The sequence below is a fragment of the Mesoplodon densirostris genome, chromosome 2 (assembly GCF_025265405.1).
Source record: "Mesoplodon densirostris isolate mMesDen1 chromosome 2, mMesDen1 primary haplotype, whole genome shotgun sequence".
Classification (NCBI taxonomy): Eukaryota; Metazoa; Chordata; class Mammalia; order Artiodactyla; family Ziphiidae; genus Mesoplodon; species Mesoplodon densirostris.
In genome coordinates, this window is record NC_082662.1 from 68,980,251 (window position 1) to 70,117,434 (window position 1,137,184).

At 38.4% G+C, this 1,137,184-nt stretch overlaps 9 protein-coding genes, 1 non-coding gene and 5 pseudogenes across 37 annotated transcripts; 8 read left to right on the forward strand and 7 right to left on the reverse strand.

Annotated features, from left to right (window-relative positions):
- Positions 1-30,699: 30,699 nt before the first annotated feature.
- PIGK (phosphatidylinositol glycan anchor biosynthesis class K) lies at positions 30,700-180,903 on the reverse strand. Of its 3 annotated transcripts, none has more exons than XM_060084670.1 (11): positions 180,789-180,903; positions 177,292-177,345; positions 167,801-167,892; positions 132,590-132,725; positions 130,776-130,887; positions 128,779-128,875; positions 126,436-126,553; positions 126,104-126,214; positions 110,545-110,717; positions 69,083-69,167; positions 30,700-32,178 (listed from the first exon to the last, which is right to left on the reverse strand). In XM_060084670.1, the coding sequence occupies exons 1-11, from the start codon at positions 180,879-180,881 to the stop codon at positions 32,062-32,064; spliced, it is 1,188 nt and encodes a 395-aa protein (XP_059940653.1). In that variant the 5' UTR covers positions 180,882-180,903; the 3' UTR covers positions 30,700-32,061. The 3 variants fall into 3 exon arrangements, with proteins under 3 accessions (XP_059940653.1, XP_059940645.1, XP_059940638.1); XM_060084662.1 differs by lacking the exon at positions 30,700-32,178 and adding an exon at positions 33,014-33,269 and having other exon boundaries at positions 180,840-180,893; XM_060084655.1 differs by lacking the exon at positions 30,700-32,178 and adding an exon at positions 33,023-33,269.
- On the forward strand, positions 153,897-154,392 carry LOC132483579 (protein tyrosine phosphatase type IVA 1-like; annotated as a pseudogene).
- Positions 180,904-237,078: 56,175 nt separating the features above from the next.
- Positions 237,079-490,911, forward strand: AK5 (adenylate kinase 5). The gene is made up of 14 exons (XM_060084682.1): positions 237,079-237,138; positions 240,143-240,329; positions 247,176-247,343; positions 251,513-251,682; positions 251,779-251,892; positions 290,057-290,248; positions 367,640-367,730; positions 375,509-375,585; positions 427,887-427,929; positions 430,129-430,173; positions 457,506-457,669; positions 459,896-460,012; positions 472,377-472,565; positions 490,843-490,911. The coding sequence occupies exons 1-14, from the start codon at positions 237,079-237,081 to the stop codon at positions 490,909-490,911; spliced, it is 1,686 nt and encodes a 561-aa protein (XP_059940665.1).
- A 5,569-nt stretch (positions 490,912-496,480) lies between these two features.
- ZZZ3 (zinc finger ZZ-type containing 3) lies at positions 496,481-609,154 on the reverse strand. 5 transcript variants are annotated; one of them, XM_060089979.1, is made up of 16 exons: positions 609,064-609,146; positions 591,166-591,334; positions 590,717-590,812; positions 566,453-566,586; positions 564,695-564,848; positions 558,070-559,625; positions 516,114-516,252; positions 512,903-513,050; positions 512,701-512,813; positions 511,058-511,129; positions 509,931-510,032; positions 509,188-509,283; positions 506,650-506,802; positions 500,735-500,869; positions 498,074-498,174; positions 496,481-497,772 (listed from the first exon to the last, which is right to left on the reverse strand). In XM_060089979.1, exons 6-16 carry the CDS (start codon positions 559,572-559,574, stop codon positions 497,628-497,630), a joined length of 2,709 nt encoding a protein of 902 aa, XP_059945962.1. In that variant the 5' UTR covers positions 559,575-559,625; positions 564,695-564,848; positions 566,453-566,586; positions 590,717-590,812; positions 591,166-591,334; positions 609,064-609,146; the 3' UTR covers positions 496,481-497,627. The 5 variants fall into 5 exon arrangements, with proteins under 5 accessions (XP_059945962.1, XP_059945958.1, XP_059945960.1 ...); XM_060089975.1 differs by having other exon boundaries at positions 512,701-512,816; XM_060089977.1 differs by lacking the exon at positions 591,166-591,334 and having other exon boundaries at positions 512,701-512,816; positions 609,064-609,152.
- Positions 609,155-630,244: 21,090 nt separating this feature from the next.
- USP33 (ubiquitin specific peptidase 33) lies at positions 630,245-702,205 on the reverse strand. Of its 2 annotated transcripts, none has more exons than XM_060089982.1 (24): positions 701,978-702,205; positions 667,004-667,135; positions 666,745-666,798; positions 666,255-666,317; positions 664,973-665,125; positions 661,935-662,037; positions 661,117-661,186; positions 659,272-659,385; positions 656,907-656,985; positions 655,360-655,771; positions 653,162-653,302; positions 651,521-651,636; positions 650,187-650,359; positions 649,992-650,062; positions 648,985-649,018; positions 647,306-647,351; positions 646,678-646,858; positions 646,150-646,276; positions 644,826-644,995; positions 643,624-643,705; positions 642,863-642,971; positions 633,079-633,181; positions 631,843-631,911; positions 630,245-631,441 (listed from the first exon to the last, which is right to left on the reverse strand). In XM_060089982.1, the coding sequence occupies exons 2-24, from the start codon at positions 667,082-667,084 to the stop codon at positions 631,284-631,286; spliced, it is 2,709 nt and encodes a 902-aa protein (XP_059945965.1). In that variant the 5' UTR covers positions 667,085-667,135; positions 701,978-702,205; the 3' UTR covers positions 630,245-631,283. The 2 variants fall into 2 exon arrangements, with proteins under 2 accessions (XP_059945965.1, XP_059945964.1); XM_060089981.1 differs by having other exon boundaries at positions 649,992-650,086.
- Positions 702,206-720,572: 18,367 nt separating this feature from the next.
- On the forward strand, positions 720,573-819,005 carry MIGA1 (mitoguardin 1). 7 transcript variants are annotated; one of them, XM_060089983.1, is made up of 16 exons: positions 720,573-720,645; positions 723,550-723,663; positions 750,085-750,262; positions 751,717-751,853; positions 753,692-753,818; positions 763,815-763,948; positions 764,692-764,815; positions 792,219-792,319; positions 804,938-805,056; positions 805,315-805,402; positions 806,662-806,748; positions 808,161-808,259; positions 811,222-811,356; positions 812,451-812,504; positions 815,428-815,544; positions 817,287-819,005. In XM_060089983.1, exons 2-16 carry the CDS (start codon positions 723,565-723,567, stop codon positions 817,503-817,505), a joined length of 1,818 nt encoding a protein of 605 aa, XP_059945966.1. In that variant the 5' UTR covers positions 720,573-720,645; positions 723,550-723,564; the 3' UTR covers positions 817,506-819,005. The 7 variants fall into 7 exon arrangements, with proteins under 7 accessions (XP_059945966.1, XP_059945968.1, XP_059945969.1 ...); XM_060089985.1 differs by having other exon boundaries at positions 805,315-805,387; XM_060089986.1 differs by having other exon boundaries at positions 723,550-723,579.
- LOC132480450 (2-iminobutanoate/2-iminopropanoate deaminase-like) lies at positions 732,090-732,625 on the forward strand (annotated as a pseudogene).
- LOC132483589 (small ribosomal subunit protein uS17-like) lies at positions 792,584-799,918 on the forward strand (annotated as a pseudogene).
- Positions 819,006-829,086: 10,081 nt separating the features above from the next.
- NEXN (nexilin F-actin binding protein) lies at positions 829,087-887,678 on the forward strand. Of its 2 annotated transcripts, none has more exons than XM_060089990.1 (12): positions 829,087-829,355; positions 853,849-853,927; positions 855,749-855,827; positions 855,913-856,061; positions 861,217-861,258; positions 862,430-862,627; positions 862,721-862,897; positions 865,486-865,674; positions 870,176-870,376; positions 879,893-880,114; positions 885,849-886,034; positions 886,295-887,678. In XM_060089990.1, the coding sequence occupies exons 1-12, from the start codon at positions 829,177-829,179 to the stop codon at positions 886,661-886,663; spliced, it is 2,070 nt and encodes a 689-aa protein (XP_059945973.1). In that variant the 5' UTR covers positions 829,087-829,176; the 3' UTR covers positions 886,664-887,678. The 2 variants fall into 2 exon arrangements, with proteins under 2 accessions (XP_059945973.1, XP_059945974.1); XM_060089991.1 differs by having other exon boundaries at positions 829,267-829,359.
- Positions 887,679-887,775: 97 nt separating this feature from the next.
- On the reverse strand, positions 887,776-922,085 carry FUBP1 (far upstream element binding protein 1). Of its 13 annotated transcripts, none has more exons than XM_060090004.1 (22): positions 921,855-922,085; positions 915,515-915,605; positions 914,628-914,690; positions 913,785-913,823; positions 912,774-912,813; positions 912,183-912,232; positions 912,019-912,090; positions 911,838-911,895; positions 910,034-910,196; positions 909,836-909,934; positions 909,610-909,711; positions 909,257-909,359; positions 909,058-909,158; positions 908,534-908,675; positions 907,755-907,915; positions 904,764-904,915; positions 904,599-904,678; positions 901,153-901,281; positions 899,071-899,145; positions 892,914-893,059; positions 890,227-890,273; positions 887,776-889,321 (listed from the first exon to the last, which is right to left on the reverse strand). In XM_060090004.1, the coding sequence occupies exons 1-22, from the start codon at positions 921,972-921,974 to the stop codon at positions 889,291-889,293; spliced, it is 2,064 nt and encodes a 687-aa protein (XP_059945987.1). In that variant the 5' UTR covers positions 921,975-922,085; the 3' UTR covers positions 887,776-889,290. The 13 variants fall into 13 exon arrangements, with proteins under 13 accessions (XP_059945987.1, XP_059945988.1, XP_059945976.1 ...); XM_060089993.1 differs by lacking the exons at positions 887,776-889,321; positions 890,227-890,273 and adding exons at positions 892,343-892,528; positions 893,140-893,199 and having other exon boundaries at positions 901,144-901,281; XM_060089994.1 differs by lacking the exons at positions 887,776-889,321; positions 890,227-890,273 and adding exons at positions 892,343-892,528; positions 893,140-893,199 and having other exon boundaries at positions 912,183-912,235.
- Positions 922,086-940,378: 18,293 nt separating this feature from the next.
- On the reverse strand, positions 940,379-940,478 carry LOC132484726 (U6 spliceosomal RNA; annotated as a pseudogene).
- A 9,146-nt stretch (positions 940,479-949,624) lies between these two features.
- On the forward strand, positions 949,625-960,865 carry DNAJB4 (DnaJ heat shock protein family (Hsp40) member B4). The gene is made up of 3 exons (XM_060090007.1): positions 949,625-950,095; positions 957,714-958,282; positions 959,662-960,865. Exons 1-3 carry the CDS (start codon positions 949,885-949,887, stop codon positions 959,893-959,895), a joined length of 1,014 nt encoding a protein of 337 aa, XP_059945990.1. The 5' UTR covers positions 949,625-949,884; the 3' UTR covers positions 959,896-960,865.
- A 34,147-nt stretch (positions 960,866-995,012) lies between these two features.
- On the forward strand, positions 995,013-1,081,368 carry GIPC2 (GIPC PDZ domain containing family member 2). Of its 2 annotated transcripts, XM_060084715.1 has the most exons (6): positions 995,013-995,483; positions 1,023,427-1,023,612; positions 1,033,072-1,033,252; positions 1,052,366-1,052,472; positions 1,058,540-1,058,621; positions 1,080,592-1,080,818. In XM_060084715.1, exons 1-6 carry the CDS (start codon positions 995,244-995,246, stop codon positions 1,080,729-1,080,731), a joined length of 936 nt encoding a protein of 311 aa, XP_059940698.1. In that variant the 5' UTR covers positions 995,013-995,243; the 3' UTR covers positions 1,080,732-1,080,818. The 2 variants fall into 2 exon arrangements, with proteins under 2 accessions (XP_059940698.1, XP_059940690.1); XM_060084707.1 differs by lacking the exon at positions 1,058,540-1,058,621 and having other exon boundaries at positions 1,080,592-1,081,368.
- On the reverse strand, positions 1,028,363-1,028,469 carry LOC132484724 (U6 spliceosomal RNA). Its single transcript, XR_009531282.1, has one exon. It is a non-coding gene; the product is annotated as a U6 spliceosomal RNA (small nuclear RNA).
- A 31,267-nt stretch (positions 1,081,369-1,112,635) lies between the features above and the next one.
- Positions 1,112,636-1,117,967, reverse strand: LOC132503173 (E3 ubiquitin-protein ligase RNFT1-like; annotated as a pseudogene).
- Between the last annotated feature and the right edge of the window lie 19,217 nt (positions 1,117,968-1,137,184).

A 1,137,184-nucleotide genomic window follows, 5' to 3' on the forward strand; every position in this document is an offset into this window, starting at 1 on the left:
ATTCATTCTTCTCTAGTGATCTACAGTCAAATTTCCATATATGTGGGGATTTACTTCTATTCTGTTTTCTGTTCCATTCTAACCAGTCTACCCCTGTACTAATACCACACAGTCTTAATTACTATAGATTTATAATAAGTCTTGATATCTTGTAGGGCAAGTTCCCCTTCACTTTATTCTTCTTCCTGAGGGATGTTTGCTTATTCTTTTTTTTAAGTCACTACTTTTTACTGGGGCATTTTTATTCAATACAGTACACAGATTTTATGTATACAGACTGATGAAATGTTATATATATGTACACCCATCTAACCACTACCCAGATCACAGGTTAGCACATTTCCAGCACCCCAGAAGGCTCACTCATGCTCTTTTCCAGTTAATCTCCTGGTCAGGGATAACCCCTTTCTGACTTCCATCAATGTAGGTTTATTTTGGGTGTTTTAAAGTTTTAGGTAAATAGAGTTACATGGTATATAATGTACTTCTTGTGTGTCTGGATTCTTTCAGTGAAAATTATGTTTGTAAGATTCATCCCCGTTGATGCATATAGGCAGTAGTTTTGTTTTCATTGCTGCATAGTATCACTTTGCACTAGAATTACAAATTCTAATGTTGGTGGTCTTTGGGGTTGTTTCCAGTTTGGGGCTACTACAAATTTAGCTATTTTGAAAATTCTTGTATATGTATTTTGACGGACATGGTGCTCATTTCTACAAGGTACACGGCAAAGAATGGATTTGCTCAGTCACAGGATTCACCTGTGCTTGGCCTTAGTAGATACTTACAGATTTCCAAGATAGTTGCACCAGTTTCCACTCTCACCAGCAGTAACTGAGAGCTCCAGTTGCTTCACATACTTACCAGTGCAAGGTATTGTCAGTCCTTAGGAATGTAACCCTTTTTCTGGCTAGATAGTGGTAAATCATTATGGGTTTAGATTCATATATCCTTTTGTTGTTTAAATTTTAATAAATTTATTATTGGATATAACAGGAAGAGTGAAACTGACAGTCTAGGCAAAACGTCAAGTGTGATTGTTAACTGGATATATATATAACTGGATATATATATATATATATTTAATTTTTTATTGATGTATAGTTGATTTACAATATTGTGTTAGTTCCTGGTTTACAGCAAAGTGATTCACTTATATATGTGTGTGTGTGTATCTATATATATGTTCTTTTTCAGATTCTTTTCCATTATAGGTTATTATAAGATGTTGAATATTGTTTCCTGTGCATATATCCTTGATGAATAATGATTTTGAGCACCTTTTTTTATGCTTATTGGCCATTTGCATATCCTTTTTTGTGACATGCCTGTTCAAAGCTTTTGCCCATTCTTCTAACTTTTTAAATTTTTATTTATTTATTTATTACACTGAAGTATGATTGACTTACAATATTATATTAGTTTCAGGTGTACAACATATTGATTCAGTATTTTTACAAATTGCACTCCATATAAAGTAATTATTAAATATTAGCTATATTCCCTGTGCCATACAATACACCCTTGTAACTTGTTCATTTTATACCTAGTAGTTTGTACCTCTTAATCACCTTCACCTATTTTACCCCTCCCCCACTACTGTCCCACTGGTAACTACTAGTTTTTTCTCTGTATCTGTAAATCTGTTTCTCTTTTGTTGTATTAGTTCATTTGTTTTATTTTTTAGATTCCACATATAAGTGAAAACATACAGTATTTGTCTTTCTCCGACTTATTTCACTAAGAATAATACCCTCTAGGTCCATCCATACTGCTGCAAATGGTAGAATTTCATTCTTTTTTATGGCTGAGTAATATTCCATTGTGTATATATATACCACATCTTCTTTATCCATTCATCTGTTGATGGATAATTAGGTTGCTTCCATATTGTGGTTATTATAAATAATGCTACTAAGAACATTGGGATGTATATATCCTTTCAAATTAGTGCTTTAATTTTCTTCAGATATATACCCAGAAGTAGAATTGCTGGGTCATATAGTAGTTCTATTTTTAATTTTTTGAGGAAACTCTATATTGTTTTGCATAGTGGCTGTACCAATTTGCATTCCCACCAACACTTTCTCTTTTCTCCATGTCGTCACCAACAATTATTTCTTGTCTTTTTGATGATAATCATTCTCATAGGTGTGAGATCATGTCTGGTTGTGGTTTTGATTTGCATTTTCCTGATGATTAGTGATGTTGAGGATCTTTCATGTGCTTGTTGGCCATCTGTATGTCTTCTTTGGAAAAATGCCTATTTAGGTCCTCTGCCCATTTTTTAATTAGGATGCTTGGTTTTTTGATATTGGGTTGTATAAATTCTTTATACATTTTGAATATTGACCCCTTATCAGACATATCATTTGCAAATATCTTCTTCCATTCAGTAGGTTGCTTTTACATTTTGTTAATAGTTTCCTTTACTGTGTAAAAGCTTTTAAGTTTGATTAGGTCCCATTTGTTTATTTTTGCTTTTGTTTCCCCTGCCTGAGGAGACAGATCCAAAAAAATATTGCTAAGCCTTATGTCAAAGAGCATACTGCATCCAAATTGGAAAGGAAGACGTAAAACTGTCACTATCTGCAGATGACATGATACTATACATAGAAAACCCAAACACTCCACCAAAAACTATTAGAACTAATAAATGAGTTCAGTAAAGTTGCAGGATACAAGATTAATATGCAGACATTTGTTGCATTTCTGTGCACTATCAGAAAGAGAAATCAAGAAAACAATACCATTTACAAACTTAGCAAAAAAAATAAAGTACCTAGGAATAAATTTAACTGAGGAAGTGAAAGACCTATACTCTGAAAACTTTAAGACATTGATGAAGGAAATTAAGATGATATAAATAAATGGAAAGTTATCCTGTGCTCATGGACTGGAAGAATTAATATAGTTAAAATGTCATTACCTAAAGCAATCTACAGATTTAATGCAATCCCTATCAAAATACTCATGACATTTTTCACATGACTAGAACAAATAATCCTAAAATTTGTCTGGAGCCACAAAAGACCCCAAATAGCCAAAGCAATCTTGAGAAAAAAAGAACAAAGCAGGAGTTACCATGCTCCCTGACTTCAGACTATGCTACAAAGTTACAATAATCACAACATTATGATACTGGCAAAGAAAAACAGAGAGCCCAGAAATAAATTCACACACATATGGTCAATTAATCTATTACAAAGGAGACAAGAATATACAATGGGGAAAAGACAGTCTCTTCATTAATTGGTGCTGGGAAAACTGAACAGCTACATGTAAAAGATTGAAATTAGAACATTTTCTCACAACATATAAAAAAATAAACTCAAAATGCATTAAAGACCTAAATGTAAGACCAGAAACCATAAAATTCCTAGAAGAAAACATAAGCTGTATGCTTTTTGTCCATTCTTTTAGTTGGGTTGTCATGGTTTTTTCTTGTTTATGAGAATTCTTTAGTCTAGATTCAAGTCCTTTGTTATATATATTGCAGTGTGTGGCTTGCCTTTTCGTGTCTTAATGGTATATTTTGATGACTAAACACTTTTAATTTTAATAATTTTAATTTCAATTTATAAGTATTTCACATAGTATCATTTGTGTCCAAGGTCATGCAGATAACTTCTTATGTTTTCTTCTAGCTTTGTTTTTTCTCTCCTTTCCATATTGTATATATGATCCATCTCAAATTGACTTGGTGATATAATATGAGGTAGGGCTCAAGGTTCTTTTTTTTTTCCTCCTTAAGAAAATACATTTGACACAGCACCATTTATTGTAAATACCACCCTTTCTTCACCGGTGCTTTGGTGGTAATTCAGGTTATCATATATATGCTGGATTGTTTCTTGACTCTGAATTCTGTACCATTTTGTATGCTTGCATCATTGTCACGTTATCTTAATTATTATAACTTCACAAGTCTTGATATCTAGAAGTGGAAGGTATCTAGCTTACTCATCTTCTTCAATATTCTTTAGCTATTCTTGGCACTTTGTATTTCCACATACAATTTTAGAATCAGAGTATCATTTTCCATATTTAATAAAACCTGCTGGGATTTCTATTGAGATTGCACTGATTCTATGGACAGTTTGGAGAGGAATGACATTTTAATGAAATCAAGTCTTCAGTTCTTGAGCACAAAGTTTTCTCTATAGAGGTCATCCACATCTTTTCTTATATCTATTCCTAGATATTTGATGGGTTTGTTTGGTGCTATTACAAATGATTTTGTTTTCAATTTAATTTTCTACTTATTTGTTATTACTATATAGAATACAACTGCTTTTTGTATGGTGATCTTATATTCAGCATTAGAGCTAAATGAACTCAGTGATTTTGAAAGTTTGTTTGTAGATTCTTTGGATTTTCTTCATGTACAATCATAATTCTGTGAATACTGACAGTTTTATTTCTTTCTTTTCCATCTTATATTTTTTATTTTTTTATTATACTGAGTAAGACTTCTGGCCTAGTGTTGGTTAGAAGTAGTAAGAGTGGTCATTTTTATTTTCTTCCCAACTTCAGGGAAAATTGTTTAATATTATTTAATATAAACCAAAAATAATGATGCTCACTATAGGCTTTTTTTTTTTTTTTTTTTTTTTTTTTTTTTTTTTGCAGTATGTGGGCCTCTCACTGTTGTGGCCTCTCCCGTTGCGGAGCACAAGCTCCGGACGCGCAGGCTCAACGGCCATGGCTCACGGGCCCAACCGCTCTACGGCATGTGGGACCTTCCCAGACCGGGGCACAAACCCGTGTCCCCTGCATCGGCAGGCGGACTCTCAACCACTGCGCCACCAGGGAAGCCCTCACTATAGGCTTTTGGTAGATATATATTCTTTATCAGATGGAAGGGGTTCCCTTTTTTTTTAACATTTTTATTGGAGTATAATTGCTTTACAATGGTGTGTTAGTTTCTGCTGTATAACAAAGTGAATCAGCTATACATAAACATATATCCCCATATCCCCTCCCTCTTGTATGTCCCTCCCCCCTCCCTATCCCACCCTTCTAGGTGGACACAAAGCACGGAGCTGATCTCGGGGTTTCCCTTCTATTCCTAGTTTGCTAAGATTTTTTATTTTAGTGTCTTGGATTGAAATAAATGTTTATTCTGCATTTACTAAGATGATCACATAGATTTTCTTCCTTATTCTGTAGTTGTGCTAAAGTACATTGATTTTCAAAAGTTCAAACCAACTTGAATTACTGGAATACACTTTGTGATGTCATATCCTTATTGTATTTGAGTGCTAATATTTTGTTGAGAATTTTTACATTGGTGTTCATGAGATAGCTTGACCTGTAATTTTTCTTGTATTAGCTTTGTCAAGTTTTGCTATAAAAGTTACACTGGTGTCATTAATGAATTCAGAAGTGTTTGTTCTTTTTCTATTTTCTAGAAAAGTTTCTGTGATATTGGCATTATTTCTTCCATAAGTGTCTGGAATAATTGAAGCCACTTGGAACTGTGATTTTCTGTGGGACGATATTCAGATTTTTCTCTTTCCTATTGTGTCAATTTTGGTAAATTGTGTTTTTTAGTATATTTGTCCATTTTATCTAAATTGAATAAAGTTTCTCATAAGATGATTATTCTCTTTTTAATTTCTTTAGGATATCTGGCATATCTCTTTTTTCTCATTCTAATTTGCCAGGGCTTTTTGTCTTTATTGTACATTTGCTTAATATATCCTTGAATATTTTATCTTTATTATCTTCTTCCTTCTCCTTTCTTCAGTTGAATTGGCTATGTTTGTTCTATTTTCTTGAAGTAGGTTAGATTGTTGTTTTTCAACCATTCTTCTTGTTTTGCCTAACATATAAATTTAGAGCTATAAAAATTTCTCTAAATTTTGCTTTAGGAGCATCTCACAAGTTTTAGTATGTTGAATTTTCATTATCATCCACTTCAAAATATTTTCTAAGTTCTATTGTGATTTTTTTAAAATTCATGAGTCATTCATATATGTGTTGTGTAATTTCCAAATACTTAGGAATTTTCTAGAAATGTTCTAATCATTATTTTCTAATTCAGTTCCACTGTGGTCAAAGATCATACACTGCATGATTTCAATTCTTATTTGAAATTTATTGAGAATTGTTTTATGGCCCAAAATATTGTCTATTTTGATCAAAGTTCCATGATCAAAAAAATGTGTATTCTGCTATGGTTGTGTACAGTATTCTTTAAGTCAATTAAGTCAAGTTCATTACTAGTATGGTCTAAATCATTTTTATGCTTATTTTTTCCTCTGCTGTTCTATCAGTTACTAAGAGGGATATATTGAAATCTGTAACTATCATTGCAAATTTGTCTACTTCTTCTTTTAGACTGTAAATTTTTGCCTTATATATTTTGAAAATGTACATATTAGCTACATGTGTATTTAGGATCTTATATCTCCCTGTTGAAGTGATCCTTTTGTCATTATGGAATATCCCTTGCTATCGTTAGTAATAATACTTCACTCCTTAAAGTCCATTTTGCCTGTTAGTAGTATAGCTATATTTGCTTTTGTTATTTTAATGTTTGTATGTTTATATTCTTTTCTATCCTTTTTACATTCTTTTAATTTCAATTTCTTATGTCTTTTTATTTAAATAATTTCTCTTAAAAACAGCTATAGTTGATTGTTTAGTCTGTGTAGTCAAACAATGATAGAGAAGTATTTTAAAGTCTTCCAATATAATATTGAATTTCCTCCTATAAGTCTACAAATATTTTGCTTTAGCTGTTTTGAGGTGTATACAACTTTATGATTGTTTAATCTTCCTGGAAAATTAATGTTTATCATTTAGTATTAACCACTTTTATTACCAAAACAGTATTGCTTTTTCCTTAAAGTCTGTATTTTTCTGCCATTAAAATAGCTACCTCGGTGTTCTTTTGGTTATTATTTCATAGGAATATATTTTTTCATTCTGTTATTTTCAGTATTTCATGTCTTTATATTTTAGGCATTTCTCATAAACAATAAAACTTTTTCTTTCTCTAATCTGACAACCTCTGTCTTTTATGAGAGAGTTGAGTTCATTTCCAATTTGAGGGGATGAATAATATATTTAGACTTGTTAAAATAATCTTACTTTGCAATTTCCATTCATTCTTCTTTTTCTCAGTTTTTCGTTCCTATACTGTCCTCTGGTCTCAACTGACTGTGATTGTTATTAATTGACTTTTCTTTTTCTATCAGTTTGGAAGTTATATATTCTTTCTGTTAATGGTCACTGTTGAAATTTTATCACATATACATATATATATATATACATATAAAACAACTTTAAAAATTCTATGATAAATCAATATCTGTAGATTTCCTCTCCTGGCCTGAATAATCAAAGACCTTAGAATTCTGATTCTCAATGATAAAATTCCTACATACAGTATATTTCCAATTGAACCATTTTCAATGCCACACATTAGAAGTTATTTTTTATTTTACATATAATATATACAGTTTAAATATATTAAAAATCTAAAAATACATACCTGCTTACATTTGTATGTTTTACTTGCTTCTTAGCTCTATATTACTTAATGCATATCAGAAATTTTCCATGGCTTTCTTTCTATTATTCTTTTTTTTTTTTTTTTTTTTTTTGCAGTACACGGGCCTCTCACTGTTGTGGCCTCTCCCATTGTGGAGCACAGGCTCCGGACACACAGGCTCAGCGGCCATGGCTCATGGGCCCAGCCACTCTGCAGCATGTGGGATCCTCCCAGACCAGGGCACGAACCCACGTCCCCTGCATCGGCAGGCAGATTCTCAACCACTGCGCCACCAGGGAAGCCCTATTCTTCTTCTTTTTTTAATGTTTATTTATTTATTTTAACATCTTCATTGGAGTATAATTGCTTTACATAGTTGTGTTAGTTTCTGCTGTACAACAAAGTGAATCAGCTATACGTATACATATATCCCCATATCCCCACCCTCTTGCGTCTCCCTCCCACCCTACCTTTCCCACCCCTCTAGGAAGTCACAAAGCACGAAGCTGATCTCCCTGTGCTATGCGACTGCTTTCCACTAGCTATCTATTTTATATTTGGTAGTGTATATATGTCAATGCCACTCTCTCACTGTCTCAGCTTACCCTTCCCCCTCCCCGTGTCCTCAAGTCCATTCTCCACGTCTGCGTCTTTATTCCTTTCCTGCCCCTAGGTTCTTCAGAACCTTTTTTTTTTTAGATTCCATATATATGTGTTAGCATATGGTATTTGTTTTACTCTTTCTGACTTACTTCACTGTATGACAGACTCTAGATCCATCCACCTCACTACAAATAACTCAGTTTCATTTCTCTCTGTGGCTGAGTAAGATTCCATTACATATATGTGCCACAACTTCTTTATCCATTCATCTGTCGATGGACACTTAGGTTGATTCCATGTCCTGGCTACTCTAAATACTGCTGCAATGAACATTGTGGTACATGACACTTTTTGAATTATGGTTTTCTCAGGGCATATACCCAGTAGTGGGAATGCTGGGTCATATGGTAGTTCTACTTTTAGTTTTTTAAGGAACCTCCATATTGTTCTCCATAGTGGTTGTATCAATTTACATTCCCACCAACAGTGCAAGAGGGTACCCTTTTCTCCACACCCTCTCCAGCATTTATTGTTTGTAGATTTTTTGATGATGGCCATTCTGACCAGTGTGAGGTGATACCTCATTGTAGTTTTGATTTGCATTTCACTAATGATTAGTGATGTTGAGCATGCTTTCATGTGTTTATTGGAAATCTGTATATCTTCTTTGGAGAAATGTATATTTAGGTCTTCTGCCCAGTTTTGGATTGGGTTTGTTTTCTTTTTTGATACTGAGCTGCATGGGCTGCTGTATATTTTAGAGATTAATCCTTTGTCAGTTGCTTCATTTGCAAATATTTTCTCCCATTCTGAGGGCCGTCTTTTGGTCTTGTTTATGGTTTCTTTGCTGTGCAAAAGCTTTTAAATTTCATTAGGTCCCATTTGTTTATTTTTGTTTTTATGTTCCTTTCTCTAAGAGGTGGGTCAAAAAAGATCTTGCTGTGATGTATGTCAGAGTGTCCTGCCTATGTTTTCCTCTAACAGTTTTATAGTGTCTGGCCTTACATTTAGGTCTTTAATCCATTTTGAGTTTATTTTTGTGTATGGTGTTAGGAAGTGTTCTAATTTCATTCTTTTACATGTAGCTGTCCCATTTTCACAGCACTACTTATTGAAGAGGCTGTCTTTTCTCCATTGTATATTCTTGCCTCCTTTATCAAAGATAAAGTGACCATATGTGCATGGGTTTATCTCTGGGCTTTCTATCCTGTTCCATTGATCTATATTTCTGTTTTTGTGCCAGTACCACACTGTCTTGATTACTGTAGCTTTGTAGGATAGTCTGAAGCCTGGGAGCCTGATTCCTCCAGCTCTGTTTTTCTTTCTCAAGATTGGTTTCACTGTTCAGGGTCTTTTGTGTTTCCATACAAATTGTGAAATGTTTTGTTCTAGTTCTGTGAAAAATGCCATTGGTAGTTTGATAGGGATTGCATTGAATCTGTAGATTGCTTTGGGTAGTACAGTCATTTTCACATGTTGATTCTTCCAATCCAAGAACATGGTATATCTCTGCATCTGTTTGTATCATCTTTAATTTCTTTCATCAATGTCATGGTTTTCTGCATACAGGTCTTTTGTCTCCTTAGTTAGGTTTATTCCCAGGTATTTTATTTTTTTTGTTGCAATGGTAAATGGGAGTTTCCTTAATTTCTCTTTCAGATTTTTCATCATTAGTGTATAGGAATACAAGAGATTTCTGTGTATTAATTTTGTTTCATGCTTTTACCAAATTCATTGATTAGCTCTAGTAGTTTTCTGGTAGCATTTTTAGGATTCTCTATGTATAGTATGCCATCTGCAAACAGTGACAGCTTTACTTCTTCTTTTCCGATTTGGATTCCTTTTATTTCTTTTTCTTCTCTGATTGCTGTGGCTAAAACTTCCAAAACTATGTTGAATTATGGTGGAGAGAGTGGGCAACATTGTCTTGTTCCTTATATTAGAGAAAATGGTTTCAGTTTTTCACCATTGAGAAGGATGTTGGCTGTGGGTTTGTCATATATGGCCATTATTATGTGAAGGTAAGTACCCTCTATGCCTACTTTCTAGAGAGTTTTTATCATAAATCAGTGTTGAATTTTGTCAAAAGTTTTTTGGCATCTATTAAGATGATCATATGGTTTTTATCCTTCAACTTATTAAATATGTTGTATCACATTGATTGATTTGCATATATCGAAGAATCCTTGCCTTCCTGGGATAAACCCCAGTTGATCATGGTGTATGAACCTTTTAATGTGCTGCTCGATTCTGTTTGCTAGTATTTTCTTGAGGATTTTTGCATCTATGTTCATCAGTGATATTGGCCTTAGTTTTCTTTTTGTGTGACATTCTTGTCCAGTTTTTGTATCAGGGTGATGGTGGCCTCATAGAATGAGTTTGGGAGTGTTCCTCCCTCTGCTATATTTTGGAAGAGTTTGAGAAGGATAGGTGTTAGCTCTTCTCTAAATGTTTGATAGAATTCATCTGTGAAGCCATCTGGTCCTGGGCTTTTGTTTGTTGGAAGATTTTTAATCACAGTCTCAATTTCAGTGCTTGTGATTGGTCTGTTTATATTTTGTAGTTTTTCCTGGTTCAGTCTCAGAAGCTTGTGCTTTTCTAAAAATTTGTCCATTTCTTCCAGGTTGTCCATTTTATTGGCATATAGTTGCTTGTAGTAATTTTTCATGATCCTTTGTATTTCTGCAGTGTCAGTTGTTACTTCTTTTTCATTTCTAATTCTGTTGATTTGAGTCTTCTCCCTTTTTTTCTTATGAGTCTAGCTAATGGTTTATCAATTTTGTTTATCTTCTCAAAGAACCAGCTTTTAGTTGTATTGATCTTTGCTATTGTTTTCTTCATTTCTTTTTCATTTATTTCCAGTCTGATCTTTATGATTTATTTCCTTCTGCTAACTTTTGTATTTTTTTGTTCTTCTTTCTCTAATTTCTTTATGTGTAACATTAAGTTGTTTATTTGAGTTGTTTCTTGTTTCCTGAGGTAGGATTGTATTGCTATAAACTTCCCTCTTAGAACTGCTATTGCTGCATACCATAGGTTTGGGGTCATCGTGTTTTCATTGTCATTTGTTTCTAGGTATTTTTTTATTTCCTCTTTGATTTCTTCAGTGATCTCTTGGTTATTTAGTAGTGTATTTTTTAGCCTCCATGTGTTTTTATTTTTTATGGTTTTCTTCCTGTAACTGATATCTAGTCTCACAGCATTGTGGTTGGAAAAGATGCTTGATATGATTTCAATTTTCTTAAATTTACCAAGGCTTGATTTGTGACCCAAGATATGATGTATCCTGGAGAATGTTCCATGAGCACTTGAGAAGAAAGTGTATTGTGTTGTTTTGGATGGAATGTCCTAAAAATATCAATTAAGTCCATCTAGTTTAATGTGCCATTTCAAGTTTGTGTTTCCTTTATTATTTTCATTTTGGATGATCTGTCCATTGGTGAAAGTGGGGTGTTAAAGTCCCCAACTATTACTGTGTTACTGTCAATTGCCTCTTTTATAGCTGTTAGCATTTGCCTTATGTATTGAGGTGCTCCTCTGTTGGGTGCATAAATTTCTACAATTGTTATATCTTCTTCTTCAATTGATCCCTTGATCATTATGTAGTGTCCTTCTTTGTCTCTTGTAATACTGTTTATTTTAAAGTCTATTCTGTCTGATATGAGAAGTTGTACCCCAGCTTTCTTTTGATTTCCATTTGCTTGGAATATCTTTTTCCATCCCCTCACTTTCAGTCTGTATGCTTCCCTAGGTCTGAAGTGGGTCTCCTGTAGATAGCATATATATGGGTCTTGTTTTTCTATTCATTCAACCAGTCTGTGTCTTTTGGTTGGAGCATTTAATCCATTTACACTTAAGGTAATTATCGATATGTATGTTCCTATTACCATTTTCTTAATTGCATTGGGTTTGTTATTGCAGGTCTTTTCCTTCTCTTGTGTTTCCTGCCTAGAGATGTTCTCTTAGCATTTGTTGTAGAGCTGGTTTGGTGATGCTGAATTTTCTTAGCTTTTGCTTGTCTGTAAAGGTTTTAATATCTCCATCATATCTGAATGAGATACTTGCTGGGTAGAGTAATCTTGGTTGTAGGGTCTTCCCTTTCATCACTTTAAATATGTTTTGCCACTCCCTTCTGGCTTGCAGAGTTTCTACTGAAAGATCAGCTGTTAACCTTATGGGGATTCCCTTGTATGTTATTTGCTGGGTTTTCCCTTGCTGCTTTTAATATTTTTTCTTTGTATTTAATTTTTGATAGTTTGATTAATATGTGTCTTGGTGTGTTTCTCCTTGGATTTATCCTGTATGGGACTCTCTGTGCTTCCTGGACTTGATGGACTATTTCCTTTCCCATATTAGGGAAGTTTTCAACTATAATCTCTTCAAGTATTTTCTCAGTCCCTTTCTTTATCTCTTCTTTTTCTGGGACCCCTATAATTCCAATATTGGTGCGTTTAATGTTGTCCCAGAGGTCTCTGAGACTGTCCTCAATTCTTTTCATTCTTCTTTCTTTATTCTGCTCTGTGGTAGTTATTTCTAGTATTTTATCTTCCAGGTTACTTATCCGTTCTTCTGCATCAGTTATTCTGCTATTGATTCCTTCTAGAGAATTTTTAATTTCATTTATTGTGTTGTTCATTATTGTTTGTTTGCTCTTTAGTTCTTCTAGTTCCTTCTTAAATGGTTCTTGTATTTTCTCCATTCTATTTCCAAGATTTTTGATCATCTTTACTATCATTATTCTAAATTCTTTTTCAGGTAGACTGCCTATTTCCTCTTCATTTGTTTGGTCTGGTGGATTTTCACCTTGCTCCTTCATCTGCTGCACATTACTCTGTCTTTTCATTTTGCTTAACTCACTGTGTTTGGGGTCTCCTTTTCACAGGCTGCAGGTTGGTAGTTCCCGTTGTTTTTAGTGTCTTCCCCCAGTGGGTAAGGTTGGTTCAGTGGGTTGTGTAGGCTTCGTGGTAGAGGGGACTGGTGCCTGTGTTCTAGTGGATGAGGCTGGATCTTGTTTTTCTGGTGGGCAGGACCACATCCAGTGGTGTGTTTTGGGGTGTCTGTGACCTTATTATAATTTAGGCAGTCTCTCTGCTAATGGATGGGGTTGTGTTCCTGTCTTGTTAGTTGCTTGGCATGGGGTGTCCAGCAGTGGAGCTTGCTGTTCATTGAGTGAAGTTGGGTGTTAGCATTGAAACGGAGATCTCTGGGAGAGCTCTCACCAATTGATATTACTTGCAGCTGGGAGTTCTCTTGTGTTCCAATGTCCTGAACTTGGCTCTCCCACCTAAGAGGCTCAGGCCCGACACCCAGCTGGAGCACCAGGCTGCACGGCTCAGAAGAAAAGGGAGAAAGAAAGAAAGAAAGAAAAGAAAGAAAGAAAGAAATAAAGAAAGAGAGAAAGAGAGAAAGAAAGAGAGAAAGAAAAAGAAAGAGAGAAAGAGAAAGAAAGGAAGAAGGAAGGAAGGAAAGAAAGAAGGAAAGAAAGAAGGAAAGAAAGAAAGAAGAGAAAATAAAGTTATTAAAATAAAATATTTTTTAAAATATTATTAAAATAAAAAAAACTAATAAAAAAAAGAGAGCAACAAAACCAATAAACAAACCCATGAGTGATAACGAGTGCTAAAAACTAAACTAAGATAAATATGTAAATCAGAAACTAGTCAGTCGCATACAGCAAACCCCAAGTCTACAGTTTCTCCCAAAGTCCACCACTTCAATTTTGGGATGATTTGTTGTCTATTCAGGTATTCTGCAGATGCAGGGTACATCAAGTTGACTGTGGAGATTGAATCTGCTGCTCCTGAGGCTGCTGGGAGAAATTTCCCTTTCTCTTGTCTGTTCACACGGCTCCCGGGGTTCAGCTTTGGATTTGGCCCCGCCTCTGCATGTACATTGTCCTTTGGCATCTGTTCTTTGCCCAGATATGAGGGGGTTAAAGAAGCAGCTGATTAGGGGGGTCTGGCTCACTCAGCACAGGGGTGGGGTATGGAATCCGGGTGAGCCTGCGGTGGCAGAGGCCAGTGTGACATTGCAACACAGCCTGAGGCACGTCATGTGTTCTCCCTGGGAAATTGTCCCTGGATCACAGGACCCTGGCAGTGGTGGGCTGCACAGCCTCCCGGGAGGGGAGGTGTAGATAGTGACCTATGCTTGCATACAGGCTTCTTGGTGGTTGCAGCAGCAGCCTTAGCGTTTCATGCCTGTCTATGGGGTCCGTGCTGATAGCCATGGCTCACGCCCACCTCTGAAGCTCATTTAGGCAGTGCTCTGAATCTCCTCTCCTCGTGCACCCCGAAACAATGGTCTCTTGCCTCTTAGGCAGTTCCAGACTTTTTCCTGGACTCCCTCCTGGCTAGCTGTGGTGCACTAGCCCCTTCAGGCTGTGTTCACACAGCCAACCCCAGTCCTCTCCCTGGGATCTGACCTCCGAAGCCCGAGCCTCAGCTCCCAGCCCCCACCCGCCCTGGCTGGTGAGCAGAGAAGCCTCTCAGGCTGGTGAGTTCTGGTTGGCACTGATCCTCTGTGCAGGAATCTCTCCACTTTGCCCTCTGCACCCCTGTTGCTGTGCTCTCCTCCATGGCTCCAAAGCTTCCCCCCTGCCCACGCCCTGTCTTCACCAGTGAAGGGGCTTCCTAGTGTGTGGAAACTTTTCCTGCTTCACAGCTTCCTCCCAGAGGTGCAGGTACCATCTCTATTCTTTTGTCTCTGTTTTTTCTTTTTTCTTTTGCCCTACCCAGGTACGTGGGGAGTTTCTTGCCTTTTGGGAAGTCTGAGGTCTTCTGCCAGTGTTCAGTAGGTGTTCTGTAGGAGTTGTTCCACATGTAGATGTATTTTTGATGTATTTGTGGGGAGGAAGGTGATCTCCACATCTTACTCTTCTGCCATCTTGAAGGTCCGATCTCTATTACTCTTAAATGACATACTTTAGAAGTTCCATTGGTGAAAATTTATTTGTAAGGAAATACTATCAGATTTACATGCTTGAAAATGTCTTTATCTCATCCTTGCTTTTCTGCATACACAATTCTAAGTTAAAAGTGATATTCTCTCACTTCTTTAAAGATACTGTTCAATTGTCTCCTGATTTATATTGCTGTTGAAAAGTCTTCTGTTTTTCACTTTATTCTGTTGTATGGTCTCTGGCTGCTTATTCAGTCTTGTTTATGTTTTTGTGGTTGTGAAGTTTAACTATAATATGTCTAGATACAGATTTTCTTTATTTTGCTAGGTATACAAGTTCCTTCCTACATGTATAGATTGACATCTTTTATCAATTCTGGAAAATGATTAGCCATTTTCTCTTCACCTATTGCCTCTCCTGCATTCCCTCTATTCTGCTTTTTTTGGACTCGGGTTAGATACATAACAAATCTTCTATTTTATTCTCTGTGCTCTTAATCATTCTTTCACATTTTTCATCTCCTTGTCTTTCTTTACCACATTCTAATTAATTTCTTCATTTCCAGTCCCCGATTTGTTAATATTCTCTTATCTTGTCTAATCTGTTATTTAATCCAGTCCAACCCAGACCATCTGACCAATTCAGAGCAAATACTTGGGCCCAAACCCATATTTCTGTTCATATCCTTTGGGGGAACATTCCCATGTAGACTCCTTATCAAGCATGTTTCTGTATAATCTATACAAAATCACAAAATACCCAAGGAAATATGCCAGCATTAGGGAGATTCAACAGAAATAACAAACAAGACCTTGAATATTTGAATTATCAGAATCAAAATATAAAATTATTATATATGGAATTTTAAAAAATTTTAATGGATTTTAAAATGGGCAAGTTGTCATAGGACAAACTACAATTTCGAAAAGCATCTTCCTATAATCCTGTATGCCAAACCATCTCAACCTCATGGGAAGAAACAATTAACCTAAATAAAGAACTTAACATTTATCTATGTTAAATTTAATCTTACCGGTGTCAGCCTATCAAGACAATTTTAATTTTGTCATCTTGTACACATTTAATCTCTTATTGTCTGTGCTACATGTAAAATTGATAAGCATATTATTCAAGAGATGGTTTTCCGGCAAGGCTTCCCTGTAGGATAAGAGAAAGCTGCTAATATGGATAGAACTGACCTGCCTGGTGTTTGTAACTTCAATCCAGCACATAGTTCACCACTGTTTTACAAGTGGAAGCCTTTAACAAACATGTTGCTAAAATAGAAACAGTGTCTGTATCATCCCCCCTGGCTAAACCTAAAAACAAATCAAGTTGGAACCTGGTGACCACTGTGTTCCCTCTCTTAAGTTCTTGCTTCAAAGAATTTTCAAAGTTTTTTTCTGTGACTCTTGGCTGATTTACAGCGTAACCCTTCCCTGCAGTGTTCTGCTCTGGTTTTCAGCTTCCTTCTTTTCCTTGTGCCACAAACACATCCGTCCACCTCTTGGACTCACATGTCTGCTTCCTTCCCTCCCTGGATTTCAAGAGAGATATGAGGATCTGGCTTGGCATCTTTAATAAGGGATCGAATGAAACAAGATGTTGGGAAGGGTTACCTTGATTTTCTTTATGCCTTTCCTTTTCACTATCACTTCTTACCCTTCTTTGAGGTAGTAACATGGTGTGCTTTTGACAGATGCCAAATTGTCTATCCAGCTAAGCCCTCCATGAGACTAGAGCTTTCTGTTCTGCATCAAATAAGAGGTCTACAAGGGGAAGCAACTCCAGCTGGGCTCATCCACAGGGTGAGAGAAGTTCGTAGACAGTTCACTGGCAAGGGATATGCTCCCACAGTGTGCCAGATTGGGACCTCAGTCCTCAGAAGTCTTCAGATTCTTAGTGAGTATTTTCAGCACAGACAGAACTGTCAATAGCAACAGGTACCACTGAGGAGGCAGGACTAAAGGTAAAATCTAAAGGTAAGTAGACAGAAGTGAGCATGGGCAAAAAGGAAGAACTCTACAAGAAGCCTGGAAATAAAACTAGAAACAGAGATTGCAGTGAAATTACTGCCAACCTTGAGTTCCAAGCTGGAAGTGTGACTTGGTGATGTTAGCAGTGTATCACTGAAGTTTAAGCATGGAAGTTATGTGAGTAAAGCAATGCTTTATGGGGTTCAAGGAATGTTAAAAATGTTTTTTTCTGCTGAGAATTATTTTTTAAAGAAAAACATCAAAATAACTTTAAGTATCAGTGTTTCAATTTCTACAAGATTACTCCTTGTTTTCAATATAATTGTAAGTGGCTATAATGTAGAGAGAAATGAATCTTGTTTGCCTTATTTTAGTAAAAATAAACCTGTATCCTTAACACCAGGTAGTCTTTCATTTTAGATGAACCATCACCATGTTATGCCAGATGTGTGTGTTGGTGTGTGTGTGTGCAGTTTATTCTGTCTGTCTATCTATAACTGGCTTCTTCAAGCAAGTGTCAAAACTGTTGGGCTGACATAAAAATGAGTGAAATAATGCCATTTTCAGCAACATAGATGGATCTAGAGATTATCATACTAAGTAAGAGAGAGAAAGACAAATATCATATGATATCACTTATATGTGGAACCAAAAAGAAAGATACAAATGAACTTATTGACAAAACAGAAATAGACCCATGGACATAGAAAACAAACTTACGGGTACCAAAGGAGAAAGGAGGGGGGTGGGATAAATTAGGAGTTTGGGATTAACATATACACACTGCTATATATAAAATAGATAAGGAACAAGGACCTACTGTATAGCACAGGGAACTATACTCAAAATCTTGTAATATCCTGTAATGGAAAAGAATCTGAAAAAGAATAGAATCACTTTGCTGTACACATGAAACTAATACAACATTGTAAATCAACTATACTTCAATTACAAAACAACAACAACAACACTGTTGGACTGATTCTGGCAAGTGAAATAAAGAAGTGATTTAGCTGAGGGCAGAAAGGGGAGCTCCAGTTCTCCAACCTGATTCAACTCCAAAAGGACAGTCATTGCAAGCAGACAGCAGGCAGTGGCTGTATGCCCTCGTGGCGCAAAAGCCACGGACTGTTCAAAAGCCCATCCTCGGGCTTCCCTGGTGGCGCAGTGGTTGAGAGTCCGCCTGCCGATGCAGGGGACACGGGTTCGTGCCCCGGTCTCAGAAGATCCCACATGCCGCGGAGCGGCTGGGCCCGTGAGCCATGGCCACTGAGCCTGTGCGTCCGGAGCCTGTGCTCCGCAATGGGAGAGGCCACAACAGTGAGAGGCCCGCGTACCGCAAAAAAAATAAAATAAAATAAAAGCCCATCCTCTACTCCCTTCCCAGCTGTGTGCCTCTCTACCACTTTGCTAAAACCTCCATTTTCTGTAAAACTGGGGCTCCTCTTATTGTGTCTATTATACAGTGTTGTAGTAAGAACTAAATAAGAATATATGAAAGGCTCCTGTCCAGGATAACTCAGTCCCAGCATGGCAGGGAGGTGCTCTGAAAGTGCTCTAAGAGAAATGGGTACATACTGCTGTAGACACCCATGAGGTCAAAGTTGTTATGGCCTCCTCCACATTAGAACACCTCCCTGCCCGACTGAGTGCTCAGCACTCAGTGCTTTTCCTCTCTCCTGCCCATCTTCTCCTGCTGCTAGTCTTTTAAGACTCATATCACATGTTGCCTCTGATGGAGCATTTCTTGATCTCACCATGTGGAGCTGACCTCTTCTCCCACTGTATTCTGCATAGATGTCTATCCCAGTATTTGTTAAATGTCTCATTTCCCACACTAGACTGGAGCCTCCTCAGGTTCAGCACTAGCTGGAAATCATCTCCGTATCTCCAGCATCTATCGTGATGCTTGGGTCCAAGCAGAGGTGCTTGGGAAAGGGAGGGAGAGAGGGTAAGAGAAATGATTTCGGTCAACATGAAGAGGCTTCTGTCCTGCTCATAATCCATGGGTAGTAAAACACGCACATACGTAATGTAGATACAAGACAGTTGGACCCAAGGTTCTATGGGGTAGGGAGGAGAGGAACTCTGTTCAGAAGGTCCCAGGGAGGTCTCTAGAGCCTGTCTGGTGAGTAAGAAATATCTTTGTTCTGTCTTGTCTATTGCAAAGTAGTTTAACCATCTGATGGGATAGACATGTGTATTGAGTTATATAAGCACTGGCTTATTTTTTCCACTGACAGGTAGTTTCTTTCCTTTTGAAAAGTAAAGTTTTCAGGAATTATTTGATCTTCATTTGAAGCCAATTAAATATTAAAGGATGTCTCCCTCCTTTGCATAAGTCAACAGAACTGAAAGTTCATTTCAGGTTAGGAGATAAAGGAGCACAGAGCTTTTGCATCAGTTCCTCTGTCTCCACGCTCAGTGCTCTGTGTTCGTGCTCATTTAACTCTTGCCTGTACCGCCCTGGCCTTCCAGGGTTGCCTTTCTCCCATTCATTCTGCCAGTGCAAGATAAGTCTCATAAAGTACTCATCTCGCTCAGAAACTTCTTCTGAATTCTGACTAGCAGCCAGATTTAATCCTCATTCTGTAGCCTGGATTTAGAACCCACTGTCTGCCTTTTGAGCTCTAGTCTCCTCCCTCACAGCTCCTCCACGTGTGTCCTGAAGCTCCAGCTACCTCAGGTGACTTACGGTGGCTCCAGGCTTCGCCCAGGCTGCTCCTTGCACCTCGAGTGCTGACCCTTTCCCTGTGCCCCCATCTGTTGACAAGCCTTCCTCACCATAACCCTTTTCCCTGTTTCCACACTGCCTTCAAAGGCTCAATGGAGTAAGCACCTGCCATTGGCAGCCCAGCTTCCATTTCCCTACCTTGCGGGAGAAGGTTCCCTGTATTTTCTTTGGAAAGTCAATCTCTCCACCATTAACCATCTGGTTAGCTCTATACACAGCTCCAGGGGTAGGCCCTGACTGGCTTAAACCTACTGGCATATCCTGTCCCTCAGACACAAGAATTGGTTCAGGGATGGGAACATGACCCTATGCAGGGATACAACTCTTCCCCCCAGCTCATAATGCTTTCGAGTCTGAGACTGATAAGGCCATGTTTGCTACCACAGGAAGAATCACCTTGGGAGTGAAGCCATCACAGGGGAAACAGATATGAGTGATAGATCTTAGAATGTCACTGAGTGCTGGATCAAGCTGAGCCTGAAGACAAATCTCTCCTGGACATTGTTATGTAAATATTGATAAATTCTATTTTCTATTTTAGCATATTTGTGTTGGATTTTTTGTCCTTTTCAAAAAATTTGTATTCAACCTATGCTCTCAATTCATGATACCTTCTAGAAGCTTTCCTGGAGCTCTTTTCACCTGGCTCCCCATCCCCAACTGTAAATAAATGAGACAGAATAAAGACATTTCTAACTTACCAGACAGGCTTCAAGACTGAGGCTATGTCATTCACAAAATGTAAAGATTAGATTAGCACCAGGGAGCAGTAAAGTGCATTGTCAGTGCAAGGATGTTTGTAATAATTCTACCACCCTGTGGGGCATTTTCCTTGGCTGGGGTTCTCCACACTCTCATTGAGTCCGCTCGGCAGGAAGCTTGGAGATGCAAATATAGCCATATATTGCTCATAAGCCATCAACAAAACTATAATACAATAGAATAGGAAATTAATAGATGCTTTATATGAAGAGTCTATCGTTTTGTAAAACTTTTCTTTCAGTTGTATAGATGCACACACATGTATGTGCATCAGATCACAGTGTGAAATCTCTTTCTTAGTGCAGAAAGAAGCAATACATTTTTGAAAACCATTGATCTGGCTCCCAGCTGACACAATTCTATAATACAGAATACAAAAAAATAAAGATAATAGTGTATGACATTAGAGAGGGTACATATTCTGTAAAACGTTTTAGTCATATAGATATAAACACATATATGCGTAGTCACAATATGAAATGTACTCTTGCTGTGGGTGGTAGCCCAAAAGTTTGAAATCCACTGATTTGCTTTCTGAGGCCAGAAATACTACAAAACAGTACAATTGTCTGAGCTGCAGCCAGCAATGTGAAGGGAAGAAAGGAGGGTCCATGATTACCTTGGCGCTGAGAGCTATGTAGGTGGGAAATTTATTTGTTGAATGATTGCTTGGCTTCGAGGCAACTGGTGACGGCACGTCCGCAGGACAGCTCAGAGAGCCAAACCGACAACAGGGCTGGCCAAGCCAGGGGTGTTTATCTTTCTAACCTGTTTCCATGCCCAACTCTTCAAGGGACTCAATTAAAAGCCATGTAGACACAGGAGCCAGGAGCCTTGGAGAAAGGCTCAACCTTCTGAACTGCTTGCTACCTTTAGCTTTCAGTCTAAAGGAACCCCAAGGGATGCTCTACAAAGAACCTGACCTTGGGAATCAAAGTTACAGACACAATCTACTGGATTTTGTGGCTGCTTGAGTATCTGCAAAATAACAATAACAAAAGCTAGGTGTCTCTTAAAAGCAGGTAATTTGCTTTAAAAAAAAAAGTTTGCTCTTCTCATGTTCTAAATTGTTCATCTCTTGTCTCCTATGTTTATTTTCAGTTTGTTTTGTTCTCTAAATACTTAGCACTTAGAGAATGTTATATTCCTTTGACTAGTTTTAGATTTATTTTAATCTTTTAAAATAAATTGTTTCAGCTACTGGCTTACTCTTTATATTCCATTTAATTCTCCCCTCCATTGTTTTCACTTTAAAACATGTTTCCTTTTTCTACTTTAACTTTATTCACAACTATATCCTTGAAATTCTAAGGTTCTGATTTTAACATCTAAAATTTTAATTCTTTTATTTCATTTTCCCTAGTTAGACTTTGTAATTTCTGAGCTTCTGGTTTTGTGTTTTAACCTGTTTAATGTATAATGTATATTCTTTTTATTTGGTTTCTCATATTTCAGCCTTAATTTTTCACCTTTGGTTTTATTGGTTTATAAGTGTATTTCCTTATTTGTAATTTTAATTATTCTGTCCCTTGTATAATGTGCATTTATCAGGCTGACAAGCAACAGAAATGCAAGGCTGACTCTTAACCACTGTGCTATTCAGCCTTATTAATCTGTGAGCACTTTAATAACCAAACAAGAATATTTCCTGCAGCAGTCTGCCTCTAACATGCTTTATTCTCTTTTGATCCATCTCCTTTCCTGGCAGGGTTACAAGAAATCCTGTCGCCTGAATCTTTTCATTTCCTGTACTCATTACAAGGGGCAAGGAGAAGCTGCCTAGAGCCGGAAGAATCCAGAGTTTTTAAAACAAAGTCAACGAGACCCTCGCTGAATGGCTTCCACGTGTCTGATAGGTCTGTGCATCTCCTGGGCCAGATTTGGCTGCCAGACTGTCAGAAGGAGTTATTCCTTCCATCTGTTAACCCTCAGTGGAAGTTCAGATTTAGGGGGAGGTGTAAGAAGGGGCTCCAATCCTTTGTCCATCTCTCTGGGAGGGAGGAGGACTTTCCCTTGAACGCAGGGGCATAATCTGAACAATTTGAATGACTGTGGCCAAGAATTTCACCATTTAGTGCCATCTGCTTTCTGTGAGGAGGTATATCAGTCAAAGTGCAATCAGAAGACAGGAATCACATAGTAATTTGATCAAGGAATTTGAGCAAGGGGGAATTTGCTAGTGAGAGAGAAAGAGAACTCTAAAGAATAGAGGAATGGCTGGTATCAGGAGCAGCCACCGCACCTCAGGTTGAGGCAGAGGACCCAAGGGAGAAGCCACCCCTCCCAGGGTTGAGATCCAGACATTGTTGGAGAGGGTGCAGCAGGGCTCATTGGATGGCGGAGACGTTCACTGAGGTGTTGTCTCAGTGGAACTTGCTGGAAAGCTGCTCTCTGGACTGCTAGGGAAAGCTATCCTCACAGAGGAGCCACACCTTCGAATTTACTGAAAACTCCCCTCAAAGGGTGTGGGGAAAGTTGTCCAGAGGAGGTGCCCCTGCCAGCAGCACCCATGATAGAGATGCACAAGGAGGTACACTGGGGGAAGGTGCCCTCCATAGGTGCCCCACTGCAAAGCAGCCAGAGGCAGCTTGCCTGGGGCAGCAACTCATGCGGAGGTGCTTTGCTGGCTACCCTCTGCTATGAAGCTGCCCACAGGAAGGTGCTCTGTGCTGCCAACCGCTGGGCACTGCAGGAAACACATGCGCGCTGGTGAATGTGAGCGCGCGCACGGGCGCGCGCGCGCACACACACACACACACAAACACGCACACTGCAGGAGACCTATGGGAGGATTACACCAGGAACAGGAAGAGAAGCTCCTTCTTCTTGCCATGCCTCCCCAGCACCCTCTACCGACAAAATTTAGCATCGTGTTCACTATAATGGGGAAATTAGTCTTAAAGGGTTCAGCTGAGACAATGAATTGGTAATTGGAACAGTACAGTCCTTTGCCTGGTCAGCTCCTGCATTCACTCTTCCACACATGTGAGCTCTGTACAACAACACAACTCTATATTTCCATCTAACAGGATGTTGCTATTCTTCTTACAAGTGAAGAAATTCTCACCCTTCACCAAAATAAGGAGATACACAGCCCCAGCTGTTGCTGTGTGCACTGCTGGCTACACTAATTACTCCTCAAATTCCATCACAGTCCCATTGAATATTTTCTTACCTAAAGATTATATTGTAAGGTTAAGCCCCTCCAACGTGCATAAAAGTGGGGGAAAAGAGAGAGAGAGAAATAGCATACACACACAAACATGTAACAGGCAAAGAGAAAATACACAAAACTACTACATTTCAGCACTTGGTCATGGGCCATAGTTGATACCTATAGCTTCCTACCTTCCCCTACCTATTGCGTACTTCCCTTGCTCTTGGCCAGAAGCTGAGATGGTCAGTTCATTACCTGGTGGAGTGACCCAAACCTTCATTCAAAAGAGTGAGTCCTCAATCATCCTGCCTTTTTATGGTTGTTTTGGGTTTCGATTAACCTTTGCTATTGGTCATGGAACTAGTAAGAGGCACCCTAGAAAATCCTCTTGCCACATAGTTGTTCTTGCCTTCAGTGGAGCAGCGACTTCAGCGTAGCAGCTACTCAACTTCCCTTTCGTAACTGGGATCAATCACTCCAGCCAGTAGAGTAACTCCTTATTTTTGGCACGTTGGTTCAGTGATATAAAGAGTCCCAAATGGCCAGGTGGCAATCCTCTCTTCAAATTCAATAGAACCACTGTTATATCCCTCGAGGAAAGTATTCTTTTCTTTGCACCTAAGACCACCATACTAGCAAAGCTCAAAGTTGCCAGGACAGGAAGCAAAGGTTCTGGAAATGTACTGTTAGGTGTAATAGTGAGAGGAGTTGCTCACATTTTCACTCTTGTTCCCAGTTCTATGCATTCTGGCTATGGGGGAAATAATGCCATGCAATGGTCTCTGATTTAAAGTCTATAGATAGAGCTCCCTCTTTTCAGAGTGTTGTGTCCTATAGGGTATGTGGTAAGTTTGATTAATTTCATGGGCATAAGCTCGCTGGCACACTTAGCTGCTGTGAAATGAGTTCCTTGATCTGACTCAATACTGAGCAGAATGCCATGAGGGTGGATAAGGATTTCTGTGAGTTCATAGATGGTTGATGCTGGCGAAAGCTTTAAGAGCAGGAAATGCAAATCCATACTCAGAAGATGCATCTATTGCAGTGCAAATGAATTTCTGCCTACTCTATGATGGTCAGTATAATCAACCCACTACCAGTCAGCCGACTGGCCCCCTCCTGGGGAATGGAGGCATCAACCTGGTTACTGGCTGAGTTTTAATGAAGGTTTCTGCTACTGGTAGATTAGGCTGTCAGCTGAGGCATTAGCCAGATCAGCCTTGGTAAGGAGAAATCCAGCCTGCTGAGCCCCTACATAGTCTCCATCCCACACAATGACTTTTCTTCATGGGCCCACTGGCAAGCACTGGGACGTCTAGCAAAAGAGGCTAACTGACACCCACAGAGCATGTCATTTCACCCACCTGATTATTAGGAGCCTCGTGTGTAGTAAATGCTGTGGTGAACATTTACATGGGCCACAGATGTCTTCACTGTCTGTGCCCAACTAGAGAAGATTCAGAATATAAAATAAGAAAAAAGAAAATAGAAAAGGAAGAGCCAGGCAATGAGGTGATGATGAAATATGGTAAGTTCAGTTTGGGGTACACTAAGTTTGAGATTCCTGTGTTTTCAGGTAGAAGGGGGTGCTTCTGGAACTCAAGAGAGATCCTGGGATATACAAATTTGGCTGCCCAGTGCTGTAGAGGCAATAGCGGAAACCACAGGTGGGGATGAAAAGATTCAGGGACAGTGTTAAGTTTGAAGAGTGCGAGGACAGAACTCTGCAGAACATCCGGGGTGCGCTGTCAAAGAGAAGCACTTGTTGGAGACTGAAAAGGAGAAGCCAAGTGAAGAAGACCTGGGGAGACGGCAGTACCACAAGGCAGAGGAGAAAATGTTTCTAAAACCGGGAGTAATCAACAATTATTACATATTAAGGAGAGATTAAAAAAAGATACAGGCAGTAAAATTCCATCTGATTTGGCAAATAGATCATTGATATCAGTAAGAAAATAGTTTCAGGCGAGTGGTGGGAGCAGAAGATAGGTTCACAAATGAATACAAGGCAAGGAAGCCAAGTTAGAGAATGTCGCTCATTCATTCAAAATAATAAGCTACAGAATGAAGTAGAAAAGAGCTCTATATAGCATTTCTATATTAGCATTTAAAGGGGGACATAGAATTTTGAGGAGTCTTTCAGATGAGAAAGCTTGAACATCTTACAAAATGTAAGGGAAAGCACTTCTATGCAAAGGGAGGTTGCAGGGCAAGAAGAAAGGTGATTTTATGAGTAAGTAATATCCCAGAAGAAGGATGGGGTCTAACTCAATCTCTAAGACCAAAGGGGTTGGGGTAGGAATGGGAGGGGGGGGAAGAGAGGTGAATTTGTAGAGGTAGAGAAGGAAGTTGAGCTAGTTCACTTCCCCCATCTTAATTTTCAGATTACAAAGCAAAATCTTCTGACGATAGCAAAGTCTGAGTTGGTGGAACAGGACTGAAGAAAAATGATAATTTTGAAAGAGCAGTAATGGGAAAAGGAGAGGGAAAACAAGAGAAGTCTAATCTGATTGCTCAAATTTCATTTCCTTCTTGAAGTCTTCTCTGTTCCCCTGAGAATAAATACAATATGAATAATGCATCTCTTTAGCAATTAAAGTTAGAAGTTTCTTTTTAAACTCCCTATTCTATAGCTCTTGTTACATGGCACTTGTCATTTTCTGCTATACAGTTATTTCATCCTTTCACATGTTTCAAGAATTGATTTGTAATTCTTGAAAAAAGAATTCTGTTTCTTTGTAATCTCTCCTAGCATCTACTAAAGTGGGTAGGTATTAACACAGTGTTTCAGTAACTATCCCTGTACAACAAACCATCCTGAACATACTGAGGTAAAAATAACAATTTTTTTCACATTATTATCTCTCACGGTTCTGGGAGTGAACTGGAACTGGGTGGCTGTCACCTGCGGGTCTCTCCCACTGTTGCCATCAGGAAACATCTGGAGGCTCTCTCCCCCATGTGTCTGGAAGTTGATGTTGGCTAGTGGCTGGGACCTTGCCAGGGTAATAGCCAAAATAAACATACCTGGCTTCTCCAAGTGGCTTGGGTTTCCTCAGGGCACAGTGGCTAGGTTCCAAGAGAAGTATCCTGAGAAAGAGAGCCAGGCAGATGCTGTATCACCTTTTATGGCCTAGCCTTGAAGTCACACAGTATTATTCTGCCACATTCTATTTATTAGAATTAAGTCACTAAGGCCAGCCTGTATTCAGGGAAGGGGAATTTAGACTCACACTCCTGATGACAGTCGTGTCAAAGAAACTGCAGACACTACATACAGTAAGTGCTAATTAGATGCCCATTTAAGCATTAAACATTTTGAAAAAGCCTCAGAAGGAAAAAAAATGAGAACGAGAGTGGTCTATAGCATTAAAAGGTCTAATAGAGTCAAGAATAATGCTAAAGAGTGGATAACCAACAAGGACCTACTGTATAGCACAGGGAAATCTGCTCAATATTGTGTAACAACCTAAATGGGAAAAGAATTTGAAAAAGAATAGATACGTGTATATGTATAACTGAATCACTTTGCTGTACACCTGAAACTAACAGAACATTGTTCATCAACTGTACTCCAATATAAAATAAAAAGTTAAGAAAAAGAATAATGCTGAAGAGTCAATTAACCCATAAAATATGCTACCCATGGCTGTTTGTTTTACAAGTGAGTATTTGCAATCTTTTACAACCTCCTTTTTAAGAGATAAAATTGAGTTAGTTAGTAGAAGGTGTAGATCAGTGCCTCTCCTACTTTCATGTGCATGTGAATTACCTGGGGATCTTGTACAATGCAGATTCTGGTTCAGTAGGTCTAGGGTGGGGCCTGACATTCTGCATTTCTAGCGAGCTCCAGGGTGATGCTGCAGCTCCACAGACCACACATTGAATAGCAAGTTAGTAGAAAGTAGTAGTAAGGGTGACTGCCTGGCTCCTGTGATCTCTCCCTTCTCTGAGAGGGACCCTACTAGACAGGAGTTTGCCACCAGAGGTCCTTATGTGCTTACAGGAGCTTGACTCTCTGGCCAGGTGAACCCTTGATGCCAACAGGTTAATCAGTTCTTCCCCAAGACTTTCAGAACTGGAAATAAAGGAAAAATGGAACTTTTCTCTCTCTTGTGATGAAGCACAGGATATCAGGCTCTGGAGTCACCAGTCATGTGAGAAAGCCAGTAAGAAAGCCAAAAGGAGACATGCAGAGAAGAATATCCAGGTGCCATGCCAGTCCCTGGTGAGGCTCACACCAGACCCCCTTCCCGCAAGTTTGTAAGATATCCTAATATTCTCCATCACATTCCTTTTTTGGCCTAAATTTTTTCTAGTTGGTTTTCTATCATTTGAAACTTTAAAAGTTCTAACTAACACGGTTGGGGGGAGAGGAGGAGGTCTTCTCCTGGAAATGCAGTACCCAATGTGACAGAGAAATAAAGAGAAATTCAGACAGGGTAATTATCCAGACATCTGGGGCCTGGGGTGAGGCTAGACTGCTCAATAATCATGCTATATTTGTTTGCAAGAGAGTGGATAAGCCACAGAGAGAAGATAATAAAAACCTAAGGCTGAGGGAAGGTGGAGAAAAGCCTCAGCCTATCTAAAATGGAAAAACCGAAAAGAGAGGCAAGAGAACCTGTGGATTGAAACTGTTGCAACAGCGTTGAAAGTGAAAAGAAATTGTTACCTCAAAATGACATCCGCTGAAAACCAAAGGGGACAGGACAGCCCAGGAGCACCAAGGCTAATAGTTCTTTAAAGAGTGACCTGAGTGGAGGTTAAAAACAAGAGCTAGGTAGAGCCCTGCCCAGCAAAGAACAAAAGGTTGAACCTCTCCCATGTGCCAGGTATTGTATGATGTGCTTTACATTTATGACTTTATTTAATGACCCCGAAGAAAGTGACCTACATTGCTACCGCCAGCTGTCCCTGAGATTCTAGCAGTCAGAGCTGGTACTTCCATCATGAGAAGAGGGTCATATCATATAAGCCCAGTAAACTCTGGGTATATACATCAGGCACATCTGAAAGTCCTCTCAAGTCTCTGAGGCTGCAAGCAGGCCAAGTGAAACGAGAATGACAGTGACCACCTTCCCAAGTGTGGAGTAAATGAATTTTTAATAATGAATTTCTTGGTCACACCTTCATCTGTATCAATCCTGTTATTCAAGGGTCTACTCAGTTAAATTATAACAGATATTTCATAGCACATTTCTGAAACAGTAAAATTTTGCACTAAAAGGAAAAAGACCGGTTATTACTAAGGTGTATTGTCCATGAACTGAAAGACTTTCATATTTACGCATCAGGTACCTGAGCAGGTAAATGTACTCAGGCAGGAAATGTGACAGTGAAGTAATGGGGCTGATTCCATAAAGTGAAATGGAGACTGATCTCATTTTACAGCCATACCTTGTGGTATGTTTATAAAATGTTTCTGTCATAAGTTAAAACAGTGTATCTGCTATAGATGAATTTAATTTTGGTAAAAATCAATGAAAAAAAGTTCTATGTTAATGCAACATTTATTGTAAACTTCCAGAAACACATAAGTCAAAATTTCAAATTATGATTCCCACATAACAGTAACTCTGCTGTACAACATACATAAGGGAAGAAATGTTATCAACATATACCACAGTAGAAAATACTCAGTAAGCAGAAACAAGCTGAGTTATGCTTGCTGTGGGAATCATCATTTTCAACTAGCTGAGGATATATAAAAATTGAAACCATAAATGTATGCATTGTTTTTTGTACTTAATTCCAATTTTTCTTGATCCAATTTAATCAGCTTTGTTTCTAAACTACATTTCCCTTTCATAAACTGTAAATGAATGTCTTTCATAATTTTAAAATCCACATCATTTGGTTTCTTTTTCTCACGCAGGCTGCCTTTGCAGAACGGCATCAGTATGCCCTGTCCCTCCCCCAAAAGGTCAGGACATGTCTGCTGGGATCCATTTATCTATATTCCTTGTCTCCCTCAAGGGACAAGGAATATAGGAGACACTGCAGGGGAGGAGAAAAAGAATACTGAAGAGAATGGGAATCACACTGAGCAGCTTAGAAAGGTAAATAAGTGGGACCCTGGCACCATTAACTTCCCCACTGGTATCTTCCTAGGCAGAAAGAAGAAAAATAACACCACCAAATATTCACAATTTCCAAAGTGTGTAGTCATATCATTAGCTCATCTGATCCTCACGATAACACTGTGAGAAAGGCAAAAGGAAAACACCTTTCAGTTGTTCAGCTCTTTGTAACTCAAGGAAAATATATTTAAGGATGTGCTTTTATGTTATCATTTAAAGTCTGGGCCATTTAATTATACTTACGATATTACCCACTTAACATATGCAGAGGATTTACTTATTACTGAAGGCAGAATATACTTTATGTAAAAAGATTATGGTTATGAGCTAAACATTTAACATATTTAAAGCTTTTTGCTTTAACTATATTATGAAAATTCAATAATGAAACAGAAAGAAATAATTGCCCTTTGAAATTTGTCTGGAATAAAATTAATACTGTATATTATACCCAGTATTACTTTTCCCAGTTTGGTTTTAACTAAGAAGGGCACCTTCTACAATCTCTGAAGAGGAATCCTTTTACTTTCCGGTAGTCTTTACCATCAGGGCATGTTTCATTATACTCAAACTAAATGACTTTGGCTCAAGAACAATCATATTTCCTTTACTACTCTAAGTAGCTCCCAGCCACCAGAGTGTCCATGACCTTATGTAAGTGTTTACATGGTCAACCTTTTTTTGTCTCTTAGCACTACTACAATCCAGCTATTCGAATTTAAGTTTTTCCCCCTTTCTATGTACAAAAAGATGTTTCTCCATATAATCAGATAAAAATTGTCCTTCTTCATTTATCTAGTGCAGCAATAAAAACATCAATTAAAATGAAGATTCAGAGCTGGCAAAAAGCCTCAATGTCATTTGTTCTAATCCGAGAGATAACACAGTTAATCCCTTGCCTGTGAAAAGCATGACCATTTTGCATATAATTAAAGGGTAATATTTTAAGTGCTAAAAGGAAAACAGAGTCTAAGGACTATTAATTTTAAGAGGTTTTATTGTAGAGGAAGGGTTGTCTTCTGAATGTTTCCTACAATTACAAAACATATCTTCACAGTGAATAAAGATTAACATGAAGTTCCTGGATAAAATAGATAAAATACAATAAAGTATCCCATGGGACATGAATACTCAACTTTCACTTTTTTTTTTTTTTACCACTTATATGTGAAAAAACAATATCTGGGGCTGACAGCAAAGCACAATCTCAATACCATTTCCAGTTACGAGATAGATACAAAGATGGCTGGCAAGATGAAAAAAATCAGTGATGGGGATATAAGCTCTTGCATCTTGTCAGAGACCAGAAAAGAGCTTACTGCCTTATGTGATACATCAGTCAGACACGAAGACAGGGCCACAAGCATGAATTTTTCCTACAGTCCATCCGTTTTATGGGATTGTCCCAGAAAAAGTGTAGATCCAGCCAGTGGGCAAGGTTTACCTTAAACAGAATGAAACAACATCTCTTTCAGCGTGGAAACAGAAGAGGAGGTGATCAATTCTAGAGGATCACAGAATGCTTAGAAATGAAAAATGATTAGGTTTGTGTCTCTTGAGCAATCAGTATGTGAAATTCCCCAAGATCTTAAATTTTCCAGATAAACTGACAGTAAATAAGGTCCTGGAGACTGTCAGTACCACAGATTAAGAAACTGATTATTCATATCTACTTATCATTTTAGCTGCAGAATTCTAAGAATAGCTGACAAAATATTAACACATTAAAGAACGAACCAAAAGAAAATTTGGGGAACAAAGTAAGTGGTTTAATTATAGAAGAATATTAAATAAATTACTGTACATTCATAAAATGGATAGTGTGCAGCCATTCATGTTTTCTTGAAGAATATCCAAGGAGAGGGAAAGGGTTGACAACATACTGCGAAATGACAAGTAAGGTTATAAAATGGTATGTTCTATATGCTCTCTATTTTAGAAAAAAGTATGAAAAAGACTGGGAGAACATATACAAAAATACTAACAAAAGTTACCCTTGCTAGTGAGAATTTAATGTCTTCACATTTTTTTCTTTTCCAAATGAAAAGGGGATAAAACAAGGGGAAATTCTTATTTTCAGAAAGAGTCAGTGAGTATTTTCTGATCTCTTTGTCCCAATATTTTAATAATACAAAATGAAAAACTGAAATATATTTAGTGTCATTTAGCATTTGCATTAACAATTATTTTTGAGTTATAAAACCAATAGTTCTTTCAAATTTAGCTTCCTTATACTTTCTGCCAAATCACACAAGAGCAATGTATTTCAAAAAATATATTGACATGAACTTTTATCCAAGGTTGTAGTCTTCCATGTAGTGTTCTTCATACATCATCGCATCTAGAAAATGAACTTCATATGCTTGATTCCATAAGTTTTGAAGAAAACCATGATAATGAGTGCCCACAATCCCAGAATAAAACCCCCAGGAGGATGCCAATCTTTCAGCTTTGGTTTCTGCAAAACAAGGATGACATTATAAATTTAACAACAGGTAAATAAGTCAACAATAGATAAAATAAATACTGATGGAAAATAGGAAATTCACAGGTTGTACTTTCAGGGGAGTAATTTAGACAAATTAAATGTACTGTCAGCCTTCCCTATCTGCAGGTTCCACACACAGATTCAACCAAATGTGGAATGAAAATATTGAGAAAAAAAATTCCAGAAAGCTCCAAAAAGCAATTTTAAATTTGACACACACCAGAAACTATTTACACAGGATTTACATTATATTTACATAGCGCTTACATTGTATTAGGTATTATAAGTAATCTAGAGATGATTTAAAGTGTCTAGGGAGGACATCTTAGGCTATATGCAAACACTACACCATTCTATATAAGGGACTTGAGCACCCACGGACTTTGGTATCTGCAGGGGTCCTGGAACCAGTCCTGGAGGACTGTATTTGGATAGCAACAATGGTAAAGACTTGAAACAGGGTAAATAACTCAAAGTGGTTCTTACAAAGATCAGTTTCAAATGACATTTTGTTCCCTCAAAGGGGCCTTCCTTGACTACCCTATCCAATATCTCTTTTCACCCAAGTTATTCAGTAGCCTAACAGTCCTTTTTCAGTTTGAATTTATAGTCATTAGTTTGTTTTACTTGTCTCTCCTATTAGAGGATGACTCTCTATGAGGGTCATCTTGTTATAGTCCTAGCACCTACCTGCCACAGTGCCTGGCATATAGGAGACACTATATTAAACCGAGTAAATTGGTGGAAAAACAATGCTACCTGATTCCATTTATTCAGATATTCAACAAATATTTGGGGGGGGCCAGTGAGTTTGGTCATATTACTCCCTTGAGGTAGAATGCTCCTTATTCTATTCTTCCTATTCAAAGCTCACTAACTCAGAGTTTCCCTGGTGGTGCAGTGGTTGAGAGTCCGCCTGCTGATGCAGGGGACGCGGATTCGTGCCCCGGTCCGGGAGGATCCCACATGCCGCGGAGCGGCTGGGCCCGTGAGCCATGGCCGCTGAGCTTGTGCGTCCGGAGCCTGTGCTCCGCAAGGGAGAGGCCGCAACGGTGAGAGACCTGCGTACCGCAAAAAAAAAAAAAAAAAGGCTCACTAACTCAAATGCCAACTCCTCCAGATTTTCCTGGATGATAAATTATTTTCTTTGAATCTGTAGCCCCTTCTACTTTTACTCCTATCTACTATTATAGTTACCTTTATCATTTATCTCCCTGCAAACTTCCAGGGACAAGGTCTGGCTGAGTCCATTTTACATGCCCTTTTCCACTCCTTACCCTTCAACATCCAGCCAAGTGTCTTGTGTGTTTCTTTGCCCAGCAAAGAAAGGCAGACCAGTCTTCCCCATTTAGTTGTCATTTCAACAGCTACATTATGATCCTGAAACTGAAGGTCCGTGACTACGATCTCTTTATGAGTTCTACTTCCTGAATTACTAGCCAAGATTGTAAGGATAGTTATAAGAATCCTATTTTAGAACAGACTAAAGTGAAAAGAAACTGTAATCTGAAATTTGCTTTAGTCACCATGTAAACTAGATCCCAGAAAGGCTCATAAATCTCTTAGAGGTTTCCACATCTTATACTTTGTTTTTTCCCCTACATAACCAGGACACCTAATGCTCTTCACTCAATCCTCAGATCATCACATGGAAAGGAAGGAAGGAGGGAGGGAGGGAGGCTGTTATCATTTCTTGTCAGGATTACTGAAATAGTTTCCTAACTAGTTTCTCTTCCTCCAAGGTTCCCTATTTTCCATCTGTCAACCATAGTGCTGCTAGACACATCTTTCCAAAATACAAATATATATCTGTATAATATATATTTGCCATATATAATGTATGCATTTAGGTATTGTTTGCCTTGAGCATATATTACTTTTGTTATTTAAGAAATTAAATAAATAATTTACAAACCAAGGCATGTTGTGGTGTGGTTCAAAGAGCATGGGATTTAGCATCAACTGCCTTGGATTCAAAGTTTAGTTTTAATGCTTAAAGCCTGCCAAGCCACTACTCCACTCTGAATTTCTGAATCTGTAAAATTAGGGCATAGTAACACATACTCCTAGGAATGAATAAATGCATAGTTACTGCAATGATGTAGTTTTGAAAACGTATCCTATAATTACACGTTCCTACCTAGAAAAGTAATAATATGAAACTCAAAGTACTTTTTAGATGACTTTCATTTGTGTTTGCCAGTTATGAGGAACAATGCTTGAAAAAAAATATGATTTTTAAAATTTTAATTTGTATAACTTTCATCAATTCAAAATTAACTTATCAAACTAACAGAAGAGAAATCCACCTTAATATTTTCATCTGGATCAATAATGCTAGAGTTTTAGGAGTTTTTAATCAAATGCTTAATATGAACTGAACTGACAATGTTGTTTACAGTGGTTACATTCCACTCTCAATGCCACGTCTACTCTCACCCTCCACCACTCATTCCAGAAAACTCCCCAAACACCCCAAGGATTAAGCCCAATGTTTCCTCATGTTACTTTCTACTCAAGTCTACAATGGCTTCTGATCATGTGTGATGATGATGATGACAAAAGTACCTTCCCTCTAGTATCTTACAAGATGATAAGCTCAGTGGTTCTCAAACCATTTCAGATGGTTTATAAGCTCTTGGAACGTTGTGCAACATTGTGAAAACTCTTAATTCCAGTGGAAAATCTATAATAATTAATATAAAACATAGTTATATTAAAGATAGGTAATGTAAGTATCACAAACATGTGACATGAAAAAACAAGTGAGTGAACTAAACATGATTAACTATTGCTCAGTTTTTGTTCTGTTTATTTTCTACTAGTCAAACATTGGTAGTTCATACCATTACGTCTTAAACTTAGCAGCCAGAAATAGTTGCCAGAGATAAGACAACTATAGCTTCTTTAGAAGATGTGTTGGGCCTCCCTGGTGGCGCAAGTGGTTGAGAGTCCGCCTGCCGATGCAGGGGATACGGGTTCGTGCCCCGGTCTGGGAGGATCCCATATGCCGCGGAGCGGCTGGGCCCGTGAGCCATGGCCGCTGAGCCTGCGCGTCCGGAGCCTGCGCGTCCGGAGCCTGTGCTCCGCAACGGGGGAGGCCACAACAGTGAGAGGCCCGCATACCGCAAAAAAAAAAAAAAAAAAAAAAAAAAAAAAAAAAAAAAAAAAAAAAAAGAAGATGTGTTATTCCAAAAACTGTTTCAGAGAATTCTGGAGGCATTGCTTCCTGATTCTTTAGCCAAACATGTCCCACATTTAGACCACCGATGCCCAGGAGAGGACAAGAGAGAAAAGCAAAGTGCTAGAGCTGTGGTTTGCCAACAGCAAACTTTGAAAGCAATAATGGAGGACTAGGAAATATATGTTATTACTCCAAAATTATTATGGAGTGATGTTTTTATTCATATTACAACACTGTACAAGCTAACAAAAGTAGCAAACCTCACCCTTTAAAAAACTATTATTTGCGGTTGCTATATTTTTTATTGGATATTCATTACATATATTTGATTAACAAAAAATGGAAAATGAATGATTAATTACAGTTTGGACTCTTAGCTTAGCATGGCATCCACGTAGAACCCTGCCAGTGCAGCTTCTGCCATCTTCTCAGGAAAGGCACAGAAAAAGGCACAGAAAGAGACAAGAGTTCACTCTACCAAAATTAATTTAACCTCTGATAAGAACCCTCAATTTCACTATCTGTAAGTCCAGAAACCAGGTCTAGAAACAAATTAATGGTGGCCCAGTTTTCTGAATAGTACACAGGGTACAAAGGATTGCTTTGCTCTGTGAAATACAGTAATTCTGTCAGCTGAGAAAGGGACTTTAGTTCTCTCCCTTTTTCTGCCTGCTGTTTAAGAGAAACAGTGTTGCCGTAGTAGAGGATGGCTTTATGAGGCAGCCAAAGTAGTGCAACTCATTCCCAACTGACCAGTGGCACACTTCTTCCTACATCCATTTAAGTACAATTCCTAGTAAAGAGCATGTCAGAAGGTAGGGTTTACTGCATCTAAGAATGGTTTACTGGGCTTCCCTGGTGGCGCAGTGGTTGAGAGTCCGCCTGCCGATGCAGAGGACACGGGTTCACGCCCCGGTCCGGGAAGATCCCATGTGCCACGGAGCAGCTAGGCCCGTGAGCCATGGCCGCTGAGCCTGCGCATCCGGAGCCTGTGCTCCGCAATGGGAGAGGCCACAACAGTGAGAGACCCGCGTACCGCAAAAAAAAAAAAAAAAAAAAAAAAAGAATGGTTTACTGCATCTAAGAAGGCTCAATATCCAAATGAAAATCTCTACAAAGAAGGGAAAATACAGGAAAAATTCTTTTAATAACATATGTTAAGAAATATGGTTTTTCCACATACGTCACCTTTTTAAACTGTCCAAAAACCAGGCATACATAGCATGGTAGCAGATGATCCTAGTTTAGTTTAGCAAAACCACATTTGATGACTGGCTGCCAGTCACTGGGGAATATCTAACAACTATTCTTCAGATGAGGATCTGAAAAGGCATTCAAATCTAAGTAGACAGTGAGAAACGTCCACATGCTCTGTTGGCAAATACTAACAGAACTCTAAGAAAAAGGGAAAAAAACATGGTGAGGTCCATGAGTAAAAATACTCCCACACATGAAGAAGAAATATCCTGAAGACACAGAGAACATATCTCTTAAAAGATTTAATAAAGAACAAAAAGATAATTTTAGAAAAATTTTATTTGACATGGACTTGAATAAAAATGCACAAGAAGCCAAAACCAAATGAATAGTATAAGAGAAAAATAATACAAGATACAAGGACAATAGGTTGAGATAAAAAGGGCACTGATACAATTTGTAACAGCAAAATTAAAATCTATATTGACGATAAAGATAGTGTCTGAAGCACATCTCTGAGTCCTTCATTCACCAAACTGTGGTAGACTGATGGCAAAAAAAATGGTCCCAATTCCCCATACTTCCCTGTGTCCATACCCTTTGGAATATGTTGCTTTATGGCAGCTCTCATCAACAGGTAGACTCTATGTCCTTCTTCTGTGAATCAGCTGGCCTTGTGACTTCTTCTGGCCAACAGAACGGAACAAAAGCAACAGTGTTCTAATTCCAACGCTACCCTCAAGAGGCTTTCTTTGCCTGCTTCTGCTCTCTCTTAGACCTCTGCTACCACCATGAGAAAAAACCTAGGCAAGGATTCTGGAGGTACAGACACCATATGGAGAAGAACTCAAGTCTTCCAGTCAGCAACTAGCCAACTTCCAGAAGCAGAATCGCCTAACCACCCCAAGGTTGACCACAGACTCATGAGGGAGCCCAGCTAAGAATAGAATTGCCCAGCTAAACTCAGCCTAAATCACCAACCTTCAGAATTATGAGCCAAATAAATGGTTGATGCTCTAAGCTACTAAGTTTTGGAGTGGTTTGTTATCCATCAAAAGCTATGGAATACATCCACTGAGGTGACAATCAATACAGAAGGAAAAACCCTGATCCTTTATTATCATAAGAAAATAAAGTTTCCATCTACATACTTGTAGCTTCAGGTTTCTGCAACAATGGTATATATAAAAACAGTATGAAGGGCAGCTAAGCAACTCCTTGTTGACCATGAACTTGGTTGAAGTGAGGGAGGTCTGTCAAGATAATCCCCTTGGGTCCTCCTAGAATAAGAAATCCAGCCCCATTCACTCATCTGGGCTAAATTTCACAAAGTAATGACTTCAACAAACACCTGTCACACCTGAACAGTATGTATAGCCAGACTCTGAAGAAGTCACGCTATAGTGTCTTCTAGAGGTAAATTTTGTGAATGTTCTTTGCTACCCATCCCTCACTTTAAGGGAGCTGCAGTTATGCTCACTTCTAGCTCTCTCTTGTAGTCTTCTTGGAAAGAGGCTGACTCCACTTGCCACCATGCTAGGAATTGCTCCTGAGGAGACAAAGTGGGGGAATCTAGAGGCTAACTCACCTCGCTTCTCTCTAGCCTTCCCCCTCCAAACTACAATCTCTTTTTTTTTTACCGTTTTATTTATTTTTTAATTTATTTTAAATTTATTTTTGGCTGCGTTGGGTCTTCATTGCTGTGTGCACGCTTTCTCTAGTTGCGGCGAGTGGGGGCTACTCTTCCTTGAGGTGCGCAGGCTTCTCATTGCGGTGGCTTCTCTTGTTGTGGAGCACGGGCTCCAGGCGTGCAGGCTTCAGTAGCTGTGGAGCGTGGGCTCAGTAGCTGTGCCTCGCGGACTCTAGAGCGCAGGCTCAGTAGTTGTGGCGCACGGGCTTAGTTGCTCCGCGGCATGTGGTATCTTCCCAGACCAGGGCTCGAACCCGTGTCCCCTGCATTGGCAGGCAGATTCCTAACCACTGCACCACCAGGTACGTCCCTGAAATCTCTATCTCATCAAGTCCAGTTCCTTTCCTTTTGAAGTTAGTTAGCAATTAGTATTAATCAGATGTTGCCCCCCAACCCAACCCTCTGCTAGAGAAATGAATACATCCCAGAGTCTTGATGTATCTTACACATGGTAAATTTGCAAAGCAACTAATCTAACCTAGAATAACTAAAGATGATTTGTTTTTAACTATAATTTTATTTTCAATAGAAAGTTGACCACTGGTTTTTTTTGTAACAAAAATACCCACTATTAATATTTTTAGTTAATATCACTCTAATTTCAGCCAATCCAGATATAACTTCGTGGAAGAAGTAAATTTTCATATTTGCAGATTTTATAATTAGATACAAACTCTACAAATCAACTCAGAATTATTGAGAATAAAGAGTTCAGATTTAAGATAAATATAAAAAAAAATACCCTTCCAATGTGCCAGTAAAAATGAATCGGGGGCTTCCCTGGTGGCGCAGTGGTTGAGAGTCCGCCTGCCGATGCAGGGGACACGGGTTTGTGCCCTGGTCTGGGAAGATACCACATGCCGCGGAGCGGCTGGGCCCGTGAGCCATGGCTGCTGAGCCTGTGCATCCGGAGCCTGTGCTCCACAACGGGAGAGGCCACAACAGTGAAAGGCCCGCGTACCGCAAAAAAAAACACCAACAAAAAAACACCAACAAAAAATGAATCGGAAAACAGAATAGAAAAAAACTTCATTCACAATAGCAGTAAAACACATGAAATATCCAGGAATACCCAGAGCACAAGATGTATGGTAAAAATCTGTATTACTCTATAGAAGGGTAAACAGTCCCGAATATCAAAAAGGATATGATAAAGCGAATCTATAATGCTGTTCTGATGCAAAATAGAAAAGATCAATGAAACAGAACAGAGAGTTGGCAATCAGCCCAGTATCCACGAATTTGGTATATTATAAAAGAACTATCACAAATCAATGGGCAAGGAAATATTCTTACTGGTGCTCTAACAATGGATTAACATTAAAAAAAAAATCAGTTTTGTTTCTAACCCAACACTATAAATCAAAATACACTTCACATGGTTAAGAATTAGATGTAAAAATACTAGATGTAAAAAAATTTTTTTAATTACTTTTGTAAACTGGCACCCAGGGATCCATCACAATGGTAGCTACTTTAATGGTACCAGTGGAGAGCAGAACACATGAGTCAAAGGGCCTGCAAGCTAAGGGACTATCAGGTGGGTGGCTACTCAGGAAGGACTTCTTGGATGAGCTGGCCCTTGAACAAGGTGTCATAGCTGAGTTGATGGAGAGGAGGAGACAACACCCAAACAGTGGCACATGGAGCAAAGTCACGGTTATGAGAAAAGCCAGGCAGTGGGAAAAGAGCGATGCTCCAGCCTAGTTAGCAGGAGGAAGGTGAAAGAAGGAGATCTGCATCTGCTTTGTTCACTGCCAAACCCCCTGGCGCTTAGGGAACCCTGATGCAAGAAATGATGCAGTTTGGGAATAGCAAGCATCAGGGCCGGGAGGTTCACTCTGTGAATGTCCAGTTGCATGCTGGGATTTGAGACAATGAGATGCCTCTGGGAGTTTACCCAGCAAACACCCACAGGTGAATATGGTAAAAGGAGATCAAATGTAGGAGAATCTACACAGTAAAGGGATTTATAAGTCTAAAAGCAATAAATGGAAATAACAAGAAAAGGTGGAGAGATTTTTAAAAGAACTTTTTGAAAGATCTGTATTTTACAAAGTGTATAAATTAAATTAAAAGGCAAATACATGGGAAAATATGACAGAAAGGGGAATAAATTCAGTACTTGAAGATCTCCCAAAAATCAGTAAGAAAAGATGCATGGATATATCAACAAATGTTACAGGGAAATGGAAATTCTCACAAAATAATAATTACAGATGGCTAATAAACACTTGAAAAAATGCAATTTTTTGATCATAAAAACAAGTTAAAAGTAATATATTAACTATTTCTTCCTCTTTTTAAAACTAAACTAGTAAATGTTAATAAGGATGGTCAACTTTTCAGGGAAAGTAATCTATTTACATGTTCAGAAGTCTTTAAAATCTGCATATTTTTTCATTCCTAGAATCTGTTACAGTCCTAGCTAGGATCTATAGTAAGGAATTCAGAAATGCTGACAAAGGTTTTGCACAAAGATTTTCTTATCACTGTTATTTACATAATAAAAACAGGAAACCATATAATGAGAAATACTGTACATCCACATAATTAGTCATCAAAAATGTTTTCAATTTTAATGATTTGTAAAGATGCTTACACTGTAATAATAAGAAAATAAAAGATGCAAATTGAGTATGAAATATGATCTTTATTTCTATAACAATATTCAAAGAAAGAAAATATGCTAAAGTCTGAATAATGTTTCTCTGGGGGAAGGAGGATTAGAGGTAGTTTCAAACTCTTCTCTATACTTATCTATACTTTTGAAGGTATTTTCTACAATGGACATGTATTTCTTTAATTATTTTTATGGGGTAAGGGGAATATAGAGGAAAAACTTTTATTAAAAGAGTACACCTAGAAGAATCTTCATATACTCATCTTTTACAAATTAGGAGATGTTCTGCAATGATACCGTTTAGTACTTGATATCCTACTTTAAGAAAAAGTAATGTGAATAGCATGACAGCAACATAATATAATAAAATGCTTTTTCAGTATGTATTTAATGATATTCCTAGAGAATAACAATACTGCCAGTTTTAAAACAACTATAGGTAATATTTTAGGCATTCTACAAAGATTTTACTTAAAATCAAATAAAATGTTGGTGTAATTACTGCATTTTGTAGTACAGCTGCATTTGAGGTAAGTTCATATTAAAGTATAGCTTATAATTTCATTTGTGTCCATATTAGAGCTTCTCATAAAATGACTAATTTTATGTAGTTAAGGTACTCTACTGACTGCTATTAAATACACTCTTCTTTTTTTCTTAAACTTTCACAATAATAGCTATAATACAGAGGTGAAAAGTATACATAAAACACTGTAATGTGTCATGAGCAAACACTTAAAAGCTTAAGGGCTACCTATTATTGAAATGCCTAATATTTCAAATTAAAAAGACAGGTAGCTTAGCAACACTACACTGCCAATTGTGAACAGTGTTCGGTCTCCCCTTTCATGTTGCTAGGAGAACACTACCATAGAACTTCAAAATAATTAACAGAGAATAGATCTAAGTATTAAAATTATGTAAAAAGAAAAAACTGAGGATTTAAAAAATTGTACATGTTTATTGGGAAGCAAATGGAAATTTTACAAGGTTTCAATGAGATTCTCTTCTTAAAATATAATGAGCGTATCAGATCAGTTAAATTATTTAAGGAAAGAACAAAAAAAACCAATCTACTGAGGTGACAATTACTTTAGAAAATAATTTATTTGTTTTCAAACTATTTGATCAGTTGTAGTTTATTAGTATTTCCAGTCTATCCACATCCTCTCTATAAAATATAACTTGTAGTCTTCAAAGTATACTAATAGTATAAATCAAACTGTGGTCAGCAGAATTCTAAGACAGCCCCCAAGATTCCCTCTCCCTGGTGTACATATCCTGTATAATTCCTTCCCTTTGAGAGTGGACAGGACTTGTGAATATGATGGGGTATCACTCCTTTGACTAGGTTACATTATATAGCAAAGACAAAGGGATTACACAGATGTTATTAAGGTCCCTAAATCAGTGACTTTCAGTTAATCAAAAAGGAGATTATCCTGGGGGAAGGAGCTGACCCAATCAGGTGAGCCCTTTAAAAGAGGGTCTAGATATCAGAGACATAAGTCAAGAGAGGCAGACAGGGACTTCTTTGGTGACGCAGTGGTTAAGAATCCACCTGCCAATGCAGGGGACACGGGTTCAGGCCTGGTCTGGGAAGATCCCACGTACCGCGGAGCAACTAAGCCCGTGCGCCACAACTGCTGAGCCTGCGCTCTGGAGCCCGCGAGCCACAACTACTAAGCACACGTGGCACAACTACTGAAGCCTGGGCACCTACAGCCCGTGGTCTGCAACAAGAGAAGCCACCGCAATGAGAAGCCTGCGCACCGCAATGAAGAGCAGCCCCCACTCGCCACAACTAGAGACAGTCCACATGCAGCAACGAAGACCCAATGCAGCCAAAAATAAATAAATTTTAAAAAGAGAGAGAGAGAGACAGATATATTAGAAGTAGCTGAGATGCTCTCCTGTTGGTCTTTAAGAATCACACAGCCATGCTGTGGAATGGACCACAGACAGGGAATGGCAGGCAATCTCTAGGAGCTGAGGACCTGCTTCACAGTCAGTTCTATGACATGAAAAGCTGAATTCTGACAATGATCAGTACACTTGGAAGAAAATTCTGAGCCTCAGATGAGACTGCAGTCCTGGTTAACACCTTGATTGAAGCCTTGTTAGACCCTGAGCACAGGATTAAGCTAAGCTGTGCCTGGACTCCTGAGCCATGGAAACTGTGAGATAATAAATGCTTTTAAATTTCTAAATTTGTTTGTTACACACCTATAGAAAACTAATTAACAAACAAATCTTGAAATGAAACTATTTATTACATCTGATAACTGTTCCCTGAGTGGAAAACCTTATTAGGATATTAACTTTATATGTTTAAAAAAAATAAAAGAGAATGAAATATTCTAGACTAATTCCTCCTACTCTTTCATACCTATTTATTCTCTAAGACCTTGCTCAAATATCACCTCCAGGTGAAGCCTGTTCTCATATTTTGGTAAGAATTACTTTCTTCTTCTCAGGGCACTGATGATATTTGGTTTATATCTTACACTATAGTTAATTTACAGGTGTGATTCTGCTGCATTTTGATCTGTTTGTGATACCTTATCGATTTCTGAACCTTATCAAGGTCTCATAAACTTTGAATACAATAATCAATTTGTCTTAGTTATATATTATTTTCTTCTTGAAAATAAGAAATGTAAAATATTCAAATATAAATATTAAGTACCAAATTACATCTTGGTTTTATGACTTAAGGAAAAAAATAAGAACTGCATTAATCAAATAACGATACAGTCTCTTTCAAGACTCCCTAGTGAGAAGTTAAAAAAATATTCATTTAAAAATGTGTAAAACAATTTGAAGTTTGAAATAAATGAATCTACTTTTTAGTTCTTAACTAAGAGAATTAACCCACTGTTCCCACAAATACATAATAAAGTTTCATTTATCAATAGTATCTATCTGTGTCTGTTAAGAGGTAATCAGGGTTTTGCTTCTGCCTATGTAGGATTAAATGCTATAGGAATTATCTGCCATTCTGAACAACTAGATAATCATTCAAAAAGTAAGAAACAATGGTTTTCAGATACTGGACAATTTGCAGCAGTTTTCTGATCCTTGGAAGAATGGAGACAAATAAGATGAGTCTTTTAATTGCCCAAGCTTATTGCCTGGAGGCCATTTCCAAGCTGCAGCACAAGGACAGAAACCCCAACGGAGTCAGGCAGTATTGAAGAGTTGAAGAGACACAGATTAGAATTCAGGGAGGTTCTGTTGGCTAGAATTTTCAGGGTAGACTATTGGAGAAGAGTGGGCTCCACAGAGAGCTCCAGAGAACTGCAGAGGGATTTCCTTCAATCTGTGGCAGAGTTCTAATCTGTGCACGTATAACAAGACTGTACAGAAAAACAAAACAACACACCAAAAACAACAGGCCAAACAATTCCCAATACTCATAATATGCAGAGCACCCTGTCCCAGCTTATAGTGGGGCTAAATCAGAATAAATCAGAGACAGTGGGGCTATCTCCAACCCCCAAAAAAAGACTACTCTGGACCTGCCTAAAACAACTTAAAAGCAATCCTTAGCAGAATCAATCTGATCCTAGAACAAAATCCAACACTCGCTACCTGAATAAAACAAAAATCCAAAATGCAACAGCCAACAACAACAAAAAATTAAAATAGCTAGCATCCAATTTTTAAAAAAGACATGGGAAGGAGGAAAATATCAGCCAAAGACAAGAGAAAAATTAATCAATTGAAATAGACACAAAAATGAAAAAGATGATGGATTTAGTAGACAGGGATCTTAGGACAGCTATTATAAATTGGATGCAAAGGAAAACATGAACATATGAGGAGAGAAATATAATATTTAAGTAAGACCCATTATAGGATTTCTAGAGATGAAAAATATATATAAAATGAAAGATACACTGGATGAAATTAACAGTAGATTAGACACTACAGAAGAATTAACAGAGAATTATTAAGATAGCAATAGAAGTACTCAAAATGAAGGACAGAAAGAGAAAAGAATAAACAGAGCCTAAGATATGTCTATTGTGGGCATAATATTAAGCAAGATCACATTCATGCAACTGGAGTCCTAAGTAGGGAGGGACAAAAGTATGTAAAACTAACAATGAGTGACATTTTTTCCAGATTTCATAAAAACTATAAACCACCGAATCCACAAAGCTCAACACCAACATAAGAAACATAGAGAAAGCCACACAAAGGAACATCATAATCAAAACGCTGAAAAACAGTGATAGAGAGAACACCTTAAAAGAGGTCAGATAAAAAGAGATTTGTCTTTACAGAGCAGAGTTCAACAAACTACAGCAGATGAGCCAGTCACATGATTTTACAAATAAAGTTTTATGAGAACACAGCCACACTCATTCATTTACATATTGTCTATTGCTGCTTTCACACTACACCAAAGTTCAGTAGTTGTAAAGAAGACCAGATGACCCACAAACCTAAACTATTTACTATCTGGTCCTTTAAGAAAAAGTGTATTGACCCCTGCTACAGAGGAACAAAGGTAAGAATGATTGAAGATGTGCTGTCAGCAACTATGGAGACAAGAAGACAATGGAAAGACATCTTTAAAGTACAGAAAGAAAACAACTGTTAACCTAGAATTCTAGGGAAAATCTGCCAAGTGAAAAAATCTTTCAAGGATGAACATGAAATAAACTTTCAGTAAAACAAAAGCTTTGAGAATTCAACAGATGTATACTGCAGCAGACCTATACTACAAGGTAGTATACCAAATACCTATACTACAAGGTATACCTATAGCAGACCTATAATACAAGAAATGTTAAGAGAAGTTCTTCAGGCAGAATGAAAATTATACCAGACGGAAATACAGACTTCCACAAATGAAAGAGAAGAGATTGAAATGATAAACTGGTAAACAAATATAAAAATATTTTCCTCATTTTAAAATTTCCTTAAAAGATAATTGACTGCTTAAAGCAAAAATGATAATAATGTATTGTGGGGTTCATAAATATGTAGGAACAAAATGTATAACAACTACAGTACAAAGGATGGAAGGGAGGAATTGAGAATATATCATTATAAAGTTCTTATGTTATACACAGAATAACATAATATTATTTAAAGTAGACTGTATTAAATTAAAGATGCATATTATAAATCCTAGAGTAACAACAACAAAGTGGATTCACTTAATAAACCAAAAGTGGAGTTAAAATGGCATCATACAAAATAATAGAAAACAGAAAAAGAAAAGGAATTGAAAACAGATGGAGCAAGTATAAAACAAACAGCAATATAGTAGATCTAAACCCAACCAGATTTAAATCCAATTTAAATACTGATAATTACATTAAGTGAAAGGATATTAACATTCCAGTTAAAAGGCAAAGATTGTTAAGTTGAATAAAAACATAAAACTCAATGATATTCTACCTATAAGAAACTACTTTAAATTCAAAATAGATAAGTTAAAAGTATCCAAATGGAAAAAGAAAGACCATGGAAAAAGAAACCTGGGCAGGCCATATTAATGTCAGAACAAAGTAGTCTTTAGACCATTGAATATTATAGGGATAAAAAGGAACTTCTCATACAAATAAAGGGAATGATTCATCAAAAAGACATATCAATTCTAAATGTGTATGCACTTAAAGCTTCAAATACACATATCAAAAACTGAAAGAACTGAAAGGAAAAATTATAATTGTATATTTCAGCACAATCTCAGAATTAATAAGTAAAAAAATCAGTAAGAATATAGAAAATTTGAACATTATCAACAAATTTGATGTAATTGATATATTTATTTCACTCCACGCAGTGACAACAGAATACACATGCTCTATAAGCACACACGGACCATTCACCATGATAGACCAATTTCTGGTCTATAACACATGTCTCAATAAATTTAAAAGGGTTGAAATCACACAGAGTACTCCACACAGTGGAAATTCAACTAGAAATCAGTAACAGAAAAGATAAATTGGGAAAATCTTCAAGTACTTGGAAATTAAAGAATACATTTCTGAATAACCCAAGAAGAAACCACAAGGGATATTAAAAAATATTTTGAACTGAATAAAAATGAAAATATACTTGTCAACTGAAAAGAATGCAAAGCCTAAAAACTGAAAATTATGTTTTATTCGGTAGACTTACTAAGGACTTAAGCCTGGGATACAGCCTCTTAGACAGCTCAGAGGGACTGCTCCAAAGAGGCAGGGTAGGAGCCAGAATGTATCAGGATATATAGCAGTTTTGGGAAAAAAAAAGAAAAAGAAACAAACCCAGGGGTCCAACATCAAAAGATTACTTACTGCTAGTTATATTTTAAAAAACAGACATCTCAAGTTAATGAATTTAGCACTTTTCTATGTATGGAAAGATTCAAGAGTCTGGGCTTACTGAAATTATTCCTTTGAAATACACCTTAACTATCTAGCGCCAGTACCCTGTTTTTCTCCGTCCTGAGTTCCCCTCAGGGTGCACTGTCAGGGGTGGCTGCAGGGGCTGAGGGCTTGATGGTGGGCAGCCTGTTTACCGAAATGGCAGGCAACATTCTTTATTCGTACACTTCAAAATGTGGGGGATGTCCATAAAACATGCTTACAGAGATATGTATAGCTTTATGTGCTTATATTAGAAAAGAAGAAATTTCTAAAATCAGTAATCTAAGATTCCACCTGAAGAAGTCTGAAAAAGAGCAAATGAAACCCAAGTAAGCAGAAAAAAGAAAATTAAAAAGTGAAATTCAATAAAAAACAAAACAAAAAAAAAGAGAAAAATATCAACAACCCAAAACTGCTTCTTTGAAAGTTCAATAAAATTGATAAACTTCTGACAAAACTGATTAAAAGAAAAAAAGAGAGAATAGTGAAAGAGGGAATATCACTATAGATTACACAGACATTCGAAAGGTAATAAGAGGATATAAAAAGAACTTTACGGCAATAAATTTGACAAGTTATACCTTGCAAGATACAAATTACCATATTATCCAATTTTAAGTCAGAGTTAAAAGGACACATATTTCTGTAGAGTCTACAAAAATTTCCACATCTCTAACTGATTTGGAAAGGAGAGAATCTAGAAAGAGGAAAGGGATTTCCAGTCAGCCTGTAAAACAAGAGATCTGTACTGATAAGAATGCCTGAGGGAAGAACCCAAGAGAGTCAAACAGAAACTGCAGATGATAATGGTTAACACTTTTTAAATGTTTATCATATGCCATGCATTATTTTAAGAATTTTAAATGTGTCAATGCATTGCCTTTAAGGTAGATAATATTATTACCCTGTTTTATGGATAAGGAAAATTAACAATTGTTACAAAACTACCACCACTACCCATAATCATGATTATCATTTATGGAGTGCTGTACAAAGTGCTTACTCCTTTGTAAGACCTCCAGATATACTAACTAATTTAATCCTTACAATAGCACTGTGACATAATTATTATTATCTTATTTCAAACATGAGAAAACTGATTGAGCAACCTGACTAGTCACAAGCTAGAAGCTTTAGTAAGTGGTTTCGCTAGGACTGAAATATGGTTTAGTCTGATTTCAAAGTCAGTGCTCTTAACCATTACAAAAATGCTACTAAACTGCAGAATTCCTCTGGGAATGGGTTCAGACTTCTCCTCCTCCAGGCAACTCCTTTAACCTCACGGATATTATGGGGCAATTAAAATAAGCACAAGACTAATGAGCTATATAGAGCACATATTGGAGACAGTTGGTATTAGGATTTAGGGGTAGAACTGGGGAAGAAAGGTTGGTATATCAACAAGAGACTAAATGGGTACAAGGCACATGCCCAGAAATGCTGGCTCTCCTGAGTACTGCCCTCCTAGCTATTCATGATCAAGTAGCAGATACAGCACACATGGAATGCATCTTTAAATGCATCAGTCTCCACTTTACACTGGCACATGCCTGCAGTTAGAGATGTCTTTGTAACCACTGCAAATCTGATCATTTAAAGCAAGAAATACTTCCACACACATATGCTCTAATTTATATTTCTCCATATAAATGGTTACATTAAAAAGTACTAGGATTTACCCTTTTTTTGTAATTCATGTAGCAAGGAATATTTAAGTGCATACTAACACTAACAGGTTTAAAGATACTATCTCATCATTCTCTGCACCTTTAATGTGTATATATCTATTCCCTACACATGAAAAATGGAAGTAAAACATATTTTCCTAATAGGTTGACAGATGCTTTCAAAATTCAGAAATGCTCTTTTATTTTAAAGCTAGAAGAATCCCTTTGTACTATATTTTTGTCTTATATTTTTCTAGATTTATTGCCAATAATAAATTCAACAAATATTTCCTCAATGCCTACTATGTAGAAGCCACTTGAGCTAAGGGGCTTGTAAATATGGTTATTCTTACTTGTAAAAGTAGTAATGTATATTAACATAGGTTCCTTTGTACTTACATTTGTAGGTCATGAAAAAGATCATTTCATTTATGTTTATACAGAAAAGTAGACAAATCCTTACTTCTTAAATAAAATTAAGGTACATGCAGTAGTTTTATAAATTAGTCATGTTTCTAAATATGAATGATTCTGAGAAAGCATTTCAAGGTTTTAGAGCAGGAATCTTTTTTCATTTCTCTATAGAGGGCCAGAGAGTAAATATCAATATTTTAGGCTTTGCAGGCCACAGAATCTTTCTTCTAAGTATTCAACTCTGCCTCAAAGTACAATATTAGCTGTAGACAATATGCAAATGAATGGGCTTGGCTATGTCCCAATAAAACTTTATTTACAAAAACAGGTGGTGGGCTGATTTGACCCATGAGCCATGGTTTGCCAACCCATGCACCATGGTTTGCCAACCCATGCTCTAAAGAATTGCTGTTGAATGGGTTCAGAACATGCTACCCCAAGCTATGCCATTCTGGCATATTATTTTGAACTGAAGGCACTTGAGAAACAGGAGGTGCAGGAAGAGCTCTCTGACCTCCACCTTTCTACTGAAAAGCAGATCATAAAATTTCCTATGAGAAAGGTACCCTCTCTGTACCAGGAAGGGAAGAACATTCTCATTACTGGAGACTGGGAGTCAACACCAAAATGAATCTATACAAACCAACCTACTAAAATAACCCTTATCTTCCATTAGTTTCCCCCATATATTTTTGTAGTCACTTTCCCACAATTTACTGCCCCTCTAGCCCAAGTCCCTCTGTCTCATCACTTTCCCACAAATTTATTGTTTTTTTATTAAAGTATATAAGCTCTCAGTTCTACCTGCTTCTTTGGGTCTTCACTTTCCTTATGAAGACTCCCATATGTACATAAAAATATTAAATAAAATTTCTATGTTTTTCTCCTGTTAATCTGTCTTATGTCAGTTTAATTCTCAAGCCCAGCCACAGAACCTAGGAGAGCAGAAGGAAGATTTTTCCTCCCCTAACTGTATAGTGATTTTCTTCAGTCTGTGCTTTTATATTATTTATATTGATAAAATAAATTATAAGAATAAAGCATGTCCTCAAAAGAGGATAAAATGGTGTTTCAAATCTCTGATATCTTCACAACACATATCAGTTTATTAAAGATGATTTCAAGTCCCAGAGTAAAGAAACATGTAATTTTTATTTAAGCATTTCACTAACTTATACCATGAAACCCTCTTTTTAACCTATTAACTACTAACATACTGTAGAACTAGTGCTTCAGGAACATATTACATGGGAAACTCAAGAGTTAAGCACACTTAAATCCCATGGCTACAAGTATGAATATGAATTTAAATTGTATATAGAAATATGATATATACAAGAAATTGGGTACTTTGTGCATAGATTCCTTTTATTGCCCTGTTTGCTTGCCATTTGTATCTTTTACAGAAAAAGAATGAAACGTGCACACTCCAAAAATTTCTGATTATTTATGTATAACATCTAGTTGTGTTCCTATTAAATGAATTTTTCTACATGTATACCCCGTTTCACCAGCTTGTTCATTCAACCAAACTTAATGGATACAGGGAAAGGTATAGTTTTGACCTATTCTCTCCTCCCCATTAGTCAGTGAGTAACTAAGTGAATCCTATTGTTTCTTTATTTTAATGCATTCTCTGCCTCAATAAAAAATTATGCTCTGGGGCTTCCCTGGTGGCGCAGTCGTTGAGAGTCCGCCTGCCGATGCAGGGGACACGGGTTCGTGCCCCAGTCCAGGAAGATCCCACATACCGTGGAGCGGATGGGCCTGTGAGCCATGGCCTCTGGGCCTGCGCGTCCGGAGCCTGTGCTCCACAATGGGAGAGGCCACAGCAGTGAGAGGCCCGCGTACCGCAAAAAAAAAAAAAAAAAAAAAATTATGCTCTTAAATACATTCTCTTAAATATGGATGAGGGAAGGTGGAAACGGGAGAGGAAGAAGAGAGTCAACATTTGTCAAGAACCAACATTTGTTCAGTGTCAAGAATGTGCCAGGTGTTCTATATACACTATCTTGTAACAATTCTTCATTGAAAGTATTAACCCCATCTTTCAGATAAGAACTAGAGTAAAAGAGGTAAGTAAATCGCCCAAGGTAACAAAACTATTAATTAGCCAACCTTGGTTTGAACCTAGTCCTGACTCATTTGAAAGACCATGGTCTTTGCACTATACCACAATGTCTTCCTTAAGACAGAATCTTGGAAAGTGAGGAGAAAAGTAATAACCTTTCAAATATTTGATGACGGTTGGCAGATGCAACCAGGACTAGACTTGTTTTATTTAGCCTTTAGTGCTAGAACTAAAACGAAGGAGTGGAAAGTATGAGACTGTTTCCAATTAGATTTAAGAAAAATTTCCAACAGGCAGTTCAAAGAAAGAACAGGTTGCTCTGAGGAACATGGGAGGACTTTTCCATGATTGAGTGGACAACATTTTGGCAAGATGCCATCTAAGAGATGCAAGGATTGGGTAGATTTTTAAAAGTCTAGAAGATTTTCTAACATTGAGATAACATGATTCTAAGAAAGTAGTGAGAAATCAGCACACTCTTACATTACTTTATGATTTCAAATCATGAGGAAAAGTTTCTCACTCTGATATGAAAAATGTCAACAACTTAATTATCACAAAAAGTACATTTAAACTACATTTTATTCTGTACCCCAAAAACAAAAAAATCAAAGACAAAACCCCCACTAATACACCAATAATGAATAATGCTTGCCTCCAGCTGTACAACTATTTCTAAATGGGTAAATAGTTGAGGAAAAAAATTGAAAATTACTATAATGGGCTTTTGTTATTTTCCTGTTTAAGGAAGAGGTAAATTCCAACTCTATATTTTTAGGCAGAATTTTTATAATGTCTATAATGTGGGTCTCCCAAAAGAATCATTACAATGCTTTTAAGTGTTCATTGGCACCTTCTCTTTTGAAATATAGAGTCTGAAGAACAAATCAGGAAGCCTATCTTTGTGTTTAAATGAAGACATTATTCAGAGAAATTAGTTAATTTCAGTCAAATTAATTTTTTGAACATCATCTGCTTATACCTAAAAAGATTTTAAACTAAATTTCTTTTACAATAAATTATCTAAGTTTGACAAAGTATTTTTAACAAAGACAGTCACTTTTAGGCATGGTAGTCATTATAAAAATGTTTGACATATTTGCAAACAAAAACAAATCTTATAATTATTTTTCCCATACTCTACTTGTAATGATCTTTCCCATGGATAAAGGCCCTCTAAATGGCTTAATAAATGACAGTGTTCTGAAACAGTCCTTTTCTACTTCTATACTAGTTGAAGACAGCAGGCTAAGGTTTATAGTTATTACAATTACTATTTTATTTTTGGCAGAAACAGCCGAGATGTACCAGGAAAGAAGTAAAGTAAGTCTGAAGCTCTTAAAAATTAGTTGTTAAAATGTCAGTTGAATCTACTCTATCACAAACTTTAACACTTTTAGGTATAACAGATATAGCTATTTAACAGAACAAAATATATAATTAGTGCCTAACATATCCATTTATAATTATTACATCTCACTCTAGCAATGTTATAGATTTAATAACACTATCTAAAAGTAAACATGTTTATTCTACAAAATTAAACGTCTATTGGCACATTTTAAACTAGAAATCTCTTAGTTAACCAATATTAGGTAAAATGGATATTATTCTGTTTTCACAAGGTATTAATAACCTTGGAGATAGAACTGGTAAATAAAAAAAGAAACACAAACAAAATCAAACAACTGAATACCTTGATCAGGCACTGGCAATTACATCTGAATGTAGACCAAAGTAAAAGTAATCTTTGAAAGAAACCTGTGCTTATGTAAATGTTATCAGAAATTATAATTGAAATATACTACACTAATTACCCACCAAACATGATTAGTACTATGAAATGAAAGTTAATCTTGAATGTTACAAATCTGTAACTAAAGATATTGATTCCTTTAATATAAAATATGACTTTTTTGCCATGAATATATCAGTTGTTTTTGTTTTTTTTTTTTTTTTTTTTGTGGTACGCAGGCCTCTCACTGTTGTGGCCTCTCCTGTTGCGGAGCACAGGCTCCGGACGCGCAGGCTCAGTGGCCATGGCTCACGGGCCCAGCCGCTCCGCGGCATGTGGGATCAGACCGGGGCACGAACCCGTGTCCCCTGCATCGGCAGGCGGACTCTCAACCACTGCACCACCAGGGAAGCCCAAATATATCAGTTTTAAAGTGAATGATAATCTCAACCCTTATCGGAAAGCACATTCAGGTGATTTCAGGTCAATTTAGATGACAGATTAAATAACTCCTAGTTACACTATTTCTATCTGTTTCTAGTCAGTATCTAACTACTGCCAAGTACATAGCATTAAGCTGAAGGGCACTGTATTTTTATATGTCTATATCCAAACAGCCAGTTTCTGAATTTATACGAGAAGAGATTCTCTTGTGTTTCATTTTCTCCTTTTGCCATGGTACTTCTAGTACCGCTTTCGGTGGACCCTTGAGTTTAACTGCTGTCAAGTTTATCAGGATAGGCACATAACTGCCTGTTAATAAAAGCAACAACGTATTTCCCTCACTTTTTTCTTTAACTAAAATGTTAATTTACCTTATTCTACTGTAAATTAAAAACCTTTCTACTAGAAGCATAGGATACATTGGGCATGAGTGATCTGGTTCTATTTTCTTCACTGTATAATGTACTTTTTCTTCCTATGTACAGATTTCTATCGGAAAAGTAGGGAACTAGCCAAGGAGCACATCACTTTTACATTTCCTGAAGGTGGAAAACGGCCCATCTCCTCACTTCCAGTACTTTTTGCCTCAACACCCAGAAAGCCAACATTTATTCAAAACACCAACAATCTACCAACAAAGCACAATAATAGTCCCTAATACTATGGTCTACACAAACTTAGAAAAACCTAAGAATACACCAGAAGCTATGTTTCTAAGACAAACTTAGAAAAACCTAAGAATACACCAGAAGCTATGTTTCTAAGACAAACTTAGAAAAACCTAAGAATACACCAGAAGCTATGTGATTCACTTTGATATAATGGAATACAGAAAATGAAGACATTCTTTATATCTGGCACATTTACAAAATTACAAATGAATTTTAAAACATAAAAACCCAATTTAGAACTGCTATTATATCATGGTCTGTTAATAAAATAAAAATTCCTTATAAAATATATGCAACAAGTCTTTACTATTTATACAAAATATTTTAAAAGAAAAAGAAAAGAATTATATTTTCTATAAAGAACCAAAAACTCTTCTGAAAGCCTTCTGTCTTAGTAACTAAGATGATAAAGCTGTAGTGCAAAGGGAGTAAGGTTAATTACTACCAAGATCTTAATATTCAAAGCAATACAAAGGGTCAAATGACTAATATTCATTAGGGATGTTCGCTTTCTAAATGTGATGAACTCTAAATTACTTTGACTTGTGAAAGAAATGTGTATTTGTCTAGTTGATTTAATTGCTGATTGTTTATTTTAGTTGTGTGTAGCTAATTCTCAAGTATTCAAGGTCCACTCATACAAATTAGAGATCATTCAGGCTCTTTGACACTCATTTTCTTACAACTCTGGACAAACCACTATCATCTATCAAGCTGCCTTCAGTGGTGAAGAGATAAAGAATTATACAGGCAAACAGGATATGAATTATATTATAACTGATTATATTTTATCATCAGTTTTATGGAAAATGTTTTTGAAAATCATGTTATAAATGGTTGTTACAATATCAGGATAGTTCACAAAAGTCTATAAAAATCCTTAATGTTGCTGAACTCTCTGAACTAAATATAGATCCTCAGATTAGGTGACCACATAGAAGAAACTTTTCTCTTGATTCAAGTGAGTCAACTACAGGTACAATTTTAAATGAGTAAAGTTAATATTAAGCACATTCTCCTACTGCTTTTAACCCACATCCCCTCAGATCTCTACCTTGTCTCAAGCCCTCACTTGGGAGCCAAGAACAACTGGGATGGGAAGGAAATCAGGAATAGAACTGTAAAGAGGGTGACTCTCTTTAGGCCAGTTTCTAAATAAATGGATACTCAGGTGCTGAATACTGAACGAACTCTGTTGACATTCAGTTCTTCCAAAATATGGTTTCAATTAAACATAGCATGCATTACATCTGTTGACACCTCATTCATCAAATTTCCTGCAAACAAAGTTCCTTTGTAAGAACTTTACAATGTTGGTAAGAGGAACTATACATTGTTAAGAGGAAGGGCTTTGAAGTCAAACAGACCTATATCCAAATTCTGGCTTTGTCACTTACAAGATGGAAGGTCTTAGGCAAGTTACTTAAACCATTTTGAACCCCAGTTTATCTATGCATAAAATGGGAACGATAACTTTTTCAATGGTAACAATTATTTTCTGATGATGATGATTATGATTAACTGTGAAATATGATGTTTTATACTTGTTTGCAGGTGCCCCCCAAATATGGAAAGGAGTAGACGGATTTGAGATACCTTTAAGGGACAGATTAAACAGAAACTAAAAACTATTATATTATAATATATATATATTATAAAAAATTATATATGAATATTGTGAGAGGAAGGAGAAGGGAAGAAGAGAGGGAAGGAGAGAAGGAGGGAGAGAAGAAGGGAGAGATGGAGGGAGGAGAGAGAAAAAAAAAAGCCCAAGATTCTGAGCTAATATTACTGAAGATACAGTGGCATTAAGATATAAAACATAATAGAAGAACCATTTAGGAAAAGGGTGAATTCTGTTTTAGACAATGTGTTGGAGATCCAGGTTGAGCCGTCTTATAGGCAATAAAATATTGTTCTGTAACTCAAAGGAGATGAAGATATTTGGGGGTTACTTACATGTAAGTAATATTTGGAAACCATCATAGTAGATTGAACAGTAGGGAGCGCCTGTCCAGTAAGAATTTGTAAAAGACACAAAATCCTAGAGATAGGTCTAGGAAGATAAAAGCAAAAGATTTTTGAAGGAAGTGATCAGAGAGATCGAAGGAAAACTAGCATACAGTGATGGTCTAAGAGCAAAGTAAAAAGGTTTCAGAGAGCTAAATATCACAAATAAGTAAAAAATTAAGATGACGTGAAAATTAGGACATTTTAGTACATTTTGCAAGAACAGATACAGAGCATTTGCTGCAGTACAAACTAGAATAAAGTAGATTGAGAAAAAAAATGGTAGTGAAGAAATGAAGAGAGTTAGTTCACTTTTTTATTGTGGTAAATATACATAAAATTTACCATTTTAACCATTTTTAGGTGTACAGTTCAGTGGCTTTAAGTAAACTCACATTGTTGTGCAACCATCACCACCATCTATCTCCAGAACATTTTCGTTTTCCCAAACTAAAACTATACCCATTAAACAATAACTCCCCAGGTCCCTCCTCCTTCAGCTCCTGGAAATCACTGTTCTACTTCCTGTATCTGTGAATTTGACTATTCCTGGTACCTCATATAAGTGGAATCATACAATATTTGTACTTTGTGTCTAGTTTATTTCACTTAGTATAAAATCTTCAAGGTTCAGCATGTTTCAGAATTTCCTTCCTTTTTAAGGCTAAATAATATCTCATTGTACGTATATGCCACATTTTATTTATGCACTTATTTGTCAATGGACATTTGGGTTGTTTCTACCTTTTGGCTATTATGAACAATGCTGCTATAGACAATGGGTTACACATATCTGTTCAAATCCCTGCTTTTAATTCTTTGGGCTGTGTACTCAGAAATGGAATTGGTAACTGTTTTAATTTTTTGAGGAACCACCACACTGTTTTCCATGGTGGCTGTACCATTTTACATTTCCACTAGCAGTTCACAAGGGTTCCAATTTCTCCACATCCTCTCCAGCACTTGTCATTTTCTGGTTTTTTGATAATAGTCATCCTAATGGGTATGAAGAAGTTATCTCATTGTGGTTCTGATTTGCATTTCCCTATTGACTGATGGCTATTCAAGTCCTTCGCTCATTTTTAAAATGGGTTGTTTGTTTCTCTATTGTTGAGCTCAGTTATAGCAGGATTGAGGAAGACTTTTATAAGGACTAAAAACATCTAAGTCAGCAGTGGAGAGCGTGAAGACAAGAGAGAAAGGCATAACTGATGGAACGACGTTCCTAATAGGGTAAGTAAGGTTATCTCCGATACAATTCACACACTTCTTCCTTTGAGATGAACAAAAAAGATAAAGACTCATGACGATACAAATAAGTTTGAAGATATGGAGAAGGTATACTGAAGGTGTTTTCACCTAATTTCCTCAAGATTTAGGAGGCTAAGTCATAAGCTGAACATGAAAGGGGATGGAAGTGAGGCAGAGGCATAAAGACTATAGCAAAAAATATTTGGAACATCTGCTATGGAAAATTGGTAAGGGACCTAATTAGATTTATTCAGCAGTATTTAACCCAGATGAATCTGTCAATGTCTTCACTGTTGCTACTGTTGTCATTGTCATCATCATCATTATCATTATCATCATATTTCCAATGTATAATTTGCAAAAGAAAGATTAAGAGACTTGCCCAAGACCAGACAGTTATTAAATGGTGAAGCCTGGATTCAATCCTAGTCCACCCTATTACATTATGCTGTGTCCTAAGAAATGCTAATAGAACATAACAGATTTAAACATAAATCTTTCTGTCCTATTCTAATTTCTTCTTCTGAATAAAATCCTAGAGGTGGAATTACTATTATTAGTTATAAACACAAACACACTAACAAACTACTTTTCCAAAAGGCTGTATTAACTTACATTCCCATCAGCAATTTATGAGCATGTTCATCTCACTGCCTCTTCACCGACATCAACTATTCTCATTTTTAAAATCTTTACAAACTTGGTGAAAACTCGTATCTGTTTGTTTTTATTCTGGAATACTTAATGACTAATGAGGCTCAAACTTTTCATTTCTAATATAGAAATTTAATATATCAGAAACTATGATGACAAATTTATAGATGGACAGAATTTTTCAAACTTACATAAAGCTGATGAAATATCAGTATTGATCAAATATTGATCACTATTTTCAAATAGCTTTACAGTTTCATTCATTCCTTGAAAAGTGACATTTTTGGAAGTGACTGTCATAAGTTATAATATGAAAGCTGAGATTAATTTATATGAATCTAAAATTATATCCCAGTTGATAGTAAAGTAGCACATGACCTTCAAATAGTTTAATTTTCATTACTTGCCTTATAATTTGAATGAAAATAAATAAGCAGTATGTTATTTTTCACTAGACTTCAGTTTTAAAGTCTACAATTACAGAAAGCTCTATAAGAATTTAAAGCAATCTTCGTCAGTCCCTAGGCAGGGAGAGTACTGTGGATTTAGCCTTTTGATGAGTTTCCAGGAATTGATAACTCAATAGGCAAATTTTTAAAAAGAAAGTGTCAGAAATTTTCTACTTGATAGACATTTCAGTCAACCTTTAGCAAAGTTTAGCTATAATGAGGTAGGCATTACTAGAATAGAAAAACATAAAAATGCCAAAATAACTAGAGTAAAATAAGATGAACTATCACAAACGAGGACAAAAGAACTGAAAAATTGTCCAAATCCATGTCACAATGACAGAAGCTAGAATTGCAGCATCCAAGACAACATCTCAGAATGTAGAAAAGTGAGAAGAGGTTCTCAATTATACATATTTTTAAATATGACATTATAAGATTAAGAGACTGGACCATACAGATAAAAGGTTCTATAGGCAAACACTGCAAGTAATTACCTGCAGTGGTACTCAACCTGAGGTAGTACTGCCCTCCATGGGAGGGGAGGAATTCAGAAAAGGTGAGTGCATTGTTTGGTATGGTATCACAATGAATGAGTGAGGAGTACTAATGGCAACCAGTGTTTGGAAGGACCAGGGATGCCAAAAATCCTGTGATGCACAGACCAGTCTTGTACGATGAAAGAATGGTCCCATTCAAATGCCAAGAGTACCCCAAAGCAAAACAATGGACATACCAGGAACTACATGGACTGGTTATACTAGAAAAAAAAAATTACCTCTAGGATTAAAAAGGAACAACAAAGCATAGATGAAGAAAAATTTTGCAAGATAACCTTCCATGTTATAAGCCAAGGCCTGATGGGACACACTCCAGTACTTCTTTCCAGTAAACTGAATCTTTAATGGATACATAGCTCTATAGTGATCTTTTGGGCAGCTTGTGTGAATGAAAGAGAATAGGTTACACTATATCATCACCATGTACACTGCAGAGACGCATTAAAAAATATAGATTTTACAATCTACTAATCTTATTAAAATATTAAAGGATTTGTAAGAAGCCTTATAACTGAAACTGGGGGATCCAGGAAAAGCGTGGAATATGGATAAGAACACAGTGGGGAAAAAGTGGATAATATATCTCTGTCAAGAAAAAATATTCACTTGAGTATGTTAAAGTTTTTTAAAGCATACACCGGTTTGTGCCTTTGTTTACACCTAGCCTTTGCCTTAGTAAAGGGTCTTGAATTAATTAAGAAGGTAAAATTGTTTCATGATGTTGATACCCAGAATGAATCTCTCACATATCTTAAATCCCAGGAGAGCATCTACTAAAAAATCTCTAATCAAGATGTTTAAATCATGCATATTTATGCTTATTTAATATAGGAACAGGTTGAGATAGTAAGATAAGTTTAATTTCACAAATGAGAACAATAATCATCAGGACCAAGAACAGACAGACACATTGGAGGTTTAAATTCAGTTCGTACTTAGAGTTCACACCATATCTTTGTTGCTTTCATCGCACAGTGTAGTCAAGTATATAAAAGCAAAGCCTCCAGTGCTAAAATGCTCAGGTTCAAATCTTGGCTTTGCCACAGACTAGATATTTGATCATATACAAGCTGTCTCTTGTTCCTGTTGCCAACACTGTTATGGTTTTGTGCCTATGTTCACAAGGGATGTTGATCTGTGGTTTTCTTCTCTCATGATGTCTTTGGTATCAGGGTATACTAATCTCATAAAATAAGTTGGGAAGTGTTTTCTCCTCCTCAATTTTCTGAGACTCTGTAACATTTTTTACTTAAATGTTTGATAGAATTCTCCAGTGATGCCATGAGAGGCCAGACTTTTCTTTGTGGTAAAATTTTAATTTACAAATTTAATTGCTTAACTTGATAAAAGTCTATTTAGCTTTTCTATTTCTTTTTGAATCAGTTTTAACATTTGAATTTTTCTAGGAATTTGTCCATTTCATCTAAGTTGTCTAAGTTGTTGAATAAAGGTCTTCATAACCTTTACTCATAATCCTTTTGATTTCTGAAAGGGTTTTAATGATGCCCCTTCTTCATTCTTGATTTTGGTAATTTTTTTCTTCTATAATCTTGGTCAGTCTAACTAAATGTGTTAGTTTAGGGGAAAAGGCGGAGGGGAACCTCACTTTTTCCATTTGCTTATTTTGAGCTTTGTCTTTCATAATGAAGACACTCCCCAAAAGTTTAAGGATCCTTGGTTGTATCTTCATAGTTAAGAGTGAGAAAATAAAACACTGATCATAAGATCTTTATGTATTAACAGCACTTATCAACCACTGGGCTTACCAGTGGGGTGAACAGACTGGGACTTGGCCATTAAATTGGGGTCCTGCAAATGTCAAAATGGCACAATATTTTTCTATTGGACTAGTATCCTCAGGGGGGAATTCTCCAGTCTTCTGCCTGATAGAATATAAGCCTGGATGCCAGTGTTTTGAGAACTAAACAGAAGAAGGACACTGGGAGTTCTCTTTGCACGCAACCTTTGAGGTGCCTGGTGCCTGCTTTCCCAAGGTTCTGCAGTACAAATGGCTTTTTCTTATAGATCTCCCCCATGATGGAAGTTAGGGTGCAGCTTGTCCACCCTGCCAAGTTGGTTACCATTTGTTCAACTACTTTTCTTCTTCCAACTTTTGGTGCCTCTCATCTGTTATTCTCTCCTCTTCCATTTTCTTTGTCTTATGGGATTTATATATTTTTATGTCTTTACTGTCACTTTAGTAGGGCTTTTCAGGAAGGAGAATAAATGTGTATTCAATCAGTCATGTCTAAATAGTTCATAAACGTATTTACAAATTTTGGTACAAATTACCACACTGTCCTCACTTTGTACTAATTTACACTCCTCTCCAGCAGTGTATGTGCTTTGTTGTTACTCAGTATTACTACTTCTCATATCTTTGCTAATCTAAGAGATTTTTTAAAATGGTACTTTACGGTTGAAATGAATAATTCTTAAATCATTAATAAATATTAACATGTTTTCATCAGTTTATTAACCATCTTTATTTCAACTTTTGAGGCATGTCTGTATACGTTCTTTGCTCCTTTTCCATTGGAGAGTTAAGTTTTTTCCTTATCTCTTTGTAAAAGCTCTTTATATGTAAAGATGTTAATTCTGTGAGGAAAATAGTTTTCTACTTTGATATTTGCCTTTTTGTTTTGATGTACATAAGTTTTACATTTTTACAAAGTAAAATATATCAATTTTCCTTGAAGTTTTTGCCATTATTTTCATGCTTAGAAATTCCTTTCCAACAAATATTTACCAATATATAGTTTTGATATTTTCTATTTTTTGCATTGATCTATAATCCAATTAGAATTTACTTTTTCCACATGTTATAAAGCAAGAATCAAGTCTTCCCTGCCCCCTGCAAATACTTAATTAATTGTCCCAGCATTATTTATTGAATAATCCTTTAATTTCTCACTGATCTGTGATGTGATCTTTATCATTTATATAATCCATATACATACTGGGGTTTCTAGGCTAGCTAGGTGATTTGTACTATCTATTCTGCACATAAGACTTACCTATATTTTTGTATCAGTGACACTTTGTATATCTAAACAGTACAAGCCTAAACATTTTAATATCTGCCAGAGCTAACTAAAATTGATTCTTGACACAAAATTTTAAAAAATAAAACATGCCTAACTAGATGACACTAAAGAAAAACTGTTAATGACAAATTATACATTCATTACTGACCTTTTCATTTTTCAGTGCATTTCTAAAATATTTTAGTTTTTAAAAAGGAAGTTTAAGTAACATCTGTATTTGAGACTAATATACTACTCTTAACTACATACTAATTTCTTTTTTTAAAAGACTTGTGTCTGGTTATTTTTTTAAATCCCTAGTTGTCACCATTTTATAATTCAATAAACTCTACATGGTGCTTATCAACTTTTTATGTTTACAAATTAAAGTAAAATGAGCATACTAATTAAAAAAAAGAAAGGGAAAAGTTTTCTGACCCATCTGCATGCAATTCTTTTCACAAAGAAGAAAAAATACCAACTTACCACAAAAGACCACAGTATAGTCACATATTTCAAATCTTAAAGAGTAAATTTAAGCTATTTTTTTAAAGTGGCTTCATTTAAAAATTAACATGTCTGAAGTAAGCGTAAAATTACTTATATGGGAAAATAATACACTTCTCTCTGTACCTGTCTCAGTAAGATAGTTCTGTACCTGCCGTCCCAGTAAACAGATTAAGAGAAAAAATAACCACCTTTAAAGAAAAATTATCAATATAAGCATGTAAGGTTAACCGAATCACTTTCTTTTGCATGTATTTTTCTATTTCTTTGTAACATTCTACGTCCTAACTTGATGAATCCTTAAAAGGAATAGTTGTATTTTCATGTGAAGTGATGCTCGCTTCATCAGTAGCTGCAAGTTACGCCTTTCCATGCAGTTTATGCTTTTGCTGTGTTGCTGCAAGACCACTAGGTTGCCTGAATTGTTAGTATAATGAACCCTACGATCTGCACACCTCCTCCAAGATGTTTAATAAACGCCACCACTGTTGGCTATGAAAGGAACCTGAGTATCATAAACAGGTCTGCCACAAGCTCTTTTTGACCTTTAGAGAACTCTTAACTCTCTTTTCTTCTTAGTCAGCATGCCAGATCCCTGAAGTCAACAAACGTCTCCATATTTATCCAATGTGTACTATGTATCAGACACTGTACTTAATTCACTTTCCAATGAAAATACTAACAACATTCATCAACATGTGGGAAGAATTCATATAACTTTAGCTTATGAGAACGAAATAGAGGAAAATGGGGGAAAGGGACAAGAAAGAAAAGTGAGAAAGTCAGAAGACAGAAGAGGATAGAGAATAGAGGAAATGGATAGAGAAGGAATGACAGCAAATGAGAAGCTGGCCTTTCTCATTAAGTACTCTGTTCTCTTCCTCTAACATTACTAGAGCTATGCAACCATGTGAAGAGATGGTGTGTAAAATATTAACAGATGTGCTGTGCACATGGCCAACTCAGCAATTATCAGACGAGGTAGATGCCAATCCAAAACTATACAATATAACAGTATATCTCAGTGGAGGAACACCATGAATCTCTCAGTGCCATGAAGCCATGTCAACTACCCACTACTATCTAAGCTGTGATTCCATCATCCCAGGAAGGAGTGGAAGAGGGAGAAAATACTAGGTGTAAGTGATGACATTTTCTACCATTAGGCAGAAAGAGGAGGAGGGATAAGAGGTTAGTTGATTAAAAAAAAAAGTGCAATTATAAGAAAATATGGAAAAACATGTATTTGCTCTACTGATTTGTGGCTTCTGAAAATCGTACGCACTATATATATATCAACTGTGCTGAGGGGCATTCACATCGTTTCCAATTTGTTGTGGCTACAAGTAACGCTGCTATAAATTATCATTGCACTGAGATTCTTATATGTTAGTACTTTTATTTATATATTAACACTATGGGCTATATTCTCACAAGTGGAACCACTGGGTTGAAGGCTATATATATTAAATGTGAGTAGATGTTGCAAGATGGCCTTTTAAAAAGGTAGGAATAATTCAGATATCTACCAACAAGGTATACAAGTATCTTTCTCCTAGCATCTCTGCCAGAAATGGGTGATTTGAATTTTTAAAATATCTTGATTGAAATATAATTCATATACTATAAAATTCATCCTTTTAAAGTGTACAGTTCAATGGTTTTAGTATATTCACAGAGCTACACAATGATCACCACCAAGTTTAGAACATTTTTATCACTCAAAAAAAAGAAACCCTATACCCATTTAGAAGTCATTCCTCATTCTCCCACCTCATCCTAGTCTTAGACAACCACTAATCTACTTTCTGTCTCTGTAGATTTGCCTATTCTGGACATTTCACACGAATTGAACCATACAATGTGTGGTCTTTTATGACAGACTTTAACTTGACACACTGGTTGTTTTCAAGGTTCACCCATGTTGTAGTATGTATCGGTACTTCATTTCCTTTTATCACTGAATAATGGTCCACTGTATGGATGTACTATATTTTATTCATCCATTAATTGATGGATACTCGTGTTGTTTCCAATTATTGGCTATTATGAATAATGTTGTGATGATCATTCATGTACAAGTTTCTATGTGGATGCATGTTTTTATATACTTAGGTTGGAATCAATGGGTCACATGGTAAATCTATGTTTAACCTTTTGAGGAACTGCCAAACTGTTTTCCAAAGTGTGATTTTAATTTCTGCCAATTTGAAGGGCATATAATAATTTTACTGAATTGGTAATGTGCACTTCCTTATTGAGTTTTAGGCTTTCTTTTCATTCATTGGCCATTTAAGTTTGCTTTTTTCTGAACTGCTTTTCATCTCTTTGTTTTTCTTTTTCTGAACTGTTTTTCATCTCTTTTTTTTTTTTGAGTTGTTTTTTATAAACTTCTAAGAATTCTGCGTATATTTTATATATTAACCAATTTACTATTGTTTCTTTGTAAAGATTTTGTCTTGATTCTAATATTAGTCTTTTAACGTTGTGGTATCTTGTGTTATATAAAATATTGAATTTTTATGGTGCTGAACATATCTTCTGCATTTGTGTGTTCTTTAAGAAGTTTTTCCCTACTTCTAGATTAAAAATGAAGTTGCCTAAACTTTCTTCTAAATATTTTATTTATTTATTTTACTTTATGTCTTCACACAAAATTTACTTTGTATTACATAGTATGAAATAGAAGTTTAACTGTTTTCCTACTGAAATACATATCATTTTAATCATATATCTAATGATCAAACGTAATAAATTTTTTTCTCTGGATTCTCTGTTCTAGTGTTTTTCAAGCCACGGATCAGGACTATTTGTTGCTTTTGAAATCAATTTAGTATGTTTTATTTGCCATTTAAAAATAGAAAAAGAAAATAGTGTGCATCATATGTAATAAGGGCAAATGTTTCATAATACTTTTATTACTGATTTTTAACATACACATACAAACACATATATCAAGGGTCATTATGTATGTAAAATGTATTTCTTATTGTCAATTATAATAAATAAAGTTTGAAATCCACCCTTTCATTGTGTTCCATTAATCCATTTGTCTATTCCTTTGTCCATACATAACTATGTATTTCTAGTGGCTGTGTTTTCTCTCTTTTTATATACCTTCTTTGGCTATTACTGGATATTTGTTCTTCCACATGAACTATGTGGTCATTTTTTTTTCTAACATTAAAAAAAAACCTTGCTTCTATTCTAATTAGAACTGCTAATTTGGGAGAAATGATACTTTTATGATATTAAGTTCCCTGCCCCATCAAATATTTGGTATAACTTTCTGCTTATGAAACACAGTATGTTTCCACAATTCTTACACTACAGGGCCTATGGTTTACTTGATAAATTTACTCCTAAGTATTTTATAGTTCCTTTCATTGTGAAAGAAAAATTTTCCCATCTTGGGACTCCCCTGGTGGCCCAGTGGTTAAGAATCTGCCTGCCAATGCAGAGGACACAGGTTCAAGCCCTGGTCCGGGAAGATCCCACATGCCGCAGAGCACCTAAGCCCCTGTGCAACAACTACTGAGCCTGCGCTCTACAGTCCGCAAGCCACAACTACTAAGTCTGCATGCCACAACTACTGAAGCCCACGCGCCTAGAGCCTGCGCTCCTCAACAAGAGAAGCCACCGCAATGAGAAGCCAGCACACCGCAATGAAGAATAGCCCCTGCTCACCGCAGCTAGAGAAAGCCCACGCACAGCAACGAAGACCCAACACAGCCATAAATAAATAAATAAATAAATAAATAAATAAATAAATTTAAAAGAAGAACATTTTTCCCATTTCCATCCTGTGTAGTTATTGCATATATAGAGAAGCTACCAGTTTTATTCATCTTATATCTGGCTATCTCACCAGATTCTCTTATTAATTCTACTGTTTGTAACTTGAGTGCCTTGGGTTTCCTAGATGTGCAATCATGTTGCTAGGACCCCCCCAAAAAAGGTAAATAATTTGGCAATATGAAATGGTAATGCTGAAATCTTGCCTACCTCCTCATTGTAAAATGTAGTTTAAGTAACATACACAAGAAATTAATTACTCAAATGACTGAGATACATTCCTCTCTCTCTGCTATTTCTCAAGTTGCTCCTCATGTTACAGCCCCTGTCCCTGTTCCTTCTCTCCTTCAGCTCCTAAACTGTGCCACCAGTGAGAGGCCCCAGCTTCTGATGGCTGGGTAGTAGGGAAAAGAGATAATCTGGCTCTCACTATACCATTAAATATATATATATATCCATCCATTCAGATATATACATACATGGCACAAGGCTAGATGCTGAAAAGAATATCAAGAAATCAAGGACATCCAGAAAGACAATCAAATATAAGATATCTATAAGACATGTGAATAAATAACATTATTTCAAATAAAAATGACACATGCTCCAAAACAGGTATAGGTAAAGTATGATTCAAGATTAGAAGAAAAAATAGTTACTTATAGTATAAAAACATACTATTATTATAGGTGGAGCTTAGATATATACTACAATAATGCTGTCATTTAAATATATTACATATTTAAAAGTTTTGTGGGATTGGCTGAACCTAATTATTACCTGTATTATTACTATTCTCTTAGGGGAAAAACCACTTTCAAATAATCCACTTATAAGTAAATTTCTAGCAACATAACTCATGTTTCTTAAACATCACTTGGACAGACAATGGTAACAGTTCCAAAGTTGTAGTACTGTCAATAAAGGGATATAACAAGAAGAACAGATTATAAGAGTCTGATTTAACAATGATCTTTCCTGATTACCTCCTGAGAACAAAATTAATTTTATTCAATAAAAAGAAAAAGAAAAGAAATTCCTATAATGTATCTTAAAATTAAAATTTTATAAATTCAGTTACTACAAAAATTTCATTATAATGTTTAATAATTCAGTGTTAAAATTAACATAGTTTCTTATAATGCCAAGAATATCATCATAAAAATTTTCACCAGGGTCAAAGATTTTCATCTTTGAATTTATACAGTATATAATTGCAAAATGCAGCTCTTACATAAACCATAGTTTATTGGTTCAGTCAAGCTGTAAAAATATGACTGACATTTCATCTGGTCAACCATCTTAAAGGTTAACTCTTGTTTCCTATTTCAGATTTTATTCTAGGTGAACTGTTCTGGGCAGATTCTATTTACCTATTCTGAACAAACCACAAACTGTTTCACTACTCACTCTGACTATTAAGAACATACTGGCTTGCTGCCTGCTCTGCTGTTTAATTCATTCATGCTGAGAGTCAGGCATGAAGACAGAATTTTAAATGTGACATTTGCAGGCTGTTAGGTCATTTAAGCTCTGACAACACCAGGGAATTCCTGACATATAACTGGACCTGATTACCAACCACAGATAGGCTACCAAAAGGGGCAAATTTCTGACCATTTTTGGTAATTTCTCATAGAATTTTAATATTCAATTTTAATGTCAATGAAAAGATCTATATAGCCAACATTTTGAAGTAAAAGCCTGTTTCTTTTAATAAACTCAACCTGGAACTTCTTCTAATCAATCCATATCTGCTAAATAAAAATTATTTTGATTGGCAAAGACATAAGGAAAAACTCATAATAATAATTAACGTTCATGAAAATTCTGACAAATTCTGACATTTAAGGGCTTTTAATATTTCCCATAATCTATAGCCTCCGAAGAATATGGTAAGTCTAAAGGCCATAACTCTCATCAACAGATCACTTTTAAATTTCTTCGATTCTAGTCCAGCAGGGCAGACTTTATATGCTGTCAAAATTACAGTACCAAATCTAAGTTTAAAAACTTAGCACACTGCCTTCTTTAAGATTACAGTTATGTAAAAGGGATGATAGAGTCATTAAAATTGGAAATGAAAAAATTACCCACATGACATTTAGAATTATACTTTACAAGAGTTGATAATGGAGTGGGGCAGAGGAAGTAGGGAGAGACTCCTTTTTCATTTTAGCTACTCAAAAAAATTATACCAAATGATATTTTTTCAACTTTTTCTTTGTCACTAACAAGTACCATATACAATGGTGCAAAGGAGCGTTCTCTGAAATTAACACTTGCTGTTAAGTAATGCGCAAAAGATAATTCTGATTCTACCCTGTATTTTATATAAGCAAGAATTCTACTGTTACACAGCAAGTAGCCTTTTAATATTGTGCTTTGAATGAGATTTCCAACTGTAATAGGTGGAGTCTAAATAGGGCTAGACGGCCTGGAATGCCTTTCAGCTATAGCACACTGATTCTGAAAAACCTAACAAAAGCAATTACTTTTCAGAAATTAAAATTATTGTTTCTTTCAAAAGAACAAAATGGAAAGCAAACCTGGTGTATTATCTGAGCTACAGGAAGTTGTTCAGCGTACTTCAGAGGTTCCATTAGTTCCTCATCCATCAGGTATTTCTTATTCCTGGAAAAATATTAACAAACACAAAGCCAAGGTAAATATTATTTTTAAATATGCCAAATGTTTAAATATGCCAAATATGAAATATATTAAAAATATATATCAATATGAGATTCTGAAATAAGCAGTATTTGTCAATAATCTATGAAAAAACACCTAATGACAATTTTTAAATGACATAACCATGAATACATTCAGATTGCATTTAATTACTATTTAATAAGAGTAGCTAACATCACCTAATAGTCTCAGATCCTGTTTTTCACTCTGAGACTTAAAAATGTTTAAGAACTCCATGTTCACTGCATATGCTTTTCATCATAGTATTTAAATAAAGGTCTTCAAAACCTGGCTCCAACCATTCAAGCCTCATCTCCAGCAACTCCTTCTCTACGTCCAAGTCAATAGTTTCAGCCATTCCAACTAGTGGTCACCTGCCCGTGGGCTTGGCATCCCCATGATTCTGAGTTTCTCCACTGTGTTTCCTGTTTGGACCAACCACAACTCCTTCTTTCTTTACTCTTCTTTCAAATATAATAATTTATTTAGATGCATCTAGGTACATTTTTTACCTACTTGAAGACAAAAATTATGTCTTACTCTTCTTTGTATATCCAATGTTTACCATATTATACTCAATAAATGTTTGCTGAATGGATGTATGAATAAAGCAAAGACAACAATAACTCTCTGAGAGGTTATTCTACATGGAAAATATTTTCCTTAATATCTATATTTACAATGAGATGCAGAGTTGATACAACACATACCCAACAGGGTATAAAACAGTAAAGTGCAGAGTAGGAATAAAAAATAAAATATCCCCAAATGAAGAGAATTAGAAAAAATAATCTGAAAAAAAGTATTGACCCTTTTCAAAATAGCAAATAAACATTAGATCCATTAGATTACAAAACAGTAAGACCAAAACACATTTAAACTTTCACTTACCTTTTATTCCTGTAAACTACACATCACCTTATCAGCTTAAAATCAAATTTAAAAATTGAAACATTGAATTATCTTGAAAAATAATAAAACAAGACTAGTATAAGTCTCCAGGGCTGTAGTTAAGAAATCTGATGATGAGAAATATGGAATCTCTCCCAGTAAAAAGGCAGATATACAAATAAGGACAAAATTTTGTACCTAAGAGCTTAAGAAACCTCTTAGCTAGGTAAAAGTTTGTGCATACTTTACAGATTAGCAAAAAAATAATTAATTTGGGGGAACTTTGAAGACTTTCACTAATGATGAAAAAAACTGTCTTAAAACACTGCTTTATAGAGAAAGAAAGTAGAACAGCAGTTTCCAGGGGCAAAGGAGGAGAGAAAGGGGAATTACTGTTTAATGGGTAGAATTTCAGTATTAAAAGGTGATAAAAATTCTGGAGATACTTGGTGGGGATGGTTACAGGATAATGTTAACATATTTAATGCCACTGAACTGTATACTTTAAAATGGTTTAAATGGTCAATTTTATGTTTTGTATATGCTGTGGGCTGAACTGTGTCCCCTTAAAATTCATACGTTGAAGCCCTAATGTTGAGTACCTCAGAATGTGACTGTAATTGGAGACAGGATCTTTAAAAAGATGATTAAGGTTAAATGAGGCCATTAGGGTAGGTCCTAACCCAATATGACAGTGTCCTTACAAGAAACTAGGATGCAGAGAAAGACAAAGTAAAGACCATGTGAAGACACCAGGAGAAGATTTGACCATCTATAAGTCAACAAGAGAGGCCTTATAAGAAAACAATCCTGCCAGCACCTTGATCTTGGACTTCTAGATTCCGTAATTGTGAGGAAATAAATTTCTGTTGCTTAAGCCACTCAGTCTGTGCTACTTTGTTACGGCAGCCCTGGCAAACTAATACAGTATATATAACCACAATTAAAAATAAAATAAATATTCATTGACCAAAAAACCCACATTATTTTTAAATATTTCACAAAGTACATTTTAAAAGTCTCTCTATATTTTTAGGTATATAAAACATATACAAAGCAACAACAGGAAAATAGATATATTGAATATTATCAAAATTTAAAATTTCTGTGCTTCAAAGGACACTACCAAGAAAGTGAAAAAAAACAAAAAATGGGAGAAAATTTTTGTAAATCATATATTTGAAAAGATTTGTATCAAAAATATATTACAGGAACCTAATGAAATTTAAAAGTTTTTGCACAGCAAAGGAAACCATAAACAAGACCAAAAGACAACCCTCAGAATGGGAGAAAATATTTGCAAATGAAGCAACTGACAAAGGATTAATCTCCAAAATTTTCAAGCAGCTCATGCAGCTCAATATTAAAAAAACAAAAAACCCAATCCAAAAATGGGCAGAAGACCTAAATACACATTTCTCCAAAGAAGATATACAGATTGCCAACAAACACATGAAAGCATGCTCAACATCACTAATCATTAGAGAAATGCAAATCAAAATTACAATGAGGTACCACCTCACACCAGTAAGAATGGCCATCCTCAAAAAATCTACAAACACTAAATGCTGGAGAAGGTTGGAGAAAAGGGAACCCTCTTGCACTGTTGGTGGGAATGTAAATTGATACAGCCATTATGGAGAACAGTATGGAGGTTCCTTAAAAAACTACAAATAGAACTACCATATGACCCAGCAATCCCACTACTGAGCATATAACCTGAGAAAACCATAATTCAAAAAGAGTCATGTACCACAGTTTCATTGCAGCTCTATTTACAATAGCCAGGACATGGAAGCTACCTAAGTGTCCTTCAACAGACGAATGGATAAAGAAGATGTGGCACATATATACAATGGAATATTACTCAGCCATAAAAAGAAATGAAATTGAGTTATTTGTAGTGAGGTGGATGGACCTAGAGTCTGTCATACAGAGTGAAGTAAGTCAGAAAGAGAAAAACAAATACTGTATGCTAACACATATATATGGAATCTAAAAAAAAAAAAACAAACACAAGGTTCTGAAGAACCTAGGGGCAGGACAGGAATAAAGACGCAGACGTAGAGAATGGACTTGAGGACACAGGGAGGGGGAACAGTAAGCTGGGACAAAGTGAGAGAGTGGCATGGACATATATAACACTACCAAATGTAAAATAGATAGCTAGTGGGAAGCAGCCACATAGCACAGGGAAATCAGCTTGGTGCTTTGTGACCACCTAGAGGGGTGGGATAGGGAGGGTGGGAGGGAGACGCAAGAGGGAGGAGATATGGGGATATATGCATATGTATAGCTGACTGACTTTGTTATAAAGCAGAAACTAACACACCATTGTAAAGCAATTATACTCCAATAAAGATGTTAAAATATATACATGTATATATTACAACTCAATAATAAAATGAAGAATAATTCAATTAAAAAATCTTTCTTCCTCATCAAGGATATTTCTAAGTGAAACTGGCATATTTGAGATTATTTATTTTTTACTGTGTGTCTGTGAGGGGAAAGAATACAATGACTACTCAGTACACTTTGGTGCTACTGCCTTAATTAAGGAAGCAGAAGTTTCCATAAATATCAGCTGAAGGTTAAATCACTGAAGTAATTCTAAGAGTAAATAGAAATATGAAAAACTCTTCTAAAAATATAAAGTAATGACATATACAATGGAATTCATTTTACTGACAAAATGTCTCTCAATCAATATAAAAGATACAAAAATATTAGAAAACTAGCAATTTGTTTTGATGTTTCTAAAATGCCAAGTAGTTGTTACAAAAAAATTCAAACATTCATTTTCCTCATTTTCTTTTGTTTTATTTTTTCTGAACCATTTAAAAGTAAGCTGCAGATATCATGACAGTTCACATCTAAACACTTCAGTATGCATCAACCAAGAATAGGTTTGAAATTTTTCTTTTCTTTTTTTGGTCACGTGCAGCTTGAGGGATCTTAGTTCCCCAAAAAGGGACCAAACCCGGCCCCAGCAGTGAAAGTGCTGAGTCCTAACCACTGGACCGCTAGGGAATTTCTTTGAAAATTTTCTAAACAACTGCAAGACTTTTTTTTTTTTTTTTTTTTTTTTTTTTTTGCGGTACGTGGGCCTCTCACTGTTGTGGCCTCTCCCATTGCAGAGCACAGGCTCCGGACGTGCAGGCTCATCAGCCATGGCTCACAGGCCCAGCCACTCCGCGGCATATGGGATCTTCCTGGACCGGGGCACGAACCCGTGTCCCCTGCATCGGCTGGCGGACTCTCAACCACTGCGCCACCAGGGAAGCCTGACTTTTTTTTTTTTTAAACATCTTTATTGGAGTATAATTGCTTTACAATGGTGTGTTAGTTTCTGCTTTATAACAAAGTGAATCAGCTATACATATACATATATCCCCATCTCTTCCCTCTTGCATCTCCCTCCCTCCCACCCTCCCTATCCACTCCTCTAGGCAGTCATAAAGCACCGAGCTGATCTCCCTGTGCTATACAGCTGCTTCCCACTAGCTATTGGTTTTACATTTGGTAGTGTATATATGTCCATGCCACTCTCTCACTTTGCCCCAGCTTACTGTTCCCCCTCCCCATGTCCTCAAGTCCATTCTCTAGGAGGTCTGCGTCTTTATTCCTGTCCTGCCCCTAGGTTCTTCATGTTTTTGTTTGGTTGGTTGGTTGGTTTTAGATTCCATATATATGTGTTAGCATACAGGATATGTTTTTCTCTTTCTGACTTACTTCACTCCATATAACAGACTCTAGGTTCATCCACCTCACCACACATAACTCAATTTCGTTTCTTTTTATGGCTGAGTAATATTCCATTGTATATATGTGCCACATCTTCTTTATCCATTCATCTGTCGATGGACACTTAGTTTGCTTCCATGTCTTGGCAATTGTAAATAGATCTGCAATGAACATTGTGGTACGTGACTCTTTTTGAATTATGGTTTCCTCAGGGTATATTCCCACTAATGGGGTTGCTGGGTCATATAGTAGTTCTATTTTTAGCTTTTTAAGGAGCCTCCATACTGTTCTCCACAGTGGCTGTATCAATTTACATTCCCACCAACATTGCAAGAGGGTTCCCTTTTCTCCACACCCTCTCCAGCATTTATTGTTTGTAGATTTTTTGATGATGGTCATTCTGACTGGTGTGAGGTGCTACCTCATTGTAGTCTTGATTTGCATTTCTCTAATGATTAGTGATGTTGAACATGCTTTCATGTGTTTGTTGGCTATCTGTATACATTCTTTGGAGAAATGTGTATTTTGGTCTTCTGCCCATTTTTGGATTGGGTTGTTTGTTTTTTTGATATTGAGCTGCATGAGCTGCTTGAAAATTTCGGAGATTAATCCTTTGTCAGTTGCTTCATTTGCAAATATTTTGTCCCATTCTGAGGGTTCTCTATTCGTCCTGTTTATGGTTTCCTTTGCTGTGCAAAAGCTTTTAAGTTTCATTAGGTCTCATTTGTTTATTTTTGTTTTTATTTCCAGTTCTCTAGGAGGTGGGTCAAAAAGGATCTTGCTGTAATTTATGTCACAGAGTGTTCTGCCTATGTTTTCATCTAAGAGTTTTATAGTGTCCGGCCTCACATTTAGGACTTTAAACCATTTTTAGTTTAATTTTGTGTATGGTGTTAGGGAGTGTTCTACCTTCATTCTTTTACATGTAGCTGTCCAGTTTTCCCAGCATCACTTACTGAAGAGGCTGTCTTTTCTCTATTGTATATTCTTGCCTCCTTTATCAAAGATAAGGTGACCATATGTGCGTGGGTTTATCTCAGGGCTTTCTATCCTGTTCTATTGATCTATATTTCTGTTTTTGTGCCAGTACCATATTTTCCTTATTACTGTAACTTTGTTTTATAGTCTGAAGTCAGGGACCCTGATTCCTCAAGCTCCATTTTTCTTTCTCTCTTTTTTGAGTCTTCTCCCTTTTTTGCTTGATGAGTCTGGCTAGTGGTTTATCAATTTTGTTTATCTTCTCAAAGAACCAGCTTTTAGTTTTATTGATCTTTGCTACTCTTTCCTTCATTTCTTTTTCATGTATTTCTGATCTGATCTTTATGATTTCTTTCCTTCTGCTAACTTTGGGGCTTTTTTTTTTCTTCTTTCCTAATTGCTTTAGGTGTAAGGTTAGGTTGTTTATTTGAGATCTTTCTTGTTTCTTGAGATAGGACTGTATTGCCATAAATTTCCCTGTTAGAACTGCTTTTGCTGCATGCCATAGGTTTTGGGTCATTGTGTTTTCATTGTCATTTGTTTTTAGGTATTTTTATTTCCTCTTTGATTTCTTCAGTGATCCCTTGGTTATTAAGTAGTGTATTGTTTAGCCTCCATGTATTTGTATTTTTTACAGATTTTTTTCCTGTAATTGATATCTAGTCTCATAGCATTGTGGTCGGAAAAGATACTTGATGCGATTTCAATTGTCTTAAATTTGCCAGGGCTTGATTTGTGACCCAAGATATGATTTACCCTGGAGAATGATCCATGAGCACTTCAGAAGAAAGTGTATTGTTGTGTTTGGATGGAATGTCCTAAAACTATCAATTAAGTCCATCTTGTTTAATGTATCATTTAAAGCTTGTGTTTCCTTATTTATTTTCATTTTGGATGATCTGTCCATTGGTGAAAGTTGGGTGTTAATGTCCCCTACTATGATTGTGTTCCTGTCGATTTCCCCTTTTATGGCTGTTAGCATTTGCCTTATGTATTAAGGTGCTCCTATGTTGGGTGCATAAATATTTACAGTTGTTATATCTTCTTGGATTGATCCCTTGATCATTATGTTGTGTCCTTCTTTGTCTCTTGTAATAGTCTTTATTTTAAAGTCTATTCTGTCTGATATGAGAATTGCTACTCCAGCTTTCTTTAGATTTCCATCTGCATGGACAATCTTTTTCCATCCCCTCACTTGCAGTCTGCATGTGTCCCTAGGTCTGAAGTGGCTCTCTTGTAGACAGCATATATACGGGTCTTGTTCTTGTATCCATTCAGCCAGTCTATGTCTTTTGGTTGGAGCATTTAATCCATTTACATTTAAGGTAATTATCGATATGTATATTCCTATTACCATTTTCTTAATTGTTTGGGGTTTGTTATTGTAGGTCTTTTCCTTCTCTTGTGTCTCCTGCCTAGAGAAGTTCCCTTAGCATTTGTTGTAAAGCTGGTTTGATGGTGAATTCTCTTAGCTTTTGCTTTTCTGTAAAAGTTTTAATTTCTCCATCAAATCTGAATGAGATCCTTGCTGGGTAGAGTAATCTTGGTTGTAGGTTCTTCCCTTTCATCACTTTAAATATGTCCTGCCACCCCCTTCTGGCTTGCAGAGTTTCTGCTTAAAGATCAGCTGATAACCTTATGGGGATTCCCTCATAAGTTATTTGTTGTTTTTCCCTTGCTGCTTTTAATATATTTTTTTGTTGTATTTAATTTTTGAGAGTTTGAGTAATATGTGTCTTTGCGTGTTTCTCTTTGGATTTATCCTGTATGGGACTCTGCGCTTCGTGGACTTGGTTAACTATTTCCTTTCCCATATTAGGGAAGTTTTCAACTATAATCTCTTCAAATATTTTCTCAGGCCCTTTCTTTTTCTCTTCTTCTGGGACCCCTATAATTCAAATGTTGGTGCGTTTATGTTGTCCCAGAGGTCTCTGAGACTGTCCTCAATTCTTTTCATTCTTTTTCCTTTATTCTGCTCTGCCGTAGTTACTTCCACTATTTTATCTTCCAGGTCACTTATCCGTTCTCTGCCTCAGTTATTCTGCTATTGATTCCTTCTAGAGAATTTTAAATTTCATTTATTGTGTTTTTCATCATTGTTTGTTGGCTCTTTAGTTCTTCTAGGTTCTTTTAAACTCTTCTTGTATTTTCTCCATTCTATTTCCAAGATTTTGGATCATGCTTACTATCATTACTCTGAATTCTTTTTCAGGTACACTGCCTATTTCCTCTTCATTTGTTTGGTCTGGTGAGTTTTTACCTTGCTCCTTCATCTGCTGCACATTTCTCTGTCTTCTCATTTTGTTTAACTTTCTGTGCTTGGGGTCTCCTTTTCACAGGCTGCAGGTTAGTAGTTCCTGTTGCTTTTGGTGTCTGCCCCCATTGGCTAAGGTTGGTTCATTGGGTTGTGTAGGCTTCCTGGTAGAGGGGACTGGTGCCTGTGCTCTGGAGGATGAGGCTGGATCTTGTCTTTCTGGTGGGCAGGTCCACGTGGTGTGTTTTGGGGTGTCTGTAAACCGATTATGATTTCAGGCAGCCTCTCTGCTAATGGGTGTGGTCGTGTTCCTGTCTTGTTAGTTGTCTGGCACAGGGTGTCCAGCACTGTAGCTTGCTGGTCATTGAGTGGAGCTCAGTCTTTGCATTGAGATGGAGATCTTTGGGAGAGCTTTAGCCGTTTAATATTACATGGAGCCGGGAGGTCTCTGGTAGACCAATGTTCTGAACCTGGCTCTCCCACCTCAGAGGCACAGGTCTGACACCCAGCCAGAGCACCAAGACCCTGTCAGCCACATGGCTCAGAAGAAAAGAGAGAAGGAAAGAAAGAAAGGAAGGAAGGAAGGAAGGAAGGAAGGAAGGAAAAGTTATTAAAATAAAAAATAATTATTAAAAATAAAAAAATTTAAAAATTAATAAAAAGAGAAAAAAAGGAAAGAAGAGAGCAACCAAACGAAAAAACAAATCCTCCAATGATAACAAGCGCTAAAAACTAAAAAAAAAAAACAAAAAACAAAGAGACAGAACCCTAGGACAAATGGTAAAAGCAAAGTTATACAGACAAAATCACACAAAGAAGCATACACATACACACTGACAAAAGAGAAAAAGGAAAAAGATATATATATCGTTGCTCCCAAAGTCCACCTCCTCAATTTAGGATGATTCAGTGTCTATTCAGGTATTCCACAGATGCAGGGTACATCAAGTTGACTGTGGAGATTTAATCCAATGCTCCTGAGGCTCCTGGGAGAAATTTCCCTTTCTCTTTTTTGTTCGCACAGCTCCCAGGGTTCAGCTTCGGATTTGGCCCCACCTCTGCATGTAGGTCGCCTGAGGGTGTCCGTTTTTCGCTCAGACAGGACGGGGTTAAAGAAGCAGCTGATTTGGGGGCTCTGGCTCACTCAGGCCAGGGTGAGGGAGGGGTACGGATGCACAGCGAGCCTGCGGCAGCAGAGGCCAGCATGATGTTGTAACAGCCTGAGGCGTGTCGTGTGTTCTCCCGGGAATGTTGTCCCTGGATCACGTGACCCTGGCAGTGGCGGCCTGTACAGGCTCCCGGGAGGGGAGGTGTGGATAGTGACCTGTGCTTGCACACAGGCTTCTTGGTGGCTGCAGCAGCAGCCTTAGCGTCCCATGCCCATCTCTGGGGTCCACGCTGATAGCCGTGGCTCACGCCCGTCTCTGGAGCTCCTTTAAGCAGCGATCTTAATCCCCTCTCCTCGCACACCAGGAAACAAAGAGGCAAGAAAAAGTCTCTTGTCTCTTCGGCAGCTCCAGACTTTTTCCCGGACTCCCTCCCAGCTAGCCGTGGTGCACTAGCCCCCTTCAGGCTGTGTTCACGCAGCCAACCTCAGTCCTCTCCCTGGGATCTGACTGAAGCCCAAGCCTCAGCTCCCAGCCCCTACCCGCCCCAGCGGGTGAGCAGACAAGCCTCTCGGGCTGGTGAGTGCTGGTCGGCACTGACCCTCTGTGGGGGAATCTCTCTGCTTTGCCCTCCGCCTCCCTGTTGCTGTGCTCTCCTCCATGGCTCTGAAGCCACCCGCGGTCTCCACCCGCAAAGGGGCTTCCTAGTGTGTGGAAACCTTTCCTCCTTCACAGGTCCCTCTCAGAGGTGCAGGTCCCGTCCCTATTCTTTTGTCCCTGTTTTTTTCTTTTTTCTTTTGCCCTACCCAGGTACGTGGGGAGTTTCTTGCCTTTTGGGAGGCCTGAGGTCTTCTGCCAGTGTTCAGTAGGTGTTCTGTAGGAGCTGTTCCACACGTAGATGTATTTCTGATGTGTTTGTGGGGAGGAAGGCGAGCCCCACATCTCACTCCTCCGCCATCTTGAAGGTCCACCTCTGCAGGACTTTTTAAAAAAATTCACTCAAAGTGTAATTAACAAATAATCTTGGTTATCACTACGGACTTCGGAGTTTTTTACTTATCCAATGTCCCACAACAAATTAAATTACTCATTTTGAATTCCTTGAAAATGTCCATCATTTTCTTGCCATAATGTTTCTAAAAGGTATGATGTCAAACTGGTTTTCTTTCCACTTTAATTATTTCATTTTTCATTTATTTTAACAATAAAACTATTTTTTGGCTTGGAGGCTCTGGTGGTCTTTTCCTTTTATTTTAAGGTCTAATACTAGGATATAGGATATAGCTAAGAGTCAATTACTCTAGATCAATCAGTTCCCCAAGCATATAGAAGCCCTTTCAATATGGAAATTCACATCTCCTTTTATTTTAGAAAAGATTGCTTTATTATGATTTTAAATATTATTTCTGTTCATTTTCCATTTGTTTTTCTAGTTCAAGTTCTTGAACTAAATATATTGGATTTTCTCTATCCCTTTTCTCTCTGATCTTTTTATCTGTCTTATTTCAATTTCACTTTCTTGACCTTTTCATTTCTATTCTTTGTGTCTCTTACTGAACTTCTGGTAATATCTATCTTTCCTTGGGTACCCTGTAATTTAGTTTTCATTTCTGAAACGATTTTTGAGTTTTTTTGTTGATTTCCTTCCCAGAGTTCAGTCAGCTCCTATTTCATACATCTTCCTGTTCATTGTCCATTTCAATTGTGAGTTTTGGAGTGTCTGATTCATGGTGTCCTTTCATAATGCAATTGCTTGTTTAATACAGGTTATTCATGTTCAAATATTGTGTCTTAGTTTTTCTTTTTTTGTGGCTTTTCTTTCTTTTTATTTTTCCTTTCATTCTATGTGTGTGTAAGTGTGCTGAGAAGATTTGGTTTTAATTTTCTGTTTTCTTATAGTAACTCTGTATGGATGCTGGCTTCTTTTTCTGTTGAAGATTATTTGCACTGTTTCTTTTCAGAATCAGCAATAGTAAGCTATCTTGTGAAGAGGGGAAGAACGGAGATAAGTTTGCTTATTAGGTTTCTCTCAGTTCAATACCACCCTCCTCTGTGGCTACAATGAAGTGTAGATTCTTTAATAAATGGTACTTTTTGTGGCAGTGGTGGGAACAGAATTTGTTTTTTTGTTTTTCCATTTTTCTTATTTCCCTTGGTCCTTTATCTTCAGCTGCTTCTTTCTTTCCCTTCACTACCAAGCATCCAAGGGACATGCCCTCCCTCCTTGCAAGGTATCTTCCATTCCCTCAGAATTAATTTCCCAAGACTGTCACCTAAGTCACCCACACTTTCTAAGCCCCATCTCTTCTATATTCAGTAGCTACGGCTCTGATCAAGTAGTCCATGTTTACAGCATAATTCAGAAACTGAGAAAACTACCAATGTTAATTTCAATTTATATATGTCTGCCATCTTAAGGGAATCTGAATTTTTCTCCTGCAAAATCGTAAAGTTCTCTTTCTTAAAGCCACCCATTATTCCTTTCATTTAACATTTTGAATTTTTCCTAAAAGGATGTACTTTTTCTATTATCTTTCCAAGATCCTTCACTAAGACACACTACTTAAATAATTTAACAAGAGAGTAGTTTCTGCATGCAAAAGGCTGTATATTCCTTTTCTTACTTTACTGTTTCTTTTTTCAAAAACTGTGCTTCTGAAGAAAACAGTAATAAATGGAATGGAATTTGCTTATACTCTGGAAGGATTCTGGATCCAATACAGTGACGCTACCATCTTAAATCAAAATGCAAATCCTCTGCATAAGTAAATAAAATACTGCTGGCAAAATTCTGAAACTTGTGAAGTTAGTCTTTACAAACGCTCATTTCTTTTGTGTTTTTACTCTTTCATATACGCTCAGTGCCCTCAAAAATCTTCCTCCTCTGTGCGGTCCAAACAATCCTAAAATAATACTGTAAAATTACTTATGGTACCCATATAGAAGGTCATCTCTGATTCAGAAACAGATGAAGTTTTTATTCCATATTGCCATATTGAGATTAGATTATTCATGATAAAATGACCTAGCTTACTGTGGGCAGAAGGCCAAAGCATCTTTTCAAACACTAGAAATATACCCAACAAAAAGAACAGGAAGACAGACACATTGTGCTATGCCAAATACAGACTAAAAATTAAGAACATCAACAAATAATTCAAGACACATGATGTAGTATAATCCAAAGTCATTAGGAAGGAATTCTCTAAACATATCAAAAATAGGAAGAGAGCCAAAGTTAGTGTTACATCTTGAACTTGATAGCTTAAAAGAATTATTTAAAACTAAAAGTATACAAAAAAAACAGTTAATTTAATATAATCTTGTTAGGGAAAAACAAGGATAGAAAAATTTCCACTCCTAAACTGCATTAAAAAAAATGCCCAAGAATTCATCTAATTGACAACACATATTGTAGTGCAAGATATAGTTGACAAAACTGCAACCCTGTGACATTCCTGAAAGTTTAAAGACACTCTAAGGGGAAAAAACAACTCAAATTTATTGGTCAATAGAGACATACGCAAAATGCCATTACAACTCCAAAAATGTCCCAAGTGTCACCAAAGATTATTTTTGTGAAGATAGGTTATATAGAAATGAGACAACAATCTAATGCATCATCTTCCTTGAAATGAGATTCCCCTCCCAAACTCATAGCATCGCCATTCTTCTAATTGTCAAACTAAAAATTTGTAAGCAAAGATATTAAAACATAACCTTGGCTATTATCTACTTTGAAGAAGCACAAGGAAGATGATGAGCTGGGGAAATTAGACATAATTTGAGATAGAGAACGGAAAGTTAATTAATGTTACATTAACTTATGGCCCAACTGTTGAAATACATCTTATTTACCATCAGCTTGCAGTGAGGTATAAAGATGCACATACCAGTTAAAGAAGAATATCTCTCAAGCAATTCAGTAAAGTGAATATAATAAAATCCCAGAAAACCAAGCTCTAATTCTCACTGAAGGATCTCTTGTCTGGTAGAAATTGTAGGCAGGCTTTCCGAAAGTTTCCCAAACCAGCAAATGTGTATGTATAAGGAATTATCTTTGTAGAGTCAGACAATTCTACGATAACAGTGGGTAGTCAAAGGAAAACCTGTCAACTTTACTGAGCACTTACCCTGTATTAGGCAATCTAGTAGGTACATATAACAAGTTATATATGTGTGTTGTTTAGTCATTTTATTTTGCTTACATATATATCTATGTATGCATGAAAAGTATGTAGAATATTCATAAATAGTTTCAGTAATAAATTATATTCTATATACAAATATAAACAATGAAAATATGTAAATACATACAAAATTGACAAAGAACTCACATAATTCAACATCAAGAAAACAAACAACCTGATTAAAAAATGGGCACCGGACCTGAATAGACATTTTTCCAGAGACATACAAAGAGCCAACAGACACATGAAAAGACGTTCAACATCACTAATCATCAGGTAAAGCCAACTCAAAACCACAATGAGATATCACCTCACACCTGTCAGAATGGCTATTATCAAAAAGACAACAAATAACAAGTGCTGGCGAGTATGTGGAGAAAAGGAAACCCTGGCGCACTGTTGGTGGGAATGTAAATTGGTACAGCCACTGTGGAAAACAGTATGGAGGCGCCTCAAAAAAGTTGAAAGTAGAACTACCACACAATCCAGCAACTCCACTTCTGGGTATTCATTGGAAGAAAACAAAAACACTAATTTGAAAAGATCTATGCATCTCTGTGTTCACTGCAGCATTATTTACAATGGTCAAGATATGGAAACAACCTAAGTGTCCATCGATAGATGAATGGACAAAGAAGATGTGGGGGGAGTGTACGTGTGTGTGTTTGTGTGTATACACACACACACAATAGAATATTACTCAGCCAAATAAAAAAGAATAAAATCTTGCCATTTTGCCACAAAATGGATGAAGCTGGAGGGTATTATGCTAAGAAAATAAGTCAGAGAAAAACAAATACTGTATGATTTCACTTACATATGGAATCTAAAAAACAAAACAAATAAACAAACATAACAAAACAGAGTCACAGATACAGAGAACAAACGGGTGGTTGCCAGAGGGGAGGAGGTGGGGAGATGAACGAAATAGGTGAGGGAGATTAAGAGGTACAAACTTCCGGTTACAAAATAAATGAGTCACGGGGATTAAATGTACAGTGTGGGAAATATAGTCAATAGCAATGTAATATCTTTGTATGGTGACAGATGGTAAACAGACTAATCGTGGTGATCATTTTGTAATGTATAGAGATATCAAATCACTATGTTGTATACCAGGAATTAACATAGTCTTATAGGTCAATTATACTTCAAACTCAGAAAAAGTGATCAGATTGGTTATTACCAGAGGCTGGGGTAGAGAGTGGGGGAATTGGATAAAGGTGCTCAAAAGGTACAAACCTCTAGTTACAAACCTCTGTTAACCTCTAGTTAACACTGCTATATGTTATATGTGAAAGTCAGGAGAGTAAATCCTAAGAGTTCTCATCACAAAGAAAAACATATTTTTTCTTTATCTATTCTTTTCTATCTATATGAGATGATGGATGTTCACTAAACATTGTGGTAAAGTCAAATCATTATGCCTTAAATGTACACAGTGCTGTATGTCAATTATATTTCAATAAAACTGTAAGGGGAAAAAAGGCCCAGCAAAAAATAAATAAATAAATAATATGTATAATTCAGCCACTTGTTTTTTTTTTTTCATTTAATATGTTTTTGAGATCCAAGCATTTCAATATGATTACCAATCTAGCTCATTACTGTTAATAGTTATATGGTATAATATGAAAATGCTCCATTTTATTTAAACATTCCATTATGGATGGATATCTGCTTTCATTTATTTATTATTAGAAATAGTGTTGCAAAAAATATCCGTCCAGGCTACTTTGTCTACATGTGCAAGATATGCTCTGTAACAGGCAAACCATAGCCCACAGGCCAAATCTGGCCTATCATCTGTTTCTGTATGTCCAGTAAGCTAAGAATGGTTTTTACATTTTTTTAATGGTTGCAAAAACAAATCAAAGGGAGAATAATATTTCATAACAAATGACACTTATAAAAAATCCAAGTTTCAGTGTCTGTAAATAAAGTTTTACTTGAGCCCATTCATTTGTTAATGTATTATCCATGACTTCTTCTGCACTACAGTAGCCAGAGTATTTGCAACTGAGGCCATTTGACCTACAAAGGCTAAAATGTTTACTAGCTGGCCTTTTACAGCAGAAGTTTGCCAACCCCTGTTCTAGAGTAATTATTTAGAAGTGGACTTGCAGGGTCATAAGTTATTATGCACATCTTAAATTTTGCTAGTAACAACCAAATTACTATCCAAAGGGGCTGCATCAATTTATACTGCCACCAGAAATGTGTAAGTTCCCATTTCCCTCATCGCCACTTAAGTTTCTACAAGAAACAGTATCTCATTGTTTTAATTTCCATTTCCCTTTTAAAAATATACTTGAATGGTCACTGGACATGAGTCTTTCTTCTTTTCCAAACTGTATTTCCTTTGGTCATTTTTCTATTGGGTTGTCTTTAAAAAAAAAAAAATCAATGTGCAGAGTTATATAATTTGGATAGAAATTCTTTGACATACATGTTGCAAATAATTTCACCCAGGGTTTCTCTTTTAACTTTGTATTTTTTTCTTTTTTACTATATATGGTATTTTAATTTTGTTGCAGTAATTTTTATTAATCTTTTCTTAGCTATGTTTTGTATGACATCTTTCCCCACTCCTATTTCCCAACTTATTAAGTTTAATAATTATTAAATGGTAGATTCTCCTAGATTTCCTATTACATGGTCTGTAAAAAAACAGGGAAAGTTTGCCTCTTCCTGGTTCTTATGCCACCTATTTTTCCCTTGTCTTCTCGCATTAGTTGGGACTTCTTGTGCAATGATGAATAGATGGAAATATAATATGCATCCTTATCTCGTCTGACTTTCATTGAGATGTTGCTAAAGATTCACCCTAAAGTATAATGTTTTCTGCTTGCTTTAGATACATGGCCTTTATTAAGTCAAGGCAGCTCTCTTTTATTTCTAGTTTGCTAAGCCATGTTGCTTTTTTTTAATCATTAATGATTGATAAATTTTAATCAGATGCTTTCTCTCATCTACTGAAACAATTACAAAATATTTCTCATGTAGTGATATGATGAAATACATTAATATATTTTCTAACCCTAAATCATTCCTGCAATTTTAAGATAGCTTCTATTTGGTCATGAAGTATTTTTATTTTTACATTACTGGATTTGATTTGGATTTTATTTAAGATTTGTACATCTGTGATCATAAAGAGGTTGGCTCTATTATTTTTTCATACTCTCCTTGTGTAGTTTTGGTTTCAAAATCAACTAGTTCCACCAAATGAGTTAGGTAGCATGCTTTCTTTGTTTATTCTGTTCGTATGTCAGCTCCACATGTTTGGTAAATGTCACAGGTAAAAACTATCTAAGCCTACTGCTGTTTGAAGTTTGTTGACAGAAGGTACATATTTTTTACAATTGATAAAAAAGCAAATTCTTTTACTTGAAGGCTTAATTTATTTCTTTTACTTACTTTTTTCCTAAATCCCTGGTAAGTATTACTTCAGCCACATTCCAAGTGGTTTTTATAGCCTTATATAGAAAAAGCATCATGTAAACAGCACATTTTGGGGTTTTGTTTTGAATTTAGTATGACGGCCTTACTCTTTCACAGAGGGTATTTGGTCTAATTATATTTAATTTAGTCACTGATACAACTGGATTTATTATTACTATCTATTTTCTATTTCCCATCTATTTGATGTTCCTTTTTCTTTTAAATTAACCAAATATTTTATTAATCCTTTTTTTCTCTATTAACATGGTAATTACACATATATTTACCATTATTATAGTGGTTACCTTGGACATTATAACATCAAACTTTGACTTGTTAATCTAATCGAATGTATCACATTTATCATTTCTCCAATAAGAACAGTATTTTGCAACACTTTGATTCCACTTATCCTAACTCTGCCTTTTGCACTGTTGTTGTCATATATTTTAATTATACAAATATTGTTTAACTCAACATATTATTTTTGTTTTCTGTCCCATTAATATTCAATTATCTTAAATGATACATATGCCTATTCTGGTTCTCTTCATTCCTTACTGAATTTCTGTGTTTCCCATTAGGATCATTTTATTTCTGGCTGAAGAACTCCATTTAGTTTTTATTTTAGTTCAGGTGCACTGGCAACAAATTGTTTTGTTTGTCTGAAAACATCTTTATTTCACTTTCATTTTTGGAAGATATTTTTGCTGTGTATAGAATTATAGGTTAGAAGTTTTCTTTCTTTCAGCACTTTAAACATGTCATTGTACTGTTTTATGGCTTCCACTGTTTATGTCAGTATTAAAGGTACTGTGCATTTTCTTCTCTAGTGGGCTCTTAAGATTTTTCTCTTTGTCTATGATTTTCCAGCATTTTGACTATGATGTGGTTTCCTTCATATTCATCCTGCTTGGGATTAGTATAATTAATTGAATCTGATGTACTTGATATGTTTCATTAGTTTTGCTCATTATCTCTTTATGTATTGTTGCTTCCTTATTTTCAATCTGTCCTCTAGTTTAAGACACTATTTACACACATTACGTCATTTTACTGAATCTAATTACATCCCTTCCTCTCCTTCCTTCCTTCCTCCCTCCCTTCCTTCCTTCTCTCCTTCCTTCTTTTCTTTCTTTCTGTGCTTCAGCTTGGATTTTTTTCTATCGAACTGCCTTAAGTACACTAATGCTGTTTTCTGATGTATCCAATTTGATGTTAAGCCAATCATTGAGTTCTTCAATTCAGATGTTATATTTTTCAATTCTAGAATGTTCACTTCAATGTTCTAGACATACTCATATTCTCTGGTAAATTCCCTAACTTTTCAACTGTTTTCAAGATTTTTTTTCCCCTATTTTCTTGAACATATTAAAAATAGGTATTTTAAAGGCTATTTTCTACTAACTCCAAGTTCTGAATCACTTCTAGGTCTGCTTCTATATTCTGTTTGTTTATGTTTTTCTCTTGGTAATAGAGTCATAATGTTCTCCCTTTTATGCACTGAGTAATTTTTTATTGATTGTGTACAGGACACAGCGCACAACTGTTTAAAGGGAAAAAAAACCTACTGACAATACTTTTCCATCTGAGAAGATCCATCTAAATGTTCTGCTACATATTTAGAGAGTGGTGATCTGATCACTTCCATTCAATCAGGGACTGAGCTGAATTAAGACTGCCTTACAATTTTGACAAAACTCAATTCAATCTTTAATTTAACCCTATTCTTATGGTGAAGCCCTTCAAGATTTTAAATTGAAGCCTGGCAGGTCTTTGTCCCCTCAACACAGACAGAATGCAGAAAATTCCACTATGCTTTTCAGAGGTTTCTGGCTTAGATCTTTGTCCTGTTGTCCTGCATAGCTTCAGAATTAGGCACTCCAGCCCCACTGAATTGCCACAAGCTGTACTGGTCACTCTGTCCTCATTAGTGACCCTCTATCAGAGGCCAAGCCCAGATTCCTCTAATACAGAGGTGAACAACGTTTTTCGGTAAAGGGCCAGATAGTAACTATTTTAGGCTTTCTGGTGGAATAGTCTTTATCACAAGTAGTCAACTCTGCCATTATAGCATGAAAGCAGCCACAGACAATATGTAAATGAATAAAGGAATGATTCTGGCTGTTTTCCAAAAAAAACTTTATTTACAAAACAGGCAGCAGGCCAGACCTGGCCCATGGGCTATAGTGTGCTGATCTTTGCTCTTGCTGCACCCAGAATCAGTAAGTGTATCCAAAGGGAAAGTAGCTGGAAAATGTCAGTGTCAGTTCACCACCATCTCCAGGACTGTCAACTCTGACCTGGCATATTCTTCAGACTCACATCCTGAAGATCTCTATCACTTCAGAAATTGCAAGACTAGTAAATTCAGCTCTTGTTTTCAGAAGTCTTCTGCTTAGCAGTTAGCTTTCCTTTAGCTTCAGAATTTGGCAAATATTTTGAAAAGGAAATTGGTCATGTGATTGAGGCAAATACCTTGAAAGGGAAACTGATTTCTGACTGAGTGACAATTGTACCACTCTAGCCTCACACAATCACCAAAATTTTTGCTGATTTCTCTATCCACAAGCAATGCATGACCCACTGCCTGCACCAAACCCAGATTCTCAACCTTTGGCTTACTCCCAGAATCAGTAAATTAACTCAGTGGAAAAGTGGCTATAGATTTTCAGTTCATCTCTGAGAAGTTCTCCCAAATCTAGATTTTTACCTTCTCAGTCCACATTGCTTCTGAAATCTTTAAAAATGTTATTTTTGTCTGGCTTTTCCAGTTGTTCTTAGTGGGATCATAAACCTATTGCAAATTATTTCACCATTCCAGAATCAGAAACTATATCCTACTACTTTTGATATTTAAAATTTTCAGGACTTCCCTGGTGGCACAGTGGTTAAGAATCTGCCTGCCAATGCAGGGGACACAGGTTCAAGCCCTGGTCCGGGAACATCCCACATGCCGCAGAGCAACTAAGCCAGTGTGCAACTACTCAGCCTGCGCTCTAGAGCCCGTGAGCCACAACTACTGAGCCTGCGTGCCACAACTACTGAAGCTCACGTGCCTAGAGCCCGTGCTCCACAACAAGAGAAGCCACTGCAATGAGAAGCCTGCGCACCACAACGAAGAGTAGCTCCCACTCACCGCAACTAGAGAAAGCCCGCATGCAGCAACAAAGACCCAATGCAGCCAAAAATAAATAAATTTTTAAAAATAAAAATAAGATATTAAAAAAAATTTTTTTCATTATCACTCAATTCTAAGTATTTCTAAAATTTCCATTGTTATTTTTATTTATTCCAAGAATAACTCAAAGTGTGTTTTTAACTTTCCACATAATATATTTTAAACGATAAAATACATAAAATAAACTGTTTTTGTTATTGATTTTAACAATTATATTGTGATCAGAAAAAAATGCTCCATAAGACCACAAACACTTCACAGTTGTTACGATGTGCTTTTTGGCCAACTATGGGTCAGTTTTTTTAAATCATTATGTTTGGGCTTGAGAAGAATGTTTATTCTCTAATTGTTGAATCCATCACTGAATCATGTTGCTCATATCTTCAGTTTCAAAACATTTGGGGGAATCTTTTATCAATTTCTGATGTGACACTGAAATCTTCTACTACAATGGTGAATTTATCAAACTCTTTTTTAAGTATATAAATTTTAAAAAAATATATTGTGGCTATGTTATTAGGTAATTAAAAGCTTAACATGCTTTTATCTTCCTGATGAGTTAAACCTTTGACCATTAGTTGCCCTCATTATGCTTAGTAATACCCTTTCCTGAAGTCTATTTTATCCAATATTAATATAACTATACAAGCTTTCTTTTTGTTAGCGGTTATCTGGTAATCCTTTGATTTTCAGTATGCAATGTCATTAGGTTTTCTGTCTTTTAGATTTCTTTTTATCCTAATTTGATGATCTCTGTTTTAAACTAAGATTAATTCACTTAAATTTACTGTTGTAAGCAACATAATTGTCTTCTTACTTTGCAATTTCTACTCTTCCTGTTTTTTCCATTTCACCTTCACTTCTTTGCTGCCTCCTCACTGATGTTTTCTAATTCAATTTTTTCTCCTGCACTGTTTTTTGTATCTTATTTCTTCTGTTTCTAGTCATTCAGTGGTCCTTCTTAAAATGTAAAATGCATACTTACCTTACTGTCCATAGCTACTAAAACTTACTCTTCTTCTTCCCCCCATCAAAAAAACCTCAGAATTCTTTAAAACCAATGACTTCTTCTCCTTTCTACATAATATTGCTATTAAAAACATTAGTACTTTGATTTATCTTACTCCCTCAAATAATTATCATCATCACTACTATCATAATTATAAAGTATACTCAGTTTTTGCTTAAATCTACTCACATTTTCACTAATTTGTAATCAGACCTCTCTCTTCTGGCTCCTTTGCCTTCTTTAAGAAGTGATCCCTTTAGATGTTAAGTAAGCATGTACTGATTCAAAATACTCTCAGCTTTTTTATATGTGAAAATGTCCTTATTTTTGTTCATTCTTTTTTTTTTTTTCTTTTTTTTTCTTTTTGCGGTATGCGGGCCTCTCACTGTTGTGGCCTCTCCCGTTGCGGAGCACAGGCTCCGGATGCGCAGGCCCAGCGGCCATGGCTCACGGGCCCAGCCGCTCCGCGGCATATGGGATCCTCCCAGACCGGGGCACGAACCCGTATCCCCTGCATCGGCAGGCGGACTCTTAACCACTGCGCCACCAGGGAGGCCCTGTTCATTCTTTAATGATAGTTTAGCTGGGTAATCAATTTTAAGCTGACAGTTATTTTCTTAAGCCCACCTATCCACAAATGGAACTGCAGCCTTTTGTCTTGACCCTCACACAAAACTATGGTAACTGAGAATTCTAGATTTCTATAGCAGTAATTATAGGGAGCCCTGCCTTCTATGTTTACTTACCACTTGGATTTTAGCTCCTTAAATCCAAATTTTTCTCCAAGAGATTTTCCTATCATTGAAGAAAGTAGACCTTTGTACTGAGAGCCACTGTTTAGCAGTGGGCTCCTGCAAATACTTTCTGCCTCACAGATAAAAAAGGCTGCAGCAGGATAAAGCACATCGTCCGCTGAAAAGGCATGTTTGGATTAAGGTGCACTGGACACATCATGGATTGGCTCTAGGAGAGCAACCCAGCCCACTGATACTCTTTAGAGTAAGGTTAAGCAGGCCTTGCAAAGGGAGACAAAGAGTCTGAACTTGTTGCCAGCTGCTTAGGGAAGGTGCATGTTTGGAACACCAGCTGTGACTATCTAAAAACATTATGGGAAGTTGAACCTGTGAGCCCCTTTTCCTTAATAAGGAGGTGCCAAGAGTTCTAGTTCAATCTGGGAAAAGCCAGAAATGCCATTCATCAAATAATGGTGTTTGTCTCCACACAACTACTTTCTTGGTAGCTCAGTTATGTATTTAAAAGTGATTTTTTTGTAATTTATAGAGCTAGGTTTTTTATAACAGAAGAGTTTTTCAGAAACATCTAGTCAGCAACAATTCCAAAAGTGAAGTCAAATGATTGTTCCTTATTGTTAACTTCAAACCACCTCTCTAACTCATTTATATTAATTTCTTGTCCTGGAAAAAGTGCAATGTTATATCTATTTCTGAATATTATAGGGTATTCTTTTATTGAGAAATGTTTCCTTCTGATGAAATTTCAAACTATGAATGCCAAAGGCCTTTGAAGTCAGTTTGTGTTTCTACATCTAAGGTAAAAATGGAATTTCTCATATTCAGAGCCAACTCACTGGCAACTTTCATGTATTCTTTATTATTAGAAGTTACCTAATTTCTGGATACCCAGGGTTTTATTGTGCCTAATTTTCTAAGAGTTAGGGGAAAAAAAACTACCCTTAACATTAAAAGCATACAAGATGTATTTTAATCATTTTCATTGATTTAGATGACATGTATTACAGTGTTTTAGCACACTAAAGAGAAATCATTATGAATATCGGTTATTTTTTAAAGCATAAGTTAGAGCTTTCCCTAACGTTGAATATAAAATTTTAAATGTATACATCATGTTTATGCAAAGCAATTAGAGCAATTACAACTCCTACTGTAAGCAACAGAAACTGGGGGTGACACCTCTAAGCCAGAGATTGCCTATACTAATAATTTATGTCTAATCATATAACTCATTGTTACCTGTGTCAGTACCTTAAAGCAAAAGTGCAAAATACTCTTCCTAAAGCATGTAATCCTTAAATTAGCTAATAGAAATCTAAAATATTATGTTCCTACTCCATCTCTCAAGACCATACTCTTAATACACATATATTTGGTATAACAAAATAAACATATTAAAAATTATATAAAGCACTAATTTTAATACAACCTAGTTTAAATTGCTCACCACTGGCAAAGTCGTTCAGACCATTTAAACTATATCTATCCACTACTCAGTGTGGTGCAAAGTAATTCTCAGCCAGCATCTTCACTTAGTTATCATGTGACAAATTCAGATATTCTGAGATCATATCCTCTGAACTCTTGTATTTCATTAATTTTCATTTGTTTTTCACTTTTGAGAAATCATACTAGAAAATATTAACATTAGAAACTGATCCCATCAGATGAAGAACAAAGAAAAGTTCTCAATATTGAAGTTAAAATGAGGTTGATCAATCTCACTGAAAAAAGATATTCCCTAACAATATCAACTGCATGCTTCTCTTAGTGAAAGTACTTTCAGAATAATATATGACAACTTCATCAAACTAAAGAGCAAAGTCTGGAATATTACTGAATAAGACAAGAACTTCATATACATAAATTTGAAACAGACAAAGATGAAGAATAATAGAGTTAGTCAACGTTGAATAGATTAATGTAATCTGTAGCTCAAATGAAAATTGTCCATAAATGTTTACGAAGAAATATAATATGTTCCCTTTCTCACATAAATATTAAACTACTATTTATATTACCAGGACACAATAAAAAACCAAGCAATTTTTTTAAAGTCTCCTGCTTTTTATTTTTATGAGAAAATCAATTTTGAAATAAGCATTCTTAATTTTCTGCCACCTTGTAGGAAATTACCTATTACATTTACAAAAAAAATACTTTAATATTTACTAAGTTATACCAATTTAATGAAAAATCACATAAATGACTTTACTTGCAGTTTTTAGGTACAGTTTGGCTTTATTTAAAAAAAAATTGTCATGAACTGTCAAATCATCCAATACCCCTGAGAAAAATCACAGTAGTCTAATAAACTTAATAGCTGTGCCCCAAAATTGTTATCAATCATGAGGATATTGCTAGTAAAGACCTCATGGCTCTGTCCCTTACCAGGTTCATTTTTCCCCCACAATAAAACCTACAGATACACTAATATTATGTTATCAGAATAAGTATACTGAAACACTAATAGACTTCAATAATGAACTAGTACTTATAAGATAATTATTGGTGAGATAAAAACACAATGAAATAAGTATACAGTACAGTCTAAAATAGAGTTTTTAAAAAATCAACTACATGAGTAAGTATAGGAAGGCCAACCTGACAATAATTCCTGTCATAATGGGCAAAATGTGGCATGGCAGGTAAAAATGCAAATCAAGCTATATAAACAGAGCTATAGTACATCAAATAAAGATGGCAACACTTCCACTGTATCTTTTGCACTGGAGAAGAGACATCAGTGTGGCTGTGATGAGTTTTACATGGCACGCTCTTAAAAAGTCATTGACAAAGTATGCTCATTTTATATACATTATCCCCAATCCTCAAAATAACTCTGAAGGTAGATCACCCTTCTACAGATAAAGTAATGTGCTTTAAGATGTAAAGCCAGGAACCAAACCAAAACTTGAATACAAGTCCATTCATCTCCATACTCTTTCTACCTATGTAAGACTGTCTTAAAGGTTCCATGTAGCACCAGAAGGGACAATTAGGCAATACCTCACCTGTAGAATATTTGGAAACCATGTAACAAGGTATACCATGATTTCAACAAAAGTGGCAATTTTTGAAATGGAATTACAGATTTATATTATTAATGTAAGTGTCTTTTGCCTCTTGCTTTACTTAACAGCTTCAATCCTAAAGTGCTGTATATAAATCAGTTGTTAAAAAACTGAATCCAGTTTTTCCCCACTGAAAAATTATAAATAAGAACTGTTTTAGCCTTATTATTAATTAATCATAATCTTCACAAACATCTTAAGATTTTTTCTGACCCTTTAATTTCTTAAGTACGTTATAACATATAAATTAATTCCTAAAAATATGCCAGAAACATAGCAATTCAGAAAGATCCTGTAGATTTACCTAGTTTATAGCCAAAATTCCATATAACTATGTTTATTAAAGCAAGACAACTTACATATAGAGAGAATTTTTTTACCATACTTTTTTAAACTGACAATTCAATATCAAGTCTTTTCCTCCTGTCAATGGTCTAAAGAAACAAATACAGTGATTTATTTGAAAGTACAACCTACCCCAATCTATAGCATTAAAAAAAAAAAAAAAGTTCCATATGTACAAATATGTAATTCTACTGCCATCTTCTGGTAAAACACAATTTCCCAATTCTTTACAGCACTTCTCCAAATGACAAACCTACAGATATGAAATACCTACCTCCTTTCTAATACTAGATTAATAAAAGCAGAATAAATAATTTTTACAAATGACAAAAAAAATTTTTACAAATGACAAAAAATTTAGAATTCTAAAAATAGAATTCTAGCAATAATGTTTATCAGTACATGTGATATATTCTCTCAATAATGTTAACATTTATTGAGCACTTTACTGTATTTGAGCACTTCTAGAAGAGATTTATGAGCAAAATGGATATTAATTATCTTAATAACCTTATAAAGTGGAATGATTATTCCCGTTTTACAGACGAAGAAACTGAGAATCAAAGAAATCAAGTGGTTTGCCTGAGGTACACAGCTAGTAAATGGCAGAGGCTCTGAATTCAGAAGCAAACTGATTCCAATGACCCTGCCTTTGATTATTATTCTGTAATACCCTCTATAACATCAGATAATAGACATTAAGTTGATTTAACTCATTTAGGACACTAAACCTTAATTTAGTGGGACAGAGCAACAATATTACAATTAGTGAGATTAAAAGAGTCACAGAACATAGAATCAAGGAGTTAAAAGAAACCTTAAAGGTCCCACAACTGGGCTTCCCTGGTGGCGCAGTGGTAGACAGTCCGCCTGCCAATGCAGGGGACACAGGTTCGTGCCCCGGTCTGGGAAGAACCCGCATGCCGTGGAGGAGCTGGGCCTGTGAGCCATAAAAAAAAAAAAAAAAAAGGTCCCACAACCTACTTTTCCATGTACTTCAGAACTTTATTCCTTAAACACAGTGGATTAAGTCCTAATGTTCTATTTTTTATAAATAACACCATGTCATTTTTAGATTTTTCAAAATTTAAAAATTTTAGGTTCTATATGTTCAGTGTTTAAATTAAAATTATCTTTGCTTTGATACAGTTTGAAATATTAATAAACACTAGTTAGAAATTACTATTCCTAGTCAACATATTTACTAATTTATATAAAGAAACGTTTTACTTACACAAAAGGATATACTATATTCTGCTATACTATTTATACACACTGATATCTTAAAAGTCATAAACCAATTCAATGGATGTTTTTGTTAACTGTACAAAGTGAAATAAATTGTGTTAAAAAAAATCTGCCCATAACACATTATTTTTAAACTATAAGAATCAGAACTTTATGTGTAAAAGCTTTTGCACAGCAAAGGAAATAAACAAAACGAAAAGATAACCCATTGAATGGGAGAAAATATTTGCAAATGATGAGACCGACAAGGAATTAATTTCTAAAGTATACAAACAGTTCATACAGCTCAATATCAAAAAAAACAAACAACCCAATCAAAAAATGGGCAAAAGACATAAATAGACATTTCTCCAAAGAAGACATACAGATGGCCAACAGACACATGAAAAGATGCTCAACATTGCTAATTATTAGAGAAATGCAAGTCAAAACTATAATGATGTATCACCTCACACTGGTCAGAATGGCCATCAACAGAAAGTCTACAAATAATAAATGCTGGAGAGGGTGTGGAGAAAAGGGAACCCTCCTACACTGTTGATTGTAATATAAATTGGTGCAGCCACTATGGAGAACAGTATGAAGGTTCCTTAAAAAACTAAAAATAAAGTTATCACATGACCCAGCAATCCCACTCCTGGGCATATACCCAGAAAAGATAAAAACTCTAATTCGAAAATATACATGCATCCCTATGTTTATAGTGGCACTATTTACAATAGCCAAGATATGGAAACAACCTAAATGTCCATCAAGAGATGAATGGTTAAAGAAGATGTGTTATATAAATATAATGGAATATTACTCTGTCTTATAAGGCCATTTGCAGCAACATGGATGGATCTAGAGATTATCATACTAATGAAGTAAGTCAGACAAAAACAAATATCATATATCACTTATATGTAGAATCTAAAAAATAATACAAATGAACTGATTTAAATACAAAACAGAAACAAACTCACAAAGATAGAAAACAAACTTATGGTTACCAAAGGGGAAGGGGGTGGGCAGGGATAGAAAAGGAGTTTGGGATTAGCAGATACACACTACTATATATAAAGTAAACAGCAAACTCCTACTGTATAGCACAGGGAACTATATTCAGTATCTTGTAATAACCTATACTGGAAAAGAATCTGAAAAAGAATATATATATGTACATATAAATAAATCACTTTGCTGTATACCTGAAACTAACACAATATTGTAAATCAACTAAACTTCAATTTAAAAAAAAAAGACTTTGTGTGTATATAAAATGACAAAATAGATAATTTAATCATCAGTTTTGGTATCGTTATAAATCAAATAACCACATATAATTTATGCTCTCAAATTCTACTTTAATGAGCTTCTGAATAACTGTAACTAACAGTTATAAATAACAATATAAAATAAATGGCCAAATAACATGCCTAAGGTAATATAGAATTATGCCAATGAGTAAATTATCACTTTGAAAAATATGTAGAATAGTAGGGAAGAAATCCTATCAACTACTGTTTGAGCCATTTTGACAAATCTTTGGTTCATAAAGTTTCATAATCATATCAACTTACTATGAACAATTTTCAGCGAATTGTTTGATCACAAAGTTTCACATTCTCACAATCTATTTTGGCCAATTTCAAAACACATGTTTCTACTGAATATGTACATTTACATTCGATTTACTTTCTTAGTAAACATTATAAATAGAGACTAAAATTCATATGTTCAATGATATAATAAATACTATAGTAGGTCTTTTACATTTCCATATAAATTTTAGAATCAGTCTGTCAATCTCTACAGAAAAAAGCCTGCTGGGATTTTGATTGTGATTGAGTTGATCAATACCAGAATCAATAAAAATCCCAGAATACAGTCAATATAAAAAGTAATTGTGGGCTTCCCTGGTGGCGCAGTGGTTGAGAATCTGCCTGCTAATGCAGGGGACAAGGGTTCGAGCCCTGGTCTGGGAAGATCCCACATGCCATGGAGCAACTAGGCCCGTGAGCCACAACTACTGAGCCTGCACGTCTGGAGCCTGTGCTCCGCAACAAGAGAGGCCGCGACAGTGAGAGGCCCGCGCACCGCGATGAAGAATGGCCCCCGCTTGCCACAACTAGAGAAAGCCCTCGCACAGAAACGAAGACCCAACACAGCCAAAAATAAATAAATAAACAAATGTGGGGTTAAAAAAAAAAAAAAAAAAAAAAAAGAAAAGCCTTACAGAATTTAAAAAAAAAAAAAAGTAATTGTACTTCTATATTTGAGCAACAAATGGAAAATAAACTTTTAAAATATCACTTAAAATAGCATGAAAAAATAAAAATACTTAGGAATAAATTTAATGAAAAATGTGGAAGACCTCTATACTGAAAACTATAAAACAATGCAGAGAGAAATTATAGGAGATCTAGATAAATGTAGAGATATGTTCATGGATAGAGGACTCAATTTTGGTAAGGTGTCTATACTCAACAGTTTGTCTATACAAATTAATACATGGAGTCAATCCAATTCCAATCAAAATTCCAGGAGGCTTTTTTCTTTTTTTTTTTTAGAAATAGACAGGAAATAGACATGGAAACAAAGGATCTAAAATAGTCAAAAGAACCTTTAAAAAAGAAAAACTGATTTGTAGGACTTATACAATCTTATTTCAAGACTTACTATAATTCTAAAATAATCAAGACAGTGCAATACTGGTATAAACGAGACACAGTTCAATGCAACAGAGTACAATCCAGAAACAGACCCACACATATATACATGGTCATGTGATTTTTGACAAAGGCACCAACATAATGCAATAAGGAATTCAATCTTTTCAATATATGGTGCTGGAATAACTAGATATCCATATGGAAAAAAATGAACCTCAACCCCTACCTAACACTATACTCAAAAATTAATTCAAAATAAACCATAGGCCTACATTTAAAAGGTGAAAGTATAAAACTTCTAGAAGAAAATAAAGGAAAGTCTTTATGACCTTGATTTAGCTTAAAGATCCTTGTACAAAGGGCATTAAGCACAAAGAAAAAAGACATAAATGAACTTCATCAATATTAAACCTCCTACTCTTCAAAAAAAGACATTAAGAACATGACAGGCAAGGGAGAGGAACCAAGACGGCGGAGTAGAAGGACGTGCTCTCACTCCCTCTTGCGAGAGCACCAGAATCACAACTAGCTGCTGGACAATCATCTACAGGAAGACACTGGAGCTCACCAAAAAAGATACCCCACATCCAAAGACAAAGGAGAAGCCACAATGAGATGGTAGGAGGGGCGCAATCACAGTAAAATCAAACCCTATAACTGCTGGGTGGGTGACTCACAGACTGGAGAACATGTATACCACAGAATTCCACCCACTGGAGTGAAGGTTCTGAGCCCCACGTCAGGCTTCCCAACCTGGGGGTCCAGCAACAGAAGGAGAAATTCCTAGAGAATCAGACTTTGAAGCCTAGTGGGAATTGACTGCAGGACTTCAACAGGACTGGGGGAAACAGAGACTCCACTCTTGGAGGGCACACACAAAGTAGTGCGCGCATCGGGACGCAAGGGGAGGAGCAGTGACCTCACCAGACCTACCTGCTGGTATTGGAGGGTCCCCTAGAGGCGGGGGAGGGGGGGTGGCTGGCTGTGGCTCACCGTGGGGACGGGGACACTGGCAGCAGAAGTTCTGGGAGGTGCTCCTTAGTGTGAGCCCTCCCAGAGTCTGTCATTAGCCCCACCAAGGAGCCCAGGTAGGCTCCAGTGTTGGGCTGCCTCAGGCCAAACAACCAACAGGGAGGGAAAGCAGCCCCACCCATCAACAGTCAAGTGGATTAAAGTTTTACTGAGCTCTGCCCACCAGAGCAACAGTCAGCTCTACCTACCACCAGTCCCTCCCATCAAGTCTCATCCACCAGAGGGCAGAGAGCAGAAGCAAGAAGAACTACAACCCTGCAGCCTGTGGAACAAAAACCACATTCACAGAAAGAGAGACAAGATGAAAAGGCAGAGGGCTATATACCAGATGAAGGAACAAGATAAAACCCCAGAAAAACAACTAAAAAGTAGAGATAGGCAACCTTCCAGAAAAAGAATTCAGAATAATGATACTGAAGATGATCCAGGACCTCAGAAAAACAATGGAGGTAAAGATCGAGAAGATGCAAGAAATGTTTAACAAAGACCTAGAAGAATTAAAGAACAAACAAACAGAGATGAACAATACAATAACTGAAATGAAAACTACACTAGAAGGAATCAACAGCAGAATAACTGAGGAAGAAGAACGGATAAGTGACCTGGAAGACAAAATGGTGGAATTCACTGTTATGGAACAGAATAAAGAAAAAAGAATGAAAAGAAATGAAGACAGCCTAAGAGACCTCTGGGACAACATTAAAAGCAACAACATTCACATTATAGGGGTCCCAGAAGAAGAAGAGAGACAGAAAGGACCAGAGAAAATATTTGAAGAGATTATAGTCGAAAACTTCCCTAACATGGGAAAGGAAATAGCCACCCAAGTCCAGGAAGTGCAGCGAGTGCCATACATGATAAACCCAAGGAGAAACATGAGGAGACACATAGTAATCAAATTAGCAAAAATTAAAGACAAAGAAAAATTATTGAAAGCAGCAAGGGAAAAATGAAAAATAATATACAAGGGAACTCCCGTAAGGTTAACTGCTGATTTCTCAGCAGAAACTCTACAAGCCAGAAGGGAGTGGCATGATATATTTAAGTAATGAAAGGGAATAACCTACAACCAAGATTACTCTACCCGGCAAGGTCTCATTCAGATTCGATGGAGAAATCAAAAGCTTTACAGACAAGCAAAGGCTAAGAGAATTCAGCACCACCAAACCAGCTCTACAACAAATGCTAAAGGAACTTCTCTAAGTGGGAAACACAAGAGAAGAAAATGAGCTTCAAAAACAAACCAAAACAATTAAGAAAATGGTCATAGGAACATACATATCGATAATTACCTTAAATGTGAATGGATTAAATGCTCCAACCAAAAGACACAGGCTTGCTGAATGGATACAAAAATAAGACCCATATATATGCTGTGTATAAGAGACCCACTTCAGACCTAGGGACACATACAGACTGAAAGTGGGAGGATGGAAAAAGATATTCCATGCAAAAGGAAATCAAAAGAAAGCTGGAGTAGCTATACTCATATCAGACAAAATAGACTCTAAAATAAAGAATGTTACAAGAGACAAGGAAGGACACTACGTAATGAGCAAGGGATCAATCCAAGAAGAAGATATAACAATTATAAATATACACGCACCCAACACAGGAGCACCTCAATACACAAAGCAACTGCTAACAGCTATAAAAGAGAAAATCGACAGTAACACAATAATAGTGAGGGACTTTAACACCTCACTTACACAATGGACAGATCATATAAAATGAAAATAAATAAGGAAACACAAGCTTTAAATGACACAATAGACCAGATAGATTTAACTGATATTTATAGGACATTCCATCCAAAAACAGCAGATTACAGTTTCTTCTCAAGTGCACATGGAACATTCTCCAGGATAGATCACATCTTGGGTCACAAATCAAGCTTCAGTAAATTTAAGAAAATTGAAATCATATCAAGCATCTTTTCTGAACACAACACTGAGATTAGAAATGAATTACAGGGAAAAAAATGTAAAAAACACACACACATGAAGGCTAAACAATACATTACTAAATAACCAAGAGATCACTGAGGAAATCAAAAAATACCTAGAGACAAATGACAATGAAAACACGATGATCCAAAACCTATGGGATGCAGCAAAAGCAGTTCTAAGAGGGAAGTTTATAGCTATACAAGCCTACCTCAAGAAACAAGAAAAATCCCAAGTAAACAATCTAACCTTACACCTAAAGGAACTAGAGAAAGAAGAACAAACAAAACCCAAAGTTAGCAGAAGGAAAGAAATCATAAAGATCAGAGCAGAAATAAATGAAACAGAAACAAAGAAACAATAGCAAAGATCAATAAAACTAAAAGCTGGTTCTTTGAGAAGATAAACAAAATTGATAAACCATTAGCCAGACTCATCAAGAAAAAGAGGGAGAGGACTCAAATCAATAAAATTAGAAGTGAAAAAGGAGAAGTTACAACAGACACCACAGAAATACAAAGCATCCTAACAGACTACTACAAGCAACTCTATGGCAATAAAATGGACAACCTGGAAGAAATGGACAAATTCTTAGAAAGGTAACCTTCCAAGACTGAACCAGGAAGAAATAGAAAATATGAACAGACCATTCACAAGTAATGAAATTGAAACTGTGATTAAAAATCTTCCAACAAACAGAAGTCCAGGACCAGACGGCTTCACAGGTGAATTCTATCAAACATTTAGAGAAGAGCTAACACCCATCCTTCTCAAACTCTTCCAAAACACTGCAGAGGAAGGAACACTCCCAAACTCATTCTATGAGGCCACCATCACCCTGATACCAAAACTAGACAAAGATACTACAAAAAAAGAAAATTACAGACCAATATCGCTGATGAATATAGATGCAAAAATCCTCAACAAAATACTAGCAAACAGAATCCAACAACACATTAAAAGGATCATACACCATGATCAACTGGGATTTATGCCAGGGATGCAAGGATTCTTTAATATCTGCAAGTCAATCAATGTGATACACCATATTAACAAATCGAAGAATAAAAACCATATGATCATCTCAATAGATGCAGAAAAAACTTTTGACAAAATTCAACACCCATTTATGATAAAAACTCTCCAGAAAGTGGGCACAGAGGGAACCTACCTCAACATAATAAAGGTCATATATGACAAACCCACGGCAAACATCATTCTCAATGGTGAAAAACTGAAACCATTTCCTCTAAGAGCAGGAACAAGACAAGGATGTCCACTCTTACCACTATCATTCAACATAGTTTTGGAAGTCGTAGCCACAGCAATCAGAGAAGAAAAAGAAACAAAAGGAATACAAATTGGAAAAGAACAAGTAAAACTGTCACTGTTTGCAGATGACATGATACTATATATAAAGAATCCTAAAAATGCCACCAGAAAGCTACTAGAGCTAATCAATGAATTTGGTAAAGTTTCAGGATACAAAATTAATGCACAGAAATCTCTTGCATTTCTATACACTAATGATGAAAAATCTGAAAGAGAAATTATGGAAACAGTCCCATTTACCATTGCAACTAAAAGGATAAAATACCTAGGAATAAACCTACCTAGGGAAGCAAAAGACCTGTATGCAGAACTCTATAAGACACTGATGAAAGAAATTAAAGACGATACCAACAGATGGAGAGATATACCATGTTCTTGGATTGGAAGAATCAATATTGTGAAAACGACTATACTATCTAAAGCAATCTACAGATTCAAAGCAATCCCTATCAAATTACCAATGGCATTTTTTACAGAACTAGAACAAATCATCTCAAAATTTGTATGGAGACACAAAAGACCCCAAATAGCCAAAGCAGTCTTGACGGAAAAAAAACAGAGCTGGAGGAATCAGACTCCCTGACTTCAGACTATACTACAAATCTACAGTAATCAAGACAATATGGTACTGGCACAAAAGCAGAAACATAGATCAATGGAACAAGATAGAAAGCCCAGAGATAAACCCATGCACCTATGGTCAACTAATCTATGACAAAGAAGGCAAAGATATACAATGAAGAAAAAACAGTCTCTTCAATAAGTGGTGCTGGGAAAACTGGACAGCTACATGTAAAAGAATGAAGGTAGAACATTCCCTAACACCATACACAAAAATAAACTCAAAATGGATTCAAGACCTAAATGTAAGACCAGACACTATAAAACTCTTAGAGGAAAACACCGGAAGAACACTGTTTGACATAAATCACAGCAAGATCTTTTTTGATCCACCTCCTAGAGTAATGGAAATAAAAACAAAAATAAACAAATGGGACGCAACGAAACTTCAAAGCTTTTGCACAGCAAAGGAAACCATAGAGAAGACGAAAAGACAACCCTCAGAATGGGAGAAAATATTCACAAACGAACCAACAGACAAAGGATTAATCTCCAAAATATATAAACAGCTCATGCAGCTCAATATTAAAAAAACAAACAACCCAATCCAAAAATGGGCAGAAGACCTAAATAGACATTTCTCCAAAGAAGACATACAGATGGCCAAGAAGCACATGAAAAGCTGCTCAACATCACTAATTATTAGAGAAATGCAAATCAAAACTACAATGAGTTATCACCTCACACCAGTTAGAATTGGCATCATCAGAAAATCTACAAACAACAAACGCTGGAGAGGGTGTGGAGAAAAGGGAACCCTCTTGCACTGTTGGTGGGAATGTAAATTGATACTGCCACTACGGAGAACAGTATGGAGGTTCCTTAAAAAACTAAAAATAGAATTACCATATGATCCAGCAATCCCACTACTGGGCATATACCCAGAGAAAACCATAATTCAAAAAGACACATGCACCCCAATGTTCATTGCAGCCCTATTTACAATAGTCAGGTCATGGAAAAAACCTAAATGCCCAATGACAGACGAATGGATAAAGAAGTTGTGGTCCATACACACAATGAAATATTACTCAGCCATAAAAGGGAATGAAATTGAGTCATTTGTTGAGACGTGGATGGATCTAGAGACTGTCATACAGAGTGAAGTAAGTCAGAAAGAGAAAAACAAATACCGCATATTAATGCATGTATGTGGAACCTAGAAAAATGGTACAGATGAACTGGTTTGCAGGGCAGAAGTTGAGACACAGATGTAGAGAACAAATGTATGGACACCAAGGGGGGAAAACCGCGGTGGGGTGGGGATGGTGCTGTGCTGAATTGGGAGATTGGGATTGACACGTATACACTCATGTGTATAAATTTGATGACTAGTAAGAAACTGCAGTATAAAAGAACAAAAAAAAAAGAAAAAAACAACTAATACTAAACTTAATTTGGGTTTTTGTATGGAAATATGTTAATATAAATGTTTCAGACATTACATGAAATTTCTAAAAATGTTATATTTTCTGGTATAATGTTGTAAGTCATAATTCTAGTTATTACTTTAAAATGTATATCTCAGAAATAACTAAATTTACTTGTCAATTGCATTATTATGAACTTTCATCAAATCTTTAACCATGGTCATTTTTAAGTCTTTTGTCATTTACAAACAGTTCTTGGTGTACTCTGATGCTTTCGCAAAAATGTTCCTATAAAAGGGTTTCATCTTCAAGGAATTCATGGAAAAGACTCTGACAAGTACAGGTTTCTGGTAACTGACTATATTGCTGAACTGAATGAATAAGCATTTTCAGAACTCTAATGGAAAATTGATGAATTCATAAAAGTGCTAACAAAAGATCAAGATGAAAAAAAAATTAATTACATGGGACTGAGTGAACTGATGAGGATGATTATAATTTTTGTGACTTTCTGTTTGAATAATAAAAAAAAAATCCCACAAGGACTCAGAGGCAAAAAATATACAAATCAATTTTCACTGCAAAGTAAAGGAGCTGTTACAGTGGAGGATTACTGGACTGAATGTCAATATTATGACATAGTAAGTAAACAAACAATCAAACTAAAAAGAATATGATAGGCAAGCCAAAGACTAAGAAAAAATATTTGCATTACAAATATCTGACAAAGGACTTATACCCAGAATATATAAAGAAATCTTACAATTCAGTAAGAAAACAACCCAATTTTTAAAAAATGAGCAAAACACTTGAATAGGCACTTCATGAAACATGTATGAATGACCAATAAGTACATGAAATGATGTTCAATGTCCTTAGCAATCAGTGGTATGCAAATTAAAATCATAATGAGATATTACTACATGCCTATTAGAATAGCTAAAATTAAAAAGACAATACCAAGTGTAATTAAGGATGTGGAACAACTATTTGTGGAAATGTAAATGGTACACTGACTATGGCAAATAGTTTGAAAGTTTCTTATAAAGTTAAACATGCACTTCCATATGACCCAGCAAACCTACTCTTAGCTATATTTACTCAAGTGAAATGAAAACTTATATTTGTATGCATTTATAGTGGCTTTATTTAATTGTCAAAAACTAGGGGGCAAAAACAAATGTCCTCCAATTGGTGAGATACAAAAGATAACCAACTACTGATAAATATGACAACAGATATGAATCTGACATGCATTATGGCAGTAAAAGAAGCCAGACTCAAAAGAGTACAGAATATACGATTCTATCTATATGACATTCTGGAAAATGCAAAATTGTGGGGACAGAAAACAGATCAGTGGGATATGAGGGAGAGACTGGAGAAAAGGAAGCATAAGGAAAATTTCTGTAGTGATGGATTGGCATGGTGATGATCCAAGTGTATGCATTTGTCAAAACTCAGAACTATATACTAAAAAGGGTAATTTTACTAAACTCAAAAAGAAAAGAAGAACAAACCACAGCTGCATACAACAATGTAAATGAATTCCAAAAATATAGTACTAGCGAGAGCAACAAAACATAACGTTTAGGGAAACACGTTTAGGTGATGTAACTAAGATGAAGAGCAAGAAAGTAAACTCCATAAGAGACAGGATCACTGTTAACTTTGAGGGGGAGTGAGGGGGTAGAGATTGAGAAGGGGTGTAAGGGTTGGGGAACCCTCCAGGGTACCAGCATTGTTCTAATTCTTTCTCTGGTGGTTACATAAGTAGTTGCTTTCTGATAATTCATTGTGCTATCATTTATATTTTATATCCTTTTAAAAGAAAACAACTCGGTAATTATAAAACAATAAAATAATATATATTTTTTCTTAGAGGTAGGAAGCATTCCTGGATTCATATCTTGATTACACCATTTGTTAGATGTGGACTTTAGGCAGGTTTCTTAACCTTTCTCAGCCTCACTTTACTCATCTATTTAATGGGAAAATTACACCTGCCTCATAAAGCAATTATGTGAATTAAATGGGATTAATGTAATTTTTCCTTGAAGGTATCTGCATAGCTCCCAATTTCCTTTTGGAGGGTTCCTCTTATCCACATGGGATGGGCCCCCCAGTAGCTATGATTTTGTGTTAAATGACCCCACTACTGCCCAGCTGGGTCAGTACTCAAGTTGGGCTAATCAAGAAGCCCTCTGGGGAGCTTAAAATGGAGAATGAGCAAGTTAATTCTGTATCTGGGCTTTATCATGAACAGAACAGATATAAATCTCCAGAACCGATATAAATTTCCAGAAGAGTAGTGTGCACACATTCTATCCCCTACATTCAGAGCAGCAGAGGAAGAAAAGACTAGAACAGGGAGACAGAGGGAGTACTGCCCACATTTCTGACTGATTTCTGGTTCCTGATTCCAGTCCCTTACTGAGGCCTGCCCTTGGGTTCCATAAAACACAGAATACCTATATATAAATATCTTTAAGGAAATAATGCTAGCTTACGTTGGATTCTACTATTTACAATCCAACCGTCCTAGATAATATGTTATATAAAGCATGAAGCACATGGAAAAGGCTCAAAATCTAATCTCTGTGACAACAACTGTCTGATCTTTGACCTCCTATATAAGGTGGGGACTTCCTTACCGAGCCCTTGAAAGAGTCCTACTGTGGTGTTCAAAACACAGACTAACCTTGTTAGCCCATTTTCACCTCCCTATCTATAAGAAATCTGTAAGAAGAGTCCAGCCTCAAATTTCCTGTTAGATTCAAAATTTTCAGTTGCTAAAGATTGCCTAGAGAAAGAAATTCTAGTATAACAGAATAAAATTACAACAAAAAAATAGATAGAATCAAGTGCCTCAATTTAGAGCCTAAAGCAAAAGTCAGACTAGGTAAGATGTCATCTAACAACCAAGATAAAAGTTGAGCATTTACAGTTCATATTGTCCCAGATTCCATTTTTTTCTTAGGTAATGCCTACAGAATTTACACTTCTACATTTTGGTGCCTGTATTTTTACATTCTCAAGCTAAAGGCTATTTTCCCTATATATCAATAGTTAGGGTACTCTGGTACTCTGAGTAACGCTGACATGGACTTATTACTATATTCCAGAAAGTCCAACTCTTTGAGGGCAGGCTGTTTGCATATTTATCAAAAGTCAACCTATACACACTCAGATAAAGCAGTTTAGAATTAAGTTATATAAGCCAAGCTTATTGCAATCAGTCCTTATTTTACCTCATTTGTTCTTGTAAATAAATTAAAAACACAGTAAGTAAAACACACGTTGAAACAACTGTTGTTACTAAGGATATGACTGTAAGGATATGACCTTACTCAATATAAGTATTTATATGACTGTACCTTATTCATATAATATGTATATGTCAGAAGACACATAAAACACCAATTATTTCATAAAGTTACTTCAGTCAATTTTATGTAATAATGCTCTCCATCATATCTGACTTTAGTTTAATACACAAAATATGAAATATGGACAATCTGGACAAATGAGTTGTTATTTTCCTAATATATGTAGAAAGCAGTATTCTTAAAAGTTTAACTGCCAATTTTAATAACAGTAACTGTATTGATGTTTTTAACCTAAGATCTGAAAAAATACATATACATTCAAGCCCATAATTTCCTTCATAAAGTAGTTTTTTGTAATAGCTGATCTCTCAAGAATATATAATACTTTTCTCTAAACAAACATCCAATTGCCATTCATATTTGCATATAAATAGCACCTATATATAATGAGATAATATTTCTATCATCCATTCCTGGAACATGTTGGGAACTTAATCCTCCTAAATTAACTGGATAACAAATATCAGTAATTATGAAACCATCTGTAAGCAATGTTCTAAATAAAATTTATTTATAAACACTAGAGGGTGCTCTAATTCAACAGTGTCTGCTCATTGCTGTACACCTGAAACTAACGCAACATTGTTAATCAACTATACTCCAATATAAAATATCTTAAAAAACAAAACCAAAAAACAGTGCCTGGTATCTGGCTTTGATGCTTAATATAATTTTCTCCTTGATTAAAGATAAATGAAGATAATTATCAGCACCAACAATTTTTGCTTTTGAACTAACACATGGAGATACTTTATGAGACAAAAATTTCATCTTTCCAGAATATGTAATAAAACTTAGTAGAATTCCACTGAAATCATTTTTATTGCACAATTATTATATATTTAATATTGTGTTAAGTGGATAGAATAGAAAATAACACAGAAGTATAAAGATAGTCCTTATCTCTAAAGGAAATTAATGCAATATTCAGACGATTAAGAGAAGGTATATCTTGTATCTTACAGGTCATGTACTTACAAGCTTAAGTTCAAGGGAAATTACAAAATGAATTTGGTAAAAAACATATAGTAGCTCAATTTCAATTTCAGTTGCTAAGTATTAAGGTATAGTTTAGCTATTTTACAAAAGTAATTTGAAATTTTAAATAATAAATAAAAGTGATATTGTTGAGGGTATCACCTGCTGTCTCAAGAAAATATTTTTTAAGCTAACAGATACAAGAAATTGAAAAAGAAAAAATCCAACACTTTGAATATCCATAATAGGAAATAATTAATAATAATATCAATTTCAAATCTTCATAAGGAATAATTTACTGCTAGTTTTTTAATTTATTTCTAAAACATTCACAAGCTCAATTATAAATCTTTGAAATTTTCAAAATTAAAAGTAATTTATATGCCGCCATTTGACAATCCAGAAAAGTTCCCTGGAGTATGAGTTTCCAATAGACAGCATTAAACAATCCCAAATAACAAAGTCTAATGGCTAGGAAAATACACATCTATATAGTTCAAGAAAGTGGCTATTAACTGAGACACTATTTAATCACAACAAAGTATTGTGCCTTTATAAATGTTTACAGAAAAGAAAACAAGCAGAACATTATAAATACTTCTAAATCAACCAGTCTCTCGCAATCTCTCTCTCTCTCTCTCTCTCTCTCACACACACACACACACACACACACGCGCGCGCAAGCACACGCACACTCACTACTCACACACATAGAGTCCATTCCCCAAGAGGGGAGTACTTGGCTTATACCTCTCTCTCTCATTCTCTTCCCTAATCAATAATTAAGAGCCCCCAAAGAAATCCTAAAGATAAACTTTTCAAGATTAATAGAATACAACACTAGGCAAAAGCCAGAGATAGGACTGAACCAGGCTCACAAACCACCCAAACTCTATGAACCAAAACACGTGACAGAGAACTAATCACATTGCTGGAGCCCACAGAAATTCTGAAAATGCAAGCATGTGTTATAGCTTGAAGTATACATTTGGCACCTATATTCTTTTGGCACTCACTTCCCCTTTATATGTTTATCTGCCTTGCATCTACCAGATTCCTAGGGCCCTATTATACTCTAAATGCCCAGCTGCCAACTTCCCTATTCAGTGTCACATCATTTAACACCTTCTACTGCAATAGGTGACAACCTACACATTGTTAGAGAGTATTAATAATGTTTGAAACATTCACATACCTTCCCCATTATGAAGGTCTTCTGAACCATCATATATACCTCTACTGACAGAAAAGTATGGCTCTGAGACAGTCAGTTGTTGTGTAAGTTTTAGTCCTTTTTAAACCAAGCCTGAACTCATACTTCTACAAACATATTTTGGAGCTACAACATAACCCTAATCAAGATCTTAGCTTCCCACTGATATTTAGAGCTTTTGCCCATTAATCTGAAAAGCATAGGGGCTACATAAAGTAAAGAATGGGTAGGGCCTCCCTGGTGGCGCAGTGGTTAAGAGTCCGCCTGCCGATGCAGGGGATACGGGTTCGTGCCCCGGTCTGGGAGGATCCCATATGCCGCGGAGCGGCTGGGCCCGTGAGCCATGGCCGCTGGGCCTGCGCATCCGGAGCCTGTGCTCCGCAATGGGAGAGGCCACAACAGTGAGAGGCCCGCATACCGCAAAAAAAAAAAAAAAAAAAGAATGGGTAGAAATGTGTGATTTTCTTTATAAATACTAATTTTCATCTCTTAATATAATGTTACATAAAAGTCTACAAATCATGAGACTAGAATACTCTATTCAAATAATAATTTAAGATGAATACCTGCTTTCCATGACTCCTGAATCTTGCTGCAAACTAATAGTCTCTGTTGTAATTTCCACTTTCCGTACACTTCCAAAGAAATCAGTTATCAGGACATTTTTAGGATCCCTTTGAAAAAGATCAGTGCGATGTCCAGGAGTAGACACACATAGACTTTTGGGGCACACCTGAAACTGAAAAAAATATGTACAACAATAATAAATACACATGCTTACATATTCATACAACTTTTATTAAATCCATTAATACAATATAGTAGACAGTAATATATCTTCAAAGTTCTCCCAACCTAAAGAAACTACTGGTTCTAAAGATTAAAGTTTCATTGCTATCGTAATGCTTGACACTTTAAGAAGCTTTACAGACATTAGAATAGGTTATCAATAAAACAGGAAGCTGGCAAGGGAACAAAAAAACATTCACTTTTTTAAATCATATGCTACAAAGTTTATTTTGAACACTTATTTATGAGAACTCATAGGCAACACTATGACAAGAGAATTGCTTTTTTTCTGTATCTACATCCATCTCAGTGGAATGCTCTACCAGAGCATTTTTTTTTTACATTTTGTAATTTTGTAACATTTTGTAATCATGACCCTTCATTCAAACTTTAAATTCAAATAAAATATTACATAGTAGCTCAATATGTAAAAAAGATGAAACCAGAGCTGCTCTGGATTGCAGGAAGTTAAGCGTAGCCTGCTCGCTAGCTATCCCCCTCATCCTCCTGCTGTGAATCTACAAAAACCATTCTATAAATCAAGTAACTTTCCTAGTTTATCCATGATAAAAATTACAAACCCAAAGCACCTCAATACACTATAGTGCTCCAGAGAATAGTCTGAAAACTACAACTTCACCACTACACAGATCTCACAATATTTTTTATGTTAATCTTATTCCTGATATTCCACATCAGTGCATTACCAAGGACCTTTGCAGGACATTTGGTCCATGCCAAAAGGTCCTTGATATTTGGTCCTGTCCAAAACCATTTGGCATGAACCAAATATGCTCATGAACATTTGGACAAGACCAAATTTCAAGGACCTTTTGGCGTGGGCCAAATGTCGCATGGACGTTTTGGACAGGACCAAGTGTCTGCTAACCCCAGACACATGTTCATTCACTCAGCAAAGCATAAAAAGTGTCTACTAGGGCTTCCCTGGTGGCACAGTGTTTGAGAGTCTGCCTGCCGATGCAGGGGACATGGGTTCGTACTCCGGTACGGGAAGATCCCACATGCCGCGGAGCGGCTAGGCCCGTGAGCCATGGCCACTGGGCCTGCACGTCCGGAGCCTGTGCTCCGCAATGGGAGAGGCCACAACAGTGAGAGGCCCGTGCAGCGCAAAAAAAAAAAAAAAAAAAAAAAAAAAAAAAGTGTCAATTATACACACTTCATATGGTTACCTTCCATAGGGGATACAAAAATTGATGAGACTTGGGTCCTCTCCTCAAGGCTTTAAGTCTAGTCAGAGATGAATAAACATAACAAGGCAGAAAAAAAAGGGACAGGCTCTAATTCAGAAAAAGATAAACTTCTTAGTGTTTGAGGATAAGAAAAAAGGAGTGGGGCTTTAGCTATTTTCTGAAGGAAAAGGAAGATTAGCTTGGAAATAACATTCCTAATAAAGGAGCAGCTGCAGAGACATGTTAAGGCAAAGAACTCAATTTGGCAGAAGCCCAGCATATATGAAGGAAACCATTACAGGCCCACTAGTAAGGACCCAGAGCCCACAGCACTTGCCCACCTGTAGGGACAAGACTATCTGCGTAGGTAATCACCAACATAACAGTATAGGGATGGGGAAGGGCACAGCAACTATAATTTATGAAACTGTGTTCCAAGCACTGTGTTAAGCAGTTTGCAGATATTCTCATTTAAGCTTACCAACAACTTTGAGGTATACAAAAATTATTCTCTCCTTCAAACTAAGGCTCAAAGAGATTAATTGGTCTAACATCATACTGCCTTCCAGGTTCAGGAAAGCAGTAACAAGAAATACAAAGAAGAGCTCAGGATATAAATTAAGAAGCAAAGAGGGCTTCCTTGGTGGCGCAGTGGTTGAGAATCCGCCTGCCGATGCAGGGGACACCAGTTAGTGCCCCGGTCCGGGAGGATCCCGCGTACCACGGAGCGGCTGGACCCGTGAGCCATGGCCACTGAGCCTGCGCGTCCAGAGCCTGTGCTCCACAACGGGAGAGACCACAACAGTGAGAGGCCTGCGTACTGGAAAAAAAAAAAAAAAGAAGCAAAGAAGGAAAAAAAGGTGGGGGAAGATCAAGAAAGTTAATTTAGTCAAATAAGGACAAAACAGACAGAAGGCTGAATAAACAAAAGATAAAACAAAATAAACAAGATAAAATTAAAGTTTGAGATATATCAAAGGTATTCCTGTATGAGCAACTTGGTCGGTTTTATTAGGTACTAGCAGAAGAAAGCAGAAAAAGAAAAGTAGTTGAATGAGCTTGTCAAACACTAAATAAGTATTATCTTCTTTGCTGCTAAAAAAAACAAAAAACAAAAACAAAAAAAACCTTCCACTTAAAAAAAAATTGAATTATAATTGAAACAATTATATTAGTTTCAGATGTACCACATAGTGATTTGATTTTTTTTTTTTTTTGTCTTTTGCAGTACGCAGGCCTCTCACTGTTGTGGCCTCTCCCGTTGCGGAGCATAGGCTCCGGACACGCAGGATCAGCGGCCATGGCTCACGGGCCCAGCCGCTCAGCAGCATGTGGGATCTTCCCGTACCAGGACACGAACCCGTGTCCCCTGCATCGGCAGGCAGACTCTCAACCACTGCACCACCAGGGAAGCCCATGATTTGATATTTTATACATCACAAGATGATCACCATGGCAAGTCTACTTACAATCTGTCACCAAAGTTATTACAATATTATTGGCTATATTCCCTATGCTGTACATTACTTTGCCATGACTTATTTACTTTTAACTGGAAGTTTGTACTTGTTAATCCTCTTTATCTATTTCACCCGTGTCCCCATTCACCCACCCCTCTGACAACCATCTGTTTGTTCTCTGTATAAGTCTACTTCTGTTTTTTTCTTTATATTCCACAAATAATTGATAGCATACAGTATTTGTCTTTCTCTGTCTGACTTATTTCACTGAGCATAATACCCTCTAGGTCCATCCATGTTGTTGCAAATGGCAGAATTTCATTCTTTTCTAAGGCTGAATAATATTCCATTGTATATATAGCACATCTTTACACACTCATTTATTGATGGAGACTTATGGTTGTTTCCTTATCTCAGCTATTGTAAATAATGTTGCTATGAACACTGGGGTGTATGAGAGTGTTTTCCCCTATTTTATATTCTTACCTCCTTTGTTGTATATTGACTGACCATATAAGCAAGCATGCCTTTATTTCCAGGCTATCTATTCTGTTCCATTGTTCTATGTGTCTGTTTTTGTGCAGTACCATACGATTATTATTTTTTTTAATTTGAAAATCTAATTGGCTTTAACAGGCCAATTCATGAATCAGGCAGCATCCCATCTAGCAACTAGAAGGGTGCTCTGAGTTGTACAAAATAGGTTTTATAGGAGGAAAGTCAGGGAGCTATTAGCAAAAGAAAAGATTTTTTTAGGCCAGGCTTCCTTTGGGGGGTGTGGGGGGAGGGAATGACAAGGGTTTTATCATGCAGATTGCCTCTAGGGGGATGGGGGATAGAGAGCACCCAAAACATTTTTTGCTTAATTCCCGTAACATCCACAGGTCATGGTTCCAGGTTCATAAATTTTAAGTTGGTCATTCTCTTCATTTCATTTCTGACCTTCCAGTCTTAGGAGATCATTTGCCTGGCAGTTAGCAGCTGCGCACATGAATTGAAAGCTTTTGAGAGAATACGATCCACCAGGGGGATTATTATGATTATTATAAGCAGGATAATTCCCAGTACTTGGAAGGCACTTCAGAGTCAGGTCCCCAAGACCCAAACCAATCAAAGAAAGACCCAGTTGAAGGAGTCACCCTTTTAAGCCAAGTGGTTTGCTCAGTGACTGAGCTTCACCTTCCCTAGAAATGTCAATCTTGTTGGTGGCATTGGCCGCAGTACAGACACCTCCTGGTTCAGCTAAAAGATAATCAAGGACTATTCTATAATCAAGAACAACTCTAGCCACAGAGTCTAAGGATCTTTTCTGGGCAGCTAATGCTTTAGCAGTGGATTCTGCAATACTTTCAAGAGTTAAGAAGAGGCTTCTGATCATATTCTCATTTGTATTTACTCCTCATCAGGGAAATTGACCCTGCCAAAGGAAGCGATTCTGAATTATGAATGCCTCCTGGTAGGTCCTTTCTAGAACAGTTAGGGGCACAGTTAGATAACCTAATAGGTACTGCCTGGTTATATACCAGCCATCTAGGCATTCATAGGCCCAAGGAGAATAACCATCACTGACTAAGACAAATCCTGTCAGGGCACAAACTACTTCCACTTAGGTGGCACTGTTAATGGATTCATTTGCAAGTGTTGCACTTGCCCATTCAAGCCAAGGGTCAGTTATATTTTCTCCTAACCTGAAATAAAAAGTTGTTCTAAATTCGAGAGGTTACCCCTCTAAGCAATGGCCTGGGAGATACGGATGATGGTGTTATCTTTCCAGGTCAATTCCAGAGTAAAGGAAAGAAAGCAAAGAGGAAAAGGTTTTAGTTAAAGTATGAAGTTTTGATCCGTCATCGTGGGCAGAAGCAGTCTATATCAATGTCAGCTACTTCTCTTCCTTGTCAGTTTGATTCAGGGGTCTCCAGCATTAGTACAGGACCAGATGCCAGGTGGAATCCTCCTTGGCTGTGAGATGTGCACCCAAGGCTCAGAACCTTTTAGTTTTGCAGCAGTGTCAGTGGTCAGGAGCACTTGGTTAGGTCCCTTCCAATGGGGCTCAAGGGCTGCCTTTGTTCTTAGTGATTCCAAATCAGAAGGGTGAGAGAAAGCTGGAAATGTTATTGGGTAAGTCATGTCAGATATCTGAGGAAACTAGAGGAATCTTTGACCACAAAAACAATTAACGGGACTAGAATCTATTATCTACAAAGGTGCAAACATAATTTTTCTCTCTATGATTATCCCATTTTTTTTAACCAGAGATAATCATAGTAAAACTAATTTGTCTGTATTAAACTTGGCCTGATTTTTATAGAAGTGCAGCAAGAATAGTGACTGACCATAAGTTCTTTTTTAAGATTGCTTTGCTGGAACTTTGTAAGCAAAGTACCAGCTTGATTTTTCCACGTGGTTTCTTGCAGCTGTCTGGTCATGTCTGAGTCTGTGTACACATTCCAGTCAAAGCCTTGGTAATATAGCCCATGTTTCTAATTGTGTCCTGTTACAAGGAACATGAAAATAAGAATATTCACTGAGAGTTTCTGAATTCTGGGGATCGGATAGGGAGAAAAAGTAAATGTTTCATCCTTGTTCACAAAGGTATATATTACCAAATTGTTGATAGCTTAAGAGAAAAGATTTCTTTAAATCTGGAAAAAAACTATAAAGAACCCGCAATATTTTAAACACACAGTCATAAAAATTATAATCATCCTTATCAGTTCATTCAGTCCCACGTTATTAATTCTTGTTCTGCTTGAATCCAGTTTTTTCCGTTAGTTCTCTCAACCTTGCCTGATGATTGAGGGTGACAGGGACAGTAGTAATTCCAAGAAATTTGCAAGGTTTTCATTAAAGACTGTATGATTTTCCCAGTGAAGTGTGTGCCTCAGTCACTGGAGATTGTGGAAGGTATACCCCAGGTGGGAAACACATTTTCTGACAATTTCTTTGCCACAGTGAGGGTACTGACCTTGCAGCAGGGGAAGGCTTCAACCCATCCGGGAAACATACATACAATAACAAGAACATACCGATAACCCATATTAAGTGACAAATGAATGAAGTCCAGTTGTAGGTGCTAAAGGAGTCCAGAGAGAGGAGGTCTGAGACCACCTCTAGGGACAAAAATTGTTATTCTTAAATTCACTGGTGGGTGGGCAAAAGAAAGCAAAAAAAGAAAAACTTTTGCCAGGAAGAACCAAACGCTGTCTAGGTTCTCCCATAGCCCTGACTGGTCATTCAGTTTACAGCCATTATTTACCCACCTTAATTTCTCTGATTCAGGAACAAACTGTTGCCATGTTACAAGGACATCAGGATGGCAAAAGTCTGGCAATGAGGGGGTTATGTTTTTCAGAAGCAGAATGGACTTCATCCACATGTGCTACCATCTTTATAAGCCTCTATTGCTGCTGCCTTTGCATGAAAGCCAGTGAGGGCAACTCCCTAATACTGAGGTTCAGTCCTTTGTTGTAAGCCTCAATTTTGATGACAGACAATATAATACACCCGGATATATCAGAACTCCAAGAATTTTATGCGATCTCTGGAACACTTATAATACATACCTATATAGACACAGCATAAAGAAGGCTTGTTCCTTCTTATTTGACAATGTTTCCCATGTAACTTAACATATGAAATAAGCCTAATCAGTTTAACATCTTCCTTTTTACAAGGAGAGGAAATACATCCTTTGAAATGTTCCAGGCACCCTCTGAAAAACTTGAAAGTTAACTGAGGTCAAAAGACTTCAGTTTTAGAATCTGATTTTGGGAAGTCTGTCAAAGACACCAAAAGGTTTGGACACTTGAAGAAACAGGATCACAGATCAATATGAAACAATATTGTCTACTTAGCAGATGAAAAAAATTAAGTTCTGGTTTGAAGTACACTATTGATAATAAAGCTTAATTTTTAAAACCTTTATAAACAATTCAATTTCAGCCAGCTTGATTAGACAAGGTAAAATTCTCTCTCTCAACCTTTTATATACGTTTAGTTTGGCCTTCATAACCGGAAGTTCTAGTTAAGACAAAATTATTCTCATTTCCCTTAACACAAATGCATCTTTATTCCTCATACTTTTTCTTAGCCAAAAACACATCCTGCTTTTCCCTGCATATGGAGATGTCTCCCATATCGTTTCTAATAGCTTTACTTGCATAATTAGAATTTTTAACCTTTAAAAACCTTAATTTCTAGTGAAAATTTAGGAAGTAAACAATTGTGGACTATCTCTTACACTAGCATTACAGCTTGGCGAACTTACACTTTTTTATAATTTCTAGAAACATGTGCTTTCTCATAGAAAATTTCTCAGCATGGCACCAAACAAGTGTGAATGAATAATGTTGCCTACCATATCAGTAAACAAAGGATGTTGCAGCCATCGAGCCACTACAGCTGCCCCCTAAGGTGCACCCTGAAGGGACTCAGGATGGGAAAGCCCAGGATACTGGCCCTAGACAGCTGTGGTGCATATCAAAGTAATGATTTTAATGAGCCCAGACTCTTGCATCTTCCCATACATAGAAAAGTGCTAAATTCATTAATTTGAGATGTCTGGTTTTATTTAATTAACAGTAATCTTTTGATGTTCTGACTACCTGGTCTTTGTTGCAAAAACTCCTATAAAATCTGGCTCCTCCCTTACCTCTGCATAACAGTCCCTCAGACCTATCTGAAAGGCTACATCCTGGGCTTAAGTCCTCAATTTGTCTGCCAAACAAAACATAATTCTCAACTTTTTGGTTGTGCATTTTTTTCAGTCGACACATGCTTACTAATAAACCCAAATTTATCTTTAGTTTCTCTATAATAAGAAACCAAAGGTAGATAAACCTATGTTCAATAATTAATGGCTCAGTATTTTTTCTTATTTGGGGAGATCTAGATATTCAATAAATTTCTAGCACTTAATCTTAGCAAAACTTTAAGGTTTCAGGTTACTGAAAAGATTTGGGAAATGAACTTGAAAAGTTCAACTAAAAACTTTTTATCCTACTTATATTTATTTAATACTTGCTCTTAACAATTGTTTAGATTACTTATGAAAACTTCATCATATCCAGTTATTTTTCTTGCAAGTCTAGGTAAAATAAAAGTATTATATTTAATGCTGATAACTCTAAAGACATCTCTGCTTTAATTAAACCAACAACCTTAAACTAGCTTTTATTTACAAAAGATATCTTAGATCACATAATTTTAAAAAGCATTTCAGTTAGTTTCTGTTGTATTTCTGACAACTTTGGAATGTCCATTTTGACTCCACATTGGATATGTTTCTTTGACTTTAGCCTTTGCTTTTCCTTGCTTTTGTTATTATGATCATACATAATGGCCTGCCGCAGGGAACCCTACCCACCTGCGAATGGCTGCAAGAAAGAAGAAATTAACACATGCCCTCCTGGAGGCTGGTCATTCCAGATGTTTTTGCAAGACTGATGGCCCTTTTTACTTTACTTCCTCCCCGCCTCTCCCTCTCTATTCTGCCTTCTTACTTTACTTCCCTCTCTGATTCTATAAAAGAAACTAGCATCCAGACCCCAATAAGATGGTTTTTTGGGGGGACCTTAGTCCACCACCTTCTCGGTCTGCTGCCTTTCTGAATAAAGTCATATTCCTTGCCTCAACACCTTGTCTCCCAATTTATGGGCCTGTTGTGCAGCAAGCAGAGCGTGCTTGCACTCGGTAACACAATCGTTACAAGCTTGTCTTCAAACCAACTAAATAGAGCTCTTCTACAAAATAATTCTGCAGTACCATCTAGAGGTTAAAAAAAACAATACATATCTACAACGTACATAAGGAGATACACAGATGCAAAGGGAGATCTCATAGTTACCAATATTTGTGGAGAAGACACTTAAGATTTTTTTTTATCTGCCAAATTTCCAAATATTCCTTCCCTTTTTTTTTTCTTTTCTGATGAGAAACAATTGCATTTCAAAGAATGGCTCTTAAGTCTCAGAGAATATGGGGATAGGAAATCTACATCACAAAGACACAGATTAAGTACAGAACAATTCTATTTCCAAAGTCCCAATATCTACAAGTATTTTGAGATGAAGAGAGGAGGTTTGGAGATTGGCAAAAAGGAATGACACCCACCTACCTATTGTTGGAATGTTTCTTTTCCTCTGGGTATATCTAGCTTCAGGTATAAGGTCTAAATTCTTACCAGACTCTGAATAATTTCAGTTCCCTAAGTGTTTAAGGGAATAATTTAGCAGTTTACCCAAAAAATCTGTATCATCAACTCTGTGAGGGGCCCATATGGAAGTTTAAGTTGATGTTGAAGAATTTGCACAGAGCCTTGAGAACAATCTCTTTTCCAGTGTCCCAGCTGATAACAGCTGAAACATTGATCTCTGGGCAAGTGTTTTGATAATGAACCCCCAAGAAGGTGAAATGGGGAGGCCTAGGCATTGCTTTAGATATCTTTTGTATCTTTACTTTTTCATTGGTTTTTTGCAACGAATCTTTTAATGAAGTTATTTTGGAATTTTGAAAGCTTTTGGAGACTTCTGCATACTAATTAAAATAGGTATTCCATTTGGTTTGTTTAACTTGGGAGCCCTTGTTTTTAAGTGATCTTACCTATTTGGGACATTCCTCCTGATGGCCAATGTAATTCTAGGCTGATTTTAGTAAAACTTTGCCATTTTGTTAAATAACTGCAGCTTCCAGGATTCATAGTTCTTAAATATAAACTAAGCAGATGTGATGGAAGGCAGTGTGCTCAACTATTTGGACATAATGGATCATGTTTCTTCTAGCTAGGCCTTTGGTTTTCTCAGTCAAACTAATACCTAAGAGGGACTTGTGGCAGGGTTGGGAATGATGCGGTGTTTTACGGTGTACATTGTTGCATGGAAGTTTTCTTGAGGTTGGTGAGTGACCTAGATGTCAGTCTAACCCATTCTGTGACCAACTTATCCTAACATGAGACTCTTTAGGTTAGGTGATGAGCGCTCTAATAACTTTTAAATGTCTGGTACCCACCAATCTTTGCAGCTTTTTGGCTTCTGAGATTCCCATTAGCAATGGGCTTTACTTCGTGTACACATTAACAGAAACCCATGGTAACTAAAAAAAAAGAGAGAGAGAGACAGACTGGGGAAAGGACTGAACGAGCAAACCTCAAAGAATGAGGACTGCGGACTGATTCCAAGCAAAAGGAGAACTGCAGCTATAACTAGTAGTTCTCAACAGAGAATCTGGGAAAGGATTCCAAACAAATGGGGAGGTGCATATTAAACCATCATAGTTCCAAATGTGGAGACAGAATCAAGGGACTGGAGTTTTCCACTCAAAACAATGAACTGTGGAAAGCTAATTAGATCAGGAGCTCGAACACAAAAAGAACAGAGCTCAACCAAAAGGAACTTATCAATGGCCCTTGGAAACAGCAAGAAAGAGAGTGAGCTGAAAAGGGTTCACAGGGTGCATGCCTGTGTTTCCTGCTCCTTGAAAGCCATCCCAAGTTCACTTCAAATCTCACTGCTGCCACCCATCCATTAAAAAATAAAAGTCAACCAAGTAAATTTGAAGATGTATTTGGCTTTATTAGATTATTCATGAATTCGGTGGGCAGCATCCCATCTAGCAACTAGAAGGGTGCTCCCAGTACCACACTTGTTTTGATTACTATAGCTTAGTAGCATAGTTTGAAATCAGGGCATATGATAGCTCCAGCTTTGTTCTTCTTTCTCAAGATTGCTTTAGCTATTTGGGGTCTTCAGTGCTTCCGTACAAAATTTAGGATTATTTGTTCTAGTTCTATTTTAAAAATGTCTTTATTATTTTGATATGGATTGCATGAAATCTGTAGATTACTTTGGAAAATATGGACATTTTAGCAATATTAATTCTCCTAAATCAGAAGCATGGATTTATTCTACTTATTTGTGTCATCTTCAGTTTCTTTCATCAATGCTTAGAGTTTTCACAATACAGGTCTTTCACCTCCTTGGTTAAATTCATCTCTAGGTATTTTATTCTTTTTGATACAATTGTAAGAGGGATTGTTTTCATCACTTCTCTTTCTGATAGTTCATTATTAGTGTACAGAAATTCAGCCAATTTTTGTATATTAATTTTGTATCCTACAACTTACCTGAATTCATTATTAGTTCTAATAGTTTTTTTTTTTTTTTTTTTTTTTCTTTTTGCGGTATGTGGGCCTCTCACTGTTGTGGCCTCTCCCGTTGCGGAGCACAGGCTCCGGATGCGCAGGCCCAGCGGCCATGGCTCACGGGCCCAGCCGCTCCGCGGCATATGGGATCCTCCCAGACCGGGGCACGAACCCGTATCCCCTGCATCGGCAGGCGGACTCTCAACCACTGCGCCACCAGGGAGGCCCTCTAATAGTTTTTTTTGGTAGAGTCTTTAGGGATTTCTGTATTATGCCATCTGCAAATAGTGACAGTTTTGCTACTTCTTCCTTTCCAGTTTGGATGCCTTTTATTTCTTTTCCTAATTTTTTTTTAACATCTTTATTGGAGTATAATTGCTTTACATTGTTGTGTTAGTTTCTGCTGTATAACAAAGTGAATCAGCTATAGGCATACGTATATCCCCATACCCCCTCCCTCTTGCATCTCCCTCCCCCACTCCTTATCCCACCCCTCCAGGTGGCCTCAAAGCACCGAGCTGATCTCCCTGTGCTATGCAGCTGCTTCCCACTAGCTAGCTATTTTACATTTGGTAGTGTGTATCTGTCAACGTTACTCTCTCAGTTCGTCCCACCTTACCCTTCCCCCTCCCCATGTCCTCAAGTCCATTCTCTACGTCTGTGTCTTTATTCCTGCCCCTAAGTTCATCTTTTTTTTTAAGATTCCATATATATGTGTTAGCATACAGTATCTGTTTTTCTCTGACTTACTTCACTCTGTATGATGGACTCTAGGTCCATCCACCTCACTACAAATAACTCAGTTTTGTTTCTTTCTTGACTAATTTCTGTGGCTAAGACTTCCAATACTATGGATAAAAGTGGCAAGAGTGGGCATCCCTGTTATTGTTCCTAATCGTAGAGGAAAAAGCTTTCTCAGTTTTTCACTGCTGAGTATAATGTTAGCTGAGTTTGTCATATATGGCCTTTATTATATTGAGGTATATTCTCTCTACACCAACTTTGTAAAGAGTTTTTATCATAAATGGATGTTGAGTTGTCAAATGCTTTTTTCTGCATCTATTGAAATGATCATATGATTTAAATCAGTCATTTTGTTAATGTGGTGTATCACATTATTGATTTGCAGGTGTTAAACCAAACTTGCATCCCTGGAATGAATCCCACTTGATCATGCTGCATGATTCTTTTAATGTATTGTTGAATTCGGTTTGCTAATATTTTGTTGAGGATTTTTGCATCTATATTCATCAGGGATATTGGCCAATAATTTTCTTTTTTTATAGCATCAATTATTTTGTTTTGGTGTCAGGGTAATGCTAGTCTCATAAAATGACTTTGGAAGTGTTCTTTCTTTCTTCTCAAACTGAAGAAGTGTGTATTATCCAAAGTGTGTATTATTTTATTTGGAATAATTTGACAAGGATGGGTATTAACTTCTTTAAATGTTCGGCAGAATCACCTATGAAGCCACCTAGACCTGAACTTTTGTTTGTTGGCATTTTTTCTTTTTTTTGGATTACTGATTTAATTTCATTACTAGTAATTGGTCTATTCAGATTTTCTAATTCCTCATGATTTAGTCTTGGAAGACTGCATGTTTCTAGGAATTTATCCAATTCTAGATTGTCTAATTTGTTGGCATATAATTGTTCATAATAGTCTCTTATGATCTTTTGTATTTCTGTGATATTGACTGTAATTTCTCCTCCTTCATTTCTGATTTTACTTATTTGGGCTCTTTTTCCTTGATGAGTCTGTCTGGCTAAAGATTTGCCAATTTTGTTTATCTTTCAAAGAACCAGCTCTTAGTTTCATTGATTGTTCTATTGTCTCTTTAGCTGTTTTCATTTATTTCTGCTCTGATCTTTATTATTTCCTTCTTTCTACTAACTTCGGGCTTTGTTTGTTCTTCTTTTTCTAGTTCCTTTAAATGAGTTAGATGGTTAAGAGTTTTCTTGTTTCTTGAGGTAGGTCAGTATTAATATGAACTTCCCTCTTAGAAACTGCTTTCGCTAGCAGCATCCCAATGATTTCGGAATGTTGTGTTTCCATTTGCATTTGTCTCAAGGTATTTTGTGATTTCTTTGATAACCCACTGATTGTTTAACAGCATGTTGTTTAGTCTCCGCATGTTTTGTGGGGTTTTTTCCCAGTTTTCTTTTTATAACTGATTTCTGGTTTCATACTGTTGTGATCAGAAAAGATGCTCAAATTTATTAATACTTCTTAAATTTACTGAGACTTGGTCCGTAGCCTAACATGTGATCTATCCTGCAGAATGTTCCATGTACACTTGAATGTGTATTTTGCTGTTTTTGTTTTGGATGGAATGTTCTGTATGTATCTATTTAGTCAATCTGATATAAGGTGTCTTTTAAGGCCAATGTTTCCTTGTTGATTTTCTGTCTGGATGATCTATCCATTGATATTAAGTGGGGTATTAAGTCCTCTACTATTATTGTATTGCTGTCTATTTCTCCCTTTATTTCCATTACTATTTGGTTTATATATTTAAGTGGTCCCATGTTGGGTGCACAAATGTTTACAAACGTTATATCCTCTTGTTGGACTGACCCCTTTATATTATGTAATGCCCTTCTTCACCTTTTGTTACAGTATTTGTTTGGAAGTCTATTACTACCCCAGTTTCCTTTTCATTTTCATTTTCATGATATATCTTTTTCCATCCGTTCACTTTCAGACTGTGAGTGTCTTAAGGTTTGAAGTGAGTATCCTGTAAGGAGCATTGAGAAGGGTCTTGTTTTTTTAATCCATTCAGCCACCCTATGTCTTTTGATTGGAGAATTTAGTCCATTTATATTTATAGTAATTATTGATAAGTATTTACTTACCGCCATTTTGTTAATTGTTTTCTCACTGTTTCTGTAGTTCATCTCTGTTCCTTTATTCTTCTCTTTCTTTCTTTCCTTGTTGTTTGACTGTTTTCTTTACAGTTATTTTAAATTCCTTTTTCATTTACTTTTGTGTATTTACTGAAGGTTTTTTATTTGTGGTTACCATAGGTCACACATAACATCCTACATATATAACCGTCTCCTTTAAGTTTATAGTAACTTAATTTTGAACACATTCCAAAGCTTTATATTTTACTTCCCCAACACATTTTTGATGACATATTTTACATCTTTTCATTTTATATATCCCTTAACTAAGTATTGTATTTTTAATTAATTTTATGACTTTTGTCTTTTACCCTTTGTACTGACTTTATAAATGATTAATCTACTACCTTTTTATTTACCTTTTTCAGTGAGATTTTTAATTTAATATGTTATCTTACTATTGATTACTACTACTATTGATTACTACTACTATCTTTTCTTTCTAGCTTAGAGAAGTCCCTTTAACATTTCTTGTAAAATGGTGATGAACTCTTTTAGTTTTGCTTATCTGGAAAACTCCTAATCTCTCCTTCAATTCTGAATGATAACCTTGCAGGTTACAGAATTCCTAGTTGGCAGTTATTCCCTTTCAAAACTTCAAAATGTAGTAAGTAGTTTGATGTTATCAAGTCTGATAGCTTAAAGCAGTGGTTTTCAGAATTTTAGAGTTGAACCTCTTCAATAAATAGAAATCTACCTGAAAGGTTTCTATATAATAAAAGAGATCAATACAAAGCTGCTTGGTTTATGAAATAGTAGAGTCCAGAACCCTATCTACTCAGCCTCCCATTCATTTCAAAGCTCCATGAAAGCAGGGACAGTATCAGCCTCTATCTCTAGAGTACAGCCAGTGCCTGTCACTTAGCAAAAACTCAAGAAATAGTTGTGAATGAATTAAGATATAAATTAATGAAAAAAGAATGAAAGTCATTAATTCACAGTAATTATCCAGTCTAGAACTGCTATTTCAAGCTTTTTATTATGCTTACTTTTGATAGCAACTTCAAAGTAGATTTATTTTAAAAGAGCCAATCAGTGCAGAAAATTCAGGAAAAAAAGTTGAACTAAATTCAACGGGCCACATCAAAACATGGTAATAGAAGTTGTAGGGTGCACAAAAATATGTAAGAGGAGGTCTCTCTCCTTCAAGAACTTCCCATTAAGTGAGAAAAACGTTTACACTCAATCAGTAAGTCCAAAAACAGACAGACTGTGACAAATGGCACAAAAAAAAAAAAAAAGAAATAAAGCTCTGAGTAGCTTTACGTATTTTACATAAATTCCAACAAGAAGACTATGGGAAGATCTCCTGGAGGAGGTAGGATGTGATTTGACTCCCAAAGAATAGGTAGAATTTCAATATGTGAATCTAAAAAGGGAGATTTCTGGTAGGGAAAAAAAACATGAGCAAATGAATGAGAATAGCAAAATATCTCAAGGAGTAGCAAGTTAACTAGGCTAAAGTTTTAGGCCTCTTGTAGTAAAGAAAGAGATACTAATGTAATGGGAGATTCAAAACACTTTAAAAGGCCACCATTCAGCATATGGAAGAGTACCCTAGAAGTCAAGGAATAACAAACTTCACTTATGACACTAAGGTTAGCATAGCTATTGTGCTATAATCAAATCAAGCAAATACTTACAAGGTCATTCATATTAGTTTGGCTAGCTGGATTAATTTCCTCCAAAAATTCTAAGACATAAAATGTGTATCTATCCATAAGATGGACTCCAATTGCAGGATCAGGTTGATGCTATAAAAAAGCAAAGGAAAAAAAGGTGTATGTCTAATAGATAGGATCATTACATTACAATAAAATATTTTACATATAATCAAAATTTCCTTCTAAGATATAAAGAAGTCTAAGAATAAGAAATAACAGATATATTTATAAAGCATATAAGTGATTCTAGAAATAGCTACACATTCCAAAGACAATGCCATTTACAAACAGGAAAGAAAAAATGCACTTACCGAGAGTGAATCTTCTCCCACTTGGCTACTAGCTAAAGCCATTATGTTAGGAGAATAAAATCTCTCATACATGGATGCTCCTTGACAAGTATCAATAATAAACAATAGCTCATTGTAGCTGAAAGAAAAGTGATAATATCTTTGACATGAATCATGCTGTTAAACATACATTAACATTTTACAATACTTCCCTAAGATGTTTAAGTCATACCTTAGTCATTTCATTAGCTAAAAATTTGAGATTTTTTGATAGAATTTCCAATACAAATTTAATATTAGAAATATTAAGGTATAACCTGTCCAGGAGAACCACCTCAATAGAGTGCAGTAGTTGTGCCATCAAGTGGCTGCCCCAACTTCTTCCCCCTCCCTTATCTATGCCACAAGATTCAGAATCCAAACACATGTTCAATTCAAAAAACATTATCTGGCACCCACATAGTCCTAGAAACTGAGCTAGATTCAGAAAAAATATATAAATGACTTAGTCATCATATTCAAAGATCTTAAAATCTAACTGCAAGACAGACACATAAACATATAACTAAATCAGAATGTGATGAATGTTACAAATTTTATTGAAGGCCTACAGTGTGCCTGACACTAAGCTGGGGATACAACAGTCCTTGCCCTCACAGAGCTTAGAGTCTAACAAAGTCAAAGTGCTCCAGAAGCACGGAGAAAGAAACAGAGGAAACTGTAAGGAAAGGCAGGTCAGGGAAAGGTGATGTCTGACAAGGGCAGTGAGGGGTGAGTGTTATATTATTTAACAAAGAAAGGAATAGCACATTCCAGCAGAGGAAAAAGCCTGTATTAAGGCATCTAAATGTGAAAAAGTATAAATGTTTAGGAAAAAGGAATTGTATCGTGTAGCTTGGATTTGAGTTAATTTGGTAAAATGGAGAGAAATTCGTTTCAAAAAAGTAATTAAGGCAGGGTCAATCTGTAAAGTATCCTGTACAAAGTCTGGATCTTAACCTGTAAGTTTGAAGAAGCCATCAAAGGCTTTTTTAAAGTGAAAGAATAACATAATCAGCTCTGTATTTTAGCTGCCTAGTTGAAAACAGGGAGCAAATAACATTTCCTCAGAGGTTTCTCTCAGACACTGGATCTATGTAAACAGCTAACACTGCACCTAAAAAGAAAGCATGGAATCTTAATATTATCCAAGCAAGGGACAGAAGGCGTGATTCATATGACACATTTGTTCTGAGACAAAAATCTGTGGACATCCGTGGGGATCATAAACATCTAAGGTTATGAGAGGCAGTACAGTAAAACAATTAAGAGAGTAAGCTCTGGGACAGGCCCACTTGGATGTGAATTCTAGTACTGGCACTTATGAGCTGTAAAAAGTTTGGCAAGTTATTTAATCTACCTGTGGCTCAATTTACACATTTGTAAAAATGGGAATAATAACAATATCTGCCTCATGGAGTTATTAAAATTAAACAGAACAACACATTATATAGTGCCCAGCACCTAGTATACCTTCAATAAATGTAAGCTATGAATAAGATAAAACCAGTACCAAGCAAAAGCTTCCTCTTCAACACTTCTATACATTCTCCTTATGCCTATAATTCGGAATTTAGAATATTTAATTTGTAGCAGAGTTGTGTACACATTTCTCTTTTCTACTAGATTTTAAAAACTTTGAACGCACAATAAGCATCATATTCCCCTCTGTGCCACATGCTCAGAAGGTAAGTAATAAGTATTTATTGAGGGTAATTAATTTAAAAGCAGTTCAATTGCTACTTTAAATTCATTTAAGTTCATATGACAACTTTCAACTAAAAGGGTGCTTACCACAGATTACTAACAATGTATCATCCTTAATGTGAGTTGCTACAAATTTTATACTAATCCTAATTTCAGCATCTTTTTTCCAAAGAAGAAATAATGTATTCCTATCACTTGGAGGGCCCAAGATTGTGCAAAAAGAATAAGTACAAGATGAAAATAAATATATGTTCACAATCCCCCTAAATAATGGGGAACTTGGTTGGTGGGACTCTTATTTCCTCCAAACAGAATGAGAAATAACAAGAGACATGATCTTAACAGGTGAATTTCTTTCCATGCTCTTTAAGAAACCCAAATTTTTCTTCTAAAAAGAATTCAGTTCATACTTCTGTAAAATATAAAACTACTGCTGCAATGTACAATTTCTAAAAAAACAAAAAATAGTTCAGTTCAATAGAAATAACAAACATAAATCTAGAGTAGAAGAAATAACTTATTAAAATAAGTTTAGATCTCATAAGATTTATAAATCTACTAACCATGGAAAAATTAGGTACTAATTTATCTTATGAAAAGTAATCATTTGTCAATTACCGTCTTTTTTGCCACATTTGTTCAAAAGCATCTGCAAGTTCTATGTTGGTAATTTCTTCAGAATCTTGAAATTTCAAGAAACCGTTTCCACCATGTCCTTATAGGAAGAGTCAGAAAGATCAAACAGACACTATTTTTAATGCAAACTGCACACATCCAGATATAAACATTCACTTCATTCATGGCAATATTTTAATATCACTTGTTATTTTACACTCTAAAATAAAAAGTACTGTAAAAACAAATAAATTTAATTTTCTGCTATACCAATTAAAGAGAATAATAATAGACTATGTACAAAATCGTAGATATAATATATATTTAAAAGATTTCTATCATTCAGTTTTAGAAAAGCACATTTATACTTTTTTCACTGGCTCCATTATTATGTAAGAAATGAGTTTCCATAGATAAAAATTTCTCTAATACCAGGCAAATATTTTTGGTGAGAAAAGAGTTGAAGACACTAGCTAGTCCCATGGTAAGCTAGCACTATTCACAGTATATACTTGAAATGCTGTATCAATAGGAAGTGTAGTTCTCACCTAAAACTTGATGTTTTCACAATCATCAACCACTGTCCCATGAGAGTTGACCAGAAGATTATGACATTTAGAATGCATGATAGAGCCAGTCTGCCTGGATACAAACACTAGCTTTACTACTTAATGACTGTGTTATTTTAGGCAAGTAACTTAACCTTTCTATGCCTCAGTTTCCTCAGATGTAAAGTAAGAAATGTATCAGTAAGGCCATCATTAGCGTGCCTATATAGGTCCTTTGTGCATATTTTAAAAAGGTACTTCCCACTGGGTAACAAAGTAGAAAAATCTGTGTATTTCAGTGCTCCCACTGAATATAAGCAGTCCTGTAAGCTCAAAAATGGTTAATGGCTATGCCATAGGGTGGGTTAAGGGAAGAGGAATATTTCTCTCTCCCATTAGACACAACTTTATAGCAGGGCACACAGCTGAGTAAGTGTAAACATATACTAGATCTCAGCTCCCACTCACCACCCGAGCCAGACACTTATGTGCAGTGCACAACCCACACAACCATATATGACAGCACTGAAAATCGGCACCTAAATCTTTAGATTGTTGTGAGGATGAAATGAACTAATATACACAATGATTAAGAATACTGCGTGATGTATAGTAAGCCTCAATAAATATTAGCTATTACCGTTTTTATTATCATATTATCATAATTATCAACCTTCCCGTTCTCTTACACGGGTTGGCAAACTTTTTCTGTAAAGGGCCAGGTGGTAAATGTTTTAGACTTGTGAGCCATATGGTCTCTGTTGCAACTCCTGGACTCTGCCACTGTAATGTAAAAGCAGCCACAGACAATACACAAAACAAATGGTTACAACTGTGTTCTAATAAAACTTTACTTCCAAAACAGTAGCCCTTCCATGGGCCATGGTTTGTCAATTCTATCTTAGATACTGGAATTTCTCCCATACCTGGAGCTATCCTGGAAGAGGATCAACAGACTCAGAAAAAAATGTTGTAAAACCTTTTTTTTAGTACATCAAATAAAGTCAAGCTACAAAACTGTACTTCATCCTATTTGCCACAAAAGCTTGAAAATTTCTTGTAAATGTCAGATAAACTAAAATGAAAATTTTCCTGAATTCATTAACTCTGCTGGGTTAATTTAGAAAGTTTATAAATTGATTGTATTTTAAAAGCTGTAAATAAATGCAACATGATAAAGAAAAGAAGACCACTAAGTAGGGGTCACTGTCTTGCTGTATGACATCTAAGAATCATTCTGCACCTGTTTTATCATCAGTTGATGAGTAATACACTGTTTTCAGATATCATTTCAAGTTGTTATACATTATGAGAAAAGAGAACTTCATAACAAACTATCAAACTACTTGATCCAAAAATAATTTAAGATGTTTAAATTTCTTTCCACGCAAATTCCTTTTTGAAAAGAGTTGCAACATATGCTATCATTAAATATCTAAATTATAAAATTACCTGTCATATAAATAAGAATATTACTCCTATCATCAGAAAGAAGACGTTTTGACCGAGGTGTACTAGACGGAATCCTCCCAGTTAATACCCGTAAAAAATTTTCCACAGTTACCTGAAAAAAAAGTGAAAAATCAGATGAAATAGAATTGAGGGAAACCTGATAATGTTTTTTACTTTCAAAAACATTCCTTCTTCTTTCTCTACGTATTACTCAGCATAAACTGAAAATAAAACCTAAAGAGAAATATAACTCAATTAAAATATATTTATTTAAATGTATACCTCAAACTAACTTTGTTTCCATTTTTAAAAAAATACTAAAAACTAACAAATAAAAACTACCTTGGGGAAAAATAGGTTAATTCGACATTTAAAAGTTCAAATGCTATACAAAATATTGCCAAAAACTTAAAGATTATCAATCTGTCTTCACAGGCAATTCTTTGGGAAGATACAAAATATAGAAACATAAATAAATTCAACAACACTATAACTATTGCAATTAATATGTGCAACTACTTAGTCAATTCTAGATTAACAATGAAAGACAGGTCCATAATAAATTATAAAAATAAAACCATAAGGATAGATCCATAAATAATTCCCAAATTATGCATCTTTGATTTTTTAATGCATTTTGTTACTTAAATTTCATTAGGGATATCTTTAACATGTAAAAAATTCATAACACTGTAAACCAGATTTCCCAACCAGGAATTTCTGGACATCTGGGATTCTTTGAAAGATATTTAAGGTCTTGGGAGTATAATGCTAATTTGAAGTTATACTATACAGATCTAAATTTGAAAAGCAGAAAATCAATCCAGTTTTCTTGTTCGACTTTTCCCTAGATCATGAGTACGTAAGTGTGTGTGTGTGTGTGTGTGTGTGTGTGTGTGTGTGTAAGCTATTTGGTTTACATTTTTCCCGGAAGACAGCAAAATGCTAAGTGTTTTTCTTTAATAGGACTTTTTGTTGGTTAACAAGGAAGGGAAGTATTTGGTCTACATTTTATAATGACTAAATAAACAAGAAAAAGTCCAACATTCATAAACATTTAACTGTTGAACAAACATTTTTGAGTGCCTTCACAAGGTTACAGGAACTCTCTAGGTGCAAGATACATAAGATACAGGCCATGTTCTCAAGCAGCTTACAGCCTGGGAAAAGATATTCTTTTTAAATTGCTTCAAAAGAGGTCTGGGAACATGGGAAATTGTGTCTTACTTTTGGTAGACTTGGTAAAAGGGGAAGGATTATTGAGGAAGACTTCATCAAGGAAGACTTCAAATTTTAAACATACAATCTGTTAAGTTTAAAATGAAGTTTCAAAGGGAGAAAATATAGTATAATGCCATTTTTTCAAATTTACATTTTTATTTTTAATCATACATGCTAAAAACAATGGAAGCATATTAAAAGTGATTACCTCTAAGTAGTGTTAGTCACTTTAATATTTTCACAATATACTTACTAAAAATATAAAACTTGAAATTTTAGATCAAATATGAAAAACAAAGAATACACTTACTATAAAAGAATGTTGATACATTAAACCTCAATAAAATACTCTAATAAAGAAGCCAAGATAAAGTTGTTCTATCCTAGATACATATATGAAATATTCATGCTGTGATAGTTTTACTCGTATATTGTTTCCTTAATATGAACTCCAGAAACAGAATTATAGCAAGGTTTCAGTGACAATCATGTACAAAGTTTAAAGAAAAAGAATAAGATTATTTTATTCTACCACTATTTTAAAGCTTAAAAGTGAAAATATTTCAAAAATGTTGCTAAACTAAACAATTTACCTCATAACTTCTATAATCCACTTCCACATCATCTCCATACACATTTAATTCCATATTCTTGTGACTAAACACTGTAGCTGGTTTAGGATTTCTAGGGTTGCATGCCATATCATCTGCAAGCATCAGAACAATGTGACTAGGAAAAAAAATGTTCAGTAAATATAGTGTACTATTTAAATAAAACCAGAAAGGTAAAAACAAACATATTCTCTTTATATAATATGGTAATTATCTTCATTCTTTCTAATTTAAAAATAACTCAAAATAATTATTGAGGACATATGAAAAGAGCTTTAATTATTTTTTTCATATCTTTATGTAGTGTAAGTTTTAAAGTCAAGAAATTAGAACAATCTGTCATGAACTTATCTGCAGAAGTTGAAATTAACTAACTTAAATTTTTTTCCCAACACAGTATACTTTATGCCATATAGCAAAAGGAAGCTAAAATGGAGCTACACTGTCCTCCCAAAACATTTTTTTTAATTTTAGTAATATTTGAAACTCTCAAGACTTACTGAGTTAAACTATGATATTCCAAAGAATCTACTTTTCAGAATCTCAAATGCTTAAGTATGAAAACATGCAATCCATCAGCAAGTGTAATCACTGTACCACAGGAACACATCTCCAATGCAGTCATTCTTCACTGGCTCCACTCCATCTCCCTGACACCAGCCACCATCATCTCTAGATGATGCTGGACTAGGTGCTGGATTAGCTCCCACCTGGCTTCCCACCTCCACTCTCACCCTCCCATGGTTCATTCCCCTTATAGCCACCAGAGTGACCTTCCTTAAACAAGTCAAATCACTAAACTTTCTCACTTAAAACCGTTCAAGAACTCCCCATTATAATTAGAGGAAAACAGAAACTCCTTACATAGTCTAAAAGGCTCAATGTGGTCTCTGTATGTCTAACTTCAGCCTCTAGCACCCATGTTCACGATGCTACTTCCATACTGTTCCAGGAATATGCCAAGCCTTTACCAATTCAGGAGCTACTGATCAAATTTAGACTTCTCTCCTCCCAAATCTTCATATCATTCAAATCTCAGCTAAGGTACTCTATTCTCACTTCAAGTTTTCTTTTCTATAGGTCATTTACAAATCTGAAATCCCCATCTTCTCCCACCACCACCCCCCATTAGAATATGAGCATCTCTCTGAGGGCAGGGGCTTTTATCTCTCCTGTTCACCACTGTATCACTCAGGCTCAGTAACAGAGCTTGGCATATAGTAGGTATTCAATAAACATTCATTGAGTGAATGAAACATTTTCATTTTTGCTTTTATTTTCTTTGAGAGAAAATTAGAAAGTCTCTCTTAAATGCTTCTCATCTTGATCTTTCCATTAAAACTGGTGAACATGAATCAGGCAATTCTTTATTCTACCATATACTTGAGCTTCCCAAACATAAGGGAAAAATTAATGTGGCATATGTAATTAGTTTGGCAAGAGACAGCAAGAAGAAAATGTTCTGCTGCATATGGTCCAAATACATTAAAGTTCAAAACTGAAACACTGTGATTTTTCTTGAAAATTGGCTAGGTTTCTATTTTGAAAGGGTTCCAACCCTGCCACATTCAAAGATCAGATCTTCAGCTGTTACTGATTCATACTCACAGAATGGTGAAAGTTATTCCTCTTAAAGTGGAAAATATATCTTCTCATTTTAATAACTTAAAATGATTTATATTAAGTTATTATAAATCATATCTTTTCTGTTATAAGCCACTATTAAACAAGAATGAACTGACCTATAAATCTCAATATAAAAATAAAAATATTCCTTTAGGTCATGTTTTTGGTTGAAGGTTAATTTCGTTCCTTGAAATGATTACTTAATATCTATACAATGTCAATTTCATAAAGAAGTAGTCACTTCAGCTTAAAATTATAAATTCAATCAACACTTTTCCTATGGATAATTTTGAGTTTCAATATAAGTACTATAACCTTTGGTTAACATAATCAATATATCATAAAAAAATTCATTTTATCTGTAGATAATAAATAAAAAACAGGACAGAAAACAGACTGAATTTTCAAAGGTTTAGAAATTCAACCACATATTCTAATGCACTGTTTCTGAAAGTTAAGAAATGTTCCGAACTCTTTTCTGGAGAAAAAAAAAAACTCTCACTCGGCCCAAGCATAAAATTATTTGTAAAATGATACTTAAATATATACATGAAAATAAACTCCTTAGGCTTATATTTCTTACAAAACTAAGAATAAATACAAAATTATAAAGTAGATTCTAATAAAACTACTAAACTAATAATATTCTAAGAACATTAATTCCATTTGAAGGATGATGTTATTTTGCTGAAATTAAATGACTGCTGTTGTATTTAACAGGAGAAAGAGGTTAACTTCAGGCCTGGTTCTATACTTCATTTTTTTCTATATTTTGACATCCACACTACAATATAATTTTATGATATAGACTACATCTGTTCACAAAAGTATGTTGCACAAAATGCCATTCATAATTTCCATGCTTTGTTTACTGTTCAGGATAATCAGATCTTACATTTAACTAAGGCTTTTGCCAACAAACACTCTTTGAATACCAGTTATCATGAGATCTAACTTGTTATCTCCTTAAAGTGCCTTTTTCACCTGAATATCAGGTTAGCATCACAGCAGTTATTTAAGTCTTCACTGAGTGAGTATCAAACAATCACTGCTAGAATCAAGACAAAAAAATCTACTTTGAAGACACACTACTACATTCCTATAAATAACGATAGCAAGTTGCTTTGTTATCTTATTAAAATTAAGACAAAAATCCCTCAAATATATCCAACTGATAGAAGAATATGATATTCTTACAGTTTGGCAATCCTATACTACCATGTGTGATGACTCAACTCTCACACTTTACTCAAGGCCCAGCAAAACCTACATCACACAACAAAGCATATGGTATGGCCTTCTCTCAGCACAAAACCAAAAGGTGAGCACTGAAATTGTATAAAGTTCAAACTGGGTTTGAAACAAATACAGTGGTTATTTACATAAGTAGTTTCCACATTGTTTAAATCATACACTCACTCCTGTTAGTTAAAAAAAATGTGAGGACACACCTGTATATATATATATCTACTAATTTGTAAGTCATATGTATTTGCTATTTCAAATATATATAATAAATATTAGTGAAGCACAACTTCGTTCTTTTATAGATTAAAAAAAAAAAGAAACATAAAGAAACTGCTAAAATTTTCTTCCCTTACCACTATTTGGTGTCTGATCTAATAGAATACCCTGATCATGCTTAAATAGATTTTAAAGATCATCAAAATGAAAAAGAAATTTTAAAACCTCTCAAAAAAGAAGGCATGAAACCCAGTTCTAGAAATATATGTGAGTGGAAAATGGTCTGAAGTAAATACTTTCCCATTATTATGTTTGTCTAACATTGAAGGAACAGGTAAGCCCTGTATCAGGGCTGCTTGGCCATTCTTTACCCTCCCCTCCCTGAAATTCTTCCTTGGCCCAGTCAGGGACCAGTAACCAATGGGTAAAAAAAAAAAAAAAAAACATTTTAAATAAATAATCTTTCACTGCTCTAGACCATTGGAGTATGACATTTCAAAAAGCATAACTTTTCATTTATAACAGGCTGGTATTACCATAAGAAAAATTTTTCACTAAATGAAATTTAAATAAATTACTGTACTGGTGAAAATGTTTTTAAACCATTCACTTAAAATTGCTATACATTCTTTAACCACGCTACTAATCAGATAATACTACCTTAGAGAATCTTTAGCAACCTACACCAAGCTTATCTTCAATAATATCATCATCCCAATCTAGAATAGTAGTTGAAATTAAAGCAACTGAGGATTTGAGGATCACAGAGATCTTTGATGCTCTCTTAAATCTCTGAGTTTCTGCTCATAAGTGTTACTTTTTTTTCCTGACATAAATTATTCAGAATGCTCTGTGGGTTACCTCTTCTGCAGCAATCTAATGACTACTGAAGCAAATTCAACAAATTTTGTTATATAATTGTTAGCTTGATGCCAGAGTAATTTACTTTTGGCTTTTCTTCTTCCTTTTCTTCCATGTCTTGAGGAATCGCCAAGTTAACAAATCTCGTCACCAATGCTCTACAAAACTAATCATAACAAATCTGCTAGCCACAGGTGTTGGACCATCAAGATTTTCTGAATTACTTTCAATTTGCCAAATTTTAAATATTTGGCATTTTAAGACTATATGATACCAGGTATTCTGCCTTTATATCATTAGAAATAAAACTCAAAAAACTGCACTGCAGAGACAGGAACTCAACAGCAACAGACATGTTACATAAGGGTTGAGCTAGGTAGCTATAGGCTCATATATGTAAGTCACATGGGGTTTAGTATAATACAATAATAAATAACATTTATTGAGCACTTGGTATATCTTCAGCACTGCACTAATAAAATAAGCACATTACAGGCATTATCTCATACATTATTTCCAAGATACATATTATTATCATACCTGTTTTACAGGTTATGAAACTGAGGCACAAAGAAGTTAAGTAACATGTCCCAGGTCACACAGCTAGTAAGTAGTGGAGTTTGAAGTCAAACCCATTTAGTGTGACATGAACCTTTGCTTTCAATAATTCTGCATTACCCTGACACTATGTGAACTGGAATTTGAAAGAATTTAATGGTGTGTTTTGTTTTACATTGATAATTTAATCAACTCAGATAATTAAGTTAAATGCATGCACTCATTATTGCTGTTCAATATTTATGGCAAGTAACTAACATAAAATAGGCCCTTGAAATTCTAAATGGAACCATCCAGACACCATAGCAAACTCTTAAATTGAAGAACAGCACTAGGGTATGTAATTTCTCCTTTAAACGTAGTAAGGTATAACTGAAAAATTTAAATGTCCACTTAAATGCAAAAATCAGAGAACAGAACAGAGGCTAATGTTCTAGACATTCTCCAATCAATTCTCTAAAGCCCCTGACTCTCTTCTTGCAGAAAGGCATTGGGATTACATCCTGCTATTGGCCCTTCTCTCACCAAGGTCTTTTCAGCCACCAAGCCTGCCATTTTCACTCTCAGCCATCTACACCTGAACCTATAGCCTACAGCTAAGTCTTGACTGCTTTTATCTCTGCTTCCAAACACTGCCCAATATTAACCACTCTTCCTATAATGGAGGAGGAGGTAAGCAGCAGAGGTGCCCCATCCACTCCTTCCTTTCTCTTGTCAGAGCTAAAATTAGTATTGTGTAGACAAGTTTTCCATCTCTTTCTTCCTGTTTTCCATTGCTCACCTTCTCACTAACTATTTAGTTTACTGACTTAGTCAAGCACACCAGCTTCAAGGCTTGAAATTCAAATCTGTGCATTATATTAGCAAAACTACAAGTTATTATATTTCTCGAACATTTTGGATGGCTCACAAAAATGGTCAAAATAACAAATGCTGCGGTGGGGAAGGCGCCTCCACTAACCCAATAGTCAAGTCACGGAATTGCCTGGGTCCACCTCTCTGCTCAAGCAGCCGTTATGACCTCCTCTCCATGACCTCCTCCAGCTGGATTTTAGCTTGGACAAACCACTCTCCCTGTCTCACTGTTGGTCCACCACTGGAAAGAATGATTATCATGTGGCTGACAGGGTATTGGTGTTCCGGCCAGGGATCAGGCCTGAGCCTCTGAGGTGGGAGAGCAGAATTCAGGACACTGGTCCACAAGAGACCTCTCGGCCCCACATAATATCAACCGGTGAGAGCTCTCCCAGACAACCCTGTCTCAAAGCTAAGACCCAGCTCCACCCAACACCAGCAAGCTCCAGTGCTGGACGCCCCAAGCCAAACAACTAGCAAGACAGGAACACAACCCCACCCATTAGGAGAGACGCTGCCTAAAATCATAATAAGGTCACAGACACCCCAAAAAAACACCACCGGACACGGCCCTGCCCACCAGGAAGACAAGATCCAGCCCAACCCACAGGAACACAGGCACCAGTCCCCTCCACCAGGAAGCCTACACAAACCACTGAACCAACCTTAGCCACTGGGAACAGATGACAAAAACAACGGGAACTACAAACCTGCAGCTTGTAAAAAGGAGACCCCAAACACGGTAAGTTAAACAAAATGAGAAGACAAAGAAATGTGAAGCAGATGTAGGAGCAAGGTAAAAACCCACCAGACCAAACAAATGAAGAGGAAATAAGCAGTCTACTGGAAAAAGAATTCAGAGTAATGATAGTAAACATGGACCAAAATCTTGGAAATAGAATGGAGAAAATACAAGAAACGTTTAAAAGGACCTAGAAGAACTAGAGTGCTGACAAACAATGATGAACAAAAAAATAAATGAAATTAAAAATTCTCTAGAAGTAATCAATAGCAGAGTAACTGAGGCAGGAGAACAGATAAGTGACCTGGAAGATAAAATAGTGGAAATACTTACCGCAGAGCAGAATAAAGAAAAAAGAATGAAAAGAAATGAGGACAGTCTCTGGCACAACATTAAATGCACCAAAATTCAAATTATAGGGGTCCCAGAAGAAGAAGAGCAAAAGAAAGGGTCTGAGGAAATAGTTGAAGAGATTATAGTTGAAAACTTCCCTAACAGGGGAAAGGAAATAGTCAATCAAGTCCAGGAAGCGCAGAAAGTCCCATACAGGATAAATCCAAGGAGAATCCCTCCAAGACACATATTAATCAAACTATCAAAAATTCAATACAAAGAAAAATATTAAAAGCAGCAAGGGAAAAGCAACAAATAACATACAAGGGAATCCCCATAAGGTTATCAGCTGATAATTCAGCAGAAACTCTGCAAGCCAGAAGGGAGTTGCAGGACATATTTAAAGTGATAAAGGGAAAAACCTACAAACAAGATTATTCTACACAGCAAGGATCTCATCCAGATTTGACAGAGAAATTAAAACCTTTACAGACAAGCAAAAGTTAAGAGAATTCAGCACCACCAAACCAACTTTATAATAAATGTTAAAGGAACTTCTCTAGGCAGGAAACACAAGAGAAGGAAAAGACCTACAAAAACAAACCCAAAACAATTAAGAAAATGGTAATAGGAACATACATATCAATAATTACCTTAAATGTAAATGGATTAAATGCTCCAACCAAAATACACAGACTGGCTGAATGGATACAAAAACAAGACCCATATATATGCTGTCTACAAAAGACCCACTTTAGACCTAGGGACACATACAGACTGAAAGTGAGGAGATGGAAAAAGATACTACATGCAAATGGAGATCAAAAGAAAGATGGAGTAGCACTTCTCATATCAGACAAAATGGACTTTAAAATAAAGACTATTATAAGAGACAAAGAAGGACACTACATAATGATCAAGGAATCAATCCAAGAAGAAGATATAACAACTGTAAATATTTATGCACCCAACAGAGGAGCACCTCAATACATAAGGCAAATGCCAAAACCCATAAAAGTAGAAATCGACAGTAACATAGAAATAATATGGGACTTTAATACCCCACTTTCACCAACGGACATATCATCCAAACTGAAAATGAATAAGGAAACACAAGCTTTAAATGACACATTAAATAAGATGGAAAACCACAGACCAATATCACTGATGAACATAGATGCAAATATCCTCAACAAAATACTAGCAAACAGAACCCAACAGCACATTAAAAGAATCATACACCATGAGCAAGTGGGGTTCACCCCAGGAACACAAGGGTTCTTCAATATATGCAAATCAATCAATGTGATACATCATATTAACAAACTGAAGCACAAAACCACGTGATAATCTCAATAGATGCAGAAAAAGCTTTTGACAAAATTCAACACCCATTTATTATAAAAACTCTCCAGAAAATGGGCATAGAGGGAACCTACCTCAACATAATACAGGCCATATATGACAAACCCACAGCCAACATCGTTCTCAATGGTGAAAAACCAAAACCATTTCCTCTAAGATCAGGAACAAGACAAGGTTACCCACTCTCACCACTATTATTCAACACACTTTTGGAAGCTTTAGGCACAGCAATCAGGAAAGAAAAAGAAATAAAAGGAATCAATCAGAAAAGAAGTAAGCTGGGCCTCCCTGGTGGCGCAAGTGGTTGAGAGTCCGCCTGCCGATGCAGGGGATACGGGTTCGTGCCCCGGTCTGGGAGGATCCCATATGCCGCTGAGCCTGCGCGTCCGGAGCCTGCGCGTCCGGAGCCTGTGCTCCGCAACGGGGGAGGCCACAACAGTGAGAGGCCCGCATACCGCAAAAAAAAAAAAAAAAGAAAAGAAGTAAGCTGTCACTGCTTGCAGATGACATGATACTATACATAGAGATTCCTAAAGATGCTACCAGAAAACTACTAGAGCTAATCAATGAATTTGGTAAAGTAGCAGGATACAAAATTAATGCACAGAAATCTCTGGCATTCCGATACACTAACAATGAAAAATCTGAAAGAGAAATTAAGGAAAACTCCCATCTACCACTGCAAAAAAAAGAATAAAATACCTAGGAATAAACCTACCTAAGGAGACAAAAGACCTGTATGCAGAAAACTATAAGACACTGATGAAAGAAATTAATGATGATACAAACAGATGGAGAGATATACCATGTTCTTGGATTGGAAGAATCAACATTGTGAAAATGATTTTACTACCCAAAGCAATCTACAGATTCAATGCAATCCCTATCAAACTACCAATCACACTACCATTTTTAACAGAACTAAAACAAAAAGTTTCACAAATTGTATGGAAACACAAAAGACTCCAAATAGCCAAAGCAATCTTGAGAAAGAAAAACGGAGCTGGAAGAATCAGGCTCCCTGACTTCAGACTATACTACAAAGCTACAGTAATCAAGACAGTATGGTGCTGGCACAAAAACAGAAATATAGATCAATGGAACAGGATAGAAAGCCCATAGATAAACCCACGCACATATGGTCACCTTATTTTTGATAAAGGAGGCAAGAATATACAATGGAGAAAAGACAGCCTCTTCAATAAGTCATGCTGGGAAAACTGGACAGCTACATGTGAAAGAATGAAATTAGAACACTCCCTAACACCGTATACAAAAATAAACTCAAAATGGATTAAAGACCTAAATGTAAGAGTTGACACTATAAAACTCTTAGAGGAAAACATAGGCAGAACACTCTATGACATAAATAAGAGCAAGATCCTTTTGGACCCACCTCCTAGAGAAATGGAAATAAAACCAAAAATAAACAAATGGGACCTAATGAAACTTAAAAACTTTTGCAGAGCAAAGGAAACCATAAACAAGACGAAAAGACAACCCTCAGAATGGGAGAAAATATTTGCAAACAAAGCAACTGACAAAGGATTAATCTCCAAAATTTACAAGCAGCTCATGCAGCTCAATATCAAAAAAAAAACAACCCAATCCAAAAATGGGCAGAAGACCTAAACAGACATTTCTCCAAAGGAGATATACAGATCACCAACAACCATATGAAAGAATGCTCAACATCACTAATCATTAGAGAAACGCAAATTGAAACTACAATGAGGGGCCTCCCTGGTGGCCAGTGGTTGAGAGTCCACCTGCCGATGCAGGGGACACAGGCTCGTGCCCCGGTCCGGGAAGATCCCATATGCCGCGGAGCGGCTAGGCCCGTGAGCCATGGCCGCTGAGCCTGTGCATCCGGAGCCTGTGCTCTGCAGCGGGAGAGGCCACAACAGCGAGAGGCCCGTGTACCACAAAAAAAAAAAAAAACTACAATGAGGTATCACCTCACACCTGTCAGAATGGCCATCATCAAAAAATCTACAAACAGTAAAAGAGGGTGTGTGGAGAAAAGCGAACCCTCTTGCAATGTTGGTGGAATGTAACTTGATACAGCCACTATGGAGAACAGTATGGAGGTTCCTTAAAAAACTAAAAATAGAACTACCATACGACCCAGCAATCCCACCACTGGGCATATACCCTAAGAAAACCATAATTCAAAAACAGTCATTACCACAATGTTAATTGAAGCTCTGTTTACAATAGCCAGGACATGGAAGCAACCTAAGTGTCCATCGACAGATGAATGGATAAAGATGTGGCACATATATAAAATGGAACATTACTCAGCCATAAAAAGAAACGAAATTGAGTTATTTGTAGTGAGGTGCGTGGACCTAGAGACTGTCATACAGAGTGAAGTAAGTCTGAAAGAGAAAAACAAATACCGTATGCTAACACATATATCTGGAATCTAAAAAAAAAAAAAAAAAAAAAAAAAACTGGTTCTGAAGAACCTAGGGGCAGGACAGGAATAAAGATGCAGACGTAGAGAATGGACTTGAGGACACGAGGAGGGGGAAGGTTAAGCTGGAACGAAGTGAGAGAGTAGCACTGACATATATACACTACCAAATGTATAATGGATGGCTAGTGGGAAGCAGCTGCATAGCACAGGGAGATCAGCTTGGTGCTTTGTGACCACCTGGGGGGGGGGGGATAGGGAGGGTGGGAGGGAGACTCAAGAGGGAGGAGATATGGGGATATATGTATACATATATCACATATTCACTCTGTTATACAGCAGAAACTAACACAACATTGTAAAGCAATTATACTCCAATAAAGATGTTAATTTAAAAAAAGAAAGAAAATAAGCTCTAGATAGGGGAAAATAACTGGCAAAATATTTTTAAAAGGCATATATGTAGGAAATTGGGGGTAGATAGTGTTCCAATTTTTAAAAGAGAAAACTAAAAGGCTTTTTTTACAAATTTTTTAAATTGGGTATTTGAAAAGGTGTACTAATATTACTATTGCTAATAACAATAACAATGAGTTAGTAATAAGGAAAAGCTAAAAATTGCTTGTACTCAAAAGTTTCCGGGAGGGGAGGAAGATGGCGGAAGAGTAAGACGTGGAGATCACCTTCCTCCCCACAGATACATCAGAAATTCATCTACACGTGGAACAACTCCTACAGAACACCTACTGAACGCTGACAGAAGACCTCAGACCCCCTAAAAGGTAAGAAACTCCCCACATACCTGGGTAGGGCAAAAGAAAAAAAGAATAAACAGAGACAATAGGATAGGGACGGGACCTGCACCAGTGGGAGGGAGCCGTGAAGGAGGGAAGGTTTCTACACACTGCAAGCCCCTTCGCGGGCGGAGACTGCAGGTGGCGGAGGGGGAAAGCTTCGGAGTAGCGGAGGAGAGCACAGCAACAGGGGTGTGGAGGGCAAAGCGGAGAGATTCCGGCACAGAGGATCGGTGCCCTCAGGCACACACCAGCCCGAGAGGCTTGTCTGCTCGGCCGCCGTGGCGGGCGGGGCTGGGAGCTGAGGCTTGGGTATCGGCTTTCAGTCGGAGCGCAGGGAGAGGACTGGGGCTGGCGGCAGGAAGAGAGCCTGAAGGGGTTAGTGCACCACGGCTAGCCCGGAGGGAGTCCGGGGAAAGGGTCTGGAGCTGCTGAAGAGGCAAGAGTCTTTTTTCACTTTCACTTTCGTTTCCTGGTGTGCAAGGAGAGGGCATTAAAAGGGCTGCTTAGGGAAGCGCCGGAGACAGGCGCGAGCCGCGGGTAAGGCGTGGACCTCGGAGACGGGCGTGGGCCGCCGCCGCCGCCGCCGCCCACCGCCCGCCGCCGCCCACCGCCCGCCGCCGCCGCGGCCCGCCGCCGCCGCCGCCGCCCGCCGCGGCCCGCCGCCGCCGCCGCCCGCCGCCGCCGCCGCCGCCGCCGCCGCCGCGGCCCGCCGCCGCCGCCGCCGCCGCCGCCGCCGCCGCCGCGGCCCGCCGCCGCCGCCGCCCCCGCGGCCCACCGCCGCCGCCGCCCACCGCCGCCCGCCGCCGCCGCCGCCCGCCGCCGCCGCGGCCCGCCGCCGCCGCCGCCTGCCACCGCCCGCCGCCGCCGCAGCCGCGGGGCCTGTGTGCGAGCGCGGGTCACTGTCCGCCCCGCCTTCCGGGGGACCTGTGCACCCCGCCACTGCCGGGGTCCCGAGACCCGGGGACGGCTTTCCCGGGAAAGCGCACGGAGCGCCACGGGCTGCTGCAACGTCACGCCGGCCTCTGCCGCCGCAGGCCCGCCCCACACTGCGCGCCCCTCCCTCCCCTCTGCATGAGTGAGCCAGAGCCCCCGAATCAGCGGCTCCTTTAAACCCGTCCTGTCTGAGCGAAGAACGGACGCCCTCCGGCGACCTACGCACAGAGGCGGGGCCAGGTCCAAGGCTGAGACCCGGGAGCTGTGAGAGCAGAGTCAGGGAAATCTCTCTGTGCAGCCTCGGAGGCAGCGGATTAAAGCTCCACGGTCCATTTGATGTGCCCTGCGTCTGTGGAGTGCATGAATGGACAGCGAATCATCCCAAATTGAGGAAGTGGACTTTGAGGACAAGATTTAAGACTTTCCCCCCTTTTCCTCTTTTTACAACGAATTATTCCAAAGTAAGGAGGTGGACTTAGAGAGCAAGATTTCAGACTTCTTGCCCTTTTCCTCTTTTTACAACGAATTATCCCAAATTGAGGAGGTGGGCTTGGAGAGCAAGATTTTTGATTTTTCCCCCTGCTCTCTTTTTGTGAATGTGTATGTGTAATCTTCTGTGTAAGATTCTCTCTGTATAGCTTTGCTTCCACCATATGTCCCAGGGTTCTATCGGTCCGTTTTTTTTTTTTTTTTTTTTCCAATAATTACTTTATAATTTTAATAACGCTACTATATTTCATACTTTATTCTATTTTACTTTACCTGCTCTTTATTTTTTCCTACCTTCCCTTCCTCCCTCCCTCCCTCCACTCTTCCTTTCCTTCTTTCTTTTTCTTTCCTCCCTCCCTCCCACCCTTCTTCTTTCCACTTTCTTTTTCTTTCCTTCCTCCCTCCCTCCCTCCTGTCTTTCTTTCTTTCTTTCCTTCCTTCCTCCCTCCCTCCCTTCTTCCATTCACTCTTCCTTTTGCTTTCATTGCTCCCTCCCTCCCTCCTTTCTTTCCTTCTTTCTTTCCATCCTTCCTCACTCCCTCCCTCCTTTCTTTCTTTCTTCCTTCCTTCCTTTCTTCCCTTCTTCCTTTCTTTCCCTCTCTCTTTCTTTCTTCTACTAACTTTTTCTTTCTGCTTTTTCTCCCTGTTATTCTGAGCTGGGTGGATGAAAGGCTCTTGGTGCTGCAGCCAGGAGCCAGTGCTGTGCCTCTGAAGTGGGAGAGCCAACTTCAGGACACGGGTCCACAAGAGACCTCCCAGCTCCACATAATATCAAGCAGCGAAAATCTCCCAGAGATCTCCATCCCAACACCAGCACCCAGCTTCAGTCAACGACCAGCAAGCTACAGTGCTGGTCACCCTATGCCAAGCAACTAGCAAGGCAGGAACACAACCCCACCCATTAGCAGAGAAGCTACCTAAAAACATAATAAGGCCATAGGCACCCCAAAACACACCACCAGACGTGGACCTGTCCACCAGAAAGACAAGATCGAGCCTCAACCACCAGAACACAGGCATTAGTCCCCCCCACCAGGAAGCCTATACAACCTACTGAAACAACCTTAGCCACTGGGGTCAGACACGAAAAACAACGGGAACTACGAATCTGCAGCCTGCAAAAAGGAGACCCCAAACACAGTAACATAAGCAAAATGAGAAGACAGAAAAACACACAGCAGGGGAAGGAGCAAGATAAAAACCTACCAGACCTAACAAATGAAGAGGTAATAGGCAGTCTACCTGAAAAAGAATTCAGAATAATGATGGTAAAGATGATCCAAAATCTTGGAAATAGAATAGACAAAATGCAAGAAACAGTTAACAAGGACCTAGAAGAACTAAAGATGAATCAAGCATCGATTAAAAACACAATACATGAAATAAAAAATACTCTAGATGGGATCAATAGCAGAATAACTGAGGCAGAAGAACGGATAAGTGAGGTTGAAGATAAAATAGTGGAAATAACTGATGCAGAGCAAAATAAAGAAAAAAGAATGAAAAGAACAGAGGACAGTCTCAGAGACCTCTGGGACAACATTAAACGCACCAACATTCGAATTATAGGGGTTCCAGAAGAAGAAGAGAAAAAGAAAGGGACTGAGAAAATATTTGAAGAGATTATAGTTGAAAACTTCCCCAATATGGGAAAGGAAATAGTTAATCAAGTCCAGGAGGCACAGAGAGTCCCATACAGAATAAATCCAAGGAGAAATACACCAAGACACATATTAATCAAACTGTCAAAAATTAAACACAAAGAAATCATATTAAAAGCAGCAAGGGAAAAACAACAAATAACACACAAGGGAATCCCCATCAGGTTAACAGCTGATCTCTCAGCAGAAACTCTACAAGCCAGAAGGGAGTGGCAGGACATAATTAAAGTGATGAAGGAGAGAAACCTGCAGCCAAGATTACTCTACCCAGCAAGGATCTCATTCAGATTTGATGGAGAAATTAAAACCTTTACAGACAAGCAAAAGCTGAGAGAGTTCAGCACCACCAAACCAGCTTTACAACAAATGCTAAAGGAACTTCTCTAGGCAAGAAACACAACAGAAGGAATATACCTACAATAACGAACCCAAAGCAATTAAAGAAATGGGAATAGGAACATACATATCAATAATTACCTTAAATGTAAATGGACTAAATGCTCCCACCAAAAGACACAGACTGGCTGAATGGATACAAAAACAAGACCCATATATATGCTGTCTACAAGAGACCCACTTCAGACCTAAAGACACATACAGATTGAAAGTAAGGGGATGGAAAAAGATATTCCATGCAAATGGAAATCAAAAGAAAGCTGGAGTAGCAATTCTTATATCAGACAAAATAGACTTTAAAATAAAGACTATTAGAAGAGACAAAGAAGGACACTACATAATGATCAAGGGATCGATCCAAGAAGAAGATATAACAATTGTAAATATTTATGCACCCAACATAGGAGCACCTCAATACATAAGGCAAATACTAACAGCCATAAAAGGGGAAATCGACAGTAACACAATCATAGTAGGGGACTTTAACACCCCACTTTCACCAATGGACAGATCGTCCAAAATGAAAATAAATAAGGAAACACAAGCTTTAAATGATACATTAAACAACATGGACTTAGTTGATATTTATAGGACATTTCATCCAAAAACAACAGAATACACATTTTTCTCCAGTGCTCATGGAACATTCTCCAGGATAGATCATATCTTGGGTCACAAATCAAGCCTTGGTAAATTTAAGAAAATTGAAATTGTATCAAGTATCTTTTCCGACCACAATGCTATGAGACTAGACATCAATTACAGGAAAAGATCTGTAAAAAATACAAACACATGGAGGCTAAACAATACACTACTCAATAACGAAGTGATCACTGAAGAAATCAGAGAGGAAATTAAAAAATACCTAGAAACAAATGACAATGGAGACACAACAACCCAAAACCTATGGGATGCAGCAAAAGCAGTTCTAAGGGGGAAGTTTATAGCAATACAATCCCACCTTAAGAAACAGGAAACATTTCGAGCAAACAACCTGACCCTGCACCTAAAGCAATTAGAGAAAGAAGAACAAAAAACCCCCAAAGCTAGCAGAAGGAAAGAAATCATAAAGATCAGATCAGAAATAAATGAAAAAGAAATGAAGGAAACGATAGCAAAGATCAACAAAACTAAAAGCTGGTTCTTTGAGAAGATAAACAAAATTGACAAACCATTAGCCAGACTCATCAAGAAAAGAAGGGAGAAGACTCAAATCAATAGAATTAGAAATGAAAAAGGAGAAGTAACAACTGACACTGCAGAAATACAAAAGATCATGAGAGATTACTACAAGCAACTCTATGCCAATAAAATGGACAACCTGGAAGAAATGGACAAATTCTTAGAAATGCACAACCTGCCAAGACTGAATCAGGAAGAAATAGAAAATATGAACAGACCAATCACAAGCACTGAAATTGAAACTGTGATTAAAAATCTTCCATCAAACAAAAGCCCAGGACCAGATGGCTTCACAGGCGAATTCTATCAAACATTTAGAGAAGAGCTAACACCCATCCTTCTCAAACTCTTCCAAACAATTTCAGAGGAAGGAACACTCCCAAACTCATTCTACGAGGCCACCATCACCTTGATACCAAAACAAGGCAAGGATGTCACAAAAAAGAAAACTACAGGCCAATATCACTGATGAACATAGATGCAAAAATCCTCAACAAAATACTAGCAAACAGAATCCAACAGCACATTAAAAGGATCATACACCATGATCAAGTGGGGTTTATTCCAGGAATGCAAGGATTCTTCAATATACGCAAATCAATCAATGTGATACACCATATTAACAAGTTGAAGGAGAAAAACCATATGATCATCTCAATAGATGCAGAGAAAGCTTTCGACAAAATTCAACACCCATTTATGATAAAAACCCTGCAGAAAGTAGGCATAGAGGGATCTTTCCTCAACATAATAAAGGCCATATATGACAAACCCACAGCCAACATTGTCCTCAATGGTGAGAAACTGAAACCATTTCCACTAAGATCAGGAACAAGACAAGGCTGCCCACTCTCACCACTCTTATTCAACCTAGTTTTGGAAGTTTTAGCCACAGCAATCAGAGAAGAAAAGGAAATAAAAGGAATCCAAATCGGAAAAGAAGAAGTAAAGCTGTCATTGTTTGCAGATGACATGATACTATACATAGAGAATCCTAAAGATGCTACCGAAAAACTACTAGAGCTAATCAATGAATTTGGTAAAGTAGCAGGTTACAAAATTAATGTACAGAAATCTCTGGCATTCCTGTACACTAATGATGAAAAATCTGAAAATGAAATCAAGAAAACACTCCCATTTACCATTGCAACAAAAAGAATAAAATATCTAGGAATAAACCTACCTAAGGAGACAAAAGACCTGTATGCAGAAAATTATAAGACACTGATGAAAGAAATTAAAGATGATACAAACAGATGGAGAGATATACCATGCTCCTGGATTGGAAGAATCAATATTGTGAAAATGACTCTACTACCCAAAGCAATCTACAGATTCAATGCAATCCCTATCAAACTACCACTGGCATTTTTCACAGAACTAGAACAAAAAATTTCAAAATTTGTTTGGAAAAACAAAAGACCCCGAATAGCCAAAGCAATCTTGAGAACGAAAAAAGGAGCTGGAGGAATCAGGCTCCCTGACTTCAGACTATACTACAAAGCTACAGTAATTAAGACAGTGTGGTACTGGCATAAAAACAGAAAGATAGATCAGTGGATCAGGATAGAAAGCCCAGAGATAAACCCACGCACATATGGCCAACTTATCTTTGATAAAGGAGGCAGGAATGTACAGTGGAGAAAGGACAGCCTCTTCAATAAGTGGTGCTGGGAAAACTGGACAGGGACATGTAAAAGTATGAGATTAGATCATTCCCTAACACCATACACAAAAATAAGCTCAAAATGGATTAAAGACTTAAATGTAAGGCCAGAAACTATCAAACTCTTAGAGGAAAACATAGGTAGAACACTCTATGACATAAATCACAGCAAGATCCTTTTGGACCCACCTCCTAGAGAAATGGAAATAAAAACAAAGATAAACACATGGGACCTAATGAAACTTCAAAGCTTTTGCACAGCAAAGGAAACCATAAACAAGACCAAAAGACAACCCTCAGAATGGGAGAAAATATTTGCAAATGAAACAACTGACAAAGGATTAATCTCCAAAATTTATAAACAGCTCATGCAGCTCAATAGCAAAAAAACAAACAACCCAATCCAAAAATGGGCAGAAGACTTAAATAGGCATTTCTCCAAAGAAGATATACAGACTGCCAACAAATACATGAAAGAATGCTCAACATCATTAATCATTAGAGAAATGCAAATCAAAACTACAATGAGATATCATCTCACACCAGTCAGAATGGCCATCATCAAGAAATCTAGAAACAATAAATGCTGGAGAGGGTGTGGAGAAAAGGGAACACTCTTGCACTGCTGGTGGGAATGTGAATTGGTACAGCCACTATGGAGAACAGTATGGAGGTTCCTTAAAAAACTAAAAATAGAACTACCATATGATCCAGCAATCCCACTACTAGGCATATACCCTGAGAAAACCATAATTCAAAAAGAGACATGTACCAAAATGTTCATTGCAGCTCTATTCACAATAGCCCGGAGCTGGAAACAACCTAAGTGTCCATCATCGGATGAATGGATAAAGAAGATGTGGCACATATATACAATGGAATATTACTCAGCCATAAAAAGAAATGAAATTGAGCTATTTGTAATGAGGTGGATGGACCTAGAGTCTGTCATACAGAGTGAAGTAAGTCAGAAAGAGAAAGACAAATACCGTATGCTAACACATATATATGGAATATAAGAAAAAAAAAATGTCATGAAGAACCTAGGGGTAAAACGGGAATAAAGACACAGACCTACTTGAGAATGGACTTGAGGATATGGGGAGGGGGAAGGGTAAGCTGTGATAAAGCGAAAGAGAGGCATGGACATATATACACTACCAAACGTAGGGTAGATAGATAGTGGGAAGCAGCCGCAGAGCACAGGGAGATCAGCTCGGTGCTTTGTGACTGCCTGGAGGGGAGGGATGGGGAGGGTGGGAGGGAGGGAGATGCATGAGGGAGGGGATGTGAGAACAGATGTATATGTATGACTGATTCACTTTGTTATAAAGCAGAAACTAATAAAAAAAATGGAAAAAAAAAAAAGTTTCCATTTTGGTTTCCTAGTGAATGGTTAAATTCAGTGTAAAATGTGCATAATAATAAGATTTTCATGACCCAAAGGTGCATTTATTGGGGTCCACTAAATTTGTTTTTTTATTCTAGCTGTAATAGCATTAGATGCTAATGGTTTCCTGGGAAAACAGGTCATCAATATTAGATAAAACTTTCTTACCTTATCATTCCCTCTAGAAATTATGTCTATTTTTAACAGAGGAATGTGTGATAAATAAATAAAGCATAATATTAAGCTTTGTGCAATAAATGACATACTAATGAAACAGAAATAACCTGAGTAGAGTGTTATGAAGTAGTTTGTAAAAGTTAAAGTACTGGATCAAATGCAGTTAATTCGAAGAACAATTAAAGGTATTGAGTTCTGTATTTAGTTGTTCAGAAAAAATAACATTTTAAATTCACTGGCAAGATTCAGTTAATAAAGTTAATAAAAGAAAAAAAAAGAATGTTACATCCACTGATCTAGTATAATCTACTTTTGTCAAAAGACATAGGATACAATTTGATATATTGTATACAATCCATCATAATGGAAATCAATATATGCAATCTTTCACATATTCTCATGTTTAACAAAAATTTTACTTTTGTTATTTTTCCAGGAATGATCTGTACTGACTTAATCAGTCTCCCCAACTCATCTACTTTTATGACAAGTATCTTGGAATCTTGCTTAACATCAGTAGATTTTAGCAGTCTATATGTAACCTCACTAGGATGCTACAAACAGTTTCCTAGAACTTGACCACAATGCCTGAACTGCACATTTTGTGTGAAAAATATATGCAAACATCATTAATAAGCCTTCTCTGGTACATTTCTATTCTCGAATGGCAAGTAAATGAAAAGGTCCTCTTATTTTCTCTGGGCACTAAGAAAGATATTCTTAAGAATTAAGTTTAGATATTCTTTTCTTTAAGAAGACTTGGATGGCTATGCTTCTGAGGTATCACTTTTATCAGTTTTTTAAAATCTATTTGGCAAAGAATAAAATACAGAGACACAACACGGATAGATAGTGAAAAGTATTTTACTACCACTTTTGTTCTTCAATTCGATCAAAAAGTCAACTAGGATGAAAATTAGAGGAAAAATATAAATGGAGACTATGACAGATAAAATAAAAGGATAATTAACTGGAAGATAATAATAAATCTCAAGTAAATATAATTCAACAATTTTTAAAGCATTATAATGGTGTTAATTGACATAAATTTGACTTAACCATTCTATATTAAATTGTGCACTTACTATTTTACCCAAATTATCAACTTTGGATTTCATATTTCAATAAGATTATAAAAAAATAAGATTAGAAGCTATGGAAAAATGGAAACAGGGTAAGATGACAAGATGATGGAAACAAATATTTGTTGAGTTTACTGTGTGACAGGTATTGTGCTGCAGTCTTTTCAGATACTTAATTCTCACTAAATCACAACAATCCCGTGAAGACTATTATTGTCTCCATTCTAAAGATAAGGACATTCAGTGAGGGCAGATCACTTGCCCAAAGCTGCATGACTAGTAAGCAGAAGAGATGAGATTTGATTTCAAAGTCCACACACTTTCCACCCACTACTACATTCTTTGGCAGAATGGAATACATTGCCTTTCACTCCACTTTCACTCCCAAATAGTAAGCAGAGCCAAAAGAAAATCTGTAATAATTTCTATACTCACATCAACAAATATTAAGGGGACATCACCTTCCTCATAAAAATCTCATTTCAGTATTTCCATTTTTCATGACTCAATGAAATTTATCCTTTAAACTTCATTACAAATATTTTTAAAACTTTAAATAAGCAAATCATTTAATTTTAGAGCTACAGATTTTAAGTCTGTTTTCACCTTTAAAAAAACTGAAAAATATTCCCAAAGTCTCCTTTTAATTATGATAAAATCAGACAAAGAATGCTTGGGGAATGGAACGTTCTGATTTCAACTATTTTTCAAAACCCAATACCTGCCTGCTGCCTCTGTCAACACCTGCACTGTCTCCACCCTGCAACCGACCACCACGGAGCCCCACCCTGCAGCTGCAGCCGCAGCTGCCTGTGTCGCTGCCACTTTGGTACCCACTGCATGATTAGGCCACAGTTTTCAATGAGTAAACATAATCCTTTCTGTCATCACACATTTACGGAGTTTCTGAAGGTCAGTGAAGATTACTGCCAAGCACAGCATGACCTTTATGAGGACATGAGAGCTGTAGAAATTCATTACCACCTCCACCAAGAAGCTACATAAGAGCAGTTACCTGGACACAGAAGTGTTGAACTGAAATCCACAGAGCATTTTCCAGTTCTGACCTAGACAGGGTGAGCCTCAAAACACTTCCTCTCTGTTGCTCAGTATTACAGGATTGAAGACTTTCTTCTTCTTAGAAGGTTCATCTCATTCCCCATTATTCCCAACTTCATACTCAAAGCACTGAGAATTTCAAGCGGAATAAGCTGAAGTTTCTTTACATCATTTCTGTATTCAATTTGTTTAATTCTTTCATAGCCCTAATAAGTATTTTTTGACTAAATTAACATGTCTTGCATGAACTGCCCAACTCCCACTGAAGGCACATACAAGAACATTTTTCTTATTATACACAATCCAACCAAAGAGACCTTGAACAAAGTTATTGAGAAACTTAAGAAATATGGATTACCACAATAGTAAGAGTATGTGAAGCAATGTACGACACTGCTCTTAAGGAAAAAGAAGGCATCCATGTTCTTGACTGGCCTTTCCATGAAGGTGCACCACCATCCAACCTTATTGTTGATGGCTAGTTACGTCTTGTGAAATCAAGTTTTATGAAGAACCTGGTTACTATACTGCTGTTCACTGTGTTGCAAGCCTTGGAACAGCTCCACTGCTTGTTACCCTAGCATTAATAGAAGACGGAATGAAACAGGAAGATGCAGTACAGATCAGAAAACAAAAGCAGCATGGAGATTTTAACATCAAGCAACTTTTGTACTTAGAGAAGTATCATTCTCAAATGTGTTTGTGCTGCAAAGACTTCAATGGTCAATAAAACTGAGGTGTTTGATGCTGTTGTCTTGGAAGTAGAACTTCAAACAGGACCTAATTTGTTGCACATATTAGCCAAGAAGTTGGCTCAGTGAACAAGTCTAATGAAGCTTTTACAAGAGTATTGAAAAGCAATTTTCCCAGTTTACCTGCTTGACAGAACTTCTATGTTTAGGTTACGATCAACGTATTTGGACACTTAGCAAAAGATTCTTGCTGTTCAGCATTTCAAATTTGTTTATCATTTGTTCCAATTCCCGAACTCATGCAGTACTGAGTTATAAGTCTTTAAATCTATTCCCAAGCCAGAATCTTTTCAATGCATAAGAAATTTAGAAAGATTAGGTACGAAAATATCCAGTGTAACACTTGTATATTTTTTAGTATCATATAGAACTATAAAACCCTAGGAACTAAGAATACTCTAGATCTTATGTGGTTTACTGCTTCAGTCATTTCTTACATTGAAAGCAGGGCTTATATAGTTATTTCCTTGCTCACTTTACTTTTACATTTGCCCACATTCATACCAATATACATCAGGTTTGCATAACCATTGATTTTTGTTAAATTTTTTACCAAGTCATATGGTGTTATTTAATATCTTTCCGTAAATCTCATTTGTGCTGTTATGGAAAATCTGCATTTTGAAAATCTACATTGTATATAGAAGTATATCTTTAACATCTCCAAGCAAAAAAGCTTTACAATTATTTTAATGTTTGCACTTTTGTGTGCCACTTAACAGGAAGAGCCTAAAAAGGAACAAGAGAGGGCTATTAAATATTTCTAGTAAGATACTGCCTTTACCTTGTATAGAATAATGTAGAATATGCTCTTTAATTTAGTAAATATTTTTTAACGATGTTTTGTTATTGTAGCTAATTCTTAGTCATAAAATTTTTGAAATTCTTGTTATTTTTCCATACCTACTGGAAGTTGTTTACCAGCTATTATTTTTGTTTGAAATGTGCTTTTATTTCTTCTCTTCCCAACCTCCCTTTTAAAAAAAAGAAGTGGGGACGTCCCTGGTGGTGCAGTGGTTAAGAGTCCGCCTGCCAATGCAGGGGACATGGGTTCAATCCCTGGTCTGGGAAGATCCCACATGCCACGGAGCAACTAAGCCCATGTGCCACAAATACTGAGCCTGCACTCTGGAGCCCATGAGCCACAACTACTGAGCCCATGCTCCGCAACAAGAGAAGCCACCGCAATGAGAAGCCCAAGCACTGCAACGAAGAGTAGTCCCTGCTTGCCCCAACTAGATAAATCCTGTGCACAGCAGTGAAGACCCAACGCAGCCATAAATAAATAAATAAATTTTTTAAGTGGGTTTCTGCTAGTGAACTGAGCAGACATCTAATTTTTATATGCCTTTTGAGCTGTGTAACTCAATACTTGGATACTTGATAGTTTATTATGAAACTGATCAAATGGTGATGTATATTAATGTTAGTTTGACCACATACTTATATTGTCTTGTAATATGTGGTTATAGTTCTGTGAGACAAATAATTTGTCAGTGTTCACCAGTTTGTAAAAATCTAGTGCGAGAGCTAAACATCTAAATAAATAATGAAATGGGGAAAAAAAAGACAATATCTAAACTACTTTCTTGAATAAGTACAATCAATCTACTAAATAAAAATCTTTATCAGTATATCAAAGCTAACATTTGAATATCTATTTTTATTAAATATAACAAAATAGATAGAAAAAGTACAGAATATTAAGTTAGCTTTTACTTGTCCAGAATAAATCTGAAAATATATTTGTAGAACAAGCTCCCTAATATGATTTTATTTGATTGTCCTTTGCTTCCAGTATGGTAGAAAAAAACTGACAGTTTAGGTAAATTAAGTTCTGATTAATACGAGTTTTACTTTCTGAAATAACATATCTGAATTTCATGAGTTGAAGCCTTGGAGATGGATATAATTAAATATAAGTTAATGGGTAGGTATAAGGATTTAATGTCAAGGTACCTTTTACTGAATTGAGTAATCTCCCACTCATGCTCAGGTCAAATTCTTAGAAACCATTAATATAAAACTCTGTGAAATATCTTTTCTCCAAAGAAATCAAGTTACGTTCACAAATGTTAATTTCACTTATCCTTTTAACATCCCTGAGTCAGATATAACATGACAGAGAATTACAACATTGTTTGTATCATCTCTCAGAAATTTCTTGGAAATACTTATTATTATTATTACCACTTTCCATGGTGAAATGTCAAGTTGAGTCTGACTTATTCTGAGGTCACTCCCACTGTCACCAGCCAAGTACTTAGGTTTTTCATGGAAGTTATAGTTCACTCCTCTGCCCTTTTCTCTTCCTTGTATCCCCACATCAGTTGAAATTACAAAAATTGGCAAGTGTATTCTAAATACGTATGCTCTCAACATATGCTCTCAATATATATTCTGTTGGTTGGAAAAGGGAAGGAGGAAGAAGGAAAGGAGAAAAGAAAGAAGAAAGGAAAAGAAGTAAATTAAATTAGTGTGTATCCCACCCCCACCAACTGTCTTTCTTCCTTCCTATTTCTCAGACCAACCTAGCACCTACCCAAAGTTATATGACATCAAACATATCAGGCTCCTTTTATTGGTCCCCCAATACAGTTGTTCCTGGGTATCTGCAGGGGGTTGGTTCCAGGAATCCCTATGATTACTAAAATCCACAGATGTTCTAGTTCTTTATATAAAATGACTTGGTATTTGCATGTTAACCTACACAGCAATATCCTCCCTGTACTTTAAATCATCTCTAGATTATTTACAATAATATCTCATTGTGGTTTTCTTTGCATTTCCCTGATGCTTAGTGATGTTGAGCAGCTTTTCATGTACTTATTGGCCATCTGTATGTCTTCTTTGGAAAATGTCTGTTCAGATCCTCTGCTCATTTTTGATTGGATTGTTTGGTTTTTTGCTATTGAGTTTACGAGTTCTTTATATATTTTGATCACTAACCCCTTATCAGACAGATGATTTGCAAATATTTTCTCCTATTCAGTAGATTGCCTTTTCATCTTGTGGATGGTTTCCTTTTGTACAGAAGCTTTTTAGTTTGATGTAGTCCCACTTGTTGATTTTTGCTTTTGTCGCCTTTGGTTTTGACGTCAAATCCAAAAAATCATCACCAAGACCAACATCAAACAGCTTACTGCCAGTGTTTTCCTCTAGGAGTTTTATGGTTTCAGGTCTTACGTTCAAGTCTTTAATCCATTTTAAGTTTATTTTTATATGTGGTGTGAGAAAATGTTCTAATTTCAATCTTTTACATATAGCTGTTTAGTTTTCCCAGCACCATTTATTGAAGAGACTGTCCTTTCCCCATTGTATATTTTTAGCTCCTCTGTCATAAATTAACTGATCATATATGTGTGGATTTATTTCTGGGCTCTCTATTCTGTTCCATTGGTCTATGCATTTGTTTTTATGCAATACTATACTGCTTTGATTATTATGGCTTTTTAATATAGTTTGAAATCAGGGAGTGTGATGCCCCCAGCTTTTTTCTCCTTTCTCAAGACCGCTTTGGCTATTTGGGGTCTTTTGTGGTTTTATACAAACTTTAGGGTTGTTTTTACTATTTCTGTGAAAAATGCCATTGGAATTTTGATATGGAATTCACTCGGTAGTACAGACACTTGGGTAGTACACACTGCTTTGGGTAGTACAGACATTTTAACAGTATTAATTCTTCCAGTCCACAAAACACAGACTATCTTTCCACTTATTTGTGTATTCTTCAATTTCTTTCATTAATGTCTTATAGTTCTCAGCATACAGGTCTTTTATCTCCTTGGTTAAATTTATTCCTAGGTATTTTATTGTTCTTGATGGAACTGTTTTCTTAATTTCTCTTTCTGATAGTTCGTTATTAGTAGAGGCATAAGAGATTTTCATATATTGATTTTGTAACCTGCAATTTTACTGATTTTGTTTATTAGTTCTAACAATTTTTTGGTGGAGTCTCTTTAGTGTTTTCTATACATAATAGTATGTCATCAGCAAATAGAGACAGTTTAAGAGCTTGAACTCTTAAACACTATGCTAAATGCCTCCAATCTAAATTGTGATTTCTTTATATTTACAACACAATCCTTGGAAGCCACTGAATCTTAAATTGGTTTATAATTGATTTTAAAATAATCACTCAGCAAGACTATTTAACTAGGCCATCACAAATACTTAGGAAATCAAGTTATTGCACATTCTGACATAAAAACTTGACATAAGACACCAACAGGTGCACTCTATTGGAGGGCCAATGTGAAAATAAAAATAATTTTCTGAGTTATTTTCAAACTAAAATAGATGGACAGCTCTAGAGAAAGCTTATTATAGGACAAAGCTCTGAAGACAAGCTACTGTAATTTGGGTAAGGTTATTAGATTACTGTTTACAATAGTAAATCTAGTATACTGAGTTATCCTGCAAACAACAACTTCCTAAGATGTATCAACAGTTATACTTATTTTTAATTAATTGCTTTCATTTATCCTTTTTCTTCAATATTTCACTTATTTCTACTGATGAATTGGGCAACACAATATAATATAATCATTATACAAGGATTCTAGCATTAGGTCTGCCACCACACAGTTGTTGACCTTAAATGTCACTTTACCGCTCAGGAACACATTTTTCTCATGTGTAAAATAAAGGATTTCCCTGAACTACTAATTTTGAGGCCTTTAAAGACAACTTTTATCCCCAAATTTTCAAATATGAAAAGCTTTTGAAGAATTAAAAAAAAATTTATGGTACAAAGATTTTAAAGGAAGAAAACTGTCATTTAGATTTTATGGCTGCCAAAAGAGAATTTACAGTCAAATTATTAAAATTAATAAGAGTTCAGTGAGTTGCTAGAACAATACACAAAAACCAACTGCATGTGCATCAGAAGTAAGAAAATGTATTTTTAAAAGGTACCACTTACAGTATCAACCAAAAAAATATGACAACTAAAAATGCTACCAAAAACTAAAAATTCAAAATTATAAAGCTTGGACTTCCCTGGTGGTGCAGTGGTTAAGATCCGCCTGCCAATGCAGGGGACACGGATTCGAGCCCTGGTCAGGGAAGATCCCACATGCCACGGAGCAACTAAGCCCATGTGCCACAACTATGGAGCCTGTGCTCTAGAGCCCGCAAGCCACAACTACTGAGCCTGCGTGCCACAACTACTGAAGCCTGCGTGCCTACAGCCCGTGCTCCATGACAAGAGAAGCCACCCCAATGAGAAGCCCACACACCGCAACAAAGAGTAGCCCCCACTCGCCGCAACTAGAGAAAGCCCGCACGCAGCAATGAAAACCCAACGGGGCCAAAAATAAGTAAATAAATAAATAAATTTATTTTTTTTAAAAAGACAATATGGGGCTTCCCTGGTGGCGCAGTGGTTGAGAGTCCGCCTGCCGATGCAGGGGATACGGGTTCGTGCCCCGGTCTGGGAAGATCCCACGTGCCGCGGAGCGGCTGGGCCCGTGAGCCATGGCCGCTGAGCCTGCGCATCCGGAGCCTGTGCTCTGCAACGGGAGTGGCCACAACAGTGAGAGGCCCGCGTACCGCAAAAAATAAATAAATAAATAAATAAATAAATAAAAATAAAAAAGACAATATGTTTTAAAAAAACAAAAACAAAATTATAAAGCTTAGTTGAAAGATGTTAAACACATAATTAAATGTACATATACCTTATTCATAAATTGAATGATAAAATACCATAAAGAAGCCCATTCTCTCTAAATTAATCTAAAACTCACTCCAATGCAAATGAAACATCCCAAAAGGATTTTAAGAACTTGACAAGCTGATTGTAAACTTAATATGGAAGAACAAGACCCCAAGACAATTCAAAAGAAGACCAAAGTCAAGGAAATCAAATTCCCAGATATGAAGATAGTGTCAGGAATGAAGACATTGTGGTATTGATGAAAAATAAGCATCTCTCACTTCTTCAACAGCCCAAAACCCTTCTATCTATTTACAAATCAATAAAGAAATTTCCCCTTTGCTCCATAAAACCCTTAATGGTCTCCTTAGTCTTGAATATGGATCTTATTATCTAAACATAAGAGCATGATAGCAGTGGCCAAAATGCTCCTTTTAGCATTGTCACTATTCTCCTCCTCAGAGCACATTTCAGCTTCTTAACTATCCTAACCGTTTACCTATTCAAGATATTATGAACTTCACCAAGAACATCACGTGGAGTGGCAGACAGATCAGCTGCCAACGTGAGAATAAAATGACAGACTGCTCAGAATATGTATCTATATTCACACACTATTATTTGTATTTTTACAAAGTATATGAGAAAAAAAAACTGTGGGGAAATGACAGAAGACAAGAAGCAGAACACTCAAAGGCATGAGTTAATATTATCTTTACTGTTCTAGTCCTTTTGTTCACAAAAAAGGAGGTGAAATCATAAAATAAAAATAGTAATAAAGTTTTAACTATATATTTAATTATTGAGAAAATTTTATAAATTAACTGTAATGGTTTAAAAAATATCACTCAGTACCCTCCCTGTACAGCATACTCTGCAAAGTTCTACATGGTGACACAAAGCAAAGAAAGCTATATGGGTAGGAAAGGACAGCACAGAGGATATTCTAAGTGTTCTAAGTGGGATGAATGGTTAAAAAAAAATAGAAATAGGAGTGAATAAATATTATGTAGTAGACATCATAACAAATCAACAAATGAACATAGTAAGTTGTAATTAACAAAGCAGTAAAGACTGAACACTGGTTGAAATTTTTGGATTTTTTTAGAGAAACAACAGTCATTGCAGGTTCTTAATCGTGGGAGTTAAAAGATAAAAGCAGTGTCTGAGAAAGGTAATTCTGACAACTGTGTGCAGGATGGGCTGGAGGGGGAAAGAGACTAGAGACAGGGAATGAACACCTACAAAGCTGCTGAAGTACAGAAGCATGAAGTACATGAAGCATGAAATCATGAAGATTTAGAAAATAGTAAAAACTATGGAAAAAATAGGGAAATGGGAAGGTGTCCCTTATATTATTCAATTAATATGATTTTCATAAGCACCACATTCAACATGTAGATATATATTTTTTAATTAAATAAGGTATTAAATGATCAGTGTGCATAATTTTACCAACCTCTATAGGACTGCCATAAAAATAACATGAGATCATGTTATTAAAAGAATTCTCTAATTGTAAATATTACATAAATATTACCTGTTGTAATTTCTTAGGGAGGAGATAGCTGTGAAATAATAGAAATGCTCCAGCCATAAAGTCCAAACACCTGAATTCAAATTCTGGTTCTATTATTTAATAGTGTCTTTAATGTACCTTAAGCAAGTCATTTAACCATTCTGAGTAACCATTTTTAATATGTAAAAAGGGGGGGAGGCGATTATCTCATAAAAGTTCAAGGAATAAATAATTCTTTATAAAATCCCTAACACAGTATCTGAATTATGGTGGACAGTGAATAATGAATGTGTGTTGCAGGGGGGATGGAGGAGGAGGCCAAAAATAGGGGTCCATTTTGGCTGACCTTATCGGAAAGTCACAAGCATCTCCAATGAACCATAATGACCATGCCCTTCTCCATACTGTTTTAATGAGAAATTATACAAGAAAATTCCAGAAGTATCTTATTAATGTTCCACCGTACACAATATCTTCTTATGTATAAGATCAAATCCACAGCAGAATAAAAAATAACTGTCAAAAGCTATATTACCAATCTGATTTTTAAAACAACAATAACAGGCAGTTAGTGATTTTTCTTCTTTTTTAATTTACAACATTACCAGAATTCACATTTCTATTTCTAATATTTATTACTTGAGAAAGAAGTTAAAAAGAATAAGAGACCAAAAACTCAAAAGTGCATTCTGAGGGAACTTAAACAGTAGGAAGATAGGGAATAACCTGTCTTCGGCAAGACTCTATAGACTTCTCATAGAAAGAAATGAATCTGAAGTTCCCTGGTGAGATCACCCCACCCATGGATCCCAAAAGTAGGAGTCAGGGAATAGTTTATAAAATCTACTATAGAGCACTTTTAGCTCAGTGCAGTTTAAGAATAAAGATCTAGGGCTTCCCTGGTGGCGCGGTGGTTGAGAGTCCGCCTGCTGATGCAGGGGACACGGGTTCGTGTCCCGGTCCGGGAAGATCACACATGCCGTGGAGCGGCTAGGCCAGTGAGCCATGGCCACTGGGCCTGTGCATCTGGAGCCTGTGCTCCACAACGGGAGAGGCCACAACAGTGAGAGGCCCGCGTACCACAAAAAAAAAAAAAAAAAAAAAAAGAATAAAGATCTAAAGAGACTATAAATAAGCAATATTCTTATATATTTCCTTTCTAACCTAGACCAATTAGGTTCCACTTAACTAGGGATCTTTAGCATACTATTCATTCATTCATTCATTCAACTCTGCACAATATATTACAGAATGTACTGGGAGGAATAGTATCAGAACCTACCTTAAAGAAATAAGATCAATACATACAAAAAAGTGCCATGATAGAAGTACAAATAAAATATTTATGCAAGAAGGACTGAGAAAGCGTTAGGGAATGTATGAAGTGAATTTGGGCATAGGAAAACTAGAAAGGAGGGTGGAAGGAAAAAACCGTAGACGGAAGGACCAATGTAAGGCAATGACAGAGGCCAAAACAGAGACTTATAAGAAGGTATTGGCTAGAGCATATGGAATTGAAATTAAATGATCAGAATATTAGATATGGACAGATTGCAAAAGCCTTGAGTTCCAGCATAAGGGATTTGAACTTTATTTTGCATACCCTAAGAGTTTATGAGTAAGGGGAGATGAATAAAGGTTTAAATTAAGAATATTAACCTCACATAATGATTAAAATACAGAGTAAGGGAAAAAATAGTGTCAGAAAAGCTACTGGACCATCAATGAGTCGCTTTACTGTACAGCAGAAATTAACACAACATTGTAAATCAACTCTACTTCAATAAAAAAAAAATTTAAAAAAAAGAAAAGCTACTGGATTTAACTATAGAAATAGTTTATCAGATAGGGATCGTTACAAAAACTCATATCCACCCAACTTGTAGCAGAGCTAAATCATATTTTAAGAAAAATTATATACACATTTAACTCCATAAACTTAATTCTTATGCATTGAGCCAAAAAAAAATAAAAGGAAAGACAGACTTCATCCACCCTATTACTCAATGCATTTATTCCCCAAAGTAAACATGAGATGAGATGGGAGCTACAATTCTACATTCCCTCAGTCTCAATTCCCATGTGCCTCTCATAGCATGAGCATCACGATTCTAGTGTTAAGGCTATGGCTATTTTTCATATAACACGTCCCTTAATCCTAAGTGAACCACTTCATCAAATGTTCCACCAAAGAAAAAGAAAACAGTACTTTGCTCTAGCACTGCTCTAAAACTGCTATGTTAGACTTGATGAAAGATTTTATGTGCTATTTAAGAAACTTCACAAGAAAAATTTTAGCTCAATTTTTGCTTCACATACTGACTTTAGAACCTAAGCCCTGCTTAATGCCTTTTCCCTTCCTCATCTTAAGCATTTAAAGCATACTGGAGGTAGCAAAACAGGGATTTAGTACAAAATAAGTATTTGAGGACATAAAATGTCCTAAAAATAGTGAAATGTTTCAGGAAGCTTAAATCAGGCAAAGAAAAACAAAATCTCTGAGGGTGGGTAAGGTTACAGAAAGCATGGGCACAAAGTGCAAGACACCTGAACTCCATGGAACCTACATATGAAAAGGATAATAGATAAGGTGGAGGGCAATTATGAACCGCTTATGAGCACGTCTTTTTATTTTCCCCCATAACCATTAAGATCCCCTCTCTGGGGGCCTCCCTGGTGGCACAGTGGTTAAGAGTCCGCCTGCCGATGCAGGGGATACGGGTTCGTGCCCCGGTCTGGGAGGATCCCATATGCCGCGGAGCGGCTGGGCCCGTGAGCCATGGCCGCTGGGCCTGCGCATCCGGAGCCTGTGCTCCGCAACGGGAGAGGCCACAACAGTGAGAGGCCCACATACCGCAAAAAGAAAAAAAAAAAAAAGATCCCCTCTCTGAATCAATATTTTGATACAGTATTATAAAATTCTGGCAACTTATGTATTATAAAGTCTTTTATAACATTAACATTTGCTAAAAACTAGACTAACACACTTTAGAAGACAGAAATGTTTTTACTTTTAAAGTACAGACTTGTGTTTGTTTTGCCTAACTGGTTAAAGTATTTCCAAGTCACAAGTTTATTTATCCAATACCTACTGAGCACTACTATGTGCCAAGTACTGTGCTAGATGCTAGAAGTACAAAGTGAAATAAAATATAATTCTTGTTCCCTTCAAGGAGTTTATAATCTAATGAGGGAGACATACTATAATTAGTATAACCATGTTATAATCAAAGTACAAAGGATACTATAAAAGCAAACAAGGAGGTCAAGAATACTTTTTTGAAGTACTAAAGTGAATTTGGAAGGTCAGGTAAAAGTTACAACTGTGCTTCCTAACTTGACTGTGCACCAGAACCACATATAGAGTTGATGTCTAGGACTCACTTCAGATTGAGTGAATTAGAATCTCCCGGGGTGAAGCCGAGAAATCAGTATTTTTAACATGTACCTTGAGTGATTCAGAATCACGGCCAGGTTTTGCTGGCAGTGAGCTAGAAGTATAGACAACCATTCCAGGCAAAGAGAATAGCTCAGTATGGTTGGAGTAGGTGAAATACAGACAGAAAATCAAAAAGAAATCAGAACAAGAGTACTGACACAATTAATGTGACATTTCAAACAGGATCTAAGGAATTGATGTGAACTTCCACAATATAAGGCAATAATCTGTGTCATGTGTTTCGGTAAATGATTTCTGACATGAACTAGTTTCTTATTGAAGTATATGGGAAAACTAAATGCAAATACTTTGCATTGCAAGACCAAGTAAAATGCTCCTTTTAAAAAGCAAATAAGGTAAAACAAAACAAAACAGAGTTCTACTCATAATTTTTATTCAATGCAGTGACCACTCATTTTTCTCAGGATACACAGCCTGAGAAGCTATGATATATGTCAGAAGCTAGGATAATACTGTTTTAACTTGAAAATGTTCCATAATGTATAAAATAAATTCAAACTGTATTTTGAAATTCAAGCTTTAAAACTGAAAACCACTCAATGATTTTAAGTTTCCAAACTGTTATTTCATAATAGTTTATTACTTTCTGATTAAAATTTACTTATAATTATATTTTTATACTTAATTCCAGGTAGGAGTAAAGTGAGATAAGTCACCAAGAAGAGGAGTATTCAAGATAATAGACTAAAAGCCAAATAGAATCTATTCTATTGATCGCTTTTTATTAAGTAGCAAATGTTTTAAATCATCAACTGTTTCAATCCCCAATTCATTCTCCAACAAAGACTTCATAACCAGAGATGTAGACAGGAAAGCATTTGAAACAGGAATAAGCTTTTAAAGAATATTCTTCAGAAACCTAAGGACAAACTTACTAATTATTATATATAAAATATATCCTACAGTTATATTCTATTTCTAAAAAGTCCTTCTAAATCTTACTTAAATCATTTAAACACATCCTAATGACTTATAGACAGGACAAAGACTCATTTACCAAAGTGAAACCTACTGCCAAACCATGCATAGTAATTCCCTGAAGGAGAGCATTGGGTATAGAAGCAATGGCAGTTAAAAATCAACAGACTAGGGCTTCCCTGGTGGCGCAGTGGTTGAGAGTCCGCCTGCCGATGCAGGGGACACGGGTTCGTGCCCCGATCCCGGAAGATCCCACATGCCGCGGAGCGGCTGGGCCCGCGAGCCATGGCCGCGGAGCCTGTGTGTCCGGAGCCTGTGCTCCGCAACGGGAGAGGCCACAGCAGTGAGAGGCCCGCGTACAGCAAAAAAAAAAAAAAAAAAAAAAAATCAACAGACTAACCACATACACCTATTTGAGAACTAATTAACAAATAACAGTAATCAGCTAATTACAAGAATAATTCTTAAACTTGATATAACAAATCATCCTTTCTCAGACTTAATTTAATGTACTTTTTTAAAATGGTATTACCAAGACGCCTTAACTTCCAGATGAAATACAGGAATTAAATTACAGCTCCAAGGCTATAGTTGTCAGCTTCTTAGGCTAAAATGATCTATTGACATAGACTGTAAGATAACTTTGTTTCCTAAGTCATGCCCTGCTTCCTTTCTTCTCCTGCAGCACTTTATACATATCTCTATTCACTTTACTGTAAGTACCTAAATCCTGCAAAGAAGGTAGTACCATTACCATGTAATAGCTAAGGAAATAGGCTTAGTATCACGAAATGATTAACCAAAATCACCACTAAACCCAGATCTCAAACTCAGATCTGTTTAACTGCAAAGCTCTTTCCACACTGCCTCACAGGTAGAGAGGAACACAGGACTAAGTAAATCAAACCTAAGTAACTGAACTGGCTGCAATTTCTTCTATAACTGCTTTGGAAGTAGCAAAAATAGATCTATCATATCTGACAAACCAAATGTAGAGGACAGGTATTTAGGGGTGGAGGTGTGGAAGTTCTGCTTAGTACCTGAGCTCCCTCATATAATTAGGGAATATACCACTTTATGAGTCTTCACAGAAGGTAGAGCCCCCCTCTCCTTATAGAGAACCTAACAATGCCACATAGTCATTCTTCTTGTCCCCCCTGCAGCATGGACATGGGCACTTAATCTACATTCTGCCAACATGACATTCCCACCAAGGACTCTAAATTAAGAGCTAGAGACAGTAAGAAGCTGGGACAGCAAAGGTCAGATTTTGGCAGGAGGCCGCAGAAGCAACATTAAGTTTCCAGAGGCAATGGTAGCAGTAATGTAGTAGCTGAGTCTAGCCATCAGCAATTCAAAGTGCATTCCTATCACTGGACTGGTTTTATGCCATGATTTTTAGATATGTCTTTTCTGTTACGTAGTCTCTCTTATTCCTGTCTCTTTAAGGCCTCAGCCTTCCCAGCAATTTGGTAAACTAATCAATATGCTTTCAATAAATACCTTTTCTACTTGAAACGGTCAGAATTGCCTTCTGTTGCCTACAATTAAACCCAGACTGAAGCATTGAATAATTAAATAAATGACACTGAACAATTATACTTTATCAAATCTTTTTACCTTAGTGTTGATTGTTGTTTTATATAATTTGCCATTATGCTCTTAAGTAAGAACTATTTTATACATGATAGTTATGCTCTAACAACAACAAAATAACCTCAAATTAGGTTTCTTTATGTTTTTCAAAAGCAACACAAAAACACAAATATAATATCATCTAAAGGTGATTTTCACTGAGGATCAGAGTTAAGCTTTATTAAGAATACTTACCTGTCAGGAATACCTAGCCTCTTGACACTTCTATAAACAGAAAGAGTATTTGCAACATGTCGATAATTAAACCAGAATCGGGATGTACATACCTAAAGTAATAAAACAAATATATTATTTTTAGGAATCAAAATAAGCTACAGAGTTACAGAATTACTTCTCTTTAAGTAGGATATAGAGATGCCTAAAAAAAGAGTATGTCATAATCAGGACTAGAAACAGCAAAGCACATAAAGAATGGTCAATAAAACCAATCTCTCTAGAAAAAGGTCTTTCATAACTAGTCTTAAAAACACATTCAGCTTAAGAGAAAACAAAGCTTTGGGGAATTTAATCAAATACTGAACCAACTTAGTTACTCTCAATTTATGATTCTATAATGTTCCTATTTCTAAAATATTAAATTCTTTAGAACCAAAGACAATGCCCATAATCTCTTCATGGAATAGAAAAGAATATTAACTACATTGGGTTATATAATATTCCTTTCACTCTGGATTGCTTCCTAATTTTAGTTGTGAAAAACATAAGAGAGAGACTAAAACAAAGCATAGAAAACAGGTTTATATGCACATAAGGGAATGCATTATAAAGAAGCTGTTGAACGGAACAGAAAACTAGAAATGATTTCAACAAGTTTTACACTTAAAGACAAACTGATCCTTAAAAAAGATAACAAAGATACTAGGAAAATCTAATGCCATGCCTCAAAAGTCAGCCCTCTCGAACGCTCATTCCAAAGGAGAAACCAGAGACGGGGATCAGTTGGTAATATATCCATCCACTAAGCATCCTCCTACCTCCTACCACACTGTTCTGCTGATAGTAAGTGTAACGACAGTTTTGAGAACACCACAAATGTTCTTGCCCCTGTAAATAGGATGGAACCACAAGACTTTTTTATTAAACTGAATTTTCAACCTGGAATCCAATAAGGAGAAGACTAAAATTCTTGACTACATAAAAAAATATGTACCATAAAATCCTAACAGAAATGAAAAACTTGAAATAATTATAACCCAATAAGAAAAAGATGAACAGCCCAATTTTGAAAAATGGGCAAAGGATGAGAGCAAGCATTTCATAACAAAAGTATTAAAAATAGACAATGAAAGTCTTAAAGATGCTCAACCTCTGTCATAATATAAGAAAACATAAATCAGGTTTGTGATGTTTCTGTTGGGCTGAAGGCTTCCTTAAGCAGATTTCTAGCCATTGTGAGGATGGCAAATGGCTTTCAGCTCATGCTGAGTGGCTGCCTAGACTCCTGTACTGAGGAGGATTGTGAAGCGAGTCCAGGGGCTGCAATGAACTCTGAGCACTGGCTTTCACTGGTAAGCAAGGGAGCCTCTGATTGGAGTCAAGATGGCAGAGTAGGAAGACGCAGAGTTAGTGTCTCCTCACAACTAGAGCACCTACCAGGCGCTGCTGGAGGACCTCAGACACCTAAGGGGACAGGAGGAATCCCTGCATTATCGGGCCAGAGGTCAGGCCTGATCTCCTGTGGTGGGAGTGCCAAGTCCAAACCACTGGACTACGAGAGAACCTCAGACCCCAGGGAATATTAATCAGTGTGAGCTCTCCCAGAGGTGCTCATCTTGGCACCAAGACCCAGCTCCATCCAACTGCCTGCAAATTCCAGTGCTGGATGCCTCACACCAAACAACCAGCAACAAAGGAACACAGCAGCACTCATCAAAAAAAAAAAAAATGAGATGACAAAAATATATGTTACAGATGAAGGAGCAAGGTAACCTACAAGACCAAATAAATGAAGAGGAAATAGGCAACCTACCTGAAAAAAAAATTCAGGGTAATGATAGTAAAGGTGATCCAAAATCTCAGAAACAGAATGATGGCACGCATTAAGAAAATACAAGAAATGTTTAACAAGGACCTAGAAGAACTAAAGAACAAATAGTGATGAACAACAAACTCACTGAAAGGAATCAACAGCAGAATAATTGAAGAAGAACAAATAAGTGAGCTGGAAGATAGAATGGTGGCGATAACTGCCAAGGAGCAGAATAAAGAAAAAAGAATGAAGAGAAATAAGGACAGTCTCAGAGACCTCTGGGACAACATTAAACGCATCAACAGGTGAACTATAGGGGTCCAAGAAGAAGAAGAGAAAGAGAAAGCTCTGAGAAAATATTTGAAGAGATTATAGTTGAAAACTTCCCTAACATGGGAAAGGAAATAGCCACAAAAGTTCAGGAAGCACAGTGAGTCCCAGACAGTAAAAACCCAAGGAGAAACATGTCAAGACACATATTAAACTAAAATTAAATTCAAAGAAAAAATGTTAAAAGCAGGAAGGGAAAAGCAACAAATAACATACAAGGGAATCCCCATAAAGTTATCAGCTGATTTTTCAGCAGAAATTCTGCAGACCAGAAGGGAGTGGCAGGACATATTTAAAGTGATGAAAGGGAAAAACCTACAAACAAGATTACTCTACCAAGCAAGGATCTCATTCAGATTCAATGGAGAAATAAAAAGCTTTACAGACAAGCAAAAGCTAAGAGAATTCAGCACCACCAAACCAGCTTTACAACAAATGCTAAAGGAACTTCTCTAGCAGGAAACACAAGAGAAGAAAAAGACCCACAAACAAACACAAAACAATTAAGAAAATGGTAATAGTAACATACATATCGATAATTGCCTTGAATGTAAATGGATTAAATGCTCCAACCAAAAGATACAGACTGGCTGAATGGATACAAAAACAAGACCCATATATATGTCTCTACAAGAGACCCACCTCACACCTAGGGACACATACAGACTGAAAGTGAGGGGATGGAAAAAGATATTCCATGCAAATGGAAATCAAAAGAAAGCTGGAGTAGCAATACTCCTATCAGATAAAATAGACTTTAAAATAAAGACTGTTACAAGAGATAAGGAAGGACACTACATAATGATCAAGGGATCAATCCAAGAAGATATAATTATAAATATTTATGCACCCAACATAGGAGCAACTCAATACATAAGGCAAATGCTAACAGCCATAAAAGGGGAAATCAATACTAACACAATAATAGTGGGGGACTTTAACACCCCACTTACACCAATGGACAGATCATCCAGACAGAAAATAAATAAGGAAACAGAAGCTTTAAATGACACAACAGACCAGACAGACTTAATTGATATTTATAGGACATTCCACCCAAAAGCAGCAGAATACAATTTCTTCTCAAGTGCACACAGAACATTCTCCACGATAGACTGCACCCTGGGTAACAATGAAGCCTCAGTAAATTTAAGAAAACTGAAGTTGTATCAAGCACCTTTTCTGACCACAACGCTATGAGATTAGAAATTAATTGCAGGAAAAAAACTGTTAAAAACACAAACACATGGAGGATAAACAATACGCTACTAAATAACCAAGAGATCACTGAGGAATCAAAGAGGAAATCAGAAAATACATAGAAACAAATAACTGCGAAAACACGAGGACCCAAAACCTATGGGATGCAGCAAAAGCAGTTCTAAGAGGGAAACTATAGCAATTCAATCTCACTTCAAGAAACAAGAAAAATCTCAAATAAACAATCTAACCTTATACCTAAAGCAACTTGGGAAAGAAGAACAAAAAAATCCCAAAGGCAGTAAAAGGAAAGAAATCATAGAGATCAGACAAGAAATAAATAAAATAGAAATGAAGAAAACAATAGCAAAGATAAATAAAACTAAAAGTTGGTGGTTTGACAAGATAAACAAAATTGATAAACCTTTAGCCAGACTCATCAAGAAAAAAAGGGAGAGGATTCAAATCAATAAAATTGGAAATGGAAAAGCAGAAATTACAACTGACACTGCAAAACTACAAAGGATTGTGAGAGATTACTACAAGCAACTGTATGCCAATAAAATGGACAACCTGGAAGAAATGGACAAATTCTTAGAAAAGCACAACCTCCAGAGACAGAACCAGAAAGAAATAGAAAATATAAATAGATTATCACAAGTAATGAAATTGAAAATGTAATTAAAAATCTTCCAACAAACAAAAGCCCAGGACCAGATGGCTTCACAGGTGAATTCTATCAAACATTTAGAGAAGAGCTGACACTTATCCTTCTCAAACTCTTCCAAAAATTGCAGAGGGAGGAACACTCCCAAACAAGTTCTATCATCACCCTGATACCAAAACCAGACAAAGATATCACAAAGAAAGAAAATTAGACACTAATATCACTGATGAACATAGATGCAAAAACCTCAAAAAAATACTAGCAAACAGAATCCAACAACATATTAAAAGGATCATACACCATGATCATGCACCTGGGATTTATCCCAGGGATGCAAGGATTCTTCAATATAGGTAAGTCAACCAATGTGATAACACCATATTAACAAATTAAAGAATAAAACCAAATGATCATCTCAATTGATGCAGAAAAATCTTTTGACAAAATTCAACACCCATTTATGATAAAAACTCTACAGAAAGTGGGCACAGAGGGAACCTACCTCAACACAATAAAGGCGATATATGACAAACCCACAGCAAAGATCATTCTCAATGGTGAAAAACTGAAAGCATCTGCTCTAAGATCAGGAAAAAGACAAGGATGTCCACTCTCACCACTATTATTCAACATAGTTTTGGAAGTCCTAGCCATGGCAGTCAGAGAAGAAAAAGAAATAAAAGGAATATAAATTGGAAAAGAAGAAGTAAAACTGTCACTGTTTACAGATGACATGATACTATACATAGAAAATCATAAAGATGCCACCAGAAAACCACTAGAGCTAATCAGTGAATTTGGTAAAGTTGCAGGATACAAAATTAATGCACAGAAACATCTTGCATTCCTATACACTAACAACGAGAGATCAGAAAATTATGGAAACTATCCCATTTACTATCACAACAAAAAGAATAAAATACCTTGGCATAAACCTACCTAAGGAGGCAAAAGCCCTGTACTCAGAAAAATAAAACACTGATGAAAGAAACCAAAGATGACAAAAACAGATGAAGAGATATACCATGTTCTTGGACTGGAATAATCAATATTGTGAAAATGACTACATTACCCAAAGCAATCTACAGATTCAATGCAATCCCTATCAAATTACCAATGGCATTTTTCACATAATTGGAAAAAAAATTTTACAATTTGTATGGAAACACAAAAGACTCCAAATAGCCAAAGCAATCTTGAGAAAGAAAAATGGAGCTGGAGGAATCAAGCTCCCTGACTTCAGACTATACTACAAATCTACAGTAATCAAGACAGTATGGTACTGACACAAATACAGAAATATAGATCAATGGTACAGGACAGAAAACTCAGAGATAAACCCATGCACATATGGTCACCTAATCTATGACAAAGGAGGCAAGAATATACAAGGGAGAAAAGACAGTCTCTTCATAAGTGGTGCTGGGAAAACTGGACAGCTACATGTAAAAGAATGAAATTAGGACACTACCTAATACCATACACAAAAATAAATTCAAAATGGATTAAAGACCTAAATGTAAGAGTTGACACTATAAAACTCTTAGAGGAAAACATAGGCAGAACACTCTATGACATAAATCACAGCAAGATCCTTTTTGACCCACCTCCTAGAGAAATGGAAATAAAAACAAGAATAAACAAATGGGACCTAATGAAACTTAAAAGTTTTTGCACAGCAAAGGAAACCACAAACAAGACAAAAAGACAACCCTCAGAATGGGAGAAAATATTTGCAATCAAAGCAACCGACAGGGCTTCCCTGGTGGCGCAGTGGTTGAGAGTCCGCCTGCCGATGCAGGGGACACGGGTTCGCGCCCCGATCCCGGAAGATCCCACATGCCGCGGAGCGGCTGGGCCCGCGAGCCATGGCCGCGGAGCCTGTGTGTCCGGAGCCTGTGCTCCGCAACGGGAGAGGCCACAGCAGTGAGAGGCCCGCGAACAGCAAAAAAAAAAAAAAAAAAAAAAAAAAAAAAAAAAAAAAAAAAAAAGCAACCGACAAAGGATTAATCTCCAAAATACACAAACAACTCATGCAGCTCAATATCAAAAAAACAAACAACCCAATCCAAAAATGGGTAGAAGACCTAAACAGACATTTCTCCAAAGAAGACATACAGGTGGCCAAGAGGCACATGAAAAGATGCTCAACATGATTAATCATTACAGAAATGCAAATCAAAACTACAATGAGGTATTACCTCACACCAGTCAGAATGGCCATCATCAAAAAATCTACAAACAATAAATGCTGGAGAGGGTGTGGAGAAAAGGGAAGCCTCTTGCACTGTTGGTGGGAATGTAAATTGATACAGCCACTATGGAGAACAGTATGGTGGTTCCTTAAAACACTAAAAATAGAACTACCATATGACCCAGCAATCCCACTACTGGGCATATACCCTGAGAAAACCATAATCCAAAAAGAGTCACGTACCACAGTGTTCATTGCAGCACTATTTACAATAGCCAGGACATGGAAGAAACCTAAGTGTCCATAGACAGATGAATGGAAAAAGAAGATGTGGCACATATATACAATGGAATCTTACTCAGCCATAAAAAGAAACGAAATTGAGTTATCTGTAGTGAGGTGGATGGACCTAGAGTCTGTCACACAGAGTGAAGTAAGTCAGAAAGAGAAAAACAAATATCATATATTAACGCATATACGCGGAATCTAGAAAAATGGTACAGGTGAACCTATTTGCAGGGCAGGAATAGAGACACAGACGTAGAGAACGGATGTGTGGACACGGGGGGAAAGGGAGGGTGGGATGAACTGGGAGATTAGGATTGACATATATACACTATCGTGTAAAATAGCTAGCTAGTGGGAACCTGCTGTATAGCACAGGGAGCTTAGCTTGGTGCTCTGTGATGACCTAGATGGGTCGGATGGGTGTTGGGGGGAGGGAGGTCCAAGAGGGAGGGCATATGTGTATACATATAGCTGATTCACTTCGTTGTACGGCAGAAACTAACACAACATTGTAAAGTAGTTATACAACAATTTAAAAAAAAACATAAATTGATAAGTATCCAAGAGTCTGACAATTCGCACTATTGGCAAGGGTATGACAATACCCTTGCCAATAGTATGCGGGCAAATACTATAGATATGAGGACAAAACACTCATATCCTATTTATGGGAATGTGAACTAATATAAACTTTCTAAGAGGGTTTATATTATATATAATATATATGCAACATATATAATATATATGCAACATATTTTGGGACAGTTCTCAGTATCTCTAAAGGATTCTGAACTTCTAAAACAATGGGGCAAGAAGGGAAGTCCTCTTCCTCCATCTGTTCAGGTAAAGGTAACTGTCCCTACCTTTGGTGTTATGGAGGGAATACTGGAGAATAGAAGGAAGAAGTATTGGATCTGAGATTTCCTACACTTCTCCCCTTCCATGCTTTAAGCCCTGATGGTTAATGTAGTCAATCAGAACTCTCATAAATCTTCTAACCCTACTATTACTCCTTGACATAATTCCCCCTCTAAACAATAAATTAGCACTTGTGTGATAATTACTTCCAAAATATTTTTCTATTAATCTTTCCCAATTATGTATGCCTGTGGTATCTTGTTTATGCTATTCTCTTTGACATTGCAATTTTTCTATTAAGTAACTCAACTGGATTTTAACCTGTAAATCCTAGCATGAAGAAATATGGGAGAGAGATTCGTTTGCCAAAGATTCTTAGGCTATGTGATAATGTTGATCTCTACATACTCCTTTGTACTAATCTTACTCATCCTAAGCTTTGTGAAAAACAATAATAGAATTAATTTTACTTTGGGCTTTCTTAGATAGTAGTAGGCTTTTATAATTACCTGGGCATACAAATGCATTCTAGAATTAATGAAGACAAAAAAAAATCTAGTCTATTTTCTAGTATATTATATATGTTGCATATATATTATATATGTTGCATATATATGCAACATAACATATATATAAATATATATATTTATATTATATATAATATATATGCAACATATATAATATATATGCAACATATATCATTTGAAAATGTACTTATTTTTTGATTTAGCTCATATAAGCATGCAAAAATATGTGTTCAAGGACTTTCACTATAATATTGCCTACATTAGCAAAAATCAAAACCAAAAAGCTAGAAACAAAATCACTACCCATCAGTATTATTTTTTTAACCATGAGTATGGATTATCTTTGTAACATTTTTTATTAAACAGAGACAAAAATGTTTTATTCAAAGCAGATCCTGAAACTAAAATAGAATCCGATTTTCCTTCTATCTCCCTCTGGTGGAAAGTTTTCTCAATCATTACAAGAGCGAAGGGGTATTTCATTTACCTCTGATCATCTAGTCAAGACTAAAATTAATTCAAACTGGGAGGAAAAACATATATATATATACATATTTTCTTTAATTTGAACTACATAACATTTAAAAAAATTTATGTTTTATACTTTCAACTTGGCCCTGGTCAAATTTCATAATTTTCCACTTAAGAAAGTACAATTTATTGAAGTCTCACTCTACTAAGTCTGAGTTAATGTGTAAAATATTGCACAAAACATGAAAACTGCAGTTGTCAAATACTCAGAAGTAATTCTTTTTCACCCTCTCTTTCTCATCTGAGACCTAGGTTGCTGAGATTAGAGAGGGGCTCAGTTAAAGGTTTCCCAGAACAAGGAAGACTTCAATGTGTGTGTAGTATAAGCTAATAGGCTCCTATTCTAAAAGATGAGCCCTTTGGCAATTAGCTGTCTGCACATAGGCAGTTATTCCCTCTTTTAAGAATTCCTATAGAGAGACTAATTGGAAGTGCCCTTAGTTTCCTATAGAGCAAGTTATCCTCTCAAATTGGTGGATCATGGCCTGCCTCCTCATAGTTTTCCCCAATTTAAGTGGTCACTGAAAACGTATCTCCTTATCATGAGCAGCTTTTGTTCAATTCCTTCATAAAATCTCTTAGGAGGCAGTAGCATATAAAAGGTTTTTGTTCCTGAAGAACAAGAAAATGAGTCATGAACCCACGTTGCTATTCTATTTAATCACAGTAACATAAAATAATTTGGCTTCTAAACTTTTCTGTATAACTTGAATTTTCTACAATGATCATTTATTTTTGTAAACAGAAAAAAACAATTAAAAAATAAAAACAAAATAGCCAAAGTAGAGAGTATCTATAAACAAATATTACAGATAAGAAATACAATTACTAGTTTCCATCATTAAAATAACTCTACACTTTATAAAATGCTCCCTTTCACAATAGGATCCCTAATTTATTTTTCCATGTATTTACACATCACCACTTGACAGATACACTGAAGACAAAGGATATTATTAGTTGATGTGATCAATTTAAAATATAGCCAAATGAAAATAATTTCTGTTATAAATTTTATTTTCAAGAACTTGATTCACACAAAATTTCTCAGATACACATCTAATGTAAAAAACGAGGTATACCATTATAGAATACACTTACCAAAACTGCCCAGTTGTTCGTATGGCCACTTCTAAAGAACTGTTCCGTTTGATCCTATTAGTCAAATAATAGCAAAAAGCTTAAAAGAAAGTCACATTTCCCAGAATAAAGACTGATAAAGGACAGTTAAGATTCACAGAGTTTTTACAGTTGTAATAACAGTAAGCCATCATTGTGCAAGTTTATAAATATTCTAGTATCTGACCTTATGAAAGACAAAATAGTTTTATTTTGGGGAAGCGGGAAGCTACTGCAAGAGGGGATTTTTGTTTTTAAACATTGTATCTCAAATGCAGTCAGCTCTTCCTCATGCTTCTCATTTTCCATTCAGTCTTCAAATTGTGAATGACATTTCATTTCTTGATTCACATATATTAATACCCTTCCTGCTGAAATTTCATTCAATATTCGCTCCTACTCTGTGCTGAGTGTTTCCTATTATTTTATTTTAACTCACCAATATATGTGATTAAACACATTCTCTAGCATACTTCCATGTACCATTTTGCTAATCTGTTAAAGTCTGAATTATATTTACCATCATGGAACATTAAAAACCTCAGCATCCAATACCATCTAGACACCTAATGAATATGACTTTTATTATATATTAAAATAATAGTGAATATAAACCATAATGATTTCAGATCTGCCCCTAAACAGTATTAATTACTAGAACAGTCAGACTGCCTGGATTCAAATCTGGACCCTACTACCTACTAGCTGTATAAACTTAGGAAAGCTGCTTAATTTCTCTGTACTTCCATTTCCCCACCTATAAAATGACAACATTACCTGACTCACAGAATGTAGGAATGGTGACTAGAACATAGTAACTGTATAACAAATATTAGCTGTTTTAATTTTCAGCTGTCAAGAAAATTTCAGAAAGAACGAAATAAAAAATTCACTCAGTGTGTGTGCGTCATATATGTGTGTGTGTGTCTGTGTGCACGCCATATATATATATATATATATATATATATATATATATATATATATATATATATATATATTTCTTTTTAAACTTTCTCAACAGCTGCATAGATGCTAAAGAAAGCAATGTGCTATAGTGGTTTAGGAATTTGAAGATCTGGCTGTGAGAATGGGGTTAAGTCATTTAGCTCTGTAGACTTGATTTTCCTCATGTAGAAATGGGAGTTGACCCGATAACCTCTAATGTCCCTTCCAGCTCCAAAATCCTCACATCATTAAGACTTCAGTGAAAAAATTGAGATGGCAAAACTCTTTTGTGATTGTTTAGACAATATAGACACTGCAAAGTTATTCATTCATTCTACACATAGTTAGTGGAGCACCTATTATGTGCCAGGTACCATGTAATGTACAGTGATGCAAGAAAGTCACTAAGAAGCATGCTGCTTCCTCTCAAGAATCCCAGAGTTCAATAAAGAAGACAAGCATGCAAACACGTTACACTAGTATGTAACATTCATTCATTCATCACATTCATTGGGTACCATGTGCCAGTCCCTGTTCAGTGTTCAGAATACAATGATGGGCAAAAACAGTGCTAGTACTTGCCTCCAAAGAGGTTACTATCCAATTTGATAGACATACATTAAGCAGATAAGGACAAACTACAAATTCTATAAAGGTAAGATATACAGTATCATAAGAGAGTATAATAGGGGGACCCAACCTGATCAGGGAATGGGAAGGGGAAGGGCCGGCAGGGATGTCAGGGAAGGTTTCTCTAGAGAAGTGACATTTGGTTAGGATCCAAAAGATAATGAGAAGAGGGAAGATAATTCCAGACAGAGGGAACATGAGCCCTAACGGCAGAAGGAAGCTTAAAAATTTCTAGAAACTGAAAGATTAGCATAACTAGAAGTTTGAAAAAGAGAGAGAGGGAGAGAGAACTGGAGGTGTAGGCAGGAGCCAAAGAATGCAAGGCCTTGTTTATGGGTCATAATCAAGATTTAGTTCTTTATCCTTAAAGCAGCATTAAGGTATATACGGGTGACATAATCAGATTTGCATATTTAAAAGTTACTCTGGCTGCAGCTTGGAGAACAGACTGGAAAGAAAAAAGAATGACTTGAGCCAGACCAATTAGGCAGCTATTGTCCTCTTAGTGAAAGATGATGTAATAATAGAGTACAAAGCATACATGGGTTATAAGACAGGAGTGCTACACTAGCTAAGCACACAAATTACAACACTAAAGGCAAAAGTAAAGGATAGGGAAAGACTCTACAGAGGTTAGCTTTTACTGCATTTAGTAAATAAGCAAACAGAAGAAACTGGAGGAATGAAACATGGTAACGTAAAAAAGCACAACTGTGTAACTACAAAAAAGAGTAATGGTATCCAAAATGAAGTATACAAAATAACCTACTACAATAAATAAGGAAAATAGAACTTCTATTTAAGTTTACATTATCTAAACAATATGCTTTATAAATAGAATATATAAATTAGCAATAATTCATGAATAGAAAGAGGGAGTGCATGCTCTCTTTTTTAACTGGTAGGGATGTGTATTCAAAAAGTTTTGAGCCGGTGGTCTAAGCTCAAGGTCTGAGATGGTGGGGAGAATGGGGTCCTATATGAAGACTGGAAAAGTCTCTGCTTAGAGACCAGATCATGATGTTTAGACTTTATTCTGTATGCAATGAAAAAAATACTGAAAAGATTCAATCAGAAGAATAACCTGATCAGGTTTACATTTGATGAAGACTAAAGTAAGGGAGTTTGGAAGCCTGGAGGAAAAAAGATAAAGTTATTGCAATAATCTAAGCAAGAAATGACCAGGGCCTGCATTAAGCCTGTCGAACTGGACAGGTGAAAGCAATCTTAAAAGTTCAGAACATAGAATTTAGTGATGATTAAAATGTGAAATAAAGAGGAGTTAATTTTTAAAAACCCTAGGTTTCTAGCTTAGGAGCAACCCCATAGGAGGTGGGGTAGACAGAATATAAAACTTTGGACACAAATTTTCAACTGTCTGCTGACTATCTGGGCCCCTAAGCCAGCTGGATATTCTGAAAAATGATGCTAGAGATGTAGGCTGCAGAACTGAACGAAAGTATTATCAGAGTACAGTGGATAGTAAAAGCTTTGTAACGCGCCAGAACGTAGTGTGAGCCAAAAATAAAACACCGTATCCCTCTGACTCCTATTAAAGGAGAGCGTTATAGTTTGGTAGCAGGGAAAAGTAAGTGCGGCACTCATGCGCTGACCTTTCACCGGCTAGGGACTGCACGCTCATCGGAGCAAAGGATCAGGCCCTCCCCCGCCGCCCAGGACTTGATTCTTTTCATTCACCGTTCTAAAAGTCTGAAACAGACGGACACTGTCCTAGCCCGTCCCCTGCGACACCCTCCCCACAGCCCAGTCAGCCTAGGAAGAGGCTGGTGGGTGACTCCAGAAGGCTTCCCTCGGCGGCTGTGTATCGGACATCTGCTGGGCGCTGACAGCCAGGCCACAGCTGTCCCCCCAGGGCCCTGTCGCTCAGAGGGCCTGCCTCCTACCTCGATCTGACTAGCCGCCAAGCTGCCGAAGGGCAAGAGCAATAACCCTACCAGGGTAGTGAAACCCTGGCCGAGAAAAGAGGTGTCGGCCATGTTTGCCGGCTTCCGCCTCGCGCACCTGGAGGGGCGGAGCGAGTGCCGTAAAGCAGCGCGGGGCAGGGTTTTCGTAGTTTTGTTTTGTGTTTTTTTTTTTTCTTTGCGACTCCTGCCCCGCCTCCTGGCCCCTCGCCCGCCTTTAGAATCCTGCGCTTCCGTAGACCTTGAGTTTCCTGGGTAACTGGGGCACGGTGGACGAAGGACGTGGATACTTTATCTTTATGCTGCTTCCTAATCTTCATAAATTTAACATTTAATGGTAACATGGAATTCTTATGCCTCAGCCAAAGTAATTGCCCTTCTTTGGGGCAATACAAAGTCTCAACGTTTAACTATTAAAATAATATTGTAAAGAGTATCTTTGGGTATTGGCTTTTTACACTTGCGAGTTACTTTCTTTGGATAATTTTCCTGGAGTGGGAATGTTGAGTCAAAGGATACAAAAGTTTTCGTGGCTATGAATGATGTTGCTCTCCAAAGTGTACAAATCTACAGTGCCATCAAAATACGCAACCTAAGACCAAATTATACCATTTTTTTCTAAATTCCTTGGGATAAAATGTTACCTCAAGGTTGTTATACTTCTAATCCTTTAATTACTATCAGGATCTGATGTCTTGTTTTATAAAATATCTGTACGTCCTCTGATGTAAATTTTATGTTCATAGCTTTGTTTTACATATGAGTTTGAATGATATCTTTATGAAGAAGAGACATTGACCCCAGCCATATTTTATGCTATTGCTTTCCCAGTCTCTTGTCTCTCTTTCCATTTTGTTTCTCTTGCTTTTGCACTTTTTGATATCTTTAATGTTAGGTAGTCAAATTTCAGGCTTTCCCTTGTGAAGATAAGAAAGTTAACACACTACCACCATGTCTTGTACCTGAATGCCTCAAGTTCATTTAGGTCTCAGATCAAAAATTTTATTTTCTTTTAATTTTATATTTAACTCTTCAACTATCTGGAATATATTTTGCTATATTCTATAAGATGTTTTAATATGTTGACTACTGCTGCATAACAAACCACCCAAAACTTTGTGGTGTGTCCACACCCAGAGACACAAGGATGTAAAAACAGGGAGACATGATTCTGTGGGAGCCATTGCTATAATGATCTACCAGTACTTTTATCAAAATTGGTATTTAATTATCCAGTATAATTTTCTACATAATGCTTACCTTTTTTATTGACTCATGATAGCTCTTGTATTAAATTCTTATAAGAAATAGAATATTTCTAGACTCTGTTCTCTTCAATTAAAATAGGTGTCTAGTTTGGGGCCAGAACCATGTTTTTTTTAAAAATATTTATTTATTTTTATTTTTGGCTGCATCAAATCTTAGGTACAGCACATGGGATCTTTCATTGAGGGGTGCGGGCTTCTCTCTAGTTGTGGTGCGCAGACTCCAGAGCACATGGGCTCTGTAGTTGCAGCACACAGGCTCTCTAGTTGTGGCGTGGGCTCAATAGCTGCAGCTCACAGCCTCAGTTGCCCCACAGCATGTGGGATCCCAGTTCCCCAACCAGGATTGAACCCACGTCCCCCGCATTGGAAGGCGGACTCTCAACCACTGGAACACCAGGGAAGTCCCCCCATGTTATTTTAATTATTGTTGCTTTTAATATGTTTTCATATTTGGCCTTAGGGCTAACCATTTCAGTACACTTCATTTTTCATGAAATTCTTTGATGACTTTGCCTGGTAATTTTCCCACTGAATTTTATAGTACTTCTTTCAATTTATTTTAAAAAATATACTATTTGGGTTTTTTCAATGGAGTTATGAAATATCTGTTAATAAATTTGAGAGAAGCTGACATTTTTATCATATTTAGTCTCTCATTCAGGAATATGGTAGTTTCATTTATTTGTGGTTCCTTTTTCAAATTTCTCAGTAAAACTCCTAAGTCAGAGGTCACTAAATTAAGCTACTTCATAAGCATTTTTAACATTTGTTGTTATTCTTAATGGATGTCCTTTTCATTATATAGGAAATATATATATAAATGATTATAAATAATATCTATAATATTATGTATTCTGTTCAGTTATTGTTGGGATGCAGGTCATATTTTGTGTCCAACTGCTTTTTCATTATTTTAATAAGAATTATTTAATTATCTTAATATTCAAAATTATTTAAAACTTTTGTTTGACAAATTGTTTTGACTTTCCTAGTTTTACAGTAATGTTATCTGCAAATTATCTTTTTGTCTCTTCCTTTCCAGTATTATTTCTGGTATTGTATCTTGTATCAATATTTCATTTTCATGGCTTATGTTATGGCTTAATATTAATTAATATATTAATTGCAGAAGATTTTCTTGTTTCATTTTAATTTTAAAAGAATGGCTTTAGCACTTTTCCATTAAGTCTGTCATTAGCTCTTGGATTTGAGTAATACTCATTGTTATGTGAAAGAAGTAGACTTCTATTTCTCTTTTTTCATTGAACCACTGATTTTCAAGTATGGGGTGGCCAGCTTCAGACCTTAATGTAGGACACATGAGCACTTTTAAACACTACTCAAAGTGGGAAATAATAATTTTTTAATCTGTTAATATGTGAAATAGCATAGTTTAAAATTTGGTTAGAATTGTTAACGATACTCAGATACAGAGAACAGATTGGTGGTGCCAGAGGCAGAGGGCAGAGGGTGGGCAAAAGGAGTGAAGGCATTCAAAATGTATAAACTTCCACTTAAATAAATCCTGGGAATGGTGACTGTAATTAACAATACTGTATTGTATATTTGAAAGTTGTTAAGAGAATAGATCTTGAAAATTGTTAAGAGAATAGATCTTAAAAGTTCTCGTCGGGCTTCCCTGGTGGCACAGTAGTTAAGAATCCTCCTGCCAATACAGGGGACACGGTTCAAGCCCTGGTCCAGGAAGATTCCACATGCCGCAGGGCAGATAAGCCCGTGCACCACAACTGCTGAGCCTGCGGTCTAGAGCCCGTGAGCCACAACTACTGAGCCCATGTGCCTAGAACCCTTGCTCCACAACAAGAGAAGCCACTGCAATGAGAAGCCCGTGCCATCGCAGGGAAGAGTAGCCCCCCACTCGCCGCAACTAGAGAAAGCCTGCACGCAGCAATGAAAACCCAACACAGCCAAAAATTAATTAAGTAATTAATTTTTTTCAAAAGTTTGCATCACAAGAAAAAAATTGTAACTATGTGATGATGGATGTTAACCAGACTTATTGTGGCAGTCATTTTGCAGTATATGCATATGTCAAATCATTATGTTGTACACCTAAAACTGATACAATATTTATGTCATTGTATCTCAATCTTTTTAACAAAAGTTGTTAACCAGAGTCTGCATTTAGACTACAATTCAATTCAGTTATTCATTAAATGAATAATTGACTTAGCAACTAAAAGAGAAAACAAGCATTTGATTATCAGATCAAAATTACACACATCTATACACGTGTATTCATGGCTTCTCTAGTAAAGTTTTTATGCCTGAGCCTCACAGTAAGTAGACCATGAGGTCTATCCATGCTGGGTTTTCAAATAGACTTTTTTTTTAATTGACGTATAGTTGATTAACAGTATTATATTAGTTTCAGGTGCACAGCATAGTGAATCAGCATTTTTACAGATTATACTCCATTAAAAGTTATTACAAAACAATGGCTATAATTCCCTATACTATACAATATATCCTTGTTGCTTATGTATTTTGTACGTAGAGGTTTGTATCTCTTAATCCCTTACCCCTGATTTGCCCCTCCTCTCTTTCCTCTCCCCTCTGGTAACCACTAACTTCTTTTCTATATCTGTGAGCCTGTTTCTCATTTTGCTATATACATTCGTTTGTATTGGCTTGGCCAAAAAGTTCATTTGGGTTTTTCCATAAGATGTTATGGAAAACCTGAATGAACTTTTTTGGCCAACCCAAATATCATTTTTTAGATTCCACATATAAGTAGTATGTAAGTAGTATACAGTATTTGTCTTTCTCTATCTGATGTACTCACTAAGCATAATATTCTCTAGGTCCATTCACATTGCTACAAATGTCAGAGTTTCATTCATTTTACGGCTGAGTAGTATTCCATTGTGTGTGTTTGTGTGTGTGTGTGTGTGTGTGTATACACATATATGTATATATATCATATCTTCTTTATCCATTTGTCTATTTCTGGGCACTTGGGTTACTTCCATAACTCAGCTATTGTAATAGTGATGCTATGAACATTAGGGTGTGTGTGTCTTTTTGAATTAGCATTTTCGTCTATCCGTGCTGTTTTCACTATTGTTCTTCAATCAAACAATAAATCAGATTGACTCTATTGATTCTCGTGTTGGATCAGTGTTTATTTTTGCACTCTCCTCTTACCTACACCCTATCATATCTTCTTTTTCATTCTCTTTTTCTCTCTTCTCTTTTGTGCACCAAGAACACCATTGTGCTATTCATTCGCTCGGTGGATATTTATAACACCAGTTATGTACCAAGCATTGTGTTAGTCACAGACAACAGAAGAGAGAGCAAAAACTGAGCAAGTCTCTGCGCTCATGGAGCTTACAGTCCAGGGGAGAAAGACATTAATAGAAGCATTTAAGCAAATGTAAAAGTCTAACAGGAGAGTTCCTAGTAGGGGACCCAAACCTTATAAGAAAAAACCAGGTTAGGTTTCCCTGAGGAAATTGAACTGAAATTAATGAGTTATTGAGGCAAAGATGGAGGGGAGGGAAAAGCTTTCAAAGCAGAGGAAATAGCTCTTGCAAAGAACCTATGGAAGCTTGCCTTATTAGAGGAGCTTTTTAATCACTCATAACATTGTGCTTGCAGTTCAAGAACAAAAGAGAGAGTGCTGTAAAATGAAACTGCATTGCTAAGCAGGTGCCCGCTCCCTTCAAATCCTTGAGGGTCAGGTTCATGGAAAGCTTCAGAATGGTAAAGATTATGCTGGCTCCAAAGAGGAGAATGGCTGCAGGTGGAGCATTGGGGAAGCTGCTGTTACAGTTCAGGCAACGGTAGCTTGGACTATAGTGGTAAGAGTAAAGATGATGAAAAATGGAGGGAACCAGTAAGAATTTTAAGATTATAACCAACAGAACATGATGATAGATTATATTTAGGAAGTAGGAGAGAGGACAATTTTAAAGATGACTTTTGGATATTTGACTCATACAACTAAATGCATAGTAGTGTCTTTTTTTTAAACATAAGACTCACAGGAGTAGACCAGGTTTAGGACTCATATACAAGTGAGGTCTGGCTTAAACATTTGCCCAGAGCAATTTGGAAGACAGACTTGCATTAATTTATTATAAGAAGTACTTCTGTGACTACTAAATAAATTTTGTTAGAAAATGAAGTGAGTGGAAAGGATAAGTTTAATCAGGGTCAGAACATGGCCCCTGAGAGAGATTTTGCAAAGTGGTTTATACTATACAGTTTAATTGCTACAGGCAAATCTGTTTGCTACAACGATCAACACCACAAGTATTTGCTGAAAACATTTCACATCCAACAGTCAAAATATTTCTTTGGGCAAGATAATACTCAACAAAATTATATACAGATATTAGATACATAATAAAATACATATGGAAAAAATCAATTAAAATGAAGCAAAAACATTTCTTTCCAGTATATTTATATCATTTTCTAGTACTGTTTTTTTAATTTTGCACCATCTTAAATTCCATTTCAGTTTGGCCTCAAATACTTTTCTTCCCCCCTTCCAGTGAGCCATTTAATAATAGTTTGTTTTTTGTTTTTATTAGATTCCATATATATGTGTTAGCATATGGTATTTGTTTTTCTCTTTCTGACTTCACTCTGTATGACAGACTCTAGGTCCATCCACCTCACTACAAATAACTCAAATTTCATTTCTTTTTATGGCTGAGTAATATTCCATTGTATTTATGTGCCACATCTTTTTTATGCATTCATTTGTCAATGGACACTTAGGTTACTTCCATGTCCTGGCTATTGTAAATAGAGCTGCAATGAACATTGTGGTACATGACTCTTTTTGAATTTTATAGCTGTTTCACTTTGTTATACAGCAGAAGCTAACACAATCTTGTAAAGCAATTATACTCCAATAAGATGTTAAAAAAAAATACATGGTGTTATGGGGATGGATGGTGGTGATGGCTGCACAACAATGTGAAAGTATTTAATACCACTGAACTGTACACTTAAAAATGGTAGATTTTATATTATGTTTAACACAATTTAAAAAAGGAAGAAAAGAACATATGGTAGACCTAGGTTTTATATTTCTTGTGAACCCAATCAGGAACTAGAATATAGCCTAGAATATAGTCCTACACATATAATATATCCTTAGAAAATACTTAGTAGTAATTTGATAATTATTAGCATCATGATTTAAATTAGTAGATATAGTACAGGAACGAATTTTATTCTGTATGTGACTTGCTTTTCATATGATGGTATACAATTACTTTTGTTTACTTCTCACCAACCTTCTTGTACCTTGCAATTTGGAGTTTTAGTCCTCAGCATTAAAATGTTTTTGGTATTTCTTCCTGTTCCAGGACAAAAGTCAGAAAAATAAAAGGTATATGTTTCAAAACATAGAAATAAAAAAATACTAGTTTGTGAGGCTATAATCAGTTTCCAACTCATGACCTTCTCATTAACTTCAGAACTAACGCAGAATAACATTGCTTCAGTGCAAGAGTAGAGCAAATGCCCTTCAAAGTCTCATTTTTGGAAATCCTGTGTTGTCATGAAAATGCCATTATGACCTGGACAGAAAGTCATGTTGAATACTTTAGTGATGTAAAACTTGATATCTTATTAGTAGTGTAACGCTCCCTTGTCAATCAAGAAGACACTGGTTCTGTTGGTACAAAGACAATTGATAGAGTTTAGTTCTCCGTGAGCTAAGAATTTCCTACAAGTGCAACTGATTTTATTCAGTTGATTTTTATTCAGTTGTTTATTGCTTTTATTCATTAAGCATCTTTTGAGACTATGGAGTCCCAAGGACATTTAATAAATACTTTAATTATACCATGTTTAGTAAAGTGTGGGACATTCTGAAAGCCTCTCTTAGGAAGATATTGGAATGGTGTGGAGGGGAGGGAGGAGTTGTGTGTTTTATAGAAAGTTGCTAGAAGAGTACTGTTGTAGGCAAAATAATGGCTCCCTAGAGCCTGTGAATGTGTTTACCTAAAGTGACAAAAGGGACTTGCAAATATGATTAAGAATCTTGAAAAAAAAGAAGAGAGAATCTTGAGTTGGGGAGATTATATTGAATTATCTGGGTTGGCCCTTTATAGTCACAGGGATCCTTATAAGAAGAAGGCAAGAGGGTCAGAGAAGAAAAGGAGATGTGATGACAGAGACATTAGTCAGAGTGATGAAGGGCCACCAGCCGAGGAATGTGAGTAGTTTCACAAGAAGCTGGCAAAGGCAAGAAAATGGATTCTCCCCCAGTACCTGCAAAAGAAACTCAGCTCTACCAACTCATTTTGGACTTCTGACCTCCAGAACTAGAAGATGATAAACTTGATTGTTTTAAGCCACTGAGTTCATGGTAATTTGTTACAGCAGCAATAGGAAACTACTATAGGTACTTAAACTGTGAACAGCCGTTATTGTCCTCTGGAGATCTGAGAATGAAGATTGGGGTCTTAGAGGGCTTTTACTCTCCATTCTTCACACTTTTTTGTTTTATTATGGATTTATATAGCATCTTTAATAAAAATAAATAATCATTAAAAGAGAAACTAGATAATATTAAGTGAAATAAATTGTATATGGAATAATCTCTCAACCACGTAAAAAATTAGATGAAAATAAGAAGAAAGCTTGCTAAAATGTTAGCAGTTTTCAGTCCTGGATATTGAGATTGTGGATGTTCAATATTCATGTACCTGTTCATTCACTCAATAGTGAATGAACTGTTGAACAGTGAATTTTTTTTTTTTTTCTTTTTGCGGTATGCGGGCCTCTCACTGTTGTGGCCTCTCCCGTTGTGGAGCGCAGGCTCCGGACGCGCAGGCTCAGCGGCCATGGCTCACGGGCCCAGCCGCTCCGCGGCATATGGGATCCTCCCAGACCGGGGCACGAACCCGTATCCCCTGCATCGGCAGGTGGACTCTTAACCACTGCGCCACCAGGGAGGCCCGTGAATATTTTTTTTAAATATTCTTTTTTTAAATTTATTTGGCTGCATTGGGTCTTCATTGCTGCACGCGGGCTTTCTCTAGTTGCGGTGATCGGGGCCTACTCTTCATTATGGTGCACGGGCTTCTCATTGCAGTGGCTTCTCTTGTTGTGGAGCACAGGCTCTAGGGGCATGGGCCTCAGTAGTGGTGGCATGTGGGCTCAGGAGTTGTGGCTCACGGGCTCTAGAGTGCAGGCTTAGTAGTTGTGGCTCAGGGGCTTATTTGCTCTGTGGCATGTGGGATCTTCCCAGACCAGGGCTCGCACCCATATCCCCTCCATTGGCAGGCGGATTCTTAACTACTGCACCACCAGGGAAGTCCCTCAACAGTTATTCATCTATCTGTGCTGGAGAATGTGCTAGGAGCTGAGATTGCAGATGGGAATAAAATAGAGATGACCCCTGCCCTCATGGAATTTAGACGTAGTAGGGAACAGACAATTACACAAATTATTAATTATATTTTGAGAAGTTCAACAAAGGAGAAGTACAGGTGATGTCATCATGTCCTAGGGCAGGCTAACCTAGTCAGGGGATGCTTTCCTGAGGAACTTCAGCTTAAAACTAAAGGATAAATGGGAATTTGCCAGACAGAGGTGGAAAACAACATTTTCTTAATTTTCTGTGAAGAGCACATATCACTTTTACTGTTATAAAAAATGAGTCCTTCTAGTGTTTTTTTTTAAAGGAATAACTAACACTCCTCCCTGTCTTTATATCTGGAAACACAGCTGCTCAGTGCTAGAAATGGTCTGCTCATACGGCTTGATTTAGCCAAATTTAGCTTAATGAACAGACATTTTCCTCTCTTTCTCTCATATACTTCAGTCAATTGAAATATTTAAGTTAATAAATTGAAGCCACTGGACAAAAAGAGTAAAATAAAATAGTGGTTAAATAACTTCTTTGTCCAGAGCTTACATTAGGAAACTATGAGATTTATTACCTTTTGATAGTCAATCTATCAAGAAGAGCTGTGAAATGCACTTAACATTGACCTTGAGGGAAATAAAACCCAGGTTCTTTGCCCATCACAGTGCTATTTTTATCAGATCAAAATTAAGGAGCACAAGGAAAGGAACAAAGAACAAAAATTATTTTGAAATCAACACAAAGGGTATCACTAAAGGAATTTTTCTTAAAGTAATTTCATAAATTAAATAACTGGATATTTAAAAAACCAAAAGTTCCAAATTTCTCAACACTAAAACCTACTAACTGTTACAATTCTCAGATGAGTAGTAATTTTCCGAACTATAATTTGTGATTACCTTCAGATGGGTAGAGGGGAAAATAACATCTCTATAATAAATATGCCCTCATTAATAACTACTGTGACATCAAAATTTCTAAATAAGTAAAATCTTACCAATTTTAAGTGATCCTTTTTATTTATTTGCTTGCTTGCTTCTCAGTACACTTAGATGTCTGTAACATTTTGAGCAATAATGTCCTTTAATTAGAATCAGCATAAATGTGCCTATGTTCAATAAAAAAGTGTCATAATGTAGAATTGACTTATAATAATTGTGACATAATAAGAAGTTATATGTCAGTTGCAACAGAGATTTATATCAGCTAAATTACAAATAGGAGAGACTAAAAGTAAAGATATCAATGTGATAATAAAATGGAAGATTTAGAATTCAGATATTCTTGCTTTAGATGAAATAAATAAAGTATTTTGGATCTGTGGTGGATTGAATAGTGTCCTCCCAAAATTCTTGAACTGCTGGAACCTCAGAATGTAACCTTATTTGAAAAGAGGGTCATTACAGATGTAATCAAAATAAGGATCAAGGGGCTTCCCTGGTGGTGCAGCAGTTAAGAATCCTCCTGCCAATGCAGGGGACACGGGTTCGAGCCCTGGTCCAGGAAGATCCCACATGTCGTGGAGCAACTAAGCCCTTGTGCCACAACTACTAAGCCTGCGCTCTGGAACCCGCAAGCCACAACTCCTGAGCCCGTGTGCCACAACTACTGAACCCGCGTGCCTAGAGCCCATGCTCCGCAACAAAAGAAGCCACCGCAATGAGAAGCCCGCGCACCACAACGAAGAGTAGCCCCTGCTCACTGCAACTAGAGGACGCCCACATGCAGAAATGAAGGCCCTACACAGCCAAAAATAAATAAATAAATAAATTAATTAATTAAAAAAAATAAGGATCGAAGTGAGAACATACTAGATTAGGGTGGACCCCTAAATCCAATTATTTATGTCTTTATAAGAAGAGGAAAGCACACAGAGAGACACACACAGAGAGAAGAAAGTCATGTAAGATGGTTGAGGAAGGCAACTAAAAGCCAAAGAAAACCAAGGATTGCTAGGAGCCACCAAAGGCTAGCAAGAAGCAAGGAAGGATTTGTGCTTCCCCAGAGCCTTCAGAAAGAACATAGCCCTGCCAACACTTTGATTTCCAACTTATAGACTCCAGAACTGTGAGAGAAATTTTCTGTTGTTTTACACCACCTAGTTGGTGGTAATTTGTTATGGCAGCTCTAGGAAACAAATATAGGATCTAATGTAGCTATTTTCATAACCAACCAATATAGTTTAGTATTATGCTGGCTGCATTCTTTATTTTGTCCTCTTCTTTAACCTCTCTTATTGTAGAAATAGAGATTAAGAACAGTTTGTTTTATGATGATTATAGCAACCAGTATTTATTCACTCAACAAACATTTGCGCACTGCATTAGTAAGGATAATTTTGCCCAAAAGCAACAGAAATTTCCACTAAAAGTGATTTAAACCAAAGATATTTAATTACTTGGCAAGACAAGCAGTGCACTGAAAGGTGGTTTCAAGGTTGGTTTGCAAACTCAATGATTTCTTCAAAGACCAAGAGTCCTGTTCTGCCATCTCAGCCTATTGACTCTGGGATCCTGATTTGTTTGTCACGGTAGCAGGATAGCTGCTGAAGCTCCAAATATCATATCCTTGCATATCAAGAAAGACAATCTTAATGGCCTCCTAGCAGACTTCCCCTTACATGCGATTATCCAAGGCTTGGTCACATGCCTATTTCCAGACGTGACAAAGGGGCACAGGATTAATAGTCACCAAGGTCAGTCACTGTTTGTCCCTGATCTCTGGTAACTGCTTCCAGTAAAAGCTAGGATTCTGTGAGCAAAGAAGGAGGAGTAGAATCACTGAGGAAAAGATACGCATATTTAATTTCACACGGCAAAGCCAGATTTCTCACCAAAATAGATGGTCCATGTAAACTACTACCAACAGTGCATGAGGATTCCTATGCCCCACTTGTCATTTCTCTCTCTCTCCTTTTTTTCCCATTCTAACAGGGGTAAACTGATAGCTCATTGTTTTCATGTGCATTTGCATTTCTCTGAATACTAATACTTTTGAACATGTCTTCATATACTTGTTAACCTTTTAGAGCTCCTCTTTTGTAAATTGCCTCTTCATATTCTTTGCCCATTTTACAGTTGTGTTTTCTATCTTTTCCTTGTTTATTTTCAGGTGTTCCTACAAAGTACAGATATTTAATCCCTTATTGGTTTTAGACATTTCAGATATGTTCTACCCCTCCTGTCACTGGTTTTTCTCCTTGGTTCATATTGTCCTTCATTGAACAGAAATCCTAATATAATGAGATTAAAGCATATATGCCTCACAGAGTTACTGTGAACTTTAAATACGACGATGTATATAAAACTCTTGGCTACAATGCCAGGTACAAAGTTAAGAGCTTCCTAAATAAATCTCAGGTATTACTGCTATCGTTGTTATTCATTTAACCTTATTTTTTCCCAGAAGAGTCACAACTGTCTCTTGTTACCATAACACCCTACATGTATTTCTATTGTAGCAATAGTTTTATTGTCTCTTATTGTGGACTGATTGCATCTTTGAGGCCAAGGACCATGCCTTTTTCATCTTGTATTCCCATGATCTAGGACATACTAAGTAAAAATGTTCAATAAATGTATTTTGAATAAACATATGAACAAATGAGGTTTCAAAAAATTTAAATAATGAAGAATACTAACTGGGGGAAAGAATAACTATAGAAATCATGGGAAAGTTTTATATTAAAAATATAAGATAGGAGAAAATATTTTAAAAAGACACATCTGATAAAGGTCTGTTATCCAAAATACAGAAAGAAAATAAGAAAATGAATACCAGATTTTAAAATGGACAAAAGACCTGAACAGACACTTCACCAGAAAAGATATACAGGTGGCAAATAAGCATATGAAAAGATGATCCACATCATAGGTTATCAGAGAAATGCAAATTAAAACAACGAGATACCACTATACGCGTATTAGAATGACCAAAATCTAAACGCTGACAACACCAAATGCTAGCAAGGATGTGGAGCAACAGGAACTCTCACACATTGCTGGTGGGAATGCAAAATGGTACAATTACTTTGGAAGGCAGTTTGGCAGTTTCTTACAAAATTAAATGTACTTTTACCACACAGTCCAGCAGTTGTGCTCCCTAGTATTTACCCAAATGAGCTGAAGGCTTATGTCCACACAAAAACCTGTGTGTGGATGTTTATGGCAGTTTTATTCTTTTTTTTTTTTTTCAGTATGCGGGCCTCTCACCGCTGTGGCCTCTCCCACCGCGGAGCACAGGCTCCGGATGCACAGGCCCAGTGGCCATGGCCCACGGGCCCAGCCACTCTGCAGCACATGGGATCCTCCCCGACCGGGGCACGAACCCGCGTCCCCTGCATCGGCAGGCAGACTCCCAACCACTGAGCCACCAGGGGAGCCCAGGTTTATTCATTTTTGCCAAAACTTGGAAACAGCCAAGATGTCCTTCAGTAGGTGAATGGATAAATAAATTGTGGTACATCCACATAGTGGAATATTATTCAGTGCTGAAAATAAATGGGCCATGAAGCCATAAAAAGACATGGAGGAATCTTAAATGTATATTACTAAATGAAAAGCCAATTTGTAAAAGCTACATACAATCAATATGTGCTTCCAACTATACAACTTTCTGAAAAAGGCAAAACCATAGAGACTTTTAAAAGATTAGTAGTTGCCAGCGATTGGGGGAAGGGAGAGATGAATAGCCAGAGCACAGAGAATTTTTAGGGCAGTGAAGCTATTCTATATGATACTACAGTGTGGACACATGTCATAATACATTTGACCAACCCATAGAATGTACCACACCAATCGTGAACCCTAATGTAAACTATGGACTTCCGGTGTTAATATAATTACAACACTTGTAACAAATATACCACTGTGGTACAGAATGTCTATAGTGAAGAAGATTGTGTGTATGGTGCAGAGGAGGGAGCAGAAAATATAAGGGAACTCTACTTGCCATTCAATTTTGCTATGAACCTGAAAATTCTCTAAGAAATAAAGGCCTACTGTATAACACAGGGAAAAAATAAAAAGAAGGTACAATCTGTTTGCAGGACATATATTAAGTTAACCTTAAAAATGCATTCTAATATACATTGGGTGCAGACAAATATTGTTTGATTCCACTTACACAAAGTACCTAGAATAGTCAAGTTCATGGAGTCAGAAAGTACATTGGTAGATGCCAGGGGCTGGGAGTTAGCGGGGGAGGGGGAACAGGGAGTTAGTGTTTAATGGGGACAGAGTTTCAGTATAGGAAGGTGAAAAATTCAGGAGATGGATGATGGTGAGAGTTGCACAACAATGTGAACGTACTTAGTGCCACTGAACTGTACAGTTAAATATGGTTAAAATAGTATGTTTTATATTATGTGACTACCACAATAAAAAAATTTTAATAAATAAATGCATCAATAAAAAGTACAGACCATGTTATTCTTACAGAACAAGAAAAGACAATTGGTGAGGACCAAATTCAGTGAATTATTCTAAAAGAAAATTACATGGTATGTTAAAGAAAGCAAAATAAGTCTATTATTAGTAAGAAAAAGTAGGGACATTTTTAAATGACAAATATTTTTATACTAACAAATATTTTTAACCACATCAGCTAACAAATAGCAAGATGAATAGATTTAAATTGCAAATAAGCAAAACAGTTGTATGGGGCAGTCAGCCAAAGGGAGCAGGACAAAAGTTAAAGGGCATGAATAATCTATAAGTCCATAATCATTACTAGACCTTTAGTATTAGCTATATATATCAACACTTGACAGATTCATCAACAACTAAGAAATTCTTTGAGACTCACAAAATATTTTACCAGCCTAAAGATTATTTTAAGTAATGACCCTGAATATTCCCAAATGTCACTGCATCTCTGCAGAGTTAAACTCAGCATTTTGTATAGCTTCCTTGAATGTATATGGATGAGCAAATGATCATCATTTATACCTAAGGAAATTAGGGTTTTAATTTCAGTTTCATAAATTTGGGTTAGACATCAGAAAGAAATTTATGACCATAATGTTTTTTAAGATGTTTGTAAACTACCTCCTCTGGAGACTTTTGTGAATTTTTAAAAAACTGCATCTTTATAATGGTTTTGGCAGTAAGGCTTCTGTAGTTATCATCAAAAATTATATGATTTGGGCTTCCCTGGTGGCGCAGTGGTTGAGAGTCCGCCTGCTGATGCAGGGGACACAGGTTCGTGCCCTGGTCCAGGAGGATCCCACATGCCACGGAGCGGCTGGGCCTGTGAGCCATGGCCGCTGAACCTGTGCGTCCAGAGCCTGTGCTCCGCAATGGGAGAGGCCACAGCAGTGAGAGGCCCACATACCGAAAAAAAAAATATATATATATATATATATATATATATATATATATATATATATATATATATATATATGTATGATTCTGTATGTACACCTTAATCTTCCTATTTCTGTATTTAATTTTCTTATTGTCTAAGAAGCATACTTAAGATATAGAGCCCCTTCCAAGGCCCCCAAGACCAACAGTGATCAGTCTTGACTAGGCATGCTTTTCTCAATATCCTATTTGTTGAATTTCCTCTGTTGAGCCTAATGATCTTAAATATAACCACCATGAATTGCTATCTATGGAGGCTAAAGCTGAACATAGAACCTCTAGAGGCCATCTTTTGGCCTCTTGAGTCTGTTATGGCCTAGTGGTTAAAAGTATAGCCCTTGGGGCTTCCCTGGTGGCGCAGTGGTTGGGAGTCTGCCTGACAGTGCAGGGGACACGGGTTCGAGCCCTGGTCTCGGAAGATCCCACATGCCACGGAGTGGCTAAGCCCTTAGTGGCTAAGTGGCTAATCTCAGAGCCACAACTACTGAGCCTGCGCGTCTGGAGCCTGTGTTCCGCAACGGGAGAGGCCACGACAGTGAGAGGTCCGCACACCGCAATGAAGAGTGGCCCCTGCTCGCCGCAACTGGAGAAAGCCCTTGCACAGAAACGAAGACCCAACACAGCCAAAAATAAATATAAATAAATAAATAAATTTATTTAAAAAAAAAAAAGTATAGCCCTTGGAGTCAGTTCTGGTCTTGGCTAGACATTACTAGCTATGTCTCTTTGGTCAAGTTATATAATTCTTCTAAACTTTGGTGTCCTCATATACTAAGTGGAACTAATAATAAGGCATACTTCATGAGATATTGCGTATATATGTATGCTAAAGCCCTTAGTTCAGTGTCTGATACATGACGAGTGTTCAGTTAATAGTTATTAACATTTCCTTCTTCCCATCCATTATGGTCAGCCCCATTCCCTGTCTCCAGCAAGTTCTCTAGTTTGTTCTCTGCCTGCCCCAATAGAACACCAAATTTTGGGTCTAAGGGGTCAAAAATTATTCTGGTAATTTGATTGGTAACTGCACTGCAAAATGTACTCCCAGTGCCTTCATGAGTTTTACTTAATTAATAAAATTAATTATTTTCAATGTTCTTGTTTTTCCCATAACTTCAAGGAAATATTTGCAAAATTCAAATTAGTATTTCTAATAGTTCTATCCATGGGAATAGTAAAATAGAGTTAAGTTATACTTCACATTGCCAGACACCTCTCTCTGTAGTGGCATATTTAGGGGAAAAAAAATGAAATTTTCACATAAGTTAGATCTTTCATAGAATTTTGAATTTTATTTGTCTGTTCTGATGAAAAAGCCTAATCTTTCCATGTGTGGTTTCAAAATCTTCTTCACCAATAAGAGATATATTGTTTTGAATACAGAAGTACATATCAGTGAAAGATATGTAGGGTTATGATGTCAATAACTTTCTATAGCTGCATCCTATTGTTTCAAAAAATACAAAATAAAAATTACTTTAGTTCTTAAGGGCATCATTAAGGTGTAGAGGTCTGAGAACAAATGTAATCAAAATAAAATGCATTTTTACTCCTTTTGTTTGTACCACAAAATGAATTTGAATGCTTTGCTTACATTTCATTTCTTTTTAAAGTTGGAACTTTTTATCATTTGAAAGCTAAGTTGATTTTTCCAGTAAGTAAAACAAATTTTAATGTCCCCATGTAGCTCTCTCTTGTTTTCTTCATCCCTTCTTTAAAGGAGATTTATAATTATTTATTTCAAAAAAAATGTTAATAAGGCCATTTTAAGCCAGGCTCAAGGATTCAAAAGAAAGTTTAGACTTAATTAGAGAAAATTGTCTAAAACTGATCTTGGAGATCTTTGTGAAGACACAATTCGGGCAAGAGAAACATTTTCTGCCTAAGTACCATGTGCCAGGCACACAGTAAGCCCCACAGATGCAAAGTTAAATAGCACAGTTCTTAGTTGCAAGGGGCTCATTCTGCAGGAAGGGAGGCAAAGAGCAGCCACTTGAATAAATAATAGAGTAACAGGGTTCTAGAGCTATGATGAAGGTATATTAAAGTCTTACTGGAGTGTAGAGAAATCGTTAATTCCAGTTAACTTCTCTAAGCCTAGTTTTTCTATTTGTATAATGGAGACTAACATTAGCCCTACCTCATAGGTCATTAAAAAGATTAAATGAGATAATAATGTGAAGCATTGTAGCTTGTATGTGGTAAGTACTCAGTAAGTTTAACAGCTGTCATTATTTTTAGTATTGCTATAATTATTATTAGGAAGAGTCAGGGAGGGTTTCACTAAGCAGGCAATATTAGAACTGGGTGTCCAGAGATGGGGGGAAAGAATAAGAATTTGCCTGATCAGAAGGGGCAAGGAGAATTCCAGGCAGAGGTAAGGACACAGTCCAAGATACAAACTGGGGAAAAGGATGCTGTTAATTTTTGAGGAAGGACTAGTAACCCAAGTAACTGGAATGTAGGAGCATGTGTCTGAGTGATGAGAAATGGGGCTAGACTCTGAAGAACCTTGGGTTCAATGCCAAGTGCTGAGCTTCATCCTGTGGGCAGTACACAGCCATTAAAAAAGGTGTTTTTCCAAGTAGCAAAGCAATACAATCAAATTTATGTTTTAGGAAGACAGCGGTAAAGATACTAGAGACAGGAGGCTACGATAATAGTTTAAATGAGAAAAGTAGTGATAGCTAACAGACAATGCTTATAATGTTCATATGCTAATTATTTGCCTATTTATGTATATTCTTATCACACCTCTATAAAGAAGATGCTATTATCTCCATTTTACAGATGTTAAACTTAGGTATACAGTTGCTAAATCATTTGTTTAAAGTTTCCATGGGTAGGAAGTGTTAAGGCTAGGATTCAAACCCAAAATGTCTTACTCCTGAGCCTGTATATTTAACCACTATCCTTCATTGCTTCTCAATTAATAAGAGTCTAGCAAGAGAAAAAGCAGTAATGGAAAGGGAAGGTGCATTCAAGGGGCATTTTGAAAGTAGAATCAACAGAATTTGATGACTGATTTTTTCACTCAATAAAATTTGAGTGAGTTCCTACCACATGGCAAGCATCTGCAGCTAAAACAATGAAAAAGTACGCATGGCACCTGTTCTCAGGAAGCTTATTTGCCAGTGGAAGAGAAATTTGTGGTTTATATTAAGAACAAAGAAAGAAAGAAATAGAATGATAGTTAATAGAAAATAATACAAGGGGAGCTACTTTACTTAGGTCAATTGTGACTCTGAGAAGGTGATCTTTAAGCTAGCATATAAAGAATCCTAGTAGGCCAGCCATGAGGTAGAAAATCCGAGTTATTAGCGTTCAGCAAAAGGAGAATAGTGGCATGAAATGAGGTTGGAGAATTAGGCAGACACCACATTTAGGGCCGTGGTAAAACTTGCACATAAGTCTGAGTGTTACAAAATGCTCTGAAGAATTTCAAGGAGAGGAGTGAATTGGTGTTGAGGGAAGAGGAGTGAGTAGCAGCTGAGGATTCTCTCAGAATGGGTGACTGAGATGATGCTGTTTCCAACACGAAAGGTATATACAGAAGAAGGAGCAAATTGGAGTCATAGAGGGTAATAGTGAGTTCAGTTTGGGTTACTTAGAGTTTGAATTATCTACAGAGCTGCCAAGCCAAAAACATAGCTCAGACTGAGCTTACTAGTAGAAGAGTCAAGGGTAGACTTCAACATTTGTGTCATAAGCTGGTCCTTGAAATCAGTGGTGATATCACTCAGGGAGCACCTGCAGACCAGGGTTTAGGCAAAGAAAGATGGAAAACCAGCCTGAAAGGGGGTGATCAATGTGGAAGAAGAAGGACCAATAGGGAGAGAATTTGGGGGTGTAGGGGCTTGAGGAGGACACATGCAACAAACATCAAGAAGGAAGAGGCCTGGGAAGAAGGGCTAGATTTGGGGATTCAGAGGTCATTATGATCTTTGCTAGAGCAATTAAAAATCATCTCTCCTTTTTTCACAGAAATCCATCCAGAGCCTGGCCAATCCAATTGCGGTAACATGGGTAAAATCACTTACATGCAACTGTTATATATAGATATCTTTACATATTATATATCTGTTAATATGATTATAATGATTCATTATTTCAGTTCCTGTTATTGTTTTGTGTTTCCAGAGGCAAAGATACAGTAAGCTGGAAGGAAAGCTTCAAGAAGCAATTTAAACTAAAATTTGAAACAAGAGTATGTTTTCCATAGATGAATTGGGGATGGGGGGTGGGGGAGGTGGGGGAGGGATTTCAAATACCCAGGCAGCAAGGCAAGTTAATATGAAGCCCTTTCCCAGTTAGGCAGAAGTCAGATGACTAGGCTCTAGCAAGTGGAGTCCTCATCAATCAAGACAGTGCACAGGGCCGGCACACAAAATTGAACAGATACCCTGAAGGACACTAAAAACAGAGCCAGACTAGAACATCCAAAATCTATTCATCCATCTAAAAAGCAATATGGAATATGAGAGCCAAGATGTAGAGTCACAACAAGGTGAGAGTAACTGAGGATCCACAGAAGGTAGACATGGCAGGAGGAAGAGAGGCTGAAGAAATTCTCAAGTCAGGTTACATAAGCTGCCACAGTCTGGTGGGGAGAGGAAGAATGTGAATGGGGTTGCAAATATAAGAGATATTTCAAAGAGAGAATCCATGAGATTTGTTGACTATTAGATGTCAAAAAGGGGGAGAGTCTTGGACACAGTGAATGCAAAAATGGGGATACCTTTAACAGACATAGGGAGAAAAGTGAAGGCTAGTTTTAAAAGGTGATGTGAAGGTGAAGAATTTAGATTTGGACGTGTTATTTTGAGGTGATGTTATGTCCAAGTAGAAGTGTCTTCAAGGTCACTGAAATGTGAGATTGGAGGTCGGGATTGGAGGTAGGCCCTGTTTGTATAGATAGAACCAGATGAAGGTGTTGGAATGCATGAAATTCCAAAGAGTTGGAGGTTTAAGAAGAGAGAAAAATCAAGAGTCAAAAGCAGAACCTCTCGTTTGAGACAAGAGTAGAAAGGGAGAAAAAAGAACTAATTGAAGAGGTAGGAAGAAAATTAAAATAGACTAATGTCGCAGAACCCAGAGAGGACTATATGGATGGAGATGGTCACAGGTGAGAGTAAATGCTGTGGGAAAGTAGCTTCAGGCTCTCGCCAGTGTGTCTGTGCCCTCTCTACATTCTCCTCTGTCCATTCCCCAGCACTTCCTCACATAAGTAACTCCCCTACTTGATCAGGGCATCCATTGCCTCCAGAGGATAGCAGGAATGTAGAAAGAAATGGTCAACACTCATATTCTGAATTCCAAATTAGGCCCTTGAAACGTTTTTGTTTTAAATAGCTGCACTTTAGAAAAATTGAGGCCTAATGTTTCTTCCAAAAAAGTGCCAAAGTAACACCCACTTACCATCTTCTAGGGAGAAGAGTTTCAAGAGTGAAAGAAGAAAGCTTAGACTCTGACAGGTCCTCACAATAGGCCTTTTTCCTGCCCATCCAAGAGCCAGTCTTGGGGAAGGTAGTAGATAACAGGCCCACCGTGTGAACCTTGAGGGGAGTCTCTAGACAAGGCTTGTGTCTGCTTCACATCGGTGCTCTGCACGTGAGTCACAAAGCGTCCCAAAGAAGTGCCTTGGGACATACAAGGGGAAGGCAGTGGAACAGAGAAGCCCAGTGACAGCTATGGGTGGCTCACGGCCCTGGGGAAGGGAGGGGACACCTTCTCCTTGATTCAGAGAATGAAATATACAAAGCAAACAGCCAGAGGACCAAAGGGTCTTAGAGTCCTTAAAAGGGGTCATATCTGCAGACCTCTGTGTGAACTGTGCAAACAGGAAACCAGATGCAGACCTAGTATATGTCAACATGAGCAATTACCAGCCACCTCAGAGAATTCCAGGGGAGAATTCTCTGCTTATTCAATGCCATAATGCTATACATGACTCCTCTAACACCTGCTCCCTCTCTCCCCCCGCTTAAATGAGATGCCGTCCTAGGGAGAGGAGGGAGAGCGTTCTGAACTGGGCTACATTTAAAGCTAAATTACTAGAAATTACCATATTTACCTGAGTTTACCTCAAGTTATAAGATACAGTTCTCTACTATGAGGTGGAAACAAGTGCTGGAAGTAGAAATTAAATTTTATTATGGAAAAATAAAGTGAGTTATCATCTTTTGCACACCCTACTTGTTTGTGTCTGTGGAATTTGCACCTGCTACACATATAGGCCTAACGACTATGTTGCTCCTTAAATAATTACAATATTCTAGTTTTGATACAGACCCCAAAAGACACAAAAATGCTAAAAATTAAGAATAAAATCATACCTAAGCAATATGTAATAGTGCCACAAGGGTTATATATGAGGTTATGGATGTCAGAGAAAAGTGAAGTTTTTTATTCCATTGTAGATAATTAAGTGATAGTGATACAGCCATTAAATTTTCACTACTGCTCTTCTAACGATAGCTATAAAGGACATCAAATATAATCGGTACAGTTAAGTATGTCAAATACCATTCGACTTCTATTCTAAGAACATAGAAATGGAATCTTCTAAAAACAAGTCTATTAAATGCTTTTGAAATTACTTGGACAAAGGATCAATTTTTACCCCAAAATGTTATTATCAGGGAAGAAAGTGCTTTTAAAAATCCATTACATTATTCCAGCTGAGGGTTGTGAGTGAAGTGTAGTGATGATTTATTTTATTACAAAAAAAAAGGTTTATAAAGAAAATCTAACTCCATTAAGAAAAAAAATCAGTATATTCCTTTAGTGCCAAACATTGTCAGATTTGATCCATTTAAGATGTATGCAATCCTGGCTTTCTCAGGCACCCTAATCAGATTGCAGAGGTCAAGGTGGTGAGCATAACAAAACCTAGGTAATGAATACAGTCTGGCTCTGAACTTTTATCCAGCAATTCTGCTGGATAAAAAAAATCTATCAGTGTTGCACCACAAAATGTTCCAGGAGCCTCAGGTCTCTTCTACCTTTGTGTTAATTCCTTAACCAAACAGGAGACTTATGGAGAGGTTCAGGAAGTCTCTGTTCCCGGATATTTGCTTAATAATCTTAGTCCTGGGGCCTAGATCATCAATCTAAATGGGTCCCTTTTCTGTTTCTGATGAGTCCCTTCAGGTGACCATTACAGGAAACCTATAGTGGGTAGATGGATTGGTTCTACATCTAGGTCCTTCCTAGAAGAGACAAAGTGTACTAATCCTAAAATGTAAAAGGCATTTCCACTTCAAAAATCCAAAAGAATACGTACTCTGCTAGTACAGATTCATGATTTACCAAAGCCTGGGAAACATGCCTGCTGAGAGGGCTCTGCTTTTCCAGTGGCAGGAGTGAGGAGGGAGCCCTGTGCTCTCCGGAGCTCATGGATCATCAGAAAATTCTCTTATTTTCTCAGTCCCTTCTCTCATCCTTTCCTTCACCTTCTTGCTTCATTGTAAACCTGGCTCACCCCTGGGATCCTCTACATACAAGCTGCTTTTCCTCCATTTACCTGGAAATATCGGGCCTTTCAGGTAAAATAAGATGCAAGATAGGTGTCCTCCTTATTTCACCTCCAGGTCATTCTCTTTCTTTCCTTTCTAAAATTCTCTGACTTTGAATCTCAAATCATCTGTCTATACTACGCCTTACCTCTTCTTGTTGCAATCATCCACCAAATTTTAATTCCTGGCTTATGTCACTCTCTTCAGCACAATTACTGTCTTCACTCTCAGTCACTTCAAAATCCAGCTAGATGATCCTTCCAGTAGTCTAGGCTCTCCTCCATGATCTTGTCCATCACTTTACATCAGCCACTCATTCCTGTGATATATCTTAGATCTTGTTATTACCAAAAATTGAAAACCTTCCACAATCTAAATTTCCAGCCTCTAACTTCCCACCACCACCTATTTTTCTAGTTCACTCTTTTAGAACCCTGTCTTCAAACATCTCTGATCATATCAAAACCAACGATTCATTGATTCTATCACCTTTTCACTTTTCCTCACCTCATCTCAAGTGCTCATGTCCCTCTTCAAAGAATTTAACTTCCACATTCAGTCATTAGAATCCAGGCTTCCCTGGTGGTGCAGTGGTTAAGAATCTGCCTGCCAATGCAGGGGACACAGGTTCGAGTCCTGGTCCAGGAAGATCCCACATGCTGCGGAGCAACGAAGCCCGTGCGCCACAACTACTGAGCCTGTGCTCTAGAGCCCGCGAGCCACAACTACTGAGCCTGCATGCCACAACTACTGAAGCCCACTCACCTAGAGCCCATGCTCCACAACAAGAGAAGCCACCGCAATGAGAAGCCTGTGCACCGCAACAAAGAGTAGCCCCCGCTCAATGCAACTAGAGAAAGTCCGCGCACAGCAACGAAGACCCGATGCAGCCAAAAATAGACAAATTAATTAATTTTTAAAAATCATTACAATCCATTCTCTTACATTCATATTCACTTTGTCATATTCCAGCATACAGCGTATATGCTTGCTTAAAGCCTAACCCCTGTTACAGCCAACTCTCCATTGACAACATGCTCAAAACTCAGTCTAATCCATCATCAAACATGTCTTCAGAATATAGCCTGAATACAACTGATTTTTACCACCTCTGCCATCAACACCCTGGTCCAAGCCACCATCACTCTCTCTCTCTCTCTCTCTCATTGTAATAACTCTCTAACTGTTTTTTCTGCCCTCTCTCTCTCTAAACTCTTCTCTCCATGCAGTAGCCATAGTAAATCTGTTAACATGTAAGTCAGATCACATCACTCCTCTACTAAAAACTCTAATCCCTTCCATCTCACCCAGAGTAAAAGCCAATGTCCTTACAATGACTTACCAGGGCTTACCAACCAAATATTTGTACTAAGTAAATATTTGTTGAAAAAATGAATATTTGTGAATAAAGAACTATTCTAAAAATGTATCCATAGTGTCTAAGGATGCCCTCTCTGTGCTTTCCTCCCTACAGCTAAGAGCTTCAGGCTCGAAGTGGGTTACACCTGGCATACCCTCCAGACCACTAGTGGAAACTTCTTAATTGTACTTGAACTCTGTGAGGTCAAGGACGAAGTGTTGATTACTTTTATAACCTTATCCTTAACATGATGGCTGGCACAGAGTAGACTCATATTTCTGTTGTGTTTACCACAAAATACCATACGTGAGGGAAGAAAGGATCTGTGTAGAATCAGTGAACCTGCCCAGGTGGCTTGAGAAATTCATTACCAATATGAAATAATTAGATCCCTGCTGCCACTCATCCTAAAGGATACTGCCAAAACCTCTCACATGATAAAGTCCTTCATCAGAAATCAACAGCTGCAGTTTGGAGTGGATTCCCATTTGGGATCCATGTCTGAAACCCAAGTGTGGCTTCTGTGTCCTTGATCTTTTAATCTATACGCACTTCTTTCCCACTTGGCAGCACACAAGCTTCCTGTACTTCAGTGTCATTTGCTTTAGAGGATAACTGCCTGCTGCTTTGGAATGGACCCAACAGACTCTCCAAAGTGACTTTCAACTCTGCTCTACCCTCTGTATTGTAAGTCAAACCATCCTCAGTGAATTCCTCTCAAACATGATGGAATCTCATCCAGGTGTTATGGTATGCTATAGTATCACAGAGGCAAGCAGAGAGAAACTTTTATTTAAAATAAACATACATATGCTTCTGTATTTATAGATACTTCCTGGAAAGAAAAATAAGACACTATTAATCATAGTAATCCTTGGCAAGAGCATAAAGTGTTAGCATAGAGGATGAAAAAGCATAAATTTACTTTTTCACTTCTATACATTTTGAAAGTTTTAAACCTTGAGTCTATAAGTTTATGAGCTCAGAAACATCCTTCCCAGCTATGTTTAGGGATTGCTTCTGCTTCCCGGCTTACATGTCCTTACAATCTGAGCTCCTCGTTCCGGAGCCGTTGCCTAGAGCTCTCTTCAATTTCAGAAGAAAGATTCTTTTTATTTTACATATTTTCAAAGTAGTTTAATCTAAGGGAGAAACGGGATAAATCTTTATAGAAGATTTGCAAATGTACTTTGTTTCTGTGTTGGCATGTCCAATGGACTCATTCGAACCAAATAAATAAATAAATATTAGGTAAAGAAAAAAGAAATGTGTGTATGGATTTGATCTAGTTCACTGTAAGTTTTTCAAAGTAAAATTTTGGCTAGCTAGTTTCTATTCGACATGTTATTTTATTATGAATTGCTTTCCTTTCCTCCTGCTTTATATTATCCTTTATATATATATTTACTTTTGGGAAGTTTGTGTACAAGTTACAGTATCTATGGGTCTGATAGAATTGGGGACTGCTGGCTAGGGCAAGACTAGTTCCCAGTCTTTTGGATTTCAAATAAAGACAGTAGTAGCTATAGTGCAATGAAGATACTATGTTTAGTAGTCCCTTGATGAGTAGATTCTCTCACTGACCTTTCAAGATTAGAATGCAATTGTTGTAACTCAGTATCAGTTGAGGCTTCCACTTTCCCTTGGGGATTTGTGGAAACTTGACTTGATGCCTTAATTTCAAGCTTTGTGTGAGTACAGGGCCCTTTCTATATCCTTCCTATGTCTCCACTCAGGTACTGCACTTGGGCATAAAGTTCAAGCCTCCCAGTAATTTCCATGAAAACAAAATAAAATAAGGAAGCAGTACTTTTACTGAAGATTTGGTGTCAGGCAAGTGGCATCTGTTACCTGTCACCAGCAGTAGAAGTCCAAGCACTTCTGCCCACTGCATGTTATTATCAAAGCCTCCAAGGAAAACACAACACTGTCAAGCACTGGAAGGAACAATGCTTTACTCACATAAAGAGACAGGGCAAGATCAGCTTCAGGAGTGCACAATGGTTTCCCATAGCCAGCAGGTCCCTCTCAGCAGCCAACACAGAACAACTGGCCTGCACCAACCCCTCTTGTGCGGCAACAGAAGGACCTCATCAGTTTCCTGCAGGGGACAGATATAGCAGTGGGGCTGGTCAGGTGTGATATGACCCCCACACACTAAACAGAACAAAAGAGTACACATTGGGTGTGAAACAGGGAAAGATATTCCCACACAGGTGACAAGTCTAACACAGGCTGCAGGTGCACTTTATCTCTTGATAAGTAAATGTTCCACGTTCCAGGGCCATTCTTATGCAGCCAAGAAGAGACTGAAAGACTGTGTGCATGAGACTGCCTTTCCAAATATTTAGAAATATCATAGGGAAATGATCTAGAAAAGTACAGTGCAACAGAGTGCTAGGAGGCTGAATGAGGAGGGATTAGAGCAGGAAGGCAATGGTTAGAGGAAAAGGATAAGAAAATGTGGTGAGAAAATGGGATATTAAAGTTAGAAATGCATTAGAACTTTTTCCTAATGTGACTTAAAATACCTTAAATGACGGATGAATATGACATCTATGAGTAATAATTTAACAGGCTTAAATACTTTTTTAAAGGTGGAAATGCTAAAAATATTCCCTAAATGAAACAAAACGTGTCATCATTCATTGCATCTGAAAACATTGAGTTAGTAGCAAAATGTGGAGGAAAAACTATCCATTCCAAGGAAATTTCTAAATCAAACTGCAAAGATATTAACAGATAACATTATTAGTTTAAAAATAATTATTGTCTATATTAAGAACAAAATTCAACCAGATTTTTAATTAAATAAATAACTTGCCAACTGTTTTAGTCAAGTATTTACATCTTTTTCTCAGCTTTTTTTTCTTTAAATCCTTACTGGAGTATAATTGTTTTACAATAGTGTGTTAGTTTCTGCTTTATAACAAGTGAATCAGCTATACATTTACATATATCCCCATATCTCCTCCTTCTTGCGTCTCCCTCCCACCCTCCAGGTGGTCACAAAGCACCAAGCTGTTCTCCCTGTGTTATGTGGCTGCTTCCCACTAGCTATCTATTGTACATTTGGCAGTATATATAAGTCCATGCCACTCTCTCACTTTGTCCCAGCTTACCCTTCCCCGTCCCTGTGTCCTCAAGTCCATTCTCTACATCTGCGTCTTTATTCTTGTCCTGCCCCTAGGTTCTTCAGAACCTTTTTTTTTTTAACATGTATATGTGTTAGCATACAGTATTTGTTTTTCTCTTTCTTACTTACTTCACTGTATATGACAGACTCTAGGTCCACCCACCTCACTACAATTAACTCAATTTCGTTCCTATTTATGGCTGAGTAAGATTCCATTGTAGATATGTGCCACATCTTCTTTATCTATTCATATGTCGATGAACACTTAGGTTGCTTCCATGTCCTAGCTATTGTAAGCAGAGCTGCAATAAACATTGCAATACATGACTCTTTTTGAATTATGGCTTTCTCAGGGTATATGCCCAGTAGTGGGATTGCTGTGTCGTATGGTAGTTCTATTTTGAGTTTTTTAAGGAAACTCCATACTATTCTCCATAGTGGCTGTATCAGTTTACATTCCCACCAACAGAACAGGAGGGTTCCCTTTTCTCCACACCCTCTCCAACACTTATTGTTTGTAGATTTTTTGATGATGGCCATTCTGACTGGTGTGAGGTGATATCTCACTGTAGTTTTGATTTGCATTACTCTAATGATTAGTGATGTTGAGCATCCTTTCATCTGTTTGTTGGCAATCTGTATATCTTCTTTGGAAAAATGTTTATTTGGGTCTTCTGCCCATTTTTGGAAGGGGTTGTTTGTTTTTTTGATACTGAGCTGCATGAGCTGCTTGTAAATTTTGGAGATTAATCCTTTGTCAGTTGCTTCATTTGCAAATATTTTCTCCCATTCTGAGTGTTGTCTTTTCATCTTGTTTATGGTTTCCTTTCCTGTGCAAAAGCTATTAAGTTTCATTCGGTCCCATTTGTTTATTTTTGTTTTTATTTCCATTTCTCTACAAGGTGGGTCAAAAAGGGCCTTGCTCTGATTTATGACATAGAGTGTTCTGCCTATGTTTTCCTCTGAGAGTTTTATAGTGTCTGGACTTACATTTAGGTCTTTAATCCATTTTGAGTTTATTTTTGTATACGGTGTTAGGGAGTGTTCTAATTTCATTCTTTTACAGTAGCTGTCCAGTTTTCCCAGCACCAATTGTTGAAGTGGCTGTCTTTTCTCCATTGTATATTCTTGCCTCCTATATCAAAAATAAGGTGACCATATGTGCATGGGTTTATCTATGGGCTTTCTATCCTGTTCCATTGATCAATGTTTCTGTTTTTTTTTTTTTTTTTTTTTTTTTTTTTTGCGGTACACGGGCCTCTCACTGTTGTGGCCTCTCCCGTTGCGGAGCACAGGCTCCGGACACGCAGGCTCAGCGGCCATGGCTCACGGGCCCAGCCGCTCTGCGGCATGTGGGATCCTCCCAGACCGGGGCACGAACCCGTGTCCCCTGCATCGGCAGGCGGACTCTCAACCACTGCGCCACCAAGAAAGCCCCTATGTTTCTGTTTTTTATGCCAGTACCATACTGTCTTGATTACTGTAGCTTTGTAATATAGTCTGAAGTCAGGGAGCCTGATTCCTCCAGCTCTGTTATTCTTTCTCAAGATTGCTTTGGCTATTTGGGGTCTTTTGTGTTTCCATAAAAATTGTGAAATTTTTTGTTCTAGTTCTGTGAAAAATGCCAGTGGTAGTTTGATAGGGATTGCATTGAATCTGTAGATTGCTTTGGGTAGTAAAATCATTTTCACAATGTTGATTCTTCCAATCCAAGAACATGGTATATCTCTCCATTTGTTTGCATCATCTTTAATTTCTTTCATCAGTGTCTTATAATTTTCTGCATACAGATCTTTTGTCTCCTTAGGTAGGTTTATTCCTAGATATTTTATTCCTTTTGTTGTGATGGTAAATGGGAGTATTTCTTTAATCTCTCTTTCAGATTTTTCATCGTTAGTGTATTGGAATGCAAGAGATTTCTGTGCATTATTTTGTATTCTGCTACTTTACCAAATTCATTACTTAGCTCTAGTAGTTTTCTGGTAGCATCTTTAGGGTTCCCTATGTATAGTATCATGTCATCTGCAAATAGTGACAGCTTTACTTCTTTTCCGATTTGGATTCCTTTTATTTAGTTTTCTTCTCTGATTGCTGTGGCTAAGACTTCCAAAACTATGTTGAGTAATAGTGGTGAAAGTGGGCAACCTTGTCTTGTTCCTGATCTTAGAGGAAATGGTTTCAGTTTTTCAACATCGAGAATGATGTTGGCTGTGGGTGGGTCATATATGGCCTTTATTATGTTGAGGTAAGTTCCCTCTATGCCTACTTTCTGGAGGGTTTTTATCATAAACAGGTGTTGAGTTTTGTCAAAAGCTTTTTCTGCATCTATTGAGATGATTATATGGTTTTTCTCCTTCAATTTGTTAATATGGTTTATCATTTTGATTGATTTGCATATATTGAAGAATGCTTGCATTCCTGGGATAAGCTCCACTTGGTCATGGTGTATGATCCTTTTAATGTGCTGTTGGATTCTGCTTGCTAGTATTTTGTTGAGGATTTTTCCATCTATGTTCATCAGTGATGTTGGCCTGTAGTTTTCTTTCTTTGTGACATCTTAGTCTGGTTTTGGTATCAGTGTGATGGTGGCCTCATAGAATGAGTTTGGGAGTGTTCCTCCCTTTGCTATAATTTGGAAGAGTTTGAAAAGGATAGGTGTTAACTCTTCTCTAAATGTTTGATAGAATTCACCTGTGAAGCCATCTGGTCCTGGGCTTTTGTTTGTTGGAAGATTTTTAATCACAGTCTCAATTTCAGTGCTTGTGACTGGTCTGTTTATATTTTCTATTTCTTCCTGGTTCAGTCTCCGCAGGTTGTGCTTTTCTAAGAATTTGTCCATTTCTTCCAGGTTGTCCATTTTATTGGCATATAGTTGCTTGTAGTAATCTTTCATAGTCCTTTGTATTTCTTCAGTGTCTGTTGTTACTTCTCCTTTTTCATTTCTAATTCTGTTGAGTTTTCTCCCTTTCTTTCTTGTAGAGTCTAGCTAATGGTTTATCAATTTTGTTTATCTTCCCAAAGAACCAGCTTTTAGTTTTACTGATCTTTGCTATTGTTTTCTTCATTTCTTTTTCATTTATTTCCAGTCTGATCTTTATGATTTCTTTCCTTCTGTTAACTTTGGGGTTCTTTTGTTCTTCTTTCTCTAATTGCTTTAGGTGTAACATTAGGTTGTTTATTTGAGATGTTTCTTGTTTCTTGAGGTAGGATTGTATTGCCATAAACTTCCCTCTTAGAACTGCTTTTGGTGCATCTCATAGGTTTTGGGTCATTGTGTTTTCATTGTCATATGTTTCTAGGTATTTTTTGATTTCTGCTCTGATTTCTTCAGTGATCTCTTGGTTATTTAGTAGTTTATTGTTTAACTTCCATGAGTTTGTATTTTTTACAGTTTTTACCCGCTAATTGATATCTAGTCTCATAGTGTTGTGATCAGAAATGACACTTGATATGATTTCAATTTTCTTAAATTACCGAGGCTTGATTTGTCACCTAAGATATGGTCTATCCTGGAGAATGTTCCATGAGCACTTAAGAAGAAATTGTATTCCTTTTTTTTTGGATGGAATGTCCTATAAATATCAATTAAGTCCATCTTGTTTAATGTATCATTTAAAGCTTGTGTTTCCTTATTTATTTCCATTTTCCTTATCTGTCCATTGGTGAAAGTGGGGTGTTAAAGTCCCCTACTATGATTGTGTTACTGTCAATTTCCCCTTTATGGCTGTTACTACTTGCCTTATGTATTGAGGTGCTCCGATGTTGGGTGCATAAATATGTACAATTGTTATATCTTCTCCTTTCATTGATCCCTTTATCATTATGTAGTGTCCTTCTTTGTGCTTTGTAATAGTCTTTATTTAAAAGTCTATTTTGTCTGATATGAGAATTGCTACTCCAGCTTTCTTTTGATTTCCATTTGCATGGAATATCTTTTTCGATCTCCTCTCTTTCAGTCTGTATGTGTCCCTAGGTCTGATGTGGGTCTCTTGTAGACAGCATATATACAGGTGTTGTTTTTGTATCCATTCAGGCAGTCTATGTCTTTTGGGTAGAGCATTTAATCCTTTTACACTTAAAGTAATTATCAATATGTATGTTCCTATTACCGTTTTCTTAATTGTTTTGGTTTTATTATTGTAGGTTTTTTCCTTCTCTTGTGTTTCCTGCCTAGAGAAGTTCCTTTAGCATTTGTTGCAAAGCTGGTTTCGTGGTGCTGAATTCTCTTAGCCTTTGCTTGTCTGTAAAGATTTTACTTTCTCCTTCGAATCTGAATGAGCTCCTTGCTGGGTAGAGTAATCTTGTTTGTAGGTTTTTCCCTTTCATCACTTTAAATATGTCCTGCCACTCCCTTCTGGCCTACAGAGTTTCTGCTGAGAAATCAGCTGTTAACCTTATGGGAATTCCCTTGTATGTTATTTGTTGCTTTTCTCTTCCTGCTTTTAATATTTTTTCTTTGTATTTAATTTTTGATAGTTTGATTTATATGTGTCTTGGAGTGTTTTTCCTTGGATTTATCCTGTATGGGACTCTCTGCACTTCCTGGACTTGATTGACTGTTTCCTTTCCCATATTAGGGAAGTTTTCAACTATAATCTCTTCAAATATTTTCTCAGTCCCTTTCCTTTTCTCTTCTTCTGAGACCCCTATAATTAGAATGTTCATGCCTTTAACGTTGTCCCAGAGGTCTCTGAGACTATCCTCAATTCTTTTCTTTCTTTTTTCTTTATTCTGCTTTGTAGTAGTTATTTCCACTATTTTATCTTCGGGGTCTCTTATCCGTTCTTCTGCCTCAGTTATTCTGTTATTGATTCCTTCTACAGAATTTTTTATTTCATTTATTTTGTTGTTCATCAGTGTTTGTTTGCTCTTTAGTTCTTCTAGGACCTTGTTAAACGTTTCTTGTGTTTCCTCCATTCTATTTCCAAGATTTTGGATCATACTTGCTATCATTATTCTGAGTTCTTTTTCAGATAGACTGCCTATTTCCTCTTCATTTGTTTGGTCTGGTGAGTTTTTACCTTGCTCCTTCATCTGCTGCACATTTCTCTGTCTTCTCATTTTGCTTAACTTACTGTGTTTGGGGTCTCCTTTTGCAGGCTGCAGGTTCGTAGTTCCTGTTGTTTTTGGTGTCTGCCCCCAGTGGGTACTGTTGGTTCAGTGGGTTGTGTCTGCTTCCTGATGGAGGGGACTGTGCCTGTGTTCTGGTGGATGAGGCTGGATCTTGTCTTTCTGGTGGCAGGAACACATCCGGTGGTGTGTTTTGGGGTGTCTGTGACCTTATTATAATTTAAGGCAGCCTCTCTGCTAATACGTGGAGTTGTGTTCCTATGTTGCTAGTTGTTTGGTGTGGGGTGTCTAGCACTGTGGCTTGCTGGTCGTTGAGTGGAGCTAAGTCTTAGCATTGAGATGGAGGTCTCTATACGAGCTTTCACCATTTGATATTACATGGGGCTGGGAGGTATCTGGTGGTCCAATGTCCTGAACTCACCTCTCCCACCTAAGAGACTCAGGCCTGACACCCCGTCTGAGCACCAGGATCCTGTCAGCCGCACAGCTCAGAAGAAAAAAGAGGAAATAAAGAAATAAAGAAAAAATAAAATAAAGTTTTTAAAATAAAAAATATAAAATATATTATTAACAAATAAAAAAGTAATAAAATATTTTTAAAAAGAAAAAGAAAAAGAAAAAGAGAGCAACCAAACCAATAAAGAAATCCACCAGTGATAACAAGTGCTAAAAACTACACTAAAGAAAAAAAAGAGAGAACAAAAAGGACAGACAGAACACTAGGACCAAATGGTAAAAGCAAAGCTATACAGAGAAAATCACACAAAGAATTATACACATACACACTCACAAAAAGAGATAAAGGAAAATATATATATATATATATATATATATATATATATATATATATATATATATATATATATATATAGGAAGAGAGCAACCAAATCAATAAACAAATCTATCAATGATAATAAGCGCTAAATACTAAACTAAGATAAACTTAAAACCAGAAACAAATTAGACACAGAAAGCAAACCCCAAGTCTACTGTTGCTCCCAATGTCCACCAGCCGAATTTTGGAATGATTCACTGTCTATTTTGGTATCCCACAGATGCAGGGTACATCAAGTTGATTGTGGAGATTTAATCCACTGCTCCTGAGGCTGCTGGGAGAAATTTCCCTTTCTCTTCTTTGTTCGCACAGCTCCCGGGGTTCAGCTTTGGATTTGGCCCCACCTCTGCATATAGGTCACCTGAGGGCATCATTTCCCACCCAGGCCGGATGGGGTTAAAGTAGCATCTGATTAGGGGGCTCTGGGTCACTCAGGCCGGGGGGAGGGAGGGGTACATAGGGGTACATAGGCTTGCGGGGCAAGCCTGCGGCAGCAGAGACCAACAGTGACCCTGGCAGTGGCGGGCTGCACAGGTTCCCGGGAGGGGCGGTGTTGATAGTGACCTGTTCTTGCACACAGGCTTCTAGGTGGCTGCAGCAATAGCCTTAACATCTCTTGTTGGTCTCTGGTGTCCGCACTGATAGCCATGGCTCGAGCCCATCTCTGGAGCTCATTTAGGCGGTGCTCTGAATCCTCTCTCCTCATGTACCTTGAAACAATGGTCTCTTGCCTCTTAGGCAGGTCCAGACTTTTTCCCGGACTCCCTCCCGGCTAGCTGTGGTGTACTAGCCCCCTTCAGGCTGTGTTCATGCAGCCAACCCCAGTCCTCTCCCTGGGATCTGACCTCTAAAGTCCAAGCCTCAGCTCCCAGCCCCCACCCACCCCGGCGGTTGAACAGCCAAGCCTCTCGGGCTGGTGAATGCTGGTCAACATTGATCCTCTGTGCGGGAACCTCTCCACTTTGCCCTCTGCACCCTTGTTGCTGCACTCTCTTCAGTCACCCTGGAGCTTCCCCCTAGCCCACCCCCCCGTCTCTTCCAGTGCAGGGGCTTCCTAGTGTGTGGAAACTTTTCCTGCTTCACAGCTCGCTCCCAGAGGTGCAGGTCCCATCCCTATTCTTTTGTCTCTGTTTTTTTCTTTTTTCTTTTGCCCTACCCAGGCACCTGGGGATTTTCTTGCCTTTTGGGAAGTCTGAGGTCTTCTGCCAGTGTTCAGTAGGTGTTCTGTAGGAGTTGTTCCACATGTAGATGTATTTTTGATGTATTTGTGGGGAGGAATGTGATCCCCATGTCTTACTCCTCTGCCATCTTGAAGGTCCTCTGTGTAGAGTGCTATTGGCCACTGTAAAATTTTGACTTTTTCTCTGAGTGTGATGGGAAGCTGCTGGAGGGTTTTGGGCAAAGAATGACATGATTGGACTTAATTTTTAACAGGATCACTTTAGCTGCTGTGTTGAGAATAGTGGTAGGCCACAGGGCATGGTAGTAAGGAGAACTGTCAGAAGGCTATTGCAATAATGCAGGTGAGAAATGATGGCATTTGGACTGAGGTGGTAGTGATGAAGGCAGAGAGAAGTGCTTGGATTCTGTATGCTGTAAAGCCACAGAAGTTTGTGGCAGATGAAAGAAAGAGAAGAGTTAAGGATGACCCAAGGCTTCTGACCTGAGCAACTGAAAGTATTGAGTGACCATTAACTGAGGTAGAGAAGACTTTGAAAGGACAGCCAGAAGAGGGATGACCACGTAGCTGGCTTTGCAATATTAAACTTGAGGTACCAGTTAGACTTTAGAGGAGGATCATCAAGTAGGAAATTATATACAAGGGTTTCTGTAGTTTGAGGAAAAGTCTAGGCTGGGATTATAAATTTGGGAAGACTAAGCCCATTGATGACATATAAAGCCAAAAGACTGGATGATGTTATAATGGGAGTGGATCCATAATGAGAAAAAAAGGTCCAAGGGCTGAGGCCTGGTACCCTCTACAATTAAGAGTTGGGAAGATGAAGAAGAACCAACAAAAGTAACAAAAAAGGAGTAGTCAATGAGGTGAGAGGAAAACTGGGATGTATTATTCTGCCAAATCTAAGTTCATCCTGATTTTAATTTGAAACTTCCGTAGGCATGTGTTGGTAGTGTGAATCAACCACTAATTGTAGACTTCACCAGACTTCTTTTCTATCTACTTGAAAAATTCATAAAATCCTCCTTCCTGAGGATGGCACAAAGACAAGGGGAGACAGAGCCTGTAAGAAGGAGGTGTTTAGTGCTCATAGATGAGTGAGGATGAGGGACCAACAACACAGAATATTTGAATTTACTAGTGTCCCAGAGCACCCAGGTATGACAGCTAAAATGGAGTAGACGGGAATTATAACCACAGGGAGCAATAACATTAAAGCAATATTAAAAGTGTGATATTGGATTATTATACGGCTTACGAGTAACAGTGCAACATTCAATTGTGATTAACTAATAATTAATTTCTTTATTATGATTAATCATACAGACAAGAGCTAAGAAATTCAGTCAAAAGCACAAATGTTTGATTTAAACAATAAAAGATACCTAGATTATAGAAATGGATGGATGCACTACAACTTCTCTATTTTCATCTCAATGGTTTTAGTCATGTTTTTATACTTTATGTCATTTTGAATTAGGAGATGAGAGTTGTTGCACTGTTGGTTTTTTCAATGTATATTATTAAACACCTTTTTAGTATGGAGAAATGCAATGGATAAATAAGAAAAAGACATTGCCAAAGACAGAAAATCTCTGTACCTTTTGTTATTTATGCATTTAGAGAACTAGTAAACTATGCTATTTTAGGAATACTTTCTTGTTATCTATCATTTTCATAAATAGTTTCTCTCTATGTCTTTTCCATCTAGACAGGTGCGTATTTAGCTCTTTAAAGAGAATTAAAGTAATTTTTGATGTTTTAGAACAAAATAATTCCTACTAGTTCTGTAAAGGAAGAATTGGCGGCTGAAAATAACCTAATTAGCTACTTTTGAGGATCAAATAAAAATTTCTCAGCTCTCCATTTTTATTGTCTAGAAAACCAGTCTCAAGAATTTCATTTATTTCTAAAGTTAATTTTCACATTTTATTCTCATTTATTTCTTTCTTTTTTTTCTTTTTTTTTTTTTTTTTTGGCCACGCCTCGCAGCATACAGGATCTTAGTTCCCTGACTAGAGATCAAACCTATGCCCTGTGCAGTGGAAGCACAGAGCCTTAACCACTGGACCACCCAGGAACTACCTCTCATTTATTTTCCTGTGATTCATTGAAGAAGTGTATTTTAACTTAAAAGACTCTACAAAGTAATGCCAACAGCAAGTAGAATTTAACCCCCAGTGTGGCTTTTGGTAAGCATAGGCTGTCTATATCATACAGTAGGAGAACTAGCTAAGAGATTTATTAAGCTTGATTCATCTAAAGCAAATAGTAAAGAGGGACCAGTAATTCTGGCTTCTCTGTTATAGAAAATGTAAGAAGATCACAATATATAATAATCATAAGAATGGTAATTGTCAATGTTTAGCATGGTTTGTGTGTCAGAGACTGTACATGAACTCTACATTCATTACTCCTAAGCCTTATAATAATCCAACACAATAGCTGTTATTTTACATTTTCTAAAGATGGAGAAATTAAGTCAGAGAGATTAAGCAATGTGCCCAAGGCCACACACCTAATAAGCAGCAAAGCCAGGAAATGAAGTTGTGCTGTTTCTTATCAAAATAGGTTTGGTCATAGATGTTTTTTCTATATTACATTACTTCCTCAATACACTACTTTTATAAAAGAACCGAATTTTTGAGACTTTTTGTAATCCAATTATTTATTTCACTCAATAATAGCGTATAGGAATCCAGAGTCAGGTCAGGAATCCAGACTTGAAAACTTAGGTGTATAAAGTAAATGTAAATTCTTTATTTTGGCTACAGCTATTCCTGATTTCCCTTGAGCCCCTCATCCAGCAGAGTAGGAACAAAATTAACTGTTAGTTCAATATGTTTTAAAGCTTAGTACTACATAATCATTTAAATACTCATTTGGGTAGTATTTCAGTCTCTCTTAGAAAAACATATGTAGTCTCTCAGACAGCCTTTCCCTGCTTCTTTCCCTAAAATGGTTTTCATGTGATGAAGGTAGGGTATGGCCTCGTTGGGGAGGTGCCAGGGAAGAGTCTGTCAGGCACCTGGTCCTCTGCTTCCCCTGGTCCCTGGGTGATGTTCTTTAGTTCAGCTGCTGCTTGATTTTGAGCTGCTGGAGCCATGATCTGAAACCTATTGCCTTGGTCGGGAGCCAGTCCTCCCTGTCTCATCTCAGGCAAGAGAAAGAGACAAACATTCCTTCCTTGACCCCCCAGGGCTACTTGACTGATTTCATCTTTCTTGGAAGTAACCATTGTTCCCTTTTATGAATACTTCCACCCTGCTGTGGCAGAGTTAATTATTCCCTTTCTGTGGTTATCACCACTGCTCTGGCTTCTGATCTACTGTCTCAGTGTGGAGTGAGTAGGGGATCCAACAGACCCCACAGATGAAGGATTCAGATCCCTAAAACTCCCCTTGGACACTGATGGTACTTTGTGAGACTGGGTCTGTTCAGCTGGAGGATTCCTATTTAGCATCATGCTACATCTCTTTTCTGTGTGTGCCTCTTTGTCTCGTGCTGCAGCAGTCCCTAGCAAGTCTCTCCTTCACCCCATCTCATGGATGCTCTTGGATGCTCTGCGGCACAGGGGAGGCCCATCTGCTCACAGGTATCCGCTGTATCTCTTGGAAGTAGTGAACTTGCAGAGAGTAGTTACTGCTCCCACCCACCTGGCTGACTACAGTCACAACACCTCTTCTCAGTGTTCTTTCCCTCCCTCCAATAGCCCTAGGACTGGTCAACAAGCCAAGAGTCAGCAAGCAACCACCAGGCTTGAGATGTCAGGCTGTTCTCCTACCGGCTACCCTGCAAATTCTCCCAAGGAGGGAAACTCTTGGGCTCCCTTCCCTCATCTTCAAGGAAGGAAACTATTTGAGTACCTCTCTTCCTTCCTCCATGAGGAGAGGGAGAGAAAACCCCTAAAACACACTAATTTCCCAGTTTCTCACCTCCTCATCTCTGTCTCATTGGTAAAAGTCATCAATCCAATTTTCCCCTCTCATGTGGGAACAAACTAGAAGTCTCTTGCTAAGAATTAGGATTTCTAAATTTTAAAAAAATTTTAAGTTTTTTTAATTGAAGTGTAGTTGCTGTACAATATTATATAAATTACAAGTGTACAATATAGTGATTCACAATTTTTAAAGTTATACTCCATTTATAGTTACTATAAAATATTGGCTTTATTCCCTATGTTGTACAATATGTCCTTGTAGCTTATTTTATAATAGTTTGTACCTCTTACGCCCCTACCCCTATATTGCCCCTCCCCACTGGTAACCACTAGTTTGTTCTCTATATCTGTGAGTCTGCTTCTTTTTTGTTGTAGTCACTAGTTTGTTGTATTTTTTAGATTCCACTTATAAGTGATATCATACAGTATTTGTCTTTCTCCATCTGACTTATTTCACTTAACATAATACCCTCCCAACCCATCCATGTTGCTGCAACTGGCAAAAGTTCACTCTTTTTTGTAGCTGAGTAGTATTCCATTGTACATGTGTGTGTGTGTGTGTGTGTGTGTGTGTGTGTGTATACATATATATATGTATATATACATGCCACATCTTTGTTATCCATTAATCTGTTGATGGACACTTAGGCTGCTTCCATGTCTGGCTATTGTAAATAATGTTGCTATGAACATTGGGGTGCATGTGTCTTTTTGAATTAGTGGGTTTTTTTAAAGATATATACCCAGGAGTGGAATTGCTGGGTCATATGGTAGTTCTATTTTTAGTTTTTTAAAAACCACCAAACTGTTTCCCACAGTAGCTACAACAACAGTGTACACGGGTTCCCATTGTTCTACATCCTCATCAATATTTGTTGTTTGTGCTCTTTTTGATGATAGCCAAACTGACAGGTGTGAGGTAATATCTCGTTGTTTTGATTTGCATTTCCCTGATAATTAGCAATGTTGAGCATCTTTTCATGTGCCTGTTGGTCATCTGCATTTCTTCTTTGGAAAAATGTCTATTTAGCTCTTCTGCCCATTTTTTAATTGGGCTGTTTGTTGAGTTGTATGATCTTTTTATATACGTTGGATATTAATCCCTTATTGGTCATATCACTTACAAATATTTTCTCCCATTCAGTAGGTTGTCTTTTCATATTGTCAATGGTTCCCTGTGCCGTGCAAGCGCTTTTAAGTTTAACTAAGTCCCATTTGTTTATTTTTGCTTTTACTTCCTTTACTTTCAGAGATAGATCCAAAAAAATATATGATTTATGCCAAAGAGTGTTCTGGAACTGGGCTTTTTTCAAACTCAGCATTACAGAATTTAGTAATTTTAGGGCTTCCCTGGTGGTGCAGTGGTTGAGAATCTGCCTGCTAATGCAGGGGACATGGGTTCGAGCCCTGGTCTGGGAGGATCCCACATGCCACGGAGCAACTGGGCCCGTGAGCCACAACTACTGAGCCTGCGTGTCTGGAGCCTGTGCTCCGCAACAAGAGAGGCCACGATAGTGAGAGGCCCGCACACCGCGATGAGGAGTGGCCCCCACTTGCCACAACTAGAGAAAGCCCTTGCACAGAAACGAAGACCCAACACAGCAAAAATAAATAAATTAATTAATAAACTCCTACCCCCAACATCTTATGAAAAAAAAGAATTTAGTAATTTTATTCTCAGAAAGATGTTATCTCTTTTGTAAGCCTTGCACTGTTTGTAACCTTCTGTAGCTAGAGAAGATTTCAGTTAATACTTCACACTGTCCTGTACTGATGCCTAATATTTAGGATTTAAGACATTTCATTCATTTTGCTTTAATTCTAATGTAATTGTGGTTTTGGTTTGTTTTGCTTTTGTCCAGAAGATTCCCTACTTTATTTCTCTCTGTGTGGTGAAGTTCCCGTTATAGTCACTGAGAGTCTGAAAATTTATTAAATGAATTCCTTCTGATAATTGTTACTGGTATAATTATTTAATGACTAATTTTAATCAGCTGCTCTTTGTACAAAACATATTTTTTCACTAAGCAAGCACAGAATCATAAAGTTCAGGCCTAAAAAGGACTTTAGATGTTAATTCATGCAAATCTCTTATTTTACAAATGAGAAAACTGAAACTCAGGGAGGTTAGGTAATTTGGCTAGTGTTATATTGTTAGTTTATTAGTAGTTTGGTCAGGACTCCCTAGCCCTTTGGAGCACTTACAAATATTGAATTTGGAATTATTTGTATAATTTTTTATGTATAATCTGACTTACTCCACCCTCACTAAAATTAAAACACTAAATTAAGCTCTGTCAGGGCAGGAACTGTCTATTTTGTTCTCTGCTGTATCACCAATGCCTAGCACAGGCTCTTGTATATAATAAGTGCATAATAAGTAACTGTTAGATAAAGGAATGAATAATGGATGGTTGGATTCAACAAACAAGCATGTAGATTCTACCATGATTTAGGTACTAGCGCGTGGTTTGGGAGTTGCAAAGGTGAATAAGACTGGGTCCAGAAAAGAGGTAGACAGAAACCAAAGGCTACAGGGACCCCAAGGAATGATTCACTGTGGGAAATTGTGCTTCTTCTTCTCCTGGAATGGGAAGGCAACCCTGGGTAATAGGGGCTGAGAGCCTCAGCCCTGGATCCCTTCATGAGCTCCTGCAGGATCCAAGACATAGATCTCCACTCAAGACCTTGTACATCATTGCTCCTTAGACAATTGCATATTGCGTTTCTGTTCTGCTTTATTCTAGAAAAGTGGCTCATAGTAAGTTAAAAATACACCAATGTGTCCACAATTTCAGCAGAACAGATGACTCACAGTTCAAATCACATGAAGGGAAATGATTATAAGTTAGCTGTGAACTTATTGGTTCCAGAATAATTTAAGGCACTAGCCTGCCTAGTTCAATGAAGACACCGGTGGAATCTTTTCCATATACAGTTCACAGTCACGTGTAGAGTTGATTTCCCAGGTCCCCTAGGATCTTTTTGATGTTGCCATCTGGTGCTGCAATAGTAGACAGGTTATGTCATTGTCGGGTTGAGTTGTTTTTTCCATCGAGCAAAGTACCAAAGGAGAGAGATGAGATTCCTTCTCCCTGTCCTCACATTCAAACTTTTAGTCACAAGAAGTCAGAGGCCATGAAGAAGAGCTCTCTGTTCATATTAATCACTTAACGAATTATTACCAGAGTCTGTTCTAACCACTAGAGAGAAAGTGGAAAGTGCCACTGGCAAAGAAGGATAAACACTCTCCCCAGTGGCATCCATTGTAGCCATGACGTCTCTCTTCCAGGAGGGTGCCCAGGTTGGGAACTACACCATATGGCTGAGGTGGAAATGAAGATGCAGCAGCTGGATGTGAGTAGAGTTGACATAGAAAGCAGATTTGTAGAATTATATCACCAGTCCCTGACACTGTCATGGATCAGGTATTTCAAAATGAAATGCCTCATATAGACATTCAACAGTGGGCAGTGGCCATCAGCAGATCGTTATCCATGGGTCAGTTGAATAATATAGGCCTTCTATACAGAATAAAATAGTTCAGAATTTTGTTTAAATAAAGAGATCAGATAAGCAAGAAAAAATAGTATATAAAATCATAGAGAATGTAGGAAATATATAGCAGAGACATTGAGTACAAAATATCTTTTACTATTAACAGAAATAAAAAATTTTAAAGAACATGGAAAGTTAAGAACAAAGTCTGTAACTGTCTCAAGGAAAAAAAAAGAGGCAGTATTTATGCTATGAAGTTTGCAGCCTGGCTGATAAAGACATAAAATGACCAAGGTTTTGAGATTTAATGTATAGAGTTGCTAAATCAACAACTAAAATTGTTCTAAAATTTCTAGCAGAAAGAGTATAAGGAAGCAAACAGGAAGAGCTCATTTGCTCCATTGTGTGGCATGTGAAAGTGTGTCTGTGAATTAGGATTAATAGTCAGAGTTGTTCACAGAGTTGATTGAAACCATTTGTACATATTCATATATACATTCATATTGTACAACTAATTCATACATATTCATATTAATGTAAAAGTGAAGATGATGGTCATTACTACAAAACAAGGTACAATTGGCACTATCAGTGGACATGTAAAACTATACAGGGCTGTTCACTGGTTTGATCCAGCATCTTCTGGTCCCTGCCTGGATGCTCATGACTGCCATGAGAGTGGTGATAGTTCACCATCAAATCATGTTTACTCATCAGAGAGCTTAAGAATTTAATAGGAACCTATGAACTTTACTAACATTTGCACAGACACAGAAGGTGAAGTTACTTTGTCACTGAATTTAATTCATTATGTATTCTCAAACTTTAGAACAATAGGTACCAAATTGCTGCTATGGAAAATATTTCTTACTTATGAAGATTCAAGGTATTTACTGGTTGAATGGTCTAATGACATATGAAGCAAATGAGATTACCAGTGAAATCCATTCTTTCTTCAACAATTAAAACAGTCTGAAGCTATAGACATTCATACCTTTCCAAGAATTCAAGACTTTTGAAAGATGGTTCAAGGAAAAATAAGCCAGCAAACCGATATTTACCAAGAACCAAGGTAGCAAATTCACTTTGAAGTGGTTCATAAAGACTTATATGAGGTAGTTTTTAGGTCTGGTTTATTACCACCATTTCTAATTTACTTTAAAACATAGAAGTGGCTTCCTGAAGACAATGAGAGGGAAGTTAAAGTGGTGAAGTGAGAAAAGTAAGGGCAAATTGAGGATTGAATATGGGGAAGGAGGAACACCCCCATTCCACACTCCATTAGTTTCTTTTTATTTCAGGGATAAGATTGTTCCACCACGTCTTCCACAAGCTCAAATGACAAACTGTTGTCACAGTTATAATAATTCAATGCATAGATATTAATTATCATTCTCATTCTAGTATTTGATGTACCACATCTCATAAAAACAACATTTAAAAAACGTTGAACAGAATTCTACAGGATTATATGGGAACCAGTCATTTCATGCTGCAGAAACCAAGGAAAGCTTTATGACGAGGATCATATTTCATCAAGAGCCCTGAAGCAGGAAGAATTTAGATGTGCAGAATTGGTGAGCTATTCCAGGCAGAAAGAAGAGCCTGAGCAAAGGAAAAAGGCATCAGGCAAATGTTTCCAAGGAACAGGAAGTGAATCAGTTTAATTTGAGCTTACAATGTGGGAGAGGGAACAGTGGATAATTAAGATCAGGGTCTTAAAAGATAGAATAAGAAATTCAGTAGGCAACAAAATGGACTCTGGAGGCAAAGAATTAGGTTGAGCTTCAACTCTGAACTTACCAATTCCATTAAGCCTCAAATAACTCAGTGAGTTAAAGAATAATATTCTCACTTTTGTAATAGAGAAAACTGAGGCTTAGACTGGTTAATAACCTGTGGGTATCAGATAGCTGGGTAAGAAAGAGACAAGAGTGGAAATTAGGACTCCACAGCCTATGCTCTTTCCACTCTGCTCCAGCGTCCTCTGCTGCATTGTCATCTTTGGTTTAGTAGCCTTTTCCTCTGTGGACATGATGAGCATTTTGCCACATGGTCTGTGTCTTTGTTTCCTAAAATCCTAGCACAGTGTCTGGCATATATATGTGATCAATAAATGTTAGCTGAATGAAAGAATAAGTATCTAGCAACCTGTTTTAATGGCAGAACTGAGCCCAGGAGAGAGGCTAGGGCTGGAGATAAACAGATGTGGAAGACATCTGCTGACAGGTCATTGGTGTAACCAGCAGATAGATAAGTTGATATGTGCTTGTAATAAATTCAAAGACCATTTAATGAATACATTGACTTCAGGGTGAGCATAAGAATACTTTCTCTTTCTACTCATATTGAATGGTAGCTATCAAGTCCAAAGATATCAGGATGACTGTCACCATGAAGCCACCAGGGTCATGTTAGGAAACACCTTCTTTTGAAGACATGTACTCAGGATAACAGAGATTGACAAAAACTTCCTCTTCTCTTTTCACAAAGGCAGTTCCAAAGTTGGGACTTTCAACATTTCGTTAGCATGAATAATCTTCACAAATAACACCTGCCAATTTCTGAAAAATTATAAGTGAGACTGTTGTGAAAGACAAGAGAAACACAATTCAAAATTTCCCTAAAAGGAATGTGCCATGGTCTTGTGCTGTGTTTTCTAGAGATGAGAGGAGTGATGACGTCTGGGAATCCATTTGGAACTTATAATTTAATAATAGATTAACCGGTGAGAGGCTTTGTTTTGCTTTAAAAATGGAAATGTAGTAATGGCCAACAGTTTTTCAGAAAGGCAGAAACAAGGTCATAACAACATTTTTTTTTGTTCTGATGATTGTGATTCTGCAAAACCAGTGACCAGTGGCAGATGAATGAAAAGACACCTAGCCCATAGCACCAATTACCAGAGATTAGTAGACCCTCTGTTTGATTGGCTTAAATTGCATCCTGTTTTCTAGCTATAGGCATGAGAGATAATAGAGAAGGCAGTTGAAATGCTCAAGCATCGAATTACAGACATGAAAAGAGAAACTTGTATTTATAACTTGATACGGTTAAAACCCTCCGCTGCCCCCGCCCCCAAATCTAGGCTAGTTAATGGAGATGAGGTTTGAAAATGATCATCCTAAAAAATAATGGAGCAAATAAATTTACAAATTCAAAACATATCAACAAATGGGGTTGAAGAAGAAGTAATATTTAAATGTATTATAAATTACTCAAATCATCATTTTAGAGTATTCTTCATGTACATGACACTGTGATGAGCTGTATAGTGATACAACCATGAAGACATACTTTGGGGGCTGGAGCAGATGATAGGAACAAAAGTGCATAAATCCTATACAGGGTACAATAGAGATACAGGTTTTCCACACCCTCTGAAAGTAGACCTTTCCTATTAAGTAATTTGTAAGCCAAAATGGTGTAAAGCAAAGAAGTAGGTATCGGGCCTCCCTGGTGGCGCAAGTGGTTGAGAGTCCGCCTGCCGATGCAGGGGATACGGGTTCGTGCCCCGGTCTGGGAGGATCCCATATGCCGCGGAGCGGCTGGGCCCGTGAGCCATGGCCGCTGAGCCTGCGCATCCGGAGCCTGCGCGTCCGGAGCCTGTGCTCCGCAACGGGGGAGGCCACAACAGTGAGAGGCCCGCATACCGCAAAAAAAAAAAAAGAAGTAGGTATCTTAGGACACATCTTGCTAACAGATGCACAAAAAAATCAAGATATGGCTCTCATCAAAAAGACAAGAAATAACAAGTGCTGGTGAGAATGTGGAGAAAAGGGAACCCTTGTGCACTGTTGGTGGGAATATAAATTGATGCAGCCATTATAAAAACAGTAGGGAGGTTCCTCAAAAAATTAAAAATAGAGCTACCATATGATCCAGGAATTCTAATTCCAGGTGTTTATTTGAGAAAATCAAAACACTAATTCAAAAAGACGTATGCACCCCTTGTTCATTGCAGCATTATATACAATAGCTAATATATGGAAGCCGCCTAAGTATCCATTGATAGATGAATAAACAAAGAAGATGTGGTATATATATATACAAAGGAATATTACTCAGCCATAAAAAAGAGTGAAATCTTACCAGTTGCAACAACATGGATGAACCTAGAGGGTATTATGCTTAGTGAAATAAGTCAGACAGAGAATGACAAATACAGTATGATTTCACTTATATGTAGAATCTAAAAAACAAAACAAAACAGGAACAGACTCACAGATACAGAGAACAAACTGGTGGTTGCCAGAAGGGAGAGTGGTGGGGGGACAGGTAAAATAGGTGAAGGGGATTAAGGAGTACAGACTTCTAGTTAAAAAATAAATCACAGGGTTGTAAAGTAGAGCATATAGTCATTATAAGAGCATTATAGTCAATAATATTGTAATAACTTTGTATGGTGGCAAATGGTAACTAGACATTGTGATCATTTCTTAATGTAAAAAATATCAAATCACTATGTTGTACACCTGAAACTAACATAATAGTGTAGGTCAATTATAATTTGATGAAAAAGAAAAAGAATGCTGAAAGATAATAAATAAATCACGATAAAGCACAGATGCTCACAGACACAATTCAAAGCTATGGCAGCTTGATGCTGGGGTGCTGAGTGCAGTTCCCAGGGAAGGCGCTTGGTGGTACCACTCTTGCTGCACAGGTCATGTGCTGCCTCTATAACACTAGCTACGAAACAAGTGCTGAATGCCATTTTTTATTTTCTCCTTTTTAGTAAAAGCAAAAATCTTTGGATTTCTTTTGGTTAGAGAAAACAAGTACTAATGCAAGTCTTTCATAAAAGCAAAGTTGCGTAAAGCGAACTATCAAAAACCAGGGGATACCTGTACAAGCACATTCTAGAGAACACCAAGGACACCAAGAAAGAAATTACTTAAATCCACCAGGGCTGAATATAGATGGCTTTTATGAAGAAGGTACATTTAAGTGGATCCTTGTAGCTATGGGAATATTTCACTAAGTGGAAAACAGATGAAATTAATAATAAGTTGAGGGAATCAAGTAAGTAAGGGCTCAGAAATACAAAAGTATAGGATTCATAGGTCACATGTGATCAGTATACTGGAAGATATACCTAGGAAGGTAAACTGGAATGAAATAATGGAGTGCTTGGAATTCCATGCTAAAAAAATTACAAGTTATTCTCTACACCAGCACTTTCCAAAAGAACTTTCTGTGATGAGAGAATATAGATATATGTATATCTATATTTATATCTAATTCCATCCAACATGGTGGCCACTAGCCACACATGACAATTTAGTACTTGCAGTGTGTCTAGTTCAACTGAGAAACTAAAGTTTTAATTTTATTGTTTTAAAATTATTATTAAATAATGTGTTAAATTTAAATAGCCATAGGTGGCTAGTGTACCAGATGGTACCATAGTGGCTAGTGTACCAGATGGTACCATAGTGGCTAGTGTACCATATTACCATTGAAGACAATGGTAACCACTAAAATGTTTGCACAAGAGAGTGACATGATTGGAGAAATGCTTTAGTATTAGTTTTCCTTTGCAAAATCTAAAATGTTGATTTATTTGGGGAAGGGACCTTTTTAAATTAGTCACTGCCCATGTTCTCTCTACTAGATATTTAGTTTTATGATTTCACCTAATTAGAAAAACACTGTGAAGGCTAATTAATTGTATTATAGAAGAACAGTTAATAGAGAAAATGTTACTAAATGAAAAAGATTCTAAAAAACAGTAGCAGATGGTAAATTCTGGTAAGTTTTAAAAATTTCTAGCACACCAACATGAATATCTTGTGACTCTTGAGAAACAGCACATTTCATTCCTTGGTTGGAAAGATTGTATCTTACTCATCCTAAGCTGATTAATATATGTATTACTAATAGACTGTTCATAAGAGATATAGTAAAAAGACAAAAATAAGCAATGTAGACACTTAAAAGGGCATACTGGTTCTGACACATATGTGTGATTTAGAAATTTTAGGCCTCTAGGCTCACAGAATTGCCATTTTTCCATAATGATAAAAAAGAATAATAAAAACTCAAATGTGTTCTTTGCATTCTGTGAAAACAAACTTAAAAACATAAATTGGGGCTTCCCTGGTGGCACAATGGTTGAGAGTCTGCCTGCCGATGCAGGGGACATGGGTTCGTGCCCCGGTCCGGGAAGACCCCACATGCTGCAGAGCGGTTGGGCCTGTGGGCCATGGCCGCTGGGCCTGCGCGTCTGGAGCCTGTGCTCCACAACGGGAGAGGCCACAGCGGTGAGAGGCCCGCGTACTGCAAAAACAAACAAACAAACAAAAATAAACATAAATTGATGTCATAGATTTATTTTTCTCTGGGGCTTCTATGAGACTCAGAAAAGCTTTTACTTCAAACTCCTGTCAGAATATTCATTTAAGTCAAAATGAAAATGCTTCTCTATGTATTTTAGCTAGAGCATTTAAATTTAGAAACTCCTTGGAGCTCAAGTTGTTTCCTTATTTGTATTTATCTTAGCCAAATTAGGTTGACTGGTGAAGACCCGATTTGATGGAATTACAGATTTCCCATTGGTAGGTAAAATAGTCATGCCGATGAGTGGACATTGAAATCCTAAAACATTAAGTTCCAAATATGTTCCTGAAATAACTGGAAATTCCTCTCTTCTACTTGCACAAGAGGTTAACTTCCTGTGACATGTACATTAACCTAACATGAGCTCAGATGGCCGCACTTAAGCCAAAGGTTGTGTATGAAAACAGAAAATTGGTCAGTGAGTAGCAGAGAGAACTCACCATGTGCCAGGCCTCCTTCAGAGCAAGTCAAAATTCCATTCCATGTATCTGCTTTTCTAAGTTAGTAAGCTACTTGTGGCCAATTAGTTAATAATCTACTACCCTCAGGCCAAAAAACATGAAGTCATCCTTGATGTTTTCTCTTTCTCTCATATACCACATGCAATCTGTCCAAAAATCCTGTTTGTTCTATCTTCAAAATATATCTAGAATCTAACCAGTTCTCATCACCTCTACTGACTTCATCTCTTATCTGAATCACATAGCCTCCCAACTGTTCTCCACGCTCCTATCTTTGCCCTCTGACTGCTTCCTAAACCAGCAGACAGATGTGCCTTTTAAAAATTTAAGTCAGATAGAAAACAAACTTATGGTTACCAAAGGGGAAAGGTGGGGGGGAGGGATAAATTAGGAGGTTGTGATTAACATATACACACTATATATAAAACAGATAAACAATAAGGACCTACTGTATAGCACAGAGAACTCTACTCAATATTCTATAATAACCTATATGGGAAAAGAATCTGAAAAAGAATAGATATATGTACACCTGAAACTAATAAAACATTGTAAATTAACTATACTCCAATATAAATTAAAAAAAAATTTAATATAAGTCAGATCATGTTAGTCTTGGCTCAAAACCCTTCATTAATTTCCCATTTCATTCAAAGGAAAAGTCTAAGAACTTACTAGGTTTACAAGGTCCTATGTGATTTGGCCGCATTCCCCTCTGCCCTTCCCCTCTTTCACTCCGCTCCAGTCAACCCACCCCCTTGCTGCTGCCAAAACATGTCAGGCATCCTTCCCCCCTAGGATATTTGAACTGGCTGCTCCCCCAGTTAACTGACAGAGTTAACTCCCTCACCTCAAATCTTTGCTGGAATGTCACGTTCTCCATGACACCTTCTTTCACCACTCTATTTAAAATTGTAATCAGCCACAGGCTCATGAAAAGATGCTCAACATTGCTAATCATCAGGGAAATGCAAATCAAAACCACAATGAGATATCACCTCACAGCTATCAGAATGGCTATCATCAAAAGTTTACAAATAACAAATGTTTATGAGGATGTGGAGAAGAGGGAACCCTTGTACACTGTTGGTGGGAATATAAATTGGTGCAGCTACTGTGGGAAACTGTTTGGCGGTTTCTCAAAAAACTAAAAATAGAACTACCATATGACCCAGCAATTCCACTCCTGGGTATATATCTGAAAAAAAATGAAAACACTAATTCGAAAAGATACATGTACCCCAATGTTCATAGCACCATTATTTACAATTGCCAAGATATGGAAGCAACTTAAGTATCCATCAACAGATGAATGGATAAAGAAGATGTGGTATATATATACAATGGAATACTACTCAGCCATAAAAAAGAAATAAATTTTGCCATTTGCAACAAATGGATGGATTTGGAGGTCATTATGCTAAATGAAATAAGTCAGACAAATATAAAAACTATATGATATTGCTTATATGTGGAATCTAAAAAATATAGCAACTAGTGAATAAAAAATAAAAGAAGCAGATTCACAGATATAGAGAACAAATTAGTGCTTACAGGGGGAAGGGGCAATATAAGGATAGGGAAATGGGATGTACAAATTATTGGGTGTAAGATAGGCTCAAGGATGTATTGTATGACATAGGGAATATAGCCAATATTTTGTAATAACTGTAAATGAAAAATAACCTTTAAAATTGTATAAATTTAAAAAAAAAAACTGAAACTGTCCTCTGGCCCTCCTTACTCTCCTCTGCTTTTTCTTTTCGCATGGTATTTATCACATTCTAACACCCTATATGTTTTATAAATATAAAATATATATATATGATTTATAACATATTATTTTATTGTTTCCACCTTCTAGATATATGTTATACACATGCATTTTATTTGTCTATGTGCTGAGTAGCACAGCAGTGCCTGGCACATACTAGGAACTCAAGAAATATTTGACTGAATGAATGATTATAAAACACTGTTTTCATTTTAATTTGTGTAGCTTAATCATGTATTTATAAACCATTATATTTCTAGACCTTACAAAGACATTGTCTGAGTTAGATTTTCTCAGCACCTGAACTCCCACATGGTAAATCAGGAATCCCTACAAATGGCATTAACTCTTTCAAGTCATCATGGTGCAATTTAAAAAGGTTTCAACCTATTTGTTTTTAAAAAATATTAGAGGGCTTCCCTGGTGGCGCAGTGGTTGAGAGTCTGCCTGCCGATGCAGGGGATGCGGGTTTGTGCCCCGGTCTGGGAAGATCCCACATGCCGTGGAGCGGCTGGGCCCGTGAGCCATGGCTGCTGAGCCTGCGCGTCCGGAGCCTGTGCTCCGCAATGGGAGAGGCCACAACAGTGAGAAGCCCGCGTACCAAAAATAAATAAATAAATAAATAAATAAATAGAATTTAAAAATATTAGAAAGCTTACTTTTTCCTGCTAGGATATCTTTCTAAATTTCTTTGGCTGAGTCCTAAGCATTCTATACATATAGACACAGATAGTTTATTCCTGCATTCATGCATATCTATTTTAAGCCAGACATTGTCCAAAGCACTGAGAAAATAGAGATTTCTAGGACATGGTCCCTACTGATGAGAAGCTCAGAATCTTACAGTGAGAAAGACTAAACTGTAAGTAAATCATTACTTACAAACAACATAGTGTTGAGAGCAGCAATTTGACTCTAAGTGCAATAATAAAGGCACAAGTAAAGGGCCACGAATTGCAAATTCACTTTTGATCTGCTTATTAAATGATAAAATAACATGGAACTGTTAGGACGGCATGGGATTTAAGAATGAGATGGTCTTGGGTTTGAATCCCATACTTCACCATCTTTTACTTTTCAACATATGTCTTTATTGAAGTTTAATATACACACAGAGAAGTGCACATTCTATTTGCACAGCTGAGTGCATTTTCACAAGATGAGCACACCAGTGTAACCTGCACCCAAATCAAGGAGCAGAACGTGATCAGTTTCCCCTAAATTCTTCTTGAGCTCTCTCTGTCACTTCATTCTCCTATGGGTAACCCCTGTCCTGATTTCTAACAGCATAGATTTTTTTGGCCTGTTTTTGCTCTTTATATAAATGAAATCATACAGCTTGTATATTTTGTGTCTGGTGATTACTCAATATTATGTCTGTGAGACTCATCCATGTTGTTACATGTAGCTGTAGACTGTTGATCCTCATTGTTTATAGGATTCCATGCTGTGAATCTAACACAACTTATGTGTTCTACTTGTTGGTGATCGTTGGAGTATATTTTAGTTTAGGACCATTTAAAATAGTGCTTCTGTGAAAATTCTAATACATATCTTTTGGTGAATATAAAAATACATCAGCTTCAATAGTTATTCCCAGTTTTCTAAAGTGGTTGTGCAAGTTTACATTCCCCCAGTAGTGTGTGTGAGTTCTGTTCTAAGTGTTTTTTTTTTTACCATATACATATTTATATGAGTCATGTACTTTTGTGTCCCCACCATAACAGCCTACCTCCTACCTCTACCTCTATCATATTATTAAAACATAGTATTACATTTACCTGTACTTAATTACTACAAGTCCATGTCTCCCTACTAGACAGTGAACCCTTTGAGTCTTGCTGTTTGTATTCGTAGCTCCAGACACAGGTCTGGATCATACAAGGTTATTTCATAATTGTTTGATCAATGAACATATTAATGAATAGATAGATAAATATATAGGATTTTCCTATTCTTAGTCTATAAATTATATACTTGGAAATTTTCCTAAAGCTTTCAGACACTGTAGGAGAGTTTTCAAGCTCTTACCTCTAACCTCCACTAACCCCAAAATTCCTAGAGGTCTTTGAGATACAGAATTCAAGTGTCTGGCTCAGCTACTCGGCCAGTGTGGAGAAAAGAAATAGAGCATAGGGAAATTCTGCTTTGGCTGAAGAGTTGTGTTACACATCATTATTTCAGCCTGCATTTACCCCAGATTTCACAGACCAGTATGTATACTCCACATTTACAAAAAAGTAAAAGCCTCAGAAAGATCTTCTAAAAAAATCCTGTAAATAAGGGGCACACTTATCAGGCCAATGTACATTATATGAAAAGTCTTATCTATTTAGATTTTTTTCTGGATAAACAAAATATTTACAAATGGCCCTGAAAATACAAATAGCCCAGTGAGTTGTCAGTTAGTGAGGGAAATAGAATAATTAGGAGGGAGATATTGGGGTTTTTTTGTGCAGAATGAGAGAAATTCAACACTCAAGATTTCAATAAATAGGAATGTTGTGTTGTCTTTTCAACCTCTGAACCATGAAAAAACTTTCAAATAGAAAAGAACCTTAAACAATTAGAAAATCTGTAGAGATAAACTTGTTGTTATACATGTTTTGTTGTTGTACTTGTGTTTTGAAATACATTTCCCCTCAAATACAAAATAACATCTGCTAAAAAAAAAAAAGAATGGAAGGAAGGGAATAGAAAAGGAAGAATGGAAGGTTGCAGGCCTTTGTAACATAGAAAGGCATGGTGATGATGAAGTTCTAAGGAATGAGGATGCACAGGGATTTGCAGTTGGACTGATAGTAACTATAGTAGAATCTTGGAATTAGGCTCTCTGAATCTCAGTTATTTCATTTACATAATGAAAGTAATACATATCTCACAGGTTGATTTGAGAATTAAATATGGCATATGCAATATACTTTATAAAGTGCTTGTCACAATGCCTGACTCATAACACTCAATGAATTTTTACCTTGTATTATGACCAAACTTGTCATGACATCATTACTATCAACTATACCAGGGCCTGTGGTAGATCCCGTTAGACTCCTCTCCTGGGGTGAGGAACTGCAACTGAGAAATATTTGACACTTTATCAGTAAAATTTTCTGCAGTTAAACTTGCCCTATTTAAATTATAAATGGCATAAATATCTGTTAGGAATGAATGAGCATTTAAGCATGGCTTCCAACCATCTCTGTGGGGTTTGGGAAGTTGCTGCCCTGGGTACAGAGCCCTTGAGCCTTCTCAAGTGGATGCAGCCAATGTCTCTACCCTGAGGCAGCTGCTTAATAGCAACAGAGCAAGGTTCAGTCCTTTGCTGAGACATAGCCTGTGTGTCAGCAATGAGCTAGAGAAACATTCCCACCAAGAGGCTCCTCCTCAAGGATGTCTGGATCTTTGGAAAGTTCTAGCTATCACCTCAAAGATTATCACCATTCCCACTTGCTCTGCTACTTCTAGCAAAGAATCTGGACTCCACCCCCTTGCATCAAATCAACAGTTAAGCATGTTTGATTTTCATCATTACATTTATCACTATCTGATATGTTCTCACTTGTGTCTTTGGTGGGAGAGGGGTTAATTATTTATCTGCTCTTCATTTATCACTATCTTATGTTGTTTCTGCATTTTTATTCACTTATTGTCCATCTGCACTTCTTACACGCACTCTCCAGGAGAATGTATATTCCTTGACAGAAGGAATTATGTATGTCTTATTCACTGCTGTATAACCCAGCACACTCTCCCAACGTGGGAGCAGAAGAGATTCTGCCTGGAGACACTAGGTAAGCAGTAAGCATCTTGATTCTTTGCAACGATGTATCCCCAAGTAAACAAAGAAACCCTTTAGAAACCCTTTATTTACCCACCCTTAGAATTCCATATCAGGGAGCAAAGAGCCAGCTTTCCCATGGCAAGAATGTATTTGTTGTTCCTTGTCCTTTCTATTCCCTCTCTTCCAAACAATCAGCCTGGCTTTTAAGCATTACACTTCCCCCATATAGCCCTTCCGTAATAGGCTACAACTCCCTTTGCAAAAGTAATTGCGAATACTTGCTTCTTTCGTACATCTGGAACACACCAAAAAGCACTGATTGTCAGTGTATGAGGCTACCTGAAAATCTGCCATATCTCCAGCTATGTTTTTTCAGGCTATTTAGAATATTTAGTGCAATGCAGTCTTCATTATTCACTCTCTTTATACAAGCAAGTTGCCATCCTTGCCTGACTACACTAAAGTGCATTTAGAATCATATATCCATTCAGGATTCATTCCTCCCTAGGAGACAAGATGTGAGCTGTACTCTGCCAGATTCTTGTCTGTAAAGGGTGACCTTGAAAGGTCCTGCAGAAAGTGGCCTCTTCAGTCCTAGGTGCTTTGCCTCAGCTGGGCCTGCTCATAAAGTAAGCTTTCAGGCCATGGATCCTGGTAGTTATCAAGCATTGTTGCACAGGGAACAGACAATGCTTCACTACTGCCAAAACCTGCTCTTACACAAGGTAAAGAACGTCAGAAGCTGGAACTATAAATGATGTGGCATATTCTGAGGGCAGAAACCAATTTCTATGGAACACCTGCCTCATTTAAGGCTGCCATATGACACATGGTTTCACTTGTTCAGAAACACTTGTTCAGAAAACTTCATTTACTTTACAAAACTCAATTAATTCTTGAGTTCCCTCCCTGGATAAAACAAACTGCAGCTATAGTGAAGGCATGAGTAGCAGTCTTTACTGTGACAAGAAATAGAACCAAGAAAAGATCTGCAAAAGATGAACTTGAAATGGACATCCAGACACTGGTTTCTGGAAGCAGTTCCAATGTTGCCTCTCTCCCTGGTCTGATCCCAGATGGCAATGCCTATCAGAGCCTCCTTTCCTCTGACATGCCCTCCCACGTGTTGGGTCTTGTACGGAATTAGAGGTCATGTTCCCAGGGTGGCATGGACCATTTTCAAGCAGGCCATGAAAAGACATCATAATGGGGGAAATGGGAAGATACTTGACCCGTAATGCTGCTTTATCACATCAACCCATACCCACCCCAGGGTGCTCCAACGGCCCATGGTCCACCAACAGCACACTCCGATCGGATTAACCGTGGCGCCCAGTCACCTACCAAGCATGTTTCCAGTTTAAGCAGTCTCCGGCTCTCAACCACCACCCACTTCTCGCCTCCACCTTCCCATTCCTCTCTATAGACATAATTAACTTACTAATTCTTCTGTTAGGGAAGATTTCAGCCTCACTGTAAGGCCTTATTCTGAAATCTGTAAGGATTTGTAACACTAACAGAGAAAAATTCGAGATCAGCTAGCAAAACGGTCCTGAAGGATAGAAATACTCAAGATTTAAAATTATCTTAAGGGGATGGAGTCAACACCCTCAGTCCCCTTTTCTCCTTACTCCCAGCTCCCTGTTTTGAAGGATCGGTAACCTTAGGAATAAACGATAAATTCTGTGACAATTAGGTTTCTTCCTGGGAGCTCCTCGGTCATGCACGAGTAACTCGTGGGGGGGATGGGGGTCGGGGGTTCGGGAGAGGTGAAAGGGTCGCACGTTGCTACAGACCCCGACTCTGTTCCTTTGGCCACCTGGTCCCAGGTTGCTGCGTCCCGGGGGCGGGGCGCGCAGGGAAGCGCGGCTCCGGGTGGTGGTGTGACACGGGGGGCGTGACTGCGAGCCCCCCGCGCGCACCCTTCCCCACCCCCGCGCCCCGCTCCGCTCGAGCAGCGTGACTGGCCACCGCCGTCGTCGTCGCCCGCAGACCGGGTTCAGGAGGCTCAGAGCGCGGCGCGCCGAGCGGGACAAGCAGGCGGGCGGGCTGCTGCCTGGCGTCCGCCGCGCTGTTCTCCTTCCTCCGCTCCCTCCGCCCCTCCGCTGGCGGCCGCACAGCCTAGAGCCCGGGAAGCCGCGGCTCCGAGCCCGCAGCTCCGGCGTGGGGACCAGCACCGAGGCTGGGGCGGCGGGAGCGCTGAGACCACAGTCGCCGCGGAGAGGCGGAGGGGGGCCCGGCCTGGGTAGGCAGAGCCGAGCGCGTATTTGCGTGTGAGAGCGAGGGCTGCGCGGTGCTCGGTGAGGACACCGCCAGCCCCAGCCCAGGTCGCCGCAACCCGGGAGCCTCCCGCCTGCGCCCCAGGGCGCGCGCGGAACAGCCATGAACACCAACGAAGCCAAGGAGTATCTGGCCCGGAGGGAAATCCCGCAGCTTTTCGAGGTAGGGGGCTAGGTCTGGCAGAGAGGAAGGGAGGATCGGGGAGGGCATCCCCGGGGTTCGGGGTGAGAGGCCGCTCGCCGTCCCACCTTGCCGACGCGGGGCACGGAAGTGAAGGCGCTTGCGGAAGCTTGCTCGCCCGCTTGCCCAGGGGTAGCTGCCTGTCTGGCGGGTTGCGGGGTCCTTATCGGAAGGCTGGACTCAGAAACCTCCATCTCGAAAATCAAGTTTCAGTCTTCGAACCGGGTTCTGGAAGCAGGCTGCCCCCAGCGCATCCCTCCCATGTGGACCCCCAGAATGGGCTGCTGGCAGCGGCCGGCCGCGCTCTCCGGGGGCGAGGATCAGGCCAGGTGGGTACGCTGGCGCCCAGCAGCCAGCAAGGACTCGGAACTGCGAATCGAGAGCCTTAGTCCCTTCGCGCGCCGAGGGTTGGGACCCCCGCGTTGACGGGGAAGTGAGGACGAAAGCAGCCCTCCACAGGGACAGCTTGGGGGAGAGGGATGAAGATGCAAAAAACAAATCCAAACCCATCAAGTGCAGCGCTACCTCCCGGCTGGCTGTCACCCAGCGCTGCTCTGCGCTTTCGGTGAATGAACTCCTGAGCACGTTTTCCCGTCACCTTGGAAGGGATGGTTCTCCTTCCTCACCTCCCCAGCCCATAGCTTTCGCCTGCCCTCACCAACCCACGTAGAGAAGGCGAATCGGAGAGGGAGTGGCGAGGCGGGCGTGACTCCTGTTGCTCTGTCTTCCGACCGCATCGCAGCATCATCTGCACCAGAGACCCGGGAAATGGGGAACACTTTGGGAATGTGGGAGAGGAGGCTTGATGGATGAACTAGAACCTTGGTTAGTTCTAAACCATAGGCTACGTCGCGGATCGTCTTGTTTCCTTTCCTTCTCTTCGTATTTGAATTTTAGAACATTCCTGAATCCTATGTGCTTTTACTTAGGTTAAGGGAAAAAAAAAAAAGGAAGCGAGCCAAGCTTCATAGAGCAAGCTCTGAAACCCGCTCCCCCATTTCTGAAAGATGATAGACTGTAGACTGATGTAGTAAACTAAAAGTTATGCGTTGCTCTTTCTCCTATTTGGGGGGTTTGTTCTGCTAAAAGGAATTTTATAACACTACTTGGGAAAATAATTTTTTCTGTTTTCCCAAATTATCTTTAAATGGGCCGCCATAATTACAGATCTCCATTTTCCTCTCACCTCCATAAGCCACCGGTTTCAGGTCCATCTGAAGACAAGATTTCCAGGTAAATCGCCCACTGAGCACAAGCCTAGTATGTGAAACCCCAATCTAGCAATTGTGTTACTAGTATTTGAAAAAAAAAATCTTCATTGAGTGCGTTCACTCATTTTAGGCAATAATAGGGATAAAAAAACTAAAAACCTAATCTTGAGTGACTTGAATTGCAGTTGGATTATGTATGGGGCACAGAAAATCTGGCACTTTTAAAATCCCATATCATATTTTTGCAAGATGCAGAAAGAGGAATATATGGAATCAAAACCATTGACTTGGAATTCCAGGCCTACGAGTTTCTAGCTGAGTAACCTAGATCAACTCACTAACATCTCTGAGCCAGGATTTCCTAGTCTATAAATGGTGATGATAATGCCACATAGGGCTGAAAGTGCACTGGGTAAGCTAAAGCATGCAAAGATACAGAATAAGCCCTGCCACAGAGTTAGCTACATTGAGGTAGGTGGAATCCGAGGAGTTAAACGCAATGTGTGTGTATCTGTGTGTGAGTGTAGCACAGACCCTGACATACAAACTGGGTGTGGATGCCCAGGTTAGTTTTTTCTGCTCCCTCTGCAGTTGAACTCCTCTGATTGAACATTCTAACCTATGTTATTTAGGATTTCAGAGAACAAATGTACCTGGTAGGAACTGCCTACCATTTAGAGCAAATTGCACAAGAATAATTTGAAAATAAAATACTGTATTTAGGAAAGATGTCAGCTTTTCAAAGGGTGTATGTTTTGTGCATTAATAATGGTGATAATAATCCTCTATGCTTTTTCCATGAAATACTCCAAAGGAAAATATTTTGCACATCAGTTCAGTTCCCAGGAATCAGCATTTCCAAATTTATAGCATTTTTAGAAATTAGTACTTATGAAATATCAGACATCAGGTTTTCCTCTGTAATTTCAATGGATATTATAGTGATTTATTATATATCAAATGTTTTTACTTAAACTCAGTCTTTATGTTTTGAGTGAAATTTTTTTTCTAAGTAGACAACAGTTCAGTACGTACCTACCATGTGCGAGGGAAAGTGTCAGAGGCTGGATATTGCTAAATAAATAGAGACCCACACTGTATTGTTGAAGAGTTTATAGGTTAGAAGAGGAGACCAACACATAAACTGGTGGTTTTAGTATGAATGACAGGTAAGATAGTTTTTTCTGGGTATCATGAACACCAAGGAAGGGTGTTGGGTCCACAAGCCAACCTGAGGGCTCAGGGGAGACTTCCTGATGATGATGATGATGATGATGATGATGATGATTACAACCACCAACATTTATTATTTACTATGTTCCAGGCACTTAATATGTACTTTACAAATATTTACATACATTATATGTATGTAAAATACATTATATTTACAAAATATTTACATTTTTTAATCCTTAAAAAACCCTCTGAAACTGAGGCTTGGAGCCTTTAAGGATGGGTAGGAATGAGATAAATCATGACTAGAGCATTTTTACACACTGCACTTTATCTCATATTGATAAGGTTCTTCCGTTTTAAACAATATAGTTGGCCTTAATTGTTTAAAAGACAGAGAATGCTGAGCTGAAAACTAATTGGTCAAGAATTTAAGGGGGTATTTTAATTACTCAATCAGAGCATAATTTCACCTCTAATTGTTTATTTTTTTTAAATGCAAAGAATCAAAACAACCCAGAATTTAAAGACGGGATATACACTATTCTGACAAAGGTGGTTTAAAAACATATTTTCTGTGGGCATATTGTGTTGTATTTCAGAGCCTTTTGAATGGACTGATGTGTTCTAAGCCTGAAGACCCAGTAGAGTACTTGGAAAGTTGTTTACAGAAAGTAAAGGAACTAGGCGGCTGTGACAAGGTGAAGTGGGATTCATTTGTAAGCCAGGAGAAGAAGACCTTACCTCCGCTCAATGGAGGGCAGTCACGGAGATCCTTTCTAAGAAATGGTAATGTATTCGTAGAATAATAGACAGTTTATACTTAGAGCAATTTTCTTTAAAACCTATCATACAAACTGTAGGCAATGATATAATTTAGTAGATTTCCCAGCACCTAAAAGGATATTTGGTCCTGGAATGTGACTATTCTGTCTCTGCTACTAATTCTAATCACCTCCATGATAAGACAAACAAAATTACATACCGTTGTCCAGCACTTCACTAAAAGCTCAATGAAATTTTTTACTGACTCCATTAATTTTGTTTTTTCTTCTTAATTAATTAATTAATTAATCAATTTTTGGCTACGTTGGGTCTTCGTTGCGGTGTGCGGGCTTCTCATTGCTGTGACTTCTCATGTTGTGGAACATGGGCTCTAGGTGCGGGGGCTTCAGTAGTTGTGGCATGCGGACTCAGTAGTTGTGGCACACGGGCTTAGTTGCTCTGTGGCATGTAGGATCTTCCTGGACTAGGGCTCAAATCCTTGTCCCCTGCATTGGCAGGCGGATTCTTAACCCCTGCGCCACCAGGGAAGTCCTGACTTCATTATTTTGTAAAATGAATTACATTAGCAAACTGAATTTTTCTTAAAATTGCAAATTAGACTTTTCCAAATAAATGAGTAGATGACAGACAAAATTGATAGTTATTGTATAACTACAACATTTTTTATTAGGTCAGAAGAGATTTAACTTATTAATGTGTTTCCAAATTCAGAGTTCATATTAATGCATCTGCGTAAATGCATGTAAAGTTTATACTAGTTAACTCAAGAAGGATTTATTTATTGAATGCAATGTATGAGATTAGGCATTTGGGTGCTACAAAGGAAATGGGATGCATAAATTTGTTTAACAATTTTAGGGATTGTTTGGAACTAAGAACTGGAATTCACTAGAGGAGATTCATGGTATTCCAGCTTTCTGAAATATGTGCTTATCAAAATTAGTTCAATATCAGCCAAGCGGCCTTTTGGGCTCCAGACAAAATTGAGAAGTACAATAGTATGTGCAAAATGGAATCAGTTCCAATCAGAGGAAACCAATTAATTCTTTCCCAGTGGCCCAAATCATTCTATTTTCAAAATTTAAGCCATTCTCAAAAATTGTACCACAAAAAGTTTCAGTTATACAGACAGAATTTGAAGCGGAGACAATTCTATTTGCAATAAATACAAGGGGGAAATAAATCTTAGTTTGTTTTATCTTACTTAGTCATGACCCACTTAGATTTTATTTGAACATGATGTGGGGAAAAGTCAGAGTGTGTTAATTTCTAAGAAACACAAACAGGGAGAAAAAGCAGAAATGACGTCGTCTCAGAAACATCTCCAGAGAGAAGACTCCTTCCCTGTCAATGCAGGGTCACCACTAGATGATTTAGGCTTGGGTGCTCAAGAGAGAACCTTTAAGCAGTTACCACTACAGCACACCACTTGGTAAATTACTGCTTAAGTGAACAAAATGATATTTTTGTGAGCTTGAAGGGTTCATACACCTTCCCAAAAGGGCTAACTTCCTTCCCAGGGTGTCATCATATGTTAGAATATGGCTCAATGTTAAATACATGCCCTTGGCCCTTGTTAAGTCAAGTGACATAAATATGGGAATTTCTTTTTAAACCTTAAAGCACTAACAAACCTTAGGTATTACTGGATTTAGTCTAAGGTATTTTTATGTTCTTAAATTTAAGTCTAAGAGGATGTGACATTCACTTAGTTGAAAAGCTGGTTATATAAAGTGACTGTTTTGTAACAAAATGAAATTTGAATGCTTCTATTTTATACTGTTACTTGACTTGATTATATGTAGAAGCCAGGCAGGCCAAGTATGTAATAGAGAATGGTGGAAACTGTGGTCAAACTAGAGAACAGAACTAGAGTGAACAATCATTGTCTAAAGGCAGTCAAGCACAAATTTTGGAAAAATGTCGAGCTGAACAAAGTACATCTATGAGGCTACATTGGGCCCACAGATGACCAGTTTGGAACTCTTGATCTAGCAGGATAAGCTAAAATAGGAATGGAAAATGTAGACTTAACTTTCATTAGAACTGAAATCACTAGTTAATTTTAGAATCTCCATATCTGCTAGTACTTTACCAGAATTCCAACTCAGAGATCTTTTAATTAATCATCAAATAAAACCTTTCACATACTATGGTGACAAGAATGTTGTATCACACTGTTTAATATCTGGAACGTAGGCTAAAAGACAGAAAATGGTTTCTAAACTGATTAATCCTATAATAATAAAATATTATTTTATGAAATGCTTTGCACGTGTGTGCTTTGTAGGTTTTTAACTATGATTTACAGAATAGCTTATTAAAATTGACAAAATTGCTAACTTCCCTGTAACTTTAAGCACTATTATTATGTCTAGAAACAAAAAGTGATTCATGCATTTTTTGCTGAAATGTTGACATAGCCATGCTAATATATAATTATCATGAAAAATTATTCCGTGAAATAGAACATTTTAATAATTTTTAAGCAAATTACTTTCCTAGGTAAAAATATGTTAAAAGCAAGGATAAATTATTAGCTGACAGTTCTTTAAAGCATTGTACTGTAAATATGAGGTGAGCATCCATTTTTTTCTGCCGTTTGTATACAATTGAACAAATAATTACTCACAAATAGGAGTTTTAGTCCCATAGCTCCAACTGTCCATAGAGCTTTTCTTCTGGAATATCTCATTGTCATCTTTACTCAACATGTCCAAAACCAAACATATCATATTTGCTTCAAAACCAGCCCTCCTTTTCTTATTTACATGAAGTCAGCCTATGAGTCAGTTGAGCAATAAAATAACCACTTATTGAGTACTACTATGTTTCAGACACTCTTTTAAGACTGAGAATGTAGCCACCAAAAAATAACAAACATGGCACCTGCCCTCATGAACAAACATGGCACCTGCCCTTATAGTCTAGTGATGAAGTCAGGTGTTAAAAATATAATTAGAAGCACAATGGATGCTATAGAAAATACCATATGCTATAGAACTAACCATATTAGCAGGCAGATGGATCCCACCTAAGCCGGGGTTCAAGGTAGGCTTCCTGGAAGAAGTGATATGCTAATACTAAGAGACAGAGAGGTGAGTAGGTATCAACTAGAGAAGGATGGAGGAGATTGAGAGTATACTAGGGAACAGAGAACAGAGATTTCTGACATAGAGGAAGAAGCCAGGATAAAGACAGGAAGGAGAGAAGCCCAGTATTTCTGGAGCATAAAAGAGAGGGCAGAAAGATACTGGATGAAGTGCAATATGTTCCTTATTGTTTTAGACTTGACACTTGGCAATTGTTTTTGAACTGTCATCTTCTGTCATCTCTCATATCTGAATCCGAATCGTGTCCTTCATATCCAACCACTCATTTCCATTTCCCCTACTTCCCCTCTAGTCTAAGCCCTCATCTCTTACCTGTGAACTACTTTAACAGCCTCCTAGCTGCTACCCTTTCTGCTCCTAGTTTCTCCCTACTCAAATCCATTCTAACCACCACCAGGTTAATTTTCCTAAAAAATATATTTCATATTTCATCATGTCATTTCTCTACCCCCCAGAAACCTCCACTGGCTTTCTACCAGATTAAAGCTAAACCCTTTACCCTGCTGATCAAGGCCCTCCACATTGTGGCCACACTCTACCTACCCATCTTCTGGCTTTTCTCCATGGGCACCATCTACTTCAGCAAGATTGTTCTCTTTGTTATTGGTTCAGCAAGTATTTATTGGACAGTAACTTTGTGCTAAGCATAGTTCTAGCTCCCAGGGATACAAAGTTCCAGATAGGAAAGGTCCCTGCTGTTACAGAACTTATTCTAATGGGAGAGGACAAACATTGGTGAAGTGGTAGGTGCTGTGCAGAGCATTATTATAAGGGGTGATGTCCTTGAAATTAACTGGCTGGCTACCCTAGATTAAAAGGTCAGTAAAGGGCTTCCCTGGTGGCGCAGTGGTTGAGAATCTGCCTGCCAATGCAGGGGACACAGGTTCGAGCCCTGGTCTAGGAAGATCCCACATGCCGCGGAGCAACTAGGCCCGTGAGCCACAACTACTGAGCCTGCGCGTCTGGAGCCTGCGCTCCGCAACAAGAGAGGCCGTGATAGTGAGGGGCCCATGCACTGCGATGAAGAGTGGCCCCCGCTTGCCGCAACTGGAGAAAGCCCTTACACAGAAATGAAGACCCAACTCAGCCATAAATAAATGAATAAATAAATAAATAAATAAATAAAAAAGGTCAGTAAAGTGTTCTTATAGGAGGTGACATTTAAGCTGAGGTGTGAATGACAAGAAGCAGTCAGCCACGGGATCAACTAGGAAAGAACATTTCAAGCAGTGGACTGTGGTGTAGAAGCAAGCAACTCATAGAGTCTACAGTAGTCCAGATAAATGATGGCGGCTTGGGGAAGAGTTGTGGTAGTGGAGATGGAGAAAAACGTGTGCATTTGGGATATGCTTTGGAGAGAAGTCTATGGGAATAGATATAAAGAGTGAGGGAAGAAGTTAATCAAGGATAATGCTTAGAGTTTTGCCCTGCATTGGGTGAAGCAGTTCAATTTCAAGGCAGAACTGGATAATGTTGTTAGTGCCTTTCCTGACATAGCTCTTCCCAGAATTTTCTAAAGAATACCCACTGTCGGGAATTCCCTGGTGACGCAGTGGATAAGAATCCTCCTGCCAATGCAGGGAACACTGGTTCAATCCCTGGTCCAGGAAGATCCCACATGCTGCAGAGCAGCTAAGCCCGTGTGCCACAACTACCGAACCTACGCTCTAGAGCCCATGTGCCACAACTACTGAGCCCACGTGCCACAACTACTAAGCCCGGGTGCCTAGAGCCCATGCCCTGCAACAAGAGAAGCCACTGCAGTGAGAAGCCTGCACACTGCAGTGAAGAGTAACCCCCACTCACCACAACTAGAGAAAGCCTGCACACAGCAACGAAGACCCAACACAGCCAAAAATAAATAAAATTTAAAAAAAAAAGAATACCCACTGTCATCTGTAGACTACTTCACTCTTTTCGTGGAATTAAAGTGAGTTCCATGAGTCAGTAGTCAATGACCTCATTTATTGTATCAACAGAGAATGGAAAGTTCTACCTCATCTCCAGAGGAAATGTGAGTATTATGCCATGCTAAAATCCAGTAATCCACTTAGCCAGATTACTCATGGCAGGCCAGGTGACCTCTGTCTCCTTGTGCAGGTGCTTTTTGGGTAGTTAGGGCTTCTCTTTGCCTCCTTGAATACCAGCGCATGGATGAGGAAGGAAAGATCCATGAATCAAACAGCAATAGCTGGTAGAGAGCATCTGCCTCACTTGGGCTTGCCAGCTCTGTCCTCTGATCTATTTGAACATGTCATTTGTATTTCCGATTCTGAGTCTTCGTGTTTCATTTCTACCAACTAAGAAATACTTTCCACTTTTCATCACAAGTTCTAGTCTTTCGAAGTTCAAGTCCTGCCTCTTTTGCAGTCTTTTTCTACCACTCCTGCCCAAATGGATCTACCCATCAATTGAACTCCTATGGTGTTTACCATAAGAGATATTCATTTTATCACTTATCCTGCCTGGTGTGCATACTGCTGTCAGATATAAGCATGTGAGCTCTAGTTTGTAAGCTCTGTGGGGACAGGACTACCTCTTATTTTATTCTTCTATTGAATCATCCTCAACACACTAACATGTCTGACAATAAACAGCAAAGATTTATTGCTGTTGTAGATGTAAATTTAAATCTTCATAGTTACCTTTTTAAATCAAGGAGATAAAGATAATAAATATTGATAATGTAAGGTTAAATGATGTTGAAAGATGTTCCAAATATAGAAATCGTTTGCTACTCTTTACCTGTCTTGTGACAGAACCTTAAGTTTTTGTGCATTATGCCACCAAGCCATTCCACTGGACTACAGTAGAGTACCTGAATCATAGTGACTGTATATCTATATTTGTGGATAAATGAAACACGTTGTGCATAAGCATTGCCTCCATCGGCAGCTGCATATGGTTATGAAAGTTGTGAAGTTGTGCACTACAAAACTCTAGGAGCACCATTTTCGGTGACCAGGATGTATACCAACTACCAAGCAAGACTAGGCAGTACTTAAGAAAGTTCCTTGAGGGCAGAGGTTGGCAAACTATGACCCATGGCCAAGTCTGGCTCACTGCCTGTTTTTTATAAACAAAGTTTAATTGGAACACAAGCACATCCATTTGTTTATTTGTTTATTGATTGATTTTGATTGATTGATTTAATTCTTGGCCATGTTGGGTCTTCGTTGCTGCATGCAGGCTTTCTCTAGTTGGGTGAGCGGGGGCTACTCTTCGTTGTGGTGCTCAGGCTTCTCACTGTGGCGGCTTCTCTTGCGGTGGAGCAGGGGCTCTAAGCACACGGGCTTCAGTAGCTGTGGCACGCGGGCTCAGTAGTTGTCGCTCGTGGGCTCTAGAGTGCAGGCTCAGTAGTTGTGGCACATGGGCCTAGTTGCTCTGTGTCATGTGGGATCCTCCCAGACCAGGGCTCGACCCCGTGTCCCCCGCAGTGGCAGGCGGATCCTTAACCACTGAGCCACCAGGGAAGTCCCCATTTCTTTATTTATTGTCTACAACTGTTTTCCTGACTAAGTGGAGTATGAGACTCTCTGTTCCTCAAAGCCCAAAATGTTGATTATCTGGCCCTTTAAGGAAAAGTTTGCTGACGACTTAAGGGGACAGGAGTCTTGTTCCAGTTGAAAAAAATGACTCATTTAATTTTTAAATTTCTTCAACTAATTGGTTAAGTGCAAAAAAATGTTTTATTGTGCTTTTTTTTCCGTTTCAAAGTTATCTTACTCTTTTGCAGTAATGCCTGAAAATTCAAACTTTCCTTATCGACGGTATGATCGGCTCCCTCCAATCCATCAATTCTCCATAGAAAGTGATACAGACCTCTCAGAGACTGCGGAGTTAATTGAGGAGTATGAGGTCTTTGATCCTACTAGACCTCGACCAAAAATCATTCTTGTCTTAGGTACGAGGACAGAAAGCAAAATTCTCATACTGTTGCTCACTTTGTTTATATATTTACATTTCAAAAATTATGTCAACTATACATCATATTTGCAAATAGTTGGATAATGACAAACAATGGAAACAAAAGCTTGAGAGAGAGTAGATGGAAATATTTTTAGCATAATTTTCAATAAAACATATATTGTTATAATTATATAATCTAATGCTTATTGCACTTTTATAGAATCTCATTACAGTGTCATAGAAATTCTCTGTAATAAATGAAGATTTACCATCTTGTGGTTTTTATTTGCTTAATTTTTAACATAGATAGCTGAATCCATTAGAAGTTTTCTAAACATGATGTGTTTTTTCCCTTTAATTCAACAAATTGAATTTTTATTCACTATTAACTTCAGAGCAAAAAATAAATAACAATAATAATATGTTGGTAAAGATTCATGTAAATGAATCTTCCTTATAACAGACTGGCACCAATGATAAAATCTAAGTTTGATGTTATCAGACAAGCAAATCTAATAGAATAGTGTTTTACACAGCATGTAACATCTGAGTATTAACGAAAATAACAAAGATAAAAGTTAATTTTTTAAATTGCCACTATGAATCTTATGTTGAGTATGAAAATATCAGTCTGATGCCATTTCACAAGGATTAGATATTGAAAATGTCTTAAGTAATTTTGCAGAATGCATTTTTGACCACTTTTGCAAATTCTAACTTCCTCAAAAGCTATAAAATTTTGAAGAGTCCTGTCAACCTGAAACATTTGTAGTCATTGTCTCACTTTCCAATTTGACTCAGCTTTCACAAAGATGACCAAAAGCAAAAATCTAGCGTAAGATGTTAAAACTATTCTAGCCAGTAGCTGTTAACCAAGGGCCAAATGTATACAGCCCCCAAGCAAAGAAGTACTGCTCCCAGAAGATGTAACGATGATGGCAACTGGGGAAAAAACATGCAAATAAACACACCAAACTAGAACAAGAATTTAACTTCACCAGTCTAGAAGGAGAGATGTTTGTACATCTATAAGTGTAATGAAAATGAAATTGCAAATATGTTTATCCCTGAATTGTTATATTATAGAAAAATAATTGTAAGACGAGAGTACAGAAATCAGCTTTCTAAAAGTCAAAATATTCTCACGGTTTATGGCAGCCACTATTATGCCATAAATCTCTATCTATTCTTGAAGGTGGAATTTTTGTGTGTGTGCTTAAAAATTTGGGGTTCTTACCTAGAAGACAAGGAAATGCTTCATTAAAAATTAGAGCTACAGGTGGAGAATAATTGGAAATTATTTCACCATTTTTTTTTTTTTTTTTTTTTTTTTTTTTGCTGTACGTGGGCCTCTCACTGTTGTGGCCTCTCCCATTGCGGAGCACAGGCTCCGGACGCACAGGCTCAGCGGCCATGGCTCACGAGCCCAGCCGCTCCGCGGCATGTGGGATTCTCCTGGACCGGGGCACGAACCCGTGTCCCCTGCATCGGCAGGCGGACTCTCAACCACTGCGCCACCAGGGAAGCCCTATTTCACCATTTTATAATGAGATTCTTTCAGTTTTGTTTTTCTTGCTGTTAGTACAATATTGGTGATTATTATCAAGATAAACAAATGAAGGCTTGATTGTCCATGAAAAAGGTGTAAAACAAGTTGTTCTTGTATAAAACAGCAATATATGTGAATTTTTTGTGCATTGTGAATTTTATATGAAAATGATTAAACTATTTCAGTAAACTAAGATCTGTGGAGAAGATATAAATGCTTAAATCTCCTACACTTCACAGTTCTTTTTTACTCAATAAAATCAACTTCCTTCCCAAGGGTGTGATTTTGGTTTTAGACTTACACTGTGTGTTGTAACATTTTATGTATTACAAGAATGATACAGAACCAATGAGTGTAAATAACTTTTAGAGGACTGAGGTAAGAGAAGAACAGAAAAAGTGAATCTGAGGTTATCTGAGAAAACTGGGACAATTTTATGACTTTTGAGGAATTATAAAATAATTGTACCTGAACCTTACAAATTTTTATTAGTTCCAACCTGAAAAAGAGTGGGAGAGGTACAGATATCCACATCCAAATAAGCAAAATTTCCCTTCTGGCAATACAGATTTTTTTTTTAAGGTAACCTTCTTGGTACAGATATTAATGAATCTCTCTTATGTTAGCATAATCATAAAATCTAAATGTTAGATGGATCCTAATATTTATAAGTAGTAGAATTAAATAAATATAGCAAAATTAAACTTACTCTGGTTTCAGGGAGAAGAAAGTAAGATTAATTTGTTAGGAAGCTCCGGTAATCAAACTCATCCAATAAATTAATGCTCTTCTCTGTCAATTGTGCTAATCGTATTTTTTTGTTGTCTGCTAATGCCTCCATTAATTGACAAAAAATTGTTTTTCCTTGAAGGTGTCATAACTTTCTTAGCATGTCTGAATTTTTAAAAATTCAATATGTTCTCTTATTTTGATGATTTGTCAGATCAGGTGTGAAAATATGAAAGATAACTTTCATTCTTCAGGGATCAAATTAGTTTGAATTTGTTGACGGCATTGATCATGTAATTATTTGTCTTCAAGCCAGTCCATGGCTTGTCTTCAAGCCAGCCCATGGCTTAATAGGCCAAGAGCAGCTATTTGGAACCAAAACTTTTCATTTGTGAAGTAATGAATTTAATACAGTAGTAGTTTATAATGGTAAGTCTAATAGGGTTGGATTTAGAGTTTCTTAGAAAGACAATGTCAAAAATGTAAACAAATTTCTATCATAAGTTTAATAAGGCAATGAAAAGGTGAAAACCAGTTTTATTAGGATCATTATTTGGGATTGAGGTTAAGGAAGGGGTCTCAGTATACTAGCTGATCTTAGAATTCTGCACATTAAAATTTTTTAAGAGGAAATAAGCCCTAGCCAGCCAAGTTCACTCACTCAGAACTCTTCTTACAAAATCCAGAACAAAGCGAAGCAAACACCATTCTTTTTTGCTTATGTTATTTGCAACAAGAATTTTTTTAAATGTACTAAATAATGGTATGTAAAATGATTGCTACCCCCCAAAAAACTTGATAAATTGAATTAGTAGAGAGAACATCAACTCACTTTTCTATTGAATTTTTATTTTTAATATTGCTTAACCAATTATAATTATGTTTCAGTGAATATCACCAAAAACAATTCATTACTTATTATCATTGACTTTTTAAAATATTTTTTCTACAGTCAATAATTTATGATTAAGTATTTTACAATATTTTATTTTTATAATTGCCAACAAATAACAAATTAGACTGGGATGATTGTTATGTGCTTTATTTTGAAATTTGCTCAGACTTTAGATTCCAGTTAGTCTAGGTTGTCTAGAAATATAAATTTACTAAAATAATGTAATATGATTTGGAAATAAAATATGAGACATACATTTTATAATTTTTTACTGCTTATGCTTTTAAAAAATAAATGGCAGTTACCGATTATTGGTATCAATTTATGTTGCAAAATATTGATTATTTCATGCTAATGTATCACAAAATCAAAACTATCATGAGTTCTATGAAATTGTTCTACCTTAAAGATCTCTTCCATTCACTCTGCGTATTTATTGCATAAAACTTCTTTTGAATTTTAAAGGATATAAGGCAAGGAGATGGATGAACAGACAATTCAAAGAAAGATTTAAATAAGCCATGTCAATATCGGTGTGCCTTTGGTTAAAACTAATTTTTACATTTCACGAAACTGCACATTAACTCTTTGTTCGGATGTAACACATTTCTGCCATGGCAGTCATTGTTTTTTGTATCTCATAGATTTTTCTTTGATTACAGAGGATAAAAGTATTAGAGTTTACACAGAAAAAGGGAAGTGGTTTCTTTCAACTGCATTATTCAGTTTTTAAAACTAGTAGTTTACTAAAATTGGTAAGGGAAAAAATGTCTCTTTCATCTAATACAATCAATCACAACAATTCTACCCTTTCCTCGGCTAAATCTACACCTCCTCTGCATTCAGAGGTCACACTGAGATGCCACAAGTAGAATGGTTTCTGCCCTGGTACTGGTCTAGACTCTGCATCTCAAGATGAAGATAATAGTTGTATGAAAGGGTGTTTCTTATTGTATCAGAAGGTCCCAATTTTGCCTGTTTTAAATGATAGGTGGTCCAGGAAGTGGAAAGGGTACTCAGAGTTTGAAAATCGCTGAATGTTATGGATTTCAATACATTTCTGTGGGAGAATTATTAAGGAAGAAGATCCACAGTACCAGCAGCAGTAGGAAATGGAGTCTTATTGCCAAAATAATTACCACTGGAGAACTGGCCCCTCAGGTACTGTTGTATAATTTGCTTCTATTCTGCAAAGATTTTTATACCACTTGTGAGTGTAAGTTTAACTGTGGTTTTTCATCTTTTTTCTTAAAAAAGGAAACAACAATTACAGAGATAAAACAAAAATTGATGCAAATGCCTGAGGAAGTGGGCATTGTTATTGATGGATTTCCAAGAGACGTTGCCCAGGCTCTATCTTTTGAGGACCAAGTAAGAATGTCTCCTTATCTTTTAAATGACCTTTTTTTTTTTTTGCTTAAATATTTGAGATTAAAAATATATATCTATTTCTTGGAAGACTTGCTCTTATTTGGAATGAATTCTAATCTGAAAGTGAACAACTACATTCATTTGGGTTGGCAGAAGGTCATTTCGTTGGCACACATGCTTAAAAACTGAAGACAGTCTCTGCCAAAAAGAAAAGATAAAAACCAATAATAGAATTCATTATTTTTTATCAAAAATGCAAATCTCTCTAACCTTTACTTCAGAATACTTTCCCTAAGATTGTATTTTTAATCTTTAATCACTTAAAACAAGCCTTATTCAGTACTGCCCGGGGATGTAAAATATCACCCCATACTCACAGTTAAGGAAGCCCTCTTCACCGGTGTATGAAACACTAAACCACCTATCTATAACAAGGTAGGGTTCAGTTTGCCAGAGTTTACTGAAATTCGAGTAGACTATGCCTGCTCAATACCCAACAATCTATTTGAAAGAGAAATAAATCAATTAAAATATTTTGTATGTCTATTTAATCTTTGTAAAGCTAGTGTGTCTAATTTTTCAATGAAAAATGTTAATTACAAAAATAACAAATTTTAAGTCCTGGTGTAAAAAGTGAACGTCCATTAATGCCCTTCTTCCATTCCACTGCCCATCCTCTCCTGAGAAATAGAAATAGTGTTCAGCTGATTATATATCCTTCCAGGCCTTTTTCTATATACTACACTTTTACACACCCAGGCATGGACATGTGTGCATGCTCATATACAAATGCAGTTTTAATTTTCATAGCTATTTCCAAACTGTCCTCCAAAAAGAATGTTCCAAGTTATAGTCCCATCGATGTTGAATAACAGTATATTTCTCCAGACCCTTTCCAACCAGATATAATTCATATTTAAAATTTTTGCCAACCTGTTAAGTAAGAAACTATTTCACTTTTTATATTTATATTTCTTGAGTTATTACTGAGGTTAAGTATATTTGCAGATACTTATTCACCATTTGTATTTCTTTCCTGTGTGAATGCCTGCTTTCCTTTGCCTATTTTTCTACAAACTTGTTTTTCTGTTTCTTATTTAGAGAAACCTTTAATATATGACCGATATTAAATCAAGGAGGACTAAGTCAAATAAGTTGTCAGTTTATGTCTCATATAAAAGAAGTGTGGAGTTAGGCAGTTCAAGGCCAAAGATAGCTTCATGAAAGCTGTCTTTGAATATTCATATTAACTGTTTTGGGGATGCTTATTGTGCTGGAATATCTTTCTCCCCTCCTCAGATCTCTCCCTCCCACAACAAGTCCAGAACCTCTTCTTACTCAGCTTACTGGCTTGGTTCTAATTGCTCTGGCCTTGAAGAGAGAAAAACTAGAAAAATCAATTTTTTGTTTTTGCTATTGCTGCCAAATGATATTGCTGTTGAAAATGGGTACTATGTCAGCCATTCCATGTGATTCGTGGCTACAGTGGAAGCATGAGAGCCAAGCAGGCAGGAATTCACACCCAAACCTGGTCCACACTTCATTTCAAATGAAATGCACTTGGCGAGTACAAGCAGAAAAGCTGAGTGATTCTTTCTGTCTATTGCTTTTCAAACATGCTATGTCTCTTGCTTCTCCCCTGGATAATAACTCAGGCAGATCCTAGAGTTTTCCTGGTCACAGATAGTTTCATTTTTAGGTATTAAAAAGCCCAGTCCACAATTATATCTCAGTAAAGCTGGAAAAAAATTTAATAAAACAAAGCCCAGTCCAATATAAATCAAAACTTCAGTTTCTCATTCAGTTTAACATGTCTGCTATCCTCAGCTTGGGCCTGGTTCAGGCTCAGAAACCTAAAGTGATGTCTCAGAATCCTGAAATTCTTCCTCATGTTGCTTGCAATGGGGCAAGTAGTGAAGAAGGGGCAGAAAATGCATGACTCTCCATCAGCTCTCTCTGCACACCTGATCAATCTCCACCTTCTCTTCTATAGCCTGGTCATGAGTGATGGGCCTTCACCACAATGGGTGAAGGGTCATGGTATCAGTTTGGGGACATCTGCTAGCAGGTTCCATGAGATGGTCTGGTATCTCTCTGTAGAATGTACAGTCACTTGCATTTACTGTTCTGAGCCACACTTCTGAGGCTAGAAAAGTCCAATGTAACATTTTCTTAGGTTGCCACTGTAGCAGCCTAGAGGTTCTTGCCCCCTCAGGCAGTCCAGTGGTGTCTGAAGTTGGTGCTGCCTTTGATGACCTGCAGGAGTTCGGAGAGTGCAGAGGCAAAGCTGCAGTGTTTAGGTAAAGCAAAGTGTTAGGGTCAGCCCCTATTACTCCACACCCTAGGTAGGCTTAAGCTCCTGTGATGTCATTTTTTTGGGTACCATTTCTGACACCAAATGTGTGGGGAGTCTCCACACCAATTCTCCAATCCTCTGTCACCAACTAGATGTCCAAGAATTGAATTCAACTCTGACACTAAATATCTGGAGTTAGCACAAATCCTGCAGGTTAAGACTCAGTCCTACATGACTGCCCCCAGCTTCAGACATCATTCAAAAGTCCGAAGGGCACCTGTATTCTCTCCAAACAGCTGTAAATTTGGAGCTTTCCATGACATCCCCCTCAGATTTGATAATTCACTAGACCAACTCACAGAAATCAGGAAAATTCTTTATTTACATTTACCAGTTTATTATAAAGAATACAACTCAGGAACAGCCAAACAGAAGAGGTGTGTAGGGCAAGGTATGGGGTTGACAATGGGGACCTTGAATGCCATCTCTGGGTGCACCTCCCTCCCAGCATGTCAGTGTGTTCACAAACACAAAAGCTCCCCAAACTTAATTGCTGAAGAGTTTTTATAACCCAGTCTTCAAATCCCCTTCCCCTCTGTGGAGGCGGGGGAGTGGGGCTGAAAGTTCTCACCTTCTAGTCTCATGCTTGGTCTTTCCAGCAAACCAACTCCATCCTGAGGCTATCCAGTGGCCCTGCCCTGAGTCACCTCATTAGATTAGACTCAAGTATAGTCAGAAGGTGCTAATTACGAACAGCAAAAGACATTCCTATCACTCAGGAAATTCCAAGTGTTTTAGAAGCTCTGTGTCAGGAATCAGGGACAAACACTAAATATATATATTTTATTATACCACACTCCTCAAAGTTTTTCTTTAACCAGCTTTTTTTTTTTACTGATCATGTGGGCATGTATAAACACACAGGCAGAAAATTTTCCCCAAGACTTCCTCACAGGTCCAGAACATAAGAAGAGATGGATTTCTGACATCAGCCATATACACTAGTGATGGTAAGACCATTGTAAGAAAAAGACCTAACACTTAAGTGGACAAAGAAGTGTATTTTTTTTTTCTCATAGGGAAAAATGTCAACGTGAACAGTCCAGATTGACTGGGCAGCTTTTCTCCTTGAGATCATTTAGGTTTTTTCCAAGTTGTTGTTTTGCCACCTCCTAGGCCATGTCATCATCTGTCTGATCGAAGCCGGGTTGCCATCACATATGGGTTCCAAGTGGCACATAAGGGGAAGAGAACATGAAGGTCTGAAGTCCCAGATCTGGAAGTGGCATCCATCACTTCTGCTAACATGACATTGTTGAGAATTTAGGTGTGCTGTAATTGCAAGGCAGGCTGGGAAACTGAGTCCAGTTCTATTACTGTGGAAGGATGGGAGAACTGACTAGCAGCTTCTACACAAGTTTGCCCCTCTGACCATCCAAATGTCTCCATGCTCCCTTCTTCCCACACAGAATGTACTCACTCACTCCCTAAAGAACACAGACCAGAACCCCATCATCTAGTTCAAAAGTCGAGAATCTTTATTGATATTCAGTTCTCTCCATTCGGTCCAGATTTGATTCCTCATCACAGACACCTATAAACATCAAGTTATCTAACCTCCCTGCCAACAATAAGCAATGGAGGAGTAATACCAGAAGAAGAGAAATAGAGGCTCCTATTCAGAAAAGGGAATTTGGGCAATATAAATGGTAGTCCCTGAACCACAGCAAATAAATCCTGTGAGGCAGGGATTGCCAAGGGTCTCTGCCCTGAAAGTGGAGTGATTTCCTGGCTTAGCCCATTGGCAACTCCATTTTCTCTCTCAAGGAGTAACTCTTTGCCTGTTCTCTTCTGAGTCCCCTGGCCCTCTGAGAAGTTCTCCTTATTGTCTATTATTCTGCATGGTCACAGGTCACATCAAAGTGATGTGTTGGAGACTATGCCTTCCTTAGGGGAGGTATTTTAAGTGTGAAAAATAAACAAGCTTTTTCTGGCTAGGCTTATAGTTGCTTTGCATTTTCTCAAAAATTTGGTCGGCTTCTGCTCTTTTTGCTTGCAGGTAGTTCCATGTTCTTGTAACTACATTCAAAGTTCTTTTCTGGACATATCAATAGATATTAAGCTGCTTTGTTTGTTTTCTCATCTTGATGGCAGTTACTTTGAGGCCATATAAAACAACAGGCTTGGGTAGGAAGGCAACATTCTTAGTCTGGGTTTTGCCTTAGGGCTGGGTCCCTACTTTTGGAAGGAGTTGGGTAATTATTGGGAGTCCTTTGAGCAACACTAGCCATATATTCTGCTGTCTAGAGGTATAGAAGCAGTTGGCTTTTTCAATCTTATGAGGTCTTAAATTACCACATACTGTTGTTTTTCTTTATCTGCTTGCAAATTGGTCAGTTCTTTCTTGGGCTAATCTTTTTCTTGTTATATGTTGCCAAACACAACAGAGAACATCAACACATACTAACATTCTAGCTCTTTCTAGCCATTTCATCTCTAACTATGGGCTCCATAAGAACATGGTCTGCCTTCCAAGTTATCACAATAGTTATACCAATCATTTTGCAGTGGTATAACAAGGGTCACCAACTTCCAATCTAAAATATCTGTACCTTTATTGCCCAAGAAAACCAATACCATACAATTTAGTTTTTGATGAAGTAGTGTCCTACTCATATGACTATTGTCTGTATTTTTTAGAGTGAAGCCAAGTTGCTATAATAAAAAGACAGTGGTACAGTGGAGTAACACAGTAACTTATTTCTCTTGTATGTGACAGCCTCTCCATGAATGAGGGCCCTCATTCATTCATAGATTCAGTCCTCACATTCATTCACAGATGCAGGTTCTTTCCAAGTTATTGTTCTTCCAGCCCCTAGGGCAATGGTTCTCAGTTTTTTTAGGTCATAAGACCCTTTAACACTTTTAAAAATTATTAAAGAATTCAAAAAGCTTTCATGTACATGGACTATATCTGTTGATATTTAGCATATGAGAAATTAAAACTGAAATCTTTAAATATTGTCATTAAAAATTACAATAAATCCATACAGGTTAACAAAGATAACACATTTTTATGAAAAGCAATCATGTTTTCCAAAACTAAAAAAAAAAAAAAAGTGATATGAGAGGGCTTCCCTGGTGGCGCAGTGGTTGAGAGTCCGCCTGCTGATGCAGGGGACGCAGGTTTGTGCCCCGGTCCGGGAGGATCCCACATGCCATGGAGCAGCTGGGCCCGTGAGCCATGGCCGCTGGGCCTGCGCGTCCGTAGCCTGTGCTCTGCAGCGGGAGAGGCCATAACAGTGAGAGGGCCACGTACCGCAAAAAAAAAAAAAAAAAGATATGAGAAACATTGCTTTACATTTTTACAAATCCCTTTAAGTTCTAGCTTAATATGAGAGAGCTGGATTCTTATGTCTGCTTTTGCAGTCCAGCTGCTATGATATCACATTTCACGTAGCCCATGGTAAACTCCTGTACATCTGTGAGAGAATGAGAGTGAAAAGGCACACAGTTTCTCAGTGTTAGTATGAAAATAGTTTTGATCTGTTTCCTCCCTGAAAGGGTCTCAGCAATCCTCAGGGGTCTCGAGAGCACACTTTGATAACCACTGCCCTGGGACATGGTTGACATCTGCGTGGTGAAAGCTAGGTCGCTGCCATGGTTACTTCCAGGTGGTTGGAAGAGGGAGAAGAGTGGAGAAGGTACGTGCTCAACTGTTTAAGTCCCAGACCCCAAGGCAGCACACATCACTTCTCACAGTCCATTGATGAGGACTTGAGAAACATGGCTACATCCTAACTAACAGGAAGGTTGGGACACAGAGTCACGTGGTCACGCATGGGCCTGGCTACAGAGTTGTTATTATGGAAGAGGGGAAAACGGATTCTGAGAAACAGCCAGCACTTCGCACCACAAGTGGCATCTGTGCCCTGTCTTTCCTTCCTGCCCTTACTTCTCGGCCTGAGCTGAGCTCTCCCAGCTCTCAGGCCTGCCGTTTGAGGGGAGACGTGGTGACTCTCCTTATCACCATAGTCTAGCCCAGTTTCTCCTCCTTGCATTTTCCTTCCTATCTGAAACATTTCTTCTCATCTTTGGTCTGATTGTTGGCAAGAGATGACAGATTAGTGAGGGGAAGGGAATCCAGCTAGGCAGGAATGGGAAGTCTCAGATCTTTTCACCACCAACCAAACACACTGCACAGCCAAGATTTCAATAGACAGTTTAGAGTCCACAGTCAGAACCTAAGCAAATTGGTTTTTTTTTTTTTTTTTTTTTTTGGTACGCAGGCCTCTCACGGTTGTGGCCTCTCCCGTTGCGGAGCACAGGCTCCGGACGCGCAGGCCCAGCAGCCATGGCTCACGGGCCCAGCTGCTCCGCGGCATGTGGGATCTTCCCGGGCCGGGGCACGAACCCGTGTCCCCTGCATCGGCAGGTAGACTCCCAACCACTGCGCCACCAGGGAAGCCCGGCAAGTTGGTTTTTAAAGGTTGGAGAATTTCATATTTCACGAGCTAGGAGTGGGGAGAAAAGCTTGATTTCTGTAATGAGGATTTATTAACAACACAGTCAAGCTGAAACCAAGAACTCTACGGTGCTATTTTTGAAAATGAAGGTGGAAAGCTTACACTAAGTCTATTTAAAAAAAAAAAAAACTGACAGTAATTAACAATACATTCAACTCTCTGGCCCCAGCTAATTTTCCAATTTTATGTATCTCCCTACTCATTTTACACCACACTGGACTACTTCCTGTTTTTTGCAGTGACCTGCTCCTGCTATTTCCTCAGTGCTATTTATATCATCCCATAACTTGCCTTTCTTCCCTGTGCATTCTGTTTTTGAGCTCCATCTGTTTTGATACGTATAGACCAAGTTCATTCTTATAACTGTTTCATAATGTTGCATCCTATAAATATATCCTGTTCTATTAGTGGAATTTCAGGTTGCTTTAAAATTACTGCTATTACCAACAGCACTGTGATCAACATCCTTGCACACATCTCCCTTTGCATATCTCAAAAAGATCTCTCAGAGAGGCATGGACATATGTACACTACCAAACGTAAGGTAGATAGATAGTGGGAAGCAGCCGCATAGCACAGGGAGATCAGCTCGGTGCTTTGTGACCGCCTGGAGGGGTGGGATAGGGAGGGTGGGAGGGAGGGAGACGCAAGAAGGAAGGGATATGGGGACAGATGTATATGTATAACTGATTCACTTTGTTATAAAGCAGAAACTAATAAAAAAAAGATCTCTCAGGAATATTTCTAGAAGTGGGTTTTCTAGGGTAGAAGGAAGCTCTGTGTGTGTGTGTGTGTGTGTGTGTTAAACCTATATTTTAAATTTGTTAACATGTCATTAAAAAGTGATCTTATATATTTATGATTACTTCTTTCCTATTTCCCTGATCTCACCAATACTTAGTTTCAAATTTTATTTTTGGTTACCTGATAGATTAGAAATGTTTTTGTATTGCTATTTTAATTTATATTCTCCTAATGACTAGTGAACTGAAATATTTCAGAAACTGTGTTTACTGGCCATCTGCATCTCCTCTTTTTAGAACTGCCAAAACATAAGCTTGGTCCCTTGGATTACTTGAGTTTTTATTAGTGATTTGAACATTCATGATAATAATTCTTTGTTATATATCTTGATTATATTTTCTTCCATTTATATTTTTCTAAATCATGTTTGAAAAACATACAGAATCATGTCCTATCTTTTGTCCTACAGGAGTTTTAAATTTTAATATGGTAACTTTATTAGAATTTTCCTTTTGGCTTTTGCATTTAGATCTTAAGAAAGCGTTCCCTATAGTCTCAAAAATATTCTATATTTTTCAAGCTATTTTTAGTTTTGTTTTGTTTTTGTTTTAGTTTAGTTTTGTTCAGATATTTATTCTATCTGCATTAATTGTTGTATATAGTGTGAGGAAGAGATAGAATTTTATTGTATGTTTTAAATGGAAATTAAAAATGTATCCAATGGTCCGAAGATCATGTGCATCTTTTTTCCACTGAAATGACTTCTTCCTGTATAGACATGGGTCTGGTACGTGGCTTCTCGCCTCACTTGCTTTGTCTGTTTATGTATTTCTGCATCAATCTCATGATTTCAATCAAGGAAATCTAAATTATACCTTGATGCCTGAAGGACAGACCCCTTCCCTTCTTCTTTTCTAAATTGGCTATGCCTATGCATTTACTCTTCTTTATGGATTTTCGAATCAATTTGTCAGACTTATTAAAAACTGTAGAGATTTTTATTCAAATTTCAATATAGATTATATTTTATACAGATTAATTTTCAGAGAACTGACATTTTCCCATCCATGAACATTACCATATCACTCCATTCATTCAAGTCTTGTTTTATGTTCTTCAGTAAGTAAAGTTTTATAGTTTTCCATAGAAAGTCTTGTACATTTTTTGTTAGCTTTGTTCCTAATTTTGCTACTATTATGAATGAGATACCTTTTTTCTAACCAATTCTTCTTAGTGTTCAGTTGATGTTTGTGGAATTAGAGTTTGTGTTTGTGTTTGTGAGTGTGTCTGTCTGTTTCTCCCCTCAGACAGTATCCTATTCTTTTCTCTGTGTCATTTATGCTGTAAACTTCCTTCCATTCTTCTTCCTTTCTCACCATTATCACCCCCATGACCCCCAAACCTGCCCTGCTAACTTAGCATGTTCCTTTATTGTATTGAGTTCCATTAAATGTTTGTTGGTTGGAAGTGGAAAATAAATATTAGTGTCATGGAAGGTAAGGAAACTGAAGCTCACACAAGTTAAGTAACTTGTCTAAAGCCACCTGCAAGTGAAGTCAGAGCTAGGATTACAAGGACGGGGATACAGATATTCAAGACCACTAGCTTTCTGTCAACTTGAGATCCCAAACTGGCAGCCCTCAGGCTGAATGTAGGCTTCAGACATTTTTTTTGAGTGTATCAAATTCTAAAATTGAAAGACTGCATATTAAAAGGTAGATTTCAGGCTTGTCTGGAAACTTTTGGAGATTTGGTAGCTCCCAGTCCACATTCCTACATCTGAGTAGTGCTGCTGGCATGGGACAATGTACATGCTCTCCAGTTAATGGCAATCCCTCATTCCCACCCCAGTCAGTAGCTCGCCTTTGCATCACCAGCCTGGTCCTTAGAAGGCACTGGAGTCCATACCCCACAGTGCCATGGCCCTCCCCATGGTCCTCGCCTTGTCTCACCTGTGGCTGATTTTAACTGTTGTCACCAAAAAGGAAAAAAAAACTCACAAATATACCCAGACCCTCCATAAGTGACATATGGCTGTCTGACATAGTTGGGGCCACACTGTCAGCCTATATATTAAATATTTGTGAAGCTTAATTTCTCCCACTTGTCAAATTTAAAAAATTGATTTAAAATGAAGATCTAATATTCCTTCCTTCACTCCAGTTCATCATCTTGAGCCATCTTCTGGGGTGCTTACATCGCACTTAAGGAATTATAGATGAGGGGATTAAATATGTCTGATTCATCAGAGATCATTAGCAGTATAACTGAAGTAATGGCTTCTTTAACACAATTTCAAACTCTCATTTAAAGCAGCAGTTCACCGTGGTTTGTTTCCTGAGATGTGTTCTGAGGTGTGGTGTTCATAGTTAAAGCACCAATGCTTAGTGAAAACAGACACTAAGCATTTTCGCTTGGGTTGTAGTGGAATAAGTGGTCAAGTGAAGGAGGTAATGGGGAGGGGACTTTTAAGCCCCCTCAAGACAGCCTAGCTTTGGCCATTGCTTGGGAATATTTATTTTAAATAAAGTAATGACCCAAGATTATCCTTATAATAATGTCAGTCTTACTCATTTGCATTCCTTCAGGCTTCTTGAGTAAGGGAAAAAGGACTCCAGGAATTGTGCCCCAAAGGGTTGTGGCCCGGGACAGACACAGCTCTTGTGAATTCCCTTTCTCATACATTGTGGGATAAAAGAGGGTGAGACATGCTGGAGCAGGTACATACGACAATTAAAAATTTATTCTTCTTCTAGTTGTGATTTCCTCTAGGATCTGTAATTTAGCCTCACCTTTGCCATTTAAAAGGAGTTTAAGAATAGAGTTAAGTTCTGAGTTTGAGTGAGTGAGATTGGACATATGAGAAATTCTCAACTAGATAAATATAGTTTTTAAAAATGCTTAGAGATAAAATAAAAAATGTTCAGAGGGCTGTCATCCTACTTTCATAGTGAATTGATTTGACAGACTCATAATTTGATTTGCTATTCCTAAGGGAGACAAATTTGATTTGCTTCTAAAGGGGAGTGATTTAATTTTAATTAACGAATTTTTTTCTAAGCATTAGCATGCTCATGCAAAATAGTAAAGAAAATGTGGATGTTTTCCCCCTGGAATTAATGACTTGAAGCTTGCTTTTTTTTTTTAACATCTTTATTGGAATATAATTGCTTTACAATGGTGTGTTACTTTCTACCATATAACAAAGTGAATCAGCTATACATATATATATATATATATATCACGATCTCTCAGGACATCGATTTAAATGGTGGTTGGAGTTAGGCTTCTTTACTAACATGTCTGATGCTTGATTTGAGAGGAAGACTCAAATAGCTGGGGTCTGGAACAGCTGGAGTTCCTCAAGCATCTTTTCCTATCCCATCACATGGAGGTCTCAGGGTGACTGGACTTCACAGTAGCTCAGGGCTCCAAAGGCATGTCACCCAAGAGAGCCAGAGGAAGCCCTATCCCTTTTTTTAACCTAGCTTCATAGATCATGCATCACATCTATCACTTTCTGTTTGTGAGAAATTAGTCACTAATTCTCCCATATTCAAGGAGCAGGGACTTAGAATCCACTGTTTTTTTAAATTAGGAGAGTGTCAAAAACAAAAAACAAAAAAACTTGTCAGCATGTTTTAAACCACCACACCATGACACTCAGTAAATAGATACCTACTCATTCTTCACTTTGCTCACATCTGTCCCTTCCCTTCATTTCCTTTCTTCCTAGTCTTTTCATGCTACGTGCTCACTTCCATCTATTGTCTTCACTTTTCCACCTTTCTGGTCCTTATTCTTTCCACATCCAGTCTGTCTTGTGATCTGATTAATGTCCTGTGACCAGATTAATCTTTCTAAAAGGCCATTGTCATTAATTCATTCTTCTGGTCGAAAGCCTTTAATGCCAATTACTATCCACAAACATGTTTCTCCCTGTATGGTTTGTTTCAGAATCAGGTACGTGCCTTGCCAAAAAATGTGCATTGTTCAAGTCCCTTCACAGAATTACTGAATTAGAATTTCTCATGAGTGGAACCCAAGAATCTGCAAGTTAACAAGTTAAAAATCTTTAGCAAAGCTGATTCTTAAGCACACTAAAGTGCAAATTGATGTAGTGTTTAACAGCACACAGCAAAGGTTCTCAGCCATAGCATGTTGCCATAGTTATGGAGCAAGCCTGCTGTTGCTAATAATACTGAAGTTCTGAAATTAGAGCATAAGCCCACAGTTATCCCAATAATGTCACCTTCACTAGTCTTCACACTTGCTTTCTTGAGTGGGAGAGAAATTCCTTAGAATGGGAGGAATTTCACATAAGCTGTGTTCTCAGTATTAGTGTTATAGGGTTCTTGGGTCTCTGTGAAATCACTGCCCCGTGCAATCTGATCTGAGATGGACTTGGCTCGTCTTACCATCTCTTGAACACTTTTTGCCCTTGCTGTCTCATTATTTGTCCCTCCTTGATAGTCATTTTTTGCTGTTTGTCAAATCTCACCCTCCCCCGGACACTTTCCCTTAGGATCCCAAGTCTTGGAGATTCCTCTCTACTCTCAGCTCGTTGAGCAAAATATTTTACTGTCTGTAATATTTGTATAGCACTTATCACATAGTACCTTAAATTGATAACTATTAGTTCTTTAGATTTCTGTGTCAGTCAGGTTCCAACAGGAAAGATATAGAACATGCAAACAGGATAAACAGAAAAGTTTTATTAAAAATTATTGAAAGGGTATGTACACCCTTTCAATAAGGAATAAGGAAACTACAAAGGATAGTTCAATATCACAAGGCTGTTAAAAGTGGGATCAGTTACCATCCCCAGGCTCACAGTTCAGTAAGGGGAAGAAGTTTCTTGAACTCAGAGAAAAGACAGATATATGAAGAAGGCTTCCTTACCGAAGCCTTGACCTTTAGTAGAGAGAGGTAGCCAGCTTATGATAAACCCAGAGGACCAGAACCAAGGGAATAGGTATCCAGACTTTCATCTCCTCCCTTCCTCTGACCTCCTCCTGATGTTGACCACAGCCCAAAACCAACTGAAAACCACAGAGCGACAGAACCCATTGATTCATTCCAGAAAGTCAGCCAGCCAGGGCCCAGAGTTGGGGAGAGAATGGTGGAGAGTGGAGCAAGAGAGGCAAAGGGAAAAGATACTGCACAATTACAAATTCATTAAGGCAGAGAGTCTTGCATCTACTTTTTGTCATCCTCACAACCCTGTAATGAACTATTGCATATAGTCGTTGTTCTGTAACTATATCTTCATTTTTTTATGCCAGCACCCATTGGTTTTATTTCCCCAGAATGCTTGATAAGGATGAGTGATAAAAGGCTCTCCCAATGTTAACATTTTGTATTTTTTGCACAGTGATTCATTCAAACAGAAACTCCTGTATTTCCTTAATTTCCAGACCCAATTTCCTTAATGTCTTAAATAGAAAAGGCCAGTTCCTTGAGAAAATGCAGATGCATTTATAATTTGAGTCTCCTCAGGAATTACCAAAAATATAAATTCAAATTAAACTGGCTGTCATATATTTTGGAAGCCCACAGTACTCTTCTCAGATCCTACCAATTTAGCCTCACTGACTCTAAGCACATCGCATTCTGTGTAGAGTAAATATGTGCACAAGTGTGCCCCGTGTTATGAGAAAATAAGGTCAGAGATGCTGAAGTTCTATGAAGAATAAACAGGGTCATTGTTTACATTACAAAAGGACTCCTACCTTTACAGAAAGATTCAACTAGGATTTTCATTATTTGGGTAGAAACAAACATACTTTAGTTTTATAATAGTTGCTTTTTAAAAATAAAGGCACAGCCAGGTTGAAAATAAAGGACAGAAAAAGATATACCCTGCAAATACTAAAAATAAGAAAGCTGGGGCTTCCTGGTGGCGCAGTGGTTAAGAATCTGCCTGCCAATGCAAGGGACACAGGTTTGAGCCCTGGCCTGGGAAGATCCCACATGCTGTGGAGCAACTAAGCCTGTGTGCCAAAACTACTGAGCCTGAGCTCTAGAGCCCGCGAGCCACAACTACTGAGCCCACGTGCCACAACTACTGAAGCTTGCACGCCTAGAGCCTGTTCTCCTCAGCAAGAGAAGCCACAACAATGAGAAGCTCACACACCGCAATGAATAGTAGCCCCCGCTCACCACAACTAGAGAAAGCCCGCGCACAGCAACGAAGACCCAACTCAGTCAAAAATAAAAATAAATTAATTAATTAAATTAAAAAAAAAGAAAGCTGGAATGACTTTATTGGTATTAGGTAAAGTAGACTCTAAGACAAAAACTTTTAACAGAAATAAAGAGAACACTTCATAGTGATAGAAAGGTCAATTCATCAGAAAGATAGGAAATTTATAATTTGTATATACCTAATAAAAATGTTTCAAAGTATGTGAATCAAACAGTCGACAGAAATAAGGTGTGAAACAGACAAATCCACACTCATACTTGGTAATTTTAACAATCCTTTCTCATTATTTCACATAAAAACGAGACAAAACATCAGTAAAGACCTGGAAGATCTGAGGAACAATAAACATAACTGGAATACAATATCCAACAACTGCACAGTAGACATTATTTCAAATTCACAAGGGACCTTCATGAAGATAACCTATATACTCGGCCATAACACAAGTCTTAATACATTTTGAAAGCTTGAAATCTTATAGAGTATGTTTTTTGGCCAAAATGGCAGATTTTTCTGCATTTGACAACATTCAGCATTGGTTTATGTAAAAAACTCAGCAAATTGGGAATAGAAGGGAGGAACTTATTTATTTATTTATTTATTTATTTATTTATTTATTTATGTGGCCACACCGGGCCTTAGTTTCAGCATGCAGAATCTTTAGTTGCGGCATGCGGGATCTTTATTTTCACCATGCAAACTCTTAGTTGTGGCATATGGGATCTAGTTCCCTGACCAGGGATCAAACCCTGGCTCCCTGCATTGGGAGCATGAAGTCTTAGCCACTGGACCACTGGGGAAGTCCCAGGAGGAACTCTTTTTTTTTTTTTTTTTTTTTTGCCGTACGCGGGCCTCTCACTGTTGTGGCCTCTCCCATCGTGGAACACAGGCTCCGGATGTGCAGGCTCAGCGGCCATGGCTCACGGGCCCAGCCGCTGCGTGGCATGTGGGATCTTCCCAGACCGGGGCACGAACCCGTGTCCCCTGCATCGGCAGGCGGATTCTCAACCACTGCACCACCAGGGAAGCCTAGGAGGAACTCTTTTAATCTGATGAGGGGCATCTATAAAAAAGCCAATAGCTAATATCATACCTAATTATGAAATATTGAGTGCTTTCTCCCTAAGACTGGGAACTGCAGAGATGTCTACTCTTACCACTTCTATTAAACTTTGTACTAGAGGTTCTAATAATAGCTAAGACAAGAAAAATTAATTAAAGGCATAAATATAGGAAAGGAAGAAGCAAAACTGTCTGTAGGTGTGTATGACGTGATTGTTTACAAAGAAAATCCTAAGGAATCTACGAAATGACTACCAAAACTAATAAATTTAGCAAGGTCACAGAATACAAGGTCAAGGTACAAATCATTTGTAGTTACTATATATTAGCAGCATATTTCTATGTATTATAAAAATAGGGTGAGCCATCTCTGGTTTATTATTTAATTCCCATGATGATTCCTTATTAAAATATTGACTTAGAAGGATATCTCTATTCAAATACATAGTCATTGGTACCACTCTATAAATGTGGCTGGGACAGAGGATAATACACTTGTGTTTGTCTGCATCAAAAAAGTAGTAGTGACTAATTTCCTAATGTGGTGAGTAGCACTTGATTATTGCATTTAATCTGGTGTAGTCTTCAGTTCTCTCTTTTGTATGTGTGTGAATCATGGCCAAAAAGAAAAATCTCCCCATTTGTGCTTTAAATAATATCCTCCATGAGTACATAGATTCACAGAAGTACAAATTTTAGAGGCTACTTTACCCTGCATATCATAACTGGTGGTCTCTGCCTCTGGGATTCTGAGTCATTCCAGAGGCAAACAAAAGTAGGCAAAATAAGCACTTTCTCAATCAGCTGACAGCAAAAGTACAGCTTTTACTACATGGAAACTCAGCATTTTTAAAAAACCTTTAAAAAGAATCTTTGAATTAAAAAAGTTTGGTAGTACCAATCTCATTTTGTAAATGAGAAAATTGATTCCCAGAGAGGTTAAGTGACTGGCTGGATTTCATAAATCTAGTTAACGTGAAAGCCAGAGAAACTCTTGAGCTAGAGGAAGCAACCCACACTTCTATGCCCAGTGCTCTTTCCACCCAACTGTATTGTCTCCCTGAGCAATTGAAAAGGTCAAGTCTAGTCTCAAAGGACTGGGTTGTACCCCGCAAAAGAACCTCTTTAGACTTAGATCCAAAAGGCAGTCCCTAAAACATTTTGAACAGTGGACAACATATTAAAATGACTTTTCAATTCCCCAAAGGATCTATTTTGAAGGAGAAAGCACATTTAGCTTTATTAGTTCTGTGATGTTTACTTCAAAATCATTGTTTGTCTTCATAGTCATTTCCGCATAACTGTTTTTCAAGCATGTCTAAGAGTTTTATCAATAGTATATTGTCTGATTCTTCTCTGCCGAGTAAATGTATTTGTATTTAAGAGAATAATTTTGAATTACATATAATGAAAACCTCTTTAAAAGTACCAGTTGTTGGGGCTTCCCTGGTGGCGCAGTGGTTGAGAGTCTGCCTGCTGATGCAGGGGAAACGGGTTCGTGCCCCATTCTGGGAAGATCCCACATGCCACGGAGCGGCTGGGCCCGTGAGCCATGGCCGCTGAGCCTGCGTGTCCAGAACCTGTGCTCCGCAACGCGAGAGGCCACAGCAGTGAGAGGCCTGCGTACCACAAAAAAAAAAAAAAAAAAAAAAGTACCAATTGTTAAGCATTAAAGCAAGTTATTAGAACCAACCATTGATTCTTCTTGTCTAGAAATTTTTAGAAATTCTTTAATATTATTTTTGCACACACTGAACACTCAATATTTACTGAATGAGTGAGGAAATGAGTAAGTGATAATAAAAGGATAATAGTTTAAAATCTCTGGTGGGCCTTTTCATATCCATGGTTCTTTGCTTTCTATTAAAATTTAATAATGAGCCTTCTGAAAACTCACCCAAGTATGTTGTATTTGAACTACCAAGTATTCTAATATATATTATTCTTTCAGCTGTGTGTATGTACACATGTGCATGTATGTGTATACAAACACAGGGATAGGTAGATAAATAGACATGGATAGGAGGGAGAGAAATATTTGGAAAGTGTTTCCAGCTCAGATTTGTTTCTTCCCAAATCAGTCATACATTTCAAAGCACTAAATGAATAAAAATATCCTGTTAGAGTTATTATATTTCAGCACTCTGGCTCCCTGTTAGAGCAAAAAGGCCAAGATGAAGGCAGTTGCTGTGGCCAAAAAAGATTCAAAAGTCTGGTTTCAGCTCAGTGGCACCAGGACAGTTTGAAAAGACCCATTTTTACAATAGCTGTTGTCTTCTAGAGCCTTGGAAAATTACTCATTTACTAATGGGAAAGTAAGCTAAAGATCAGCCTGCTGAAACCGCTGAGTAGAATATTGAAAGTGGAAATCAACCATTTGGGGAAAAACTTCCTTGGTTTTAATTTTTTAAAAAACAGTCTTCTCGGGCTTCCCTGGTGGCGCAGTGGTTGAGAGTCCGCCTGCCGATGCAGAGGACACGGGTTCATGCCCCAGTCCGGGAAGATTCCACATGCCGCGGAGTGGCTGGGCCCATGAGCCATGGCCGCTGAGCCTGCGCGTCCAGAGCCTATGCTCCGCAACGGGAGAGACCACAACAGTGAGAGGCCCGTGTACCGCAAAAAACAAAAAATCAAAAAACAAACAAAAAAAACCGTCTTCTCTCCACAGCTACTTAGCATTGAAAATCTACTTAATTGTATTGCTTGTGTGTGTGTGTGTGTGTGTGTGTGTGTGTGTGTGTTACTCATTATGATTATAGAATGAGATTGAAACTAATTTTTATGTATGGCTTATGGAGCCACCTCACTAATGTGTATAAACCAGCAGTGACAAAAATATTTCATCTGGTTTACTATATTCAAATGGTAATGGCTCCCTGGCCTGCTATGTTGAGAAAGATGTTGAAGCTGAATCCGGAGTGCTATGATCATTAGCAATGATGAAACTCTGCCCATTCCAGATTGAAAGCTTCCGGATGGGCTGTATCTGAGGTGTATAGACTCGAGATTATAACATCTTGAATTCCCATCCCAGATGTTCTAAAACACTGAATCTACTAAGCCCATTTATTAGATCTTTAAAGGAAAAAACATATCCTTTACCCACCTTCTAGAAGTGGGGTTGCATTTAAGGAGCAGGGGATAGGATGGGGATACCCACAGAGACTACTCCTGGTTGTCAGAAAGACTCCTGATTTCACATATAGTGCTGGTCACGTCATTGGGTAATCTCTCAGTTTAGCTCAGTACTCTGGATGTAACCATGGCTACCAGGCCATCAACTTCTAAAATAAACCTTGAGTTCATCACATTCTGTTACATCAGAGCAATTTAGAGCTGGAGGCCAGATTATGAGATACATTATTAATACAAAATGCAACTATTATACTTCTGGTGCTTGGTAGTATTCAACAAGATCTCACTAAGTGAATGAATAAGTGATAGAAGAGGAATTTGATTATATCAGCAGGATTTCTCATAGATCCAGTTTTGCTTACCAAACATAGACTTGGATATAATTTCTTCATTTCTTCCTCTCTCTACACACTTACCCCAGGAAAAGTGGAGCCCTGGAAAGTTTCTGGAGAAAGAAGATATCTCTTTTAGTCATGCGGTATTCACATGGGCCAAAAGCTTCACAACTCCAGGCCCTGTTCTGTGTCTCTGTTGTGCCCTGCCCCTGGATTTCATTTTGGAACTGCATTCCAACATAGTGGAATTTCCATTGTATTGAAATAATATCTTATGTCTCTGCTTCCACATTGGGATTGGGAGATCCTTGTGGGCAAGCACCATGTGTTGCCCCTTCTGCATCTCTTTCATCCAGTATGGTAGTTGGTGCATAGTAAATGCTCAATATATGTTGAACTGAACGCCTATAAATGCATTTCCAAGTACTGCCAGAACTCTGCTTATCAGCATAAAAAAAAAAGAAATGAATGAAAAAAGAGGGATCTAGTTAACCACTGTGGGAACATATTTAAATAGTTAATAAACACAGATTGAATGAGTGGAAGAATGAAGGAATCTTCCTTAGTGGTTCTCATACTTATGATGCCCGAGAAAATCTTAAAAACAAGATGTTCTAAAGATATGTTCTCAAATTCTGACTGGAATTTGGGTCTTACTTAATGCCTCAAAGGTTGTCTGAGGATATGAGTTTAAAGTATTTTCCATCATTATCTATATGAATGAGAAGAGTTACTCTAAGATAAGCTAAGCAGAGAGAGAATGTAATGTCTAAGGAAGAGAGGGAAATACCATCCCCCCTCCTCCAGCTACTAATAACTTAATAGTCTTTTCTGAATTTCCTTGGAGACAGCCTTTGTGTTTAAGTAAATGCTAAGCAATCAACATATATAAGTGTGAAAGAGAAGTGTATTCAGCATGCTCTTCTTTTTTTTTTAACATCTTTATTGGAGTATAATTGCTTTACAATGGTGTGTTAGTTTCTGCTTTATAACAAAGTGAATCAGTTATACATATACATACATCCCCATATCTCCTCCCTCTTGCGTCTCCCTACCACCCTCCCTATCCCACCCCTCTAGGTGGTCACAAAGTACCGAGCTGATCTCCCTGTGCTATGTGGCTGCTTCCCACTAGCTATCTATTTTACATTTGGTAGTGTATATATGTCAATGTTACTCTCTCACCTCGTCCCAGCTTACCCTTCCCCCTCCCCGTGTCCTCAAGTCCATTCTCTACATCTGCATCATTATTCCTGACCTGCCCCTAGGTTCTTCATAACCATATATATTTTTTTCTTTTTTTCTTTTTAGATTCCATATATATGTGTTAGCATATGGCATTTTTCTCTTTCTGACATACTTCACTCTGTATGACAGACTCTGGGTCCATCCACCTCACTACAAATAACTCAGTTTCGTTTCTTTTTATGGCTGAGTAATGTTCCATTGTATATATATATGTGCCACATCTTCTTTATCCATTCATCTATTGAGGGACACTTAGGTTGCTTCTATGTCCTGGCTATTGTAAATAGAGCTGCAATGAACATTGTGGTACATGACTCTTTTTGAATTATGGTTTTCTCAGGGCATATGCCCAGTAGTGGGATTGCTGGGTCATATGGTAGTTCTATTTGTAGTTTTTTAAGGAACCTCCATACTGTTTTCCATAGTGGCTGTATCAATTTACATTCCCACCAACAGTGCAAGAGGGTTCCCTTTTCTCCACACCCTCTCCAGCATTTATTGCTTGTAGATTTTTTGATGATGGCCATTCTGACTGGTGTGAGGTGATAACTCATTGTAGTTTTGATTTGCATTTCTCTAATGATTACTGATGCTGAGCATTCTTTCATGTGTTTGTTGGCAATCTGTATATCCTCTTTGGAGAAATGTCTATTTAAGTCTTCTGTCCATTTTTGGATTGGGTTGGGGTTTTTTTGAATATTTAGCTGCATGAGCTGTTTATAAATTTTGGAGATTAGTCCTTTGTCAGTTGCTTCATTTGCAAATATTTTCTCCCATTCTGAAGGTTGTCTCTCATCTTCTTTATGGTTTCCCTTTGCTGTGCAAAAGCTTTGAAGTTTCATTAGGTCCCATTTGTTTATTTTTGTTTTTATTTCCATTTCTCTACAAGGTGGGTCAAAAAGGATCTTGCTCTTATTTATGTCATAGAGTGTTCTGCCTATGTTTTCCTCTAAGAGTTTTATAGTGTCTAGCCTTACATTTTGGCCTTTAATCCATTTTCAGTTTATTTTTGTGTATGGTGTTAGGGAATGTTCTAATTTCATTCTTTTACATGTAGGTGTTTAGTTTTCCCAGCACCACTTATTGAAGAGGCTGTCTTTTCTCCATTGTATATTCTTGCCTCCTTTATCAAAAATAAGGTGACCATATATGCATGGGTTTATCTCTGGGCTTTTGATATTGTTCCATTGATCTATATTTCTGTTTTTGTGCCAGTACCATACTGTCTTGATTACTGTAGCTTTGTAGTATAGTCTGAAGTCAGGGAGCCTGATTCCTCCAGCTCCGTTTTTCTTTCTCAAGATTGCTTTGGCTATTCGGGATCTTTTGTGTTTCCATACAAATTGTGAAATTTTTTGTTCTAGCTCTGTGAAAAATGCCATTGGTAGTTTGATAGGGACTGCATTGAATCTGTAGATTGCTTTGGGTAGTAGAGTCATTTTCACAATGTTGATTCTTCCAATCCAAGAACATGGTATATCTCTCCATTTGTTGGTATTATCTTTAATTTCTTTCATCAGTGTTTTATAGTTTTCTGCATACAGGTCTTTTGTCTCCTTAGGTAGGTTTATTCCTAGGTATTTTATTCCTTTTGTTGCAATGGTAAATGGGAGTGTTTCCTTAATTTCTCTTTCAGATGTTTCATCATTAGTGTATAGGAATGCAAGAGATTTCTGTGCATGAATTTTGTATCCTGCTACTTTACCAAATTCATTGATTAGCACTAGTAGTTTTCTGGTAGTGTCTTTAGGATTTTCTATGTATAGTATCATGTCATCTGCAAACAGTGACAGATTTACTTCTTTTCTGATTTGGATTTCTTTTATTTCTTTTTCTTCTCTGATGTCTGTGACTAAAGCTTCCAAAAGTATGTTGAATAATAGTGGTGAGGGTGCAAGTTGTCTTGCTCTTGATCTTAGTGGAAATTGTTCAGTTTTTCACCATTGAGAACGATGTTGGCTGTTGGTTTGTCATATACAGCCTTTATTATGTTGAGGTAAGTTCCCTCTATCAGCATGCATCTTCTTTTGAAGCATTAGCTTCTTTCAAGCCACATATATCTAGATAACTTACACTTGAGAAAAAGATACCAGATTTTTCTTTGGACTGATACCAAAGCTGAAGGGCAAAAAAGTATTTCCATCTAAACCTCAAATAGAAATCTTCAATAACGGCTTTTAGTGGTGAATTTTCAGCCTGTATTCCACTCAATAAGTCTGCGCATGGAGTATTAATGGAACTATCACATAATTTCTTATCTGCTTTACATTCCCATATCAGTTAGCACTTAATATACTCTTGAATTTCATTTTCCTCCAAGAAATGCTTTTAAAAGATTCGAAAATGCGCTTTTTGCTTTAATTTCTGAGTCACTTTTCTAATACTTCCTTTGAATGGATGCAGTATGTCTCAAAGCATAAAATCCAGTTGTCTAAAATCAGTAGGTCAGGGAGAAACTGCACTGTTCTTGCTTTATAAAATGAATATATTTTATCTTATTTGCTGCAACCAAAAATATACCCTGTATTTAGCTCCAACAGTTGTTGTTTGTTTTTTTTTTTTTTTTGGAAAACTGAATGCTATGCAGTAAACCAGACAGGAATTTGGACCACATGATCATTAAGAATCCTTACCTCTCTTCTTTGCTTCCATGAATTTAGAATGTAGTGGACAATATAAATGGGGTTTGTGCCCACATACCAATGATAGGATCTCTTGGATAGTTATTCCTATTGTCAGTATTATGGATTTATATATTAAATGCTTGTAAAGAGGCAAGGTATAGAGAGGCACTGGTTTAGAAGTTGGCTAAGGATGAGCAATAGCCACATGCTGAGATCTTCCACTTCAAGGTCTGTCTCTATGGTGATTTTCTTGGCTGGGTCTGGCAACATCAGCCAACATCATCATACAATTGTTTGACTGCTTTCTTAATAGAAACTGTTTTCTGTGGTCTTATCAGTCCTGTGTCACATGCAGTAGTAATGAAGAGTGCAGAAACTGACCACTATGAACCAGGCAGGCATGGCTCATCCCACAGGTGTAAGAACAGCTGTTGTATTTTTGGACTCTACCCATTTGTCTTCATTCCACTCTCCCCTCCAATGTCAGAAGGTCTTTTTGTTTTATTTCAGGGCCGTTTGCCTAATGCTTGCACTACTGGTTTCTCCTATTTCCTAAATGTTCATTAAAATCAAGCACATCTATAAAGACAGTATTAAGAATAATGATCGTGTTTTACATTGTACTTTATTTGACCTCTATTCATAAGGGGCACATCATTGTAGACAGTTCAGGTTCATTAGCTCTTCCATTAGTTGATCTGCTTGCCTTCAGTCTCTCCCTAACCAATCTGCCCCCTGCACTACCATTGGCATTCATTCTAAGGCACAAAATAAAACATATTACTTCCATGTTTATAAGATAAAACCCCAACTGCTTAGCGTGGAAAGCAATGCCAGCCCATCTAGTCTTGGTTTACCTTTCCAGAACTTCAATTTCTGGCTCCTGATAGGATCCTAGTAAATATTAAGTGAATGAATAAATAAATGAATGAAGTAGATGCCTGCATAATCAAATTAGTGCTGGGGAAAAAATGTCTTGGAAAAAATAGCATTATAAATTTACATTCATTTCCATATTGTCATCCTGGTATATATTAAATAAAACCTTAATCTTTTCCTCTTCATTAAATTCCTCCATCTTGGCAGCTTAATGTACTCCAATTGCTTTTATTGAAATGAAGATTTGCACCATAAAAATCAAACCACAGAAATGTACTTTTCATAAACTAATGATATCTTTTTGAAACCATTAATGATATACTTTGTTCAGCAGATATCATTAATTTGACGTGTGACAAATTATGAAAAGACAGATTAATGTAGATAACTATTTAACTAAAGTAGTGGAAGCAATATGCATTGGACTGTAAGAGATCACCACTGGGCCATGGAAATGGATAGAATAGAGTTTTTCAATGAGAAACGCCCAAACTATAAAAAATGAAGTTTCACATACTAGCTTTCTCTCTAAGTGAAACGATTAGTTTCTTTCATTTTTGTACTTAATCATATTGATCCACTTAGGATTTTTATTGTTGTTATTTTACTTTTAAAGAGCCTACAACTTCATTAAGTTACTGTTTCAAGCACTCATATCTATATACAGTGTTTCTTATAATATAAAGCAAAGGTTAAAACATAGTTTCCTGGGTCCCATCTCCAGAGCTTTTGATTCAGTAGAATGGAGTGGAGCTCATGAATTTGCATTTCTAACAAGTTTCCAAGGATGCCCATGCAAGGGTAGCTGGTGTAACGACTACTCTCTCAGTAACAGCTGTAGGGGCTTCTTCACATTGTTATCAGAGTTTGCCTCAGTGAAACAAATTTCATTTAATTCCTGTAATTTCACGCAATTGTAACAGTAATGGAAATCTGGAATGGCAGTTTTCTTGTAAGAAAGAACGCTTAGGGAGAATATGTTAACTGACATCCAGTATTATAAGAATAGCCATATGGAAGAGGCCCTCCTCTTTATTCCCATATTTTTTTAAACATTGTGCTAGTCATATTGTATTATAAGTATTGTTCCATCTCAACTACTAAACTATAGCTCCTTAAGGTCAGAGAAAATGTCTTATTCCTCTTCCTAGTCAAAGCCTAATACTCTGTACTGATCATTGGAAATATGAGAGATTAAAATGATATTTGGGGAACAAGCAAGCCTATCCTTAGTCTACTAGTCCTCCACCATGATCCCTAAATCAAATACATGCAGGGACAGCAACTAACAGCAAAAGAAATGTATATTCTTTTACTGTGAAACTTTGTCTTTAAACCCAGTGGAGCCCAAGAGTACCATCTGAACCACATTGAGAATTCCTTTCCTCTAGGCTCTCAGCAGCTTAGAACCTAAGACCAAATCAGGCCAGGAGACCTCCTCCAACCCTAATTCCACCCACTAAGTCTCAGATTGTCACAGTGTCATCACAGAAATGTTCATCCAGAGAATGCCATTGAGAAGACAGGAAGTAGAGCCAGGAAGCCATAAATTGTGCCAGTGCTTAGAGGTGCCCAATGCAAGCTTTCTGAAAATTAAGTCCAGCCAATCTCACTAGCTGCACTTGAAAGAAGCAAGTTCAAAAAAAAAAAAAAGAGATGAGCAACAGAGAGGAAGAGAAATGGGTATTACTTCTCAACCTCTTGGAAGTAAAAGAGAGGATCTTAAGTGAGAGAAACCATGCCTCTACCTAAGACTGTAGCTCAGTGAAAAGTCTTGCTCTGACCAACTTTGGCCACACCTTTCTCCTCAAAAGTGAAGGGAAGAGGATGAGGAAGAATGGAAGAGTCTTGAACTTGCTTTCCTTAGAGATTCACATTATCCTACTTCTTGTCCTTTTCTGTAAACCCAAGGGTCTTAATATAATAGCTCAAGTCATGGAGTTTATAACCAAGTTGTGTGGTGCAGAGCCCATGCATGTTAATTGGGAGAAGAGAGCAGAGCAAGAAAACAGATGACAGAACTTCATATTTGCCAGGGTCCCAGTTCATCTGTTCCTGTGTCTAGAATTTTCTACTTGTACATGTCAAACAATTTGGAGAGATTCCCAATCAAGACATTAATTGCTTCCCCTATCCTGGAAAAAAAAAATTGCCTACCTCTTTAGATGGTCTCCTCTCTAGGAGGATGATGTCTAAAAGATTCTCATCTTGTGAGCTGCAAACTTCATGCAAAATTTGGGTGTTGCATTCCTCTTAGGCCCACATGCTGGCTCTTCTCTATGAATTTCTGGTCTTTTGGAAAGACCACTCTTTCCTTCCCTTCTTTCTCTAGTTAATCCTTTCTTATCTTCAGATTTCAGCTCAATTGTCAGTTCCTCATAGGAGCCTTCCATGATCTCCATGATAAGTTTGGATCTCCCTATTCTCATAGTAAGAGCTACTTACCACAGTTATAAATTTATATTTATCTGTGTGATTCTTTGATTAAAATTTGTCTCCTCTAACTGGCCATAAGCTCAACCAGGGAAAGGACATACTGATTTTTGGTCATTGTTAGTCTTTGGTGTATAGAATAGAACCTAGCACATAGTAGGTGCACAGGTTTTGAGTGTGCTTTTTGATGAATTATCACAAACTTGCTCCAACCATTATATATTCTTGCTAACATTTGATATTGTTGGTCTTCTTTCTTAATTTTAGCCATTCTGGTGGGTACGTATTTCAATTTGCATTCCCTGGATTATTAATGATGTTGGCACCTTTTCAATTCATTAGTCATTTGGATAGCCTCTTTTATAAGAATACCTGATCAAGTTTCTTGCCCGTTTTTCTATTGTTTTCCCCTTCATTTATTGATTTGTAAGATTTCTTTTCATGTTTTCAAAACAAGCCTTTTGTTGATTATATGTGTTGCAAATATCTTCTTCCACTATGCAACTGACATTTTCATTCTCTTACTAGTCTATTTTAATAAATATATTAGTGTTTTTTAATTTTAAAGCGATCCAATTTATCAAACTTTTCTGTTATGCTTAGAGTATTTTAGGCCCTATTTAAGAAATCCTTGTCTTCCCTAAGGTCTAGAAGCTATTTTCTTATATGTCACTTTCTCAAATCTTTATCATTTTACTTTTCACATTTAGATCTGAAAATCCATTTGGAATGAATCTTTGCATATCCTGTAATGTAGGGAGTCAAGAGTCATTGTTTTCCATATGAACATCCAATTGACCCAGTATCATGTATTGAAAAGACTGTGCTTTCCTCACTGCACTGCAAAACCACCTTTGTTGTAAATCATATATTTGGGCAGTGGATCTGATTCTGAGCTCTCTCTCTGTTCCAGTGGTTTACTGGTCTTCCTTAAAACCAATACCACACTGTCTTAATTACTGTAGATTTGTAATAAGTCACACTATCTGGCAGTAAGTTCTATCACTTTATTCTTTTTTTTCAAGATTGTCTTGAAGATTGCCTTGGCCCTTCTTGGCCGTCTGAATTTCCAAATAAATTTCAGAGTCAATTTTTCAATTCCCATACACACATACACAAAAAAAAACCTGCTGGAATTTAAAGATTACATTAAATCTATAGATCAATTTGGGAAGAATGACATTATGATATTGTGTTCCATTCATGAATATGGCATATACCTCATTTTATTTAAATCTTTAATTTCTGCCAAGGTCTGTGTAGTATTCTTGTACCATTTTTCACTAGATTTTCCCCTAGGTAATTAAATGATTTTTTAATTATTTAACTAGCATTTTTATTTCATTTTAAATTGTTTGTTCTTAGTATATAGAAATAAAATTGATTTTTGTATACTGTCCTTCTAGGCAGAGACCATACTGAATTTGCATATTTATTCTTATGGCTTTTAAATTCTTTTGGATTTTTTACACATACAATCATATTATCTCAAATGACTATTATATTTCTTTCCTTTCAATCCTGTGGGGTTTTTTTTTTTCATGTCTTAATTTACTGTCTAAAATGTCCATTACAGTGTTGACTAGAAATAATGATAATGGGCATCTTTATTTCATCTCAGAGGGAAGGTTTCAGCATTTCCCAGTTCAGTATGATGCCTGCTGTAACCTTTATGTATTTATTATTTATCAGATTAAGGATATTCTCTTGCATTCCTAGTTTGATAAGAGTATTTATCGTGAAGGGATGTTAAGTTTTACCAAGTGCTTTTTTCATATTTAAGATGATCATATGATTTTTTCTTCTTTTTTCTTCTGTTGGTTTGGTAAATAACAGTGCTTGATTTTTGAAAGGTAAACACATTTTTCATTCATGGAATAAACCTGAATTGGTCATGGTGTATATAATCCTTTTTATACATTGATGGATTCATTTGCTAATATTTTACTTAGAATATTTGCTTGCGTTCATGAGTGAGATTGACCTATAATTTTTCTTTCTTTCAATGTCCTTGTCAGGCTTTGGATTCAAAGATTATGCAGGCCTAATAAAATGAATTGGGAAGTATTTACTTCTTTATATTTAGTAGAAGGGTTTCTGTTATATTGGTGTCTGATACAATCCACTAGTGAAACCATCTGGATTCAGAGTTTTCTTTGTGTAAGAGTTTTGAATTGTGGATTTAATATCTTCCATAAATAAAGAGCCATTCTTGTTTTCTGTTTATTCTTTTTTTGGGGGGGGAGTTGTGTTTTTCTAGAAATCTGTCCATTTCATATATATTTTCCAATTTGTTTTCATGAAGTGTTTCCTAATATCCTATTTTATCATCTTAATCTCTGTACGATATTTAGGGGTACCTTCCTGTTTATTCTCAATATTTTGCCTTTTCTTTTCCTCGATTAGTTTCACCAGGGATTATCGATTTTATCAGTGTTTTCAAAGAATGAACCCTTAGCTATAATGTGTTTATTATGCATTTTAACTATGTATGTAATTTAATTTATGCTCTTATATTTTTCCTTTTTTAGTAGACCTAAAAGGTCTGATTTTTTTTTCTTCTTTTTTTTTAACCATTTTGAGATGGATGTTTAGATCACTAATTCCAAGCTTTCTTTTTTCCCCTAATATATTCATTTAAGGCATTAAATGTCCCTGTAACTATGGATATAGCTACATCCCACAAGTTTTGGAATGTTATATATAATTTGATCATAATTTAGTTAAAAATATTTTTATTTCCATTGTGATTTCTTTGACCCAGGAATTATATTGAAATGTATCACTTAATTTCCAAACAGGGATTTTCTATTTATATTTTTATTATTTATGCAAAGTTTATTTCCACTGTAGTCATTAAAGATAATCTGTGTGATCATTTGAAATTTGTTTAGATTTCCTTTATGGCTCAGAATATGGTCAACTTTCTTAAATTTTCTGTCTGTATTTTAAAATTTTTGTGTTCAACTTGATGGTTATAGTTTATAAATATGTATCAATTTGTTAATTATATTAAACTCTTCTATATCCTTACTGATTTTTTTCCATATTGATTTTCTTGCCACTTGTTCTATCAGTTATTTGGAAAGATTTATGAAAATCTCCCACTCTGACTATGGATTTGTAACTTTCTACTTTTAGTCCTGTCCAAGTTCAGTGTACTTTGCGCATATATTATTGGGTAATGCAAATTAAGAGTTATTATGTCTTCCTGGATAATTAAATCTTTTATCATAATGAAATGACGCTCTTTACCTCTAGTAATATTTCTCTCCCTAAAGTCGACTACATTGTCTGATTTTTTTTCACCTTTATTGAGGTATAATTGGCAAATAAAAATTGCATATGTTTAAGGCATACAATTTGACGTTTTGGTATATATATACATTGTGCAGTAGTCACCACAATCCAGCTCACTAACATAGCCACACTTCACACAGTTACAGCTTTCTTCTTTTTTAAAAAAAAAATGTTTGTGATGAGAACACTTGAGCTCTACCGTCTAAGCAAAGTTCAAGTACACAATACAGTACTATTAACTATCTGTGGTCATATTGCTGTACATTAGATCTCCAGAACTTATTCATCTTGCATAACTGATACCTTGCACCCTTTGACCAACATCTCCCCATCTCCCCCTCCACCCAGCGCCTGACAACAACCATTCTACTCTCTGCTTTTGTGGATCTGACTACGTTAGACTCCACATAAAAGTGTGATCATGCAATATTTGTTTTTCTGTGTCTGGCTTATTACACTTAACATAATGTCTTCCAGGTTCATCCATGTTGTCACAAATGGCAGGTTTTCCTGCTTGTTTAAGGCTGAATATTTAGCTGTGTGTGTATATGTATATATATATATGTATGTGTGTATATATATATATATATATATATACACATATATAATACTAATTTTCTTTACCTATTCATTCATCAAGGGACTTTCAGGTTGTTTCCATATCTTGGCTATTGTAAATAATGCTGCAATGATCAAGGGAGTGCAGATATCTGTTTGAGATACTGATTTTATTTCCTTTGGATATATACCCAGAAGTGGGATTACTGAATTGAGGTAGTTCTATTTTTAATTTTTTTTGAGGAATCTCCATGCTGTTTTCCATCGTCGCTGAACCAATTTACATTCCCACCAACAGTGCACAAGGGTTCCCTTTTCCTCACATCCTCACCAACACTTATCTTTTGTCTTTTGATAATGGCCCTTCTAACAGCTGTGAGGTGATATCTCATTGTGTTATTTTGTTGTTGTTGTTGTTTGTTTTGGGGGGTATTTTTTGCTGCACTGCACAGCTTGAGGGATCTTAGTTCCCCAACCAGGGATCGAACCTGGGCCCCAGCAGTGAAAACGCCAAGCCCTAACCGCTGGACTGCCAAGGAATTCCCCCCTTGTGGTTTTGATTTGCACTTCCCTGATGATTAGTGATTCTGAGCACAATTTTTTTGTACCTGTTGGCCATTTGTATGTCCTCTAATGAGAAATGTCTGTTCAAGTCGTTTGCCCTTTATTTTGTAGAAAATGGATTGTTAGGCATTTTATTAATTTAAAATATTTATTGAGGAATAATTGTATTAATTACAATTATATTAGTTTCAGGTCTACAACCTAATGATTCCATATTTGTATATACTGCAAAATGATCACCACAGTAAGTCTAGTTAATGTCCATCACTGTACATAGTTATAAAAATTTTTCCTCATGATGAGAACTTTCAAGACCCACTTTCCTAGTGGATACTTTCAATTGATATTTTCCATTTTTTTTCTTTGCCCATTTTTAATTGGATTTGATATTTGTATGGTTTTACCACCTTTCTATTGGTTAATGTTTCCATGGTATGTTTTTTCCATCCCTTTACTTTTAGCATTTCAAGTGTACTGCTGTATCGAACACCTCTGATGCCCTACCTTATATTCTCTCAACCCACCTTTTATTTGGCCTTTGCTGCTGTGACCAGTTTTGTACCCATGTAATGCTGCCCAGGACAGCAACTCACTGACTTCCTGCCCTGAGATATACACATTGTGAAAGTGTGAAGGAAGCAATGTGCCAAGGGGGTACTTTTGACCAGCAGGGGACAGACTCTGCTAAATAGAGGCTCCTCACACATGTCCCCTTAGAAGGGCCAGCAGCATGGCATCCCAGTCTCCATCACAGTGACTAACCTGACACTGCACCTTTGCACTGGCTTGCCCCCTCCTCTGCATTCTCCCCAGTCCCCACTCCTGCTTTCCTGCCTATGGCTGCTTTGATGCTATGCCACATGGCCTGAAAAGCCTAAAATGTTTGCTGTCTGACCCCTTACAAAAAAAGTTCGCTGATTCCTGTTCTACAGATTATGACACGCATCATTAACTTATTCATGTCTCATAGAAATCAGTACTTTACCACTTCCTAAACAAGATCTTAGAACAGTTGAACTTCATTTACCTGCCTCATGACTCATCTCTGTTTTAAGTACCATAAGATACTTTTAATATTTTTTATATGGTCAATCTTCATTTAGGTTCACCCACAGATTTATCATTTCATTGCTCTTCATTCATTCCTCTGGGCCAGATTTCTATCTTGGATCATTTTTCTTCTACCAGAAGAATATTCTTTAATATTTCCATTAGAGTAGAATTCTCTCAGTATTTGTTTGTTTGAAAATATCTGTATTTACTTTTAGTTTTTGAAAGATATTTTGACTGAATATTGAAACCTAGATGGGCAGTTATTTTTTATTGGCACTTTAAAGATGTCATTTAATTGTTTTCTGGCTTTCATTGTTCCTTTGGCAAATTTAGCTGTCTTGTTATTGCTCCTCTGAAGGTAATCTATCATTTCTTTTTTCTGGCTGCTTTAAAGATTTTTTTTTTTTTTTTTTTGTCTGTCTAGCCTTTCAGCAGTTTTATTATGATGTGCTTAGATCTGAGTTTTTTCTTCTTGGTTTTTATATTGCTTCTTTTTTTTTTTTTTTCTTTTTGCGGTACGTGGGCCTCTCACTGTTGTGGCCTCTCCCGTTGCGGAGCACAGGCTCCGGATGCGCAGGCCCAGCGGCCATGGCTCACGGGCCCAGCCGCTCCGCGGCATATGGGATCCTCCCAGACCGGGGCACGAACCCGTATCCCCTGCATCGGCAGGCGGACTCTTAACCACTGCGCCACCAGGGAGGCCCTATATTGCTTCTTGAATCTGGGATTTGATATTATTTATGAGTTTGGAAAATTCTTAGCTATTACATTTTCAAACACTGCTTCTTCATTTTCTCTCTTCTCCTTCTAGAATTTTCTAAGCATTGTCTCATATGTCTCTGTTGCTCTTTTCTGTACTTTTTCTATCCCTCTCTCCCCCTTGCTTCACTCTGGTTATTTTCTCCCGAACTTTTAGTTCACTAATTCTGTTTTCAATGCCTAATTGGCTATTAACACATTTAATATAATGAGGATATGGGATGATTCTAAATGGAATTTAGTCCTGTGAAGGCTGATTCACACAAACTCTGATGGTATAGCTCTTTAGGATTCCAACCAGGAACCTAAGTTGGGAACAGCAGTAGTAGTTTCTAGAGTTCCTCCTCTGTGGTGGGCCCCATATTCCAGTTTTTGTCCCCTCAGCCCCATAGTCCATTAAGAGCTTTGCCCAGAAATTATCTCCATGTTAAATGATAGTGAAGTCCAGGTGTCTATCCTTTTCCCCTTTTTGATCTAGTCTAGCCTCTGCAATAATGGTGTATGTTCAATAAATGCTTAATGGGTGAAAGAAATGATTTCTTTTACATTTTCCATATAGGCAGAATTAAGAAAGCCAATTTCAGCCCAGTATTAGAAAAAACTTCCCAGTTATTAGAGTTATCCAGTAATGAAAGGGGCTGCCTCAAAAGTAGTGAGGCATCACAAGAAATGCTCACAAACAACATTCAAGTTTAAAGTTCAAGTTTAAAAATCACTTGTCAAGGGCTTCCCTGGTGGTGCAGTGGTTGGGGGTCTGCCTGCCGATGCAGGGGACACAGGTTCGTGCCCCAGTCTGGGAGGATCCCACATGCCGCAGAGCGGCTGGGCCCGTGAGCCATGGCCGCTGAGCCTGAGTGTCCGGAGCCTGTGCTCCACAATGGGAGAGGCCCGCGTACTGCAGGAAAAAAAAAAAAAAATCACTTGTCAGGAGACTGTAGAGATGATTACAGGTTTGGCATTAATTTGGGCTAGATAACCTCCAAGATTTTCTCATCTCTTATTTCTGTGATTCCAGTTTTTGTTCCAACTGTGATCTTCTCTCTTTGTGGGTTTTTTTTTTTTTTTTCATACTTTGCTTCTTGCTTTCTGACAGTGATCTGAACTATGGAGTGTAGGCCTTTTAACATGTCTTCATAAAGAATATGGCAGTCAAAAGCACTGACAGTTAAGAAGAGAGCTCACTAAAATAAGCTCACTTAGTAGTCTGATACTGCGAATAATACATCTTTGCTAATCAAAGATGGTCATAGGTTCTTTTTAACAGAGTAATCATTCAGATAAGGGACTTTGAGAAAATGGATAGAGGAAGATTGACTTGTCCATATAATGACAGGGGAAAAAAAAGATTGATTTAGTTGATCCAATGGGAGAAAAAATATCAGCAATTGGGAAGTTTACTTCCATGCAGACAAAAGTGATATCTTGGTCTTTGTTCTCATTTATTTATTTACTCATTCATTCAATCAACAAATACATTTTGAGAACATAGGCTAAGAAAAGGTATGCCAAGGATCCACTTTGTTTGGTGATACTTTTCAATGTTTCATGAGTGAATTTCATGAAAACTTTCTAGGTGCTTCACATCTTCTGGGAAAGAATGGTGTCTGCTTCTATTTTACATTTTGGGGGAAAAAACATAAACAATTAAATTTTTTCTTTTAAAATTGAGCACTGTTGGAGAACGAGGGTCCTAATGAGTGGGTATATGCGGGGGTGACTAGGAATCAGGTGAGCATGCTTGTGGCTGAGATCACTGTTGAGCAGTCAGCTGGTTATCCCAGCTTCCATGGAGGTCTCGTCTGTTCCACGTTTTAATTTTTTGTATCACTGGTAATATGCTGTTTAGTTTATACCAAGAAAAGACAGCAAGTTAATTACAATTATAAAATTAAATAGCTTTGCAGATTCACCTCAAAGTTATCTATATCAAACCTGAATTTGCATTCCTTGATCAAAAATCTTAGATATAAAAAATATATTAAAAAATAAAAATAAATATCAAATACGTAGGAATAATTTTTAAATGGGCAAGAACATTACATAGAAAACTACAGAGCTCTGCAATAAAAAGTATTGGGAGAAATTAAAGAAACAACAAATATCTTAGATATTCTACTCGTTTCCTGTAAACTTATAACTGCTTTTTTTAAGTCTATTAATTAAAATAAACAAAATGCAATTTTATTCGAAGTGTAAAAAAGTCTTTTATAAATTTCAAGCTAATTTCAAAACCAGTTCTAAAAGACAAAATATAGTGATGATTACATATTTAAGTCTCCCCATAACCTCATTGTGTTAAGTAGGGAGAAGCATATACATTGCAGTCTGAAACAAAACACATAATGTATTAAAGCATTTAATTTTTTTAAATGCAAAATGCAAGAATTTCTAAATGCAGGTTTTACCTGCATTCAACACTGAGCTAGTAGTTGAAGTTTTTTCCGTATTTTAATATACAATATGACCAAACCAAGAACAATATAATGTCATTTTAATTTTTTAAAAATAAATTTATTTTTATTTATTTATTTTTGGCTGTGTTGGGTCTTTGCTGCTGCGCACGGGCTTTCTCTAGTTGCGGCAAGCAGCGGCTACTCTTTCTTGTGATACGAGGGCTTCTATTGTGGTGCCTTCTCTTGTTGAGGAGCATAGGCTCTAGGTGCGCCACCTTCAGTAGTTGTGGTGTGTGGACTCGGTAGTTGTGGCGCACGGGCTTAGTTGCTCCACGGCATGTGGGATCTTCCCGGACCAGGGCTCAAACCCGTGTCTCCTGCATCGGCCAGCAGATTCTTAACCACTGCACCACCAGGGAAGCCCTGTCATTTTAATTTATTTGTCAAAAATTGTCTTCTCCCTTATATGCTATTCAAACTAAATTTAAAAGGATGTCATTTGTTATGTTGGGTAAGACTGAATATTACCAAAGATTTTATTTAATTTGAATTTTGCATTATATTATTTGATAGTATAAAAGTTTTAACTTCAGATAATCTCTTTACCATATATCACACAAAAATTACAAAGTGATTTTATAAATTGTTAAGGGTTCTCAAATCTACTTAAAAGTGTTTTATGGGACATATTAAACTACTGAGAAGGGAAGGGAAAAATAGTTGAGAAAACTGAAGTTCAGAGATATTGAAACTTTTACCCAAAGACAAATGACTAGTAGAAGATTCTAGATATAAAATAAGGATGATCTGATTCTGAAATTCATGCTCTTAATCACTTATGCAAGTATGTGCCTGTGCTTACACAGTGGCAGTGGGAACTGGGAGAAGGGGAATCTGAACAGTGTTTCAAGACAAAACTCCACAGTCCATGGTGATAGCTCCGAGAGACTGAAGTTTTAATAAGGGTTATAAATGATATTAAGATTTCTAGCTGAGAATTCAAAAAGATACAGTGTTCATAGCAGCGTTATTTATAATTGCCAAAGTACAGAAGTAACCTAAATGTCCATCAGCGGATGAATGGATGAAGATGTGGTGTATATGCCACTTGCAGCAACATGGATAGACTTGGAGGGAATTATGCTAAGTGAAATAAGTCAGACAGAGAAAGGCAAATTCTATATGATATCACTTATATGTGGAATCTTAAAAATACACCAAACTAGGGAATAAAACAAAAAAGAAGCAGACTCACAGTTATAGAGAACAAACTAGTGGTTACCAGGGGGAAGGGGGGAGGGGCAATATAAGAATTTTAAAAGGAGTTATTATGGGATTATATGAAATCACATTTGTGAAACTTTTGGAAATTGTAAAACACTATAGAGTTTAAAGAATCTTTCATTCAGGGCTTCCTTGGTGGCGTAGTGGTTAAGAATCCACCTGCCAATGCAGGGGACACGGGTTCGAGCCCTGGTCCGGGAAGATCCCACATACCACAGACCAACTAAGCCCGAGCACCACAAATACTAAGCCTGCTCTCTAGAGCCCACAAGCCACAACTACTGAAGCCCGTGTGCCTAGAGCCCATGCTCCGCAACCACAATGAGAAGCCCACACATCACAGCAAAGAGTAGCTCCCATACCTACTCACCGCAACTGGAGAAAGCCTGTGCACAGCAACAAAGACCCAATGCAGCCAAAAATAAATAAATAAATTTATTTTTTTTTTAAAAGAATCTTTCATTCAATTAAAAAAAAAGTTTAAAAAAAGACTTCTAGGGCTTCCCTGGTGGTGCAGTGGTTGGGAGTCCGCCTGCCGATGCAGGGGATGCGGGTTCGTGCCCCGGTCTGGGAAGATCCCACATGCCGCGGAAAGGCTGGGCCTGTGAGCCATGGCCACTGGGCCTGCAGGTCCGGAGCCTGTTCTCCGCCACGGGAGAGGCCAAAACAGTGAGAGGCCCGCGTACCGCGAAAAAAAAAAAAAAAAAAAAAAAAGGCTTCTAGTTGAGAGACTCAGGAAAGTAGTGTTGCTACCATAAAAATAAATAAATAAACAAATACATATATAAGCAAGATGGGAATTTCATTCAGGTAAAAAGGTGCTGGAACTGATTTGGCCTTGCTGAGTCACAGGTAATATTAAGACTTTCAGGGCTTCCCTGGCAGTCCAGTGGTTAAGGCTTCGCCTTCCAGTGCAGGGGTTGTGGGTTCAATCCCTGGTTGGGGAGCTAAGATCCCACATGCCTCACGGCCAAAAAACCACAACATAAAAACAGAAGCAATGTTGTAACAAATTCAATAAAGACTTTTAAAATGATCCACATCAAAAAAACTTTAAAAAAAAAGACTTTCAGGTAGAGCCGTCATATAAGCATTTGATAATATAGGACATAAGTGCTGTTGAAAGTCAGTGCTGAAAATGTACATTTGGAATCCATCAACAAAAGATAGGTGGTTGAAACCAGAACAGTGGAAGGGAGCTGAGAGAACAAGAACCTGGAGAGGGAAAACCAAAACAAAACATTATCTAAGGCTCATAAACATCACTATTTGTGAGTGTTACATTTTTAAGGAAAAAAATTTGAGCAAAGAGAAAAAAAAATACAGAACAAAAAGTTAAATGAGAACCAGGACAATATAGAATCATGAAAACCAAGAGATAGTAAACATGGCTAAAACTCGTTGAGCACCTACCATTGATCAAGTTTGTGTTGATCTTATTTAATCTTTATAATAACTCAGGGAGGAGGTTCATGTATCTCTTTTGACAGATGAAGATATGGAGGCTTAGTAAAGTTAAGCCATATGCCCATAGCTCAACTGATAAATCCTAGGCAAGAACTGTAATCCATGTTTCCCAGACTCCAGGGTCCATTTTCTAACCAGTGGTCTCAAGAGTGCACAATGCAAACCACTGTAGTGTGGGAAGAAAATGTTAAAATTACTATTATCATGTGTCATCCTTTTAAAATTGCATTTTTGTGTGTATTTTACAACATACATACTATTATACAATATATTACATACATATGTATGTATGTACATATGTAATACATACAATATATTAGTATGGTAGTACATGGCTATCATACATTCATGCATAATTTATAAGTTAATAAGTATATATTTATTGAGGTATATGTTCAAATAATATACTAAAGTGAGGATACAATAAAAAATTTTTGGAGATCATTTCTTTAAAGCGTTATGCAAAACTGCCTCTTTTTCTTGTCTCATTTTCAACAAGAAAGTACTTTCACTTTAAATGATCATGTTATCTTTTACATACATTACTAGTTCTAATTGAGTTAAATAAAAACTGTTTAGTTCAGAGGTTCTTTTTATTTTATTCCTTGGTATTTTCAGAAATTTATGAAGGCCTTTGAGCTATTTGATTCTTTGTAATAGTGGAGGGAACACAGACCAAAGACCAGACAGGCCTGGGTTCAAATATCACCTTTGACCTTACTGACCATGTGACCTCAGACAAGTACTTAATTTCTCGGAGCCTCAGTTTGCTCATCTTTAAAATGGAGATAATATTTACCTTGCAGATTGTTGTAAAATTTAGCAACAGCGTAAGGAAATAACTTAGCACTGGGCCTGGCATACAGTACATACTTTTAAAAAGGCAGCACGTAGTAATAATAGCAGCAGTACTTGTTTACTGTAGAGAATATCTGTAGCTCAATAGTCATTTCCCCTCTAAACAGGTCACATCTACCTTTGGCAGAGTTTGGCCTGTATTGATCTTAACTTGAAACTTGAAAAGTTGTTTGAGCATAGACAAAAAGTATTTTCCAGAAATTTGGAGGACCACTGTACATGACTCTGTGAGTTGAAGTATACCATTTACATGGACTGTAATAGCAATAGCTCCTCCTGGCCTTGTGTGGAGCCATAGCCCTAGAAATATGCTGGCAAAAACATAGAGGGTCAAAAATATGGCAGCCTCCACAGACCCAGAAGAGAGAAATGCCACTGCCCACACTCACATTGGTTGGTATGTTGAATGCCTGTCTACTTGTTTGATGCTCTCCACAGATCTGTACTCCCGACTTGGTGGTGTTCCTGGCCTGTACCAATCAGAGGCTCAAAGAAAGATTACTGAAGCGTGCAGAGCAACAGGGGCGGCCTGATGACAATTTGAAAGCTACCCAAAGGAGACTAATGAACTTCAAGCAGAACGCTGCTCCATTGGTTAAATACTTCCAGGAAAAGGGGCTCATCATGACAGTAAGTTAGATATACTTTACATGTCTAGTACAAGAACGATCTTTCAGATTTCTAATTATCCTATGTTCTTCTCATTTAGAAATACTTTTACCTTAAAAAAGTGACTTTTCTTGGGTGGACATCCAATGAAAAATAATTGGTAATTTTGACCTGATTTGCCTTTATTAAGCCATGATGGTAAAAACACTTTCACTTTAGTTTAATTGATTTTACAAAAAATGATAAATTTTAACCTTGGCTAGAATTCTGTGGCCCCCAAATTTTAAAGTATTTTTAAATAATTTTTTGATCATTTTAAGCAATATTGGCCCAGTTTCTCAGCTCTTCTGTCTTTGAAAACCTAATAAAATTGATAGGCTTATAAACAGAATTGATACAGTGTTATATTAGACTTAAATTGTAAGTTAGACTTTATCATAGGTTACCACATAAAGAAATGAGATTCTGATGGCCCAAAAAGTTATTAAGGATTTGACTTGTCATAAAGAAGTGATATTGTCTCAAAATGGAAGGCATCAATCTTTCTGCTCCATCAATACAATGCAAATATTAACTTTGTTCATAAATAGTTTGTTTGTGGTTAATGATACTGAATGTGCCAAAGAAGGATATGAAGCTGAATCACTAGTTAGTACAGTTATTAGAATACAGGAAGCTGGAGGTAAAAACTCAGCTAAATTTATGATCCCCACACATCAGAGATTCAATTATGGAATAGAGGAGACAGAGGATCATTGGCTAGCTGAGGCATTTTGCAGAAGAAGACACTAAAACCAAAGCAGCTCGGGGTGCTCTGTGGTGGTAGCAGACCTCGGCACAACCCTCCCTTCAGCCCTTAGCTCTTCTCACGAGACCAGAGATTCTTGTCTAGTGGGGCTACAAGCTGTGGAGAATCTGATGAAAGTGATACATGCCCATCCCAATAAAATGCACATAAGATGCTTTCCATAAATTTTAGGTAAATCTATGAAGCCCATCCACAGAGCTCCTATGACCTAACAATTACTGTGTTAAAAATCTCTTCATTAGGCTAAAATGCCCTTAGATTGAAAGAGACAGTCAATGACATTTGAATAATAATCTCTTTGCAGTCTTTTAGCACTATAAAGAAATATTTATTAGAATTTGCCCTTTGAGTCAAAGTTGTCACGTCAGAGAATTATAAATCTGACCTGAAAGCTGTTCACAATGCCAGAGTCCATTTATGGTCTAAAAGAGACATTGAGTGATATGAAAGATTCAAGAAAATCAGGGTGGATGTTTCTCTGGCTCTTTTTTGTTGGGGTTGTTGCTTGTTTCTCCTGGAAATTAGCAATGCTGACTTCTGTGTCGTGTCATAAAAATAGAAATTTACCCTACAGACCAAAGCCCAACTGCAAGCTGCAGAACCAGAGTTTTAACTGATGTTTGCAAGGCTTAAAGGTATTACCAGAGTGTCTCTGATTACTCCCTGCTTGTCACGTTCATCATCACAAGAAGATATTTCCCAAATGAATGCAGAGTAGGGACTGTTAATCTACTAATATTTTGCATGGAGGTGAAATGCCATTGCCTCTAATTCAGGGAGTCAATAACAATGCGTATGACAGCCTGTAACCTCCCTGCTAAACCCCGATGAGCTTTAAGATAAATGCCTCTAATTACTGGGAGAAGACTTGCAAAGGTGACTTGAAAGGTGACTTTCAAATGTCACCTTTTGAAATTCGGTGAACACAAACACAGGCTAAGCTCTGGGAAATGTCACTGGAAATTTTAGTCTGACAAAAGAGTGAGTGCAGTATTCTGAAGCACATGACCTTCTTCAGAACCTGGATCATAGGTCGCTCTGGGAATTAAAATATACTTGGTAGCATTTCTGCTTTTCAAGATGCGTTAAATTATTAAAATGGTTAACCTGATTAATCAAAAACATATTAAGATTTTAATAAAACTCTTGGAGTTAATAGATTAAACCACAATATTTCCTTTTCTCTGTAATTTTTTTTTCTTTTTCTTCTACCTGCCCCTCCTAATTGATTCATTTATTCATTCAGTAAATATGTATTGAGAACCAGTGGGTGCCAGACCCTCTGCTAGGTGCTAGGGGTGCAATGCTAAATAAGCAAAAGGTAAGGATCTTTATTTTATTTCCTGACACACTTCAAACTCTTAGAACAGTGCCGCTCTGGTATGCAGTACGTTGTCAGTAAATGAACAGAGCTTGCAGTCTATGGGGAAACAGATATTAAACAATGAGTTATTAAGTGTGATGACTGTTGTAAAGGAGAATGTACAGGGGAGCCTCACATATATGTCGTGCACTACAGGAATGCCCCGTAGTGAGTAGAACAGACTCTCTCCACCCGCGAGTAGGATTCATCATTGATTTTGGTGTGAGGTTCTTAAAGACCACAGAGACCACATACCTCTCAGTCCAGGTGAGAAACTTTATCTTGGTGCTCCTCTTCCCTAGGGATTTAGAGTCTGAAACCCTTCACCTGGAATCTCAGCTCTACTGCTGTTTAATAAATTCATGGTGCTCTAGGACTCAGTCTCTATCTATAACTTGGAGATGATGTTACCGACCGCATAATGTTGTATGGGTGAAATGAGAGAATGCATGTAGCCTGGCAGACAATGGCAGTGCAGAGGTCATGGTTCGGATGCACCATGTAGCCACATTGCCTGGTCCAGATTCCTGCTGCATCACCTACCACCCGTGTGACCTCCTGAAGGTTACTTATCTTGTCTGTGACTCAGATGCCCGACCCATGCAGTGGGTGTAATTATCGGTCCTACCTCAGTGTAATTGTGTGGAGTAAGTGGATATCAAGTACTTAGAACGGTGCCAGGAATGTTAAGTGAAATATAAGTGATTGAAATTATTTTGTAATTTTCGTATTTCCTCCTTTTTCTTCCTTCCACCTCTAATGACCATTTTTGGAACCTACAATTACCACTCACAAATCCGTGCTTTTGGAGGGTACTCTGTTGCCTTTTCTCCCATAGATAAGTGCAAAATGAAGAATTTCGATTTTAAAAACTTTTCCCCAAATTCTCTTTTTTTCTTTAAAAGTGTCTGTTAATCAGTTAGAAAATTGTCCCAGTGTTTTCTTTGACTTCTTTATCACCCGTGTAATCAAGCTGTATAATGGGTATGTGTCAATATGGTAGCTGAATTGTAACAGATGTCAACCCATTCTTTTTTCTTTTTCACTTCAGCATTAACTGTATTGGTTGGCAGATTTGACTGAAGAACAAATCCAGTTTGAAGAGAAAACCTAATCAAAATAGCCAGGGAAACAGGCTGTTGCCTGAACACTGTATCTTATTGACATGGTTCCCATCACATGGACTACTTCACTTTTATTCTTTTCTAATACTTGTCTGTATACAGTCATCCATGCAAGTATGAATTAAATGATAGGAAATCACAAGGCTAGTATGTTAGGGACTTCATAGAATCTTTTCAGACAAGCTTGTATGTTGTTTTTTAACGTACCATAGGTTTCATGTAATAGCTCATCATGTCTTTTACAGCTTTTTGCTCCTAATTAAAGATTAGGATGCTGTGACTTCCCAAAGTTTATCAGTTTTTCTTTGAAGTTTGTTTTAGTATTCCTGGGACTAGGAAAGCTATGTATTTGGTCTTCCTGAGTGAGCTATGTCTCATGACATTTTGGAGCTCTTGGACTTCGTGAAACTGTATAAAAACCCCAATAATGTGTCTGCTTAGAGATAATTTTTTATCTTTATTTTATTTTATTTAGTCTTTGTTTTAGTCATCTTCACAAGGTGGAACCCTTTTTAAAGAAATAGTGCTAATTCCCTTGTGGTCCAGTGGTTAAGACTCTTGTGCTCTCACTGTGGAGGGCCCTTGTTCGATCCCTGGTCAGGGAACTTAAAATTCCACAAGCCGTGCAGCATGGCCAAGAAAAAAAAAAGAAATATTATTAGTTGAAACAGGTCAAGTCTTTACAAGCTTGATGAACTCTTTAAAAAATATATGCTGTTTTGTTTATATTTTTAAGAAAAGCGTCATTTAAATGCTTGAAAAATAATAGGGTAAGATGTAGTGTTTATGTTATTATTTTCCAGAATGCATGTGCCATTGGATATTCCACTCAGCTGGAACAACATTCAACTTACCAGGGAAATGGTTGCACACTCATGTGCACTGAACAAACACTACCTAATGTGGATGACAATCAGTGAAGGTCCACATTTAGTTTTAGACTGTGAAGTAAGCTGATGGTCATTTTTCTTCTGGACTTTTTATAGGAGGAAACAAGGGAAGCATAACTTAAAAATGAGAAGTAAGCTAGAGTCATAGGATGTATGAAGAGGCCTACTAACTAATACTCTGATTAACTGACTGGATCTCTTCAGCCAGGAAATGTGAAAGATGTTAAAACAGGATTATTTCTTGTTCACCAACACCAATTTTCCTAGGGAAGCAGGTGAGGGACTAATTATAAACCATCTTAGCATATAAGAAGGCCACATAGGCCAGTGATTCCCTAATTTCAGTAATTAATAGATCAGGAAAAAAATTTTAATGGGGCTAAGATGAAGTTGGTTTTTTTTTTAAGACTTTATTTTTTTGGAGCAGTTTTAGGCCCACAGCAAAACTGAATGGAGGATACAGAGATTTCTTGTATTCTTCCTGCCCCTACACATGAATGGCCTCTCCCATTATCAATATCCTCCACCAGGGTGTTATATTTGTTACAGTCAATGAACCTATATTGACACATCATAATCTCTCAAAGCTCATAGTTTACCTTAGGGTTCACACTTGGTGTGGTACATGCTATGCTTTTGGACAAATGTACAGTGACATGTATCCATCATTACAATATCATATAGAGTATTTTCACTGCCCTTAAATACCTCTGTGCTCTGCTTGTTCATCCCTCACCCATCCACATCCCCCAGCCTGGCTCCTGGCAACCACTGATCTTTTTACTGTCTTCATAGTTTTACCTTTTCCAAAATGTCATATAGTTGGAATCTATATAGCCTTTTCAGATTGGCTTCTTTCATTTTAATTTCCCCCAATGGCTTGATAGCTCATTTTTTGGAGCACTAAATAACATTCCATTGTCTGGATATACCACAGTTTATCTATTCACCTACTGAAGGGCATCTTGGTGGCTTCCAAGTTTTTGCAATTATGAATAAAGCTGCTGTAAATATCCGCGTACAGATTTTTGTGTGGACATAAGTTTTCAGTTCATTTCAATAAATACCAAGGAGCATGTTTGCGGGTAAGAGTGTGCGTAGTTTTGAAAGAAACTGCCGAACTGTCTTCCAAAGTGGCTGTGTCATTTTGCATTCTCACCAGTAACACATTTGGTGTTGTCAGTGTTCCAGATTTTGGCCATTCTAGTAGGTCTGTAGTAGTAGCTTGTTTTAATTTGCATTTCCCAAGTTAACTTTAAAAAAAATTTTACTAAATGAGGGCATTAGAAAGGGAAAAAAATCTATTATTGCCATTGTTTGAAAGGGATATTTTTAGCACAAAAAAATTAGGAATAGCATAGCTCCAAATAAAGTCTCTAAACAAATCTGTTTGACTATAAGAAAAATTCCTAACATTTGCCTTATTTTTGTCATTTTGTTATGGATTAGGGAACACTTCTTCATAAACTGGCATCAGTACTGGGGAACCCCTGGCATAGAAAACACATCCTTGTCAAAACCACACTATTAGTGATTCACCAGGCATTGCTCCTGAGCCCCCCAGATAACCCCATTAGCACTACATTTACTTAATTTGTCCCTATGACTTCCTTCAAATTTGAGAATGCGCGCATGATGTATTTCAAATTTACCACTGAAACTATGTAATTCCCATCCCACCAGGCACTCCTAGCCAGAGGGAAAATAAACAGGAATAGTAAAAGTTAATTTAGACAGAACTGCTGAATAATTATTTCTTAATTAACTTCAGTTTTCATAGGCATCAACACTAGGATTTTAAATACAAGTACACTTATCCCTAAACTCCTAGTGCACAGCCATTGGTTAATTATCGCCATCTCCACTAGCATCACTGCATGGGGTGGTAGGAAAGAAATCTAAACAGCACAAGCCCTCTGTAAATTCAGCAGCCCACATAAACAGAAGAAAGGCAATGAAAATACCCGATAACAGTTTACTCAGACAAACCCATACTCCTAAAATTACCAGGAGGAAAATTCTGTTATTGCATCCCAATGCTTGAGGTTGATAAATCTGTAATATGTAACATAATGAAGCTATATTTACTTTATATACCATCACTGATTATATGCTGTTTAAGCATTCATTGTTATGTAACCAAAAGCCCCCACTAATTCCTATTTGGTGGATTTAGTTACTAAGATAGAAAATAGTCAGGGAGAAGTTTTCAAAGGTTAATAAATGGGAAAGTCTATGGGGGTATTCTGTAAGATATTTGCTTGGGTGATGATGGTATATACGTGCACCTGGATATATGGTCCTCTGAATTGTTTTAGATTCAAAGTACTTTTTCATACAGATGAAATTATTTCCAAAACAGAACAGACTCACAGACTTAGAGAATGAACTTATGGTTACCGGGGGGAGTTGGAGGGAGGGATAGATTGAAAGTTTGGGATTGACATGCACACACTGCTATATTTTAAATAGATAACCATGCAACTTCCCTGGTGGTCCAGAGCATAAGACTCTGTGCTCCTAATGCAGGGGGCTCAGGTTCGATCCCTGGTCAGGGAACTAGATCCCACATGCATGCCACAACCAAAGGTCCCACGTGCTGCAACTAAGACCTGGTGCAGCCTAAATAAATAAATAAGTATTTTTTAAAAGACAAAGGAAAAATATATTTAAAAAATAAAATAGATAACCAACAAGGACCTACTGTAAAAATAAATAGAGAAATAAATAAATTTTTTAATTCAAAGTATTTTAAATCTAGTTGACAGTACTTTCTGGCATCAAACCTAATACTGATAGAGCCTCAATGTGAAGCACCCCAAAGAAACATGAGAAATATCCATTTTTGGCTTGACTTAAAAGCAGCTTATAAGGAATCACACTGTCTGGGCAACAGACATTTATCAAATCCTACTGTGTGCAAAGCTGGCAAGACAGTGCTGCCCTAGAAAAAGTACCATGGCCTACTTTAGGAGGGTACCATCTCTGTGTATTAGTCAGTGGGACCCATTTAATTTACCTAGTGACACAGACCTTTGTATCCTGGCTTTAAAATATCCAGAACTAAATTGAAAAGTGAATCTGATTACTTTCATAACTGTCATTATTGTGGGCTCTAAAAACTAAAATACAATTATGATACCAGTTTCATTCTCGGATCTTTTATATATAGAAAGGAAAATAAAAGCACTGAGAGACCACTATTTGCTCATAAAGTGGCAACCTACTTGTAGCAAAATAACATCCACATTCTGGGGCAAATTATGCTGTTTCCTAAACAGCATCAAAACAAAAGGGAGAACAAGCAGATACTGTATTTACAGCTAATTCTGTCGTTCTGTCTTAGTAACAAGCAAGCACCCTGACTCACAACTTTTCCATACCCAAAGCTCACTCAGTATCAGACCTATCCATACTCTACTGTCAGAGAGCAAACTAAATGGCTCAGAGAATGTAGCTCCTTTCAAAGTGGAAAATTGATGCCAACCACATGGCAAACCTATCGTCGGTGCCTGATGAGAAGAGCTCTCACACCAAGAAATGCAATACACTCATTGTGATGTTTCATACAGATGTTTACAGGAAAAATGAGGACGAACTTAAAGAATGAACATGGTTCCATCCCCAAAAGGATATAAGATATTTTTCTGCTGATTTTATTATTACAAATACCCATGAAATAGAGTCCAAAAAGCTCTATGCACTACTCTTTAATCAGCTAAAGTATAAACTAGGGTCCTTACATGATGGGTCCTACCATGAAATAAGTAGTATGGATAAAATCAAGATAATATTCAAGTGAACACATGTGGAAAATTCACATTAAGAAAATCCCAATTCCAAGAACTATTATTGACAAGTCTACCTAAGAATACTTTAGTTTAAGACCTGGGGCTGCCTTCTACAATAGCTTGTCTTTATTTATAATTTTTTTTAAGTAAAATAAAGCAGATTAGTAGATAGTTGGTAGCTGAATGTCATGTCACACTAACAGCTTCTTGTAAACTCTTGTTTCAACTCTTCAGTTCTTGACAGGAAAATGTACACACACACACACACACACACACACACACACACATTTTCAGCTGGTCACTTCTCCAAGAGAAGCTCTCTGATCAGAACAATAATTATGATAATAGTGTCAGCAAGGGCTTCCCTGGCGGCTCAGTGGTTAAGAATCCACCTGCCAATGCAGGGGACACAGGTTCGAGCCCTGGTCCAGGAAGATCCCACATGCCGTGGAGCAACTAAGCCTGCGAGCCACAATTACTGAGCCCACGCGCCACATCTACTGAAGCCCATGCACCTAGAGCCCGTGCTCTGCAACGAGAGAGACCACCGCAATAAGCCCACGCATCGCAATGAAGAGTAGGCCCTGCTCGCCACAACTAGAGAAAGCCCGTGCACAGCAACAAAGACCCAACACAGCCAAAAATAAATAGATTGGTTAAATTAAAAAAAAATAGTGTCAGTGAACATTCCACATTTCCAGAATTAGATCTTAATTTATTTTAATATTTTATACTGAGACTTATCAGAAACATGAGTAAGAAAATAATATTTTTTGTAAAGTTCTTGGACTAAATTCTTTCTGTTTCAGATGAAACTAATTGGAATTGATCAATATTTTTAAATAGAGACACTATAGCTAAATTAAGTGACCAAAAATAAAAAAGAAGACAAAAGAAAAGAAAAAGAACAGGCATTTAAGACTTACCAGTGAGGAAAATACAAGAATATATTATGAATAGATGGTGTCAAAAGACAATAGCTAACAATTTATAAGTGCTTAATATGTGCTTGGTACTATTCAAAATGCTTCACATGTGGTAGGTCCTTAATCCTCACCAGATCTCTATGAGTCATATTATTATCATCTCCATTTTGTAAATGAGAAAGCTGAAGCACACCAAAGTGTAGCTGGCCCAGTATCCCATAAGAGCAGTAGAGCCTTGGCCCAGACACAGAGCACTGACCCCAGAGGCAGCACCTGTGATTGCTATGTTGTCCCTTCATTGAAACATGACACTTATGCACTCTGGATCTTGAAGAGAAAGCCCATTACTGCTTTCTTCAAGCATTTATCATTTGATAAGCACCTCTATTCAGCTGTAATCGCTTATGTTTCTTTGAAAAGAATAAATAAGAAAATTAATTCTGTTGGTGCATTACACTGAGAGGTTTTTCAAAAAGTAATTTTACTAGATAACAGATGTAAAATATTTAAGATAATTCATAAAATTGATTAATCTGAGCACACATTACAAAAAGAAAATTTTACTGGGAATGGCCAGTTATTGAGCCTTGTATTTTTGTTTATCTACACTACCCATCATTTCTGATCTTGTTCAGTTCTACAAATCAAATGTAAAACCATGGCTGCAGTTCTGCTTCAGGCAAAACCCTATCCTTATCTACTTGAAGGTTTATAATTCATCTTCCCCATTATGACAGTCCTTTTATAGTCATCCATTCAAACAGTTTTATCGAGGGCCTATTGCATGTCAAACAAAGGGACCACATCAGGCACTGTAGAGAATAGAAAGATGATATGGAGGTAGATCTGCCTTCATGGAGTTTGTGTGCAGGCAATAACATAAACATAAATAACTTGAATATAGTACAGGAGGGGGTAAGTGTCACACACAGCAGTGTAATAGGCCAGGAAGAGTCAGGAGCAGGGAAGTGACTTACTCCTGGAAAGATTAAGAATGTTTCCTAGAAACATTGGCACTTGTGGGTTGGGAAAGAGAACCCAAAAATGGAAAGGAAGGGCATTATAAGCAGACATGAATAGACACAAGGTGGGGAGGGTATATTACGAAGTAGTGAGAATTAGAAAGGAAGGGGGACAGATGTGCTGAGATCAAAATGAGGAAGGCCCTGAAGTACTCAGCTAAGGAGGAAGGGTTATTCTATGGGCAGGAGTGAGCTTTAAAGGCTCTGAGCAAGGGGATGAGACAACTGGAAATATAAGCGCATAGCTGTGTGTAAAACATTGAACGGAGAAAGCATCTGGAAGGGATTTGATAACGACCTAAGCTGGGATAGTGACTGTGGGTGCCACAGGGTTTTACTTCCCCATGGGGCAGAACCTACAACCATCTGGAACCAACCACAAACGTGGGAGTAAGCAAAAAAGTGCTTGAGGAAGAATAGCACTCATAAATCACCTGCATATGAAATATAACATACATTTTACCAATTTAATTATTTTCATTTCTTATTTGGACAGCATTCATGGCAAAGTTGAAAGAAAAGAGGATGGGAAAAGAAAACTAATGTACTAAGGATTGTGATGAGCTAAAGCATTGTAAAGTGACATTAAAATCCAAGCAAAGAGACAGCAGAGTCCATTGAATTTCCAATTATTCTTTCCACAAATAGTTGTTTCAAAATAACTCATTGAGTAAATAAATTAATAAATTTAGTAAAAACTTATAGATATATTTGGAACCATTTATTTTCATGGCAGAGAGCCCTATACATTTTACAGATATGAGGATATAGTTCCATTAAACCACTGCACAGTAGTCAGTTATAATAAAAAATATAAGGTTTGTACCTGTTAACGATATGTTTGATTACAAGCAACAGAATAGCTGAATAACTATGGCTTAAACAAACAGGTTTATTTGACTTGTGTAAAAATAAGTAGAGAGATGGATGCTCTAAGGCTAGTACAGTGACTTAATGGTGTCATCAAGGAACCATGCTCCTTCTATCTTTCTGTTCCACCCTATTTGACGTGTTTCTTCATTGTAGCAAAATGGCTGCTGCTGCTCTAGTCATCAAATCCAGAATTCCAAATAGGACAAAGAGGTTAGGGCAAAAGGCTGGGTAACCATATCTATTACCCTTTGCAAAGAAAGCAAGAGCTTTCCCATAAATCCCCTCTGTCTCCCTCATTGACTCACACTTAGGTCTCATCAGTCATAACTAGGTCACAGGTTTCCCCCTGCCTTCAAGGGAGTCTGTGAAATGAATTGTTTAGCTTCCCAGCCTCTGATGTAGAGGAAAACAAAGGAAAAGAGTTAGGACAAATGTTAAATAAACCAACCTGCAATAACCACTACAAGGTTTAAAAAAAAATCCATTTTCTTGGTTTAAAAAGATATTGGGAAATACATTTGCTACGAATTCTGTCCAAAATAGTTTGAGTAGAAAGTGTCTGTGCTTCGTAATAGCTACATTTCAGTAAGTACTTTTAATATTCCAGGACCTTTATCTACTTTATATCCAAGTCTCACAATCATCCTTAAAGTTTAATGAAAGGAACAGGTTCAGAGATGTTCAGGAACATACCATAAATGCCAGAGCCAGTAAATGAGGGTGCTGAGGTTTGAAATAGGTCCTGTCTCAGAGTCCACTCAGTTAATAACAAGGGATTGAGCCAGACTTGCAGCCAAGAAAAGAGTTAGCCTCCCTCTCAAGATAGTCAGGAAAGATATTGATAAAGCCATAGTAATGGGAATGACAAGATGTTATTGACTGAGAAATCTAATTCTAGGAGAAATGGAGAAGGACTAACATACTAGATCAAATGCTATGCCAGCTCTTTACCTCTTTTAACCTTTACCACTTTTAATCACTCAACCCTGTTAGGTAGGTATTAAAATTATTTAGTGCCTTGGATGTGCCAGGTGTTATAGCTAACTTAGCTGATTTCAGGTAAAGACAAGAGCTTTGCTATCCTTTCTCAGATAAATCCTAAACGGTACAACCTGACTCTTGCCTCACCCACTTTGTGTCTCACTCTGACATTACTCTTCCGTCTCCGGTCTGCCCTGCATCACCCTTCAGACTCAGCACGTGCTGTTGTCTCATCTGCTGTGACTGGCTCACCTCATCCTTCCTCTCACCTAGCCAGCCTCTGGAAGCCTCAGTCCCAAGGGTGGTGCCTCCTCTCGTTTACCCTGACCTAGCAGGTGAGGCATAGACAGATATGCAGACATGCCCCTGCTGTGAAGGAGCTCAGGTGGAAAGGGGGAGAGAGGGGATAAACGAGTGGCCTCAAAGCATCTGACCATTATGATGATAGAAGGATGCACAAAGGGCTGCAAGGTGGGGCAAATTGCCTCTGCCTTCTCCATGGTAACGCCTGTGGGACTGAATGAAGTCCAAACACTCTGGACAATCTATGGAGCTTACTCCACGCATTCAAGGAAGTAATCAGACATTTGAAATTACTGAGTGAGGGGTCCTAGTCATTACCAAGTTCAGGATTGGAAACAGAAAGAGGTGGACAGAAAAGACTGAATCAAAGGCTGAACAGCCAGGGAAGGAGTGAGGAAATAAAAGAAATTTTGTATTAACCATTCTAATTTCTTGTTGATTGCCCCCTCCTTAATTTAGGAATTTAATTGCGCACAGTATCAAATAAACTTAAAAATCTACTCACTCATCAATTTCTTTTTAAGCAATTGTTTTGAGATTTCTAGTTAATAGGGGGTACTCAAATATTAATGAAGACATTGATTTCTGGCCTTCAGATCTTCTATATGAAGTAGCAAAACAACCCTGAATTTAAAAGGATGTCTGTAGAAAAGAAACCTGGGTGTGCATAAGTTGTAGCTGTTCTCTTCAGTAACCAGCTTAGCAGGGACTGTGCAGCCAGAACAGTACCAGATACACAGAGTGCTTTAAAGTATCAATATTTGTTGAATTAATGCATTAAGTTATGAGTTGCATTGAATGAGTTAGTTCTAATAAGTTTAGTGGTAACAAGACCTTGTTTAGACTTCATTCATTCGGATTGGATAAGTAGCTTTTCAGTAGTGTTTTAAACTCAGGCTTTCAAAAATTCATGCTTCCCCCTATGGTCTGGCCTCTAACCGTTGCCAATTCACAGGTTACTTGAAGGTGTCAGCAACCTTGAGAGATTTCTCAGAAAATACTAAGTATTGCTTCAAACAATTTCTACAATTGCTGTCAAATTCAGGATCAAGGAAGAAAAAGAAACAATGGATTTTTTTTAAGAATCTTGTTTCTTTTTTTAAATATTTATTTACTTATTTTATTATCCATTTATTTATTTTAGCTGAGCTGGGTCTTAGTTGCAGCATGCTGGATTTTTAGTTGTGGCATGGGGACTTCTTAGTTGCTTCTTTTTTAAAAAAAATTAATTTATTTATTTAAAAAAATGTCATTGGAGTATAGTTGCTTCACAATATTGTTAGTTTCTACTGTACAGCAGAGTGAATCAGCAATATGTTTACATATATCTCCTCTTTTCTGGATTTCCTTCCCATTTAGGTCACCCAGAGCATTGAGTAGAGTTCCCAGTGCTATACAGTAGGTTCTCATTAGTTAATTATTTTATACATTGTATCAATAGTGTACGTATGTCAATCCCAATGTCCCAATTTAATTGCTTCTTAGTTGCAGCATGACGGCTCTTAATTGCAGCATGCATGCGGGATCTAGTTCCCCGACCAGGGATCAAACCTGGGCCCCCTGCATTGGGAGCACAGAGTCTTATGAACTGGACCACCAGGGAAGTCCCAAGAATCTTGTTTCTTACCAGAAAATCTAGTTTGAAGATATTGAGTTTGTTATGCAATGGGAAATGTGATTTTTCTTCTATCCTGAAACTTCTGCTTAAAAATGTGAATACAGACATGGCCATCATTTGGTACATACTTGATAATGTTTATTTTTAGTTTTTCTACCACGGCTTTAGAGTTCATATGTTCATGATAAATTCATTCTGACAGAAGTCCCAAAAGATTATATGATCCCTTACAACTGAATTCAGTAGTAATTTCCAACTAAACCCTCTCTCTCTCAGAAGATCTTAAAGCCACGGGTGCAATCCCCTTAGCTCTGTTAGCAATGTTGGATGACTGCAGCTTCTGATTGCGTTTTCATTTCATCAATTCCATCTGAATTTCTAAAACACTGAAATTTGTTATTAACAATATCAATTAATTAATTTCCTAAAATTGTATGGGTAGACAATTCCATAATGGCACTGCTCTACTCCATGTTCTGTGAAATGATACCTCTGCTTTAAAACTGGAAGAGAAGAGAAGAAACATAGGAAACTTCAGTTGGCTCAAATTATTTTCTCCTACTTGTAGTTGCTCACAGACTGCATTCTCTTGAGCTGGGGGCTGTTGCCCGAGCTTTTTCCTCTCTCTGCAGTCCTGATCATCTTTGCCACTGCGTTGACCTCTCTGGGCTGTCACACTCGAGATGGCTTCCTCTGGGAATCCACTCTGTCTGGGACAGATGCCTCCACCTATGAGATCTCCAACACCCTTTTTGATTCCTATCATGACAGTTATTACCCTATTTTATAATTCTACTTCTTTATGATTCTAGTATCCTTCAACTATAATTCTACTGTCTTTATAATTTCACTGTCTACTTTCTTTTGTATCACTTTACTGTTGTCTTCAATATTTTATCTCTAGCACCTAACTTGGAGCCCATAAGTCCATATATGGGGGGGAGGGAGCAAAAACAAAGCCAAAAAACACCTTTCACCTTGAAAACCTTTTTTCTCATCTTTGCAGTTAATCCTAGGTTACATCTTTTAAGTATTCTACAAGAATTCCCTGGCAGTCCAGTGTTTAGGAATCTGTGTTCTCACTGCCAGGGACCCAGGTTCAATCCCTGTTTGGGGAACTAAAATCCCACAAGCCATGCAGCCAAAAAAAAAAAAAAAAAGAAAAGAAAAGAATTCTAGTCTTTACATTGCCCTAAACATGCTTTGTTTTCCTTTGAAGTGTTAGGTCTCTTGATTCAAAATTTAACTCTTAAATTGCACATCAGATTTTAATTTTTTTGTCTTTGTTGTTCCACACTCTCATAAGGTAAATTAGAATTCTTCAAATAATGCAAATTTCAAAAAGAATATGCAATGTTTGAAGCAAAAGTTCCATGAGGGAAAGTATTTTGAGTGATTTCTTTTTTTTTTTTTTTTTTGGTGGTACGCGGGCCTCTCACTGTTGTGGCCTCTCCCGTTGCGGAGCACAGGCTCCGGACGCACAGGCTCAGCGGCCATGGCTCACGGGCCTAGCTGCTCCGCGGCATGTGGGATCTTCCCGGACCGGGGCACGAACCCGTGTCCCCTGCATTGGAAGGCGGACTCTCAACCACTGCGCCACCAGGGAAGCCCCTGAGTGATTTCTTTACCACTAATATCCCAAACTCCTAGAACACTGTCTGTCATGTAGTAGATGCTCAATAAATATTTACTGAATGAAACATAGATTTAAACCAACACCCTAATCACATACTGGATTGGAGACATAAAGAGAAAAAGATGAATATGGCCAGACAAGTGAAAACAGCACCATTTATCAACAGAGAAAAACAAGGCCAGTGATTAAAAACTTAGAGGCAAACCGATCATGGTTGTAGGCCTTTAACCAGCTCTTGGCCTTGCACAAGTTACAGAAACTCTCAGGTCCTCAGTTATGACATTGGAAAACTGAATCTCATATTACGTACCTCCTAGGTAGGTTGTGAAGATTAAGGGAGAAAAGGTAATTAAAGCATTCAATACAGTGCCTAGCAGAGAGAAAGCACTAATCAGGCATGGCTGTTATTATTATTATTTGGATGGTATTGCCCCCTGCACTGGCCAGAAGTATTATTAATGCTATAGCAACCACATGTGCTGTGCTACTTTCTTATCTTGATTCTTTTATTATATCAGATTTATGACAAGATAAAAATTCCTGTGATCCAGAGACATTTTTTAAGGTAACTGTTGCAGCTCCTGTGAAATGATGAACTAAAAAAATTGAACCCAGCTGGAAGAAGCGTTGCCAAACCTCTCACCAGCTGTAAAAGCCCTTCAGAAGCTATTTTATAGACTCTTGATGTTGATTTCTTTCTTCTCTCTTTTCTTCTTCCAAGCTTGCTTTCACTTGGAAGCAAATCTCTTCCTTGATTTCTTTCCCCTTTCTCCCTCCCTGAGGATGGTCTCAGACACCAAGAATGATTGGTAGGGCTGCTGGTTCCATACATTTGTTCATGCCTGGATCATTCAGAAACCCTGCTCAATTTCTAACATATTCAAAGGAACCCCATGCTAGGAAAATACTACAAGGAACTCAATGATAAATATGACATTCAGCAAAACATAGTGTAGTATCATGGGCCAAAGGCTGGCTTTTTTTTTTTTTTTTTTTTTTTTTGGCCACACCGCACAGCATGTGGGATCTTAGTTCCTGACCAGGGATCAAACCCATGCCCCCTGCGGTGGAAGCACAGATTCTTAACCACTGGACCACCAGGGAAGTCCCCAAAGCCTGGCTTTGAAGTCACAAAGACCAGGGTTTGAATCCTGGCAAGTTTCTTAACTTCTCTGAACTGGAGTATCCTCATATGTAAAATGGGGCTGGAGTTAACTGACTTGCAAGATTAATTAAGGTTAGAAATAATATGAATAAAGAACTCATATCACATGGGTGGTTAAATAAATGACATCTGCAGTTATTAATGTAATCCATAGTCCGAGCTCTAAAACACTTAGAAAAAGTCTAATAAAAATATGTCCAAAACAGGGGCTTCCCTGGTGGTGCGGTGGTTGAGAGTCCGCCTGCCGATGCAGGGGACACGGTTTCGTGCCCCGGTCTGGGAAGATCCCACATGCCGTGGAGCGTCTGGGCCCGTGAGCCATGGCCGCTGAGCCTGCGCATCCGGAGCCTGTGCTCCGCAACAGGAGAGGCCACAAGAGTGAGAGGCCCGCGTACCGCAAAAAAAAAAAAAAAAAAGTCCAAAATATTCATAATGAATAATAGCTTACATTTGTTGAGCACTTCACTGTATGAACAACATCATGCAAGTATATTTTAAGAAGATGACTATACCCAGTGATAAATTCATCATGTGCTCATAATGTCTAAGGTATATCCATTCAAAGTGATGGATTCCATGGGAAAGCAGAAATCCACTTCCGAAAACCACTCATTACTTTTCAAAATGACTAAATCAGGAGACAACACCAACAGCTACTTATTTTAATGGAGACATTTTTCAGAAGAAATGTCAACCACAAATCTGTCTTGGCAGATGCATGCTATGTTATTTTCTATCCTTTTCCTTCGCAACATTGGCAAGCAGAGCTGCCTGAAGGATGAGCAGCTTTCAAGTTTCAATCCAGAGGATTAAAAATGGAGTCTGTTTACTTCTGTTTTTAATTCTTTTTATGTAAAAATGTTATTCTTCCTTTTGAAAACAAGTGATATTTGTGGAGAGGATGTGTGTGTGTGTGTGTGTGTGTGTGTGTGTGTGTATGCCTACATGTGAGTGGGTGCTGGGGGTAAAGAATGCAGACAAGTATAAGGAGAAAATAAAAAGCATCCATTATTCTGCAACCCAGAAAAAAAACGCTGTTAACATTTCGGGTCTTTTCCATGCAGTGTTTTTCTATGATATTTTGATAGTATGGCGGCTGAAATCATATTGTGCTATACATTAAACATTATTTAACTTAAAATTATATCATGAACATGTTTGCAAGATATTTACTTTCCCTTTTAAAGCCGTAATATTAATGAATAACCTAGTGTATCTACTTCAGAGAATTGACATGAAGTCCAGATTAGAAAAGATGTGAGGGTCCTTTGTAAGTCACTTGTAGAGCACACAAATGAGATTATTATTTACTCTGATGCATATGATTTGAGGCGTCAAAAAGCCCATATTTATTATGCATTTACAGAGCACTCTGAAAACCGCTGTGGGGATCCAGAAAAGACTTAACACAGCTCCTGACCCCAGAGAGTTCATAGTCTGGTCCAAGAAATGAAGCTAAAATATGAAAACATTAGAGAAAAGCAGAGGGTTAAGCTCTTCTTTTGACTATGAGTAGAACTTAGCCTAATTATTTAAAAAGAGTGCTCAGATCTTGAATTCCTTCTATCCTTGGTTCTTTCAATTTTAAAATGAGTCATGCTTCAGAGAATTATTTTTTTCTTACCTCAGACATAATTATAATTTTACCCCCAATAATGTGATTTGCCAGTTGAATAGTAAATTTCCAGCCCACCTGGAAAAAAAAAAAAGAAAGAGAAAGAGGAAAGAAAAGGTCTATTTTTGTAAACTCAGATCATTTATAATGACTTGTTTAAATTAAAACTAGTATTTTATAGAGAAAGACCCCTGGACTAAAAAAAAAAAAAAAAAAAAAAAAAAAAAAAAAAAAAAAAAAGAATTATAAAATGAGAAAGCTTCTTAAGATTCTATTAGTTTATGTTACAGAAAAAAATCTAAGCTATTTTTTTTTTGCCAGAAGCATATAAGGGGTATTTTTACATAATTATGTTACTATGGAAAATTCCCATGTTTGGTTATGTCTGAAAGGTGGAATTAAGAATAATTTTAATCTTTTTTCTTCTCTTTTTCTACAAATTTTTTCTACTATAATATGTATCCTGTTGATAATCTAGAAAAAAGAAAATTACTAAGAACTCATACGCTCAAAGATCAAAAATAACATTGTCAACCAGTTTAAATAAATAAGAAGTGGGAGAATTCAGCTCAAATAAACAAAGCACAGCAATACGATATCTACAGGAAACCAGTGCAATATTTTCCATGAGGGAAAAGTACATACTAAGCTTCCTTGAACTCTACAGAACCTCTCCCCAGATGATTCACTAGCTTTCCTTCAAATTATTTATTTGGTTTCACGGTATGTCAAACAACTGTCAAATTCAGCGGCAGTGTTTTTTCTCTCTCCATGAAGTCTACTGGAAATTCATACTATCAAAATTGTCCAAAGTTAAATAACTTCGTCAGAGCCAGGAATTGAATTAACAGACCAAGGGATAGATCTTGGATTAGCTGAGGCTCAGGGATAAATTGGGAAAGGGACCAAGTAGAGAGTTTAGCAAGATGTAGAAAATGCAGGAATAGCATAGGAAAAAAGTTAAATGAAACAGTCAGCAGAAGGATAAAGAAATGGATTTTCTTAGGGCTCAGCCCAAGGAAGGCATTAGGTTGTTTGTCCAGTCATTAATTCAGTAAGTATGTATTGTTGGTGCTAATTAGGTTATATAAAGAGCAATAGAGTCTTAATTAAAAACAACATCTTAAGGCTGGTAGAGGAAGATGAGGCAAGGAGGGGAAGAGAAAGTAGTCAAAGATGGGGGAGAAAAGGAGAACCAGGTACCATACCTATACCATACCTAAATTAAAAGTGCTCCAGGAAGAGAGGCATCAACTGTCCAAAGTTGCTTCTGAGGGAAGTCAAGTAAGATGAGGACTGAAAAAAACCCGTTCCTGTTATAAACTGGAGGGTAGTTAGAGAATTTTATTGTCCATTGTTCATTTGGAGTAGACACCAGATAGGAGTAGGCAGTGGAATAAGTGGGAGGTGAGAAGAGAGCTGGATAGGCAGGTGTCAAAAACTCAAGGCATTTGACTGTGGGGGAAAAGAGAAAAATAAAGCAGTACTTAGATGGAAGAGTGTAGCTGAGGAAACAGTTGTTGCTTTTGTTTTACATCCATTGCTTTTGTTTCAGAGAGGGGAGACTTGAGTGAGTTTCGATGCTGGCGGAAGGGACATGGTTGAAAGGAAGAGGCTGACATGACCCCATGAATGTAAGAAGCCTTATCTAAAAGTCTAGAACAGGTCCAAACCAGCAATTCAACCAATATCAACAAATATATGTTAAGTCCTTATAGGCTAGGAATCAAAACTGAACAAGATAAGTCCCCTGCTTTTTAGAAACTACAGCTTGATATCAACTCACAGGAAGAGAATCTATTCAGGGGAAGAGACAGGAAGCCACATAATTAATATGTGTCAAAATAAAATCCAGAAGACAATTACCAGAAGAACAGGACAGACAATAAAAGCCCACGAACCAGTACGAAATCTCCTGAACATTCCCCACAGAGGCCGTCCCAATTCATCCTCCAGCCTTCGCCCCTCTTGCTTAAGTTGCCCTTTCTCTTCCGTTCTTCCTTTCAGATCCTGTCTTTTGTCCCTGGTTATTTCACCTCTTTTCCCTGACTATTCCAGCCTCTGTCAGTCTCCTCTGTTTCTGAATTCCTTTACCACTTAACATGTGTACTGCACAGTTCAGCTCTTAGCTATTTTCCGGGAGACAGTGTTGTATTAAGGTAAGGAACCCCAACTGCATGGTCTCAGAGTGACCTGGGTCAAATCCAGCCTGTATCACTCCCTACACGCAGGACCTGAGCAAGTCCTGCATCTAGTTTCTCCATCTCTAGAATGAGCAGGTGAATCTACCTCTGAAGGTCACTATCAAGAGTACATGAAATATATATATGTGTAACTGATTCACTTTGCTGCACACCTGAAACTAACACAACACTGTAAGTCAACTATACTCCAATAAAACTTTTTTTAAAAAAGCATACATGAAATAATATTTATCGGGCAACTGAAACAGTCTGGGCTCTTGACCCAGACTGTGTGTGTTAGAATCTGGGTTCTACTGGGGCATCTTGGGCAGGTTACTTAACCTATCTGGGGTTAAAATTCCTCCTTTATAAAAGGAGTTTCTAACTGCTGCCTACCTCATAGAGTTCTTGAAAGAATGAGGCAGTATCAATAAAGTTCTTAAAACATCGCTAGGCATGTAATAAGTACTATGTAAATGTTCGTGGTTATTATTATCTTCTTCCCTGCCGTGTATTATTAGACTAAAAAATAGTTTACTTAAAATGTTTGCTACTCACCCTTTAGCAGTATTAGCAATAATTCTAGTTTTCAGGTAATTTCATTTCAGTGAGCACAGTGTTTTAATTTTTAAGAAACTTCTGTGTTGTTTTGACTTTTCTGTTTATTATGTGTATTTAATAATGGCTGTATTATATATGCTTCCCCAATTGTGGTTCAATACTCTAATACTTTAAAACTGCTAAAAGTTCAAGGGGCCTCCCTGGTGGCGCAAGTGGTTGAGAGTCCGCCTGCCGATGCAGGGGATACGGGTTCGTGCCCCGGTCTGGGAGGATCCCATATGCCGCGGAGCGGCTGGGCCCGTGAGCCATGGCCGCTGAGCCTGCGCGTCCGGAGCCTGTGCTCCGCAACGGGGGAGGCCACAACAGTGAGAGGCCCGCATACCGCAAAAAAAAAAAAAAAAAAAAAAAAAAACTGCTAAAAGTTCAAGATACAGTTCCAATCTGTATATGTGGTGGGTGGGTGAGGGCATCCCCACAGCAATAAGCAATTCTCTGATGCTAGCTTGGTGTCCTACAATTCAACTCAATTCTGGTACTCTCTGTTCGGAAATTGCATCAGATTCCACTGGTTAAGGGCTCAGTCCCACAAGACTGTCCCCCACCATCCCCACTTCAGAAGCCAGGTGTGTGCTTCTGACCTACTAAACTATAGCTTGGAGGTTCCAATGACCCCTACCTTGGGTTCAATTAATTTACTATCGCGACTCACAAAACTCAGAGAAACAATTAACTTACTAGATTACTGGCTTATTATAAAAGGATATAACTCAGGAACAGCCAGTTAGAAGAAATACTTACGGAGAAAGGGCATGAGGCATGGCTACGAGCACACCATTCTCCCCAGATCTCCATGTGTTCACCAACCCAGAAGCTTTTCAATCCCTCTCTCTTCTTTTGTGTATTTATGGAGACTTCACTACAGAGGCATGATTGATTAAATCACTGGCCATTGGTGACTGAACTCAGTATCCAGCTCTACTCCTCTGCCCTCCCTGGTGGGAGGTAGGGGGTGGGACTGGAAGTTCCAACCCTCTAATCACGGGGTAGGTTCTTTGGGCCACCAGCCCCCATCCTGAGTGGGGAGATGCAAAAGTCACCTCATTAACAGAACAAAAGACATCTTTATCATTCTCATTAGTCAGGATATTCTAAGGGTTTTAGGAACTCTGTTCTGGAAATAGGAACTAAGATCACATAAGTATTTCTTATTATAAATCATAATATCACAGCCACCATTATCTGCCCAAGCAAATAAAATGTCACAACTCATGAGTCCCTGGAAAGGCCACTTTGGCATCAATCTGATCCCTCTTCTTTTTTTTTTTTTTTTTTTTTCTTTTTGCGGTATGTGGGCCTCTCACTGCTGTGGCCTCTCCCGTTGCGGAGCACAGGCCCCGGACGCGCAGGCCCAGCGGCCATGGCTCACGGGCCCAGCCGCTCCGCGGCATATGGGATCCTCCCAGACCGGGGCACGAACCCGTATCCCCTGCATCGGCAGGCGGACTCTTAACCACTGCGCCACCAGGGAGGCCCTGATCCCTCTTCTTAGCTTGTACTTATCCTATACATAAAAACAAAGGATTAGAAATAATTAACTAAAATAATAAAGCTATAAATTATGCAAATTACAAAATTTTTAAAAAGTACTCCAACAGAAGTCTTACTCTGAGCAGGCCATTAGTCAATGCACAGAAGAAATAAAAATGATCAACAAACACATTGTAAAAACGTTTTACTTCACTAGTCATCAGAAAACTCAAATCAACAGTAAGACTTTTTTTTTTTAATTGAAGCATAGTTGATTTACAATGTTGGTTACTTTCTGGTGTACAGCAAAGTGATTCAGTCATATTTGTTTTTCCAGATTCTTTTCCATTACAGTTTATTACAAGATATTGAGTATAGTTCCCTATACTGTACAATAGGACTTGTTTATCTATTTTATATATAGCAATTTGGATCTGCCAGTCCCAAACTCCTAACTTATCCCTCCAACCCCACCTTTCCCTTTCGGTATCCATAACTTTGTTTTCTATAAAACTCTATTTTTATGTGTCAAATTAAAAGAGATTATTTAAAGTATAGTACTCAGTGTTGACTGAGTACTATATAAACTATATAAACTGTTGCCACTTTGAAAAGTAATTTGGCAACATATATCAAGAGCCTTGGCAATGACATGCCTTTTGACTCAATAATTTCACTCCTAGAAATGTGTTCTGGTGAAATGACCATAGATAAGGATAAGTGTTTATGAAGAAGAATATTCATCAAAGATATATTTGCTTCCTTGGTGATTTCATCCACCCCCATATCTATAAATTCTCTATACACTGCTGACTTCCAAATTTATACCTCCAAGTTCAACCTCTTCCTTTAACTCTGGACTCCCCTATCCAACTGCCCACTTGACATCTCCATCTGGGTGTCTAATAGGCATCTCAGACTTAACTGTACAAACTGACCTCCGGCTTCCTGATCTCCCACCACACCCGCCCCAACCCTGCTCTATTCTAGTCTTCAGCTGATGCCACCTCTATCCTTCTGTGGTAGCTTAAGCCAAAAACTTCATAATCTTTGACTCCTCTCCTGTCTGCCAACAAATCCTACTGGCTCTTCATTTAAAGTATATCAAAATTCTTCTGCTTCTCAGGACCTCCATCACTACCACCCTAGCCCAGGATACACCATCTCTCTCCTGGATTATCATGATAGCCTCCTAACTGGTCTTCTTGCTTCTGTGTCCCCTGAAGGCTAGTCACGTAGCAGCCCAAGGAAACATTTTGAAAAGCTAATTAGCTTATGTCATTCCCCTATTCAAATCCTTTAACAGCATCTCATCTCAGAGTAAAAACTAAAGTCTTTACCCGTGTGGCCTTATATCTGCTGTGGTGTCCTGTTATCGCTCTGACCTCATGCCTCCTTCTTTCCTCTTTGTTTATTCATTTCACTCACTGTACTCGCTACTGTTCTCAGAATGCTGCAGGCACAGTTCTGCCACAGGGCCTTACTTTTGCTGTTCCCTACCCTTGGGGTGCTCCTCCCTGATATCCACATGCCTTGCTTCTTACAGCCTTCAAGTCTTTGTTCAGATGTTACCTTCTCTTTGAGATCTTACTTGACCCATTATTCAAAATTGCAACATCCTTTCACCCGCACTCTCTATCCCCTTTATCTGCTTTATTTTTCTCCAAGACTTTTATTACCTTCTAATATGCCATTTAATTTATTTTATTCATTGTCTACCTCTCCCTATTAGATTGTAAGCTCCATGAAGGCAGCAATTTTTTGGTATACTTTATTCATTGTTATTTCATAATGCCTATAATAGTACATGGTACATAGTACATGTTCAATAAGCATTTGTTGAATGGATTAACAAGTTTACAAGAGCAAAAAAAGGAAATAAAGTCCAACAATAGGAGAACTACTCAATAGCGGCACATTAAAACAATGAAATGTTTATAAACATGGAGTCATGTTTTCAAAGACTTTTAGTACCATAGAAATGTGCAAAATTTAAAACTATCTAGTAACATTATACTTTTTTTAATCTTGAAGGAAATACAGCAAAATCTTAATTTTGGATACCTCTAGGTGATAATTTTACAAGACGTTTCTTGTTATCTTTTTTGTAGTACCTTTTTATTGCCAAACATTATACATAAATGTTGCTTTTATAAACAGTTTTTTTCCAAAAACCATATAATGGAAATAGGATAATTATCATCCCAGCTACTATTTTTCAAGGATGTCACAGATTTTATGTACTGGTGCTAAGTCTTTTCTGTACCTTTGGAAGCAGACAAAATAGCTAAGGTTTGGAGTCCGATAGGTTAAGTTCCTACTTAGCCTCCTTAAGCCTCCATTTGTTCATCTGTGAACTAGGCTAACACTATCTCCAGAGAACTTCTATACAGATTAAAAGTATATAAAACATTTGGTCCAGTACCTAGCACATTGTAAGCCTCTGTAATTTGAATATACTATTGCTATTTTTGGTTTTGGTTGTCATTATTATCTCTCATCTGTTTAACGATCTTTAACTGTAATGTGGATAAGATTGTAATATTTACATATTAAGGAATTTGCCCAAGTTCATATAGCAAGTGAGTGGCAGAGCCAGAATTCCTTCTGTGTCTGCCTAGCTGCAAAGCCAATGCTCTTTCTATCACCCGCTTCTACCTCTACCCCAGGAATAATGATTGCAAAGTTTTATTTTCACTGTGAGTCCCAAAAAGTTTGGTATCAAGTTATCTGTCCTCAGTTGCTTTATTTTTGACACTCTGCTTTGGATGCATGTGTGAACATAAACCATATGTCTTAGAGTTAAATTATCAGGAAAGAACATGTGGTTTTAACTTGTGGACTATTTTCAGTCTAAAATCTCTCTCTTCACTAAGGTCAAGTCATAATGACAAGGGATTGTTACTGGGCTAAGATGCTGGTAAATCACTCAGTGATTTAAAATCAACTTTTGGCTTACATACTTTCCAAGTGGAGAGCTTAGTGCTTTTTTTAATTTCTTGAATAATTACAATTAATGCATATTAGACCACACCCATCATTGACAAAAGTCAGTGATCTGTCTGTGAGTAGTAGCATCAACTTCAGAAAGGCCGAGACTCTGCAGTTACTATCTGTTGGCCTTTGGTTCCAAAATTAAATATTCTCAGGAGAACTTGCAAGATATATTATAGAGGGTTCTTTTTTCTCCTGATTGAATAATGTGATAATAGTTTAATAGTTATATATACATTTTTAAAGATATATATATATATATATAAAATATTAATTTAATAATCCAGCTCCATTTAACAATCAAATATGGCCATATATCACTCCTTAAGCAACCTACACTATTTGCAGTTTGTACCAGATTACCATATGCCTGGTTCTTTGAAATGGTGCTCATTTTCATCCTTATTCAAAGCCTTATTCAAAGGAGGTTTTGTTATCTATTCTACATCAAGAAAGCTGAGGCTCAGAGAGGTTGAATAACCTTTCTTAATCAGGATATGATACAGATACAGATTTTAAACGAAGATCTATCTAATTCCAAAGCTTGTTCTCTCTCTAACACACAACCTCAAATGTATTCAAAAATAATATATGTTTACCAAGATCTACTTTTAAAACACAAATAACAATCTAAATTTCTAAGGAAGTGTTATATTAGCAAATTGTTTTTTTCAATAAAAACAGACTACTTTTATTTTCTCTAATTTTCTTCTTCAAATAAGTAATCTAAACAACTCTTTTGTAGTATTGTAGGCATTCCCAAATTATTCAAGTTAGTATAGTCTTCTGTTATCATCGTAGTCTGTTATCACACATAAAATCTTTGTATCTCCTGTATCAATTAAACATTAGAGCTATATTAATTTTGGCCTCCTCCATCTATTTGTTTGAGGGCAAAATGAGACTATACTGCCTTTTGTATAATATACAGTATATGAAAATGGTAAATGCAAATAAAAATAAGAATCTGTAGTATTAGAATTACTTGTATTACAAGGAAAGAGTATTGATGTTTTACTTCACGTGTCATTATTACTTTTAAAGTTAGTAAACATTTAAGTAGTTTCAAGAAGCATTTTGAAAAAGCATTCAGGATAAATTCATGATAAATTATTAAAGGAAAGTGGACAAGTTTTGGAGTTGAGAGTACAGCCATGCTCTTCCAAAATACAACTTTAAAATCACTGCCAGTACCTGCCGTTTCCAATATGGCACTTTCTATTGCTGTGACGTAGCAATTACATCAGCTTTGAGAAAGCCATGTAATTTCCCAGCATTACTTTTCTTCCCAAAACAGCATCCAGTGCTGTTGAGAGACACTTCTCTCAGAGGCATGTTTCTGCCCTTGTAGACAGGCTGAAGTGACACGAGTCTGGGACCAGAGATGAGGTAGATGACGTCTTCACAGCTCTGGTCCCTCCCAGCTGCTTCTCACCTGCTCACACCTGTCCCAGGCAACATGTACACAGCTTTTGTTTTCACACTTCACCTCCAGCCCTGAAGAGAAGTCTAGGAGTGGGCTTGGCTGCCTGACACTTTTTTCCAAAGGTCACTGAAAAGTGATTAAGCCCCAAATCTCAAAGCTGAAAGGAAGCAAATTCTCCCTTTCAGCCTCTAACAAATCATCCCCTACATGATCTCTCTCACAAATTTTCAGGCACCGTCATGCCTTACAGGCTGTCTCAAAAGTAAACCTTCACACCAAGCAAAAGAAATTGCAAACAGACTGGGGGGAATTTGGATTACAATTTATTTTTCAGCTCCATGTATGATAACTGAATAATTTTCTCTGTCTTAGTGAATGGGGTTTAAAAACTTCAGATGGATCAAGATTGTCAAAAGGGACATGTCAACCTAAATAAAAGGCAAGCACAAAATTGTTAAAAAGATGAGTTCATTCAGGAATAGCAGAGGAATACAGGCGAGTCCGTTGATGGTTTGGGGTAGGCTGTATTTATGGGCAGAGAATGTTAAGAGGGGAGAATTCAATTAGAGACTTAAAATCAAAACCAAACCAAGACCAGCTTTGAAAATTTCCCAAGCAGACAAAACCAGTGCAGTCATACAAAGCTCATTCAGCTTATTTTGTGAGACCGCCTGACCTAGATCAGTTCTTGTTCATGCCTCTGGAAACCATGAGTAAAGCTTCCCAAGGGTAAATATGAGGCAACCCCTGAGCAATTCCCTGTCATTAAAGAAAATTCCAAAATTATCAGTTTTCTATAAATTGGGCATTTACAGGGAAATGGGTCTTTCAGTCCTTAAGTTTTGTCTTCCTGAGGGCACATGCAGGAGATTTTCCATTTTATAGCCGATTTAGATTGAAATTCTTTCACAGACCATAGATTGGTATAGAAACACTGAAGGCATTCCTTCTCTTGGTTATCCTCCCATTTAGTATTTTTGGAAAGCCACACTGAGTAGAAGAAAGGGAATATTTTACCTCATCTCATGTAGGAGTGAGCTGCCAGCCTCCAGCCCTGGCCAGTCCAGCTCAGCAAGCCTGCCTCACAGTGCAGGGCCAGTGGCCAGGGAACCAGGCTCGGGACCCTCCCTCCCAACCGGGCATTGCTTCAAAAAAGCCCAGTGCCTTCTCAGCCAGGCAAGTACCTCCAGGATCCTTCTGGCTGTCTGTTGCTTTCCTGAAGTTAACAATGACTGCCATACTTTGTTCCACAACTACTTTCTAATGTCTTCCTTTCTACCAATCATCTGCCTTTTTTTTTTTTTTTTTTGGCTGCATTGGGTCTTTGTTGCGGTGTGCGGGCTTCTCATTGCAGTGGCTTCTCTTATTGCAGAGCACGGCACGCGGGCTTCAGTAGTTGTGGCACACGGGCTTAGTTGCTCCGCAGCTTGTGGGATCTACCCGGGCCAGGGTTCGAACCCGTGTCCCCTGAATTGGCAGGTGGATTCTTAACCACTGTGCCACCAGGGAAGCCCCAATCTAACTTTTTATTCTTTTTTTTTTGTTTGTTTTTTTAAATCATTTGTGCGTGGCTGGATGTCACTTTTCATTACCTGCTAACTCCATCTCATGCAGAACAAGAGAGGATGTGGGCATGGGGAGACTATAAATATCTGCACTCTTTTTCCATTCACATGTCTTCACACAGTTCAGGGCTTCTCTCTTGCAGTCAGAATTCTGCTTAGGCTCTGATTCATGATAATGTGCTTTTATTCCTAACTATAGTTCTCACATAACCAGGAGCCCTTCTTGGCATTATTGACAGCCTTCCAAGAACATATGTATGTGGCTTACTTAAAAGAACAGTCCTAGTTTGTCCAGGAGCTGGCTAGTCTGTCTAGGTAGGCAAGAGGCGACAGGGGCCCAACCTTAAAGTTTTCATTGAAGACTAGAGATGTCCAGATGGAACATCTTACATTTTGTCCAGATGGAACATCTTATATTTTATAGACTTGGAGGTGCTATTTGGAAAGGAGGTTTCTAAGGAGGCAGCAAAAGCAACAAGTTTGGAAGTCAATTCAACGACACTTTTAGGTCTGCTAGTAAGCCTTTTCTGTCTGGAGTGCCCTGGCCTGGTTCATTTTATTCTCACTGTTGCCCACCCCTCAGGCATTTGAGAATCGACTTGAAAGTTTGGTTGCAGAGAATATGGGCTCTCAAGTCAGGCAGTCCTGTGTTCTGACAGTAGCTCTGTCATTTACCACCCTCATGACATTGGAGCAGCTCACCTTTCACTGGGGTCAGCTTGCTTCTCTATAAAATAGAAATAATAACTCCTACTCCACAGGATTATTAGGAGGACTTAACATTTAGGAGACTCTTAATGTTAGGAGCCTAACACAGAATAAACGTTTGATACATTAAAGTCTCCATTATTTCACGACTCCATATTTAGTGTGCAAACTAGAGAATAATAGAGGGAAAGGGAAGACAATTTTTAGTTGTTAAATTTTGGTGCTTACGGTCAGAATGGCCATCATCAAAAAATCTACAAACAATAAATGCTGGAGAGGGTGTGGAGAAAAGGGAAGCCTCTTGCACTGTTTGTAGGAATGTAAATTGATACAGCCACTATGGAGAACAGTATGGAGGGTCTTTAAAAACTAAACATAGAACTACCATACGACGCAGCAATCCCACACCTGGGCATATACCCTGAGAAAACCATAATTCAAAAAGAGTCATATGGGGCTTCCCTGGTGGTTGAGAGTCCGCCTGCCGATGCAGGGGACACGGTTTCGTGCTCTGGTCCGGGAAGATCCCACATGCCGCAGAGCGGCTGGGCCCGTGAGCCATGGCCGCTGAGCCTGCGTGTCTGGAGCCTGTGCTCCACAATGGGAGAGGCCACAACAGTGAGAGGCCCGCGTACCACAAAAAAAAAAAAAAAGAAGTCATGTACCACAATTTTCATTGCAGCTCTATTTACAATAGCCAGGACCTGGAAGCAACCTAGGAGTCCATCAACACATGAATGGATAAAGAAGATGTGGCACATATATACAATGGAATATTACTCAGCCATAAAAAGAAATGAAGTTGAGTTATTTGTAGTGAGGTGGATGGACCTAGAGTCTGTCATGCAGAGTGAAGTAAGTCAGAAAGAGAAAGACAAATACTGTATGCTGACACATATATATGGAATCTAAAAAAAAAAAAAAATGGTCATGAAGAATCTAGGGGCAAGACGGGAATAAAGACACAGAGCTACTAGAGAATGGACTTGAGGACATGGGGATGGGGAAGGGTGAGCTGGGACAAAGTGAGAGAGTGGCATGGACATATATACATTACCAAACATAAAATAGATAGCTAGTGGGAAACAGCCGCATAGCACAGGGAGATCAGCTCTGTGCTTTGTGACCACCTAGAGGGGTGGGATAGGGAGGGTGGGAGGGAGGGAGATGCAAGAGGGAAGAGATATGGGAACATATATACATGTATAACTGACTCACTTTGTTATAAAGCAGAAACTAACACACCATTGTAAAGCAATTATACTCCAATAAAGATGTTAAAAAAAAATTGGTGCTTATCAACACTCCTTGGAAAGATCCATCCTGGGAGAAGGAGGAGGGATTGAAGTGACAGAATTCCTTGATTTAACTAGTTCTGCCCAGGCTGCTTGACCCTCTCAGAAATGACCTGCCATCCTCCATGAAAGCATGCGCTCATCTGAACCTTTGGATCTCTCAATCCGCTTGTGATTTTGTTTGTTGTTATTATACCTAATCCTTACTAATGCAGCATGCTCTGTTAGCATGTGCTTATCTCTGATAAATCACAAATAATAACCCACTCTCTTCATACATTTTTTTAATTAATTAATTTATTTATTTATTTATTTATTGTTTTATTGTTTTATTTTTTTATTTTACAAATTTAATCAGTTATACATACACATATGTTCCCATAGCCCCTCCCTTTTGCGTCTCCCTCCCACCCTCCCTATCCCACCCCTCCAGGCAGTCACAAAGAACCGAGCTGATCTCCCTGTGCTATGCGGCTGCTTCCCACTAGCTATCTACCTTACGTTTGGTAGTGTATATATGTCCATGCCTCTCTTTCACTTTGTCACAGCTTACCCTTCCCCCTCCCCATATCCTCAAGTCCATGCTCTAGTAGGTCTGTGTCTTTATTCCTGTCTTACCCCTATGTTCTTGATGACATTTTTTTCTTAAATTCCATATATATGTGTCAGCATACAGTATTTGTCTTTCTCTTTCTGACTTACTTCACTCTGTATGACAGACTCTAGGTCCATCCACCTCATTACAAATAGCTCAATTTCATTTCTTTTTATGGCTGAGTAATATTCCATTGTATATATGTGCCACATCTTCTTTATCCATTCATCCGATGATGGACACTTAGGTTGTTCCCATCTCCGGGCTATTGTAAATAGGGCTGCTATGAACATTTTGGTACATGTCTCTTTTTGAATTATGGTTTTCTCAGGGTATATGCCCAGTAGTGGGATTGCTGGGTCATATGGTAGTTCTATTTGTAGTTTTTTAAGGAACCTCCATACCGTTCTCCATAGTGGCTGTACCAATTCACATTCCCACCAGCAGTGCAAGAGTGTTCCCTTTTTTCCACACCCTCTCCAGCATTTATTGTTTCTAGATTTTTTGATGATGGCCATTCTGACTGGTGTGAGAAGATATCTCATTGTAGTTTTGATTTGCATTTCTCTAATGAGTAAAGATGTTGAGCATCCTTTCATGTGTTTGTTGGCTGTCTGTATATCTTCTGTGGAGAAATGTCTATTTAGGTCTTCTGCCCATTTTTGGATTGGGTTGTTTGTTTTTTTGCTATTGAGCTGCATGAGCTGCTTATAAATTTTGGAGATTAATCCTTTGTCAGTTGCTTCATTTGCAAATATTTTCTCCCATTCTGAGGGTTGTCTTTTCGTCTTGTTTATGGTTTCCTTTGCTGTGCAAAAGCTTTGAAGTTTCATTAGGTCCCATGTGTTTATTTTTGTCTTTATTTCCATTTCTCTAGGAGGTGGGTCAAAAAGGATCTTGCTGTGATTTATGTCATAGAGTGTTCTGCCTATGTTTTCCTCTAGGAGTTTGATAGTGTCTGGCCTTACATTTAGGTCTTTAATCCATTTTGAGCTTATTTTTGTGTATGGTGTTAGGGAGTGATCTAATCTCATACTTTTACATGTCCCTGTCCAGTTTTCCCAGCACCACTTATTGAAGAGACTGTCCTTTTTCCACTGTACATTCCTGCCTCCTTTATCAAAGATAAGGTGACCATATGTCCGTGGGTTCATCTCTGGGCTTTCTATCCTGTTCCATTGATCTATCTTTCTGTTTTTGTGCCAGTACCATACTGTCTTGATTACTGTAGCTTTGTAGTATAGTCTGAAGTCAGGGAGCCTGATTCCTCCAGCTCCGTTTTTCGTTCTCAAGATTGCTTTGGCTATTCGGGGTCTTTTGTGTTTCCATACAAATTGTGAAATTTTTTGTTCTAGTTCTGTGAAAAATGCCATTGGTAGTTTGATAGGTATTGCATTGAATCTGTAGATTGCTTTGGGTAGTAGAGTCATTTTCACAATGTTGATTCTTCCAATCCAAGAACATGGTACATCTCTCCATCTATTTGTATCATCTTTAATTTCTTTCATCAGTGTCTTATAATTTTCTGCATACAGGTCTTTTGTCTCCTTAGGTAGGTTTATTCCTAGATATTTTATTCTTTTTGTTGGTAATGGTAAATGGGAGTGTTTCCTTGATTTCACTTTCAGATTTTTCATCATTAGTATATAGGAATGCCAGAGATTTCTGTGCATTAATTTTGTATCCTGCAACTTTACCAAATTCATTGATTAGCTCTAGTAGTTTTCTGGTAGCATCTTTAGGATTCTCTATGTATAGTATCATGTCATCTGCAAACAGTGACAGCTTTACTTCTTCTTTTCCCATTTGGATTCCTTTTATTTCCTTTTCTTCTCTGATTGCTGTGGCTAAAACTTCCAAAACTATGTTGAATAAGAGTGGTGAGAGTGGGCAACCTTGTCTTGTTCCTGATCTTAGTGGAAATGGTTTCAGTTTTTCACCATTGAGGACGATGCTGGCTGTGGGTTTGTCATATATGGCCTTTATTATGTTGAGGAAAGTTCCCTCTATGCCTACTTTCTGCAGGGTTTTTATCATAAATGGGTGTTGAATTTTGTCAAAAGCTTTCTCTGCATCTATTGAGATGATCATATGGTTTTTCTTCTTCAGTTTGTTAATATGGTGTATCACATTGATTGATTTGCGTATATTGAAGAATCCTTGCATTCCTGGAATAAACCCCACTTGATCATGGTGTATGATCCTTTTAATGTGCTGTTGGATTCTGTTTGCTAGTATTTTGTTGAGGATTTTAGCATCTATGTTCATCAGTGATATTGGCCTGTAGTTTTCTTTCTTTGTGACATCCTTGTCTGGTTTTGGTATCAAGGTGATGGTGGCCTCGTAGAATGAGTTTGGGAGTGTTCCTCCCTCTGCTATATTTTGGAAGAGTTTGAGAAGGATAGGTGTTAGCTCTTCTCTAAATGCTTGATAGAATTCGCCTGTGAAGCCATCTGGTCCTGGGCTTTTGTTTGTTGGAAGATTTTTTATCACAGTTTCAATTTCAGTGCTTGTGATTGGTCTGTTCATATTTTCTATTTCTTCCTGATTCAGTCTTGGCAGGTTGTGCATTTCTAAGAATTTGTCCATTTCTTCCAGGTTGTCCATTTTATTGGCATAGAGTTGCTTATAGTAATCTCTCATGATCTTTTGTATTTCTGCAGTGTCAGTTGTTACTTCTCCTTTTTCATTTCTAATTCTATTGATTTGAGTCTTCTCCCTTTTTTTCTTGATGAGTCTGGCTAATGGTTTATCAATTTTGTTTATCTTCTCAAAGAACCAGCTTTTAGTTTTATTGATCTTTGCTATCGTTTTCTTCATTTCTTTTTCATTTATTTCTGATCTGATTTTTATGATTTCTTTCCTTCTGCTAACTTTGGGATGTTTTTGTTCTTCTTTCTCTAATTGCTTTAGGTGCAAGGTTAGGTTGTTTATTCGAGATATTTCATGTTTCTTAAGGTGGGATTGTATTGCCATAAACTTCCCTCTTAGAACTGCTTTTGCTGCATCCCATAGGTTTTGGGTCGTCGTGTCTCCATTGTCATTTGTTTCTAGGTATTTTTTAATTTCCTCTTTGATTTCTTCAGTGATCACTTCGTTATTAAGTAGTGTATTGTTTAGCCTCCATGTGTTTGTATGTTTTACAGATCTTTTCCTGTAATTGATATCTAGTCTCATAGCATTGTGGTCAGAAAAGATACTTGATACAATTTCAATTTTCTTAAATTTACCAAGGCTTGATTTGTGACCCAAGATATGATCTATCCTGGAGAATGTTCCATGAGCACTTGAGAAAAATGTGTATTCTGTTGTTTTTGGATGGAATGTCCTATAAATATCAATTAAGTCCATCTTGTTTAATGTATCATTTAAAGCTTGTGTTTCCTTATTTATTTTCATTTTGGATGATCTGTCCATTGGTGAAAGTGGGGTGTTAAAGTCCCCTACTATGATTGTGTTACTGTCGATTTCTCCTTTTATGGCTGTTAATATTTCCCTTATGTATTGAGGTGCTCCTATGTTTGGTGCATAAATATTTACAATTGTTATATCTTCTTCTTGGATTGATCCCTTGATCATTATGTAGTGTCCTTCTTTGTCTCTTCTAGTAGTCTTTATTTTAAAGTCTATTTTGTCTGATATGAGAATTGCTACTCCAGCTTTCTTTTGGTTTCCATTTGCATGGAATATCTTTTTCCATCCCCTTACTTTCAGTCTGTATGTGTCTCTAGGTCTGAAGTGGGTCTCTTGTAGACAGCATATATATGGGTCTTGTTTTTGTATCCATTCAGCCAGTCTGTGTCTTTTGGTGGGAGCATTTAGTCCATTTACATTTAAGGTAATTATTGATATGTATGTTCCTATTCCCATTTCCTTAATTGCTTTGGGTTCGTTATTGTAGGTATATTCCTTCTGTTGTGTTTCTTGCCTAGAGAAGTTCCTTTAGCATTTGTTGTAAAGCTGGTTTGGTGGTGCTGAACTCTCTCGGCTTTTGCTTGTCTGTAAACGTTTTAATTTCTCCATCAAATCTGAATGAGATCCTTGCTGGGTAGAGTAATCTTGGTTGCAGGTTTTTCTCCTTCATCACTTTAAGTATGTCCTGCCACTCCCTTCTGGCTTGTAGAGTTTCTGCTGAGAGATCAGCTGTTATCCTGATGGCGATTCCCTTGTGTGTTATTTGTTGTTTTTGCCTTGCTGCTTTTAATATGATTTCTTTGTGTTTAATTTTTGACAGTTTGATTAATATGTGTCTTGGTGTATTTCTCCTTGGATTTATTCTGTATGGGACTCTCTGTGCCTCCTGGACTTGATTAACTATTTCCTTTCCCATATTAGGGAAGTTTTCAACTATAATCTCTTCAAATATTTTCTCAGTCCCTTTCTTTTTCTCTTCTTCTTCTGGAACCCCTATAATTCGAATGTTGGTGCGTTTAATGTTGTCCCAGAGGTCTCTGAGACTGTCCTCTGTTCTTTTCATTCTTTTTTCTTTATTTTGCTCTGCAGCAGTTATTTCCACTATTTTATCTTCCACCTCACTTATCCGTTCTTCTGCCTCCGTCATTCTGCTATTGATCCCATCTAGAGTATTTTTTATTTCATTTATTGTGTTTTTAATCGATGCTTGATTCGTCTTTAGTTCTTCTAGGTCCTTGTTAACTGTTTCTTGCATTTTGTCTATTCTATTTCCAAGATTTTGGATCATCTTTACCATCATTATTCTGAATTCTTTTTCAGATAGACTGCCTATTACCTCTTCATTTGTTAGGTCTGGTGGGTTTTTATCTTGCTCCTTCTCCTGCTGTGTGTTTTTCTGTCTTCTCATTTTGCTTATGTTACTGTGTTTGGGGTCTCCTTTTTGCAGGCTGCAGGTTCGTAGTTCCCGTTGTTTTTGGTGTCTGTCCCCAGTGGCTAAGGTTGGTTTAGTGGGTTGTGTAGGCTTCTTGGTGGAGGGGACTACTGCCTGTGTTCTGGTGGATGAGGCTGGATCTTGTCTTTCTGGTGGGCAGGTCCACGTCTGGTGGTGTGTTTTGGGGTGTTTGCGGACTTTTTATGATTTGAGGCAGCCTCTCTGCTAATGGGTGGCGTTGTGTTCCTGTCTTGCTAGTTGTTTGGCATAGGGTGTCCAGCACTGTAGCTTGCTGGTCGTTGAGTGAAGCTGGGTGCTGGTGTTGTGATGGAGATCTCTGGAAGATTTTCGCCGTTTGATGTTATGTGGAGCTGGGAGGTCTCTTGTGGACCAGTGTCCTGAAGTTGGCTCTCCCACCTCAGAGGCACAGGACTGACTCCGTGCTCCTCAATTTGGGATGATGTGTTGTCTATTCATGTATTCCACAGATGCAGGGTACATCAAGTTGATTGTGGAGCTTTAATCCGCTGCTTCTGAGGCTGCTGGGAGAGGTTTCCCTTTCTCTTCTTTGTTCTCACAGCTCCTGGGTCTCAGCTTTGGATTTGGCCCCGCCTCTGCGTGTAGGTCGCCGGAGGGCGTCTGTTCTTCGCTCAGACAGGACAGGGTTAAAGGAGCAGCCTCTTCGGGGACTCTGGCTCACTCAGGCCGGGCGGGAGGGAGGGGCACGGAGTGCGGGGTGAGCCTGCAGCGGCAGAGGTCGGCGTGACGTTGCACCAGCCCGAGGTGCGCCGTGCGTTCTCCCAGGGAAGCCGCCCCTGGATCCCGGGACCCCGGCAGTGGCTGGCTGCACAGGCTCCCGGAAGGGCGGTGTGGACAGTGACCTGCGCTCGCACACAGGCTTCTTGGCGGCGGCAGCAGCAGCCCCAGCGTCCCACGCCCGTCTCTGGGCTCCGCGCTTTCAGCCGCGACTCGCGCCCGTCTCTGGAGCTCCTTTACGCGGCGCTCCCAATCCCCTCTCCTCGCGCACCAGGAAACCAAGAGGGAAGAAAAAGTCTCCTGCCTCTTCTCTTCATACATTTTAAATCACTGTCACTTACTTGACCTTGAATAATACTACTGGATTTTTTTAATGTTTCCTATGAAATTTTAGAAAAGTGTTTTAAAAAAAATTCTAAGAACACAAATTGCACAACACAGTAAGAAATGCGTGCCATTTCCCTTTCACAGTAACAGGGATGAAAATACGGGGACTTAACCCAATCATGATAATACTTCTTTTTTTTTTTTTGCGGTACATGGGCCTCTCACTGTTGTGGCCTCTCCCGTTGCGGAACACAGGCTCGCGACACGCAGGCTCTGCGGCCATGGCTCACGGGCCCAGCCACTCCGCAGCATGTGGGATCTTCCGGGGCACGAACCCATGTCCCCTACATCGGCAGGCGGACTCTCAACCACTGCACCATCAGGGAAGCCCGATAATACTTCTTTTATGAGCACAAACACCAAAATTTAGACATCCAAAGACCTACATACCTTTTCCCCCATCTTTACATGGAAAAAAAATATTATTAAATTTCAGCACTCCAGGAAATTAGAAAAAGGAGAAGCCTTAACAAAACCAGGCTTGTGATTAAATTTCTCCGTTTAATATTCTAAAATAGAAGTATGACTCTTAATCATTTTTAATACATTTAACTTACTAATGTCAAAATGCCAATGTTTCAGAAAGAGTTTCTGAACCCCGCTCTCTCTTTGATCAAAAATGTATCAAATCCCTTTAGATTTATAAGGACTCAGATTTACTCATGCAAAAAGCAGCATTGGGTAAAAGGGACTTTGGGAGGTCTTCTCGCCACCTGAATGCCCCTAGACAAAAATCTTTAGCCATAGTTTCTAAACATTTTGACTTTCTTCTAAGTAAAATATTAATAACTGAATATAGTGTGTGTGTACAAGATGAAAGCATCTTGTATGTAATTAAATGCCCAACTTTTGCTCTTAGAATTTTAGCATGAACACTTACCAGTTAAAAATTCTACATAAACACCATTTTATTGTAGGGATTTATCTAATTTGCTTAGCTTTTTTTTTGTTCTTTGATGTTTAGGTTTCCAAATTTTTACTTTTGTTTATCCGTGTCCATGCTTTTAATTACTTTTCTCAGGATTGTTTCCAAGAAGTAAAATTTCCATGTTATTTTTTTAATTCTTTTTGTTTGTTTGTTTTGTTTTTGTTTTGTTTTGTTTTTTGGCTGCATTGGGTCTTCGTTGCCGCACACGTGCTTTCTCTAGTTGCGGAGAGTGGGAGCTACTCTTCGTTGAGGTGCGCAAGCTTCTCACCGCAGTGGCTTCTCTTGTTGAGGCACCCGGGCCCTAGAGCATGAGGGCTTCAGTAGTTGTGGTGCGTGGGCTCAGTAGTTGTGGCTCGCTGGCTCTAGAGTGCAAGCTCAGTAGTTGTGGCTCACAGGCTTAGTTGCTCCATGGCATGTGGGATCTTCCTGGACCAGAGATCAAACACGTGTCCCCTGCATTGGCAGGCGGATTCTTAACCACTGTGCCACCAGGAAAGTCCCGAGCTCTTTTTATTTAATTCTTGATATCTATTGCAAAATTACCTTCCAGAATAAGCTGATAATAGTTTATACTCCCATGAGTTGTGCACAGAGAGTTCCCACCTCACTGAGTTCTTGTTAACAATGGGCACTATCTCTTTTTAAAAATATTTTATAGTTGAGACATAGGCTTAAAAATGAAAGAGTTCTTAGATATCATTTGGTGTAACCTTTCATTCAACAGAGAATTTGTCTTCTCAATCCTTTTACTGTAAGTTCCTTGAGGAGAAGGACTCTCTTATCCATCGTTATAATCCCAGTACCTACCATACAGTGATACATTATGTTTGTTGAGTTAAAGAGTGAATAAAATAAATAAACATATGATTGAATAAGGATATGTCTATCCTTAATAATCACCTAATTGCCAGATGATTTTTCAGAATTTGCATACTCCCTAAAGTAAATTGTAAATGCTTTTGATGAAGGAAGTATGTTCTTTATTTTAGAAGTAACTTCTAACTCTTAAACATTACACTGTAATCAGTATATCAGAAGAGTCTATTTTAAAATATTATTCTAACATCAAAAATTACCCAATACACATATCCAGAGGAAACTCTAATTCAAAGAAATACATGCACCCATTATTCATAGCAGCACTATTTACAGTAGTCAAGACATGGAAGCAACCTAAGTGTCCATTGACAGATGACTGGATAAAGAAGATGTGGTACATATATACAGTGAAATATTACTCAGGCATAAAAAAGAACAAAACAATGCCATTTGCAGTGACATGGATGGACCTAGAGATTATTGTACTAAGCGAAGTAAGTCAGGCAGAGAAAGACAAATACCTTATGACATCACTTACGTGTGGAATCTAAAATATGATACAAATGAACTTACTTCCAAAACAGAAAGAGACTCACAGACATAGAAAACAAACTTATGGTTACCAAAGAGGAAAGGCGGTGGAGGAGGGATAAATTAGGAGTTTGGGATTAGCAGATAAAAACTACTATATATAAAATAGATAAACAACAAGGTCCTACTGTTTAGCACAGGGAACTATATTCAATATCCTATAATAAATCATAATGGAAAAGAATATGAAAAAGAATATATATATGTGCATGTATAACTGAATCACTTTGCTGTACAACAGAAACTAACACAACATTTTAAATCAACTATACTTCAATTTTTAAAAATTGCCCAATAAACTGTATGTATGTCTTCAGCCGATAAAATACGTATATTGGAGAAACATGTCCTTTCTGACGATTTAGAACGTCATTTTTCAACTGAGTTAATTCTAGCTCAGAGTCAGTAAACACTCACCAGAAATTAGATTGGTGTCTCATTTTACCAAAGCATGTGCCAAAAATATAGAATTTAGTTTTAGCCTCTTGTTTGCCTACCATTCTTAGTACTATCTCATAATAATTCAAAATGGGTATGCTCATCTCGTTTACAATCCAGACCATTCTAGAAAAGCTGTGGGAAACTTGTCCTTGAACAGTTTCCAGTTTTGTTTTCTTAGCCAAGCAAAATGCCCTTGGGCTTGCTTTTATTCTTTCTGTTTTGCCTCACTTGATAGTAAAGTGACCAATTAATTCTCCAAGTAGTTATCATGAAATCCTCCAAATAAGAATTTCCTTTTGAGGGCTTCCCTGGTGGTGCAGTGGTTGAGAGTCCGCCTGCTGATGCAGGGGACACGGGTTCGTGCCCCGGTCCGCGAAGGCCCCACATGCCGCAGAGCGGCTGGGCCCGTGAGCCATGGCCGCTGAGCCTGCGTGTCCGGAGCCTGTGCTCCGCAACGGGAGAGGCCACAGCAGTGAGAGGTCCGCGTACCGCAAAAAAAAAAAAAAAAAAAAAAGAATTTCCTTTTGAGTTAAAATTCCCTATTACATTTCAATTCAGTTCTTTGATGCCAATTGAGTTAATGCTTTTTCTCAGAACCAAGAGAAGGAAACCAAAAGGTGTCAGGTTTAACAATATTCCTTCCAAATATGCTTTATTTTCTGTAAGTACAAGTTTGTTTTACATATAATAGAGAGACCTAAAAGTTACATTGAAAAAGCTGTTAATACATTAGTTTAATGTTCACTAAGTTTCTCTGATTCCTCAATTTTAACAGTATAATAAGTGCATTCTTATTAATTCATAAAATGAATAAATGAATTCCTTTGACATGAGTTATGTAACATCAATAACAGGATCACTATTTACTCTGTGCTTATTACGTGCCAAGCAGTGAGCTAACTGACTCATATTTATTATTTCATTTAGTCCTCTCAATAACGATATACTTTAAGGTATTATTAGCCTCATCTTAGAGATGAGGAAACTGAGGCGAGAGAGAGAGACTTGAAAGTCCTTGGCCAAGACCACGTAGCTCTAGCGACTCAAGCCGGGTCAAAACCTTGTGCTCACACTGCTGCAGTGTAACACAAGGCAGTTCAGATCATTGATGTAAAGCAGGAATGCTGAAACATTTTGTCTGGCATGCAAAACTTGATCAGTAGCTCCCCTTGATACTGCGCTGAGGCAGGTGAGCAATTCAAGCTCTATCAGAGTGTTTTGGATGCCTAGTAGTGCCAGCCATAAAGGCAGGAAACGAGATGACAGTTTGCCTGCTGAGATCTGCCATCCATGCCTAGAAAGAAATACTGGAGCAAGTGGAAATGAGAACTAACTGTCTTAGAACTGGACTTCCCTAGAGTGTTGATGCTCTGTGTCCCATCTATATTCTCCTCATGTTTTGCTCAATGTGAGAAAAGTTGTTGTTGTTGTTTTACAGTCTCTGTAAGTCACAAATATTTTGATGCACTGAATTTGCAGCTGTTCTTCAGGGTCCCTGCTGTGCTTCCTAAGTCCCTGTCTGGGGATATTGTACAGCAGATAACCTGTAGGGCTGGGAAACTGTATCCCACTGGATCATCTTAATGTTGCACTGGCTACTTTTCCCCTACGCCCACACAATAGAATGCAGCTATTCAGAGAGACTGCAGTAATCAAACAGATTCAAAGTACTGGTTCCATACAAGAGACAATGTCGTATAAGGAAAGGATCATGGTTTGGAATTTGGAAGCCGGGTTTGATTCTCAACCCTGCCACTTGGTATATGTGTGACCTAATGACTTAATTTCTGAACCTCTGTTTGCTCATCTTTGGAAATGGACAAATCATGTTAATATCTATTTCACTAGGCTGCTGTTATGCTCAAGTGAAAGAATGTGGATGCAAATATATTGTAAAATACCAAAGAGCTAGGTGCTTTAGTTATTAGAGATTTGTGTAACAGCTAATGTGTAATTTTTTTTAATGTTTTTCAATTTCTTATGAAAAAAAATAGCAGTAAAATTCATGCTTCAGTGCTTTAACACATTCGCCACAGCCTCAGACTTCTGGCGCCGCCTGAAAACTCAAAGAAGGCACCACAGGTTTATGTCACTTGAAACTCCAGACACTGAACAATAATTAGGGAACATGACTATAATTTGACTTACAGTCTACAGACACATGGTTCAGGCTCCCTGCCTCTCTCCTCCTACTTACTTAGTACAAATCAAGAGGGAGGGCAAGCAGTTTGAGGCAGGCTCTGAGGATGCTCACTTCCAAGCGACTGGGGAAAGGGAGCCTGCCATGTCTACAGCTGATGTAATACCAAGCTAAAAAGTGAAAACTTCAGTGCACCCAATGCCAGGAAAAAACCCTGTCTTACTCTTTTAAAATTATTACTGGTTTAGTCAGTGGTGTGTGTAGGTATTCCTGTGGGTCTTCTCTTTGATTTTTTTTTCCTCTTTGATTTTCCAAAAGATCCATTAGCTTTTTGGTGTTGTGTTTACTAGAAAGGTTGCACAATGTCAACCAATGTACAAAGGGATTTGGATAAAATGAGAAATAAACAGAAGTCCCTCCTTCATTAAGTGATACCATTAAATAACATGGCTCTGTAGTAAAGCTGAAGTAAGCAATTATAACACTCTACCTGAGTGTTCAAAGTAATGTGACAGTCACTTGCCCCAGAAGTATGAAGAACATCCTCTCCTCCTCTTTTGTAGGCTGATTGTCCTCTCAGACTTTGTGTTGTCATTCTTGGTTTCTCTCTTGACCACCCCTCACCCCTTCTCCTCATACTCTGTGGCAGCTCCAAGCCCATACATCAGGGTCCTCGATACTGGGGTCTTCTCAACTTGGATGTCCCATGGACAGTTTAACACAGTCCGTCCAAGACTGAATTTACAATTTCTGCCCTTCCCCAACCCTGCTTCTACCCTACATCCTTACCTCAAAAAAATGTTAATACCATCTCCTAAGGAGCCTCAATCACTCTCGGCCACCCTCTAATCAATGACCAAGTTCTCATCATCCTAATCCCTAGGTATCTCTTTGGGTTGGCCCCTCCTCTTTATTCCTACTGCTACAGCTATCATTTAGGTCCTCCACCCACTCCCTTTCCTCTTGCTGGCATTTCTAAAATAACCTACCAATTTCCCTTTTCCAACCCAATCCCTTCCAGACAATAAGCACATGCTTCATGAGTGACATGTATGATCATGTCACTCAACTGCTTAAAATCCTTCATTGCTTGCCTGTTACCTCTTGAATAAAATGAGGATTCCTTAGCATGAACTTAGGACTATACTACCATGTTCCTTTCTTACTCTGCTGAAATACTAGTGGTTCCTTAAGTGGGGAATACAGTTTTATACCTCTGTGCTTTTGTAAAAGATGCTACTTTGCACAACTTTTACCCTTGGAGAATTCCTACTCATTCTTTAAGATTTAATTTGAATGTTACAATCTCTATGAAACTTTCCTCCTCTGTGTTTCTCTAGCAACTTGTGAATACCTCCTTCTTGATAACACTTATGTTGTTTTATTACATTTTTTAATAAAAATTATGAAACAGCTTTATTCAACACAGCCAAGGAAAGTATCAGAAATCTGCAAGGTAGTTCAATGGAAGTTACCCAAATACAGAGGGGAAAAACAAACAAAAGCCCACAGAACTGAGCATACCAAATAATCTAACATACATGTTACTTGAATCCCAGAAGAGAAAGAAAAGAGAATAGAGCAAAATAATTTAAATTTAATTTAAATTGAAGAAAAAATTTTCCAAGAATTAATTATGGACACTAAACCACAGATACAAGAAGCTCAGAGAACACCAAGCGTGTAAATACAAAAACAAACACGACGTCTAAGCATATAATAATCAAACTGCTGCAAACAAGAGACGAAGAGAAAATCTTGAAGGCAGCCAGAGAATAAAAGACGTGTTTTATACAGAGGAACAAAGATAAGAATCACAACACACTTCTTGTCAGAAAACTTAAAAGCCAGAAGATAATGAAGTTACATCTTCAAAGTGCTGAAACGAAAATAAAAAGATCAACAAAGAATTTTGTACCAGTCAAAAATGAAGAAATGAAGACTTCCTCAGACAAATAAAACTGAGAGAATTCAGTGCCAGCAGACCTACAATTCAAGAAAAGTTAAAGGAAAACTTATTTTTTCTTATTTTTTAATTACTTGAAAAGAAAACTGTCTAAAGTAAAATCAGGGAATTCCCCGGCTGTCCAGTGGTTAGGACTCTGTGCCTTCACTGCCAAGGGCCTGGGTTCAGTCCCTGGTTGGGGAACTAAGATCCCACAAGCCATGTGGCATGGCCAAAAATAAATAAATAAGTAAATAAATAAAGTAAAATCAATAGGCGTGTAATTTGTGTTTATAGCATATTTAAAAGTAAGATGTACAGCAATGTAAATTGTAAAATGCAGGAGCATAAAAGATGAAAGGAATATATGATCATAAGAGCCTTATACTACACGTGAAATAGCATAATAATGTTTGAAGGTGTCTGATTAATTAAAGGTGTATACTAAAACAAGGTTGCATTGATGAAGAAACCGGGGAGACGTCATCATATGAACTGAAGTGAGTGTATGTGAAAGAGTATGCAAAACTGAGGAAGCTCTCCAGGGAGGATAATGGAGCTGCAAAGGCTACAAGGACTAGGGTTGATGCAACTAAAGTGACAGAAGTACTTAGACTCTCTAGACTGAGGGGAGGCTTAGATATCTTATGACAGCAAACTGCCATAGGTTTGAACAGAGAAGAGGTACAATAAACAGTGTTTGAGGAGGGTTATTATTCCAGCTGCTCATCTGGATGGGGGACATGCTTTCACAGGCTTGGGAAGTCTGGGCAAAAACACACCACAGCAGGCACAAGAGAGAACACACTGCATTCATTCTGTAAAATCATGTTTCTTAATTTTGCTCCCCAGTCCTAACCACTAATGCAGCATTGTCCCACGGTCCTGTGGTGCCAACATGTCATGTGCCTTTTGACCTTGGTGGGTCTAGGGTGATCCAGCATGAGAAGGACCAGTGACTAAGTAGGAGGGGTCAGTGTATGGCAGAGATCCTTAGCTCTGGGTGAGCCCTGGCAGAAAGCTTCAGACCGTCTCCCTGTGCGTAAGTGCCCCCCTTGCAATGGGTGCTGTTGGCATCTTTGGCACCTCCTCTGGAGACCTGCTGACTGTGGTTTGCAGAGTGCATTAATCACCATCATTATCACAGACCCCTGAAAGGGAGAAGCTTCAGGTTTCTTGCTTCCTTTCTCTGCTGACGGCAGGTAAGAGGACGATTATTTGTCCTTTGCATTTATGAGTCCGACGATTAGCATCAGAGATTCCTGAGGGCTGTACTCTGCACACTCTTAAAGGGCCATTTAGAGTCCTTTGTTTCTAGTGATTCAAATAATCTTCATGGTGAGTAACAGACCTGCAAGTGTGGTAAATTTGAGGATGGAGGAGCATGTTCTATGTCCTGAATTTATGATTTAATTAGTGGTTTCCTTAACTCTGTGACTAGTACACGTGGGCTGAGGCAGGTATATCTGTCTTTAAAGAATAGGCAAGATGTCCAAGTTGAAATTTGAAAAGAAAATAAATGTTGGGGCAGAAACAAGGGAGATAGTAGGCTTTGTGGATAGTGCTGTTTGCTCCCCATGTTTTTGTTGCATGGCATTTTTCAGATTATAACTTGTACATGACAAGAACCTAAAACTCATAAATAACTGATCTGGGTCAGTGCTTAAAGTATGCATTTCACACAGGCCTTGAAAGCCAAAGGAGTCTAAAACATATTTGACTATCCCCTGTGGGTTTTCTGTTTCTGTAGCATGTCAACAGCTTGCAGGGTTCCAAGGAACCAATAATTATTAATGACAGCATCCTGAAGTTCGCACTGAGCCCACAGAGTAGAGTGCTGGAAACTGTCCAGAAGGCATATTCACTGGATAGGCCAGCTGACATGTGATGGCTGCCAGGTGCAGCTCCTATTGGCATCTTCCCTAGCAGGGCTAGGGTGGTGAAAAGAACTGCTGAGAACAGTATACAGTGCTATATGCCAATTATATCTCAATAAAACCAGAGGGAGAAAAAAAAAAAGAACTGCTGAGGACACCACACCTCAACCCTGGAGGCTAGAAGGAAAGTGCAGTAACATGCAAAACCCGAGCCTAGAGCTCTCAGGGCTTCACTTCATCATAACAGCTCACTTAAAAAAAATTTTTTTTTCCTTTTTTTTATGCGATACGCGGACCTCTCACTGCTGTGGCCTCTCCCGCTGCGGAGCACAGGCTCCGGACGTGCAGGCTCAGCAGCCATGGCTCACGGGCCCAGCCGCTCTGCGGCATGTGGGATCTTCCCGGACCGGGGCACGAACCCATGTCCCCTGCATCAGCAGGCGGACTCTCAACCACTGCGCCACCAGGGAAGCCCTAAAAAAAAATTTTTTTTTAATTGTAGTTGATTTACAATGTTTCAGGTGTAATGAATCAGCAAAGTGATTCAGTTTTACATATACATATATTCTTTTTCAGATTCTTGTCTGTTATAGGTTATTACAAGATATTGAATATAGTCCCCTGTGCTATACAGTGGGTCCTTGTTTATCTTTTTTATATACAGTGGTGTGTATCTGTTAAACCCAAATTCCCAGTTTATCTGTTCCCCACCCCCTTTCCCCTTTGGTAATCATATACTTAAGAGCTCACTTTTAAGAGCACTTGCCAAGCATCTGATACTGTACTAAGCACTTCACAGCCAGTCCTCCCAAATCCCCATGCCGTTGTGAGCAGTATTGTTATCCCTGGTTTTACACACTAGAAACTAAGGTTTAGAGAAGGTACATGACTGCCTAAGGTCATAGAACTAGTAAGTGCAAGAGCAGGTCTAACACCAGTGACGAGTCCAGAGCCTGCGTTTCCAGCCATTTGGGCTCTACCCTCTCCCTCCTGTATGTATCTGGAGGATGTTCATTCAGCTTCTCAAATAGTTGCTATGTATAAACACACTGTGTTAAATCCCAATGGAAAATTGTGAGCACACGTCTTCACTTAATCAACATGCATGTACTGATCACCTCTGCTATACCAGGCACTGTGCTAAGCACGGGGCACAAACATGGTTAAGATACAGCCCTTCCCACAAGGAATGCACTAACTGGTGGTGGGGATAGACAGGTACCAAGTACTGTCAAGTACTGAGTACCAAGTACTGTCAAGATAGAAATGTGCCACGGAGACTGGGCCCTCTAAGAAGGTCAGGGAAAATCTCCGAGAGGAGGTGTCTCTGAGCCGAGCCATGAAGGAAAATAGGAGTTAGCTGGACGAAGAGTGGAGATCAAGGCAGTCTAGGCAGAGGGAGCATGGAGGCAAAAGCATGGCATGGTCAGGAAACAGCAGGTTTATTGTGACTGGAATTTAGACCAAGCAGGGGACGTGGAAGAGATGAAACTAAAATCTTAACTTCACTTTTCAGTTTAATGTTATTAATGCTTTAAGGTTCAAGTCCTCTCGGAACATTAATAAAGAAAATTCTCTCTTTCTTAAACAAGAGATTCAGTTTAGCCCAGATTCCAGTTGTCCATTTATTTCTTCAACCAATATTTAACTCCAGGCGAGTTTGTGCAAGGCACTGTGCTCAGCACCAGAGGCTGCAAAGAACAACCCAGAGTCCCTGCTTTCAAAGACATCGTGTACAGGAGGGTGAGACAGATACACAAACAGGCGGTTATAAAATATGTCTTTACTGAGTACTCAACAGGATTACTTCAAAGATTTGCTTAACAGAATTCTGAAATAGGAATTCTGAACCATCCTTCTTCAGCTCATAAACAAAAGTCCATAAACTTTTGGGGTTCCCAGGTAACTTTATCTCTTCATTACCAATATTCTCCTATCGCTATTACCTAGAGCACTCAGCATTCCCTATGGTATTCAACTAAACTCTAGAAAATACTATTATCCAAAAGTAGCTACCATCTTATTATGGAAAATAAATTCCATGTTGATGTGGACACAATCCTACTGAGAACACTAGAAAGTGTGTTAAAATAAGCAAGTAATAGTTTAATGAGAAAAAACTTAAACCCAATGAATAACTTTCAGGGACTGTTCGCCAGGCCTCCCTCACCATGTACACATGGCACCTTCGCCCACCCCTCAGTGCAGTGAGATGCTGTTCAGGTTGAAGGCCATTGTCACACTGCCTGGGTATCTCAGGCAGCAGTTTTCACCCAGCAGGTCCTCTGTGAAATTTTGTGAAACAGATTTTCAAGCATTCCTTTCATTAAGAATTCTTTTTTTGGGCCTCCCTGGTGGCGCAAGTGGTTAAGAGTCCGCCTGCCGATGCAGGGGATACGGGTTCGTGCCCCGGTCTGGGAGGATCCCATATGCCGCGGAGCGGCTGGGCCCGTGAGCCATGGCCGCTGGGCCTGCGCATCCGGAGCCTGTGCTCCGCAACGGGAGAGGCCACAACAGTGAGAGGCCCACATACCGCAAAAAGGAAAAAAAAAAAAAAAAAAAAGAATTCTTTTTTTGCATGAAGATGATATTAAGACCTTTCAATGTTTTCTCCCATAAATTAGATTAACCAATTCCTCTTAAATTTTATTGTAAGACCGATTTCCTAATCCTTTAGTTATTCTTCTGTCTGTGCTTAGAAAGTGTGCACAAAATGTAAGACTTGGGAGAATGATGGCAATGACTATTTGATTTCATTATTGCTATCCCTTCTAAGAGCTTACAACACAGTTTTTATATGTTTTGATTCTAGCTTATGCCACCAACCATCTGTGGGCTCTTGAGCAAGTCATTCACATTTTGGGGCCTCAGTTTCTTCAACTGTTAACCAAGAGTTAACATTGGATACTAGATGTTCTCTAAGGGATCTTCCAGCCCTCAAACCCTACATGGTATGATGTTATTGTTAACAGTAACAGTAACACTTCTGCAGCCAGTATCACAGGATTCTTGAGATACCTGTCATCTGGAACCTAAATTTGGTTAAGTTTATTGCTAAAAGTAACCTCTTGTGTAGACAACTCACTGATAAGGCTAATAAAAGAAATGCAAAGAGAATGAATGAATATGTTCATCAGTTTGACTGCCATAACTAAATTAAGCTTACCCCTAGAACACAATTTAGTACCATATGAGAAAAACAATTATTATTATAAATATCAACAGCATGATTTTAAAAACTCATGATGAGTTTATGAATAGATTCCTTAAAAAGACATTTAATAAAAATGTACATCTGCCTGGATTTTTTGAAAAGTAAAAATTTAAGCATGAAATGATTCTTTTATAATAAGATTTACTTAAAATTAAGAGTCACTATACTTAAAAAAGACATATTTCAGACATTTCCAAACAAAACAAGAGTTCACTTTCTTGTACTTGAGCTTTCTGCTTTATTCGATTCCTGCCATTGTAATAAGTTCAAAAAAGGGGGATCAATAGAGAAATAAAGATAGGACAAATATCACCATTGCAAACTATTCATAGCTAGAAAATCCAGGGTACTAAACTAAAAGCTATGTATTAGTCTGCTTGGGTTGCTGTAACAAAATACCACAGACCATGTGGCTTTAACAACAGAAATTTATTTTCTCACAGTTTTGGAGGCTAGAAGTTCAACATCAGGGTGACATCAGGCTTGGTTTCTTTTGAGACTTCTGTTTCTGGCTTTTAGAGGGCTTCCTTCTCTTTGTGTCTTCACACGGCAGAGAGAGAGAAGCTCTGATGTCTCTTCCTCTTCTCATAAGAACACTAGTTCTATCAGATTAGGTCCCCACCCTTATGACCTCATTTAAACTTAGTTACTTCCCTAAAGGCCCTGTCTCCAAATACAGTCACACTGGGGGTTAGAGCTTCAACATATGTCTTCAGGGGGAGGACACAATGTAGTCTACAACAAGCTGTTAGAAAATTTAGTAGAAGGATTGGGTCAAGATGGCAGAGTAGAAGGATGTGTGCTCACTCCTTCTTGTGAGAACACTGGAACCACAACTAACTGCTGAACAACCATCGACAAGAAGACACTGGAACTCACCAAAAAAGACACCCCATATCTAAAGACAAAGGAGAAGCTGCAATGAGATGGTAGGAGGGGCGCAATCACCATAAGATCAAATCCTATAACTGCTGCTTGGGTGACTCACAAACTGGAGAACAATTATACCACAGAAGGCCACCCACTGGCGTGAAGGTTCTGAGCCCCACATCAGGCTTCCTACCCTGGGGGTCCAGCATGGAAGGAGGAATCCCAGAGAATCAGACTTTGAAGGCCAGTGGGATTTGATTGCAGGACTTCAACAGGACTGGTGGAAACAGAGACTCCACTCTTGGAGGGCACACACAAAGTAGTGTCGCATCAGGACCCAGGGGAAGGAGCAGTGACCCCATAGGAGACTGAATCAGACCTACCTGCTAGTGTTGGAGGGTCTCCTGCAGAGGCAGGGGTTGGCCACAAGGACACTGGCAGCAGCAGTTCTGGGAAGTACTCATTGGCATGAGCCCTCCTGGAGTCCACCATTAGCCCCACCAAAGAGCCTGTAGGCTCCAGTGTTGGGTCGCCTCAGGCCAAGCAACCAACAGGGAGGGAACCAAGCCCCACCTATCAGCAGACAAGCAGATTAAAGTTTTACTGAGCTCTATGCACCAGGGCAACACCCAGCTCTACCCACCACAAGTCCCTCCCATCAGGAAGCTTGCACAAGCCTCTTAGATGGCCTTATCCACCAGAGGGCACACAGCAGAAGCAAGAAGAACTACAATCCTGCAGCCTGAAGAATGAAAACCACAATCACAGAAAGATAGACAAAATAAAAAGGCAGAGGATTATATCCCAGATGAAGGAAAAAGATAAAATCCCAGAAAAACAACTAAATGAAGTGGAGATAGGCAACTTTCCAGAAAAAGAATTCAGAATAATGATAGTGAAGATGATCCAGGACCTCGTAAAAAGAATGGAGACAAAGATCGAGAAGATGCAAGAAATGTTTAACGAAGACCTAGAAGAATTAAAGAACAAACAAACAGAGATGAACAATACAATAACTGAAATGAAAACTACACTAGAAGGAATCAATAGCAGAATAACTGAGGCAGAAGAACAGATAAGTGACCCGGAAGACAGAATGGTGGAAATCACAGCCACAGAACAGAATAAAGAAAAAAGAATGAAAAGAAGTGAAGACAGCCTAAGAGACCTCTGGGACAACATTAAATGTGCCAACATTCGCACTATAGGGATCCCAGAAGGAGAAAAGGGAGAGAAAATACCCGAGAAAATATTTGAAAGATTATAGTCGAAAACTTCCCTAACATGGGAAAGGAAATAGCCACCACCCAACTCCAGGAAGCACAGAGAGTCCCAGGCAGGATAAACCCAAGGAGAAACAGGCCGAGACACATAGTAATCAAATTGACAAAAATTAAAGGCATAGAAAATTTAGTAAAGGGACTGGTCAAAAACTGAGAAATAATAAAGAAAAAAGGGTTCCCACTTACTGTATCAATGAAAATAATAAATATCTGCTACTTAAGCTAATATGGCATTCTCCAACACTGAGCAGATAAAATTGCCAAGTCTTAATGGGAGAAATAAAGAACAATTTGAGTGAAAGCCAACATATACCTTGCTCCTGACTGTAATATTTAAGAAGACTCAAAGTTCAAATCCAATCAAAATATCAAAATGTAATGGCAAATTATAAAGAACTTAATAAAATGATTGAAAAGTGCAAAATATAGATGTATGTTAAATCAACTATTTTTAAATGGTGATAATGCTCTGTGGAATGAACAGTTCTCAATATAAAGAAAAATCAATGCAACTCAAACTTTATACCATAGGCTACAGTAAGCTCCAGTGGAACAAAACAGCAAAATTTATGGGCTTTTCAGAAAAAAATGCAGTGGTATGATTGCTCCAAGTCTGAAAGTAAATATATTTGCTTTTACTTTTGGACCAACATAAGAAATAATAAGTAAATGAATTTTATTATTAAAATATTTAAAATATGTTATACTAGAGATATAATGAAACCAACATGAATGTGATAGTTATATTCACATCTAAACTTCACATTTAAAGAAAGCTAAAAGCACAATAACAAGTCCATATTTACAGATGGATATGAATAAATATCATTTAGGAAAAAAATGTTCACACTTGGCTGGTAATCAAGGAAATATTGATTAACCAAAATATGCAGTGCCACCTCACAACTACTTAAATTATCAAAAATAATGAAGTTCTACATGGACAGAGCTGTAGTGTATATTAATACATTTCAGGCAGCCATGTAAGTTTTATACAATCATTATGAAAACTAGTTGAAACTATGTAACAAGATCTTTCAAAATGACCCTATCATTTTATGTAGCAATATTACTAGGACTATGTAATGATAATTATAGCTACTACACTTACTGAGAACTTGCTTGAGTAAGCACTGCACCAGACACTTTATAGATATGATTTCCCATCCTTACTAAAATACTCCAGGTAGATATTGCTGACTGTGTTTTAAAGATGAGGAAACTGAGATCCAGAAAGGTTAAATAAATCAGAGAGGTCAGAGAGGTTCGGATTTTGGTTAACCCAAGTTCTTTCTACCACACCATGCTGCCTCTGAAGGAATGCAAAGGAAAAGTAGGAAAAGAAAAAGAGAAAACAAAGGAAAAGGGAAGGGAAAGAGAAGAACAAGGAAGAAAAGAAATAGGAAACTTTTTCGACTAGTCTGTTTGACTCTTAAGGAAAACTAGAAATAGCCAATGCCCAACGATAGCTATGGAAGCCAATTCAAAGTGTAGAAAAACATCAATCAAAATGAGCACACCCCTTTTATTCAGTAATTCTTCTAAAAGTATGTAATGATGGCACTAATAATAATAAAAAATTGATGAACAGCAGGACTATGGATTATTCAGTAGTCATGGAGTGAGAGGAAGCATAGATTAGTGGAAATGAATTGCATGGATGCAGGTCTGTCCCTTACTAGGTGTTGAACAGTAAGGTTAAACTCTTAAACTCGGTGTTACTTAGCTTCCTCATGCGTAAAATGAGGAGAAAATAGTGCCTACTTCATAGCTATTTTAGTGGGCTGAATGAGTGGATAAATGTTGAGCAGCAAGAACGGTACCTGATCCGTGTGTGACAGTAGAAATGATTGCAAAATGTGATAACACATTGAATATATGTTTTAAAAAATGCCAAGAAAACACTATGTGAACACATTCAGAAGGGTCATAAAGGCAAAGAAATATTTGCAGTTTTAGGTCGAAAATCTCCATACTTATCTTTCTATAACATTTGAAAAATGCAATTTTTTAAATTAACTTTAACTTGAAAAGACAGTGTTTTGCCAAGGACTTGTGCAGAATGTAAATATGAAATCAAACAGTAATTCTCTGAGAGGGTTAGAGATAATACACACGTTCAGGAATCCATAATGACTATCACCATTTTACCCCCCTGCCTTAACAACTGTTTATGCAAAAAATGTTGGCACTTCACATATTCCTGTAAAAGGCAAGCAGTCAAGAAATGGAACTCGGAATCCTTTAATGACCTATTTAATGCCACATAATTCAGAAGAGAAAATAAATTCTAGTGGCTGCTTAATAAACAGAAGTAATTTGAAGCCTAACTAGGTGAAGTTTGGTCCAAATATCCATTATTAGGAGCCAGATAGAGGGGAACAAAAACAGAAGCACATACTTACACATTGTAAAATCTCAGTTTAATTTTATGAAAATTAAAGAATTTCCAAAGTATCATGATAGAAGAGCTAAACTGCCCTGTCCTGAGCATCTCCCCCACCTCATAGTAATCTATTAACATTTTGGTGAATATACTCTTTATTCCTGGTACTAATAATGCACATTATTAAAATGCTATAATACACAAGTCAATTCATATTACAATAAAACTACTCTAAATATTTGTTGTTTTGTAATTTATGCTGTATTAATTTTATTATTTATAAATGAGATCAAATTTGGTTCAGCATTATGTCCTATTTTTTACATGGTATAACTATTATTTATTCCATTTTAAATCCTTAGGTAAACTATATAGCCATAAAATGAAATCATAAAATTTAAGATCCAACTGTAAATAATATTTTTAATCAGAAGTAAGACTTAACCATTACTACATTTAATCCTGCTTTTAAGTAACTAATTGAAAATGGCTTTTATTTCCAATTTTTAACTTTAAGTAAAGATTTGAGTCAGATTAAGAATGGTTAGTTGACCTACTCATGTTAATTCCTCTCCGTCTCAAGAGTCCAGTAAAGTGATGAGGAAGGATTTTTTTAATGTACAAAGTATGAGGGCAATGATAACAGGAGAGGCCATCCATGACTAAGAAAGTCCAATAAATTTTTGTAAGACAGAAGGCAGGAGGGATACAAGTGACTGATTTAACAGGAAAGAAGAAAGTCACAGTTTAAATTGTATAAAAAGAAGTTATGGGGCTTCCCTGGGGGCGCAGTGGTTGAGAGTCCCCCTGCCGATGCAGGGGACGCGGGTTCGTGCCCCGGTCCGGGAGGATCCCACATGCCGCGGAGCGGCTGGGCCCGAGAGCCATGGCCGCTGAGCTTGCGTGTCCGGAGCCTGTGCTCCGCAACGGGAGGGGCCACGGCGGTGAGAGGCCCGCGTACCGCAAAAAAAAAAAAAAAAAAAAAAAGGAGGTTATGAAGAAGAAAAAGCAAGGCCTTGGAGAGGTTCAGGATTTGGATGTACCAGGTATAGCAGAACATAAAGATAAGCTCAGCGCCAAATACAGACATTTATTGAAAAAGAGCTGGCTCCTCCCACCTGATTCCCATGAACAGAACATGGTTACCCATGCTCCTCCCCATAGGAGAAATTCTGAGAACTCGTCTCCACAGAAATAAGCCAGGAAAAACTCAAGATGAAACACACCAAGCATATTAGTTTGCTAGGGCTGCCATAACAAAGTACCACAGACTGGGCAGCTTAAACAACAGAAATTTATTTTCTCATAGGTCTGGAGGCTTAGACGTCTGAGATCAAAGTGTCCACTGGCTTGGTTTCTTCTGAGACCTCTCTCTCTGTGGCTTGCAGATGGCCGTCTTCTCCCTGGGTTTTCACATGGTCTTCCCTCTGTGTCATCTGTGTCCTCATCTCCTCTTATAAGGACCAGCCATAGTGGATTAGGGCCCACCTGTATGACCTCATTTTAACGTGATTACCTCTTGAAAGACCCTATCTCTAAATGCAGTCGCATTCTGAGGTACTGAGGATGAGGACTTCAGTATATGAATTTGGGGGGACACAAGTCAGCCCATAACACCTAGTACAGCAGCCAAGGTGAGATATAGGCTGAAAGTGGATTGAGAGCCTGGCCACAAGGTCCTTAGACCATGGCCCCTTGCCCTGCCCTGTGCACTGCGTCAGTGGTCAAGACCCTCTCCTCTGGCTAGAGATCAGTCACACCTCTCGAGAGAAACTAATGAGCCCCAATGAAGGATATTCTAACGTTTGAGAGATCTCTTGGCAAAATGGCCCACTCATGAATATGCCAACCATACCAGGGGAGAAGTGGGGGAGGGATATACTGGGAGATTTGGACTGACATATACACACTACTATTTATAAAATAGATAACTAATAAGGACCTACTGTATAGCACAGGAACTATACTCAATACTCTGTAATGACCTATGTGGGAAAAGAATCTAAAAGAGTGGATATATGTATATGTATAACTGATTCATTTTGCTGTACAGCAGAAAGTAACACAACATTGTAAATCAACTATACTCCAATAAAAATTAAAGAAAAAAATACTCCGACCAAAAAGAATTTTGAGGAGAGTTTCCAGCATGAAAGCAGGTGCAATATAAACAACAGAAAATAATGAATCTGGAAGAAATGGAGACATGCAGGAAATGAAAGAAAACATTAATAATATTCTAGTTACATCTTCAGAGCAATAGGAGAAAATAGTGTCACCACAGGACAGGAGCAAGATGCATAAGAAAGCATTAATTATTAAATGGAAAAGTGATCTAATATTATTGAGAGATCACAACAATAAAGAGGTGCAAAGAGGTGTAAGAGATAAATCCTAAAACTGATAAATCAAGAAATAGCAGTATAACTATATTATTCATAATTGCAATAACTTCCAGAGGAAACATCTAAAATAAAAATGTGTTTTACCTGCAAGAAAAAGTAGAGTGCTCTTTTTCACTAAGCCTTACAGTAACATATTCTTTTTCTTTTTAAGTCTGTGGATGTACTGTTTTGATTTAATTATTTTTAAGTTTAAAAAATGATTTGGGGACTTCCCTGGTGGCGCAGTGGTTAAGAACCTGCCTGCCAATTGGGAGATTGGGATTGACATATATATATTAATATGTATAAAATGGATAACTGATAAGAACCTGCTGTATAAAAAAATAAATAGAATTAAAAAAAATTTTTTTAATTGAAAAAAATTAAAAAAGAACCTGCCTGCCAATGCAAGGGACACGGGTTTGAGCCCTGGTCTGGGAAGATCCCACCTGCCATGGAGCAACTAAGCCAGTGCGCCTCAACTACTGAGCCTGTGCTCTAGAGCCCGCGAGCCACAACTACTGAAGCCCGTGCGCCACAACTACTGAAGCCCACAAGCCTAGAGCCAGTGCTTCATGACAAGAGAAGCCACCCACACACCACAATGAAGAGTAGCCCCAGCTCACTGCAACTAGAAACAAAGCCCACGCACAGCAATGAAGACCCAACGCAGACAAAAATAAATTTAAAAAAAAAGATTTGGAATAGTCATAACCTTGCTTAATAGAATAGCTGTGTTCCTGGCAATACATGTAGATTAATTTTTATAAATCAATCAATATTCGTTATCACCGAGCCCTTTTAGTAAAGCCCAATCAATTATTTTAGGCTCTGTGAAGTAATATAGGACCTGTAAGACAGTCCATTCCTTCCATGAGTCTGTGGTTTATTCAGAATGACAACACTGTAAGGCAGCATATTCCCAGTACTAAATAAAAGTAATGGACTGGAAAACCTCAGGACATCAGAGAAGAGACGGTCTGATGTGGCCTTCAGCTCACGGAGAAGGGAGGCAGAGTCGAGCAGTGGGAAGAAGCAGGCAGTGAGCGGAGGGGTGCTGAGGCCTTTCCCACGGGCATGACAGGAGGCAAGTGGGAGCAAAGGCAAGCAGCTCAGATGTGATGGTGAGACGGATAGTGTATTAGTTTGCTAGGTCCGCCATAAAAAAATACCACAGAACAGGTGGCTTCCACAACAGAAATTTATTTTCCCACAGTTCTGGAGGCCAGAAATCCAAGATCAGGGTGTCAGTGGGTTTGGTTTCTTCTGAGACTTCTCTCTAGGTGGAAGATAGCCACCTTCTTGCTTTTTTCTCACATGGTCTTCCCTCTGTCTGTGTTGTCTGTGTCCAAACCTCCTTTGCTTATAAGGACATCAGTGATATTGGATTAGAGCCCATCCTAACGGCCCCATTTTTATTGCTTACCTCTTTAAAGGCCCTATCTCCCCAAACAGTCACAATCTAAGGTATTGAAGTTCAGGGCTCCAATATTTGCATTTGGGGGACACAATTAGCCCATACCAGTAGTAAACCAGCTTGGCAGCAGTGTAAGATTTGTATATTTTTAAAATATTTATTTATTTTTATTTATTTATTTGGCTGCATTGGGTCTTAGTTGCAGCATGCAGGATCTTCGTTGAGGCATGCGGGGTCTTTCTTTGCAACACGTGGGCTCTCTAGCTGTTGCACACGGGCACCAGACTGCGCAGGCTCAATATTTGTGGCTCACAGGCTTAGTTGTCCCGCAGCATGTGAGATCTTAGTTCCCTGACCAGCGGTCGAACCTGTGTCCCCTGCATTGGAAGGCGAATTCTTAATCACTGGACCACCAGGGAAGTCCCAAAATTTGTATTTTAAAGGGGGGGGGGTGTGATGGGAATAATTCTGAAGGAGCAATCTGGAGAGGCAATGCCAAGTGTGGACTTTATTTCATAGGAAATAACATGTCCCTGAACATTTTTGAGCAAGACGTAGGCAAGATCAGCCTGGTGGTGGTATGTGGGATGCTACGATCAGGAGATCAGACCAGAGGTCGGCGAAGAATTAAGCAGTTATTGAAATATTCCAGTTAGGGGGTGAGAGTGATTTTAACTGTAACAATGGCTGTGGCAATGGAAAGGAAAGAAATTAGAATATTACAGATGGAAAAGCTTAGAGATTCACAATATTTACAGCTCCAAGGAACTTTGAAAATTATTTTTATAGCATAGGGAACTATATTCAACATCCTGTGATAAACTAATGGAACAAATATGAAAAAGAATGTGTGTATAAAAATTACACAACATTGTAAATCAACTATACTTCAATAAAATAAATTTTAAAGAAATAAAATTAATTTATCCTGTCACTGGAAATTTCTAGAATGTCATTACAACCAATCAGAGCCTTTGACTAGCATGAGCTAACTACTGTTACTTTACCAAGTTAACAAGGGCAAGCAAATAAACTCAAGGTGTTAGTTGGCTCTTTGAGAATTTTTGTGAATAAAAGTACAACCTCCATTAGGTATTCTGAAATACAAAATACCTAGAAAAGTAACTTTTGGATGCTTATCACTGCTTTCTGAGACCCCAGGGAGACTCGCAAGTTGGAAACTACTGACTGGACCCAGAATGTCTCCATTTATAGGTAAAGAAATGTAACCAGACACATCCCAAATCACACGTCAAGTTTATTAGCAAAATGGAGCCAGAATGAGCCTCTTGTATCTTGTTCAAAATCAGTTACATTCTGCTGAGAATTAGCAGGACCTGGTGTGTCTGCCTAGTTGCACTTTTAGGGAACAATCAAGTCGCTTGAAAAGTAAATAATAATCCCCTCATTTATCTTTTGCTTAAGACTAGATTTTCCATCATTAAATGTTTGCTTAAAGCAAGATAAACCATTATTTCTGGGTTAAAATTGGCTGCTAAAACCACCACCTGGATACTTTTTCTAACACTGATTTCCAAGCTACTTATTTTCTGATTATCCTGCCATTTTAAACAAGAACAAGCATTACTGATTCTTCATCCATTCTGACCTAATGGCACATTAACTTTGTTTAAAAGTTCCATTGTCTTATGCATACATAAATGGGGCTTTAACAAGGCCAAGGTTTGAATCCTTTATTCCACTCCATGATGTTTTTCATCTTCCATAACTCTGCCCACAGACTATCACAAGGTTTGGGCATTCATTGCTTCTTCAGACCAGCCTCAAAGATCTCCGTGGTGATGTCTGTATTTTATGGCATAAGTCAAGCTGCTAGATTAGCAGGTGGTTGTCATTAAAGGGGAGGAAAAGTGGATCAGAGGTGCCCTGTCCCTGTTATATGCTACATTTAGGGAGAAAATTAAACTGTGTATTCTCTTCTGGATGATCACCACCCCTATCATTTGCTCTCTTGTTCGTTCCCTCTCTCTCCCTCGCTCTCTCTCTCTCTCTCTCTCTGTAAGCTGTTCTCAGCATTCAAGTACAGCCTTTGCTGCCAAATCTTTAGTGTCTCACAGTAACCCAAAATCCATGTAGAATATTCTGCATCTTACCTTTCTTTTTTCACAGTAAGCATTCCTCATGTATGGGAAATGGTGATAATTTAGAATGAAACGTGGGAGAAATACTTTTAAATCTTGTCAGCTATATAACACCTGACATATAAGAGAACTCATTCACTACTGAAAACAAAGTGTGGGAAGGATGAGATCTATTTAATAAAAAGAAGAAGAAGATTGATCAAGCCTTGAGCTTTCTCCTCTTGGCCTAAAGGAGAATGGCCAAGTAGCAAGACGTTTTTGGTGGGGTGACCAGAAGAGTTGCTGTTTCAATAGACAGGCTGAGTCCCAGACCACAGATTAAGGAAGCAAATTCAGAATATCAGAGAATGTGGCAGAAAGTAGAGATGAACTGGAGGACTGGAAGGAAAAGGATCTAGCTCGGGGAATGAGAACTATCCTGTCTGGAAAATAGAAGTCTCAGTGATAACCGAATAGCATAATTAAGGATGTGTAAAGCTTATGGCATTGATTACAGTAACTGACTTCTTTGACTAAACCAAAACCTGAGTTGCAATGGACTGTATTTAGAGGCCTGCCATATATTAAAGCTAGATAGCCTAAGGATGATTCTCTGATGTTCAGAGGGACACTGTAGAATTATTTTGATGTGATGCAGTATTGGTGAAAGTCAAGACCACATCCTCCTGAGAGAAGAAAATGGTGGAGATGGGGAAGGAATGGTGATGTTCAATTTTGAAACATGTGGGAAAGATATTTGCAAATTCTTGTTCCAAATGCGAAAGAAATTGGATGAATCTATGGCTACCACAAGAAGAATTTCTGGGCCTCACTGATGAAAGAAGAAAGGAGAACAAGTGGCATTATCTGGGGCACAGAGATTGCCTGGTGCAGCAGAAATGCTGAATTATGTAAGTAAAGTACAGAAAAGTGACTGGAGGATGCAGTGAGAAGGGAGAAGACTACAGAAAAGAGGAAGATAGAGGAAATGAATACAATTTTACTTTTTAAAAGAAATTGATAAAGTGATTAATGTGAAATTGGGGAGGTAAAATCATTGCAAATTATTACTATTTTAACAATTGTCATTATTTTGAAAGCACAGTTCCTCTAAACTTCTTTTTTAAAACAGGATGATTTATATGGCAGGCAGACCTCAAACATGGGTCTTTGTGAATTCGAGTGAGAATTGGGCCCTAGCTGGACACTCGAGGTCTGATATAACCCTGTGATTCTGTGGTTTGGGGAAGGATCACCAGTTATAAAGGATAGTTAGCTATTTGAAAGGACACTTGCAGAATATTAAGAAGAGCATTCTGCTCTTGTCTGAATATCATACCCGGTTACAATCAGTTATGCTTAATTTCACAAAAAAACTTCTTTGATATAACGTAATCTCCAATAGGATGAAATGCCTAGACCACGCACTCATCTATAATTATTCATAACCTCATTATCTGTCGTAGTTTATAAAACAGAGATGTGAGGGCTTCCCTGGTGGCGCGGTGGTTGAGAGTCCGCCTGCCGATGCAGGGGGCGCGGGTTCGTGCCCCGGTCCGGGAGGATCCCACATGCCGTGGAGCGGCTGGGCCCGTGAGCCATGGCCGCTGGGCCTGCGCGTCTGGAGCCTGTGCTCCGCAACGGGAGAGGCCACAGCAGTGAGAGGCCCGCGTATCGCAACAAAACAAAACAAAACAAAATAAAACAAAACAGAGATGTGAAAGTTTTGACCAGAGTACGTTTCACTGTGTGAAACTTGTATTTTGCCAGACTGCTGTATGTGTCTTGGGTGGCTCATTACCACTGTCATTAAACAGTTGATAAAACTGTAACACTGGACACTTAGGTGAGCATGTAGAGCCCAGAATTTGTGAAGCTAACAATCAACTTCTACACAGAATGACAAGCCCAGATCACTCATAAAGAGTAAAAGAAAAAATATCAATGGGAATAAACACTGAACCAGAGAGATGATCAAAATCACCAACCCATCCAAAAAAGAAGCCCTTTATTCCAGTTTTGAAAGAATGTAAGAAATAAAAACAAACCCCAAAATGTTTTTTAAAAATTCATAAATAAGATTTTTGTTCTATTTACTTTATATCCATTTTACAGCATGATTTCTTAGTTTAAAAGTGAGGAAATCTAAGAAAGCTAAGATTAAAAAAAGGCAGAGTGAAGCCTTAATAAGAATACTTTAAAGTACATGTTCAATCCCTTTAGAAGAACAATAGATTATTTTTATCTATGTATTTTAAAGAAGTTCTAGAAAATTGTGGTTAATCATTATTGGTATATTTACTTGAAAGCTGCATTATCAAAAGTTGTATATGAATAGCACATGGGCATTTTTTGTCTTGGGTTGGATTCTGCAGCAGCAGAGCTTCTGAGAGAGTCTGTTGAGGGATTGCTCTCAGAAGACACCTGTCATTGAGTGAGGGGAACAGGAAAAGGCAGGGAAAGAAGGCAGATACAAATTAAAAATTTCAGGAGCAGTCCAGACTCAGCCTGATCTCACCAGAAGCTCCATGCAGAGAATTGCACAGAGATGGTCCAGGTGATAGGGGGCTGCTTCCAGGCAGCACTTGTCAGCCAAGAGCAGTCCTCCAGAAAAGGGTCTGGGGGTGAGCTGTTAGCAGCCAATACTCTCAGCAGCTGGGGAGGGGTTTACCAACCTGGTATATATATTTGTCTCTCTCAGGACCTTCTTCAAATAAAAACATCCTCAGGCTATTGATGTGGCCTACTGTCTGTCCATAGCAGGTGCTCAATTAATAGCTAATGGATGGGTAAATAAATGGATAGATGCCACAGGAAAGACACCATAAACCAGATAATAAAAAATAGATAATAATAATAACTAGCATTTATAAAACATTTGCCATGTGCAGACACTATGCATGGATTATTTTTGTGAGGTAGGAACTGTTATTACCCCCCGTTTACACCTGCAGAAACAGAGATGATGTGTTTTCCGGAGTCACATAGCTGGTGTGATATCAGAGCTCACACTCTTAACCTCTTCATTGTACCAAATGCTCAGAAATGAGGAAGGTGGAATAGAGTAAAACAAATATTGAAAACCACTGACCCTGGATCATTTATAGCTTCACAGAGTGGCTTCGTTTTCCTTGTAAAAGATGGAACTACCAGCTGCACCTCCCTCCTTCTAAAAGGCCAGGCATATCAACTCCAAGATGGTGCTTGAATAAAATAAGAAATTCTAGAATCCTTGGAACATGCAGAGTGGTTGAAATATCTAGAAGATTCCCAGTCTTTTTGTCTCTGCTATGTGACAGATGAACCACTGAATAAGCACATATATAATTATACTTTCTAAATTGGTTGTTTAGGTTTAGGCCTGGCTGCAATTAAAACTATACCATAAATACTATTAGACGTCATGAGATTAAAATGGATGTTAATTATTTTTCAGTGTTCCTCCAAGGAGCAAGTTTCCAGACTTAAACTCTCATGAATCTTATGGGGGAAATCCTCAAACACATTTGGGGCCATTCTAATGAGTGGCTTTGCTCTTCTTCAGGGTAATTACTAGTTTGCTCTGTGCCGTTTATAAGCTAAGCGACTTAAAGTTTAAGCCACATCCCTCTGCAATTCACTTGACATGTTAAAGAAAAACTTAAAATAACACATTTTAAATGAATACTAATATTATCTTAAAGTGAGATAAGTATCTGGCTACTTACAAATCTTTAAAAATTATGTATCTGAATTTTAAATAGAGAACTCATTGCCTTCTCTTCAGTGTGTGCTCAGGGGATTATGTTTAACCCCCTTGGCTGTCGTCCAGCTGTGTTCATTGCGACCAGAGAAATGCAGGACCTGAATCTGCACATTCATAATCATGATTCTCACTCTCCTGACAAGACTGCTAAGTAGGTCATGATTTTATGCCAAAAGGAAATGGCCTTTTAGTGGTCAAAGGACTGTTTTTTATACTCCGTGGAAACCTGTTTTGGTGCTAGTATTAACGTCATTGCTGTAGTTTATCATTCCAAATTTATCACTTATCCCTCAATCTTCCATTTTTGCCTTTCCTACCAGGAAATAGTGATGGGACTTCTTTTTAAATATTTTTAAATTCAGGAAATCATTTTATATTAGTTATTCCCAGCTTTTGGGGTAAACACAGAAATGTAGCCTAGTTCTTAAGGCATGATTTTTATGATACCTTACACTTCTTTTTGAGACAGAACTGTTGAGATCACAATTCATTTATTTATTCGCTTATAGGACGTTTGGTCCAAAAAAAGATTGTGGAAAAGTGAAAGTGAGGCACAGATTGGGGTGATTTGTTGCTATTGTGGCTTTTATTTCCTTTATCAATGTTATAATGATATTTATAAAATAAATGTAAGCCAGGGAGATTTTTTATTGATTTTTAAAAAATTTTATAGGCATATAGTTGATTTACAACCAGGGAGATTTTTAAAAAGCAGAAGCAATGATGAGACCTTAGAAGTTGTCAGAAAGAGATTTAAATCATTTCGAACTTAAAAGAATTTATCCCATTTTAAATGCTTCCAGGAAATGTGATTCTACATAGACAACCATTTGCTACTCCTTAGTATAGTAATAGGTAACGCTTTTTGAGATTTACTATGTGCCAAGCTCTACAATAATAATAGATTCTCTTACTTAACCCTTTTAGCAGTCCACAACCATGTGATGTAGGCACTACAGGCTATCACCTTTCTATGGATGAGGAAAGAGGCTTAGAGAATCACAAAGTCACACAGCTAGTAATGGTAGGGCTAGGATGTGAATCCAGGTCATCTAGCTTAAGAGTCTTTCTCTACACCTTATAATTTCCCTTGAGGGTTACCTGTGGTCAAAGCAAAACAATGAATTATTATTGACATTATTGAGAAACCTAATTCTCCAACCAGATAAAGAATTGTGTAGATCTGGCTGCGTGTTTTCTGATTCCTAAATTGTTGTCAGATAAAGAAGAATATCCTTATTAGATCTGGGGCAGCCACAAACCCAGACAAGAATGTTTATGGGTCCTAAATATTTGGGACTCAAATGGCTTCATCTCCTCTGACACTTTTTCTAATCCTCAAAGCCCATCTATCCACACATCCTTCTTAATCCCCCTTTCCGCTCTGAGACCAATTAATCCTCCTTTCTCCTCTGATCTCCCATGTACATTTCTCTATAGCTCTGTGACTGCCTTTATTCTATACTAATGTTAGGGTTCAAGTGAATGTCCCCTCACTGGACTATGAATGCTTCAAGGGCAAGAGTATTATTTTACCGAGCACTGAACCTCCAATGCATGGCATATAGTAGGTGCACAAGATGTGTTTTTAATGAATAAATTAATAAAAGTTTCCACACACTCAATAGTGTCATTTTCTCACTTATCTTTAATGGAGAGGACATTCATAACAGGCGAAAACGCAGTCTTCTTTATTCTACTATGTGATACTGGAGTGAAACATCTTTGCATACCATACCCACAGCACATGTTAGGTACTCAAATATTTGTTGAGTAAATGAAAACCATCTATGAGAACCTTCCAATAGCTTGCAAGAGGTCTTGCAGGATGTGATACATTTCCTAAATATCCTACAAATTCACTTCATCATTTTGTAAAAGCTGATATATTTACCTTTGCTTTTGTGTAACCAAAGCTGCCTTATTCCATGAGCCTGAAGGTTGCATTTGAAATTGACATTAGTTTTGGTTTTCTCAGGCTCAGCTTTTTGTCCTGAGGCTCTTAACAGATTCTTATTGGCTTTGGTCTCCACTGGCACGTCCCATGTGTACCATGTGGAATGCTGTCTATAAAATTTTGGAGAAGTCTGTTGCTTTGCAAATACTATGCACTTTTTATACCTTAGGTAAGCTTACCAGTTCCCAGCCCCTTTAGGAGGAAGCTCACCATGTCCACGATGGCAGAGATAAATCATAAAGAGAAGCAGACTTGGCTGGAGACAGCACAGAGGTTAATCACTTTTCAGAAGCTATGCTCATTTCATCTTTGAGGGAAGTCACACCTTCATAGAACAGAATCTCTCATTGCTGATATCTACGGGAAGCTAGACAGGATTTCTTCTAGGGTCTCAAGTGTATCTGAAAATGAAAAAGAGGAATACTTAAACAAAAATTAGCCTCAAACAAACAAACAAAAGTGATGGAGAAGGTGAAGCAGGACACACATGGACAAGTTTCCATGGGATGAGATAGAGGCATATTCTGCATCTGTATCCCCTTTTTCACTCAGCTTCATCCTCTCTAGCCACCCACCTCAGCTACTGCCTGAAAGATCTATCAATACCATACTTACCCAACAGAATCAACCCAGGGCTACACATGATTTGAATTTGCTGAGTGCAAGATTGGTTGAGTGATATGTGGCCAATGGAATTTCTAGATGACCCACTTCAAAATTCAACAAATAAAATATAGATATTGCTTATGGATGACAAGTAATCTCTTTTTCTACATGTTGCTTCTAGTCAAAGGTCTAATGACTTTAGCAGAGGAATGTGAAGAGTAACCATCCTTTTAGTTGAGTCAGCTAAAACCACATAAAGTCAGAATCAGAAGAATTTATAAGGATTTTTTATCCATTTGCACATTAATTCCTCTCCTCTGTCCATGGACCTAAATATAAATCCTATTATTATAAATCTGATTTCCATTCTCATAATTTTATTTTTCTTGCTTGCTTCATTTATATTTTTCCTAAAACTTGGAACAAAATAGCTGAATTATCCAAAGGCCCAATGGTATTAAATTGTTAAATAATCCTCCATTCTTTTTTTTAAATTACTTTTTACCATCAAACCATAGCCATCTTGTTAATAAGTTAATTACTCTGAAACAAAGACCAGATTGGTTTTTTGGGAACTTGGTACTAACCACATTATCACAAAGTACTAAACCTGGGGTTAGTGCATAAAGAAAAAAATGAGGATGGTTTTTTAAATGGCTCTGAAATTGGAAATGACCTTAAAACTAAAAATAAAGGGAAAAAGACGTATACACACTACCATGTATAAAATTGATAGCTAGTGGGAACCTGCTGTATAGCACAGGGAGCTCAGCTCAGTGCTCTGTGGTGACCTAGATGAGTGGGATGGGAGGTGGGTAGGAGGGAGGTCCCAGAGGGAGGGGATATATGTATACATACAGCTGATTCATTTTGTTGCACAGCAGAAACTGGCACAACATTGTAAAGCAACTACACTCCAATTAAAAAAAAAAAAGAAATGAATGTGGGATAACTAACTGCATAGGATTTATTCTTCACAGAGCTAAGCAGCTTAGTTCTTAAGATCACATGTGTAGTATAGTAAGACAAAAGTAAGACACACCTGAGTTCATACCCAAGCCCTGTTCTTCACCAGTTTTGACCTTAAATAAGTATTACCTGTCTGAGCTATTTCCTTGGGAGAGTGACACCTTGGGTTGCTTTGGGTGTTATTGAGATGTTTACAAAGTGCTTCACCTATTGCCTGGCAGATAGTAAGTGCTTAATAAATGGTAACTACTGTTATGCCCATGAACTCATCTGTCACCTTCCTGTGGACACAGCCCAGCACACAGTTAGTACATGCACATGCCCAGGGATTTCTGGTAGAGGAAGCAGCTACCAGATCAAAAACCCCAAGAAAGCCGTCAGATAACTTCAGGAAGCAAGAAGGTGTATCACCACCCAATCCCTTCTCAGAAGGTGAATCCCAAAATCTTAAGACAAAGTCACCTTCATTTTCTTCAAAGAAACTGTGGCTTTCATACCTTTATTCCTTGTCACTGAAAGAAATGCCCTTCCTTTCCTTTCTTCACTTCACTTAGTCTCACTTGTTCAGACTTTGACTCATGGATCAGCTTCTCCAGGAAGCCATCTCTGACCCTCCCCTAACCCCACACTGCCCACCTGCACAGTCCCAACCCCCAGAACACCCCATGTACACCCCATCAAAGCCCTTCTTGCACGGAACTGTTATTAACGATTTACTTATCAGTTTCTCAACATAGACCTTAAACTCCATGAGGGCAAAAGCACTGCCATATTTGACTGAATTAAATTAAATTATTTCCCCAAAGTCATACTTATAATACTTCTTGTCCATGTCTCCAAAAAGGGGAAACATTAGCATGATTCTCCTAAGAGCTTTTTTATTATCCAGAACAATTGCTGGCTACTCCAATAAAATCTGTTTTCATCAGTGTTAAATGCCATCCTAAAGAAATTTGTATAGAGAGACAATCTCTCAGTACTGGTAACATAGAAAGTGTGTACTAACTAAAAAGGAATTTGATTTAAAATCCTAACTCTTTTTCTGCTTGTAAGCAACATGTTTCATCCTAAGGTCCCGTGTTGACATTGCAAGATCCATTTCCCTTTGCTTTTCGTTTTCTGAGCTGATCTCTTTGATTCCACTTGATCTCCACTAAATCTCCCATGTAATTATGAACTGGCCACATTTGTCTAGGGTTGTTAAAGTCAACACCGCTGGTGAGATATTTTTAAAAATAAAAGAATGGGGCTTCCCTAGTGGCGCAGTGGTTGAGAGTCCGCCTGCCGATGCAGGGGACACGGGTTCGTGCCCCAGTCCGGGAGGATCCCACGTGCCACGGAGCGGCTGGGCCCGTGAGCCATGGCTGCTGAGCCTGCGTGTCCAGAGCCTGTGCTCCACAACGGGAGAGGCCACAACAGTGAAAGGCCCGTGTACCGCAAAAAATAAAATAAAAGAAAAGAATGAAGCATCTCAACTGGGAAAAAAAGGAAAGGAAAAAATTAGTAAAAGAAAGAATGAGCCTGATCTTCCCGAGGCCTAAATTAGTCCCTAGTCACACATCTGGCGCTTTGGCAGCAGGTAGTTTTTTCAGGCTTCCAGGGTATCACTTAGGGCTCTACAGAGGAGACACTTGAGCACTAGAGAGAATGGAGCCTGTAATTATGAAAGGTACCAAATGTCACAGGAGGCTGAAATTTGACTTCTGAGGCTCTTAACTAGTTTTAGTTTGGACGATTTCTCGGCAGAGGTTTAAATCTTTATGCCACCCCTTGTAGTTTTATAAAGTCTCAAATTGCTGGAATGCTGGGAGGAGAGGGAAAAAAGAGAAAATAGGAAGGGAAAGGGTACTCTAATTAATTGAATTTTCTCGTTAACTGAGTCTGACAAGTATTTGTTGTCTAACCGATGGGCTCAGCACCCTGCTAGGTGCAGTAGAGAAAATGTAGGAACCACATGATGTGATTCTTGTCTACAGTGAGTATATCTTGCCTATTTTCCTCCATTTTCTTCCTGTAACCTTTCTTTATCAAATCTTTTCAAAGTATTTTAATCCTTGTTTGTGCCTTAATAATTACAGAGAACCTAACATGGTTTAATCCTCTTTTCATGTATTTTCAGTACCCAGCGCATACCTGGGACAAAGTAGGTGCTCGATAAATATTTACTGAGTTGAATTACATCTTGTAGATCCATCCTGATCCTAAGACATATTCGAAAACTTTTCTTATCTGACAAAATCCACTGTATCAACCTATTTGCTGGGTTGCAGATCTATTCCTTTAATTAACTTCCGAGTGAGAAACAACGCATCATTTAGTAGTATCATCTTAAAAATATATTAAATCTGTTCACATGTACTAAAATAAGGGTTTTTTTTCAGCTACACCTCCATTAGACTAATTACAGGTTCGATCTCTGGTCAGGGAACTAAGATCCTGCAAGCCACACGGTACGGCCAAAAACAAAATGAGTTCCCTGGCCTAGTGGTTAGTATTCCATGGTTTCACTGACAAGAGCCTGGGTTCAATCCCCGGTCAGGGAACTGATGCCACAAGCCTCAAGGCAAGGCCAAAAAGAATAAAAAGGATATCTATGCCTTTTATATATATGCTTTCTGTGGTAACTTAATTTTACTTCACTTTTTTTCCAGCTTGAGATATAATTGACATATTGCATTGTATAAGTTTCAGATATACAATGAGATGATTTGATACACATATATGTTGTGAAATGATTCCCATGATAAGGTTGTTAACACACCCATCACCTCACATGATTACAGTGTGTGTGTATGTGTGTGTGTGGTGAGAACATTTAAGATCTACTCTCTTAGCAACTTTCTAGTATATGATACAGTATTGTTAACTCTAGTCACCATGTTGAATATTGGATCCACAGAATTTATTCATCTTATAATGGAAATGTGTACCCTTTGACTGACATCTCCCCATTTCCTCCACTCCTTAGGCCCTGGCAACCACCATTCTACTCTCTTGTTTCTGGAGTTTGGCTTTTTTTTAAGATGCCACATGGAGCAACTTAACCTGAAAATTGTCCTCTCATAGTGCCAACAGATCCATGAGCAAAATATTGAGCACTTGGGCCTCCCTGGTGGCACAGTGGTTGAGAGTCCGCCTGCCAATGCAGGGGATACGGGTTCGTGCCCCGGTCTGGGAGGACCCCATATGCCGCAGAGCGGCTGGGCCCGTGAGCCATGGCCGCTGGGCCTGTGCATCCGGAGCCTGTGCTCCGCAACGGGAGAGGCCACAACAGTGAGAGGCCCACATAACGCAAAAAGGAAAAAAAAAAAAAAATATTGAGCACTTGATATCAGTTCATTATCTGGACATTGCTCAGTCTGAGGATGTCTGCTCTAGGGCTCCACTTTAGCCTGCAAAGTATTAAAAGTATTAAAAATCAGCTACTGTAGCCACATACCATTCAGCTCAAAAATTGTTCCAGAACCAGTTTCCACCACCAACTTGGATTCTTTATGCTTTGACTCTTCCCAGCAACCTTCTGCAAGTCCTGAGACCTAGTCTCTCCCCTCTTATTGCAGGCAGTCTGGCTCTGGATCCACCATCCCCTAATGAGACAACCCAGAGTAAGGAGCTCTGGGAAAGGAATGCTGCCCCCCAGTCAGGGGCAGGACTGAAGCCCTGGCTGGGATGTGAGGAGGAGCAGCTGAGCCAAGGCTGTGCCTCAGGTGCTGGGGGATAAGGAACCCCTGGGGCAAAACCAGAGCAGCTTCTACAGGAAGTGTTAGACTGAAAATGGACCCAGACCAGAAATCTACTCTCTAACCCCAGAGAGGCTCTTAGAAGAAGGGCAGGCCTACTCTTTCTTTGATTACTGAGGAAGGATTGAGTGGTAATGAGAGGAGAAAAACAGAATCCACACTAGATGACTTCAGTCCTCTTAACAAACTAAAGGGCAGGGTTGTTTAAGTTGTAGAAGGCTATTGGGGAAGGTACAGCTAGAGTTAACAGTAGACAAAGAGGATGGAGGAGCAGTAGCCAGCTTCCCTGTGAAATTGATAACTTTAAGCTAAAGACCGCGAGAGAGAGCTCTATTTGGAGTTGGGACATCTTCTGCCTCTTGCGGTCAGCTTTGCCTGTCCTTGCTTCTTCTGATGCTCCTGGCCAGCCTGCAGAGAGGTTCTTCTGCCAACAGACACATCCATCTGGCAGGGTACACATATTACAGAGAGAAATAAAATCACCTACTATGGCCTCAAAATGGAAAACAAGATCAAGAATTTTTTTTTCTTTTTTTTGCGGTTCGCAGGCCTCTCACTGTTTTGGCCTCTCCCGTTGCGGAGCACAGGCTCCGGATGCTCAGGCTCAGCTGCCATGGCTGACGGGCCCAGCCGCTCCGTGGCATGTGGGATCTTCCCGGACCGGGGCACGAACCCGTGTCCCCTGCATCGGCAGGCGGACTCTCAACAACTGCGCCACCAGGGAAGCCTGAGATCAAGAATATTTGAGTATATTGCAGCTGGACCTGGCTTGGCTTGGCTTCAGCCTGTCCTGAGAGTACTCCTTTAGGGCTTTAACTCTGGTTTGTTCTGCAAGAGCCCAGCTAAGATCTGTGGCTGCCCCATAGAGCTGAGACCTGATCCTCACAGCCTTGGCCATTCGATGTAGACAGATGTGGATTAGGATCCTGGTTCCACCACCCACGTGATATGGCTTTCCCAGACAGAATGTTGTCCCTACCCACCCCACCCCCAACCAAATCTACTTCAATGCTTCTCTTCAAATTTTGTGTTTAATTATGAAGCTTTAGAAACACAGTTCTGCGGAATAATATAAACTGTGATTACTCCATCGCTCATAACTACAGATTTCACTCTCGGGACCACAAGTTTTTTAATGATCACTATTTTAGTACAAATTCCAATTTTTGTTGGAGGAAAGCAAAATACTGTAAAGAGGACACGAACCAATCAATTCTTTAGAAGGAAGTCTCAAGACATATAAAAGAAAAGATTTGAAGGACCAGTGTTTTGCATGTTGAAGGATCTCTAGTAGCAAATGATGAAAACCATTTCATAGAGAGCATACTTAATTGAAATCCCTTGCAGGAAACCAGGGAGAAGTAAAATGTTGAAGAAGCTGGTATGATGCTCAGAGAATGAGACTTATGGGATATATAAAACTGAGACAATACTAATAACAGAGCCAATTTATTTCCTTTTCAAATATTGATGCAGAGAATATACAGGAGACAGAGCTAAGTTTAATGAAAGTGGAATCTAGAAAGACTGAACTGTTATCCTCCCTTTTGAGTCCTTTTAGGATATTTTATACACCTAACATTCCCAGCTAGCAGAGCTAAGAATACAGGATGCCTTGTCTCTGTGGAGAAGATCTGGGCAGCCTCTTGCAGTCTGAAAATCAGAGCCAAAAGAAAACAAGAACTCATTTCTGCCATTAAAATTGCAAACCGTCATTGTTGCTTTCTCCTCAGATGGTGCCTAATTCTGCTCAATCTACTATAATTTCCTTTCCTAATCTAGATATATTTTGTATGATTTTGAAAGCTGTTACAACATTTGTTATTCAACTTAAAACATGTTGTGAGTGAACTGGGGAATTTGGTAAGCATCTCATTTTGAAATTTCCAATTGACCTCCCCAGCCTTCTTACATTAAATGACATAAAACAAATCATGCAGACTGTGTCCTCTGCAAGTTCTTTCCCTCAGAATAAGAAAAGAGGTTTGTTAAGATTGCTAGATATTAAATAACTATCACCAAAAAGATAAAGGGCCCACCTAATCACAGAATTTCAGAGCTGGGAACAACCTCGGACATCATCTGGCCTAGTGGCATAGAGTTACATCTGCCCCCAAAGCTTGTTTCTGCCCCACGAGATCTATAGAAACTGTTATTTCTAGAACCTTCATCACCCTATACCTATGCTACCCCTGCAGTATTATCACTTCTACTATTCTCTGTATTTTGAAGTTTACAGCACAGGTTCTTGCAGGTCAAAATCAGAGAGATAGAGACAGAGAAAGAGAGAGAAGGAAGAAAGGAAGGAAGGGAGGGAGGAAGGGAGGAAGGAAAGGAAGGAGATCATTGTTACTTGAGTTTCAAAACACTATTTAGAAACCCAAAAACTGATAATGCTTTGGTGTAGATGAGGGTTTCCCAACTTCAGCACTATTGACATTTTAGACTGGATAATTCTCCGTTGTGAGAGGGCTGTCCTGTGTACTGTAAGGTAGTTAGCAGCGTCCCTAGACAATAGCCTCCCCCCTTCCAGTTGTGACAACCAAAAATATCTACCAGCATTGCCAAATATTGGGGCAGGGGTGGGAGGGGTGGCCAAAATTATTCCTGGTTGAGAACCACGGATGTGTATGGTTTGTGCAAAAACAGATAGTAAGGAAAAAGTCCGATGATTGAAAAGCCACTTCTCCACTCACCATACACACAACCTCTCCAACACTGAATGTTACCAATTTGTAAAGATCTTTGTCCATTCAGTGGCAGTTGTCCTGATAGTACTCAATCAGAATGCTCTTCAAGGTCCGTATGCCACATAACTTGCCAAATGACTAGAGACAAGAATCCCATGCTAGTCCTGGAGCTGTCAAAGTGAGATGTTACAGAAAATAAAGAAGACTAGGTTAAATTCTGTGGTCCTGATGCAAGAGTCAGTGGGCTTCAACAACATCTGTATAATCCCAGAGTTGAGTTGGCTGTGTGGGTGTCACCTTACTTCCTTGGGGCTCCTTGTTCGTGGTCCAATCACTTAAGAGTGGTCCGTTGAGGAATCTACTTAAGACATAGTAGATACTCAGCAAATATTTGTTGAATGCTTTCATGAATGATGTTTTACTTTTTGCATTTTGCCTTTTGGATTGGACAGTTAAGTACTTTAGTCTGCCAAAGCTAAACATATCCTTGTTCAAATCAACTGGAGGATAGAATATCTCCTAGAAAATCTCAGAGTCAGTTGTATTTCTTATTACACAATCCCCACGTTTAAAAAAAAAAGTGTATGCATGTGTGTGTGTGTGTGTAGCATACACACGCCTTGTTCAAAGTACAGAAGCGACCAAAGGTCTATAGAACATACTCCCTCAGCCTTAAGGAGGAAAAAGAAGGACTGCAGTTATGCCAGGCTCTGTATTGGGGTATTAAATACACCATCTCTTTAGTCCTCACAATAATTGTATATATGCTAAGAACAGGGAAATAAGTTGTTCAAGATCAGATTGCTGCTACAGGGAAAGCAGAAATTCAGATCAAGCTCTGGTTGAGTTTTAAGCTGCCTAAGCCAGTTTACAAGCTTCCCCTGACTCACTTGGCCCATGTGCCCTGGGCCTCGGTCACTTGTTGAATGGAGAGCTGTCCACTGATGCCCTGCCTTCCAGCATGGCTGATGGACCCAGCCAGCCTCTTAAGGATGAAGGCTGGGCTTCATTGTCCCCAGCCTGGTGGGAGCCTGTGCAGAGATGGCTCCCAGGCCCAACCAGACCAGACCTGCAGGGGGCTGGGCACCTTCCAGCACTTCTAGATCCAGATGCTTTGCCACTCCCTGGGGCATGGGATCTGGCTTCCCAGGGGCTGCCCCGGGGTCTAGGAAACACAACCAAGAGGTGGGGGTACTTAACTCTTCATAAGGAAAACTTGGACCAGTGGAAGCAGGAAACTGAAAAGACAGCATATAAATGCCTCCCTCCTCAGACTGTTCTGAGATGTACTGGTTCCATTTAGCCTTTCTGGAGACCAGCTGTGACTTTGTGAAGCTGGGGCCCAGATCAGTAACATGCCACCTTACATTTGCTTTGCTTCCTTCTTTGTCTCACTTCCCTTTTTCTTTCAAACGTACTGCCCTGGGGTTACATGCATACACGTGCCCCCAATAAAGTGTTAACCTATAAGTTTTGCCTTAGGTTCTGTTTTCTGGGGAACTACGGCTAAAACATAAGCTTATGCTTTTTTATTTATAAAATTATATGCTGCCACCCATCTTTCAAAAGCCCAAGAAAAAAATAAAAACAAACCCCCTCTTAGTAGAACTTACCCCTTACTGATGATAGCTGACAGACATTTTGAAAGAAAAAAAACAGCCATGGTCTATGGGTGTGGGAAGCAGTGCATTAAGGTGGCACTAATCTTGCCTTGGTGGTCCCCTCGTATCTGTCCTAACCACCATCTGCTTTTCTCGCCCTTGCGTTTATACAGAAGGGCTGTTAACACTCATTTGAGCAGCAGGGCTATATCTGTCTGACTATGATGATCACATGTAGCCTGATAGGATAGAAAGTGTCAGTCATCCTAAGTGCAAGTCCTACTTCTCCTGCTTGTTAGCTGTTTGACTTGAGAAAGTCATAGTATCTGAGTAGGTATTTCCTCACCTGTAAAATAGAAACAAGACGATCTGCCTCACCTTTCCCGTGGGCTGATGTGACATAGTGAAAGTACTTTACAGCACCATACGATGAGCTTTAACTGTGTAAGGGGAGATTAGGCAATAACTTTCTAGTCTGGGCTTCTAAATTCCTCTCACTAAAAATAATGAAGCACTTCAGTAGGAAAATATAAAGGAATAAATCACTTAAATCTTTTCAAATATCTTCAAGATAATAATTAAGATTAAAAACCAAGATGGAATAAAAAAGACTATTTTCCCTCCCATGAACAAATAAAAATAAATAAACAGAAAATATATATTAAAAAAAAAAACAATTTTAAGACACTGGACATCAGACAATGAGGTGATTCCCTGAGAGAAAGGAAACAAATGTGGTGGGCCCTGTGATTGTCCCCAGCTTATTACTGGAGACTTTCCAGCTACAGTGCAGGGAGAAGGAAGCCTTGTGGAGATGGGTAGACTCCAAGAGTTGAGGAAATGGAGCTGAGAGTGCAAGAGACCCAAGGTGGATGGATTGCAGAGGACAGAGTACCAGAGATGCACAGAGAGAGAACTCTGGAGATCTGCAGAGGGTTCCCCTCCAGCATCCAGCAGAGTACTAATCAGGGCATGCATATGAGCAAACTGCTCAAAACTGAGGGAAAAAACACCCAAAAGGATCAGCAGGAACAGTAGCTGGGGCTCACACCAGCCTGAGAAGAGTACTTGTTTCTACAGCCAGACTGGAAAATCCCTTAATTCACAAGCAAATGGGTAGAGTACTTCAAAGTGTCTTGCCTCAACAGGGCGGAATAATTAACCCTAAACTAAACACTGCTCTGGTCCAGTCCAACAAATCTTAAACACAAGACCTGAAATGATCAAGTTGTTTCCAAGTAACTAAACTACATTCCAGAATGAAACTCAAGAATATAGAAATACAAAAACACCTACCATCCAACATGGTCAAATTGTCAATGCCTGGAATCCAGTAAAAAATTACCAGGCATGCAAAGAAACAGGAAAATATGCCCCATAATAATGGGGGAAATCAATCAAAACCAACTCAGTTGTAGGAATTAGTAGAGAAGGATATTAGAAGTTATTATAATTGTATTTCATGTGTTTAAAACCTTAAATAGAGACATAGATATTTCTAAAGACTCAAATCAAACATCTATGGTTAAAAACTACAATGTCCAAGATGAAACATATCCAGGATGGAATTAATAGTATATCCATACAATGGAATACTACTCAGCAAGGAAAAGGAATAAACTTGATAAATCTCAAAATAATTGTGCAGAGTGAAAGAATCCAGACAAAAATATTTCATGTTGTACAATTCCTTTTACATGAAATTCTAGAAGATGCAAATAATCTCTAGTCACAGAAAACATATCAATGATTACTTGATGGGGTGGGGGGCAGGAGAAAGGGATTCCCAAGGGGCACAAGGAAACTTTGGGGGGAGGCAATGGAGATGTTCACTATTTTGATTTTTATGATGGTTTCACAGGTGTATACAGATGTCAAAGCTTACCATTTTGTACACTTTAAATACATGCAGTTTATTGTATATCAGTTATAACTCAGTAAGCTTATTTTAAAAAAAAACAAAGAGACAAAAGTGTATTTCTAAAAACCACTGAGGGACTTCCCTGGTGGTCCAGTGGCTAAGACTCCACATTCCCAGTGCAGTGGGCCCTGGTTCGATCCCTGATCAGGGAACTAGATCTCACATGCTGCAACTAAAGACCCCGCACGCAGCAGTGAAGATCCCATGTGCTGCAACTAAGACCCAGCACAGCCAAATAAATAAATATTTAAAAACCACTGAACAACTTGGGAAATAGAGGATTTATAAATGTAACCACATTTTTAATATTTAAAATTTTGTAAATTTTAGAGAATGGTAAAATATTTGAATGCATACTTTTTGTTACATCTAAACCTATAGTGTCTGTAGACTATACCTAAAGAAAAGCATCTATAGTATTTGTATAGTAGCTAAAATTTGGTTTGAGGGTCTCTTTTTTCTTTTTTTAACAATAAATTAGAAAATCTATCCCCATGTTGTTTAGAAATATTTTTTTATGAAGGAGGCGGCGGCGGGGAGGATGTCAAAACAAAACTAAGGGCCAGAAAAGCACAAGTTATGGGTTTTTCCAAAGATTGTTTTAGAAATTAAGAAAATTCTACACAATTTTCTTAACCGTTAGTGACTGTACACTTACTCCCTAACACCCCTCTCTGTTTGATATGAGGTCCGGGCTTGAAAAACCCTCTAAATATCTGATTAAAGACTCAGTTCCTGTTGTCCTGCTTCATTAGAGATACAGTTGTGTGATGTATGTTCATTATATTTTGGAATGAATTAATTTATGTATCCTCACGTTCCCAACTTGTCTGTCCTGATTTCTCCCAGTTTGATGCTGACCGAGACGAGGATGAGGTGTTCTATGACATCAGCATGGCAGTTGACAGCAAGTTATTTCCAAACAAAGAGGCTGCAGCAGGTAAGTCACTGTGTCCTTTGGGCTGCAGTATACCCTGATCCCCTGCCAAGCATCTAGGACTTTGTAGTAAGGTTGGAGCTCAACAAACTGCCGTAAGGTCATAAGGATGATGTTGTCCTCAGGTCTTTATACCTCCTGGTTTAAAAATAAAGGCACAAAACGACATAGAAAAGAGCCATACATCCGGCTCTTAACAGCTACTGCCTTTCTTCCAGTCATTGAAAGTGCAAATTAGCAGGCAGTCACAATGTAACAAAGGACCTCTGTTACTATAATTTTAAAAAACTGATCTAACCCACAATTTGTGCAACAACAAAAGTTACAGTTTCTCCAGAACTCCCTAACTCATACATGTCTCTCCTGTGCCACCTGGGAAAAGCCTCCTCTTTGGTGTGTGATAGCTGCTCCCATCCCGACCCACAGCCCCTGTTGTGGCCCCGCCCCTTCTCTTCCTATGTCTAGAAGTTTGACGTTGGACAATCATGCAGGGTAATCATACCCCTTTAAGTAGGCGGTACTCACATTTCTGTCCTTGACCCTTCTCTCACTCTCTTTTACTCTTTCTCTGGGTCAGCTCCTTGTCCGTCCTGGTTTCAACCATCAATTCTACGTGGATGACTCTCAAATCTTTCTCAGACCTCACCTTTCTTCTCAGTTATGGCCTCAGTGAATAAAGACCAAAAGTTCCGGGCCGTAAAGAAAAAGGGTAAACACCTAAAAGTTTGAAGCCGTATTTGAAGCTCACTGCGAGTAGGTTCGAAGAAAGACAGAGTCTTTTAAAAGGCAGTAGTCTTTCTGGACAGACCCGCCGAGCACAGACAGCTGACGTAAACTCGCCTGCCTCTTTTTCCAGTGATATTTACAGAAAGATGGCCTATTGCAGGGCAAGAGGGAGTGTTGTTGAGAAGCATGTAAGATCCTGTCAACAGAAGTACCACTGCTCCAAAAACTGCTGTGGCACCTGTGCTTTTATTTTAATGTTTCATGTAGAACATTCATTTAGACCTCTAACAACAAATACCTATCGACTAGATACCCTCAGTTTCCAAACCGTGGAACAGAGGAGAAGATGTAAGCGGCCCCTTCTTTAGAACTCCCGGCACTTTATGGCTCTCAAGTAGCATTTCTCCAAAGTAGCCTCGTCCTATAGTGATGTAGCTGGGCTGGCTTGTGTGCAGTTCAGTAACTGTGTCTTTGTCCTCTTCATGTGCACGGTGCCTGGCCCATAGCAGAGGTTTCCAGAACACCACTCCTTCCTCTCTACAACTCTGAGCTTATGAAGAGAGGGGTCTGTGCTCACAGCCTCAACTCCCCCTAGCTCCCTTCCACTTCCAAGACCCCTGAAAACTGGGTTCTGCTCCAACCTTGGAGTAAACCTGTTCTATCTGTAACAGCCCTGGTGAGCGAAGGGAACCCAGGAGGGCTTGTGGTAAGCCAGAAATAAGCCATACCTCCCCTTCCAGAGGCAGCCACTTCACAGCCCCATGTTACTGTGCCATTAAGGAATGGGCCAGTGTTGCTGGATCCTTCTCTCTTTCCAGAGAAAACAGAAACCTGCACCAGCAGGTGCAATCTCCCATCTTGTGAATGTTGGTGACTCAGTCAATTAAACAAGCCATGTCCGTGGCCTCTGCTCTGTGACTCGGCAGCCCCCAGGTTTTCTCCCTTGGCTCTTCCCTTCTCCTGAATCCTCTCTCTGCAGTATCTCAGCTGCCCCACTGCTCCTATATCACCTCCACGTGAATAGCTTTCAATTCCTTTAATTTTTTTACATAAAAATCGTATATGTTTAAGATGTACTACACTATGATTTGATTTGTGAAATGATTACTACAGTCCAGCTAATTAACATACTTCATCTTCATATAGTTACCATTCTTCTGTGTTTGGTGAATGAGCATCTGAAACATATTCTCTTAGCAATTTTCCAGTATTCAATACATATTATGAACTGTCGTCACCTTGCTGTGCATTGGATCTCTAGGCGTATTCTTCCTACGTAACTGCAACTTTGTACCCTTTGGTCACAATCTCCCCATTTCCCCCACCTGCGTGTCTGTGGCAACCACCATTCTACTCTGTGCCTCTATGTATTTGACTTTTTTAGGTTCCACATGCAAGGGAGATCACGCAGTTTTTCTCTTTTAAGAGAGCCAGGCAAAAGTGTCCCTGCCCTCACACCTCACACCGATCATGGATCGTCGTTCCTCAGACACCTTGGGAGTCCAGGCCTCCTTCACTATCCCTAGCGAACTCATCGAAGCCTTTGTCATTCCTGGCCCTCCCGTCCGTCTGTTAGGAATCCTGTTGCTGCTATGGGGATCCTCCCTGAATGCAGCTCTGATCACATGACAAAAACCAAAACAAAGCAAAACCTTCCATGACTTTCCTGCAGGCTGAGCACCAGGGTTCTTACCGTGACAAAAATATCCTTAGCTTTCCTGCAGTGGTCCTGTCCCCGTCAGAGCGTCACCTCTCCCCTCCCTCACACCAGCTTCCTCCAGCTCCTGAATGCCTCAGGTGCCTTCCTACCTCTGGCCATTTGCACAAAGTACTGGGAACCACCTATCTCCATTTGCATCCCTCTACTCTCTCACCTCGTCATCCCGTCCTTCACCTGGCTGGGTCCTGCTTTGTATCTCAGTTTAAAAGTGATTTTCTCAAGGAAACGTTCTCAGACCCCATCCCAGACTACATCCCTGTGTAGTGTTCTGCCCTTTACCTTCAAGGCATTCATCGCAACTATGATTATATAATTAGGTATAGGATTGTTTGTTAAAAATCTATTTCCTTTACAAGAGTGCAAGACTTCATGAGGACAGAGAGTATACCTGAGCATTGGTTTGAAACCCGATATGAATCTCATGTGAGATGCCACATTAGCCCTTTCTCTTCTAGCTGGCCACCTCAGCTGGGCTACTCACCTGGGCGCGTCAACTCACAGCCACACCAAATTTCCTTTGGCTCCAGAGCAGAGTGAGCATTTGCTTGCCTCCAGGCCAGAGAATGCCAGCCCCTGAACCTCTGCACCCTGTCTGTGGCGTTTCCTCTTCCATGGAGCCCTCCAGTAATACTTCTATAGCAGAGTCATCTGCCTACATCACTCAGTGCCTCTGGGCCTCAGTGTCCCCATCTATAAGGAAAGAATATTAGCGCTACCTCATAGGACGGCTGTGAAGAGTAAATGGCTTATGTGTATGAAGCATGCAGCTGTCCCGTTAAAAAGGTTAAGTATAGGTTAGTATCTTTGCTGAGGATTTGAGGGGTCGCAGGGAGAGACCACATCTTATGCAGCACAGCCTTTCCCCATTTTCCTAGGTTGACTTCTACCCTCTTCTCCCTCTCTTCCTCCCTTCCGCCACTGCTGTCATGGAGTAACTAAAAAAAAAAAAAATTCCCCCTTCTCTTCTCACCCAGAACAGTCCCCCAAGTTCCCTTAAGGAGCTTCCTTCTAGTCCCAGATACTGCCAGGATATTTTTTTCCAAAGAAATACAATGCCCTCCTTCAAAGGAATTCTAACACAAACTGCTACTAACACTTCCAAGTCTGTTGGAATTAGAGCTGGATTCTCCGTGCCTAATGCCTAAGGCGCTTAGAAGGGATTTAATGTTTGAAGTGCCAGTGGAGTGAATGATTAAGATTGAGATCCACACCACTGTAAAGCAATTATACTCCAATAAAGATGCTAAAAAAAAAAAAAAAAAAATTGAGGGCTTCCCTGGTGGCGCGGTGGTTGAGAGTCTGCCTGCCGATGCAGGGGACACGGGTTCGTGCCCCGGTCTGGGAAGATCCCACATGCCGCGGAGCAGCTAGGCCCGTGAGCCGTGGCTGCTGGGCCTGCGCATCCAGAGCCTGTGCTCCACAACGGGAGAGGCCACAGCAGTGAGAAGCCCACGTAATGCAAAAAAAAAAAAAAAAAAAAAAAAAAAAAAAAAAAAAAATATTGAGATCCACAAAAGTGAAACGTAACTGTCCTTTTATCCATTTTTCAGTCATTCAGCATATATGTATCAAATGCATAGAATTTCTAAGTTTTGTTCTTAGATTCAGAGAAGAAATACAACCCCACCTAAAGCTGCTGATGGTTTAGCAGTAGAGACAGGAGAAGGGAGAGACCGCTTTCCTCAGACGGGGCAGGAGAAATGTGAGAGAAGTTTTATCTGCAGACGCCTTTCACCGTGCAGGAAACCCTGCCTTGCAGGAGTCTCCTTCTATCTGGTACTCCAAGTGGGAAGAGGGCCTTCCTAAAACTTCAGATCAAAGATCCACTAGGAGGAAAAAAGTCTTTACCAGTGTCCCAGAAGGCAGTATGGTTAGCCTTCCTGTACCTCTGAAGCCAATTTGTCATCTTCCCACTTAAATTTAAGGAGACGACCTGAAAATATTTCCGAAGACCATCCAATGTCTAAAACTAGTGACACTGAGTGCCCCCTGTGGGGTTCTATTTCATACCTTTCTCTGTTATCTATGGGAAGGATACTTTTAAATCTGAAAAGAAATCAAGAAATTCAAAATAGGGGGAAATGAAAGCCATACTATCACTTTTGCAAAAGGTCCTAATTTGCTGTCTTCTTTGAGTAACAAGATCATTGCAGTTGTTTTGGTTAAATTATCCAATGAAAGATGGCAAAAATATGTACATATGGTTACATTTACCTCCCTATTTTGTATGTCAAGCCTTAGACTACTATTAAAGGTCCCATTTTCAGCAAACCAAGCAACCAATACTAAAAGAAAATGAAAGCTATTCAATCATTATCTGAGCTGATAATGACATCCTTTTTCTATGCCTTCTATGATCTATTAGTACTGTTGCCAAGAGCAACAGCATGTCAAGAAATTCCACCCCTTGATGATACAATAAAATTTCTGTTAAAAACATTTTATTAGGAAAGCCAAACTCTTATTCCTTATAAGGAGAAGTTGCTTTTTAAACAAAGGCTTCTTCATTCTACCATCGCTGAAGATAGTTTTCTAATAATCTTGTTCCATTTTCAAATATTAATGTGTAATATCTCTGTTAACTGGATTGTCTAAGAGTCCTTCATGTTGTACTTTATTAAAACGACCAAAAGAACAGTTTCTAATTAAATAAGTAGGACACAGGAACTGAAACAGCTATATGTTTAATGAGCTTTTGTGTTCAGATCACGTTGCTCACTGCACATGAATCACTCTAAATTCCAAGGGGAGGGTATCATTTGACTATCTATCACCACTAGTCAGAGGTGAATAATATCCATATTGTGGAAGTAACGAAAACTAGTTAAAATTGGCATTGCCTTTAATGGTGCTGTCACTAGCAGCCACCTTGACTGTCACAGGCTAGAGTGACACCTCTTTATTGCACTTTCTATTCTTCCCTTTCCTCAGCCACCCAGTGACCCACTTCATCATCGGCCATTCACTGTTCCTATTTTCTCAGAATGTAGAAGAGATAGCACACTCCTCCAAGGTCCTCCCCTGTAGAGCACTGTAATGAAAGGTCATGTTTATAAAGCCATTTGGATTTTGCCTGCTTACAGCTTGGAGTCAGCAGGCTATGTTAAAAATGGGAGCAGTGACTTCTGTCTTTGATCTCAGTCACTTTCTGCATGACCTTGGCCAAGCTATATAACTTCTCCACAGCTCATTTTCCTCTTTTCTAAAGTGACAGGGTAGGATTCTATGAAATATTAAATTCTAAAATGTCCATGATCTTAAAATGGAATAATGCACGTTTTACTTCTGACATCTTTACTGTCTCCCAACACATAAGTGCAAAATGGTCTTCCAACTGGGTTCTGAGACATCAGGTAGTTTGGCCCTAAGGTACACCTTTTATTTATAAGATGCACCTTATAAATAAAAGTATTTATCTGAAAAATACTTAAAACACAGAGACAGAAAAATTACAAGTATATAATCCTTCTACTTAAAAAATTATATATAAAATTAATGTTTCCATATCACCCCTCTAGTCTCACTTTATTAATAGTCCTCCCAACTCCATTCTACAAGCACCTTATTAACACTGGTGTTGCCAAGAGCATCACCAAGAATTGTGCAGTACACATTTATGCAACTATACATGGTAGCTCTACAGTTAGTTACTTGTCCAAAATTGTTTGATGGGTCAGGTATCTCCATTTTGAAAGCCTTTACTGTACTTAAAAAAAAATTTTTTTTAATTACAAACACAACAAACAATGGTGTTACTGCTTAGTACTTAGTCGATTTGATAATGGGTTAGTACTTAGTCAATTTGGTGAACAGCAGGGGTAATGATGAGAAGAGTAGAAATGATGAAAGACTGTGTGGGGACACACCTTGATTCTTTTTCTTGAAGAAAGTATGGAAACAGTATCTCTGGGAGAGGTCCATATCTGAGAAGTGTGTGAGATGCTTGACATTTTTTTGAAAATTCATCTTCATTAAACATTACTCATTGCATATTCTGAACAAGAGTTATTTGGCAAGGGCAAGTTTACAATGAAGCATGGAGTGGTTGGTTTCTTCACAGGGTGCCTGCCTTTTTATGGACAGCACTGAATTCTGTCTTTCTGGCTAGTTAGGTAATATATATTTCCCAGCAAGAAAGAGTCATTAGATGAGGACGATGAATCAATTGTGCTTCAGGAGTCCCATTAAGAAAATTACTGGTTTAAGTGTGAGCCTTGGGGATTAATGGGAACGTAATTCAGTGTAACTTGTAGTACCTAAGGGGGAAAAACTCTATATTAATATGTTAAGTTAACCTGATTTTTCTCACCTTCGGGGACTAAAGTGACCCAAAGGCTAGAGGAAAAACTTCTCAGGTTCTCATGGAATGAGCAAACTCAGCCCTTCTTTTCCTGGAAACCCCTTGCTCTACTCTCACTCTGTACTTTGCTCCCGGTGTTCCTTCTTCCTCAGCCACCATTGCACACCCTTAAACCACTTCTCCTCCTGGACCACCCGTATTCACCCTCACAGTTTAGACTCACAAACTATTTCCTTGTGAAGAATCCCACCCCCATCACCTCCTCTAGTAATAATCAGAATTAGTCTTTCTTTTTGGTTTCTGAAACTTGCTGCTGATAAATTCATCTCCTCCACAAGATCATTGTCTTCTTAAGGGTGCAGACAGTGTCTAGGTATCTGTGTTACCAAACCGTACTTGGGTCTACTCCCCCACGTGCAGTAAAACCAGTCTACTGACACCACGTTGTGGTGAAGGAAAGTGCAGCATTTATTGCAGGGTGACCAACAAGGAGTTCAGAACAGCTAGTGCTCAAAAAGCCCAAATTCTCTGTGGATTTCAACAAAGTATTTTTAAAAGCCAGGTGAGGGAGAGGTGTCCCAGGGTATGTGATCAGCTTGTGCACAATTCTCTGATTGGTTGATGGTGAGGTAACTGGGCAGTGTCACAGGGGTTAACATTATCAATCCTTAGGCACTAGTAGATCTGGGAGCTAGGTGTTCATGATCGTCATGTAGTTAATTTCTTCCATTTGGTGGTGGTTTTAGCATCTGTAAAACAACTCAGGAAATGTGCATCAGATACTATTATCTAGGTATTTCAGAGAGGAGCTAAAGCAGAGGATATCGGGGAGGGGGTCTGTCCTGGGAAGGCCCCATAGGGTCCTGCTCTGTTACATCTGCATTTTCCATCTGCAGGCCAAACAGTGCCTGACAGATGGGAAGAGTCTGGAAATATTTGTAAACAGGACAATATGGAAACTTGGTGGGCGTTTGTTTGCCTCAGAAATGTACACGGATGGCCTCCATCAGGTAATCTTTGTTTTTCTAACCTTAGGTTCAAGAGACCTTGATCCTTTGATGATGTTGGACACTGGAGAGATCACTGATACAGGATCTGATTATGAAGATCAGGTACTTAGAATCTAAAAATATTTCTCTATTTAAATGTTTCTAATTTTAGTCTTTATAAATGTTTCATGAAAATTAGAATTACAAATCATTCTGTGAAATGTTTACAGAGAACTAAAATAATCTATCCCATGGTAAATCATACAGCTTTTATACATTAACTTTGGCCCTTTAACCCTCCCTTATCCACAGATTCAAAGTGGCAATTAATTAAGGAAAGATTTGTGGTCAAAAGTTACATGAGATAGAAGTGAGGTTACATGAGGTTCTTTTGGCCAAGAATTTGCCTGTGTCTCTATCCCTTCCCTGTAATAAGTCCACGGTATTTACTAAGCATTGGTTACAGGTTCAGGGCTCTGCTTTTCTCTTTCTAACCTTTGAAAGGACTGATGACCAAGGACAACAGAGCCAAGATATTAATATATTTTCTTTTTTTTTTTTTTTCTTTTTTTTTTTTTTGCGGTATGCGGGCCTCTCACTGTTGTGGCCTCCCCCGTTGCGGAGCACAGGCTCCGGACGCGCAGGCTCCGGACGCGCAGGCTCAGCGGCCATGGCTCACGGGCCCAGCCGCTCCGCGGCATATGGGATCCTCCCAGACCGGGGCACGAACCCATATCCCCTGCATCGGCAGGCGGACTCTCAACCACTTGCGCCACCAGGGAGGCCCTAATATATTTTCTATTTGAATAAAACCAAAGAAATTTATCTGGGTCATTTTTTTCTCAGCAGAAGAACTCTTCCTCCTGCTCTATTTTAATGATCCAAAATAGTTGGCAAATGATCCCAGTCTCTAATTAGGCCTTATTTTTTAAAAAGCATCATGTCTGAAACTTCCTTCCATTCTCATCAGTGCTCCTCTGTGGTGGCTGAAAGCCAAGTGAGCATGTTCTTCTGGAATTGTTTTTCCCCCATTTTCAGCTAATATGTGTAACAAATAAAGGGGATAGATCTGACCAGTGTCCAAATGTAATGGCTGTCTCTCTGTTTCACATACATATTCAAAAGCTATTTTCACAAGCATTATGCTTCTTCCCTGATATCACAAAGCAAGGAGAAGATATTGACAAGTCTTTAAAATATTTTTTGGCATATATTAAGCACTTCATACATACTAAACATTGTGATAAGTTCCTTAACTTTACTATCATACTAATTCTTCACAACATCTCTAGTATATAGGAATTATTATCTTTATTTCATAATTAAGAGAATTAAGACTCCAAGAGTAATTTGCGCACAGTTACGCAAATAGTTTCACAGTGGGGAAGTGAACTCAGGGCACCTTCCTTAACACCTGCACTCTGCCACCCTCATCCTCACCTCCAAAGACAGGCCATTCAGTGGTGCTTTTTTGGAGCCTTTTCAGTTGCTAACTCTTAAGACCCCAGCAAGGGCAAATGCCAGACAACCACTGTGAAGGGTGAGCTCACCATCCAAAATTACAGACCGCAACAAGGAATGAACCGTAGCAAGAAATCCAGCTGTTTAAACAAATGGAAGGGTTCACACTCCAAGGACTGGGGATAACAGAAAAGCCTGAAAGAAATCTTAATCTGGGAATATTTAAAATATCCAAGGAGATAAAGGGAAGATTAGAAACCATGAAACAAGTACAGGAAAGAATGGAAAGGAAGAAGCAGGAAGGAATAGGAAGGAAGAAATAGAAATTCTAGGCACAAAAAAATATTGTCATTGCAATAAAAATTCAATTAACAGGTTGAAGAGTAGACTAGACACAGCTAAAAAGAGACAATGATAGGGGTGGGGGTGGGATGAACTGGGAGATTGAGATTGACTTATATACACTAATATATATAAAAGAGATAACAAATAAGAACCTGCTGCACAGTACAGGGAACTCCACTTCACTGTACAGTAGAAACTAACACAACATTGTAAAACAACTATACCCCGATTAAAAGAAGAGAGAGAGAGACGATGATAGAGCTGAGGAAATTTCCTTCAAATGAAACAGAGCGCTAAATCATTGTCAAAGAAAGAACTTAGGAGACACTGAGGATGGAATGATTGGGTCAACATATCCTAACAGGAGCTGCAGGAGGATAAAATGGAGTGGATGGGGCACAGCTGCATTTTAACAGATAATGGTTGAGAACTTTAAAGAGGTGAGAAAAGACAAGTCCCCAGATTGAAGGAGCACATCCAGTCCTGAGCAGGAAAAAAAAATCCTCGCCTATTCTTTTTCCATTTAGCTCCTCAACAAATATTAGCAGAGCACCTACTATGTGCCAGGTACCATTTAGGCACTTGGAATATCTAACTGTATAAAACAAGCAAGAATCTTACATACAGGTGGGGAAGACATATAGTAAACAATAAACATAATATATTAGTAAATTCTCTAGATAGTTAAGTGCTAGGAGAAGAAAAAAAAAGTAGAAAACGGTAGGAGGGTTAGGAATGCTGGGTTGGGGAGGGCAGATTACAGTATTAAACAGGAGAGTCAATATTAACTAGGATGGCCTCATTAAAGAGGTGAGATTTGAGCAAAGACTTGTAAAACATAGAGAGCACAGAGGACAAAAATAAAATATTAATAGTGAAAAGGCATTACCTATAAAGGAAAAGCAATTTGGGGGACAGAAGATTAAATGAAGCAAGGGTTTGCATTTATTGAGTACTTACTGTAAGCCAGACACTGTGTTTTATGGTTTACATGCATTATTGCTAATCTTTACAATAACTCAAGAAGGTAGCTCAGGGCTTCCCTGGTGGCGCAGTGGTTGGGAGTCCGCTTGCCGATGCAGGGGACACAGGTTCGTGCCCCGGTCTGGGAGGATCCCACATGCCACGGAGCGGCTGGGCCCGTGAGCCATGGCTGCTGAGCCTGCGCATCCGGAGCCTGTGCTCCGCAACGGGAGAGGCCACAACAGTGAGAGGCCCGCGTACTGAAAAAAAAAAAAAAAGAAGGTAGCTCTGTTTATCCCCAATTTACAGCTCAGGAAACTGGAGCTCATAGAGGTTAAATGACTTCCCAAGACCAAACAGCTAACAAGCAGTTGAGTCAGGAATCAAACTATGATCACCCCAACACCAAAATCTAGTTTATGCTTTCACACTCCAAATAAAGCCATTATGAAGGTCACTGGTAATCTATCACCAATTCCAGTTAACACTTTTTAAAAAATAAATTAATTTATTTATTTTTGGCTGTATTGGGTCTTCCTTGCTACGCGCGGGCTTTCTCTAGTTGTGGCGAGTGGGGGCTACTCTTCGCTGCAGTGCATGGGCTTCTCACTGTGGTGGTTTCTCTTGTTGCGGACCACGGGCTCTAGGCACATGGGCTTCAGTAGTTGTGGCTCGCAGACTCTAGAACGCAGGCTCAGTAGTTGTGGTGCAAGGGCTTAGTTGCTCCACAGCACGTGGGATCTTCCCAGACCAGGGCTCGAACCCGTGTCCCCTGCATTGGCAGGTGGACTCTGTTTTTTTTTTTAGTATTAGTTGTTTTTTGTTTGTTTGTTTGTTTGTTTATACTGTAGGTTCTTATTAGTCATCAATTTTATACACATCAGTGTAGACATGTCAATCCCAATAGCCCAATTCAGCACACCACCATCCCCACCCCACCACGGTTTTCCCCCCTTGGTGTCCATACGTTTGTTCTCTACATCTGTGTCTCAACTTCTACCCTGCAAACCAGTTCATCTGTACCATATTTCTAGTTTCCACATACATGCATTAATATACGATATTTGTTTTTCTCTTTCTGACTTACTTCACTCTGTATGACAGTCTCTAGATCCATCCACATCTCAACAAATGACTCAATTTCATTCCGTTTTATGGCTGAGTAATATTCCATTGTATATATGTACCACAACTTCTTTATCCATTCGTCTGTTGATGGGCATTTACGTTGCTTCCATGATCTGGCTATTGTAAATAGTGCTGCAGTGAACATTGGGGTGCATGTGTCTTTTTGAATTATGGTTTTCTCTCTGGGTATATGCCCAGTAGTGGGGTTGCTGGATCATATGGTAATTCTATTTTTAGTTTTTTAAGGAACCTCCATACTGTTCTCCATAGTGGCTGTATCAATTTACATTCCCACCAACAGTGCAAGAGGGTTCCCTTTTCTCCACACCCTCTCCAGCATTTATTGTTTGTAGATTTTTTGATAATGCCCATTCTAACTGGTGTGAGGTGATACCTCATTGTAGTTTTGATTTGCATTTCTCTAATAATTAGCGATGTTGAGCAACTTTTCATGTGCTTCTTGACCATCTGTATGTCTTCTTTGGAGAAATGTCTATTTAGGTCTTCTGCCCATTTTTGCATTGGGTTGTTTGTTTCTTTAATATTGAGCTGTATGAGCTGTTTATATATTTTGGAGATTAATCCTTTGTCCATTGATTCATTTGCAAATATTTTCTCCCATTCTGAGGGTTGTCTTTTCGTTTTGTTTATGGTTTCCTTTGCTGTGCAAAAGCTTTGAAGTTTCATTAGGTCCCACTTGTTTATTTTTGTTTTTATTTCCATTACTCTAGGAGGTGGATTAAAAAAGATCTTGCTGTGATTTATTTCAAAGAGTGTTCTTCCTATGTTTTCCTCTAAGAGTTTTATAGTGTCTGGTCTTACATTTAGGTCTCGAATCCATTTTGAGTTTATTTTTGTGTATGGTGTTAGGGAGTGTTCTAATTTCATTCTTTTACATGTAGCTGTCCAGTTTTCCCAGCACCACTTATTGGAGAAAAGACTTACTGTCTTTTCTCCATTGTATATCTTTGCCTTCTTTGTCATAGACTAGTTGACCATAGGTGCATAGGTTTATCTCTGGACTTTCTATCTTGTTCCATTGATCTATGTTTTTGTTTTTGTGCCAGTACCATATTGTCTTGATTACTGTAGCTTTGTAGTATAGGCAGGAAGACTCTTAACCACTGTGCCACCAGAGAAGTCCCCCAGTTAACACTTTTTAGTTGTCTTTCTTGACCTTTGCTGCCTTTGATACACCACACTTTTACTGTAAAAGACCAGGTAGTAAATATTTTAGGCTTTGTGAACCATAAGGGATTTGCTGCAGCTACTCAAACCCTGCCATTGTAGTGCAAAAGCAGCCACAACTATATTTAAACAAGAGTATGGCTGTGCTCCAGTAAAACTTTACTTATGGGCACTGAAATTTGAATTCCACATATATTCCTGTGATTTATTTCAACTGTTTGAAAACGTAAAGCCCATTCTTAACTGAGAGGCTGTGCATAAAACAGGCAGTAGAGTGGATTTGACCTGGAGGCCATAGTTTGCTGACCGCAGCTATAAACCATCCCCATTTCTCTCTTTTATTTATTTTTATTTTTTTGCGGTACGCGGGCCTCTCACCGTTGTGGCCTCTGCTGCTGCGGAGCACAGGCTCCGGACGTGCAGGCTCAGCAGCCATGGCTCACGGGCCCAGCCGCTTCGCGGCATGTGGAATCTTCCCGGACCGGGGCACGAACCCACGTCCCCTGCATCGGCAGGCAGACTCTCAACCACTGCGCCACCAGGGAAGCCAACCGTCCCCATTTCTTGACAGTGTCCTCTCCATTAGCTTCTAACACTTGTATAGTATTTAATACTGTTCTAAGTGTTTCACATTTATTACCTCATTTTATCCTGAGACAATTATGTGAAATTGATATTATTATCCCCATTTTACTGATAAGGAAAGTGAGGTACAGTGAAATTAAGCAGTTTATGTAAGGTCACACAGCTGGCAAGAGGTAAAGACAGAATTCAAACACAGCCGTCTGACTGCAGAGCCAGGATCAAGAAAGATAGGTGAGGCTCTGCTATGGTAACAAATAAAACTCAAAATCTGAGTGTTTTCCTTCCAGTGAGACCTCCAGAGGGATTGTGGATGGGAAAGGAAAAAGCATGGGAAGGGGGACCTGCTCTTCATTGCACATTTCTTCCTCCCACGATCATTTGACATCCCTAGTCACTGGCTCTCCCTCTGTGTGAAGAGGCAAAAGGATGGAAAACAGAGCTTACTCAGGTGCCCAGGAAGAGAGAGACGGGTTTAGTGAGTGTGAAGCCAGCCTGGGCCACAAAGCTCTGGCCCTCACCATGTGTCCTCTCTCTGGCATTCCTCCTACTTCTTGGCTCACTCTTTCTTGCTTTCCTTGCTGAGCTCCACTCTGTTGGTCTATTATTTCAGTGCGGGTGCCCACTAGCATCCTGGCCAGGGACCCTTCAATCCTCACTGCACATATTCTCCTTTGAGAAGCTTGACCACAGCCAGTTTCTCTTTTCCTAAGACATGGAAACCTCAACAAGGTTGGGGCTCTGTTCACAAGGAATAGTGAGGAAATGTGAGCATTTCAGCTTCACTCAGAATTCCCTGGTGGGCTCCCAGAGCCTACGTCTGCCTGCTAAACAGCACTGGCTGGATTTCCCATGTGCATCTCAAACTCAACATGTCCAAAACTGAACTCACCATCTTCCCCCACAAAATCTGTTCTTCCTTCTGCTTCCCCTATTTCTGTGAATGATACCACCATCCTCCCAGCTGCCCAAGCCAAAGACCAAGGCATCTTCCTAGTCTCCTTCCTTTCTCTCCCTCCCTACACCAGTTTGATCAAGAAGCTGATCAGCTGGTCAGTTCTCCTTTGCAAGCATCTCTCCTTCCCTCCCCAGTTCCAATGTCACTGTCCTGGTTCACACCCTGACCCTTCTTCCCCAGGACCACTGAGACAGTCTCCTAACCAGTCTCCCTTCCCCAGGCTCCACACCCATCAAAATCATCTTTCTGAAAAGCCAAGCCAATCATCACATGCCACTGCTTAAAACTCTTCATGGCTCCTCATTGATGTCAGAATTAAATCAGAACCTCTTATCATAATACATGGGAACTTTCAAATTAGAGTCTGACCCTCTCCCCTCCTTCCCCAAACTCTTCCCTTGCCAATCACTAAAACACACTGCATGCTCCAGCCACACCAAGCCATTTACAGTTCCCCGCAAGTGGGTTGTGCTTTGCACAGTCTCTTTCCTCTATATGGAAGCTTCCGCAACCCTATCACCCCTATGCCGGATAACCCCTACTCATGCTCCATCAGAACCACGCTTCTCCCTGAGGAAGCCCTTCTCATTACATGTCACCTTCTTGGGGGATCCATGAGACCCTGTGTTGTAATATCCTCTTGCATTGCAGGGACTGTGTTCTGCTCTCCTGCCCGGCACACAGTATGTGCTCAATAAATGTCCATTTTTTAAAAAAGTCAATAAAATGATTTCCAGTTCTTCTACTTAATATGTAACTTTTTGATAACTTGCTAACTCCTTCAAACCTGGGTTTCGTCTTCTCAAAGTGATGACAGTAACCCCACTTAGACATGCTGTTTGGAGAAGTAGGGAGTATAAGGTACCTTGTATGGAACAAATGCTTCATAAATGTGAACCCCTTTCTATCCTCCCCCAGACCCAACTTTTCAGCAATCAGTGTCTTTCTGTAGCTGACAGAGGCCACCATTGCTTCAGTTAAGTGAATCCTAATGGAGCACTTACGGTTTTCAGTCTGGCATGTAGGAGCTTAAAAATTACCACTGTCCTGGGCCTCCCTGGTGGCGCAAGTGGTTGAGAGTCCGCCTGCCGATGCAGGGGATACGGGTTCGTGCCCCGGTCTGGGAGGATCCCATATGCCGTGGAGCGGCTGGGCCCGTGAGCCATGGCCGCTGAGCCTGCGCGTCCGGAGCCTGCGCGTCCGGAGCCTGTGCTCCGCAACGGGGGAGGCCACAACAGTGAGAGGCCCGCATACCGCAAAAAAAAAAAAAAAAAAAAAAAAAAATTACCACTGTCCTAACAAATAAAAAGCTGAACAAACTGAAAAGTCTCTTCTTAGAAGTGAGGTCACAAGGCAAACTGCTGCACCTAAAATTGGAGAAACAGGCAGATTCAGCGAATCACAACTTACCAGAGCACAAAACCTCCACAAGAACCAGGGCCAGGGTAAGAAAACCTAAACTGTAATTGATGAATTGCTGGAGGCTCAATGTAGGCAAGTCTGAGGATAAAAACTCCATGGGCATCCAGTCATGGGGTCCCCAAACTTTTGTGGGTTTTACCACTAGGAGCTCTACCAGATTCTCACAGTGAATATCAGTCTCCTCATGCTTCCAGCAGGCAGAGGTGAAAAATAAATCATTTTGAAAGCCACCTGAGCACTCTGTTCTTAACAAGGCCTGCTCTCAAGAGAAACTAACCTACTGGGGTTTTAGTAGAGCCTAACCTACCTAGGAGACTGGAAATACCCAACTCCATCCCCCTCTAGCCATCCTGTCTCATCTAAGGGGGGGAAACCTGAGAAGCAGTGGTGAAGTTCACAGTCCAGGGGCACAGGCTCACCAAAAGACTGAGACCTCATCATAGGACTATGTACACTTCATAGAACGTGTCTCCTCCCCCCACACTTTACCACTACAGTAATAAAAGCTTATTTACTGCAGTTCCTTTTACTTAGTACATCACATACATCTTTCAACAAAAAATTATAAAACATACTAAAGATAAAAACAGTTTGGAGAGACTGAACAAGCATTAGAACAAGAGTCTTCAGATAAGTCAGGAATACTGAACTTATCAGAATAGGAGTTCTTTAAAACTATGATTAATATGCTAAGGGCTTAAATTGAAAAAGTAGACAACATGAAAAAACATATGGCTAATGTAATCGAGAGATGAAATTCCTAAGACTCAAAAAGAAATGTTAGAGATCAGAATCACTGTAACAGAAATGGAGAATGTCTCTGTTGGGCTCAATAATACACAGGAGAGGTTCCGGGTAAGATGGCGGAAGAGTAAGACGCGGAGATCACCTTCCTCCCCACAGATACACCAGAAATACAGCTACACGTGGAACAACTCCTACAGAACACCTACTGAACGCTGGCAGAAGACCCCAGACCTCCCAAAAGGCAAGAAACTCCCCACATACCTGGGTAGGGCAAAGCGGAGAGATTCCCGCACAGAGGAGCGGTGCCGAGCGGCACTCACCAGCCCGAGAGGCTTGTCTGCTCCTCCGCCGTGGAGGGCGGCGCTGGAGCTGAGGCTCGGGCTTCGGTCAGAGCGCAGCGAGAGGACTGGGGCTGGCGATGAGAACTCAGCCTGAAGGGGGCTAAAGTGCCACAGCTAGCCGGGAGGGAGTCCGGGAAAACTCTGGAGCTGCCGAAGAGGCAGGAGACTTTTTCTTCCCTCTTGGTTTCCTGGTGCGCGAGAAGAGGGGATTAAGAGCGCCGCGTAAAGGAGCTCCAGAGACGGGCGCGAGTCGCGGCTGAAAGCGCCGAGCCCAGAGACGGGCGTGGGACGCTGGGGCTGCTGCTGCCGCCGCCAAGAAGCCTGTGTGCGAGCGCAGGTCACTGTCCACACCGCCCTTCCGGGAGCCTGTGCAGCCTGCCGCTGCCGGGGTCCCGGGATCCAGGGGCAGCTTCCCTGAGAGAACGCACGGCGCGCCTCGGGCTGGTACAACGTCACGCCGACGTCTGCCGCTGCAGGCTCGCCCCGCACTCCGTGCCCCTCCCTCCCGCCCGGCCTGAGTGAGCCAGAGCCCCCGAAGAGGCTGCTCCTTTAACCCTGTCCTGTCTGAGCGAAGAACAGACGCCCTCCGGCGACCTACACGCAGAGGCGGGGCCAAATCCAAAGCTGAGACCCAGGAGCTGTGAGAACAAAGAAGAGAAAGGGAAACCTCTCCCAGCAGCCTCAGAAGCAGCGGATTAAAGCTCCACAATCAACTTGATGTACCCTGCATCTGTGGAATACATGAATAGACAACAAATCATCCCAAATTGAGGAGCCAGGAGTCAGTGCTGTGCCTCTGAGGTGGGAGAGCCAACTTCAGGACACTGGTCCACAAGAGACCTCCCAGCTCCACATAATATCAAACGGCGAAAATCTTCCAGAGATCTCCATCTCAACACCAGCACCCAGCTTCACTCAACGACCAGCAAGCTACAGTGCTGGACACCCTATGCCAAACAACTAGCAAGACAGGAACACAACGCCACCCATTAGCAGAGAGGTGGCCTAAAATCATAAAAAGTCCGCAGACACCCCAAAACACACCACCAGACGTGGACCTGCCCACCAGAAAGACAAGATCCAGCCTCATCCACCAGAACACAGGCAGTAGTCCCCTCCACCAAGAAGCCTACACAACCCACTAAACCAACCTTAGCCACTGGGGACAGACACCAAAAACAATGGGAACTACGAACCTGCAGCCTGCAAAAAGGAGACCCCAAACACAGTAACATAAGCAAAATGAGAAGACAGAAAAACACACAGCAGGAGAAGGAGCAAGATAAAAACCCACCAGACCTAACAAATGAAGAGGTAATAGGCAGTCTACCTGAAAAAGAATTCAGAATAATGATGGTAAAGATGATCCAAAATCTTGGAAATAGAATAGACAAAATGCAAGAAACAGTTAACAAGGACCTAGAAGAACTAAAGATGAATCAAGCATCGATTAAAAACACAATAAATGAAATGAAAAATACTCTAGATGGGATCAATAGCAGAATAACTGAGGCAGAAGAACGGATAAGTGAGGTGGAAGATAAAATAGTGGAAATAACTGCTGCACAGCAAAATAAAGAAAAAAGAATGAAAAGAACAGAGGACAGTCTCAGAGACCTCTGGGACAACATTAAACGCACCAACATTCGAATTATAGGGGTTCCAGAAGAAGAAGAGAAAAAGAAAGGGACTGAGAAAATATTTGAAGAGATTATAGTTGAAAACTTCCCTAATATGGGAAAGGAAATAGTTAATCAAGTCCAGGAGGCACAGAGAGTCCCATACAGAATAAATCCAAGGAGAAATACACCAAGACACATATTAATCAAACTGTCAAAAATTAAACACAAAGAAATCATATTAAAAGCAGCAAGGCAAAAACAACAAAAAACACACAAGGGAATCCCCATCAGGATAACAGCTGATCTCTCAGCAGAAACTCTACAAGCCAGAAGGGAGTGGCAGGACATACTTAAAGTGATGAAGGAGAAAAACCTGCAACCAAGATTACTCTACCCAGCAAGGATCTCATTCAGATTTGATGGAGAAATTAAAACCTTTACAGACAAGCAAAAGCTGAGAGAGTTCAGCACCACCAAACGAGCTTTACAACAAATGCTAAAGGAACTTCTCTAGGCAAGAAACACAACAGAAGGAAAAGAGCTACAATAACGAACCCAAAACAATTAAGAAAATGGGAATAGGAACATACATATCAATAATTACCTTAAATGTAAATGGACTAAATGCTCCCACCAAAAGACACAGACTGGCTGAATGGATACAAAAACAAGACCCATATATATGCTGTCTACAAGAGACCCACTTCAGACCTAGAGACACATACAGACTGAAAGTAAGGGGATGGAAAAAGATATTCCATGCAAATGGAAACCAAAAGAAAGCTGGAGTAGCAATTCTCATATCAGACAAAATAGATTTTAAAATAAAGACTACTAGAAGAGACAAAGAAGGACACTACATAATGATCAAGGGATCAATCCAAGAAGAAGATATAACAATTGTAAATATTTATGCACCAAACATAGGAGCACCCCAATACATAAGGGAAATACTAACAGCCATAAAAGGAGAAATCGACAGTAACACAATCATAGTAGGGGACTTTAACACCCCACTTTCACCAATGGACAGGTCATCCAAAATGAAAATAAATAAGGAAACACAAGCTTTAAATGATACATTAAACAAGATGGACTTAATTGATATTTATAGGACATTCCATCCAAAAACAACAGAATACACATTTTTCTCAAGTGCTCATGGAACATTCTCCAGGATAGATCATATCTTGGGTCACAAATCAAGCCTTGGTAAATTTAAGAAAATTGAAATTGTATCAAGTATCTTTTCCGACCACAATGCTATGAGACTAGATATCAATTACAGGAAAAGAGCTGTAAAACATACAAACACATGGAGGCTAAACAATACACTACTTAAAAACGAAGTGATCACTGAAGAAATCAAAGAGGAAATTAAAAAATACCTAGAAACAAATGACAATGGAGACACGATGACCCAAAACCTATGGGATGCAGCAAAAGCAGTTCTAAGGGGAAGTTTATGGCAATACAATCCCACCTTAAGAAACAGGAAACATCTCGAATAAACAACCTAACCTTGCACCTAAAGCAATTAGAGAAAGAAGAACAAAAACATCCCAAAGTTAGCAGAAGTAAAGAAATCATAAAAATCAGATCAGAAATAAATGAAAAAGAAATGAAGGAAACGATAGCAAAGATCAATAAAACTAAAAGCTGGTTCTTTGAGAAGATAAACAAAATTGATAAACCATTAGCCAGACTCATCAAGAAAAAAAGGGAGAAGACTCAAATCAATAGAATTAGAAATGAAAAAGGAGAAGTAACAACTGACACTGCAGAAATACAAAAGATCATGAGAGATTACTATAAGCAACTCTATGCCAATAAAATGGACAACCTGGAAGAAATGGACAAATTCTTAGAAATGCACAACCTGCCAAGACTGATTCAGGAAGAAATAGAAAATATGAACAGACCAATCACAAGCACTGAAATTGAAACTGTGATAAAAAATCTTCCGACAAACAAAAGCCCAGGACCAGATGGCTTCACAGGCGAATTCTATCAAGCATTTAGAGAAGAGCTAACACCTATCCTTCTGAAACTCTTCCAAAATATAGCAGAGGGAGGAACACTCCCAAACTCATTCTATGAGGCCACCATCACCTTGATACCAAAACCAGACAAGGATGTCACAAAGAAAGAAAACTACAGGCCAATATCACTGATGAACATAGATGCAAAAATCCTCAACAAAATACTAGCAAACAGAATCCAACAGCACATTAAAAGGATCATACACCATGATCAAGTGGGGTTTATTCCAGGAATGCAAGGATTCTTCAATATACGCAAATCAATCAACGTGATACACCATATTAACAAACTAAAGGAGAAAAACCATATGATCATCTCAATAGATGCAGAGAAAGCTTTTGACAAAATTCAACACCCATTTATGATAAAAACCCTGCAGAAAGTAGGCATAGAGGGAACTTTCCTCAACATAATAAAGGCCATATATGACAAACCCACAGCCAGCATTGTCCTCAATGGTGAAAAACTGAAACCATTTCCACTAAGATCAGGAACAAGACAAGGTTGCCCACTCTCACCACTCTTATTCAACATAGTTCTGGAAGTTTTAGCCACAGCAATCAGAGAAGAAAAGGAAATAAAAGGAATCCAAATGGGAAAAGAAGAAGTAAAGCTGTCACTGTTTGCAGATGACATGATACTATACATAGAGAATCCTAAAGATGCTACCAGAAAACTACTAGAGCTAATCAATGAATTTGGTAAAGTTGCAGGATACAAAATTAATGCACAGAAATCTCTGTCATTCCTATATACTAATGATGAAAAATCTGAAAGTGAAATCAAATAAACACTCCCATTTACCATTGCAACAAAAAGAATAAAATATCTAGGAATAAACCTACCTAAGGAGACAAAAGACCTGTATGCAGAAAATTATAAGACACTGATGAAAGAAATTAAAGATGATACAAATAGATGGAGAGATGTACCATGTTCTTGGATTGGAAGAATCAACATTGTGAAAATGACTCTACTACCCAAAGCAATCTACAGATTCAATGCAATCCCTATCAAACTACCACTGGCATTTTTCACAGAACTAGAACAAAAAATTTCACAATTTGTATGGAAACACAAAAGACCCCGAATAGCCAAAGCAATCTTGAGAACGAAAAATGGAGCTGGAGGAATCAGGCTCCCTGACTTCAGACTATACTACAAAGCTACAGTAATCAAGACAGTATGGTACTGGCACAAAAACAGAAAGATAGATCAATGGAACAGGATAGAAAGCCCAGAGATAAACCCACGGACATATGGTCACCTTATCTTTGATAAGGGAGGCAGGAATGTACAGTGGAGAAAGGACAGTCTCTTCAATAAGTGGTGCTGGGAAAACTGGACAGGGACATGTAAAAGTATGAGATTAGATCACTCCCTAACACCATACACAAAAATAAGCTCAAAATGGATTAAAGACCTAAATGTAAGGCCAGACACTATCAAACTCCTAGAGGAAAACATAGGCAGAACACTCTATGACATAAATCACAGCAAGATCTTTTTTGACCCACCTCCTAGAGAAATGGAAATAAAGACAAAAATAAACACATGGGACCTAATGAAACTTCAAAGCTTTTGCACAGCAAAGGAAACCATAAACAAGACGAAAAGACAACCCTCAGAATGGGAGAAAATATTTGCAAATGAAGCAACTGACAAAGGATTAATCTCCAAAATTTATAAGCAGCTCATGCAGCTCAATAGCAAAAAAACAAACAACCCAATCCAAAAATGGGCAGAAGACCTAAATAGACATTTCTCCACAGAGGATATACAGACTGCCAACAAACACATGAAAGGATGCTCAACATCTTTACTCATTAGAGAAATGCAAATCAAAACTACAATGAGATATCATCTCACACCAGTCAGAATGGCCATCATCAAAAAATCTAGAAACAATAAATGCTGGAGAGGGTGCGGAAAAAAGGGAACACTCTTGCACTGCTGGTGGGAATGTGAATTGGTACAGCCACTATGGAGAATGGTATGGAGGTTCCTTAAAAAACTACAAATAGAACTACCATATGACCCAGCAATCCCACTACTGGGCATATACCCTGAGAAAACCATAGTTCAAAAAGAGACATGTACCAAAATGTTCATAGCAGCCCTATTTACAATAGCCCGGAGATGGAAACAACCTAAGTGTCCATCATCGGATGAATGGGTAAAGAAGATGTGGCACATATATACAATGGAATATTACTCAGCCATAAAAAGAAATGAAATTGAGCTATTTGTAATGAGGTGGATGGACCTAGAGTCTGTCATACAGAGTGAAGTAAGTCAGAAAGAGAAAGACAAATACTGTATGCTGACACATATATATGGAATTTAAGAAAAAAAATGTCATGAAGAACATAAGGGTAAGACAGTAATAAAGACACAGACCTACTAGAGCATGGACTTGAGGATATGGGGAGGGGGAAGGGTAAGCTGTGACAAAGTGAAAGAGCGGCATGGACATATATACACTACCAAACGTAAGGTAGATAGCTAGTGGGAAGCAGCCGCATAGCACAGGGAGATCAGCTCGGTTCTTTGTGACCGCCTGGAGGGGTGGGATAGGGAAGGTGGGAGGGATACGCAAAAGGGAGGGGATATGGGAACATATGTATATGTATAACTGATTAAATTTGTAAAAAAAAAATAATAATAATAATAATAATAATAATACACAGGACATGGGTGAGGAAAAATATCTCTGATCTTGAAGATATGACAAGAGAAAGTTCCAAAACTGAAAGTCAAGAGAAAAAAGACTGAAAAAAAAACCCAGAATATTCAAAAGCTGTGAGACAATTACAAAAGGTGTAATATATTGACATATATAATGGGAATATTGGAAAGAAAAGAAAGAGAGAAAGAAACAGAAGAAATATTTGAGGCAATAATGATGGGAATTTCCCCAAATTAATGTCAGGCACCAAACCACAGATTCAGGAAGCTCAGAGAACACCAAGCAGGTTAAATATAAAAACAATCAAAAACTACATCTACCCATAATCATATTCAAACTGCAGAAAATCAAAGACAAAGAAAAAAATCTTGAAAGAAGCAAGAGGAAAAATATATCTTAACTACAGAGAAGCAAAGATAAGAAAAACATCTGGCTTCTCCTCAGAAACCATACAAGCAAGAAGAGAGTGGAGTGAAATATTTAAAGTGTTGAAGGAAAAAAAACCTAGACTTTAGTATCCTGTGAAATTATCCTTCAGAAGTGAAAGAGAAATAGTCTATCTCAGACAAACAAAAATTGAGGCAATTTGTTACCAGTAGACCTGCCTTGCAAGAAATGCTAAAAGAAGTTCTTTAGAGAGAAGGAAAATGATATAGGTCAGAAATTTGGATCTACATAAAGAAAGGAAGAGTATCAGAGAATGAATAAGTGAAGGTAAAATAAAAACTTATTTTTCTTATTCTTAATTGATCTAACCAATAATAGTGTGTTCAAAATAATAGCAACAATATATTTTATTATGTGTGTTTATGCATAAGTGAAATGAATGACAGCAAGGGATGGAAGGGAGGAATTAGGAATATTTTGTTATTACAAGGTACTTATACTGTCCACTTATTTGAAAGTGGATTTGGATTAGTTTAAATATATATTGCAAATTCTAGGGCAACCACCCTTTTTAAAAAAAGGTTTAAAAAGAAATATAATCGATATGCTAAGAAAGGAGAGAAAATGGAATCATATGAAATGTTCAGTTAAAGCCACCAATGCAGAAAAAGTTTGGAAGACAAAAATAAAAACAAAGAACATGGGCAATAAATAGAAAATAGTAACAAATATGTTAGATGATAATCCAACTATATCAACAAGCAATTTAAATATCAGTGATCTAAATACTTCAAAGACAGAGTTTTTCAAAGTAGATCAAAATACAAGATCCAACCACATGCTGTCTACAAGATACCTATCTTAAATATAAAGACACATATAGATAAATGTAAAGGAATGGAGAAAGATATTTCATGTTAACACTAATTAAAAGAAAGCAGGGGGCTTCCCTGGTGGCACAGTGGTTGAGAGTCTGCCTGCCGATGCAGGGGACACAGGTTCGTGCCCCGGTCCGGGAAGATCCCACATGCCATGGAGCGGCTGGGCCTGTGAGCCATGGCCACTGAGTCTGTGCGTCCGAAGCCTGTGCTCCGCAATGGGAGAGGCCACAACAGTGAGAAGCCCGCTTACGGCAAAAAAAAAAAGAAAAGAAAAGAAAAAAGAAAGCAGGAATAGCTATATTAATTTCAGACAGGGCAAAACTTCAGAGCAAGGAAAGTTATCAGGGATAAAGAAGGGCAGTACATAATGATAAAGGGGGGTGGGGTCAATACTCCAGGAAGACATAACAATTCATAATGTATATGCTCCTAACAACAGAGTTTCTAGATGCAGCATCTGCCCAAGTCCTTGATCCCATTCCTTCCATTTGCCCCAGGACCTTGAGCCATTAACTGATACTGCTTTATCTTTCTAAAGTTCTCATCTTCAGAGTATCTTTTTTCTCTATCTAACAAGCCACCATCCCCACTTTGAAGAAAGAGGTAGCCATCAACAGTGCCAAGTGTCATAGAAAGACCAAGTAGGATACTGTCTTTCCTCACCCCTTTCCTTCAACACCGTATTTGGTGAAAGAGATGTCAGCTGCCCTGCTCCTATGTCCTCACCTTCCATTCTGTCCTATAAAACAACTTCTGCCTACCTATTCCCCTAAGAGACAATTAAGAGCCATCTAACTGATGTCAAGTCAGGAGAACATTTCCTGTTTCTTACAATGTCTGGGGCTCCAGATGCTTGATGGCACTTCTGCTTTCTCAGAAGTCTTGGTTCCCTTGGCTTATGCCACCTCTATGGCCATTATTTCTTTGTCTCCTCCCCACCCCCCAGCATGGTTTTTCTTACTCTGCCCTGCCTTTAAAATATTGTGTTGACCAAGTTCCTTTTTATTGTCTGTTTGTTTAATGCCAGTTTTCAAGGAAGGAAGAATATGTTTGACACTGTTATATACTCATTCTGTTTAAAACCCGTCTAGATGCCTTAATGGGCTCTGTCAGGAGTGGGAGGGTCCCTCTTCTTTTACAACTCCTTCAGCCATGCCCATGACTTCTACTTTATTAATTTATGTATTCATTCAACTAATGTAGAGACTATCTGATGTGCCAGATTTTTAAATGAGCTACTGAAAATATATGGGGAGCAAAAGAAGACACAGTTCCGACTATCATGGCTTTTATGGTAGAAATAGATAATAGTAGAATAATCACATAAATATAATATTAAAACTGAATTAAGTATTTGGGAGAAGAAGTACATAGTGCAGTGTGTATGATCAAGTGGGATTTATCCCAGGGATGCAAGGATTTTTCAGTATCCATAAATCAATCAGTATGATACACCACATCAACAAATTGAAGCATAAAAACTATATGATCATCTCAATAGATGCAGGAAAAGCTTTTGACAAAATTCAACACCCATTTATGATAAAAACTCTCTAGAAAGTGAGCATAGAGGGAACATACCTCAACATAATAAAAGCCATACATGACAAATCTACAGCTAACATCATTCTCAACAGTGAAAAGCTGAAAGCATTTCCCCTAAGATCAGGAACAGGACAAGGATGTCCACTTTTGCCACCTTTATTCAGCATAGTTTTGGAAATCCTAGCCATGGCAATCAGAGAAGAAAAAGAAATAAAGGGAATCCAAATTGGAAAAGAAGAAGTAAAACTGTCACTGTTTGCAGATGACATGATACATAGAAAATCTTAAAGATGCTACCAGGAAACTACTAGGGCTCATCAGTGAATTTGGTCAAGTTTCAGGATACAAAATTAATACACAGAAATCTTTTGCATTTCTATATACTAACAATGAAAGATCAGACAGAAAAATTAAAGAAACAATCCCATTTATCATCACATCAAAAAGAATAAAATATGTAGGAATAAACCTATCTAAGGAGGCAAAAGACTTGTACTCCAAAAACTATAACATGCTGATGAAAGAAATCAAAGATGAAACAAACAGATGGAAAGATATACCATGTTCTTAGATTGGAAGAATCGATATTGTCAAAATGACTACACAACCCAAGGCAATCTACAGATTCAACGCAATCCCTATCAAATTACCAACAGCATTTTTCACAGAACTAGAACAAAAAATCTTAAAATATGTATGGAGACAAAAAAGACCCTGAATAACCACCTAGAGGGGTGGGATAGAGATGCAAGAGGGAGGGGATATAAGGATACATGTATACATATAGCTGATTCACTTTGTGATACAGCAGAAACTAACACACAATTGTAAAGCAATTATACTCCAATAAAGATGTTAGAAAAAAAAAAAGACAAAGCCAAAGCAATCTTGAGAAAGAAAAACGGAGCTGGAGGAATCAGGTTCCCTGACTTCAGACTATACTACAAAGCTACTGTTATCAAAACAGTATGATATGGCACAAAAACAGAAATATAGATCAATGAAACAGGATAGAAAGCCCAGAAAAAAACACACGCCTATGGTCAATTAATCTACAGCAAAGGAAACAAGACTATACAATGGTGAAAAACCATTCTGTTCAATAAATAGTGCTGGGAAAACTGGACAGCTACATGTTAAAAAATAAAATTAAAACATTTTTTAACACCATACACAAAAATAAACTCAAAATGGATTAAAGACCTAAATGCAAGACCAGTTACTATAAAAATCTTAGAGGAAAACATAGAACACACTTTGACATAAATTGCAGCAATATCTTTTTTGACCCATCTCCTAGAGTAATGGAAATAGAAACAAAAATAAACAAATGGGACCTCATGAAGCTCAAAAGCTTTTGCACAGCAAAGGAAACCATAAACAAAACAAAAAGACAACCCACAGAATTGGAGAAAATATTTGCAAACAATGCAACTGACAAGGGATTAAGCTCCAAAGTTTACAAACAGCTCATGTGGCTCAATATCAAAAAAACAAACAACCTGGGGCTTCCCTGGTGGCACAGCGGTTGAGAATCCACCTGCCGATGCAGGGGACACGGGTTCATGCCCCAGTCTGGGAAGATCCCACATGCCGCAGAGCAGCTAGGCCCGTGAGCCATGGCCGCTGAGCCTGAGCATCCAGAGCCTGTGCTCTGCAGCAGGAGAGGCCACAACGGTGAGAGGCCCGCGTACCGCAAAAAAAAAAAAAAAAAAAACAACCTAATTAAAAAATAGGCAGAAGACCTAAATAGACATTTCTCCAAAGAAGACATACAGATGGCCAAGAGGCATATTAAATATGCTCAACATTGCTAATTATTAGAGAAATGCAAATCAAAACTGCAATGAGATATCACCTCACACCAGTCAGAATGGCCATCATCAAAAAATCTACAAACAATAAATGCTCGAGAGGGTGTGGAGAAAAGGGAACCCTCCTATGCTGTTGGTAGGAATATAAACTGGTACAGTCACTCTGGAGAACAGTATGGAGGTTCCTTCAAAACTAAAAATAGAACTACCCATATGACCCAGCAATCCCACTCCTGGGCATATATCCAGACAAAACCATGGTTCAAAAGGAGACATGCACCCCAATGTTCATTGCAGTGCTGTTTACAATAGCCAAGACATGGAAACAACCTAAATGTCTCTCGACAGATGAATGGATAAAGAAGATGTGGTACATTTATACAATGGACTATTACTCAGACATTAAAAAGAATAAAATAATGCCATTTGCAGCAACATGGATGGACCTGGAGATTATCATACTAAGTGAAGTAAGTCAGAAAGAGAAAGACAAATATCATATGATATCACTTATATGTAAAACCTAAAAAAGTGATTCAAATGAATGTATTTACAAAACAGAAAGAGACTCACAGACTTAGAGAACAAACTTATGGTTACCAGGAGGAGGAGAGGGATAGATTGGGAGTTTGGGATTGATATGTACACACTGCTGTATTTAAAATAGATAACCAATAAGGACCTACTATATAGCACAGGGAACTCTGCTCAATATTTTGTAAAAACCTAAATGGGAAAAGAATTTGTAAAAGAATAGATACATGTATATGTATAACTGAATCACTTTGAGGTACACCTGAAATTAACACAACATTGTTAATCAACTAAACTCTAATATAAAATAAAAATTAAAAAAATAAAAGAAGTACATAGTGCAGTGCATAGATGTGGTCAGGTGATCAGTGAGGTGAGGAGAGGCTTTTCTAAGACAAGAGATGCTTCAGTTGAGATCTGAAAGATGAGTAAGAGGTAACCAGGTATGTGTGAGAAAGTGAAAGAACAGGAAAGGATGGGGAGCACAAGGTATGTTCAGAAAGAGGAAATAGCCTGTATAAGCAGGAAGAGGCACAGCATGTGGAGTGAGGCCAGTGTGACTGATTGCAGAGTAAAGGGGAAGGGGGTGTGAGATGAGCCTGGAGAGTGGGGCAATGGGAAGTACTGAAGAGTTGTTTTCTCTTGTTTCAGGTAGAGGAGGGTGTGTTAACATTATATTTGTGTTTAAATTTTAAAAAAAGATTGTTCTGGCTGCAATATGAAGAACATCTGGAGGAAGGTGAGAATGGATCTGGGAAGTCTAGGGAGAGGCTGCAGCAGTCCAGGCAAGAGATCATGAATGGTACCTTGGAGTGGAGTAGTGGAGGAGATGGACAGGAAGGGATGAATTTGAGAGGTACTTGTGAGGTAAAATCAACAGGACTTTGTGTTGGAATGGAAATAAGAGCCAAGAGGGAGTAAGCTGTTGAAGATGATGCCTGGGTTTTTAACTTGTACAGTTGGGTGGATGGTAGTGACATTCACTGAGCAAGAATAGTAAGAGGACACCAGCTCCATAAGGAAAGAGCATGAATATCATTTTAGACATGCTGAGTACAAAGTGCTTTAATGCACCCAAGTAGAGAATTCAAGTGAAGAGTTAAATATACAGGTCTGGTGCTTAGAGGAAAGATCTGGGCTGGACATATAAATTTGTGAGCTTCTGAATATAGGTAGAGCTTGAAACTGAGTGGAGATGAGATACTTAAAGAAAGACAGCAGAATTGAGAAGAGAGAAAAGAGGGTCTAAAGCTGAGTACTGAGGAAATTTAAAGGCTGGGTAGAGGAAGACAAGGCAGCAAAAAAGATGTGAAAGAAGCTGTTAGAAAGATAGGAGGAAAGTCAGCAGAATGTGGTATTCTAAAAGGCAAAGAAAACAGTATTTCAAGAAGCAGAGAGTGTCAAGTGTTGATTCAAAGATTAGAAAAAGGGAGAATGAAAAATGGCCATTGTATATAGAAACGAGGAAATTGTTGACCTTCCAAAGAGCTGCTGGGAGAGGCTGTCTTGTTTGTTTGTAATAGAAGACACTTGAACATGTTTCAAAACTCATAGGAAGGATCCACTCATTCATGAGAAGGATAATAGACAACAGAGAGGCAGTTTCCTCTGAATACAGGAGGAACTAAAGCACAGGGTTTTCAAGCACAGGTGGAGAGACAAGCCTAAGAACAGAAGAGGGACCACATGCACGTTGTAACAGAAGGAACATCGATTGGATGGGAGTGTGGGTTTATATGTTTAATAGTGGGATGCTCATGAGGCAAAACCATCTGTTAAGAGTGCAAGATTTGAAGCGAGTGGAGGATTGAAACATTGTGGAATCCAGCAAAGAATGAACTAAGGAAACCTAACAGGATTGGAGTCTCATATAGAGTATGAGAGCCCATTTGACATTAGTCCTGAAAATTGGTTTTTGACCAATCGATCCTTTTCATTTTTTTCCATTTTTTTAGCAAATGTTAGTTGGGTGTCCCAGAGGTGCCAGACACTCTTCTAGGACTAAAGATACTAAAGAAAGCGGAGGAACTCCCAAGGGGCACAGAGATTGTCCATAGTATGCTTCACTCAGTAATGGAATTTTACCGAATATGCTAACAGGGCAGAGCATTAGCAGTGTAAGGGATGGTGCACCAAGGACAGGAAGGGAAGTGGACAGACCACAGTGGACAGACCACAGTTAGGGAGCAAAGCCCAGAAGACCTAGAAGTACATTTGACTTCTTTAAAAATATAACTCTGGGGGCTTCCCTGGTGGCGCAGTGGTTGAGAGTCCGCCTGCTGATGAAGGGGATACAGGTTCGTGCCCCGGTCTGGGAAGATCCCACATGCCGCGGAGAGGCCAGGCCGGTGAGCCATGGCCGCTGAGCCTGCACTTCCGGAGCCTGTGCTCCACAACGGGAGAGGCTACAACAGTGAGAGGTCCGTGTACGGCAAAAATAAATAAATAAATAAATATATATATATGTATATATTTATAAATATATACATACATATATATATATGTATATATTTATAAATATATACATACATATATATATATATATAACTCTATGCCACAAATATGAACCAGCTCTTTATTAAAAAGAATATTTGATCCTAGCAATCCTACAAGGATCATTTCAAACCCTGCTTCTTCTTCCTTGAGACCTTCTCTAATAATTAAAGAAGACATTCATTTCTTGCCTGTCCCACTGAACACCCAAAGCACTTGAGGTTCATACCCTGTCTTTTTTTTTTTTTTTCCTGCGGTGTGTGGGCCTCTCACCGTTGTGGCCTCTCCCGTTGCGGAGCACAGGCTCTGGACGCTCAGGCTCAACGGCCATGGCTCATGGGCCCAGCCGCTCACGGCATGTGGGATCTTCCTGGACTGGGGCACGAACCCGTGTCCCCTGCATCGGCAGGTGGTCTCTCAACCACTGTGCCACCAGGGAAGCCCCATACCCTAAGTCTTAACACTTGATTATATGTAATTTTGTATTTCATTGCACACTGACTCTTATTACTCCCTGATTGTCTCCTTCATGCATCCATTATGAGAAAGAGCATTACTGTGGAGCCAGACAGACCTAGTTCAAATTCATTGCCACACTTATGGGTTGTAAGTTACTTAACCTCTTCAAGCCTGAGTTTCTTCATCTGTAAATACAAACATAATACCCCCAGGCTATTTGCATTAAAAGACATGATCCACGTAAAAGCACCTGACACAGTCGACCATGCAGTAAATATTTCCTCTTCTTTCTTTCCTTCTTGAGAGGGAGGACGCTATCATGTACTTCTTTTGTGTCTACTACACTGTGACAGGGACAATGTCAGGATCAAAATAGACTTACTGAATAAAATCATAATGCCACATTCCCCGGTCAGAACAGATAACAGACTTTAACGTGTGTGTGCACACATGTGTATTTCAAAAGAATTTCCGTAGAGATATTCAGCTTCTAAATCAAGAAATATTGCACTAAGCCAAAACCTGTGTTAGGTTGTATGTGTAAAGCTGATTTAAAATAGTGCCATTCCCAAAGCAGTATATTTCAGCAATACAGCACTGATCATAATTTGGAAATTTATCAGGTTGTAGCTGACACCCTGAGTCCTATTCTAATGGGTAAATCAGGTTTTTCCGGCAAGTTCTACAAGGACTGACTGAAGCTGGGAAGCTGGAATGGCCTGGTTTGCCTCTCACCTCTGTAGGAAGTACCTGTACTTGGTAGTGAAAACTATTGGTGGCCTCTTGGAAGCATGAAAGCAGGGACTTAGGAGAGGGAGAACGACCCAGGTCAGAAAGATGTAAGTCTAGCTTTCCCGAAACACTAAAACAAAAATATCTGCTGCACGTTCAGGCAGCCAGCCCTTCCTGTCTCTCTCCATGGGCCACGGGCCGTTTGCAGCTAATTGATTCTGTAAGAAGAAAGACAAGTCCCATTTTCAAACCTCATAAATTATATAAGGATGTATTTTCACCATTCTTCACTGAAAAGTCAGGGGTATCCTTCACATTTTCAGTATAGATATTAAACACTAAACAGCAACATTGTCACTTAGGTTACCAATTTTGAGCCAGAAGTTCAGTATATTTCCACACTCTGAGACATAAAAGTGAATGCCTCATCACAATGCAGGTCTGGTGTGACCCATCACAGGACTAGAGGAGAAATCTTTGAAGAAGGAAATAAGAACTGATAGAATTCCTTATTTCAAAGCAATAGGATATACTCCAGGGGTAAAAACATATGAAGAACTGATCAGTAGAGACCGTTTGCTTTTCTCTTTTCAAAAACCCTATTATTCTTGTCAGACAGGTTTTAAAATTAATTTCATGAGCTCCTGTGACATCTTATTAACTGGAATAACCTTGAATGCCCTGTCATTTTGAAGGCAAAATGAAAATATTTGTGATAACATAATAGCATCCCTGCATAATAAAGGAAAGGAAATAGAACTCATGTGTGACCCGTGATGTGATGTGCCTTGGAGCCTTAAAAGACAGGAAACTGTTGTTAATGGGAAACTAGATAACCTTCTGGGCTTATTATGTATTTACAGAAGTAAGGGTGGGGAGAGTGCACAAAAGCCTGAAAACCCAATCTAAAAGCAAACACAGGCTCATACAGACTTAAATGCGAGTGGCAAGAAAGGGATGTGGGGAGGCTGCCCTTTGCTCCTCGGAGTCGGTTGCCAAGGAGCGAGGTTACCATTGTCCACCAACTGATGAATTATCTGTCTTTTTCTATGGGGTTTCGGGAATTTTTGTGTCAAATCCATGGTTTTATCAGGAATGGTGATTGCAGCTAGGCAAATAAAGGCCCCCAGGCTTAGAGTCCTGGACGGGTTTGAATTCTGGTTCTACCACTTAGTGACTTCGTGCTGTTGACACATCCGCTTACTTCCCTGAGCCTCAGTTTCCAAATCTATAGAATGAAGAAAATAATGTGAAGATTAAAGAGCTGATTTCTCTATCAAGGCATTCTAACAGATGTAAAGCACTATACGTGTAGTTACAGAAACATAAAGTCTTAACATGATGATTGTTTACTGTAAGTTTCTCATATCCTCTTTTGAATGTAGATAGAAAATACTACAGAACACCAGTTTTCCATTCAGGATTTTGGAAGGACCCCTCCCTTCAAAATACATTAAATAATAGCACAGAGAGGAAGAAAATAATAAAACAGTGAAAATTTACTTGGGATTCCAGTCCCATCCTGAAAGGTTTCAGCAGACTTGCCTTACTTTTACCAGCACTTATTCCTATTTCTGTCATAGCACTCATCACATGTGTTATGGTCATTTGTATACATGTCTTTCTCCCCCAGGAGATTATACCTAGGGACCCGGACAATGTCTACTTCACTATAATTCCTCAATTTTTTGCATAATGCTTGAGAAAGTATAGGAAGGCAATTCAGAAATATTTTCTTCACAAACAGAATAAAGAAGAATCTCAAAGGGATGTACAAGGAAGAAGCCTGATATTCTATAAACTATAAACAGAGAACAGGAATTAAAACAAATCTACATGCAATGGTGACATTTTTTTAATTTACATGTTTTCAAAAGAGGGTAGCAGGATGTTAAGGGATCTAAAAACTATCAGACGAGACGTGGATGAAGGATCTGGAAATATCTAAGCGGAGAAGTACGTTTTCCCGAGAGTATGGCCTGCCCGCTCCATGGTGGGTGGGGCTTGTGGTCTGGTTCACAACTCTATTTCCAGTGCCTTGCACAGCACCTGACTCATGCTCAACAATTAACTGTTCAGTGAAGAAGTTCGGTTATCTGTAAGGGACTATATTATTTTAGAAGAGAGAACTAGACTTCTATATTACTATGTAAGAAAGAATCAAGTCCTAGAGATGGTAATTACAAAGGTGGAATTCAGATCAATAGGAAGGAGTTTTCTAACTAGTGTTATCCAGCTGAATACCTCACTGAAGATATTCAAACAAATTCTAGGTAGCCATTCTTCAGGGATGCTTACAAAAAATGATTTTTGTACTGGGTGGCAAAATTATATGCCTCCTAAGGTCCTTCCCATCTCTGAGTCTGTTTGTTTAAGAAAGGGCTAAAGTGTGTGTGTGTGTGTGTGTGTGTGTGTGTGTGTGTGTAACATCAAATCCCACCATCATTATCCCAGAAATATCTAAATATCACCCCCACTAGCCTGCCTCAGTACCTAAAATCCTATCTCTATGGAATCTAAAGGGGGTGATATTGTGTCACTAGAAGGTCTCTCTCAATTTTTCATCATTAGCTTATATCATTTAACCAAATGTAACTAACTGCAGCTGAATAAAATTTCTATCATCTTAGAACATTGTTAATTGTACAATCCTTCTCAGGTTTAAATTCAGACCAGTAAAAGTTATTGTATTATGAAATATCAAAAATCATAGGAGTTTTCTTTTAAAAGATAACCCTATTAGGAGGAGTAGAAACATATTAAGTAACTGTTGGCCATTGACCCTGAAGCACAAATGAGTTCCTTATCATTAAGCAGAGCTGATGTTGTGCAGGGGTGTACTGTGGTTAAAACCATGGGTTGGGGTGTTAGACTATCTGGATTTAAGTTCTGGTTCTGCCAATTACTATCCGTGTGATCTTGAACTTCTCAATGCCAAAGGTTCCTCACTTGCAAAATGGGGGTTTTGTGAAGACTAAATGAGATAATATATACCATACACTTAGAACAATAATAATTGCTAAAATGTATCAAGTACCTACGGAGAATCAGGCACAATGGTAAGCAGTGTTCAGTTATCTTAACAACCCTACCTGCAGCCCCAAGTTTCACTTGAGACTTAGAGATACTAAGCAACTTTTCCCAGGTCACACAGCGGGAGAGAGGCAGAGCTGTACCACGCTGCACCCTCTCCATCCTCTCCAGTGCCAGAACCTGTGCTCCTAGCCTCCACCACCTCCTCACTGAGGACGGTGCTCTCTACCCTTGCATTTTTGAGGGATTTTTAGAGTAAGAACCTGCAAGAAAAGTAATCATAATAATAGCTAAAATTTCTTGAGTGCTTTCTATGTTTCAGGCACGATTCAGAGCACATCACATGCATTAAACCTGGCCACAATCTTGTGAGGCTTTTTTTTTTTTTAATTCCCATTTTACAGACATAGAACTAAGACCCAGAAAGGTTAAGTAACATGTCAAGGATTCAAAACCAGGCAGTCTGACATCACTGAGACTAAGTTTTAACTACCACACTATGGTTCCTCTTCAGGATAGCCCTTGAAGGGGACTTTGGAAAACCAAGAAACCATGTTCAGTTCCAAGATCTAAAGGAAGACGGGGTGTTGGGGTGAGGAGGAATCAAAGACAGTTGGAGCTCTTTTACCCTTGGATGATTTTGCTAGAACTCCCCACGAGGTCAGGCGTGGGAATGGGCCCAGAGAAGAACAAACGAGATGGACTTTGGAGGCACACCATGTAGCGCTAGGGATGGGGCTTCTGTTTGCTTGTCTTGTTTTTTTTTTTTTTTTTTTTTTTTTTGGCTGCATTGGGTCTTCGTTGCTGCACACGGTCTTTCTCTAGTTGTGGTGAGTGGTGGCTACTCTTCGTTGTGGTGCTCAGGCTCCAGGTGCGCGGACTTCAATCTTTGTGGCTCGCGGGCTCCAGAACGCAGGCTCAGTAGTTGTGGTGCACAGGCCTCATTGCTCTGAGACATGTGGGACCTCCCCAGACCAGGGCTCGAACCTGTGTCCCCTGCATTGGCAGGTGGACTCTTAACCACTGTGCCACCAGGGAAGCCCTGTTTGTCTTGTCTTTGATTTAGAGGTTTGCTGACTCATGAAGAACACACTTAGTTCTAAACAGTAAATGCAACAACACTCCTTTTAAAACCACTTTGCTTTTTGATTAATCTTGTCTAGAGGAAACTGGCAGAGAACACAACCTAAAACTTGCAGTTTTTTACTGTATGTTCATAACCTTGAAGAAAATTCAGAGTCAGCAGCTTTTATTAAGTGCCAATCCTGTGCCCAGAGCTCTCATGATCTGGCTTCATCTTAACCACAACCCTGGGAGGAAAGTATCATTATCCCCAAGGTCACACAACTAGTAATGTCTTCACTCCAAGTTCATCTCTTTCCAGTAAGTCATGCTGCTGCCCCAGAATCTATAATAATGATCCTCAGAAAAACTCTCCTCACACACACACACAAAAACTAGCTTATATTTTATCCTAGTATTTGCAATCATAGGAGTTAATCTCTTCACAGGCTTATATAAAATGAGCAAGCCCTGTAAACAAGTGTCTAAGATTGTAAAAAATGTGAAGTCTGTCAAAATGTCAAGATTGCTTCTCTTTCAGTACATAATATGCTTCCATTTCCTTTTTTTTTTTTTTTTTTTTTAGTTTAACAACTTTTTTCTTATTTATAAAATCAAAACTACATGCCAGGGAAAGTTTGAAAAATTACAATGAGTATAAAAAAGAAAATTAACATTAATATTTTGGAGCATTTCATTGATTACTAGATAGATATTTAATCAAGTTATAATCAAATTTTTTCATTTAATAATATAGACTTTCCCATGTCATTGAATCATTTTTGTAAACACAGTTTTAATGACAGTATAAAATATAATTCTACTATTCTACTACAAATATGGTACTAGGTGTACTATATTTATTTTCATCATTCCCCCACTGCAGGGCACTTATTTTTCATCTTTTCACTGCTATAAACATTGCTGCCCTGGCATATCATTACACATCATCTTTGCCCAAATCTCTGATCATTATTCTAGGAGAGATTACTAATAATGGGATTATTGGGCCAAAGTGTATTAAGGGCAGTATTGCAATATTTTCACTTCTTTTAATTAGATACACTTCAATAATAAAGCAAGGATTATTGATGGGACAAAAGAATTCTAAGGAGGAAGATTTTCAGATAAGGCTGTTTATCTAAATTGTTTGAAATAAGAGCTGTCAAACTGGGTTAGATTTAGTCCCACATGACTCAGGATGCAGAGTGTACATTAAATACTAAAATATCTGCAGTCCATTGATCAAGAGGCCAGTCCTCCAAAATGTCAGTCACCCTCGTGGCCAGGCTAGGTTAAGTCTCTAGGACATGTAGCAGAACCCGTCCCAGGCTTTTCCTTGCAAGCAAGTTAAGTCCACAATCAGTCCTTAACTTCACAAGAAGTTGCTTAGTTTCTTTGGGCCCGGCTCTGTGCTGGTGTTTCCATGACCTTCTTCCTTTCTCTAGAAACAATATTATTCAAAATGTCCAAGAGTTTGTGTCATTTCCAAACACATAGGCTTTCTTAAATATTTAAAGCTAGTTCCCAGAACATCTCCATTAATCTTCTTATGTTTCATTTGACCTTCCTATTACCTATGGAAGAAAATGTGTTTTTAAAGGAATGAAAGAAATTTGTAGAAGCAGAAGTAGGAAACAGAACTAAATTGATTTTTATAAGATATATAAGACAGACTAAAAGATATAGAGAATGATATAGCAAACACCATTTACCCACTTTCCAGCTTAAGAAATAAAATATTGCAAATAATTGAAGGCTTCTGTGCCCTGCCACAATCACTTCCCCTGACCCTTTCCAGAGGTTTCTACTATTCAGAATTCAGTCTTTATATCAATCCCACATCTGTCTTTATATTTCTACTCGGTGTGCAGCTATGTCACTAGAATATATGTTCCAGGAAAGCAGGCACTTTGCTTTATTCACTGCCATATCACCAGCACTTAAAACTGCATCTGGCACAGGGTCGGTATTCAATAAAGATTTATTTTATGTAAAATAGATTGTGTATTTCCAAAAAATGTAGGGTTTTTTTTTCATGTTTCTGACCCTTATAAATTGTTCCATGTTGCACACATCCTCCTCAATGTATGCTGATAACGTAACTCTGCTTCATTCATTTTTACTGCAACATAGCATTCCAATGTAAGACTATAACACAATTTAGTTATCCATTCTTCTGACAATGGGCATTTAGGTTGTTTCCAATGTTTAATTCTGTAAATTTGGTGCAGTGAACATCCTGGCACTTTCTTATTCAATTATGTAGGAGTTTCTCTATAACAAATAACAGGGGAGAAAGTGGAAAGAGACTGGCCCTTGTTTTTCCTAAATCTCTTCCTCTTCCAAATCTCTGCTGGGGTGAATGGAAAGATGGGAAATCAGCACAGCCCTCTGGGCATCACAAGTAAAATGGAGCTGGTTGGCCAGCTAATCTTTCAATGGGTTTGTGCATCTTCAACTTTACTACGCATTTCCAAACTGCTCTCACCAAACTGATTCTTTTAAATATTTAAATGTAATAATTATATTCATTATAATGTAATAATTGCATAAATCCAATTACTTGGATTGGATTTATGCAATTCTGTTAGTAATTGGACAAAATAATTGGATTTATGCAATTCTGTCACTTTGTGCAATTCTATCAGTAAAAAACTGTGTAAGCACAGTTATGCTGTACTTGAGGTATACATATCAACTCTAAATTAGAAACATTTTTAGCAACAGTGGTACAGTAGTTAGGTAAGGACTGTAGACTGCTTCCATGTAACATTTCTGTATCTTTCTAAATCAGGCCCTGTCCTTGTAGGTAATGGAAGTTTCATTCTCAGTCATGGTATGAGAAGCCCCTTCTTCCTCTCCTTCAGGGTCTTACTAGAGTCTGAGTAGACTTACCTGGTCCAAAAAGTTTAGGAAGAGTCTTTGGTTTTCAGCCCTTTATGGTCCACATGAGATGGCTTATTGTTCAAGCCTGTGTTTATCCACTCAAAAGTGGACTGCTGCACTCACAGCAGGCACGCTACTGTGACCAGCTGGACCACAGGGGCAGTTGAGATCCCAGCCATCCACCTTCCAAACCCACTATTGGTTTTGGTGTTTCCTGGGACTGTTGGTGTAGGAGTGGGGTCAGGTCCCCTCAATTCACAAACTACCAACCTTTTTGTTGGAACATTTGCACTTTCCTGTCTGGGAAAGGCAGTACTGGCCCATTCCCCTCTCCTCAATTCCTACTTTAATCGTACCCTTTCTTGGACGATGCTACTCCTAGTGCTTAGCATTCTCTTGTTTATTTATATTTGATTTTGTAATGAACGAACAGCAGAAAATAAGACATGATTACTTCTTCATCACATATCTGACTAGCTTTATTTCTAGAGATTTTTAATCATTTTGATTTTCATCAGCTTTTATTTACTCTGAGAATGATTGCAGTCAACTGATGTATATTTAAATTCTATAAACCAGACCATAGCTATCTGGTTGGCTTTATGTTTTCCAAACAGATTTCAAATAGATTTACCAAAGCAGGAAATTAATATTTATTAATTTATTAATAAAGAAAAAAACAGGGCCTCCCTGGTGGCGCAAGTGGTTGAGAGTCCGCCTGCCGATGCAGGGGATACGGGTTCGTGCCCCGGTCTGGGAGGATCCCATATGCCGCGGAGCGGCTGGGCCCGTGAGCCATGGCCGCTGAGCCTGCGCGTCCGGAGCCTGCACGTCCAGAGCCTGTGCTCCGCAACGGGGGAGGCCACAACAGTGAGAGGCCCGCATACCGCAAAAAAAAAAAAAAAGAAAAAAAAGAAAAAAAAAGAAAAAAACATTGTCAGTTGAATGGATAGCACTTCTTTCTACTTGCAGCTCTTCACTACGGAAAGTGAAGTCTGGGCAAAATTATGTTTTAAAAGCTCTCTAGGAGATTTTAATGTGCAGTTGGCATGAGACCCACGGCCACTAGCTTAGAAGGCTGATAGCTGAAAGGGATCAAGTGCCCAAAAATAGTAGAGCAGATCAAAAGCACCAGGAGCAGTGCTTTCCAAAATGTAAGAAAATATGATCTTTTCAAATTTGTTTAAATGTGAAAAATGTGTGCCAGTTCATGAAGGTGACCCCAGTCAGAGTAAGTGTAAGTGGGGTGCCAGGGATTTTGCAAGTTCCGTACTTGCAAAAGTTTTTCAGCAAAGTGTCTGATGGAGAAAACAACCAGAGAAGCTCCTAAAACAGCAAATAATTTCTCAAGATTTACAGTTTTTAAATACCTACAAAGATTAGACTGTAGTCTCTGAACTTGCAGGAAAATGGGGCTAAACCCCACTCCAAAAGCTGTTTCCCCTCTGAGCAGGGAGAGGTCTCATTTGACATCAGCCTGAATAAAGACTTCTCAGGGGACTTCCCTGGTGGCACAGTGCTTAAGAATCCACCTGCCAATGCAGGGGACACAGGTTAGATGTCTGGGAAGATCCCACATGCTGCAGAGCAACTAAGCCCGTGTACCACAACTACTGATCCTGCACTCTAGAGCCTGTGAGCCACAACTATGGAAACCCCTGTGCCTAGAGCCCATGCTCCATAACAAGAGAAGCCACTGCAATGAGAAGCCCACGCACTGCAACAAAGGGTAGCCCCAGCTCATCGCAACTAGAGAAAGCCCGCACACAGCAATGAAGACCTAATGCAGCCAAAAATTAATTAATTAATTGATTGATTAAAAAAGACTTCTCAGGAGGTTAACAGACTGTGTTCTGGTATTACACCTGCTGGAGCAGAGCCACCTGGAAATGGGTACATTTCCCCATCTCCAAACTTGAGCTGGGGCCTAGAAGGTGAGTAGGATTTGACCAGGCAGAGAGCGTGTGTGCAGGGAAGAGAGAAAACATATGAAAGCACAGACTTGAAAGAATGAGCAAGGCCCACAGTTCCAAGTAAGATTACCAAGCATCACAACTTGCCTGGCTCTGTCTTGATTTAAAGGCTGAAAGTTCCACATGCTGGGAACCCCTTGCTCTTGGCAAACAGTGATGGTTGGTCACTCTAGTCTCAAAGAACGATGAGGAGTGGTGTGCAGGGCATCACTGAAGTCTAAAGCTTGCTCTTCTCACCTGTCTTGTGCAGCTTGTTCTGAAGGCCTATAAAATTCCTCTACATGGGCCTGTTTGACCCTCTTTCCAGTGTCTGGGGTCTGATGTCTTCCTCTCTAAAGTTTCTTTTATTTTTCTAGAGCACATCCTATAATAGCTTCCGTAAAAACAGCTAATGGAAGGTAAAAATGTTTGTCTTCCAGTACTAAATGGTTTTACTCTTTCCTCATAATTTTCTGATGGGTTACTGGGTATTTAATCCAAGAGTGGCAGTCAACTTTCCTCAAAATGTTGAAGGCTGGGCTTCCCTTGTGGCGCAGTGGTTGAGAGTCTGCCTGCCGATGCAGGGGACACGGGTTCGTGGCTTGGTCCGGGAAGATCCCACATGCTGCAGAGTGGCTGGGCCTGTGAGCCATGGCCGCTGAGGCTGCTCGTCTGGAGCCTGTGTTCTGCAACAGGAGAGGCCATAACAGTGAGAGGCCCATGTACCGCAAAAAAAAAAAAAAAAAAATGTTGAAGGCATCATGCCATTGTCTTCTACCTCACCGGACTGCAGTCTGGGGTTATTCTGATTTTCCATCCTCTGCCATTGTGACCTATGTCTTCCCACCCTCCCTCTATCCCTGGAAGTTTTTAAAGATCTGAAGTTTCACAGTGATGTGGCTGGGTGTGGATCTTTTTTCATTCATTACACTGGGCATTTGATGTGACCTTTCAAGGTGTAGACTCAGGTCCTTCAACCTTGGAACATTTTATAATCTTTTTTTTTTTTTTGGCTCATTTTCTACCTTCTGATATTGCTGTTCTTGCTTTTTAGTTAATCCTTTTTTTTGGCTGTGCCCTCGGCATGTGGGATCTTAGTTCCCCAACCAGAGATTGAACGTGCACCCCTTGCATTGGCTGGGCTGAGTCTAAACCACTGGACCACCAAGGACGTCCCCTGTTCCTGCCTTATGGGATGTTAGGCTTCCTGAATTGACCCTCTCATTCTCTTCTCCCATTTTCTCCCTCTTAACTTTTCTATTACGTTTTGCTTTCTGGGAAATTCCTTAACCTCACATTCCAATTGTTCTACTGAATTTATTTCAGCTATTATATTTTTAATTTTCAAGAGCTCTTTCTTCTTTTCTAACTGTTCCTTTCACATGTCATAAGTTTTCATTTTGGGCTGTAATATTTCATATATTTTCTGAGAATAATAATGTTTAGATTACTTTCTAAATTTTCCTCATTTCTTACATTATTTTTATTTCTTTTGGATGTATTTTGTTTATTTGGACCCCTTTCTTCCATATTCGAAGGTTTCTTCCTAAATTTTGGGATCCACAGCTGTCCATTTATATTAAAGGCGAGGCAGGTTAACAGCTCTGTGTGCATGGGGGCTCTGAAGTAGGAAGCTTTAGTCCAGCATGGTCAGGCAGTGTATTAGTTTCTTAATACAGCTATAACAAATTACCACAGACTTAGTGACTTAAGACTGCACAAACTTATCACTTATAGTTCTGGGGGTCAGAAGTTCTTAAAGTCGAGATATCAGCAGAGCTGTCTGCCTTCTGGAGGCTCTAGGCGAGAATCTGTTTCCTTGCCTTTTCCAGCTTCCAGAGGGTCCCTGCATTCCTTAGCTTGTGGCCCCTTCCTCTGCCTTCAAGGTCAGCAGTGTAGCATCTTCAAATCTATCTATCCCTCTCCCTCCCTCCTTTCTTCCCTGACAACTACCACTTTCTTACATCTCCTATTCTGACTCTGACCATCCTACCCCTCTCTTTAAGTGTTCATGTAAGGGCTTCCCTGGTGGCGCAGTAGTTAAGAATCCACCTGCCAATGCAGAGGACACTGGTTCAAACCCTGGTCCGGGAAGATCCCACATGCCACGGAGCAACTAAACCCATATGCCACAACTACTGAGCCTGAGCTCTAGAGCCCACGAGCCACAACTTCTGAGCCCACATACCACAACTACTGAAGCCCACGTGCCTAGAGCCCATGTTCCACAACAAGAGAAGCCACCCCAATGAGAAACCCACGTACCACAGCGAAGAGTAGCCCCCGCTCGCTGCAACTAGAGGAAGCCTGCGTGCGGCAACAAAGACCCAACACGGCCAAAAATAAAAATTTAAAAAGGAAAAAAAAAGAATTCATGTCATTATATCTACCCCTACAGCTTCTGAGTCAGTAAGTCTGAGATACAGTCTGAGAATGTGCATTTCTTACAAGTTCCCATGTGATGCTGATGCTTCTACTCCAGGAACCACACTTCGAGAACTACATACAGATCTAATGCATACCTATGAGCATTGTCTTGTTCACCTCTACACCCCCAGCACCTAGCACACAGTATTTGGCACATAGTAAGGCCTCAATCGATAGGAGCTATTATTATCATCATTACTAATATAAGGAGCTGGGACAGGAAGAAGAGATACTATTTAAATTTGTCTTAAGTTTCTTGAGCTAGGAAATAGTTGCTTAAATATCTGTGACTTTTGAATCATTAAAATTTTAATTTTATTTTAAATTAAATTTTTTAAAAAAAATTTATCCTATTTTAAAGAAATAAAGCTTAAAATCTTTTATCTGGTACTGTGCACATACCAAGTGGAAACACTGACATTCAGAGAAATCTGTGAAGGCTGTAAATCTCAGTCTTCCAATAAGCAGAGTGATCATTTCAGGCTTCAGGTACATCTAGAGTCTCAAAAATATGACACAGTTCTAGATCTTGTCCAAGAATATAAATAAAAATTTCTTTAATAAAAGAGTCATCAAGGGCTTCCCTGGTGGCGTAGTGGTTGGGGGGCCACCTGCCAATGTGGGGGATGCGGGTTCGTGCCCCAGTCTGGGAGGATCCCACATGCCGCGGAGCAGCTGGGCCCATGAGCCGTGGCCGCTGAGCCTGCACGTCCGGAGCCTGTGCTCCACAACGGGAGAGGCCGCAGTAGTGAGAGGCCCGTGTACAGCAAAAAAAAAAAAAAGTCATCAAGACAGAAAAAAGAACACATTCAAATGCAGGGACTGTGTCCAATGGATGCTGATAAAGTGACTCGGACCTTAACAGAATGGGTCACCATATGCACAAAATAAGCAAAGGGGTAGATAGAGATTATGTCATTCCTAGCTTCATTGCAAAAGATGAATCAAATGAAGAGCTTTTAAAATGATAATAAATGTCACAGGAAATATACAAAGCATGACAAAGAAAGAATGGATATTTTTATGTAGACACACTCCTCCATCCTTTAAACAGGGGTTTGTTACCAAACCCAGATTAGAACATTCATTTATTTGCTCATGTACATTAGCACCAGTATAAATGAAAAAACATAATACCCATTGTCTTTTGGAAGTTAATTTGCCAATCCTGCCGATCTACATTTCAAGTTGGCTTAAAATGATTCAGGGGGTCAACCAAAATATACTAGGAATATCATTTGAAGAACAGAAAATTTTCTTTGTAGAAGGACAAACAGTAAGTAGTCTTTGTAGAAGGACAAACAGTAATTTTCTTTATAGAAGGACGAACAAAGTAGAAAGCATTTCTGACTTTCTACTTTCTAAGACTATTTCCTGTCTTTCCAAGGTCCATAAGCTCTTATCCTACTAAAAAGTTGTAGACAAGAGACAAGATGGTCTATATTATCCACATCATAAACTTTGCCATTACAGCTTCCACACAAGAAGATGAACAGGCCAAGGAACACTTTCACTGTCTTGATCTGGGTTAACTTGGCCTGGCACGTTGTAGGTGCTTAACAAATATTTGTTGAATAACTGGATGGACGGATGGATGAATGGATGGGTGGATGGGTGGATGGGTGGAAGGATGAATGGATGAGTTATATGTAAGTCCTGAATTTTCTGTTTAATATTTTTTTTACTTGAGTAGTACATGTTTATTTTATAGAAATTATAAGATGTATTTAAAAGGAAAAGGAAGGGTAAGCTGGGATGAAGTGAGAGAGTGGCATGGACATATATACACTACCAAATGTAAAACAGAGAGCTAGTGGGAAGCAGTTGCATGGCACAGGGAGATCAGCTCTGTGCTTTGTGAACACCTAGAGGGGTGGGATAGGGAAGGTGGGAGGGAGATGCAAGAGTGAGGAGAAACGGGGATATATGTATACGTATAGCTGATTCACTTTGTTATACAGCAGAAACTAACACACCACTGTAAAGCAATTATACTCCAATAAAGATGTTAAAAAATAAAAAGACAAATACTGTATGATATCATTTACAGGTGGAATTAAAAATTTTTTTAAAAACCCAAGTTCATAGATACAGAGAACAAATTTGGTGGTTGTCAGAAGCAGAGGCTGGGGGGAAGTAGGTGAAATGGGTGAAGGGGGTCAAAAGGTACAGACTTCCCAGTTATAAAATAAATAACTCCTGGGGATGTAATATATAACATGGCAACTATAGTTAATAATGTATTGTATTGCATTTTTGAAAGTTGCTAAGAGAGTAGATCTTAAAAGTTCTCATCACAAGAAAAAAATTATAACTATGTATGGTGACAGGTGTTAACTAGACTTATGTGGTGATCATTTTGCAATATATATAAATATCAAATCATTATGCTGTATACCTGAAACTAATATATGTCAGTTATACCACAATAAAAAATAATAAAAATATTTAAAATGAAACAAATAAAAGGAAAAGGATCTATAACCATGGACCCACGTTTAAACCATTTAATATGCTAACATTTAAATTTTTACAAAGAACTTTTGTGTATACATACATTTTTATAAAAATGGGATCACAGTATTTCTTCTCTTTAGTTGCCTATTTATTCACATAATACTATGTTGTGAACCTCTTTCAATACTAGTCAATATGCTTCCTCACCATTTTTGAGTAGTTGCATAAAAGTAGAAAAAACCACAATAATCTTGGAATTTTGTAAGTCTCTATACCTTAAAATAATAAAACTGGATTTGCTGAAAATATTCTTGAGATAAGCTAGGAATATTATTATTAATAACTTGAACCCTGCTTTAATGAAGAAAACTAATTTATGTCAATTCTGTGGTAAACTGCATTGCCTCAGGTTATCTGAAAATTTTTTCTCTTGACTAATTTAATTGTATCCCTGCTGCCTTATCTGAAGCTTAACATCAAATCCTTTCTTATGGCATGCAAAGAATTCTGATCTTAATGGATAATCCTGTGGGATTATCATAAATATGGATTAGTTGGGTGTGAATTAATGAACCATTTCAAAAAATTACAGGAGAATGTGGGAGGGAGGACCTTCTTCCCTCCTAATGTTTGAGGGAGGCCTGATAACTAGCACCCCTTCTCCCTGCCTGACTTCTGAACAGTTGAGAATTCTCCCAAACACTCCCCCTCTCCTCTGGAGAGGAGTAAGTGGCCAGAGCTCAGCAGAGTTAGTCTGTTAATAATAAGTTAGGCCCACATTGATTTAGTGCTTTTTATAAAGCATCTCATCTGAGTCAAGAAATTGTCAATATGTCAATTCAACAACTACGTATTTAACACCTACTAAATTCCGGACACAGTGCCAGATTCTGGGGTTACCAAATTTAATTAAGATTCTCTTAGTCCTTACCTTCAAAGATCTCAGGCTTGTGGGAAAGATAAGCATGTTACAAAAACATACCCTCATTATGTGTGTACCTTAGTTAAGATTCTTTTGGTTGCAAGTTACAAAAACCTGTTTAGCTTCAGCAAAAAGGTAAACTTATCATAAAGCTTTGGGGACCTCTCGCACATCCAAAGAAGAATGTACCCAAGCCCTTGGAACAATGCTGAATTAGGTGCTGAAAGGCCATTAAGAATTTCCCTCCACTGTATGTCTGCACCCCTCTATGCATTACCTTCTTTTCTCTCTCTGCAGACCTGTTTCTTTGCTAGCCGTATTTACATGGTGGTCTACTAACTGGTCCAGCCAACACAGAAGCCAATCTCTCTCCATCTGAATTCATAGGGAAGGATGTTAATTGTCCAGACTTGGTGTGGGTGCACTGCTGATCCAGTCACCGGTGGCTAGAGTCACATTTTAGGGGCAGGATGAGGGCTGAGCAGAGAGTCCAATAAATGTTCATTGCATTGAGAAATTATAGAAGTGCTATGAGTTAGTGAGGAGGGAGCCACTTACTATGTTCTATGTTCAAGGCACTGTGGAAGATGAAAAGATAAATAAAATTCACAACTAACTGAGAGTATGATGCGGTGTGCACTCTCACAGAGATATAACATGCTCTGTGAGCACATCGGAGAAGGAGATTAATCCCAATGAGAGGAAGGAGAGAGATTCCTGAGTTCAGTCTTAAAATGGGCCTTCTAACAAGAGGAGTTGTAGGAAGCTAGGCAGGTCATTCTAGGTAAAAATAAAAGGCTGAGTATCGAGGTTGGAAATGGCTGTGCACACAGGGGAACAGCCAGGAGGGTATGTGGGAGCAGACAATGACACAGATGAGCCGGGAGGGGTATTGTTGACTGGCTGGCAGGTCCAAATCCTGATGAAATTTCTAAGCCCTCTCTCCCCAGGACATATTTTTCTCATTCATGAAAGCAAAGTGCTGCCACTTCAGGTCCCTATGGAGAGAGAATACTGATATCAGGCCAGGAAAAAAAGCAACAGCTCAAGACTACCTTTTTTTAAAAGCTCACTGCCACTTTCAGTAGATGAAAAATGTGTATCTGCAATTCACTGAAGGCAGTGAGTAGTCTGTTCTTGAGTTGCTGTGGCAACTGCTCAATTAAGTGAAAAAAAGGAAGAAAAATGTACTCTAGTTGTTCTTGAGCTTAACATTCTTTTTTTAAAAAGAAAGAAAGAAGGTAACGTGTGGTGAGATATTTTCCCCAAGTCTTTCCTAAGATTCTGCACCTCACTTTGCATTTCAAGTAGCGTGTCCTGCTTCCCTTTCCCTGCCAAGCCAGATGCTAGGCCTGCTGTCTTCGTGGTTGGGAACGTGAGCCCCAGATTTCATCTCAGAATTTTCTGAGGTAACATTTGCTTACTTCCAACTTCCACGGAAGGCCGCTTTTATAGATTTCTATTGTTAAGGTAGTGGAGTGGATCCTGTAAGGGAAAAGTAGGTGGGAATAGTGGGTGGGTTCTAGCACCCGAGACTTAGAACATTAAACAAGAGATGTGACTTTTCTGAAGACACAAAAAATAACTCCTGCCTGATATACTAAGAAACAAAGGATATAATAAGAGCACCTTAGATGTGTACAATAATTTGCTATTTATAAAACTTTTAATTGCCTCATTTCCTCTTAGCCACCACCCTCTGGTGTGGGCATTTCTCTCATCACTTTAGACAGAAGGACACCTCTAAGCCATGCTTCAGGGAATGATCTTTTGTGTGTGTGTGTGTGGTACGCGGGCCTCTCACTGTTGTGGCCTCTCCCATTGCGGAGCAAGGGTCCGGACGTGCAGGCTCAGCGGCCATGGCTCACGGGCCCAGCCGCTCCGCAGCATGTGGGATCTTCCCGGACCGGGGCACGAACCCGCGTTCCCTGCATCGGCAGGCAGACTCTCAACCACTGGGCCACCAGGGAAGCCCTCAGGGAATGATCTTAATACAACACGGAACCAGTCATGTCACGTCTCTGCTTACAGTCCTCAATACCTCTCTGCCCTTTGTTCCTGGGGTAAGACCTGAGTCCTCACCGTGGCCCTGAGGCCCCACAGGATGCCTCAGCGCACCGTCCTCCCAGCCTCCCGACTCTGTGTCCAGCCCTGCTGGCCTCCCGCGGCTCCTCTAGGGTGTGGTCTGCTCCTCCTTTGCAGCAGCTGAGGGCTCTTCCTGCTGAGAGAGGCTTGTCTTTCCCCACCCACCGTCCCCTCTTGCCCACTTGGCCAACTTAGCGCCCAAGAAGCTATAGTTTTAAATGTTGGTTCCCAGGTTTTGGAATCAGACGGACCTGAGTTCGAATCTCAGCCCTCACATTAGCTCCATGACTCAGGCACCTCCCTTAACCCCTAAGACACAGCTTCAAATATGTAGACTGGGAACGATAGCACCTTTTTCAGTAGGCTGAAAATGAGAAAATGCCCAATAAATGTATTTATTGTTATTATAACCAATATGATAAAATGATGGAAACATTAGTTCAGGGTTTAGAATGCACTGAAATGCTTTTGTTTTTTTTTTTAAATAAATTTATTTACTTACTGATTTTTGGCTGCTTTGGATCTTCATTGCTGCACGCAGGCTTTCGCTAGTTGTGGCGAGCGGGAGCTACCCCCTTCGCTGCAGTGTGCCGGCTTCCCATTGCAGTGGCTTCTTGTTGCTGAGCATGGGCTCTAGGTACACGGGCTCAGTAGTTGTGGCTCGCGGGCTTAGCTGCTCCACGGCATGTGGGATCTTCCTGGACCAGGGCTCAAACCTGTGTCCCCTGCATTGACAAGCAGATTCTTAACCATTGCACCACCAGGGAAGCCCCTGAAATGCTTTTTTAAAGTTGTCTCCACTGCCTACTTCACCTGTTAGCACTTTCCCCCAAAAAAATAACTCTGCACATTGGGGTGTTATTGCACCAGCAGGTTGGGGTGTTTAGAGACGCAAATTCTGTACCTGGAATAGTCTGGAAGTTTATCCGTGAACCATCGAACTTGCTGATCTTAGTCTGTCCCCAAAGACTATCAATGCAAAGAGGTATTACCACACAGGGTAGCATTAAGTAAACAACTCACAACTTAAGTGGATGATAAGGAATATAAAGGAATCATAATTTGTAATGGAAAAGCACGAAGAGCAGCAACAAAGCATCCTTCCTGGAAACTGTAAGACTGCCAGTTTCAGCTCGTGTACATGCCGGACCTGTATAGCGGCCAAATGCTTAGAGTACTGAACTAGAGTCCTCCAAAAGCTCTAAAACATGCTGATTTTAAGTCTGGATTCTGAACATTATTAACCTTTAATAACTTCTGTATCAAATTAGTGGTAAATGCCTTCAGGTAGAGGCAAAAACTGAAATTCTATATATTTGCACCATTGTTCACCCAAGAAAGGATTTTGCAACTGTGGGTAAATTCAGTAGGATTCAGTGAGGTTGCCTGCACGTAACCTAACTACAGTTGGCTTAAACAATTTAAAAGGTGGTTTTCTCTCTTAACCACAGTCCAGGGATAAATGGTTGTGGGGTTGGTGCAGCAGTGGCCACATACGGTCAGACCGGCTCTCTCTTTCCTGTCTGCCCTCCTCGGCGTGTGGGCAGACCTCCCTTCAAGGTCGCAAGATGGCAGCAGTGCCTCCAAACAGCAAAACTGGAATGAGTGAGTGAGGCTGATTCTCCCCGTGTGTGTCCCTCTCTCTTTTGAATAGGGAGGAAATCTCTCCTCTGGAGCACCCCCCAGCAAAGATTGCTTTTTACATCCTCTTGGCCCAGATTTGGCCACAAGCCCGTACCCATCATGCAGAGGATGGGAAAGCAAGGATTTGGCATTTTCAGCATCCGAAGAGGGAGGTGGCTGCAGCCTGCAAGAAGAAGGTGGGCTGTTGAGTAGGGGTCTAGGGGTGTCTGCCAAAGGGCTTAGGGAGGAGGGCAGAGAAGGTGGCCCTGGCAGAGTTCTGGTGCCTTCCATGCCACCTCCACCCAGAGTGGCTTCATTCTTCTTCCACATAGAATCCTGCTCAAATAAAAGCTTCCGTGGATAAACATCATCTGTAACCCTTCGCTGCAAACTCAAATACCTAATATACTAATACCTGATATATGTCAGTGCGTCAAAATTATTTGTTCACTAGTACATTCCCAGCATCCAGAATAGTTCCTAGCATATAAGAGGAGCTTGTATTTATTTCCTATTGCTGCTATAACAAATTGCCACAAACTTGGTGGATTAAAATAACACAAATTTGTTATCTTACAGTTCTGGAGGTCAGAAATTCAAAATGGGTTTACAGGGCTAAAATCAGGGTACCGGCAAGATAGCACTCCTTCTGGAGTAGTTGGGGGAAATCCATTTCCTTGCCTCTTTCTGCTTCTAGAGGTTGACCACATTTCTTGGCTTATAGTCACCTTCCAGCAATGGCATCACTCCGACATCTTCTGCTATCACATCTTCTATGATTGCGTCCATCCTGCCTCTCATAATGATTCCTGTGGTTACACTGGGCCCACCCAGATAATCCAGGATGATTTTCCCATGTCAAGAACCTTAACTTAATCATATCTGCAAGTCACTTTGGCCATGTAAGATAACATATCCACAGGTTTCAAGAATTAGGAGGTGGACATCTTTGAGGATGTGCATATCATTCTGTCTACAACAGAGCTCAAAAAATATTTGTAGAATTGTTGAATGAGCAGTAGAATCTCAGCATTGGAAGCTGCTTTAGATAGCATGTAGTCTAACCTCTTACAAGGTCTAGGAATCTCCTCACTGGCAGATAGTGATTCCATGTCTGCTTGAATACTTCTGGTGCTGGGGGCTCTCCACCTTCCAAATTAACCTTTCCACTGTCGGACAGCTATAGACCTTAGACATTTAGACCTTTCTTCCTTAGGTTACTTCTGCCCTTCTGTACAGAGAAATCTACACATTGTATCTTCTATATGACACTTCTTCCCCAATTCTGGAGAAAAAAAATGACTTACTGTCTTCATCATTTACAAATCTTCACTTAGCACATCTCCATCTCAGTAACTGGGGTTACAAAAAGATGAAAGACAGCCTCCAATCTTCAAGGGGGTTATTGTGAAAGTGAATCCTACACATAAGAAGTTAAATAACAATACAGTTAAATGAGTTCATCCATGTTAAGTGCTCAGTACTGTGCCTGGCATGTAACAAGTGATCCAAAAACGTTACCTGCTCCTGTTGCTGTTATTACCATTCACAGATGCTCTGGGTCAAATTACTGATGCACCTGGAGTTCTCTGATGCAGCAGTGACTGGAGCAGGCTCAGGGAGGAGGAGGGATGGGAGGAGAGGCAGAATGTAAACAAACTCAGGGTAAAGGGGAAGGCATTCCAAACACAGAAGGCAGGTGTTCAGAGGCCAGATTAAACAGGTCAAGTTCTAGGAAAATGAATAGATTTATTTATCTCATGTAGGGTTTATCTTAACTAGCTTGGGCAAAACAGCATGAACTTGGGCTTCCCTGGTGGTGCAGTGGTTGGGAGTCTGCCTGCCAATGCAGGGGACACGAGTTCGAGCCCTGGTCTGGGAGGATCCCACATGCCGTGGAGCAACTAGGCCCATAAGCCGCAACTACTGAGCCTGCGCGTCTGGAGCCTGTGCTCCGCAACAAGAGAGGCCACGAGAAGTGAGAGGCCCGTGCACTGCGAAGAAGAGTGGTCCCCGCTTGCCACAACTAGAGAAAGCCCTCGCACAGAAACGAAGACCCAACACAGCAAAAATAAATACATAAATTAATAAACTCCTACCTCCAACATCTTCTTTTAAAAAAAAAAAAAACAGCATGAACTTTATCCAAGTTGTAGATAGCAGCTGTAGATAGCAACTGCCCCGCTGCCTCTCCAAGCTCTCTCCTCCTGAACCCTTCCTGGGACTTGTAGAGACTTAAGCCCCATGGTCTCAAGTCTAGTGATTGCTTCTAGTGGAAAGAACACTTCTTTCGACCTGCCTCTTTGATTCCCAGCTCCAGCCTGGAGATCATCTTTAACTCCTCTTTGCTCTATGCTCCACGGCCACTAACTAACCCTGTCCCACTCCTCACTCAGCCTTACCCCCTAAAACCTGAAGGAACTGAACACAGACGTTGAAGCTGGAGAATAACAAAAGTGAGAGAAGTAGAGGCAAGGTCAGAGCTAGACTGTAGATGTATGGGTGGTCCATGGAAAGCTGTTTGTTGCATCTGTAATAGTGATAAGCATGAAGTACTTCAGGCCACTGAAAAAGCAGGGGGCACACCCGTGACGAGCAGAGGACTCAGAAGGAAGAGGAATCAGCAGGAGTTTGCAAGGAGTTCTTCCAACCCTCCACTTGCTCACCCCATCCAGATATGCCTTCTCCCAACCTTACTTCCTTTTTAAAGAAAGATGGTGGGACAAAGGATGATGAATGATTCTGTGCAATATTTTTCTCTCTGAAAAACACATGAACACACATACAGTATGCTTTAATCTAATAATCTGATTTGCCATTTTGCTGAGGCTGTCTCATAAAGAGCCTATATCCTCATAGCATCTACAAAAGTACCCAAGACAGGCCAATATGCTCTGTAATTCCCAAAGATTGACACTAAGCTTTGCCATTTTATTTCTGTTTCATAAGGAATCAGAAAACAAAAGTGGTAAAGGCCAAATAACTCTCCTTGGTAACACTCTAGTCAGGAGTGACTTTATGGCCAACATTCACTTTAAATGAGATGAAATCAGAATGAGAACTTTGGTCCCTTCTTTAAACCACAAGACTTGCAAAGCCCTAAGGCTAAATCTGGCACATGAAGCCAAGACCAAGTGTTTCCTCTGTACTCTTCCAGCAATGAGTTGAGTTGGATGTATTTTTGAGATGATGAAAACAGGAACTTACAGGAAAACATCAGGGAAAAACTTCTTTCTTTAAAATTTCTTACTAGAGACACAAACATTTCAATTTATATGTAAAAGAAGAAAAATACCATTCCTCCTTAAGAACTAGATCTGTAAACCACTATTTAAAGTAGTTCATGTAGAGAACCTGCAATTTAATAAGATGAGGAAAAGGTTAGCCTAGCATCCCCTATATTTTTTCCTCCCTATTTACTCAATTATACAAATACTTCCACAGCAAGACCTCTAATTGTGTAGACTTCAGTGAAAGAGAAATGGAACTTGCAGTAAAATAAATTATTGGGTTTAATTAAATTACATACCATTTCCCATACTTTTTTTTTTCAAATTGCCCATTACTTTAAATGAAAACATTTTTAGAAAAGAACTGTAAACACTCAAAGCATTTCTCAAGGACCATTCTCCCTTCTTCCTGCTGATACAATGTAGGTTTTGTTCCATTTTCCAATATTCTCCTGCTGAAGATCTGAGGAATTTCAAAAGTTCATTCACCAGTAAAACTTGAGAGTTCCACTTTCAAATCACCTGATGAACAGGATCCAGCTTCAGTCCCTCTTTTAGCAGATGAATCCATCTTCATCTCTATTCATGTTACACCATGAGCGTTCCCTACCCTTGTGTAGTGCAGTCGCTTGATACACTCTGTCCTCCTGCACTTGACACACAGACAAGTCATCACGCTCCTTCTGGGGCAGCAGGAGAGGTGTTTAGAACACGAGCTTGGGAATCAGAAAACCCCACTGGCTGGAGCATCCTGAACAAGTCACATAAGCTTTCTGAGCCTGAGTTTCCCCATCTGAAATATGGGAAATAGCAAACCTGCTTACCCGCTAGTGTTTTCTGGAGGATCTGATGAAATCACACATATTACAAACACTCCAAATATTACCAAAATAGCAGTTCTGATAACCATTTTTAAAATTGTTTATGTGAGGTGTTTTGCTGTTTTTGTTCCTTAACAGGCATAAAGAAAGAGAATCCAAAAGTCTCATTTTCAGGTTCCAAAATGGGGAAATGGTACTATTTTATTTATTCTTTTTTAATTATTCTTCTTTCCTGTTAAGATTCTGGTTCTCAGTAAAGATGAACCCTTCTGAGAACTGCAGGACCTTTTGAGCCTCAACCCCAGCCCTACTTCCCTGCTATTGCTTCTTATAATCAGATATAGTGTCTTTAGACAAATTTAAATAGAAAATCCTCATATGCTAGCATTTCATGGTTCATGCTTCTCCCAGAATTTGGATGATCTGCTTAGTACTAGTTGAAGTAAGAAAAAGTTAGAAAACACTGCTCCTCACATTGTCTCAGAAACTACAGAATCTCTTTGAAATCAATTTTTTTTGGATTTTGAAAAGAAGTTAAAAATGGATTGTTATCTGTGCTCAGTGCCAGAGAAAGAAAATAGTTTTTTCTTTGCAGTATTTGTGAATTTTAGGGCCAAAAATTAATCTTTGCTGTGACATTTTATTGTTATATAAAGCCTCTTTCTCATAATCCCACTTGAAGCTATACACATTTTTTATGCCAAGAAACACACACACTGGTTGTTGTTTTTTTTAATTTATTTTTTGGCTGCATTGGGTCTTCATTGCTGCGCACGGGCTTTCTCTAGTTGTGGCAACCGGGGGCTACTCTTCATTGTGGTGCGGAGGCTTCTCTTGTTGTGGAGTATGGGCTCTAGGTGCATGGGCTTCAGTAGTTGTGGCTCGCGGGCTCTAGAGTGCAGGCTCAGTAGCTGTGGCGCAGGGGCTTAGTTGCTCTGTGGCATGTGGGATCTTCCCGAACCAGGGATTGAACCCGTGTCCCCTGCATTGGCCGGCAGATTCTTAATCACTGTGCCACCAGGGACATCCACACACACACTGTTTAATACAAACAAGAACTAGGAAAACACTCCCAAAATGACCTACTACTTCCCTCTCCTTCCCAGGGGAGGTTTGTTTTGTGGTCCCCAAAAGGATTTTAAAAATCAACACCATCTACTCAAGGAGGGGCAGTAGAGGATCTGATGACTGCCCCCCCCCCACACACACACACATAACAGTAAGAGGATGCTGATGAGGAAATGTAGCTTGGTATCAGGGCACTGAGGTCGGTCCTCAGCCCAGCTCTGCGCAGCAGTGGAAACTCAGATACATCCCAATCCAGTGGTACAACAGAACTTGAGTTACATCATTCCTATCAGGGTTGCAGCAAGGATCCAGTAAGATTATATCTGTAGAAATGCTGCCAGAGCTGTAAAGCACTGTTTAAGTGTCAGCTTCATATTATGACATGATCTGCTTGTGACAGGGGCGCTGGTCCCATAACCAGGAGCAGATGCTGTGCTGACATCAAAGCAGGATGAAGAACTTCACCATAGATGTAGAACCATCTATGAAGTTATGTTGTTTTGATCTTGCTCACCAAAAATTCAATAATTCAAGGCACTGGGAGCGACAAAACATCCATATCTCAAGGTGAAGACAATAGGACCTCTGATCCAAAAGGAAAACACAAACGCACACCAATTAGCTGCTCTTCCTACAAAGAATACCAGAATCCAGCCTTGCAGAAGTAGTTGCTTGCCTACAGATCCACGCAGGGAAGTAAAGTTGAATTCAGGTTGCTTTTACTCTCCTCACGGCTCTGGCTTGACTGGGAATGAGGGATAGAGACCAAAACCAATCTGTAGTCCAAATCCAGCTTCCCCATAAAGCCACCAATCCTATCCTGAGGTTCTAAATGTGTTCAACAGGATTCTAGGTTTCTCACCATCAACTACCAATATATTATCAAATACCTAGCACAAAAAAAAATGTGGCAATGGGCTTCCCTGGTGGCGCAGTGGTTGAGAGTCTGCCTGCTGATGCAGGGGACACGGGTTCGTGCCCCAGTCTGGGAGGATCCCACATGCCGCGGAGCGGCTGGGCCTGTGAGCCATGGCCACTGAGCCTGCGTGTCCGGAGCCTGTGCTCCGCAACGGGAGAGGCCACAACAGTGAGGGGCCTGTGTACCACGAAAAAAAAAAAAAAAAAAAAAAGTGGCAACCTGAGTTGGGTTTTGGGGGCTAGTGGTTTTACTGCAGGCTTTCCTACCTTCACCAGTATTAACAGCATCATTGCAGGCTGTGTCTGGGTTCCAGACTAGTGAGTCACAAATGGCACTTACATAAATCTGTGCCTGTTTTTGTACTACCTCTCTTTGTAAGTTTCTTCATATTTGGTATGCAGCTTCATGCCCCCAAAGCCTAGTTTTACACTGCAGAAAGTCTTCTATGTCTCACTGTACCAACAAAGCCTAACCCCGCATTCAGACTTACAGGCAACAAAGGGCTTAGTGGATGGAGCAGCAACAAAGTAAAAGGCTGCAACCCCCAGAGGCACCCACAGGTACCCAGGGTGGAACTCGGTTGTTAGTGGGTTGTGTTTTCTCCAAGAATGCCTCACAAAAGATGCAGCTACAGTGGAACTGGATATAAACACCTTATCAGCCATTTCTCCAAGAAGATTATCTAACATTTTGCACCTTATATAACTGACACTCTGAAATTAATGCCTCTTATTCAGAACACACCTAGCATTTGAAAAGAAAAGAAAAAAGAATTAGGGCCCCCGGAGGCTGTATGACATCTTTTCACCAAAACCAGAAGTGTTTGCCTTTCACTGGTTGTTTCATGTATGTGTGTGTGTTTAAGATGTCAGATAAATTTTATCTACAAAAGATCACTTGTGAAGTTTATTGAGCATCACGGGAAAATAACACCCTGCAATCAAACATCCCATTCACCTGGGTTTTCATGTCAGTGAGTGCAGTGCAGCACTTTCCTGATGGAGAGTTTTTGACGGCTGCATCTATGCTCCAGAAACTTGTTCACTATCAATGCATTCATGGAAATGAATCTGGGGCTCATCTGAAGCACTTGGGCAAAGCAGAACAGAAGACTGTGAATAAGAGCTGTGGATAAAAGCAGGTCAGACTCAAGAAGCCAAATAAAGGTCAGAAAGGCCCTTTTACAACCTGGCGCATTGTTTTATGAATTCAGAATAACCCTGATCAAACTCCCAAGACATAATAGCCAGGTACAAGAAAGATCTGTTACAGTTTGGTCTATAAGATGGGTGTAAGTCTGATAATTCAACAATAGTATTAAAAATTGAGAGAAAAGACCTCATGGTTTCCTCTTAACATTACCTGAATATATTCAATAGCTGTTTGACAAGCAATAAGCAGAGTCTGATTAAACGATTCTTTTCCAGCAAAGGCTATTGAGCCTCTTTCTATGTAGCTGCATCTTAGGCAGACATATTAATTTCTTCAAATAGGTCCCTGTCTCAGGTGGGCTTCCCTAGAAGCAGAGGCTAAGATGGGGATTCTTTGCAAGTGTGTTATTAGGTGTGCTCTTGTGAGACAGGGAGAGATGCAGGATAGGGCAGGGGGAGAAGCCAGCTGGATATTAGTTTCAACTTGATCTCAAGGGGACCCCTGGGGAACAACTTACACCAGAGTCATCCCAGCTTGAGGGAGGGACCAGACTCCTGTGTGCTCTTAGCAGCAGCTGGGGGATGGGTGTACCAGCCAGCTGAGCAGCAGGACACTAACAGATCCAGTATGGTAGCTAAGATGATGGGACTAAATCTCTAGGAGCCAGACTGTGTGATAGGAGATGTGGTTCTCATCCCAACCCTTGCCTCACTAAGGACATGATGATATGGCCACGGGGCCCTCACATGGCCTCTGCAACTACCAATTTCCTCATCTGTAAAATGGGAGAGCAGGGTGGTAGAGTAGGATTAGACGGTCCTTGCATAATGTGAAATGCAATGATTTCAGTAAGGGAAGTGGGGGGAGGCTCACTGAGGAATAGTGGATGTTTTTTTCTATTCATGGAAAGCGGAGTTAATTAATGTAAATGTGTCCCTGAATAACTAGTCCATTGACTACTCTTCCCTCACCTGGAATAGCTCTGGATACACAGGCAAATCTAGGAAGACAGGCAACAAAGTTGCCCTGAAGGCGTATGTTCTAAAAAAGGATGGCAAGTCTCTGTTTTCAAATAAAATGCTTTTGTGGTAGTTTACCTAAAGGGAGCATTAATACAACAAGGCAACCTCATTTAACTGACTCCTGTATCAAAGCAAATTAGAGGCAAGAGGCTGGAGTAAAGCATGAGCCAGAGGCTGTCCCTGAAAAACTACACAGCCTCTAGGGAGAGCAGTTTGGAAACATCTATCAAAATTATAAATACGTTTATTCTTTGCCTGCACAGCACGCTCTCTGGGAATTTATCCTACAGGTATATATGTGTGAAATGACATATATATGAGTTTATTCATTGTGCTACTTTTTCAAAAATAGTCCAAGATTGTGAACAACTCAATGGTCCATCAATAAAGAACTAGTTAAAAACAATAACAACTATGGTACCTTCCATACAGTGGAATACTGTATAACCCAAGAACATCTGTATGGATACAGAAGGTTCTCCTGGATATATTGATAAGTGAAAAAACAAAGGGAAGAACAGTATTATCATATTAGTATGTATATTATAAACACATATGCATATATAATATGTCTGCTTCTTTCTGTGTAATGGAGGTAATAAGATCATATAGTTATACTCAAGTGTATCCTTAGATATCTAGAAGTCAGTTTTTGTGTATCTGGAAAGATAACCAAAAAAAAAACTTTTATGAGTGGTTATCTCTAAGGGATGAGGGAGTGAGAAGGTGGGATGGATAGAGACAGAGGTGGGAGTGAGAAATCTCACCAATGCCTTTTTACAGATTTCCTTTCTGGATTTTTTTTCCCAACCATCATGGGTTTTTCTGTAAGGAAAAGGGAGGACCTGTTTGATTAAAAAATAAAATGGAAATTTAAAAGGCAAGCATCAATCAAAGCTGGCCATCCCAACCTCCCTTATTTCATGCTTTCATTCAGGGATTGGCAAACTGAGGCTGTTGGTTAAGTAGTGAGACCATATGCTCACAATGCTGAAAAGGTTTACTATCTGGCCCTTTCCAGAAAGTTTGCCAAGTCCAGCTGTAAATCATGGAGTTGTCTGTAAAATAGCTGTACTCCTCCTATCAGTGAGCTTCAAGTACTTCTATCAGTTTTGTCTTCTTTACATCAGCTTTTCTGACCACAGAGAGTTATACACCAAGGAAAAAGGCAGGATATTGCACCTATTACAAAGAGCATGAACTCTGGGGACAGACAGCCCAGGTTTAAATCTGGGCTTTGTCCCTCACTACTATGTGGCCTTGGGCAACTAACTTCTTGAACTCAGTATGGTTTTCATCTGTAAAAGCTGGATAATAATGGTACCTCCTTCACAGAATCGTTTTGGAAGGTTAAGTATGTTAATGCTGGCAAGAAGTTTAGTACAATGTCTGTTAGTATTATCTAATATTTTGATTTTTTATAAACAGGGTGATGACCAGTTAAATGTGTTTGAAGAAGACGCCATAGGAGGTGAGCTTTCTTTACTGATCAGACCAAAGTTGTCATTTTAGTAGCTCTGAGCATGTCTTTTTTATTAAACACCACTAAGAGATAATAATCTACCAACAGCTTGTACTCTTCCCTTAGCCAGGGAACATGATTAAGATTGGGACTCTTTGGCTCTCTCTCCTCTTGATCCATGTAAAGAATCAAAGGGACACCTTACTAAGAGGTGCATTTCCTTACTGCCCAGAGAACATGAGTCCCAAGACGCTCAATGAACAGAGGATGCTCGGTTAAAATACCCAATCCCCTTTGGAAGATTCAAATGTATAAGAGCACAGCAAGACTTCCACATGTCCTGTAGGAAAGAGAGCTGGCTATCTTTAATTCACCATTCTTCAAATTTTATTGGAACACAAAAGTCTTTTTCCTGCATCGTGGTTACTACTCTGCAGTGTACCATTGGGATGCAACCTAAGAAACACCCAAATTATACTGCTTCATAATTTTGTCATGTTAAAAGTCTTGCCAAAACTAAAAAATCCAACCATAATTAGCTACACATGGAACTGAAAATAGATAAAATTATGTGAATTTGAGTTTGTTCAAAAAAAGATAAGTTTCATGATTGCCCTAGAAAAAAATACCTTCTATCATTTCCACTCTGAAATAACTGTTGTTATAATTATGGTCTGTGGAAATATATTTACATTGACTGGGAGCATATACAAGTAAGTGAATTGGCTTTCTAAATAACCCCAGCTCTAATCCTGCTGCTCCAGGAGCATGAGGTAGTAGATAAAGTGTCATTTGATGATGATGGCAAGAGCAGTGCGTAAAAATTGCAGTCACCAAATGACATAATGGTGATTCATGAGGAAAAGGCACATAAACATGAGCCAAGTGCAAATAATCAACTCAGCCCCAACTGGATGGGGATTGATTGATTGCTGAATAAAGTTTCCTTTCTTCCTGGTTATAAAATTAACACACATTCGTGTGGAAATTTTTTTAAGGTAGAAAATAAGAGCCATCTAAGACCTTATGACCTCTAAATAATCATGGGTAACATTCTGCTTTATTTTATTGCAGTGTATTGTCTATATACCTATTTCTACCTAGTTGAGAATACATGTGTATATACAAACATTATCTCCAATATTTTGTACCTATCAAAACATAAGCATGTTCCCATGTCATTAAAAACTCTCTATAAACTTAATTTGTAATGACCACATTGTATGAATTTACTATCATTTTATGAATGTACCATCATTAATTTTTAAAAATAACTAGTAATTTTTAAAAAATAACTATTTTTTTTAACTGGAATAAGATAACCATACTAATACTAACAATAATAACCACTTTCCTAGATCGCAAATACATTAAATGTTGCTCAGCTTCATAAAACTAAACTAGAAGAAAGAAGTAAACTAGAAGTATGGAGAACATGAGATGACCATTTGGCTCCACATGTTAAAAGCATCAATCTATCTGCCTTTAACAGAAAGCTCCAGATAATACTCGACTTTTCCAGTCACCATGGGCTACTCTGTAAAGAGACTGAAGCACCTGTTTGATTTCAGAGAACAATAACAAAAAATCCTTTCATGTGAAAACCAAATGGTTCCAAAGACCCCCAAATTCACCTCTTTCCTCTGTTTCCAGCTCTTTTCCCCTTGTCTTCTTCTTCTTCTACCCCAACTCAATTCTTCATGCCCTATTCCCTCTCTCTCTCTCTCTTCTCTCTCTCTCTCTCTCTCTCTCTGTCACTCTCTGTCTCTATCTCTCTCTGGTAGGGTTGGGCCTTTCACTCAACTAATAATGGATTCCTGCAAAAATGTAGCATTGTGTATATAACTGAACCACTTCGTGATTACCTACTACATCACGTGACAACTGGAAATCTTTTAGGGCTCCACAAACTCTGCAGAGTTTTGCACTTTGCCAAAAATCCCTAATCATTCCTTTGCCTTCAAGCAGTGGTTCCCAAGATTCAGTTCTCACTGACCACCTTCATGACTTTTATCTCTATGCTATCTATTTTATATATATTATATAGAATACTGTATACTATAATATATAATGTGATAGCATATATTATACTATACTATATACTATATAATACTATATACTATATAATACTATATACTATATAGTATAAAACCAGGGTTTCAATACAGTTTTTCTTTCTGTATAACTTAAATTATTCTTATTTTAAAGGTTTCACGGAAGATTTGAGAAAGTGTAAAATTATCTTCCTGATTGGTGAGTAACAGCCCTCAAATTTTCAAATGTAATTGCTAATAATAACAGTGTGGTAAGGAAAAAAGACTACTCATTTCTCAACCTGTTTTGAAGTCTTGGCCCTTTTTTAGTCAAGATTACACCCCTGAGGCTTCCGGATCATTCCTTTCATTTATACAGTTTTATATTACTTTGGCTTTGTATCTTTTCAGCATAGACAAAGCAGGACTCTAAGGAATATCAAACTCCTGAGTTTAGCTCTATGATAATAAAATGCATTATAATCCCACAGGTAAAAGGATGCCTATGTCTGTTAAAATCTAACACCTTTTCTGTTTGAACAATGACCTGCTCTTCCCTAAACTAAGTACATCAGTAACCACATATTCAAGTATCCCTTAATAACCATACCCTGCATTTCATACAGCTAACAACAAAAACAATCTCGTTTATTTTATGCCCTAGTACAAAGAAACTCATTGGGAAACAAATTGTGGGATAAAATTCATTTCGGATTAACCAGCATTTTCTGAGCACCTATTATGTTCCAAGTTATCTCCTTTAATCCTTACACAATCTTATAGGTTGGCGGTCCATCCCTATTACATATCTAGTACACAGACAAGAAAAGTGAGCCTCAGAAGGTTAAGCAACTTGTCCAAGGTCACAGAGTTTATTAGTATGAGAACCAGATTTCCAGTTTTTCTCTTGGGAATAAATGGGAGTAGTTGCACAGCAGTAAAATTACATAGAATAGGACAAAATATCGTTACATCACCTCCCAAAACTTAGTGCTTTTCCCTCTAGCTAGTCAAGTCTATAGAAAAGTTAATTCACTCACTTAACACTGTACATTTTTCAGAAAATACCTTTTTATATTCAGAAATAATGAAAAGGTCCACGCCTCCTCAATGAGTGGGAAAAAGAATGGTTATCGGCACCCTAGAAATATACTCAGATATACTTAGAATCTTGCACCCTAAAGTCAGTATTCTTCCTTGGAAATCTCTCAGTAAACCTCCCTCATTTTCAGATGAAGAAACTGAGTCACAGAGAATTTAAGGGGTTTGAGGCAGGTCATTCAAACAACTGGTGGCAGAGAGGAGACCAGGGCCTATGGCTGTGGTTCCCCATTTTCGGGCCCTCCTCACCCCACCACTGAATTATGTGGGTTGTCACCCTAGACGGTCCACCACATTTAATCATCCACCAACTACTTACTGAATATTGGACCCATGCTGGGCAGTACAGTGAGCAGGGATCAGAGAGTTTCCATCTTAGAGGAAAAGGAGAACTAATCAAATTATTATCACAAACCTTGAAAAGCAGTAGGAAGGAAACAAAGAACTGAAACAGCGAACAAGCAGGGTGAAGTGTTCAGGGTAAAAATGGGTGATCAGGGAAGGCCCTGTGAAAGTGACATTTAAGCAGGGAACTAAAGGAAAAGATGGATGACTGAAGAGATTAGTGGGAGGTGAGAGGAAGACGAAGTCTAGCTAAAGTGAACAGCGTGTCTAAGCAGTGAGAATTCTTGAGCTCAACTGAGTTCTGTTTCTGACCTGCTTGTCTCTAGTTGACCTTAGCCTTGGGAACTGGATGGACTATTGCCGCACTTAGTTTACATTCTTTTCAGAAAGTAAAAGTACATTATGCCTACTCCTTACTGAAAAGAAACTCACCATCATAATTTCAAAGAAAATTCCCCTTTCCACACAAACTTTAATCAATTATCTTGGCATCTAGAGTATACACAATAAATTATACTTTCTGTCCAGCTTTTATCTTATAGGCCAAATTAGGAAAAGGGGAGACTCTTTAAACTTGAAGTTCAGGAATCCAAAGAATGAGGCTTTATTATCACATAGCAATCTGTGTTTTTAATAATGTGGTCCAAAAAAAAGCTTTTTAAAATAGTACAGCATGTTTTGTGGTGGTTGTTATTGTCTCTAAGAATAATATTATTTCAGATTTACCCATTGTTTGGCACCATACTTGAATTTTGAGTGTATTTTCAAATATTGCTTCTATCTAACCAAGCCTAAAGATCTCAGCTCACCTGTTACTAAGCCCTGTGCCCTTCAGAAGGTGAAATAGCACAATATAAAATCTGGCATCAGGACTTCCCTGGTGATCCAGTGGTTGAGATACCGTGCTTCTGATGCAGGGGATGCGGGTTTGATCCTTGGTTGGGGAACTAAGATCCCACATGCCATGCAGTGCGGCCAAGAAAAAAAAAAGTCTGGCACCAGACAAACCTTAAGACCCTCCAGGGTCCACAGACCACACTAAAAACTGCTGCTCTGAATAAAGTTTTTCTTTTTTATATATCAACCAGACTCTCCTGTACTTCAACTTGTTAGTCAGTCACTATTCTAGAAAAGAAAGATTTCAGCTTACTGTTTGGGCCATGTACAAAGCAATAAGAAGAAAAATGATGGATTCTGCTTGAAAATTAAGGCTTTCGTTCTAAATATACTTACGCCTTGAACAACATGGGTTTGAATTGCACGGGTCCACTTACAGGCTGATTTTTTTCAATAGTAAATACTACAGTACTACCCGGTCCAGGTTGGTTAAATCCATGGATTCAGAACCATGTATCAGCAGGAACCAAGTATTCAGAGAGCTGGCTATAAGTCATACATGGATTTTCAATTGCAGGGAGGGTTCGCACCCCTAAGCCCCGCATTGTTCAAGGATCAACTGTACTTTCTCAACAGATGGCAGGATGGTATTCTGAGGCTGTATTATTGCAGGTCAATTTGAAGCTCATAAAAATACTCGGGATGTCGTCGACACACCCATAGCAGTTTTGATGAGCTTTAATCAACAACAGTCAGCTGATTTCAGTAAAGTAAGTGTGGTTTTGTCTATATGAGAAGATGGCTGAATTTTTCATTTTTCAAATTATTGTTCTGACAGCTACCAAGACAGGTAGGGTTGTAGTATTAGCCAGAACCTAGGTTGACATTGTCACTGTTAGTCTTAAGATAATAATATTAATATTCCTAAAGTATCCTGTTTTAAAGTCTCCTGGTTCCCTTTTGCCCACAGAAGGGTCCAACTCCTTAGTTTGGCCTCCAAAGCTCTCTCCCTACTGGCCTCAATGTGTCTTCCCCTTTTCCCACACAGGAGTCTTCAGCCCCAACCTCACCTGCACCATTATTATCTCTTGAACTTTCCTCTGCTTTTGCCAGTCCTCTCACCTGAAATGTCTTCTCCCTTGACTAATCATGCCCCAAGGTCAGGTTTAATTCTTAGGTCTCTGTGCGGTCTTCTCTGATCTCCAGCCTTCCTCCTCTGTGCTTCTCCATCCCTGTGTCTGCATCACTCATTTAGATGCCCCAGAATGACTAGAACAACAAATATTTGTTGAAATAATGAATTCTTTAGGAAGCAGTGTGGTCAGTTTCCGTAACAACTGAAATAGCAATTGGAATTCCTGGACCAGAACTGACAGGCTGCTTCTGGCAGGATGGTTTTCAGGTTAATTATGAACCTAACCAGACGCTTCTTATGCCATGTGGCTGCTGCCTTCTCACAGAGGACAAGCCACACAAATCCTCCCCATCCCAAGCTGCTGCTATTTCCTGCTCATTTGCAAAATAGTTTTAAGTGGGGACAAATAATTGCACTGACTGCCCTCTGAGTTGAAAAATGTTCAGAGAAAGTGTACCGTGTGGATCAAAGGGAAAAGTGACAAGGATGGACCTAGTTGGCCCTTTGAATGTTGTTGTGAAAATTATTGCCTCTATGTTCATGAAGAAGGCAGCTCAGTAGCTATTTATAGAGAAATGCCTTCCAAAGAACAGATAAGAGATCTCACAGGATAGGGTCTGGTGATCAAAGGATTGAAAAGCGTTCTATGGTTGTTCAAAAACAAGATATAAGAACTGTGCTGGGGACTTCCCTGCTGGCGCAGTGGTTAAGAATCCGCTTGCCAAGGTAGGGGACACAGGTTTGAGCCCTGGTCCGGGAAGATCTCACATGCCGCGGAGCAACTAAGCTCATGCGTCACAACTACCGAGCCTGTGCTCTAGAGCCCACGAGCCACAACTACTGAGCCTGTGTGCCTAGAGCCCATGCTCCACAACAAGAGAAGCCACCGCAGTGAGAAGCCCGCACACCACAACGAAGAGTAGCCCCCGCTCGCCGCAACTAGGGAAAGCCCGCACACAGCAATGAAGACCCAACGCAGCCAAGAATTAATTAATTGATAAATTTAAAAAAAAAAACAAAGAACTGTGCTGATGTACAAGACTGGGACGCAATCGTTGCCAAAAACAGAAAATTATTTGGAAAATGCAAAAATATCTTAAAGGGCCTCGTGACATCCCATTAACAGGCTCCTAAAGTTTTTCACAACCTTTTCTGGGACATTTCTTTCCTTTTTTCTTTTTTTAAATCTCTTGATCATTATCTTGCTATTATCCAATCTATTTTGGCTTCTTTTTCCCTTCTCTGCTTTTCATGGCCTGCCTATCCCCCAAATGTAACATAACCTGAATTCCCATTAATTCCTATCCAAAGCCTTAGTAGAAGTTCTTCAGTTTGGAAAATCATCTGACTTTACAGGAGAAGTGTGAGACTAATGACATAATGATCAAGACATCATTCAATGGCTGTAGCTTTCAGTGTAGCAGGAACACAGAGGGCCTTGTGTACCTTGGCATTGGTGCTGATCCACCGCTTTTAAGTAGTAAGCTTTGGGAGGTACTTGTATAATATTTTGTGTTATTCTGTGCATTTTTTCACCACCGCACAACTAGTCCTATTTATTTCCTGGAGGAAAACTAAAGAAATGAGAAGTTTTGCTTAAAACCCAATATCTCAATGCCTGTCATTATTTTATTAAGGTCTATTGCCATTTCATAGTTGCCCTGTTATTAAAGAACTATGAATAAATCTAATTTTTAGAGAGTATTTCCTTGGAGATCAGGTTAAACAGTTTTGGTGGAATTGACCCATGTATTTGGTCAAATTACAAATGAAAATGAAATTTGATTGTTTTAACTTGATGTAGCTATGATAGAAGCCAATGTTTATTGAACACTTACACAGCAGGCACTGTACAAAATGCTTTATAATGTTATCTTACTTAATGTATCTGCTCTATGGAGTATTATCGCCATCCTATTTTTCAAGTAAGACATCAGAGAGTTAAGTAATTTACTAGTAAATGATGGATCCAGGGCTTGAAAGCTTGGATTTTATCATTAGCAAAGATGCTGCCAGTTGTTTTCCTTGAAGTGACAGGCTCACTTTATTACTTTTCAAGAAAATGTTTGCCAGACACTCAAGTCTGAAAACACATAGTTTTATCTGTTATTCAGTCTTTCAGAAGGTAAAAATGGTGTTCAACTAAAAAACAGCTAGTTCAACAACTCAAGCGATCACACAGTGCTTTTCTTGAGAAAGCTATTAAATGTACCTGGCTGTGCTGAAGTGCCTTACACATCTTCCCATTTTGTCTCACAAAATATTACAATAATATGTACTTAAGGTCAAAATTAAACTTTTTCATTGCTTCATCAAGAGCATTCTTAAGTAACAATGGCATTGTTTTCTTTTTCTTTCTTTCTTTCTTTCTCTCTTTCTTTCTTTCTTTCTTTCTTTGTTTTCTGTGAGTTCATGGTGGTGAAGAATACTAGAATAATTGGCTTTGATTGGCACCGCAGGTTTACAGCCATTGCTTTTCCACCATCAGTGAAAAGCAAATAACCTCTTAGTATTGTAATGAAAATAGGGGACCAGAGTCTGTGGACAACACTATGAGAACCCTAGGGTTAATTGGATTTGGGGGTGTGTTGTTGGGCAGCTATATGAAACCCCAGACTTAGCGTTTGGGAGATCTTGTAGGGAAAAAGTCCCTTGTGCTTTGTTTTCACCTGTCCTTTCAAAAGCAAATAACCGGGACTTCCCTGTTGGCACAGTGGTTAAGAATCTGCTTGCCAATGCAGGGGACACAGGATCAATCTCTGGTCTAGGAAGATCCCACATGCTGCAGAGCAACTAAACCTGTGTGCCACAGCTACTGAGCCCGTGTGCCACAACTACTGAGCACATGCGCCTAGAGCCTGTGCTCCACAACAAGAGAACCCACCACAATGAGAAGCCCGTGCACCGCAATGAAGAGTAGCCCCTGCTCGCCGCAACTAGAGAAAGCCCGAGCGCAGCAACGAGGACCCAAAGCAGCCAAAAATAAATAAATTAATTAATTAATTAATTTTTTTAAAAAAGCAAATAATCTCACAAATGTGAGGAAGCAGCTGGGGAAAGGGGTGCATCTACCAAAAGTCCCTGTTTCTCTGGGCTTCTGTGGGCCTGGAAAAGTTCTGAACGTTTCTCTGTACCTCATGGTGCAAGGGATGCCTGAAAGGAAAGTCTGGGTGCTAGTCAGAACTGGCAAAGAGAAATGCATCTGGAGAACCAGGAGGAGACTCCAGAAAAGGGGCTGAATGGAAGGTGGAGGGGACACACCCCGGGGAACCAACAGCACCGGGAAGACCAGGACTGAAGGAAGGGTGAAGAAAACCCTCCAGATGGGAGACAGCCCTGACTTGGAAACTGAACTTCGAGCTTGTCTAAGTCCATTTGGGCTAACAAAATACCATAGACTAAAAAACAGAAATTTATTTCTCACTGTTCTAGAGACAGGAAGTCTAAGATCAAAGCACCGACAGATTCAGTGACTGGTGAGAACGCATTCCTGGTTCCTATACAGCCATCTTCTCACTGTGCCCTCACGTGGTGGAAGGGGCTAGAGAGCTCTCTGGGGCCTCTTTTATAAGGACACTAATCTTATTCATGGGGTCTCCACCCTCGTGACCCACGCACCTCCCAAAGGCTCCACCTCGTAATACCATCACATTAGACTTTAGGATTTAACATAAGAATAGGGGGAGGGGGACACAAAGAACTGGACTATCAGGGTTATCAAAAATGATTGGATTAGGCTAAGAAAACCCAGCCTAGACTTGGTTGAGTTTCCACCATGAAGAAAAAACAGGCAGCTCATGAGCTAGGCTGAGTTCACATAGAGAAATGTTTCCATCTGACTCCAAAGCCTGTGGCTTGCCCTAACTGTGAAACATCATCCTTGCTCTAGACACAGCCACGTGATTGCCACAGCTCTTTCTCCCCTGAAGGGGTGTAGTTACTAAGGGCCCCTTTGGCACTCACCCTGGCCAATACCTGTTTTTCAAAGTCCAGGCCATTCAGAATGGAAGTAACAGGAGACACACTGGGCCTCTTTCCAAGACAATCTCAAATATATTTACAAAACAATGGGATATCTTCTAACGTTGGAGAAATGCAGGCATTGTGTGCTGACTATGAACCTACTTAATTACATAAACCTTTTCACTGCAAAAAGCTCTAAGTATGTTTGACTAGAACAAAACCCTTTCTTCATTTATACAGACCAAATTAATAAACCTTTATCAAGGGCTCACTATGCTTAAAGAACTGTGAGGTTCAAAAAGACATTAAATAATACTTGGAACACTGCATGACATGGCAGAAGGGATTTTTTTCTCCGTGTTTTTAAAATTATTTCCTCAAAGAAAAGAATGTTGCTGAGTTAAGTCATCCAGAAGGGCAAATTATTGCTAAAAAGAAAAGAGCATAAGTGAGTAAGTTTTACCAGGTAAAGTGAAGGCGACCTCACAGCCTCACATTCATTGTCTCCCTACCCATTTGTTGAGCTCTTTTTGGAAATGCCATTAATTCACCAACAGAGTCACCTGGTGAAGTTTTAGGTACTGAGCCTGTTCACTCAGTCAAGGCCACATCTCCAAGCTTGACTCACTGAAAGCCCCTTTTGCTTGTTCCAAGAGCCATGAAGAATGATCACTGGACACTGGCAGATGCTACAGACCCAAGACCCAGCACTGGAGATGAGAGAACACCCAAAATCTTATGTTTGTATCCCAGCTCTGTGTGCCCTTGGACCAATCCCTTAGCCTCTCTATAACATAATTATTCTCCAGTTTGTGGGTCACACACCCGAGAATGGGATTTGATTATATCTCTAGTCTGTCCCTCCTACCTATCTTGTTGTGATTCCATCTTTATGTCTTTAGCTGTAGAGGATCTTTTCTAGTAGGTTTCAGTCTTTTTCAACAATGGTCATTCTGCAGATTGTGATTTTGGTGTGCTCATGACAGGAGGTGACCTTACGGTCCTTCTACTCTGCCATCTTGGTCACTCACCTCCTAGCCTCTCTGAATTTCTTTTAAATGGAAAAATAATGTTTGTCCTCTATTCACCCCAAGTTTGAATAGCCAATCAGTTGACATGTTGCGAACTGTTTTCTTAATTGGAAGCATGTACAACAGAGACATGGCCGCAAGGAAATGAAGTGTGAAGACAACTGACTAAGCCAAAGTTCCCATCCTCTACCTCAAAAATGTTTATTTTATTTACCTCATAAAAAGATTAAAACTGGCATATACTGGGGACTTATTTTGTTCCATATACTGTGCCATCTTTATACATATTATCTTATTTTATCATCAGACCAGTCGTCTGTACTCATATACTTCCCCATTTTACAGATGAAGAAATGGAGGTCCATAAAGGTTAAGTAAATTTCCTAAGGTTGCACAGTTAGTAAGTGACAGAGTTAAGACTCAGACCAAATTTCTCAGACTTCAAAGCTCATGCTATCGAAGGGTATGTAAATATATAGTGAGGAGGCCAAAATCTAGGTGTGGTTGTGAGAATATGGTAGATGAGGGAAGGGTTTGCCATAATTCTTTGAATAAGTACCTCAATTTTCTATTTTACTTTGTTCCTGTATATCTAGCTATTGATGTCTGAAAACAATGACAAAATAATAAGACATCAAATGGGTATCAATGAAAAAGACCTCTGAGTGCCCCAGCTATGTCTCTCCCAGTTATGTGCAATTCCACATTAACTTCAAAAAAGGAAACAATTTGACCTCATATCTGAAGCATTACTGAACCCCTCCCAAAGCACACTGATTTCAGAATATATTGATACATTGCATCTTTTACTAAGACATATTGTGGGCACCTTTTTGTGAGCTTTACCAAAACTATTTCAGAAGGCTAAGGGCTGCAACTAGCAAATGTCTGAGGATGTGGTGCTGGTTGGATCTGAGGAAGCTCGGTGCTTCTGGGGTGTTCTTATGGGTTGGATGGAGTACCCTGACTCCATATTGATCTCAAATGATGGCTGAGTATGGAGGTGGAGGAAAAAATGGCCTAAGCTAAAGGATACATAGACTTTAAGGGAGCTGCTTAACTCCCCGAATGATAAATCTGTTCTCTTGCTGCTATATTAAATTCTTCCATTGGGTATATATTCTTTTGGGTTACTTTCATTAATTCATTTGGTACATTTTTGAGTTTCTCCTATATGTCAGCAAAGAGATAGACTTCAGTGTACAAAGATAAAAGACAAGGCTCCCTAATCTCAAGGAGCTCACGTTGTAGGGAGGGGACAAAGAAATGGTACAGCTGGTATATGCAATGGCAGAAGCATAGGTGTTGGAGAGAAAGATGAAGTGGGGACGTGAGGGTGGAGAGGGGAGAGTCAGAGCTGAGTCCTGAGGAAGAAAAGGAATTGGCCAAGTGCAAGTGGGAAGATGACTGGGGTGTGCCCACACACAGAGAGGGAACAAGTGTGTAAGAGGAAGCCCCAGAAGTGAGGGGGTGGGAAGTAGTGTGAGGCAGAGCTGGAGACAAGACAAGGTCTGGATCATGACCAGGCTAAGAAATATGAACTTAATCCTGTAGCAATGAGGAGCCATCAGGGCTTTTCTTCAGTCACGTGTCATCCGATGCAGGTTTCAGAAAGAGCACCGTGACAGCAGGGAATGGGAGCCAAGGCTACGGTGGGGAGGTCAGTCCACAGGCCATCTGGATGGTCATACAGGTGAGGAACAAAGAGGCAGTTGAAAGGGAAAAGAGGAAACAGATCCAAGAGATTGTAGGACATAGAATCAACAGGATTTAAAGATCCATTGTGTGTACAGGTGAATTAGAAGAATTAGCATGACTCAAGTGGCTGGTTTAGACCACTGGGTAGACAGAGGTGCCATTCAAGGTGATAAGGAATGTGGGGTAGAAGTGGGTTTTGGGGAGCCATAAAGAGTTCAGTTCTAAACATTTCAAGACTGAGATGCTTATGGGACATCCAGAGGTAATGTCCATTAAACAAGAGGCTTTTGAGATCTGGTACCCAGAATACAAGTTCTGGCTATAGGAAGAGATGTAGAATTCACCAGGATATCAATCATAGGTGAGGACATGTATGTGGGAGGGATCACCCAGTGAGCTTCGGTAGAGGGAGGCTAGAGGAAAGCTGAGATCTGAAGGCTTGGAAACACCCATGCCAGAGCCAAAGGAGGAAAGAGAGGAAAGCAGAAAACAAGAGCAAATAGTGTCATAGAAGGCAAGGGAGGAGAGAGTTTTCATCCAGGAAAGTTTAAATAAAATGTAATGAAAATTGTCTGTTGGATTTAACAACCAAAGAGCTATTGGTAACTTTGGTAAGAGCAATTCCAGTGGAAAACAAGAAAGTAAAGCCAGTGGGTTTGGGGTGATTAAGAGGTAAGGGAATGAAGATGTACTCAATTCTAAGAGAAAGAAAAGACCTAGGACAGTATCTAAAGGAAAAGGAAGCTCCAAAGTGAAATATATCTTAAATATAAGAGAGTCAAGCACATTTGTATAAATAGACAGTACAGAGTCTAGTTAAGAGTATGAACTACTTGAGTTCAAATCCCAGCTTTCCCATGTCCTAGCTGTGTGACCTTGGGCAACATCCTTACACTCACTCTTCCTCAGTTTCCTCATCTGTGATGTGGAAGCAACGATAGTACCAAGGTCATAGGGTTGACGTGAGAATGAAATGAGTTAACATGTGTCACAGTGCTCTTAGTAAATACTCAACAAGCATTAGCCATCAGTATAACTACTGTATATTGAGTTAGGGGAGACAACCAATAAGAAAGAGAATATCTTGATAAAAGGGGGATGAAGATGGAATCAGAAGTTAATTGGAACCTACAATTGGAACCCATCAGCAGCCATGACAGATATTTAGAGATTGGTTAAATTCCTGTATCTGCTTCTGATGTCGTTCATTCAAATTAAACACTCCCTAAGGGATTGATTGTTAAATGGGGTTGTACCTAGAATAGATGTGGTTGGCTAGGATCAGGGTGAGTTGAGGTGAGAAAGTATCTCTTAGACCTTTGGCTTAAGCCTGCCTATTGGCTGCCATTTCCTCTTGTGGACACATTCCTGAAGTTGTTTACAACAACACAACAAGTTTTTACTGTGGGAGACCATATTTAGCCTTGAGGAACGAAGCAGAATAACAAGCCAGTGATTAAGGGAGCAGTGACTGTTTTGGACTTTGGCCTTCCTATATGTAACATTCCCAAAGTATTTCCCTCTCATTTTGCTCCAAGCTCTAGGACCGAGAGTCTCAGAGCACCTTTTTAGCTGTAAAAACATGTTCATTTGTTTATTTATTATTTTTGGCTGCATTGGGTCCTCGTTGCTGCACGCAGGCTTTCTCTAGTTGTAGCGAGCAGGGGCTACTCTTCATTGTAGTGCGTGGGCTTCTCACTGCGGTGGCTTCTCTTGTTGCAGAGCACAGGATCTAGGCGTGCGGGTTTCAGTAGTTGTGGCTCATGGGCTCAGTAGTTGTGGCGCACGGGCTTAGTTGCTCCACCACACGTGGGATCTTCCCGGACCAGGGATCGAACCCATGTTTCCTACATTGGTAGATGGATTCTTATCCACTGCATCTCCAGGGAAGTCCCTTTTTAGCTGTATATGAAATATATTTAAACCATCAGATGGTCAAGGCAATGAAGGACTCTTTCCTCGTAAGCGAATGCGGCTATTTTGCTTTAATGTGACAGGTTCCTGTGACCCAGCTGATATTTTCTTCCCATATTTTCTGGGGCACTCCTGATGGTCCTACCACACCTCGAGGAACGTCTTCTACCAGAAAGCTGATCACCATGTTCACACCACACACTTGCCCAATGACCTTACTTTAAAGGGGAAGGAACATATTTGGTCCAATTATATATTTCCCTGCTTGGACTAACTCCTGGAGTAAACACGTGGGAAGCTGACATGGGCAGAGCAGCATGCAGAGCACAGTTGTGTTTTTCTTGGAAGTCCTCAGCTTGGTCTTGGGGGAGGCAAGCCCCCAGACTGTCCCTCATTCCAACATCTATTGTTGAGAATGGAAGAGAATGTTAAGCAGTGAGAAACCTGGCACTTAGTAGGTGTTCAATATAAGTCTTTAGAATGAATGAATGAATGAATGAATGGGAAAGCAAGATGATGAGAGCTAAGATTAAGTTATTGTCCCCACATTCCCCAAGCTCAGCTGTGGTAAATAAAGACACGGTGTCAGAAATAACAGTATTAACCTGTCTTCTACTAATAACCATTTTGGAGTCATAATGATAAGAGCAGAGGTTTTAAGTAAAACTATAAGGCTTGGCCATTTTTAAGAACCAGCTATAACTAAGAGATTCTTCCTCTGGATGGGTCCTGAAAGAGCAATATGGACTCTTCACGAAGTCTTCCTGGCCCCTTCCCACCAAACAAAGACAAAAACAAATATGGCTTTTGCTGGGTAAGGTAGCATGTGGCTTCTGTATCAGAATCAAGTTCCAGTCACCACTATGTAGCTAGCATAGATGCCAGGAAGCAAAATACAAAACAAAGAGCTAGCAAATCATTCCATTGGTTGTACTGATTCCGACTGTCACCATCCTTCAGAGAAGGGAGTATGGACTGGAGTTCATATGTTGCTAAATTGTCATTAAAGATAGGAGAGCAAAGGGCTTCCCTGGTGGCGCAGTGGTTAAGAATCTGCCTGCCAATGAAGGGAACACGGGTTCATGCCCCGGTCCGGGAGGATCCCACATGCCGCAGAGCGGCTGGGCCCGTGAGCCATGGCCGCTGAGCCTGCGCGTCCAGAGCCTGTGCTCCGCAACGGGAGAGGCCACAACAGTGAGAGGCCCGCATACTGCAAAAAAAAAAAAAAAAAAAAAAAAAAAAAAAGATAGGAGAACAAGAAAAAGCTGAATTATGCATCATCACTACAGTAAATACAAGGGAGATTTTTTTTAATTTTTAATGTCATCACCCCTCAAGGAGCGTATAATCTATTTGATGAAGCAAGAATTAATGCTTATGAAAACTTTAGAACCAATACAGGACAGGTACACAAAGGAGCTATTCAGTGAGTGTTAGCAGGGATGAGGGGATGAAGAAAGCACAGTGGCTGAATGGTCGGGAGCCCCTTTTTGGAGAAGCTGAGAACCAAGGGGAGCCTCAGTGAATGGATGGGGTCCCGTAAGTTTGGGAGAGGGTTGGGGAGATGGGGGGCTCCAAGAAGGGAAATTTTAAGTAAGGAACCAATCACAGTGGTAGGAGTATGCCCCTCCTGGCCCAAGAACAGAAAGGAAATGGCCAAATCACAGAAGCCCTGGATACTGAGGAATGATGTGATCAAAGAGGTGTTGACCAAGGACCAGTCCAGGGCTTGTAAACAGGCAAGGAAACACCAGGAGGGAAAAACTTCCCTTGATGAATCTGCCCATACACCTCTCATATTTACCTTCTAGTTTTACAGGACTTTTTTTTTTTTTATGTTCTCAGGGAAAATAGGGGTAGGAGGATGCAAACTTGGAAAAGGTTTGTGGGACTTCCCTGGTGGTCCAGTGGTTAAGAGTCTGCCTTCCAATGCAGGGGACGTGGGTTCAATCCCTGGTCGGGGAAAAGACTCCACATGCTGCGAGGCAACTAAGCCTGCATGCCACAACTGCAGAGCCCACTCCCTCAAGCCCCCGCACAACTAGAGAGCCCGCACGCCACAACTACTGAGCCTGCATGCCGCAGGTACTGAGCCTGTGCACTCTGGAGCCCATGTACCACAACTAAGGGCCCAGACACCGCAACTAAGACCCGACGCAGCCAAAAATAAAATAAAATAAATATTTTTTTTGAAAAAGGAAGAAAGAAAGAAAAGGTTTACATCTCCAATATCTCAGATTGAACAAAAACAACTGGTTAGAGCCCTTGTTTTCAAGTCCTCTCCAAAGAAGGAAGAACCCTAAATTAAAATGTTAACTCTGGGCTTCCCTGGTGGCGCAGTGGTTGGGAGTCCGCCTGCCGATGCAGGGGACGCGGGTTCATGCCCCGGTCTGGGAAGATCCCACATGCCGCGGAGCGGCTGGGCTTGTGAGCCATAGGCCGCTGAGCCTGCATGTCCGGAGCCTGTGCTCCGCAACGGGAGAGGCCACAACAGTGAGAGGTCCGCATACGGCAAAAAATAAAAATAAATTAAAAATGTTAACTCCAACGCTGCACAACATCACTGGAAGGGGCTATCCTAGGCTTGAGCCCCAGTGGAGAGAACTGGCTGCATGTGCTTGGTCTCCCTGCAGGTGAGAGGGTCTCTTTCTGTTGCACAGCTACTGTCTTTAAGAAGGTCTTCCTAAGACCTAGTCAAAACCTGCTCTGTCAAAACTTCCACTGTTTTGTTTAATCCTGCCCTGCAGAGCAGCACAGAACAAATCAGCTTCCTCTCCATCATTGTAGCCATTCAAATATTTGAAGACATGTATAACTTCCCTATGAGTCATGTTTTCATCTGATTAAGAACATCCAGCTTCTTCTGTTATTCTATAGGCTGTATGTTCCTTGAGAGCTGGGCACTGTCTTATCGTTGTGTCCTCAATACTGAAATACTGTATTGCTCGTGTGGATTCTCCATATTAACTTATGGAATGAATGCACAAATTCTAATTTCATCATTTTTCACCCCATCAGGTCTCTTGAACACATGTAGCCAAAATTTCTCCAGAATTTTTGTTTAATTTAAGGATTTTTCTTTTTACAAAATATTACATCTTCGTTCCAGAAAATATGTATCAACAACAACAAATCACCCAAAATCCCAAAGCCTGGGAGTGAATAGTATTAAGATTTTGACTTACATTCCTCTTAGATTTTTTTCTACGTATATATATTTTAAGTATATGTTTTTCATCAAAATGAGAGCATGCAATTTTGAAACCTACTTCTTATACTTAACAAGATATCATGGGCATCTTTCCAAGACTGTAAAACTGAATAAATGATTTAATTTTTAAAGGTTTTTTTGTAACTGAACTGAAACCAAACAGAAAAGCAGTTGGATCATAAGTGTTTAGCTTGATGAATTTTCACTAAGTGGACGCACGCATCTTACCAACACGCAGATCAAGAGATTAAACATAACCAGAATCCATGGTTCTGAAGAACCTCGGGGCAGGACAAGAATAAAGACGCAGATGTAGAGAATGGACTTGAGGACACAGGGAGGGGGGAGGGTGAGCTGGGACGAAGTGAGAGAGTGGCATGGACTTATATATACTAAGAAATATAAAATAGATAGCTAGTGGGAAGCAGCCGCATAGCACAGGGAGATCAGCTCGGTGCTTTGTGACCACCTAGAGGGGTGGGATAGGGAGGGTGGGAGGGAGACACAAGAGGGAGGAGATATGGGGATATATGTATATGTATAGCTGATTCACTTTGTTATAAAGCAGAAACTAACACACCATTGTAAAGCAATTATACTGTAATAAAGATGTTAAAAAAAAAAAACATAACCACAATCCCAGAAGCGTCCCTGTGCCCTCTTCTATTCACTGCCCCCTGCAAAAAATGCCATAGATATTTTTGAACTTTATGTAAATGGAATCACACTGTATGTATTTGGTTTTATCTGTCTTCTTTCAATGCATCATTTTAATGACCGCATACTATTCCTTTGTATTGCTATATTATAATTTATTGAGTTTATTCCTATTGTCATGCATTTTTACTAAATTTTTTGCTTTCATTAAAAATGTTGTGAATATCTATGTAACTAAAACATGATTTTCTCCCCTTAGGATAAATCCACTGACCTGAAAACTTTTAAAACTTTTGACTTATATTACCAACTTGCCCTTTAGAAAGTTTACACCAATTTTATATTCTCATCACAGTGCATAAGACTTCCAATTTCCATGGTATGGCCCAACATTGAACACAAAACCCCAGATGGAATCCAACTAACATTCACTGCAAATGTCCCTAACCATCTTAAATATCCTCACTTCCTTTTACAGTACAAAAATAGACTGCAAGCACAAATATTCTCCAAGTTCTCTAACAAAGACAAAAACATAGAATGGTAGTGTTGGAAATGACCTTGGAATTTATCTAATCCAACAAGCTCATTTTCACATGAGAATACAAAAACCCAAAGAGGAGAAATATCAAAGCAGACAGATTCCCAACAAAAACCAAACCAGAAAATCATATGTAGAAAAAAAAAGCTGCAAAGAAACAAAACAAAATGTATTTTTGGCAGTTATATTTGGGGAGTGAGACCATGGGAGATTTTTCTTCTTTTCACTTTTTCAAGTTGTCTAAATATTCAATGAGGAGCATATATTTCTTATACAGTCAAGAAAAATTATTTTATATAAAAGAAGGGAAAAAATAGAGAGGAGAAACTGGATTATAAATTGTCTATTATAGTCATTTAATGTGTGCCTAAGATCATAGTGTGAAGGGTCTACAAAATAGGGGAAAAGGTGGCTTGATAAGTTTAAGAATTTGGAAGAGGAGGAGTACTCTAGAAGAATGAAGTCCAAGAATTCAGAGACCCAAACAAGCAGAGCCTGATGAAGCAACTATTAGAAGGCTCCAGTCTGTAAGTTTGTTGTGTCTGGAATAGACCTTGGAGATCTCCGGGTGAAGAAACAGAGGACAGGGTTTTTAGTGGTATTTACTTGTGAGCAGTTTGGAAATCTTGTCTCTGTCCCTGTTGGGATGAGATGGGGTTGGGGTACTATGAGCTGTAGGAGCATCATGGGGTGTAAATGTTTAGGAATCACCATCACGGTGCCTGTGATTTCCTCTCCCCCAAGACCTGAACCTTCCTTGTCATCTGTCTACGTAAGAGCTAGAGTTGTGGAATCCAGTTTCAGCGTCTTGTCTTAATTAGACATTTCACATGTCTTGCTATGGCTGTGATGGTATTAGCTGAATGAATCGCAGAATCACAAACCATTAGAGTTGTCAGAACAGAGATAAAATTATGTCTCCCAAAAGTCTCTAAGCTAATAACTGGTGGGGCCTGATATATTTGACAGGTTTAACAAATAAAACTATGAGACAAAATTAAATTTGGATTTTAGATAAGCAGTGACAGTGTTTATTATAAGTATGTTTCATGCAATATCTACTGGACAGCCCATATTTCAGCTGGCAACCCTAGGGGTCCATGATGAAAACCCATCTCCCAGTGACCATTCTGATTGACTGAAGACTGTACAGTGCTTTTCTGCACAGCAGGTTGGTCTGATTTCCAGGATGACCTTACATATGAGAGGCTGTAGAGCTTAGTGGTTACCAAGGTACAGTTGGCCCTTGGGCATAGTTTTTTCATCTGTATAATAGAGTTACAAAGAGCACCTACTTCATATAGTTGTAAGCATTAAATGAATTATTACAAATAAAACATATAGATAGATACTTATTAGGGTCAAATATCAAGCCAAAAGCACTGTGAACCAGATACCTTTATCTGAACGGTCTGCAGTGACCTCTCGAACTTGTCTCTGACCCACTCTGTTGGTATAAAATAGTCCATAGTCCCCCTCCCGTTACCTCCAGCTCGATGCTGAGAAAACAAAAAGTTCCCTCATCTGCAACAGAAAGGATAGCCTTGCTTTTGATAAGGCAATGCGGATTCTCATTAACTATTATTGCAAGTATTCACTCATGATAGAATCATCTCAGAATTACATTGTAAATATTAAAAGAAAGATCAACACTACAGACTCTCTGCGGTGACCACTGGGGCATTCACAGCAAATGGCCTTCCTTAGATTATCTAGTCTAGAAGTTCAAATCAAGCTAACCATCAGAATCACCTGAGGAAATTTTTTTAAGATCTTTTTTTATTTTGAAAATATTTCAAATATTCATCAAAGCTGAAAGAATTTTATAGTGAACACTAGTAAACCCACTGCCTAGATTCCGCCATTAACATTTACAATAACTGTTTTATCACGTATCTTTCCCTCTATCCACCCCTTTATCCATCCATCAATACATCTTTTTTTCCTTACATATTTCAAAGTCAATTGCCAATATCTGTATACTTTCCCTGGGGAACTTTCTAAAACTATAAATTCCAAGGCCTCAACCCCAGAGGTTCAGAGATCTACTGATTCAGCAATTTTTCAACCTCCCCAGGTGATTCTGATGCACAGTCAAGTTTGGGAATGTATCAGTCAGAAGAAGCTAAGTTATGCTGTAGTTAGAAGCATAACTAAAAATCTCTGTGATGTAGAACAACAAAGATGTTTCTTCTTTTTCTTCTTCCTCCTCCACCTCCGCCTCTTCTTCTTCTTTTTCTGGACTAATGCTACATGTTTGTCAACAGTTGACTGGGCTTCACTCTGGTAACCATGCTGATGGAGCCCCTACTATCCAAAATATTGCTAGTTTCATGGCAAAGAGAAAAGAGACACAGAAAACCATGCATTGGCTATAAAAACCTCTGCCTAAATATGACACACATCCACCTCTGCCCCCAGTTCACTGGCAAAAGCAAATCACTTGGGGACTTTTAAGTTCAAAAGGTAGGGATGAGTAATATTTCCTCAGAGAGAAGCACTATTGAAGAGAAGCTGGAATATTTAGGAAATGTAATATAAAATAGCACAGGAAACCACTAATTTAATCCAGACTCTGATTTACAGACTAGGAAGCTATAGCATCTGAGGAGGCAGAGTGACTCTCCCAAGATCTCTCGGCTAGTTCAAACCAGGAATGGTCTAGAACCAAGGTCTCCTAACTCCCAATATTAGGAGGCTACCTCCCTGAAGCTCCCAGATCATTCACCATCCATTCATTCAGTCATTTATTCATTGATTGATCTGATAATTATTGCGTGCCTACTATACACCATGTACCGATAAATAAGGCACAGTCCCTGCTATCAAGAAGTTCCCAGTCCCGTGTGAAATTCTTCCACATAACCTTCAGCTGACCCTATCACTGGCATTCTTCATCCTATTCAGCAAATAACCTGAAGCAGCAGTGCATTTCAGAACGAATAGAGATACTGTCTTTGAGGATAAAGATCTATTTTTCTTAACTGTTTCTGGTCAGAGAGAGCCAATTCCCAGCAACCCTGCTGAAACTCTGCATGGTGACACAGCTCATCCAAGATACAGGATATTTAAAGTGACTCATGGGCCCACAGTGGTTGAGGATCATTCCTAGGGCACAGTCATTTCATGATCTGATGGCAGAATAGCTTTTCCCTTAAAGGAATCATTCAGTTACAAAAACCTGAACCCTATCTTGAAGCCCATTTTCATTCAGACAGAAAGAAATATTTCAAGAGGTAGAAATCTGATAGATTTTTAAAGAACACTGAGGACTATCTAAAAATAGGATAGTTTGATTTACAGAAGATTTGATACCTTCACAGACTGTGACTGTGAAGACTATCTGTCTTTAAAGATGTTAAAATAGTACCACAATATAAAATGATGTATCTGATCTTTGTAAAAGCACAGAATGTTAGAGCTGGGAGGACTTCTAAGCAGCAGTAACACGAGCTGCCTCATTTTACAGACAATAATCATGATGCTTATTGAGTATTTCACTGTGCCAGCTACTGTTCCAAGCAATTTATATGCATTATCACATTTTGTCCTCACAACCAATAGGCATTTTGATCATCTCTATTTTGTAATTGAAGAGGTTGAAGCTCAGAGAGGATAAGTGACTCCATTAAAGTCATCTCACCAGATAAAGATCTGGGGTGTGAACCTAGAATTCGACTCCTTTGGTCCAGGGTTCCTTTAATGGGAAAAGGAATATAGTTGTCACTCTTGTGGGGGCATAAGGCTCCTAGACATTGACTCTATTCAACAATTGCCTGTGATACTTCGCAAGGTTCTGTGGAGAGACCAACATAAATAAAGCAGTTTCTACTCTCTGTGAGTTTCTGCCTGGCAAAGGAAGGGAGAGAAAATGGGCATATTATGTGTCTGGAAATCAAGGGCAAAGAGAATTTTAAGATGTTTATCAGTGGTGTTAAATGCTACTAAAGAGTCAAAGACAGTAAAGACTAGAAGAAGGTCACTGAATAAGATGACAATTATGCAATTGCTGTTGAACTTTAAAGATCAATTTCAGAGAGTGATGAGGGTAGGAGGTAGCTTGCAAGAGGCTAAGGAGTCAATAAAAGAGGAGGAAATGGAAATGGGCAGTTTCAGGCTACTGGAAAAAAGCAAAAGAATGTAAAGATAACTAGAGGATACAGACAATGGTGGAAATATTTTTATTTGGATGGGGAAGAGCTAAGCATGTTGTTTACAGAAGAGATGGTGCCAACAGAGAGGAATGAATTTAATGTGGACTAGAAAGAGAGGATCAAGTTTTTGGAGCAGGCAGGAAGAAAGGATCCATTCACCATTAAAGTATTTACTATTTCAGTCACTATTATAATGTAGACAACCTATAAACACAGTAGACAACTGTATTTGAGGCACTATGTTTGGGCACTGTGGTAAACAAAGCATACCCATATCCTGTAGAGTCTAATATGGAAGACAGACTTTAAGTAAATTATAGATGATAGATAGGTAGATAAATAGATAGATAGGATAGGTGATAGAGACAGTAGATGGATAGATGATAGGTAGATATAGATGATGGATAGATATAGATGATAGATAATTGATAGATATGATAGATGATAAGAGATAGGTGAAAGATATAGACAATGGATATATAGATAATAGATGATAGATAGATAGATAGATAGATAGACAGATAGATAGTAATTATATTCTGTGAAAAATGCTATGAAGGAAAACACTGAGGTGCTACAAGAGCCAAAGCAGAGAAGTTAGCCTTAGGCTGACTAGTTGTATAGCATCTTCCAAATGAGAGAAAGGAGAGATGGAGGATAAAGGATAAAGATACATATATTTTGCAAATGTTGAGGAAAGAAGATAATCTTCACCTTCTTAGTGAATAATAGGAAGATGTAAATGCCTGTTAAAAGTGAGAGGAGGGGCTTCCCTGGTGGCGCAGTGGTTGAGAGTCTGCCTGCCGATGCAGGGGACACGGGTTCGTGCCCCGGTCCGGGATCATCCCGCATGCCGTGGAGCGGCTAGGCCCGTGAGCCATGGCCACTGAGCCTGCGCGTCCGGAGCCTGTGCTCCGCAACGGGAGAGGCCGCAACAGTGAGAGGCCCCCGTACCGCAATAAAAAAAAAAAAAAAGTGAGAGGAATAAGAGTAGGTTTGAGGATTTACGGACAATGGGGAAATATATTAGAATCCATCCTTGGACATCAAATTTGGTATCAGCAAAAGAAGACTATCTGCCAAGAAGCATTAAAAGCTATTATGAAGTTAGATAGAAACCCAGTTGGCTCGGTTTTCTGACCTTCTTATGGAATTCTTAGCAACCCAGAGTAGATACAAATCAAGTAAATGGTGGGTTGGGCAGAAAGCAGGCTGGTGGTTCTCATCACAGTCACAATAGAATTCAAAGGGTGCAAAGGATTCAGAGTTACTAGAAAGGGGCTGGTGTCCAGCTGGTCAGGGAGGTAAGTGGAGCCCAAAGGGAATGGACCTACTCGATGAGGTCACAGTGAGAACAGAGAACAAGTTGAGAAGAAGTGAGGTCAAGAGAAAAGAGACAGGGAGAAGAAGAAGACATGAGCAGGGTGGGAGGACAGACCCAAGTAATGATGAACTTTCAAGTTCATCCAGATCAAAGGTGAGCTAAAATTGGGTTAGTGATGAAGGTCATTGGTGCTAAAGAGGTTTAGAGAACACTGAGGCTGGGGTGGGATGGGAATTAAGGCCTGAAAAGCTTTGTTGATGACATTGGAACCTGTAGAATGCTGTCCCCTCTGCTTTGCCTTAGAGAAAATAAACTTTATGAGTTTTCCAAACCAGATACATATATTTGTAAATGTACAGTCAAATATGTGTGTGTGTGTGTCAACACACACACTAATACATATCTTAATTACCTGCAAGTGGTCTGGACGTCTCAGAGTGATGGCTAGTCCCCATACTTGTTGCTGGATTATGTTTGATTCCAACCTTGATATGCTGGATGACACCCTGCAGATGTAACTCAGGAAGAACTAACGGGATGAGTAACCTCCTCTCGTTATAAGTAGCATTTATCAAGCACCAATTTTTCTTGGCAGAGAGATGTGACAAGGGAGATTTGGAACAAAGGGACAGATTTCAGAAACTTTTCGAATGTAGACTCAACTTTTCAAAGTTGCTTAGTGACTGGTCAGGAATGGAAGATGAGGAGGAAGGAGAGCAAAGGTAGAATGAGGCAGCGAGTTGGTTCTTATTTCCCCCCATTTTACAGATGAGGAAACTAAGACTCAGAGAAGTTAAAAGACTCACCCAGAACCACTCGACTAGTAAGTGGTAGAGCCAGGGGTTATTACTCGACCCATCTGTCCTGTGCCCTTCCCAGTACACCATGCTCCCTGTCCCACCGTTCTCTGCAGACCTTTTCATGTTCCAAGTCACTTTGCTGAAGATACCAAGCTCAGCCTTCTGCTCTTCTTTTCCACACTTCCCAGGCATTAGCAAACGTAATCATACGTGTTTTCCCCTGCCTGAGCGAGGAGTCTCTCCCAGCGGCCCTGCAGTGGTGTTGACAGGCCTGGCTTGTAGCCCCCTCACACTGCTGTGATGCTGGGCTCACCTGTCGGCTTCCCCTTAGAGGGTGAGTTCTCTGATGGAAGACAGGGCCTCTGAATCTTTCGATTCCCACCTCTTAGCACAGTGTCTGACCCACAGTAGCTGGCCAACAGATGTTTGTCAAATGAAGAGCAGTATTAATAGGCCTCATGCTTAGTTCCAGGTTGCATCCTACAGTTAACAAGATGCAATAAAATGTCAACCAAGGACACTAGAGCCTGCTCTACACCATTACTATTCAAAACACTGTTAAGTGTAATAGAAACATGTCCATGCATTTGTCTGTATTTGGGATCCAGCTAATTATCAACCTGACATCAGTATTTACTTGGGCTTTCTTTCTGAGTGCAGAATGTGCTCTAACACACCAGTTTTGCTGTTTTGTTCTTTTCGCCCTGAGGCCAAGCACCCTGCAAAGTCACATAGGAGGCAGGTCTTCTCCTGCAGAGCCCAGCTAATGAATCCAGGAGCTGTCCCCTGAGAGGATTGCCCCAGAAGATAAAAAGCACGCTGGAAAAGGTGGCTCAGGCGGGCATGCTCAGGTGATGCAGCTTGTTTCATTTCCACCTCAGAGAACACCAGGTACCAAGGAGGATGCACGAGGGAGAATCCAGCCATGGACCCTGGGCTCCCAAATCCCCTGCAGGCTCTTCCCCTTCCTTCGGTGCAGCGTTAAGGGAAGGGATGCACTGAGCTGGAGGTTCACAGTATCTACACTTCTCACAATATAGCACCTTTGGCCTCACATGGAAAAAAATTTTGATCACATTGGTTGAGAATAAAGATTTTTCACTTTTTTTTTTTTTTTTTTGAAGTGTTGACAGACCCTTTCGAACTGGAACCTCCTACCCCAGGCTGTCTTTGTGAATCACACCAAGCAGTATTGTGTATAGGTTTGTTCAGGGGTTGAGCCTTGAGTAGTGATACAGGAAAAATCAGTGAGATGACAGTAAATGTGACAGCTCCTCATCTCTGTCAGCCGTCTCGTCACCAGAGAACACAGCCCACTTGTTCAGATAGGTGGCACCTCGAAAGAGTTTTTCCCATGTAACAAATTATCCCAGAAGGATATCAAGGCTCCATTGCTTTTAATTTAAAAGTCATAAGTGAAGGCCTCAAAGAAATGTCAGAGACAGTGTATGAAAATTCATACGTCTCCTAGCAGTTTTTGTGCCTTCATGGCAGTGACAATCATCACTTTGTTCTCGGGTTTGGAGCCGTGGGAAGAATCAAACCATTGTGTAGATTACTTAAAATTCCACTGTGCCTGCACCGTTTGCCCAAGAATGTTAAGAATTTGCAGCTGTCGCTCCCATGAAAGGTTTCTAACTGGGGCAGTAGCTGCTGTTTCACACACAGCTGTGGTGAATTTGAGCTGAAGATTTTTAATTGCCTTTGTGTCGAGATTTATTAAATAACATTTTAGAGAAGCAAAAACTGTAATAGTCATATTAGTAGGTTGCTGAAGGAAGAAAATAATTGGAACGCAGCATTTTTGCCCTGTAAGCCAAGTCTGAAAATATCTTTCCCGTGTGACTGGCTTCCAGCCATCCCAGCAAAAGAGTTTCTAGGTAAATCCGGCCACAGAAGCCCTCGTGGCCGCTGCAGGAGCCTAGCCCTTTGTTCCCCTTACTGCTTTATCTGGAAGCACTTCTCCCCTGAGTGGCCTTCCCTTGTTTCCACTCTCCATTTCCATTATCTCAGGAGACAGGAGTCATAGTGCTTGGAGCAAACATAGCACTAGCTGGCAATCGGCCGCTCCTGCTAAATGGTCTGCATTATTTTTGCAAGCCTTTGTAATTGCTGTTTTCCTACTATATCTAGGCCATCCATGACAATACTGTGAGGGGTCTGAACCCTCCCCATTTGGCTGAGAGCAGCTGTAAGGATGAGCAGAAGTCAGAAAACGTGGACCTTTCCTGGATTTCCTGCCAAGGCAAGGGAGAGGGAGTGAGAGGCCCTTCTACTGATGAGGGACCACAGCTAATGCCCCTCAAGAGGGATCTTGCCAATTGTTCTGAGAAAGGAGTTTTGAACATGAAGAGAGGCCAGCCAGGAAAATTGCAGAACAAGTCATAAATCCTCATTGCTATGCTAAAAACCTCAATTGTGTTTTACATTTCAGTTCAATATTTCCTTTTAACAGGGAATCCTCCAGGCATTAAGAAGCACCTACAGTGTACAGGTGCTGTGCTATAGGCACTGTGGGGGCAGAAAGTCGAGTGGGAGACCTAGACTAAGCATAAGACAGGCCAAGGGCACCCCAGCTCTGGTTACATCACTCACCCCAAGGGAGGTGAGGGGGACAAGCTGATGCCAGAAGGGGACAGCACTGGGTCCAGGCCTAAGGGATAAAGAGGATCTTGATAGTTAGAGGGGGAAACAAAAGCCTTCCAGGGTGAGGACCCAAGAATAGCAAAAGCACGTTGGAAAAGCATATCTTGATGTCTATGGTGCCATTTATATAATTTTCTCAGAATGACATAGTTATAGACAGATTTAGTGGTGGCCAGAGGTTAAGGATGGAGGGGTTGTGTGTAGGAGAGAAGTGGGTGTGGCTGTAAAAGGAAAACATGAGGGATTCTTGTGGTGATGGAAATGTTCTATATCTTCATTGCATCAATGCTAATATTCTGGTTGTGATATTGTGCTGTAGTTTTGCAAGACGTCACCACAAGGGAAAATTGGTAAAGGATACATGGGATCTCTCTATATTATTCTTACGATTGTGAATCTGCAATTATCTCAAAGTAAAGTTTTTTCTAAAAGTTTGTCTTGAGGAAGGGACAGTCTACAGTTGGACATGACAATGTTGGGTGAGGATAAGAAATGAAGAAAAATGTTGGAGAGGTTGGATGGAACTAGATTCTAGAAGCTAGAAATGCCACTCTAAGTAGTTGGGATTTCATTCTGTGAGGAATGGCAAGCCACTGAATGCTCTGAGCTGGGCAGTGACATGCTTTTCAGGCAAATCATCCTGCTAGCAGGTCTGCTGGACCTCAAAGCCTCACCCATTGCCCAACGCAGAGGCAGGATGGCTGCTGCACACCGAGAGCATGAGGACCTGAACCATGGAGGTGAATCTGGGCACAGCAGCCAAGAGAGGTGGGAACACCTCTGAGAGCCAGAGTCCAGGCTTCGGATCCTAGACTGCTACTTACTTGCTCTTGCCACCTAAGGCAGCTAACTTCTCAGTGCCTCCGCTTCCCCATCTGTAAAATGGGAATAATACCAGGGTCTGCCTCTCTTAAGATCATTTAAAATTAATATACACAAAATGCTTAGAGCAGTGACCAGTACAGTAAGCACCTGGCAAAGGTTAGCTATTATTATTTTCAAGATGTAAAAGCTTACAACTTAGCAACTAGTTGAACTTAGGGAGGGGCAAGGAAAGAGTCAAGATGTAATGTTCATCAAAGGACTATGGGAGATCATCAGTAATAATAGCTAGAAAACAACAGGAAAATTCATATTGAGGGACATTCTATAAAATAAATATTTATAATCTTCAAAAGTGTCAGGGAAACACGGAGGAACTGTTCCTTCCGGAAGAAGACCAAAAGGACATGACAACCAAAGGCAGCACATGATTCTGAACTGGATCCATCGGCTTCAGAGGACATTATTGAGATGATTGGAACAATTCCACTGAAATGTGAATGGGGTCTGAAGATGTAGTTATTTAGGAGGATGTGTTTGGTTCCTTGTCCAGAGGAAATGACATTAAAGTGTTCTGTAGCCATGAGGCATCAGGTTGGCCGCTGATTCTTAAATGTTTCAGAAAGTTCTTTGTACTCATAACTCTTCTGTAGGTTTGTGTTTGAAAATGAAAATAATTTTTTTATTGAAATATAGTTGATTTACAATGTTGTGCTAGCTTCAGGTGCACAGCACAGTGATTCAGTTATATATTTATCTTCTCTTTCTCAGATTCTTTTCTCTTATAGGTTATTATAAAATATTGAGTATAGTTCCTTGTGCTATACAGTAGGTCCTTGTTGGTTATCTATTTTATATATAGTAGTGTGTATATGTTAATCCCAAACTCCTAATTTATCCCACTCCTCTTGCCACTTTGGTAACCATAAATTTGAAAACAATTTATTTTTAAAGTAATGGCTAGCATTTGTTGAACATTCACAGCATAGCAGGCACTGTGGTCTGTGCTTTGCACATGAGCGGATTCAGTGCCCCAGGAAACGTCTCTGACATGCATGTCTACCAAATTGGGATTGTGGAGCCCTACTCTGCGCCCTGTAACAGCTGGAACTCCTCCCCACTAGACCACCTATAGTGACTGCTAGTTTTTGTCTACAACACCATCTGCCGTCCATGGACAGTAAGCTTGTTGAGGGCAAGGTCTGTGTCCCATTCTCCACTGTATCCATAGCTCTGGACATGCTCCCGGTAACTCATCACTGTTCAGTCCATGCTGGTGGATGAAGCACTGAGCCCTGCTCACCACAGTGACTATAGCCCAAAATGAGGCACCAGATTTGGGATGGATGTCTGATACATGACTTCTTTTCTAGGTGGCCCAGGCTCTGGCAAAGGCACACAGTGTGAAAAGCTGGTGGAAAAATACGGGTTTACACATCTCTCAACTGGCAAGCTCCTGCGGAATGAGCTGTCATCAGAATCTGAAAGAAGTAAATTGATCAGAAACATCATGGAACGTGGAGAGCTGGTGCCCTCAGTAAGCAAAAGCTGCCTTCTCTGGCTGGGGAGAGATTTGGGAGTGTTGCAATTAATCTAAGCTTCTGGAACAAAGAAACCCAAAAAGTACGATAGCTGTATTTCATTTCTTTCTTATGTAACAGTCCAGAGGCAGGCGGGAGGTCCTCAGCAGAGACCCATCTGCCAGACCAAGTTGTCCAGGCCCAGGTTCCTTCTGTCTTGTTGCCCTGCCAGCCCCTTGAATGTTACCTTGTTTCATATTTTCTTCTCAAATTGGTCCCCGCTTTAGAGTTAAAATCTTCAAAGCAGAAGTGAGCTTGGTGCAGCAGAACCTAGAATTAGAACCCACTGGAAAATATAAAACAACATTTTGGTCTAGTTCTGAGAGATATAATGACATTAACTTGAAATTTGGTATCTTTCCTGTGTGGCTGAAGTAAAGAATATCCCTTTTATTTACCTTTTCTTGTTTGTTTTCAAGTCACTGTCCATCTCTGAGAAGCTAAATGCCACTGGTATCAAAAAACATTCATCCCTTCCAGACTAGGTCCCACACTAGGCTCTGTAGTCAGGGCTCTTACAATGCAGCCCCTATTAGCTAACAGAGCTTTATGCTTCCTCTTCAACCAGCTACAGTCTGCTTCCCACCTGGAAGCCAGAATGGTCCTCATGAAAGGAAACAGACCATTGCAGTTGACTCTCAGTGGGCCTCCTTCTTGCCCATTCTTTCCCCATACAGTTTACTCTTTTCACAGCAGCCAGAGTGATTTCTTGAAAACGTTTATCCCCTTCCCCAGAAGCTTCCAACAGCCCCTCACCACACTTAGAATGAAATCCAGAGTCCTTCCCGTGGCTCTGGACTCCAGCTTGCTCTCTGACGCTGTTTCCCACCACTCTCACGTTTATTCTCAGCCAACCAGTCACTTCCTCATTGTTCCTCCCACAGGCCAGGCTGTTCCTGCCTCAGGGCCTTTGCACTTGCTCTTTCCTTGGCCAGAGCCCTCTTCCTTCATATATGCATATAGTTTGCTCCTTACTTCATCCAGATCTCTACTTAAATATCACAATTTATCAGAGACCCTTGCTGAGCACCCCATCTAAAATAGCACCTGTAACATTCTGCTTCTTCTGTCCTGCTTTAATTTTGTTCCTAGTAGTTCTCTCTAGATGATTATTTCTATATATTTACTTGTTCGTCTATTATCTGTCTTTTTCACTAGAATGTAAGCTTCATGCAGATTTAATTCATTATTATCTAGGGATAGTTTCTGACCGTGCTTACGATGGCTGCATTCCCCAAGTCCCTGCCAAAAGTCAGAGGATGCCTGGGACCCAGAGAACACAAGGAATTCCCCCCAGTTTGGGCAGCTGGTGGCATTTTCCTACATCCGTTCCCAAGCTTCCATGTATCCCTCCTTCCTTATTTTCCATAAGTGCAAGTTAAATCAAATTTTTTAACAAAGTGATATTGCTAGAAAATGCTACTTCATATCTACTGAAAGTCTCCTCAAGTCAGTGAATGTCAAATTTTATAAAATATTTACTGGAACAGATCAACAGTGAAGCACATTTTATACCATGTTTTGTCTAGGTTTAAACTGGCATTAGGCCTAATTCAAGGAGTGCTACTGTATGAAATATAGCACTATATTTCACCTAATCTGTCATTATTTTTAGACACCTCAGTAAAATATAACCAATAAAAATATACTGGTAAGAAAAAAACACTATTAAACTATGACCCAGCACTGACTGTAAGGTACCTACCAATTCTATAAACATTAAAATGGGGGGCGTGAGATTTGGAGTTGATGAAATACAGTATATTGCTGCCTGCTGTTAATCTTTTTTTAACTAATTTTTATTGGAGTATAGTTGCTTTACACTGTTGTGATGGTTTCTGCTGTACAGCAAAGTGAATCAGTTATACGTATACATATACCTCCTCTTTTTTAGATTTCCTTCCCACTTAGGTCACCACAGAGCGTTGAGTATAGTTCCCTGTGCTATACAGTGGGTTCTCATTAGTTATGTATTTTATACATATTAGTGTATATATGTCAATCCCAGTCTCCCAATTCATCCCACTCCCGCCCCCTTCCCTCCTTGGTATCCGTAAGTTTGTTCTCAACATCTTACTGTTATCTCTCTCCCTCCCATGATGGGATGGCTCGGGAGAACTGTGCTGACTCCAAAGTTGCTCTGTGGAAAAGCTCGGGTCCTGACTGCTCTCCCTCTGCTCCAGGGCATCATTCTGGAGCTCCTGAAGGAGGCCATGGTGGCCAACCTCAGAAACACCAAGGGTTTCCTGATTGATGGCTATCCTCAGGAAGTGAAGCAAGGGGAAGAGTTCGGACGTAGGGTGAGTGTTGTTATGGGGATCATACCAGAAGAAAAGTAGGGGACATCATCGAGGCTGGGGGATAAATTTGAAGTCTATGCCTTTCTCAGTTACATTAAATAAAACTTTCTATTACAAATGGCAGAAACTCAGCATGCAGGCCAAAAAAAGGGTGGAGGGTGGGAACGCTGGTGGTGGATTTATGGGTTCAAGTAACTAAAACTTCCAAGAGCAGTTCACACTTGGTTGGATCCATGTATTCAAATTTTTTCATCAGTGATCTGAAGTTCTCCATCTCTTGGATAGTCTTTCTTTGCGTTGGCCTCACTTTCTTCCTGTTACAGGCTTATATTCTACCAACTAAGTGATCTCACAGAAAAGTGTTTCTATTCTCCAGCAAAAAACCCAGGATTTTGTTTCATTATCCTGGATTATCAGGTCCTGGGCTCATCACTGAACCAATCACTGTGGATATCCAGGAATATCCTGGTCCAGCCTGGAGGACCAGGGCAAGGATGGGAAGAAAGGAGGGAGAATGGGCACCACACCTGAACCATGAAAAGAAAGGGAAGGGAATTACCCAAAGAAAAATAGGATGCCCTTAGAAGAAGGCAAGGAGAAAGGTTGCTGGACAGGCAGAATCAGATCTATGTACCCCTATGACCATCCCAGGATCAGATATATGTCCCACCCTCTTCACTAGGAGGCCACTCACAGGGGAACAGCAGGAAGTAAAAAATATTTTTCCTATCATTTATTGAGCCTACTCTGGGCTAAGTCCTGGTCTACACATTTTACACACATTATCTCTAATTTTACAAAGTCCAAGCAAGAGGGAAGCAATTATCCCCATTTATTAAACAAAGATTCTAGAGCCTACAAGAATTAATATTTATATAGAGATCTCTTTAGACTAGTTTTAAAAACATTTTTATATATGTTATTTCATTTGATATATTTTTAATAACCTTTTAGATAGAGAGAGGAGGTATTTTCTTCATGGTAAAGGTGATGAGTTAAGCCCAGAGAGGTTACATGGCTTCCCCACAGCCCCACAGCTAGTAAGTGCCAACTCACTGGTAAGTGACAACTACTGGTAGGACTAAGATTTGGGGGGCCCATCTCCATCCATCTCTAACACTGTAACGTTGATTAGGGGTAATGGTACTTGTGTGTCCCCTGGGAGTTAGTCTGACCTCCTTCTGAGTCTCTGTTTTAATTAATTTCCTTAGATGGTATCTAAATACTTAAAGGACAATTGCTCACCTTCCCTTGCATTTCCTATTTACAACCAGAGCCAGAGAAGAAATTCCCTGGCTCAGTTGCCAAGGGTGGGCCTTAACCCCCGGGTCTGACTTTCTGAATCTCAACTCAGGAGGCCTTATCAACAAGATGGGGGTGGGCAGAGAGAAATGGATTTATGTGGCAGCACCTGGGACTGTGGCAGTTCCAGGTGGTTCCTGATGAGCACTCGTACCAGAAATCTAAACAGCCTTCTCCCAAACAAACAAACCACTTTAAGAGATCAGACTTCTATATAATCAACCACTTTTTTACAAAATGGAATTGGGAGGATTGTTCTAGTTTTTTAAAAAATCATGGTAATATTTTATCATGTTCTGTATATTTACAGAACATAAAATTTACCATCTTAACCGATTTTAAGTGTACACTTCAGTCATGTTAATTGTATTCGTATTTTTGTGCAACCAATCTCCAGAACTCTTTTCAACTTGCAAAACTGAAACTCTACTTATTAAACTCCCCATTTCCCTGTCCCCTGCCCCCTGACAACCACTGTTCCACTTTCTGTCTTTATGAATTGACTACTCTACATACCTCACATAAGTGCAATCAGACAGATATGTCCTTTTGTCACTGGCTTATTTCATTTAGCATAATGTCCTCAAGGTTCATTCATGTTGTAGCATGTGTTAAAATTTCCTTCCTTGTTAAAGATGAATAATATTTTGTTTATCCATTCATTCATTGATGGCTACTTGGGTTACTTCAACTTTTTGCCTATTGTAAATAATGCTGCTATGAATGTACGTGTACAGATTGTTCTTCAAGACTCTGCTTTCAACTCTTTTGGGTATATACACAGAAGTGAAATTGCTAGATCATATGGTAATTCTATTTTTAATTTTTTGAGGAACAAATACATATGCATACATACTGCCAGCCATAGTAGCTGCACCATTTTACATTCCCACCAGCAGTGCATAATGGTTTCAGTTTCTCTACATCCTCGCCAACACATATTGTCTGTTTTTTTGATAGTAACCATCCTAATGGGTATGAAGTGGTATCTCATTGTGATTTGGGTTTGCATTTCCCTAATGATTAATGATGTTGAGCATATTTTCATGTGCTTTTTGGCCATTTGTATGTCTTCTTTGGAGAAACGTCTGTTCAAGTCTTTTGCCCATTTTTAAACCAGGTTATTTGGTTTTGTTGTTGAATTGTAGGAGTCTGGGGTATGTTCTGGATTTTAACCCCCTATCAGATATATGATTTGCTAATAATTTCTCCCATTACATAGGTTGCCTTTTTACTCTGTTGATTGTGTCCTTTGATGCACAGAAGTTTTTAATTTTTATATAATCCAATTTATCTATTTTTGCTTTTGTTTCCTGTGCTTTTGGTATCATGTCCAAGAAATTATTATCAAATCCAGTGTCATGAAGCTTTTACCCTGTTTTCTCTTAAGAATTTTGCAGTTTTCACTCTTACATTTAGGTCTTTAATCCATTTTGACTTAATTTTTGTATGTAGTGTAATGTAAGGGTCCAACTCTATTCTTTGCATGGAGATCACCAGTTGTCCCAACACCACTGATTGAAAAGACTGTTTTTTCCCCATTGAGTGGTCTTGGACCCTTGTCAAAAATCATTTGACCGTGTATCTGAGAGTTCATTTTTGGGTTCTATATTATATTCCATTGGTCTAAGTTACTGACTTTATGCCAGTACCACACTGTTTTGATTACTGTAGCTTTGTAATAGTTTTTAAATCAGGAAGTAAGAGCTCTCCAACTTTGTTCTTTTTCAAGGTTGCTTTGGCTATTCAGGGTCCCTTGAGATTCCACATGAACTTTAGGGTGGATATTTCTATTTATGCAACAACAACAACAAAATGTCATTGGAACTTTGATAGGGATTGCATTAAATCTGTAGATCACTTTTGTAGTATTGACATCTTAACAATATTAAGTATTCCACGGATTCTCGTACATTTTTGTTTATTCTGATCTTCTAGCCAGTGTCCATGCTGTAAATAAGTCTCCTGGGGATACTCTTGAACTGAGGAACAAGGGCATCTTTCCTGCACCACCTCTGAATTAGGGCCTCTGCAAGGCCAAGGGTGAGGGGAGATCCAGAGAAGGGGAAGGGGTGGTCGGGGGCCCTTGAGGGGCTCCCTGCTTATTGGAAATTGGCAGTTGTGTAAACATGCCATTAAAACACAAGAGGGCAAAACCTTAAAAAAAAGAAAAAACACATATACACAAGGGAGATGAGCGCTAACTGCTGCCAGTGAGCAATGTTGATTGAGGTTCAGGCTTCAAGGTGGCAGCACCCCACCAGATTATCTCACACTTGAACTTGCCCATGAACTTAAGGTCTGAGAGTCCTGGCAGGGTCTCTGGAAGTCAGAAAAGGTCACGAACTTGCTTGGAAGTGCTGGGGAAAATATCCTTTTCAATATCCTTTTTTTAAATTGCTCTCGGTGGTAGTAGAATATTCTTTGAAACCCCCAAGTGGCCAAGTGTAATAAATAAGGTGTAGGGAAAAGATAAGCATCTTTTTTGTCAACTACTGTGTGCAAACAACAACAAAATTATGATCTTTATTCTCCTTTGGGAACTTTTTAAACTGGGTCTGAAGGCAAATATCTGAACTTAGGCCTATGGGGTCCAAACTGTTTGGAGCAGTGACAGCACTGTTGCACTCATGTAGAGCCTCCCAAGGTGACATCTTTAAAGCGCATCACTTATGCTGTCTGGAGTCAAAAAAGCTGGATGTTCACCTTGGTCATAGATTACTGTGATCCTGGTCATGTCACTCAACTTCAGATTCCTCCTTTGTAAAACAGAGAGAATAATGTAGCTGCCAAATCCTATTTAGAGGGTTTTGTGAGGATCAAATGATGTAACACACATAAATGTGTTTCCTAAGCTATAAAATGTTATAAAATATTATCTACTTTAGGGTCACCCATTTTTCAATCACATTTCATTCAAGCCCATAAATTCCTGCTCTGTCATGCCTTTCTCCTTTGCTTATAACACAGGATGGGTGAGTTCAGGACTTTAGATGGCCAACCAGTCTATCCCTGGCCTTTGGGTAAATATGAATTCAAATCATCCATACGATCTTCCTAAAGTAAAGCAAAACTTCCTTCCCCACTGTGGGTCCCATTCAGACAGGTTTTAGAAAGTGTCAGATAAGAGGCTTAACTAGAACTTAGGAGTGAGAAGAGTCATTAACGTGATGACTGGATAGTTTCAACCAATGCTAAAATTCATGACGCACTTCCAAAAATATACAAGTGCCCCTTTCATTTATGAACCGGCGACCTTCAAGTGAGAAGTCTACGAAGACAGTCTTTTGCATTCTGCTGGAAGGAGTTTGCAAAGATCAAGCGTGATCCTGATTTGTCCCTGGGTACAGCAATTTAGAAGATTCTAATATCAATTTGGCTTGTATGCAGGAGAACACATCCAGCCCTCCAAAACAAGCACTGCTTTAAACCTGACCAGAACAACAAAGATGCTACAAACACGGAATGAGCCACTGTTGATTCATTTATGCCCTGAAGGGACCCAATCATTTGTACAGCCCCGTCCAAATTACAGGCAAGCATTTCATTTGAAATTTGGCAAAGACAAATAGAGATGTATGATTTTCCCCAGAGATTCAGAGTAATAAGCCTGGCTGAGAGCACAGTGAGTGTTTTTTGTGTATCTGTCAGGCCTGCGACTCTATTTGAAGCCCATTCAGGCCTATGGATGGTTTTCCAGCCCATAGACGCCTCACCAGCCCTTCTGTATCACAGAGACTGATGTGTCTGATGCTTGGGACCATCTGTGGCTGAAAAAAATCCAGTTCAGTTAGTTAGGCTGATGTTTTTGCATACTATAGCTGATTGCTCTGAAAGGCAGGTCCTTTGAGGATCTGCTTGGCTACCATACACGACACCATTAAGACCAAGTACAAACTCATGTCCATAGCTTAGGGGTAAGTCTGTATGTGCTTTCTCTATTACCACCCTATCTTCTGTTCCCAAGCCTGCTTTTCCCCCCATAGAATTAATGATCTGTGCCTTCAGTATCCAACATAGTATGCTAAGGAAGGGAAGGTTGTCACTGTGTGTGTGCGTGTGTGTGTGTGTGTGTGTGTGTGAGAGAGAGAGAGAGAGAGAGAGAGAGAGAGAGAGAGAGAGAAGGAATATGAAGGAGGAGCTGGGGTTTCTAACCACCATCCCCAGCTCCCACCCCATTTGCGAACCCCTGGTTATAGTCACTTCATGGCACAGGCCTGTATTTAGAGCCTGGGTTTATAAGTCCAAGACAAGTCATTTGACTCTACATAGTTCAATTTCCTCTTCTATAAAATATAGGTGGAAAATAGCTACCTCCAGCCATTAAAAAAAAAAAAAAGAAAGAAAAGAAATCTTGTCATTTGCAACACCATAGATGGATTTAGAGGATATTTTGCTAAGTGAAATGAGTCAGACAGAGAAAGACAAATATCTCATGATCTACTTATATGTGGAATCTAAAAAACCAAACAAACAAACAAAAACAAAAACAGACTCATAGATACAGAGAACAAACAGGTGGTTGCCAGAAGGGAGGGGGTGAAGAGTGGGCAAAATAAGTGGAGAGGATTGAGATGTACAAACCTCCAGTTGTATAATAAATAAGTCACGGATATAACATACAGCATAGGGAATATGGTCAGTAATATTGTAATAACTTTGTATGAGGACAGATGGTAACTAGACTCATCATGGTGATCATTTCATAATGTATGCGAGTGTTAAAGCATTATGTAGTACAGCTGAAAGGAACATAATATTGTGTGTCAACTATATTTCAGTTAAAAAAAGGAAAAATTGCTACCTCAGTGCTTGTTGGGAGGATTGGCTGAAATCCTTGAAATGTGCCTTATATATGTATAAGCCTGCATATGATGTTCAATACATTGTTACAGTTTTTTTTTCAAAATTATGTATATTTTTTCTGATTATAGAAGTAGGAATTATATAGATATGAAACAGTACAGGAAAATGTAAAGCAAAGACTAACTAACCACCCAGAGAACACTCTGATGTCTTGTCTTCCGGTCTTGGTTCTACCTATCTTCATTCAGTTAAAATCATACAGGATACATAACTATCTGAATAATAGCTGTTATTTTTTGAGCACTTAAAATGTGCCCGGCACTGAACTAGATGCTTTACCCATGTCATTGTATTAATCTTTACAGTCCTATTCAGGATTGTATTAATTGTATTAATCTTTACAATCCTATTCAGTAGGTATTATTATTCCCACCTTATAGATTATTCTTATCTCAAGGAGGTTGTGTGCTTAGCCTGACTCCCTGGTGTGAAATGGAAACGCTTTCCTGTGTTAACCCAACATTTCAGCAGCCAAGCTAAACACATGTTAACAGAAGTGAAATGCACGGGTTTGCTCTTGCCTTTTCCTCCCAGAAGCCTCTTAGCTGAAATTCGGCCCTTAGCCTGACTATGCAGATGAGTTTCCTGGATGTGTGGATAATGACAGTGTATCCCTCTGCCTGATTGCTCTGAACTGTCTCATAACACTGTTCATCTATAGAATCAGTAATTCTGTTTATAAGTGCATTCTAATCTTTGGAATGAACTCTTAGCAAAAAACAAACAAAAAAAAAGGTTATGAGTCTGGCCAAAGAACTTTCTAGTTGGTGTGTCCTAGTGGCTTGGAATTGTGGCAAGCCTTGGGACCACCTTGGGATTTTCCACTTGAGATTTTCCACTCTCTTTTTCCAACTTGCGGTTCATAGCAGAACTTTTTTTTTTTTTTTTTTTTTTTTTTTTTTTTTTTGCGGTATGCAGGACTCTCACTGTTGTGGCCTCTCCCGTTGCGGAGCACAGGCTCCGGACGCGCAGGCTCAGCGGCCATGGCTCACGGGCCCAGCCACTCTGCGGCATGTGGGATCTTCCCGGACCAGGGCACGAACCCAAGTCCCCTGCATCGGCAGGCGGACTCTCAACCACTGCGCCACCAGGGAAGCCCCAGTGCAGAACTTTTGAGCTATGTAATGGCAGCACCAGGGCAGATGTTAAGGCGGCGATGGGGTGGTATTATTATCAGGGTTGTGTGTTCAGCAATGCTGGAATGACCCCATCACCCCTCCTCTACTGAGGTTCCCCAAGGGGATAAAGCTCAGGAGTGAGAACAAATGGGAAATAGGCCTGTGGCTCTGTTGTTAGCCGGGCCTTACCTCCCAGTGCAGTGAGGCTGGTAGATGCGCTGGAGCGTACGACTTAGGCTAAAAGCACGGGTGGGGCCTCTGACTCTTTCTAAATTCAAATCTGACCAACAGGGGCTTTTACGAAGTGCAAAGGGATGAAAATGAATCTTGCCAGGCCCACATTAAATAACAGTAGCTCACATTTATGCAGTGCTTGAAATGGGCCATGTATTAACTCATTTAATCCTCGGCAGCCGTCCTATGAGGCAGAGACTCTTGTCATCCTCATTTAAAATGAGGCAACTGAGGCACCCAGAGAGAACAAGAAAGCTGGTACTCTGAACCTTCGAAAGTTCCTGAATGGCAGGACCCTGCACGCTGGTAATATGGCCTAACCCGTGTCCTGACTTAATCAGAAGAAAACTAAAGTGGGGTGCAGAGGAGAGCAGGGAAAACGCCTCCTCCTGCTCTACCTGCTGGAATTCTCGAGGCAAAGCCATCATCACAAGTCAGCTGACACCCTCATCCTGGTGGGCTGCTCTCATCTGGAGTGAGTGCGGATCCCAACTAGATCCCCAGAGGCAGCGAAAGCAAGTTTCCGCAAAAGAAAACTAAATGGCCTCTGACACCGTCCACTTCTTTTCCTACTACCCCACCCTCCTCTCCTGGCTCCACTTGGCCCACCAGGCATCTGGCCAGAGTCCCATTCTGAAGGCTCTGGCACCTTCCACTAAGGTGAAGTCACCAGGCTTTGAAGTTACATGCAGCTGGCTCAGGACTGTCCCTAACTAGTCCTCAGTGATTGGGGGCAAGTTAACCTCTGTGGGCCTCCATTTCCTCCCCACAGGGGTTAGGGCGATGGCACAGTGCGCCCGCTGCTGAAATGTTCTTACATATCTCAATGCCCTCCCAAGGGCACTTGTGCTCTAATAAGGGTCCCCTGAATACCCAAAGGCCATGAAGAGCCCAGCACTGCAGTGGCAGAATTCCAGGGAGCCAGCAGGGGAGTGCTGGGGACATGGAGTTGTCACCAAGTCTCTGTGACTCATCCAGACAAGGACAGGGTTCTCTGTTCTCCCCTCCACAGGATGTTAGAGCAGGGGTCCCCAGCCCCCAGGACGCAGACTGGTACGGGTCCTCAACCTCTTAGAAACCGGGCCACGGCAGGAGGTGAGTGGCGGGTGAGCGAGCGAAGCTTCATCTGCCGCTCCCCATTGCCCCCCATGGCTCCCCATCACCCCCCGTGGCTCTCCATCGCTGGTATTACCACCTGAACCACCCACCCCCTCCACCCCATGTGTCTGTGGAAAAATTGTCTTCCACGAAAGCATCCCTGGTGCCAAAAAAGTTGGGGAACGCTGTGTTAGAGGCTAACCATGGTCCAGGGAAAAAAGGCAGAGCTACTACAAGGGACTTTCTAAAGAAATATATCAAAGCGTTTTGAAAAATGATTGAATGGTATTTCACTCAAACATTTCAAAAACTTTTAGGTGTTAAAAGCATCAGTGGAAGAAATGAGCTCTGAAGCCATGAAAGGACATGGAAGAAACTTAAATGCATATTGCTAAGTGAAAGAAGCCAGCCTGAAAAGGCTACACACTGGATGAGTTCAACACTATGATATTCTGGGAAAGGCAATTCTACAGAAACAGTAAAAAAAAAAAAGATCAGTAGTTGCCAAGGTTAGAGAGGAGAGAGAGGGAGGAATGGATAGGAAGAGCACAGGAGATTTTCAGAGGGGTGAAAGTATTACATATTATGCTATAATGGTGGACCATGACATGATCCAACTGTCAACCCATAGAATGTACAACACAAAGGATGAACTTTAATGTCAACTATGGACTTCAGTTAATGCTTCAGTATTGTTTCATTAATTGTAACAAATGTACCACCCTAAAGACATCATAGGGGAAACCAGGGGAGGGGAATTATATGGTAATTTTCTGTACTATCTGCTCAATTTTCCCGTAAACCTAAAACTTAAAATCTATTAATTAAAAAAAAAAAGAATCAGTGGTACAGGCCACTTCCAAATGGAATGGCTGCTCGACAGTTTTTTATGTAGGAAGGGAGTGCTGACTCCAGGAGAAATAGGTTAGGTCAAACCCCAATCTTGGCACGAGAGCAGCTTCTCAAGGTATTATTTTGTGAAGAATCACCTGGGGATCTTCTTAAAATCCAGAGTCAGCAGGTCGAGGATGGTGCCTGAGCATCTGCATTTCTAACAAGCTCCCAAATGAAGCCTGTGCTCCTGGTTCACAGCCCACACTTTGAGAATCAAGGTGGAAGCTCCCTCTCTGTCCTGCACTTATTTCAGTTCATTTATTGCCATCTCCTGCTCAGACACACATTATCTCTGTTTGTACCTGAATGAGTCCCTGAAGTGTCGTCTGTGTCCTCACAACTGGCCTGAAAACCGCCACAGTAAGAAAAATCACCTAGTCTCCAAACACAACCCCGGCCGGAAACTGCTCCAGGAGCCAAACTCTGTAACTGAGCCCTAGGCTGCCTCCCAAGCTCGCCCTCTGCTGGTGGATAAGGGTCATTGTCTTCTAAACTTTCACCCAGCTTTCTTACTGCTCAAATGCTCTTTTTTTTTCTTCCAATGAATAAAGACAGAGAGTTAGATGACATGTTCCAGAGGTTTATTTCACTCTTCTAGATTTTGGAGAATTTTTCCACTCTGTTTCTTAAAGTACATCCTTCAGAGGGGGTAGATAAATCATTGAACAGCACTTACTGACAACTTAACGGCTCTGCGTGTTGTCTTAAAGTCCTCCCCTACCCTGACTTTGTTCCCATCCCTCCCAGGCGCTTTCCATAGTGGGGCGGTAAACTTTCGTTTACATTGCAAGATCAGAAGAGAGCAACAATTTCTTTTGATCCAGGGTTGAGATTGGTAGTGAAGGCAAGGTTGGTATCCTCCAGAGACAGACATCAGAAGCAAAAGAACACTTTAAGGGAAGGATGGGGAGATAGGGAGAGACACACTACCGATCATACACTATCACTCATTCATGAAAACATTTCTTTGTTACCTACTATATACAAGACTTGGGATCAGGAGCTGAGCATTCCTAACGCCTACACACAAAGAGATCATAGCCTAGTACGGGACATAACATAGTGACTGATACTTACCAAGTGTTTCCATATGCCAAGCAATCTACTTACATTACCTTATTTAATTGTATTTAACCCTCACAGCAATTCTGTGATCATCCTCATTGAACAAATGAGAAAGATGGGGGTGCAGAGAAGTTGAGTGACACCTTTAGTTAATGATGAAATCAGGTAACTTAAAGAAACAATTTGTTATTTTCTCTCATAGGGTTTTGGGTGTTGATGGGCTCAGCTGGCTGGTTCTCACTTGAGGTCCTTTATTCAGCTGCAGTCAGATAGTTGATAAGGCTGAGTAGACATGTCTGGAGCAGGGGCTGGGATGTCTACAACAGCCAAGGTCTGGTCAGGCATCTCTGTCCACATGGCCTCTCTGTATGGCTAGCTTGGGCTCTTCCCAGCCTAGCAGTCAGAGTCATTGGACATCTTAGATGGCAGTTGACCAGGCAGGAACTGCAAAACTTCTTATGATCTTGCTTCTAAAAGCATGTGGCTTTACAATAGCCAGGACATGGAAGCAACCTAAGTATCCATAGACAGATGAATGGATAAAGAAGATGTGGCACATATATACAATGGAATATTACTCAGCCATAAAAAGAAACGAAATTGAGTTATTTGTAGTGAGGTGGATGGACCTAGAGACTGTCATACAGAGTGAAGTAAGTCAGAAAGAGAAAAACAAATACCATATGCTAACACATATATTTGGAATCTAAAAAAAAAAAAAAAAAAATGGTCGTGAAGAACCTAGGGGCAAGATGGGAATAAAGATGCAGACCTACTAGAGAATGGACTCGAGGACACGGGGAGGGGGAAGTGTAAGCTGGGACAAAGTGAGAGAGTGGCATGGACTTATATATACTACCAAATATAAAATAGATAGCTAGTGGGAAGCAGCCACATAGCACAGGGAGATCAGCTTGGTGCTTTGTGACCACCTAGCGGGTGGGATAGGGAGGGTGGGAGGGAGACACAAGAGGGAGGGGATATGGGGATATATGTATATGTATAGCTGATTCACTCGTTATACAGCAGAAACTAACACACCATTGTAAAGCAATTATACTCCAATAAAGGTGTTAAAAATAAATAAATAAATAAATAAAAGTTTAAAAATAAAAGCATGTGGCATCATTTCCACCATGTTCTGTTGGTCAGTTACAGTTCAGCTCAGATTCAAGGAGGTAGAGGAATGGGCTCTATGTCTCAATGGGGGGAAGAGCTTAAAGTACATGGAGGTAATGAATCAATGAAGACCATCTTGGAGACAAGTCACCACACCAGGATTTGACCCTCAGCAGCCTGACTCGAACCTTTGTGTGCTCAACCATTATGCTCTACTGAGCACCACGTAGTACAGCCACAGCCACATTGTGCTCCTGGTGGCTCATGTAAGATACAGTGGTGGACAAAGAAGGTGATTAGCTTGTCTCAGTAGGTCAGGCAGGGCTCCCAGCAGGAAACACCACACACACACACACACACACACACACACACACACCTCCCCTCCCCTTAGTGTGGAGGACAGATTGTGACTGCATTGGGTAGCATTCTATACAATCCCTGCATTACAGGAGGTGACCTAAAAGCTGAGGCCAAGAGACAGCTCTGAGGCAGCCTGTGGAGAGCTGCTGACGTGGAAATAAGGAGCCGTGATATCCTGTCCCAACTCTGCCACAATGTAGGTCTGGGACCCTGAGAGGAAGCAGAAGTAAAAACTAGGGATCCCAGGTCTTTCCAGAACCTCGCTGAGTGGAATTTCTGAGCATGTTGTGCCCCCTCCCCATGCCCAGATTGGAGACCCTCGCTTGGTGATCTGTATGGACTGCTCGGCAGACACCATGACCAACCGCCTTCTCCAGAGGAGTGGGGGCAGCCCGCGCGAGGACGACAGAACCGCTATCACCAAGCGCCTTGAGACCTACTACCGGGCCTCCATCCCCATGGTCGCCTACTATGAGACGAAAACACAGCTACGTAAGGTGAGTCACCTCACAGCCCCCCAAAATGAACCAGCCACCCATTTTTTTTTCAAAAAAGAGAAAAAATAGGAAATTTCGGTTAAGGGATCTTGGAATTAGAACTGCATATAGCTGCACAATTTGGGCCAAAATATGAGTCCCTTACTCTCTTCACTTTTTTTTTTTTTTTTTTTTTTTTTGTGGTACGCGGCCCTCTCACTGTTGTGGCCTCTCCCGTTGTGGAGCACAGGCTCCGGACGTGCAGGCTCAGTGGCCATGGCTCACGGGCCTAGCCGCTCCGCGGCATGTGGGATCTTCCCAGACCGGGGCACGAACCTGTGTCCCCTGCATTGTCAGGCGGACTCTCAACCACTGCGCCACCAGGGAAGCCCTCTCTTCACTTTTGTATGTCATATGGACCATGAAAAGCTGACCATACAATGTTTATAGATGCCATTATGGTTGCTGGAAACCGGTCCTATTTCCAAGAAAGAGGGAGAGAAGGAAGGAGGAAGGGAGGGGGGAGGGAGGGAGGGGGAGGGAGGGGGAGGGGAGGGGGAGGGGAGGGGGAGGGGAGAGGGAGGGGAGAGGGAGGGAGGGAGGAGGGAGGAAGGGAGGGAGGATGGGGGGAGGAAGGGAGGGAGGAAGGGAGGAAGGGAGGGAGGCATGGGTGAGGCATAAGTTCTGCCTCCCAGACCTCAGCTGCATAGGAGGATCCAGAAGGTCTCGTCTAGATCTAAAATTCAACAACTTTGCATTTCTAGATTTTTGCCTAGTTCATAATTGGCCCTTGGCTGCCTCAGTTTCTTTTTTTTTTTTTTTTTTTTTTTTTTGCGGTATGTGGGCCTCTCACTGTTGTGGCCTCTCCCGTTGTGGAGCACAGGCTCCGGACGCGCAGGCTCAATGGCCATGGCTCATGGGCCAAGCCGCTCCGTGGCATGTGGGATCCTCCCAGACCGGGGCACGAACCCGTGTCCCCTGCATCGGCAGGCAGACTCTCAACCACTGTGCCACCAGGGAAGCCCCTGCCTCAGTTTCTTGCAATGACTAGTGTTATTGGGCAAAGCAGCATATGGGGCCAGGAGAGCAGATGAGATGAAACAGTGAGGAAATGGGTGGTGTCAACTCAGTCATCACGAGAGCTAATCCATGCTGAGTCCCTGTCAAGTTCACGAATTTGGGAAAACTACCCAATCCCCATTCATTCACTCATTTAATAACTATGTATCAAGCACCTCCTATGGACCATCCACTGCCCTGGTGGTTTGGATGCAGGTGATAAGATGCGGTTCTTGCCTGCTAGAGCCTTGGGTTTAGTAGGGGAGAGAGACACATCTGGGATCACCATATAGGGTCAAAGCGAGCACAGAGTGAGTTCCAAGGGCCCTTTAACCTGGTCTGAGGGGAGACAGAAGGCACTGAAGAAGGTCACCAGAGGAGAACTAAGCTGAGCCCGAGGTGCGGGTGCCGTACGGGGAGCAGAGCTCCTCACACAGAAGGAGCTTGGCTGTGACCTATAGTGGCCAGGAAATGAGGGACAAGGGGTGGAGGTGGAGAGGCAAGCAAGGACCAGATCAAGATGAACCTATCATAGGAGCCCATAATTATCCTGAGGATGATGACGGGAACTACCAAAGGGGACAGACATAGTCAGGGTTTCCATTTAGAAAGCTCCCTCCATCAGCCTTTTGGAGAATGGGTCCCAAGCAGGTCAGGCCAAGAGACCACTGGGAGGCTGGGGCGTATCCAGGAACCAAAACCCTGAGGACCCAACGCAGAGGAGAGAGAGTGAACGGCTACTATCTGCTTTTCCCAGGAGGTTACAAGGAGACATCAGTCAATCAATAACAAACTTGTCTCGGAGACAGCTACATGATCCATTCCTTGGGGGAAACCACTGATAATGAATTCTTATCTTCTGAGCCTGTAAATGGTCCATTTTCCAGACTCCTATGAACTTAGCCCTGTGTCGAATCTGAAAGGTGCTCCATGATTTAACTCAGAGATGTCATGTATGTGACATGAGAGCTATCATCCCCGCCTTCTGCACCCACAGCAGACACTGCTACGGCATCGTGGCGCTTTCCTCAAGACCCAGACGTGGCCTCGTGAGGTTGATAGCACAGCGGGCCAGGCATCTCCTTCCGATTGCTAGGACTTGATGAGCAAGACGAATCCTATTTGCTGTACATCATGTAACCTCCAGTGGCTACATAAAAACAAAGACCTAGATCATTAGAAACAAGCAAACAAAAAGTGCACTATGTAAGAGCAGGGTTGTAAGAATTCAGGTGGCAGAGGCCTTTCCAGGATTGGTGATTTCCACCCTTCGTGCCGCCTAGAACACACATGGAAATGACCTTCCACTTTCAAGATTTGCAGAGGTGAGAAAAGTCCCTAAGAAATTCAGAGTCAGAAAAGCCCTTTTACCTCTCTCCTGTATTATTCCAACCTAAATTCTACACACTCACAAGTGATTGGCACGTGCATGCGGGGCTAAGCGAGTTCTCAGATAAAGCTGATTTCTGGAATCCTCCTTAGAAATTTAATATCTAAGTTAACGGGAAAGGGAGTTTCCAGTCCCACGCGGCTCATCTCTGCAGGTCCCCGCCCCGGATTTTGGAGATGCTGGCTGTTGGGTCTGTGGTGAGGTAACATGTATGATCCACTTGGCAAATATTTAAAACCACTCCAGCCCTGACTCCAGAACAGCGTGGGCTCCAGCCCTCAGGACTCCCAGAGGGCCTCTCTGAAGAAGCTGCTTTGTCCCTGCCTCTGCCCCGGGACTGTCCTCACCCATGCAGCTGCAGAGGTGAACAGCCTTCCTCCCCCACCTGGAGTAGAGACAGCACAGGGCGGCCTAGTGCTAGCCCAGGGGCCCAGGGAGGTGACAATGTTTTGCAGGTGCCCCATGGGGCTGGCCAGCAGCTCGGGCCACAGAGGGGGACTGGAGGAGAAGCGAGAGAGCAACCCGGCTTGGTTTCCATTGGAGGTGAAAGTCTCTGTCCCTTTGCGTTCTCTGGCCTTCTGGGCTCTTTCCTGGTCTCCGAGCATCAGCTTAATTGCCTCCTGATTTGAAGTGACGGCCTGTGTCTTGTTCCCGCAATGCTCTTTGGATTCTTAGTACCCATTCCCTGTCTCGTTGGTTATTGAGCCCAAGGCGGGGCTGCTCACTCTCCAGGTGGGCTCCTGGATCATTTAAGGAGTTTTCTTAAACTAGATGGGGGTGGTGAATGCACTTCAAGATGCAAGTGAGATGAATCAGTAGCTCAGTGAGATTTCTTTAGGAATTAGAGCTGCCCAGTGGTCCAGCCCAGAAACAGAGGACCCTCCAAAAGCACTTCCCTCAGACCTCAGTGTTGCCCAGTTATGTTTACGGTCGATCCATCCCCTGACACCTTTACTGCCTAATGATAATCAGCCCTTTTGGCCACCAACTAGCTGGAAAAGTGCAATGAAATTTCAAACAAAAGTAATAAAAAAGCAAAGCAGAACTTTTTTTTTTCTTGGTCTATCAGTTTTTTTGTTTTGTTTTGTTTTTGCAACTTTATTGGAGTATAATTGCTTCACAATGGTGTATTAGTTTCTGCTTTATAACAGTGAATCAGTTATACATATACATCTGTTCCCATATCCCTTCCGTCTTGTGTCTCCCTCCCTCCCACCCTCCCTTTCCCACCCCTCCAGTCGGTCACAAAGCACTGAGCTGATCTCCCTGTGCTATGCGGCTGCTTCCCATTAGCTATCTACCTTACGTTTGGTAGTGTATATATGTCCATGCCACTCTCTTGCTTTGTCACAACTTACCCTTCCCCCTCCCCATATCCTCAAGTCCATTCTCTAGTAGGTCTGTGTCTTTATTCCCAAAGCAGAGCTTATATAGCCACTGCCTTATTCTTTGTCTTTGTTATGCCATCATCATACAATAAAGTTAGAGCTTCTTGTAACATAAACCAAGGGATAGAAGCATATGTGATCCAAATGGATCCCCTGACCTTCCGTTTTCCTCTCTCACAACACCAGCTTTGCGCTGCATCTAAGAAAGAATTAGAACTTTCTTCCATGTCACTCCATTCCTCCTTGCACTCAGGGCAGACATCATTAGTCAGCTGTGGTACTACCTTCCTACCCAGTCTGGACGCTGCCTCAGAAACTTTCTCAACACAGCAATACAGGTAGTCACACACAACTCACTAGAGTTGACCTGTAAGAGAAAGCTTTTTTCACCTTGAGGGAGAGAATTTATTATTGAAGAAATAATTGAAATGTAGCATTTTGAAGTGAACAGCACAGTAATTGTCCAGAGGTTGCCTGGTAGAGAGAATACTGGCCTGGGTATAAGAAAACCCAAGCCACAGTGGTGTGAATGAGCTTCGGGAACTTGGTGAGTCATTTCACAGCTAAACCTCTCAGCAGAATAAAATGGATGGACAGGATGGGATCTCCTGGAATACCCTAGGTCTCTCACTCCATGCTTCTCAGGGAAAAAAAACAAAAAACAAAAAACATATATTTGTAATCATAAAAGTAACACATACTTGTTTTAGAAAATATAGAAAACTAGGTAGTCCCATCACTCAGAGGCAAACATTCTGGATTATTTCCTTCAAATATTTTGGCTATGAATTTTAAAAGCATGATGGTGACCACAGGTATATTTATGAGGTTGTAGGTAAGAGGCACCAACCCTAGCTGGCCTGACCTGAAACACAGAGCTTACTTGTAAGGTTATGTGAACTGAGGCTGAAACGCAGCAGGTCCAGGAAGCCCGTGGGACCAGGCTTCCTTAGGCTCTTCACACCTGTCTTTCCCTCCTTCTCTCTCTCATCTTGATTTTTCTCTTTCTCTGACCCAGAAGCTAGAATATGGCAAACGTGCAGCTTCCATGTTCATGTTACCACAACAGCTCCAAATTCCAGAGAGAAATATTCTGATTGGCCTTGTTTTGCTCCAGTCCCTGGTCCTATCAGCTATGGCCAGGCAGGTGGGGTCACGTGGGGCTTTTTTCACTTGTTGTGGCTGTTTTATTGAGTGCATAGCACGTGTGGAGACACAGCAATAAACAAGACAAAGTCCCTCACTGAAAAGAGAAGAGCAGTAGACAAGAAAATAAAATAATTGCTAATAGGATTAGATCTATGAATAAGACAAAACAGAGTGACTTGTTAGGGGTGGGGACTTTAGACAGGTGTTTGGAAAGTCTCTAAGGAGGTAGCATTTGAATGAAGACCTGACTAATAAAAACATGGTTGCATGGTTGCCTGGGACTCTTCCCTAAAAACTGAGGGGAGAACAAGGAATTTCCAGAAAAGAAGATCTTGTGAACTGGGAGAAATTCCAGAAATAGCTTCCTCAAGTGGCATGTACAGAAGTGTATAAATTGATATTTAAAACCTCTCCTTTTGCTAAGGATAAAAGTAACAACTACTTTTAAAAAAGAAACTAGAAAATTTAAGAGCATAGAGATAAAAATTATCCAGAATTCTTCGACCAAAATATAATCATTAATGAACATTTTGGTATATTTTCTTACATTTGTGCTTCTTCATTTTTTAAAATAAATTTATTTATTTTATTTATTTATTTTTGGCTGCTTTGTTTCTTCGTTGCTGTGCAAGCTGTGCGTGGCTTTCCTTAGTTGCGGTGAGCAGGGGCTACTCTTCGTTGCAGTGCGCAGGCTGCTCATGGCAGTGGCTTCTCTTGTTGCAGAGCATGGGCTCTAGGTGTGTGGGCTTCAGTAGTTGTGGCACACGGACTCATAGTTGTGGTTCATGGGCTCTAGAGCATAGGCTCAGTAGTTGTGGTGCACAGGCTTAGTTGCTCCACGGCATGTGGGATCTTCCTGAACCAGGGCTCGAATCCGTGTCCCTTGCATTGGCAGGTGGATTCTTAACCACTGCGCCACCAGGGAGGCCCTCTTGATTTTTTAATGTACTTTTTGCTCATGGCATCATAAGCCCAGAAATACCCCCAGGCCATAGAGGAAGTGGTCCTGGTAACAGATGATATCCATCCCTGGGTTATTTATTAGTCTTAATCAATTTAACACATAAAAAGAGAGGCCGGGCCTCCCTGGTGGCGCAAGTGGTTGAGAGTCCGCCTGCCGATGCAGGGGATACGGGTTCGTGCCCCGGTCTGGGAGGATCCCATATGCCGCGGAGCGGCTGGGCCCGTGAGCCATGGCCGCTGAGCCTGTGCGTCCGGAGCCTGCGCGTCCGGAGCCTGTGCTCCGCAACGGGGGAGGCCACAACAGTGAGAGGCCCGCATACCGCAAAAAAAAAAAAAAAAAAAAAGAGAGGCCAATGACTCATTAAACATGCATTCAACAGATGCAGAAAATCCAGTTCCTTGGCAACTTGGCTATTGTAAAGGAGAAAATAACTTATTCGTTCAACAGTTCTTCTGCTGCAGTGTCCCAACTTCATAAATAGCTTAGCCATTTTTAGTAAGTCCCAAAATACAGCTGTACCCATTTATTGTTCTGGGTAGTCATCCAACCTGGCAGGAGACTTCCTGTGAACTGAGGGATAAAGAATGAGAAATGTAGTTGCTGCAACTTCCATGAAAGGAGTGGAAGCAGAAGGCAGCATCGAATCAAATTTTACCCCTTGGATGCAAAATCCACTTGATAGCCCTTAGCCAAGTGCATTCCTAAGATAGGAGTCTAGCACAAGGCAAGGAAAAACTCAGATTACTTTTATACCTTGAATTCTCTGTACTCAAATTCTTCTTTCAATTGGCTAAAATAACTCTTGACCTAATTTTTAGTTCAATCTCTCTACGAATACCTGAGAATGTCACTATGGTGGTTTGTTACACAAATAACCGTTTCACTGTATATAAAATTTAGGTCACAATATTTCTCTATGGCAAGTCAGTAAACATTGCCCCATTGTTTTGAAGCATTTAGTGTGCTGGAAGAAAGGCAAAAACAAATCTGGAAGTAAACTTTTTTCAACTAGTATCTTTAAAGAAAAAATTTTAATGTTTTTCCGTGTAATTTAAAACTGGAGTACAGATATAGATCTGCTTTTCAGTGATTTTCAATGGCATGACAGTTTTTTTTTAACTCAAGAACGTTTGCTGTATTTTTTATGTACCACTGTTCCTTGTTTTTCTCAAGAACACATAACTCTCTTCCTTCTACCCCAGTGCCATCCAATGGAAATTAAATGTGAGCCATATGTGTAATTTTAAATTTTCTAGTAGCCACAATATAACATTAGTTTCAGGTGTACAAGATAGTAATTTGAAATTCAAATACATTACAAAATGGTCACCATAATGAATCTAGTAACCATCTGTTCCCTTACCAAGTTACTACAGTATTGTTGACCATATTCCTTAGGCTGTATATCACATCTCCATGACTTATCTATTTTATAACTGGAAGTGTGTACCTCTTAATCTCCTTCACCAATTTGGGCCAACCTCCCGAACCTCCCTTCCCCTCCCTTCTGACAACCACCCATTTTCTCTCTGTGTCTATGAGTCTGTTTTTGTTTTTTTTTTTTTTTTTTTTTAAAGAAGATGTTGGGGGTAGGAGTTTATTAATTAATTAATTTATTTTTGTTGTGTTGGGTCTTCGTTTCTGTGCGAGGGCTTTCTCTAGGTGTGGCAAGCGGGGGCCACTCTTCATCGTGGTGCGCGGGCCTCTCACTCGCGGCCTCTCCTGTTGCGGAGCACAGGCTCCAGACACGCAGGCTCAGTAGTTGTGGCTCACGGGCTTAGTTGCTCCGCGGCATGTGGGATCCTCCCAGACCAGGGCTCGAACCCGCATCCCCTGCATTAGCAGGCAGACTCCCAACAACTGCGCCACCAGGGAAGCCCCTATGAGTCTGTTTTTATTTTGTTTTGTTTGTTTGTTTTGTTTCTTAGATTCCACATATAAATGAGATCATGCGGTATTTGTCTTTCTCTGTCTTGACTTATTTCACTTAGCATAATATCCTCTAGATCCATATATGTTGTCACAGATGGCAAGAGTTCATTCTTTTTATGGCTGAGTAGTATTCCATTGTTTATGCACCACATCTTCTTTATCCATTCATCTACTGGTGGACATTAAGGTTGCTTCCATATCTTGGCTATCGTGAATAATGATGCATATATGTTTTCAAATTAGTGTTTTTGTTTTCTTCGGGTAAATACCCAGAAGTGGAATTATTGGATCACGAGGTAGTTCTGTTTTTAATTTTTTGAGGAACATCCATATTGTTTTCCACAGTGTGTGCAGTGATTTACATTCCCACCAACAGTGCACAAGGGTTCCCTTTTCTCCACACCGTCGTCAACACTTGTTATTTGTGGTCTTTTTGATGATAGCCATTCTGACAGGTGTGAGGCGATATCTCACTGTGATTTTGATTTACATTTCCCTGATGATCAGTGACATTGAGCATCTTTTCATGTGTCTGTTGGCCAACTGTATGTCTTTTTTGGAAAAATGTCTATTCAGAGCCTAAGTAGAGGGTTTTTTTAACCCATTAATTTTCACTTCCCTTTCTCTCCTTGTTGCCCTGAGAAGAGTTCTTCAACATGTAGAAAAACTTTGGGATTCCCTGGATGCCTGGCCTCTTTGATCAATGCCCCACCTCAGCTGAGTTTACTTCTCAGTTCTGAGTCTGAAGCTTTCCTTAATTCAATCTGGACCTGCCCTGGTTGAGTGCTACTAGCAACCTGGATTTGGAGAAAACTCTCCCTCCTGCCCGCTGGCCCAGGAGAAAGGAAGGTACATGAAGGAGAGAGTGATCTAGAGGAGTCCTGAGGTTCTATCCTCCCGCTTGATAAATGAGGCATAAATCTTCCATCTGTCTCTGAGAGACTTAAGAAACCCATTCCTTATGAGTCTGTTTGAAATACTCTTCTCTCCACCCCGCTCCATTCCTGATTGTCAGGGCTTCACTAGATTCCCGCAAAGAGCTTTTGGGTTGATACAGTATTCTTTGCACCCCTGTGGTCCTGTTGAACTGAGCTGTGCTCACTGCAGCCTTGTCTCCTCCCAGGACAGCAGGCAGAAGAGAACGCCAGACTTTTGTTCTCTTCTGTACACATTCCTGATTGTCTTCCTCTGTGGTTGCTCTCATCATACGGCGGGTTTAGGTTTTGCTTTTATCCAGCTCAGGGCAGTCCTTTCACTGGGGTCCACCCTAACTCAGAACCTCTGCGGTAGTCACTGCCACGGATTCCACCAGCAGAGAACTGGTGCTGTTCCATCTAAGGTCCTTCATATAGTACGAAGACATTTATGGGGCATCTCCAACGTCCAAATGCTGGGTGGTTAGTGCTGGGTATTCAGAGAGGAAAAGAGACAGATGAAACTCTGCACCCACAGCAAGGTTGTAAATATATCAATAGTAATAGGATTTACAGAATGCTCCAGGTCCTTGGGAGCAAAAAAGCTTGGGTCTGGAAAGGTAGGTAACAGCTTCAGAAAGAAGCAGACATTTGAGCTGGGTCCTAAAGGATGAGCAGAAGTTCGAGCCAGATGGAAGGGAGCAGACCAAGGCTCTGACATGAGAAGGAGACCAGTAGTGCTAGCACAGGACGTAGTGTGCACAGATGGATTAAAGTCGGGGGAAGACTTGACTAAAAAGCAAAGTAGAGGCTTCATTCCTCCTTCATACAATAAATATTCTAGATTAGCATTGTCCAACAGGGATATAATCTGGGCCAAATAGGTAATTTACAATTTCCTAGCAGTCGCATTAACCAAAAAAATGTAAAAAGAAACAAGTGAGATTAATTTTTAACCTAATATAGCCTAAATGTTATCATTTTAACATGTAATCAATATAAAAAATCATTAATGTGATGGTTTTATATTCTTTTTTCAATCTATGTCTTCAAAATCTGGTATTTAAGCATATCTCAATTCAGACTCTAAATTTTCATCAGAAATACTACAATGGTATTTGTATGTCATAAAATTTCCAGTTGAAAAGGTAGATTTCACATACCCAACTTGTTCAAATATATTTTTTAATGTTCCAATAATTGAGTCAAATATTAGCTTTAAAAGTTAGATTCACTTTAATTATAGAATATCAAAAACTTAATTCCTCATTTATACTAGCCACATTTCAAGTGTTCAGTAGCCACCTGTGGCTAGTGTTTACTGTATCCTGGATAGTTCTAGCCTCTTCTAGAAAGTTTGAACTAAGTACTGCAAGTAATGAAGGGAACCACTAATTTCAAGCAGGGACATGGCTGATCAGATCTGTTTTAGAAAAGTCACTTTAAGAAAGGACAGTTTTTTGTTTTTTTTGTTTTTTCATGTCTGTGAGAAGATCTGTTAGTCAAATTTAAACTACAGACAGAATTGAGAGGAAGAGAAAGAAGGAAAGGGAGCAGCAGGTAACACTTTAAATGGACAAACTGCTGGTACTTTGGGAAGTCCTGTGTATAGAACCATCATTAATGTGCAGATTATGAATCATCCTTGTATTTTTGCTAAAGCTTGTCCTTAAAGCTCTCTAAAGTAAAGGTGTACGTAGTCCTCCTTCTTTCTAAGGCCTTGAGAGTGAGGAGGAATGTGTGGCCTGACCAGATCTCTGAAATGGACAACTCCCCAGGGGCAGCCTTTTCCATGACCCCGACTTTGGAAAAGCACATCTAATGATTGTCCAGAGACGTGCACAAGTGCTGCATGTGAAGGGCTTGGCCGTGGCTGGGCACCACGCTCTCCTCTGGCTGTGAGGGATCCCTGTGATGTAAGGCTCTGTCTGGTTGAACAGAGGACAGGGTTAGAAGAGGAAAAAGGTGGCCAACACCCACACAATCATCATAAAACACTCAATAGCAGCTTGGTTTTTTCCCAGGAGCCCCACGGCGCCAGTGAAACTCAAGCAATGTTTTGACAGTGTGGGAAAATTCAGGAAAAACACCCCATCTGGGCAGTGTTTGAACCAGCCAACTGTTTTTTCTTTTTTAACATCCTTATTAGAGTATAATCGCTTCACAATGGTGTGTTAGTTTCTGCTTTATAACAAAGTGAATCAGCTATACATATACATATGTTCCCATAGCTCTTCCCTCTTGCGTCTCCCTCCCACCCTCCCTGTCCCACCCTTCTAGGTGGTCACAAAGTACCGAGCTGATCTCCCTGTGCTATGCAGCTGCTTCCCACTAGCTATTTTATATTTGGTAAAGTATATATGTCCATGCCACTCTCTCACTTCGTCCCAGCTTACACTTCCCCCTCCCCGTGTCCTCAAGTCCATTCTCTATGTCTGCGTCTTTATTCCTGTCCTGCCCCTAGGTTCTTCGGAACCTTTTTTTCTTTTTTTAGATTCCATATATATGTGTTAGCATACAGTATTTGTTTTTCTCTTTCTGACTTACTTCACTTTGTATGACAGTCTCTATGTCCATCCATCTCACTACAAATAACTCAATTTCATTTCTTTTTATGGCTAAGAAATATTCCATTGTATATATGTGCCACATCTTCTTTATCCATTCATCTGAATATGGATACTTAGGTTGCTTCCATGTCCTGGCTATTGTAAATAGAGCTGCAATGAACATTGTGGTACATGACTTTTTTTTTTTTTTTTTTTGTGGTACGCGGGCCTCTCAATGTTGTGGCCTCTCCCGTTGCGGAGCACAGGCTCCGGACGCGCAGGCTCAGCGGCCATGGCTCACGGGCCCAGCCGCTCCGCGGCATGTGGGATCCTCCCGGACCAGGGCACGAACCCGTGTCCCCTGCATTGGCAGGCGAACTCTCAACCACTGTGCCACCAGGGAAGCCCTACATGACTCTTTTTGAATTATGGTTTTCTCAGGGTATATGCCCCAGCCAACTGTTTTACGGTTCATAAATTCATAGAACTAAGGAGTAGACAAAACGTGCAATTCCCAAGGTGGTGTAACTACTTTCCTAATTTGCAATCTGTTCTGCTGATGGCTGGGCAGAAATACTATCTCTGACTGCTCTACTTTTCCTTCCAGAAATCAGGTGAAACCTCAGAAATTTAATCATATTTCCTGTTCACTTGCCTTTAGTTTTTTTATTTAAAAAAATCTTTTGTATATTGATCAGGGTATCACTTACTGCAGGATTTTATAAGTCTCAGACCAAAAGTGATAAATTCTTCAAGTCAGAAGCAAATCCACTCACCTGGTTTTCAATTAAATTAAATATATTAAAACCTCATATATTCTGACTCTGCTGATTCAGAATTGGAGATCCTTTGGGAAAAGATCACGAAGCTTACTTTTACTCTCCATGGGAAAAGAGGGTTGCTGTAAATTAATATTATCACATTGATTACGGGGTGAAAACTTACCGTATGTGGGAGGACATCTTATTTTCGAGTTTGCACAATTGCTGAGGAAGTTCTCTTCACACTGTACAATTAGTATGCTAATTACACAGGATTCTTATCTGTTCATCAAGGACTAAACACTAGCACCTTGTGAGCTCATTTAAATTTGCTAAAGTTGTAAGCACCGAGAATAGTTCCTATAGCTTAGAAAGCACTTAGGAAGTTGGTTCTTTTCCATTTCCTATGAGTTCCACAGTTATATATGAAAATATAAAAGCCACTTGTTGTTCTCTTAAAATACTCCCCATGTGGGAATTAGATGAGATTCAGGAAATGATCAGGTCATCTCTGAAGAACTGAAGGAGAAATCTGGAGAGTAGACAGAGGGCTTTGATCCCACTCAGTTCAGTTGGGCTCTCTTTTGCTCCATAAAAATCCAGTCTATACCTCCCCCACCACACACACACAGCTTCTATAAGAAAAAAGATGTTATCTCATTGCCTCTCAATTTTTGTTCTCAGAATTCTGCTTCTTGGGCCTAATGAGGGTATCAGATTAACTTCATATATTTCCCACTCACCCAAGTCAAAGGCTGCTTTTTCCATCTAGAGAAGTTTGATTATTTGATTCTGTCTTGAAACCTCCTCACGTCTGTGGGCTCCACAGAGGCACACACCACAGCACGTGACTCTGGATGACAATGAGCAGCTTTCTTTTATTTAATTAAATAAATAAAGGCCTGGATTTAAGCCACAAAGCAAAATGAAGAGGGAGGTTTTGGATGGAAATAGAAGCGGGAGATGGCCCAGCTAAAGCTCCGGGCATGACTCACTCCTTCAGCCCAGCTTGCAGCTTCCCCCAAACATCAGCCTTGGCCTGATTGACAAGATTGACAAGATCCCGCTGCAAAGCCTTCTGCCTCCCAGTCTCAGACGTCAGAAAGTATCAGATGCTTGTGCTCATTAGCCCTTGTTCCTGAAACCAAGTTGCCCAGCTTTTACAAGAGAGAATCCATATCTTTCTATAAAGTCCAGATAGTGGGTCAGAAAATGGGCTCCAAGAGTGTGTTTCTACTCCTACAATAGCCTGTTTCTGTGAGGAAAGGGAGGAAGGAATGGGAAAATGAGGGTACTTTTTAAAATTGAAATATAGTTGATTTACGATGTTGTGTTAGTTTCAGGTGTACAGCAAAGTGATTGTTATACATATATATTTATATTCATTTTTTAGATTCTTTTCCATTATAGGTTATTACAAGATATTGAGTATAGTTCCCTGTGCTATACAGTAGGTCCTTGTTGGTTATCTATTTTATATTTTTAATTTTTAAAAATATTTATTTATTTATTTATTGGCTGCTTTGGGTCTTAGTTGCGGCACACAGGATCTTTTGTTGCAGCACACGGGCTCTTCATTGCGGTGCGTGGACTTCTCTCTAGTTGTGGCACACAGGCTCTCTAGTTGTGACACCCGGGCTCAGTAGTTGCAGCATGAGGACTTAGTTGCCCCACGGCATGTGGGATCTTAGTTCCCCGACCAGGGATTGAACCGGGGTTCCCTGCATTGCAAGATGGATTCTTAACCACTGGACCACCAGTGAAGTCCCTGGTTATCTACTTTACATAAGGTAGTGTGTATATTTTAATCCCAAACTCCTAATTTATCCCTCGCCCATGCCTTTCCCCTTTGGTAGCCATAAATTTATTTTCTATGTCTATGAGTCTATTTCTGTTTTGTAAATAAGTTCATTTGCATCATTTTTTTTAGATTCCACGTATAAGCGATATCATATGATATTTGTCTTTCTCTTTCTGACTTACTTCACTTAGTATGATAATCTCTAGGTCTATCCATGTTGCTGCAAATGGAATTATTTCACTCTTCTTAATGGTTGAGTAATATTCCACTGTATATATGTACCACATCTTCTTTATCTATTCATCTGTCAATGGACACTTAGGTTGCTTCCATGTCTTGACTATTGTAAATAATGCTGATGTGAACATTGGGGGGCATGTATCTCTTCGAATTATAGTTTTCTCCAAATATATGCCCAGGAGTGGGATCACTGGATATCTAGAGGATACTTTCTAGATACCTATCTAGAGCCAATCTCTGAGGAAACAAATGTTTCTGTTTGATTATGTCAACCTATTCCTTAAAAACCATTACCCGACTCCCCCTTATTCTTATATAATAGTCTATTAGCCTCTTTATAGTCAACCTCTTTTTATTATTCCAGCTTCACTCCTTGCTACTCCCACTAAGTTCAACCATCCAGCTATTTTGAACTGGTGGATGTAATATACAAGGATGTAGTCAACAAGTACAAGGACTTTGGAGTCAGAGACCTGGGTTTGAACCAGGTGTCTGACACTTGCTTAGCTGTATGACCTTGGGAAATTTAATTCATCTTTCAGGACCTGAGTTTCATCGTCTGTGAAATGGGGATAACAATACCTGTTGCCTAAGATCATTGTTAGAATTACCTGTTTGTTTAAAAGCACTTGTGCTAGGGGGGAGGGGAGGATGGAGCAGGGGTTGGAAGAAGGGAGCAAGTGAGAGGAGAGGGAATGAGAGAGGAGCAGAAAAGGGAGGGTGTGATAGATGGAGGGAGCCCAGTAGGGAGTGAGGGAGTGAGCAAAGCAGGGATGGAGGGATGGACGGGATTAAGAGAGGGCAGGAGGGAGGGGAGAAAAGGAAGGGAGAAAGTAAAGCAAGGGTGAAAGTGAAAAAAAAATAGCACTTATGCTTCATTAGTAGTAAAGTGTATTATTTTTCACCATAGTTTTTTTTTTTTTTCTGTGGTACGCGGGCCTCTCACTGTTGTGGCCTCTCCCGTTGTGGAGCACAGGCTCCGGACGTGCAGGCTCAGCGGCCATGGCTCACGGGCCCAGCCGCTCCGCGGCATGTGGGATCTTTCCGGACCGGGGCACGAACCCGTGTCCCCTGCATCGGCAGGCAGACTCTCAACCAGTGCGCCACCAGGGAAGCCCTAAAGTGTATTATTTTTAATGATGATGACGATGACAACTTGCCTCAGGAAGCTTCCTGCCCTCCCAAGATTGTATAAAGTATCCCTTTATCCAGAGCTCCTGTGCTTACCTGACAACAGTGTGAAATCCTGTTGTCTCGACCCTTGAGCTGTGAGCTCCTTGAGAGCAGGACCATTATGTCCATTTCACCGTGGTTTCTCCAGCATGTAATATATTGTTGGCAGCCAGAAGATGTTTGTTGGTTGAAAGGGAAAGGAAGAAGAGGTAAAGCAACAAGCAAGGTGCTATGAGGGACAGAAAACCACAAAGTCCCTGCCCCCGCGATGGAGAGCCGCCAGCCAGGGAGACAAACCAACTGCGGGTTGCTCTTTAACCCTCCTGTAAGGATCAAGTATGATACGTTTATGGGGAAGAGGGGGAGAAGCTGAAAAAATGTTTTTAGGTTTTATTTTTTTTCCTTGTTGTGAGATACAGCATACATACAGGAATGCATAAAAGTTATATGAAAAATTTGAAGAATTATAAAATGAACACCGTGTAATCATCATGCAGGTCAAGAAACAGCAGTCACAGAAGTTCTGCCACATGTCTCTCCCTCCCAATCAAATCTCCCTTCTTCTCCTCAGGAAGTAACCATCCTGACTTTTATGATAATTATTTCCCTGGTTCACTGTGGTTTTATCATCTGTGTATGGAGCCCTAATCGATATAATTTAGCTTTGCTCATTTTTGAACTTCATATAAATTGAATCGTACTGAATGCATATTTTTTCAACTTGTTTCTTTCCCTCAACCTTGTGAGATTAATCCATGTTGCTGGATGTAGCTGTAGTTTGTTTTTTCCATTACTATAGTATTCCATTATATGACTATGCCACAATTTATCCATCTACTGCTGATGGACATTTGCAATTTTTCCGGTTTGGGAAGACTACAAACAATGCTTCTACAAACATCGTTATTATCTATTTTCTAGGATATTTAAATGTGTACTTTTTTTTTTTTATCTGGCTGTGCTGGGTCTTAGTTGTGGCACACGGGATCTTTGTTGTGGCGTGCGAACTCTTAGTTGCGGCATGTGGGATCTAGTTCCCTGACCAGGGATTGAACCCGGGCCCCCTTGCATTGGGAGCGTGGAGTCTTACCCACTGGACCACCAGGGAAGTCCCTAAATGTGTACTTTTTTTTTTTTTTCCTTTTGAGCATTCACTCTACCTCTGGAATCCCAGGGGTTGTAAAATCAAAACTCATTTGCACAAAGAAGGTAGACAGGAACTGAAGCAATCATCTAGAGTTTCTCAAAGTGCGGTCTGAGATGACCCACGTCAAAATCATCTGTAGAACTTGTTTAAATTCGCGGATTAGAAGACCCAGCCGAAACTCACCAAATGAGAACCTCTGGAGATGAAGTATGAAAAAGCTGCATTTTAGCAAGCTCACAACCCCGCCCCTTCCACGAGTCTCATTTGGATCACCAGGCCTCTACTTTCTATGGATGCTACATGTGCGGTGGGACAAATCTCAGTGGTTGGCACAATGTTAGGAAATGTTGCGAGGAGGGGGTGGTGGTGCTTTCATGCCCGGGAAATCAGCTCCCTCCTACTTCCTTTGTTGTTGGCTCCTTGCCCTGGCGTATCAACAATCTCCAAGAGGGCTCTGCCCTTAGCGCTTAGCACACCTGCAAGTTGAGGTCTCAACTTTTGCTTTCTTTTCCACACCCGTCCTTCTCATCCCCCAGCCTCTGCCCTGTTCCTACCCTGCTCCAAACACTCCAGAACACTCAGAAGTCTCATTTTAACTAACTCAAAGCCTTTCCGTGACTTTTAACAATACTTTATCTACCTCAATAAGCACCTAGCTCTTGCTGTTGTTGTTAGACAGGCTGTAGGTTCACAACAAACTTGAGCACAAAGTAGAGTTCTCATATTCCCCGTGTCCCAAAACACACACAACCTCTCCCACTATCAACACCCCACACGGAGTTCCCCGGTGGCCTAGCGGTTAGGATTCCGAGCTTTCACTGCAGGGGGCCTGGATTCAATCCCTGGTCGGGGAACAGAGATCCTGTAAGCCGCGCGGTGTGGCCCCCCCCCAAAAAAACCCCCCAGAACAAAAATATCCCACACAGGAGTAGCACATTCGTTATAACTGATGAACCTACATCAACACATCATTACCATTCAAAGTCCATAGTTTACATTAGGGTTCACTCTTGGCGTTGCACGTTCTATGGGTTTTGACAAATGTATAGCGACATGTATCCACCATTATAGTATCACACAGAATAGTTTCACTACCATAAAAATCCTGCATTCCACCTACTCATTTCTCTCTCCCCCCAGCTCTCGATCTTTTTTACTGTCTCCACAGTTTTGCCATTTTTCCATTATGTCATATTGTATGCAGCCTTTTGAGATTGGCTTCTTTCATTTAGTAATATGCATTTAAGTTTCCTCCAAGTCTTTTCATGGCTTGAGAGCTCATTTCTTTTGAGCACTAAATAATATCGCATTGTTTGGATGTACCACAGTTTATTTATCCACTCACCTAAGGACATCTCGGTTGCTTCCAAGTTTTGGCAATCATGAATAAAGCTCCTATAAACATGTGTGCAGCATTTTGTGTGGACATACGTTTTCTACTCCTTTGGGTAAGTACCAGAGCACAGGCTGCTGGATCATATGCTAAGAATGTTTAATTTGTAAGAAACTGCCGAACTCTTTTCCCAAGTGACTGTACCCTTTTGCATTCCCATCAGCAAAGAATGAGAGTTCCTGTTGCTCCACATCCTCACCAGTATTTGATGACGTGTTTTAGATTTTGCCCATTTTAATAGGTGTGTAGTCGTGTCTTGTTTTTTTAATTAGGCACCTAGTTTTTAAACAACTACTCTTTTCTCTGTGATTTTGGAGTCCTGTGTTTTAAAATTTTGCACAGCAACTTATAAGCGGGTAATCTTTTTATTACTAAAAGTGGCCTTATTTACAAACATTTCTTAAGACTAACTTTCTCTTTCTTTCCTTTTTAACATAGATAAATGCAGAGGGGACGCCAGAGGAAGTTTTTCTTCAACTCTGCACAGCTATTGACTCTATTTTCTGAAGGCAAAAATGCATGTATGTTAAGGAGAGTGGAGACAGAGAAAAATATTGAAAGTTCATCCCATAACACTGTATGTTTCCATTTAAACCTTTTGTATGCCCCCCACCCCCAAATCCTGACATTGCTGTTTGCTTCCCAGCTTGACCCAAGAGGTGTCTGGAAATCATGCATGGTGTATTTGGTATTATCCAACCTTTTCTTCCTAAGTCAGACAGCTGTCTGCACTCACAGCAGCACACTTTTTTATCACCTCTGAGCTAAATTAGTACATGAACAGCAGTGCAGTGCCCATCTGTGTCAGTTGTGCCTTCAGGACTTACTAGAGTCTGATCATTCGGTTCTACTCTCGCAGATAGGGAGGAGTTAGCATCCCTAACGCCCCATCACATCTTCCTTCCTCTTCTGAAGATTTATCTCTTGTTACCTGATTAAGGCCCTTAAGATGGGGGGCAGGCCTGGGCCTCTTCCTCTGGACGCTGTTTCCTCAAGTCTCATCCAGCTCAGAGCTGAAGAGATTGGGTTGACGAGACCACCCACTGTTCATAACAAATTTGATTAAATTTGAAAAAATGTGATGAGCTTTTTTATATGTGAAATTGTATAGCTTTTCCAAGATAGCAAAATCTAGACTAGTCACCGGTAACATTTCTCTATTCATTTCTATGATACTGGCTACTTGGAATAGTGTCGTATTGGCTAAGTGAACAAATTGAATAAATTATCTAATAACCTAGTCTCTTCTATACCTGGTGGTGCATTGGGGGAATTATACGTTAAAACCAATGACCACACAGAATTTAAAAGCATGCGGTGGTTTGTTATCACATTCACTGGACTAATGTCAACTTATGGCTTTGGTTTTAAATGATTATCTATTTAGTTACCAAGCAAGTAAGAAATATAGTAACAAAACTGACCTGGGTGGAAAGGGCATGTCAGTACACCATGTTTAACAGATCCCAATGCTGTATCTGTTCCATACAGGCCTTTTCCAGGGGTTTGCAAACCCTTTATCCGTATGTAAAATTGTGTTTCCTCAAATCAAACCGGTGAAGTTTGGTTTCTCTTCTGTGCTATCAGTTGCCAAATAAGAGTTTCTTATATATTCTACTGGAATAACTGCATCTTCCACTCAGTCACTAGAAAAGACCATAGTTTCCGTTTGCATGATTTTTTTTCTTCAATGGTTGTGCAGATAAGGATCCATTTCTGGGACAGAATTGTATTTTTTAAATCTTTTTTTTTTTCTTGAAATGGATATGTATAAATAAAGTAAATGGAACACAGGATAACTCTTTTTCTATTTATTTGTAACTCACATCATTCTGGAAAGCATTTGAAGCCTTATTCCAAACAGAATTAGAAGCAAACACAGTAAGAGTTGAGATTTATGATATGCTCATATGGTTTTAATTTTGGCCATAGGCCAGTTTTGAGCTATTACAGAAAGAACTTCCAGTGTAATTCATGATACATGGTATTTCCTTTTACTCTAGCAGTCATTCTTAAACAGAAATGTCAGTGTTTGCTAAAGAAGAAATTAAATTTCTTTGGTTACAATTACGCCTCTATTAACAAAAGGGGGCATGTTCCTACAACTCACACAGTTGTCAAATACTTCATTACTACCCCGAGTTGTAACACTCTCTACAGGGGAGGACAAGGAGTATTTGAGCAAATCAGAAAAAGAGAGTTACAGGATGAAAATTATCAGTTGTGCCAGAAAACACAAAGTGACTCTTTGTAGGAATTAACATTCTTTAAACACATACCACATATTGGTCAACAGCCCATGCCCACCACAGCTTTGATAGACAGCAGGGCAGCAGACAAGCCCAGCCATGGCTTTTATGGCTGCAGTTGGCCACCCTCTTGAAAAAGATCAGCAGGGGTAAATGGCTTTGCCCGGAAGAAGAGTATCTAGAGGTGCAAAGCAAGTCTTCTACAGAACTGTTAAAACAGGTTGACTGACTTGAATGGCTTGATATGACATCACTGAAGTCACTAAAGCAGGAAAGGACCTTAGAGGCCTCTGCCCCTCGAAGAAGACCTTGTCTGTATGTAGAAGACATCAGAACACAGTCCAAACTCCTTCACAATGATCTACATTCAAGGCCTCACCTGATCTGGCCCTCTGCCCTCTCTCACCTCAACAACTACCACTCGCCTCTTACTCATTTGGTTCAAGCTACACTGGCCCTCTTAACGTTGCCTGAACAAGCTAAGCTCTCTACTGGATCAGGGCCCTTGCCCTTGCTCTCCTCCTGCCTCTTCCTCCAGATTATCCACAAGCCTAATTCCCTCACTCCATTTAGGTCTCTGTTCAATTTTACCCTTGTTGTTGAGGTGTTCTTTGATTATTCCCTCTAAATGGCAGGCTGGTCCCGATCCGTCCATCTTTTTTTTTTTTCAAGCATTATTTTTCTTCACAGCATTTATGTCTGCGTAAAATTACATAGTATTTTTTATTTACTTGTTTACTGCAGGTCTTCGGCATTAGAATATAAGCTTCAGAAGGGCAAGGCTCTGTATCCTCAGTCCCACACATAGCAGTCATTATGGAGAGCTAACATTTAAATCCTCTGAACCTTAGTTTTCTCATCTGTACCATGGAGGTCACAATAGTAAGCAACCTCATAGAGGTGCTGTGCTGATTAAACAGGTTAATAATACATGTAGATCATTTACTAGTTCCCAGTGCTCAATAAGAGGCAGTTCTTTGTCAACATTTGTTGAGGGTCTCACTTCCACAACTGAGACTAGGACCCAGAATTTCCATGCTAGTTAACATTACATCACTCTAAAAACATGGCAGAAAATGGGGTCCCAGAGAGAACCAAAATCTCAGCCACCCAGGTTTGAACCACATCCTCCAGATAAAATAGGATGTAATGATCCTTTATTCCTCCCAGAGCCCTGTAAAGGAGATCTCCTGAGGCAAACCCTCTAAGGGTCCCACAGAGGCACTCACAGACACACTCAGACATAGGTGGTTTCTCTAACTTCCTAGAGAAAAATGTAACCAAAACATTGGTCCTACTACCAATAAATATTTATTGAGAGTCTACTAAGAGCCAGGCCCTAGGGATAAAGATAGACACGGATGGTCTCTGTCCTCATGGAGCTAAATGTGACACCATGTTCAAAAATCCATTTAATCAGCTACTTGAACTGTAGGGGAAAAGGTTGTTTTTTTTTTTTTTTTTTTTCCTGGGATCATATAAACAGAAGCCCATTTTTCTTCAAGATGTGAAATAAAAACAAACCTTTAGAACCTAAATAGGACATAATCTTGTGTAAAAATCTACTTATTATCTGGAGGCTTTCAATCTACCCAGTGTACCTAGAATAATGCCCTTCAAACTTTGTTATCCACAGTAAGAAGTACAGTTTATATAGCATGCCACTCTTATGTTTATCACTAACATAGAAATTTGCAAAGTATTTATCCTTAATACATGTCATATATTATTTTTTTAATTTCATAAAAAAATGTTCCTCATACCTCAGTAAATTGTTGTGTTCTGCAATTTAATTTAAACGAAAGAGAAAAGGAGAGAAAAATGGACACAGCATACTATTAGGTTAAGTGAGAGGCACCAAATATGCATGGAAACAAATCGTAACTGAGGCAGAAGACCCAAGTCTTCAGTCCCAGCTTCACCTAAAGCCTCATGACCACATGTCTGCTGTCAAATTAGAATATGTAAATTATGTGTTTTCCTAATTCGTCATGGGGCAGATGATTTCACAGATCGATGGGTTTCCCCATCCACAGATATGCTGCTCTATTCTGAGCTATAAACCTGGACGTGTGCTCACGTTTGTACTCTAGGGTGCATACCACACCAGAAGAAAAGACAGAAAAGCAACTCCTGCACACATCCACCTCCACCATCTCTGAGACCCCTGACACAAAGGGAATATTCTTGCTCAGACGCTGACTCTGAAGCAATCTGTCTGGGTTAAAATCTAAGCATCACCACTTTACTAACTATATGACCTTGGGCAAGTTACTTAACCTCTCTGGCTAGATTTCCTCATATGAAAACAGGATAAAAATGAACCTGCCTCATAGGTTGTACGAATTAAATTCGTTACCGTATGCTTGCTTGGCACATAACAAGCACCCTATCCGTGTTTGCTATTATTCTTAGCACACATCACACACCAACCAAAATTCCCTCTGCCTAAAAACATTAAAGCAGTGGTTTTAGGTGTCATTAAAAGTTCCTTCAGTTCTTAGCAAATAATTTGAGCAGAATATTTCAGGAAATACAACTGACCTACTGAATACTACTAAATAAGTGATGCTTTAACAAGTAGGTCTATGTTGTCTTTTACAACCAATGCTTCTGTGTAGGAGATGGAAGACCTACTTGCAAATGAGAGCCCTGTGCATTCCTGCAGTCCTCACATTAAAACAACAACAAAACACATTACCACTACTACTACCCTTTTAAAGCCATGAGGACTATTTGCTTGGAGCTGAAAAATGCAAAATAAACACATCTTTGCTCAAGCAGAAAATAATCCTCTTTGTTACTCAAAATTCTCAAAATCTTTGTCCTTAAAAAAATACATTTAAGTGGATTTATTTTGTCTATTCTTCTTATATAAATATCAATTGTATCACTCTTTCAAAGCATACTTCATACTTTATGGGATTTTTGAATGGCTCTGAATGGCTCTCCAAAACTGACTGGTATTACTTCTATGCAAACATAGAAGTTACAGAAGTTACCATCAAGTGCTACTTCAACTTTACTACAAGCTGAAGGTAGATCTTTGGCATATTCACTTGTAGTTTAATAGCCAAATGCCCAGAATGTTAATGATTCCCCTCTTCTTGCCCCAACTAATAATTCCAGAGCAAAAACTCTAACTCAAGTCCATTTCCTTTTCTTCTGATGTGATATATTTTATCAAAATCATCAGTATTCTTTAATCAATATATTACTTTAAAATTCTCATATTTCTATAGTTAAAATTATATTACTTTTCTCAATTAAAAAAATTCAGGGTATGATTTCAGTACCCTGCAATGTATTGAAGAGGACTGGTAAATAATGTCCCCTTGATTTCAAATTGGAAAAAACAGGAGACTCTAAAAATTGCATCAGTATACTTAATCAATCTTAGAATATTTATATTTTCTTTTCCAGTAGTCAATAATAATTTCCACGGAATACAGTGATTTTCAAAAACCCCTTATTTAACACATGGGGGGCTTATTTCATCAGAAAGAATGATGGTTAGGTTAAAAGTTTTCAACCTAAGTTTAGTTTTCACATCTGGACATTAATAATTGTCTTTTTCTTTAACCATGGTACATATTCTTTTTTGTTAACCTAGTTTAGTGTTTCAGCACACACACTGAGTGAAAACATTACCATCTTTTACAGAGCTTCTCAAGTTTACCTTCTTTTCCATCATATAGCCCTTACTCTTTTTTAAGGGACAGATAGGTAAAGGAAAAAAAAAAAAAAAACCTTAAAAAATTGTTTTGGTTTTAATACTAGTAAAAATAAAATCCAAAATCTAACCGAAGGAAGTCACAACAAGCATTCTATAATATAAACAGACAGTATCCACATAGTTTATTTCTCACAGTTCTTCTGACAAATGAACATTATTCAAGAACATACTGTATACACAGATAAGAAGAAACATACAAAATGTTTTAAATGATGCACAACAAAATCCAGCAGTATAAAAGAATGCATGTGAACTCTTGCTCACTGCACAGACTAAATTTAATCACTTGTTTAAATAGTAATAAAAATACAATCTTTTATGGATCTTGTGCAGACTACAAAAGAGGGAAATTATTACCATATATATGATTTTTCTATTAGGCAGTTTTCTTCAATGAGTTGCACTGACAACTCCAAATACAGAGGCAGAAGGCTGTGTATTTTAAAGGAATTAATGTTGTGAATTAGAGACTTTACACAGTTACTACCACTGGCACTTTTCACCATAGTTTGTACACATCACATGATCATCTTATATAACATTACATGTAAAAAATATATCTGAGTGACAATTTCATAACATTCACACACCATGAGTTGGTTAAGGAAGCAATGCCACAGTTGCCTCCTGTAGTGCTTCACTGTTGGTAATAAGGACAGTTCATTGTGGTTAAAAGAAATTAGACATCAATATGGTTAAGCAGCTCCAATTTACTAAAGGCCATCAGCGGCCACCACTGGGACAGTGAGTTCTTTTAAAGTGTATATATCCTAGAAGCAAACACCATCATTGGTTAAAACTTTGTCTAAGGAAGTCAGTTTCTGTGCTGGAAACTATTTTCACAAAACTGAAAGCTACTAAACTGTTTTAATATAAATACTTTGTCTTCTCATTAGCATAGTTATGACCAAGTTCTTTGAAACCTTTGGAATTTACTCTCTCTTTAATATGTGCTCTCATTTCCATCTCACCCATTTAAGATCACCACCTAAAAGGCTTTAAGGTGGTGGTGAGAATTTCACCAGGGAAACCCTTTTGCTCACCAGGAATGTTCAGCTGTTGAACAGTGATCTAGAGCAACAACGGTGCAGAGCTGTTGACGAGAACACTCAGGAAGCTGTCATGCTGTGAGTGTCATTTCAGGGAAAGTAGAGAATCTTTCCAAACTGTGCACATAATTCACAATGATACCATTGCTATGTGTTGAAGAGGACTAGTATACGATGTTCTCTTCCATGTCATCTGTTTGCTGGAAAGTAGTTTGGGTCAAGGTAATTATAACTGGTGCCCTGGGACACACAGTAGTCTCTGTCTAAGAATGTCTCTGACCTATAAACAGGTTCTAGTTGGTGATCTTCCTTGTGAATATCTGTTTCATGAAGGCTGAAAAGAAAACACACACACACACACAAACACATCATTACATGGCATTGGATGCATTTTGGTCTAGATATTATCAAACTTCCTCACAGCTCTACCTGTTTAAATCCATTAATCTATCAAAATCTCTAATGGAAAGTTACTTGAGATATGGTGTCATTAAGGAGTATTTCTTAATTGTCTAGAATAGCAAAGTTCAACCCATTAAATGTGGTGATTTTCTAAGCAGTTTAGAAATCAAACTCACTAGTGTCTGAGAAGCTCTTGTCAAAATTTAAGACTTACAATGAAAGGTAACACTTACCAGTCTGAACAAGAATCACAGAAATCCAAAGACATTTCTGGAGGACAATCCTGGCAGTGCCACCGAACACCCTGGATAGGTTCTATGCCACAGTTATCACACTATTAAAGATTCAGAGAGAAAAAGTATTAAACTATATCGTTCTCAAGCTTTCTTTATTCCTGCTGGGCAACACATAATGTGCACATAGACATTCTCTCCTCTCTCCCCATGCACCATATAGTGGGATAACACAAAAAATGGTTATAAGTTAGGCACAATTTCTAGCAAACTAGCTGAAACTCTATCCATTCAAGATTGAGCTACAATACAGATGGGTGAGAGGAACATCATAATATGCTTTAATTTATTTTTAAAAATCTTAAGTAAATCATCGGCAAACTTGGGCATTTGGTTATTAGTAGCTATTGACTTGAAAGCTACCTCAGACCAGTGTACAATGACTGGGATTGAGAACCACTGACTTAATACCATAGTTAAAACTATCCAAATATGTTACAGAACTATTTAAAACAGGCTACCACAGCTAACATAAACCCAAGTGAACACAAAATCCTCTCTGAACTTTCATCGTACTGAGTTACTTTCCAAAGCCTTGAAGGCTCCTAATAACCAATGCCCACCCATGAAGAAAAGGCAAATTTAGCTCTTTCTCAGTGTTGTGGCAGTGTGGTAGCCCTCGATGTGTTCTGCGCAATCTTGGAAATCAAAGTAAATCTCATTTCTAGTTTCTTTGATCATCAGGCCAACTAGAGTGGCTGACAGACTGGCAAACAAGCCACAGCTGGGTCTTACAACAAAATTATGAGAAGTGGAGAGAGTTTCTTCCTGGAAAGACATAGCTGTCAATTAGGAAAATCTCTAAATGGAGAAGCAGGACCACTGAAAGATCAAGAAAATAAAATCATTTAATATAGTCTGGCTAATAGCCACTCCAGAGGATCAGAGGTGTAAGAATTTTGTTTTAAATTTATTAAGTCACAGCACACATCAGTATTTTTATGTGTACCACTACCAGCAAATCTGTAGTTCATGGTCTCAATTTTACTTCCTCCAATCCCACCAAGTATAGCCAGTTCTGATGTCTAAGGTGTTCTCAAACCTGTCAATCTCTCTATTTCTGTAGCCACCAGTCAAGTTCAGGACATTCTCATCTTTTGTCTAAATTAATGAAGAGAATCTCGAACTAGTCTCCCTGCCCTCAGCCTTGCTTTCTTCCTATCCATTCTCCATACTAATGCCAGAATGATCTTTTTCCCCCTTCACTTAATTTTTTTTAATTACATAAAAAATATACATGAACAAATTATTATTTAAAGAATTTAACAATACTGTAGTCAGAGATTAAGAGTTATCCACCTAAACCCACTGCCTTCCTAAGGGTTGTACTGTTTAAGGAAATAGAATGATCTGTCCAAAATGCAAATTTCATGTTACTCTGCTTAAAATCCTTCAAAGTTTCTCCAACATTTTAGAAGAATTTAAACTCCTTAGCAAAATTTCCAAGGCAACTAAATAGCCTCTCACTACTCTCCAGTATGCACGCTAGTCACACTCAACTAATTCATTCATTTAACTTCTCTAAATCACTTATGAGATGAAAACAGAATAAGGAAGGATGTGAGTCCATCTTGTTTACTGCTGAATCCCTAGCACTTAGCAAAGTGCCTGGAACATAAATGGATATTTCAAAATTTTGTGGCATGAATAAATGTATTTCTACTAGCCCCTCAAAAAACAGCAGAGATAACTGACTCTGAATGGGGAAAAGAAATTTCTGATCCATAAACAACAGCAACAACAAAAGAAATAGCTCTATGGATGAATGGATAAAGAAAATGTGTTCTCTCTCTTTCTCTATACACACACACACGCACACACACACACACACACACACACTGGAATATTATTCAGTCATAAAACAGAAGGAAATCCTGCCATTTGTGACAACATGGATGAAACCTAAGGACATTATGCTAAGTGAAGTATATCAGACACAGAAAGACAAATACTATATGATCTCACTTAAATGTAGAATCCAAAAAAGTTAAATTCACAGAAGCAAAGAATTAGAATGGAGGTTGCTGAGGGTTGCCAGGGGCTGGGGGGCGGGAGGGAGGTAGTGGTGGGCGTGTTGTCATTGGTCAAAGGGTACAAACTTTCAGTTATAAGATGAATAAGTTCTGGAGGTCTAATGTACAACACGGTAATTATAGTTAATAATACTGCATTGCATACTTGAAATTTGCTGAGAGAGCAGATGTTAAGTGTTCTTATCTCAAAAAAAAATAAAAGATAACTACGCGAGGTGAATTTTCTTTGTATCTTAAATTTTTTGTACACCTTAAATATGTACAGTTTTTATTTGTCAGTTATATCTCAGTAAATTTGGGGTGGGGGAATAGCTAGAAAAACTTCTCATCTCATATATTACCTCAAAGTATACCTGTATATTTTTCTTCTCTATCTTTACTGAATCATAAATCTCTTGACACCAGTAACTGTGGCACACTACTTTGTATAAATGAACAGGACAAGAGCTAAACTTACTTTTATCTGTGTGCTTGAAAGTCGTGGAGCTTAAAGCTCCGAAAACCACCTTAAATATATCTTATCATCCTTTTAAAAATTAAATGAATAGAAAAATTAAGTAGAATTTACCTTGAAGCCCACATGTTGCACAAATCCACTTTCAGCTTGCATTTGCTGAAGTTTCTGTTTTTTTAACTTTTTAAACTGTAATAGTTCCTTATATTCAGGTAAATTCCTATACATAATAGGAATACTTTCTTCATCCTATTGAAAAAAACAAAACACAAAACAAAAATGTTAGTTTCATAATTAAAATGAACTAGTATAAGAAATACTGATAAAGAATATTTTTCTATGGACAAGATATTTTTCACATTTAAGAGACCCTCAACCTTTTAGGGCTCACAGAAAATCAGCGCTACTATCAGCAGTATTTTAGACTAATACTTCTGGAGGTCTTCTTTTTTTTTTTTGCAGTACACGGGCCTCTCATCCTCTCACTAAGAAGTCCTAGAGGGCTTCTTAATGCAACAGTAATACTGAACTGTAGTAGGCATCTTCATAATGCAAGTACCAGGGGAACAAGGCGTGACTCCCACCTCTGTCATACACTAACGCAGTTCAACCCCATCCCAACGAGTTCATGGCGACTTGGAAGACTCCTTGTAATCTGCTTCTTCCTGATCTGCAGGAAGCTCCTCTTCTCCAATCTAACAGATTTTTAAGCTTCCTCAGGTAAATATGACATTTTCTTAACAACAAGCAAACTAATCTCTGCTCTGTTTTCTGCTCAGTACTCCCAATGATCAAGACAGTACATTCCTCTTACTCAAAAGGATAAACTTAAGTTACAAAGATTATTATTTACAATAAAGAAATGAACAGTAAAAGCTATATGAATTTGAAGTTGACAGATGAATCACTAACTGCTTCCTATTTTCCCAATTTATTTGTGCTCTGCTACCCAGGATCCATTTCTTCCCTTTGCTACCTCATGACTGATCCCATGGTCACTGATTTCCACAACCCTCCAAAAAGCATCCCCAATTCATTAATCCCATGGTTCCATCAATTCCCAATCCTGGACCAGACAACCCCTGCACCCCCCGTTCCTCCTGCTCTCCATGTTAGGTATTATTAACTACTATATTTATATTATATCAAGGAAACTGATGTTTATAGAAATTATAACATATGCCCAAGCTTACATAGTTAATTAGTTGCAGATTCAAGTGATTTGAACCCAGATTTGTCTATATAACTAACCCCTTACACACCTAGCAGCCCAAGGCCTAAATCTAAGTGTTATCCTTAATTTTATACTGTCATATCTAATATAACATAATTCTGTCACTATTTAACACTACCTAAAATCTCTCTCATATCAGTCCTCTATAGTATCCACTCCCTCCTCTGTCTCACTGTTGCTAAAAATGGCTTCCTCGCTATCTACAGTGTCAAGTCCAAAGTCCTCAGCTGGATAATGATTCTTTATAATCTCACACTTCACCTACCTTATCTCCCACTATCTTTCATCCATTTCAAATTCTTGTCAACTAAAGATGTTAAATTATAGCTACTGCCTTCCTATGTTACCCCTGAGAAAGACAACATAAATAATGTAATAAATATGTAATACCAATAAATATGATGTAACCCATATAATTAAATAATGTAGTAAGAAATTTTATAATAAAATGTATTAAATTTAGATATTTTAGGCAAATACAAAGAATACAAATTCTGCTAAATTTTTTAATTTGCATTTTAAGTCTAAGGGTATTATTAAATTTGGTCAACAAGATTAAGTTAGATATATGTATACATATAGCTGATTCACTCTGTTATACAGCAGAAATTAACACAACATTGTTAAGCAATTATACTCCAATAAAGATGGTAAAAAAAAAGTTAAATCACCTCACACCCACTAAGATGGCTACTATCAAAATTAAAAAATAGTAATAATAAGTGTTGGCAAGGATGTAGAGAAACTGAAACTTTTGTACACTGTTGGTGAGAATATAAAATGTTGTAGCCATTATGGAAAACAGTACTGTGGTTCCTCAAAAAATGAAACAGAATTACCATATGATCCAGCAATTCCACTTCTGGGTATATACCCAAAAGAATTTGAGAGCAGAGACTCCAACAGATATTTGTACACCCGTGTTCACAGCAGCATTAGTCACAACAGCAAGGTGGAAGCAACCCAAGTGTCCATTGACAGAAGAATGGATAAATAAAATGTGGTATGCACACTCAATGGAATATTATTTGGCCGTAAAAAGGAAGGAAATTGTGACACATGTTACGTGATGGATGAACCTTGATGACATTATGCTAAGTGATATAAGCCAGTCACAAAAGGACAAAAACTGTATGATTCTACCTATATGAGGTACCCAGAGTAGTCAAATTCAAAGAGACAGAAAGTAGAATGGTAGTTGCCAGGAGCTAGAAGGAGGAGGGAATTGGGAGATGATGTTTACTGGATGCAGAGTTTCAGTTTTGCAAGACATAAAGAGTTCTGGAGATTCGTTGCACAATAATGTAAACGTACTTTAACACCACTGAACTGTACACTCAAAATTGGCTGGTAAATTTTCTGTTATGGGTATTCAGCACAATTAAAAATTAAAATTCCATACTATTCAGCCATCAAAAAAAAAAGATAAAATCTTGCCAGCTGTGGCAACAAGGATGGACTTTGAGGGAATTGATGCAAAGTGAAATAAGTCAGAGGAGAAAGACAAATACCAAGATTTCACTCTTATGTTGAATATTAAAAAACATAAAATAAATAAACAAACAAACAAATTAAAACAAAAACACATACAGGTACGGAGAAAAGATTGGTGTTCTTTCCACAGAGGGGAAGAGTGGTAGGGGGAGGGAGAAATGGGTAGAGGGAGTCAAATGTATGGTGATGGATAGAAACTAGATTTTTTGGTGGTGTGCACACTGTAGTGCATATATATTAGTTGAATTACAATACTGCACACATGAAACATATAATGTTATAAACCAATGTTACCTTAAAATGAACAAAAAAACAAACAAATAAATATTTTTAAAATGCTCACCCATAAACAGATTTCCTAGTTATAATCATTTTAAATTTACTTAAAGGAGAAATACTATGACCAATTTCAAGGGGGTCTAAATGGTATACAGATTGTCTCTCTAGCTACTGGTTTTCTGAAGAGAAACTGAAATCTATACATTTTACACTAGAGGATTCATAAATATACATTTAAATAGCTATTTTAAAGTAATCAGAATGATGTAAACTGGTGCTCATTTTAAAATAAATAAATAAAATCAACCAAACAAAAGCTAAATCAAATTCAACCACCTATACTATACTATATTTTGCCAATTTTCTCAAAATGTGCTTCTTTTAAGCAACCCATCATCACTCCTCACCTAGCTAAGTTTTATTCATCCTTCAATGGCCAACTTGACTATCACTTCCTTGGGTCTTCTACTTAAACTCTCAATCTGAATTAAGTACCTCTAAAATAATTACAATGACACCTACTTTTGAAGCATTTTTAAAATTTTGTAATTTATTGATGTGATTACACATTTATCTCCTCCCACAAAACTAAGGTTTATGGGAACCCCAAGATCATAGATATTTTATTCATAACTATGGAGCTGACCTCTAGCAGAGCCTGTTACATATTAAGTGTAAATAAACATTTCTCAAATGAGTAATTCTAATAGTCACAAAATACAAAATTACACACAAATGCCATATCTTAAGACACAGCAGAATCTAGCTGTTTTTCAAAAAGACAAGTTTAAAAAGAAAAAAAAAATTTAAGAATACAGTCATTTTACAGTAGTTTCATACCAAAGTATACAATCAGTGTTTGATTAATCTAGAAACAGAACAAAGGAGACTTATTTTTATCTGCTGACTTTTCATTAAAATCTCCTTTTCCAGTTACCATATATAATCAAAGTATTAAGGAAGATATAAGGCAATCTTCATGTCCTTTAAGCAAGGAATAAGAATCATGTTACTTATTGAGGAAGAATTTTAGCATAGTAAAATAAAAAATATTAACAGCAATAAAAAGGAATCTCTGAATGTAAAGTAAAATGAAATGAATTAACCTAAATTAGCATCCAGTTGATGACAACACAGAGAGGAATTAGTCCAAGAGGATTTAAAAAGTATAATTTATATGGGAACATATGTATATGTATAACTGATTAAATTTGTTATAAAGCAAAAAAAAAAAAATGTATAATTTGACTTTATTTCTGTAGTTGGGTATATCCTAAGGCAAAAACAGTGCTACCCGGGGCTTCCCTGGTGGCGCAATGGTTGAGAGTCCGCCTGCGGATGCAGGGGACACGGGTTCGTGCCCCATTCTGGGAAGATCCCACATGGCGCGGAGCGGCTAGGCCCGTGAGCCATGGCCGCTGAGCCTGCGCGTCCGGAGCCTGTGCTCCGCAAAAACAGTGCTACCCAAAAAACCTGTTTTCAGGATCATATTGTTGATGGCAGTGTTAGTATTATTAAATTCTGAGACTACTGTGGGCAGTGTGAGACAAAGAAAGTAAGCATTATGTTGATGTCACTGATAACTGGAATTTTCAGCATGGGAGAAAAATGATACATATTAAAGATCAATACGGGTTAAGTAAAATTCCCACAGTCCTTAAGTTGAATTTGAAATAAATGATGAATTTATGATGTCTTTTAATTTTAACAAATATATAACATATTTCTCAGCTCTGTCCACTATATAGGATTAGATACAATGATCAATCCAGTAGCAAGTAACATCCTATATCAGGATAGAGCCTACAAATACCATTTCTCAATAAAAGAAAGCAGAACTGACTCCAGGTCTGAAGCAGGAAATATACAAGATGAGCCTGGAATTTCCTTGTGCTACCGGACAGTAAGGAAGCTATAAAAGATTACTAGAGTCTTGTCAAAAGAACTCAAAATCCAGCTTGAATAGGTTACAACCAACCAATGGGCCAATTTGTACACTAATAAAGACAATAATATCAATGCACTGAAACACATTAAATATATTTTAAGTCCAACAATTCATAAGACTACAAAAATTTTAAAACCTCATGAATCAATCTGGAGGATATCAGAGAACAAACTCATTATTTTAAAAACAAGAAAATAAAGGGAAGAATCAAGCAGTTATGCTGCGTTTTCTGTATGTAACTTAGGATAATCAAATAGTTGATGGGGGGGTTACTTTGTGAATATTCTATCAAATAAATGAAGAAAGGATTTTACTATTTTGTAACATCTAATGAGTTAATGGATCTAAGCAACAATGCATGCTATGTCAAACTGATAAAAGTATACATGAAGTAGTCCTGCCCACCCTAACAAACAAAAAAACAAATAAACCTGAATCTGATCAGTTATCTAGACCTATCAACTTATAGGAAATTCAGGGAACAGAGGAACAGATTAAATGACACCAAGGAGATGCAAACAACAAAATCCACACTGAGGTAAATTCTACAAGACTTTTTTTCAACAAAACAAATGTGAGAGGGGAAAAAAGAGGAGAGAGAAAAGGGCGGGGGGTGGGGAGGAACTACTGCAATTTTTGATTGGGGAAATGTGAACTGACTGTATATCTGGATTATATAAAGAAGTACCTTTTAATAAACATGACAATGATATTTTATAATGTCTGGAACTTGCTCCAAAATAATCCCAGACAGAAAGTTGGGTGGGTAGGAAGTATAGATGAAGATAAGATTGCCACAAACTGATAATTGTTAAAGTTGAATAATGGGTGCACATGGGTTTATTTTTGTATATGCTTGAAAGTTTCTTCATAAAAACATTTTAAAAGCCCATTGTAAAATAAGTTTGACTAGTTAATTAAAAGAAAAGAAAGCAACATTCTCTGAAGAATAGGAATAAATAATTAGGAAATCCTGGTGCTCCCATTCTGTATCCTGGTCTGTATAATACATAGATAAAGATAGACAGATAGATAGATAGACAGATATAAATATAGTATAAATAGATAACTTACTGATGCCTCCTCCATAGCAGTGTTCATGTGGCTACGAAAACAGGATCGGTCATCATCTTCATCCATATACACTGGTGGTTCATGGGAAGTCATGAAAGTGGAAGGTTTAAAGAGATGCTTATTAAGGGGGTGCTGTCGTCTGCTTGTTGAAGACTAAGTGAGAAAACAAATTTTTAATTGGGATAGTGGACAATCATTAAAAGAATCAAAAATATAAATGCTACTTCCTGCAAGTCTGCCTAATCAGAAGGACTGCACCTCTACCCTTCAGCATACTCTTACGTGGTTGCTTTTTCTATTTAATCTGGATTTTTAAAAAGACAACAAGCCTTAAATAAAAACAAACCAAACCAACAAACAGAAATGTAGGCAGAATACCTACGTGGAGTATAATGGACCATATGCTCATTATGTAGCTTATATTTGTATCCCAAACATTTATTACACTCTTGGCATTCACATGCTGAGCTCGGCTTAAGGTCATCTTACAGATGATCAAGGAGGATGAAGTTAGCCAAAGCCAGATATAAAACTATCAAGTAAAAAGAAAATTCCCCCAACACGATGAATGTCTGAAAATAGTATCTAACACTGATTGACTGCTTACTCTTTGTCAATGTCACTTAACCCTCAAAACACTCCTGTAAAGTAGTTATTATCACTTCTAATTTAAAGGTGAAAAAACGGAGGCATGAGGAGGTTAACTTTCTTGTTCAAGGTACTGCAGCTAGGCAGTAGTAGAATCAAGATTATAAACGAGGCCTCTGTGGAGCCAAAGGCCTCCCTTTGAACAACTATGCAGACTTCCTCTCTTCACTAACAGCACCGCCACAAAGAATAACCTCAGCCACATAGAGAACCATCATTTCATTTCAAAATTCAAACTTTAACCATGTCAGGACTTCCCTGATGGCACAGTGGTTAAGAATCCGCCTGCCAATGCAGGTGACACGGGTTAGAGCCCTGGTCCAGGAAGTTCCCACATGCCGTGGAGCAACTAAGCCTGTGCGCCACAACTACTGAGCCTGCTCTCTAGAGCCCATGAGCCACAACTACTGAACCCGCATGCTACAACTGAAGCCCACACTCCTAGAGCCTGTGCTCCGCAAGAAGAGAAGACACCGCAATGAGAAGCCCACGCACCACAACAAAAACTAGCCCCCGCTCACCACAACGAGAGAAAGCCTGTGCGCAGCAGCAAAGACCCAACACAGCCAAAAATAAATAAATAAATTAATTAATTAATTAAATTTATTTAAAACAAAACAAAACAAGAAACCTCTAACCATGTCTATGACTGGGCTAGATCTCTGCAGTCAAAATGTCTGTTAACTTAAAATTCAGTGCACCCAAAGAAGGGAACACATTTAGGTTTCTTTAGTATTCCTTTTGTTATCATCATCTAGTCTTAGTGGTGAAAACATAAGGTGCACAACACATCTAAAGATAACCTAGAAATCACCAAAACTAAAGCTGTTAAGTTAAATGGTGGTTATCAAAGTTCCAACATTCTGAAGTTATAGGATGAACTCTACATATCTAAATTGATAATACTATATTTGGGGAGAAAAAAATCCAAAATATTTAAAACATCTGACAAATTAAAACAAGCTTCCATAGCTTGGTAAAAAGAATAAAAACAAAATTTTTAAAACATGGAGCTATATAGACAATATTCTTAATGTAAAATAGTTAGCTTCACTAAGGAAGGGTAACAGCATTAGATTGGCTCCTAGCTTCTCTTTAGGTGAACGGGGGCAGTTGCGGGGGAGTGGAAGTACCCAGATGATTTACCAAGGAAATGAAAGAAAGCCAATTACGTGCTTTACTTTTTCGCAATTAAAGCAAAAAATTGGCTATAATTCTATGCAGTGTTCTATGTAGGAGAGGGACAGTAGCTTTTTCACTGTACAGAGCAGCAGAGAACAGTGGAAAAGGCTTAGGTGCAGAATCAGAAGATCAATGATTCCCAGACTTACCAGCTATGTGACTAGACAATTTACTCAATGTACTTAGTTTTCTCATCTATAAAAAGGTTGTAGAACAGTACCTAGCCCAGAGCTTTCAACAGTAATAACAAAAGCTATCTATTAATATTATCATGAGTAAAGTGAAGGTGATACTACCTATACTTCTAGAATTATAGTGAGGATTAAATATCTTAATAAACATTTCTAACCTTGGATTTATATAGTATATGTATAAAACAGAAATTGATTACATTTATTAAAGAAACAAACATCCTAAAAACTTTAACATCACAAAGGCCTTTTTGACATATGTACAATCTAATATCTTTCAAATAGCACTCATTCACATAAACTAACCTATTCCTAAGAAAATAATGAATAATCGTCATTGAAGCTCAGAGTAGCAATAATGGAATCCTACCATATATAAGAAAATGTTTAGAGTGAGTCAAATTTTAAAAATAAAATAACCCTGTTCTGATAAATATATAAACTTTTACACAGGAACTCTGACTTTGATGAATTTAATCTGAGATCTAAGGTTTACTTTTACCTATTTTCTTTTTACCTTTTTGGAGTATATATATAAGTTTGGTGTTCTGCCTGGGACTGGAATGCCAGCTTTAGTTAGTTTTATGAAATACTTCTGCACTCGGCTGGCAACCTAAGGAAACATGACAAGCCTTTTAACGTAATAAATGACAAGACATGCAGTACCAGAATAGTTTTTTAAAATAGTTTTTAAAACATCCATGTGTATCTTAATGAATAGTAACCACTTAAAATCTACCATAAATCTAGAAATAATTTTAAATTGCCACCAAAGACACTTTTTTAAAATAGAGACAAAAAAATTGTTAAAATAAATTAAATCTGTTTGATTCCAAAGCTAAACACATTTTCAACTTGTGAACACTAGTGCTTGTAGCATAAAAACACATCTATTAATACCAATGGGAATGTGACAGATATTTTTTTAGAAAGACAATCAGGGAATACTGACTAAGGCACTATCACAAATCTATTAGCACAGTCTAACCAAAAAGCACAAACTGGTGCACTCTTTAAACATTCAAGAGACACCAAGTCCATTACTTTTTTATTTTTAAGTAATGATCCAAAGCGGAATTATCTCAGAGTTGTTCCTAAAATCAACAGAAAAATACACAATGTTGTTTTTTAAAACTCCACATACTATAGCACTGTGTAGCTAAATATGAAGGGGCAGGTCTACTGATTTTAGCTTCACTATCCTTCATTTAAAAAACCATCAAAAACATGCCAACAATATGGGGCTATCTCCTCAATTACCTGCTTTGCTGTCCTATTGCCCAGTTCATCTGCTATCTTCTGCCAGCGTCGAGATTCTACTTCTTCAGGAGGGTATTTCAAGAGTAGTTGTTCAAGCTTTTTCTAAGCCAAACCAAAGACCAAATTTAAGAAAGTTTAATACTGAGTTTCTAAGTAAATACATTCACCTTTCATCTTAAACTATAATACTCCCTCCCCAACTTTGGGGGTTAGATCAACTAGAAATCCTCATGCTAGGAAAAATTTCTAGTAAGGAATTTAAGACTTCACAAGAAAAATAAGATTAGAAAATAAACCTATGAAAGACCTTATAAAGATTTTCTATGCACTTCAGTAAAAAAGGAAAGCACCCCCAACAAAGAAAATAATTAATTAATGTTACATATCTTAGTGATTTCCACTGACCACTTTATCTTGCTAGACTATGTTTAGGCTTGCCACTATGGATCTGACAAAACTATGTAAATTCATTTGGATTTAGACAGAATACTAAAAGAGATCTTTTCCTCCTTTGTGTGGTCCTTCATTCAAATATTTAATTTTAATATTCTGACCTATCTCCTAAGTTCTCCCATAGTCCTAAGGATGCAAAATAGTCCAAATGTTGGAAATAAGTTTCCTGAAGCTTTTTATAAACTGATAAACTCATTATAGCTGTGGGGCTAATCCTCACATGAGATAGAGATGTGTCTCAAACCTTACCCACAAACAATCCTAGCTATATGCCAAGATGTAAGAGAACACTCTGACCTTGGCTTTGCCAGCTCCCCTCCAAACAAAAACAAGAATTCACTTGGAAGCACAGCTTTACTTGGCTCCAGGTTTTTGTCTCACAAAGCTGCATTACAAAAACTTTACTCCATCTGTTTCAATATCTTTTTCAATCCCCCTCCCAAAACCCAGGTTCCTTATTTAAAAATTATCCCCAAAATGGAATTCATATATTCTCAGAATGCAAAATTCTTGAAGTATGCAAAAAGGTATACAGAAACAAGTTTAAATATTTTAAATTCATGGTTAATGGGGATTACATACAACAATATACACTTTACTCATAATACTGGCTCTAATTCTAACTGCTTTTTTTTTTTTTTTTTTAACCTACACAATTTAGAAATATCTATTACCTGTTCTTCAACAGTCCACAACTGGTTAAATGTTTCAGGTTTGGTATCATCACACAGGCGTCCTCTTATCATCTACATATAAAACAAGGTTTTTGTCAGAGAGAAAAAACAAAGACTACTCTTTGATACAGCCAAATAACACACAAATTGTGAAATTTTTAATTAATTTCAAAATATGTGAGTAAATTTATTTAATGTGTACATAATTTATTGCTTACAAAATATTTCGTGTTCTTTTATTTCATTTGGTTTTATACTCCTAGCAATCCTGAGATATAGGTGACAGCAACTTCATTTTAAAGAAAAAGAAATGTTACTTTTTCTTTTTTTTTTTAATAATCATTGTTATATTGCTTATATTTTATTTGAATTACCTTTCTTTGGTAGATTGCAAATCATCTGAAAACCAAAGAATTCAAATATTTTTAACAAATCCATTTTCCAATTAGTGTCTTGTACCTCAGAAGAGTATTTCCATCCCAATCTTTTAAATAAAGCATCACATCCACCCTCACAAAGAAAAATGAAGGAAACAAAGCATAAATACACACCAGGTGCATCTTTCTCCTTTGTTATCTATTTATTCTTTACTTTTGAAATATGAACAGTTTTATTTCTAGCCTAAGGATGTGGGGAAACATCTTGAAGAGATCATATGTACTGACTGTTTAGGGCAGATTTAGAAATAATAATGTACCATATATATTCTTTGCTAACAATGAGGAAATTATACATGGAATTTTTTCCATTATAATATTTTTAATGTGCTAGTCTTTTTATTTAAGTAATAATAAAGTAATATCCTAAACATATGTCTTGCTCATAAAATGGAGCCTAATATCAATTTTACTAAAATGTACACAATATTTTTAACTGGTTACACAGCTCAACATACCCCTATCTTTACGGCTATTGTTTATTTTAAAGAAATGTTACTTTTTCATTCTGAACCCACATGTTTATTGAAGTTCATCTAACTAACAGCAGCAAGGCCAGGTTACAACCAGCAAATCCTAGTTACATTCCACTACACACACAGAGTTCTTATTTTTATTATTATTTTTAATTATTTATTTATTATTATTTTTTTGCGGTACGCGGGCCTCTCACTGCTGTGGCCTCTCCCATTGAGGAGCACAGGCTCCGGACGCACAGGCTCAGCCTCCATGGCTCACGGGCCCAGCCGCTCCGCGGCATGTGGGACCCTCCCGGACCAGGGCACGAATCCATATCCCCTGCATTGGCAGGCGGACTCTCAACCACTGTGCCACCAGGGAAGCCCAAGAGCTCTTATTTTTAGAATAAATACTGTATTATGTGTCAGGCACTGAACTGGGCATGTTACATGTACTACTCATTATATTCCTCACAACAACTCTACAACATAGGGTGATATTAATCACATTTTATATAAGAGGAAACTGCAGCTTGGAGACTCTAATATAGATGACATCTGAAGTTCCACAGCTAGTAAGTGGTGGAGTTATGATTTCAACCCAGCTTTTTCTTAACTTCAAAGTTCATGCTCTCACTATACCTTCAAGTGAAAGACTGCTTGAATTTTAAGAATACAAACCAGCAAAATGTTAAAATGTTTTGTCTACAATTCAAATTTTCCTGCTCCAGCACTTTATCCTGCTTACCTGAGGACGACTGTTTGAGCCTTCTGGACCATCACTCAAAGGCAACATAGAGTATGAAAGGGACTCTCCATCCTTCCTAGGATCTAAAGGACTTTTTGGTCTAGCAGGTAAACCTACTAAAAAGAAAACCACGTATAGGATTATTAAAGCAAGACTTTGTCACGTAGTTCTCTAATTAAATTCGTATCATGTAATTTCTTACCTTTATCAAAAACTAGTTTAACTCTCCTAGTATGTCTTTTGCGATTTTTAAATTCTCTTTCAAAGTTACCAAGGCTATTGGTATATTGGTCCCATACAATCTCGGGCAATTGAACAACTCTCTGTGGATATGGAAGCCCTATATCAGCCTGGTGGGGGAAAAAAATGAAAGTGACAAACTAAGTTTAATTCAAGAAATTATCAACTACAACCAAATTTTCAGATGACTCCAAATCTAAATAATCATCAACTGAGCATTTCTATTCACTTTTTGAATCCAACAGCCAATGAAGTTAATACGGTCTAAACATTAAATGGTAGAGATGATAGCCAAGTAAAGGAAAATGAACTTAACAAAACATAAGCACTATTTTTAGAGGTCTAAAGCTGAACTATATAAACATACTGTACTTTATCACTAACACACTTCAAACAGAAATAGCAAAGAAAGATTTTTATCTCTAAGAACAGCACATGAAATGTGTTTGACTGAAATATAATAGATATGAGTTGACACACAGAATTTATTTTTATTGGACCTATGTGTTCCTGACTTATCCATAAAACTATTAATTATTTTCACACTATATAGCTCAGCACGTGTACAAAAAAACATCACATTTTGAGAATCAAAACTACATCTTCAGTTTACTTGGAACTCAATTGCTTTGCCAACCACCTTTAGAGAAGTTATTAGTTGTCATAATTACTAAAACCAGGTCATTATGATCAATCTTTTTTTTTTTTTTTTTTTTTTTTTGCGGTACGCGGGCCTCTCACTGTTGTGGCCTCTCCCGTTGCGGAGCACAGGCTCCGGACGCACAGGCCCAGCGGCCGTGGCTCACGGGCCCAGCTGCTCCGTGGCATGTGGGATCTTCCCAGACCAGGGCACAAACCCACGTCCCCTGCATTGGCAGGCGGACTCTCAACCACTGCGCCACCAGGGAAGCCCATGATCAATCTTTTGATAGGGATTTGGGTTTCATAGGTGGGTGTATTTGTCAGAACTCATATAATGGTAAAATTGGGATTTCTGAATTTCATTTTATGTAAATTTCACCTGAAAATGTTAAAAAAAAATTTAGTTAACGATATGCATTCTGAAGTGTTTTGGTGTTAAGTGTGCATGTCTGCAACTCTGGAATGCATCAAATGCATTCCATCTTGAAATAAGATAAAATGGTGGATGGAAGAATTGCATAAACATACAATCAAGCAAATATAATAAAATGTTAATGGTAGAATCTGGGGGTGGATGTGTGTGCTAACTATACAGTACTTTCCACTTTTTTGTCTACTTAACATTTTTCAAAATAAAACGTAGAGAAAAAAATCAGGTCATAAATTATGAAATTGGCAAGCAAAATCCACTTTGTGACACAGAATTCTTAATTTTTATTTTGCTTGTGACATATTATATTAGTACAGTCATCATAATAGCACATATTAGTCTAAGGTTCAACTTTAGAAAAATTAGAACAGAGTGTCTTTTAAAATAATGATGGTAGTAATATCAAAGAAAGCTAACAAGCCGTAAAGGTTCCCTGCATTCTATATACCAATATATAATCCAAGTTTCCTTAATTTCAATTAGGAGTTTTTAGATGTCCACTAAAACAAAGAGATCACATGTCAACAACTTAACTACTCTGGTAAACCTAAAGAAAATAGACAATTTAAGCATACTTGAGTTAACACAGAAAAACTGAAAACTCAAACTTCTAAATTAAATCCAGCAGAAAATTTTCTTTCCAAGGAACATAAGTCTTTCATGATTACCAAAGTATCTGGGATTTAATACACATTTGTACATTTTTGAAAAAATTCTTAAGATAGTCAATATCACATCTCTGTTTCTGAGATAAAGTGAAAAGAAATTCAGTTCTAAACTAAACACAGAAAGGGAAAACCAGCAAATAACCAACCACATACGTATCTAGTAAATTGTGCATAATTGCAACTTTTTGCCCACCCAAGAACATGAATAAAATGCGATTAAGGTTAAAACACCATCTGTTTTAGTTGAATCAATGATAAGTAAACACTGTAAGTGCTGTATCTTTTTGCACCAGCAAATTGTTTCATGACAGCAGTGCAGAATCAATAAACACCTAAGTGGGCCCACTATAAGACAGAGGTTAAAATAGGGTTCTAAAAACTCTAGAAGGTTTAACAAATCAATATATAGATCCTACATCTATTATGATATTCAGTGTTCTGAAAGCAGAGAAAGGAATGCTTGCCAAGTAAATAACATAACTAGAAAAATCCAAATCCAAACAATAATCATCTAAATAAAATGAAGTCCCCAGGGACATTCCCTCAACACCTGGTAGACCACTTTTGTGACTCATTAAAAACTAGTAACTAATAACTAAATTTGTCATACTGAACAGGCTAAATTTTTGTGTTAAGGCGAAAAAGAGTATTCTTTTTCATAGTTTTTCAGTTTTAATCTTTTCAGACAATGCTGATTAATATTTGCCTCTCAAATTTACTGAATAATTAGGGGGCCCCTAATTCAAGACACATACTATGGCATAAATGCACATCTAGATTATCTCCATGTTTACACACTAAGAAAGTTATAAAAACTTGAATCACTTTCAAATGGTTAACTGCTTAAATATGAAAGTTATGTTTTAAGGAAAAAATAAAATTATAAGGAATTTTACACTAAAATAAAAGAACATTTCAAAACTAAGTAAAATTTATATACGTCATTCTCATAGACTTGGCAACCATAACCTTAAAGACATTTAAAATATAGTTTTTGTTTGTATCACCATTGTTTTCTATCTCACTATGTTCAGAGTTAGAAAAGTAACTCTAAACTAAGCAGTAAATAAATACTAAAGTATTTTTTCTTTTAGCTTCAACAATCTTGAAGTCCTGAAAGCAAAACAGGGAAAATATTTTTAAGATGGGGAAGGAAGAAAGTAACAGAAAAAGACTGTAAAAATGGCTAGGAACAGGACATCAAGTTTCTATACACACATCCAATTAAAGCTCCTAGCTATCTTCATTGAGGTATATTTTATTGTGTGTTTGGTGGGGGTCAAGGAAGGCAGTATTCTGCCTTCAGTAATATGGTTAATTACAGAATGGGAAAAAAATTAAACATTTAAAAAAGTATATATTCATATAAAAAGAATAAACCGAGTTATTACCAAATACATCTCAATAAATCTTAAAAATTGCTCAATATATACCTTCTTCTGGAGTTTTTCCACAAATCCAATGGGATTTTTCAGTGCTTCTCTCTGATGTCTGCCTAAGTTTTCAAGGTCCTGGACTGCTTGAGAACGTTGAGCCTCGAGTACAGCAATCGTCTGTAACAGTCTCTGATAACTACAGAGACAAAAAAAAAAAAAAGCCCTCACTAAAATTTTCTAGTTACAACAATAAAAACTGAGTTCAAGCCATGATCTACTATTAAGTCACACAGTCTTTGTAAAGTTACCTGAAAGAGTTTTAGTAAAACATATTACTGGGAATAAATGAGGTCTTCCTGAGTTACGAAGTACCTAGTCAGAAAATATCAGTTAGAGAAAGCAAAGCCTTATTCTCCCATCTAAAGTTCTTAATTCTTGAACCAGAACAAGTACAGAAAGTAAGAAAGCAAGCATCTTGACTTTCCAGCAATCCAAGTCATTAAGAAACAGCTAAATTAAAAAAAAAATTTTTTTTTTAAATCGTAAGATTTTTAGCACCAGGAGGGATTACCAAATTCAGTCCCTCTGTTGTACTCTGTTGGAATAAGAAATCTGAGGCAAATTTTCTTGACCAGAGTTACAAGAAACTGTCATATAATTCAGACATGATCTTAGTTGTCATGGTTCTCATTTGCTCTTTCTGTTATACCTCCATTCTAGAGGAAGTTTACTTCCCTGTCAATTCCTAAGTATTAAACATTTTTATAGAAGAAAGAACTCAAAGATATTTTTTACTTCCCTGCCTATAGCAGTCTATTTAGCACAGCTAACATAGAATTTTACCCACACAAACCTACTATCTGTTCATATTCTCCTCCCCCCAACAGCAGTTCAAATTGTCCCGCCTCTCTAATGTCTAATTTCACATAACAATACACATAAGGAAACACGTTAGCACAAAACCCCTGAATACTCGAATACATTTTGCAAAAAGAACCAAGAACAAATCACTCCAAGTTCACTTCAAAATAAGTCACTAGGTCTTTAAAATATTAGTGAAGCACAATTTTTCTTTATGTCTTTGAATAAATTTCACTCTGTTTCCCAAAGACTATAAACTCCATAATGGCAAACACATCTGAAAAGTCCAGTTTTGTTTATTCAGTGTGCAGCACACTTCCCAACATATAGATGCTCAGTAAATATTCTTTGAATGAACAAATGGACAGATGTTCTGTGCAATCAAAAGTATACTGAAACTTTTAGGTCCGGAAGTTAGCAAACAAGCAGAAATTTCAAGGGTAAAACAATGCAATTTTTTTTTTTTTTGGCAGTACGCGGGCCTCTCACTGCTGTGGCCTCTCCCGTTGCGGAGCACAACCTCCGCAACAATGCACAGGCTTAGCGGCCATGGCTCACGGGCCCAGCCACTCTGCGGCATGTGGGATCTTCCCGGACCGGGGCACGAACCCGTGTCCCCTGCATCGGCAGGCGGACTCCCAACCACTGCGCCACCAGGGAAGCCCAAAACAATGCAATTTTGATGTTCACAGACATGGCGTAACTGCAACATGACATTCTCTATTAGAACACCGTTTCAGCCCCCTGCCTAAAACATATTCTTATTCTCAAGTCCCTTGTTAACTAATCCTTGATGAGATGTTTAATAATCAAGGTAAAACTCTGAAGGGTATGGCTTCTCTCAAGCTAGAGATACTTCATTCAAAAGTTAGAACTGAATTGGAAAGCAAGGGCTGTACTAAGTTACTCCTGGATCAGTTACAGAGGTTAAACCTAAACTCACTTTCACTCTGCCTCTGTTTCCTTTGAGGTGTATGGCGTGTACAAACCTTGACCGTGCTGGTGTTTTCTTATCAGGAAGGCTCACCCACGCTCAATCTTAGGGTGATTGTACTGAGTCAGGTAGAACCTAACCTAACCTCTCTATAATACTCTTAATTGCCATATTTCACCTTCAGAACGCCTACCCCATGTAGCTGAATAACCAAAGACTTATCATGGTGTCTCTGTGATGACTGACCCTTGCTTTAAATAGGAGGACACACTTCTGTATCATCAATATGAAAATGATTATGAGTCTATTAAACTTGAAGCAAACTAGTGTAAGCAAGTAACAATTAATGAGGCACAAGTAAGAACAAAGTTATAGAAAAAAACAAGCAGAGGCTTGAAAAAGTGCTAGTCAGTCACTGCCACTGGGAAGAAAGGCCTCTATTTGAAGTCAGTAAATTATAACAATTTTTACTGTATGTAAATTATTCCACAATGATTCTGACTTTAAAAAATAATTCCAACAGAGATTACAAAGAAAGTATAACTCTTCACTCCCTATTTTGCTTCTCTTCAATCAAGATTAAATGATTAGCAAATTGAAAGACCTAATATATACATTGGTAAAGACTTAAAAGTCCAGAATAAGTGAAAAGACTGTAAGAAGATAGTGAGTTTAAGTCTTCTAGCCCAGCTAATTTGAATAATTTCCTAGAGTATTCAGAGATTTTACCAATAAGATTATCATACATATCCCTAAGCAGAGATGGAGGAAATAAAAAACTGGCATGACATCTAAAAAACAGTATAATACAGATAAATCTAATTTCAATCCTACCCATCCACTCACTTCACCTCTAAAAGCTGGAATGTGACCCAGGCATCAATCGAGGCAAGATTCATCTGTTCATTAATTTAGGCACTATCCTTAAAAGCTTCAGTAATTATCAAAGTAAATCAGGAACAGAGCTTAGGTATAATAGAGGATCTACCACTACACCAGAGAGGGAGTAAAGGAACTGGATGGAAATGAATGGGACAGGACTGCCATGTTGTGGGGGATGGAGGATGGGCATGTGAGGGTCCATCATACCAGTCTGTCCACTTTTTTGTATGCTTGAAGTTCTCCACAATGAATTAAAAAGAAAACTACAACTTGAGTTCAAATTAACCGGTGATGTGGCCACTGTTCTCTTCCTGGGCTAATCGGATCATACTCGCTACTGTATTCAGCTCTGCTTTGAGAGACAAACAGGTTCATGACCACACAAGATGGATGGGAGACTATGTAATATGAAATAACAATAGTGTCAAACATTTACTGAATGTGTACTATATATATTGTACAATGTGCAATTAGGCAATTCTCATAATCAACTTACAAGATAGGTACCATTACCCTTATTTCATAGATAAGTAAACCAAGGCACAGATCATGCCAGCCATTTGTTCCACAATGTGATGTGAGGAATAATTAGCCAAGAAATGGGAACCTCCAATAAAATATTATTTCAATCTTTATGTAACATGCAGCTATGTGGAAAAGAAAATAGACTTGTCTTATAATGTACAAAGGGGCAAACTAAAATCAAATTGTGATAAGGCACAATATGAAGCAAAACCTTTTCTCAGTCAAAACCAATAAAAGATGATGGTAGGATAGCACCCAATCACCATAGATGTTCAGAGATATTTAAAGGAAATTCAAGCATTAAAAAATCCTGAAACTCTTTTACTCCAGTAAAACATGCTGCTTTCAATTCTACTATTCACTGAACCAAGTAAGAGGATGGAAAGACTGGGGGAAAAAAAAAAGTATAAACTTTTACAAGAATGCAAGTAGAGTACAGCTTCCCCACACAGACAACTTTGTATTAAATCTATCAAAATTATTTTTTATCTATTTCTAAAGCTGAATCCAATGCAAAGAACAGCAAGCTTAGCTGTGGCAGATAATTGTTAATTTTATTTGTTTCATGTCTTCAACATAAAAAGAATTTTAGCTTGTATACTGAGGAATCACATTTGACTAAAATAGAAATACTCTTCAAATCTACATCTAAGTTACTTTCACTACCTTCACTCTCCAAATCTTCCTGAATTCTTTACTCACTTCTGTGAATTTTAAAACATTTAAATGAAAGAGTATATTTGTAAAAATACTGATGTCTGAAAGAGGATACCAAGAATTAACAATCTAGAAGTTTAATTGTATTGTCCAATTTCTAGACAGTGATATTACACACACTATGAGAGAGTGAGAGTGAGAGTGAGAGAGAGAGAGAAAGAGAGAGAGAGAGAGAGGAGAAAGATTTTATTTCCAAGCAAGCCAGAATCTTTTTCAAGGAGTCAGATTTCAATTCTATTGTGGAAGGTTACATGGCATTTGTAATTTTAAAAACTAATGGGGAAACTATCTATCTATCTATCTATCTATCTATTTATTTATTTATTTATGGCTGCATTGGGTCTTCATTGCTGCACACGGGCTTTCTCTAGTTGCAGCAAGCAGGGGCTACTCTTCGTTGTGGTGTGTGGGCTTCTCTTGTTGTGGAGCATGGGCTCTAGGCACATGGGCTTCAGTAGTTGTGGCACACAGGCTCCGTAGTTGTGGCTCACGGGCTCTAGAGCGCAGGCTCAGTAGTTGTGGCGCACGGGCTTAGTCGCTCTGCGGCATGTGGGATCTTCCCAGACCAGGGCTCAAACCCGTATCCCCTGCACTGGCAGGTGGATTCTTAACCACTGTGCCACCATTGAAGTCCCCGGGAAAACATTAAAAAAAATCTAAACTGAGGGTTATTCTGCCCCTAAAATTGGCTTGATCATTCAGTCATTAAATAGTGTCACTAAAGACCTCACCATCACCAAAAAAAAAAAAAAAAAAAAAAAGGAAAGGAATAAAAAAAGAAAGCTATTCTAGATCAGGAGTCTACAACCTATGGTCTGCCTGGTTTTTTTGTTTTTGCGGTACGCGGGCCTCTCACCGTTATGGCCTCTCCCGTTGCGGAGCACAGGCTCCGGACGCGCAGGCTCAGCAGCCATGGCTCACGGGCCCAGCCGCTCCGCGGCATGTGGGATCTTCCTGGACCAGGGCACGAACCCGTGTCCTCTGCATCGGCAGGCGGACTCCCAACCACTGCGCCACCAGGGAAGCCCATGCCTGTTTTTTTAAATAAAGTTTTATTGGAACATAGCTACACTCATTTGTTTACACAATGTCTATGGCTGTTTTCTAGCTACAATGACACAGTGGAGTAGCTGTAAAGTGGAGTTGATTCCCAAAGCCTAAAATATTACTATCTGCGCCTTTAGGGAAAAGTCTGCAAGGCCCTGCTCTAGATCTAAAGATACAGAGACATGACAACCAAATGTAATGCATAATCTGAGATTAGCTCCCACAGAGGGAAAACGGACATTTGGGTGTATAGATGAAAAATTTTTAATATATTGCTGTTTATATCAGTGCCAAACTGGTGTAATAAAGTAGTTAAGGTTATGTAGGAGAACGTCCTTGTTTTTAGGAGACATATACTAACATATACGGGTGATAAGTCTACAACACACTTTAAAAGAGCTTAGCAGGCACTCCCCTGGTGGTCCAGTGTCTGTGCTCCCAATGCAGGGGGCCTGGGTTCGATCCCTTGTCAGGGAACTAGATCCCACATGCCACAACTGAGATTTCGCATGTCACAACTAAAAGATTCCACATGCCGCAATGAAGATCCCACGGGCCTCAACTAAGACCCGGTGCAGCCAAATTAACTAACTAATTAATTAATTAAAAACCGGCTTAGCAAAAAGAAAAGTTTTATAGTATATGAGGTGGGAACGAAGATGAGGGGGAAAGAGTAGCATGATTATTATTAGCTGGAACACTAAGATTGATTAAACACACTGAAAAAAACTAGAGGGAGTAACATGACATAATAATAAATCTATTAGTTTATACTGTAAGAAGAAAAGGAAAAGGGGTATAGGAAAATCTTCCAATCAGATGACTTAACAAATGTTTTCACATGTGTGCACAAATGCACACTTGTATGCATTGTGAGAAGGAAATAAGAAAAAGAAGAGCAAGATTTATTATAGATTTTATTTTCAACAGGACAAAGTTATGTAAAGCAAATTGGTTCTCAAAAATAACAGTAACATTTTAACAAAATTTTAAACAATAACAAATTTCATCATAGCAATCTACCAGGATAAAACAATTGAGGGAGGAGCCTCAATTTACTCTAACTATACCATTATCTTAACTAAGTGTGGCATTTTCTACTGTCTGCAAGATGTTGAGCTCACCACATAAATACATGATTGAACAGAAATTACTTTTATGAAAGTAGAACACACGGTTTTTAAAATTATTGTCTTCCTTCATGAAGGATTTGAAACACTAAAACTACAGGATTTGAAAATTCACAAATGGTCTCTCTCACTTTTCATTAGAGAATGATCAAAAAGACTTTTATGAAATTCTGTGTTAAGACAGAAACTAATACGTCTTTCCAGATATAAAGATCAACCCTGTATTGAAAACAACTAAAAATGCTGAATTAAAAACAAATAAAGAGGGACTTCCCTGGTGGTACAGTGGTTAAGAATCCGCCCACCAATGCAGGGGACACGGGGTTCGAGCCCTGGTCCAGGAAGATCCCACATGTCGTGGAGCAACTAAGCCCGTGCGCCATAACTACTGAGCCTGTGCTCTAGAGCTTGGGAGCCACAACTACTGGGCCCACACACCACAACTATTGAAGCCCGTGTGCCGAGAGCCCATGCTCCACAACAAGAGAAGCCACCATGATGAGAAGCCAACTCACAGCAACGAAGAGTAGCCCCTGCTCACCGCAACTAGAGAAAGCCCATGCACAGCAACAAAGACTCAACACAATATGTATATGTATAACTGATTAAATTTGTAAAATAAAAAAAAATTAAAAAAAAAAAGACTCAACACAGCCAAAAGCTTTAAAAATAAATAAATAAATAAATAAATAAAAATAAAGAAAAAACCATGTACTTTTTTATTTTAAAAGCATAGAAGAACCAGTAAGATACTAAGAATTTTTTTAAATTAATTATTATTATTATTTTTTTTGCGGTACGCGGGCCTCTCCCGTTGCGGAGCACAGGCTCTGGACGCACAGGCTCAGCGGCCATGGCGCACGGGCCTAGCCACTCCGCGGCACATGGGATCTTCCCGGACCGGGTCACGAACCCGTGTCCCCTGCATCGGCAGGCAGACTCTAAACCACTGCGCCACCAGGGAAGCCCATAAGACTTTTTATTAATAGGCCAAAATCTAAGTGAAGGCATAAACTGAGAGAATCAAATGCAGCACACCACCACTTTGGCCTTGAGGGCAGGTACTTCACTTGGTCAGGGAACAGAAAACAAAGCCAACAAGGTAGGAAGTCCAATAAGAGACCCTCTCCCATCAAGCTGTGACCCTACCCCCTCACTCCCACCACCCCACAGGAGACTTGCTTTGGGACTCAGGAACCAAGCACATAAAAATTTCAACAATAAAAAGCTGTTACCACAGATAGTCCTTGTATATATTTGCTGCCCCAAATCATATTAACTGGGTGGCCTAAAAGAACTGAAGCCATGACTATCATTTAAAGCAGTCATTCTGGACTGGTATACACACACCCATCCCCACCAACATACCCACAGAAGTGAACGCAATTTTCTTGGGAGGAATACAACTTTATTGCAGCCCTCAAAGATAACTAATAAATAATTTTCCAAAGAAAGTGAACAGCTCACATCTTAAAATTATCAAGCATACAGGAAAACTAGACACAAAGAATAAGAATAAAACACAAGCTTGAAAATAGCTATATGGAATAGGAAACTACAAAAACTGAGTATATAGCTTTGAAAAGGAAGCAAATTGAAATTCTAAAAATATAATAGTTAAAACTAAAAGCTCAACAGGCACAAACTTCGGCTTCCAGGAAAATGTAGATTAGGCAAATTCAGAATAAACCCTTCATTGAAGACAAGCTGAAAAAAAATATGTAAAAACTCTGAAAAGCATCAATGAGCTAACAGAATCATAAGTATTATCAGGTCAAGATCCATGAGAAGACAGAAACCAGAAAGTGAAACTATGTTGTGGGGCGCTTTTGCCCAGAAACAATTTACTGATCCAGAAGAGGAGATTGAGAGGTTTCTGATAGCTTAAAATGGAAGAAGATCAAGCTGGAGTCTAGGGCCTACCAAGGGTGAGACTCTGAGAAATCAGCTTATGCTCTGGCCTGGGATCCTGAAGGGCTACACCCTAGGAATAAGGCTGAACAAGAAGTAAAAGACCCGCTCAGAGAAGACCAGAATATCTTAGTTAGTAATTAACTAGTAAGGCTGAAGATGCACATACCCCAAGACCCAGACATCCCATATACCGGAATGTAACTTCAAGAAACTCTCAAATATACACAGCAGCATATATTTTGGGCAGCCTTATTCATGACAACTCCAAACCAGAAACATCCCAAAGGTCCATCTAAGCAGAATGGATAAACTGTGATATGGGTATACAATGGAATACTACACAGTAATGAAAATGGACAAACTACATCTATTTATACAACACAAATGAATATCACAAACATAATGTATCACAAAGAATACTAAACTAAACTTCATTGTTTCTGAATACATACATAGGTGGTAAAACCTTTTAAAATAGCAAAGAATGATTTGCACAAAAGTAAAACAGTGGTTATCTCTGAGAAGAAGGGGGTATAACTGAGGAACTATTCACAGGGGACTTCTGGAGTGCTGTCAATATTGTATTTCTTAACCTAGATTGTGGTTAAACAATTATAGGCTTTTTGATTCCATAACTACTCTATATCTGTATGTAAATACTTCATTACTGTTATATGCATGAGATATTGTACCTTTTTTTTTTTTAAGGGAAAGTTTTCTAGGGAGACAATGTTGCAGAGAGATCACTTCTACTCTTTTCAAACTATTCAGGATTCACATAGGAGTCCTAGTTCAAGTCCAGGCTCCATCAACAACTAACTATGGGACCTTATTCAACTCATTAAAAGTTGGGCCTTAGCTTCCTCAGCTATAAAATGAGAAGAATGGACCTGATAAGTGATTGCAAAAACTTTTTTCAAAGTGAAACATTCTAGGATTATAAGACACTTGTCCAATTCTGGTCAATCATTATTTTATGTTCTTCCTGAGTTAAAAATGGACTCAGTTTATACTGTACATATAAATACAGCATTAAGTCACTGTTGACTTCATACAGAACATATCTAAGACTTGGGTTCATCAGCTCTGCCCATAGTGAGGAGTAAGTGCTCTCCAAGGAGAAGGTATTTTAAAAGATCTAAGGAGTAAGTTTACCCTACATCACAATGTCTACTCATGATACATTAATGGCTTTTCTCTCAAAGAAGCTACTTCCAAAAAGAAATTACCTGGAATATGATGGCTGTGGTTTATGAAGAGACTGGCTATTCCCTAAATCACTGAATAGTATACTTCCTGAAGGTGGGAATTGTTAGGTACACCTATCCCTCTAGTTTTTAAAATATATGTCTTACCTCATTTATTACATTATACAATCCTTGAGAGAAAAGCCATTTTTCTACTTCTTTAATAATGTCCCATAGGATATTAAGGTTCACAGGACATAGAAAGTGCTCATAAAGATGAAAACAAATAAACAAAAACCACAAGAGAAAATATGATCTGAATAGTTATTTGGATGGATGGCTTTTCAGTGGTTAAACAACTGTTTACAGAACACTGTTTCAATGGTGTATATATGTTCTTGTGATTTCTTTATATATGCTAAAGGTACATATAGCCTCAATCCTTTTCAACAGTTAAGACTCAGATGAACACACAAAAGGTATATTTAAGCAAATTCATGGATGACATGAAGCTGAGAAGGACAGCAAATACTTTAGGTGAAAAAAAGTCAGGATTAAAAAATAACAAGCAACCTCTAGAAAACTAGACAAGAAGAAATTTAACTACATAGACAAAAAATCTGGAATTGGACTACAAAATAACCAGACAAGTACAGGATGGCATGAAGTTGCCTTAACAGGCATAAAAAACTGCGAGCCTCCCAGTTGATCCTAAGTACAATTATGAGGCTGAAGTGTGAAGTGGCTGCTCAAAAACATATATTAGCTTGTACTTGTATGAACCCATTCAAACACTTAACCAAGCATGCTCATTGTACAAAGAGCACTACATCAGCTGTTCCTGAAGGATACAAGTATAATCGACATGCAGACCTACCCTTCAGACCATTACAATTTAAGTAAGAGGGTGTTCATATGTATATTGGTAGTTGCTTATTTAAATACTGAAAAAACAAGAAAGCTTATAAAATTCCTAGTCAATTCCTAAAATTTGCAAGAATTATAGTGATTAATGTACTGTAAGAGAAAAACACATAGGTAAAAGTTGACTAACCATGATGAGCTTTTAAGCATGAAATGAACAAATTTATCACTCCTGGGAAACCCAAGCAATATTTCATACAAGAAGCAAAAATCAAGTTGAATCCTGAAAAATATGTGGTATTTTTAAAGGAAAAGGGAAAAGGAGGTTAAGATATTATAGACAGAATAAATAGCCCAAGAGAAAGCACAGCGGCAGGTTAAGTCTGTGTTAAGTTGAGAGAATAGTGATAGTATGAAGAATATAAAACATGAGGACAAGTTGAAAACACAAAATAAAAACTCTTTAAATGACTACTAGAAAGAGCTGTAGATCTGATGGGACAAAGAGATATGGTTTCTAGTCCCATTCTGACAAGCTGTGGTCAAGATCAAATCTACTACCCTGTATCATATCAGGCCTTCTGTTTCTTCTTGTACTGATACAAAATAAGACTTTCTAAAATCACTTTCCACTTCTGTAATTCCCAGGAAGTACCACTTGAGCATCTATATTCAAAAATGCAACAGAGAGCAACTGGAAGTTTCAAACAATGATATAAGAAAGCATTTGCCTTTGGAAGGCTAACATGGCTGCAATGTGTAAGATAAACTTGAGAGAAATGAAAATGGCAATGGAAATCACATAGAAAGCTATGTGGCTAGTGTATAACATTACATGCTAAACACCGTATTTTACACTGACGTATACCCAAAAGTTTTTAACCAGCTAGGCTCTGAAAAGTTAAAAGAAAGTAGTTGGCAGAAGACAGCACATTAAAACTGTCATCAAAATATGAGAGCTTGTTATGTAGAAAAGGGAAGAGACATATTCTAAGTCACCCCAAAGTCAAAATCACATCATTCAAGAGAAGTTCTAGGGAAGAACTTCAAAAAAAGGAAAGATTTCATAAAGCAGTGAGTTCCCTGTCACAAGATAAGTTTAAATAGATACTGAATGATCACCATCAAAGGACACTGTACAGGTGTTATAAATTTGGCAGAAGTTTGGACTAGGCTTTCTTTCATCAAGGACACTCCAAAGTAAGTTTCTAAAGATATTAGAAAGAGTGTTAAAAATAAATTTCTTCAGTCTCAAAAGGCTATATGTTATGATTCCAATAGTATTACATTTTGTGAAAGACAGAACTACAGACATAGTAAAGAGATCAGTAGTTCCCAGAAACTCAGGGGAAAGGAGGAGGGTTAAGTACAGGAAACAAAGGTTATTATTATTTTTTAATACCAGTGAAATTATTCTGTATGGTACTGTAATGTTGGATCCATGACATTATACATTTGTCAAAAGCATATAAAACTCTAAAGCATAAATAATGTACCTTAATGTATGCAAATTTTAAAAAAATCATTTAGTAGGTCAGGGGACCCTAGGAAGGAATATAAACTGTGACACAAGGATCTAAGTGTACAATAAATGCATGAAACAACCTCACTAAAGCGGGTAGAAGGAAAAGGTCCTGACCTAGGTAACTCTGGAAATGAGTAGCATCTCAAGGATAAAACGTAAAAGGAACTTCACATAAGCACTATATTCTACTTGACATAGTTATTTCCCATAGAAGTAAGAGTTAACAATTCTAATACTGCTATACACATATAATGGAATTAAACAAATAAATGGGTGATGGATGGCCAGGTTTGCTAGTGCTGGAGAATTTACAGATAAATAAGGAGAGGAGCTAAAAGGATCCATATGGTAATATAATGAATTCGAGATAGAGTCAAAGTATGAACTCATGTTTAGCTTTGTATATATACAGATGATTACATATAGAAATATTTATAGATATGTGTATATACACAGGTTAGTAAACACACATATATTTTCTTGTCAGCTGAGACAGATAAATAAAAGCAACAACAACCCTCAGCAGCCAGCACACAGAACCCAAATACTGACTTCTAACACTGTTCTGCAATGAAGGGAAATGGGGTTCCTTACAGAGAAGGCTGATTCTAGGACTGGGGCAGGAAATACACAAGTTGAATCTGGAGTATTTTAAAGTGCCAGAAAGTAAGAAAGTGCTTGAAAAACAAACAAATACATACAACAAAAATACACCACCTTAATAGGACACAGGAGCCAACAGAAAGTTTCCCAATGGCCAAAGCTGAAACAATTTGAGCAATAAAATAGAGTGGTACTAAATTATACCCAAAGTATGAAAGTAAATATTTATGAGTCTATACTTTATATAAATAAATGACTGAAGGAAGAATGAGTGAGAAGGAGGAAGCAAGGGAAGAAGGATGGAAGGGAGGGAGGGAGGGGGAAAGGAGGGAGGGAGGGAGGGAGGGAGGAAAAAAAAGAGAAAAAAAATCTCCCATGTAGAAGATTTCCAAATAATTTATGGAGACACTCTGCCCTCAAGGAGAGAGAACATAACCCCCACTCCTTAAGTGTAGGCTGTGCATAGTGACTTCTTTCCAAAGAATAGAGTACGGAAAGTGGAGAGTAACCTTACAGTGGAGAAACCTGACAAATATTACCAGGTGATCAAGGTCAACAACTGTAATAAATCATATTAATAGTATATCCCTTGGGAAGAGCTAAAATTGCCATTATATGCAGATGACATGACACTACATATGGAAAACCCTAGACTCCACACAAAAACTACTAGAACTGATAAACGAATTCAGCAAGGTAGCAGGATATAAGACTAACATACAGAAATCGGCTGTATTTCTTTACACTAACAATGAAATATTAGAAAGGGAAAGTAAACAAACAATCCCTTTTAAAATAGGATCAAAAGAAAAAAAAGTACTTAGGAATAAACCTGACCAAGGAGGTGAAAGACTTAAATGCTGAGAATTTTTAAACGTTAATAAACATTAACAAAGGAAACTGAAGATGATCAAAGAAATGGAAAGATCCCATGCTCTTGGATTGGAAGAATTAATATTCTTAAAGTGGCCATCCTACCCAAAGCAATCTACAGATTTAATGTGATCCCTAACAAATTACCCATGACATTTTTCACAGACCTAGAACAAATAATCCTAAAATTTCTATGGAACCATAAAACACCCAGAATTGCCAAAGCAATCCTGAGGAAAGAGACCAAAGCAGGAGGCATAACCATCCTAGACTTCAGACAATATACAAAGCTTCAGTAATCAAAACTGTGTGGTATTGGCACGAAAACAGACACGTGGAGCACTTCCCTGGTGGTCCCGTGGTAAAGAATCCACCTTACAATGCAGGGAATGGGGGTTCGATCCCTGGTCGGGGAACTAAGAACCCACATGCCATGGGGCAATTGAGCACGCATGCCACAACTACTGAGCTCACGGGCCTCAACCAGAGAGCCTATGTGCCGCAAACTACAGAGCCCATGCACTCTGGAACCCAGATGCCACAACTACAGAGCCCACACTCCCTGGACCCTGCACGCCACAACTACAGAAAACCTGTACGCCACAACTAGACAGAAGTCCACACACCACAACAAAGAGGCTGCACGCCACAACGAAAAGATCCTGCATGCCTCAACAAACATCCCACATGCCGCGATTAAGACCCAACGCAGCCAAAAATAATAAAATAAATAACAAATCTTAAAAAAAAAATAGACACATGGATCAATGGAACAGAATAGAGAGCCCAGAAATAAACTATCTTTGACAAAGGAGGCAACAATATACAACGGAGAAAGTCTCTTCAGCAAGTGGTGTTGGGAAAGCTGGATAGCTGCATGTAAATCAATGAAGTTAGGGGCTTCCCTGGGGTGCAGTGGTTGAGAGTCCGCCTGCTGATACAGGGGACACGGGTTCGTGCCCCAGTCTGGGAAGATCCCACATGCCGCAGAGCGGCTAGGCCCGTGAGCCATGGCCGCTGAGCCTGCACATCCGGAGCCTGTGCTCCGCAGCGGGAGAGGCCACAACAGTGAGAGGCCCGCATACCACAAAAAAAAAAAAAAAAAAATCAATGAAGTTAGAACACACCCTCACACCATACACAAAATAAACTCAAAATGGCTTAAAGACTTAAATATAAGACATGACACCATAAAACTCCTAAAAGAGAACATAGGCAAAACATTCTCTGACATAAATCGTACCAATGTTTTCTTAGGTCAGTATCCCAGGGCAACAGAAATAAAAACAAAATTAAACAAATGGGACCTAATCAAACTTACAAGTTTTTGTATAGCAAAGGAAACCATAAACAAAATGAAAGGACAATCCAAGAAAATATTTGCAAATGATGCAAATGACAAGGGCTTAATTTCCAAAATATACAAACAGTTCATACAACTCAATAACAAAAAACAACCCAAGTGAAAAATGAGCAGAAGACCTAAATAGAAGACATACAGATGGCCAACAGGCACATGAAAAGATGCTAAACATCACAAATTATTAGAGAAATGCAAATCAAAAATACAATGAGGTACCACCTCACATCTGTCAAAATGACCATCATTAAAAAGTCTACAAATAAATGCTGGAGAGGGTGTGGAGAAAAAGGAACCCTCTCACACTGTTGGTTGGAATGGAAATTGGTACAGCCACTATGGAAAACAGGATGGAGGGTCCTCAAAAAACTTAAAATAGAGTTGCCATATGATCCTGCAATCCCACGCCTGTGCATATATCTGGAGAAAAACATGGTTCAAAAGGATACATGCACCCCAATGCTCCTTACAGTGCTGTTCACAATGGCCAAGACATGGAAACCACCTAAATGTCCATCGACAGATGAGAAAGGATACATGCACCTCAATGTTCCTTGCAGTGCTGTTCACAATAGCCAAGACATGGAAACAACCCAAATGTTCATCGACAGATGAATGGATAAAGAAGATGTGGTACATATATACAGTGGAATACTACTCAGCCATAAAAAAGAATGAAATAATACCATTTGCAGCAACATGGACAGACATAGAGATTATCGTACTAAGTGAAGTCAGAAAGAGAAAGACAAATACCATACGATATCACTTATATGTGGAATCTAAAATATCACATAAATGAACTTATGTATGAAACAGAAACAGACTCACAGACATAGAGAACAGACTTGTGGTTGCCAAAGGGGAACGGGGGTGGAGGAGGGATTGGGAATTTGGGAATAGCAGATGCAAACTATTATACAGAGAATAAACTATTATATAGAGAATAAACAACAAACTCCTACTATATAAGGAACTATATTCAATATCCTGTGATAAACCATAATGGAAAAGAATATGAACAAGAATATGTATATGTATAACTGAATCACTTTGCCATAGAGTAGAAATTAACACAACACTGTAAATCAACTATACTTCAATAAAATAATTTTTTTTAAAAACTAGTATTTCCCTTGGTATGAAATGACAAAAATGGCACTTTACCTCTGTGGCCTTCCTCCCAAAAACCCACAACCCCAGTTTAATCAAGAGGAAAACATCAAACAAATTCCAATAGAGAGGAATCTATAATATTCCACTGGTATCCCTCAAAACTGCCCAGGTCATCAACAAGGAAAGTTTGAGAAACTGTCACAACCAACAGAAGACTAAGGAGACATAAAAACTAAATGTAATATGGTATCCTAAGTGGGATTCTAGAACAGAAAAAGGACATTAGTTAAAAATTAAGGAACTCTGAATAAGGTATGGACTTTGGTTAATAGTAACATTAACATTGATTCATTAATTGTAATAAATGTAACATACTAATGTAAAATATTACTAATGGGGGAAATTGGGTAGGGAGTGATGGGAACTCTCTGTAATATGCTCTCGATTCTTCTATAAATCTATAAATCTTTTTAATAAAATAAATTTCTCAACCTTCCCTATAGCCATTATTCCTTTACTATCTTGGAATAGCAAAAGGGAAAGTATTTGGTTGAAGTATGTATTTAAGATTCCACCAGTTGAAATATCAGAATTTAAGACATCCCATCTAATTATTTTAAAATTAAAATTTTTTGTTAGCAAATTATCATTTATTTTGGGTTAAACTTTACCACATAGAGGAATCATTTTAATGGTTCTAGAACTTGCCAATTTATAAATAATTCTCAGCTGCTATCTCTGTTCCATATATTTGTTGAAAACACCTTTATAGTATTAATTTATTCTGCTTAAGACTGATCACTGCTAGAGTATTTCAAATGTAAAATCTTTGTCCAATAAATCTAATCTCTAGACCTACTACAGTTATTCAACTTAGGCTACTGAGTAAGCAAAACTCTAGTCTTTTAATTTTAGTGCTTCAGCATAGTAGTGACATTAAAATAAACACCATTATGCCTGACCTAGCTACTACATACTCTTAAAAAACACATTCTGGGGACTTCCCTTGTGGCACAGTGGTTAAGAATCTGTCTGCCAATGCAGGGGACACGGGTTCGAGCCGTGGTCCAGGAAGATCCCACATGCCACAGAGCAACTAAGTCCGTGCGCCACAACTACTGAGCCTGCGCTCTGGAGCCCGCATGCCACAACTACTGAGCCCACGTGCTGCAACTACTGAAGCCCATATGCTGAGAGCCTGTGCTCCACAACAAGAGAAGCCACCGCAATGAGAAGCCTGTGCACCACAACAAAGAATAGTCCCCGCCTGCCGCAACTAGAGAAAGCCCGTGCACAGGAATGAAGACCCAACACAGCCCAAACTAAATGATTTTAAAAAATAAAAAATACATTCTGATGGGGAGGCTGCAGGGAGGAAAAGTTTAAAAATAATAGTTCTTCCAGTTTAACAATGGTAGGTGTTTCATAAAACAGTATTAGGGACTTCCCTGGTGGTCCAGTGGTTAAGACTCTGCAGTCCCAATGCATGGGGCACAGGTTCAATCCCTGGTCAGGGAACTAGATCCCACATGCCGCAACTAAAAAAATAAGATCCCACATGCCACAACTAAAGAGCGTACACACCACAACAAATATCCCGCGTGCTGCAACTAAGACCCAGCATAGCCAAATAAACAAATAAATATTTTTTAAAAAACAGTATTAGACCAACGTTAGTATTTACAACACAGTGGATCATAAAGTATATTTATGAGTGGTAAAAAATGTATTTAAGTGTACATGCATCTGCTAAGAAAGCAATTTACATAAAATTTTAAAATCACAAGATGGAATAAAAATTTTTTTACTTCTGTATTGATATTGCTACCTTATAATCTCATTATACTACTATTAACTTTACTCTTTGCACAGCTATTGTTACCTTCTTTGTAACTCGCATTTCATGAATATTTATTGAGTATATATTAGTTATGTTAATATATGTGATATTTATCCTTGATCAAAAAACTTTACTCTTTGCACAGCTACTGTTACCTTCCTTGTAACTCTCATTTCATGAATATTTATTGAGTATATATTAGTTATGTTAACATATGTGATCATATTTATCCTTGAACAAAAAACCTTTGAAATAGGTATTATTACATTGCAGATGACATAACCAAAACTTGGAAATACAGGTAGACTCCTGCTACAAAATTCTTTCCATAATATCATTTACACAACATAATTTATGTGTAATATTGAGTTTAGATTTCATACACTAGGAAAATTAGCCTAAACCAAAAACTCAGAAATTATCTAAAACCTAACATGAGGCCTTAATTTCCTGCCCCATTTTAGATATAACAGAATAGTAATAAAATTAGCCTATTTAACAACTCTTCCTTTTCCTACTCATCTACTAATACAAATATTAATTCAATAACAACACAACAGAGGAGAAAGAAGAATATCAGGGTTTTTTTAATTTAAATGTATCATAAATAGAGTAAACAATGTCTTAACTCAAACATGTCATTCATTAATAAAAAAAAGAGGTTTGACAGCCTCAAACTGTTGTACAAAAATACCTGCCCCTTCCCCAAAAGCCTTCATTATGTATGTTCTCAATGTGTAGGTAGTCCCCTGAAAGAAGTGTAATTTCTAATATGTTTCAAAAGGTATTTCCATTAAGGTTTCATCAAATATCCTGAAGATACAGTCATTCTTTCAATGGTCTCTACAATAAAAGTAATCAGATTTCTCTTTTCCGAGTCTATCTTAGTACCTGGAAACTGGCCTAGGATAGATCTAGATTGGAGTCTACAATCTCTGTCTATGATACTTTAACAACAACAACAACAAAAAGCATGATAGTTAAGCTATATTTTCCTTGTCTCATCACTTTTTGTTTTATTTGGGTCTAACTTAAATAGAAGGCTTAAACAAGCTTCATATATATTTCTATACTCTGATGCCAAAGTACGGTTTATAACATAGTTTTTCTTAGTTCCAAATACCTGAAGAAGCAGCATGATTTCATTCTGTTTTCATTAACTCATTCACCTCCTACGCTAAAGTACTTCATTAAACACTCATGATACAAAGGGCCTTTTCCTATCAGAGGTATCAGTCAAGGGGGCAACACAAATAAGTAAACAGCCAATTACAATATGGGGTATGAGTGTTTTAAAGAGGAATGCACACAATATAGGTGGGCTTTGAACGGAGGTCTCTGAGGGTCAGGAAAAGCTTCCCAAAAGAAGTTCAGCTGAGACCAGAAAGAAGAAAGGGAATTAGCTGGGGAAGAGGTGTAGAAGGGAAGAAGAGTTCAAGAATTTTTCCAACCAAACAGAAGGAACATTATGCAGAAATGCTTCTAGGCAAAGCACAGAACCTAAGACCAGAAAAGAGCTTTGGTACGACTGGGAGTGAAGACAGAGTTGAGGCTCGAGAGGCAGAATGGGATCAATTACACACAGCTCTGTAAAGTCAAGAGTGAACTTGATTTTAAGGGCCATGGGAAGCTCTGGAGGAGTTTTAAGCTGAAGGAAAAAAATGTTGTTTTTTTACAAAAACCATTCACACCAGAACAAGGAGAATGGATTAGAGTGGAGCAAGACTCCAGAAGGAGACCAACTAATGAGCTCTTGTTGTAATAACCCAGAGGAAAGACAAACTGTATTAAGGTAGTGGGCATGGAGAAAGAATGAGGTAAGTAGGTAATTTGAGAGATTTATATGGAAGGTTCTATAGCACTTGGTGACTACTTGGACAAAAGAAATATTCCAAAAAAAAAAAAAAATTTCAAGAAGGAGGACCAGTGAAGCCAACTTCTAATTTAAAAAAAAAATCTAAGGTAAAATGCTATGTCCACTAGATTTCATACAAGGAAATCATTAGTAAGTCACTTCAGAGGTGCGCTGGGAGGTTGAAGCTAGACTTCAATACTTTAGGATTGAGTGAAAAGTTAACAAAGGAGAAATGAGAAATAGAATCAATTTAGTCAAGAAATTTAGCTGTGAAGGGGAGAAAGTAAGTAGTTGAAAGGTATTTGGGAAATGAAAAGATAATCTTTAAATCAGGAAAGACTTAAGCATGTTTAAATGCAGATGGGAAAGGGACCATTAGAAAGGTTGATTCTGAAAACTCAGTTGAGAGTAATAACAAACAGAGCAAGGTCTCTAAAAGAAAGTAAGAGGGGATGGGACCTGACTCACTGGTAGAAGGCTTAGCCTCAGGTAGGAAAAAGAAATCCCTTCACTTTACAGTCTGTTTTTCCTCCTCATCATCACCATCATCATTTTGTATTGAAAACTTAGTATTTCTAAGATATTATGTTAAGCCCTTTACAACCACTGGCAGCCCTATATGTATTACTACTCTCTTTTTGCAGATGAGGAAACAAAACTTCAAGGAGGTTAAGTAATTTGCCCAAGGCTTCAAGTAGTGGATTTGAACTCAGCTAGGCCTCTCTGACTCCCAAGAGCATAATCAGTACATTATACTCTCACTCATGAAGGATGGGTACAGATGCACATAAATATGGAGCAAGATGTTGACTGAGGTAGTACTTCTGCTCCAGTGCCTTTTGTTCCCCCATGAAGTAGGAAGCCAGGGCATCTGCAGAGTGAGGTGCTGGTGGCTTAGTGAGAGTAAAGAAGATTTTAAAAAGTCATGAAAAAAAAGCTGATTAGGAAAAAATGGAAGGTACATACCACCTGAGAGGCCCCCAACTGTAATTGGAAACCATAAATTTACAGTGGTACCAGTATGCAGAAGTATGTGATTTTCCTTCAGTAGGAACAAAGGAAAGGCAATGGGAGAGGGGAGGAAAAAATGTTGGCAAGAAAACTATGCAGTTAAAGATCAGGGAATCCAAGGCAGATAAAAGGAAGCAAGGACGGATAAGGGCAAATACAGAAAACGTATAGAGTTGTTAAGTAAGAAACTGTATATTCTATGTATTTATTTGCCAATTATCAGCTGTCCATCTATTCTGGGACAATTACTAGGGGAGGAAAACAAAAGGTAAGCCATATACATATACACTGCAATCACATCTCAAATGTTATGGAAAAGTAAGAGCTTCATAAACATTCCTGAGATATTAAATAATTAATTGAGACATTGCAGACATAAGAATGGTGAAAGGGAACAAAATACCTGGAAGAACTGAAAGCAAGACTGTCACTAAAATACAATTGGGATGGAAATGGGTAGTGGCTTAAAATGTGTCTCCCTACACTACTATATATAAAATAGATAACTAATAAGGACCTACTGTATAGCACAGGGATCTCTACTCAGTATGTTATAATGACCTACATGGGAAAAGAATCTTTTAGATATATGCATAACAGATTCACTTTGCTATACACTTGAAACTAATACAACATTGTAAATCAACTATACTCCAATAAAAAAAATTTAAAGGAATACATTAAATACATAAATAAATAGATAAAATGTGTCTCACTAAACTCCTCCAGGAAAGAGACCAACTCTTATTCATCTTTACATATATGGTTTCTCTAAGACTATTCCAAGCTTACAGCAGCACTCAACAGATGTTTGCTGAACTGAATTATGTCAGGGCAAAGCAACAGCAGCCCAGACTGCATGTTTGTTGATTAATAAAATTAATTTTAAAAGATTTATATCTGTGAATCAGTGTGATACACCACATCAACAAATTGAAGAATAAAAACCACATAATCATCTCAACAGATGCAGAAAAAGCTTTTGACAAAATTCAATACCCATTTATAAAGACTCTTCAGAGGGTGGGCATAGAGGGAACATACCTCAACATAATAAAGGCCATATATGACAAACCTAGAGCTAACATCATACTCAATGGTGAAAAGCTGAAAGCATTTCCTCTAAGATCAGGAACAAGACAAGGGTGCCCACTCTGACCACTTTTATTCAACATAGTTTTGGAAGTCCCAGCCACGGCAACCAGAGAAGAAAAAGAAATAAGAGAAATCCAAATTGGAAAGAAGAAGTAAAACTGTCACTGTTTGCAGATGACATGACAGTATATACAAAGAAAACCCTACAGATGCTACCAGAAAACTACTAGAGCTCATCAATGAATTCGGTCAAGCTGCAGGATACAAAATTAATACACAGAAATCTGTTGCATTTCTGTACACTAACAACAAAAGACCGAAAGAGAAATTAAAGAAACAATCCCATTTACTGTCACATCAAAAAGAATAAAATACCTAGGAATAAACCTAAGGAGACAAAAGACTTGTACAGTACTCTGAAAACTATAAGACACTGATGAAAGAAACTGAAGATGACACAAACAGATGGAACGATATACCATGTTCTTGGATTGGAAGAATCGACATTGTTAAAATGACTATACTACCCGAGGCAATCTACAGATTCAATGCAATCCCTATCAAATTACCAATGGCATTTTTCACAGAACTAGAAAAAAAAATCTTAAAATTTGTATGGAGACACAAAAGACCCCGAATAGCCAAGGCAATCTTGAGAAAGAAAAACGGAGCTGGAGGAATCAGGCTCCCTGACTTCAGTCTATACTACAAAACTACAGTCATCAAAACAGTATGGTACTGGCACCAAAACAGTAATATAGATCAATGGCACAGGATAGAAAGCCCAGAAATAAACCCACGCACCTATGGTCAATCTACGACAAAGAGGCAAGACTATACAATGGAGGAAAGATAGTCTCTTCAATAAATGGTGCTGGGAAAACTGGACAGCTACATGTTAAAAAATAAAATTAGAACATTTTTTCACAGCATACAAAAATAAACTCAAAAGGATTAAAGACCTAAATGTAAGACCAGATACTATAAAACCCTTAGAGGAAAACAAAAGCAGAACACCCTTTGACATGAATCACAGCAAGATCTTTTTCGATCTGTCTCCTAGAGTAATGGAAATAAAAACAAAAATAAACAAATGGGACCTAATTAAACCTAAGAGCTTTCGCACAGCAAAGAAAACCATAAACAAGACGAAAGACAACCCACAGAATGGGAGAAAATATATGCAAACAATGCGACCAACAAGAGATTAGTCTCCAAAATTTACAAACAACTCATGTGGATCAACGTCAAAAAGACAAACAACCCAATCAAAAAATGGGCAGGAGACCTAAACAGACATTTCTCAAAAAAAAACCCACACGGATGGCTAAGAGGCACGTGAAAAGATGCTCGACATAACTAATTATTAGAGAAATGCAAATCAAAACTACAGTGAGGGGACTTCCCTGGTGGAGCAATGGATAAGACTCTGCGCTTCCAATGCAGGGGGCCCAGGTTCGACCCCTGGTCAGGGAACTAGATCCCTCATGTGTGCCACAACTAAGACTTTGCATGCCACAACTAAGGAGCTGGCGAGCCACAACTAAGGAGCCCTGGAGCTGCAACTAAGGAGGAGCCCACCTGCCGCAACCAAGGAGCCCACATGCTGCAACTAAGGAGCCAACAAGCCACAACTAAGGAGCCCACCTGCTGTAACTAAGACCTGGTGCAACCAAACAAATAAATAAATCTTAAAATTAAAAAAAAATTACAATGAGCTATCACCTCACACCAGTCAGAATGGCCATGATCAAAAAAAATATACAAACAAGGGCTTCCCTGGTGGCGCAGTGGTTAAGAATCCACCTGCCAATGCAGGGGACACGGGTTCGATCCCTGTCCAGGAAGATCCCACATGCCGTGGAGCAACTAAGCCTGTGCGCCACAAATACTGAGCCTGTGCTCTAGAGCCCGCAAGCCACAACTACTGAAGCCCGCACACCTAGAGCCCGTGCTCCGCAACGAGAAGACACTGCAATGCGAAGCCCGTGCACCACAAGAAAAAGTAGGCCCCGCTCGCTGCAACTAGAGGAAGCCCGCATGCAACAATGAAGACCCAATGCAGCCAAAAAAAAAAAAAAAAATCTATAAACCATATGCTGGAGAGGGTGTGGAGAAAAGGGAATCCCCCTACACTGTTGGTAAGAATGTAAATTGGTATAACCACTATGGAGAACAATATGGAGGCCCCTTCAAAAACTAAAAATAGAGCTACCATATGATTAAGCAATCCCACACCTGGGCATATATCTGGAAAAAAATATGGTTCAAAAGAATATATGCACCTCAATGTTCACTGCACTGCTGTTCACAATAGCCAAGACATGGAAGCAACCTAAATGTCTACCAACACATGAATGGATAAAGAAGAAGTGGTACATGTATACAATGGAATATTACTCAACCATTAAAAAGGATGAAATAATGCCATTTGCAGCAACATGGATGGACCTGGAGATTATCATAATAAATAAAGTAAGTCAGACAGAAAAAGACAAATATATGATATTGCTTATATATGGAATCTAAAAAGAAAAAAAAATGATACAAATGAACTTATATACAAAACACAAAGAGACTCACAAACTTAGAGAACAAACTTATGGTTACCAGGGGGAAGGGTAGTGGGGAGAGACAGACTGGGAGTTTGGACATGACATGTACACACTGCTGTATTTAAAACAAATAACTGGGCTTCCCTGGTGGTGCAGTGATTAAGAATCTGCCTGCCAATGCAGTGGACACAGGTTCGATCCCTGGTCAGGGAAGATCCCAAATGCTGCGGAGCAACTAAGCCCGTGCGCCACAACTACTGAGCCTGCACTCTAGAGCCCGCTAGCCACAACAACTGAGCCCGCATGCCACAACTACTGAAGTCCACGTGCCTAGAGCCCGTGCTCCACAACGAGAAGCCAACACAGTGAGAAGCCTGTGCACCACAACAAAGAGTAGCCCCACTCGCCACAACTAGAGGAAGCCCACACGCAGGAATGAAGACCCAACACAGGCAAAAATAAATAAATTTATAAAAATGAATAAATAAAATAAAATAGATAACCAACAAGGACCTACTGTAATAACCTAACTGGGAAAAGAATTTGAAAAAGAACAGATACATGTATATGTATAACTGAATCACTTTGCTGTACACCCGAAACTAACACAGCATTGTTAATCAAATATAATCAAAAAAAAAAAAGGATCTATAGTACTGAAGCACCAGCTTTAACCAAAGGTAATTACCCTAGCACTGAAAGACTTGTGAGCTCTAAATCACAATGCCAGTGACGGACTTGGATTTCACCTACACTTAATTAAGAACACCTAATAAGTCAAAATAGATGCTGGTCACACACAATCATTTATTTTTACATGATTTATGAGCATGCTTAACAAGCTACTGTAATTTTTTTCACCCCATCTTTAAGATAGTTCTAAACTAATTAGTTAAACCTAGGACTTTGAACATGGCAGACAAAAATTACTATGTCTAGAAAAAAAAATAATTTCTTAAAACTAGAACCATCTATTTATTCAAGAGCCTGCCAATTCAAGTTTCAGCTAGGCTAGTAAGACATTAGAAAATCATATTTGTAAGAATAATACCTATTTTTAAATTAATCATAAGAAATCCATGTAATTTGAGTTCGCATTTTTGTTGTGGTCTTCAAATGTTACTGCATATTAGCTGAAGTGTTCCAGAAAACTGAAAGATTTCAACCGTTTCTAAGAATCAAAGAAATGATGGAAGATTTTCTCAAGGACATATCTCTTTTTTCAGTAAATGAATATTAACACAAATGAAGACTGAGGGAAACTATATCTGATAATTTACAGATATTTACTTATTACTTGCTCTTCAAAGTATAAGACCAAATAAATAAAATATGATCAGAGTGCAACATATTACCATAAAACCACTTCTCACATAATGCTATTTGGACTGGCCTTTTAAAATTCTATGCTGCCTGTCATCTAATGGCTTATAAACAATATAAGAATTTTTTAATATTATTGTAGATTATAATAGTTATGCTTAATAAATGTCAGAAGACATCTTATTATAAATGCCAAATTAAAGATTAGCACTCACTTTTAAGGGTCATAAAAAGAAAAAAGGAAAATACATGTTCTAAGTTTAAAAGTTTTTCCCCTAAAAATAAATTTAACTTTTTAAATTAAATTAAATAATTTATTTATTTTTTATTTTCTGGCTGCAGTGGGTCTTCTTGCTGTGCGCGGGCTTTCTCTAGTTGCGGCAAGCGGGGGCTACTCTTTGTTGCGGTGCGCAAGCTTCTCATTGCAGTGGCTTCTCTTTGTTGCGAAGCACGGGCTCTAGATGTGTGGGCTTCAGTAGTTGTGGCACTCGGGCTTCAGTAGTTGTGACTTGCAGGCTCTAGAGCACAGGCTCAGTAGTTGTGGTGTATGGGCTTAGTTGTTCCATGGCATGTGGGATCTTCCTGGACCAGGGCTCAAACCCGTGTCCCCTGCATTCGCAGGCAGATTCTTAACCACTGCGCCACCAGGGAAATCCAAATTTAAAAACTTTAATGAGGGGCTTTCCCTGGTGGCGCAGTGGTTGAGAGTCCGCCTGCCGATGCAGGGGACACGGGTTCGTGCCCCGGCCCGGGAAGATCCCACATGCCGTGGAGCGGCTGGGCCCGTGAGCCATGGCCACTGAGCCTGCATGTCTGGAGCCTGTACTCCACAACGGGAGAGGCCACAACAGTGAGAGGCCCGTGTACCGCAAAAAAAATAAAATAAAAAAATAAAAAATAAAAAAATAAAATTAGTAGGGGGGCTTCCCTGGTGGCGCAGTGGTTGGGAGTCCGCCTGCTGATGCAGAGGACATGGGTTTGTGCCCTGGTCCAGGAAGATCCCACATGCCGCGGAGCAGCTGGGCCCGTGAGCCATGGCCGCTGAGCCTGCGCGTCCAGAGCCTGTGCTCTGCAGCGGTGAGGCCCGTGTACCAAAAAAATAAAATAAAAAAATAAAAAATTTTGGAGAAGTTTATAGTTTCTTCACTGAAGTGGTAAAATTTTACTAGCACGCCCTCAGGACTGTTATACAGACCAAAATAATAATAATAGTAACAATTTTAAACTTTTATAAGAAATTAAGAGTAGAAACTGCCTGGTCTGAGAGTCAGGAAACATGGAACAAGTGGCAACTCTGCCACTAATCTTGCGATCTTGAACATGACTCATCTTTTCTGGTCTAGGTTTTTACACCTATAAATTTAGAGGGATAAAACAGCCTCTGAAACCATTATCATCACAGCAACTGTAAAGTGGTAGGATAAATCTCTTTATCCAGTAGGTCATAATAGTAAACAAGCAATTTTGCTGTTCCTCTAAAGAGAAAAATAAAAGCCAGGTTTAATTACATGGATGATTAGCATAATAGCTGCCACTTCTACAACTAGGAGCTGACTTTCACCATGCTGAACCCTAGATCTAGTCCAGTCATTTATTAAACGATTTATTAACTACTGTTTCTTCATCCTAAAGTAGCAAAGAATTAAAAATAACATGGATGACTGGATATAAAAATCAGATGTGAGTACAGTCTTGAAAGCAAAGAGAAATAAAACGAGGAGAAAAACAAAAAAAAACAGAAGAGCCCAGGGTGTGCCTAGCTAGCTTCAAGTTCCAAATCCCTCACAATATTTATGTTTATCTACTTTCATATCAAAACATAGCTTCAGAGTCTAACCATGGGCAACGGACCAGAAGTTATAATCCACTTCTAATATCAGAGAAGGAAGCAAATGTAAAAAGAACATTCATTCTTCAAAGAAGCCTTAATGAATGGGGTGGCAGGAATGACTCCACAGCATGGCACCAGCAGTAGAGGCATCTACACCATCAATCTCCACAATGGTGTAGCCCCAGTTGCTCCCTCTTCTCTTTCTCTCTTTGCTTTCACAAGTGATGATCAGCAGACCAAATAATTCAAGGAAGCCTTCTTTCTACTTAATAAAAAAATGGCAACACCACCATCACAGTACATGAACTTAGGGTAGTCAGAAAGGTTGTTCAAAATTAAACAGATGCAGAACTATAGAATATAATCAAGGAGTAGGATGGTCTTTCCACAGTATTATGTCCCAGAATTTTTTACTATGATGACTAGAAAAATGAGACAGAGGCGGTGGGGAGAGATCCATAAAATATGCTAAATCTTTAACAAAGACGGTAATGATTAAATCAATGTGAAGAAACTACATCATGTACAACAAACCTGGTCCCACCTTCAAAGAAACTCACAATCTAGGAAAGAAGATAGTGATAGATGATGCATATGCAAAATGGCTATAAAGTTTTTCTGAAATTCTTCAGAGCCAAGTTCATTAGTCACATTAGGTTCAGGTTAGTGAGGAATGAAAGAACATCAGTTTCATTACTTACAACTTCATTTCTGACACAAAGTATATTTATTTCTCCATGTTGTATTTCTGTACCAAACCTGATTAAGAAACCAAGTAAAAATTGAATATCCTTCAAAAATAACTGCCACTGAGGATATTCTGTAAGCTGTTAGAAACTGAGTTCCAAAAACATTTTGAGCATGATGGTTGAGTCCAGTGAAGTGAGGCACTGATATCTGTAAAGTGAAAGATGTTCTACTTATTTTTGCTTTTTAAATAAAACTTAGCAAATCAGTAGTACTACCTATAGTCACATGCTACCTAATATCAATATAACCACTATGTGATTCCTGTATGTCAAAGACCCCTTCAAATTAACTAATATTTTTAATCACATATTTAAAAGGAAGTAACTATAACACAGAACCTTCAAGAAGGCTCCTAAGTCTACATACATTATACATTCCTGAGTTCTCTTTATCTTATTAACAATTTTCTCTTAAAAGAATTCTCATTAATTGGCTAGGCATGTTTCCCATCCTTGCCCTTGCAGAAACCATGATTCCTCTCCCCCAAATCACTGGTTTTTCTCTAAATAACCAGTATTCATATTTATTATCATTAGTATTACTGGCTTCAATTTCCCAGTATGAAGAAAATTCACAAGTCTCTGATTCCTAAGATTCCTTTGGTGTTCTTCTTAAGAATGATAGTAATACTTAAAATGTCAGTCTAATTATAATAGATCACCATGATTTGGCTAAAATAACCCAAAGTTGTTTTCACTGTAAAGTGAATGCCAGCTGAGGCCAACAGTTTCTCTAAATGTATTATTAGGATTCTATAACCCTGACTTCAAGAGAGAATCTACTAATATTTTTTTTAAATTCCCCACTTAAGCAAAAAATTAATAATAACTGACTTTTCCTTGTTAAAAACAATGATTTTCATATTTTTGTACCAAGCAGCTCTACTGGTAAAAATAAAATAAAAATTGTGGCACATGCTTCCAATATATGTATACTTACTTATAAATTATGTTTTACTGTACTTATTATATACATTATAAACATATACAAAGAACCCCCCAAATTCTTAAGAATAAGGAAAAATACATATAAATAGCATTTTCTTCCTATCTCCCAATGGATTTTCTTGAGCATCCTCTGGTATGCACATACCTCACCCATACTTTGTCATTCTTTTTACTGTGTTAAAATTCACATAATAAAAAATTCACCATTTTAACCATTTTAAAGCATACAATTAAGTGGCATTTAGTACATTCACAATGTTGTGCAACCGTCAGCCCCTAGCAACCATTAACCTGCTTTTTATCTCTATGAATATGCTTCTTCTAGATATTTCACATAAATGAAATCACACAATATGTGACCTGTTGTGTCTGGCTTCTTTCACTTAGCATAATATTTTCAAAATTCATCCATGTTGTAACATGTAAAAGTACTTCATTCCTTTGTATTGATAAAACTTCATCTTTTAATCAATTCATCAGTTTACGGACATTTGAGTTGTATCCACCCTCTTACTATTGTGAACAGTGCTGCCACAAACATCTGTGTGCAAGGGTTTTTTATCTGAATACCTGTTTTTAAAAATTCTTTTCAGTATGTATCTAAAAGTGGAATTGCTGTATCATATGGTAATTTTATGTTTAATATATCAAGGAACTGCCAAACAGATTGCTACAGTGGGTGTACCATTTTATTTTACATTCCCACTAGCAATGTATGAGGATTCCCACAACCCATTTTACAGATATCTAACTGATCAAGAATACAATTTGACCCAAAACACCAACTGGTCTATAATGGGCATGTTTTGACCACCTACATTGCCCACCAACCTCTTTCCTAGAAGATATCCTTGCAGAAAGGATATGCCACAACAGACTGCCTCCAGCTCCACCCCACCTCCCTCCCACAGTAATTCCACCCCTGACCATTGATAATTTTGCCAGGGATAGAAACCTGACCAAGGAGAGTCCATCTACTGAAAAGTCAATAACCAGGTTCTCTTTAGAGAATGTGAGAAGCAGCACTGCAGAATAAAGATGACGCAGTGTGGGGATCAGGGCAAGCACAGTGGAAAGTCACTGCCATTTGCAAACTGAAATTATGGGGGAAAGAAGGCAAAAAGTGTGCAAAGAAACACTGGTAAAGAGAAAAACCACAGTCCGTGCTGCACAAAGAGAAACAGAGGTAAGAGAGTATAATCTTGGATACTGACAGGTTATAATTTCATGAGGCTTGGTTAGACTTTATTTCCTGACACTGGATATTCATAAGACTGTCTACTATTTATTCAAGATAAACTTTTTTTTTAATTTGACATACTTTGAATGGGTTTCTGATTCCTGAAACCAGCAAGTTCTTACTAAAACAAGCTCTGACCACCTTGACTTTATTTCTCTCACTAGTTTTAAATAACCTGAAGAGGTTCCTTACTAATTAATGGATTTTAATATTTTGTATTCAAATTGAATACCTTTTGAAGAACCATACAAAGGCTTTCACAGGAAGTTTTTAAAAGAATGTGAGTATCATTCTTTTTAATCTACACTTTTATAGCCTTCCAAATAATGTGTTTTTTTCCCTCCCTAAAGACTCCAGGTTTCTTGTAGTAATAAATCTTAAAAGATGATCTTTCAACTTGTTCCTAGTACCTGTTTTTCTCAATCTATTCAACAGAATTCTTGAGTTTTCCTTCTTAAATAGGAAGCTGAGTGCAACTGTATTGTGGTCAATACTATAAAAGTTGCACAGTCATCTAGAAAAAATCCTGACCAGTCAGACCAAGATTCACATATTTTCCCTACTCAAGAGTTTTAGATTACCCACTCTAAGAAACAATCCTCTGTAACATCTAAAAAGTTCACCTTCTATCCTGGAATTGCAAATAAAGTTTCAAATAATTGCAACAAGCTAGTAATTTCTAGTTATAAGCTACTACTCTAACAGGCAACACACCTCAAATATAAGCAAACTACGAATCTGTTAGGGTATCTGATCATTTCACAATAACTTCAAAGGCACAGGATATGTCTTGTCATATTTAATTATTTCTAGTATCTACTCAAAATTATGAGTTTGTACAGAGAAAGGTGGATAATAACCTCTGATGAAAATCTTTAAATAACAGGACAGACACACATACATAGACAGGGACACACATTTTCTTTAAAGTCCTTCAATTCAATAAAGACAACCTCAACCAAATTCTTATCATTCCATATGCTTTCTAAAGGCTGCTGGCAAAACTCTAGATTGTAAATATATATCTGAAGCCTTATAAAACATTCTGTTCATACCAAACTTGTAAATTTGTTTTATAATACAATGACTTCCTCTCTTTGGGTCTGGTATTAACAACTGAGCTTACTTTTTTTTTTTTTTTTTTGCGGTACACGGGCCTCTCCCTGTTGTGGCCTCTCCCGTTGCGGAGCACAGGCTCCGGACGCACAGGCTCAGCAGCCATGGCTCACGGGCCCAGCCGCTCCGCGTCATGTGGGATCTTCCCAGACCGGGGCACGAACCCATGTCCCCTGCATCGGCAGGCGGACTCTCAACCACTGCGCCACCAGGCAAGCCCCTGAGCTTACTTTTTTTATGTGACCACGTAAAAACATTATTTTAACCAGGTATTGTGTTCAGACAACCATCCCTGATCATGAGACACACCCTTTTATCTCCCCACTCCCTGCCATTATCTCTTCCCAGTTCCTGAGTTTAGTGAACTATGTGAATTATTATGCAGGTTATTCATTTTTTTCTTTTGAAAATTTAAAGTCTAGATGTTTTTAAGTAAAAAAAAGGGAAATCATCACTAATACTAACTCCATAAATTCAGAATCTTAAAAGTCAAACTAATGGTATAAAAAAATTTCTAGTATGAAAAGCATGCCAAATTTTTCTGACATTTTTCAAAGCAGGATAAGGCTTGACATATCAATGATGATACATCAACCAACTAGTAAGGCATGGACACCTCAAAGAGCTTGAGGTTCACTGTATGGTACATGTTTACAGGAAATTATAATTTGCTATGACAAAGAACACAAGGAGTAATTAATCAGTCATGGGAAGATATGAAAGATCTCACAGAGAATATGATATCTAAACTGTGACAGCCTTCTCCCTTTGCAGACAGGGAAAGGAAGGTAACCAGGGAAAGGGGGTTAAGAGTGGACTAGAGCAGGCAGTTAGGCATATGAGAAATTCTAGAGTGAAAGAATACAATCATGAAGGAACTAAAGACTTAATCTGTTTCAAATATAGAGAGGCAGAAAGTAAAGGAGAATATTTTAAAATCATACAATAATTCATTTTAAAGAATAGGTTTTGGGGCTTCCCTGGTGGCGCAGTGTTTGAGAATCTGCCTGCTAATGCAGGGGACACGGGTTCGAGCCCTGGTCTGGGAGGATCCCACATGCCGCAGAGCAACTAGGCCCGTAAGCCACAACTACTGAGCCTGAGCGTCTGGAGCCTGTGCTCCGCAACAAGAGAGGCCGCAATAGTGAGAGGCCCGCGCACCACGATGAAGAGTGGCCCCCGCTTGCCACAACTAGAGAAAGCCCTCGCACAGAAAGGAAGACCCAACACAGCAAAAATAAATAAATTAATTAATAAACTCCTACCCCCAACATCTTCTTTAAAAAAAAAAAAGAAAAGAATAGGTTTTATTTTAAAGACATTTATGCCAGCTACAATACAGGAATCCATGGGGGAAACAATACACTCATCACAGAAAGCAACTGAGGAACCATTTCCAATAATCTAGAAAAGAGAAGATAGTGGCATTAATTTAAGATTAATTTGAGAAAGTGACATTAATAATAAAGAAATAAAGTTGAATCAACATTGGTGGGAGAGGAGGGTATGGTGAAGAAGTAACTGAAGAAAAATAGGAGTACGTTTTTCTAGACTGGGCAAATGAAAGACCCTACCAACTAAGTAAAAAGATGGTGTTGTTGGGCTTCCCTAGTGGCGCAGTGGTTGAGAGTCCGCCTGCCAATGCGGGGGACACGGGTTCGTTCCCCGATCTGGGAAGATCCCACATTCCGTGAAGTGGCTAGGCCCGTGAGCCATGTAAATGGAGATATCTTATAAACGGTCCAACGTTCAAGAATAATCTGATTGGACATATAAATTTGGAAATCCATCAGTATATAAGATGGCAATTTCACAGCAGTGAGAATGCCCAGAGAGCATGCAAAATATGAAGAAAGTAAACAACTGAAGCCTGAGCAGGGCCAAAAGTAAAGGGAAGAGCAGACAAAGAGAATTCAAAATCATATAAATGGATAGACAGATAGACAGACATATATGAAACAATAATTAGAATTACAGAAATCAAATCATGTCAACTTTATAGATGAGAAAACTGACAACCATAGAAGTTAAAGACATTTACCCAGCTCCATAGTACCAGTTTAAAACAGTAATGGAAGGGGACTGGAACACTCCTCAAATCTAGTCCAACCTCTGAAAATAATTTACAAATAAAAAATTTTTAAATATTGAGATTCTACAATTAAATGAGTTAGCATTTTAAAAACATAAACGCTGGGAATTCCCAGGCAGTTCAGTGGTTAAGACTCCGTGCTTCCACTGTAGGGGGCCCAGGTTCCAGCCCTGGTTGGGGAGCTAAGACCCTGCATGCTGTGTAGTGCAGCCAAAAATAAAAAAATAAGTAAATAAAAAGAAAAACACAAACATTATCTACTCATGATTGGTGCCTTAAAAAAAACTCGAATTTTGACAGAAAATATTACATTTGTTGCCTTTAACCTGACTCTTCACACCCATATATATGTTTTGAAGTGTTTATTAAGAAGATACTTTAGGTTTTGATTGTAATCTTTTTCACTCGCACTTCCTACCCTCATTGCCAATAAACTTTTAGCATGACCCTTGCTCTCTAACTAAAGTTTAAGCAGAGCAAAATAATCTTATGCTCTTATATTCTGAGACCTATTATTTAAAACATGATAAAAATACATTTAAGGGCTTCCCTGGTGGCACAGTGGTTAAGAATCCACCTGCCAATGCAGGGGACACGGGTTCGAGCCCTGGTCCAGGAAGATCCCACATGCCGCGGAGCAACTAAGCCCGTGTGCCACAACTACTGAGCCTGAGCTCTAGAGCCTGCAAGCCACAACTACTGAGCCTGTGTGCCACAAGTACTGAAGCCCACACGCCTAGAGCCTGTGCTCCGCAACAAAAGAAGCCACCGCAATGAGAAGCCCGCGCACTGCAACGAAGAGCAGCCCCTGCTCGCCGCAACTAGAGAAAGCCCACGCGCAGCAACGAAGACCCAACACACCCATAAATAAATAAATAAATAAATAAATAAATATTTTTAAAAATACATTTAAAAATTATGGGGAAAGATAATGTGAGATAAGTGAAAAGTAGCAAAGAAAGAAAGAGTTCAGCCAAAATTTTTCAACCTAATACAAATGATAAAAATTCCAGTCCCAGGCAAAATAGATTTCTGTATAATACTCTACATTTAATTTTACTTAAGAAAAAAATATATACAAGAAACTGGATTAAACTGATATTTGTAAAAAGGAAGCATTCACCATGGCTTTCTGAAAGTATAATACAGAAAGTTTGGTCCAGCAAAAAGATCTGAAGGGTCTAAGAAAAAGAGCTAACTAAAATCCAGATACATTACATTACTCCTTAATCATTTATGGCTATCATTCTAAACCTAGTAAACAATGTTTCATATCTTCTTGTATGTCACTTTCTCTTTTACCCTCCTCCTGAAGTATAAATCAACCAGTAACCCAACTTTTTACTTCTGCTTCAACCGTAACAATACCTAATCAACACAACTAAAACAATGTCAAGTTTCTTTTACCTTCATTCTTCAATTCAAATTGTTATTATTCCAATTTCTCTGACTTAAGCTTCTTAGCAAAAGAAGTCACTTAAACTGATTTTTAAGGTATAACTAAAAACTAGGGACTTCCCTGGTGGTCCCCAGTGGCTAAGACTCCACACTCCCGATGCAGGGGGCCCGGGTTCGATCCCTGGTCGGAACTAGATCCTACATGCATGCCGCAACTAAGAGTTTGCATGCCACAACTAAGACCCGGTGCAGCCAAATAAATAAATAAATATTTTTTAAAGAAACAAAAACAAAAAAACTAGCCCTCAGTGTCACAGGAACATCAACAAAAAATCATTTCCAAATGGCCAAACCGTAGGCTGGGCATGAGTGTCAGGAGAAGAAAACACACCTAATGTATATTAAAATTAAATCAGGGCTTCCCTGGTGGTGCTGTGGTTGAGAGTCCGCCTGCTGATGCAGGGGACACGGGTTTGTGCCCCGGTTTGGGAAGATCCCACATGCCGTGGAGCGGCTGGGCCCGTGAGCCATGGCCGCTGAGCCTGCGTGTCCGGAGCCTGTGCTCTGCAACGGGAGAGGCCACAACAGTGAGAGGCCCGCGTACTGCGAAAAAAAAAAAAAAAAAAAACAGAGATTTTCGCTTCCAGTTATGACAGAGTAGCTAACACTGAATACCCTCCTGCTATACATAACTAGAAAACTGGAGAAAATATAGAAACAATTACTGTTAGACAATGGACAACAGGCAGAGCAGAACTATGACCTGTGAGAGAGGGCAAACAAATGAGCCAAGCCCTAGGATCACACTCACTTTCTACATAGAAGTACCATCAGTATCATGAAATAAGAAGGGGTCTGGATGAGCAGAGAGACAGAAAACAGGGTTTGGGCAAGCTGAAGCAGCTGGAATTTGTGGAACAGAGCACCAAAGAAGAAGCGAAACAGAAAAGGATGGAACACAGAAACCTAGAGTCTTTGACTTGAACATAAAGCTGCACATATAAAACATGAGATTCCACAGGACCAAGCAAAGAGTAACTACCAGTATTCTCACGAGGCTAGCTAGAGTCATTAGGGTTTCAACTAGCCAGAGTAAAGACCTTTTTAAAAGAGACACCAGAAAGGCCATGGCATAGAAGTGAGGCTAAACTAGATCTAGAGCACAAGCTACTCTGGAGTTCCTCCTAACAGAGCTAAAAGTATAAGCCTTATTAAGACCAAGCTTATTATCAAGTAAATTAACTGCCTGTCAGATCAAATTTCAACACTTTTTAAAGAAAGAACAAAATCCAGACAGTCAACAACATATTTACAATGTCCACCACACAAATATTACTAGATATGTGAAAATAAAATCATAACACACTACAGAGAATTGTCTACTGAGAGAACCCTGAACAAATTACTCAGTCTCCTCTCATCACTTTACAAATTTCCCTCTGTTAAAATCAGAAATTAAAGAGACAAGTAGAAGCAGCTTTCCATAATAATGCAAAGGAAATGTGGTAGAGAGATTCCACTAAAGAAAGAGGGAGGAAGGGAGAAGGGTGGGGAGGAGGAGTAGAACGGTCACAGACAGATCTTCCCACTAATTACTCTACATTATAATACCTGATGACATGCATCATCACAGAAACAGTATATATGGTATAGGCTACTAATACGTAAAAATACAACATTTTTAGCCTACTATAAAAATTTACAGAAATAAAGCTCCTGCAACTAAAGGCTAAGCTTCAATCAGTCTCAAATAAATGATAAGTATTTTAGATGGGTTTTATTTCTAATGAGTATTTATTGCCATGTATAAAGAAACAACTATTGTTTATTCAAAATTTAGATACCTGGTAACTTACATAAGACACAGCCTCCAAATCAGAAAGGAAGCAAACAAGAAAACCCACAATTAAAAAAAAAAACCAACACTTCATGAACTAATGCTCATTTACTAATTCAAAAAGAAATTTCTCAGTGCATCTCTCAAAAATCATAAGACAATTCTTACAAGCTTGGTTATTCTTGGTTTCCAAGTTGAAAGAAAACTGAAAGCAATTAGAAGGGAAGGCTGAGTTATTAGAAGGTAAGTACCATCACAGCACAAGTGACTAATGAAAGTCAACAAAATTTAAGAAGAAAATCATAAGAAGCCAGAGAACTTAGAAAAGAACATCGAAAAGAAGCCACAGTCTAAGAGCATAAAAAGTGGAGAAGCCCAAATCATTTAACACAGGTGAAAACAGACCTTCTGGCAGTGATGCCAGAAGAAGTATCACCACATAACCTCTGCCAGGAAAGATGACCCTAAATCAAAAAGAACAGATTAAATTACACTCGAGTATAAATATAGTTCAATCACAGGCAGATAGTTACTTTTGGAAACCACTGACATTAGTTGAAATAAAAGATGTTGGTATTCAAAGGAAAAAACAAAGAATTCACTGAATATTTTGACTAGTCAATGGCTTACTCCACTTCAACCCAAAATTTTATACTTAGGACACTTATCTCCCTCCTCCCATTAATCTTTGTGTCAAACTACTGGGGCCAATCTGGCTCTTGTATTCCACAGTGTTTTCCCATGAGTTTTCCCTAGTAACTTTTGACTTTAATATACCTAATTGCATTCTAAACTACCCTCCATAAAGTATTTTTTGCATATTATCCAAATCCTTTATGTAAAGTCAAGTTGTAGCTGTAATTTTATTTCCCCAGTTTACTGTACATGGGAGTTATCCTTCACAGACACACTAACAAAATGTTCTTCAAAACAATGAACACGGGCTTCCCTGGTGGCACAGTGGTTAAGAAGTGGTTAAGCCTGTGCGCCACAACTACTGAGCCTGCGCTCTAGGGCCCATAAGCCATGACTACTGAAGCCCCACGTGCCTAGAGCCCACGCTCTGCAACAAGAGAAGCCACCACAATGAGAAGCCTGCGGACCGCAATGAAGAGAAGCCCCCACTCGCTGCAACTAGAGAAAACCCGTGCACAGCAATGAAGACCCAATGCAGCCAAAAATAAAAAATAAATAAATAAAATTTATTAAAAAAAAAAAAAACACAGGGCTTCCCTGGTGGCGCAGTGGTTGAGAGTCCGCCTGCCGATGCAGGTGACGCGGGTTCGTGCTCCGATCCGGGAGGATCCCACATGCCGCGGAGCGGCTGGGCCCATGAGCCATGGCCGCTGAGCCTGTGCGTCCGGAGCCTGTGCTCCACAACGGGAGAGGCCACAGCAGTGAGAGGCCCGCGTATAGCAAAAAAAAAAAAAAAAAAAAAGAACATGAAAGTATTTCATTCAATAAACAGGTTACTTACCTATAAGGCTGATTCTCTGACAGATAAAAACAAATAATTATGATTACAATTAACAGAGCTTAAGCTTGGGCTAACAAATTTTGAAAACTGGGTATCCAATATCTGCTCCATTAGAGTCCTCAACCTAGAAATCCCAAAAGTCCATGGAATAAATCTTTATCGGATCAGGGAACCTAGTTCAGACTATCAATTAAAAGACAGAAGTTCTAACCTCATTTCTACCCAGAATTCATCATACTGTAAGTAAATAACCTAAAAACCTTGATTACGAGTTAGGAAACAGGGACTGTATACTGCCACCTATGCTGTCTATTTCCAAGTAGTTGTGGGTGTCAAATGAGAAACTAGATGAAATTACTTTGTAAATTATGAAACACAGTACAAATGTAAAATTATTTTATCCAGGGCAGGATGACAACTCTAGTGCTTTCTAAGCCTAGCCTTGGAGTTTTCTGGCCCTTTGAAAGAAATTACCTTGACAAACAATAAAAGTAGTCTCATAGGAAGTAGTGAATCTAGAAGAATTGATGAGGATTTTCCTATGTAGCTTCTGAAACTGATGAAGTATCAAATGATTCCTCATAAGTATTGTGCAACAGAAGGACATATAATTATTTAGTACATTAATGTTTTCAGAGAATCAAGTTTGAAACTACAATTCTTGTAATATTCCTTAATATTATTTGAAAACAAGGTTTTTACCTGAACACTACATGAGCAACACTCTTAGTTGAGCAATAACTATCTTACTCTTACGCTTTCATTATCTAGAAACTTACAAATCAGTATCAACATTAGCAATATTATCAATGAGTTAAATCATTTGTAAGACCTCAAAAATCTAGAAACCCTAAATCTGACTTTCCACCCTCTATCTGTTCATAAAAGCTTTCATGAAGCTATCCAAGGCCCTTCAAGTACAAATTTAAGTATTCTTGTACAATGAGAATTCAGAGGCAACTGACCAAATCACATTTTTATTTGAAAATTTATTTTCCAGTGACTGCCTTGTGAATTAGAAGGAAAGCTCTGAACATTAAATCCCAGGACCTGAAATCTTCCATACTTCTCTCCCTAGAACCAGAACTTCAAAATTTAGAGGTCAGTTTCAGTGTCTCTGATTCAAAATCAGCAAAAGGTCCATTCTCAAACAGAAAGAGCAATCCACAGTTAAGCACATGATCTCAGTTAGTCCAGCTATTTAGGCCAAAAAGCGAGTCATTAGGTGTTATCTACCACTTTAACAGACTCTATCAACCTTGAAGATGAGAGTGTCTTGAGCTGAAGTATATTTCTTTTCGATTCCCCACCCCCTAATCTTTAAGAAGGCATATTCTAGTAAAATACTGCACAGCTGGAATCACACCAGAGAAGAAGATACGCTTTAGTCCCTTGATCACAGTGGAGTTCTCCATTTGGATAAATAAATACATAAAAGCACCTATGGGTTTATATGCTGGAGAAGAGGGATGGCATCTAGAGAGGAAACAGGGCAAGCACCCAAAACATCTGCAGGCTCTTTTCTCTGGTCTATGGCCTAATTACCATGAATCGGGTCTAAGTCTAGGACTTGACATACAATATCTTTTCAAACATTTACAAGTGATTAGATCACCTTGTATATGATATCCCTGCAAACAAGATGGATAAATTATAGGATGAATGCTAGGATAGAAGGTTGCTGATTAATTAATGTTAATTCAAAGAACTGTAACTGGAACAAAGAGCTATGGCCTCCTGGCTCCAGACAAAGAGCTACGTCACACTCAGTGCCTTCTATTCATAATATGTTTTCTAAACTGGCCATCAGGAAGTACTCATTCCCTAGTGGTGGAGATCTGTGTGTGCAGGGGGACAATAATTCATCTATCCCAAGTGTCTTTTTTTTTTCTTTCTTTCCCCAAAGTACCATTTTCCAACTGCCAGAAATTTATTTGAGAATTAAAAGCACTAGACAGGTATCATGATGCTATTTTCAACAATGACAATTTGGGTAAAAAGAGTCAAAACATTTTCTCTAACCATCTCCTGGTTCTAGATAGGAACAGGGATTTTACTGGAAGAGATTACATGTGGTATGATCAAACACCTCATCCCAATTTTTCTTAAATTATCTTTAACCAAGATGCTAATCAAGATGCTCCCTCTCCATCCCACTTCTCCTGATCTGCTTCCTTTGGGGGGAAAAAAAGTTAAAAGAGAAGGGTCAAAGGTGCTATTTTCAAAAGATTTGGAAAAAGCAAAAAAGCAAGAAGGAATGAATTCTGTTGCCCAAAGTCACCCAACAAGGCACTAATTTAAGTTGAGAACACTGTCCTAATAAAGCAACTATCATCAAATTCCAAAGTACTCTGTATATCCTAAAGAACCCATGAAACTATTGTTCTCATTCTCAAAGGTTTAGGAATATGCACCTCACTCTTCAAATGTTATGGCCACTATCTTTAAAGAATCATTTTATAGGAACATCACTCTTCAGAATCACCAGAAGAGCTCTTACCAAAACAGTAACATAATGTACTAATGGGAAAATATTTTCCATGATTAATAACCAGTTAACCCTTAATAAGAGAGTACCTCTTTTGCCAAAGACACTATAAAAAGCAAAGAATAGAACAGAATATCATTTTGTAAATATGCATACTTCCAGACTTTTCGGTATTTCCCCCAAGACACATGCTCTGCTTCCTAGTGCCTGCAGGAAAAAAATCTACTTTTGAAAACTTATACATGATACTAATGGTAAGAACTCAAATTTATCTCAAATTGAAAAAACTTCATTTATGAATTGTTTTTCATCTCAAACTGGACTTCAAACATTTCAAATACATGAAAATGTTAACAGTTCCACAAAATAAGTAAAATGCTCAGATAGAATGATCTATGAAACACAATATTAAAATGCTGTTCATAAAGAAAACAGAAGAAAATTTTCAGAAAAGAGACCTATGCTAAAAGGCCACCATGTTATCATGTACAAATCTAAACTATCTATAATGCGTGGCAAAAGATTATATTCTACAAGCAGGATTTGATACTTTCATCCAATATATAGCAGGATCTGACAGCTACCACAACAAAAACATTAAAAAGTTCCTCAAATAAGTATTTTTACAGTTTATATAATCTGATATTGTGATATTTATTCAAAAGCCTACCCTGTAAAAGTAAACGTGATTAAGTCTATCTTTTACTATTGCTGATCATGATATTTATGATAAGCACTTTTGTTAACAGCTCCTCTCACGATTTAGACATAGTCCAATTCGTTTGTTATTGCCCAGAGTACTGTAAAGAAAATCTAAGCAAAATCGTGATAAATCTGGACACGGAATTCTTTATTTTAAAAAGTACCTTTATCACAAAGGTTGAGAACAGATAGTATTTTAAGATACAGTCTCCCCTTATAATTTAGAATCAGGAAGAAAAAAAAATCTGTCTCAAATGCTTTATGTAAACTATAGAGCAGACTTAACTCTTGCTAATAAGCTAATTACAACATACAACTAGCTGTCACAGTATTAACAGTAATATCTACTTCTCTACATCACAAAAGTCAAAGATGATGCATAAAGTATATTGTTTAAATCAAAAGTTTTAACTGGAAATTAGATGTAAGTAACTAAGATAAATGTAGATTTGTAGCCTGCCAGATTTCCCTTATATGGATGATGTTTATTCACTCATTAATTGTTCTACATTATGTGGACACCATATACACTTCATAAAGCTCTACAACTACAAATCAAAGTGTACTGTGATAACTAAAGATGTTTCTATTTTATAAATTAACTCAAATGATATAAAACTTATTAAAAAATAAAAACACCATCAACCATGTTTCCACGTCTTTTCTAATTTGAGATGTGTGAAATCTCAAAACTAGAAAACCATATCGCCATTGAGAAGGCTAATAAAGCTGGATGTTAGTCTTTTCTTTGGAAAACTTTTTTTTTTAAGAGTTGATAATATCATTGTGTTAAACCCAAAATTTCAGCTAAAGCATTAATTTTAGCTGTAATAAAAATGCTATAGACATTTATGAATAAATGAAAACTTGGGGAATAATAAACAAAGCAGAATTCATGGTTACCATATTTACACATACTCTTTGTTGTGTTTCAGTGCCACATGATCTGATTCAAAGTAATAAACATCAGGATCATCATCTTCCTCTTCTGTAATGTGCGGATTGGCACTCTCTTTGGCAGATGGCAAATGTCCAATATTGAGTCTTGCCTCTGAGGATGGCTTACTTAGTCCTTCATTCCCATAATTTTCAGAGTCACAACATATGCCTTTTTCATTGTGAGAAATTTCATCGGGATTTGTGAGAGACTGACTTATATTATCACTAACAGGTGCACTTGTCTCACTGGGATTAAGATTATTCTCCTCAAGTTGTCCATTTTCTCTGCAAGGAGAACTGTTTTTAGTGGGACTACCTCTGGTAGGGGCCGCCCTCCGGGGTGAAGTTCTCAGAGTATACCGATGTTCTTGAGGTTCTGATAAAGACATCATTTGAGCCGAAATACAGTCTAGAACAGAAGATGGTTCTGGTTCTCCGGAGACTGGCATACTCTCAAGACTTGTGTCCAGGGCGTTATTGGTGTTTTCATTACACTGCTCTTTTGAGGCACTGCTATCTCCCACCACATCTACTTCCTCCTCAGAATCCCTTAAAGATGAATGAATTTCAGAAAAGGGGCCTGTAGCTGGCTCAGTAGTCAGCTGATTAACATGTTCCACAGGCAGGCAGGCAGTTACTATTTTGTGGTCCTCCAACTTGACCTGCACTTCTGAATTTGTGCAAGGCACGTTATGGTCTATATAACTGTCCTCCTTCCTACTACCAAGGAACATTGAAGTGTGGGTATCCGAATCCCCATTTTCAGCTACTGATTTCTCCTGCAACACATAGGAACCAGTGCTATTTTGTTTAGTGTTCCCATCGGACTGACAGTCATCACAGTTTACAACAGCTGAATCACTGTCATCAACACCATTGACAGCCAAATAGCCCGTGATTTCTTCAACTACTGTAGAATTAAGTGGCCCTTCCTCACTGACATTCACCTTTTTAATTTCCCTTTTCTCACAATCATCCAGTATAAGACATCGACAAGCTCGTTTAGTCCCTTGAAAATCTGCATCATTGTCCACTACTGTACTCCTCTGTTCTACTGACTCCTTGTCTGATTTTATAGGTGAATCTTCTTCTGAACTGTTTGGTGCTTCAGATCTAAGACAACGCTTAATTCTTTTTAAAACTGGTGAAACAGGTTCTGTTTGCCTTCTTTCACAATTTTCTACAGACTGCCTTTCTACATTATCTTTTTCTGAAGAAGGAAGTCCTCTTTTCCTAGGGCTTACCCATGATTCTCGAGTACTCTGCTGTTTTATATCAGTAGTTCTTCCATTATTATTTCCTTTCTGAATTTGCACAGGCTCTGGTCTCTTCTTTGGTGATCTTGATCGTACTTGAGAATGAGAAGAGATTTCTTCAGGATGAGCAATGCTACGATTCCTTAAAGTTCTACCACAAAAAGATTCATCCAAGCCGTTTAACCCCACTGTTGATCTTGTAACACGAGTAGATCGGGAAGCAGCCATACTATGGCAAGTCCCTACAATACGGTCATCATGATCCACTCATTGGGAAACCTTCAAAAACGTAAACAAAATAATGAGAAAAAGGTAATAGTTAATACACCTAAAACAAAAGTATAAAGCTATAACTTTTTAATCCATGTATAGCCATATTAAATTTTGTGATATAATTATTAACATTTCCAAAAGTGATAATATTAACTAACAATTATATGGCACTTAATACATTCCAGGAATCGTTCCATATGCTTTACGTATGTTAACTCACTTAAGTCTAACAACAATTAGAATAAGTGCTTATTATCATTCCTACTTCATAAATGAGGAGATTGAGGCACATACAGTTTAAGTAATCTGTCCAAATTCACACAGCTAGTAAACTGCTGGGCAGGGCTCTAGATTCCATGCTCTTAACCTTCCTCGCTATGCATCTACCTCTCAGATATACAGGGGTAAAGGGCCCAGAAAGATCTCTCTCAAAGACAGGACTTCATCTTGGTTATTAAAATAATAATCTTGAATTTATATAGCAGCTATCACATAAACTATCCCAATCATTTCTCATGTTTTCTCAAAACACTTTTGGGAGGTAAAAAGACAGGCTCTGCTTTTTTTAATTCACTCTTACTAAAATGAGTTTCAGGTCAAATTCTTTGATAACAAATTACGTGGCATCCAAAAAATTCTGGTTGCAGTAGAATTTTTTATAAGTAAGCAGATGAACAGAAATTGCAGTAGAATTTTTTATAAGTAAGCAGATGAACAGAAATTGCAGTAGAATTTTTTATAACTAAGCAGATGAACAGAAATCACAACCGTAGCTTATACTTGCTAAGAGCAATACAGAGCAAAGCCAAGCCACCCTAGTCTCTAAAGTAGAGCCACAAATTAGCAAGTGAAAGGAAGTATTCTAAAGAGGATAGAAGAAAAAGGGAAAGAAGCACACTACCAAACAAATATTACATTTAAGAAATCAGGAATACACATATAACCCCATCCTTCCCTTCTTTGAACTCCTGAGTATATGTGTATGCCACAGTATTAATGCATGTTGAGGAGATGAGCAGGCTTTCTGGTGTGGATGCTTTGGTGCTTCTATAACACAAATGAGAGAGAAACTGAAAACTGCACTGATTGATCCATTTGGATAAAGTGAGTGATTCAGTAATTATTTTCCAAGGTTCTCCCAACAAGCAGAATTAAAGGAGCTGTTAAAATTTCAAGTCTCCATTCTTCTGCTCCTCCTCTATTTAGCTTTCAAAAGGTGCTTTGCCCCTTCACTGCCTGACTTCGAATGGGGTGCAGGATGGACAGAGAAAAGAGGCCAGTAATGGTTGTAGTACAAAGCTGCACAGGAACCTCTTCCCTCATCCCTTTTGCCAGCTTTCCCACAAGCTCACTCTCCTATAACCCTCCAAATGCCATTCTACCCCTCTCCCCACAAATCAAATACAATCTCTCCTTTGCCTCAACTTAGAAGTATCTAACAGTTGGAAAGGTTATTTAGAGCTACAGAAGATACAGCAACACGGTGTCACATACAAAAAAAAGAAACTGCCTTCTTGTTCCTGCCTGCTGACAAAATGAATAAAGTGAAGAAGTATCCTGTAAAATATGTAAGTCAGTTGAATTTAGTTTTGTTTCAGAGTATGGCATACTTCTAAATTTTTAATTAACAATTTTTTAAAACCTTACAAGACTCACAAAATCAGCCCTGGGATTAAAGTGTGAAAATTCTTTCTAGAGAATTCCATAGCAATCACATGAACAGTAAGTATGGAACACTGATCAGAATTTAAAAATAAGTAAACTTTTACTCTTTTGGGACTCATTAGTCAGACCTGATGTATAATTCTCTTCTGTTAAAATCTTCTTATCAAGATTAGTCTATTTTTATTCACAGGTAATAAACAGTGAATGACCCATAAAAATCCACTTTTAATTACAAAACTTTAAGTTAAACTTCAAATGATGTTTCAAAAGAGCACAAACTAAAAAATATTAAAATCAATGTATTTGTTTCATGTACCCAAATCTGGAGCTTTCAAATTTGAAGATAACAGATTTTTAAATATTAAATACCTATGTAAATATAACAAAGAAAACATAAGTTAATTTTATAAACTTTATTTACAAAATCTAATGCAAATATCTTTAATGCCAATTTGATTATATTTGTGATTTATGGTTCAAAAATAATATTGGCAATAGTAATATAAACACACACACAAAAAACTGTTTATCTTTATTTTTAAAAATATGATGCCAATCAAGGGCATATAAACTTCAAATGATTCTGGTAACAGGCATTCCTAGCCCTTTTCTCTCCACACCAATCCAAATGAGAGCAAAATTTCTGCCTTATCATTATTAATGAAATAATCCTATTATTAGTAGTACCCAAAACTACTAACAAAGAATATATATATATCATTATAAAACACCACCTATAATGAGGGTCTGTTTTATTTCTGCACCATTCCAGTGATCAAAACACTGATCAACATGAAATATTAAAACTTTTTTCATTTCTTTTGCTCCCTAAAAATCTTTTTATTCCGTTCACAACTACAATGAAGTCCAAGTTTTAGAGTTCTCAAACCCTATACTATTGGGCCATATTTTAAATGAAACTGTTTTGTGATAAGAACCCTTGTGGTACCTCAAACTCTTGCAACTCAAAGTGTGGCCTGAACACCTGAAACTAACACAACATTGTAAATAGGCTATACTCCAATAAAAAGTTAAAAAAAAAAGAAACCAATAGGATATTTTGTACAGAAATTTGGTGACTCATATTTACTGTCCTTAAAGTAAAGTATAAAAGTCTTAAAAAAAAAAAGTGTGGCCTGAGAACTAGCACCATGGACATCTACTGGAAGCTTGTTACAAATGCAGAATATCAGGCCCTGCCTTAGACCTTCCAATTAATCTGATTCCCAGGTCATTAAATGTCTCTTAGGGTTTGAGAAGCAGTGCCTTAGACCACTGCATCCAGACAGTAGTCTATTAAAATATATCAAGTTTCAAACTAAATTAGACCATTTATAACATATCCTTTAATTCTTTATTCGATCCTAATAATAAAAAATTTATAAATAAAACCATTATCCCTTTGGCTGAGGAAGCACCAAATAGAGTACTATAAAAATCTCTTGCCTGAAATTAACATATTACATATACTTAAGGTATTAAATTGGTTAAAATTCTGAAGATTAGAGTTAAGTGAAATTTCAACACTCTTCCTTCTAATGATTTTTTTCTTCTGTTCTAAACTATTTCTTCATTATCTTTTCTATTTTTGAATAAGCATTTATAAAGACACATATTTTCTGTAGTTATCTGATAAACTGAGTGCAAAATTCAATTACCGAAAAGAGACTAACAATGTTCCATTTATCTCAACCAAGTCTCAGCATTGTTTTGCCATGCTTTGTAAAGTATTATAGACTAAAGCAGTTGTCTTCCTCATTTTAGCTGCATAACACAATAGTTACTAAAGAAATTCAGTGAAGAGGTTTGGAGTACAAAATTATATTCCTGCCAAAAATTAAGTTGCTAAAGGAAGAGAAAGAAACTCATTTACAAACAAAGTATCTCAGAAAATATCCCTGCTAGTTAAGTAAACAGTTAACATGGTTTAAACATTAGCCAGCACCCAACTAGAACTGGTAATTCAATCAATCACTCTAGTTTTAGAATTAAGGGAAACTGTTAGTTAACAGATTCATATGGGCAAAACCCAATCTGGCAACTAGAATGAAGTTTTTCCTATGTTATCCACAAACTAATGAATATGGCATTTTCTACAACAGAGGGAAGAGAATATAATCAATCACTAGAATTCCTCTCTTCCCCACCTTCGTAAGTTTTCATTCTATTGCAGGACATATCTCAGAAGGAGAGTCAATCAAATTTTACCCTGTCCATTCACATTAAGGCCCAAATCCTACCTATAATTCCATATGTCTCACCCATTTATTTACTGTTGAACTACCCTCTCCCAAATTTGAATTTACTTGTAGGATCTAATTATAAGATTCTCAAATATAATTATAGGATTCTGAAACACTCTCTGAAACAGTATCAGCTATGTTTCAGATCATAAATTTCCAGCCCCTGTGATCACATCTTTATCATTGTTTCAGTGACTGAAAGTAAAATGGTCCACCTAATGAAACACTACTCCAGCTATCTATCACCTTTGCTTTAGAAATCTCAAAAGATATTTCAAAGACATTGCCTGTAAGCTTTTGTTCCACTATAATTACTGAAGTAGTATGGTTTATTTTGGGAATTGAAGGACTGGCAATCCTTCATTAACATCAATGTTCTAGCTGATATTTATTTAGTTTTATTAAGTGAACAATTTTTAGGAACTGGTCATGTTACCATGTAGACAAACCAAAGTGAAAGGCAAAAAGAACAAGAGCAGTTGGGAAGTATTACCAATGACTCTTTTTCTATTTGTCTAGAACATAAACAGGAACTGTTTAATAACGGTTTAGGGACTATCCTTGTCATACAATTCTTTTAAGACAAATTTCTTCGCTGAGCAATTACCACTATTATCTATAATGTCAAAAGTATCTATAAGGTTAAAAGAAGAAGAGTGAGACCTGGGCACCTACCTATGCAATTCAACTTAAGGTTCTTAATATCAGCCTCTTTGAACCCTGGGAACTCTATTACATACTATCTTGATCCCTTGTTTAAAGGGATCTCTTCTTCCTTCCCCATTCAGAGAGGGGCAAGGGGGTAGGCAGAGAGACATAGATATAGAGAGAGCTGAATGAATATACACTTAAAAAGATAAGTGGGGAGAAAGAGAAGTCAAGGAATTTCATACTACCCTTGAATCAAAAATACCTAGAGTGTCAAAGAAAGGTATAATGCTCTAGAGATTCCAATGTACTTTAAGTCACTTCATTTATCCCCTGTTGGAAAAATATTTCATCCCTATGTCATTCCCTATAGCTCTGCACTCCTGTGAACAGCTACCCAGACTGCACAATTTCCATGCACCGAAGGAAGTATAGAAAAATAACAAGCCTCCTCTCCTTAATTACAGGCAAACAAACAGACTTTAGTTGTCTTCACTACTACAAAACTAAATAACTTACCTGTACAACCAAAGATCTATCATTGTGGAAATATTATCTCTTTTCCTTATATCCTGAAGGAGTTGGAGCTATGATCTAGAATAGAGCTTAAGCATCATGGTTTCAGACTCTCAGCTTCAGCCATGGAGAATACTAGAACTTCCTAAATTCCTTTCTTTAAAAATAAAATAATAAAAAAAGAATTAAAGAATCAAATTAACTTTGCTAAAATATTTTAGTAACATCTTTGGTAATTCTTGTTAACTTTGTAGCCTCAGAGATATCAAGAAACTGGAAAAGGATTTTTAGAAACCAACAAAAACAAACCAAAAAGAGCTTGAAATATACTAAATCTTTACAACTCAGTATTATTTTGAGTCAAAATGTAACTCAGTTCTTTTCTAGAGTCTAAGGCAATATTGTTTTGAGGTGACCCAAAGACTGCCCTTGATAAGATGATTTCTCATACGGAATTTATAATCTCTTACTCTTATTCTAGAGGCCTTCCCAAAGTTTGGCTTTCAGGTACTTAAAACTAGGGACTGAACAACAAAAATAATTTAGATTATGTACAACAAAGAATCAACCAAGTCTTCTGCAATATATATACATTATAACTTTGGTTATATCCAGTGCTGTAAGACTTTACAAAGGGAAATTTTTTATAAAGGGAAATTTCTATTATTTTTGGCATATGGATTTTCAACAAAAACAATAAGGATTTTCTGGCTTTAGTACCCAGTTGGTCAGATATTTTAATTAATCTAATTATAATCCATTTCTTGGAGAGTCTGGTTAATTACAGTTTCACTTTATAATAATGTATTATGATATCCTTTTTAGAGAATCTGGATAAATGGGTTACTATGAGTGCCCATCCAAAAACAAAGAGGAACACCAGAAAAAAGACTAGCAATGTTCATGATGGAAATTTTCACTTTATTATAAACATAAAACTAGATATTCTAAAAGTGACACTATTTTTGGTAAAGGATTGCAACTTAAAAACTAATGCAAAAAAATTTTTTAGATAAAAACTGATGCAATTATCAAGTTTTGTAAACTAGATTTACTGCCTAGAAAAAATAAATAGATTACAGTTTAAGTCAGCAAGAGGGCAACAAGGTTAATATCTAATATCTATAGATGCAACCTCTCCCAGATATGTCTTCTAAATTCTTGAAAAGCACAAGGTAGGAAAATTGTCTAAATAAAATTATTTAATACTACATTAAAAAATGTTCTAAATTAATATGAGGAGGGTGCACAGTGAAAAATGGTCCTACAAAAAAGTAACCCTTGACTTGAAACTTCACTCTTCTTATAACAGATTCAAATTGCCAACACCTTTGTATTCAACTCTGAAATCCTTTCACAAACATGGTAAAGCATTACACTGTATGGTGTATGGAGATGGTAGCAATCAACAGAGCCAAAGAGGATCCACGGTTTAGGATGTGTCTCCGAGTATTCACCGGCACGCCCATTCCAGCACTCTATCAAGTTCCAATCAGTCACGTTACTATCCTATTTGGGTAGGGTTTGCTGTTGAAACATCATCCGTTATGATATTTGCCAGGCAAGGAGATCTGCAACAGTTATTTTCACAGAAGAACTGATACTTACAGCTGAGTCCTACCAGTATTAAGATAAACAGGATCATGCAGATGATTAGGCAGATTAGGCTTCTTAAAAGCCTAATACATTGAAAAGGAAACTTCAATTACTTCTACTAACTAAAGCCCGCTTGGCCTTAATTAAGATTACATTTTTTCTTACCTTTTTAAAAAGTGTTTCGCCTAGTATTTGATTCCCAAGCGTCTGCATTTATCTGTCATCACTGTTAATGTCCATGTTACACTGAGACTTCAGGTATTACTTATTTATATGGTTGTACTAGCACAACTTGATATCTGTGAAGGGAAACCACAATATAGTCACTATGGATGTGTTACTGTTTACAGATCTGTGGATAAAACTGATAATATTTCTTAACACACCACACACTGTATTTTCTAATAAATTTCACAAATAATTCCTTATATTTAGCTACAAAATATGTGTTATTTTTTAGCAGACTAAGATGATCTGTTAACACTCTTACAAATGCTTCTCACAGTACCCACATAAAATATTTCAAATTTAATTCTAAATTAAAATTCTTAAAAGTTTTAGAGCTCCTTAGATTCCTTTTCTGACTACCAATGTAGACATACAGATATATCTGTAATTTCTCAAACATTAAAAGTACTTTTTTGTGTTTTATAACAACATTAGGGAATAAATCTAGAAAGCTTAAGAATGCAGTAAAAAAGATCAAGACTTTCCCCTAAATGTGACTTTAAAACATTCTATGTCTTTTAAAGTAACATTTTTGTCTTGGTTAGATTATCCCTCTGTGACTAACTTGACCATGTTATTTTGAATATAAATAGAAAATAAATGTGACAAAATAAGTGAAGAAACAAATCAAGATGTAGCTGTACAAACGTTCCTTAAAAAAAAGTAAGCTTCTTAAAAACATACACATGGTTGTAGGTTACAAGTCTGAGAAACACATCAATGTGCTTACAATGATAATGAAAAGCATTATATAAAACTTTAAGTAATTTCTACCCATTTATTATTGGAAAAATAAGCTAAAAAAAGTCATATATATGTCAAAGAAATCTATCAATGGCATTCTAAAATGATTCAGCATGGTGTACCATTCCAAATTCCTGTATAATAAAAAGAAAGAGTAAAAATCTACACAGAAAATGCAGATAGCCTTACATCTCTTTTGTGGATAAAATTTGTTACTGAAGTTGTCAACCTGACAAATGTTCTCAGTGAAAAGTTTCACTAAAATACAGTAGAAAACTAACATAATGTCAATTATATTTAAATTTTTTTTAATTGGAGGGAAAAAAAACAATAGACAGCGATTAAGAAATACTAATATCTATCCTCAAACACTTCATTCCTATTATTTGTTTTCTTTTTTTTTTCCCCCTCCACTCCACACGTCTTGTGGGATCCTAGTTCCCCGACCAGGGATTGAACCTGGGTCCCCTGCAGTGGAAGCGCAGAGTCCTAACCACTGGACTGCCAGTGCATTACCTCATTTGTTTTCAAATGTTAAAAAAGACTTTAGGAAATGCCATAAAAAATTAATACAGATCTAGGTATTCCTAAATTTAAAAGTTGATATAAATTCTCTTGTAACAAGCAAGGAGTTAAAGTAGTCAAAACTCTTCTTATATTCCCTACATAGCAGTCTTCATTTCATTCACTATACATTTCATATTTAAAATTCTGCACAAATACTATATGCTTTCTGGAGCAGAAAAGCTACTTAGAATTGTGACAAGCTACAATAATTTTTAAATTTGAACGATTTAAGTATATAACTTATTTCCAGAAGTTTAAAAAACATAGCTACTTTGTCTTTTGAAACGCATACAAAATAGAAAACAAACCATTTAAATCCCATTCCTAAGGCCTTATTTATTCTTTGCCACAGAGCTTTGCTTGTTTTCACGTACTAGCAAAATTCATTGACTATTCAAGAATTCCAAAAGCAAATCCAGAAACCAATCTTGACTGAAAAGAATTACTTTTCCTACCATTTGCAGTCTAACACTAGTACTACTGTGTTAAACAGATTACGGATCTCAGATTCATGGCACATATGAAATCACTTCAAAAGACTACAGAAAATCTCACTAGAAAATATATCAGTTCTACTAATATAACAAAGTTATAAGCCACACAACATACTATAAAAGTAAAACAGTGACATCCAAGCTAAATGCAATCTAAATGATAAGACACTGAATTTTTTTTTTTTTTTAGTTTTATGAGACCTTGGGGGAAAAAACTCAGAACAAAGGTTATAATATAGATTCATATTTCACACCCAATTCTTCAGTTGTTATAAGCAAAAATACTGAACACATGCACTGCACTACACTCTGGCTTTAAGTGATTTTTAAAAGAAAACAGAGAGAGGGACATTCAAAGCTCGTTGTAAAAAGCATTAAGATAATGGTCAAAGACAGAAATACTTTTCCTAGACAATTAAGTTTATCACAGTTACTTGCTATAGAGAGCTGAACCGAATTTTCACTTGGTTCAAAGTATGACCAAGAAGATCACACTTTCCTGGCTCCCTAAATTGTTTGTAACCACAGGTGCAATGTCTTGGATGCCTCTTACAGATTTCAGAGATAAGCCTATTACACAGTCAACAGAAAGGAAATAGAAAGAGCATCAGATTTGGTGGAAGGAGAAGGAAATATGATTCTCTACCCACCATCAATAATAACTGTTTGACCAAGAGAAAACCACTTTGCACTTCTGCGTTTCATTTCTTCACCTATAAAACAGGAAACATAATACCTGCCGACTACATCTCAGGGTTACTATAAAGTTCAGTGAGATTATACCTGCAAAGTAGTCAAACTTTAGTGTGCCTAAGAAGTTCCTGAAACTAACTGCCCCAGATATTCAGATTCAGCAGGTCTGGACATGCACACATAAATCTTTATTTTTAATTAACCACTTCAGGTCATTCCAATGTAGGGATCCCCCAAAGATGAGGCTCACCCTTTGAAAAAAAAATTCCATCACTTTCTTCTGAAACTTTAGTGTTTGTAAGCATTATCCTAGGGGCTTATTTAAAATACAAATTTTTAAACCTCATCCTTAGAAATTCAGATTCAATAAAGTTGGGGCAGGACACAGAATCCTCATTTTTATCAAACACTACAGGTGACTGAGATGTAAATGGCTCATGACCCATCCTTTTACACACCCTGAACTAGATTCTTCCCCATACACGTTTCTCAAATCGTTCCCCACCTCTCTAGTGTCATCCATGACTAACATTAGGCCTTCATCACTTCTCACTTGAACTAACCCACATGACTTGTAATTGGTCCCTCTACTTTAAGTCTTGTCCCTTACAAATGCATGGTCTACAGGGGGGTCTAAAGCACACATTTCTATCATTCTCTTATCTAAAACACTTCCAAGGGACTTCCGCTTCTGGCCAAGACAGGGTAACAGAGATGAGATTTACGTTCCGATCCGAAACAACTAAAAATCTGGGCAAAATATATGAAAATGTTTTTCAGACACTGGAAACCAGACAATTTAGGAGAGTGATCGATGAAAGAGAAGAAACAAAGCAAAAAGCCCCAGCTTCCTGCTTGGAGAGTTTCCAAGCTTCAGAGTGAGGAAGGTGATCCCAGGCAAAGCAGTCTCCCTGATTTAAGAAAATGAAGCACAGAGTCTGGGGAGACCCAGTAGCTAAGGTTCCCAGAACACTTGTACCAGAGAGGAGGCAGCTTCAGAGAGAACAAGTAAGATCTCAGGAGATACGCAGAGATCCTCCTCAAGTCTTGAGCTGAGCACTGATCAGTATATGCAGTGTATCCAAGGCCTGGAAAACCACATAGCCAGGGGTATGCTAGAAAATGTGTAACAACTAAGGGCAGTTGGTGGTTTATAGTTCCTGGTTTGCAGGGTTACCAATGACTCTGGCGTGAATACTCCTACCCATGGCCAATTTCAAGCTATCAAGGAATATCACTGAATGCAAAGATGGGAAGAGATACATGGTAACACATTAAACATTACAGAATATTTCTAAAATAGTGATACAATAAATTACCACTAAAGCATCAAAATAGTAATAAGTAATAATATAATTTGGAAGTAATGAGTTTTGAGTACTTATCACCTTTATTCTTAATATAACTGATTTAACTGTAAGTGTATATAATTTAATTCTATTTAGAATTAAGCCAGCTCACAAACTTCCCGATATTTTGAAAACTGGCCCTCACAAGCTCTAGTATACCACTGCCTGTGGCTCACACAGGGCCAGGAATAGTTTGTATACCTACCAGCCAGAGTAGAAAACCTCATAATTCATAAGACATCAAATACAGTGCTCAGGAGGGCATTGCCTCAGTAGAGGGACAAAATGAGCTCTAGACTAAAGATTGCTCTAGTCCCACCTAACAAAGATTAAAAGCAAGCCCCAAAAGAATAAATCCATTTGCAAGGAACTTAACTGTATCCCAGAACAAAGCTCAAAAATATTTATAGGAATACAAAAACGTCTAGCACCAAACAACGTAAAATGACAATGTCTGGCATCCAATAAAAAATTACCAGACATGCTAAGAAACAGGAAGATACTACATATAATGAGAAAATCAATCAATAAAAAAGGACACATACATAAAAGATTTACTAGGCAGGAACATTAAATCAGTTATAACTGTAGTTAATACATTCAGAAAGATAAATGGAAAGATTAAGCATGTTAGGTACAGATATGAAAGATATTTTTAAAAATTGATTCTTCTAATAATGAAAAATGCTGGTTGGGCTAAACAGCAGATTAGATACTGCAAAGAAAATGTCAATGAACATGAAAGCATAGCAACAGAAACTACAAAATAAAACACAGAGACAAACAAGACTGAATAAAAAAAGCATAAACGAGCTGTGAGACAACATCAAGTGGCCTAGTAGATGGGTAACTGGAATGCACAAAAGCAGAAAAAAATGTCTGAAAAAGTAATGGCCCCAAATTTTTCAAATTTGACGGAAATTATAAACACACAGATCACAGAGACTAAACCCCAAGCACAAGAAACATGAAGAAAACCACAGCACATCATAAGCAAATTGCTTTAAACAAGTTAAAAAAAAAAAAAGAATATCTTAAAAGCAGACAGAGAAAAATGACACATTATATACACGGGAAGAATAAGATTGAAAGCAGACTATTCACTAGAAACAACACAAGACACAAGACAGTGAAGTTTATCTTCATACTGAAAGAAACTATCAACTGATAATTCGATAGATTTTGAAGGATATGTTCTCTAAGGTGAAATAAAGATGATTTCACATGGTAAATGTTGGAAGATGCCATCACCAACAGAAATAAACTATAGGAAATGTTAGGGGACTTCCCTGGCGGTCCAGTGGTTAAGACTCTGTGCTTCCACTGCAGGGGACGTGGGTTCGATCCCTGGTTAGGGAACTAAGATCCTGCATGCTGCGTGGCGCAGCACCCCCCCCCCCTAAAAAATGTTAAAAGAAGTTCTTCAGGCAGAAGAAAAAAGATACTGGTTGGAACTCTGGATCTAACCAAATGTATGAAAAGCACCAGAAATGGAAAATGAAGGTAAATCTAAAAGAGTTTTCCCCTTAGTTGTTATATCTCTTTAAAAGATAACTGGGACTTCCCAGGTGGTACAGTGGTTAAGAATCCCCTGCCAATGCAGGGGACATGGGTTCGAGCCCTGGGCCCAGAAGATCCCACATGCCTCGGAGCAACTAAGCCCATGTACAACTACTGAAGCCTGCGCGCCTAGAACCTGTGCTCTGCAACAAGAGAAGCCACTGCAACTAGAGAAAGCCTGCATGCAGCAACAAAGACTCAATGCAGCCAAAAATGAATAAATAAATAAATAAATAAATTTATTTTAAAAAAAAGATAATTGACTATTTAAAACAAAGTAATACCAATATACTGTGAAGTTTATAACATGCACAGAAGTAAAAGGTAATAACAGCACAACAACCAGACAGGCAATAATAGCACAACAACCAGGAAGGTAATAATAGCACAACAACCAGGTAATAATAGCACAACAACAACCTTACAACAATACAATGTTGTAAGGTTCTTATACTACATGTGAAGTGGTATAATATAATTTCAAGATACTCTGTGATAAGTTAAAGATGTAGACTATGAACCCTAAAAGCAATCACTTGCAAAAAAAAAAGATAGTTAATAAGCCAACAAAAGAAATAAAACAAAACATAAAAAAATACTAAATCCAAAAGAAGGCAGAATAGAGGGAAAAGAGAACAAAGACAATATAGGAAAAAAATTTAAACAATAGCAAGGTAGTAGGTTTAAACTTAACTACAGCTAATGTAAATGGCCTAAAATCAGTTTTAAAATAGTTATTTGGAAAAAGTTGCTTGGAAAGAATAACAATCAATAAATATTTAAAGATTCAAGTAACATAAATTAACCATGATGGAATTAAATTAGAAATCAATACTAAAAGTATATCTCAAAATCCTGAAATATCTCAAAATAAATAGCATGTTTCTAAATACCCCATGAGTCAAAGAAGAAAGAGAAATGAAGGGAGAAATTAGAAAATAGTGTAACTAAATGAAAATAAAAACACAACATATTAGCATCTGTGGGATGCAACAAAAGCAGCACTTAAAGGAAAATTTATAGCAGAAAACATTAGAAAAGAAGTAAGAACTCAACATAATGACATCAACTTCCACCTTAAGAAACTAGGGAAAAAAAGAATAATATAACCCATATAAAAAAGAAAGGGAATAATAAAGAACAGAAATCAATGAAAACTGAAAACAGAAAAACAAACATCAATAAAACTGATAAATCTCTTGCCAGACTGCTCAGGAAAAAAATATATAAATTATTAATTTTAAGAAACAAAGAGGGACTTCCCTGGTGGTCCAGTGGTTAAGAATCCGCCTTCCAATGCAGGGGACGTGGGTTCAACCCTTGGTCGGGGACCTAAGATCCCACGTGCCGTGGGGCAACTGAGCTCACGAGCCTCAACTAGAGAGCCTGTGTGCCGCAACTACAGAACCCACGTGTTCTGGAGCCTGTGTGCCACAACTAGAGAGAAGCCCACACACCACAACAAAAGATCCCACATGCCACAACTAAGACCCGACACAACCAAATAAATAGATAAATTTAAAAAAAATGTGGTATAACTGTAGATTCTGTATTTAAAAGATAATTATTCCAACAAGGGACCCAAGACAAATCAATGGGGGGAAAAATAATCTTCCCAAAAAATGATGCTAACAAAAATGGAATATCCACATGCAAGAGAAAGCTGGACACCTATTTTTGCATTACGTTCAAAAATTAACTCAAAATGAATCAAAGACCAATGTGTAGGAGCTAAAATTATAATATTCTTAGAAGAAAAATAAATATAAATACTTGTTACCTTGGATTAGACAATGGTTTCTTACAAATGACCCTAAAAGCACAAGCAACCAAGGACAAATACTACACGATTCCACTTATATGAGGTAACTAAAGTAGTCAAATTCATAGAGATAGAAAATACACTGGTGGTTTCCAGAGACTAGGGAAAGAGGGTAATGGTAAGTTATTGTTTAATGGATAGAGTTACAGTTCTACAAAATCAAATTAGTTCTAGAGGTGGATGATAGTGATGACTGCCCAACAATGTGAATGTACTTAATGCCATTAAAACTGTACACTTTAGGGACTTCCCTGGCAGCACAGTGGTTAAGAATCTGCCTGCCAATGCAGGGGACACGGGTTTGAGCCCTAGTCCAGGAAAATCCCACATGCTGCGGAGCAACCAAGGCCGAGAGCCACAACTACTGAGCCCGCGTGCCACAACTACTGAGGCCCGTGCACCTGGAGCCCGAGCACTGCAATGAAAAGTAGCTCCCACTCACTGCAACCAGAGAAAGTCTGTGCACAGCAACGAAGACCCAATGCGGTCAAAAAACAAAAACAAAACTGTACACTTTAAAAATGGTCAATTTTAGGGACTTAAACACACACACACACACACGAATATTAGCCACAAAAAGAATGAAATGTTGCCATTTGCAGCAACATGGATAGACTTAGAGATTAGGCTTAGTGAAATAAGTCAGACAGAAAGACATATCCTATATGATATCACTTACGTGTGAAATCTAAAAAATAATACAAATGAATATATATGCAAAACGGACTCACAGATATAGAAAACAAACTTGTGGTTACCAAAAGGGAGAGGGAAGGGGGGATGGACAAATTAGCAGTATGGGATTGATAGATACAAACTACTATAAAACAGATAAGCAACAAGGATATACCATATAGCACAGGGAATTATATACTTTAATCTTGTAATAACCTATAATAGAATATAACCTGCAAAAATACTGAATCACTATGCTTTACACCTGAAACTAACATAATAGTGCATATCAACTACACTTCAATTTTTAAAATGGTCAATTTTATGTTATGTGTATTCTACCACAATTTAAAAATTAAAACTAAAAAGAAAGAAGCAACCAAAGGAAAATACAGATAAACTGGAATCATCAAAATTTAAACCTTTTGTGCTTCTAAGAACTCTATCAAGATAACGAGACAAACCACAGAATGACAGAAAATATCTGTAAATCACTCATCTACAAAGAACCTTTACAACTAAACAAAAAGACAAGCAATCTAAAAAATGAGCGATGGACTTGAATACATATTTCTGCAAAAAAGATGTACAAAAAGCCAATAAGCTCATGAAAAGATGCTGAATATCATTGGTCATCAGGGAAATACAAGTCAAAACCAAAATGAAATATCACTTCATACCCACCATGATTAATATGACAAAAAAATGGATAACAATATTGACAGGATATGGAGAAATTGGTACCCTCATAACTTGCTGGTATAAATACAAAATGTTGCAGCTGCTTTGGAAAAGTCTGGCAGGTCCTTAATAAGTTAAACATAGAAGTACCATATGACCCAGAAATTTCACTCCTAGATATATACCCAGCAAAAAGAAAACACTTTCACACAAAAACTTGTCCATGAATGTTCATAGCAACATTATTCATAATAGGCAAAAAGTGAAAACAACCCAAATGTCCATAAACTGCTGAATGGATATATAAAATGTGGTACACAATGGAATATTCATTCAGCCATAAAAAGGAGTGAGGTGTTGACACATGCTACAACATGGATGAACCTTAAAAACATAAGTGAAAGAAGTCAGTCACAAAAGGTCACATATTGTATAATTCTATTTATATGAAATGTCCAGAACAGGCAAATTCATAGCCAAAAGCTACAAAAAGGAGATTAGTGGTTGCAGAGACTGGAGGAAGGGAGGAGATGGTAGAAAGTGATTGCTAATGGGTATGGGGTTTCTTTTTAGAGTGATGAAAGTATTCTGCAGGTGATGGTTATGTAACTTGGTGAATATATTAAAAATTACTGAATTATACACTTTAAAGGGGTGAATTTTATTATATCTAAATTTTATATTATCTCTCTCTCTTTTTTTTTTTTTTGTGGCTGTACCTCACGGCATGCAGGATCTTAGTTCCTTGACCAGGGACTGAACCCATGCCCCCTGCAGTAGAAGCACAGTCTTAGCCACTGGACCGCCAGGGAAGTCCCCTATGTTATCTCATTTTTTATGTTATTTTTAACTTACCTATTAAAAGTACGGTATACATACAGAGAAGTACGCAAATTTTAAACGTGCAGCTTGATGAATTATCACAAAGTGTAGAGGTATATATATATTTTTTAAGAGTTCCAAGGATAATTTTGATAAACAAACAACCAAGGATTAAAACTACTACCTCTGCCTCAAGTGTCTTTACCTTCTTTCCTTTGCTCAGCTAACATTTATCTTGCCCTTCAAGTCACAGATCAGATGCAACCAACTCCTATAAGAAGCTATGTGGGGCTTCCCTGGTGGCACAGAGGTTAAGAATCCACCTGCCAATGCAGGGGACACGGGTTCGAGCCCTGGTCCGGGAAGATCCCACTATGCCGTGGAGCAACTAAGCCCAAGCGCCACAACTACTGAAGTCTGCACGCCTAGAGCCTGTGCTCCACAACAAGAAGCCACTGCAATGAGAAGCCCGCGCACCACAAGGAAGAGTAGCCCCGGCTCACCGCAACTACAGAAAGCCCGCGCACAGCAACGAAGACCCAATGCACCCCCAAAAATTAAATAAATAAATAAATAAAAGACTTTAGCCACAAGGAAGCTATGTGTTCTCAGGGAATCCTGTGCATAGCTCTTATCATACCACTGAGCACATGTGGTATTTTCCGAGCTCTTTTTTAAAGCAAGAACTCTTAAATTATATGCTAAAGAAACAGAAGAAAGTAAAGCTGCTCTAGTTAAAAACAAGGGTAAAGTCATTGCGTGACAGTAAGCTTGCCCACCCTCCCTCAAACTATTCCCCTAGGAGTCTGAAAATTACTACTTACTATACTCTTCTATTCACTTGTATTTCATTCACCAAAACTAGTTTATCGCAAGGCCTCTCATATCATTTCCCTGATGCTTAGAAAACATTAATTAAACATTATGACTGAGACATTATTCAAACTAAAAGTAAATATGGAGGATAAATCAGTAAGGGGAAAAATGTTTAAGAAAAGGGAAACAGTATCAATGGAGGTACTGAAACAGAAAAAGCCTTGGCATATCAGAGGAACTGAAATGAGGTCAGTGAGGCTGGACCTTAAGTGGGCAAGGGAGGAAGCATCATGAAATAAGCTTTAAAGCAGACAGGTGTCAGACCATGAAGGGCTTTGTAGGCCATAATAGGAATTTGATCTTTGGGGTTTTTTAAATTTACTTTTTAATTTTGTTATGTACTTTTAATCTGAAGTATTTATTCCATAGAAGAATTTTAAAGAAGAGAATGACGCAATCTAATATACAGTTTTAAAAGATCATTCTGACTGCTGTGTGAATGTGAACTCAAGAGCATAATGGGAAGGGAACAAGAGTACCCTAATAAATTTGAACAAAGGTAATAAAAGAATAAACATGTAATCAGGAAAGTGACTACATCCAATATTGTCACTTGTTTTCATTCATTCAACAAATACTAACTGGGACCAACTGTGGTCCTGGCACTGTTCTGGACACTGGGAAAAGTAAAGTTCCTGCTTTCACAGAGCTTACATTTTGTTTTGTTTTGCTTTGTTTTGTTTTTTTGCGGTACACGGGCCTCTCACTGTTGTAGCCTCTCCCATTGCGGAGCACAGGCTCTGGACGCGCAGGCTCAGAGGCCATGGCTCACGGGCCCAGCCGCTCCGTGGCATGTGGGATCTTCCCGGACCGGGGCACGAACCCGTATCCCCTGCATCGGCAGGCAGACTCTCAACCACTACGCCACCAGGGAAGCCCAGAGCTTACATTTTGTATAAACAATTCAACAGATAAATTATGTCAGATAAGTACTACAAAACATAAAGCAAGATAAGACAATGAAAATGATGGGAGTGGTCAGGGGGGAATTCTCTAATGACTTAACATTTTTTAAATTAATTTTTTTATTGGAGTATAGTTGATTTACAATGTTGTGTTAGTTTCTGCTGTACAGCAAAGTAAATCAGTTATAATATACATATATACACCCTTTTTTAGATTCTATTCCCATATTGGTCATTACAGAGTATTGAGTAGAGTTCCCTGTCCTATACAGTAGGTTCTTATTAGTTACCTATTTTATATATAGTAGTGTGTATATGTCAATCCCAATCTCCCAATTTATCCCTCCCCCACCTTTCCCCCTTGGTAACCATAAGTTTGTTTTCTACATCTGTGACTCTATTTCTGTTTTGTAAACAGGTTCATTTGTACCATTTTTTTAGATTCCACATATAAGCGTTATCATATGATATTTGTCATTCTCTGTCTGACTTACTTCACTCAGTATGACAATCTCTAAGAATGACCTAACATTTGAAGAGCAATCATGTAGAACCTGGTAGGCAATGGTAAGGACTTTGGATTTTATTCAGAGTGAGATGAAAGCCACTGGAGAATTTTAATCAAGGGAGTACCATGATCTGACATTTATTTAAAAGGATCATTCCAACAGCTCTGTGCAGAACAGACTGTAGACAGCAAGAGCAGAAACATGAAGGACAGTTCCAGAGGATATTACTGCTATGGGAGAAATACCAGTGCATTATCAGAGGAAGTGGCAAGAAAGTAGCCACTTCAACCTAGATTTTGAAAGCAGGCCAAATCGAATTCACTATCATTAATACTCTGGATGTGGAGCTTTAAAAGAAAGGAGCTTTAAAAGAAAGTCAAAGATTCTAAGAACTACTCTTCCTCTGCTCAGGAGTACTCTGCAAGATTCTGTCCTACTCCCTCCTTTGTTACTGTCTTCTTTTATCCTTGCACAATAACTTCAGTGCTGTGGGCTCTCAAACTATACAGCAGCTTCTACATTTCCCTTCAGAGCTTCAGTTCTATATCCAACTGCCCGCTGGACTCTATAAAAACCTCAAATTCTACTTGTTCAGAAGTGAATTCACCTCTTCCCTTCAGCCCCAATACCAATACCTGGTTCCTCCATCAGAATTACTTACCTAAATGAATGATACTACAAAATACCCTACTGCCAAAACTAAAATCCCAGGAGTAACCTTTTTAATTCCCTTTTCCTCTTCATCCAACCCACCCACCCATACCCCTATCCAATCATTCATCATATTTTCTTTTGTACATTATGTGCACTTTAATGATGTCACAGCACAAGGGTAAGGAAGATCATTTAATCTGCTTCCTCTGACTTATGGTATATATATGGTATATGGTATATACTTATGGTATATATATATATATATATATATATATATATATGGTGAATGTTCTAATGTTAGTTCAAAGAAAAATTAAGGGAGTCAAATCTTCAGCAAACAAAACAATAAAGTTATAGGAGAAGGATTAATGTTTGGGAAATGGTGTTATTATGACCTACAAATACACAAGTTATCTTTTATAAACACCTATATCTAACTCCACAAAGAACATATATTCCAAGTTGTTGATAAAAATTCGCATTTTCCCAATGATTTACAACCTCAACTGCACAGATGAATTATCAGTAGAAAATCTTTTGATCCCAAATACATAAACCTTTTCATAAAAACTCTTTTAAAAATGCTTTTTAAACAAATATATAGCACCAAGTGAGACAGTTCATTTGAATGCTGCCCATTTTACAGTGATGGAATGAAATGTGAAAGGCCATCACAATGCCTAAGGATAATTTAAAGGTCTCTATTAGTATTCCAAGTTCAAAAACTGGACTGCATCAGAAAAAAAATGAAAAGAACAAGGAAGAAAACTTCAATAGAGTTCTCCAAATTTCCCCTGAATACAACATCTATTTCTATTTTCCCAGACGCAGCATCAAAAGATTTCAACCAGAAATATTTAAAGCTAGGTACTTTTTCATTTTGGGGTCTTTTGACCTTCTTTCCTTGGCTAGAAAGTCAATTACAGTTTTGCACTTCAACTTGAAGTAAGCTCCTTACAAACAGAGGATAAAATCAGAGTATTTTTCCCTTACCAGTGGCAAAGTCTAAAGTCGCTTCGTAATAGCTAAGTCAGCCAGACTCAAGGAGTCTAGTGGCTTATAAACAAACTATTAACTGTTCTTAACTACATATCAACAAAGCATGTTTACTTCTGTAGCAGAAGTTCTAGCCTATCGAGCAAATTAAAGAAACCTAGGAAGACTGGAATAAAAGATATTTGAAAACACTGGAAAACTCAAAATCAGTCTTTGAAAAAATCTGTAAACATGAATCAAAGGTGATTCGTCTATACGGTGTAAAGGTACCTACAGCATATATTTGAAAGGAATCTTAATATACTGGGTGTTGGGGTGGGGGGAGAGTTTTAGGTTCCAATCCAAACTAAACTACTTACTAGTTTATATGACCTTGAGCAATTAACTGACACTCATTCCTCACCTGTGAAATGGGGAAAAAGCATTCCTACCACACAGAATTATCCTGAGAATTAAATGAAATAATTTATATAAAGTACTCCCAGTACATATTACATAATCAATAGATACACATAATAATGATTGTTAACATTTATTATGTCCAATGCTAGGCACTATACTTTATATTCATCATCTCATTTAAAACTCTCAAAAACCTAGGGGAGGGCTTCCCTGGTGGCACAGTGGTTGACAGTATGCCTGCCGATGCAGGGGACACGGGTTCGTGCCCCGGTCCGGGAAGGTCCCACATGCCGCGGAGCGGCTGGGCCCGTGAGCCACGGCCGCTGAGCCTGCGCTCCGCAACAGGAGAGGCCACAACAGCGAGAGGCCCGTGTACTACAAAAAAAAAAAAAAACCTAGGGGAGGGGTCCTATTATTATTCCCATTTTACACATGAGAAGACTAAGGCTTGAAAAGTTAAATATTTTCTTCAACATTACACAGATAATTAAGTGGCAGAAAAGAGTCTTACCCACTTTGATATTGTGCTTTACAATAACAACTTTCTCATTATACCTTCACAATAATCTCAAAAGTATACAGGATAGGCATGATCTTCATTTCCTGTAGCATATGGCAACAAACTGAAGAAACGCCTACGATCACACAACTAATAAAGCCAGAATTTGAGCCTAGGTCTTATTGCTCAAACCAGAGTTCAATCTATGAGACTATGTGGCTCTCTATATTATGGTAATAACTCTGTAAACACTGTGAATGAAGAACTCCTTCCAGAAAAAAACAAGAGAGGTTACATCTAATAAACAGATGATACATGACCTATGTTAATACTTCCTCCCAATGGCTGTCAACAGTCAAATTTAGCAGAAGTTAAAATACAGATTCACTTAAGAATATCAGTAACACCATTACCCTACTTACATGAAGTCTGTGAGAATATCCCAGTGCTAATCAAAAGCAGAAGATAAAAAAAAAAAAAAAAAAAAAAAATACAAAGAAAAAAAGAAAAAAAAGAAAAAAAAAAAAGAAACAAAAGCAGAAGATATTTTGACAGGTCCATTACTGTTTTTTGCGTGTGCTTCTTGTTTAAACAATGACATCATTTAACAGAGAACTAGAAGAGAGTTTTATACTTCTTTGTAAGTCATTCAGTCTCTCCTCTAAACTCATTCCCTCTCTCTGTTCATAAGAGGGAAAAGATTTCCATCTTTGGAAAGGTGTGAAGACTGAACACAAGACAGCACCTAAGGCTTGATACGAAAAGTGCCCTTCATTGTATTTATCTCCTATTTGTCTCCTAGAATAGAAAACTTAAGAGAAGCAAGCCAATTAAATAGTTAATATTGACACAACATGATCAAACAAATGATCTGTAAGATCAAAATTAAAATTGCTTCTTCTATAATTACCTTTACTTTGACTGGCTTTTAGTCATGACAATATTTTTAAATATTTAAAAGAAACAGCTACTTTTTTGGTTGTTGTTGTTGGGGGTAGGAGTATATTAATTAATTTATTTATTTTTGCTGTGTTGGATCTTCGTTTTTGTGCAAGGGCTTTCTCTAGTTGTGGCAAGCGGCCCCCACTCTTCATCGCGGTGCGCGGGCCTCTCACTATCACGGCCTCTCGTTGCTGAGCACAGGCTCCAGACGCGCAGGCTCAGTAGTTGTGGCTCATGGGCCTAGTTGCTCCGCGGCGTGTGGGATCTTCCCAGACCAGGGCTCGAACCCGTGTCCCCTGCATTAGCAGGCAGATTCTCAACCACTGTGCCACCAGGGAAGCCCCAGCTACTTACTTTTTAACCAAAAGGGGTATGAGCAAATATGGTCATCTGATTCATGACAAAGGTAAAACTATAGTACAGTGGGGAAAGAAAGGTTTTCTTCAATAGATTACAGAGGGTCAACTAGATATCCATATGGAATAAAATGTGATTTGACTACTACCTCATGCCGTACACAAAAATCAATTCAGATAGACTACGGATCTAAATGGGAAAGGTAAAAAAAATTTTTTAACTTTTTAGAAAAATTTAAAAACTTTTTAGCAGGAGAACAGCTTCATCATCTTGGAACAGGCAAAGATTTTCTTGAACAGGTCACAGAAAGCAGCATTTGAAAAAATGGAATTTCCTGACAGTCCAGTGGTTAGGACTGCTTCCATTGCAGGGGGCACTGGGTCGATCCCTGGTTGGGGAACGAAGATCCCCATCGTGTTGCGGCCAAAAACAAAAAACAAAAAAAGAAAAGAAAGAAAAGAAAAAAAAATGGATCAACTGGATTATGTTACAATTTTAGAACTTCTGTTCAGCAAAAGATACCATTAAGAGAATGAAAAGGCAATCCAGAGTGGGAAGAGATATTTGCAATGTATATTTCAATCAAAAAAGGACTCATGTTCCAATATATTTTAAAAATTCCTATAAACCAATAAGAACAAGATACACACCTAATGTTTTTTAAACAGGCAAAGATTTGACCACACAAAAAATGAAAGCCAATTAGCCAATAAACATGAAATGATGCTCTACTTCATTATTCATCAAGGAAACAAAAATCAAAACCATATGACTATGATTTTTTTTTTTTTTTTTTTTTTTTTTTTTTTTTGCGGTATGCGGGCCTCTCACTGTTGTGGCCTCTCCCGTTGCGGAGCACAGGCTCCGGATGCGCAGGCCCAGCGGCCATGGCTCACGGGCCCAGCCGCTCCGCGGCATATGGGATCCTCCCAGACCGGGGCACGAACCCGTATCCCCTGCATCGGCAGGCGGACTCTCAACCACTGCGCCACCAGGGAGGCCCCTGACTATGATTTTTTAAAAAGGCAAAACAAAAATTGACAAGAAGGAATTCCCTGGCGATTCAGTGGTTCAGACTCTGGTGCTTTCATTGCCAAGGGCCCAGGTTCAATACCTGGTCGGGGAACTAAGATCCCACAAGCCTACACCACGGCAACAACAACAACAAAAAAATTGACCAAGAATGTGGAGCAACCAGAACTCTGATACACTACTGGCAAGAGTGTAAACTGATATAACCACTCTGAAAAACTGTCAATATCTACAGTTCAATAAATACACACTGTCTGACCCAATCATTTCAATCCTAGGTATATAGCCAATAGAAATGTATACATATGGGGGAAAAAAGAGAAATGCATGCATATGTTCATCTAAAGATATGTATAAGAATGTTCATAGCAGCACTATTTGTAACTACCTAAATGCCCATCAACAATAGATATATAACTTGTTGATTATTCACACAATGAAATAGTATACAACAATGAAAATAAGTTAAGAGTTCATGCAACAATAAAAAGCTCATAAGCATAATGTTTAGCCAAAGAAGCAGACACAAAGGAGTACATACTGTATGTTTCCATTTATATAAAGTTCAAGAACAGGTAAGACTAATGTGTGTTGATACAGTTGATTTAAACATGGCTGACCCCATCTACATGTATATATGTATATGTACACATACACACACACACACAGAGCATATGACGCAAGCAGTACCAATCACAGTTCCTCCATGAGATCTGTTTGTATGGCTAATGAAATAGCCTAACAGATAGGATTTTTCTCTAAAGTAGCAAAAAATAAGGTTGAAATTCCCCGTGGCCAAGCAAAAGAAGGAAAAAGAGCCCTAAAGGGCCATCATTTAAACAGTTTGATTTAGCGCCTGAAGCGAGATAAACAATCTGAACTTTTCAACTTCATAAGTCAAAAATATTCCCTTAGTTGACTGATGACTTTCAAAAAATGAAATGAGAATGCATCTATACATCATTCTGAGGTCCAAACTAGCTTGGTTGTTCATGGAACAGACCAGTTTGGAAATGATTCTTGGACTAGCAAGACTGATTTATTTCAAGATACATTAACTGAGCACGTTATGTCACTATGCACTTACCATCATTAAGATAGAATCTCAGCTCTGTACAATGGTTCACCTTCAGTAAACATTTCCAATGTAAGTATCAATAATTCAGCAAGGTCTATGTGAAACGTCTGATGTAAAGATCCCTCTATTAACTTCAATTTGTATAAATGTCTTCCTTTCAGTAATATTCCTCACTAAAACTATCTTTCAGAGCTGCCTAGCTGTAAATAACATTTTGAAAATGGTTACAAATAATTATGATTGTGCTTGTTTTAAAATATTAAAAACAAGTCTTACACATATTGTAAATCCACTATACTTCAGTTGTTAAAAGTCTTATATTTATAATGATTTTAAATTCAAATTCTGCAATGCTCTAGAGTGGTTATGAATTTCTCAATTAGTTAAATTTAGAGAAAAGGATAGATTTCCATTAATTTTATTCAGTGATTTTTATCTTTAAGGATGTTATGTAATGTCAGTTATTTAAAAGCCAGTCACAGTTAACAAATGATTACTTAATCCTTTCTAAAAGACATGTTCCATCTGTCCTAAGAATTCTCAATGGTTTTGGTCAACACAGATATCAAGAACCAACAATGAAGACTAGGAAAAGTCTTCTAACACAACATTTTTAATCAACTATATGCCAATATAAAATTAAAAAAAGTTTTTAAAGACTAGGAAAAATCTTAAAAGCAAATTAAAAAATCAACAGGAGACAAACTAAGGTAAAGAGTCATATTGAATTAGGACATTTTCCCATTCTTCTCTCAGGACAGAGTCCTCCAAGAAATATTTTTTGATATCATCATCAAGGGCTGAATATCAAAATGCAAAACCCTTGAAATCTTATCAGATTTCTAGCAATTCCTCTAAGTTCTTGAATTTTTACTGTCAATTATCTCAGAGAGGACAAAAAAATTTCACCAGTATACTAATCCACCTCTAAGTGGATGCTCCACCACCTCTAAGAATCTATAGAGGTTAGGGAGTTCCCAAGCTAGTTTTGATATTTCAGAAATCTAAAACTGCCATAACACAAGTCTCATATAGTTGATTCTCGTTATTCACAGTAGTTATGTTCCATAAAGTTGCCACAAACACTGAATTAGCCAATACTGAACCATTTCTCCTAAGGGAAATGCAGAGTTAAGTTCCTGCAAGGCTCTGGTCACATTTTCATCATCTGATCAATACATAACCTTGTTTTATGCATGTTTCTGTTTAAATACACCTTATTTAATATATATTATTGATTCATTAACATTGAACTTACAGCCAACAGCACTGTAACTAGTACTAAAATGAAACTTGTCTAACACATATTTTCTATTTTCTCTGTAAGATACATCACAACCTCTGTAAGATACATCACAACCATCACAACCTAGACAGCACTTCAGCAAGACACTTGGAGGTCACTTTAAACAGCAAAATCTCACCCCCAGAAACACAAAAATGTGAAAGACATGGCACTAAACAGACCATGAAAAGAATACTGTTTACAGCATGCGAGCTGAAAGAAGGCAGGTCATGACCTTGTTCAACCTCAGGTAGGAACATGTGCCTTGGGCAACTCAAATTTTTCACCACTCTGCACGTCTGTGAATGACCATGAAAGCTCCAGGAGTATTGATTTTGGTGTTACAAATAAATTTTAGCAAGTAGGTGAATTCATAAGTACAAAACCTGCAAATAATGAAAATCAACCATATTTACATTCTTATCAGTCTACCTGTTTCTTGACTAGAAAGTTATATGGCCACATTAGTTATCTCAGTGCTGACCATAAGTATTAATAATGCAATTTTTTTAGTAAAAACCTTTGAAAATATAGATTTGAGGGGAAATAATAAATGAGAAGTTTTACAGGGAAAGAGTTGGGAACTGTTATCCAGAAAATACACATACCTAAAAAACAAATAGAAGATAATCTTATCTTAATTCTATTTTTCTGCTTAAGAAATTTTAATGTGCTAATATAATTGACCTAACCTAGGATCATGTGTTTAGAACACATGATACTGCAAAAACAAGGTAAAGCATTCTCACAAGCATAAAGCACAATATACAACTGCAGGCTTCTGGACTTCAATCTACTGTTAAATCAGTGTGGAATACTCTTCTGGTTAATTCCCTCACTTCTTTCAGTCCTCTGCTCAGATATCACTGTATCAGGCTTCCCTGACCACCTACATATGATATTCCCTGATGGCCACTCCTTGCCTCCACACAACCACAATCTCCATCCCCTTTACCCTACTCCAGTTTTTTCGACAGCACTTATCACCATCTGACATATGTTTAAATCATATGAAACCTCCAGTTTAGTTGGTCAAAAATGATCAAATAACAGCCTTTTAATAAGGTTCAATGGAATATTTGCTTGCTACCTCCCACAACTTAAATATAATCTCCACTAGAAGGACGTTGTCTGTTTTCTTCTCTTTTATAATCCAGAGCCTAGTCAGAGCTTGATGTCTAATACTATTTGTTAAATGAATAACTACTATACAATCATTATTAGACACATCCTTAATATAAAGTACAAATATAGCTTAACCCATTTCAACAACCACTTAATATACTAGTGTATTCCCTTCCATTCCTATTATATGTGCATTTTTTAAGTCAAAATTCACATTCATATTCTTAATTTTACATTCTGCCTCACACCCACTTAACATTTCACACGGTTAAGTCTTAAAATTGTTAATGGATATAGAAAAACCTTGTAAGCAGTCCCTAATTCAACCATATCCATTCTGTTAGGACATTTAGACTACTTCTGATACTTTATAACCCTTTGATGAATGTCCTTGTACATTCTGTACATTTCTGCATCCCTACTTGTTTAAAACAGACTTATTGGGTCCTAGGACATGAAACTTTTAGGGTTGTGATGAACACCGTCAAGTTGCTTTTAAGATAAAGCTTTTATATTTTTATATTTTATACTTGTTAATATAAAGCTGCATATGTTAAAACTTCTAAATTTAAGGTGACTACAAAACAATGCATTAAAATATCCTTATTAAGCATATTTTATATAGAAAGGTGGCTTATACTACAATAATTTGCTATCACTTGATGTACCTTTAAGTGTTTTAATGTTACTAATGAAAGACGATTTTAGATTTAGGCTAACCAATATATTATTCCATTTAATGTTTTCTAATAAACCTAATCAACTTTTTTAAATTTTAAAAAAGTTTAATCTGATATTCTTATTTAAAAAAAGAAAAAAGAGCATTTTGAAGAAAGTGTGTGGCGGTGAGGAAGGGCTCAGATTTTTATTTTTTTTCCAATTCCTACACATCTCAGAGAAAAAACAAAAACAAAAAACTGAAGATGGCATGTCATAAATATGGCAGAAATCAATAAAGGTTAAAAGGGACACTTCCTAGAAGTTCTGTGAAGGTGTTCTGATATTCTGCTCAAGGCTACAGAATGGTTATATATACTGATTCTAAGGTATTTCAATTTACCTAAGGAATATTTTCTTATCTGAAAAACCACAGAGTAACTTGACATTGAGGCAGCAATGTTTATCAGAGAAACACATAGGTGCCGAATGCCAAATGGCTGATTATCAGAACTTCAGACTAAACATATCTCTCAGGAACCATTGCCAAATGCCAGTTCACTCCATTATTTTAAGGTCATGGCCCAACTGCCCACTGTAAGAAACCCCAGTGTAAAAGATTATTTACCAAGAAACACAGGACATGGCGGGGCGGGGGGGGGGAGGAGTAAAAAAAGATGTCAAGTGTCATCAAGCTTCCCTACTAAAAGATAGTTTTACGCTGTTCTCCTTTATCACATCTAATTTCTGGTTTTAATATCAAACGCTTATCACTAAAGTCTTTTTATCTTTTTTTTTACCCTGTCCTATTTCCCTATTACCTGTTGGTTTCAAGTGAGAGAAATCCAAACTCAAACTGGTATAAGCAAACAAAGAAAATTACTGACTTAGTAACTGAATGACCTAGGGGTAGATTTAGCTGAGGTACAGGAATTCGATGTCATTAAAATCCAGTTTTTATTCCACTTTTAGCTCCGTTTTTGGATATTTAACATTCAAACATATTTATTAAGTATCTACTTTGTTTTAGATGTTGTGGAAGCAGTGGAAATAAGACAGGTAAGGAAGGTCTCTACTTTTATTGAGTTTACACTCCAGTAACAGTAAGGTCTTGAGATTCACTCTGATTGGACTAACTTCCGTCATGTGCTCATCTCTCATGAACCAATCACTTGGCCAGTGGTGAGCTGATCCGGCTTTAGCCTGGATAATATATTCCACCCCTAGGACTAGGTATGGGCCTGCACTGGATCACGTTAACATCCTTTATCTTTTTATACCTCTCTTTCTACAATAATAACCCTTCTCCCAATCAGTATGTTCATCAAAATCTTATAGAAAACACCTAAATTGGATATTCCAAATTAAACCCTGCTTTATAACTAAACCATTTCTGATGATTTTATTTTTCACTAAAAAAGTTTTATCTTTATCCAGAAGAAATAAATTAATGTAATTTTTGTTCATTTCTCCAGAAATGTCAGCATAAATTTCACCATACAGAGCTATGAAACTTTCTATAAATCGATGGAAAAGTTAGCGCAGATTCACATTTTAAACTAATCATACAAATATAAAAGATAATCTTTTCCCTAGAAGTGAAAGGATAAAACTTTTATGATTCTATGATTTCATAACAAAAGTAGTAAAAACATTTAGGTTTAAAATCTTTTGAAAATTAACATTATATGATATCATTTACATAAAGTTCAAATCAGAGAAACTAATCTATATTATCAGAAGTCAAGATAAAGGTTACCCTTGGCATGGGGAAGTAGAAAGTGACTGAAAGGAGGTTCTGCTGGGACTTCCCTGGTGGTCCAGTGGGTAAGACTCTGTGCTCCCAGTGCAGGGGCCTGGGTTCAATCCCTGGTCAGGGAACTAGATCCCACATGCTGCAACTAAGACCTGGTGCAACCATGTGTATATATATAATTTTTTTTTTTTTTTTTGGAAGGGAGAGAGGGAGGAAGAAAAGAAAGAAAGGAGGCACTGTTAATGTTCTCTTTCTTGATCTAGTTGCTGGTTCAGTTTCTGGAAATTCACTGACCTTTATACTTAATGATGATGTGTTTTTCGTATTTATGTTATACCTCAACAAAAAGGTTTTGAAAAAGTTTATTACATTTGCAATTAACACTCCTATAAACAAGAAGCTAGAAGAATAAACTTACAGTAGAGATATATCAATAGGGACCAATAATAATGAAGAGGCACATTTCATTTTCTAGCAGGTAAAGGTATGCCTCTTAAGTAACAGGCCACAATTACTTCTATCCCATTATTTTAGAGCCCAACTATCGTTCTTCTTCCCTTCCCTTTATACTATCATTGTGACCAAATCCAAGTTTCCAATCATTCTGGGCTAATCTCCATTTCTTCCAATTTATATCTAGCAATAGCTGTTCCAACAGGAACCACACATTTATGAACACACAACATAAACAAAACATATATTTTTCATTTATAAAAACTTTTCTGGGGGGCTTCCCTGATGGCGCAGTGGTTGAGAGTCCACTTGCCAATGCGGGGTCACTGGTTCGTGCACCGGTCCGGAAAGATCCTGCATGCCGTGGAGCGGCTGGGCCCATGAGCCATGGCCGCTGAGCCTGCGCGTCCGGAGCCTGCGTGTCTGGAGCTAGCTCCGCAACGGGAGAGGCCACAACAGTGAGAGGCCCGCGTATTGCAAAAAACAAAAAACAAAAAACTTTTCTGGGAAAATTCAGGAACTCAAATTCCATATATACTCTAAGTGCATTTGCCACCTTAATTTGTCATCAATAAATTGAGCATTAATTGTTTTAACTCTAAAAAAAAAAAAATCACTAGATCCCCTCATAAAAATCACCCAGAAAAGCATGCAGTTAACAATGGCACACATACAAAAAGTAAAATTCCAATGCAATGACTGAAAACACCCTCAGATGTTATTCAGCCCTGAAGACACAATCTAACAGCTTTTTTGACACTTAGAGGAAAATGAATATGAACTTTATATTTAGATATTTGGTAATAAACTACAATTCTCTGAGGAGAGATTTTCTCTTGTATAAAAGAGGAAAGCATACCAATCTTAATATTGATAATTATCATATTAATAAAATGAGATCATTGTAGAATGTTGTCAGTTTCCTTTATCCAATTCAGGGGAGTTTCTTTTTTTTTTTTTTTTTTTGCGGTATGCGGGCCTCTCACTGTTGTGGCCTCCCCCGTTGCGGAGCACAGGCTCCGGACGCGCAGGCTCAGCGGCCATGGCTCACGGGCCCAGCCGCTCCGCGGCATATGGGATCCTCCCAGACCGGGGCACGAACCCGTATCCCCTGCATCGGCAGGCGGACTCTCAACCACTTGCGCCACCAGGGAGGCCCCAGGGGAGTTTCTAAACTCACAAGATATCCCCTTCTCCATTTTTGAGCAGTTCAAAGTGGTAACAGGGTACTTTTAAACATGATGCAAAAAAAAAAAACTTTTAATTACCTTTATTGGAGGAGAGTTACAAATATGTCAGGGTGGAAAATTGGAATACACACTGCAGTTACTGGAATTGAAGGTATCAGTGCATATAGCCTGAATCTAAACAAAAGGAAACACAAATTGAGGTACATTCAACAAAATAAGGGGCCTAAACTCTTCAAAAATGTCAAGGTCAAGAAACTTGAGGAACTGTTCCAGATTAAAGGAGACTAGAAAGACAGGATAATTAAATACAACGCATGATCCTTGATCTTAAAGTGATTTAAGTATTAGAATAACTGACAAAATTTGATTATGGACTATAAATTAGATATTATATTAATGTTAAATTTCCTGATTTTGATCATTGTAACTGTGATTTTTTAAAAGAATATCCCAGTTAAGGAAAAAAGTCTGGCAGTATACCTGGATCTAATTCCACTCTATGAAACTTCATTACAGCCCTTCATTACCTGAAAATAGCTGCCGCCTCCTGTTCTCCACCCATTCAAACCAAGTCATCCCTTCTCCACAGTTAAGCATTCCAAACTCCTTCAAAGGTTCTCAGACACTTCATCATCACCTGGTTACCCTCCTCTTGACACATTCAATTTTTCATTTACTGTTCTTAAAATGCAGCTTCTAGAAGCAAGGCCAACATTGTAAACACGTTCTAATCAACATGGAATACATATTATGGTATATCCCTTATTATAGACAGAATCCCATTAATACAACCTGGTACCTCATTTGTTTTGTTTTGTTCTTTTTTAAACAACTCACACTGCTGGATCTCTAAGATTATGCAAAACCAAACTCCTAAAATTCTCTTATCAAATCCAGCTAGTTCTTCCCCCAGTTGCAAAGGTTTCTCTTCTCAGTGGCCACCCCATTTAAATCCCCCTGAAGCTTTTAATCAAGTCATCACTTCTCTCCTTCCTTTGAAACTCCCAACTTTGACCTGCATTTCCTTCTAGATTTCCTCCTACCTCTGAGATAAATTTTCTAAGGCCTTTCCCCTCCACTTTCTCATGCAGTGTGACTCCTCTCTGCTCCCGACAAAATGTACATGTCCCTCCCTTTCTAACCCTCTCTCCATAGGTGAAGTCAAACTCTTTCAGATAAATTTAATCTATAAACAGTTTTATATTTCTAGCCCCAACCAATACCCAAAACTTCAGACTGGCATATTTTGAGCTCTCAATCTAGATATCTCAAAAGTAGTTGTATTCAACAAGTACAAATCCCTAGTCATTTTCTTTCTACCTCCAAAAAACTATCTCTTCCCTATGTCAACAATCTAAAGGACATATATCTAATCACCCAAACTAAAAAACTTTGAGACATCTTAACTCTTTCCTTTTCCCATCAGTATACAATCAATAAACCCTACTACTTCTACTTCTGAAATGTCCTGAAAAAAACCTTCTACTCTTTCTGTCCTATTGTTATTGCTCCAGGTCAGGCCACCATCACCCCATTTAAACAACTGTAATAGCCTAATTAATCTCCCATTCCAATGTATTATTTATCTATTCACAAATATATGTCTTAATAAACAGAGCCCTGGCTGATTTTTCAGTCCCCTAATTAGAAAAAAAAAAAAAAAAGAGAACAAACAAAACACCACAATGACTTTCTCCCATCTTCAATTCCTAGAAAACTTTTCTTCCTCAAAACCCAATTCAATGATTCATCAGAATTAAATGCTCTCTTTTGTTCCCATAACACTTAAATCTTCTATCACAGAATTTACAATGTATAGTTTGATGTGTGTATATTCCTTACTTGATTACAGGCTCCTTGAGGGAACAGTGCAATTCATGTTTTATTCTCTAGTTAGTACAGTTCTTTAAAATCAGTAAACAGAATTCTACTCAGAGAACTTTTTCAATCGAATTCCATACTTTTTCAGAAGTTTTTCACTTTTAAGTAACTCAAACTATAGGTTCCTGCCTGTGATTTCAGACAAAATTTTGAAAGCTGTTTTCAGTCATCTATCCTTGTCAGTTGAGTTGTATATATGCACAACTGTATACTTATGCAAAGTATTAATAAAAATATTAAAATAGACAAGGACAAAAAAAGCCTTTTTAGATACATCTCTTAAGTTTGACATAAATCCCTCTGTACCAGTACTTAAGAAAGGTTATTTTACACGTATTAATGTAATGTTCTTAATGCTGATGAACTAGCCTATTTCTCTACCTTACCTCCAAGGACTGGAAAATGATTTCAAAAACTACTGTTTTTTTTTTTTTTAAATAAGACTTTGTCTGTTTCTAATCTTCTGGCATATTCTGATTCACCACAAATTAACAAAAGCTATCAACATCTCTCTCAGTTCCTTTGTGATATTTAAATGATCTAAAACCTGTGGCATTAGCCAAACAGGTAGAAAATGAATTCTTGGAATCCAATCAAGTGGTGAAACAACCTGGGTGGGGTTTACAGAACTTTATCAGGCAATGGAATTAAAAGGCAGTTACAAAAAGCCTTAAACTTGAATGGAGAAGAAACCAAAAGACATTGTCTTGGAGTTCCACTGTTACCATATCACAATTTTTGTTAAAGGTTCAATGTGTCCATGTTTGGAATGAGAAAAACCACCTGGACAAAGGCAGCTTCCGAAGCCAATCAATGTCAGGTTGATAATCAGCCAGTCAAGAGATGGTAACTGGTCTGTGTTCATAAACTGTGTCACAGAAATTTCAACCTGCTTGAGACAACAGAACTATTCCCTTAAGTAAGTGACTCTCTGCCAAGGTGAATTAGAATTAAATACTACTAAAATTTAAGTATTATATATCAAACCCACAATATTAATATTACCATGTTAAGTTTACAACTATGTATTTTTTCTTTAAGTTTTTATAGTGTTTAAGAGAACTTTAACGTTATAGAATCTGACAGCCTTATAATTCTAAATTTAAAATAGTAACTGACTTCAGCCTTAGGACATTAAGTTTAAAGGTATAAAATATTTGGTTTGGTTAATAAGCAATATTGTAATGCTTAAGAGAAATTATGACTGACTATAAGTTCCACTTATTAATTTTAAAGGAGTTTTAAGTATCCGGGAAAGTCCTGCTTGTTGAAATTTTACATTTACTCTGTAAGGTATATAAAGTGCTAAAAAAAAAAGTAAAATCCAGTATAATTAATGTGTAAATATAAGGAATATAATTAAGTTAAGCAGCAATAGTAGTGCTACTAACAGCTAACATTCAAAGAGCATTTTCCTAGTGCTCAACATTGTTCCAAGTACTTTACAATATAAAGTCATTCATTCAACAAATAATCACTGAGCATACACCATGAACTAGGTATTGTTCCAAGCTCTGAGAATTAAATCAGTGAACATAAATCAGTGAATTATGAAAACATAATTTCAATCTTCGTGGATCTCATATTTTAACGAGAAGAGGCAAACAATAAGTATCAAATATGATAATTACTGTGAAGAAAAATAAACCAGGGAAACTGAAAGGAGGAAGTGCTCTTTTAGATGGTATGAAGAGGGTCGCACCAGTAAGCATCATTCACAGGGAAGTCTATGTAAATGATGCCCCTTGGAAAGTCCGTCAGGGAAAACCTCTCTAGACCAAGTGACATTTGAACCTAAGAAATGAGGGAGCAAGGCATGCAAATATATGTGTATTACAGAAAAAGAAAACAAGTACAAAAGCCATTTTACCTGGAAAGGGTGTTTTAAGGGAGATTTAATCTCTTCAGCAAGAATTACTAAGATACAGTAATCAAAGTGTCATCCCCCCACCCAGGAAAACAAAAATATTCTTAGTTTATATGAAACTTGCTAAATTTATTAATAGAGTAATAAAATGTATAAGTTGAACTTAAAAGACAAGTTTTTTAATTTGTTAACTACTCAATATTATTTTACCAAAACTTGTAAATGGTCTTCTTTACACCCAAAAGCAGCCACAGACATCAAGAAACAATGATACTTCATTGCTCTAAGTAATTCATTAGAACTAGAGATCTAAATTTATTTAATGAAACTAGATGCTCTTTACCACATAACAATCATGGAATAGTCTCCTCTTTAAACAAGGTTGTGTCCCTTCCAGTATGAAAGTCATTTTCCTAGATGTAAGAGAAGTAAAACAGGATTTGAGTAGTTGTCATTATTTAATATCTACCCAATGAATGGGCCTCTTTCTTCCTTACTTATCTTGCTGAGTTTAGCTAAAGCCCTCCCTTGTTGGCTTATGCATTTTTTGCAAACTTTAACTCATTCAGAGCTCCAGCCTCCCCATATTCCTAGTGACACATTTTAGTATTAACCATCAGTTATAAACCATTAGTAATGCAGGTATTCTTGATACGTTTTCTTTTGAAGTTTATTAGAAATTACCTATGTGAAAGTCACAATATTTTCTCTGAATAACTCATGCATTTTTCTCCCCTTAGTGGAAACTTTTTGTAATTTTAATACATGTTCCATTTTTTAAAATAACATGTTTCATTTTTAAGTGCCTTCTATCAGTATTGTCTACATCATCTGTGGTCATTACCAATCTTTTTTCTGACCTTTCTGAAACTTGCTTTTCTGTGAATTTCTACCTAATAATTTAAAATCCAAAGTGACACAGTCTCTAACTTTTGATTCCCATGATTTCCATTTCTATCTAGGAGACAAAGAACAGTATTTTGGAAGAGCATGGACTTTGAAATCAGACAGATATTTGTCACTTACTAGCCGTGTAACAAACTTGTCTGAGTCTCCATTTCGACATCAATAAAGAACAGATTTAATGAGCACCTATTTTATATCAAGCGCCTTATATACTCTATATGTAAGTAGAAAGTATGTATCATTTATATTGAGGAAAACAAGAGCTTAGATATAAGCAATTTTCTTAAAGTCACAGAGTTTCTAAGTGCTAGAGCCAGGATTTAAATCCAGGTCTATCTGATTCCAAGCCCATGTTCTTTTTGCTACAACACAAAGAAGAGACTATAAAATGGGTCCACTTGCCCAAAACAAATGTTCAATAATAGTTAATTCCCTCACTGTTCTTCCTTGAACACGTCCCTCACTGTTCTTCCTTGAGGGTCGGAATCAATTTCATACCAGCAGTTCTCGTCCACATTCAGGAGACTAAACTGCCAGCGAATAATGTATCAAAAGCTCTGATAATCTTTATTGTTAATATATTGTTTAATTAATCCACTTAATTAAAAGTAAAGGGTTTCCCTGGTGGCGCAGTGGTTGAGAGTCCACCTGCCGATGCAGGGGACACGGGTTCGTGCCCCAGTCCGCGAAGATCCCACGTGCCGCGGAGCGGCTGGGCCCGTGAGCCATGGCCGCTGAGCCTGCGCATCCGGAGCCTGTGCTCCGCAACGGGACAGGCCACAACAGTGAGAGGCCCGCGTACCGAAACAAAAACAAAAAAAAAGTAAAAATTCTATTACATTATGCCACACGTAATTTTCAGACATTTTTGTGTTAAAAGAGCCTTATATTCAATCATAAAAACCCAGGGTTAGAGAGACATAAAAAGTTAGGTGACTGAACTACCTTATTCAGCATAATGTGCTACTCAACCTCAAAATTCTTAAAACAAACAATGCAGCGAAAAAGGGTTTAAAAAAAAAAAAAGCTGTCATTCTTGTGAGGTATTCAGATCAAGACAACAGAAATGCTTACCACAGTTTTCCAGAAACCAAGCAACCACCAAACAGAACTCTGTATTTGTCAATATCATCATGGAACTATAGTTTCCCTTAATTATCTTCTCTTTCTCCTCATTCTCTCTTCATAGGATTGAATAACCAATTAAGTGAATGAAAGAATGTTTCCTAGGCCTAAGCACTACCATTCACATCACTTTGAATCCTGCCAATCAGTTAACTGATCTGAGTGAACAGAAACTAAGGGCTAGAACACTAATTTTTTTTTCCATTTCTTAAAAGTAAGTTTAAAAAAGGTTTATGGATTAAGGTTTATACACAGGTTTTTACTACTAATAATGTAGTATGGTACTATATTGAAGGACTTCTAAAATGCACCAGCTGACTTTTTAAAAATCTATAATAAGCTGAAAGTGAGACTGACAAAAAAAGAAAAAGAAATCAGATTGATGGAAATGTTCTAAAACTGGACTGTGGAAATGGTTGCACAACAATGTAAATTTACTAAAAATCAATGAATTGTACACTTAAAAATTATGACTCAAATCCTCCCCAAATAACCTATTATTAATGTGACCAGAATGCTTTCTTATACTATTACCTTGAAATAAACACCATCATTTAGATTTATTATTCTGCAAATATGCATGCTTACTTGAAATGAACCCCAAGTATAGTTTCAGCACATAGGGGCCTCTAAGTACTGAACTACAACTGTGGTCCTCTTTTATTTTTTTCTTTTCGGTACGCGGGCCTCTCACTGTTGTGGCCTCTCCCGTTGCGGAGCACAGGCTCCGGATGTGCAGGCTCAGGGGCCATGGCTCACGGGCCCAGCCGCTCCACGGCATGTGGGATCTTCCCGGACCGGGGCATGAACCCGTGTCCCCTGCATCGGCAGGCGGACTCTCAACCACTGCGCCACCAGCGAAACCCGGTCCTCTTTAATAAACAAATACAATTCTTGAATATATGAACTTATCATTGTACAAAATTTTAAATGAAACACTAACCAGTAAGAGCTGCCTTACTACAACTGCACACAAAACAAAAGTATAAGGGAACAAAGAGTTTGGATAAATAACACCTTGATGAATAAACTTAAGTGATTTCTATTCTTAAAAACCAAAGTATTCAAATCACAGCTACTTCCAGTTCTGTTTTTGTATATAAAACACAATATTTTAGCAAAAACAGTCCTTGAAGATCTGGAAGAAAATTCAAATGCCACTGTAAAATTTGACACACAAAAAATTCATTAGAATATATGTCAATACAATGGAACTCGAACAACAAGGAAGACACATATACATGCACATAAATGGTCCTGATGATAGCATCTCAAACCCCAAAAGTAGAGTTTGAATGCTTAAGTTCATATCCCAAACCCTGCATTCAATGCCTGTGTGACACTGAGCAAGATACTTAACCCCTCTGCCTCAACTTGCTCATTTGCAGAGTGAGGATAAAAGTAAACATCCCTGGACTTCCCTGGTGGCGCAGTGGTTGGGAGTCCACCTGCCAGTGCAGGGGACGTGGGTTGGAGCCCTGATCCGGGAGGATCCTACATGCCTCAGAGCAGCTGAACCCGTGTGCCACAGTTACTGAGCCTGCACTCTGGAGCCTGAGAGCCACAACTGCTGAGGCCCGCGCACCTGGAGCCCGTGCTCTGAAACAGGGGAGGTCACCACAATGAGAGGCCCGTGCACAGCAACAAAGACCCAACACATACATACATACATACATACATACATAAATAACATCCCTACAAGGTTGTGAGGACCAAATAATAATGAATACAGTATTTACATGTATCTAGCATACAGCAAATGTTCAATAATTTTACATTAGTATTATTTTTATAATGATAATAAAAATCATCTAGAGCAGCCCTTCACAATGTTCAATATACATTCAAACTGCCTGGGAATCTAGTTAAAATGAGATTGTTATCGAGAAGGTCTGAAATTTCCATTTCTAACAAGCTCTCAGACAGGTGTCAAGGAAGGACGCTTCTGAGTTATGAGGATGGTTCTCAAGCTTTGGCACACACCAGAATCACTTGGAGGGCTAGTTTAAAATAGATTTCTAGGTTTCACCCCAGAGTTTGAGAGAATCTGCACCTTTAACAGATTGCCAACTGAAATTCCCAGAACCATATTTTAAGAAATAATGCTCAAAGGTTCTCAGCTAGGATGTACATCAGAAACACCTGTGGGGGTTTTGTTTGTTTTTAGATGTAGGTGCCTTTACTATACCCTAGTATTGTGTGATCTCCTAATCTATTAAACCTGACACTCATGCACTGTTTTTTTTTTCTTTTTTTTTGCGGTACGCGGGGTTTCTCACTGCTGTGGCCTCTCCCGTTGCGGAGCACAGGCTCCGGACGCGCAGGCTCAGCAGCCATGGCTCACGGGCCCAGCTGCTCCGCAGCATGTGGGATCTCCCCGGACCGGGGCACGAACCCATGTCCCCTGCATCGGCAGGCGGACTCTCAACCACTGTGCCACCAGGGAAGCCCTCATGCACTGTTTTTAAAGAATAAAAACAAACAAAACTTCCAGGAGATTATGATGTATGCTAAAGTTTGAGAACAACTGTCTTATAGTTACAAACAAATCAAAATTTCCTTCATGAAATTTTGCTAAGTTTTTGCTAAATTTTGCTAGAAAGAAAAGTACCTATCCATAAATGTGCCTTAGGTCAAACTGGAAATTGTCCTGACTCATTCACCAAGAACAGCATTTATTCAAATTTAGTGGTAACTCTATAACCTTTACAAAAGTCAATTACTTTTTCCTTCACTCTTCATGAGATGTTCTCCTATAACATGATGCCCAAAGTCAAACATTTAAAATATCTAGGCAAAAAAAAAAAATTTTTTTTTAGGAATTAGTCTAAATTTTTGCATAACGTTTAATTTCCACAAAAGCTCAGCAAATGAAAGAGTACTAGGGTACAAAATGTAGGTATGTGTTACTCTTAAATTATACTTGAACAAAACATCTAATTTTGACAGTTACAGGCCATTTATAATATTCTGGTCCTAATAATTACTGAGTGACAGCAAGCAAAATTCGTTTATAAAGGAAATTAAGTGTATCTTCCAGGCTAACTGTGGGACTTAAATGAAAGAAAAACTATCTGCAGGAACGCAGTAATAAATCTTTCCTACGTCTTCCTTTAAAATTAAGAAAGTGAAATGGAGGGGTAGAAAAGAAAGTACAAAGGGAGAATTTCTCATAAGAAAGTTACACTTAACACTTGAAGCCAGCCTGAAAGGAGTTGCTAACTAGGTATAGCTGACTCTCAATTTTTTTTTTTTTTGGCTTAAACATTTATTTAATTTTTTTTTTATTTTACAAATTTAATCAGTTATACATATACATATGTTCCCATATCCCCTCCCTTTTGCGTCTCCCTCCCACCCTCCCTATCCCACCCCTCCAGGCGGTCACAAAGAACCGAGCTGATCTCCCTGTGCTATGCGGCTGCTTCCCACTAGCTCTCTACCTTACATTTGGTAGTGTATATATGTCCATGCCGCTCTTTCACTTTGTCACAGCTTACCCTTCCCCCTCCCCATATCCTCAAGTCCATGCTCTAGTAGGTCTGTGTCTTTATTCCTGTCTTACCCCTATTCAATTTTTTAGTAGCCTACAATTTGATCTATAATCTGTATACCACAATGTTATACTGTGCATAAATACAAAGTAAATATTTTAAAAGTAAAATGACTTAACCTGAGACTTTTTATGAGAGGGGAGGGAAGGGGAGGGGTGGGTACTCAGGACATTCTTTGAAATAACAGCGGATACTACAGGGTGGCTGTCATAAAAATTTGAATGGGAATCACTGCTTGAAAGGAATTCAAAGAATGAAAAAAAAAGCTGCCAACTCATAGGATAAAAGTCCAAAAAGCCATTAGCTGGTCAGGAATGCTATACCAAAGTTTTCAAAACAAAATTTTTAAGTAGGAGGAAAAAAAAAAAAAAAAAAAAGGTGAGGTACTCTTGAAGGCCATCAATGACAGAAGTTAAAAGCATCCTGTTTGCCCAAACAACATTAAAACACAAACAGGGTCTACCACACAATCTGAAAGCAAAGAAGGTAGTTCTTTGATGTCCCCTTCTAGAGTTCCTGAAAACTATGAATACCGTAAGAAAAATGTCTAAGTGCTGAGATGTCCAGGTATAAACTAGATCAAGTTCTAGGATTTCTCAAGTTACTTATATCAAAACAGGATAACAATGCATTAATGTTTATAAAGGAAGTTAAAGTTCAAAACCAGACAAAATTATTCTATGGTACTAGAAATCGAAATAGTGATTTCTCATGGGCGTGGGGAGTTAATGACCACAATACAGCACAAGACAGTTTCCAGGGTTTTGATAATGTTCTATTTCTCAGTAATAATTACACAGGTGTGTTCACATTGTGAAAATTCACTGAACTGTACACTTAGGAGAACTTTCTGTGTGTATTAATATGCTAATCATATTTATATATTTTTTAAAGTTGGGGGGGAGGGAGGAAATTTCTCCCTCAGGAAATGAAACGTATTACTGCAAAAGCAACATTAAAAATTTTTAGGGACTTCCCTGGTGGCGCAGTGGTTAAGAATCCGCCTGCCAATGCAGGGGACAAGGGTTCGAGCCCTGGTCCGGGAAGATCCCACATGCTGCGGAGCAACTATGCCCGTGAGCCACAACTACTGAGCCTGCACTCTAGAGCCGGCAAGCCACACTACTGAGCCCATGTGCCACAACTACTGAAGCCCACGCACCTAGAGCCCGTGCTCCACAACGAGAAGCCACCGCCATGAGAAGCCTGCACACCACAATGAAGAGCAGCCCCCGCTCGCCGCAACTAGAGAAAGCCCATGAGTAGCAACAAAGACCCAACACAGCCAAAAATAAATAAATAAATAAATTTATATATATAAAAAAAATTTAGTGGCGACCATTCAGATTAAGAATTACAGGTTTGGGGTGGGGAGTAGAGAGTTAATATAGAGAAGTATTAGAAAGCTCCTCAAGGGTTTTCAGTAGATAAATCTCACAAACATACATACACACACCTTTTTCAGGAGGAAAAAATCTTGGTACCTCCCTCTATAATACAGCCAAGCTAAATTTCACTCTATTTATGAAACACATAAATCTGCTTCTAATGGGGAAGTGTATATAAGCTGCAGTATCTACTTTCCTTAAACTTCTGTCCAATTTTTTTAAAAAGTTATTAGTAAGGAGGTAAGTAAATGCCAGAACACAATTAGCAACTGCTATTCCTGGACCACTTCAGTGCCCTTCCGAAAAATAAACTCACCCCTTAGGGGGTAGCAGAATTCTAGTAGAAATAAAAGATATAAATTATGTTCCAATCCTTATAAATTCTCATCCCAATCCAAGGTAAAAGGAAATTTCATCACACCTGGTTCCTCATCTGCAATTCTCTTTATGTAATACCCAAGCACAGGACATGTGTGTTTTCAAATATTTACTACGTTTTCATACAAAGTTAATCTGTTTTTTTCTTCCTAGCAATTATGTAACCACAACATTCTGTAGCCAACAGAAAGTGCTAGTCAATATTTAATAAAATAATAGCTTGGAACATTACAGTTTTAAAATGTAAGTAAGTATAAATATCTCACTTTTTAAAAAATTATTTATCTTGAATAATTATTTCATAAAGGAAAAAACAAACCACACGTTTGTAAACAATAAGAACTTTAAACATTTAAAAAGCTCTCCTTGGCACGGATGCCCTCACTAATGCTCACATATAATTTCTCAGATTCTTTATTTAATTTCAGTAAATGCACAACATTGCCGTCATTCTTAACAGTTGAAGAACAAAGGAATTGTGATTCTGGAACTTGAGTCTTAGAACTGCTAATGAACACTTTTTTTTTCTAAATATTTTAGAGGGATGTGATGTCAAGTTGTATATTACTATTTAATGTGGGAAACACCTTAAGCACACATCCTAAATTGTTGATCTTAGAAGTTTATTTCTTTAATTCCACAAAATCTACCAAAGTAGTTTTTCTCTTTACAGCCTCTTGTACTGTACCTTTACATAGTTTCATATTTTATCTTCTCAAGAAAGGAGAAATTGCTTCACTTAATCCTACTTAATTCTGGTATATGGGAAAAGAATATTTCAAATTTTGGTTGACAAAAGGAATTATAAAACATTGTTTTGTACAAAATGAGCTTTTATTATCCTCAAATTATAAAGTGCTTTCAAAAATCGATAAGAAAACAAACACAATAAAGAGACCAGGGCAAAAGATATTAAACATGTAGTAAGAATCATCTAAAAAACAATACTATTTTTTTTAAGTTTGGGATTAAAAACAAGCAATATAAGATATAAACATTTAAAATGTAAAAATGAAACACGCAAAACAAAGAAAAATTATTTAATAAATAGACTTGAGACAATTACCGAGTTGCAGGAAAACATTTACATTCTCATACCAATGCCAGATGAGATAAAAAGTTAAATTTATTTAAATCTAACTTAGAAAAACTAAAATAAATAGTATTAAGATCAGTATTATTTATTTATTACATTTCTAGAGAAGGAAGAATTTTGTAACATCAGAAATAAAACAAAATTAGGCCAATGATTTGATTATATTAATTTTAAAATTCTGTTTATCTGAAAAACTCACAAAAGAAATACACTATTAAGCATAATGTTTCACCCCAGTAGTAATCTAAGAAAAAAAATGTTATAATACAACTTATCCCCTATTATGTTTTTATAAACAATACTTAACGTTGATGTATAGAGCCAACAGCCACTCCAATGTGAATATAAATTGATCCTTTTGACAAATATCGTGACACAGTTTTAAGAGCCTTTAAAATGTACCTAAAAATTATACCTGTAATATACTAGAAGATAATACTATATATAAGAAACACCTTATATATAAATGTTCTTCACACTCTTATGCAAAAAACTAGAACAGGAGAATGATATACATCTACACATGGAACATCATACAACCACTTATAATGATGGTTAAAAATACTCATTGTGAGAATGGGAAAATGTTACCTAACATTAGGTTAAAAGCAGGACATGAAATTAAATATGTTTTATCTGTAAACATGTAAAAGATATATTTTTAAATAATAGAAGAAATACATCAAAATTTTAATATGGTTATATTAATTCCCAAGATTCAAAATCCTCAAACCAGTCATCAAAATCATTAAAACACACACAAATATACACACTTAATACCTAAATCAAGTGCTATACACTATCACTCTAACACTGAAGGGAGCGTAAGGTTTAAATTAACATATTAAAAGAGACTGAAGGGCTTCCCTGGTGGCGCAGTGGTTGAGAGTCCGCCTGCCAATGCAGGGGACGCGGGTTCGTGCCCCAGTCCGCGGCTGGGCCCGTGAGCCATGGCCGCTGAGCCTGCGCGTCCGGAGCCTGTGCTCCGCAACAGGAGAGGCCACAACAGTGAGAGGCCCGCGTACCGCAAAAAATAAATAAATAAATAAGACTGAAAAGGCAAGCAAAGCAACAAACAAAATCTACTACAAAAAGAAACATTTCTCACCTCTGGACATTCAGCTCTGCTAAGGATGGAGACTCACTATCAGGATTCAGAACTATACAACTGATTCACAGATATGTCATTTACTAATTCATAATAATTATCTGCTCTGAAAATTCCTTCATCAACAAATGTGCCTGTCTTTAGCCAATTGGTTAATTATTACTGATATCAAATATTAAATGTAATAGAGTCTTACATGGGAGGCAACTCCTTGAAATAGTAAATAAGGAAATAAGTAGATAAAAGCAATAAAATAAAACAAAGAAAATTCCACACACAGCAGCCCCATTTTTTGGGGGGGTATCAGATGAGTTCTGTTAAGTGAATTTTCTAGAAAACTGAAACGAATTTATTAAAAAGCTTTGAAAACGTTTACCCTTATAAGAATCTTCTAAAAAGACACCAATTTCTTAATTCCTTAAACACAGTACAGAGTAAAAGTTTATTTATGATTTATTTATGATTAAGATCATCATTGTGACAGACCATGTACTATACTACAACATTGTGATTCCCTCAGAAGTTAATGATTATAGGACTGTATGTCTACATGAAATGGCCTTAAAACACTATCCTTTTATAGTTCCATATACTTTTTAATAGCTCTTCTTCAGTAGCCTTGAAATAAGATGACATTTCGGTTGTCAGCATGCCTAACTCCAATGGCCAACCTTGCAAATTGTAATCTGTGGGCTGAAAAATCAGATAACCAACCCTGTTGGGGTTGCAAAATGTTAAGTTATTTACTCCAGTTAGTAGTTTCTGAATAAAGCTCATAGGCTTATTATACTTGGTTACAGTTATTTTGAAGCCTCAGGATCTCTGCTGTTTGAAATGACTAAAATCACAATCACTCAAAAAATGTTTAATTACTAACTGCAACTTACACATATTCTGGAGTTCCAAAATAATCATAATAACTGAATAGTTTGGTAGTCCCCTCAAAGTTACTCAACTCACTTGTCTGTGACCAGAGAAAAATTACCTACATAAGTTGAGAAATAACAGATGAAAAGAAAAAGAAGGAAAGTGAGAAGGACAAGTTCAAATGAAATAGCAAAGTCCATACTGCATGGTTCTAGAAGGCAAGACTTATGACTTTGGGAAATATTTACACATAGTGCTTTTTAAAGTATAATTACAGTGGTTATCAGGATATTAACTATAGAAAACTGCACTACAGTGTATACCACATATATATTAAATAGTACTTTAAAAATCAAGACTGGGAATTCCCTCGTGGTCCAGTGGTTAGGACTCTGCGCTTTCACTGTCAAGGCCAAAAAAACAAAAAACAAAACAAAACAAAAAACATGCAAAGACTTTCAGCAAATATTCCTCATGCTTAAACTGACAATGAATTTTCATATGAAATGGTAGATTGTTTAAAAAAGCGCCTGCACGTACTTTCACTGATATTTCTGGTCAAGTAATTTCCTGTAATCTGTCTTGGACACTGGTTCAGGAAGAGGCAGGAAATAAAATGTACATTCTTCATATAATTAATATGTAACATAGGTATTACACTATATAGTTACAAAGTTACAGGTCTATGGAAACTAGCATTGTGTCATATCTAAAGAAAAAAAACCCGGGGCTTCCCTGGTGGCGCAGTGGTTGAGGGTCCGCCTGTCGATGCAGGGGACGCGGGTTCGTGCCCTGATCCGGGAAGATCCCACATGCCGCGGAGCGGCTGGGCCCGTGAGCCATGGCCGCTAAGTCTGCGCGTCGTCACGGAGCCTGTGCTCCGCAACGGGAGAGGCCACAACAGTGAGAGGCCCACGTACCGCAAAATAAATAAATACATAAATAAATAAATAAATACATACATAAATAAATAGATAAATAAATAAATAAATAAATCCAAGTGAGGACATCATATTATCACTTTTGTTAATATCCTCTGATTACTGAAGCTCATTAGCTCTCATAGATCACTTCTGTGACAGTAATAACTGAGAAAGAGGAAAATAAAATTTCCTGGTTAAGTTTTACTCAAGCAAAGCTCAACTCACATAAGATATATTTCTCTTCTTCTTGTATTTTCTCAGTATATTTCTACCCAGTATATGGGTATTTTAGTGTCTGTAAAAGTCTGCTAATTCCTAAGATCCGCTACCAAAAACAGTTTATAAAACAAAGTTGTACGAATAAGTAACATATATTATTACAAGGATCAGATGCACATGAGAACTCTGAAGGCCCAATTCCCAAGCGAAACTTTGTAAAGTTTGCAAAGGCCATTATAGAACTGTGATCTTTTGAATCCACTGTCATTTTCACAAGCTCCTACTTCTAAAAACATAAAATAAGTAAAGAATTCACAAAGTTCCGATTAAACATCAACTTCAGTTGATTTTTTTTGGGGGGGGGACAGGTGATATCAAGCACATCTGGGGGTGGGCTGAAACCTGTTTAAAAAAAATTATTTAAGAGGAAAAAAATTGCCTCACATACTGATTCCAAATTCTGGTCAACTCAAGTCACCCTCCCGCCATCAAGAACAGACTTTTTGGACCATGGCTCTGTCAACCTTCTACTATCCGTTCTTTTCTCTGCAACTTGTCCAATTCCATTTCAATATCAACCTATACACACTCCCATGTCTCCTTTTCCTCTTTCCCACATCTCACCTCTCAACACTAACTTTTATTCCCCAACATTCCTATTTTAACTAGTACAAGAGAAAACTACAGTGACCAAAACGAGTGGTCACTTTTTTTATGTGACAAGTGTGATAAATAATATTGCTGGTAGTTTGGAGGGAAAAATACAAAAAACAATCACAAAATGCTGCTTAGCAACTTCTGAGTATATGTATGTTTGTCTGTATTAACTACTGATGTTTGTCTGTATTAACTACTGATGTATCTTCCACTCTTCAGTTGAGAACTATTTAATTAAGCTGATAACTTTTTAAACTTCTGGAAAACTCCGATATACACACTTGGGTAACAGTTTAGAATATATAAGTTATCAAGAAATATAAACATATAAATGTAAATAGATAGCACAACTATTAAACATAAAAATATAAAACTCAAGTGACAAAACATTTAAATCTTTAAATCTTATTTCACATGTACTTTATTTTTGTACAAAGCGACCAGCATACCACCCTACAGTAAAAATAATGCTCTCACTCAAGCTATTTTCACAAAACTATACCACCAAAAAATCTGTACAAAAAATTTACTTTTTTAAAGCACGTATTCATGAGTCAAAAAACCACTAAATAAAAATATGTGAGCAGAAAAAATTTTTACAGATTGCTAACGTTGTGACAGAGTATCTTAAAACAACACCCCTCCGTTTCCTCCTCTTTGTTAAAAAAAATAAAACACATGGAAAATATCTGGAATAATACATAGCTACCGCTAAGAGTGTTTACAGAGATATAGGACTGAGGGAGGCAACTTGGTAGAATGTAACAGGAAGCATTTTACCCTTTATTTTTCTCCGTACTAAGTGTAGAGGAAAATAACACGTTTGTAGTTTAAAAAAAATTATGACTGGATTACCTAATTATCTGATTAGTTTGCGATTAATTTACCACTACGAATACTAAATAAATCCAGACTGCTCAAAAATACGAAAAAAAAGTATACTATAAATTCATCTTTGATAAAACATTGAAGAGCTGGAGAAAAACTAATCTTGCGTCAAATTCATTTAAGGAAAAATTGAACTCAAGCTTTGATATCAGAGTTTACGAAGAGAGGTTTGCTTTTAAATTTGACTTAAAACATTCCACTATTGCCTTAAATACGTAAACTAAAGCAATCATCCCTGAACAACAAAGATGGCAAACTCATAACAATAGTAATGAAAATCCTATCGGAAAAAAAAACTTATCGATAATTACGAGTTAATAGGCACGTATCAAAAAAATTAAAAGTGGTTTTATTCTGACATCAGGTATTGTCAGAGATATAAAGGATCCCTCCAAATACTGCCAAAAGTTACCGTAAACACAAAGCTAGAGTGATGAGGAAGTTAGCAATGACCAAATAAATGGGAGTAAATGATGCCCAGAGAGAAAAAATGGAATGCGCTCTATTTTAAGCGTCTGAGAAGGGGCCGTGGAGAAAGGTTCTGCAGCAGAAACAAGCAACAGAATGGTTAACAGGTCTGGAATTCTTCAGAAAATGGCAACAAGGGGAAAAACTGACAAGAACGTCTGAAAGAGGAACGGTATCCAATGGAATCCTCACGTCTGTGCGAACACGGCTCCGTACTTCCAGTGAGACGGGGGAGGAACTATCACTGAGCGGGGGAGAAGGAGCCCGGGCTGAGGGGTGGCTTCTGCAGGTGGCGAAGCGCCCGCAGGGGGGTGGGGAGGAGGATCGTGTCGCCTCAATTGGGTCAATGTATTCCCTTCAAGACTACAGGAAGATGACGCAGCACGGCTCCCGGCACCAAGGGCACTTGCCCCCGGCCCCTCCCTCGCAACTTGCCTTGTAGAAAGAGTTGCGGGTCCCAGGCCCTCGGAACCCAGGGCTCCGCCATCCAGGACAACTGCTCTGCCAACAAGGTCCCGCGAGAATCGAGAGATCTCGCGATACAAACCCACTAGCATCTCGCGAGTTTCCTCTAGAACCAACATGGCGGTACAGAGAAATCAGTACTTCGGAATTTAGAAAGGGTTTCATTTACGAAAAGAATGTGTATAACAGAGAAAGAACAGGAAGTCTTTTCCGCCTTATATTTCTCTTCATACTCCCCTAGTAGAGATGAAAAGCGGCAAACAACCCTAAAGTCTCCGACGACCACGGTTGCACTACACAGACACAGCAATCTTCTGCCTCAGCCAGCCTCCGAGCCTGTCACGTGGAAACATTCTCGGCGTGCCGGTCACGTGGACCACTACTGAGCGAGCGCGCGCCCGCCACCCTCCCCAGAGCCCTCCCCGCCCCCCTTTTGCCCGCGCACACGTGCGCGCGCCCCCCCGCCCCACGTGGGGGCTTCGCCGTCGCCGCCGTCGCCGCCGCCGCCTCCAGCCCACCCCTCCTAGCACTCGGTTCCAAATCCGGGTCCCAGAGCCGATCATCCCCGAGATCCCTCGTCCTCCATTCCCCCTCCCCCATCTGGCCCCCACCACGTGCCCCGAGCGCCTGCTCACCTTTCGGGCGGGGCCGAGCACCGCAGGCCACTCCGGGAGGCGCCGCCGCCGTGGCCGCTCTCCGCCCCCGCCACGGCACTGGCTCGGCTGGCCGCCGCCGCAGGAAGCTCGACAGCGGCGCTGGGGCGCTTCCAGGTGGGTCCCCGCCTCCCGTTCCTGCCACTTCCCGCAGCACCAGTGGCTCCTTCCGGTCCCCTCCTTTCTCGTCCTTGCTGGGACTGGCGGGCTGCGGCGGCAGCGGCTGCAGCTGCAGGCGCGCTCACTACACCGCCTGCTGGTAACCGCGGCCGGTGCAGCGCCGGCGGCCCAGGAGAGCCGGGGACTGCCGAGGTCCACCCCCGCGATCCGCCCCCGCTCCTGGGCGAGGGTTGGTCTTCTGAGGGCGGGACCCAGTCCATCCCCTACGGCTGTCTAACTTGGCTCTAGCCTTGGAGGAAAGGCGTGCCTGGAGCGCCGCGGTTGGAAGTCCGCTTCATCCTGGCTTTTGTTGCCTCTTGAGAGATTTGTACACCCTCTTTCCTTAGTAATGTGGTCTCAGGTAGAAAAATATCTGTGTGTGTATATTGTATGTGCTCCTGCCTACCTCATCTCCCACCGCATAGCTCCCTCGCCCACCTCTCTGGCTTTCCCTCTGTTCCTACAACACGCAGGTTCGATCCACTTCACGACTTTGCGCTTGCTGTTCCCTCTGGCTGGAACACTTCCTCCAGATTTCTTTTAACTCGTTCGGCACGTATTTCAGGTCCTTTGTCAAAGGTCGATATCTGAGTCTTCGCAGACCGCTCTATCCAAAGGAGCACACTTGCACCGCCGCTTTTGCTGTCTTTACACGCTTACATTTCTTCATGACAGTTACCACTTGCAGACCTTATTTATCTGTCCTCTGCCACCAAGAATGTGAGATCGGGGGGGGGGGTTGAATTTTATTTATTTGTTTCTATAACAGGTTCTTACTAGTTATCCATTTTATACATATTAGTGTATATATATGTCAATCCCAATCTCCCAGTTCATCACATCACCACCACAACCACCCGCTGCTTTCCCCCCTTGGTGACCGGACATTTGTTCTCTACGTCTGTCTCTATTTCTGCCCTGCAAACCGGTTGATCTGTACCATTTTCTTAGGTTCCACATATATGCGTTAATATACTATACATGTTTTTTTCTTTCTGACTTACTTCACTCTGTATGACAGTCTCTAGATCCATCCACGTCTCTACAAATGACCCAGTTTCGTTCCTTTTTATGGCTGAGTAATATTCCATGGTATATATGTGTGACATCTTTATCCATTCATCTGTTGATGGGCATTTAGGTTGCTTCCATGACCTAGCTATTGTAAATAGTGCTGCAGTGAACATTGGGGTGCATGTGTCTTTTTGAATTATGGTTTTCTCTGGGAATATGCCCAGTAGTGGGATTGCTGGGTCATGTGGTAATTCTATTTTTAGTTTTCTAAGGAAACTCCATACTGTTCTCCATAGTGGCTGTGTCAATTTACATTCCCACCAACAGGGCAAGAGGGTTTCCTTTACTCCACACCCTCTCCGACATTTGTTGTTTGTAGATTTTCTGATGATGCCCATGCTAACTGGTGTGAGGTGATACCTCATTGTACTTTTTTTTTTTTTTTTTTTTTTTTTTTTTTGTGGTACGCGGGCCTCTCACTGTTGTGGCCTCTCCCGTTGTGGAGCACAGGCTCTGGACGCGGAGACCCAGCGGCCATGGCTCACGGGCCCAGCCGCTCCGCGGCATGTGGGATCTTCCCGGGCCGGGGCACGAACCCGTGTCCCCTGCATCGACAGGCGGACTCTCAACCACTGCGCCACCAGGGAAGCCCCCTCATTGTACTTTTGATTTGCATTTCTCTAATAATTAGTGATGTTGAGCAGCTTTTCATGTGCTTCTTGGCCATCTGTATGTCTTCTTTGGAGATGTGTCTATTTAGGTCTTCTGCCCATTTTTTGATTGGGTTGTTTCTTTTTTTAATATTGAGCTCCATGAGCTGTTTATATATTTTGGAGATTAATCCTTTGTTTGTTGATTCACTTGCAAACACTTTCTCCCATTCTGAGGGTTGTCTTTTCGTCTTGTTTGTAGTTTCCTTTGCTTTGCAAAAGCTTTTAAGTGTCATTAGGTCCCCTTTGTTTATTATTGTTTTAATTTCCATTACTCTAGGAGGTGGATCAAAAAAGATCTTGCTGTGATTTACATCAAAGAGTGTTCTTCCTATGTCTTCCTCTAAGTTTTATAGCGTCCAGTCTTACATTTAGGTCTTTAGTCCATTTTGAGTTTATTTTTGTGTATGGTGTTAGGGAGTGTTCTAATTTCATTCTTTTACATGTAGCTATCCAGTTTTCCCAGCACCACTTATTGAAGAGACTGTCTTTTCTCCAGTGTATATCCTTGCCTCCTTTGTCATAGATTAGTTGACCATAGGTGCATGGGTTTATCTCTGGGCTTTCTATCCTGTTCTATTGATCTATATTTGTTTTTGTGCCAGTACCATACTGTCTTGAATACTGTACCTTTGTAGTATAGTCTAAAGTCAGGGAGTACGATTCCTCCAGATCCCTTTTTTTCCCTCAAGACTGCTTTGGCTATTTGGGGTCTTTTGTGTCTCCATACAAATTTTAAGATTTTTTGTTCTAGTTCTGTAAAAAATGCAAAAAATGCCATTGGTAATTTGACAGGGATTGCACTGAATCTGTAGATTGCTTTGGGTAGTATAGTCATTTTCACAATATTGATTCTTCCAATCCAAGAACATGGTATATCTCTCCATCTGTTTCTATCATCTTTAATTTCTTTCAGTAATGTCTTATAGTTTTCTGCATACAGGTCTTTTTTCTCCCTAAGTAGGTTTATTCCTAGGTATTTTGTTCTTTTTCTTGCAGTGGTAAATGGGAGTGTTTCCTTAATTTCTCTTTCAGATTTTTCATCATTAGTGTATAGGAATGCCGGAGATTTCTATGCATTAATTTTGTATCCTGCAACTTTACCAAATTCATTGATTAGCTGTAGTAGTTTTCTCATGGCATCTTTAGGATTATCCATGTATAGTATCATTTCATCTCCACAAACAGTGATAGTTTTACTTCTTCTTTTCCAATTTGTATTCCTCTTATTTCTTTTTCTTCTCTGATTGCCATGGCTAGGACTTCCAAAACTATGTTGAATAATAGTGGCAAGAGTGGACATCCTTGGCTTGTTCCTGATCTTAGAGGAAATGCTTTCAGTTTTTCACCATTGACAACCATGTTTGCCATGGGTTTGTCGTATATGGCCTTCATTATGCTGAGGTAGGTTCCCTCTATGCCCACCTTCTGAAGAGTATTTATCATAAATGGATGTTGAATTTTGTCAGAAGCTTTTTCTGCATCTATTGAGATGATCATATGGTTTTTATCCTTCAGTTTGTTAATATGGTATATCACATTGATTGATTTGTGTATATTAAAGAATCCTTGCAACCCTGGGATAAATCCCACTTGATCATGGTGTATGATCCTTTTAATGTGTTGTTGGGTTCTGTTTGCTAGTGTTTTGTTGAGGATTTTTGCATCTATATTCATCAGTGATATTGGTCTGTAATTTTCTTTTTTTGTAATATCTTTGTCTGGTTTTGGTATCAGGGTGATGGTGGCCTCATAGAATGAGTTTGGGAGTGTTCCTTCCTCTGCAGTGTTTTGGAAGAGTTTGAGAAGGATGGGTGTTAGCTCGTCTCTAAATGTTAGATAGAATTCACCTGTGAAGCCATCTGGTCCTGGACTTTTGTTTGTTGGAAAATTTTTAATCACAGTTTTAATTTCATTACTTGTGAATGGTGTGTTCATATTTTCTATTTCTTCCTGGTTCAGTCTTGGAAGGTTACCTTTCTAAGAATTTGTCCATTTCTTCCAGGTTGTCCATTTTATTGGCATAGAGTTGCTTGTAGTAGTCTGTTAGGATGCTTTGTATTTCTGCGGTGTCTGTTGTAACTTCTCCTTTTTCATTTCTGATTTTATTGATTTGAGTTGTCTCCCTCTTTTTCTTGATGAGTCTGGCTAATGGTTTATCAATTTTGTTTATTATCTCAAAGAACCAGCTTTTAGGGTTTTTTTGTTTTTTGAATTTTTGAATTTTATTTTTTTTATACAGCATGTTCTTATTAGTTATCCATTTTATGCATATTAGTGTATATATGTCAATCCCAATCTCCCAATTCATCACACCACCACCACCACCCCGCCACTTTCCCCCCTTGGTGTCCATACTTTTGTTCTCTACATCTGTGTCTCTATTTCTGCCCTGCAAACTGAGAACCAGCTTTTAGTTTTATTGATCTTTGCTATTGTTTTCTTTGTTTCTATTTTATTTATTTCTGCTCTGATGTTTGATTCCTTTCCTTCTGTAACTTTCAGTTTTGTTTGTTCTTCTTTCTCTAGTTTCTTTAGGTGAAAAGTTTGATTGTTTATTTGAGATTTTTCTTGTTTCTTGAGGTAGGCTTGTGTTGCTATAAACTTCCCTCTTAGAACTGCTTTTGCTGCAACCCATAGGTTTTGGATCATTGTGTTTTCATTGTCATTTGTCTCTAGGTATGTTTTGGTTTCCTTTTTGATTTCTTCAGTGATCTCTTGGTTATTTAGTAACGTATTGTTTAGCCTCATGTGTTTGTGTTTTTTACGTTTTTTTCCCTGTAATTGATTTCTAATCTCACAGCGTTGTGGTCAGAAAAGATGCTTGATATGACTTCAATTTTCTTAAATTTACTGAGGCTTTATTTGTGACCCAAGATGTACTCTATCCTGGAGAATGTTCCATGTGCACTGAGAAGAAAGTGTAATCTGCTGCTTTTGGATGGAATATCCTATAAATATCAATTAAATCTGTCTGGTCTATTGTGTCATTTAAAGCTTGTGACTCCTTATTAATTTTCATTTTGAATGATCTGTCCATTGGTGTAAGTGAGGTGTTAAAGTCCCCTACTATTATTGTGTTACTTTCGATTTCCTCTTCTATAGCTGTTAGCATTTGCTCCTATGTTGAGCACGTATATATTTATACTTGTTATATCTTCTTCTTGGACTGATCCCTTGATCATTGTGTAGTGTCCTTCCTTGTCTCTCGTAACATTCTTTATTTTAAAGTCTATTTTATCTGATATGAGTATTGCTACTCCAGATTTCTTTTGATTTCCATTTGCATGGAATATCTTTTTCATCCCCTCACTTTTAGTCTGTATGTGTTCCTAGGTCTGAAGTGGGTCTCTTGTAGACAGCATATATATGAGTCTTGTTTTTGTATCCATTCAGCGAGCCCACGTCTTTTGCCTAGGGCATTTAATCCATTCACGTTTAAGGTAATTATCGATATGTATGTTCCTATTACCATTTTCTTAATTGTTATTGGTTTGTTTTTGTAGGTCCTTTTCTTCTCTTGTGTTTCCCACTTAGAGAAGTTCCTTTAGCATTTGTTGTAGAGCTGGTTTGGTGGTGCTGAATTCTCTTAGCTTTTGCTTGTCTGTAAAGTTTTTGATTTCTCCGTCTGAATGAGATCCTTGCCGGGTAGAGTAATCTTGGTTGTAGGTTCTTCCCTTTTATCAGTTTAAATATATCATGCCACTCCCTTCTGGCTTGTAGAGTTTCTGCTGAGAAATCAGCTATTAACCTTATGGGAGTTCCCTTGCATGTTATTTTTCGTATTTCCCTTGTTGCTTTCAATAGTTTTTCTTTGTCTTTAGTTTTTGTCAATTTGATTACTGTGCATCTTGGTGCGTTTCTTCTTGGGTTTATCCTGCCTGGGACTCTGTGCACTTCCTGGACTTGGGTGACTATTTCCTTTCCCATGTTATGGAAGTTTTTGACTATAATCTCTTCAAATATTTTCTCAGGTCATTTCTCTCTCTCTTCTCCTTCTGGGACCCCTATAATGTGAATGTTGTTGGGTTTAATGTTGTCCCAGCAGTCTCTTAGGTTGTCTTCATTTCTTTATATTCTTTTTTCTTTATTCTGCTCCACAGCAGTGAATTCCACCATTCTGTCTTCCAGATCACTTATCTGTTCTTCTGCCTCAGTTATTTTGCTATATATTCCTTCTAGTGTATTTTTCATTTCGGTTATTGTATTGTTCATCTCTGTTTGTCCTTTAATTCTTCTAGGTATTTGTTCTTTAATTCTTCTAGGTCTTTTTTAAACATTTCTTGTATCTTCTATATCTTTGCCTCCATTCTTTTTCTGAGGTCCTGGATCATCTTCACTATCATTACTCTGAATTCTTTTTCTGGAAGATTGCCTATCTCCACTTCATTTAGTTGTTTTTCTGGGGTTTTATCTTGTTCCTTCATCTGGTACAAAGTCCTCTGCCTTTTCATTTTCTCTTTCTGTGAATGTGGTTTTCCTTCCACAGGCTGCAGAACTGTAGTTCTTGCTTCTGCTGTCTGCCCTCTGGTGGATGAGGCTATCTAAGAGGCTTGTGCAAGCTTCCTCATGGGAGGGACTAGTGATGAGTAGAGCTGGGTGTTGCTCTGGTGGGCAGAGATCAGTCAAACTTTAATCTGCTTGTCTGCTGATGGTTAGGGCTGGGTTCCCTCCCTGTTGGGTGTTTGGCCTGAGGCGACCCAGCACTGGAGCCTATGTGGCTCTTTGGTGGGGCTAATGGCAGACTCTGGGAGGGCTCACGCCAAGGAGTACTTCCCAGAACTTCTGCTGCCAGTGTCCTTGTCCCCACGGTGAGACACAGCCACCCCCCGCCTCTGCTGGGGAGCCTCCGACACTAGCAGGTAGGTCTGGTTCAGTCTCCTGTGGGGTCACTGCTCCTTCCCTTGAGTCCCGATGCGCACACTACTTTGTGTGTGCCCTCCAAGAGTGCAGTCTCTTTCCCCCAGTCCTGTCAAAGTCCTGCAATCAAATCCCTCTAGCCTTTAAAGTCTGATTCTCTAGGAATTCCTCCTCCCATTGACACACCCCCAGGTTGGGAAGCCTGACCTGGGGCTCATAACCTTCACTCCAGTGGGTAGACTTCTGTGGTATAAGTGTTCTCCAGTTTGTGAGTCACCCACCCAGCAGTTATGGGATTTGATTTTACTGTGATTGTGCCCCTCCTGCCGTCTCATTGTGGCTTCTCCTTTGTCTTTGGATGTGGGGTATCTTTTTTGGTGAGTTCCAGTGTCTTCCTCTGGATAATTGTTCAGCAGTTAGTTGTGATTCTGGTACTCTCGCAAGAGGGAGTCCTGAGATCCTTTTAGGCAGGAACTTTGTAACCTTTGATCTTGCTGTATCCACAGAACCTGTGTCTGGAACAAAGCAGTGTATGATACTGTATTAAATTATATCAAGGAACTATAGTGAGCATGGAGGAAAATAAAGGCCCAATATCCATTGATGGAGATAAGTACTTACTTTGGGTTGGTAGTTTCATTGACAACCTCACCTTTTATGAGCTGTGAAAAAGCTGAAATAAATCTCCTTCCCTCTATATAGTTTGAAGATTATATTCCAAAAATATCAAATGCAGTGGTAGAAGCTGTTTTAACTGGAGCTCTTCAGCAATTGTCCAGTACTGCTTCATTGCTTTTGTTTACCTTGTGTTTGAAACTTTTTTTTTCAGGCAAGTGGCTATGTGCCTCCTTTTATTTTGCTAATAAAAGTTATTAAATTCTTGAAATGCCTTTTTGTATTTGTTTTAGTTGAGAGTTCAACTCAAAATAACATCTGCTTGGAGACCAGGGATGGCAGGTATATTTTTATACTGACACATCAACAAGCCTTTATTGAATCTAATTGAATCTAATAGTTCCAGGCCCTATACTAGGACTAGAGACACAAAAATTAACAAAACAAGGTTTCCCCACCTTGCTCTATATGCTTTTAAGAGCCACGTACTAATTTATAGTAACCTTACCAATTAGCTCTTCTCAAGTCCTATGTGCCAGGCAGTATGCTATGTACTTTTTATACCGTATCCTATTTTAGGCTTCCAGTAATCCTGAGATAGATGCTATTAGTGGGGGACACTGAAATGTACTTCTCAGATCCCCTTCAGGAACGAGGGACATACTACCCCAGCAGCCAGGAGTGTTGCCCACAGACAGCCATAGCTATCAGATGTCAGACCCCTTCTGGCATTGCCTAATGTCACACCCCTTCCCCAGGAGGCAGATATCTGTCTACAAATTGTTGGAAGGCCCAGCCCTCTCACCTCAAGTTGGGACAGTTCTGATGGATCATCACATCCCCAGAACAACCTGCATTCCATTAAGACTGCATTGCAGCTCGACTTCTCCCTCTGCCCCATCTTCCCTTCTCTCTCACAAGTGATGATCCAAAGAGCATTCCCTAATAAATATGCACACTAATCATGTAAGAGTCTTCTTTCTGGAGAACCCAACATGTGACACTATTCACATTTTTTTTTTTTGATGAGAAAATAGGCTTAGAGAGGTTAAGTAGCTTACCCAAGTTTGAGCTGCAGAAGTTCTATATAGAGATATAAATAAAGTATTGTGGCAACAGAGGAGGACTTGGGAAAGGTTTTCTACAAGGGTTGGCATTTGAGTTACAGCATGACTTTGCAGAGAATAAAGACCATTTTCAGCCGAGGGAACTGCATGAATGTGAATGTGTGGGAATGTGAGAGGGGAACTACAAGTAGCCCCAACTGGCTGCACTCAAGGGTCTTTAAACCAAGCATTAAAGGAGCGATCTCAACTGACCCCAAGGGCTCCAGGTTAGTACTGGTTTCGACATTTATCACATCACAGATCCAGAACCACTTTCTTTTTCCACAGTCCATTTACAGTGTAAAGAAGATTTTGAAAAAGTCCCTCAAAAAGAATGGTAGAATTAGAAAAATCACCATTTTGCAACCTGTAATAAACTAACTGAATCAGGCAATAATATCAGTAGATAATATTCGTTGATAAGTTGATCAGTAACTTTATGATGAAAGGATTGAGCTCTTACCATCTGAACCCACTGATCAATCCTTGTATCATTAAAAGTGGGATAACCAAATATTGTGTGACCCCCTCACTTCACCAGGCTCATCAGACATGTTGGACAGTTATATTGGTGTCTCCCAGTGAACTATGCCTCCTGGTATTCAAGCCCTTATATAGTTCCCTCCCAAAAGAAGATGGCCAAGAATGGTAGTGTCAGTTCCAGTCCCAACCCTTTAGAAGCTTGCAGCATTTTCTTTCACCTTCCTGGAATGTAGCTGCGGGGGAGTAAGGAAGATTGGGCTATCCTTCTACAGAGGGAAGCCATACAGAAAGGCCCTGGGGGACGAGATCCTGGAGAGAGAGGCCTTGATGGAAATAAATGTAGTGCCTCAGCCAACAGCTCCAAGGCCCTGGTTATATGAGAAGCCTTCTTGGACCTTCCAGCACAGCAAATCTGCCAGCTCAGTTAACCTCATGAGTGACTCCAGACAACAACACAGGGAGAAGAACCACCCAGACCCAGAAAATTATGAAAAATAGTAAATCTTCATTTTAAGTCAGTAAGTTTTGGGGCCCTTTGTCACACTACAAAGGATCATCTTCAATTTGAGTAGCATCGTGACTTTACTGTTAGAGAACTACGCCAGCTGCTATGTTCATGAACAGTCTCATACTTCAGTGTCCTCAGGTCCTGTAGCAGAACGTCACATGGGTGAGAGACAGAGAATTGAAGGAAATTAAACCCAAAAGGCTTGTCTGATAAATCTGCACCTGAATAGTTGCTATCATAAATAACTATGCCTCCATAATTTTGCCACACAATACACAATTCAGACATGAATTATCAAAGTCACTATCTACTTAGTATTTGGAGCGCTATAGAGGGATGGGCTGGTGTCCTGGACTTTCTGCCATCGGTGACATGTGAAAAGCACTGTGGGATTATGCATTTGACAGGGCATGTTATATGCACCCAAAACTGGGGAGAGAGATGCTGTGCATTTACTAGGTACTTTGTATCTTTTAAACATTTAGTTTTGTAACAACTCAAGGTAGATACTCATTTTGCAGATGAGGAAACTGAGGTGAGAGAACTTGCCAAGGTCACACAGCTAATAGGTGGAAGAGCCTGTATTCAATGTAAGCAATTTGACTATTGTAGACTGATTGTATTAGTGACCTTAATTGTTCACATCTCTCTGTATCCACGTCTTTTGCCAAGTGCCTATCATTAAAAGTAGAATGTATTCCCCCCTCCTTGATTCTGAGTTACACCACGCAACTTGCTTTTTGGTCAAGCAAATATTAGCAGATAGGACATATGCAGAGACTTGAAAACAACTTGTCCCTCTGCCATGACCAAGAGAACATGTTGAAGGACATAAGAAACAGAACCAGTTTGCTCCAGTCATCTCCATGGAAGTCATCCTCGATCATCCCAACCCTAGACAAATGAGTGAGCCTAGCAAAGGTTAGAGGCCAGCCTAGCCGTCCCTCAGCTGACTGCAGATACACAAGTGAGGAGTGAGCCCAGGGGAGATCAGCCAAGGCCTGATTAGCTCAATTCCGCAGACTTGTAAAATAAATCAATGTTCTTGTATACTACTGAGTTTTTGTGGTTGTCACATAGCATGATTGTAGCAAAAGTAATTGATACAATGGCTCTGAAGCCCATTCTGCTAATGACTACTTATACTGCTTTTCAGATTGTTCAAGTTTTAGGTGACTGTCGCGTAAGTAGATACATTCGGCAAAGAGTTAGAAATTTGAGAATAGAGTTTGTAAGAGGCATTGAGGGTAGTAAAATATACTTGAGAATCATTTTCAAATAAGTGATATTGGGACTTCCCTGGTTGTCCAGTGGGTAAGACTCCACACTCCCAATGCAGGGGGCCTGGGTTCGATCCCTGATCAGGGCACTACAGGCGTCCCCAACCCCTGGGCCATGGACCAGTACCGGTCCGCGGCCTGTTAGGAACTGGGCCCCACAGCAGGAGGTGAGCAGCGGGCGAGCGAGTGAAGCTTCATCTGCCGCCCCCCATAGTTCACGTTACCGCCTGAACCCCCCGTTTCTCACATTACCGCCTGAAGCTTACCCCTCAATTTTGTGGAAAAATTGTTTTCCACAGAACCGGTCCCTGGTGCCAAAAAGTTTGTGGACCACTGGGGAACTAGATCCCACATGCATGCTGCAACTAACAGTCTGCATGCCACAACTAAGACCCGGCACAGACTAAATAAATAAAATTTTTTAAAAAATATTTTAAAAATAATAAAAAAGTAAAAGAAAGCAGCCGCATAGCACAGGGAGATCAGCCCAGTGCTTTGTGACCACCTAGAAGGGTGGGATAGGGAGGGTGGGAGGGAGGGAGATGCAAGAGGGAGGGGATATGGGAACATATGTATATGTATTGCTGATTCACTTTGTTATAAAGCAGAAACTAACACACAATTGTAAAACAATTATACTCCAATAAAGATGTTAAAAAAAATAAATAAAAGAAGTGATATTCAGGGAATTCCCTGGTGGTCCAGTGGTTAAGATTCCTGCTCTCAGTGCCAAGGACCTGGGTTCAATCCCTGGTCAGGGAACTAAGATGCCACAAGCCGTGCAGCACAGCCAAAAAAAAAAGACATGATGTTGAAAGCAAGGGAGTAAACGAGCTCTCTAAATAAGAGGATATGTATTTACAAAGGTAGAACAACAGAGATTTATCATTTAACATCCAGAAAGAGAAGCCACAGTAGGCAGATATGCAGAGAGGAAAACAATGGGTGGAAAGCAGCACCATGCAACTTGAAGGAGGGAAGTTTCAGGATATAGTTGTCACTGAGAAAGTCATTGGACTTTCTAACTGGAAATTTACTTGTGACTTCTGACAGAAGCATAGGTTTTGGAATCAGACACATGTGGGCTTGAATTCTGACACTTAATAGTTGTATGTACTCAGGAACATTAATTTGTAAACACATTTAGCCTAGTGTCTGACACTTGCTAAGAACTCAAACTTAGTAGGGATTAGTAGTGGTTGTGTTAATAGTTTTGAATGATAGCCCATCTTTTTCCCCTAGAGAAACAGGAGGTAAGGGGGCAGGGCACAACCTTTAGAAGAAGGACACAGCCCAAGGACATGACATAAACTGATTAGAAGCAAATAGGTCCAAGAGGGCAGACAAGTCAACTTCCACTAGATCTTGAGCCTCAGTATACGCTCATTGTAACACATCAGCAAGCTAAATGACACACCCACAGGCGCCATGACAGTCCCAAGGCTGACCATAAAGGTCAAGAAGTGGGCCGTGGGCCCAATTTCTGGAAATCCCCACCCCTTCCCCAAAATAGCTGGAATACTCCTCCCACTCATTAGCCTATGAAATTACCCACCCCTATAAAAACTGACAACCCCCATACCCTGGTGCCTTTCTCACCTTCTGAGACAACCCACACTCTCTGTGGAGTGTGTTTCTCCATAAACAAATCTTCTTACCTATCACTTTGTCTCACTCGGAATTCTTTCTGTGACATCAAGAACCTGAGCTTCATTAAGTCCTGAGACCAGGTGCGTGATCTCAGTTAAAATACTGTGGGTTCAAGTCCCAATCTGGGTTTTGGCTGGGTTTGAGTCCCGGCACATGGGTTCAAGTCCCAATCTGAGTTACACAGCAGTTTCTTCCTAATCTCCTTACAATCCTTCAAAATGGTAACTAGTATATTCAAACTGATCATCTTCCTTTGAGACTTAAGGGAGTAGCTTCAAAACACAAGGAAATTGCATCTTTCTGATAAAATTAACTGCATATAATATTCCAAAGTTAGTTATGAAAATAGTAATGATTGCTAATAAGCCATATAAGAGAAAAAAAATTTTTTTGAGCCAGGTGGTAACAGTAAAAGCCAGAGATTTGAAAAGTAAAGAGGGTAAATACTGAAGTGGAAGCAAGGAGTGAAACAGAGCAGGACCCTGTGCAGCCCTCCCGGTATAAACCCTTTCTATGTCCCCTGTTTCTTGTTTGTAGGAAATAGGCTTCATTCAGCCTCCTAGACCTTCTCTGTATTCCAAAGGGCAGACTCAAACAGTTGCTAACCAGGGAAATGAGGGAACGCAAAAACAAAGGAGCAGTCAAGAAACAATATAGTGCAGGGGCTTCCCTGGTGGTGCAGTGGTTAAGAATCCGCCTGCCAATGCAGGGGACACAGGTTCCAGACTTGGTCCGGGAAGATCCCACATGCCACAGAGCAACTAAGCCTGTGCGCCACAACTACTGAAGCCCACACGCCTAGAGCCTGTGCTCCACAAGAGAAGCCACCACAGTGAGAAGCCCGCGCACCGCAATGAAGAGTAGCGCCCCCTGCCGCTCACCGCAACAGGTGAAAGCCCGTGCGCAGCAACGAAGACCCAACACAGCCAAAAATAAATAAATTAATAATTTTTTTTAAAAAACAACAGTGCAGAATGGGGTGAGATCCTGGTTCCTCCTGGGGGATGTGCATAACAATTTGATACATGTCTGAGTTCTTCTACAGGAACTAAGATCCCCACCCAGGTGGAAGATGGTAACTTGAGGCTGAGCATAAGCACTGGACCCCAGACCAATTGGAACCAGAAGGCTGATGACTGAGATTCCTGGAATACCACCCTGTTACCTCACCACCAACCAATTAAAGGAGGGTTACACATCCGGCAGCCCTGCCCCCAAATTTTGCCTATAAAGATGTCTCCCTGAAACCTACTGGGGGAGTTGGGATGTTTTGAACACTAGCTTCCCTGGACTCATTGTCTGGCGCCTTACAGTAAATGCTGCACTTTCCTTCACCACGACCTGGTGTCAGTAGCTTGGCTTTACTGTGCACAGGCAAGGGGACCCAAGTTTGTTTCAGTAACAAGAGTGTAGACCAATCAAGAACTTTGTCAGTAAGTATGATACTGGCACAAAAATAAATATAGATCACAAATATAGAAATATTGATCAATGGAACAGGATAGAAAGCCCAGAAATAAACCCATGCACCTACGTGTAATCTATGCTAAAGGAGGCAAGACTATACAATGGAGGAAAGACAGTCTCTTCAATAAATGGTGCTGGGAAAACTGGACAGCTACATGTAAAAAAATGAAATTAGAACATTCTTTAACACCATACACAAAAATAAACTCAAAATGGATTACAGATCTAAATGTAAGATGGTATACTATAAAACTCTCAGAGGAAAACACAGGCAGAACACTTTTATTAAAAAAACAAATTTATTTATTTTTGGCTGCATTGGGTCTTCGTTGCTGTGACGGTTTTCTCTAGTTGTGGCAAGCAGGGGCTACTCTTCGTTGCGGTGCACAGGCTACTCATTGCGGTGGCTTCTCTTGTTGTGGAGCATGGGCTCTAGGCACGCAGGCCTCAGTAGTTGTGGCTCATGGGCTCTAGAGCGCAGGCTCAGTAGTTGTGGCACACAGGCTTAGTTGCTCCGTGGCATGTGGGATCTTCCCGGACCAGGGCTCAAACCCATGTCCCCTGCACTGGCAGGCAGATTCTTAACCACTGAGCCACCAGGGAAGTCCCAGGCAGAACACTCTTTGACATAAATCTCACGAATATCTTTTCAATCCGTCTCCTAGAGTAATGGAAATAAAAACAAAAAAAAAAACAAATAGGACCTACTTAAACTCAAAAGCTTTTGCACAGCAAAGGAAACCATAAACAAAAAGAAAAGACAACCCACAGAATGGGAGAAAATATTTGCAAACAACCTGACCGACAAGGGATTAATCTCCAAAATTTACAAACAGCTCATGCAGCTCAATATCAAAAAAGCAAACAACCCCCCAAAAAATGGGCAGGCAGAAGACCTAAAAAGACATGTCTCTGAAGAAGACATACAGATGACCAAGAGGCACATGAAAAGATGCTCAACATAGCTAATTATTTAGAGCAATGCAAATCAAAACTATGAGATATCACCTCACACCAGTCAGAATGGCTATCATCAAAAAGTCTACAACAGGGCTTCCCTGGTGGTGCAGTGGTTAAGAATCCGTCTGCCAATGCAGGGGACACAGGTTTGAGCCCTGGTCTGGGAAGGTCCCACATGCCTCGGAGCAACTAAGCCCGTGCACCACAACTACTGAGCCTGCACTCTAGAGCCCGCGAGCCACAACTACTGAGCCCGCGTGCCACAACTACTGAAGCCTGCATGCCTAGAGCCCGTGCTCCGCAACAGGAGGAGCCACCGCAATGAGAAGCCTGCGCACCACAACAAAGAGTGGCCCCCGCTTGCTGCAACTAGAGAAAAGCCCACGCACAGCAACAAAGACCCAATGCAGCCGAAAATAAAATAAAAATAAAAGTCTACAACAATAAATGCTGGAGAGGGTGTGAAGAAAAGGCAGCTCTCCTACAGTGTTGGTGGGAATGTACATTGGTACAGCCACTATGGAGAACAGTATGGAGGTTCCTTCAAAAACTAAAAACAGCCACTGTATGATCTAGAAATCCCACTCCTGGGCATATATCTGGAGAAAAACATTGTTCAAAAGGATACATGCACCCCATTGTTCATTGCAGTGCTGTTTACAATAGCCAAGATGTAGAAGCAGCCTAAATGTCCATCAATATGTGAATGGATAAAGAAAATGTGGATAAATTCCAATATACAATGGAATATTACTCAGCCATTAAAAAGAAAGAAATAGGGCTTCCCTGGTGGCGCGGTGGTTGAGAGTCCGCCTGCCGATGCAGGGGACACGGGTTCGTGCCCCGGTCTGGGAAAATCCCACATGCCGCGGAGCGGCTGGGCCCGTGAGCCATGGCCGTTGGGCCTGTGCGTCCGGAGCCTGTGCTCCGCAACGGGAGAGGCCACAACAGTGAGAGGCCCATATACCGCAAAAAAAAAAAAAAAAAAGAAAGAAATAATGCCATTTGCAGCAACATGGATGGACCTGGAGATTATCATACTAAGTGAAGGAAGTCAGACAAAGACATATATCATATATGATATCACTTATATGCAGAATCTTTAAAAAATGATACAAATGAACTTATTTACAAAACAGAAAGAAACCCAGACTTAGAGAATGAACTTATGGTTACCAGGGGGGAAGGGTGGAGGGAGGGATAAATTAGGAGTTTAACATATGCACACTACTATATATAAAATAGGTAACCAACAGGGAACTACTGTATAACACAGGGAACTATACTCAATTATTTTGTAATAACCTACAAGGGAAAAGAATCTGAAAAAAATAGATATATCGATATATGTATGTATAACTGAATCACTTTGCTGTACACCTGAAACTAACACAAGATTATAAATCAACTATACCTCAATAAAAAAAATATGGTGTGGCAAATTGGTCTAGGAAATACTAACTTCCCTCATCTTCTCCCTCCCAATAAGGGAAAATTTAGCAAGAGTGAAGGCAGGGTAAGGTGCAAGTGAAAAGGGGAAGTTTGAGAAAGTCTATGGTGTGGATACTTAAATTTGTTTGTTTTGTTATTGGCCATGATGTGGTGCATGTGGCATCTTGGTCCTCGACCAGGGATCAAACCCGTGCCCCGTGCAGTGAAAGCGTCGAGTCCTAACCACTGGACCGTCAGGGAAGTCCCAATACTTAATTTTAAAATGTACTGAGGTGTATTACAATGGATTACCATTTCAGCCATAAAAAAGAATGAAATGTTGCCATTTGCAGCAACATGGATGGACTTGGAGGGTATTAGGCTAAGTGAAATAAGTCAGACAGAAAAATACAAATACTGTACGATATCACTTATGTGTGGAATCTAAAAAATACAACAAACTAATGAATATAACAAAAGAGAAGCAGACTCACAGATACAGAGAACTAGTGGTTACCAGTGGGTAGAGGGAGTGGGGGGCAATATAAGGGTCAGGGATTAAGAGGTGCAAATTATTAGGTATAAAATAAGCTACAAGGATATACTGTACAACATGGGGAATATAGCCAATATTTTGTAATAACTATAAATGGAGTATAACCTTTAAGAATTGTGAATCACTATATTGTACACCTGTAACTTACATAATGTTGTACCTCAACTACACTTCAATTAAAAATTTTTTTAATTAAAAAACAATATACTGAGGGAAGTGAAAGGGCATGAAAAGTACCCTGAATGAATAAATAAATTCATGGGTGAAGAGAAGAAGTCAGAGAGGGAAACAGAAGGGCTTCTCCTTTCTCTAATGCAGAAAGATGCCAAATATTAAGAGGTGGCAACAGAAGGAAGACAAAGAAGCTTATGCCTTCTCAATCTTAACAAAAGAGGGGTAAGATTATTTACTGCAACCAAGGGAAAGGCAAGGTTTGGAAGAGCTGGTGTGGTAGTATGTTATCCTGACGAATTGACAAAGGATCACTGAAGATTTCACTAAACTCTGGGAGCTAAATTGATGCAAAAATAAGTATCTTATGATTACCATGTAAAGGTATATAGATATTGTTAGTCTTCCCATCTTCACTTTTTAAGTTCAGTGATTCTAAATGGTTCTGAAATTCTATGCCTTCTTAAACTACATTTTAAAACTGCAAGCAGTTTAGTAATAGTTCAGGATATATGAGTATCGGAGTATATACTTCTTAATTAACCTGAATCCATAATTTTGCAATGCAAAATCATAACCTTTCTGAGCAATGGAGTCATTCACAGGATCAAGGGAGATCAAATTTTTTAAACTTGGGGGGTAGGGTTGGTAACAACTGCTTTTTGACCCCAATTTTTTTTTTTTTTTTTGGCCTCACGGTACGTAGGATCTTAGTTCCCTGACCAGGGATTGAACCTATGCCCCCTGCAGTGGAAGTGCAGAGTCCTAACCACTGGACTACCAGGAAATGCCTTTTTTATTTTGAAAAATTTCAAACCTATTGGAAGTTCCAAGAATAGGGTGAACCCCTATATTCGCCAATTATTTTTTTACTTAACCTTTTTAAAAATCAAAGTACAGTTGATGTATAACATTATATGTTACAGGTGTACAATATAGTGATTCACAATTTTTAAAGGTTGTACTCCATTTATAGTTATTTTAACATATTGACTATATTCCCTGTGCTGTACAATATACCCTTGTAGCTTATTTTATACCTAATAGTCTGCATCTCTTAATCCCCTCCCCCTGTATTGCCCCTCACCCCTTCCCTCTACCCACTTGTAACCACTAGTTTGTTCTCTGCATCTGTGAGTCGGCTTCTCTTTTGTTTTATTCCCTAGTTTGTTGTATTTTTTAGATTCCACATATAAATGATATCATACAGTATTTGTCTTTCTCTTTCTTATTTCATTTAGCCTAATACCATCCAAGTCCATCCATGTTGCTGCAAATGACAACATTTCATTCTTTTTATGGCTGAGTATGTATATATATATATATATATATACACACATTTCACATCTTGTTTATCCATTCATCTGCAGATGGGCACTTAGGTTGATTCCATGTCTTGGCAATTATAAATAATGCTGTTATGAACATTGGGGTGCATGTATCTTTTCGAATTCGTGTTTATATATTTTTTGGATATACACCCAGGAATGGAACGGCTGGGTCATACAGTAGTTCTATTTTCAGTTTTTTGAGAAACCTCCATACTGTTTTCCACAGTGGCTGCACCAATTTACATTCCCGCCAAGAGTGTACAAGGGTTCCCTTTTCTCCACATCCTGGCCAACATTTGTTATTTGTTTCCTTTTTAATGATAGCCATTGTGACAGATGTGAGGTGACATGTCATTGTGGTTTTGATTTGCTTCACCAATTATTAACACTTGCCACCTCTTTGCACTCTCTCTCCCTGCTTTATCTCTCACATGTTTATTTCATATAGCATGACTTTAACCCTAAAAACTTTACCATGTATTTCCTACCAAGGTCATTCCCTCACATTACTACAGTAGTTATCACACTCAAGAAATTTAACATTGATACATTACTATTATCTAATATATACTCCCTATCCAAATTTCCCCAACTGTCTCAGTATCACTCCTTATAAATTATTTCCTCCAATCCAGGATCACACATTACATTTTGTTGTCATGTTCTCTTAAACTTCATCAGTCTTTTTTTGTCTTTCATAACACTAACTTTTTGAAGAGTCCAGGAAAGCTGTTCTGTATAATGTGCCTTTTTTAAACAATTATCACAATTCCCCCCCAACTCGCCTCATGATTAGATTCAGATTAAATATTTTTGGCAGCCCTCTTACAAAGATGTGTCGTTAAAAGTTACACATTTTGAAAAGGAGAAAGAGAATAAAGGACTACATCATCAAGTGCCAAATTATGTCAAGTATAATATATATAACAATACACATAACTATCATAATCTTATGATCAAGTATGGCAGACACAGATTTTCAGACCACTCTTCAAGAAAGCACTCATTACCCAGATGAGAGGAGAGTGCTTGGCTGATAGCATCTTGCTATTAGTCCCTCCAGTGTCAATATGAGGTCACTCTCTTTTCCAGGTAGCCACTAGTCAGTGACAGTACAAGAGCCTAGCCATTTCTGCCCAATGCAAGACTTCTCTAATGGACAATCTTAGCTCCAGATCTTTCCACGGAGCTGGCAGAAACTGTCAGGTCAGCATTATGTTCTGATAACTCCTGCTCAGTCCTGCTTCCTCCCATTTTCTTTCACTGATGTTACTTCCCAAGAAATCATTTGTACTTCTAACTCCATCTCAGTGTCTGTGTCCTGGAAAACCCAACCTGAAACATTCTCGTTTAAGAGATGAAAAACCTGGAGACAGAGAACTCTTAAGTGCTGTTCCAACTCATAGCTGGAAGATGACTTATCTACTAGGATTTGAACAGAAGCAAACTGACTCCAGAGTCCAAAAACTAATCACCTTCATGTTATAAATCAATGTAGTATTCTTAAAATATTGTAGGCTCTCACTATCCCTTAACTGCAATTTTCCTATTTCTCAGCTTAAGTATTTCGAAGAAAATCATCCTCAGAGAAACCATATCTTTTATTTGACACCTGTTAACACATATGCCAACTTTCAGCTGAGAGTCTGTGGGACTGCTAATAATCCTTTATGTACTATTTTGTTATGTATTTTGATGATTATAATGTAAAAAAAATTATATAAACCTTTAGAGACCAGTATTTTTTTTTTTTTTTTAGGCTGCCCTGCACGGCATGCAGAACTTCCCCAACCAGGGATTGAACCCATGCCCCAGTAGGAGCAAGGAGTCTTAAGCACTGGACCACCAGTGAAGTCCAAGACCAGTATTCTTTACCATATTATATATCCCAATGACAGATGCTATTAATGAATCTGATAGTAATACTATAATCTGTTTTAAAGTAATTCAGTGGGAGAAAATATGGTGAATAAGAACAGTGGTATAAAGTTGCAATGACTTTAGTTGGAGTCCCATATCTGCTACTTCTTTGCTGTACGACTTTGGGCAAAACACCTGACCTAAGTCATAGGGTTGTAATTTGGATTAAATATAAGTAATGCGGGATTTCCCTGGTGGTGCAGTGGTTAAGAATCTGCCCGCCAATGCAGGGGACATGGGTTCGAGCCCTGGTCCAGGAAGATCCCACATGCCGCAGAGCAACTAAGCCCGTGCGCCACAACTACAGAACCTGTGCACTAGAGCCCACGAGGCACAACTATTGAGCCCGTGTGCCACAACTACTGAAGCCCGCATGCCTAGAGCCTGTGCTCCACAACAAAGAGAAGCCACTGCAACGAGAAACCTGCACACTGCAACAAAGAGTAGCCCCCACTCGCTGCAACTAGAGAAAACCTGCGCACAGCAATGAAGACCCAGCATAGCCAAAACTAACTAACTAAATAAATTTATTTAAAATATATATATATATATATATAAGTAATGCCCTTAGTTGAGTGGCTGAAACATCATAAATATGTAATAAATGGCAAGCACTATTAAAAATGAATCTTTTTTGATTATCTCCTAAATGCCAGGCATTACACTGATCTCTGGTAATACAAGAGAGATCAGTAATATCATTCAATCCTTGAAGAGGATTATAGATAATCATGAGAAAGAAGAAAACTAAAAACTATTTTTTTAAAAAATTCAAATAGATTCTAATAGCTGACTATTTCATTTCACTAAATACCAAAACTTTAAATACTATACCAAATGACTTCTTATTTTGCATACTTCTGATTAAGGAATAACAAGACATTAACATTAACAAACTTTATACCCTTCACCCTTAATATCTATCAAATAAATACATCCCAGTTATACATTTTTAAATCATTTTTATTGAACTAATTTTAATAACACTGTTTTAGCTGGTGGCAGTTGCCCCAAACCAAAACAAAGCCATTGTGAATGCTATTCAACATTCTCAAAGTAATCCAGTTTGTTTTTGTACTTGGAATATAGTTAAACTTTTGACATCACATAAGCAAGCAAATAGCAGTGCATATTATATTATTCAAAAAGACTTTATGCATTTCATTTAAAAAATCATTTTGCGAGAGGCTTCAGCTTTATCAACAATCTCATTGACACATTCTATACTCCATGCTCTCAAAATAAAAAGTGCCCTAAAACTAACCCTAAGTTTTTTACTGATATTAATGAATACTATTCAGGGTTATAGGAACTGAAATTTAACATTTTACAGTGTAAGAGGCAATAAATTACTAATATCTGTTGACACAAATTCCACTCAGACTAAATACACCATTGATACACTCAAAAAGACATTTTGTAAATATTAATATGCTAGTTTATATGCTGCAGTGCAAAAGAAGTGACACCCTAAAAGTTTCCTGAGCTTTAGGAGATTAACAACATTTTTCTGACTACTACTCTCCATTTAAAATAGGCTCTTTATTATATGAAGCCATGTCAAAACTATACAATTAAATTAGGTTTTTGGAGAACTGAAAAGATTGGTCAGAATTATGGTGGCTTAGGGTAATGAAAAAGTTTTCAAAGCAAAAGTATTTACAAAGCTACAAAGGACACTATGGATTTACATGTAGTATAAAGATCAAAGATAACCTACTGATTACCAAATGATCACAATTATTCCTTCTTTTTTCAAAAATATTACACCGAAAGACTTTATGATAAGTTATCTAGCATTAAATATACCAACCTGTAGAATATTATACATTTTGACACATTCTTCCATAATGCCCAGTAAGAAGCAATAAAAGATATTAAAAATCAAGAAAATAAACATGCTTTTAGGAATGTTTTCGCATGGGAATATGTCAGCAGAAGTGAAAATGATTTCTCATCAGAACTCTCTATATCCTCAAAATTACAAAGACCGAGTTTCTACTTCAATTTTTTCTTCTGCTTGTACTACATCAGGATCAACATGAACAACCGGAGGTCGTAGGATAACTTCAGGCCCTCCACCATATATAGACTGTAGAAAATTCCATGTTTCTTCAGAAATCTGACCAGAATCTGCTCCTAAAATTAAGTATATAGAGAAAGAATAATATTTATAAACCTACATATTCATACTGCAAAAGCTTTCATAATGTACCCCCAGCATGAATACTCTAGGAATAATTGAGAACTTTTGGAACATGAATCTTCAGACTACTGGCCCATACTGTTATAAGTTGCAACTTTATGGTCTGCCTTAAAAAGTTAGAGATCCTTTTTCCTGCCTCCTATTAACAGCCTTAAAATCTTTCTTCAGATAAAAATTAAACATTGGCAATGTTTCCACTATTTGTCCTAATTCATGTATGAATTACATCATTGAGCTGGATATAAAGGTGGTATAGATGGCTAATGATGATATATTCTTAACAGTGTGACAAATTACTAACAAGTAAAGGCTTAGTAGTATTAGTCAAACTTACCTTGCCTGAGTATCACATTGCCATATTTGGTGACTGCAATTTTAGTGTTATCAATAGGACCTGGAGGATCTAAGTCAAAAGGAAAAACAAATAATCAAAATGTATAAATGCACCAAAGAACTGCATATTTCTATGCCTGAATTAATGAAGGATATAACTGTATAATCAGATTATTTTTTAGTCAGATTATTATAGTCAGTTCTTAACTGTCTTCTTCTGAGCTTCTTCCTTTTTGGGTCTTAATTCCCCCAAAATGGAACCAGGAAAGAAGCTGAGAGAAGTTCTCTCACTACCATGCAAAATTTAATAAAAATGATTTCTTAAGTATCCATTTGGGGATTACAGGTTAAAATGCACCTTTAATGCTACAAAAGAACAATTCTTTGTAATTTAAAAAGAAATGCAATTCTTGGTTTTAGACCTTCATTAAACTAAAAATAAAAGCATTATAAAATGAAATGTTAAAATGCATCTTTTTTTTTTTTTTTTTTTTTTTTTTTTTTAAGCTGCGCCCTGCGGCTTACAGGATCTTAGTTCCCCGACCAGGGACTGAACCGAGGCCCTCAGCAGTGAAAGTGCAGAATCCTAACCACTGGACTGCCAGCGAATTCCCAAAGTGCATCCTTTTTTTAATTTAAGGAAAGAAACCTTGTTTTCCCCCTGGATACAAAAGTACAGTGCATGTTCATTATCAAAAACTGTTTAAAAAAACAAAAAGGCACAAGAAGCAAAAAGATACTGTTATCCTACTACAGAAAGACAGGCAAACTGTTCTAGTACCTTTGAGGTCTTTCTGCCTTTGCATATGTTTGCCTTTTTCTTTTTTTAAACAAAAGTTTCCAACTATGCATACTGCATTATAACCTTTTTCATATATCAAGAACATCTTATTTTTAAATTTTAAACAGTTACACAAATAATTTTTAAAGTCCACATAGTATCCCATTGTAATGGATAAACTATAGCTTAACCAATCTTATTGTTGGATTTTTTTTTTAATTTTCAATGTTAAGATCACAGACTAACTTTTATTCAGTTATTTTATATCTGCTATGAATATGCTATAATCCATGACAATTTTTAAAAAATTAAAAATAACCAACATATAAACTAGAATGTACGTTTTTTTCTCTCTTGTTCAGTAGTGTAATCCCAAGTGCATGTAGATATTCAAAAAACATTTGTTAAATAAACAAAATATCTGCAAAGAATTTCGTCTTTCAGTTAAACACTTACCTCCATCCTTACCCTTCACAAAACTTTCCCATTCTCTAAACCATTGCATACTGATGCAATAAAAAGTAGCTGGAGAATCCTCCTCTTGGAATGCTCTGTTGAGCTATAGAGGGAAAAAAATTAGTCATCTAAAATCTAGAACTTGCTTTGTAGCAGAACAATACAACCATTCTACTTCAGCATCTGATAAGGCCAATTCTTCACACACAAAGAATGTGACTTGTTGATGCTAAGTTAACAATACTAGGATACATGGTAACACCTAATAAACATTCTAGGTTATATCTCAAAGTTTATCAAGTATACACAAAAGGGGCATAATGATTGGATAAGTGAAAATGGTCAAGATAAAGTCTTCAAAGCAATAAATACTCCACATATTTATTAAAAATCTGATGTGTAAATCTTATTTAAACATACCATACCCACTGTCTACATCTTACTTCCATTCACTTAAGATACTGGTAGACATGTTGCTATTACAAACAGAATGTTGAAACGAAAAGTTCTGTACATGTTATTTCATAGACAATAAACATATATATAGGACTTCCCTGGTGGCGCAGTGGTTAAGAATCTGCCTGCCAATGCAGAGGACACGGGTTCGATCGCTGGTCAGGGAAGATTCCACATGCCGCGGAGCAGCTGAGCCCGTGTGCCCCAACTACTGATCCTGCGCTCTAGAGCCCGTGAGACACAACTACTGAAGCCCGCAAGCCACAACTACTGAAGCCTGCGTGCCTAGAGCCTGTACTCCGCAACAAGAGAAGCCACTACAACGAAGAGTGGCCCCCACGTGCCGCAAATAGAGAAAGCCCAGGCACAGCAACAAAGACCCAATGCAGCTAAAGATAAATAAATAAATATTTTAAAAAACAACAACAACATATATATAGGATAAATTCTCAAAAGTGGTGGGACAGTCCTTGAAGACGTTCCACTTTCTCCTCTAGTCCCAAGGCCCAAGAAATGGGTATGTGACTCAAACTAGGCGAAACTCCTAGAAATGGAAATCTTCAGAGTAACTTAATGATTGGAATGGAATCATTCCAATGTCAATTTTGTTAGCTACACAGGAATATCTTGGTTCCTAAATTTCTGGAGGTCTGGTTATTCAATTTTTCTTTTCAATAAATTTCTTTTTTTGCTTAAGCTAGCCAATCTGACTTCTATGACTTTCAATTAAAAAACCGAACTGGGGAGTTCCCCAGTGGCCTAGTGGTTAGGATTCCGGGCTTTCACTGCCCTGGCCCGGCTTCAATCCCTGGTCACGGAACTGAGATCCCGCAAGCCATGCAGCTCAGCCAAAACAAAACAAACAAAAAACCAAACAAACAAAAAAACACCAAAAAAACAAGACGAAACCAAAAACCAAACTGACAGAAAAACTGGCATAAAAAGAGGGGAACAGAGGCTTCCCTGGTGGCGCAGTGGTTAAGAATCCGCCTGCCAATGCAGGGGACACAGGTTCGAGCCCTGGTCCGGGAAGATCCCACATGCCACGGAGCAAATAAGCCCATGCACCACAACTACTTCGTGCGCCACAACTACTTAAGCCCGCATGCCTAGAGCCCGTGCTCTGCAACAAGAGAAGCCACTGCAATGAGAAGACTGTGCACCACAACAAAGAGTAGCCCCCACTTCCGCAACTAGAGAAAAGCCCTTGCAGCAACGAAGACCCAACGTAGCCAAAAATAAAATAAATTAAATAAATAAATTTAAAAAAAAAGAGGAACAGCAACAGAGCCTGAGGAAAATGAAGGGTATTTGAAAATTATGTAATTGTAATAGTGTGAAAAGACAGTGAGACTCCTGAAGATATCTCATGCTGGGTAACTAAATGCCCACGGTACATACTACCTATGGACAAAAACAGTTAAGTTCAGCTCATTTCTCCCCTACGATCAAATCTAATCCAAACCCTGCCACTGTCCCCAGAGATCCTTATAATAATAGCTCAGAAGTACCTCTGTGATCTGGCCCCATGATTTGACTTCATCTTCTAGTACTTTCCTCCTCATTTATTCACTTGTGGTCACACAAACCTCTTTGTTATTCCCAAAATCAAGCAGATACATTCCTGTCTCTCAAAGCCTCTGCATGGGTATCCCTTCTTTTTACAGATATTTGAGTATCTCCCTCACCTCCTTCAAGTCTTTGCTTAAATGTCACCTTTTCAATGAGGCCGATCTTGATCACACTGTTTATAAATGCACCTGACTCCTCCCCTCATCACTATACTCCTGATCCTCTTATCCTGTTAGCTATCTTCCTTCACCATAGAACTCATTACCTTTTGATATATAATATATTTGTTATTTATTAAATGTAAGCTCTTTGAGGGCAAGGATCTTTCTGGGACACAAGGTAGCTGCTTCCACAGAACAATGAAAGACAATGAATAATGTTGTGATTGCCTCTGATGAAATCAAGGCACGTTTGTCTCCAGGTAAAGAATTAAAGTTTGGACTTCCTGTGATGTACAACTTATCCTTAGAGAACTGAGATTTCTGAAATGTAACGTTAGACTGATTCTGTCAGATGAATCCGTTTCATTCACAGCATTACCAGGTTTGGACACTTTCAGGACTTTCTTTCTCTCTGGCATTAGGACATTTCTTCCTTATGTGTCTAGGTGGGGGCGTTTGAAAACTGAGTTAAGTATAATCACCCCAGTTATTTAAAGACATCTGTTTCTCTCTAGTTCTCAGAAATTAAACTGTTGCTCTCAAAGGAGTTCCACCTCTCTACTCTCTTCTAAAATACCTATTAGAAAAACATTGGATTCTGTATCTATCCAACGTGTCAAAACTTTTGTTTTCCACCTGTTTATCCTTGTGCTTCATTTTAGGAGAAACCCTTCACTAGATCTTTCAGTACACTAATATGCTCTCCAGCAGTATTTATTCTGCCATTCAGTCAACCCATCTATTGAGTTTTGTTTTGTTTTTAGGATACAATATGCTTATGCATCTCTCTGAGAATCAATCATTTGTTTTAAGGCATAACTTAGGAAGACACAATTCTAGGTATTACAAGCTATCTAAGGTTAACGCCTTCTTTAACCAACCCAAGGGTCCACATTCACTGCTCAATCCAAGCAGACACCTTCGTGCTTGCCGCTTAGTACAATGCAGGAGGCAGAGTGCTGAGATCACTATTAGTATCTGCCGCTTCCAAGCTTAAAGCCTGTGTGGTCATTTCCCATGACGTTGGTTCGCTTCTTCAAACTGATCCTATCTGCTTTCTCAATTTTTCAGAAACTCCACTTAATTTCCAGTCTAGCAAGGGCACCTATTTTTGTACTCTAGTGTTCTGTTTTTTAAATTTTTTTTGTGGCATGCGGGATCCCAGTTCCCTGACTAGAGATGGAACCCAGGCCGCCTGCCTGCAATGGGATCTCAGAGTCTTAACCACTGGACCGCCACGTAAGTCCTGTTATTTTTTTATACTAAGACATTGCTTTTTTTCTTTTTTTCAAAGGGGTGGTGGTAGAATAAGGCAAAAAAAAAAAAAACCCTAGTGCTATGGAATAATTATAGACTTGCATTTTATAAAACAGCTTCATTAAAGTATAATCCACACAGTGTTAGTGTAAAGTTCAATGGTTTTCAGTAAGTTTATAATTGTGCAGCCACCAACACAATCCAGTTTAAAACACTTCTGACACTCCAAAAACTCCCCTGTGCCAGTTTACAATCAGTCACTTCCTCTCAGCCCCAGGAAACCACTGACCTACTTTGTGTTTGTTTTTTTAAATTAATTAATTAATTTGGTTGCACTGGGTCTTCATTGTGGCTCAAGGGCTCCTTAGTTGCAGCTCACAGGCTCCTTAGTTGTGGCAGGTGAACTCTTAGCTCCGGCATACATGTGGGATCTAGTTCCTTGACCAGGGATCAAACCCAGGCCCCCTGCATCAGGAGCACAGAGTCATCCAGTGTGCCACCAGGGAAGTCCCTATCCTTTTTTTTAGATATTTCATATAAGTGGAATTAGACATTACATATTCGTTTTTGTCTTGTTCCTTTCACTTGGCATAATGTTCCTAAGATTCATCATATTGCTGCATGCATCAGTAGTTCTATCTTTTTTACGCTTAGTAGTATACCACAGCTTTTTTATCTATTTGCCACCTGATAGACATCAATTTCCAGTTTGGGGCAATTATGAGCAATTCTGCTCATGAACATTTGTGTACAGGGTTTTGCAGACATAAGTGTTCATTCTCTGGAGTAAATACCTAGGAGTGAGATTGCTGAGTCATGTGCTAAGTGTTTGTTTAACCTATAAGAAATTGTCAAACTGGTTGTCATCTGGCATGTGACACCACATGCCCACCAACAGTGTTTATATGAGAATTCTAGTTGCTCTACATTTTTGTCAGAACTTGATATTGTCCACTTCTTTATTTTAGCCATTCTAAGAAGTGTGTAATGGTATCTCACTGTGGCTTTAATTTGCATTTTACTGATGACTACTGAGAGTGTGTACCTTTTCATGTGCTTATCACTCATATCTTAAGGATAATGTATATTAAAATATTTTCTTATTTTTAAATTGGAATATCTATCTTCTTGAGTTGTACGAATTCTTTATATAATCTTACATAATCTGGATATATACAAGCCCCTTGATGATAAATGATTTACAAATGCTTAGAACTGGATTTGGGCCTACCTTCCTAACCTACAGTGTTTCTTCCAGTATCACCGTTTGTTGGTCTTACTGAATGTCTCATTTCCTGAGATGATATCCCATATCACCTCTGATTATGTAACTAATTTTACACAAAATAAATGAAGCAATGGGCTCACATCCATAGAATTCACTGACTTTACCATATGGCATCACCTAAAAGTTGCTGGCCTACTGAATACTGTTTTTGTGCCTGGGTGGCAAAACACTGTGGGGTTGGTACTATCCTATAGGATGTAGTATATGCCCCAAACTAGAAACAACTCTATGGTGCTGTAAAGGAAGTAGAAGAGTTTATCTATAACTACCTACTGACACAAAAGCTTTTTTGCTTCTAATTATCACAACTTTGGTCTCTACTAGTTTAGAGGTATTAGGTTCCAAAGGGACACAACAATGATTTTACTGGACTGGAAGATGAGACACTCCTCTGGCCATTTTGGGTTCCTCATGTCACTGAACCAAGAGGCAAAGTGGGTAGGGCTATATAAAAAGTAGAATAAAATGACTACTACACAACAGAAACAAGGAGAACTATGTCTGAAAATCAGGTTATACCCACTGTATTAGTTTCAGAGGGGGGCTATAGCAAATCACCACAAACTTGGTGGCTGAAACCAGATTATTTTTTCTCTCAAAGTTCTGGAGGTCAGAAGTTCAAACCAAGGTGTAGGCATGACCGTGCTTCTTGTGGAGAAGAAGGGGAGATTTAGGGGAGATTCGGTTCCTTGCCTCTTCAACCTTCTGCTTTGTGAGTGTATATTCCAATCTCTGTCTTCTGTCTCCATATGGCTTTCACCTCTTCTCTCTGTGTATCTCTCCTCTGTGCATCTCTTTATACGGGCACTTATCATTAGACTTAGGGTCCATGCAGATAATCCAGGTTGATCTTGTCTCAAGGTCCTTAATTATATATAAAAAGACCCTTTTCATAAATAAAGTCAATTCACAGGGATTAGGACACGGAAACACCTTTTTGGGGGACCAGCATTCAATCCACTATAAGCACCATTCAGTATTTCCATATCCACAGATTAAAAGTTCATAGACAACTAGAGAAATCTAACACAGGCAAGACTACAAAGAGCTCAGACTCTTCAGGAACGAAGGTCTGGGTTACTTTATCAGGTAAATAACCAGCTGAAGTGCTGGCTGAGAAAACAGAGAATATGGAATGGGTAGTTATAAGCTGTAGACACATATTTCTTCCTTCCCCCATGCACTGGGTTGGCCAAAAAGTTCATTCGGTTTTAAGTAGAACTAAAAGACACCTTTTTCATTTTCCCCAAGAATTTTATTGAACAATGTATTCACTAACCCAACGAACTTTTTGGCCAACCCAATACATATTTGTAAATATTCCTAAATTTGTGAAAAATTACTAATTTATTTTTCCTTTCTTTCATTCCTCTATTTCATATAAGGTATGTTGTTGGTGGTTAATCTTATGGTTTATTCTTTAGATTGCAGAATATAAAAGGGAGATTATGACTAAACTGACTGAACTAAATATGAATGATCATCATCCAGAAATGGATAACTAACTGATGGGACTTTGGGTTTCCCAAGTTTAGGGAAAGGATAAATGCTGCATCTATTAGTACATGAGCTAGCTGCATCATGTTAGGCAGAAACATGATACTATTGCTACTGTTGTTGCTGACGTATGAATGCATGACAAGGGGGGCAAACTATACTGTATTTATTGTCTGTTAATGCATCATTTCCATTCATTCTTACACTCTCTTCTATGAAAAGAGAAGACTTCATTTTCCAGGATCGCTTGCCAGTAGTGCTCCAGATCAGTCACTGCCAATGATATATGCAATATATGGAAGGCACGAGAGAAAGAGAAATTTCCACCACATCCTCTGGTGGTAGTTGCGGCAGGACTGAGGCCTCCACAGATGGCACAAGTAGGGTTTTGCCACCACTTCCAAGCATCTTCCCAAGAATCCCTCACTCGGTGCCACAGGCAGCTAACATCTTTAACAGCAGCATCCTCAGGATAACCCACCAGGGTCCTGAGATTAGCGGCTTATCAAGTCTATCAAGTTTCTGAGCATTCTCCTGAGACCTGCCAGTGGTAAGCAACATAGGTAATTTCCAGAAGCTTTGTGCAATTAAAAAATTCTTTTTAGCTTTGGAACAATCTCAAACTTACAGGAAAACTCCAGTAAAATACGAAGAAATTTTCTTTTCCTAGACCATTTCAGAGTAAGTTGCTAAACACACAAGGACTTTTTCCTACACATTTAACACAAATGATGAAAATGTGGAAATTAACATCGATATAATACTAGCACCTAATCCTCAGACTCCATCAAGTTTTTCTAATTGATCCAATAATGTTGTTTATAGCCAAAAGATCCAGTTCAGAATCACTTGTTGGGACTTCCCTAGCGATCCAGCGGTTAAGACTCCACGCTTCCATTGCAGGGGGTGCGGATTCGATCCCTGGTCGGGGAACTAGGATGTCACATGCCGCTCGGCCGAAAAAACAAACACAAGCAAGAATCACTTGTTGCATGTAACTTCATATTTCCTTTAAGGTGGCACAGTTCCTTAGTCCTAACTTTCACGATCTTGACAATTTTGAAGATTACAAGCCAGTTGTTTTATAAAATGTCCCCCAATTTGGGTCTGCCAGGCTTTCTTTCCTCATTTGAAACTCAGGTTATGCACTGTCTACCAAACAAGAGATGCTGTGTTCTTCTCATTGTATCCTATCCTAGCACATGATTTTGATATATTCCACTGCTACTGATGTTCACTTTAATGACTTCATTGAGTTGGTTGTCAGACTCTTCTTGCTTAGTCTTTTCTCTTCGAAATTAATACGTATTTTGTGGGGAATAAGCTGGAACTATGTTAATATTCCATTCCGCATCAGTCTTTCAATTTATTCACTTATTATAACAGTATGAACACAATATCTCCTATTTTGTTTAATGCATTATAATACCATTATAATTTATTTTGAAGCATAAATTGTCCCAAATTTGGCAAGTAAAAGTCCCTTCAAGCTGGCTTCTGTGTACTTTTGACATTTCCCCATCATTCTTCAAAAACTTCTTTAATTTCTGGAACAGTGAGAAATTCCAAGCTCATCTTGTTAATTCCCCTGCCCCGGCCCTGAAAGCAGCCATTTCTCCAAGGAGGGCTGGTTCCTTTTACTAGAGAAAGATGTTTAGAAGCCAAGATCCAAAGAGAGCCAGGTATGCTCAATCCTACTGGAGTTAATACTGCTTCCAGGCCTTTTCAGTGCCAGAGTTAGGAAATTAACTTAGGTACATCATTTATTTCTATATATGTGTACACATACACACATTTATACCTCTATATGTATATATGTATCTATCACAGTGAGTTCACAAAGATGCCTACAATTTTAATCCAATAACAAAGAGTCCATTTTAGTTTCCTCTCTTTCGATATCTGTAACTCCCTTATCTGACAAATAAGAAATCTGGCTCTCATTACACTCATATTATCTGATCAATCCTACACATGGAATCAATCCCTCAGTTTTACCACCACCACTAAGCTGTGCCGCCTCACACAGCAATCTCCAGCCAACACAGGCATCCACTGCTACGTTGCCTGGGCTCCAACATCCTTGACCAGGCCCACACCACTACACAGAAGCTTTCTTTACCTTGTCTGGGCTCTGAGACCCCACTTGACCCGCTGTGCCCACTCCTACCTCCAGTATGGCAGCCTTCCAGATTTCCTGAAAGTCAGCTATGGTCTTCTGGATCTTCACTACCCAGTCTTTTTAGTAGTTATTTAACTCTTTCATTGCCTGTATTCCTATTCTACTCAAAATACTTAGAATGGCTTCTGTTGATCAAATCCTAACATATGGGACTTCCCTGGTGGTCCAGTGGTTAAGACGCCATGCTCCCAATGCAGCGGGGCCGGGTTCAATCCCTGGTCAGGGAACTAGATCCCACATGCATGCCACAACTAAGAGCTCGTATGCCGCAGCTAAAGATCCTGCACGCAGCAATGAAGGTCCTGTGTGCCGCAACTAAGAGCCGGTACAGCCAAATTAATAAATAAATATTTTTTAAAAAAACCCTAACGGATATAGTCATTAGCCATTTATTTAAGCATTCGTGGAATGAACTACTTTTAATATTCAACTAAAATTTGCCTCCTTATATTTAGAAAGCAAAGGAGGCTCAAGCACAATAAATCAATCCACACCTGTAATATCTCCCTGTGTATGTGAAAATTTCTTTACTTTACGCAAAGGCACACACACACACACACAAAACACCCCTATATCTATGAAAAGAAGCCTGTGGCCACAACATGGAATGTACTGTTCATCTATAATATCTGCTCAATTAACTTCTCCCCTTCTTTTACTAAAAGAATCTCAATCTTCCCTTATAGAATTATCCCTCCACCAATATAATTTCAATAGAAATATCAATGAACATGCCTCTCAGGTGACTCAAACTCTAGTAGTATTCTCTACTAGGAATCGAATAATAAATAAATGGTTGGAGCTGTATTACTGACAGCAGCACTTTGAAGAAACTTATTTCTTGCTACCTGGACAAATGGAACTATACTAGTCTTTGTCCATAAAACCTGGTTATTCAGCTCTTCCTATTGATTCTGTGATCAGACTTTCTGTTGCTTGCAATCAAGAAATGCCTCATAACATACTCACTTTGCGGGAACTAGGTATAAGTATAGAGAGTCCCCCAAAACAATATTATATTTCACAAAGGGGTGGAAGTAAAGAATGCAATCTGAGTAGATGTTTTCAGAAAAACCACTAACTTAAGGAAACTTATAATTTACCATTTCAATAAGGAGATTTCTTGCCAGTGCCAATACATAAAACAAAATTTATTACCAATCCATGAAAACAAAAACCCCCAAAAGAAGAACTTAACTCACTAGAACTATAGTCACCTGACTGGGGTCTCTCACTGTTATGAGCCCATGAGACTTAAAATGTATTACAACTATTTCATCCAATCATTTCACTAACACGGTTCCTCTAATCGTCAGTTCTTTATCTTTATTCTAGATCATTTTTATAATTTGAAAAGCATCACTTTTTTACCCGAATAAAAATTTCCAATTCAATTTTTCTTCTTTTTTCAATTTTCTCCACCTCAATCTGGCAAGTGTGACAAATGTACAGATGGTTGACGGCTGGTCCTCCTCCATACCTAATGCATGAAGAATTTAATAAGTATGATAATCTGGAAGTAAGCTGATGTTCTAGGAAATGTGTCCAAGTTTTAGTAAAATGGAAAAACTAAATTATCGTAAGGACCTGATTTTATGTTTTTCAGGGTCGCTGATTTTATCAGTTTATTTATCAGAAGATATTACTGATTCATCTGTATTTCAACTTCCCCTTACAGCTACTTTTGTTACAAAATATGTTTGTTGCAACAACATAAAGTAAAAGAAGTGGCTGTCAAAAGTTAGCATACAACATATAAATCTTAAGTTATACACAGCCACAGTTTTAATCAAGTTTTAATTAGACGAAGGCTTCCCCTGGCCACTAAGTAAGAATTCATAGAATGAATTATTGTCAATATTTAAGAAAAAATATTTAAGAAAAATATCACGGCATACTTTTAGAGATACAGATTATCAGAACATAAAACTTAGAATTAGTTATCTAGACTAGGGCCACACTAGCCACAAAAGTCTCTCTACTCACACTTCAGAGTGAATAAATGAAGAAGGGAATATTCCACATAAGCAACATACAGCACAGGGAGCATATACAAAATAATCCAATCTCCTTTTAACGAATTTCACAACCTGATTTCCATAATACCATATTGTCTGATTTAAAAAACAAACCTGCTATATAGGTTATCCCAAATGTTCTGAGGCAGCATCAATACCAGGTCTTCAATATAACTAGCTTTTCGTGGAGGAACACCTAAAAAAGTTTAAATGGGTCTGTCTCATTCTTAAATTCCTTTATATTACTTTTAACTGATTAATCACTGGCATTTTTTCCAATCATTATTCTTAAAAACTCTTCCCAAAAGGTTAAAAATTAAGTATATGTTCCTAAAGATGAACATATTTCTTGAAATAGAGAAAAATAAGTTAACCAAGATGTTCAAGTCCTTAACTTACATAAATCTTTACTAAGCCTTGACTGTGTATTGGGGCAAGCCAGAGATAAATCAGAGACAATCTTTCCTTCATGGAGCTTATGAGCTAGCAGTAGAAATGAAGAATTTATATGAATAACCATAATAAAAGGCAGGCACAGACAAATGCCATAAAAGGATTATACAGAGATTTGGAACCAGAAGAGACTTAAGTTAGTAGCTCAAGTAGGGAAATAATAAAGAGAAAAATTCACATACAGAAATATTTTCAAGGTTTAGATTTCTAAATCCAATACGGGACATTTCTACTATCTCTTGTGGTTTCACCGCAAAAATAATTAATTTATGAGAATATCAAGTCTTCAACCATGAAATTTAATTAAGGTGTCACACTAAGGTTGTCATGGGAACACGCACTAACAGTCAGTCACAAAGGCATAAATTACATTTAGCAAAAAACTGCATGAGGTTTTTTTTGTTAAGCTCCGAGTACATTTTCATAGTTAGGAAAAGAGTCAGCTATTCATTTAGACAAAAGGTAAGAGCCACGGATACAGTTGGAGCTGCATGTCTCTCAGCTGAGAAAAATGATGGGCAATAGAAGTGTTCACTGCACCATAATTACCTGTTTATGCATCTGTCTTTACTATGAAATTAAAGCTATGCAAATAGAAATAGTGTTTCTGGTATTTTCAGGCTCTAGCACAGGGTTTGGAACAGGTACTCAGTAAATATCTGTTCTATGAAAAGGCTACAGATTGCCTATAATTAGAAGAAAAAGCTGATTTCTGAAACCATAGCAAAATAAACACATTTAAGTTGGAATGTAGATGGGGAAATGGAAAATAAATGGAAGAGGAAAATTCTGGGCTCTTTCCTTATTTGTAAATTATTTAACAGCAAATCCCTACCACTACTTTCCATTACAGAGTTTCTTACCTCCATGAATACAGAGAAAATCATTATTTGAAATAGGGCCAGGTTCAGCAAAGGTCTTAAATTTATTTAGCCACTGTCGAGAAATATAAAACTGAAGGAGACTTGGTTCCATTATGTTCAACAAATTTGATATCCTCCGCCTCTCTTTTTGTGCTTCTTCACTGCTCTTCCTATTAAGGGACAGTGATTCATTAAATTCAATATGCATTTTACTCCATTAGATTAGTAAGTGGATTTTTCCGCTCACTTATTAGACTTAGCACACACATTAACACAGTCATCCCTCTATATCCGTGGGGGATTGGTTCCAGGACCCTTGCAAATACCAAAATCTGTGGATGCTTAAGTCCCTATATAAAATGGTGTAGCATTTGCATATAACCTATGCACAGCCTCTCATATACTTTAAATCATCTCTAGATTACTTATAATACCTAAAAAATGTAAATGCTATGCAAACACCGGTAAATACAGCATAAGTGGTATGTAGATAGTACTGGTGTGCAATTTTAAGTTTTGCTTTTTGGAACTTTCTGGAATCGTTTTCCCCCCAATATTTTCAATATGCCGTTGGTTGAATCCTCGGATGTGGAACCAATGGATATGGAGGGTGGACTGAACTGTGAATCTTGTTAGGTCTTGAAAATTATTCATGAGAAATATACTTTGTTCCACCCTGCCCCCACTACATTACACACTCTAGGGGTGATACTATATCTTAACTACTAGTATCCACATTATTGCTAGAGAACAGACATTCAAATGATTGTTAATAAGATCTAAACAGTTAATTTGCTTTCCCGTTTTAGTAGTTATTACAATCTTTTAGAAGATACTAAAAGGTACCAAGGATTTATTTTTATATTAATACCTCCTTTTTTTAAAATTTTTTATTTGGGCCATGCTGCGTGGCATGCAGAACTTCCCCAACCAGGGATTGAACCCATGCCCCCTGCATTGGAAGCGCGGAGTCTTAACCACTGGACCATCAGGGAAGTCCAATACCTCTTTTATTAGCTATGTTAGGAGAAAATATGGTTCTTAATTCCTACTGTCAGTGCCTAATTTTTAAAATTAAAACCAGTCTTTCTAAAACAAAATATATTCCTTTGCCCTTCAACTAAATGACTTAACATTCTCTTAACAAAAGATCATTCTGCATGCAACCTTTCACTTTTACTCACATAATGAAATGAGAGTAAAACAATTTCTAATCTTTACTCAGAAATCCACTTTGAAAGTCTTAGAAGTCACTGTTAACCTCAACATGAGATGTTCCGTCATATTTGTCAAAACAGCCTAGCCAGGAGAGTTATTTCCTCACCTGTAGAAGAGAACATAAGCTTCTGCATTTTGTACAGTAGATTCTGAAACTTCAGTGACACTTTGGTCATCAAATTCATACCAGAGATTATTTAAATTGTTTCGGCAGTAGGCAATATAGTGTCCACCTGAATTTAAGCAGAAAAAATTTAAATAATTTCAGTAATAAAAAGATATAGCAAGAACTATCTTCGTATTCTTTTCCAGTAGGTACCCTTACCACCACCACTTGAGGAAATGAAAATCAGGACAGAGAATGTAATCTTAAAAACCCAGTGTAAAAACAATCATGTTAAAGTCCTTATTATTTAGCTTGACATAAAACATAATTTCCAGTATTTTAAACTTCAGAGTAAAATTATTCAATTTCCTAAAATTTCTGACATGTTTTTAATAACCAAAATAAAATAATTATAAAAATCTACTTTTATACTTTTTTCTTTTGTTCAATCAGGTCTTGTTTAAGAGATCAATTCAGATGTTTCTTTTTTTTTAAATCTAAAAACATATGTTAAACTTGGATACTTACTACTTGCAGTTCCATGGTGACAAATGACTGACAGAAGATCATAGGTAACAATTTGAGCTGGACTATCTTTAGCAAGAAATGGCTGAAGATCCAGGCCTTCCAGTGGAAATGAAACATGGGTACTGATTTTGGTGGAAAACATCAGTTCATGTCTGAATCTTTTAAGATGGATGCACAAAATCTTTTTAAAAGAGAAACATAGGATTATTTAAAATTCTACTGTTTCATATGCTACATAAAAGAGTCTATTAAATATACATATTGTCAAGATTAAACATTATCCTGCAATTCTGATAACCTGATTCCAGAGATGTTAAAATGTGGAAATGATGAAACATGGTACTTCCTAAGTTCATAGCTACTGGCTTCTCCAATTTTACACTTTATACCTGCAAGACCCTACAGTATCTGATTAAACTGTTCAACACAGTTTTACTGCTAAGGGCACTTACTTGGTATGCAACTCAGTATTTTAAAAATGGATAATCTTAATAGGGTATACACAGCCACTGGTCAATAGAACCATTCCATTCTTCAACCAAAGCTAAAGAATTTACTACACCATGTTATGTTATATTAATGCCTTACCTATCACATAAAATAAATTAAATTGTGATAAAGCCCATACCTCAGGAAACTTTTGTACTTTACAAAACTTTACTCCATTCCTCAATCTAAGGGGTGAAAAGAGAAAACCAATTTTAATAAACCTGTTTCCCATACAAATCTACAAAACCTTTAGTATTTTCAAATATACAGCAAAATCTTTTAGAAAATGCAGAAATAAAGGTATCAGACTAAAAACGCTTACTACCGAATTATACGCTACCAATTAAAAAAATACTAATAAAACACTGGAACCGCTTATTGTAAAAAAATTATTAATTAAGACATCAGTAATAAAAAATTTAGAGTTGTATAATTCTTTGATGAAAATCTTCTACTATCTATGGCCTGGCTATGCCTTTATAACATTCAGATATCATGTAAAACTGGGTAAAATAAAATTCCAATTTCATAGAATTGGTTGGTCAGGTCAATATATTACAACCTTTATTCCTAAATGTGAAAACAAATAACTTAAAATAGAGTGGTTGTTATTAATAATCAAAAAAAAATTTTTTTTTCAGCCAAACCACGCGGCTTGTAAGATCTTAGTTCCCCAACCAGCGATCGAACCCGGGCCCTTGGCAGTGAGAGCGCAGAGTCCTAACCACTGGACTGCCAGGGAATTACCAATAATCAATATTAATTTATACTTGACAGATCTCTACTTTGGATTCTGGGGTAGATGCAAGTTCTTTTCCATCTTCACTATTATCTTTTCCCTAGTTGGCACGGTTTTTCCAAGAAAGATTCCCCCTCTGGGCCAACTCCGTCTTCAGCTATCAGCTGTGGCTTCAAGGACAAACTGATAATAAATACTTTCCAATTCATTAGAGGTGTGTTTTTTTCTAGAAAGTACAAGGCAGCTTTTCTTCCTTATTGACCTAACAATACACTATTCCTTTTTGTGATGAAGAAGACCAACAGCTGCAGATCAACATTTCCCTGCGTTTTTGACAAAAGCCAGAAGTTTGTATTATGAAGACTCTATTAATAGATCTTATTCGGAGGCCATTATTTTTCTATCAGAGAGATTCAGAAAAATTTTCCAGTTCCCTCTACCTCAGACATATTTGCTTTCAATTCTCCATTTACTTTTCTTTTCTAACTCATCAACAAGAAGCCTTAAAAGCCTAAACTTATTACAAGATAGAAAAAGGCAGCTAGTAGTAGATATAAAGAAATAAAATCATAAAAAATCATGTCTTTTTTATTCGGCCCTCATACAGCAGGTAACATTAGACATGGTATAACCTTTCTGAATTTTACATAAACTTGAAACTATGTACCTTTCTAGTCACTTTCACTTCCTAAATCTAGCCTGTTAAGGTGGTAAATCAGAAAAGAATATTGCGTTATTTATGATGACAGAATGAACCTATGTAATAAAAATGTATGTTATATATCCTAGTATATATTTACAACATATTTGGAAAATGTTTTATGCAAAATTACATACTTACTTTATATCTTAAAATACACTGTCACATCTTAGCTAAGCCTATTAAATTTGTTAAATTTGTAACCTCAGATTTGTTTTACAGAACAACCAGTCATTTTTTACTAGGACAAAGCTTACTGGCCTTTATATTTTTCTAAATAAAACAGAAAATTAACCCTACATGCCCAATTCAAATTACCAAGAAAAATACCATTTAAAATACAAAACATGCAATTGAAAGCATTGCCAATGACACTTACTTTTTGCATTTTTCACAACTGTACATATTGTCACCTGAAAACAAAACAGATCTGGTCATTCCTCTCAAACTAAAAGCAAGTTATTTTCTTTTCTGCAATTCTTTGAGCTTGCAATGCTGAACCCATAGAACAGTAACACAAGGCTCACATTTTTTAGTCTCTGCTCGAGTCAGCACATTTACCACGCCTACAACACCCTTTACCTGCTCTTTTTTCAACCTTGAAGGCATATCTCAAATAACATCCTGTACACTTATTCACTCAACAAAATTTACTGACTGCTTATTATATGTCCAAGCAAGGGGCTGGACACACAAAAATAGTGAAGTCTTGGATCTTAAATACTACGGAGAAATTCAGACTAATCCAGATATACAAGTAAGTTTTTTACATTTTGGTTGAATTTTCTCTTTTTTCAATCCCAGAGAAGATTTTAGACACTTCAAATATCATACTGTCTAGTACTATAGGAATCTGTATCAATTATTTCAGGATATTATTTATAGTGTTTATGTTGTCATGGTAGATACTGGCACTGTGGCAATATAGGCAAGTACTGTTTGAGCTGCCTCAAAACTCAGCTTTGGGCTTCCCTGGTGGCGCTGTGGTTAAGAATCCGCCCGTCAATGCAGCAGACACTGGTTCGAGCCCTGGTCTGGGAAGATCCCACATGCCACAGAGCAGCTAAACCCGTGCGCCACAACTACTGAGCCTGCATGCACTCTAGAGCCTGCAAGCCACAACTACTGAAGCTCGCGTGCATAGAGCCCGTGCTCCGCAACAAGAGAAGACACCGCAGTGAGAAGCCCGCACACTGCAAGGAAGAGCAGTCCCCGCCCGACGCAACTAGAGAAAGCCCGCGCACAACAAGGAAGACTCAACACAGCCAAAAATAAATTTAAAAAAAACCTCAGCTTTTATGAATACATTCTATATTTAGTCCCACTAGTATTTTAGATCACTCACAACAGTTTAGCCATAGATGAAAACTATTTCGTATTTCTTACCTTTTAGTTCATCTCTGGCGAAGAAGGCAGCAAGACAATCTTGCAAGGTTACTATTGGACCCCAAAACCAGCTAGGGACACATGAGACAACAAACCTGAAACATTATTGATAGAAAAAAGAAAGGAAATGTTCTGCCAGTACAGCAGAAACAGCAGTTTTAACAATCAACTAATACAAAGAAAACACATACATACCTCTTCACATATTCCATGAAAAAAGCTATCCACCCTTGTGGAGCATATGCTTCGCCACATGATCCTGCTTTGACTATAGATGTTGGATGACTTGATGAATGCAGCTTAGCAAGGTCTTCCTTGCCAGGAATCGGCAAGGACAGATCTTGAAAGGTCTCGAGGGTTACAGACACCTAAAATTGTTTTGTGTTTTAAGAATGGGATGAAAATAATCCAGCACAAACATTTGAGGATTGATTTTAGATGGCAAAGATCAAAGCAAATTATAATAAGAAAAAACAAAAAAACAAACTGCTTTTTATATAGTAATAACAAAGCTAAAATAGTAATAACGAAAGCAAAATTGCTTTGTACCAGGTGCTGTTCTAAATTTAATCTTCACATAAACCTTATGAGGTAACTACTAACATCCCCATTAGTAAAGGACATTGCAGTAAAGAGGAGTATCTCACACACAGCCACTGTAGCCTGAGTTCCAAACTGTTAAGCACTACTGCATTTATTTTTGAAAATGACCTCTAGTGATAGTTTTTAAATGTAGCTTAAAAAACAAGATGCGAAACCTAAATAGCTGAAAACATTTCAGGATAATTCCATTTAAATATCTGGTACCAAAATAGCCTACATTAAGATAACCCTATTGAAAACCTTTAGATTTGACTTAATTCTAACACAATAACTGAAAACTTACTTTGGGGTTGTTTTTTTTTTTTTTTGAGATAGTTCATTTTACATTCATCTTAATTATATTCACCACTGCACTGAAGTAAAACTGTTCTTAAGAAAACCTCTAGGAAACTCAGGAATTTAGAGGTATTATTAAAAATCTCATGATGATTTTAATTCATGCTCTTGTTTATGAACCTGATACTACTTTTATTATCTGAATCCAAACTTAACATGGGAAAATATTTACAAGCCATACAACCAAGTGGAGAAGATACATACATAGCCTTGTGCCTGTGAATAACAACAGTTTCCTACTAATTTCATCAGCCTTGGGAGAATATGCATGTGTTACAAATTCTCGTTGCTGAGCAGCATCTCTCCTTTGTATGTGACCAGAGACGAAGAACTGAGTTAATTCTTCCTGCTAAATGCATGCCTGTCCAGTGACAGGTCAAGACCCATCCTTAAATCAGTATGTTACTATTGCTTCCAACAAACAAGTTCTACTCCTAGAATCAATTTATACTTCTGGAAACACAAGAAATACATGTATAATCATCAACAACAAGGAAAAGAAATTAAACTTTCACAGCATTTTGTCAGGTTTTTTTTAAAAAGAGCATTTGACAGAAATTTCCTGTGTATTATAATTCTTTCATACTCACCCTATCACAAGTCAGACACTGCACTGAACTAATGATTGTTCCATCAAATATGTCTGAAATAACACTTCGGTATTTCTTGTGCTGTTTTTTTCTCTTTGGAGATGATGCAGACTGAGCTAGGATTGAAAAACAAGTATAGAAATTTTTTTTTAGAAATCAGGGCCTCCCTGGTGGCGCAAGTGGTTGAGAGTCCGCCTGCCGATGCAGGGGATACGGGTTCGTGCCCCGGTCTGGGAGGATCCCATATGCCGCGGGGCGGCTGGGCCCGTGGGCCATGGCCGCTGAGCCTGCGCGTCCGGAGCCTGCGCGTCCGGAGCCTGTGCTCCGCAACGGGGGAGGCCACAGCAGTGAGAGGTCCGCATACCGCAAAAAAAAAAAAAAAAAAAAAGAAATCAAAGTAGTTCCTTTAGCATTTTTTTCTGAAATCTTTTAACAGCAAAATTACTATGCTGAAGAAAGTTGTCAAAATACCATTCAAAAGCATTACCTAAAGAAAACACACACACACACACACACACACACACACACACACACACACACACAAAACCCTCAAAGAGAATCTACGATGAAATAGAAAGTATTCAGCTTCCCATCTTGACTTCAACCAGAATAGTTTTGCTTTTACTTATTTGCTTTTGCTCCCAAGTAAGGCTTTATTTGAAGAAAGGATTCTATTAAGCTCTGAGAGTTCTTTATATATTTTAGATACAAGTCCTTTGTCAGCTATGCGATTTGCAAATATTTTCTTCCAATCTTATCTTTTCATTCTCTTAATAGTGTCTTTTGCCAAGAAAGATTTTAATATTTTTCTTTTACGGACCATGCTTTTGATGTCTTTGATGTCTTTAAAGAATTCTAACACAAGGTCATGAAAACTCTTATAAGAGTTTTACAGTTTTACATTTTCTAATACTGGAACTCTCATACATAGCTGGTCGGAAAGCAAAATGATACGGCCACTCCAAAAAACAATTTCATACAACATTAAGCATAAAACTAACATAAAACCCAATAACCCCACATCCAGGTGTTTAACCTAAACAAATGAAAATTTATGTTCATACAGAAACCAGTACATAAATGTTTATAGCAACATTATTCATAATTGCCAAAAACTGGAAACAAATTCAAGTATTTGTCAGTGAGTGAATAAACAGTACAGTCACACAATGAAATACTACTCAGTAATAAAAAAGAACTATTCAGACCTGCGACGTGACTGTATCTCAAATTCATTATGCTAAGTGAAAGCAGCCTGTTTCAAAAGACTATGTCTGTATGATTCTATTTATATGACATTCTTCAAAAGGAAAAACAATAGGAATAGAGAACAGATTCACAGGGCTGGGGCTTTGGGAGGAGTAGTGGGATGGTCTGGTAGTATAAGGGAATTCTTTGGGGGTACTGGAGCTGTTCTAAATTCTGTTTGTGGTGATGGTAACAATCTATGCACGTGTTGAAACTCAGACCCCTACACCAAAAGAGTGAATTCTGTTGTATGTAAATTTGTGCCACACACAGAAAAATTTTAAATCATGGTTGTGTAAAACTATGCTGTCAATTTAAAAAGCTTGAATAATATTTCATAATTAACACTTTAAACTATCAAAGCAAAGGAACCTGAATAATTGAAGCTTCTACCTTTTTTGTGTGTGGGTGCCAATCCTGGCCACAAACTGCCTGATTTCGGAGGGCTTGCTGATAAACGTGGGTTAACACCTTCACTTGACGGGAGGGTCTGTGATGTAGACAGTTCATTCGAATGGACATCAGTAATATATTCTGTAATATTTAAAATTTGTATTATTACCTTAAACAGTAAAATTATTCCACCTGTCAAATAAAGCTTTCTTCATCTGAGATTTTGAACACAATTCACATTAATAAATGTCAGGTGAAATACCTGATAGACATTAGGCTTGCTAAGCAAACTAACAGTGATTTTCCCCCTAGGAATCTAATTAACGTTTATAACACATTACTGCTGTAGGCAATCCAGAAAGTGTGCAAATATAAGTGTGGAAATATAAAGCCAAAGAGGATCATATTTGTCCTAACTTAGTATTTAAAAACCAAAAGCAATTTAGGGCAGTTTTTTAGAAAGCTTTAAAACTATATGGGAGAAAAAGAGATCATCCTCCCAAACTGGCATAGGAAGCAAAATCTAACAAGAAATTTAGGCATAAAGTAATTATAAATTATTTTACTCTGTTATAAAAGGAAATAAAACGCTCTGTCAGAAAAAAACACCTTTTTTGGAATTAAATTATGAATCAAGAAAATATAAGCTCTATGAGAGCTATCTTGATTTGCTGTTGGATTCCTAGTACATAACATATATTCCAGGGCAAGAGACTGCTCAAAAAGTATTTGAGTGAAGAAAAGAGAATTGTACATAACAGACCCTGAAACAGAATGATTTCAGGGATTTTTCCAGATAATGCAAAATAAATGACTTTTATTACTTTCACAGAGGCATTTCTCATTATCCCAACCATGACTAAAAGCAGACTGCATAATATTGGGGGAAGAAAGAGGAGGAGACTTGCTCTAGCCTTTCAGAAGGGAATAAAGTTAATATCATCTAGGTCAGGGATTGGCAAATGTTTCCTGTAAAAGACCAGATAGTAAATATTTTAGGTTTTGCGTGTCATATATGGTCTTTGTCACATTTTTCAATCAGAAAATGTAAAAGCTCAGATCCCTGATCCAGGTCATCAATTAGTTACTAATTGTAAGAATAAACTTGCTATGGAACAATAAAGAACCAGTATGTCAAGTAATCAGGCTTAATCAGGCTTTTGATGAGGAAAGGCTAGATAGCAGATGGCTAAGTCTTTCAATACTGAAATTTCACATATCTATTGACTGAACAACTTCTAACCACATTTAAACTTCTAAACATGACATCAGTATAATCAAGGAGCCTAACACGTTTTCCTGACTAGAAGGCATTTATGCACTGCACATGGGTGAACCACAAGTATTCCTGTGGTTAAGGAAATATCCTTCTCCTCCAGAAAAAATGTGGGGTTCAAAAACGTAAGTAAATTGTTTAGTAGTTCCTACTCTTCAGTAATTACAAAAGATAAATTTTTTATGTTCCTTGTCTGCCACTTACTTTAAGATCAGAGAATCTGAACCTCTGATGGTTTAATTTTATGTGCTTTGGAGAATTAAATACCACATTAAGCTAACACAAGTTAACCCTAGAAGAAATAAATGTAAAATGCAAAGCAACCTAGCTCAACTATCTTTCATTTGGCCACTTGCTCTTTCCCAAAGGAACAATGACATGTACTACGGTATAATCTATCGTAACAGGGTTCATTATAGTTAATTAAATTCCTATGCCAAACATACACCAAGTATTTCGTAGCTGATATGACTCCAATGACAGCAATCTAAATCTAACAGTCTACAATTTGGATTATTTTGCTATTTTGCAGATCTCAACCGAATCTGCTTTAAATGACATTAACTTAACACTCACATGCAAATAGTACTAAACTCTACTAGTTAGAAAGCCCCAAAGTAACATCTGTTTAATACCCTCTTTCTTTCAATTAGTATGGTTGAACTATAATGTCATATACTACACACAAAATATCAAGCTAAAGCTATTAATTATTCTATTTCATTTTTATTATGCTAAATATAAACTGTGAACATTACCATGTAAATTAGAAATGTGTTCTCAAGTCACATGTCAGACTAATTCCGCTCTCCCCCAAATCAGAAGATGGTAAAATTACAAATATCATCTTAAATATAAACACATCTTGCACCCTTTGTCTAAAAATGAAACACTATCATTTGCAAATTATAAAAATTGTCACCTGAAGCTCTGCTGTGTATTTGCACTTTGACAGTCTCCTGATTGTTCAAGTCAACTGTTTCAGACACAGAGTCTCCATCTAATTCTCCTTCAGAATTCGCTTTATTAATCTTATTGCACATCTTCTCTTTTTGCCAATCTTTTGACATTTCTGAATTATTTTCATCATCCTGAATTAACATTGTTGTTTCATTAGTATCTTCAGAAAAGCTTCTAGACGCATTTTCATTTTCGGCTTTATCACTGCTGCTACAAGATTCACAAGACTGAAAATCTGCATCTGATTGGCTCTTGTCTTCCTCTATGGTCTCCTCAGTCATTAGAGTTTGAGGATCCTCTTCTACTTCCATGACCTGTTCTTTCAGTTCTTCATGAAGCAGATCCATTAAACATCGAAGGAATTCTTGAGCATCCTAATATATAAGCAACATAGATATTACCATTTCATTAAAAATACATGTATGTAGAAATGAGAAAATATACAAAATGTGGTTAGCAACTGATTTCTAAATGTGTAGCATTATACTAAGGAAATACAACTTTGTAGACATAAGGCATTGGAGGGATAGGAAGCACCAAGTTCTAAAAAGTTATGTAAATAAAACAAAAGGAATTAAAAAACTGAACATGTATTTCAATTAAAACTAAAAAAAACAATAAACAACAGCAACAAAAAACTGAAGATGATCTGGAGGTCAGCTTTAGTACTGCTGCTATTTTAGAGAACTTGAGTAAGGATTTGCCTCATCTGACAGTAAGAATTCAGAGAGATATCCTGAATTCAAGTATAAGTTTGGCTTAAAACTAAAGCTTTATCTAATTTTGCACTGTATCTCAAAAATCCTTGATCAACCTAGAATGTTTATTGAAAATACAAATTCGTAGGCCCCAACTTATGTCTACCAAGTCTCTGTGATCCAGGAATTTGCAACAGAAAAAGTTAACAGAGAACAGGTATTGTTTTGAAAAAGAAACACATGTGAGGACCAGGTATTAACATGAAAAACATTATATAAAGTACAATAATTGAAACTGCCATTGGTATCAATCCAAAAAATTACAGGTCAATGAAACAGATTAGAAAGCCCAGAAACAGACCTTATTATATATTAACAAATTAATAAAGAAGAAACCTTTAAAACCAGATAAGAAAATTCTTAAATCTGTAGTTTCGTAAAATTTGTTAGCTGTTTGCGAAAAATTAAATTTGGATTATGTTGTAATGTGAAATAAATGACACATGTCTAAAGAATTTTTTTAATTAAATCATAAAATACAGAAAATACAGGTAAAATCTATCTCTGGATGTGGAACTTTTCAAAGCTAAAAGCGCTAGAATATACTGACATATTTAAACACCCCAAAATTTAAAATTTCTAGAAAAATATGAAATTAAGAGAAATGTGGAAAAATGTAAGCCAAAAATATGATATGGGGTTATTATTCTTAGAATTGCAAATGAGTATATAATAGCATAATGCATACATAATAGCATTTTGCAAATGTATTAAAGATTAATATTATGAATAAAAAGCAATAAAGACGTACCTGCTGAGAATACCCCCGAAATGTTGGATTTACAGTTTTAATTCCTTGAAACAGATTAGTAGGCACAACAAATCCTGGCCTGAGGAAGAAAACATTTTTAGGAAGAAATCTGTGATTTTTAGTTTTTATTTTAGAAATGAGCAATCAGGGACTTCCCTGATGGTCCAGTGGTTGAGAATCCACTTTACAACACAGGGGACACGGGTTTGATCCCTGGTCAGGGAACTAAGATCCCACATGCCCCGGGGCAACTAAGTCCGCGCTCCAAAACTAAGGAGCCCGCGTGCCACAACTAAAGAGCCTGCATGCCGCAACTACAGAGTCCAAGTGCTCTGGAGCCCATGCAACACAACTAAAGAGCCTGTGTGGTACAACTACTGAGCCCACACACTCTGGAGCCTGCGTGCCACAACTAGAGAGAACCTGTGTGGGCAATAAAGACCTGACATAGCGAAAAATAAATAAATAAATATTTTTTAAAAAAAGAAACAAACAATCAAAAATTCAAAGAGTTAAACTGAAAAGTATTTGTGTTTCAAAAAATCATTCAAACTTGCCCAGTACTGGGACTTCCCTGGTGGTCCAGTGGCTGAGACTCCACACTCCCAATGCAAGGGGCCCAGGTTTGATCCCTGGTCAGAGAACTAGATCCCACATGCTGCAACTAAGACCTGGCAGAGCCAAATAAACAAATAAAATAAATAAATATTTTTTTAAAAAAGAGGGCGTTTGTGGTGGTGGTGGGATGAATTGGGAGATTGGGGTTGACATATATACACTAATATGTATAAAATAGATAAGTAATAAGAACCTGCTGTATAAAAAAATAAATAAAATAAAATTTCAAAATTAAAAAAATATATATATATACAGGGACTTCCCTGGTGGCGCAGTGGTTAAGAATCTGCCTGTCAATGCAGGGGACATGGGTTTGAGCCCTGGTCCAGGAAGATCCCACATGCCATGGAGCAACTAAGCCCGTGTGCCACAACTACTGAGCCTGTGCTCTAGAGCCCACGAGCCACAACTACTGAGGCCCGCGCGCCTAGAGCCTGTGCTCCGCAACAAGAGGAGCCACCACAATGAGAAGCCCGCGCACCGCAACGAAGAGTAGCCCCTGCTCACCACAACTAGAGAAAGCTCATGCACAGCAATGAAGACCCAACATAGCCAAAATAAAATTGATGAATTAATTTTAAAAAAAAGATAAAAAGACTGCCCCTTCGTTTAAAAAAGAAAACACAGTGAGAAAAAAAAGAGAAAAAAAACAAAAACAAACAAAAAGTGCCCAGTATTATGCTTCACAGGTTCATCAAAATAGCTTATTTTTGATATTTAAGCTATGTAATTTATTGTTCTCCTCCCTAATGAAATGATTATGCTCTACTATATGATTTTTCAAAAAATACTTCTAATTACTTAAAATAATATTTTAATTACTTAAAATTCTTGGGATAAGTATATCTAGTACACTATCTAAATAAAAATTTTAAACCAGCCATCAAATACTCATGCAAACAAAAATGAAAAGTAAACCAGATGCAAGATTTAATCACTTAAAATTCTGTACTATAACACTTCTGAAGTTTAGTAAACTTCCAAGAATATTAAGTTTATAGTTTTAGGGCAAAGAAGCTTAAACATAGCAGTTAAGGATTAGTTCTAGCTATGCAGTAAGGAACTTAGAAACATTAGAACCCTTGGCAGCAACGGGTAATACTCAATAGGGATAAATGACAAGAGAGAATTCTGTCTCTTGAATATTAGAAATGTGAATGACATATACCTTCACATTCCAAAATAATTCATTGAAACAATCTTTTCCTAGCATACTGAAATGACAGTAATAACAAATTTTTAACTCAAGAGATACTCTTTAGTAGGGAGTCAAATATCTCAAAGAAAACTGAAGCACTTAGGAATATAAGAACATGAAAGCTTTGGTGATTGTTTTCTTAGGAGAAAGGCTGGGCAGTTCTTAGGAACCATTAAATGCAACTTTCTGAATAGTTCTAATACAAAATATTACAGCAAACAATTATTTTTCTAATGCTACACTTAGAGCAAATAAACATAAGCAGAAAAATAAACATTCATATATGCCTCTATGGTCTGATTTTAGCATTGTGAGAATGCCTACTCCTGAATTAAAAATCAAGTGTCAGTAACAGCAGCTTTAACAGTTCAACATTTTATCTCCAGTCCAGATATTTCATTTGGATGTTCATTTTCAAATATAACATGCCCAAAACTGAATGTCTCAAATTTGTCTACTTTTTATAGCTCTATAAATGCACCTGCAAATGTTTAATATTTATGATGTTCATTTAAAAATATAATGAAAATAAACATATTAAGTACATACCTGCTTTTATGCCACAGCTCTGTCATCAGTTTGAGATAACTTTTACAAATAGCTGGTTTCTTATCTGTTCGGGCTAGTCCTCCACAATGAAGAAAAAATTGTGTCAAAGGTGGGCTAGTTTAAAAAAAAGATGTTAAAAAAAAAAAGTTAGAGTGCAGTCACAGCTTAATACTCATTGACTTCTAGTCATTCAATGAATTGACAGTACATAGAGCCCTGTATCTGTTACTTCTTTGCTCCCTTTTACAGCTTCACATTCTTTCCTTCATTATCTTGCTCGACCCATCAAATCAGATTTGACCCACCACATCAGAGTCCTCAATGCTGCCAAATCCAGTAAACACCTTTCATTTCCCCCGTAGCAGCATTTGTCACAGGTGGTTTACCCCCTTCTCTTAACCAATGTAATGCACTTTTTTACTTTTCTTCTTGACCTCTCTGGTAACTCTTTTCCCTCTTTATTGTTTTTTCTGCTCTTACCAGGTATCTAACTATCAGGGTTCCTCAGGACTTGATCCTATGACTTTTCATCTCTTCCCTGGGTGATCATCTGCAGAACATTCCATACTGTACCTACCTACTTTACAGGACTATAATTAAGAAAAAAAACCTAATTGCTTTATTAGAGACTTTCCACCTACAGAAAAATATAAAATATTTTCCTAGGACCTCTGAACTAAAAGTGATTTGAGGAATTAATTAGTTCAAGCTCCTCATTTTCTAAATGTAAAAACAAGTAACTTCCTCAAAGACATACAACCACCTAGGGTCTGAGCCAGGACCAGCAGTCTTAGGAAACTATAGGCACGGTCAAAGCAACCCCATTGGGACAACAATGGATTATGTCCCAACTCAGTTTCTTGCCTACTCTACCTTAAGAGTTACTCAGCAAGAAAGAGGAAATAACTTTTTCAGGAATATTTACACATTTAGGCTTTAGCTAATCCAGATAATTTTTTAAGTGGGGGCATTTCAGAAAAGGGGGGGAGGCAGCACTATGTGTTGAGAGGGGTGAGGGAAGAGGTACAGCAAGGATTTAATGGGATCCTGTTGGCTAGGGGAATTGAATATAATTGTCACCTTTTTCCCATATTACTATTAATGTATATTTTTCTTTTCTCTTCTCACTCCTTTTTTCTGAGTGTACTACAGCAGCACGGTTTTCTGCTCCAAGAGTAACTCTATTATTTTTTTTTTATAATTTTATTTTATTTATTTATTTTTGGCTGCACTGGGTCTTTGTTGCTGTGCACGGGCTTTCTCTCGTTGCAGTGAGTGGGGCTACTCTTCGTTGCAGTGTGCGGGCTTCTCACTGAGGTGGCTTCCCTTGTTGCGGAGCACAGGCTCTAGCCTCGCAGGCTTCAGTAGCTGCGGCACATGCGCAGGCTCAGTAGTTGTGGCTCATGGGCTCTGGAGCACAGGCTCAGTAGTTGTGGTACACAGGCTCAGTAGTTGTGGCGCACGGGCTTAGTTGCTCCATGGCATGTGGGATCTTCCCAGACCAGGGATCAAACCCGTGTCCCCTGCCTTGGCAGGTGGATTCCTAACCACTGCACCAACAGGGAAGTCCTCCAAGAGTAACTTTAAAAAACTATACTGGGCTTCCCTGGTGGCGCAGTGGTTGAGAGTCCGCCTGCCGATGCAGGGGACACGGGTTCATGCCCCAGTCTGGGAAGATCCCACATGCCGTGGAGCGGCTGGGCCCGTGAGCCATGGCCGCTGAGCCTGTGCATCTGGAGCCTGTGCTCCGCAACGGGAGAGGCCACAACAGTGAGAGGCCCGCGTACCGCAAAAAAAACAAAAACAAAAAAAAACTATACTAACAAAATTAATTTCTCTACTTACCAATTGGAAAGAGCCTGCAAAGCAGCATTCATATAACAAGTATTTCCAATATTTTTCAAACCTGTAAGACCTATTAGGAAAAATTATAAGTTATGTCATCATTCAATAATGCAATGACTCAATTTTGTGAGTGTTCGCTGAATATGTAACTAGGTAATTATTACGGTTCCCAAGCTATGTTAAGGAAATACAAAATACATTATAGGAATACAAACAGCAACTTGAATAACTCAAAGAGGTCAGACTTACACCAAAGTGTTAATATTCAGAAAATTATTTAAATATATCCTTAAAGGGTTAAGATTCCCTTACATCAACTATAAAACAGAAAAGTCTGTACTAAACTATACAGATAGTTTATACTAACAACTGTGGGCTTTAGTAAAGTGATGCCAGAGAAACGAAGCATCAAAGTTGTCAGTTTGATTTTTCACAGATACAATTTTACTAGGTCAAATTTCAGAATTTTTTTTTAAATACAATTACTTTATTGATTTCTTACAATCAAATACTGCCAACTAACATTACTTCCACTCATGCATCATTAAAAACAAAAGGATATTTCCTTGGTATTTTCAAGTTATGCATAATACAATAAATAAACAAAAAAAAGTTAGAACTTAAAAATGTACCCTGATTATGTAAACTGATAATTTTTTTTAAAAAAGCATAAGCATAACCAATAATCTGATTCCTAGAATTTTTTTTTGTAATTATCTTCTGATCATCTCTAGATTTTGAAATTTTCACATGATACAATTTCCTAAAGAAATGGACAGTAGCATACAAAGGAGTGTTATACAGGAGAATTATTTTACCTCTTGCCTTAAGTTCATCTTCTTCTTCCACTTCTATGTCCAGATCATCAAATACAGCAACCAGAGGAGTTTTTAATGTTGTGTTACTGGGTATTTTAAAATCCTTGATAACAGAAAAGATAGCAGGCTTGAACAAATCCTTAGGTCAAAATTTTTTTTTAATTTGTTCGCAGCTTATCTCTAGACTTCTACAATCTCTCCTGATACTTGTTACTAAAGTTATTTTGCATCCTTTTATGCGTATGAAATAGTTTTAAATATTTTTTAAAATTCCAATATTAATTCCTGAGAATTGGATTAACTCAAGAGGTTGCAACTGGTGACTTGGTCAAATGTTAGTCCACAGTGTTTTAAAAAAAAGGACAAAAACTGAAACAAAAGCAAAACTTTGAGCTAATATTTTAAAAATTGGGTGAGCTCACATAAAAATCAAATTCTGCAAGTTCTCTTCTAATAGCAGAAGATCAAAGTACACCGAACCCATTTAGCAACCATCAGTGGGAGGAGGAAACTCAACAGCAGAATGTACTTGGCACGTGCTCTGGTTCTCCAACTTATTACAGCTTATTTCTCTTCTTCAAGGCATGCATATATGTACTTATACCCACCCACTTTATACATTTACTTTACCTTCCTGGAATCTGTAGATACTAGATATTTGGGTAGGCCCCACATTCTCACTTTGGTGTATTGAAATACAGAGAAGTAGAGCAGCTTTAAAAAAAAATCATTCAGGGCTTCCCTGGTGGCACAGTGGTTGAGAGTCCGCCTACCAATGCAGGGGACACGGGTTCGTGCCCCAGTCCGGGAGGATCCCACATGCTGCCGCGGAGCGGCTGGGCCTGTGAGCCATGGCCGCTGAGCCTGCGCGTCCGGAGCCTGTGCTCCGCAACGGGAGAGGCCACAATAGTGAGAGGCCCGCGTACCGCAAAAAAAAAAAATCATTCAAAATCTTACCTCCTACAAAATTGTTTGAAAAATCTTAATGACATTTGAATGGTTTCCAATACTGTTATTCTATAATTAATGTTCTGATGAACTGGGTTCAAACAGCCTGTAAATTTTATACTGCTAAAAAAATCTGTACAAATAACTTTTTTTTTCTTCTGAGTAATTTCTTCAACAATGGGATCATCAGGAAGTTGTATGAAATTAAATTCATGCCTTTTATGTGTTATAAATATAACTCACCAGAAAATTATTTACAAGCTATCAGAAAAGTATCAGTATACTTATTCAACCAGATTCAGCATTCACTAAGAGTTTGCAATCATAATCTATTTGGGCAGAAATGGCAGATAGCTGTTTTAACTTACTTTTCTTTAGTCACTGATGATTATTTTCTCGATGTGTTTTAATTTGTATTTCTTTCTTTTTCTTTTTTCTTTTTTTTTTTTTGCGGTACGCGGGCCTCTCACTGTTGTGGCCTCTCTCGTTGTGGAGCACAGGCTCCGGGCGCGCAGGCTCAGTGGCCATGGCTCATGGGCCCAGCCGCTCCGCGGCATGTGGGATCTTCCTGGAACGGGGCATGAACCTGCGTCCCCTGCATCGGCAGGTGGACTCTCAACCTCTGCGCCACCAGGGAAGCCCTAATTTGTATTTCTTCTTTGTGAACTATCTGTACTTATTCTTTAGATTATTATAAATTGTTATCAGTTCCTCATGTGATTAAACTTTTAATTACCACATTTTTGTTAATAGTGTTAGAGGGTTCAGGCAAACTTATTTTCAAACTACCATGGCATTCAAAAAAACCCCAAAAAAACATTTTTGAATGACAAATAGGTATCAGGAGAAACAGTAATGATGGTAACTTATGAACTAGAGTTATTCAACTATGAAACTAGAAATGCAACAAGTATACCTTGTCTAAAATCTAGTCACTTTAAGTTATATAATGTGTGAGGCAAGCAAATTTACTCTCACAAATATCTACCATCAGAATGTGATACAAAGATACAACACAAAAAATCTTAAGAACTGGTATCAAAGAACACAATTATAGAAATACAATGTGATTTCTATAACACAGAAGGAAAAAACTCACTGATGTGTTAATTAAAACATACAGACCAAATGATGATAGGACGTCAACTATTCTTATTTTTTTCATTCCTTTTCCTATTTTTTCTTTCTTTTTTTTTTTTGGCCACACCGTGTGGCAGGTGGGATCTTAGTTCCCCAACTAGGGATCGAACCCGTGCGCCCTGCAGTGGAAGCGTGGAGTCTTACCCACTGGAGGGCAGGGAAATCCCTCCCTTTCCTATTTTTTTATATGACTAGAAAAGTCTCAATATTAAGTGACCAATCTTTGCAAGCTTACCCATCTTTTGTAACCAAACACTGATGTTAAGCTTTAATGTATTCTATCTGGTTTTCAATAAATTAGTAAAATGTTTACAGTAATATACATGGGAGTGAAGCAGGGAGGGAAATGAGGAAAAGAGAGCTGAATTAGGGCCTATCAAAGAAGGCCCATCACCTCTCCTAGAATCAGACTGACTAGAAAAAGAAACACTATTTAAACCAGCTGTTTGTTTTTTTTTTTTTTTTTTTTTTTTTTTTTGCGGTATGCGGGCCTCTCACTCTTGTGGCCTCCCCCGTTGCGGAGCACAGGCTCCGGACGCGCAGGCTCCGGACGCACAGGCTCAGCAGCCATGGCTCACGGGCCCAGCCGCTCCGCGGCATATGGGATCCTCCCAGACCGGGGCACGAACCCGTATCCCCTGCATCGGCAGGCGGACTCTCAACCACTTGCGCCACCAGGGAGGCCCAACCAGCTGTTTTTTTAAGTTTTTAAAACACATCAGGTGCTTTTCCATCTTCAGACAGGTGTGGGCTTCAATTTCACTCTAATCCATCACTCTACAAAAGAACAAAGGCCAGCTTCGGTGTTTCATTTGAGGAAAAAAGGCACATTATGGAAATTTTTTAAAGTACAAGTGAAGTAAGGCTCTTAGATTTCAGCTACATGACAAATTCTGAAATTATTACCTGAAAATATTTGATATGTTAATTACACAGATTTAGATTATTACCTGGACACTATTTTCTTGTGTTTGGTGAAGTGGTTTTACATGAGGTAATGAAGGCTGAGTTCCTAATTTTCTATCCAAAAATACTTCTTTGCTGCAAGCATAACACCATACTCGAAGAGTGGTAAGGTTCACAGTTAAATAATGCTTTGTCTCCTGTATAATTTCATGTGAGAGAGAGAGAAGAGGAGCCAAAATTATAGCTGAAAACCTTTCAGAGATCATAGAAGATAAACTGTTGGCCTTTGATGAATAACAGTATACTCAAAAGAGAAAATTTAAACTGGAGCACCAAAAAACCATTTTTTAGATAAATTGCTAATGCACAGTGAATAGTAACAATATCTAAGCCTACTCCAAAAGTTATTCTATTGTCATTTTTCACCACTATTCATTATAAAGATAAACACAAGAGTTATTATAAGACTATGCTTTTCAGTTAGCACTAATACAAGAAAATTGACAATAGCACAGTTAACTGTTCCAGGAGATCAGAATGGCAAAAGAATATAAATGACATGAATCAAAGCACAAAACAGCTCAAGCGAAAGTGAATATGATCTTGGATATATGAAACTCCAGCCCTTCTCAACTAGAGTTTTGCAAGAGGATAATGCCCTATAGACAATGATCTGAGTAACTATTTTCTCAATTCTCCCAAGAATGGTACATAGTACCACCATTCTAGGTGCACCAAAGAGAAGTAAATTAACTATGTACCATGATGCCTGAGAGCCTTAATTAATTCTCTTGAGGAACTGGTTGAGAACAGTTAATGCTGTAGAGATAAATATGAACAAGACACTTCATTCTCAAGAAAATGTATAGTTTAGAATGGGAGCTCTATCTAATCTGTAAAAGAAGCATGCCAGAATTACACACAAGCACCAAACAACCAGGGTGACGTAGAAACGGGACTCCAGTAAGGAGGATGTAAAGAAAAAGGTATATGAGTTGAGACTTGAAGTCAGTCAGGCCCTGGCATAGCCTAGGCTTCTATTCTTGACTTCAACTTACATATCCTACTAATATCTTCAGCTACCACCTCCATACATCTGGAGGTACGTTTCTTAAATCACTACTCTCTTAATTACAACCTCTTTCTAATATTGATCTTAGCAATTCCCCTCCCCACCTTTTTATAAGCTAAGATTTAACTCGCTTATTAAAAAAAAAAAGAAAAATGGACAAAATTTTGAATTACAACTTAATGCTGTATTTGCTTTCCCTTTCCTTCAGGCTCTCTTTAAAAAACATCTTGCACGAAATTTTTCTACATACATACCTGAGAATGTATGGTGCTATGATCTACTTGTGATTCACCACAGCCAACATATGAACATCTATTCTATAAATAATTATATAAAAAGGAAAATTAGGTATTTTATAACATGTAAGTTTAAAATAATAGCATTACAATTACATTTACAATGAAGTTCTGATCACATGGTTTAACGGAAAGATTAAATGACTTCCCAAGTCAGTTATTTTAACCAAAAGGTACTAGGCACAAAAGAATATAACCAGAATATTTCTAAGCTAAAAGATATGTCTCCACTAATAAAAGGTGAGGGTAAAATATTTTAGTGATTTACCAAACTCTGCAAAAAGCACTGTAAGTTAAAGCCCAAAGTTTAAAGTTTAATTTTATAATCGATAATGATCTTCTTAATGTTCATTTATAAAGTCCTCTAAGTGCCAAAAAAAATCTTCTAGTTAACCTTATTCAGATATAAATTTTTATAACAAACTTTTGAGAAGAAACATACACATACCTCCAGACACGCCCAAAGGTTTGGTCCTCTGACTTTACAATCCTGACAAGAACCCTATGGAAGGAAAATCACACAGACAACATTACCATTACATAAATACAGCCAAATATATACATTCACTAATATCATATATAAAAAAATTGGACTCATGAACATAGAATATTGTAGTAATCTACAGAAAACACATATTTGGGAGAAAAACGAATATGATTTTTTAAAGGATTTTTTTTTAAGGAAGAAAAAAAGCCCTCTTTCTTACATGAGATTTTTGTATTAAATCTTCTTTAGTTATTTCACCAACTGAATCCAAATGCGGACAATGACCTCGAAAAGCTGACATTTTGTTAGAAATGTTTTCCTGTTTCTCAAAGCTTTCCAAATGAGGTAATACCTACAGAAAAATTGACCAGAAAAGTCAATTTTAAAAGTGCTAATATATTAAAAATTATTAAAAGATAAAACAAGACACGTACATGTTTATAAGTTTGCCCTACAGAAGTATATATTTTCAAATACATCTAGGGTACTTTCACAATTGAAGTTAATTTCAACATTGGAAGTTTCTCTACTAATAAATAATCATTTTATTAAAATTGATACCTATGAGTCAGTGTAAGTTTGTTTCTCCATTACTTTTGCTGCTTTTTCCCCCTTCTCCCATTTCACTTTTTAGAGGTAAATAAAAGGGAAAAAAATTCAGGTTATTTAATTTAAGTATTTTTATCCCCTCTTATTTCTCGTTTAAAAAGATTAACCCTTAGGCTAGAATTGGAATTGAAAAGAAAAAGAATTCAAATGGAAACCTTCATTTTCACACTAGCAACAGCCCACTGATGATATACATGTAATAGTTTGGTATCCTAGCAATAAACCAGCATAGTCACTCTATATCAGAGTTTCTCAACCCTGGCACCACAGACACTTCAGGCCAGATAATTCTCTCTTGTGGAGGGCTGTCCTGTACGTTGTAAGATATTTAGCAACATTTCTTCTTCTACCCACTAGATGCCAGAACACCCTCACTACTACCACTCCGAGCTCTGACAACCAATGTCATTAGACAGTGCAAAATTATGTCCTCTGGGGACAAAGTCATCCCAGGTTGAGAATCACATTATCATATGATTCTTCCAACAACACTGAGATAGGTACCATTATTATCTTCATCTGCATGTAAGGCTAATAAGAGAAGAAAACCTGAGTTCACATTGTTAACATAGGATTCAAACTAGGATTTGAATCCACCTGTATATCTCATGGGTAAGAGCCAAGGACTCTAAAGTCAAATAGACCTGAGGATACCAGTAAGTGCTGAATGTCGTACTCCTACCGTAAGGATTAAATGAGGTAGTACATGTCACGTGTGTCGCGTGTGTATACTACACATACACATAAAACTTTATTAGGCACTCTGCATCATCCCTTGAGGTTTTTTTATCTGACCAGTAAAGGTCTCAGACCTCCCTCCCCTATGAGACAACCAGTTTAAGACTGAGGTAGTTTCCCAAATCAATAAGTTTCCTAATATTCTTCAGGAGTTTCCTCAATTCCATTAAAGTAAACAGAAGGCAAAGTATTTTGCAATCCCAGTGAACTTAATTTCCTCCAAGACATCACAATGTACCGTAAGGTCACTAAATTTTATCTACCTGTACTTTAAATCTTATGAATCATAGAGCAAACTTATACACTGCATTCAATGCCCAGATTATCTTACGAATGGTTTAAGTGAGTGATTTCCAAGTAAACGTCTCAAGTCTAACTCAGTTAAGGATTTCTAGGTCTTCTTTGGACTGTACATTCTACCCATCTATCTATCTATCTATCAGCTGTGTTGGGTCTTCGTTGCTGCACACGGGCTTTCTCTAGTTGCAGAGAGTGGGGGCTCTCTTCGTTGCGGTGCGCAAACTTCTCAATGCAGTGGCTTCTCTTATTGTGGAGCACGGGCTGTAGGCACGTGGGTTTCAATAGTTGCAGCACAGGAGCTCAGTAGTTGTGGCTTGTGGGCTCTAGAGCGCAAGCTCAGTAGCTATGGCGCACGGGCTTAGTTGCTCCGCAGCATGTGGGATCTTCCCAGACCAGGGATCGAACCCGTGTCCCCTGCACTAGCAGGCGGATTGTTAACCACTGCGCCACCAGGGGAAGTCCCAGGTTGTACATTCTTAATAACAGGGCATTTCATGAACTTTCATTCATCTTTGGGGTTTGAGAACATTATTTGGGAAAAAGTTAAGAAACTTTCTAGGAAAGAATAAACAATTATAAATGTGCTGAAATATTAACACATTAGAAGACATATTAAATAAAAAGGTTCTATCAGATCAAATCAAATGATAAGTCCAATATTATACTGCAACCTACAAAATACAACAGGAATAACGCTGGGGTTGATATTGAATAAGTCATTATTTATAAATACCACATTAATATGTAATATTACATAAGCCATGCTCCTGACTTTCAGAGCATGAAGTTAAACTTAAAATAATTGTTAATATTTTCCATTTTTTATTTATGCAGGGAGGAGGGTTTCCCACCCACCTCTCACTTCCTTTTGTAATTAGATATCTTTTCCCTCTTATCCAATTACTCCCACTTGCAACAATAATGGAGTGACACAGACCAGATTTCCCCTCTCAAATAAGTAAGAAACCAGACCAAAAAATATAAAATAATGGTTTTCAGACACAGACACTGGACAACAGGCACTGCAGAATACTGATCCATAAGAAGATAAAAACAAGGTGACTGCCCCAACTTACTGCCTGGAGAGAATTTCCTTCTAGGCCACAGTACAGGTAGAAGAAAACCCAAACAGATTTTGGTGATCTCTCTAAGTTGAAGAGACAGAGTTGAAAATTCAGGGAGGCCAAGGTGAGTAATAGACAGTAAAGAACTGAATAGAGAGCAAGTGAACTCTGGAGATTCGTAAAGGGCTACCATTATGTTTTCAACCAGTACTGATGAGCATGTGCCTGTGATTAAACTACCCTAAGAAGGGGAAAGAACTACTGGAAAGGAGCAGGTAGAACAATTCTCAAAGCCAACCCAGGTCTGTCTGTGTTTCCACCAGCCAGAGTTGAAAGATTTCACAATACAGAGGGAACAAAATAGCATACTCAGAAGGGTATTGCCTTAGTATTGGGAAAAAATTATCCCTAGAAGAAAGACTACTTTGGTTCTGCCTTCAAAAAGTTCAAAAGAGAGCATTACAGGGTCAAACTGTTCCCAAGGAATTTAACTGTGTCCCAGAAAAAAAAATGAAGAACATTTAAAGGAATGAAAACAACCAGCACCCAACAAGGTAAAAATCAAATGCCTGGCATCCAATCAAAAACTATAAGATATACAGGGGCTTCCCTGGCAGCACCGTGGTTAAGAATCTGCCTGCCAGTGCAGGGGACACAGGTTCGAGTCCTGGTCCGGGAAGATCCCACATGCCGTGGAGCAACTAAGACCGTGCGCCACAACTACAGAGCCTGTGCTCTAGAGCCTGCAAGCCACAACTAATGAGCCCACGTGCCACAACTTCTGAAGCCCACACACCTAGAGCCCATGCTCCACAACAAGAGAAGCCACAACAATGAGAAGCCCGTGCACCACTACAAAGAGTAGTCCCCACTCGCCACAACTAGAGAAAGCCCGCACACAGCAACAAAGACCCAATGCAGCCAAAAATAAACAAATAAATTAATTAATTTTAAAAAATTATAAGATATACAATGAAGGAAAATCTGACCCTCAGTGGGGAAGAAAAACTAAGGGACCCAGACATAAGATAGATGATAGAATAAAGGATACAAATGATAAGGAGAGACATGAAAGATAGGAAAAAAAGAAAAAAGAAAGACCCAAATCAAGTATCTAGATGTTAAAAAAAAAAAAAAATCTGAGGTGAAAAATACAATGGATGAGATTAAGAGTAGATAAGACAAGAGGCAAAAGAATAATGAACTTGAAGACACAGCAAAAGAAACTATGGGGCTTCCCTGGTGGCGCAGTGGTTGGGAGTCCACCTGCCAATGCCGGGGACACGGGTTCGTGCCCTGGTCCGGGAAGATCCCACATGCCGCAGAGCGGCTGGGCCCGGAGCCATGGCCGCTGAGCCTGCGCGTCCGGAGCCTCTGCTCCGCAACGGGAGAAGCCACAGCAGTGAGAGGCCCGCGTACCGCAAAGGAAAACAAAAAACAAAAACAACAACAACAACAAAAAAGAAACTATGAGACACAAAGATGGAGAAAATTAAACAAGAGCCTCACTCAGCTAGATGGAAAAGTCTGAACAGGATGAAAACTAAAAAACCTACAAATTGAAGCAACACAAGGTATAAGAACAAATAAAACCACAGCATATCAAAAACAAGTTGCTTAAAACCAGTAACAGGACAGACGTCTTAAAAGCAGCCCCAAAAGACCCATAATGTATACTAGAAACAACATAAGCTGGAAGGCAGAGGAGCAACATCTTTACAGTTTACTGAAGGAACACTGTCAACCAAGAACTCCATAACTAGGAAAATATCTTTCAAAAACAAAGGCAAAATAAAGACTGCATTAGACATAATAAAGCTGAAAGAATTTATCACCAGCATACCTGCACTATAAAACCTGTAGGTATGCTTTAATAATTTTCCATATAAATCATACACAAATACAGATACAGAGATATACATGGCCATCTTTTTTGTCAATAATATTTTATTTTTTCAATAATATTTTAAAAGATAGCCATTTATGTCAAAATTTTCATGGATACATATGAAATGCATTCACACATGGATGCATGCATTCAATCAATTCTAATAATAGACTTCCACTTTGCTTCCATATTCTGCCACTAAAAAATCCATGTAAACATAACGGGTGGGCCATTATATTTGTATACATGGGCCAATTTATAAAAATAGATTTTACAATATTACTTTCCAAAAATGCTATAACAATTCACATTTCCATTCATAAGGGAATACCATTTTCTGCACATCAACACCATTTTCTATACTAGTAAAGGTATTACTGGCTTTTTTTTTTTTAACTGTTGTCATTTGATGGGTATGCTGTTATATTTCACTAGTATTTAATTTGCATTGCCTTGACGTGCCTGGCTAGCTCAGTCAGTGGAGCATGAGACTCTAATTTGCATTACCTTGACAACCTGTGAGACTGTCTTTTCATGAATTTTATAGCCTCCTAGATTTGTTATTTTATTTAATGGCTCTTTAAATCTTTGCCCTTTTTACAATTGGGTTGATAGCCTCTTCTTGTAAACAGAATCCTGTCTTCTATACTGCAACCATTTTTCAAACTTACTATTATCTATTAAGTTTTTAATTTTTAATTTTGATGAAATACACATAAGTTTATCATCCTAACCAATTTTTTTTTTTTGCGGTACACAGGTCTCTCACTGTTGTGGCCTCCCCCGTTGCGGAGCACAGGCTCCAGACGCGCAGGCTCAGCGGCCATGGCTCACGGGCCTAGCCGCTCCGCGGCATGTGGGATCTTCCCGGACCAGGGCACGAACCCGTGTCCCCTGCATCGGCAGGCGGACTCTCAACCACTGCACCACCAGGGAAGCCCATCCTAACCATTTTTAAATGTACAGTTCAGTAGCATTAAGTATACTCACATTGTTGGGCAATCAATCTCCAGAACTCATCTCATCTTGAAAAAGTGAAACTCCACAGCATTACACAGCAAGTCTCCATTCCCCCTCCCAACAACCACTGGCAACCACCATTTCACTTTTTGTCTCTACAAATTTGACTAGTCAGGGTACTTCGCAAGTGAAATAGAGTATTTTGTTTATGACTTATTGTACTTAGCATAATGTCCTCAAAGTTCATTGATTTTATAGCTTGGGCCAGAATTTCCTTCCTTTTCCTGACTGAATAACATTCAATTGCGGTGATATCTCACTGTGGTTTTGATTTGCATTTTTGCAATTAGTAATGTTGAGCATCTTTTCATGTGCTTGTTAGGCATTTATTTATATACCTTCTTTGGAGAAAAGTCTATTCAAGTCTATTCAATTGCCCAACTTCAGCCATTTTTTTAATTGAGTTGTTTGCTTTTTTGTTGTTGAGTTGTAGAAGTCCTTTATATACTCTGCATATTTAACTCCTTATCAGATACACGATTTGCAAATATTTTCGCCCATTCCATAGGTGGCCTTTTCACTCTGTTGACTGTGCCCTTTGATGGACAGAAGTTTCTAACTGATATAATCCAAGTTATTTATTTACTTTTGTGACCTGTGCTTTTAGTGTCATATCCAGGAAGTCGCTGCCAAATCCAATGTCAAAGTTCCCCCCTCTATGTTTTCTTCTAAGAGTTTTAGTTCTTATGTTTAGGCCTTTGACCCACTAAAGTCAATTTTTGTATGTTTGTGTAAGGTAGGGATCCAATGTCATATTTTTGCATATGGATATACAGTTTGCTCAATACCCTTTCTTGAAAAGACTGTTTTTTCTCCCACTGAATGGTCTTGGCACTCTTGGCAAAAAACATTTGACCAGGGGATACTTTACTAAGATGGTGAAGTAGGCAGACACTGAGCTCACCTCCTTCCACACACACACAAAAGTTACAACTATTTACAGAGTAACTATCTATGAGAATGACCTGAAGACTAGCAGAAAAGATTTTCCAGAACTAAAGATATGAAGAAGGAACCATGAAATAGATAGAAGGAGCAGAGATGCAATATAGTCAAGACCCACACGCCTGAGTAGGCAACCCACAAACAGGAGAATAATCACAAGTGCAGGGAATTCCCTGGTGGTCCAGTGGTTAAGAATCCACCTTCCAGTGCAGGGGATGGAGGTTGGATCCCTCGTTGGGCAACTAAGACCACACGTGCTGCAAGGCAACTAAGCCTGTGCACCGCAACTACTGAGCCCACAAGCCACAACTAAACTAGACAGCCTGCACACCACAACTAGAGAGAAGCCCACGCACCACAATGAAGAGTCCACGTGCTGCAATGAAAGATCCCGTGTACCATAACTAAGACCAGACACAGCCAAAAATAAGGAAAATTTAAAAAGAAATCACTACTACAGAGTTTCTCCACAAGGAGTAAAGGTTCTGAGCCCCACACTGGGCTCTCCAGCCTGAGGGATATGCAAAGTGAAAATGAGCCCCCAGAATATCTAGCTCTGAAGGACAGCAGGGCTTGAGTATGGGAAAGCTGGAGGTCTGCAGAAAACAAAACTCCACTCTTGACTGGCAACCGCTACAAGTGGCAGCACCTGGCAGCCAACCAGGCCAAGGGCCAGCCCCAGCCACTAGCACACCCACAGCAGTCAGTGCTGCCACAGCAGAAGACCCCACAGTTGCCCCTTATTTGATAAGGGATCAATATCCAAAATACAGAAAAAACTCACACAACCCAACATCAAAGATGCAAGCAACCTGATTTAAAAATGGGCATTTTAGGGCTTCCCTGGTGGCGCAGTGGTTGAGAGTCCGCCTGCCGATGCAGGGGACACGGGTTCGTGCCCCGGTCTGGGAAGATCCCACATGCCGCGGAGCGGCTGGGCCCGTGAGCCATGGCCGCTGAGCCAGCGCGTCCAGAGCCTGTGCTCCGCAACGGGAGAGGCCACAACAGTGAGAGGCCCGCGTACCGCAAAAAAAAAAAAAAAAAAAAGGGCAGTTTAAATAGACATTTTCCATAAAAGACATACAGGTAGCTAACAGACACATGAAAAGATGCTCAGCATCACTAATCATCAGGCAAATGCAAATCAAAACTGCAATGAGATATCATCTCATACCTGTCAAAATGCCTATTATCAAAAAGACAACAAACAAGTGTTGGTGAGGATGTGGAGAAAAGGGAACCCTCATGCCCTGTTGGTGGGAATGAAAATTGGTACAGCCACTACGGGAAACACTATGGAAGTTTCTCAAAAAATTAAAAATAGAACTATCATATGACCCAGCTATTCCACTTCTGCATACTTTTCTGAAGAAAACAAAAACACTAATTAAAAAACATACATGTGCATGCCTATGTTACTGCAATATTATTTACAACAGCCAAAATATGGAAACAACCTAAGTATCCATCAACAGATGAATGGATAAAAAAACATGTGGGGTGTATACGCACACACACACACAAACACACACATATACACAAAATGGAATACTACTCAGCCATAAAAAAGAATGAAACCTTGCCATTTGTGACTACATGGATGGACCTAGAGGGTATTATACTAAGAGAAATAAGTCAAAATAAGAAAGACAAATACGTATACATGGAATCTAAAAAACAAAACAGAAACAGACACATAAACACAGAGAACAGGTGGCTGCCAAAGGGGAAGGGGTGGGGGCATGACAAGAAAAAAAAACTAAAGTAACTGAGTGAGGTAATGAATGCTAACTAGCTTGACTGTGGTAAGTACTTTACAATGTATGTTTATATGAAACTGGCACATTGTACACCTTATATACAAAAATTTTTGCCAGGGGCTTCCCTGGTGGCACAGTGGTTGAGAGTCCGCCTGCCGATGCAGGCAACACAGGTTCATGCCCCGGTCTGGGAAGATCCCACATGCCACGGAGCGGCTAGGTCCATGAGCCATGGCCGCTGAGCCTGCGCATCCGGAGTCTGTGCTCCGCAACGGGAGAGGCCACAACAGTGAGAGGCCCGTGTACCGCAAAAAAAAAAAAAAAAAAAAAGCCTAAAAATATTTTTGTCAATTATACCTCAATAAAGCTGAAAATAGATTTTCTTAAAATTTGGGCTCTATGCTATTCCATTAGTCTATATGCCTACTTTAGTGCCAAAACTATTATTAACTTTCTTATGGTATGCTTTATTATTAAAAGTTTGCATTTTTATAAAATCAGACAGATCTCATTCTATAATAGCATCTGAGTTTCCAATCTTAAGGTTTCCTTCACCCTAATTAATAGAGCTAAAGCTGTAGAATACCCTTAAATTTTTTTTAACAAGGCTTTTAATCTATCTGGAGTTTATCTTAAGACAGGAATCCAATTTTATTTTCTTCCAGATGGGCAGACATTTGTACCAGTGCCTTTATTATACAATCTACACATTTACCACTGAATTATAATCCTATCTTTATTCTTTATTAAATTGGCACATAAAATATTTCTGGATTTTCTTTGTTTGTTTGTTTGTTTGTTTGTTTCAGCACACGGGCCTCTCACTGTTGTGGCCTCTCCCGCTGCGGAGCACAGGCTCTGGACGCGCAGGCTCAGTGGCCATGGCTCACGGGTCCAGCCGCTCCGCGGCATGTGGGATCCTCCCAAACCGAGGCACGAACACGTGTCCCCTGCATCGGCAGGCGGACTCTCAACCACTGCACCACAAGGGAAGCCCTGGATTTTCTATTTTTTTAAACTCATCTGTCTATGCCCAAATTATATTAATCTAATTCAGAGACTAATATTCTACACAGAATAGTTTGATAACTGTAAAACATACTTCCTTCACTGTTCCATTTCCATTTCCTTGGCTACTCTCTAAGTACACTAGACAACCTGATAATTTTACCTCTTCTGTTCCAATATTAATACCAGCTATTTAATTTTACTGTTTTAACGCATTTATTAGAACCTCTAAAGGTAATCTAGAATATAAAGGTGATTGTAAGCATCCATGTAAGGGTCCTTATATTAATGTTTTGCGATTTAGGATATCTGCTATAACTTTTTTCCATTCTTAATGTACTTACATTTTTAAAATCAGAAATGGTCTTCCAAATTGAAGTACAGGGACTTCCTTGGTGGCACACTGGTTAAGAATCTGCTTGCCAATGCAGGGGACACAGGTTCAAGCCCCTGCTCCGGGAAGATCCCACATGCCACAGAGCAACTAAGCCCATGTGCCATAACTACAGACCCTGTGCTCTAGAACCTGAGAGCCACAACTACTGAACCCCTGCACTGCAACTACTGAAGCCCGCGTGCCTAGAGCCTGTGCTCCGCAACAAGAGAAGCCACTGAAATGAAAAGCCCGCACACCACAATGAAGAGTTGCCACCGCTGGCCACTAGAAAAGCAAAGACCCAACGCAGTCAAAACTAAAATAAATTAATTTAAAAAACTGAAGTAGGGCTTCCCTGGTGGCGCAGTGGTTGAGAGTCCACCTGCCGATGCAGGGGACATGGGTTCGTGCCCCAGTCCGGGAAGATCCCACATGCTGGGAAGCAGCTGAGCCAGTGAGCCATGGCTGTTGGGCCTGCGCGTCCAGAGCCTGTGCTCCGCAATGGGAGAGGTCACAACAGTGAGAGGCCCACATACCGCAAAAAAAAAAAACAAAAAAAAAAACTGAAGTATAGTTGATTTATACTATCATATTAGTTAGAAATGGTCTTAATGAACTCTATCGAATGCCTTTTCATGGTGGAGTCAAGATGGTGTACTAGGAGGACGAGGAATTCAAAACTCCTCACAATTAGGGCACCTACCAGGCACTGGTGGGGGACCACAGAGACCTAAGGGGATGGGGGAACCCCCAGCGACCATCTTGTGGGATCTCAGTTTGCAGGCTGGAGGTCAGGCCCAACCTCCTGTGATGGGAGTTCCAAGTCGAACTCACTGGACTAACAGAGAACCTCAGACCCCAGGAAATACTAATCAGAGTGAGGCCCCTCAGAGGTCCTGATCTCAGCACCAAGACCCAGCTTTAACCAACTGCCTCCAAACTCTATTGCTGGATGTCGCAGGCCAAACAACCAGTAAGACAAGAATACAGCACCATCCATCAAAAAAAAAAAAAAAAAAGAAATAACAAAAAAATATGTTACAGCGCTTCCCTGGTGGTGCAGTGGTTGAGAATGTGCCTGCCAATGCAGGGGACATAGGTTCAAGCCCTGGTCTGGGAAGATCCCACATGCCACGGAGCAACTAGGCCCGTGAGCCACAACTACCGAGCTTGCGCGTCTGGAGCTTGCGTTCCGCAACAAGAGAGGCCGCGACAGTAAGAGGCCCGCGCACCACGATGAAGAGTGGCCCCCACTCGCCACAACTAGAGAAAGCCCTCGCACAGAAACGAAGACCAAACACAGCCAAAAATATAAGTTAATTTAATTTAATTAAAAAAAAAAATATATATATATATATATATATATGTTACAGATGAAGGAGCAAGGTAAAAACCTACAAGACCAGGGGCCTCCCTGGTGGCGCAGTGGTTGAGAGTCCGCCTGCCGATGCAGGGGATACGGGTTCGTGCCCCGGTCTGGGAGGATCCCATATGCCGCGGAGCGGCTGGGCCCGTGAGCCATGGCCGCTGGGCCTGCGCATCCGGAGCCTGTGCTCCGCAACGGGAGAGGCCACAACAGTGAGAGGCCCGCATACAGCAAAAAGAAAAAAAAAACCTACAAGACCAAATAAATGAAGACGAAATAGGCAACCTACCTGAAAAAGAATTCACAGTAATGATAGTAAAGATGATCCAAAATCTTGGAAACACAATGGAAAAAACACAAGAAACGTTAAACAAGGTTCTAGAAGAACTAAAGAGCAAACAAACAGTGATGAACGACACAATTACTGAAATTAAAAATACTAAAGAAGGAATCAATAGCAGAATAACTGGGCAGAAGAACAGATAAATCACCTGGAAGATAAAATGGTGGGAAAACTACTGGGGAGCAAAATAAAGAAAAAAGAATGAAAAGAATTGAGGACAGTCTCAGAGACCTCTGGGACAACATTAAATGCACCAACATTCGAATTATAGGGGTCCCAGAAGAAGAAGAGAAAAAGAAAGGGACTGAGAAAATATCTGAAGAGATTATAGTCGAACACTTCCCTAACATGGGAAAGGAAATGTCAATCAAGTTCAGGAATCACAGAGAGTTTCATACAGGATAAATCCAAGGAGAAACATGCCAAGACACATATTAATCAAACTATCAAAAATAAAATACAAAATAAAAATATTAAAAGCAGCAAGGGAAAAGCAGCAAATAACATACAAGGGAATCCCCGTAAGGTTAACAGCTGATCTTTCAGCAGAAACTCTGCAAGCCAGAAGGGAGTGGCAGGACATATTCAAAGTGATGAAAGGGAAAAACCTACAACAAGAATACTCTAGTAAGCAAGGATCTCATTCAGATTCAACGGAGAAATTAAAACGCTTACAGATAAGCAAAAGTTAAAAGAATTCAGCACCACCAAACCAACTTTACAACAAATGCTAAAGGAACTTCCCTAGGAAGGAAACACAAGAGAAGGAAAAGACCTACAAAAACAAACCCCAAACAATAAAGAAAATGGTAATAGGAACATACAAATTGATAATTACCTTAAATGTAAATGGATAAATGCTCCAACCAAAACACATATACTGGCTGAACAGATACAAAAACAAGACACATATATCTGCTGTCTATACAGGAGACCCACTTCAGACCTAGGGACACATACAGACTGAAAGTGAGGGGATGGAAAAAGATATTCCATGCAAATGGAAATCAAAAGAAAGCTGGAGTAGCAATTCTCGTATCAGACAACATAGACTTTAAATAAAGACTATTACAAGAGACAATGAAGGACACTATAAAGTGATCAAGGGATCAATCCAAGAAGAAAATATAACAATTGTAAATATTTATGCACCCAATATAGGAGCACCTCAATACATAAGGCGAATGCTAACAGCCATAAAAGAGAAAATAGACAGTAACACAATCATAGTAGGGGACTTTAACATCCCACTTTCACCAATGCACAGATCATCCAAAATGAAAATAAATAAGGAAACAAAAACTTTAAATGACACATTAAACAAGATGGACTTCATTGATATTTATAGGACATTCCATCCAAAAACAACATAGTACACTTTCTTCTATAGTGTGCATAGAACATTCTCCAGGATAGACCATATCTTGGGTCACAAATCAAGCCTCGGTAAATTTAAGAAACCTGAAATTGGGCTTCCCTGGTGGCGCAGTGGTTGAGAGCCCGCCTGCCGATGCAGGGGACATGGGTTCGTGCCCCGGTCCGGGAAGATCCCACATGCCGCGGAGCGGCTGGGCCCGTGAGCCATGGCCGCTGAGCCTGTGCGGCTGGAGCCTGTACTCCCCGACGGGAGAGGCCACAGCGGTAAGAGGCCCGTGTACCGAAAAAAAAAAAAAAAAAAAAAAACAGAAACCTGAAATCATATCAAGTATCTTTTCTGATCACAACACTACGAGAATAGATATCAATTACAGGAAAAAAACTGTAAAAAATACAAACACATGGAGCCTAAACAATACGTTACTAAATAATCAAGAGATCACTGAAGAAATCAAAGAGGAAATCAAATAATACCTAGAAACAAATGACAATGAAAACACGATGACCCAAAACCTATGGGATGCAGCAAAAGCAGTTCTAAGAGGGAAGTTAAAAGCAATACAATCCTACCTCAAGAAACAAAAAAAAAAATCTCAAATAAACAACCTAAACTTAAACCTAAAGCAATTAAAGAAAAAAGAACCAAAAAACCCCCAAAGTTAGCAGAAGGAAAGAAATCATAAAGATCAGATCAGAAATAAATGAAAAAGAAATGAAGGAAAAAATAACAAAGATCAATAAAACTAAAATCTGGCTCTTTGAGAAGATAAACAAAATTGATAAACCATTAGCCAGGCTCATCAAGAAAAAAAGGGAGAAGTCTCAAATCAACAGAATTAGAAATGAAAAAAGAGAAGTAACAATTGACACTGCAGAAATACAAAGGATCATGAGAGATTACTACAAGCAACTATATGCCAATAAAATGGACAACCTGGAAAAAATGGACAAATTCTTAGAAAAGCACAACCTTCCGAGACTGAACCAGGAAGGAACAGAAAATATAAACAGACCAATCACAAGCACTGAAATTGAAACTGTGATTGAAAATCTTCCAACAAACAAAAGACCAGGGCCAGATGGCTTCAGAGGCAAATTCTATCAAACATTTAGAAAAGAGCTAACACCTATGCTTCTCAAACTCTTCCAAAATATAGCAGAGAGAGGAACACTCCCAAACTCATTCTATGAGGCCACCATCACCCTGATATCTAAACCAGACAAAGATGTCACAAAAAAAGAAAACTGCAAGCCAATATCTCTGATGAACATAAATGCAAAAATCCTCACCAAAATACTAGCAAACAGAATCCAACAGCATATTAAAAGGATCATACACTATTATCAAGTGGGGTTTATCCCAGTAATGCAAGGACTCTTCAATATATGCAAATCAAACAATGTGATACACCATACTAACAAACTGAAAAATAAAAACCATATGATCATCTCAATAAAGGCGGAAAAAGCTTTCCACAAAATTCAACACCCATTTATGATAAAAACACTCCAGAAAGTAGGCATAGAGGGAACTTACCTCAACATAATAAAAGCCATACATGACAAACCCACAGCCGACATCGTTCTCAATGGTGAAAAACTGAAACCATTTCCTCTAGGATCAGGAACAAGACAAATGTGCCCACTCTCACCACTATTATTCATCATAGTTTTGGAAGTTTTACCCACAGAAATCAGAGAAGAAAAACAAATAAAAGGAATCCAAATCAGAAAAGAAGAAGTAAAGCTTTCACTGTTTGCAGATGACATGATACTATACATAGAAAATCCTAAAGATGCTACCAGAAAACTACTAGAGCTAATCAATTAATTTGGTAAAGTACCAGAATACAAAATTAATGCACAGAAATCTCTTGCATTCCTCTACACTAATAATGAAAAATCTGAAAGAGAAATTAAGGAAACACTCCCATTTACCACTGCAACAAAAAGACTAAAACACCTAGGAATAAACCTACCTAAGGAGACAAAAGACACGTATGCAGAAAACTATGATGCTGATGAAAGAAATTAAAGATGATACAAACAAATGGAGAGATATACCATGTTCTTGGATTGGAAGAATCAACATACTGAAAGTGACTAGACTACCCAAAGCAATCTACAGATAAAATGCAATCCCTATCAAACTACCACTGGCATTTTTCACAGAACTAGAACAAAAAATTTCACAATTTGTATGGAAACACAAAAGACCCCGAATAGCCAAAGCAATCTTGAGAAAGAATAACAGAGCTGGAGGAATCAGGCTCCCTGACTTCAGACTATACTACAAAGCTACAGTAATCAAGACAGTATGGTACTGGCACAAAAAAACCCAGAAAGATAGATCAATGGAACAGAATAAAAAGCCCAGAGATAAACCCACACACATATGGTCACCTTATCTTTGATAAAGGAGGTAAGAGTATAAAATGGAGAAAAGTCCCTTCAATAAGTGGTGCTGGGCAAACTGGACAGCTACATGTAAAAGAATGAAACTAGAACACTTCCTAACACCATACACAAAAATAAACTCAAAATGGACTAAAGACCTAAATGTAAGACCAGACACTATACAATTCTTGGAGGAAAACACAGGCAGAACACTCTATGACATTAATCACAACAAGATCCTTTTTGACCCACCTCCTAGAGAAATGGAAATAGAAACAAAAATAAACAAATGGGACCTAATGAATCTTAAAAGCTTTTGCACAGCAAAGGAAACCATAAACAAGACTAAAAGACAACCCTCAGAATGGGAGAAAATATTTGCAAATGAAGCAACTGACAAACGATTAATCTCCAAAATATACAAGCAGCTCAGTCAGCTCACTATCAAAAAAACAAAAAACCCAATTCAAAAATGGGCAGAAGACCTAAATGGACATTTCTCCAAAAAAGGTATACAGATTGCCAACAAACACATGAAAAGATGCTCAACATCACTAATCATTAGAGAAAGGCAAATCACAACTACAGTGAGGTATCACCTCACACTGGTCAGAATGGCCATCGTCACAAGGTCTACAAAAGACAAATGCTGGAGAGGGTGTGGAGAAAAGAGAACCCTCTTGCACTGTTGGTGGGAATGTAAATTGACACAGCCTCTATGAAGAACAGTATGAAGGTTCCTTAGAAAACTAAAAACAGAACTACTATATAACCCAACAATCCCACTACTGGGCATATACCCTGAGAAAACCATAATTCAGAAAGAGTCATGTACCACAATGTTTACTGTAGCACTATTTACAACAGCCAGGACATGGAAGCAACCTAAGTGTCCATAGACAGATGAACGGATAAAGAAGATGTGGCACATATATACAATGGAATATTACTCAGCCATAAAAAGAAATGAAATTGAGTTATTTGTAGTGAAGTGGATGGACCTAGAGTCTGTCATACAGACTGAAGTAAGCCAGAAAGAGAAAAACAAATACCACATGCTAACACATATATATGGAATCTAAAAAAAAAAAAAAAAAAAATGGTTCTCATGAACCTAGGGGCAGGACAGGAATAAAGACACAGATGTGGAGAATGGACCTGAGGACATGGGGAAGGGGAAGCTGGGATGAAGTGAAAGAGTAACACTGACATATATACACTACCAAATGTAAAATAGATAGCTAGTGGGAAGCAGTTGCATAGCACAGGGAGATCAGCTAGGTGCGCTGTGACCACCTAGAGGGGTGGGATAAGGAGGGTGGGAGGGAGACTCAAGATGGAGGAGATATGGGGATACACGTATGCATATAGCTGATTCACTTTGTTATACAGCAGAAACTAACACAACATTGTAAAGCAATTATACTCCAATAAAGTTGTTTTTTTTTTTTAAAAAAAGGCCTTTTCAGCAGCTACGGACAGCTTTCTAGACTCCTTGCTTCATTTGTTGATATTATCTATTATATTAACAGACTTGATAATAAGGGTCCTTGCACTGATGTAATACACCCTACTGGGTCAAAATGTACTATTAGTCCATTGTTTCATATCTAGATTCTATTGGCTAATATTGTATTTAGAAATTTTGCATTTCTAGATGTAAGTGAGATTGACTTTTTTTTTTTTTGCTTTATAACAAATTTAATCAGTTATACATATACATATGTTCCCATATCCCCTCCCTTTTGCGTCTCCCTCCCACCCTCCCTATCCCACGCCTCCAGGCAGTCACAAAGCACCGAGCTGATCTCCCTGTGCTATGCGGCTGCTTCCCACTAGCTATCTACCTTACATTTGGTAGTGTATATATGTCCATGCCGCTCTTTCGCTTTGTCACAGCTTACCCTTCCCCCTCCTCGTATCCTCAAGTCCATTCTCTAGTAGGTCTGTGTCTTTATTCCTGTCTTACCCATATGTTCTTCATGACATTTTTTTTTCTTAAATTCCATATATATGTGTCAGCATACAGTATTTGTCTTTCCCTTTTTGACTTAATTCACTCTATATGACAGACTCTAGGTCCATCCACCTCATTACAAATAGGTTAATTTCACTTCTTTTTATGGCTGAGTAATATTGCATTGTATATATGTGCCACATCTTCTTTATCCATTCATCCGATGATGGACACTTAGGTTGTTTCCATCTCCAGGCTATTGTAAATAGGGGTGCTATGAACATTTTGGTACATGACTCTTTTTGAATTATGGTTTTCTCAGGGTATATGCCCAGTAGTGGGATTGCTGGGTCATATGGTAGTTCTATTTGTAGTTTTTTAAGGAACCTCCATACCGTTCTCCATAGAGGCTGTACCAACTCACATTCCCACCAGCAGTGCAAGAGTGTTCCCTTTTTTCCACACCCTCTCCAGCATTTATTGTTTCTAGATTTTTTGATGATGGCCATTATGGCTGGTGTGAGATGATATCTCATTGTAGTTTTCATTTGCATTTCTCTAATGAGTAAAGATGTTGAGCATCCTTTCATGTGTTTGTTGGCAGTCTGTATATCTTCTGTGGAGAAATGTCTATTTAGGTCTTCTGCCCATTTTTGGATTGGGTTGTTTGTTTTTTTGTTATTGAGCTGCATGAGCTGCTTATAAACTTTGTGGAGATTAATCCTTTGTCAGCTGCTTCATTTGCAAATATTTTCTCCCATTCTGAGGGTTGTCTTTTCGTCTTGTTTATGGTTTCCTTTGCTGTGCAAAAGCTTTGAAGTTTCATTAGGTCCCATGTGTTTATTTTTGTCTTTATTTCCATTTCTCTAGGAGGTGGGTCAAAAAGGATCTTGCTGTGATTTATGTCATAGAGTGTTCTGCCTATGTTTTCCTCTAAGAGTTTGATAGTGTCTGGCCTTACATTTAGGTCTTTAATCCATTTTGAGCTTATTTTTGTGTATGGTGTTAGGGAGTGTTCTAATCTCATACTTTTACATGTAGCTGTCCAGTTTTCCCAGCACCACTTATTGAAGAGACTGTCCTTTCTCCACTGTACATTCCTGCCTCCTTTATCAAGGATAAGGTGACCATATGTGCGTGGGTTTATCTCTGGGCTTTCTATCCTGTTCCACTGATTTATTTTTCTGTTTTTGTGCCAGTACCATACTGTCTTGATTACTGTAGCTTTGTAGTATAGTCTGAAGTCAGGGAGCCTGATTCCTCCAGCTCCATTTTTCGTTCTCAAGATTGCTTTGGCTATTCGGGGTCTTCTGTGTTTCCATACAAATTGTGAAATTTTTTGTTCTAGTTCTGTGAAAAATGCCAGTGGTAGTTTGATAGGGATTGCATTGAATCTGTAGATTCCTTTGGGTAGTAGAGTCATTTTCACAATGTTGATTCTTCCAATCCAAGAACATGGTACATCTCTCCATCTATTTGTATCATCTTTAATTTCTTTCATCAGTGTCTTATAATTTTCTGCATACAGGTCTTTTGTCTCCCTAGGTAGGTTTATTCCTAGATACTTTATTCTTTTTGTTGCAATGTTAAATGGGAGTGTTTCCTTGATTTCACTTTCAGATATTTTATCATTAGTATATAGGAATGCCAGAGATTTCTGTGCATTAATTTTGTATCCTGCTACTTTACCAAATTCATTGATTAGCTCTAGTAGTTTTCTGGTAGCATCTTTAGGATTCTCTATGTATAGTATCATGTCATCTGCAAACAGTGACAGCTTTACTTCTTCTTTTCCGATTTGGATTCCTATTTCCTTTTCTTCTCTGATTGCTGTGGCTAAAACTTCCAAAACTATGTTGAATAAGAGTGGTGAGAGTGGGCAACCTTGTCTTGTTCCTGATCTTAGTGGAAATGGTTTCAGTTTTTCACCATTGAGGACGATGTTGGCTGTGGGTTTGTCATATATGGCCTTTATTATGTTGAGCAAAGTTCCCTCTATGCCTACTTTCTGCAGGGTTTTTATCATAAATGGGTGTTGAATTTTGTCAAAAGCTTTCTCTGCATCTATTGAGATGATCATATGGTTTTTCTCCTTCAATTTGTTAATATGGTGTATCACATTGATTGATTTATGTATACTGAAGAATCCTTGCATTCCTGGAATAAACCCCACTTGATCATGGTGTATGATCCTTTTAATGTGCTGTTGGATTCTGTTTGCTAGTATTTTGTTGAGGATTTTTGCATCAATGTTCATCAGTGATATTGGCCTGTAGTTTTCTTTCTTTGTGACATCCTTGTCTGGTATTGGTATCAAGGTGAGGGCGGCCTCATAGAATGAGTTTGGGAGTGTTCCTCCCTCAGCTGTATTTTAGAAGAGTTTGAGAAGGATAGGTGTTAGCTCTTCTCTAAATGCTTGATAGAATTCGTCTGTGAGGGCATCTGGTCCTGGGCTTTTGTTTGTTGGAAGATATTTTATCACAGTTTCAATTTCACTGCTTGTGATTGGTCTGCTCATATTTTCTATTTCTACCTGATTCAGTCTTGGCAGGCTGTGCATTTCTAAGAATTTGTCCATTTCTTCCAGGTTGTCCATTTCATTGGCATAGAGTTGCTTGTAGTAATCTCTCATGATCTTTTGTATTTCTGCAGTGTCAGTTGTTACTTCTCCTTTTTCATTTCTTATTCTATTGATTTGAGTCTTCTCCTTTTTTTTTCTTGATGAGTCTGTCTAATGGTTTATCAATTTTGTTTATCTTCTCAAAGAACCAGCTTTTAGTTTTATTGATCTTTGCTATCGTTTCCTTCATTTCTTTTTCATTTATTTCTGATCTGATTTTTATGATTTCTTTCCTTCTGCTAACTTGGAGATGTTTTTGTTCTTCTTTCTCTAATTGCTTTAGGTGCAGGGTTAGGTTGTTTATTCGAGATGTTTCCTGTTTCTTAAGGTGGGATTGTATTGCTATAAACTTCCCTCTTAGAACTGCTTTTGCTGCATCCCATAGGTTTTGGGTCGTCGTGTCTCCATTGTCATTTGTTTCTAGGTATTTTTTAATTTCCTCTTTGATTTCTTCAGTGATCACTTCGTTATTGAGTAGTGTATTGTTTAGCCTCCATGTGTTTGTATTTTTTACAGCTCTTTTCCTGTAATTGATATCTAGTCTCATAGCATTGTGGTCGGAAAAGATACTTGATAAAATTTCAATTTTCTTAAATTTACCAAGGCTTGATTTGTGACCCAAGATATGATCTATCCTGGAGAATGTTCCATGGGCACTTGAGAAAAATGTGTATTCTGTTGTTTTGGGATGGAATGTCCTATAAATATCAATTAAGTCCATCTTGTTTAATGTATCATTTAAAGCTTGTGTTTCCTTATTTATTTTCATTTTGGATGATCTGTCCATTGGTGAAAGTGGGGTGTTAAAGTCCCCTACTATGATTGTGTTACTGTCGATTTCCCCTTTAATGGCTGTTAGTGTTTGCCTTATGTATTGAGGTGCTCCTATGTTGGGTGCCTAAATATTTACAATTGTTGTATCTTCTTCTTGGATCGATCCCTTGATCATTATGTAGTGTCCTTCTTTGTCTCTTCTAGTAGTCTTTATTTTAAAGTCTATTTTGTCTGATACGAGAATTGCTACTCCAGCTTTCTTTTGCTGTCCATTTGCATGGAATATCTTTTTCCATCCCCTTACTTTCAGTCTGTATTGTCTCTAGGTCTGAAGTGGGTCTCTTGTAGACAGCATATATATGGGTCTTGTTTTTGTATCCATTCAGCCAATCTGTGTCTTTTGGTGGGAGCATTTAGTCCATTTACATTTAAGGTAATTATTGATATGTATGTTCTTATTCCCATTTTCTTAATTGCTTTGGGTTCGTTATTGTAGGTCTTTTCCTTCTGTTGTGTTTCTTGCCTAGAGAAGTTCCTTTAGCATTTGTTGTAAAGCTGGTTTGGTGGTGCTGAACTCTCTCAGCTTTTGCTTGTCTGTAAACGTTTTAATTTCTCCATCAAATCTGAATGAGATCCTTGCTGGGTAGAGTAATCTTGGTTGCAGGTTTCTCTCCTTCATCACTTTAATTATATCCTGCCACTCCCTTCTGGCTTGTAGAGTTTCTGCTGAGAGATCAGCTGTTATCCTGATGGGGATTCCCTTGTGTGTTATTTGTTGTTTTTCCCTTGCTGCTTTTAATATGATTTCTTTGTGTTTAATTTTTGACAGTTTGATTAATATGTGTCTTGGCGTATTTCACCTTGGATTTATTCTGTATGGGACTCTCTCTGTGCCTCCTGGACTTGATTAACTATTTCCTTTGCCATATTAGGGAAGTTTTCAACTATAATCTCTTCAAATATTTTCTCAGTCCCTTTCTTTTTCTCTTCTTCTTCTGGAACCCCTATAATTCGAATGTTGGTGCATTTAATGTTGTCCCAGATGTCTCTGAGACTGTCCTTTGTTCTTTTAATTCTTTTTTCTTTATTTTGCTCTGCATCAGTTATTTCCACTATTTTATTTTCCACCTCACTTATCTGTTCTTCTGCCTCAGTTATTCTGCTATTGATCCCATCTAGAGTTATTTTTCATTTCATTTATTGTGTTTTTAATCAATGCTTGATTCATCTTTAGTTCTTCTAGGTCCTTGTTAACTGTTTCTTGCATTTCGTCTATTCTATCTCCAAGATTTTGGATCTTGGAAATAGTATCTTGAATCATCTTTACTATCATTATTCTGAATTCTTTTTCAGGTAGACTGCCTATTACCTCTTCATTTGTTAGGTCTGGTGGGTTTTTATCTTGCTCCTTCTCCTGCTGTGTGTTTTTCTGTCTTCTCATTTTGCTTATGTTACTGTGTTTGGGGTCTCCTTTTTGCAGGCTGCAGGTTCGTAGTTCCCGTTGCTTTTGGTGTCTGTCCCCATTGGCTAAGGTTGGTTTAGTGGGTTGTGTAGGCTTCCTGGTGGAGGGGACTAGTGCCTGTGTTCTGGTGGATGAGGCTGGATCTTGTCTTTCTGGCGGGCAGGTCCACGTCTGGTGGTGTGTTTTGGGGTGTCTGCGGACTTTTTATGATTTTAGGCCACCTCTCTGCTAATGGGTGGCGTTGTGTTCCTGTCTTGCTAGTTGTTTGGCATAGGGTGTCCAGCACTGTAGCTTGCTGGTCGTTGAGTGAAGCTGGGTGCTGGTGTTGAGATGGAGATCTCTGGAAGATTTTCGCCGTTTGATATTATGTGGAGCTGGGAGGTCTCTTGTGGACCAGTGTCCTGAAGTTGGCTCTCCCACCTCAGAGGCACAGCACTGACTCCTGGCTCCTCAATTTGGGATGATGTGTTGTCTATTCATGTATTCCACAGATGCAGGGTACATCAAGTTGATTGTGGAGCTTTAATCCGCTGCTTCTGAGGCTGCTGGGAGAGGTTTCCCTTTCTCTTCTTTGTTCTCACAGCTCCTGGGTCTCAGCTTTGGATTTGTCCCCGCCTCTGCGTGTAGGTCGCCGGAGGGCGTCTGTTCTTCGCTCAGACAGGACAGGGTTAAAGGAGCAGCCTCTTTGGGGACTCTGGCTCACTCAGGCCGGGGGGGAGGGAGGGGCACGGAGTGCGGGGCGAGCCTGCAGCGGCAGAGGCCGGCGTGACGTTGCACCAGCCTGAGGCGCGCCGTTCGTTCTCCCAGAGAAGCCGTCCCTGGAACCCAGGACCCCGGCAGTGACGGGCTGCACAGGCTCCCCGGAAAGGGGGCGTGGACAGTGACCTGCGCTCGCACACAGGCCTCTTGGCGGTGGCAGCAGTAGCCCCAGTGTCCCACGCCCGTCTCTGGGCTCCGCGCTTTCAGCCGCGGCTCGCGCCCTTCTGTGGGTCTCTTTTAAGCAGCGCTCTTAATCCCCTCTCCTCGCGCACCAGGAAACCAAGAGGGAAGAAAAAGTCTGTTGCCTCTTCGGCAGCTCCAGAGTTTTCCCGGACTCCCTCCCGGCTAGCTGTGACGCATTAGCCCCCTTCAGACTGAGTTCTCGCCGCCAGCCCCAGTCCCCTCCCTGCGCTCTGACCAAAGCCCGAGCCTCAGCTTCCACCGCCGCCCGCCCCGGCGGGCGAGCAGACAAGTCTCTCGGGCTGGTGAGTGCCGGTCGGCACCGATCCTCTGTGCGTGAATCTCTCCGCTTTGCCCTACCCAGGTATGTGGGGAGTTTCTTGCCTTTTGGGAGGTCTGAGGTCTTCTATCAGCATTCAGTAGGTGTTCTGTAAGAGTTGTTCCACGTGTAGCTGTATTTCTGGTGTATCTGTGGGGAGGAAGGTGATCTCCGCGTCTTACTCTTCCGCCATCTTCCCCGGAAGTTCTTGACCTTTTTTGATAGCATCTTTAGTCAGGGATAAAAGTATCGGGTTGGCCAAAAAGTTTGTAACATCTTATGGAAAAACCCTTATGAACTTTTTGGCCAACCCAATATGTGTGCTTCACAGAACGCACTGGGTAGCTTTGCATCTTTAATAACATAGAATACGGTTTTTAAAAAAAACTATATGTTGTTTATAAACTAAATAAAAGTCAGCTGTGAAACCATCTGCTATGCTGCCTCTTTCAAGGACAGATCTTCAATGACCTTTTCAATCCTTAGCAAGAACTGGTCAATTCAACTTTTCTGCTTCTTGGGTCAATTTTATTAATTTATATTTTGCTATAAAATTATCCATTAGGGCTTCCCTGGTGGTGCAGTGGTTGAGAGTCCACCTGCCAATGCAGGGGACATGGGTTCGTGCCCTGGTCCGGGAAGATCCCACATGCCGCGGAGCGGCTAAGCCTGTGAGCCATCGCCGCTGAGCCTGCGCATCCGGAGCCTGTGCTCCGCAACGGGAGAGGCCACCACAGTGAGAGGCACGCATATCACAAAAAACAAAAAAAACAAAAACAAAAAATTATCCATTAATCTCGACTTTCAACTTTGGCATCATGGCATAACATGTAGTATTCCCAAGAAGGTTTGCATAAAACTCCGTTAACCTCTCCTATACCTGGGTATCTATGATGTCTCCTTCCTCATTCCTAATATTGCATATTTTTACTCCACTTTCTTCTCTTCTATATGAGTTTTATCTAATTCATCAGTCCTCGCAAAGAACCAGCTTTGGGATTTATCCTTCCCACTATTTTTGTTTTGTTGTTTCCAATTCCATTAATTACAGTTTTATCTTTAATCCCCATGTCCTATTTGGTTTCTGTTTTATTTTCTTAATCCCTAAATATGGGAACTGAATATTCTTAGTTTTATTTACTTAATAATAAAAGTATTTAAACTATACATTTTCGTCTTAATACCAATGTTTGCCAATGAGATGGAAATGTTCTTCTCACCACTTTCTAGACAATATGTTATCTCACTTTTGACTGTAAAATGTTTTAAGTGCATCAATACAAGAATGGATATATATATACACATATACATATATATACGTATATATATATATATTCATGACTGAACACTACACATCAGTTTAACTTCATGAACTTGATGGATAATTTATCAACATGAATAGATCTAAAGGACATAATGTTGAATGGAAAAAAAGGAAGACACAGAATAATACATTCTCTATGATACCACTGAAGTAAAAATTTAAAACCTGAGGGAAGAATACATTAGGAGTTTGGGATTATCAGATACAAACTACTATATATAAAACAGGTAAACAAGGTCCTACTGTATAGCACAGGGAACATATATTTAATTATCTTGTAATAAACTATGATGGAAAAACATGTGAAAAAAAAATATGTACAACAGAATCACTTTGCCATACACCAGAAACTAATACAACATTGTAAATTAACTATACTTCAGTTAAAATAAAAATAAAAAAATTAAAAAAACAATGTTCAAAAAAAAAAGCCCCAAAACAAAACATGCATAATAGTGCATTGTATCTGTATGTACATATCCACTGTAAAAGCATAAAAATACAGTTTTGAAGGCTATGTACTCAGAATGTTGCCTCACAGCAAAGAAGAAAGGGTGACTAGAGAAAGATTAGTCCTCTCCATTCTGCTATTAATGTTCTGGTATTTAAACAACTTAATGAGAATTAATTTGCAGATAACATGATACTATACACAGAAAATCCTAAAGATGCTACTAGAAAACTACTAGAGCTAATCAATGAATTTGGTGAAGTTGCAGGATACAAAATTAATACACAGAAATCTCTTGCATTCCTATACACTAACAACAAAAGATCAGAAAGAGAAATTAAGGAAACAGTCCCATTTACCATCACAACAAAAAGAATAAAATACCTAAGAATAAACCTACCTAAGGAGGCCAAAGACCTGTACTCAGAATGCTATAAGATACTTGGACTTCCCTGGTGGTCCAGTGGTTCAGAATCAGCCTTCCAATGCAGGGGACATGGGTTTGATACCTGGTCACGGAAGTAAGATCACACATACCATGGGGCAACTAAGCCTGCATGCTCTGGAGCCTGTGCACCACAACTAGAGAGCCCGCGTGCCACAACTACTGAGCCCCCACGCCACAACTAGAGAGAAGCCTGCTCACCGAAACGACAGATCTCACATCTCGGACGAAGATTCCGCACACGGGAACTAAGACCCGACACAGCCAAATACATAAAAATAAATAAATTTATTTTTAAAAAAAGAAAACTATAAGATACTGATGAAAACAATCAAAGATGAACAGATGGAAAGATATACCATGTTCTTGGATCAGAAGAATCAATACTGTGAAAATGACGATACTACCCAAAGCAATCTATAGATTCAATGCAATCCCCATCAAATTACCAATGGCATTTTTTCACAGAATTAGAACAAAACATTTTACAATTTGTATGGAAACACAAAAGACCCCAAATAACCAAAGCAATCTTGAGAAAGAAAAACAGAACTGGAGGAATCAGGCTCCCTGACTTCAGACTATACTACAAAGCTACAGTAATCAACAGAGTATGGTACTGGCACAAAAACAGAAACATAGATCAATGGAACAGGATAAAAAGCCCAGAGATAAACCCACACACCTACTGTCACCTAATCTATGACAAAGGAGGCAAGAATATACAATGGGGAAAAGACAGTCTCTTCAATAAGTGGTGCTGGGAAAACTGGACAGCTACATGTAAAAGAATGAAATTAGAACACTCCCTAACATCATACACAAAAATAAACTCAAAGTGGATCAGAGACCTAAATGTAAGGCCAGACACTATAAAACTCTTACAAGAAAACATAAGCAGAACACTCTTTGACATAAATTGCAACAAGATCTGTTTTGATCCACTTCCTAGAGTAATGAAAATTAAAACAAAAATAAACAAAGGGATCTAATTAAACTTAAAAGCTTTTGCACAGCAAAGGAAACCATAAACAAAATGAAAAGCCGACCCTCACAATGGAAGAAAATATATGCAAGTGAAGAAACCAACAAGGGATTAATCTCCAAAATATACAAATCTACAAAACTATTAATCTACAAAACTCTAAGACTCCTCTGGAAGCTTGGGGATCACAGGTTGGGAATTACTAGAGGGCAAAAAAAATTCAAACTGTGCATGGAAATTAAGGCTTTCCATAATTTGACCTCAATTTGTCCTGACCTTTGCAATCTTTTATCAGACAACTTTTCCCTCTATCTACCCTATCTGGACAATTTGAAATCTCCTCAGCAATAATGATGGTAATAACAACTGAAAAATCTTCCAGATTGAAATGACAGCATCATGCTGTATGATGTACAGCTTTGGCAGGGGCTCAAGTGCCCATCTGTAGATTCAAAACTGCTTCTGAAGATATTACTTTTAAGGGGGTGGGGAAGATATTACTTTTTAGCAGTACAATCCCCAAATCTTCAGGCCCCAAATTCTGACCCGGTCATCCTAATAACAGAATAGCAGACATTCAAGTTTTAATACAGGAAAAGCATAGGGACCAGTATTATTAATATTTGTTACACATCAAGACAGTTGGTAACCTAAGGAGAACCTTTTAATATTGAAAAACTGCCTATATTCCATTATCTAGTCTATTCCAAAAAGTAAAGCTATTTATAAAGAATCAGAATCAAGCGACTGTGACAAAAAAATTTGTCAGGAGAACTGGTTGCTAATTTATTAGTTACACAGAAGGTTAATATGAATCCAGAAGAAACTCTGTATTAGCAGATGGCAGAACTGTTCAAAATTTTTAATAAAAATCTGGATAAAGACATAGAAGGCAGGCTAGTGAAATCTAATTATAAAATTATAAAAATAATTAAAGAAATGACATTTTATTTAGAAAAATGAGCTAAGATTAACAAGCATGGATATAGTATTCCAAATTGGCATTTAAAGAGTCTACTGTTGGGGGCTTCCCTGGTGGCAGAGGGGTTGAGAATCTGCCTGCCAATGCAAGGGACACGTGTTCGAGCCCTGGTCTGGGAGGATCCCACATGCCGTGGAGCGACTGGGCCCATGAGCCACAACTACTGAGCCTGCGTGTCTGGAGCCTGTGCTCCGCAATGAGAGGCCACGATAGTGAGAGGCCTGCGCACCGCAATGAAGAGTGGCCCCTGCTCGCCGCAACTAGAGAAAGCCCTCGCACAGAAACGAAGACCCCACACACCCAAAAATAAATTAATTAATTACTTAAAAAAAAAAAAGAGTCTACTGTCTAAAGTAAGGCCAAAAAAAGGGTTTCAGGTATTTAGATTCTAGATGCTAGAAGACGAAGGAAACAACAGTGCAGTTCTCACTCAATTTATCAACAGAATAGGTTTCAGAATAAAAAGAGAAGCCAGTCTTATTGTACTCATAAACTAAGTAGATTACATAGTGAATGTTTTATTTATGAAGAACATTAAAAGCTACAGAATACAAATGCCTTCCATAGACAGTCTTAAATAATTTGAAAACTGTATCGTCATAAAGACAACACTATGGCTAAAAGTAAAGTTTCTGGAGCAAAGCTACCTGGGTTCAAATCCAAGCTCCACTATGTCCTAGGTTTGTGACCAGGGTTAAGTCACTTCTCTGTGCCTCAGTTCCCTCATCTATAAAATTGAGATAATTACAAAAATCTACCTCGTGGAGTTGGGGGGGTGTTATATAACACATTTGTTAACATATATAAATTACTTCGAACAGAGTGAGCGTAAGCACTCAATACATGTTAACTATTATGAGCAAAAATTGAAAGTATGGATGTTATGTTTAGACAGCAGAAGGCAAAAGTTGGAGGACTTGAGGGGAGTTCCCTGGCGGTCCAGCGGTTAGGACTCGGCGCTTTCACTGCCCAGGCCCTGGTTGGGGAACTACGATCCCGCAAGTCACTCCAAGCAGCCAAAAAAAAAAAGTTGGAGGACTTGATACATGCATTCTAATTATTTGGACATTAAGACCAAAGTAAGAGAGATCTTTTCTTTTTTACGTAACTTGAGAAATTTAGAAATGGCAACTCCAGTCAATGGTGAAGATTTTCAACAATTAGAGCTATATAAAAATGGAAGGGGGAACCTTGGGAAGTAGGATGTTCCCCATCATTGTTACTCACAGAGGCTGGAAGACCAACTGTCAGGTGTTTCAAAGGACAGCATTTTGCCCTAAAGTCAATTCTAAGATTCTCTGACTGCAAAAAAACTGATTTGTCTGTCAGTAGTTTCAACCTATACAACTGTTCCATTACTACAACTAATCTTACTAGTCCAACTGTACTATTTTATCTTTTACCTTTTTTTTTTTTTTTTTTTCTTTTTGCGGTATGTGGGCCTCTCACTGTTGTGGCCTCTCCCGTTGCGGAGCACAGGCTCCGGATGCGCAGGCCCAGCGGCCATGGCTCACGGGCCCAGCCGTTCCACGGCATATGGGATCCTCCCAGACCGGGGCACGAACCCGTATCCCCTGCATCGGCAGGCGGACTCTCAACCACTGCGCCACCAGGGAGGCCCTATCTTTTACCTTTTTAAACTGTTCTTTTAAAATTATTTATTTTTGGCTGCATTGGGTCTTCGTTGTTCTGCCTGGGATTTCTCTAGTTGCGGTGAGTGGGGGCTACTCTTCACTGCAGTGCATGGGCTTCTCATTGTGGTGGTTTCTCTTGTTGTGGAGCACAGGCTCTAGGTGCGTGAGCTTCAGGAGTTTTGGCTCACAGGCACTAGAGCGCAAGGCTCAGTAGTTGTGGTGCACGGGCTTGGTTGTTCCGGGGCACGTGGGATCTTCCCGGACCACGTGGGATCTTCCCGGACCAAGGATCAAACCCGTGTCCCCTGCATTGGTAGGCGGATTCTTAACCACTGCACCACCCTGGAAGCCCCCATCTGTACTATTTTATTTTATTTTTAGTTTTATTTATTATTTTTAGCTGTGTTGGGTCTTTGTTGCTGTGCGCGGCTTTCTTCTAGTTGAGGCGAGTGGGGGCTGCTCTTCGTTGCAGCGTGTGTGCTTCTCACTGCGGTGCCTTCTCTTGTTGCAGGGCACGGGCTCTACGTGGGCGGGCTTCAGTAGTTGTAGCATGTGGACTCAGTAGTTGTGGTTCGCAGGCTCTAGAACACAGGCTCAGTAGCTGTGGCGCACAGGCTTAGCTGCTCTGCAGCATGTGGGATCTTCCTGGACCAGAGCTCGAACCCCTGTCCCCTGCATTGGCAGGTGGATTCTTAACCACTGAGCCACCAGGGAAGCCCAACTGTACTATTTTAAATACTAGGTTTCAAAATTATTTTAATGGTAAAAATACAACATTATAATAACCTTACAGCTTATTTTTCCATATTTACCATAGAAGAAAATTACTATACAACAAAATCAAGCCAAAAAAATTGACAATAAAAGTATCAATATCAGCAAAGAGTACAATAGGCAGAAAAGTTTATTTTATTCTAAATCAATCCATAATAAGAGTCCATGGAGACTTTTAATCTATAAAATATGCTGATGAGCACTTTTGTGTGTGTGTGGTATGCAGGCCTCTCACCGCTGTGATGAGCACTTTTTAAAAAATATATTTATTTATTTGGTTGTGCTGGGTCTTAAATTGCGGCTCATGGGCTCCTTAGTTGTGGCATGCGAACTCTTAGTTGCAGCACTCTTAGTTGCAGCACGCGTGTGGGATCTAGTTCCATTACCAGGGATCAAACCCGGGCCCCCAGTGGATAAGACATGGAGTCTTATCCACTGCGCCACCAGGGAAGTTCCCTGGTGAGCACTGTTTTCTTTTTAAATTTATTTATTTATTTATGGCTGCGTTGGGTCTTTGTTGCTGTGCGCGGGCTTTCTCTACTTTCGGCGAGCAGGGGATACTCTTCGTTGTGGTGCACGGCCTTCTCATTGCGGTGGCTTCTTTTGTTGCGGATCATGGGCTCTAGGCGTGCAGGCTTCAGTAGTTCTGGCACACGGGCTCAGCAGTTGTGGTGCACAGGCTTAGTTGCTCCGTGGCATGTGAGCTTCCCCGACCAGGGCTTAAACCCGTGTCCCCTGCATTGGCAAGCAGATTCTTAAACAATGTGCCACCAGGGAAGTCCCCTGATGAGCACTTTTAAGAACTGTGTTTCTTGTCCTTTAAACAAATATTCTAGCAAACACAAACTCCTTAAAATCTTCGCACAGATCTCACAGTCCTATAACTCTTCCCCTAATCGTTCTTAATTTTCGCTCAAACCATAACAAAGAGAAAGAAATTTAGTACTAATCTTCTAATTTCCCTTTTCTTAAAAACATCTGTCCCTTTGACCCTTAACAGTCTAATTAATGAGAAGCTTACTGAGTCTATTAAGAGAACTATATAATCTCCTAACTGATTGCTCTACCTGCAATCTAGCTGTTCTAGAACCTATTCTTAACACTGCCACAATAAACCACCCAAAAGCATAGCTCCAATCCGGCAACTTTGCTTTAAATAAAACTCCTTAAATCAAGATTTGTAAACATTAATCAGCATTTCCTACAAAGAAAAAAGATCTGTCCAATAACAGCAAAGTATAGTCAACTGCAGCCTTATCTAGTTGAAATAATTGTGACAAACACTAGGCAGAGGGGGAAGAGAGAAGAGAGAGGAAGCAAGAGGAAGAGAAATGGAGAACAAGAATCAATGAATATAACAGAGTTCTAATAGAAGCGCAAATCAGCTGATGGTGATTTTCACCCTAAGTCACTTCTGAGCAAGATGGAGGGGTAATTAAATTAACAGAATATCAACATTATGGGACAGTCATTAAAACTACTTAAGTAGAACATGTAGAATCATGGAAAAACAAATGCAACCACCATATTCAAATGAGAACCACTCTAAGAAATTTTGTCAATTTTTTTCTTTACCAGAATATTGTTGATTATAAAAAAGAATCAGAATTTATTCATCTAAATAATGCCTCTACTAAAAATATTAGCAATTCCTCCTTCAGGATTTTATAAATAGTTAAAAAATATAAGAAATCTTCTTATTCTATGTCACATTCAGTCTCATATTTTCACCATACTGCCGTATTTCAGGACGCACTAGCCCCAGGCATTTAGAGGTTAATTTAACAAAGGCCCAATCAAGTATGGGTCAGACACTGTGTACCTAGTAGGGGTGGCAGCACTGTTCAGATCTCCACCCTACTTTCCCTTTTGAATGACTGGTCACCTACACTCTACTTTATCAACACTCTTCAACACCCTGTAATTAATTCCTTTATTCTCCTGAAATAACTAATTTGAATGTCAGTGACCTTCTGTCAACCCTCCTCAATCACAAGTTACATAACTCTCAAACCTCAGTGCCATTTTAGAGTCCCTCCTCATTTTCTATATTCTACTAGTTGCCAAATTCTACTGCTTGCTTCTTTATCCATCACTTCTCAACTCACATTTCTTCTAGATCTCCACCTAAACTGAGGCTTTTATTTCACATCTTGATTATTTAATAAGAATGCCTATTAACAGACACAGTTGACATCTGGCCCCCATCCCGTCAGCTCACCTTGCAGCTGGTACAGATAGTATCCTGACAGCTTCCCACCTCCACCAACAGGAGCCTGCCCAACCCTAGCTAAGACAATGGGAAGTGCTCGAAACATTTCAACAACAACCTCAATCAGTGAGGACTGGAGTAGGTGGAAAAACTCCCCAGCTACCCTCCAGTTAGTAGGACAATTCTAAGGCAGCTCTACAAAAATGTCCACAGGATTAACCCCCAGTTGCCCATCACTGGCTTTTTTTCCCTTTCCTGACTCTTTACCCACTCCCTCACTTGTGCTTCCTGGCATCTCACCTGCTGCACCCGTGTTATCTCAAGGTCTGCTTACAAGATAGCACTTTGGAGAAACTATAAGGGCCACAAAAGTGACACTATTGGGGCTTCCCTGGTGGCGCAGTGGCTGAGAGTCCGCCTGCCAATGCAGGGGACACGGGTTCGTGCCCCGGTCCGGGAAGATTCCACATGCCGCGGAGCGGCTGGGCCCGTGAGCCATGGCCGCTGAGCCTGCGCGTCCGGAGCCTGCGCTCCACAACGGGAGAGACCACAACAGTGAGAGGCCCACATAACGCAAAAAAAAAAAAAAAAAAGTGACACTATCAAGATCTTGCTTAACCTAAAGCTGCCCAAGTGTTCTCTTGGTCTCAATCATCTCCCAATTACAGCTCATTCTGCATTCATATGGATCACATACCTCTTCTAACCAAACATCTTCAATGAAGGCCTTCGTAATTTGTCTTTTTCATCTCCTATTTCTAACTTAGATAAATCATAACTTATTATCAGCCAAATTGTTGTACTGATCCTTTCTCAAATATAAGTTGTACCTTTCCAGGAACGCAATAATCTATTGTTTTTAGAAATGTCCTCCAATATTCGCCTGTTGAAAACCTTGCAAAGCTCACTCATCTCAAATATCATCTCTATCAAGATTCAATCACAAGTAATGTCTCCCTCACCTAAATTCCTGATTGTAATAGTCATAAGACATTTTACCACAGTTTTGTAAAAAACTACCCTACTTGACTACAAGCCTGACTCTAAATTCTTTAAGGGTAGAAACCACATTCCATTCTTTTTATTTTCCAAAGGGCTTTCTTTCCCTGATAGACCCGTAGATATTGACCTACATGGACTTCTAAAGTAACTTTTGAAAAGAACATTTATTTTTATATATGCATTCTTAAGTATTAGTACAAAATTCATGCTCCTTTTTATAGACAAACAAACTGAGCTTATCTCAGACTCTTTGGGACTAACCTATTTATCAAAATGCTCCTGAAATCGCATGCAGACTTAAAAAAAAGTTTAAAAATGACACTAAAGAAAGCTGTTACTTATTCCTTTATTTTTGGGAAATGATTACATTTCATGTTTCTCACCAAAAATCTTTCACCATTTATGTACTTCATTTCCTTGCAAAGAGTCCAGAGTCTGTCCCATGTTATACTTCACAGTGCTCCAATACTTAGCTGAATTCCAATTTATATCAAAGGCTAATTCAAGATTATTTCAGGCTTTAGGGAAATTCTGATCCTTACACAATCTCGAAATGCTCCTGTCATGGGAAAAGACTTTACTTCTTGGCATTTCTAACTCAGAGGACTGGCATGAGGATCAAATAAGATTGTATATGTGAAAGGTCATTGAAAATTCTAACAATAAATAAATGTACAAATTATCTCCTTAACTCTGAATTTCAAACGATTAAAATAATCTATTTACTACAATCTGACGTCATTAAATTCACTGTTATTTGTTACAAATAGGCTATAAAGTCGTAAGTTATAAAGAGCTCAAGACAAAAAAGTGAAAGCTGGCTATAAACCAGATCAAAAATAAGAAGCAATCTTAAGTAGACTATCCCTCTTGCATATGGCAAGAGGTCAAATATTTTATTCCTGCAATACTTTTGTACTGTCCTTTTTTTTTTAATCCTGCCAAAGTAAATTAAATAACATCAAGCCCCCGGTGTAGTATAACTTATTACTATTACTTTTCCTTAAAATTAGCACTGTCTTTCAGTAAGATTCCTACTTTTCCCCATGTTTATATTAATAGCATGAATTCACTAACAATATTCGTATTAGGTTCAAATCAAATACCTTATTATCTGCTTTGGTCAGAACTTTCCAAATGATACAATTGTCTCAACCAGAACTGGAACTAGAACAGCCTCATTATTTTTTGAAACAAGCTTTCCTTAAAAGAAAAATAATCTCATTAAACTAAAAAAAATCTACTCTTCTATACATCTATTAAGCAAGAAGTCTAGAGATCCTTATCGTAAGTTTAGAGCCTATGCTCCTGCCAGCGTTTTCCCCTCTGGCCCAATCTTCCCGGCCTTATACAGATTATATGAGAGCATAAATCCTAAAAATACTTGAGTGCAAAACACCCATAATCATCCAACAGCTCAATTTGCACCCTGTAAATATTCCAATGAAGAGTATTTTGTAGTAGGTAAAATATGTAAGATTAACGGTCTGGGAAACCACACACCATGGAAGCTGACTCAAACAAAAGCTGCGGATGGACAGACCGCAAGGGGTAACCTCTGAAACAGTAAGGATTAAATATTCGTCTAAGAAAAATTTCAGTGACGATGACGCCTAGGTTTTCCTGCTGACAACAATGAATACGGGACCCCTGGGGCTGCACGAATGGGTCCGATCACCCCAAATACGCCACAAAGCGAAACCAGAACCCAGGAGCCAGCGCACTGCGGGGCTTTCAGTCGCCTGCGCCCACCGTGCTGGGCTGATAAGCCGGCATGCGGAGACCGAGGAAAAGAGAGGAGGCCCGCTTCGGGACTCGTCTCACCCCTCCTTCCTCCCGCTTCCCAGGGGAGCGCCCCCTGGGGACCCTTCCTCAAATCTACGACTGACTCGCATCCTCCGCCGCCCCTACTGGGGAGGCCACCAATCATCCCTGCAGCGCACAGTACCGGAGGGGCCTAGGCCTTCTATCCACCCGCTCGCCCACCACCACCCCGAACCAAGAAAAAGAGGCCGCTGCAGCAGCCACAGTCCCGGCGCGCGGGAGCGAAAACACAAACCGACCCCTGGCTGCAGGCGAGGCGCACTTCGGCCCCGCGCCCCTCCCAACAGCTACGCGCTCACCTCCACGGCCTTCCCCACGGGCCCCGCCAGCGCGGCCGACGGTGGCCTGCGGCCGCACCTCCCACCAGCTCCTCTTTTCCTCCCCTGGCTTAGGAGGGGGCGGCTTCGCTTCTAGATGGCCGGAAAACGGACCCGCAGCTCAGCCTGCGGGATACCAGCCTCCCGGCCACTTCCCGCAGCAGCTCCAGCTCCTTCCGGTGTTTCCGCAACCGCCGCCGGCGTCTAGGGCGTCACAGGAGGGCGAGGAGGGCGGGCAGGGGCGGGGCCGCGAGGAAAGCTCGTCCCGCCTCTGGGGCGTGGCCTCGGAGGCCGGGTCCAGGTGTGGAGACCCAAGCTGCTCTCACAGCTGGGACTTCCAAAGTAGCTAGCGGCACAGGGGCCGTACGTGCAGAGCAGTTTTAGATTTGGGGCACTTTTCGTTTCTACACATGTTCTCCCCCTCTTCTGCAGTTACACTACGACCATTAGCAGGTCTGTCTCTATGCATTACAGAATTTGCGTTAAGGCTGTCCACTGAAGGGCCTCAGGTTTCCGACCTTGTGCAAAGAAAAATTAGACTACTTAATTCAATTCAACCCTTTTTCCTTCCTCTCTTTCTTCTCCCAACGTCTTCGGACATAGACTCTCTGAAAGTCATTGTGTTTATTTTTCCACATCTACAAAGTAGAAATTCATCTCTCCCATTTTCCCTTAGGCCAAGATCAAGATCAAATCAAATATTTATTGAAACTTTAGTATCTGCTTAGTGACTAGAGCATTTGAAGAGATCTGCCTTGTAATTTATGGATCTGTTAAAATCCGTTCAATTGATTGATATGCAAATAATAAAAACAGTTAAATTAATATTAATTAATTGTTCAAATTGCCAGTTTCAACATGTCTGTTTACCTCTATCTTTTTGGTCTCCCAAATGGGAGCTTGTACTCAAGCATTATGTAAGATGCTCAATCTCCATCAGCAACAAATAGAGAATATGAGAGCTTTCAATTCCATTCATATGGTAAAAATAGAAGAAGTTTTGCCAGCATCCTATATAGGGATTGACACCAAGGCCTCAGTTTGCACCACAACCTATCCTGGGTTCACTGATGGTCAGCGTATTTCAAAATATTGCAGTTTACATGCTTCAGGATGTCAGCAATGTGGTTAATTTTTATTTTTAAAAAATCAAATATCTAAATGTTTTTAAATGTTTATACTCCTCTGTAAAGACATAAGAGAACGATCATGAAAATCATTTGTTCCCTGATGTCTTGTAGCGAAGTACTGTCTGACTTAAAGGAGAATTTTATAGGTTTATTTGAAAAAAGACAAGTGTTTTAAATTTTCTGACCTTTGCTGTGATGACAAGTAGCTGTCAATGATATGCTAATAACAAAAAAAAATTTTAATATATACATTTATCCTATGGCCCCAAAGTAAAAGTTGTGTTTCAAAAACGAGTGAGAACTGCTTTTGGAAAGAAACTTGTACAATGAAGAGAGCATTTTGAAAAAGGAGGTTTGAAACTGTTTCCATTATTTAGTAATATTGCTGCCAAAAATTGTGTCACCTATAAAAAAACTCATCTCTGCATCAAAAGACACAATTAAGAGATGAAAAATCAAGCCAGCAAATAGAAGATATTTTAAATATGTATTGGGTTGGCCAAAAACTTCCTTCAGTTTTTAAGTAAAAATAAAAAACACATTTTTCATTTTCACCATGAACTTTATTGAACAACATATTCACCGTTTTATTCCACTACCTTCTGCCATTTTTCAGGCAACTTCATGATTCCAACTTCCCAAAAATTTTTATCTTTTTGAGCAAAGAACTGTTCCAGGTGTCTTTTACAGTCTTCCAGGGAACTGAAATTTTTTCCATTAAGAGAATTTTTTAAAGAACAAAATAAATGGAAATCCGAAGGTGCAATGTCTGGTGAATACGGTGGATGAATCAGAACTTCCCAGCCAAGCTGTAACAGCTTTTGCCTGGTCATGAAAGAAACACGTGGTCTTGCGTTATCCTGATGGAAGATTATACGTTTTCTGTTGACTAATTCCGGATGCTTTTCGTTGAGTGCTGCTTTCAGTTGGTCTAACTGGGAGCAGTACTTGTCAGAATTAATCGTCTGGTTTTCAGGAAGGAGCTCATAATAAACTCCCTTCCAATCCCACCATATACACAGCATCACCTTCTTTGGATGAAGACCGGCCTTTGGTGTGGTTGGTGGTGTTTTACTTCTCTTGCCCCACGATCTCTTCCATTCCACGTTATTGTACAGTGTCCACTTTTCATTGCCTGTCACAATTTCTTTCAAAAATGGAACGTTTTCATTACGTTTAAGTAGAGAATCTCGTGCAGAAATATGGTCAAGAAGGGTTTTTTTGCTTAACTTATGTGAAACCCAAACATCAAAGCAATTCACATAACCAAGCTGGTGCAAATGATTTTCAATGCTTGATTTGGATATTTTGAGTATGTCGGCTCTCTCCCGTGTGGTATAACGTTGATTGTTCTTGGTTAATGTCGCAATGTGATCGCTATCAACTTCAACTTGTCTACCCGACCGTGGAGCATCATCCAGCGAGAAATCTCCATCACAAAACTTCGCAAACCACTTCTGACATGTTCGATCAGTCACAGCACCTTCTCCATACACTGCACAAATCTTTTCTTGCGTTTCGGTTGCGTTTTTACCTTTCTTGAAATAATAAAGCATAATATGCCAAAAATGTTGCTTTTTTTCTTCCATCTTCAATATTAAAATGGCTACACAAAAATTCACCAGTTTTGATAAGTTTTTTGTTTGGGGGGGCGGTTTTGTGTGGTTTTTTTTGTTTTTGTTTTTGCGGTACGCAGGCCTCTCACTGTTGTGGCCTCTCCCGTTGCGGAGCACAGGCTCCGGACGCGCAGACTCAACGGCCATGGCTCACGGGCCCAGCCGCTCCGCGGCATGTGGGATCTTCCCAGATCGGAGCACGAACCCATGTTCCCGGCATCGGCAGGCGGACTCTCAACCACTGCGCCACCAGGGAAGTCCAAGTTTTTTTTTTTTTTTTTTTTTTAAATGCATGCTGATATGGCAGCTGTCACAATACAATCTAACAAAATTGTTTCGAATGAAGTTAAAGACAACTAAGCACTACTAGAGCCGTCTTAGGAGAAAAACCAAACGAACTTTTTGGCCAACCCAATATAACTAATAAAGAGCTCATATATAAATGTGTGTATATATGTGTGCATGTGTGTGTGTGTATGTATGTATATATATATGTGTGTGTGTGTGTGTGTTTCCATGAATCAATAAGACAATTAAATAGACAAAAGGCAAAAGTCATTGCTCCAGAAATTCCTGCATGGAAGATGTATCAGGCATGTTATGTTACCGCAGAGTGTGAGCAAATTTAGCCCAACCCCAAAGTCTCCCCACCAACCTGCTTGATAACCAACATCCTCTTTGGCTTACCTGTCCTTCAGGGGTCTTAAGGCAAAGGGAAGACAAATGATGTGACTGTTCAAGGCAGGTGTGGCTCATTGCCTAGATGACAGCAGGCAAGTGCCTCTCATGTGGCCAACAGGTCAAATCTTTGCTGTGGATCTGTCCTTATAAACGAAGCAAATGCACTCTGACAATGCAATCTCTCTCCCACTTTTAGCGTTCATGGATTCCCACCCTCCCTGTGAACTCATGGTTTACATTTATCCTTTTATCCCTTTATATAGAATCCTTAATCCCTTACTTTTCTTCAAATAATACCTCAACAGTAGGCTGTAAAGAAGGATGCTATCACTGGGAAATCTATCAGCTCCCCTCTCAGAGAGGAGAGATTATAGATTCCATAGTGTGAACACCCAGCTGAATCACACTAATTCTGGTATAGAACTCTGGAGGTGCCATCCATGTCCAATATGATGTGAACTGTATGCCCTGGAGCTGTGCATCAGGCCAGGTAGTGAAGGCTCTCCAAATGGGGCTGATGGCGGGGATGGGGCAGGGCAGGAAATGAATATCAAAGCAAATACTTTCTCCTTTTTTGCAACTAAGGGCAAGTAAAATAGCAAAGCACAAAACATACATTTCAATGCTCACGTAATTGAGACTGAATAAGCTTTCGCAAATGCTATTCCCTCAGACACACTTCTGTCAGATATACTTTGACCAGATACCAAACTCCTATCCCTCATTTACCTAATTCCTACCTAGATATTCCCTGCTTAAAGTAGCACTCTTGGACTTCCCTGGTGGCGGAGTGGTTAAGAATCTGACTGCCAATGCAGGGGACACAGGTTTGAGCCCTGGTCCGGGAAGACCCCACATGCCACAAAGCAACTAAGCCCATGTGCCACAACTACTGAGCCCGTGTGCCACAACTACTGAGCCCACGTGCCACAACTACTGAAGCCCATGTGCCTAGAGCCATGCTCCACAACAAGAAAAGCCACTGCAATGAGAAGCCACTCACCGCAACAAAAAGTAGCCCCTGCTTGCCACAACTAGAGAAACCCCACGCACAGCAACGAAGACACAATGCAGCCAAAAATAAATAAATTTATTTTAAAAATAATAAATTAGCACTCTTAAACAAAACAAATAAATTAATTAAAGTAGCACTCTTCACCCCATTACTTCTCATTTCATTATCCTGTTTGTTTCTTTCAGAGAATTTATTATGAATTTGAATTATTTTAAGATTTTTGTGTGCACCTAATTTTTTGCCTATCTTCTCTGAACTGTAAGTATTTCTGTCTTGTTCACAATATTCTCAGAGATCAGCATTGCAGGACTCAAATATTTGCTGTCTCTCAAGTGGGGACAGTGGATATTAGCCCCCTGGTAGATATTTGGCAATATCCTTGAAGAGGACTGGAGGGAAAAAGAGTCACATTCCTTTGCATTAACATGACAGGAGAGTCCAAAACCTTGTTAGTGCCACTGCTGAGAAACCCTGATTTAAACTGAGGCTTTATGTTTTTGGTTATAAGTGACAGAAACCTAATTAAACTGTGGTTCCTAATTTGATGAACAAACTGAATTTGGTAGGGGGTAAGCAGAAACCAATTTTCTTCTCTCTCATTACTGTCCCTGAATATTTCTGAGGATCCCTCTCTATTCCTCAGACAAAATCTTAGGCAAAGCCTTTAGCTTTTTTCCCTGGTATTATGATCTCTTTTTCATTCATTCCTTAAATTTTCCATCTTACAGTTCTAAGAGCAGAGTTCCTAGTTTAAAAAAATCCCAGATAATGGGCAAATTGTCTTCACCTGGGTTAAGTGCATGCCTAGGGGCATTCAACCATAGGGTCAGGGGGCATAAAAGAACAGAGCAGCTCCAAAGACAACTATGTGGATGAATGGAATGAAAGTTTTCAAGAGAGAAAAATAAGGGGTCAAGTCAACCCAATATCACACACACACACACACACACACACAAATGATATTGGTTTAAAGGCTGAGAAAGAAGATTTCTGATGGGTCAGAGGAGGAAGGATTTTTTTAGGCAGAGAGAACAGCATAGGTGAAAGCACATGAGCAAGAGGCCATGTGTTAATTTGGGAATTTGTAAGGAGTCGATATTACTAGAGCAGAGACTGAGGGCAGGGAGTAATGGAACAGACTAGACGCAGAAGGCAGATCATGAGTGATCATGTCTGCTAAGTAGACTTTTCCCTCTAAAGATCCATGAAGAACTTTGAGAAAGGTAGTGACATAATGAGATGTATATATTAGATTACTTGGATAGTAATGATGAGCATAGTTTGGAGACTATTGCAGAATCCAGACAAAGGAAGGTAAGGGCCTAGCAGTAGAGATGGCTGTGAGAACTACTTAGGAGATAAAAATCAATAGACTTTGAACAGACTACATGGGAGATAGAACTTAGGAAGTTTCCTCTATGGATCCTCTTTATTTCTATTTTGAGAGTTCACTAACAATTTTTTCTGACTCTAGTCTCAGTCTACTCTAGTACAGTGCCATACTTCTGAACACAACTCTTCCTAAAACACAAATCCAATCATGTAGCTCTTTAATGACTCCTTGTTGCCCCAGAGAATTTTTTCTCCCCAAGTGTCTAGGGTGAAAGGAGAAAATTTCCTAGGATTTAATATCTAAGGATCTTGTGCTGGTCTGAACCAGAGAATACCTTTCCAAATTGCGTGTCCTAGGCACCTGCTCCCCTAACCCTAGTCCCCTTTGGCTTTAGTATTAGCCAAATTTACTCCTCTTATCTCATTTTTTTTTATACCCAACGAAACACACTGCCCTCAAACTATTCTAATCTACATCCCATTCTCCTAAAAGGCAAAACACTTGCTTGTGCCTCTCCTATTTAGTGCTGCTTTCCCTAACCCTATCCCTTAGAAGGACCTTTTGTCCTTTGCCCTTTATCTTAAGAGCGAACTCTACTCATCTCTCAAGAGTCACCTGCTAGGAGAAGCTTTCATCAATGTTCCCAGGTCATGTGGGTCCTTCCTTGTATTCTATGTCATGCTCTCTAGTGATATTATACTGCTGATTATAAATTATACAGTGTAATGCCATTATTATATATTGCAATAATTTTTTCACTTTTCAGTCTCCTGAACCAAACTATGCGCAGGGATTTTCTTACTCACCCTAGTATTTCCAGCATTGAGCACACTACAGGGCACAATGTAGGAAATGGATAAATTAATAAATTTTCTGCTTAAAAAGATGAATAAATGTGAAAATATTAAAGAAATATGATATACTGTCTAACTTGAAGAGATAGTAATTTTCTTTTTCTTTTTCTTTTTTTTTTTTTTTTTTTTGCTCTGTTGGGTCTTCATTGCTGCACTCGGGCTTTCTCTAGTTGCAGCGAGCGAGGGCTACTCTTTGTTGTGGCGTGCAGGCTTCTCACTATGGTGGCTTCTCTTGTGGAGCATGGGCTCTAGGCACACGGGCTTCAGTAATTGTGGCTCACAGGCTCTAGAGTGCAGGCTCAGTAGTTGTGGTGCACAGGCTTAGTTGCTCCGGGGCATGTGGGATCTTCCTGGACCAGGGCTTGAACCCGTGTCCCCTGCATTGGCAGGAGGATTCTTAACCACTGCGCCACCAGGGAAGTCCCAGTAATTTTCTTATACATTTAAAAATGTTTACCATTTAAATGTATAGACAGCAGATACAGTTCTTTTCATTTTATTACTTTTAGAAATAGCACATGGTTTTCTAGACCTTTGTAACATTATGAATTCTAAATGTACAAAATAAGAATTCTTGTTTCCTTGAGGTTTAATTTTACTATGATTGCTCTTTATTTTTTTTTTAATATTTATTTATTTATTTGGCTGTGCCGGGTCTTAGTTGAGGCATGCGGGATATTCCCTGCCACGTGTGGGGTCTTTGCTGTGGCATGCAGTATCTAGCTCCTGCCTTGGGAGACCACAGTCTTAGCCACTGGACCACCAGGGAAGTCCCTATGGCTCTTTTTTTTTTTTTTTACATTTTTAAATTGTATTTTATTTATTTGTTTATACAGTGGGTTCTTATTAGTTATCTATTTTATACGTATTAGTGTATACATGTCAATCCCAATCTCCCAATTCATCACACCACCACCACCCCAGCCAATTTCCCGCCTTGGTGGCCAGAGATTTATTCTCTACATCTGTGTCTCTATTTCTGCCTTGCAGACCAGTTCATCTGTACCATTTTTCTAGATTCCACGTATATGCGTTAATATACAATATTTGTTTTTCTCTTTCTGACTTACTTCACTCTGTATGACAGTCTCTAGATCCACTCACATCTCTACAAATGACCAAATTTCATTCCTTTTTATGGCTGAGTAATATTCCATTGTATATATGTACCACATCTTCTTTATCCATTCGTCTGTCGATGGGCATTTAGGTTGCTTCCATGACCTGGCTATTGTAAATAGTGCTGCAATGAACATTGAGGTGTATGTGTCTTTTTGAATTATGGCTTTCTCTGGGTATATGCTCAGTAGTGGGATTGCTGGGTCATAAGGTAATTCTATTTTTAGTTTTTTAAGGAACCTCCATATTGTTCTCCATAGTGGCTGTATCAATTTACATTTCCACCAACAGGGCAGGAGGGCTCCCTTTCTCCACACCCTCTCCAGCATTTGTTGTTTGTAGATTTTCTGATGATGTCCATTCTGACTGGTGTGAGGTGATACCTCATTGTAGTTTTGATTTGCATTGCTCTAATAATTAGTGATATTGAGCAGATTTTCATGTGCTTCTTGGCCATCTGTATGTCTTCTTTGGAGAAATGTCTATTGAGGGCTTCTGACCATTTCTGGATTGGGTTGTTTGTTTTTTTACTATTGAGCTGCATGAGCTGTTTATATATTTTGCAGATTAATCCTTTGTCCTTTGATTCATTTGCAAGTATTTTCTCCCATTCTGAGGGTTGTCTTTTCATCCTGCTTGTAGTTTCCTTTGCTTTTCAAAATGTTTTAAGTTTCATTAGGTCCCATTTGTTCATTTTTGTTTATATTTCCATTACTCTAGGAGGTGGATCAAAACAGATCTTGCTGTGATTTATGTCATAGAGTGTTCTTCCTATGTTTTCCTCTAAGAGATTTATAGTGTCCAGTCTTACATTTAGGTCTCTAATCCATTTTGAGTTTATTTTTGTGTATGGTGTTAGGGAGTGTTCTAATTTCATTCTTTTACATGTAGCTGTCCAGTTTTCCCAGCACCACTTATTGAAGAGACTGTCTTTTCTCCATTGTATATCCTTGCCTCCTTTGTCATAGATTAATTAAACATAGGTGTGTGGCTTTACCTCTGGGTTTTCTATCCTATTCCATTGATCTATGTTTCTGATTTTGTTCCAGTACCATATTGTCCTGATTACTGTAGCTTTGCAGTATAGTCTGAAGTCAGGGAGTCTGATTCCTCCAGCTCGATTTTTTTTTCCCTCAAGACTGCTTATCTACTCGGGGTCTTTTGTGTCTCCATACAAATTTTAAGATCTTTTGTTTTAGTTCTGTAAAAAAATGCTACTGGTAATTTGAAAGGGATTGCATTGAATCTGCAGATTGCTTTGGTAGTATAGCCATTTTCATAATATTGATTCTTCCAATCCAAGAACATGGTATATCTCTCTATCTGTTTGTGTCATCTTTGATTTCTTTCATCAGTGTCTTATAGTTTTCTGAGTGCAGCTTTTTTATCTCCTTAGGTAGGTTTAGTCCTAGGTATTTTATACTTCTTCTTGCAATGGTGAATGGGATTGTGTCCTTAATTTCCCTTTCTGATCTTTCATTGTTAGTGTAGAGGAATGCAAGAGATTTCTGTGAAATAATTTTCTATTCTGCAACTTTACCAAATTAATTGATTAGCTCTAGTAGCTTTCTGGTGGTATCTTTAGGATTCTCTATGTATGGTGTCATGTCATCTGCAAACAGTGATAGTTTTACTTCTTCTTTTCCAATTTGTTTTCCTCTTATTTCTTTTTCTTCTCTGATTGCCATGGCTAGGACTTCCAAAACAATGTTGAATAACAGTAGTGAGACAGGACACCCTTGTCTTGTTCTTGATCTTAGAGGAAATGCTTTCAATTTTTCACCATTGAGAATGATATTTGCTGTGGGTTTGTTATATATGGACTTTATTATGTTGAGGTAGGTTCCCTCTATGCCCACTTTCTGGAGAGTTTTTTTTTAAATCATAAATGGGTGTTAAATTTTGTTAAAAGCTTTTTCTGCATATATTGAGATGATCATATGGCTTTTATTCTTTAATTTGTTACTATGGTGTGTCACATTGATTAATTTGCATATATTGAAGAATCCTTGCATCCCTGAGATAAATCCCACTTGATCATGTTGTATGATCCTTTTAATGTGTTGTTGGATTCTGTTTGCTAGTGTTTTGTTGAGGATTTTTGCATCTATATTCATCAGTGGTAATGGTCTGTAATTTTCTTTTTTGTAGTATCTCCGTCTGGTTTTGGTATCAGGGTGATGGTGGCCTCAGAAAACGCGTTTGGGTGTGTTCCTTCCACTGCAATTTTTTGGAAGAATTTGAGAAGGATGGGTGTTAGCTCTTCTCTAAATGTTTGATAGAATTCACCTGTGAAGCCATCTGGTCCTGGACTTTTGTCTGTTGGAAGATTTTTAATCACAGTTTCATTTTCATTACTTGTGATTGGTTTGTTCATATTTTCTATTTCTTCCTGGTTGAATCTTGGAAGGTTATACCTTTCTAAGAATTTGTCCATTTCTTCTACCTTGCCCATTTCATTGACATATAGTTGCTTGTAGTAATCTCTCATGATCCTTTGTATTTCTGCGGTGTCTGTTGTAACTTCTCCTTTTTCATTTCTTATTTTATTGATTTGAGTCCTCTCCCTCTTTTTCTTGATGAGCCTGGCTAAAGGTTTGTCAATTTCATTTATCTTCTCAAAGAACCAGCTTTTAGTTTTATTGATCTTTGCTACTCTTTTCTTTGTTTGTATTTCATTTATTTCTGATCTGATCTTTATGATTTTTTTCCTTCTACTAACTTTGGGTTTTGTTTGTTCTTCTTTCTATAGTTCCTTTAGGTATAAGGTTAGATTGTTTATTTGAGATATTTCTTGTTCCTTGAGGTAGGCTTGTATTGCTATAAACTTCCCTCTTAGAACTGCTTTTGCTGCATCCCATAGGTTTTGGATCATCCTGTTTTCATTGTCATTTGTCTCTAGGTATTTTTTGATTTCCTCTTTGATTTCTTTAGTGATCTCTTGATTATTTAGTTACGTATTGTTTAGCCTCCATGTGTTTGTGTTTTTTACATTTTTTCCCTGTAATTGATTTCTAATCTCATAGCGTTGTGGTTGGAAAAGATGCTTGGTATTATTTTTATTTTCTTAAATTTACTGAGGCTTGATCTGTGACCCAAGATGTGATCTATCCTGGAGAATGTTCCCTGTGAAATTACAAAGAAAGTGTAATCTGCTGTTTTTGGATAGAATGTCCTATAAATATCAATTAAATCTATCTGGTCTGTTGTGTCATTTAAAGCTTGTGTTTCCTTTTTAATTTTCTGTCTTGATGATTTATCCATTGGTGTAAGTGAGGTGCTAAAGTTCCCTACTATTACTGTGTTACTGTCAATTTCCTCCTTTATAGCTGTTAACAGTTCCATTATGCATCGAGGTGCTCCTATGTTGGGTGCATATATATTTATAATTGCTATATCTTCTCCTTAGATTGGTCCCTTAATCATTATGTAGTGTTCTTCCTTGTAAAATTCTTTATTTTAAAGTCTATTTTATCTGAGTATTTCTACTCCAGCTTTCTTTTGATTTCCATTTGCATGGAATATCTTTTTCCATCCCCTCACTTTCAGACTGTATGTGTCCCTAGGTCTGAAGTAGGTCTCTTATAGACAGCATATATATAGGTCTTGTTTTTGTATCCATTTATCGAGCCTGTGTCTTTTGGTTGGAGCATTTAATCCATTCACGTTTAAGGTAATTATCAATATGTATGTTCCTATGACCATTTTCTTAATGTAATGGGTTTGTCTTTGTAGGTCTTTTTCTGCTCTTGTGTTTCCCACTTAGAGAAGTTCCTTTAGCCTTTGTTGTAGAGCTGATTTGGTGGTGCTGAATTCTCTTAGCTTTTCCTGTTGTAAAACTTTTGATTTCAACATCGAATCTGAATGAGATCCTTGTCGGGTAGAGTAATCTTGGTTGTACGTTCTTAACTTTCATCACTTTAAATATATCATGCCACTCCCTTCTGGTTTGTAGAGTTTCTGCTGAGAAATCAGCTGTTAACCTTATGGGAGTTCCCTTGTATGTTATTTGTCATTTTTCCCTTGTTGCTTTCAATAATTTGTCTTTAATTTATGTCAATTTGATTACTATGTGTCTCGGCCTGTTTCTCCTTGGGTTTATCCTTCCTGGGGCTCTCTGCACTTCCTGGACTTTGGTGGCTATTTCCTTTCTCATGTTAGGGAAGTTTTCGAGTATAATCTCTTCAAATATTTTCTTTGATAGGTTCCTTTCCTTCTCTTCACTCCTTCTGGGACCCCTATAATTCAAATATTGGTGTGTTTAATGTTGTCCCAGAGGTCTCTTAGGCTGTCTTCATCTCTTTTCATTCTTCTTTTCTTTATTCTGTTCTGTGGCAGTGAATTCCACCATTCTGTCTTCCAGGTCACTTATCCATTCTTCTGCCTCAGTTATTCTGCTATTGATTATTTCTAGTGTATTTTTCATGTCAGTTATTGTATTGTTTATCTCTGTTTATTCATTCTTTAATTCTTCTAGGTGTTTGTTCTTTAATTCTTCTTGGTCTTTGTTAAACATTTCTTGCATCTTCTCGATCTTTGCCTCCATTCTTTTTCTGAGGTCCTGGATCATCTTCACTATCATTATTCTGATTTCTTTTTCTGGAAGTTTGCCTATCTCTACTTCATTTAGTTGTTTTTCAGGAGTTTTATCTTGTTTCTTCATCTGGTACATAGTCCTCTGCCTTTTCATTTTGTCTGTTTTTCTGTGAATGTGGTTTTCCTTCCACAGGCTGCAGAATTATAGTTCTTCTGCTTCTGCTGTCTGTCCTCTGGTGGATGAGGCTACCTAACAGGCTTGTGCATGCTACCTGATGGGAGGGATTGGTGGTGGGTTGAGTTGACTGTTGCTCTGGTGGGCAGAGCTCAGTAAAACTTTAATCTGCTTGTCTGCTGATGGGTGGGGCTGGGTTCCCTCCCTGTTGGGTGTTTGGCCTGAGGCGACCCAGCACTGGAGCCTACAGGCCCTTTGGTAGGGCTAATGGCAGACTCTGGGAGGGCTCACAGCAAGGAGTACTTCCTAGAACTTCTGCTGCCAGTGTCCTTGTCCCCACGGTGAGCCACCACCACCGTGTCTCTGCAGGAGACCCTCCAACACAAGCAGGTAGCTCTGGTTCAGTCTGTTATGGGGTCACTGCTCCTTCCCCTGGTTCCTGATGCACACACTACTTTGTATGTGCCCTCCAAGACCGGAGTCTCTGTTTCCCCCAGACCTGTCAATGTCCTGCATCAAATCCCACTAGCCTTCAAAGTCTGATCCTCGGGGCCTCCCTGGTGGCGCAAGTGGTTGAGAGTCCGCCTGCCGATGCAGGGGATACGGGTTCGTGCCCCGGTCTGGGAGGATCCCATATGCCGCGGAGCGGCTGGGCCCGTGAGCCATGGCCGCTGAGCCTGCGCATCCGGAGCCTGCGCGTCCGGAGCCTGTGCTCCGCGACGGGGGAGGCCACAACAGTGAGAGGCCCGCATACCGAAAAAAAAAAAAAAAAAAAAAAAAAGTCTGATCCTCTAGGAATTCCTCCTCCTGTTGCCGGACCCCCAGGTTGGAAAGGCTGACGTGGGGCTCAGAACCTTCATTCCACTGGGTGGACTTCTGTATTATAAATGTTCTCCAGTTTGTGATTGCCCACCCAGAAGCTGTGGGATTTGATTTTATTTTGATTGCACCTCTTCTACCATCTCATTGTGGCTTCTCCTTTGTCTTTGGATGTGGCGTATCTTTTTTGGTGAGTTCCAGTGTCTTTCTTTTGATGACTATTCAGCAGTTAGTTGTGATTCTGGTGCTCTCGCAAGAGGGAGTGAGTGCACATCCTTCTACTCCACCATCTTCATTTCTTTTCCCCCTTGCTCTTTACTTTAAAGTAACTTAAGAATAAACTGGCTTACCTAAACTTTTAATAGAAAAACATCTGTGTTGTTTACACTTTATTTTACATTTTGATGTAAATACCTCCCAGTGGAATGCATGCTTCTTATTGGAGCAGCTTAGCATTTTGATAACTACTGAGGCAATGCAGGGAGAGCATGCGCTACATCAGTCTGTGGCCTCAGATCTCTATGTTTTATCATTTTCATAATCTCTTTAAGCCTCGATTTTTTGACCTAAGAAATGGCAGTAATAATTTTGGGAGGTAACAGCTTTATTGAGATACAATTCACAAGCTATATAATTCATGTATTTAAAGTACACAATTGAATAAGTTTTAGTATATTCACAGATTTGCACAACTAGTACCACAATCTAAGTTTAGAACATCTCACTACCCCATACCCTTTAGAAGTCCCATACCCTTTAAGGAGTCCCCTCCCTTTCCTCCCAGCCCTTTGTGCCCTGGGCCGTCACTAACCTACTTTCTCAATAGGTTTTCCTATTCTGGAGGTTCATGTAAACAGAATCATACAAGAACATAATCTTTTATGACTGGCTTCTTAACACGTTTTCAAGGTTTACCCGTGTTGTAGCATGTATCAGTACTTCATTCCTTTTTATGGCCAAATAGTATTCCATTATATGAATATACTACATTTTATTCATCCATTCATCAGTTGATAGACATTTGGGTTGCTTTCGTTTTTTAGCTATTATGCATAATGCTACTATGCACATTCATGTACAAATTTTTACTTCAATGTATGTTCTCATTTCTCTTGGTTATTGTCTAAGCGTAGAATTGCTGGGCCATGTGGTACTCTATGTTTAACATTCTGAGGAACTGAATCTGCAATGTTTGGATGTGCATGGAATAGATGTTCTAAATTAGCATCTAGAACAATACTCTGAGTTCTAGATGCCTTGGTTGGCTTAGTTCTGACTTGCAGAAGAGTCCTGTCAAACACTCTTGGGTGGGTGATAAGAACAAAGATACAAGGGCAAGTATATGCCCTATTGCATTGTGTAGATTTAAAAGGAGGCCTTGAGTTATTGCTGGGGACTCTGCAGGTTTTAGCAGTTAATGGAAACGGTAATTGGGTATATGAATTACCTAAAAGAATTCATTTACTTAGGTAATGTCATTGGTTTTAATTGTCAAAGTGCTAGACTTTGGTCAGGTTTAATGTTGTCACTTGATAAGCACTGTTTCCATCAATAATTAATGAAGTACACTGGTCATATATTGTCTCAGATGGACTGAGCAGTAATCCTAAATGTCTGAAATAAAATATCAGATATACCCAATCACTGTAGTTAAATATGACTTCGGTGCTTTCTGCCTGTGTCCCACTCCTAAGAGCTGGCTCTTTTCTTATAGGTCCCTTTTATGTGTTCCTCAATGACTTCCCCTCCCCCTGCCTTGCTGGGCACTTTTCACTGTTTCATTTCCTAATACTTTGAAAAAATCTGTAGCTAACCATTTATCAATAGATGGTCCACTTAGCTCCTGATTTCAACATACAACCTTTTAAGATAACTGAAGCCTGCTACATTCTATGGTGTTCACATGCTCCATAGGAAAAGTTTTCTTGCCAGATTGCTAGTATAGGGCATTTCTGCTGCAGCCCTCTCTCTCTGCTCAGTCATCAAAGGCCTCTTTGGGTAGTCTGTTGCCTTTAGATTTTTCAGGTGACATAAACTACAGGGCACAGAGGTCAAACTGTCTGAATTTCTTAAAATTCTTTCACTTGGCTCAAGGTGGTGATAGGACAGAATAAGCAAGTACACTTCTCTCTCCACTCTTGGGGAAGGAGAAGGAAAAATGCACAGAACTCCAGAAAATTGTCTCCTGGGTATTTCCATTCTCCAATCTTTTTTGATTAATTCTGCCACATCATTCCGTGGAGGCACATGAGGGCTAAGAGTTGCTAAATGGGCTGCCCTTTCTCCTAGCATGCCCTGTGTGGATGATTTAGCATTCGTTTTTAGAATGCTCAGGGCACTTGGCATCTATTTTGCTCAGCTTTGGAGCTTCTGCCAAAAGACATGGAAAAGTTCCACTTAATATGCCATATATCTTAGAAATATGTGCCAGGGTATGTTCTAAGTTCTTAACCATTTTTTTTTTGTGTGTGTGGTACACGGGCCTCTCACTGTTGTGACCTCTCCCGTTGCAGAGCACAGGCTCCAGACGCGCAGGCTCAGTGGCCATGGCTCACGGGCCCAGCCGCTCCACAGCATGTGGGATCCTCCCGGACTGGGGCATGAACCCGTGTCCCCTGCATCGGCAGGTGGACTCTCAACCACTGCGCCACCAGGGAAGCCCTCTTAACCATTTTTTGATGTCATGGTTGGATTCCATTGACATTCTGGTAAATCCTATGGACCCCTTTCTCAAAGTAATGTTTCTATGCATATAAAACAAAATATGTAGGATTACCAAGGAAACCAATTATATGGAAATAAGAGTTTTATCCTTGGATTCCACAGAGGTACAAGTAACCCAAGTTAAAAACTTATATAAGAATCTTAGGTGAGGAGGGATAAATGGGAGATTGGGATCAACATACACACCACTATATAAAATAGATAACTATGGGACTTTCCTGGTGACACAGTTGTTAAGAATCTGCCTGCCAATGCAGGGGACATGGGTTCGAGCCCTGGTCCAGGAAGATCCCACATGCCATGGAGCAACTAAACCTGTGCGCCACAACTACTGAGCCTGCGTTCTAGAGTCCGTGAGCCATGAACCACAACTACTGAGCCTGTGCACCACAACTACTTAAGCCTGTGTGCCTAGAGCCCATGCTCCACAACAAGAGAAGCCACTACAATGAGAAGCCCGTGCACCGCAACAAAGAGTAGCCCCCGCTCGCCGCAACTAGAGAAAGCCCACGCACAGCAAGGAAGACCCAACACAGCCATAAATAAATAAATAAATTTATTTTAAAAAAGAGGATATATGTATATGTATAACTGACTCACTTTGCTGTACAGCAGAAAGTAACACAACATTGTAAATCAACTATAATCCAATAAAAATTTTTTAATCCTAAAAAAATACCTATATAGGATTCTTAGTGCTTTACAAGTATTATTACATTTCTCTTCTCAACATCCCAATGAGGAAACTGAGGCATAATGAGGGTTAGTACCTTGCCTAAGATCATGCACCTAGTAAGTGGCAGAGAAAGAATTCAAACTGTGGCAATCTGACTCCACAGTATTGTTCAATACTATGCAGACAGGATACCCAAATTCACTAATGGTTGATGTAGCAAGTACCTCAGTATTTGAACAATAGCAACAACTAATATTATTTCATGAATTCCGCTTCCTGGTTTGGTGAGCACTACATGATGACTTTGGTTATCTGGGGGAGGATCAGACCTTTGGAATTAATCCAAGTGCCATTTTTTTTTCCTGGGCCAGGATAGCAGAAGCTATCAAAGATATCAATGTTCAAATATAAGACTGTGTCCATCTGTTGCTAACATCCACATGGACCACCCTGTCCTATGGTTTAAGCTACTATTTGTTCAGTTTTCTTTTGCTTCTAGCTAACAGCATCCTACCTGATATATTCAATAATGACTAAGACTGAATATTCTGGTAACCCAGGAGAAGGGAGACTTGGAGCAAATTACACTGATTTAGCAAAATAAATAAAATCTGATAGTTCTTATTCTCCTGTTAAAGAGTAAAATCCATACCCAGTGTGTAATAATATCATTCTCCTAATGGTTATTGTGGAATTAAAGGAGATAGTGTTCATAGGAAAGTTGCTTTAAGTGGTAGTCATCATTATTACTGTTCTTCCCATGAGGCTGAATGTTTGGAAGTTGTGGGAAATAGGGAGGAGGCACAGACAGGAGATGGAGGAATAAACAAACATAGCCTTACAAATTCCAGGTTCTTCAAGTGTCAAGAGCACTGTTCACAAGTGCACAATACTCTCACACACAACTCAGTCTGTGCATTTTTAGTTATTATTCATCCGGTAACGTCAGACACTGGCATTACCATTCTCCCTATTTTCCATTTCACTAAATGGGAATTTTGAACACTACCAGAAAAGACTGTTCATTCTTGATTCTTAGATAGGAATAGTAGCATGTGCTCTCATGTTTTAGCAATCCTTACAAAATTATTTTGGCTTTTCACCACAAATATGCTCAGAAATTGGAATTTGAAAATCTGCAGTTCTGACGGAATGTTTTGGCTCAGGACTGCACATAGAAACAGCATGTTGTTTTCTGTTGTTCTCCCTCCCACCCCATTAGTTTACTGCGTATTAAGACAGAAACTTGGAGCTGTGAATACATTGCCTAACCCCTCAGAGTTGACCATATTCACATATTATTTGGTAGCCTAATTCAGTAGGAAACGTGGAGAAAAGCTAAAGAGGAATTGAAATCAATAATAACTTCATCATTAATACAGGATTGGAATACCTCAACATTAATTTGTTTGGGGGCTGAGCGTCTATAGTAGTTCTTAATCTGGGACCTGTGGATTGGTTTTGGGCATCTAAACTCATACATACGTACATATATATATATATATATATATATATATATATACACACACACACACACACACACACACACACACACACACACACACGCACTATTTTTTCTTTTAATAGTATGTGAGTGTATTTTTTTAACACTGTATTTAAATGACATATGGAGAAAAGGCCCCATAGTTTTCACCAGATTCATAGTATGGTCCTAGAGCCCTCAAATGGTTACGAACTAGGATGCTAGCTCTTGATAGCACTGTAAGAGGATGCAATTATTCCATTCTATATTTTACATCTATCTGGCAGGGTGAGAGCCTCTACCCTAAACAAAAATGGCGGGAACTGCTTCACACGTATCCCCTCACGCTGAAAGGCTAGGAGGGCCCCGCGACTTTCTCTCCACCTTCCCACTCCTGACCCCGGAAGGACTCCGCCCCTGGGGTCAGCCTGCGGCTTGCTGCGGCGGGGAGGTAGGCGTGGGCAGGCTACACTTACCCTGGAGCGCCAGGTACGCGGGTGGGGCAGGCGGGCGGAGGGTCGGGTGGGGTAGCAGTGGCCACGGGGTAGAGGCTGCTGGGCGGGCAAGAGTGACAGCCTGCGACCTCTGGACTCCGAGTGCGGGTGGAAGAACAGAAAGCCGGAGGGAGGCCCGCCCGTGACCGCTGAATCAGGGTGGGCTGGCGGCCGCTTGGAGCCGGAGCGACGGTCGGTCGGGGCGGCTGAGCCGAGAGGGAGCCCCTTTCCTGGTCCTCTTGGTAAAGAAAAAGGAAGCCCGCAGAGGAGAGCGCGGAGGGGGTGAGGGAGGCCTGAGGGAGGGGCAACTAGTGTGGTACAAATTCCTGCAAGAATGTTAGTGGTTTGAGCGGGGAGTGGTTTTTGGATGAGGAAGATTACGCTTTCCTTGAAGATGCTTTCCGAGAATAATTTAGCATCGGGAGGTTTGTGGCGTTAGAGGCCTTCTGTAAATAAAGTTGTTCAACTTTTATTTTCTGGAGGGAGGACTCCAAAAAGGTCTTGCTCGTGCACAGACCTTTATTATTATTTTATCATTATTGCAAGTAAGCATTTTTGCTGTGTTTCAAGTATCTTCTCAGAGCTCGGTTGTATAGATTATCAAAATTTTGTGGATATTTCAGACTTCCATTCTTGCTTGGATTATAAAATCCAATTTTAGGGTGTTTAAGAAACAAATTCTATTTATGACACTTATTTTTAACTCTCTCGTGGTTAGAATGGAGAGAAGCGAGTAATATTACAGAGTATAACATTTTTGGTGATGTTTTAGACCCCCCTCTCGAAATTCGAATAATCATGAAACTGCCTTCATGTTTTTTTAAATTAATATTTATGAAAGCAACTGAAATGACCAGTTTTTAAAAGCTATTCAATTATTAATGATTAAGTTTGGAATCACTTCCTCAGTGATTTTAAATGAAAGGGAATGAGGTGGTTAGAATGCAAAAACAGACATTTGTCAGAATTCTTTTAAGAAAACCTCTGCAGCAAATTGAAGTGATTGCTTTATTTTCTTTCTCCTCTGCTTAAAAATCTGAAACTTTGTTATGGAGAAAATCACTTTGGGTGAATTACTCTCAGTACCTTTTTTTAATAAAAATTTTTAATTCAATAGCACAGATAACTTTAATGATCCAGAATCTATTTCGTTACCAAAAATGTTTCTCTAAAAGAAGTTGTCACGTTTTTTTGGGGTGGGGGGATAAATGTGCTTCCCCTCCTTTTTTTTGTGTAACATTTCAAAAAAGTAGTACATGTAGGCACTTAAACAATCAAATATTACAGAAGCACTTATAATGAAAAACAGTGGTTCCCTGCCCAGCCTCCCTACATCCCTAGTCTCATTCCTCAGAAGACTATTTTTCACTTAACTGTTTCTTCATGATTTCTTTTGTATTTCTGAATAATATGTCTCTATCACAGTTTGTTGGTTAGAATAAATGTACTTCAATTAGAACTAATTACACTGAGCTGAAATATTCTAATTAGAATATGAGTGAGGGGGAATTAAGTTTATACTCCTTGAGTGTCCCTAATAGGGAAAAGGTAAACGGTCAGTAGCAGTAACCCACCTTAAGAAGTATTACTGTGCTTGATGTGAAAGGAAACTACTACTTAATCAGTAGTTTTGATAGTTGTCCGAAAGAAAAAAAAATGGGGCTTATTAACGGAAGGGATTAGTCTACTAGAGTTTAGAAAAAGAGAGCAGAGATATATGCAGAAATAAAGGACTTAAAGTATAGCAAATAAGTTTTTATAGAGGGATTGTTGTTAGTTTCTGTTTTCTCTTTGGTAGTTTGTACAGCACTCTGCAAGGAAAGAAGTATTGAATTCGGTAGGCCTAAACATTCTGGCTAGTGGGGAAGCCTACTCTTGTACAACAGAAACAATTCTCAGGCTCTTTCCCAGCCTGCATGAAATATTCCTCAGGGTCCGTTAATTTTGTGCTCACCACACAGCCTTTTATACTTAATTCAACTCCCTGCAATGTCTTATTTCAGAAAGGGTATGTTTCGATAGCATATAAAGGTATTCTTTCACTAGATAGTGTATTTCCTTATTATAAATGAGCAAATTTGTAAACTAATTTATATCAGTACTCTGTGAATTTGTTTAGTGTGTATCCAGCTGGGTACACTGATAAAACTGAGTTTCTGGCTCTACAAAGCATAGACCCAGACCCTGAACCATCATGTTTCTGTCAGTGTTCTGCTACCTTTAAGGGCCTTGCTCAGTGATGACTGCCTTCTCTGCGGACAACTGATGTTTCTTTCTTTGGTTTCAATAGAAATAGGCATTCAAACAATATTAAAATTTCATAGCATGTATGTCATTTCTTTCAAGAGCTTTAAAATGGGATAGTAGGATCAACTATATTACAATATAAAATAAAAAATTTTCTAAAACGGGACAGTAGGAGAATAAATGCATGAGTTCTGAAGTTCAGTGAGCCCTGAGGTTCATTTCTAGCCCCTAGAGTCAAGATTCCAATCAGATTTCTTTCAGTACCTGCCCCCACCCAATGCTGTTATTGGAAGGAAATAAGTGGGAAGAAAAATATTTTAAATTACTACTTAACAGCTGAAACATTTATTTAACCAGAAAAGAGAGAATCTAGAACCTGCAGTTTTCTAAGGAAAATTTACTACTTGAACTCAAAATTGAAATCTAACTCATTTTCTTTTTGGTTACTTTGGTGATTAATAAACTTTTAGCTCAAGTAAATTTGGCTCAGAATGTTATTTTCTTCAGGTTAGTGTGCAAAAAGGAAAGCTGTTTAATTAAGTGCAAAAAAGAAAACTGTTTAAAAAGAGTTAAATTTTCAATTTGTATCTTTCATTTGTAGAATAACCAGAAATCTTTGTGGCTAATATATTTTTTGTTTCATTTACTGAAGATTAGAAGAGGAGTCATGTCAGAAGAAACAGTAAGTGAATCACAGTTTTCCCTGAGGACAGCAGCACTAAGAGTGTTTGATCTTCCTCTGTCTTGGTACTATTCTCTCTGCCAGGTAAAAAAAAAAAAAAAGAAATACGAAGTTGAATAATAAGTCTATTGCTCAGAGCGTATTGTGTTTACAGTATTTAAATTTCATTTGGGGTTTTAAATGCTTCAAAGTGTTTATTAAAGTAGTTTAAAACTTACTTGGTTTTTATTTATGTCACTTTTTTTGTTGTTATCATATTCATAACTCTTAAAAGGAGATTGCATTACTTTAAAGAAATCTTCCTACCTTAAGTGAATTTACAGTCTATTACAGTTATTTTCAGAGCTATGTTATTCAAATAGGCTTGTTCTCACTATTACAGTCCTTTAATTTTAACTTTATTTTATTGTGGTAAAATATATGTAACATAAAATTTACCATTTTAGGGCTTCCCTGGTGGCGCAGTGGTTGAGAGTCTGCCTGCCGATGCAGGGGACACGGGTTCGTGCCCCGGTCTGGGAAGATCACACATGCCACGGAGCGGCTAGGCCTGTGAGCCATGGCTGCTGAGCCTGCACGTCTGGAGCCTGTGCTCTGCAACGGGAGAGGCCACAACAGTGAGAGGCCCGCGTACCGCAAAAAAAAGAAAAAATAATAATTTACCATTTTAACCATTTTTAAATGTGCAGTTCAGTAGCATTAGGTACATTGACACTATTGTGCAACCAATCTTTTTTTTTTTTTTTTTTTTTTTTTGCGGTATGCGGGCCTCTCACTGTTGTGGCCTCCCCCGTTGCGGAGCACAGGCTCCGGACGCGCAGGCTCCGGACGCGCAGGCTCAGCGGCCATGGCTCACGGGCCCAGCCGCTCCGCGGCATATGGGATCCTCCCAGACCGGGGCACGAACCCGTATCCCCTGCATCGGCAGGCGGACTCTCAACCACTTGCGCCACCAGGGAGGCCCTGTGCAACCAATCTTGAGAACTCTTTTCATCTTGCAAAACTGGAACTCTGGAGCCACTAAACAGCAATTCTTTATTCCCGCTCCCACAAGCTACTGGCAACCACCATTCTCTATTCTGTCTCTATGGATTTGATTTGACTACTCTAGGTACCTCATAAGTGGAGTTACATAGTATTTGCCTTTTTGTGACTGGCTTACTTCACTTAGCAAAATGTTTTCAAGGTTCATCCATGTTGTAGCATGTGTCAGAATTCCCTCTTTTTCCCCAAGTTGGATAACATTTGATTTTATGAATATACCACATTTTGTTTATTCATTCATTCATTGCTGGAACTTGGGTTGCTTCTACCTTTTGGCTTTTGTGAATAATGCTGCTGTGAACATGACTGTACAAGTATCTATTGAGGTTCCTGCTTTCAGTTATTTTGGGTATATACCCAGAAGTGAAATTTCTGCATCATATGGTAATTCTGTTTTTAATTTTTTGAGGAATTGCCATACTGTTTATGATAGTGCTTGCACCATTTTTTATTTCTACCAGCACTGCACAAGGGTTCCAATTTCTTTACATCCTTGCCAACACTTGTTTTCTGTTTTTTTAATAGTAGCCACTCTCATGGTAGTGAGTTGGTATCTCATCGTGGTTTTGATTTGCATTTGCTTAATTAGTCATGATGAGCATCTTTTCACGTGCTTACTATCCATTCTTGTATCTTATATAGAAATGTAGAAGCTGCACGGCCTGCAGGATCCTAGTTCCCCGACCAGGGATTGAACTCAGGCCCCAGCAGTGAAAGCACTGAGTCTTAAGCACTGGACCGCCAGGGAATTCCCAATCCTTTTATATTTATATTTATATATATATTTATATATATATATATATATATATATATATATTTTTTTTTTTTTTTTTTTTTTTTTTTTTTTTGCCGTACGTAGGCCTCTCACTGCTGTGGCCTCTCCCGCCGCGGAGCACAGGCTCCAGATGCGCAGGCTCAGTGACCATGGCTCACGGGCCCAGCCACTCCGTGGCATATGGGATCCTCCCGGACCAGGGCACGAACCCATGTCCCCTGCATCGGCAGGCGGACTCTCAACCACTGCGCCACCCAGGAAGCCCATTTTTTAATATATTTTTAAAATAAATTTTATTTATTTATTTTTTTGGCTGTGTTGGGTCTTTGTTGCTGCACACGGGCATTCTCTAGTTGCTGCGAGCAGGGGCTACTCTTCGATGCAGTGCGTGGGCTTCTCATTGTAGTGGCTTCTCTTGTTGCGGAGCATGGGCTCTAGGCGCATGGGCTTTAGTAGTTGTGGCACGCGGGCTCAGTAGTTGTGCCTTGCGGGCTCCAGAGTGCAGGCTCAGTAGTTGTGGCGCATGGGCTTAGTTGTTCTGCGGCATGTGGGATCTTCCCGGATCAGGGCTCAAACTCGTGTCCCCTGCATTGGCAGGTGGATTCTTAACCACTGTGCCACCAGGGAAGTCCCTCCTGTTATTTTTAATATCTGCTTCTAATGCAGTTTACACTCCATTGTAGTAAATAAAAAGATACGTATGGAAAGTAGCATTTATTTCACTAAACTTAAACACTGAATTTCATCAAATCTAGGATGATCATTTTTCACATTTCAACATTTCTAAAACTTGCTTGCATCTTAAAAGGAATAGTACCTTAGATTGATAAAATATAGTATAATTTTATTTTATTTTTCTCTCTCTTTTTCTTTTTTTCACCATGCCGCACAGCATGTGGGATCTTAGTTTCCCAACCAGTTCCCCCACCTTAGTTACCCCATCTTAGATCCCTGCGGATTGGATCCACGCCCCGGTCTGTGGAAGTGTGGAGTCTTAACCACTGGACTGCTGGGGAAGTCCCCTAGTGTAATTTTATATAGGCGAGGATGTTACACAGATGAGATGTATGAGAATAATACTAGTTAGTATTCACTATGTTTAAGACATTAGTTAGGTCATTTTTACATATAATGTCTCTAATCCTTAAAATAACCCTGGAATTTCTGTATCATCTCCATTTTACAAATCTGGCAGCTTTTTAACAGCTTAATTAACTTGTCTAAAATTGGGTATATAATATGGGATTTGAACTTGCATTTCTTTGATCCCGAAATCCATTTTCTCTCTCTTTCTTTCTTTTCCTTTTTAGGATTACATGATTAAAAGAAAATTTGAAAAATACAGAAAAGAATTAAAGAGAAAATAAAAATTGCCAACAACCCCTCTGTAAAAGTTTATTGGCTGTACTTCAGGTCTTTTATGTCTGCATATATCTCTCTGCTTCCCAGTCCCTCACTCCCCACCCTCACCACTCTGTCCCCCTCATTTGAGATTATAAAGTTGTATATTTTGAGCATTTTCTCTGTCATTAAAAGTGCTTTATAAGTATAGGTGTACTATAGTTTATTGAATATTTCTCTATTTTTGAGTTTTTGGGTTGTTTCAGCAGTTCATTATTTATATTTAAAACTTTGTCCAATTTTTAGATTTTTATTAAGGTAGATTCCTAGAGATGAAAATATTGAGTCTAAGTGTTTGATATTTATTCTTTTATTCGTTTATGTTATCACACCATTTGGATGACATTTAAAAAGACCAGCAACAGTACCCACTGTGTGTAAAACAGTGTGTTAGAGATTTTATATTGGTTACATTTACAAACTCTTTAATCCTTACAATGATTCTAAAGTAATATTATTCTTTAAAATTTATTATTTGAATAGCTAATACATTTACATGGTTCAAAAACCAAAACTACACACACACACACACACACACACACACACACACACACACACGTACATACATGGAGATGTTTTCTCTCAATGCCTACCCACTTCTTTTTTTTTTTTTTTTTTTTTTTTAATTTTATTTTAGAAATTTAATCAGTTATACATATACATATGTTCCCATATCCCCTCCCTTTTGCGTCTCCCTCCCACCCTCCCTATCCCACCCCTCCAGGCGGTCACAAAGAACCGAGCTGATCTCCCTGTGCTATGCGGCTGCTTCCCACTAGCTATCTACCTTACGTTTGGTAGTGTATATATGTCCATGCCGCTCTTTCACTTTGTCACAGCTTACCCTTCCCCCTCCCCATATCCTCAAGTCCATGCTCTAGTAGGTCTGTGTCTTTATTCCTGTCTTACCCCTATGTTCTTGATGACATTTTTTTCTTAAATTCCATATATATGTGTCAGCATACAGTATTTGTCTTTCTCTTTCTGACTTACTTCACTCTGTATGACAGACTCTAGGTCCATCCACCTCATTACAAATAGCTCAATTTCATTTCTTTTTATGGCTGAGTAATATTCCATTGTATATATGTGCCACATCTTCTTTATCCATTCATCCGATGATGGACACTTAGGTAGTTTCCATCTCCAGGCTATTGTAAATAGGGCTGCTATGAACATTTTGGTACATGTCTCTTTTTGAATTATGGTTTTCTCAGGGTATATGCCCAGTAGTGGGATTGCTGGGTCATATGGTAGTTCTATTTGTAGTTTTTTTTTTTTTTTTTTTTTTTTTTTTTTTTTTTTTTTTTTTTAATTTTATTTATTTATTTTTGCTGCGTTGGCTCTTAGTTTCTGTGCGAGGGCTTTCTCCAGTTGTGGCAAGTGGGGGCCACTCTTCATCGCGGTGCGCGGGCCTCTCACTATCGCGACCTCTCCCGTTGCGGAGCACAGGGTCCAGACGCGCAGGCTCAGTAGCTGTGGCTCACGGGCCTAGCCGCTCCACGGCATGTGGGATCCTCCCAGACCAGGGCTCGAACCCGTGTCCCCTGCATTAGCAGGCAGATTCTCTGCCACTGCGCCACCAGGGAAGTCCCTGTAGTTTTTTAAGGAACCTCCATACCATTCTCCATAGTGGCTGTACCAATTCACATTCCCACCAGCAGTGCAAGAGTGTTCCCTTTTTTCCACACCCTCTCCAGCATTTATTATTTCTAGATTTTTTGATGATGGCCATTCTGACTGGTGTGAGATGATATCTCATTGTAGTTTTGATTTGCATTTCTCTAATGAGTAAAGATGTTGAGCATCCTTTCATGTGTTTGTTGGCTGTCTGTATATCTTCTGTGGAGAAATGTCTATTTAGGTCTTCTGCCCATTTTTGGATTGGGTTGTTTGTTTTTTTGCTATTGAGCTGCATGAGCTGCTTATAAATTTTGGAGATTAATCCTTTGTCAGTTGCTTCATTTGCAAATATTTTCTCCCATTCTGAGGGTTGTCTTTTGGTCTTGTTTATGGTTTCCTTTGCTGTGCAAAAGCTTTGAAGTTTCATTAGGTCCCATGTGTTTATTTTTGTCTTTATTTCCATTTCTCTAGGAGGTGGGTCAAAAAGGATCTTGCTGTGATTTATGTCATAGAGTGTTCTGCCTATGTTTTCCTCTAGGAGTTTGATAGTGTCTGGCCTTACATTTAGGTCTTTAATCCATTTTGAGCTAATTTTTGTGTATGGTGTTAGGGAGTGATCTAATCTCATACTTTTACATGTCCTTGTCCAGTTTTCCCAGCACCACTTATTGAAGAGACTGTCCTTTCTCCACTGTACATTCCTGCCTCCTTTATCAAAGATAAGGTGACCATATGTCCGTGGGTTTATCTCTGGGCTTTCTATCCTGTTCCATTGATCTATCTTTCTGTTTTTGTGCCAGTACCATACTGTCTTGATTACTGTAGCTTTGTAGTATAGTCTGAAGTCAGGGAGCCTGATTCCTCCAGCTCCGTTTTTGGTTCTCAAGATTGCTTTGGCTATTCGGGGTCTTTTGTGTTTCCATACAAATTGTGAAATTTTTTGTTCTAGTTCTGTGAAAAATGCCATTGGTAGTTTGATAGGTATTGCATTGAATCTGTAGATTGCTTTGGGTAGTAGAGTCATTTTCACAATGTTGATTCTTCCAATCCAAGAACATGGTACATCTCTCCATCTATTTGTATCATCTTTAATTTCTTTCATCAGTGTCTTATAATTTTCTGCATACAGGTCTTTTGTCTCCTTAGGTAGGTTTATTCCTAGATATTTTATTCTTTTTGTTGCAATGGTAAATGGGAGTGTTTCCTTGATTTCACTTTCAGATTTTTCATCATTAGTATATAGGAATGCCAGAGATTTCTGTGCATTAATTTTGTATCCTGCAACTTTACCAAATTCATTGATTAGCTCTAGTAGTTTTCTGGTAGCATCTTTAGGATTCTCTATGTATAGTATCATGTCATCTGCAAACAGTGACAGCTTTACTTCTTCTTTTCCCATTTGGATTCCTTTTATTTCCTTTTCTTCTCTGATTGCTGTGGCTAAAACTTCCAAAACTATGTTGAATAAGAGTGGTGAGAGTGGGCTATGCCTACCCACTTCTATAGGTAACCGTCTAGATTACTTGGATATCTTTCAAGGTTTCTTTATTCAGATATCAGCAAAAGCAATTATATTTTCCTTCCTTCCTTCCTCCCTCCCTCCCTCCCTCCCTTCCTCCCTTCCTTCTTTTCTTCGGCTGTGTTGGGTCTTAGTTGTCATGTGTGGGCTTCTCTCTAGTTGTGGCATGTGGGCTCCAGAGCATGCGGGCTCAGCAGTTCTGACACACAGGCTTAGTTGCCCCACGGCATGTGGGATCAAACCCGGGTCCCCTGCATTGGAAGGCGGATTCTTAACCACTGGACCACCAGGGAAGTCCTATATTCTGTTGGTTTTTTTAAAAAATATTTATTTATTTATGGCTGCGTTGGGTCTTCATTGCTATGTGCAGACATTCTCCAGTTGCAGCAAGCAGGGGCTACTCTTCGTTGTGCATGGGCTTCTCATTGTGGTGGCTTCTCTTGTTGCAGAGCACAGGCCCTAGGAGCGCGGGCTCAGTAGTTGTGGCTCATGGGCTCTAGAGTGCAGGCTCTGTAGTTGTGGCACATGGGCTTAGTTGCTCCGCAGCATGTGGAATCTTCCTGCACCAGGGCTCGAACCCACGTCCCCTGTGTTGGCAGGCGGATTCTTAACCACTGCGCCACCAGGGAAGTCGCAATTATATATTCTTATGTTCTCTTTCTTATAGAAGGTAGGATACTACTTATGTTCTTGCTTTTTTTATTTTTTTTATTTTTTTAAATTTTTTTATTTTTTATTTTTTTTGCGGTATGCGGGCCTCTCACTGTTGTGGCCTCCCCCGTTGCGGAGCACAGGCTCCGGACGCGCAGGCTCCGGATGCGCAGGCTCAGCGGCCATGGCTCACGGGCCCAGCCGCTCCGCGGCATATGGGATCCTCCCAGACCGGGGCACGAACCCGTATCCCCTGCATCGGCAGGCGGACTCTCAACCACTTGCGCCACCAGGGAGGCCCCTTGCTTTTTTTATACTTAAAACATTTCCTGGAGTTTTTTCCATATTAATATATGTAGTTTTTTGTTTTTGTTTTTGTTTTTATTCCTGCAGCTACATGATGTTTCTGTATATGGACATTTGGCTTGTTTCTGATCTTGTTCATTACAAACAATGCTATAACGAATAAGCTTGATATACTTCAATTCACATAGGTACAGGTATAGGATAAATTTTTAGACTTTGGATTTCTGAGTCAAAGAGTAAATGTATTTAAATTTTGATAGATGTTGCTAAATTTCCTTCCATAAGGATAGTATTGTTTTGCACTCCCCAAAGCTTTGGGATTTTTGCCAGTTATTTTTGTGTGTTTTGCCCACACTGATTCTACTATACAACCTGCTTTTCAATCCTAAGAATAATTTCTGAGGCCAGGACTATTGTCCACATTGTTCCATGGAATATTTTTTTTTAAATAATATAAAGAATCATTGCAAGTAAACTTAAGGATACATCCTCTACTCTCAGTCATGGTATTGAGTATCCAAAACTCATTCCATGTTATGAAATGCACTAAGGTGGGTCAGCAACCTACAGGCTATGGGCCAAATCCAGGCCGCTGCCTGTTTTTACAAGTGAAGTTTTATTGGAACACAGCCATGCTCATTTGTTAATGTATTATCTGTGACTGTTTTTGTGCTACAACAGCAGTGTTCATTGGTTACAATAGAGACCGTATGTTCCACAAGCCTAAAATAATTTACCTGTCCTTTACCAAAAAAGTTTGTTGGCCCTGTACTAAGAGAGTAGGCTGTAGTTTGGATAGCATCAAAGGGCCAAGAAAAGACCAAGGAAAAGCTCAGAGTTCTTGTTCAGACAGTTCTATAGCTTTAAATCGTTTTGTTGATTCTCCCAATTCAGAGTGTTATGTGGAAAAGACTAAGAATTAACTAAGCACTTAAAAAATAAAAATCTGTCTAAATGTAATGTGGTATCTTGAGTTGGCCTTAGAATAGAAAAAGAACATTAGTGGAAAAACTGGTAAAATCGGAATAAAGATTATAGTTTAGTTAATATTGTAATGTTAATTTCTCAGTTTTGACAAGAGTACTATGGTTATGTAAGATGTTACTATCAGAGAAAAACTGAGTGATATGGGAACTTTCTCTACTATCTTTGCAACTTTTCTGTAAATTTAAAATTATTTCAGAGACCCTTGAGATGCGAGTAGGAGCAGTGTACAGGGTAGTTGTCTCAGAGGGGTGGCAAGGGTAAAGGATTAACCATGTTGTCTTTGATCAGAAAGGTGATAAGCACCGCGAAAGCCCCAGCGGCCATTGGTCCCTACAGTCAGGCTGTGTTAGTCGACAGGACCATTTACATTTCAGGACAGCTAGGCATGGATCCTGCAAGTGGACAGCTTGTGCCAGGAGGGGTGGCAGAAGAGGCTAAACAAGCTCTTCCAAATGTGGGTGAAATTCTGAAAGCAGCAGGCTGTGACTTCACGAATGTGGTAAAAACACCTGTTTTGCTGTCTGACATAAATGACTCAGTACTGTCAATGACATCTACAAGCAATATTTCCAGAGTCGTTTTCCTGCAAGAGCTGCTTACCAGGTTGCTGCTTTGCCCAAAGGAGGCCGTGTTGAGATTGAAGCAGTAGCTGTCCAAGGACCTTGTGACAGCATCACTCTAAGTGGGCCCAGTGTTACTTAGTCTGGAATTTTAATAATGTTTTTAAATTAATGTCTTAATTTTTACAGTCTCTGTTGGAAAGTGTAAGGTTGACTGAAATATCTGAAGTTATTATGGAAATACCATATAATAAGGGGAATTGAACATGAGTTAAAGATTAATGATGAATCTAGTTACTGAAGTTATAAATTACACTTCTATAACACTCATATTACTGGATGTGGGAAAAGAGACACATTACATAGTTACATATGTTACTCATTACATGTTACACATTACATAGTTACTCAGAAAAATAAAAGTAAAGGGAAATAACATGTAGGAAAGATGAGTTACTATTCCTGAGAAATAAGAGCACACCTAATTCAGTTAAACTATTAATTTAATGATGTGAAATATTTAGTTTTCATGTCAGATACATGATTCTGCTTTTACTTGAGTAAAATTATTTAAGTTTGAATGTTAGAGGTAAAGGAGAAGAAACTGGACCAAATTTTATATAGATAATATTTTTCTAATGGAAATAGAACATGCAGATTTAAAAAATAAAATAATTTCAAAATAAGGTGTTTAAAATTTTTTTAAATTAAAATAATAAGTGCATACATTTTTGGAATGTGTATCATGTGTCAGATATAACTTTACGTATGTTATCTCCTTTCACAACAACACTGTGAGGAAGATGGTATTATTCTCATTTGTCCAGAGGTCACAGTTAGCATATGACATGTGGTGTGTTCAAGTTATCAGAGAGATTCATTCAAACTATGTTTATTGAGTATCTACTCTGTTTCAGTTGATATAAAGTGGTGAACAAGATCTAGATATAATCCCTGGCATTATTGAGCTTAGAACTTCAGTAACGCTCTTAAGAGTCCCCCTGCCAGAAAAAAAAAAAAAAGGTGTGTTAAGTACTGTGTTAGAGGAATAGATCAACTTAGTTCTAGTTAGAACTTCATGCTGAATAAAGGGAAATAGGTTATTGGAGCAGGAGACTTGTGTGTGACTAAATAGCTATTCTCTGTCTCCAGAGAACATTAGATGATGGGGGAAACTTGACAGGAATGTTAAACAATGGCATCGGGTTATGGAGTGGGGAGGACTGTGAAATCTGAGCACCAGGAACAGTGTCTTATTCCTTTCTTTGTATTCTCAGTGTTTGGCCCATAAGTTGGTACTCAGTTCATGTTGAATGAATAGGACACGTGTCTGGTTTCCATTTTGTCTGGAGGTAAGGAACTGTATCACCTCAAAAAGCCCCTCAGAGTTTGGGATCCAGAGATGCTGTATTTTCAGTGTTCCAGGCAATGATAATAGGAAGTAATTGACTTTCCTCTGGGGAAGAAAGAAGTAACAAAATGAGAAGTGATAGGCAGGAGTAATAGAGACTTTCAAACCTTGTGTCATCTAGATTACTTGTGATAAAAATCTTTTCCTGGGAAATTTACCTTATTTTTGTCATGGAAACGTTTCTTTTTTCATGAGATTATGACTGTAAGTTGTAATGGGTCTTTTATGCAAAAATAATATTTAACATACACACAGAACTTGGATCTTAATAAAAGTGAATTGATTTATATTGTATTTGAATTCATATTAATAAAAGCATGTTATATTTCTGACAGTAGTTTTAATTTTGTATTTATGTCTCCTAATAGTTCTCTAACTTCAGTGCCCTAAGATATAGCAGAACTGACAATTTAAGAACACGTGATCACTTAGTTATGGCTGGGCCTGTGTTAATAGATTATTTTCTTTCTTTCCTTTTCTTTCTCTTTTTTTTTGGCTGCACCACATGGCTTATGGGATCTCAGTTCCCTGAGGAGGGATTGAAACTAGGCCACAGCAGTGAAAGTGCCGCATCCTAACCACTAGTCCACCAGGGAACTCCCAATAGATTATTTTCTTTAGTTGAGGTCTTAATTTTGTTATCTTACATTTGCTTGTTCAGTAAGTACTAATTTTTTTTTTTTTTTTTTTGCGGTATGCGGACCTCTCACTGTTGTGGCCTCTCCCGTTGCGGAGCACAGGCTCCGGACACGCAGGCTCAGCGGCCATGGCTCACGGGCCCAGCCGCTCTGCGGCATGTGGGATCTTCCCGGGCCGGGGCATGAACCTCTGTCCCCTGCATCGGCAGGTGGACTCTCAGCCACTGCGCCACCAGGGAAACCCAGTAAATACTAATTTTTATATTTGATCTAAGAAACATTTTTGGGGGGGTAATGAGGTCAAGGCAGTTCATAAAATATAATGAAAAGTAAGGTGTTCTTAATAATAGTGCTATTTTTTAGAATTTATTATTGGTTGTTTAACATCCAAATTCCAGGAACTGTTTTGTTTTCCCTGAATCTCATTTGGTTGCAGTGAACACTGGAGCTATGGTTCCAGAGGGAAAAACATAGAAATGGAAAGAAATAAATATTTGGCAATTCCTGTATGGAGGCATTACTGAAGAGAATAATTCTTAGTTTGTGAAGGGAAAAAATCTGAGGCAACACTGGAATGTTCCAATTTTCCATGATAGTTTTGGAAGAATTTAAATGGATTTGGAAGAAAAGTAGAGTAAGAATAGTTTTAAGTTTTTGTTAGATCACAGTCGCTGAGGCCAAATACTAATGACAAGTGGAAGTAAATCATTTCTGGTATACCAGAAAATGAGCAATTATTTTGGATTTATGTGTAGAACCAAGATGTTATTTTTTTTAATTCATTTAGCTTTAAAAATTTATCTATTTTTTATTTATTTTTGGCTGTATTGGGTCTTTGTTGCTGTGCGCGGGCTTTCTCTAGTTGTGGCGAGCAAGGGCTACTCTTCGTTGTGGCATGCGAGCTTCTCATTGCAGTGGCTCCTCTTGTTGTGGAGCACGGGCTCTAGATGCATGGTCTTCAGTAGTTGTGGCACGCGGGCTTCAATAGTTGTGGCTTGTGGGTTTTAGAGCGCAGGCTCAGTAGTTGTGGTGAACGGGCTTAGTCGCTCCATGGCATGTGGGATCTTCCCAGACCAGGGCTTGAACCCGTGTCGCCTGCGTTGGCAGGCGGGTTCTTAAGCACTGCACCACCAGGGAAGTCCCGAAGATGTTATTTTTAAAAAACAGCTTTATTGAGGTAAAATTGACACACATTAAACTCTACGTGTTTAAAGAATGCAATTTAAGTTTTAACATATATGTGTATATGCCTGTGAAATCCTTGCCACAGTCAGGGTAATAAACATAGCTATGATCTCTAAAAGTCTATCATTCCCTTTTGTAATCTCTGCCTTTGCATCTTCCTGTCCAGCTCCCCTCCGCCCCTTTTACCCAGGCAAGCACTGATCTGCTTTTTGTCACTATAGATTAGTTTGCATTTTCTAGAATTTTGTATAAATGGAATCATACAGTATGTACTTCCTTTTGTCTGGCTTTTTTTCACTCAACCTAATTATTTTGAAATATATGCATGTTGTTGCATGTATCAGTAGTCAGTTCTTTTTTTATTACTGAACAGTATTCCATTGTATGGATATACCACAGTTTGTTCAGCTATTCACCTGCGGTGGACTTTTGGGTGCCCTGTTTTGTCTTTTTTTTTTTTAAATTATAAATAAAGCTGCTAAGAAATTTCTGTACTAGTCTTTGTATGAACATATGGTTTCACTTCCTTGGGTAAATACTTAGGAGAGGAATGACAGAATCAAAAGTAGGTATATGTTTAATTTTTTAAGGAAATTCGAGACTTCTTCCAAAGTGGTTATACCATTGGTATGGCCAGTTTTTTTAATTTTTGCCATTCTAAAATAGGTGTGTGGTGGAATCTCATTGTGGTTTTAATTTGCATTTCCCTAATGACGAGTAGTGTTGAATGTACTTTCATGTGCTTATTTGCTATCTGTTTATTTTCTTTGTTGATGTGTCTGTTCAAAGCTTTTGCCCATGTTTTTACATTTATTTATTTATTTTTAACATCTTTATTGGAGTATAATTGCTTTACAATGGTGTGTTAGTTTCTGCTTTTTAACAAACTGAGTCAGTTATACATATACATATATCTCCATATTTTGCCCATTTTTAAATTGGGTTTTTTGTTTTCTTATTATGTTTGGAGAATTCTTTATATACCCTAGATGCAGTTCCTTTGTTAGATACATGATTGGCAGCTATTTTCTCCTAATTTGTGGATTGTCTTTTCATTCTTTTAACGGTGCCTTTTATTTTTTATTTTTATTATTATTTTTTTCTGTTTCTTTTTTTTAACATCTATTGGAGTATAATTGCTTTACAATGGTGTGTTAGTTTCTGCTTTTTAACAAACTGAGTCAGTTATACATATACATATGTTCCCATATCTCTTCCCTCTTGCGTCTCCCTGCCTCCCACCCTCCCTATGCCACCTCTCTAGGTGGTCACAAAGCACCGAGCTGATCTCCCTGTGCATTGCGGCTGCTTCCTGCTAGCTGTCTATTTTACATTTGGTAGTGTATATATGTCCATGCCACTCTCACTTTGTCACAGCTTACCTTCCCCCTCCCCATATCCTCAAGTCCATTCTCTAGTAGGTCTGTGTCTTTATTCCCGTCTTACCCCTAGGTTCTTCATGACCTTATTTTTTTTTCCTTAGATTCCATATATATGTGTTAGCATATGGTATTTGTTTTTCTCTTTCTGACTTACTTCACTCTGTATGACATCCACTTAGACTCTAGGTCCATCCACCTCACTACAAATAACTCAATTTCGTTTCTTTTTATGGCTGAGTAATATTCCATTGTATATATGTGCCACATCTTCTTTATCCATTCATCTGATAATGGACACTTAGGTTGCTTCCATGTCCTGGCTATTGTAAATAGAGCTGCAATGAACAATTTGGTACATGACTCTTTTTGAATTATGGTTTTCTCAGGGTATATGACCAGTAGTGGGATTGCTGGGTCATATGGTAGTTCTATTTGTAGTTTTTTAAGGAACCTCCATACTGTTTTCCATAGTGGCTGTATCAACTTACATTCCCACCAACAGTGTAAAAGGGTTCCCTTTTCTCCACACCCTCTCCAGCATTTATTGTTTTTACATTTTTTGATGATGGCCATTCTGACTGGTGTGAGATGATATCTCACTGTAGTTTTGATTTGCATTTCTGTAATGATTAATCATGTTGAGCATTCTTTCATGTGTTTGTCGGCAATCTGTATATCTTCTTTGGAGAAATGTCTATTTAGGTCTTCTGCCCATTTTTGGATTGGGTTGTTTGTTTTTTTAATATTGAGCTGCATGAGCTGCTTGTAAATTTTGGAGATTAATCCTTTGTCAGTTGCTTCATTTGCAAATATTTTCTCCCATTCTGAGCGTTGTCTTTTGGTCTTGTTTATGGTTTCCTTTGCTGTGCAAAAGCTTTGAACTTTCATTAGGTCCCATTTGTTTATTTTTGTTTTTATTTCCATTTCTCTAGAAGGTGGGTCAAAAAGGATCTTGCTGTGATTTATGTCATAGAGTGTTCTGCCTGTGTTTTCCTCTAAGAGTTTGATAGTGTCTGGCCTTATATTTAGATCTTTAATCCATTTTGAGCTTATTTTTGTGTATGGTGTTAGAGAGTGTTCTAATCTCATACTTTTACATGTAGCTGTCCAGTTTACCCAGCACCACTTATTGAAGAGGCTGTCTTTTCTCCACAGTATATTCTTGCCTCCTTTATCAAAGATAAGGTGACCATATGTGCGTGGGTTTATCGCTGGTCTTTCTATCCTGTTCCATTGATCTATCTTTCTGTTTTTGTGCCAGTACCATACTGTCTTGATTACTGTAGCTTTGTAGTATAGTCTGAAGTCAGGGAGCCTGATTCCTCCAGCTCTGTTATTCTTTCTCAAGATTGCTTTGGCTATTCGGAGTCTTTTGTGTTTCCATACAAATTGTGAAATTTTTTGTTCTAGTTCTGTGAAAAATGCCAGTGGTAGTTTGATAGGGATTGCATTGAATCTGTAGATTGCTTTGGGTAGTAGAGTCATTTTCACAATGTTGATTCTTCCAATCCAAGAACATGGTATATCTCTCCATCTATTTGTATCATCTTTAATTTCTTTCATCAGTGTCTTATAATTTTCTGCATACAGGTCTTTTGTCTCCTTAGGTAGGTTTATTCCTAGATATTTTATTCTTTTTGTTGCAGTGGTAAATGGGAGTGTTTTCTTAATTTCATTTTCAGATTTTTCATCATTAGTGTATAGGAATGCCAGAGATTTCTGTGCATTAATTTAGTATCCTGCTACTTCACCAAATTCATTGATTATCTCTAGTAGTTTTCTGGTAGCATCTTTGGGATTCTCTATGTATATAGTATCATGTCATCTGCAAACAGTGACAGCTTTACTCTTCTTTTCCAATTTAGATTCCTTTTATTTCCTTTTCTTCTCTGATTGCTGTGGCTAAAACTTCCAAAACTATGTTGAATAAGAGTGGTGAGAGTGGGCAACCTTGACTTGTTCCTGATCTTAGTGGAAATGGTTTCAGTTTTTCACCATTGAGGACGATGTTGGCTGTGGGTTTGTCATATATAACCTTTATTATGTTGAGGAATGTTCCCTCTATGCCTACTTTCTGCAGGGTTTCTATCATAAATGGGTGTTGAATTTTGTCCAAAGCTTTCGCTGCATCCATTGAGATGATCATATGGTTTTTCTCCTTCAGTTTGTTAATATGGTGCATCACGTTGATTGATTTGCGTATATCGAAGAATCCTTGCATTCCTGGAATAAACCCACTTGATCATGGTGTATGATCCTTTTAATGTGCTGTTGGATTCTGTTTACTGCTATTTTGTTGAGGATTTTTGTATCTATGTTCATCAGTGATATTGGCCTGTAGTTTTCTTTCTTTGTGACATCTTTGTCTGGTTTTGGTGGCCTCGTAGAATGAGTTTGAGAATGTTCCTCCCTCTGCTATATTTTGGAAGAGTTTGAGAAGGATAGGTGTTAGCTCTTCTCTAAATGTTTGATAGAATTCGCCTGTGAAGCCAAGCCTTGGTAAATTTAAGAAAATTGAAATTGTATCAAGTATCTTTTCCAACCACAATGCTATGAGACTAGATATCAATTACAGGAAAAGATCTGTAAAAAATACAAACACCTGGAGGCTAAACAATACACTACTTAATAACGAAGTAATCACTGAAGAAATCAAAGAGGAAATCAAAAAGTACCTAGAAACAAATGACAATGGAGACACGACGACCCAAAACTTACGGGATGCAGGAAAAGCAGTTCTAAGAGGGAAGTTTATAGCAATAAAATCCTACCTTAAGAAACAGGAAACATCTCAAATAAACAACCTAACCTTGCACCTAAAGCAATTAGAGAAGGAAGAACAAAAAACCCCAAAGTTAGCAGAAGGAAAGAAATCATAAAAATCAGATCAGAAATAAATAAAAAAGAAATGAAGGAAACGATAGCAAAGATCAATAAAACTAAAAGCTGGTTCTTTGAGAAGATAAGCAAAATTGATAAACTATTAACCAGACTCATCAAGAAAAAAAGGGAGAAGACTCTAATCAATAGAATTAGAAATGAAAAAGAAGTAACAACTGACACTGCAGAAATACAAAAAATTATGAGAGATTACTACAAGCAACTCTATGCCAATAAAATGGACCACCTGGGAGAAATGGACAAATTCTTAGAAATGCACAACCTGCCAAGACTGAACCAGGAAGAAATAGAAAATATGAATAGACCAATCACAAGCACTGAAATTGAGACTGTGATTTAAAATCTTCCAACAAATAACAGTGCCTTTTAAAGAGTAGAAGTTTTAAATTCTGAAGTCCAGTTTTTCAACTTTTTAAAAAAACTGGGTCAGGATTTTGGTGTCATCTCAAAGAAATATTTGTCTAATCAAAGATCACAAAGATTTTCTCCTATACTTTTTCTGGAACCTTTACAGTTTTAGGTTTTGTGTTTAAGTCTGTGATCCATTAGTTATTTGTTGTGTATGGTGTGAAACATAGATTGGAATTCCATTTTATTGCATATGGATGCTCAGTTTTTTCCAGCACTAGTTTTTTTTTATATATCTTTATTTGAGTATAATTGCTTTACATTGTTGTGTTAGTTTCTGCTGTATAACAAAGTGAATCAGCTATACGTATACGTAATCCCCACATCCCCTCCCTCTTGAGCCTCCCTCCCACCCTGGCACTAGTTGTTGAAAAGACTACTCTTTTTTCACTGGACTGCCTTTTTGTACCTTTGCCAAAAATCAGTCATCTGTATATGTATGGGTCTATTTCTGTACTCTCTCTCTTGTTGCATTGATCTGTTTGTCTCTTTGTGTCAACACAACAGTGTTTTGTTTACTGTAGCTTTATAGTAAGTCTCAAAATCAAGTAAGGTTAGTCTTCCAACTTTGTTTTTCTTTTTCAAAATTGTTTGGACTATTCTTGATCCTTTTCATTTCCATATGAATTTTATTTTTTTGGCTGCACTTGTGTCTTGTAGGATCTTAGTTCCCTGACCAGGGATTATACCCGCGCCCTCAGCAGTGAAAGCATGGAGTCCTAACCATTGGACAACCAGGGAATTCCCTGTATATGAAATTTAGAAATCAAGTATCAGTTTTTATCAAAAAAAAAAAATCTTGCTAGGATTGTCATTGGGATTTTATTGAATCTATAGATCAATTTGGGGACAGTTGACATCTTTGAGTCTTTCAACCTATAAATGTGTTACGTCTTTCCAAATATTTAGGTTTTCTTTCTTGAACCTCAGCAGTGTTTGCTAGTTTTCAGGATACATGTCTTTCACATCTTTTGTCGGATTTATCCTTAAGTATTTCATATTGTATGATGCTACTGTAAATGGTATTTTTGAAATTTCAATTTCCAGTTATTTATTACTAGTATATGAAAATAGACTTTTGTATATTGATATTATATTTTATAGCTTTATTAAACTCAGTTATTAGTTCTGGTAGCTTTTTGTATGTTTCATAGGGTTTTTCTACACAGATGATCATGTGGTTTTAAATGGTAATGAATAATTGTTTTTATTCTATTATTACATTATAGTTTAAAGTTTATGTTAATTCAATTTTTATTTTTACACAGTTTTATTATAGAAAATTTTAAGCATATACAAAATCGAATAGTTTAATGAACCCCCATATACCTGACACTCAGCCTCAACAGATAGCAATGCATGGGCAATCTTATTTTTCTTTTTTTCTTTTTTAAAATTTTTATTGGAGTATAGTTGATTTACAATATTGCATTAGTTTCAGGTATACAGCAAAGTGAATCAGTTATACCTATACATATATCCACTCTTCTTTAGATTCTTTTCCATACAAGTCATTACAGAGTATTGAGTAGAGTTTGCATAGCCTATCTTGTTTCCTCTGTTTTCATATCCATTTCCTCCTCCATCCTTACTGGATTCTTTTTTTTTTTTTTTTTTTTGCGTTTACACGGGCCTCTCACTGTTGTGGCCTCTCCCGTTGCGGAGCACAGGCTCTGGACGCGCAGGCTCAGTGGCCATGGCTTACGGGCCCAGCCGCTCCGTGGCATATGGGATCTTCCTGGACCAGGGCACGAACCCGTGTCCCCTGCATTGGCAGGCAGACTCTCAGCCACTGTGCCACCAGGGAAGCCCCCTCACTGGATTCTTTTGAGGCAAATCAATACATCATATTATTTCATCTGTAACTGTTTCATTTTATATCTCACCTCTTAAAGTAGAATCACCCCAATAACATTACATCCTTCCATACAATAGTAATTCCTTAATACTATCAGTATCCAGTCAGTGTTTAATTTCTCCTGTTGTCTTATGAGTATTTTTTGTTTGTTTTTGTTTTGTTTGATGGAATTGAGGTATCTTTTAAATCTCTTAGGTATCTGTCAACTCTTAGATCTCTTTTAATCTGTAGTTTGCCCATACCGTTTTTTGTTTGTTTGTTTGTTTTTGCTTTGCTTTTATTTTCTCTGTGGAAGAAACCGTGTTCTTTAGTGTGACAGGATAATCCTGATTATATTCTCTCCACTGTATTTTTCTATGAATTGAGTTAGATTGGAGTATCAATTAAATTCAGTTTGTTTGTTGCTAAAGCTAAGTTATAGGAAATACATAATATCTGGTTGACTCTGTGACGTTGGCGGTCTTTGATAATTATTATTGGATCTGCTAATTCAAGAGGTCGTAAAATGGTGACATCATTCTATATTTCCTTCTTAATTTATTAGATAAAATATATCAATGAAGAGAAACTTTCTGTCACTACTTGGGTACCTTGGTGCAGTTTGCATAGAAATGGCAGAATAATTGCTTCTTTCCTTTTTATTGACCAGATTGTAAAATAATGAGATGGTTCTTTAGTATTCGTCAGAGCTGATCAAGGAGGGTTTAAAAAAAGATCATTTTGATCTCACAGATTTAATTATATATGATATATTAAACCGTGACTTTATTTATCCTTATTTATGCTCAAATGAACTCATTTTGGCCAGTGAGAGCCTATTCAAGTTGGCCTGTTTGTGCTTTAGATACAACTCTGTTGACAGCCTCCTTGCTATCTGGTATGAGAAGATGTTACAGGCTCCTCTCATACTTTTCATGCCCCATACCTGGAATCAGCCACTTCTCCAAGAAACCCTTTAGTGTAAAATGATATTTAAAGACAAGAGACTGTGTACCATGGGTCAATTCAGTTCTTTAAAGATTTTTATTTATTTATTAATTTTTGGCTGCACCGCATGGCTTGTGGGATCTTAGTTCCCCAACCAGGGATCAAACCAAGGCCCTCGGCAGCGAAATCACGGAGTCTTAACCACTGGACTGCCAGGGGATTCCCAGTTCAGTTTAATTGAATAGTTGTGCGAAGGAAAACAACCCAATCATAAAATTCTTCCAAATTTTCATTGGTTTGAATTAACTGGGATTAGCAGCTGTGTTGATACAGCTTTATTTTCTAAAAACTTTAAGTACTTATAGATTCACAGGAGGTTGAAAAAATAGTACAGAGAGGTTCAATTATTTGTTCCTTTTTATTGTGGTATTCCGTAGTCTGTATATGGATTTACCAGTTTGTTAACATTCATTTATTGAGGGACATTTTGGCTGTTTCCAGTTTTGATTATTATAAATAAAGCTGCTATGAACATTTGTGTACAGGTTTGGTGTGGGCACAAGTTTTTATTTTTCTGGGATATATGCTCAGGAATGTGATTACTGGGTCATATGGTAAGTGGATGTTTAGTTTTTAAAGAAATTGCCAAATTATTTTCCAGAATGGTTGTCCCATTTTAAATTTCCAACAACTATATATGAGAAGTAGTATTCATATCCTCACCAGCATTTGATATTGTCACTAAAAAATTTTTTTTTAGCTGTTCTAATAGGTGTGTCATATGTCACAGTAGATTTAATTAACATTTCTCTATTGATTGATGACGTTGAATATCTTTTTGTGTGTGTGTGTGTGTGTGTGTGTGTGTGTCTATGCCATCCATGTATCATCTTCTGTGAAATGAAATGTCTCTTCATGTCCTTCGCCTGTTTTCTAATTGGATTGTTTTCTTACTGTTGAATTTCAAGAGTTCTTCATGAATTCTGTAAACAAGTCCTTTGTCAGATAGGTGGCTTACAAATAACAGTATTTTCTCCCAGTCTGTAGCCTGTTTTTTCATCCTCTTAACAAGGTCTGTCAGAGCTTTATCTCTCTTTTTTTGGAAAGAATTTTACTTATCAAAGTTGTAAAGATTGTACAGAGAATTTCCATATACTCTTCACCCAATTTTCCTTAATGTATACATCTATCATAACTCTAGTATAATCACTAAAACTAAGAAATTAACATTGGCATAATATTCTTAACTAAAAACTGTAGACTTTATTTATTGTGTTGGCCAAAAAGTTCCTTTGGTTTTTGAGTAAAAATAAAAGACACATTTTTCATTTTCACCACGAACTTTATTGAACAACATATTCACCGTTTTGTTCCACTACCTTCTGCCATTTTTCAGGCAACTTCATGATTCCATCTTGCCAAAACTTTTTATCTTATTGAGCAAAGAACCGTTCTAGGTGCCTTTTACAGTCTTCCAGGGAAGTGAAATTTTTTCATTAGAGAATTTTGTAAAGACCAAAATAAATGGAAATCCGAAGGTGTAATGTCTGGAGAATACGGTAGATGAATCAGAACTTCCCGCCAAGCTGTAACGGCTTTTGCTTCGTCATGAAAGAAACATGCGGTCTTGCGTTATCCTGATGGAAGATTTTGTGTTTTCTGTTGACTAATTCTGGATGCTTTTCGTTGAGTGCTGCTTTCAGTTGGTCTAACTGGGAGCAGTACTTGTTGGAATTAATCGTTTGGTTTTCTGGAAGGAGCTCATAATAGAGAACCCCCTTCCAATCCCACCATATACGCAGCATCACCTTCTTTGGATCAAGAAGAGCCTTTGGTGTGTTTGGTGGTGTTTCATTTCACTTGTCCCATGATCTCTTCTGTTCCACATTATTGTACAGTATCCACTTTTCATCACCCATCACAATTTGTTTTAAAAACGGAACGTTTTTGTTATGTTTAAGTAGCGATTCGCCTGCGGAAATACAGTCGAGAAGGTTTTTTTCTGCTTAACTTACGTGGAACCCAAACATCAAAGTGATTAACATAACCAAGCTGGTGCAAATGATTTTCAGCACTTGATTTGGATATTTTGAGTATGTCGGCTATTTCCTGTGTGGTATAACGTTGATTGGCAGCTGTCACAATTCAGTCTAACAAAATTGTTTCTCATGAAGTTAAAGAGATAGGTGCTACTAGAGCAATCGTATGGGGAAACCGAACGAACTTTTTGGCCAACCCAATTTTTTTTTAAATGTAATTACTTAAATTTCATTTCTTTTTCCACATTGCTTTTAGTTGTTAAGTCTCCTTAGTCTTCTTTAATCTGTGACAGTTCCTTCAATCTTTCCTTGCCTTTAATGCTTGACACTTTTGAAGAGTACAAATTAGGTATTTTATAGACTGTTCTTCAATTGAATTTGTCTGATGTTTTCTCAGGATTGCATTGAGATTATTCATTTTTGACACGAAACCACAGTGCATTATATCGGGATACTTGATGATGTGTATATGTCTTTTACAGGTGATGTTAACCTTGATCACTTGATTTAAGTTTTTCCGCTGTTTTTTCTCTTTGTAAATAAATTTGGAGGTAGGTGCTTTGAGACTATGCAAATATATTGTTTCTCCTTAAACCTTTGTCCCCTAATTTTATTTTATTTTATTTTTTAATAAATTTTATTTATTTATTTATTTATTTATTTATTTCTGGCTGCGTTGGGTCTTTGTTGGCTGTGTGCAGGTTTTCTCTAGTTGCGGCGAGCAGGGGCTACTCTTCTTTGTGGTGCACAGGCTTCTCATTGCAGTGACTTCTCGTTTCAGAGCTCGGGCTCTAGGCCCGTGGGCTTCAGTAGTTGTGGCACGCACACCTCAGTACTTGTTGCATGCAGGCTCAGTGGTTTTGGTGCATGGGCTTAGTTGCTCTGTGGCATGTCCAGGGATCTTCCTGGACCGGGGATTGAACCCATGTCCCCTGCATTGGCAGGCAGATTCTTAGATACTGTGCCACCAGGGAAGTCCCTGTCCCCTAATTTTAGCACTTAGTAGTGAATCTTGCCTTAAGCAGTTATTACCATAGCGTTTATTGGTGATTTTCTATTTCCTTCATTCCTTCTACACTCATTATTTAAAATTATTCTGTAAGGGAGAGTTGTCCCTTCTTCCCCTTTTTTTAATTTATTCAATTATTGATTTATATCATTTTGGGTATTTATTTTGTTCTTTGGTTTATAATCTAATACTATTATTTATTTTATTGTTCAAACTGTTCCATATTTGGCTTTGGAAGCTCTTTCAGGTTGGCTCCTGTGTCTTTTGACATGCCTGACATGCCCTCTTTTTTTTTTCTCCTCTCCATGTTCATTTTGTATTTTCTCTGCCTCAGTCCTGGAATTACCCACTTTTCCGGGGAGCTTTGGCTCTCTTTAGTCTCCATATTTAGTTCTCTTTAGTCTCTGGTAATTAGAAACTAAGATCTGGATGCAAGGTGTGTGCATTGCTACTGGGATGTTGCTATTTCTAGGCCCTCTTAGGAGACAGAACTAGGATATGTGTGAATGCATACTGATCAGTGTATTTATACACAACTGTATTTCTGATTTTGTCTATCTGTATATATTAAAAAGAAAAAGCAAAACATGAGTTCATATTAATACTTCTTTTTTAATATATTGAGATTATATTATGGCTTTTCTTCCTTAGTTTGTTATTATGTTGAAGTATATTGATTAGTTTTTGAATGTTGAACCAGATTTGAATTCCTAGGATATACACCATTTGGTCATATATATTATTCCTTTTGTATATTGCTGGATTTGATTTGTTAATATTTTATGAAGGATTTCTGCATCTATCAATGTTGGTCTGTAGGTTTGTTTTTGTTTTTGTAATGTCTTTGGTTTTGATGTTAATAGTAATGCTGGGTTTGTAAAAAATTGGGAAGTGTTCCCTCTTTGTAGGATTTGATATTTCTTCCTTGAATATCTGGTAGAATTTGGCTTATAATTTGCTTTGTTAGAAGATTTTAACTACATATTCAGTTTCTTTAGTAGGTATTTAAATATTTGTGCTATCTATTTCTTCTTGAGTAAATTTTTTTTTCCAAATTTATTTATTTTTGGCTGCATTGGGTCTTCGTTGCTGCGCGCGGGCTTTCTCTAGTTGTGGTGATTGGGGGCTACTCTTTGTTGCGGTGCACGGGCTTCTCATTGCGGTGGCTTCCCTTGTTGCAGAGCACAGGCTCTAGGCGCATGGGCTTCAGTAGTTGTGGCACACTGGCTCAGTAGTTGTGGCTTACGGGCTCTAGAGCACAGGCTCAGTAGTTGTGGCATGGGCTTAGTTGCTCCGCGGCATGTGGGATCTTCCCGGACCAGGGATTGAACCCTTGTCGCCTGCATTGGCAGGCGGATTCCTACCACTGTGCCACCAGGGAAGCGCCTTCCTGAGTAAATTTGATGGGTTCTCTCTTTTAAGGAATTAGCCCGTTTTATCTAAGTTGTTGAATTTATGGGCATAGAGTTGTTCATAGTAATCATTATTTTTTTATCCTTTTCATATCTGTGAGGTTTGTAGTGATGGCCCTTCTTTCATTTCTGATTTTGGTAATATGTATCTTTTCTTTCTCCCTTTCTTTTTGATCAGACTGACTAGAGGTTTATCAGTTTTATTTATTTAAAAAAAAACCTAAGGGCTTCCCTGTTGGCACAGTGGTTAAGAATCCGCCTGCCAATGCAGGGGACATGGGTTCAAGCCCTGGTCTGGGAAGATCCCACATGCCGCGGAGCAACTAAGCCCTTGCGCCACAACTACTGAGCCTGCGCTCTAGAGCCCGTGAGCCACAACTATTGAGTCCACATGCCACAACTGCTGAAGCCCGTGTGCCTAGAGCCCATGCTCCACAACAAGAGAAGCCATTGCAATGAGAAGTTCGCGCACCGCGAGGCAGAGTAGCCCCTGCTCACCGCAACTAGAGAGCCCATGCACAGCAACGAAGACCCAACACAGCCAAGAATAAATAAATAAAATAAATTAAACAAAACAAAACAAAACAAAACCAGGAATTCCCTGGTGGTCCCGTGGTTGGGACTCTGAACTTCCACTGTCCAGGGCCTGGGTTTGACCCCTGGTCAGGGAACTAAGATCCTGCAAGCTGCGCAGCGCAGCCAAAACAATAAAAAATTAAAAATTAAAAAACCCAAACAACTCTTGATTTTATTGAGTTTGTTTTCCATTTCATTGATTTCTGTGTAGTCTGTATTACTTCCTAATTTTCTGCTTGCTTTAGATTGGATTTGGTCTTTTTTTCCTAAGGTCAAAGCTCAGATTTTTCTCTTTTTTTTTCTTTTTTTTTTTTGCGGTACACGGGCCTCTCACTGTTGTGGCCTCTCCCGTTGCGGAGCACAGGCTCCGGACGCACAGGCTCAGCGGCCATGGCTCACAGGCCCAGCCGCTCTGTGACGTGGGATCTTCCCGGACCGGGGCACAAACCGGTGTCCGCTGCATCAGCAGGCGGACTCTCAACCACTGCGCCACCAGGGAAGCCCCCTTTTTTTCTTAATATAAACATTTAATGGTATAAATTTCCCTCTAAAGTTAAAACTGGATCCCACAGTTTAAGGCTTTTGTTCCTTTTGGGGGACAAAAGAGAAGGGTACTGATGCAGTTCATGTCCCTCAACAAAAGTTCCTGTTTCCCTTTCACAGTTCACCATTAGGAAGACTTTCTTAGGACTCTTGCAGTCTTTTCTATGCGTACTTGGTGGAATTCATGAAGATAAAATCGTCCAAAAAGTGTGAATTACCCTTATATTTGAACCACACATGCTCCCCTGGGAAGGGTGATTCACCGTCCTTTACCAGTACTCTCTCAGTCTCCACCAATTTACCAACCATGCTAGCTGAACTCTTCTTACTGATATCCTGATATGCCTTCTTCCTGCATGTCAGTGTTCATGTCTTATCTCTCCAGGTGAGAACCTGTGTCTTCTTAGTTTTGGGGCCAGTTGATTACCCTCCAACTTCTGCATTCTGATGGGTTCAAAAAAATTGAGAATTTGTCATTTGGCTTTTTTGTTTTTGGAAGGTTGGAAGTGACAGTCTTTCTAGCTTTCTGCATCCCCAAGCCTATAGCTTTATTTTAAAGTTCTTTTGCATTTTAGGTGATTAATAGTGTTTGTCCCTCAAGACAAAGTTAATTACCTCTTGCTCTTATGTTAGTACTTAGTACATACTTACATTACTGCATTTATCACACTATACTGTAATTATTTGTAATACATTATTTGTATATTTGTCTCTACTATTAGTACAGTCTTGAGGGAAGCAAGATCTGTATCTTCTGTATACCTGGTGCTTCTTGATAAATGAAAGACATTTGATATATGCTTATTGAATAGAATTATACTAAGATTTTAATTTTCATTTTCATAGCACAGTCCTGGAATATTGTAAGATGCTAAGTAAATATTTGTTGATTAATTCATGAATAAAAGGGCTTATTTAAATGATATTTATAAATTGAGTTAATTTATGTTTACCCACATTTCCAGATAGTTTTAAAAAATTGGTTCATTTAAAAAGTCTGATTTAATCATTACTGCAATTAAAAATCTTGCTGTGATTCAGATAGAAGATTGAGTTGCATGAATTAATCATTAGTTGTTCAACAGATATTAATGGGATTGAATTATTTTGTGCTCCTGGTAACTTCTGGGGCATTATTATTTATCTGAGAAATGCAGAGCAGTGGATAATAAATTACTACATTTTTGGGGTTTGTCTTTAAAATTCAAATTGGGCTAGTTGTCATTGAAAGAGTAAAATAATATCTTGGTAGTATTTAGAACTAGATTAGCTTAAGAATAATTTTAGTCCTTATGTCGATTTTAAACAAACAAATAAGACTTTTTTTCAATCTAATTGCATCTTTTCCAGATCAAGTTTTCGCCAGTAGCTAAAAAGTTATTTGTGGTAACTGCAGTGAGTGTTGTATCTGTAATTTTTCTGGCCCGTCACTTTAAAAGAAGACGTGGAAAGAAGAAAGGAAAAATATTACCATGGGAACCAGAGCATCTCATACTTGAATACACTAAAAGAGCAGCATCAGACAAAGGTATGTAGAAATAGCTGAATTAAGTCTGCAAAGGAAATTTTTTATGTAAATCATTACTGGAGTACAGTGATTTCAGTGTTTTGGTTTCTAAAATTTCCTTGCTTAATATTTAACTCACAAGTAATGCAGATTAATTTTAGAAAGATTAGAAAATACAGACAAGCAAACAGAAAAAATTAAAATCACTTGAAATTCTGCTACCCAGAAATAAATACTGCTAATACTTTGGTATATATCTATCCATTTATATTTGCACTTAAATATCATATTGAGACATAAAATTTTATATTATGTACAAGTAAATGATTTATGCATTTTAAGTAAAATTCATACCTTTTGTAACCTGCCTTTAAAATATTTAACATTATATAAGAATTTCTTTAAATGTCAATAAATATATCTCTGTGCTATCATTTTTAATATGTATTTAGTGTACAAATGTACTCTAATTATTTAACTAGTTCCCTGTTCTCTTTAGGTTGTTTTTCTTGCTTTGCATATACTTGTCTGGTTTATTTCCTAAGTTTATAAAGTTCTAGAAGTAGAATTGCTGGCCTTTAAAGGATCTATAGTTTTTGTTAGAGATCTGATACATATTATCAAATTGTATCAATAGAAATAATTTCTTGAGCATGCTGATTTATTTTTGAATTTTAAATTATTTTAAATTCATTATTTGATTTATCATATGATTTTGTGATTTGTTGGCCCAACAAATAATGAATGAATGACTATTTTGTGCCACGTGTAGTGAACATTACAACAATAATGATGCCTCTCACTTACTGATGTTTTATTAGACCTTGGGTGCAGTGCTACATGCTATATATTCACTGTGTTAATTTAACCTTTATAACAATCCTATGAATTAGGACTATAATCCTATGTTATTGTTCCCATTTTATACCTAAGAAAATTGAGATATGGAAAAGTTGAGTGACTTGCTCAAGTTCATATAACTAATAAGTGCAAGGATTTGAATTGAGGAGTGTCTTAACTGCTGCATTAAGATAAACTAAGGCACAGTGTCTGCCCTAGATGAATGCGTAGATGGTTAGGGGAGACAGACGTATAAAAGACTGATTACAATATAATGTGATAAGGATAAAGTTTAGAGGTAATTCAGGAAAGAAGTTCTTATATTTTGTTAAATTTATAATTTGAAGGTTCATAGTTGCCAGTATTTTTATGCTGATTACAGTAGACCATTCAAATACCACCTTGAGTAATTGATACATGTTTTAATCTTCATTTCAGAAGCAGATTTTAGCAGTGTTAAAAACATTATATAGAGTTGTAGATTTTAATAATGGTATACATTTAATAATTTACACAATTGAGGGAAATGTGTTTTAAAATGAGTCCTCTGAATGAATATATAAACTTTGAAATTTTACCTGAAATTTATCATTGGAGTTATTGATACTTTTAATATTAATATGTTTGTTTGGTAGGTTCAAGTTGTTCCAGTAGCAGACAGAATTTGACATTATCTTTAAGTTCTGCCAAAGACAAAGGATCTCAGTCTTATAATTATGCTAATGGAGGACTCTTCAGTAAATACTCAGGTTCTGCACAAAGTTTGGCCTCTGTAAGTAAAGAAAAAATTTTTATTAGTTTTTTCTTTTAACTTTATTTATATATCTATTGTTATCTATTGGTTTAAATGTCATACAGTTATAGATAGCTCTTAGTATGGAAAGAAGCTTAAGAGATCTGGTTGATCCTATTTTCTTCAGGCAAGTAAAATTATCCTTTTGCTAAATATTCAGCCAGCTTGGTTCCAGGTTTTTTTGAGTTAAGTGATGTGGTCCCATGGAGTCCTCTGAGGATGATGTTGGTATGGAAGTGTTGCTTCAAAGCTAGATGTTCTGCAGAAAGCTAGAAGATGCAGCAAACATGGTACTAGGTCACAAAAATCACTTGATGAACCTGCCAAGTGTGGAGTTCTTCACCTCTTTCTTGACAGCATTAATATAGTATTGATTGACAGGTGAAAAATGAAGTTAATATTTGTTTAAATCTAATGTAGTTTAAAAATTATTTTAAAAATTAGGTAGAATGTGCACTTCCTACTAAATAAAGAAGAGGCAAAAAGCAAACAGTGAAAAATGTGCTCCTGATCTTCTCAATTCCCCTCCTCAGAGACGAACACTGACAATTTCTTATGTGTATACTTCCAGGGAGAATATGCCTCTACCATCATGTATATTCATTTAAAAAATAGTCTAAAAAATAAAAAATACTTTATAGAATACCATAATCTGTTCCATACCTTGCTTCTGTATTTCGTTGGAATATACAGCTGCCCCATTCTTAAATGCCTAAAAATATACCAAATTTTTAAAGGCTATTCTGTGGTAGGAACATCTAGATCAAAGGCGTGCAGACTCTCAATTCATCTGTGAAACTGAGCTGGATAATGAAGTATATGCCCATTCTATAATCTGGGGTACCTCTGTGTTGAATTTTCTCAACTGAAAGTTGAAGCTGTTCTTGACTAGAGAAAAGGAGTTTTATGGTAAGAGTATAAGTACAAGTCTTTAGAATCACTTTACTATATGTGCCTTAGCTGACCTAGTCATTCCACTGCCGGGGCTGTGAACCCAGATTTCTGCCTCTTACTGAGCGCCTCAGTGAGGGTCATGACAGCAGGAGTGGAAAAGGAGGGAACAGGGTCCACAAAACTTGGTAACTGGATATGAGAGGTGTGGGAAGAGAAGTTAGAGAAGACTTCTTGTTATCTAGTTTGAGGAATTATGGAGATAAAAGTACTGTTAGTGAACTTGGGAGGAGGAAGAGTTTTTGTTGTGGGAAGAAGCAGAGCTCTTTTTTGATATAGTCATTTTGAGATGCCAACAGAAGAGCCAAGTGGAGTCACCAAATAGGCAGGTGGAAGTGTGGGCTTAGATTTCTCAAAAGAGGACAGAACTGAAGTTCAAGATTTGAGAGTCATTTGCATAGAGGTGACTGAAATGATTGGCTCAGTGGACCTTGCTAGAGAAGGGAAGATGACAGAGGCTTTTCGATTTTCGTTATTACATAGTAGAGAATCAGCATTGTAATAAGTTCTAAAAGGAAAATAAGCTAGCTCCCTTAAATCAAAGTAGGTGTGGGTAACATTTATAAGTAAATACTTAATGACAGTAAAGTATAAAAATAACTCCTTGATTTTTGATGGAAATATCTGATTTATATTCAAAATATTGTTCTAGTTGTATATTTTTGAGCAAACAAGGGTTCAGAATACTTAGGGCCCTATGACTCTTAAGTTTGACTGAATATAATCAGATTTAATTCTTCAGGTAGAAATTCCATGGGTTGTTATACCAGGATTTGGATTTACATAAATAATTTATAAATATAAAAGATAGCTAAATACTATTACAAAAGAGATTTTGAAGTAACTTCTGTCCATTTTAATTTTAGGTCCAGAGTGTCAATTCTTGTCATAGCTGTGCTTGTGGCAATTCTAATTCCTGGGACAAAGCAGATGAAGATGATATTAAACTTGTTAATATTCCTGTGACCACTCCTGAGAACCTATACTTGATGGGTAGGAATAACATAATGAAGTTTTAAGATACAGTATTCACATTTAATGTGAAACAGAAGAATGATGAATTGTTCTAAGGGAAGCAACTATAATTCTAAAATGTTCTCATCTGTTGACTCTAGTCTACATAACATAACATGTTGTGTTAGCCTCCTGAGGCTACTGTTAAAATTACCACAAACTTGGTGGTTTAAAACAATAGAAATATATTCTTTCAGAGTTCTGGAGGCCTGAAGTCTGAAATCATTATCACTGGGCTGAAATCAAGGTGGCATTTGGGCCATGCTCCCTCTGGAGGCTTGGAGGAGAATTCATTCCGTGCCTCTTCCAGCTTCTGGTGGCTTCAGGCTTGTGGCCACATGACTCTAATCTCTGCCTTCCTCTTCACTGTGTGTATCAAATCTCCCTCTGCCTCTCTTTTATAAGGATGGTTGTGATTGGATCTAGAGCCCACCAGATAATTTAGGATAATCTCCCCATGTTAAGATTCTTAGTTCAATCACATCTGCAAAGATACTTTTTTCTTATATGGTAACGTTTACAAGTTCCAGAGACTAGGGCCTGATATCTTTGGGTGGTTATTATTCAATCTATTACACTTACCTAACCTAATCTGTTGACTTCTATCTAATGAATCTATCAAAATCCACTTTATATAGTCTTTTATCTAGATATCATTTGTATTCTTCCTATATCTAGAAAGGATTTTAGATAGAAAGAGGCCTGTGTTTACAGCTCAAACATGAGCATGTCTAGAAAGTCTCACTGGAGCCCAGGAAGAGAACCAGAGACCTTAACACCAAATCAGATTCAAGTGCATTTTCAAATCCTTTCCCCTATTCTTCTGTACTCTATTTCAGGCTATATTCCTTTTAAGGGAAATGCATACTAACTACAAACAAAACCAAAAAAATCTTGATGTGGCCTTGGCCAGTGAGTAGTAAGGGGATAGTGAGTTGGCAGAAGGACTGTGTGTGCCTGCGTGCATTCCCACACTCTAGAATAGTTAAAGACTATATCATCTGTAAAGCAATTATACTCCAATAAAGATGTTAAAAAAAAAAAAAGGACTATATCATCCGCCATGATGTCACAGTAGGTAATCCTGCACCGGGGGAAAGATATAGGAGTAATTCTTCTGCCACCTTTTCCAGGTCTTCTGAGAATTAAGCTCACTATGTTTCTAGATTAACTATGCCTAGTAAACCTACACTCAACACTTCTGTAGGAATATTGAGAGTTAGAATTGAAGAGAAATAGAGTAAAACTAGGGAAGCTACAGGGAGTCTCAGTGTCATAGAATTAGGATCGGTAGGAGATATTGTTTCAATTCCCACCTATAGTTTCAGTTCCCTTCACAGTGTTGACGACATAAAAAATATATTGGTAACATGTTTGAATTCCTGTTACAAAACTTCTGATATGTGACAGTTTGGGCCACGTTCTGCAGTCAAGTGAGACACAGTACTTCCTGAGAGGTAACTTTTATCTTTGGACAACTTTGCTGTTAGATAATTCTTCCTTATATTTAGCCAAAATAATCAGAAGGATAGAGAGTGGATGGAGTGAGAGGAGGATGAAGGAATTAGAATTGTATAGCTTGGAAAAAGGAAGTCTTTTAAGTGAATAAATTTTTTAGAAGGAAGATCCAGACAATGATTCTTTGCTACAGAAAATTAAACAATTTAAGGCTTACATTTCATTTAAAGAACATCTTATTTGTTTAGAGTTGTAGGTTCTCCATATAACTGAAGAAATGATTTTAGAGGACAGGTATTCTCTAGCTACCATATTTTAAAAACATCTTCAGAATGACTTGGTCAGATTCTTAAGCAGCTTTTAAAGATCTTTTACTTTTATATGTCTAGAAAAATTGAGGTTTTGAAATATTTTGGGTTTGTTTGAAGTGCATAATTATTTTGGTAAGCCTTTTTTTTTTAATTTGGAGAAAAAGAGGTACATATTCACCTATTTTCCCACAAAAGCTTTCTATAAGGAGGGATATGAAATTCCTACTCAGATTGTAACCCTTTATTGGTTCTTCTTGTATATTTTAACTCTGGCCCAGCACTTTATCCATCCAAATCAGCAAGTTGGTGTCAGGGTGGTCTAAGACACCTTTTGGTGGAAAAAAAGATAGAAAAGACTTTATTCTGGACCTCTGTGCTGTTATCTTTCTTCTTAGCTTTACTCTCTCCTTCTGAGAACCTTTTGTAAACCTGATAGTTTCTTTTTTTTTTTTTTTTTTTTTTGCTGTACGCGGGCCTCTCACTGTTGTGGCCTCTGCCGTTGCAGAGCACAGGCTCCAGACGCGCAGGCTCAGTGGCCATGGCTCACGGGCCTAGCCGCTCTGCGGCATGGGGGATCTTCCCGGACCAGGGCACGAACCCGTGTCCCCTGCATCGGCAGGTGGACTCTCAACCACTGCGCCACCAGGGAAGCCCCTGATAGTTTCTTATCAACTAGTTTCTTCTGTTTGCCCATCAGTTTTCTTTTTCATTTATTGGGATATTTTGAAAGATAGTTATGTGACTATAGAAATTAGCCATTATTGTTAGGACTTGTGATGAATTCATGATATATTTTTTAGAAAAATTCCAAGCACCGTATACCTTTGAGTTACATATTTTAAAAAGGGAAAACATATCAGTCATTTCTCTCTTATTGTTGGTTGACTACATCTGTAGACCTGGAATGTATTGGGATGTTAAAATTCTGCTAAGAAATGATGTGAGCATAAATTTTATTCTTTAGTGCCAAAATCACAGTCACACTGTGCCATTGGTGCTAACTGTATAAAAAACACTTTAGACTGAAAATGATTTTGGTATTGATTTCACTTATTTAAAATTGTTCTGTTCTTGGGACTTCCCTGGTGGCGCAGTGGTTAAGAATCTGCCTGCCAATACAGGGGATGTGGGTTCGATCCCTGGTCTGGGAAGATCCCACATGCTGCGGAGCAACTAAGCCCATGCACCACAACTACTGAGCCTGCGCTCTAGGGCCCACAAGCCACAACTACTGAAGCCAGCGCGCCTAAAGCCCGAGCTCTGCAGCAAGAGAAACCACTGCAATGAGAAGCCTGCGCACCGCAACAAAGAGTAGTCCCCACTTGATGCAACTAGAGAAAGCCCGTGTGCAGCAGCGAAGACCCAATGCAACCAAATAAATTTAAAAACTTTTAAAAATTAATAAAATTGCTCTGGGACTTCCGGGAAAGATGGCGGAAGAGTAAGACGCGGAGATCACCTTCCTCCCCACAGATACACCAGAAATACAGCTACACGTGGAACAACTCCTACAGAACACCTACTGAACGCTGGCAGAAGACCCCAGACCTCCCAAAAGGCAAGAAACTCCCCACATACCTGGGTAGGGCAAAGCAGAGAGATTCCCGCACAGAGGAGCGGTGCCGAGCGGCACTCACCAGCCCGAGAGGCTTGTCTGCTACCCCGCCGGGGCGGGCGGCGCTGGAGCTGAGACTCGGGCTTCGGTCAGAGCGCAGGGAGAGGACTGGGGCTGGCGGCGAGAACTCAGCCTGAAGGGGGCTAATGTGCCACAGCTGGCTGGGAGGGAGTCCGGGAAAACTCTGGAGCTGCCGAAGAGGCAGGAGACTTTTTCTTCCCTCTTCGTTTCCTGGTGCGCGAGGAGAGGGGATTAAGAGCGCTGCGTAAAGGAGCTACAGAGACGGGCGCGAGTCGCGGCTGAAAGCGCGGAGCCCATAGACGGGCGTGGGACGCTGGGGCTGCTGCTGCCGCCGCCAAGAAGCCTGTGAGCGAGCGCAGGTCACTGTCCACACCGGCCTTCCGGGAGCCTGTGCAGCCTGCCACTGCCGGGGTCCCAGGATCCAGGAGCGGCTTCCCTGGGAGAACGCACGGCGCGCCTCGGGCTGGTGCAACGTCACGCCGACCTCTGCCGCTGCAGGCTCGCCCCGCACTCCGTGCCCCTCCCTCCCGCCCAGCCTGAGTGAGCCAGAGTCCCCGAAGAGGCTGCTCCTTTAACCCTGTCCTGTCTGAGCGAAGAACAGACGCCCTCCGGCGACCTACACGCAGAGGCGGGGACAAATCCAAAGCTGAGACCCAGGAGCTGTGAGAACAAAGAAGAGAAAGGGAAACCTCTCCCAGCAGCCTCAGAAGCAGCGGATTAAAGCTCCACAATCAACTTCATGTACCCTACATCTGTGGAATACATGAATAGACAACAAATCATCCCAAATTGAGGAGCCAGGAGTCAGTGCTGTGCCTCTGAGGTGGGAGAGCGAACTTCAGGACACTGGTCCACAAGAGACCTCCCAGCTCCACATAATATCAAACGGCGAAAATCTTCCAGAGATCTCCATCTCAACACCAGCACCCAGCTTCACTCAACGACCAGCAAGCTACAGTGCTGGACACCCTATACCAAACAACTAGCAAGACAGGAACACAACGCCACCCATTAGCAGAGAGGTGGCCTAAAATCATAAAAAGTCCGCAAACACCCCAAAACACACCATCAGACATGGACCTGCCCACCAGAAAGACAAGATCCAGCCTCATCCACCAGAACACAGGCAGTAGTCCCCTCCACCAAGAAGCCTACACAACCCACTAAACCAAGCTTAGCCACTGGGGACAGACACCAAAAACAACGGGAACTACGAACCTGCAGCCTGCAAAAAGGAGACCCCAAACACAGTAACATAAGCAAAATGAGAAGACAGAAAAACACACAGCAGGAGAAGGAGCAAGATAAAAACCCATCAGACCTAACAAATGAAGAGGTAATAGGCAGTCTATCTGAAAAAGAATTCAGAATAATGATGGTAAAGATGATCCAAAATCTTGGAAATAGAATAGACAAAATGCAAGAAACAGTTAACAAGGACCTTGAAGAACTAAAGACGAATCAAGCATCGATTAAAAACACAATAAATGAAATAAAAACTACTCTAGATGGGATCAATAGCAGAATAACTGAGGCAGAAGAACGGATAAGTGAGGTGGAAGATAAAATAGTGGAAATAACTGCTGCAGAGCAAAATAAAGAAAAAAGAATGAAAAGAACAGAGGACAGTCTCAGAGACCTCTGGGACAACATTAAACGCACCAACATTCGAATTATAGGGTTTCCAGAAGAAGAAGAGAAAAAGAAAGGGACTGAGAAAATATTTGAAGAGATTATAGTTGAAAACTTCCCTAATATGGGAAAGGAAATAGTTAATCAAGTCCAGGAGGCACAGAGAGTCCCATACAGAATAAATCCAAGGAGAAATACACCAAGACACATATTAATCAAACTGTCAAAAATTAAACACAAAGAAATCATATTAAAAACAGCAAGGGAAAAACAACAAATAACACACAAGGGAATCCCCATCAGGATAACAGCTGATCTCTCAGCAGAAACTCTACAAGCCAGAAGGGAGTGGCAGGACATACTTAAAGTGATGAAGGAGAAAAACCTGCAACCAAGATTACTCTACCCAGCAAGGATCTCATTCAGATTTGATGGAGAAATTAAAACCTTTACAGACAAGCAAAAGCTGAGAGAGTTCAGCACCACCAAACCAGCTTTACAACAAATGCTAAAGGAACTTCTCTAGGCAAGAAACACAACAGAAGGAAAAGAACTACAATAACGAACCCAAAACAATTAAGAAAATGGGAATAGGAACATACATATCAATAATTACCTTAAATGTAAATGGACTAAATGCTCCCACCAAAAGACACAGACTGGCTGAATGGATACAAAAACAAGACCCATATATATGCTGTCTACAAGAGACCCACTTCAGACCTAGAGACACATACAGACTGAAAGTAAGGGGATGGAAAAAGATATTCCATGCAAATGGAAACCAAAAGAAAGCTGGAGTAGCAATTCTCATATCAGACAAAATAGACTTTAAAATAAAGACTACTAGAAGAGACAAAGAAGGACACTACATAATGATCAAGGGATCAATCCAAGAAGAAGATATAACAATTGAAAATATTTATGCACCAAACATAGGAGCACCTCAATACATAAGGGAAATATTAACAGCCATAAAAGGAGAAATCGACAGTAACACAATCATAGTAGGGGACTTTAACACCCCACTTTCACCAATGGACAGGTCATCCAAAATGAAAATAAATAAGGAAACACAAGCTTTAAATGATACATTAAACAAGATGGACTTAATTGATATTTATAGGACATTCCATCCAAAAACAACAGAATACACATTTTTCTCAAGTGCTCATGGAACATTCTCCAGGATAGATCATATCTTGGGTCACAAATCAAGCCTTGGTATATTTAAGAAAATTGAAATTGTATCAAGTATCTTTTCCGACCACAATGCTATGAGACTAGATATCAATCACAGGAAAAGAGCTGTAAAACATACAAACACATGGAGGCTAAACAATACACTACTTAATAACGAAGTGATCACTGAAGAAATCAAAGAGGAAATTAAAAAATACCTAGAAACAAATGACAATGGAGACACGACGACCCAAAACCTATGGGGTGCAGCAAAAGCAGTTCTAAGAGGGAAGTTTATGGCAATACAATCCCACCTTAAGAAACAGGAAATATCTCGAATAAACAACCTAACCTTGCACCTAAAGCAATTAGAGAAAGAAGAACAAAAACATCCCAAAGTTAGCAGAAGGAAAGAAATCATAAAAATCAGATCAAAAATAAATGAAAAAGAAATGAAGGAAACTATAGCAAAGATCAATAAAACTAAAAGCTGGTTCTTTGAGAAGATAAACAAAATTGATAAACCATTAGCCAGACTCATCAAGAAAAAAAGGGAGAAGACTCTAATCAATAGAATTAGAAATGAAAAAGGAGAAGTAACAACTGACACTGCAGAAATACAAAAGATCATGAGAGATTACTATAAGCAACTCTATGCCAATAAAATGGACAACCTGGAAGAAATGGACAAATTCTTAGAAATGCACAACCTGCCAAGACTGAATCAGGAAGAAATAGAAAATATGAACAGACCAATCACAAGCACTGAAATTGAAACTGTGATTAAAAATCTTCCAACAAACAAAAGCCCAGGACCAGATGGCTTCACAGGCGAATTCTATCAAGCATTTAGAGAAGAGCTAACACCTATCCTTCTCAAACTCTTCCAAAATATAGCAGAGGGAGGAACACTCCCAAACTCATTCTACGAGGCCACCATCACCTTGATACCAAAACCAGACAAGGATGTCACAAAGAAAGAAAACTACAGGCCAATATCACTGATGAACATAGATGCAAAAATCCTCAACAAAATACTAGCAAACAGAATCCAACAGCACATTAAAAGGATCATACACCATGATCAAGTGGGGTTTATTCCAGGAATGCAAGGATTCTTCAATATACGCAAATCAATCAATGTGATACACCATATTAACAAACTAAAGGAGAAAAACCATATGATCATCTCAATAGATGCAGAGAAAGATTTTGACAAAATTCAACACCCATTTATGATAAAAACCCTGCAGAAAGTAGGCATAGAGGGAACTTTCCTCAACATAATAAAGGCCATATATGACAAACCCACAGCCAGCATCGTCCTCAATGGTGAAAAACTGAAACCATTTCCACTAAGATCAGGAACAAGACAAGGTTGCCCACTCTCACCACTCTTATTCAACATAGTTTTGGAAGTTTTAGCCACAGCAATCAGAGAAGAAAAGGAAATAAAAGGAATCCAAATGGGAAAAGAAGAAGTAAAGCTGTCACTGTTTGCAGATGACATGATACTATACATAGAGAATCCTAAAGATGCTACCAGAAAACTACTAGAGCTAATCAATGAATTTGGAAAAGTTGCAGGATACAAAATTAATGCACAGAAATCTCTGGCATTCCTATATACTAATGATGAAAAATCTGAAAGTGAAATCAAGGAAACACTCCCATTTACCATTGCAACAAAAAGAATAAAATATCTAGGAATAAACCTACCTAAGGAGACAAAAGACCTGTATGCAGAAAATTATAAGACACTGATGAAAGAAATTAAAGATGATACAAATAGATGGAGAGATGTACCATGTTCTTGGATTGGAAGAATCAACATTGTGAAAATGACTCTACTACCCAAAGCAATCTACAGATTCAATGCAATCCCTATCAAACTACCAATGGCATTTTTCACAGAACTAGAACAAAAAATTTCACAATTTGTATGGAAACACAAAAGACCCCGAATAGCCAAAGCAATCTTGAGAACGAAAAACGGAGCTGGTGGAATCAGGCTCCCTGACTTCAGACTATACTACAAAGCTACAGTAATCAAGACAGTATGGTACTGGCACAAAAACAGAAAGATAGATCAATGGAACAGGATAGAAAGCCCAGAGATAAACCCACGGACATATGGTCACCTTATCTTTGATAAAGGAGGCAGGAATGTACAGTGGAGAAAGGACAGTCTCTTCAATAAGTGGTGCTGGGAAAACTGGACAGGGACATGTAAAAGTATGAGATTAGATCACTCCCTAACACCATACACAAAAATTAGCTCAAAATGGATTAAAGACCTAAATGTAAGGCCAGGCACTATCAAACTCCTAGAGGAAAACATAGGCAGAACACTCTATGACATAAATCACAGCAAGATCCTTTTTGACCCACCTCCTAGAGAAATGGAAATAAAGACAAAAATAAACACATGGGACCTAATGAAACTTCAAAGCTTTTGCACAGCAAAGGAAACCATAAACAAGACGAAAAGACAACCCTCAGAATGGGAGAAAATATTTGCAAATGAAGCAACTGACAAAGGATTAATCTCCAAAATTTATAAGCAGCTCATGCAGCTCAATAGCAAAAAAACAAACAACCCAATCCAAAAATGGGCAGAAGACCTAAATAGACATTTCTCCACAGAAGATATACAGACAGCCAACAAACACATGAAAGGATGCTCAACATCTTTACTCATTAGAGAAATGCAAATCAAAACTACAATGAGATATCATCTCACACCAGTCAGAATGGCCATCATCAAAAAATCTAGAAACAATAAATGCTGGAGAGGGTGTGGAAAAAAGGGAACACTCTTGCACTGCTGGTGGGAATGTGAATTGGTACAGCCACTATGGAGAACGGTATGGAGGTTCCTTAAAAAACTACAAATAGAACTACCATATGACCCAGCAATCCCACTACTGGGCATATACCCTGAGAAAACCATAATTCAAAAAGAGACATGTACCAAAATGTTCATAGCAGCCCTATTTACAATAGCCTGGAGATGGAAACTACCTAAGTGTCCATCATCGGATGAATGGATAAAGAAGATGTGGCACATATATACAATGGAATATTACTCAGCCATAAAAAGAAATGAAATTGAGCTATTTGTAATGAGGTGGATGGACCTAGAGTCTGTCATACAGAGTGAAGTAAGTCAGAAAGAGAAAGACAAATACTGTATGCTGACACATATATATGGAATTTAAGAAAAAAATGTCATCAAGAACATAGGGGTAAGACAGGAATAAAGACACAGACCTACTAGAGCATGGACTTGAGGATATGGGGAGGGGGAAGGGTAAGCTGTGACAAAGTGAAAGAGCGGCATGGACATATATACACTACCAAACGTAAGGTAGATAGCTAGTGGGAAGCAGCCGCATAGCACAGGGAGATCAGCTCGGTTCTTTGTGACCGCCTGGAGGGGTGGGATAGGGAGGGTGGGAGGGAGACGCAAAAGGGAGGGGATATGGGAACATATGTATATGTATAACTGATTAAATTTGTAAAAAAAAAAAAAAAAAAAAAGATCAGGTGGTTTCACCAGAAAAAAAAAATAATAAAATAAATAAATAAAATTGCTCTGTTCTTGGGAAATCGCAGGCAGTCCAGTGGTTAGGACTCAGCACTTTCACTGCAGGGGCCTGGGTTCAGTCCCTGGTTGGGGAACTAAGATCCTGGAAGCCATGTGGCACGGCCAGAAAAAAAATAAAATAAAATTGTTCTGTTCTCAATTTTTAGGTATGGAATTGTTTGAAGAGGCATTGCGTCGATGGGAACAAGCTCTAACCTTTCGAAATAGACAGGCTGAAGACGAAGCCTGTAGTTCCATTAAACTGGGTGCGGGAGATGCCATTGCAGAAGAAAGTGTAGATGTAAGGATGATTTATTTGGGAGTGGTCTTCATAATATTGGAAGAGTTGAACTATTTTTAATGTTGATTCAGTGTACTTGATTTCTGTGGCATTTAATAGAACTTTTTTTTTTCTTCCTTGGGATTGTGTGGGGATATTTCTTACTGGGCGTTTCCTGTTCGGTCAGTTGTTAAACCCCAAATTGGCAATTCATCATTGTTTCCTGAGTGTTCAAGAAAATAAAAAATTAAGCAGATATGATGTCTAAAGGAATTTTTAAAAGTCTGTTTTGTGCTTTGGGTTTAATTAAGTGCCATTATATACATAAAAATCACACAGAGTTAGAGCTAGACTCATCTAGGTTAGTGATTCTCAAATTTGAGCATGCATCAGAAGCCTCTGAAAGGCTTGCTGAAAAATAGATTCGGGGGTCCCACCTTTAGGGTTTCTAATTCATTTCTAATTTGCAATTCTAACAAGTTCCCAGGTAATACTGATGATGTTGGTTCAGGGACCTTATTTTGAGAACTTTACTTTGAGATCTAGTCCAACTCCTTAATTTTACAGATTACGAAATGGAAATGATTTTATCTGAGGCACAGCTAGAACTCAGGCCTCCTGACTTCTATCACAGTATTCTCACCACCCCAACAGTATTTTTTTATATCCCTCACTTTTCTGCCTTTCATTTAAAAATGGAAAGTTCTTAGAATTTTAACATTAGAATCTAATATTTGCTGTGTGTACTTTTTCTCTCCTTACAGGATATTATTAGTACTGAATTTATCCATAAACTTGAAGCTCTGTTGCAAAGAGCATATCGTCTCCAGGAGGAGTTTGAAGCTACTCTAGGGGCATCTGATCCTAATTCCCTTGCTAATGATATGGGTAAGGTGGTTATTTTATATGGTTTTTATGAAATGTGTGATTTTTTTCTTTTCTATTCTTGGAATCATTGGCTTAAATATATTCATATGGTTACATACTTTTTAGAAAATAGCCAAGAGAAAAAGAGTACTATCATATTTATTGTTTTTTTCTTTCAGTTTAACTTTTCAAGTGAACTTATTGACATAAATTCAAGTACTTACCATAGATAGGATTGTAACATTATTTTAAAATTACATTCTAAGTGAAAGAATCCCAGTTAAAGTGTTAGAGGGAGGAAAAAAATAATAATATAAAAATGGGAGAGAGACACACTACCTCAGAAACAGGCATGTAGCTCATGACTTACATTTAAAGTATTTTAAGTGATTCCATTTCTTGACCCAATTTCAGTTGCAGGCTACATTTTGATGTAAGTAGTCAATACATATGTTAATATATACCATTATCTTTGTTTCCTACTTTAAAGAAAATAGAACTTTGAAGAGACTTCTTAAGTGAAGTCTTCCAAGGAAAGAATGATTAAAATTGCTTCCAGGAGTTCCCTGGTGGCTTAGTGGTTAGGATTCTGGGCTTTCGCTGTGATGGCCTGGGCTGGTTGGTGAACTGAGATCCTGGAAGCTGCCCAGCGCGGTCAAAAAAAAGCTTCCTTGACTTCAGTAAGTCATCCAAAGAATGAAATAAAATAAAATTACATTATATTTTTTTTTTGTTAAAAGTAATTTAAATTTTTTATTTGAGGAGGATTTTTGTTTTCTAATAAAGAAAAAATTGTTAAGGCTTGTTAAGTTTTTCCACATTTATTTCTGAACATGAAGTACTGAAAGTGGCTGCATTTTGAGATGTTTACATATTTATATATTTTGAATTTAGGTAAAAGATTTCACTTGTATTAGAATTATGAATTTCTGTCTATATGTTACAGTGAGGGTTATGTGAAACCTCTGCATTAATTTCGGTCTTTGCTTTTTCAAACTGTTACTGTCACCAAAAATTATTCATTAGACTTGAATGAATAGTTTTTTAAAAGTTTCTCTGCTTTTGGCATAGGTATAATATTTTGACATGGAGATTCAGGCCAGAAGAAAAGTAGACAGTATTCATGTCAACAAATAGAATTTGTCAAAGGTTTCTATTTATATATTTTTTTACACAATTTCTTTTGTAACTTATTAGAATGGCATTTATGATAGTAGGTAGGAAAAAGAACAGAGAGAAGCATTTTTGTAAATGAATTTTTACTGGAGTATAGTTGCTTTACAATGTTGTGTTAGTTTCTACTGTACAGCAAAAATGAATCAGCTATACATATATCCCCTCTGTTTTGGATTTCCTTCCTCTTTAGGTCATCCCAGTGCATTAAGTAGAGTTCCCTGTGCTGTACAGTATGTTCTCATTAGTTATCTATTTTATACTTAGTATCAATAGTGTATATGTGTCAATCCCAATCTCCTAATTCCTCCCCCTGCAGAAGCATTTTTAAAAGAAGTCAAATGTAAAAATGGGAATGGAACAACTAGAAGAGATAGCAAAGTGGTTAAGTAGCAAGGAAAGCCACAGAGAAAAAGAAGTAGGAAAAAATTATAAATATAAGGAAGGAAGAGGAAGAGGACCTGAGACTTTTATCCTTTTATTCTAGGAATGGAGGCTTTGCCCTCACTGTTGTAATCTTCTGCTTGCAGTTTTTGTTTAGCCTCATGATAAAGATCATGTAGATGTGTAGTTCTTGTACTTGTTAGTCTTCTAATATGCATCTCAGATTTTGTTCTGTTTGGCATACTCAAAGTTTCTTTTTTCTACACTGTCCGTAGAGGTTGGTGGAATCCATCTCTGATTTCTTCAGTTTATTAGGTAATAAAGGTTTTTTGGGTATTGCCCAGAGGGTCTGCTTTGGGTTTACATTGCATCTGGACAAGAAGACCCCTGGGCAAATGGCTTAATTTCTGGGGCCTTCAAGTTGTTTCTGAGGAAATTGTTGTTAATTTGGAACTCTAAATGGGTAGGATTTCTAGAGTAGGACTCATAATCAGTCTATCCATTTGGTTAGCTTAGGTTTGTAATAAGTTCCTGTCTTAACCTGAGCTGTCAGTGGCTACTAGGCTGGCTGGCTTTTCCCCGCAGCCTAGCAGTGCCTTGGCCTGTTATTGCCCTGGAGATTCCAGTTGACATGAAGCTGTTATATTTTGTTCCTTCTTGGGAATTATTTGGATGTTCTTCTATATCGCAAGTTTCCATTTTGGAACTTCTGGATTCAAAGAGCTGAATCTATGGCCAGGAGTCTAGTAGGGAAGTAGTTCTGTTATATCTGTTATTTGATATTAATCAAAATTGCTTAGAAGTCAGTTAACTCTCCTCATTCTCTAAATCCAAATTCATTTTACACATTTAATGTATATTAATGAGAGGCAACTTATAATTAGTTGTCATAAGTAAAGAGAGGTTAACAAATACCTTCAGAGGCTCAGGGGTGAATTTAAACCAAGTATTGAACTGACTTCAGTGAATACTTTATTGTGTTTGGAATTTGCTTTGTCTTATTTGATAAAATCAATTTTTTTTTCTCCTAAGAATTTGATAGGTTTTCAAGGTTGGAAGATTTTTTAGCAGTCATCTAATTTATCTCCTTTCCCCCTGGACTTAATATTTGACAGGTACCATTGTTTGCATGTCACCATGTTCCAGGACCTTTGCTAAGGCCCATAGTTTCTTCTCTGAGTCAGGCACAATTCTAAGTAAAAATTATGTCACTTAATCCTTACAAATTTTATGAGGTAAGTATAGTTATCCTTATTTTTCAGACGGGGAGAGAGGTACAGAGGTATTAAATCACTTCCCCAGAGTTACATAGCTATTAAGTGACAGAACTTAGATTTGGGCCCAGGCGGCTGGCTTTGGAGTCCATAAACCACCATGCTGTATTGCCTCACCACTTAGAAGACAGACATGTTCTTTGAATGGTAGGATTGACTGTGAACTCTTTGTAGCAAAGTTCCCTGCAAGAAATGTCTTGGAGCAGGTAGTCTGGAATCCCCACAGCTGTGGAAGTAAGGAACCTTATTTCTGGTGATGGTATCATTTATTTAGTGTGGATCTTCCTTTCCTTTAAATTTTTTCTTCCTCCATATCTATCTGGGGATCTGCAATGAACTCATGCATCTTTCCTCCTCTCTCAGGCCCTCTAGGCAGTCTAGACAGACTTCGCGCATTTTATTTTTTTAAAATATTTATTTATTTATTTGGCTGCGTCGGGTCTTAGTTGCAGCACGCGGGATCTTCGTTGCAGCATGTGGGATCTTTTGTTGCGGCGCGTGGCCTTCAGAGCGCGGGATCAGTATCTGTGGCACATGGGCTCTCTAGTTGTGGCGTGCAGGCTCTAGAGTGCACAGGCTTAGTTACCCCATAGCATGTGTGATCTTAGTTCCCCAACCAGGGATTGAACCTGCATTCCCTGCACTGGAAGGCAGATTCTTAACCACTGGACCACCAGGGAAGTCCCTCACGCGTTTTATAGAAGGGAGTTATCAAGATTTAATCCAGGAACTGAAGATGTGAACTGCTGTATTTACCTGAGGGAATGGGGGGAGAGGGCCCAACTGTGCCAGCTGAATTTAGTGTAGCACTTTAATGAGTTACTCTGGTGGATTACCTTTTGGCCTATATTTGCATAATAGCTAAAAATACAAACTCAAGATTCAAACCAACTGGGTTCAAATTCTGTCTTCACCATTTATTAGCTGTGTGATTATGTAACTTGTCTAAGCCTCAGCTTCTTCATCTGAAAAATGGGCATGTAGTACCTATTTAACAAAGTAATTATGAGAATTATATTAACAAATAAAAAGTCTAGGGAACAGGGTAACAATATTTATTAGGTTGGAGTTTGGAACTTCTCTGGAACTCTCTGAGGAAGACCATCATTTTTACCTCTAGGATATTAGGCTGTGGTTTGATAGGACCTACCTTATCCTACATTGACCAATTTCAAGGTATTCTTTAAAATTTCTGGTCCGGTGATACCTTTTCCGTGTTTTCCAGTGAGGCAGTTATTTTCTTCCTGTCTTTTTTTTTTTTTTTTTTTTTTTGGCCACTACACGTGGCTTGATTGAACCCATGCCCTCGGCAGTGAAAGTGCGGAGTCCTAACCACTGAACCGCCAGGGAATTCCCTCTTCCTGTCATTTTTAATGGGGCTTTAGGAAGGAGAAGTAGATGCTTTTTTTTTAAATTTTATTTATTTATTTTGGCTGTGTTGGGTCTTCATTGCGGCACACAGGCTTCTCTAATTGCAGTGCGAGGATTTCTCTAGTTGCAGCGTGCGGGCTCATTAGTTGTGGCGCATGGGCTTAGTTGTGGTATGTGGGATCTTAGTTCCCCAACTAGGGGCCGAACCTGGGCCCCCTGCATTGAGTTAAGAACGTGGAGTCTTAACCACTGGACCACCAGGGAAGTCTGGAGAAGTAGATGCTTGTGCTCTGTCATCTTGAACTAGAAATTCTGGACATTATAATTACAGAGCCTAAGGACTACATTAACTTGTAACATTGCTAATGTAGAGCTAATGGTTAACTAAAACTTTTAAGTTCTTTGTTGTTACTGTTAGATGTTATTATTAAGCCACATCTTCCTAGATTTGTTCCTGTACAGTTGTGTTTTTGGACCCAAGGTTTAGATGTTATGTTTATTATTCCTACTAAATTGTCATTTCTCAGTCATCATTCTGAATTAAAATAGTTTTAGATTTTGATTTGACATCCCTTTTAGCTTTCTGTCACTTTCTAATTTGTTCAGTTTGGTCTATTTCGTCATCAATGCTCTCATTGAAACCATTAACAAAAAATGCTTAAAGGAAAACTTATTTCCCTCTACTTAACAATTTCTGACACCAAATGAGTGGATTTTCCACACCAAGCAATTCTCCGGTTCTCTTTGGACACCAACTGGGTATCCTGCAATTTAATTCACTTCAAATACTAATTACCCAGCGTTAACTGACTCCACAGGTAAAGGGCTCATCTCACAAGGCTGCCCCCCCTCATATGCCAATCGTAAATCCAGGCCTCCCATGCTTCTGACCAACTGTCTGTAAATCAGAGGTTCCCACCACTCCCTCCTTGGGCTTCATAATTTACTAGAATGGCTCACAGAATTCCAGGAAACACTTTTCTTACTATTACTGGTTAATTATGAAAGATATAACTTAGCAACAGTCAAATGGAAGAGGTGCATAGGGCATGGTATGGGGAATGGGTGTAGAACTTTCATACCCCCTCCAGACACAACATTCTCCCGGCACCGGGTTGTGTTCACCAACGTGGAGCTCTCTAAACCCTACAGTTTAGTGTTCTTATGGAGATTCCATTATGTAGACATGATTGATTAAATCATTGGCTATTGGTGATTAACTTAATCCCCAGCCTCTCTCCCTTCAGGGGTCAGGGTTGGAGTTGAAAGTTCCAACTTTCTAATCAGAGGTTTTGTTCCTTTGGCAACCATCCCCCATCCTCCAAGAGTCACCTTATCAACATAAACTCAGGTATAGTTGAAAGGGGCTTATTATGAATAGCAAAAGATACTCCTCTCACCCCTATCACTCAGGAAATTTCAAGAATTTTAGAAGCTCTGTGCCAGGAACCATGATAAATATATATTACTTATTATATCACAATACCATATTTTAAAGTGGACAGGGCCAGAGTCAAAGATCTGAGGCATGACTTCCAAGTAGCCTTAGCAACTTGTGCAATAAGCTATAAATTCAACTGTTTCTACTTTCATATTTTTTTCATCTTGATCATAAAGAGATCATGGGATACTTTATTATATATCATGCCAAAGTATGTTTGTATTTATGTACTTAACTAGTTAATTTAAGAAAATATTCTATGAAATTTTTTTGAAAAAGATTTAATATCAATTCACATTATTTGGAAATATTGTCATTGCTGAGCTGTTTTGCAGATAGGTATTTGCCATCAAGTATTCATGGCTGGTTTTACACTCGCAAATAAATAAATCATTTTAGTTTTGAAAGGCACATGTGTCAGGTTTTATTGAGTATAAGAGCCTCAGCAAAACTTATTTCTCTAATTTTGGAATTCAAAATATAAACGGGGGCTCTACTTAATTTTACATTCATTTGTACTGTTTATAGTAAGTAGTAAGTAGTTTGCCAAGTTAACATTGTGGATTATAGGAGGACAGTTTAAATCCTCCTCAGCATGATTCTTTTAGTATGTTTAAAATTGTCTTAGAGTTTTTCTTTTTTGAAAGCAGTGTATTTGTTGAAAGTAAATTATATCGATCCTCTTTAGCAGATCCAAAAATACTTTTGACTTGTCAGTGTTGTGAGTTATTTGGTTAGTTTAGGTAGGTGAAGTTGATAACAGTTTTAAAAATGTATGATTCTAACACTGGATTGTGGTGATAGTTGCACAACTCTATACATTTACTAAAATTCATTGAATTGTACACTTAAAATGGGGAAGTTTTATGGTTTGTAAATTATACTTCAATAAAGCTGTTAAAAATACAGTGTGATTCTGTTAAGCTAATTTTAAGTAAGTAATTTTTTGTGATTTGAAAAAGTGCAAAATAACACTTCATACTAAAAATTATAAATAATGCAAATGTCAAAAAAATTTTTTTAATTCATTAAGAATCTCTTAGTTTCAAAGCTCATGGACATGGTGAATTACAAATTGTGTTTACCCAAGGTGGTGCCACTTTAGCTGGTAACCAGAAATACTGAGTATCCTATGTCAATATCCAGTGAACCATACTATTGGTTACATGCATGGGAACTTCTACAAATGGTTTTGATGATTATTGTGCTGTTAATTTTACTTTTATTGTTAACTTTAGAGTGTTTTTTATATTCTATAATATAATCACCCAAGTGGTCATTAAATTAAATGTGATAAAGAAGCTCAAATAACTGCTGACACTCCTGCTGTTAATTTAGTACAGAGCATCCTGGAAATATTGGAACTAATGCTAAGAAAATAAAAGAGCGGAATTGAAGCAGGAGCCCTTTTATTTAAAAAATGAAAAAAACCTCTGGCAACCTGGCTCTAAAATCACAACTCTAATGCACCCCTAAGCCAAGTTATCATCTGTGTTGAAATAGGAAATATTTTTGATATCTGGGAAGGAAGTGATAGTGATACAAAAAACTTTACTACAAATACTTAGTGTTTTTAAAACATTCTTAAAAACAGACTGTATTATAGTCTTTATTGTGCTTTGAAACTCTGCTTGAGAAAAGAAATATAGTACAGTAGTTGTATGTCAGCATTTCTTTACATTTATTCCTATAGCAAAGTAGCTTTGAATTAGGCAGGGTTTGAATTACGTTTTAAGGCATGAATTCCTTGTATAAAATGTAACCACCCTGTGTTCTCTAATTCACCTTTGTCATGTTCTGTACTGATATTTCCTTAATCATTATGAATTAATGAATCATTATTGGGTATAGTTCTGTATTTGCTCTTACACACCACAAAGTTTACTTCTAGCTTAAACAAAAGTTATTTGTTCTATATTCTTCTGATTATTAAATAAAATAAAGATTTTAGTTCTCTAATTAAAAAAAAAATCATTTCCCTTCACTTACAAGAGACCACTTACTGTTAAATTCAAGGTGTTGAAGTCACTAGAGGGCAGCACATTTTATCTGCATGTGGGACGCCTGTGACTCATAACTACCCTTCTGTGCTGTTCGTAGCACTGGGAGTTAAGTTTAGGTCACCACTTTTTTTCTGGCGTGTTTCGTATACACCTGCTACTGTAACTCAGAGTGAGACAGAATTAGGAGGGTATGCACAGAGACTTGAAATAATATTACTGTACATTTCCATTTGTGTGCAATTTCTTCTAGCTAACAGCATGTAGAAGTGTTACATTTATTTGTAGTTTGTTTTTCAGATAGTTGTTAAATTATAATTGTTAAATGATAATTTTGTTATCGTACTGATAATTTTTGAAGACTCAACCAAAAGACTGCAATACGTTTTCAGTTGTAAACAGTATAGCTTAGTGGTTAAGAACATGGGCTTTGGAGTTAAACAAACATGGGTTCAAATACTGGCTCTACCACTTTTACTAGCTATGAAACCTAAGCAAGCCTTGACCTTTCTTAGACTCATATTCTTCATCTGTAAGCTGGAGGACTGTATTAGGATCAGCTTCATAGAATTGTGAAGATGAAATGAGATAACATGTATATCGTATTTTAGCATAGGTATATGGTAACACTTGTTATCCATTCATATATATTCTGGCATTTTTATGAGGCCTGTTCTAAGATTGTTTTAAAAATACATGGTTTATCACCATAGAATCCACCTAACCGATCTCCCACTCATATCACTCTGTCCACTCAAGTGGCAGACACTCTCCTGAATTGTGTACTTATCATTTTCTTTGAAGTTCTTCTTTTAGTTTGACTCCTATGTAATTTCCAGTATTTGATCATATTTGCCCTATGAAACAGGCAATAAGATGATATGCCATTGACTTATCATCCCTGTATGTATTCCTGCCCAATTTATACATTTGACTCTTTCTTTTTTTAAATTAATTTATTTATGATTCGTTGTCTAAAGGAGGGAAGGAAGGAAAGAAAGAAAGAAAGAAAGAAGATAAAGTAAAATAAAGTAAGATAGAATAAAATAAAGTTATTAAAATAAAAAATAATTATTAAGAAAAAAAATTTTTTTAAAAAAAGGACAGACAGAATCCTAGGACAAATGGTGGAAGCAAAGCTGTACAGACAAAACCTCACACAGAAGCATACACATACACACAAAAAGAGGAAAAGGGGAAAAAATCATAAATCTTGCTCTCAAAGCCCACCTCCTCAATTTGGGATGATTCGTTGTCTATTCATGTATTCCACAGATGCAGGGTACATCAGGTTGATTGTGGAGCTTTAATCCGCTGCTTCTGAGGCTGCTGGGAAAGATTTCCCTTTCTCTTCTTTGTTCTCACAGCTCCCGGGTCTCAGCTTTGGATTTGGCCCCGCCTCTGCGTGTAGGTCGCCAGAGGGCGTCTGTTTATAATTTATTTATTTATTTTTGGCTCTAGGCGTGCAGGCTTCAGTAGCTGTGGCACACGGCCTCAGTAGTTGTGGCTCGCGGGCTCTAGAGTGCAGGGTCAGTAGTTGTGGCACAGGGGTTTGTTGCTCCGTGGCATGTGGGATCTTCCCAGACCAGGGCTCGAACCCGTGTCCCCCGCATTGGCAGGTGGACTCCCAACCACTGCGCCACCAGGGAAGCCCACATTTGACTCTTTCTTAACCTGTTAGAAGATTAATCTTAAAATACGAATTTTGTGTCCTGGTTGTTCTTTTAATTATTGCACTTTCGGTTCAATCATATTGTTGGTTGTGGCAGAAATGAACTCATTTCCAATACTCTGGACTTTTATGTTACATGTGGTATCTTTTCAAAGTGTGTGTTCTTTCTGATACTGTTGGAAATTTTATTTCATTGTAATTAGTTCTCTGAATAAATTTTTTTGAATAGGCTCTTATTTAAAAAAAAAACACGTGGTTACAGGTAGATGCTACCACATGTTCATAACTTGTTTTACAGTGATATTGTTCAGTTATGCTCCAGACAGCATTTATTTGTTTCTGGAAATTTATTTTTCTCATATTTTAGTAGTAACAGGTTTCATTTCCTGAAATAAGGTATTTAAGCCATGTTCAAAGTTATTTGGGAAAGTAAAAAAAGATGCTCTTTATAAATCTACTTTTTCTCTGCATTAGAAAAGAAAACTGCCATCTGAAGGACAAATACTTTGTGGAAGTATTTACTTCAGATATAGCTAAGATTTTTTACTTTACTTGATCCTTGGTCTTACCATATGCATAGGAGGAAAACAAAAAATGATAGTGGATATACTCCTTGCCAGCACATCCAGTAATCTAGTAAGTTCTGTCAATTCTGCCTCCATAATATAGCTGTCGTTCGTTCCCCTTCCTCTGCACCCTCATTGTATTTTGCTGGGATTTAATAATCCCCTAATAAGGTTCCTACCTCCAGTCTCTCTCCCCACTGGTAAATCTGTACCTTGTTTCTGTAGTTATCTTCGTGATGCAGAGCTCTCATCTTGTCACTCCCAGCTTCTCAGACCACTTTTCTGACCTATTTGTTTTACTGTTTCGCGTATATTCCAGCCAGACTAGCTCTCTTCCAAAACTGAAATTTTTCTCTAAGATTTTAGTTTTATAATCAACTCCAGGTTTTTAGTAAATTTTCAGTGTTTTTCTTTTGCCATTTTTTTGCTGATGCTCTTCCTTTGTATAATTCAACATGCTTTGAATCATTTGCTTCTGCCTGTTGTGGAAGCAGTCAGGAGCTGATTTTTTAAATGTATATTATTACTCTTTTTTTTAACCAAAAAAAACACATTTGGATAACTAGTTGCCTCAGTACCATTCACTGAATGATGTATCCTGTTCTTACTAATTTGAAATGCCCCCTGTCATATGTCAAGTTGTTTTATATGTGTGTCTTTTCTGGACTCTCTGTTTTGTTTTGTTTGTCTGTTTCTGCGTTGGTTTCTAGTGTCTTAATTACTGTAGCTTTATAAAATTTTATAATGAGTCTTGACACCTGACGGGGTGAGTCCATTCACTGTGTTCTTTTTTTTTTAAGTTCTCTAATTTTAATTAATTTATTTTTGGCTGCATTGGGTCTGTTGCATTATGTAGGCTTCTCATTGAGGTGGCTTCTCTTATTGCGGAGCATGGGTTCTAGGCGCACGGGCTTCAGTAGTTGCAGCATACAGGCTCAGTAGTTGTGGCCCGTGGGCTCTAGAGTGCAGGCTCTATAGTTGTGGTGCATGGGCTTAGTTGCTCCGCCACATGTGGGATCTTCCCGGACCAGGGATTGAACCCGAGTTTCCTGCATTGGCAGGCGGATTCTTAACCACTGCACCACGGGGGAAGTCCCCACTGTGATTGCTTTGGCTATTTTTAGCCCTTTGCTTTTCCATGTGATGTTTAGGACAACTTGTCAAGTTTCATGAAAGCCCCTCTTGGGATTTTGATTATTGCTTTGCATATTTAGGTCAGCTTTTGGGAGAATTTATGTCTTCATAATATTAATGTTTCCATCTACAAAGATGATGTGGTTCTTCATTTACTTAAGTCTTTTATGTCTTTCATAGTTTTTTATAGTTTTCTCCTTAGAGGTCTTATATATCTTCATTCCTAGGTCCCGTATAGTTTTGTTGTCATTGTACACGGTATCTTTTCTAAATTTATTTTCTCATTTTTTATTGCTGGTGTCTAAAATGTTGTTGATATTTACATTTGAATATTATCAACAACCTTATTAACTTTTAGTTCTACCACCAGTAATTTGTCATAGGTTCTTTTTTTTAAATAATATTGATTGATTGATTGACTGATTTGGTTGCTCTGGGTCTTAGTTGCGGCACGTGGGATCTTCGTTGCTGCACATGGGATCTTTAGTTGTGGCCTGCGGACTTCTTAGTTGCGGCATGCAGACTGTTAGTTGCGGCATGCAGACTTCTTAGTTGCAGCATGTGGACTTCTTAGTTGCAGCATGCGGACTCTCAGTTGCGGCATGCATACAGGATCTAGTCCCCAACCAGGGATTGAACCCGGGGTCCCTGCATTGGGAGCATGGAGTCTTACCCACTGGACCACCAGGGAAGTCCCTGTCATAGGTTCTTTTGGAATTTTTATCTAGACCATGTATCTATGAATGATAACCTGTTTATTTTTCTTTCTTTCTTTCCAACCCTTATGCTTTTTTCCGACCTTTATGCGTTCTTTTCTTTCCTTCGTTTTTTCCCCCATCTTACTGCTCTGGATAAATTCTTAGAGTCTTTTTGCCTCTGAAGAGAGCTGTGTAGAAAGGAGGACCATGAGTTAGCTGGCCAACTACACAGAATCAAAGACTGTGCCCCTATTGCTGTAGGCTCCCAGGTAGGTACAAGAGTGTTGATGTAGGGACTCGTGAATACTGCTAAAGCGAATTAAAGCTTAAAAGTCACCTTGCAAATATTTATTTAACTGTTTATTGTATGCCTTATGTGTGATGACGTGCAGATGAAATAAGAACTAAAATGCCTGTTTTCAGGTTACTTATAGTCTGATTGGCCGATTAAGACTTTTAGGAAGCAGTTAGAATACCATGTAGATTAGTATAAACCTCAATACTGAGTTATTTTGTAAAACTCAGAGCTTAAGCTCCCTCTACAAAGCAGAAGATCCTTCTTCTAACTTTTCGTTCCCACCTCCATTCTTTCCCATACTTCCCAACTGAAGTGCCCTCAGTCTGTTTAAGAGCCTAAGATAAGGGTTTGGGACATGTGGTTATCTTTGGTTATCTGCTGCTGTTTTTGCTGAATATCTATGAAATTCATTTGTAGATTCATGAGTATCAGGTAAGGAGATGATATTTACAGTAGTGTCTTCTGCATGATTATATTATTTTTTCCTTAATAAGTAAATAATTTTGTAAATGTTGAAAAGTGGCTGTAGGGAATTCCCTGGCGGTCCAGTGATTAGGACTCTGTGCTTCCACTGCTGGGGCCCTGGGTTTGATACCTGATCGGGAAGCAAGGCACATGGTGCAGCCAAAAAAAGAAAAAGAAAAAGAAAAGAAAAGTGGCTGTAAATGAGTAGTAGATTCACAAATGTTTGTTTTAGTATTTTGATTCAAAATATGCACCTATGTTATATATAGTTTTTTGGGTTTTTTTTTGTGGTACGCGGGCCTCTCACTGTTGTGGCCTCTCCCGTTGTGGAGCACAGGCTCCGGACATGCAGGCTCAGCGGCCATGGCTCATGGGTCCAGCCGCTCCGTGGCATGTGGGATCTTCCCGGACCGCAGCACAAACGCGTGTCCCCTGCATCGGCAGGCGGACTCTCAACCACTGCGCCACCAGGGAAGCCCCTATATATAGTTTTTGTACATATCAAATATTACACAATAGAAGTATATATATTTTTCATATTAAACAAATTTATGTTATTTGAATTATTTTGAAAAAAATTAGACTTTAGTTGGTCACAACAACTAACACCAAGGAATGGTGTTATATTTTAGGAGACTTTTCTTATCATCATATCATGCAGAGTATACATCATTACATAGTTTGGTAGTTTATTTCTGTAACAGTGCATTCAGGAATTAAGATTATTTTTTACTCACTTTGGTTAGATTATTAGGGCAGGACCAGATTGCTGAATTTAATACCAGTGTAAAAATAAACCTCATTAATGACAAATGAAGCTTGCTTACAATTTCTTGGGCATATTATTTAGTTGATATGGTTTACAACAGATAAAGTTTAATCTATACTTCAGATTTCTTTTAAAATTAACTGGGCTTTGTAGTTTGTATGCTTATATTTTCTCTCTTTTTTAAAATAGAAGTATAGTTGATTTACAGTGTTGTGTTAATTACTTCTGTACAGCAAAGTGACTCAGTTATACATATATATATATATAGATAGATTCTTTTTCATATTCTTTTCCATTATGGTTTATCATAGGATATTGAATATAGTTCCCTGTGCTATACAGTAGTTTATCCATTCTATATATACCAGTTTGCATCTGCTAATCCCAAACTCCCAATCCATCCCTCTCCCACCCTCTGCCCCCTTGGCAACCACCAGTCTCTTCTCTGTATCTGTGATTCTCTTTCTGTTTCATAGATAGGTTCATTTGTGTCATATTTTAGATTCCACATATAAGTGATATCGTATGATATTTGTCTTTCTCTTTCTGACTTGCTTCACTTAGTGTGATAACCTCTAGTTGTATCCATGTTGTTGTATGCTTACATATTCTGTAAAGAATAGTATGTGTTTGCAATAACCATGTTAGCAGGCAACTCTGAAGCCATAAGTTTGATAAATGTTGTTTTTTTGGCTGAAGCAAAGGACTTTGAAATTCTTTTATAATGATGTGTAGGAACAAATTTAGCCCTTAAAAACAAACCAGGAATTTTTGTAGCTTACCAGCATCGCTTTGCATATTTCAGATATGTGTTTAGGCCTCTTTATAATCTATTTTTTGAACAGAATGAACTCAGAATCTTAGGTCTGGAATATTTATTTAGCAAACATTTGCTTTCCTGGTATATGTCAAACACGGTATAAGGCACTGGAGAGACAAGAATGAATAAGATTTCACTCTTGCTTTTAGGCAACCCAGAATCTAGTTTTGGAGATAGGCATTAAAAAATTTTATAGTACAGTGAAGTAAGTGCTGTAATAATGTATTTAGAATGTGCTGTGGAGGTGTCACACAAAGAAAAGTGTGACACTTGAAGAAAGACAGTCCACCAGGAGCGTGAGAAAAGAGCATTCCCAGTGGAGGGAATAACACGGATCAAGGTGTAGAGTGGAGCCTGTTCAGGGAACTATAAGTTGTTTGATATGTCTTGGGAACACAATGTATATAGGAGAGTGGTGGGAAATGAATCTAAAAAGGTGGGCAGGAGATAAATCTTGAAGTTCTTTGTTTTATACCTTTAGGCAACAGGGAGCCACTGAGAATTATAAGAGGTTATAATCAAATTTACTTGTTTGCAGGAGATTGTGGAAACTGACTGGTACAGTTTAAATATTTTATCCATCTTTCTTTCTGCTTACTTATGCCTAGGATTTCAGGGGAAATTAGAGATTTTTCCAGCCTAGTACTGACTGCACAAATTCTCTGGCAGAGAACAGGAAAAGCTGTAAAGTGGGACCTCCCGACCACTAGAGAGACGATTTTCTTCTCTTTTGGTAAGGAGCCAGATAGAACATTTAGCGATATTGAAAGAGCTCAGCAGCAAGAGGAAATAACCTCACCCTATCATCTTATGTCAAATGTCAGACAGCCCAGAGTTGACACTCTACGACCTTGTCCTTTTTCTTTCCTGCAGAATCACTGTGGTCAGAGGATAAACTCCCTGAGGGTTTATTTTTAGGGAATGACGTGAATTACAGGCCTAACTTGTATACTCAGACCTCTAAATATACAGACTGCAAATTGCAGAACATGTGAGAAATTTGCCCTGTAATTTTCTCTTACGCATTAAGGCTCATAATCTTAATTTCAAAGTGTTAAACAAAACTACAAAATGAAGTGTAAGTGGTGTTATATATGCAAGTCAAAATCAGTTCAGAGATGAAAGCAGTATAATGAAAATTGCTGGGGTGGCACACACAAGGGAAATTCCTGCTTCTTGCCTTTGCCTTTTTTGTATTCAAGTTATATCTTATCCACTTGGATTTCTAAGTACAGGACCTGCACTAGCCCATCCAAGGCCTTTGTTTTATTTAGATAAAGGCCATGTAGCCTCTTGGGAAGGGCACATTTGTGATAAGAAAAAGGTTCAACTTCTTCCAGGAAGATGTAGGCCTAAGATGTGGGCTGGAGTTCTGCCCCCACTTGTCCCATCAGCCAGGGGCCTTTGTGTAATGTACAGAGTGACCAGTGGTTCTAGTGTCCCCATTAAAGTCTCCATAACTGCAGACCTACCCTTAATTACTTATTGCCCTTTGGGTTATCCAGTTACTTCTTTCTTCTCCTAAAAAAGGTATAAAGTGCTGTTACTCCTTTCTCTTTCCTTCTATTACTTGTTTTGCATTGGCAGCTGTATTTCCCAGTTAGGAATCACAGTTGTTATGTTGGCCAATCATGGCATATAAGAACTTTTTATAAACAGGGAAAGCCACCGACAACTGTTGTGGAACTATTATTTTGAGTAGGGACATAGTATCAGGCTGTTTTGTGCATGTACTGTTTCACATAGGCAAAACTGTGTAAGTTATAACACATCAAGAATTGATCAGATAGCCTTTCTTTTGCTCCAGTGGATTTCATTGCTGCCCTTTTCAATATTAAGGTACATTGAGGGAAAAATCAAGAAAATATCATCTGTTAGCTCACTCAGTTCTTTCACTTTCTGAAATTATGGGTTTCTTGATTCCAGTTTTATTTTAATTGACATGTAGCACTGTGTAAGTTTACGGTGTACAGCATAATGATTTGACTTACATACGTCATGAAATGATTACCGCAATAAGTTTAGTGAACATCCATCGTCTCATATAGATACAAAATTAAAGAAATAGGAAAAGGAGATTGGTTTAAGATGGCAAGTAGAAGGACGTGCACTCACTCCCTCTTGCAAGAGGGCTGGAATCACAGCTAACTGCTGAACAGTCATCAACAGGAGCACACTGGAACTTAGCAAAAAAGACACCCCACATCCACAGACAAAGGAGAAACCACAATGAGATGGAAGGAGGGGCACAATCACAATAAAATCAAATCCCATAACTGCTGGTTGGGTGACTCACAAACTGGAGAACACTTATACCACAGAAGTCCACCCACTGGAATGAAGGTTCTGAGCCCCATGTCGGGCTTCTGAACCTGGGGATCTAGCAACAGGAGGAGGAATTCCCAGAGAATCAGACTTTGAAGGCTAACGGGATTAGGTTGCAGGGCTTCGACAGGTCTGGGGGAAACAGAGACTCCACTCTTGGAGGGCACACACAAAGTAGTGTGCACATCGGGACCCAGGAGAAGGAGGAGTGACCCCATAGGAGACTGAGCCAGACCTACCTGCTAGTGTTGGAGGGTCTCCTGCAGAGATAGGGTGGCGGTGGCTCACTGTGGGGACAAGGACACTGGCAGCAGAAGTTCTGGGAAGTACTCCTTGCTGTGAGCCCTCCCAGAGTCTGCCATAAGCCCCACCAAAGGGCCTGTAGGCTCCAGTGCTGGGTCGCCTCAGGCCAAACACCCAACAGGGAGGGAACCCAGCCCCACCCATCAGCAGACAAGCAGATTAAAGTTTTACTGAGCTCTGCCCACCAGAGCAACAGTCAGCTCAACCCACCACCAGTCCCTCCCATCAGGAAGCTTGCACAAGCCTCTTAGATAACCTCAATACATAAGGCAAATTCTAACAGCCATAAAAGGGGAAATCGACAGTAACACAGTCATAGTAGGGGACTTTAACACCCCACTTTCACCAATGGACAGATCATCCAAAATGAAAATAAATAAGGAAACACAAGCTTTAAATGATACATTAAACCAGATGGACTTAATTGATATTTATAGGGCATTCCATCCAAAAACAACAGAATACACTTTCTTCTCAAGTGCACACGGAACATTTTCCAGGATAGATCACATCTTGGGTCACAATACAAGCCTCGGTAAAGAAAAGAAAATTGAAATCATATCAAGCATTTTTTCTAACCACAACGCTATGAGATTAGAAATAATTACAGGAAAATAAACAAAAAACACAAACACATGGAGGCTAAACAATATATTACTAGATAACCAAGAGATCACTGAAGAAATCAAGGAGGAAATCAAAAAACACCTAGAGACAAATGACAAAACACGATGATCCAAAACCTATGGGATCCTGCAAAAGCAGTTTTAAGAGGGAAGTTTATAGCAATACAGTCCTACCTCAAGAAACAAGAAAAATCTCAAATAAACAATCTAAACTTACACCTAAAGGAACTAAGAAAGAAGAACAAACAAAACCTAAAGTTAGTAGAAGGAAAGAAATGATAAAAATTAGAGCAGAAATAAATGAAATAGAAACAAAGAAAACAGGAAAGATCAATGAAACTAAAAGCTGGTTCTCTGAGAAGGTGAACAAAATTGATAATCCTTTAGCCAGCCTCATGAAGAAAAAGAGGGAGAGGGCTCAAATCAATAAAATTAGAAATGAAAAAGGAGAAGTTAAAATTGGACACCACAGAAATACAGTGCATCATGAGAGACTACTAAAAGCAACTCTATGCCAATAAAATGGACAACCTGGAAGAAATGGACAAATTTTTAGAAAGGCATAACCTTCCAAGACTGAACTAGGAAGAAACAGAAAATATGAACAGAGCAGTCAAAAGTAATGAGATTGAAACTGTGATTAAAAATCTTCTAACGGGGCTTCCCTGGTGGCGCAGTGGTTGAGAGTCCACCTGCTGATGCAGCGGACACGGGTTCGTGCCCCTGTCCGGGAAGATCCCGCATGCCGCGGAGCGGCTGGGCCCGTGAGCCATGGCTGCTGAGCCTGCGCGTCCGGAGCCTGTGCTCCGCAACGGGAGAGGCCACAACAGTGAGTGGCCCACGTACTGGGAAAAAAAAATCTTCTAACAAACAAAAGTCGAGAACCACATGGCTTCACAGGTGAACTCTATCCTAGAGAAGAGCTAACACCCATCCTTCTCAAACTCTTCCAAAAAATTGCAGAGGAAGAAACACTCCCAAACTCATTCTATGAGGCTACCATCACCCTGATACCAAAACCAGACAAAAATACTACAAAAAAAGAAAATTACAGACCAATGCCACTGATGAATATAGATGCAAAAATCCTCAACAAAATACTAGCAAACGGAATCCAACAAATTAAAAAGATCATATACCATGATCAAGTGGGATTTATCCCAGGGATGCAAGGATTCTTCAATATACACAAATCAATCAATGTGATACACCATACTGACAAAGAATCAAAACCATATGATCATCTCAATAGATGCAGAAAAAGCTTTTGACAAAATTCAACACCCATTTATGATAAAAACTCTCCAGAAAGTGGGCATAGAGGGAACCTACCTCCACATAATAAAGGCCATATATGACAAACCCACAACAAACATCATTCTCAATGGTGAAAAACTGGAAGCATTTCCTCTAAGATCAAGAACAAGAGAAGAATGTCCACTCTGTCCACTGTTATTCAACGTAGTTTTGGAGGTCCTAGCCATGGCAATCAGAGAAGAAAAAGAAATAAAAGGAATACAAATTGGAAAAGAAGAAGTAAAACTATCACTGTTTGGAGATGACATGATACTATACATGGATAATCCTAAAGATGCCACGAGAAAACTACTACAGCTAATCAATGAATTTGGTAAAGTTGCAGGATACAAAATTAATGCACAGAAATCTCTTGCATTCCTATACAGTAACAACAAAAGATCCAAAGAGAAATTAAGGAAACAATCCCATTCACCGTTACAAAGAAAAGAATAAAATACCTAGGAATAAACCTACCTAAGGAGGTAAAAGACCTGTACTCAGAAAACTATAAGACACTGTTGAAAGAAATCAAAGATGACACAAACAGATGGAGAGATATACCATGTTCTTGGATTGGAAGAATCGATATTGTGAAAATGACTGTTCTACCCAAAGAAATCTACAGATTCAATGTAATCCCTATCAAATTACCAGTGGCATTTTTTTACAAAACTAGAACAAAGAAATCTTAAAATTTGTATGGAGACACAAAAGACCCTGAATAGCCAAAGCAATCTTGAGGGAAAAAAACGGAGCTGGAGGAATCAGACTCCCTGACTTAATACTGTACTACAAAACTACAGTAATCAAGACAATATGGTACTGGCACAAAAACAGAAATATAGATCAGTGAAACAGGATAGAAAGCCCAGAGATAAACCCACGCACCTATGGTCAACTAATCTATGACAAAGGAGGCAAGGATATACAATGGAGAAAAGACAATCTCTTCAATAAGTGGTGTTGGGAAAACTGGACAGCTACATGTAGAAGAATGAAACTAGAACACTTCCTAACACCATACACTAAACTCAAAATGGATTAAAGACCCAAATGTAAGAGCAGACAAACTCTTAGAGGAAAACATAGGAAGAACACTCTTTGACATAAACCACAGCAAGATCTTTTTTGACCCACCTCCTCGAGTAATGGAAATAAAAACAAATGGGACCTAATGAAACTTAAAAGCGTTTGCACAGCAAAGGAAACCATAAACAAGACAAGAAGACAACCCTCAGAATGGGAGAAAATATTTGCAAACGAATCAACAGACAAAGGATTAATCTTCAAAATATATAAACAGCTCATGCAGCTCAATATTAAAAAAACAAGCCAGTCAGAAAATGGGCTGAAGACCTAAATAGACATTTCTTCAAAGAAGACATACAGATGGCCGAGAGGCATGTGAAAAGCTCCTGAACATCACTAATTATTAGAGAATGCAAATCAAAACTACAATGAGGTATCACCTCACACCTGTTAGAATGGGCATCATCAGAAAATCTACAAACAACAAATGCTGGAGAGGGTGTGGAGAAAAGGGAACCCTCTTGCAGGGTTGGTGGGAATGTAAATTGATACTCTGGAGAACAGTATGGAGGTTCATTAAAAAACTAAAAATAGAACTACCATGTGACCCAGCAACCCCACTACGGGGCATATACCCAGAGAAAACCATAATTCAAAAGGACACATGCACCCCAATGTTCATTGCAGCACTATTTACAATAACTAGATCATGGGAGCAACCTAAATGCCATTGGATAGACAAATGTTTAAAGAAGATGTGGTACATATATATAATGGAATATTACTCAGCCATAAAAAGGAACAAAATTGGGTTGTTTGTAGAGACGTGAATGGACCTACAGTCTGTCATACGGAGTGTAGTAAGTCAGAAAGAGAAAAACAAATATCGTATATTAACATATATATGTTGAATCTAAAAAAATGGTACAGATGAACCAGTTTGCAAGGCAGAAATAGAGACACAGATGTAGAGAACAAACATATGGACACCAAGAGGGGAAGTGGGGATCGGGGTGGTTGTTGTGGGATGAATTGGGAGATTGGGATTGACATATATACACTAATATGTATAAAATAGATAACTAATAAGAACCTGATATATAAAAAATACGTAAAAAAATAAAATGGTGAAATAGGCAATACAAAAAAAGAAATAGGGAAAAAAATTTTTTTATTGTGATGTGAACTCTTAGGATTTACTCTCTCTTTTTTAGACTTATTATTTATTTATTTTTTGTCTGCATCGCGTCTCAGTTGCAGCACGCAGGATCTTCGTTGAGGCATGCAGGATCTTTCGTTGCAGTGCACGGGCTTCTCTCTTGTTGTGGTGTGCGGGTTTTTCTGTCTCTAGTTGTGGTGTGCGGGGTCCAGAGCACATGGGGTCTGTAGCTGTGGCATGTGGAGTTGAGAACGCCTTAGCTCTGTGGTGTGCAGCACGCAGGCTGTCTAGTTGAGGCGTGCAAACTCAGTAGTTGTGGCACAGGCTTAGTTGCCCTGCGGTATGTGGGATCTTAGTTCCCTGACCAGGGATCGAAACCATGTGCCCGGCATTGTAAAGCGGATTCTTCACCACTGGACCACCAGGGAGGTCCCAGGATTCACTCTCCTAACAACTTTCATATGTAACTTCCAGTAGTGCAAATTACATTTATCATGTTTTACATTACATACCTGGAAGTTTGTACCTTTGACTACCTTCACCCAATTCCCCCTCCCCTATGTTGTTTTTGGTTTTTGTATTCCAGTTTGGTTTTTTCTCTCAAACTTTTCTGTAGTATTAAAATAAATGAGAGTAAAAAATTATCCACAGTGTGGAAGGAGCACATAGTCATACAGGATAAACAAAGAACAGCAGTAATTTTCTAGATTTCTTAATTATTTTAACAGATTATAGCAGATTCTGGAAAATAACTTGTCAGCAGCAGGACCTTTTCCATTTTTAATAAAACCATAAAAAAGATAAGGTTCCATGTCATATTTAAACTGCTAAAAATCATCTGGAGAATAGCTGGTGACATAGAAGTCAGATGACATTGAGACATTTGGCAGGCTTCCTCTTCTTGTTGGTGTTATAAAATCCACAGTGGACAGCCTGGATTTGCAAAGAAGAGTGGCATCTTTGGAATCTCCACTAGAATCTGCTGAAGTTAAAATAGACCTGATGCCTTCTAAGTGACAGAAAATAGAATATGCCTGGGCATGGCAAAATGAGACATGCAGAAAACCCACTTGGTTTGGTTTAAAGAAATGATCCAGGCTTGAGGTTCCAAGTTCCAGAGCTGAAGTGTCCTCTAGTTTTTTCTTTTTCTTTGTATAACTTTCAAGCAAATTCTGCTTTGGAAAAAACTTAAGTAATATGTGAATTATGAGACTGTTAAAGAAGGAGGAAGACTTGAACCCAGTCAGATTTTCGGCCTAAAATATATGACTGTTTAGTTAAAAGTAAGCAGTATACTTTCAGTGTTCTTCCAAAGAACATAGTTTATGTCTATGCATGAATGTTTTAAAAGCTCTGGATGATTGAGACATGTAAAAAAATGTTCTTAAAAATGTTAGATTTACTATTTAAGAAGGTTAGGAAAAAAAAAAAAGCTGCCCCACTGAGAGCCAATGAGGCAACGCATGGAGCATTTTTTTTATATTTAATCGTCCAATTATGTGGAAAGCTTTCTTTTAGGCACTTCTAAGGTTAATGATGAGTCCTTAAGGGGCTTAAGCTGCATATTTCACGTTTATAGTATCATAAGTTTAATTAATTTAGGGTTGGGTTTTAGAAACATAAGAATTTTAACAGTGCTCTTAAAACAAGTTAAAGTCATAGAACAGGCAAAATAACCCAGGGGAAATACATGAGAGGTTTTAAAATAGGGATTTTTCATGTGTTGAGAATGGTCAGTCTATAATAACAAGTTTTATTTAATTTATGTGAACAAATAATTAAGTTTACATTGTGTTCAATGCTGTACTGAGAACTTTAGGAACCATCAGAAAAAAGAAAAAAATGAAAGAAAAAGGAAAGAGAAAAAAAAGAGAAAGTTCATCCACTCAAGTTGTTTCAGTCCAGCTGGACAGACAGGTTGCATATTCAGGCAGTAATTAAATAAAGATTCAGAGAGTGTATTAAATGGTATGTCCTTATCTTTTGCATAATAATATGAATAGCTAACATTTATCCAGTGCTTACTTTACATATACAGTCATCCCTACTCCCCATGGATACCAAAATCCGTGGATGCTCAAGTCCCTTATATAAAATGTTGTAGTATTTGCATATAACCTATGCACATCCTCCCATATACTTTAAATCATCTCTAGATTACTTATAATACCTAGCACAATGTAAATATTACGTAAATAGTTGCAAATACAATGTTAGTGCTATGTAATAGTTCCTGGCACACAACACATTCAAGCTTTGCTTTTTGGAATATTCTGGATTTTTCCCCCCCATCTGTGGTTGGTTGGCTCCTCTGATGTGGAACCTGTAGTTACAGAGGGCCGACTGTATTAACTTGTTTAATTCTCACACAACCCTGTGTGGTAGATTTTATTCTGATTTTACAGTTGAGAACACTGAGGAATGGAGAAGATAAGAGACTTACCCAAGGTTACACAGCTAAAAAGTAGCAGAGTCAGACTTTGAATCTAAGCTGTCTGGCTCCAAAACCCATGGTTTTAACATCTTTTTTGTACTGCGTTACATAGAAGCAACAAATTAGGTAGTTTTTGGAGGAGAATGAATGCAGGGGTTAGATAGTACTTGAGCAGCATATTATAAAACAGTATGTGTTCCTGGGTAGCATGGGGCAAGGGAACAGAAGGAGAGAAATTTATATGTTGGAGAAGATTCAAGAGAAACCGAAAACTTGAGTAAAGAATACATTTGGCAGGGCTTCCCTGGTGGCACAATAGTTAGGAATCCACCTGCCAATGCAGGGGACACGGGTTTGAGCCCTGGTCCTGGAAGATCCCACATGCCTCAGAGCAACTAAGCCCATGCGCCACAACTACTGAGCCTGCGCTCTAGAGCCCGCAAGGCACACCTACTGAGCCCACGTGCCACAGCTACTAAAGCCCGCGTGCCTAGAGCCTGTGCTCCGCAACAGAAGCCACCGCAATGAGAAGCCCACACACCGCAACAATGAGTAGCCCCCGCTCACTGCAACTAGGGAAAACCCGTGTGCAGAAACGAAGACCCAACGCAGGCAAAACTTAAAAAAAAAAAAAGAAAAATTAAAAGTTTAAGTATGTAAATTTTAAAACTGCACAAAAGCAGTTAAATATTGCCCAATATTCTTTCTTTATACTTTTTATTGGCTTATCTAAAAAATAGATGTATTATTTCTCTTCAAAATTATTAAGTTGTCATTCCAGGAATCATAACAATTACTGAAATGAGAGATATGGTCTGTGGTTTATGAAGTTGGGTTTAATGAGTAAGACTTTCCAGTTCCTCTGAGCCACTTTTCTTTGTTAGATTAAAAAAAAATAAAATACAACCATGGTAGCTGATCTGGATGACATTGAATGGCTGGTTACTGTTGAGTGAAGTAAAACAGACTTTTAACAGCTCCTGGGTAATGCCTGAAAGGTAAAGTGACATAAGATAAACGTCTGTGTTCTACTCCGAAAATAGCAAAAGGCATATGGAACCAAGATTTAACTTAGTTGACTTGTAACTTAATCCCACTTTAAACGTGCTTTGGCATAATGAAGGTTGTACTGTGATTTTTTTTTTTTTGCAGAATTAATACCAATGATGGAAAATAATTAAGAAGATAAAGGTTTGAAAGTTATGAATGCTGATTTAATTTTGTAAATAATTGATTCCTCAGAGTTTGTGTATGTATTTTCAAAGGTCATATGTGCACTGAAAAGAGAATACTGGGAATTTTTCTGGATACATGAGTGCCCCAAAATACCAGTTTTATAGCTGTTTATAAGTATAAAACGATTATGTTGTTTTGTTCTCAAGTTTGATGAAAAAATTTTAAATTCCTAAAAGAACTTTTATTTTTGAAAATAGGATAATTTAACCTCAGATTTTGTTCAGTTAATAGTCATTTAGTAGTAGGATTTTGAACTGACAAGTTAGGTATTTTAAAAGGATTGATGTAAGCTTCATTTGAAAACAATTATAACTTAAATTTGGAAGATAAGTGGTTAAAATGTCAACTATGGTCCCACCAAATATAAAGTAGAAAAAAATATGCTATGCGTATGGTTATTTTTGATACTTAATAGGAATAAACCTTGTCCCAATTTGCTCTTCTGCTTGGCTTAGAGATTGGAATACAAATGGCAAAACTTTTGAGTTTCAACTAAATTAATGGTTTGGATTTTTTAAAACTTTACACTTCCTGTAGAGCATCACAAAAGGTCTCTTTTCTGGTACTTGGGGGTTGTAAACAGGATTTGGAACATTTATGGTAAAGGTAATGACCTTTATTTTGGAAAAAAATGATGGAATAGAAACTTGGATTAATGAAAGCCAAAGAGATTTACGATTTCTTTTCAAACAAGATTAAGTATCTGACAAATTAAGCAGATTGAAAATCAAAATAAAAATCCGTATATATTTTGTTCTTTGCTTTTTTCGTACTTGTGATAGAATTTGAAGAGTATCAGTTGCTTGCTACAATGTAGTCACATCTATAAGCGAGTACTGAATTTGTTTGAAAATGTAATTTGTTTAAACTTTTTATTTTATATTGGAGTATAGTTGATTAACAATATTGTGATAGTTAAAAAACTATAAACAGTAAAGTGATTCAGTTATTTATATATATATATGTATGTATCTATTCTTTTTCAAATTCTTTTCCCATTTAGGTTGTTACATAATATTGAGCAGAGTTCCCTGTGCCAATCAGTAGGTCCTTGTTGGTTATCCATTTTAACTACAGCAGTGTGTACATGTCAATCCCAAACTCCCTAACTATCCCTTCCCTCCACCCTTCCTCCCTGGTACCCATAAGTTCCTTCTCTAAGTCTGTGAGTCTGTTTCTGTTTTGTAAACAAGTTCATTTGTATCATTTCTTTTTAGATTCCACATATAAGCCATATCATTAAGATATTTATCTTTCTCTGAGTTACTTCACTTAGTATGACAGCCTCTAGGTCCATCCATGTTGCTGCAAATGGCATTATTTCGTTCTTTTTTATGGCTGAATAAGATTCCGTTGTATATATGTACCACATCTTCTTTATCCGTTCCTCTGTTGATGGATATTTACGTTGCTTCCATGTCTTGGCTATTGTAAACAGTGTTACAATGAACATTGGGGTGCATGTATCCTTTCGGACCATGTTTTTCTCCATATATATGCCCAGGAATGGATTGCAAGATCATATGGTAGCTCTATTTTTAGTTTTTTAAGGAACCTCCGTACTGTTCTCCATAGTAGCTGTACCAATGAAAATGTAATGTTAACAGTTAGATTCCTGGGCCTCCCTGGTGGCGCAGTGGTTAAGAGTCCGCCTGCCGATGCAGGGGATACGGGTTCGTGCCCCGGTCTGGGAGGATCCCATATGCCGCGGAGCGGCTGGGCCCGTGAGCCATGGCCGCTGGGCCTGCGCATCCGGAGCCTGTGCTCCGCAACGGGAGAGGCCACAACAGTGAGAGGCCCACATACCGCAAAAAGAAAAAAAAAAAAAAAACAGTTAGATTCCTGATGATAGCGTGTGAAGATACTGACATGGACGTTCAGAATGCTTTGTATTGGTAATAGGTAGCCTGTCTTGGTATGGTCATATTAGCCGTTTACAAATGCCTTTAAAATTTTTCAACACTTTAAATCATTGGGGAGGAATTCCCTGGCTGTCCAGTGGTTAGACGCTGTGCCCTCACTGCCAGGGGTCCAGTTTCAATCCCTGGTTGGGGAACTAAGACCCACAAGCCGCCACAGTGTGGCCAAAAAATAAATAAATAAAAATAAAATAATTGGGGCAGTTATATTTGATCATCAAGTAAGCAGAATAAACATCAGGGACCTAAACCAGATCATTTTGGGCCTTTCAGTGTTTTAAAGTAGACCTTAGAGACTGAAGATATCTTCCTGAATTATTTTACTTTTTTTTTTTTTTTTTTTTTGGCGGTACGCGGGCCTCTCACTGTTGTGGCCTCTCCCGCCGCGGAGCACAGGCTCCGGACGCGCAGGCCCAGCGGCCATGGCTCACGGGCCCAGCCACTCCGCAGCACGCGGGATCCTCCCAGACCGGGGCACGAACCCACGCCCCCTGCATCGGCAGGCGGACTCCCAACCACCGCGCCACCAGGGAAGCCCCCTGAATCATTTTAATTGGTCAGTTTATCACAAGTGACTGGCCAGACAACATTTTATGCGCATAATTCATTTAATTTGAATGAACCTACCAGTTATCCCGATTTGGGCAACTTAAATTGCTCTGTTTCAAACTATCTGTGGTATATGCTGATAGCTGGTAGATAATCCAACTCCAGTTATTATATACCAGTTTAAGTTATTATTTACTCAAAAGCTTTTAAAATCTGAAATAGTTTAATATCTTTGAAAAATAAACATGTCTCCTTTATAGTACTTTCTCCTCTTCTTGACAGTGTTCAGAATCAGTTTGAAGCACTTGGAGAGTCTTGTCAGATTATATCCCATTGATCTGTATTGTTTTCCTTTTAGATTCCAGAATTCTACATAAAGACTGATGTTTAAACAAAAAAAGAAAAAGAACAACCATAGAATATGAAATATGGCAATGACAAGGAATGTCAATTTCTGAACTTTTCACCTTTTCTTTTAAGATAAAGATACAGATATCACCATGAAGGGGAATATGGATGACTTTGGCCTGAGAGACACCTTGAGTGTCACATCAACCGATTCTTTTGCTTCAGCAGCAGAGGTAGGACATGTATGTTCCTAATGAGGATTTCTTATTCTTTTTAGGTGGAGAATACAGTTTTGCCATTGTGCTGTAATTCAGTTCAGTAGCCATTTATTTAGTATCAACTCAGTAGATAGATACAGAGATACAAAGATGATAAGATACTGGGATACACAGATGAATATACCATGAATATAAGTTCCCACAGGAGCTTAGAGTCTCTTTAGAGAGGTAGACATGTAAACACAAACTTTAGATAAGCACTTTCATACACTGCGGATTATGGGTGAGGCATATAAGTGTCTCAATGGAAAGCAATTAACCTTATATCAAGTGTCTTAAACATATTCAGATTCTTTAGCTGAGAGATCATACCTCTAGATATTTTTTCCAAGGAAATGATCGGATTCAAAGATTTATATATAAAAATATTCACTGTAGCATTTTTAATAATAATGAAAACCTGAAAACAGTCTAATGCCAAATTATGGAACATCCATAATTTAAAGTATTATATTGCCATAAACATGTTTCCAATAATTTTTAATGACATGGGAACATATGTTAAGCGAAAACAGTAGTATGTAGGTTTTATAGAGAGAGTATGCTTATAATTTTGTAACAAAGAAAAGCATGTATGTGGTATATTATGTAAGTATTTAGGCTGAGGAAAAGAAGACTAGATATAAATACACTAATGTGTAAGGAGTGGTGATCACTGAATTACAGATTTATGGGTAATTTGTTTTCCACTGAGATTTAAATTTTTTATCCAAAGAGAAGATTGCAAAGTGGTCATCTTTTTCTACTTGAAACAGCTTTAAAAAATCACATATGGCCAATTTTGTCTTAGAATTATTTCATTTTTATGGTAGATTTTGGATACTAATGCTGTCCTTTTTCATATCGATAGTATCACACAGCTGTAATTGATGTGTGAATTCAAGCTCTAGTGTGGAAAACTTTAGGTGTTCCAACACCCTGTACTCTAAACCTTGATTCTGCCTTTTTTAAAGCTGTACTGACCATAATCTTTCATCGTCTCAAGATTTTTCTGTATATGTATATTTTAGCTATTGCTTACAGTATCATCTCCTGAATTGTTCATCTTTTTCCTTACATTTTTATACTTGTAAGTTTGCAACACACAGAACATATCTACTTGTTTTGTGAAGAAGCTATTTCCTCTTCTTTTTACTATTCTATATAGACAGGGTTATCTTTCTGTTTTTTCTAGCTTTATTGAGATATAGTTGACATATAACTTTGTGTAAGTTTAAGCTGTACAAAGTGATGATTTGATACACATATATTGTGGAATAATGAACACAGTGAGGTTAGTTAACACCTCCAGCACCTCACATGATTACCTTTTTTTCTTTGTGGTGGGAACGTTTAAGATCTACTCTCTTAGTAACTTTCAAGCATATAATGTAGTATTGTTAACTGGGGTCACCGTGCTGTACATTAGATCCCCAGAACTTATTCATCTTCTGACTGGATGTTTGTACCCTTCGACCAGCATCTCCCCATTTTTCCCACCCCCAGTTCCTGGCACTCACCATTCTAAATCTCTGTTTCTATGAGTTTGGCTTTTTTAGATCCCACATGTACGTGATACCATACAGTACAGTTGATCCTGGAACTGCATAGGTTTGAACTGTGTAGGTGCATTTATACGTGGGTTTTTTTCAATAAATACATACTGCGTTATCTGCAGTTGGTTGAATCCGAGGATGTGAAACTGCGAATACTAAGGGCCAACAATAGGACTTGAGCATCTGAGGATTTTGGTGTCTGAGGCAGGTCCTGGAACCAGTCCTTTGAGGAAACCAAGGGATGACTATTTTCAACCACATGGGGGGTCAGCGCCCCTAACCACCACATTGTTGAAGGGTGAACTGTATTTGTCTTTCTCTGTCTGACTTCACGTAACATAATGCCTTCAAGGCCCTGCCCCATACATATTGTTGCAAATGGCAGGATTTCTTTCTTTCTCATGGATGAATAATATTCCATTGAATATATATAAATATATGTATACCACATCTTCTCTATCCATTCATCCATTGATGGACGCTTGACTTGTTTCCATTTCTTAGCTATTGTGAATAGTGCTGCAGTGAACATGGGAATGTAGATATCTCAAGATAGTGATTTCATTTTTTTTTGATATATACCCAAAAAGCAGTAGGATTGCTGAATTATATACATATATATTTTTTAAATTATTTTATTTTATTTTATTTATTTAATTTTATTTTTGGCTGCATTGGGTCTTCATTGCTGCATGCGGGCTTTTCTGTGGTTGCGGCGAGTGGGGGCTACTCTTTGTTGAGGTGCTTGGGCTTCTCATTGCAGTGGCTTCTCTTGTTGCGGAGCACAGGCTCTAGGCGCACGGGCTTTAGTAGTTGTGGCATGCAGGCTCAGTAGTTGTGGCTCGTGGGCTCTAGAGCACAGGCTCAGTAGTTGTGGTGCACAGGCTTAGTTGCTCTGCAGCATGTGGGATCTTCCCGGACCAGGGCTCAAACCCATGTCACCTGCATTGGCAGGCGGATTCTTAACCACTACACCACCAGGGAAGCCCTGAATTATATTTTTTGGTATATACCCAGAAAAGAAGTAGGATTGCTGAATTATATTTTTAATTTTTTCAGGAACATCCATATTGTTTTCCATAGTAGCTGTACCAGTTTACATTTCTACCAACCATGCACCAGGGTTTCCTTTTCTCCACATCCTCGCCAGCATTTGTTATCTCTTGTCTTTTTGCTGATAGCTATTCTGTTTGAGGTGATGTTTCATTATAGTTTTGATTTGCATTTCCCTAATGATTAGTGATGTTTAACACCTTTTAATGTACCTGTTGGCCATTTGTGTCTTCTTTGGAAAAATGTCTATTCAGGCCCTCTGAATATTAACCCCTTATCAGATAGATGGTTTGCAAATATTTTTTCCCATTCTGTAGGTTGCCTTTTCATTTTGTTGATTGTTTCTTTTTCTGTACAGAAGCGTTTTAGTTTAATTCAATCCCACTTGTTTATTTTTGCCTTGTTGCTTGTGCTTTGGGTGTCATATCCAAAAAATTGTTGTCAAGACAAATGTCAAGGAGCTTTTTCTCCCTATTTTTTTTTTTAGGAGTTTTATGGTTTCAGGTCTTATGTTTATGTCTTTAATTCATTTTGAGTTAATTTTTGTGAGTGGTGTAAAATAGGATTCCAGTGTCTTTCTGCATGTGGTTATTCAGTTTTCCCGCTACCATTTATTGAAGAGTCCTTTCCCCACTGAATATTCTTGGCCCCTTTGTCAAATATTGGTTGACTTTATATGCAAGGGTTATTTCTGGGCTCTTGGTTCTGTTCCATTGGTCTATGTCTATTTTTGTACTAGTATGATACTGTGTGATTACTTCAGCTTTGTATTATTGTATGAAATCAGGAAGTAAAATACCTCCAGTTTTGTTCTTTCTTAGGATTGCTCTGGCTAGTTGGGGTCTTTTGTGGTTCCACACAAATTTTAGGATTTTTTTTTTCTGTTTCTGTGGAAAATTCGATTGGAATTTTGGTAGGGATTGCAATGAATCTCTAATGGCTCTAGGTAGTATGGACATTTTAACAATATTCTTCTGATCCATGAACATGAGTATCTTTTCATTTATTCGTGTCTTCTTCAGTTTCTTCATCAAAATATTATAGTTTTCACTCTACAGATTTTTCATTTCCTCGGTTAAATTTATTCCTAAGTGTTTTACTTTTTTAATGCTATTGTAAATGGGCTTTTCTTATTTTCTCTTTTTGATAGTTTGTTTTAGGGCATAGAAATGGAACTGATTTTTGTATATTGATTTTTGTATCCTGCAACTTTACTGAATTTGTTTATTCTAATAGTTTTTTGGTGAAGTCTTTAGGATCTTTCTGTGTATAAGATCATATCATGTAAAAACAGAGGCAATTTTACTTCTTTCTGATTTGAATGTCTTTTCTTTGTGTCTCTTGCCTAATTGCTCTGGCTAGAACTTAACAGTGCTATGTTAAATAGGATTGGTGAGAGTGGGCACCCTTGTCTTGTTCCTGATCTTAGAGAAAGAGTTTTCGACCTTTCACTGTTGAATATGACGTTAGCTGTGGGCTTGTCATATGTGGCCTTTATTATGTTGAGGTGCATTCCTTCTATGCCAATTTGTTGAGAATTTTTATCATAAAAGGATGTTTTATTTTGTCAAATGCTTTTTATCTTTCTTGCTGTAGACACTTATGTCCTAAATGGTTTGTAAAGAGAATTGCAAGTGACTTTGCATTTTTCCCACTGTGAAGAACAATATACCTTTAGAGCAAATTGCTCTAAAGTTTCTTTATAATATGCAACCTTAAAAAATATTTTGCCAAGTATTCATTGTAGTCACTTTAAATTTGTGGTTTAAGTTAACAAAACTTTGATAAACTAAAAAAAATCTTATGGAAAACAAAATGCATGAATACCACAAGAAGGGCTCACTATCTGAGAAACCCTAGGAATGCTTCTAGGGTATAAATGTATGATCTCAGAATGTGAATGTTCCAAGATAAATTGCGTACTAAGAAATGTTTGTTAAATTGTTTTTAATAGCATTTACTGTATGCCAAGCACTTAAGAAAAACTGCTTAATGCAGAAAGTTATTAAGAAAATAAGACCAGAACTCCTTATGAAGTTAAACAGTGTGATCATTTGAAAGCTTTATTCAGAATTATCAGAAAGAGTTTTCACCTATTTAGATTAGAACAAGTCCTGGCATAGGCTTTTCTCTAAGGTTGGTCATCATTTGTGAAAGTGATTAACAAAATTTTCCTGTATAAGCTTTGCCAAACGTTGGTTTGGAACCAGAGCCCTTTTTCTCTGAAAAGTCTTTTTTTTTAAATAATAGCTTTATTGAGATATAATTCACATACTATACAATTCACTGTTTTAAAGTATACAATTCAGTGTTTTTTAGTATATTCAGAGGTGTGCAAACTTTGTAATTCTAGAACATTTTTATCACCCCCAAAAGAAACTCCTCCCTATTGGTCATCGCTCCCTTTTCTCTGCCTAATCGCCATTGGCACTTACTCCTATACCTTCTGTTTCTATGAATTTGCCTATCCTGGACATTTCATACAAATAGAATCACACAATATATGATCTTTTGTGTTTGATGTTCTTTCACTTAGCTTAATTTTCAAGTTCTGAAAAGTCTTTTTAATGTTAGGGTACAACTGCATTGAGTACTCTCCTAACTCTCCCATCTGTTAAAGAGATTGTCATTTGATAGGTAGAAACTAATATTGCAGAGAGAGCGTTTTTAGCTGTAAATTTAGTTTTTCTTAGAATTACCACTCTGCACTGTGTGCATGTTTAATATATAAATTTTAGGGTGCTCTTTAAAGAGAAAAAATTTTATTTCTTATAATTCAGATACCTATACTCATAGTCTAAAAGGAAGCTTGGAAAGCTTTTGCTGTACCTCTCTGATTTGATAGCACTTGTTTTTAGCAATCCAGAATTATCTTACTTCCTCTGGGGTCAATTTGTCTCTTTTATCTTGGGCTTTCATTCTTGTGCCAGTGGTTTTCCTTTTAAATTTGAAAGCTTAGCTGGTGACTGAACTGATTTCCTTAGGTAGATTGTGGAGGTTTAGAGCATTGTTTTCTGTTTGTTTCTTCCTTGAATAGGTGAACAGGAAGGATAACTGGGCTCAGTTGACTTCTTTGAGGTTGCTGATTGGCAGGCTTTTCTTTAGGATGAATGGTCTGTAAAGAGCCTAATAGTCAGGGCACACCTGGGTGCAGAATGAAGAGGGCCTTACTCTGGGGGACCCATCACTCACCCTAGCAGACTTACTTCCCCCAGGTAGTTCAAGTAATTTTTGTTTGTTTGTTTTTTGGCTGCACCACGCAGCTTGTGAGATCTTAGTTCCCTGACCAGGGATTGAACCCAGGCCCTTGGCAGTGAAAGCATGGAGTCCTAACCACTGGACTGCCAGGGAGTTTCCGTTCAAGTAATTTTTTTTTTAATAAGTTTATTTTATTTATTTATTTTTGGCTGCATTGGGTCTTCGTTGCTACGCGAGGGCTTTCTCTAGTTGCAGTGAGCGGGAGCTAATCTTCGTTGCGGTGCGCGGGCTTCTCATTGCGGTAGCTTCTCTTGTTGCGGAGCACGGGCTCTAGGCATGTGGGCTTCAGTAGTTGTGGCACTTGGGCTCAATACTTGTAGCTCGCGGGCACTAGAGCACAGGCTCAGAAATTGTTGCGCATGGGCTTAGTTGCTCTGCGGCATCTTCCCAGACCAGAGCTCGAACCTGTGTCCCCTGCGTTGGCAGGCAGGTTCTTAACCACTGCGCCACCAGGGAGGCCCCCGTTCAAGTAATTTTTAAAGAGAAATGTTCTCTGGTTGCAAATTATTTTTTTCTGGGGCAGAGAGTAGAATAAGATATAGGACAACTACAGTTGTTTGGACAGACTGTCATTTAAACTACTATTTTCAATCCCTCTTCTTCAGTCCTGCCCTCAGGACTGCTCACTGTGAGCCTGGTTCTCTTTGAGGCTCTGCTTAGCAAATGTCTCCTCTTTGACTGTATCCCCTCTTGAACTTACTCTGGACTATGGCTTCCTCATCTCTTTCATCTGTCCACACACTTCCATTTGCTTTCCAGTGTTTGGAAATCTGTGTGTCTTCCTTTTGCTCTTAGTATTATTTCCACTGTTAAATTAGTTATCTGTTGCTATGTAATAAATTACCCACAATTTACTGTCCTAAAACCAGTAGAATTCAGGTGTGGGCTGGGGGCTGGTGCCAAGGCTGTAGGTCCTGTCCTGGGTCTCAGAAGTGTGTGCTAAAAAGTGGACCACATGCCCCAGTTTGGGAGTTAATTGCCAGAGTCCTCAATTTCCTAGGGATTAAATCAAGTAGAGGGCATGTGTCTTTGTGTTAATCTAGATTAGAGCCTTCTAAGTCCTGGGGGTTCCACACTTGGAGTTTAATAGAGGCACAAGCATTTTAGGAGTCACCTTCTTAAAATCCAAGTCTTATGGGGTGGTTTTCTGGAGCTCTTGGGCCTTAGGGTTAGTCCTGTGAGAACTAAATCCTAGGGCTAATCTAAGGAGCCCATCGTTTTGGTATTTAATTGTGAAGCTGCATATATTAGATAAGGAGTGACTCCTGGACTGAGCCTCCCTACCAAAGGCAGCAGATACCATCTTTCAAAATAAAAAGAGGGTCCTGCTTGGAGAAAGTGTAGAGGAGAAGCTCCCACAATACAAGAACATTGGCCTGGGCTTCAAGGCAGCCGGAAGGCCATCGAGGGCACCTACATTGACAAGAAATGTCCCTTTATTGGTAATGTCTCCATCTGAGGGCAGATCCTATCTGGTGTGGTGACCAAGATGAAGATGCAGAGGACTATTGTTGTCCGCTGAGACTACCTCCACTACATCCAGAAATACATAAGAATATGTCCATGGACCTGTCCCCCTGCTTCAGGGGCATCCAGATTGGTGACATTCTCACAGTGGGGGAGACTGACCCCTGATCAAGACTGCGAGTTCAGCATGCTCAAGGTCACCGAGGTTGCCAGCACAAAGAAGTGATTCCAGAAATTCTGAGACTGCACGCCTGCCCACTCCCCCAGTTATTTCCCATACAATAATAACAATAGCAAATATTTGTTATCTCATTGTTCTGAGGGTCAAGAATTTGGAAATGGTTCTGGCTTGAGGTCTTTTGTGAAGTTGTAGTCAAGTATGTTGGCTGGGGCTACAGTCATCTGAAGGTTAACTGGAGCTGGAGAATCTGCCCCAAGATCACTGACATGAATGGCATGTTGGTGCTCCCTGTTGGTAGAAAACCTAAGTTTTTATGGTTTTATGGACTTTTCAATAAGACTGCTGGAGCCTGTTCACAACGTGGCACCTGGCTTCCCCAAGAGAGAGTGAGACAGAAGCAGTGACTGTTATGTTCTAGCCTCAGAAATCACACTCCATTATTTCTATATGTTATTGGTTACACAGGTCAGCCCTCTTCAACATGGGATGAGGTATGAAGTACCAGGAAGAGAGAATCATTATGAGGGCCATTTTAGAAGGTGGTTACTGTGGGTTTATTTCCTTTTTTATTTCTTTTCTATTAGTGACATGGGAGATACAATCAGCCTGCTTTCTTTAACTGTAAGTCCTATTTGTAATTTTACGTGATTATTTTGAAAGGAAAATGTAAATGTAAAAAATAGTCCATATTAAAATTGAACTTAGCCTATTTATGCCCCAGCTTATAATAGTTTGGGAACTTTGGACATTTCTTTCATGGTTGTTCAGAGGCTTTAAAAAATATTAAGGCTTTTAAAAATACTACTTCACATTCAGCAAAGTCATTGCTTGTCAAAGAGGATAAGACATAGTCCCTCTTGCATCTCATAGAGGGCAAGGGGGAAGTAATTTGGGATGTTAAATAATTTAGAAATAAAGGACGTTTCAAGTTTCAGCCAGCAAAGAAAAAGAATCCTTTTTCATGGTAAATTGCATGGTAAATTGCATGTTTTGCAGGGATTAAACTGTGTTTCTGACTGCTTCTGAAGTAACAGCTCTAGTAAAATGTTAATCTTTTTCTGAAACCTTTTAAAAAGTTTTTGGGAATTTTGTCAAAAAAATTCTTCCTCTAAGATACATGCTAAAATTAGAATTAAAGCCATCATCTTAGTGATTTGCTTTTTGCTTTAAAAAACTTAAGACTTTTTTTTTTTTAAGATTTAATTTTATTTTTACTTTTTTGGCTGCGTTGGGTCTTGCTGCTGTGCGCAGGCTTTCTTTAGTTGTGGCGAGCGGGGCAACTCTTCGTTGTGGTGCGCAGACTTCTCGTTGCGGTGGCTTCTCTTGTTGTGGAGCACAGGCTCTAGGTGTGCGGGCTTCAGTAGTTGCAGCACGTGGGCTCAGTGGTTGTGGCTCATGGGCTCCAGAGTGCAGGCTCAGTAGTTGTGACGCACAGACTTAGTTGCTCCGCAGCATGTGGGATCTTCCTGGAACAGGGATCGAACCCGTGCCCCCTGCATTGGCAGGCGGATTCTTATCCGCTGTGCCACCAGGGAAGCCCTTAAGACATTATTTAAATTATTGTTTCTGAGTTGTCATTGTCTCTTATGAAGAATTGATGATAATGTTAGCCAGTGTCAAATCTTCAAAATGATGTATTTTCACAGCTGCAGGCTTGTTTTAAGAGACTTAAACAATCACCTCAGCCAAACCAACAAATAAACAAGATAGACTAAAAAATCAAGACTTGATCTTAGAATCCCTCATTGTTGGATTAGTTCACTTCTTACTAGTATAAATTATTTTATGTAGAGAGTTTAATTGGAGCCCCAGTTTCCTCCTTAGAATTTTTCTCTGCTGGTAGGTGTACATAGATCCTATTTGTTTTGACAGTGGTACAAAACTTTAAATTATTTAATATCTAAAGAATTTCCACTCTAATTTTTTAAACTGTTAGCTTTTTTTTAACCTCAAATACACTTTGCCTTTAGCATAATATATCTTCCTTAAAACATGCAGGAAATATTACTTAAAGCAGACAGTATATAATGGCAGGTATTGTCATTTTGTTTACTTTTTTTTTTTTTTGCCTCTGGACTAATAGACATATATATATATATATATACTGTCCTAAATAATGCTGATGTGTAAACTTATTCTCCTTTGGATTTTTGGATAAGGCTGATAGAGTACGTATAGTTTGATATTTAAAAGTACATATAAGCTCTGGAATGAATGCCTGGTTTTAAGTTCTACCATTTAGTAGTGGGCCTTGGGGCAAGTTCCTGCTAATCTAAATCTCTGTTTCTTTACCTATAAAAGGTGGATAGTAATAGTACCTACTTTATGAGTGGTTGTAAAGAAATGAGATCATCAAGTTAAAGCATTTAGCCCAGCATGGGTGCATATGAAGTGCCAGAACTACAGCATGGAGAAACACTTCTGGGATAGTAGAGCAAAAACTTCCAAAGATCTCCTCCACAGAAACAATGGAAACACTGGCAAAAATTGTCAAAAATCAAAATTTTCAGAACTCTGAAAATTAAACATTTGTAAAAATTCAAGGAGGATTTATTCAAGGAAAATAGCTGAACCTCCATGAGAACAGTAAACTTTGTAAAATTTTAACTTGTTCTATTTCTAGCCCTCTCTCCACAGGAGTCTTGAAAACCAACAGCTTCATAACTAACTATGGTAACTGAAAATCAGGGGCTCAGCAGCCACTGGAAGAAACTTAATGGCTTTGGAGCTTCCCAAAAGTCCCATCACTAGAGAATCGTCACTATTTGGCTTGTATGGCAGCTCCTTGCAGAGCTCCATTCTTAGGACTTGTCTTTATTTGACCTGACTTAGAGCTTGCTCTGTGCAAAATTTCTATCCCTAGAGCCTTTGTTGAAAAATATCAGTGGTAATTGTTTAACACTGGAGCTGCCTCATTGCCCAATTTTTAAAAGGAAAAATTGGGCAATGAGATGTTTATAGGGAGCTTTGAAAAGCTCCAGTGTATTTCTGAGAATCTAGATGGCCATAAGCATGTGCAGGGCTATGCATGTGTCCAGGAAAGACCTTAGAAGTCCCTAACCTCTCACCTCTGGCCAACCTTGATGCTCTGCACAAAAGAAAAAGTTAAGGCGGACAAAAGAAAACAAACAATTAATTTGCATTTATCAAAAGTAGAAACTTTTGTGCTTTAAAGGACACCAAGAAAGTGAAAAGACAGTAGAATGGGAGAAAATATTTGAAAATCATGTATCTGACAAAGGTCTTATATCCAGAATATATAAAGAACTGTTACAACCCAACAATAAATAGACAAATAACCCAATTTAAAAATGGGCCAAGGGCCTCCCTGGTGGCGCAAGTGGTTGAGAGTCCGCCTGCCGATGCAGGGGATACGGGTTCGTGCCCCGGTCTGGGAGGATCCCATATGCCGCGGAGCGGCTGGGCCCGTGGGCCATGGCCGCTGAGCCTGCGCGTCCGGAGCCTGCGCGTCCGGAGCCTGTGCTCCGCAACGGGGGAGGCCACAGCAGTGAGAGGCCCGCATACCGCGAAAAAAAAAAAAAAAAAAAAAAAATGGGCCAAGTATTTGAACAGACATTTTTCCAAAGAAGATATACAAGGGCCAATAAGGAGATAAAAGATGTTCCACATCATTAGTCATTAGAGAAATTTAAACCACTTCATGCCCACTAGGGTGGCTATAATAAAAAAAGATGGACAATAACAATTGTTGGCAGAGGTGTGAAAAGATTTAAATCATCATACATTGCTAGTGGGAATGGAAAGTGGTGCAGCCACTTTGCAAAACAGTTTCCTCAAAAAGTTAAACATAGAGTTACCATCTGACACTTCCATTTTTAGGTATATACTCAAGGGAATTGAAAACATAAAAGACTTGTACATAAATGTTCAAAGCAGTCTTTCTTATTCATGTTTATCAAAAGTGGGAACAACCCACAAGTCTATCAGTTGAGGAAAGGATAAACAAAATGTGGTATATCCCTACAATTCAGCCATAAAAAAGAATGAAGTACTGATATATGCTGCGTTATCGATGAACCTTGGAAACATTATGCTATGTGAAAAAAGCCAAACACAGAATGCTGCATATTACTTGATTCAATTTATGTGAAGTTTCCAGAGTGGGAAATTCCATAGACACTGAAAGATTATTGGTTTCCAGGGCCTAGAGAGAAAGGGGCATGGGGAGCGACTGCTGATGGACAGAGGGTTTCTTGTTGGCATAGTAAAAATATTCTGAAATTAGAACGTGGTGCTGATTGTACAACCCAGTGAATATACTAAAAAGCCACTGAATTGTACACTTAAATAGGTGAATTTTATGGTATGTGAATTATCTCTCAGTAAAGCTGTTATTAAAAACAAACAAAAAACCTCTACAGCGTCCCATTTAAATGGATCACCTGGTATTGAAAAATAAAATCACTCCAGAGTTTTCCTGCTTAGCTGGCAACTCTATAGTGTTTGCAGTGTTTTTTCTTTTTTGTCATCATTTTCTTTTTTTTCGCATCTTTATTGGAGTATAATTGCTTTACAATGTTGTGTTAGTTTCTGCTGTACAACAAATTTGTTGTTTTTTAATGAACTATCAGAAGGCTGGAATTTCATTTGTAGAGTTTTTATGCTAGCCATATGTACATGACTATTCTTCAGTTATACAAAGGTTAGTCGAAGCTACATATAAAAAAAAATTCCCTAGAATTAGCCAAATTGAGATTATTACAGTGTTTTTATAGAAAACTTTACTTCATTTACAATCATGAGTTATAATACTTTTAAGCATTCTTTGGATGATAAAATTCTCTTTTTTTTCAAGGCTTCATCATCAGTTTTTCTTGTTGGTGAACTGTAGTTGGATTCAGAATTAACTAAGCTTGTTATAAAGTTTTACTCTTTTTTTACAACTGAATTTTGAAATAAAATGAATTCAGATCTTTACTAGCTGTAAAATCTTACTGAATTATTTTCACATTTTAATAAAATTGAGTATATTTTAATATTAGCAAGATCCTATTTTCTATTTTTTATAGTTTTTCTTCTCGTATCAGTGTAGTCTGTTTTAACCCACTGTATTCTTAGCTTGCAGAACACAAAGAAGTACAGCATATCTACAGTCTGGAATCTCTTTGCCACTGCCCTTTTTACGAAGAGGCCATGCATTTAGTTGAAGAAGGAAAAATTTACTCAAGAGTGCTTAGGTATCTTGCTTATGTTTATAAAAAATATTAAGATGCTATTGCTATGTTTGTCTGATATTTGTTAAAAATATTTATTAGAATAGGGGAAAATATGTTTTTAGGCTCAAAAAGAATTATTTTTACATGTTTTGTCAGTACTGAAAAGACATGTGTTTTTTTTAATTAAGGTCCCGAGGTTAAGCCTTGTTCGAGTCCAAATCTGTAGTAGGCTTGATCCTAAATGCACTTTAACAGTTGTCTCCCCTGTTTATTACTTAGAACTGAAATGTTGGAGTGCCTAGGAGACAGTGATTTTCTTGCCAAACTTCACTGTATTCGACAGGCTTTTCAGGTATTTTTTTTAACAGTAAGTGACTTCACCCAGCCACTCATCCCCACCCTCATGCCATAGAGTCCAGCTGCATATAAACAGGACAGCCCTTTGCTCTTTATTATCCTTATTCCTATTGGCAAATAAAAAGTCTGCTAAGTTTATTTTCCCTGCCTGCTGTTTCCCTTCATTTGTCTCCATTTGTCATCCTCTGCTATAACTTCCTGGGTCTACCACATTTTGTCAGAATAGAATATTTTGATGCTAAAGATGTATGTGTAGGGCCTCCCTGGTGGCGCAGTGGTTAAGAGTCCGCCTGCCGATGCAGGGGATACGGGTTCGTGCCCCGGTCTGGGAGGATCCCATATGCCGTGGAGCGGCTGGGCCAGTGAGCCATGGCCGCTGGGCCTGCGCGTCCGGAGCCTGTGCTCCGCAGCGGGAGAGGCCACAACAGTGAGAGGCCCACATACCGCAAAAAAGAAAAAAAAAAAGATGTATGTGTATAAATTGCTGCTTAAAATATAGATCCTTTTTCTTACTATCAATTAGTATGTGTTCTAGAATGTTTTTATTTGAATCAGATGTGAAATCATCGATTTCCTAAAATGAAATAAGGTCATTTAACAACAAAATTATCTTTATTTTTCTATGTTTTGGAGTTGTATAGTATTTATTTTGGATTTTCTAATATGAAATTGAACAGAATTTAAATTCATATTTATCTCCCTTTAATCTTTTTTATTATATGTTCAAGAGCTATTTTTTTAAAGTATTTAAAAAAATTTTTTATTTGTTTTATTTATTTATTTTTGGCTGCGTTGGGTCTTCGTTGCTGTGCGCGGGCTTTCTCTAGTTGCGGCGAGTAGGGGCTACTCTTCTTTGCGGTGCGCAGGCTTCCCACTGCAGTGGCTTCTCTTGTTGTGAAGTATGGGCTCTAGGTGCATGGGCTTCTGTAGTTGTGGCTCGCGGGCTCTAGAGCGCAGGCTTAGTAAGCTGTGGCGCTTGGGCCTAGTTGCTCTGCGGCATGTGGGATCTTCCCAGACCAGGGCTCAAACCCGTGTCCCCTGCATTGGCAGGCAGATTCTTAACCACTGCGCCACCACGGAAGCCCTCAAGAGCTATTTATATTTTAGTAACTTAGGACCTTTTCTGTGGTCTGCCTGCTGAAATAGAGTCACATACCATGTATTGACTGTATTTGAGTTATTTATGCATAGATACTCTATAAAGTCAAATGTCCATTCAAATTAATTATAGGTCTCTTTTTTCTTTGTTTGGGGATGGATATTTTTCAGGTAATTCTTTCAGAAACAGCCAACAGGATATTCCTTGCTGAAAGTGGGAGGAAAATTTTATCAGCGTTAATTGTAAAAGCACGAAAGGTAAACTTGTTTTGTTGGCAGGTTTTTTATTGTTGTTATTTCAGTTGAGCTAAAGATTAAGATGCATTAAACTTTTAATAGAAGAAAATGTTTTTGTAGATAGTTACAAAGGTTTACATATTGAAAATAAATAACCCAGGGACTTCCCTGGCAGTCCAGTGGTGAAGAATCCACACTACCACTGCAGGGGCCATGGGTTTGATCCCTGGTTGGGGAACTAAGATCCCTCATGCCACGTGGCATGGCCAAAAAATAAATAAATAAGTAACCCAAAGAGCATTGATTTCTACTTGGGTTCATTTATTTTCTTTGTATAAGGTTCACACTGTTTTGATCAAGTTGATAAATTATTCTCAATTAGCCATAAAACTTGTGACTATCATGGTAAGAATTATCATTAGATCTGCTACTACAGCCACCACTATTTTTATTTCTAATACCTCTTCTCTTACGTCCCTCAATCCTGTTCAGTAAGAAGGTTCCAGGAAGTAGTATAGATCTCAGAAATCTGGAAATACAAATTGAGCTGCCTCTTACTCATCTTCATGGGACTGGCAGAGGCAGAAGCAATGGCAAGAACTTTATGAAGACTATGAGGAACCACTTTCCTTTATGGAGGTTGTGTCCAGATGATGAGGGAAAAAACAAAAACCAGACTTCCTCTGAGCCCTTTGAACACCTGGTTTTCAGACCCCGTCCCTTTGAACCTCAGTTTCCTCATTTGTAGAATAGAATTTTATTTATGGTACCCTATTTCAGAGAGTTCTTACGATGATTAAATAAATGATAAATGGGAAAGCAAATTTTTAAAAAATACAACATAAATTTAGGGTGATATTAACTACTTGCAATTCCAATGTAAATCTTTTTTTTTAACAAGAAACAGAATGTTTAATGATTTTATGAAAAAGTTCCATAGCATTATAGTCAAAGAAATTAAAATTAAAACAACACAATAGCTTGTTCTGCCTATCAAGTTGCTACCACTAAAAAGACAATAAACCCAGTGTAAATCTTATGTTGCTTTTCTTGGCCTTCCCAAGGCAGATAAACCCACTGATTTGAACTAGAGTTCCTCCAAAAGGAATAGAACTGCATCAAAAGCATCACATAGTATCTGCTGTAACTGAGTTTTCATCTTAAGGACTGACCTAAATAAGCACACATATTTGAGTAGTAAGCAGTTTGCTTATAACATTTTACTTACATTCTTACTCTTGGCTTCTGCAAAATGTTGGACTAACAAAATATTAAATCAAATGAATATGGCATCCTTTGAAAGTGCGTTTTAATTCAGTTACCTAATAGAATGAAGATCTAACAAACTTATTTGAAGAGTAACTTATTTACTTTGTAGGCTTGAGCCTTGTTATAAAGTCGGGCTTAGGATTAAAGTGTGTTTTCTTCTACAGAATCCGAAGAAGTTTGAAGAAGTTTTTGATGAAATGATCTATTTTTTAGAGCAGACTGATCACTGGGATAGTACTGAAATGGAACTTGCTGCTAGAGGAGTAAGTTCAAATTTTTTATAATAGTTGTCCCCCTTAGTTATTTACTCATAATATTTACGTAATTTGAGGCCACTGTTTCCTTGTCCTTGTTAAATGACAGTAAAACCAATTGTGTGACGGTGGCTACGACAGAGTCAGAAACAAGAGCAACCACAGTCTTTATACATCGAGGCAGCAGGTGAAAATACTATTTTTTAGGAAGCCCTTCATTCCTTCTCTCCCTCTCTTCCATCCAGAAGTCAATGAGCAGGCCCCAGCAGGGTGGTAATGGTAGCCTGTGCAAGGATGGTTTCAGGTAGGACAGTCGCAGCTCAGTGGGGCCAGGGAATTGGCTGCATACACAGGATCAAACAAACAAATATATTAAGAATGATCAGAGCCAGATAGCTCACTGTCAGAGAAGGGAGGTATAAAAAAGCTAGGATTGGAATTGGAGCTGTCAGTGTGAATTCATAGTTTACAATATAGATAGATAGATATAGATAGATAGATAGATAGGGAAATAAATAGAAAGGTTTGCATATACATAAACACACATAAACTTCCTAGCTCTATTCACTGAGAGGGTCTGGGAGCAGAAACACCTCAAAAGAAATTATTTGTAGCACACAGATTTTAACTTCTAAGTACCACTCTCCGCTAAGAGGAACTAGGACTTCTTGGAAAAATGGCTGATTTCTGCACTGGGTTAGAGAAAGCACATGATGAGCCTGGAATATTTTGTTGTTATGGAAGCTAAAAGAATGAGTTTGCAAGGGGCTGAAAGGCTTTCTAGGCAGAGAAAAGAGTAGGTACAGAAACACGGAGGCACAATCTTTCCTTCTCTGGTGTTCCCTCACTCAGTGAAGGAATTCCATCCATTCAGTTGCGCAGGCCCAAAACCTGGGACTCATCCTTTACACGTCACTGGTCCTCGCCTACTTTATCATATTCATCTCTAAGTTTTGTCAGTTTAACACCTATATATCTTTCAGTTTCTGCAACTTTTCTCTGTTGCTGCTGGCCCTGTGGTAGTCTGAGTAACTGTTGTTTTTCCCTGGACTACCCCAGGGTTTTGCATTCCCAAATTTCTTGCCTGCTCCTCCCCTCCTTGCATTCACTCTTCCTCCTCTCTGTTCTGCTCTCCACATTTCTGCCAAAACGGTCTTGAACAATACAAATCTGAATATTACTCAGCCATAAAAAAAAAAATGAAATCTTCTCATTTGTGACAACATGGGTGGACCTAGAGGGTATTATGCTAAGTGAAATAAGTCAGGCAGAGAAAGACAAATACTGTATGATTTCACTCACATGTGGAATCTAAAAAACAAAACAAATGAACAAACTTAACAGAAATAGAGTCATAGATACAGACAGGTAATTGCCAGATGGGAGGGGGATGGAGGGAGGTGAAGAAATAGGTGAGGGAGATTTAAGAGGTACAAACTTTCAGGTATAAAATAAGTGAGTCACAGGTATGAAATGTACTGTGTGGGGAATATAGTCAGTAACTATGTAATACCTAGACTAGACTTATCATGTTGATGATTTTGAAATGCATGGAAACATTGAATCACTGTGTTGTATACCAGGAACTAACATAGTGTAGGTCAATTATACTTCAAAAACAAACAAACAAACATAATCATAGAAAAGGAGATCAGATTTGTGGCTACCATAGGCAGGGGGTCAGGGGAAGGGGAATTGGATGAAGGTGGTCAAAAAGTACAAACTTCCACTTATAAGATAAATAAGTACTACGGATGTAATGTACAACACATTAAAGATAATGAACACTGCTGTATAAATATGAAAGTCATTAAGAGAGTAAATCCTGAGTTCTCATCACAAGGAAGACAATTTTTTTTTCTAATTCTTTCATGTTGTATCTCTGTGAGATGATGGTGTTCACTAAACTTACTGTGGTCATCATTTCATGATGTATGCGAGTCAAATGATTATACTGTACACCTTAAACTTCTACAGTGCTGTATGTCAATTATGTCTCACTGAAACTGGAAAAAAAGTGAAATAGATTCATGAGGTACCAAAGATTAAAAAGGAACATCTGATCATCCATCTCCCCTCCACCACTACCCCCAAAATACTGTGAGGATAAAATCCAAAGTCATTAACATGGGCCATAAACTCTGCAGGAGCTGGCCCCTCCTCCTGTCTTTAGGCACTCGCCTCCGTGCTGTAGAGAGCTGCGACACACTTTCAGTGATACTCTTTGGCTCAACATCACTGTGTTCTTTCTTACCTTCAAGTCTTTGACAAGGTATTTCATGTACTTGGCTTGCCTCACTCCTTGAAAAAAGCCCTCACTGACATCCAGTCTAGATTAGAAGCTCCATCATAAGCTTTCATAGTACCGTGTACTTTTTCCTTTACTGTGCTTATCACAGTTTTAATTGTGTATTTGTGGAATTATTTATTGCTGTCTTTTCCCCACTAACCTCTAAGCATATAGTTTGCTTACTGTAGAAGTCTCAGCACCTGGTACAGCATGTAGTACAATACAATTTGCATGAATGAATGAAAGAGTGAGAGGTTCATGATGTGGTGGCAGACAGGCAGATATACCAGTAACTAAATGACAACAGAATGAGCATTGTGGATACCATAATATTCGGTGGGCCAAAAAGTTCATTCGGGTTTTTCCTTAACATCTTATGGAAAAACCCAAACAAACTTTCTGGCCAACCCAATGAAAGCATGAACAAAGGACTCCTAGAATAGAGTGGAGGAAGAGATTAATTTCACCTGATAGGATCTAGGAGGGAACAGCTATCATGTGAATTATAATTTCTGGTGGTGAGTTCTCATAGTTGTCTCTCCCTCTGTTTTTGTCAGAGATATAATCTGATTCAACTAAAAATGTACTGCTGTTGTAATGTATCAATATGAAGCCCTGGCTCAGACTTCATTTCAGCTCTATGTAGTAATAATTTCTGTTTTAACTTATAATTTAATGCAGGTGAAAAATCTAAATTTTTATGATGTTGTTTTGGATTTTATATTAATGGATTCCTTTGAAGATTTAGAAAACCCACCCACATCCATACAGAATGTAGTAAATAATCGCTGGCTAAACTCCTCCTTCAAAGAAACCGTAAGTGGTGGTTTACTTTTCTCAATCATTTAAATTTGATGAAAATTAGTCAGAATTGGGAAGATGGGGACTTCCCTGGTGGTTCAGCAGTTAAGACAACGCACTCCCAATGCAGGGGGCCCAGGTTCGATCCCTGGTCAGGGAACTAGATCCTGCATGCTGCAACTAAGAGTTCTCATGCCGCAACTAAAAGATCCCACGTGCTGCAACTAAGACCCAGTGCAGCCAAATAAATAAATATTTTTTAAAAAATAGGAAGATGAATAAGATTTATATATATGTGTCTGCCTGTAGAACGACTGTTATGGAAACTGAGCTCATCCTTTGATATTGGGATCAGATGTGCATGATATATAACATCTGAAGATGAAATTTTCCTTTTGGCTCTTCTGTCAGTCCCTGCCTTGACCTGGAGGACCCAGTATTTCTTCAGATCTCAAAAAACACTTGGGTTTCAAACTAGCTCAGACCTAACGAAAAATTATCTGTAACTGAAATGGCTCTATGACTAAACAAATATAGCAATTTCAGTGAAAAGACAACATATGTATTTTTGGAGGAAAAAGATATATATATATTGTAATACTTTTCCTTCAAAGTATGTTTTAACCATAAAAGATACATGTCTCCATTTCTGTAACTGATTTGGGACAGTGACGTTGATCGAAGTGGGGTCATGCCAGAGTAGGGTCAGATTCCTTCAGGATCCACTTGGGTGTTTTTGTCCCTGTCATTATGGTTTTGTTTCTTAGTTCTTTATTTGAATAAGACTGTTGGCTCAACTCACAGCTATTTCCAGCACTACTATTCTTGAAGAAAAAAATATTACTTGAACTGTAATTACCAAGTTCCTTGTCACCAGAGTCCACCCTTTTTCTTTTAGTGGCTTTGTATTTAATTTTAAAATTTATAAACATCTTTTCACTGATATTTACAAACAATAGAAGGAACATGGACTATTTCTTTTTAGTTAATGTTTTAAATATTTTAGATCTTTAAACTTTGAATTTCTAATAAAAGTCACTCTTTTCTAAATGGAAAGTTTATATAGTTATAAATTTAAATCTTGCTTTTTCTCCTCTGTATATGTTTAGGCTGTGGCTTCAAGTTGTTGGTCAGTGTTGAAACAGAAAAGGCAACAGATGAAGGTAAAATTCATTATGTCTTGGGGTTCTTTGTAAAGTAATTTGAAGCTCCTGTCAAAGAAACTTGTGAGTCAGTTCTCAGTGGGGGATGGCAGCTCATAATCACTGTCCCTCAAGCTAGATGAGTGATCTGTTGGCACTGGGTTGCCTTCTCTGTTTTTAAAGTTGCAAACAGCGCTAATAGACTTTTTTTTTGTTTTTTCACTTAATGATATTTTAAGATTAAAAAAATTGTTTAGCATAGTGGATTCCACTTCATGTAATCCAGTTGAGAAATGATGATTGATTAGCTGCTTTATTCAACTGAGAGCGCCTACCATAAAACATCTTAAAGTCCTATCCTGCTCGCACGCTCCACACCCTCCAGGCTATCTCACCCACCACACACTGCTGTCACATACACTCCTGTGGTAAAGGAGGATGGACTCTGGGGTGAGGCTGCCTGAGTTCAGATGCCACCTACTAGCTATGACCTCAGGCAAGTCTTGACCTCTCTATGCCTTAGTTTTCTCATCTCTAAAGAAGAGCATAGTTTCTACCTCATGGTTTTTTTTGAGGATTAAATGTAGTGTCTTAGAACAGTGCTTGACACAGCGCATTATGCACCTGTAGGTTATTATTATTTTATTATCATTTGCCCACTGACCTACAATATTTTGTCATGTCCATATTTCTAAGTCTGAGCCTTATACCTTTGAGATCGTATTGCCAAGTGCAGTGTTTCTGGAGCATAGTTCTCACAGCATCTGCAGAAGGTGCTTGTTAAAAATAATTCTGGAAACCATATATTTGTGTAATTCTTGTTTCAAAGATGTTGTACAGGGTTGTATTGTACAACATGGGGAATATAGCCAGTATTTTGTAATAACTGTAAATGGAATGTAACGTTTAAAAATTGTATAAAAAATGACTCTAAAGATCCTGTGTTTTAAGCAAGCTCCCCAAATGATTAGAAACTCTAACATCTGAGAAGCACTGGTTTAGGGCTGGGGAACAGACTTGTAGACTTAGGTTTGATTTTCGCACTAGCTGTTATGATCATAGGCAAGTTACTTTCAGCTGACCTTCAGTTTTCCTGTTTGCAAAATGAAGTTAATACCTACCTCATAGAGCCGCTGTAAAGATGAAATGAGATAAAACATAAAATTAAGAGTAGGGCTTCCCTGGTGGTGCAGTGGTTGAGAGTCTGCCTGCCGATGCAGGGGACACGGGTTTGTGCCCCGGTCCGGGAGGATCCCACATGCCGCGGAGCTGCTGGGCCCGTGAGCCATGGCCTCTGGGCCTGCGCGTCCGGAGCCTGTGCTCCGCAACGGGAGAAGCTACAACAGTGAGAGGCCCGCGTATCGCAAAAAAAAAAAAAAAAAAAAAAAAAAAAATTAAGAGTAAATATAAAAAAGAGTTTAATAAGTAGTAGTTTCCATAATAATAATGATAGTAATATTATTATCAATATACCTAACCGTATTTCTTTCTTAGTATAAATCTCATGCCTTGGACTAATATTTTTCCTGTATCCGCAGATAGCTATATATCTTACGTCTTGGGGAACTATTTCCTCTCCTGGAATGTCATACTCTATCCTGTCTACTTAAATAAATCTTACCTACTGTTTCAGTTCACGTTATTCCTTGGTGAAGCATGACTCTTCTACTTCAGCCTATGCTAACTTCTTACCTGTCTGAATTCCTATTATAGTTAATATGTATAGTTAATATAAGTATGGGATTTAGAATTTTAATATATGCAGAACATCTCTTAGACTACAGTCCATGTATCCATGATAACTTTTTGGCCTTTACTAACTAGCTGTATGTGAGTTAGGATAGGTTTTTTTTTTTTTTTTTTTTTTTTTTTTCCTGGTACGCGGGACTCTCACTGTTGTGGCCTCTCCCGTTGCGGAGCACAGGCTCCGGACGCGCAGGCCCAGTGGCCATGGCTCACGGGCCCAGCCGCTCCGCGGCATGTGGGATCCTCCCGGACCGGGGCACGAACCCGCGACCCCTGCATCGGCAGGCGGACTCTCAACCACTGCGCCACGAGGGAAGCCCAGGATAGGTTTTTTAACCCCTCTGAAGTCTCACTTTTTACATATTAAAATGATATTAACATGACCTAATTTTTCAGGAACGTTTTATTAAATTAAATAGAACCTAGCATATTATCTGGTATATAGTGGGTACTCATTAAATGGTAACTGCTGTTATAATATATTTTTAATTTGAGGTTTAAAAGATGTCTTGGAGCCTGTAAAATAGAAGATAACTCCTCCAAGAGACAGGATCTTAAGGCATACTTATCCCCAGTAGATACTATGACAAAATCTCACAGGATGTTATTTAACAAAGGAAATTTAGAAAGTTATTAATAAACTTAGAGAGTTTCCTAAATCACAACTGTATGTATTACTATTTCACAAGAAGGTGCATTGCATAATTAAATGCTTCAATAATATCTGGTTCCTTAACTAAAAGTTAGGATTCTAGTAAGCATATTTTTGTGCTTAATCAATTAAAAATTCATTTTAGTCTTTTTCAGATAATCTAATTAAGTGATTGAGTAGAATTTCTTAAATTCTAATGAACTAGCTAAAACCATGGTAGTCTCATTCATCCTAAAAATTATACTGCTATGGAACATTGTAACATTCTTGTTATTGCTTGGCTACAGCACTGTGATTGATTTTTTATGAGGTAAAAATGCCTTTAAGAAATAATGTTTTCAGCAAATAGAGACTGTTGGCTAGGATATGAAATCTACTTAAAGCATTCTGTGACTCTAACAGTTACTTGTTAAGTGTATTAACTGTCTTATTAGGCTAGCTTATCATTTACCCTTCGTCTGTCCTCAAAAAGAGCTGGTCATATGATGGATAGCAAGCAAATGCAAGAAGGTTAAAATAACTTGATTCTCCTTTACTTCGTAACAGATCCCAGATGGATTTTTTGCCCATTTTTATGCCATTTGTGAGCACATCAGCCCTGTCCTAGCCTGGGGTTTTTTGGGTCCTAGAAATTCTCTCTATGATTTATGTTGCTTCTTTAAGGTATGTTCAGTCATTGAATCATTTCTTTTCTCTAAACTGAAAAACGGATAAAGTTTTATTCTGTTTGGTTTTGGTTTTGTAGAAGAATGTTATTTAAATGTAAGATTATAAAAGTCACCCATGCCAGTTAAACAGTATTACATAGATTTGATATTTTATCCTGGAGAAGATTCAACAAGTCCATTCACCTTATCAGTTCCTTCTGTAATGTGTACATGTTCTCATATGTGTTACAATGTTAAACAAATTGCTATAGACAGTTCTGCATGCCTGGACACTTCTGAAATCTGTAAAACAAATAATATCTGTCTTTATTGCACATGTGGCAATTTAGAAATAAGTTCTAGTTAAAGATAATGTGAATGATAAAATCCCAGCTATGAGACATAAGGTGGGAGTTTAAAATTGTATTCCAAAGTCAGCAGTTTAAATTTACCAAAACACAAGTTGCAGAAATTTCTGCCTGGCACAGTGCCAAGAAAAGTCTCACTATTTAATAGTCCTGAATTTAGGTTGAGTTTCAAGGAGCAAATAAAAGTAAACGTAATCAAGTATGAATTTTAAAGTTTTTGATGTTTGAAACTTCAGATGTTTCTCTATACCCTTCACTTAAAAAATTAAATTATTTTGTTTATGTGCCATTAATGTAGCATTTATGTAAATGGTTTAGGACATTTTTTATTTTACTGTCATTGAAAAATCAATTTTTGATTAACTTACTTGACCTCTCAAGTGTAAGGTATGTGTTTAGAGGGAAAAGTTTGGACTGGGAATTAAGTATGCCATTAATGAGCACTCATTAATTGTGGGCAAATCATGCTTTGTCCTCCTTCTCTTCATAAAATGAGGGGACCATACAGGTTGATTGCCAGTGACCCTTCAGATATAAAATCCAATGAAATCTATGAACTGTGCCTTCTTAGGACTTCTTAACAGTTGATTTCTGTAGGATAGAAATTAAATATTCCTGTTTTTTTGTTCTTTGGAATTACTTTGTTTTCCATCATGGCATAACAACCTGAGACTTACTTAGTAGTATACAAGTTGCTTAAAATGGGTTTCAGCATAAGTATTAAGTTACTGAAGTGATATATCCTTCACGATCTTCCACTGATTTGAGACCTGAAATTATTTTTATTTTTCACATGTCTTTAGTCTTTTTTGGTACAGAAAAATAAACATTTGAAACTTACAAGTTATAATTATTGGAAATAGTTTACTTTTCTGTCTTAAAGTAGTACCAGTGCTCATAGGTAACAATGAAAACTTCAATTATTGGGAAAGGACTAATAGTAGCCCCTTAGGTTTATACAGTGCTTTAGTATTTAACAGCATTTCCCAGAGATTTTTTTTTAACATCTTTATTGGAGTATAATTGCTTTACAATGGTATGTTAGTTTCTGCTGTATAACAAAGTGCATCAGCTATACATAAACATATGTCCCCATATCTCCTCCCTCTTGCATCTCCCTCCCACCCTCCCGAGATTTTTTTTTTAAATCATTACATCAGCTCTGAGTAGTAAAAATGACAAGTAGTAATTATCCCTTATTTTACAGAAAAAGAAAATGAGACTCCCCAAAAAGGTTTAATCACTTGTTCAAGGTTCCTTTTCTATTGAGATTTGAAATTAGTAGTGGAACTGACCCCTAATTCAATGTTTGTTACAATATTAGTAACTATTTAGTTTTAATATAATTTTGGTCTAATAAGTGCCCATTTGTTTTGTGTTCATTTTCCAGAATCAAGTTCTTTTCTTTCTCAAAGACATTTTTGATTTTGAGAAGGTGCGCTATTCCAGTATAGAGACTTTGGCTGAAGACCTCATGCAGTTGCTTATTCGCCGCACTGAACTTTTAATGGCCTATCTTGGAGCCGATGCACTGAGGCATACAAGTAGCTGTATAAGTAGTCACAGTCATGTTATGCCCAGTGGCCTATTAGAAGCCAAAGTACAATAAGTACCATAAAAATCAGACAATTTCAGTGTGCTATGAAATATTTTAAGGTAACTATTGATTTTGTAACATATATTACACAGAATTGGTGGATATGGACTCAGGGAGGAAAAAAAAACCTAGTAAAGAATGAGTGATTGTACTGTACTTACACAGAAGTTCTGTCATTGAATCCCCATGTAGTGTATCCAAAGTGCTTTTTTTTAATCTTTAGGTAATAATCTTTGTGAAATGTATATTTTACAGAAATACTGCTTGAATTGAAACCAGTACTTGGGAGTTAATTGATTTATTGTCTTGAAGCTGTCTGAAATGTCCAGTTTCATTCTCAAAAGCTTTGTTTTTATGCTTTGCACCTGGAATATATATACTTCAGCCAAGACTTTTATGGCTCACACATGCAAGAATATATTACTCCTAGTGTCAACAAAGTTAACTTTGCCTGAAAATGTATTTTTAATTGTAAAGTTATTTGTTGTTTAATCAAGTTTAGGCGGTAGTGGTGTTTAATACATACTGCTTATGTTATTGCTTGTGCATTTGCTTAAGTATTTGAATCAAAGAAATTGTAATAGCCAAGTATCATTACAGAACATTTAAATGAATTGCTGCTGAGAAGCTTACAAGTTACAAGTTTATATTAGATTTACTGAAGTTTCCAAAATACATTACAGTTGGTCCTATGTTACAATAGAGAGACTGAAAAAATTTCTTTTATCTTGGTATAGATTAGAACATTTCCCTTTAATGAATATTGATTTAAAATGTAACATTTATTAACTATGACAGGCAATTGAAATTTTTCCATGTAGTTTTGAGACTATCTCCCAACATCCTAGGGTATTAATCTTGAAACAGTAATATCATTTCTTCTTTCTCCTTATGCAAAACTGGCTTTTAGTTGTTTCTACAGAGAACTTAGCACACAGAATTTGTCATATTATAACCATATTTTCAAGTTTTTCATTGATACTTTGAATCTTAGGGAGGTCTTGAAGGTTTTTCCCCCGAATATAGAGCAAAATATTTTTTAATGGTATGGAAGTATGTTTCCTGTCCTTTATGATAGATATATGAACAAGTGGGTTGTTCACATGAATAAGGTTCTTCAGAGTATATTAGATACTTTCAGAGTTGTATTAATTTTGTGTGTAAATCATATGCCATTTATTTAGAGTGGCTGTCTGAGTAAAACAATGGATTGGATTTGTTGACTTTGCTCCTAAAGTGGGCTTTATTCATTTTAGGAGTGAGTTATCCAGAAGGATCTAAAATATATTTTTTTAAATGCATTTTTAAAGTGCCTAGTTTCTGATGAATGAATAGAAAATGAAAAGTGGGGAAAGGAGCATAATCTTTTAATGTTTTAAGTTTATATATGTGCCACATTTATGTAATATTAGTTACAAAATAGGACATTCAGAACCTTTATGCTGTTTGCATGTACTGTGTTCCATAATGTGTAGGTTACAACATTAAACAATATGAAATATTGCTCTAATATTTTTTGAGTATATAGTTCCTTGACTTTTCTTACACATATTACATATATTCTTAATTTAACACTTGGCTGTTCATAATTCTTATTGTTGATGGAGGAGTATCTTTAGAGGTATCAAAGCTAAAAATTCCATTATGTAATATTTTACTTTTTAATTTGTATCCTGTATTTTGGTTTCTTGTTGAGGTACCACTGGCCTTGAATGATTCACACACACACACACGTGTGCACACACCTATTCCCATCATTGTATAAGCAAGATAGTTATTGCTTATGTTAATTTTCCTGTTTGGGGGGCTGAATGTTTTAAGCTGTGGTTTTATAAACAAAGCTATAAGTAAACTTAATTATTTTTTTATTTGAGGAGGATATTGTTTAAAATCTGTTTTGAAGAATTGCACTATTTAATAATGCTGCTAGTACATGAAACAACTCTGGGAAATTTATTTCATCAGGTAAGATGAATGGCTTTCCAGAAGGTGTTTTTTCTTTTACACTTCACCTTAAAAAAAAAAAAAAAAAAAAGAAATTGCCCATATTTAAGAGGTTGTTTTGTCAAATTCAGTGCTTGAGGTTGATTAGTTTCTGGTCAGTTCAGAAGCTACTACCTTAGTAAGAGGGTTTCTATGTGGCCTTTGACTCAAGAGACAAGAATGACCAAATAGACTTTCAAGGTAATAGGTATAGAAAAAACCCTCTCTATTATAAGGGAAGAAACTTGACCTTTCTAAAGAAACAGCTCTTAAAAATGTTTCTGACCACTGAAGAGTACTTGAGGCGTATGTTCCAATTTCAGTTTGCCTTGAAATTGGGTTAAATAGATAAAAGAAGTTTTAAAAAATAAAAAGTAAATTAGTCCAGAGCCTTTTAGGATAAAACCCTATTTAACACTTCTTCATGGTAGTATTATCAGAATATTGCCTTTGCCACCGTGAGTTCTACCATCTGCTTCCCTATGTGAATTATAAGAGGTCCTTGAATTAATCATAACAAAATGGATTTTTTTCCCTCCTGTTTTCTGGAAGAAAAAAGATAAGTGTTCAGGTAATTTATATTTGATGATTTTTTTTTTCTATTTTGGTTTCTCTACGTCTTTGTTCAACTAAAAGGCTAGTTATTTATTCTTGGAGGATTGTGATATGTTTATTAAATGTCAAAATGAGATTCTTTTTAAAAAGAAGGCAAGTTTTTCATAGTGTTATAGTCAGCTCCAAAGAACTTTTTCCTTCTCATGAAGAATTTTTTATTTGTATATATTTATTGTGATTCTATTAATTTGTTGAATTAACTGACTTTATAAAAAATATTTACAAACTTTTTCTTGCCTTAAGATGTAATATTTTCCACTTAAATGATTATCTAGGGAGTGATTATTTGCATTACAAAAGAATTCTTTAGTTTATCATTCCTTTAAACCTGTGAGATAGGAATGCCAAAGTAACATTTAACATACTTCTCTGTGACCTTACATAATTAGAAATTTTAAATTATGTTCATAACATAATTTGCTTTTATTTTAATATGAACACATATTAGGAAATTATTTGGAATATATATTTCAAAGTGGTTATAAGAATTAGGCTGAATTTAAAAAAATATTATTTTTGCTTGGATTAATCAAATTAGAAATACCTCTGTATGTGAGACTTAAGAATTTGTATAGTCTGTGATTAATGGAAATAAGAGCATCCTTTCTTTGTTCCTAATGATTATATTATGTTATTGTTTTGCTTAGCTGGAGAACAACCGTGTATTAGCTTTACTTGGCTGATATCAGTAAATGTGTCTATTTCCTATATGTAAGGACTGCACTTATTAATTTATGTAAAAGTGAAACACTACAGTAGCAGAAAAAAATAGCACTGGCTCTTTAACCAAAATAAGCACTGTAACATGGATGTATTTCTACTTCTGCCAAATAAAAAAGTGATGGTACATCTTGCTGATGTATTGAATATTTTATACAATGCTTATATGTACTTGCAAGGTCACACTTGTCTCAGCAAACCCTTACCTACCTTATGGGAGCTTTCAGTCTCCATAAGACCACATATACAGGCATGGAGAATACAGAACGCTGCAGAAATATTGAAATCAAGTGTAAAAGTATGTTTTCTTTATGTACTAACTGGAAGAGAAAACAGTTTTGTGATCAATAAAGGCAAAGTACTTGTGGTTTTTTATTAATAATTTAAAGTGTTTTGGTTAAAATTGCCATCAAACACAATATAAATTGATCTTATTGATGTACGTGCATCCTTCCCTATTCAGACATGCCCCTTGCCCACCACTTCTTGGTTCAGATACATTTATTCAAGGAGAGGGATGCTGCCTGGATACCACTGAAGACACCGGATGGTGAGAAGGGTTTATCTCATTATAAAAACAGTATTCTCGATTTGGGACTTTTTAATGAAGAGGTTTATTTTAGAATAAACCTGTACAGTATAGATAAATGTGTATAGTTATATTTTTAGACTGTTAAACATAAACTTAAGTATATTACTTAATAAACGAACCATACAAATATGAGTTAAAGTTTTTCCTAGCAAGGATATAGGGTTGGAGATGGAATGGGAAACCTGATCCATGTCTCAGTCTCATCTTCTGTTTTCTTTGTCATCTGCCATCCTCCTGTTGTCTCATGCCGTCCTCTTTGACCCTGCTACATGAACTTAATATTTTGCCCTTTAAACATGTCTCTCCGAATTGTTATGTTTGTCTAAAATACTCCTCTACAAGAGTCTCAGTGTCCTATTGTTACACTCTTTGTAGAGCTTTGCTGGAAATTGTTATAAACTCACTTGGTTTATCCAGCTGTCTTTTCTACTGTTCTTGCTTTTGACTTCTATTTTTTATGTAGTGTTTCTTCCTACACTCTGTATTCTGTAATACTTTACCCTGCCACTTCTCCTTTAATCTCTGTCTCTCCTCATGCTACTGACATCTTTGATCAGGCTGCTCAGCTCTTTTGTCTGATGAGGTTCTTTTTTTGTTTTTTTCTACCTTTGAACAGTGAAAACCCCCTAAGTAACCTTTATCGTTTGGGCAGGAAAGGACTGAATTCCAGTACAGGAAAAAAAAAAAAAAAAGCAAACCTTCCTTCTATGATGCTTTTTATTCTGTACTTAAAAGCCACAGCAAAGCAACTGGTATATCAAATACCACCTCAACGTTTTGCTTTTAACTGTCTCTATGTGTGTCACAAAAGGCTTTCACAAAGTATACTTATATATAGGAAATTACAGAACTTTTGTAATTTGCTATTTGAAATAATACCATAATACTTAAATATAGAGAAGAACTTCGACATTTGAAAGCACCTGAAATATGTGACTTCTAGAATTTTGCTAATTCTTGTATTTAATAGCACTGTGAGAGAATAGGCCCAGGGACTTTAAAAAGGACTGAGTGCTTAATGTGGTAGCAGATGGATAATTTTTTTAAAAGTAGGTTAAAGCGGGTGCATTTGTTATCTATTGCTGCATAAAAAATTATCCCCAAATTTAGCCGCTTTAAACAACGAACATTATCTCCCATAGTTTCTGAGGGTTGGGAATTTAGGAACGGCTGGTTCTAGTGGTCCAGGGTTTTAGGGTCTGTCCTGAGACTGCAGTCATCTGAAGGTTTGACTAGGGCTGGAAGATTTGCTTCCAAGATTTGCTCACTCACATGGCTGTTGTCAGGGGGACTTAGGTCCTGGCCACGTGGGCCTCTTAACAGAGCTGCCTGAGTATTTTTAAAATACAACAGCTGTCTTTCCCCAGAGTGAGTAATCCAAGAGATATCAAGGCAAAAGACACAGTATCTTTTATAACCTAGACTTGAACAGGACATACCATCACTTGTACCATATTCTATTAGTCACACAGACCAGCGCTGACACAATGTGGGAGGAGATTACACAAGGGTGGAAAGACTAGGAGGCGGGATCATTTGGGGTTATCTTGGTGGCTGGATATCACACCAGGGAATCATAATAAATTGTATATAGATAATGTAGACATTTTAATTTTAAATGAATATGTGCACATTCTTGGACCAATATTTTGAGGTAGGGTGAAGGCCTTTACTAGGAGTATGGATCTACTGGGTATTCTGAGACGTCTTTATTGTAGAAACTATACCTCAAAATCATCATCTGGGTTTTCCAGTTTCCCTTATTTAAAGGAGAAAAAGTTACATGAAAAGCAATGAGTCCCAAATCCCCCTAGGTTTTCATAATTTTCTACCCAATCTTTTACATTTGTCTTCCCCACACCTAGCTTGATGGTAATGTTTATAAGCTATTTGCTTTTATTACATCTTCAAAGCATTCAACTTAGCTTTTATAAAAACTATTAACTGTTCATTTTTGCTTTTGTATTTCTTCCTTTTTGTAATGTTTGTGTAATTTCAGTAACATGCAACTGATGTAATCAAGAGTGAGAACAAATCTAATCGATTCATGATAAATATACAAGGAATGTTTACACAGATAGACAAATCTTGGATTTCTAATAATCTTCTCAAACTTAGCATGTCCAAAACGGAGCTCCTGACCACACCAGCCTAAACCTCCTCCCCATCTTTCTCATCCCGGTAAATGAAAACATTCTTCCAGTTCCTCAGGCCCAAAACTTCTTTTCCTCACATCTCACACTCAATCTGTTGCCAAAATCCTACCAGTTCCACTTTTTTTTTTAACATCTTTATTGGAGTATAATTGCTTTACAATGGTGTGTTAGTTTCTGCTTTATAACAAAGTGAATCAGTTATACATATACATATGTTCCCATATCTCTTCCCTCTTCGTCTCCCTCTCCCCCACCCTCCCTATCCCACCCCTCTAGGTGGTCACAAAGCACCGAGCTGATCTCCCTGTGCTATGCGGCTGCTTCCCACTAGCTATCTATTTTACGTTTGGTAGTGTGTATATGTCCATGCCTCTCTCTCACTTTGTCACAGCTTCCCCTTCCCCCTCCCCATATCCTCAACTCCATTCTCTAGTAGGCCTGTGTCTTTATTCCCATCTTACCCCTAGGTTCTTCATGACCTTTTTTTTTTTCTTCTTAGATTCCATATATATGTGTTAGCATGTGGTATTTGTTTTTCTCTTTCTGACTTCACTCTGTATGACAGACTCTAGGTCCATCCACCTCACTACAAATAACTCAATTTCGTTTCTTTTTATGGCTGAATAATATTCCATTGTATATATGTACCACATCTTCTTTATCCATTCATCTGTTGATGGACACTTAGGTTGCTTCCATGTCCTGGCTATTGTAAATAGAGCTGCAATGAACATTTTGGTACATGACTCTTTTTGAATTATGGTTTTCTCAGGGTATATGCCCAGTAGTGGGATTGCTGGGTCATATGGTAGTTCAATTTTTAGTTTTTTAAGGAACCTCCATACTGTTCTCCATAGTGGCTGTATCAATTTACATCCCGACCAACAGTACAAGAGGGTTCCCTTTTCTCCACACCCTCTCCAGCATTTTTTGTTTCTAGATTTTTTGATGATGGCCATTCTGACTGGTGTGAGATGATATCTCATTGTAGTTTTGATTTGCATTTCTCTAATGATTAATGATGTTGAGCATTCTTTAATATGTTTGTTGGCAATCTGTATATCTTCTTTGGAGAAATGTCTATTTAGGTCTTCTGCCCATTTTTGGATTGGGTTGTTTGTTTTTTTGTTATTGAGCTGTTTGTAAATTTTGGAGATTAATCCTTTGTCAGTTGCTTCATTTGCAAATATTTTCTCCCATTTTGAGGGTTGCCTTTTGGTCTTGTTTATGGTTTCCTTTGCTGCGCAAAAGCTTTGAAGTTTCATTAGGTCCCATTTGTTTATTTTTGTTTTTATTTCCATTTCTCTACGAGGTGGGTCAAAAAGTATCTTGCTGTGATTTATGTCATAGAGTGTTCTGCCTATGTTTTCCTCTAAGAGTTTGATAGTGTCTGGCCTTACATTTAGGTCTTTAATCCATTTTGAGTTTATTTTTGTGTATGGTGTTAGTGTTCTAATTTCACACTTTTACATGTACCTGTCCAGTTTACCCAGCACCACTTATTGAAGAGGCTGTCTTTTCTCCACTGTATATTCTTGCCTCCTTTATCAAAGATAAGGTGACCATATGTGCGTGGGTTTATCTTCTATCCTGTTCCATTGACCTATCTTTCTGTTTTTGTGCCAGTACCACACTGTCTTGATTACTGTAGCTTTGTAGTATAGTCTGAAGTCAGGGAGCCTGATTCCTCCAGCTCCATTTTTCGTTCTCAAATTGCTTTGGTTATTCGGGGTCTTTTGTGTTTCCATACAAATTGTGAAATTTTTTGTTCTAGTTCTGTGAAAAATGCCAGTGGTAGTTTGATAGGGATTGCATTGAATCTGTAGATTGCTTTGGGTAATAGAGTCATTTTCACAATGTTGATTCTTCTAATCCAAGAACATGGTATATCTCTCCATCTATTTGTATCATCTTTAATTTCTTTCATTAGTGTCTTATAATTTTCTGCATACAGGTCTTTTGTCTCCTTAGGTAGGTTTATTCCTAGATATTTTATTCTTTTTGTTGCATTGGTAAATGGGAGTGTTTTCTTCATTTCACTTTCAGATTTTTCATCACTAGTGTATAAGAATGCCATGAGAGATTACTACAAGCAACTCTATGCCAATAAAATGGACAACCTGGGGCCTCCCTGGTGGCGCAGTGGTTTGAGAGTCCGCCTGCCGATGCAGGGGATACGGGTTCGTGCCCCGGTCTGGGAGGATCCCATATGCCGCGGAGTGGCTGGGCCCGTGAGCCATGGCCGCTGGGCCTGCGCGTCCGGAGCCTGTGCTCCACAACGGGGGGGGCCACAACAGTGAGAGGCCCGCATACCGCAAAAAGAAGAAAAAAAAAAAAAATGGACAACCTGGAAGAAATCGACAAATTCTTAGAAATGCACAACCTGCCGAGACTGAACCAGGAAGAAATAGAAAATATGAACAGACCAATCACAAGCACTAAATTGAAACTGTGATTAAAAGTCTTCCAACAAACAAAAGCCCAGGACCAGATGGCTTCACAGGCAAATTCTATCAAACATCTAGAGAAGAGCTAACACCTGTCCTTCTCAAACTCTTCCAAAATATAGCAGAGGGAGGAACACTCCCAAACTCATTCTACAAGGCCACCATCACCCTGATACCAAAACCAGACAAAGATGTCCCAAAGAAAGAAAACTACAGGCCAATATCACTGATGAACATAGATGCAAAAATCCTCAACAAAATACTAGCAAACAAATCCGCCTGCCAATGCAGGGGATACGGGTTCGTGCCCCGGTCTGGGAAGATCCCACATGCCGCGGAGCGGCTGGGCCCGTGAGCCATGGCCGCTGAGCCTGCGCATACGGAGCCTGTGCTCTGCAACGGGAGTGGCCACAACAGTGAGAGGCCCGCATACCGCAAAAAAAAAAAAAAAAAAAAAATACTAGCAAACAGAATCCAACAGCACATTAAAAAGATCATACATCATGATCAAGTGGGGTTTATTCCAGGAATGCAAGGATTCTTCAATATACGCAAATCAATCAACGTGATGCACCATATTAACAAATTGAAGGATAAAAACCCTGCAGAAAGTAGGCATAGAGGGAACTTTCCTCAACATAATAAAGGCCATATATGACAAACCCACAGCCAACATCGTCCTCAATGGTGAAAAACTGAAACCATTTCCACTAAGATCAGGAACAAGGCAAGGTTGCCCACTCTCACCACTCTTATTCAACATAGTTTTGGAAGTTTTAGCCACAGCAATCAGAGAAGACAAAGAAATAAAAGGAATCCAAATCGGAAAAGAAGAAGTAAAGCTTTCACTGTTTGCAGATGACTTGATACTATACATAGAGAATCCTAAAGATGCTACCAGAAAACTACTAGAGCTGATCAATGAATTTGGTAAAGTAGCAGGATACAAAATTAATGAACAGAAATCTGTGGCATTCTTATACACCAGTTCCACTTTTTAAAAAGTACCAAGAAAAAAAATACGCCAAGCATTTCTCACTACCTTCAGAGCTATCATCTTGGTCCAAACTCCCGTTACCTGTCATCCTGATTATTTTGGAAGCCTCCTAATTGGTCTCCCTGCTTCATTTAGTGTGTTTGCAGCACATTGGCCAGAGTGAACATTTTAAAAATATGTCAGATTATGTCACTGCTTTGTTCACAATCCACCAGTGGCCACCCATCTCTCTCAGAGTAAAAGCTAAAGTCCTTACAATGTAAAAAAGGTTTCTCACAGTCTATCTCCTGCCCCACTCCACTCAGTATTATTTCCCCCTTTGCCTACTCAGCTTCACCCACAGAAGCCTTCTTGCTCTTCCTAGAACATGTCAGATAGGATCCTTCCTGGGGCTTTTGCACCTCCTTCTGGACCACTTTTCTCCCACTCCGTTCCCAGCATTCCCTACTTTTCTGCTCTGGTTTATCTCTAATGCATATCACTTAGTTGTTTATTTGCTTACTGGCTGCCCTCTTCCACTAAAATGTATGTCCCATGATGGCAGGGCTTTTTATTTGTTTTGTGACTGCTGTATCCTAAGTATCTAGAACTGAATATTTGTTGAATGAATGAATGATGAATTGAGGGGAGAAGAGGTAGGCCTTGCATGCTGTGGGTAGCTAGCAGAGTTTATAGGAAGAATGAAGAGCTTTATTGTATCTGGTGAATCTGTGTGGATCATTTAAGACTTTAAGTCATAAATATAAATGTGTTAATTATAACTTGGTAAGTGTAAGGAAGAAAAGGGTGGAGTGAGAATTTATAATGGGGGGACTGATAAAGATTGGGGTAAAAGGAAGGCTTCTCTGAGAGAGCAACATATAAGCAGACAGCAAAAGCATACGTTGAAGCTAGGTAGGTGAAGAGTCCAGGGAAAGAATTTCATGCAGAGGGAATAGCTTATGCAAAGGCCCTGCAGCCAGAATGACCACGGAAAATTCCATGAACTGAAGAAGGTTAGGGTGATGGTATTGACGGGTGCAAGGGAACAAGGTCGATCATCCAGGCCACGCTAATCTGTATTAGAGTAAGTTTAAATAGCTGTTTTAATTACCAATCTAGAACTTTTCTCTAATTGAAGAATGAATGGTTTATACCTCTTAAAAGAATTTCCATCCCGAGTAAATAGTGTATGGGGATGGGATGGAGAAGGAAAGTTTTAGTTAAGACGAGAAGGCCTTTTCAAAATCCCTTAAAATATAACCTGAGCACCACTGTGCCCAGGGCTGGAAATTGGAGGTGGTTGTCCCTGGCTTATCTGTGTGGATGGTAGCTCGATTTTGTTAATTCATTCACTCATTCATTAAATTTATATTCATTTTATGCATGCAGTGAAGAACTGAAGATCTCCCCACCAGGAAAATGTCGCCGCTGGATTAGTATTTCAGGTTTTAATGTAGGTTGTCTGATGGATTTAATTGGCAGTCTGGTGGTCCAGATTGAGAAGTTCTGTGGTGCTAATATTCGCAAGATGCCTTAATGTAGGTTTAGAAAGACCAGAGATGATTTGCCTTCAATTAAGGAAAATTGGAAGATTATATAAATATTATTTATTTGTATGCCTCCTCCTCCCCGCCCCCTCCCCCCTCTTTCTTCCACTTTTCTCTATCAGCCATTCTCTTTGGAGTTGAAGACCAGAACCAAGAAAAGGAGAGCAACAGACAAATGAAGTGGTCCCCAGTCTGCTGCCCTGTGCTCTCAACAGTAAAAGGAAGGTTGGCCAAGGGTCGACGCTCTGGATGAAGATAAGGCAGTGCTTCGGCTTCTTAGACACCAGGACCGGTAGGGCAGCTGAGAAGCGGGCCCAGCGCAAAGCGGCTGCGGGTCGCGGCGAGTCAGCAGCCGCCTGTTTCTGAATCCCATTCCGGTAGCAACCATTTCCCACAAGGGAGGCAGCCTGCCTTCCCCGGACCCCGCCGCGAAGTGGTGGGGGACCCGCGGGGAGGGGGTCAGCGCAGGGACCCAGAGCCGGGCGACCCGCAGGTCCCGGCGGAAAGTTGGCAGCCACCGCCCCCCTCGCCCGCCTTCCTCCTGGACTCTCCACCCCTCTCCGGGCCACACGGCGGAGGCGGGGGGTTGGGGGAACTGGCCTCGTGTTTTGGAACAGCTGCAGCCGGCGTAGGGCCCGCCTGGAATGCGGGAACAGGCTGCACACCAGGACTTTTATGGAAACTTGCTGCTGGAGCCGGCGGCGGCCAGAGGGCTCGTAGCGGCTGGAGCGGCGGCGGCCGGAGCGCCAGGACCCCTGACCACACCCCGGCGCCCAGAGCCTGCCAGCGCGCACCCCGGACCTTCGCGTGTCGCCGGCTCGAGGCGGGTGAGAGGAGTCGGGGGGACGTGGGGAGGGGGCGGCCGAGACGGAGCCGTTGGCTCCCCCGGGGCGGCGGGGATGCGCGCCCCGGCTCCTGGCCCGGCTCCATCCAGCTGTGGCGACGCGCTGGTCCCCCGGCGCGAGCGAAACGGCCCTCGGAGCCGCTTCCGCGGGCTCGGCGGAGGGCGGACCGAGGTCGGCCTGGCTGTCCCTCCGTGGTCACCGGCCTCGGGCTCCTGGCCACGATTTCCTTGCCCGGCTCCGCAGCTTCAGCTCGGCTTGCGCCCTGTCTGTGCAGTTTCGGGAGCTTTCTCGGTCCTGCAGGGAGTGAGCCCTACGGCGGTGGAGCGGGTGCCGGTCCCCTTGCTCTGTCCCAGGGGTCCCGGCAGGTAAAGTGCCGTGTCGTCCCCCACCACGTGCCCCCGGCGCGGTCTCCGTCTCCGCCGGCAGTGCCTGTTGTTTTTAAGAGAAGTCATTCCTGATCGGTCCCTGTGGAGGCTGGGGACTGAAATGTGATTTAACAGCCCATCATCTGCCCCCTCCCTCCAGACTAGTTTTTCGTGATTCTAACCGATGTCGGATGTTGGGAGTTGTGCAACTAGAGCTGGAAGTTGGAGTGAATGATGTAGTCACCTCTCGAGACCTCCCTTCTCTGTATGCTTTTTGAAAACGCCGAGCCATTCCAACTGTTTGTAAACTCTGCAAAGCTCTACAAATGCTAAAAAAATTATTATTAATGGCGTTTATAAAGAAAATAACCTAGTTGAGAGGTTAGTAGATTATCGCAGTGGCTTCAAGATCTTCATTTCATATTTATTTAATTTAAGGTCCATAATGCGAACGAAGAGAGTTGGAAAGGGGGGTGGGATGAAGAGAGAGTGGGAGAGAGAGACAGAGAGGGAGGATAGAACGAGAACAAGATAAAAATAGCATAAGGATATGCCCTAACAAAATGTCTGTCCTTGGGCTGGAGGCAGGTAAAGAAAAGAAGTTAAGCCATAATAAGAAAGAAATTAGTTCCGTGAGCAAAGCAACGGGAGCATCATTCACCAGCTTAATTTTGTTAATGAATTCATGCATGGGCCCATTGGCCTTCGAGTCACAGCATAACTATGTGTTGGGTAGCATGATTATATAAACTTAGGTATTTATACCATCTTAGTCACCCGTCATTGAGTGAACCACATTATTCTCCGCCAATCCTTTTACAGGTTAAATTGTTGCCATAAGAAAACTCAGAATACACATAAGTCTCTGAAATTCTTTTGAGTTTTGAAGCCCGGTAGGGTGGAAAAGTGCATTATCAACCAAATTGAGGGACAGGGTTTTTTTGGAGGAGGTATATTTAGTATAAGTGAACTTTGATTACTTAATGTAGTTAAGTCAGATTCTTTCTCACAGCTATTAGCCCCCTATTTTTGAAGATATTTTATATTCTGGATGGGAATACTTGAAAGAAAAATGTGGGCAATTCTGTATTTTGTCTCCCTTAAAGAGCCCTAAGCAAAAACCACAACAAAATTCTTTTAAATCCAGTTTACGTTGATACAGTATTGATGTAATTTCCATTTTCATGAAAGAGTCACACTTTTAAATCCATTTTAAGCTGAAATGTAGTGAATAGCAATTTTTCCTACTCATTGAAAATGGAATCTGTGCTATTTTTGAAAATTTGATATGTAAGACTGATCATTGTCAAAATGTATGTCATCTTGAGATGACTATATTTAGCATCAGCGAAGGAATGCATTATCTAGATTTTTGAACAGTATTTTTCCCCTGAAATTACATTTGAGGTATTTGGGTTAGGGTTTCATTTGTGAACAGAATGAAAACTGGATATGTATATTTGGAAGAGATTAATTGGGAATTTAGATTGCTTAGAACCCAAGTGGCCTGAAATGAGATACTACTTCATTTAGGAAAAAAAAAGAAAACCTACTGTTACCTTTGAAACACCCTAAAGGCAAATAAAAGTATTGTTCAAATAAAAATGCATGCCTAAAAGAAAGAATACAATGTAGTAAATGTAGAAAAGTATGTAACAGATGGGCAGGTGTCTGAAAGATTTTATAGAAGAGAGGACTTAGTACATTGTATGTTTGTAGGCCACACACACAAAACATCTTAGTAGTCAACTTTATAATTAAGAAGGAGAATGACCTACAGCATTCTTAACAATTTCACATATCTCTATTCTTATTTAATCTGCCTGTGGTCTACATCACCTGTATAGTTTCTTTCATGTCCTCTTTCTTCTGGTTTTATAATTGCAAGATTACATATCTATATACACTTAGAGTTGTTGTATTTTCTTTTTCTATTTAAATGCTCAGCACATAGTTTGGCTTGACTTAATGGTAGTATACTTTCTACACTCTAGGATGGGTGGATTTTTACCCAGAAATCCAACTTATTTATTTAACTTTCAGTCAAATTTGTTTTTTATTATAAAGTTAATACAACCATATTATATTTACGGTTAAAAATTGTGGGGAACTGAAAAGGGGGCTCTCATCATCTGACACATAAACAGTTAGTATTTTGATATAGTTCCCTCTTTTCCCCATGCATAGGATGTTTTTTCTCTCATTGCCATATCTCAATGAAAGTGCATATGTGAAAGCATCTGATACAGCATCTGCCATCGAGTAAGTGTTCAAGAGTTGGTTCTTTTTCTCCCTTCTCCTCTTTTTTTTTTTTTTTTTCTTTCTTCATCTCTTCCTTTTTGTTCTCAGATTAGAAGACAAATAGTTTGGGGTCCCTAGGCCAGGTTTTGAGGTTGGTGAAATTTGACTTCCACCTTCCTTTCTGTGCCTCTTTCCTGCCCTTTTCTCCCTTTGACTCTGCCTCCCTCTTTCTAGCCAAAATAGGCCTCCCCTTTGTCTCTTTGCATTTTCTCAATGATGCTTGTTCATTTAGATCAAGGGCCACAAATTGGGAGCCAAAAAGCCACTTTCAGCCATAGACATGCTTAAAAATTGTACATTTTACATTAAAATATGGATTTTCAGCCTCTCTTGAAAAATTGGAAGATCTTGGCAAAACTGGGTCCACATTTCTGCATAGCAAGAGTACCCTGGAACTAAGTAGTGGCTCCCTCCTCAGATAGGGTACACACTCTTCTTTTGACATAGTCTCCACCATCCCTTACTGTCTGACAATTAGTCATCACTCATTTATATTACCTGTCAATTATACTACATAACATGGACTTATATTACCTGACCATAGACACTTGAATATGCAGGCCTCTGATCTAAGTATCAATACTAGGGCAGGTCTGAAGCCATGATATGATGGAAAGTCTGCTGGACTTGGCATTAGGAACCTGGACGTTAAATGTTGAATATATATTTTGGTTAGCAGTCCTTCTCTTAAATAATCTGATCATGGGAATGGGAAGGAAAGGTTAACTTTCATTGACACTAATTGCTAGTGTCCATTGAGCGGAAAGGAACCATGTATTGAGAACTAAAAATATTTTAACTGGTGGGACTTTAGAAAGCATAGGGGAGATATCTCGGGGAAAGAAATCTTTCCTAGGAACTCTTAAATAATCCTACTCCTTCCCCATCTTAAGTGTTTAGGAGAGTTTTTGCGACCCTTAGACATTGTTCATAAAGTGGAGTTAACTACTATTCTTCCACCTCACGGCCCCACCCACTTGTTTGGAGCCAGTGGCCTGGGTCTTCCCATTCCCAGCTGTGTCCTTCAATGAACGGCCATCTTCCACTTGAAGAGGGGGTGAGGAGGCCCAGTATCCTCCAGAAATTACTTGGGAAGACAACATCCTTAAAGCCCAATTTCTGGTTTTTCATGATATCTAGTTTAACATAAACTCACTCCATTTTATTTTACTTTCTATAATTTTATTTATTTGTTTGTGCATTTGTTCATTCATTCATTCATTCATGCATCCTCATCATCAGCCCTCCTTTTAGAGGTATCATTCATAAGTTTCATTTAGGCTGGTTTTGGATCAGACAGTTTTCCTCCTCTTTGTTATTTGTTCACTAGCTCAAATATGAATCGAGTTTGTACTGTGTCCTAGTTGTTATGTGAGACGCAAAAGATAAAGAACCAACTAGAGCACAGTTCTTACCTTTCAGGGACTCATAGTATGGTGAATGCTCTTTTGAAAATGTTACACACAGTCATCTGAGGGCAAAGTATTATATATTAATACAGAAGCATGTCAAGACAGGTTGAAAATAAGATTCTTGGTTATAAGTGAGGAATTACATATTGGTAGGAGAAAAAAACTCACTATTTTAAATAGGTAAAATAGGATCTAGTTTCATATTTTTGAGCTGTGATGAGGTTCATGATGTTTTGTAATATAATTTTTAGAGTATAAGGTTACAACCTTCATTACATGTAATAAGGTTACATAATATTTAAGTTTATATTTCTTGTACAAGTGCAAAATTATAAAAATTTAGGGGCTTCCCTGCTGGTGCAGTGGTTAAGAATCCGCCTGCCAATGCAGGGGACATGGGTTCGAGCCCTGGTCTGGTAAGATCCCACATGCTGCAGAGCAACTAAGCCTACGCGCCACAACTACTGAGCCTGCACTCTAGAGCCCACGAGCCACAACTACTGAGCCCAAGTGCCGCATCTACTGAAGCCCACCCACGTGCTCTAGAGCCCGTGCTCCACAACAAGAGAAGCCACTGCAATGAGAAGCCCGCACACTGCAACCAAGAGTAGCCCCCACTTGGCGCAACTAGAGAAAGCGCATACGTGCAATGAAGCAATGAAGACCCAACACAGCCAAAAATAATAAATCAATTAAAATAAATTTAAAAAAAATTTAGGCTCACATTTTATGAAGCTCAAAATAATGTTGTTTGTTCCAAAGACTGTAAAGAGGTAGGTTTTAACATTTACTTCTAGTGTATAGGTAAGGGTTCTGTCTAAAACCTTCTTAAAAGTTGAGACAAAGAATTTACTTGAGTTTAATGAAATGCAGATTTAAAGCTGTCACTTTCTTTTTTTTTTTTTTTTTTTTTTTTGCGGTATGCGGGTCTCTCACTGCTGTGGCCTCCCCCGTTGCGGAGCACAGGCTCCGGACGCGCAGGCTCCGGACGCGCAGGCTCAGCGGCCATGGCTCACGGGCCCAGCCGCTCCGCGGCATATGGGATCCTCCCAGACCAGGGCACGAACCCGTATCCCCTGCATCGGCAGGCGGACTCTCAACCACTTGCGCCACCAGGGAGGACCAAAGCTGTCACTTTCTTGACAGTTCTGTTCTCCTTGAGAAAAGAGATAATACATTAACACAATGAAATAGTTATTGTAAATGATAGCTAGCTATGATTTAAAATTCTTTTCTTGATTCCTGCATTACTTGCTATCTTGAAATATTTTAATTGCGTATCAAAAAAAGTCAAGTAAAGTAATTAAATTTAGAAAATTTAGAGGTCAAACATAGGTCCAATGAAATTCTAGAACAGGAACATTAACATGCATATTTTAAGACCATCTGTTATACTTACTATTATATTCCTCTATGAGACTTACATATTATTTCACAGCTTGAGCTTTATACCTTAATATTCAACCTGGAAATTATAACAGCTCAAAAGTATATACTATTTTTGAAACATATTTTATCAGGCCATTAAGTCATTTTCAAAGACTTTCTGAAGGTTATCTCATTTATTGCTATGCCAGCTGATACCAATATTAGTATATTGTGTATGTATACATATATACAATTCATATACATATACTTCATGTACTCTTAGGTAAAAATGGAGAATGACGGAGTGAAAGAGTAGTTGACTAGAAGTCAAGAAACTTGGAGTCTAGTTCCTTCTTCTTCTGCTGAATAGTTTGCAGCCTTGGATTGGTCACTGAATCTTTTTGAGCCTCCCATTTTTTCATATGGTAAATGAACAGGTTGGACTAAGTGATCTTTAAGGTCTTTAGCGAATGAGCTCTAAAAGTCCCTAATTCTTAGCACAAATATAACCAGACCCCATATGTAATTCTGACGGGTAGTAAAACCAGTTCAAAACTGAACTCAATTTTTTACCCCTTAAACATGCTTTTAATGGTAACCCTGTCCACCCATTAACTAAACTAAGAAACTTGACCTAATTCTTTTTTTTTTTTAAGATTTATTTATTTATTTATTTATTTATTTTTGCTGCATCGGGTCCCAGCTGTGGCACGTGGATCTTCCTTGCGGCGCACGGGCTTCTCTCTAGTTGTGGTGTGTGAGTTTTCTCTCTCTGGTTGCGATGTGGGCTCCAGAGTGCGTGGGCTCTGTAGTTTGTGGCACACAGGCTCTAGTGGAGGCACACGAGCTCAGGAGTTGTGGTGCGCAGGCTTAGTTGCTCCGCAGCATGTGGGATCTCGGTTCCCTGACCAGGGATCGAACCCGTGTCCCCTGCACTGTAAGGCGGACTCCTTAACACCAGACCACGAGGGAAGTCCCTGAACTAATTCTTGACAGTATTCCTCTCCTCACCTCTACCCTCCAAATCTAATTGGTTAAAATTCTTGCAGTAATGCCCCCAGTACAACCCCCTTCCCTGGAGGAAGGGACTTTGTCTTTTTGTTCACTTTCATCTCTCCACAGCCTAGGATAGTCCCTGGCATGTAGTAGGAGCTTAATAAACACTTGTTAAATAAATGAATGAATGGGTCACCATGTCATGTCAATTATACTTCTGAAATGTCTTTTCCAACGTTTCATTCCTAATGCTGCTATCTTAATTCAGGCCCTTATCTTCTCTTGCCAAGATCATTCTACTTGTCCTCCCTGTAGTCTTTCCCCATTTTATTCCAGTTTTCTACACTGCTCTCAGTCTCTTTTTTTTTCTTTCTAGAATACATATCTTATTAAGTCACATTTCTACTTTAAAAAAATCCTTTGCTGGCTCCCCGTTGACTATAGGATCAAGTCTAAACTGTTTCTAAATATGGCATTTAGGAATCTTCCTATTCTGTGCCCAGTCTGTCTCTCCAGTTTTACCATAGATTCTCTGGACAACTTATAGCTCCCCCAATTTGTACTGGGCTATCAGGCCTTGGTGTTTTTGTTCGTGTTGCTACTTTGCCTGGATGCCCTTACTCTCTTTTCTACATTGCGAAATCCTACTTATCCTTCAAGGTCTAAATCAAATGTCACCATCTCTCTCTGTGTCATCTGCCCTCACCCCAGCCCCCTCCTTAACCAACCATAGTCTTTCCATGAATTTTCCATAATTCTGTAGCCCAGTATATCCTGCTGTTATAGCACTTATTACTTTGTTTTATAATTAGTTGTGGTACCATCTGTTTTTCCTAACAAAGCTAATTGATTTCAAAAGCTGTCACCTACATTTTGTATACCATCACCAGGCATAATGTCTGGTACACAGTAGGTTCTCCTCACAAAAATACTGTGTTTGTAAATACAGACCTAATCTGTCAAGTTTGAAAAAAAATGCATTCTTGATAAATCATGGACAGGCTATAGTAATATTGCAGTATTCCCTCTGAAACCTATGATGGATACTTGTCTTCATTTAAGAAGACATTGAATGCTTAATATGCTGGAATGGCATTATTAAATCCCTTCATCATACCTTTATTATGACCAAGCTTTTGTTGATGAACCACATGTTCAACCTTATCCTTTGGTCAGTGTTTTGTCTTATTCTTGATAACAATTTGACTGGCTTGCTTGAGATCTTAGACACTTAGAAAAGTACAGCGAGGCCTAATTGTTGTGTTGCTGCTGCCCCTTTAAGGTGGCTAAAGACATTACATCTGCCTGCCCAAACAGAAGAAAAGTTACTTAATACTAGATTAAGAAAAGTGTGTGAGATTCCAGATATAAATCTTTTGGCATTTATGTTACTGAGTATAGGAATTAAGTTGTTAAACTAAGCCTCATTTAGTGTTCTAAAGTACAGTAAGGGAGTGCTCAGTCTACTACTTTATTTTTAGAATTAGAACTGACATGATTTGATAGAATATTCTTTCCTATAATTCAGCAAATCTCAGACTGTGGTTTTAGAATCCTTGGGAGTCCCCAAGACCCTTCAAGGACCCATGAGGTCCTTCCTTTCCTAAAAACATATCTGTATGAGGCCATGTTTTCTTTATATACTTCAGTCAAAACAACATATCACGATAGTTTGAATGCAGAAGCAGATATGAGAATATACCTGTCTTTTATTAAACCAGATATTAAAGAGATATTCAAAAATGTAAAACAGGGCTTCCCTGGTGGCACAGTGGTTGGGAGTCCGCCTGCCGATGCAGGGGACACGGGTTCGTGCCCCGGTCCGGGAGGATCCCGCATGCCGCGGAGCAGCTGGGCCCGTGAGCCATGGCCGCTGGGCCTGCGCGTCCGGAGCCTGTGCTCCGCAGTGGGAGAGGCCGCAGCAGTGAGAGGCCCATGTACCGCAAAAAAATAATAATAATAATAATAAAAAATGTAAAACAATGTCACTTTTCTAATTACTTTTATTTTGGAAAGTAGTTTTTTTCATAAAATGTGTTTATGTTGATGTATAATGGGCTTCTTATTTCAAATGACTTAATAAGTATATATTTGGAAATTCTGTTTTAATGTTCAATACATTATATATCTATAGATATAATCTATATAATCAAAAGCTTTCTGGGTTCCTCAGTAATAGGCTCAGACATTAGGCCTTTTTATACTTTCTTGGTAATTATCTTTCATCCCATGTGGTCTATGAGCTCCATGAAAAGACATATTTTATTCTATATTCATCTTTGTATATGTAGTGCCTTATACTGTCCAGCACATTGTAGAAAGATGTTTAATAAATGTTTCTTGAATTAATAATAAATACATATTTATTCATTTTAGCAAATTTCTTCATTTCCCATTTATTCTTAGTTCTATCATACTCATCACCTCTGAATTTAAGAAATAACATGCAAACCACCTAGTATATGGTACATAATAGGGATTCAGTTGTTATTTTCCACTCTTCTCCTTAATTAGTGTAGAGACACCAGGTCTTTCCTCTAATTACTGTAACTTAAAAAAAATTCTTACTTTTTTTTTAACATCTTTATTGGAGTATAATTGCTTTACAATGGTGTGTTAGTTTCTGCTGTACAACAAAGTGAATCAGCTGTACGTATACATATATCCCCACATCCCCTCCCTCTGTGTATCCCTCCCTCCCACCCTCCCTATCCCACCCCTCTAGGTGGTCACAGAGCACCGAGCTGATCTCCCTGTGCTATGCGGCTGCTTCCCACTAGCTATCTGTTTTACATTTGGTAGTGTATATATGTCCATGCCACTCTCTCACTTCGTCCCAGCTTACCCTTCCCCCTCCCCATGTCCTCAAATCCATTCTCTACATCTGCGTCTTTATTCCTGTCCTGCTCCTATAAAAAATTCTTACATTTTACTGATATATGTAACTTCATTTCATTAATGACTTCACCAAATGAGAACTTGCCAATTTTCTTTGAGTGGTTACTTTAAAGTCTTCCCACGAGAGAATAAAAGGCGAGAGTTGCGGGGTTTGATCCTGGGCATAATTCTGAGGGCTAGGAGGAGGTCCTGTGCAGTGCCTAGAATGTGGTGGGTGCCACTGCAGCAGGGCTTAAAGCGTCTGTAAAGTGCTGTGCGCTGTGCTGAAATAGGCATTGGGCAGGCTGTAAGAAACAGACTTTGCGTTGTTGAAGACAATGGAAAAAGCTGATAATTGTTGAAACTTTGTGGTGGGTGTATGGGGGTCTATGATATGAGTTGCTCTAATTTTATATATGCATGAAATAATAAAAAATTAAAGAAGATAGATTAGACTGATACATCTAAGATGTTTAATATAAAATATTTAAATTTATGCCAGGTACATCTAGCAACTAAAAAATCTAGTATATCTAGAAAATCTAAGCACATTTTGAGATGTCAGAGACTGAAGGAAAAAAAATCCACGCTTAGGTTGGAGTGCAGAAAATCACCATTTCTATTTATTGTTAGTTTGGGAAAATACTTCATTGGGAAAGAAGTGGCTTAAGAATTGTCTTGGAGATGGAAACAGGCATTGAATGTATTTGTTGAGGTGGGAGGTTGAAGGAATGGAGGGAGACAAGGTAAATCAGAGAGGCTAAGGGAACCTGCAAAAGGGCCTGAAAAGCCCAGGTGAGAATTTCGGTTCTGGTGCATGATACACTGTGCAGTTTATATCCTCAGAGCTGAGTGACAGACCAGAGTTAAGGAGCACAGAGCAGTAGAGAAGGCAGTAGCCGAGTTGATGAAGGTAGAAAGAATGGCAAGCTGTTACCTTATTAGAAATCAAAAGAATCATGGCTAGAAGTTACTCTGGAACTTTTAAAACCTCATTTTAGGGACTTCCCTGGCAGTCCAGTGGTTAAGACTCTGCACTTCCACTGCAGGGGTGTGGCTTCGATCCCTGGTGTTGGGGAGCTAAGATCCCCAATGCCACGTGGTGAGGCAAAAAAAAGAAAAAGAAAAAGAAAGAAAAAGAAAACTTCATTTTACTAATATGTAATGTGTACTTAAAATCATTATTCTGATTTGCAAATGAAGCAACTGACAAAGGATTAATCTCCAAAATATACATGCAGCTCAATATAAAAAAAAAACCCAATCCAAAAATGGGCAGAAGACCTAATAGACATTTCTCCAAAGAAGATATACAGATTGCCAACAAACACATGAAAAGATGCTCAGCATCACTAATCATTAGAGAAATGCAAATCAAAACTACAATGAGGTATCACCTCACACCAGTCAGAATGGCCATCATCAAAAAATCTACAAACAGTAAATGCTGGAGAGGGTGTGGAGAAAATGGAACCCTCTTGCACTGTTGGTGGGAATGTAAATTGATATTGTCACTATGGAGAACGGTATGGAGATTCCTTAAAAAACTAAAAAAAGAATTACCATATGACCCAGAAATTCTACTACTGGGCATATACCCTGAGAAAACCATAATTCAAAAAGATACAAGTACCACAGTGTTCATTGCAGCGCTATTTACAATAGCCAGGATGTGGAAGCAACCTAAATGTCCATCAACAGATGAATGGATAAAGAAGATGTGGCACATATATACAATGGAATATTAGCCATAAAAAGGAAGGAAATTGAGTTATTTGTAGTGGGTTGGATGGACCTAGAGTCTGTCATACAGAGTGAAGTAAGTCAGAAAAACAAATACCGTATGCTAACACATATACATGGTATCTAGAAAAATGGTACTGATGGACCTAGTGGCAGGGCAGGAATAGAGACACAGACATAGAGAACGGACTTGAGGACACAGTGGGGAAAGGGGAGGCTGGGACGAAGTGAGAGAGTAGAACTGACATATATACACTACCAAATGTAAAATAGATAGCTAGTGGGAAGCAGCCGCATAGCACAGGGACATCAGCTGGTGCTTTGTGATGACCTAGAGGGGTGGGGTAGGGAGGGTGGGAGGGAAGTCCAAGAGGGAGGGGATATATGTATACATATAGCTGATTCACTCTTGTACAGCAGAAGCTAACACAACATTGTAAAGTAATTATGCTCCAATGAAGAAGTATAAAAAAATCATTATTCTGATAATATGTACCAGTTAAGAACTTTGAAGAGACTGCATTAAAAAAGCTTTCCTATAGCAACTGAGGTAACTTTATGTACTCACCACATTGGATTCTGGTACCTATTGAAAAGTTTTAATAATTCAGAAATGTTTATCAGCATTCTGAAGGAGAGAAAACTATTAAAGTGAATACTTTGAATTTTATAGCTTCTCATTTTGTAAGTTATTAATCAAAATAATGATCCATATGAATAATAAATATATATGAGTATTTCTAGTAAGGATTATTATGTGAAATTGAAGGAGGGCCTGGGACCTCTGTGCTAAATAAAGCAGCAAATTCCACATGAGTTTATAGACTAGTAGGTGAAATGTTGACTAATAATATATGTAAAAAAGCATGAAAGTGGGAGGAGTTGATAAAATGATCAAAGATTGAACGGGTATTTGGAATTTGAGAATCTGTTTCCAAAACATTAATTTGAAAATCTTTTGTTAAGTGTTCGATAGCATATTTTAAAATGTAGTATTGACAGTTTATTAAGGGAATAAAAGTTGAGTCAGAGGAATGGAATCTTTTAGAGTTCCTGGTTTTGATGATTACTACATGGATATTGAAAACCTTTCCATGATGGCTTTTGGGATTTATTTTAAATTATAATTTATTATTTAACAAACATGGAGCTAGGCACTAGAAAGGAACAAATCCTCTGTATTGTGGGAAAGGAGCATAAAGTCTACCAGATGTACAGATGAAAGTCTGGGGGGAATTAAGAGTATTGCAGAATGTAGACCGAGAATGGAAGTCATTGACCTTAGGCATCTAACGGGAAGTTTGGGGTATGGTGTGTGCTGGTTTTCAATTCTGTATCAAGTACGGTGTTAGAACCATACTGGTGTCTACAGATAGCAAGGCAGGCTGAACCATTAAAAATCCTGTTCCAAGGCTTTTGTTCAGAGTTTTGGCCAAGAGACTGTTAATAACATGAGAATAGGGAGAGCATCTGTCTATTCAGTGTTGCATTGCTCAATGCCTGGCAGAATGCCTGGCACATAATAGATGCTTAATAAATATTTTTGTAATGAACGGTGTGTTCTATTTATATTGTAGTCTGGCATAATGATAATCATAGTGAGAGTCATACATTATATCCCAACAATCCTTAACTGTTTATAAAGTCCTTCCTCTTGAAGTTGGCAGGATTTACTTATTCAGTAAAAAATTATTATATATGTCTTCGATGTACCAGGTACATGCTAAATACTGTGGATACAGTGGTGTATAAAATACAGTCTCTACTCTCAGAAAGCTCACTTTCTGGTAGAGGAGGTGGTCAAGAAAGTTCTTTATTACCATAAATTGTGGTAAATGCCACAGTTAGGGTAAGCATGGGGGTGCTACAGAAACACACACAGGAAAAGCACCTAACCCAGTCTCGTGGAGGCAAGGAAGGCTTCCTGGAGAAAAGTGACAGTTTATCTAAGAACTAAAGGATGAGTAGGAGTTAGCTAAGAGAATAAGAGAATGAGTAGAACATCAGGCTGGGGAGCTAGCTGTGTGAAGGCTCAGGTGTGCCAGTATTTCAGTATGGGTGATGGAGGGAGGTATGGAGAGAGATGAGATCAGAGAGGTAATTTAAACGACCAAAGTGTATTAACTCACTGAAGAAAAAGTGTAGAGTCAGAAGAAAAGGGCAAAGACTGAAACGTGGGGGCAGACAACACTGAAGAAGTGTAGAGAGGCAAAGAAGCCCTCAGAGGAGCAGAGAAGGAATGGTCAGAGACATGAACAGGGAGAGAACTGGTGTCATGAGCCAAGTGAAGGCTCATGAGAAGGATTTCAAAAATGAAAGAGTGGGACTTCCCTGGTGGTCCAGTGGTAAAGAATCCGCCTTCCAATGCAGGGGACGTGGGTTTGATCCCAGACCCCTGGTTGGGGAACTAAGATCCCACATGCCACGGGGCAACTAAGCCCGCATGCCACAACTACTGAGCTTGCGCACCTCAGTGAGAGAGCCCATGTGCCACAAACTACAGAGCCCCCGTACCACAACTAGAGAGAGAAAAACCTGTGCACCACAACAAAGAGCCTGCATCACAACGAAAGATCCTGCATGCTGCAACGAAGACCCTGCATACTGCAACTAAGACCTAACGCAGCCAAAAGAAGATAAATATTTAAAAAATAGAATGGGACTTCCCTGGTGGTGCAATGGTTAAGAATCCGCCTGCCAATGCAGGGAACATGGGTTCGAGCGCTAGTCCGGGAAGATCCCACATGCTGCAGAGCAACTAAACATGTGAGCCACAACTACTGAGCCTGCGGTGTAGAGCCTGCCAGCCACAACTGCTGAGCCTGCCAGCCACAACTACTGAAGCCTGCTCACCTAGAACCCGTGCTCCACAACAAGAGAAGCCACCACAGTGAGAAGCCCGCGCACCACAACGAAGAGTAGCCCCCGCTCGCCACAACTAGGGAAAGCCTGCATGCAACAATGAAGACCCAACACAGAAAAAAAAAAAATAATAAATAAATAATAAATAAATTTGGTTAAAAAAAAAGAATGAAGGAGTGACTGAGAGTGTCAGATGTAGCAATGAGGTTCAGAAGGCAGGAACTGTCCATTTTATTTAATATGAGAAAAGTATCATTATGCCTAATTTACATGTAAAACTGAAGTTCATAGAAGTTAACTGGCTTGCCCAGGACCATACATCTAATAAATGACCTCATCCAAGTTTTCTGGCTCTAACTCCAGTACTTCTTCCATAATCATTGTCTTTTGTTTTTGTTTTTGTTTTGGCCACACTGCACGGCTTACAGGATCTTAGTTCCCCAACCAGGGATCGAACCCGGGCTCAGGTCAGTGAAAGTGCTGAGTTCTAACCACTGGACAGCCAGGGAATTCCCACCATCATTGTCTTATTGTGTTAGAAACGTCAACAATTAACTGAGAAAGTATCATTTGGATATATTTATAATTCTAAATTCTACGAAGGTCCTTAAGCAGCAAAAGTTCTAGGAGAATATTTTGGAAGATTTCAAATTATATTTGTACGAATCTTTTATCAAATTTAAAAATACACAGGTTTGTACATTTTTGTATGAGAGAAGTTATGAAAAGTTATGACAAGTTCAAACCTGTATATGTCATTTGTTCTGAAATTTTAATTTCATAATACACATTCCACCACATGTAATTATGATCATTTATTGATACATATTGAGCAGCTTAGTCCACGGCATGGTCCCTAATTGGCTGATAGAAAAGAAGGAGGTAGTTTGGGCAGAGTTGAAGGTGACGGTGCCCTCCTGGCAGGAAGGGCATGAGTATTTAGGACATTGTGGAGTTAGGATGGAGAGAGGGTACTAGGAGGCAGAAAGGAGAGGATTTAAGGAAACTGAAGCATGTTCAGCTGCAGTTTAGAGTGCATTATGGCTCCATTCCTTGACTAAAGTTCACTGTCTATGACTCCCTTTCACAGGAATTTCTTTTATGGGTTTATGGTTTAGTGTTGAGATTCACTAAAATGTGTGACATTCAACTAGTTTTTAAACGTTTCACAGAGTCTTTGTCATGACTTTGTTGAAGTCAATTAATACTTTAAAAAGCCTTCATAAAACCAAAATTCTCACAGTCACTAAACAAATAAAAGTGAATTTGGTTACCCTAGGAGTACACTGTTAAATAATGTTCTGTTAGATTAGAGATTCAGAAGCCTTTTGTACTCTCAGCAATTTAGCAGAATGATGAGATATATCATTGTGTTCCTTAATCAAGAGAATAAGATACATGTGAATATTGTTACTGGCTTCTTCACTGTCATTAGTTACAGCAATAGGAGTGCTGCTTGCATGTTGCTGACTTAGGCACTTTCAAAATCAGAGACCGAACAGTCCCTAACTTTATCATACATGAATGAGTTTACTAAATGAATTCTAAACCACAACCAGCTGAGATAGCAGCATTTCATTCAGTACCTGGGAATCCTTTAATAACCTCACTGTGTGTTTTGCTTAATTAACTCCAAGTAATTCTAAGAGAATAACTGCTAGCATGTATCACTTTAAAAGGAAATAAACTACTTAAATAAAAACTCTGTGCTGCTCACATAGGGCAAAATACCTGCTTCTCACTTATCCAGCACCATGTTCTGCTGCCAGTTGCCAGCTAAATATTACAAATTCACTAAATGTAGAGAATACTGTTAGTAATGTCTTTTTAGCTTCCAACATATTTCTACTGCTCAGAATTGTGGTTCTCAAATAATTGGATTAAAGGCTATGTTGATTACATAAGTAGGTAAAAGCTTATAAGCTGGTTGGTATTCCCATACAAAACAATTGTGCTGCTTTCTTGGCATCAGCATAATACAGTGGGTAAGAATGCAGACTCAGTAGTCACACTGCCTGTTTCAATCCTATGTCCACCACTCATTAGTTGTGTGGTCTTTGACAAGTTACTTGACTTTTCAGAGACTCAGGTTTTTTTTTCAAATTCTATTACATAAACTCTGAGACATTGTTCTCATATTAATATTTTAAGAAATTTTAAATTACTGAGCTTGGAAAGTTTTTTGAGAGAAGGTTTTATGGTAGTATTTACTTTAAAGGGTTATTGTGGGAAATAAATGAAATAATGCTTGTTAACCAGTTGACACATTACCTAGCACATAGTAAAGGCTCAATAAATATTAGCTAGGATTATTATCATCATAAATTATTCATATTGTGATCAAAGGATTTATTAGTGAGATAGTAGGTTTCGATAAGGCAATACATCAATGACTGTGGCACAGAGTTCTTTCCTGTGAAGTTAATAAACCAAATGTAGTCAAATTTATACCTTTAACCTGGTTTAACACAGAAGGACAACTGAGTTAGCAATGGAAACACGCTGTTGTTCTACCAGGCAGAGTCATGCCTTTTAAAAATTATCTATAAATCCTACAAATATTTATCTGTTGATTTTGAATTTTCTTCTTCAACATAAAACTATGTAAGAGATATGGGTCCTATGGGTCTTCAATCTACACCTTAAAAGACAGTCCTATGATGCAAAAAGCTAATAAACTTATTTTGCTACAATTTTTTTATCCTCAAAATGCAGAACAGAGCAAACTGTCGGCAAAGGATAACTTGCTTATATTTTAACCAAAAATGTTAAAGTTAGTACTATTCAAATTTCCCCAGATTTTCAAAAAGAGAGCTCAGAATACTGAAATGACATTAAAAAAATTTTTTTCAAAAATATTTATTTACTTGACTGTGCCAGGTCTTAGTTGTGGCACGTGGGATATTCGTTGCCACGTGCTGGATCTTCCTTGCGGTATGCGGGATCTTTTTTAGTTGTGGGTTGTGGGATCTTTAGTTGTGGCATGCAAACTCTTAGTTGCGGCATGTGGGATCTAGTTCCCTGACCGGGGATCAAACCCAGGCCCCCTGCATTGGGAGTGCAGAGTCTTAGCCTCTGGGCCACCAGGGAAGTCCCTGAAATGACATTTAAAAAACTATTTTAAGTGGTTTTGCTCATACTAAATTTTAAAAAATCAATCTCATTTTATTCTGAATCTATAAATAAGTCAAGGTATAATCTGAAGATTTTTTAAAAATTAGATGACGAGGGCTAGCTGATCCGTGTATTCTCCAGGATTACTCTTGACAGGCTAATTCTTCACTATCACCAAGCCACACAATCTTCTTTTATTTCACCAGGAAAAAAAGGCTTCCTGAAATTCCCTCTGGCCAATTAATTCAGCTAAAATGATCAGTCCCTATAATCCCATGTGAGATGCTCAAATTTTCATCATACCCTGTGGTATTACTCTTTTAAATTGCATAAATAATATGTTAATGTGCTCACTAGCAGGGAAATGTTGGTTTTTATGGAAAAGGGTAAATTGTGGTGAAGGAGACTGAATAATGAAATTAATCAAACTTATTGATACCCACTAATGGTAGGTATTATTCTTGAGATATCTAATCCTAACTAGGAAGCAGCAGAGTTGGAATTTAGATTTAGGTCTGATTATCAAATTGTAGTAATCAAAGTGTGAGGTGATGAAGGCTTGTATTAGTATGAGGGCAGTGAAAATAGTCAAGTAATATATAAGAGCAAATTTGAAAATAACATTCACAAATCATGACAATCTATTAAAATTTAGGAGATATAGAAGAAGGATGTACCATAAATAACTCTAAAGCTTGAGAAGCTATGAGAATGAAGACTAGGTTTTGTTAGTTATACAAGAAGAAATATCTAATAGGTAACTCTAGATATGATACAGTGGCTCAGGTAAGAGAACAGAACTAGAGCTGCTTGTTATTTTTATCTCAGGCACATAGATTACTCAAACCTTGGTTAATGATACTCTCATTCATGCATGGCCTCCTTTTATTAGGTAATTATTGTTAATAATGTAATAAGCACCCACAGACCCACTAAACAACCGAAGTTAGGATCTTGTTAATAATTACATGGAATCTTGTCCAACCCACTCTTATCATATTGTCTCCTCCTACAAAGAAAAGTTTAGCCATAGATGGCTTCACTGGGAAGTTCTTGCAAACACTTAAGGAAAAAATAATACCAAGTCTGCATGAACTCTTACAGAAAACTAAAGAAGAAGAAATACTTCCTAACTCATTCTATGAGAGCAGTATTACTCTGTTAACAAAAGCAGACATTACAAGAAAATAAAACTTCAGACTAATATGCCTTATAAACATGGATGCACAACTTCTTAACAAAATTTTATCCAACTGAGTTATCAGTATGTTGAAAGAATAATGCATCATGACGAAATGAAATTTATCCTAAGAATATAAAGTCTATTTAAGGGACTTCCCTGGTGGTGCAGTGGTTAAGACTCTGCGCTCCCAATGCAAGGGACCCAGGTTCAATCCCTGGTTGGGTAACTAGATCCCACATGCCTGCTGCAACTAAGAGTTCACATGCCACAGTTAAGGAGCTGGCGAGCTGCAACTGAGGAGCTGGCGAGCTGCAACTGTGGAGCTTGCAAGCTGCAACTAAGGAGCCCACCAGCCGCAAGTAAGGAACCTGAGAGCCTCAACTAAGGAGCATGCCTGCTGCAACTAAGACCGGGCGCAACCAAATAAATAAATTAATAAATAAAATAACAATAATAATAATAAACAAACTTACATTAAAAAAATGAAGTCTATTTAACATTTGAAAATTAATGTAATTCACCATAATGAAAATTAAAATCATATGATTACTTCATAGACATAGAAAAGGCATTAAATTAAATACAACTTCCGTTCCTGAAATTACTCCACCACAATAGGAATAGAAAAGAACTTAATCTGATATAGAGCATCTAAGAAAAATCTATAGTTAAAAATCATACTTAATGGTAAAAGACCGAACATTTTCCCCCTAAGATCAGGAACAAGGCAAAAATGTCTGTCCTCACTACTTCTTCTTCTTTTTTTTAAAATACTGGACTATAGTTGATTTACAATTTTGTGTTGGTTTCAGGTGTACAGCAAAGTGATTCAGTTGTACATATACATACCTCTATTTTTCAAATTCTTTTCCCATTTAGCTTATTACAGAATATTGAGCAGAGTTCCCTGTGCTATACAGCAGGTCCTTGTTGGTTCCTTTCACTGCTTCTATTTCACATTGTACTGAACAGTCTAGCTAGTACAATCAAGCCAGAAAAAGAAATAAAAGACATCCAGATTGGAAAGTAAAAGTTAGAACTGTGTTCACAGATGATATAATCATCTATGTGGAAAATCTGATGGAATCTACAATAAAGTAATAAATTACTTCAGCAGGGTAACAGGATATAGGATCAGAATACAAAAATAAATTCTGGACTTTCCTGGTGGCGTAGTTGTTAAGAATCTGCCTGCCAATGCAGGGGACACAGGTTCGATCCCTGGTCTGGGAAGATCCCACATACCGCGAAGCAACTAAGCCCGTACACCACAACTACTGAAGCCCGCGCACCTACAGCCCATGCTCCGCAACAAGAGAAGCCACTGCAATGAGAAGCCTGCGCACCACAACAAAGAGTAGCCCCCGCTCGCCGCGAATAGAGAAATTCTTCCGTGCGCAGCAATGAAGACCCAACACAGCCAAAAAAAAAAAAAAAAAAAAAAAAAAAGTTGTATTTCTATATACTAGCAACAAACAATCATCAATTGAAATATAAAAAGCAGCATTTACAATAGCATCAATAAACATGAAATTATTTAGAGATAAATCTCACAGAAGATGTGGAAGACCTGCACAGTGAAAACTATAAAACATGTCTGAGAAAAAATTGTAGAAGATGTAACTGAATCAAGAGATATACTGTGTTCATAGATCAAAAGACTCAACATTATTAAGATGTGAATTCTCCTCAAATCCATCTACAGTTTTCAACACAATCCCAATGAATATCACAGCAGGCGTTTTTACAGAAATTGACAATCTGATTCTAGAATTTGTATGTGAATACAAAGGACTTAAAATAGCCAAAATAAGTTTGAAAAAGAAGGGTCAGAGTTACACTACCCTTTTCTTTTTCTTTTAATTTTTTTTTTTTTTTTTTTTTTGGCCATGCTGCACGGCTTGCAGTATCTTAGTTCCCTGACCAGGGATCGAACCCAAGCCCCAGCAGCAGAAGCGTGGAGTCCTAACCACTGGACCACCAGGGAATTCCCTACACCACCCTTTTCAGGTCTTATTATATAGTACACTAATCAGGGACTTCCCTGGTGGTCCAGTGGTTAGGACTCCACGCTCCCAATGCAGGGGCCACGGGTTTGATCCCTGGTTGGGAACTAAGATCCTACATGCCCCATGGCATGACCAAGAAAAAAAAAATTGTGGCATGGTGACTATAGTTAAAAACAAACAAACAAACGTAATATTGGCATCAAGAGAGACAGATAAATTGATGGAACAGAATGGAGGGTCCAAAAATAGACCCACATATGTATATGGTCAATTGATTTTTGACAAAGGTACAAAGGCATTTCAGTGGAGAAAGGGTATGCTTTTTCTTTTTTTTTATTTTATAAATTTATTTTATTTATTTATTTTTGGCTGCGTTGGGTCTGTTGCTGCGAGAGGGCTTTCTCTAGTTGTGGCGAGCGGGGGCTACTCTTCGTTGCAGTGTGCAGGCTGGTCATTGCAGTGGCTTCTCTTCTTGTGGCACGCCGGCTCTAGGCGTGTGGGCTTCAGTAGTTGTGGCTCACGGGCTCAGTGGTTGTGGCTCATGGGCTCTAGAATGCGGGCTCAGTAGTTGTGGTGCACGGGCTTAGTTGCTCCGTGGCATGTGGGATCTTCCTGGTCCAGGGCTCGAACCCATGTCCCCAAGAATCCCCTGCAGGCAGATTCTTAACCACTAAGCCACCAGCAAAGCCCAGATAAGTTTTTCAATAAATAGCCCTGAAAAAATACAAAAAAAAAAGAGAAAAATCTTGCACCATATACAAAACTTAACTGAAAATGGATCAAAGACCTAAATGCAAAACCTAAAACTATAAAACTTGTAGAAGAAAATGTAGGATAAATTCTCTTTGGGTTCTTTGTGCCAGTACAACCCCAAAAGCACATTCCATAAAAGAAAAAAATTGATAAAATGGACTTTATAAAAATGAAGAACTTCTGCTCTTCAAAAGACACCGTTAAGAAAATGAAAAGACACGGAATTCCTTGGCAGTCCAGTGGTTAGGACTCTGTGCTTTCACTGCCGTGGTCTGGCTTCAATCCCTGCTCAGAGAACTAAGGTCCCGCAAGCTGTGCCGCACGACCAAAAAAAATAAAATTAAATTAAATTAAAAAAAAATAAAAGAGAAGCCAAAGAGTGGGAGAAAAATCTTTCCTATTCATACATCTGATATACATCTTGTACCTAGAATATACAAAGTACTCTCAAAACTTAATAATGGGAAAATAAACAACCAAGTAATAAAATGGGCAAAAGATTTAAACAAATACCTTCACCAAAGAATATTTACAGATAGAAAAGAAACGTATGAAAAGATGTTAAATATCATTAGGTATTAGGGAAATGTTAAGACCATAATATGATGTCACTACACACATTTAGAATGTCTAAAATTAAGAAGACGATACCAAGTGTTGATCAAGATGTAGAGAAAGTATATCTCTTGTACACTATTGGTGGGAAGATAAGATGGTACAACCACTTGGAAAACAGCTTGGCAGTTTCTTAAAAAGTTAAACATACATTTACCATAAGGCCTAGCCATTATACTTTATTTATTTACTCAGGAGAAATAAAAAAGCATATGTCCACAGAAAGACTTGTACGTGAATATTCATACCAGCTTATTTGTTTTTTTTTTTAATAAGGAGACTATTTTTTTATTATTTTTTAAATTAATTTATTTATTTAATTTTGGCTGCACTGGGTCTTCGTTGCTGTGCGTGGGCTTTCTTTAGTTGCCGCGAGCGGGAGCTATTCTTCACTGCAGTGTGCAGGCTTCTCACTGTGGTGGTTTCTCTTGTTGCGGCTCATGGGCTCTAGAGTGCAGGCTCAGTAGTTGCGGCACATGGGCTTAGTTGCTCCATGGCATGTGGGATCTTCCCAGACCAGGGCTTGAACCCATGTCCCCTGAATTGGCAGGCAGATTCTCAACCACTGCACCACCAGGGAAGCCCAATGCCAGCTATATTTGTAATAGTAAGTGGAAACAACCTAAATGTCCATCCACAGATGAATGATTAACAGTGGTTAACTCTGGTATATTCATACAACAGAATAAAATTCAGTAATAAAAAGAAATGAACTATTGTTATATGCAACAACATGGATGAATCTCAAAATAATTATGCATGGTGAAAGAAGCCAAACAATAGAGTATATACTTGTATGATTCCATTTATAGCAAATTTAAACTAATCTACAGTGACAGAAAGCATATCTGCCTAGGGATGGAGGTGGGAAAGGCTAGAAGAAAAGGGAGGTTAAAGGGGGTCTGAGAACACTTTTGGGTGTAATGTGTATATTCATATCTTTTTTTATTTGGCCGTGCTGCATGGCTTGAGGGATCTTAGTTCCCCAACCAGGGATTGAAGCCAGGTTACAGCAGTGAAAGCACCAAGTCCTAACCACTGGACCGCCAGGGAATCCCTACATATACATATATTTTTTTTAATATTTCATTTATTTATTTGTTTATTTATTTATTTATTTATTTAATTTTTATGGCTGCATCTAGTCTTAGTTGTGGCACATGGGATCTTCTTGCAGTGCACGGGCTTCTCTCTAGTTGTGGCGTGAGAGTTTTCTCTTCTCTAGTTGTGGCGCTTGGGCTCCAGAGCACGTGGGCTCTGTAGTTTGCAGCACGTGGGCTCTAGTTGAGGCGGGTGAGCTCAGTAACTGTGGCACACAGGATTAGTTGCCCCACGGCATGTGAGATCTTAGTTCCCAACCAGGGATCAAACCCGCATCCCCTGCATTGGAAGGAAGATTCTTTACCACTGGACCACCAGAGAAGTCCCCGTTTATTTATTTATTTGTTTGTTTGTTTGTTTGTTTGTTTATATCATGATTGTGGTGATGGTGTCATGGGTATATACATATGTCAGAACTTATCAAATTGTGCACTTTCAAAAAGTATAACTTATTGTATGTCTATTATACCTTAAAATTTTTTTAATTAAAAGTTTAAAGCCAATAGATAAAATTCTAAAAATTATTCAATTAATACAGAAGTAGGCAGAAAAAGAATAATAGAGGAGCAAAAAAAGAGGGGCAAACAATAAACAAATAGTAAAATGGTAGGCTTAAGTCCATTCATATACATAGTTACCTTAAATGTTAATGGGCTAAACACTACAATTAAAAGGTATTATCAGAATTGAATTTTTAAAAATGTAACATCCAATTATATGCTGTGTCCAAGAGATGTGCTTTACATATAAAGGGATAAATAGGTTGAAAGTAAATGGCTAGAAAATTATACACCATGCAATAAAGAAAGTTGGTGTGGCCATTTTAATAACAGATAAATTCAATACAATGAGATAAGAAGAGGGAAATTTCATACTGATGAAAGAGCCAATTCAAGAAGAAGATATAATAGTCATAACATATGCATTTTAAAAAGTTTGAAATTGCATAAAACAAGAATGACAGAATTAAAGGAATAGACAGGGACTTCCCTGGTGGTCCAGTGGTAAAGAATCCGCCTTACAATGCAGGGGACGTGGGTTTGATCCCTGGTCAGGGAACTAAGATCCCACATGCCGCAGGGCAACTAAGTCTGTGCACCACAACTACTGAGCTCGCGTGCCTCAACTAGAGCCTACGTGCTGCAAACTACAGAGCCCACGTGCTCTGGAACCCACGCGCCACAACTACGGAGCCCATGTCCCCTGGAGCCTGCGTGCCACAACTAGAGAAGAGAAAACCCACACACCACAATGAAGAGCCCGCGCTGCCACGAAAAGATCCCTCATGCCTCAACGAAGATCCCATGTGCCTCAACTAAGACCGGACACAGCCAAAAATAAATAAAATAATAAAGGAGTAGAAAATTCCATATAGTTTAAGACTGATAGAACTAGGCCAAAAAAATTTTTTTTTAGTAAAGACATAGAAGACCTAAATAACACAATCAACCACCTTGGCCCCATTGATAATTATAGAATAATACATCCAATAACTGCAGAATACAATTTTTTTGCAAGGGTACTTGATACATTCACTAAGTTATTCTGGGCTGTAAACTTACAAGAATCTTTTAACACCTTGCTCCTTGTACCTTCTATACCCTGAATCTTGGGAAAAGAAGCTGAGGGTTATTATAATTTATTACTTGCTTGGATGATGTCATTATTTTTTGAGGGGCAATTAACGTGCTATTTCTCTTTAAAAAAATACACAGCATATTAAAAAATTAAGGCATCAAAATTCTTATTCAATACTAATATATTTTTTTCAGGTGCAAAAAATTACAAAGCTTCATAATCACCCCAAGACCGCAGAGAGCAAACATGAATGATATTTCCCAAAAGGCTGAGGTAAGTCTTAAAAGTTAAAAAATAGGGGAATCATAGGGTTGACTGTAGAATTGCTGAAAAGGGCAACTGGTGGAAAGGTCATTCACAGAAGTTCATAGTGACATAGTGTCAAGATGTAAAACATAAGAAGAGGTAAAATTCACAGGCTGGTCTTGGGCCCAGTATTTTCGTTTGGATTCTTATCTAGGAAGCATGATTATTAAGTTTTGTGAGTGATAGTGAAGTGGATGTGATGGCTAGCATCTTGAGTAGATTTTAATATCTTGATAAATTTTAGAAGTTATGTTTTCAGTATTAAAAAAACAATTGATGTATATACTTTAAGGAGAAAGAGATAATTCACTCTCAGGTGAGGATCCTTCTTAGCTACTTCTAGCAGCTGCAATTAAACTTATCTTAGGCCTTTTTCTGGTTCTTGGCTGTTGTTACTGAGAGTTGTAATAAGAAGAAATCAGTTGCTGACACCCCAAAATTATAAACTTTAAAAAACCTTAAAATGGCCAATGGCACCATAAGTAGAAAATAAAATAGGGGCTGGGTATGGCACAGATTAATTAAGAAATTTGCCATTATCACTAGAAGAAAGGGTTTGGTGTTCTGAGGCAATGAAGTTTTATTTTCTGAAACTTCTTTTAGAGATCAGTTTAATTTTCAAAAAGATGAAAATAATTTGCTTTCCTGGTTTCAGATGGAGGAAAATCATTTCTCTAGTCTTTTAACAGATTCCTCCTTCTTTGGAAAGCTCTTTTGTCATTTGGGAATTTTCCTCTTAGGGCACATCCTACTTGGAATGATACAGCATTCTTACACATTTTCAACTTGGGTTTAAAGAAGTTCTAGATGGGCAGTATAGCAGTAGTAACAACAAAAATCACTGCTTGTGCACAAAGACCTTGGCTCACCTCAGCCACAAATGAGAAGTAAAGGCCTTCAGTTTTGCTGATATTAGATATGGAAACAAGCAAGAATTAGGCTTATGTGAATTAGTCTTAAACTTTTTGCTTTGTTTTCAACTTCATGTAATTTATTAAAATTAGTCTTGGTATCTTTTAAGCAAGAGATGTAAAATCTGAATCTTTAATGTAATGAAATAGGACAATAAAATACATGTTGTTTTAAATTGGAATCCAGTCTTCAATTTTTATATTTTGCTAGTCTTCAGCTTCAGTGGAACATACCTACAAAATGGGACTTCTTTGCTATATATTAATAACATTTTTACTCTCATATTTTCTGTAATTTCATTTTTCATACTTAGACTTTAGAAAGTATCTAATCAGATTCCGATTATACAAATAAAGGTTGCAAACTCATTTCTATCTATAGTCTGTTTCAATAAATATTTCTTATACTGCTTATTCTGATCTATCTTTACCTAATTTCTTCCTTTCTTATTTTTTTAACTTTCATCTCTTTATTTTCTTCTAATGAAGCTTCTGCTTTCTTCATCTAAACCTGTACCAAAAACCTATGTGCCAAAACTTGGCAAGGGTGATGTAAAGGATAAGTTTGAAGCCATGCAAAGAGCCAGGGAAGAAAGAAATCAAAGGAGATCTAGAAACGAAAAGCAAAGAAGAAAAGAACAATATATTAGAGAGAGAGAATGGAACAGGAAAAAGCAGGAGGTTATTTTATTTTATTTTATTCTCATGTAAATATTCATTTTCATCTTTTACATTTTATTTGTTATTCACATTAACTACATTTCATATTAACTATATTTAATATTTTCTGTGTTTATAAACTAACTGCAAACTCTGCATATAATATGATCTAGTCTAAAGTTTGGATATGTTCATATTAATTTATTTAACCATCTAGATTAAAGAAATGCTTGCTTCTGATGATGACGAAGAGGTATCTTCTAAAGTAGAAAAGGCTTATGTCCCAAAGCTAACAGGTAAGACACTTGAGGGGCAAATTGTAAATAAAATTGCAAAAAAGGAAGCATAGCAAAATATCAAACATGTTTCATATATTCTTAGGAACTGTTAAAGGTAAATTTGCTGAAATGGAGAAACAAAGACAAGAGGAACAAAGGAAGAGAACAGAAGAGGAACGAAAACGCAGAATTGAGCAAGATATGTTAGAAAAGAGGAAGATACAACGTGAATTAGCAAAAAGGGCTGAGCAGGTATACACTAGATATTAAGTTGGTATTTGCTTCAGAAACTAATTGTATAGAGTAAAACTAATCAGTATGCTGCCTAATCAAAATATTTTAATATAACAGAAACCTATTAAATAGTAGCTAACATGGAAATAAGATCTTAAGCACAAATATTTAATATCAAATGCCTAGAAGGATAAGGGCAGAATGTGCCTATTTCAAGGTTGAATACTGAGATGACTTTTGTTATATACCATCTTATCATTCTCTCTGCATTCCTTACAATGTCCACATTCCTTATTTGTCTTGACACATTAGAGAATTTTACAAAGATATAAGCCAAGTTCACACATAAACTATCCACAAGCATATAACAAAATGCTGGTCTTTTAATAGCAATCAAAAAATACTTGCTGGTTATTATCAAACACAGGCTTAATTAGGATATCTTCCTACTCAATTATTTGAAACAAATTCAAGTCACATTTTATTCAATAATGGTATTATTAGCTAGCTTAGCTTTGTTTTTTAAGTTGGGGATGGTAGTAGAAGGGAGAAATGTGTGACAGTCATTTCCGTCGTATAGCCATTACTGTTGCCCATAGCCACAGAGGACAAATTAGAGGGAGAAAAACATTATTACTATGATTTTATATAGTCTCTTAATGAACTTAGAATTCCCATATATTTTCTTCTCAGAGCATGAGAACTAAGAACCTGGTAAGTATTTTAAAATACTCAAGAATCTGATCTAATTTCCAGAAAAAGCTAATGTCTCCAAATGATTCATGAGTGTAATGACATAGAAACTTGAAATTCTAATAGTCATAATTACATTTTATTAAGTAAAGAACTGGTCAGTTCACAAAAAGTTCTTTAATATATTGATATTTGTTTTATATTATAAACGATCTGTAGTCATAGAGACATAGAAAAAAGACACAGAAGACAGTTATATTGCTTATGTACTTTAACCTTGTCTACACTGTAGGATCAAAAGAGATGATCAATTTATTGAGCTTAACGAGACAATAATGGTATCTATCTCCTAGCATTTTTAATAAGATTATATGAGTTAATAAATGCAAAGCACTTAGTACAGTGCCTGGTACAAAGTAAGTGGGCTATAAATAAATGTTTCACCTAAATAATGATACATATAGATAAAATGTCATGAAATCATTTTAGTTTCTCCTCCTTCTGTCATCAGTATTTTAACAACTATCCTAACATCGTCTTCACGGTATATTGTCTTTCATAACCGTTTTTATTGTGAGATTGTACTTGGCTCTTTTTTGCCTACTCTTTAAGTGCCTTAAATCTATTTGCTATGCTTCTTTCAGTTTCTACTACTTTTCTTTAAAAAACGTGACAGGGAATTCCCTGGCGGTCCAGTGGTTAGGACTTGGCGCTTTCACTGCCGGGGCCAGGGTTGGATCCTTGGTCAGAGAAGTAAGATCCTGCAAGCCACGCAGTGCAGCCGAAAAAAACCCCAAACAAACAAAGAAAAAATTTTTAAGTGACAAAGAAGGCAAAGCATATGCTATATTTGCATATCAAAGAAATTCATTTACCCTGACTTTGCAAATAACCACTTTTATGGCACAAACAGCCATTTATATGGTGACAAATAATGTCATATGCCGGATGAATTACAGAAAAGAATTGGAATTTCCTATATTTTATTACTTTGTATCTCTTTGTCTGAAGAAAGGTTGGTGTACTTTACCTCTGCCACCTCCAGTCATCAAAGATTAGTATTCATTTTAAAATGAAATTTCAAACTTCCCTGGTGGTGCAGTGGTTAAGGATCTGCCTGCTAGTGCAGGGGACACAGGTTCGAGTCCTGGTCCAGGAAGATCCCACATGCCACAGAGCAACTAAGCCCATGCCCACAGCTACTGAGCCTGCGCTCTAGAGCCCACGAGCCACAACTACTGAAGCCCACATGCCTAGAGCCCGTGCTCTGCAACAAAGAGAAGCCACCGCAGTGAGAAGCCCCTCATACCATGATGAACAGTAGCCCCCACTCGCCACAACTAGAGAAAGCCTGCACACAGCAATGAAGACCCAATGCAGCTAAAAATAAATAATTAATTTTTTAAAAAAAGAAATGAAATTTCACAAGGGAATACAATTATAAGGAGGGAGTTCCCTTATTATAATAAGGGAATACAATATATAATAAATCAATATTTTAGGTTATATATAAAATATATCACTATATGTAATTATATTTATAATGCAAACTGTAAAATAAGGTAATAAAATATATAATTAAAGTATATCGTGTTTGTTTGGCAGGAAATGGTGAGTATGCACATGGGGTTCGTCTACCTCTTTTAAGTCTTGTGCCCTTTTCCAAAAAGCACTGATTACACTACCACCCCGAGAACTGAATATGGCAGTGGTTTCAAAAAGAAGAAATGTGTGTGTTGAGGTGAATTTGAATATGATGAAGACATAGGATACTCAGAGAAAGATGGAAGAAAACTAATCATGAAAAAGAACCACTTTCTTTAGTAACCCTAGATACTACATGGCAGGGTGCGAGAGAATCTTGGTTAATAAAATTTTTAGCCTATTAAATTATTTGAGAATATGTAGGTAGAACAATATAAACTATTAATAGTAATTTCATCTTGCAAATATGGGAAGTCTAATTTTAAAACCTAATTAGATACATTTTCCACTCAAATCTAATAAAATTTAATATAACTTTGAATATAAGAAGTAAGGCATGACATAGTCAAGAAGAGTCTTAATGTTTGTTTGAAAAATCCTCTTGTATAAGTCCATATTCAAGAACGCTATAGAAAGGATTCCTGAGTCAGACAGGTAGCTGAGTGACATTTAAGATAATTACCAGTTCTGAGATTCTAGGATATTATGATGAATTAAAAATAGGCATACTTCGGGCTTCCCTGGTGGCGCAGTGGTTGAGAGTCCGCATGCCGATGCAGGGGACGCGGGTTCGTGCCCCGGTCCGGGAGAATCCCACATGCCGCGGGGCGGCTGGGCCTGTGAGCCATGGCCGCTGAGCCTGCGCGTCCGGAGCCTGTGCTCCGCAACGGGAGAGGCCACAGCAGTGAGAGGCCCGTGTACCGCAAGAAAAAAAAATTGGGGGGAGAATCTTAATTTGGTATAATCTGGTTATCTTTGAGGATATTTTGATAGACAAGGTTAATGTCTAACAACTTAGAAAAAGAGAAGTTATTGGTGGGAGATTGAGATGTTGAAAAGAAAGGGGAGAAAGGAAGTTGATTTGGGAAGGAGCAAAAGGAGTTTTCTTTCCATAAATCAAAAGAAATAATTGGGAAACAGATCTTCAATAGTAGCTTCTGAAAGCTAGCACTATAAATGAACTGAATATCTTAGTTCTCTATGAATATACTGAGACCATGGCCACTTAGGCAAATTCATCTTTTTCTTTGTTTGTTGAAACCCAATGGAAAAAAAATTCTATCTTTTGTTGTTTTGATAATGGTTTAAAATGAGCAAAGAATAAAGCAAAAATAAAAACAAAAAAACACCCAACCAAACAAAGAAAAACTATTCTAAATATAGTTTATTTTCTACTGTAAGCTAATAAAAATCTAAGAAGGTTGTAGCAGCAAGAAAAAGAAATTTGGAGTTAAAAAATTTAGAATTTTTCTTCCCTATGCTCTCAATGTCTCGCTTCTCACCATATCTCCTAGAACTTTTTATTGAGATTAACATGATTTGTAGAGGAATTGTTAGCACTCTTTTGAAGGGAAATAATTTTGTAATTATTTTATTACAGATTCATGAAAATTTTTCATAGTATCATTTCTCATTCAATAAAACCTTCATCATTTACACAACAAATCAGTGTAGTAAATAATTCTGTAACAAAGCAAATTATTCTGAACAAAGCTATTTAAAATAAACTATTAAGGGCCTCCCTGGTGGCGCAGTGGTTGAGAGTCTGCCTGCCGATGCAGGGGATGAGGGTTTGTGCCCCGGTTCAGGAAGATCCCACATGCCACGGAGCGGCTGGGCCCATGAGCCATGGCCACTGAGCCTGCGCGTCTGGAGCCTGTGCTCCGCAATGGGAGAGGCCACAACAGTGAGAGGCCCGTGTGCCATAAAAAAAAAATAATAATAATAAAATAAAATAAACTATTAAGATACAAAATAGTTTTATTTTTAATAAATGATTTGTTCAGAATAATTTCTTTTTCAAGAAATTTGGTATCTTAATAATATGTATTATTTCTTCTTGACAGAGAATATAGAAAAGTGGGATGATGAGAGAACAGGGAGTTAGCCAGCCCAGTTCCTAGTATGAGACAAGGTACAGCAGAATTCCCTTAGACTGAGTGAGGAACAAACTACTTCCAGCTCTTTCACTGGTGTTAAAAATCAAATTAAAATAATAAACAATCTGAATTTTTACTTTCTAACTTTTTCCATTTTCCTGTTGCTTATGTTTCCTTTTCCTGAGATCTCAAACATTGTGTTATTTAAATCACCTTTCTGTCATTTCTCACTCTGTTATGTATTGTACATTAGCCTGCCCCTCAAGCTAATCTTAATGGCTAAATTGAGCTCCCTCTTTTTGAATGAGTGCCTTTCCTACCTAGATCTGTCAAAATATAGAGTAAACAATTATGATTTCCAGAATTATTTTCCCTTCTAAACTAGCCATGTGAAAGCCTACACCTTTTACTGCACTTTATTATTGTGTCAGTTATATTTTTGCCATCTATTTATATTATAAAATATAGTCATGATGATTATTTGATTGCTAATGATAGGTTTTCCTTTCACTGTGGCAGAGAGAGAATGGAGAAATGTTTCTGTAGCTCCGTTTAAATTGCTACAGAAACGTTAATAACTGCTGGTTGTAAGCTCACAGCCAGATTGTAAGAGTTTGGTCCATTATTCAAATTCCAGAATTACAAAGGTAGGCTTTATTTTAATTTTTTCTTAATATGTTGTTCCCTAGATATTGATATCAAAATGCAAAAATTAATATAAAGTTTAATCTCTATTTAAAAGGACATAATTGGCTAATTTGGAGCAACATAAAATACTTCAGAATTCTAAATTTTGAAATTTACCATAAATCACAACGCATACTTTTCAGTTGTATGTTTAAAGCAAAAAGCAGAAATCTGATGTAATGTAATGATATAAAATTCTTATTCAATAGATTGAGGACATAAACAATACGGGAACTGAATCAGCATCAGAGGTAAATGGACATTTCCTTTAATGAAACATTCACCTAAAATTATCTGATTCACAAATAATCTTTCAATTAAAAAAATTAAGAGTTTTTTTTATTATAAATATAGCAACAACAACAAAAAGGACAAAAATATTTTGCAAAGCAAGATCATACTTTTGCACTTTCAAACGCTATAGCTTAGCGTTTTTGCTTTCATGGTTAGAGACACAAGTCTCGGTTTGAGATACTCTGCCAAGGCTGTATATTTCTTGAACTGTTACTAATAGTTGAGATTGTTGAAAGCTAACATTTGAAAAAGGCAGTTTTCTTTTCATCATTTGTCTTCTTTCCTCAGAGTTCCTGATAGTTTGTTTTGCTTATCACATACTAGCAGAGAGTACAGTACCTATTACCATGAAGGAATGTTCAAACAACAAAAATTTTAGTTATCTCTTTTTATCTAACAGAGAATGTTAAAGATCAATCAATTTGATGGTGTGCCTAAAACTACAGCCGCATAAATTGGAAGCAGTTTTATTTTAGGAGGCATGTGTTACATATTACAGTTCTTCACTTTGTTTTTGAAAAAAGTTCAAAGGCAATAACAGATGATGTAATAGAACTAATTAAAATGGATTTTAAAAACAAGTTTAAGAATATTTGAATAGGACCAAAGGCCAAAGAGTTTTGTCCATAATATAAATGTTTTCTAAATCACTTGGAAATACTGGGGTTTTTTTCCTTGCTAAAATGTTAGTTTTATTAAATATTTAAAAACTTGCATGGAGAGAAAAATCAAACACAGAAACCTTTCTTGTGTGTTTAAACTGAAGCCATCCACCATCAAATTGATTTAGAGTATGCTCACATGCACATTACCTTTTGTGGGATGAGTGCACGGATAGTGAAATTCAGATAATTTCACGCAATTTTATCCAAACAGCTGTATTAACACCATCTTCTAGGAAAAAAGATGCTTCTTGAACCCTGTCAGCAGTGGATTTCAATAAGATTAACTCATCATGTACAATGAATTCAGAGAAAGAGCTATTTAATAGAAATCTGTAAAAAAATATTAATTTTTGTTCTTCATAACACTGATGGCAATGTAATGAAATTCACCAATGATGGAAGTCCCATGAAACCTAAATTTTGATTAGGAAGAAATATGCTAATTATCTATTTTATAAATTAGGAAGGAGATGATTCACTGCTTGTAACAGTGGTACCTGTCAAATCACACAAAACATCTGGAAAAATAAAAAAGAATTTTGAAGATCTAGAAAAAGAACAAGAAGAAAAGGAAAGGATCAAGTATGAAGAAGATAAAAGAATAAGATATGAAGAACAACGTCGGTCTCTCAAGGAAGCAAAGTGTCTTTCATTGGTCATGGTAATTTTTTTAAATAAAGAACAAATAAAAGCAGTTAAGTTGGTTAGCAGCATATCCCTTTATGATTAACAGGTTTTCGTTATGTTTTCTTAGGACGATGAACTGGAAAGTGAGGCAAAAAAAGAGTCACTTTCTCCTGGAAAATTGAAACTGACTTTTGAAGAATTGGAAAGACAAAGACAAGAAAACCGAAGGAAGCAAGCTGAGGAGGAAGCAAGAAAACGTTTAGAAGAAGAGAGGCGTGCTTTTGAAGAAGCAAGGCGGCAAATGGTAAAACAAACTGATATATGTGTAACATTTATATATGATATTACAATACATAATTATATTATGATACATAACATTTATATATTATACAAATTATATATTATATGTATAATATGTTATATAAATGTTATATATAAAACATTTAATATTAAGGGAGGTAGCTGGCTTTAGATAAGGTTCATTGCTATATATTTAAGGAGATTTTCTATATACAAGGGTCTGATTTTGAAACTGTATACATATTCCATATATAACATGAATTTATATTTTCTAGTTTTCATTTTGGGATATTTTACCTAATATGCCTTAAATTTTGATTTTTATAAATTGTTGTAAACATACAAAATAATTATTCAACAAATCTGATTTCTCTTCATCTGTTAGCTCAGCCTGCAATGTGTTTAATAGCATGGTGCAGCGCACTTTCAAATCTAATCATAATTGTACACTTAGTGTCAGTATATATATATACTGAATATATAGAGATATATATATATGTGTGTAATGTATATAATCTAAGTGCTTAAGAGCATGGATTTTGGAGCCAGACTGTCTGGATTCAGATATCTAACCTTTATTGTGTACCCATGGACAAGTTATTGAACCTCTCTACATCTTAGTTTCCTCATTTGTAAAATGGTGAAAATAACTGTGCCTACTTCTTAAATCATTGAATGAGTTAATATAGAAAGCAGTTAGAGTAGTGTTTGGCATATAATAAGTGCTTTATTTATTTATTATGTATTTTTATCTTTTTATTATTATTTTTTTTGACCTCGCAGCACAGCTTTTGGGATCTTAGTTCCCTGACCAGGGATTGAACCCATGCCCCCTGCAATGGAAGCACAGAGTCCCAACCACTAAATCGCCAGGGAATTCCCAATAAGTGCTTTAAAAATGTTAACTGCTATTATTATAGTAACAGATTTAACAACAAGAAATAAAATTGAAATAAGAAAACATTGATTCCAAATCTCATTGCAAGAATTTAAGAACGGAATATATGTAATTTTTTAAACTTTCAGACTTTCTTGATCAGCTTTCATTAATGATGTTCTGAGGTCTATATCTCCAAAATTTTAATTTTCTAGATGTTTGTTTGAAAATGTTGTTATTGGGTTGGCCAAATTTCATTCAGGTTTTTCCGTAAAACGTTATGGAAAAACCCAAACAAACTTTTTGGCCAACCCAATATTTTGGGTAGTTACAGTTGGATAATACCTACACATTTTAGATATCACTGGCGGTCAATTTAGTGAAAAGACATAGAAATATCATTAATTAATCAAATCATAAATTTCAATGAGTATTTAATTAATTTAATTAGCATTACATTAGAATTTTAATTATAAAATCATAAAATTTGAATTGTATATAAAATATTTCCAGATAATGTTTTATCCATTTAATAACCATAGTTCATAGTAAAAAAAAATCCATGAAAATTACAGAATGAGAACTTTCTTTTATTATGTAAGAGACTCAGTGTGTGTATACTTGAACCTCAATTTAAGTACACACACACAGACACACACACTTTTTTTTTTTGGAAGATAAATTGTAGAATTTTTAATCAATGAAATACTATACAGCAATAGAAAATAATTAACTACAGGTAGCCCCATCAACACAGATAAATCTAAAAAAAACTACAAGATTCAGCAAAACTGCAAGTCAATAGGACCACATACAGTATAATTTCTTATATGTAAAATTCAAAAGCTGCAACACTGAACAAATTTTTACATATTCAAACAAAGCAAAAGAATAACAAACACAAAATTAAGCATATTAGTTTCCTCTGAAAAGCCAGCAAAAGGTGGATGGGCTCTTGAAGGATACACGAGGACCTTCAAGAGTACTGGAAACGTTCCATATCTTAAACTGAGTAAGACCCACATCTGTGTGTTGGTGTTACTTTTATTTATTTATTTATTTATTTATTTTAACATCTTTATTGGAGTATAATTGCTTTACAATGGTGTGTTAGTTTCTGCTTTATAACAAAGTGAATCAGTTATACATAAATATATGTTCCCATATCTCTTCCCTCTTGCGTCTCCCTCCCTCCCACCCCCCCATCCCACCCCTCCAGGTGGTCACAAAGCACCGAGCTGATCACCCTGTGCTATGCGCCTGCTTCCCACTAGCTATCTGTTTAATGTTTGATAGTGTATATATGTCCATGCCACTCTCTCACTTCGTCCCAGCTTACCCTTCCCCCTCCCTGTGTCCTCAAGTCCTTTCTCTAGTAGGTCCACACACATGTTTTATGTTTGTTCTGGGAGAGTTAATGTTTAATAAAGCTTTTAAATGATTCCTTAAGAATTTTAAACAATTAATCTTATCCATTTAAAAATTTGACTTGCTTGAGAAGTTTTATTTAACTTGGGTACATCTTTATTTGGAATTTTTCCAAATTTGATTTTTTAAATCATATGAGACATTATAAAGGAAGGGGATTTTGGTCAAGAATACTAGAACAAAGAAACATTTCTGTGTAAGGTGGCTGAGTCTGTGCCTTTTGATTTATAATTCATTCCTGTCTTTGATGAATCCCAGTTCTTAGTAGTGAGTTGTTTCTTGGTTAGGTAAATGAAGAGGAGGAAAACCAAGACACAGAAAACATTTTTAAAGGGTACCGCCCTGGTAAACTCAAACTCAGTTTTGAAGAAATAGAAAGACAAAGGAGAGAAGATGAAAAAAGGAAAGCAGAAGAAGAAGCCAGAAGAAGAATAGAGGAAGAAAAGAAGGCATTTGCTGAAGCAAGGAGAAGCATGGTAAGACAGAATATGACTGGAGAAGGTCATTGGGATTCAGTATGTTATGAGAATCATTCAACTTTGGGGAATACCCTATTATTTCTGAACTTATATGCCAAAAGTAGGGATGACATATAAGTTATTAAAGTCTCCTATGGCATAACACTGTCAGTTAAAGGTGTTTGCTTCATTATAGTGTTGAGAAGGTTCTGATTAAATTGCTATGCCTAGCATAGAGGAGTGTATGTTATCGTCCTTCTCTGGGAAGGCATGTTTTCCAGAACTAAGTATCTAAGCGAGGAGGGAGGGGGGTTCCTACCCCCACCTTTCCTTCCCTCCTCTCCATTCTCTTCTCCTTTCCACATTTCCTCCTTCCCTCCCTCACTCCTTCCTTCCTTTCCTCCTTTCTTTCCAGTATCCATCCCATCTGGGATATATTAAATGATCAAAGCCATTTAATCACAATTAGTTAACTCTCCAAAATGCTTACCATCACTCTGGATATTGCTACTAAACTTAACTCTGTTACAAAGTTATACTTCTTATACCATTTTTTAAATTTTTATTTATTTATTTTGGCTGCGTTGGGTCTTCGTTGCTGTGCACGAGCTTTCTCTAGTTGTGGAGATCAGGGGCTACTCTACACGGGCTTCTCACTGCGGTGGCTTCTCTTGTTGTGGAGCACGGGCTCTAGGTGCGTGGGCTTCAGTTGTCACTCGCGGGCTCTAGAGCGCAGGCTCAGTAGTTGTGGCACATGGGATTAGTTGCTCCACGGCATGTGGGATCTTCCCAGAACAGGGATCAAACCCGTGTCCCCTGCATTGGCAGGCGGATTCTTAACCACAGAATCCAGGGAAGCCTCTATACCATTTTAATGTTTGTTAAATGAGAAACTTTATTTTTAAGTAAGTTGACACGTGAACGCTGCATCCCCTTCCTGAAACATTTTAATTGGCTTCAATGATATCATGACTTGGTTTTCTTCCTGTGTCTGGGTGAGCTTCAGACAGATATATCCAAGTGTTTATTTGGCTTCATCACCCACCCAGATGCTCAAATCAGAAACCTGAGAGCCTTAAGCACTTCCACCTCTCATTCATGCCTCACATCCAGTCATTCACTGTCTCATTTCCTATATCACTCTAAAAATTGATCAGTTTTCCCCCATTTCCCACTACCACTACTATAATGCAGGTCACTGTTATCCCTTGCCTCAGGCCAACTCCTAATTAATTTGCTTTCTTGCCTATAATCCATTCTTTTCCTATAAAGCCAGAAGTGCCTTTCTTAAAAAAAAAAAAGTAAATTTGATTATGTTACTATTTTGCTTAAAAATTTTCCACGTCCCTTAAAACAAAAATCCAAACACTAAAATTTTAAAATAAATTTCTTTATAACCTTGCCGTAGTATTTTCTCCAGTTTCATTTCTTGATTCTTCCTTTTTTAAAAAAAAATAAATATTTATTTATTTATTTTTGGCTGCATTGGGTCTTTGTTGCTACATGTGGGCTTTTTCTAGTTGCGGCGAGTGGGGGCTACTCTTTGTTGCAGTGTGTGGGCTTCTCATTGCGGTGGCTTCTCTTGTTGCGGAGCACGGGCTCTAGGCACACGGGCTTCAGTAGTTGTGGCTCTCAGGCTCTAGAGCGCAGGCTCTAGAGCAACTAAGCAGCTCACGGGCTTAGTTGCTCCATGGCATGTGGGATCTTCCCGGACCAGGGCTCGAACCCCTGTCCCCTGCATCAGCAGGCAGATTCTTAACCACTGCGCCACCAGGAAAGTCCCTCTTGATTCTTCCTTAATCTGCCATGTTTGTTCCAGACATACTAAATTTCTTTCCATTTCTTCAAAATGCTATGCTCTCATCTCTGGAACTTCATAAATGCTATATGAAACGTGTCTCTCTCTTTTCCCTGTGCTGAGCTATCTCCTATTCATATATTCCATTTCCTCTGGAAGCCTTTCCTGATAATACAAGTTCCAGAAAGGTGTTCCTTTCATGTATTCTTAGAGCATTTAGTGCTCCCCTAGCACAGCACTAGTGCTGTATTGTTGTGGCTTATGGCCATCTTCCTCACTCAGTGAGGCTGAGACCACATCAAGCACATGGCACGGGACTTCACTGAAGTCCGCGCACTCTAGGGCCCGCGTGCGTCAACTACTGAGCCCACGTGCTGCAACTAAGGAAGCCCACGTGCCTAGAGTCCATGCTCCACAACAGGAGGAGCCACTGCAATGAGTAGCCCACTCACCGCAACAAAGAGTAGCCCCTGCTCACCACAACTAGAGAATGCCCGCGCACAGCAATGAAGACCCAATGCAGCCCAAAAAAAGGAAAAAGACGGTGCTTGGACTTAGGAAAAGAAAAGCACACGGCACAATGCATTCTAGTGTAACAAACTTCCTGTAAATGCTTGTGGAATAAGTGATTTATTTTATTTTATTATTTTTTGTTGAAGTAGAGTTGATTTACAATGCTGTGCCAATCTCTGCTGTACAGCATAGTGACTCAGTTATACACATTTATACATTCTTCTTTTTAATATTCCTTTCCATTATGGCTTATCACAGGATATTGAATATAGTTCCCTGTGCTATACAGTAGGACCTTGTTGTTTATCCGTCCTATATATAATAGTTCACATCTGCTAATCCCACACTCCCAGTCCTTCCCTTCCCCCACCCCCTCCCCCTTGGCAACCACAAGTCTGTTCTCTATGTCTGTGAGTCTGTTTTGTAGATAGGTTCATTTGAGCCATATTTTAGATTCCACATATAAGAGATATCATATGGTATTTGTCTTTCTCTTTCTGACTTCACTTAGTATGATAATCTGTAGTTACATCCATGTTGCTGCAAATGGCATTATTTTGTTCTTTTTTATGGCTAAATTGGAATAAGTGATATTAATACTGTCTTATTAGGTAATCCTCGATTCACAAATGGTTTCTACACAGAAACCCTACAAACATTCTGAAAGCACTTAATTTCTGGAGAATCAGCTGGTTCAGAAGTGGTAGATAAGAAGTAGCTGTGAAGATCAGGAAATCTAGTCCTGGGAGCAGATTTTTAGGCCAAATCTGCTGTTTTGTAATGACTCACTAGTGGAAAAAGTGCAGGGAAGGAAAATGGCATTAAACCAAAACTCTGGTTTCCTAAAGACATTTCTATATCAGGAAAGGAAAGAGAAACTTTTTCCTTCATTTATGTTGTTTTCTTATCTAGGGCCAAGTATTGTCATTTCATATTATTGCTCAGTTAACATATATTAATAAAATTTTTTTTGGCAATCTGTGGATTTTAAGACCATATAAACATTATTTCTAAGTTGAACTGGTTCTGTGGTAAAGCCTGTCATATATAAAACTTGGAACAAATAATAATTACCCTGTACCTCTCTTATTCCTGTGTCTAGTTCAGCCACAGGGACACAATTCAAGTGAGAGGTTTACGTATATACTTTCAGGGGTTAGAATTAGGTCATTGCTTTTCATGGCAAAATGTACTCCAAGTCAGTGATTTAAAAGCAGAGTTTCTATTTGCAATTTAGAGATTGCCTATATACAGGGAATGATATTGTAATAATAAAACTGCTATTTGGGAGCTTACCATAGTGTCAGACACACTGAAAAGTGTTTCCAAACTTTATGTAATTCTCATGACAACTCTATGAAAGTTGTCACAGATAAGGAAACTCAGATTTAGAGAGGCTATTTAACTTGCCCAGGGTCATAACTAAATGGCAGTTAGACATGTAATTCATGAAATTACAAAAAGGTAGTCTAAATAGTTATTTATAATTTTATTAGAAAGACTTTTAAAGTTTGGAATTTCACCTTTTCCACATAGTATTTGTGTTGACTTTGGACAAGTTACTTTTTAGTGCCTCAGTGTCCTCATCTATAAAATGGGGATATTAATAACACCTACTTCACAGGGTTACAGAAAAATAAGTCAATACACATAAAGTGCTTAGAATTGTACCTGACAGCTATAAGTATTAACTATTATTATTTATTTTTAATTACCCTGACAGTAAATAAATCAGCACAATAAATCACAGCATTAACTGATTTTTGCCTGATTATGAAGGGGTCATGATATCTAATTCATTCAGGTAAAAACCATGATTTAACTGAAATGTTCTATTTTAATTACCAGAATGGAGGTTCATTTTAATCCAATTAAAACGTTTTCCCAATATTAGAACATCTTTTTAATTTTTTTAATTAAAAAAAGTTTTGTTAGAACATCTTAATGTCTAATTCAAATTACTCATAGTATAAAGTCAAAGTATTTATTTGTGTTCACTGGAATGGAGACTTTATGGTCACCATTTTCTCTGTTACTACAAAATACTTTAGTCTTACAGTTTCTAATAATTCCTTCTTGTTTATTGTTTTATACTTTTAAAGAGAATTTTTGGTTTTTAGTTCAATGTGAAACCTTTCTATTCAAGAAATATTCCCTTTGTAGTATGTATAATTCTGTCAAGAGTGATAAAAGAATTATTTTAAATAGGTAGTATATGATGACTCCCCAGAGATGTATAAAACAATCTCGCAAGAATCTCCTCTTACACCGGGAAAACTAGAAATTAATTTTGAAGAATTATTAAAACAAAAAATGGAAGAAGAAAGACGACGAACAGAGGAGGAACGGAAGCATAAGCTAGAGATGGAAAAACAGGAATTTGAACAACTGAGACAAGAAATGGGAGAGGTAAGACTTTAAGAAATGTCCATTTTTATTCCACAAATATTTATTAATCTCAGTATTTCACATGCATTACCTTACAATAACTTTCTAAGTATTATTATTCACATAAAGGACACTCCTATGAGGCATTTGGTACAAGTTTCAGCATAGTTGAGTGTACCTTTCCAGCCTGCTATAACTCTACTCCTTCTTGCTAGTTTGAAAAATATATAAGATTCCAAGTGACTGAGATATTACTGTAGTACGTAAGTAAATATTTCTTCCTATATACCTCACAATTGTGTGAGATTACACCATGATTGAGAACTGTCACTCTAGAGTACTTAATATACCCATTTATACTTATTTTCCTTGAAACAGAATTAAACTGGTAATCAAAATAAGAAAACACTATAAGAGTACCATGGATGTTAATAGGAATATCAGTTTGGCAAGTCTTTGAATAATTTTACAGGCATACTGCACTTCATTGTGCTTCACTTTATTGCACTTCGCAGGTACTGCACTTTTTACAAATTGAAGGTCTGTGGCAACCCTGCATGGAGCAAGTCTGTTGCCACCATTTTTCCAACAGCATTTGCTCACTTTGTGTCTCTGTGTCACCTTTTGGTAATTCTCTCAATATTTCAAACTTTTTCATTATTATTATATTTGTTATGGGGATCTGTGATCAGTGATCTTCATTGTTACTATTGTAGTTGTTTGGGGGTACCACAGACTGCTCCCATATAAGATGGTAAACATAATCGATAAGTGTCTATGTTCTGACTGCTTCACTGACCGGCTGTTTGCCCATCTCTTTCCCTCTCTTCAGGCCTACCTGTTCCCTTACACAACAGTATTGAAATTAGGCCAATTAATGGTCTCTGAGTGTTTAAGTGAAAGTAAGAGTCGCACATCTCTCACTTTACACTTGGCCAAGAAGCGATTTGTCTCACTTTAAATTAAGCTAGCAAGATTAAGCTTAGTGAGGAAGGAACGTCAAAAGCTGAGACAGATAGGCCAAAATCTAGGCCTCTTGTGCCAAACCATTAGCCAAGATGTGAATGCAAAGGAAAAGTTCTTGAAGGAAATTAAAAGTGCTCCTCCAGTGAACACACAAATGATAAGAAAGTGGAAGAGCCTTACTGTCGATGTGGAAAAAGTTTTAGTGGTCTGGATAGGTCACATAAGCCACAACATTCCCTTAAGCCAAAGCCTACTCCAGAGCAAGGCCCTAACTCTCTTCAATTCTATGACGACTGAGAGATGAGGAGGCTGCAGAAGAAAAGTCTGAAGCTACCAGAGGTTGCTTCTTGAAGTTTAAGGAAAGAAGCTGTCTCCGTAACGTAAAAGTGCAAGGTGAAACAGCAAGTGCTGTTGTAGAGGCTGCATAAGTTATGCAAAAGATCTAAGATAGTCAAAATGAAGGTGGCTACACTAAACAATAGATTTTCAATGTAGACAAACAGGCTTGTATTGGAAGAAGATGCCATCTAGGACATTTTAGGTAGAGAGGAGAAGTCAATGCCTGGCTTCAAAGCTTCAAAAGACAGGTTGACTCTCTTGTTAGGGGGTAAAACATAGCAGGTGACTTTAAGTTGAAGCCAATGCTTACTTACCATTCTGAAAAGCCTAGGGTCCTTAAGAATTCTGCTAAATCTACTTTGCCAGTGCTCTATAAATGGAACAGAGAACCTAGATAAAGCAATCTATTCACAACCTGGTTTACTGAATATTTAAAGCCCACTGTTAAGACCTACAGCTCAGGAAAAAAGATTCCTTTAAAATATTACTGCTCATTAATAGCGCACCTGAAAGAAACTTCTCTAGGCAGGAGACACAAGAGAAGGAAAAGACATACAATAACAAACTCAAAATAATTAAGAAAATGGTAATAGGAACATATATATCGATAATTACCTTAACTGTAAATGGATTAAATGCTCCAACCAAAAGACACAGACTGGCTAAATGGATAAAAAAACAAGACCCATATATATGCTGTCTACAAGAGACCTACTTCAGACCTAAGGATGCATACAGACTGAAAGTGAGGGGATGGAAAAAGGTATTCCATGCAAATGGAAATCAAAAGGAAGCTGGAGTAGCAATTCTCATATCAGACAAAATAAACTTTAAAATAAAGACTATTACAAGAGACAATGAAGGACACTACATAATGATCAAGGGATCAATCCAAGAAGGAGATATAACAATTGTAAATATTTAGGCACCAAACATAGGAGCACCTCAATACATAAGGCAAACGCTAACAGCGATAAAAGGGGAAATCGACAGTAACGCAATCATAGTAGGGGACTTTAACACCCCACTTTCACCAATGGACAGATCATCCAAAATGAAAATAAATAAGGAAACACAAGCTTTAAACGATACATTAAACAAGATGGACTTAATTGATATTTATAGGACATTCCATCCAAAAACAACAGAATACACTTTCTTCTCAAGTGCTCATGGAACAGTCTCCAGGATAGATCATATCTTGGGTCACAAATCAAGCCTTGGTAAATTTAAGAAAATTGAAATCATATCAAGTATCTATTCCGACCACAACACTATGAGACTAGATATCAATTAGAGGAAAAAATCTGTAAAAAATACAAACACATGAAGGCTAAACAATACACTACTTAATAACCAAGAGATCACTGAAGAAATCAAAGAGGATATCAAAGAATACCTAGAAACAAATGACAATGAAAGCCGACGACCCAAATCCTATGGGATGCAGCAAAAGCAGTTTAAAGAGGGAGTTTATAGCAATAGAATCCTACCTTAAGAAACAAGAAACATCTCAAATAAACAAGCTAACCTTACACCTAATGCAATTAGAGAAAGAAGAAAAAACCCCAAAGTTAGCAGAAGGAAAGAAATCATAAAGATCAGACCAGAAATAAATGAAGGAAACAATAGCAAAGATCAATAAAACTAAAAGCTGGTTCTTTGAGAAAATAAACAAAATTAATAAGCCATTAGCCAGATTCATCAAGAAAAAAAGGGAAAACACTCAAATCAATAGAATTAGAAATGAAAAATGAGATGTAACAAATGACACTGCAGAAATACAAAGGATCATGAGAGATTACTACAAGCAACTCTATGCCAATACAATGGACCACCTGGAAGAAATGGACAAATTCTTAGAAAAGCACAACCTTCCGAGACTGAACCAGGAAGAAATAGAAAATATAAACAGACCAATCACAAGAACTGAGATTGAGACTGTGATTAAAAATCTTCAAACAAACAAAAGCCCAGGACCAAATGGCTTCACAGGCAAATTCTATCAAACATTTAGAGAAGAGCTAACACCTATCCTTCTCAAACTCTTCCAAAATATAGCAGAAGGAGGAACACTCCCAAACTCATTCTACAAGACCACTATCACCCTGATACCAAAACCAGACAAAGATGTCACAAAGAAAGAAAACTACAAGCCAATATCACTGATGAACATAGATGCAAAACTCCTCACCAAAATACTAGCAAACAGAATCCAACAGCACATTAAAAGGATCATACACCATGATCAAGTGGGGTTTATCCCAGGAATGCAAGGATTCTTCAATATATGCAAATCAATCAATGTGATACACCATACTAACAAATTGAAGAATAAAAACCATATGATCATCTCTATAGATGCAGAAAAAGCTTTCAACAAAATTCAACACCTGTTTATGATAAAAACCCTCCAGAAAGTAGGCATAGAGGGAACTTATCTCAACATAATAAAGGCCACATATGACAAACCCACAGCCAACATCGTTCTCAATGGTGAAAAACTGAAACCATTTCCACTAAGATCAGGAACAAGATAAGGTTTCCCACTCTCACCACTGTTATTCAACATAATTTTGGAAGTTTTAGCCACAGCAATCAGAGAAGAAAAAGAAATAAAAGGAATCCAAATCAGAAAAGAAGAAGTAAACCTGTCACTGCAGATGACATGATGCTAAACATAGAGAATCTTAAAGATGCTACCAGAAAACTACTAGAGCTAATTAATGAATTTGGTAAAGTAGCAGGATACAAAATTAATGCACAGAAATCGCTTGCATTCCTATACACTAATGATGAAAAATCTGAAACAGAAATTAAGGAAACACTCCCATTTACCATTTCAGCAAAAAGAATAAAATACCTAGGAATAAACCTACCCAAGGAGACAAAAGATCTGTATGCAGAAAACTATAAGACACTGATGAAAGAAATTAAAGATGATACAAATAGATGGAGAGATATACCATGTTCTTGGATTGGAAGAATCAACATTGTGAAAAGGACTATACTACCCAAAGGAATCTACAGATTCAATGCAGTCCCTATCAAACTACCAATGGCATTTGTCACAGAACTAGAACAAATAATTTCACAATTTGTATGGTAACACAAAAGACCCCGAATAGACAAAGCAATCTTGAGAAAGAAAAACAGAACTGGAGGAATCAGGCTCCCTGACTTCAGACTATACTACAAAGCTACAGTAATCAAGACAGTACGGTACTAGCACAAAAACAGAAATATAGATCAATGGAACAGGATAGAAAGCCTAGAGATAAACCCACGCACATATGGTCACCTTATTTTTGATAAAGGAGTCAAGACTACACAATGGAGAAAAAAGACAGCCTCTTCAATAAGCGGTCTGGGAAAACTGGATAGCTACATGTAAAAGAATGAAATTAGAACACTCCTTAACACGATACACAAAAATAAGCTCAAAATGGATTAAAGACCTAAATGTAAGGCCAGACACTATCAAACTCTTAGAGGAAAACATAGGCAGAACACTCTATGACATAAATCACAGCAAGATCCTTTTTGCCCCACTTCCTAGAGAAATGGAAATAAAAACAAAAATAAACAAATGGGACCTAATGAAACTTATAATCTTTTGCACAGCAAAGGAAACTATAAACAAGACAAAAAGACAACCCTCAGAATGGGAGAAAATATTTGCAAATGAAGCAACAGACAAAGGATTAATCTCCAAAATTTACAAGCAGCTCATCCAGCTCAATATCAAAAAAACAATCAACCCAATCCAAAAATGGCCAGAAGACATAAATAGACATGTCTCCAAAGAAGATATACAGATTGCCAACAAACACATGAAAGAATGCTCAACATCACTAATCATTAGAGAAATGCAAATCAAAACTACAATGAGGTATCACCTCACACTGGTCAGAAAGGCCATCATCAAAAAATCTACAAACAGGGCTTCCCTGGTGGCTCAGTGGTTAAGAGTCCGCCTGCCGATGCAGGGGACATGGGTTCGTGCCCCGGTCCAGGAGGATCCCACATGCCGCGGAGCAGCTAGGCCCGTGAGCCATGGCCGCTGAGCCTGTGCGTCCGGAGCCTGTGCTCCGCAGCGGGAGAGGCCACAACAGTGAGAGGGCCGCGTACCGCAAAAAAAAAAAAAAAAAACCTACAAACAATAAATGCTGGAGAGGGTGTGGAGAAAAGGGAACCCTCTTGCACTGTTGGTGGGAATGTGAATTGGTACAGCCACTATGGAGAACAGTATGGAGGTTCCTTAAAAAACTAAAAATAGAACTAACATACGACCCAGCAATCCCACTACTGTGCATATACCCCAAGAAAACCATAATTCAAAAAGAGTCATGTACCATAATGTTCATTGCAGCTCTATTTACATTAGCCAGGACATAGAAGCAACCTAAGTGTCCATCGACAGGTGAATGGATAAAGAAGATGTGGCACATATATACAATGGAATATTACTCAGCCATAAAAAGAAACGAAATTGAGTTATTTGTAATGAAGTGGATGGACCTAGAGTCTGTCATACAGAGTGAAGTAAGTCAGAAGGAGAAAAACAAATACCATATGTTAACACATATATATGGAATCTAAAAAAAATGGTTATGAAGAACTTACAGGCAGGACAGGAATAAAGACGCAGACGTAGAGAATGGACTTGAGGACTTGGGGAGGGGGAAGGGTAAGGTGGGACGAAGTGCGAGAGTGGCATGGACTTATATATACTGCCAAATGTAAAGTAGATAGCTAGTGGGAAGGAACTGCATAGCACAGGGAGATCAGCTCGGTGCTTTGTGACCACCTAGAGGGGCCAGATAGGGCTGGTGGGAGGGAGACGCAGGAGGGAGGAGATATGGGGATGTACATATATGTATAGCTAATTCACTTTGTTATAAAGCAGAAACTAACACACCATTGTAAAGCAGTTATACTCCAATAAATATGTTAAAAAATAAATAGTGCACTTGATCACCCAAGAGCTCTGATGGAGAGTTGTGATGATATTAATGTTGTTTTCATGCCTGCTAGCACAGAATCCATTCTGCAGCCCATGGATCAAGAAGTAATTTCTACTTTCATGTCTTATTATTGAAGAAATACGTTTTGTAAGGCTATAGCTGCCATAGATCGTGATTCCTCCAATGGATATGGACAAAATCAATTAAAAACCTTCTGGAAAGGAGTCAACATTCCAGGTACCATTAAGCAGAGTTTTAGAAGACTGACTCCAATTTTGAAAGAAATTCTACAGCGGGTACAATGCTATCAAAGAGCATTGCAAGCTACAGAGACATTGTTCACAAAAGAAAGAGTCAATTGATGCAGCAAACTTCATTGTTGTCTTATTTTAAGAAACTGTCACAGCCGCCGCAGCCTCAGCAATTAACACCCTGATCAGTCAGCAGCCATCAACACTGAGGCAAGACTGTCCAACAGCAGAAAGATTACAACTCACTGAAGGCTCAGGTGATGGTTAGCAATTTCTAGCAATATTTTAAAGTTAAGGTATGTACATTATTTTTTAGACATAATGCTATTGCACACTTAATAGACTACAGTATAGTGTAAACATAACTTTTATATGCACTGGGAAACCAAAAAATTCATGTGACTCACTTTATTAAGATATTCACTTTATTACAGTGGTCTGGAATTGAATTCCCAATATCTCTAAGTTATGCCTGTATTTTATTAAATTATTCTAAGATAGAATTTTGATACTATTAAATACCTTAGCATGGTTTCACCAGCATTGAAATGAATTTTAAAAATACGTATATAGGGACTTCCCTGGTGGTGTAGTGGTTAAGAATCAGCCTGCCAATGCAGGGGACACGGGTTCGAGCCCTTGTCTGGGAAGATCCCACATGCTGTGGAGCAACTAAGCCTGTGTGCCACAACTACTGAGCCTGCGCTCTAGAGCCTGCAAGCCACAACTACTGAAGCCCGCGTGCCTAGATCCTGTGCTCCACAACAAGAGAAGCCACCGCAATGAGAAGCCCACACACCGCAACGAAGAGCAGCCCCTGCTCGCCACAACTAGAGAAGGCCCTCACACAGCAACAAAGACCCAACACAGCCAAAATAAATAATTTAAAAAATACATATATACACATACATACCTATAGACTGTACAGGGCCAGCTTCATGAACATGCAACTTGTGCCCTCACAGGACGCCATGCTCAGAAGGGACACAAGATTTAGTGCTCTGAGGTTGCCTTTGAAATTTTAAATAAGTTTATCTTTGAACTTGTGTGTGTTGTAATTGAAAGTTGGTTGGACAGTGGAGCCTGCACCAGAGTCTCGGAGCCTTGGCTCACCCACTCCACGTGACATCTCTGTGCTTCCTCATGGTGGGCTCTCAGCAACCCTCTTCCTACCTCCTGATGTCCTAGGACCCTGTCTAACCTTCACCTTCCTAACCCTGAACACTGCTTCCCTCCATCTGGATGGCCAACCAGTTACATAGGCACAAGTGGGGAGGGTGAGGGAAGAGGCCAGCATTCCACTGTCACCCTTGGCCTCCGGCTGGGCAGGGGGCCCTAGCAGCAACACGAACAGCAGTGTCTGGGATGAGTGCACAACCCCATTACTTGGGGTGAGGTGAGCAGTGGCTTTCCCAGCCTAAGTAGGATTGGCAGTGATATGGCATGTTTGGTAGGTGACTTGGTGGGGGCCCCTTGCCAACTCCTGATCTAGGAACCGAGTGGGGTTCCTTCACAGAGGTTGCAATCTCTTAGAAGTTGCCTCCTTGTCATGGGTTGGAGCAATGGGACTGTGGGGATATTTACTTCCTTGCTCAGGTCAACCAAGAGACTATAAATGCTGCATAAATATATAGTTAATAAGAAAATATAATGAATATGCTGTAGAAAAATACTGCAAGGTGTACCCTCAGAATTTTTAAAAAATGTAATAGCATTTATTTTATAAAGGAAGCTGAAAATGAATTGTCTGTCTAGAAAAACAAAGTAAATTAGAATATATTTTAGTAATACTATTGAGAAGTAATCTAATTCATATATGGCAGGGTGTAATTGTCTGACATTCTGGTGCTACTAAGTGACTCACTCCACTATGTCTGGGAGTTTTCAAACAAGTAGAATGCCAATTCCAAGATTACATAGATCATAACTGATTAGTTCAACCATTAATTTTGATCAGAGTGATGTGGGAACCATTGTGATATGATGTGATAATTTGTTAATTTTGCTAATTTGATAATTTGATAATTTTGTTAATTTCTGGTATTTTAGGAGTTGCCCATTTTCACCCACATAGACCAAAAAGTGGAGGTAGTATAAAGGAATAAACTTTCTTTTTTCCCTTTGTTGAACCAAGAAATTAAGCCTCATGTCAACATCATCCACTGTGACTCTTCCCGCACCCCACCCTGCCCAGTCCCACCTTTTTTTTTCTCTGCCTAGAACTCTAGGTCTTCCCCAGGAGAAGTGTACCAGGAATAACTGCAATATTCTACCACTCCATTAGGGTTTAGTGTAAGAAGTATACAAAGAAAAGGGAAAGACAAGGGAAAGGAACCTGAATAAAAGGTATTCAAGATAAAATTGTATAAAGAATTGGAACCCAATTTTTGTCGACTCATCTTTCTTGGCAGAATATAAAATTGAGAATACAAGTGATATGTAGCAAAATGTAGGGATTTTACCAGACTATATCTGTAGAAATGCTTAATTCAGTTGAGTTATTAAGAGTAATATTTAACTTTGACTATCATCAAATCAAAGGCAGGAGCAATTTTAGAGATACTGTGGCTCTATATAGAGATGAAAAAATCATGTCCAGTGGACTAAGTGACCAGGCAAAAGGCCACACAGTATCAGAGTCAGAACTATTGACTCCTAGCCCAGTATTTTTTGAATTTTCTTTACCTTCCCCTAAACAAAGGTCTTCCTACAATTCCTAGTAAAAGCTAATCTTAACATATATATTTTACTTTTAGCAGGTTATAATGGAATGTTAATGAGGTTTTGAGCCATAGTCCCTAATTAAATAGCATTTTAAATGAAATAAGATGTTATCTACAGTCTTAAATTTGTAGCACTACTTTTAATTAGTAAATTTAGGCACTGTGTTTAGGGAGGAAGTTATTTAACATTTAGTTTTGGCTGCACATAAGAAATAGTGAACTTTCTGGATGGTTTGTTGTACAAACTAATTTTCTGGTATTTAATATATATAAATCTTAATTTTTTTGAAGGAAGAAGAAGAAAATGAAACCTTTGAACTGAGTAGGGAATATGAAGAATTAATCAAATTGAAAAGGAGTGGTTCTATTCAAGCTAAAAATCTAAAAAGCAAGTTTGAAAAAATTGGACAATTGTCTGAAAAACAAATACAGAAAAAGATAGAAGAAGAACGAGCAAGAAGAAGAGCAATTGATCTTGAAATTAAAGAGCGAGAAGCAGAAAACTTTCATGAGGTATACTGTTTTATATTTAACAGTTATAGTTCAGTAATGATGATGAACTTAACAGAAATAACACTGACTTTGAAATAAGTGTTGGAATTTATAGTTAACCATCAGTGTATATAATAATTTGGGAACTTAAATAGCAAAAGCACATTAAGATCTTAAGAGACTTTGAAAGATTTCCCTACTCTAGCATTGTTCCAAAATGACTTTTATAAGAATTAAAGCCTACAGTGAACATCAAATGGTTCACTTTAGCAAAAATAGCTTAGAAATATTTATTGGCACAAGTTTTACTTTGAATCAGTAGAACCAGTGTATATTAAACTCCAGAGATTATTCATACATACTTTCTTAAAAATGAGGCCAACAAAGCCTATATGATATGTTCAAAGTCATGCCAATCATTCAGTGGCAGAGCCTAAATCAGAATTCAGGTGACATGAATTTGAAGTACCTCCATATGTAAAATAAGGAGGCACTCACTAGATGACCTATAATGTCCCTTCCAGCTTAAGGACTAGTTCCATGATTATGAATATTGGTTTAAATAAGATCTGGAAAACTTGTTCTGTCAAAATTGCCATTTTATGTTATATTTAACATATATTCTTCTAAAAATTGATTTTCATCATATATTTAACTATAAAACAGGTATGGGAATTTAGGAGGGCCTTCAGAGGAGATTGGTGAATAAAAAGAATGATGAAACTATGGGCAAATTCCAGGACTATAAGCAATTCATTATTACTGAGACAAGTAGAGTGCAAGCACAGCAAAAGATGATGAAGACGCAAGCACAGGCAAGATGACCCATCTTAGATGCCATGTTAAGGAACTTTGTTCTATTGGGGTGCAATGAAGGTATTTTTAAAACATGGAATGATATTATCAAATAGGCATCTTTATCGCAAGATCATGCTGAAGCTAAAGATGGCTTTAGATTTATGCATTAAAAAATTATTTGAAAGCCTACTATGTTCTGGGGACTGTTCTGGACACTGGGACTACATTGGTGAATAAACCTGCAGTCCTTGCTCATATGGTGTTTAGAATCTAACAGGTGTGGGGCAGGAGACAGGGGATGGAAAACAATGATTGGGTAGTAAATAAAAGCTATGGAGATTAACAAAGCAGGGTAAAAGACTATAGAGTATGTGGTATAATTTTGTACAGGGTGGTCAGAGAAAACATGAAGATTTGAACCAGAACTGGAATGGAGAGGACTGATAAGTATGTAGGATACAAAATTGGCAACACTTAGCTTGGGAATGGTGGTGGAGAGGAATCAAAGTGACTGGGTATACTAGGTAATAGGGGAACATAGGAGTTTGGTAGGAAGAGAGGTCACAAGCTACACAAATGGAGATGCTGTAGAACATCCAGATATCAATTAAATTGATATGCATCTGAACTTAGTGCAACATACACAATAACATAAGGACTTAGGGACTGGGTTATAAACCATTTTGTCACAGCTAAAAACTAATGCCATTGCTATTTTTAATATCTTCTATGTTGGGCCCTATGTAAAAACATAAAAAGTTTTTTGTTTTTTTCTGTACGTGGGCCTCTCACTGTTATGGCCTCTCCCGTTGCGGAGCACAGGCTCCGGACGTGCAGGCTCAGCGGCCATGGTTCACGGGCCTAGCCACTCCGCGGCATGTGGGATCTTCCCAGACCGGGGCACGAACCCGTGTCCCCTCCATCGGCAGGCGGACCCTCAACCACAGCGCCACCAGGGAAGCCCTATGTTAAGTTTTGGGTACATAAAAGTGAATATAATATGCCTTCAAGAAATCCAGCCTAATGAAATGTATGAAAACAATTAAAATTGTCATCAAGTGCTAAGATAGTTATGTATTTAGTGTTATGGGATCAAGTAGTATGGAATCAGTATTCCTAGGAGATGTTTAACAGGGCTGAGAAAACGACATTTTAGCTGAATGTGAAGGTTGAATAGAAGTTTCAGTTAAAAAGGGAAAGCATTCCAGATTGGAAGGACAATGTGAGTTAACACGAAGGCTGTAAAACTTTATCTGGCTAAGTGGAAAATAGGTTCAAAGGAAAGGTTCATATAATAATAGGTGATAGGATAAAAAGTTGTAAAACTAGGTTGCAGCTAGCTGAAGGGCCTTTTTAACCTTGTGGACACTATAATCCGGGAACAATGTTAATAATCAGGGATTTTGGGGGCTGCATTGGGTCTTTGTTGCTGCGCGCGGGCTTTCTCTAGTTGCGGCGAATGAGAGCTACTCTTCGTTGCAGTGCGTGGGTTTCTCATTGCGGTGGCTTCTCTTGTTGCAGAGCATGGTCTTCGTGGCACGCATGCTCAGTAGTTGTGGCTCGCGGGCTCTAGAGCGCAGGCTCACTGGCTGTGGCACACGGGCTTAGTTGCTCCGCGGCATGTGGGATCTTCCCAGACCAGGGCTCAAACCCGGACCAGGGCTCAAACCCGTGTCCCCTGCATTGGCAGGCTGATTCTTAACCACTGCGCCACCAGGGAAGCCCAAAATAATCAGTTTTAAGACAGAGTAATAAAAGGCTTATGTTTACAGAATCCTGGGATCATGGAGGATAAACTGGAAGATGGTCATGAAGTTGGGGGCAAGGGAGAAAAATTGACCCAAATTTAACAAAACTGAGTTACAGGCAGGTGGTTGCTGAGAAGCCTAACATTGCTTCAAGATTACCAGGGAAACTAGATGATGCTACAGAGAATTCAGGAGGTCAGGAGATGAGGGACGGGTGAATAAAGTGTTTTGGACCTGTGAAGTTTGAGCTATATTTGGAAAGGTAATGGCAGTCTGAAACACAGGTACTGGGCTCAGGGAAGAGGCAGGAGCTACAGATTGTTTCAAAGAATAGATGTAGATAAAGCCATCTTGAGAGTTAATAGTTGGAAGGCGAATGATAAAACCCTGGAGAACACCAACATTAAATGGACGGATGGGCCACAAGATCAGTTGATCCTTCAGAGACAAATCACAGAAGGTAAAGAATTTAAATAAGCATGCATGTGCTTTTTTTTTTTTTAAGATAGTGATACCTAGTCCTATAAAATTTGTAGGTAAAATAAATGAGGTAGGTGGCTTCTTGTTTTAATGCTATTACTGACTCTTGTATAAAAGGATATGAGATTAGGACCTGGCTGATCTTCTGTAATCCATGAGGATGTCCTAAATTGAGTTTCCTCAATTTAGAATTTGTAGAATCTGACATTCCTCCTATCATAACCATCTAGATTAAGGGTCACTGAGATCCTGTTAGCATAGTTTTGGCAGAGTATAATCAGCTTCCAGAGTAGGATCTTCCCCTCCCATCTAATCATATATTTGTTTTCCTCCTTTAGAAAATACCTTCTCTTTATGTTCCAGACACCTTTCAAGGCCTAACTCATTCATGTAACCTTACCTAAGAATTCCATCCCAGCTCCTGTAGCCCTTAACCTGTACCAACATTTGGTACGTAAACCACTTAATTGCCTTAGTGTGTTTGACATTCTATCTAGATTTTACAATAAGGTGCACTCCAAAACCATTCCTTGCATTTTTATCCCAAATTCATTGCCTATTTGGGTTGCCTGTAATATCCACATGCTGGGAGTATCAGTGCCCTGCTAAGAATGCACCTAGACTCTAGAACAAAGATCATACATGACTCTCTTAACCTGGCTTTTCAGGGATTCAAGGCAACTGTACTCAATAACTGACTGTTCATGAACTTTCTCCCAGTTAACTTATAATGAATCTTTTTTTTTTTTTTTTTTTGGCGGTATGCAGGCCTCTCACTGTTGTGGCCTCTCCCGTTGTGGAGCAGAGGCTCCGGACGCGCAGGCCCAGTGGCCATGGCTCACGGGCCCAGCCGCTCCGTGGCATGTGGGATCTTCCCGGACCGGGGCACGAACCCGTGTCCCCCGCATCGGCAGGCAGACTCTCAACCACTGCGCCACCAGGGAAGCCCATGATGAATCCCTTTTTTTTTTTTTTTCCCTTAGTACGCGGGCCTCTCACTGTTGTGGCCTCTCCTGTTGCGTCCGGACGCGCAGGCTCAGCGGCCATGGCTCAAGGGGCCAGCCGCTCCGCGGCATGTGGGATCTTCCCGGACCGGGGCACGAACCCGTGTCCCCCGCATCGGCAGGCGGACTCTCAACCACTGCGCCACCAGGGAAGCCCATGATGGATCCTTTTAATGATTATTTTCTAAAGGCAGGTGTGAGGTAACTGAGTAACAGTTATGAATTTACACAAACTTTTATCCAAAAATCCAGAAGGCAAGTTATTAACCAGGAGGGATTCAGTCAGAATAGCAGTTATTGTACCTGCCGAAATATCCTATCTTGAGGATTTATTCTGTAAGCAAAGAATAACACTAACTGTTTAAAGTCTGAACAAAGAGGTCCATTTTTCTTTCCATGTAAGTCTCAGAAAAGCCTGCTGAGATTAAAACTGCAGTTTAATACTTTGCTTGTTAAGCAAGCAAACCATTGTTTAACATGTACTTTTTACCCTATCTTTTAAATATAATAATAAACAATCATATCAACACCGTTCATTAACAATAATGGTAGTCAGGCTTTATGTTTATCCACTGAAGGTTAAATAATGGCGTTAACAATAGAATTTACCCATTAGGTCTCTGGTTGTGCCTGATGTTCTAGCACTTTCCAGTATCAAATAAAAACTTGATTCAGGAGAACCAGAAAAACTATCCAACTTACTTTTAACTCCTCCTTCTACATTCATTGGAGCTGTGGTGCAACACCTCAAACTAATGTAAAACATTGATGAACCAAGATTTTTCTTATACAGGCAGTTATTTTACAGCTTGTTTCAAAATTTCCTTTATTGGTTGCACGTGGTACCTGGAAGCAAGTTCCTCATAGTACAGTGAAATATAAGTGGTGGGATTTCCAGATAGACCCACAAGAGTCTAAGTAGTTTAGAAACCAAGAGTCGACTACAACTTTTGAAACCATGGATTAACTGTACCCATAAGACCCCACTCTACTAAAACTGCTCTCAAAAGGCGAGTGATCTCATCATCACCAAACTGGTTTTACAGACTCACACTATTTGACAGTTTAAATTCTGCTGCTCTTAAATTACCCCCTTATTTTCATGGCTTCCAGCTCTCACCCCTAAACAGACTGACTCAGAACCATACTTCACCTCAACGATTTCCCCAAGTTCCAGCCATTGCCTCTTTCAATAGCTGTCTTCCTGTTTGTTCTACCTGCAAACATTCTTTGCCATTGCCCATCAATACATTATTTGTTGAATGGAATTCATCTTATTAACAAAGAAGAGTGAGGAAGGAAATCATGAAGTGGGAAATAACAGAAATTACATTTCGGTATTATGTAGTAGGGTGAAGAGTGATATGGAGGCTCTAACGAGAAGGAAGTATTTTAATAATTGTTAACAATGTATCATATCCTCACCCTTTTCTGTTACTATCAACAAGCACTGAGATTTGGTTGGGCAAATAAATACACCAGGACTCCAGAGATAATGTATGATCTTTACACGGGGAGAAAAGGATTCCAGCAGTTAAGAAAATAGTTCACAAATGAAACTTTCATCTTTCCCAAATTCGGGAAATCTCCATGTCTGCAGTGTGGCAAATAGGCATAACCAAACATGTTAATTATTTTGTGCCTAGACATCTTCAGAACTATTAACATCTCAGTTCTTGTTGGTTTTTAGAAAACAATTCTTATTCTTGGCCCATTTTTGTAAAGGAAGAAGATGTTGATATCAAGCCTGCAAAAAAAAGTGAGGCTCCATTTACTCATAAAGTGAATATGAAAGCTAGATTTGAACGAATGGCTAAGGCAAGAGAAGAAGAAGAACAAAGAAGAATTGAAGAGCAAAAGTTATTACGCATGCAGTTTGAACAAAAGGAAATTGATGCAGCACTACAAAAGGTACCAGGCTTACATTTCCTTTATTTTCCAAAGATGACCTTTTAAAAACAATGAAGTTTTATGAGGAGGTAATAAAAAAACATTTTAATAGTTTTCAAGTAACTGAAATGTTTTATAAAATACTTTGTAGTAAGCATACTTACATGTTTTTTACTTTGGGGGGAAAAATATATTTACCTCCAAATTCTATTACGAAACCACTGTCCTGAAAACAGTACTATAGTATAAATGCCAACTTGAATGCCCTTATTTTATTATAGAAAAGAGAAGAGGAGGAAGAAGAAGAGGGTAGCAACATGAATGGCTCCACCATTGAAGATGAAGAACAAACCAGATCAGGAGCTCCGTGGTTTAAGAAGCCTCTAAAAAACACATCGGTTGTAGACAGTGAGCCAGTTAGATTTACTGTTAAAGTAACAGGAGAACCCAAACCAGAAATTACATGGTGGTTTGAAGGAGAAATATTGCAGGATGGAGAAGACTATCAATATATTGAAAGAGGAGAAACTTACTGTCTTTATTTACCAGAAACTTTCCCAGAAGATGAAGGAGAATATATGTGTAAAGCAGTGAACAATAAAGGCTCTGCAGCTAGTACCTGCATTCTTACCATTGAAAGTAAGAATTAATCACTCTTTGAATCTAGAACTTTTATTCTATTTAAAAATGTTTTCCTTTAAAAAAGAAAATCACTTTTCTTCTCTCTTTTTTAGCTGACGACTACTAGGTCCCCTTCCCTCTCCCTGGAACACACCCTCTCTCTCTGACTTTCTTACTGCATCCATCCTTTCTGTGGCGGGGCCAGAAAAGGAAACTGGAAGTGCCACTATGCTGACTTCTCATTCCTTTCCCCAACAGTCTTCACAACACAAGCTCGTCTGAAAAGTACCTCCTTCCTTTTCAAATGAGCACCAGATTCACATTACGCAGTATACGTTAGTGTGTAATTTAATAAGGCCAAGTGGGAAATTTACTCAATTATTTCTATCAGAACCTATACAAAGGCTGCGTATTTCCCATATTTACAGCAATTATGTTTAAAAAATCATAAATCAGACATATTTTGCATGAAAGAATACCACTTATGAGCTATTCACACCTAAAATTAGTCTGAAATAGCTGAGTTAAGGAATTTGGAACCTATCAATTTGAGTGGGCTTTTTCCCTCAGTAGTTTATCATTTTGGTTGTTGTAGTTTCAGAGTCTTTCTGAAGCAGAGATATGAGGGGGTAGGGGTGTCATTTCTCCCTCTGTGTGGAGAAAACAAAAAAATTAAAGACTTTTAAGAAACAACTGCTAGAGCAAATCTGATGGAAACCACTGCCTAATACAGAGTTCTGAGTGCTGAGAATATCAAATGTACTTTTCAAATGTGTGTGATATATATTCAAGCTTATAAAGCAAATTTATGTTGTGACCTTGCCTGAACAAATTATATTTTAATGAGAAAACTTTGTATTAATAGTTCATGCAGGAGAAAACAATTTCAACATAATGAAAGATTTCAAGATCTAGAATTAGATTTAGGGGAAAATGGCACAATCTTCAATTTTGAGTTTTTAAAGTGAGTTTGTAAATAATTAGCAACCATGTACTAATCAAGTTGTTTTATATTTTAATTGTCTGGAAGACAATTTTATTTTACAATGTAAACCCATAATAAAGTCACTTCTGTATTTAAAAAAAAGTCTTTCAGTATTTTAGAAAAGAGACGAACATTCCCTTATAATATTCACCAATGTACATTTATTTTTTTATTGAGGAAACCATAATCAATACAAAATTACAGCAATCATGTACCCTTTTACATACAATGGTATTAAAGCAAACTCTAAACCACGGTTTGTAAAGTATTCAATTTACCTCAAGTCCAAGCTGCATCTCCCTAAGACACTGTTCCCATCACAGTAGCCATTTTAAGCCAATCTTCTTTTTACACGGGTAGTTTCTGTAGAGAACACTTTTCTCAGGACGAAAATGCATTGAGCATGCATAAGAAAAAATATATATATATGTGCAAATACATTTAAGAGTTTCTATAGGGGTATCACTGAAGAAAATAAAATCCTGGGACTTATTTGCTTTCCTAAAAGCACCAATTTAAAAAAATCCCTCAAAAGTTTACTGTGGCAAGAAAAGTCAAGTGACTAAACAAAAAATAAGGTTATTTTCAGAGTCAAAATTACCTTTAACTAGGTATTGTTAAAATACATTTTAAAGTGAGGCAGAATTTTCAGAAAATAAAGACATCTTCATTAATTAGTAATTTCTACAACCTTATTCTAGACAACATAACTTTGCAGGTAGAAGTGGTTCTCCTGGCAGAGTATTCAAACAAATGTTATCACTTTGAATACATTTCTATTTCCCTCTTAAGGTACTATTTACTCCTCTCCAAACCCACTCCTGTACATTAACTACTAAGGTATCTGTCTAAGGATGTATTTTACAATGCTCATAAACAACTAGTATTAAACCACTCGTTTTAGTATTAAAACCATTTTCATTAATAAAAAATAAAAGTATACTTCCCATTTCTAAAAGAAACATCAAACCATAAAAATTCTAAGTACTACCACACTAAGAAATCTTAAAAACAAAAACACATTGTCAAGTTTAAGTGCTAAATAAAATAAATCAATTTCAAGCTAAACATTCTTTCTACCACTCCTAACATCCATTGCATTCAAATCAACTGGCTCACCTGTTCTGCTTTCCATTTATTTCAAGGTTAAGATTAGCGCCATTTAAAAAATGCTTGCAGTATCAGTGAAGGCTTATGATAATGAATAAAAAAAATTCTCATGAGACAGAAACAATGCCCCAATATCTATCAGCATTCATATGTATTTTCTTTTATAAAAATGCAAACTACAACTAACCAAAACTTGACAGGCTCTTAAGGTTCAAAGAGCTCCTTAATATCAATCTTAACATACCTATCATTGACTATTAAAACACACATACACACACATAAATGTGGTGCAATAACTACATAACTTTCAAAATTTAACAGTTCATGGAACATTTAAGATCAAGTGAATAGCACTTTAAAATGAAAAGTGATCAAAGCAGGTACATTACACCCTATACCATATATTATGTATGGGAAAACATTTCATTTTTCTCAATTATGATTTGCCAATTTTACCTTCTACATTGAGCCCTTCTATGGTCCATGCTCATCGGCTCACCAATGGCATACACTCAAAGGATTCCTCTTATGGGTAACTATCTCAGGACCTGATTTTATGAGCTATGATTTGGTGCTTGCAGCATCTTCAGCACTGTGTGTGAAAATGAAGGCAGTATTTTTGAATATTTTTCTTTGTTGCAAAGATAAGCAGGAGTTTTAAAAGGATCAGCACATTTTAGAAATCGAATAAACAAAACTGATATGATGCTGCTTTAATACATTCATCTTAACTCAAAATATGTACCAGTTAAAATCATCTATAAGAACACACAAACATTTTAAACTGGCAAAAAATAAAATAAATGCAGCGTCAGTTATTAAAGTATTATAAACCAGAAAAATATTGGTTGCTATACAGATTATGAAAGGTTATTTGCTATACAGTTAACATTTCACTGATGCACATGCCTTTACCAAAACATACTGCCAGTATTTCTTATAATTTTTTCCTTTTTCAGTGTATATAAAAAAGTTATGAAAACTGAATTGTCTACAAAAAAAGTCATAATGAAATTCTTGACCCATAACGTCCTTACTGAATTACTACAGTTCAAGAATAAGAAAAAAAATAAAGACTCCATAGCTTTGGAGGGCAAAGAAAATGTCTTGTCAATCATAAACAGATTGTGAAGGCTGTTGAAGTTTCTGACCAAATGATTTCCTAAATCTTGAAAACTATGTAATTGTCCTTTTTAAAATTTTAACAATTCTTCTATATTTGGGAAAAGTTCGGATGTCGTTTAATTACAGCAGCAATCTACTCATCATTTTTTCCCATTTTAATTTAAAAAATTAAAATAAAAAACATTACCCAGAAATGTAAACAGTTGTTTGAACAACTTAAAGACTTTCCACTGAAATGGTAGCATAAATAACAAAATACACTTTGGGGAAGCAGTAGCAGATTGCTTTTGAATACACAACCACAAAACCCTCACAGGGACAACATTAATGTACTGAAATATTTATTTATATATGTCCTTAGGTTGTGCTTACCTGTTGCTTTTTGCAGCAGAACCTAAGGTGGAAGGTCTGGGAAGGCACTGTGAAGTATAAATAATTGCACTGTTTGCAATTAATAAAGATTTTAAACCTTAAATGAATCAAAATCAACAGCCTCCAATTTGTGAGTTATGATATTGAATCCAACTGAACTATCTCTTCAGTTTAATAAATGTACCACTTTCCTAAAAGTTCATCTATAAAACAGTATCATGCAAAATACTGAAACTGTTCACATCAATACCCTACTCTTAAAGATAACAGATAACTCCTTAACTATTAAACTTGAAGCTAGAACTACATATCCATATCTAAATAAGGGTACGGGAAGTCACTCTAGGTTCTATAAAACAGTCAAAAAACATTTCAAAACATCTACAATGAACTAACTATACTGCTATTTTCTACCCTATAAGTAATCTCAACATTTATGTCCTTGCACATCTTTTCTTTATAGTATATTCAGAACAGCAAATGGTGCTCCCCCACCAATGAAAGAACTAGTATATATATTTAGGAAATGGTGTTAAAACCACTACATTGCTTAATATTTGCAAACTGAAAACCACTCTGTCTGATACATTTCAAGTCTTTCATATTAATATATAAGATATGCATGTTTTACACTGAAAAACAATATATTTTAGGAGCACCGATGAGTAATACTATTCAACTTTGTTAATGATCAGTTTTCTTTAGCTATAGCTAAAGCATATCAAAAATACTTACCCATTAAGCTCACTTTAAAAAAAAATACAGACCTATGAATTATTCTATGTTAAATTAAGAAGCAGTTATGGTTTTCCAAGATATAAGCACTGTATTCCAACATAATATTCACACAAAGTATGGCATTTGCATTATGTGGAACATTGACAAAAAGATACTGTTGCAGTTCATCAATTTGTCATTCTGATGTACTTACAGTGCAATGCTCCTTGAAGGAACACAATCAAGGATGATACACAGCACAGTCCTCCTCACCCCTACAGAGCTAGTTCTATACTGGCTGGATCAAACCTGCACTTCAACAGACAATGGCAAGACAGACTGTATTTGCATGTAGTCTAATATATTAATATGCAAAGAGCCAACAAATATGCAAAGAGTAAAACAATGGATTTCAACAAAATATCAGAACTTCAGCATGAGTGTTATAGAGTAATAAAATGATTTCAAGTACATAAAAAAATTAAGTTGATTCAATGATTGGACTTGTGCATTTACAAAACAAAGCTTATCTATACTGCAAAAAGAAAAAAAAGAAAAAAAGAAAAAAAAAGCTTGAACATTTTCATACCCCAATAATGTTTCAATGGCAGATGCACTGTAGCTATACTTTTTGCACACTACTACTTTTTCTACCCTAAATTTAGAAAGAAACACTCTAATATTGTATACATTTGCAAGAGCTGCTTTACATGAAAAAACTGTTCTTATTATAGACTACTCATATTCACTATCTGAAAACTGTTTAAAATTAGTTATGCTGAAACAGTCTTGGAAATCAAGTAATTATCAAATTAAAAACAGAAAGGTTAACTGTTATAGCAGCAGTACAGGTCTGAAACAGTGGTCATGTATAAAAGGAAATTTCACTGTTAATGCAATGGAAGTATGCCAAAAGATCACTGTACACACATGCAGTTTTTAATCAAACAGAAGGGGAAAAAAATGAAGATATCAGGATTACTTGTGCTGAAACAGCCAAATACAATAAATGGAAAAGATCCTCCAACCTACTACTATACTGCAAGGGGGAAAGAAACATGCCAGTGTTTAAAAACTCAAATTAATATTTCATGGGGAAAGCTTATATATTTGTGTATATGTATCTTAATTTATCATTGCTAAGAAATTATGAATCCTTTAAATACCCACATATCCAACTTACCGACACAGGAGGTTTCATATCATTTATTGTAAAGCACAAAACAGGCATTTTAAAAGTGAAAGTATACATTGAAAAAAGTACATTTATATCACAAAGCATTGACCACATAATAGTTGCAAATACATTTGCTGGAATGTGTACATCTACACTAAATACTAAAAACAAACCAATTTTCATTTCTACACAGAAATATTAACCTCCTATCAGTAGTGATAGATATTTTGTACATTTTCAAAAAAAAAAAAGAAAAAAAGAAAGAAAGAAAGAAAGAAAAAACACTATTTTAAACCAAAAACAAAATTAAGATCTTCATCAAGCCGTCTGCATCCATATATTTAACAAAGGTTTTTTTCCCCCACACAATGAAGCAAATACTGTATTGTCCACTTCTTATTATTGGCCCTGTGCAGAAGAGATACATAAGAAATACACAAAAAGTTAAAGAAAATCCTTTAAATGGAGCTAACTCAGGAGTGAATCCTTTAAGAAAGAAAAACTGGTTAATATAAATGGTGGTGGCTTCTTGCATGATTTGCAAATCCCTGGGGGAAAAAAATTTATTTTTAAAATCAAAGGCATTATAGAGATATCTAGCACTCAGATGCCAGAAAGCATTGTAAAAAACAAACAAACAAACAAAAAACCCAAACAATATAGCACAGTATATACTTTATACTTTATACTTTGCCTGATAAAAATTTAAAAGGCAAACATAATCCCAGACAACAGTAAACATGCAGAGAACAGGACTGGAGTTGAAATCAACACATTAGCAAATTTATTATACCTGAGGTGCTGGAGGATGCTGTGGCATTCCCTGGGGACTTGTCTGGGCGTAGTAGGCTGCTTGTTGTCTATAGTACTCAGCCCAGGCTGCACTATAATCTGGCTGACCACCTGGTGGAGCACCAGTAGGGGCAGGAACTGCTTGACCTTTGAGAAAACAAAACAACTTTGTTGCTGTAACCACAACTAAAAGCCCCAAAGAATCTCAGTTCTAATAAAAACAATACCTTGCTTCTTGTAATATTCCTCCCAAGCCTTTGAATAATCTTGTGTCTGCCCTTGTTGACCTAAAAAAAACCCCCTAAATTTTAATACAAAATTATATCCACTGTAAGTACAGGTTATAAAGACAAAAGCACAGAGGGTCAGAATTGCTCCTGTTTTATTTTAAATATTCACTAGTGTCAGAAAACTACTCTGTAATTAAAAAAAAAATCTAAATGCTCTTTTCTTTTTGCCTTATACTAATCAGAACTTTTAGTTCTAGACCATCACTATTAATAAAAAACAAAGCCATCCACATAGTTTTAACTAAGATAGGTAAACATTTAGGCATAATCTCAATTCAATTACAGAATTAATGTTCTAAATTCAGTATGGAACAGCAGTCCACGGTTCACCAGTGGTGATGTTGGGAGGAATGGATGGGCCACTATTTTTTTTGTTTGTTTTCTTATCCATTTGGATTTGTTACACTACAAATTTTAAATAAAACGTAAATCTTCAATGGAGAAAAAGAAAAAACATGTTTTGAGAAAAAAAACCCCACCTAAAAGCTATTATTTAAAGACTTCACTATTTTAAGATCTGGCCAACATTTTTGTTTCCTGATAAGTAACCTATAAACTACATGTATAAACACTAATCTTCAAGATATCTTTTAATATGACATTTAAAGTTTTTATATGCTGTGTCCAAATTACAACACAATTTTATTAAAAATAACTTGATGAAGGACATAAAGAATAATCACTACTGAAGAGGTTGTAAAAAGCAAAATCAATGAAACACAAAGCTCAACAGTTTGCACAAGCACGTTCTTCTAGGTGACTTTCTGGAATTAAGAGACTAAAGAGACATACTCAAATGCGATGCATGAACCTTGAATGGTCTCTGGATTTAAAAAACAAAATAAAAACAAGTCCTCCCCAACACACAAATAGCTACAAAAGACATTTTTTCTGACAACCAGGGAAACTTAAATATGTTGATATTATTGAAAATTTATTTAGAGCAACAGTTGGCAACTTACTTTGAATTGGCTCAGGCACCAAAAAAAGTATACATACAAAGTACATGTCGCAAACTTTTTGAAAATGGTCAATCTGGATAGGAAATATAAACATGGGTGCTTGCTGTACTATTTTTCCAATTTTCTGAAGGTATAAAAAAATTTGAAACCAAAAGTTGGAGAGAAAGAGAACTTGAGTTTCCCTATTTAACTCCTTTATTTGAAAAAAATTTTATTTAGTTTGTAACTTATCTGACTTTATGAAATTATTACAGCTAGACAAAAAATACTGGCAGAAAGCTGTTTTTATGCTTGTTAGATGTTGCCAACAAGGCAACTTTATAGTTTTAGAAAGTGGTCTATTCACCATCACAAAATTGGCCAAAGAATAAAAGCAACTGAGTAAATAAAAATTTCAGATTTATGACTAACTTAAAAAAATGCAAGAAACTCCCCCCTACTTATATGGGCAACAGCACAGAGAAATCCCATATACTGTAAACAAAATTCTCACACTTTTGTTTTCCATACTCTTTTCAAAGAGAAAGTGAGTCTAACATTTTGATCTTATGAGGAGACGCAATTCAAGTAAATCTAAAACCAGTTTCAGTATTTAGACAACTGCCAAATATCTTGGTACCAATAGTAATAAAACCATACAACATTTTCTTACAAACTGCACACTTGAAAACTTGCTGACTTGAGGCCAAACTTATTTAAGACAGCAACAATTTCCACTTCAGGTTTACAAGTGGAACTAAACCTCATTGTTAAGAGATACTCATATTTTAGAGGCAAAAAATAACAATATCAGGGAGACATATCAAGCAAATTCATCAAACTCAAATGTTTCCTGAAAAACACCCCCCATCCCAAACTCAAATATCCCTGTGGAAAGCTAAAAGTAAACATGTTAGACTCTAAGAAAAATAAACAGTTGGCTAAGTAAGTCATCAACATTTGACATTCCAATCTTGAAAGCGTCCATAGAAAATCTCATTCCACTCCTATGTGAAGAGCAAATGTCATTCTTTTTGCCCAGGTGAAAGCAGGGAAAGAACTGTTCCTATCTAATCTATTTATGTTTTGGCTCTTCCCCTAGCCTCTCGCCCTTTGGAAAGCCATGTCCTTAACTTGTTCCCTTTATTCTTCTCCTCAGTTCAAAAACTGTTTTGATATGAGATAATTTAGTAGAACAATACTTAACATTTACATGTAACTTTACAATGTATATAAAGTCTTAATTTCATTCAAGAGATAAGACTTGTCCTAGAGTTCATATGTAACATTCTATTACAGCCCAAGAGACAGCCTTACTTGATTTTACCCTCAGTTATTTCTCCATACACCTGCATCTTTCCCACAACCACTCTCGCCTGGCTCTTTTAGGCCATATGCTAAGGGTTCAGAGTCCACCATATCAGTGCTTAACATTAAAAGGGACTCCGCCTCAAGTCAAACTTATCCCAAAATGCCTTCATTTACTTTCCTCCAAATAGAAACTGCCTGTCTCTATTTTGAAACCTATTTCTCTTTAGGGTGTTTACTTTTTTACAAAAGTTCCCTTCATTCTAGCTTCAAAAGCACCCACATCCAGACTGCCGTCATTCCATATAGGACAGCGATATGAATTCCTTAAAGTTTCTGTCTTTAACCCTCCAGAATCTCATCTTTAAGAATTTCTCTCTTAAGTTCTCTTCATGCTAATCTACGCAATTTACAATTGTTTCAGAAAACAAAACTAATTAAAAAACTCATGTTTCAACAGACTTTTTTTTTTTTTTTTTTTTTGCGGTACACGGGCCTCTCACTGTTGTGGCCTCTCCCGTTGCGGAGCACAGGCTCCGGAGGCACAGGCTCAGCGGCCACGGCTCACGGGCCCAGCCACTCCGCGGCATGTGGGATCTTCCTGGACCGGGGCACGAACCTGTGTCCCCTGCATCGGCAGGAGGACTCTCAACCACTGCACCACCAGGGAAGCCCTCAACAGACTTTTATTAATAAGCAAACTGACAAATCTACAGTGTTAGTGGGAATTTTCTGTTTTTAACAGAAAAAGCTGAAATGGCTTCAAAAGCTGAGACAGTCTCCCTAGTTTGGTGATGAGGACATTGGATTAGAAATCAGGACATCCTTACTGGACTGAATGTCAATATTATGACATAGTATGAGTGTGTTTCATAATTGTAATCATTGTTGCTTTTGTTGTGGTTATCCATTTACAATGCTTGGTGTCAAGTTATCTCTTGTAAAAATAAAATACAGTGTGCGTGTGTGTGGGGGGTGGGGAACAAACCTCATGGGAATAGCAAACCCAAAAACTGCAATAGATACACAAAAAGGAAAAAAAAAAAAGAAACCAAGACATCCAGAGTCCTAGGAAATCCTACCTATGCCACTTAGAAGAGTAAAACTCAATATTTCCAAATAAGGGAGTTTGACTTAGAGATAAAGATCTTTCTCTCTCCCTGATATTTTATTACCCCTTTCTTTCCCTTCCATTTAAAAACATCAAAAGATTGAAATGATTACTTTGATGCTTTAAGGTTTCTTATTTGTAGTTATCCTAAAAAGATCTTAAGGACAAGCAACGCATCTAGAAGAAATCAAACTAGTTAAGCAATCAATCCTTTACAAAACAAAAAACAAAAAAAGACATACAGGAAAAATATATGGACCTTGTAGCTATCATTTAAAGACCTGACAACCTAACATTATTTAAGATTTACAAGTAAGGGGGAAATCACTCAACCAGTTCACTTTGCTCATAAAATTAATAGCTTATCATTGTGCTGCTACAGAAAAACATTCAAGTGAAAAGAAGGTGGGGGTTAGGAGGATCTTCTAACATGGTGTTATGGCATAGAACACTGAAATTTACGTTGAGAATCACAAGTAGACTGTATCTTATGACAAAACTATCACCTATAGATACTTTCTGTATCAGTGAAGGATGAGCAAGTTTATCTTATTAGCTTCTGTTTGTGACAACTGGCTATGGTGTAAGTGTGTTAATTTTGAATGAATGAGAATAAGCATCTGAAAAAAACCTGGTCTGTCCGGAAGTACAACATCAAGTTTGAAATGGTTCCTGAAAAATGCAAATTCAGGAGACAGGCTTGGGACTTAGACCCTCTTAAGAGTTCAAAGCCTGGTTCCACCACTTTGTAGTTGTGTGACCTGTTCTGCAGTGTGCACATCTAAGTGTCAAGTGAACAGAAAGAACTCCACCCACGGTTTTGCTTTCTGCAGTGAAGTGACCTGTGGTCAACCGTGGCCTGAAAATATTAAATGAACAATTCGTAAGTTTTAGATTGTGCACCATCCTGAGGAGCATGATGAAATCTCATACTGTCCCTTTGTCTAGCATATCCCACATTAGTCACTCAGCAGCCATCTTGCTTATAAGATTGACTGTCCTGGTACTGCAGTGCTTATGTGTCTGAGTAACCCTTATTTTACTTAATAATGGCCCTGAAGTGCAAGAATAGTGATGCTGGCAATTTGGATATGACAAAGAGAAGCCTTTTCCTGTAAGTGAAAAGGTTAAAAGTTCTCCATTTAATAAGGAAAGAAAAAAATCGTATGCTGACTGAGGTTGCTAAGATTTATAGTAAGAACAAATCTTCCATGAAATTGTGGAAGAGGAAAAAGAAATTCATCCAAGTTTTGCTGTCCCACCTCAAAATGCAGGTTACAGCTACGGTATGTGATTATCTGCTTAGTTAAGATGGAAAAGGCATTACATTTGTACGAGGTATTTTGAGAGAGAGATCACATTCATGTAGCTTTCATTCAATATACTGTTATAACTGTTCTATTTATTAATGTTGTTACTCTCTTACTGTACCTAACTCATAAACTTTATCATAGTTATGTACTTATAGGTAAAAAGTACAGTACATATAGGGTTCAGTACTATCCGCACTTTCAGGCATCCATGGTGGGGAGGGGACTTGGAACATATCCCCCATGTAAAAGTGGGGGACCACTGTACAGTTTTCATTCACAGCAGTTTGCAATAATATATTTGCAAAGTACTTGAATGACAACTGTACTCTCCATTAAAATATAATAACCAGAAGGGCAGGGCTCCTAGGTGTTATGCCCACAGTCACATTCTCAGTATCTATTCCTATGCTTGGCATATAGTATATGCTCTACATTTACTGAATGAAAACAGCCCTTCTAGGTGACTGTTTTTCCTTTTTCATAATGCAAATGTTATTTAAGTAATTAACTTCCTCTGTTACTTTTTTTTTTTTTTTTTGTGGTATGCGGGCCTCTCACCGTTGTGGCCTCTCCCGTTGCGGAGCACAGGCTCCAGACGTGCAGGCTCAGCGGCCATGGCTCATGGGCCCAGCCACTCCGCGGCATGTGGGATCTTCCCGGACCGGGGCACGAACCCATGTCCCCTGCATCGGCAGGCGGTCTCTCAACCACTGCGCCACCAGGGAAGCCCTGTAGGTTACTTCTTATCTGTTACTTTGCAGCACAAATATTACACGCAACCAATTTTTGCTTGGTGCTCTATAATTTAACCGGTGCCATTTAGGTTACTGACATGTAACTTATCTTTGACAAAAGTATAGGTAATATTCAATGTCCTATGTGCCAGTGGGGAAACTTTTAGTTTCAATTAGTAAATGGCTGACAAATGCACTTAGAAATAAAAAGATTTCTTAACCACAAATTTAACAATTATTATTTGTAATGACCATGATACCTCTGAAAGTTCAGTGATTTTGGAATGCAGTCTTGTTCAACAGTTCTATACCTCAAGATTTTAAAAGTTATCGGATGAAAGAAGTCCAAGGTAATAAAAACACAGAACAGGCTTTTTATCAAAATCTTCAGCCTTTTAGTGTGATATTTACTAAATGTTTCAGTTTAATAAAATGTATAAAAAAAGAAATGTAGAACATACCCATTTTCTTGTAGTACTCTTCCCAAGCCTTGGTATAATCAACCTGTCCAGCTGGAGCTGGATTCTGCTGATCTCCTTATTTAAGAAAAACATAAAAAAGTATGATTAAGGTTTTTAAAAAGCAATTTTGGCCCTTTCCTTCTGTTTTTTGTGTAGAGGAGTTGGGAGTAGCCTGTCATGGAGAATGAGGGTAGGAGAGAAGTGCTGTGTGATAGTGGCATCCTTGCTGGTGCCAAAGACACAGGACTCTGGGAGTACAGAGATAGTGTACAGAGAAGATGGTCTATTTATTTAGAAGAGTAGTTACATTGAGCATATAAGTAAATTCATTGGTCAAATAAAACACACTGACGATACCAGGTCTTTCACCATTTATAAGCATGGAAAGTGGGAAAAGCTGGAAAGAAGAACTTTGAAACCCTGGAATGGAATTGCAGGTGATATGAATGTACAGTTTTAAAAATACATACACATATGGATATTTATGTATTTTTTATATGTAGGTAGGTATACATGTACGTAAATTCATTTCCTAGCTCTGTACACTGAAAGGAGCTAGTAGCAGTTAACACCTCAGCAGCAATGAACACAACTGTTAAGTTTCTAAATATCATCATCTACTAAAAGAAATCAGGGATCATTGGAAAAATGGCTGATTCAAGGGCTGGAGCTCAAAAAGCACAATATAAGCATCTTATTGTGCAAGAAGGTAGGGAAGTGCTTAAAGAATGACAGGCATGTCAAAAGGATACAGGAGCCATCTTGAAGCTACTCCTGACTGGCCAAATCTAGGACAATCTGGTTAAGTTAAAAATATAACTTACTGAATAAAACAGGAATCCATACTGACATAGAGAAATACACAGAAAGAAAAAGGAAACCTCTTCCATAGTAAAATACCACCTAATAAATGCAGAATGAATGACGAAAGGAGAAATTAATCATATTTGAATCAGGCAGCTATTATCAATGAAGGCTAAGGCCTTCACTAAGGAATAGAATCCTAAGAAAGTTTAGCTTAGAAATCCTAGCAAGTTTTCTAAGGAAGTTTAGCTGTGGTACATGTTTTGATCAGAAAGGTAGTTTTCTTTCTCTTTGCTCTAGTAGTTTTATAATTTGTACTAGTTCTTTGTTTCTGCTATCATTTGTTTTTAAAAAAATGTTAAGATTATAAATCACGTCTAATCAAACTGAATTGTAAAACTTCTACTGTATCTTTATTTTAAGGAAAAATGAGAATAAATTTATCCTGTTTGTCCTGCCCCCCTCCAAAAAAAGAAAAGAATAGTGGTATAATCTCAGTATAACTCTCCAGACAGTATTAATTTCGAAAAGAAAAATGGTGATTTTATGGTATAGAATCTTGGCAGACATCAACATGACTAAGTGACCATGGTTACCACCTCTGGGGATAAAACAGGTCCACATTATACGACCCCTACTGTAATGCACTAAGAGAAAAGCATTCATTTCTGACGTATTCTTGCCATAATGTAAGCAGGAACCCTGACTGTGACCTCATCTTCATAAGAAAAGGTTGAAGGGACCTAAACATCTCACAAAAGGTCTGTACTCTTTTGAAAGAAAAAGACAGGAATTATTCTTGATTGATGAGAAGCTGTTGGAACAATTGGTGAAATCTCAGTAACGGCTATGCCTTGGGATAGTAAGATGTATCAACGTTGATTAAGGAGTGCTCTGTGATGGTTATTTTTGGAGAAATACAGGAAGGAGTATTTAAGGGTAATGGGGCATTATGTCTACAGCCTGGTCTTAATGGTTCTGAAAAAGACTAATGATAATGGATATGAACACATGTGATAGGGTAATGGATCAAATGGGGAAGATAAACATCAACAGCTAGATTATCTGGATGTTCTTGGTAATGTATCTTACAACTTTTATGAAAGTTTGCAGTTATTTCAAAGTAACTTGTTTTTAAAAAGCAAAGGCTGCTTACTGAAGCTGTAACTAAATAATATTATAAATTTGGGGGTAATACACCAATGCACTTTATATATAATTCCAAACACAGGTTTTCACTTCCACATAGAAAATAAATTCTTTAATTACCATAGTTACCTTGTCCATTGGTCTGGGTTGTAGTTGGTGCACCGGCAGGAGCTGCAGGCGGTGGCTGTGCTTGTTGTTGATAATAGTGAGCATAATAAGCAGCCCAAGCTGCTGAATTTGGATCTGTTCCTGTTTTAGCTAGAATAAACACAAGTTCTGTATTTGTATCCAAAGTCCGTATCAATCAATCACACACACACCTCTCTAGCAAATATACAGACCCCCAAATTAACTGGACATTAAAAAACAGTAAGTGGACACTTTCAAATTCTTCTATTATTTTTACTGTCATCATTAGCTTTTATTATAGAAAACTTAGGCTCAGAGATTAAGTAACTTTCTTAGTTCCTAGAAAACTAGTGACTGGCAGAGTTGGGATACGAATAAAGATCTTTTGGTTCCAAATCCAATGCTTTGTCTCAAACCATCCTGTGCCCTTCTTTTTCTAAACCAGTTTTGCCTCAAGCACAACAGTTTTATGTGGCAGATGACTACAGGAAAGGAATTCCAGGGACTAACCTGTACAAGAAAGAATTATTTTACAACTATGAACTCTGTCCTATCTTGTTTTCAATAAAGAGACAACTTAAAAACCTTGGAAAAAGAAACAGATTCGCCATATTTCATCTCATCATATTTCAGTGATTATCCTAAAAGATAAACTTGATGTCACTGCCCTATTTGAAATTCTTCATTTATTTCCTGGAGTCTTTAGGGACTATTAAAGCTTTTAAGTACAGAATATCATTCAACATATTTAACAAGATATTTGGATACCCTCACTTATACTTTCCCTTCCAGCCTCCTCTCCCTGCTGTCAACATTTTTCCAACACTCAAGTTCCGCCACAGTAAATTGGTTGTACTTTTCAAAAGTCATCATGCTCATATTTGGGCGTTTCACCATGTTATGTTTCCTTTGCACTTGACTGTCCCTCACTCATCCTTCATAAAAATCAACTGATGCATTAAAAGTTTGAGACTTCTCAGTCAGAAACAGAAATCCTCTTACTGATTCTGTCTTTTATACTGGGTGTATCATATGATACTACAGGTATATCTTTGTTAGTTTATATCCTGAAGAAAGATGTAATTTCCTTAACCAGATTCTATATCTATATGTAATCTATTTAGCCTTCATCCCAAATGGGCAGCAATTCTCAGCTGCCTAATAAAACAAAGGTTAGTGATGTTTGAGGAAAAAAAGGGTAAAGATTCCCAGAGTGATCCAATGTCTAAGGTGATACAATTATAAGGCATTATGCCACTCTCCGTAAGTTTCTAAATTAATACCTGTGTCCCAATATATAGTATCATTACCTGTATAGTAATTAATACAAATATGTCATAGCCTGTCTAGAGAGAGAAACTGAGATAAAACAGACTTTTAGGAATTGATACTTACACTCTTAAAATGTGTAGACCACATATGAAAACCAGTCTCATAATTACATATAACTAATACGTACTGAGAACTTACTAAATTCATTCATTATTATACTCATTCATTTACTTATCATTTTATAGATAAGAAAACAGATTTAGAGAGGTTCAAAACTTGCTTACTATCCCGTAATTCGTAAGTTATGACTAGGACTCATTCAAGTCTGTTTCACTCTAAGTATGTGACTACTACATAAATCTTTAACAACCCAGTAATTTTTTTATAGAAACAGATTTTAATTCAGAGAATACAGACTTTACTGCCAATATAGGGCCACATTTAAATACCAGGATGTTTAATACAAAGTAATGAAACAATTTCATTTTGGTTTTTACATATAAGCAATATCTAACCCTAGCTGTTATTTTTTGGCAAAACGGGTTCTTTCTTTCCCAAAGGCGTTGCTGAAAGCCACATTCATTAACCAATTCTTTCATTGATGACTTCACCACTACCCCAAGTGGGAAAATGAGACTGTGAAACAGAGACCAGTTCTTATTACCATCATTTCTCTCAATCATACTACCTACCCAAACAGAGCATCCAAATAGGTGCAATCCTGCAGATCCAAGTTACCCAATATAAATCTGCCCCTTAATTTTCTCAGTCTCTTCAGTGGTGGGATTCTTCTGCTTAATAACACCATACCAATTAGCTTACAAGAGGGAAAGAAAAATCCTTCCATTCTTTAAACACTATTATACAATAAATTATATTTGACCCTTCTTAAGTCCTTCTAGCACAGTATTGCTAACATTTTAAGTACGCATTTCTACAGAATGTAAATTCACTGCTGCATACTCAGGCCTTAGCGCACACAGTTTAGTTTCTTGAATGTGTGGGAGTTGTGGTTATTTGGTAACTGTCATGTTGTATCATCATGTTCCAAAGAGCATACCTCCTATGAAATTAAGGTATGTTATAATACAGGGCCACCCTTAACTCCAGAAATGTTTAATAAAATTCACTAAAACAATTTCATTTAAATTATTTTAGTTTTAAAAAAAATAAGTATAGGGCTTCCCTGGTGGTACAGTGGTTGAGAGTCCGCCTGCCAATGCAGGGGACGCGGGTTTGTGCCCCGGTCTGGGAAGATCCCGCATGCCGAGGAGCAGCTAGGCCCGTGAGCCATGGCCGCGGAGCCTGCGCGTCCGGAGCCTGCGCTCCGCAACGTGAGAGGCCACAACAGTGAGAGGCCCGCGTACCACACACACAAAAAAACCAAAAACTAAAAAATAAGTATACTAGTGTGAAAAGGAATCCTTAGTTCAGTACCTTCCTTGAAACTACTCCAGTGAAAGAGGCCTAAGAGGTATGTAGTAGGTGAGGGAAAAAAAAGGATCATTTATAAAAGTTACTGGTTTCAATGAATGCTCTTTGACCGTGATGGAAAGAAAACGACAGGGTGGGAAAAGATTCAAGGATAGAATAAAATGTAACAGATACAAATCACATCTGAACAGAGAGAATATTTAACTAAATTAATTTGAGAGTTCCAACATGCAGATATTTAATACAGGCCTGCTTTTTACTAATGTGAAGTTATATCAGGAATACTAAAATAGGCAACTTACATATCTTATTTGAGAATTTGGAAGTTTAATGCCCAAGGATTAAACACTCCAACTGACTCTCACACAATTTTATAAATAAATGTACACTATTCTTTCATGGATAATGTCACAATTAACATACATCTGATGACACTAGCATCTAAAACCTAAGACACTGTACTTCTTCCTATACTTTTGGCTTTTAGCATTCTGTTATACTTTCTACTTTCTCTTCTAAAGTAGAGAAAACCAAATGCAGGTAGAGAAAGACCTACGAAAACAGACCATACTCACAAGTCTTATACACTGTAGTAGAACCAGAACCTAACACTTCTGCTGAAGGAGTGAAACAAGTGCAGAAAATGCACACAATGTAGAATCAACACTAGAAAATGTATAACTATAACAGGAGTGGCAAACAAAAACACAGATTACACCCAAATGATAAGCATCTTTTACCTGGATCTGGAGGGGCCTGTTGCTGCCAATGTGGATATGCATTTCCCCACCCCTGGGGAGCATAAGGGGCTGGAGGACCACTGAAAACACAGAAATCAATTTTAAAATAGTTTCCCAAAATCCAGAATCTTTGAGGAAAAACCTAGAACCAAACTTAAAACTTACTGAGGAGCAGGGCCAGGTGGTCCCGGATTATAAGGTGCAGGGTTATATGGTCCCATTGGAGTTCCAGGCCCAGGGGGCCCAGGAGGCCCATGGGGGCCTGGGACACCATGGGGCCCATGGGGTACAGGTGGCCCTAAAGGATTTACTGGGCCCTGCAAAAAAGCAAAAGACAAACAAAAATTAGAAAGACAGTAATGGTTAAACATTTCAAAGGCCAAATAACCTTCTATTTCTACCCTTTTACCTAACCACAAGCAATCTAAAATTTATGATTTTCCTTCATTTCTTCACTCATGTTGCAAAACTTCTGAACTCTTACCATATTAATGAGGCATGTAAAATTAATTAAAATCAACAGCATTAGCAAAGAACTGAAACATTAACTTTACCTTCTATTCTTTTCAGGCTATTCCCTTTTCCATTATTTCCCTTTCCTTGCACAATTTTTACTTTTACTAGCCCTTTATCATCTTAATCATGGAAGCTTATCAAATATCAAGTTCTTACCTCTAGCTCTTCTTTCTCTGCATCTACTCTACATCTATTCACTTAACATTGTAATCAGAGAACCATGCTGACAATACAGTCCTCAAATTGCTTAGGTCTCATATCGTGAACTGGCTATTGAATACTTCCCCAATAATGTAACAAGTTCTCACTCAACAAACCAGTCCTTCTCACAGCCTTCCTGTCACTGAGCCCCATTTCAATAAATAATTTATTTCCTCCCTTACCCTTTATCATAATTTTCTGAATACCATGAAGATTCCCTTTTTAATTGATTTAGCAAATCAGGATATTTCGTATCCATTTCATGCCACATCGTAATTAATAATGCTTAGTTGATTCTTCTTTGATAATCCAACTTGTAAGGACCACTAGATTTAACTGTTCTCAAATAAAATATTCCTTTCATGCAGTTAATACTCACCATGTGATAACTTGGACAAAAATGCTTAATCTATATATGGTTATCAATTTTCTCACTACAATAAAGCCAAACTTCAAGACTTTCATAATAACCTGTCTCTTTAAGTCTCAAACTGCTGTCATTATCCCTCATTTCAATTATACATAACCTTTCCTTTCCAAATAGTAAAAAAAAAGAAAAAGGATTACTGAAAAAAGGTAGCAACATTTTTACAGGGCTTTGTGCCAGACACTCTTTTAAGTGATAAACACACATACTTCAAACATTTAATCCCTATAACCCTAAAAGATAGGTATGATTATCATCACTTTCAGATGAAAAAGAGGCAAAGAGTGTAAATATCTTCCCCCAAGGTCACACAGTCAGTAAATGATCCAGAGTATTCTGAATCCAAATAGCCTGACTCAAGAGTCCAAGTTCTTCTTAAGAGCTTCTCTTGAACAACGTATCTAGTCTGTCCATCAATCCAGAAGCAATGCTGATCCATGCATAATAATGATAGCAAAATCCAAAACCAAGATGCACTATTCATTTTTCTGGCATCAATTCCTGCCATTACTGAGTCCAACAATTATTTTCTTCATTTTTTTGAACAATTATACTTATTCTCCATACCACAGACCTTATGTTTGTATATATTTTTATAAAGTATTCTTTTTAAAAAAATAAATCTATCTATCTATCCTACCTACCTACATACCTATCTATCTATCTTGGTTGCGTTGGGTCTTCGTTGCTACACGAGGGCTTTCTCTAGCTGCGGTGAGCAGGGGCTACTCTTCATTGGGGTATGCAGGCTCCTCACTGCGGCGGTTTCTCTTGTTGTGGAGCATGGGCTCTAGGCATACGGGCTTCAGTAGTTGTGGCACGTGGGCTCAGTAGTTATGGCTCACAGGCTCTAGAGAGCAGACTCAGTAGTTGTGGCACACGGGCTTAGTTGCTCTGCGGCACGTGGGATCCTCCCGGACCAGGGATCAAACCCGTGTCCCCTGCATTGGCAGGTGGATTCTTAACCACTGAGCCACCAGGGAAGTCCCTATAAGGTATTCTGAAGTGTCTTTTGTATATCTATTTTTGTTTTTCCAAGCAGAGAGAAACACCCCATTCACAGCATGGCAAACATCAAGAAGAACTTTCCTAAGATACTCTAATTATTATTAATAATTTAAGATGCTCCTTCACATTAATTCTTCATAGTAAAATAAAAGAAACACAGTAAAGCACTATTTCCTCACTATTTCCAAATTTGATCATGCATCAGAATCACCTGGAACATCCTTCCAAAATTAGATGCTGGCTCCTACTGCAGACAATCTGAATCAGAACTGTGTATGTTATATGTGTCAAGGTGTAAAGCACCCAAGTGGTCGACATTTTAAAACTCCCCAGACGACTGTCAGCCAGTCTAAGAATTAGGATTTATAGATTTCTACTTTACTGAGGGGGGAGGCATCGGATTCACCTTTGCTTCACCAAAGTTGGATAAGCAAGTCCTTAATAAATAGTGACTTACTGTTAACTGTCTCCTTCAGGTATATTCCACAATCTTCCACCAGCCCTAATACCATAACTCAAGTAATGCTATCCTCTTATTTACCCACCCTGAAGTACAAGGTTCTGAACACCTGTAACTGTGTATTAACTGGGTTATTTTCATTGCTGGAAAATCTCTTCTATATTTTATGTTTCTATTATGTAACCAGACCTATAATTTTAGAGTAGAAATTAACATTTTTCTGTACAGCACTTACAGGAACATATGAATTAATGTCTTATTTAACTAACAGGATCTGTGGTATCAATTGGAAGTTTATCTTTTTTTTTCTTTTTTTTTTTTTTTTTGCGGTACGCGGGTCTCTCACTGCTGCGGCCCCTCCCGTTGTGGAGCACAGGCTCCGGATGCGCAGGCCCAGCAGCCATGGCTCACAGGCCCAGTCACTCCGCGGCACGCGGGATCCTCCTGGACCGGGGCACGAACCCATGTCCCCCACACCGGGAGGCAGACTCTCAACCACTGCGCCACCAGGGAAGCCCCAGTTGGAAGTTTAAAGCATACTCACACCAATCTTTTCTTCTATGAGTTGCCGAGCATAGTCTATTTGCTGTGGAGTGCCACGAATTGTAAATAACTTCATATTAGGATCTGCATTAGGTGGAGGATTTCTCTGAAGTTCTATTCTTGCACCAGACTGTTGGCTTATGCTTTTTATGGTTTCGCCTCCTAAAATCAAAGCACAGTAATTTCTCTAAAGATTCAAAGGATACAAGAGGAGCTATTCAAAATAAACTGGTCACAATTAAGAAGGAAGATATGAACAGTATCCCATTTACCAATATTCTCCTAGGAGTTTCCATTTATTCTACACTTTAAATCAAATTATATGAAGCATTTCAAACATTTAAGTTTTAAGACATAACTTAGTATGTCTGCACCCAACCTTAAAATGAATTATAACATCAAAATATTTGCTTCAAAGAAATTGCTTTTCTAAGCAATGTATATATAAACTAACACAATGATTTAAAAATTCAAAAATTTAAAAACATGCCAGGAAACAGCAAAATAAACAAAAACACTAACCACTTCCTAGGTCAGAAGAAAAATTTCTTACACTGATAATTATACTGTTGGTTCCCTTCTCTAGAAGCCAACGTGATTCAAATCCCACTCTTGATTTAAGTACATATAAAGCCCTTCATTTAGGCTTTAGGTGTTACTATCAGCATAAGAACACTTTTCTACTAAAACACAGTCAGAAAAAAATTATTGCTACTCATTTACAACAGCAACAGAACCGTTAAATTATTAACCACACATTAATAGTTTTAAATACATTGCCTTTTCCTATTATTAATCCAGTTTTCCCAGTCGGTACAATGAAATTAAATTCCTGTAGTCCACCAGGTGGTCCCATGTTCCAGTTGCCTTGACCTCTACCTCTTCCTCGACCACCAGGTCCAGGTCCACCAGGATTACCAGCCTAAAAGAGGGGAAAGACAAAGTCAGAAATATGCTCTTCTTTCCACAGTAAAATTATTACACATCTATTTCCCTTAACTTTCATTTTCCTAAATGAGAAGTTTAGAGAAGTTGGGACACAACTTGGCCCAAATAATCAAGAAATGTCCACCACCATTTATTCCTTTTATGCCGTGGTGAATAAAGCAGTGCACTTATGTAGCTGCCATCCTGCTCCAAAATGTTTACCTTAAAGCAATTTAAACTTTCTAGCTATTAATAAAGTATCAGCAAACAGATTCGGACAAAAAAAATATGGAGGGGGACTTTCACATTTAATGAAGGAAAAGTATTTTTTAAATGAAAACAAAACAAAACAATGAAAATTTAACATTCTATCAAACCTGAACACTTCGAAGAAGGTCTGTAATAATTTCTGCAGCATGTTGACATCGGTCTGGAGGTCCTGTTATTTGTGCTATTCTATCTGGTGTCGTTCCGTCATCTTTAAACAAAGGAACAAACTGGATTAATTTAGCATTAAATTAATCAGTGTCAAAAGTAACTGCCACCAACGTTTAGAAAATAAATATATGTACTCACCTGGCTTAAACTGAATTCGAACACCAGCATCATTTTGTATTTTTTTAATCATCTCTCCATTTCTTCCTATTACGATGCCAACAGCAAATCTTGGAATGGGGACCTTACGCAGAGAGGACTAAGAATTAGGAAAGCCATTTCCTGAAAAATTAATCTGCCCCAAACCATAGAAGTACTATATTTATATCAAAGAGGATGGCAAGATACAAAGTACACATTCTGTATTCTAAGATAGAAAGTGGGGGGGAAAGACAGTACAATGTTAGAGAAGGCTATGTAAAACAAAACAGGAAAAACCTTATTTTATTTATGGGCTAGCATTCAACCACTTCTAAACTGGTATTTTTACTTACATCTATTCCTTCATTTCCTCCTATTCTTGACCCATACTCATTTCGAACTTCTCTGAAGCCACCTTGATCACGAATTAATTCTAACACCATTTCCTTGGCTTGCTGAAGTAGAAAAAATTACCCAATTTAGGAATCGTGTCTCAAAACACTGTAATTATTCATGCATGTGTTCCCCCTCTGCCATCCACCCCAAATCCCTCTTTGTAAAATATAAACTTAAGTTTACTTGAACTTTGTATGGGTCCCCTGTAATCCTAAGAGGTTTGTCAGCACCAGTGTTCTGAGGTCCATCTTGGATCATAACCATTTTAACTCCAGCCCGTTCCTGTTAATCACAGAAATCAGATGTATTAACAAAAGGGGAGAGGAAGAAAACAGGCTTCAAAACAGACAAAAAGTAATCATTTTACAAACATAGTAATACCTGAAGTTGTTTAATAGTCTCTCCCCCCTTTCCAATGACTAATCCTGCTTTGCTAGCTGGAATCATGATTTCTTGAACCGCATTTCCTGGCCCATCACCATGGTGGAAGCCAGGGGCTGGTCTTCCTTTTTCAACAATCTGGTCCAGTAACCGTTTTGCTGATCTGTTAACAAATTAATAGCCAATACAAAATAATATAATCAGGTACTCCTCCCATCCCAACTCAGGATAAGGTGGCCTAAAACTAAATTTTAACAATTAAAAGAAAATGCCATGAGTGTCAAAGACTGAAACCACACAATAAATTTTCTAGGTATCAATATATAATCAATATTTTTGAGAGTAGTCCAAAATTTCCGAGAAGACACACCCTACTTCTAAAGTTATCTCAGAATAAAGCTCATTCTTCCAAAAATTAAACAATGTGTTTACTTTTTAAACCTTTACTTTGGTTACTCACATGTTAAAATTTATTTGTTCACTTAACAAATACTTAAGAAATGTCAACTATATGCCAGGTACTATTCTAGGTAATGGGGTTACAGCAGTGAAATAAAAAGACAAGGTCCTTGCTGGCATGGCTTAACTTCATTAAATAAGTAAAAATAGCAGGTTAAAGAAACAACATATTTGTTAAGTGCTATAAAGAAAACCAAAACAAGATAAGGAGGACAGGTTGTGTGTATGTATGTGAAGGGATGCTATTTTATGCAAAATAGATGAATGAACAATTCCCTGGCAGTCCAGTGGTTAAGACTCTGCGCTTCCACTGAAGCAGACTCAAGTTCGATCCCTGGTCGGGGAACTAAGATCCCAGAAGCCGCACAGCAGGGCAAAAAAAAAAAAAAAAAGAAAGATGAATGACCTTACTGATAAGGAGACATTTGAACCAAGACCTGAAGAAAGTAGAGGAGTGACTGTGAAAATATCTGGGGAAAAATGTTCCAGGGAGAAGAAACAGAAAGTGCAAAGGATTCTAATGAGAAACACGCTTGGTGTGCTGAAAAAATAGAAAAGAGGCTAAATGGGGCTAGAACAGAGTGAGTTGGAAGAATGGTAAAATATGAAGTGAGAAAGGTGGCAGGTAAGCCAAGCCATAATAACGACACCGACTTCTACTCTAAATGGGAAAGCATTAGAGGATCTTTGAGCAAAGTAGTGATATGAATTGATTCATATTTTAAAAGGATCGGTATGGCTATACTATAATTAGACAAGGCTAAAAAGAATGGAGACACATTGTGGTAATATAGGCAAATGGAGTCATAGATAAGGTGACAGTATAGAAGGTGGCAAGAAGAGGCTGAATTCCAAATAACTGGGAAGGAAAAAATGCTTATGGATAAATGAGACTTTAGAGAAAGATAAAGTATTAAAACAGAGTTTTCATACACTAAAATGAGATGAACTAGATTGAGTAAAAGAAAAAGCATGGGCTGGAAAACAATGATTCTGTTTTTAACAATTTGAAGTTTAACATTTAAAGCTGTCTAGTAGACATTCAATTGGACAGTATACTAAGGAAGCAGCTGGATATGAATCTGGAATTTAGGGAAAGAAATCAAGGCTGAAGATTCAAGCAGAGCTACCAACTTTTACGGAGTTTTTTTGGTAAAAGAGAGCAGAGAATTAGAAATGTGGGGTTTAGGGATGGTTTTCTGTTTAGAGGGATTTTCAAGCACGTTTATATGCTGTTAGAAATTTTCTAAGGGGAAAAGGAATAGCGCAGGAGAAAGTCAGTTCAATTGCAGGGACAATATCCTTCAGTAGGAAGGAAGGGCTGGAACATGATTTTTGTACTTACTGGACAGACTCAGGGGTTCCAGTTAACATACAAGACCTTTCTGGAAGGCCACCGCTGTCTACAATTAAAACAAACAAAAATCTTAGGCCAAGAAAACGTTAACAGCATCATTTTCACTAGCAACTTTAAAAATGCTAGTTTTCTTGTCTCTTTGAAAATAATAGCAAGAGAATAACATTACCAGGAGCTATCTGTATTTTGCATCCAGATTCCTGTTGTATGCGTGAGATCTGTTCACCTCCTCTGCCAATTACTAGTAAGAAAAAAGAAAATTATTTGCTGAAAGATTTTAAAGTATGTTTTGATTATGTTTTTTCATAGCTTTCAAAAAATTAGATTACTTACTAAATCCAACCATCCCATCTGGAACTTTGTATTCTTCTGTCATTACAGACCTGCTAAGAAATAACAGAAACCAACATTTTCCTTCAAAGAAAGATAATTTGTTTACAAATAAAAGGTAAACATAAAAATGGAAATCTAATGGCTCCTAATAGCTTAAACTAGATTTCCAGGCACATACTTAAAATACTCGAAAGTCAAAATATGGGGCCTGAGTAGTTAAACCCAGTATCTTAATCAAGGTCATACACATCAAGTGAGGAAGGTATCGTAGATGGAACAGTCTGAAGGCACGAACAAAAAGGAGTTGGGGTGCAGTTCAGGAGATATCATTTTAACAGTTATTTTAATTCAGCTTAGTTCTTCTAAAGTGTGGCTAGTTCCACCCATCCTTTCAAATTACAAACGTATCTCACTCAAGAAAACAGATCATTTGCTATCACCTATTTGCGTCAAGGGAAATGAACTATATATACCAAAAAAAAAAAAAAAAAAGCAGACACATATTCACTATATACTAACTTGGCTGTGTTTCACATACAGTTCAACTAAAACTTGCAAAATGCGCTTTGAAAAGCTTTTATTTGACTATACCTTTGCTGCTGATGCATCGGTGGTAACTGTGTTCCGAAAGCTACCAAAAAATTAAATAAAGTGAGAATTTAATTTAATTGACATATATTTAACAATATAATCATTTTAAGCAATTCTAAAATCTTTCCCTGACACACAGACAACACCCTGAAGAGCACAAAATTTTATGCAGAATACTTAACACTGAGAGTGGGCAAGAAACTCAGTGAAATGGCAGACATTATTGGCAATAGCACAGAAAAAAAACTGTCCTTTTTCAAGCAGCATAAGCAAAGATTAAGAAATGGAGCTATAACCCCTATGTTCATAGCAGCACTATTGACAATAGCCAAGACATGGAAATGACCTAAACGTCCACTGACAGATGAATGGATAAAGATGTGGTACGTATATACAATGGAATACTACTCAGCCATAAAAAGGAATGAAATAATGCCATTTGCAACAACATGGATGCAACTAGATATCCATACTAAGTCAGAAAGAGAAAGACAAATATATGATATCACTTATATGTGGAATCTAAAATTTGACACAAATGATTCTACCTATGAAACAGAAACAGACTAGTGGACAGAGAACAGACTTATGGTAATGGGGGGTGGTGCTGGGCTGGGGGAGGGATGGAGTGGGAGGCTGGGGTTAGCAGATGTAAGCTAATATGTACAGAATGGATAAACAATGAGTTCTTACTACATAGTACAAAAAACTACATTCAATATCCAATGATAAACCATAATGAAATATATAACAACTGTACTTCAAAAACAGAGCTATAAAATAAATTGAACATGTAAAATGACTTAGCAACTAAATCTTAAATTATATTGATACATGGCCATAATTGAAGTGGGAGATAGGAGGTATATTTTTACAAATAAATTCATACAAAAAGATAATTTATGGCCTTCAACTAACTTCAAAGATACCCAACAAAACATTGGAACAAAGCCCTAATATTAAAATCCACAGTTACTTTAACTTTTAACCCAATTTAAAATAAATACTTACAGTCATTTTGAGGAGCAACTTTCTTAGCATCTGGCTGATCTGCAAAATTAAGAGTCTTTTAATTTTTTGCCAGTAAGTACAAACATAAGACTTAGCTCCCCCATGCCCAATCAAGAATACCAATATAAACATTTACTGAAATAGCTGAGGGTATGGTTTATCATTTGAACCAAAACTGCCAAAACTCAACCCAAACACTTAGTGATCAAAAGAAAATGGCATTTCTTTCATTCTCTTCATGTTTAAAAGATGCACAGACATTAAAAAAAATTCTTTTTTACTGAATCAAATCACTGACCTTAATGTATGTTAAGCACTTTAGAATGATACAAGACAAAGTATTTAGTCCGTTACTTAGCAAAACATCACATGCTAAAGTCTAATGATGCTTCCCACTGTAGGAACTGAAGATTGGAAGGAAAAAAACCTATCAAAATGTGAAAATTTGACATATCAAAAGTTGAGTGTATCTGACAGTGAACACAAAGCTATGCAAAATAAGTAAAAAATCACATTACAAGGCAATCTCAATCTAAACTGTTCTACTGTTCCTAACCAAACATTTCACAGCATAAACTTCAAAAGAAACTCAAACAACTACATGACTTCATCTTTATCTACATCCTTTACACACATGAATACAATGCGTACCTTAGAATAGGCAACCTACAGCTCAAAGTACTACGTTCTCCTCCCCCCTTCAAACTTAAATGATTAAACATCAGAATGTTGTGCAACAAAAATTCAGACACATAATCCAAGAAATATTTGTGTCCATTTAAGAATCCACTGGTTTATTTCACGTTTACATACTGAACACAGGTAATAAATAAAAATTCCTGCCTTTAAAAGGAGAGGGCATTCCCTCCCAGTGTGTTGTACTGCTCGGACTTGTCCAAGAGCCATCTACACATAAAATAAAAAGAATACATTACATACAACATCTGAAGCATCATTAGCTCATTTTTTTTGTATATTAAAACCTCACTATAAATGTGAAAGACACTTAAATAAAAGGAAACCAAGTACTCCTGGTCAAAAGCTACAAATACATTCTATACACTCATTCAGAATCCTCCTTTAAAAAAAAAAGGGCAAAAAGAAAATGTATCGAAATTCATACATCAAATCTAAAGCAAAAAATATGTGCAGACTTCTAAGTTCAGAAGGTTCAACAATTATGTTTTTAAAAAATACAAGGCACTGTTTATCTACTGTTTTAAGCCACATTTTGAGTTAAACCTGAAACACAAAACAAGGTACTAAAACAAACAAAAAATGGTATAACCTGCAACACACTAAAGTAGCAAACTATAGCAACTTCAACCTTTAAAGTGAAATCTGAAATAATAAAGTAATGAGAATACAGCATCTCAGATTAATTCATGTATGATGAGAAAAACCCATGAAAAGTTTCCTAAACATTTTGTATTTTTGTTTTCTTCAGTACATTAACAAGTCGTCTGTGCAAACTATCAATCTGGCACAATCCTAAAAGAGGGAAAATGATGTTCTCTAGTAAGACAAAACTGGCTGGTTAACTCAAATTTTACCTACCTTGTCTAGGTCTCTTTTCCCCCCTCTCCTTTTGAGTCCAATATAACCCTTACAATTTTAGGAACCTTATGATAAAAGCAATGTTTCAAAAAAAGAACATTTGAAAAATACTGAAAATCACTTCAACTAAACTCTGTGTAAAACAATTTAAAATATTTATGGCTATAACTTACCTCCATCTTCCAAAGGTCTTTTCTGTCCCCCATAACCATAGTCATTTGAATTCAGTGATGTACCAGCATCACCTCCAATTTTTGCTGCAATCTTAAAAAACAAAAAACACACCGTTATTAAAGATAGCATCATAACTACATTATTTCCTAATATATGCTAATATCTATCACATAAGAAAATTAATTTGATAGACAAATTAAAATTACAGTTCAATTTATTACTATCATTAATAACTTCGGAGAGTTAACAAATAATCATCATCTGGAATTGTTTCTGATATATCTCTATAAGAACAAAGAAGTAATCAATTAAGAATCTTTAGAAGACTGACCAAATAACTTTGAGGAAAATATGGATCCTAATTCTATCTTCTCCATGTCTCTCTCCCATGACTCTCTATGTGTTGGTATAGGGAGAATGTGAACATGCTAAGGCTGTGCTATCTAATAAGGTAAAATGCTAGCCATATTTGGTTACTGAGTATTTCATGTCTAGTCCAAATTGAGATGTACTTCAAGTGTAAAATGCATACCAGATAGCAAAACCTTGGAACAAATATAAAGAATGTAAAGCGTCTCAAAAATTTTTATATTGAACACGTTTAAATGGTAATATTTTAGATATGTTGGGTTAAACAAAACATGTAACTTGCATTATACTTCTATTGGACAATCTTTTTTTTTTTTTTTTTTTTTTTTTTTTTTTGCTATACGTGGGCCTCTCACTGCTGTGGCCTCTCCCGTTGCGGAGCCCAGGCTCCGCACGCACAGGCTCAGCGGCCATGGCTCACAGGCGCAGCCGCTCCGCGGCATGTGGGATCTTCCCGGACCGGGGCACAAACCCGTGTCCCCTGCATTGGCAGGCGGACTCTCAACCACTGCGCCACCAGGGGGGCCCTGGACAATCTTTTTCTAAGGGAACGAGGTGTGGAGGAAGCCTGGGAAGTTGTACGTCTAAGGAAGCCTCTGTTATAGAACCACAACTCATTTCATTGTTAGAGACTTTTAACTTTTAGAGTGGGGCAAACATCATATAAGAAACACCAGCCTCAAGTCATAAGTGGGGCACAACCAGGGGTTATTTACTGCATTTTTCTATGAAAAGGGAAATGGAACTAAAATTGCTGAGTGCCAGCAAAAGGCCAAACTCTGTATTAAAATAAATGTTTTATACTCATTTTGTCACTGAATCATCACAAAAATTCTATGAGGTAGAGTACTTAGTGAAATAGATATCCATTTTACAATTGAAAAAAATCTCAAGAGGTAACTTAACAATGTTACACAGTAAGTCAACGGTGAAGAAGTCCCAATTTCTACACACCTCCTTGGCAGTTACTACAAGTGGTAATCACCAAAGATGGGTGATGGGCTCATTAGAGTTCATCACGTTATTCTTTCAATTCTGAGTATGCTTGAAATTATCCATGATAAAAATTAAACAGAAAATGAAACTTTTGGTGACTGGAATTCTTCTAAAAGGGTGTTGATGTGGAACTAAACCAAGTGCCTCAAGCTTCATTATAATTAGAAAACTGGAAAGGATAAGCATATCCAACGACTTGAATCCAATATGTATCACTTAAGTCCTAAACATATAACAGTTCCCATATACCAAATGTATTTCCTAGGATTCCTAGGTTTCCCTTTTCTCATCTGTAAATGCAAACACCCACCACAAAGCATATTAGGATTAAATATAAAAATGCTCAACAAAAAAGGTATACAATTATATATTTCCTGACTTTATAGCTTTGGTCACTCTAACCTATCTTAATCATCTTTCACTTTCTCAAAAGCTTATTCGAATCTTTGATCTAATTAAAATCTTATTTCTTTCCTGAAAGTTTTCCTCATCACACCTGAGAACTGCTTTTCCACCCTTCAGCTTTAAAGCAATCAGCATTTGAACTGTTCCTTTGGAAATTTAACATACTCCTAGGCATTGATGTTATGAGGAAAATATTTCTGGTCCAAAGAAAGAGTTAATACTAATGAAAGAAAATGGTTTAGGCTGGTAATACCTTCTGCAGTTAGCTTTTATAAACACTGAGTTTGCAAAGCAGCACTCCTTGAACTCCAAGGAACTTCTGCACAGAAAAAGGATATTTATTTATACCTCCCTATCCACTGAATAGTTCTAAAAATATCCAACTGAAAATAAAATTGATCCTTAGTTCACTCAGAAGAACCAGTTAACACCATCTCAAAAATTCAGAACCAATACGAAAACATTAGAGAAGAACTTTTAGAAAAAATACTAACACAGATTTAATCAATTCTCCAAGACCAATAGAAAACATAAACTTCCTAGGTCACTTCACAGAATTTAAGAGAAACAGTAATTCCTAAAATCCAATCTCTAACTATATAAAATTCTTATGAGACTAGTAGAATTAAGTGTAGGTAACTTCTTTCATTTTCAATTTACAATAAAAATTCAAGCTTTCCATTTGGACCCTCCCTGCTTCTCAAATGAGTAAATTTTTTTTGTGCTTTCAATGTTTTAGCATTTTCCACCTTTCTTCATCAATTATTCCTAGAATCCAAGAATTTTGGAGTTGAAAGGAAATTTGAGATTATTCAGTCATACCACCTGATTTTAGAGGTTAAAACGACAAGAACAAAACCACAAACAACAACACACAAAAAGCTGATTTTCAGAAGTAATTACCTAAATGCCCAAAATGACTATCTCCTAATTTTCAGTCTACATGCTTCCTTAGGCTTTGGGGTCCAACCGTGATTTGGGGTCAGTGGTAATTCTGGTTTTACTGCTTTGTGTCCTTGCCAAATTTTCTTAAGCATTTTGTGCCTCATTCATCTTCTGTGTACAAAAGAGATAAATAGTTTCTACACTTACCCTGTAGAATAGTTGTGAGAATTAAATGAATTAATATAAATATGCTTAGCACAGAGCCTAATATGTAGCATATAAATTGCCAGTTACTATGAACAAATCAGCACACTTTAATTCAACTATAAAGCAGGTTCACAAGACTTCAAATATTCAATTTAAAAAATGTAACAGGTTTTTAGTTGTACTGGCCAAAGATATACACTTTGAAAGAACATAATTATTTTCAGAACAAAATTTCATTACTGCTTTAATTCATTAAAGATATCTGTTGATTCAATTCAATAAATAATGGGTACCTACTATGGGCAAGGTCCTAACGGATTCAATTCCTATGCACCAGAAACGTGAAGAGGCTAGAAATACTACTAGCCCACCACTTTATTAAGCACTGTCCCCTCTTTACAGCCCAGAAATCTTTGCTTATTATCATAATCAAGCTTTGCTATCCCATCTCAAAATGTGTTAGAAAAACAAAAACAACCAAACAACCCCCTCCCACCCCGCACACACTCAAATGCTAGTTTTCACTGAAGAGATTAATGGTAAGTAAAAAGTCAACAGTTCTATTTTATAAATTTTTCATTGCATTCAAACATAATACAGTCTGAATTACTTTCACAATTATCAAGAAAGAGATTTCAAGAATTGAGTACTTAACGACTAATTTAATAGTTTTTTAGAGGGGAAGTGATGAGGATTGATATTCTTGCATAACCTGTTATCTACCACTATACTTAGTCTCAGTCTCTGATTCACTTCTATCTTCATATAACCTTAAGGGGAAAAAAGTGGATAGATATATCTCAACTTTCCAGTGTTTCAAAGACAGAACTTGTTATCAGTGTGATCACTAAAGATCTAATCAAAGAGTTTCAACATCACCCTCTGCAGTTACAGTTTGAAATACCCAAATATAAATTTCTAAAGTACACAGGTTGGAAACCCTAAACTAGAGAAGCAGTCTGGTGCCCCTGTGCTAGATTTAGCTCACAGAATATTATAAAAATCTGGAAATTTCACAGTAAAAAAATAAGCTACTAGAATTCTCTGGAAAAAAGACTGAGCAACTCGGCCTCAATTGCCTGATGGCAACAATCAGCTAGAGTAAATGCTACTAGCATTTACTAGATAGGGACCAGGGATCCTAATCATTTGTTCTGCTTTCCTGCATAACAAAGAACTATCCAGCTGAAATGCCAATAGCTTCCCAAGCAGTATGCAGCTCTTTGAAGGCAAGAAGCTGTTCTTATACCTCTTCCTTCCAAAGAACACAGCACAATACTCTAGACAAAGAAAAGAAACTTAAGGTTAGATGGAGATTTCGGAAATATAATTCAGTATCCATTTAATATAGATAAGGAAAAAAGTATTTCAGGGATTAACCTAATTTGTCCCTTCAGCCCAAGCACTTTTCCCTATACTCCACTTACATAATCAGACAAGCAGCTCTACAACCAATATACGGAGGCATTCTCAAATGTAACCAGAAGGGGCAATTCAACACAAATGCTAAATATGAGAATCTCAGATTTAAGATCAATTCTGTAGAAACAATCTAATTACAGCAAAGACACTTGTAAATTATATTACAGAAAGGGCACTGGGGCAGCTATTGGCATATAAATAGAGGACAAGAAATTCATAGTTTGAGGACAATTTCTATACTTAAAAAAGCAGTCTAAATAAGAAAATTGTCTTCAGAAGTTGTATCCACCTGTACCTTTTCTCACCTCATTTTCCACCCTCCTTCCCCCACCCAACCCTATCCTTCAGTGACTTCACTCTTAGGTTCCTGTCATCCCCCAAACCCCCATACCTTTGCACATGCTGCTTCTTTCTCCACTGGTCAAACTCTCACTCATTCTTTAATGCCTTGCTTAAAATATCAGTCCTTTACTTTGGCAGTTAAGTACCCCAATCCCTGGTGTTATGTACAGTACCTGAGTCATAGAACTCTAAAATGTTTACAGAACAAATGGATGAATGAACAGTGCCCATATTTTGTCTACTGTTTGAAAGCGTTAATCAGATACTTCTATTCTTTTGTCTTTGGTTCCTTGACCATCATAGCTTCCTAGAAGGCAGAAACCCAATTAACACATTTAAAAGGCTCCAGTATTTATGTACAGTGTGTGTCACAAATTAATTCAATATGCTGATTGAATAAAATAATTCAGGTGAGTCTTCCAATCCAATCTAATAAAACCCTTCTAACAGAGTTCCTGTCATTATATAAATGTTTCAGTCACTATTCTAAACATGTTCAGAAGCAGTAAATAAGAATTAGGTGAATAAATCGCAGAATTAGGGTTAATGATGACCTCCTGTTGACTCCTTGGAAAATTTCTGATTAAAAACAAGTACAGGTACATTTTTTAAAATAATGTTTTCACATTATAAAAATATGAGCGCTTTGCTACATCACTACAGATTTTATGGATTTTGACTCAAATGATCCTTTAATCCAACCGGGGAGTGAAAAATAAGTTAACTCCTAATGTAATCAAAACATACCACAAAATTGGATTCTGATTACCATGAGCTTAACACTGTACTCTAAAAATGTCTAGCATCTAGCTCGCATCGTGTCATAACGAGAATATGATTCTTACTTTTACTTAGACACAAGTCCATACCAACATCACACGTTTTAAAATTACATTAAGGGACTATCTAATAAAGATAAAGTTCAAATAAAATCCTGAAATATAACTTTTTTTTTTTTTTACAGCTTTTGTTTGGGAAAGTGGTGCCTTGAGGGCAAATGTACGCACCTACGTAATACAAAGAGGTCTGGTCAGTTTACGACTCTGAACTGAGAGGCAGATTCAAATTGAAACTTAGGGTATAATGGCCCTGAAGCCATTTTGAGAAGAGGGAAGGAACCGTAGAACACGCGTAAATCCCGCCCTGAAAAGGGATTCCAACCCGGAATACGAGTGCTCTCCTCTAATTCTCTTCCTTGAAGGTGTGAAAGTGTATGGTAGCGAAAGATTAATTGCGGGAGAGCTCAAACGGGTTGGAAGCTCTAAAGACTGCTTTAATGACAGATCCCTTCCCTTACCATGGCTCCTGCGGACAGACCCTAGTCCTTTCCCAAACTCATTACTAGAAGCTTCCATACTATTGTGTAAAACTACGCGCGCTTTACCCCATGGAAGAGGATGTTCACTCCGAGGAAAAGGAAATGCTAACACCTTGGGGAAAAAAGCGCGAGTACCGCAGAAACGGGAGAAAAATCTAAAGCCATCTTCGCGTAGCACACGTTGGGGTTCAAAGTGGCTTAGACACCAAGAACACAAAACCGAGTTCCAGCCTCCATTCGGTATTACTAACGCGGGGAAACGTGAGTCTCGTCACATTTCAGGGGGCGGAAGGGCACTTCTTCCCTCTTCCTCATGCGCGAAGAAGTAGCGGCCTACTCAGCCAGCGGCCAATTACCGTGAGCTGTCGCGGTCTCGCCGCGCGGTCCTGACTTACCTGTCGGGCTCTCTGCAGCGCATCTTTGAAAGCATCGTTAACTCCTCCACCACCACCGCCGCCGCCTCCACCACCAGCTGAGCCAGAGGAGGGTGGAGGCACTGTTGAATAATCTGCCATGCCTACTCTACAGTGGCCGCTACCGCTTCTTCGCAGGGACCTCTCAGCCAACTGCTAAGAAAGAAAGAAAATGGCGGCCGTCGAGGCTGTATCACATTCTTGTGCGACCATCGTGCCGTAGAGGGGCGGAGACTGAAAGAAGAAAATCTCGCGATGTTTTGAAGCAACGCGCTGGTGTGGAGGTGGGGCTGAAAAAAGACAGGCAGCGAGATATCGCGAGAATTGTCTTTAGAGTTCGCGAGAATGGGGTTTCTATTGACGCCTCCTCTATGTGCGTTCGTGGGTTGAGGTGGTGCGGTTATCCCTCTGGGTTAGTGGATGAGACTGGTGAGCTGGCCGCCGTCTGCTTGAATTTTTGAAAGGCTGGAGGAAAGGAGTAGTTTCTTATCGGTCGCCGCCTCAGGGAGGTAGAATGGGTGAATTTTCCGCCGAGAGTCATTCTGTGTACCAGTGGGGGAGTGGGGGACGTCGATAGGCGTAACGGCGGCGCAACAGTCTAGAGCGTGCCACCGGGAGGGCATCTGGGAGACGCGCGCTTTGGCCGCCGCGCGGTGATGCTCCCGAAAACGTTCGCCCGGCCTAGCGGGAACGCGGCATGATTTTAAGGGTAGTAAAGTGTCCCTGCATTTTACTTCTAGATTGTCAGTTTTGAGTTTTGTCACAAGTGGGGATGAATTTAGGCCGGAGGCCTTAGTTCTCGGGCTGATTTCGAAGTTTTTGTGTAAATTGTTTGGATGAAGCTGTGACAATATGACTGCCTTTTTCTTTACCTTTTAAAAAATGTAATTGTTCCTAAAATTCAGTTTTAGCCACACTCAGTAACCTAGTATCGTATGTATCCATGGCCAGTTTTATTGAGATCCTTATAGATAAGAAACAGCGTCCATTTCTTGACCAAAATTGGCTTTGTGGCTTCTTCGAAATAGTTTCCCTCAGCCGCAACCTGTGAGAACTCTGATGTTTTGTATTGTCATCCCAGGACTAGATGATGATGATATTGATTATTTTGTTTTTTGTTATCTACTTCAGTTACCAGGTAATTTCTTTCTGGAGCATATCGTGGCATTAGTGGTAGTAGTTTCAGACCCATTAGAATGCTTTAGGAGTCGATCACAGTGATTTTATTTTTCCCCCAAATTCTTTCCCTTTAGATAACAAAAAATGAAGTAAAATGAACTTTACCAACTTTGGTATTTTGTGTTTAGTGAGTTAGGTCTCAAAGAGTACTTTTCCCATTGCTAGTCTTAGAGTAATTAAGAGAAACGTGTGCTGCAGTCTTACTTATACCTGAAATTAATGTATCCACTTGCTCAAGGCCCAAAGTAAGTCTGATAACAGTTACATGCACACAGGTACAAGTGGGCCATCATTTTCCCATAATTAGCTTTTCCTACCATTTTATCCATTTACAGCTCTGATTATGTCCTTCAGTGTGCATAGCCATCTATTTCGATTTGGTGGGGGGGGGGATTTGTATTTGGAAAAGCAGTGAATATGTTGGACTACAGATTTAAGCATAACTGGTAAAAAGAAAAACTGTATAAGCAGTGTTGGGTGGTATTGCTAAATAGGATTTCTTCAGCTGTGCTTTGAGAAAGTCTGTCCAATAAATGGCATTTATTAGTCAGTAGTTGAATTTTTCATATTTTATTAATTAGACATATACCAGTTAGTCCTGATCAACATAGTGTTAGTCACAGAGTGATATAATTTACCTCCAAAGAAATAAACTTTGTTTCATGTATACCACAATTTTAGTTATCTCTAAACATTGAAAATAAGTAAAGACCTCCATTTCTAGTTTTTTTGGTAGAGTCCCCTGGAAGTACGGGTATTCTAGGATGGGAACCATTTGGAATCAGTCAAGATTAGGATTTCTCAACCTTAGCACTATTGACACTTTATGGCCAGGTAATTTTTTATTTTATAGCACTACTGTGCATTGTAGTATGTTTAGCAGCATCCTTGGCCTCTACCCATAGATGCCAGTAGCACCTGTACCAATACTAGAACCCCCACACCAATTATGACAACCAAAAATGTCTCCAGAGATTGCAGATGTTCCCCGGGAGGCAAAATCACGCCACAGTGAGAATCACTGGTCAGCCTTGATTGCTAACCCCTGATTTTTCCATCAAGAAGACCTATTTACATTACTTCAGAGGTATATTCCACATTCCACTACTTTTCATCTCCACTACTCCTGAGTTACCGTCACCTCAGTCTTGGGCTGTTACAGTAGCATTCTAGTTGTTTTTTCTGCTTCCACCCTTACATGTTTACAATTTACTTTTAAAAATTATAAAACTTTGTACAGCGAAGTATATAATGTATGTATGTAATGTTTCAAATGTAACAAGCACCCATGTATCCTTTCCAGGAATGTTCTCCAAAAAAGTAGACCATTACCAGTACTCTTGAAGCTCAAGGGTGCCTCTACTTGAATGTATTACAATTGTTTCTTCATATAGCAGCTTAAAAGCTTTCTTTAAAACATAAATGAGATCATCTCACCTAGTCTTCTCTCCTGTTGCACTTTAAATCCCATCTCCTGGAATGGCCTAAGGGCGCCATGTAATCAGGCTACTATCTAAACACTTCTGCTCCTCATTCCATTTGAGCCACCTTACTGTCCAAGGACATTCCTGCCTCTAGGGCTTTATGCTTGCATTTTCCTCTGCCTGATTCAGATGTTCTTATAGACCTTCACATGGATGATTTGTCCTCATCATTTGGGTCTCAGTTCAGATGTCATCTCCCTAGATCATCTCTGACCTCTGTTGTGCCATTCTGCAATCACTCTCCAATTACCATGCTCTCTTTATAGAATTTATCGGAAATTATGTCGTATGTGTTTACTTGTTTATTGTCTGTCTTCCATTAGATTGTAAACTGCTGGAGAGAAAGGACCTTGTCTGTCTCTACCACTGACTAGTCCCTAACACATAGTCTTAGCATTCTAGATATTTGTTGAATGAATGTCAAAAAAAATCCATCTCTACATTTTAGTTGATTTTGTGACCTTGGTCAAGTGAACTTAGACTCTGTGTCTCAGATTTCTCATCTACATAATGATCATAACCTGCGTTGGTATCCTCAAATGAGGTATCTCTGTGAGCTCTTCAGAAACTGGAAAGTGCTATCAAATGGAAATTGGCTTTATTAAACATAGAATTTGGCTTCTGGTATTTCATAATTAGGAAAGGATAATCCATGGTACTCCACTTCTATAAATTTTTTGGATTAAACACTATGTTCAAATGGTAGTTTTGGTAAACCCAGGATCCTGTAACAGCAACTGAATTGTAGGAAAACTATAATCAGTGACTTTTGATTTGGTTATATATGAATTAGTTCTGAGTCCACTCAGTCTTCTCAAAGCCATTTGTAGTTTGCTGGTTACTCTAGATAATTTCATTATAACTGATGAAATCAGACTTTTCTTGACTAAATGCATTTCCCTTTGCAATGTAAATCCTCTTAAAAGTGGATGTATCATAGCTAATCTAAAACTGGTTTATTGTGCTTTGAGAGATTGGCTAAATTTTCAGCTGAATTCTATTTTATAGTCACTGTCTTATCATAGAAATTAGTATTCCATATTTCATTCTCAGGATGAAGCAAAAGTCAATGTTTTTAAGCTTATAAGAGTCTAGCTGGGGCATTTAGATTTATCAAATAACAGAATGAAAAGATTAGTAAAGATAGTACAAGTTGGGCTATTAAATATACTGGCAACATTCTTCATTTTACCTTCCGATTTATTGGTTACCAAATGACTGATTCTTTCTCAGCATAACTTTCCACTGTTGGATTAGTTAAATCTGTGTGGAATATTAACAGATTCTTGTTTTATAGCTATTGGAGAAAAACAGTCCATTATAGCTTTTTGGATAGGCATTTTAGAGTGGCAAAATTGTACAGACTTCCTGCCTCATCTTTATATCTATCACCTACCTGCTAACAACCCTTAGCCAAAAGGAGCTGATAAATTTATGCTGTATTCTGTGTGTCATTTGAACCAGGCCTGTATTTTCTCAGTGCACAGTCACAACAGATTCAGGTTAAATGTGAGGAGGAAAGTGGCCAGTTAGTTCAAAGTAAGTGGTCCAGGATGTTGTTTTAGGGTATTTGATCATTAATGTTGGTCATTGGTCTTAATGACTTTTGTATCCTTTCTGATTGAGTTTGTAGGATTCTGTTTCAGACTGTGTGAATGGAAGCAAGAACTATCAGTACTTGCATTATAAAGGACAAAGTTGTTAGCACAAATGTAACTAGGGAACTTTGTGGAGAACAACAGTTTGACTAGTGTCTGAAACTGGAGGCAGCCCCATGTAGTGAAAAGAACTCTGGACTTGGTCCCAGAGGATCTAGATTCAAGTCTGACCCATGTGCCCTTTGGTAAGTCACATAACTTCCTTTTACCAGCATACCAGAGACAGCAGTTTAATCTGTTTTTGAAAAGTAAAGGATAGTAAAAAAGTCTTATGTTTTTACACCATGATTTCTGTCTTTTCTCTTTCAGAAGTCACCATAGTATCATCTCACCCTCAGTTATTAGAAATTCCTTCTCTGATTTGGATGTCAGATTTAATAGTATGTCCTGATTGAAAGGCTGTTAGAGCACTGACAAATCCTCTAGGATATTGCTCATGACCATTGATTTGCCATAAATCCAGCTGTTTGCCATCCTTGTCATTCCCACCTATTCATAACTGTAGAGCCCTTGGGCCTTTGCACATATCTTTCTCTTTGTCAGGAACACTCCTCACCTCTTCCATTTCACTGTTGCCTGTTGAAAATTTTCCATTTTTCCAGAAAACCTGTCCAGAACTATCAAATTTAGGGATTCCTATATGTATTCATGTACCATATCATGGTAATAATACCATAATATCATTTATTGTTTAGAATTCCCAATAGATTATAAGGTTCATGACAGTAAGGGCTATGTCTTTTTCTGTGTCTTTACTGCATAGCACACTCTAAAGTGCTATATACTGGGCACTGTAAGTGCTTTACATGTATTTAATTCATTTATCCTCACATTGGCTTTATGAGATAGGCGCTATTAAAATCTCCATTTTGCTGGGGTACAGATGAGTTAGCGAACTTGCCCAAGGTCACATGTTAGTAAATGTTAGAGCTGAGGTTTGAACCTAGGCAGCCTGACTTGAAAGAATGGAAGAATCTATTAAAAATCTATGAAATGGGGCTTCCCTGGTGGCGCAGTGGTTGACAGTCCGCCTGCCGATGCAGGGGACATGGGTTCGTGCCCCGGTCCGGGAAGATCCCACATGCCGCGGAGCGGCTAGGCCCGTGAGCCATGGCCGCTGAGCCTGCGCGTCCGGAGCCTGTGTTCCGCAACGGGAGAGGCCACAACAGTGAGAGGCCCACGTACCACAAAAAAAAAAAAAAAAAAAAAAAAAAAAAAATCTATGAAATGTATCTCTTTGTAATTTCTAGGGTATGAGTCACAATTTGGTATTTCTTACTTGGATGTTTAAAATATTTGCATTAGTTTTTATCAAGACTTAGGCTAAAATTCGTCATGGGAAGGCAGCTTTTAATGTAAGGTAATAAAAGTAGATTACTTACAAAATTTAAAGAACCCGTGTGTTGTATAACATTATAGAAGCTTGTTTTTCTGTATTGCTAATTGCACTGGGTGGATTAGTAATATGCCTTACTAAAGTATATAGTGCTTTATGGTGTGTGTGTATATATACATATATACCTGTATATTTGATGATGATTAGTGTTATTTTTCAAATACATTGTTCAGGGGGTTTACGTGTTTGTAGTACACATCACTAACTAGATTGTAAGACTTCTCAAGACAAGGATAGGATTGATTAATTTTAATTTTTCTCCTATATTACCACACAGCCCCTGTGATAATGTTTGTACTGTTTGTCTGCATATTGTATTCCTCTACAAAATAACCCATCTGCTAAAAGAAGCATATCAGGAGTTTTTAGATTAGACTCTTCTGAGAATTCTGAGGAAAATCTTTATAGTTTAATCTTTTAGAACAATTAATGCTTGAGACAAAGGTTCTTTGTGAAAATATAATAAATTTTCTCTGCCCTTGAGGACCTCTTCATTGAAGGTGGAAGACATGAGGGAGAAGGGTGGGGTTTGCTGAAGTACCATTTCCAACTTTACAGGGTCCTTCAAATCTAGTGAGAGTGAATATCCTTTCTGTATCATACAAAGGACCTCTTTGAATATATATAGAGCGTTTGGCTAATTGCACACATCTGTTGGCATCCTGTCTATAAGCAGGATCTGTCCTTTGGGATCATAGGAGACAGAATGTAGCATCATAGAATATACAGAAAATTGAATATCAGTATTCAGTGAGAAAAGTTTAGAGCTGCCTGCTGGGAAGCCATAACACTCCCAGCTTCCCATTACTTTAGGGATGTTGCTAGGTCAAATATCTGGGACTCAAAGCATCTGTCTCAAAGTGGCCTTTACCACTCAGTTCTTGAGTGATTTTTAGCTAGTTCTATAGCATGTATTTCAATAATTTGTAATAAAGCTGGAATATAATGCTGTAGAATATCATATTTGATGAAACTGCAGAATATATATATATATGTATGGTTTCATAATTTACATTAAATTGGTCCTATACTTACTCCCTAAATGCGTTTCCAAACTCGTGTCTGCAGTTACCTCTAAGACTTATTTGTATGTTGCCTCAAAACCAAAATGTCTAAAAAAAATTCATATATTTACTGTTCTTAGTCTCCCTTTATTTTGTGGTCAAAAGCATCTTTATTTGTTCCTCCCCTACTTAGATCATTTATTTATACATCAGTTCCTTTCACTTCTTCCGTTACATTTATCTTTTTCATTAAATTTTTAGCCAAGTAAAGAGTCTGATAAAAAATCATCTTTTTTCATGAAACTTAACCTGACTAACCAATTCCAGTGATTTTGCCCTTAATTTAATGGTTGTCTGCATTTGTTACAGGGAGATTTTTTTTAAAATGTGAAAGCTGAGCCACAACTACCACTCCCAGCAACTCTGATTTAACTGGTCTATATCTGTATCTGTAAAAACTTCCTATGTTGATTTTATTTGTTTATTTAATTTAGCTGTGCTGGATCTTAGTTGCGGCATGTGGGATCTTCATTGCGGCATGCATGCGGGATCTAGTTCTCTGACCAGGGATTGAACCTGGGCCCCCTGCATTGGGAGTGCAGAGTCTTAACCGCTGGACCTCCAGGGAAGTCCCCCTCAGTTGATTTTTTTAAAGTGCAGCCCACGCTTGAGAACCACTGAAATACAAAGTCTATATGCTCCATCAGATTTTTGCTTATTTTTAATGCCTCGCAGTTTGTTCTCTAGTTGTTATGGGCATATAGTCTTGAGAACTCAAGCTCTAGAAACATTTTCTGTTTTTGAACCTATCAACTTTTTGTTGATCTAGGCTAATGGCAATGTTAATTGAACAGGGCCACCAGCATCATCTGGGGGTGCTTTTAAAAATGTGGATACCTGGGCCCCACCTGGATGTAGTGAATCATTTTTATTGGAAATTACGTTTTTTTAAATGTGTCTTAGGGGAATTCCCTGGTGGTCCAGTGGTTAGGACTAGGCACGCTCACTGCCAGGGGCCTAGGTTCCATCCCTGGTTGGGGAACTAAGATCCCGCAAGCCATGGGGCATGGCCAAAAGGAAAAGCATCTTAGATAATTATGCTCATCAAAGTTTGAAAACTGACTCTTTATGCAAAAAGTATTTAATAAGTATTTGCATAATTAAGCTGAATTAAAATTTGTCTCCCCAGCTAGACTGTAGCAAATGTTCTGAATACAAAGATCTTGTCCTTTCCCATTTCCCCTCTGTGTAAGAGAGGGCTGTGGTCAAGGACTGGCTTTCACTCTTCGGCTTGCCCAGTATGGCTTAGTGCTTTTCTTTTGGTAGAAGCCTGATAAATATTGAATTGAGTTTTCTATGTAATCATACTTATTTTGTTGCAAAGCTAGAGCTAAAAACAAATTGTTGAATATGTGGTTACGAATGTTGGGGGCCTTCGAGGCTAGGTGGCACAGAAGAGTAGCTTCACTCGAACTTTTCCTAAGATCTTGGAAAGACTTTTAGGATCATCTAGTCCATTTCTTTCATTTTATGGAGGAAACTGTGACCCAGATTGCTTGAGTGGTATGTACAAAGTGACAAGATGAATTGCAAGACTAGAGCCAAGACTAGATTCCTAGTCCAGTGCTCTTTATTTCATGAAATAAGTTCTCTTTGAAGCAGCAGTGATTGGGTTAAGTTTCAGATGGAGGTTTTCTGCTTCTTAGGTTCAAGGGGAAGAAAACTGTGCACAACCAGAAACAGCTTGATTTTTTAAATCAGGACCTCTGCCTTTACTCACATTTAGTTTTTGAGATAGATTACTAGAAGATGGAGGATCTTTGCCGATGAAATCCTTAACTGAAGATGGGTGGGTGTGAGATATAAAACTCACTTGGCATACAATTTTGTTGTTGTTTTTAGTGGAACTTTGCTTCTCTGTCCTGACATTTCCATGTCTCTATTTATAGCAATGATCTCTTTGGAATTTGCCTTCTGATTGTTTGTTCTTTTATGTTGCTTCATATTAACTGATACTCTCACTTCATTTTTAAAAGAGTGTATTTGAAAGGACTTGAGAAGGAAAAGAAGGAATAAAAACTTTTAAAGTATCTGAAATTACTATTTTCCTGTGACTTAACCATAATATTCTTCATAACAGATTATCTAATTATAGTACCTAATAATACAAATACTATAAATTTTCAAGATAACATGGTAGTTTATTTTCTAAATTTAAAAGCATATCGGGACTTCCCTAGTGGCACAATGGTTAAGAATCCGCCTGCCAATGCAGGGGACACGGGTTCGATCCCAGGTCCGGAAGATTCCACATGCTGCGGAGCAACTAAGCCCGTGAGCCACAACTACTGAGCCTGCATTATAGAGCCCGAGAGCCACAACTACTGAGCCCACGCACCTAGAGCCTGTGCTCCGCAACAAGAGAAGCCACCGCAATGAGAAGCCCGCACACCACAATGAAGAGTAGCCCCCCGCTTGTCTCAACTAGAGAAAGCCCGTGTGCAGCCACTAAGACCCAATGCTGCCAAAAAATAATAAATTAAAAAAAAAACTGTATAAAAGCATATGAAATCTACAATAAATTCCTTTTATCCAGAAGAGGTATTACTTTTAGATTCTTAACAACCTTGCTTTTTTAACTGTACTTTGATATAAATGAAGATCAAGAGATTTTATTTTAGTTAGAGTCTTTAAATGGTACACTCTTTTTTAAGTGCAGGAACTGCCTTATTTACTTTTTTTTTAACTTTCGAATTTTATTTGTTTATACAGCAGGCTCTTATTAGTTGTCCGTTTTATACATATTAGTGTATATATGTCAATCCCAATCTCCCAATTCATCTCACTGCCACCATCCCCTCTGCCACTCGCCCCCCTTGGTGTCCATACGTTTGTTCTCTACATCTGTGTCTCCATTTCTGCCCTGCAGACCAGTTAGGAACTGCCTTATTTACTTTTGAGATGAATATACTACCTGGCATCTAGTGGATGCTTATATTAATCTATTCATTTATTCAGTTCAGTGAAAATGCTGGGCATTGTTCTAGGTGTTAGATATACAGTAGTGAACAAAATAGACAAACACCCTTATCCTCATGGACCTTATTCTAGTGAGTGAATGTTGAATGAAACCATGAATCACTTTGGAAAGACTCTATATTTGTTTTCAGATCGTAATTTGCATCACTCTAAAAAAGGTTAGCGAATTCCCTGGCGGTCCATTGGTTAGGACTCAGCGCTTTCACTGCCAAGGGCTTGGGTTCGATCCCTGGTCAGGGAACTAGGATCCCACAAGCTGCCTGGTGTGGCCAAAAAAAAAATTCTTTGAAGAAATAAAAAAGGATAGTCTGTAATTTATTAAGCAATGGGTTGAAGAGTTGGAATGGCAGAAGCTTAATCAGACCACTCACTCATTTAAACATTTATTTCCTAGTGTGAGTATGTAAAATTATTTGAAATAATTACATAACTGCCAGTCATTGTCATCCTAATTGTCATTCAGGTCTTGTGTTCTGTTTGTAACCCTGAGTAAAATGTTCTATGTGTAACTTTATGAGTAAAGGCCTCAGTTGCTAGCCCGGCTACAACCAGGGAACTTCATAAAAAATCAGATACCACTGAGTGCCTCTGATTATGCTGGCCCCAAACTCCGTACACACCAAAGTTCTAGTTGTTTACTTGTTTGTTGTCAGTTTTTCACACCGTAGTGTGAGCTCCACAGGGTCTATTTTAGTCACCACTGTATCTTAAGTGCATAAAATAATGTGTCACATAATAGATGCTAGTAAATATTAATAAGTCAATCCTTGACCACTGAAAATGCAATTTCCTCCCTACTCATAGCTACAGCCTACATCTAGTCTTCATCCAGACTACTCAAACAATAAAAATCTTCAATTCCAGTATTCTCTCAAGAAAACCTCTTATTATTTTAATCGCCTGTTTACTAATGTATTCCTTCTGTTCTTCTAGTCTTTTGACACTTCTCTTTTTTTTCAATCTCTGTTACTTCCTGGCCTTATTTGCCAGTCACTTCAAGAATTCTCAACTCCCATTCCCCTTTGTCTTTCAGTTATGTCCACTCTTTAAATCTACTCTAAACCACTTAAGATAGACTTTGGAGTCAGTTAAGCTTCAATTTACCATTTGCTACCTATGTGCCAAGTTATTTAAGCTGGCCATGTTTAATCTGTTTTGAGTCTCATTTTGTTCTTTGTGCTCTAAGCATTGTTATGAAAATTAAATGAGATTATGGTAACCAGATACAATTGCCTATAAGTAATGAAAACCCTTATTAAATAATAACTAAAAAGTCCAGGTGCAGAGTCACTCTAGGGCTGGTTGATTTAGCAGCTCAACAATACATGAGGTATCCATATTTTTTTCACCTTTGCCCTCTGCCATCCTCAGCATGTGGCTTAGTGCCCCTAATGATTGCATAATGGTTGCCACAGTTCCCAGTGTTATGCAGGCATGATTGTAAAGTGGAAAAAGAAAGTTTCTTCCCTTTAAAAACAAGGAAGCACTACTACCTCCTTCCTCTGGTTGCTCATTGGATTAACCTTGTGCTGCTCAGAGCTGAATCACACTGGCTTACTCGAGCAAGTATCATACTTGGTTTTGAATAATTAAGATTCATCTCCTGAGGCTGAGAGGCCTTACCTTATTAGTAATAGTTATCGTTACTACTATATTTGTAAATCTTAGGACTCTCTCCTTGGACCCTTTTTTTTTTCTATCTACATTCACTCTAGTATACTCTCCTTTAGTCTTGTGGTTTTAAAGTTCACCTCTACTGATATTTTGTCTTCCCTCTGTACTGCCTCTATGAATTCCAAACTCATCCAAATGCCTATTAGACATTACCATTTATAAGCTTAACTGGCGTCTTAATATGTCCAATATTGAACTCTCCAATTTCCTCCTGTAGCTCTTCTGTCTTCCTATTTTAGTAAATAGCAATTCTGTTCTTTTAGCTTGCTGAAGCTGAAAAACCTTGAAGTCATTACTGATTTCTCTCACATTCCACATCTGATTCATCAGAAAATCCTATTGACTCTACCTTTAAAATAAAGTAGGACCTTCACTACTACATCATGGTCCAAATCACCTGAACTATTATTGCAATACATTCTTAATTAGTCTTCCATCCTTGCCTACCATGCTTCTCTACTCCAGATGCCAAAGTAATCCCATCATTTTTCTGCATAAAACTCTCCAGTGGCTTCTCACCTTCCCACCTTATGAAGAAATGAATAAAATGAATATTGATTCATCTTATCATGGTTTCTGGTTTTGGCTGGGTCCTCAGTGAGATTTAGTAATCCTTTACTTGTTTCTGATTAGTTTCCTTCCTAGTTCACTTAACTACTATGTCAAACCATTACCATTCTGTGTCAAATGCCCTACTTTCATTCTCAACTCCTTAGTTGCAGATGTCCTTTTTAAAAAATTTTAAGAGGATTGATAGCATCTATAAACTTTTTAGTCTTCCTAGTCCTCTTGCCTTCAAATTTATAATTTTTTCCTTATTTATTTTGTCTTAATCTCAGAGCCCTACTTCTAATTTTGTTCAAATTTCATCTATTTCCAGTCTTGGCACCAAACCCTCCTATTTCCTCTGAGACCTTAATTAAGCACTTATTTCCTTTCTTATGTATTTTTATATATCTCATTTTCCTCTCTATTTTTTCCTCTCGACCATCTTTTTTTTAAATTTTTTATTTATTTATTTTTGGCTGCATTGGGTCTTTGTTGCTGCACATGGGCTTTCTCTAGCTGCAGCGAGCGGGGGGCTACTCTTCATTGTGGTGTGCAGGCTTCTCATTGTGGTGGCTTCTCTTGTTACAGAGCACGGGCTTCAGTAGTTGCGGTGCGTGTGCTCAGTAGTTGTGGCATGCAGGTTCCAGGGCCTGTGGGCTTCAGTAGTTGTGGCATGTGGGCTCAGCAGTTGTGGCTCACAGGCTCTAGAGCGCAGGCTCACTAGTTGTGGCACACGGGCTTAGTTGCTCTGTGGCATGTGGGATCTTCCCAGACCAGGGATCGAACCCATGTCCCCTGCATCGGCAAGCGGATTTTTAACCACTGCGCCACCAGGGATGTCCCTCACTTGACCATCTTAAAACCTTCTTTATCCCTACTTTATTACAACTCTCTCTTCTCCCTCAGATGACTTTCTTTAAAAGCTTAAATTTACTATTCCATTTTCATATCTCTCTTATTGTTCAATTCACTGGATTCTGGCTTTTGCTTTCATTGCCCACAATTCCATCTACATCATAGGATTGTTGTGAAAGATTAAATGAGGTTATATGTATTAAGTTTTAGAATAATGCTGGCACATAGTTAATGTTTGAGTGCTTACTATGATTAGCTATAACTACTGAAACAAAAATCATTCTCACTCTAGTGGGTACTTTCCTATCACCCTTCTTGACTTTCCTATATCCTTCATGAAACACTGTCCTCCTTTTCGTTTTGGGACACCAGTGATATCAAGATGTTTTCAGCTCCAAGTAACAGAATTTCTTTAACAATAAGACCAACGATAGATGGTTCTAATATTGATTAAGGGATGCAACAACACTATCAAGGACCCAGGCTCTTGCTTTCTTTGTACTCTGGCATTCTCACTGTGTCACAGATGTTTACCTTCAGGATTGTAAGATAGCAAGCACCATAGTTTAATCATCCCAAAGCAGAAAGGCAGTGCTGGGGTTTCTCTGGGGTAGGTATCTCTTTATGGAGAAGACAGTCTCCCCCAGAGTTCCCCAGAGCTTTTCCCTTACATCTCATTGGCCACCCCTACACCAGTCACTGGCAAAAGGAAATGTGATTACTATGATTGACTTAAACTAACCATGAGTCATTCCCCAGGGGCTGGCGGAGGCACTGACCTTCCTTGAGTTTATTACTCTATTCTGGAAGAAACTAGGTATCTGTTATCCAGAAAGAAGATAGGAATGGCTTTGTGGTTCATAATCAATAGTGTCTGCCATACCATTCTCACCTGCTTGATCTCTGATTGTTCCTTCTTAGTGTTTTTCATTTTTTCCTCTTGATTGACGTGCCCCCTAAATGCTGGTATCCCAAAGTTCTGTCTTTGATTCTTTTAAAAATTATTCTTCTACCCTTTAAAATAACACCTGTGTTATGATCTTTTCTAAATCTTTATCTCCAGCTAAGACTTCTTTCCTAAGCCCCAGTTTAGAATATCCAACTGTCTCCTGGACATCTTCATCCACATTCAATTCAATTGATATTGTTGTGCTAGGTTTTTAGGAGTCAAAAAGTAAATAAACCTTGCCCTGTATGATCTTACATTATAGTTGGAACAAGTTATTCCAACACAGGTAGTAATTAGGAATGCAGTTTTATCAAGCAATAAAATTTTCCAAGTATAGAAGTAGCATAGGGTCTTCCTTGGTGGCACAGTGGTTAAGACTCCGCACTCCCAGTGCAAGGGGCCCGGGTTTGATCCCTGGTCAAGGAACTAGATCCCACATGCATGTCACAGTTAAGAGTTCGCATGCCACAACTAAGACCCGGCACAACCAAATAAATATTTTTTTAAAAAAATAAAGAAGTAGCATAGGTGAAGAGGTTATAGGAAACTAAATGGAACTTATCTTTTCTTCAAATGTACTCTTCCTATATTCTGTACTTTAATTAGTAGCACAACTCTGCATACCTTTGGCCTAATGGTTAGGATTCCAGGCTTTCACTGATGTGGCCTGGGTTCAGTCCCTGGTCAGGGAAGATCTCGCAAGCCACATGGCCAAAAAAAAAAAAAAAAAAAAGGAAGGGCTTCCCTGGTGGCGCAGTGGTTGAGAGTCTGCCTGCCAATTCAGGGGACGTGGGGACGTGCCCCGATCCGGGAAGATCTCACGTGCCGCGGGGCAGCTGGGTCCGTGGGCCATGGCTGCTGAGCCTGCGGGTCCGGAGCCTGTACTTCGCACCGGGAGAGGCCACAGCGGTGAGAGGCCCACGTACCGCAAAAAAAAAAAAAAAAAAAAAACGAAGAAGAAGAAACCAGGGCAATCTAAAATTCTTCCAAATCCCCCACATAAAGTTGGTTGGCAAATTGTATGTATTCTACCTCTATTAAATTTGCCCATTTGTCTTTTTATATCATAGTCATCATACTTTAGGTCCTTGTAATTTCTCATTTCATTGAATTATTCGCTCAGTAAAAGTTAATTGAACAGCAATGTATAACAAGGCCTTATACTAGGAAAATGTTCTAAAAAAAGAAAAAAATCCCAAAAAACAAAAAACTGGGTTGTAGGGAGGCTACAACCCAGTGAGTAGGGCATAAGAAAACAGATGGTTATGTAGTTGTGATAAGTGGTAGAGATACCGAGAAAAATGTGGGAACTTGTGGTCAGCGGAACCTAACCCAAGTTGGGATCAGATTTGCCCGGTTAGAGACTGAGTCTCCAAGTAGTACTAAGCTGAGTATGGAGTGGGGAAGAGGGAAATACACACATACAAACACACCCCACTCAATTTATACATACCAAAGAAATATTACTTTAAAGACATTATTTTGGGTGACTGTGTAGTTTTCATTTTTCTGTTGCTTAAAAATAATATTTTAAATGATCATAATTAATTTAGATTATCAGTAGTAGTACATCATCATACAGCTGATCCTTCATATTCACCAGTTCTTTACTTTCAGATTTGCCCACTCACTAAAATTTATTTGTAACCCTGGAATCAGGGTGCTTTATTGGCCATTTGCATGTGCATGAGCAGAGCAGCAAAAAAAATTTGTCTTATGTTCCCAGCTGATATCCAACAAGGCAGTGCTTAGCCTTCTTATATCAGCTCTCATTAACAAGTCTTTGTAGTCTATTTAGTGCATTTTTGCATTTTTTGCATTTTCCTGCCTTTTTTTGTGTGGTGATTTTACTGTTTAAAGGGATGTTTGAATGTGGTGCTGAAGTGCTGTCTGACGTTCCTAAGCACAAGAAGTCTGTGATGTGCCTTATGGAGGGAATACATGTGTTAGATAAGCTTCATTCAGGTAGGAGTTACACTACTATTTGACCATGAGTTCAGTGTTATAATAAGTAAAGTGTCTTCATTACAGAAATACACGGGAAACAAGGTTATGTGTTCATGAGTTGACTTAACCCAGCATTTCCCTCAGGGGCAATGATTCAATATTTGCTAATTCAGCATTCACGTAACTTTATAGAATATAAATATGTTAAATAATGAGACAGGATAAATTTGACTTTGGGAACCAGCCAAACTCATTTATGGCCAGGAGTGATGAGTTAGATGGTCAAGCTGAACAATATAGAGGTATGATTAGTTCTATTAGATTCAAATGAGAAATTGGGGATAGGCAAATATAATTTAAAAACTGCATGACTCAGCTCAATGGCATTAATATTAATCACTATATTGATATGGAGACTTTTATTCTATTAACATATATGGGGTGCCAATGTTCCAGCTACACTCTCAGCACTGTGTTTTTCTATCTTTGCAATGGCAATAAAAAAGCAAGACTAATTTTAATTGGAATGACCGTCTAGATTCCTACAAGGTACTAAGATCTGTTCTTTACATTGTTTACATTTGCAGTATGTGGTTTTCTAAAACTGTAGTTAAAATAAAAATTGAAACCCTTTTACCCCCCATTTACAAAATTTATCCTTTTGATTTAAGAGGAAAGCAAATTGTTTTCTCTCAAGCTAATAAAAACTCTGAGTTGTGTCTAAATCAGTAGTTTCCAAACTTGAGTGTCCATTAGTGTCACACTAAGGGGTGTGGGGGGGTTTAGGTCTCATCAAAAATGGAGATGCTGGGCTTCCCTGGTGGCGCAGTGGTTGAGAGTCCGCCTGCCGATGCAGGGGACACGGGTTCGTGCCCCGGTCCGGGAAGATCCCACATGCCGCGGAGCAGCTGGGCCCATGAGCCATGGCCGCTGAGCCTGCGCGTCCGGAGCCTGTGCTCCGCAACGGGAGAGGCCACAACAGTGAGAGGCCCGGCGTACAGCAAAAAAAAAAAAAAATGGAGATACTGAGACAGCATGCCCCTATTTTGATAAACATCTCACTTCACTACCCTGAGTTTTCTAATATATTCCCCTTATTGAACATGCCCAGGTTGAGAATTTTAGTTTACAAGTTTTATTTTACCATCAGCCAGGCTGATGTTTTATAAGCTTAAGTGTTTACAGTGAAAACTTTTTTTTTTTAATTTGCTAGATATAACAAAATTTTATTGTGTTCACTGCTGCTTTAGCCTGCCCTCTCCCTCCAGTTAAAGGATAATTTGTATAAAGCAGGGGTTGGCAAACATTTTCTCTTAAGGGCCAAACAATAAAATTTTTAGGCTTTGTGGGCCACACAGTCTCTGCTACAACTACTCAACTCTGCCACTGTATGGGGAAAGCAGCAATAGACAATAGGTACTATTTTATGTTTATATTGTATGGGAAGGGATCATGACTTAGACTGTTTTGATCTCAGTAACTGTTGCCTTTACTTGCTGATTTAGCCTAATAATAAAAAGGCTATATTTTAAAATATTAAAAACTCAAACATTAAAACCCATCCAGTTAAAATTAAGTTATTCTTGAAATCCTACTTTTTCTTTTACCTATAAATGTCCTCCTTTAAGCAATTACAGTACTTTGGGCTCATTGTATTTGGAGTTAGGCAGTCGATGGCCTAATTTTATAGCAGTTGGTGGATACTAACTATACAACAGGTTGGCTTATTTTATACATGTCCTAATACTTAATATTTGGTAGGTAGCAATAAAGTCTTTGTATCATATTTTAGTCTCCACTGTAACAGAGGTTTAATTATTTATGCCTTCACAGGTGCAACATATTATAAAGATATTTCATACTTAAGGTTAGGTACTGATTTAAATTTAAAATAAATCATTTTAGGGACTTCCCTGGTGGTCCAGTGGTTAAGACTTCCAGGGGGCATGGTTCGATCCCTGGTTGGGGAAGTTCTGCATGCCGTGCAGCACGACCAAAATAAATAAATAAATAAATCATATTATTGAGTTGTAAACAGTTGGAGAGCTAAACAGACTTGCGAGATAATCAGTTTATTGCAGTCTTGCCTAAGAGCCGAACAGTTTGGCGAAACAGCAGCTTATCCTCTCCTTTCCTGCTTTACCTCTGGGCTACAATCAATCATTTTTTTCCCCTCTACTACTTGTCTTACCCTGAGAAGCTGTTGGTTTCACTTTGGCCACAGAGTGCTCTCCTCTCTGGTCAGCCAGTTAAGTTTTCCAGGTGATTCTGATGCCTTCCCTAGTTACTTGTGAGAGGAGAAACTTTAGAAAAGAATAAAGTGAAAATCGCATAAATTCCTCATTTCCCAGTGTTGCTTTTACTTTCAACACTGTGAAAGCATATACTGAGTGAGCATGTGTAAATAGAACCATCCCCACTACTTTACCCTAAAAGTAAAGTATTACTTTGAAAAAGTCCTCACAAAAAGTCCTTTTTTTGCAGATGAAAAATGGGATGTTTTATTTTCAACTTTACTGAGATATAATTGACAATATTGTAAGATATTTAAAGTATACATTGTGAAATTTTGATATATGTATACATTGTGAAAGGACTTCTCCCCTCTAATTGACACATCCATCACCTCACATATTTATCTTTTTTTTTTTAGCCACGCCCCGCAACTTGTGGGATCCTACTTCCCCAACCAGAGATTGAACCTGGGCCCTCAGCAGTGAGAGCTTGGAGCCCTAACCACTGGACTGCCAGGGAATTCCCTCTGTCTTTTTTAAAAATATAAAATGCTTCACGAATTTGCATGTTATCCTTGGGCAGGGGCCATACTAATCTTCTCGGTACTATGCCAATTATATGTACAGCTGAAGTCAGCACTGGAATACTATTTTATGAGTAAAAATGAACTTTTTTAAAATTTGATTTTATTTTTGGCCATGCAGCGTGGCTTGTGGGATCTTAGTTACCTAAGCGTGGAGTCTGAACTACTGGACCACCAGGGAATTCCCAGAAATGAACTTTTCTTTAATATTCATCTGTTAAGATTCTGTTTTCCCTAAATGTTCATGTCAGAGATGTGTATGTGTGATATACTTAAGTTTATAGGTTAAGGTTCCTGAAAAGTTGGATCATAGCACTGGGAATTGGAAGGAACCTCTAGATCTACACTGTCTAATACAGTAGTCACTAGCCACATGAAGGTAAGTGCCTGAAATGTGGCTGTCTGAACTTAGATGTTGTGTAAGTGTAAAATTCACACTGGATTCTGAAGACTTAGTACAAAAAAAGAATTGTAAAATATATCTTATTGATAATTTTTTATTGACTACATGTTGCAGTGTATGATATCTTAGATTTATTGAGTTAAATATATACATTATTAAAATCTCATGTTTCTTTTATTAAAATGTGGATTTTAAAAATGTTTCAGTAACATATGTGGCTTGCATTTGTAGCTCACTTTATTTGTAGCTCGCTGCTGGACAGCACTGCTCTAAGTTATGTGATCTTTCAACATAATCAAATATCAATTTACAACACCCATTTAAGGTGACCTAGAAACTCTATAGTTTCTTTTGGCTTTCTGATTCAATATTGAAAAATATTGTACAGAACACTTTAATTCTTTTTTTTTTTAATTAAAAAAAATTTGGTGGGGGGCACCCTGCACGGCATGCAGGATCCCAGTTCCCCCAACAGGGATTGAACCCACACCCCCTGCAGTAGAAGTGCGGAGTCCCAACCACTGGACTACCAGGGAAGTCCCAGAACACTTTAATTCTAAAACGTTAGGAAAGTATGACATTAGCTCACTGTATATTCATTAGTCCTGTGGTAAGCTTTTCAGTGACTTGTTATAAAAGAGAGTTAGAAAGAGGGGCAAGTTATTATTGGGCTATTTTATTAGGAAACTTTTTAATATCACCACGGAATAAAATCAGTTCTACACTCCCCAAAAAGGAAATGCTTTTTTAAAAAGGAGAAAATATTTCTTATGCATGAGTATCTCCAGATAACTCTAGTATTTTTTATAAAATGATTAAAGCAGTTTTATTTTACTTACTTTTTTTAAAGGCGTGTACTTTAAAAATTTGTTTTAAGATTATTTTAAATCTTTTTCTTGGTAAATACTGTTAAGTTGGTCAAATTGAATGTGTAAATTCTATTATAGTGCTTTGTGCCAGGAAAAGTATTGTAAAATCAAGCAGTGAAGGACTTCCCTGGTGGTTCAGCGGTTAAGAATCCACCTACCAATGCAGGGGACACAGGTTCAAGCCCTGGTCTGGGAAGATCCCACATGCCGTGGAGCAACTAAGCCTGTGTGCCACAACTACTGAGCCTGCGTGCCACAACTACTGAAGCCTGCACACCTAGAGCCTGTGCTCCGCAACAAGAGAAGCCACTGCAGTGAAAAGCCTGTGCACCGCAACAAAGAGTAGCCCCCGCTCACCACAACTAGAGAAAGCCCGTGTGCAGCAACGAAGACCCAACGCAGCCTTAAATAAATAAATAAATAAATTTGAAGTACACCAAAAATTTTAAATAATTAAATAAATAAAAATAAAAATAAAATACACAGAGTTAGAAGACTGGCACAAGAAAAAAAAAGCAATGACACAGAATCAAAACTCGAAAACTTGGGAATTACTAATATAACTATAGTGATTAAAGTACTGGGAAATTTAGGCAGTATAGACAGTATTCCAAGGCGAATTATGATTGATAACGCTCTTCCTATCAACTTTTTAGGTTAGTTTGACATCTTTTACTGGTGCTCTTGGAAGCTTACAAATATTAGTGAAATTTTTTACCTTAATAAGAGAATTAATTTCACTAGCTTACTAAGACAACTAAAAAAGTAATTTCACTAGCTTCAAAGTAAATTGGCACTTAAGAAATGAAGCAAGCTTTTGAATAAAGTTTATTTCAAAGACCTAACAAATTAGCACTTTTTGAAGAACATGAACGAGCAGTCATTAAGTAAAAAAATGACATTCAAAACTTTCAGCAATCTGACCATAACTTTTATCTGTCAGCTTCCTACAGTGAGCCTTCCTAAATCATACGATTTAATCTGACCATTCTTTTTGCTGTTTTTGCTTCTGGGCTTTGAGTTCTTGGTCCAAATCACAAACCCTCCCCCTTCCTCTCTTTCTAAATTGTATCAATCTTTCAAGATCCTCACATTTTTTTTTTCTGAAACCTTTCCCATCCCCACCACTCTGCCCAAAATGAGCATATAATTAACATTTGTATAGTATTTTACTTTTCGTAAAGCCCTTTCCATATTGTCTCATTCTATATGTCAATCTAATGAGGTGGATGATGTTATTCATTTTGGAGAATAAGGGAATAATGCCTGATTTTTCCAGAATTTTGTATAAATGCTGAGTAGCAAAACTAAGAATACTGGAACCAAATCCTCTCATTCCAAGTTTGATGCTCTTTCCTCTCTGCCTCAATGGTCCCTTTACTCCTATAATAGTTACACAACACCTATTTGGCCTTTAATTGTTTACTGTCTTTGTATCAAACTAATTTGATTGTCAGCTGTAGATTTGAAGGGATATGTACAGATTTGTACATGGGGAATGGGAATAAATGGAAAAAATGATGAGAGCTGAATACATCTCTTCTTGATAATAGAATCAAAGAGGTCATTAAGAACTCCTTACTGGCCCATTTGCTTTTCTGAAAGCATTATATTTTTTAAAGTATGATACCCAGACTTTCTTCTTTTCCTCTAGCCAAAATAACTACCTACCCTAGTGCCAAATTTTTAGTATAATTTTTAAAAGGGAGCTAAAAAGAGAGGACTTCCCTGACCACCCTGGCTAAAGTAGCCACTTTCCATCTCTGTCTTAGCAACATTTAAAATTTTTCTTTAAGGTACTTCAAATTATCTGAAATTTTATTATTTCTTATTTAACTTGTTTTAACTTATTTAACTTATTTAACTTAACAAATAACTTGTTATTTAACTTATTTAACTTTATTGGTTGTCTTCTCCCACCAGAATATGAGTTGAATGAGAGCAAGGATGTTTTCTGTCTAGTTTATAGCACATAGTATGCACTCAGTAAACATTTGCTGAATGATTGAGATACTTTATTAATGGAGAATGTTCCCTATGGTCATAGCCATCTTTTAAAACAAGTTTTGTAGAACCCATCAGATACTATAAAATGGGCACTCACGTGCTATTATTGACTGCCTAATTCCAAATTCAAGTCCAAATTACTGTAATTACCCAAAGAAAGACATTTATAGTTAAGAAAAAAGACAGGGTTTCCAGAACAGTTTAATTTTAAGTAGATGGCATTTAATGACTTAAAGACTCTTGCCTTTTAAGTTTGCTTTTTCTGTTTTGTAACGTGGATGGAGTAAGAAATGAATCTTTTCAAAAATTTTTAATTTTTTTCCCTAAAGTTAAAGTTGCATTTGTAACCATGACAAAATTTTTAGGTTTTATAACTTATGCTCAAAATTTGAAGCCTTTCCACAGGAAAGAGAATATAGAATCTAAGTTCCAAACTAGCAGTCAAGCAATTTGCTATAAGAAATCTATGATAATGATTCCTCAGTGCTGGAAGGAGTTTTAGGAAAGTATAAAATGTAGAGGTAAAATATATTCTATTATTAGATGGCCATAGTTTGATTATATGTAATTATTTAGGTATTATCTAAAACGCAGGCCAAATATTAGGGCACCAGCCTGGTAGTACTCCTTATGTTAATATTGGAACAATGTCTATTTAAGTATTGTTTAAAATATCTTAACTCGGGCTTCCCTGGTGGTGCAGTGGTTAAGAATCTGCCTGCCAGTGCAGGGGACACAGGTTCAACCCCTGGTCCAGGAAGATTCCACATGCCGCGGAGCAGCTAAGCCCGTGCGCCGCAGCTACTGAGCCTGAGCTCTAGAGCCCATGAGCCATAACTACTGCACTCGCGTGCCACAACTACTCAAGTACGTGTGCCTAGAGCCTGTGCTCCACAACAAGAGAAGCCACCACAATGAGAAGCCCACACACCGCAACGAAGAGTAGCCCCCGCTTGCCGCAACTAGAGAAAGCCTGCACTCTGCAACAAAGACCCAACACAGCCAAAAAATAAATAAGTAAATTAAAGAAAAAAATTTAACAAAAAATATCTTAACTCACTATTAAATTGCTAGCCATTGAAAAGCTCTTTGAAATCTTATCACTACTTTCAATATCAGATGTGTGTGCATATATATAGATTACATATGAGAAAGCATACGGAAGTGTTTGATAAACTGTAAACTAATATATAACTTATTATTACAGAGAAGACATAGCACAGTTATTTACTTATTTATTTATTTTTGCGGTACGCGGGCCTCTCACTGTTGTGGCCTCTCCCGTTGCAGAGCACAGGCTCCGGACGCGCAGGCTCAGTGGCCATGGCTCACAGGGCCAGCTGCTCCGCGTCATGTGGGATCTTCCCAGACTGGGGCACGAACCCGTGTCCCCTGCATCGGCAGGCGGACTCTCAACCACTGCGCCACCAGGGAAGCCCCACAGTTATTTTTTTAATATTAAGAGACTAAAATTCAGTGATAAAGGTCTGAAAAGGGAACATGGCAAGGGGCATGATCTTAGAGGATGCCTGAGTCCTTTGGGGGTGATTCTGGTAGTTACTCTAATGCTTTATACCAAGTAAAATTTCCTCAGTAAAGAGAGATGATTGGTCAATAGACCTCCAAGTGGTGGCAGAATAGTTTGTATAGCTTAAAATAATGAAAACAACTTATATGTATATGTCATTATATAAATTTTAGTGCTTTCATGCACTAAATTTCATGCATGTATTATTTGATTCTCACTATAACATTTGTGAGATAGGAATTCAAAGAAATTAAATGATTTGCCTAAATTACCTACTAAATGGCAGAGCTGAGATTAGGAACCAAGCATGGAAATTCTCAGGTCTTTATTTATTATTTAACTTATACTTTAGACATTTGTAGCCCCTTTATGCTAGTCCACTAGTAGGAATTGAAGATTCAGTGATAAATAATAGTTTTCCCTAGGCATCTTTCAAGTAATGTAGTATGATTGAGGTATATGAGGCAGCAACAGAAATCAAGGCTGGAGGGATTTTCTGACTCTCAAATCAAAGATATATATTTTTAAAATATAAGCACAACTTTTTATCCATTTATTTTTAAATTGACAAATAGGCTTTATTTTTTCGATCAGTTTTATGTTCACAGCACAACTGAGTGGAAGGTACAAAGATTTCCCATAAACCTCCTGCTTCTACACATGCATAGCCCCCCCCCATTATCAACATCTCCCACTAGATGGAAAGATGAACTTATACTGATACATTATTATCACCCAGAGTCCGTAATTTACATTAGGTTTCACTCTTGTTGTTGTACATTCTATGGGTTTGGACAAATATATAATGACATTTGCCTACCATTCAGTATTAAACTGAGTAGTTTCACTACCTTAAAATCCTCTGTACTCCACCTATTTATCCTTCCCTTCCCACTAACCCCTGGCAACCACTGATCTTTTTATTGTCTCCATAGTTTTGCCTTTTCCAAAATGTTACATAATATGTAGCCTTTTCAGACTGGCTTCTTTCACTTAGTAATATGCGTTTAAGTTTCCTCCATGTTTTTATATGGCTTGATAGCTCATTTCTTTTTATTGTTTTTAAATTTATTATTTTTTAAACTCATTTCTGTTTAGTGCTGGATAGTGTTCCATTGCCTGAATGGGATTTTACCACAGTTTATCTATTCACCTACTGAAGGACATCTTGGTTGCTTCCAAGTTTTGGCAATTATGAATAAAGCTGCTATAAACATTCATGTGCAGGTTTTTGTGTGGATATTGGTTTTCAACTCCTTTGTGTAAATACCAAGAAGCACGATTACCAGACCACATGATGGATGTATTTTTTGTAAGAAATCACCAAACTGTCTTCCAAAGTGGAAGACATTCCTGTCATCAATGAAAGAGAGTTCCTGTTGTTCTACGCCAGCATTTGGTATTGCCAGTGTTCTGGATTTTGGCCATTCTAGTAAGTGTGTTATGGTATCTTATTGTTTTAATATGGATTTCCCTGATGATATACATTATGGAGCATCTTTTCATATGCTTATTTGCCATCTGTATATCTTTTTTGGTGAGGTGTCTGTTAAGGTCTAAAAAATGTTAACCCATTTTTTAACTGAGTTGTTTGTTTTCTTATTGTTGAGTTTTAGGAGTTCTTTATGTATTTTGGATAACAGTCCTTTACCAGATATGTCTTTTGAAATATTTTCTTCCAGTCCGTGGCTTGCCTTTTCATTCTTTTGACAGTGTCTTTGTCAACAGAAAATTGTTATTTTAATGATCCAGCTTATGAATTCTTTCTTTCATGAATTGTTCCTTTGATATCATATTTTAAAAACATTGCCAAACCCAAGGTCATCTAGATTTTTTCCTATGTGCTAGGAGTTTTATCATTTGCATTTTACGTTTATGTCTGTGATCCATTTTGAGTTAATTTTTGTGAAGGGTATAAAGTCTGTATCTAGATTCATTTCTTTGCAAGTGGATGTCCAGTTGTTCAAACACTATTTGGAACATTTTTTTCTCTATTATATTGCCTTCATTCCTTTGTCAAAGATCAGTTAACTATACTTATATGAATCTATTTCTGGGCTCCCTATTCTGTTTTATTGACCTTTTTGCCTTTCCTGATCTATTGTTCTTTCACCAATACCACACTGTCTTGGTTACGGTATTTGAAATACACTGCATTTGAGTACAATGGATGCTACCTATAGGATGTCTTAATGATTCTAAATTTAACAGAGAGTCAATATGAGTAAGTAGAAAATAACCGGAATATTTGGAAAAAGCCAATTCTTCTTAGTTGGATAGCTTTTCTGTGAGTGGATGTGTGTGCTTGTAAATAAGGGCATTTTGTTATACATACGGTATAGTAATCATTTTTCCAGGAAAAAATTCTTCTGGTTCATATGATGAAATCATTGTTATCATTACAGTAGCTAACACTTGCATGGACTGCACTATCCACATTTAAGTGCATCACACATTTATCTCATTTAATCCTCATAACAGCCCTGCAAAGTAGGTATTAATGTTAATCCCATTGGACAGATAAGGAAACTGAGGCACAGAACAGTTAAGTCCAAGGCCACACAACTAGTAAGTGGTGTTGCCAGGATTCTAATACAGGCAGTCTGTCTCCAACGTCTATGCTTTTACCTACTACACTGTCAATATTCCCTGATGCACCTTAGCAGATTTTATAACCACTATTCAAATATCTCAAGCACTGTTAACAAGGTATAAAAGAGCCTCAGTTGGCTTATTCTTGGATAAGAAGTATCAGGGAATGGAAGTCATAATTTACTAATATTAATACTAAATGAGAAATTTCAGTTCTGAATGTACCGAGTTAAGAACTAAATATTGACAGAAAAAGTTTTCAGCAGGAACATCGGTAAACTATTAGAAATCATTTGTATTCAAGTATTGCAGTGATGATCTAAATTTTTTTTTTTTTTTTTTTTTTTTTTTGCTATACGTGGGCCTCTCACTGTTGTGGACTCTCCCGTTGCGGAGCACAGGCTCCAGACGCGCAGGCTCAACGTCCATGGCTCATGGGGCCAGCCGCTCCGCGGCATGTGGGATCCTCCCGGACCGGGGCACGAACCCGTGTCCCCTGCATCGGCAGGCGAACTCTCAACCACTGCGCCACCAGGGAAGCCCCGATGATCTAAATTTTAATAGTAATTTCTTCTGAGACTCTAGAAGGCTTACTGTCTTTCTCTGTACTAATTTTATTGTAAAGTGAGAAATGATTTGTGAATTGAAGAAATAAAACTTACTTTTTTATTGTCTGTGAATAAAGCCAAAGTAGAAGGTGAAGATGGTATCAGTTGAATGACTAGTTATATACTTTCAGGGTTTTTTTTTTTTTTTTTTTTTTTTTGCGGTACGCGGGCCTCTCACTGTTGTAGCCTCTCCCGTTGCGGAGCACAGGCTCCGGACGCGCAGGCTCAGCGGCCATGGCTCACGGGCCCAGCTGCTCCGCAGCATGTGGGATCCTCCCGGGCCGGGGCACGAACCCGTGTTCCCTGCATCGGCAGGTGGACTCTCAACCACAGGGCCACCAGGGAAGCCCGGGAAAATGTGTTTTTAAAAGAAAAAATATCTCTCATATTATGCCTCATAAATAGCATATCCAGATTTTAAGCTGATCCAGTTGAAGTCTTAAAAGAAACATGAGTTTTTACCGTCTGTAACCTGATACTTTCTCCTATCTTTCCTGAAGCAGAACAAAAATTCTTAAAATAGTGACCCTAGGAGTGGGGAGGGCAGATCTCATTCTGTTTTAGTTGAAGTAACTAAAATCAGATATGAAGCTTTCAGAAGTTATTAGTTTGCCTGAACTATTAACTCTTGTATACTACAAAAAAAAAGTTAAAATCATCAGCTAAAGTCATATTTAAGTCCTTTACTGACTTTAAAACCTTGCTTTTGCTATTTATGATATGTAGAATTTTACAATGCCAAATTCCTGGCATTTCTGATTGATAGACCCTAGGAATTTTGAAAATGACACAAATTATTTGACAATTTTAATTTAAACAAACCATATTTTAGTATTGTATATCTTACATTTGAATAACTTAAAGTTGAAATTAATATACCTAAAATAAGTATTTTTATTTGTATAATAACTTTAACTTATTTTAATGGTAAGATACTTAATGGCTATAATGATTTTATTGTTGCTTTTTTACCTAGAATGGAGTAAATAAATGTGTAGTTAGGACATTCTGTGCTGAAATATAGGTTTCTTAATCCACTTGGCCTCTTAAAAAGGACATAAAAATGGTAGAGCCAGAAGGAAAATGAATAGTTAATCGTGGAGGAGGAGAAAACCTAGCTCAATACTTTGACTAGAGGCAGCTGGGGAAGTGACGTCCTGTAGCATTTGCTGTTCTAGAAAGTACAGAGACACGTAGTGAAAATGGGAGGATCTAGAAGGAGGCCGTCTCCTGTGTAGTGTATATTTATCTGTAAGTGAGCTGTTGGGGAAGGAATTAAATACAGAGACACTGTCTGCTTGCTGCCTTAAGACAGCGAAGCTGAATTGCTGATTTGCTTTAACTTTTAAAATACCCAGCTTGGTTTATTTTTCTTAGAATCATTGTATTGCTAAGACTGGGGACGCTGTTTTCTTTCACAAAGGGAATCTAAGTTCATTTCAAGGCATTCGAAATGGGGAAAGACTATTATTGCATTTTGGGAATTGAAAAAGGAGCTTCAGATGAAGATATTAAAAAAGCTTACCGAAAACAAGCCCTCAGATTTCATCCGGACAAGAACAAATCTCCTCAGGCAGAGGAAAAATTTAAAGAGGTCGCAGAAGCTTATGAAGTATTGAGTGATCCTAAAAAGAGAGAAATATATGATCAGTTTGGGGAGGAAGGTAAGTATTCAGTGTACATCTTTCTGTTTCTCCAGCTCTGTCTCTCTTTTTTCTCTCTCAGCCTTCTGGTTATTAAATTAAATTCTCTGACATTTCAAAAGTAGAAAGGCAAATAATGGATGAAAACAAGATTTCATCTCTGATCATATGAATGAATGTTACATAGCTATGAATGAAATGTATTTGTTTGCTTTTTTTGGATCTTGACATTTTGTAATATGTATATTCTACCATGAGATTTATAATGTTAACATTATATTTGAAAAGAAACCTTAAATTCCCATACTCATTAAGAAATTGTGTCAAAAGTCTTATGCAACCTGTTTTATTTTCTAATGAATTTTCTGTCAGAACCAATAAAGATTCTTTAGTCATTTAAAATCTTAAGATTGGCAGTTCAAATTCTGGGTAGTTTATATTTTATTCACGAAAACAAAAGAAGTTTTTTGCCTTTCTTATGGCAAAGCTAGTTTAAATTAAACAGGACAGAATTGTCTCTCTGAGAAGCCGAAGGCCCAGGCATTTAGCTGTAGTTGTTTTTGGCATTCTGCCTGGAGAGGAAAGAATTTTCCTGATGTCATAAAATACCAGAACAAGTTTTTAGCTTAATTGTAAACAGTAATTGTGTGCCAAGAAAATGAGATCTCAGAAATACAATTTTTTGACCTAAAATGGCCACCTAGTTAGAACAATTATTGATTTACTTTAAGGTAACATTATTTCTTTTAAAATTTTACTATCTAGGTATAGAGGAAGGCATGATAACTTCCCTTTCCTCTCCCTGCCACACTTTTGTTTCTTGGATTGTGAGATCAGAAACTAGTTGAATACAGTAAATGGGAATAATTGAAGATTATCCTTTTATTATTCTGGATTTTAAAGTGTTTGTCCATCATCTCCATATAAATGTAGCTATAAAGTAAGACTATTTTAAATTGCTAATTTAACAAAACACTTTAATTTCTACAGGTTCTGGGATTTTCAGCGTTTTATATCAGGACTAAGTGGTTTTATTACTAATTTTTCTCCCCAGATGTTCTTTTTAAAATCATTGTAGTTATGAAAACTTTTTTCGGGTTTTTTTGCTTCCTTAATTGCATTTAATGTTAAATTTTCCTAATTAGAAATATATCCTAAAGTATAGTGAAGTAGTGACTGCTTATTTTGAGTTAAATTTAGATAAGCAGGGTGATTGTGCAGAGGGTTTTTTGTTGTTGTTGTTTGTTTTTGATCTGAGTTGCCCCCAATTGCAGTTTCTGCTGCCAGTTTTGGTGTGATGAGGACCTGCAGTGTCAGGTTCTTACAAAGTAATTACTGAAAAAAGCAAATAGTGGGCAGTTATCCTATTGGTTCCTTATGGCCATACTACTCAAAATACTATGATTTGGTTCTTCTCAAAACCTAAGCAGGATTCTGAGATACTACTAACCATATACTACTCTTTCTGAAGAAGTTATTTTGTAATTTTGTAAAGAAATCTACAAACATGGAGTAACACAATAAATTCCCATGAAAAAGCAAATATCCACTGATTTAATCACCATCTCACAAATAGCTCAAATCTGTCTATAACTAAACCATAAGATTCAGTGTTTACTAAGGATATTTGCAGAATTTTCAAGTCACCAAATGATACATTTTTCTTGGCTTAATATTACCTCTTAATAGTGTTTTTCTTGGGTGATATTTCTCCAGTTTGATTTTTACTGAGCATCATCAGTGAGTGAATTAAAAAAAAAACTAAAACAGGATCATCTGTGTACCCCAAATCTTTTTCTTGTTCTTGACTCAGGTAATTGATATAAGCAATAGAGGTAATAGTAAGGGAAGAATAAGTTTTTTAAAGCATTGAAATATATTATTCAGAAATATCATTCTCTAGTTATGTTACTTTATAATACAGTTAAATGAAAGTTATTCGATTATGTTTTAGAAATTATCTTCCTTTACAGAAAAGTATTATATTTAGTTATCCTTTATTTAAAATACCTCATTACGTATACTGTTAAAATGTGGGAAAATATTTTTGTGTCTTTTCCTGTCATTGATCTGTTTGTGCCTGCAGGCCTGGTTCCACAGCCCTTTGTGTTTCTCTAGAAGTAACATAACAGTAATTTTAGGACTGTGGGGCCATTACTAATTTACCTGATATACTTTTTTCCCCCAATTATTGCTTTCTTTTGCAAGGCCTGAGACTGTGGAAATAAGGAACCGTGAACTGAGAATTGTATGAGTTGAACATGCTAATTTATATATTTAGGACCTAACAGAACCAGTGATCCCACAGTATATTTGTGTTTTGAAAATCTCTAATATCCACAATTTTATTTTTTTTAATTTTTTTATATCTACTTGGTTGTGGTTTTTTTTTATTTTATTGATTGATTGATTGATTGATTTGGTTGTGTTGGGTCTTTGTTGCTGCTCACGGGCTTTCTCTAGTTACGGCGAGGAGGGGCTACTCTTTGTTGCAGTGCTCAGGCTTCTCACTGCGGTGGCTTCTCTTGTTGCGGAGCACGAGCTCTAGGCGTGCGGGCTTCAGTAGTTGTGGCGCATGGGCTCAGTGGTTGTGGCTCGTGGGCTCCAGAGCACAGGCTCAGTATTTGTGGCGCACGGGCTTAGTTGCTCCACGGCATGTGGGATATTCCCGGACCAGGGATTGAACCCGTGTCCCCTGCGTTGGCAGGCGGACTCCTAACCAGTGAGCCACCAGGGAAGCCCCTCTAATATCTACAATTTTAAATTCTGGGTTTTTTAAAGGTTGGATAAAAATAGAGATGTTTTGAAATTATTGTATGACCCAGCATTTCCACTCCTAGGAATCTGTAAAAGAGAAATGAAAATGTAGGTCCATAGAAAGACATGTACGTGAGTGTTCACAGCAGCACCATTTGTGATGGCTCCAAAGGAAAAAATCCGAAAGTATCATCTTTTAGTGAATGGATAAAGTGTGTTGTATATGTATATATACACACACACACAAATACTACTTAGCAATTAAAAGGACTGATTTAATGAAACATGTTACTAAATGGAATAACCTCATGAACTATGCTTAAAAAGTCAGATGTAAATGACTACATATTCTGTTACTCCATTTGTATGAAATGCATGGATAAGGAAGATTTATAGAGAAAGATAGCAGATCAGTGGTTGCCTAGGGCTAGAGGTGGGAGCAGGGGTTAACTACGAATAGAAATGAAAGAACTCTTTGGGTTGATGGAAATGTTTTATAACTGGATTGTAGTGATGGTTGCACAATTCTACAACTTCACTAAAACTACTGTATATCTACAATGGGTTAATTTCATTGTATGTAATAAATAAAACTATTTTTCCATATGGAGACGTTTCTCCATAGTTGAATCATTTGAAACAAAAAACATAGAACTACAGAAATTGAAAATTGGATTTTGATCCAGTCTCTCCCCTAAAGTTTTAGGTTTAGTTCTGAATTGTTCCATGATGTCAACAGAAGTTTATATTAAAAGACTTAAAAAAAAAAAAAAAGATTTTCAATAACAGATTTTCATAGTAGTCTCGTTTTCTAACATTTCTTTTTCCTTATGCCTTCTTTTTTTATTGTTTATGTTTTACTCAATAACTTAAATACTGAAAGGTAGTATTTATATGATCAAATTTGTGTTTAGTATATTAATCTTTATACTAGCTTGCAGCTTCTATTCTTTATATAGTTAATCAACTGAATCTTTTTATTTACTATATATTTTTAAAAATGAGTAAATTATATTTTTATGAATCAAAGCTGTCTAAAGAATTTCATTATGCTAGTTAACTCTGTAAGTATTTTTATAAATCTGGGTTTTTACATATTAGATCTCCTTAAAGAAAGTTTTTAAAGTCCTATAATTTTTTTTTTGAAATCCTAATTATTCTCCAATGCTGCTTCTTTTGATAAACTTTTAATCAACTAACTAATGGATATCATTGTTATGGATAGTATCCCAGACACATAATTGTTTCTGGATTGCAAATTGGTTGATTGGCTGTTTTTTTAAATAATAGCTGTCGGTACAGCATAGGTAAATGTTGACTCTGGGGTGCATTTCTTGCTCACACGAGTGATGATGGTGTCTAGAAAAAAATTTGGATAGCAGAGGGAATCTAGCTGAATATTAAAATTTTCCATGAGCAGTCAGAATGTATGTAGTAAAGAGTTGACTGTGTAGTTGATGACAGGCTTGTTACAATTCAAGTGCCGGACAATGCAAGTGATACTTGCATAATAATTCATGTTGTATTGGTGCGAATTTTGGTAGGATTTTTCTCAGTCATAGAGGATACGTAGTCGACTGTTTAGTGTCAAAGCTGCATTGTTGGCTGTTAGCTTTGATAAACGTCACTTCAGACTGTGTGTGAATCTTCTCAGGGACTCTGTAATCCTGATTGAGTTACCATTTTTGGCAGAGGAAGGAAGGGCTTTTAGAGAAAAGCCAAACCCATGGTGTAATAACTTAAAATGTTATTCTTTCTTTTCATGAATCCATTACAGGTCCAAAACATTTAGGTTTTGTCTTGTAGAGGGTTAGATTGAGCAGGCTAATTCACTCAATTTACTTTACTAACTCTTAAATTATTATACTCTATTTGTGGGATGAAAGATGAAGTGATTGAAATAATTTAGCATTGGTTTAATCACATTGGTAATGACCTTGAGTTATATGATATATATATATATCATTTAAAAAAATCTGCCACTAGCTTTTTTTAACATTTGGAGTTATAAATATACCACTAAAATTTATAAAAAGAAGTTTTGGATGAGCTGTGTGTTAAAAGTTCTTGTCCTGCTTGTACTTGTCATTCTGATTCTACAAGGCATATCCCTGAGTGCTATTTGGATATATCATTCAATACATATACTGACAATTTTCAAATCGTTAGATTTCTTTTTGTGTCTCCAGATTTCTATTCACGGATGAAGGTAAAAATTTAAAAATCAGCTGACACTGTTGGATGAAGTAGAGTACATGTATACCTTTTAGTGGAAGTTGCCAAATAGAATAAGACACGTAAAACTCTGTGAAATCATGCTGAGTGACTTCAGTAGAATTTTTTATTATTAAATTTCTCATATATGTGTATGTGTGATTATACTTTATATTGTTTTTGCTTCTGCCTTTTCTGAAATATCTTGGCACTCAAAAGACATTTTAAAGTTTCTTTTCAGAGACTTTAAGAATTAGTTCATTCCCTTTATTCAATAAACATGAGCGGGGCTTCCCTGGTGGCGCGGTGGTTGAGAGTCTGCCTACCAATGCGGGGGGCACGGTTTTGAGCCCTGGTCTGGGAGGATCCCACATGCCATGGAGCAACTGGGCCGGCCCGTGAGCCACAACTACTGAGCCTGCGCATCTGGAGCCTGTGCTCCACAACAAGAGAGGCCGCGATAGTGAGAGGCCCGCGCACCCGATGAAGAGTGGCCCCCGTTCGCCGCAACTAGAGAAAGCCCTCGCACAGAAACGAAGACCCAACACAGCCAAAAATAAATAAATAAATAAATTTAAATAAATAAATAAACATGAGCGCCTGTCATTTTCAGACCTGTATGCATGAGCAATGCAAAAATGAATAAAATATATTTCTTGCCCTCAAGTTGGTCACTGCTTGAATATATTGGAATCTCTTAGTTTAATTCTCTTGAATTTTTTTTTACAGTTTCATAATTTTTGTATTCTTTTCCTGCTTGTTTCCTTGGTCAGGAATGCCCATAAGGCTCATTCAGAAACTTTGCTGATACTGTAATGATATAAATCCTTGTCAGTATTGATCCCTTAAAAGATCACTATACTGTTGTTCTGTGGGTTTTAGTAGAATCTTCCTTCATTATGTAGTAGAAAATGCTACTTCAAATATGTAATCTCTTGTGAGCTACTTATTACTTAGTTGAGCTTAAAAAAGAGGATCAAAGGGTCACTATCTTGGGGTCTGAAGCAGGTTGTCCATAATAGACAGAAATAACCAGCCCAAAGGCCTTACATGTCAAAAGAGTTCACAGCTTATGATTTCAGTCTTTTCACATGCTGTTGAAATTAATGCTATCACATGGTATGCCTAGATAAAGAATTTCGTTATCTAGGATAGGATAACAATTTTAGTGTCTAAAATTTTTTTTCATAGGGTTTTCTGTTATTAGAACTTTTTCCCTTTCTGCCACAAATGAGTTCTATTTAATTCTTAAACAGTGAAAGGTGATCTGAAATACAGATAGTTAGTATAAATACGGTATTTTATATTATTGATTTGTGCTCACTGATTATAATGGTACTCAAAGATTTAGGTTACGTATTTTGCATTGATTACTGAAGACCTTTCAATTGACATCTTTTATTTTTTATCATTATTTTTCTATTTTATTGAAGTATAGTTGATTTACAATGTTGTGTTAATTTCTGCTATACAGCAAAGTAATTCAGCTATATATATATATATTCTTTTTTATATTCTTTTCCATTATGGCTTATCACAGGATATTGAATACAGTTCCCTGTGCTATACAGTAGGACCTTGTTGTTTATCCATCCTATATATACTAGTTTGCATCTGCTAATCCCGAATTCCCAATTCTTCCCTCCCCCACCCCTTGAATGACATCTTTTAAAAACTTAAATTTATATACTTTAGGTTATCAAACCAGTAGCTTATGAGATAAGAGGTTCCCGATTTTTATTTATTTTCTTTTTACCTGTGGAACGAAGACTCAGGAATAAATTATCATTAAAGATGGGGTTTGGGGCTTCCCTGGTGGCGCAGTGGTTGAGAGTCCGCCTGCCGATTCAGGGGACACGGGTTCGTGCTCCGGTCCGGGAAGATCCCACATGCCGCGGAGCGGCTGGGCCCGTGAGCCATGGCCGCTGGGCCTGTGCGTCCGGAGCCTGTGCTCCACAACGGGAGAGGCCACAACAGTGAGAGGCCTGCGTACCGCAAAAAAAAAAAAAAAATCTTTTAAAAACTTAAAATTCATATACTTTAGGTTATCAAACCAGTAGCTTATGAGATAAGAGGTTCCCGATTTTTATTTTCTTTTTACCTGTGGAACAAAGACTCAGGAATAAATTATCATTAAAGATGGGGTTTGGGGCTTCCCTGGTGGCTTAGCAGTTAACAATCCGCCAGCCAGTGCAGGGGACACGGGTTCGAGCCCTGGTCCGGGAGGGTCCCACATGCCACAGAGCAACTAAGCCCGTGCACCACAACTACTGAGCCTGCGCTCTGGAGCCTGTGCTCCGCAACAAGAGAAGCCATGGCAATGAAAAGTAGCCCACACTCACTGCAACTAGAGAGGGCCCGCCTGCAGCAGCAAAGACCCAACGCAGCCAAAAATAAATAGAAATAAAATAAATAAATAAATAAATAAACCAATGAAGTTTAAAAAAAAAGATGGGGTTTGGAAGAAGAATTTGAAAGAAAAAGTTAACTTAGGTTGGAATGATTGGAAGTTATGTAGCAGTTCTGTATTCAGTTATAATGGCATTTCTGGCCAATATTAATAAATAGCAACCTAAGTTAGCCAAAGTTTATTAGTAATACAGTTGTTGAAAGTTTAACGTTCAAGAGTTGTAAGCATTTTTCTAATCATGCTTATCGCTTCATTTAGGGTTGAAAGGAGGAGCAGGAGGTACTGATGGACAAGGAGGTACCTTCCGGTACACCTTTCATGGCGATCCTCATGCCACATTTGCAGCATTTTTCGGAGGTTCCAACCCCTTTGAAATTTTCTTTGGAAGACGGATGGGTGGTGGTAGAGATTCTGATGAAATGGAAGTAGATGGAGATCCTTTTAGCGCCTTTGGATTCAGCATGAATGGATATCCAAGAGACAGGAATTCTGTGGGGCCATCCCGCCTCAAACAAGATCCTCCAGTTATTCACGAACTTAGAGTATCACTTGAAGAAATATATAGTGGTTGTACCAAACGGATGAAGATTTCTCGAAAAAGGTTAAACCCTGATGGAAGGAGTTATAGAACTGAGGACAAAATTCTTACTATCGAGATAAAAAAAGGGTGGAAAGAAGGTACCAAAATTACTTTTCCAAGGGAAGGAGATGAAACACCAACTAGTATTCCAGCAGACATTGTTTTTGTCATTAAAGATAAAGATCACCCAAAATTCAAAAGGGATGGATCAAATATAATTTATACTGCTAGAATTAGTTTACGAGAGGTAAGTTGGTAGGACATAGGATTCTGAAACCAAACAGAATTATGCATGTGATCTTAGGGCATTTATCTAAATAATAGCTAACAGTAATTTTATGTTTACTACACATTATTTTTAAAATTATCATAAGAACCTTCTGAGGTAGTACCACTATTATACCTCATTTATGGATAAGATTATACTTTCTAAGTTTAGTTATTTATACTAACAACTTAAATCACAATTTTAAGTGAATTATATACTATGAGGCCTAGTCTGGATTAACTCTACTCTGTTTTTTACGGGTATGGTTTATGAGATCTGCACTGTAATCTCATCACCTTAGTCCATGTATAGGATTTTTCCAAAATTGTTAACTTGGGTTAATAATTATAAAACAAAAAAAGTATTAAAAGACGAAATAATTTATGAGGGTACTGCTTTAATACATTAGTTCGTATTTGTTCTATTTTTAGGCACTATTTCTCAAATTGGACTGTAATCCTGCAAATAAGGCCATATCAGTTCCCTGCTTAAAATTCTTAAATGACTCCACATAGCATCTACCATAATGTCTAAACTCTTTATCTTAAAAGGTTTTTTTTAATCTGATTTCTAACCCTCAATGTATATGCATTTCCCTAAGCTTGATGTATTATTATCTTGTATACCTCTGTGTCATTGTCTGAGCTGTACTCTGTGGAACACTGCTGTTCCTCACTCTACCTCAACACCTGCTACTGGTCCAATGCTTACCCCAAACTTACCCCCTGAAGCTAAGGGGGTAGGTTGGGTGCCCTTTCTCTCACAAAAGACTTCTGCACATACTTCTGTGCCAACTTTATACTGTATTATAATTACTAGTTTGCTTCTGAATTCTTTGTGCGTTCCTTGAGGTAGGGTCTGTGTGCATGGTCCCTACATGCTCAGCCTCTAACAGGAATATATGGCATATAGTAGGTACTCAGTAAATATTTATTGACTAAAACAATTAGTATATTTCTTGTCCTAACATTTTCCCTCCAGAGAAGTTTGTAGTTGCTCCTATCTTATTCTTTCTAGTCCTGAATTTCTCCCTCTTCTCTTCTCCCATTCCATCCCTGCATCTTGAATGTTGTAATAGCAGCCTCAAATAATCCATTTCATTCCAGGGCAATGTGAAAGACATTCTTTCCTCCATTTTTCCTTTTCTTTTCCTTCCCCTTCTCCTTTCCTTCTTTTGTAAAATGTCTGATTATATGTGTCCTGAAGGGACTTTCTAATGTGGAAAAAGTCTTATAATTATTGATATTCTTTTTGGAGGTTAAAAATTTGCCTTAGAGGTATCGTCCTTTACAGCTGGTAATATTTTTGATTAGACTTTTACGTGTTGAAGTTTGTTAATTTTATTTGGTCCATTTTAGGCATTGTGTGGCTGCTCATTTAATGTGCCAACGATGGATGGAAGAACCATACCTATGACAATAAATGATATTGTGAAACCTGGAATGAGGCGAAGAATTATCGGATATGGGCTACCGTTTCCAAAAAATCCTGAGCAACGTGGTGACCTTCTAATAGAATTTGAGGTGTCCTTCCCAGATACTATATCCTCATCATCCAAAGAAGTTCTTAGGAAACATCTTCCTGCCTCATAGAATGAAAAACTTTGTTACCCATATTTTGATAAGGCACTGAAAATATAAAAGGACTGGCCATTTACTGATGTAGATGTGAATTCTGTATAAAGACATGTAAATTATTTCGAGGGTTCATTAAATTGCATGAAAAGAGACGGGTCAAATAAAAAGGCAAAAGGGATTTTTACAGTTAGAGAAGGAGAGAAAACCATTCACTGTATTTTATTTCATTTCTCCCAAATCATAAAATTTTAGTATTTTGCTTACATGTAAAACTTGTTTCTGTGGAGTTAGTAGATATATTTCTAATAAAGTACTAGGTTATCCAAGTACTTTATTTCTTATATCTTTACATTATCGGTATGATAGGTTCTCATTTATAATGGAAATTTAAATCCTTAACGAAACTATACATGTGATAGGTATTTCTAGAAAATAAAAACCCAAGTCACTTGGAAATCTGGTTAACTAGATTAAAGTCACCATATGAAATGCTGCTATAGGGCTGGTACCCATAAAAGGATATCCTAATACATATATTTCACCATTTTGATTTTTAAAGTATGCTGTAGCATTTCTTAATAACATAGTTGTAATGTTCTTAAGGCAGACCTTTTCTTCATAAAAAGGATATTAATGGCAATTTATCTCCTGTGGAAATCCCAATTGGCCTGAATTACTGATATTTTAGAAATAGGTTGTTTTTAAAATGCCATACATAATTTTATGCAAGTTGACTATATATCTTGGACTTAATAAATTATAGGTACATTTTATTGTCCACTAGTTAAAAATAATTTGTTTGATAATAAATGTGTTTTTAGAGGAAATATTGTTACTTGGAATTAATTTTCCAATTACACAGCCTTCTATAACTTACTCATAATATGCTATATGTACCATATGCAATTTCCCTAAAAAGAATAAACTACCACTATGGTGTTAAACCAAAATATGGGGAAAATAAACACTAACTGCTGCTTATGAATGATGTTGCTACTACTTGTTATGCATATAAGTGTTTTACTTTTTCATATGTATAGATTGCATTCTTAGGTGTTTTAATTTTTTAAATATATTTACGTTTAAAAAGTTATTCTGGGGCCTCCCTGGTGGCGCAAGTGGTTGAGAGTCCGCCTGCCGATGCAGGGGATACGGGTTCGTGCCCCGGTCTGGGAGGATCCCATATGCCGCGGAGCGGCTGGGCCCGTGAGCCATGGCCGCTGAGCCTGCGCGTCCGGAGCCTGCGCGTCCGGAGCCTGTGCTCCGCAACGGGGGAGGCCACGACAGTGAGAGGCCCGCATACCGCAAAAAAAAAAAAAAAAAAAAAAAAAAAAGTTATTCTGGGGCTTCCCTGGTGGCGCAGTGGTTGAAAGTCCGCCTGCCGATGTAGGGGACACGGCTTCGTGCCCCGGTCCGGGAGGATCCCACGCGCCGTGGAGCGGCTGGGCCCGTGAGCCATGGCCGCTGGGCCTGCACGTCCGGAGCCTGTGCTCCACGGCGGGAGAGGCCACAGCAGTGAGAGGCCCGTGTACCACAACAACTACAAAAAAGTTATTCTGTTTTCTGTTTTATAGCTATAGTGAGAATGATATTTTGAACCAATGTTTTTGGTTCAAAAATGATTTTCAGGATGATTGGTATACAAGGTATATTGGACCCTATCACCTTTCAGCAGAATATTGTCTTCTTTTAGAAATTCAATACTTAGGTTTTAATCACCACATACTTTACCACTTTATTGAGATATAATTCACCTGCTAAAAAGTTTACCCTTTTAAAGTGTACAATCCAGTGGTTTTAGTATATTCACAGAGTTGTGCAACCACTTTCTAATTCCAGAACATTTTTATCACCCCAGAAAGAAACTGAATAACCATTAGCACTCACTTCGCATTCCTCCGGCCCCTGGCAAACACTAATCTACTTTCTCTCCCTATGGATTTATCTATTCTGGACATTTCCTATAAATGGGATCAAACAATGTTTGGCTCTTTTTTTTTTTTTTTTGGCTTCTTTCACTTAGCATAATGTTTTCAGGGTACATCCATGTTGCATCATGTATCAGTACTTTGTTCCTTTCTTTATGGCAGAATAATATTCCATTGTATGGATATACCACCTTCTGTTTATCCATTCATTAGTTGATGGGCATTTAGGTTATTTCCACTTTTTGGCTATTATGAATAATGCCACTATGAACATTTTTGTACAAGTTTTTGTGTACATAATTTTTCAATTCTCTTGGGTATATACCTAAGAGTAAAATTGTTGGGAGTAACCATATATTTTAGTTGCAAGTGGAAAATGCTTGAAAATACCAGAGAATTCAGCTAATCATGCATATTATTTCATCTAATTCATAAATGATTCCTTTATAACTTTTCTCTGAGTGACATTTAAAACTCCTTAGGGAAGTACGAACATCATGGAAATTTTCTCACAGGTCTAAAGAGATAAGAGCTGAAAAGCATCAGTCAGAGTGGTAGGTGTGGTTTCTATTTTAAACCCACTGTCATTTATTGTAATTTCCTTGATTAAGCATTTTCTCCCAAGTTAAATAAATGATTTGTAGATTAGATAGATGGATAACCTTTGGATTAAGAAGTATTTTTTTAAGTACAGAGTTATTCTTCTAGTAGTAAAATTAATTTGCATTACTATAGAAAAACAGTATATCAGTATTTTTCATGTCTTTCAGTATATCAATATCGAATAATGCCTTAGTTTGTAGTAAGTGCCCAATTTTTATTTACTGAATTTGACTTAATGTAAGAGTTTTAAAGTTTTCTTATTTACTTAAGTTATGAAGATACTTTTGATTTTAAAATGTTCTCTTTAAATTCAACCAGGTTCTTGGATACCTGGATAGTTTTGAAGTACTGTGGATCTCAGTAAGCTAATTGATAAACATGTTTACCTACCTTTCCCACAACTAAAATTTGATTGGTACATCATCTCTGTAGCTGTTAGAATTTTGGTTTATGTGAATGTAGTTCTTAAGCCATTCTTATAAAGAGGAAACTGGAGATTTGGGAAAAGAAAAGGAGAGTAAAGTGAATGACAGAGGAAAATGAGAAATTTTGGATGCAACCTTAAGCATGAGAAAACCAGAGGCAAAGAAATCCACTCCTGTTTCTGTTAGAGGGGTGGCACTGAGATGAAGACAAAAAATCTGGACCAGAAGTACTGCTGTGACACTAAATTATAACAGGAGATCTGTATCAGAGAAGAGCTTGGGAAATATTTAGTTACGTTTAATAGGTTAAAGGTTGCCCAATATTTTTAATCAGAAGTATATATTTTGCATCTCTGGGACTGGGAATGAAGGGGTTCAAGAGATGGGATTAACTGAGAATTCTAAAACCTGAAAAATATGAAACATTTGGAATGAGGCTAGGCTTCTTTTTTTCTTAATTGCCTTTCTTCATATACCTGTTGTGTCTAACAAAGGAAAAATAAATTTTCAAGCATCTTACTGAAGCTGTGAGAATGAGCGACCCTGAAAAGTTTCTAGGAAGCAGGGACTGGCAAGCCATATTTATTCCTTGTTAAAGACTATTACTCTTTTTTACTTCGTGCAGCCTTCATTTTAGTGAGCATAAACGCTGACTTCCGGGCGAAGCCCACCCGAGGGCTGTGCGGCCCCCAGCCCCGACAGGGGGGCCCCGCTCTCCCCAGCTCTGCGCTCCCCCCTCCTCAGCCTCCTGTAGGACTGGGTGCCAGCTCCGGGCCCACCCACCTCCCGCGCCCCCCAGCCCCGTCCCTCCTGTTGAGTTCCCCACCCCACGCCCAGGAACACACGCGCCGACCACCTCCCCCCACCGCAACCTCAGGCGACCCCATCGCCCGGGCCTCTCCTCTCGCATCCCCGGGCTCTTCGTGCCCTTCGGTGCGTGGGGTCCCCACTTCCTCACCCACCCCATCCCGCGCACTCACGGGCTCTCCCGGGGCAGCGCCCAGGCCCGCGCTCCCCAGCGCCTCAGCCTGGCTCAGGCCGGCCGGGCTGACCCACCGGCCGGAAGGGAGGGCGGGGCGCTGGGCCTTCTCAGAGGGCCTGGCCACTGCGGCTGGGCTACCAACCCCGGCGTCCCCAGGTCAGAGTCCCGAAAAAGCGGTAATCTAAAAACCGCTTGACTAAGATGACAATTGGGTTGGAAACGCGTATGCCCCAGGCAGGAGTTTCCGAGAGTCTATTCTTCCGTGGGCTAGCTTCAGTTGGCGGGGGGGGGGGGGGGGGGGGGGGGCTTTGATTATTTTTGTCCGTTTCTTCAAAACTTTCTTTGAGTTGGATTGCTTCTGAACAAGCTTCTAACTTCCAGCAAGTTGTTCCCGTTCTGTGGTGTTTATAGCGGGGCGGGGCGGGGGAGTGGAGTTTGAAACCATCCAGAGATTTCCTGTTTGCGGGTTGTTAAGGACAGAAGGTCAGTTACAAACCGCAGGGTGGCCAGCAGGTGCCCAGGTGTGACCCACACAGCCCGGATCAGCCTCTGCCCCTGCATCTGTATTGGGAGAGAGTGTGTGTGTGTGTGTGTGTGTGTGTGTGTGTGTGTGTGTGTGTGTGTGTGTGTGATTCCTGTTTGCCTTACTTGGATTTTCTGACTTTTCTGTATTGCCTTTGGCGAGGGTGGGACAGAGCTGGGGGAGGAAGCATAAACTAGAAAAGAAAGTAACCCCGATATTTTCAAGTTTGGATTTTAAAGTCTCAAATCCGAAAAAGAAAAAGAAAAATCTGACTTCTTAGGGTTGTTCTGCCTAAAACATTTTTTTTTTCCTATAACAACCGAAATTCCTCAGCTAATTGTGTTCCTACCGAATGCTTTCAGAAACATACCTCTCTCAACTGGGGAAATTATATTTTACTCTGGCTTTTATAAATTACACTCCCTTACTTATTAAAACAACCTAGAAAATTGGCACAGCCCACTTCAGAGTAGTAATTATACAATAGGGCTAGTTAAACATTTTATGCCTTTTTTTCCAAAACATTTGACTCATAAATCTTTAAGGAAATTTTTCAGAAGTTAAAACTGGAACACTTAACTGATAATGGGTCCTTAGTATTATTTAAAAATTAGTTGCCGGCTTGTATACGTTTATTCTCATTAAGTTTGTAGAAGGTATACATGATGACCAAGTGGGATTTTTTCTAGGAGTGCAAGACTGGTTTAGTATTTGTAATTTCTCCAATACAGCATTGTTCTCACTCATCTCCTTTGTGTTGTCATTGGCAAATATACTACATTTCTATATATTATGGTCAATACGTTATATGTATGTTGTTTTATACAATTGCTTTCTAAATCAGTTAAGAGAAAGAAAGGAGAGGAAATAGGATTTGCATTGTGTTTTATAATTACATAATTACCTCTGCCAGGGCTCTTTGTTCATGTGGATTTGAGTTACTGTCTTCGGCCACTTGCTTTCAGCCTGAAGATCTTCTGTTAGTATTTCTTGTAATGTGGGTCTGCTATCAACAAATTCTCTCAGTTTTTGTTTATCTGAGAATGTCTTTATTTTGCCTTCATTTTTTGAAAGGTAGCTTTGCTGGATACAGGATTCTTGGTTGACAGATTCTTTTCTTGGAGCACTTTTAACATCTTATCCCACTGTCTCTGGTCTCCCTTATTTCCAGTTATAAGTAAGCTGATTTTATTGGGGTTCTTTTGTAAGTGATGAGTAGTTTATCTCTTGCTGCATTCAAGAGTTTCTCTTGTCATTGGCCATCAGTATTTTTACTATGATGTCTATGGATCTCCATACTTATCCTGTGTGGAGTTTGTTGACCTTTGTGGATATACAGACTAATGTTTTTCAATAAATTTGGGAAGTTTCCAGCCTTCCTTCCTTCCTTCCTTTCATTCTTTCTTTTTTTTAAGATTTTTTTTTGATGTGGACCATTTTTAAAGTCTTTATTGAATTTGTTACAATATTGTTTCTGTTTTATGTTTTGTTTTTTTGGCCACGAGGCATGTAGGATCTTAGCTCCCCAACCAGGGATCAAACCCGCACTCCCTGCATTGGAAGGCAAAGTCTTAACCACTGGACCGCCAGGGAAGTCCCCAGCCATTATTTCTTTAAATATTTTTTCTTCTCCTTTCTTTCTCTCCTCTCCTTTTGGTACTCCAGTTTTGCATATATTGAGGCATTTAATGGTGTTCCACATTTCTCCAAGGCTCTGTTCATTTTCCTTCACTCTTTTTTCTCTCTATTCATTCTTCATTCTCTCTATTCTATTGAATTGCATAAACTTCATCAGTCTGTCTTCAAGTTTGCTAATTTTCTTCTCCTGCCAGTTGACATCTACTGTTGAGCTCCTCTAGTGAGTTGATTATTTCAGTTATTGTTGTTTCAGCTCTAGAGTTTCCACTTGGTTCTTTTTCATAATTTCTCTGTATTGACATTCTCTATTTGATGAGACATGGTCATCATATCTTCTGTAATTAATCATGGATTCCTTTTGTTCTTTGAACATATTTATATTGTCTACTTTGAAGTTTTTAAATCCAACATCTGGTTGCTTCACATGCAGTTCTTGTGCCTTCTTACTTTCTGGTGTAGGGGTCATATTTTGTTTCGTTGTATGTCTTATTATTTATTTATTTTTTATATTAAGCATTTTCAATAATATATTAGAGCAACTCTAGGTACTGGTCCCCACCTTCTTTAGGACTTGTTATTTACATTTTTAGTGACTGGCTGAATAATTTAGTAAAGTCTATTTTCCCCCTGTGATGGGAAGCCTCTGGCGTTGCTCTTCAGAGGATGCAGCCTTGAGTATGCTCAGTCACCCTGGGATGACAGTGATTTTAATAAGGCTTTCTTTGTCTTCTTCCCTGACCACACCCTGCTGTTAAGCTACACTAATTGCTGATTGATACTCTATTGTTTTCAACAACAGCCCTTGGGCCATAAATTGCTCCACAAACTGATCAAATTAGATTCCTTTGAAAGGATAGTTCTGAAATTTTGTTTGAGATTTGTTCTCACCCCAGGAGGGCTCCGCCCACTTATCTCTTTCCTCTCTCAGTCAAACTAGTGCTGGCAGGTAGCAACAATGTTGCCGACCTTTCTGAGTGACACCCCTGCTTTAGGAGCTTAGTGCTGCTGGGTGGGGGGCAATTTGAGAGTGACACCAGGTTTCCTCAGCTTGTCTCTCCAAGCATGGAAACTCTGCCCCATGAACCAGTATAAGGGCCCTGAGGGCTCCAGTGTCCTCAGCTGTGCTGCTCCCAAGGTAGATCCTCTATCCTAATGTGGGAGTAGAAGGAGGGATCCCCCAACTCTCCCTCACACTCACCCAGAACTTAGCCTCAGCCACAGGTAATGGGACAGGATGAGAAATACTGATGTCCTGCCTTCCCAGGAAGATAACCCTCTGACTGGGTTATAATTCCTCCCACTGGAGGAACAGGATACTCCTGGCTGTGCCCATCTGGATTGGAGTTTCCATCTCACTGAGTTGGAAGGGGGAGGGATAGTGTGGGTCTTTGTTCAAATACCGCAGGTTCTCACTATTCTTACAAAATTTTAGTAGCTTTTCTTTCTTTCTTTCTTTTTTAAAAATTATTTATTTATTTATTTGGCTGAGCCAGGTCTTAGCTGCAGCACACAGGATCTTTAGTTGCAGCATGCGGGATCTGGTTCCCTGACCAGGGATTGAACCTGGGCCCTTGGCAGTGAAAGTGCAGAGTCCTAACCACTGGACTGCAGGGGAATTCCCTCTAGAGATTTTATTTATTTTTAAAATATTTTATTTATTTATTTTTGCTGCGCCGGGACTTAGTTGTGGCATTTGGACTCTTAGTTGCATGCATGCAGGATCTAGTTCCCCAACCAGGGATTGAACACAGGTCCCCTGCATTGCGAGCTTGGAGTCTTACCCACTGGACCACCAGGGAAGTCCCTCCCTCTAGAGACTTGAGATAGTTGTTTTAAAAAGTAATTTTCACCAGTTTCACTGGGGAGTAGGACTGTGGAGCAGCACATTACTGTCTCATACCGGAGCCTCATAAGGTTTAAATCCTAACAGATTAAAAAAACCTTCTTGAAAGGGTGATAGGTAAGTTGCTTGTAATATGTTTATTATTATTAATTAATTTATTAATTTATTTATTTATTTTTGGCTGTGTTGGGTCTTGGATGCTGTGCACAGGCTTTCTCTAGTTGCGGCAAGCAGGGGCTACTCTTCGTTTCGGTGTGCAGGCTTCTCATTGCAGTGGCTTCTCTTGTTGTGAGCATGGGCCCTAGGCACATGGGTTAGTAGTTGTGGCTCACAGGCTTAGTTGCTCTGTGGCATGTGGAATCTTCCTGGAACAGGGCTCGAACCTGTGTCCGCTGTACTGGCAGGCAGATTCTTAACCACTGCGCCACCAGGGAAGGCCTGTAATATGCATTATTTGTTCATATTAGTGGAATTATTAAAATGCCTAAGCTAGTAATGATGTGTTTTAAAAATGTCTTTGGAGAAGGAAAATGGATATGCCTTTATTTTTTTATGAGTAATTTTTTTGCTTACTTCTGAAAGCTGAAATAAAGTACATAATAATATAACACTAGAGGGTAGTCTGTTTAAAATATGATCCACTAATGAAGGAAAGCAAAATGTTGGTGGGAAGAATACTATTAGGCATCCGGTTTTATCAATAACTAACATTTGTAACCTTGGGCAGATAATTTTTTTTTTTTGCGGTACGCTGGCCTCTCACTGCTGTGGCCTCTCCCGTTGCGGAGCACAGGCTCTGGACGCACAGGCTCAGCGGCCATGGCTCACGGGCCCAGCCGCTCCGCGGCATGTGGGATCTTCCCGGACCGGGGCACGAACCCGTGTCCCCTGCATCAGCAGGTGGACTCTCAACCACTGCGCCATCAGGGAAGCCCCTGTTGCTTTCATTTTAATTTTTTTTTTTTTTTTTTTTTTTGCTGTACGCGGGCCTCTCACTGCTGTGGCCTCTCCCGTTGCGGAGCACAGGCTCCGGACACACAGGGTCCGCTGCCATGGCTCGCGGGCCCAGCCGCTCCGCGGCATGTGGGATCCTCCGGGATCGGGGCACGAACCCGCGTCCCCTGCATCGGCAGGCGGACTCTCAACCACTGCGCCACCAGGGAGGCCCCTCATTTTAATTTTTAAATTAAAAAATTTTTTTTCTTCAAGGAGCACATGCTACATTTATAGACATAAAGTTGTTTTCTAATGACCCCTGTTTAAAGTCACATTGTATTAAACAAGAGAGGGGACAAATGTCTTCAGAGGTTGATTTGCTTGTCCAAAGTCTCACAGCCAGTATTCATTCAACACATTTTGACTGGTAACTACTCAGATGCCAGGTGCTCTTCTGGGCCTGGGAATGGCAGCAGTGGACACAGACAGATGGACTACACTTCCCAGCCTCCCTTGCAATTAGGTGTGGCCATGTGGGTAAGTCTCCCCCAGGGAGTGTGAGCAGTGTGCTACCTTCTAGGGCAAGTAGAACCTGACTTGTTTTTCCTACCAAGTCTAGAATTCTAACATTGCTAGGACCCCAAAACACTGTGTGTGCCCTTTCCAACTTTAACCTCTTCCTTCCCTCCCTTACAGGTAACCAGTGACCTGATTTTACAATAATCTTTTTCTGGCTTTCTGTATACTTTCCTCTTCATTCTAACAATATAGTTGGTTTGTCAGTTTTTCAGCGTTACATGGTGGGATTCATACTTTCTTTTGTGTTTTGCCTGTTGCTTAATATGTCTATGAGATTTATCCATATTGTTTCCTGGAACTGGAGTTCGTTTTTGTTGCAGGATACTATTCCATTGTATGAGCACACACCACCTACCAAGGATGGATATTTGGGTTGTCTTCGGGTCTGGCTTACCATGAGTAATGATGCTGAGAAAATTGTTGTCCATTGCCCTTGGCACACATGTGCACAGATTTCTCTAGGGTAAAGAGCCACATGTCTTAGGACGTGTCCAAGCTCACATAATTTCTGTTCTCCAAAGTAGTTAAAATTGTATTGTCAGATCTCTTATATACTGAATATAAAACCAGCATCTCATTGTGCTCTTGTTTTGCATTTCCTTGATTACCAGCAAGTGAGCAGCTTTTCACATGCTTATTGTTCATTTGTATTCTCTCTTTAGTGAAATCATTATCCCTGTCTTTTACATTTTCTATTAGGTTACTTCTTATTGTAGTTCTTTATATTCTGGATATTAATTACGTGTTGGCTAAATGTGTTTCAAATATATCCTTCAAGTTTGTGGCTTGTCCTCTGTTTTCTTCATGGCATTTTTTGGTGAATAGAAACTCTTAATTTTTAATTTAATCTGGTTTCTCAATCTTTTCTTTTATGATTTGGACTTTCGTGTCTTCAGAAATCTTTACCTACCCTGAAGTCCAAAAGATATTCTTTTATATTTTCTAAGAGTTTTCAGGGTTTTAAAAAATCTCATTTAAAAAAAATTTTTTTTTTTTTTTTTGTGGTACGCGGGCCTCTCACTGTTGTGGCCTCTCCCACTGCGGAGCACAGGCTCCGGACGCGCAGGCCCAGCAGCCATGGCTCACAGGCCCAGCCGCTCCGCGACATGTGGGATCTTCCCGGACCGGGGCCTGAACCCACGTCCCCTGCATCGGCAGGCGGACTCTCAACCACTGCACCACCAGGGAAGCCCTCATTTAAAAAATTTTAATCCACCTAGTTATACTTTTTCTGTATGGTATGAGGCAGGCCTCCAGTTTCACTATTTCCATCCAGATAACCAATTGTCTCAGTATCATGTTATTCAACAGACCTTCCTTGCCTCAGTTGATCAGCAATGCCACTTGGGTATTTCATCTTCTGGAAAACCAGGAGTCTAGGCGTGAACATTGTGGTGGTTCCATCAGCTTTCAGCTCTGGGTTCAGGCAACAGGGAACTTGAAGAGCTGGAGGGAGGGAGGGAAGGAGGGGTGGGGCAGAGGGAGCAGCAGGAAAGAGGGTGTAGGGTGGGGGCATCCAGTGAGCATTCGTGTCTGGAGCCCCCGCCCAGCCTGAGCTGGAGCCTATGATTACCTTTTTTTAAAAAAAAAAATTGACCTCATGGGTTCTAACAAAAGATTTAATTTTCACACATTGCTTTTATTTAAAAAATGTCAAGGTATCAAAATAAAATTTATAATTTTATTTTTAAAACCTTCATTTAGTCATTAAACAAGTATTTACTGAGCATACTGAGTGTATATCACTGTTGTAGGTGTTGGGATACAGTCCTACCACTAAAAACCTTATGTTCTAATCACAGAACATTTTTAAAAAGTTAAAGAATAATGTATTTTTTTGGATGATGATAAGCATTAAGAAAAAAAGTGATAATGGGTAGGGAAAGAAGAGTGCTACTTTTTAGGTAGAGCATTCAAAGAACGTCTCTTTTGGAAGAGTGACATCTGCACTTTGACCTCAATGATGCAAAGGGGGCAGCTGTCCATGACCTGGTAGGAGAGCATTTAAGGAAAAAGAATAGCAATTACAAAAGTCCTGAGATGGGAACCTTTACTGAAAACAAGAAAAATACATTTAATTAAGATTTACTTCCTAATTTTCAAATAGTGTCAATATTATGTTTCCTATTTCACACCAAAAATGCAGAAGATAATGTCAAAGAAAGAAAATGGAACTAGAAGGTGTCAAATGTTGACCTCTGATCCTGGCTTTTGGAGCTATAGAGCCTCAATCAAATTTCTTTTCAGGCTTGTTTTACCTATTTGTAAATGGAGAATACTTATTGCTTCCTAATAGAATATGACACTGTATAAAGAATACGAGGTATTGACAAGATGATATTAAAAGAAAAGTTTACTTAGACATTTTAAGTTATGTTAAACTAAAAATTTATCTTTGACTGAAGTTTTTCAAATGAAGAGTTTAAAGGACATATGGTTCTATAGCTCTCAGGCTGCTGATTTATATATAGTAGAAAACATTCCTGCATATTCTTGTAAATTGAAATTCTTACCTCTTAAAAATAAAAAAAATAGTAAAGAAAAGATTTACAATCAAAAGTTTTAAAGAGGAGAGATCTTCAAGTTGGCGGAGGAGTAACACATGGAGATCACTTCCTCCCCATAAATACATCAGAAATACATCTACATGTGGAACAACTCCTACAGAACACCTACTGAATGCTCGCAGAAGACCTCAGACTTCCCAAAAGGCAAGAAACTCCCCACTTACCTGGGTAGGGCAAAAGAAAAAAGAAAAACCAGAGACAAAAGAAGAGGGACGGGACCTGCACCAGTGGGAGGGAACTGTGAAGAGGAAAGGTCTCCACACACTAGGAAGCCCCTTCACTGGAGGAGACGGGGTGGCAGCGGGGAAGCTTCAGAGCCACGGAGGAGAACGCAGCAACAGGGGTACAGAGGGCAAAGCAGAGAGATTCCTGCACAGAGGATCGGTGCTGACCAGCACTGACGAGCCCGAGAGGCTTGTCTGCTCACCCTCTGGGACGGGTGGGGGCTGGGAGCTGAGGCTCGGGGTTTGGAGGTCAGATCCCAGGGAGAGGACTGGGGTTGGCTGCGTGAACACAGCCGGAAGGGTGCTAGTGCACCAGGGCTAGCCGGGAGGGAGTCCGGGAAAAACTCTGGAGCTGCCTAAGAGGCAAGAGACCATTGTTTCCGAGTGCGCGAGGAGAAGGGATTCAGAACGCTGCCTAAACGAGCTCCAGAGACGGGCGCGAGCTGCGGCTATCAGTGCAGACCCCCGAGACGGGCATGAAACACTAAGGCTGCTGCTGCAACCACCAAGAAGCCTGTGTGCAAGCACAGATCACTATCAACACCTCCCCTCCCGGGAGCCTGTGCAGCCTGCCACTGCCAGGGTCCTGTGATCCAGGGACAACTTCCCCAGGAGAACACACAGCGCCTCAGGCTGTTGCATCATCATGCTGGCCTCTGCCGCCACAGCCTACCCCACATTCCATAGCCCTCCCTCCCCCCAGCTTGAGTGAGCCAGAGCCCCCAATCAGCTGCTACTTTAACCCCGTCCTTTCTGGACAGGAACAGATGCCCTCAGGGGACCTACGTGCAGAGGCGGGGCCAAATCCAAAGTTGAACCCCAGGAGCTGTGCGAACAAAGAAAAGAAAGGGAGATCTCTCCCAGCAGCCTCAGGAGCAGTGGATTAAATCTTCACAATAAACTTGAAGTACTCTGCATCTCTGGAATACCTGAATAGACAACGAATCATCACAAAATTGAAGGTGTGGACTTTGGGAGCAACTATAGACATGGCATTTGCTTTCTGCATCTAATTTGTTTCTGCTTTTATGTTTATCTTAGTTTAGTATTTAGAGTTTATTGTCATTGGTAGATTTGTTTATTGATTGGGTTGCTCTCTTCCTTTTCTATATATATATAGATATAGGTATATTTTTTGTTCTTCTCTTTTTGTGAGTGTGTATGTGTATGATTCTTTTTGTGATTTGGTCTCCGTAGCTTTACTTTTACCATTAGTGCTAGGGTTCTGGCTCTCTGTTTTTGTTTTTGTATAGTTTTTAGTGCTTGTTATCGTAGGTGGATTTGTTTTTTGGTTTGGTTGCTCTCTTCTTTCTTTTTAATAATTTTATTTATTTATTTATTTATTTATTTATTTTGCGGTACGCGGGCCTCTCACTGTTGTGGTCTCTCCCGTTGTGGAGCACAGGCTCCGGACTCACAGACTCAGCTGCCATGGCTCATGGGCCTAGTTGCTACACGGCATATGGGATCTTCCCGGACCGAGGCACGAACCCATGCCCCCTGCATCGGCAGACGGACTCTCAACCACTGCGCCATCAGGGAAGCCCTATTTTTTATTTTAATGACATTATTTTATTTAATTTTTTCGTTCTATCTTCCTTTTTTTCCTCCCTTTTCTTCTGAGCCGTGTGGCTGCCAGGGTCTTAGTGCTCCGGCTGGGTGTCAGGCCTGTGCCTCTGAGGTGGGAGAACCAAGTTCAAGACATTGGTCCACCAGAGACCTCCTGGCTCCATGTAATATCAAACGGCAAAAGCTCTGCCAGAGATCTCCATCTCAACGCTAAGTCCCAGCTCCATTCAATGACCAGCAAGCTACAGTGCTGGACACCCTATGCCAAACAGCTAGCAAGACAGGAGCACAACCCTACCCATTAGCAGAGAGGCTGCCTAAAATCATAATAAATCATAATAAAATCATAATAAAACATAAAAAATGCACGACCAGACGTGGACCTGCCCACCAGAAAGACAAGATCCAGCCTCATCCACTAGAACACAGGCACCAGTCCCCTCCACCAGGAAGCCTACACAACACACTGAACCAATCTTACCCACTGGGGGCAGACACCAAAAACAACGGGAACTACAAAACTGCAGCCTGCAAAAAGGAGACCCCAATAACAGTAAGTTAAGCAAAATGAGGAGACAGAGAAACACAGCAGATGAAGGAGCAAGGAAAAACCCCGCCAGAACAAAAAAATGAAGAGGAAATAGGCAGTCTACCTGAAAAAGAATTCAGAGTAATGATAGTAAAGATGATTCAAAATCTTGGAAATAGAATGGAGAAAATACAAGAAATGTTTAACAAGCACCTAGAAGAATTAAAGCTCAAGCAAACAATGATGAACAACACAATAAATGAAATTAAAAATTCTCCAGAAGGAATCAAGAGCAGAATAACTGAGGCAGAAGAACAGATAAGTGACCTGGAAGATAAAATAGTGGAAATAACTACTGCAGAGCAGAATAAAGAAAAAAGAATGAAAAGAAGTGAGGACAGTCTCAGAGACCTCTGGGACAACATTAAAGGCACCAACATTCGAATTATAGGGGTCCCAGAAGAAGAAGAGAAAAAGAAAGGGACTGAGAAAATATTTGAAGAGATTATAGTTGAAAACTTCCCTAATATGGGAAAGGAAATAGTCAATCAAATCCAGGAAGCACAGAGAGTCCCATACAAGATAAATCCAAGGAGAAACATGCCAAGACATATTAATCAAAGTACCAAAGTACCAAAAATTAAATACAAAGAAAAAATATTAAAAGCAGCAAGGGTAAAACAACAAATAATATACAAGGGAATCCCCATCAGGTTAACAGCTGATCTTTCAGCAGAAACTCTGCAAGCTAGAAGGGAGAGGCAGGACATATTTAAAATGATGAAAGGAAAAAACCTACAACCACGATTACTCTACCCAGCAAGGATCTCATTCAGATTTGACAGAGAAATTAAAACCTTTACAGACAAGCAAAAGCTAACAGAATTCAGCACCACCATACCAGCTTTACAACAAATGCTAAAGGAACTTCTCTAAAGCAGGAAACACAAGAGAAGGAAAAGACCTACAATAACAAACAATTAAGAAAATGGTAATAGGAACATACATATCAATAACTACCTTAAATGCAGATGGATTAAGTGCTCCAACCAAAAGACATAGACTGGCTGAATGGATACAAAAACAAGACCCGTATATATGCTATCTATAAGAGACCCACTTCAGACCTAGGGACACATACAGACTGAAAGTGAGGGGATGGAAAAAGATATTCCATGCAAATGGAAATCAAAAGGAAGCTGGAGTAGCAATTCTCATATCAGACAAAATAGGCTTTAAAATAAAGACTATTACAAGAGACAAAGAAGGACACTACATAATGATCAAGGGACCAATCCAAGAAGATATAACAATTGGAAATATTTATGCACCAAACATAGGAGCACCTCAATACATAAGGCAAATGCCAACAGCCATTAAAAGGGAAATCGACAGTAACACAATCGTAGTAGGGGACTTTAACACCCCACTTTCACCAATGGACAGATCATCCAAAATGAAAATAAATAAGGAAACACAAGCTTTAAATGATACATTAAACAAGATGGACTTAATTGATAATTATAGGACATTCCATCCAAAAACAACAGAAAACATTTTCTTCTCAAGTGCTCGTGGAACATTCTCCAGGATAGGTGATATCTTGGGTCAAAAATCAAGCCTTGATAAATTTAAGAAAATTGAAATCATATCAAGTATCTATTCCGACTACAACACTATGAGACTAGATATCAGTTACAGGAAAAAAATCTATAAAAAATACAAACACATGGAGGCTAAACAATGCACTACTGAATAACCAAGAGATCACTGAAGAAATCAAAGAGGAAATCAAAAAATACCTAGAGGGCTTCCCTGGTGGCACACTGGTTGAGAGTCCGCCTGCCGATGCAGGGGAAATGGGTTCATGCCCCAGTCCGGGAAGATCCCACATGCCACGGAGCGGCTAGGCCCGTGAGCCATGGCCACTGAGCCTGCGCGTCCGGAGCCTGTGCTCTGCAATGGGAGAGGCCACAACAGTGAGAGGCCCGTGTACCACAAAAAAAAAAAAAAAAAAAAAAAAAAATTGGAAATCATTAGAAAATTAATGTGCATTAGGTGCTGTGTGTATATGCATAATTTACAAGTTTAGGGACTTCCATTGTTGTCCATGGGTAAGACTCCACTCGCCTAATGCAGGCGGCCTGGGTTTGATCCCTGATCAGGGAACTAGATCCCGTATCCATGCCACAACTATGAGACCACATGCCTCAACTAGGAAGTCTGCAGGCTGCAACTAAGAAGTCTGCATGCCGCAACGAAGAGTCTGAGTGCCACAACTAAGGCCAGGTGCAGCCAAAATAAATAAATAATAAAACAAACAATCAAACAAAAAGACAAAAAAACCACACACCAAATTCATGAAAATACATTTTCAGAAAAACTAGTTTCTTCTTTTTCTTAGGAAAAAACGTCAAGGTACTAGTTGACTAAATTTATGTGGAAGATATTAGCTCTATTAGGTTAATCATAATGCCTAGTGTATGAATTAGGATTCTCCAGAGGAACAGAACCAATAGGATATATATCTGTATTGGTATAGATATATATATATATATATAAGAGGAGATTTATTGTAGGAATGGCTCATGCAGTTATGGAAACTGAGAAGTCCCACAGTCTGCCATAGGCCAGCTGGAGAATTAGGAAATTCAGTGGTATAATTCAGTCCAAGTCCAAAAGCCTGAGAATCAGAGGCCCCTGGAGTAGTCCAGAGTATGAAGGCCCTCAAATGAGGAGCTCCAACGTCCCAGGGTAGGAAAAGATGGATGTGTCAGCCCAAGAAGAGAGAGTGTGATTTTCCCTTTCTCTCCCTTTTAGTTCCCTTGATTGCCCTCAATGATTGGTTAAGATTGGATATGGATAATTCTTGCCCACATTGATGAGGGCAGATCTCTTTACTCAGTCTACTGAATCAAATGCTAATCTCTTCCAGAAATTCCCTTACAGACACACACAGGAATAATGTTTTATCAGCTATCTTGGCATCCCTTAGCCCAGTCAAGTGGACACAAAGTTAACCATCACACATAGTGAACATTTAAGTTTTACGTTATTATTGTAAAAAAGTATAGCCCATGGGGGATTGGTTCCAGGATCCCCATGGATACCAAAATCTGGAGATGCTCAAGTCCCTTATATAAAATGGTGTAGTGTTTGCATATAACCTAAGCATATCCTCCGCTATGCTTTAGATCATCTCTAGATTATTTTTAATACCTAATACAATGTAAATGCTATGCAAATAGTTGTAAATACAATGTAAATGCTATGTAAATAGTTGCCAGAGCTTAGCAAATTCAAGTTTTGATCTTTGGAACTTTCTGGAATTTTTTTTTGAATATTTTCCATTCGTGGGTGTGGAACCTGTGGGTGCAGAAGGCTTACGTTATGCTTCTTTTTCTTAGTTCCCTCTCAGAACACAAAAGGAAATCATAGTTGTTTCATCTATTGCATGCATTACTTCATTAAAGAAATAAGCACCTATAATCATGTTTGGCTCAATAATAAATATTAGTTATTATTAATCATAGCATATTTTCAACTGGAAATGAACTTAGAATTCTAGTTTCAGGCCTTAGTGCCAGGATTTATTCATTCAGTAGTAATTAAACATTTAAGAGCAAACTATATGCCAGGTATTGCATTCATGAGAATTTGAGAGTTTCTAGTCCCTGGCTAAGATAGGATAACAGCAGGAGCTGCAAGCTCCCTCTCTGATAATCAACCCTAGAGAAACTACAGAACGAGGTGGAAATAAGAGGAACCCTATGGAGTTTGAACTGTCTTGAACTAGGTTGTCAGGATTGATGGGTGGCAGGCTGGTGAGGCAGCAGTGAAAGGACTAGTTGGAGAAAAGCTTAAGTCTGCACTTATCTTTCTCCTGCATTATCTTGTAATAGATATTACTTGCAGCTTCACTTTTTTTTTAAATACATTTATTTATTTATTTATTTATTTTGGGGCTGCGTTGGGTCTTTGTTGCTGTGCGTGGGCTTTCTCTAGTTGCGGCTAGCTGGGGCTACTCTTCATTGCGTTGTGTGGGCTTCTTATTGCAGTGGCTTCTCTTGTTGCGAGCACAGGCTCTAGGCACGTGGGCTTCAGTAGTTGTGGCACTGGAGCTCAGTAGTTGTGGCTCATTGGCTTAGTTGCTCCGCAGCATGTGGGATCTTCCCAGACCCGGCTCAAACCCATGTCCCCTGCATTAGCAGGTGGATTCTTCTTTTTTTTTTTTTTTATAAATTTGTTTATTATTTTTTTTTATTTTTGGCCATTTTGGGTCTTCGTTGCTGCACACTGGCTTTCTCTAGTTGCGGCGAGCAGGGGTTACTCTTCATTGTGGTGCGCAGGCTTCTCATTGCGGTGGCTTCTCTTGTTGCGGAGCATGGGCTCTAGGTGCTCAGGCTTCAGTAGTTGCAGCATGCTGGCTCAGTAGATGTGGCTCACAGGCTCTAGAACGCAGGCTCAGTAGTTGTGGCACACAGGCTTAGTTGCTCCACGGCATGTGGGATCTTCCTGGACCAGGGCTCGAAGCTGTGTCCCCTGCTTTGGCAGGTGGATTCTTAATCACCGCGCCACCAGGGAAGCCCCGGCAGGCGGATTCTTAACCACTGCGCCACCATGGAAGTCCCAGCTTCACTTCTGAAAATGGATGCAACAGTCCAGGTTTCAGATGCTGATGACTGTAGAGTATTATCAGGGCAATGCAAAGCCTCATTGTTGAGGTGGTGATGAAAATGAATGGAGACTGACTGGTAGGCCTTGGATATTTATTCCTCCTCCACCTTTCCTTTAAAATCCTTGTACTATTGAATTACTTCTCCCATTGTGCTTCTCGCTAAGGACTTAAAGGTAATACTCTGACAAAGAAGTTGCTTAATGGATAAGCAGCAAACCAGAATGATCAATAGTGCTTAGGCAGTGCCTGGAGTTCTGTGCCCTTGGGCTCTTCACATGGCTTTAAACTCACCCATTCCCTTTGTTAATTTACATATCAGCTAGAGTACCTGGGGGAATGTGGCCAAAGTAAATAGATACCAGGGCATTTTTCTTTCCATGCAAAGTGGACCATCAAGTGAACAGCCCAAAGTTCTGCATTTTGGGGGGATTTCCCTTCACCATGTGTTTCAGGCCCACCCCAAGTGGGATGTCATGCAATAGCTTTCCATTTCTGGCTGGTGCCAGCAATACTGTGCAGATCCAGGCCTGTGTTTTTTCCCCCTTTCTAAGTGGTCTTTACTTGGCCCCAGTGTTGCCATATCATTTCTATTTAATGGAATGCATTATTCTATTATTTCCATTAATAATGGAGTGCATGAAAAAAAAAGAAAAAAAAAACCAAACAAAAACAAAAAACAAACAAACAAAAATAATGGAGTGTATGTTTCAACTGTATGATTTGGTTGACCAAGTAACATTCACTTCATGAGGAGCAGCTCAGCTTGTGTAATCACTTGGTGTCCCTCCATCAGGTGATGAGTCTCTACCAGCACCCATCAGCAAGTCAGGAGCTGCTTTTCAAAGGGAGAATGGTTGTTGGCATTAGAAAGTATGCCCTTACTGCACAATCCTAGGGCTTTGCATTCTAATTCTCTTATTGGGGCTTATCAGAAGTTCCATATAATATCTATATCTGCTACAATACTTCAGATACACTTCAGCAGAATTGTGGAAAGTGAGAAGGGGGCTATCAGGCTACCATGTTGGGAAAATGCTTTCCAGGAGTACAGTGAGCAAAAGGAAGTATAATAGTATTTAAGGAATGGCCAGATAAAATAATGGCAAGGCTAAAATATAGGGTGTGATTTGGGAGAGAGGCCGGGGAATACATGAGGAACTGGTGCTGGATGTATCCTAGCCTAAGGTACATTTTTATCCTACAAGCCAGTTATCCCCAAATTTAGGGTACATCAGAGTCACCTGGAGAGCTTGTTAAAACATGGACCATAGGTTTGGGGTGGGACCTGAGAACCTGCACTTATAAAAAGTTTGTGAGTGATGCTTATGGTGCTGGTCTGGGGACCACACTTTGAGAACTACTGCTGTAAGCAATTTTATACAGGGAAGCAACACAATTAGATTTAAGTTTACTAAGATCACTCACAGAAGTATGGCAAATGTAGGAAAGATACAGCACAAGACAAATGAGACCAATTGCAAGATGATCCAATGATTGTGTTAAGAAATTTTGAGGTCTTGAGTTAAAGTTAATAATAGAAATAGGAAGGAAAGAGAAAATAATTTCACAGATATTTATTAAATGACAGATACTGTGCCTAAATATTTTGCTTTGAACTTTTATGGCAGTCTATATTTTTTCAAAGCATTTGAGATCCTGGCAGAGAAGAAAGTGCTATAATGGCAGAAGATGAGATAAACTTTCCTTGGGGGAATTTATTTTATTTATGTATTTATGTCTTCATTTATTTAATTGAAGTATAGTTGATTTACAATGTTGTGTTAGTTTCAAGTGTACAGCAAAGTGATTCAGTTATACATATATATATATATATATATATATATATGTATATATATTTTAAGCTTCTCTTCCCTTGTAGGTTATTACAAAATATTGAGTATAGTTCCCTGTGCTAGAATATATTTTATTTAATTTCCAGAAACAAAATGTTTATTTGTTATAGATTTAGAGCCAGATTTCAGCAAAATTGAATCATCATTTAACAACCATGAGGATGACATGATTAAAATTTTTCTATTTTCTATTTAAATAGGAATAATCCATCTTCAGCTTGTAAATTATACAGAATGATAAAAAGTTAAAGTAGTCCCATAGTTTTATATTGAATCATAGAATTATATTACTTTTTTTTGGCCGCGCCTCACTGCTAATGGGATTTCAGTTCCCCAACCAGTGGCCCAGTTTCAGGCCCCATCAGTGAAAGTGCCAAATCCTAACCACTAGACCACCAGGGAACTCACCAGAATTACATTACTTTTGTATTTAAAGGAATCTTAGATGATTCAGTTCAACTCTCAGTTTTGTTTTTTAAAATGCAAGTGAGGAAAGTGATGCCCAGAGTTGATGAATGACGTGCACATGAGCTAAGTGGCAGTAGAACTTGGACCAGGTATCCTTATTGCTGGTCTGGTGTTCTGCATTAATCACATCATTGGTTATCATCAATTGCTTACAAAATAAAATTCAAACTTCTTCCTAGTATTCAAGATCATTTATCATCTAGTATTCACCTGCTTTTTCAGTTTTATACATTTATTCCAAACTTAGGCACATATATAACATAAGCCATTCACATCTAATATTTGGCCTGTGCGGAAAGAAATCCCCTCAGGTTTTCTCCTCATGTAGTTCTTATACCATTCTAATCCCATCTTCTGTCAAAATCGAGATCTACCTAAAATATGAGATATTCCTAATCTCTTTGATCAGAATCAATCTTTCCCTCATTCTGCTTATTTCCTTGTAGAGCTCATTATAATCTGCCTTGTATAATTCACAATTACATAACTCTTCCTCATTAGACTGGGTCTTCCTGAAAATAGACTTTTCTTTCCCAACATTTAGGTCAGGCCTTTTACAAAACAATTTCTCAGTACATGTTGGACTGAATTTATGCTGAATAATTTAAATAGATATCTTGTGGAATTTATTTGTTAATATTTTTATTTAAGAAAAATGTCCAAGGAGGCAGATAATGCAACATGTCTTTGAAACACAATAAATTGAAATAATTTAGAAATAGACTATTCTGAATTAAAGAAATATTAAATACAATGAATCATGAAGACAGGTTGTTTGATAATTTTCCAGTTTATTTTATAACTCGCAATACTCATTTGCCAAATAAATGTACTTCAGGATTTGATTTAATGAGCAGATAAACATGTAATAATAAGCATAATTAAACTGTTGAAATTTCCTATTATATTTTAAAATGATTGGATTGAAAGTGTTTTTTCTTAAGATTTCTCTTATAATTTATATTCACTATTTAAACCAACTTTTATTCATCCAAAATATTTGGAATAAAATAGTCTGATTCATTATTTTGAATAATTAAATATATACCATGTTCAGATAGCCTATTTTCAAAGTTTGAGTACAATGAAATATTCCATATGAAAGCTTATCAAACATAGAACACATACTTGATTCAGAAAATACTATAGGACATTACAGCATGTCATTCATTTTCGTTATGATTATCTATTATGCAGTAATAACGAATATTCCTTAATCCCTTATTATGTGCTAGGTGTTATGCCACCTGATCTACATGTTATTTCATGTAACCTTCACAGTATCCATAAGAAGTAAATATCTTCAGGGACTTCCCTGGCAGTCCATTGGTTAAGACTCCGTGCTTCCAATGCAGAGGGAGCGGGTGTGGCGGAACTAAGATCCTGTACGCTTTGAGGCCAAAAAAAAAAAAAAGTAAATACCTTCAAGTATGAAAAATTAGCCAAGAGATTAAAAGATTTGTTCCAAATCATAGTCAATTACTATTATATAATGTCTTGATGACTTGAATCAGGTCACTTAATCCAATACTCATGCACTTAATCGGTATCCTGAACAGTTTCCCTGATTTATAACAGTTGTGGCAAGTATGGAAAATAGTACCATCGCTGTGTAACATTCCCTTATGGCTGATTTTTTCCTTTTTTAAAATATATAAACTCATCATTTCTATTTGTTTACTTGACTCTTGAAAATGGAAAGCAGTATGCCCACTTAAAAATTCCATTTGGGGGCTTCCCTGGTGGCGCAGTGGTTGAGAGTCCGCCTGCCGATGCAGGGGACGCGGGTTCGTGCCCCGATCTGGGAAGATCCCACGTGCCGTGGAGCGGCTGGACCCGTGAACCATGGCCGCTGAGCCTGCGCGTCTGGAGCCTGTGCTCCACAACGGGAGAGGCCACAACAGTGAAAGGCCCTCGTACCACAAAAAAAAAAAAAAAAAAAAAAATTCCATTTGGGTTTTGAATTTATATGTATGTCATGTAAATCAACATTCTCTGCATTCTGCTTGGCAGATAAAAACTTCAGCCCTGTCTCTGCTAAAATTACAGCAAAACCTGTATTATATTACGTTAAATGACAGAGGTTATATTATACTGATTAGTTTTCAGATAAAATTCTTAGTTTTAAAACTTTCTGGGTAAGTTCAGTATTCTAATTTTAATTATCAAATGTGGCAAAATATTTTTGGATAACTATTACTGTATAATTTTTCCAATAAAACCGAGGAACAAACTGAAAAATATTTGGCCCTGTTTCAGAACCTATTATTTGCATGTATTTGAAATTAAAAATGGAACAGTTGGAGACAATTATCTCATCACCACTAATGACTATCAGGTGCTGACAATCTGTCACCTTTTCTCCCAGCAAATGGAAGCAACCCCAGATTTCATATTTTTGATATGTAATATAATTGCTCCACTATTTCTACTCTTATGTGAGATATTTTTCCTTAGAGAAATTACATTTTTTTAGCCTTTGCTACATCCTGACCTTCAAATCACTATAATGGTTATCTTCAAAGGTTACTTAGTTATTGATTTTATCGAGAATATTTGTTTTACTCTAAATACTATTTTGGATTCTATGTAAAGGAAATTATTTGCCCAACTCTGAAGAGTCATCAAGGGCTTATATGCCAACTAATTACTATTTTCAGTTCTGAATACAGTTCTCGAATGATTAAAATATGTGACTTTTGAATGAGACTTTCTAAATCCCATGCAGCTTTTTCATACTTATATTATTATAGAAGGACTTATGTTAAATTAGTTTACTGTTCACATCTATTATTGTTTCTTTACTGTTTTATTTACCATAACCTTAGAGATGCAGAGTAAGTTGGATTCCAAGCCAGAGGGTTTCCTCCAAGTATCGATGGATGAGACAATGCATGTAACATAGTGAACACTATGCCAGACACACAGTAGGTGCTCAGCAAACAACTACATATTATTATCTTATTCTTCCTACTATATCACTTCACCTCCTTTTCCTCTTCGCATTTTCCAGTTCTTTATTTCCAATTATTCCTAAAAGTATTTATCTGAATTTCAGCTAAATAAGGGTTGTTTCCTTGCCTACTTGTCATCTTCAGTTGTTCATTGTTGCCATGCAACTATGAAACATGCTATCTTTAGTTCCAGGGAAAACTGCCTATGGTTTAACAAATCCTGTGTTTATTTTCTCCCAAGTATTTGCTTACTGGATACATACATAACTGGTGTGGGGGAGGGAAATGGTGTTGAGTGGGGTGGGCAGTGTGTGTTTCTTCAGAACTACTAATGTTACATGTTATTAGAGGCTATATTTGTTGGGAAAAACAAGTTAGTAAATTTGTCTTATTCTGTATTTGTTGACTACATGTTTTCTTACAAACAAGGTAATATTATTGCTTTTGGCAGGCATATAAAGTTATATTAATTTAATCCTAGAATTTTTTTTTTATGACTCAACTCATACTTGATTTTATAGTTGATACTTTTAGGCTGTAGCAACACAAAATGCTACTGAGTGGAAGTACTGTAGATTGATAACTGGGTTGAACTCTACGCCTAGATGTAAAGCAAAGACAATATATATATATATATTTTAAATTATTTATTTATTTATTTATTTATTTATTTATTTATTTATTTATTTATTTATGGCTGCCTTGGGTCCTCTTTGCTGTGTGCAGGCTTTCTCTAGTTGTGGCGAGCGGGGGCTACTCTTCATTGTGGTGTGAGGGGCTTCTCATTGTGGTGGCTTCTCTTGTGGAGCACAGGCTCTAGGCGCGCAGGCTTCATTAGTGGCTTGCAGGCTCTAGAGCGCAGGTTCAGTAGTTGTGGCACACGAGCTTAGTTGCTCCATGACAGTGGGATCTTCCCAGACCAGGGCTCGAACCCATGTCCCTGCATTGGCAGGTGGATTCTGAACCACTGCGCCACCAGGGAAGCCCCAGGCAATATTTTTGATTAATTGTAGTTAATTCATTTGTCTTAGGTAGGAACAAAGATCAGTTTATTTTATCCAATGATATTTACTGATATATATTACATATATAACACTACTTGAGAATCTGGAGAGGGTACCAAAGAGGAATATGAAACATGTTCTCTAACTTCAAAGAACTGTGTGGTTGGGTAGACAATTTACCATATGTGAAAAAAGTCAGCATATATGCAAATTCAGAACTCTGCTGCAGAGAAATATTTCTGGTACAATAGATGGGATTAGGTGGGCTGGTATGCCAACCTCTCTAGACACAAACTTCATCTTTTCCAATTTTTCCTGGAGACATCTGCAGCCTGGACAATATCAACAGACACTCTCTTCCCTCTGACATCTGGTTTGGTTCAAGGTTGCATTTAGGCAGGTGTCCTGGGGAGGAGAATGAAGTCAGGGTAGGCACATGTGTGAGATGTGGGGCAAGAGTACACATGGAGGCCCAGTTACCATATCTTAACTACTGAAAACTAATCGCTTAAAAACAAGCTGTCAAATAATATATGTTCTAGCCTCCTATTTTGACGAATATATTTTAATAATGATCTGAAAGGCCAGGTTCAAAATTTGAGGTCTCCAGATTATCAGAGTTACACAGAGGAATGTAGGGACATGGGGAGAAACAGGTCTCTGCCTGAAGCCAACCTTATTCTTCTCCTACCCAGCTCTGCTCTGTGCTCCCCCCACCCCTTCCCTCACCTCTTATTGTGGCAAAGAGCTGCTCCTGGGCCACCCCCCAGGCATACAGTTGTGCACATCAGGTGCTGACCTGCCTTGACCCTGGGAAAGCCTAAGCAGTTTTTGGAACCAGACTTGGGGCCACTTGAGCAGGGAAACCCAGGATCCTGTGTATCCAGAGCATGGTCTAGAATGGAGGGCATGAGTTCTGGGTTACCATGCCCCTTGACCCTGTGGACTCCATATCTTGTAGGATTTTGTGCAGCTGAAGGAGGGCTGGAGTAGGTGCTCCCTTTGCTCAGGTCTAAGGGTAATATTAGGTCAGGCTATTCATTTCCCTAGCTGCTTTCCTTCTAGATTGCCTTTGGTTACCTGTTTCTTCAAGCAAATGTCACAGCTCCTCTTAAGGTGGTTCTCTCTACAGAATTTCCTAATTCCTCATTTCTTTGGACTTGGGAATAGAAAGGGCCCTGGGGTATTATACTATATGTTATGAGTATACCCTGACTGCTACCTGTCCATTCCTTTTATTAAACCATCACCATATATTCTTAATTTGAGATTACCATCTATTTCCTTCTGTTACTATGGCTGATACAACTGGTCCCTCAAGTGATATTTTCTTTTCTTCCAGTTTTATTGAGATATAATTGACATATAGCACCCTTAAGTGAGATTTTACGGTAAAGGTAAACTTGATGTAGGCCTTAAGGGAAACTTCCACTCTCTAGGCAAAGAAAAATAGGATTTAGAAATTAAACGGAATTGAAAGGCTATAGAGGGCTTCCCTGGTGGCACAGTGGTTAAGAATCTGCCTGCCAGTGCAGGGGACACAGGTTCAAGCCCTGGTCCGGGAAGATCCCACATGCTGTGGAGCAACTAAGCCTGTGTACCACAACTACTGAAGCTGTGTACCTAGTGCCCGTGCTCCACAATAAGAGAAGCTACCGCAATGAGAAGCCTGTGCACCACAACAAAGAGTAGCCCCCACTTGCCACAACTAGAGAAAGCCCGCATGCAGCAACAAAGACCCAATGCAGCCAAAACTAAATGATAATAAAAAAAATAAATATGAAAAGAAAGAAAGAAGGGCTATAGAATTCAAACTTCCCATACTATGCCAATATTTTGCCCTGTTTATTTGATATTTTATTTGATACAGCTTAAAGGGATTCTTATCTTTGAAGTTTTTCTTAACTTCACACCCTATTGTGTTCCCTTGTACTAATCCCTCATACATCACATGTAGATATTGATAATGTATCTGCCGTATACCCTACGATGACTCACTTCTCTTCTTACTTTTCTTTAATCAAATTTCAGTAAGCTTTTTACTCAGGCAATATATTGTGACATTATTTCACTTGATGGGAATGCATTATTTATACTGTTTACTAGGTTTTCTCTAATCTTTTCATTAGCTCAAGACAAAGTAATGCTATTTGGTGCTATAACAACCATAAGTACAAAGGTAAATTCAAGCCTTGAGATCCTGTAACAATATTCCATTTTGAGGGAGTATGAACCAGACTATGAATCATAATATGTTTATATTAATTTCTTAAGTTATAGAAATATAAACACAAAAAATGTTAAGTTATCCTAAGGAATTAATAGACTCTCTTCGTCTCCCCCTGTAATTCTGCTAAACTTAATTAGGAAAACATGGATTTTCAGGACCCAATTGATATGAGAGGTGAGGGAAAATAAAAAAGCTTGGTATGATGACTCAAATATGTCTGGTCTGGGCCGCTGAGTATGTGACCCTGTTTACTGAAATCAGGAGGAAAAAAAAGGTATTTTTCAGGAGAAAGGATGAACTTGTACAATCTCAATTTTAGTTTCCTACAGTACATTCCCCTTCTGGTAGATGGAGTTGTAGATACAAATTTGGAGGTCAAAAACATCTGCTGAAACCAGAAGAATAGATATGGTCACTCAGGGAGAGCATGTAGGGTAAGAAGACAAGATGGCCAAGGAAAAATGCCTTCCTTGCAGAACAAAGTTCCTACAGAGTAGCAGTTAGCAAAGATGTGGAGAGGTAAGGAAGTGCTAACTAATGAAGGTTGATTGCCATTTGGCTCTACAAGGATTGAGTTATTAGCTGCTGCAGCTGCTGAACTTTAGCATCCTGAAAGGAGGCCAGGGGAGAGATCAGGAGTGAGGTACTCTGTGCTCTGGGAAAACAGGCAGAATAGGCTTTCAGATAGTTAGATATTTTCAGGAGAATTTTCTATGAACCTGGATTCTTGCATCTTCCCATAGTTGGAAAAGCACCAAAACCATTAATGAAGATATCTGTTCCTCATGACTAGCAGCAACCTTCTACTGAGATGCGTGTTTAGTTGCAGGTACCCCCTTTGCCAAAATCACATAGATACTGACCTTCCCCCTTACCTTTTCTGAGCTGTTACTCAGAGCTTTCCAAGAGGCTGTCTCCTGGGCTGTAGTCCTCAGTAAGTCCCCCAGTAAAACTGAAACTCAGAGCTCTCATTTTGTGTATTTTTATTTCAGTTGACAGTTTTGGTGACCACTAAGGGACTCAGGGCAGACTTCTCTCCTTTGCCTGAACTTTATGTGGATCTGGATCCTTGGTACCAGAAGGGCCTCTTGTGCTTGTCTGCCTCCTTGGTGAGCCCAGAAGAATTTGAGTAAGCCTCTTCTGGTTCTTGGCTCTCCTAATTGTTGGTTGATGAGCCTAAGTTTTGTTTAGAGGTATATAACAGGTACCTGGCTCTCCAGTTGAAAGATACAGGGATTTGCTCAGTTGAAAGACACTGAGTGGTCTGGACTGGGTGATTAGGTGGGAGGCTGGCCTAACACCATTCCTAAAAGAAGGGCATTAGAAAGCCAGCCTCCAGCCAAAGCAATCTTGAGGGAAAAAAACAGAGCTGGAGGAATCAGACTCCCTGACTTCAGACTATACTACAAAGCTACAGTAATCAAGACAATATGGTACTGGCACAAAAAACAGAAATATAGATCAATGGAACAGGATAGAAAGCCCAGAGGTAAACCCACGCACCTATGGTCAACTAATCTATGACAAAGGAGGCAAGGATATGGAGAAAAGACAGTCTCTTCAATAAGTGGTGCTGGGAAAACTGGACAGCTGCATGTAAAAGAATGAAATTAGAACACTCCCTAACACCATACACAAAAATAAACTCAAAATGGATTACAGACCTAAATGTAAGACCAGACAGTATAAAACCCTTAGAGGAAAACATAGGAAGAACACTCTTTGACATAAATCACAGCAAGATATTTTTGACCCACCTCCTAGAGAAATGGAAATAAAAACAAAAATAAACAAATGGGACCTAATGAAACTTAAAAGCTTTTGCACAACAAAGAAAACAATAAACAAAACAAAAAAACAGCCCTCAGAATGGGGGAAAATATTTGCTAACTAATCAATGGACAAAGGATTAATCTCCAAAATATATAAACAGCTCATGCAGCTCAATATTAAAAAAAAAACAACCCAATCCAAAAATGGGCAGAAGACCTAAATAGACATTTCTCCAAAGAAGATGTACAGATGGCCAAGAGGCACATGAAAAGCTGCTCAATAACACTAATTATTAGAGAAATGCAAATCAAAACTACAATGAGGTATCACCTCACACTGGTTGGAACGGGCATCATCAGAAAATCTACAAACAACAAATGCTAGATAGGGTGTGGAGAAAAGGGAACCCTCTTGCACTGTTGGTGGGAATGTAAATTGATACAGCCACTATGGAGAACAGTATGGAGGTTCCTTAAAAAAACTAAAAATAGAATTACCATACGACCCAGCAATCCCACTACTGGGCATATACCCTGAGAAAACCATAATTCAAGAAGACACATGCACTGCAATATTCATTGCAGCACTATTTACAATAGCCAGGTCATGGAAGCAACCTAAATGCCCATCAACAGACGAATGGATAAAGAAGTTGTGGTACATATATACAATGGAATATTACTCAGCCTTAAAAAGGAACAAAATTGGGTCATTTGTAGAGATGTGGATGGACCTAGAGACTGTCATACAGAGTGAAGTAAGTCAGAAAGAGAAAAACAAATATCATATATTAATGCATATATGTGGAATCTAGAAAAATGGTACAGATGAACTGGTTTGCAAGGCAGAAATAGAGACACAGATGTAGAGAACAAACATATGGACACCAAGAGGGGAAAGCAGGGGCAAGGGTGGTGGTGGTGGGATGAACTGGGAAATTGGGATTGACATATATATACTAATATGTATAAAATAGATAACTAAGAAGAACCTGCTGTATAAAAAAAATAATAAAATTAAATTAAAAAAAAAAAGAAATCCAGCCTCCAACTAACACCCAATCCAGGTTATGTATATACAAAACTTATACTTACAAGCACCAACTTAATTGGGAATTAAAGGAAATCTTGCCTCCAAAATGGCCAAGCTGGGGCTCTTTCATTGCATATGCAGTTAAGTTCAAGAAAGCCAACTTGATAAAATATCCTTTCAGAATTCTGATCCTAAGGGAAAGTCCTTCTAGGAGAAGCTTGCATTTCTCTCTCTGTGTCTTGAGATGTAAATGTTCTACTAGGGCTCTTAGAAATTCATGTCTTATCTAGACCATCTTCAGTTCCTGAGACTGAGAATAAAAGGAGGGGTGGGGAAGGCCTTTTTAAACTCAAACGAGTAAACTTAACTTATTCCAGTTGTTACTTATGAACTAGTGAGTTTTATATTATAACAAATGATTCATGACTAAGTTTTAAAATCTAACTGTGAGATCTCTCTGTGTCTATACGGATATATGTATGTCTGTGTGTATGTTAGAGATATGATATGTCTCTACCTCCAGATGGTATTACCAAAATTAATTTGCAAATGAGTTCTATTTAATTGACTTAAAGGAAATTAAGTGCTTATATAAATTCTCAGAAATATAAAAGAAGCTGACCCAAATGAATTTCAGGTTCATGTGAACTGGGAAATATTCAGTATTAAATTAATATTTGGTATTAAATTTAGTTTAGTTAATACAGACATGTCTTTAGAGTCATCAACATTAAGTATAATAGTATGATTGTACCAAGCTTTACTAGAAGTCAAATAAGATCTTACTATATCTGGTGCAAAGTTTGTCAGCTTTACCAAAGTTTGTCAGCTTTTTTATTTACCAAGAAAAATAACTTTGTATGATGAAGTTTTTAATAAATAAGTTAAATATAAATGAGTTAAGAACCTACAGGTAAACTCTTTAGGAATAATTATGTTTTAGGAATGTCTACCTAAAAATAGTCTCTCCAGATTTTGCTAACTTGAAACTTCACAGCTTTGCTAAATTAAGTTAAATGATGGAAGTTTATTGACTATCTAGGTCATTTCCAAATAAAATGATGCTGAAACATTAATTACTGAACACTGGCTTTCTTTTACAGAGAAACTAAAGATATTTAAGGACTATTAATAAATATGTTTGGGGGCTTCCCTGGTGGCGCAGTGGTTGAGAGTCCGCCTGCCGATGCAGGGGACACGGGTTCGTGCCCCGATCCCGGAAGATCCCACATGCCGCGGAGCGGCTGGGCCCGCGAGCCATGGCCGCGGAGCCTGTGTGTCCGGAGCCTGTGCTCCGCAACGGGAGAGGCCACAGCAGTGAGAGGCCCGCGTACAGCAAAAAAAATAAAAAAATAAAAAATAAATATGTTTGGTGCCACACTGAGACATTTTCTATAAGAAAGCATGTTTTTAGACATTATAAATAGTGTTTGCCAATCTACAGAATCGTAATGTAAAATTTCCTAAGTGCTTACTTCTTTGTTTTCACTAGAAATTAAGATTTTTAAGAGTTGAGAATTCTAATTAAAATATGTACTTAAAGCTAATAGAAATAATAAGGGAAACATCTCACTATGCAAGGAAAGTAAGAGTTGTGTTTTCAGTAAAAGAAGATATGAGGAATGGAAATGCATTTTGTTAAGGGAAAATAAAGTAATTTTTTCTTAAAGCTGGTTATTTCTGAATAAGAAAGAAAATAAGGGACAAATTAATATGGATATAGCAAGTTGTGGAAGGTTCCTGGGGAAGAAATTAAAAAAGAATCCTTAGAAAGGAATCCTTTGTGTGGTCAGGACTGACTTAGATTAGAATGAATTTAATTGAGTAGATACATTTTAAGATTAAAGGTAAAGTGGTGCAAAACTTGAATTTGGTTTTCTCTCTCTGTGAAGAAAACAAAGTTCTCTTAGAATGTCGATCTGCTTTCAGTAACATTGTAGTTTCTTTCCCTTTTTATTTATTTATTTTTGGCTGCATTGGGCCTTCGTTGCTGCGCATGGGCTTTCTCTAGTTGCAGCGAGTGGAGGCTACTCTTCGTTGCGGTGCACGGGCTTCTCATTGTGGTGGCTTCTCTTGTGGAGCACAGGCTCTAGGCTCACAGGCTTCAGTAGTTGCAGCACATGGACTCAGTAGGTGCAGCACATGGGCTCAGAAGTTGTGGCTCATGGGCTCTAGAGTGCAGGCTCAGTAGTTGTGGCGCATGGGCTTAGTTGCTCTGCAGCATGTGAGATCTTCCTGGACCAGGGCTCGAACCCCTGTCCCCTGCATTGGCAGGCAGATTCTTAACCACTGTGCCACCAGGGAAGTACCTCTTTACCTTTTTAGTAATGTATCATAACTTTCTGAATTTGTCTTTGAAATCTTTCTTTCTTTATTTAATTTCAATTAATTAATTAATTTTTTTTTTTGGCTGTGCTGCATGGCATGCGGGATCTTAGGGATTGAACCCATGCCCCTGCAGTGGAAGTGCAGAGGCTTACTGGACTGCCAGGGAAAGCTTGTTTTTTTTAAAGAAATAATTTTATTTAATTAATTAATTTATTTATCTTTTGGCCTCACCACGCAGTATGTGGTTTCTTAGTTCCCCAACCAGGGATTGAACCCGTGCCCCCTGCATTGACACTGCAGAGTCTTAACCACTGGACTGACACGGAAGTCCAAAAAAAGGTATTAAATTAATTTGGTTTATTTGGTATGTTAAATTACATGGGAAGCATTGTTAAATGAGTGATAAATCTTCCTATGTTATAGGGGTAAATATTATTAATACAGGTATTCTAGAAATTATATGGAATTCCTAAAAATCTGGTATGTCCTGGCAAATTGTTATCAGTCATAATTCTAGTTATCTTAAAATGTTGTATGTCACAGCAGTAACCAAGCTTCTTTGTCAATTGCGTTGAAATAAGATCTTTAACTATGCCTTTAAAAATCTTTTGTCATTTATAGACAGTTATTGTTGTATTGATGTTTTTGCAAAAAAATAAAACTTCGTCTTCAAGATTCATAGAAAGGACTGTTTGACAAGTACAGGTTTCTGATAAATTTCAGATCATACAGATGAACTGGGTAAGGAATTAAAGAATTTTAATGGAAACCCTGATGGCTTCATAAAACTGTTAACAAGAGATCAAGGATTAGTTACATAGGACGGAGTGAACTGCTGAATATGGTTATCATTTTTATGTTTTAAAAAATTTTTTGTCTGAAATGTTACTAGCTTTTACTCTGTGTTTTCCAGATATAAGGAAACATTTCCCCTTAAGCTAATTATGGCTTACAGCAATTTGGTAAATTATATCCTTGTAAGCAGAATTGAAACTTTTATCTTTTCTCTCTACCTCATCCCTCCAGAAATTGGAAACTCTTAGGTTCCCAGCAGATTTATCAGGTGAATAATGAAGGCCACCTCCTGACAAGTGCAGGAATCTCAAGATACCTTGGAAGCTTCAAGAAGAGAGGAATTCATTCAAATTTGTTGATATCACAAGTGGAATTGAGTTATTAGCCACTGCAGCGGCTGACCTTTAACACACCCTGAAAGGAGTTCAGGACAGAGATTAGGAATAAGACTCTGGGAAAACTGGTAGAACAAAGCTTCAAATAGTTAAATATTTTCAGAAGAAATTTCTTATAAACCTGGATTCTTGTGCCTTCCCATACTTAGAAAAGCACTAAAACCATTTATGAAGATTATCTGTTCCTCATGACGGGCAGCAACCTTCTACTGAGATGTGTGCTTGGGTGCATGTACCCCCTTTGCCAAAAGCACATAGATACTGACCTCCCTCTTACCTCTTCTGAGCAGTTCCTCAGAGCTATCTGAGATGCTGTCTCTTGGGCTATAGTCCTCAGTAAATCTCCAAATAAAACTGAAACTCAGAACTCTCACGTTGTACGTTTTTATTTCAGTAGAAGCCAAAACAGAGGTGTGATTTAAGAATAAGATGGTCAATGCAGTCAGATATTCCAAAAGGCGAAGTAAGACTGAAAAGTGTTAATCATATCTGATGATTAAGTGCTGACCATAGTAAGAGCAATTTCAGTGAAGAGTGAGCATGGCTCCAGGTGTGCGGGCTTCAGTAGTCGTGGCACGTGGGCTCAGTAGTTGTGGCCTGCGAGCTCTAGAGCGCAGGCTCAGCAGTTGTGGCGCATGGGCTTTGTTGCTACAGGGCATGTGGGATCCTCCCGGACCAGGGCTAGAACCTGAGTCCCCCGCATTGGCAGGCGGATTCCTAACCACCGCGCCACCAGGGAAATCCCTAGAAATTGAGCCATTTTTAAAGGAGGGGAAAGAAGCTAGGAGATGAGAGGAGGGAATGGGCTATCGACTGAAGAACCTGCACAACCTAAACGTTTTGAGTTAAGTTTCATTCGGGGACCTTACTGAGCACTGTAGCGGAGGAGAGCCTCTCAGATAGCTCTGAGGAACTACTCAGAAGAGGTAAGGGAGGAGCCAGGATATATGGGTGTTTTTGTTGGATAAAAACGTGTTATGGAACATGAAAAGATTACTGCTAATCACAAAGGACAGACGTCTCAAGTTAATGATTGTAGTGCTTTCCTATGTAGGGGAAGATGCAAGAGTCTGAGTTCACTGAAATGATTCCTTAGACGTGCATCTTAACTACCTAGGGCCAGTATCCAAATCACAGAATGCTTCCTTGTTTTCTCCATCCTGAATTCCCCTCAGGGCACACCATCCGGGGCAGCTGCGATGGTTGATGGCTTGATCCTTGTAGAACTGGAATGGTAGGCAACATTCCCCTTCCTCAGGGTCCAACTTTACTTCTCCCTGATCCATCCGGAGGGCAGGTAGCTGCTCGGCTGGTTGCAGGTGCAGCTCCTCTCAGTGGAGGAGGGCCCTGAGCAGGCGGGGCCTGGCGGGAGCGCCTCTGCCATTGGCCCAGCCCAGGCTGCACCTGCCCGGTGCCGGCAGGCCCTTAGCACAAAGTCCAGGGTCCCAGGCTAAGGAGGCAGCAGTCCGTGGCAGCGCAGGCGGGTCCCCGCCCTCGGCCAGGCAAGATGCCCCTGGGGCTACGGAGAAAAAAGAAATGCAATACCAAGGAGACCTCCCGGCTGGTGGAGGGCGAGCAGACGAATGCGGCTGGCGGCAGCCTACCCAGCCTCCCGGCGCCCACCTGCAGGCTGGTTTTCCACACGCAGCTGGCCCACGGCAGCGCCACGGGCAGAGTGGAGAATTTCTGCAGCATCCAGGAGCTCTACGCCAAGATCGCGGGCGTGTTTGAGATTTCGCCGTCGGAGGTAAGCGCCGGGGGCTGGGGCTCAGCCTCTCGCTGCCTCTCGCCGCTTCTCCCACCGCCCCGCGCAGGCTTAAATTGGCTCCGGCTGGTTGAGCTGCGCTTCCCGGATCCCGACGTCGGAAGCGGGGTGGGGTCCGCGGCTGCGAGCGCCCCAGGGGGAGAGAGAGGGCCTTACTGGGAAGGGAAGAGGTAAGTCCCAGGACTGGAGAAAGTCACGTTCTCCAGGCTCGATCTGGCCTCTGGGAAACACGGGACGACCTTTCTTCCTCCTGCAAATGAGCATGCTCTAGTAACCCGAGATTCAGCAGCTTCGGCGCCTTCCCAGCGTCGAGATCTGGCTCGGCAAATTAACACCCTTCACTTTGTCTGGACTTTGCTCTCCTGCTTCCTCTGCAGGGCTGAGCGGGCCACGCTGAGCATCTCCGGGATTGACGGGCTAGGGGGTGCCTTCCGGGTGATACCAAACCAAGCCCCATTTTGACCCGCATATGTCATGTCACATGTCATCAACACTTTGGTACTTCCGGGAAGCTTATTATTCCAAGGGCGGATAACTAAGAGAGTTATACTAAACTATGCGGGACTAGTTGACAAAAATTTCAGAGGGGAAAGCCCCTCTAAATTTTACCCCATATCCTTGAAAAGGGACTGAAATTTGCTTTTATTAGATCGATAGCACGTGTGCCAGGAACTGGAGTTTGTTATAGGGTGATTTCCAAAGCCCTAGTTTAGGCGGATATTTATGTGAGCACTTTTTTTATACTTACCCAAGCTAACTGCAAATGCAGGTGTGAGAAGTCAGTCCAAGAAAGTATTTTGTCCATATTTCAAGGAAAAGCACAAGACCTTGTTGCCCTGGACTCCTGGGAGTTCAGAGAGCTGCCTTTGGGTGGCACAGAGCAACATTTGGCTATCTATTCTTTAATGTTGTTTATCAGGTCAGTTCAAGCGAAATTGAGGTCAAGACAAAATTCCAAGAGGAGATGAAAGAGATCTTGAAGCTAACCTTTTGTTCTTTCAGGGTTCCCAGGCACTGAGGGGGCAAATCACAGACCCATTCTATGAATTATTTAGATTAATATAGAGTATTAACGATAATACTTCACGTTTGTATAGGACGTTTCAATTCAAAAAGCCCTCTTGCAGGAAAAATGTTATTTGATCTTCTCTAAGAGAGGTAGGTGGCAGAGAGTTCATTGGGTAGTTAAGGACAGGATTTGGAGACTGACAAACCTCCCTGTGGATCCAGGCTCTACCACTTACTAGCTGGGTGGCCTTGAACAAGTGTAACTTGTCTCAGTTTCAGCCATTTGTAAAATAGAGATAAGGATATCTACCTTGAAGGGTTATTGTAAAGACTGGAGTGCATGTGTAAACCTATCAGATTGCATTGGTGTATGGTCAGTGCTTTACAAATTGTAACTAATATCATTAATACCTAATATCATTAATACCTAACAGTTAAATGAGTGGGCTGAGGTACAGTGTGTCTGGCCTTTGGCCAAGGTCACCTAGCTAGCAACAAAAAAGCTGGGCCGTTATTTTAAACTTGGATCTTCTTGTTTCTAAGCTAAGTGAGCTTGTTAGCATTCTTAACTGACAACTTTAAATATCTGTCCTGTAACCAGGGACTCCAGATTTATTTACTTTGCATTAAGTCTTCCTCATCATAATGGGATACTATTTTGAGTTCTAGATGCATGACTTTACTCAATCCACTTAATCCCTGAGAAGTATTATTATTATCCCTACTTCACAGATAGGAAACTAATGCTTTGAGGTTCAGAAAATTTTCAAAATTACATATAGTAAGTGGCAGAGCCTGTGTTTAATTAATTAATTAATTTATTTGGCCACTCTGTGCAGCATGTGATATCTTAGTTCCCCGACCAGGGATCAAACCCATGCCCCCTGCATTGGAAGTGCAGAGTCTTAACCACTGGACTACTAGGGAAGTCCCAGAGCCTGGGTGTAAACCCAGGGTTTTTTTTCTGGCTCCAAATTCCATGAAGTTATATTGCTTCCCAACTTTTCCAGGGTGTCTCAGCAATAACTTGACAACCATGTTCAGCATTTTAAGTTTGCAATGTGCTGACTTGCATTAAAATTTCAAGATAAACATTAGGTATTTTGATGTGCTTTATCAAAGTTCATAAATTTTTATAACCCTAGATATATATATTAGTATGTTTATGCATATAATCAACATTAGTGCAGGTTTTCCATCTAGACTAAAAAGAGTTAAGTATATTCAGGGTAAAGTATTGATCATCATAGTATATGTCAAAGTATCTCAATAGTTACTTTTTTAATGAATGAATGAATTTACTTTTTGGCTGCGTTTGGTCTTCATTGCTGCACACGGGCTTTCTCTAGTTGTGGCAAGCGGGGGCTACTCTTCGTTGCAGGGTGCGGGCTTCTCATTGCAGTGGCTTCTCTTGTTGCAGAGCATGAGCTCTAGGCGCGTGGGCTTCAGTAGTTGTGGCATGCGGGCTCAGCAGTTGTGGCTTGCGGGCTCTAGAGTGCAGGCTCAGTATTTGTGGCGCACGGGCTTAGTTGCTCCGCTGCATGTGGGATCTTCCCGGACCAGGGATTGAATCTGTTTCCCCTGCATTGGCAGGTGGATTCTTAACCACTGTGCCACCAGGGAAGTCCCAATAGTTACTTTCGAAATGAGTAATTTATTAAAATAAAATGTACACTAGTGAGATCCCATTTCTCATCCCATTCCCCCAGTAAGAGGAATAGTGGTATACACTTTTGAGATGTCAGTGGGGAAAAAACAAAAAATTTCCCCCCTTTATATGACTATATCAGAAGTCCTGCCTTTTCTCTAGAGAGGTGGCTATAAGGATACAAATAACACTGTATGAAGAGCTGTACTCTCTCTGCTAAGGAAAAGAGGGAAGGAGTTGGCCTGACCTGATGGCAGGGAGTCTATAATGTGCCTCTGGCTGTGCGAGGCGTTTAAGACTACAGGGTGGTCATTCCATCCTCACCATAGCACTGAGGCAAGGAGTCTTCTCATTTTGCAGTTGAGCTACATGAGGCTCTGAGAAGTCAAGTAGCTTGCCCAGAGTCACTGGACTCGTGTGGGGCGGAGTCGGGATTCGAATCAAGGATTCCTGGTTCCAAGTTCATTACATAGCAGCTGTGGGATTCTTGGTAACTGTATTCAGATTCCAAATACAAACCCGGCAAAACTTCTTTTTTAAACAAACGATCTTTTCAAGTAAAGCCTCAGACTCAACCACCGAAATACTTACTACCTCAAAAAGATGCTGTAGTGAAACTGATAATTATGGATTTCACCTATTTCCTGGTTCCTGAAGGAGGAAGTTAACAAAACCTATGAATCACTTGCAGGGTGCAGTCTGTAATCATTACCTTGAAACAGATGGCCAATTATGCAAAAATCCCTTACAGCTGATATCATTTTTCTAAACAGCTAAATGAGCAATTCAGCAAAAAGAAAAAAAGTAAATCTTATCTAAAAGAACAGTTAAAAGAACAGTTAACTCATAAATGCTGGGTCGGTTTTACAAAACATTTGATACCATCTTTTAAAATATTCAGGATTCAGGGACTTCCCTGGCGTCCAGTGGTTAGCACGTCGCGCTTCCACTGCAGGGGGCATGGGTTGGATCCCTGGTCAGGGAACTAAACTCCTGCATGCCGTGCACAGCCAAAAAAAAAGAAAAATTTCAGGATTCATGTGTGAGCTGATTACTAAACTCTTGAGCTGTAGTCATAAAATTTGTTGAAGGGGCCTTTTGAATATTTTACTACTGTAATTGTTTGACAAGTAGTTTGTGTCATGACATATTTTCTTAATTCTCTATTATGTGGAAAGATTGTGGGGAAAGAGTGAATTTGAAAGAGTTTATTAAGAAATCACTTTTGTAGCTAGATACTTGTCCAGAAGCTGAAAACTCTATAGATTTCAGATATTAACTTTGATTTGGTTACATTAGTTTGTATATGTTGTAATACTAAGTAATTCATTGAATGAATGGATCAAGCAAATACAGCCCCTTCTCTCTCAATACATAGAGCGGTCAAATAAAGCAGTGTTCTGGGGAAGCACAAGAGTCAAGAATTGTGATTTTAATTTCAAGCCATATGTTCAACATGCAATTATGCTATTTCTCTTAAAAACAACAACAACAAACCTTCTCTTGTCACCTGCCCCCATCTCTTTTGCTATTACCCCATTTCTCCTTTATAGCAAAACTCAAAAGTTTCTGTCTCCAATGAGATATATTCTGCATCTCATCTCTCTGCTCAAGACTGATAGCTCCTCATCTCACTTAGAGTAAAAGCCAAAATCCAATGATGCTTACAGGTCCTGTGGCCTCTCTAACATGCTCCAGCTAGTCTGGCCTCCAGGCTGTTCCTTGAACTCTGAAGCCTTAGGGCTTTTGCACTGGCTGTCTTCTCTACCAGAACCTCTCCTTGGCAAAATGCTCTTTTTTTTTTTTTTTTTTTTTGGTTACGCCTTGTGGCTTTCAGGATCCTAGTTCCACGACCTGGTATTGAGCCTGAGCCCTCAGCAGTGAAAGTGAGAGTCCTAACCACTGGACTGCCAGGGAATTCCCAGAATGCTCTTCCTGAAGTTTGGTCTAATGTCACCTTCTCAGTGAGGCTGGTACTGATCATCCCATTTAAAATTACAGCACCCCCTAGGAACAAAACAAACAAACAAACAACAAAAAGAAAAAACAAAACCCCTCAAATTATAGCACTCCCTATTCCCTTTTTATAAAAAACAAATTTATTTATTTATTTATTTTTGGCTCTGTTGGGTCTTCGTTGCTGCGCGCGGGCTTTCTCTAGTTGCAGTGAGCCGGGGCTACTCTTTGTTGCGGTGCATGGCCTTTTCATTGCAGTGGCTTCTTTTGTTGTAGAGCATGGGCTCTAGGCACGCATGCTTCAGTAATTGTGGCACGCAGGCTCAGTAGTTGTGGCTCACGGGCTTAGTTGTTCCGTGGCATGTGGGATCTTCCCAGACTAGGGCTCGAACCTGTGTTCCCTGCATGGGCAGGTGGATTCTTAACCACTGCGCTGCCAGGGAAGTCCCGCATCCTCTATTTTAATATTGATTCTCAGATCATACCAATCTCAAAAACCTGCAAGGCTCCCTGTTACTTACTGTCATATTCCTTTTGGGCTGCTATTAAAAAAATACCACCAACTTGGTAGTTTATAAACAAGAAAAACTTATTACTCACAGTCTGGAGACTGGGAAGTCCAAGATCAATGTGCCAGCATGGTTACCTCTGGTGAAGGCTCATTTCCTAGTCCACAGCTGGCACTTCTTTCTCTGTCCTCATTTGGTGGAAGGGACTAATGGTCTTTCTGGAGCCTCTATGATAAGGCACTAATCCCATTTATGAGGTGTCCACCCTCATAATTTGAGCAATTCCCAAAGGCCCCACCCATTAACACTAGGATTTCAACATTTGAATTTGGGGGGAGGGGACATAAACATTCAGACCATAGCACTTACAAATAACCCCCACCAGCCAGACAACGTCTCCTAAGTCCTGCCTGCCTCTTTAGTCCTGCCCTGTGCCTACTGCTCCAGTCTCATTTCCTAACAATCCCCTTTTTATTCCAGAATGTTTAACTGTTTCATTCCTCTATGCATTTTCTCATGATGTTCTCCCTTCCTTGTTCTGATAGCTCCTACCCACCTCTCCAGTCTCAACTGTCACCACCTCCAGGAAGCCTTCCTTGTGAATCTGCCAATCTAGATATGTTTAATACCCAGTACTGCATGATTTTAACATAGCACTAGCACACTGAATTGAATTTAGTTACTTATCTCTTACTGAGGGCTGGGAGGGTTTTTTTCCCTTAAAAATCTCATTTCCAGAGTTGCTAGATGGCTTAATTGCACCATAAAAGTTTAAAAAATAAAAGTAGATGGTGGATCCAGTAGGAGATGAAGCTGAAGATGTAAACAGTAGTGAGACTACAAATGTCCTTGAAGCTATATGGGTTCTATTCTGTAGGCAGTAAAAGTAACCCAAGTATTTTTCAGCAGGGGAATGACCCGTGACTGGTGTTTTATAAAGTTGAAACACAATCAACCATCCCTTTGCTATGCTTCCTTTATAAAGTTTAGTTTAAGTTAAATAGGATGGTATTTTCTGGAATTGCACAGTACCATCTGAGAAGTTCTAAATATACTACGATCATTATGTGTGCTTACTACCCCTCATGAGCATCAGCCTCTGTTTTCTATGAAAAGCTCAAGTAAAAAACAAAACACCAAAAAATCCCCCCTAGAACCGTGACTCATTTTGAGAAGTGGGAGGGTAGTCTCACCAGCTGCCTTATAGACCTCATTGCTCTCAGGAAGATAAGAAATGGGTAAGACTGTTGATTTGTGTGCTGGAGATCCCCCAAAGTAGGTGTGTGAACAACTCTAGAATCAAGTCTGAACCCCTCCCCAAGCCTCTGCTACCTCATAGACAGATGGTGGCCCTTTTGCCATCCCTCACCTCCTCCCACTCCTCCAGCCATCCTGAGTGGACATGGGAGGCTCTTGCAGGTTGTAAGAGATGGAGACACTCAGGTTACCTTGGACAACGTGTATGTATGTATTTGTTAGGATGTACGGGGTGGTGAGGAAGCCCAGGATCGCCTCTGTAGCTGGGTGGTCAGTTTCCGTGGACAGCTGGAACATCACTCATGCTGTCTGGGTGAAAGCAGTAACTTCAGACTCTGGAGAACCAAGAGCAAGTCCAGTTGCTCTTCACCTTCCCTCTCTACCTGTCTCCCTACTTCTTACTGTGTTCTTGACTGATTCCCTCTTTTTATCCTTTGACTTTTCTCCTTTAAGGCCCCTATTGCCTCCTCTCTGTCTTTTAGTTCTTTGCTTCTGTACTTTCTGTGCGCCCACTCTGTCTCAAACTTGAACTCCCTGAGAGTGAGTCTCTGTTGTTGAGTCAGTGTACAGGACAGGTGGGGCAGGCCCCTTTGGCTTGTGGGTCAGGGCTCGTCTCTGGTCCAGTGTGTAGGTGGTACTAAGGCAGATGAACAGTGGATAAGGAGTCCTGTTGGAGAGGACAGTGGGTAGGACAGATAGTCTGAGACTTCTTGAATTAGGGATGTGGCACACATCTTCCACGGCCTGTACAGAGCATGAAACTATTCTTGGTTCTCTGACATTTATCTGTTGTTCTTCTCTTTATCTGGAAATCTTTCCCCTGTTCTTTCCCTGTTAATTCTTTTAAAGGATAAACTGAGGCATATTTAAATTGAGTATATTTGAGCAAAAATCGATCTGGGCGGTGGCAAACCAGAAGGGGTTAGAAGTGCTCAGCAGACAGGAGTTAGAAGCAAGGTTTTTATAGAGGAGATGTGGAGGCAAGGCAAGGAAGTTATTTGATTGGCTCCAGCTTAAGTGGTTGCCTTATTTGGGAAAACCTACTTGGCTGTTTGTGATTGGTTGTCCTTTAGGTTTCTTAACGTTGAGGCATTTGCTGGCCTAGGTTTTGGTTTGCTTACCTAGGCTGCCAAGTTCATTAGAACCCTCTCAGTCTAATGGCCTCCTTTTAAAATTAACAACTCCTACTTATGCTCAGGACTTGTGAGTCAGTACTCCAGGAATGCAGGTTTCTGGGCCCCGCTTTTATGGATTTGAGCTAGGGCCTGAAAAATGTGGTAATTTAACTTTTCCCTGGTGTCCCTAGGCAGTTGGTCTGTCATCTGTTGGCAGATATGTTTTTGGGAACCACTGGATTAAATGAGAAGATCCAAGGTCTTTTCCAGTATGAACGGTCTTCCAGAGCTTGTGCACTCAATTAAAAATATTAGAGTGTCATTTTTATGTAAAAAGTATTGAAATACATACAAATGTTACTAACTGCCTGTCTAATGGAGCTTACAATGTATAGGAGTGGTGGTAAGAGTAAACTAAGACATGTGAGTAAACAAGTATGTATATGCTGATAATACAAGGTGGAATACAAAGGATGCTGCCAGATGTACCAGATATGCAGGTAGGGATATGGTAGGCAGAGATCAAAGAAGAGTGAGATGGAATTTGATTGAGAAAATTGTGGCAGAGCCCCAAAAGTATTGAGCCGTGTGTACCTTTACTGCTCAATGTACATACCTAGCATGTAATTTTGATTCCACAAATGCAAAACTGTAATTATACAGGAAAATGTGGTAACAAAACAGAATAAAGAAAATGACTTCAAATCAAAGACTGTTTTTTAAAAAAATTTATTTATTTATTTATTTGGTTGCGCTGGGTCTCTGTTGAGGCAGGTGGGCTCCTTAGTTGTGGCTCGAGGGCTCCTTAGTTGTGGCATGCATGTGAGATCTAGTTCCCTGACCAGGAATCGAACCCCGGCCCCCTGCATTGGGAGTGTGAAGTCCTAACCACTGTGCCACCAGGGAAGTCCCATATATACATATTTTTTAATATTAATATTAATTTATTTATTTGGCTGAACTGGGTCTTAGTTGCGGCACACGGGATCTTCATTGCCGTGTGTGGGATCTTTAGTTGCAGCATGTGGGATCTTTAGTTGAAGCACATGGGATCTAGTTCCCTGAAAGGGATCAAACCTGGGCCCCTGCATAGGGAGTGTGGAGTCTTAGTCAGTGGACCACCAGAGAAGTCCCCTCCTCAGTGTTATTAATTGTAACCTTCCTCTCAGGTCCTCCTCTTTCTTTCCACCTGTTGGCTCTCAGTTAGTGAGCATATCCATGATGTTTGACCAAAGACCACCAAGGGAAAATGGTTTCTGTGGTTTTGTTTTATTCATTCACTAAATTTCCTAGCAGAAATTACTCTCTGTGAAGCAGAAGTCCACAGAGGAGCTACATAGTAAATGTTATTTAAAACCAATTTTTATTTTATTTTTTTATTTTAATTTTTTTAGAAATTGGTGTCTTTATTTTTTTGGCCATGTGGTGCAGCATGTGGGATCTTAGTTCCCTGACCAGGGATTGAACCTGGACCCCCTGCACTGGGAGCACGGAGTCTTAACCACTGGACCGCCAGGGAAATCCACCAATTTTTATTTTAATTGAAAAAATAATATATGTACATAGTAAAAAATTTTTAAAAGTGGGTAACCACTTTTTTTTTGTGGGGAAAAAAGTGTGAACCACAGTTCCCTAGTCCTCTTTCCCCAGAAGCATCTGCTTAGGCCACTTTCTTGACCATGATTACAGAAAAATTAAATTTGTGAATTTGTGAGTGTGTGTTTGTGTGAAAGTAAATGCATATCTGTGTAAGTGTAAACCTCCCTTCTACTTTTAACAAATTAGGAGCATACCATGTATCTGTTCTATACAGTTGGTAGTAGCAGAAGCAAAGAAGCGGACCTAAGAAAAAAACACTGAAGCCTGGGGATGACAGAGTCACTGGGGTCCTTTCAGGGTCACAGAGGGCCATCAGAATGTCCTTCATGCTAGGAGAACTGATACTGTGTCTTTAATGGCAATGAGCCAATTTTTAGTAATTTCTAAGAAGTCTGTCTTCTGAGAAGGTTTCCTGTGCTTCTTTTGTTTCCCTGTGTTTCCTTATAATAAATCCCCATCACCTAAGGTAACCAAAGGTGTTCATTTTTTATTGAAGTATAGTTGATGTACACTATTATGTTTCAGGTGTATAACATAGTGATTCACAATTTTTAAGTTATATTCCACTTATAGTTATTGTAAAATATTGGCTGTATTCCTGATGTTGTACAATGTATCCTTGTAGATTATTTATTTTATATATAGTAGTTTGTACCTCTTAGTTCCCTATCCCACTCTTCCCCTCCCTCTTTCCCTCTCTCTACTGGTAACCACTAGTTTTTTCTCTATACCTGTGAGTCTGTTCATTTTTGTTGTATTAACTAGTTTGTTGTACTTTTTTTAGAGTCCACATATAAGTGATATAATACAGTATTTGTCTTTTTCTGTCTGACTTATTTCACTTAGCTTAATACCCTCCAGGTCCATCTAGGTTGCTATAAGTGGCAAAATTTCATTTTTTATGGCTGATTAGTATTCCATTGTGTGAATATACCACATCTTCCTTATCCATTCACCAGTTAATGGACACTTAGGTTGTTCCCATTTCTTGGCAGTTATAAATAATGCTGCTGTGAACATTGGGGTACATCTAAAGCTGTTTCTTGAAACTATGTATTCAGATAAAGTAACTAACAAATACCTTTGGGCTAGATACTTGCTGAGATAAAGAAAAGAGGAAGACAACAAAGAGTGGATGACTGTCACTGTTTCTCTGGATTGGGATTCTAAAAACTGCTTTTTTCTCACTGTCTTAGAAACTCTAGCCTTTCTGTTTGGGGTATGCTGAGTATTTTGAAGTTTTGGTGATTAAAATGTGGAGTAGGAAGTTGAAGCTTGGACATGACTAATACCAGGGAGGTCCTATGGCTTCTACAGATAAGCGAAAGGGAAGAAGGGACCTTAGACCTTGTCAGTGATAGAATATTTGCCTTTTAGGAACATATCTGACCCCCAGTTAGTAGTGGCTAAACAGGCCCAAGACCCAGCATTCAGAAAGTGTATTTGCTATTGTATAAAAATCTCCCTAGAGATAATCAAACCACGTGTAGAGGAAGAGTTCCAACTTAAAAAAAAAAAAAAAAAAAAGAAAGGCTAAAATCCAGGATCTACATCTCAACCTCTACAGGTTCTTAAGTTACAGTGTTAACTTTAAGTGGTCTTAAAGGGATACACAGTAACAAGGTTGAGGAAATGATAATTCTGTACCCATTCCTGGAACAATTCACATGTCCATATATTGCATTAAGTAGTAGTGTTTGTAGTAGTGTTTGTGTGATTGATTGGCATTAACAACATGTTCTTCATGATCTAGGGCCAGAATGTAACGTGAACCTCCTGAACCTTTTTACATTTGATACTAACAGTGTGTTCTGGGTGTAGTTAGGTATTAGGTACTGATCATGATTTGTTTCACCCTTTCTCCTTCTGTATTCTTTTTTTAAAATTCATTTACTTTTGGCTGTGCCAGGTCTTCATTGTGGCATATGGGATCTTTAGTTGCGGCATGACAACTCTTAGTTGTGGCATGCATGTGGGATCTCGTTCCCTGACAAGGGATCAAACCCGGGCCCCATGCACTAGGAGAGTAGAGCCTTACCCACTGGACCACCAGGGAAGTCCCTCCTGTATTCTTTATACTTCCCCCTTCCTATCTTAATTTTCCTGCCTTCTGTAAAGGTAAGTGGGGGAGGGAAGCATAGCTTGAGCATTGAGAAGGGAATTATTGTTGAATACCTATCATTACCACTTAACCTGTGCTACCTTGTTTGAAATAGCAATTCTTAACAGAACCCCAGAAATGGCTGTGATCAATAGATGAGGCAATTGGAGCTCAGAACAAAAATAAACTACTCTGGCTTTCCTGGTGGTGCAGTGGTTAAGAATCCGCCTGCCAATGCAGGGGACACGGGTTCAAGCCCTGGCCCAGGAAGATCCCACATGCTGCAGAGCAACTAAGCCAGTGTGCCACAACTACTGAGCCCGTGAGCTACAACTGCTGAGCCCAGGCACCACAACTACTGAAGCCCGCATGCCTAGAGCCCGTGCTCTGCAACAAGAGAAGCCACTGCAATGAGAAGCCTGCGCACCACAATGAAGAGTAACCCCCGCTCGCCACAACTAGAGAAAGCCCATGCGTAGCAACAAAGACCCAATGCAGTCAAAAGTAAATAAAATAAAATAAATTAATTTTAAAAAAAGTAAACTACTCAAGGGACTTCCCTGGCGGTCCAGTGGTTAAGGCTTCGCCTTCCAACATGCAGGGGGTGTGGGTTCGATCCCTCCTTGGGGAACTAAGACCCCACATGCCTTGGGGCCAAAAAACCAAAACATAAAATAGAAGCAATATTGTAACAAGTTCCATAAAGACTTTTAAAAAAAAGTAAATACACAAATCATGCAGTCCAAAGAGAAGTCTTCTATCTTAGGTTTGTCTGACTCCAAAGCCCATGTTCTTTCCTTTACACAAGTGGTTCTTAACCTTACTGGACCCAAAGTTCCCCTGTAATAACAAATACTTTGTGGCACCACTTTTGTTTATCCTGAAATAAAAATTTAAACAATAATACCTACCTATACACATAATTTTAAAAACTATTAGAAACAAACATGGATTTCAATGCAAATACTTGGGAAAACTATCTCAGAAGACACAATGAAGCAGTCAGTTTCTTGTATTTACCTACTTACAGTGAATAAGTTTGGATTTAAAAAGAATAAGAAAAAAAATGAAGAAAAAAAAAGAATAAGACAATAGTCACTTGATTGTTGTTGACTCCTTTCTGTTACCTTTTGTTATCTAAATATTTGTAGGTATTCATAGAACTATATAATGTAACAATAATAGGAGCAAATGATATAAATGTTTCATGTTAAATTCAAATAACATGGACAACAGTGCTGTCAGTGACTTGATTTTCTGAAATGATGAACAACTCGATAAGATTCTACAGAAACGAGAATATATATATTCTCTTCCCAACATGAATCTCTAGTAAGACATTTGAAAATCATCAGAATTAGGCTCACCAAGCTGAGCCTCTCTGAGCACTAGAGTTCATACCGTATCCCTACCTCATCCCCTATCTCTCCCAGCGCCAGTGGTGTACATAATCATTGTAACAACCAAAAAAGCTCCCACAAGATTTCAAACAGTTTTCCAGTATCACCCTACCTGCTGGCAACATTGCTTTATGCCAGTTTGCTTGAGGTTAAGCACTTGCTCTAAGCTGTGAAGTTAAGATGAAAAGGGGGGCAAAATGGGAAAGCAACAAGAAGGGAAAAGCAGTAGAAAGACCTCCTGTTTTATACTTACAGTTTTAGGATCAGTATTGTAGGATTGTAATTATACAAAGTGAAACATGGCTGGTTAAATTTGTGAGATTCCAAGCTTTTGCAATACCTCAAAACTACACATGTTGCTGTGGCTATTTCACAGACTTATAGGGTCCTATGATAGATGGAGAGTCAGGGTGGCATGACAGCAATGCTTTAGGTCAATCTGATGGGGAGGTGGGTTTCAGAGTAGCGTGGTGTGCCCTGAGTTTGCTTGGAGGTGCCACCGAGTGGCTTCAATTTTCTCACCTGGAAAATTGAACAATGGAATTGAACCTGGAAAACGTACAAATAATACCTGCCTTATAGGAGTGTCGCGAGAACTGAATGAAATAGCATATTAGGTATCTAGAACAACGGTTCAATAAATGTTAGTTCTCGTTCCCTCTTTTCCTCAAAAAAGATGCTTTTTAGGCAATTTTTGAGGAATATTTTGGTAATTTTTTCCTTTTAGTTTTTCTATTCTAGACCTGTACAATTTCAGTCTCCTACTTTTTGCCTAATCCCAGAAAATAAGGAAAGCAAATTTAAAAGTTTATCTCTATACATGATCCTCAAACTAAGCTATCTCAGTGTGGAATTCTGTGTTACAGTAACTAATGTGGACTCTTCTGACAAGGGCTTCTTCAATAAAGTTTAGTATAAACCTAATAAACTATTTCAGTCAACACAGTCAAAGATCTCAAACTTGAAATATTAAATATACCAATTTATTCAGAATTATTTTGCATTGCATTTGTCAATGCTTATTTCTCTTGAACTCTTATTCAAAAGAGTTATTTCAAAAATAACTCTTTAGGAATACCCATGTTTCTTTGTGTCATATCTCTAGACATACCTGTGACAGAATTTTTTTCAGCATGGAATTCTATTATTCTACTCCATTCTTCCACTGAACATTTAGAGCTCATTTTCAACTCTCCCCACACTCGTTAAATCTTTTTTTTAAAGTTAGTTGGAGATTTTTTTTTAATTTTTATTTTAAAATTTTTTATTTTTTAAATGTCTTTATTATTATTATTATTTTTACAGTAAGTCCTTGTTGGTTATTTATTTTAAATGTAACAGTGTGTACAGGAGTCTCCTAGATTCTTTTTTTCTTTTATAATGAAGTATTTTCTTTTTTTTTTTAAATTTAAATGTATTTATTTATTTATTTATTTTTGGCTGCGTTGGGTCTTCATTGCTGCTCCCTGGCTTTCTCTAGTTGCAGTGAGTGGGGCCTACTCCGCATTGCGGTGCACAGGCTTCTCATTGCGGTGGCCTGTCTCGTGGTGGAGCACAGGCTCCAGGCACGCGGGCTTCAGTAGTTGTGGCTTATGGGCTCCAGAGCACAGGCTCAGTAGTTGTGGCACACGGGCTTAGTTGCTCCGCGGCATGTGGAATCCTCCCGGAACAGGGCTCGAACCCATGTCTCCTGGACTGGCAGGCAGATTCCCAACCACTGCACCACGAGGGAAGTCCCTCCTAGATTCTTAATTGTGCTCAAGTCACGGACACTGACTTCCAAGAAGCTTCTGGGGAAGATTACTTACATGCTAAGGGATAGAGGAAGAACTCTACCACTGCCTTTCCTCAACATGCAAATCATGTTTTCCCTTTTATCCCATGTTGTCTAGTCTTATCATCCTGAAAAGGGAACATGCTTATTTGATCTGCTTAATAGAAGAAGCATTAAAAATAGATGGCTATGTAACTTATATTTCCTACCCAGACACTTCACAGAGTGAAAAGGAAAGTTGTAATAATCACTCTGGGACAGCAGCGGTAAACTAGGATCCAGAGTCCCTCTAATTATAGAAAAGGAGAAAAAAAAATGCGATGTGAGAAAGTTTATCATTCATTTGCTAATTAAGCACCTACCACACACAAGCCAGTTTCCTAGGCAGTAAGGAAGGTTTTGAATGGTAGGCATTTGGGGAGGGGGTGGGGAGAGGAGGGTGTGGGCATAAAAATAGAAGCAGGTAGTGAAGGCAGTGTCAGCTCTAAGCTTGGAGCCAGGAGATGCTGGTACTCCTCGTCCTGGCTCTGGCTTGGTGACACATTCTTGGGAGTGAGGATGGAGCCCTGCCAGCTTCTTTGGGAAGCTTCCTGACACTGCTGGGTCCTCCTCCCCTCTTCTCTAACTGCTCTGTCTGCTCCAGCCGCAGGAGTCCTACATGCAGGAAGGGCAGGAATGTTGGCAAGCAGAGGGTGGGAAGAAGCTGCTTGGGAGAGTGGGGAGCCTGAGCTGGTCATAAACCCCTGGGAGCAAAGGTGAGAGGCTCTCAGCCAGGGCTGTGACTAAGTGTCTCCGATTCTGTGACAGGATTCTATTCCTGGCAGCTCCTCTCCGTGTCTTCCTGGTCTCTGTTCTTGGAGCTGTCTATCCCTGGGGTGGGAGGTGGCTTGAAATTGAGCAACCTGAACCTAGAAGAATCTTCACAGTGTCCAGACTTACGGCTAACCTCCCTTGTGTCACACCAGCCTCACCCATGGGTGAACTTTTCTATGCTTCTCAGACTTTCTAATCAGTAAGGGTCTAAGGCGGTCACTGAGTTTGCCTCCACTCCCTCACCCCAACCCTTTGTCACCTCTCATCTAGGGAACCCTGTAGTACATTTTCCTTTGTCCCCTCTTGCCCTGTCACTCTGCACTATGTTTTTCTAATGTCTTTCAGGTGTCCTAGTTTAGAATAAAAATCAATTGCAATCTTTCACTCCCTCAAGTTGTTGACAGTTTCTTGCATGACCCATTTTCTTCATAAAGTGCTCATATCTTTCTGTCAGAATTTCTGTTCTGGGGAATAGGAAGGAAGAGACCACCTTCCTGCATCACTCCCATCTTGACCCTTGCGTGGCTCCCCATGCTTGCTTTCCAATTTTTCATGATTTATTTGGGTAGCTTTTATTTAGTTAGTTATTGAAATATAATTCATTTACAATGTTGTGCCATTTGGGTAGATTTTAAATATCACATACCTTGTAGACATTTCATTGTAAGGGTTAGAATAAGTCTGCTTCCTGGTTAATATGAACAGGATGCTTGCTACATGAGCATTCTGCCAAACAAATTTTAAATTTTTGTTTAAGGACCCTTTGGGGATCTAATGACTTTTAAAAAAAATATAATTTATATTTGTATATTTGGTAAACTGGAAAGTTTAATCACAGGTCTCTTTACTAATAATTATAATTTATAATGTTATGTCTCACAAACCACTCTACTGCATTCTTGGATGTAAAATGTCTCCTGTTATATCGAGTTTCTCCTTCCCTTTTGAGGTTCTCTTCCATCTTAAGTGTCAAATAAGAGGAGGCTTTTAAGAAGATAAGTGGTTTAAAAAAAAAAAGAAGAAGATAAGTAGTTTAGAAACCTGGAAAATTTGGGACAGCACCTGACAAGGGGAATGGCAGTGATTTATGATGTCTTTCAAATTGGCATGTAACCTTGCAGCATTATTAGACCAGGCTAAAGCTCAGATATCTCCTCTGACCTGAAGCATAGTTTGGAAGAGGATGGATATATATAGCTACACACATTTGATTTATCTTACTCCTTGGGTTAGTGTCGGTGTAATGTCCACAAAAGCAAGACTAAAACCTATCTCTATTCTTCTAACCTTTTCCTGTTTTAAGAATTGCTTTGAGATTGCCTTTCTTTGTTACATAGTTGCTTTGATTAGATTTCATTAACAAAGGAAAACGTTCTTTCTGTTACTCTGGGAAGTCATTTGGTAGATGAAAAAATGTGATTTGATTTTGGAGGAGGGGATAAAATTATTTTTGTCACATTATTTTGCCCATTAAAAACACTGGGAAAAAATGTGATTGTACCAGGGAAGGAACAGTACAAAGGATGATTCACCTTTTATTTAAGACTTGCCACTGCTGACCCAGGACAGCTAATTTAGAAGTGAATCATTTATAGAAAGTTCTACATAGTTCCAAGGCAGGGCTTTGTACAATATCCTCATGAAGGTCTAAATAGAGCATACAGTATCAGGTTTCTAAATATCTGTCTTGTTGCCAATTTTATATCTTTTCCAAACTGAAACTTTTTTTCTAGATGACTGTAGCCATTGACAAGGTGAAGGCAAAGGCACTGGATTTATAAAATAATGTATATTTAAAAAAACAAATCTTAGAAATTTGTTACATGTGTTATACTGGGAAAATAATAGGCATGAGATCTTAAATGTCTGTGTTTTGTTACATTCATTTCTTTGGGTTATGGTCAGTTTTAAAATTAAGTGGAAGAAATCATTTAAAATTACTTATTTACAGTAAATCAAATTAAACAATGTAATAATATTTTGATATTTACTAATCACCTAATACATTTGACTTAAAAATTTTTTTAATTTTAAATTTATTTATTTATTTAATTTTTGGCTGCGTTGGGTCTTTGTTGCTGTGTGCAGGCTTTCTCTAGTTGCGGCGAGCGGGAGCTACTCTTTGTTGTGCAGGCTTCTCATTGCGGTGGCTTCTCTAGGCGTGTGGGCTTCAGTAGTTGTGGTGCATGGGCTCAGTAGTTGTGGCTTGCGGGCTCTAGAGCTCAGGCTCAGTACTTGTGGCACACGGGCTTAGTTGCTCTGCGGCATGTGGGATCTTCCCGGACCAGGGATCAAACCTGTGTCCCCTGCGTTGGCAGGCGAATTCTTAACCACTGCACCCACTGCACCACCAGAGAAGTCTTACATTTGACTTTTCAAGTCCAATTACAAATAGCTCCTTTTTGTAAGCTGTCTTCACTCCATTTAAGAAGTGGGTGGTTTAATAAATAAACAGTGTATTTGGCTCCATATAGAGCAAAAACTTTGTAGTCTCTGCCTTCTAGGAGTTTTAAGTTTAAAGCCAAATTTATATTTACATCACAGCTATGGTATCATGGGGTTAGAGAAAGCCCAAAAGTCTGAATTCCAGTTTTGTCTGTCATTCACTAGCTATGTGACCTTAGACAAATCATGTAAGGGGGTTTGAGCTGGTTTTCTCTTCTACACAGCATGTAGTGATGCTTGTCCTCATGACCTGATGCACATGGATTAGCTGAGCTAATGCTTTAGGAAGTGATCAGTAACTTGGATGTCTCTATGTAGATATTACGTCAGAGAGGCAACTGTAGGGGAAAGAGCTTGGAACTGGACAACCAGGGTTGGAGTTATATTAGCACCAAAAACTACTTAATCACAAACTATTTTATCTCTTTAAATCTTTATGTTCTAATCTGTATAGTATATGGGTATAGTAATAAATGTCACATAGAATTGTTGTAGGATTAAATGAGGTAGTATGTGAAAATACCTTGTACACATAAGTGATCAATTAACGTTCATGAGACCTTAATTTTTATTTATTTTTGTTCTTCCAGACCTTTATCTCCCCAGTTCCTTCACTTTTACAGTGCTCTAATAGAAGTGGGACCCAGTCTCCAAACTGTGTAGAGCTGAGAGGGATGAACAGGTGTCTCATTTCATGAATGTCATTGAAGAATTGTTTGAGTTCTAGAACTTCCTTTATACAACACATCTACCATATATTTGGGGGAATCATGTAGGATAAGACTCTCAGCTTTTGGGAAGAGTTTTGAGTAACATAATTCTGTCACTCTGGCTTGCCTAGAATTAATTCCTTCTGTTCAAGCACTCAGGGTAAGTGGGTGATCTTTTCTCCTCAGTAATTATTCTTAGTTTCAGGTTGTTCTTAATTCCTGCTATTTTAAGGACAATTAACTATAAGGAAGTAAAATCTTTTTTCCCTTTTTGAGAAACAGTCTGTGAGGCTTAGATAATAAGAATAACCCAGATAGGGCCTTGGTCATTAACAAAGAAAACATAATCCACGTGGTATTCTTGTGTATAAAGATGGTGGTATTAACTCCTGATGAAAGTATGGTTTAGTTAATTACTATGTTTATTATTATCCAGTTTCTTGTCTTTATTTTCTATATGACATTAATATTTCTATAATGCTTATTTTAGAAAAATATAAAGAGTTAGCAAGGTTCTTGGTAGATTGAGATATAGGAAAGTAGTTGTATTAAAATATTTAGTAACACTGTTATTTTAGATAACCACAGGAGATAACTGTTCTAGTTGCTTATATTTATTTTTTAAAATTAATTAATTTTTGGCTGCGTTGGGTCTTTGTTGCTGCGTGTGGGCTTTCTCTAGTTGCGGTGAGCTGGGGCTACTCTTTGATGTGGTGCGCAGGCTTCTCGTTGTGGTGGTTTCTCTTGTTGCGGAGCACGGGCTCTCAGCACGCGGGCTTCAGTAGTTGTGGCACGCGAGCTCAGTGGTTGTGGCTCATGGGTTCTAGAGTGCAGGCTCAGTAGTTGTGGCGCATGGGCTTAGTTGCTCCGAAGCATGTGGGATCTTCCTGGACCAGGTCTCGAATTCGTGTCACCTGCATTGGTAGGTGGATTCTTAACCACTGCACCACCAGGGAAGTCCTTAGTTGCTTATATTTAAAATCACATTCCAAATACTGTAATGCGAGCCACACAAGCCCATAATTTCTTCCAGAGATCTTTGGAACATGTGGAATCTTGGGTCAACTCAGTTCCTGTTTAAGGAAAGCATTAAACAAAAGGTTGGAAGTGGACTTCCTGGAGTTTTAAAAATGAATTTGATGTATTTTTGGAGAGATTTGCAACCTGTTTGTGGGCTAGAATATCTTTTGAAACACTAATGACAAATGATTTATTTAACCCTATTCACCTAGCACACTCGTGGAATATATAATGGTGCCATCAGAGAAAAAGTAATATTAATTTATATTAATGGCTCTATACAGTAGTTCAGACTCTTATCATCCTAGCCATATTGAGTTTCTGGGGTGAATAATCATAACCGTGTGATGAGAACTGAAAAATAGCTATTGAAATATAAATGCATGGTAAGAATATGGTCATGAGTTATACTCAAAAAAAAAAGTTGAAGGATAATGTAATTTATGGGGGAACATGAAATCCATCTTGGTTATGACATTAAAAAGGAGCAAAATCTAATTTTCAGGAAAAGTAATGCAATTTAAGCTGTCAAGCATAGGTGTAAATATTATTCAAGAAGCACCTGTATTCCAGGAATAATACTAATAATAACCTTTAGAGCTTTTTAGTTTAAAAAACACTTTTATGTATAGTCTCTTATTGAGTTTTAGTAACAGCTGTGTGATGTAGACCAAGCTTTACTAATGCCAGGATGTATATGAAGACCAAGGAGGTCAAATGACTGAGCTCACTGAGAGTACAGAGTTGGGACTAGATCCAGGTCTCTTACCTCTTAACCCATTGTTTCCTTCTTTCCTTTACTTCTATTTTTCTTTCTTTTTCACAACCATTACAAGTATAACATAGCTCCTCTCTAGATATCCATTTTGCTGATACTGAAGGGAGCTTTCCTTTATGCTTGAAATTTTTGATAGGATATGAAATTAGGATAAGAATGCATATCATTTCAGTGCATTAAAGGAAACATGGTTCACCATAGACCTCAGAGTTGTCTTTTTTTTTAAGGATAAAATGAGACAGTAGGTAGAAAGAACTTTTAAACTGTGAATTATGGGGAGTCCCCTGGTGGTCTAGTGGTTAGGATTTGGCGCTTTCACTGCCGTGGCCTGGGTTTAGTCCCTGGTCTGGGAACTGAGGTCCCACAAGCTGTGGGGTGTGGCCAAAAACAAAACAAAACCCCCCTGTGAATTATGAAGATACAAAGGATAATTATTCTATCAGTTAGAAATCTGTTAGTTAAAAGCAACAGAAAATCCAACCCACAATGGGTTGGTAAAATTATTGGCTTGTGTAACTAAACATTCTGGGATGGGGCTGTGTATCAGATAGGATGTTTTCAGCTTCAAGTAACACAGAGCTAGTTCAACTGCCTAAGACAGATAACTTTCTATTTTACATAAAAGAGGCATAGTGGGTTCCAGAGCTGGTTAACAGAGCAACTCACCAACGTCAGGGACCTAGGTTCACTTGAAATCTCTGCGTTCTTGGCATTGATCTCTTCCTGCATTGGTAGTAAGGTGGTGGTGGAAGTTTCTAGATCGCATACAGGTAAGGGAACATCCATGGGAAGAGGGGATTGTCTTTTACTGTGTTTGTTTCTTAGGAATGAAAAAATACTTCCCTGAGGCTTCCTGGACATCTTCCTCCCATGTCTTGTTGGCCAGGACCGGGCCACATGCTTACTCCTAAAATCACCACTTCTACCAGTCTAAGCCTTATGCCTGTAACACAGGAGGTGAATCATTTTCCTCCAAAGCACACACGAAGGATAGCTACCTGATATCGGAAGATTACCTTAGGAGGTGAAAGGGGTGGACAACTTCCAGTGTCCATTACTGACTGTCTTTAGGTGAGGCTGGATCTAGAGGCTCTGCCCTTCTCCATGTGCCAGCTTTGTCCCCAGGGTCAGTCTTCTAATGTTGAAGTGACAGCTGCAGTAGTTAGACTTCACATCAGAAGAATAGAGACACCTTTCTAGGAGCTTCTGTGGAAAAGAAGATTCCTTCCCCAGAAACCCCAACAAATTCTTTCTTGTATGTTATTGGCCTAGGTTGGATTATGAATTAGTCATTAACTGATTTAAACCTAACTACGATTCATTTCTGATGGAACTGAGGATGGGTCACTCCTACCCAAGCTACCATATGGCTTAAAATGAGGAATGAAACTTGAGGGGGAAGGGGAATGGGTACTGTAGATATTGATGTCCAGCACAATAACAAATTTGGCTCCAAAGGGCAATAGCTTTCTCCTTTCATTAAACCACATCTCCTATAAATCATGGTGACAGGCACGCAATAAGACAAATATGACACTAAGATGAATCCTTACCTGCTAAAAGTTTACAAAGCAGCACATGGTAAGTTCCACAACAAATGTATGAAATTTAATAGGTATATAGAAGGTGAAGGAATAACATTAGCTTAGGGTGTTATTAGAAAATGTAGTTTAGCTAGACTTTATTGGATGCGGAAGATTTTGACATATATGACTGGGTTTAGAAGTTGAGTTTAAGCTATGGCATTTTTGGCCGAGGGAATGACATGTATAGTTATATGGAGATGGGAAAAATACAAAGTATAAAATTGTTAAAGACATGGGATTCTAGAACAGAGCTGCCTAATATGGTAGCTGCTAGCCAAATATAGATATTGAGCACTTTAAGTGTCGCTAGTCCAAATTGAGATAAAATGCAAGGGTAAATATACACCAGATCTTAAAAACAACAACAAATGCTGGAGAGGGTGTGGAGAAAAGGGAACACTCTTGCACTGTTGGTGGGAATGTAAACTGATACAACCACTACGGAGAACAGTATGGAGGTTCCTTAAAAAACTAAAAATAGAATTACCATATGACCCAGCAATCCCACTACTGGGCATATACCCTGAGAAAACCATAATTCAAAAAGACACATGCACCCCAATGTTCATTGCAGCACTATTTACAATAGCCAGGTCATGGAAGCAACCTAAATGCCCATCGACAGATGAATGAATAAAGAAGATGTGGTACATGTATATAATGGAATATTGCTCAGCCATAAAAAGGCACGAAATTGGGTCATTTGTAGAGATGTGGATGGATCTAGAGACTGTCATACAGAGTGAAGTAAGTCAGAAAGAGAAAAACAAATATCGTATATTAATGTATATATGTAGAACCTAGAAAAACCGTACAGATGAACCGGTTTGCAGGACGGAAATTGAGACACAGATGTAGAGAACAAACGTATGGACACCAAGTGGGGAAAGCGGCGGGGGTGGTGGTGGTGGTGGGGGTGGTGGTGTGCTGAATCGGGCGATTGGGAAAAAAACAACTTAATAAAAATGTAAACTCTCAATTTCATTTTAAAAATAATTGATTATATGTTGAAATGATATTTTGGATATATGGGATTATATGAGGAAATTAGATTAGTTTCACCTATATCTTTTGTTAATGTGATTTTTAGAAAATTTAAAATTATGTAGCTTGTGTTACATTTATATTGAGTAGTACTGCTCTAGAAAGTGGAATAGTCATAAGAACTCCATCAATCTTATGAACATTGACAATGATGGTGGTAAAGCATCAAATATAGATACCCCAGAAGATGTTAAGGATTTCATTTTACAATGAAAAAACATCAGAAAGGTATATCTAATGGATGGATAATTTTCCTTATATGCTACCTTACCCTGAGTTTACTTTCTTTTGATTTAGTTTGTGCACCAGAGAGTATAAAAAATGACGTTAAGTACTATGTCGTACTACTTTTATCTCATATATCTTTTCTCTAGTATATCTCTGTAACCAAGTATTTGTTAGAGGAACATTGATTATATAACCACTTCAGTGTTTCTTTTCTTGTATTGTTTTTTCTTTCTTTTAACATTAAACATTTATTAGCTGTGATAATTGGATGAAGTCATAATTTTCTCATCCACAAAATGAGGTTAATAAAACCTAGTACACAGGTAGGTTTTATTAAACGAGGTAAGTGAATGTGCAGTGACATTCAGATATAAACCAAGCAGTGCACTGTGTTAGACATTGTAGGAGAAAGATGACTGAGATCTCGCCTCTCTGAGTGAGGATGACAAATACATGTTACACCAATTGGAGTTGAAGGCAAGGTGACTCAGACACTCGAATGAGGTGCTAGATTTAAACGTTGTGAGTGAAGTGGAAAGAGTGATTCCACCCGGGCAGCCACATTCCTGCAGAGTCTCAAAAGACAAGAGCATGGGGGTAGAGTTGGGGGTGGGCGGGCAGGCCTTTTAGATTTTGGATTGAAGAAAATGTATGAATGGAGGTCGGAAGCTTCATGATATGTATTTGTGGTTCCTTTTTGGTTTAAGTATCCAGGACTGTTATATTACAATTGCGTTATGTTGCCCCACTGTACCTCAGTGGAGCATCTACCAGCCTGGGAGTTCCTTGTGTATGAGGACTGGTCCTAGTCATCTTTGTACATCCAGAGTGCAGCACAGAACCTGACAAAAAGCACGTGTCCAATAGATGATTGTGAGTAGATGAATGAACACGAACTTTGCAGCATTTAGAAAGCATTTCTTATTTTTCAGTTCAAAATGCAGTATCTACGAGGAGTATTTGAATCTCTAGATTTTATGACATACAGATGTATTTGCTAACGGCTGGGCATTGAGATCGTGTGAGTGATAGTTTTTTTTTTTTTTTTTTTAAATGTTGAGCCTTCTTTTTAAATTAATTAATTAATTTATTTATTTTTGGCTGTGTTGGGTCTTCGTTTCTGTGCAAGGGCTTTCTCTAGTTGTGGCAAATGGGGGCCAGTCTTCATTGCGGTGCACGGGCCTCTCACTGTCGTGGCCTCTCTTGTTGTGGAGCACAGGCTCCAGACGCGCAGGCTCAGTAGTTGTGGCTCATGGGCCCAGTCGCTCCGCAGCATGTGGGATCTTCCCAGACCAGGGCTCGAACCCGTGTCCCCTGCATTAGCAGGCAGACTCCCAACCACTGCGCCACCAGGGAAGCCCCAAGTGATAAGTTTTTATCCTCCCTTGAGGAGCTGATCTGAAGTCGCGGAACTTTAGTTACCTGCTGCTACAGAGGGCTCTTACTCCACCTCCCAGGGACTGTTACATTTCTGCCGGTTTTCAACACAGCTTTCTGTGGAGCTCTATTCCATGGCTCTACTCCTTCCAGGAAAGAAATCCCGATGCCTTGGCTGCCAACTTCTGGCTGCCCGGAGTGGAACGTTATTCCAGAGGAGGAAGCACAGTGGGAAAGGGTTATATCTACAGGAAATCTTATATTTGCTCTGTAATGAAGCATGTAAAAAGGTTGAAATAAAGGAAGTAGCTTAGTAGTAGCTAGAAGTTCAGTTTGTGTGGGGTTTCCTGTTTGGGGCTTTTCCCCCTACCCTGTTTTCTCATCATTATGTTTTAATGTTTTATTTCCTGTCTACTTGGTAAGTTGCTTTTTTATAAATTAATTTTTATTGGAGTATAATTGCTTTACAATATTGTGTTAGTTTCTACTGTACAGCAACGTGAATTGGCTATACGTATACATATATATCCCCTCTTTTTTGGATTTCCTTCCCATTTAGGTCACCACAGAGCATTGAGTAGAGTTCCCTGTGCCATACAGTAGGTTCTCATTAGTTATCTATTTTATACATAGTATCAATCGTGTATATATGTCAATCCCAGTCTCCCAATTCATCCCCTCACCTTCTCCGTTGGTATCCAAACGTTTGATCCCTACGTCTGTGTCTCCATTTCTGCTTTGCAAATAAGATAATCGGTCTACTTGGTAAGTTGCTTATTAGTGGTGGTTGGGATCCACTATGAGCATCATTAACAGATTTTCATGGGAAAAAATGACAAGGAGAAAACTGTTCTACTCACTTTCCATCTTTTTGAGAAAGGAAGCCAGAAAAGCTGTTTTCTATGCATACTACCTCCCCCTGACTAACCATGATTAATGATTTTTGTTAGTGGACTAATTATACCACTGACTTCACAACTGGAATAAGAAATAGGAGCCATTATTGGCTTAAATGACTTGCCGCCCCCCGTGAATAATAAAAATTTAACACCAGTGAGTATTTGCAAAGAGTAACTATAAAGCCGAATATATTATGTCTTCTCCGGGATACAAAGGTTAACAACCCTTTGTGTTAAAGGCCCACCAGCTAGAACAGCTCACTACAGACCTGGGTGAAAAGAGGAAAGGGCAGCGGCAGTAGTTCTTCCCTGTAGGCGTTAATTCTTCTGTACCCTTTGGCATCTTCCTTGTCTTTATCACTAGTACCTTTCGTATACCTCTGGGGTTTGATAGGGGCTTTGCCAACCATGCTGGACGTCTAACTGTAGAGCAGGGAGAGCTGTTCCAATTCAGACTTCTTTTTTTTTTTTTTTTTTTTTTTTGTGGTACGTGGGCCTCTCACTGTTGTGGCCTCTCCCGTTGCGGAGCACAGGCTCCGGATGCACAGGCTCAGCGGCCATGGCTCACGGGCCCAGCCGCTCTGCGGCACGTGGGATCTTCCCGGACCGGGGCACGAACCCGTGTCCCCTGCATCGGCAGGTGGACTCTCAACCACTGCGCCACCAGGGAAGCCCCAGACATATTTTGATAGGGCTTAAAAAGCCATTTAACAAATAGTAATTGCACAGTTTCTGGGCTTCCAGAGGCTTATGGATGCATTAAAGCTCAAGGTTCCAGGGGAATCAGGAATGGTGTGAAACTCAGGGAGGTTGGGAGAGGGTTGGAAGTGAGGGCTGAAGCAAGTCTCAGAGATGGAGGAAAGGCTGACTATATCTCTGGCAAACGTTACTTGATAACAAAAGGTAAAATTTTTCATTTAGCCATTTTGGTATGAAAAACCTGTATTAGGGATTTCCCTGGCGGTCCAGTGGTTAGGACTCTGTGCTTTCACTGCCGAGGACCTCTACCACCAAAAAAAAGAAAGTTTTGTTTGGTATGTAGAAGGTACTCAATAAATATTTATTTATTGAACTTAATCTTTTTTAAAAAAATTTAAGACTTAATTTTATTTATTTTTGGCTGCATTGGTTCTTCGTTTCTGCATGCGGGCTTTCTCTAGTTGCGGTGAGCGGGGTCTACTCTTCGTTGCAGTGCGCAGGCTTCTCCTTGCGGTGGCTTCTCTTGTTGAGGAGCGCGGGCTCTAGGCACATGGGCTTCAGTAGTTGTGGCACTCGGGCTCAGTAGTTGTGGCACATGGACTTAATTGCTTCGCTTGGTATGTGGGGTCTTCCTGGACCAGGAATTAGACCCATGTCCCCTGCATTGGCAGACGGATTCCTATCCACTGTGCCACCCAGGAAGTCCCGGACTTAATCTTGAAATCAGTGGCATGTTCTTAACCCTCCTTCTCCTCTTCCATTTTTTATCTGAGCCTCACAAATTACCCAAATTATGGTTGGCAAACTTAAGAGTAGCATTGCAGATTTTAGTAAAATGAATTGTATTTTTCAAGGAAAATGAGGTCAAATAAAGACTGGGTAAACGTAAGAAGTCCCTTTAAAACCTCCGCACAACTTCTCACCATTTCCGTCTTTCTGTTTCTACCATTACGTGAATTTGATCAAGTTGCCTTAGCCTCTCCAGACCTCAGTTCCCCCTTTCTTAAAGCCAAGGGATTGGGACTTCCCTGGTGGTGCAGAGGTTAAGAATCTGCCTGCCAACGCAGGGAACATGGGTTCGAGCCCTGGTCCGGGAAGATCCCACATGCCGGGGAGCAACTAAGCCCGTGCGCCACAGCTACTGAGCCTGTGCTCTAGAACCCGCGAGCCACAGTTACTGAGCCCACGTGCCACAACTACTGAAGCCCGTGCGCCTAGAGCCCCTGCTCCGCAACGAGAAGCCACTGCAGTGAGAAGCCCGCGCACCACAACAAAGAGTAGCCCCCGCTCGCTGCAACTAGAGAAAGACCGTGTGCAGCAGCGAAGACCCAATGCAGCCAAAAATGAATAAATAAATAAATAGATTTATTTTAAAAAAAGCCAAGGGATTGGACTAGTCAGGGTCCGTTTTAGACATTTTGTTTTACTACCTCATTCATTAATTACTTTCTTAAGCACAAAAATGCAAAATAAATAAAAATTTCCTCATTTAAAAAAGCAAATTTTCCAAAATAGTCTTGCCTATGTTTTCATTGTGGTATACATATCATGACCCCACCTTTGGGAACACAACCTTCGATGTCAGCATTGTAAATGGCAAGTAACATAGGAGTGTAAACCACTATGAAGTTGGTGAGACCTGAGCTTGAATCCTGGCTCTGACAAGTACTGTCTTTGTGACCTTAGACAAATTGCTTACTCTCATTAAGTCTCGATTTTCTTATTGGTAATATGGAGATGATAATGTATTTATAAAGCTATTGTGAGTATTAAATATAATGGATATAAATTGCTTAACACAGAGCTTGGCCTATAGGAAACAGTTCATATCACCTAATGTTAATGATATAACTGCTTACATCATAAATTGAGGACTATTTCACTCAAGTGTTAAATAAACTAATGATCAGAATGTTTTCCTGGTGGAAACTGACCTAAAATATTTCTTTCTCTTTGCAGATCTTATATTGCACTTTAAATACACCTAAAGTTGACATGGGAAAACTCTTAGGAGCACAGATAGGTCTTGAAGATTTCATATTTGCCCATGTGAAAGGGATCAAAAAAGAAGTGAATGTGTATAAATCTGAGGATTCACTTGGTCTCACCATTACAGATAATGGTGCTGGCTATGCTTTTATAAAGGTAAGTCTTAAAAAATAACTGTGTGACTTAACTGAGGGTAACATATAATCTATATTATATGAAAATCTACCAGGTCAAAGAAAGTTTGAAATGATCTTTGGAGTGAGAGCTGACTTGACAGCGATGGATGGATTGGTAATGTTTCCTTTAAAAAATGTTTCAAAGACACTATTCTTTTTTTTTTAATTAATTAATTTTATTTTATTTATTTTTGCTAGGTTGGGTCTTCGTTGCTGTGCGTGGGCTTTCTCTAGTTGTGGCGAGTGGGGGCTACTCTTTGCTGCATTGCACGGACCTCTCATTGCGGTGGCTTCTCTGTTGTGGCGAGCAGGGGCTTCAGGAGTTGCCGTGTGCGGGCTTAGTTGCTCTGCGGCATGTGGGATCTTCCTGGACCAGGGCTCGAGCCGCGTCACCTGCATTGGCAGGCGGATTCCTAACCACTGCGCCACCAGGGAAGTCTCAACACCATTCTTTTGTTTACTCTTTCCTTGAATTTTTTTTTTTTTGATTTTTTTCCCTTCAGATTAAACTTCTGCTAGGATTTAGCATTTACTGAAAAGGAAAGCCTGGCCCTGGTGCCTACTTATCCTCATGGGCTCTTGTAGGTCTGTTGCTTGTCAGCATGTGGTGACTTCCATGCTGATTTCCATTGATTTTGTGTTATTTCCAAGTGCACATATTTTTGGCCACCTTATTTACTTTAAAAAAATGGCCGTCAATGGGCTTCCCTGGTGGCGCAGTGGTTGAGAGTCCGCCTGCCGATGCAGGGAACACGGGTTCGTGCCCCAGTCCGGGAAGATCCCTCATGCTGCGGAGTGGCTGGGCCCGTGAGCCATGGTCGCTGAGCCTGCGCGTCCGGAGCCTGTGCTCCGCAACGGGAGAGGCCACAACAGTGAGAGGCCCGTGTACCACACACAAAAAAAATGCTCTTCAAAAATATCTGAACATATACAGTTGACTCTTTAACCACACAGGTTTGAACTGTGTGAGTCCACTCAGATTTTTTTCGATAGTAAATATTACAGTGTAATGCAGTCCAGGGTTGGTTGAATCTCTGGATGCGGAACTGTGAATATGGGGAACTGTTCACACGGTGGGATTTTTTACCAGGACTTTCCATTGCATGGAGGGTTAGCACCCTTAACCCATGCATTGTTCAAGGGTCAACTGTAATTACTTTATCTAAATACAAAGAGCAATATAGAGCTGCAAAGGCAAAACAAGGAAGTTTGGTGTGAAAAACTGTTAAGAACTGAGGAATGGTGAAAAGATTCATCTCTTAAATAACAATTCTATTATTGTAATAAGTAGTTGTGTTTCTTTGTTTTTTTTTTTTTTGGCCATGCATTACAGCTTGTGGGATCTTAGTTCCTTGAAATGCCCGGCCCTCGGCAGTGAAAGAGCCGAGTCCTAACCATTGGACCACCAGGGAATTCCCTGTAATAAGTAGTTATAATAACACTCTCTTATATGGAATGCTTGTCAGGTACTAGACACTTTGCATACGTTTTCTCATTTAATGCTAAAAACAATTCCATTTGGTATCATGTTTTCTTTTTAATTACTCTTTTGTTGAGACGTAACAGATGTACACCTTTAATGAATGTTTACAGATCTGTGTAAACACCACCCAGAGTAAGGGAAATTTCATTTCCATCACCCAGAAGGCTCCCTTGTGCTCCTTCTCGGTCAATACCCTTCCCCCACAAAGGTAGCCACTATTTTGACCTCTATCACCATAGTTTTGCTTGTTCTTGAACTTCATGCAAGTGGAATCATGTATTATGTACTCTGTTGTTTCTGGCTTTTGCTCGTCATGTCTGTGAGGTTCATCTCTGGGTAGGCACTATTATCAACTGTTATAGATGTAGAAACAGGTTTGGGAAGGTTAAGCAGCTTGCCCAGAATTATGCAGCTGGACAAATTCAGGATTTGAATGCAAGCGATCTGACTCCAGAGCTGGCAATCCTACCCACTGAGCTTAGAATTAGTGATAAAGTTTCATGCCTTTTTTGGGTCCAGATCCTTGATTTGCTGATGCATTGTCATCATTGAAAAAAATAGCCTTAGGGAAGTTATCTTCTTAACTGTAAATAGTACTTTATTTAACTTCCCACTTGATAGAACGGCTATTTTTAGCTCTGCAAAAGATATGACTCTGCTGAAGTTTGAGTGGGTGACCAAATGGAAAATCTGTGAGTTGGGAAAGTCATGTGGAATTATCTGGGGGAAGCTCAGGACATGAGGTACATGGAGCAATGCCATTCTAATGTCAGCAGGGAAGGGCTTGGAAGTTTTGCAAACATGCATGGATTTTTTAGATCTTAGCCTCTGATGTCCAGAGCTTGTGTTTCTATTTTTTTATGCCCCTTCAGACATGTGCCTGCCTCAGATTACTAGTCACTAGCCCTGTGGGGACAGAGAACATGGTGTCAAAGAGAAAGTGGAGCCTAAGCCAAACCTCCAACTTACAGTTCAACTTAGAAGAGAAATGAATATCATACTGTGTACAAGGTTGATATGATTTTTTAAAAACTGTGGAGAGCATGATTTCAGACTTATTGAAAGAGTGTAATAACAAAGAACTCACATGATACCCTTTACTCAAAAAAGTTTTACCATTTGCCACATTTGCTTTATTCTCTTAAACACACACATGTATGTGTGTGTATATGTACACACACATATACATGTATGTAATTTTTCCTGAGCCATTGGAAAAAGTGGAGTGCATATATTATGTCCCTTTATCCAGTAATACTTCAGAATGTAGTTTCTAAGAACAAAGATATTCTCTTTAATATACCTACAGTACAGTTATGAAATTCAGAAAACCTAAGAGCAATACAATAGTGTCAAACTAATCTAATGTCCATATTGCAATTTTATCAGTTGTCCTAGTAATGCATTTTTTTCCTGGAATAAGTCCAATACAGGATCATGTATTTCATTTAGTTATCATGTCTTTTTAGTCATCTTTACTCTAGAATAGTTCCTCAGCCTTTTATAGAATATCCCTCAATTTGGACTTTTCTGATGTCTCTTTATGTTATGAAACCGGTTATTATGCATTTTTGGCATGAAAATTAGATAAGTGATGTTGTGTCCTCAGTGTACCTCAGAAGGTGCATTTTATTGGTTTGTCTCACTATTCATGATGTTAATTTTTTCCCTTGTGTAAGGTAGTGACTGCCAGTCTTATTCACTGCAGTTATATTTTCCTCTGTAATTAATAAATTGTGGGGAGATACTTTGAGATTATGTATATATCTTGTTCTCTTAGTTGCACCCCACAAATTTAGCATCTATTGATGAGTCTTGCCTGACTCGGTCTTTAATGGTTGCAAAATGGCGGTCTTTCTAATTCCATCATTTCCTATATATTTTTAAAAAACATTCTATTATAATAAAGCACTCCACTTATTTATTATCTATTAGCAATGGACACGTGATTTTTAAATTAATCTTTATTGGAGTATAGTTGATTATACAATGTTGTGTTAGTTTCTGCTGTACAGCAAAGTGAATCAGTTATTCATATACATAAATCTACTCTTTTTTAGATTCTTTTCCCATGTAGGTCATTACAGAGTACTGAGTAGAGTTCCCTGTGCTATACAGTAGGTCCTTATTAGTTGTCAATTTCTTATTCAGTGGGTCCATTACCATCATTTATTTTGATGCTCCAGTTTCCTGAGATTTGTCCTGCAGGAGTCCTTTTCAGCTGGCTCCTGTATCCTTTTGACCTGCCTCCCATTATTTTATTGAGCAATTCCTTCCTTTCTGGTACAACAAGATGTTCTATGATCATCTTTTATCTTCTTTTTCCCAGGCTTGGAATCAACCATTCTTCAGGGAGCTCTCTTTTTTACCGAGGACGGGTATTTCAAAATCAAGATCTGAAGCTGGTTGCATGCATTCATTGCTACCTGAGTGTCAGTGTTTCTAAGTCCTTTCAGTTACCACAGAAAGGGTTAGAAAATGTGTATTTTAGGAATTATTATTTCATAATTATGCCTCCAATTCTAATCCTGCCCCACAAGGTTCTACCTTGGCTTCCCCACTAAAATATTTGCTCTCAAAATTATTGAAATATTTCCTTAGTTCTACAATATACATAAAATAGTTTCAGAATTGCTGTATTCATACTCTGAAAAATCTATTAAGAGTTCAAGATTTCTATGCTTTTTTTTTTTTTTTTTTTTTTTTGCGGTACACGGGCCTCTCACTGTTGTGGCCTCTCCCGTTGCGGAGCACAGACTCCGGACATGCAGGCTCAGCAGCCATGGCTCACAGGCCCAGCTGCTCCACGGCATGTGGGATCTTCCCGGACCAGGGCACGAACCCGTGTCCCCTGCATCGGCAGGCAGACTCTCAACCACTGCGCCACCAGGGAAGCCCCCTATGCATTTTTTGTCTTTAAATGTATGTACACAAAGTATTCTCTTCAGGAGTTAACTTGGAATAGGTTCTCACTTGCCCCTCCTTCTCCCACCCCGTGATTTTTATTCATTTGAAATACTGTTGAATCCATTTGCTTCTCTTCAAATTGAGTTTGAGTTTTCCCTCTCATGTTGATTTTATTTTCTGAGTATGTAAAATGGTTTCAAAAGTTAAAACTATAATAAAAGATGTATTCAGAGATGTCGCTCCTTCTGTGATCCCCATTACTCGTTTTCCCCACTCCTTAAAGTAATCAATTTTGTTAATTTCTGGCTCACTCTTCCAGTGTTTTTTGCCAAGATAAGCAGAAAAAGTGTAATGTTCCAAGAGTTCGCATGTCATCCTTGTTTGGGGACTATGCTAATCTTCTCTGTATGCTTACAATTTTAGTGTATGTGCTGCTGAAATGAGTACTTGATATGCTTTTAGCAGTGGCTGCAAGTCAGTGAAGGTTGATGTAAGAGGACAGTGTAGTGGGGATTCAGACAAGGGTGAGGAGGAAGGAGTCCGTGATTAGGAAGGCAGTGCAGTGTGGTGTATAGGACCATGGGCTTTAGAATCAGGCCTGCTTTTGGTCTTGCTTCAACCATTTATTTACTTGCTGTGTGACCTTGGACAAGTCATTTCTGTGCCTTCTCTCAAATGGAATATTAGCCCCTACTTTATAGGATTATTTGGGTATAAACTGATGACACCTCTGAAATGTTTGATAGTACTTATAATTGATAGCTAATACCTTAATAATAGCAAGAACAACAAATCATCACATAATTAGGAGATGAGATCGATGGCAGAGAAATGTATTTACTAGTACCGCATGGTTCTCACCGATAAGCCTCTTCAGGTGGAAAGACAGCAGACTTAAGCATTTATAAATTCTGTACCCAAGTCTTAACATTTCCCAGGAAAATGTATATAAATAACTTAATCAGAAGAATCAGAGTATACTTACAACAAACTACAAATTCCTAAAATAGTTCAAGACCAGAGTTGGCATACATTTTCTATAAAGGGCCAGGTAGTGAATATTTTAGGCTTCATTAAATTTTAGGGTCATACAGTCTTTGTTGCAACTACTCAACTCAACGTTGTAGCACAGAAGTTATGTACAATACTTAAACTATGAGCATAGATGTCTTTTAGTAAAATCTTATTTATGGACACTGTAATTTGAATTTTGTATAATTTTCACATGTCACAGATATTCTTTTATTTTTTCCCAACCATTAAAAAAGGTAAAACCATTCATAACTCATGGGGCGTATAAAAACAAGTGGTAGGCCAGATTTGACCTATGAACTGTTGTTTGCTGTTCCCTAGTTTAACAGAAGAGAATACTTTTAGATTCAAAATAAAAATAAGGGCTTATACTATGCAATGAAGAAATGAAAACCTAAGTTGATTTAGAATTGAAGTAACTTATAAGTAACAACAGAACTGTCATTTTCAGAATATCTTCTTATAGAAATCTGTATGATTTGGGATACTTTTACTTTACTAGAACTAAATCACATTTTAGCATGATCCTTTGAGAAATATGGTACTAGTATATTTCTAATATTTTGATTATTTATCCAGAACTAATAATTGTACAAGGTCAAGGGACTCGGGGGGCGGGTGCAGGGGCAGTTCAGGGACGGAAGCTAGGATCTCTGAGAAGAGGCATGTAAAGCAAGAATAGAAGTGGTGATCTGAGAAAAGAGGTAATATTTGAGATCTGGAGGCCATGATATAGATGAAGAACTGCTTTAGTAGAGGTAAGAAAAAATAAAGTAGGAGGGTGGGGTTTGTAAAAAAAAAAAAGTTCAAAGGTGATAGGTCACCTTTTTCCAGCTTTATTGAGGTATAGTTGACATATAACATGGTGTAAATTTAAGGTGTACCATGTATTGATTTGATACACTTACGTATCGTAAAATGATTATCAAGGTGATAGATCGTCTTGGATAACTACAACCCCAAACTCTGGTCTTGAGTCAGAAGATCTTGAATTCTTCATGAGACTTTCTTTCTTTCTTAACCAGATGTTTGGGTTAGTTAGATCTGTTTGATTGGGAGTGTTTTGACGAAAGAGCATGATGTCTCATAATTATACCACCTCTCTTTGAAAACCAGTTCTATTATTTATTAGCTGTGTTATTTTGGTTAAGCCATGTCATCACTGTGCTTTGATTTCCTCATTCACTAAAGGAATATTAAATATTTCCCCTCCCAGGCTGTTAGGACTAAATGAAAGAGCTATTTACAATTGCTATCTGCATGTATATTATTATGAACAAGGTTTGGGGACAGTGTTTGGAGGGTCAGCAGCAGAGACTCAGAGTTGCTGACCATGTGGGCAGGGTCGGCTCAAACAACCTTGAGTCAATGCTTAAGACTTTGAGGATGGTGGGATGCCACCCTAGAGTTCTGCTGATTTGTGATGAGAAGATAGAATTTTCTAACTATATGGGATGAATTAATAGAAGTTAATATAATAACAGTCTGAAATGTTTGGGAACCTCTAAGTTTAGTAATATTGTAAATCCTACCTTCCAAAAAATATTTAATGTTGTCTTCACATTTTGCAGCATCAAGCTCCAAAGCCAGATGAGAGAAAGTTCTAAGTATTGAAGAGAATGATATTAAGTAACTCAGTAAATATAAATATAGAATTAATGCCTCTTTTTTCTTCCTGGTCCTTTGTGCCTGAGTAACACTTTTAGCAATATTACTAATCTATATCAAGTTATGGTATGATTATTAAAGTATATTAAATTGCAGAAACTTGTTTCAGTTGCTACCTCATTCTTTATTCTATCTATTTAGGAAGCTAAGACTCAGGTCACCCACAAAATATATCATCAGTGTCTCCCACTTTGCTTCTATATCTGGTTCACCTTATGGTACCCTTCTCCAAGTTTCTTATGTTGATTTTCCTCTCTCTTCATCCCAGATTCTTATCCACTGGCCCTGATGATTACATATGCTTTGACTTTTCTCTTGCCCACCTGGATTCTCACCTTGCTACCTGCTGACTTCTGGTAACCGCCTTTCCTCCCTCTCTCTGGGCACCTTTCTTGTGACCTGTGGCTACTCATAGGCCCTGGTGACCCTAGATTTCTGTTACTCTGCCCTTTAATTTACTGGTAAGATTCATACATGTCTTTAAAGTCTTTCATTTAGTTTTATATAGTGCTTATTTTTAATAAAATTACAACAGTAAGTCTTAAACTAAAAACATGTGGAACTGAAATTTGTATGGTATAGTTGATCAAAGGAAAAAATAGGTTCAGAATGTATCAAGAAACAACTTAGAATAAAAATTAAGAAAGTCAGAGTTATAGATTTTCATATTCTCTAGTGACTTAAGAAAGGTTAGATGACAGAATATTAAATTTTTTTGCTTTGTTTCTTTAAACTCTAGTCTTTTGTTTAATCTCACTTATGTTTCTTTGACAGTTTAGAAACTCCAGTTGTACTGAGTGGTTTGTTGTGGTTACCTTTGTTTGTTTCTCTAGTTTATGTGTCAAACATGGACTTACTAAAAAATCATTTTCACTTAGATTATGAAATTTCTGGGTTTTTTCCTTTAAAATTAACTACCTCTAATGACTGTAATCTCCGTGTGAATAAGCATTATAGTGTCATTTGCATAAAGACTGTTAACAGTTATTACAATGAACATATCAGTGTTCTTAAAATTGGGGGGTAAAAAAGAAACCCACTGTAAATTTTGGTATATTGTAATACAATTTAAAAATTAAAAATGCCCAACCTTTCTAGGTTAGTCTTCTACAACTTGTTTTTTCTTATGACAGTATTATGGAGATGTTGGGGTACTTGAGATCGTTTTGTCTCTCAACTCGTGGACGCAATAATCAATCCCCTGGTGACTCAGAAGATGTTGTTACTCCACCTGGCAAAATTGGGAATACACACACTTCAGTTACACAATAGCAGCAGCCCCTAATATTTCCAGCCTGTCATTCTCACAAAGGATTTGTGATGCCCGAGGCAGACTGTAGCCTGCATTTTGCCGTGTTCCTCACCACTGTTGAAGAATTTGTACATCCTCTGTGGGACTGTTACTTGTGCAGAGTTTTCTGGAGCTTCTGTCCCTAAAATCCTTTCAGGAATTCTTAGGATTACGTTAGGGAGTCTTATACCTCATCTTGAAACTCTGCACTACTGCTGTATTGTATTTACCTATGATAGAGTTAGGAAAGACCAATTTGATGTTTCTCCTTGGGTCCTAAGTTCTCTTCACCTAAAATACATGAATGAACAGCGATGGTATACCATCCTTCTCATTGGCTCCACAATTGGTAACCACACCTGTCTCTTAAGTATCAATATTCTTAACTAAGGTTGTACCAATTCTTGACTTGCATTTGTAACTAAGGTTTAAAAAGCTGTAGCTGGTAGAAAAAGCTCAAGCTTTATTCTGATGTAATGGGCCTCATGTTGAAATGATTCAACAATCATTTAGGGAGGGACTTTTCTGTACAGATGTTGTGCTAGGCACAGGGCAGTGGTGAAGAAGAACATCTCTGTCCCCAAGGATATTACAGTTCATTAGTGGAGACTGAGAGATAAATGAACAATTGCAGTATGGTTTGTTGAACTTGGCAAATTCCTTGATCTTCTGATCAAGACATGAGACTCTCATAAAGTTTGTTAAAATTAATTGAGATGGCAAATGTAAAGTACCTACCTTAGACCTCAACTTATGTAGCAGAAAGTACTACAGAGACATGAGAGTGGCACATTACCTAGTCTTGGAGTGGGCTGGGAGGTGTCAGGAAAAGCTACTCAGAGGAGGTGGTAACTGTGATGGAAGCTGAATTCTGAATGATAAAGAAGAATGGTTGGGAGTAGGATGGTTGTCTTTGTTGTTTGGGCTTCTGTCTTTAACTGAACATTAAACTGCCTTGTTGATATGTCAGTATATTGTATGTAATGTCTCAAGAGCATGATAAGTAATGTTAACACAGTGCTATTTTATATTAAGTATTACACTTCATTTTCTTTCAGAGAATTAAAGATGGCAGCGTAGTTGACTCAGTTAAAACAATCTGTGTGGGGGATCACATTGAAGCCATCAATGGAGAAACTATCATTGGGTGGCGTCACTTTGAAGTTGCTAAGAAGTTAAAGGAATTAAAAAAAGAGGAACTCTTTACCTTGAAGTTAATAGAACCTATGAAGGCCTTTGGTAAGTCGGTTTGGCTTATCTTTCTCAGGGAAATGAGTACTGCAATATGGTGCCATGTGCTTTTGTATATCAGTTAAGAACATAGGAAGTGATAGATAAGCTCTACTTATAAGGAAAACAACCATTGAAGGAGAAAAAGTTTACCTAGGACATTTTCTTAAAAAGACATTTAGGAGTTATAAAGTGTCATGTATAGTGACTCAATTTGTTCCAAGCTCGAAGAACAGCACCTTGTATTGCGTTCATCTTGCCGAGCAGGGAGATTTTGGACTGAGCTCTCTAAACAGTGGTATCTGTCACTCATGGCCCTCAACAGCAAAAATTTTAGTTATACACAGAATTGATATTTAAAGTAGTTATTTGGTCTATTTTAAAGACTTCCTTCAATACTTTTCCTCCATTGGCATTTTGAACTTGGAAGTGTGAAATGGTATGAAATTGCTTCTACTTTGGTGTGACATCTGTACTTGCTTGGTTTTAGCCATGGCAGCTGTGTTCCAACTGCTGTTCAAACCCCCAGGGCTATCTCATCTACAGGAAAATGTGCCAGCTTCTCTCTCACTACCCAGAACTATTTTAGTAAGCCAAATGATGGCCTAGTGTTCATCAGTGTTAAAATATCTTCAGCAGAATCATTCTCAGCCTGCCCTTGCTCATCTGTGACTCCACCCACCTTATGTTCTTTCCTTTGCTCACAAAACATAAATATTCCTTATAGTTTGTCTCTAATGGCTTTTCTCAGGGCAGTTAATGACAATGATGGGTGAATGCAGTGGGTCTGGGCAATTACATTTCCCCACCCTAAGCAAGTAAGGGGCAGATCCTAGCCATACGAAATTGAAACACTTTCTTTCTCTGCTTCCAAGCGATTCTGTGCCATTTAATAGAAATGCAGTGTAGGTGGTATTGCTTGTGGGTGACAGAGTTCTGAGAAGATGTAAGAAAAGGATGCCTTATGCCAGTAGTGCTCCTGGAGGGACCATTCTAGGAACAACTGCCGCAGATACCGTGGTTCTACATGGTACATTACAGCATCTGAGCTCACTTCCCACAGAGGAAGGTGGGCCAGCACACAGAGTTCTATCCAGCAGCCCCTTTTGAAATGGGTTTATTTGGTAACCAACTTCCCAGGTATCACAGCATATAAACTGATAGGATGTAGGCAGTTTGAGATAAACAGTGTCTGATTTAGGCTCTTTGTAAATCAAAGTTATTCTCTTAGTACAGCTCAATCTGTACTAAGATTCAACAGAATCTGTTTTCCAGAGTCGATCTCTTCCTCTTTTTCCTTGTCTGCATATAAATTATGTGGTCCCTCTGTTTTTTGTAGAAAGTTGCTGGTACACCTTAACTTGGATGTTAGGTTGGTAATAGTCTTAGATGTTATAGAGGTCATTGTATTTAGCTGCTATTGCTCCATGATTAGATTTTTTCCTTCAATATTTGAGATACATGTATGGACGGTTGGTGTACTTCACTGCCTTATGTGTCTGCAATGGCTGAACTTGCTCTTTTGCTTCATATGAATTCCATGGGCAAATTTGAAAAGGATTTTCCTAATGGGGGTATATTATTTCAGGAAGCTCACATTCTGGTGGTATGAGTTAGGATACCTGGAGATTGATTTTGGGGCTGTGACGAGCTCACATTCTGGTTGTATAGGTTAGGATACCTGGAGATTGATTTTGGGGCTGTGACCAGCTCACATTCTGATGGTATGGGTTAGGATACCTGGAGATGGATTTTGGGGCAGTGATAGGTTTTTATTTTCCATGGTTTCAATGGCAGCTTAACTCAATGTAACCCCTGCTGGTCTATATGCATTTTTCACTCTGTAGATCAATGTTTGCCTCTGGGCCCTAGCCTGGGGATTTCTCTTAGAAGTAGGACTTGCTTCTCTGCCCACCCTTCAGCCCTTAATTTTGGTGCCTATCTTTTTGACTCTAGGATAAAGGCAATGCTAGCTTGTTCCTTACCCTGTGGCCTTATTCCAGCACTTAGCTCTTTGCCAGGGAGGGAATATATATCAGGAGGTACTTGGGGGACCAGTCTTGGCCCCATTCTCTCCATCCCAATCTTATCTTTTGCTATGTTTCCTTCCTTCCTGTGTTTTTCTAGCATTTTCATTGATTCATTGATTCAAATTTAAAGTCCTTCATGATCTGACTCTGTCATCATGGATTCCTACCAGGAGAAAGGGCCAGTCTACACGAGGCAGAATTCTCTTCTTTGCATTCAGATAGCTTCAGCCAAGATGGCCTAAGTCATTTCTTGGACTTAACCAAAAACTGTCAGAAATAGCCACACACTCCAGTAGCTTGAGATTTTCCTATCAACTTCCCAAAGATTTAGCCTGGGGAGGCATGTGGACTGTGTTCCAAAATATAGGAGGGAATAATGTAGTTGGCTGCTTTGTGCTGGCATAGCAGGTATGATGAACACAACTTCTTAACCACTGATGAGGGAATCCTTACTGCCTGTTTTATTTCCATATTTTACATCCACCACTACCCACACCCCACTTCTAGGGGCCACTATATGTGTCAAGATTCTTTGAGAGCTACAGAATAAGCACTAGCTAATTTAAGAAAAAGACATTTTTGGGAAAGACTATCAAGTAGGTCTCAGAAACAAAGACAGTTCAATCAAGTCTTGGAAAGGTAGGAAATGAGGCTGTTTCAGGGATGTGTGAACCAGGAACCCTTCACGGTACTGGCTTAATTGACTCCCTCCAGTTATTTCCTGTCTTCATGTTACCCCACTTAGGATTCAAATTCCTGGGAGGGGGTACTTATTAGGTCGTGTGTCTGTCTTGATAGTGGGGAAGGCAGACTACATAATTGACAGGCCCACCAAAATCACACAGAACAGTGAAGGGGAAGAAATTTCCTTTTGTGTAGGAAAGGGCAGATGTCCATTTAACCATTTCTCTCAGCTTTTACATCTTGTTCTTTAAGCAGAGAAGTGTTTGTTTTCTCTTGACTTTGAATCTGACTCTATCCATGCATGATGTTGTCAGTCTGGTGTATCAGAATGAGTCTGGAGGGAGGAGGGTATTGTCAACTGGCTTTGGGTGTCTAGTCTTAAGGATTTTATTATTCTACTAAGTTTTGGGTGCTATATAGATGGCTGTTTGGCAGTGGGCTATCTGGAGACCATGACAGTATCTAACTTTCTTTCAGGGAAAGGCTAAAGCCATATTCTTCTTGGTGCTGGCCACCAAATTTGGAAGGGACCTCACTCCATAGATTTGGACTACACTCCTGGAAGGTCCTTCATTTATGTATCCCACAAATAATTTGAGAATCTGCTGTGTTCCAGGTACTCTGCTATGCCTAGCAGATACTAAGAAAAAAAGACTAAGTTATAGCTCCTGCCTCTTGAGAAGCTCACAGTCTAGTAGGAAGCTGTTATGGACTGAATTGTGTCCCCCTGAAATTTGTATGTTGAAGTCCTAATCTCCAGTACTTCAGAATGTGACAATATTTGGAGATAGGATCTTTAAGTTAAAATGAGGTCATTAGGGTGGCCCCCGGTCCAATATGCCTGGTGTATTTACAAGAAGAGAAAAATTAGACATGGAGACATGTAGGGGGCGAATGCCTTGTGAACATGAAGACAGCCAACTGCAAGCCAAGGAGAGAGACCTCAGAAGAAAGTAACCCTGGTAACAGACTTCTAGCCCCCATAACTGTAGGAAAATAAGTTTTTGTTGTTGAAACCACGTGGTCCTTTGTTATGGCAGCCCCAGGAAACTAATACAGAGGCCAAGAAGCAAAAAGAAAATATAGTGCAAGTTCTTTGACTATGGCAGTAGATCTTGGACTTCCTGACAATATAGAAGGTATAGGTTGGGTGTCTTAGCAGTCCTTTGGCCTTGGGCAGATGGCAAGAACTTACCAATATGTTTTCATTCAATGAATATTTGAGTAATTAGTATATACTGGTCTTAGGGTGCTAGTTGCTGGGATAATTGTCACTGTTTATTGAGAAACTACTGTGTTCCATCACCATACTACATACTTGGTATTCCATAAATAAGATCCAGTTCTTGCCTTCAAGAAATGCATGCCTAGGGACTTCCCTGGTAGCGCAGTGGTTAAGAGTCTGCCTGCCAGTGCAGGGGACATGGGTTCAATCCCTGGTCCGGGAAGATCCCACATGCCGCAGAGCAACTAAGCCCGTGTGCCACAACTACTGAGCTTGCCCTCTAGAGCCTGCAAGCCACAACTACTGAAGCCCACGTGCCACAACTACTGAGGCCCATGCTCTGCAACAAGAGAAGCCACCACAATGAGAAGCCCGCACACTGCAACAAAGAGTAGCCCCCGCTAGCTGCAACTAGAGAAAGCCTGTGCAGCAGCAAAGACCCAACACAGCCAAAAAAAAAAAAAAAAAAAAAAGAAGAAAAGAAAAAAAATAATAAACTCATGTTTAGTGAGAAGAGATGGATATGAAAAAATTTCAATAAAGGGTGTTAGAGGTGATAGAATGTACTGGAGGTCTAAAAGTGAGATAGGAGAAGGAATTTGAGCTGAATCTTAAGAGGCTTACTCAATGAACAAATCAGGGAAGGTTGTCCTAGGGAGTAGGAATAGAATAAACAAAGGTGCAGAGACATGAAGCAGTATCATATATCTTAGAATATGATGTATGTGGGTGTGATTGGAATAGAGGTTATAGGTGGTGGTGTGGCAAGAGACAAAATCCAAGAGTCAGTGGGCACCAAATTATCCAGGGCCTTATGTATATAGATAAAGAGTGGACAGTGGAGAACCACTGAAGGGGTTTAGACAGGGGAGAAGCATTATGAGACCTGTATTTTAGAGAGGTATTTTGGAGACTATGTCAGAGAGGTAGGGTATGAGTAAAAGGTCAGGAATTCAGTAAAGACTCTATTGTGTTGAGGAGAAGCAAGATGAAATCTGGAGACAGTGCCAGTAGGCATGGAGATAAGAAATGGTTCTGAGGATTAGATGGTGGTGCGCTGGAGCCATTAGTACCCATCTCTTTTCAATTCCATGTTCAGTGGCATCAAGTCGGTTGCTTGAAATTGGCTCTGGTGCGGTATTTGCGTCACAGAAATAGAGAAGTGCTACAGGGCTTTTTTTTTTTTTTTTTTTTTTTTTAATAACTGGAAAGGTGACTGTTAAACATTTACCTGCATACCACTGAATATTAAGAAGGTAAAATTGGTAATGCATTGGATGTTGAAGTATAGGAAAAGAAGTTGCAAATGATGATCCACAGATTTGTGGATTGTGTGTGGTGCTATTCCTTGAGAGGAGGAAAACTGGAAAAGAAAGATTTGGGTGAGGAGACAGGGAAGAGAGATTGTACTTACAGTATGATTTTGGGCCTTAAGAGTTTGAAATCTGTGACAGTTCAGTTGGAAATGCGTTAGATGTAGATGGGCATTTAGAATTGGGGCCTAGGGAATGGGATTTCTGAATAACTTGAAGCCATGGAAGTAGATCCAGTTACTCAGAGTAATAAGAGAAAAAGGCCAAAAACAGAGCCCTGGGGGAACCCCAGCATTCAAGGGATAGAAAGAGAAGGAGTCAGCACAGTGAGAAATGGCTGGGCTTGGAAGAGCCAGCTTCTGGGTGGCCTTTACCCAAGCACTCAAGGAACAAGTCACTTGTCCCAAGAGCAGATGCGCCATTGCAGCTTTCCTAAGTTGGCTATGGGACCCTGAGGGAGGAATAAAGGCTATTATAAAACATACCCTCAGAATCTTCTCTGCTGGTTTAAATAGCTGTTTTTCAGCCAGTAGGTCTCAACTAGTGTTGAGTAGAATAGAAAGTAGAATAGAACTGAAAATTTCATAGTGCTTTGTGCCTAGTAAGGGTAAGCATTGTTTCAGTTTCAATGTTTCCGTGTATGCATATGGGTGTTTCAGATATATAATATATGTCATGATATAATGTATTATATATATTTCTCACTGTGTGTCACAGCAAAGAAACCGCAGAAAACAAAAAACAAAAACATTTGAAAGCAACTGATTTAAATGACCCCCTTGTTGAAAACTTGTAATTTAATGGGAAGTCTTATTCATACCTAACATGGTTTCTCCTGGTCAGTTGCATTCCAATCCAAATTTTCCATCTTCTAGCCATGAGTTGATGGCAGCCTTCCCAGTCCTTATCAAGTATCGGCTGGAACGTCTCTAGTGGTAATTTTTTTAGGGCATGGCTCACTTCCTTTTCTCTTTTGCCAGTGAAAAGGAACATGTCTCCACAATGAGCTCAACCCTTTAGAGTTTGCCCTGTAAACCTAGATTTTCCCAAGGCTGTGAAAATTCATTCTTCCATTTAACTGGCTGAATTATCAGACTAGTTCAACTGGTTTGTTTTCTTATGAGGCCTTTTAATTATTAAATGTTATGAGGCCTTGATTCAGTTTTATTTAGATGAGTCTCCACTTAACTTATCCTGGAGAATTTCTTTAATTTGTAATTGTTCCACTTTATGGAAAGAGGTTTGTGGAAGGAGGTATGAAATGTATCTGTAAAGTGTTTTGAAACAGAAAGGGAGTTGAAAGAATGTTGGCCTCCTAAAGCATCGATAGTCTTTGTTTTGGGGTTAGATTTTGTTACAGATCTCTGGGCTATGTCTTCTTTTAGAGACCTCATTTCTGTGCTATGTGCCCATCAGAATAGGATGTTCAGTATGTGAAGTACGTCCGATTCCCTTGAGTCATTCACAGCTGGAAAACTTGTACCTCATCTTCGTGATTCAGCTTAACTGATGTGCTCATTTTCAAAGACTAAGTCTATTTGCTATTAAGAGAAACGTTGGCTTTTAAGTTTTATGACTTTTTAGATAGACACTTCAAACATTTAAAAAATTCTCTCTACTATTCATGCTATTTCAAGTGAACATTTTTCAAGCAACAGTGCTTTTGGTCCTTTTTTTTCTTTTTAAATTAATTAATTCTTTATTTTTGGCTGCGTTGGGTCTTCGTTGCTGCACGCGGGCTTTCTCTAGTTGCGGCGAGCGGGGGCTACTCTTTGTTGCGGTGCGCGGGCTTCTCATTGCGGTGGCTTCTCTTGTTGTGGAGCACGGGCTCTAGGCGCTCGGGCTTCAGTAGTTGTGTCACACGGGCTCTAGAGCACAGGCTCAGTAGCTGTGGCTAATATACGTAAAGCACTTAGAATAGTGCTTGGCACACAGTGCTGCATAAATGTAAGTCATTGCTACTAGGACTTCTATTCTGGCCTGATTCAATCCTTGTGTCATTCCTATGAAGGTTTTCTAGATAAGTAAACTGAGGCTTTGGGCAGTTAAATACCTCCCTGAGGTCATTCAGTGCGAGTATAGTACTCCATTCCTGTTTATTTCTGAGGCTTCTGCGCTTAACAGTATGTATTACTGCCTCTTAGACTACAATGCAAACCATATGATATGAGCTGTAGTGCAGATTTAAACGAAGGGCAGTTCAGCTGAGAGCTGATTTGTCCATGATGGGGAAGGGTCCTGAAGCTGAGAGTGAGGGAGGCTGGGAGCAGTGGTAAGATTGCGAAGGAATTTTCCCAAAGCGATAAACCATGGGACAGATGGCTTATAGAGCATGTCCCACCAGTATCAAGGACCAGTGTCCCATTCCCATGTAACTCCCCATGAGAAGTGATAGGACTCCTGATAGAGTTGCAAAGGGATATCAGGGCTGTGAGAGCTGTGACCTTGCCATCTGAGGTGAAAGAGCCCCTGTGCCCTGGGCTTGGACACACTGACTTGGAGGTCAAGCTTCAGGGTAGGATCTGTGTTGGACTGAGCACCACATCACCCCTCTGGATCCCGAGAAGGGGAGACTCCCAAAGCAAAAACCAAGACTAAGTTTCTCACCAAGCCTGTGGAGTGAGGGGCTCCCAGTCAGATTCAACCTGACATTTCTTTTCTCCAGAACCATGGAGCAAAAATTTAAATGTTTAAAGAGGGGAAAGATATGAGTAGGTGAGAAAGATTCCTGAAGAAGATTGCACTTGAACTTGGCCTTGCAGGATGGCAGGGCAAGTACAGACAAGGAAGGAAGGTTTTCTGTGGAAAAGTCTTGGAGGGACTGCAGCAAATCAGGCTGCAGAAACAGCTCCAGGCCATGTTAAGAAGATCTCCGAAAACTAGGTGGGGAACCTGAGCTTGTCAAGAGGATAACAGGGAATCATGGAGATATTAGAACTGAAGAATGAAATGATGAAATAGACTTTGGGGAGTTAAGCCCGGAGGAGGAATGTTGGCTGTATTTGATTAGAGGAGAAACCATGTCAGAAGCTTGCTGCAGTAGTCCAGGAGGAAATAATAAGGGCTGGGATCGGAGGCAGCAGCAGGAATTCGCATGAAAGAAGAAAGCCCGAGTAATACTGCAGAGGCACGAATAGAGCTTAGAGACGGGTTGATGCACTTTAGCTAAAAGACAGAGAGAGAAGGTTTGGAAGAAGCAAATGTAACCCCAGGTTTCTATCGTTGGAGCCTGTGATAAAAGTGATCACTGGAAATGGGGCCATTGGATGTAGTAATGGTTTGGTAGAAAGTCAGGGAGAGAAGTTTAATTTTAGATGTATTGCATTTTATGTGACAGTGGCACTCTCTTTCATGTTTTTTTTTTTTGGCAAAGGTTTTAAGCACTCACAGTGACAAATTTGGGGGCTAGAACATGCCACTTAATCATCTTTTCATGTCATAGAGTTTGTTCTGCCTTTCTTATATCTAGCTAGACATTGGTTTGGCATTTACCACAAAAATACTATGGAAGAAGATAAATGAAGAGCCAAGTTCTCTTTTGTGGGGTGTGGCAGATGTGTTAGATGAATGCTGGGTGTAACCGATAAATGTATTTTCAGTGTAAAGACTCAGCTGGATAAAGACCCAGGCTAAATATTCACTCTTTTCTACTCTAGCTATAAACTCTCACCAAGGGAAAACTTATTAAATGCTCATGTTTTTAATCTAAGAAAGGTGAAATTATTATAATCTATAATACTGAAGGCTCTGTAATCTGTATTTCCCATGTCACTTACCCTAAACAGTGATTGATTTCTTAGAACTACAATGTTTAAGGAGCCTTATGTTGGAATTAATAACAACCATGAGTGGAAGGTAGAGAATAGTTCTCAGCTGTTTGTAAGCTTAGTAATTAAAATAGCCATGTAGGATGAAGGGGTCAAAACTGATGCTAACATGGAAGTGGCTTCCTTAATATGGTAGAACAGTGTGAAGATAATATAACTTATTGGTATAATTGCTCTTTTTCTAATAATACACATTTCTAATAATACACATTCTTCCCATTGTATAATGGGAAGTGTCATGTAATTGTAAGAAAATGGATCTGACAAATTATACTCAAAATTGTCAGAGTATGCCTTCAGAAAAAGGTAAGCAGATAAACAGTTCCCTTTGTATATGGGAAAATGTCTGATATATTAAGTGAAAAGACAGATTACAAAACAATGTACAGTAATATCCCGTTTTTTGTAAAAAACTATCTTTACATGTAGAAGAAGTGACTTGCAGTATATGTATATTGAAATGTTAACGGTTATCTCTGGTGGTGTGTTTATGAATGACTTGTTTCTTCAGGTTTCTTGTGTTTCTCACTCTTTAAAAACAAAATATTAACTTTTATAACCAGAAAACAATTATTAAAAAAAAATGTCTAGCATTCCTAGTCTAGGAAGTAGAGAAACGGAATCATTCCACTTTTAGTAGCTTTATAATTTTTAACTGTATGATCATACTCATTTTAAACAGCTTTCTTTAACATTATCTTAAATGGTTCCATGTTAGAAATGTGGTAGATTACATTGTATCAACTTTTTATTTTATTTTATTTTATTTTTTTATTTGTATTTTTTTGCGGTATGCGGGCCTCTCACTGCTGTGGCCTCTGCCGTTGCGGAGCACAGGCTCCGGACGCACAGCCTCAGCGGCCATGGCTCACGGGCCCAGCTGCTCCGCGGCATGTGGGATCTTCCCGGACCGGGGCACGAACCCATGTCCCCTGCATCGACAGGCGGACTCTCAACAACTGCGCCACCAGGGAAGCCCTGTATCAACTTTTAAAATTGACAGGATTGTGTTTTTTTTTTTTTTTTATGAACTAGATATTTTATTTTATTTTATTTTATTTATTTATGTTTATTTTTGGCTGCCTTGGGTCTTTGTTGCTGGGTGCGGACTTTCCCTAGTTGTGGAGAGCGGGGGCTACTCTTTGTTGCAGTGCTCGGGCTTCTCATTGGGTGGCTTCTCTTGTTGTGGAGCACAGGCTCTAGGTGCGCGGGCTTCAGTAGTTGTGGCACTCGGGCTCACTAGTTGTGGCTCGCGGGCTCTAGAGCGCAGGCTGTGTAGTTGTGGCGCACGGGCTTAGTTGCTCTGTGGCACGTGGGATGTTCCCTGAGCAGGGCTCGTACCCTTGTCTCCTGCATTGGCAGGCGGATTCTTAACCACTGCGCCACCAGGGAAGGCCGGCAGGATTGTTTTTGTAACTAATAAACTTTTTAAAAGGTGGAGGAAAAATATGTGTAATAAACCATGAATAAAAGTGAACAATTTTTGATTTTTGAATTCCCATAAAATCATACTATGGGATAAAATAAGTATAAAAGGATAAAAATACTTTAGCCATCCTTTTAACTTCCTCGTGTTAGAGTCCCGAAGTTTGTAGTATTTTTGGTGACACAATCCCCTCTGGATTAAAATTATCCCAGAGATGCACATTAACTTTTGCCTGTAATTTCAGGGAGTTATGAAAATAGGGTTGAGTTTTTCTCAAATGACACCTTACCTAAAGAACAAGATGATTTAGGGCATAGTTATTTCCCTTCTGACACTTGTCTTACACTGTTCAGTCTCATCAAAGGAACAGTTAAGAGCAACTTTGTGTAGCCTTTTTTTTTTTTTTTTTTGGGTGGATTGGGTCATGTGTTGCCAGCCCTTTTGATCCGATAGCCACCTTGTGTATGTGGCATCCACTTATCTCCTTTTCCTTCTTATCCGCCCCAGCACCCTACCAGCTCGATCAAAACAAAAACAACAGCATAGCTATTCTAAAGAAGTCTGAAGAATGTTGGAGAGAGGAAGGAGACATAGAAAAAGGGAATGAATAGTTAAAGTTTTAAATGCTGGAGCAAAGCTAGATTTTATGTCAGCTACTCTGAGAGGGGTGGGGAGAGAGAGAGAGAGGGAGAGAGGGAGAGGGAGGGAGTGTCGGGGGTCAAGGTAGGGAAGTGAGCATACCAGCTGTTTATGGACAGTGCCATTTATGTATGTCCAAGCATTGGAAGGTCTCTTTAGAAGGGTTGCTTCATTGCACAGATACAATTCTGTATCTGTGAGGTATCTTTCACTTGGAAACAGTGGAAAACCTTATGACCCTGGCTAATGCAGAAAAGGGAAGCTTATAAATCAACCGTCCGTGAGTGATGCCGGCATTAGCAAAGCTCTATGTAGGGCCTATACAATGTGATCTGGACCCCGTTTCTTGCCCTTCCTTTCTGCTCTGCTGCCTGAGGCATCAGCTTCATCATCCATATATCCTTCACGTATCCCAGGATGGTGATCAGCAATGGCTTGGACCATGTGCTTCCTTATTTACATAGAACAGAAAAAGAGAGTGTACTTGCCTCAGAATTTCTAGCAAAAGTCCTTAGATTTTTTTCTGACTTACCTTTGTTCACATGTCCACCTCTGAAAGAATCACTGTGATGAAGGGTATCAGTTAGCTTGGCCCATTCGTGTGTCCCATCCCTGAAGGTGGGAGCAGTCAGCTTCCCCTGAACCACAGTGATCCTCATGACCACTGGGTACTGAGAAGACAGCCAACTAATGTCTGTTACCAATGGCAACTCATAATCTTTAATAGAATATGAAATCAGGCAGTGGCTCTGGGGTAGCCCAGCTCTACCACTTACCAGTTGTCTATGACCTTGGTGAAATCATCTTACTTCTCCAAGCCTCAACTGTAAGTTTAGTTGTAAAATTAGAGTAATACCTACCTTGTAATAGTGTTGTGAAGATTAAATAAAAGAACTTATCAAGAATTTCTAGTACCTGGGACATATTAAATGATCAGTTAAAAAAGTTACCTTTAATTTTCCGAGATCTATGTTTTTGCCCCTAGATGAATTATAGTGTAGATGTCTGTGTGTATATTTATTCCTTTGAAATAAGACTGCAGTCTAAGAATAACACTAGTATATGAAACAGCATATAAAGCTTTATAGCTATATGTAGTGAGAAATTCTATACCTTGAGAGATTGTCTGAAAATGAGGGCAGAGAGCTGCAAATCCCAAAGTAAAGTTGTCGACCCTAATTATTATTATTTTGTAGGCATGCGTCAGTCTCCAAGAGAAGCTTAAAATTTGAATTTTTTTTTTTGTTGCGGTACGCAGGCCTCTCACCGTTGTGGCCTCTCCCGTTGCAGAGCACAGGCTCCGGGCACGCAGGCTCAGCGGCCATGGTTCACGGGCCCAGCCGCTCCGCGGCATGTGAGATCTTCCCGGACTGGGGCACGAACCCATGTCCCCTGCATCGGCAGGCGGACTCTCAACCACTGCGCCACCAGGGAAGCCCCTTAAAATTTGAATTTTGATGAGAAATCACCCAACTTTTAAAAGTTGGCAACTAATTAAAAAAATCTGAAAACGTTGCACACTTCACAAACATGTCTGTGGACCACATGTCACTGAACTACCTGTTTGCAGCCTTGGACTGTGAGAATTATCCTTTGTGCCCAAGTCCTTTTCTCTGGTATCATCCATGCACACTAAGCTTCTCAGGTACCCAATGGGAAGAAAGTTTCAAGTGAATTATTCCCAAGAGGGGTAGAGGCCTGGTAAACTGAGAGTCACCCAGTTGGGAGGGACTCTAAAACATCAACTCTCCACTCCTTGCTTTTGGAGTCTTGGAACTCATGGCCTGGAGCATGATCCCTTCCCTTTTCCCACTTAGCCTTGCTGTCTTAGACCTTCATGGCTGGGTCTCTGCTTGGACATTTTCCCCAGGAAGTTTTGGGTTCATGAGAATGAAACACTGGAGCCCACTTGGACCTTTGATACCATCCCTACCTATGGTTAATACATTGATGTATGACGTTTGTTCTTGTGAATTTTGTTAGTGTGAATCAATCCCTAAGACTCAGGTCAGTTCTGGGAACACTGGAAAAAAGCATTTCTGGGCCTGTAGTGCTGAAGGTCATTGGCATAACATCCTGCAAAGTCCTGCCTGAGTTGCCATGTGGCCACTATTTTTTTTTGCGGTATGCGGGGCCTCTCACTGTTGTGGCCTCTCCCGTTGCAGAGCACAGGCTCCGGACGTGCAGGCTCAGTGGCCATGGCTCACGGGCCCAGCCACTCCGCAGCATGTGGGATCTTCCCGGACCGGGGCACGAACCCGTGTCCCCTGCATCGGCAGGCAGACTCTCAACCACTGTGCCACTAGGGAAGCCCTGGCCACCATTTTTGATGCTGTCGAACTCCAGAGGTGAAAATTATAGAAATGCATTAGTGAATTTGGTGAAGTAGCTTAGTTCACCAATATGGGTGGTTAGGGGAGGGGACTCTAAGTTCACAGGCTGGAGTGTTGCTGTGTCTGCCCTCTTGCCCACATGATGTCATGTAACTCTAACAGGACGTTTTGAATGGGGGTCAGAGGTCCAATGAGATGGACACTGCTGAGTGCCCCCCGAGGAGCTGGGCTTAAACTCAGCCACTTTGGCGAATCTGAGTAGAGTAATGGGTCATCTGTTTTTTCTACTCCCCTGTAAGTGGAAGGGGGAAAAAAATCATAGTTCTATAGAAGATAGAATAAAAAGGAGACCTTTGTATTTGAAGTGACAGTTTTCTGAACATTTGAAGAGAGACTTCTGCATGGTTCTCATCCTGGGAAAACCAGTGCAAATGGTTTTGTTGGGGAGGGCATGGGAAGAGCAGATGGCTGTCTCTCCAGTGTGGACCGTGTCAGCAGAAGCAAGTCCAACAGCAGTAGCAGCTCTCTGCGTATGAGCCAGACCACTGGGCAAAGCACCTTTCATACAGCAGCCATTTGAATGCTTAAGACAACATCTTATGTAGGTAGTGTTACCGAGAGATCGGCCTCTCTGTACATGGGCGCCAAATCAAATCTTGGAGACAGAGTTCTGGGTGAAGTAGAAAAGGATAGCTTTATTACTTTGCCAGGCAAAGGGAGACACACCTGGCTTCTGCCTTGAAAAACTGTGTGTCCCAACCCGGGAGGATTTGATGAGGATTTTATAACAGTGGTTCAAAGGTGGGGTCTCTGACAAGATTAGGGTTGAGCAGGGCCTGCACGCCCTTAGTCTCAGCTCAGGTGGTCACCTAATCTTGATGAGCTTCCCTCTAATCTGGCCTCAGGTGGTTTCAGGGCTGCTTCTCCCTTGATTAACAACTGTTGGAATCTGCCCTTTGGAACTCAGGGAAGGTCATAGAGGCTGGAGCCTTGCCCACAAGAAACAGGGGACAAAAGAGCCTCTGTGCTTGGGAGTCCCACAGGGCCTCACTTGGTTTCAGTAGTGTTCTTGTACAGATAAGGACTTATTCCTTAAGTTCTCACAATTTGTAAATGGTGGAGCTGGGTTTTAACTCGAGTTCTCTGATTCTGAAGTCTGTCTCTTGCTGGACACAGAGGTGTCCATATGTGCCCCCCTCTCATGGAAATCATGGCTCTGCCCCTGCTATGAATTGTACTCCAGGCCAACTCAGGCCCTTGTGGGAGCAGAACAAGATCTTGTTCTGTGCAGAAGCAGGAGAATGCCCACCCTTCTCACTGTCACCCTGTGTCCCTTGGGGATCTAAACCACTTGCATGTGTTCCACCTGAAGATAGGGCCTTGGCTGCTGTCAGCGCTCTTCTTCCCCTGGGGCTCAGGGTGGGACTAGAGACAGATATCTTGCTGTCTTCTCCATTTCCCCATCTCTCCCCTGACCTCCACGATGCAGCAGGGACTGGGGGTTGGTCTGTTTATTGAAAATGCCAGTTAAAATGGTATCATAAAGAATGACACAAGTGGATATAAACATTTTATTTTAAAACATATAAATATGTGTTCTTTTACAACTCTTTAGATGTAAAAAGCTCTTTGAGTAGAGGACACAAATTGGAGTTCTATGAAGTCTTGCTTTAGTAATCAGAACCTGAATGCACATCTATGGTTTCTGTTTGATATCTAAAAGCCAGATATGTGAAATGCTGGATATTTAAAGATATTTTTCCTAATCTCCTAGCATCATTTTGCCCACACCTTTTTTTTTTTTTTTTTTGCAACTCGCCCTTATGGAGTCTTTCCAAAGCAGTTAACCTAGTTTTCCTACCAGTAATAACTCCGTGTTTCACACTTATTTCATCAGCTCACGTAGTTTTAAATTCAATTATGTAATTAGAGTAACAGATACAGTTGCCACACAAGGGTTTGGAACTAAGGCGACTGCTTCTTGGTGACATCCCACTCAGTTGTGGGAACAGCTGTGTACCCCTGAGCTGTGAGTGTCCTGTGCCCTAAGTGACACAGGAGGGGAGCCCTGAGTCTAGTGAATCCTTCGAGCTGCAGGCCGATTACCAGCGTCTCCTGTGTGAACTGCATCCCTCTCATCATTCAGCCCCAAGAGAGGCCTCATGCAAACCCGTTCATGAGAAGTGAAGTGACTGATCTAGGGCTTGGCCTGGTTGGTTCGACAAGCTTAGACCGGCCAGCACAATAAAAGTAGGCCAGACGAGCAACCTTTGCAAACATTAAAAAAGCAAAACATTTTTTTCCCCCTGAGGCTGAACAGGGCCATCCTGCCTGTTTTCATGTGTAAACCGGTTGATTTACTTCCCTGAGTCAGGATTGTGGGGAAACATGGCTTCTATTTCTTTAGCTACAAGAACTGCCTTTCTGGAGGCTGGTCTAAGCCAGAAGTGAAATTTTAACTTTTGTTTTGGTGCCACCAAGTGGTTAGTTTTGAGATAACACTTTTGAGGAGAAGAGGACAAACATATAATGATTTAAAAAAAAATCTGGGGTGCACAAGCAGAGCACAGAGGATTTTTAGGACAATGAAACTACTCTGAATGATACTCTGATAGTGGATACATGTCACTATTCATTCTTCCAAACCCACAGAATGTACAATACCAGGAATGAACCCTAACATAACTATGAACTTTAGGTGATATGATGTGTCCATGTAGGTTCATTGATTATAACGAATGTAGCCCTGTGGTGAGGGGTATTGATCATGGGGGAGGTGATGCATATGTGGAGGCAAGAGGTGTATGGGAGAGCTCTGTCTTCTCAGTTTGTTATGAACTTAAAACTGCTTAAAAAAATAAAGCCTAGGGGCTTCCCTGGTGGCACAGTGGTTAAGAATCCGCCTGCTAATGCAGGGGACACGGGTTCGAGCCCTGGTCTGGGGAAATCCCATGTGCCATGGAGCAACTAAGCCCGTGCACCACAACTACTGAGCCTGTGCTCTAGAGCCCATGCGCCACAACTACTGAAGCCTGCGTGCCTAGAGCCCGTGCTCCACAACAAGAAAAGCCACCATGATGAGAAGCATGCACACCGCAACTAGAGAAAGCCCGTGTGCAGCAACGAAGACCCAAGGCAGCCAAAAATAAATTAATTAACGAATTAAAAATATAAATGAATTAAAAAATTTTAAAAAAGCCAAGTAAAAAACCTTCTGTTCTACATTTCATTTTCCCTTTTAGCTACTGGTGTTGCAGCTAAGAGCCAGGTAAGCAGAGACATCATCTAGGGCGGCTGGCTCACTTCTCAAGCCTGGATGACGATTCCTCCGTGAATTTCCCACGTTCCAGAGTCTGGGTCCTTAGCTTTGTACATCCCAGGAACCTTTAATTTCTTCAGTGTATCCAGAACTTGTGCAGTTTTCCAGGGTTATATCTTGCTTACCAAACTTACAAAAGACTTGTTGTTAAGTCAGAATGCCAGTGTATTACTTTACAGTTAGAAATGTATATGTAGTTGTAAACCAAACACATGTGTTAGCTGAGTGCTTCATTTGCCACCCTGTAGGAAATTTATAAGGGAAGACAAATTATACAGAGCAGGTTGCTTGGTGAAATCGCGGTGGGTAGAGGTTGTGATAGGGGGAGTGCGGGTGTAAGGTTGTTTATCTTGGAGGTTAGCATCATTAAGGTGAGGCTGTCTTGACCACTGTAGGTCTGTACATGACTCCAGACTGGCTAGTATAGAATCCTGGACAGTGATGGTGACAGACTGACCTCATCTTTTTCGTTGGGCATTCTTTTGGAGCCCCTGTGCTGAGTGAGCATCTCCTGTTAATCTGTTCTTCCCTTGGACGGGACAGTGTGACTGGCAAGGAAAATGCTGCAGACTTGCTGACACAGCTCTGGTCTCCTGAGCATCTCTCTGGTCAATGTGGTCAGCATGAGCACTGTCAGCCACCATTTAGAGGTTTTGGCTTAGGGGAACTAAGCATGATTAGTTTAGATTGCGTGATTATTTTGAATAATTTCACTCTCAGAGGAAGACTTATGTGTTTTATGTTTTGATGGCTCTGTCCTCAAATGCAGGTTAAAATTTACATGTAAAATCCTTAGTCACCTTGGAATAGATCTCCAACAGTGAAACAGGACTTGCTGAAGATGGGAATTATCCTAGATTCTAAGGAAGGATGTGTTTGTGCAGGCCACTTGACGTCCATGTTTTGAGAGCTTTGTATGGACCTCACCACCTGCTTGTACACTGCGGCCTGCCCTGTGACTCTGCATTGGAGCTCAGTTATCTCCCAGGCTTGGTGCTGCATCTCCTCACCCCCGCCTCCATCCTTGCCCCAAACTGCTGCCAGAGTCCTCAGTCAAGAGGACTCGGGCTACCTGCAGAAGTTATAAATTGGTGGCCTATGATTAGAATCTGATCCATAAATTTTTTATTTTTGCCATGATGTTGTTTTTATTTTTAATTTATTATTAATTTATTTTTGGCTGTGTTTGGTCACCCTCGCTGTGCCCAGGCTTTCTCTAGTTGCGGCGAGCAGGGGCTACTCTTCGTTGCGGCACGCAGTCTTCTCATTGTGGTGGCTTCTCTTGTTGCGGAGCACATTATGTCGTTTTTAAAAGTTTGATTTAGTTGCCAAAAGTTAAAAATCAGGAGGTTGGCACAAAACTGAATGTTCATCTTCTTTGCAAACCAATAGAAGATCTGGCTGTGCAGGGCCTACCTTCTCACAGAGCAGTCAGTTACTGGAGTGGCCTGGATAGGGTACGTCCTGGGAGTTATCCTCGGTTCCCACCCTACCCTTCCACTCATTTATATTACTGTCTGGGACTGGGGGTGACTCTTGGTATGCTGGAAAATCAAAACCAAACCAAAACACACACGTAGAAAACCAACATAGGGAATGGGAGCGGCTTCTCGTGGACTCTTGCTCTCTGTTCTTGTCTGCCTTGCGAGGGGAACTCCTTCCTTGGAACCTGTTCCAAGCCTCTTGAGGTCCATTACCTCTGAATTTATCCCTTGTGCTTCCAAGAGGTGTGGTGGTGAAGTGTTGTTGAGACTTTGGGGTCACAAGGCCTGGATTTGAATACCAGCTCTGATCCTTACTGAGTTCAGTTTCCTTTTCTGTAAAAGACGGCTCTAACTTGCCTCATAGGTTGGCCCAAGAATTAAATGGGATTTTGTATTGAAAGCATCAGGCAGAAGGTAGGTCCTCCAATAATAGTGTCTCCATCTCTGTCTTCTATCAAGACATGACTCCTTCCCTTCTTTACGACCTTAATGAAGTCCAGCTACACACCTACCTCTGCTTTCCTGCCACATATACCTCTTTACTCTTACAATGAAACCAACTGTTTTATTTTTTATTCCTTATAACTTCCAGCCTTGCCAATCAGCACATTTCACGTATTCCCTTTTCTTGTTGTAGGCAGACCTCATAGAGACTCTCATATGAGAATAATGGATGACAGGTGAATTTATTTTGTTCTGGGAAATTTTATCAGAAGGCATAGCTTTTATTAAATCTCTTCAATAACTGTCCAAAAATTTGTGATGGAAACTCATTAGCTTTTATAGCAACTGGTTGGAATTCTTAATATATGTATGTTTCCCCATCCGTTGTATGTTTATAGACATGGAGCCCAGGTCAAAAGCTGGAAAGTCATCAACAGGAAAGATTGGTACTGGAAGGGAGACACTTCGCCTGAGATCAAAAGGTCCTGCCACTGTGGAAGAAGTGGTATGTTATGTTCATTTAATCCCTGTATGTCTTGGAAATGGATGGACATTCGTGTTTGTCAGAGCTCGAAATAAAGGCCCTCTTTCCCTCTGCTCACTCAGCAGCCAGAGGTATCCTTTAGAAACTCAAATGAGATGGAACAATCTGTTCAACACCCTCCAGTGGCTTCCCACATCACTCGGAGTAAAAGCTAGAGTCCTCAGAGTGTCCAACGCGATCTGACTCTGTGTCTCTCCTCTGCTCTCATTTCCACCCCTCTCCTCCTGGCTCTCTCTCCTTCAGCTCCTTGAGTCTCCTCTCTGTCCGCAAGCACTCCAGATACATCCCCTCCTCAGGACCTTTGTATGAGCTGTTACCTCTAGCTGGATGCGCTGCCCATTTACGGGCACTGCTCACTCCCTTGCCGCCTTAAGTTTCTGCCCACATCTCCCACCCTGTTTAACCTATGAGCAGCTGGTATGATAGCAGTTCCCACCACCCTGCCCCCTGCCCAATCTTCCTTGCCCTTCATTTTTTTTTTTTTTTTTTTTTTTTTTTTTTTTTTGCGGTACGCGGGCCTCTCACTGCCGTGGCCTCTCCCGTTGCGGAGCACAGGCTCCGGACGTGCAGGCTCAGCGGCCATGGCTCACCGGCCCAGCCGCTCCGCGGCATGTGGGATCTTCCCTGACCAGGGCACGAACCCGTGTCCCCTGCATCGGCAGGTGGACTCCCAACCACTGCGCCACCAGGGAAGCCCCGCCCTTCATTTTTTTTTAAGGCGCTGAACACAGTGGGACTCATATCCTTGTCTCCTTTCAGTCCCTTGTCTTGTTCTCACATGTCCTGTTCACAGCTGTATCCCCAGCACCTAGAACAGTACCTGACACTTCAGAGGAGCTCAGATCTTTGAATTTAATGAATTAGTGAGTGATTCACTTATGCTTGACTGGAGGAAGGGTTTTGCTGATTGACTGTGTCTATGTAAAGGTCAGTATTTGAGTGAAAAACAAGAGGAGAAGAGACACATGGAGGGAAGGAGGGTGGAAGAAGAGGGTGGCAGTGGTAAGGATTCAAAGTGACAAGTGGCAGGTCCGCTCACAGCAGGAAGACAGCGATGATGAAGCCCTCCTTTGGGGAGGTCAGGCAGACCTCTGAGGCTCCGGAGCTCCTTGGGGCGGGGGACTGGGTGCGGGGGAAGGCATGTCTGTGTACGCATACTGTCCTAGGGCTCCCAGCTGTTTGAAGAGCAAAAGAGTGAGACAGATGAATGGTTAGGAGACTGTTTTCATAGGATCCAGAGCTTTTGGGGGACTATGCCACGGTCAGTCATGGGTGTGGTTTGTCGGAGCAGACCCTCAAGAAACCACGAGGCCAAGGTTGTCCTCTTGAATGTTTGAGTCACCCAGGATGTTGTCTGTTTTGGGGAATCCAGAGGAAGACTCCGAGTCGAGTGCCTTGGTCCTGGGTGAATGAAAAGATTGATCTGGAGGCAAGTGACAATGGAGAGGCCTGGGAGAGCTGAAAGCATTTTGAAAGTGAGATATGACAAGATTTGTGAAAAAATCCAGGGCAGTGACATCTGGTTGTTCTGAGTCTTTACTTTTCCAATGCCCAGCACACTGCCATGCATATTGCTGAAGTCCAGTAAATGTTTATTGAACAAATGAACAAACCTCAGTGGAAGAAAGGAATCTGTAGGAGGATGGGAGGACAGTGGGAAGGAGCTAGGGGATGCCAACTGTGCTTTAAAGTGGAGGAGGAAAGGACTGACCTTCAAACTGCTTGCAAAGGAATTGGGGTCGGCAGGAAAAACTCCATGTCACTTCAGGAGGAGCGCCCTCTCCTAACAGTTAAAATGGGTAATACATATCTGTTTATTTATGAGCAGCTGCTATATAGAAGGTGCTGGAATGAAAAAGAATAACTGCATATCTGCCTGAGGAGGTGGGAAAGATTCCTTCCAAGACAAACATCTAAAACTCCCTTCCTATTTGCATAGCCTGCTTCATTAAATAGGGCAATTAAAATAGCTCATAATAAAAGGGAAAAAAAACTAGTTTGGTGCTAATATTAAATTTGATACAAATGACCTACCATTTAATTTCAAACACCAAAGGACTTACAGATTTGAAACAAATCAGCCCCTCATAATCTAGCACAATTTCTGAAAACTGAACTATACTCCACCTGCATACCTCACAATTTATTCACTATGTGTTTGTTGAGACAGGTACAGTCCAGGTGCTGGTGATACAAAGGTGGATAAAGACGTTGTTTTTCCTTTAAAGGGAGAGAGGCAGGAAAAGAAGCTATTACAAATCAGAAGGGCACGGTTAATGTCATAAAGGAGGGTCTGGCTAATCAGCTGCAGTCAGGAATTGGGAAAGGGAAATCAGGGAGAGTTCCCTCCAGAAATGGTTGAGTTGGTCAAAGATGGGGAGAAGAGTGTTCTAGGCATGAAATGGAAATGTCCACGGGACTGGAGTGTGCTGCAAGTACCTGGTGGGGGGTGATGAGGCTGGAGGTAGAGGCCTGGGTCAGGGCATGAGGGGCCTGTGGATAATGGAGGGTGGACTATTTAAAAATTGCAAGGGGAACGGCAAATCAGTTTTGTGTTTTAGAAAAACCCCTTGGTTCTGGGGGATGGGATATTGAGCAGGGTGGATTTGAGAGTGTGAAGATTTTTCTTTTTTTTAAAAAAATTTTTATTTTATTTTTGGCTTCATTGGGTCTTCATTGCTGTGCACGGGCTTTCTCTGGTTGCGGCGAGCAGGGGCTACTTTTCATTGTGGTGCACAGGCTTCTCACTGCGGTGGCTTCTCTTGCTGTGGAGCACAGGCTGTAGGTGCACGGGCTTCAGTAGTTGTGGCATGTGGGCTCAGTAGTTGTGTCTCGCGGGTTCTAGGGCTCAGGCTCAGTACTTGTGGCACAAGGGCTTAGTTGCTCTGCAACATGTGAGATCTTCCCGGACCAGGGCTTGAACCCGTGTCCCCTGCATTGGCAGGCGGATTCTTAACCACTGTGCCACCAGGGAAGCCCCGAGCATGAAGATTTCAGGCAGGGAGACCAATTAGGAGACTTCTGCAAATAAGGAAAGATGAGGGGAGTATTATTCAGCCATAAAAAAGAAGAAAATCCTGCCATTTGTAACAACATAGATGGACCTTGAGGGTATTAAGCTAAGTGAAATAAGTCAGACAGAGAAAGACAAATATTGGATGACCTCAGCTATATACTCCTCTCATCCCCCCACCAAAAAAAAAACCCACAAAAAACCCACCTCATACAGAAATGGAGCAGATTGGTTGTTGCCAAAGGCAGCAGGTTGGGGGTGGGTGGGTGAAATGGGTGAAGAGGGTCAAGGTACAAACTTCCACTTATAAACAAGTCCTGAGGACAGACTGCACAGCATGGTGACTATAGTTTATAATACTGTATTATATATTTGAAAATTGCTAAGAGACTAGATCTTAGGAAAAAAAATAACTATGTGTGGTTATGGATGTTAACTAGACTTATTGTGGTGATGATTTTACAGTATATACACGTATCAAATCTTTATGTTGTATACCTGAAACTAAGATAATGTTATTTGTCAATTATATCTCAATTAAAAAAAGTCAGGACTGAACACAGGCAATCAGAATGTGAATGGAAGAGGGAGTGATGAGATCAAGAGCTATTTAGAATAGTAAGATCTTGGTGGCCATTTTTTTAATGAGAAGTACTGATACTTGTTACAGTTACTTACAGTATGACTGGTTAGATGCAAAGGTAAACACTTAAGTTACTTTGCATAGCCTGTCACTTCACACAGACCATTCAAAATACATTGTAAAGAAGGCAAGAGTGATATATCATGTCTCTTGTCTCATTGTTTTAAAGGCTTGGTTAATATAAATAAAAGTACAAGAAAGTTATAATAATATCCTCAAGGAAAAAAAATTTTATTTGCAATAAAATGCATATTTTTTTAAAGATTTTTTAAAAAATCGTTATTAGAGTATAATTGCTTTACAATGGTGGGTTACTTTCTGCTTTATAACAAAGTAAAGCAGCTATACATATACATATTTCCCCATATCTCCTCCCTCTTGCGTCTCCCTCCCACCCTCCCTATCCCACCCCTGAAGATTTTTTTCTTGATGTGGACCATTTTTAAAGTCTTTATTGAATTTGTTACAATATTGCTTCTGTTTTACGTTTTGGTTTTTTGGCTGCGAGGCATGTGGGATCTTAGCTCATCGACCAGGGATTGAACCCTCACCCTCTGCACTGGAAGGCAAAGTCTTAACTGCTGGACCACCAGGGAATTCCCTAAAATGCGTATTTTCAATAAGTTTTGACAATACAAAGCAACCTATATTTATGACAGTATTTAAAGTGTTATGAAATTTTTGCAGTGTAATCTTGAATTCAACATTTGTACCCGTAGTTGAGTATTTAACATATTTGGGCAATTTTATTTCAGCTATGAAGCCATTTAAAACCAAGTATTGAAATAAGCTAAACAGAACCAGACTTCACCAAATATTAAACCAAGATTTTAAAAGAATAATAAAATATATCCAATCATGTTTTTCATAGAAACTTTTAGGAAGAACAAAAATATTTTGGTACCATTAATACATAAAACAGCAATTATTTAAAAATATTATTTTATCATCTCCTTATAAAATTTCTATTTTTATAACACACTCAATACATTAATGTGGTAACACATGTGTGTAATTGATAAAAATTGCATACAGTAGTCCCCTCTTATCCACAGTGGACACGTTCCAAAACCCCCAGTGGATGTCTGAAACTGTGGATAGTACTGAACCTTATATATACTATGTTTTTTCCTATACATACATACATATGATAAAGTTTAACTTATAAATTGGGCACAGTAAAAGATGATAATAACTAATAGTAAAATAGAACTATTATAAAATACACTATAATAAAAGTTGTGTGAACGTGATCTCTCCAAATGTCTTATTTTACTGTACTCGTCCTTCTTGTGATGATGTGAGATGATAAAATGCCAGTGTGATGGGATGGAGTGAGGTAAATGATGTAGGCATTGTGACATAGTGTTAGGCTACCACTGACCTTCTGACTCTAAGTCAGAAGGAGGATCATCTGCTTGGGAGATCCTGGATCATCTAGCCGTGATGATGATGAAGGTTGGATCTCAGGAGCAGGTGATGTCTGTGGTTGGGGATTCTGGGATGGAGCAGGTGGTGTGAGATTTTATCATACTACTCAGAATGGCACACAATGTAAAACTTGTGAACTGTTTATTTCTGGAATTTTCCATATAATATTTTTGGACCTCAATTGACTGAGGTAACTGAAACTGAGGAAAGCAAGACCACAGATAAGGGGGGACTTCTGTCCAATAAAATTAATAAAAAATAGATATTAGGGATATGTGTTCAGAGTGTTTTACTCTTGGGGTGAGCTGTTAATGCATGTGGCCTGCATGAAGACCAAAGCCCTATTCAAGGCATACAGGACTCCTTAAGATCTAGTCGTGTCTGGCGCTATGATTCCCATCACATGGGACTTCTTGCAGTCCTTTAACCCACTGTACGCTTTTATAAGACTCTGCAACCTCACATAGACTTTGTGTATATATTGCCTTCTACTTTCAGTGTCTGCTTCTGCTTATCTGACGCCAGTTCATTTTGAAAACACACTTCTTAAGTCACCTTTCTGAAGTCTTCCTGGACACTTAGAGATTTAAATTTACTTCTCCTGTGATGCCTCTTTGCCTTTGACATCCTTTAGAAATTGTCCTTATTATTGTTAAATAGCTATTAATTTTCACATCTGTCTCCCTTCTAGACTGCTAGCTGCTTGGAGACTGTTCTGGCTTTTCTTCTTTGAATCTATAATACTTAACACAAACACCAAAAATATTTACTATATTGATTTGTATTGAGTTGCAGTGCACATTCTAGATATATTTCCATTCAAGTTAGCTGAAGTACACAACCAAGAACTGGCTCCACATCAGGTTTCCCCCTATGTATGCCTCGACATTCAAGAGATTATACATAAAAATATGATTTTATTTCTCTTTTCTTTGATAAAGCCCTCTGAAACCAAAGCAGAGGCGATTGGAAAGGTTGATGATCTTCTTGAATTGTACATGGGAATTCGAGATATCGATTTAGGTAAGATTACACTATTCAAAAAAGTCTTATGTCTTAATTTGATGGAACTTAATGCTTATTTGTGTCTTGCTTGCATTTATTGTCACTTATATTTTTCAAGATAAACAGTATCTGTGTAGTGATGAAAAGCATAATGAAAATAAAGATAAATAAAAATGAAAAGAACACCTGGCCTTTACCCCTTATTAGTTGTGAGGCCTCAAAGCCAAGTCAACTTTCCTAAACTTCAGGGTTTTTTTTTTTTACAGGAAAATGTTCATTTTATCTATTTAAAAAAATTGAAGTATAGTTGATTTACAATACTGTGTTAGTTTCAGGTGTACAGCAAAGTGATTCAGTTATATATATATATATATTTTCAGATTCTTTTCCATTATAGGTTATTAAAAGATATTGAATATAGTTCCCTGTGCTATATAGTAGATCCTTGTTGTTTATCTATTTTATGTATAGTAGTGTGTATCTATTAATCCCAAACTCCTAATTTATCCCTCCCTCCCTTTTTCCCTTTGGTAACTGTAAGTTTGTTTTCTATGTCTGTGAGTCTGTTTCTGTTTTGTAAATTAGTTCATTTGTATTATGTTTTAGATTCTACATATAAGTGATATCATATTTTTCTTTATCTTACTTCCACCCATGTTGTTGCAAATGGCAATATTTCATTCTTTTTTTATGGCTGAGTAGTAATATATCTATATCTATCACATCTTCTTTATCCATTCATCTGCCAATGGACACTTACATTGCTTCCATGTCTTGGCTATTGTAAATAGTGCTGCTATAAACATTGGTGTGCATGTATCTTTTTGAATTAGAGTTTTCATCTTTTCCAGTATATGCCCAGTAATGGGATTGCAGGATCATATGATAGCTCTATATTTAGTTTTTTAAGGAACCTCCATACTGTTTTCCAAGTGGCTGCACCAATTTACATTCCCACCAACAATGTAGGAGGGTTCCTTTTTCTCCACACCCTCTCCAGCACTTATTATTTGTAGACTTGTTTTTTGGCTGTGCTGTGCAGCATGCGGAATCTTAGTTCCCTGACCAGGGATTGAAACCATGCCCCCTGCATTGGGGGCACAGAGTCTTAACCACTGGACTGCCAGGGAAGTCCCCTATTATTTGTAGACTTTTAAATCATGGCCATTATGACCGATGTGAGGTGATAACTCATTGTAATTTTGATTTGCATTTCTCTAATAATTAGTCATGTTGAGCATCTCTTCATGTGCCTGTTGACCATCTGTATGTCTTCTTTGGAGAAATGCCTATTTAGGTTTTCTGCTCATTTTTTGATTGGGTTGTTTGTTTTTTTGGTATTGAGTTGTATAGGCTGTTTTAAACTTCAGTTTTTAACCTATAAATAATATTTCCTACATAAGCAGTTTTATGGATTTAAAAATATATTGATGATAGATGTTGACTTACTGTGGTGATGATTTCATAATATATACATATATTAAGATATATATGAAAAAATTTTGTAAATGATACATATAAAAGTATTTAATACATCAGATTTAATGGACAAATTGTGTATTTATTACAATATTAAAGTTGTACCCCATTTAATAAGATTACTGAAACCCTGTGAACAATGAATCAAATATGAAGAAAGCAGACACACTTGGCATGTGACGAACAAGGGCATTTGAGCAGTTGAATTTCTGTGTATTTCTTTATTTTATTTTTAAAAAATTTTATTTATTTTATTTTTGGCTGCGATGGGTCTTCGTTGCTGCATGTGGGCTTTCTCTAGTTGCAGTGAGCAGGGCTACTCTTCGTTGCTTTGTGCAAGTGTCTCATTGCGGTGGCTTCTCTTGTGCGGAGCATGGGCTCTAGGCGTGTGGGCTTCAGTAGTTGTGGCTCACGGGCTCTAGAGCACAGGCTCAGTAGTTGTGGTGCATGGGCTTAGTTGCTCCACAGCATGTGGGATCTTCCCAGACCAGTGCTCGAACACATGTCCCCTGCATTAGCAGGCAGATTCTTAACCGCTGCACCACCAGGGAAGCCCTCTGTGTATTTCTTATGTCATCATTAGGATGTCAGTATCTTGATTTCTCAGTTAAGACTCTATCAATTGCAAATAACAAATGAAACAAAACAAAACTCAACAAATCTAATTCCAACTGGCTTAAGGGAATGTTAAGCCAGGGAAATGTTCTGGTTCTTCTAGCTGAAAATTCCAGAGGTAGATCTTGGCTTCAGAAATGGTTAGAACTGGAGTTCTCATGCTGCCATCAGGATGTGGTTTCTCTTCTCTCAATTCTGGCTTCATTTCAGATCCCCATGTTATCCCCTGGTAGCTTCAGGCCCTCCCTCATAGAGCCCAAATGACAGCCATGGCTCCACCCTCTACATCTTCTTGGTGGCAAGCACAGTGGGAGAGAGGGAGGGCCTTTTCCAAATCATTCAAACAAAATGCTCAGGATCGTCTCTGATTGTCTCAAGTGAACTAGTCACAGAGGCCAGGGAGGTGGTTAGGTCTGGGTCAAATGCTCTACCTATGCAACAGAGAGTGACTCTGAAATACAAGGGCTGAGATTGTGAAGGGCCTGGTCCCTCCAGTGTAGAAGCAAGATGATAAATGTTCCCTTAAGAAGGGCAGGTGGATGCTGGGTGGGGAAAGAGTGAATGAGCATGCTAGTGGTGGGGTGTGTGCCTGTGTGCATCTGTGTGTGTGGGCATGGGTGAATTTGTATCAGGTACTTAGTAAATTTTTTTTATTTTTTTATTTTTTTTTATTTTACAAATTTAATCAGTTATACATATACATATGTTCCCATATCCCCTCCCTTTTGCGTCTCCCTCCCACCCTCCCTATCCCACCCCTCCAGGCAGTCACAAAGAACCGAGCTGATCTCCCTGTGCTATGCGGCTGCTTCCCACTAGCTATCTACCTTACGTTTGGTAGTGTATATATGTCCATGCCGCTCTTTCACTTTGTCACAGCTTACCCTTCCCCCTCCCCATATCCTCAAGTCCATGCTCTAGTAGGTCTGTGTCTTTATTCCTGTCTTACTCCTAGGTTCTTGATGACATTTTTTTTCTTAAATTCCATATATATGTGTCAGCATACAGTATTTGTCTTTCTCTTTCTGACTTACTTCACTCTGTATGACAGACTCTAGGTCCATCCACCTCATTACAAATAGCTCAATTTCATTTCTTTTTATGGCTGAGTAATATTCCATTGTATATATGTGCCACATCTTCTTTACCCATTCATCCGATGATGGACACTTAGGTTGTTTCCATCTCCGGGCTATTGTAAATAGGGCTGCTATGAACATTTTGGTACATGTCTCTTTTTGAATTATGGTTTTCTCAGGGTATATGCCCAGTAGTGGGATTGCTGGGTCATATGGTAGTTCTATTTGTAGTTTTTTAAGGAACCTCCATACCGTTCTCCATAGTGGCTGTACCAATTCACATTCCCACCAGCAGTGCAAGAGTGTTCCCTTTTTTCCACACCCTCTCCAGCATTTATTGTTTCTAGATTTTTTGATGATGGCCATTCTAACTGGTGTGAGATGATATCTCATTGTAGTTTTGATTTGCATTTCTCTAATGAGTAAAGATGTTGAGCATCCTTTCATGTGTTTGTTGGCTGTCTGTATATCTTCTGTGGAGAAATGTCTATTTAGGTCTTCTGCCCATTTTTGGATTGGGTTGTTTGTTTTTTTGCTATTGAGCTGCATGAGCTGCTTATAAATTTTGGAGATTAATCCTTTGTCAGTTGCTTCATTTGCAAATATTTTCTCCCATTCTGAGGGTTGTCTTTTGGTCTTGTTTATGGTTTCCTTTGCTGTGCAAAAGCTTTGAAGTTTCATTAGGTCCCATGTGTTTATTTTTGTCTTTATTTCCATTTCTCTAGGAGGTGGGTCAAAAAGGATCTTGCTGTGATTTATGTCATAGAGTGTTCTGTCATAGAGTGAATTTGTATCAGGTACTTAGTAAATTTTTTAAAGTCAAAGACTGGGACTATTTTGTTTACTTGCTACCAGGGAAAGTATTTTACTTTACATTAGCTAGAAGTATTTAAAACTCATTCTTCCGTTTCTACTTCTACTCATTTTCCTTTTTCCTTACAGAGTTTATTCTTATTTTTTTCTAGCCTATCTGAACTTTAAAAATAAAATTTTTATGTTGGCTGTGCAGATGATGTCTGTAATTGAAAAAAGTGATACTCTTTTCTAGCTCCTTTAAGAGAAATATAAAATTTGCATATAATAGATCCTTGCTACACACGACACGAAGTTAAAGCTGAGATGATCCTATAGAAAGCAAGTGTTTTAAAATGTTTCTCCCAATCTGTTTGTATTTGGAAAAATAGAGATTTGCATAAATGATGTGGGCCTGTGACAGTTATGCAAATGAACTTGCAAATGAGAGTAAAAGGGATTTAGGGATGGTGGTGCTCTTAAACTCAGGTAGTATTTGTTAGGAAAGTAATATGAAATATCTCTATTCAATTGAGAAGTTTTAAAATTGTATACTGTATAAATATTATAAGATTCAGGAACTAGGGTATCAGTTGCTGGATCTTGAGCTTTAGGAGAATCATACTTTTCAAAGGTGAGAACTTAAAGCAGTGCTCAACTTTAGAACTTAATTTTGGGCATAGGTCTTATAGCTACTTAAGTATAAATTGGGCATAATTAAATAAATCATATTTAATAATAAATCTTTTGTTATTAAAATATACAAATATACAGGGAAGAGTGTTGGGCAATGGTACAAGTAATTATAAATGACTTAAGAAAGTTCTTTTTTTATAGATTTATTTATTTAATTAATTTTTTGGCTGCATTGGGTCTTCGTGCTGCTTGTGGGCTTTTTCTAGCTGTGGCGAGCAGGGGGCTACTCTTCGTTGCAGTGCACAGGCTTGTCATTGTGGTGGCTTCTCTCATTGCAGGGCACAGGCTCTAGGTGTGCAGGCTTCAGTAGTTGTGACACGTGGGCTTCAGTAGTTGTGGCTCGTGGGCTCTAGAGCGCAGGCTCAGTAGTTGTGGCACATGGGCTTAGTTGCTTCGCAGCATGTGGGGTCTTCCTGGACCAGGTCTCGAACCTATATGCCCTTCATTGGCAGGCAGATTCTTAACCACTGCGACACCAGGGAAGCCCAAGAAAGTTCTTTAAAGATCAATTTTCTTTCACTCTGACAAATTCAGAGCACTAAACATTCCTCACAAATTCCTTGTAAATTAACTAGTAATCCCTTTATAAAGTTAATTAATCAAATTCCTCCAATGGCATAAAAATCATTATTATTATACATGATTAGCAATGTGATTAGTCACCTAGGGAGGTAAAGTTTAAGGAAAGTAATTATTTTGAGAATGTGAACCATTGTTGAGTTAGGAATTTCTCTCATTATTCAGATCTGATTAGCATGAAATATGACTCACAAATATGACACTGATTCAACAGACAAATGAATATATTTACTTGTTTGTATTCCAAGCATTTCTTAGCTTTCAGAAATGTTGTCTTAATGCAAATTACATTGATATCATGTTATTTTCAAGTTAATATGTTTTTTCAGAAAACTTAAAAAGTAATATGGCAGTAAAATGACTAAAACCCAAAACACTATCCTCAAAAAAGGATTGGGATGTATTTACCATTTGAAAATGGAAAACAATTCAAATGGGTTTATGTAGAAGTAACCCTGAATGGGATAGTCTTTCATTTGGTTGTAAAGTTGTGAGCTATTTCACAACCAACTGAATGCCAGCCAACGTGGCTTGCCTTGGAATGTTACCCATGGGGGAAACTGGTTTCTGGAAGATTTTAAGTCCTGTAAGACTCTAGATGGGGTTGACCTAACTTAAAGGAAAGTTGTGTCATATAAGTTTCTTCATGAATATTTAAGGCCATTGTGTAAATTGTATATGGAACTACACTATTTTCTGATGATACCAACTTAGGAGTTTGGAGATCATCCCAGCAACTTCAGAATTTTAGGATTTCTAATTTCTAAAGAGATCCAAGTGGGGGGGGACCTTCAAGATGGCAGAGGAGTAACACTTGGAGATCACCTTCCTCCACCAAAATACATCAAAAATACATCTACGTGTGGAACAACTCCTACAGAACACTTACTGAATGCTGGCAGAAGACTTCAGACTTTCCAAAAGGCAAGAAACTCCCCACGTACCTGGGTAGGGCAAAAGAAAAGGAAGAAGAGAGGCAAAAGAATAAGGATGGGACCTGCAACTCTGGGAGGGAGCTGTGAAGGAGGAGAAGTTTCCACACACTAGGAAGACCCTTCACTGGTGGAGACCGGGGTGGGGGGCGTGGTGGGTGGGTTGGGGGGGAAGATTTGGAGCCACAGAGGAGAGCACAGCAACAGGGGTGAGGAGGGCAAAGCGGAGAGATTCCTGCACAGAGGATCAGTGCTGACCAACACTCACCAGCCTGAGAGGCTTGTCTGCTTACACACTGGGGCGGGTGGAGTCTGGAAGCTGAGGCTCGGGCTCTGGAGGTCAGATCCCAGGGAGAGGACTGGGGTTGGCTGTGTGAACACAGCCTTAAGGGGGCTAGTGTGCCATAGCTAGCGGGAAGGGACTCTGGGAAAAAGTCTGGACCTGCCTAAGAGGCAAGAGACCATTGTTTCAGGGTGTGTGAGGAGAAGGGGATTCTTTCCCTGTCTGCCCACAGAAGGCAGAGCACTGCCTAAACGAGCTCCAGAGACGGACGCGAGCTACGGCTATCAGCGTGGACCCCAGAGACGGGCATGAAACGCTAAGGCTGCTGCTGCAGCCACCAAGGAGCCTGTGTGCAAACACAGGTCACTATACACACCGCCTCGGGAGCCTGTGCAGCCTGCCACTGCCAGTGTCCCGTGATCCAGGGACAACTTCCCTGGGAGATCACACAGTGCGCCTCAGGCTGTTGCAACATCATGGTGGCCTCTGCCGCCACAGGCTCACCCTGCATTCCGTACCCCTCCCTCCCCCGAGCCTGAGTGAACCAGAGACCCCTAATCAGCCGCTTCTTCAACCCCTTCCTGTCTGGGTGGAAACAGAAGCCTGAGGGTGACCTACACGCAGAGGTGGGGCCAAAACCAAAGCATTAAATGCACCAACATTTGAATTATAGGGGTCCCAGAAGAAGAAGAGGAAAAGAAAGGGTCTGAGAAAATATTTGTAGAGATTATAGTTGAAAACTTCCCTAACATGGGAAAGGAAATAGTCAATCAAGTCCAGGAAGTGCAGAGAGTCCCATACAGGATAAATCCAAGGAGAAACATGCCAAGACACATATTAATCAGACTATCAAAAATTAAATACCAAGGAAAATATTAAAAGCAGCAAGGGAAAAGCAGCAAATAACACACAAGGGAGTCCCCATAAGGTTAACAGTTGATCTTTCAGCAGAAACTCTGCAAGCCAGAAGGAAGTAGCAAGACATATTTAAAGTGATGAGAGGGAAAAACCTACACCCAAGATTACTCTACCCAGCAAGGATCTCATTCAGATTCAACGGAGAAATTAAAACCTTTACAGACAAGCAAAAGCTAAGAGAATTCGGCACCAAGAAACCAGCTGTACAACAAAGGCTAAAGGGACTTATCTAGGCAGGAAACACAAGAAAAGGAAAAGACCTACAAAACAAACCCCAAAAATGAACAAAAGGATAATAGGAACATACATATTGATAATTACCTTAAATGTGAATTGATTAAATGCTCTAGCCAAAAGACATAGACTGGCTGAATGGATACAAAAACAAGACCCGGATATATGCTGTCTGTAAGAGATCCACTTCAGACCCAGGGACACATACAGACTGAAAGTGAAAAAGATATTCCATGCAAATGGAAATCCAAAGAAAGCTGGAGTAGCAATGATCATATCAGACAAAATAGACTTTAAAACAAAGACTTACAAGAGACAAAGAAGGACACTACATAATGATCAATGGATCAATCCAAGAAGAAGCTATAACAGTTGTAAATATTTACACACCCAACATAGGAGCACCTGAATACATAAGACGAATGCTGACAACCATAAAAGGGGAAATTGACAGTAACACAATCATAGTAGGGTACTTTAACACCCCACTTTCACCAATGGACAGATCATACAAAAGGAAAATAAATAAGGAAACACAAGCTTTAAATGACACATTAAAGAAGATGGACTTAATTGATATTTGTAGGACATTCCATCCAAAAACAACAGAATACACTTTCTTCTCAAGGACTCATGGAACATTCTGCAGGATAGATCATATCTTGGGTCACAAATCAAGCCTTGATAAATTTAAGAAAATTGAAATCGTATCAAGTATCTTTTCCAAACACAATGCTATGAGACTAGATATCAATTACAGGAAAAAACTGTAAAAACAAACACATGGAGGCTAACAGTACACTACTAAATAACCAAAAAGTCACTGAAGATATCAAAGAGGAAATAAAAAAATACTTGAAAAATTTACAATGAAAACACAATGACCCAAAACCTATGGGATGTAACAAAAGCAGTTCTAAAAGGGAAGTTTATAGCAATACAATCCTACCTCAAGAAATATCTCAAATAAACAACCTAACCTTACACCTAAAGCAATTAGAGAAAGAAGAACAAAAATACCCCAAAGTTAGCAGAAGGAAAGAACTCATAAAGATCAGATCAGAAATAAATGAAAAAGAAATGAAGGAAACAATAGCAAAGATCAATAAAACTAAAAGCTGGTTCTTTGAGAAGATAAACAAAATTGATAAAACATTAACCAGACTCATCAAGAAAAAAAGGCAGAAGACTCAAATCAACAGAATTAGAAATGAAAAAGGAGAAGTAACAACTGACACTGCTGAAATACAGAGAATCATGAGGGATTACTACAAGCAACTATGTGCCAATAAAATGGGCAACCTGGAAGAAATGAACAAATTCTTAGAAAAGCACAACCTTCTGAGACTGAACCAAGAAGAAATAGAAAACATAAACAGACCAGTCACAAGCACTGAAATTGAAGCTGTGATTAAAAATCTTCCAACATAGAAAAGGCCAGGACCAGATGGCTTCACAGCCGAATTCTTTCAAATATTTAGAGAAGAGCTAACACCTATCTTTCTCAAAGTCTTCCAAAATATAGCAGAGGGAGGAACGCTCCCAAAATCATTCTACGAGGCCACCATCACCCTGATACCAAAACCAGACAAAAATGTCACAAAGAAAGAAAACTAAAGGCCAATATCACTGATGAACATAGATGCAGAAATCCTCAACAAAATAGCAAACAGAATCCAACAGCACATTAAAAGGATCATACACCATGTTCAAGTGGGGTTTATCCCAGGAATGCAAGGATTCTTCAATATACCCAAATCAATCAATGTGATATACCATATTAAAAAACTGAAGGATAAAAATCCTATGATCATCTCAATAGATGCAGAAAAAGCTTTCAACAAAATTCAACACCTGTTTATGATAAAAACCCTCCAGAAAGTAGGCATAGAGGGAACTTAACTCAACATAATAAAGACCATATGTGAGAAACCCACAGCCAACATTGTTCTCAGTGGTGAAAACCTGAAACCATTTCCTCTAAAATCAGGATCAAGACAAGGTTGCCCACTCTCACCACTCTTATTCAACATAGTTTTGGAAGTTTTAGCCACAGCAGTCAGAAAAGAAAACGAAATAAAAGGAATCCAAATTGGAAAAGAATTAAAGCTGTCACTGTTTGAAGATGACATGATACTATACATAGAGAATCCCAAAGATGCTACCAGAAAACTACTAGAGGTAATCAGTGAATTTGGTAAAGTAGCAGGATACACAATTAATGCACAGAAATGTCATGCATCCCTATACATTAATGATGAAAAATCTGAAAGAGAAATTAAGAAAACACTCCCATTTACCATTGCAACAAAAAGAATAAAATACCTAGCAATAAACCTACCTAAGGAGACAAAAGACCTGTATGCAGAAAACTACAAGACACTGATGAAAGAAATTAAAGATGATACAAATAGATGGAGAGATATACCATGTTCTTGGATTGGAAGAATCAACATTGTGAAAATGACTGTACTACCCAAAGCAGTCTATGGACTCAATGCAATCCCTTTCAAACTACCAGTGGCATTTTTCATAGAACTAGAACAAAAAATTTCACAATTTGTATGGAAGCACAAAAGACCCCAAGTAGCCAAAGCAGTCTTGAGAAAGAAAAATGGAGCTGGAGGAATCAGGCTCCCTGACTTCAGACTATACTACAAAGCTACAGTAATCAAGACAGTATGGTACTTGCACAGAAACAGAAATATAGATCAATGGAAGAGGATAGAAAGCCCAGAGATAAACGCACGCACATATGGTCACCTTATTTTTGATAAAGGAGGCAAGAATATACAATTCGGAAAAGACAGGCTCTTAAGTGGTGCTGGGAAAACTGGACAGGTACATGTAAAAGAATGAGATTAGGACCCTCCATAACATCATACACAAAAATAAACTCAAAATGGGTTAAAGACCTAAATGTAAGGCCAAACACTATAAAACTCTTAGAGGAAAACGTAGGCAGAATGCTCTGTGATACAAGTCACAGCAAGATCCTTTTTGACCCACCTCCTAGAGAAATGGAAATAAAAACAAATAAACAAATGGGACCTAATGAAACTTAAAGGCTTTTGCACAGCAAAGGAAACCATAAGCAAGATGAAAAAACAACCCTCAGAATGGGAGAAAATACTTGCCAATGAAGCAACTGACAAAGGATTAATCTCCAAAATATACAAGCAGCTCATGTGGCTCAATATCAAAAACAAACAAACCAATCTGAAAATGGGCAGAAGACGTAAACAGACATTTCTCCAAAGAAGATATACAGATTGCCAACAAACACATGAAAGGATGATCAACATCACTAATCATTAGAGAAATGCAAATCAAAGGTACAATGAGGGGCTTCCCTGGTGGCGCAGTGGTTGAGAGTCCGCCTGCCGATACAGGGGACACAGGTTTGTGCCCCGGTCTGGGAAGATCCCACATGCCCTGGAGTGGCTGGGCCCGTGAGCCATGGCCGCTGGGCCTGCACGTCCGGAGCCTGTGCTCCACAACGGGCGAGGCTAGAACAATGAGAGGCCCGCGTACTGCAAAAAAAAAAGTACAATGAGGTATCACTTCACACCAGTCAGAATGGCCATCATGAAAAAATCTACAAACAATAACTGCTGGAGAGGGTGTGGAGAAAAGGGAACCCTTTTGCACTGTTGTTGAGAATGTAAATTGATACAGTCACTGTGGAGAACAGTATGGAGATTCCTTAAAAAACTAAAAATAGAGCTACCATATGACCCAGCAATCCCACTACTGGGCATATCCCCTGAGAAAATCATAATTCAAAAAGAGTCATGTACCACAGTGTTCATTGCAGCACTATTTAGAATAGGTGGTACTGGAAGCAACCTAAGTGTTCATCAACAGATGAATGGTTAAAGAAGATGTGGCACATATATACAATGGAATATTACTCGGCCATAAAAAGAAATGAAATTGAGTTATTTGTGGTGAGGTGCATGGACCTAGAGTCTGTCATACAGAGTGAAGTTAAGCCAGAAAGAGAAAATACCATATGCTAACGCATATATATGGACTCTAAAAAAAAAAGAAAAAGTTTCTGAAGAACCTAGGGGCAGGACAGTAATAAAGACGCAGACGTAGAGAATGGACCTGAGGGCATGGGGCGGGGGAAGCATAAGCTGGGACAAAGAGAGATAGTAGCATTTACATATACACTACCAAATGTAAAATTGATAGGTAGTGGGAAGCAGCTACATAGCACAGGGAGATCAGCTCGGTGCTCTGTGACCACCTAGAGGGGTGGGATAGGGAGAGTGGGAGGGAGACACAAGAGATACGGGGAGGGAGACACAAGGGATACGGGGATATATGTATACATATAGCTGATTCACTTTGTTATACAGCAGAAACTAACATAACATTGTAAACAATTATACTCCAATAAAGATGTTAAAAAAATTAATGTTATTGCTAATGAAGTTTGTCATTATAAAAGTAAAAATGAAAATCTTTAAAAAAAAAAAGAGATCCAGAAATATGTGGAAAGGAAATTTGAATGATAGTTTCTCAGTAATGTTTTCCTGTGAAATCATTTATAGGTCTTTTAAACGTATATGATAATGTTATTTAGAGGTTATTACATTTTTTCCTAGGGTGATTTCTTTTTTTCACTGAATTCAAAACAATGAACACTATGGAAAGTCATCCTTCTCAGATAAAGCCAATGAAATTTTGGAAATAGATTTTTCTTAAACATTCTGTATTGCCTGTATTTTTTTTTTTTTTTTTTGGTTCACGGGCGTCTCACCCTTGTGGCCTCTTCCATTGCGGAGCACAGGCTCCAGACACACAGGCTCAGCGGCCATGGCTCACGGGCCCAGCCGATCCGCAGCATGTGGGATCTTCCCGGACTGGGGCACGAACCCGTGTCCCCTGTATCGGCAGGCGGACTCTCAACCACTGCGCCACCAGGGAATCCCTGCCTGTGTTTTTTGATGTTTGACTAATGTGTGAGTTGCTTGAAATGGGTCGACATTTATGAAAAGTCTTAGGGAAAGTAGGTGTTAAAGAATTTACATAGAAAGAGTTACAGTTACAGATTTAATAGTTAAATTAACAGTGGTCGTCATTAAACTTTATCTAAACCCTGCTATGTGCCATTTTATAGATTTGAGAACAAACGGATTCAGAGATGTTTGGTAACTTGTCCAGTCAGCTAACAAGGACAGAGATTTAATTCTGGGACTTTGATACCAAGATTTTTCACCTTCAGTAGTACCTTATAGCTAAAAGTTATGTTTAAGTATTTAAAAACTTAGTGGAAAATACAGATTGACCTGTATCACCAATATAAGTTTGTCATTAATAATGATGTGAAAGTTGTTTAGTAGTGGTAATAATATAAAGATATTCTCAGTATGGCCACTAGATGTCAGCACTTAGCTGTTATATGTGGTGTAACAATTCTACATTTTAGTGGAATATTTTTTTTGCCAGGTTGTATTCAGGTGCTAAATATTATTGCGGCATATTGCAGATCTATTATAGTTAACATATTAAAAGCATTTTAGTAGTTGTCACTATGTTAATGTAATAAAACTTTAAAAAAAGTATTTCATTTTGCTAAAGTTTCTTTTGCTTTTCTCTTTTTTTCCATAAATTTATTTATTTACTTATTTTTGGCTGCGTTGGGTCTTAGCTGCTGCGCACGGGTTTTCTCTAGTTGCGGTGAACAGGGGCTACTCTTCCTTGCGGGGCTACTCTTCCTTGCGGTCCGCGGGCTTCTCATTGCCGTGGCTTCTCTTGTTGTGGAGCATGGGCTCTGAGCTCACCAGTTTCAGTAGCTGTGGCACGTGGGCTCAGTAGTTGTGGCTCATGGGCTCTAGAGTGCAGGCTCAGAAGTTGTGGCACACGGGCTTAGTTAGTTGCTCTGTGGCATGTGGGATCTTCCTGGACCAGGGCTTGAACCCATGTCCCCTTCATCCGTAGGTGAATTCTTAACCACTGTGCCACCAGGGAAGCCCTCTTTTGCTTTTCTGTTAAATCAGAGATTCAGTCTTTTACCAAAACGGGTAAAATAATACCATTTATTTCTCCTGTAAAAAATATTTAAAATTTATGTTTATACTTTATGAGTTAGCAATTCATAACATGTTCAGAGCATGCTCCATTCTTAATTTCTTTTAACATACATAAGCAAATTATGGGTTTTGTAAAGATCTCTGGAGCACTGTATTACATACAGTATTTCCAGCATAACTATGAAGCTGCCTAATTGGTACTTTTGTTGCTTCTACAAGACCAGTGTTTCCTTGAAGGGAGATAACTTACTCAGTTTTTAATCCCAGCTCCTACCACAGTGCCTCTCCCAGAGGAAATCCTTGGTAAATGTTTATTGACCTAATGTCTGTTAAGAGGCACAAAAAATAGTGAATTCACAGGGAGTATGGAGTCCTAATATCATTTTTGAAGCTTTAGCCCTTGGACAAATTATTTAACTTTGAATTATAATTTCTGTATCTTTGTAAAAGGGTATGTTAAAAAACAACCTTACTGGGTTGGCAAGGCATTAAATTAAATATGTATAAAGTTTCTATCACATCATAAATAATAGGTTTAGCTATTATCATTCTTAGCAATGATTATTAACAATTATTGCCAGTAATAATGGTAGTGGTGTAGTAGAGATAGAAACATATAGGAGGTCTGAGCAGTTCTGGGGCTGTGTTTAGTGTATGGGAGGTTTTCTTCTCTGCTGTGCAGCATGAGTGAGATTATATAGTTTGGACTGTAAGGTTATTGTCTGGGCATCTTAAGCCATCATTTTTCTCATTTTGTGACTAAGGAACCCAAACCAGAGATTGCGAGTCAGAGTCGGCAGGTCCAGGATATGTTGTTCCTGGGCTCAGGGCACTAGCCAGTACCGCTGAGCTTCCTGAGGTACCAAAAAACATGCACCAAGTTGTTTCTTTCAGCCAATGGTTGTGTGTGTGTGTGTGTGTGTGTTAGGGGGAGAGAGAGAGAGAGAGAGAGAGAGAGAGAGAGAGAGGAGGAGAGAGAAGGAGGGAGGGAGGGAGGGAGGGAGGTTGTTTGATTCAGTGTCCATTAGTGAACATCTGATCCTGGTCATCATTTCCTGCAGCATTTAAGAGCATCAGCCATCTGCACTGTTAATTTCTGCTTCTGAATGGTCTGTAGATTTTCTTATATCTTTTATTTGTGTGCATAATATTTCTTCCTCAAGGAGATTGTGTATCACCCTCATGTCAGTATGATCTTTAGGTAACTGTCTCAGTAAATGCTGTCTGTAGGCCCTATGAGAAATATTTAGAATTGTAGTCTAAGCAAAATTCTGAACTTGAGTCCTACTTCTGCAAAAGTTTTGGCTGCTCTTCTTTCACATCCTGGCTACAGGATCAGAGTTCTGGGCTTCACTTTCTTGAGTGCATGCTAACTGTGTGGGTACAAAAATTATTTAAGTGCAATTACAAGGGCTTTTTCTGGACCTACCCAGCTACGAGCATTTACTGTACATAAGACACTGAACTAGTTTTCCCTGGGCATAAAAGACTGAGTAAGCTATTCAAGATCTGTTGGGAGTTTATTCTCTGATAGAGGCAATATGTAGGTGAAAATAATGACAACACAGAACAATGTTAAATGTGCACCGTAAGTAAGGCCTTATGCCTCAAAGTGTGGTCTGGGGACTGGCATTACCTGGGGGTTGTTGGAAATGCAGAATCTCAGGCTTTGCTGCAGAGCTACTGAACCAGAATCTGCACTTTGCCGATATCTCAGCCAATATGTTTGCATACTCAAGTATGAAGAACACTGGTAGAAGGCTTTAGGGAATGCAGATGTCACTTCCAGTTGGGGACACAGGATTTCATGGAGGAAAGAGCCTTGAAGGAGAGAAAGGATTTTGATGGTGGAGCTGGTGATTAGGAGCAGGCTATCCTGGGCAAAGGTAGGAAGGAGGAAAGACGGCTTTCTGAGTTGTCAGATTTCTAAGGGTACAGCGTTAGTGCAGGAGTAAGCCATGTGGGAACCAGGGGTACTTCGGATCAGAATGTCAGACAGGGTTTAGAGTTTTTAAGATATGCGTTGGAGATCAAAGGAATATTTTCATATATGTGAGTGACACAGACAGTCTCAGAGGTGGAAAGGAGCTTCCTGGTCCTTTTGTCTTATTACCTAATAGGATCAGAGCTGTGCTTTAGGAAGAGTAATCTAATGTACCTATGGGAGATAGTTCGTTGACTAGACTTGGAGATTAAGGAAATAGCATGGTGGCAGTGCGAGTGAAATGAAGGCTGGAGAGGTTGCAGGGGTAGAATCAAGGGGAGGCAGTGTTTGGTACACAAGCAAGAAGAGAAAAAGTAACAGGGACAATGATTGCACTACTGATGACAGTGGTGGCAACGGGAAGAGGAGTAGCGGTTTTTTCGGAAGGGGACATGACGTTTGGTTTCTGGACATGCTGGTTGAGATGCTAACAGAATACAAGGTAGGAGACTTGTGCACTCCTTATTCAGAAAGGGGTATTTGGAACTCGTGAGAGAAGTCAGGGATGGAAGTGAAGATTTGGGACTTCTCTGCAGCAAGCCATGGTTAAGCTGGGGTTGTGGCTAAGACCTCCAAGGCAAGACCACCTAGGGAGAGGAGGGACACAGAACATCAGTAGAGTCCCATTTCCTGAACACTTGGTTTCTTGTCTCACTGTGTGGAAATGCGCTTTGAGGGCCACTTTCCTCCTTTCTTGACTATGATACTATGGCTGTTGAAAGAGAAGCATTACTTATAGACATTAGAGTGTTTTTCAGTGGCTTAGGAAATAATTTCCAAAATATAGCTGGTACCCACGAGGGCACAGAGTTTGTAAGTCAGCCATAGTTTTACTGCATTGAACAGGCCCTAGCTAAAAAAACCAAAACAAAAACTTTCTCTCCAATTTGAATGTATCTACTGTATTTAAAATTTTCGTTTGGGCTTCCCTGGTGGTGCAGTGGTTGAGAATCTGCCTGCTAATGCAGGGGACACGGGTTCGAGCCCTGGTCTGGGAGGATCCCACATGCCACGGAGCAACTAAGCCCGTGAGCCACAACTACTGAGCTTGCGCGTCTGGAGCCTGCGCTCTGCAACAAGAGAGGCCGCAAGAGTGAGAGGTCCGCGCGCTGCGATGAAGAGTGGCCCCCGCTTGCCACAACTAGAGAAAGCCCTCGCACAGAAATGAAGACCCAACACAGCAAAAGTAAATAAATAAATTAATAAACTCCTACCCCCAACATCTTAAAAAATTTTTTTTTTTCTTTCATTGTCTGTGTAGAAGTTTCTCTCCCTTATATTTTATTATGGTGATTTTCAAATATACAGTACGGTTGAAAGACTTTTTAGTACTTCATACCTGTCACCTAGATTCTACCATTAATATTTGATTATAATTGCTTTAACATACACTTCTCCCTTTACCCATCCTATGTAGAGATTTTTTAAAAAACATTGTGATTGTAATATAAAATTTATGTACTGCTTTTTCAGTAAATATTAAAAAGATTTTCTCAAGTTATTACAAAGTTATAAATATTGTTTAAAATTACTTCAAAATATTTCATCAAATATTTCATCTAATATATTTCATCATACTAGAGGTGACTTAATGATCCTGTATCTTATTAAATAAAAAAAAAATGATCCTGCATCTTAAGTTTTTTTTTTTTTTTTTTTTTTTTTTTTTTTGCGGTACGCGGGCCCCTCACTGTTGTGGCCTCTTTCGTTGCGGAGCACAGGCTCCGGACGCGCAGGCTCAGCGGCCATGGCTCACGGGCCTAGCCACTCTGTGGCATGTGGGATCTTCCTGGACCGGGGCATGAACCCGTGTCCCCTGCATCGGCAGGCGGTCTCTCAACCACTGCGCCACCAGGGAAGCCCTAGGTTTTTTTTAAATTAAGAGTGTTCTCCTAAATTCTTTTCTGTTTTTAAGATTTAAAAAAAAAGTGTAGATTATCTTGTGTGAAGGAAAGAATACACTATGTTGAAGAGATATCTGCACCCCTGTATTCATAGCAGCATATTCACAATAGCCTAAGAAAATAGACTTAGGAAATAACCTAAGTATCTACTGGCAGATGAATGAATACAGAAGTTGAGATATATATACAATGGAATATTATTCAGCCATAAAAAGGAAATCCTGCCATTTGTGACAACATGGATGAGACTTGAGGGCATTATGCTAAGTGAAATAAGTCTGAGAAAGACAAATATGGTATGATCTCACTTATATGTGGAATCTAAGAACAGAACACCAAAAACCCAAAGTCATAGAAAAAGATCAGATTTGTGGTTACCAGAAGTAGGGGGTGAGAGGGAGGGGAATTGGATTAGGGTGGTCAAAAGATACAAACTTTCAGTTATAAGATAAATAAGTACTAGGGATGTAATGTACACATGATGACTCTAGCTAACACTGCTGTATGGTGTATACCAAAGTTAAGAGAGTAAATTCTAAGAGCTCATTACAAGGAAAAAAAATATTTTTTGGTGTCTATGTGAGATGCTGGTTGTTCACTAAACTTACTGTGGTAATCATTTCATGATGTATATAAGTCAAATCATTATGCTGTGTACCTTAAACCTATGCAGTGATGTATATCAATTTTATCTTAATAAAGCTGGGAGAAAAAAAATGTATAGATTCACAGAAATGGAAATATTAGTAGATCAAAGGATGTGAACATTTTTAAAGATTGGTACTTGTTGGCAAATTGTTTTTCAAAAACCAAATTTACAAAGTCCACACCAGTATATTTGAGTGTTTGCTTCACTATATCCTGGCCAGCCTTGGCATATCATTAAAAAAAAAAAAAAATATATATATATATATATATATAAAAGTTTTAGTAAACTTGGCAGGCCCTTGGGCTGGAGAAGAAGGTCCAGCTGCAGCTGGACCTTCCTCCCTTTTGAAGTGTTTGCTTCTATGTTAATGGTAAATCGAGAAGCTTTGGGGTCATGGCTGAAGCCTGGGGCAACGTGAGAAACAGGGAGATGATAATGAAGAGATTCAATTTTCCTCACTTTTTACTGCTTAAAATATATTTTTTAGGCAATCTCTAACTTAGAGAAAAGTTATACAGTACAAAATTTTTTTCTCTTGAACCATTTGAGAATAAATTAATGATATACAATTGCCCCCAAATACTTTAGTGCGTATTTCCTATAAACAAATGTATTCTCTTGTGTAACCCTAATATAACCGTCCAAATCATGAAATCAACATTGATACATTACTAACATCTAATCATATCCTGTTTTTGTTTCACCAAGTGCCTTAATATCCATTACAGCAAAAGAGCATGTTCAAAATCATGTGTTACTTTTATTTGTGTCAATTTGGAGCATTTTCCACTCCTGATTTTCATGACCTTGACACTTTTGGAGGGTACAAACCAGTTATTTTGCAGAGTGTTCCTCATTTTTGGATTATTTTTCCATAATAACATTCAGGTTACACCTCTGGCAGAGATATCACAAATGTGGTGCTGTGTTCTTTTCATTACATCTTATCTGGAGGCATGGGATTTTGATTTGTTCTGTTTATGATATTGTTTATGTTGATGACTTGTTTAGGTGGTATTTACTAAGCTTCTCCACTGTAAAGTTATTCTCTTCATAATAAGTATTTGGTGAGGAGATATTTTGAAGCTATGTAAATATCCTGTTCCTCATGAATCAACCAACCAACCTTTCATCCATCTATTTGTCAATTAACCAATCATTTCATTATGGATTCATGGTTTGCTGTTTTGTTCAATAGGATTATAATCTATGACCATCACTACTTATTCTGATGCTCAAATTGTCCCTCATTGGGTCAGTGGGCATTATTCCACTCTGACTTCTATGTCTTTTCACATGTTCCCACCTTTTGTTTTTTTGAGACTTTCTTACTTTCTGGCAGAAGTTATTCTTAGTTCATATTGTACTTTTCCTGCTCCAGCCCTGGAATCAGCCATTTCTCTGAGGAACTCTGATTCTTTTTAGTGGAAAATGATATTTGGGAACCAAGATCTGAGTGTTTTGTGTGCTCATTGCTATTGGGGTGTCACTGCTCCCAGGTGCCCACAGTGGATTGAGGAATGTGTGTATTCATGTCTTTTTATTTTATTTTATTTTATTATTTATTTTTGGCTGCATTGGGTCTTCGTTGCTGCATGCGGGCTTTCTCTAGTTGTGACGAGCGGGGGCTACTCCTCATTGTGGTGTGCAGGCTTCTCATTGCGGTGGCTTCTTTTGTTGTGGAGCACGGGCTCTAGGCGCGTGGGCTTCAGTAGTTGCAGCTCAGTAGTTGCAGCTCAGTATGCAGGCTTAGTAGTTGTGGTGCATGGGCTCAGTTGCTCCGCAGCATGTGGGATCTTCCTGGACCAGGGCTTGAACCTGTGTCCCCTGCATTGGCAGGTGGATTCTTAACCACTGTGCCACCACGGAAGCCCTGTGTTCATGTCTTTACCTCTATAGTTTTTAATCTCTCTTTTGAAAAAAAAAATTTCACTGATCTCTACAATTCTAATTTAGCAGCAATCATTCTAGTTTTCTCCCTTTTCCTATTTATCTTTCTCTGACAGTGACAAAACGTGGTTCCCATTATTCAGTGTATATACATGTATGTGATGCATGCCCTTGTATGTAACCAATCTCTCATCAGTGTGGCTGCTGTCCCCTTCTCCCCCACCCCCATGCCCTCCTTACCACACCTGGACTCTCCACCCTACACCAACCTGTCCAGCTATGTGGAAGCCCTCCTCATCTTAACTAGGGATTTGACCCCTGCCCCAGGTCACCCCATCCACATCCCACTTCTGCTCTGATTGTGGTGCCCTTCTACTGGCCACATCTCCTGCCTTCCCCCTAGCCTACCTGTGTTAGTACTGAGCTGTTCGAGGTGAGGAACAGTTCTTAAATGCTCTCCAGAGCCCTAGTGGATTTTAGCTGGAAAGATCAGACCTCTTGGCTCATTCAGAGAAGCCATACAAACTTTGATTTGTTTAACCTTAACTTGGGAGGGAAAAAGAGGCTGGGCTTTGGTGTTTCCCTTTTACCTGGGGGTTTTTCACCCAAGTCCCAAATCACATCCACACTGCCCCTTCCTGGTAGCTAGTGCTTATAGGGGGCTGAGAAAAAAAAAAAACAGCTGAGCCTTAAGGGCTCCCAGTCAGGAGGGACGAGTCCCAGGGGAATGTGTACTCCTGAAGACGCTGGTTCCCCAGACATAAAATATGGGGTCCAGGCAACTTATTAGAAAAACAGAACAAGGGCACCATCTTTGCTTTCTATCCCAAACTGGAAAAGGGCTCAAAAAATGTTTCCTTGATTCCACGAGGAGACAGATTTCCTCCCCTTCTCTCTAGCTTGATTGCCCCGTGGCAAACTGTTATCCTTTGTCTTTTTTATAGTTGGGGGTGGGGAGTGGCAAAGGGGACGGAGAAAGCTAGTGACTGTGGGGGGTGGGGAGCAGATGTACTCTGGGTCTCCCGTCAGGCTTAGCCACAGGAGCCCTTGCCCCACCCATAGGGACACCAGAGGCTCCCACCTGATGGGCTCCAAGATGGAGGAGAAGGCAGGGGTAGAAGATGCAAACCAGGGTGCTGAAGACAGATTGTTTAAAACATCTTTGCTACCTTGATGTGTAATGATAGAGAGTATCTTAATTTGTACTAGAAGTATGTATCTATGCATGTTCCTTTTATTAAAAAATTTTTTGAATGAATGACTTTTATTATTTAAACTCTTTAATGCTAAATACACATGCATACAGAAAAATGAACAAGTTATAAGTATACAACACAAAATTCTCACAATGTGAACACTTATTTAACCACCACTCATGTCAAGAAATAAAACTCTGCCAGTACTCAAAAACCCTCTTGATGCTTTTTCCCAATTATTGCCTGTTCCCTCCTCTCCAAAAGTAACCACTTTCCCAACTTAGCCATAAATTTGTTTTGCCAGTTATTTTTATTTTTATGTAAATGAAATAATATAGTATCATTCCTTTGTGTCTGGCTTCTTTTGCTTAATGTCACATTTGGGAGATTTGAGAATGTTCTGGTATATTAGCTGTGGTTTGTTCATTTTCATTGCTGTGTATAAGTTCATTGTATGATTATATTATGTTTATTTAGTTTCCTACTGATAGATAACTGGGGTCTTCCTGGGTTTGGGCTGTTGTGAATAATACTGCTTATGAACCTTATTGCCCATGGATTTTGGTGCACATAGACATGCATTTCCTTCTAGAATATCTATGGGAATAGACTTATGCTTGTTACTTTTAGCAAGTAATTTGCCTTGGTGTCATTTTTCTCAGTCTTCTGATGCTGTTTCATGTATCACTAATCTTTAAAAATTATTTTTGATAGCTACTACAATGTTTGAAGCTGGAAAGGACAAAGGTAATCCAGATGAATTTGCTGTGGCACTTGATGAAACCCTTGGAGACTTTGCGTTCCCAGATGAATTTGTCTTTGATGTTTGGGGAGTCATTGGTGATGCCAAATGAGGATGATTATGACGTGAATGATCGTCTCTGGAGGAATGAACCATTGTTCCTGAAAAAAAAAAAGTTAAAATCTGCTTTTAGACACTGTTATGGACTCTGGCTTGTTTTATGTGTATGAATACATTCTTTTGAAATATAATTTTGATTTCTGGGCACTTTTTAATTCAGTTGCATATGTAGTATGCTTAAGATAAATTACCTAAAACATGATCAATTTTAATACTCATTTAAAAGCTTTTTAAAGTTAGTTTTAGAGGGTATTTCTAGATAGGTTATTTTGTTCCCCAATGACACCCATGTTTTGTTTTCCACGTAATAAGTAGTTGATTGCAATCACTTTGTAGTTCTTTTACAAAATCTAATGCAGTGAAAATGAGGGTTGGAATATAATTTGCCTCATAGCATCTTCATTTTGTTATACTAGCTTGAACAGGATATGTTCAGGACATGAAATATGAATTATGCCTACTAGATGTCTAGAAACATTTTTAAAAAAAATCCACTGAATAAGGGGAGGAAGATTCCTATAGCCTGTTAATGTCTATGGCTTATTCTCTTTGTAAAACAAGGATTGATTGACTTTTATTTTTTGCTTCTTTGTAATTGCTTCCTTGCTTCTTAAACTTGTTGAAATCTATTGCGTTGTGTATGTATTTGCACGTGTAGAAGAAGGTGAAAAAGAGGCAGATATGGTAGAAACCACTTACATTTGATTTTTCTTTTTTTTAGCAGTTCTTACAACACTATTTCTTTTCCATCCATACCTACTGTTGTTACCCTTTATAAGCATTCCAGGGAAAGTTTTTATAGTCTTTGTAGAACTTTTCTTTTGAAAGATGTTTACTCAGAAAATAACTATGTTTGAGAACATTTTTTGGGGTTAAAGAGCAACCCCCTTTTTTTTTTTTTTTTGGAAAAGCAACACTTCTAAGCCTCCTGAACTTAAAAGGAGATACCATCAGCAGTAGATTTCCCCCTAGTGAAAGTGCAGGAGGAAGGGAAAATTGAGAAAATATATTAGCTTATTATTTTAGAGTTCTAATGCACTCTCTCTGAAACCTTACATTATTGAGAAAATTGAGGGTAAATGACCATTTTATCACTCTTACTTGACATTTTACAGATGTAAGAGAAATGGAAATGAATGGTTTCAACATACATCATTTAATAAGGCGGAGCATGGTGTGACCAAGCATTCTTCTAAAATGTTAGACGGAAAATGCTGCATGCTGCCGTGGTAATCAGAAATAATAACCTGTGAGGGGTGTATTCTAGGAAATCAGAAGTAGTTCCCTTTTCATGCTGGGTTGATGCTTAGATAACTCTTGTTTTCTGGTGCAACTTCACTTTTACTGCTTTCCGCTCTCTTTTTCACATAAATTTAATTCTATGAATCTTGGTATTCTTTGTCTCATTAATCTGAAACCTGCACAGAAACTGTTGCAGTCATTAACATGTAACAATAGCAGTTTATAGAATGTGGATTGTCTTATTGCCCTTGCCCATCATTTGGAGATAGCATTCAGCCCAGGCTGTAGTAATTTGTTGCTACTTGTTTAGTGAATTTCTTTCAGAGGTCCCCAAATACATACTGATTCTTAATATCACTTCTCATAGGATAGGAAAGTTATTTGATGACTTAAGAGGCCCACAGAAATATTTCGGTTTAAGCAAAAAATAAATTTTTTGGCACTAGATGTTAGATTTGAAATGATGAGTCATTGTTTATTGTTGATGGCTGTCTGATTCTCCTTTCCTTTTGGATATGGATGAACACTGACACTTGGTGCAAATTCTCTGTGATTTGTGGAATCTCATATTCACAAAGTGGTTACCATGATCTTTCTAGAATTTTGATGTGTAAGGTACTGACGGCCATGTACAGCTGCAACTGTAACTTGCTTGTTAGCATCAAATGAGCATAAAGGGTGTCAGCTGGGCACAGGTGTTTTACTACTAACAGTTTTTTTTTTTTTCTTGAAATGTCTTTCTCTGTTACCTCTACTGAAAAACCGATAACAAAGTAAGTTTCTTCATTTTGTTCTCTTACCTGAAAATATATCTCTTTGTGAACTTTGTGCCTTTTGGTAAAACTCTCAGTGCACAAAAGGAATAGGGTTTCTTTTTAGATGTCACAGTCCACAAGTGGGAGCTACCCTTCTACTGCTACAATGAGAAAAAGTCTTTTTTTTTTTTAACTGTGCCATTTTATTGGCAACACTAAACATTTTCAGAAGGCCTCTGTTGTTTTCTCTTGTTCTCTAAGAACTTTTTTTTCCCCAAATGGAGGATGATGGTTTCATTCTTTTTAAGATTTTGATTATTTTATTCTTGATTTCCTTTCATGCAAAACAGCATCTTTCAGTGGCCACTAAGAGCACACTCTGTTTTCTTTGTGGAAAGAATGCAAAGGATGAGTGAACGTTGGGTTCAATGGGGTCTTGAATACAGCTTGACTCCCAGCAGGTCTACACATTCTGATGACTACAAATGGGTACATTTTGGGTTTCTGTGATGTTTCAAAAATACAATTATATAATTATATGATGTGAAACTCTTTAAGAATTCAACTAATAGGGCTTCCTTGGAGGTGCAGTGGTTAAGAATCCACCTGCCAATGCAGGGGACACGGGTTTGAGGCCTGGTCCAGGAAGATCCCACATGCTGCGGAGCAACTAAGCCTGTGCACCACAACTACTGAGCCTGCAGGCCTAGATCCCGTGCTCCACAAGAGAAGCCACTGCAATGGGAAGCCCACATACTGCAACAAAGAGTAGCCCCCACTCACCACAACTAGAGAAAGCCCACACGGAACAACGAAGACCCAACACAGCCAAAAATAAATAAATAATTTTAAAAAAGAATTCAACTATAAAAGCTGTAATCAGTTAACCTCTGCTTGAGGCTGCTATAGCCAATAGTATAATGTGACAGATAATTAGCTAAATAGAGATGATTTTTCCAAATGATGTTTAATTTGAGTATTTTCTCCCATAACTTTAACAAATAAACATTTTCCAAGTAAAGCGCACTTTATTTGGGTCCATGTTCCTATACCTCCATCAAGTCTAGAGAGCGCCTTCCTGGTTCCTTCAGTTATCATTGCCTTCCTAGCATAGTAGCAAAATGAATTTCACCTGCAAATGGTGTTTTCAAAGTAATGATTTTTCTAAATAGAGTACAGTTATCTGCCAGAGATGTAAAAGAGTGACCATATAATTACCATTTCACTCTGTGATACATCTAAAACATATGGATACCAATAGCATGCCGTTACTCTGGAGGAAGTAATAGGTTAAAAAGACAGTTGAGTGTTTTACTCAAGCTGTGACTGAATAGAGAGAGATAGGAGATGGTATTCAACTCACAGTCCCACGTATTAGTGCTCTGCGTAAAATGCACATTTATTATCTTCTTGACACAGACTGAAAGAGATATAAGAGTAATGTATCATGGTTATAAAGTGTTTCTAAGATTGAGAAGTGTACCACTGGCACAACCTGTCCCTACCTGTTACCTGAAAACCCAGTTCTAAGACATGATTCATGGTTATTATATGCTAGAAGGGTGAGCAAAAGTTGAGTATGACATCTTTTTTTTTTTTACATCTTTATTGGAGTATAATTACTTAAAAATAGTGTGTTAGCTTCTGCTTTATAACAAAATGAATCAGTTATACATATGTTCCCATATCCCCTCCCTCTTGCATCTCCCTCCCACCCTCCCTATGAGTATGACATCTTTATTTCATTGGAGACATTACATCTCTATGAGACTTATGTATAGCCATAGATATTTTCAAACTATAGGAAGAAAAAGAAATTAAAAAAAAATTTCTGAAAGATAGTTTTAAGTAAACGTTTTATATTTTGAACTGTTTGTGCCATGCATATAGCATTGACTATATACAGGTAAAATATTCTACTTTTTCATAAAGAAAAGTTTTTTTCTCTTTTATAAATATCATAGCTTATACTTTAAAATGTATTTTTGAGATTGAATTTGGAAATTTATTAATATGTGAAATTACAAATTATATTTTGATACATTGTTTAAAAATGTAATATTTACTGTATTTCTACTTATAATGTATACATCTTCATGTATTGATCAAAAAGTAAATTATTTGTAAAGCTATCATAACTTTATATTTCTTATATTTAAAATAGAAGTCCTCAAATAAAAAATCGTTTTCATGGAAAAAAAGTGATGAATGTTTTTATCATGAAAACAATAAAAATTTGGGGTTTTGAATGTCAGACTTTTAAGTTTTGTCTAAATAAATAATGGGGATAACACATGTGATTGTCCAGGCCTTTGTGTTTTTAACGTACCTTGGTATATCTTTTTCTCAACATATTTTGTAACAAGGTATAACCTCAAGGTCTCTTAGTTTTAAAATCCCCAAATTATTTGCTTTGATTCAGTAAAAATACATGAGATAGGCACTGCTACAATACTCTAAGACAAAACAGTCAGAAGCTGTTCCTGTTATAAGACGGAGGTTTACCCAGGGTGACACTTTCTTCTTTATTCAACCAATTTTTATGGCAGTAATTTCCAAACAATAGTGTAAGTAAAAGACATATCAGCCCCTAGCTCTTCGGTAGTTATGCCTTTTGGGTTCATTATCTCCTTGATAGTTTGAAGGCCCTATCAGAGCTGTTAGAAATCCTTACAAATGTGCTAATTCCATGTACTGGTGGTGGGGCCCAGGAATCTGCATTTTGACACCTCCTCCAAATGGTTCTAAATGTAAGTGAATCAGGGACCTTTACTGTGAGCTCTCTGAAGGTGCTGGCCTAGTCTAGGGTGGAACAGTAGATACACTCGGGCACTCAGGATCTATCAAGGTAAACAGAGGCATAAAAGAGATCTCTAATGCAATCAGATAAGTGCTCAAATGCATGTGATGCAGTATGCGAAAAAGCTGTAAATGACAGTAGGCATTTTGTTAAGTGGACAGTTTTCTAAACGTTACTTGATATGCTAGAAGAATTTGTTATCTTAGAGAAATAGACTCCCCAAGTGGCACACTATGGGTTAACCCATGTGATGGTTTTGCCTCAGTTTACATGCAGTGTTTGATTCTTACTGTTGATACAAGTAAATATTGGCTATTTATCTTACCCTTATTAGGTTTTTTATCCTCTTCTAGTTTTGTAGATAAAGATCCTCTGAAACGATGGTTTCTAAACATTTTCGCTTTTAACAGAGTGGAATTGACATGTGTGATAAGAAGACTGACCTCTCTCAATTAGAGTAAGTTCAGTGGATGCTGTGGTTTTGATTATGGAAAAGCTAAGCTTGTAAAAATGCTGCTTGAATTCTCCTTGTATAGATTTTTCTCTTATTGAGGTCCCTTTATGCAGAGGGTAGAATGCAGAACGTAATTCATGCTTCCTTATCTTATGTGTCATCTAAAAATAAGTGGGAAATAATATTTATGATTTAAAAAGTTATACATCCAATGAATTAATTTAACTTTGAAAAAGTGTTTTCTCTAGAAGTTAGAATTTCTACCCCCTTGTTCAGATAAGTTCTTGTAAAAATAATTTGATGTTTTATTTATTAAAAATTTTTTATTTATATTTTTATTGCATATATATAATATACAATACTTATATATTTATAGTATATATATATATATATATATATATATATATAACAAAATTTACTATTTTAACCTTTTTTTTTTTTTTTTTTTTGTGGTATGCGGGCCTCTCACTGTTGTGGCCTCCCCCGTTGCGGAGCACAGGCTCCGGATGCGCAGGCTCCGGATGCGCAGGCCCAGTGGCCACGGCTCACGGGCCCAGCCGCTCCGCGGCATATGGGATCCTCCCAGACCGGGGCACGAACCCGTATCCCCTGCATCGGCAGGCGGACTCTCAACCACTGCGCCACCAGGGAGGCCCCTATTTTAACCATTTTTAAGTGTACAGTTTTGTGGCATTAGGTACATTCACAATGTTGTGCAATCATTACCTCTATCTATTTCCAGAACTTTTTTTTTTTTTTTTTTTTTGCGGTACGCGGCGTTTCACTGTTGTGGCCTCTCCCATTGCATAGCACAGGCTCTGGACGCGCAGGCTCAGTGGCCATGGCTCATGGGCCCAGCTGCTCTGCGGCATGTGGGATCTTCCTGGACCGGGGCACGAACCCACGTCCCCTGCATCGACAGGTGGACTCTCAACTACTGCGCCACCAGGGAAGCCCTATTTCCAGAACTTTTTCATCATCCAAACAGAGGCTCTATATCCATTAAACAACAACTCCCCATTCCTCTCTCTGCCCAGCCCCTGGAAACTGCTATTCTACTTTCTGTCTCTATGAATTTGCCTGTTCTAGGTATCTCATATAAATGGAGTTACACAATATTTATCCTTTTATGTCTGGGTTATCTCAGGAAAATGCTTTCAAGATTCAACCATGTTGCAACACATATCAGAATTTCATCTTATTTTAACAGAAAAGTAAGCAGAAATATAAAAATGAGATAAACCAAAGATTTTCTTCCCCATAAAACAAGAGGAAAACTTCGTCTTTTGCAATGGCGCTGGAGAAAAATGAAGAAATAAAATCTTAAAAACTTAAGGAATGGAGTCAAAACCATGGGAAACTTTAGGATAACAGGATAATGGGAACATTGTAGTCATCTTCCTGCAATGTCCTTCCCTCTTCACACCTTCCATTCCTTGCTCTTTCTTCTCTACCTAACCTCCATTCATGGTGTTCCTCAGGCCTTGGGCCTGGGTTCCTATCCCCTATTCTACCCTCTTAGGAAACTCATCTGATCCTGTATCTCTAAACATTTTTATATTTTCAACCCCAAAATCTATATCACCAGTTTGGGCCTCTCTTCTGAGCTCTGTACTCAGATATTCAACTGCTTCCTTGACATCTCCACTTGGTGTGTCAAAACCTTAACATGTCTAGCATGAAACATTAGGTTTTTCTTAGAAGTCTTATTTTCCTCCATTTTTGTGACAGGGAGTGGCTCATAATTCACCTCACTGCTCTTTTACCTACTGTGTCTAATTCAGCAGCAAGTCCTTTTTGTTGTATTTCCTAAAATGCCTCCTGAATACATCCACTTCTTTCCAGTTTCACTGTCACCTATTTCATCCACATATCATCTCTCCTGGGGCTGCTCCAACAGGCTCTGCGCTGCCCGGTAACAAGAGTACTCTGAAAACATTTACTGCAGGACATGAGTGTTCAGCATCCTTTAAAATGAGTGTCAGCGCCTCATTTTTTCTTCTCTGGAAGGGTTTGACATTAAGCTTTTTTCTGTCTTTGAGGGAAGGGACACTACTTTTTGGATGATTCAGCTTCTACTAAAGGGCCCACAGAGTCTACTGTGAAAGAAATAGGAGGAAGGAGGCAAGATGAAGAAATCTCTTAGGTGTAGACTAAAGGCTGTGAAGGCTAAACTGTGTGTGTGTGTAGGAAGGGCAGAGAGAGAGAGAGAAATGTCTTTAAAGGCCCAAACAGAGGGGATTGGTACCTTGTTTTCCTGCAGACACATCATGGTTAGATGGAGTGTTTAGACCAACAGGAACAAAAGTCTTCAAAAGATTCCTGATCTTTCATCATGGCACAGAGGGAGTAAGGCCCATAGTGAGGGGTGGTGTTTGAACACTCAAGACCTGTGAGGAAGCTTGAGTCGTTGACCAGAGAATACCAGCCTTCATAGAACACCTCTTCCCATCCCCTATTTGTTTCTGTCATCAGTGTTTGGTGAGGATATGGTTTGTCAGCAGTCTTGCCTGCTGTTGTCTAGCAGGAATGTCACCCCATCGGCTAGAACCTCTGGCTTATTCCTGTGGCTGCCCTATTCCCAGGCATTGTATTTTATTTTATTTTATTTTTTCATTTCATTTCATGCCGTACCACGTGGCATGCTGGATATTAGTTCTCCAACCAGGGATCGAACCCATGCCCCCTTCAGTGGAAGCGCAGAGTCTTAACCACTGGACTGCCAGAGAAGTCCCCCTAGGCTCTTTTTTGGAAAGGACACATAAGCTTTAGAAAAGAGATATGGTCTCTGGAACACCTGGTGATGCGTGGGGGAATCCTTGCTTCTGTACTTGGGAGGCTGACCTGAACTAACATGTGACCCCTGGCTGGGACACTGGCAAATGGCATGTTAATGGGATCACATCACTCCCTTTCAAGCTCCATACAGTGGCCCCCTAAGCCCTGCCCACCCCATTGCCATACTCCCCCATTTCTGTGCTCTGGTTACATTAAACTTTCTTTTGACTTCCGAGCTCTTACCTTTCTCAGATCTTTTTCACTTGCTATTTTCTCTGCCTTGAACACCCTTCCTCTTATTTGCACAACTATGTCCTTGTCATCTTTCTGTTTGTTTAAATGCCACTTCTTTGGAAAAGGCTTTTTTGACCTTCTCCCTCCCCTTATTCTCTGTATTCTTGATCTCAGCCCTTGTTTGTTTCCATCACAACACATCATTATTTGTGATTATTTTATTAGGTTGTTTTTATTCTATGTTCCCCACTTTAATGTCAGCTTCTCGGGGGTGGGATTGTTAATGTCTCTCTCATAGTTGTATCCCCAGCACTTATTATGGAGCCTTGTATATATCAAGCACTAAAAGAGTAATTATTGATGAGGAATTTCAACAAATGTGTGTTGAGTGCTTACTGTGTGTCCAGCCGCAGGAAACGGATCACCTCACCTAATCCTCAGCAACCCTGCAAGGTAGGTAAAGATTATCCCCATTTTAAAGATGAAGAAAAAGGTCTAAAGCAATTAAATAACTTGCTCTAGGACATATATTTGGTTAGTGGCAGGATTTGAACCTAGTTTTGAGTTTAAGTCCTGAGCTCTCTGTAAAATTGATCCTGTTAATACTTTACCAGAGCAATGTTCTGAGTCACTCAACTGAAGAAAGATGTAGAGGGGATCAAAACTTGGGGAACAAGGTTATAGATCCAGTTAACTGCTCTCGTCAGCCTGAGTAAGGGTGCAACTATGCAGAGGTCAGGCTAAGTAGACTTAAATGGCTACTTTTTAGGTTAGAAAAATCTAACCTAGATTTTTAGGTTAGAAACGATATGCTGAAGGATTTTAATGGTTCTTTAGGTTAAAAATTATAATAAGTAATAAGTCTGGATTTTTTTATAGGTTAAAAATTATAATTAGTTATAGGTCTGGATTTTTTTTATAGTTACTGGCATAATAATTTCTTGCTAGTTTGACTGAAAAAAAAAAAAAGATTAAGGAAAGAAAGGTCCTGACCATTTTTTGGAGAATAAGGTCTGGCCTTAGAAATCCTTCAAAGCTTCTTCTAGTTAAAGTGATTTCATGGTTTAGTTGTTTTGACTTGAGCTGTGGGTATTTTGCTTCTGGAGTCATTATTGTTTGTGTTTCAGTAAACTATTAAGGGGTGATTGCTGTGTTCTTCAAGCTTGTTTTTAATAGGATGAAACAAATTTTAAAAAAAGTAGCAGCTTGTTATCAAATGCTCTGCATGCCACTTACTGTTTGAAAATGTCATTAGCATTTGAGGTTTCATGGAGCATGGAATCTTATCATTAACCATTTTTAAGACTCTAAGATACTTCAGTTCTGAGAAATGAATTAGTAAGTTATATTGCTTCAGAAGGCTTATTTCTGGACTAAAACTCAATTTATATGCCAAAAGGGTGAGTTTATACAGATGATTATAAATTCCTTGAACATATTCCCTACTCAATCCTTTTCTATATATGAGTGGTCAATTTCAACATATTAACTTATGAGTTGATGAGTAGGGAATATCTGTGAGGCTTCCCTCAATATTAAACTGAAAGTAAGACTATTTGTAACTGTGGTGATTTAAAAAATTAAATCAATCATGTTCCTTCCAGGGGATTACATATTCATGTGTAATTTAGATATGTTTATTGAATTTTTATTGAAATGAAATCCAAAGAAATTCTGAAGTGGGAAAGTATACTGACTGAAATAGAGACAGGTGGCGTTTTCAAGAGTGATTATTCTAAAATTCCAAAGAATATGTCTGTGGCTATCTTTTTTGATTTTCTTGATAAACATTGTTAATAACTTTGGCTTAATCTTGAAATATAAATTCATTATCTTCCAGAAAGACTCCTCCAGGTAATCTAATGCTTATTTCACTGATAAAAACTCTCCACTATCTCCTTGTCCTATATGGCAGAATTCACTAGGCAACTTAAAAAATTTATCTTGGCTGTCCAGTATGTGGCATTGCCTGCCTTGGTTGCTACCTTGAGTCTGTCTTCCTCTTATGTGAACCTGAATAGCAAATCAGGTATTTGTTGTATTTTTGTTGTATCCATTCTGACTTGTCCACGGTCTGATTTTTGAGCTCGTCTGTGATCGAATAAGCATAACCCCTTGACAGCTAAAGTGTCTTTGATAGCCAGATAGCTTCTCCTCTGACTCTTGGGGATTATATCATGCAGTTTCAGAGAGTATTCAGAGTGAATGACTAATTCTACAAAACCAACCAATGGTCCTCTAGACCCGAGAGGCAAAGAAATGACTGAGCACTGAAATGCTGCAGAGGTAATTATGGTTAATATCCTGTGAAAGTTATAGATGGCTTCATACCAAGCATAAAATTAAATAGGTACATTAAAAACTTTAAAAACCTCATTCATGCTTCAAAACTTTTAAATAAGTTTCAAGCAAACAGTTAATTGTGAATTTATTTGTTCTTTGCATGAATAAATAAAACAAGTTGAGCTTTTTTGGACTTAGTACTTAATATCATGTGGATGATTCACATCACTGAAAACCTTGTTTCCATTGAGATAGAATTCTGGCTAGACATTGATTCATATGTTTCTGTTTCAACAGCTATCACTTGAACTAACTTTTCTTCTCTCTGATTTTTTCATATTTAAATAATTTACCAATACTTTTGAGGTAAATCAAGTCCTTTGGTCTTATCATAGGATATTTCCTTCTTACTTATTATATATTAGCTCTATTATCACGTGATATTCTTGAAAGACTCATTAACTATAATTAAATGACATTTGTTAGAAACAAGAGTTTTTAAAGTTGGAATTGAAATAGTTTCCTATCATTATAATAATATAGAATTGCTTTCTTATCAATCATACCTGTCAATTCAGGTCCAGGGTATATATGAATGATTTTCTGCTGCTGTATGAGGTAGAGTTGCCCATGAGAGAAGCAGCTGAATCACAAATCAACACCCTCAATTCAAATTGTTTTCTCGGGGCTTTATAACTGGTCATGGTATAACAGAGGCTCACAGGGAACAGCAGAGATATAAAAGCAAATGGGAAGTTGAAAGAAATCAGGGGCTTCTAGAAAATTTCCCTTTACTAGACCCACTGAAAAGCCCTGCTGTAAGCATTGATCTTATTTTAAATGTCCAAATTCTTTTTTGAAAATTTACTTTATTTTTGGCTGCATTGGGTTTTCGTTGCGGTGTGTGGGCTTCTCATTGCGGTGGCTTCTCTTGTTGCAGAGCACGGGCTCTAGGTGCACGGGCTTCAGTAGTTGTGGCTCGCGGGCTTAGTTGCTCCACGGCATGTGGGATCTTCCTGGACCAGGGATGGAATCCATGTCCCCTGCATTGACAGGCGGATTCTTAACCACTGAACCACCAGGGAAGTCCCTAAATGTCCAAATTCTTCATGCTGTTTTGATAATAAGGATTTCATAATCTCTAGAGATTAGTAATTGGTTCCAGGAATAGCATGGATGCTTAATTAGGTGGTAAATGATGGACAATAAACTATTGTTAGATTCCTTAACATAGCTGATTTGTTGCTTATTTTTGCATCACTGTTTGTTTTCTGTGTTCACAGTGTTTTATTAGGTGTGGCATGTTCCTCCTTGTTGGAACCAAATATCCCAACAAAATGCTGGACTTGAATTTCAGTAGCCTGTGAGAGACCCTCTCTCCTGTTTGACAGTCACAGGAGTCAGCATCCTGTGCCTTATTTTCTGGGATCAGGAGGATTATGGCTCATCTCTTTGAGGGCATAAACAATCTCCATTTTGAGCATCAATCTCAATTGTTCCAGAGGGAATATGCCTCTCCTGATTGATGATCTGGGACCTCATTGTCCCTGGGCCCCTCTAAGCTGAATTTTCTGTAAATCATCCTATTAGGATTCAGTTATAGAGAACACACTCTGATGTATCTGCTTTAAGCAGAAAGGGATTATTATAGATTATTAAACAGGCCCCAGAATTGTTAGAAGGAATGGAGAGAAGACTGAGCTGAGTAGGCAGACACTAGGATAAATTCCCAAAGCCTTGCTGCCCAATTGGTTTGCTAAAGGAGCTGCTGCCATGGCCAGAAAGCTGCTTCTGATAAAATTGTATCAACTCTGGGGCCATACCACTTCTGCTGTATCTGCATTGGCACAAATGAGGCCACATGCCTTGCCTCTCTCACAATTAACTTGGTTCTGAATTCAATTCTTAAGTGCATACGATTGGCAGAACTTAAATCATATCCAGAACCTGTAGCCTCTAGGGAACTTGGGGAAAATAAAAGCTTTTTGGCTAATGCAGTATCAGAAGGATAACACAGGGTTATTGGAATAGATGTTGAGCATGCCAATCCAAAATATTTGCCACCACCAATAAACTATTTAAGTCAGGTCAACCCAACCTACTTCCCTAATTGGTAAAAATCTGTCCAGACAGGGCTTCCCTGGTGGCGCAGTGGTTGGGAATCTGCCTGCTAATGCAGGGGACACGGGTTCGAGCCCTGGTATGGGAAGATCCCACATGCCGCGGAGCGACTGGGCCCGCGAGCCACGACTACTGAGCCTGCGCATCTGGAGCCTGTGCTCCGCAACAAGAGAGGCTGCAATAGTGAGAGGCCCGCGCACCGCGATGAAGAGTGGCCCCCACTTGCCACAACTAGAGAAAGCCCTCACACAGAAATGAAGACCCAACACAGACAAGAATAAAAAAAAAAAAAAAAAATCTGTCCAGACATTTTTGGCATGATGCATAGTAAGCAGATAGCCAGAATGTATTTACATAACTTGGTAAACTGTTTTTCCTTTATCTATGCTGCCATGTTTCTGCTTTTAAATAAAATCAGTAGTTTAGTGAATAAAAAATAGTTAACATCTTTTGTAGAGGTTTACGTGAAAGTTGGTGAAATATTGGACACGGGATAAAAAAGTACCATCCAAGCACATTCCATTGCCTTAAGACAAAATCATCTACATTAGAGGGTTTATTTTTGAAGATATGAAGCAAAAGTGAGCTTCATAGATTAATTGTTGAGGTGTGTGGTAGAAGGCAGCTTACTGGTATACTCCTTTTTCTGCATTTCTCTTTGGTGATATGGGACATATCAGGGCTGCTTTTAGTTTGGGACTCAGTGAGTGGGCAGCCATCTACTGTGTTTTTGTTTCAATTGTATTTTACTTGTTGGGTGACTGAAATGTTCCAATTTTTTTTTTTTTTTTTTTTGCAGTACGTGGGCTTCTCACTGCTGTGGCCTCTCCCGCTGTGGAGCACAGGCTCCGGACGCACAGCCTCAGCAGCCATGGCTCACAGGCCCAGCCACTCCGTGGCATGTGGGATCTTTCCGGACCGGGGCATGAACCCGTGTCCCCTGCATCGGCAGGCGGACTCTCAACCACTGCGCCACCAGGGAAGCCCATGTCTACATCTTTTAAAATCCATTTATATTACTTGAATTTCAAAATTGTTTGGTACTATAAGGATTTTTTAAAGATTCCACTAGAAATTTGTGGATAATATTGGTCACATGTATAAATTAAATATAGGCAATAAATATATTAATTCTAGATATTGCTTTGTTGAGAGGAAAGAATAAAACACTTATTATTATAAATATTGAACATTTAATAAATATAATAATAATGTATTAATAAAATATTCAGATTCTGTAAGTATTGTGAAGGGGGGAAAAACACTTGGGATTTTAATACCCAAAGATAAATACTGTTAATATTTTGGTGTGCATACTTGCAGTAGTATTCCTGTTTGTTTACTTGTATATTTTAACAAATAGTGATCATACTCTATATATTGTTTTAGATCTTGATTTTTAAAAAATTTAACAATATAGGTGTTTCTGAAGTTCTAAATGTTCTTCTACCACATGATTTTAATGATTAAATATTATTCCCTCTGATGACTGTATCATAGTTTATATACAGTGAAAATTTAGATTTTTAAAATAGCTTGCTGGTATTATAAATAATGTGGTGATAGAGTTTTTCTATTTCCCATTAAAGGAATACAAAATCCCTTAAAGACATACACATACCAAAAAATCCATCAATTTATCATCAGAAAAATATGATTTTAAAATTATTTATTTTATCTAAAAACTTAAAGGGTAAAACAGAAAACTTGACTTTTGTTATTTATTTTTATAAACTTATAGACTGTGAAGGAAGAGAGTTGAGGGATAGAAAAGAGAACTAATTCAAAGGTATAGCAGAGAAATCACAGAAAGACTAATTGGAAAGGATGATGTGATAGGCAGACTTCTTGGATGGTTCCCAGTGTCCCCACCTGTTGGTATTCGTGCCCTGGTGCAATCTTCTCCCCTTGAGTTTGGGCTGGACTTAATGACTAAATTCTAGACAGTAGACGATGGCTGGGACTTCTGTGATTGAGTTAAAAAATACTGTGACTTCCGTGTTGCTAGCAGATCCTGTCTGTTGTCTTCTTGGCTTGCATGCTTTGGTGAAGCAAGCTGCTGAGTGGGAGAGGCACACATGGCAAGGAGATGAGAGAAACCTCTGGCCCACAGCCAGCAAGGAATTGAGGTCTTTAGCCCAACAGCCTGTGAGAAACTGAATGCTGCCAACAATCACGGAGTGAGCTTGGGAAGTCGATCCTTACCGAGTTGAACCTGTAGATCCTGGACTAACTCCTTGACTGAGAAACCATGAAGCAGAGGGTCCGGATAAGCTGTGCCCAGACTCATGACCTATGGAGACTGTGAGATAAAATTGTGTGTTGTTTTCAGTTGCTAAGTTTTGGGGTAAATTGTCTTACAGAAATAGGAAGTAATACATTTGACTAGAAAGAAGGGGCAAGAATGAGTTCAAAGACCATGGAAAGGAGGCTCATACTGAAGATATTAGGAAACATAGCAATTTTTACTTTTTTAGGTATCTTTTGCTAAATGGATGATAGTGATTGTGTTTTCCTTTTACAATTATTTTAAATCTTTTTAAACACTTCTATAGAAAAGTTAGCAAATGGAAAAGTTCAAAGAAAAAGAAAGTCATGTATAAACTTACCACCCAAATATAGCTACAATTATTATTTTGATACACATTTTTCAGTCCTTTCTCTTTCTCTACAAAATCGGGATTATTCTCTAATAGTATTTTATAACTTGGCTTCTAACCTAAACACATACTACATCTTACATTTCATATTCTTCTACCCATCTTTTAAATGGCTGTATAGTTGCCCATTGTGTAATATATTACAATTTATTTAATCAAACATCTATTGTTTGACACTTAATACTATATTTTAATGCATGAAATTTAGACTATCCCAGACAATCAAGGTTACCTGGATGGCATTTGCGTTTTGTTTCATGCTTTGCTTTATCTCACAGACATAAGTGATAAATTTTCAGAGCTAAAGGAGGACATAATTAAAAAATTATTTATTTATTTTTGGCTGCATTGGGTCTTAGTTGCAGCAAGCAGGATCTTTCCTTGTGGCGCGTGGGCTCTTTGTTGCGGTGCACGGGCTTCTCTCTAGTTGTGGTGTGTGGGCTCTGTAGTTGTGGCAAGCGGGCTTAGTTGCCCGACCATGGATCAAACCCGCTCCCCCTGCATTAGAAGGTGGATTCTTAACCACTGGACTGCCAGGGAAGTCCCCAAGGATGACATAATTTTTAAAGCCAGTTTTCCCAGGCAAAGAGCACATTATTCTCCAGAAAATGTCATCAGGGCCATTTCTGTCCAGTGTTAAATGAAAGGACTTAGATGGTAACCAAGTAAATGACTTGTGGAAATAAGCTTGGGAAGTATTAAAGTGCGAAGCATCTATGACCTCCTTCTTTAAACAAAGTCTCGGACTCCAGGGAAAAAGTAAGTCATCTTTTGAAATGTAGCTGATACAAAGAAATAGAGAACTGTTATAATAAAATACCTGCCTCTGTTGGCCTTAGTAGAGCTTGAGGGATCAGGCAGCTGCCCTATGTCAGTGGGACAGAGACCCCATTGTGGGCACCAGAACCAGCAGAGACATGTGTTGTGACATGGTGTTCACATTTGATAGAGAAGTAGTATCCATGTGTCCATAGGATCTTTTTCAGCCTTCTTTCTCCTGATTTTTTTTTTTTTTTTTTTTTTTAGCTGCGAGTGCGCCCTGCAGCTTGCAGGATCTTAGTCCCCCAATCAGGGATTGAACCCGCACTCTAGGTGGTGAAAGTGCAGAGTCCTAACCACTGGACTGCCAGGGAATTTTCCCTTCCTCCTGATTGTTAATCCTGTCTTTTTCTCTATTGTCTAAAAGCAGTCTCAAAATACGTGCCTAAACATTAAAAAACACTTAACAGAAGTTTCCAAATAACTATCTTCCTAAATGTTTCATACTGTACTTCGTTGGTTTTTGTTATCTTTTTTTTTTCTGTCAAACTGGAAGTAAAATTGTCAGTAACAAAAAATGCTAACTTCAGGCTCTTTCCCCCTGCTTTCTCCCAAATACATTTTATTAAACATGAGAAATGAATTAACAAAATATGGATAGCCCTGTGTCTGGTTCAGTGTTTTGCTCTAGAATCTTGATATGTTAACACTTCCTTCAAGCCTAAAATTCTATGATTTTGTGATTTCACTAGTGAGAGTGGTTAGAAAATTACTAGGTGAGTTCTAACCCTGGGGTTAATGATTTCCATTCTTCCCTGATCACATCTCAATCCTAATGAAATCTCTCCTTCTATATCTGCTTTCTAGTGAGTTGACTGTGTGTCCACACAATTGTCTGTGTTTATTCTTGCAGACGGGATATTGGAATTTGAAGGATCTCAAGGCACTTTTCTCAGATGTAAGGGTCTGAACCCCAAGTCCTAGGCCAAAAGTTCTGCTCTTGCTCTGAAAGCTTTGAAATGATAGCTTTATTTAATTGATGCTTTACGTATATTGATTATAAACCTTTGGGTTTCTTCCTAGAAAAAGTGTACCCTATGAAGTGAAAAGGTATCTGGTTTGCTGTCTATATATTTGTATATATGCTATATATATATCTGTCGGAGAATTCTTGTGGCTTTGAAGGAGTGTCAGACTTCTCATTGCATCAGAATTCCCATAATGCTACACATGAAGTGGAGCTGACCTTGCATTTCTAATCGGCACTGAGATTAGATATGTGTGTTTCAAAAAAGACTTTTCAAGCTGTAAAACAGAGTGCAAATATTTGAAGATGCTAGAAAGATTAGAAAAGAAAAATTGGAAATGAACATTTTCCTTAATTAACCTAGAAAAGTTGCTAGCTTTTCAGAAAAAAAGAAGAAAAAAAGCCAAGTGGGTGGATGAGGCAGTGGGGTTCTTAAATAACTAATCTTTTTTTTTTTAACATCTTTATTGGAGTATAATTGCTTTACAATGGTGTGTTAGCTTCTGCTTTATAACAAAGTGAATCAGCTATACATATACATATGTTCCCGTATCTCTTCCCTCTTGCATCTCCCTCCCTCCCACTAAATAACTAATTTTTGATATGTTCTATTGCCATAGGGAAGAAGTATCTCTTGAACTGAGCAAGCATATCAGGCCTTGGAACTTTTCTTCATGTAAACCCTACCCCTTTGATGATCCATAGAGGTCTTGGAGTCTCAGCCTCTGTACCTAATAAGGCTGTAACCAAGCCATATCACATGCCTTTCTTTTTTCTTCTGTTCCCTTCTGCTAGATTACTTTTCTCCAAATATCAATTTTTTTAACTTAAAAAAATTATTGAACACCTATTATGTAAGGCCTGTATTATACCACATGTTGGGGACGTAAAGATGTGATTCCTGCCCTCAGGGAGACCTAGTCCTAACTCTTACACTAACTCTTCTCTCTAGACAGGAGGGTAGGACCTCATTGTCTATTCTAGATATCATTCTCATAGCTCTAAGATTTGCTTTCTTTTTCACCAGACATTCTATTCAATGCTGTTTGTAATTTTGTTAATATTTCTTTTTTTTGCGGTACGCGGGCCTCTCACTGTTGTGGCCTCTCCCGTTGCAGAGCACAGGCTCTGGACACGCAGGCTCAGCAGCCATGGCTCACGGGCCCAGCCACTCCGCGGCATGTGGGATCTTCCCGGACCGGGGCATGAACCTGTGTCCCCTGAATCGGCAGGCGGACTCTCAACCACTGCGCCACCAGGGAAGCCCTGTTAATATTTCTTGCCACCTGATTTAAGTTGTTCTTTCTGCCTCCTCAGTACTCATTTCCCTGACTCAGATATTTTTTCTTGTCTTTATTTATATGGTAAATGTGAAAAACAATAGACTTTACTTAAGTAAAATTTTTATTAGATAGGAGCTTAATCCTGAAAGTGTTAATTTCAAATTTATGTCTTAGTATGTTTACAAGTTCCCTGAGGACACAGTAATTGAAAATCTTCATTTAAAATCTAAAGTTTAAAAATAAGAGATACAAATGTAAATGATATCCCTAATTGCTATAAAGGGTATTGTGAGTTCTTAAGTATTTGAGACTAAAAAATACTTGTATTAAATCCCAGACTAGTGAAGTATATAAATTATAAAGTTACTGTAAGAAAAGGTTGAGAGAGAGACTCATTTTAAATGTAATAGTGATGGTTAATTTTATGTGTCAACTTGACTGGGCCATAGGGTGCCCAAATATTTGGTCAAACATTATTTTGGGCATTTCTGTGAGGGTGTTTTTGGATGAGATTAACATTTTAATGGGTTGAGTGAAGCATATTGCTTTCTATAATGTGAGTGGGCATCATCCAATCAGTGGAAGGCATGAATAGAACAAAAAGACCAACCCTCAACCATGTAAGAGAAACAGTCATCAGTGGACTGTCTTCGGACTTCATCTGTACCATCAGCTTTCCTGGGCCTGTGCTTGCTGGTCTTCAGACTAGAGCTGCAGCATCATTTCTCCTGGGTCTCAAGCCTGCCAGTCTACACTGTAGATTTGGACTTACCAGCCTCTGTACTCATGTAAGCAACTCCTATAATAAATCTCTTTATACACACACACACACACACACACACACACACACACACACATCCTATTGGTTCTGTTTCTTTGGAGAATGCTGACTAATACAATAATGTATGTAACATTTGCTAACAATATACTTATTTTAATCTTTGCACAGTGTAGATGCTCAAAAAGTAGTTGATTAATTGATTTATTAATCATTATGCTCATAGGCTTCACAGTCAAATAAATAGTTTTGGACTCTGCCTCTGCTATTTACTAGCTATGTGAACTTGGTCAGTTCTGTGGCTCAGTTTCTCCATATTTAATATCAAGGTAATATTAACTTCCGTGTAGGGTTGTTGTGAGGATTAAATGAGATAAAGGCAGAAAAGGAAAGCAGAAGCTTTGATGAAAGCTCTGATCATTTATATCCATTCAGGGCCTTCCTTGTGACCAATATTTCTATTTGTCCATAGCACATGGGGCTGACATGTGGTCAGTCTGTAGATGCTTTCAGAAAAGACCATGGCCTCCATGGCATTTCACAGTCTGCAGTGGATCCAGTTCAGCCTTTCCTCTCTGATGAAGCTAACAAATTTATGTTCATGTTGACACCAGTCATAGCTGCTCTGAAAATAGTGGTTCTGAACTCTTGTAGTATGAAGATTGATTTTTTCTGATATAAAACTTTTTTTCCCCTGCATTATTCTATCAATTGAAACTCACAATGACAAAAAGCTTCTAAGTATTCAGGAACACTTTTAAGTGAATTTATATAAGAAACTCAGATACTGCCCAAGGTCCCCTGAAAATCAGATTAAATTAGGCTTGAGCTTCATTTCCAGGGCCTGTAACAGGCAAAGTGCTACTCATGTTTCCTTTTTTTTTGGGCTGCGTTGGGTCTTCGTTGCTGCACGCGGGCTTTCTCTCTAGATGCGGCGAGCGGGAACTACTCTTCATTGCAGTGCATGGGCTTCCCATTGTGGTGGCTTCTCTTGTTGTGGAGTATGGGCTCTAGGCGGGCGGGCTTCAGTAGTTGCAGTGCGTGGGCTCAGTAGTTGTGGCGCATGGGCTCTAGGGTGAGTGGGCTTCAGTAGTTGTGGCTCGCAGGCTCTAGAGGGCAAGCTCGATAGTTGTGGCACATGGGTTCTGCAGCGTGTGGGATCTTCCCAGACCAGGGATCAAACCCATGTGCCCTGCATTGGCAGATGGATTCTTAACCACTGCACCACCAGGGAAGTCCCACTACTCATGTTTCCTTGAGTTTCCCACTCTTTAATTCCTCACGCTTCCCTCTACTCCCACTTTTTTTTTTTTTTTTTTTTTTTTTGCTGTTTCAGGTGAGCCTTGGGCCAAATCTAGAAGCTCAGCCCCTTAACCATTTCCCACAAAAATTAATCATACACAGCATTTTATGAATGTGGTAATTTTCTGAAGATCTGAGAGGTCCCATTGTTCACCATGCAGCCTATGCCAGCATGCTGACTCTATCCACCTCTCTTTTCTGCTCAGGGATTTTCAAAGCCCATGCTGCTGCCATGATCTCTCCCATTGATCATGTGCACCCCCGATGAGTAGAGTCCTCTCTGTCCTTCTGACAGCTCTTCCCACGCGAGAAGCTAGATCAGCCTGCCTGGCTTCTCCAACCTGTCTTACATTCTGTTACTCATCAGTAAAATATCTACGTATTTGTGTCAAATGGTAGTATGTATGTGTTAGGCATATCCACAAGCAAGGTGTGCTGTGTGTGTTTTTAAGTTCTCCTTAAAATAATTACAGTGGTCAAGGGGCTCCAGAACCGAGCAGATTGGGGACTACTTCCACAAAAATCTCTCTACTATTAATTAACTTTGTGGAAGTGTTATCAATGGATTTATTTATATTTTCATTCTTGTCTGCTCTTGTTAACAAAAACCTGAACTTTACCCCAGTTAAAAAAAACTTCTTTACATACATATTTCCCTTTATCCTAAATTGGTCCCCACTTAAGCTTTAAGCATACATCTCCTTTATTATATTCCAGATCTTAGTAAACACATTCAGTATACATCAATATTTTATAGATATTGATGTTTTCTACTTTTGGCTTTGACCAATCCATACTGAATATCATTGATTTGGCCCCATGTTTTAGCTTCCAGCTCTCTTATGCCACCAATGTGGGAAGCTTATAGTCAATATTTTCTCCTCACCCACCTGCCCTCACGTCAATATCATTTGCTAATGGTACTGATAGTTGAAAGGGAGGCGGCTGCCCATTTTCTCCTTTCTGATTGCTTGAGGGCAAATGCTGAACATTATATATATATATATATATATATATATATATATGTATATATATATATATATATATATATATATATATATATTTAACATCTTTACTGGAGTATCATTGCTTTACAATGATAGGTTAGTTTCTGCTTTATAACAAAGTGTATTAGTTATACATATACATATATCCCCATATCTCTTCCCTCTTGTGACTCCCTCCATCCCACCACTATCCTACCCCTCTAGGTGGTCACAAAGCACTGAGCTGATCTCCCTGTGCTATGCGGCTGCTTCCCACTTGCTATCGATTTTACATTTGTTAGTGTATATATATGGCCAAGCCACTCTCTCACTTTGTCCCAGCTTACCCTTCCCCCTCCCTGTGCCCTCAATTCCATTCTCTAGTAGGTCTACGTCATTGTTCCCAACTTGCCCCTAGGTTCTTCAAGACCATTTGTTTTTTTTAGATTCCATATATATGTGTTAGCCTATGGTATTTATTTTTTCTTTCTGACTTACTTCACTCTGTATGATAGACTCTATGTCCATCCACGTCACTACAAATAACTCAATTTTGTTTCTTTTTATGGCTGAGTAATATTCCATTGTATATATGTGCCACATTTTCTATATCCATTCATCTGTCGATGGACACTTAGGTTCCTTCCATGTCCTGGCTATTGCAAATAGAGCTGCAATGAACATTGTGGTACATGACTCTTTTTGAATTATGGTTTTCTCAGGGTATATGCCCAGTAGTGGGATTGCTGTGTTGTATGGTAGTTCTATTTTTACTTTTTTAAGGAACCTCCATACTGTTCTCCATAGTGGCTGTAACAATTTACATTCCCACCAGCAGTGCAAGAGGGTTTCCTTTTCTCCCCACCCTCTCCAGCATTTATTGTTTGTAGATTTTTTGATGATGGCCATTCTGACCGGTGAGAGATGATAGCTCATTGTAGTTTTGATTTGCATTTCTCTAATAATTAACGATGCTGAGCATTCTTTCGTGTGTTTGTTGGAATCTGTATACCTTCCTTTGAGAAATGTCTATTTAAGTCTTCTGCGCATTTTTGGATTGGATTATTTGTTTTTTTGATATTGCGCTGCATGAGCTGCTTGTAAAATTTGGAGATTAATCCTTTGTCAGTTGCTTCATTTGCAAATATTTTCTCCCATTCTGAGCGTTGTCTTTTCATCTTGTTTATGGTTTCCTTTGCTGTTCAAAAGCTTTTAAGTTTCATTAGGTCCCATTTGTTTATTTTTGTTTTTATTTCCATTTCCCTAGGAGGCATGTCAAAAAGGATCTTGCTGTGATTTATGTCATAGGGTGTTCTGCTCATGTTTTCCTCTAAGAGTTTGATAGTGTCTGGCCTTAAATTTAGGTCTTTAATCCATTTTGAGTTTATTTTTGTGTATGGTTTTAGGGAGTGTTCTAATTTCATTCTTCTACATGTAGCTGTCCAGTTTTCCCATTACCACTTACTGAAGAGGCTGTCTTTTCTCCATTGTATATTCTTGTCTCCTTTATCAAAGATGAGGTGACCATATGTGCATGGGTTTATCTCTGGGCTTTCTATCCTGTTCCATTGATCTATATTTCTGTTTCTGTGCAAGTACCATACTGTCTTGATTACTGTAGCTTTGTAGTATAGTCTGAAGTCAGGGAGCCTGATTCCTTCAGCTCTGTTTTTCTTTCTCAAGATTGCTTTGGCTATTCGGGGTCTTTTGTGTTTCCATACAAATTGTGAAATTTTTTGTTCTATTTCTGTGAAAAATGCCATTGGTAATTTGATAGGGATTGCATTGAAGCTGCAAAATTGTTTTGGGTAGTATAGTCATTTTCACAATGTTGATACTTCCAATCCAAGAACATGGTATATCTCTCCATCTATTTGTATCATCTTTAATTTCTTTCATCAGTGTTTTCTAATTTTCTTATAAAAAATCCCCAAAAGGTGTTTTGTTTCCTTGGGTAGGTTTATTCCTAGGTATTTTATCCTTTTTGTTGCAGTGGCAAATGGGAGTGTTTTCTTAATTTCACTTCCAGATTTTCCATCATTAGTGTATAGGAATGCAAGAGATTTCTGTGCATTAACTTTGTATCCTGCTACTTTACCAAATTCATTGATTAAGTCTAGTAGTTTTCTGGTAGCATCTTTAGGATTCTCTGTGTATAGTATCATGTCATCTGCAAACAGTGACAGCTTTACTTCTTTTCTGATTTGGATTCCTTTTATTTCTTTTTCTTCTCTGATTGCTGTGGCTAAGACTTCTAAAGCTATGTTGAATAATACTGCTGAGAGTGGGCAACATTGTCTTGTTCATGAGATTAGTGGAAATGGTTTCAGTTTTTCAACATTGAGGATGATGTTGGCTGTGGGTTTGTCATATATGGCCTTTATTATGTTGAGGTAAGTTCCATCTATGCCTACTTTCTAGAGGGTTTTTATCATTAATTTGTGTTGAATTTTGTCGAAAGCTTTCTCTGCATCTATTGAGATGATCATTTGGTTTATCTCCTTCTATTTGTTAATATGGTGTCTCACATTGATTGATTTATGTATATTGAAGAATCCTTGCATTCCTGGGATAAACCCCACTTGATCATGATGTATGATCCTTTTAATGTGCTGTTGGATTCTGTTTGCTGAGGATTTTTGCATCTATGTTCATCAGTGATATTGGCCTGTAATTTTCTTTCTTTGTGACATCTTTGTCTGGTTTTGGTATCAGGGTGATGGTGGCCTCGTAGAATGAGTTTGGGAGTGTTCCTCCCTCTGCTATATTTTGGAAGAGTTTGAGAAGGATTGGTGTTAGCTCTTCTCTAAATGTTTGATAGAATTTGCCTGTGAAGCCATCTGGTCTTTGGCTTTTGTTTGTTGAAATATATTTAATCACAGTTTCAATTTCAGTGCTTGCGATTGGTCTGTTCATATTTTCTATTTCTTCATAGTTCAGTCTCAGAAGGTTGTTCGTTTCTAAGAATTTGTCCATTTCTTCCAGGTTGTACATTTTATTGGCATATAGTTGTTTGTAGTAATTTATCATGATCCTTTGTATTTCTGCAGTGTCAGTTGTTACTTCTCCTTTTTCATTTCTAATTCTATCGATTTTAGTCTTCTCCCTTTTTTTCTTGATGAGTCTGGCTAATGGTTTATCAGTTTTGTGTATCTTCTGAAAGGACCAGCTTTTAGTTTCATTGATCTTTGCTATCGTTTCCTTCATTTCTTTTTCATTTATTTCTGATCTGATATTTATGATTTTTTTTCCTTCTGCTAACTTTGTGGTTTTTTTGTTCTTCTTTCTCTAATTGCTTTAGGTGTAAGGTTAGGTTGTTTATTTGAGGTGCTTCTTGTTTCTTTCTTTCATTTTTTTTTAAGGTACGCAGACCTCTCACTGTTGTGACCTCTCCCCTTGCAGAGCACAGGCTCCAGACGTGCAGGCTTAGCTGCCATGGCTCATGGGCCCAGCCATTCCGCGGCATGTGGGATCTTCCTGGCCCGCGGCATGAACCCATGTCCCCTGCATCGGCAGGTGGGCTCTCAACCACTGCACCACCAGGGAAGCCCTGAGGTGTTTCTTGTTTCTTAAGGTAGGATTGTATTGCTATAAACTTCCCTCTTAGAACTGATTTTGCTGCATCCCATAGGTTTTCGGTCATCGTGTTTTCATTGTCATTTGTTTCTAGGTATTTTTTGATTTCTTCTTTGATTTCTTCAGTGACCTCTTGGTTATTAAGTAAGGTATTGTTTAGCCTCCACTTGTTTGTATTTTTTACAGATTTTTTCCTGTAATTGATATCTATTCTCATAGCATTGTGGTCAGAAAAGAAACTTGGTATGATTTCAATTTCCTTAAATTTACCAAGGCTTAATTTGTTACCCATGATATGATCTATCCTGGAGAATGTTCCATGAGCACTTGAGAAGAAAGTGTATTCTGTTGTTTTTGGATGGAATGTCCTATAAATATCAATTAAGTCCATCTTGTTTAATGTATCATTTAAAGCTTGTGTTTCCTTATTTATTTTCATTTTGGATCATCTGTCCATTGGTGAAAGTGAGATGTTAAAGTCCCCTAATATGATTGTGTTACTGTCGATTTCCCCTTTTATGGCTGTTAGTATTTGCCTTATGTATTGAGGTGCTCCTATGTTTGGTGCATAAATATTTACAATTGTTATATCTTCTTCTTGGATCGGTCCCTTGATCATTATGTAGTGTCCTTCTTTGTCTCTTGTAATAGTCTTTGTTTTAAAGTCTATTTTGTCTGATATGAGAATTGCTACGTCAGCTTTCTTTTGATTTCTATTTGCATGGAATATCTTTTTCCACCCCCTCACTTCCAGTCTGTATGTGTCCCTAGGTCTGAAGTGATTCTCTTGTAGACAACGTATATACAGGTCGTATTTTTGTATCCATTCAGCCAGTCTGTGTCTTTTGGTTGGAGCATTTAATCCATTTCATTTAAGGTTATTATTGATATGTATGTTCCTATTCCCATTTTCTTAATTGTTTTGGGTTCGTTATTGTAGGTCTTTTCCTTCTGTTGTGTTTTCTGCCTAGAAAAATTCCTTTAGCATTTGTTGTAAAGCTGGTTTGGTAGTGCTGAATTTTCTCAGCTTTTGCTTGTCTGTAAAGGTTTCAGTTTCTCCATCAAATCTGAATGAGCTCCTTGCTGGGTAGAGTAATCTTGGTTGTAGGTTTTTCCCTTTCATCACTTTAAATATGCCCTGCCACTCCCTTCTGGCTTGCAGAGTTTCTGCTGAAAGATCAGGTCTTAAACTTATGGGGATTCCCTTGTATGTTATTTGTTGTTTTTCCCTTGCTGCTTTTAATAATTTTTCTTTGTATTTAATTTTTGATAGTTTGCTTAATATGTGTCTTGGCATTTTTCTCCTTGGATTTATCCTGTATTGGACTCTCTGTGCTTCCTGGACTTGATTAACTATTTCCTTTCCCATATTAGGGAAGTTTTTGACTATAATCTCTTCAAATATTTTCTCAAACCTCTTCTTTTTCTGTTCTTCTTCTGGGACCCCTATAATTTGAATGTTAGTGTGTTTAATGTTGTCCCAGAGGTCTATGAGACCATCCTCAATTCTTTTTATTCTTTTTCCTTTATTCTGCTCTGCAGTAGTTATTTCCACTACTTTATCTTCCAGGTCACTTATCCATTCTTCTGCCTCAGTTATTATGCTATTGATCCCTTGCAGATAATTTTTAATTTCATTTATTGTGTTGTTCATCACTGTTTGTTTGGTCTTTAGTTCTTCTAGGTCCTTGTTAAATGTTTTTGTATTTTCTCCATTCCATTTCCCAGATTTTGGATCATCTTTACTCTCATTATTCTGAATTATTTTTCAGGTAGACTGCCTATTTCCTCTTCATTTGTTAGGGGTGGTGGGTTTTTACCTTGCTCCTTCATCTATTGTGTGTTTCTCTGTCTTCTCATTTTGCTTAACTTACTGTGTTTAGCATCTCTTTTTTGCAGGTTTGTAGTTCCCATTGTTTTTGGTGTCTGCATCCATTGGGTAAGGTTGGTTCAGTGGGTTGTGTAGGCTTCCTGGTGGAGGAGACTAGTGCCTGTGTTTTGGTGGATGAGGCTAGATCTTGTCTTTCTGGTGGGCAGGTCCACATCTGGTGGTGTGTTTCAGGGTTTCTGTGGCCTTATTATGATTTGAGGCAGCCTCTCTGCTAATGGGTGGGGCTTTGTTCCTGTCTCGCTAGTTGTTTGGCATAGGGTGTCCAGCACTGTAGCTTGCTGGTTGTTGAGTGGAGCTGGGTCTTGGCATTGATGGAGATGTCTGGGAGATTTTTGCCATTTGATATTACATGGAGCTGGGATGTCTCTGGTGGACCAGTGTCCCACCTCAGAGGCACAGCCCTGATGTCTGGCTGGAGCACCAAGCGCCTGTCATCCCCATAGCTCAGGATAAAAGGGGAAAAAAAAAGAATGAAGGAAAGAAAGAAAGAAAGAAGATAAAAGAAAATAAAATAGAATAAAATGAAATAAAATAAGATAAAATAGCTATTAATATAAAAAATAATTATTAAAAAAATTTAAAAAATAATAAAAAAAAGGAAAGAAGAGAGCCACCAAGCCAAAAAAAAAAAAATCCACCAATGATAACAAGAGCTAGAAACTATACTAAAACAAACAAACAAACAAACAGAAAAACGGATAGAGAGAACCCTAGGACAAATGGTAAAAGCAAAGCTATTCACACAAAACCACACACAGAAGCATACACATACACACTCACAAAAAGAGAAAAAGGGAAAAAAATATATATCCTTGCTCCCAAAGTCTAGCTCCTCACTTTGGATGATTCGTTGTCTATTCAGGTATTCCACAGATGCAGGGTACATCAAGTTGACTGTGAAGATCTAATCCGCTGCTCCTGAGGCTGCTGGGAGAAATTTCCCTTTCTCTTCTTTGTTTGCACAGCCCCTGGGGTTCAGCTTTGGCTTTGGCCCCACCTTTGTGTGTAGGTCGCCTGAGCGTGTCTCTTCCCCATGTACGTGGGGAGTTTCTTGCCTTTTGGGAGGTCTGAGGTCTTCTGCAGCATTCAGTAGGTGTTCTGTAGGAGTTGTTCCACATGTAGATGTATTTCTCATGTATTTTTGGGGAGGAAGGTGATATCCACATGTTACTCTTCTGCCATCTTGAAGCTCCTCCTGAACATGATATTTTACAAGTTAATAGAGATTCTTCCAGAAAATATTTTTTTGCAATAAAGTTTACTTTTAATCTTTCTAATCAGTAAGCTATTGTCTATTGAACTGTCTTAATTTTTGTGAAGTAAGGTGGCACTATTTTTATTTTCTTGTTCATTATCACTGAATCCTCTTACAAAATTACCCTCCTTCCATGAGAAAACATCATATATCACCCAACATTTAAGCTCTGGACCAAAAGTACAGTGACTACTGGTGTGTGTAGAGTCAGCAAGGAGTGAGTTTTGGGTTTAAAATTTTAATATTCAGAAAATATCTATTGAACATCCACTAGGTACATACAAAGTGCTATACCTGGGTACTGGGAGTATAAAAAAGGACTAGAAACATTCCTGGTCCTCAGGGGGTTTACAGTTTAGTCTCCACAGACAAGACCAGGAAGTCAGAAAATAGCTATTATGAACAGCAGAGAGTGGTAAGTTACCGAGAGGCAGAGAGAGCTGATGGGAGAAGGTAGAGTCCACCCCATTGGGACCAGGGAAGATTTCATGAGTGGAATCTTATTAGCACCTTAAACAGTGGCCAGCAATGGGTCAGAGAGAATTTGAGGCAGAAGGCAAGGCATGGAGGTGGAAAAGTAGAGGATGGTTATGAGAGCAACTAATTGTGTGAAGAAATGTACTGATATTTCAGCCTGCAGAGGTAGGTTGGGTCTGATCAAGAAACATCTTCAGTATCAGACTAAGGAATTTCAGTTGCCCATGATTCTTCCCTATCCCTTGTAGTTCTAGTGGGTCCTATTTTTATAATAGCATGTGTCCTCTTGTATCCTGCTTAATCTGTTTACGTGCCTACCAATTGTATTAGTCTGTGAGTGATTCCAAGTCCTGGTAAGTCATTTATTTATCTTCCTATCATAGACACCTAGTAGGACACTTGCCACACGGAAGGAGCTTGGAAAATGTGGCATTAATTGAAGCTAACCTCAAGTTTTGTGGCATGAATATCATTCATTACCTGAAAACACACCACAGACGTCCATGTGTGTGTGTGTGCATGCATGTGTGAGCACACACATACGGTTTCATAAAGATTTAAAAATTGACTTTTTCCTCTCAAGGTTATTGATTCTCCATTTTCTTACTGAATTCAGCAGGATACATTTTGGTATGAGTTGTAGCTTTAACAGACTGTAAAAGCTGTTGTCAGCTTGGTGATTACATTTCATGTTCTCAATTTTGGGGGGTAACAGTGTGTAAAAGATTTGGATTCTCAATTGCCTCAGAAAAGGCAGATTACTGGCAGCATTTACTCTAGCTAACCCTTTTTTTTTTTTTTTTTTTTTTTTGCGGTATGCGGGCCTCTCACTGTTGTGGCCTCCCCCGTTGCGGAGCACAGGCTCCGGACGTGCAGGCTCCGGACGCGCAGGCTCAGCGGCCATGGCTCACGGGCCCAGCCGCTCCGCGGCATATGGGATCCTCCCAGACCGGGGCACGAACCCGTATCCCCTGCATCGGCGGGCGGACTCTCAACCACTTGCGCCACCAGGGAGGCCCTTCTAGCTAACCCTTTTAAGCTCATCTTCTGCAGCTCTCCCCCTGGTGTCTACATTTCAGCCAGAGGGAACTCCTCACCCTTCTCAGGTTATGTCATCTATTTCAATCCTATCTTTGCCTGTGCTGTTCCCTCTGCTGTGCATACATTAGTGACTGTAACAGATAAACTCCTAAACCTCAGGGACTTAGTATGACTAAATAATATTTATGTTTTCCTCAGATAATAGTACAATACAGTCACTCCTGGAGGGTGGCCTTTCTCTACATGTTTCAGGGAGACAGGTTTCTTCTAACCCGTGGTTGCTCCATCTTCACATCATGGCTCTCAAGGTTGTCCTAGTCATCTCCAGTCTAGCCAGCTGGAAGAGAAAGGCCATGTAGGGTCATGAGTCAAGAGCTAAATGGACCAGGCCTGGAAGCAACGGATGTCACGTTTCATTGGTCAGAACTGACACAGGGCCATGTCTAACCATAAGGGAGACTGGGAAGCATAATCTAGCAGTGTGCCCAGGAGAAAAAGGAAGTAGTTTTTGGTGACTTACTAACAAGTATCCTCCACAGTTTTTCCTTCTGGTCACAAATTTCCTATTCTATTCTTTCTTCCTTTTGTAGAACACCTTCTTTTTCCACAGGAGGCAACTCCAAGACACATGAAGTCAATGTAGCAGTACAAAGTTTAGGATACTTAGATGATGTCTGTGGTGTCTGGATGGGGCTCCTTGTGGAGATCTGTGAATAAAAAGATAAGTTGTTCATCCCTTCTCCCGCTCAATATACGGTGGATCAGAGAAGGGATAACTACAATAAAATCTCTCTTGGAAAACAAAAGAATGGAAGACAGTTATTAGTTGCTGGTACATATGATATCCTGCTGAGCAGGTTCAGGAAGGTCTCCTGCCCTGTGGGTGGGGAAGGTCCTTGTTTAGATTCTGATTCTGCTCTCCTCTTGGAACTCCCTTGTCCACTTGGTCCATCCTCTGGGTGGGTCTTCCATGTCCTATATTCCATGGCTGCACCTGAAGAGGGCATTTGGGAGTTTATTCTTCATGAGGGCTGTAAAACTTTCACAGCCTGCTTTCTGCTTGTGCAAGCATGATGTCCTGAGATGGTTTTAATGTTCAAATAGCCAAAGGCTTTTTTAGGTTGAGATCATGTTTATTTGGCAGTACAGTTCACCCAGAAATTTAGAAGTTTTTTGATCTGTTAGCTTCTAGTCAGTTCCACGTGCCAGTAAATATATTCAAAGTTTTGCCTAGATGTTGTTCTCAAGTCTTATTTATTTACTTCTTTGTCCCCATACCCTTCTTTCTCAGTTTAATGGTGGTTACCTTGAGGAAAATAGGTTTGGGTGGCGGCCACACCATTAATGTAACTTTGTAACAACACTGAGGTTTTGGAATAATTTAAATGATTAATTCTTATTGATTGTTAATCATATTACAAAGAGTAATACAATATTAAAATATATCATCCTCAGGAAATTAATATGCACTTAGAAAATCTAATGGTTACAGGTAAAATATAGCATATGGAACTTTCATTTAAAAATACAAATTTTATGAAAATTAAAAAATTTTTGAGATTTTGGATAAAGATATATCTTAAAATATTATGAAAAATATTCTTAATTCTGAAACAATGTCAGAAAAGATTACCCAAATTCCTCTAAAACAACTAGTTATAGTTAGTTATCCAGTTGCTGTTTTTGGTAAAATTAACAAGAAAACACATTTACAATTTTACACTGCAATCATATGTCAAGTAATTAGGATTGAAGAAATGTTGTTGACATATGCATTAGGTTGACTATTATATTTTCAAAAACAGTGTTCTTTCACTCATTTAAATTAAAAGAATTAAAACATGCTTAGGGCCTCCCTGGTGGCACAGTGGTTGAGAGTCCGCCTGCCGATGAGGGGGATACGGATTCGTGCCCTGGTCTGGGAGGATCCCATATGCCGCGGAGCGGCTGGGCCCGTGAGCCATGGCCGCTGGGCCTGCGCATCCGGAGCCTGTGCTCCGCAACGGGAGAGGCCAAAACAGTGAGAGGCCCGCATACCGCAAAAAAAAAAAAAAAAACAAAAACATGCTTAAATCTTGTTCTGGTATTCTAAAAGTGTTTGGAAACATTTTTCTTAATTTTTAGTACTGAAATCCATCTGAATGGATTTACTAATAGTCATTGTAACCAAATGAAATTAGTTTTTTTTTTGGTTTTAATAGTTCATAGGACTTAATTTTATTTGAAGGTATGATGAGGCAGCCCCATCTTTCCATCTGTTTCTATGGTCTGAAACCACAGTTCTGCACAGTGGACATATATTCTCTCTGTAAAACCATAAGGCAATGAATGCACTCTTCAGAAAAACATGCTGACTGATAGGAAGAATAATTTTCTGAAATTCCGCTTGACATACTGAACAAATATCATCCACATCTAAATAAGTCACTCTGTAACTTGGTTGTGTAAAAAATATTCACAAAACCTATCTGAAAATTCTCAGATTTCCAAAAAAACCTAAAAGCTATAAAATGAGGTAGAATAAAGACAGTAATATCCCAAGAATCTAGCTAATTATATTATTAAACTCCCTGAAGCAAATAAGGCAATGAAACCAAAACTGATATGGGAAAAAATTTCAGTAAAACTGACATAATTCTTCTAAGAGCATACACCAGTAACCCTTGGATTTAAAAAGCAGGATGAAAGAAGGCACTACTATAGTAAGATTTTTTGAGCCTATGAAAAGCAGTTTCAAAATGAAGTCTGTAATTCTAATAATCCAAAGTACTTCTGAGAAGCTTGAATGATCCAAAGTAGGATTTAAAAAGATTAAGTTGTAATAAAGTGACTGAGAATGAAAGAACAGAAAATCCTGCTAAGAATACTAGTAACCAAGCTTACTGAATCTTTGAGCACCTTTTTCTTAGAAAAGCCTGATTTACAATGCTTTTGTTTGCACAGTTGAAGGTTGTTAGAAACCCAGTTCCAAGAAACATACCACATATTTCTGGAGCTTGGATTTTCAGCACATCCTTTAGGCATGGAGGTTATCCGGATGCGAACATCTCCAGAATGAAGGCAAGGCCCTTCTCCCATCCATGTTGTTGCTCAGGCATTTTGGGAGGCTGAGGCAGCCTCACTGCCTGCAGTTCCTGGAGGACTGGTGTGGCCCTGGAATACGTTTTCTGTGATCCAAATTTCTTTGCATTAGGACTGTGTTTCCTCTCATGATGTTGAGTGGATAGAGGCCTCACAATGGTGTCAGGGACAGTGGGAGATGCTGTCATACCCCTTCAGTCAGGGCCATCACCCTCAAACCCCACCACAAGTAACTTCGGTTAGCCCAATGGCAGCAGCAAAGCTGGATTTTAATAGGCTTTTGTGTTCGGGGTCTAACAGCTATCATACAGCTTTTCTAGTCAGGCGTCCAATTTCTGGACCCTCAATTTCTGCTTGCAAACTGGCCACTTATTTCCTGAGCTCATTTCTTATAATGCTTTGCTGCAGTACAAAGAAAGTGAGCCCAGTTATTCTCTTGCCAATCACTTTGCCCAGAGCTACGGCCTCACTAGGCATGTGGCCTGCTTTCCAAGTCATCTCAGACAACAATTTCACCAAATGTTTTGCCCCTGTAAAATTTGGGTGTCCATCTTTACAGTTCTGTTATAGATTCCTTTATAATAAGTGTTGAAATCAGCTGGTGTAAGTCCTCCAATTTTGTTCTTTTTCAAAGCTGTTTTGACTATTACACATCTTTTGCAGATCTATATGAATTTTAGATTCATTTTTTCAAATGGCTGCAAAAGAACCTGCTGGGATCAGGAACTGAACCTGGAGAAGGAGGGGTCCAGAAAGGAGAGTTGGTGAATCAGGGAAGTCACTAAGTAGTCCTCCTGAAGCACTGGCACAGTGGGGAAGTCAGGGCTTGAGGGGAGTCTGCTGAGAGGGACCCCTAAGGGGGCAGGTGTAGAGGTCTGTGTAAGGCTGTGACCTGGTCCTAGGAACTGCCTCTGTGATTTTGCATTCCAGCCTCTGCTCACTGGTTGCTGTTGGTCAGCAGGGCAGGCAGACAGGTAGAGCTGCTGGCCCTGGAGGTGGAAGAGGCTGCAGAGTGGAGAAGGAGGGTGAGGACAGTCTGGCATCTGCCATTTCTCTGTGTCTGCCTCATCTTACCTCTAACCGTGACTATCTTCAGAGCATAAGGGCTGTTGCTTCCTTTCACTTCCCAAATCTTGTGCAAGATTCTAACCTAGAACCAAATCTAACCCCAAACCAAATAGGGAAGGCGATTCTAAAATGTGGTTCTGACTTAGCCAGACCTACACAAAATAAAATCATTTTCTCTTTGACTGCTCTCTCTGTATCACCATCTTCATCCAACCAGCTACCAACTCCTGTTGATTCTACATCATTATTTCTGCATTATGACCCCTCCTTTCTCTGCTATTGCCCTTCTTTAGTGCAACCCTTCCTACATTTCACGTCTGAAGTACTTCTTTATTAGCCTCCTTACTTGCAATTACAGTAAATCTGGCCATGTAGGTTGAGCACTACACCACTCCGGGGTGCCATTCACAGACCACATTTCATGGCCCTCCCTAGGTTGTAGAGGATACAACATGCAGAACTGTGTGTAGTAGTTCCATATCACATGTAGCCCTGTTTATTCCCCCCAGTAACCTGAGCCTTCCTTTTAAAAGGTACAACTGACCATGTCGTTCTCCTGCCTAAAATCCTTGACCTCCCATGACCTTCTCAAGGTAAAATTTTAATTCCTTAGCATAGCATAAAATCCATTCATGACTAGCAGGTGAGTCTAAACTCTGGAATCAGAATTTCTAAATTGGAATTTTATCTTAGTAATTTGAGAAATATATGACCTTAGGCAAGTCATTTAATCTCACGGGGTTTGTTTCTTTAATTGTGAAATGGAGGAGGAGGGTATGAATACTCTTTTCGTCATCAATTTTTGTCAGCATCCATTGAGAGGTAAAGATGGAATATTCCTTCTGTAGTGCAGTCTCTCACCGTCGTCTGTCCCTACCCCAACTCTATGCTTCAGCTAAACCGAACTCCTTCTAGTAATTCTCTACGTTGTGACCCATCTGCCTCTGTGCCTTTATACCAGCCCCCTGTATTACCCTCATTTTCTTCCCCTGGATAGAATCTGCTCATTCTCCAGGACTCAGTGACTCATCACTTCCTCCTGGAAGCCTCCTCTGATTCCCTCAGACGTGATTAGTAGCTGCTCCATTGGGCTGTCTCAGCAGTCAGTGCTTGATTATACCACAGTGAATTCTCTTTTTCTGTTACTTGCCTATCTCCCCCATTATGTAAGCTATAGACCATGTTTTCCTTGAGGGTAGAAACTGTTTTATTTGTCTTTATCCTTAGCTCCAAATATAGCTAAGTTCTTAAGAATGTTTGTTAGCAGGTTCTTAAAAATATCTGTTGAATTAATGAATGATGATGAATGATAAGGGCTCTAACAGGCATTTTTATACTTTATGGAGAAATATAAGGATGATAGAGGGAAGATTTTGGGACAAAGCCTAATAGCAGGAATTCTAGAATTCTGAAATTTAGTGATTTGATTATTCTCTTAATAGAAAGAATAGCTAAAGACATTTTTGTGAAAACATTGTTTACTAGCAGTTGTTCAATATCCATTGCTCTAAGACCTTTTATAAAAATATTATTGAATAATCCATAAAAGTTCTTTGAAGAGTATTCTGTTTGTCAGTGGTCAATGGTAATACCTAAAATATAAAGTAGCTATTCTTGGAAAGTTATGGATCAACATCCTGGAACTATCAGTTTGTTCTATAACGTCTGTATGAGTTCAATCATTTTGATGGCGCACCTTGCCTCAGTCAGTTTACACCTGAAGTTTCTGATGGCACTTTTAATAAAGAGAACAAGTAGTTATATTTTTCTCCAGAACTTCAAATTTCCATGTATTGAATATGCAATGAAATAAGGTACATCCATAAGGATTTTTTCATATTAGAAATTTCTGGATCAGTAATCAAGTTTCTTAAAATTTGGAATAAAATGTCAGTGCATGGACTTAATATCAGAAAATATTAAATCTAAGCACTTCTGTGGGCAATAGACCTTGACCTTTTCCAAAAAATCATCTCTTCTTCAAATAGGTTCTTGTTTTGGCACAAGTAAAAGTTTTAATAAATATGCAAACGATCACTCTCAACATCAGTGTCATGCTTTGTCAGGCTTATGATTCTAACTGTTACCCCATGCATCACAATTCTAAGATTAAGAAGAGTGACTTGCTTAAATATTTTTGCGTCTTACAAATGAATAAGAAGATGAAGATCTCACTAGAGAAATGGGCAAAGGGCATATGAAAGCAGTCAGTAGAGAAGAAATAAAAATGGCCAATATATATATAGAAAAATTTGCATATGGAGAAATGCAAACCGAATAACAGTGAGATACCATTTGAACCTGTCACAGTAGAAAAGGATGTGAAGAAAGAGCACTTTGATCCATCGCTATTGGGAGTGTATATCATCTTTCTCTGCAATTGGACAGTAGCATGTAAATCTATATCGTCTTTCTCTGCAATTGGATTGTAGCCTTGACTACTTTTAGGCGATTTGGGATGTCTGCCTGTGGAGAGCATGCGCTCTCATCAGCTTCCTGCAGGTGGAGCTTTTATGGGAAAGGCCTCCCTCCACTGGGGAGCCCTGTGGTTTTCCAGCTCTGTCTGTGTATGTTTGGGAAATTCTGTTTAATTCCAGCTACCGCGTTAGGAATCTCAATGGGCTGCATACCTGATCCATGTCTTCTATTCAACTTTTATCAAAAATAAGACTGATGTTTTGATTTCCACTTGTCAGTTTCCTCTCTATTGCTCAGTTAGCCTTGAACTGGGGCTTCCTGACACCCCCAAGAAATAACAACAATGGCAAAATAGAATTTGGATATTCAAAAACATGGGATTGATTAAAAAGATGTGTCAACAAAATTGGATATGACGCAGCAATTCAAAACAATTCATTGATGCACATATTGATAAATGAAGAAAAGATTCTAATATAGCATTCTGCGTATGAACACACTTATTATACATGTATGTAGTCTGTTCTTTCCCTCTCTCTTTCTTTCCTCATCCATATTTTCTAAAGCTTCCGTAACTACACAAAATAGGTTAAATACATGTTTGCTTCTGTAGAGGCTGTTTTCACTGCTGTGTTTCCTGTGCTCATGGTGGCTGGTGTGTGTTTTCCATTCTTCTTTTGTCTGTTTCCTTGGTGGGGAGAGTAGGGTCTTGGCCACAAGCAGTACACCTGGAATTGGGTCAGTTTTTCTTTGCTGAACACCTCTTTACATGGATTCTTGCACAGGACCCGGCTACTGACTCCATCCCCCCCTCTTTTCTGCAGAGCCTCACCTGGTCAGAAAGGAGCTCACCTGTGGGCCCAAATGAGGTGATGGTCATCCTCTTCCTCCAGTGCCCCACGTGGTCTTCTTCCCAGGAAGCAGGGTTGATGTCTGAGGAGAGCTAGTGCCTCAGCCATCCTGGGGCTGTTGAGGGTTGGGAGAATTCTCCCACTCAAGAGAATAAAACCGTAGATACTAACAAGCTTGGGGTGAGCTGGTACACAGAGTTACCTCTAATTCATGGAGATGCCAAAAAGCATCATCATTCGCAATGGCTCCTGGGGAATGGAATTTTCCACACAAGTGAAGTTTCTAGATAACTAGCATTTACTACCTTAAGAACTTATACTATTTTTCTTCATCATTTTTTTTTTTTTTTTTTTTTTTTTTTTTTGCGGTATGCGGGCCTCTCACTGTTGTGGCCTCCCCCGTTGCGGAGCACAGGCTCCGGACGCGCAGGCTCCGGACGCGCAGGCTCAGCGGCCATGGCTCACGGGCCCAGCCGCTCCGCGGCATATGGGATCCTCCCAGACCGGGGCACGAACCCGTATCCCCTGCATCGGCAGGCGGACTCTCAACCACTTGCGCCACCAGGGAGGCCCTTCTTCATCATTTTTAATGGAAATCTTACTGAAGGGCTTTCAATTTATTTCCACAAGCATTCAATATTTTCTTGATGATGCGGTCTCATTCTTATAAAGAACATGTTTTATTGTGCTGTTGAATGGTGATGTTCTCTGAGCACATTGAAACATGTAGTCCCAAAGAGCAGCTCCTGGTTGTACTTTCAAGGCCATGCCTGTGTTTTTTAGATGGTTGGCTTGCTTTCCCTGCTGACAGCTGTTCCACCTGACAACCTGTGTGTTCTGGTTGAGACCCTGCTATATTGAAATAGCATTTGGTTGGGAATGGCTCTGATTAGAAGCAAGACTCAGTATCTTGTGGCTGACATTTCTGCCACTGTGAGGCCATTTCCATTGGTTCTGAGTTTGCAGCTGGGTTTCAGCCACTTAGTTATAGTAGTCAGTGGTCTGACCTCTGGTTGAAGGGGCTATTCTTATACTTTGCATCAAGGTTTCTAGTCACCTTTTTGACAACCAAGTTAAAATTCAAATTTTGCTTTACAATCAGACTTCCTTATAGATTAATGATCACTTATAATTTTAGGAACTGTGGTTCAAAGAAATGAAGTCAATTTTCTAATCTCATTGGCAATGAAATGTTTATGAACTTCAGGATCTGTTCCTGAGGCTATGACTGGAAATCACGAGTTTTTCCTAAAAGAATTTTAAGGGGATAATTGAATGATCAAGCATTCATGTATTTAATAACTCTATTCAACTTAATTAAGAAATTCTCATTGATTTTCCATTGCCTAAAGTATAAAGTGCAATTGTTTTAACATCCTATCATTTAGTTTGGCTGCCTAAAAAACACCCAAAACATAATGGTTTAAAACAAAAAAGTTTCACTATGTTCTATGATTCCGTGGGTCAGTGGGCAGCTCTTTCAGTCTGGGTCATCTTGGCTTGAGTTGAATGGCCTAGGTTGGCCTCATTCACATGTCTGGGATGACTGGGATGACTAGGCCCTCTCTCCACCAGGTCTTTTATCCCCCGGAGGATAGCCTGAGTGTGTCATATGGCAGCAGAAGGGTTTCCAGCAGCAAGAGAGGGAAAATCCCAAAGTACATATATTTTTCAAGCCTCTGCCTGTGTCACATTTACTAATGTCCCATTGGCCAAAGCAAGTCATATTGACTTGAGAGCATGGTTACAGGAGGCATGATTCATGGGAGTTATTACTGCAATGATCTATCAAAGCATGTACCAAACTATCACTCTAAACCTGCAGTCCACAAACTGTGGCTCAGGTGCCCTGGGGCACCAGAGTGAATTCACAGGGACTGTTGCAGGATATTTTACAATTTTGAGGGAAACATAATTTTATTCTGTGACTACTGGACATCACAAGAACTACTAGCTTGATGTAGGTCACAATGTCAGTATCATAATGATACATTCCTTTTGGTGCTGTTGTGTCTTTGAAAAGCTGGATTTTTGGTGGTTGCTGTGATGAAAAGCAAGTATTGCAGGAAAATGATTGTGAAGCAGGAAGTGAGGGTAGTGGTGTCCAATTTGGTTCCAAGATTGCAGAGGTTGTGTGGTGCCCAATGTGTGCATATATACCATTATTAAGTAAATGTGGTTAAGAAATAAGATATCATTTAAAATTTTATGTGTATTACTTTCCAAATATAATTAAGTTGTGAGTATATACAACTTACAAATTTGTTTGGACCTAGCTACTTAATGAATGGAACTATTAAGTATTGCTTTTGGTCTAGGGGCACTGTGATAAACTTAACTAGACACCAAGGATGCCGTGAACCAGGAAAGTTGGGAACTGCTGCTCTAAACTCATTTTTTCTTTTCTTTTTTTAAACTGCTGATAAAAGAAGAAAGTCAAAAAGCAAAGCTAGTTTTGGGGTAAGGTGAATGGATTCAATTTTGGTTATTGCTGAGTCTGAGGACCTAATGGACCATTCAGGGAAAGACACAGAATTGTGATTCAGATAGGAGATTTGGAATCAAGCTAAATGCATCCCTGAATACTCATGTGCAGGCTCTCTTTCTGATTGCTTTGGATAGTGTATGTACTCAAGAATTAATTGTAAAAGGAAAAGGTAGGATTGCTGAAAGGGAAGGAACCTAAAAACCAAAACTCAAAAGCAACCTGTCAAACAAATGTTCTTGGCTTAATATTTTTGCAAATGTTAAATGGATGCATTAACATTTCTCTCTTATGTCATATTTTATTGCAAAGGGCAGACCTCTAATGGGGAGCCATGAGGTTTACTGTCCTAGAGAAGGAGAAGGTGAGCTCTTGACCTCTTAGCCAGGTGTTGCAGAGATAGAGGGTTTGCTAATTACTTTATTTCCCATTTCACACATCACTAGCTGAGCCCAGAAAGCTCAGATCATAAAGGGGTCCCCATCATATAGAGAAGGCACCTTGTACACAGTTAAGGCTTAACAGGATTAACATCAAGAAGCAGGAGGATATGATGTAAAAAATATATAGACCCTCCTCCCCTCATACACACATATTTTTGTCCAAGGAGATTGTGGAAAGGAATAGGAAGAGAAGATAAAATTTGTGTCTTGTGGACTTCCCTGGTGGCACAGTGGTTAAGAATCTGCCTGCCAATGCAGGGGACATGGGTTTGAGCCCTGGTCTGGGAAGATCCCACATGTCACAGAGCAACAACTACTGAGTGTGTGCTCTAGAGCCCAAGTGTCACAACTACTGAGCCCACATGCCACAACTACTGAAGCCCGTGCACCTAGAGCCTGTGCTCTGCAACAAGAGAAGCCACCGCAATGAGAAGCCCGCACACCGCAACGAAGAGTAGCCCCCGCTCACTGCAACTAGAGAAAGCCCGAGCACAGCAACGAAGACCCAACACAGCCAAAAATAAATAAATAAATAAATAAAATTAAATCTTAAAAAAAAGATTAAGTTCAATAAATATATATTTATTGAGTACCTTCTACATAATAAACAAAACTTTCTTTCTTTTGGTTGTGGGGGCCCTCTAAAGTGAAAGCACAGATTCTGGGAAACTTGAATACTTCTATATAATGAGATATCTTTGTTAAAAGATTGAGAGTAAGATTAAAAGACAGCTTAGTAATAATGTAGAGAAAAATCTCTACCATAATAGAAACTGCACTATTTTAAGGAAATTTAAAAAAATTGGAAATAGAAATAATATCCACTTCTCTTAAGCAGATGTGGTGAATCTATCCTTGGTGGTCTGACTGTATATTCTGTTATTAATTTGTATTATTCATTCTTTCATCTCTCCATCCATCCATTCATTTGTCCATCATATATTTGTTGAGTACCTGTTATAGGCTCTATGCCAAGTATTAAACAAATAGATTGGAAAAGCGTTTTCTCCCTAGGGTTTATTGTATAGTTGGGGAGTTGCAGGGGTAGAAGGCTGGCTTATATGTGTGTGCATGCGTACACATGGTATGTACAATAAAAGGTAGAGGTATGTAATTTTTCTGGAATTTTAACACTCACACAAAGTCAGGAGATGAGGCCTCAGGACTGTGTAAGGTAGGGATCTGGAACTAAGACAAATGAATAGAAGCAGAAGCCTTGTAAGACTGCACAATCCATAGAATAGGAATTAGAAAAATGTGGCTCACCAGCCCAGGAAAGCTGGAGGTATGTTACCTCCTGATACCTGATAAATCAGGTATCCTGATTTATCATTCTTGTGGGATACCAAATTTAAAATTTATATGTATACTGATATAGAACCTGAAGTCTGGTAGAGACAAATGGAAATTTTTCTCCAGAGATGAACAGAGATTATACATGGGACTCCCAGAGAAACAACTCTGCTGAAGATAAAAAAATTGCAAATCACACAAGGAAAGGAATCACCATGAGAGGGAGGCAGCAGATGCAACTAGGAGGAGAAGTAACACCACAAGAACTGAAGATAGTAGAACTAGCTAAAATAGACCTAATACTTATTATATTTAATGTTCTTAAGGAGAAGAAAAAAGGAAAAAGCCCACAGAACAACAGGAGAGTATGAAAAAAACTGAGAGATTAGAAAAAGAACTAAGAACTTCTGGGAAATAAGCATTGGAATGAAAACTCAATAGTTAGGTTAAATAGTAGATTAGGAATAGTAGAATATAACATTAGTAAATTGGAAGATAGATTTGAGAAAATCACTCAGTACAGTATACAGAGAAGAGATACTGAATCTGAGAGAGAGATTAGACTGAAGAGTTTCTACATATATCTAATAGGATCAAAAAGAACAGAATGGGGAAGAGGCAATATCTGAAAAGAAATGGCTGACAATTTTTAGAATTAAAAAAAAGACATGTCTTCAGATTAAAGGTGACTATCAGGCTGGGTCAAGATAAATAAAGCCAAATTTATATCTAGACACACTGAGGAAACCTGTAGATCAAAGACAAAGAAAAATCTTAAAGTCTTCCAGAGAGAAGAGACAGAGTACTTAAGGACTTAGGGACAATACATAGGGACTTCTTTTTTTTCTTTATAAATTTATTTATTTATCTATTTATGGCTGCGTTGGGTCTTCATTGCTGCGTGCGGGCTTTCTCTGGTTGCAGGGAGTGGGGGCTACTCTTCGTTGCGGTGCGTGGGCTTCTCATTCCGGTGGCTTCTCTTGTTGCAGAGCATGGGCTCTAGAAGCGCGGGCTTCAGTAGTTGTGGTGCACGGGCTCAGGAGTGGTGGTGCGCGGGCTGTAGAGTGCAGGCTCAGTAGTTGTGGCGCAGGGGCTTATTTGCTCTGCAGCATGTGGGATCTTCCTGGACAAGGGCTCGGACCCGTGTCCCCTGCATTGGCAGGCGTATTCTTAACCAATGTGCCACCCGAGAAGGCCCTGTCACAAAAATTTGATCCACAAATTAAATTAAAAAAATTTAATTTCGTGATTTCAGCTAGAGACTTGTTTAGCCAAGGAGTACCTACAAGGGCTTTTGTTTCTTAGATGTCTCTTGCTCATTGGTAAGCTCAGGGCGTAGAATGAAAGTGAGAGGATGAACAAAGGGAATTCCTACTACTTTGCACAATAATGCAAGTTACTATCTCTGTTGTGGACAGACAGAGGTGCAGATTGTATACATTGGGAAAAGCATTAGTCTTCTTTTGTCTAGATTTGGGCTATATTGACTCTGAGGCTTAACATTTGTCATCGGAAGGTGAATGTGTAAATGTCACAGCCAGTAGTTACTCACTGGATAATCAAGTAGGCACAGTTGCCTCTGACAGTGGTCATGAGACTCCAGAAGTCCAGGCCAAAGCCTACCTTGAACTGCCTTAAAGTAGTCTCTGGTGATGATATTCTAGTTTGAACAACTCAGATTTAGGGAAGTATTCTGTTGAGTGGTTACTGTATCCTACAGATTACTCAGAGCTGGGGTAGGTGGAGAATTGGAGGATGAACTCTAGAGTAAGACAAATTCCTGGTGGGTAGAGGGTGAGGTTATCCTAAAGGGGGGTGGAGAGTCCCATTCTGGAGGTTCGATGAAGACAAGGATGCAAGATTAGAAACTGGGACATGACAAACAGGACAGCACTGTGAAGGGTTTTAACTTTTTTTCTGGTTTTCCCTTGGTTTGTTTGTTTGTTTGTTTATTTATTTATTTATTTATTTATTTATGGCTGCATTGGGTCTTCGTTGCTGCACCCGGACTTTCTTTAGTTGTGGCGAGTGGGGGCTACTCTTCCTTGCGGTGCACGGTCTTCTCATTGTGGTGGCTTCTCTTGTTGTGGAGCACGGGCTCTAGGGGCACAGGCTTCCGTAGTTGTGGCACGCGGGCTCAGTAGTTGTGGCTTGCGAACTCTAGAATGCAGGGTCAGTAGTTGCGGTGCATGGGCTTTTTTGGTCCAAGGCATGTGGGATCTTCCTGGACCAGGGCTCGAACCTGTGTCCTCTGCACTGGCAGGTGGATTCTTTACCACTGCGCCACCCAGGGAAGTCCCTCCCTTGGATTTTAAAGGCAGTCTTATTTACCATATAGTTAAGAGCATTCACCCTCCACGTAGTAATTTCCTTTGGCTATTTACTCACCTACCCAGTGATTAAAGTCTGACCTATCAGCACAGCGGAGAATCAAGGGATGGGGCAGTGAAAGGATGTGTGGCCTGCTCCGTAGTCATCTCTGTTCTGAGATGCACTGGAAGCATCAGTTTTCCCTATCTAGGGGAACTGAGATCCATCAGTGGTCCCCAGTGGGCTTAGAGCAGAGGGGAGGAGCACAATTTACAAAAACAAATATTTTATACATATTTCAGGAACATTTCTGTAATGTAACCCTTGTGGCTTTGGATACCATCAGTATGCTAATGACTTTTAAAGTCAGATCTATAACCCAAACACCTCCCTTGAATTTGACACTTGTATATCCACTACTTAGCAAATATCTTTGAGTTCCTATTAACTACTGGACACTAGGCTAGATCTTGGATAAACACTGATGAACATAATCCCCAGGTTCCTATCCTCATGGAGTTAGTGAAGGAGAGAGTTAAGCAAGTAAATTCACACGGGAATGTATCTTTCTGAAGGTTGTCTGGTGCTTTGGGGGAAAAGAGATGGGTCCCACAAGAGAAAATGGTGTGAGAGATGGCTTCACATCCAGTGGTCAGGAAAGGGCTCTCCAAGGAAGTAACACCCTTAGGTTGGGACTGAAGGATGTGGAGGTATCTGAGCCAGGGATATATTGGGGAGACTGAAGCAGATGGAATGAGAGCTTTGACATGGGAAAGATCTGGCAAGTTTGAGAGACTAAAAGATGGTCAGTGTGGCTGGAATGTTTGCATAAGTGAACTTTTTAAAAAAATGGTGGCAATAAATCAAGGCAGCCAGCTGGGGAGGGGTGCTGGGAGAGGAGGCGTATCAGAGGTGACTTGCAGCTAGTCTGAGGATCCCAGATTTATATATGAAAACTCTGGCTTTTTCTAAAACATCATTTTTTCCCCTCATGTAAATTTTTCTGTACTATTATCTGTCATCTGATCAAGGAAATAGTTAAATACTTGCTCTAGGTAAGTATTCGAAGATTATCTGAAAGTGAAAATGCTTTCTCTGATTAATCTTGCTCAGTCATCTGACTGTAAGAGAACATTTTGTGTTGCACGGTTATTTGTGTGCTAGCCGACTTCTGACCTGGGTTATTTGGTATTCACAACAAGTAATGAGACAGTTTGTGTGCTTGAAAAAGCAGAGTGAGAAAAACTGTTACAATTTTATAAATAACTCTTGGTTCTTGTGTAGTGTTCCCTTTGTTCAAATAGCGCTGTTTAAAAAAATCAGAGATTCTCATTTATGAAGTCTAGTCTGATTTTCTTTTTTCTTTTTTTTTTTTTTGCGGTATGCGGGCCTCTCACTGTTGTGGCCTCCCCCGTTGCGGAGCACAGGCTCCGGACGCGCAGGCTCCGGACGCGCAGGCTCAGCGGCCATGGCTCACGGGCCCAGCCGCTCCGCGGCATATGGGATCCTCCCAGACCGGGGCACGGACCCGTATCCCCTGCATCGGCAGGCGGACTCTCAACCACTTGCGCCACCAGGGAGGCCCCTAGTCTGATTTTCCTAATTATTTTAAATCTTACTATGATTCATTAACATGTTGTACCATCATTAATTAAATTCATCCATAGTTACAACATTTTGCATTGCTATGTCTATCTTAACTGTCATCAAATTCCTTTGACCGAAGGACTTTGTTTTGTTTTTCTTTACGTACCAAGCTTTACCCTTTTCTTAGTCTTGGTGTCTTCTATCTGAAGATGTTTTTCATTGTTTCAAGAGTATTAGGTATACTTAGTAGAGCCCAATTTTTAAGAGCACCATAGTATGGCTTAGCAGTATAGTGGAAATAGCATTGGCCTTAGTGTTGAAGTTGGGCAAACCTGGGTGTGTATCCCAACCCCGCTGTTTACTTAGCTATGTCATCTTCGGTTAGTTACATAAACTTTTGAACCTTCCTCTTCTCATGTGTAGAATGGAGATAATGATCTCTTCCTCAAAGAGTTGACAGGATTAAATGAATGGACATGTGTAAAGCATAGCACAGTGCCTATCACTTGGTAGGCATGCAACTGTGTATGTGGTCTTTGGCAGATCAGACAGACTACTTAGAATTGTATTTCAAATAGTGGACATAGATTTGCTTTGGTTCTTCTGTGTTCCTCTACTTAGTCCCTTTGTGTCCAAGGATACATTTATTTCTCATTTGGGATAGAGAAAAAGTTGCTGGGTGGCACAAGGCTGGCTGTGACCAGGAGGGAGCAGCAGACGGTCACACTATCTTGATCTGAAGGCTCTGCAGCTGAGGTGGGCTCCTAAGGGAAGTCCAGGCCAGGGTTTAAGTAAAAGGTTCCAACTGTGGGGAAGGAAGTGTGGTTGGAAGTTAAATTCAAACGTGCAATCCAGGGCTATCATCAAGAAGCCGGGTCATTCATTCAGAAAACACTGACTGAGAAACTGCCATGTCTCAGGCCCTATGCTAAGCACTGAGTTCACCAAAGTGACCAAAACACAGTGCCATGGGGCTTCTGGTGTAGAGGGGAGCCCCACAGTGATGCTGCAGTGAGGTAAGTGCTATCATAGTAGTGCTAAGTGGGGGAAGGGTACAGGGGTCTGGGAGTTTGAAGGAGATAGGACCAGTTATACTTCCAGAAGAGGGATGGGAGACAAAGAGTTTAAGAAACCCACATCTGAGCCAAGAATGAAATCAGTAATTTAACAATAACAAGGATGGGAAGGTAAGTTGTGGGTCAAATAGTGAAGAAAGGGTTCCGAATTGATGTTTCTGGTCCTTAAAGGGACCACACAAGGAACCAAGGAAGTGAGATGCTGAGGTTCATTCTGATAATACTTGTGGGATGCTCCCTGGAGGGTTGAACACTGCTCAAAGAACAGAGAGATGCTTCCTGACCCAACAGGGGGCTGAAAACTTGACCTTGCTTTCATTAACTTGAAGCAGGAATGATTCAAATGATTCTAGTGACTTGAAATAGTTCCTATGTAATTTCTGTTGGATGTAGCCCAGAGCAGGATAAGATTTACCTACGGAGTAATCAAAATTTCTGCTGATTTTATGGGATAGGAGAAACGGCACTGAACCACTTACTTTTTTTTTTTTTTTGCGGTACGCGGGCCTCTCACTGTTGTGGCCTCTCCCTTTGCGGAGCACAGGCTCCAGACGCGCAGGCTCAGCGGCCATGGCTCACGGGCCCAGCTGCTCCGCGGCATGTGGGATCTTCCTGGACCGGGGCACGAACCCATGTCCCCTGCATCGGCAGGCGGACTCTCAACCACTGCGCCACCAGGGAAGCCCTACCACTTACTTTTTTACCCTGGAAATTCTAGTGGACTGCTGTGTTTGGGAATATTTTTGAAACTTGGCTAAGTATTCTAAATCTTAACTGGAATCTCACCAAAATTTTTTTTTTTGGTGGTTGTGAGGGCTCAGAGGTTATATAAACTGGGCTGTTCTGTTCACCTTGTCTGGCAGTGTCTGGCTGTACAGATGTAGCATGAATGTGCCTCCAGATGCTGATATTTCGGAGAGCACATCACTCATCTGTGGGAGCTGGGAAATAGTCATTTGTTCAATTCTGGTTATGGCATTCTATTCATCTGCTTTCCTTTAAAATGCACTCTCAGAAGGCCCATTTCTGTGACTGTCTGGGGGGAAGATGCAGCTGGGAGAGTTATGCTGGAGAGACTAGAGGTATTTACCATCTTTCTCTGCAGCCAAGATTTGTCAGGTTGGTTTCCTAGTAAGGATTCAGTTGAAAATAAGCAGCAACACTAACTTGTGTTGACATTATGATTTCAGAATAACTGTGTTTCAAAATTTTCTCAAGTATTGTAATTCTGGGAAAGTGAGGATTTATACAAGTAATACTTCACTGATTTTGTACTACAGTTTATTCCTAAAATTCATAGAGTTTCCCATTCCTACATTTCACAGACAGAACTATTTAAGTCAGTAAAAATCTGGAAATTATTTGCAGAGTGAGGCAGAAGGTACTCACTTTTAATTTTAATAATTATTAAAATTATTAAATTTAATTACTAAAACCTGTGAACATAATTTAAAAATCATCAGGGATTTAAAAATCACCATTTGAGCATCTCTCACCTTGCTGATTGTTGCATAGTAAACTCTGTTACCTGGATTGTTGATTTAATCCACTGTTTTGGAATGATTTGCCATACAGCAATAGATAACTGAAACAGTGCATCAAATAGTTCATGACGGGCAGCTGGCGTCTTGTTGAGCACTTATTCTCAACTGGCCCAATAATTAAGAGCTGTTTCTTTCTCTTTTTTATTTCTTAATTTTAAAAAATTTAAGTTTAGTTGATTTACAATGTTATGTTAGTTTCTGGTGTATAGCAAAGTGATTCAGTTATACATATGTATCTATATCTATATCTGTCTGTTATTTTTCAGATTCTTTTCCATTATAGTTCATTACAAGATATTGAATATAGTTGCCTATGCTATACAGTAGGACCTCGTTGTTTATTTTATATATACTAGTGTGTATCTGCTGATCCCAAAGGGACTGTTTCTTAAAGGGTGAGTAGTTACCAGCAGAGGAGGGTCCTAGGGGACTTTGTCATGATTCTTTTATTAGGGCTTGCCAACAACTCCATACTGTGCCTTTATTAACCACAGACACTTGGAGTTCCCTGGATTTACTAGTGATGAGCAGTGAATAGAACGGGGGAGTGCATCAAAACTTGGACCTCCTGCAGAGACGTTTTTTCCTTTTTGTTCAACTGTAGTCACCATGCTGTACATTACATTCCTAAGACTCACTTATAACTGAAAGTTTATACCTTTTGTCCACAACTTCTCCTGTCTCTGGCACCTGTTTGTATCTAATCTATAGTTTGTTTTTTTTTAAATTAAAAAAAATTTTTTAGATTCCACATATAAGTGAGATCACATGGTATTTGTCTTTTTTTGTCTGATTTATTTCACTTAGCATAATGCACTCAAAGTCCATTCATGTTTTCACAAACAGCAAGATTTCATTCTCTTTTTATGGCTGAGTAATATATATATATATATATATATATATATATATATATATATATATATATATATATATATATATATCTCACACATCTTCTTTATCCATTCATCTTTCTATAGGCACTTAGATTGCTTCCATATCTTGGCTATTGTGAATAATGCTTCAATGAACATGGGTTGAATAAATATTTTTGATGAGTGTTTTTGTTCCTTTGGATAAATACTCAGAAGTGGAATTACTGGATCATATGATAGTTCTGTCTTTAAATTTTTGATGAAACTCTATACTGTTTTCTGTAGTGGATGCTGCAGAGACTGCTTTAATTCTGGGCCCCGCTCAAAACTAGCAGCCTAAGGGTTATTTGGTAAAATGATCAGAGCAGCACACCCAGATGTGGTATTAGTTCCTCCAATCTAAAACAAAGCTGAATTGCTTTCCAGGGCTTATAATTTCTACACCCCCTGTCAGTTTATGAAAATCCCCGTTCCTTCCCACCCTTACCCATGCTTGTTATTCACACCCTTACCCATGCTTGTTATTGCCATGCGTTTTAGTGTTTACCAATCCGTTGGGTGTAAAATAAAACCTCACTGTGGTATTAATGCCTTTACTGATTACTAATGAGGCTGAACATCTTTTTTACGTATTTATAATTTTTGTTCCCTCTCTTTTGAGACATTTATTTGTGAATATTATCCATCCTTCTACTGGATTATTTATCTTTCTTAAAGCTTTTTCAATGTTATTTATCTGTTTTGAGTAGAATCCTCATTTGCTTGCTTGCTTGCTTTTGGCTAGAAAGAAGAAAATGGTGAGCTTATGGGGAAGAAGATTCTCATATCAGTGGGGCCCCTCGTATTTCTCTGGCTGCTATTTTCCCTCTCCATTTACTTCTTGCCTCATTGAAGACAGTAGTGAACTTTCCCCAGGACTCTGTCACCTCACCTTTTGTCCCATAGGTTGCTTGAGGAGTGCAGGGCAGGGGATGGGTGAAGGTGAGAGGGCGTGCAGGGGGAGGAGACATACCCTGATCCCTGGAATCTTCTATTTCTCTTTGTCCAGTCACTATTTCAAACGTTGCCTTGAAGTGGCGTTCCCTTCTTTGAGTGCCGCTCGTTCTTAACATTCATCTGCTGTTCATTTTGTTAGGTTCGGAGTGGGCAAGGGCCTGGGCTCTGGCTTCATTTTGCCATTTTACCCCGGGAGTCTCTGAGGCAACTTTTTCTATTTCTTTTTTTTTTTTTTTTTTTTGCGGTACGCGGGCCCCTCACTGCTGTGGCCTCTCCCGTTGTGGAGCACAGGCTCCGGACGCGCAGGCTCAGTGGCCATGGCTCACGGGCCCAGCCGCTCTGTGGCATGTGGGATCTTCCCGGACCGGGGCACGAACCTGTGTCCCCTGCATCGGCAGGCAGACTCTCAACCACTGCGCCACCAGGGAAGCCCTGAGGCAACTTTTTAAGGCTGCCCTTAATGTTCATTTTACATTGATTTCCTCAGGGTAAGAGTGGGTAACAATGTTGGAGACGAGAGATGATTTTTACCCTTGACTCGGTGTTTCCCTAGGAGGGCTCTGCCCATTGATGCAAAACTCCCCTGAAAGATGGTAGATATGGATGTCACATGCCACAAACTGGACTGTGTAAAAATGAAACCTTTCCCTTCCCCCATAACTGAAAACTCCTAGCCTGAACCCCTCTCCTGTCTAAAGCAGAAATCTTACTCCCAACATTTAGAAATAAACTCAGGTACTACTGACATTTTGCTTACCCATTGCAGGTTTAAGCTCAGTCAAATTTAGGAGTTTCAAACAGCACCTTCTACAGTTTTCTTATCCATGGAGTCGCTGCTAAGCTTGGCTTGGGGAGGGGTGCAAATGCCATCCCAAATAAGTGGGAGAGTTCTGTGTGTCTAGGTCTTTGTTCTTGTCCCCTGAGAAAGTGTTTATCTTGTTGAGCCTTTGGCGTCCCCATCCGTGCCAACATCCACAGAGTTTTTATCCATTTCCCATCCAGTCTTTAGCCTCTCGGTCCAAGCCCGCATCCTCTCATTCCTGGCTGTGTGATTAGTTTTTCATTGTTGCGTAACAAATGGCTGTAAACCTAGTGGCATAAAACAACACCTGTCGGGCTGAGCCACGCAAGCCTGCAAGCCCTGTAATTGCCGAGCTGCAAGAGTGATGAAAGAGCCAGGAGTTAGCGACAGAGACATCAATGGTTTATTGGATAGGGGATCTTACATGTCTGAAGCAAGGTCCTGGAGTGACACCCCACCATGTACAGCAGACAGCAGGCAGGACATGGCAGCAGTCTCAGTCTTCGCTACTGGGGATAGGAAGGTTACCAGTTTTAGGGGGAATTGACATCAGGTTGCCTCATCAACTACCAGGGAAACCATCAGAGCAGCCCGTTCCTCACCTCTCCTTTGATAAACTATCACAGTGGAGACGTTCTGATCTAAAGATTAGAACGATCACCAGCTGGGGCTGGGGCCGGGGGCAAACACAAAGGCGGTTACTGATTAGGCTCTGTGATAAAGAGGGAAGGTCAGTCAGGTGAGTAGGCTGTAGGTGTAGGTGAAGCAGGCACTGGTCAAGCAGGGGATGTACAGAGAGCAAGAGAACACTCATCTTGAGTGGCCTGTTTGTACAAGATCCATATATTATCTAACAATTTCTATGGGTCAGAAGTCCAGGCACAGTTTAGCTGGGCCTACTGTTCAGTGTCTTACAAGGCTGAACTCAAGAGGTTAGCCAGGCTGTATTCTCACCAGGAGGTTCTGGGGAGACATCTGTTTCTAAGCTCATTCAGGCTGTTGGCAGAATTTATTTTCTTGTGGTTTTATGACCGAGGTCCTCATTTCCTTGGTAGCTGCCAGGCAGGGTCCACTCTCAGCATCTAGTGCTGCCCCCAGGTCCTTGCTATGTGGCCCTCTCACAGGTCCTCCTCAAACATGGCTTTTTGCTTCTTTAAGGTGCATAGAAGAAGCTTTCACTGCCAGTCTCTCCCTACAGGAAAGGCCTTTTAAAGGACTCACCTGATTAAGCCAGGCCCACCCAGGATAATCTCCCTCTTGATTAACTCAAAGTCAACAGACTAGGCACCTTAATTACATCTTCATGTGGTACATATATACAATGGAATATTACTCAGCCATTAAAAAGAATGAAGTAATGCCATTTGTAGCAACATGGATGAACCTAGAGATTGTCATATTGAGTTAAGTAAGTCAGAGAAAGAGAAATATTGAATGATATCACTTATATGTGGACTCTAAAATGAACTGATACAAATGAACTTATTTACAAAACAGAAACAGACTCACAGACTTAGAGAATGAACTTATGGTTAGCAGGGGGGAAGGGTGGGAGGAAGGGATAGTTAGTGAGTTTGGGACTGACATGTACACACTGCTGTATTTAAAATGAATAACCAACAGGGACCCACTGTATAGCACAGGGAACTCTGTTCAATATTATGTAACAACCTAAATGGGAAAGAATTTGAAAAAGAATATACATGTATATGTATAACGGAATCACTTTGCTGTACACCTGAAATGAACACAACATTGTTAATCAGCTATACTCCAATATAAAATAAAAAGTTAAAAAAAATCTCCCCCAAATTACATCTACAAATTACCTTCACTTTCGTTACAAAAGATAACATAATCCCAGCTGTAAAATATCATTATATTCACAAGTGTTACCCACACTCAAGGGGAGGGGAGAATACTGGGCAGACACAGGGGATAGGAATCTTGGGACTATCTCAGAATTCTGCCAGCTCCACTGTGGGACCCTCGGGGCTGTAGTTCTCTCTGTCTGCTAACTTTTGTGTCTCTCTTGCGGTCTGAGGCATCGGAATTTTGGATGCTTTGCTATGCCACTCAGGGACTGAGAGGAAACTCAGGGCTCTTTCCAGCCCTGCCAGGCAGCTCACCATTTTTGTCAGGACTGGGGGGTTTCAGATATTTAGGCTTAAAGGGAAAACCACATCCCTTTCATCCCACAAGTCCCTGGACTGGCAGGGCAAAGAACAGGACTCTCATATAATTTCTAATTTTTTTTGCTTTTTTTCCAAACTCTCGCCACCCACTCCAATCCACAAAGGTTTAGTTGCTCTTGCCATTTGTGGATGGGGGAAGGATGGAAGAGATGGATGATTAAATAGTCTATTGCTTATGGCAGGACCTCAGCTCTGCAAGTTTAAAAGCTAAAAATTAACTTCTTTTTTTCCTATTTGAATTTCAACTATGGTCTAAGCTTTCCTGGGGCAGCAGAGGCCAGGATTAGTTTAAAGAGGTGGTGGGAGCTATAGGGTAAACCAAAGGATTGCAAGGCCATCTCAAGGCTCCCCTTCCCCTGTTATATATGAATTAATACTCCATGTACACAGCAGTTCCCAAAACAGTCTAGGTTTTCTGAATCATCCTGAGAATTGGATTAGTTCCATGTTAATTTTTATGCCTCATCTACTGTATTCTTTATCTATGAAACCCCAGAGAAGGGAAAATTGAAACAGTTCTAGAAATTAAGAAAATGTTAATTAAGTTTCCGCTTGCTGAGGGGAAAGCTGAACTTGGCAGTGTTTCAGAGAAAATAAAGGACTCATGCTTATACTTATTAAGGGTATTACTCAAGTGAAATAATTGGAAGTCAATATAAGCCCCAAAGCTTAGAGAACATAAAGAATGGTGCTGGGTTGGAATAAAAATAAATGGGTAAAAGGATGTGTCCAAAAACCAGTTGATACTTCTCACCAGAATAGTAGTGTTAGGATAATTTTACACTCAGCTACTAACCACCATTTCCCTCCATCCCCAACCCTCAATGCCCAGGCTTGATTGTCATGTAAATAATCTGCTAATCTTGTGGCATTAATGCAACTCATGGAAAAATCTCAAAGGAGAGCACAGTGACCTTGGTTGGCTTGCTTTCTCAAAACCAGATGGAGACCTTGTCAGCTATTAATTCCCCAGGCAGAGCTTCTGGGGTATTGCTCTTCTTACTTTCCAATTTTCTGTCTTCCTGACTGCCCTTTTCATGTTGTTTTCACCCTGTTTCCAAAGGCATAGGACTATCTCAGACAAAGTCTGTCTCATTTCCACATAGCTCATGTCAGAATGCTCATTTCCTACTGATTTTTAAATTACTTCTTTTTCGTTTGAATTTATCTTTGCTTAACATGGGTAGTAATACTTTTCTTTTTATTTTTTTGGTGAAGAACAGATCCCCAGCATCTAACATGAACACCTTGAATACAGTAGCTGCTCATATTGTTGATAATATGAACACATCAAGGAAATATTTATCTACTTACGTATCACCTTGCTAGACGGTGACCACCTGGCAGGTAAGGATCTGTTTTGTCCATTATTGGATCCCTGGTACCAACACACTGCCTGGCACATAGTAAGTTCTCAAGCAAAGTGTACTGAATAAATGAATAATAATCAGGGGTTTACTGATGTATCTCAGCACACTGCAAAAGAATAATGAACTCTGATGCTATAATTTAAGAGTAGAGTATCAAAGAAATACGTAAGGACAGGTTGCTGATTTGGTTTTCCAACAATTACTGGGAAATTGAACAGAAGATAGATGCAACGAAGAATAATTTAGAAACTACAGGTGAGGTCTCTCCTTTTCCAAGATGGCCCACACTCTGTCTATGGAGTGTGTGTCTCTGTCAATAAATTTACTTCTTACCTAGGGGGGAAAAAAAAAAAAAAAGAAAGAAACTACAGGTCAGCCTTCTTACTATGCAATCTTTTTTTTAAAAAAATTATTTATTGATTTATTTGTTGGCTGCATTGGGTCTTCATTGCTGTGCATGGGCTTTCTCTAGTTGTGGAGAGCAGGGGATACTCTTCGTTGCGGTGCATGGGCTTCTCAGAGCGCAGGCTCAGTAGCTGTGGCCCACTGGCTTAGTTGCTCTGTGGCATGTGGGATCTTCCCAGACCTGGGATCGAACCCGTGTCCCCTGCATCGGCAGGCAGATTCTTAACCACTGTGCCACCAAGGAAGTCCCTCACTATGCAATCCTTACAAAGTCAAGCATATTTCTGATTCAAAGCAGAGAACAAATGCATCCCCTCTTTCCTTGAGATAAAATAGAAACATGAAATGGTCTCTTGAAAATCATTATGAAATACTTTCAACCAAATGGCTGCAGGGAATTGGAATCTGAGCCGATGTCTGAGTCAGACAGTTGGGATAATTTTCATTAGCAGCATTACTTGTGCCACTGTCGATTTGGAAACTCAGAGCAACCTCATTTATTCCCAGAGTGGATGACCTTAATTTGCTTTAGCCAAAAATGAACAGAGAAATGATGAACAGAGCCTGTTTCTTTCTCAGTGGTGTGCTCAGGTTTGAAAATTAGATGAGATGATGTCTTTTTTTTTCTTCTATATTTTCCTCAAATTTTTCTGAGCTCTGTACTCTTTCTTCCACCTTAGCCCATAGTTTCCTATACATTTTAATTAACTAGATACAGTCATTTTCCTTGCCTTGTTAACCTGGTAGAGTCTGATTTTCTCTGATAATTGTAGATTAACTGAGGTGGTAATTAGTTTGATTCTATGAGTGCCATATTTTTCTCTTTGTTGATACATACTTCCAAACTGTAACAACATATCCAAATTTAAACAGTATCTCAATTTCTTTGAGGTAGTGTTATATATTGTTAAGACTGTAAGTTTTAGAATCAGACATAACTGTTTAACTACTAACTTTGTTGCTTACTCCAAGGTGTGGGGCTTGGAGTGTATTTCTTAATATTTCCTGATTAACAAAATGTGGAAAAAAACCCCTACATCATAGGAATTGTTTGAGAATTAAATAAGTTAAAAGGCCTCCTTGAATAATAACTGTTTTTTCCCAAGCAAACGCTTTAGCTAATATTGAAGTTTAATATTGATTCTCTAGTCTTACTTTTTAAAGAGCCTAGTTAATGACTAGTCTGAGCATAAGTAAATGCAGGAATAATTACCAATGAGGAATTATGATTTTGTGACATTTAAAATTAATATTTTGGTGATACAATTCTATCTTCTGCAAATTACTTTAAGAGAGTTGGAAGTGACAATCCATATTTAATACAATATTTTATTTTGCTGATGAGGGAAGTGTAATTGAACAGGAGTTGATTGACTTGAGGAAGATCATACAGACAGTTAAGTCAGGATAGATTGATGGATTTCTCGTTGGGGGCTAATACACTGCATCCAGTGATTTCTCACGTCTGTCCTCCTCTTTCTATTTGTACAGTCTTCATCCTACTTCAGAACCTCACTATTTTTCACCAGGACTAAATCAAGAGCATCCTACTTGGTACCAATATTTCCAGGTTACCCTTCTCTCCAACCCATCTTCCTTGGTGTGGTCAGATTAATCAGATTGTTATATTCTCCCGCTCACATACCACTACTGACTCCCCTTTGTCTACTAAGTCAACTGCAAACTCATTTAGCCTGCAGCTCAGTCTTTTTCACAATATAGCCTCAGGTTCATGCATTCATTTAATGAGTATTATTGAGTGCCTACTATATACCAGGTCTAGGTGCTGGGAATATAGCAGGGAACTAAACACAATCTCTGCTCTCACTGAGTTTATATTCTAGTTCAGTGAGTCTCAGAGTTAGTCAGGGGACCCTGAGGGGCTCTGTGACTCAGGGTGTCTGCAAAGTAAAATTGTTTCCATAATAACGCTAAGATGTTATTTGT

What these genes read in the sequence shown, in the direction of transcription:
- PIGK (XM_060084655.1), bottom strand. Translation starts at nt 180,881, where the DNA reads ATGGCCGACACCTCTTTTCTCGGCCAGGGTTTCACTACCCTGGTAGGG. An exon ending in CGAACAACTGGGCAGTTTTG is followed by an intron (nt 167,893 to 177,291) that starts GTAAGTGTATTC and finishes TTATTACTTTAG; the next exon opens with GTATGTACATCCCGATTCTG. An exon ending in TAGCTCAGATAATACACCAG is followed by an intron (nt 33,270 to 69,082) that starts GTTTGCTTTCCA and finishes TGCGGTACGCAG; the next exon opens with GTCTCTCACCGTTGCGGCCT.
- AK5 (XM_060084682.1), top strand. Translation starts at nt 237,079, where the DNA reads ATGAACACCAACGAAGCCAAGGAGTATCTGGCCCGGAGGGAAATCCCG. An exon ending in TGAAGAAGACGCCATAGGAG is followed by an intron (nt 427,930 to 430,128) that starts GTGAGCTTTCTT and finishes CTTATTTTAAAG; the next exon opens with GTTTCACGGAAGATTTGAGA. An exon ending in CGAAAACACAGCTACGTAAG is followed by an intron (nt 472,566 to 490,842) that starts GTGAGTCACCTC and finishes TTTTTAACATAG; the next exon opens with ATAAATGCAGAGGGGACGCC.
- ZZZ3 (XM_060089976.1), bottom strand. Translation starts at nt 559,574, where the DNA reads ATGGCTGCTTCCCGATCTACTCGTGTTACAAGATCAACAGTGGGGTTA. An exon ending in TAAACTAGTTTTTGATAAAG is followed by an intron (nt 512,817 to 512,902) that starts GTAAGAAATTAC and finishes TTTTCTTTTTAG; the next exon opens with TAGGTTTACCTGCTAGACCA. An exon ending in GCTCAAACAGTCGTCCTCAG is followed by an intron (nt 511,130 to 512,700) that starts GTAAGCAGGATA and finishes TTTTATATGTAG; the next exon opens with ATGATAAGAGGACGCCTGTG.
- USP33 (XM_060089981.1), bottom strand. Translation starts at nt 667,084, where the DNA reads ATGTCAGCTTTTCGAGGTCATTGTCCGCATTTGGATTCAGTTGGTGAA. An exon ending in AATTGGAAATTTTTATTCGG is followed by an intron (nt 633,182 to 642,862) that starts GTAAAAAAGTGA and finishes TTCCCTCTATAG; the next exon opens with CTCAACAGAGCATTCCAAGA. An exon ending in TGTGAAGGGTAAGGATGGAG is followed by an intron (nt 631,912 to 633,078) that starts GTAAGTGTTTAA and finishes CTTTTGACTTAG; the next exon opens with ATCCTCCAGGTCCTATTGAT.
- MIGA1 (XM_060089983.1), top strand. Translation starts at nt 723,565, where the DNA reads ATGTCAGAAGAAACAGTAAGTGAATCACAGTTTTCCCTGAGGACAGCA. An exon ending in CTTTTGCTTCAGCAGCAGAG is followed by an intron (nt 792,320 to 804,937) that starts GTAGGACATGTA and finishes CTGTATTCTTAG; the next exon opens with CTTGCAGAACACAAAGAAGT. An exon ending in ATTTATGTTGCTTCTTTAAG is followed by an intron (nt 815,545 to 817,286) that starts GTATGTTCAGTC and finishes TTCATTTTCCAG; the next exon opens with AATCAAGTTCTTTTCTTTCT.
- NEXN (XM_060089990.1), top strand. Translation starts at nt 829,177, where the DNA reads ATGCGGGAACAGGCTGCACACCAGGACTTTTATGGAAACTTGCTGCTG. An exon ending in TAGCAAAAAGGGCTGAGCAG is followed by an intron (nt 856,062 to 861,216) that starts GTATACACTAGA and finishes CTTATTCAATAG; the next exon opens with ATTGAGGACATAAACAATAC. An exon ending in GAACTGAATCAGCATCAGAG is followed by an intron (nt 861,259 to 862,429) that starts GTAAATGGACAT and finishes TTTATAAATTAG; the next exon opens with GAAGGAGATGATTCACTGCT.
- FUBP1 (XM_060089992.1), bottom strand. Translation starts at nt 921,974, where the DNA reads ATGGCAGATTATTCAACAGTGCCTCCACCCTCCTCTGGCTCAGCTGGT. An exon ending in ACCTTCTTCGAAGTGTTCAG is followed by an intron (nt 908,676 to 909,057) that starts GTTTGATAGAAT and finishes CCCCTCTTTTAG; the next exon opens with GCTGGTAATCCTGGTGGACC. An exon ending in AGAGTACTACAAGAAAATGG is followed by an intron (nt 893,200 to 899,070) that starts GTATGTTCTACA and finishes GGTTTTTTTTAG; the next exon opens with GTCAACAAGGGCAGACACAA.
- DNAJB4 (XM_060090007.1), top strand. Translation starts at nt 949,885, where the DNA reads ATGGGGAAAGACTATTATTGCATTTTGGGAATTGAAAAAGGAGCTTCA. An exon ending in TGATCAGTTTGGGGAGGAAG is followed by an intron (nt 950,096 to 957,713) that starts GTAAGTATTCAG and finishes CGCTTCATTTAG; the next exon opens with GGTTGAAAGGAGGAGCAGGA. An exon ending in CTAGAATTAGTTTACGAGAG is followed by an intron (nt 958,283 to 959,661) that starts GTAAGTTGGTAG and finishes GGTCCATTTTAG; the next exon opens with GCATTGTGTGGCTGCTCATT.
- GIPC2 (XM_060084707.1), top strand. Translation starts at nt 995,244, where the DNA reads ATGCCCCTGGGGCTACGGAGAAAAAAGAAATGCAATACCAAGGAGACC. An exon ending in CTGGCTATGCTTTTATAAAG is followed by an intron (nt 1,023,613 to 1,033,071) that starts GTAAGTCTTAAA and finishes ATTTTCTTTCAG; the next exon opens with AGAATTAAAGATGGCAGCGT. An exon ending in AGAACCTATGAAGGCCTTTG is followed by an intron (nt 1,033,253 to 1,052,365) that starts GTAAGTCGGTTT and finishes GTATGTTTATAG; the next exon opens with ACATGGAGCCCAGGTCAAAA.